The sequence below is a fragment of the Oncorhynchus mykiss genome, chromosome 32 (assembly GCF_013265735.2).
Source record: "Oncorhynchus mykiss isolate Arlee chromosome 32, USDA_OmykA_1.1, whole genome shotgun sequence".
NCBI classification, from domain to species: domain Eukaryota; kingdom Metazoa; phylum Chordata; class Actinopteri; order Salmoniformes; family Salmonidae; genus Oncorhynchus; species Oncorhynchus mykiss.
The window spans coordinates 19,539,331-20,632,533 of NC_050572.1; the positions used below are offsets into that span (position 1 = coordinate 19,539,331).

Sequence of the window (1,093,203 nt, forward strand, 5' to 3'; positions counted from 1 at the left end):
GACAGGATTGTGTGGAGGCACTTATCTGGGGAAGGGTGCCAAAATATGTCTGCAGCATTGAAGGTCCCCAAGAACACAGTGGCCTCCATCACTCTTAAAATGGAAGGAGTCTGTAACCACCAAGACTCTTCCCAAAGCTGGTCGCCCGGCCAAACTTAGCAATTGGGGGAGAAGGGCAGTGACCCTATGGTCATTCTGACAGAGTTCCTCTGTGGAGATGGGAGAACCTTCCAGAAGGACAACCATCTCTGCAGCACTCCACCAATCAGGCCTTTATGGTAGAGTGGCCAGATGGAAGCCACTCCTCACTAAAAGGCACATGACAGCCTGCTTGGAGTTTGCTAAAAGGCACTTAAAGAATTCTCAGGCCATGAGAAACAAGATTCTCTGGTCTGATGAAGCCAAGATTGACTTCTTTGGCCTGAATGCCAAATCTCACGCCTGGCACCATCCCTACAGTGAAGAATTATGGTTGCAGCATTATGCTGTGGGGATGTTTTTTAGAGGCAGGGACTGCGAGAATAGTCAGGATCGAGGGAAAGATGAGCGGAGCAAAGTACAGCGAGATCCCTGATGAAAATCTGCTCCAGAGCGCTCAGGACCTCAGACTGGGGCGAAGGTTCACCTTCCAACAGGACAACGACACTAAGCACACAGCCAAGACAATGCAGGAGTGGCTTTGGGACAAGTCTCTGAATGTCCTTAAGTAGCCAGAGCCCGGACTTGAACCCGATTGAACATCCCTGGAGAGACCTGAAAATAGCTGTGCAGCAACGCTTCCAATCCAACCTGACAGAGCTTGAGAGGATCTGCAGAGAAGAATGGGAGAAACTCCCAAAATACAGGTGTGCCAAACTTGTAGCATCATACCCAAGAAGACTTGAGGCTGTAATCGCTGCCAAAGGTGCTTCAACAAAGTACTGAGTAAAAGTTCTGAATACTTATGTAAACGTGATATTTCCAGGGGGGGTTTATACATTTGCAAAAATGCTTTGTCATTGTTGGGTATTGTGTATAGATTGATGAGTGTAACAACAAAATGTAGAAAAAGTCAAGGGGTCAGAATACTTTCCAAATGCACTGTATACCCTGAGCTGGAATGGGGGCTCAGTTTCATTCTTGTATAGAAGACATGGTGGGCCGAGGGTGGAAGCAAGTGGAGGAAGTAGAGCTCCACTGTAAAACTCATTGGGGTTAAATGTCCAGCTGGTGTGTCTGTTGCGTTGAGTGTATATGCTGGTTATGGCTTTACAGGTCCATGTGTCTCTGCTGTGACAGGTCCCAGGAGGTTTAACCAGAGCCTTCTTAGGGCTCTCTAGAGCTGGAACGACCCAAAAACTATCCAGGTTGGCTGTGTTTCTACAGGAATACTTACCGTATACGAGATATGGCTTCCTTCTACTACGTGTTTATTATATTAGACAGTTAGAGTACATCGCTCTGTCGTCTCTCGTTTAGGATACATGTTAATCCATAGAGGTAGATTTGTGCAAGTGTAATTTAACCTTTATTAATAAGTGTAAAACTGAAAAACAATAAGCTGACATATTTTCAGTGTCGAGGAGATTTATACCAAACTTGAAGTGAAAACAAACGGAGCATCAAGTTTTTTGACAAATCTGTCAATCGTTGCAATAATGTTTTCTGCCTCAGTAAGCAAGGGTGGAAGTGTTAAGACTGGGGTCAGGTGAACTTTTAGACTGCCTGGGTGGATGTAGTCTATGTGTATCATAGTTATATGAAAAAGAAAAACAACAAACATGTACTCGTAGCTAAAGAAGCATAGTATTGGTTTGGTTTTTAAGAGAATCACACATTGTTGAATACTTGAAGTGCAACTTGAGTGTTTCTAAGATACAAGGAAGTGTATGAAAGTTTTCCTGAACCTCTTGCCGTTGACTCTGGAATGTTAAGATAGTGGCCTATGTTGAAAGGCCTGCTGGGAGTTGGAGTTTCCTTGATTCCATCAGGTGACAATGAAAAAGTAATGAATGTAAAATCTTTGTTGTTTTGTGATGGGTAGAGGGTCTGACATTGCACAGAACTTGCACATACAAAGTTTGAAGAAAAAAAAAGAATAATCTTGCAAAAGAAAAAAAATCTAAACTGTGGATATTTATTTTTAGATATTTTCTCGTTAAATGGACACTCACTTTATTTAAAGATATACAAATAAAGAGAGAGATATTTACAGTTGTAACAAATGCAAGAGAGGCATGTTACAGTAATCAGAGGACTGGAATGTGTTTGAAACACATGAGTGTGTGCGAATGAGTGTGTGTGTGTGTGTGCGTGTTAGATTTCAATCTCACCTCAGTTTTTCCTGTTCCTACGTCTCCACAATCATCTGGTTTACAATTCACTTTACTTTCAAAGCTTGAGATCGCGCTGCATTACCAACATTTAATTGTACATATTTTTACACAGAAATATCTTTGAATACGTATAGGCCTAGTTATTAAGATCAATTTCCCTGTTGTTGCTTTTGATTGGAAAATGCTATTAATCATCTCTCATTATGTTAAAGATACCTTTTATAAGATCATCTGATTTTAGGACAATGGGAGTTGCATACACGTATTTTTTTCTGTTAATGAAATGAATCATGGATGTTACTTTAAAGATTTAGTCATGGGGAAAACAGAGTGTTTTCAGTGTACTATATACCTTGTCATGAAAGTTGTAAATATTATTTTAGTTTATTTTGCTGCTATAAAAAAGCTGATTATTTGTATTAGTTTTTTTTTTTTTAAGTACTATATACGTTGTGTAAATATGCTTGAGCCTTCATATGTAGAAGTATGGAAGAACACTGTATTGAATGCACCTTTAAAAAAACTCTTAATAACCAAAGAGCTTCTGTCTCTTTATTACTAAACTACACTTTCATACATGGCATTTTGAAGACTAACTATTAGATATGTATCTACACATATACTGATAAACTGCATCACCAGCATCTCTGAAAAACTGTACCAGCGTAATATAAAGTCATGTTAACGTTAGAGGGTGGTTTGTTTTTAGGGCAACGTGAGTAAGTCCGAAGGTCTTGTAGATGAAGAAGCGGACACAACAGCTATCAGTGCATTAGACGGACAAATGAAGCGACTCAACAACATCATTTATCAGGGGAAATCAAATTAATACAAACTGGGAGTGGGAATAGTGACACCACCACACCATATTCCAGTCCCACAATACTAAAGTCTTAGTCACTTAAGGGCCCATCACTGAGGTCAAACCACAGGTCAATCCCACTGATAGATAGGCAAAGTGAGCTAACCACAGCTTCCTCTTTCAATTAAAGCCACGCTCTGTAAGAGCATGTTTGCTTCTGATAAGGTGAAAGTTGTTGTCATAGGCTACATTAGTTGTATATAATGTCTGATATGCCACGGCTGTCAGTCAATCAGCATTCAGATCTTGAACCACCCAATTTATAATACTTCTTGAACCAATGGGAATATTTGCTAAAGAATTTTTACTGGAAATCTACCAGACTGGAATACTATGACTTGGACATAAAATCATATCTACCATACATAATGTACACGACACCTTGAGGACAAAAATGTCCACTTGTCTGTGAATGTTGCCAACAGTCCCTTATACAAGGCTGCCACCTTGTGGTGATGTACTGTTACATAACTCACCACTGGATACTATTCTGTATTTCATTTGTTTTTCTTGCCGCTGGATGGTAAAGTTTAACTGCATAGCAACCAGCAGTCCTATACATTCTTATTATAGTCATCTTAATTGTAACATAGGATTGTAGTTGTAGCCTACAATAGAACACTCAATGGAATCGCGATACATTTTTAACACGTTTGATTTCAATTAGTTGTCTGTCAGCATACATAGGCTATTACTCCTGAATCAAATTTAAATCTGCGTAGGCCTTTTTACCAGGAAGTTGTATGGTGCCAGCAACCGATAGTGGTCATACAGAAGCAGGCGTTTACATTCCTCAATTTGATATGGAGATATGTCAAAGACTAACAGATGAACTCTCAGTATACTCTGTTGAACTGTTGCCAATAGTAGCTGCCCGTGTAGTAGTGTGATTCTGTTTGGTTCTTTATTAATTTAGTCTGTGAACTGTGATTAACACACTCCAGTACAGTAGGTGGCGGCATGCAGCTGTAACGTTTGTTTGCGGACTGCCAAATTATCGAAGAAGAAGAACCAGAATCAGCAAGCGGTGGTACTTTTGCTTCACTTGAGCTAGTGATGGGAAGTTCAGGTCTTTTTACTGACTCTGATCTTTTCGACTTGTTCAGTAAAAATAACGAATCATTAGACTAATTTTGTTAATTTGAGTCAGTAATGCCCAGAGCACACATGGCCACCTACCGTCGAACAAGGAACTGAAAATTCGAAACAGTCATGAGAATATTGGAGCTGTTATTTGTGACCCTGGGTCTCGACCCCGCCCTATGCAACTGGGTCCTGGACTTCCTGACTGATGAGCTATCCCCCAGGTGGTGAGGGTAGGAAACAACATCTCCACCCCACTGATCCTCAACACTGGGGCCCCACAAGGGGGCGTTCTCAACCCTCTCCTGTACTCCCTATTCATCCATGACTGTGTGGCCATGCATGCCTCCAACTCAATCATCAAGTTTGCAGACAACACTACAGTGGTAGGCTTGATTACCAACAACGACGAGACGGCCTACAGGGAGGAGGTGAGGGCCCTCAGAGTGTGGTGCCAGGGAAATAACCTCACACTCAACGTCAACAAAACAAAGGAGATGATTGTGGACTTCAGGAAACAGCAGAGGGAGCACCCCCTTATCCACATCGACGGGACAGTAGTGGAGAAGGTGGAAAGTTTTAAGTTCCTCAGCGTACACATCACGGAAAACTGAAATGGTCCGCCCACACAGACAGCGTGGTGAAGAAGGTGCAACAGTGCTTCTTCAACCTCAATAAGCTGAAGAAATTTGGCTTGTCACCAAAATCACTCTCAGACTTTTACAGATGCACAATCGCGAGCATCCTGTCGGGCTGTATCACCGCCTGGTACGGCAACTGCTCCCCCCACAACCAACCGTAAGGCTCTCCAGAGGGTAGTGAGGTCTGCACAACGCATCACCGGGGACAAACTACAGTGCCTTGCGAAAGTATTCGGCCCCCTTGAACTTTGCGACCTTTTGCCACATTTCAGGCTTCAAACATAAAGATATAAAACTGTATTTTTTTGTGAAGAATCAACAAGTGGGACACAATCATGAAGTGGAACGACATTTATTGGATATTTCAAACTTTTTTAACAAATCAAAAACGGAAAAATTGGGCGTGCAAAATTATTCAGCCCCCTTAAGTTAATACTTTGTAGCGCCACCTTTTGCTGCGATTACAGCTGTAAGTCGCTTGGGGTATGTCTCTATCAGTTTTGCACATCGAGAGACTGACATTTTTTCCCATTCCTCCTTGCAAAACAGCTCGAGCTCAGTGAGGTTGGATGGAGAGCATTTGTGAACAGCAGTTTTCAGTTCTTTCCACAGATTCTCGATTGGATTCAGGTCTGGACTTTGACTTGGCCATTCTAACACCTGGATATGTTTATTTTTGAACCATTCCATTGTAGATTTTGCTTTATGTTTTGGATCATTGTCTTGTTGGAAGACAAATCTCCGTCCCAGTCTCAGGTCTTTTGCAGACTCCATCAGGTTTTCTTCAAGAATGGTCTTGTATTTGGGTCCATCCATCTTCCCATCAATTTTAACCATCTTCCCTGTCCCTGCTGAAGAAAAGCAGGCCCAAACCATGATGCTGCCACCACCATGTTTGACAGTGGGGATGGTGTGTTCAGGGTGATGAGCTGTGTTGCTTTCACGCCAAACATAACGTTTTGCATTGTTGCCAAAAAGTTAAATTTTGGTTTCATCTGACCAGAGCACCTTCTTCCACATGTTTGGTGTGTCTCCCAGGTGGCTTGTGGCAAACTTTAAATTACACTTTTTATGGATATCTTTAAGAAATGGCTTTCTTCTTGCCACTCTTCCATAAAGGCCAGATTTGTGCAATATACGACTGATTGTTGTCCTATGGACAGAGTCTCCCACCTCAGCTGTAGATCTCTGCAGTTCATCCAGAGTGATCATGGGCCTCTTGGCTGCATCTCTGATCAGTCTTCTCCTTGTATGAGCTGAAAGTTTAGAGGGACGGCCAGGTCTTGGTAGATTTGCAGTGGTCTGATACTCCTTCCATTTCAATATTATCGCTTGCACAGTGCTCCTTGGGATGTTTAAAGCTTGGGAAATCTTTTTGTATCCAAATCCGGCTTTAAACTTCTTCACAACAGTATCTCGGACCTGCCTGGTGTGTTCCTTGTTCTTCATGATGCTCTCTGCGCTTTTAACGGACCTCTGAGACTATCACAGTGCAGGTGCATTTATACGGAGACTTGATTACACACAGGTGGATTGTATTTATCATCATTAGTCATTTAGGTCAACATTGGATCATTCAGAGATCATCACTGAACTTCTGGAGAGAGTTTGCTGCACTGAAAGTAAAGGGGCTGAATAATTTTGCACGCCCAATTTTTCAGTTTTTGATTTGTTAAAAAAGTTTGAAATATCCAATAAATGTCGTTCCACTTCATGATTGTGTCCCACTTGTCCCACTTGATTCTTCACAAAAAAATACAGTTTTATATCTTTATGTTTGAAGCCTGAAATGTGGCAAAAGGTTGCAAAGTTCAAGGGGGCCGAATACTTTCGCAAGGCACTGTACCTGCTCTCCAGGACACCTACACCACCCGATGTCACAAGAAGGCCAAAAAGATAATCAAGGACAACAACCACCCGAGCCACTGCCTGTTCACCCCGTTATCATCCAGAAGGCGAGGTCAGTACAGGTGCATCAAAGCTGGGACCGAGAGACTGAAAAACAGCTTCTATCTCAAGGCCATCAGACTGTTAAACAGACATCACTAACATTGAGTGGCTGCTGCCAACATACTGACTCAAATCTCTAGCCACTTTAATAATAAAAAATTGGATGTAATAAATGTATCACTAGTCACTTTAAACTATGCCACTTTATAAAATGTTTACATACCCTACACTACTCATCTCATATTTATATAATGTACTCTATACCATCTACTGCATCTTGCCTATGCCGTTCGGCCATCGCTCATCCATATGTATTTTTATGTACATATTCTTATTCATTCCTTTACACTTGTGTGTTTAAGGTCGTTGTTGTGAAATTGTTAGATTACTTGTTAGATATTACTGCATGGCCGGAACTAGAAGCACAAGCATTTTGCTACTATGTACATATAAATATATGGATGAGCAATGACCGAGCTGCATGGGCAAGATGGAATAGATGGTATAAAATACAATATACATATGGGATGAGTAATGCAAGATATGTAAACATCATTATTAAAGTGGCATGAATAATAAAGTGTTAGTGGCCAATGATTTCAAGTCTGTATGTAGGCAGCAGCCTCTCTGTGTTAGTGATGGCTGTTTCAATCAAATCAAGTTTTATTGGTCACATACACATGGTTAGCAGATGTTAATGTGAGTTTAGCGAAATGCTTGTGCTTCTAGTTCTACTTCTAGTTGTTTCCTGAAGTCCACGATCATCTCCTTTGTTTTGTTGACATTGAGTGAGAGGTTGTTTTCCTGACACCACACTCCGAGTGCCCTCACCTCCTCCCTATAGGCTGTCTCGTCGTTGTTGGTGATCAAGCCTACTATTGTTGTGTCATCGGCAAACTTGATGATTGAGTTGGAGGTGTGCATGGTCACACAGGCAGGCTGAACAGGGAGTACAGGAGGGGATTGAGCACGCACCCTTGTGGGGCCCCAGTGTTGAGGGTCAGTGGGGTGGAGATGTTGTTTCCTTCCCTCACCACCTGGGGGCGGCCCGTCAGGAAGTCCAGGATCCAGTTGCACAGGGTGAGGTTGAGACCAATGGCCTCTAACTTAATGATGAGCTTGGAGGGTACTATGGTGTTGAATGGTGAGCTGTAGTCAATGAACTGTATTCTTACATGGGTATTCCTCTTGTCCAGATGGGATATGGCAGTGTGCAGTGTGATGGCTTTTGCATCGTGTGTGGACCTATTGAAACAGTTTGCAAATTTCAGTGGGTCTAGGGTGCCAGGTAAGGTGGAGGTGACATGATCTTAGACTAGTCTCTCAAAGCACTTCATAATGAAAGGGGCGATAGTCATTTAGTTCACTTACCTTTGCCTTCTTGGGTACAGGAACAATGGTGGCCATCTTGAAGAATGTGGGGACAGCAGATTGGGATAGGGATTGATTGAATATGTCCGTAAACACACCTTGTGATGTTTAACACGTTTAAATGTTTTACTTACATCGGCCAAGGAGAAGGAGAGCCCACAGTCTTTGGTAGCGGGCCGTGGCACTGTATTGTCCTCAAAGCGTGCAAAGAAGTTGTTTAATTTGTCTGGGAGCATGACGTCGATGTTCGCAACGGGGCTGGTTTTCTTGTTGTAATCCGTGATTGTATGTGTCAGGGTCTACAGACAGTCTCGTGTTTGAGCCGTTGAATTGTGACTCCACTTTGTCTCTATACTGAGTCTTTGCTTGTTTGATTGACTTATGGAGGGAATAACTACACTGTTTGTATTCGGTCATGTTTCCAGTCACCTTGCCATGATTAAATGCGGTGGTACGTGCTGTCAGTTTTGCGCAAATGCTGCCATAAATCCACGGGTTTCTGGTTAGGGAAGGCGTTAATAGTTACAGTGGGTACAACATCTCCTATACACCTCCTTATAAACTCACTCACCGAGACAGCGTATACGTCAATGTTATTGTCTGAGGCTACCCGGAACATATCCCAGTCCACGTGATCGAAGCAATCTTGAAGCGTGGAATCCGATTGGTCAGACCTGTTTAAGAAGGTGCTTCCTGTTTAAGTTTCTACCTATAGGAGGGAAGCAACAAGATGGAGTCATGGTCAGATTTGCCAAAAGGAGAGCGGTGGAGGGCCTTGTATGCATCGTGGAAGTTAGAGTAGCAGTGGACGAGTGTGTTACTCGCTCGTGTACTGCAATCAATATGCTGATAAAATTTAGGTTGCCTTTTACTCAGATTAGCTTTGTTAAAATCCCCAGCTACAATAAATGCAATCTCAGGATATATGGTTTCCAGTTTGCATAAAGTCCAGTGAAGTTCCTTGATGGCCATCTTGGTATCTGCTTGTGGGGGGATATACACGGCTGTGTCGATAACCGAGGAGATGGGCATTTGATTGTGAGGAATTCTTTGTCAGGTTATCAAAATAACTTGAGTTCTTGTATGTTGTTACAATTACACCATGAGTCGTTAATCATGAAACATGCACCCCTGCCGTTCTTCTTACCAGAGAGATGTTTGTTCCTGTCCGCGCGATGCACTGAAAATCCTGTTGGCTGTCTGGACTCTGAGTGCATGTCCCCAGCTAGCCATGTCTCTGTGAAACAGAGTATGTTACAATCCCGGATATCTCTTTGGAAAGCAACTCTTGTCCTAATTTTGTTGACTTTGTTAACTAGGGCCTGGACATTAGCGAGTAATATACTCGGTAAGGGTGGGTGGTGTGCGCGCATCCAAAGCCTCACTAGAAGACCGCTCTGGCATCCTCTCCTCCGACGGCATTGTTTTGGGTTGACCTCTGGAATCAGTTCAAATGCCCTGGGAGGTACAGACAAAGCATCCGCTTTGGAAAAGTTGTATTCTTGGTCGTAGTGCTGGTTGTGCTGGTGACGTCTCTCTGATATCCAATAGTTCTTCCCGGCTGTATGAATTAACACTTAAGATTTTCTGGCCTAACAATGTAAGAAATAATACATAAAAAAATACTGCACACCCAGCTAGCAATGAGGAATCGATCCAGAAGCGGCCCTCATTAGGGGGAACGAAACTGATTGAATCGGCCCAGAATCGGGTGTCGGACTCGGCCCTTAATCAAAATGAATGACAGCACAGAATCGGCCCAAGTATATTGGGCCATTTCCGTCTACCAAAATTCAGCCTACTTTGCCGGCATCTTACCAGAATCCCCCCAGAAGCGGCCCAATGCAAATTTAAATAAATGTATACAAAATTACCCGATTTAATAATTTGTAATATTACTATTACACATTTTATAAATACAAATTATATCCATCCACAAAAAAACATTTTATTTCGGAGGAAACACCTGGTGACCATGTCAGCGTGCATGCGCCTAGCCCGCCACAGGAGTCGCTACAGCGCTGAGGGAGAAGGATATCCCGTCGGCCAAACCCTACCCTAACTCTGACGACGCTGGGCCAATTGTGCGGGTCTCGAACCAGCATCTGTAGAAATTCTGCACCACTCGGGAAGTTCCATCCACAAAGTTTTTAATGCTTATCAATTGCCTTGCACAAAGTATCAACATTCTAAAATACTACACAGGACTCTTAAATAATTTCATTTAAATGTTAATAGTATTTTTTTATCACCTAAACAGGCGCAGGTTATCTGGGTCTCTATGTGTTCTATCTTTGATACTTCTCGCAGAAAAGAAACTAACGTCCGTGAGCGTGGTGTAGTGTTTGGGAAATAGGAGTTTGTGTTGCCAGGCAATACGATAAGCAGTTGTTCACGAACTGCAGCCCGCCAAACAATTCGCTCTAGAGCAGTGCTTCTTAACCTTGTTGGAGGTACTGAACCCCACCAGTTTCATATGCGCATTCACCGAACCCTTCTTAATTGGAAAAATAAAATATGATTTTTTCAAATTCAAAACATAGTTTACTGGTGCACAAAATGAACCGTGCATCAACATCACTGTGTTCAAAGAACAAAATCATCAAAACATGATTTTCACACAAAAACAAAAACATAATAATGAATATTTGCTGCAAATCAGTGTAACTTCTGCTGTTGCCTTTCAGAGACCAGTTCAGAAATGCGCAGCTTCACCTTGGCAAGTGACACTCTCGTGTCATTTTCGCAACAAAGTCTGTTCCTTTTCTTCGTTTTTATGTCCAGCATCCTCGAAAAGGATTGCTCGCAAAGATATGTTGTAACAAACGGTATGAAAATCTCCAGAGCTTTCTTAGCAATAACAGGGTACGTTACCATTTGTTGACACCAAAACGTTGAAAGCGTTGTTGTTCTGAAGAGCTGCTGTTGAACCTGGCTCTGCTGAATTTCAATGATTTCATCGAGGTATTCATCATTGACATCTGTTGTCTCAACACTAAATGTGAATGGCTGTCTCACCCATGCTGGATATGACTCTCTTGTAGGGAAGTATCCGCCGAGAGACTTTGCAAGCTCATCTAAGTGTGTGGCAATTGCTTGCTTCAGTTCCGCGGGTACAGAAATGTCTCCGATTCCAGATACATCTTCGATCTTACTTACACAGTCGTCCAACAGGGGAAAGTTTGCGAAGTTATCGTTCTCTGTTCGTCGTTTCCATAACGGTAGCTTTTTTTTAAAAGCCTTCAGGTTTTCCTCCGCTTCGATGATGTTGACTCCACCGCCCTGCATCTTTTGATTGAGATGATTGAGAGCTGCGAAGATATCAGCCATGTACGCTAAAATGAGAATGAACTCAGAATTTTTTAAGCAATCTGCATGACAATGTTGGTGCTCTTGCAAAAACAGGGCTAATTCCACACGCAAGGCAAAATCACGATTCAGCACCTGTCCCCGGGATAACCACCAAACGTTAGAATGGTACAGAAGTACCTCGAATTCAGAGCCCATTTCTTTACACAGCGCACTGAAGATGCGGTGCCTCAGAGCACTAGTTCACACATAGTTCACGCATTCCACTACAATTTTTAATACTTCTGCCAGTTTTGGAGGCAAGGTTTTTGTTGCCAACGCATGCCTGTGCAGAATACAATGCGTAACAATGATGTGTGGTGCATCGGCTTTCACCAGCACACCAAAACCAGACTTTCTTCCCAGCATGACTGTAGCTCTGTCCGAACAAACTGCAGAAACCATATCCCACGAAAGATTGTTGTCTTTGAAGAAGTCATCCACAAGTTTCTTCACATCGGCTGCCTTAGTTGTTGTTGTAAGAGGCTTACAAAATAAAAAATCTTCCTTTATCACGTCGTCTTTCACATAGCGCCTGAATACAGCAAGCTGGCTTAGATTGGAAACGTCTGTGGTCTCATCGAGTTGAAGGCTGAATTTTGCCGGGCTTGAAATCAGATCTGCAACTGTAACAGTATAACTTTAGACCGTCCCCTCGCCCATACCCGGGCGCGAACCAGGGACCCTCTGCACACATCAACAACAGTCACCCCTCGAAGCATCGTTACCCATCGCTCCACAAAAGCCGCGGGGAACTACTACTTCAAGGTCTTCAGAGCAAGTGACGTCACCGATTGAAACGCTATTTAGCGCGAACACCGCTAACTAGCTAGCCGTTTCACATCCGTTTCACAACTACTTGAGCCAAGATGTCTTTGCTCATGTCCTCTATTCTGTCGCTGATGGTGTCATTTGAAAGAGGAATTTGGGATAACTTAACTTCAGCCTCTTTTCCCAGCATGATATTCGCCATCTTCAACACAGCTGGTTTTAGGAGTGTTTCACCAATGGTGTGTGGTTTGCCCTGCTTTGCGATCAGGTAAGCAACTTCCTACGATGCTGTGAGGATCGGTTTGTTGATGGGTACAAAGCCGAGAACAGGCAGAGTAGCTTTTTCATCGAATCTGGCTCTCTTCACCTTGAATTCAGCGAGCGTTGTGTTCTTGTATTTTCCATCTCCATGCAGCTTAAGGAAGTGTTCTCTTAGTTTTGCCGAGGCTAGACTAGAATTGCTCAACTTGGCATTGCAAATCATGCAGTTAGGACGCTGACTCCCATCACGTTCCGTGATACATGTGAATCCATATTGTACATATTCGTCCGACCACTTTCTTTTTTTGCTCGACATAGTAAGTATGAAGGGATTAAAATATTAAGAAAGAAATCACAAGACGTACCATCACGACAGTCACGACTACTGAGCACACCAAATTCCCTGCAGCACAGATAGGCCAAGCGATGTAGCGTGATCACCTGCAACCAATGATGGCCAAGCGGGCCGTATCATCACGAATCATATGAGTCGGATGTGTGTCTTTGACCTCCGCCGAACCCCTGAGACTGACTGGGTTCGATCGAACCCAGGTTAAGAACCACTGCTCTAGAGTTTATTGAGCAGAGGCTGTGTATGTTTTGGTTCTACAAAGCTGTGTCCATCAGTACATTAAATAATCAATTAATTACAGTCATTCATGCATCATGCCATCAATGATCAGTTCTCAACATGTATTATTCTTCTCTATGCTCTTTATGTATTTTCCTGCGAGCATCCGCTGAGCAGGAGGAGCGTAAATTAATCCTGCTATAGGAGTCAATGCAGCTCATCCGGATCCGCTCACGTAAAAGAGCCGGCTCATTTGGCTCCCAAACCGCTGTTGGTTCAAAACGCTTAAAAATCGACCTAGATCAACACATCACCGGATGTTTAAATGTGAAGCATCCGGTTGGCATTTCCACTCACTACCAAATATGGTGATGAGAGGAAGCACAGTTGCCGGCAGTGAGAGAAGATTTCGGCTGACATTCTGCACATTTTCTCATCGATTAAACATTTAATCATTTAAACATTTAATACAGCTGTCTGTTTACAAATATAGACTCTGTAACAAATAGGGGACTGCGTTTTTTAGACTGTATCCTTTGACAAAGTAAAAATAAAATTGCGTTGTTTAGAAGGAGTGCAAGGGAATTGAGTTATTGCACATGTGCACTTCACAGAGTAGGCGTTCCATAACTGAAATATGCAAATAAATGCTAGAACACGCCAAAAGGATCTTACTAGCTCGTGGTTGGGTCTGCCCTATGATTACTTTTCTCCCATTGGAAACTACAGGCTCTGGTCTATCTTGGCTTAGTTATACAAATCTTTGCTGGAACGAAGAAAAATGAGCAAATCTCCAATGTAAAGCAAAGCCCAAAAGGTAGGATACCTTTATGTCAGATAGTGAAATGCGCGCTCAAATAAAATGGTAACTCACCTGGCCAAATTATTATATGGCCTGCAAAAAAAAACAAGTACATATTTTTTACGCACTGAAACAAATCAGCGTGGACCTGATTGAGCGCTGCTCAACTATTTATTGTTTCTGCAGTGAGGATTCACTATTTTTAGATCATTATGTTCTAACTTATCTGCAGAAAAACGTTTCGATCTCAAAAAAGCAGTAGTAGCAGTATGCACATCAGGGAGTCAAATACACGGCTCTTTCGCCAATGCGATTCGCTTCGAGACATTCACCACAAAAGAGCCACTCAAGAATAGCCGTTCGTTCGCGAACGACTAGTCACTGGTGGAATTGTCGGCGAGCTGTGTAGAGAGCTACGTGTGCAGGTTATCCCCAATTAAGCAGGATTTGACGCCTTCGTTATTTCTCCAACAAAGACACCGATGAAAAATAACCGATTGAATAGAGGTTGGTGATGTCTTGTGTTTTCTACACGTGTCATAAAAGCGTTAGCTTGTTAGCTATATGTTCGCTGATTAAACTCAACTCCTGCTTCCTTCACTATGGAGTTGATTTTATTCAGCTAGCTAACTATATGTTATGTTATATTTGATATATAAACCCTATTGCAGGGATGGGCAACTGGTGGTTGCCCCTTTCTCTCTCTTGTTTTTTAGGAACTCAATTGGGCTCTCAACTTACTGTTGCGAGTTAGAATAACGTCATTATAATACAGAATGTGGCATTTCGAAATTTGGTTGTGCATTAATTAGCAGCTTTTCTGTCAGTCACTGATAGTCCAGCCTAGTCTCAGAATAGACGTAACATAGTAAAAGTAAATCTGGAATAACCAAATTAGTATGATGTGTTATTTTTGGGATGGTTACATAAGAGGGGTTACTTAAAGCAAAAACGAGAGGGTGGTAAGTCGGAGTGGACGAGTGGGCGTATAACTCGAATCTCTAACAACCCAAAGGTTATGTTTGAATCTCATCACGGACATTTTTTTTTTTTTTTTTAGCTCATTACTAACTTTTCAACTACTTGCTACTTTGCAACTACTAAATTACATGTTAGCTAATCTTTCCCCTAACCCTGCTGAGCTATTAGTGCTTTTTGCTGTAACACAGGATAAAACTACCTAAAAGTTCCATGATGGTAGTGACTAGAGGTCGACCGATTATGATTTTTCAACACCGATTTATTGGAGGACCAACAAGAGCCGATACCGATTAATCGGCCGATTTGTATTTATTTATTTGTAATAATGACAATTACAACAATACTGAATGAACACTTATTTTAACTTAATATAATACATCAATAAAATCAATTTAGCCTCAAATAAATTATGAAAAATGTTCAATTTGGTTTAAATAATAAAAAAACAAAGTGTTGTAGAAGAAAGTAAAAGTGCAATATGCGCTATGTAAGAAAGCTGACGTTTAAGTTCCTTGCTCAGAACATGAGAACATATGAAAGCTGGTGCTTCCTTTTTAACAGGAGTCTTCAATATTCCCAGGTAAGAAGTTTTAGGTTGTAGTTATTATAGGAATTATAGGACTATTTCTCTCTCTACCATTTGTATTTCATTAACCTTTGACTATTGGATGTTCTTATACGCACTTTAGTATTGCCCGTGTAACAGTATAGCTTCCGTCCCTCTCCTCGCTCCTATCTGGGTTCGAACCAGGAACACAACGACAACAGCCACCCTCGAAGCAGCGTTACCCATGCAGAGCAAGGGGAATAACTGCTCCAAGTCTCAGAGCGAGTGACGTTTGAAACGCTATTAGCGCGCACCCCGCTAACTAGCTAGCCATTTCACATCGCTTACACAAGCCTAATCTCGGGAGTGAAGTCATAAACAGCTGTTGGCAAACGCACGAAAGTGCTGTTTGAATGAATGCTTACGAGCCTGCTGCTGCCTACCATAGCTCAGACTGCTCTATCAAATCATAGACTTAGTTATAACATGATAACACACAGAAATACGAGCCTTAGGTCATTAATATGGTCGAATCCAGAAACCATCATCTCGAAAACAAGACGTTTTCTTTCAGTGAAATACAGAACCGTTCTGTATTTTATCTAACGGGTGGCATCCATAAGTCTAAATATTCCTGTTACATTGCACAACCTTCAATGTTATGTCATAATTACGTAAAATTCTGGCAAATTAGGCGGCCCAAACTGTTGCATATACACTGACTCTGCGTGCAATGAACGCAAGAGAAGTGACACAATTTCACCTGGTTAATATTGCCTGCTAACCTGGATTTCTTTTAGCTAAATATGCAGGTTTAAAAATATATACTTCTGTGTATTGATTTTAAGAAAGGCGTTGATGTTTATGGTTAGGTACACATTGGAGCAACGATACGCACCGCGTCGATTATATTATGCGTTGCGCAGGACACGCTAGATAACTACACATGGTTGATGATATTACTAGTTTAACTAGTGATTATGATTGATTGTTTTTCATACGATAAGTTTAATGCTAGCTAGCAAGTTACCTTGGCTTACTACATTCGCGTAACAGGCAGTCTCCTCGTGGAGTGCAATGTAATCAGATGGGTAGAGCGTTGGACTAGTTAACTATAAGGTCGCAAGATTGAATCCCCCGAGCTGACACGGTGAAAATCTGTCGTTCTGCCCCTGCCTAGTTAAATAAAGATGAAATAAAGGTGTAAAAAAAAAAAAAAATCTGCCAAATCGGTGTCCAAAAATAACGATTTCCGATTGTTATGAAAACTTGAAATCAGCCCTAATTAATCGGCCATTCCGATTTAATTGGTCAACCTCTAGTAGTGACTGCCCATTGCTGCTTAAAACCTCTTGGAACTACCCATCCCGGGTCCGGGAGAATTGTCATCAACTACAATAATTAGCATCGCGCAACGGTCAAAAAAATATTACTAGAAAATATTAATATTCATGAAATCACAAGTGAAATATAGTGAAACACAGTTTAGCCTTTTGTTAATCACCCTGTCATCTCAGATTTTGAAATTAGGCTTTACTGCCAAAGCAAGACAAGCGTTTGTGTAAGTTTATCGATAGCCTAGCATAGCATTATGTCCAGCTAGCAGCAGGAAGCTTGGTCATGAAAATCAGAAAAGCAATCAAATTAATCAAATACCTTTGATCTTCGGATGTTTTCACTCACGAGACTCCCAGTTAGACAGCAAATGTTATGTTATTATTTTTATACCCAAAATACCTCAGTTTGTTGGGCACGTTATGTTGAGAAATCCACCGGAAATAGCGGTCACGACATCGGCAAAAAAAATAAAAAATTATATCCATAATATCGACAGAAACATGGCAAACGGTTTTTATAATCAATCCTCAAGGTGTTTTTCAAATATCTATTCGATAATATATCAACCGGGACAATTGGCTTTTCAGTAGGAGCTAGAGGAAAAATGACTACCTCTGTCTTTTACGCAAGAATCACTCTTGAGAGCCCTCAGCTGTCCACTTACGGAATGTAGTCGTTTACGCTCATTCTTCAACATAAAGGTGTGAAACTACGTCTAAAGGCTCTAGACACCTTAGGGAATATGTAGAAAAAGGAATCTGGTTGATATACCTTTCAATGGCCAATAGGGATGCATAGGAACACAACGGTTTCAAAATAAGAGGCACTTCCTGATTTGATTTTCCTCAGGGTTTCGCCTGCAATAGCAGTTCTGTTATACTCACAGACAATATTTTGACAGTTTTGGAAACTTTAGAGTTTTTTCTATCCTAAGCTGTCAATTATATGCATATTCTAGCATCTGGTCCTGAGAAATAGGCCGTTTTGTAGTTCTTCAAAGTACATAAGGCATACTTTTATGACTACTGATTTGCAACTATCAATCACTTAGATCATGTATTGTCAGGTAGAAATACCTTCTGAAGCAACAGCTGCTCTCTATATGCCCTCACGATCGCGCTTTCTTCTCTCCATGTCTGCCCCACACTAACCTAACGTAGCAGGGGTAAAAGAAACACAGACCGGAGAAGTACACCATATATACAAAGGTATGTGGACACCCCCTCAAATTAGTGGATTCGGCTATTTCAGCCACACCCATTGCTGACAGGTGTATAAAATCAAGCACACAGCCATGCAAACATTGGCAGTAGAATGGCCTTACTAAAGAGCACAGTTGCAGAGCATCGGCTGGAGTGATGTAAAGCTCGCCACCATTAGACTCTGGAGCAGTGGAAACGTGATGAATCACATCTGGCAGTTCGATGGGTAAATCTGGGTTTGTTGGATGGCAGGAGAACACTACCTGCCCCAATGCATAGTGCAACTGTAAAGTTTGATGGAGGAGGAATACTGGTCTGGGGCTGTATTTCATCGTTCCGGCTAGGCCCCTTAGTTCCAGTGAAGGAAAGTCTTAACGCTACTGCATACAATGATATTCTGTGCTTCCAACTTTGGCAACAATTTGGGAAAGGCCATTTCCTGTTTCAGCAAATTCCCCCATGCACAAAGCAATGTCCATACAGAACTGGTTTGTTGAAATTGGTGTGGAAGAACTTGACTGGCCTGCACAGAGCCCGGACCTCAAACCTTAAGAACACCTTTGGGATGAATTGGACTGCTAATCACCCAACGTCAGTGCCCGACCTCACTAGTGATCTTGTGGCTGAATGGAAGCAAGTCCCTGCAGCAATGTTACAACATCTAGTGGAAAGGGTGGAAGCTGTTTTAGCAGCAAAGGGGGGACCAACTCCATGTTAATGCCCATGATTTTGGAATGAGATTTTTGACGAGTAGGTGTCTGCATACTTTTGGTCATGTAGTGTAGATGCACAATGGATTATGTTCATTGTAGGCAATTACCATGTGTTATGCTCTGAACGGTCAAATATTGGCCTGTTGGAAACTATAACTCCCTACTACATCTCACAGTTCAGACATCATTTACAAACAAACCATGTGTGTTTAGTGAGTCTGCCAGATCAGTAGGGATGACCAGGGATATTCTCTTGATAAGTGTGTGAATTGGACCATGTTCCTGTCCTGCTAAGCATTCAAAATGTAATGAGTACTTTTGGGTGTCGTGGAAAATGTATGGAGTAAGAAGTACTTTATTTTCTTTAGGAGTGTAGTGGAGTAAATGTTGTCAAATATAAATAGTAAAGAAAAGTATAGATACCCCCAAAAAACTATTTAAGTAGTTCTTTAAAGTATTTTTTTACTTAAGTACTTTACAACATTTGAGTATTGTCAAAGCTGAATGCAGCGTATGCTGTCGTATATAATGTAATCGCTTTTTCCCTTGTGTTCTTAAGTTTAAAATGACACGTCTTCAATGAGATGTCTACATGCGCTTATAGATTAGGACAATGATCTGTCTATCTGTCAGGAGACTATAAATATCCCCTTATCAGCAAGCTCTGAGGCACACCCCTACGACATACCTGAAAACTAGAATGACCAGTGTCACACTGACTGTCACACTACCAAGGAGGAGGACTCAGAAAGAGCCGAGTTAATTAAAATACGCTTTACTCAAGCCACCGAGGGGCCTGATTGTACCGGGCTCTATGTTTGGCACCCCTGGACTATACTGTATGTACTGTATATTAGGGCTCCATAGCCAAGTTTATATTTGGAAAATCACATTTTAAGACCCATCTTTTGATGTCATGCATGTAGTACAGTGCTAGGGTTTCCATAAGGCAGTAATAGTCGGATTTTGGCCAATACAAAAATAGGAAAGCCGGTAAATAAAATTAGCATTTGGTATTACTGCTTTTTAGCCTATTCAATTGTGGAAATACCAGTCGATGTAAATACATTTGACGGGTCATGCTTATAGGTCAATTTGCATAATTTAGTGGAATTAAATTGGTGTGTGTTTAGGCTACAGTATATTCATTATGTATCTTATTTCTCACAACCATACAGTCTGAGTGGAATATCTGTCAGACAGGCGAGAGCTGCTGCAGCTTCTCAAATGGCAACGGAAGGCAGGCTTCATGAGCGTGTCGCACACCACTTTGTAATGATCTGGAGGCAGTAGGCTATGCCTTTTGAAAACATATACTTTATTTAAAACCTGAATGTATTAATACATATCATGAGGCATGTTGTACCTTGCTTTAAAGTAGCCAATTAGATCTCCTCTCTTTCTACATTTCGAAGGGATATTTTCATCTGTCACATGAAACTGCTCACATCGGCAGTGCTCTTTTGACAATTGTGTTTTCCTGCTAATTGCATTATGGAACAAACATTTGCACATATACTACTGCCTTGCTGCGCTTATAATGTGAAGAAATGATAGTTTATCAACATTTTAAGCTAACGGTTCTGATCTGTTGCATCAGACCAATTGCTTTATAAAATAATTTTATGTTTGTAGCCTAGGCCAACTGTTAGTATGAATTTGGACTCTATCTTCCCACCACAGTCTGTTTTGGAATAGGCTATTTCTCAACAAGCTGACCAATACTATATGTAAACTTTTCTACTATGGGTGATAGTAGATTGACATAGACTAGTGATTTTGCTGTTTGTCACTCGTCTTGCTGGCTGAGGAAAAGTTCATGAGGACAGTTATTCTAACATCTTCAAAGTGCACATCAGATTTCAGTAAGAAGGACAGCACATCATTGCATTCTCAACTTGCATGTTCTGTTAATATTAATTACCGTAATTGAAATGTGATTCCTGATCAGGTTACGCATCCAATGCATATGGGTACGGGAGATTTCTCAAATGTCCGGTCAATTTAAATATTGCAAATGTCCGGTGCCACTCACATTTTCCTAACGGAAACCCTGTAGCCTATGTCTTACTTGTCAACATTTGGACAGATCACTATTCTGAAACTGCACCTTCAACCCTTTCTAACAGGCAGAACTGCCAAGTTTTGTCAAGTTACATTTTTTCCTAAAGTGTGAATTCTGAGAGAGGTTAACATTACTGCTAGTGTTTTCCATTACACAAGGTTAGGCTACACATTGTACACCAGATGATGTAATATAACCAAAGCATTTCTGTTTTTAAGATGACAACTTTTTTTTTAATGAACACAGCCTTATTTCTATTAGAGCATATTGGATGACTGTCATTCAAATTCCATTCACCCAGTTCAATGTAACATCGATAGGTTAAGCTACTACATGATACTCTAATTTTCCCTATACCCATCATGAGGTTGTTACAACCTAGTCTACGAATTAAAGTTTACAACGTAGGTCGAGAGAGAAATTAGAGTAATCAAGGTGACAGACAGTGACATTCAATACCGCCTTGCACACTCTTGCCTGCATCTATCTAATCTAGGGTGAAATCATTAGCCCAGCAGTTGCAAACTAAAGTTTCTATTGGACAAATTCAGGTATGTTTACCCCCGTTCCGGTTGTGTCCGTTTTAAGGAACGTTTTTCAACCGACTCGGCGGAATGAAGACACCCTTGATCACCCACACACACATACAGTTCACTTTTATGGCAGCCACATACAAACAGCATGATCATTTGCTCATTGTATTATTCCTTCTCGCATCTACGCAATCTCCTCTCACCTTATCCCTTCACTTGTGCACCTAAGTGCATAGCACCTCAGCTGTCTGTGACCAGGAAAAAAAAACTTTCAAGCCAAACCTTCATATCATAGCTGGTAACTACTACACACAGCCTTACACTGTTGTCACCATATTAGCTAACGTTATAGTCAACATAGCTACTAGATCTAATGCGTTCGTAAACCCGCTACAATCATGTATTACAATCAAAAAGCAGTTTAGCAGTTAATGTGGCGGGCCCCGGTGGCAATAATTTAATAAAAACCAAAAGCTTACCTTGACTTGGAATAGTTCCAGTGTTGGATAGCCAGAGCCAGCTAGCTAATATAGCATCCCTCTCTGTTTGAATAGGCTAAACTAGCTAGCTGCAACAAATACAACTATATATCTCCCTTCTTAATTTTTGAAGGAATTAGTTTGTCAGTTTTGAACAAATTATCTTTCTCTCTCGTTGAGTCAACTACTCACCACATTTTATGCAGCGCTAGCTAGCTGTAGTTTATGCTTTCGGTACTAGATTCATTCTCAGATCCTTTGATTGGGTGGACAATGAGGGAGATGTTAGAGGTCGACCAGGACCAGAAAAAGCCGATACCGATTAATCGGCCGTTTTGTAATTTTTTATTTAATTTATTTAAAGTAATGACAATTACAACAATACTGAATGAACACTTTTTATTTTAACTTCACTAGGGTAGGGGGCAGCATTCAGAATTTTGGATGTGAAGCGTGCCCAAATTAAACTGCCTGCTACTCAGGCCCAGAAGATAGGATATGCATATAATTTGTAGACTTGGATAGAAAACACTCTAAAGTTGTCAAAACTTAACATAATGTCTGTGAGTATAACAGAACTCATATGGCAGGTGAAAACCCGAGACAAATCCAACCGGGAAGTACTATTATTTTGAGAGGCTGTTTTTTCATTGAAAGACTTAAGACCCAGTTACGGTCTCTATGGCTTCCTCTACATGTGGCCAGTCTTTAGGTATTGTTTCAGGCTTTTACTCCTAAAAAATGAGGGAGATACAGCACTTTCAATCAGTGGCCAGTGAAAATGTACATTCATCAGCCATGCCCCTGATCGGGAACGCGCCTTTCTTGTTTCTCCTTTCCTATTGACAAAGCTTTTGTCCGGTTGAAATATTATTGATTATTTATGACAAAAACAACTGGATGATTGATTTTAAACATCGTTTGGCATGTTTTACTTTTTAAAACTTTTCGTCTGGACTTAGTGCACGCGCCTTAAAACCTCTCTGGGATATGTGGGACGGTAGCGTCCCACCTCGCCAACAGCCAGTGAAATGGAGATGAAGATCATTAAAGGTTAGTGATTAATTTGATCTCTATTTCTGCTTTTTGTGACTCCTCTCTTTGGCTGGAAAAATGGCTGTATGGTTTTCTGTGACTAGGTGTGACTAACTAACATAATCGCATGATGTGCTTTCGCAGTAAAGCCTTACAATACGTTTATCTTTAAAATGGTGGATAATACTTGCATGTTTGAGGAATTTTAATTATGGGATTTCTGTTGTTTTGAATTTGGCGCCGTGCAATTTCACTGGCTCTTGTCGAGGTGGGACGCTACCGTCCCACTTGTACCAGAGAGGTTAATATAATACATAAATAAAATCAATTTAGCCTCAAGTAAATAATGAAACATGTTCAATTTGGTTTAAATAATGCAAAAACAAAGTGTTGGAGAAGAAAGTAAAATTGCAATATGTGCCATGTAAAAAAGGCTAACGTTTAAGTTCCTTGCTCAGAACATGAGAACATATGAAAGCTGGTGGTTCCTTTTAACATGAGTCTTCAATATTCCCAGGTAAGAAGTTTGTAGTTATTATAGGACAATTTCTCTCTATACCATTTGTATTTCATATACCTTTTGACTATTGGATGTTCTTATAGGCACTTTAGTATTGCCAGTGTAACAGTATAGCTTCCGTCCCTCTCCTCGCCCCTGCCTGGGCTCGAACCAGGAACACATCGACAACAGCCACCCTCGAAGCAGCGTTACCCATCGCTCCACAAAAGCCGTGGCCCTTGCAGGGCAAGGGGAACAACTACTTCAAGGTCTCAGAGCGAGTTACGTCACCGATTGAAACGCTATTAGCGCGCTCCTCGCTAACTAGCTATTCATTTCACATCGGTTGCACCAGCCTAATCTCGGGAGTTGATAGGCTTGAAGTCATAAACAGCTCAATGCTTGAAGCACAGCGAAGAGTTGCTGGCAAATGCACGAAAGTGCTGTTTGAATGAATGCTTACGAGCCTGCTGCTGCCTACCACTGCTCTATCAAATCATAGACTTAATTATAACATAATAGCACACAGAAATACGAGCCTTAGGTCATTAATATGGTAAAATCCGGAAACTATAATTTTGAAAACTAAACGTTTATTCTTTCAGTGAAATACAGAACTGTTCTGTATTTGATCTAACAGGTGGCATCCATAAATCTAAATATTCCTGTTACATTGCACAACCTTCAATGTTATGTCATAATTACGTAAAATTCTGGCAAATTAGTTCGCAACGAGCCCAAACGGTTGCATATACCCTGACTCTGCGTGCAATGAACGCAAGAGAAGTGACACAATTTCCCTAGTTCAATATTGCCTGCTAACCTAGATCGCTTTTAACTAAATATGCGGGTTTACATTTTTTTACTTCTGTTTGGTGATTTTAAGAAAGGCATTGATGTTTATGGTTACGTACATTCGTGTAACGATTGTGCTTTTTTCGCAAATGCGCTTTTGTTAAATAACCTGTTTGGCGAAGTTGGTTGTCTTTGTTAGGAAGAAATGCTCTTCACACAGTTCGCAACAAGCCAGGTGGCCCAAACTGCTGCATATAGCCTGACTCTGCACAGAACGCAAGAGAAGTGACACAATTTCCCTAGTTAAAAGAAATTCATGTTAGCAGGCACTCTTAACTAAATATGCAGGTTTAAGAATATCTACTTGTTTATTGATTTTAAGAAAGGCGTTGATGTTTATGGTTAGGTACACATTGGTGCAACAACAGTGCTTTCTTTTCGCAAATACCTTGTTAAATAACCGTTTGGCGAAGGCACCGCATCGACTATATGCAACGCAGGACAGCTAGATAAACTAGTAATATCATCAACCATGTGTAGTTAACTAGTGATTATGTTAAGATTGATTGTTTTTTATAAGATACGTTTAATGCTAGCTAGCACCTTACCTTGGCTCCTTGCTGCACTCGAAGAACAGGTAGTCAGCCTGCCACGCAGTTTCCTCGTGGAGTGCAATGTAATCGGCCATGATCGGTGTCCAAAACTAGAAAACGGCCCTAATTAATCGTCCATTCCGATTAATCGGTCGACCTCATATATATATATATATATATATATATATATATTGGCAAGTCGGTTAGGACATCTACTTTGTGCATGACAAGTCATTTTTCCAACAATTGTTTAGACAGATTATTTAACTTACAGTGAATTATATCACAATTCCAATGGGTCAGAAGTTTACACACACTAAGTTGGATGTGCCTTTTAAACCGCTTGGAAAATTCCAGAAAATAATGTCATGGCTTCTGATAGGCTAATTGACATCATTTGAGCCAATTGGAGGTGTACTTGTGGATATATTTCAAGGCCTACTTTCAAACTCAGTGCCTATTTGCTTGACATCATGAGAAAATCAAAAGAAATCAGCCAAGACCTCAAACAAAATTGTAGACCTCCACAAGTCTGGTTAATCCTTGGGAGTAATTTCCAAACGCCTGAAGGTACCACATTCATCTGTACAAACAATAGTACGCAAGTATAAACACCATGGGACCACGCAGGTGTCACACGGCTCAGCAAGGAGACGCGTTCTGTCTCCTAGTGATGAACGTACTTTGGTGCGTAAAGTGCAAATCAATCCCAGAACAACAGCAAAAGACCTTGTGAAGATGCTGGAAGAAACGGGTACAAACGTATCTGTATCCACAGTTAAATGAGTCCTATATCGACATAACCTGAAAGGCCGCTCAGCAAGGAAGAAGCCACTGATCCAAAACCATTAAAAAAAGCCAGACTACGGTTTGCAACTGCACATGGGGACAAAGATAATACTTTTTGGAGAAAAGTCCTCTGGTCTGATGAAACAAAAATAGAACTGTGTGGCCATAATTACCATTATTATGTTTGGAGGAAAAAGGGGGAGGCTTGCAAGCTGAAGAACACCATCCCAACCGTGAAGCACGGGGGTGGCAGCATCATGTTGTGGGGGTGCTTTGCTGCAGGAGGGACTGGTGCACTTCACAAAATAGATGGCATCATGAGGTAGAAAAATTATGTGGATATATTAAATCAACATCTCAAGACATCAGTCAGGAAGTTAAAGCTTGGTTGCAAATGGGTCTTCCAAATGGACAGTGACCCCAAGCATACTTCCAAAGTTGTGGCAAAATGGCTGAAGGACAACAAAGGCATGGTATTGGAGTGACCATCACAAAGCCCTGACCTTAATCCTATAGAAAATGTGTGGGCAGAACTGAAAAAGCGTGTGCGAGCAAGGAGGCCTACAAACCTGACTCTGTCTGGAGGAATGGGCCAAAATTCACCCAACTTATTGTGTGAAGCTTGTGGAAGGTTTCCCAAAATGTTTGACACAATTTAAAGGCAATGCTACCAAATACTAATTGAGTGCATGTAAACTTCTGACCCACTGGGAATGTTTTGAAAGAAATAAAAGCTGAAATAAATCATTCTCTTCTATTATTCTGACATTTCACGTTCTTAAAATAGTGGTGATCCTAACTGACCTAAGACAGATCATTTTTACTAGGACTAAATATCAGGAATTGTGAAAAACTCAGTTTAAATGTGTTTGACTAAGGTGTATGTAAACTTCCCGACTTCAACTGTGTGTGTGTGTGTGTGAGGGAGAGAATATAAACGCAACATGTAAAGTGTAGGTCCTATGTTTCATGAGCTGAAATCTTTTTTTCTGTCAAATTTTGTGCACAAATTTAGTTACATCCCGTTTAGTAAGCATTTCTCCTTTGCCAATATAATCCATCCACCTGGCAGGTGTGGCATATCAAGAAGCTGATTAAATAGCATTTAAAGTTAAATTCGTAAAAAAATTTGAAGGATTTAATAATTTGCAATTGTTAAGGTAAAAGGTTTATGTCTGTCTCCATATGATATGTTAAATATATCCAATGCAAAAAACATCTGCATTTTAAGTGGTATTAATATTAATTTGCATATTTCCGTTAATTCCCATGGAAAGTTTCCACCTCTGAATATTCCTCAATATGTACAACCCTAGGTCCGACTCAGTTGGGTTTAGATTGGGTTATTTGTAGTCAAATAGCTGTTATACAGCCTGGAGGTTTGTTGGGTCATTGTCCTGTTAAAAAACAAATGATAGTCCCACTAAGTGCAAACCAGATGGGATGGTGTATCGCTGCAGAATGCTGTGGTAGCCATGCTGGTTAAGTGTGCCGTGAATTCTAAATAAATCAGTGTCACTAGCAAAGCACCATCCCACCTCGTCCATGCTTCACAGTGGGAACCACACATGCAGAGATCATCCGTTCACCTGGTCTGCGTCTCATAAAGACATGGCGGGTTGGAACCAAAATGTACAAATTTGGACTCATCAGACCAAAGGACGGATTTCCACCAGTCTAATGTCCATTGCTCGTGTTTCTTGGCCCAAGCAAGTCTCTTCATATTGGTGTTCTATAGCAGTGGTTTATTTGCAGCAATTCACATAGTCTCCTCTGAACAGTTGATGTTGAGATGTGTCTGTTACTTGAACTCTGAAGCATTTATTTGGGCTGCGTTCTGATGCTGGTAACTTTAATGAAATTATCCTCTGCAGCAGAGGTAGCTCTGGGTCTTCCTTTCCTGTGATGGACCTCATGAGAGCCACATTTCATCATAGCGCTTGCTGGATTTTGGGATTGAAATGCTTTACAGGTGACTACTTCATGAAGCTGGTTGAGAGAATGCCAAGTGTGCAACATCAAAGCAAAGGGTGGCTAATTTGAATAATCTAAAATGTATTTGATTTAACACTTTTTTTGGTTACTACATGATTCCATGTGTTATTTCATAGTTTTGATGTCTTCACTATTATTCTACAATGTAGAAAATAGTCAAAATAAAGAAACGCTTGAATGAGTAGGTGTCCAAACTTTTGACTTGTTGTGTGTGTGGAGAGAGGTGCGTGAGCGCTCTTGGTGGTTCCAAATTGATTCCATTTAAGAATGATGGTGGCCACTCCTATCTACCCACACACTGTGCATTTGGAAACTATTCAGACCCATTGTATTTTTCCAAATTTTATAGATTGAATAGATTCAAGGCGTAATGTACAGACAATGGTATGGAAGGATGTGAATACATTGGAGGTAAACCTAGGCATTGAGTGGTGATGAGAGAGATTGTCTCTAAAAACATTTAAACCAGCTGATGTCACTGCGTGTGTGGGAGGTGGAACTCAAGGGTTGGCTAAGGCATATTGAGCAGGGCTAGAGGCTCTACAGTGAATTAAGACAATCACTAAGAGCGTAGCCTCGTGATCATGGGGCATCAAGGCCTGATTGGTGAAGTGCTGCAGAGATGGTTGCCCTTCTGAAAGGTTCTCCCATCTCCACAGAGGAACTCCGACGCTCTGTCAGTGACCATCGGGATCTTGGTCTCCTCCATAACCAAGGTTCTTCTCCCCCGGTTGCTCAGTTTGACCAGACGAGCCAGCTCTAGGAAGATCTTGGTGGTTCCAAATTTCTTTCATTTCAGAATAATGGAGGCCACTGTTCTTGGGGACCATCAATTCTGCAGACATTTTTGGTACCCTTCCCCAGAATATCTAAACCTGTGTTTGTCACTATAGGGTATTTTGTTTAGATTATTACGTTACAGGCTTAAAATGTCCTCTGTGGAAAAGGGGATGGGTCTGAATACTTTCTGAATGCCCTGTATGTGCTGCAATTTAGCAATTATTACTTTGTTGTGGAAAATTTGATCCAAAAGATTAGGCAAAGACTAAAGTTGTAATATTTAATCAAGCAGCTGCAAGGGAGCTCTGTCTCTGGGTGAAGCTAGGGAAGAAACTAAGTGATTACATGTCCCTTTTTTTATATAGTGGGAGGTGATAATACAATATGATTGTATTTTTTATACAAGCAACAGTTCCAGAACGCAATGGCCTTGCAGACAAATCAGGAGTCTATTAAATGCATTTCATCACAGTTCAACACAGTTGAGAGCATAAACCTTGAAGTTAAAACAGCTTACCCCAAATTCTCCCACCACAACTTGTTTATCAGTAATGGTTATGATAAATTAGGCTTTGTGCGCCGTTGGCCTACAGATAAATGCACACATTTCTTAGAATGCTGGCCTTGTTATTTTTCTTATTCAAACAGTCAAAACATGTCAAATGCTCATATTCCAAGTCCCACTGAGACACCCGCAGGGAGTGGGGTCACGGCCAGGATCGCCATTGTACAGTGCCCTTCGAGCGATTAGCGTGAAGTGCTATTTTTATTTGGTTTTCGTGTAATGAAAAAAATTACTTAATTTGTATTTTATTTTTATGGATAATGTGTATGGGGCATGTGTGTGTATATATATGTATGTATGTATGTATGTATGTATGTATGTATGTATATATATATATATACACACACACACACACACACACACACACACACACACACACACACACACACACACACACACACACATACAGTGCCTTGCGAAAGTATTCGGCCCCCTTGAACTTTGCGACCGTTTGCCACATTTCAGGCTTCAAACATAAAGATATAAAACTGTATTTTTTTGTGAAGAATCAACAACAAGTGGGACACAATCATGATGTGGAACGACATTTATTGGATATTTAAAACTTTTTTAACAAATCAAAAACTGAAAAATTGGGCGTGCAAAATGATTCAGCCCCTTTACTTTCAGTGCAGCAAACTCTCTCCAGAAGTTCAGTGAGGATCTCTGAATGATCCAATGTTGACCTAAATGACTAATGATGATAAATACAATCCACCTGTGTGTAATCAAGTCTCCGTATAAATGCACCTGCACTGTGATAGTCTCAGAGGTCCGTTAAAAGCGCAGAGAGCATCATGAAGAACAAGGAACACACCAGGCAGGTCCGAGATACTGTTGTGAAGAAGTTTAAAGCCGGATTTGGATACAAAAATATTTCCCAAGCTTTAAACATCCCAAGGAGCACTGTGCAAGCGATAATATTGAAATGGAAGGAGTATCAGACCACTGCAAATCTACCAAGACCTGGCCGTCCCTCTAAACTTTCAGCTCATACAAGGAGAAGACTGATCAGAGATGCAGCCAAGAGGCCCATGATCACTCTGGATGAACTGCAGAGATCTACAGCTGAGGTGGGAGACTCTGTCCATAGGACAACAATCAGTCGTATATTGCACAAATCTGGCCTTTATGGAAGAGTGGCAAGAAGAAAGCCATTTCTTAAAGATATCCATAAAAAGTGTCGTTTAAAGTTTGCCACAAGCCACCTGGGAGACACACCAAACATGTGGAAGAAGGTGCTCTGGTCAGATGAAACCAAAATTGAACTTTTTGGCAACAATGCAAAACGTTATGTTTGGCGTAAAAGCTGAATCATTTTGCACGCCCAATTTGTCAGTTTTTAATTTGTTAAAGTTTGAAATATCCAATAAATGTCGTTCCACTTCATGATTGTGTCCCACTTGTTGTTGATTCTTCACAAAAAAATACAGTTTTATATCTTTATGTTTGAAGCCTGAAATGTGGCAAAAGGTCGCAAAGTTCAAGGGGGCCGAATACTTTCGCAAGGCACTGTATGTATATATATATATATATACATACACACATACACACACCTGTTCTGAAAGGCCCCAGAGTCTGCAACACCACCAAGCAAGTGGCACTATGAAGACCAAGGAGCTCTCCAAACAGGTCAGGGACAAAGTTGTGGGGAAGTACAAATCAGTTTTAGGTTATAAAACATATCAGAAACTTTAAACATCCCACGGAGCGTCATTCATTATTTTTTTTAAATGGAAAGAATAGGGCACCACAACAAACCTGCCAAGAGGGCCGCCCACCAAAACTCACAGACCAGGCAAGGAGGGCATTAATCAGAGGCAACAAAGAGATCAAGGAGCTGCAAAGCCCACATTGGAGATTGGAGTATCTGTCCATAGGACCACTTTAAGCCGTACACTCCACAGAGCTGAGCTTTACGGAAGAGTGGTCAGAAAAAAATAAGAAAACAACATGGTTGGTGTTCGCCAAAAGGCATGCGGGAGACACCCCAAACCTAAGGAAGAATTACTACTCTGGATGGCTCTGACTTAGAATATGTGGACAACTACAAATACCTAGGTGTCTGGTTAGACTGTAAACTCTCCTTCCAGAGTAACATTAAGCATCTCCAATCCAAAATTAAATCTAGAATTGACTTCCTATTTCGCAACAAAGCATTCTTCACTCATGCTGCCAAACATACCCTAATAAAACTGACTATCCTACCGATCCTTGACTTCGGCGATGTCATTTACAAAATAGCCTCCAACACTCAGACTGCATTCAATTTGCTGAGTAATCAGTGCCATCCGTTTTGTCATCAAAGCCCCATTCCCACCCACCACTGCGACCTGTACGCTCTCGTTGGCTGGCCCTCGCTTCATATCCATCGCCAAACCCACTGGCTCCAGGTCATCTAGAAGTCGTTGCTAGGTAAAGCCCCGCCTTATCTCAGCTCACTGGTCACCATAGCAGCAACCACCCACAGCATGCGCTCCAGCAGGTATATTTCACTGCTCACCTCCAAAGCCAATTCCTCCTTTGGTCGCCTTTCCTTACAGTTCTCTGCTGCCAATGACTGGAATGAATTGCAAAAATCACTGAAGCTGGAGACTCATATCTCCCTCACTAGTTTTAAGCACCAGCTGTCAGAGCAGCTCACAGATCACTGCACCTGTACATAGCCAATCTATAAATAGCCCATCCATCTTCCTCATCACCATATTGGTTACTTATTTTGCTCCTTTGCACCCCAGTGTTTAATTTGCCATACTATAATAATTTCGCCACTATAGCCTATTTATTACCTCACCCCCCTTATCCTACCTCATTTGCACACACTGTATATAGACTTTCTCTTGTATTATTGACTGTTTGTTTATTCCATGTGTAACTCTGTTTGTGTCACACTGCTTTGCTTTATCTTGGCCAGGTCGCAGTTGTAAATGAGAACTTGTTCTCAACTGGCCTACCTGGTTAAATAAATGTGAAATAAGTTGCTGTACACAAGCGGAACCCTGTGAATATCAATAGTCATGAATATGTCATTCTGAACAGTTGTTGTTCTTCCTAATTGAGCCAATTTAAACTAATGTTAGTCATCAGTCTGTGTTGGTAATCCGGATTTAAAAAAAAAAATATTGTGTAGTGGAGCTGCATACGTTTTGCTCTCCACTTTCTGTAGGATCAAGTTTTTAAGTCAGTGGAATTAGAGTATGATAGCTAAAGAGATGGAGAAAACACCTGTCTCCAGATTACATCTTCAAACTAAGTGCAACCGTAGTATGGCATTCCTGACAGGGAGACGGGTCCATCATGCATGACGACGTATACAGGTAATATTGTCTAGCGTTAGCTAGCTACATTTTCATATATTACACGCTCCAACTTGAAGGAGCTGGACCAGTTTTGTCTTGAAGAATGGGCATAATCCCAGAGGCTAGATGTGACAAGTTTATAGAGACATACCCCAAGAGACTTGCAGCTGTAATTGCTGCAAAAGGTGGATCTACAAAGTATTGACTTTGAGGGGGTGAATAGTTTTGCACGCTCAAGTTCTTTTGTTTGTTTTTTTGTCTTAATTCTTGTTTGTTTCACAATAAAACATATTTTGCATCTTCAAAGTGGTAGGCATGTTGTGTAAATCAAATGATACAAACCCCCAAAATATCTATTTTAATTCCAGGTTGTAAGGCAACAAAATTGGAAAAATGCAAAGGGGGTTGAATACTTTCGCAAGCCACTGTATATACATAGAGCTCGTTTTTTTTTCCTTTACCTTGTCAGCTCCGGTATTTCGAAACAGCAAACTTTCGGTTACTGGCCCAACACTCTAAACTCCAGGCTACATGCTGCTTGTAATGTGAAAAGCTCAACAGGTGAAATGGCTCATAATCGATGCTTTATGATTGACTGTGAGCTTTTTCACCGTTATAACACATGCCGTAAATATCGTCACAACGTGAAAATTAGCACGTGCCAATGTTATTGGTCTGTTTCGCTAGCATTCCCGGAAGTCTCGTGATGTTGCACCTCTGTGTTTAGAAACTCTGTGGCAGAAGCATGAGAATTCTCAAGCTGAGCTTTTTCAGTCTTTGACATCACAATCACAGCCAGTCATAAGCGTGAAAATGCTCACAGTTATAATCGATTGTGAGCTTTTTACATGACACCGCCCCTATTTGTAGTAGTAGTAGTAGCAGCAGCAGTGTGTAAGTAAGATTTACTGAGAACTGATCTAGCTATGCTTATGCATCAATACTGATACAAGCCTATGACATACACTGAGTGTAACACAAAGTAAGCATACTATATACAGGAAATATTTGTCAGTTCCAATACAATGATTACATGTGCAGAGATACTGGAGTGATGGTGGTAGATATGTGTAGGGGTAAGGGGACTAGGCAACAGGATAGTATCAAAAATGGTCCACCACCCAAAGGACATCCAGCCAACTCCAGCCAAGCATTGGAGTCAACATGGGCCAGTATTCCTGTGGAACGCTATTTTGTACACTGTGTGAATAACTGATGTAGGCTATATAAGTCTGACATCTTCAAGTGGACAGAAGAATGCAGACAGATTGTAATTCACCATCTGAGGCTTCAGAACGCCGTCCGCAGAGGAATGTGTAACGTCGGTTATTTGCACCCAAGGGGTGCACGTTTTAGTTTTTTGCCCTAACATTACACAGCTGATTTAAATCATCAAGCTTGAATCTGGTCTGTAGTGCTTAGGGAAAAAAACAAAATGTGGTCCTGAGGACAGAGTTTGGGAAACACTTTCTTGGGTTGTTTGAGGTTAAACTCTAAACAGTTCTGGTTTGCATCTACGGGAACTATCAGGTTTAGGCATTCAGATGAATCTTTTGTCAAGTTACGGTAACAACTGTTTCTTGATTTTCTCCCCTGGGCTTCAGATGCATTTTAAACATTTTTAGGATGTTTGTGGTTATCTGCCTGAGTGATCAGGCCCCAACATCTGGTGGGACGACAATGTGTTTGGGGGAGTGTAGCGACTACCAGGCCGGCAGGCAAGCATCTCAGTGGCTTATAGAATGACTAACCTAACTGACTCATGTCTGTCTGTCATTTCCTAGACCTGAAGTCATGGTCTGGATGATTCTACTGAGATGGGCCTTTCCTCTAGGTGGTTCTGGTCCAGATGTGTCCTGTGAAGGTGAAGAAAGAGGTGGAAGAAGCAGGACGCCTAGCATTCTGACTCTAGTCTGGATGTATGGACTGTAGACAGACACCATTGCTTCACGTCAGATGGTGTGACTCTGTCCACACTCGGTTGATCTTACGTTGTGTAGGAGGAGTGTTACGAAGGAGTGACGCCACCTGTTGGACTCCAAACAGAAGACAATGCTGTAACCAGACAGCTTGGTAGACACACACTCTGTGGTATCTGGCCGGCTCTGCTGTTGTCTAGACTCTGCTGTTGTCTAGGCTCTGATGGCAGATATTCCCTCTGGACTGCTGGAGGCTTGTGTAGTGGTTGGAGCAGCCAACGATAAACTCAGGGAAGTCCATCAGGTAGGTACTGCTGACTAAATCAATGGACTGATACATGGTGGGGGCATACACTGTTGTTTTTGCAACACATTGGTTATTGTGGGCTTAGGCTACCACCATATCATATCAATAAGAACACTGTGGAATAGTGGTTAAGAGCATTGGGCCAGTAACCGCAAGGTTGCTGGTTTGAATCCCTGAGCCGACTAGGTGAAAAATCTGCCGGTGTCCTTGAGCATGTCCCTTAACGAGAAATTCCTACTGTAAGTGGCTCTGGATAAGAGCTTCTGCTAAATGACTAAAGTAAATGTAAGAAACATACTTATACACATCATATGTATGTACAGCATGTTACATATTGAAAATGTTTCCACTTCCTGCCAGTCCCATCAACAGGGCAAAATCAAAGAGCTTCCCCTGTTGGGGGCAGAGGTACTACAGGTTCACGCCCCACCTTTTGTGACCAAGGAGAGTGTGAGTAGCGAGACCCATGGTCACACCCCAGCCTTCAGCAGGGTCCAGAGGAGGCGCTCCTTCATCAAGAAGAAGAAGGAGAGGGCTGGAATAGCTAACGGAGAGACAGCCAAGGGTAGCGATGGAGGAGGCGGCACCACCACAGAGGACATCAGTGTCCCCAAGGACCTGGACCTCATCGCCCTGCCTCAACTCTGCTTCCCAGGTGACACAGCGTGATGTCGAGAAGTCGCCGTTTTGATTCAAACTAGAATCATGATAGTGAAATAGCTAGACAAGGATGGATGAAAACTAGCTGTCTAGCTAAATCCCATATACCTTTAGTATTGAGATGTTGATTACTGTACGATATCCCTGTCTAGTAAATTAAATCCATCAAATTAGGACAATACACACACTGAGTTGATTATCTATGTTCTGATTATCACACACAACTGTATATGAAGCAGTGATGTGATTCTTCTTGTCATGCTTATATGAGACCTTGTCGGTATTCTTCCATTGACCAGGTGGTCTTCAGATAGCCAGCGAGCAGAGAGAAGACTCGTACCATTACCTGGTGTTTACTGATGTCTTTGGGAACAGGACACATGCTGTAGTGGTGCAGTACTACAGGCCTATACAGGTGAGACGGCTCACCAGCTGAGCTTTATTCATGCCAACTGGAATGCTTTGGATTCTTGGAAAGAAAATTGTTTAAACAAAGGGGCTTACTGTTACATTCCCTGGGTATGTAGCCTATATTATCTAGGTTTAGATAATCAAAAGATGGATTGATTACAAACATAGACATCTGAAGCCTTTTATGGACAGGTTTTCCTGTTCACTTCTGAGTTAGAAGTCTAATTAAAATGCAGGTTGACATTTATTGGGATGCAGAGCTGAGAGATTTCCACTTTGCTAGCTGCAAAGTAAAAATTGGCAATATATCATGAACATTCATAACAACAGAAATGTGTTTAAGGTTAGGGCTCAACATAAGGTTAGTAGTGTGGTTAGGGTTAACCTGTCTAGGACTGGTTCCGCTGGCGGAACCCCTCGCCAACAGCCAATGAAATTGCAGGGTGCCAAATACAAATCAACAGAAATCTCATAAATCAAATTTCTCAAACATACAAGTATTAGGCACCATTTTAAAGATACAAATCTTGTTAATCCAGCCACAGTGTCTGATTTAAAAAATGCTTTATAGCGAAAGCTCCACAAACGATTATGTTAGGTCACCACCAAGTCACAGAAAAACCCAGCCATTTTTCCAGCCAAAGTGAGGAGTCACAAAAAGCACAAATGGAGATTAAATTAATCACTAACCTTTTGATGATCTTCACCAGATGACACTCATAGGACTTCATGTTACACAATACATGTATGTTTTGTTCGATAAAGTGCATATTTATATCCAAAAATCTCATTTTACATTGGCGTGTTGTGTTTAGTAGTTCTAAAACATGCAGTGATTTTGCAGAGAACCACATCAATTCACAGAAATACTCATTATAATGTTGATGAAAATTCAAGTGTTATGCATGGAACTTTAGATACACTTCTCCTTAATGCAACCGCTGTGTCAGATTTAAAAAAAAACTTTACGAAAAAGCATACCATGCAATAATCTGAGTACGGAGCTCAGAGCCCAAACCAGCCAAAAGAAAAATCTGCCATGTTGCGCAGTCAACAGAAGTCAGAAATAGCATTATAAATATTCACTTACCTTCTATGATCTTCATCAGAATGCACTCCCAGGAATCCCAGTTCCACAACAAATGTTTGATTTGTTCGATAAAGTTAATAATTTATGAACAAATAGCTTCTTTTGTTAGGGCGTTTGGTAAACAAATCCAAACGCACGTTCAGGTCCAGCCGAACGTCGGACGAAAAGTTCAAAACGTTATATTACTGGTCGTAGAAACTGATCAAACTTTGTATAGAATCAATCTTTGGGATGTTTTTATCATAAATGCTCAATGTGACAACCGGAGAATTCCATTGTCTGTAGAAAAGCAATGAAACGAGAGCTACCTCATGTGAATGCGCGTGACTGAGATCGAGGCTGCTGCCAGACCTCTGACTCATTCCCCTCTCTTTCGGCCCCCCTTCACAGTAGAAGCCTGAAACAACATTCTAAAGAGTGTTGACATCTAATGGAAGCATTAGGAAGTGCAAAATGACCCATTTCCCACTGTGTATTCGATAGGGGCTGAGTTCAAAAATGACAAACCTACTTCCTGTTTGGATTTTTTTTCTCAGGTTTTTGCCTGCCATATGAGTTCTGTTATACTCACATACATCATTCAAACAGTTTTAGAAACTTCAGAGTGTTTTCTATCCAATACTAATAATAATATGCATATATTAGCATCTGGGACTGAGTAGGAGGCAGTTTACTCTGGGCACGCTATTCATCCAAAAGTGAAAATGCTGCCCCCTATCCCAAAGAAGTTTTAAATTCCGATTTAATGACTTTGTGGCTGTGCCAGCTAGTGACTACCCTGCAGAGCTGCCTCCAGTACATGAGTCATCCCAATAAATGCCATCCTGCACTAAAAATGCAGGTATGTGTATTACCTGTCTGTCTATTGTTTAGAACACATGTTAAACTCATTCCACGGAGGGCCGAGTGTCTGCGGGTTTTCACTCTTCCCTTGTACCTGATTGATGAAATAAGGTCACTAATTAGTAAGGAACTCTCCTCACCTGGTTGTCTTGGTCTTAATTGAAATGAAAAGCCAAAGACCTGCAGACACTAGGCCTTCCATGGAATGAGTTTGACACCCCTGGTTTAGAAGGACACATGACATAGTAGACCTACAGTAATTTCACCATTCCAGAGATCCTCATCTGGTCATTGGTCACTGATTGGTTGTTTGCTTCCCATTTTTTTCAGGATGTTGGGCACCAAAATGGCCACCTGTCGTCCTCCAAGTCGTCCCGTCTCTACACGGCATACGGCATCTGTGTCATCTCTAAATATCCTTACTACAACGCTCTCCGGGACTGCCTGTCATGGTGAGAACAATTCACTGTTCTCCTACTCCTCTAGGTCTTTGTGTTCGTTCAAGTAAATACCGGAAGAGAATACCAAACAGTACATATCAAACTAAATCCAGCCAGACTTGGGCCATCATTATGTGTCAATGATCAGTTTACTCATCTTAGGCACCTATTGACCTTTTTATGTTAATGTTTTTACTGAACGGCGTCCCTCCCAGTCTCTTGACCCAGCTCAAGCCCAGCTGGATGGGGGACTTTGAGGAGAGGGTGAAGGAGTTTTCAGCCAAGCTGGCGCTGGTGCCCATTCCCCCACCTGGGCAACTTCATGTGGTGAGCCAACTGTTTTTCTCTCCATCTCGCTTTGATATACGTGCATTATTAAACTGTACTATATGCCATTTAGCGCCATGCTCTACCAACTGAGCCATACAGGACCACATCATGTTTCTCTCTTCTATTGTCATGTGTTATGTTGGTAATGTTCCAGCAGGATAATATCTGTTGTTGGTGGTCTATGTTGTTCCTCTGTCCTGTCCCAGGTCTTTAACCTCAGGCCTCTCCAGATTGGGCTTCCCTCCCGGGAGGATAAGGACCGTCCGGCTGTTGACCTGGACCTCCATCTGCCTTTCCTGTGCTTTAGACCCCGACAGCTCCTCCAAGTGAGGACAGACAGTACATAGCTGTCCCACACAGCCTGATTGTACTTCTACTAAACTGCCTAACCCACTACACAATCTGTTCTTTCAATGCAGTTAAAGAAAGTCTACTGTGGAAGACTGGAAATGGGATTATGTGCAAATATACAGAATGTTTCTGTAAACCTGTTTTGATTGGTAAAAGACGTGTATATCTCTATATCAATGTAGCCGTGTGCCTGCGGGCATGTGCTGGTGCCTCTGCTCTTCAGATCATTACCAGCCTGTTGATAGAGCAGAGGGTAGTACTGTTGTCCTGTGACTGGGCCCGGCTCACCCTGCTGGCAGAGAGCCTGATGCTCTTCATCCACCCCCTGGTGTGGCAGCACCCTTTCGTGCCCATCCTCTCACGCCAGATGCTGGACTTCCTCATGGCGCCCACCGCCTACCTCATGGGCTGTCATCTGCACCACTATGAAGAGGTGGCTGCGGTAAGGATGGATTTTCACTACATGGCCATGCTAGAATGGTGTAATCCGATAGTGATAGTTATAGAGATGGTTACTGTGAGTTATCACTATAATGATGGTTAAAGTGGTGGTGGTTAACTTCTTATGGGCAGGTGGGACAGTAGCGTCCCACCTGGCCAACATCCGGTGGAATTGCAGAACGCGAAATTCAAACTACAGTATTATAAATATTTAACTTTCATAAAATTACATCAAAATAAAGCTTTCATAAAATCACAAGTTTAATACATCAAAATAAAGCTTCACTTCTTGTTCGTCCAGCCGCTGTGTCAGATTTCAGAAATGCTTTAAGGCAAAAGCGATTATATGCGGACAGCGCCACACATACAAACGCATGAAAACCATATTTCAACCAGGCAGGTGCAACACGAAAAAAAGAAATGGCAATATAAAAAATGCCTTACCTTTGATCTTCTTATTCTGTTGGCACTCCAAAGGGTCCCAGTTACATCACAAATGGTCCTTTTGTTCGAAAATGTCCTTCTTTATATCCATAATAACTCAGTTTAGCTGGCGTGTTTCAGTCAATAATCCACCCAGTTTCCCTCCATCAAAATGCATACAAAATTAATCCCAAATGTTACTAATAAACTTTTCCAAACAAGTCAAACAACGTTTATAATCAAACCTTAGGTACCCTAATACGTAAATAAACTATACAATTTAAGACGGAGAATCGTTATTGTCTTTACCTGAGAAAAATACCAAAGAACGCGTTCTCTTCCACGCGCTTGGAAACACTACAGCCAAAATGGGAGCCACCTAGAAAACTACAGTTTCTGGCTCATTTTTCCAAAATTCAGCCTGAAACTCTTTCTAAAGACTGTTGACATCTAGTGGAAGCCCTAGGAACTGCAATCTGGGAGGACTTATAATAAAAGTGATAACCATTGAAAATAGTGGTAGGCTGAATGTATTTATTTATTTTGGGGGGGGGGGGGGTTTGTCCTCGGGGTTTCGCCTGCCATATCAGTTCTGTTATACTCACAGACATAATTTTTTAACAGTTTTAGAAAACACTCTTAAGTTTCTATCTAAATCTACCAATTATATGCATATCCTAGCTTCTGGGCCTGAATAGCAGGTAGTTTACTTTGGGCACGCTTTTCATCCGGATGTCAAAATACTGCCCCCTACCCCAGAGGTTAAAGTGGTGGTGGTTAAAGTGGTGGTGGTTAAAGTGGTGGTGGTTAAAGTGGTGGTGGTTAAAGTGGTGGTGGTTAAGGTGGTGGTGGTTAAAGTGGTGGTGGTGGTGACCTCTGCCTGGGGCGGCAGGTAGCCTAGTGATTAGAGAAGTGGGTCTTGAGCAAGGCACTTAACCACCTAGAACTGCTCCAGGGGCACTGCACTGTGGCTGACTCATTTTCCCAGCCCCTCATAGGTGTGTGTCTCTGGGGGTTGGGTTGAGCATAAAGACTCATTTCTGTTTTCTGTAAGTTGATGGACAATAAAGTACATTTTCTTTTACCTTCCCTTACCTCATGGTCTGCCACCTGCACCACTACAAGGAGGTAGCCGCGGTAAGGAGCACTCGTACCATAGTGGAGAATGTTTACACTTCTCATCTGAATTTTTCTGGCATCAGTGATTTATTTCTTATTTAATACCCATATTTATCATGCTTTATTAAGATGTATAATTTATTTTCAGTTTCCACTTGCTTACACGGTATAGAGGATCATGTGGTTCAATGTCCTAACTAACATAAAGTACAGGCGTTAAGAGTCAAGTTAATTTTAGCTTATCCACTTGATTTGTCCCTAATCATTTGTTCTCCTCTGCCACACAGTATTCTCTAAGAGGGGCAGTGTTGTGTTGTGTTGATTTCTGTGTTTTCCCTACATGACAGGAAACGGATGATCTGATCCTGGTTAATATTGATGATGGGACCGTGTCGTCTTCCTGGTCTGATGGGATTGACCTGCCCGATGTCCCGCTGGCGGCCGCAGAATGTTTTATAACACGGTAGGATAGGAGACCATCTGGGGAGTGTTCATTAGGGCTCGCCGTTGCAAAACTTTTTTTCTTATTGTCCCTCTCCGTTTCAGTCTGTTTTCTTTCGTTTGGTGTCTAATGAATTTTACCTAGAGGACAAGACTCACAGTTAGTCTGCTGTCCTAAGATAAACTCGGCAAAAAAAGAAACGTCCTCTCACTGTCAACTGCATTTATTTTCAGCAAATTTAACATGTGTAAATATTTCTATGAGCATAAGATTCAACAAGTTCCACAGACATGTGACTAACAGAAATTGAATAATGTGTCCCTGACCAAAGGGGGTTTCAAAATCAAAAGTAACAGTCAGTATCTGGTGTGGCCACCAGCTGCATTAAGTAATGCAGTGCATCTCCTCCTCATGGACTGCACCAGATTTGCCAGTTCTTGTTGTGAGATGTTACCTCACTCTTCCACCAAGGCACCTGCAAGTTCCCAGACATTTCTCGGGAATGGCCCTAGCCCTCACCCTCCGATCCAACAGGTCCCAGACGTGCTCAATGGGATTGAGATCCGGGCTCATCGCTGGCCATGGCAGAACACTGACATTCCTGTCTTGCAGGAAATCACCCACCGAACAAGCAGTATGGCTGGTGGCATTGTCATGCTGGAGGGTCATGTTAGGATGAGCCTGCAGGAAGGGTACCACCTGAGGGAGGAGGATGTCTTCCCTGTAACGCACAGCGTTGAGATTGTCGGCAATGACAACAAGCTCAATCCGATGATGCTGTGACCATGATGGATCCTGCACCTCCAAATTGATCCCGCTCCAGAGTACAGGCCACGGTGTAACGCTCATTCCTTCGACGATAAACGTGAATCCGACCATCACCCCTGGTGAGACGAAACCACGACTCCTCAGAGAAGACCACTTTTTGCCTGTCTGGCCCATCGACGGTGGGTTTGTGCCCATTGGCGACGGTGTTGCCGGTGATGTCTGGTGAGGACCTGCCTTACAACAGGCCTACAAGCCCTCAGTCCAGCCTCTCTGTCGATTGCGGACTGTCTGAGCGCTGATGGAGGGATTGTGCGATCCTAGTGTAATTCAGGCAGTTGTTGCTATCCTGTACCTGTCCCACAGATGTGATGTTCGGCTTTACCGATCCTGTGTAGGTGTTGTTACACATGGTCTGCCACTGCGAGGCGATCAGCTGTCTGTCCTGTCTCCCTGTAGCGCTGTCTTAGTCGTCTCAGAGTATGGACATGGCATTTTAATGAATTGTTTATGGTTTATTGAACAAGCATCAGAAACAGTGTTTAAACCCTTTACAATGAAGATCTGTGTAGTTATTTGGATTTTCATGAATTATCTTTAAAAGACAGGGTCCTGGAAAAGGGATGTTTATTTTTTTGCTGAGTTTATTACAATGTGTATTGTAATGAATAGGGGAAGGGATGTTATGCAGATAAGTGTGCCACATGTTTTCAGAATATTTCACCAAGTCGAGTATTGGAATAGAACATGTTTTGTTACCCCTCCCCATTAAGTGTGTCTGTGTGTCTGGGTGGGTGGGTGTGGGTGCAGGGTGGAGGGTCTCCAGGTGCACTATGACCTGGAGGTGTGTCACCTGGGGGACAGTACAGAGGTGAATGCGAGGAGGGCCCAGAGGAAGCAGTGGCAGAGCAAACTCAACACACACATCCAGAACATCACTCTGGAACTCATCGTCAACATTTTCAGGTCAGCATCATTTATAAAATTGTATTTGACCTTTATTTTACCGGGCAGGTCAATTTAGAACAAATTCTTTACTTTATTTACAATGACTGCCTAGCAAGAGACAAAAGGCATCAAATATATATTGTTATTCACCGTCGTTCACTATGACTTATAATAATCATGTACAGTATATTTTATTATTACATAGTTACAATATTATAACCTAATTGACATGCTTTAATTATGTAACTTTGATAATTGAGACTCACATTGAGCATATCTAGTCATACATTTTGGGTTGGACCAAAGATGCCTATTTCTCTCACAAGCAAAGCCTTTTGATTATCAAATTGTTTATTTAGGATATAGTGACATTCTAACACTCTTAGTTATCCTATTAAATCTTGCTTTATTACAACCAATACAATTGCAATTCCCTGTGCAAAATCACAGCAATATCCTGTAAAATATCAGGACAGGAAAGCTAATCTAGTGATTATTACCCCCCCATACTCCACACCCCAACCACCACGACAGAGAAGTCCACGATCACCTCAACTATGAGCACAGAGTCTTCAACAGTGAAGAGTTCCTTAGGTCTAGAGAGCCAGCAGACCAGCCATTTTACAAGAAGGTATGATACAAATCCTGGTCTGTCTGTCCAGTGAGATGTCAATCTCTGTTGACTTTTAACCTACAATATTTGGGGCAATATTTTCTGTTCAGAATGTGATCCAATTGAAAGTGAATGCAGTATATTTTGTCGTCTTTGCAGGTGTTGGACACACACATCTTCCACTCATTCCTACGGGATCGTCTGACCAGGAAGATGGACGCATTCACACGTATGGAGCTGAGTACTCGGACAGAAGCTTACAGGTGAGAGGGAAGATGAGAGTTTAGCATAAATATTTACCTTTAAACTAGTAAGAGTTTTTTTTAACCTTGCAAATGGAATTGGATTCAATAGGATTTCAATTTGGTTAAAAAAATAACAAATATTCTAGCACTAACAAACTTGATTCAACTCCTCATCACCCTTTAGAGGTGTGTTAGTGCTACGGCAAAAACAAAAACCCCATTGGGTCCCCAGGACCAGGATTGGGATACACTGCAGTACTGTATCTTCAAACGCACATCCCGAGTCCTTCCCTTCCTGGTATAAGCACAGCCTTTCACCTGATGTCTGTCCTCGCTCCGGGGTGACATTTCCCCTAGGTGCAGATCTAGGATCAGCTTCCCCTTACCATTAGTTGGGAAATGCTAAACTGACCCAAGATCAGCATCTAGAGGCAACTTCACCCTCCAACTCTGGCCTCTTCCCCAGGCTGAGGTCCATGACAGAGTCTCCGCGGCGGCCCACCATGCAGGAGTTGGCCCGTAAATACACCAGCCCAGAGAGCCGGCTCAGCAAGAGGCTGGGGGCCAGCCTGCCCAACCTGGGGGAGAGTGGGGGGTCTCTGGTGGGGCCCCTCAGGCAGACCTCCTTCAAGAACATACAGGTGGACAGCGGTAGGTTCAGGTGGACAGCGGTAGGTTCAGGTGGACAGCGGTAGGTTCAGGTGGACAGCTACGCGTGTGAACAACAAGCCATAGAGAGAGAGAGGACTCATCTTTGTATCTGTGCCATTATAGCGTCTGTGATGGCATGGGCTATTTAACGTTGTCAATTTTATTAATTGGCTGATTTCTCCCAACTTCTAGGAATCCCCACCCAGTGTACTACTTGGTGGAATGGTGGAGGCCCTTAATGGCAATGACCATGCTAAAGCAGTTATATCCATTATGAGTCCTCTATCTATCTCTATGACAACAGGCACAACCTCTATGTTGTTTTCCAAAGTTGGCGAAATGTCGTGCGTCAACTTTTATATTAGTGTATTTGTAACAACCTAACCAATGCGAAACTTCTATTCGATCAGATAAGGCTCATGTAGCAAATGAGCAATTACATTTATTTTTTGTTGACCAAATTCTACAATCATTGACCTCCATACCAGAATTCTGGAGTAAAGCCTCCCGTTTTGCCTCTTCCTCTATGCTACTACCATTGACCGGCGAAGAATTTAACTCAGGGGGGTCACCGCAATCGTTCTTCAACGAGGTCCGGAGGGCCGCACTGAAAATGTATTATAAAAATAGTTTGCAATGCTCCCTGACTGTCTAGTGATTCATTAGCAAGCTGGAGTGTCAAGAAACCATTATCATTCTACACAGTTTGGATGTGGTAAAATGGTTTACTCAAAACACTTGAGGGCTGGATTCAACACCCCTGATATAACTTAGAAATGCCTCATGAGCTTGGTTTAACTGGTGTACCCCATCAGAACCCAAAATATCAGCTTGTTTTACTCCAATGTTTGTAAATAAGATACATGTAAACAAGCACTCTATAGCCTCCACATGGTTAAAACTTTAATTTGGATACCGTGGATTTAAAAAAAAAAAATATTTGGATGGTCGGTCCTTGCATTCATAGCTCTATCTATGAATTTGAGAGTGATCAAACATTTCTCCAGCCCCATCCCTCAGCTTTTTACCGAAACTGTGGTCTGGACAATCCTTTGTTATTGTTCCAATTGCTGATTGGCCCTTTTAAGGGTTCTTCTGTATGAATAGATTTAATCTAAGAAACACTGACCTCAGTTCTTGAAACCTTTGTGATGGAACCCCATAGGTATGAAGTCTCCCCAGAGGCCCGTGAGATTCTTCAAGCTTCCTGAGTTCCCCCCTCCGCTGGCCTACCACTACGTCCAGAATTACTACCAGGAGATGATCACCCTCCTGGGCAAGGCCATCAGCGGGGCGGCCTCCGGGGACTCCTCTCTCCTGGCTCGCTATCACTACCTCAGGGGCTTCGTCAACACCGTGGCCGGTAAACGCCTGGATGCTCTAGAAGACTTCCAGAACCTCTACAAGACAGACACAGACATCTTCCCTGGCGAGCTGGTCAACGCGTTGGTGGACTCTCTACAGGAGGGCGAACAGGCACTGGCTGACCGCCGACCCGAAATCAAACACCTGATTAGTCGAGTAAAGAGGGACCATGAGAGGGAGCGGGCGCGCCATGTCGATGAAGGTGTCAAGCGGTTCCAACTCCCGAAAAAGCACATGCAGTTGGAGGACTTTGTGAGGCACGTGCAGGAGTCTGGGATTGTCAAAGACCAGGGGACCATTCACCGGCTGTTTGAGGCTCTCACTGTGGGTAAGGAAGTCATACAGACTAGAGGTCGACTGATTATGATTTTTCAACGCTGATACCGATTATTGGTAAGACCAAAAAAGCCAATACCGAGTAATCGGCCGATTTTATTATTTTTGTTGTTGTAATAATGACAATTACAACAATACTGAATGAACACTTATTTTAACTTAATATAATACATCAATAAAATCAATTTAGCCTCAAGTAAATAATGAAACATGTTCAATTTGGTTTAAATAACGCAAAAACAAAGTGTTGGAGAAGAAAGTAAAAGTGCAATATGTGCTATGTAAGAAAGCTAACGTTTCAGTTCCTTGCTCAGAACATGAGAACCTATGAAAGTTGGTGGTTACTTTTAACATGAGTCTTCAATATTCCCAGGTAAGAAGTTTTAGGTTGTAGTTATTATAGGAATTATAGGACTATTTCCCTCTATACCATTTGTATTTCATTAACCTTTGACTATTGGATGTTCTTATAGGCACTTTAGTATTGCCAGTTTTATTTATTGCCTCTCCTCGCTCCTCCCTGGGCTCGAACCAGCAACACAACGACAACAGCCACCATTGAAGCAGCGTTACCCATGCAGAGCAAGGGGAACAACTACTCCAAGTCTCAGAGCGAGTGAAGTTTGAAACGCTATTAGCGCGCGCTAACTAGCTAACCATTTCACTTCGGTTACACGAGCCTCATCTCGGGAGTTGATAGGCTTGAAGTATTAAACAGTGCAATGCTTGACGCACAACGAAGAGCTGCTGTCAAAACGCACAAAGTGCTGTTTGAATGAATGTTTACGGGCCTGCTTCTGCCTACCACCGCTCAGTCAGATACTTGTATGCTCAGTCAGATTCTATGCAACGCAGGACACGCTAGATAATATCTAGTAATATCATCAACCATGTGTAGTTAACTAGTGATTATGATTGATCGTTTTTTATAAGATAAGTTTAATGCTAGCTAGAAATTTACCTTGGCTTACTGCATTCGCGTAACAGGCAGTCTCCTTGTGGAGTGCAACGAGAGAGAGGCAGGTTGTTATTGTGTTGGACTAGTTAACTGTAAGGTTGCAAGATTGGATCCCCTGAGCTAACAAGGTGAAAATCTGTCATTCTGCCCCTGAAAGAGGCAGTTAACCCACCGTTCCTAGACCGTCATTGAAAATAAGAATGTGTTAACTGTCTTGCCTAGTTATATAAAAGTATAAAAACAAAAAAACAATAAAAAAAAATCGGCAAACCGGCACCCAAAAATACAGATTTCCAATTGTTATAACTTGGAATTGGCCCTAATTAATCGTCCATTCCGATTAATCGGTCAACCTCTAATACAGACACCAAGCTTAGAAAGAGGGAAATAATGAGTGAGAGTAAAGGAGAGAGGGTTGTCTCTTTTGGTGGAGGTTTTCTTCTATGTTAGTTTTGCAGTAGCCCCTTGTTGTATGGGACTCATGAACATAATCCAATTGATAAAACTTGGCCTATAATCCGTAAACACTCCAGTCCCTGTGATTGATGTGTTAATACCTTACTACATGTAGTGTGAATGGCCATGCTAATTCATCTGACTATTGAATCTGCTTAATTTCTTATCCTTTACCTGATCAGAATGTTGTAAGAGCAGCTTGGGTTGGCATGGTGGTGGTGGTGGCTCTGCGGTGAAGGCTTCTTCCCAGTCTATCTTTTACCTTGATTCCAATCTGGAGGGTAAGCATAGCATTATACCCTGACTGCCTGCAGATTGTGCTGTGCCCAACTCCTATCTTGGTGTGTGTGTGTTGCTTTGGCCTGTGTGTGTTCTGCTTAATCAACTATCCCCTCGGGTCTTAAATCTGAGAAGTGTTTGCTTTTAACATTAGTGTTGCTTCAAACACCTCACATAGCATTCATGGCTGACGTCTAGGTAATATTTTCTTTCTTTGTTTTGAAGGACAAATACTATTTGTCCTATGTGTTCAATTGACTGTTACAGGACTCTTATTTTACAATGGTCTATTGGACTGTGAGTAGCCTCATGGAAGTGTGTTAAAGTGCCTCACGTTTCACTTTACATAGGAGTCATACTGTGCACGTCCAGTAGGGCCAGGGACAATATCAGTATCGAAACAAAACATGAAGCGGATTTAACATCTTTAGAAAAACAGCTCTAATGTTGGAAACAAACATCATTATGTTGTCGTCCAGAGTCACATTTATTTATTTTCCAAGCTATAGAACACAATATTTTACATACAGCAGGTTTTTAAAGAGTTTAGTCTGCTTCGTGTTTTCAATTTTGCCATGGAAAAAATATTGTTATACTGTTATGGTCCCGGCCCTAACTTCCAGTGAGCTTTGTGTGAATCTTTTTCTCCAGTAAACCCACACACCATGAACTTGCTCCACCAGCCAATCAAAAAAAGGCTGTTTAATGTGGTTCCTAATACTATAACTCCTTCCCCAACCCTGCTAGTCACCTTTCCATTCTAGCTCATTGATTATTGTTTTGAATGAGAAACCTAGTTGAATCACACCCAGTTTACAGTGAATGTAAACTGCCCCTATGGTTGCAAAACCCTGACTGTAGACTGCTCCCTGCAGGCCAGCAGAAACAGGTGGACCCGGAGACATTCCGCGTGTTCTACACCTTCTGGAAGGAGACTGAGGCCGAGGCTCAGGAAGTGGCCCTGCCGGCCTCGGCCCTGGAGCACTTGGAGGCTAATGAGTGTGTCTTCAAGCTGTCCTCTTCGGTCAAGACCAGCCACGGCGTGGGCAAGATCGCCATGACACAGAGACGGCTGTTCCTGCTGACCGAAGGACGACCCGGGTACATGGAGGTTACCAAGTTCAGAGACATTGAGGTGAGTTAGGACCTAATTGATCTACGATACTACTACACTTTGTGATATACTGTATATTACTCATGATACTATATATTTGTATAGATATTACTACAATATGTGAATACATTGAAGGCTCTCGAATCAATAATGAAAAAATGTTTTATTCACTCCGTCGGGGTCTCAACTTAGTGTTGGAAGTTAGAATAGTAGAATACACAAGGTGCAATTTCGAAATTTGGTTGTACATCAACAGTTTTTGATGTCAATCACTGATAGTCATTCAATTAGCCCATGTCAGCTGGCCGCTACCAATCTAAAAAATGTTAGCTATCTAAACTTAGTAATCATGGTTGAATTACTGGCTGGGGGGTGGGGGCATTTGATTTTGTTAGTCAGTCTCACTCAGATATCATATTAAAAACGGCAAACATTTCTCTCCATCGTAAGGCAAAATGTGTAGAATTGTAGGAAATTGGCTGTAAAACATGGTGTATGCATGGGTACGCAGTTCAGATGTTTTGTGGCCCCCACCCCCATCAAAGTTGCCCATCCATGCATTAATCTATACAATAAAAGGAATGTGTTTGATGTGCTTATAGATGTGTAATCTATGCTCTGCTATGCAGCTAATGTAGACAACTACATCTGTTTTTTAAAAACACTCTATTTCATATACTGTCATATTGAGAAACAGGACATTTTCCTGGGTCTATCCATGTTATGATTGCTTATAGCAAGTGTTACAGTGCACTGTAAGTATGTCATAAGGCACTATAAATACACTCATAAGGCCTTATACATGTGTACTATCATACAAAGTCTTACCAAATATGACATTACAAATATGAATGTCAAAGATGGTGTTAGGTGAATAATTGCTCCCAGATCTGTGGTCTTTACAACCATAGGAGTTTGCTATACAGAACAAACAGATCTGGCACCAGGCTAGTGAATAACCAGTTGACTCTTGTACCTCAGGACGTGAAGATCTCCTCTGCTCCCTTCCTACTGCTGAGGATCCCGTCTTTGAAGATCAAGACCACCCTGAGGAAGGAGACGTTCGAGGTCAACCTGAAGTCAGAGGTTGACCTCTGGCACCTCATGGTCAAGGAGATGTGGGCTGGAAGGAAGATGGCCGACAACCACAAGGTAGTATGTCAAAATGTGATTGGAAAATGTATTAATCTGTCTCTGGGTGCGTGTCAATTTATATAATTTTTTTGACTGAATTGTGCACCCGTTCACTACTTCCCACAAAAGCTTCTCTCTCTATCCCGCTCTGCATACGACTATGTATGGCCAGTATGTAGCTACACTATGAAGGGAGTTTTTCTTTAGCAGCACAGATGGCCAACGTTAGCACTAAAACCATTCTGTCCTGATCCCACCCTGGGCCTCTCTGGCAGATTGGACTGTAGCTCAGTGGGTGTGGTTGACATTCCATGTAAGAGGGGGAGCTATGGAGTTTCATATGGGCTTGGCTCTATTGTTCAGCCAGTCCAAAGTCTGCACCACTCTCCAGCCTTCAGTTTCCCCTATTAAACTGCATGAAACAACATGGACGCTGCTGGCCCCCGGCCCATCTCACTTCATGTATTGTCGTCTTCTCTGTTATCACTGGAAAGACCGCATTTCCCAGGGTTAAGTTCTGGCTTTCTCTTTAATTAAGGCCTCATCCCCTGCTGCCTCCAGCTAGCCTAGCTCCGGATCTTTTTGTGCTGTCGTGGCATGACAATAACTACACTAGACAAGGAGTTGGTAAGACCGCACCAACAGATCTGGCACCAGGCTAGCCTCCTTCAACACATGGTTCAGATGCCATGGAGTTACCGTAAGAGCCAGTTGGTCTGGTTACAAACTACTGGCCCTAGAGATATTTTGCTTTCTATTCCTCTTCTCTTTTTCATGTTGACGTCAGCATGATGTCATGGGAAACAGACTCTTGCACATCTGGAGCATAGAATGTGTGACGTTCATCATAATTCATATACATATGAATAGAATCTCAAATCTGCATTGTTTCTCGCTCTTCCTCTCCTACTCTCTCTCCCTCTTCCTCGCTCTCTCAGGACCCCCAGTATATGCAGCAGGCTCTGACCAACGCCCTGTTGATGGATGCAGTGGTTGGCTGTCTGCAGTCACAAAAGGCCATTTTTGCTGCAACCAAGCTGGCACACTTTGACAGAATGAAACTGGAAGGTATGGCAACTGAGATATTTGTGGAGCTATGAATTAGGTTTAAGCAGCTTGTGTCTCCCAAAGTTGATATTTTTACATGACAAAAAGACACTGGAAAAACATGAGATCATACCAAAAAACCCACAACATTTTAGATCATTGAAATGAATAACTTTACAGAAAGCGCATGTTTATAAGTCTTGTTTCTCAGGAGATTTTTTTTTATTCATTTCAAACTTTGACCTCTGAGCTTTCTCTCCATCCTGAACAGTCCCGCTGATGGTACCTAAATCCACGTCAGAGACCCTGAAACACAAGATCAACCCTTCTCTGGGCCTGACTAGCCCCCAGGCAGTGGATGTTCTGCTTTACACCCCAGGTAAACTCTCAGGCACACTGTCAGTCTCAAAGGAACGTGTCAGTCATGACATCAGACACCGTTCCTGTTCAACAAACTGGTAACTACATATCTATAGAATGATTTCCCAGTACTATAAACACCCTACAGGATGCTCAGTAAGTCACGTAGGTACTGCTGGTATTTCCCATTCAACCTAAACTCTCCTCCAGTCTAGGACATACCACGTACCCTCACACAGTACTCCTCAGATCATAACTGTCATGGTAGTACACCTCAAATCTGTGTTCTGTAGTCGAGGTATTGCATGACAACAACACCCGAGAGTCATGTTGTCTATGTCCTAGTAACATATGTCACACTCCAGACCTGGTTTCAAATACTATTTAATAATCCTTCAAATACTTGTGTTTGTTTTAATCTGCCTTGAGTGTCAGGTGCGTGGGGTTTGCACTTTTGTGACTATTCAATTGGTTCCATTACAACAGGCAAGCTCAATCAAGCATAGCTTAAGTATTTTAAATGGTGTTTGAACCCAGGTCTGTCACACCCGCTACTGCTGCTTGGACAGTGACGGTGTCAGGTTACAGGAGGAGGCTTGGCAGAAAGGGCCAGAGGCGTTTTTATTTTATTTCACTGCCTCTTAAACAAATAATAAGGCACAGCTTTTCCCAACTCATCACCACCAACCACTTCCTGTTGTGTTCCTTAGTTTCATCCTTAGGTTCATGCAGTGCTTACTGATAGTAGACTCATATAATAGTCTAAATAGAATCACTGTGATTGTTCCTCCTACTCAAACCACAAATGTTTATATTACAGTTGAAGTCTGAAGTTTACATACACCTTAACCAAATACATTTAAACTCAGTTTTTCACCATTCCTGACATTTAATCCTAGTAAATATTCCCTGTCTTAGGTCAGTTAGGGTCACCACTTTATTTTAAGAATGTGAAATGTCAGAATAATAGTAGAGATTTATTTCAGCTTTTATTTCTTTCATCACATTCCCAGTGGGTCAGAAGTATACATACACTCAATTAGTATTTGGTAGCATTCCCTTTAAATTGTTTAACTTGGGTCAAATGTTTTCGCGTAGCCTTCCACAAGCTTCCCACAATAAGTTTGGTGAATTTTGGCCCGTTCCTCCTGACAGAGCTGGTGTAACTGAGTCAGGTTTGTAGGCCTCCTAAATCGCACAAGCTTTTTCAGTTCTGCCCACAAATGTTCTATAGGAAAGAGGTCAGGGCTTTGTGATGGCCACTCCAATACCTTGACTTCGTTGTCCTTAAGCCATTTTGCCACAACATTGGAAGTATGTTTGGGGTCATTGTCCATTTGGAAGACCCATTTGCAACCAAGCAAAACATCCACATAATTTTCCTGCCATCTATTTTGTGAAGTGCACCAGTCCCTCCTAAAGCAAAACACCCCCACAACATGATGCTGCCACCCCCGTGCTTCACAGTTGGGATGGTGTTCTTCGGCTTGCAAGCCTCCCCCTTTTTCTTCCAAACATAACGATGGTCATTATGGCCAAACAGTTCTATTTTTGTTTCATCAGACCAGAGGACATTTCTCCAAAAAGTACGATCTTTGTCTCCATGTGCAGTTGCAAACCATAGTCTGGCTTTTTTTATGGAGGTTTTGGAGCAGTGGCTTCTTCCTTGCTGAGCGGCCTTTCAGGTTGTATCGATATAGGACTCGTTTTACTGATACTTTTTTATAGATACTTTTGTAACCGTTTCCTCCAGCATCTTCACAAGGTCCATTTCTGTTCTTGATTTGCACTTTTCGCACTAAATACGTTCATTTCTAGGAGACAGAACGCGTCTCCTTCCGGAGCGGTATGACGGCTGCGTGGTCCCCTGGTGTTTATACTTGCGTACTATTCTTTGTACAGATGAACGTGTTCCCTTCAGGCGTTTTAAAATTGCTCCCAAGGATGAACCAGACTTGTGGAGGTCTACAATTATTTTTTCTGTGCTCTTGGCTGATTTCTTTTGATTTTCCCATGATGTCAAGCAAAGAGGCACTGAGTTTGAAGGTAGTCCTTGAAATACATTCACAGGTACACCTCTAATTGACTCAAATGATGTCAATTAGCCTAACAGAAGCTTCTAAAGCCATTACAATTTTCCAAGCTGTTTAAAGGTACAGTCAACTTAGTGTATGTAAACTTCTGACCCACTGGAAATGTGATACAGTGAAATAATCTGTCTGTAAACAATTGTTGGAAAAAGTAACTTGTCATGCACAAAGTAGATGTCCTAACCAACTTGCCAAAACTATAGTTTGTTAATAAGACATTTGTGGAGTGATTGAAAAAGAAGTTTTAATGACTCCAACCTAAGTGTATGTGAATTTCCACAGACCTGTATTACACTATCTGACACAGTGAGATGTTTTTCTCTGACTCATTTGTACGGTTCGTGTTTTCACTGGGCACGTTGTAAGAAACATGCTCTAGTCTCCAAGGCTCCTCAGTCCCAGCACTCTGTGTAAAGGAGCCTGTGTCTTTTTTATTTGATTTATTTGACCTTTATTTAACTAGGCAAGTCAGTTAAGAACAAATTCTTATTTTCAATGACGGCCTAGGAACAGTGGGTTAACTGCCTGTTCAGGGGCAGAACGACAGATTGGTACCTTGTCAGCTCTAACCACTAGGCTACCCTAGTGACATCAAGGAACCAACAGCAGCTTCTTTGTTTAACACTGTGTCCCTTCTCCCTACTCCTTCCCCTGGTCCTCTCACAGACAGTGGTGTGTTTGTCTGAGCCTTCCCCCTGATTGGTCCATCTGTAACCAATTAGAAGGGGGCATGGTAGTGGCCATGGTACGGGGCCTGGACTTGACACTCTAGGCCTGTGGTTCACAAACCTCTTCTTGGAGACCCCCAAGACATTCCATATCTTTGAACAATTCCAGAGCTAGCACACCTGATTCCACTTGTCAACTAATCATCAAACGCTTGAATAGGTAAATCAGGGGATCGAGTTCAGGGCTACAACAAACTTGTGAAATGTCTAGGTGGAGAGGTTTGAGAAGCACCGCTCTAGGCATTAGTAATAGTGCTACATCAGCTCAGAGCACCGTTGAAGTCCCAGCTCTCTGGGACTAAATGTAGGTCACTTATGTACCCTTGGACAGAGTCTAGATTCCCTCCTCCCCTCCTTTCTGTTCTGTTCATCACTCCTCCCCAAGAAAGGGAGGATGTGACACATCAAGTTCTTTTCTTTTTCCTATTATGATTTGAAAAATAAATGTTAGGCCGTAAGAGGAAATGGAACAGCTAGGCTGAAGGAGGACAGATTTAGGTTGTATTCCATAATATGGATTGATGTCTGAAAAGTTCCATATGTCTGCCATTGTGTAACTAAATGTTTACACTTCTTCAGTGTGTGTGTGTGTGTGTGTGTGTGTTAGAGAGATTCACCTTTGCACATAAGACACTATATGTATTTATTATACATGAAGAATATTCAATGCATTTCAGCCTCAGCCTTCATCAGGGATTTTTTATATTTTTAACTTAATACAGTGCATTCGGAAAGTATTCAGACCCCTTGACTTTTCCCACATTTTGTTAGGTTACAGCCTTATTCTAAAATTGATTTAATAAAAAAAATCTCTCGATCTACACACAATAGCCCATAATGACAAAGCGAAAACAAGTTTTTAGACATTTCTGCAAAAAATTAAAAACATACCTTATTTAAGTATTCAGACCCTTTGCTATGAGACTATAAATTGAGCTCAGGTGCATCTTGTTTCCATTGATCATCCTTGACATATTTCTACAACTTGATTGGAGTCCACCTGTGGTAAATTCAATTGATTGGACAAGATTTGGAAAGGCACACCCTGTCTATATAAAGTCCCACAGTTGACAGTGCATGTCAGAGCAAAAACCAAGTCATGAGGTCGACGGAATTGTCCTTAGAGCTTTGTTTTTGCTTTGTAATTATGGGCTATTGCATGCATGTTGAGGGGGGGAAAAACAATTTAATCCATTTTAGAATAAGGCTGTAACAACATTGTGGGAGAAGTCAAGAGGCCTGAATACTTTCCAAATGCACTGTAGTTACCATCTCTACTAGTCAAGCCATGAGCTACTTACTGTATTTGAATCAGACCTACAGTATATAGACTTTTTCAGGATATGAGAAATATTCTGCCATGCTTGTAGGACAATAGAAATAGATGCATAGAAAAGGCAGTTCCTGCATTCAGCAATATTTTTGTTCACATTCTCAGGCCAGCTGGGTGTGTCGTCTGACTCTGAGGGTGATGGGAACCCCAAACTGTGGTGTGCCCTGAGTGACGGGAAGGTGGTGGTGTTTGATGCAGCCAGCTGGTCCATGCAGCAGAACCAAGTCCAAGTGGGAACTTCACGAGTGGTATGGCTGTGGAATGGGGATGGGACCACTATTTTAAAGGAGTAGGCAAATTGAAGGGGGGAGGACAATTTATAGAATTATCAAAAAGCAGTAGTAATTCACTTACCACATTTAGTCGTCTTCTGCTTGGTCCCATTTGGCTATATTTAGTGTTTGTGTAGATGAAAATAACTCAAGGGATTCTGCTGACCCCTGGTGGGTACAGTATGTTATGACTGAAATTACCTGCTTGGACCTGCTTCTATGTTTTTGAAATGGTACGGTTTTAAAATGGTGTTTTATGTCTGAAATGTCTTGGTGCCATGGTTTGAAATAGGCAGGCAACCTGGTTTGAAATAGGCAGGCCACCTGGTTTGAAATAGGCAGGCCACCTGGTTTGAAATAGGCAGGCCACCTGGTTTGAAATAGGCAGGCCAGCCTGTCTGGTAACATGGTCCTGAGATTCCATGTTTTGTTGTTTTGTCCAGAACTGCATGCTGGGAGTGGACCGGCAGCAAGTGTGGATTGGCTCCCAGGATTCAGTAATTTACATAATCAGCACCCGCAGCATGTCCTGTAACAAGCAACTGACAGACCACCGCAGTGAGGTCACAGGGCTGTCCCTAGGGGAACGCAGCGAGAAATACAGGTGAAGGGTGACGATGACATGCAGTTGAAAACTATCCGGCTGGCTTAAACTTAAACATTTACAGTAATGTTGATTAATGAGCACTGTCCTTGTAAAATGAAATGTAATATAGTGAAGTTAAACATACAGCTACTACTGGCATCATATCCACAGAGAGAGCTGTCTTTTTAGGACCGCATGATAACAGCATCAATGAGCAGTCCCAGCTCGAAGTAAAATTGTTTTAAGTATAACATCCTTTCTTTATGCCTGGGTCGTGTTCATTAGGCACCAAAAGGAGGACAATGGACTTAAGCAGGGAGCGACTATCTGAACGTGTCCAATATGAAATGCTCTTTCCCGTTTTTAAAAACATTTCGCTACTGTGTGCCACAATAAACACGACCCTGCTGATTTTTTTTCCCCCTGTGGTTATGAATAACATGAATCTTTACCTGAACATGTATTCCCTGTTGCAGCCCCAAGGTGGCATACTCCTGCAGTGCGGAGGGTGCAGTGATAGTGTGGGACGTGTCCACGTTACAGGTCAGGAAACAGTTCCAGGTCTCCTGCGACCGTCTCCAGTCCGTTCAGCTCTGCAATGGAACCCTATGGTGCTGTAAGTACACGTACAAGCATAAAAATAGGGTACTTAAAATAACTTCTGGTTGTACTATACTACTGTGTATATTTATTTATTTTTATTTCACATTTATTTAACCAGGTAGGCCAGTTGAGAACAATTTCTCATTTACAACTGCGACCTGGCCAAGATAAAGCAAAGCAGTACGACACAAACAACAACACGGAGTTACACATGGAATAAACAAACATACAGTCAATAACACAATAGAAAAAGTATATGTACAGTGTGTTCAAATGAGGTGAGGTAAGGCAATAAATAGGCCATAGTGGCGAAATAATTACAATTTAGCAATTAAACACTGGAGTGATAGATGTACAGAAGATGAATGTGCAAGTAGAGCTACTGGGGTGCAAAGGAGCAAAAAAAACAATATGGGGATGAGGTAGTTGGATGGGCTATTAAGAGATGGGCTATATACAGGTGCAGTGATCTGTGAGCTGCTCAGACAGCTGGTGCTTAAAGTTAGTGAGGGAGAAATGGGTCTCCAGCTTCAGTGATTTTTGCAATTCGTTCCAGTCATTGGCAGCAGAGACCTGGAAGGAAAGGCAGCCAAAAGAGGAATTGGCGTTGGGGGAGACCAGTGAAATATACCTGCTGGAGTGGGTGCTACGGGTGGGTGCAGCTATGGTGACCAGTGAGCTGAGATAAGGCGGGGCTTTACCTAGCAAAGACTTATAGATGACCTGGAGCCAGTGGGTTTGGTGACGAATATGAAGCGAGTGCCAGCCAACGAGAACATACAGGTCGGTGTGGTGGGTAGTATATGGGGCTTTGGTGACAAAACGGATGGCACTGTGATAGACTGCATCCACTTTGCTGAGTAGAGTGTTGGAGGCTATTTTGTAAATGACATTGCCGAAGTCAAGTATCGGTAGGATGGTCAGTTTTACGAGGGTATGTTTGGCAGCATGAGTGAAGGATGCTTTGTTGCGAAATAGGAAGCCGATTCTAGATTTAATTTTGGATTGGAGATGCTTAATGTGAGTCTGGAAGGAGAGTTTACAGTCTAACCAGACACCCAGGTATTTGTAGTCGTCCACGTATTCTAAGTCAGAACCGTCCAGAGTAGTGATGCTGGACCGGCAGGCAGGTGTGGGCAGAGATCGGTTGAAGAACATGCATTTAGTTTTACTTGCATTTTAGAGCAGTTGGAGGCAACGGAAGGAGAGTTGTATGGCATTGAAGCTCGTCTGGAGGTTTGTTAATGCAGTGTCTAAAGAAGGTCCAGAAGTATACAACATGGTGTCGTCTGCTTGGAGGTGGATCACAGATGACAGATGGATTCTTATTGATTGTTTTATTTGTGATTTGGGCATGTTATTCCTCCTACATCATTCAGGTGCCAGAGACTGCATTATGGAGGTGTGGAAAAACGGAATGTTACATCGCAAGATCTCCCTTCCTGAGCAGCTCTGTGGCTCCCCAACTGCCTTCAGCAGCCTCCTGCTCTACCATGAGGTGGGTAGTGTCTGTGGTCATATAGAGATATACAGTGCATTCGGAAAGTATTCAGACCCCTTTTTCCACCTTTTCCCCCCCATCAATCTTCACACAATACCCCATAATGACACATTTTTTGAAATTTGAAAAGCTGAGATCACATTTACAGAAGTATTCAGACCCTTTACTCAGTACTTTGTTGAAGCGCCTTTGACAGCGATTACAGCCTCGAGTCTAATTGGGTATAACGCTACAAACTTGGCACACCTGTATTTGGGAGTTTCTCCCATTCTTCTCTGCAGATCCTCGGGATCGGGTTCAAGTCCGGGCTCTTGCTGGACCACTCAAGGACATTCAGACACTTGTCCCGAAGCCACTCCTGCGTTGTCTTGACTGTGTGCTTAGGGTTTTGTCCTGTTGGAAGGTGAACCTTCACCCCAGTCTGAGGTCCTGAGCAGATTATCGTCAAGGATCTCTCTGTACTTTGCTCCGTTCATCTTTCCCTCGAACCTGACTAATATCCCAGTCCCTGCCGCTGAAGAACATCCCCATGATACTGCCACCACCATGCTTCACCGTAGAGATAGTGTCAGGTTTCCTCCAGACGTGACATTTAGCATTCAGGCCAAGGAGTTCAATTTTGGTTTCATCAGACCAGGGAATCTTGTTTCTCATGGTCTGAGACTCCTTAGGTGCCTTTTGGCAAACTCCAAGCGGGCTGTCATGTGCCTTTTTACTCAGGAGTGGCTTCTGTCTGGACACTACAATAAAGGCCTGATTGGTGGAGTGCTGCAGAGATGGTTGTCCTTCTGGAACGTTCTCCCATCTCCACAGAGGAACTGTCAGTGACCATCAGGTACTTGGTCACCTCCCGGGCACAATTCCCTTCTCCCCCGATTGCTCAGTTTGGCTGGGCGGCCAGCTCTAGGACGAGTCTTGGTTCCAAACTTCTTCCATTTAAGAATGATGGAGGCCACTGTGTTCTCGGGGACCTTCAATGCTGCAGAAATGTTTTGGTACCTTTCCCCAGATCTGTGCCTCCACACAATCCTGTCTCGGAGCTGTACGGACAATTCCTTTGACCTCATGGCTTGGTTTTTGCTCTGACATACACTGTCAACTGTGGGATCTTATATAGACAGGTGAGCTTTTCCAAATAATGTCTAATCAATTTAATTGACCACAGGTGGATTCCAAGTTGTAGAAACATCTCAAGGATGATCAATGATGCACCTGAGCTCAAACATGTCTAAAAGCCTGTTTTCACTTTTTCATTGTGGAGTATTATTGTTTGTAGATTGAGGGAAAAAAATATGTAATCAATTTTAAGCTGTAACAAAATGTGGAAAAAGTCAAGGTGTCTGAATACTCTCCAGCTGTACTGTGTGTATATATCTCTATCCATCTATCTATACACATATACTGAGTATATAAAATGTTAACACCTGCTCTTTCCATGACATAGACTGACCAGGTGAAGCTCTGATCCCTTATTGATGTCACTTGTTAAATCTACTTCAGTCAGTGTAGATGAATGGGAGGAGACGGGTTAAAGAAGGATTTGAGACATGGATTGTGTGCCATTGAGAGTGAATGGTAAATACAAAATATGTAATTTCCTATGAACAGGGTATGGTAGTAGTAGGTGCCAGGCGCACCGGTTTGTGTCAAGAACTACAACGCTGCTGGGTTTTTCATGCTAAACAGTTTGCCTTGTGTATCAAGAATGGTCCACCACCCAAAGGACATCCAGCCAACTTGACACAACTTTAGGAAGCATTGGCGCCAACATGGGCCAGCATCCCTGTGGAATGCTTTCGACACCTTGTAGAGTCTATGCCCTGACGAATTGAGACTGTTCTTAGGGCAAAAGGGGGTGCAACTCAATATTAGGAAGGTGTACCTAATATTTGCTATACTCCGTGTATAGTCACAAAGGCAATTCAGTCGATATAAAACACTAACATTTTCCTCCTTTTTGAACAACCCCGTGTGTGTGTGTGTGTGTGTGTGTGTGTGTGTGTGATGAGCTGAAATAAAATATCCTCGAAATTTTCCATACACACGTAAAGCTTATTTCTCTCAAATTTAGTGCACACATTTGTTTACGTTCTTGTTAGTGAGCATTTCTCCAAGATAATCCATCCACCTGCCAGGTGTGGCGTATCAAGAAGCTGATTAAAAAGCATGATCATTACACAGGTGCACCTTGTGCTGGAGAAAATAAAATGCCACTCTAAAATGTGCATTTTTGTCACGACACAATGCCACAGATGTCTCAAGTTGAGGGAGTGTGCAATTGGCATGCTGACTGCAGGATTGTCCACCAGAGCTGTTGCCAGATAATTTAATGTCCGTTTCTCTACCATAAGCCGCCTCAAACGTTGTTTTAGAGAATTTGGCAGTACGTCCACCCGGCCTCACAACCGCAGACCACGTGTTACCACGCCAACCCAGGAACTCCACATCTGGTTTCTTCACTTGCGGGATTGTCTGAGATCAGCCACCCTGACAGGTGATGAAACTGAGTAGTTTTTCAGTCTGAAATAAAGCCCTTTTTTGGGGGGGAAACCCTCATCCTGATTGTCTGGGCCTGGCTCCTAAGTGGGTGGGTATGGTAAAAGGCAGAGGTGGGACCAAGTCATTGTTTTACAAGTCATAAGTAAGTATCGAGCCTTAGCACTCAAGTCCCAAGTCAATTCCCAAGTGAAGACAGGCAAGTCCGAGTCAAGTCTCAAGTTCTAAACTTTGAGTTGAGTCCTAAACAAGTCATAATGTGCTCTTCACCAAATGTAATACCATTTCATATTTTTAACAAGAGTAATAGTTAGTATATTAAATGTATGCAATTCATGAATGCTTTTAAAAATATATTTATTGTTTTCCAAATAAACGTAATATTTCCATGGAAATAAATTAAATTACCTGCTTGTCAATATGACAAGAGTCCAAGTCAATGTGACTCGAGTCCACACCTCTGGTAAAAGGTGCCAGGCGCACCACTTTGAGCGTGTCAAACTGTGAAATGTGTGTGTGTGTGTGTATATATATATATATGTATATATAATTTTTTATTTTTATTTTTTCCTTATTTTATTATCTCAAATGGAATAATGATGAGGATCAAAGATCATACCCCCAAGACATGGTAACCTCTCACCATATCTGTAATCCTGGTAGCTTCTACATTAAGGTAGAAGTCTTTAGATACATAGACTATTCTTATTTACAATAGAAGTGACTCCAAAATGACACTATGCATTATTTACCATTCATTTCTATTGGGCACATAATAATCAAACAAACCAAATGAACTGCAAATGGATCCAACACGTTTGTAGAGTCACAAGCTTGATTAAGTCATTGCATGCTAGAAATCTGGGACCAAATACTACACTATTGACTGCATTATTTATAAGAATCTTTAGGGGGTGTCAATTTTTAATCCTACCTTTTTTGAGAGAAAAAATATATTACAATATCTTTCTCTGAGCAATTGTATTAGTATAAAATAATTTCCTTTTTTTGTTGCATACAATAACTCAGTATTTTATTTATTTTATACTCTATTTATTGCTCATCTTTTTTCAAGGGTGTCAATCATTTCGGACCCCACTGTATGTACATAGTATGTCATAGTTTACATACAGCCTACTGCGATCAGTGAGGTCTGGGCTACTTTGACATGGTATGGGAGTGATGATTGAAGCCGTGTGGTGTACCGTACGTGTTTCAGAGGGAGCAGCTGTGGACGGCCTGTATAGACGTAGGGGAGCTGTGTGTGTGGCACCTCAGGGAGCCCACCAAGCCTTTCCAGAGGATCCAGTTGCCTGACTGTGCAGGCGTCACCTGCCTTATCAAGGTCAAAAACCAGGTGAGATTGTCTGTAGACTGCACTGTAGGAGGAAAATGAGTGTGCTTCTATTCTACTGTACTTTCTATAAGATGGCATTGCTTGGATACTCCACTGGATTAGCTGCATTACTTAGTTCTGTATTAAGGTATTATATGAAAGTTTAACCTAGGTTTAAAGTATTAACAGGCCCAAATCACCATGGGTTCCCTTTCCCGCTCCTTTCCCGCCCTTTTCATATTTTTTTCCCGCTTTTAAAAAATACTGACTAGATCATTCCTATCACAATGCACTCTGGCATGTCAATTCAGCATGTCTTAAAACCAGAAATGAGATGTGTCCTTTATGGTGATGAAATAATCTGTTAACCGGTCCTGTCAGATCTGGGTTGGGGGCCGAGGGTGGAGTTCGGGGAAGTCCAGGGGGAAGATCTACGTAGTGGATGCCCAGCGACACACGGTGGAGAAGGAGCTGGTAGCTCACACAGACTGTGTCCAGGCACTGTGCTCCGCAGAGGACCGCTATGTGCTGAGTGGGGCAGCCCGCGAGGACGGGAAGATAGCCATCTGGAAAGTGGAGTAACTTGAGTGGAAATTCAACACTGCCACCTGGTAGCTGGGGGTCAGAACAGGATTGTGTTCAGTAGGCACCAAACGGTAGAAAACTGACTGAAACAGGAACTTGTTCATTAAGAAACGCTCATTTTTGTTAACCATTGAAAATTGTTTTGCTAAGGTGTGCCCTAATAACCCAGGTGATTATGAACAGTTGGGATATCAACTCTTGTCATGATTTGTGATTGCCTGTGGATGGATGACCAACCCAAAGTTTACCTGATTGCATAGGATGTCTTTTAATTGATGGAATAAACTTTCCAACCTATAGTTTTAAACACATGGATATTATTGTTTATGTTAAATGGAAACTATTTAGGTATTTGTTTCATTAGTCCATTGTTGATATAATCACAACATGTTTTGAATATCAGAAATACATTTTTCAAGATATTTAATTTAAAAAATACAGAAATACTGCCGTTGTGATGCATTTTTGGACTATATCAACAATGAACTAATGAAACAAATACCAAAACAGTTTTGGGTGTCATTTTCCTTTTAAGCAGTACACTGCTTATTGTATTATTTACATCAAAGGAGGAACCTTAGATGTTTTTATATTGGGATGCTTCACAGGTTACTCACATCCAAATAAGTATTTCATATTTAATGTATGTGCTTTTTCTTCTAAATATGTTTTTGTATGTTTAATTCACTCAACCCAAGCTATGCATTTTAGTATTATTAAAATGTTTAATAATGTATTTGTCTCAGTCTTCATATAACATGACACAAGCTACTTCTTCTAACATTTTAAATGAACAAGTGAAATATTTTCCATTAATATTAGTGTTTCTTGTATATTCTGTATAGGAGAATATATTGTTTTGTAATATGCCTTTTGCCACCAGGGGACAGTACAGCCTCTATTACATTTTAATTCACATCCCAGAACTGTCCTCTGTAAACTGTTTGTGTAGGCTACATGTCAGTCTCATGACATGTAGCCATTGTAATGACAAACTAAATACTTTAATTTCTCTATATAGCGATTTGGTGGAACAAGCTTCCCCCTAACATCAGGACAGCCGAGTCCCTGCCCATCTTCTGAAAACTCCTGAAAACCTACAGTACCTTTCAAAAAGTATTTTGATTCATCCCACAGCACAACAACAATATTCAGCTATACTACCATTTTTTATTCTTGAGGATTATAACATGTTAACCCTCTTGGCCCATATATAATCAGATGTAATAATTTGGCTGCCTTCATGCAGTAATCTTTATTTAGATTTGTATTAAATCCCGTTACGGTGGCTACAGGCAAGCCCGTATCTACATCATCTGAGAATCCTCTCATTAATCACACCAGCAGATGGCAAAATCATCAAAGTCATCATCCAAATGCCAGAGTATTCCAATTTTTATTATCTAACTGTTGCCAGCTCTACAAATATAAATCCCTCTCCTCTCTGTGTTCATACAATGCAACACATAAACAATCACAGACCACATTTTAAATCCAGCTGTAGATTAGAGACGGGGGATTTATAAAAACAATGTTTTTTGGTCATAACTACAACTTTGCTATGAATTGTAGTAATTGAATCCAGGGACGTCTAAGACCTTTTGAGGTTGAATCTATAATACTAGGATTACATTACACAGGGGCCCCGTTGAATCAAGCATCTATACATAAAGTCATTTAGCAGACACTCATATCCAGAGCGACTTAGTCACAATTAGGGTTAAGTGCCTTGCTCAAGGGCACAATTCAACAGATTTTTTTTTTACCTAGTCAGCTCGGGGATTTGAACCAGAAACCTTTCGGTTACTGGCCCAGTGCAGGTAGCTACTATGGGTATGCTACCTGCTACCAACCCACAGACTGGGTGACAGCAACAAGATTAGTCCAACACCCATCATGACATCATTTATACACACGTACAGTATATAACAGGAAGACTCCTCCCCTCACAGACATATCAATTCCCAGAAGAAGTATTGTGTGTGTGGGCTGGTAATGGCTGGAGCAGAATAAGTGGTAAGTTATCAACAACATCAAACACATGGTTTCCATGCGTTTGATGCCATTCCATTCGCTCCGTTCCAGACGTTATGAGCCGTCCTCCCCTCATCAGCCTACACTGTTCCCTACACAGTGCACTACTTTAGATCTGAGCCCTTGTCAAAAGTAATGCACTATATAGGGAATAGGATGCCATTTGGGACCTAGCTACTATGCAGAGTAAGGTCTGGTTGCTGGTCATATAGTGTTGCTTCATAATGGCTGATAGTGGGGGTGTTTTTTCAGACTATTTGTATTTACAATAAAAGGCCTTGAAATATTGAAGATGAAAATTACCTAGCAAAACTGCATTACCAATTTACCAAACCATTATGTAAGATGGTCTTGGAGCACCATTGTCCTGACCTGGGTCTCTGTCATTTTTCTGTAAACCTGTTTTCTGTAAATCACGAGGATTGGATGATTCCGTATGCCACGGGTTACTCCGTTTGGAAGCTTTTAATACTCATCGTGTGTGGGTGTTTTCAAGTGTGTGTGGGTGATTGTGCATAAGGAATAAGAATCTGCCTCTTTTTATGAGTCCACACAGAACGCTGCTGAGTGAACAACCACTTGCTATCGGCAGAGAGGGATGGATGTATGCACAGTATGTGGCAGTTGAACCGAGAGGGGTCTTTTATTCTGTGTTTGCCAAATGGATAGAACTCTACCATATCTACTGTATACCGGTATCCGTTCCTTCTATTTGATAGGCAAAATGGTTGGCTACGGTAAATGTCATCTGTACATAGTGGCAAGAAAAAGTATGTGAACCCTTTGGAATTACCTGGATTTCTGCATAGATTTGTCATGAAATTGGATCTGATCTTCATTTAAGTCACAACAATCGACAGTCTGCTTAAACTAATAAAACAAACAACTATACGTTTTCATGTCTTTATTGAACAGATTGTAAACATTCACAGTGCAGTGTGGGAAAGGTATGTGAACCCTTGGATGTCTAACTGGTTGACCCTCCTTTTTGCAGCAAGAACCTCAACCAAACATTTTCTGTAGTTTGGGATCAGACCTGCACAACGATCAGGAGGAATTTTGGACTAATCCTCTTTACAAAATGGTATCAGTTCAGCAATATTCTTGGGATATCTGATGTGAACCACTCTTTTGAGGTCATGCCACCGCATCTCAATCGGGTTGAGGTCAGAACTCTGACTGGGCCACTCCAGAAGGAGTATTTTCTTCTGTTAACCATTCTGTTGATTTACTTCTGTGTTTTCGGTCGTTGTCCTGTCGCATCACCCAACTTCTGTTGAGCTTCAATGGTGGACAGATAGCCTTACATTCTCCTGCAAAATGTCTTGATAAACTTGGGAATTAATTTATCCGTTGATAGCAAGCCATCCAGGCCCTGAGGCAGCAAAGCAGCCGCAAACCATGATGCTCCCTCCACCATACTTTACAGTGGGGATGAGGTTTTGATGTTGGTGTTCTGTGCCTTTTTTTTTCTCCACACATAGTGTTGTGTTCCTTCCAAACAACTCAACTTTAGTTTCATCTGTCCACAGAATATTTTGCCAGTAGCACTGTGGAACATCCAGGTGCTATTTTGCGAACCTCAGACATGCAGCAATGTTTTTTTGGACAGCAATGGCTTCTTCCGGGGTGTCCTCCCATGAACACCATTCTTGTTTACTGTTTTACGTATCGTAGACTCACCAGAGATGTTAGCATGTCCCAGAGATTTATGTAAGTCTTTAGCTGACATTCTAGGATTCTTCTTAACCTCATTGAGCATTCTGCGCTGTGCTCTTGCAGTCATCTTTGCAGGACAGCCACTCCTAGGGAGAGTAGCAACAGTGCTGAACTTTCTCCATTTATAGACAATTTGTCTTACTGATGAACATTGAGACTTTTGGAGATACTTTTGTAACCATTTCCTGCGTTATGCAAGTCAACGATTCTTGATCTTAGGTCTTTTGAGATCTATTTTCTTCAAGGCATGGTTCACATCTGTCACGTTCTGACCTCTATTTCTGTTGTTTTGTATTTATTTAGTATGGTCAGGGCGTGAGTTGGGTGGGCAGTCTATGTTTGTATATTTCTATGTTGTGGTTGGTCAGGGTGTGATCTGAGTGGGCATTCTATGTTTCATGTCTAGTTTGTCTAGTTCTATGTTCGGCCTGATATGGTTCTCAATCAGAGGCAGGTGTTCGTCATTGTCTCTGATTGGGAACCATATTTAGGTAGCCTGGGTTTCACTGTGTGTTTGTGGGTGATTGTTCCTGTTTTTGTGTTCTCACCAGACAGGGCTGTTTTGAGTTCTCACGTTTCTTGTTTTTTCGTTAGTTTGTTCATGTATAGTGTCGTCAATAAATTACAATGAACAACCACCACGCTGCGCTTTGGTCCGCCTCTACTTCACAAGAAGAGAATCGTTACAACATCAGGCAATGCTGCTTGTGAATAGCAAACTCAAATTGTGTGTTTTTTTTTTTATAGGTCAGGGCAGCTCTAGCCAACATCTCCAATCTTGTCTCATTGATTGGATTCAAGGTTAGCTGACTCCTGACTCCAATTAGCTTTTGGAGAAGTCATTAGCCTAGGGGTTCACATTCTTTTTCCAACCTACACTGTGAATGTTTAAACGATGTATACAATATAGACAAGAAAAATACAATTTGTGTGTTATTAGTTTAAGCAGAACGTGTTTGTCTATTGTTGTGACTTATGACCAATTTATGCATAAATCCAGATATCTCCAAAGGGTTCACATACTTTTTCTTGCCACCGTAGTTCAGGCCACGGTGGGTACTGTTAGTTGTATTGAAGTTCCATTGAGTCTCTCTTTATCAAGAGTCCTCGCACTCAACTATTGTATCACACACCTAATCATATGTAGTGGGAATTATGTTTCCCTTATATGATGGATACCACAGTAGTGCACATCCATCACAACACCCATATAGGACTGCAGGTAAGCATTGAATCATTACTGTAATGACAAGATATCAGTCATACACTTACTCTTTGTGGTGGAAATCCAGCAACAACAAAAAACATAGTTGTGATTTCCTCAAAAGAGAATGAGAAGGAGAGTCCGGTTACCAGTGAACAGGTGTTGCTGGCCTTGCACCCCTCTGATGTGGGGGAAGGGTGACGCAATTAGTAAATCGTGTCCCTTTTTGTTGATAAATAAATCAGTCTCCAGGTAACTTGACTCCACTGCATGCAGACAGTGTTTGCGCCAATGCACACATCATGTCATCAACTTTACTTTGTCCTCTAATGGTAGGGTTGGAGTGGAGAGATATGACTCTAGATATGTAGGCTAGCTAGGCTACTTTAGAGGCAACCCCTTCTACTTGAAATTAAACATTACTTGTGGTGTGTGAACAAATTGTGTGCAGAGAAGTAGGATAGCAAGTGGTCATTCAGTCAAATACATACACACACAACCACATAAATAGAAACTAAATAAAACCTTTTGAAAATGATAAGATCGATTCAAATATATGCAATAACAGCTATGTTCAAAATTATACAGTAGCGTATAACATACAGAACTGCGTAAAATGATTATTACATTAGCAGCTCACAGATAATTTGTAACATTGTAAAAAATAAAAAAAAAACATACACATCGACTTCTGGGGCAGCCTTAAATTTTAGAACGTTACATTGTAGCCTTTGATGTCACGTATTACAGTCATTGCTGGGGCATCGCAAAATGAATCACCATGACTTGAAACATTTCAAGTAGAATGCTGTTTTAAAGTAACACTCAAGGTGTGCTGGCATGAATGTTTGGTGAGTGTGTGGCACTGCCTGTTACAGTTTTTCTAACGCCTGCCTGCTTCACAATTTTCCTGTGAGGGGTGTAGTTGCTTCAACTGTAGACCGGTTGTTCCTGTCAGCCATATTGGAATGCTCGGCTCAGGATGGGGAATATACAGAACTCAACGAGCCTGGAGTGGTGGGCAGAGAAAGGAAAGCGCAGGAACCGCTAAGCAACTTCAGTTTTTAACGGATTTAATACACATGTAAACGAGGAATTAAAACGGTTAACTAAAGTGAATTGATCCGACACGCGAATCGGAAAGGACAAAGTGAGTACAGTCATGTTTATTATATTATATTTTTATGTAAAATGTAGGCGGCTTCCCGTTGAAGCCTGTGTGTGTGATGGAGGATTTGCTGTGCCGACACTGACGTTTTCTTCACATAAAATTATAAGTTATTTTCCATATCAGTTAATATTCTGAGGTGATGCTCAATCATTGGTGTTGTCGCTCAATTGATACTTCATCGCTATAATGTGCCAAACGTAACAGTAACGTTAACCAATTCAAGCTAACAAAAAATGTTGGTTGCCATTGATTAAATCTTCAGGAAAGTAACGTTACTGTACATTTAATAGTTAACAATGACTCGGGAATCTCCAGAAATGGTTGTATATTACATTTCTTTCCACAATATGATCTTAAAGTCTTAGAGCATAGTCTATTCAATTATTGTTTCGTTTGTGTAGTCTATCTAGACTACCTTTCTGAGAGATGTATGTGGTAACTAACTATAGGTAGCCTAGCCTATGGGTGTTTCCTGAAGATTTGTGATTCGCTACAGTTACACCCATGTGAAGCCTACGGCTGCCATTATATTTGACTATTGCCGTGGAATTCTTGTTACTGTTTACAACTGTAAGCTTCGCGTAGCCCGAGGCCCTTTAAATTACAGTGCAGTGAAGGCCTGTATTTTTAGGAGCAGTGAGTGACTCCTGAGTGTAAACCACCAGCCATATATTGTCATTGTTAGGCTAATTTTAGTTCATTTAGCCGAAATCCAGGAGACTCGTGAATGTGATAGGATAGTCTGACGTTCATGTTATACATTATGAAATAAGTCTATATATCACATACTCTCTCTCTCTCTCTTTCATATACACACACACACACACACACACAAAGGTGAAATCGGTTTTTGATATGCCATATGACCTTGGTCTGCCATAATATTGTGTTCGTGTTGACTATCCCAATGTTTTTCAGGGACGTTCCAAACATCTACTTGTCTGCTTGAGACTCACAATAAACCTCTGTAAAGAGTGAAGGGTGGGACAGACAGTATTGCACTCTGGGCCACTTGATTAAGTGTCTCTGAGTAGGAGTGCTGATCTAGGATCAGGTTAACCTTGTCTATAATAGTCTGAATTATTACGATTTAAATGGCAATACTGATCCTAGATCAAAACTCCTACTCTGAGACACTTGACAAATACAGGACCAGATCCCCCACTTTTGAAAGTACACTTTCAGAGCCAGGAGAGCAGATGTGTAGACAGATACAGACTTCATGATGACACATAAACAAACACTTGTACAGTTTGTAATCTAATGGCTTGGCAGTAAAACGGGGGATGAAAGGAAACACAGACTTTGATTTGACTCATTCATAGCTTAATGAATTCATTCCAAGACTTCCAGGGGCCACTCGGTGGGTGTCTGTGAGTACGTGCGTGGATGCATGCTTGTGTCTGTGTCTGTCAGTGTGCGTGCACACATGACATTGTCCACTGAGTACGCCTAGACCTAACCATGCTCATCATATCCACCTCAGGCAAGTTGGGATCCCACACGGACATAGGCTATATTCCACATCATCCTCCTTATTCTGCCTATTGTTGTTTTAGCTGCAGAGGAAGAGGAGCTGTGCCTGAAGCAGCGGCTGTGACAGGAAGGACAAATTAACAATGTTCTCCAGTTGTGCTGCTGCATTCTGCATTAGATTGGCCTTCCAGGATGCAGCCTAGCCTGGCTGCCTCACACACACAAGACACACTGTCCCTCAGGATTCTGGGGGGGAAACGCCTTTTTCCTCTCTACTCAGCAGCAGCAGTTTCATATTGTGTGTGTGAGAGATTGAGAAGAGAGAGGATTTGTTGTGCTGTGATGCAGCTGTGGCTATTATGTGAATTGTTGTGTTGCATTTTGACCTGATGAGCTGCAGTGGTAAATAACATGTTTCACAAACACAGGTTTTAGAGTAGGTCTGTTCTGCTGCTGGCATTTATAATGGACACGTTGGAGTTCCAGCCTCAGATCCCTAAACCATAATTACAAAACAAAGATGGAGTGTCTTTGTGTGTGTGTGTGTGAGTCTGTGTCCATTTTGAACACTTTGTTTCATTATTCTCTCCATTTCTTTGGTCGAAGGCGTAAATAACAGATTAACATCAAGTTTATTGCTTCCACTCGGTCCGCAGCATGGTTTCACAGCCAGCATCATGTTGCAGTTCACTCCAAGTTTAATTGACTCCAGTTTCCCTCTGATCATAGCTTGTATGTTTCATAGATGTGTTCATTCATAACTCTTTGAACTCTCTCTGTGAGAATGGATGAGTTGATTGAAAACAGTTGTTGTTTTCAGTCTGTATGTAAATGCCTGCGTGTGTGATTGTCCTCTATTATAACTATATTATAAACGATATTATATATTAAGCAATAAGGCCTGGGGAGAGGTGTGGTATATGGCCAATATACCACGGCTAAGGGCTGTTCTTAAACACGACCAATGTAATTAGAGCATTAAAAATAAATGTTTTGTCATACCCGTGGTATATGGTCTGTTATACCATGGCTGTCAGCCAATCGGCATTCTGGGCTCGAACCACCCAGTTTATAATATATTATAAAGTGTACTGTGATAGCCTTAGCAGCATAATCTTAAATGAATAGTGTGGAGGATACTGGCTACTGATTACTGTATTGGCTGACTGACCTGTCAATTGAAGTCAATGACTATGTGAGGCTGCTTGACAGCCTTTATTCTCTTCCTCTATTAAGTCTCAATTAGGAAAATTGTGTTGTCTTACACTGTGGAAAAAAACACAAAAACAACCATATATTGTGAAAAAAACCAGTGTGGATAAACTGAGGTATTGTCGAATTAAATAGAAGTTTATTGGTTACATACACAGATTTGCAGGTGCAGCGAAGTGCTAGTGTTTCCTACTCCAACAGTGCAGTAATACCTACCAATTAAAAACAATACACACAAAAATCTGAAATATCAGAACGAGAGATGTCAGAGACCGGAATATAACATCTTATTCCAAAATCATGGGCATAAATATGGAGTTGGTCCCCCCTTTAACTGCTATAACAGCCTCCAATCTTCTGTGAAGGCGTTCCACGTCCCCTATATACAGTGTCTTCAGAAATGATTTTTACCCCTCAACTTATTCCACATTTTGTGTTACAGCCTGAATTCAAAATATTTTGAATAAATACATATTCTCACCCATCTACACACAATACCCCATAATTACAAAGTGAAAACATGTTTTTAGAAAATCTTGCAAATATACTGAAATGTAAATTTAAAGTATTCACACCCCTAAGTCAATACATGATAAAATCACCTTTGGCAGTGATTACAGCTGTGAGTCTTCCTGGGTAAGTCTCTAAGAGATTTGCACACCTGGATTGTTCAATATTTGCACATTATCTTTTTAAATTGAACCTTTATTTAACCAGGCAAGTCAGTTAAGAACAAATTCTTATTTACAATGACGGCCTACACTGGCCAAACCCGGATGACGCTGGGCCAATTGTGTGACACCCTATGGCACTCCCAATCACAGCCGGTTGTGATACAGCCTGGATTCGAACCAGGGGGTCTGTAGTGACCTTCTAGCACTGAGATGCAGTGCCTTAGACCACTGCCCCTCTCAGGAGCCCATTATTCTTTATACAATTCTTCAAGCTCTGTCAAGTGTATAGTTGATCATTACAAGACAGCCATTTTCAAGTCTTACCATAGATTTTCAAGTAGATTTAAGTCAACTTTGCCACTCAGGAACATTCCCTCTGTTCTTGGCAAGCAACTCCAGTGTAGATCTGGCCTTGTGTTTTAGGTTATTGTCCTGCTGAAAGGTGAATTAGTCTCCCAGTGTCTGTTGGAAAACAGATTAAACCAGGTTTTCCTCTAGGATTTTGCCTGTGCTTTTTTCCTCCTCAATAACTTCCCTGTCCTTAATTATAAGCACACCCATAACATAATGCAGCTCCCAATATGCTTGAAAATATAGAGAGTGGTACTCAGTAATGTGTTGTATTTGATTTGTCCCAAATATAACACTTTGTATTCAGGACAAAAAGTTAATTGCTTTGGCAATTATTTTTGCAATAAAACTTTAGTGCCTTGATGCAAACAGGATGCATGTTTTGTAATATTTTTATTCTGTACAGGCTTCCTTCTTTTTACCGTGTCATTTAGATTAGTATTGTGGAAGGTAGTGACTGTGTTTATACAGGACGTACCGCCCCCACCTACCATCAACCAATCATGTCAATGCGGAGCTATGCGGAGCTATGCCCTCCGCATTGTTACAAAATTTGAGAGGCGCACGGCAATGTGGTCGGAGGTCAATTTGGCCTGCACAAGCCTCCAGAGGCTCAGCAATTGCATCACACCCTCCATACGGAGCCTCCGACCACATTTTTGGATCAACCATAAATTGACTTTTAGACATTCAGACCTGGTCTGTGTCCTAAATGGCACCCATAGGCATCCTATAGGGCTCTGGTCAAAAGTATGGCACTTTGTAGGGAATATGGTGCCATTGTAGCCCTGGTCTTCTGCAGTGTCTGGGAGATGAGGTGTTTTTGACCTTTAGTTTGAATCCATTCATAATGCGTTTAACATACAGTCATGCTACTAATATTATACGGCTGTAAGTCAAAGCATCACCTTTCACTGGTGGCGAGGACAACGTTACAGTGGTTAGACATTTTGGATTTATGTTTGTAATCCTGTGGTGTGCTTTGAGCATCATGGGGAAGTTGCTACTCCTCTTTCCATTCAAATCATTCTCAATGTTTCTGAAAGAAAAATGGTTCCACATGTCCATGGTCTGAATGCCCCTGGGCATAGTGTTGTGCTTGGTTTAGATTAATACAGTACAGTTAATCCTGGTACACATTTAATCAACCTCAATGAACATAAACAAATCTAACAACTTCCAGGTCTTTTTCCATGAGTGGTTTCTTTGTAAAGGGGCTAAAATGGCAGAGGAAGGAGATGGGGGAGCTAAAGTGAACCCAAACTACTACCCTCCACTACACTCTACTAGCCTCCACTACCCTGCCTATGTTTCCCCTCAAGCTAAAGGTTCCAGTGTTCTTTCTGGCTGCATCCCAAATGGAATCCTATTCCCTAAATAGTGCACTACTTCTAACACTATATATGTTCGTTTCCCATTGCAAATCATTTAGCTACGGTGTGTCCTGGCCTAGTGAACACTCCCCAGGCCCGGGCCTACTGTGGCCTTAGCAGGCAGGATCAAGGACAGGAAGAGGAAAACAAACAAAGCCAGGTCTGTCTGCCAGCCATTCTCTTCCATCCAGGAGATGAAGATCTATGCAGAGCATGTCAGGGACCACAGTGTAGCCTCGGTAACTGGTGAGAGATATACGCACTACCCCCACTACCATTTCTCTTTGCATGTTTAGCTATCACATATGCAGCACATATCCTGTATGTCAACTCCCTCTAAAGGTAAATAGAAGACAATATACAGTAGGCAGTCACATATGTTTTCTTACATAGAAGAGGACAGAGCAGGTTACAGTAGGCACAATGAAGGAAAGCTTCTGTAGTGTGTAGGCACATCTGTTTTTTACATGGAAGACCATTGCTTTGACTTCCGGCTGTAATGGAAAGACAATAGCCATTTCTTAGCCTAGATCGGGACGGGGTCGTGTACTGTCTCACCTGCAGTCAGGATATAGGCTATTTGGGACAGTGAGAAGCCATAGAGGAAGGCTAAGGTGGTCAGTCAGACACTTGAGACCTGTACTGAATGTGTCTAGACTATCTTTAGCGAGCTGCCTGGCTTCTCAGAACTTTTCATACCGTGCGTTCTACTGGAAGGTAAGGACTACCCAGCCTCACTGTCATGCTGTCTGTCTGGATCAGGGGTGAGTCTCACTGTCATGCTGTCTGTCTGGACCAGGGGTGAGTCTCACTGTCATGCTGTCTGTCTGGATCAGGGGTGAGTCTCACTGTCATGCTGTCTGTCTGGATCAGGGGTGAGTCTCACTGTCATGCTGTCTGTCTGGATCAGGAGTGAGTCTCACTGTCATGCTGTCTGTCTGGATCAGGGGTGAGTCTCACTGTCATGCTGTCTGTCTGGATCAGGGGTGAGTCTCACTGTCATGCTGTCTGTCTGGAGCAGGGGTGAGTCTCACTGTCATGCTGTCTGTCTGGATCAGGGGTGAGTCTCACTGTCATGCTGTCTGTCTGGATCAGGGGTGAGTCTCACTGTCATGCTGTCTGTCTGGATCAGGGGTGAGTCTCACTGTCATGCTGTCTGTCTGGATCAGGGGTGAGTCTCACTGTCATGCTGTCTGTCTGATTCAGGGGTGAGTCTCACTGTCATGCTGCCTGTCTAGATCAGGGTTGAGTGTATCCCTGGGCATCTAGGTTTAGATACCTTGACCAGGAAGTATTGAACAGCAATACAAGATGGGATAAACACACTGACTCTCTCAGCCCAACTATTCCTCACTGACATTTATCCAGGCTGGTTGGAGAACTAGGAGCAGAATGTTGTGGTTGGTGAACACTGGAATGCGTTACATATTCATAAAAAAAAATAATAATAATAATATTGGCAGTGGCAAGGCATTCTACACAAGCATTCTTGTTTTTTGAATTAGACTTCTAATAGTTTTCATACAGTTGTACTGTAGTACAGTACATTCAGAAAGTATTCAGAGCACTTGACTTGTCCCTCGTTTTGTTACATTACAGCCTTATTCTAAAATGGATTAAATACATGTTTTACCTCATAAATCTACACACAATACACCATAATGACAAAGCGAAAACAGGTTTTTCAAATTTTTTGCAAATGTATAAAATATAAAACATAAATAAGTATTCAGACCCTTTGCTATGAGACTCTAAAAATGAGCTCAGGTGCATCCTGTTTCCATTGATCATTCTTAAGATATTTGTACAACTAGATTGGAGTCCACCTGTGGTAAATTCAATTGATTGGACAATATTTGGAAAGGCACACACCTGTCTCTATAAGGTCCCATAGTTGACAGTGCATGTCAGAGCAAAAGCAAGCCATGAGGTCGACAGAATTGTCCGTAGAGCTCCGAGACAGGATTGAGTTTAGGCACAGATCTGGGGAAGGGCACCAAAACTTTTCTGCAGCATTGAAGGTCCCCAAGAACACAGTCGCCTCCATCACTCTTAAAATGAAAGAAGTTTGGAACCACCAAGACTCTTCCTAGAGCTGGCCGCCCGGCCAAATTGAGCAATCGGTGGAGAAGGGCCTTGGTCAGGGAGGTGACCAAGAATCCTATGGTCACTCTGACAGCCCCATAGTTCATCTATGGAAATGGGAGAAGCTTTCATAAGGACAACCATCTCTGCAGCTCTACACTGATCAGGCCTTTATGGTAGAGTGGTCAGACGGAAGCCACTCCTCAATAAATTGCACATGACTGCCGCTTGGAGTTTGCCAAAAGGCACCTAAATTAGTCTGACCAGGAGAAACAAGATTCCCTGGTCTGATGAAACCAAGATTAAACTATTTGGCCTGAATGCCAAGTGTCATGTCTGGAGGAAACCTGGCACCCTTTCCGTCTCTCTCCCTTTCCGTCTTTCTCCCTTTCCATCTCTCTCCCTTTCCATCTCTGTCCCTTTCCCTCTCTTCCTGTCCATATCTCCCAGTCTCCCTTTCCATCTCATTCCGTTTCTCTCTCTTTCCCTTTCCGTCTCTTTCCCTTTCCATCTCTCTCCCTTTCCATCTCGCTCCCTTTCCATCTCGCTCCCTTTCCATCTCGCTCCCTTTCCGTCTCGCTCCCTTTCCGTCTCTCTCCCTTTCCGTCTCTCTGCCTCGCTCCCTTTCCATCTCGCTCCCTTTCCATCTCGCTCCCTTTCCATCTCGCTCCCTTTCCGTCTCTCTCCCTCGCTCCCTTTCCATCTCACTCCCTTTCCATCGCTCTCTCTTTCCACCACCTTCTTTCCATGTCTCTTCCTCTCAATCTCTCCCTTTCTCCCTTTCCATCTCTCTCCCTTTCTCTCTCTAATAGTGAAGAGATCAAAACTATGAAATAACAATTATGTAGTAACCAAAAAAGTGTTAAACAAATCCAAAAATATTTTTGTTTCTTCAAAGTAGCCAGCCTTTGCCTTGATGACAGCTTTGCACACGCTTGACATTTTCTCAACCAGATTCACTTGGAATGCTTTGCCAACAGTCTTGAACGAGTTCCCACATATGCTGAGAATTTGTTGGCTGCTTTTCCTTTACTCTGCGGTCCAACTAATCCCAAACCATCTCAATTGGTTTTAGGTCGGGTGATTGTGGAAGCCAGGTCATCTGATGCAGTACTCCATCACTCTCCTTCTTGGTCAAAACGCCCTTACACAGCCTGGAGTAGTGTAGGGTCATTGTCATGCTGAAAAACAAATGAGTCCCACTAAGCGCAAACCTGATGGGATGGCGTATTGCTGCAGAATGCTGTGGGAGCCATGCTTGTTAAGTGTGCCTTGAATTCTAAATAAATCACTGACAGTGTCACCAGCACAGCACCCCCCACATCATCACACCGCCTCCATGCTTCACGGTGGGAACCACACAAGCGGAGATAATCTGTTCACCTACTCTGCGTCTAACAAAGACACAGCAGTTGGAACCAAAAATCTCAAATTTGGACTCATCAGACCAAAGGACATATTTCAACCAGTCTAATGTCCATTGCTCGTGTTTCTTGGCCCAAGCAAGTCTCTTCTTCTTATTGGTGTTCTTTAGTAGTGGTTTCTTTGCAGCAATTTGACCATGGAGGCCTGATTCAAGCAGTTTCCTCTGAACAGTTGATGTTGAGATGTCTGTTACTTGACTTCTGTGAAGCATTTATTTGGTCTGCAATTTCTGAGGCTGGTAACTCTTATGAAATTATCCTCTGCAGCAGAGGTAGCTCTGGGTCTTCCTTTCCTGTGGCGGTCCTCATGAGAGCCGGTTTTATCACAGCATTTGATGTTTTTTGCAACTGCACTTGAAGAAACTTTCAAAGTTCTTGATTTTTTTCGTATTGACTGACCTTCATTTATTAAAGTAATGATGGACTGTCATTTCTCTTTGCTTATTTGAGCTGTTCTTGCTATAATATGGACTTGGTCTTTTACCAGGTAGGGCTATCTTCTATATACCACCCCTACCTTGTCACAACACAACTGATTTGCTCAAATGCATTAAGAAGGAAAGAAATTCCACAAATGAACTTTTAACAAGGCACACCTGTTAATTGAAATGCATTCCAGGTGACTACCTCACGAAGCTGGTTGAGAGAATGCCAAGTGTGTGCAAAGCTGTCATCAAGCAAAGGGTAGCTACTTTGAAGAATCTAAAATAGAAAATACAGTACATTTTTGTTGCTTAATACATGATTCCCTATGTGTTATTTCATAGTTTTGATGTCTTCACTATTATTCTACAATGTAGAAAATAGTACAAATTAAGAAAAAACCCTTGAATGATAAGGTGCGTCCAAAGATCTGACTGATACTGTCTGTGTTTCCCAAATGGCTTCCTATTCCCTATACAGTGCACTACTTTTGACCAGAGCCCAAATGTCTCTGGTCCAAAGTAGTACACTTTAAAAGGAATAGTGTGCCATTTGCAGACCTGCCAACTTGCACAAATTATGCGTACTATACACACAATTTGAGGTCAAATTGTGCAGGTACGAATAACTACCCTAAAATAGGCTTCTAGTTGGCACATTGTGGTTTTTGACTCGACTGTCTAAAGTTGGAGCTGAGCCCATCAGATGACTTTGGCAAGGAGTAAAAATCTCTAGCTCTCCGCTCTGGGCTGCCCCCCTGCAGTTCTGTTTCCCTCCCTCGAGCTGGATAGCACCCTCCACTTTGTCCATTGACACCATTGATGTGTGAAGGAAAAGGCTCAGGAAAGTTAGAGAACAAACTGCTTTCAAATACATTTTCCAAAATTGTATGTGTTAAGCACAACCACTATTTCGTAGTTGGCTCCTTAGCTAAGGCGTCATCACGATGAAGGTAGTTAGCTACCTACAGTGTTCAGTCAACGAAGTGAGAACGGTTTCTTGCCTGCACATGCTTTGATTTCTGCAACGGTAGTAGGCACGAACGCACTTTGGAGCAAGGAAACATGTGCAGTGTTACGCTGATAATACCGTCCTTCACAGGAAGTCATGTCGATTGTTATGGATTAGTACACTTATGTTAATTAATCCGTTCTTTATTGGTCCTCTTGATATAGCTGTATGTCAACATTAGGCTGCTAATGGTGTGATAGTTGTCAATTCCCCAATGACAACATGGCATGTTGAATAAATGGTCGCATAGTAGTCAGACCTAGCTTGATGGATGAGGTCAGGGATGGAGATCTGCAACAAGCTCATACAGGCCAAGTTCAGTTGTTTCATATTCCAAATAGCCTGTAGTAAGATACACTACTACATTGCATCCAGTAATTTACTTATTCAGAATGTTCTCCTGAATCAAAATGAAGAAGAAGCCAGTTTACATTTTCACTAAACTATCCCCATAAAGACACCTATTAATTAGAATAGTCATTACCCCTAAATTTAATCTAGAAAAATGGGAAAGTGTGTCATTGAGACCACCTCAATTTTATTTAGGATCAAACACAAGATTTCTTAATCTAAAGCAAACTGAACAAAACAGGGAGGAACTTACCTGAATTCGCCCAAGAGAAACTCTCATTTTAGTGGCAAAATGTTCCATTATGCAACTGTTTGGACTAATGATTACACCCCCGATTGTACATTTACGTATTTCTAGTTAGTTACTGAAGAGCAGCCAATTACCAAGTACCAAGTAGTCTATAGCCTTCCGATCCTACTGAGACAGTCTTCTGCCAACATCATTATTAGACTAAAAATATAAATTTGCCTATGACTTGAGCAGTGTGGGTTGTCACACGCGTGCCGCCGCCGGGCTGAAGTGGTACTCTTCGAGGTTGGCAGGTCTGCATTTATGACGCAACCGTGATATTTAAAGGTCAATAGATATTCATGCACAAGAGGCTGCCTGGCCTGCTTTACGTTTATCACAACTCCTGCATATCTGTCACGCACCAGCACTGTAGCTGATTTGTACTTTGTAACAAGCCCTTATAGCCCAGCGGCACTAAACGGTTTGTTATTCGGCAACAAATCCTTTCCTGGTTAAAGGCATATGTGCAGTAGTTAGACGTGTTCACAATCACTCTTGAGTCCGTTTCATGGCGAGCCTGTTTATATTTCCTCTGTATCTTCTCCCCCCATTTCTCAGTTGAATTTTGTTGGCTAAGTAGTGAGCAGGTAGGGGCGGTGAAACTCGTAGGCTGTCATAGCGTACGGTACACGATGCAAGGTTGCTGCCAGCCTGTGGAATTCCAGCAGGTGTGAGGGAAGATAAGGAAGCTCAGTGAGGCTCTGTCATATCTGCCACCCCCCCTGTACTGTCACCACTGGCCCCATTTAGCTTTCTCTCTCTTCTCTCCTCTTTCTCTCTCTCTCTCAATCTCTCTCTCTTTCTCTCTGTTTCTCTCTCAATTAATTTCAAAGTGCTTTATTGGCATGGGAAGCATGTTTACATTGCCAAAGCAAGTGAAATAGATAATAAACAAAAGTGAAATAAACAATAACATTTACAGTAAACATTACACTCACAAGTTTCAAACGAATAGAGACATTTAAAATGTCATATTATGGCTATGTACAGTGTTGTAACAATGTTAAAATAGTTAAAGTACAGAAGGGAAAATAAAAAATGAATATGGGTTGTATTTACAATGGTGTTTTTTTTATGGTTGCCCGTTCACAAAGGTCACAAATCTTGCTGTTGTGATTGCACACTTGTATTTCACCTAATAGATATGGTAGTTTATCAAATCAAATCAAATTTATTTATATAGCCCTTCGTACATCAGCTGATATCTCAAAGTGCTGTACAGAAACCCAGCCTAAAACCCCAAACAGCAAGCAATGCAGGTGTAGAAGCACGGTGGCTAGGAAAAACTCCCTAGAAAGGCCAAAACCTAGGAAGAAACCTAGAGAGGAACCAGGCTATGTGGGGTGGCCAGTCCTCTTCTGGCTGTGCCGGGTGGAGATTATAACAAAACATGGTCAAGATGTTCAAATGTTCATAAATGACCAGCATGGTCGAATAATAATAAGGCAGAACAGTTGAAACTGGAGCAGCAGCAGAGTCAGGTGGACTGGGGACAGCAAGGAGTCATCTTGTCAGGTATTCCTGGGGCATGGTCCTAGGGCTCAGGTCCTCCGAGAGAGAGAAAGAAAGAGAGAATTAGAGAGAGCATATGTGGGATGGCCAGTCCTCTTCTGGCTGTGCCGGGTGGAGATTATAACAGAACATGGCCAATTATCAAAATTGGATTTGTTTTCAAATTCTTTGTGGGTCTGTGTAATCTGAGTAAAATACATAATGTTTCTCTAATATGGTTAGGAAGTGCAGCTCAGTTTCCACCTCATTTTGTGGGCAGTGTGCACATAGCCTGTCTTCTCTTGAGCCAAGTCTGCCTGCGGCGGCCTCTCTCAATAGCAAAGCTATGCTCACTAAGTCTGTACATAGAAAAGCTTTGACTAATTGGGATGTTTTTGATGGCGTAGAAGGCCCTTCTTGCCTTGTCTCTCAGATCGTTCACAGCTTTGTGGAAGTTAGCTTTTGTGCTGATTTTTAGGCTGAAGGATGTATTGTTTTTTGTGTGCTCAAGGGCAACGGTGTCAAGATGGAATTTGTTTTCGTGGTCCTGGCAACTGGACCATTTTTGGAACACCATTATTTTTGTCTTACTGCGATTTACTGTCAAGGTCCAGGTCTGACAGAATCTGTGCAGAAGATCTAGGTGCTGCTGTAAGCCCTCCTTGGTTGGGGACTGAAGCACCAGATCATCAGCAAACAGTGGACATTTGATTTCAGATTCAAGTAGGGTGAGGACGGGTGCTGCAGACTGTTCTAGTGCCCTTGCCAATTTGTTGATATATATATACACTATCGTTCAAAAGTTTGTGGTCACATAGAAATGTCCTTGTTTTTGAAAGAAAAGCAAGTTTTTTTTGTCCCTTAAAATAACAACAAATTGATCAGAAATACAGTGTAGACATTGTTAATGTTGTAAATGACTATTGTAGCTGGAAACGGCAGTATTTTTTATGGAATATCTATATAGGCGTGCAAAGGCCCATTATCAGCAACCATCACTCCTGTGTTCCAATGGCACGTTGTGTTAGCTAGTAATCCAAGTTTATCATTTTAAAAGGCTAATTGATCGTTAGAAAACCCTTTTGCAATTATGTTAGCACAGCTGAAAACTGTTTTTCTGATTAAAGAAGCAATAAAACTGGCCTTCTTTAGACTAGTTGAGTATCTGAAGCATCAGCGTTTGTGGGTTCAATTACAGGCTCAAAATGGCCAGACACAAAGACCTTTCTTCTGAAACTCATCAGTCTATTCTTGTTCTGAGAAATGAAGGCTATTCCATGCGAGAAATTGCCAAGAAAATGAAGATCTCGTACAACGCTGTGTACTACTCCCTTCACAGAACAGCGCAAACTGGCTAGAATAGAAAGAGTGGGAGGCCCCGGTACACAACTGAGCAAGAGGACAAGTACACATTAGAATGTCTAGTTTGAGAAACAGACGCCTCACTAGTCCTCAACTGGCAGCTTCATTAAATTGTACCCGCAAAACACCAGTCTCAACGTCAACAGTGAAGAGGCGACTCCGGGATGCTGGCCTTCTAGGCAGAGTTCCTCTGTCGAGTGTCTGTGTGCTTTTGCCTATCTTAATCTTTTCTTTTTATTGGCCAGTCTGAGATATGGCTTTTTCATTGCAGCTCTGCCTAGAAGGCCAGCATCCCGGGGTCGCCTCTTCACTGTTGACGTTGAGACTGGTGTTTTGCGGGTACTATTTAATGAAGCTGCCATTTGAGGAATTGTGTGGCGTCTGTTTCGTTTTACCACAACTTTGGAAGTATGCTTGGGGTCATTGTCCATTTGGAAGACGCATTTGCAACCCTGCTTTAACTTCCTTACTGATGTCTTGAGATGTTGCCTCAATATATCCACAGAATTTTCCTGCCTCATGATGCCATCTATTTTGTGAAGTTCACCAGTCCCTCCTGCAGCAAAGCACCCTCACAACATGATGCTGCCACCCCGTGCTTCACAGTTGGGATGGTGTTCTTCAGCTTGCAAGCCTCCCACTTTTTCCTCCCAACATAACAATGGTCATTATGGCCAAACAGTTCTATTTTTGTTTCATCAGACCAAAAACTACGATCTTTGTCCCCATGTGCAGTTGTAAACCGTAGTCTGGCTTTTTTTTAATGGCGGCTTTGGAGCAGTGGCTTCTTCCTTGCTGAGTTGCCTTTCAGGTTATGTCAATATAGTGTATGGAAACTTCTGACTTCAGCTATATATATGTGTGTGTGTATATATATATATATATACACAGTGCCTTGCGAAAGTATTCGGCCCCCTTGAACTTTGCGACCTTTTGCTACATTTCAGGCTTCAAACATAAAGATATAAAACTGTATTTTTTTGTGAAGAATCAAAAACAAGTGGGACACAATCATGAAGTGGAACGACATTTATTGGATATTTCAAACTTTTTTAACAACTAACTTAAGGGGGCTGAATAATTTTGCACGCCCAATTTTTCAGTTTTTGATTTGTTAAAAAAGTTTGAAATATCCAATAAATGTTGTTCCACTTCATGATTGTGTCCCACTTGTTGTTGATTCTTCACAAAAAAATACAGTTTCATATCTTTATGTTTGAAGCCTGAAATGTGGCAAAATGTGGCAAAGTTCAAGGGGGCCGAATACTTTCGCAAGGCACTGTGTATATTTATATATATAATATGTATATATACACACACACACAGTGTTTAATTGGTATATTGTAATTCCTTCGCCACCATGGCCTATTAATTGCCTTATCTTCCCTTATCTTACCTCATTTGCACACACTGTATATATACTTTTTATGTGTTGTTGTATGTGTCCAACTGCTTTGCTTTATATTGGCCAGGTCGCAGTTGTAAATGAGAACTTGTTCTCAACTGGCCTACCTGGTTAAATAAAGGGGAAATATATATATATCTTTTTTTGTCAGAATCCCCCGTCTAATATCTATAACCCTCTTATCGGGAAATAATTCCTTGAAGAGAGCACATATTAGCTAGGCAATAACATTGACTTAGTTGTGTAGGATGGAAAAATTGCTCTGAAATGGTCTGTCGATGGGTGATTGGTGATGGTCTGTCTTTGTCATGGTGTGTTAGATGGGCTGCTTGCTGATGGAATGCTGATGTGTAGCTTTCAGGGTTTGGCTCAGCATATGTTCGACACTGTGTCTATCTGGAAGTAGCACCTCAAGACCCCAAATATTTTGAGTGACAAGTGTGTCTGGGTCTACCTGTGGAGGGGGTGTTTTGAGAAACCTGGCTGGAAACAGTGAGACACATGATACAAACAAATAGTCATGGAGACCTGGACGTCTATTTGTGGGTGTCTGGAGTTTCTGACGTGTTCTCTCATAGGTGTGTTTTCTGTCTGTGCAAGACAGCTGTCTGGGGAAAATACTGCAACAAAAGCAGGTATCCAATACCACCCCTACCACAAACACTTTTATCATTTGTGATGTGTGAGTGTGGCCCATGGCTTATATTGCCATGAAATTAGGCTAGACCTATTACCAATTTGGTCTTGTGTTTGGTAAGACAGTGTGTGTCTGTTCCTCTGACAGGACATGTTCAGGTACATTAGAGCCTTATTCAGGTACAGTAGAGCTCAGAATGTTTATTATGTTGTAATAATGACATGTTCCGTTATGTCGCTTTAATTTTGTTTGTCATTGTGCATTAGCCTGTGAACTCCTCACTAAAACTCTGAAATGTAACTGTTTATAATCACCGCCTTCTCCCACAGACTGCTGATTCAACCAAAACATGTGTTGTGACTGTAAAACCTGCCAGTAATCATTGTTCTGTTTCTTTGTAGTCTCAGTGTGACATGTCTGGAATTTGAACCCAGTATGTGTGGGTTGGCCTTGGTTTAGTTGTTCTGTATTCTTTATCCTCACTACTGCATTTCACTCCACTAGCAGTGTTTCCCCTAGGATTTTTTCAGCAGTGGTGGCAAGGGTGCACTGCTATTAGCGTTAGCGCAATGACATGTTAGCTGTTCCCATAGACTTCCCGTCATTGAGCCATCAACTATCCATTTAAAAGCACGTCTAGGCGGAAATAAATAAATATGCATATACAGTACCAGTCAAAAGTTTGGACACACCTACTCATTCCAGGGTTTTCTTTATTTTGACTATATTCTACATTTTTTAATAATAGTGAAGACCTAGAAATAGACCTATGAAATAACACATATGGAATCATGTAGTTACCAAAAAGGTGTTACACAAATCAAAATGTTTTTGATATTTGAGATTCTTCAAAGAAGGCACCCTTTGCCTTGATGACAGCTTTGCACACTCTTGGCATTCTCTCAACCAGCTTCATGGGGTAATCACCTGGAATGCATTTCAATTAACAGGTGTGCCTTGTTAAAAGTTCATTTGTGTAATTTCTTTCCTTAATGCATTTGAGCCAATCAGTTGTGTTGTGACAAGGTAGGGGTGGTATACAGAAGATAGCCCTACTTGGTAAAAGACCCAAGTCCATATTATGACAAGAACAGCTCAAATAAGCAAAGAGAAACAACAGTCTATCATTACTTTAAGACATGAAGGCCAGTCAATTCGGAAAATTGAACGTTTCTTCAAGTGCAGTCGCAAAAACCATCAAGCGCTATGATGAAAGTGGCCCTCATGAGGACCGCCACAGAAAAGGAATACCCAGAGTTACTTCTGCTGCAGAGAATAAGTTCATTAGAGTTAACTGCACCTCAGAAATTGCAGACCAAATAAATGCTTCACAGAGTTCAAGTAACAGACACGTCTCAACATCAACTGTTCAGAGGAGACTGCATGAATCAGTCCTTCATGGTCAAATTGCTGCAAAGAAACCACTACTAAAGGACTCCAATAAGACAAAGAGACTTGCTTGAGCCAAGAAACATGCACAATGGACATAAGACTGGTGGAAATCTGCCCTTTGGTCTGATGAGTCCAAATCTTTGGCTGCTTTTCCTTCTCTCCACGGTCCAACTCATTCCAAACCATGTCAATTGGGTTGAGATCGGGTGATTGTGGAAGCCAGGTCATCTGATTCAGCACTTCATCACTCTCCTTCTTGGTCAAATAGCCCTTAGACAGCCTGGAGGTGTATTTGGGATCATTGTCCTGTTGAAAAACAAATGATAGTGCCACTAGAATGCTGTGGTCGCCATGCTGGTTAAGAGTGCCTTGAATTCTAAATAAATCACTGACAGTGTCACCAGGAAAGCACCATCACACCACCTCCTCCATGCTTCTCGGTGGGAACCACACATGCAGAGATCATCCGTTCACCTATTCTGCATCTCACAAATACACAGCGGTTGGACTCATCAGACCAAAGGACAGGTTTCCACCGGTCTAATGTCCATTGCTTGTGTTTCTTGGCCCAAGCAAGTCTCTTCAACTTATCTGTGTCCATTAGTAGTAGTTTCTTTGCAGCAATTTGACCATGAAGGCCTGATTCATGCAGTCTCTGAACAGTTGATGTTGAGATGTGTCTGTTATTTGAACTCTGTGAAGCATTTATTTGGGCTGCAATCTGAGGTGCAGTTAATTGTCGATTTCTGAGGCTGATAATTAATGAACTTCTCCTCTGCAGCAGAGGTAACTCTCGGTCCTCATGAGAGCCAGTTTCATCATAGTGCTTGATGGTTTTTGCGACTGCACTTAAAGAAACTTTCAAAGTTAAAATTTTCCTGATTGACTGACCTTCATGCCTTAAAGTAATGATGGACCGTCATTTCTCTTTGCTTATTTGAGCTGTTCTTGCCATAATATGGACTTGGTGTTTTACCAAATAGGGCTATATTCTGTATACCACCCCTACCTTGTCATAACACAACTGATTGGCGCAAACGCATTAAGAAGGAAAGAAATTCAACAAATTAACTTTTAACAAGGCACACCTACACCTGTTAATTGAAATGCATTCCAGGTGACTATCTCATGAAGCTGGTTGAGAGAATGCCAAGTGTGTGCTAAGCTGTCATCAAGGCAAAGGGTGGCTTCTTTGACGAATCTCAAATACAAAATATATTTTGATTTGTTTAACACTGTTTTGGTTACTACATGATTCCATCCATACGTGTTATTTCATAGTTTTGATGTCTTCACTATTATTCAACAATGTAGAAAATAGTAAAAATAAAGAAAACCCTGGAATGAGGAGGTACTGTATATGTATACTGAACAAAAATAAAAATGCAACAATTTCAAAGATTTTACTGAGTTACAGTTCATATAACGAAACCAGTCAATTGAAATAAATAAATTAGGCACTAATCTATGGATTTAACATGAATGGGCAGGGGTGCAGCTACAGTAAATTAATCTAGGGGAAACACTGAGTAGAGTCTGCAGAAAGTTTACTATGGGAGGAAATGAACTCATAGTTAATCATGGTCCTGTGTGTACTCCGGGCTTTTTTGGCTTCCTTCCAAATGGCACTTTATTCCCCACCTAGTGCCCTAAAAAGCAGTGCATTTACACGTTGTAGGGAACAGGGTGCTATTTGGGATGCTCGCTATGACTGGGCTGTGTTTTCAGAGCCGGGTCAGCAGAGAGCACCCCCCCAGGCTGTTAGAGAGGGGTGATCTCATCCTTAGCCACCCTCATACATACACACACGCACGGGCAGACTTACACACACACATGTGTAGACTCTGCCCTCACAAGGTCAGGACCTTGGTGTATGCCGGCTAGGGCCTTCTACAAAGATGGATCTTGAGACTTTGATAGGGAGAGGTTGGGGGATCCCCTGTGGAATCTGTTGTCACTTAAGCAGCCCTGTATGATGATTTATATTTTCATGCCGTGGGGTTAGAAGGGTACTTAACTGGACTAGGTTGAGAGCAAATATAGTGGTGGTCTGAATAGGCCTGCATAGATATAGGCCTAAACAATCGGATCAGGGTATAGTTGCCCTTAGACACTGATCTTGGGTCAGTTTAGAATTTCTCCCACTAATGGTCAAGATTGGATTAGGGAGGAGAAACTGATACTAGATGTGTACCAAGGTCATATTTGCTGGAGCTATGAACAACACTGAGTTACTGAGTTACTACCTGCAAGTTAGGGTTGGTGGGTATGCTGTGGCTCTCTTTAACCGAACACCGCAGAATCCCCCTTCAGGAGCCTGATGGACACTGGTGCCATCTGGCATCCTATTCTCCATGGGGTCCTGGCCTAGATTTAGTGCCCTGGCAGGCTGTGTGTGTGTGGCCTTCTTGCTTACATCCTTAGATTTCATTATTATTGCTTATGACAGGCATCACCTGCTCACCAGAGAGGCCATAAGCATCATGGCCATGGCCCTTCTAAGTTCCACACATTGCATTAGTAGGCCAATTGATTCTAGGGAAGGCCGGCCCACTGTTGTGGACCCATATTGGCTGTAGACTGGGCTTACCGTGGGACCTCTGGTTTATATTTCTGGCTCATCCCTAGACTATAAACACATTCAATATTATGTGACTCAGCTGAACAAAGGTTACTATGTGTGTGTGTGTGGGCGTGTGTGTGCGTGTGTGTGTGCGTGTGTGTGTGTGTGTGTGTGTGTGTGTGTGTGTGTGTGTGTGTGTGTGTGTATTTGTTGTGTAAGGTTGTGCTGTGCTTGTGTAATGTGACCAAGCTTGCAGAGAGCCAGTGTCAGCCAGTGTCAGTGACGCTGCATTGAGTCACAAAGATGAACTGAACAGAAACTATAGCTTAGCTTGGACTTTGTGACCCCGTGTCTGTGCACTTGCTCCCTGAGTCCGAGAGAGAAAGAGAAATGTGTCTGTCTTGTCGTTGCTTACCTCTCAACTGTGGGCTGAATGTCTGTTTACTCTAAGACACACCTGGGTTTTTTACTCTATTTACAATTCTAAAATGCTAAAATGATAGCTAAAATGACTTACATTTGAAAGATGTTAGGACTTTAAAAAGCTTGGTTAAGCTCAGTTAAATGCTCAGCAGTTGGTAAATAAATGGAAGAAGTGGGGCCCTAGGCTCACAATCCATTCATTATAGTGTTACAACACATGTTCATATGGTTATGTGGGCAAGAATACTGTACAACACCCACTTTTCAGTTAGCAGGCTTAGCTTAACCCTCCTGGCTCTATCAATGTTATGTGAGTAGAGAGTGAGACTGGGTCCACCACGGCACTACCACAAACAGGACTCATTCATTTACGGGTGTATTACTGCGAATTCCATCCTAGTCAAGCAAGGATGGGTTTATTTAATGCGTTCCTCTCTCTCCCAATAACTTAAACAAAGGCGCTCATTGGCATCTGCTAGGCAAATCAGATGATGTAAACTTTCGCTCTCTTGGATCTGGATATCAGTTAACGTTTTTCTGGAACGGACCTCAGAGAAAGAGGAAGGAGGGCGTGAGGAGATTATTTAAAAGAAAACACCTGGAAAATGACCATTGCCATTTCATCACAACTACAATAGTTTGTGTGACATTTCCCCTAGGTACAGGATCAGCTTCTCCTCCCCGAATCCTAACCATTAGTGGTGAAAATGTAAAACTGACACCAGATCAGCATATAAATGCAACTTTAATCTACACCCAGCGGGAGCAGTGATAGAGGTGTTCAACCCTGCTACCCTGCTACCCCAGACAGGCAAATGATTTAGTAGCCTAGTAGATCCTGGGACAGATAAAGGTTTGTGCTGCAGAACTCCCTTTGCTAGGTCACAGTCGCATGTGAGTGGTATTAATCAAAGTAAACAGCCACAGACCCTTAAGGTTAGTCATATAGAATTGTTTTAAGATGTTCATACCGTGGATCATTTAGCTATTTGATTTAGAATTTTAGGACCCATGTAGGTATCAGGCCTGTCTGCCTCATTGTTGACCCACTGAAGTAACAGCAGCAGCAGGGGGATACCTTTGGGTTCAGAGTAGGGATGGGCATGGTTATTGGAATATCCAAACAGACATTAGTATTCGATTGGGAGAGTATTCATTTAAAAAAAAAAATAGGCCTGTTTTTTTGGGGAGAGGCTTTGTCTAAAATCAAATAAAAATGATCTATGTGACGTTGCTCCATAGCCTACAAAGATACCATTGCATTCAACGTTTTAATAAATAAATAAAAAATTCAGATTTTATGAGTGTGCCCTGTAAAAAAGACGCACTGGTAGACAACATACGTTTGACAGGTGTTGCTTGTTGTTGTTGGTCAATCAAAGCCGCGCTACAGTCAGAGGCTCCATGTGTAGCAAGTGACGTGGGAGATTTCTAGCTAATCAATGCAAAATACAATTAAAATGATGAAATTAAATTTGCTAAATTAGGCATAGGCTACAATGAGCAACCAACAGGTAGGCTTGTGTTGTATCCAGATTGTCAGACCTTCATACTGACCTTGTGTGTTTACAGATTGTCAGACCTTCATACTGACCTTGTGTGTTTCCAGATTGTCAGACCTTCATGCTGACCTTGTGTGTTTCCAGATTGTCAGACCTTCATGCTGACCTTGTGTGTTTCCAGATTGTCAGACCTTCATGCTGACCTTGTGTGTTTCCAGATTGTCAGACCTTCATGCTGACCTTGTGTGTTTCCAGATTGTCAGACCTTCATGCTGACCTTGTGTGTTTCCAGATTGTCAGACCTTCATACTGACCTTGTGTGTTTCCAGATTGTCAGACCTTCATACTGACCTTGTGTGTTTCCAGATTGTCAGACCTTCATGCTGACCTTGTGTGTTTCCAGATTGTCAGACCTTCATACTGACCTTGTGTGTTTCCAGATTGTCAGACCTTCATGCTGACCTTGTGTGTTTCCAGATTGTCAGACCTTCATACGGACCGTGTGCCATTCTGGGTCTTCATAATACTGGCAATGAACACAAGGGTTGCTATTTTCAAACCCCACTGAGCTTTTGTAATGCAAAGGTTAGCAATTAGAGGTCGACCGATTATGATTTTTCAACGCTGATACCGATTATTGGAGGACCAAAAATGCCGATACCGAGTAATCGGCCAATTTTTTATTTATTTATTTGTAATAATGACAATTACAACAATACTGAATGAACACTTATTTTAACTTAATATAATACATCAATAAAATAAATTTAGCTTCAAGTAAATAATGAAACATGTTCAATTTGGTTTAAATAATGCAAAAACAAAGTGTTGGAGAAGAAAGTAAAAGTGCAATCAATATGTGCTATGTAAGAAAGCTAACGTTTCAGTTCCTTGCTCAGAACATGAGAACATATGAAAGCTGGTGGTTCATTTTAACATGAGTCTTCAATATTCCCAGGTAAGAAGTTTTAGGTTGTAGTTATTATAGGAATTATAGGACTATTTCCCTCTATACCATTTGTATTTCATTAACCTTTGACTATTAGATGTTCTTATAGGCACTTTAGTATTGCCAGTGTAACAGTATAGCTTCCGTCCCTCTCCTCGCTCCTCCCTGGGCTCGAACCAGCAACACAACGACAACAGCCACCATCGAAGCAGCGTTACCCATGCAGAGGAAGGGGAACAACTACTAGAAGGCTCAGAGCGAGTGACGTTTGAAACGCTATTAGCGCGCGCTAACTAGCTAGCCATTTCACTTCGGTTACACCAGCCTCGTCTCGGGAGTTGATAGGCTTGAAGTCATAAACAGCACAATGATTGATGCACAACGAAGAGCTGCTGGCAAAACGCACAAAAGTTCTGTTTGAATAAATGTTTTTTGCCTGCTTCTGCCTACCACCGCTCAGTCAGATACTTACAGTGGGGCAAAAAAAGTATTTAGTCAGCCACCAATTGTGCAAGTTCTCCCACTTCAAAAGATGAGAGAGGCCTGTAATTTTCATCATAGGTACACTTCAACTATGACAGACAAAATGAGAAAAATAAGTAAATAAGTATTTGGTCACCTACAAACAAGCAAGATTTCTGGCTCTCACAGACCTGTAACTTCTTCTTTAAGAGGCTCCTCTGTCCTCCACTCGTTACCTGTATTAATGGCACCTGTTTGAACTTGTTATCAGTATAAAAGACACCTGTCCACAACCTCAAACAGTCACACTACAAACTCCACTATGGCCAAGACCAAAGAGCTGTCAAAGGACACCAGAAACAAAATTGTAGACCTGCACCAGGCTGGGAGGACTGAATCTGCAATAGGTAAGCAGCTTGGTTTGAAGAAATCAACTGTGGGAGCAATTATTAGGAAATGGAACGGATAAGACCACGGATAATCTCCCTCGATCTGGGGCTCCATGCAAGATCTCACCCCGTGGGGTCAAAATGATCACAAGAACGGTGAGCAAAAATCCCAGAACCACACGGGGGGACCTAGTGAATGACCTGCAGAGAGCTGAGACCAAAGTAACAAAGCCTACCATCAGTAACACACTACGCCGCCAAGGACTCAAATCCTGCAGTGCCAGATGTGTCCCCCTGCTTAAGCCAGTACATGTCCAGGCCCGTCTGAAGTTTGCTAGAGAGCATTTGGATGATCCAGAAGAAGATTGGGAGAATGTCATATGGTCAGATGAAACCAAAATATAACTTTTTGGTAAAAACTCAACTCGTCGTGTTTGAAGGACAAAGAATGCTGAGTTGCAACCAAAGGACACCATACCTACTGTGAAGCATGGGGGTGGAAACATCATGCTTTGGGGCTGTTTTTCTGCAAAGGGACCAGGACAACTGATCCGTGTAAAGGAAAGAATGAATGGGACCATGTATCGAGAGATTTTGAGTGAAAACCTCCTTCCATCAGCAAGGGCATTGAAGATGAAACGTGGCTGGGTCTTTCAGCATGACAATGATCCCAAACACACCGCCCGGACAACGAAGGAGTGGCTTCGTAAGAAGCATTTCAAGGTCCTGGAGTGGCCTAGCCAGTCTCCAGATCTCAACCCCATAGAAAATCTTTGGAGGGAGTTGAAAGTCTGTGTTGCCCAGCAACAGCCCCAAAACATCACTGCTCTAGAGGAGATCTGCATGGAGGAATGGGCCAAAATACCAGCAACAGTGTGTGAAAACCTTGTGAAGACTTACAGAAAATGTTTGACCTCTGTCATTGCCAAAAGAGGGTATATAACAAAGTATTGAGATAAACTTTTGTTATTGACCAAATGCTTATTTTCCACCATAATTTGCAAATAAATTCATAAAAAATGAAAATTCCTACAATGTGATTTTCTGGATTTTTTTTTCTTGTTTTGTCTGTCATAGTTGAAGTGTACCTATGATTTTTTAAGTGTACCTATGACTTTTTAAGTGGGAGAACTTGCACAATTGGTGGCTGACTAAATACTTTTTTGCCCCACTGTAGATACTTATATGCTTGTATGCTCAGTCAGATTATATGCAACGCAGGACACGCTAGATAATATGTAGTAATATCATCAACCATGTGTAGTTATCTAGTGATTATGATTGATTGTTTTTTATAAGATAAGTTTAATGCTAGCTAGCAACTTACCTGTGCTTACTGCTTTCGTGTAACAGGCAGTCTCCTCGTGGAGTGCAACGAGAGAGAGGCAGGTTGTTATTGTGTTGGACTAGTTAACTGTAAGGTTGCAAGATTGGATCCCCCGAGCCGACACGGTGAAAATCTGTCGTTCTGCCCCTGATTGAGGCAGTTAACCCACCGTTCCTAGGCCGTCATTGAAAATAAGAATGTGTTCTTAACTGACTTGCCTAGTTAACTAAAGCTATAACAAAATAATAATAATAAAAAATTATAATAGTAATCGGCAAATCGGCGCCCAAAAATACCGATTTCCAATTGTTATGAAAACTTGAAATCGGCCCTAATTAATCGGCCATTCCGATTAATCGGTCGACCTCTATTAGCAATGCTAACAAGTATATGTCAAGTCCCATAGGGAATGCTAGCTAAATGATAACGAGTGCATTACAAAAATGTTATAGTCTCTGACCTAAAGTATTTGCATCACAGATATCCCAGCTCATAAAGTTACACAAGTAACTCCAAAATGCTACTCACAATTTGCTGCATTCACGAACAAATATTAGACAGCAACGCTCTAGGAGGGGATTCGCTACTGTTACCAAGCGAAGCTTGATTTTGAAAATAGCTAACCACTGAGCTAGCTACACAGCTAACTAGCTACTAAATTAGCAAACCAAATGCACAACTGCAGAGCATTTAGACAGTTAACATAATAGTTATAAGATATCTAGCTGGCAAACATTTAGTTGTGAATTCCATACTGTAACTAGATCAGCTGGTGGGTGCTGCACCACTGAGTGACTCACAAGGCTCTGGTCTCTCTTCCTTGTGTGCTTGTAAACAAACACTGGGGACTACCGGTAAGCTTCGTAAAGAAAAATGAATGCCTGTTTAACGTAGGTGGCTGGCTGTGGCCAAGGGCTTTGCTGTTGTCGTGTGCTTTTTTTCATCATGCAATCGTCGTAAAGTAGGGGATGGTTCTTCTTCAAATGACTGAATACATTTGTTGTCGGCACAACTCTGAGGCACTTTTTGCACAACACTTGCATTTGGTTGAAATCGGTTTGCCTGTAACCGAAATACTGCCATACCACTGAAGATGCGCTCTACTTTGGCACCAAATCGATCTCGTTAGCACTCGCTGCACTTGTGTTTCCCAGGTTTACTGAGGTAGAGCCCTTTCTCTCCTCACCAGCCTCTAACCACATGCTCTCTACGTGGGGACGCTTGTGATTGGTCAGCATCCTCTGTGCAATTTGTTTATATTTTTTATTTAACCTTTATTTTTCATGTAGAGGGTGAATGAACGTCTAGTGCATCTCATTGGAGAAGGTGCTGTAGTCTAGATTTTGTTGTATTAACAGAGTGTCAAAGAAAGGAGAACATTTCAGCCTCTTGTGATATGGATCTGGTCAAGATCTGAATTTGATTAATCGTGCAGCCATAGAAGACGTTAGGCTGACCTACCTGTCCATATGTCTCCTCCTCCAGTCAGTCAGGCTGACAAGACGTTAGGCTGGTTTACCTCCATGGATAAGCCTTTCATTCTCCTGCTGTCTCTAACTCTTTCTCTCCTCCTAGCTAAACAGGGACAGACAGGCAGGCAAACACACACACACACACACACACACACACACACACACACACACACACACCCACACTACTTCTCTCCTCTCTCCCATGTACACACATTAACATACACTATCAGGAGGCAGAGACCGACACAGAGGAGTACTAGTTACTCCCCTGAAAGTCAAGTGACGTCCCGTGCATAAATGTAAGTGTAACCTAGCTTGCAGAACAGAGGCTCATGGCGGCTGGCTCTTACTGTAATCTCCAGAGAGAGCCATTAAGCTGCTTTGTTCCTCAATACTGCTCCAGTAACAACGTTTCAACTTCTTCTTAATCAATGGGAATGTTTTGAAAGGCTTTTTACTCTCTGCTATAATTGTAACCTTGACAGGTGTGTGTGTGTGTGTGTGTGTGTGTGTGTGTGTGTGTGTGTGTGTGTGTGTGTGTGTGTGTGTGTGTGTGTGTGTGTGTGTGTGTGTGTGTGTGTGACTGTGTGACTGTGTGACTGTGTGCGTGACTGTGGGTGTTAAAATGTCTATGTGTGTGCGTATTTCTCTTCCTCTGGGGGAACCAAGGCCAGGCCTAATAGCAGAGGACAGTGACTGGAGCGTAGATTAACTTTTGCCTGCAGATCCCTTCCTGCCTTGGCTAAGAAGTTAGTTAAGAAACGGTGATGGCGTGGTGGGGAGCCATCAAAGTAAACAGCCTTAATCCTGATTTTGATCAAATTAAATAGCCTTAATCCTGACTTGATCAAGAGGGTAATCTTCTAGAGAAACTCAACAGAGACAGCTTACTCTTCTGTAGTGCAGGGTACTGTACCCAAATGGAAACAGATTAGGGATGTGTACCAATTGGCACCCTGTTCCCTATATCAGCGTTTCCCAACTCCTGTGTGGGTAGCCCCGGACAGGCACATCTGATTCTACTTGTCAACTAATCAAACACTGCCCTATATAGTGCACTATATAGGAAATAGGCTGCTCCCAATTGGCACCCTAACTGAAAGGGAAGGAGGAGGATGAATAGATGGAATAGTCCTCCTTGGAAATGAATTGCCTTTATAGTTTGAGGAACTATCTGGAATATTACAATGTCTATGAAAGAGTTATTTCTGATTTTTGGTGTGTTGACTGAATGCTTGAATGCTACTATAAGTATGGTTGCATATTTTGGGGAATATTCAGAGGTGGAAACCTTGATAAAAGATACAAGTGTTATTCATGGAAATATAGATAAACTTCTCCTTAATGCAACCGCTGTGCAAAAACGCTTTACGGCGAAAGCACACCTTGCAATTATGTTTGGTAAGCGCCAAGTCACAGAAAAACAATCAGCAATTTTCCAAAGAAGGAGAGGTGTCACAAAAGTAAGAAATAGCATTATAAATATTAACTTACCTTTGATGATCTTCATCAGAATGTACTCCCAGGAATCCCAGTTCCACAATAAATGTTTGTTTTGTTCGATAAAGTCCATAATTTATGTCCAAATACCTCCTTTTTGTTTGCACGTTTAGTACACAAATCCAAACTCAGGAGGCGTGGGCAAGTCCAGGTGAAAGTTCAGACGAAAAGTCGTATTAAAGTTCATAGAAACATGTCAAACGATGTGTAGAATCAATCTTTAGGATGTTTTTATCATAAATCTTCAATAATGTTTCAACCGGAGAATTCCTTTGTCTTTAGAAATGCAATGGAATGCAGGTCGCTCTCACGGGTGCGCACGTGATTAGCTCATGGCCTTCTGCCAGACCTCTGGTTGAAACAGCTCTCATTCGCCCCCACTTCACAGTAGAAGCCTAAGGTTCTAAAGACTGTTGACATCTAGTGGAAGCCTTAAGAAGTGCAGTATGACCCCATAGACACTGTATATTCGATAGGCAATGACTTGAAAAACTACAAACCTCAGATTTCCCACTTCCTGGTTGGATTTTTTTCTCAGGTTTTTTCCTGCCGTATGAGTTCTGTTATACTCACAGACATCATTCAAACAGTTTTAGAAACTTCAGAGTGTTTTCTATTCAAATGTACTAATTATATGCATATTCTAGCTTTTGGGCCTGAGTAGTAGGTAGTTTACACTGTGCACCTTATTATCCAAGCAACTCAATACTGCCCCCCAGTCCAAAAGAAGTTAAACGCACTTCACTGTAGGCTACTATTTACTAGTTAAACTTCTTATGGATAAGTGGGGCGGTAGTGTCCCACCTGGCCAACAACCGGTGAAATTGCAGTGCGCGAAATTCAAGTATAGTAAATTCAAATATCTAACATTCTTGAAAATATATGTGTTATACATCAAAATAAAGCTTAACTTCTTGTTAATCCAGCCAAGGTGTCAGATTTCAAAAAGGCTTTACGGCGAAAACAAACCATGCGATTATCTGAGGACTGCGCCCCGCATACAAATGCATGACAAATCATATTTGAACCAGGCAATTGCGACACGAAAGTCAGAAATAGCGATATAATATATGCCTTACCTTTGAAGATCTTCTTGTGTTGGCACTCCAAAAGATCTCAGTTACATTACAAATTGTCCTTTTGTTCGATAATGTCCTTCTTTATATCCATAAAAACTCAGTTTAGCTGGCGCGCTTCAGTCAATAATCCACCGATTTCCCTCCTTCAAAATGCATACAAAATTAATCCCAAACGTTACCAATAAATTTATCCAAACAAGTCAATCAATGTTTATAATCAAACCTTAGGTACCCTAATACGCAAATAAATGATCAAATTTAAGACAGAGAATCGTTATTGTCTTTACCGGAGATAATAACAAAGAACACGCTTTCCTCCACGCGCTTGGAAACACTACAGCCAAAATGGGAGCTACTTAGAAAAACTACAACTTCTCCTTCATTTTTCCAAAAACCAGCCTGAAACTCTTTCTAAAGACTGTTGCCATCTAGTGGAAGCCCTAGCAACTGCAATCAGGGAGGATTTAGCCCTATAATAAAAGTGCCAGCCATTGAAATCAGTGTTATGCTGAATTATTTTTTGGGGGGGGTTTGTCCTCTGGGTTTTGTCTGCCATTTCAGTTCTATTATACCCACAGACATTATTTTAACAGTTTTAGAAACTTTAGTGTGTTTTCTATCCAAATCTACCAGTAATATGCATATGCTAGCTGCTGGGCCTGAGTAACAGGCAGTTTACTCTGGGCACGCTTTTCATTTTTGAACCCTCTTCCCTACATAGTGCACTAATGCATTTGGGACACAGCTTAATGTATATAGGAAGGCATTTTCCCATTCTCTCCTAAAGGCTTTCCAATAGAGCTCCACACATTTGAACACACATCTCTTTGAATCCAGACGGCATCTCTCCCTTTATGATGCGTTTGAAGCTTACTGTGCCGGTGGAGGGAGAAAGTTGCATTCTGAGACTCGCAGCAAGCCTTGAGGATGTTTCTGTCTTTCCGTTTGACTTCGAAGTTAGCACCGTCCACACTACTGAGCGGGCACACACACACAATCACACACAGCTAAGCAGCCAGTGCTCTGTGTTTGTGGACTCGTTACGTTTGAAGCGGATGCATTGGCAGGATTTCTTCCTGTCAGAAAGCAGCGGGAGTCTCTTTAACATCAAAGCTGGAGCCGCTTTCTCTTCTTAACACCAAACCGCTCTGCTGCCACTGCAATAGTGGAAAGAAAGAGGGTACCGATGGGGAGGCGGGTTGGAGAGATGGAGAGTGGGGGGAGAGATGGAGAGTGGGGGGAAAGGGAGGGAGGTTGAGTGAGAGTGGGGGGAGAGCTGGAGAGCGGGGGAAGGAGTGAGAGGGGGAGGGAGGAAGAGAGGGAGAGAGGATGCAGCAGCAGAATATCTGTATTCTCACAGGAACATCCTGAGGAAAACTAACAATGTTTTAGTTACATTGTGTAAAGTTGTTTTTCGTTAACATCTTTCCGATCACTACTGTACCTGTTCACTAGAGAACAGGGTTTTGTTCTGTTTTTGTTATTATTAGCTGCAAGTCTTAGGATTGTAGAAGTTATTTATGGTGGTGTACGATGTCTCACTTTTTTGTATGAAATACTTCCAAAGCAGCTGTAGGCCTATGGTATATTGATTTTACTGTGACAGGGTGAATGTGATGTGCTGGTGTGGAGTATGCAGTACATGGGTTTTGGAACAATATGCTATTGTTTTCTGTTTGCTGACTTTAGAAACATCCTAGAACCACAGTATGGAAGGGAAATAGATATTTCAATTCAAGCATCCAAGTTTAATTTTGAGAGTACAAAAGGTTGTTGTCATGTATTGGCACATCTTGTGGTTAATGGAATAAAGATGTTGTTTCCATTATGAGTTCTGTCATGTTATCTGTTTGCTTGACCCAAGACATTTTGTGTTTGTTAAGTCTTGGGCTTTTGTTTCATTGAACACATCTGATCTGCATCCCAAATGGCACCCTATTCCCGACATAGTGCACTACTTCTGACATTTACATTTTAGTCATGTAGGGAATATGGTTCTGTTTGGGATGCAGACCTGAAATTTGATGACATTGATTGGGTTATTGTGTTCGGGTTGCTATTTTCAAACCCCACTGAGCTTTTGTAATGCAAAGGTTAGCAATTAGAGGTCGACCGATTATGATTTTTCAACGCCGATACCGATTATTGGAGGACCAAAAAAAAGCAAATGCCGATTAATCGGCCGATTTTCTTTTTTATTTATTTGTAATAATGACAATTACAACAATACTGAATGAACACTTATTTTAACTTAATATAATACATCAATAAAAATCCATTTAGCCTCAAGTAAATGAAACATGTTCAATTTGGTTTAAATAATGCAAAAACAAAGTGTTGGAGTAGTAAAAGTGCAATATGTGCTATGTAAAAAAGCTAACGTTTAGGTTCCTTGCTCAGAACATGAGAACATATGAAAGTTGGTGGTTACTTTTAACATGACTTCAATATTCCAAGGTAAGAGGTTTTAGGTTGTAGTTAATATAGTATTTATAGGACTATTTCTCTCTATACCATTTGTATTTCATATACCTTTGACTATTGGATGTTCTTATAGGCACTATAGGATTGCCAGTGTAACAGTATAGCTTCCGTCCCTCTCCTCGCCCCTACCTGGGCTCGAACCAAGAACACATCAACAACAGCCACACTCGAAGCAGCGTTACCCATCTTACACAAAAGCCACGGCCCTTGCAGAGTAAGGGGAACAACCACTCCAAGTCTCAGAGCGAGTGACGTTTGAAACACTATTAGTGCACACCCCGCTAACTAGCTAGCCATTTTACATCGGTTACAGCAGCCATTAGGCTGATAGGCTTGAAGTCATAAACAGCGCTGTGCTTGCGAAGAGCTGCTGGCAAAACGCACGAAAGTGCTGTTTGAATGAATGCTCAGTCATCGCTCAGTCAGACTGCTCTATCAAATCATAGACTTAATTATAACATAACACACAGAAATACGAGCCTTTGGTCATTAATATGGTCGAATCCGGAAACTATCATTTTGAAAACAAAACGTTTATTATTTCAGTGAAATACGGAACCGTTCGGTATTTTATCTAACGGGTGGCATCCCTAAGTCTAAATATTCTTGTTACATTGCACAACCTTCAATGTTATGTCATAATTACGTAAAATTCTGGCAAATTAGTTCGCAATGAGCTAGGCTGCCCAAACTGTTGCATATACCCTGACTCTGCGTGCAATGAACGCAAGAAAAGTGACACAATTTCATCTGGTTAATATTGCCTGCTAACCTGGATTTATTTTAGCGAAATATGCCTGTTGAAAAATATATACTTTCTGTGTATTGATTTTAAGAAAGGCATATGTGTTTATGGTTAGGTACAGTCGTCCAACGATTGTGCTTTTTTCGCAAATGTGCTTTTGTTAAATCATCCCCCAGCGTTGCATCGATTATATGCAACGCAGGACACGCTAGATAAACTAGTAATATCATCAACCATGTGTAGTTATAACTAGTGATTTATGATTGATTGATTGTTTTTTATAAGATAAGTTTAATGCTAGCTAGCAACTTACTTTGGCTTCTACTGCATACGCGTAACAGGCAGGCTCCTCGTGGAGTGCAATGAGAGGCAGGTGGTTAGAGCATTGGACTAGTTAACTGTAAGGTTGCAAGATTGGATCCCCCGAGCTGACAATGTGAAAATCTGTCGTTCTGTCCCTGAACAAGGCAGTTAACCCACCGTTCCTAGGCCGTCATTGAAAATAAGAATGTGTTCTTAACTGACTTGCCTCGTTAAATAAAGGTATAAAATAAATTTGGCAAAATCGGCGCCCAAAAATACAAATTTCCGATTATTATGAAAACTTGAAATCGGCCCTAATTGATCTGCCATTCCGATTAATCGGTCGACTCTATCGACTAGTTCGGATAGGCTTTCCTAGGAACCATATCAAAATGAGTATACTTGAGAGATAATGAAACCATTGGCTTTTATGGACTGAATTGAGGTTTTTCACAATCAAAGCTGAGGACTCTTGTAGAAATTCAGTTGAACCATCTAGAAAAATGAATGTAATTTATTCAGAATGCTGACTACATTACCACATGTTTAATGTATTTAATGTGCCAGTGGAGTACTGTCTGGAATCTGCTGGAGGCCATTTTGGAAGGGTGGGGCGGTTTCCCGCGGTTTTCCTTTGATGCGCAAAAACCGACACACACACACATCGACATACACACACTTACACACATACATTGACACACACACACACACACACACACACACACACACACACACACACACACACACACACACACACACACACACACACACACACACACACACACAGAGTAAAGAGTTTCCTCTAAGGCCTGGAAGGCATTTTCCCCCAGCCAGCTCAGAGGAAGAAGTCACAATCCAGCATATGTCAGGTTTGCACACATGAACACATCAGAGAGACTTCCTTTAGATTGCCTGACGATCTGACTGGGACTGACCGGACTCACTCACATCCTGTTGCCAAATTCCATAGATTGATAGGACTACTACACTCACCTAAATGTCTGTCAAAGTCATTATCATTATTATTGGTCACATTCATCTCCATGTAGTGTCACAGATTAGTATGAGTTATGGGTTTGGTCTGTCAATAACTTTACATTCTAATCCAGCTGTTGTCTATGTAAGAATAAATAACAATACATTTAATTAATAACCTGCTTTTCATTGAAAGGTGATTGCAACGTGCAAAGCATGTTGGTCAAAATCCATGTAGTGATCAGTGTGTAGTTGATATTGTTGGAAAGCAGGCTGTAGTTTGGTTAGTGCTCGCTTAGCCCTGGTCCATTCCCCAGGGGATTTGTGACACGTTGAAGAGCTTCACCTTCTGTTAAGACTCTTGAGCTAGCTGGCTGTTCACCATGTGCTGTTGCTCTAACTCCAAATCTCCTGTCACACTCAGTGCCGTGCTCTCCCTGCTTTGTCTCCAGTGTCCATTTGTATAGAGCTTGACACACACACACACACACACACACACACACACACACACACACACACACACACACACACACACACACACACACACACACACAAGCGTAGACTAGTAAGACTATATGTAATAAGTTGGGATGTAATATTCACTGATACCCATCTGTCCCCATCAGTCAATTGTTTAAGATATGACTGCATCAGTCTGCAGACCCCAAACGGATTCCAAATGTAGCATGTATTGGTCAGAAAATAGATTCAAATGGTCCCGAATCGCCGATTCACTTTATTTCTAAATTCTGAAAATACCTAATATTTTGTGACAACTATGTCCTCTCCTTCAGTGTGGATCTAAGCATGTAACTGTCAAATTCATTGATCTACAAGTTATTTTTCATGCTGAAAAACCCTAGGGAATATCAGTTCCGTGGACAGACTGCTCACTGTGCCCAGCTTCGCAAGCTGACCAACACAAGGTAGGCGGCTTGTTCCTTTTTTTAAACGTAACCTTTATTTAACTAGGCAAGTCAGTTAAGAACAAATTCTTATTTACAGTGACGGCCTAGGAACAGTGGGTTAACTGCCTTGTTCAGAACGCAGATTTTTACCTTGTCAGCTCTGGGATTCAATCTAGCAACCTTTTGGCTAACAATTTTTTCAGAATGGCACAAATTCCCCGATATCAGGGTACTCATGTCAACATGTTTGCTTTCAGTCCAACACTCTAACCACTAGGCTACCTGCCACCCTCCCGATCTTGCACATCTGCACTTTCAGCATTCAAATGATAAAATGGCTTGAGTGATATTAGGTTGTCACTCAACTAATAAAGCCTATGTAATTTACTAGGTTATTGTTATCTATGCGATGTTGAAATTGGTGTAAAAGTAAGCTACTGTAAAAGTAAGCTACTGGAGACACAACTCTGGCTATACCTGCTGAACAATAGATTTAATTTAGATTGTTCAGGTTCACTGTCAGCAATAGTTTTGGTAGTTTTGCTTTGAACAATCAGTGTATATGGTCATTTTTAGACATGTAGTGTAAAGTTGATAATTTCATAACAAGGATGAACTTTTGCGAGGTGCACTGCAAGGCCAAAGAGGAGTAGAAAAGAAGCTCACCAAAACATCCAAATGGTCAAAACCATTAGATTTTGAGATAGGGCTGAAATCCAAAGATGTGCTATATATTCATTGGCTATGTCAGGGTGGAGTGCAAATTTACAGTTTATCCTACCATTTCTAATGATCTGCATACCAGTTCTGATTTTCATATGTTTATTATAAGTAGTTGTGTCTATTCAATATCTAATTGCCCACAAACGGAAGAATCACTAAACAGAGGCACTGTCCATTAGCACTACAGGCTTGATCTTGGAACACAGATTCCTTTGGTGAATGATACAGCGACATTTAACCACGGGGTGGCCAATCTTATCTTCAAACAGCTTTGCAAATTATTTACGTTTCCCCACCATAGTGGGGGCACCGTCAGTTGTAATAGCGAATATGTTTTTAATAGATACCTCTCTCCAAAAAATTATCTGTGAAGGCTTTTGCTATAACTTCCCCTTTAGTAATACCATGCATGGGTTTGAGACAAAGCAGCTCCTCACGTACCTGTTCCGAGTCACAGTATCTAATAGACAAAGCAGCTCCTCACGTACCTGCTCTGAGTCACAGTATCTTATAGACAAAGCAGCTCCTCACGTACCTGCTCCGAGACACAGTATCTAATAGACAAAGCAGCTCCTCACGTACCTGCTCTGAGTCACAGTATCTAATAGACAAAGCAGCTCCTCACGTACCTGCTCTGAGTCACAGTATCTTATAGACAAAGCAGCTCCTCACGTACCTGCTCCGAGACACAGTATCTAATAGACAAAGCAGCTCCTCACGTACCTGCTCTGAGTCACAGTATCCTATAGACAAAGCAGCTCCTCACGTACCTGCTCTGAGTCACAGTATCCTATAGACAAAGCAGCTCCTCACGTACCTGCTCTGAGTCACAGTATCCTATAGACAAAGCAGCTCCTCACGTACCTGCTCTGAGTTACAGTATCCTATAGACAAAGCAGCTCCTCACGTACCTGCTCTGAGTCACAGTATCCTATAGACAAAGCAGCTCCTCACGTACCTGCTCTGAGTCACAGTATCTTATAGACAAAGCAGCTCCTCACGTACCTGCTCTGAGTCACAGTATCTTATAGACAAAGCAGCTCCTCACGTACCTGCTCTGAGTCACAGTATCTTATAGACAAAGAAGCTCCTCACGTACCTGCTCTGAGTCACAGTATCTTATAGACAAAGCAGCTCCTCACGTACCTGCTCTGAGTCACAGTATCCTATAGACAAAGCAGCTCCTCACGTACCTGCTCTGAGTTACAGTATCCTATAGACAAAGCAGCTCCTCACGTACCTGCTCTGAGTTACAGTATCCTATAGACAAAGCAGCTCCTCACGTACCTGCCACACAGGTGCATCTTTTAATGCTACAGTTTGCTGCTCCTTGACATTTTCAACCATCTCGGTAACGCGCTTTTCAACAGTTCTGGCAGACACAAGCATGTCTTTTATCTTTGAGGGGATTGTGTCTTTGTTAGGCAATCCATCTAATAAAGCCTGCGAACTACTGAGGAAAGCCTCCTTGATATATTCCCCATTAGTAAATGATTTTCTATGTTTAGCAATGCACTGCGCAACTTTGTAGCTTTGTAGCTTGATATTTGACTACATGTAGATTTGTAAACATACTGCTTATCTTTTCATCCCTGGACACGGCCCCCTTGATTCCTTAAGCCTTGTCCGCCTCATCCATGAAGTCTTTCCCTCATGTCTCGTTTCAGAATGACACCGTACACTTGATGTCAGGCAATTATTTTAGATCAACTTTCTTCTGAACACCATGGGTGGACGTCCTAATCAGGTCCCCACTCAATACATATGGTTCTGGTAAATTAAAATGCTGCCGGTCTAATGTCCAGCTCCACGTCACACACATACATCAGTCAGCACAGACAGATACAGCTCATAGAGGCCCAGCCCATGAGCTCCATCAGCAGCACATTTTAATTTAGAATGAAAAATGAATGTGTTTATGCAACAAATGTTAGTGCATCATATCGCATTGATTCATTCTCTAATCAAACCGAATCGCACCGAATCCTTTAAAACTATAACTTATTGTTCCTGTATCGGAGCCCATGTATCTAGAGATGAATCGAATCGTCTTGGAAGTCTATGCGCAGTTGGGACAAAGCCAACACAGGACCCTTGTCTTGCCCTAAACTGCCCTCCTATTTTGATAAGCTCTTGGTGTGTAGGCAATGCTACACCTACTACCTTGGCTTCACTCTCTCTAGTAGTCTAAGAGGGGATCACTGACACTTGTTCAAACGAGCTATCCATTAAACACACACACACGCACACACAGCAGGCTTAATTGCTCCCTGTGTCCTCCTCAGACTAGTCCTCACTAACACTAACAGCTCTACTTGTACTCTGGCTGTGAAGATACCACTATCGCACTTGTTTTTCCATGTCAAAAATGAAAACACAAAGCAGACCACATTTTTTGTCAGTCCTTTAAAAATCTGCTGTATGTAAAATATTGTGTTCTATAGCTTGGAAAATAAATAAATGTGACTCTGGATGACAACATAATGATGTTTGTTTCCAACATTAGAGCTGTTTTCCTAAAGAAGTTAAATCTACTTTGTGTTTTGTTTCCTTGCCACAATACTAATGCGTACCGTGATACTGGTATCGTCCCAGCCCTAACTTGTACCGTGGCCAGGTTGTTTGTTCCGTTGTGAAAACAAGACTCTTGATTGAAAAGTTGCCCGGAAGAGTCATTTGAGAAGATTAGTGGAAGAAATTCTGCCAATTGTGGTGACCTTAACACCCCCTTTTGAGTCCCCTCCATCCCTCTTCTATCTATCCCTGTAAGGGTAGAGAGAGCGAGAGACCAGGCTATGTGTGACGGTCTACTGTGTGTAGACAGTGAGCGGTGTGATGGTAGATACAGGAAGCTGGTTGTCTGCTCTGAGCTGTCTCCATTGAGGGCTAACGGCCATGCACTGTGATGGACGGCTTTTGTTGGTGACGTGTGATTTACCCTCCTTTCTGTCTGTTTCCCTCTGTCTCTCCCTCTCCTCTTTTCCTCTTTTCCTCCCTTTCCCGCTCTCAATTCCCTCTATCTCTGTTTCTCACCCTGCTTTCTCCCCATTCCTCTCTCTATTCCCTCCTCCTCCTGCACTTCCCCTCCCACCTCCTCCTGCACTTCCCCCTCTCGCTGCCCTCCCCTCTTCTTCAGAGAGACAAAGACTCCCGCCTCCTCCTGTTTCCATCCCCCCTCTCTCATCCCCCTCTCTCTGTCATTTGGAGGCAGTCCGTCCGCCGGCTGTGTGCGCACACTCATCTCTCACACACACACACACACACACACACACTCTCTCTCTCTCTCTCTGGCTCTCCATAGTCTGAGAAGGAAGGCTGCTCTGTTCTACATGGCAGGATATTGTTATTCATTCCATCTTGGTTAAGGCGTGTGAAGAAGGCACCACGTTGCTAGGGTCTCACAGCTTTGTGTACTAATACGTAGATCATATATTCTTCTCTCTGGGCTTTTCTTCTTTTAATGGAAGGACTCTATCACGGTAAGGTTTTCTCTCTCTCTCGCTGCTGCTCTGTTCTCCTACGGTGTAGACTACACTGCTACCCTGCTGTGGTGTACACTAGGCTAGCTTGCTGATTGGAACGGTATTTACAATATAATGTTCTCCTCTGTGTGTGTGTGTGTGTGTGTGTGTGTGTGCGTGTGTGTGTGTGTGTGTGTGTGTGTGTGTGTGTGTGTGATTTTAAGGTGATTTCTAATCTCCTATCTGTATTATCGACCATGGTAGTGATATGGACACTTCATGTGGTCAGAAATTAAATTAATTGGACAATTATAACAGGTCTTAGCAGAGTATTTTAATGAGCATCATTTTGAGACACATTTAGGATGGTGATGGTAATGATAGCACATTATTTTATTGGTTGATTATATTATATTTTCACGCAATCGTACAGGGGACCATCAGTGACATACAAAACATCAGCCTCTATTGAGGATTCATACTGTAGCTTGTTGTACAGGGTACACCGTTAACAGAGGATTCATACTGTAGCTTGTTGTACAGGGTCCACTGTTAACAGAGGATTCATACTGTAGCTTGTTGTACAGGGTCCACTGTTAACAGAGGATTCATACTGTAGCTTGTTGTACAGGGTCCACCGTTAACAGAGGATTCATACTGTAGCTTGTTGTACAGGGTCCACCGTTAACAGAGGATTCATACTGTAGCTTGTTGTACAGGGTCCACCGTTAACAGAGGATTCATACTGTAGCTTGTTGTACAGGGTTCAGCGTTAACAGAGGATTCATACTGTAGCTTGTTGTACAGGGTACACCGTTAACAGAGGATTCATACTGTAGCTTGTTGTACAGGGTCCACTGTTAACAGAGGATTCATACTGTAGCTTGTTGTACAGGGTCCACCGTTAACAGAGGATTCATACTGTAGCTTGTTGTACAGGGTCCACCGTTAACAGAGGATTCATACTGTAGCTTGTTGTACAGGGTTCAGCGTTAACAGAGGATTCATACTGTAGCTTGTTGTACAGGGTTCAGCGTTAACAGAGGATTCATACTGAAGCTTGTTGTACAGGGTCCACCGTTAACAGAGGATTCATACTGTAGCTTGTTGTACAGGGTCCACCGTTAACAGAGGATTCATACTGTAGCTTGTTGTACAGGGTTCAGCGTTAACAGAGGATTCATACTGTAGCTTGTTGTACAGGGTCCACTGTTAACAGAGGATTCATACTGTAGCTTGTTGTACAGGGTCCACCGTTAACAGAGGATTCATACTGTAGCTTGTTGTACAGGGTCCACCGTTAACAGAGGATTCATACTGTAGCTTGTTGTACAGGGTTCAGCGTTAACAGAGGATTCATACTGTAGCTTGTTGTACAAGGTCCACCGTTAACAGAGGATTCATACTGTAGCTTGTTGTACAGGGTTCAGCGTTAACAGAGGATTCATACTGTAGCTTTTTGTACAGGGTCCACCGTTAACAGAGGATTCATACTGTAGCTTGTTGTACAGGGTCCACCGTTAACAGAGGATTCATACTGTAGCTTGTTGTACAGGGTTCAGCGTTAACAGAGGATTCATACTGTAGCTTGTTGTACAGGGTCCACCGTTAACAGAGGATTCATACTGTAGCTTGTTGTACAGGGTTCAGCGTTAACAGACAATTCATACTGTAGCTTGTTGTACAGGGATCAGCGTTAACAGAGGATTCATACTGTAGCTTGTACAGGGTTCAGCGTTAACAGACAATTCATACTGTAGCTTGTTGTACAGGGTTCAGCGTTAACAGAGGATTCATACTGTAGCTTGTTGTACAGGGTCCACCGTTAACAGAGGATTCATACTGTAGCTTGTACAGGGTTCAGCGTTAACAGAGGATTCATACTGTAGCTTGTTGTACAGGGTCCACCGTTAACAGAGGATTCATACTGTAGCTTGTTGTACAGGGTCCACCGTTAACAGAGGATTCATACTGTAGCTTGTTGTACAGGGTTCAGCGTTAACAGAGGATTCATACTGTAGCTTGTTGTACAGGGTTCAGCGTTAACAGAGGATTCATACTGAAGCTTGTTGTACAGGGTCCACCGTTAACAGAGGATTCATACTGTAGCTTGTTGTACAGGGTTCAGCGTTAACAGAGGATTCATACTGTAGCTTGTTGTACAGGGTTCAGCGTTAACAGAGGATTCATACTGAAGCTTGTTGTACAGGGTTCAGCGTTAACAGAGGATTCATACTGTAGCTTGTTGTACAGGGTTCAGCGTTAACAGAGGATTCATACTGTAGCTTGTTGTACAGGGTTCAGCGTTAACAGAGGATTCATACTGTAGCTTGTTGTACAGGGTTCAGCGTTAACAGAGGATTCATACTGTAGCTTGTTGTACAGGGTTCAGCGTTAACAGAGGATTCATACTGTAACTTGCATGTGACTGAGATACAATACAACTTCTATTCATCCATTGAAACAGAAATGTATTTTTTGCTGTCTGTGCAGTACTACTTCACAATCCAATGTTAATCTCTTGCTTGATGTCTACGGTCTTCTATTTCTGTAAAACTTCTCCTGACCTAATGGTTGTTCCAAATGGCCCCTATCCCTAATACATTGCACTACTTTTGACCAGGGTCTATAAGGAATAGTGTGCCATTTGGGATGCAGACTGGGACACAAACTGCCTTTCTGGAGTGTCTGTTCAGTTCCTAATCCAAGCTGTAGATAATCATGTGTCAGTCCCAGTGATAAATGGCCCTGGTCACTGGAGTGAAGTGTGATCATGTGTGGGAGGGAGGCAGAGGGGGATGTAGGCGTGCAACAATCCTCTTCTTCCTCTGGTGGTGTCATATATTTTCTATGTTATATCAACTTCCTCATCCATAATTAATGGTGCTTTATTATTCCTTACCCCTCTTGACAAAATGTGTGGGACATATGCAAAACAAGCACCGTTTGCAAAGGCCTCCTTGTGCCCTCTTCACACAACTTGTAGTCTTAAGAACCTTTCTAATTTGATGAAGAAAATACATGTCCACATTGTATTAACTTTATGGCATAGAGTAGCTTTTGGGTAGTGATATTCCATCATGGTATGTCTACTGGATGCGTTCGTCTGCGGTGCACTCATGCATGACAGTGACCTTTGCTTCATGCCTTGCTTTTATATGGCGTGTGTGTCAGTGTCTGGCTACACAAGTTGTTTATCTTTTCATGTATGCCTGCTTTGGTACGTGTGACAGCTTCTGCAGAAGAGCTGAGGCTGCTTATTGGAGTGTAACCACATGAGTGTGCCTGCCTGTGAGCGCTTCTCTGAGTGTGTATGTACATGTGTTTGCGTTTGTTTGTGTGCGTGCGTGTGATTGTGTGTAACTAGTAACTGCTAGTTACACTCTAGCAGGTGTTGGAGGTGCTGGAGGCAGACCCCTGACCTTTATTGCATCCACAGACCCCTGTGCTGACCCCTTTACACGCCCCAGTAACACCCCCTGTCCTGAGGGGTCACACACACACACTTTCTCTCCGGTCAGCCAGGCGATTAACCATTAACTAGTGCTCTGCAGTATCTCCTGGAGACTCATAGCCAGCAGTTGGATGGGAAGGTTGAGTTAGTAACATGTAAAGAAGTGTCGGTCGTTTGTAATGGTCACCTTGGAATGCGACCACTCACAGCTCTTTGTGCAACAGTAGCATCTAATTCACATTCCTTGTTGGATTTTTGACCCATTTCTTTTCATGCCATATATCGCCCACATATTTTGTCTTTTCACATTTCTCTTTATCCTTTCCTTCTCCTCTTGTATTCTAATGCATGTGTATATAATCTATCAATCTATATCTATATATGTATATAATTTCCAAATGCGCCCTGTATAATACAATTTAAAATACACTATATAAATGTGTAACTGCTTTTCAAAAGTTTGGGGTCACTTAGAAATGTCCTTGTTTTTGAAAGAAAAGCACATTTTTTGTCCATTTAAAATAACATAAAATTGATCAGAAATACAGGGTAGACATTGTTAATGTTGTAAATTACTATTGTAGCTGGAAACGGCTGATTTTTAATGGAATATCTACATAGGCATTCAGAGGCCCATTATCAGCAAGCATCAGTCCTGTGTTCCAATTGCACGTTGTGTTAGCTAATCCAAGTTTATCATTTTAAAAGGCTAATTGATCGTTAGAAAACCTTTTTGCAATTATGTTAGCACAGCTGAAAACTGTTGTCCTGATTAAAGAAGCAATAAAACTGGCCTTCTTTAGACTAGTTGAGTATCTGAAGCATCAGCATTTGTGGGTTCGATTACAGGCTCAAAATGTCCAGAAACAAAGAACTTTCTTCTGAAACTCATCAGTCTATTCTTGTTCTGAGAAATGAATGCTATTCCATGCGAGCAATTGCCAAGAAACTGGCGATATTATACAACGCTGTGTACTACTCCCTTCACAGAACAGCACAAACTGGCGCAAACCAGAATAGAAAGAGTGGGAGGCCCCGGTACACACACACACACACACACACACACACACACACACACACACACACACACACACACACACACACACATATATATATATATATATATATATATATATATATATATATATATATATATATATATATATATATATATATATATATATATATATATATATATATACATACATACATACATACATACATACACACATACACACATACACACATATGTGTGTGTGTGTATATATATATGTGTGTGTGTGTGTTTTATATTGTATTATACAGGGTGCATTTGGAAAAGAGATCTAGGTCTCAATATATCTTCCCTGTCAAAATAAAGGTTAAATAAATAAAAAAATCTACACACACTTAGCTTCGGCCTATGCTGCCATTCAAATAACAATCCTTTATTTTGGGGATTTCTTGTGCATTGTTCATTATAAGGAGTGAAGCTGATGTGTACAGTTGGGTTATCTTTCCTGTTAGCCTATAGCCTAGCCTAGTGTAGTGCAGGAATCTACTCTGTAGGTCCTTCTCTCATAGTAGCCTGTGCTAACTCAAGGTGAGCGTTTCCCTAGCGTAATGTAGTTATATGCTATTGGAGGTCCAGCTGACCTTGTTTTGGCTACGTCGTCTTGCTTTGTCAGCACTTGGCAGTCTTCTGATGCCCTGCTGCATATATGGAAACAGAACTTCCTCCCGCCTTGCACTGCAGGTGAAACACACAGGCATCGTTCTTTTTACTTTGTTTTTTTTTTCACTTTTATTTAACCAGGTAGGCCAGTTGAGAACAAGTTCTCATTTATAACTGCGACCTGACCAAGATAAAGCAAAGCAGTGCGACACAAACAACAACACAGAGTTACACATGGCATAAACAAACACACAGTCAATAACACAATAGAAAAAAATATATATACAGTGGGGCAAAAAAGTATTTAGCCACCAATTGTGCAAGTTCTCCCATTTAAAAAGATGAGAGGCCTGTAATTTTAATCATATGTACACTTCAACTATGACAGACAAAATTAGGAAAAAAAATCCAGAAAATAGGATTTTTAATGAATTTATTTGCAAATTATGGTGGAAAATAAGTATTTGGTCACCTACAATCAAGCAAGATTTCTGTCTCTCACAGACCTGTAACTTCTTCTTTAAGAGGCTCCTCTGTCCTCCACTCGTTACCTGTATTAATGGCACCTGTTTGAACTTGTTATCAGTATAAAATACACCTGTCCACAACCTCAAACAGTCACACTACAAACTCCACTATGGCCAAGACCAAAGAGCTGTCAAAGGACACCAGAAACAAAATTGTAGACCTGCACCAGGCTGGGAAGACTGAATCTGCAATAGGTAAGCAGCTTGGTTTGAAGAAATCAACTGTGGGAGCAATTATTAGGAAATGGAAGACGTACAAGACCACTGATAATCTCCCTCGATCTGGGGGTCCACGCAAGATCTCACCCCGAGGGGTCAAAATGATCACAAGAACGGTGAGCAAAAATCCCAGAACCACACGGGGGGACCTAGTGAATGACCTGCAGAGAGCTGGGACCAAAGTAACAAAGCCTACCATCAGTAACACACTCCGCCAGGGACTCAAATCCTGCAGTGCCAGACGTGTCCCTCTGCTTAAGCCAGTACATGTCCAGGCCCGTCTGAAGTTTGCTAGAGAGCATTTGGATGATCCAGAAGAAGATTGGGAGAATGTCATATGGTCAGATGAAACCAAAATATAACTTTTTGGTAAAAACTCAACTCATCGTGTTTGGACGACAAAGAATGCTGAGTTGCATCCAAAGAACACCATACCGACTGTGAAGCATGGGGGTGGAAACATCATGCTTTGGGGCTGTTTTTCTGCAAAGGGACCAGGACGACGGATCCGTGTAAAGGAAAGAATGAATGGGGCCATGTATCGTGAGATTTTGAGTGAAAACCTCCTTCCATCAGCAAGGGCATTGGCTGGGTCTTTCAGCATGACAATGATCCCAAACACACCGCCCGGGCAACGAAGGAGTGGCTTCGTAAGAAGCATTTCAAGGTCCTGGAGTGGCCTAGCCAGTCTCCAGATCTCAACCCCATAGAAAATCTTTGGAGGGAGTTGAAAGTCCGTGTTGCCCAGCAACAGCCACAAAACATCACTGCTCTAGAGGAGATCTGCATGGAGGAATCGGCCAAAATACCAGCAACAGTGTGTGAAAACCTTGTGAAGACTTACAGAAAACGTTTGACCTCTATCATTGCTAACAAAGGGTATATAACAAAGTATTGAGATAAACTTTTGTTATTGACCAAATACTTATTTTCCACCATAATTTGCAAATAAATTCATAAAAAATCCTACAATGTGATTTTCTGGATTTTTTTCTCTCATTTTGTCTGTCATAGTTGAAGTGTACCTATGATGAAAGTTACAGGCCCCTCTCATCTTTTTAAGTGGGAGAACATGCACAATTGGTGGCTGACTAAATGTATACAGTGTGTGCAAATAAGGTAAGATAAGGGAGGTAGGGCAATAAATAGGCCGTAGTGGCAAAATAATGACAATTTAGCAATTAAACACTGGAGTGAATGATGTGCAGAAGATGAAGGTGCAAGTAGAGATACTGGGGTGCAAAGGAGAGAAAAAATAAATACAGTTTGGGGATGAGGTAGTTGGATGGGCCATTTACTGATGGGCTATGTTCAGGTGCAGTTATCTGTAAGCTGCTCTGACAGCTGGTGCTTAAAGTTAGTGAGGGAGATATGGGTCTCCAGCTTCAGTGATTTTTGCAATTCGTTCCAGTCATTGGCAGCAGAGAACTGGAAGGAAAGGAGGCCAAAGGAGGAATTGGCTTTGGGGGAGACCAGTGAAATATACCTGCTGTAGTGCGTGCTACGGGTGGGTGTTGCTATGGTGACCAGTGAGCTGAGATAAGGCGGGGCTTTACCTAGCAAAGACTTATAGATGACCTGGAGCCAGTGGGTTTGGTGACGAATATAAAGCGAGGACCAGCCAACGAGAGCATACAGGTCACAGTGGTGGGTAGTATATGGGGCTTTGGTGACAAAACGGTATGGCACTGTGATAGATTTCATCCAATGTGCTGAGTAGAGTGTTGGAGGCTGTAGGGTTCAAAAGTGTTCCTGATTCCTCTCAGTAGAATCTGTCTTCCCACGGGTAACTCTAGAAAGATGTTCCTCGTCTCTACATTTCAGATTAATACTATCAGTAAAATGTCCTCTCTCTCTCGGCTTAATTTGGGTTTCTACTGAACAAACCCCTAGATGTTAAGAGGTCTTCTCATCACTTACAGTAGAATCAGGAACGTTTCCCATTCCTCTTTCCCCTCTCTCTCGATTTATCTCCTGAAAGCATTAATTGTAATCCTAATCCTGATTTGGCAGGTAAAAGTAGATTAGTTAATCAAGTCAATAATCAGGTGGAAGGAGAGACATGAGGAAGGAAGGAGAGTGCAGACAGCTTGGAGCCAGGAAAATTATAACCTCCTCACTAGGTAATTATGCGTTTCACTCTCACAGATGTATTCTTTGTGGTAGACCGGGATTTTGCGTTTGCTTCATACTCAGCGATTTGGATTTGCCAGTTTAGCATCGTTCCCATTGGATTAGATTAGGTTCCAATAATATGTGGTTCCATTTCTTGTTATGTCTCTTGGTCAATCACATATGTTGTTGTAAGAGGGTGTTTTGAGGGTCACAGCTTTCCTTTAACATGCTGCAAGAGACGGACTCTTTTCAGAAACAATGGTCTCAGTAGGGCCAGGACGATACTAGTATCGCAATATTTTTTCCATGGTCAATCAAAAAAACCTTTTTAAAAAACCTGCTATATGTAAAATAATGTTCAATAGCTTGGAAAATAAATACGTGAACCTGGATGACAACATAATGATGTTTATTTCCAACATTAGAGCTGTTTTCCTAAAGATGTTAAATCCGCTTTGTGTTTTGTCTCCTTGCCACGATACTAACGAGTATCGCAAAACTGGTATTGTCCCAGCCCTACTCCTCAGTTCAGCTTGAAGCCCAAAACAATTCAAAATGCTTAAAACAGCCATTGAAAAGCTTGATAACAGACGTGTGGATGGCTGGATGGCTATTCTGAGAGGAGTCAGCAGTCTAGTCTCGCTGCGTTCCAAAAGGCACCCTATTCCCTATGTAGAGCCTGGGTTCTGGTCAAAAGTAGTACACTATATAAGGCATAGGGTGGCATTTTGGACACACCCCAGTCTGTCATTATTACACAGAACAGAAGCAGGCCTAGCCTGTGTAACTGGCTGAATGATTGATCTTATGGGTTATGAATGCTTGTTGGTAATGGCTCTTTATATGGGTTGGACATGAAAGCAGATATTGACCTTCACATGTGCTTCAGCTTGTGTGAGTGACATTCCTGGTTCACATGATGTCAGGCAATGCTTGCTGGTTTATTGATGCCCCAATCTGTGGTGTGTACATCTCTGGGCTGGAGTGTGTGTGTGTGTGTGTGTGTGTGTGTGTGTGTGTGTGTGTGTGTGTGTGTGTGTGTGTGTGTGTGTGTGTGTGTGTGTGTGTGTGTGTGTGTGTGTGTGTGTGTGTGTGTGTGTGTGATTGTGTGTGTGTGTGATTGTGTGTGATTGTGTGTGTGTGTGTGTGTGTGCATGCGTCGCTAGGCACTCTCAGAGGACTGAATTTATTCACTTGCTCGCAGAATGCTCTTTATCTGTGTGTGTCTGTAGGTGATATATGGCAGGCTCTGTCCCCAAGCCAGACCCCAGCACTCTTCTTTTAGAACAAAGTGTCTCAGCAGTTTCACATGGTCTCCACCCCTCCACCAGACCATCACAGGTGGCCAGCACTGTAGCCCTCTACGTCTGCTCTGGTAGCTACATAACTGAGGCAGTTTTGCCCCAAATATTACCCTATTCCCTATAGTGCACTACATTGGGTAATAGGACCGTAGGACTCTAGTTAATAGGGTGGCATTGGGACTCTCAGTCTTGGAACAAAGCAGGAAAAACACAGCCTGTGACACTCATCTCTTTCTAGCGTTCTGCCCATGCTAAGTTCAGAGGTTGATATGTAAAGAAAGCCCCATTTAGGCCTTTTCAATCAGGGATTATGAGTAATTAAAAATAGATTTGAAAGCCAGACAGTAAGATAACTTGAGGACAAGCATATTTGACAGTAGTGATTGTTGTGTTTGTCCTACCTGACACCCCCACGCTCATTCAGTCTGTCTGTCTGTTTTAGACACTGCTCTTTGCCTCTCTGTCAACACTGAGCAGCTTTCAAATTCACCAGTGAGAAGAGTGCCTTGCTTTCTAAAATGCTTCAAAGAGAAAGCCTTGTTTTGAGAAAGCCTTGTTATCTCACCTCCCTTTTCCCCTGCGCTAAAATAAATGTAAGCATTAGGCACTCCCAGGCCATATATCTCCCTCCCTGAATGTGTGTGTCCTGGGGACAGATTGAGGAGCAGGTGTTTGGGCCCTCTGCCAGACAGAGGGGCTTTGTGGGGTCAGGCACCAGGCAGGGGACAGAGCAGACTGGGGACGTCCACCACAGCCCCATACGGCCCTCCATACGTTACACTGACCACAGTGAAGAGACCTCGACCTTGACACTGACATGGGCCACGCGGGTCAGGCTGGTTCTTAGCGAGTGTTAGCATTAGTGCAGTGAGGTGTGATCAGTCCTATTAAAGCTAGCCTGGCTACTAGCATCACTAGCCTCTACTGCTGACCTATCTAGTTGGTGATCCAGTGACAAAGAGAGAGCACCATATGCACCGAGGTGATACTAGTTTATTAAAGAGACACTGGGCTAATGGACTAATCTTTTAAGCCCTGGATGAACAGTCAATCCAGAGGTCTCAAGCTGCCTTTCACATGGTGATTTGATCAACTGGCGCTTGGATATATTGATTATTAAAGAACTTAGGTTTTCTTTACCAACCCTATACTCATTACTCAGGAAGGACAGACTCTTTAGAGACATCATGGTCTGTCCAGGAGCATATGGTTCATTCTGGGCCTCAAGCTCTTTCTCAGAAATCAAATTATTACAACTATAAACACCCCTATAAGTAATATATGCTCGCTTGATCTGGTTATAGGCTGAGAGACCTACACCACCTACACATCTCAAGTCAATGTAATAATGTTCAAGTGATGGATCATGGGACCGATGTTGATATGAAACCAATTGCAAAATGGTATTATTTGGGATGCGTGTCAATGTTGATCATTGTTCTGTAGCCTCTTGATTGTTGAGTTGGATGGCTGGTGTCCATCTGTGGTCTACGGGTTTATTTGGTCTCTACTCTCATCCAAATGGCACCCTATTCCCTCCATAGTACATTACTTTTGGCCTATAGGGCACTACATAGAGAATAGGGTGCCAAGACAGAGTGCTCAAACACAAAGCCAGGGTAGAATGAGAGGCATTGAGAAGGCAACAGTCTCTCTCTTTTAAAAAAAAGCATTCTGTTGCCACTTGACATTTCACCACTTCAGTTGACCTTAGCCTACATACCCACCTGCAGTTTGTCTGGTTCCATTCCACACACATCCACACACACAAAGTGCATGCCAATTTTATGACTCATCCTTCTCATTGTACTCTTGCTGTACTCTCCTGACAATTGATTAACCTTGTTCTGAAACCTGAGAGACTAAAACCACGTCTTTCCGTCCTGTCTGTCTGTCTATGGCCACTCTGAAACCCAACCCCGGAGGACTTCCTTCAGATTGTTACCCTGCATTCCGGTTCACTTTGAACTGTGACACTGACAGAATATGGTGTCATCATAGGAGTCCCCTTCTGTGCCAGCCCTGGCCCCTATGGGCCCCTATGTGTCAAAGGTAGTGCCCTATTTGGGAATATGGTGCCATTTGGGAGCCACAGAGCTTTATCTCCCAAGCAGCTAGGGGGCGCTCTATGACCAGGCACCGGGTTGGGTTGGAGCCGCCAGGCTGCCCTCTAGGATTATCATTGACCCACTAAACCACATGCTGCCTCGACTCCACTGAACCTAATGTGCTGAACTGACAGATCAACAACCGATCAAAGCAACTGACCTCCCTGTTGTCTCTCTTTCTCTTGCAGATATTTCAAGAATTTCCTACTACACAGGTGAGTGGCCTTCAGAACTACAAGTGATCTCATACTGTATGCTGTGAACTACAATAGATCTTATATGCTGTGAAAGTTTCTCATTATCTTCTGGTCAGATAAACCTTGGTAGGCAGGTTTGATTTATAGTGGTGCTCTTCTGATGAATAGACGGCTCTGTCATCTACATTTAATGCACCAACATCGACTCATATGAAGGGCACATCCACTTATTCCCAAGAGGATCTAGGCTACTATTCTTAGAGTGACCAATCAGAAACGCATCTTTTGACCAATGGGTAAAATAATGTTAACAAATGGTCCAAACCTGTGTCTATCATAATCCGTTCACAAGTTCTTGTAGTTTTTAGCCTTTTAGGAAAAAATCTGGGGGAAAGCATTGCATCAGCAAAGCTGGATGCTGTGTGAGAATTAAGGCTGATTTACAGGGTTAGTGTTGAACTCGTCATCTTTCTTCTTGAATCCGGAGGATATAAAACAATATAGAGGTAAGATGGATATAGTTTAAGGCATTTCATTTTAGTATTTTAATAATTTAGTGTACGCTTTTCATATTAATGCGAAATTCGTAAGATTTCTTACAAGTATATCTCTGTGAAATGTCAGCGGTGCACAGAGCATACCGCAAGCTTTTTATTTTCAAATGATAAATGAGCTTTTTGGGATCCACCGAAACAGCTTTGCAGACTACCACCACAACATGTGAACTCTGCCAACACAGCTTGGTGTTTATTATCGGATGTATTAGGTTACAAAATCCAACTTTTTGGATATAATGTTAATGATACGTTAGAAGGACCCCACTGAACGATTTAGAACATGAAGAATCATATGTGTCTTGGTCAAATGTATTTTTATAACAAAAGGAAGTTACATTTCATCAGCCAAGCATGTTTTCACTCACTCTTCCATCCTCGAAGTGAAGTCATATTAGTCCCCTCCACCGAGAGTGTCTGTGTTCAGAGTGTAAAGATATATTTCCTCGAGATTATTTAGGAAGGGGATATTAGCTGAGCTGAAGGGGAGAGAGAGCGAGCGAAGGTGTGTGTGTGTCCTGTGGATGATGAAGGTCACTGGGAAGCCTGTTTGTCCGTCTCACTCCTTAATGAGACTACACACACACTAAAATGTCATTTGGGTTTCATCATTCTACTGCTGTAAAGTCTCTGGCACTTGAATTCCATGTACCTAAACTAGAGGTCGACCGATTATGATTTTTCAACACTGATACCGATTATTGGAAGACCAAAAAAGCCGATACCGATTAATTGGCCAATTTTTGTATTTATTTATTTGTAATAATGACAATTACAACAATACTGAATTAACACTTATTTTAACTTAATATAATACATCAATAAAATAAATTTAGCCTCAAGTAAATAATGAAACATGTTCAATTTGGTTTAAATAATGCAAAAATAAAGTGTTGGAGAAGAAAGTAAAAGTGCAATATGTGCTATGTAAGAAAGCTGACATTTCAGTTCCTTGCTCAGAACATGAGAGCATATGAAAGCTGGTGGTTCCTTTTAACATGAGTCTTCAATATTCCCAGATAAGAAGTTTTAGGTTGTAGTTATTATAGGAATTATAGGACTATTTCCCTCTATACCATTTGTATTTCATCAACCTTTGATTATTGGATGTTTTTATAGGCACTTTAGTATTGCCAGTGTAACAGTATAGCTTCCGTCCCTCTCCTCGCTCCTCCCTGGGCTCGAACCAGCAACACAACGACAACAGCCACCATCGAAGCAGCATTACCCATGCAGAGCAAGAGGAACAACCACTAGAAGGCGTGCAACGAGAGAGAGGCAGGTTGTTATTGTTTTGGACTAGTTAACTGTAAGGTTGCAAGATTGGATCCCCGAGCTGACAAGGTGAAAATCTGTCGTTCTGCCCCTGAACGAGGCAGTTAACCCACCGTTCCTAGACCGTCATTGAAAATAAGAATGTGTTATTAACTGACTTTCCTCGTTAAATAAAGATTAAACATAGGTGTAATAAAAAAAAAATCATCGGCACATTGGCGCCGAAAAATACAGATTTCTGATGGTTATGAAAACTTGAACTCGGCCCTAATTAATCGGCCATTCCGATTAATTGGCCGACCTCTAACCTAAACGCCATACCAGAACTCCATAGCCGTACCTAAACTCCATACCAGAACTCCATAGCCGTACCTAAACTCCATACCAGAACTCAATAGCCATACCAGAACTCCATACCAGAACTCCATAGCCGTACCAGAACTCCATACCAGAACTCCATAGCCGTACCTAAACTCCATACCAGAACTCCATAGTCGTACCAGAACTCCATACCAGAACTCAATAGCCGTACCAGAACTCCATACCAGAACTCCATAGCCGTACCAGAACTCCATACCAGAACTCCATAGCCGTACCAGAACTCCATACCAGAACTCCATTGCCGTACCAGAACTCCATACCAGAACTCCATAGCCGTACCAGAACGCCATACATTTTTTTTATAGAATGTGTAATGAACAACGTGTTTAGTCTCACTCACCCAAAGGCCATTCAGACAACTTGACACAACTGTGGGAAGCATTGGAGTCAACATGGGCCAGCATCCCTGTGAAACACTTTCGATACCTTGTAGAGTACATGCCCTTACGAATTGAGGCTGTTCTGAGAGCAAAACAGAAGGGTTCTTAATGTTTTATACACTCAGTGTGTATATACAGTGCATTCGGAAAGTATTCAGACCCCTTCACATTTTCCACTTTATGTTACAGCCTTATTTTAAAATGGCTTATTAAACTGTTTTTCCCCCTCACCAATCTACACACAATACCCCATAATGATAAAGTAAAAACAGGTTTTTAGAAATTTGTGCAAATGTATAATAAAAACAAAAAAAATCACACTTATATAAGTATTCAGACTCTTTACTCAGTACTTTCTTGAAGCACTTTTGGCAGCGATTACATCCTCGAGTTTGGCCGGTTGGCCAGCTCTAGGAAGAGTCTTGGTGGTTACAGACTCCTTCCATTTTAAGAATGATGGAGGCCACTGTGTTCTTGGGGACCTTCAATGCTGCAGACATATTTTGGCACCCTTCACCAGATCTGTGCCGCGACACAATCCTGTCTCGGAGCTCTACAGACAATTCATTCGACCTCATGACTTTTTTTTAATCTTTTATTTATTTTATTGTTTTATTTCACCTTTATTTAACCAGGTAGGCCAGTTGAGAACAAGTTTTCATTTACCACTGCGATCTGGCCAAGATAAAGCAAAGCAGTGTGACAAAAACAACACAGAGTTATTCATGGGATAAACAAACATACAGTCAATAACACAATTGAAAAGTCTATATACACTGTGTGCAAATTTAGTAAGATTAGGGAGGTAAGGCAATAAATATGCCATAGTGGCAAAATAATTACAATTTAGCAATTAAACACTGGAATGATAGATGTGCAGAAGATGAATGTGCAAGTAGAGATACTGGGGTGCAAAGGAGCAAAAAAATAAATAACAATATGGGGATGAGGTCGTTGGGTGGGCTATTTACAGATGGGCTATGTACAGGTGCATTAATCGGTAAGCTGCTCTGACAGTTGATGCTTAAAGTTAGTGAGGGAGATATAAGACTGCAGCTTCAGTGATTTTTTGCAATTCATTCCAGTCATTGGCAGTAGAGAACTGGAAGGAAAGGCGGCCAAAGGAGGAGTTGTCTTTGGCGATGACCAGTGAAATATACCTGCTGGAGCTCGTGCTACGGGTGGGTGCTGCTATGTTGACCAGTGAGCTGAGATAAGTTGGGGCTTTACCTAGCAAAGACTTATAGATGACCTGGGGCCAGGTCACGCATGCACAGATGTCAGACACACACACACACACACACACAGTTGTTGTCCATTTTGTGTCCCCTGCCCTCCTAAACCCCCTATAGTAATATTGGAGAATGATGAAGTGACCCAGCTCCATAAAATACATGATAACGGAGAGAAACCTCACAGAATAGAGGAAATAAATACTCCTCTTTAGTTTGGCTATACAAACACCTGGGCTACATTCAGTAGGGTACATCATATCAAAACATTTTGCAACAGTAGACCAAAATGAGCATTTCTTATCAGACATGTTAAGGTAGCACCTGTCAATTAAAAAATAATAATAATCCCCAACTGATAGCTATAGAGCTGAGTTTGCATTGGACTGATATTCCTCTCAATGAGCTGCAGCATCTGGAAGCCATTTTGGCATATTGATATTTAAAATGGCAGATTTTAGGTGATTGATCAAAGTAAAGTTAGTTTGTTCATTCACAACCCCCCAGACTGTGTCTTCTGTCTGTCTAGCTAGCACCTCATCTTCTTTGACGACCACAGAAACTCTGAGGATAAAACAGGTTCCAAACGCTGCACTCTCTTTCTGTGTGTGTCCCAAATTACACAATTTTCCCTATAGAGTGCGCTACTTTTGACCAGAGCTCTATGGGAGTAGTGAAAAGTGTACCATTTGGTACGTACCCTTTGTCTCTCCACATCCCAGGCCTTCCGGTGGTTGGGCTAAATAAGGTGGTCACTGCACGTTGTATATGTTAATTGCTCCAGCCCTCGTTAGCAAGGCAGATACATAGCAATCATCAGCAGGGAATACTGATTAGGAGTTCAAATGATGTAGTGGCATTGTTATGTAAATGACTCATTAAATTAAAGGCAAGTAATCATTGATAATCCCGGTTTCTCTGTTTCATCTGGGTTGGGTTACATGGGTCGAGTTCTGCAGGGTTAGGAGGTGTGGGAGTTAGCTTAAACCTATCACTGTTCAAATGTTAAAACCGCTATGTAGGCTTATGATACCTATCATTCACCCACATAGGTTAATAAAAACCTATAATACACGTTTGTAGGTTTATAATGGTCCTAGGATCTAGGTCATGTTTAATTCCAGTTGTGCAAAGCCATACAGAATGCTCTGAGTCCCCCTGGATAAAACAGAGATGACAAGGTCATGGTTTAAAATGGCATCCATTCTTAGATCAATATTCACACATTCTATTGACATTCCATCTGGATCGATTGCACTTAGCTAGCTACAGTAGATTGTATAATCTAGTGGTGTGTGACACACACAAACCTCCATGACTATGTACTGTATGGTTAGTGGAACCATGTGACACTGTTACCCAGGTAAAGTATGTTGGATAAGGTGTGATGATGTTGAAAGCCCCACGGGAGAGGGAGTGATGAGTAGTACAACATCCAACCCCATGACCTTCAACAGTGGCTGGCTCCACAACACCCCCACAAACACACACAGTCCATTAGGTGACAGCTGACTATGTGGCTGCAGATATGAAAGCGATAATGGTGAGAAGGGTAAGATGTACAGGCTGTTCTAGAGCCTACCTGAGCAGCTGTGGGATGGCTGATCTGGGATCTGTCCTGGGTTCAGACTGTGTGTGTTTGTGTGCACTAAACTCCTATCCCTGTCAGTGGGGATATTCAATGTTTGTCTTCAATCATCTTTTCAATGAAGAACGTTGCATACCAGATACACCTGCTTATTTGTGTGTGTTTATTCCATATTTGCAGGATGTTATGATTGACAGTCCCCCCCTCCCCCAGTTATACAAGTAATTTGTGATTCTAATCCACATCATTTAAGTTGACTAGGTAACCATTTAACTATGACCTTAGAGACTCCTACAGGATGTATTTAACCATGGTCTTAGAGACTCCTACAGTATGTATTTAACCATGGTCTTAGAGACTCCTACAGTATGTATTTAACCATGGTCTTAGAGACTCCTACAGTATGTATTTAACCATGGTCTTAGAGACTCCTGCAGTATGTATTTAACCATGGTCTTAGAGACTCCTACAGTATGTATTTAACCATGGTCTTAGAGACTCCTACAGTATGTATTTAACCATGGTCTTAGAGACTCCTACAGTATGTATTTAACCATGGTCTTAGAGACAGTATGTCTTCCTTTGTCTTCTCTATTAGAACCCAGGCCTGCAAACAGACCAGTTACATATTCAGCTGATGATTGCATGCACCACTGAACCATATGGCTGTGTGTGTTTCTGTGTGTGTTTTTGTGTTTCTGTGTGGGCCTACTCTCAGCCACTGCTCCCAGCTGTGTAAGGTAACACGTGCCCCAGCCTAGTGTCTGTATGGTTTGGTAATACGTGCCCCAGCCTGGTTTCTGTATGGTTTGGTAACACGTGCCCCGGCTTGGGCTCCTGCTATTGAAATATGGACAAGGGAGCGGGGAGGAGGGGTGGGTGAGAGGCTTTTGTTTGGGAACAGTGGGCCGGATGTGATGTGAGCTGAATAGCTGGGAAGAGCACCTCTCCCTCTCCATGGGGTTCAGTCATAGCCCCTTTGTCTGTCTGCCCCGGCTGTTTCTGGGGCTCTCTGTCCCTCTGATCCACTATGTTCCAAATAGCACATTGTTCCCTATATAGTGCTCTACTTTCCACCAGGAACCATAGGGAATTGGGTGCCATTTGGGATGCAGACCCAGTCCACATGAATACCCATAGATGGAGCAGCCAGGCAGGGCTACTCTCTTCTGCTCCTCTTCTCCTCCTCTCTCCTTCTCTGTTCTCCACCCCCTCTTGTTTCATTGGCAGTCTGCTCAGTAAGCAGACAATGATTAAATTAACTGGCAGCATAAATCTCTGCCTTCAACTTAAACTCACCCACAGGGGCCAGTCTGGGATGCCACATACAGTGTCTTCAGAAAGTATTCATACCCCTTAAAGCCTGAATTCAGAATGGATTCAATATGTTTTTCTCACCCAACCACACATACAATACCCCATAATGACAAAGTGAAAACATGTTTTTGGAAATGTATTGAAAATTAATTGTGGAAATATCTCATTTACAGACATACACTAACATTCAAAAGTTTGGGGTCACTTAGAAATGTCCTTGTTTTTGAAAGAAAAGCATGTTTTTTTTTGTCCATTTAAAATAATATCAAATTGATCAGAAATACAGTGTAGACATTGTTAATGTTGTAAATGACTATTGTAGCTGGAAACGGCAGATACATTTTTTAATGGAATATTTACATAGGCGTGCAGAGGCCCATTATCAGCAACCATCACTCCTGTGTTCCAATGGCACGTTATGTTAGCTAATCCAAGTTTATAATTTTAAAAGGCTAGTTTATCATTAGAAAATCATTTTGCAATTATGTTAGCACAGCTGAAAACTGTTTTCCTGATTAAAGAAGCAATACAACTGGCCTTCTTTAGACTAGTTGAGTATCTGGAGTATCAGCATTTGTGGGTTCAATTACAGGCTCAAAATGGCCAGACACAAAGAACTTTCTTCTGAAACTCGTCAGTCTATTCTTGTTCTGAGAATTGAAGGCTATTCCATGCGAGAAATTGCCAAGAAACTGAAGATCTCGTACAACGCAGTGTACTAGCGCAAACTGGCTATAACCAGAATAGAAAGAGCAGTGGGAGGCCCCGGTACAGAACTGAGCAAGAGGACAAGTACATTAAAATGTCTAGTTTGAGAAACAGATGCCTCACAAGTCAAGTTACTGGCTTTTTCTGTGGCTAAACCAACTAGTTCGTAATTTAACAATTGTATTAATATTTACAGATGGCATACAAGTTTGTAAAGTTCACATGTTCCAGAAGGAATTTCTGCCAATACGGCATTTTGATTAAAAAAATAATTATGTTCAAAAGGCTCTCCTGTGAAGTAGTGACGTGTGACATACTCCTAGTTTCCTGAAACGAGTCACATATAAGGTCCCACAGGGTGCTTTGCTGGTGACACTGGGAGGGATATATTTAGAATTCAAGGCACACTTAACCAGCATGGGTACCACAGCATTCTGCAGCAATACGCCATCCCATCTGGTTTGCACTTATTGGGACTATAATTTGTTTTTCAATAGGACAATGACCCAACACACCTCCAGACTGTGTAAGGGCTATTCAACCAAGAAGAGAGTGATTGAGTGCTGCATCAGATGACCTGGCCTCCACAATCACCGACCTCAACCCAATTGAGATTGTTTGGGATGAGTTGGACTGCAGAGTGAAGGAAAAGCAGCTCAGCATATGTGGGAACTCCTTCAAGACTGTTAGAAAAGCATTCCAGGTAAAGCTGGTTGAGAGAATGCCAAGAGTGCAAAGCTGTCATCAAGGCAAAGAACTGTGTTCTTCTCCAAAGAATAATAAGAAGATTCTTAACTTGTCATGTCAGTAAAAACATAGCAATGATTCAAAGGAAGGTGGTTTACCCCAAGTTTTGTCTATGGATAATATTATAGCCTTATAGGCAGCAAATGTGTCCAAAATAGCACCCTATTCCCTATGTAGTGCACTATTTTCAACCAGGGCCCATAGGGTGCCACTTGAGACTGAAGCTGTGTTCTCATGTAAAGCATTTGAGACGAAGACTCCGTGTCCTAGACCTCCCCTCTGGGCCATCTCACTGTAATTAACTACATTGAGGTTTGAGAAAATGAAATCATCATGGTATTTCCTCTGTGCAGATTGCCAGGGGTCTCAGATCGTCACAAAGGTTAGCCCTTAATGCTATCATTGACTGCCAGGGATTCTTTCTTCCAATGGGTGCTTATTGCTGCTTCTCTCGCTGCCTCTCTGCCATTTTCTCTCTCTGTGTCTCGCTCTACCTCTTTTTTTTCTCTCTATTTCTGTATAGACAGGAGTAATTATATAATTTTGGTGAATGTATTTCCATTTACTTCCCTATTGGACCTACCGCTCAGTCATTTCTCTCCTGTTCTATTGGTTATCATATTAATTTATTTCATTGTCCAGAAGCCAAAGACACAATCCTAGTTATATTAGCAGGCCATCCTAGTTTAGATTCCCCTAGTTTAGAGATTTTCACCTCTGTCACGTATGTAACCACTATCAGGTGCTCTGTTTAGAATGGTGTTTTCCTAAGTGCTCTGTTTAGAATGGTGTTTTCCTAAGTGCTCTGTTTAGAATGGTGTTTTCCTAAGTGTGCTGTTTAGAATGGTGTTTTCCAAAGTGCACTGTTTAGAATGGTGTTTTCCTAAGTGCGCTGTTTAGAATGGTGTTTTCCTAAGTGCACTGTTTAGAATGGTGTTTTCCTAAGTGCGCTGTTTAGAATGGTGTTTTCCTAAGTGCTCTGTTTAGAATGGTGTTTTCCTAAGTGCACTGTTTAGAGTGGTGTTTTCCTAAGTGCGCTGTTTAGAATGGTGTTTTCCTAAGTGCTCTGTTTAGAATGGTGTTTTCCTAAGTGCTCTGTTTAGAATGGTGTTTTCCTAAGTGCGCTGTTTAGAATGGTGTTTTCCTAAGTGCTCTGTTTAGAATGGTGTTTTCCTAAGTGCTCTGTTTAGAATGGTGTTTTCCTAAGTGCGCTGTTTAGAATGGTGTTTTCCTAAGTGCTCTGTTTAGAATGGTGTTTTCCTAAGTGCGCTGTTTAGAATGGTGTTTTCCTAAGTGCTCTGTTTAGAATGGTGTTTTCCTAAGTGCGCTGTTTAGAATGGTGTTTTCCTAAGTGCTCTGTTTAGAATGGTGTTTTCCTGCAAATTGCATTTTGGCAAATGTTTGAAAATAAAATTTTGTTGGCTGCTTCATTACATTAGTTGCATGTTCTGGATGCATTACCATAATCTACATGTGGTTTCTGTGGGTGGACACCCTAATTAATGGGTTATGGTTAATGCATATGGGTCCTGTAAATTTCTCAAATGGCTGGTAATTAAAAATCTGCTTAGTCATGTTGTCCTGCGTCACATTTTCCTAACGGAAACCCCGACACACACAACCTTCTCTAGTAGTGAGTGCTGTGGGGGTAGAGTGGAGTGGACCCAGGGTCAGTGTTGATTTGCAGCCTGCCTGGCCGGAGGGGGTTGGGGCTCGGTAAACAGCAGTGGGCTGGAGGACTGAATCGAACCTAGGCTCAGATTAGCATATTAATGAGGCCTATACTAACCCCCTGGCCCCCCCTCTATTCACTTCAATTTAAAGGCTTTATTGGCATGGGAAACATATGTTTACATTGCCAAAGCAAGTGAAGGATTCTCTCTCTCTCTCTTTGCACTCGCTCCTCTCCCCACACCCACTTTTCTGACTGAGGGAGCGGAGTACACAGGCTGCTTCTGTCTTTTCTGGTTCTTCCTCTCATTCAACCTGAAACAATTGCTTTCTCCGTCTCTCCATATCCTTCTCTCCATTCTTGCTGTCACTCTGCCTCTCACTCTCCTCCCATTCTTACATACTCTCTCTCTCTCTCCCCATTATTACACTCTCTCTGTCACTCTCACTGTCACTCTGTCACTCTCTGCACATACCCTGTCATACACTCTTCCTCAAGTGAGTTTAGCACACTGGTCTCCTGCCTCAGAATGAGTACAAAGTGAAGCGAGCGGTGTGGAGTTACTTGTGTTGTTTTGGACTACTGTTCTCTGCTCTCCTGTTCTCCTCTCCTGCGAGGCGGCGGGAGTTGGTTGCGGGGCACCTGGGCTAGGATTAGTATTCTGGGGGAAGGCTCTCAGCCGGAGGCTTAGCAACGCTAACCAGCCAGCCAGACGGACGGACAGCCAGCCAGACAGAACTACTGTGGATTTCTCCACCGGGACAGAAGTAGCAGAACAAATGAGCTGTATATTCACAGTGGAGGGGCTAAAAACCTCAACACAGTGTTGATCCACCTTATTCTTCCTGCCCCTGTTTCAGGGCTGAAAACTGGGCCAGCACTCGGCTGGGACTCCCTCTCTTACTCTGGATGTCTTGGATGTGTTTCTCTCTCGGAGCCCCTTCCCCCTCCTGTCCCAGACCCTAGTGCTGTCTCTGGACCAGAGGTTGACTGGTGGAGTAGACTGGGGGAGTGGGTAGAGTGAACTGGGGCTGTGTGGATCTGACTTGGCCCTAGGTGTCGGGGATTAGGAGCATTGTGGGCCGGCGTAGACGTGGAGGTTGGTGTTACTTGGTAAGGAGGTAAAGGGTTAGTGTTGTGTAGGGGGAGGTTGGTGTTACTTGGTAAGGAGGTAAAGGGTTAGTGTGGTGTAGGGGGAGGTGGGTGTTACTTGGTAAGGAGGTAAAGGGTTAGTGGGGTGTAGGGGGAGGTGGGTGTTACTTGGTAAGGAGGTAAAGGGTTAGTGTTGTGTAGGGGGAGGTTGGTGTTACTTGGTAAGGAGGTAAAGGGTTAGTGTGGTGTAGGGGGTGTAGGGGGAGGTTGGTGTTACTTGGTAAGGAGGTAAAGGGTTAGTGTGGTGTAGGGGGAGGTGGGTGTTACTTGGTGAGGAGGTAAAGGGTTAGTGTGGTGTAGGGGGTGTAGGGGGAGGTTGGTGTTACTTGGTAAGGAGGTAAAGGGTTAGTGTGGTTTAGGGGGAGGTGGGTGTTACTTGGTGAGGAGGTAAAGGGTTAGTGGGGTGTAGGGGGTGTAGGGGGAGGTTGGTGTTACTTGGTAAGGGGGTAAAGGGTTAATGTGGTTTAGGGGGAGGTTGGTGTTACTTGGTGAGGAGGTAAAGGGTTAGTGTGGTGTAGGGGGAGGTTGGTGTTACTTGGTAAGGAGGTAAAGGGTTAGTGTGGTGTAGGGGGAGGTTGGTGTTACTTGGTAAGGAGGTAAAGGGTTAGTGTGGTGTAGGGGGAGGTTGGTGTTACTTGGTGAGGAGGTAAAGGGTTAGTGGGGTGTAGGGGGAGGTTGGTGTTACTTGGTAAGGAGGTAAAGGGTTAGTGGGGTGTAGGGGGAGGTGGGTGTTACTTGGTAAGGAGGTAAAGGGTTAGTGTTGTGTAGGGGGAGGTGGGTGTTACCTGGTAAGGAGGTAAAGGGTTAGTGGGGTGTAGGGGGAGGTTGGTGTTACTTGGTAAGGAGGTAAAGGGTTAGTGGGGTGTAGGGGGAGGTTGGTGTTACTTGGTAAGGAGGTAAAGGGTTAGTGTTGTGTAGGGGGAGGTGGGTGTTACTTGGTAAGGAGGTAAAGGGTTAGTGGGGTGTAGGGGGAGGTTGGTGTTACTTGGTAAGGAGGTAAAGGGTTAGTGTGGTGTAGGGGGAAGGTGGAAGCCCTGGCCTCCATGCGGTTCTGTGAGAACTCTGGGTGTTGGCCGGCCGTGGGACCCGAGACAGAGAGAGCAGGGGGACCAACCAACATGGAAACCAGTCCCGGCTGCAGCCTCTTCCCCATATGCTGGGCTGCAGGTACTACTACCAACTACTAACTCTGAACTTCCACTACTTCTTTTTCTTCTCCTCCTCCCAACTTATTATTCTCCTCCTCCTCCCACCTTGTTATTCTTCTCCTCCTCCCACCTTATTATTCTTCTTCTCCTACTCCCACCTTATTATTATTCTTCTCCTACTCCCACCTTGTTCTTCTTCTCCTCCTCCCACCTTATTATTCTTCTTCTCCTACTCCCACCTTATTATTATTCTCCTCCTCCTCCCACCTTGTTATTCTTCTCCTCCTCCCACCTTATTATTCTTCTTCTCCTACTCCCACCTTATTATTATTCTTCTCCTACTCCCACCTTGTTCTTCTTCTCCTCCTCCCACCTTATTATTCTTCTTCTCCTACTCCCACCTTATTATTATTCTCCTCCTCCTCCCACCTTGTTATTCTTCTCCTACTCCCACCTTATTATTATTCTCCTCCTCCTCCCACCTTGTTATTCTTCTTCTCCTACTCCCACCTTATTGTTATTCTCCTCTTCCTCCCACCTTGTTATTCTTCTCCTACTCCCACCTTATTATTATTCTCCTCCTCCTCCCACCTTGTTATTCTTCTCCTCCTCCCACCTTATTATTCTTCTTCTCCTACTCCCACCTTATTATTATTCTCCTCCTCCTCCCACCTTGTTATTCTTCTCCTACTCCCACCTTATTATTCTTCTTCTCCTACTCCCACCTTATTATTATTCTCCTCCTCCTCCCACCTTGTTCTTCTTCTCCTCCTCCCATCTTGTTCTTCTTCTCCTCTTCCTCCCACCTTGTTCTTCTTCTCCTCCTCCCACCTTATTATTCTTCTTCTCCTCCTCCCAACTTCTTCTTCTTCTCCTCCTCCCACCTTATTCTTCTTCTCCTCCCACCTTGTTCTTCTCCTCCTCTTTCCACCTTGTTCTTCTTCTCCTCCTCCCACCTTGTTCTTCTCCTCCTCCTTCCACCTTGTTCTTCTTCTCCTCCTCCCACCTTATTTTTTTCCCTCCTCCTCCCACCTTGTTCTTCTCCTCCTCCTTCCACCTTGTTCTTCTCCTCCTCCTTCCACCTTGTTCTTCTTCCTCTCCTCCCACCTTATTTTTCTCCTCCTCTTCACACCTTATTCTTCTCCTCCTCCTTCCACCTTGTTCTTCTTTTCCTCCTCCCACCTTATTCTTCTTTTCCTCCTCCCACCTTATTCTTCTTCTTCTCCCACCTTATTCTTCTTCTCCTCCTCCCACCTTATTCTTCTTCTTCTCCTCCCACCTTATTCTTCTTCTCCTCCTCCCACCTTATTCTTCTTCTCCTCCCACCTTATTCTTATTCTCCTCCTCCCACCGTATTCTTCTTCTTCTCCTCCCACCTTGTTCTTCTTCTCCTCCCACCTTATTCTTCTTCTCCTCCTCCCACCGTATTCTTCTTCTCCTCCTCCCACCTTATTCTTCTTCTCCTCCCACCTTGTTCTTCTCCTCCTCCCACCCTGTTCTTCTTCTCCTCCTCCCACTGTATTCTTCTTCTCCTCCCACCTTATTCTTCTCCTCCTCCCACCTTGTTCTTCTCCTCCTCCTTCCACCTTGTTCTTCTTCTCCTACTCCCACCTTATTTTTTTCCCTCCTCCTCCCACCTTGTTCTTCTCCTCCTCCTTCCACCTTGTTATTCTCCTCCTCCTTCCACCTTGTTCTTCTTCCTCTCCTCCCACCTTATTTTTCTCCTCCTCTTCACACCGTATTCTTCTCCTCCTCCTTCCACCTTGTTCTTCTTTTCCTCCTCCCACCTTATTCTTCTTTTCCTCCTCCCACCTTATTCTTCTTCTTCTCCCACCTTATTCTTCTTCTCCTCCTCCCACCGTATTCTTCTTCTTCTCCTCCCACCTTGTTCTTCTTCTCCTCCCACCTTATTCTTCTTCTCCTCCTCCCACCTTGTTCTTCTTCTCCTCCTCCCACCGTATTCTTCTTCTCCTCCCACCTTGTTCTTCTCCTCCTCCCACCTTGTTCTTCTTCTTCTCCTCCCACCTTATTCTTCTTCTCATCCCACCTTATTCTTCTTCTCCTCCCACCTTGTTCTTCTTCTCCTCCTCCCACCTTATTCTTCTTCTCCTCCCACCTTGTTCTTCTTCTCCTCCCACCTTATTCTTCTTCTCCTCCTCCCACCTTATTCTTCTTCTCCTCCCACCTTGTTCTTCTCCTCCTCCCACCTTGTTCTTCTTCTCCTCCTCCCACCTTATTCTTCTTCTCCTCCCACCTTATTCTTCTCCTCCTCCCACCTTGTTCTTCTTCTTCCCCTCCCACCTTATTCTTCTTCTCCTCCCACATTATTCTTCTCCTCCTCCCACCCTATTCTTCTTATTCTCCTCCCACCTTATTCTTCTTCTCCTTCTTCCATATCCTCACCATCTACCTGTGTTAGGTCGATCAGAAGAGTGTTTAGCTAGTCGCGGCTATTGTTTTTCTGTTATAGTTTAAACCTGACTGACTGACTGTGTTGTGTAGCCTGCCTGTTGTGATGCCATAGAGGATTGTGTTGAACTCATTAACATTCCAAACTACAGAGTGACAGATTTCATACCGATTACATCTTTATAGTTTTGATGCCCCCCCTTGTTTTGCTTGAACGGTTGTCGTTTATCTTTCTGTGCAATGCAGCAAGCTCTGCTATTTTAAAGGGCACAACGCCTCCCAGAGAAGTGGCATTTCTCCACATAACGAGTAGTAACCTTTAGAAACCTGTCTGTGACAGATGATAGGGACGTTACCATGATACTGCAGTAGGGGAGCTGCAAGCTTTGTTTTCCCTGTGGAATGGATGGTGTGTGTGTGTGCACATATTTGTCTTAGTTTGTGTTCGACACACACACACAAACTAAGATAAACTAACACAAACTAAGACAAATATGTGCACACACACAAACTAAGATAAACTATGTATTTGAACATATGCGTAACTGTGTGTGTGTGTGTGTGTAACTGTGTCTGTGTGAATTTTTTTGTTTGCGTGTAGATGTTGCGTGTTTCAGAACCACAGGGTTCAGCTCCCTTTCACATGTTGCCCATAGAACCCACAGCTGACCTGATTGCTTGAGCAGCTGCTGATAATGGAGGCTGGGACCTGTAGCAGTCAATTCCATTTCTAGCCAGACTCCCACTTCGAGTGGCTTTCTTTGTCTGCATGGAAAACACAACATGTGAATTTAAAGCACCCTATTGTCACTGAGCATATGCTTCAGCATGCCATGTGTCAGTCAGTCGTCAACTAACGGGGAGGGGAGAAGGGAGAGGGGAGAGAGAAGAGGAGAGGGGAGAGAAGGAGGGAAAGAGGAAGAATAGGAGAGGGGGGAGGATAGGTAGAGAGAGATAGAGGGAAAATAGGAGGAATGAGAGTGAAAAGAGGAGAGAGGGAGAAGAGGAGGGAGGGAGAGGGAGAAGAGGAGAGGAGGGAGAAGAGTAGAGGGAGAGGAAAAAGAGTAGAGGGAGAACGGAGGAGGAGAGGGAGGAGGAGAGGAAAAAGAGTAGAGGGAGAAGAAGAGAGGAGAGGGAGGAGGAGAGGAAAAAGAGTAGAGGGAGAAGAGGAGAGGGAGGACGAGAGAAAAAAGAGGAGAGGGAGGAGGAGAGGAAAAAGAGGAGAGGGAGGAGGAGAGGAAAAAGAGGAGAGGGAGGGGAAAAAGAAGAGAGGGAGGAGAAGAGGAGAGGGAAAAGAGGAGAGGGGGGAAAGAAGAGAGGGATGAGAAGAGAAGAGGAAAAAGGAGAGGGAGAGGAAAAATAATAAGAATAGAGGGAGAAGAGGAGGGAGAGGGAGGAGAGGGAGAAGAAGAGGGGTAGAAGAGGAGAGAGAGGGAAAAGAGGTGAGAGGGGAAAACAAGGAGAGGGAGAAGAGAGGGAGGGGAAGAGGAAAAAGAGGAGAGGGGGGAGAATGGGGAGGAGAGGGAGAGGAAAAAGAGGAGCGGGAGGAGAAGAGAAGAGGGAGAGGAAAAAGAGGAGAGGGAGGAGAAGAGGAGAGAGATGGAAAAGAGGAAAGAGAGGGAGAGGGAGAAGAGGAGAGGGAGAAGAGGAGAGAGAGAGCGAGACGTGGAGAGGAGAGGGAGAGAGAGTCGTGGAGAGGAGAGGGAGAGAGAGACGGGGAGAGAGCGAGTGACGTGGAGATAGTGAGAGAGACGTGGAGAGGAGAGCGAGAGACTAGGAGAAAGAGGGACGTAGAAAGAGAGCAAGAAACATAGAGAGAAGAGAGAGACGTGGAGAGGAGAGAGAGACGTGGAGAGGAGAGCTAGAGAGATGTGGAGAGAGAGCGAGAGAGACGTGGAGAGAGAGCGAGAGACTAAGAGAAAGAGGGATGTAGAGAGAGAGCAAGAAACATAGAGAGAAGAGAGAGACGTGGAGAGGAGAGAGAGACGTGGAGAGGAGAGTTAGAGAGACGTGGAGAGGAGAGCTAGAGAGACGTGGAGAGAGAGCGAGAGAGACGTGGAGAGAGAGCGAGAGAGACGTGGAGAGGAGAGAGCGAGCGAGACGTGGAGATGAAAGAGCGATCGAGACGTGGAGAGGAGAGAGTGAGAGAGACGTGGAGAGGAGAGAGCGAGCGAGACGTGGAGAGGAGAGAGCGAGAGAGACGTGGAGAGGAGAGAGTGTGACGTGGAGAGGAGAGAGAGACGTAGAGAGAGAGAGACGTGGAGAGTAGAGAGAGAGAGACGTTGAGAGAGAGCGAGAGACGTGGAGAAGAGAGAGCGAGAGAGACGTGGAGAGGAGAGAGCGAGAGAGACGTGGAGAGGAGAGAGCAAGAGAGACGAGGAGAGCAAGAGACTAGGAGAGAGATGTGGAGAGGAGAGAGGGACGAGAAGAGAGAGACGTAGCGAGAGAGCAAGAAACGTAGAGCGACAGCAAGAGATGTAGAGAGAGAGCAAGAGACGTGGAGAGGAGCGCTAGAGAGACGTGGAGAGTGAGAGACTAGGAGAGAGATGTGGAGAGGAGAGAGAGGCGTGGAGAGGAGAGAGCGACGAGAAGAGAGAGACGTAGCGAGAGAGCAAGAAACGTAGAGCGAGAGCAAGAGACGTGGAGAGGAGAGCTAGAGAGACGTGGAGAGGAGAGCTAGAGAGATGTGGAGAGGAGAGAGCGAGAGAGACGTGGAGAGGAGAGAGCGAGAGAGACGTGGAGAGGAGAGAGCGAGAGAGACGTGGAGAGAGCGAGAGACTTGGAGAGAGCGAGAGAGACGTGGAGAGGAGAGAGCAAGAGAGACGTGGAGAGGAGAGCGAGAGACTAGGAGAAAGAGGGACGTAGAGAGAGAGCAAGAAACATAGAGAGGAGAGAGAGACGTGGAGAGGAGAGAGAGACGTGGAGAGGAGAGAGAGACGTGGAGAGGAGAGCGAGAGAGACGTGGAGAGAGAGCGAGAGATGTGGAGAGAGAGCGAGAGAGACGTGGAGAGAGAGCGAGAGAGACGTGGAGAGAGAACGAAAGTGACGTGGAGAGGAGAGAGCGAGCGAGACGTGGAGAGGAGAGAGCGAGCGAGACGTGGAGAGGAGAGAGCGAGCGAGACGTGGAGAGGAGAGAGAGACGTAGAGAGAGAGAGAGACGTGGAGAGTAGAGAGAGAGACGTAGAGAGAGAGCTAGAGACGTGGAGAAGAGAGCGAGAGAGACGTGGAGAGCAAGAGACTAGGAGAGAGATGTGGAGAGGAGAGAGAGGCGTGGAGAGGAGAGAGCGACGAGAAGAGAGAGACGTAGCGGGAGAGCAAGAAATGTAGAGTGAGAGCAAGAGACGTAGAGAGAGCAAGAGACGAGGAGAGCGAGAGAGGCGTGGAGAGGAGAGCGAGAGAGACGTGGAGAGGAGAGCGAGAGAGACGTGGAGAGGAGAGAGGAGAGAGCAAGAGAGACGTGGAGAGCAAGAGACTAGGAGAGAGATGTGGAGAGAGCGAGCGAGACGTGGAGAGGAGAGAGCGAGCGAGACGTGGAGAGGAGAGAGCGAGAGAGACGTGGAGAGGAGAGAGAGAGTGTGACGTGGAGAGGAGAGAGAGACGTAGAGAGAGAGAGAGAGACGTGGAGAGTAGAGAGAGAGACGTAGAGAGAGAGCGAGAGACGTGGAGAAGAGAGAGATGTGTATAGAAGAGACGTGGAGAGGAGAGTGCGAGAGAGACGTGGAGAGGAGAGAGCAAGCAAGACGAGGAGAGCAAGAGACTAGGAGAGAGATGTGGAGAGGAGAGAGAGGCGAGAGCAAGAGACGTGGAGAGGAGAGCTAGAGAGACGTGGAGAGGAGAGCTAGAGAGATGTGGAGAGGAGAGAGCGAGAGAGACGTGGAGAGGAGAGAGCGAGAGAGACGTGGAGAGGAGAGAGCGAGAGAGACGTGGAGAGAGCGAGAGACTTGGAGAGAGCGAGAGAGACGTGGAGAGGAGAGAGCAAGAGAGACGTGGAGAGGAGAGCGAGAGACTAGGAGAAAGAGGGACGTAGAGAGAGAGCAAGAAACATAGAGAGGAGAGAGAGACGTGGAGAGGAGAGAGAGACGTGGAGAGGAGAGCGAGAGAGACGTGGAGAGAGAGCGAGAGATGTGGAGAGAGAGCGAGCGAGACGTGGAGAGGAGAGAGCGAGAGAGACGTGGAGAGGAGAGAGTGTGACGTGGAGAGGAGAGAGAGACGTAGAGAGAGAGAGACGTGGAGAGTAGAGAGAGAGAGACGTTGAGAGAGAGCGAGAGACGTGGAGAAGAGAGAGCGAGAGAGACGTGGAGAGGAGAGAGCGAGAGAGACGTGGAGAGGAGAGAGCAAGAGAGACGAGGAGAGCAAGAGACTAGGAGAGAGATGTGGAGAGGAGAGAGGGACGAGAAGAGAGAGACGTAGCGAGAGAGCAAGAAACGTAGAGCGACAGCAAGAGATGTAGAGAGAGAGCAAGAGACGTGGAGAGGAGCGCTAGAGAGACGTGGAGAGTGAGAGACTAGGAGAGAGATGTGGAGAGGAGAGAGAGGCGTGGAGAGGAGAGAGCGACGAGAAGAGAGAGACGTAGCGAGAGAGCAAGAAACGTAGAGCGAGAGCAAGAGACGTGGAGAGGAGAGCTAGAGAGACGTGGAGAGGAGAGCTAGAGAGATGTGGAGAGGAGAGAGCGAGAGAGACGTGGAGAGGAGAGAGCGAGAGAGACGTGGAGAGGAGAGAGCGAGAGAGACGTGGAGAGAGCGAGAGACTTGGAGAGAGCGAGAGAGACGTGGAGAGGAGAGAGCAAGAGAGACGTGGAGAGGAGAGCGAGAGACTAGGAGAAAGAGGGACGTAGAGAGAGAGCAAGAAACATAGAGAGGAGAGAGAGACGTGGAGAGGAGAGAGAGACGTGGAGAGGAGAGAGAGACGTGGAGAGGAGAGCGAGAGAGACGTGGAGAGAGAGCGAGAGATGTGGAGAGAGAGCGAGAGAGACGTGGAGAGAGAGCGAGAGAGACGTGGAGAGAGAACGAAAGTGACGTGGAGAGGAGAGAGCGAGCGAGACGTGGAGAGGAGAGAGCGAGCGAGACGTGGAGAGGAGAGAGCGAGCGAGACGTGGAGAGGAGAGAGAGACGTAGAGAGAGAGAGAGACGTGGAGAGTAGAGAGAGAGACGTAGAGAGAGAGCTAGAGACGTGGAGAAGAGAGCGAGAGAGACGTGGAGAGCAAGAGACTAGGAGAGAGATGTGGAGAGGAGAGAGAGGCGTGGAGAGGAGAGAGCGACGAGAAGAGAGAGACGTAGCGGGAGAGCAAGAAATGTAGAGTGAGAGCAAGAGACGTAGAGAGAGCAAGAGACGAGGAGAGCGAGAGAGGCGTGGAGAGGAGAGCGAGAGAGACGTGGAGAGGAGAGCGAGAGAGACGTGGAGAGGAGAGAGGAGAGAGCAAGAGAGACGTGGAGAGCAAGAGACTAGGAGAGAGATGTGGAGAGAGCGAGCGAGACGTGGAGAGGAGAGAGCGAGCGAGACGTGGAGAGGAGAGAGCGAGAGAGACGTGGAGAGGAGAGAGAGAGTGTGACGTGGAGAGGAGAGAGAGACGTAGAGAGAGAGAGAGAGACGTGGAGAGTAGAGAGAGAGACGTAGAGAGAGAGCGAGAGACGTGGAGAAGAGAGAGATGTGTATAGAAGAGACGTGGAGAGGAGAGTGCGAGAGAGACGTGGAGAGGAGAGAGCAAGCAAGACGAGGAGAGCAAGAGACTAGGAGAGAGATGTGGAGAGGAGAGAGAGGCGAGAGCAAGAGACGTGGAGAGGAGAGCTAGAGAGACGTGGAGAGGAGAGCTAGAGAGATGTGGAGAGGAGAGAGCGAGAGAGACGTGGAGAGGAGAGAGCGAGAGAGACGTGGAGAGGAGAGAGCGAGAGAGACGTGGAGAGAGCGAGAGACTTGGAGAGAGCGAGAGAGACGTGGAGAGGAGAGAGCAAGAGAGACGTGGAGAGGAGAGCGAGAGACTAGGAGAAAGAGGGACGTAGAGAGAGAGCAAGAAACATAGAGAGGAGAGAGAGACGTGGAGAGGAGAGAGAGACGTGGAGAGGAGAGCGAGAGAGACGTGGAGAGAGAGCGAGAGATGTGGAGAGAGAGCGAGCGAGACGTGGAGAGGAGAGAGCGAGAGAGACGTGGAGAGGAGAGAGTGTGACGTGGAGAGGAGAGAGAGACGTAGAGAGAGAGAGACGTGGAGAGTAGAGAGAGAGAGACGTTGAGAGAGAGCGAGAGACGTGGAGAAGAGAGAGCGAGAGAGACGTGGAGAGGAGAGAGCGAGAGAGACGTGGAGAGGAGAGAGCAAGAGAGACGAGGAGAGCAAGAGACTAGGAGAGAGATGTGGAGAGGAGAGAGGGACGAGAAGAGAGAGACGTAGCGAGAGAGCAAGAAACGTAGAGCGACAGCAAGAGATGTAGAGAGAGAGCAAGAGACGTGGAGAGGAGCGCTAGAGAGACGTGGAGAGTGAGAGACTAGGAGAGAGATGTGGAGAGGAGAGAGAGGCGTGGAGAGGAGAGAGCGACGAGAAGAGAGAGACGTAGCGAGAGAGCAAGAAACGTAGAGCGAGAGCAAGAGACGTGGAGAGGAGAGCTAGAGAGACGTGGAGAGGAGAGCTAGAGAGATGTGGAGAGGAGAGAGCGAGAGAGACGTGGAGAGGAGAGAGCGAGAGAGACGTGGAGAGGAGAGAGCGAGAGAGACGTGGAGAGAGCGAGAGACTTGGAGAGAGCGAGAGAGACGTGGAGAGGAGAGAGCAAGAGAGACGTGGAGAGGAGAGCGAGAGACTAGGAGAAAGAGGGACGTAGAGAGAGAGCAAGAAACATAGAGAGGAGAGAGAGACGTGGAGAGGAGAGAGAGACGTGGAGAGGAGAGCGAGAGAGACGTGGAGAGAGAGCGAGAGATGTGGAGAGAGAGCGAGAGAGACGTGGAGAGAGAGCGAGAGAGACGTGGAGAGAGAACGAAAGTGACGTGGAGAGGAGAGAGCGAGCGAGACGTGGAGAGGAGAGAGCGAGCGAGACGTGGAGAGGAGAGAGCGAGCGAGACGTGGAGAGGAGAGAGAGACGTAGAGAGAGAGAGAGACGTGGAGAGTAGAGAGAGAGACGTAGAGAGAGAGCTAGAGACGTGGAGAAGAGAGCGAGAGAGACGTGGAGAGCAAGAGACTAGGAGAGAGATGTGGAGAGGAGAGAGAGGCGTGGAGAGGAGAGAGCGACGAGAAGAGAGAGACGTAGCGGGAGAGCAAGAAATGTAGAGTGAGAGCAAGAGACGTAGAGAGAGCAAGAGACGAGGAGAGCGAGAGAGGCGTGGAGAGGAGAGCGAGAGAGACGTGGAGAGGAGAGCGAGAGAGACGTGGAGAGGAGAGAGGAGAGAGCAAGAGAGACGTGGAGAGCAAGAGACTAGGAGAGAGATGTGGAGAGAGCGAGCGAGACGTGGAGAGGAGAGAGCGAGCGAGACGTGGAGAGGAGAGAGCGAGAGAGACGTGGAGAGGAGAGAGAGAGTGTGACGTGGAGAGGAGAGAGAGACGTAGAGAGAGAGAGAGAGACGTGGAGAGTAGAGAGAGAGACGTAGAGAGAGAGCGAGAGACGTGGAGAAGAGAGAGATGTGTATAGAAGAGACGTGGAGAGGAGAGTGCGAGAGAGACGTGGAGAGGAGAGAGCAAGCAAGACGAGGAGAGCAAGAGACTAGGAGAGAGATGTGGAGAGGAGAGAGAGGCGAGAGCAAGAGACGTGGAGAGGAGAGCTAGAGAGACGTGGAGAGGAGAGCTAGAGAGATGTGGAGAGGAGAGAGCGAGAGAGACGTGGAGAGGAGAGAGCGAGAGAGACGTGGAGAGGAGAGAGCGAGAGAGACGTGGAGAGAGCGAGAGACTTGGAGAGAGCGAGAGAGACGTGGAGAGGAGAGAGCAAGAGAGACGTGGAGAGGAGAGCGAGAGACTAGGAGAAAGAGGGACGTAGAGAGAGAGCAAGAAACATAGAGAGGAGAGAGAGACGTGGAGAGGAGAGAGAGACGTGGAGAGGAGAGCGAGAGAGACGTGGAGAGAGAGCGAGAGATGTGGAGAGAGAGCGAGCGAGACGTGGAGAGGAGAGAGCGAGAGAGACGTGGAGAGGAGAGAGTGTGACGTGGAGAGGAGAGAGAGACGTAGAGAGAGAGAGACGTGGAGAGTAGAGAGAGAGAGACGTTGAGAGAGAGCGAGAGACGTGGAGAAGAGAGAGCGAGAGAGACGTGGAGAGGAGAGAGCGAGAGAGACGTGGAGAGGAGAGAGCAAGAGAGACGAGGAGAGCAAGAGACTAGGAGAGAGATGTGGAGAGGAGAGAGGGACGAGAAGAGAGAGACGTAGCGAGAGAGCAAGAAACGTAGAGCGACAGCAAGAGATGTAGAGAGAGAGCAAGAGACGTGGAGAGGAGCGCTAGAGAGACGTGGAGAGTGAGAGACTAGGAGAGAGATGTGGAGAGGAGAGAGAGGCGTGGAGAGGAGAGAGCGACGAGAAGAGAGAGACGTAGCGAGAGAGCAAGAAACGTAGAGCGAGAGCAAGAGACGTGGAGAGGAGAGCTAGAGAGACGTGGAGAGGAGAGCTAGAGAGATGTGGAGAGGAGAGAGCGAGAGAGACGTGGAGAGGAGAGAGCGAGAGAGACGTGGAGAGGAGAGAGCGAGAGAGACGTGGAGAGAGCGAGAGACTTGGAGAGAGCGAGAGAGACGTGGAGAGGAGAGAGCAAGAGAGACGTGGAGAGGAGAGCGAGAGACTAGGAGAAAGAGGGACGTAGAGAGAGAGCAAGAAACATAGAGAGGAGAGAGAGACGTGGAGAGGAGAGAGAGACGTGGAGAGGAGAGAGAGACGTGGAGAGGAGAGCGAGAGAGACGTGGAGAGAGAGCGAGAGATGTGGAGAGAGAGCGAGAGAGACGTGGAGAGAGAGCGAGAGAGACGTGGAGAGAGAACGAAAGTGACGTGGAGAGGAGAGAGCGAGCGAGACGTGGAGAGGAGAGAGCGAGCGAGACGTGGAGAGGAGAGAGCGAGCGAGACGTGGAGAGGAGAGAGAGACGTAGAGAGAGAGAGAGACGTGGAGAGTAGAGAGAGAGACGTAGAGAGAGAGCTAGAGACGTGGAGAAGAGAGCGAGAGAGACGTGGAGAGCAAGAGACTAGGAGAGAGATGTGGAGAGGAGAGAGAGGCGTGGAGAGGAGAGAGCGACGAGAAGAGAGAGACGTAGCGGGAGAGCAAGAAATGTAGAGTGAGAGCAAGAGACGTAGAGAGAGCAAGAGACGAGGAGAGCGAGAGAGGCGTGGAGAGGAGAGCGAGAGAGACGTGGAGAGGAGAGCGAGAGAGACGTGGAGAGGAGAGAGGAGAGAGCAAGAGAGACGTGGAGAGCAAGAGACTAGGAGAGAGATGTGGAGAGAGCGAGCGAGACGTGGAGAGGAGAGAGCGAGCGAGACGTGGAGAGGAGAGAGCGAGAGAGACGTGGAGAGGAGAGAGAGAGTGTGACGTGGAGAGGAGAGAGAGACGTAGAGAGAGAGAGAGAGACGTGGAGAGTAGAGAGAGAGACGTAGAGAGAGAGCGAGAGACGTGGAGAAGAGAGAGATGTGTATAGAAGAGACGTGGAGAGGAGAGTGCGAGAGAGACGTGGAGAGGAGAGAGCAAGCAAGACGAGGAGAGCAAGAGACTAGGAGAGAGATGTGGAGAGGAGAGAGAGGCGTGGAGAGGAGAGGAGAGAGCGACGAGAAGGCATCCTTAGGTTTCCCTCTTCTTTCTCAACAATGTCATTATTACCAGGTGGAAACGTATCAACTTCCCTGGTAATGGTCACCAGTCACATTGAGGTGTGTGTGTGTGTGTGTGTGTACACGTGTGTGTGTGTGTGTACACGTGTTTGTACACGTGTGTGTGTACACGTGTGTGTGTGTGTGTGTACACGTGTGTGTGTGCGTGCGTGCATTCATCCAGGATCTTAGCATTGCTTGATGATGTTTTCCCAGTGCAGGCTCTGTGTAGCTAATGATGTTGGCTGTGAAGTTGAGTCTGGCAGTAGATCCTGGGCTACAGAGCACATCTCTACACCTCTCAGATAGTCTAAAAAGTCTCCCCAGTAGACGTCAACTCCAGCTCTCCCCAGTAGACGTCGACCCCAGCTCTCCCCAGTAGACGTCGACCCCAACTCTCCCCAGTAGACGTCGACCCCAACTCTCCCCAGTAGACGTCGACCCCAACTCTCCCCAGTAGACGTCGACCCCAACTCTCCCCAGTAGACGTCGACCCCAACTCTCCCCAGTAGACGTCGACCCCAACTCTCCCCAGTAGACGTCGACCCCAGATCTCACCAGTAGACGTCGACCCCAACTCTCCCCAGTAGACGTCGACCCCAACTCTCCCCAGTAGACGTCGACCCCAACTCTCCCCAGTAGACGTCGACCCCAACTCTCCCCAGTAGACGTCGACCCCAACTCTCCCCAGTAGACGTCGACCCCAACTCTCCCCAGTAGACGTCGACCCCAGATCTCACCAGTAGACGTCGACCCCAGATCTCACCAGTAGACGTCGACCCCAACTCTCCCCAGTAGACGTCGACCCCAACTCTCCCCAGTAGACGTCGACCCCAACTCTCCCCAGTAGACGTCGACCCCAGATCTCACCAGTAGACGTCGACCCCAACTCTCCCCAGTAGACGTCGACCCCAACTCTCCCCAGTAGACGTCGACCCCAGATCTCACCAGTAGACGTCGACCCCAACTCTCCCCAGTAGACGTCGACCCCAACTCTCCCCAGTAGACATCGACCCCAACTCTCCCCAGTAGACGTCGACCCCAGCTCTCCCCAGTAGACGTCGACCCCAACTCTCCCCAGTAGACGTCGACCCCAACTCTCCCCAGTAGACGTCTACTGGTGAGATCTGGGGTCGACGTCTACTGGGGAGAGTTGGGGTCGACGTCTACTGGTGAGATCTGGGGTCGACGTCGACCCCAACTCTCCCCAGTAGACGTCGACCCCAACTCTCCCCAGTAGACGTCGACCCCAACTCTCCCCAGTAGACGTCGACCCCAACTCTCCCCAGTAGACGTCGACACCAACTCTCCCCAGTAGACGTCGACCCCAACTCTCCCCAGTAGACGTCGACCCCAACTCTCACCAGTAGACGTCGACCCCAGATCTCACCAGTAGACGTCGACCCCAACTCTCCCCAGTAGACGTCGACCCCAACTCTCCCCAGTAGACGTCGACCCCAACTCTCCCCAGTAGACGTCGACCCCAACTCTCCCCAGTAGACGTCGACCCCAACTCTCCCCAGTAGACGTCGACCCCAACTCTCCCCAGTAGACGTCGACCCCAGATCTCACCAGTAGACGTCGACCCCAGATCTCACCAGTAGACGTCGACCCCAACTCTCCCCAGTAGACGTCGACCCCAACTCTCCCCAGTAGACGTCGACCCCAACTCTCCCCAGTAGACGTCGACCCCAACTCTCCCCAGTAGACGTCGACCCCAGCTCTCCCCAGTAGACGTCGACCCCAACTCTCCCCAGTAGACGTCGACCCCAACTCTCCCCAGTAGACGTCGACCCCAACTCTCCCCAGTAGACGTCGACCCCAACTCTCCCCAGTAGACGTCGACCCCAGATCTCACCAGTAGCCGTCGACCCCAGCTCTCCCCAGTAGACGCCGACCCCAACTCTCCCCAGTAGACGTCGACCCCAACTCTCCCCAGTAGACGCCGACCCCAGCTCTCCCCAGTAGACGTCGACCCCAGCTCTCCCCAGTAGACGTCGACCCCAACTCTCCCCAGTAGACGTCGACCCCAGATCTCACCAGTAGACGTCGACCCCAGATCTCACCAGTAGCCGTCGACCCCAACTCTCCCCAGTAGACGCCGACCCCAACTCTCACCAGTAGACGTCGACCCCAACTCTCCCCAGTAGACGTCGACCCCAACTCTCCCCAGTAGACGTCGACCCCAACTCTCCCCAGTAGACGTCGACCCCAGATCTCACCAGTAGACGTCGACCCCAACTCTCCCCAGTAGACGTCGACCCCAGCTCTCCCCAGTAGACGTCGACCCCAACTCTCCCCAGTAGACGTCGACCCCAGATCTCACCAGTAGACGTCGACCCCAGCTCTCCCCAGTAGACGTCGACCCCAACTCTCCCCAGTAGACGTCGACCCCAGATCTCACCAGTAGACGTCGACCCCAACTCTCCCCAGTAGACGTCGACCCCAACTCTCCCCAGTAGACGTCGACCCCAACTCTCCCCAGTAGACGTCGACCCCAGCTCTCCCCAGTAGACGTCGACCCCAGATCTCCCCAGTAGACGTCGACCCCAACTCTCCCCAGTAGACGTCGACCCCAACTCTCCCCAGTAGACGTCTACTGATGAGATCTGGGGTCGACGTCTACTGGGGAGAGTTGGGGTCGACGTCTACTGGTGAGATCTGGGGTCGACATCGACCCCAACTCTCCCCAGTAGACGTCGACCCCAACTCTCCCCAGTAGACGTCGACCCCAACTCTCCCCAGTAGACGTCGACCCCAACTCTCCCCAGTAGACGTCGACCCCAACTCTCCCCAGTAGACGTCGACCCCAACTCTCCCCAGTAGACGTCGACCCCAACTCTCCCCAGTAGACGTCGACCCCAACTCTCACCAGTAGACGTCGACCCCAGATCTCACCAGTAGACGTCGACCCCAACTCTCCCCAGTAGACGTCGACCCCAACTCTCCCCAGTAGACGTCGACCCCAACTCTCCCCAGTAGACGTCGACCCCAACTCTCCCCAGTAGACGTCGACCCCAACTCTCCCCAGTAGACGTCGACCCCAGATCTCACCAGTAGACGTCGACCCCAGATCTCACCAGTTGACGTCGACCCCAACTCTCCCCAGTAGACGTCGACCCCAACTCTCCCCAGTAGACGTCGACCCCAACTCTCCCCAGTAGACGTCGACCCCAACTCTCCCCAGTAGACGTCGACCCCAGCTCTCCCCAGTAGACGTCGCCCCAGATCTCACCAGTAGACGTCGACCCCAACTCTCCCCAGTAGACGTCGACCCCAACTCTCCCCAGTAGACGTCGACCCCAACTCTCCCCAGTAGACGTCGACCCCAGCTCTCCCCAGTAGACGTCGACCCCAGATCTCACCAGTAGACGTCGACCCCAGCTCTCCCCAGTAGACGTCGACCCCAGATCTCACCAGTAGCCGTCGACCCCAGCTCTCCCCAGTAGACGCCGACCCCAACTCTCCCCAGTAGACGTCGACCCCAACTCTCCCCAGTAGACGCCGACCCCAGCTCTCCCCAGTAGACGTCGACCCCAGATCTCACCAGTAGACGTCGACCCCAACTCTCCCCAGTAGACGTCGACCCCAACTCTCCCCAGTAGACGTCGACCCCAACTCTCCCCAGTAGACGTCGACCCCAGATCTCACCAGTAGACGTCGACCCCAGATCTCACCAGTTGACGTCGACCCCAACTCTCCCCAGTAGACGTCGACCCCAACTCTCCCCAGTAGACGTCGACCCCAACTCTCCCCAGTAGACGTCGACCCCAACTCTCCCCAGTAGACGTCGACCCCAGCTCTCCCCAGTAGACGTCGCCCCAGATCTCACCAGTAGACGTCGACCCCAGCTCTCCCCAGTAGACGTCGCCCCAGATCTCACCAGTAGACGTCGACCCCAACTCTCCCCAGTAGACGTCGACCCCAACTCTCCCCAGTAGACGTCGACCCCAACTCTCCCCAGTAGACGTCGACCCCAGCTCTCCCCAGTAGACGTCGACCCCAGATCTCACCAGTAGACGTCGACCCCAGCTCTCCCCAGTAGACGTCGACCCCAGATCTCACCAGTAGCCGTCGACCCCAGCTCTCCCCAGTAGACGCCGACCCCAACTCTCCCCAGTAGACGTCGACCCCAACTCTCCCCAGTAGACGCCGACCCCAGCTCTCCCCAGTAGACGTCGACCCCAGCTCTCCCCAGTAGACGTCGACCCCAACTCTCCCCAGTAGACGTCGACCCCAGATCTCACCAGTAGACGTCGACCCCAGATCTCACCAGTAGCCGTCGACCCCAACTCTCCCCAGTAGACGCCGACCCCAACTCTCCCCAGTAGACGTCGACCCCAACTCTCCCCAGTAGACGTCGACCCCAGCTCTCCCCAGTAGACGTCGACCCCAACTCTCCCCAGTAGACGTCGACCCCAGATCTCACCAGTAGACGTCGACCCCAACTCTCCCCAGTAGACGTCGACCCCAGCTCTCCCCAGTAGACGTCGACCCCAACTCTCCCCAGTAGACGTCGACCCCAGATCTCACCAGTAGACGTCGACCCCAGCTCTCCCCAGTAGACGTCGACCCCAACTCTCCCCAGTAGACCCAGATCTCACCAGTAGACGTCGACCCCAACTCTCCCCAGTAGACGTCGACCCCAACTCTCCCCAGTAGACGTCGACCCCAACTCTCCCCAGTAGACGTCGACCCCAGCTCTCCCCAGTAGACGTCGACCCCAGATCTCACCAGTAGACGTCGACCCCAGCTCTCCCCAGTAGACGTCGACCCCAGATCTCACCAGTAGCCGTCGACCCCAGCTCTCCCCAGTAGACGCCGACCCCAACTCTCCCCAGTAGACGTCGACCCCAACTCTCCCCAGTAGACGCCGACCCCAGCTCTCCCCAGTAGACGTCGACCCCAGCTCTCCCCAGTAGACGTCGACCCCAACTCTCCCCAGTAGACGTCGACCCCAGATCTCACCAGTAGACGTCGACCCCAGCTCTCCCCAGTAGACGTCGACCCCAACTCTCCCCAGTAGACGTCGACCCCAGATCTCACCAGTAGACGTCGACCCCAGATCTCACCAGTAGACGTCGACCCCAGATCTCACCAGTAGCCGTCGACCCCAACTCTCCCCAGTAGACGCCGACCCCAACTCTCCCCAGTAGACGTCGACCCCAACTCTCCCCAGTAGACGTCGACCCCAGCTCTCCCCAGTAGACGTCGACCCCAACTCTCCCCAGTAGACGTCGACCCCAGCTCTCCCCAGTAGACGTCGACCCCAGATCTCACCAGTAGCCGTCGACCCCAACTCTCCCCAGTAGACGCCGACCCCAACTCTCACCAGTAGACGTCGACCCCAACTCTCCCCAGTAGACGTCGACCCCAACTCTCCCCAGTAGACGTCGACCCCAACTCTCCCCAGTAGACGTCGACCCCAGATCTCACCAGTAGACGTCGACCCCAACTCTCCCCAGTAGACGTCGACCCCAGCTCTCCCCAGTAGACGTCGACCCCAACTCTCCCCAGTAGACGTCGACCCCAGATCTCACCAGTAGACGTCGACCCCAGCTCTCCCCAGTAGACGTCGACCCCAACTCTCCCCAGTAGACGTCGACCCCAGATCTCACCAGTAGACTTCGACCCCAACTCTCCCCAGTAGACGTCGACCCCAACTCTCCCCAGTAGACGTCGACCCCAACTCTCCCCAGTAGACGTCGACCCCAGCTCTCCCCAGTAGACGTCGACCCCAGATCTCCCCAGTAGACGTCGACCCCAACTCTCCCCAGTAGACGTCGACCCCAACTCTCCCCAGTAGACGTCTACTGATGAGATCTGGGGTCGACGTCTACTGGGGAGAGTTGGGGTCGACGTCTACTGGTGAGATCTGGGGTCGACATCGACCCCAACTCTCCCCAGTAGACGTCGACCCCAACTCTCCCCAGTAGACGTCGACCCCAACTCTCCCCAGTAGACGTCGACCCCAACTCTCCCCAGTAGACGTCGACCCCAACTCTCCCCAGTAGACGTCGACCCCAACTCTCCCCAGTAGACGTCGACCCCAACTCTCCCCAGTAGACGTCGACCCCAACTCTCACCAGTAGACGTCGACCCCAGATCTCACCAGTAGACGTCGACCCCAACTCTCCCCAGTAGACGTCGACCCCAACTCTCCCCAGTAGACGTCGACCCCAACTCTCCCCAGTAGACGTCGACCCCAACTCTCCCCAGTAGACGTCGACCCCAACTCTCCCCAGTAGACGTCGACCCCAGATCTCACCAGTAGACGTCGACCCCAGATCTCACCAGTTGACGTCGACCCCAACTCTCCCCAGTAGACGTCGACCCCAACTCTCCCCTTTAGACGTCGACCCCAACTCTCCCCAGTAGACATCGACCCCAACTCTCCCCAGTAGACGTCGACCCCAGCTCTCCCCAGTAGACGTTGCCCCAGATCTCACCAGTAGACGTCGACCCCAACTCTCCCCAGTAGACGTCGACCCCAACTCTCCCCAGTAGACGTCGACCCCAACTCTCCCCAGTAGACGTCGACCCCAGCTCTCCCCAGTAGACGTCGACCCCAGATCTCACCAGTAGACGTCGACCCCAGCTCTCCCCAGTAGACGTCGACCCCAGATCTCACCAGTAGCCGTCGACCCCAGCTCTCCCCAGTAGACGCCGACCCCAACTCTCCCCAGTAGACGTCGACCCCAACTCTCCCCAGTAGACGCCGACCCCAGCTCTCCCCAGTAGACGTCGACCCCAGATCTCACCAGTAGACGTCGACCCCAACTCTCCCCAGTAGACGTCGACCCCAACTCTCCCCAGTAGACGTCGACCCCAACTCTCCCCAGTAGACGTCGACCCCAGATCTCACCAGTAGACGTCGACCCCAGATCTCACCAGTTGACGTCGACCCCAACTCTCCCCAGTAGACGTCGACCCCAACTCTCCCCAGTAGACGTCGACCCCAACTCTCCCCAGTAGACGTCGACCCCAACTCTCCCCAGTAGACGTCGACCCCAGCTCTCCCCAGTAGACGTCGCCCCAGATCTCACCAGTAGACGTCGACCCCAGCTCTCCCCAGTAGACGTCGCCCCAGATCTCACCAGTAGACGTCGACCCCAACTCTCCCCAGTAGACGTCGACCCCAACTCTCCCCAGTAGACGTCGACCCCAACTCTCCCCAGTAGACGTCGACCCCAGCTCTCCCCAGTAGACGTCGACCCCAGATCTCACCAGTAGACGTCGACCCCAGCTCTCCCCAGTAGACGTCGACCCCAGATCTCACCAGTAGCCGTCGACCCCAGCTCTCCCCAGTAGACGCCGACCCCAACTCTCCCCAGTAGACGTCGACCCCAACTCTCCCCAGTAGACGCCGACCCCAGCTCTCCCCAGTAGACGTCGACCCCAGCTCTCCCCAGTAGACGTCGACCCCAACTCTCCCCAGTAGACGTCGACCCCAGATCTCACCAGTAGACGTCGACCCCAGATCTCACCAGTAGCCGTCGACCCCAACTCTCCCCAGTAGACGCCGACCCCAACTCTCCCCAGTAGACGTCGACCCCAACTCTCCCCAGTAGACGTCGACCCCAGCTCTCCCCAGTAGACGTCGACCCCAACTCTCCCCAGTAGACGTCGACCCCAGATCTCACCAGTAGACGTCGACCCCAACTCTCCCCAGTAGACGTCGACCCCAGCTCTCCCCAGTAGACGTCGACCCCAACTCTCCCCAGTAGACGTCGACCCCAGATCTCACCAGTAGACGTCGACCCCAGCTCTCCCCAGTAGACGTCGACCCCAACTCTCCCCAGTAGACCCAGATCTCACCAGTAGACGTCGACCCCAACTCTCCCCAGTAGACGTCGACCCCAACTCTCCCCAGTAGACGTCGACCCCAACTCTCCCCAGTAGACGTCGACCCCAGCTCTCCCCAGTAGACGTCGACCCCAGATCTCACCAGTAGACGTCGACCCCAGCTCTCCCCAGTAGACGTCGACCCCAGATCTCACCAGTAGCCGTCGACCCCAGCTCTCCCCAGTAGACGCCGACCCCAACTCTCCCCAGTAGACGTCGACCCCAACTCTCCCCAGTAGACGCCGACCCCAGCTCTCCCCAGTAGACGTCGACCCCAGCTCTCCCCAGTAGACGTCGACCCCAACTCTCCCCAGTAGACGTCGACCCCAGATCTCACCAGTAGACGTCGACCCCAGCTCTCCCCAGTAGACGTCGACCCCAACTCTCCCCAGTAGACGTCGACCCCAGATCTCACCAGTAGACGTCGACCCCAGATCTCACCAGTAGACGTCGACCCCAGATCTCACCAGTAGCCGTCGACCCCAACTCTCCCCAGTAGACGCCGACCCCAACTCTCCCCAGTAGACGTCGACCCCAACTCTCCCCAGTAGACGTCGACCCCAGCTCTCCCCAGTAGACGTCGACCCCAACTCTCCCCAGTAGACGTCGACCCCAGATCTCACCAGTAGACGTCGACCCCAACTCTCCCCAGTAGACGTCGACCCCAGCTCTCCCCAGTAGACGTCGACCCCAACTCTCCCCAGTAGACGTCGACCCCAGATCTCACCAGTAGACGTCGACCCCAGCTCTCCCCAGTAGACGTCGACCCCAACTCTCCCCAGTAGACGTCGACCCCAGATCTCACCAGTAGACGTCGACCCCAACTCTCCCCAGTAGACGTCGACCCCAACTCTCCCCAGTAGACGTCGACCCCAACTCTCCCCAGTAGACGTCGACCCTAACCCAGCTCCCTGGAAAGATAAGTCCAGCCAGAGAGCCTGTTTCTAGCTGCTGATTAGATAAATCTGCTTTGAAGGTCTTCCATGGTGCTGGTGTTGTCGAGGACTGAGGAATCAGAAACACCCCTTCTAATCTAGGTTAACAGGGATTCCTCCTGCCTGACATACACTGGTGTGTGGGGTTGTGGGTGTTTGGCAGTTATTTATCCCTGTTCTGCTTTACTTCACACTCTGAAATACAGAACAAACATTACCATTTTAAAAAATGTTAAAAAATCTAATGAATTGTTGCTAGGTAACGTTCACCAGCGCTAGTCAGCTGTACTTGCGGCAAAACTCAGGTATTTTTCATCCTATAGCTTGTTCTCCATCTTCTTTTCAAATAGGGAGTCAAAATGTTTTCAGCACTTTTATATCCATGACTGATCAAAACTCATTTTCTCATGGCTCTCTCTTGTCCCACTGCAGCAGACATGGTGAGCAATATTGGAAATTACATTGCAATAAAGTCGCAGTATTGAATCACAGTACATATAGAATCTTGAGAATCACAATTCATATCTTATTGGCACCTAAGTATCCCAGTAATATTGTATGTTGAGATCCCTGCACTTGGGCCAAGATACACATAAGCAGACCAAGTACAGTAAGGCTGCGTTTAAACAGGCAGACAAATTCTGATATTTTTCCCAATTATGGGCAAAAGAGCTGATCTGATTGGTCAAAAGATCAGAGTTGGGCTGCCTGTGTAAACTCAGCCTATGTGTACACCCTCAGACACACCTTTACACGCAGAAGGTACACCGAACACAGACAGGCATATGGTTATGTAAACTGCTCTGACTAACATGGCCATTGTCTTTACAGTACTGAGCTGCCTGCTCTCAGGAGATCAGCTAGAGGGGCTCCATCCAGGGGCCTCTCTCTCTCTCTCTATCCCACTCTCTTGCTTTAACCCAACTCTCTTTTTCTCCCACTCTTTCACTCAATGCTCTCTCTCTCTCTTTCTGTGAGGATGTACAGGGTGAACCGTTCAACCCTCGACTCCTTGCCCACAGAACAAAGAAGCCCTCTTCATCAGAGAGCCTGTCCCCCTTTGCCTCAGTTGTCTGTTTATGAGAAGAGAGAAGGAGCCTCTAACTGGTCTCTACAGAACTGTGCACCAGCTAGCTCACTACCTTACCATGAATACTCAGATGGAAAGAGGTCTATACTAGCCTATGCAACAAGGACATAAGTAATGCAGGGGGTCAGATGCATATTCTAATCAACATCAAATAGAAAGAAGTACTATTAATAAATGAGGGATTATGCCTATTAAGTATTCACGCCCCTTTACTTTTTCTAAATGTTGTTGTTACAGCCTGAATTTAAAATGGATTAAATTGAGATTTTGTCTCACTGATCTACACACAATACCCCATAATGTCAAAGTGGAATTTTGTAGAAAGTTTTAGAAACATTTATAAAATTAAGCTGAAATGTCTTCAGTCAATAAATATTTAACCCTTTTGTTATGGCAAGCCTAAATAAGTTCAGGAGTAAAAATGTGCTTTAGAAATCACATAATTAGTTTCAGTAATAGTGGTTAACATGGTTTTGGAATAACTGCCCCATCTCTGTACCCCACACATACAATAATTATCTGTAAGGTACCTTAATCGAGTAGTGAATTTCAAGTACAAATTCAACCACAAAGAACAGGGAGGTTTTTCAATGCCTCGCAAAGAACGGCGCCGATTGGTAGATGTGTAAAAATAAAAAAAGCAGACACTCTTTGCGCATGGTATCTCTTTGCGCATGGTGAAGTTATTAATGACACTTTGGATGGTGTATCAATACACCCAGTCACTACAAAGATATAAGTGTCCTTCCTAACTCAGTTGCCAGAGAGGAAGGAAATTGCTCAGGGATTTTACCATGAGGCCAATGGTGATTTTTAAAACAGTTAGAGTTTAATGGCTGTGATGGGAGAAAACTGAGGATAGATCAAAAACCTTGTAGTTACTCCACAATAGTAAACTAATTGAGTGAAAAGAAGGAAGCCTGTACAGAATAAAAAATATTCCAAAACATGCATCCTGTTTGCAACAATGCACTTAAGTAATACTGCAAAAAAATATATAAGAAATGTACATTTTGTCCTGAATACCAAGCATTATGTTTGGGGCAAATCAAACTCAACACATCATGGAGTACTTCTCTTCATATTTTCAAGCATGGTGGTGGCTGCATCATGTTATGGGTATGCTTGTCATCGGCAAGGACTAGAGTGTGTTTGAGGATAAACAGAAAATGAATAAGCACACGCAAAATCCTAGAGGAAAACCTGGTTCAGTCTGCTTTCCAACAGACACTGGTAGACAAATTCACCATTCAGCAGGACAATAACCTAAAATACAAGGCCAAATCTACACTGGAAATGCTTACCAAGACGACACAGAATGTTCCTGAGTGGCCTAGTTACAGTTTGGACTTAAATCTGCTTTAAAATCTATGACAAGACTTGAAAATGGCTGTCTAGCAATGATCAACAATCAACTTAACAGAGCTTGAAGTAAATATTGTACAATCCAGGTGTGCAAAGCTCTTAGAGACTTACAAAGAAATACTCACACCTGTATTGACTCAGGGGTGTGAACACTTATGTGAATGAGATTCATTTTCAATAAATTAGCAAACATTTTTAAAAACATGTTTTCACTTTGTCATTATAGGGTATTGTATGTAGATTGGTGAGAACATTTTTTAATTCAGGCTGAAACAACAACATGTGGAATAAGTCAAGGGGTATTAATACTTTCTGAAAGCACTGTACATGTCAGATCATCTAGGTGGATCATAGCTGGGAACACAACTCTTCTAAGTAACAGGTCAGCTTGATACAACTCCCCTACTGTACAGGTATTTGGCCTGAGGACAGAGGGACAGGACACAGCAGGGATGTTTGAACAATTGCCAGGACATTGTCCTCACTCACGACACCAGCAGTTTATACAAACCCTAAACCCCTCCTTCCCCCGTGCTCACAGAGTGAACCCAGGGACAGACACATTCACAGAGTGAACCCAGGGACAGAAACATTCACAGAGTGAACCCAGGGACAGACACATTCACAGAGTGAACCCAGGGACAGAAACATTCACAGAGTGAACCCAGGGACAGACACATTCACAGAGTGAACCCAGGGACAGACACATTCACAGAGTGAACCCAGGGACAGACACATTCACAGAGTGAACCCAGGGACAGAAACATTCTCTCGCTCTCTTTCCCCCTGCTCTCTCTCCCTCCCCAGGCCCCATACAGTGAGCTATCTTCGTCTATGCCCTCACTGTGGCTGAGTGTACCCCCACACTGGCTGAGTGTACCCCCACACTGGCTGAGTGCAGAGGTAGTGGTCTGTGTCTCTGATTGCTATTTGTATTCCTGTTAAGACTCCAGCCGACTGCAGTGTGTGATAATGTTGCAATCTTTTTTGTTGTGTTTCTGATTTCCCACTTCGGACCATTTCACAGGTTTAGGAATGACTATTCTCCTCTGGGGAATGGCAGATCCTAGATCAGCAATCGTACTCTGAGACGCTTTATGAATTCGGGTTCTGGTTCCGAAGTATCAGTGGATCTTAACCTGCAGCCTAGACTAGAGCCTATACTTGAGTTTCTCCTTGGGTTTTTCTGTCTGTACTTTTCTATTGTCCAGCCTGTTTGATAACGTTCTAATTGGAGCCAGTGGCCTGCAGAAGATGACATCTGAAACCTGCACTGTTTCCAATAATAGCTGCCTAGTTGCCCAGGCCTGTAACTGGAAGCAGTGTGGGGCACAGGAAACTAGCAGCGGCTCCACCATTATGGATCTGTTCTGAAGAAACTTCCATAGACAAAACGAGCTGCAGGGTTAATCATGTCCTGTTTGGGGTGCGATCAAACACCCCAGTTTCCATCCTGTGTGTGAAAGATAAGATGAAAGCTCCTTATAAAAAGTCCCAAATGGCACTCTATTCTCTATATAGTGCTTTACAAAACCATAGGACTCTGGTCAAAAGTAGTGCACTATATAGGGAATAGGGTGCAATTTGGGACTCAAACTGGATCCTCACATACTTACATTTCCACAGAGACTTCCCCTTGGCTTTCATAATATTTCATAATATTTGGGTTTATTTCTGGCCTCTACCGTTGATATGATTAGAGATTTCATGCGGAGCTCATTGTCTCATTTCCTGCTTTTAATTGTTCGTACTGTGTGTCCGTAGATCAAATAGGAGCTTTTGTCTCACCGGATAATTGTTGGCACTTTGTGTCTTATGCGCCTATGTCTCCATCTCTCTCTCCCTCTCTGTCTGTCTCTCTCTGTCTCGCTCTCCCTCTCTCTGTCTCTCTCCATCTCTCTCTCTCTCCCTCTCTGTCTGTCAGTCTCTCTGTATGTCTCCATCTCTTTCTCCCTCTCTCTGTCTGTCTTTCTCTGTCTCTCTCTGTCTCTCTCTTTCTCTCCATCTCTCTCCCTCTCTATGTCTCTCTGTCTGTCTCCATCTCTTTCTCCCTCTCTGTCTGTCTCTCTCTCCATCTCTCGCTCTCTTTTTCTCTGTCTCTCTCAACTTAGTTAAATTCAAAGGGCTTTATTGGCATGGGAAACATTTGACTTTTTTTCCCATATTTTGTTACTTTTCAGGCTTGTTTTAAAATTGATTAAATCATTATTTATCCTCAGCAATCTACACACAATACCCCATAATGACAAAATGAAAGCAGTTTTTTTTAGATAATTTAGCAAATGTATATAAAAATTTAAAAAATAAATAAATATATATAAACAGTGGGGCAAAAAAGTATTTAGTCAGCCACCAATTGTGCAAGTTCTCCCACTTAAAAAGATGAGAGAGGCCTGTAATTTTCATCATAGGTACACTTCAACTATGACTGACAAAATGAGAAAAAAAATCCAGAAAATCACATTGTAGAATTTTTATGAATTTATTTGCAAATTATGGTGGAAAATAAGTATTTGGTCACCTACAAACAAGCAAGATTTCTGGCTCTCACAGACCTGTAACTTCTTCTTTAAGAGGCTCCTCTGTCCTCCACTCGTTACCTGTATTAATGGCACCTGTTTGAACTTGTTATCAGTATAAAAGACACCTGTCCACAACCTCACACAGTCACACTCCAAACTCCACAATGGCCAAGACCAAAGAGCTATCAAAGGACACCAGAAACAAAATTGTAGACCTGCACCAGGCTGGGAAGACTGAATCTGCAATAGGTAAGCAGCTTGGTTTGAAGAAATCAACTGTGGGAGCAATTATTAGGAAATGGAAGACATACAAGACCACTGATAATCTCCCTCGATCTGGGGCTCCACGCAAGATCTCACCCCGTGGGGTCAAAATGATCACAAGAATGGTGAGCAAAAATCCCAGAACCACACGGGGGGACCTAGTAAATGACCTGCAGAGAGCTGGGACCAAAGTAACAAAGCCTACCATCAGTAACACACTACTCCGCCAGGGACTCAAATCCTGCAGTGCCAGATGTGTCCCCCTGCTTAAGCCAGTACATGTCCAGGCCCGTCTGAAGTTTGCTAGAGAGCATTTGGATGATCCAGAAGAAGATTGGGAGAATGTCATATGGTCAGATGAAACCAAAATATAACTTTTTGGTAAAAACTCAACTCCTCATGTTTGGAGAACAAAGAATGCTGAGTTGCATCCAAAGAACACCATACCTACTGTGAAGCATGGGGGTGGAAACATCATGCTTTGGGGCTGTTTTTCTGCAAAGGGACCAGGACGACTGATCCGTGTAAAGGAAAGAATGAATGGGGCCATGTATCGTGAGATTTTGAGTGAAAACCTCCTTCCATCAGCAAGGGCATTGAAGATGAAACGTGGCTGGGTCTTTCAGCATGACAATGATCCCAAACACACCGCCCGGGCAACGAAGGAGTGGCTTCGTAAGAAGCATTTCAAGTTCCTGGAGTGGCCTAGCCAGTCTCCAGATCTCAACCCCATAGAAAATCTTTGGAGGAAGTTGAAAGTCTGTGTTGCCCAGCAACAGCCCCAAAACATCACTGCTCTAGAGGAGATCTGCATGGAGGAATGGGCCAAAATACCAGCAACAGTGTCTGAAAACCTTGTGAAGACTTACAGAAAACGTTTGACCTCTGTCATTGCCAACAAAGTATTGAGATAAACTTTTGTTATTGACCAAATACTTATTTTCCACCATAATTTGCAAATAAATTCATTAAAAATCCTACAATGTGATTTTCTGGATTTTTTTGTCTCATTTTGTCTGTCATAGTTGAAGTGATGAATAATGAAAATTACAGGCCTCTCTCATCTTTTTAAGTGGGAGAACTTGCACAGTTGGTGGCTGACTAAATACTTTTTTGCCCCACTGTATATATGCACACACCTTATTTACATAAGTATTCAGACCCTTTGCTATGAGACTCGAAATTGCGCTCAGGTGCATCCTGTTTTCATTGATCATCCTTGAGATGTTTCTACAACTTGATTGGAGTCCACATCTGGTCCATTCAATTGTTTGGACATGATTTGAAAAGGCACACACCTGTCTATATAAAGGTCCCACAGTTGACAGTGCATGTCAGAGCAAAAGCCAAGCCATGAGGTCAAAGGAATTGTCCGTAGAGCTCTGAGACAGGATTGTGTCAAGGTACAGGTCTGGGGAAGGGTACCAAAACATTTTTGCAGCATTAAATGTCCCCAAGAACACAGTGGCCTCCATCATTGTTAAATGGAAGAAGTTGGAACAAGCAAAACTTTTCCTAGGGCTGGTCGCCCGCTAAAACTCAGGGGAGAAGGGCCTTGTGATATTTCAGTTTTTTATTTTTATACATTTGCAAAACAGTTTTTGCTTTATTATGGTGTATTGTGTATAGATTGATGAGGGGATAAAAAACTATTTAATCAATTTTAGAATAAGGCTGTGACCTAACAAAATGTGGAAAAAGACAAAGGGTCTGAATACTTTCTGAAGGCACTGTATGTCTCCCTCTCTCTGTGTGTGTCTCTCTCTCTTCCTCTCTCTCCCTCTCTCTTGCTCTCTATTGCTCTCTCACTTTCTCTCTCCCTTTCTCTCTCGTTCTCACTTTCTCTCTGTATGTCTCTGTAGTTCTGTCTCTCTCTCTCTCTCTCTCTCTCTCTCTCTCTGGAAAGAGCCTTTTTAGATGATATTTCACAACATAGTGGGGAGTCGAGTGTGATTTTATTTAAAGTGAAATGCCAGTTAGTTTAGTGACTGAAGTGATTGCCATGAGAGTTACACTTAATGAAAAGAATAGCACATCAAAATCCCGTTATGGAAAATCCTTATTCAACGGAAAACATTTTAAATCATTTTGAAAAGCAATCAAAAACCTTTCTCATACCCAGTCACTAAAGAGTTAGTGGGTTTTCTCATTTAAGGATCTCTGGGTGTATCTATGAAAACTATCAAATTGACTGCAATTGGCATCATCACCTTCATTCATTTATAGTCTTGGCAGAACAAGAGCTTGAGTTTGGTCTGTATAGCAGCCAGACTGGAGTGTCTGCCCCAGAGAGAGATTACAGAGAAGATTTTAATCCTCTTGAAATTAGTCATTGATCGACTATGTGGCTAATTTATAAATGTTCATGTAATGTGGATTGTACAACATTGTGTCAAAAGAACTAGAGGCTTGCAAAGGATACCTTGTCTCTTTTCTTCTCATTATAACATTAGGATGTGGGTAAATAACTGTGATTCCCTTAAAAAGGGGAGAATCTGAGATTTCCAAAATGCCAGAAATATTACTGTACTCCTTATATTCAGTAAATGCCATTAATATTTCAATCAGAAAACAGATGAATAACAGCAAAATAGAAAAATAGAGCTTCTGATGTAATCAAAGCAAAAGCCTACATGAGAGTAAACATTATTGTTTCTAGTTGAGGTTATTTACAATTTAAATGCCTTGGCTTGCTGGCTGCGCATCTGTTTAAAAGACTGAAGAGTGACTGAAGTGACTGCCCAGGAGGTGTGTGGGAGAGCCAGGCAGATCAGCTCAATCAGACTGCACAACTGAAAGGCATTATTCTTCCAATTAGAGGATTGCATTACATATTCTGAAAGCCATGCATGCTTATGATTGGACTAAACAGATGAAAAGGAGCTTTGTGTCAAATTAAATGTCCATTAGTTTCACATGGAATTCTCGTCTTGTCAACTAAAATTAAAACTCATTTGTTTTTCCATGGCATCTCGTCACGTCGTCATTAGTTTTCCGTCAGGGAAAATAGGTCATTGACAAATATTTATCGTAAAGTTATTGTTGCCGAGATGAACACTTTCCCAGTGGTTTAATGAGGAGTCTCATATCATCATATTCACAACAGAATTGAAGAATTGAAGGTTTAATGAAGGTTTTAAGGGTTAACAATAGACAGGGAGTTCAGACTCAGCCTGCAGTCACAGTATGGAGGGAGGAAGGAAGGCCCCACCCTATAGTTGTTTACAACCCTCTCACTGTCTGGCATAGCTCCCACTCAGCCATGCTGAACTTGTTTACAACTACAGCCAACCAATCAGCAGGCTCACAGCCCCCCCCCCCCCCCCCCCCCCCCCCCCCCCCCCCCCCCCCCGTTCAACACCACAGAGCCAATCAGAATGCTCACCTCTTATTCAGTCATATGATGCCTCTGATAAGAGCAAGTCTCTTGATCCAGCCCCTACCCCTCGTACCTGGAGGTGGGAATGGGATTGGGATAACATGGAAATGATATGGGAATGAGGTGAGTCGCTCCCCATAATTTCAGGATGACTCATTCTGGGTACTTTGAGCGGCAGGGAGCATTGTTATAACCAGGACCCAACGTCAGCGAGAAGAGGCCGGGACATGTGTGTGTGTGTGGTTTTCATCTGTGGATGGAAAAGCCCATGAGCATTACAGGAGCTTCAGTGGCTCTTTTGCCTCTGGAGAGAGTTGCCGTAATCTGGGAGTGTGTGTGTGCATAGGGAATCTCTTCTACTTTGGACAGGGTATTCATTGCGGTAAGAAAGAAAGAAAGACAGGAGGACAGGAAGGAGGACAGGTAAGTGAAAGATTCTCAGGTGATACAGTTGCTTGTGTGCTGGTCTTAGGTTTCCAGTTTGTTTGCGTGAGCAAATTTGATTGAACTGTATCAATGTTAGATGGGATCAATGAAATAGGTTGTTGTTGTCATGGCCGTGTGTTGACTTCATGTAAGGACATTGTTGCTTTCTTTACTCTGTATCATGTGGGTGAGAGTCTCTCTTTACTCTGTATCAGATGGGTGAGAGTCTCTCTTTACTCTGTATCAGATGGGTGAGAGTCTCTCTTTACTCTGTATCAGATGGGTGACAGTCTCTCTTTACTCTGTATCAGATGGGTGAGAGTCTCTCTTTACTCTGTATCAGATGGGTGACAGTCTCTCTTTACTCTGTATCAGATGGGTGAGAGTCTCTCTTTACTCTGTATCAGATGGGTGAGAGTCTCTCTTTACTCTGTATCAGATGGGTGAGAGTCTATCTTTACTCTGTATCAGATGGGTGACAGTCTCTCTTTACTCTGTATCAGATGGGTGACAGTCTCTCTTTACTCTGTATCAGATGGGTGAGAGTCTCTCTTTACTCTGTATCAGATGGGTGAGAGTCTCTCTTTACTCTGTGTATCAGATGGGTGAGAGTCTCTCTTTACTCTGTATCAGATGGGTGACAGTCTCTCTTTACTCTGTATCAGATGGGTGAGAGTCTCTCTTTACTCTGTATCAGATGGGTGACAGTCTCTCTTTACTCTGTATCAGATGGGTGACAGTCTCTCTTTACTCTGTATCAGATGGGTGAGAGTCTCTATTTACTCTGTATCAGATGGGTGACAGTCTCTCTTTACTCTGTATCAGATGGGTGACAGTCTCTCTTTACTCTATATCAGATGGGTGACAGTCTCTCTTTACTCTGTATCAGATGGGTGAGAGTCTCTCTTTACTCTGTATCAGATGGGTGAGAGTCTCTCTTTACTCTGTATCAGATGGGTGAGAGTCTCTCTTTACTCTGTATCAGATGGGTGAGAGTCTCTCTTTACTCTGTATCAGATGGGTGACAGTCTCTCTTTACTCTGTATCAGATGGGTGAGAGTCTCTCTTTACTCTGTATCAGATGGGTGACAGTCTCTCTTTACTCTGTATCAGATGGGTGACAGTCTCTCTTTACTCTGTATCAGATGGGTGACAGTCTCTCTTTACTCTGTATCAGATGGGTGACAGTCTCTCTTTACTCTGTATCAGATGGGTGAGAGTCTCTCTTTACTCTGTATCAGATGGGTGACAGTCTCTCTTTACTCTGTATCAGATGGGTGACAGTCTCTCTTTACTCTGTATCAGATGGGTGACAGTCTCTCTTTACTCTATATCAGATGGGTGAGAGTCTCTCTTTACTCTGTATCAGATGGGTGAGAGTCTCTCTTTACTCTGTGTATCAGATGGGTGACAGTCTCTCTTTACTCTGTATCAGATGGGTTACAGTCTCTCTTTACTCTGTATCAGATGGGTGACAGTCTCTCTTTACTCTGTATCAGATGGGTGAGAGTCTCTCTTTACTCTGTATCAGATGGGTGACAGTCTCTCTTTACTCTGTATCAGATGGGTGAGAGTCTCTCTTTACTCTGTATCAGATGGGTGACAGTCTCTCTTTACTCTGTATCAGATGGGTGACAGTCTCTCTTTACTCTGTATCAGATGGGTGAGAGTCTCTCTTTACTCTGTATCAGATGGGTGACAGTCTCTCTTTACTCTGTATCAGATGGGTGACAGTCTCTCTTTACTCTGTATCAGATGGGTGACAGTCTCTCTTTACTCTGTAACAGATGGGTGAGAGTCTCTCTTTACTCTGTATCAGATGGGTGAGAGTCTCTCTTTACTCTGTATCAGATGGGTGAGAGTCTCTCTTTACTCTGTATCAGATGGGTGAGAGTCTCTCTTTACTCTGTATCAGATGGGTGACAGTCTCTCTTTACTCTGTATCAGATGGGTGAGAGTCTCTCTTTACTCTGTATCAGATGGGTGACAGTCTCTCTTTACTCTGTATCAGATGGGTGACAGTCTCTCTTTACTCTGTATCAGATGGGTGACAGTCTCTCTTTACTCTGTATCAGATGGGTGACAGTCTCTCTTTACTCTGTATCAGATGCGTGAGAGTCTCTCTTTACTCTGTATCAGATGGGTGACAGTCTCTCTTTACTCTGTATCAGATGGGTGACAGTCTCTCTTTACTCTGTATCAGATGGGTGACAGTCTCTCTTTACTCTATATCAGATGGGTGAGAGTCTCTCTTTACTCTGTATCAGATGGGTGAGAGTCTCTCTTTACTCTGTGTATCAGATGGGTGAGAGTCTCTCTTTACTCTGTATCAGATGGGTGACAGTCTCTCTTTACTCTGTATCAGATGGGTGACAGTCTCTCTTTACTCTGTATCAGATGGGTGACAGTCTCTCTTTACTCTGTATCAGATGGGTGAGAGTCTCTCTTTACTCTGTATCAGATGGGTGACAGTCTCTCTTTACTCTGTATCAGATGGGTGACAGTCTCTCTTTACTCTGTATCAGATGGGTGACAGTCTCCCTTTACTCTGTATCAGATGGGTGAGAGTCTCTCTTTACTCTGTATCAGATGGGTGAGAGTCTCTCTTTACTCTGTATCAGATGGGTGAGAGTCTCTCTTTACTCTGTATCAGATGGGTGAGAGTCTCTCTTTACTCTGTATCAGATGGGTGACAGTCTCTCTTTACTCTGTATCAGATGGGTGAGAGTCTCTCTTTACTCTGTATCAGATGGGTGACAGTCTCTCTTTACTCTGTATCAGATGGGTGACAGTCTCTCTTTACTCTGTATCAGATGGGTGACAGTCTCTCTTTACTCTGTATCAGATGGGTGAGAGTCTCTCTTTACTCTGTATCAGATGGGTGACAGTCTCTCTTTACTCTGTATCAGATGGGTGACAGTCTCTCTTTACTCTGTATCAGATGGGTGACAGTCTCTCTTTACTCTGTATCAGATGGGTGACAGTCTCTCTTTACTCTGTATCAGATGGGTGAGAGTCTCTCTTTACTCTGTATCAGATGGGTGACAGTCTGTTACTGCTACTGTATGCATTTCACTGTTTCCCTGGTGCACTGTTGTGTGTGTGTGTGTGTGTGTGTGTGTGTGTGTGTGTGTGTGTGTGTGTGTGTGTGTGTGTGTGTGTGTGTGTGTGTGTGTGTGTGTGTGTGTGACTGCAGGTGGACCCATCTGGAGAGAAACTGCTATTTTAGGCCAGCTAATGGTCAGACTAAGGTGGCAGTTGAAACATTTCATCTGCTGGCAAGAACCCCAGCGCTAACCGCTAACAACCCTCCTGTCTTTCCAGCTGAATGTGTGTGACCATACTGGTCTGTCCCCCTGCCTCACCACAGGGGTGTGTTCTGTCCTCCTGTTCACTGGTGGTAGACATACATCTAATCTGTCGGTTAATAACATGGAAACTGAACACACTGACCAGCAGGGCCCACGGCTCCCAGATGACCAGTGGACTGTAGTAGAGATGATGTCTAGTACACACACACACATCCTGGCCCCTGGGGAGAGAGAGCTGCTCAGTTTGGCCTGTGTGTTGATTTGATACTGGCCGGGCATCTGACAGCCCAGCCATGTGTGTGTGTTTTCCCCTGCCTGAAGCCACGGACCAGACCCCAGCTTAGACCGGGAGATTCTCTGATTACAAAGAGCAGTTTCAGTCAGCACTGCAGTGCACACTGTCTGTCTGTGACTTGCTGTTGACTAGAGCCATTGGCTCTGTGTACGCCTGGATGAAAAAATGAAAGCAGTGCACTTTAGGCGCCCCTGCTATAACCTTGAGTTCGTACTGTACCCGGCGCTGTGTTGCAATGCCCACCATCCATTCTCAAATTGACTGCACTGCTGCCAAGCCTTGTATCCATTACAGTTGTGTTGTTAAGTGTATTTGGAACACGTCTTTTTATTCTCCAGACCATGTCTTTAAAGCTCACACGCTAAACCACATATTTGTAGCATTTCATTGTAGGCCAAATACATTAACAAGTAGCCTGTTTTCCATCATTTTCAGTGCTTAGTCACTGTGTGTGTCCCAAATGGAACCCTATTCCCTATATAGTGCACTACTTTTGATCAGAGCCCTATGGGCCCTAGTCAGAAGTAGTGTGACATGCAAAAGGGTGCTGTTTGGGATATAGCCACTCTCTCACTTCTACAATGGGAGGTTATTTCGGGCTTTTCTAGCCACATTGAGGGAACAGTGCTGCTGACACAAGCTGGATGAATGCATGTTGTATATCCACCCAACAGATCCACACTAGTTATAGTATATCCACCCATCAGATCCACACTAGTTATAGTATATCCACCCATCAGATCCACACTAGTTATAGTATATCCACCCAACAGATCCACACTAGTTATAGTATATCCACCCAACAGATCCACACTAGTTATAGTATATCCACCCAACAGATCCACACTAGTTATAGTATATCCACCCAACAGACCCACACTAGTTATAGTATATCCACCCAACAGATCCACACTAGTTATAGTATATCCGCCCAACAGATCCACACGAGTTATAGTATATCCACCCAACAGATCCACACTAGTTATAGTATATCCGCCCAACAGATCCACATGAGTTATAGCATATCCACCCAACAGATCCACACTAGTTATAGTATATCCACCCAACAGATCCACATTAGTTATAGTATATCCACCCTACAGATCCACACTAGTTATAGTATATCCACCCAACAGATCCACACTAGTTATAGTATATCCACCCAACAGATCCACACTAGTTATAGTATATCCACCCAACAGACCCACACTAGTTATAGTATATCCACCCAACAGATCCACACTAGTTATAGTATATTCACCTTACAGATCCACACTAGTTATAGTATATCCACCCAACAGATCCACACTAGTTATAGTATATCCACCCATCAGATCCACACTAGTTATAGTATATCCACCCAACAGATCCACACTAGTTATAGTATATTCACCTTACAGATCCACACTAGTTATAGTATATCCACCCAACAGATCCACATTAGTTATAGTATATCCACCCAACAGATCCACACGAGTTATAGTATATCCACCCAACAGATCCACACTAGTTATAGTATATCCACCCAACAGATCCACACGAGTTATAGTATATTCACCCAACAGATCCACACTAGTTATAGTATATCCACCCAACAGATCCACACTAGTTATAGTATATCCACCCAACAGATCCACACGAGTTATAGTATATTCACCCAACAGATCCACACGAGTTATAGTATATTCACCCAACAGATCCACACTAGTTGTTAGATTGTATTCTATCTGGAGCCTGGATGTGTGACTGACTACTACAGATTGCTCTTTGTATAATATATTTCCAGATGCATTCACCAGTCCAGATACACCATTGAGATTATAGTGAGACGCGGTGGGCCAAGTAGCTGTTAATGTTTTCCTTGGAGTTCTTTGCCACTTTTCCATTTGTGAAAGAAGGAAAGACTGATGTGTTACATGTTGTCACACCTTGCTGCATTGTGCAATATGGATGAGAACCCTTTTCACACCTCCCAACTTGCTGATACAATTTTCACCACTACGCATCATTTATTCATGAAGAAATCATTATCATGGGCTCATTGAACGGTGAGGAAGTATGATATGTCCACTGCCTGTTGCTGCTCTCAGAATGTTCTTCAGATTCCAAAAAGTTGTTAAAATCAAGATTCTCAAGACACAATGTTGACTTCCCATGTTTTATACTACAGGGACAATTTGTGATGTTTCTACTCCATTGTCATCCAGTGTTGTTTCCATATAATTAGTATCAGTAGAACGGTTATCCCCAATAAATTCAACAATGCCATAATGGGAGGACTGTCGGCCGTTTTCAATCTCCTTATAGGAGTAAAGCAGGAATTCTAATTATATGGTTGTTTTCTCTCTCTCTCTCTCCACACTAACAGAATATGACAGACACCTAGCTCACAGCAAAGGTATGGCGACAGCTTACCTGGACCCCAACCTCAACCACGCCCTGGCTGGGGGGGCCAAGTCACGCCTCAGTGCGGGCACGGCCACGGAGCGGGCTCCCGGGGCCCCTGACAGGGTCCTGAAGGTCTTCCATCACTTCGAGAGCAATAGCGAGCATAGCACATGGGCCAGCAACATCCGCCATGGGGACGCCACCGATGTCAGGGTAAGACAGAGGGCTAATGTATGGCAACAGGGGTCTCACACACACACACATACTAGTGTTGCACGGTATACCAAAACTTTTGAACTTTTTCGATAAAACAAAAAACGGTTTGGTACTAGAATTTTTGTTACATTCAGTACTTCTGTCAAATGTGTCTCATGTGATTGAGAGAATTGATCAGGGCCCGGTTTCCCAAAAGCAGCTTAAGACTAAGTTCATCATTAGAACCTGTTTCCCAAAACCATCCTTATTAACATTGCACTTGAAAACACTCGCAATCTAACGCCTGCCTCAGAGCACTCGTAGAACAACTCCTGCCTCAGTGTTACGACTTGTAGTAGTAGTGGATGCGGAGTCAGGCGCAGAGAGCAGAGGGTTTAGGAGACCCATATTTATTCCGGTGACAGAAAAGGTCACGCCAAAACACCAGGTGCATAAAATGACCGGCCCAAAAACAGGACCCAAACAGTCCGGAGAAAATAAGCAAATAGCACATCCACAAAATGAACAGAGAAACAAGCCCGCACAAAAGCAGGCAGGCATAACCGGCTTAAATAGCCCTAACCAAAACCCTAACAAGAAACACGTGTAACCAATAAGACAAAACTAACAGAAAAGGAAAAGGGGATCGGTGGCAGCTAGTAGACCGGTGACGACGACCGCCGAGCGCCGCCCGAACAGGAAGAGGAGCCACCTTCGGTGGGAGTCGTGACACTCAGAGCACTCGTAGAACAGCTCAGTGTGTCAGAGCACTCGTAGAACAGCTCAGTGTGTCAGAGCACTCGTAGAACAGCTCCGTGTCTCAGAGCACTTGTAGAACAGCTCAGTGTCTCAGAGCACTCATAGAACAGCTCAGTGTGTCAGAGCACTCGTAGAACAGCTCAGTGTGTCAGAGCACTCGTAGAACAGCTCAGTGTGTCAGAGCACTCGTAGAACAGCTCAGTGTGTCAGAGCACTCATAGAACAGCTCAGTGTGTCAGAGCACTCGTAGAACAGCTCAGTGTGTCAGAGCACTCGTAGAACAGCTCAGTGTGTCAGAGCACTCGTAGAACAGCTCAGTGTGTCAGAGCACTTGTAGAACAGCTCCGTGTGTCAGAGCACTCGTAGAACAGCTCAGTGTGTCAGAGCACTTGTAGAACAGCTCAGTGTGTCAGAGCACTTGTAGAACAGCTCAGTGTGTTGTTGGATGCTTTTTCCCTCCTCCACTTTATACACAGAAGATCTCCGCTAAACATCTCTCTGTGGCCACTGATAACTTCAGAACAAAGTTGACTACAAGTCCTAAGTTGCCAATGTCAGTTGATACAAGCAAGCAGCGTGTAAAAATATTCTTCAAATAAAAACGGAGATGACTGCATTAAAATATAAACAGTAGGCTATAGGTCTATTTCAATCATTGAAATGCGTTTTATGTTCAATCAATTGAATTCTATTTCACTATGTGTAGCCTAACATGTGCACACTGATGTGCCAGATCAGTTATTTAATGCAGTTTATTGGGTAAGCGTTAGAATAAGCCAGCTCAATATTTGCAGGCGTAGGCGATAATATCTCTCTAGGAGCTGGTCGTCATTATTGTGAATTCTATTGTTAAGGAAAGATTTGAAGGGAGAAAGCTGATCTGAGAGCAGTGCTCACTATCTTTTTGATCCTACCTGTATCGACACATGATCCAACAATGCACTTCACGGCCTTTCTCTCTGCGTGGCGCAAGCGACCTTTCTCTTCTAGGTGCAAGCGACCTTTCTCTCTGCGTGGTGCAAGCGACCTTTCTCTTCTAGGTGCAAGCGACCTTTCTCTCTACGTGGTGCAAGCGACCTTTCTCTCTGCGTGGTGCAAGCGACCTTTCTCTTCTAGGTGCAAGCGACCTTTCTCTCTGCGTGGTGCAAGCGACCTTTCTCTTCTAGGTGCAAGCGACCTTTCTCTCTACGTGGCGCAAGCGACCTTTCTCTTCCAGGTGCAAGCGACCTTTGTCTCTGCGTGGCGCAAGCGACCTTTCTCTTCCAGGTGCAAGCGACCTTTCTCTCTGCGTGGTGCAAGCGACATTTCTCTTCTAGGTGCAAGTGACCTTTCTCTCTGCGTGGTGCAAGCAACCTTTGTCTCTGCCTTGTGCAAGCGACCTTTCTCTCTGTGGTGCAAGCGACCTTTCTCTCTGCGTGGTGCAAGCAACCTTTCTCTCTGTGGTTCAAGCGACCTTTCTCTCTGCATGGTGCAAGCGACCTTTCTCTCTGCGTGGTGCAAGTGACCTTTCTCTCTGCGTGGTGCAAGCAACCTTTCTCTCTGCGTGGTGCAAGCGACCTTTCTCTCTGCATTGTGTTTTAGGAAAAGCATGTTACATCTAAAGGCCGTTGTAGATAGATGCATCGTTAAATCACTCGTAAGCCTTGATAATATTACCCATAAGCACTCCGTTATGAAGCGCTGGATGTCATGCTTTTTAATGGGGATGTCCACAAAGTAGTGGAATCACAACACCCCCTTGCTGTTCAAGGCTCCGTTGCAAGATGAACGCCGCATATGTCTCCAGTCCAGACAGAGTCCGTCAAAGAACAGTTTTAGCAAATCACAGAAGAAGATAAAACTATGTGAGTTTCAGGTTGGCTTTATTGGATAGCTACCAAATTGTAAACAATGACCCCTTTCTATAATTGGTCATTATTAAAAGTACCCTTTAAATAGTAATGTTAAATAATACACATTGGCTGTTTAGCCAATTATATTATGACTGTTGCCTCCCATTTAAGTTTATTGTGCTGGTAGTGACTTTTGATTTTGGTGATAATTATTGGGTGGAGGTCGCTAGCTACAGTGGAATCTTCAACCTATATATTTCTCCTGTCTTGAATGAAAAGGTCATATTTATTTTAATTTTATTTAACCTTTATTTAGCTAGGCAAGTCAGTGTAGAAAGATATTTTGCAATCTCCAAAATAAATCCTATCTCTGATGAGAGTAGGCTCTCCTCCATCTTGTCTTGCGTTGTGAAACCCTATCCTATGTTCTCCGTCCAGTAGCGGAATGAGATTACATGAAGTGGAAGTACGGCGTAATGAAATAGGTCATGATGTAAACGGGGCATAAAGGCTTCTGCATGCTTCGGTTGTGTGCTCTAGAAAAACGAGGCAATAGTACTATTTGTCCATCTTGAGACTAGAGGTCGACCGATTAATCGGAATGGCCGATGAATTAGGGCCGATTTCAAGTTTTCATAACAATCGGAAATCGGTATTTTTGGACACCGATTTGGCCAAGTATTTTTTTTAAAATGTAAAAATGTAAAAAAATCAAATAAAAAAAATATACACCTTTATTTAATCTTTATTTAACTAGGCAAGTCAATTAAGAACACATTCTTATTTTCAATGACGGCCTAGGAACGATGTGTTAATTGCCTTGTTCAGGGGCAGAACGACAGATTTGTACCTTTTCAGCTCGTGGGATTCAATCTTGCAACCTTACAGTTAACTAGTCCAACGCTCTAACCACCTGATTAAATTGCACTCCACGAGGAGCCTGCCTGTTATGTGAATGCAGTAAGCCAAGGTAAGTTGCTAGCTAGCATTAAACTTATCTTAAAAAAACAATCAATCATAATCACTAGTTAACTACACATGGGTGACGATATTACTAGTTTATCTAGCGTGTCATGTGTTGCATATAATCGATGCGGTGCGTATCGTTGCTCCGGTGTGTAGCTAACCATAAACATCAATGCCTTTCTTAAAACCAATACACAGAAGTATATATTTTTAAACCTGCATATTTAGCTAAAAGAAAGGTTAACAGGCAATATTAACCAGGTGTAATTGTGTCACTTCTCTTGCGCTCATTGCACGCAGAGTCAGGGTATATGCAAGTTTGGGCCTCCTAATTTGCCAGAATTTTACGTAATTATGACATAACATTGAAGGTTGTGCAATGTAACAGGAATATTTAGACTTAGGGATGCCACCCGTTAGATAAAATACGTAACGGTTCCGTATTTCACTAAAAGAATAAACGTTTTGTTTTCGAGATTATAGTTTCCGGATTCGACCATATTAATGACCTAAGGCTCGTATTTCTGTGTTTATTATGTTATAATTAAGTCTATGATTTGATAGAGCAGTCTGACTGAGCGATGGTAGCAGCAGGCTCATAAGTATTCATTCAAACAGCACTTTAGTGTGTTTTGCCAGCAGCTCTTCGCTGTGCGTCAAGCATTGCGCTGTTTATGACTTCAAGCCTATCAACTCCCGAGATTAGGCTCGTGTAACCAATGTGAAATGGCTAGCTAGTTTGCGGGGTGCGCGCTAATAGCGTTTCAAACGTCACTGCCGTTACCGTCAATATTACTCGCCAACATGCAATCATTGGACAATAAACTAGACGAGGTAAGATCACGAATATCCTACCAACGGGACATCAAAAACGGTAATATCCTATGCTTCACGGAATCATGGCTGAATGACGACATGGATATTCAGCTAGCGGGTAAGACAAAGGGGGGGGTGGTCTGTGCATATTTGTAAACAACAGCTGGTCTACGAAATCTAAGGAAGTCTCTAGATTTTGCTCGCCTGAAGTTGAGTATATTGTGATAAACTGCAGGCCACACTACTTGCCTAGAGAGTTCTCAGCTATACTTTTCGTGGCTGTTTATTTACCACAACAGACAGATGCTGGCACTAAGACCGCACTCAGTCAGCTGTATAAGGAAATAAGCAAACAGGAAACCACTCACCCAGAGGCGGTGCTCCTAGTGGCCGGAGACTTTAATGCAGGGAAACTTAAATCAGATCTACCAAATCTCTATCAACATGTTAAATGTGCAACCAAAGGGAAAGAAATTCTAGATCACCTATACTCCACACACAGAGACACGTACAAAGCTCTCCCTCGCCCTCCATTTGGTAAATCCGACCACAACTCTATCCTCTGATTCCTGCTTACAAGCAAATATTAAAGCAAGAAGCACCAGTGACTCGGTCTATAAAAAAATTGTCAGATGAAGCAGATGCAAACTACAGGACTGCTTTGCTAACACAGACTGGAACATGTTCCGGGATTCTTCCGATGACATTGAGGAATACACCACATAAGTCACTGGCTTTATCAATAAGTGCATTGAGGATGTCGACCCCACAGTGACTGTACGTACATACCCCAACCAGAAGCCATGGATTACAGGCAACATTCGCACTGAGCTAAAGGGTAGAGCTACCGCTTTCAAGGTGCCGGGACTCTAACCCGGAAGCTTACAAGAAATCCCGCTATGCCCTGCGACGAACCATCAAACAGGCAAAGCGTCAATACAGGGCTAAGATTGAATCATACTGGCTCCGACACTCGTCTTATGTGGCAGGGCTTGCAAACTATTACAGACTACAAAGGGAAGCACAGCCGCGAGCTGCCCAGTGACACGAGCCTACCAGATGAGCTAAATCACTTCTATGCTCGCTTCGAGGCAAGCAACACTGAGGCATGCATGAGAGCATCAACTGTTCCGGACGACTATGTGATCACGCTCTCCGTAGCCGACGTGAGTAAGACGTTTAAACAGGTCAACATACACAAAGCTGAGGGCCAGACGGATTACCTGGACGTGTGCTCCGGGCATGTGCTGACCAACTGGCAGGTGTCTTCACTGATATTTTCAACATGTCCCTGATTGAGTCTGTAATACCAACATGCTTCAAGCAGACCACCATAGTCCCTGTGCCCAAGAACACAAAGGCAACCTGCCTAAATGACTACAGACCCGTAGCACTCACGTCCGTAGCCATGATGTGCTTTGAAAGGCTGGTAATGGCTCACATCAACACCATTATCCCAGAAACCCTAGACCCACTCCAATTTGCATACCGCCCAAACAGATCCACAGATGATGCAATCTCTATTTCACTCCACACTGCCCTTTCCCACCTGGACAAAAGGAACACCTATGTGAGAATGCTGTTCATTGACTACAGCTCAGCGTTCAACACCATAATATCCTCAAAGCTCATCACCAAGCTAAGGATCCTGGGACTAAACACCTCCCTCTGCAACTGGATCCTGGACTTCCTGCCGCCCCCAGGTAGTGCGGGTAGGTAGCAACACATCTGCCACGCTGATCCTCAACACTGGAGCTCTCCAGGGGTGCGTGCTCAGTCCCCTCCTCTGTACTCCCTGTTCACCCACGACTGCATGGCCAGGCACAACTCCAACACCATCATTAAGTTTGCTGACGACACAACAGTGGTAGGCCTGATCACCGACAACGACGAGACAGCCTATAGGGAGGAGGTCAGAGACCTGGCTGGGTGGTGCCAGAATAACAACCTATCCCTCAACGTAACCAAGACTAAGGAGATGGTTGTGGACTACAGGAAAAGGAGCACTGAGCAAGTCCCCATTCTCATCGATGGGCCTGTAGTGAAGCAGGTTGAGAGTTTCACATTCCTTGGTGTCCACATCAACAACAAACTAGATTGGTCCAAACACACCAAGACAGTCGTGAAGAGGGCACGACAAATCCTCAAAAGGTTCTTCAGCTGCAACATCGAGAGCATCCTGACCAGTTCCATCACTGCCTGGTACGGCAATTGCTCGGCCTCCGACCGCAAGGCACTTCAGAGGGTAGTGCGTACGGCCCAGTACATTACTGGACCTCTACACCAGGCGGTGTCAGAGGAAGGCCCTAAAAATTGTCAAAGACCCCAGCCACTCCAGTCATAGACTGTTCTCTCTACTACCGCATGGCAAGTAGTACCGGAGTGCCAAGTCTAGGACAAAAGGCTTCTCAACAGTTTTACCCCCAAGCCATAAGACTCCTGAACAAGTAACCAAATGGCTACCCGGACTATTTGCATTGTGTCCCCCCCCCCAACCCCTCTTTTACGCTGCTGCTACTCTCTGTTTATCTTATATGCATAGTCACTTTAACTATACATTCATATACATACTACCTAAATTGTCCCGAACAACCAGTGCTCCCGCACGTTAGCTAACCGGGCTATCTGCATTGTGTCGCACCACCCACCAACCCCTCTTTTTACGCTTCTGCTACTCTCTGTTCATCATATGTGCATAGTCACTTTAACGATACCTACATGTACATACTACCTCAATAAGCCTGACTAACAGCTATCTGAATATAGCCTTGCTACTCTTTTTTCAAATGACTTTTTACTGTTGTTTTATTTCTTTACTTACCTACACATACACACATACTTTTTTTCTCTCGCACCATTGGTTAGAGCCTGTAAGTAAGCATTTCACTGTAAGGTTTAAACCTGTTGTATTCGGCGCACGTGACAAATAAACTTTGATTTGATTTGGATCAAGTGACATTCTGTGACTTTGGCTAATAAGCCTTCTCTTTTTTTGTGGTATAATTTTGGTATTGAGTATTGGGATACTAAATCTGGTATCAGTATCATAGTCAAAATTATGGTATTGTGACACACACACACACACACACACACACACACACACACACACACACAGTTGAAGTAGACGTTGACACTAATCACAGGTCTGGGAACAGATTGTCTCACACCCAATCCTAACCTTAACCATTAGAGGGGTGGAACAGCATCTGACCCTGCATCAGAGCTAGAGCCAATCAGTGTACAGATTTTTTTTAAATACCTGTCATACAGTCATGAAGAGCTGATAGAGACTGGCTGTGTATTCCTGAATCTCCTACAAACACACAGACTGATCGACTGTCACTCTGTTTCTCTGCTGCGCTGAAGGAGCATGAGTAATTGACTGGATGCAGTCTTTTGGCTGTTAGAGCCCAGTGTATAGCTGCTGCTGTACAGACTGGTGTTGCACGTCAGAGCAGTGATTCAGCAGTGTAGTTGTTGCTTTATCAATTGCTATATGTTACTGAAAGTTCAGAGCACAATTCCTCATTGTTTTTGAAATTGGAATATCGTAGTGTGCTTGTTCTGTGGTTACCCTTCAACTGTCTAACTACACTCCAACTCCCTTCACTGAGAGAGAGGTCTGTGTGGCTCCGTCAGATTGCGGATTCTCTTTTAAAGCTGCAATATGTTACTTTTTGGGCCCTTGACGAAAATCATATAGAAATGTGAGTTATAGATCTGTCAATCTTATTGAAAACAAGTCTAAGAAGCGGTTTATATGTTCTATGTGCGCTATTCTATGCTTCTCGTTCTTAAGTTTTGTTTTAGCGTCTTACTCAAACAGCTGAAAATACTATATTTTTGGTTATTGAAAAGAGATTTCACAGTGGTTTAGATGGTACCATGATTCTCTACACTATACATTGCTTATTTTGTCACATAAACTAAAATTAGGCGAACTATCAGAATGTTTTAAACCAGGAAATGGCAGAATGATTTCCGCATATTGCACCTTTTACTGATGTTGCTGTGCCTTAGCTCTGTGATCTTCAGCGGCAGTTAGCCTAGGTCTCACATAGGCCGCACCTGAAGCCTCAAAGTTGGCTAATTACAGAAAACCCTTCACAAAGGACACATTTAAAGGCATGTGTGAATTATTGGAATAGCATCGTTTCTCCTCAGGTAGATGAACTGAGAGAGGCTATCAAGCAACTAGCTTGGTCTCAACCCATAAGGGTTGGCAAAACAGCACAAACTGATCTGAGACCAGGCTAAGCAAACACCGGTCTGCAGAAAGACATTTTGCTACATTATCCCTGCCCTCACTGACACTGACACTCAGTTATAGTGGTGTGAAGCTGTGAATTGATTCCTGGCACACAACATCCTGACTCCTAGATCTCCTATTTTCTGGAGAAAGGAAACCATTAAGACATGGTACATGGGTTGCATCCCAAATGGCACCCTATTCCCTATACAGTGCACTACTTTTGACCAGAGCCCTATGCGTGGTCTCAGTGCAGTCAGCAGATGCCTGTATTGATTTGTAGGGCTGGACAAAAAAGTTGTGTTTTGGATCCACATTCGCTTCCTGGTTCCATCCCAGAATAAACATCATGTTCCTATCCCCGGAGGTGCTCCCCAAGGACCCCTCATCCCATCACACACACATATCCTGTTCATACTGCATCAATAGCACTCTGCCTGCCCGGGTATAATGCACTGCTATGGTCAAAAGTAGTGTACTATATAGGGATTCCAGATATCCATATAGGACAAATATTATCAATAATAACACCATAAAATGACATGTAATTGAATCTACCTAGTGCCTGGTAGTCATTCTGTAAATCCGTTATATTTTCGTATGGGATATATTAATTTGTGAATGTCCATCACCCATTTCGTATGATATATTACGAATTACAATTTGTATTATATGTTACGAATTTGCTAAATGTACAATATGTTACAAATCTGCAAACCGTACGATGTTACGAATTCTAGCTAGGTGGCTAACGTTAGCTAGGGGTTAGGGTTAAGTTTAGGAGTTAGGTTAAGATTAGTTTAGGGGTTTAGGAGTTAGGTTAAGATTAGGGGTAGAGGAATGGTTAGCTAAAATGGTTAAGGTTAAGGTTAGCTAACATGCTAAGTAGACGCAAAGTAGCTAAAAGATAGAAAGTAGTTGAAAAGTTTCTAATTGGCTAAAATGCTAAAGTTGTCCTTGATGAGATTTGAACTCGCAACCTTTGGGTTGCTAGACGTTTGCATTATACGCCCACCCATCCACCGTGACCAACCACCCTCCTTTCATTTTTTGCTTTAAGTGGCCTGTCTTATGTAACCATACCAAATCTAACATACGACACTGAATGGAGTGTTTTGGATTTACGTACATAATAATATGAAATGATCTGAGACCAGGTGTACTGTATGCAATGTTTACCTTGATAAGAGGTTCATGGTTTGTTTGCATTTGAATGGACTAATTTGCATGTGAATTGTGCTTTTCTATTTCCATTGCAAACACATGGAAATTCTGCGGTTGTCAAGAATCCAAATGACTATATGCCAGTGAGATTTGACATGTTCTTTTTGGATCTTAAAAATTAAAAAAGGGTAGTAAAATTAGCTTGTTTGTTTGAGATAATCTGTCATATCATCATAGAGGCGGCTGTCATCATCTTTAGCCTAATGTGGTGTGATGGGAAATTTGTCATGCTCTGTTTGGATTGCTCTCCCTAGCTGTTCATGTAAGCATTCTGATTCTGTCTCTATAATCCGTTAGTGTCTTCTTCTTCTTTGTCTTCGTCTTTTCGTTGCCGTCGTCATCTGTTTCCTCCTAAGTGCCAAGGGGAACTCAGTTATTATACAGGACAGATGTTGGTCATATTTATTAGGGCATGCAATGGTTTTAAAACGTTTTGCAACTGAAAAAGTTGAGGTAGCCTCTCCCTGTGCCAGCTGGTTTTCTATTGTTTGGTTCCTAATGAATAGGACCATGCTTTTCAGGGTTGGCTCTCAAGCTCTAGGTCAAACCTGTCAGCACACTTAAAAGCATCACTTGGGATATTTAGCCTATGTTTCAGCGACTACCATTCCAAGTTACTTTTCCCCAAGGTCTGCTGGGAGTATACATATGCTGTGCTTTTAGATAGTATCTAAACAGCCATTCAGATGGCATGTGACATTTTAAAGGGTTCGGGTTAAGGCTATGTAATATTGTGCAGACATGGTGTCCTACCATTGCCTTGTCTGTCATATGGTGGAACCAGACCTAGTCACTGCATGCTTTTAATCACCCTGTATATCTCATGCTTCCCCAGCTCTATGTTACAAGTGGGAGATGAATATGACTTTTGACTGATGCTATCTTGAAGTTGTAGCCTTGCATTTTGGTATTTCAGTAGCCCAAGATGAATGGCTCGATTTCTCCTGTCTCCATTCTGGGTTCTGGTGGTATTTCTCCCATTTCTTCTGTCTCCATTCTGGGTTCTGGTGGTATTTCTCCCATTTCTTCTGTCTCCATTCTGGGTTCTGGTGGTATTTCTCCCATTTCTTCTGTCTCCATTCTGGGTTCTGGTGGTATTTCTCCCATTTCTTCTGTCTCCATTCTGGGTTCTGGTGGTATTTCTCCCATTTCTCCTGTCTCCATTCTGGGTTCTGGTGGTATTTCTCCCATTTCTCCTGTCTCCATTCTGGGTTCTGGTGGTATTTCTCCCATTTCTCCTGTCTCCATTCTGGGTTCTGGTGGTATTTCTCCCATTTCTTCTGTCTCCATTCTGGGTTCTGGTGGTATTTCTCCCATTTCTCCTGTCTCCATTCTGGGTTCTGGTGGTATTTCTCCCATTTCTCCTGTCTCCATTCTGGGTTCTGGTGGTATTTATCCCACCTCATTGAAGTTGAGTACACTTGTATTCCGTCAGTTCCGCCGCCTGGCCTACAAAACAATGTCAAATTAATCACCAGCAGAACTGCAGCTATATGGTTCTGTTTGTGTCACTTGGAGTAGACATTTTCCTGCTACTTGAAAATGGACTTGAAATGGCAATTATTAATTTGTATGCAAATTGTTTTTCTTTCAAATTGGGCAGACACATTTTTCCCATTACTCAGATGCTCTCTCTCTCTCTCTCTACGATCCTCCTGGGAACTCTGCATCCAGTATTGGATTATAAAACAGAGATTGTGTTGAGATATAATAATGGATGGACAGAGAGGGCCCTACCTTTTCTTGGGCCCACTCACTTCAGCCTCTCTTGCCAGACAAAACTTTTAGATTATGGCTCGTGAGATTACACACTTCTGTCTGTGTTGAGCCATTATATTCTTCTTCTGCTGATCCTATAGCTGTGCCTAGGGGAAACCTCACTCCGGAGCCCCAGCCACCATCTCAAGAAGCTATCCAACGCCCATATTTAATCATTTTAATGGAGGGTAGAGGATTTGCGTGCTCTTTAGCAAACCGAGATAAGAGACTGGCTTTAGCTTAGCCGCCCTTAGCTGGCTGAGTAATCTTCTGTTAGAGCAGGTTAACATGATCATATTGCATTTCTTTATCACTACTCACCATTGGAATATTGAGGAGGGTCTATCTCATCTGTGCAGGAAGATTTTCCTTCATTGTTAGAGAAAATAACTAGGTACCGACATCAATTCACATGAAGACATTGTTACTTCAGTAGCTACAGACCTACAAACCTAAAGTAAAGGTGCTGTACGGTTGCATAGAATATATTCTCTAAGTTCTCTCCTGGTTCCTAGTGCATTGTTACTGGAACTTCCATGCAGGGGGCGGCAGGGTAGCCTAGTGGTTAGAGCGTCGTCCTTGCCGTGGACAGTCTCAAATAAACGTTTGCCATTACACAAGCAGAAAGTCAGTCCCAAGGCTGCATAGAGACCTCCCTAAGTTGGAAACTACATTACCAAACAACGCTGGCCGACAGGCTTTGAATTCCCAGTCCCAATAGCCCAGTTCCTATGCTTCTCTGGCCTCTCCTCTCTTCCTCCTCTCCTCCTTCTCCTCTCCTTGGGCAGTGATCAGGCTCTGTTATCCTCCACAGTGTTGCCATTTGGCCATCAGGCCGTAACTGGGGCACATTATTGGACCTACTCTGGGGGATCCAGCCATCCAGCCTCTCTCTCTTCCCTCATAAATACAATCATCTTAAATATGCAATGGCTCTTAAGTGTTTGGGCTGGAATGTCACATCGGATCGGCAGTGTGATAGTATGCACACATACGGCCGCAGATGACACCAGCACAGCCATGCGAGGCCGGAATATCTCCATGCCAGCCAGCCATAGACTTAACATGGAGCCCTAGTGTTGTGGGCACTAACGACATAATATAACAGACGTGAGTGGTCCGTCTGGCCGGTCATAGACTACAGTCATAAGCTAGTCTATTGGCACTCTAGTTGCCGCTTCATGGCTGACAGACGTGAATGGTCCATCTGGTCTGGTGAGGTCTGGGGGTTTGATGTTAAACCGAACAGACAGTGAGAGGATGTCGCAGAGAGAGACATGGAATGCCTGGTATGGCAACTGCTCGGCATCTGACCGTAAGGCGCTACAGAGGGTAGTGCGAACAGCCCAGTACATCCAGGACCTATATACTAGGCGGTGTCAAAGGAAAGCCCATAAAATGTTCAGAGACTCCAGTCACCCAAGTTATAGACTGTTTTCTCTGCTACCGCACGGCAAGCGGTGCCGGAACGCCAAGTCTCGGACCAAAAGGCTCCTCAACAGTTTCTAACCCCAAGCCATAAGACTGCTGAACAATTTACATTGACCCCCCCTCCCTTTTGTACACTATGGATAGTCACTTCACTCCCACCTACATTTACAAATTACCTCAACTAACCTGTACCCCCGCACACTGACTCGGTTCCGGTGCCCCCTGTGTATAGCATCGTTATTCTTCTTATGTCACTTTTTATTATTACTTTTTATTTTAGCCTACTTGGTAAATATTTTCTTAACTCTTCTTGAACTGCACTCTTGGTTAAGGGCTTGTAAGTAAGCATTTCACAGTAAGGTCTACACTTGTTGTATTCGGCGCGTGTGACAAATAAAGTTTGATTTGAAGTCTTGAATGAGTGACTGAGTGGCCATTTGTGACTGAGTGGCCATTTGAGTGTTGGATTGTTCTGCAGGAGCTGGTCAGATTGGGGGATAAGGGTATGGGTTGGTGCCCTCCTTGGCCATTCAGCCAACGCTAATATGTTCTACTTATCGCCTCAGACAGGCTACCTGCTGTCACTAGGCGGAGCGGTGGCTGCCATGGCAATAAGATAGCATCGCTCCTACAGACAGAACAGTTGGATCATCCTGTCTTCTCTTCACCTCTCAGTAGGAGTCTATATCTGGGCTCCACTTTCTGTTTACCGTGTGTTGTTGTCTGTCTCCAGTAAAAACTCTAGTCAGTTTCTTTACCAATTTCTTGCATTGTGTGTACCTTCTACGTTCAATATCTTTGCCTTCACATAACTTCTGTATGACCTTGAACTTTCCTACCGTGGCTTGTCACTGGTCACTTAACTCTCCTGTGTTCCACCGCTACAGGGGATCATCCAGAAGATTTTGGACATCCACAAGGTGAAATGCGTGGCGTGCTTCAGCCTGCGGCTCAGCCACTCCCAATCCGGCCAGGTCCACTGGCTCCACCCTGATATGGGCGTGTCCCACGTGAGGGAGAAATACGAGCAGAACCGCTCCCAGGAGGAGTGGAGGTGAGCAGACTGTGTGTGTGTGTGTGCTCGTCCGTGTGCACTTAAGTGTATGAGTGTACCAATGCGTTTGCCCTGTGTGCGTGTATCTGTCTGTTTAGACTATGTCTCTCTCTTGATGTGTGTATTTGTCTGACTGTCTCTGTCTGCCCCTGTGTGTATTGAAGACAATGACAAAACGTCAGTCGGTGTCTCTCCGACAAGAGGGTGGAATCTACAGATTCACAGACCCACCTTTTTTGTGTGTGTGTGTGTGTGTGTGTGTGTGTGTGTGTGTGTGTGTGTGTGTTTTTCAATGCCTCAACTGTCAATGACTCGGTAGTAGGTCATTGCTATTAAAAGTTGTTATGCCAGATGAGTCACATCCTTAGCTTCTAGCGTTAGGTATCGCACAGATGGCATTAAATGCCTTTATTCTGCATCAGACAGTTCTGTGATAGTCTACAACCTTTCTTTAGGCACACTTAGACCCTGTGAATGTCCCTGAGAGCAGAGGCAAGACACATTGCCCCATAAGTTAACACTTCATCGCTGTGTCTTATTTTGTAAGGAAGAAGTCAGTCGAGGATCTGATACTATGAATGTTTGATGAACACACTATAGAGATTGGCCAATAGAGTTCCTTAGCCATTCATTCTCCTAGCCTAACATGTTCGTGTGACCTAGATGTTACCATCACATAAAATATGTTCTGAACACAGAATTGGACACTAAAGAGCCTCAAGGGCTTGTCTGTAGTACGCTGTTTTCCCTTTAGAAAACATTTCATTGAACATTATAAACATCTTAAGTTTCCATCCTCATTTGGATCATAATTTGAGGCATTTTACAGTCTAAGTTACTGTCAAATGTTGCTCTGTGAATCTCAGTAGTTCAATTCTAAGTGGAAGGCTAAGGTCTTTTCTGGCTATCTTTGAGCCTGGAGTCTGGGTGCTACCCAAATGGCACCCTATTCCCTACATAGTGCACTACTTTTGATCACAGCCTATATAGGGAATAGGGTGCCAGTTGGGACAGCCTGGCTTTGCACTGTTCTCGTCGTCTCTCTCTACATAGGACTTAAATCTGTTCACTAAGGACCGTCTGTCTGGCTTTCATCTCTCATTCTGACTGGAATACTGCTACTGCCTGGGATACACTGTTGTGTTCTATCGTGATGTGATTTCACATCTCATAGACCTGTGCAGCCGTGGTCAAAAGTTTTGAAAATGACACAAATATAAATTTTCACAAAGTCTGCTGCCTCAGTTTGTATGATGGCAATTTGCGTATACTCCAGAATGTTATGAAGAGTGATCAGATGAATTGCAATTAATTGCAAAGTCCCCTTTTGCCATGCAAATGAACTGAATCCCGAAAAAACTGCATTTCCTGCCACAAAAGGACCAGCTGACATCATGTCAGTGATTCTCTCGTTAACACAGGTGTGAGTGTTGACGACTATAAGGCTGGAGATCACTCTGTCATGCTGATTGAGTTCGAATAACAGACTGGAAGCTTCAAAAGAGGGTGGTGCTTGGAATCATTGTTCCTCCTCTGTCAATCATGGTTACCTGCAAGGAAACACGTGCCGTCATCATTGCTTTGCACAAAAAGGGCTTCACAGGCAAGGATATTGCTGCCAATAAGATTGCACCTAAGTCAACCGTTTATCAGATCATCAAGAACTTCAAGGAGAGCGGTTCAATTGTTGTGAAGAAGGCTTCAGGGCGCCCAAGAAAGTCCAGCAAGTGCCAGGACCGTCTCCTAAAGTTGATTCAGCTGCGGGATCGGGGCACCACCAGTACAGAGCTTGCTCAGGAATGGCAGCAGACAGATGTGAGTGCATCTGCACGCACAGTGAGGCAAAGACTTTTGGAGGATGGCCTGATGTCAAGAAGGGCAGCAAAGAAGCCACTTATCTCCAGGAAAAACATCAGGGACAGACTGATATTCTGCAAAAGGTACAGGGATTGGACTGCTGAGGACTGGGGTAAAGTCATTTTCTCTGATGAATCCCCTTTCCGATTGTTTGGGGCATCCGGAATAAAGCTTGTCCGGAGAAGACAAGGTGAGCGTTACCATCAGTCCTGTGTCATGCCAACAGTAAAGCATCCTGAGACCATTCATGTGTGGGGTTGCTTCTCAGCCAAGGGAAGGGAGTGGGCTCACTCACAATTTTTACCACAGCCATGAATAAAGAATGGTACCAACACATCCTCCAAGAGCAACTTCTCCCAACCATCCAGGAACAGTTTGGCCTTTTCCAGCATGATGGAGCACCTTGCCATAAGGCAAAAGTGGTAACTGAGTGGCTCGGGGAACAAAACATTGATATTTTGGGTCCATGGCCAGGAAACTCCCCAGAACTTAATCCCATTGAGAACTTGTGGTCAATCCTCAAGAGGCGGGTGGACAAACAAAACCCCACAAATTCTGACAAACTCCAAGCATTGATTATGCAAGAATCAGTCAGGATGTGGCCCAGAAGTTAATTGACAGCATGCCAGGGCAGATTGTAGAGGTCTTGAAAAAGAAGGGTCGACACTGCAAATATTGACTCTTTGCATCAACTTCATGTAATTATCAATATAAGCCTTTGACACTTATGAAATGCTTGTAATCATACTTCAGTTTTCCATAGTAACATCTGACAAAATATCTGAAGACAATGAAGCAGCAAACCTTGTGGATATTAATATTTGTGTCATTCTCAAAACTTTCGGCCACGACTATAAACTCTTTAAAGTGTCCTTCAGTCTCTCTCTCTCTCTCTCTCTCTCGTGATATAACTCAGGGTGGGAGAGATTGTTTCAGTATTCTGCAGTTAAGCATACTGACGAGTTCACAGTGTGTGTGTACGCTTCTTCAAATTATCTTGCAGCATAGAAATGGCTCAAGGGTTTGTTGAATGTACTTGGAGTGGAAATCTAAATATCACTCACTCTGCTGCTGGCACTGCAGTGTTCAGGTCCACACACAGCCCAGCACGGAACAGTGTCCAACTTGTAATGGTTTTGACTTAAGGTTATTGTTTGTAGGGGTGACAGGTAGGTTGTGCCTACCAGAGAAAATATTGATTTCTCCTTCTTGTTTGTGAAGGAATGAGTCCTGTCTGGTCCGTCAAGTCTTTTCATAAACCCTTAAAACATTGGAAATAACTTCAAAACAACTGTTCTTTTGCGTGGGTTGTATTACCAACATAAATTATCACACACATAATAATATAACAAACAATGAGCTCTGGTTCTTCAAGAAAAGTATCTTACCTCGGGCCTAAAAGAGTCCAGCCTGGTAAAGGAGTTCAGGGAACTCCAGTGACTTCAGTCACGCAATGTTTGTCCGTTCATAAAAGTGTAGCGTAAACCCAGTCTCAATCATACAATCAAAATATCAAACTGTTTTACCACACAATGTCACGCCCTGACCATAGAGAGCCCTCGGTTCTCTATGGTGTTTAGGTCAGAGCGTGACTACGGGGGGGTGTTCTAGTCATTGATCATCTATGTGGCTGGGTTGTATGGTTCCCAATTAGAGGCAGCTGGTAATCGTTGCCTCTGAGGATCATATTTAGGAAGCCCTTTCTCCCACCTGCTTTGTGGGATATTGTGTTTTGTGTGTGTGTATGTAGCACCACTGGTGTCACGTTTTTGTTGTTGTTTTTTTTTGCTGTTTGAAGTTTCACTGTAATAAAGATGTGGAACTCTACACACGCTGCGCCTTGGTCCGTCTCTCACCACGAACGTGACACACTACAACTGTTTTGCATACGGTATTTCATTTGTTTGAGTGTGATTTATACCGTGCTGATTTGTGGTCAGTTGTAGTCAGTCGGACAGTCAGACAATTCAATCTGCCAACAGATCTCCATGGGGGGAAGGGCACGATGAAACAGTGAAGACCACATCTGTAGTCCAAAGGAAGAAATGAGTGGATCCGATCCTGTTTATACTTGTAGCGAAATGTTTGTGCTTCTAGTTCCGATGCAGTAATAACCAACGAGTAATCTAGCTAACAATTCCACAACAACTACCTTATACACACAAATGTAAAGGGATGAAGAATATGTACATAAAAATATATGAATGAGTGATGGTACAGAACGGCATAGGCAAGATGCATTAGATGGTATAGAGTACAGTATATACATATTAGATGAGTAATGTAGGGTATGTAAACATAAAAGTGTCATTGTTTAGAGTGGCTAGTGATACATGTATTACGTAAAGATGGCAAGATGCGGTAGATGGTATAGAGTACTGTATATACATTTGAGATGAGTAATGTAAACATTATATTAAGTGGCATTGTTTAAAGTGGCTAGTGATACATTTTTACATACATTTTTCCATTATTAAAGTGGCTGGAGTTGAGTCAGTATGTTGGCAGCAGCTCTCAATGTTAGTGGTGGCTGTTTAACAGTCTGATGGCCTTGAGATAGAAGCTGTTTTTCAGTCTCTCGGTCCCTGCTTTGATGCACCTGTACTGACCTCGCCTTCTGGATGATAGCGGGGTGAACAGGCAGTGGCTCGGTGGTTGTTGTCCTTGATGATCTTTATGGCCTTCCTGTGACATCGGGTGGTGTTGGTGTCCTGGAGGGCAGGTAGTTTGCCCCCGGTGATGTGTTGTGCAGACCTCACTACCCTCTGGAGAGCCTTATGGTTGTGGGCGGAGCAGTTGCCATACCAGGCGGTGATACAGCCCGACAGGATGCTCTCGATTGTGCGTCTGTAAAAGTTTGGGAGTGCTTTTGGTGACAAGCCGAATTTCTTCAGCCTTCTTTGTATCTATACTGACGCTTAGCTTGTTTGATTGCCTTACGGAGGGAATAGCTACACTGTTTGTATTCGGTCACCTTGCCCTGGTTAAAAGCAGTGGTTCGCGCTTTCAGTTTCGCGCAAATGCTGCCATCAATCCACGGTTTCTGGTTTGGGAATGTTTTATATAATAGTTGCTGTGGGTACAACATCGCTGATGCACTTGCTAATAAACTCGCTAACCGAATCAGCGTATTCGTCAATGTTGTTGTTTGACGCAGTGCGGAACATATCCCAATCCACATGATTGAAGCAATCTTGAAGCGTGGAATCAGATTGGTCGGACCAGCGTTGAACAGACCTGAGCGCGGGAGCTTCCTGTTTTTATCTCTGTCTATAGGTTGGGAGCAACAAAATGGAGTCGTGGTCAGCTTTTCCAAAAGGAGGGCGGGGGAGGGCCTTATATGCATCGCGGAAGTTAGAATAACAATGATCCAGGGTTTTACCAGCCCTGGTAGCACAATCAATATGCTGATAGAATTTAGGGAGTCTTGTTTTCAGATTAGCCTTATTAAAATCCTCAGCTACAATGAATGCAGAGTCAAATAAAGTTTGTTCAGGGCCGTCGATGTGTCTGCTTGGGGGGGATATACACTACTGTGATTATGATCGAAGAGAATTCTCTTGGTAGATAATGCATTTGATTGTGAGGAATTCTAAGTCAGGTGAACAAAAGGACTTGAGTTCCTGTATGTTGTTATGATCACACCATGTCTCGTTAATCATAAGGCAAACACCCCCAACCCCTCTTCTTACCAGAAAGATGCATGTTTCTGTCGGCGCGATGCGTGAAGAAACCAGCTGGCTGTACCGACTCCGATAGCGTGTCTCGAGTGAGCCATGTTTCCGTGAAGCAAAAGAACGTTACAGTCTCTTATGTCTCTCTGGAATGCTACCCTTTCTCGGATTTCATCAACCTTGTAATCAAGAGACTGGACTTTGGCGAGTAGTATGCTCGGGAGTGGTGCGCGATGTACCCGTCTCCGGAGCCTGACCAGAAGACCGCTTCATCTGCCCCTTTTACGGCGACGTTGTTTTGGTTCGCCGGCTAGGATCCGATCCATTGTCCTGGGTGGTGGGCAAAACAGAGGATCCGCTTTGGGAAAGTCGTATTCCTGGTCATAATGATGGTGAGTTGACGTTGCTCTTATATCCAGTAGTTCCTCCCGACTGTATGTAATAAAACCTAAGATTACCTGGGGTACCAATGTAAGAAATAACAAAATACTGCATAGTTTCCTAGGAACGCGAAGCGAGGCGGCCACCTCTGTCGGCACAGTCCAGAACAGTGTTGAACTCCACACACAGTCCAGAACAGTGTTGAACTCCACACACAGTCCAGAACAGTGTTGAACTCCACACACAGTCCAGAACAGTGTTGAACTCCACACACAGTCCAGAACAGGGTTGAACTCCACACACAGTCCAGAACAGTGTTGAACTCCACACACAGCCCAGAACAGAACAGTGTTCCCCTACATACACTACAGTATACCACCAGGCCGGGTGTAATAATCTGAATGTTCCTGTCCTAGGAGTGAGGGATGTTAAAACACTGTCTGTCTGTGTCTGTCTGTAGTCCATCAGTGACACACACACATTCTTCAAATAGGGAAAAGCAAACCCAGAGGGCTCTGTTTGTGTGTGTCTGTGTGTGTGCCTGCGTGTGTGTGTGTGTGTGTGTGTGTGTGTGTGCCTGCGTATGTATTAGGGCGGAACTATACCAGTTTCATGATACTCGTTAGTATCCTGGCAAGGAAACAAAACACGAAGTGGATTTAACATCTTTAGAAAAACAGCCCTAATGTAGGAAACAAACATCATTATGTTGTCATCCAGAGTCACATTTATTTATTTTCCAATATTTTACATACAGCAGGTTTTTAAAGAGTTTAGTCTGCTTCATGTTTTCAATTTTGCCATGGAAAAAATATTGTTTGTTATTCTGCTGATTTAGTGATTTAGCAGATGCTCCAGAGCAACTTACAGGAGCAATTCAAATTTAGTGCCTTGCTCAAGGGCCCATTGTCAGATTTTTCACCTAGTCGGCTCAATGATTTGAACCAGTGACCTTTCGGTTACTGGTCTAACACTCTTAACCACTAGGCTACCTGCCGTCCACAGCCCTAGTGTGCATGCGTTTGAAGTTTGTGTGTGCGTGTGCGTGTTTGTGCGTTATCGTCCAGGAAGCTATCAAGGCATGTCAGGTCAATCATGTCATCAGACTTAGCATGTAGTTAACCCAATGCTGATGTCGTTCTTTCTCTTCCTCCAGCTGTGTGAATGACATGCCTGTTGTGGATGTGAATGACAGGCCTGTTGTGGAGTTGTCTGAAGGTGTTGTCATGCTGAAGTAATAGGGGTTTTCTGTTAACGTGTGTGTGTGTGTGTGTGTGTGTGTGTGTGTGTGTGTTGTCACATTGATAATTGCCTCTCAGGGGAAGGGGAGTAGAGCGGATCTCATAAATTGACCTACTGAAGTCCCTAATGTAATTTGTCAATGTCCCAGATGACCACTATAAGCAGCTGAGGAGAACATTCTGTCAATACAATAAGGTGCGCATGAAGCCTGTCAGTGCTGCTTTGATTCAATCAGTTTAGTTCCACTACCTCATCACCAGCCTCCATCTAATAAGGGTTGTGTCCCAAATGGCACCCTATTCCCTACACAGTGCACTACTTTTGACCAGGGCCTATAGGAATAGGTTGCAATTTGGGAGCAGACCCTGGCTTGAGCTGCAAGGACAAGACCCATGGATACAGACAGAATGAAGGCCTGGAACAATCTCAACCTATTAGGAAATGTAACCCGAAGAAGGGCCTGGGTCTTGTTCAGTTGGCACAAAACAATTTGGAACAGGAGAGGTACAACCTGAACTTAGCCAATAATGCTGATTTTCTGTTGCAAAATGTTTGTGACCTACTGAACTCAGATGAGATTTTTGACCTTTTTCCGGGTTCCATCCATAGTGACCTTTATATAACAAGATGACGTTGTGTTTATGCAACAGCTCAGATTGAATGGGCTGCTAACTGATTATTACAAGGCTTATATATTGATATTTTTCCTCTGTTTCAGCCATTTGATTGAACTTTTCATTTACCTCCCCCTCTGTCCTGAGTCTGGCTGTTAATACTCCTCATATAAGTGTGAGTGTGTGTATGGCAGGTGGCCTAGTGGTTAGAGAGGCGAGCCATCATTAGTTCTGTCAGGGATATGTCTGTTCTGATAGAACAAGGTGACGGTCGTCTAGCGGATGATTTAAAGACGCTAAGTGACTCTCCCGGCTCACTGGCGCTGGGGTGATTGGCAGGTGGTGGAGGCAGTGGGTGACGGGGGAACCATCCGAGAGAGAGAGAGAGAGAAAGAGCGAGAGAGGCAGAGGGAAGAGTTATGGTGTGGCACTGTGCCAGGCAGGTCTGGGATCAGTTGGAAGGGGGAAGAGTTATGGTGTGGCACAGTGCCAGGCAGGTCTGGGATCAGTTGGAAGGGAGAAGAGTTATGGTGTGGCACAGTGCCTGGCAGGTCTGGGATCATGCAGAGTTGTTATATCAAAGCCGGGCTGAACACAGCAGAGAGGAGCTCATAGCTTTGATCAGGCCGTCTCATAGGAAGGAGACTCAAGAAAACAGAGAGAGAGAGATGTCATTAGGATGCCTGCTCTTGCTTGTAATGCTCAGTTAAAGCAACTAGTGGAGTCTTCTTCTATTCTCTTTGCATTCTGTTGATTTTCCTTTCATCATGCCGTCTGTCTGCCCTTGAGTAGCTGCACTGTAGGTCTTTCATCTTCTAGGGGCGTTTCAGATCACACACACTAGGCTTGGGCAGTATACCGTATGTACTATATACCGGTGTATTCGGAAATAGCCACGGGATGGTTTTTCAGTACCGTTGAAACAATATATTTTTTGTACAATTTTCAATTGATTTTAATATTTCTTAAAAGCTATATTCAACTTGTGCAATACGTTAGGAAATAAAGCAGAACATGTTGTTCATTTCACCCGTCACATTTTCAATGATGAAGCTTACCGGAGTTCCCCAGAACAGTTGAGCAACTGTTTGTTTGTAAATAGCACAATAGGAGAAAGCGGTAGCAGGTGAGTCCAGCTGTTTATTGACAGGGGTCGCGTTTTATGTTGAAAGTAACAGTTTTTTTTCTTCATCAATAGAGTGATACATTAGTGCAACACATTCGGCAGAAAATAGCTTCATTTTCATCAGATGACAACAGAAGTGCAACGCTATTTGGCTGGCAGCCACACAGTGAGCTTACAATGAAAACTTAAGGTCTTTTTTTGTTGCAAAAAACAATGCATGGCCATCATATTTCTAATGTTTATCATAGAAAGAATGTAACGAGCTATGTTTCCTAATGTTTTGCTTCAAGTTAATCTGGCATTTTTCAGAGAAAAGGAAGCTGGCCACACCAGAACAATACCAGAGAAAAGGAATCTGGCTACACCAGAACAATACCAGAGAAAAGGAATCTGGCTACACCAGAACAGTACCAGAGAAAAGGAAGCTGGCTACACCAGAACAGTACCAGAGAAAAGGAATCTGGCTACACCAGAACAATACCAGAGAAAAGGAATCTGGCTACACCAGAACAGTACCAGAGAAAAGGAAGCTGGCCACACCAGAACAATACCAGAGAAAAGGAATCTGGCTACACCAGAACAATACCAGAGAAAAGGAATCTGGCTACACCAGAACAGTACCAGAGAAAAGGAAGCTGGCTACACCAGAACAGTACCAGAGAAAAGGAATCTGGCTACACCAGAACAGTACCAGAGAAAAGGAAGCTGACTACACCAGAACAATACCAGAGAAAATGAATCTGGCTACACCAGAACAGTACCAGAGAAAAGGAATCTGGCTACACCAGAACAATACCAGAGAAAAGGAATCTGGCTACACCAGAACAGTACCAGAGAAAAGGAATCTGGCTACACCAGAACAATACCAGAGAAAAGGAATCTGGCTACACCAGAACAGTACCAGAGAAAAGGAAGCTGGCTACACCAGAACAGTACCAGAGAAAAGGAAGCTGGCTACACCAGAACAGTACCAGAGAAAATGAAACTGGCTACACCAGAACAGTACCAGAGAAAATTAAACTGGCTACACCAGAACAGTACCAGAGAAAAGGAAACTGGCTACACCAGAAAGGTACCAGAGAAAATTAAACTGGCTACACCAAAACAGTACCAGAGAAAAGGAAACTGGCTACACCAGAACAGTACCAGAGAAAAGGACGCTGGCTACACCAGAACAGTACCAGAGAAAATGAAACTGGCTACACCAGAACAGTACCAGAGAAAAGGAAACTGGCTACACCAGAACAGTACCAGAGAAAAGGACGCTGGCTACACCAGAGCAGTACCAGAGAAAAGGACGCTGGCTACACCAGAACAGTACCAGAGAAAATGAAACTGGCTACACCAGAACAGTACCAGAGAAAAGGAAACTGGCTACATCAGAACTGTACCAGAGAAAAGGAAACTGGCTACACCAGAACAGTACCAGAGAAAAGGAAACTGGCTACACCAGAACAGTACCAGAGAAAAGGAGCGCCACATCAGTCAGAGTGATGTCTGCTGGTAGAATGCTTGTTTTGGGAATTCTCATCCCAGTGGACAACATTAGTTTGATGCTGACCAGAAATTACGATAAGAAGCATTTTATTGAATGATCGTTTTTTACGAAACGCATTTTATATTTTTTCCCTGTGTGAAAAAACTAAGAATTCTGCATTTAAGTCATCCCCTAAATTGAACTTGCAAGTCATCTAAGTCAGTAGCTGAGTTAATAAGGTCACAGGGCATCATATTGTGTTAGCTTTCTGTAGTGTTTGAGAAGTCACAGCCCTTTGGATGAGTAATCTGTACAGCTGCCACTGTAGCTTGGCTTCCTTGTGTTTTTCTCCCCTCTGTTGTATGCCTGTCTGCTCCTCAACCTATCTTCTCCAGGCAGAGCAGGCAGGCTCCCAGACGCCACACAGACACAGTGTACACAGTACTGTTCTTCCTTCAGAGACGCATGCGTCAAAACTTTCTTCATTTGCACAATGTCTCTTATTCACATTTGCTGGAAACTCACCAAAAATGACAGTCGGTATCTCCTACCTATGTATGTATAACTTTATGAACAGGATTGCCTGTCTTTATAATTTGTTTATTTTAATTTGCGCTCGTTAGCATATTTAGCAAGCAGCCTCCAATAGAAATGCTCTATTACTTGTGCTAATTTTGTTAGCATTCTGGTAATGGGTGTCCAATGTGCTTTTTCTTTTTTTTTTTTGCCTTATCTTTCCGCTCCCTTTTGTACTATGTCCCAGTGTGAGAGAAGGACAGTATGAGGTCATGAAAATCTGGGTAGAGCTTAACACACACACACACATACACACACACACACACACACACACACACACACACACACACACACACACACACACACACACACACACACACACACACACACACACACACACACACACTGTGCACCCCTCAGTATTCCTATTTCAGATCAAATAACTTCTTCCCACCATGTGTGTGTTACTGAGTCACTAGAAAGTGTTTACATGAGAGCTGAATGGGAGGAGACGGGTTAAAGAAGGATTTGAGACATGGATTGTGTGCCATTGAGAGTGAATGGGAAATACAAAATATTTAATTTCCTATGAACAGGGTATGGTAGTAGTAGGTGCCAGGCGCACTGGTTTGTGTCAAGAAATGCAACTCTGCAGGGTTTTTCATGCTAAACAGTTTGCCTTGTGTATCAAGAATGGTCCACCACCCAAAGGACATCCAGCCAACTTGACACAACTGTGGAAAGCATTGGAGCCAACATGGGCCAGCATCCCTGTGGAACGCTTTCGACACCTTGTAGAGTCTATGCCCTGACGAATTGAGACTGTTCTGAGGGCAAAAGGGGGTGCATGACAATATTAGGAAGGTGTTCTTAATGTTTTGTACACTCAGTGTATATACTGTATGCTAGTTCCTGAATTGTAAACCATTATTTGGGTACAATATACCTATTCCTTTTCTTTATGTGGACTGTGCTGTATGCTAGCTCTGTGACCTGCGTGTAAAAACACAACACCCCTATTCCCTAAGCATCTGTGTTCTAAGCAGGGGCATATTAACTCTTTTCCCCCTGTGTCACTAGGCAGTGTTTTGAGCTGTGTTGTAGCTGATCTGTAAACAGTATTCAATCTCTGTGACTATAAAAACACCTAAATCCCTATTCCCTCCTGTGTTTTATCTAAACAGTGACATGTTGCTCTGCTCTCCAGGTATGAACTGCGTATTCGCTACCTTCCAAAAGGATTCCTGCACCACTTCAGTGAAGATAAACCCACACTCAACTACTTCTACCAGCAGGTGACACACACACACACACACACACACACACACACACACACACACACACACACACACACACACACACACACACACACACACACACACATAGACGTGAATGCCTGCATGCACACACACACACCAACACATCATCCATGGGAGTTGAGTAACAGAGACAGCCTGGTTTGTTACAGGCCATTGACCAGGGGAGACTCATTTTCTAAACATACTTAGCTAGGCCTATTTATTCAACAACACTGTAACCGGAGGTGGAGGCATATGGCACTTCTGACAGGTGTGTGTGTGTGTGTGTGTGTGTGTGTGTGTGTGCGTGTGCAAGCATGCGTACCTGCACATACATATGTGTGTGGGTCTGAGGGACCCAAGGTGTTTGTGTGTGTGTATGAGGGACTCAAGGTGTTTGTGTGTGTGTCTGAGGGACCCAAGGTGTTACTGTGTGTGAGTGTATGGGGGAAATATGTGGAGGTATTAGGGCGTAACACACGGTGTGTAGCCGTCCGCAAGGCTGTAGATGTAGAGAGATGAACTGGGTCAGTGGGTCTCAGGAGGGCTCTGTCTGGTGGTCTGGGGAAGAGACGCTCCCTCTCTCCTATCCTGACGGGGGAGAAAGAGGCCGTCTTGACAGCAGGGGAACACATTTGGGCTCATCTGTGTCACTTTTACGCTCTTATTTTCGCTGAAATCCAGCTGAGGGGAAAATTGATGGAAGGTTCAAATGTCCCTGTTTGAAGGGGTAATCATGGAGCGTGAAGTGTGCTTGTGTTCCGAATTGTGTCTGGTATAGAACAACACTTTCATGAACCAGGTTTTGTTTTCAATGCCTATGATCTAAAATGGCAGACTCAATGTCTCTATGGTTGTTAGAATACAAAGAACCACCTTTCAACATGACAAAACAGGATATTCAGAGAGGACATAATAGCCCATGAAACAGGTCTAGCTCCCTTAGTTGTCACTCAGAAGCACACACTCATTTGTCTCATGAAATGTCTCTCTCTGTGTCCGTCTGCCAGTGTTGTGTTGCTGTCACTGCAGGTGTACCCACCCAGGGTTTATCAACTACACAGGCTTTATCAACCAAGCTCTCTCTCTCTCTCGCTCTCTCTCGCTCTCTCTCTCTCTCTCTCTCTCTCTGTCTCTCTTTCTCTCTCTCTGTCTCTTTGTCTTTCTCTCTGTCTCTCTCTGTCTCTCTCTGTCTCTCTCTCTCTCTCTCTCTCTCTGTGTCTCTGTCTCTCTGTGTCTTTCTCTCTGTCTCTGTCTCTCTCTCTTTCTCTCTATCTTTGTCTCTGTCTCTGTCTCTCTCTCTCTCTCTGTCTCTGTCTTTCTCGCTGTCTCTCTGTGTGTGTGTCTCTCTCTCTCCCTCTCTTTCTTTCTTTCTCTCTCGCTCTCTCTCTCTCTCTCTGTCTCTCTGTGTCTTTCTCTTTCTCTCTGTCTCTCTCTCTCTTTTGCGCGGGAGGGTGGGGGTCAATGTTTGTAAAAGGGCTGTATATCAGTAAGGTCCCCTGTGTCTGAAAGTCTGTTGCTCTGTGTAAGGCCTCCATGCCCCCATGCTAAAACATGTATTTTGGTTTGTCTTACAGGTGAAAAATGACTACATGGTAGAGATAGCCGACCAGGTCGAGCAAGACATTGCACTTAAGTTGGGATGCCTTGAAATCAGGTCAGTTCAGGTATCCAAGAGTGGTCAAATGTTCTATTCTCTTTCATGAATGGTAGCTAGCTGCCTTGTTGTATTTCACACTAACCAAGACATGTTTCCTTTACAGGAGATTCTTCCGGGAGATGCGGGGAAATGCCCTGGACAAGAAATCAAACTATGAACTATTAGAGTAAGTCCCCTTTGGCTTGATTCTCGTATGGTAATAGCTTGGGTTTCTACTGCTCACTGTAAGAATCAACTATTCAGTCAATATTGTACGTCTTTGTTGATCTTTTACCAAGAAACTCAATGTATAAGAGGAGTTCCTGTTAAGGTGATAAAATACATTTATTTATGATAGCATAACCTCAATACACAGAATCATCTTGAAATGGACTATGATCACACAGGTTAACCTAGTGTGTTAATGGGTTATATGTGAACCATCTTCATAAAGATCACATGGGTTAACCGGTGGCGTGACTGTACATGGTGAGAACCCCCTGCAGAGTCTCAGGTCTGCCGTCGAACACGCCCTCCGAGGTGCGCTATTTGATATATGTCAGGGGTTCACGTTAACGATGCGTCCAATTAGTCATTTTCTCATATGCTCAGGCCTCCACACTCTCTAAAGAGGCCCTCTAATTACTAACGATCACTCTCTCTTGTCTCTCCGTATTGATTGAAATGCAGAGTTTGCTTTTCATATATATTTCGCCTGATGGATGAAGAGGGGAGAGGAAGAGGGAGTCCTCACACTGTAACTAAATTACCAGTGATCCCTTTGGTATTTCTCTCCTGTTTACCATCAACATACCTTCTCTAACCCAGAGGGTTGGGTCCTGTACTTTGGTATTTCTCTCCTGTTTACCATCAACATACCTTCTCTAACCCAGAGGGTTGGGTCCTGTACTTTGGTATTTCTCTCCTGTTTACCATCAACATACCTTCTCTAACCCAGAGGGTTGGGTTCTGTACTTTGGTATTTCTCTCCTGTTTACCATCAACATTCTCTAACCCAGAGGGTTGGGTCCTGTACTTTAGTGTTCCAGCCCAGTATTTCCCCTATATTCATGCCCGCCGCTGCTAAATCGTTGCCGCCACGCCCATTTAAACATTTAAAAAATATATATATATTTCTACCGAGACGCGCTTTTAAGATTGAGAATTTTAGTCTTTTGCGGTTTTTCAATTAGGTAAATGCAGAAGGGCAACCCCATGCTTCAGCCTATAGGTTATAATGCTTTTGAAGAGAAAATGCTATTTCAGATGGTGATAGTACAATTTTCATTCAATTTGGAGTAGAATGTGCTTACATTTTTTGGGGGATAAACACTACCAGCACATTGATATTCTGAGCCCATTGGTATTCCAAGCGTCATTCCGTTCTTGTTAGTCCACAACATGATCCCTGCTGGCTGGTCTAATACCCCTGCTGTCCGGGAATGTCCGTGTTCTGCCTCCTTTCCCAGGGGAGAATCTCACACCTTTCTTCTACAGGGAAAATGTATGGCTTCATCCAAAATGGCACCCTGTTCATTACGTAGTGCACTATATAGCCCTATTGGGCCCTGGTCAAACCCTGTGCACTATATTGGGTGCCACTTGGGACGCAGACAATGTCCTCCTCTGCTGGCTCCAAGGATATGCTGAGTTAAGGGGTTGAGTAATTCGACCGGGTCTGCAGCAGGCTGTAAGGCAGGGCACTGCAGGCTGAGAAACGTGCCCAAGCCGTGGTGTAGGGTAAAGTTTCCCCTCCACGCTGGTCTTGGATAACTTCTGCATTTTCCCCACTAATGGTTAAGGTTAGGATTGGGGGAGAGGAAGCTGATCCTAGATCTGTACCTAGGGAAAACTTTACCACGCAGCCCAAGGCGTATTGGATGTGGATACATAATGATGCAATGGTCTGTTTATGCATACGGTTAAAACTGTTACTGTTGGGTTACTGTGCAAACTAATGATAAGGGAAAAAATCGATACAGTCACTTATCAGGATTTTTTGTTGTTGATGATATTGCAGTATATATATAAATATATATATATTTTTTTTTTTATAATTTTGAATATTATTTTTGTGCTAGTTGGCTGTACCTGCACCAAAACTGCAGTATTTTTCCTTCATAGCTTGTTCTCCATCTTCTTTTTTAATAGTGAGCCAATTTGTTTTCAACACTTTTATTTCCATGACTGATCTGGACATACAGTATATGGTGAGCAATATGTTTGAAACATTGAATTGATACTGCAATAAAATCGCAGTATCGAATGGCAATAGATATAGAATCGTGAGTATCGCAATACATATCATATTGGCACCTACTCTAAATATTGTGATATTGTATCATGAGGTCCCTGCCAATTCCCAGCACTAGTGCAAACTGTTACTGAGTAACTGTGGAAGAAATATTAGCTCTGCTGCTCTCCCTTCATGTTGATGACCGTACGTTCTCTCATAGTAGGCTACTAAATCACTAATATCATCCTTATGGGTAGGTTTTTTGGAACAAGGTTATTGTGATATGTAACCAGGGTTTATTAAGCATGATATGAAACAAGGGAGAGACCACACAAATGTGTTAATTTGACTGTTCTGTAGCCTACTGCTAGGGCTCTGGCTAGTGCTAACTGGACCTTGCCCAACCAATGATGTCCAGCATTAGCTGCTGCTGTGCTGAGCTCAGACCCATAGAGAAAGCAGGGGCTTGTTTGAGGCACAAAAGTAAAGTGTCCTAATGAATAGCCAGCACTCTCATTATCTCTGCCTCTCTCTCTGCCTCTGTCTCTCTCTCTCTCTCTCTCTCTCTCTCTCTCTCTCACACTCGCATTCTCTCTCTCTCTCTCCCGCTCTCTCTTTCTCTGCCTCTCTCTCTTTCTCTGCCTCTCTTTCTCTCTCTCTCCATTTCACATTCTCCCCTCTGCTCTGTGGATAATGGTGCTGGGGCTCAGTGCGCTGGCTAGAGTTTGTTCCAGGTCAGTCTGTCCACTTGCCCAAAGACACAGAGCCCAGCAGTGAGGGAGGGAGGGCGTTAGGGGCAATCCAATCTAAAAGCACTTCAGATCTGGGTGACTGACGGCTAGTGAGGTGACAGACATGGAGGGGGGGTGTAGCTTGGATAACCTTTTTTTGGGGGGTACAATTGTATTTTATCTTTTATAGACAATACAAAACATACACATACAAATGACAACATTGTACCAACTTCAACTACATCACACCTGCCGAGACCCATTAGAGCACACCCCCACTCCAGCACCAGCATCACTTTCCTCCACCTCACACCTGCCCAGACCCATTAGCACACACCTCCAGCGCCAGCATCACTTTCCTCCACCTCACACCTGCCCAGACCCATTAGCACACACCCCCATCTCCAGCATCACTTTCCTCCACCTCACGCCTGCCCAGACCCATTAGCACACACCCCCATCTCCAGCATCACTTTCCTCCACCTCACACCTGCCCAGACCCATTAGCACACACCCCCATCTCCAGCATCACTTTCCTCCACCTCACACCTGTCCAGACCCATTAGCACACACCCCCATCTCCAGCGCCAGCATCACTTTCCTCCACCTCACACCTGCCCAGACCCATTAGCACACACCCCCATCTCCAGCACCAGCATCACTTTCCTCCACATGGACTGAAACGGCACCATTTTGTTTCTCTCCGTAGCCCACACACTTTCAATATGTAAATAATACATCATTAGATTTTTTTTCCATTGTGTTAATGATTGCTGATTGATTTCCATGCTTTTAGTATAAGCAGCTTGGATTACTGTCGGGCCAGGGAGACAGACAGGAGAGAGGATTTTCTGAGCCTGGGGGAAGTCATCATGTTGTGTTTCAGCACTGCTAATACCACAGAGTGTGTTTCCTCTTGATTTAACATAGCTTAGTTAAGGCATTATAGGTCCATAGAATCTGTTTGTGCCATCGTGCCAACTCCCTGTCACTCATTGTCATGACATACAGATCCTTAAATGCTAGATCCTAGTCTGACATGCACAGACGGACAGTAGCATTGCTCTGTACCAGAAAAGCTTCATCACACTATTGCCAAGGCAGCATCAATTTTATGGCAGGTCTTGTGGCCCCGGCCTTATATATGACGTGGATTGATTCTGGTTAATGGCCAGCCGGATGTAAGTGGCTTTCGGAGCGCCTCTGGTTTTAACAAGCTATCTTTTAATAGAGACCAAATTATGAAATGATTGTGTGCAATGGATGAGGTTATAGGCTTTAAACAATATGCCGTCTTTTCTCCTCTACGATGTGAGGGCTCTCTTTCCCTCTTTCTCTGAAGTCTTCTTTTCTGCTACTGTCTCTCTCTCTCTCTCTCTCAATTACATTTTTAAATTTCAATTTAAGGGCTTTATTGGCATGGGAAACATATGTCAACATTGCCAAAGCAAGTGAAATAGATAATAAACAAAAGTGAAATAAACAATACATATTAACAGTAAACATTACACTCACAAGTTCCAAAAGAATAAAGACATTTCAAATGTCAGGTCTGCCTATGGCTGCCTTTCTCAATAGCAAGGCTATGCTCTGTGTTGCTGTTGATGCAACCTTGGGAAAATCCTCTCTCTCGCTCTCTGTTTTTCTCTCTCTGGCTCTCTCACTCTCTCTTTTTCTGTCTCTGTCTCTCTCTTTTTCTATCTCTGTCTCTCTCTCGCTCTCTCTTTTTCTCTCTCTGTCTCTCTCTTTTTCCTTCTCTGTCTCTCTCTCTCTCTCTTTGGTCCATACATTTTGTTTCCTCCTCACTGTACACTGACCAATCAGTTATGTTGTGTGGTGAACTTCAGAGAAGTCCTACTAATGGCCCTGAGTAAATGGATGTGTTTCTCTCTCCTTCCCCTGGTAGATTGGTATCAGAGAGGTGAAATTCCATCAGGGGACTGTTTTGAGGAGTTGAGGCTAGACATTTTGCATTCTCATTTTGGCAATGGTAAAAACTGTTTTTAGATAAATATATTTGACTGTATTTCACTTTATTCAGACAGAGATTGTAGGAAATGAGAGAGTAGACATAGTGAGGGATGAAGATGCAGAATAGCGGTGGGGCCAGGATTCGTACCCATGCTGGGGTGGTGTTTATGTGTTGTCTGCTAGACCAGCCTCAGGCACTAGTCTCACTAAACTGACGTTGTCCTTTGTCCTCTCCTCTTTTTATTTCTTCTTTACAGAAAAGATGTGGGCTTAAGAAGATTCTTCCCCAAGAGTTTACTGGATTCAGTCAAGGTGAGATGATGCTTCACAAAAAATCTGTTCATTCTTTCAGGGCCATCGATAAGAATATATCCTCAAGGACCAGTCAGTCTCCAATGCATTCTCAGAGAGAGCACCGACCACCGCTTCACATGAATGTAGCACGCACTTTGACGATTCCGTATTTCCTTTCTGCCCTCTGAAGTGTCTTCTAGCTGTGTGTGTGGATCTCTTGGTTCTGGGGCCTTTGTTCCAGCCTGGGACAGGCAGAGTTGGCCTAGTTCTAGGCTAGCATTCCTCGTACATACAGGCCTGTGGGGGAAAGAGCCCCAACTGAATCAAACCCACTCATTTGTCGACTTCTCGCATCACAACAGTGCCAGACACTGTTCTATATACTGTACTATATAAGACAGCTTTTTTTTGTTTTTGGCCTAAAGCCAGTCTCACTCTCACACACACACACACACACACACACACACACACACACACACACACACACACACACACACACACACACACACAGAGACAGTCTACCAGGAAAACCCACTGTTAAATATGCTAAACTCTGCCAGCCGTGCAAGGAGTTTAGCATATTTAACAGAGCCTTGATGGTGGGTTTTCCTGGTAGTCTGTGTCTCTGCGTGTGTGTGTGCGCGCGTGTGTGTGTGTCTCAGCCGCCAGCCATGTGTGTGATGTGTTGGATTTATGGCACGTGTGTGGGTGTACAGAGCTGCGGGGGTGCCACGATGGGGCGGCATGAACGTGGGGCCCAGTGCCCCGGGGAAGGGTACATTGGAGTCGGTGAAAGAGGGGTGGACAGATGCTCTGCCTGGAGGTGTGGGTGGCGCCTAACCCCACAGCCCCACATGTCACTGCTAAACCCACTTCACCCCCCTCCCCCTGATGGGGGGAGGCTACTTCTGGGGATGTGCCTCAGAGTTACCCTCCCATCCCCCATTCCAGTCACAGCTCCCCTTGGAAAACATGAAATCACATCTTCGTAGCCAGGCGCCTGTTTGAAAACACACCCTAACCATCCATCCATCCTTACCTCCCTCCATCCGCCCTCCATCCCCTCCAGCCATCCTTCCCTCCCTCCATCCATCCCCCCCCCCCCCCCCCCCCCCCCCCCACCCCTGTGTGTGTGTGAAAACATAATCCTTCTAGAAATGACTCTCCCCTACGTCACAATGACATGGTGAACAGATTAAGCTTTCAGCGATGAACTGAAGCCACGCACACGCACACACCCACTCTGACACACATACACACTCCCGACTCCCCCCCCCCCACACACACACACACACTGTTTTGATGAACAGAAGTATGTTAACACAGTTATTCTCGCTCCTATCCACTCCACTGGACAGTGAACATTACCTGGCAGATGGCTGAGGTCAGAATATAACTCACTGAAAGTGTAATCAAATTAGGCAATAAAATAAATGATTGATTACACAGAGGTTGACATTTACATAATTAGCATCGCCAGGTTTACAGCAGAAGGTTTCCATTTAGAGAGATGATGACAGGCTCTGCTGGAAAAAGTGGAGGGAAACGTGAGTTTAATTTGGTTTGGCACCAGAGTCAACAATTGTGTATCCCAAATAGCACCCTGTTATCTCTAAAGTGCACTACTTTTTACTATGGACACTGGTCAAAAGTAGTGCACTATATAGGGCACAGGTGTCAAACTCCATGGAATGAGTTTGACATCTATGATATAGGGAAGAGGGTGCCATTTGGGATGAATACAGTGTCAGAGGACGTCTCAGAGGACGTCTTTAGAATGATGTACTTGTGTGGACATTTCCAACCTGTTTTAACTCCACCTGATGGGTTGACTTTAGGACTCTATATGCTCATAAATCCACTTTTTAATAGTGAATATTCTGATCTTTGTCAGGTCAAAGCATGACATCTGTTACAACTACAGTACTATAACTTGTCTTTATGCTGTCAATGTCTTTCAAAGTACTACTTTGTATATACCGGGGGAAACCTGCCATCAGTTTGCCTGTGCCAACATTAAAGCACATCATCAAGGGTAGTCAAAGGGCATAGAATATATACAGATTCAGAAAGATTAATCTATACACATCAGTACACTACTGTACTGTAGCAACTGTAGGCCAGCTCATTGGCCCTACTCAGCTGGGAGGGCCCTCCCTCCCTGCCAGGGTTCTTAGGGGAGATGGAGAGATACTCTGAGCTCAGCTTCCTCTCAGGAAGGGTGGAGGGGACAAGCTCTGTGATTACTCTACATGTTACTATTATGTTCTACAGTAACTAAGACCTCCAGATAGGATCAGGGGATCCATTCCTAGAATTCCAGTGTTTTCCAACCCCCACCCCCTGACCATTAAGTGGAGTCTAAAATGCTGCATTTATAAGTCGTTGATTTTAAAAGCCAGTATGCAGACTAATAGGATAGACAGCTGTTAGCATAAGTCCTTGATGAATTAGCCTAACTCTGCAGGGAGTTGATTTACATTACATAAATGCAGTGGCATTTTTAATTAGAAGGTGTGTGTGTGTGTGTGTGTGTGTGTGTGTGTGTGTGTGTGTGTGTGTGTGTGTGTGTCCCAGTCAGTGTGTAGTAATAGTGTCAACATCAGCTGTCATTAAAGCACGATGTCTCATGCATTTTTAATGGAGTTTAAACTCACTGGCCGTGTAATGGACGACAGAGTCACTATTGACCCGGTCACATTGATCAGGCCACCAGCTCCAATAGTCTCTAAACTGGTTGAACTATGAACTGGTCTGTCTCACTCATTGTGTGTACTAAATGGCACCCTTTTCCCTTCACCCATTGGGCTCTGGTCAAAGTAAGGGGCACGATAAAGGGAATAGGGTGCAATTTGGGACACACAACCCCAGTCCCCTGCTATGACCCTAATTGGCATGACACTCAATATATATTCTCCAATCAATACGGTTATCAATATCATTCACTTCTTTCTCACAGAGGTAAAGTGTATTAGTGATGGACAGCTTTTTTTAAAGGGGCGTTCTGGGATTCTGAAGGGGTAAGACAGTTCAACTAAATTCAGTCATGTTATATACTTTAAGAATCAATGGCTATATATCATTACTTTAAAACCCCTTCAAATGGATGTACTAATCTCAGATTGCCCATTTAGAGCAGTCGGAGAAATGAACTAGAGCATTGCTTTCCTTTAGCGGTAGTCTGTGCTTTAAGCAAGCTCCTCTTGTTCAATGACAAGCCAAACATCATGTAGGCTATGGAATCAGAACAATAGAAAGGGAAAGGGGGAGACCTAGTCATTTGTCCAATTGAATGTATTCAACTGAAATGTGTCTTCCGCATTTAACCCAACCCCTCTGAATCAGAGAGGTGCGGGGGGCTGCCTTAATCCACATCCACGTCTTCGGTGCCCGGGGAACAGGGGGTTAACTGCCTTGTTCAGGGGCAGAACAACAGAAGAGCTGCCTACTGTCCTTCACCAGGGATAACTTTCCTTGTCTTTCATGTGTTTCACACTTGCTCTGTTTGATACTATTAACGTGACTTGGTGTATCAGTGCCCCGTTCTCTATGCCCTGGCAAGCTTAACCAGGGCCATGTGTGTGTCCCAAATGGCACCCTATTCCCAACATAGTGCACTACTTCTGACCACGTCCAAAAGTAATACACGATATAAGGAATAGGGTGCCATGAGGGACACGTGGGTCTGCCTGTCTAGTAACTACTCTCTCCCTCTCTGCCAGGCCAAAACCCTGCGGAAGCTGATTCAGCAGACGTTCAAACAGTTTGCCAACATGAATGATGACCAGAGCATCCTCAAGTTCCTGGAGATTCTGGCGCCCGTTTACAGATATGATAAGGAGTGTTTTAAATGTGCTCTCGGGGTAGGCTGAATTTCACTTGATTACATGTTTTCTTCTGGGTTTCAAATAAAACATATACCGTCAAGATGGACATTTTAAGAATCCCAGAGAATGACTCGTACTGAACACGACTTAACTTGTACTGAACACGACTGAATGCGTTGTACTTGTTTTCTCAGAAATTCTATGGTAGTTAGGTGTGGAGTGATGCCTGGGATATTATGGTTGTATTTGGGTGGGTCTAGTCTGCATCTCTGTAGCTTAAATAAAAAATGACCAGGTTCATAGTGTCCCCTACTGGCCATAAGGAAAACAACCGTTGTTGTTTTTTGTTTCCCAGCAATGACAAAAGATGGTAACAATTAATCTAGCATTCCCTCAGATCTACTTCAAACAGTTCAAATGATGTAGCAGATGTGTTTTCATGGTTATGAGTTGGCACTTTGAATCCGACAGATTGAACTCTCAACTTAAATGTCATTGTGTGTGTTTCGCTCTTTTCCTCTTGTTGATTTGTGACTGAACTGAAGACATTTCTCAAATCTTCTTTTTGTTTTTCTCTCCGTCTTTCTTTCCTCCTGACAGTTGAGCTGGGTCATCCAAGTAGAGCTAGCCATTGGACCCGAGGAGGGCATTAGCTACCTTACAGACAAGGGTTCGACTGTGAGTTGGAAATGTTCATTTCAATATGTATTGTGTTGTGTATCCTTGTCCTGCATCTCCACACAAACAAGCACAGCCATTACAGTTGCACAACTTATATAGTTTTGACTGAAACCAAAGACGTCAAACTAAAGATATTTAGGACATATGGTGTGGTTTTCCTCGAAGAACAGCTGTCCGTCACTTAGCTGGAACCAAACACTACTTGTAACCTAGGAGTTGGTCTCTCTTCTATCTCCTCCCTATACAATACATTTCTGCCCTAAAATATTGGCATGAATGAACTGGGATTTTCAAAGAGTGTTCCTGATCATTTTCATGTTGTCCTCAGGGGCTGAGGTAATGAAACACATGTGTCTGTCTGTCCGTGTGTGTGTGAAAATCTTCCCAAAATGGCCCAAGGATTTTTGTTGTTTTTACCCATCAAACTGAGGGTATCAGATGTGTTCCATGTTATATCACCATGAGCCATGGCGTTGAGAGGTTAGTTCTGGAAGCCATGAGACCCCTCTCATTCAAAGGATATGACAAAAACATCCCTCTCAACAACAAAAAATGTGCAGCTTGAAATGGAATGTTTTCACTGAACGAATAGCTAGATAACACAAAATACATCTTCCTGAGAAATACTGTGACCATTTTAAAGTTAAAATGGAATCATCATTACTTTAAGAGTCATCTGAAACATTGTACATTAACACATATTTTGCTCCCTTGCGTGCACTTTAATGAATTGATTGATTGATTGATTCCTCTTCTCCAGCCAACACACCTGGCCAACTTCACCCAGGTGCAGACCATTGGATACTCCGTCATGGAGGACAAGGAGAGGAAGGGCATGCTGCAGCTCAACGTAGCCGGTGCTGCTGAGGTACCAATCAACCATTTCATAATAACCCTTACATTACCATGAGGTTGACTTGAACATGATTCATTCAACATGAGTAAGTGCACACATTGAAATAACCTTTGTGAATAGTGCTAATTTGACCTAATATTAGATCACTTTTTTGTAGCCAAGTCCCCCCTCCCCCTCTCTGTATGTACTCGTATTGTGTTTTTATTGAGATTTTCCTTTGTGTCAATATCTGCTTTCAATTTACTACTAATGGAAGCGGAAGTAGCATGTGAAACATGGATTTCTTGGGATGGATTTTTCAGAACAGTGGACATAAGTGTTCCATTTACAAATGGTTCCACATAGAGGTCTTCCTGTTGGGGATTACTTTTACTGTAACACACATTCATTCACTCTGGGCTCCCCCCTGTATGAATGGACCCTTTCATTTGTGATGGGCTGGCCATAGAGGATTATTATAGTATTGGGTTACTACTCTGTCTGCCATAGAGGATTATTATAGTATTGGGTTACTACTCTGTCTGCCATAGAGGATTATTATAGTATTGGGTTACTACTCTGTCTGCCATAGAGGATTATTATAGTATTGGGTTACTACTCTGTCTGCCATAGAGGATTATTATAGTATTGTGTTACTACTCTGTCTGCCATAGAGGATTATTATAGTATTGGGTTACTACTCTGTCTGCCATAGAGGATTATTATAGTATTGGGTTACTACTCTGTCTGCCATAGAGGATTATTATAGTACTGTGTTACTACACTGTCTGCTATAGAGGATTATTATAGTATTGGGTTACTACTCTGTCTGCCATAGAGGATTATTATAGTATTGTGTTACTACTCTGTCTGCCATTGAGGATTATTATAGTATTGGGTTACTACTCTGTCTGCCCGTCCATAGAGGGTTATTATAGTATTGGGTTACTACACTGTCTGCCATAGAGGATTATTCTAGTATTGGGTTACTACTCTGTCTGCCATAGAGGATTATTCTAGTATTGGGTTACTACTCTGTCTGCCATAGAGGATTATTATAGTATTGGGTTACTACTCTGTCTGCCATAGAGGATTATTATAGTATTGGGTTACTACTCTGTCTGCCATAGAGGATTATTATAGTACTGTGTTACTACACTGTCTGCTATAGAGGATTATTATAGTATTGGGTTACTACTCTGTCTGCCATAGAGGATTATTATAGTATTGGGTTACTACTCTGTCTGCCATAGAGGGTTATTATAGTAGTGGGTTACTACTCTGTCTGCCCGTCCATAGAGGATTATTATAGTATTGGGTTACTACACTGTCTGCTATAGAGGATTATTATAGTATTGGGTTACTACTCTGTCTGCGATAGAGGATTATTATAGTATTGGGTTACTACTCTGTCTGCCCGTCCATAGAGGGTTATTATAGTATTGGGTTACTACACTGTCTGCCATAGAGGATTATTCTAGTATTGGGTTACTACTCTGTCTGCCATAGAGGATTATTCTAGTATTGGGTTACTACTCTGTCTGCCATAGAGGATTATTATAGTAGTGGGTTACTACTCTGTCTGCCCGTCCATAGAGGATTATTATAGTATTGGGTTACTACACTGTCTGCCATAGAGGGTTATTATAGTATTGGGTTACTACTCTGTCTGCCATAGAGGGTTATTAAAGTAGTGGGTTACTACTCTGTCTGCCCGTCCATAGAGGATTATTATAGTATTGGGTTACTACACTGTCTGCTATAGAGGATTATTATAGTATTGGGTTACTACTCTGTCTGCCATAGAGGATTATTATAGTATTGGGTTACTACTCTGTCTGCCATAGAGGATTATTATAGTATTGGGTTACTACTCTGTCTGTCTGTCTGTCCATAGAGGATTATTATAGTATTGTGTTGCTACTCTGTCTGCCCGGCCATAGAGGATTATTATAGTATTGTGTTACTACTCTGTCTGCCATAGAGGGTTATTATAGTATTGGGTTACTACTCTGTCTGCCATAGAGGATTATTATAGTATTGGGTTACTACTCTGTCTGCCATAGAGGATTATTATAGTATTGGGTTACTACTCTGTCTAACATAGAGGATTATTATAGTATTGTGTTACTACTCTGTCTGCCATAGAGGATTATTATAGTATTGTGTTACTACTCTGTCTGCCATAGAGAATTATTATAGTATTGGGTTACTACTCTGTCTGCCCGTCCATAGAGGATTATTATAGTATTGTGTTACTACTCTGTCTGCCATAGATGATTATTATAGTATTGGGTTACTACACTGTCTGCCCGTCCATAGAGGGTTATTATAGTACTGTGTTACTACTGTGTCTGCCCGTCCATAGAGGGTTATTATAGTACTGTGTTACTACTGTGTCTGCCATAGATTATTATTATAGTATTGGGTTACTACACTGTCTGCCCGTCCATAGAGGGTTATTATAGTATTGGGTTACTACACTGTCTGCCCGTCCATAGAGGATTATTATAGTATTGGGTTACTACACTGTCTGCTATAGAGGATTATTATAGTATTGGGTTACTACTCTGTCTGCGATAGAGGATTATTATAGTATTGGGTTACTACTCTGTCTGCCCGTCCATAGAGGGTTATTATAGTATTGGGTTACTACACTGTCTGCCATAGAGGATTATTCTAGTATTGGGTTACTACTCTGTCTGCCATAGAGGATTATTCTAGTATTGGGTTACTACTCTGTCTGCCATAGAGGATTATTATAGTAGTGGGTTACTACTCTGTCTGCCCGTCCATAGAGGATTATTATAGTATTGGGTTACTACACTGTCTGCCATAGAGGGTTATTATAGTATTGGGTTACTACTCTGTCTGCCATAGAGGGTTATTATAGTAGTGGGTTACTACTCTGTCTGCCCGTCCATAGAGGATTATTATAGTATTGGGTTACTACACTGTCTGCTATAGAGGATTATTATAGTATTGGGTTACTACTCTGTCTGCCATAGAGGATTATTATAGTATTGGGTTACTACTCTGTCTGCCATAGAGGATTATTATAGTATTGGGTTACTACTCTGTCTGTCTGTCTGTCCATAGAGGATTATTATAGTATTGTGTTGCTACTCTGTCTGCCCGGCCATAGAGGATTATTATAGTATTGTGTTACTACTCTGTCTGCCATAGAGGGTTATTATAGTATTGGGTTACTACTCTGTCTGCCATAGAGGATTATTATAGTATTGGGTTACTACTCTGTCTGCCATAGAGGATTATTATAGTATTGTGTTACTACTCTGTCTGCCATAGAGAATTATTATAGTATTGGGTTACTACTCTGTCTGCCCGTCCATAGAGGATTATTATAGTATTGTGTTACTACTCTGTCTGCCATAGATGATTATTATAGTATTGGGTTACTACACTGTCTGCCCGTCCATAGAGGGTTATTATAGTACTGTGTTACTACTGTGTCTGCCCGTCCATAGAGGGTTATTATAGTACTGTGTTACTACTGTGTCTGCCATAGATTATTATTATAGTATTGGGTTACTACACTGTCTGCCCGTCCATAGAGGGTTATTATAGTATTGGGTTACTACACTGTCTGCCCGTCCATAGAGGATTATTATAGTACTGTGTTACTACTGTGTCTGCCTGTCCATAGAGGGTTATTATAGTACTGTGTTACTACTGTGTCTGCCCGTCCATAGATGATTATTATAGTATTGGGTTACTACTCTGCCTGTCAGTCAGTGGTAGCGCAGAGCACATGTCCCAAATGGCACCCTATTCACTGTATAGTGCACTACTTTTGACCAGAGCCTAATGCGCTCTAGACCAAAGTAGTGCATTATAAAGGGAATAGGGTGCCATCTTGGACGCAAGCCAGGAGTAAGATGTGGCGGGTGGTAAAGTGATGAACACAGTCACAGTGCTATTCTGTAGTCATCTGTTCACTGTGGTATTACTGTTGTTATGAATCAGCACAGGAAGGAAGTTATGTCAGTGGAATACATGGATATTGTGTGTGTGTCTGTGTGTTAGTGAGCCTGTGTTCCTGAATGTGTGTATGCCCATGTGTGTGTCTGTAGTGTGTGTGTCTGTGTGTCTGTAGTGCGTGTATGTGTCTGTAGTGTGTGTGTGTGTGTGTCTGCAGTGTGTGTTTGTGTGCGTGCGTGTGTGTCTGCAGTGTGTGTGTGTGTCTGCAGTGTGTGTGTGTCTGCAGTGTCAGTGTCAGTGTGTGTGTGTGTGTCTGTAGTGTGTGTCTGCAGTGTGTGTTTGTGTGTGTGTCTGCAGTGTGTGTGTGTGTGTGTGTGTGTGTGTCTGCAGTGTGTGTGTGTCTGCAGTGTCAGTGTGTGTGTGTGTGTGTGTGTGTGTGTGTGTGTGTGTGTGTGTGTGTGTGTAGTGTGTGTCTACAGTGTGTGTTTGTGTGTGTGTCTGCAGTGTGTGTCTGCAGTGTGTGTGTCTGCAGTGTGTGTATGTCTGCAGTGTGTGTGTCTACAGTGTGTGTATGTCTGCAGTGTGTGTGGTGTGTGTGTGTGTGTGTGTGTGGTGTGTGTGTGTGCGTCTGCAGTGTATGTGTGTTTGTGTGTCTGCAGTGTGTGTGTCTGCAGTGTGTGTGTGTGTTTGTGTGTCTGCAGTGTGTGTGTCTGCATTGTGTGTGTGTGTGTGTGTGTGTGCGTGGTGTGTGTGGGTCTGCAGTGTGTGTGGGTCTGCAGTGTGTGTGGGTCTGCAGTTTGTGTGTGTGGGTCTGCAGTGTGTGTGTGTGGGTCTGCAGTGTGTGTGTGTGTCTGCAGTGTGTGTGTGTGTGTGTGTGTGTCTGCAGTGTGTGTGTGTGTGTGTGTGTGTCTGCAGTGTGTGTGTGTGTGTGTGTGTCTGCTGTGTGTGTGTGTCTGCAGTGTGTGTGTCTGCAGTGTGTGTGTGTGTCTGCAGTGTGTGTGTGGTTGTGCGCGTCTGCAGTGTGTGTGTGGGTGTTTGTGTGTGTGTGTGTGTGTGTCTGCAGTGTGTGTGGGAGTGTCTGCAGTGTGTGTGTCTGCAGTGTGTGTGTGGGTGTGTGTCTGCAGTGTATGTGTGTCTGCAGTGTGTGTGTGTGTGTGTGTGTCTGCAGTGTATGTGTGTCTGCAGTGTGCGTGTGTGTGTGAGGGTCTACTGTGTGTGTGTGTGTATGTGTGTGTGTGTGTGTGTGTGTGTGTTTGTGTGTGTGTGTGTGTCTGCAGTGTGTGTGGGAGTGTCTGCAGTGTGTGTGTCTGCAGTGTGTGTGTGGGTGTGTGTCTGCAGTGTATGTGTGTCTGCAGTGTGTGTGTGTGTGTCTGCAGTGTATGTGTGTCTGCAGTGTGCGTGTGTGTGTGAGGGTCTACTGTGTGTGTGTGTGTGTATGTGTGTGTGTGTGTGTGTGTGTGTGTGTGTGTGTGTGTGTGTGTGTGTGTGTGTGTGTGTGTGTGTGTTTGTGTGGGTCTGCAGTGTGTGTTTGTGTGTCTGTGTTTGAGACAAATGCGGAGTTCCCCCTACAGTGTTTGTGTGATGGGAGGGGGCAGCTGGCAGCCCCAGGCAGAGCAGAACAGTTGTAACAGCCCTGTCTGTCTGTCTGTCCGTCCCTCTGCCCGTGCTGGTAATAATGGCTCTTTGTGGGCTGCTGTTGTGTCCACAGCCTCTCACAGTGACCACGCCGTCACTCACCACAGCTGAAAACATGGCCGACCTCATAGACGGCTACTGTCGCCTGGTAAACGGAGTCACCCAGTCCTTCATCATACGGCCGCAGAAAGGTACATCTTCCTCACACACACACACACACACACACACACACACACACACAGTCTCAAAAACACACTAAGAAGTGAACTTGCGTATGTTTGATAGCTTGTGTTTGTGTTGATTTTACTAGATTGTTTTCAAGACACACACACACACTATCTCAGAAAGATAGTCTACATTTGAGTTTGAGTTGTTTTGCTGCTGACATGGTTAGGTAAGTCTCACACTGTCTGAAAAAGATACTTCTACTAAGAATTATTACTGTAGTTGAAGGGTTTGTGTTTATTGACAATACTTGGTTTTCAAGATTGCGTTGCGGCAGTGACGGTCACAGATTCACTCTGCCTTGGGTGATGTTGTCATTTGAGTCTAAATGGACAGCATTGTATTAGGCAATCACCATGACAGTAGGCAGTAGTGTGATTTCTTTCTGTTTACAAGGTTTCCAGTTGTAGCTTGATTTGGAATCATGTATTGTTTTGGTCATGACTGCCATGTTTAGTAGTCGTAGTTGAATTCACTTTCAATACCTTTATCAGTCTGAGAGAGATCTGGTATTTTCAACAAACACCTAGTCTTTTCTCAAGCAGTAAAGATCTGTTTTTTGGGAGGGGCCTTTTAAGCCTTTTTTGGAGTTGGACTGTGTGCTTTTTCCTGTGTGGGAGGAAGGGGAGCGGTTCAAACAGGCTACTCCTCTCCTGTGTTTGTGATTTTCCCCTCATTTTACATTTGACATTTTAGTCATTTAGCAGTGTGACTTACAGTAGTGAGTGCATACAGTTTTCATACTTTTTCACATTGGTCCCCCGTGGGAGTCGAACCAACAACCCTAGCATTGCAAGCGCCAATGCTTTACCAACTGAGCCACACGGGACCGACTCCACCTCTTCCTTTTTATTTCATCTTTTTTTAGTGGGTCGATTTGATTTAATATTGCCGATAGTTTAGCTTCCAGCAATGTAATTGTCTGCATCATTTCCAATCCCCCATATATTTTCGGGGTAAATATATGTATAAAATATACATATATTTATTTTTTATATATTTTCCGTTATTACTTTCCCCTAACCCTACCATCCCAATTGGAGTAAACTAATGGACAACAACACTTAGTCTTCTACTCCCAGTTTATACACACTAGTTACATTTGACAGACACTATTTTTTGTTTGTTTTTATTCCCATCCTTCAGCTCCACTCAACCCCTCCCATCTATCTCTGAACACCATCCAGTTTTTATTTATTTATTTGTCATATATTTTTCAACTGTGCTGTGATGTTTCACAAAAACTCTGAACCTTTCTATTCTCATAGATTCAACAGATTGTAAATGAAAGATAAATATTTTAGCTAAGCGTATTGGTATATTATTGATCGATTGACTATGACTTTTTAAATCACCCAGCAGTGCTATTTGCAGAGTTAGTTCCAGATAAATGTTGCATTTCTTCAGCCATTCCTGAACCTGTGACCAAGAATAAGCTACATATGGACAGTACCAAAACTTAATGATCTAATGATTCTGTCTCTTTGCAGCAAAAATCAGCAGAACTGGGATAGTTGTATCCCCCAAATATATACAATTTTATTAGTTGTGAGAATTTTGGATAATAATTTTAATTAAAAAACTCACATTTTGGAATCCGCATAGTTTTGTGTAAGTTCATAAACCATGTGCCATGGAATCAGTACATTAAAAATCTCTTCCCAACTATTTTGCAATCTATATGGTAGAGCTGTCAATTTGTTTGTCCTTAAATGAAACCGGTATACTTTTTTATTTATCACAATTTTCTTTAGCCAATTTTGGTCTTTTAATGCGAGGCCGACAGACAAGTTCCAGATAACACTGTCACTTGGATTTTAGTATTCTGGTATTCAAAATAATGATGCTTTACGGTATATGCTTTGCTTAACAATACCTCTCATCTGTATTTTCAGAGGGAGAGAGAGCACTGCCTTCAATCCCCAAGTAAGTATCTGCCATACACTAAATGATTTGTCAACGGGTATACTTTGAATGTTCATTCACGTAAAAATGATATATGATGGTGTTAACATAAAGAGCTGTGTAAGAAACAAACAAACAAACAAACAAACATGCGTGAAAAAAAACATCTGCTCAGTAAATCTATTTGTAGGACCCCTAGCGTCAGAGCTCTGTTATCCAATGACACCCATTGTATTTCCTCTCCATGCTATAATTACTGGACATTAGGTAATTCAGGGAAATCAGTTGACTAGTTAGAACTAGTGTTAGAGAGGTGTTTTCCACAATCTCACCTTCTCTCACTCTTTTAAAAACCCACTCAAGACAGTTCTGGGGCAGAATCTTGATAAATAGTTCCCTACAGTAGGATCTTCTCAGAACATCTCCTCCCTATTCCCCTCCTATTGGTCCAGCACCTCCACACTAGATCCTTCCAAGACTCTCCAAGAAGAAGAGTGGCTCAGTGGAGGAGAATGATACTCAGCATAGTGTGGATGTTTTCCACATAGCCCCAGATATTATTTTCAGGAATATGCTGGATCCTCCTGGAGTTGCTGTGGATGCTGTTGATTTACTTGCTGGTTTTAGGTTAGGGAATTTCTCATGTTGATTCTCTCTGTCTCCAACCTTTACCCTTCAGGGTGCCCAACAATGAGAAGAGGATAGTAGAGGGGGTGGTCCGGAGCGCCGGGGTGCGTGCCATCTCTGTCTCAGGTAAGAGATCTGTGCCTCCTCAACATCGCAGACTTTTACTGGATATAGCTGGGCTATTGATGGAAGAAAATATGACCATGCTTTTTTATAATATAATCCCAGTCAAGATAATTCCAGATGCTTCCTGTCCATTGATCTGTAAAGCCACTGGATATTATTACATATTAGATATCTAATACAGAACCCATCACATGAAATCCCTTACTTGGATGTGTGTGGGTATTGGGGTTTAATGATGCTCAATGATGGATAAACAGGCTATTATACTTTAGCCATTTATGAAAAGCGGGCAGAATTGATTTGATTTAGGCCTAGTCTCTGTCAGCTCTAGTCTTTGTTGTTGATCCTAAGATATAGATGGTTAGTGCAATCACAGGACATGTTAAGCTTTCTCCACCGATTATTCTTGTAAGAGCAAGAACAGATGCCGGGCGTGTGTGTGGTGGTAACAGGAAATCAATTCAGCATGATAAGTAATGGTGAAGCTGAGTAATTCGGGGCTGAAGGGCTGTAACACCATGGTGGATAATAAACGTCATCTGCTGAGACAAACAGTCCAGTCCAGGGCCAGGTCAGATTTAATCTGTGTCCCAAATGGCACCATATTCCCTACATAGTAGTACACTATGTAGTAGTAGTACACTATGTAGTAGTAGTAGTACACTATGTAGGGAATATGGTGCCTTTTGGGATGCATACAGCCTTAACATGCCTGTGGATTAGCAAGTGGCAGGGGGAGTCAGTGCTAAGGAGATGGGTAGGAGGTTAACAGGGGCAGCAGGTGCCTCTACCTCTCTCTTCCCCATTCTATTTCTCCCCCCCCCCTTCTCCCTCTTTCCCAGTCTATCTCTCCCCCCTCTCTTTCCCCCCATCCCTCTGCTTCTCTCTTTTCCCCAGTCTATTTCTATTTATCTTCCTCCTTATCTCTCTCTCCCCCCTCTCTTTCCCTCCATCCCTCTGCTTCTCTCTTTTCCCCAGTCTATTTCTATTTATCTTCCTCATCTCTCTCCCCCCCTCTCTTTCCCTCCATCCCTCTGCTTCTCTCTTTTCCCCAGTCTATTTCTATTTCTATTCCTCCTTATCTCTCTCTCCCCCTCTCTTTCCCTCCATCCCTCTGCTTCTCTCTTTTCCCCAGTCTATTTCTATTTATCTTCCTCCTTATCTCTCTCTCCCCTCTCTTTCCCTCCATCCCTCTGCTTCTCTCTTTTCCCCAGTCTATTTCTATTTATCTTCCTCCTTATCTCTCTCTCCCCCCTCTCTTTCCCTCCATCCCTCTGCTTCTCTCTTTTCCCCAGTCTATTTCTATTTATCTTCCTCCTTATCTCTCTCCCCCCTCTCTTTCCCTCCATCCCTCTGCTTCTCTCTATTTCTATTTATCTTCCTCATCTCTCTCTCCCCCCTCTCTTTCCCTCCATCCATCTGCTTCTCTCTTTTCCCCAGTCTATTTCTATTTATCTTCCTCATATCTCTCTCCCCCCTCTCTTTCCCTCCATCCCTCTGCTTCTCTCTTTTCCCCAGTCTATTTCTATTTATCTTCCTCCTTATTTCTCTCTCCCGCTCTCTCCCTCCCCGTCCATCCCTCTGCCTCTCTCTCGTCCCCAGTCTATCTCTATCTCTCGTTCTCTTCTTTATCTCCTAAATGTCAGAGGACTGTGATGGAACTGCTGAATGTTAATAGCCTGGGGGCTCCAGTGACAGACAGATTAAGGCCTGATTGAAGGGGTTGTCCAGAGCCCTGTTAACTGACCAGAGGTTAGGGGTGTAGAGAGTCAGACATTATGGTATCAAATAGATGCTTGTTTACTATGCTGCTGAGAGAGGAGAGCCTGGCACTGAGGTTGGGAGGTTCAGAGGGTGACATAGGGTGTCCTTAAATGTCATAGGGTTTCATTACATGTCATAGGGTGTCATTAAATGTCATAGGGTTTCATTAAATGTTATAGGGTGTCATTAAATGTCATAGGGTTTCATTAAATGTCATAGGGTGTCATTCAATGTCATAGAGTGTCATTAAATGTCATAGGGTTTCATTAAATGTCATAGGGTGTCATTAAATGTCATAGGGTGTCATTAAATGTCATAGGGTTTCATTAAATGTCATAGGGTGTCATTAAATGTCATAGGGTTTCATTAAATGTTATAGGGTGTCATTAAATGTCATAGGGTGTCATTAAATGTCATAGGGTGTCATTAAATGTCATAGTGTTTCATTAATGTCATAGGGTTTCATTAATGTCATAGGGTTTCATTAAATGTTATAGGGTGTCATTAAATGTCATAGAGTGTCATTAAATGTCATAGGGTTTCATTAAATGTCATAGGGTGTCATTAAATGTCATAGGGTTTCATTAATGTCATAGGGTTTCATTAAATGTCATTTAAGTGTCCTAGGGTGTCATTAAAGTGACATAGGATGTCATTAAAGTGTCATAGGGTGTCATTAAGTATCATAGGGTGTCATTAAAGTGTCATAGGGTGTCATTAAGTATCATATGGTGTCATAGGGTGTCATGAAAGTGTCATAGGGTGTCATTAAATGTAATTTAAGTGTCCTAGGGTGTCATTAAAGTGTCATAGGGTGTCATTAAGTATCATTGGGTGTCATTAAATTGTCGTTAAAGTGTCATAGGGTGTCATTGGTGCAATAGGGTGTCATTAAAGTGCCCTAGGGTGTCATTAAAGTGTCATAGGGCATCATTAAGTATCATAGGGTGTCATAGGGTGTCACTAAAGTGTCATAGGGTGTCATTAACTGCCATAGGGTGTCATAGGGTGTCATTAGTGTCATATATTGTCATTAACTGCCATAGGGTGTTATAGGGTGTCATTGAGTCTCATAAGGTTTCAATAAATGTCATAGGGTGTTAGTGTCACAGGGTATCTAAGGATTCCTCAGCTCTCAAGGAGAAGGTGAATCATATATGTATGGGAGTCAGTCATAGGGAACTATTATTTGATTGTAGCTACACAGTAATATGAAGGTTGAGGGGTGTTGTATTCACTGATAGTATATTTTCACATATTTGGTTTAGAGTTTACTGGTGTGTTTCAAACTGTATGGTTTGATGATTTTTGGGCATATTCTCATAGTAGGCCTATTTAAAACACTTGTTTAAATAAAGTTCTTGAAACAAACCACGGGAGAAGTCTACTCTCTACTACTATCAGTAAATAATAGTAATGCTGCTAGTTTCAGTCTATTTGAAACTGTTTTAGTTCTTTTTTGTGAATATGTTTTAGCAATTTATTCAGACAGTTAGGAAGATCAGAGGGGGAGACAGGCAAGTGGAAGAAACCGTGAGCAAGGTGGGGATCGAACCCCGGTGTGCGGTGGGGAGTTGTATATGAGACTTGTGCCGAGAAGTGTTACAATGACACCACAGCTCTGCACTTGATAGTTTTTTTATTTATTTTGACGGTCTGAATTCCGTTTTTACACCAGTTCTCCCTGATACCATCCGTCAATGCCATTTCTCAGAAAGATGTCAGATAGAAATTCCCGTAGGGACAGCAGCAGCTTGCTGCTCACATAAATCCAATATATTTAACTGAACACATTCCATATGTGTCAGCGTACAGTTGTACACAAGACCTTTTGTAGAAGTGCGAATCAATTCCTTAGCCCTGGACGCCATATCAGGCATAGAATAGTGAAGGACTTATTACTATGCTGTTGATTGAAATGCAGAATTGGCATAATTTGAGTAAGGCTATAGTTCCCCTGTCGGCTTTGACTTCCCTGTTGGTATAGGAAAGAAGAGATGTATTCATATTACTATTGACGTATTTCATGTCGTTTCATTACAGACGTGCCATGACAGAGTGGTAATGATTTCTGAGGTGTAAATGGATATGTAGCATTTTGTCTGTAATATGGGGAAAGCTTCGGACATCATCACACCAACATTTATCACTCCTTAACATATACACAAATGCTGTCTGCTGCTCAATGTGTGTTCTGTGGTGTTGGGTGAAGTTTCCCCTAGAGGCTAATCTTGGGTCAGTTTTGCATTTTCCCCACTAATGGTAAAAGTTAGGATTGAGGGAGGGGAAGCTGATTCTAGATCTGTACCTAGGAGAAACTTCACCCCAGAGCTGTTTCTGTCAGAAAAACTATTAGTCTCTTTTTCTCACCATCTCTCCTGCTCTGTCATCCTTCTCTCTGATTTGCTGAAGATTCTGTGAACTCTGTGACCCCGACGCCTCCTAAACCTGCTAAAGCCAGGCGCTTTCTCCTTCCTTTCGTCTTCTGTGCCCATGACTCTCCGCCAAAGGGTACCACTGCTCTGATTGGCTTACTCGACTGACACTGCTTTCTGTTTTTCTCTGACTAACCCTGTCTGCCCCACTGTCCCCGAATCCCCAACACTCACACAACACGTGTGTAGGGGATTTAGGGGAAATGAGGGGATGAAACTTTAGCTGAACAAAAGTTCTGGTGTGAAGTGCACTAAAATCTCTCTAAACTGACTGACAAAGCAACACCTACAATGGCCAAACAGAACTAGCCTGGCGGGGAAAAGTTTGAGAAACTGTGTTAAGAAGGAACATGTCTAGTAAATGACTTGACGTACATACCCTATCCTTGACGTGGCTGAAAATAAAAAACATTGAAACTGATCCAGTTTTCCAAGACAGTGAGTCCCCATTTTATTTTCCAGGAAGCGTGTCGTCTGCTGATTGTAGTCGAGCCATGGCCCGCAAATCAATAGAGGTTGCATCCCAAATGGCACCCCATTCCCTATATAGTGCACTACTTTTGACCTGAGCCCAATGGGTCTTGGTTAAAAGTAGTGCACTATAAAGGGAATAGGGTGCCATTTGGGATGTATATAGAGCCTGACGGGGCTGATGGCGCAGCGATCTGGTTGATCCGCAGCATCCCAAATGGCACCCCATTCCATATATAGTGCACTACTTTTGACCTGAGCCCTATGGGTCTTGGTTAAAAGTAGTGCACTATATAGGGAATAGGGTGCCATTTGGGATGTATATAGAGCCTGACGGGGCTGATGGCGCAGCGATCTGTTTGATCCGCCGCCAGGTTCAAGATGCTGTAAGCATCAGACCACCAGACTCTTAAAGAGACCCTTTAATAGCTGTACATCTAATTTAACAACCATCTGTTTATATTGCTAAAATGACACCAGTGATTTATATGTCCCTATCATTTTAGGTCGATTTTGCCAAACTGAGTTTATGCCCTTGAACAAGGATAATGTTGAACAAGGATAATGTTGAACAAGGATAATGTGTCAAAAAAAGTATCTAACTAACAAAGTTAACCAATACTAACTTCTGGACATGTGACTTCTGTCCTGCCCGCTGTCACCTGTTTAACAGCTTCGTATTGGTCCACGCTTCTGTCTCAGCTGTTTAACAGCTTCCTATTAGCTCACGTTCCTATCCGTCACAGTGGCCCATGCTAAGAATAGCCAATGAACTCTACTGACCCCCTTCCGAACAATGCTGGCTGAAGTTCACTACTCTGGCTGTCCCCTCAACCAAACTGAATCAGGTTCCACACATTCCAACGACAGACTAATTCAATTTAAAGTAGAAGCTTAGAAAATAAAATACTTTCCCAATGGATTGGATACACTTGTGAAATTCCCAGTCCCTGCTTGTTTTGAGGGAGTGTGGGTCACGGTAACAATTATTAAACCCATTTTGAATTAATTATACTGTGTCTTTTATACTTTTCATATCTTTCTATGGTGTGTAACCTCTCGCTCTCTTTCTCTCCCTCTCCCTTCCTCCCTCTCTCCCTTCCTCCCTCTCTCCCTCCCCCTCTCTCTCTGTTTGGCATGCTCTCCTTGGACCTGCAGAGGATTGTAGTGGGGATGGTAAAGTTTGCTTTTTAATATTTCCCTCCATTCCTTCCTGTCACCTGCTACTAACTCACTGGGGTCATGGGGGATTCAGGGGGTTGTGGGTTGTGTTGTGTGTGTATCACTCATGAACCATATCAATCAAATGAATCATGAATCAAATTAAATTAATCTGTTTTTTATCTATCTGCTTGTAGTTTGTCATTAGTAATGTACTTATCATGCAATAGACCTGATTGGAGGGAAACAATGTAACAGTTAACGTTTCCAGAAAATGTGCTGAAAACTGTCTTAGCTGCAGTGCTTCCCTGTGATTCAAATCAATTTAGTTTGATTGAGCCTGTCTGGAGTGCCAAATTGACAGAGTTTGTACTTTTAGGACTATTCTGTTGGTCCCAAGGTGCCAGGCAAGCTCAATCAAGCACAGTTTAAAGTATTTGAAATAAAACAAATACTATTTGACCCCAGGTCTGGTCTGTCCCACGCTCTGGAACTGTATCCACAGAGAGTCTCAGAGTAAGATCAGTTCTGCCTTTTTTTTTTATAATGAATAAGATTAGATTGGGGGGGGGGGGGGGGGGGGGGGCTCCTACTCTGAGTGGCTTTCTGAATACATTCCCTGCTGTCTGCCTGCATCTTTAAGGGCCCAGCTCCCAGCCCTCTCTCAGCTCGGCCTCATAAAGAGAGCTGAGTTTGGCGAGCTCCGTGGCACCGCGGCATTCCTGTCTAAAATGGGCCGTCTGATGGCTAGCTACATACTACACAGAGTCTGCTGGTCGTTTTTCCCTAAGAGGAACAGCAGCCAAGACGGCACAACTAGCGTATTACCATTTTAGATCAAGTCAAGACTGGACATCAAGCGGCCGTTCACATACTGTAAACACCTAAAGCTGTTTATCTAGGGGACTGGGAACAGCTTCTCTCTCTCTTTTTCTCACTCTCCCTCCTCTTTCTCCCTTACCAAGAAGCCCATCTGTACTGCTAAGCTCTGATCAGACAGACCGACAGAGCAGACAGATATGGCTGAAACTGTGCGAGTTGATAATGGACATGCTTGTGTTTCTGTGTGTACTGTATGAGAGAGAGAGCGAGAGAGCGAGAGAGAGAGAGAGAGAGAGAGAGAGAGACTGACTCGCCCATGTGTCCAGCAGTGTAGGAGTTTGCAGACAAGCACTTGCTGTCTGACTCGCATGTTTATTTTCAGCTGGCTCTAGTTACTTGTGTGGAAGGGTACGTATCTAGCTAGCTGCATCTGTGTGTATCCATCTCGGACAGTGTGTGACTGGACTTGACCAGTAGACTGACCACGAGGCTGTTGTGTTTCTGCAGAGACGGATGACTATGCTGAGATTATAGACGAAGACGATACCTACACCATGCCCTCAAGTAAGTGCAGCTCTATGCTCCCTAGTAGTAATACACTATGTTGATCTTAATGTGTGCCCTGCTGCTAATATGTCTCTTGATCTCCTCTTTCTAGCTTTTTCTCTCTCTCATTCTTTCTTTCTCTCTATCTCCCTCTCTCATTCTTTCTCTCCTTGTCTCTCTTTCTGTCTCTCTCTCTTGTTCTTTCTCTCCTTGTCTCTCTTTCTATCTGTCTCTCTCTCTTTCTTTTTCTCTTTTGTCTCTATCGCTCTCGTTCTTTCTCTTTGTTTCTCTCGTTCTCTGTCTCTCTTTCTAGCTCTCTTTCTTTATCTCTCTTGTTCTTTCTCTCTTGGTCTCTCTTTTGATTTCTCTCTCTCTTTGTCTCACTCTCATATTCTTTCTCTTCGTCCTTCTCTTATCTAAATTCCTTTGACTGTGGCCCGGGTGCTGTATGGTGATCTGTTTTCTCAGGCTCTGTGTGTTTGTTAATGTGGCTAGTGGAGATGTTAGTTTCTACTTCCCAAATACCCCACACACGCTGCCTGTGTGTGTCCTTTATCGAAACGGTACTAGATTGTCTGGTACACTGAATGTTTGGTTGTCATGGTGACGGTGTAAGTCTATACACGTACTGTAACTGGATAGTCACGTATTCTTATTGATGATCTTTCATTTCCCAGCACTTCCATTCATTTATATTCCTGCTGTCATGATGCTGTCCAAATCAGACACGCATTCTGTTCCATTATGATTCACTGATAGTCCATGAAAATATCTATGGAATGCTTAGTAGTACATCGTCAGTGAAATCCTTTTACTTGTCACAAATGTTCATTATATGGAATAGTCATGTCAGTGAGTAGTCATCAGGACTGAAAGAGACAAGTGCCCTTTGAGTGTACTGGAGTGAAAGAATGAGTTAGTCATAGAGTTATAATCACTAGAATGGACAAAGCACCTTTGACCATGGTACACCCATAGCCGCCATCCTTGACTTTAATTTTAATTTCTGTTCTAGTTATTGTAATTATATGTCTCCAGTAACCCCAGGTCTTTCTTTGGTGGCCATGATGCCAGGTCTCGTGGGATCATATGAGTCTGGAACACAATAGCCCCTGCAGTGGTGTAGGTTGTGTCACAAATGGCACCCTATTCCCTACATAGTGCACTACTTTTGACCAGAGCCCTATGGGCCCTGGTCAAATGTAGTGCACTATATTGGGAATAGGGTGTCATTTGGGACAGAGAAATAGAGTGCAGCTAATTCACCAGGTTGTGGAGTGGTCTGGGCCAGCTGACTAACAAGACAGTCTGGTTGTGAAACAAAAAGTTATTCTGTAACAAGGAGCTCTGTATATGGAGACGGAGGAGTCCCATCGCATGCTAACACTCGAGACCAGAGCTCTCTCCATTCAAACAAGTGGTCCATCCAGCATCTGTAGATTTCTTCATACCACATGGGGATTTGAGTCCCACTGAGTCCCACTGGGCTAATACCCAATAAATAGCTGTGAGTCCCAAATGGCACCCTATTCCCAGTTTAGTGCGCTACTTCTGACCAGGGCCCATAGGGATTAGAATAGGGTGCCATCTGAGAGGCAGCCTAAGATAACACGTTTATCCATTTCTAGATGATCAAGTTCTGATGTGACACGTGTGGCTTTCTAGCACATATTCTTGTTCTACAGGATAACCTGTTTTTCCCCATTGACACCCAGCTCTGTGCACTCACAAGTTGGTTCTTTTAAAACCACATAAACCTCTATTCCCCTCGGTCTTACTTTCTAACGTGTGTTTGTCGTGTTCTGTTGCAAATGGTTTCTAAAAGCCAATTCTCTTTATCCTAACCACCCAGCAGTGAGCTATGGAGTAGATGAAGGTAACGCTGCCTCTCTCTTTCTGTTTGTCTCTTTGTTTTCTGTCTGTAATTGTGCTTGTGTACTGTACTAGAACGGCCCATTCAACTCATCTACTGGAGATATTTCATAGGTTTAGTAACCTACTGGCCATCTTAAAATCAAATCATTTCCCTCTAAAATGAAAGTTTGACAGACTTATCAGATTCAGCCATAGGCCTCCATCCCAAATGGATCGGAACTATCACTTTAATACTGTTTGCTGAAACCAAGTAAAATATCTCGCTAGCTGTGAGATGAAGCAATCTCATCCATTCAGTACCAGAGTTCAATGCGTCTTCAATAGTGATTGTTCAATTGGCTTATTTATTTATTTTTCATGTTGATGTGTTTCTTCCTTGGTTTTTCTTTCATTTCACCATTGCTTGAACGTTTTGATGTGAAATTCCGTTTATAATTTAGTTTGTTTGTTAGGTGTCTGTCTGAAGAGATTGTGCGATCATCTTAATTGGATAAGAGCGCCTGGTAAAGGACTCAAATAGATACAGTCAATCAAACCAAAGTGGTAGCCTGTTGTAATTTGAAATCCACAGGGAGGAACCAAATATATCAAGTACTATGTCTGTTGACATCACCACAGCCTGATCATTTTCTGTTGTAGTGTGCATGTCCTTGCCTGGTGGTGGGTGTGAATTGCCTAATACAGATAAATACAGTATTTCATACAGTATTACCATCTACTGCAGTGAAAACACAGCCAAGGCATCTTGCTGTTATTATTAACAACCAAAAAAGGCCTCATCAACACACACACATAGATCAGCATAGTGGTGAGTCATTCACCCTGTAAAAGTCAGTGTAACTAACAGGAGTTATCTCTCCCTCCCCAGCCAGGGACTATGAGAGTCAGTGTAACTAACAGGAGTTATCTCTCCCTCCCCAGCCAGGGACTATGGGAGTCAGTGTAACTAACAGGAGTTATCTCTCCCTCCCCAGCCAGGGACTATGAGAGTCAGTGTAACTAACAGGAGTTATCTCTCCCTCCCCAGCCAGGGACTATGAGAGTCAGTGTAACTAACAGGAGTTATCTCTCCCTCCCCAGCCAGGGACTATGGGAGTCAGTGTAACTAACAGGAGTTATCTCTCCCTCCCCAGCCAGGGACTATGGGAGTCAGTGTAACTAACAGGAGTTATCTCTCCCTCCCCAGCCAGGGACTATGAGAGTCAGTGTAACTAACAGGAGTTATCTCTCCCTCCCCAGCCAGGGACTATGAGAGTCAGTGTAACTAACAGGAGTTATCTCTCGCTCCCCAGCCAGGGACTATGAGAGTCAATGTAACTAACAGGAGTTATCTCTCCCTCCCCAGCCAGGGACTATGAGAGTCAGTTTAACTAACAGGAGTTATCTCTCCCTCCCCAGCCAGGGACTATGAGAGTCAGTGTAACTAACAGGAGTTATCTCTCCCTCCCCAGCCAGGGACTATGAGAGTCAGTGTAACTAACAGGAGTTATCTCTCCCTCCCCAGCCAGGGACTATGAGAGTCAGTGTAACTAACAGGAGTTATCTCTCCCTCCCCAGCCAGGGACTATGGGAGTCAGTGTAACTAACAGGAGTTATCTCTCCCTCCCCAGCCAGGGACTATGAGAGTCAGTGTAACTAACAGGAGTTATCTCTCCCTCCCCAGCCAGGGACTATGAGATCCAGAGAGACAGGATAGAGCTGGGACGCTGCATCGGTGAGGGACAGTTTGGAGACGTCCACCAGGGAGTCTACAACAGCCCGGTAAATAGTACTGTAACAAAGAAATAGCACTGCAACTGTCTGGCTAAATGCAGCCTTAGCAGCTCCCCTCTCACCCTCAGTCCTCACGTGTTCCTTTCAATTCCACCCCTGTTACTGTCTAGCTAAACACATCTGGTCTATTATTTATGATCTGAATTGTCATGATATTATCCACTACCAGTAATGCACACAAACAAATCCAATATTTTCTCTAATTTCTCTTCCAGGAGAATCCCACTCTAAACGTGGCCATTAAAACATGCAAGAACTGCACATCGGACAGCGTGCGCGAGAAGTTCCTTCAGGAAGCACGTGAGTATGCTGAGATGTAGTGCTGTGTCGCTGTCATGGGCCTGATGAAGACTGCAGCTGCTGCTGATTGCCATGTACACACACACACATGCTGCCTGATTGTACTCTCAGGTTTCTTTGCTCGCTGGGTTCACAGACTGTTGAGGGAGTGTGTTAGACCTATCCCAGGGAGCGTTTTCTCTTTCCACTTGATCTAAACTGTTCTGTGAAATCCTCACACCCTTTTGTGATGTATGTGTTCCTCAGTGACCATGCGTCAGTTCGACCACCCCCACATAGTGAAGCTGATTGGTGTGATCACAGAAAACCCAGTGTGGATCATCATGGAGCTGTGCACGATGGGAGAGGTGAGGTGACCAAGAGTATATTTGGATCAGTACTTACAGTAGTTGTTGTTGGACTTCTTGTCATTCTTGTAATAAATTAACACAGAACACATTTGGGAACAGGGCCAAAGTTTCTCTATCATTCCTGCTGTCATCCCTCTATCTCTGTCAAAACAAAGAGGATATCTTGTATCTTATCGATGTTTTAATCTCTTCCAGTTGAGGTCATTTTTACAAGTAAGGAAGTACAACCTGGACCTATCAACGTTGATCCTGTTCTCCCATCAGCTCAGCACAGCTTTGGCCTACCTGGAGAGCAAACGCTTTGTCCATAGGTAAGACCACCACCCACTTTAACAGCTATTTAGCTTTACAGAGTCAATATAATATTATGTTTTTGACACTTTCTAATATATTTTTTGGTGCCACGCTGTCAAAATCCCCATGTTTTCCAGGATTCCTACTCATGGTGTATGTGTGTATCTCCTCAGGGACATTGCTGCCAGGAATGTGCTAGTGTCTTCCACAGACTGTGTGATGCTGGGAGACTTTGGGCTCTCACGCTACATGGAAGACTCCTCCTACTACAAAGGTACAAACCACAGAGAGAGGTAGAGGACGCTAGTGCCCAAAAGCCTGTTTTAGCATGGGCAGCGCCATAATGGGACAGATACAATGATGTCATGTCTATGGTACAAACATACGGGCTTCCAGGCTGATGTTTTACCACCATCTGCTGGTTGTGAAAGCTATTGCAGGCTATCAAAATGTTGAACTCCAGGGAAAAGTTTCCCCCCTTAGTATAAATCTAGGATTAGCTTCCCTTCCACCAATCCTAACTTTAACCATTAGTGTGGGAAATACAAAACTGATCAGCACCTCGGGGAAACTTCACCCTACTAAAATGTTGACAGTCGATTGCTAACTGGGTTTTCAGCTTCCAAAGGGAAACTGCCAATCAAATGGATGGCTCCAGAGTCCATCAACTTCAGACGCTTTACCTCAGCCAGCGACGTGTGGATGTTTGGTGAGTTTAGCAGCTACAAATAATGCTTATCTAGCGATCAATACGCGTGTGTACGCATGCGCACGTGTGTGTGTGTACGTGTGTGTGTGTACATGTGTGTGTGTACGCGCGTCTGTGTGTGTACGCGCGTCTGTGTGTGTGTACGCACGTCTGTGTGTGTGTACGCGCGTCTGTGTGTGTGTACGCTCGTCTGTGTGTGTGTACGCGCGTCTGCGTGTGTGTGCTTCCATGCGTGTTTTTGTCTGTCTCTGGTGTTATATCTAGAGCACCTCCCCTCCAGGTGTGTGTATGTGGGAGATCCTCATGTACGGTATCAAGCCCTTCCAGGGGGTAAAGAACAATGATGTCATCGGGCGGATAGAGAACGGAGAGCGTCTGGCCATGCCCCACAACTGTCCCCCCACCCTGTACAGCCTGATGACCAAGTGCTGGGCCTACGACCCCAGCAAGAGACCCCGCTTCACAGAGCTCAAAACCCAGCTCAGGTCAGTACCCCTGAGGGGAGAAGTTCAGGTCATGCCAGTGTTCTTTTACACACGTTTTCCCTCCTTTATAACTCTGGAACAATGATATTCAACATTGCTACTCAAGAGGTCACTGTTTCATGTATTAAAGTATAGGACACTTCAGTAAAGTTTGGAAACAGTGCGGTCTCCGCTACTTAAGTTGTAGCCACATAAGAGGCAACAGGTTGATGCCATATTCCCAATAGAGACTAGCAATTATCAGCACTCAATGCACTTCAATGGTCTATCATGTCAGTCAAATCCATGGCAGCTGGATAAAGTGGGATGTATGTAGTATTTATTTTAGTTTAACTGAAGCAAGGCCACAGACGAGGGTGTGTGTGGGTAAATGACTGTGGGTAGTCCTCGGCTGCGTCCCGGATGGCACCCTATTCCCTATATAGCACACTACTTTAAACCATTTGCCTTAGTATATAAAAATGTGTCTGTCTGTGTGTCCGTCAATAAAGCCCTATGGATGTGAGCCACTCTCCTGAACTGAACTGTGACTCGTGTCCCTACTAGATAATAGTTCCCATTGGACCCATAGTCCCCACAGTCCCCATAGCCCTATGTTGAGCAGTGGGTATGTTTTGGGAGAGTACTGTGTATAGTAGGTATGTGGTTGGTTGTCTGTAGAGATAGGAGATACCTAGTCAGTAGCACAACAGAATGCATTCAACTGAAATGTGTCTTCCACATTTAACCCAACCTCTCTGGATCAGAGAGGTGCAAGGGGCTGTCTTAATCCACAGCGCCCGGTGAGCAGTTGTTGGGGTTAAAGTGCCTTTGCTCAAAGGCAGAACGGCAGATTTTTCCACCTTGCTGGCTCGGGGATTCGATACCAGAAGCCTTTCAGTTACTGGCCCAACGCTCTTAAACCGCTAGGCTACCTGTATCCAAAGTCTTTGCTGTGTTTGGGTGATAGTTACCCTGTCACTGGATTCATTTAACTGTACGAAGATATGTCTGACACGTGTGGGTGTGCGTGCTGGTTTCCTGTGTACGTGCGTCTGTGTGTGCCATCAGGAGCGAGACTCTTCGTGTTCCATTTTGAGCTCTTGGGTACAGAGTGTGAACAGCCCATTATCTCTCGTCTAACCCATAGTAACACAACCTTAGATCCAGAATGCACCGGGAGAGAAAGGAAACACAGGGCAGCAGAGATTCCAGTGAGCACCCGTCAAGGCTCCTGGGATATCCACTTTGTCTGTTGCTGTCTTTGACCAATTAAGGTCCAAAGAGTAAGGTACACCAACTTTTACTACCACTGTGAAGGCATTCATAGTGTGTCTTAAGGACAGCGCTTCCTTACAATCTCCTCTCCTCTAGCCAAACCCTGGGTCGCATTCATTATTTACCAAACGGAAGACAACTGAGTGAAACAGGGACAGACTACCTGAACTGGTCCAATAAGAAACACTGTTTTAGTTACGTTGCGAAACGTTTTGCTACGTTGTTCCCTAATGAATTACGACCCTGATATTTAGTTCCGCAGCATCATTCTTCCCAGTCAATCCAATCCAGTGAAGGCTGGCTGGCTGGCTGATAAGCTGTCTGGCTGAGTGCCAACCACAACAGGCTGCCCAGGGCAGAGGGAGGAAGGAGGGGGAAGCTAAGGGAGGTGGATGGGGTGAGCTGGAGCTAGCTGTCTCTGATAAAGTGAGTTTAGTAAAACAGTGCAGGACTTACCAGGCTGCTGCTAGACTCTCACACACCTCCACTGCAGGCTGGGGATGTGACCAGGGAGCTGGTGGTTCATCTGTTCTGGTGTGATAAGATGGGCTCTCGGAAGCATAAACTCTGGGGAATGAGCGTTTTCCTGTAAGGTAAATTGGATGTAGGGTCGAATGATGGATGATCGGATGATGTCATTAATAGATTTATGGGTGGATTTGGGTTTGCCTAACAAACTAAATAAATCACATCTGCATTACAGCTCGTCTGTGATAGGAACATGATTGCGTTTCAGGCAACAGTAAATGAGATGATTTTGTTAAAATGTTCAGTCTTTTTTATGAATTTATGTTAGGTGTGCTAAGCTGTTGTGTGTGTGTGTGTGTGTGTGTGTGTTCCCTGCAGTACTATCCTAGAGGAGGAGAAGGCTCAGCAGGAGGAGAGACTAAGGATGGAGATGAGACGTCAGGTCACTGTGTCCTGGGACTCAGGGGGCTCCGACGAGGCCCCCCCTAAAGTAAGAACACTCCACAACCCTACTAACCTCCACTAAAGTAAGAACCCTCTCTAATCCTAACACCCCCCTAAAGTAAGAGACCTCCATAACCCTGACTCCCCCCAAAGTAAGAGACCTCTCTAACCCTAACCCCCCCTAAAGTAAGAACCTTCCCTAACCCTAATCCCCCTTAAGTAGGAGACCTCCCTAACACTAACCTCCCCTAAAGTAAGAACACTCCACAACCCTACCCCCCCTAAAGTAAGAACCTTCCCTAACCCTAACCTCCCCTAAAGTAAGAACCCTCCCCTCCCCAACCCTAATCCCCCCTAAAGTAAGAGATCTCCCTATCCCTAACCTCCCCTAAAGTAAGACACCCCCCCAACCCTAACCCCCCCTAAAGTAAGAGACCTCCCTAACACTAACCTCCACTAAAGTAAGAACCCTCCCCAACCCTAATCCCCCTAAAGTAAGAGATCTCCCTAACACTAACCTCCACTAAAGTAAGAACCCTCTCTAATCCTAACACCCCCCTAAAGTAAGAGACCTCCATAACCCTGACTCCCACTAAAGTAAGAACCGTCCCTAACCCAACCCCCCCCCCCCCCCCCAAAGTAAGAGACCTCTCTAACCCTAACCTCCCCTAAAGTAAGAACCCTCCCTAACCCACCTCCGCTAAAGTTAGAGACCTCTCTAACCATAACCTCCCCTAAAGTAAGAGACCTCTCTAACCCTAACCCCCCCCCCCCCTAAAGTAAGAACCCTCCCTAACCTGCCCCCCCCCTAAAGTAAGAGACCTCTCTAACCCTACCCCCCCCCCTAAAGTAAGAGACCTCCCTAACCCTAACCCCCCCTAAAGTAAGAGACCTCTCTAACCCTTATCTACCCTAAAGTAAGAACCCTCTCTAACCCTTACCTACCCTAAAGTAAGAGACCTCTCTAACCCTACCCCCCCTAAAGTAAGAGACCTCTCTAATCCTACCCCCACTAAAGTAAGAGACCTCTCTAACCCTAACCCCCCCCCCCCCACCCAAAGTAAGAGACCTCTCTAACCCTACCCCCACTAAAGTAAGAGACCTCTCTAACCCTAACCCCCCCTAAAGTAAGAGACCTCTCTAACCCTGCCTCCCCTAAAGTAAGAGACCTCTCTAGCCCTAACCCCCCCCCTAAAAGTAAGAGACCTCTCCAACCCTTACCTCCCCTAAAGTAAGAGACCTCTCTAACCCTACCTCCCCTAATGTAAGAGACCTCTCTAACCCTTACCTCCCCTAAAGTAAGAAACCTCTCTAACCCTGCCTCCCCTAAAGTAAGATACCTCTCTAACCCTTACCCCCCTTAAAGTAAGAGATCTCTCTAACCCTTACCTCCCCTAAAGTAAGAGACCTCTCTAACCCTACCTCCTCTAAAGTAAGAGACCTCTCTAACCCTAACCCCCCCTAAAGTAAGAGACCTCTCCAACCCTTACCTCCCCTAAAGTAAGAGACCTCACTAACCCTACCTCCCCTAAAGTAAGAGACCTCTCTAACTCTACCTCCCCTAAAGTAAGAGACCTATCTAACCCTTACCTCCCCTAAAGTAAGAGACCTCTCTAACCCTACCTCCCCTAAAGTAAGAGACCTCTCTAACCCTAACCCCCCCTAAAGTAAGAGACCTCTCTAACCCTACCTCCCGTAAAGCAAGAGACCTCTCTAACCCTACCTCCCCTAAAGTAAGAGACCACTCTAACCCTAACCCCCCCTAAAGTAAGAGACCACTCCAACCCTTACCTCCCCTAAAGTAAGAGACCTCTCTAACCCTACATCCCCTAAAGTAAGAGACCTCTCTAACCCTAACCCCCCCTAAAGTAAGAGACCTCTCTAACCCTACCTCCCCTAAAGTAAGAGACCTCTCTAACCCTACCTCCCCTAAAGTAAGAGACCTCTCTAACCCTAACCCCCCCTAAAGTAAGAGACCTCTCCAACCCTTACCTCCCCTAAAGTAAGAGACCTCTTTAACCCTACCCCCCCCCCCCCCCAAAGTAAGAGATCTCTCTAACCCTAACCTCCCCTAAAGTAAGAAACCTCTCTATCCCTGCCTCCCCTAAAGTAAGAGACCTCTCTAACCCTTACCTCCCCTAAAGTAAGAGACCTCTCTAACCCTGCCTCCCCTAAAGTAAGAGACCTCTCTAACCCTTACCTCCCCTAAAGTAAGAGACCTCTCTAACCCTTACCTCCCCTAAAGTAAGAGATCTCTCTAACCCTACCTCCCCTAAAGTAAGAGAATCCTCTCTAAACCTTACCCCCCTTAAAGTAAGAGATTTCTCTAACCCTTACCTCCCCTAAAGTAAGAGACCTCTCTAACCCTACCTCCTCTAAAGTAAGAGACCTCTCTAACCCTAACCCCCCCTAAAGTAAGAGACCTCTCTAACACTACCTCCCCTAAAGTAAGAGACCTCTCTAACCCTACCTCCCCTAAAGTAAGAGACCTTTCTAACCCTATCTCCCCTAAAGTAAGAGACCTCTCTAACCCTAACCCCCCCTAAAGTAAGAGACCTCTCCAACCCTTACCTCCCCTAAAGTAAGAGACCTCTCCAACCCTTACCTCCCCTAAAGTAAGAGACCTCTCTAACCCTACCTCCCCTAAAGTAAGAGACCTCTCTAACCCTACCCCCCCTAAAGTAAGAGACCTCTCCAACCCTTACCTCCCCTAAAGTAAGAGACCTCTCTAACACTACCTCCCCTAAAGTAAGAGACCTCTCTAACCCTACCTCCCCTAAAGTAAGAGACCTCTCTAACCCTACCTCCCCTAAAGTAAGAGACCTCTCTAACCCTATCTCCCCTAAAGTAAGAGACCTCTCTAACCCTAACCCCCCCTAAAGTAAGAGACCTCTCCAACCCTTACCTCCCCTAAAGTAAGAGACCTCTCCAACCCTTACCTCCCCTAAAGTAAGAGACCTCTCTAACCCTACCTCCCCTAAAGTAAGAGACCTCTCTAACCCTACCCCTGCCATTAGGGGTATAATTTGACATTTCTGAGATGTTTACCATTGATATCTTTAGGCACATATAGACTAAATTACTCTCATTTGAAGAACTAGTGCTCCATGTCTGATAGATGGGGATCACACACTGCAGGAGGTCTCAATGTCCAATGTGTTCTGTGTGATCTCTGTCCCCCTCCCTGTGCAGCCTAGCAGACCTGGTTACCCCAGCCCTCGGTCTAGTGAAGGATTCTACCCCAGCCCTCAGCACGCTGGGCAGCTCAACCATTACCAGGTACTGTATTGTACTACTGCTCTAGACTACTGTACTACTATACCATACTACTGTACTATACTAACACTTTTACCACAGTTACTGTGTATTGCCCATAGAATTAGAATGGGGACGCCTAGTTTCCAAGTCTGTTCTATTCATTGTATTTCTATGGTAATACCATTATCATTAGGTCTCTGAACCATCCCATTTGTATTGATAATCAGGTACTGGCAATACTGGTTTAGTAAATGTGGTTTGTTTCTTACTTGCCAGTGGATTGATGTGTAAAGACAGAGAAAGTGCTCAACTCTATGCTTTTAGGTGAAAGGGTGCTTGAAGCCAAAAGTGAATTGATGGAGATGTGCCCGGCTTCCCCCTTTCTGAATGCAATAATATCTTCCCAAACTAAGTTATTTTGCAGCACTTCAGCTGCCCATAAAACATAGCTGACAGCAGGCATTTCCTGTAGCGCTTTTTCAAACTGCTGGCATTGTTGACTTAAGGCAGATTCCATCTGCTGAAAAATCAACTCTCTCAAATTCTGTTGTTATGGCTTCAAGGTCAACTCATTCTCTCCACTCTGTATTGCCTTAAAAGGCGTTTTGAGTACCAGTTGATATATTTATCTTTATGATCAGGTCAGTTATTATTAAGATGTTTATCAGCCAGTGCTAATGGTGACATGTCACATTCAGGCTCATTCTTTTAGTCCCAGCGGTCTTTATGTCTGGGGGTCAATAATGATTTATTGCATTATACTGCCAGCGAAGTGTTTCCCTGTACCCTGAAAGGCTAACTGGGGCACAATGCTATATGAAGAACAGCCTTGCCTCACAGACAAGGCTTTGGTATCATCACACTCCTCTCTCCAAACAAAATGGGCTTTTCACCTGTTGTCTGTCCTACCATATCCAGGTTGGGTACCCTGGCCCCCACGGCATGCCCGCTATGCCCAGTGGCGGGTATCCTCCCCAGGCCGGTGTCCTGGACCCCCATGAGACCTGGAACCACCACCGGCCAGGGGATGTCCCCATGTGGTCCCCCAACATGGAGGTGAGAGAGAGAGCTCCACATAAATATACATGTAGACTCTTTTTACTATGTGCTTCTGCCAGTTGTATAATGTAATCTCTGAATTTCATTAGCAATTGTCTGAGGTTGGTACATCTGTAGCAATCACAGACGAGGCTAAATACTAATGCAATATCCTCTCTGTCCTTCTCTTTCTCTCTCTCTCTCTCTCTCTCTCTCTCTCTCCCTCCTCTCTCTCCCTCCTCTCTCTCTCTCCCTCCCTCCCTCCCTCTCTCCCCCTCCCTCTCTCCCTCCCTCCCTCCTCTCTCTCAGGATGGAGGTGTGTTGGACTTGCGTGGTTTGGGCCAGGTGCTGCCCCCCCACCTGATGGAGGAGAGGCTGATGATGCAGCAGCAGCAGATGGAGGAGGACCAGCGCTGGTTGGAGCAGGAGGAGTGCTTCCTGGTAACAGACCATTATTCACCCACTACTCTCACTGAGAGAGAGAAGGGAGAGAGAGAGAGCAAGAGCGAGAGAGAGGGAGGAGGAGGGAGAGAGCAAAGGAAGGAAGGAAGGAAGGAAGGAAGGAAGGAAGGAAGGAAGGAAGGAAGGAAGGAAGGAAGGAGAGAGAGAGAGACAGACACTGGTTGGAGCTGGAAGGTAGCTTCATGGTAACATACCCTTCTTCAACCAACCATCTTCTGTCTGTCACTATCATGTTAAGGAACCAGCGAATATACTGTCAACCACACCTTTGTTTGTTTGGTAGAGTTTTTACATTAGAAACAGCACCATTCATCCTCTAAACCTCACTAACTACTAAATAGCAAGCATATGCTCTCTACATCATTCTACCACCATTTTCCATCACTTGATCCTTGTGACCAGGATACATGCTCTCTCTACCTAAGATATAATGTCAAGACTAAATGACTGTAAGGTCATTGCTCTAGTTATCAATTCATTAAACTGTTATCCAGTCAGTCTGCCCCAAAAGCATCATATCTGTATTCAGTCTGCCACTGACTTCCTCTTCTTGAACTGCACTGTTGGTTAAGGGCTTGTAAGTAAGCATTTCACTGTAAAGTCTACACTTGTTGTATTCGGCGCATATGACAAATAAAGTTTGATTTGATTTGACTGTTTAGTAGAGTAAACATCTGGATTTGATTACAGTGTCACACTGGCTGGTGTTAACCATTTCAACCTTCAGCCCTTCATCCCCCTCATCAGTTAATTTACGTTTCCACGACCTGAGGAGATTCAGATCATTGTTGTTTTCATTCAGTGAAATAAGGCAGGAAGACATACCTGTGACCACAGACTCACCTCCTGAGGGAAATGCATGGATCAGCCAGCAGCATTCTAGAACACTCTCTCCCTCTCCCCTCTCTCTCCCTCTCTCTGTCTCTGTCTCTCTTCCTCTCCCTCTCTCTCTCTTTCTCTGTCCCTGTCTCTCTCTCCCTCTCTCTTTCTCTCTCTCTCCCCTCTCTCTATCCCTCTCCCTCTCTCTCTCTCTCTCTCCCTGTCTCTGTATCTCTTCCTCTCTCTCTCTCTCCCTCTCCCTCTCTCTCTCTCTCTCCCTCTCTCTGTCTCTGTCTCTCTCTCTCTCTCTGTGTGTGTGTAAAGCTAGACTGACTAGAGGAACTATGTGCTGGTTAACGATGACAGCATTGCTGACCTACCTGCTGCTTACTTCATATTTAATATATTTTTACTCTTCAATCATATGATCCATGTCTACATTGTTTGAGAAATACATTTTTAAAAAGCCAGTCGTAGAAAACATATGTTGATAAAGGATCAAATTTGTGGGCCTTGGAAATGTTTGTGTTGTTGTCACATCTAACAAGACAATTGCAGAGGACTTGAAATAGTTTTAAAGGGTAACGGTAATGGTATTTGAGCAGCCAGCCACAGTGATGAGAGACAGTCCCTCCACACCCTTTGATGATCCCTCTCAGAAGGCTTTCCTGTGGAAAATCTGGCGGTCTGCATCTGTTTCTCCACAGCCCTGGCCAGCCAGATATTGTGGAAGATGGGTGGAAAGCTCAGACAGTGGTGGGTTCATGCTGTTTCTCAGTCATAAAGATCCTTTTGGCAGATCTGGCAAACGAACGGTACTGAGAGTCTTCCTTAGTATTTCCTTTGTGAAAGTTTAAAGGCTACACTGTCTATCTGTATGTATGAAGAGGGGGAAGAGAGGGAGGAAGGAGAGAAGGAGGAGAGAGGGAGGGAGGGAGGGGAGAGAGAGAGAGGGAGGGAGGGAGGGAGGGAGGGAGGGAGGGAGGGAGGGAGGGAGGGAGGGAGAGAGACAGAGGGAGATGGGAGAGAGGGGGAGGGAGAGAGAGAGGAGTCAGTGTGAGCCACAGAGCAAGAAGAGTCTGCTGTGGGATCAGTCTCTGCATGAATCTGTCAGGCACGTTTAAGCCTTCCTCCCCCAGCAGCAACAACAGAAAACTCTGGTTGTTTCTTGTCTCACTCTGCCGATGGGACCACCGCTCTCCGCACAGCCACACTTCCACAGGCACCGCGCTCAGAGGATGCACCTTTTCAAGTACTGCTTTGGAAAACCGGTACAGATCATGGCTGGGAAGGGGTGGTGGTCATCTAGGTGGCTTTCTGTGTAGATACTTTTTACTACTGGTACTTGGCTACCTAGAAGGTTGTTTAGACAAGATGCTGCTGAAACGCTGAGGATTTCTTCTATGCAAATAGTTTTGTCACTGGACTACAGTGTTTGTGTTTCTGGGTATCTGTGTGGTCTGTCAGGGTGGCATAAATCTTGTTTAGCTTGTAACTGGATGGATGATTGGTTGATTTGGTTTTGTTCGTTGGTAGCAGGCACTGATCTTTGAGGTAGTCAAAGAATAATGAGTGTAAGCACAGCAAGATAACAGCAGATCAGTTTCTTACGGAATTGTGAGTTCTATTCTCTCATGGAACAAAACATGAAAGAGAATTCAGCAGTAATTGCATCTTGTTATTTTGTAAGAAACAGAAACTCTAGTATTCTATTTCAAGACTACTGTAACGATGGTTTCACTGATAAATCTAGTTGTTTAAATCTTTGAGGTTGTGGTTCTAAAAGGTGGTCTGCTGTAGCTAGCTAGTTCTCTGACCCTCTGTTCTGTGTTCTCGTCAGAAGCCAGAATCCAGGAACTCGCGGGGCAGCATTGACCGGGAGGACTGCAGTCTCCAGGGGCCGGTGAGTTTCCCTTGGCCCACCTCTTGCTTGAGTTCATACCCCTAGAGGGATGGACCAGGACGCACCCTGTCACACACACTGTCGCACACACAAACACACAGGAAATATTGTTTTTCAATAAACCAATGTATTTATTACATTTCTCCATTTGAATTATAATAGGAAATAGATTTTATCTGAGTTTTATAGCGTAGACCTTAGTAGTGCACTGTATGTCGTGGCTTGTGGGACACAGTGATTATCTGAACCATCCCAGTCCCCCTAGGCTGAAGTGTATTGGGACTAGGGAGGTTGGGAACTAAACTGTTGCTACAGCCAGGCGTTTCTCATGCCATCCACACTCTCGCTCTGCTGCTGGATAATCTTTAAAAACAGGCGTCAGCTGTAGAGCCCCCACAAACCAACCAGACCCATTTACACAGTAATTACAGAAGTCTACTGGGCTGACTGGGACTCTTCTCTAAGAAGAGGAAGCATTGGAATGCGAGGAGGAGAAGAAAACACCAGAGTTTTTTCAAATAGAGCGAGAGAAGAAGAGGGTTTCGGGGAGGAGCTGGAGAAATGTAGCTGGGTGAAACATGGCTGTACTTGGCTGTGTGCCTCGGAAGGTCTGAGATATGTAATGCTGCTACCCACAGAGTACCCACAATAACACACAGACTGGGCCATGGGAAGCCCTAATCCTGAGTGCTGTTGGAAAAGCACGTTCAGCCAGCCAGAAAAGTGCCAATGTGCCTTTCTAATCACTTGTTTGTGTTTCTATTTCCCCTCAGACGGGAAACCAACACATATACCAACCTGTGGGACTGGGGAAACCAGGTAGGACGATCATCAGCACAATCTGTCACTCCACAGGCTGGAATGTCAACATGTGTACTAAAAGTGACACTCCTCTGTCTCACACTCTTTCTCTCTCACACATATACTCTCCCTCTCCCTCTCACACATATACTCTCTCTCCCTCTCACACATATACTCTCTCACTCTCTCTCACATATACTCTCTCACACATATACTCTCTCACTCTCCCTCTCACACATATACTCTCCCTCTCACACATATACTCTCTCTCTCCCTCTCACACATATACTCTCTCACTCTCTCTCACATATACTCTCTCACACATATACTCTCTCACTCTCCCTCTCACACATATACTCTCCCTCTCACACATATACTCACTCACTCACATACATACAAAGATATTAACTATCTTCCCTCTCTCTTTCCTCTCAGAGCATGTGGCCCCTCCTAAGAAGCCTCCTCGTCCTGGAGCCCCCAGCCACCTGGGCAGTCTGGCCAGCCTCAACCCTGTAGACAGCTACAACGAGGGGGTCAAGGTACAGCAACACTCACACCACCAAGACAACACTGTCTTAATGTCTTACTCCAGGGTCACCATCATAGCAACACATCACCAACACAACACTGTCTTAATGTCTTATTCCAGGGTCACCATCATAGCAACACATCACCAACACAACACTGTCTTAATGTCTTATTCCAGGGTCACCATCATAGCAACACATCACCAACACAACACTGTCTTAATGTCTTACTCCAGGGTCACCATCATAGCAACACATCACCAACACAACACTGTCTTAATGTCTTATTCCAGGGTCACCATCATAGCAACACATCACCAACACAACACTGTCTTAATGTCTTACTCCAGGCTCACCATCATAGCAACACATCACCAACACAACACTGTCTTAATGTCTTATTCCAGGGTCACCGTTACAGCAACAAGACAACACTGTCTCAATGTCTTATTCCAGGGTCACCATCATAGCAACACATCACCAACACAACTCTGTCTTAATGTCTTATTCCAGGGTCACCATCATAGCAACACATCACCAACACAACACTGTCTTAATGTCTTATTCCAGGGTCACCATCATAGCAACACATCACCAACACAACACTGTCTTAATGTCTTATTCCAGGGTCACCATCATAGCAACACATCACCAACACAACACTGTCTTAATGTCTTATTCCAGGGTTACCATCATAGCAACGCATCACCAACACAACACTGTCTTAATGTCTTATTCCAGGGTCACCATCATAGCAACACATCACCAAGACAACACTGTCTCAATGTCTTATTCCAGGGTCACCGTTACAGCAACAAGACAACACTGTCTTAATGTCTTATTCCAGGGTCACCATCATAGCAACACATCACCAACACAACACTGTCTTAATGTCTTATTCCAGGGTCACCGTTACAGCAACAACACAACACTGTCTCAATGTCTTATTCCAGGGTCACCATCATAGCAACACATCACCAACACAACACTGTCTTAATGTCTTATTCCAGGGTTACCATCATAGCAACGCATCACCAACACAACACTGTCTCAATGTCTTATTCCAGGGTTACCATCATAGCAACGCATCACCAACACAACACTGTCTTAATGTCTTATTCCAGGGTCACCATCATAGCAACACATCACCAACACAACACTGTCTTAATGTCTTATTCCAGGGTTACCATCATAGCAACGCATCACCAACACAACACTGTCTTAATGTCTTATTCCAGGGTCACCATCATAGCAACGCATCACCAACACAACACTGTCTTAATGTCTTATTCCAGGGTCACCATCATAGCAACACATCACCAAGACAACACTGTCTTAATGTCTTATTCCAGGGTCACCGTTACAGCAACACATCACCAACACAACACTGTCTTAATGTCTTATTCCAGGGTCACCATCATAGCAACACATCACCAACACAACACTGTCTTAATGTCTTATTCCAGGGTCACCATCATAGCAACGCATCACCAACACAACACTGTCTTAATGTCTTATTCCAGGGTCACCATCATAGCAACACATCACCAAGACAACACTGTCTTAATGTCTTATTCCAGGGTCACCGTTACAGCAACAAGACAACACTGTCTTAATGTCTTACTCAAGGGTCACTGTTACACAAAACATAGCTTGGTTTAGCCTGGTGCTAGATTTGTTTGTGCCATCTTGCCAACTCCCATAGGAGGCTGTCTAGGAATTGGCAAGGTGGCACAATAGATCTGGGACCAGACTACATGACTCATACCTAGGAGTTGCAGGGCCTAGAGTTTCTCCTGGTTAGGTCACATGGTCAGGGAAGTGTCTGAACCACCACCATGACGTTGTATGAGAAAGAGACCATTACTTCAATATTGAGACAATGCATGTGCTTTTGCCTGCTATGAGTTGCTGCAGCTGTTTCAAGCATGCTTTCTCTTTCTCACCTGGCCATCACCACTTCCTTTTATAAGTTCTTACATAAAATACGTCCTCTCAGTTTATTCAAGAGCTGTGAGAACTTGAACCTATAGCCAGATTCAGAGTAGAATGGGATCTGAGTGGAAAAGCTCTGAAAACATGTCAGTATTTCCCCTGGTTCACCAGGAGCCCAGGCGGGTAAAGTTGCTCCTAGTCGGCAGAACAGAACGGGGCTCCTAGATCAGCGCAGCTCTGAAGCCCTCTCTCTCCGTCTCTCCCCCTCCCAAGTCTCAGACAGCACAGAGCAAGGCTAGCACAACCCAAAGCCCATCTCTCTGACAGAGATGGTACTTAGACACATGGACAGATATAGAAATACACACGAAAGACACCAGTGGATACACACACTTACACAAGACTCACACACATACACTTATCTGCACTTGGAACACACACATACACTTACATGTACAGTGCATTCGGAAAGTATTCAGACCCCTTGACTTTTCCCACATTTTGTTATGTTACAGCCTTATTAAGTCAAGGGGTCTGAATACTTTCCAAATGCACCGTACATACCCAGCACCATGCTTGTCCATGGGAATCTAAAATATACAGTGACTGTCCCAAAACATAAAAGGCAGTTTTTTTCCTGGCAAGCTATCATTCTCATGGGGGGGGTTGGTGGTTAGATAAAGATCCTCCCACCCTGACTCTACCATCCACCCCTACACCGCCAGGGTCGTGACCTTTCTGCCACACAGCCCCACCCAGACAGACGCTGCCAAGCCGGCCCAGAAAAGGCCCACGGTAAAACCACACTTTCTGGGCTTTTATTTTGGATCCTAGTTATGCAACAACCGTCCATTTCGAGAGAAGCCAGTGAAATGAATACTGTTGGAATGGAGAGAGTGCTTTTTCTCTCTCGTAACTTTCCAAGCAGGCAATTTGAAAGGAGACCCTTAGCGAAGCTGCTCTTCTTCTAGCTCTGAAAATAAACCCCAATTAAAACAGAGGCTTGTGGGGCCTCCCGGGTGGCGCAGTAGTTAAGGGTGCTGTACTGCAGAGTCAGCTGTGAGAGACTCTGGGTTCGCCCAGGCTCTGTAACCGGCGACCGGGAGGTCCGTGGGTCGTCCAGGTTAGGGAGGGTTTGGCCGGTAGGGATATCCTTGTCTCATCGCGCACCAGCGACTCCTGTGGCGGGCCGGGCGCAGTGAGCGCTAACCAAGGTTGCCAGGTGCACGGTGTTTCCACACATTGGTGTGGCTGGCTTCCGGGTTGGATGCGCTCTGTGTTAAGAAGCAGTGCGGCTTGGTTGGTTTGTGTATTGGAGGACGCATGACTTTCAACCTTCGTCTCTCCCGAGCCCGTACGGGAGTTGTAGCGATGAGACAAGATACAAAAAAAAACAACTGGATACCACGAAATGGGGGAGAAAAAAGGGGTCAAATTAAAAATAAAATAAAAAAACAGAGGCTTGTAGTACAGTGGAGTATAGAGAAGCCCAAGGAAAACACAGTGCTTCCTAACAAGACAGAACCCAGTGAAATCAAAGCTCCCTTCTCACCGTCTTTTGATCATGATCCTGGATCAAATGCTTGATCAAAGGTTTTAGACTCCCTGCTCAGTTGGCCCAGCGAAAGCTAACGAACAATACAATACAGCAACTCTGAATACGATAGAGTGCAGACCTTTTGATCTTTTTCTCACTGCAACATCCAACTAGCACTCAGACCTTTATCACTTGAAACAGACTGAAACAGGAGATACCCATTTTCATTTTCCATTGCAAAGTGTTTTAAAACGGTGTGCCCTAATGAACACGGCCCTATCTGCTTGTATTGTGTTGATGCATTGCATGCGTTGCCTCTTGCCTTCTGTTCTGCAGTGTTAATCCTTTCTCTCTTCTGTTTTCCCTGCATCCCCCTCTCCCCTCTCTCTCCCTTGTTTTGCCTCTGCACCAACCTACTGTTGTTGCCCTTTAGCCCTGGAGGGTAAGAGCTCTGTGTTTGTCAGTCACTGTCTGACCACTAGGGATAACACATTCTCTACCACTGTACAGGAGTCATCAAACCTTCTCAGCATAGTGGCATTAAGATCACTTTACTCTCCCTGAATCCTAACCGTAACCATTAGAGGGGGTAACACAAACTGGTCTTAGATCAGTGTCTAGAGGTGACTACTCCGGATGAGGCCACTTCATCCAGGCCCATGTTCTAAAACCAGTGAGGCTTGGCAAAGAAAGCCATAAACAAAGCAAATCATTCTAGTATTCAGTGGCAGTCATTTCAGTAATGACCAAATTACTATTGGCTTGTTTGTCAGTCACAGTACTAATGTCAAATGAATTAGCGGTAGAAATAATAAATATATTTAGGCCTCCATTGATGACTCTCTTCCCTGTGGTATGGTGTGATGCATGTTGGGCTGTGTAGTCATAGTTACCATTACTAACTGTAGTTTAGTAGATTATAGTACACCACCATCTGCCTCTTCTCTGAACCGTGGCGTGTGTGAGTGTGTGTTTGTCTAGATCTCTGTTTTGCGTTGTCATTCACAACCATGTTCAGAGATTGTATGCTCTCATATTGTGAATCGAGTGACAGTAATTCTGGCAAATACTGCCATCTAGTGTTCACTTTGTAAACTACTTGATTGATCTATAAATTGCTGGCTGCTAGTGGTTACAGAAACAAAACCATTTTAGCTTTACACCACCTTGTGGTTCCAGTGGGTAGGGCAGCTGGAACACTTCTGTTCATGCACTCATCAAAAACCAAGTCAGACAAAATCACCTAGCTTATTTTCTCTAGAACACTGACACTCAATTGGGTCCCATTAGATCAGCATAATCACACATTTTATCATAATAGATTCACTGTAGAATCACTCAAATTATTTGAAGGAGAAAGATTCACTTCCCTCACTATGTTGAATGTGAACCAACTCATCCCCATCTCTGTGGTGTGTAGATCCAGCCTCAGGAGATCAGCCCTCCCCCCACGGCCAACTTGGACCGCTCCAACGACAAGGTGTATGAGAACGTGACAGGCCTGGTCAAGGCTGTTATAGAGATGTCCAGTAAGATCCAGCCAGCCCCTCCAGAGGAGTACGTCCCAATGGTCAAGGTAAGGCTATAATAATATAAGCCATTTAGCAGACACGATCATCCAAAGTGACTTAGTACATTTGTTATATGTTGGTGGTCCTGGGAATCAAACCTACTATCCTGCTGTTGTAAGCACCATGCTCTTCAAACTGAGCTAGAGAGGACATGAATGATAAGTTGATTGTTGAATCATTGTCATATGTTGGTGATCATTCCTCAAGAGGGAATGGTATTATTTCTCTTGTTGAGGGACACTGATTTCTCAGCCGTTGCAGCTTTTGATTTATATTATTGATATCCTGGTTCTTTTTTTCCACAGGAGGTGGGACTAGCTTTGAGAACCCTATTGGCCACAGTGGACGAGACCATACCAGTGTTACCAGCAAGCACACACAGAGAGGTGATTAACAACTCTTCATTACAAATAAACACATTGCCTGTCTGTTAATACTCAAGACTGTTTGTCTGAGGACAAAATAAGTTTATGCAAAAGACAGTTGTCTATTCTTTAACTCCTGTCTGTCTCTTCCTCTGCAGATTGAGATGGCCCAGAAGCTCTTGAACTCTGACCTGGCCGAGCTGATCAACAAGATGAAGCTGGCCCAGCAGTATGTCCTCACCAGCCTGCAGCAGGACTACAAGAAACAAATGCTGACTGCTGCACATGCCCTGGCTGTGGATGCCAAGAACCTGCTGGACGTCATCGACCAGGCCCGGCTCAAGATGATCCATGCCCAGTCGCGGGGGTCACACTAGCCCCCTCCGGCTCCTAGCTCCCTGGGCATGGAAGAGATATAACAGAGGGAAGCGAGTCTGCTGTGGAAATAGAGATGGTTGGTTTCAGCTCCCATAGCAATCATAGACTGCACAATGTCACAAGTCAAGACTGCTCAGCTCACACCTCGATCAGAGCTCCTGATAATACAGGACAGAGACCGAAGTGGACACTCGACCTGATCGTACCCTTCCACCCCCTTCCTAAAAACTTTTTATAGACTTGTGTTTTGTCTGTCGCTGCACTCCAGGATCCCTGGATGGTTGGAGATCAGTTACATACAAACTCTTGTTTTATTAGATCTGGCTGCGTCTCGTTTGTGCAGATTGTTGTTTTATCCAGAGGTGAAGTTCAGCTCACGTCAGATGTCTTCTTCCAGGTGGCTAATAATTCTAATTATCACAGATGAGGAAATAGATTATATTCTAACTGGAACATCTGATCCATTGAAGAACTACAAGCTATAAATGGTAATGATTAACATTGTGTTTCTGAGAGATCAATGTTGAAACACTTACCTTCCCTATCCTACAGTATCACAGCATATAATGCTCATCCCAACACTCTCCACTAGAATGATATATTTTGGAAGCTCATTTTTTCATTCTCTTAGACTCAGGCACCTCTCGACACAGTGAATAATAAAATATACAAAAAATACATTTTGTTTTACCAAACATGTCACATGCCACTTTTTAAGTTAACTAATAGTAAATATACAAATAAATATATTTTTCAGCATTTCTGGGATTTAAATGTTATAATGGGAGGCGCATTTAAATTCCACAGTGAAGATGAACTATCACGTGCCAAATGATTTGAATCATCCAATAGTTTGGCAGTTATACAGTTAAAAGAAAAACCCTGTCCCATTGCTAGCCATTCCCTTATCAAACTGTTTTTGTATATTTAAACCAGGTGCTCTATTCAATCTGGATCAATAAAGCGTTAGATTGCACAATAGAAATGTATTTTCAGATTTAGCTGACGCTCTTATCCAGAGCGACTTGCTACCCGCCGCCCCAGTAATGCTGAACTTCCACGATACGGATTGAATAGAGCCCCAAGTTAAACCTTTCTGCTTCTTTGGTTTCAACCCCATTGCCTGGGTCATTTTCATTAGGCCACACTGTAGCAAAACATTTTGCAATGGAAAATAAGCGTCACTTAATGGACAACTTCAGGTAGTCCCTACTTGTTCAATTTTTTGTTTGGTGCCTAATGAATGACCCTGGTTTACAGATTCTGCCTCTCCAGACTGTTAGACCTTAATGTCCCTATCATGTGTACAATCTCAAACTGCTTGTTTTGGGTATAACTTATTCTCAGGAAGAATAACCTGTACAGTTCCTTAAACTAATAAAATGTATCGTTCTTTGTCTTCAGAAGTATGTTTTCCTTGTGTGCTGTGAAATATAATGGGTGTTGATTTCAAAGGGTAAACTATTCCTCCCATTAGATTATATTGTTTACAGGTGATCCCATAATGCACACTTCTTGTACCCAAGATGCTCAAAGGAAACCACATATTGCCAGTTCAGTTTCTTTGATTTTATTTGTTACAAAAACTGGTTTAGTCGAAAAGACCGAAGCCCATGTCGTCATCGGAACCCTCCTCTGACTCTTCCTTCTTCTCCTCTTTCTTCTCCTCCTCCTTGGCTGTAATGCAGGAAAACAAGGTAAGGCATCAGGACACGTACCATGAAAGATGTACAGGAATTAAACTGACAAATTACCACAATGTTTGATTTAGGTGAAATAAACCCATTGGTGACAAACTGGGTAAATAAAGGGAAAGCCACTGCTGTAGTGAAAATCAGGCTACTATCACCGGCCTGGCCGGTGCTTGCAAGCACCAGAGACGTTGGTCGTGGGCGTAACAGAATAAAGAACTGATAAGCGCTGGCTCAAGAGACCATGCTCAGGGTTCACACAGACAGTGGCTATTTGAGTAGTGATGAGCAGAGTTTTGGGACATGCCTACTGTTGAACACATTTCCTATACTGCTTAATGACTAATGTATTTTTATTGGGCATTTGAGAATATGCTACGACTGGCAGCTTTGGTGTCGGGAGAATGGCCGGGAGGGCTGTATGAGGAAAACGGATTATGTGCACAAGCACAATACACATCACATCTAATTTTAGTCCAGTCCAAGTCTGCCATGTACATTTTTACATGGTAGGAGTGTAAAATTAGTTTGACAGGTGCATGCAGTTTGAGCAAGAAAATAAATGCTGCGCATATATTTCATACGAATGGCCTATATGTATCAACAAAGCTATACATTGTTAATTAATTGAAGTTAATCACCAAATACATCAGTTTAATTAAATATTCAAAAAAGTACTGTGCCTAGGCCCATTTAATGAGACTTGGGCTCTAAAAGTGCATCCCCAATTCTCCACCGAGCTGAACTTTTTGGAAATGGCAAGTTCACTTTCTCATCCATAATGCATCTCTAGTGCAGCGCGCTGTTCAGCAGCTCACAGCGGGATTGGGGGAATTTTCATGAGGGACATTGAAAGTGGATCACTAAAATAAAGATTATGATCACACAATTTAAAAATGGGGACATCTACATATTTGGCAGCCAAGCACGAGTTATCATTGTAGCTTATAATTGTCTAGACTAGAGGTTGACTGATTATGGTCCTCCAATAATCAGCATCAGCGTTGAAAAATCATAATCGGTCAACCTCTAGTCTAGACAATATATAATAATGACAATTACAACACTGAATGAACACTTATAAATGAAACACGTTCAATTTGGTTTAAATAATACAGTGTTGGAGAAGTAAAAGTGCAATATGTGCCATGTAAAAAAGCTAACATTTAAGTTCCTTGCTGAGAACATAAGAAAGCGGGTGGTTCCTTTAAACATGAGTCTTCAATATTCCCAGTTAAGAAGTTTTAGGTTGTAGCTATTATAGGAATTATAGGACTATTTCTCTCTGAACCATTTGTATTTCATATACCTTCGACTATTGGATGTTCTTATAGGCACTATAGTATTGCCAGCCTCATCTCGGGAGTCGATAGGATTGAAGTCAAACAGCGCAATGCTTGAAGCACAGCGAAGAGCTGCTGGCAAATGCAGGAAAGTGCTGTTTGACTGAATGCTTACGAGCCTGCTGCTGCCTACCACCGCTCAGTCAGACTGCTCTATCAAATCATAGACTTAATTCTAATATAATATCAGAAATACGAGCCTTAGGTCATTAATACGGTCAAATCCGGAAACTATCATTTTGGAAACAAAACGTTTATTCTTTCAGTGAAATACGGAACCGTTCTGTATTTTAATCCAACAGGTGGCATCTTTAAGTCTAAATATTGCTGTTACATTGCACAACCTTCAATGTTATAATTATGTAAAATTCTGGAAAATTAATTACGGTCTTTGTTAGGAAGAAATGGTCTTCACAGTTCGCAATGAGCCAGGCGGCCCAAACTGTTGCATATACCCTGACTCCAATTACACTGAACGCAAGAGAAGTGACACAATTTCCCTAGTTAAAATAAATTAATGTTAGCAGGCAATATTAACTAAATATGCAGATTTTTAAAAAAAAATGATATATTTACTTGTGTATTGATTTTAAGAAATGCATTGATGTTTATGGTTAGGTACACATTAGCGCAACGACTGTGCTGTTTTTGCAAATGCGCTTGTTAAATCATCACCCGTTTGGCGACGTAGGCTGTGATTCGATGATAAACAGGCAACGCATTGATTATATGCAACGCAAGACAAGCTAGATAAACTCAACCATGTGTAGTTAACTAGTGATTATGTTAAGATTGATTGTCTTTTTTAAATAAGTTTAATGATTGCTAGCAACTTACCTTGTCAGCCTGCCACACATTCTCCCAGTGGAGTGCAACGTAATCGGCATCCAAAAACGCAGATTACCGATTGTTATGAAAACTAGAAAACGGCCCTAATTAATCGGTCGACCTCTAGTCTAGACATGAATATATTCATGCCTTGAATAAAAACCTCCAGGTTTCTATCACAAAATAATTACGCAACCAACTGCTCTAATACTATCCCTGTCCAAACAAGGCCTTCGTTACCTGGTGCGTCTGCAGCAGGTGCAGCGCCTCCAGCGGCAGGTGCAGCTCCACCACCTGCACCCACGTTGCAGATCAGGCTGCCAATGTCTACGCTGGCCAGGGCCTGTTACACATACAGGAAGCAGGATAGGGTCAGACAGTGTAGCCTTTACACATAAATGACTACCACATATCTGAGTATAATCATTTACAGAAAGCAACTAAGAGGCATCCCCACTGATTTCTTTAAAAGCAGCTCTCACACACACCACAGTAAACTAGTAGAGACGGAAGGTCTTACACCATAGATATGAAGGAATGTGTGGATGACACTGAAGGAATAAATTGGAAGCTCCACAGAGGATTCCCCAATAACAAATGCATAACCCTGTTGTATATGTGTAAGGTGATGGAGAAAAGGGCTTCACTCACCTTGGAGAACAGACTGGGCCAGAAAGGCTCAATCGTCACATTGGCAGCCTTGATGAGAGCCATCAGTTTGTCTTCCTGCAAACGCATGGAGAAATATTAGATTAGACATCACATACCCCTACAACCATGAAGCCAAAACTACCATCAGACTGGTGTTGTTTAGCCTTTGTCAGGTTAGTAAACAAGTAAGCTGGCGACTGGGAAGAATCACAGCCATTGGTGGCTGCCTTCATCGCATTCACGTGACCGTTTACCAGCGTTAACATGCTCAAGTTAGCGCCAAGAAGATATGGGCAAATAAATGTGCCGAATAGTCAACGTTGGTTAGCTAGCAATTTGCCATAAACATATCTTACTAAGGCACCGGGGTTAGCTAGTTTGCAGGCTAGAGTAGCAATGCCTCAAGCAACAGCACATTGTTGGCTAGAATGGAAGACTCATGGTGGCTGCGGCACTGGCTAACTAACGTTAACTGATAGCATGTTAGCCAACTACTGACATTGCCGGCTAGTAAGCTATCCGGCTAGTAAGCGATCATTTTGGACAGTTACCGGCAATTATATAACTAGCGTACTCTCACTTCGCATTCACGTAGACACTACCTCGGCACTAACGACAAGAACCAGTCTTCCAAATCTGCCTGGTTAGATACAGAGGCCATCGAAGGCGCCATTTTGGTAATGAAAGCAGGACTTACTGTGACCGTGACTTCATCATCGTGGAGGATGAGGGCAGAGTAAATACAAGCGAGTTCAGATACAGATGCCATCTTTCTATGTATATTTTATAGTTTGGGCGTCGGATGCCTAATTTTGGTTGTGCTAGTCGCCGGATTCAGGGCCTTAGCTTCAAAAGAAGAACCAAGCACCTTAGGCACGTTGACTTACTACTTAGACTTTAGCGGAAAGGGAATGAAAAAGGGCGGGACATATGTTTATATGTTGATAAACGTCACTTCTATGGGAGGAGTCAATGCAAATGTATACCAGTTGTAGAGCAAACATAAAACCAGTTAACTTTTTATTTATTTTTTTACCAAAGATTCATCTTTGTTTATTCTCTTCACAAAGGGCCAAACTATTTACCACAGTTCTTTAACACAATACAAAACATCACAGCCAAAGCCATAAAAATAAAATACATACCTTTTATTACCACACCACATTGTCACATGAATTCAATATAAATACAAACAATATATATGAACGCTGTATTAGTTTGGTAAATAAAATATACTGTAAATATTAAGTGAAATTGTTGCCTATTGTGCTGGAGGCAGGCTATGCCTGAATTCCCCCATGCTATGAGGTCAGCCATTAATTCTCAAAGCAGCCAGAGAATGCTGAGCACAGCATGGCTAAAACACACAGCCAGAGTCAGTAGTATGCTTAGCCCAACACCAGTCGCTCCGTTGATGTTACAAAGGTTACTGGAGCAGCAGGTGACTTGATTCCCATTGCCATTCGCATCCACTGAGGCCCCTGACGCTGCTCCTTGGCAGGTCCTTGCACTGGCGCAATACTTCCCTATGGCCTTTATTTTGCCTGTGGATGGAAAAGGGAAATAATGCATCTTTACTATTTTAAACTGGGTCATTCGAGCCCTGAATGCTGATTGGCTGACGTATACCACATTTATTTTTACTGCACTAATTACGTTGGTAACCAGTTCATAATAGCAATAAGGTACCTCGGGGGGTTTTAGTATATACACACACTTCTAAATTCTCAAATCTGTTCACCAGGTATGGTTATTTTGTCTGGAATAGACTACCATACAAATAAATAAGCTTCACTTTTTCATGTATTAATTCCCCTATCAATTCCCCTCTCCATGGGATCAATGCATTTCTACTCCTATTAGGCTACTGTGATTGGTGTCACTTTGGTTTCCAAGTACTCTCACCAAATGTGTCCACAGTGGTCATGCAGGTATCAAGGGGTGCCTGGCAGGTTTGGGATGACTGGTTGCATGCGTCATTGGTTGTGGTGGAGCTGCACACATAGCACTTCAGAGCATCTATTTTAAATGTGAACAACATAATCTTTCTCCAAATTTCTAAAAACTGGTGTGGCAAATGACAAAAACATGAATGGAAAGTATTCCAGGTAGTTTTTGTTTCAGCTATAACATAAACATTACAGTCCAATGGAATGCTGTGCAGTTGGTCTGTCAACTTAGTTTCAGTATGAGAACTTTCAGAATGAAACGTAAAACATTATTTGAAAAAGCTAGAAAATGGAATTGGCTCTCCATCTAAGCCCTAAATAAGTGTATTTGTTGTAGTAGTCACATTATAAGATATGAATTCATATGAAATGACCTACAACCTATAGAACTAAGTAACATGATATAAACCAATGCAAGAGCTCCAACATGAAAAGATCAGAATAGTAGACTACTCCATATGGCAGAAATCAGCATCACCATGGATTGAAAATAAAACGTTTCATAGATATGAATAGCAGTTTACCTGAGAAAGGGCTGCAGAAGCTCAGGAGGAGGAGAACAGTGATAATTTCCATGGCTCCGTGGTGGCAGCACTTCTGACACGTTGGAACACTGGGACACTCTATAAAGAAAGATCTACCCATATGAAGAGACACTCCTTCCCTTTGTCCTTAAAGTATCACCTGAAGATAGTTGCACTTAACACGTGACATTATGGTGTGGTTTAGAGATGTATCTTATTATAGGGGTCACTGAAACAATAGCAGGAGCATCATTATCATTATTATAGCCAGGTCGCAATTGTAAATGAGAACTTGTTCTCAACTTGCCTACCTGGTTAAATAAAGGTAAAATAAAATAAAAATAAAAAAAAATTATATCACACAAGGTCATGGTTCAAAAATGGGTTCTCAATTCGATTGTCTTAATACGCTGAACAAAAATATAAACGCAACATTTAAAGTGTTGGTCTCATGTTTCATGAGCTGAAAAAAAAGATCCCAGAAATGTTCCATACTCACAAAAAGCTTATTTCTCTCAAATGTTAGTGAGCATTTCCCCTTTGCCAAGATAATCCATCCGCCTGACAGGCATATCAAGAAGCTGATTAAACAGCATAATAATTACACAGGTGCACCTTGTGGTGATGACAATGAAAGGCGACTCTAAAATGTGCAGTTTTGTCAGACAACACAATGCCACAGACGTCTCAAGTTTTGAGGGAGTGTGCAATTGGCATGCTGACTGCGGGAATGTCCACCAGAGCTGTTGCCAGAGAATATAATGTTAATTTATATTCCATAAACCGCCTCCAACGTCATTTTATAGAATTTGGCAGTACGTCCAACCGACCTCACAACCGCAGACCACGTTTAACAACACTAGTCCAGGACCTCCACGTCTGGATTCTTCACCTGAGACTAACCACCTGGACAGCTGATGAAACTGAGGAGTATTTCTGTCTGCAATAAAGCCCTTTTTATGGGGAAAAACTTAGTCTGATTGGCTGGACTTGGCTCCCAAGTTGGTGGGCGTATGCTCTCCAAGGCCACCCATGGCTGCGCCCCTGCCCAGTCATGTGAAAGCCATAGTTAAGGGCCTAATGAATTTATTTAAATCCTGATATGAACTGTAACTCAGTAAAATCATTGAAATTGTTGCATGTTGCGTTTATATTTTCTGTTCAGTATAGTTTTTTTAAATGGCAGAAGTGTCTAGATTTACTATTTTGGGGGGGATTGATTGCTATTTCTACCCTCTGTTCATTACAATATTGTTTCATTCTTGTAACTGAATGTCTGAAGCCACTTAAAACTTGCAGTGTTCAATGTTGTCCTGCTGTCTTTCATCATGTCTATCATACCTTTCAGTTTGCAAAGGCATGTGATACCAACTGACACCAGTAAGTAGGGTGAAACTCTGTATGTGTTTGTGTTTGTCTCTTAGTTACAAGGCCATCATCATCACTACTTTACTTTCAAAACTGGTGGAACGAGATAATGTCAAACGTTTGCCAACATATAACTAGTTATGTGTTCCGGGTCCAGCTCTAGGGTGTGTTTATGATAAAATTATTGTATCTGGGTCCAGCTCTAGGGTGTGTTTATGATAAAATTATTGTATCTGGGTCCAGCTCTAGGGTGTGTTTATGATAAAATTATTGTATCTGGGTCCAGCTCTAGGGTGTGTTTATAATAAAATTATTGTATCTGGGTCCAGCTCTAGGGTGTGTTTATGATCAAATTATTGTATCTTATATCTATGCCAGAACATATTTGTATACATTCCATCTGTCAGTGTCTTACCTTTTGGCAAAGATACTACTGCATTTCTTCAGGATCCTAAATTAAAGACAGTGGTGGAACAACAATCAAAAATACCAGCAGAGATGAACATATTTATTTCAGTTGCTCATATTCATTCATTTCAAAAACTTAATTCAGAGAGAGAACCAGGCAAGATTGGCCTTTACTTCCTGTTGCTCAGCTTAACTGTTCGCCTGAGACTGATGAACCGTTGACAATACAGCGGTCAGTCTGACCTGGTTCCACCCTAAAGGTGCTACATGGTGAATCCGACATCTGCATTGGACATACAGCATTTACTGCTATGCAGCCTCCGCAGAAGTCAGAGCAAAACTGTGAAGGAAGATGTCAAGGAAATTAGTGTGTGTTTCTACAGGACCTCCCACCCTCACCTACCGTCAACCAATCATGTCAATGCAGAGCTATAAGGAGCCCTCTGCATTGTTAAAACATTTGAGAGGCGCATGGCGATGTAGTACGGAGCTCAATTTGGTCTCTGCATGCCTCTGGAGGCGCCGCAATTGCGTCACACCATCCATACAGCGTCTCCAACCACATTTTCAGATCAAGCGTAAATTGTATTTTAGCCTCCTAGGTTGATGCTGGTGGAGGTGTCTGCTGTTCATCTAGTGTGCAAAGCTGTCATCAAGGCAAAGGGTGGCTATTTGAAGAATATCAAATATAAAGTATATTATTTGTCCTACACTTTTTTGGTTACTACATGATTCCATGTCTGTTATTTCATAGTTGTGATGTCTTCACTATTATTCTACAATGTAGAAAATAGTACAAATTAAGAAAAACCCTTGAATGAGGTGTTCTAAAAGGTTTCACAAGTTGTGTATGTTATTTATATGTAATTAATACCATTCATGTGTATTGATACACAATCATTATACCAATCAATAGTGTAATTCACACAAATCATGTACATAATGAGAAATTAATGGCAATTTTAATAGGCTCCTGAGTGCCGCAGCATTCTAAGACACTGCATCTCAGTGCTAGAGGCGTTACTACAGCCCCTGGTTCAATCCCGGGCTGTATCACAACCGTCAGTGATCGGGAGTCGCACAATTGTCCCAGCGTCGTCCGGGTTAGGGGAGGGCTTGGCCAAGGTAGGCTGTCACTGTAAAATAAGAATTTGTTCTTACTGACTTGCCCAGTTAATTTTATTTATTTATCATGACTCCAACATTCATAATATTAAGTACCTATTTAAAAAAAAAAATGTGTTACTCCTATATGTGGAACTTTGTTATTTAGATTTTGGGTTAGGACAACATTGTGATATGAATAGAAAAGTATAGAAATGCATCTTTTTTTACTTAAAATGATTTAGACAATGAGAGAGAACAATGTGTCATGTTTACATGTGGTGTGTTTCGTTGTTTTGTTAGAGTGATGTGTTGTAAATTTAAAAAACTCCACCATACAATCAAACATTATCAAATGCTTTAATAACAGTTAACAAAATTTAACATCACACATTTTCGCATTCAAAAGCACATCAATGTTTCCCATATTTGGCACCATCATCTCATGGTCTTCCTGTTCTAATACTTTACAAGGTCAAATACAAACATAAAAGCAGAGATCTTCTGAATGATCAAACAGCTTAGAATTCTGGACGCTTTGACCAAGCGTACAAAACGGACTGTTGACATTTGTCAGTGTGTTGACATCAGTCAGTGTGTATCCCGATGACGACAACATGAAACGCCAGGTAGGGTTCAAGGTGTTTTTATGTTGGATGGGACAAACATGTGCAGGCAGGCAGGGGTGGAGGCTGGAGGGGGACTGAGTTGGTCCTATCCCATAGACAAACATACATTCACCAATCATGTTACAGTGCCTTGCGAAAGTATTCGGCCCCCTTGAACTTTGCGACCTTTTGCCACATTTCAGGCTTCAAACATAAAGATATAAAACTGTATTTTTTTGTGAAGAATCAACAACAAGTGGGACACAATCATGAAGTGGAACGACATTTATTGGATATTTCAAACTTTTTTAACAAATCAAAAACTGAAAAATTGGGCGTGCAAAATTATTCAGCCCCCTTAAGTTAATACTTTGTAGCGCCACCTTTTGCTGCGATTACAGCTGTAAGTCGCTTGGGGTATGTCTATCAGTTTTGCACATCGAGAGACTGACATTTTTTCCCATTCCTCCTTGCAAAACAGCTTGAGCTCAGTGAGGTTGGATGGAGAGCATTTGTGAACAGCAGTTTTCAGTTCTTTCCACAGATTCTCAATTGGATTCAGGTCTGGACTTTGACTTGGCCATTCTAACACCTGGATATGTTTATTTTTGAACCATTCCATTGTAGATTTTGCTTTATGTTTTGGATCATTGTCTTGTTGGAAGACAAATCTCCGTCCCAGTCTCAGGTCTTTTGCAGACTCCATCAGGTTTTCTTCCAGAATGGTCCTGTATTTGGCTCCATCCATCTTCCCATCAATTTTAACCATCTTCCCTGTCCCTGCTGAAGAAAAGCAGGCCCAAACCATGATGCTGCCACCACCATGTTTGACAGTGGGAATGGTGTGTTCAGAGTGATGAGCTGTGTTGCTTTTACGCCAAACATAACATTTTGCATTGTTGCCAAAAAGTTCAATTTTGGTTTCATCTGACCAGAGCACCTTCTTCCACATGTTTGGTGTGTCTCCCAGGTGGCTTGTGGCAAACTTTAAAAGACACTTTTTATGGATATCTTTAAGAAATGGCTTTCTTCTTGCCACTCTTCCATAAAGGCCAGATTTGTGCAATATACGACTGATTGTTGTCCTATGGACAGAGTCTCCCACCTCAGCTGTAGATCTCTGCAGTTCTTCCAGAGTGATCATGGGCCTCTTGGCTGCATCTCTGATCAGTCTTCTCCTTGTATGAGCTGAAAGTTTAGAGGGACGGCCAGGTCTTGGTAGATTTGCAGTAGTCTGATACTCCTTCCATTTCAATATTATCGCTTGCACAGTGCTCCTTGGGATGTTTAAAGCTTGGGAAATCTTTTTGTATCCAAATCCGGCTTTAAACTTCTTCACAACAGTATCTCGGACCTGCCTGGTGTGTTCCTTGTTCTTCATGATGCTCTCTGCGCTTTTGACGGACCTCTGAGAATATCACAGTGCAGGTGCATTGATACGGAGACTTGATTACACACAGGTGGATTGTATTTATCATAATTAGTCATTTAGGTCAACATTGGATCATTCAGAGATCCTCACTGAACTTCTGGAGAGAGTTTGCTGCACTGAAAGTAAAGGGGCTGAATAATTTTGCACGCCCAATTTTTCAGTTTTTGATTTGTTAAAAAAGTTTGAAATATCCAATAAATGTCGTTCCACTTCATGATTGTGTCCCACTTGTTGTTGATTCTTCACAAAAAAATACAGTTTTATATCTTTATGTTTGAAGCCTGAAATGTGGCAAAAGGTCGCAAAGTTCAAGGGGGCCGAATACTTTCGCAAGGCACTGTACACATCAATCATGGGTTGGTCCAACTGGTGGAAGCTGTGGCTAATTCAACCAGTGTGGTGCTATTCATCGCATTGCTTAAGAAAGCCCACTCAAGTATTCAATGGTCTGGGTAGGTCCTGTTTAAGGTTGGGTGGGTGGTGACCGGCAAGGATGTGACTACCTGGAAGTGAGGGGCTAGGAGGGCAGTAAGGATAGCCGAACCTTCCCTACTAGGAAAATCCCCCTTGTAACAAATAACACGTTTAACTTGCGTTTTATTGGCATTGTACCCCATCCCAGCACAACGATGTCTAGGTCCATATTCTACACATGGCTCTCAGGACCAGCGTGTGTGCAATCAACTATAGATTTAGTCTTCATGAGCTTTCCCTTTGGGTTTCTCTTCCTCGTCGTAAGACAGTCCATATTCATTCATTCTGGTCTTATCAACAGGATACAGCCTTAGGAGAGAAAAGGAGTGGGAAAAGATTGTTGTAAACAAATTGACAGTCAATCTGAGGATATTCTGTTCTTCATTGGAGGTAGTGTTACAAATGAATAATTTGACAAACTGAAACAGTCAATTTAGAGAAACTGCAGTGTGTGTGTGCCTTACCATCTCTGGTACAAGTAGACGAGGAAGACCACATCATCCCTGAAGCAGGCTAGCCGGTGGGAGGTGGGCATCGTGATGATGAAGGCAAATATGTCATCGATGAAGGTGTTGAACGCCTGGGAATGGTCAAGATGAGATGTAATAAATATAAACTTCCATCATCAACATCCTTCAGTTTCATTGTCATCCACTTATTATGATGTCTTTGTCTGATAGATTTATGAATGCTTCATTGCAACAATTACTACACATACCGGTAAACATACTATAATTGTCCTTTAATGATTAAACTATTTCCCGAGACATCTAACATTTAGTGTAAAACCAGAAAAATTCTCAAATAAATACACTATATTATCCACTCACTTTATACATGAATGCTTTCCAGGGTAGATGTGCCACAGACTTAAACTGTTGAAACAAGAGAATAATCGATATGGACACCAGCATCTGGCCATTAGCCTCATGAATAATATAACACAAGACATGTGCACTAGTACTTAGTATAATGGAACTGACCTTGTAGTTAACAAAGAGTTGAGGTAGCATGAAGAGGAATCCAAAAGCGTACACTCCTGTCAAAAAAAGGAACCATCAAAGTCGATAAAGTAAATCTAGCTTTCAAAAGTAATATAATAATATTGCGTGTATACATTTTTATGTATGGAAACCCCAGTGGAAAAAGTTAATTAAAGCAAATCATGCTGGCCTCAGGATAAGATCAATGACCTTACCATTCACTAAACTGTTGATGATCCAAGAGTACCAACTGTCAAACAGAAAGCAGAGGAGACATTATTACACATTCAAACACACACCGTGTAGTAGACCAACATTTAGAGGCTCACATTAGGATTTGGAAATGCAACACAGGCCCGCACAGATTATTTTTCTGGACCGATTTGTCAAAATCAATTGGAGGCCATAAAAAGGGCACTTTTTTCAAAATACAGTGCATTTGGAATGTATTCAGACACCTTCCCATTTTCCACATTTTGTTACGTTACAGCCTTATTCTAAAATACCCCACAAAGACAAAGCGAAAACAGGGTTTTAGAAATCTTTGCAAATGTATTCAAAGACAAAAACAGAAATACCTTATTTACATAAGTATTCAGACCATTTGCTATGAGACTCAACATTGAGCTCAGGTGCATCCTGTTTCCATTTATCATCCTTAAGATGCGTCTACAACTTGATTGGAGTCCACCTGTGGTAAATTCTATCGATTAGACATGATTTGGAAAGGCACACACCTGTCTATATAAGGTCCCACAGTTGATAGTGCATGTCAGAGCAAAAACCAAACCATGAGGTCGAAGGAATTGATCTGGGGAAGGGCACCAAAAAATGTCTGCAGCATTGAAGGTCCCCAAGAACACAATGGCCTCCATCATTCTTAAATGGAAAAAGTTTGAAACCACCAAGACTCTTCCTAGAGCTGGCCGCCCGGCCAAACTGACCAATCAGGGGAGAAGGGCCTTGGTCAGGGAGGTGACCAAGAACCCGATGGTCACTCCACTGTTCCTCTGTGGAGATGGGAGAACCTTCCAGAAGGACAACCATCTCTGCAACACTCCACCAACCAAGCCAGAATGAAGCCACTCCTCAGTAAAAGGCACATGACAGCCCGCTTGGAGTTCGCCAAAAGGCACCTAAAGACTCTCAGACAATGAGAAACAACATTCTCTGGTCTGATGAAACCAAGATTTAATTATTTGGCCTGAATGCCAAGTGTCACGTCTGCAGGAAACCTGGCACCATCCCTACGGTGAAGTATGGTGGTGGCAGCATCATTATGCTGTGGTGATGGTTTTCAGCGGCAGGACGTGCGAGACTAGTCAGGATCGAGGGAAAGATGAATGGAGCAAAGTATGGGGAGATCCTTGATGAAAATCTGCTCCAGGGCTCAGGACCTCAGACTGGGGTGAAGGTTCACCTTCCAACAGGACAAAGATCCAAAGCACACAGCCAAGACAATGCAGGAGTGGCTTCGGGACAAGTCTCTGAATGTCCTTGAGTGGCCAAGCCAGAGCCCAGACTTGAACATCTCTGGAGAGACCTGAAAATAGCTTTATAGTGACACTCCCCACTCAACCTGACACGAGTTTGAGAGGCTCTGCAGAGAAGAATGGGAGAAACTCACCAAATACAGGTGTGCCAAGCTTGTAGGGTCATACCCAAAAAGACTTAAGGCTGTAATCGCTGCCAAAGGTGTTTCAACAAAGTACTGAGTAAAGGGTCTGAATAGTTATGTAAAATGTGATAGTTTTATATTCTTAATACATTTCCAAAAATTTCTACAAACCTGTTTTTGCTTTGTCATTATGGAGTAGTGTGTGTAGATGGATTAAATGTTGGTTTTTTTTCATCAATTTTTAGAATAAGGCTGTAACATAACAAAATGTGGAAAAAGTCAAGGGGTCCATTAAAATGTCTACATACTTTCTATCAGGTATCAGATGTTGTATTATTGTAGCCTGGGGTTGTTTTTCCCCCCCAAATAATAATCCCCCCTCCCCCAGAAAAGTACTACAGTTGCCCATCATTCTAATACAGGGTTCCCCAACTGGCCTGCGGGTGGTTCAATTTGACCAGCCTCTCAAAAAATACTACATTTTAAAAAATCGGCCTGCGACTGAATCTAGTTGATGATCCCTGCTGTGGTAGATCCAACTGTTAATATCCACACAATAAAGTTATAGCCTACCTTTTGTATCTCAAAAAAACTAAGGCATAAACAGCTCCTCCAATACACATTGGGTAGAGTAAATACGAGAGGTACTTCATTGCCTGGGAAGAGAAGAACATTGTAAACAAAATCAAATTGATGCAATTCATGACAATACTACTGTATACAAATTAAGGAGAAAGGAACAAATATTCTGTTTGGTGTTTTTTTTTAAATGGACAAGTCTCACCAGAGTATCATACTCTTCAGTCCTTCTCTCTGATTCGTCAGATTTCCCAAACTGTGGGGAGACAAACACTTGATATGCATGTAGAACTAACATAGAACAAATGGAATCGTAAGCAAATCAACTCCGAAAAACCTATCTTTACAAACAAACCAGACTTACTATGAACGTTGGTCTTACAGCCTTCCAGATAATCTGTATCTTAAAAGCTTTCTTCACCTTCCACACCTGTAGAGGGACAGATAAACCAGTCATGGGAGGACACAGTGTAAAAATCTACAAGGATCTAAACATAGCGGATTAGAGAAACCAGGACATAGAATGAGGGGATTACCAAACCTACAAAGCAGGAAAACATAGATAATCACTGAATAGTGCACTATGTGCAGAAAACAGAAAAATCTAATCTACTCAATCTGAGAAAGGTCAATGCCTGGAAAAATCCAATAGGTCAGATATTATACTAACATGAACAGCAGTAACTATAAGGAAACACTGTCTGTGTCAAAAATGGCACCCTATTCCCTGTGTAGCAGATAACTTGACCAGAGCCCTGAGGTGCAATCCAATAATACAGTATCTCCTTAAGTGTGTACTCGTTCACTACTTCCCACAAATCTAAAAGCATTGGATTGATGGAGGCATCTGCTAGCGGAGTTTCCACCATATTTCTTATACTTGTCATTTCCTTCCAAATAAGTAAAATAGTGAACAAGTGCACACTTTGGGAGGAAGGAGAGTTAATTGGGACATAGCCCTGGTTAAATGCAGTGGGGAACTACATAGGGAATAGGGTGCCAATTGGGACACAGTCACTGACAGCATGTGTGGAGACGTACCTCGATCAGGGAGCCAATTCCAGCAGGAATGAGGACCAGCAGGCTTGTCTGCTCATCAAACAGGTACATGAAAATCACAATGGTGCTGAAACACCTCCACAGTACTGGAAAAGGACCACAACATAAACAGGTCTAAGAATAGTCCACAATTGGTTATATAGAATTACATATCATCCCACATACAAAGGCACATATGAAATATTCAATTCCACTGAATAGTCACAACGTTGTGAGAGAGAAATACAAGTTCATATTAGTGACCATTTGGATTATAGCTTTAAACAGAAATGTAGCTGTCAGTGTACTGATGTTCCATATGATGTGTTTGGTCCTATAACTGATTGTAACCAAAACATCTGAATTTAGACATCCACCAATAGAACTACAGGTATCTAACAGTGAAATTCTGGATGACAAACCAGAGCACACAGAGAGATAAGACTATCCATCCAAAACAGCCATGGTTGGGCTCAATTCGAGTTGAAGTCAGTCAATTCAAGAAGTAAACTGAAATTCCAAATAAATAATAGAAAAATAATAGCATTTATTTTCAATAATTTATCAATAAACTGAAAAAGAGACGCTATTTATTTCAAAAGTGTTTCAATGTTTTACTTCTAAATTCGAATCACTTCCTGAATTGATTAACTTCAAATTGGAATTGACTCCAACCCTGCCTAACAGCATGCTACTGAGAAATCGACCCACCTGCTTTGCTGGACATCCCCACCATGCTTTTCTTCTGCTTCCAGAAGCTGATGTCATTTTTGAAGGCCAGGAAATCAAAGAGGAGCTGCAAAGGACATATGCTTTTAAAATTCAACGTGACACAGGAATCCTTTAGGCCAGGGACGGGAAACTGCCCTTTTGTATAATAAAAAAACTTTACATTTTTTTAGGAAATCAGTTATGGTCTCAACTTCCTGTTGAGAATTAGAATACAGTAGACACGGTGCAATTTCGAAATGTAGTTGCACAAGTTTTTCTCTTGGGGCAACAATATTTTGCTTAGGGCCCCCAAAATGATAGGGCCGGCAAACCCGCATGATGATCTCAGATTTTTTGTGGCCCCCACCCCCATCAAAGTTGTCCTCCCCTGATTTAGGCCTGTGAGTCAGAATCATCCATGAAGTGACACTGGTAGACTTTGGTCTTACATGAAAGGCAGCTACGAAGAAGGTAAGGGCTAAGAGGTACAGGTTGGTGTCCACGAATATGCCCTTGATTTCATCCGCGTCTTTCTCAGTGAAGCCTGAAATCACAACAAACAAACCAATTCAATCTCACTGTGAGATTCAAATCAAATCAAAGTTTATTTGTCACGTGCACCGAATACAACAGGAGACCTTACAGTGAAATGCTTACTTACAGGCTCTAACCAATTGTGCAAAAAAGGTGTTATGAGGTTTATTGTAGTTCTTGAACTTTGCATGAAAATGTCCCCCATAGAATTATATTTCCATCGTACTACTCACCGAATTGTTGCAGGGAGTAGACGGCATCTTGCATGTGAATCCAGAAGCGGAGTTTCCCGAGGGAGATGGTGTCATAGGAGATAGTGAGAGGCAGTTCAATGCTGGTGCTGTTGATCTCCATCAAGTCCTTCACTCGGTTGCTCAGCTCATCCACAAACAGCAGTGGGAGGTACACCATCTTTTTTCCATTTTGAAATCTTGAATACAGTACAACAATCAAGGAAAATCCATCAATGAATTAAGCAATAAGGCACGGGGGTGTGGTATATGGCCAATATACCACGGCTAAGGGCGGTTCTTCTGCACAACGCACAGCTGTGATATATCGGCCATTTACCACAAACACCCGAGGTGCCTTATTGCTATTATAAACTTGTTACTAAAGTAAATAGAGCAGTAAAAATAAATGTTTTGTCATACCCGTGGTATACAGTCTCATATACCACGGCTGTCAGCCAATCAGCATTCAGGGCTGGAACCACCTAGTTTATAATAAAGGCTTTGGAACTTAAAGTTGACATTTTTGTATTGTCTATTAGTGCCAGGTGTCTATTTGTGAGTGTATGATGAATTTCCATTCTGGATTGTATTAAGTTCTCTCAAACTGTAGGCGGCATTCTGCCTTCTCCCTACAGTTCTCAGCCATTAGCTTCAACCACGACTGTCTCATGAACTACAATCCCCATGCTGTGTTTTAAATTTAGAAGTGTCAATAATAATCACTTGCGATACAGCTTTTCAAATCATCAGCGAGAAAGAATCCTTCAAATAAAAAAAGGCACACTAACTGTAGCAGTTTTGCACAGAACCATTCAGCTCCATCTGTCGAAACTACACTTCCAGAGTCACGCTGACACACAGGTGTTGGGAGCATGCTAGATAGCTAATTAGCACAGGTGTTCGGTCGCCGTCTATTTTCCATAAACAAGAGCAGTATCATGGAGATATGATATGGCCACGTGGAAACACTAACCCTATCAACGTGTGTAGCAATTTAACCTTTTTATTTTTATTATGATTTCTTGCCGATATGAAAGATAAGGTCCTTAAGCATCCTAAACTGTACCGCAAGTGATGCATGTTGATGTTCAGAACGAGCGTCAGGGATCTTAAACCCCCTCCCCTAGAGACACCTTTGTCCAATGACTTTTATGTCTAATGTAATGGAACGGAGAGTCATGATCAAGGGCTAGCTAGCTTGTATAGTTAGTGCTAAGTGTGTACTTACACTTTCAAGTAGCGGTGCACGTCACTGGGCAGGAAGTCCCTGTCGAAGACAAAGTCTTCTGACACCACATTGAGTGTGAGACGGGAGCGCCAGTGAGACACTGGCCGGTCCACTGCAGAGTCACCTCCAGTAGTAGTCTTCCGTTTCAGCTGCTCTGGCTGCACTGGGCACAATAACAACAGATCAGAGAAAAAGACAAAGGAAAAACAAAACAACACTAATGAGAAACGCAGAAAAGGGCAATGGTAAAAACAATAAACTCAGCACGACAGCTTGAAAGACGTACCCCACAGAAACGCATTCCAATGTGAAAGATATTAAAATGCACCAGACTGTTATGTAGACAAACATGAAAAAATAAAATGCTACAAAAGGGACCCTTCAGGATGGTTGATTACAAGGCAAGCCACTGTCTGTGTGCATGGACATACCCTAACAATAAAGACCTTTCAACAGACACCTACGGGTAACTTGCGTTGGAGCTTTTCCATGGCTCTTGTACATTCTGTCTGCATCCCAAATAGCAACCTATTTCCTTAGAGTGACCTACTTTTGACCAGAGCCTATAGTGCACTATTTAGGGAACGCAGCCGTTGTGTGGTGTAATAGTAGTCTGACCTTCGGTGCTTCCTCCCCTGAGATCAGGCTGACCTCCAGTGGTTTGGGTATCATGTAGGTGGTGAGCTGAGTCACCAGGTGCACCTGTCTAGGGTCCTGCCACGGAGACATGCCTGCCTGGTGCACAAACACCATGGCATACAACGTCCCATTCTTGCGGGTCTTCTTTGGGAGAGACACATTCACTATCCTTTAGGAAAAAGGATAAATATAGCAGGGAGAGGTACAACTCTGCAGGTTAAAATAGTCTCTATTTTCTGTTTGTTCAACGTTAATAATTTACTATGAATTTGGGCAGCCGTTTTGGATTACTTGCGTGCGTATATGAAGTCCAAGTCGTCCTGCAACTACCCAGAGATCACTGTGTCTACCAAAGTTTCCATAGGTGATCATCCTGCTTACTACAACTGCCATATATACAGCCATATCCTGTCACTGTAAGAAAAGTTGCACCTTTCAAACTTGGACTCCACATCAAAGTCCTCCTCCTTGTGAATGAGGGTGTGTCCACCCTCAGCATTGGGTCGTAAAGCAGTGTAGATACTCAGCTGAGAATGGGAGGGAAAAAAAACGACAACACAGCAAATGTTCACACACTTAGCAGTTGCAAAAACGGATGGCACTAAGTTTGCATTCCATCTAGCTAGCTTGCATTGATGCATACCAACCTGCAGTCGTGTTTTTCCTGACAAATAAGGTTTGAGGCAGTTTTCGAATTTGGGGTTCTCACAAGGCTTGGTGTAAACGATGCCATACATCACCCAGCAAGTGTGCAAAACATACACAACGAACACCCCGACTATGAGCGTCGTGAAAGAGGTCTTCTGAAACATGCTGCCGATTGAGTATAGTCCTTCAAATATGAAATGTGCAAGGCAGATACTGTAGCGACGCTATCCTCCTCTAAACCAAGGAGCGAGAACTAACGCGAAGCCGAAAGAGAATTTAGCTAAAGAAGATTAACGTCAGTTGATGCATTTCTCATACTGAAACGTTAACGTAGCTTGTGGACTGGGCATTGTGGTCACAGCTGTCGGCAGGTCCTAGGCTAACCATGGCTAGCTATCGTTTATCACAGTGTACGTCTCCTCATCTCTTTAACCTATCAAATGCAATGTATCTGAGTAAATATTTCGTGAAATTTAAAATCCCCGAATTCTGCTCATCAGTTTGTCTCTCGAAATCGCAATATCATGTCTATTTTAGCTAAAAGCGTAGTGTCAGCTAGCTACTTCCGTGATGTATTTCCTGGTTAGACGATGAAGGGAGTATCAAACTGCGGCTGCGCAAATCTGACAATTTGCATACCAACTGAAAATATCTTGGCCAGAAGATGTCACCCACGCTCCATGCGGTGCAGCCCGCTCTTCATTATAATTTCAGTATTTCAAAGTAAACTTTTTACTGTCAGTGCCAGGTCAAAATAAACAGAAGGAGCATAATTTGTGTATTTTTCATGTATTATACAAACAAATTAAAATATGCCGAAAACAATAAACACAAACCTCTACACTTGAATAAATAAAATATATGTATACTGAACAAAAATACAAATGCAACATGCAACAATTTTACTGAGTTACAGCTCATATAAGGAAATATGTCAATTGAAATTAATGGATCTATGTATTTCAAATGACTGGGCAGGGGCACAGCCATGGGTGGGCATAGCCCCACCCACAGTCATTTAGAATACGTTTTTCCAGGTGGCTCGCAGAGAAGAAGCTGTATGTCGAGGTCCTGGGCTGGCGTGATTACACGTGGTCTGCAGTTGTGAGGCTGGTTGGATGTCCTGCCAAATTCTCTAAAACAACATTGGCGGCGGCTTATGGTAGAGAAATGAACATTAAATTCTCTTCCAACTGCTCTGGTAGATTTCCTGCAGTCAGCATGCCAATTGCACGCTCCATCAAAACTTGAGACATCTGTGGTATTGTGTTGTGTGACAAAACTGCACATTTTAGAGTGGTCTTTAATTGTCACCAGCACAAGGTGCACCTGTGTAATGATCATGCTGTTTAATCAGCTTCTTGATATTCCACACCTGTGGATGGATTATCTTGGCAAAGGAGAAATGCTCAGTAACAGGGATGTAAACAAATTTGTGCCCCAAATTTCAAAGAAATAATCTTTATGTGCGTATGGAACATTTCTGGGATCTTTTATTTAAGCTCATGAAACATGGGACCAACACTTTATATGTTGCGTTTATATTTTTGTTCAGTATAGTTACTAGGTCTACTCAAAGGCATAAGCTATTTGCAACACATTTTGATGTGTTGCTCAGAATTTGTTTCACGCTTTGCAATGTGTCGGCCGATGTCATTAGACTTACAATGACCAAGAGGTGCCAGTTAGGGAGAAATGTCGTTTATATAGTTGGCTTAATCCCTTGATAAGACATTGAAGAACTACCCAAAAAGTTTTTGTAGACTTACCAAGGGAAGTTGAATATATGGTGCTTCGAAAGAAACTGTGATGAATAGAATGGTGTGGTGAATGGTCAGTTTTAGTCACCTGTCTGGCCTCGAGATCAAACTACACAGACTTACTCTTTCATCTCTTGTCAGCATCACTGACCTTCTAGAACTTCCATGGTCATTCTTTCAGTTCTATCATCAGTGAGCAATAGGGATGGGAGTGGAAACAAGTGCTTCACCCAACTTCACCCAAAGGTTTGATGTGTGTGTGTGTGTGAGTGAGTGTGCGTGCGTGTGTGAGCGCGTACGTGTGCATGCCTGTGCATTCATGTTTGTATTTGTGTCCGTATGCTTCTGAATGCCCCATAAATGTATGTTTTTGCTTGTTGGTGTGCAAGCAGCGGAGCAGTTCCAGAGTGAAATGGGCACAGTGAAAAGATGGAGGAGGAGAAAAGAGAGAGTTGTAGCGGATGAATGAGGACAGGAAAAGAATAGCAGGGAGGGAATTAAGACTACATTGTACCCGCTTTATAGATTTTCTGCTTAAAAACACTAATTTGGAGGCCAACAGCGGAAGAGGGAGAATTCTTTCCTCAATAAACGCACACATCTCGGTAGGGAATGTACTGCCTTCTTAAAGCCGTTCGCCCTGAAAGGAAAACTTTAACAAGGTGGAGTAAAGTAGGCAAGTAGCAGGCAAATGACATACCATCTTTATTTGCCTCCTATGAGAGATCTGTCTGTCCTTTTGCATTATTCAGTGTTTACCTGTCAACTAATTATTACCTTTGAACTGACAGTAGGACTACACATATGGATGAAAGTTTGGATTCAGACGTTCATTGTCAGGGTTGGAACTACTTCAGTGACACCTCTACATTAAGTACATCACGTTTTTATAGCACTCAGGAAATACATATTGGTGCGTCATGCGTACGTAATTGCATGTTATCTACTGCAAATACAGCTCTGGAAAAAATTAAGAGACCACTGCAAAATTATCACTTTTTCTGGTTTTACTATTTATAGGTACAGTTGAAGTCGGAAGTTTACATACACCTTAGCCAAATACATTTAAACTTAGTTTTTCACAATTCCTGACATTTAATCCTAGTACAAATTCCCTGTCTTAGGTCAGTTAGGATCACAACTTTATTTTAAGAATGTGAAATGTCAGAATAATAGCAGAGAGAATGATTTATTTCAGCTTTTATTTATTTCATCACATTCCCAGTGGGTCAGAAGTTTGCATACACTCAATTAGTATTTGGTAGCATTGCCTTTAAATAATTTAACTTGGGTCAAACGTTTCGGGTAGCCTTCACAAGCTTCACACAATAAGTTGGGTGAATTTTGGCCCATTCCTCCTGACAGAGCTGGTGTAACTGAGTCAGGTTTGTAGGCCTCCTAGCTCGCACATGCTTTTTCAGTTCTGCCCACAAATGTTCTATAGGAATGAGGTCAGGGCTTTGTGATGGCCACTCCAATACGTTTACTTTGTTGTCCTTAAGCCATTTTGCCACAACTTTGGAAGTATGCTTGGGGCTTTTGTCCATTTGGAAGACCCATTTGCGACCAAGCTTTAACTTCCTAACTGATGTCTTGAGATGTTGCTTCAATATATCTACGTAATTTTCCTGCCTCATGATGCCATCTATTTTGTGAAGTGCACCAGTCCCTCCTGCAGCAAAGCACCCCCACAACATGATGCTGCCACCCCCTTGCTTTGCGGTTGGGATGGTGTTCTTCTGCTTGCAAGCCTCCCCCTTTATCCTCCAAACATAACGATGGTCATTATGGCCAAACAGTCCTATTTTTGTTTTATCAGACAAGAGGACCTTTCTCCAAAAAGTACGATCTTTGTCTCCATGTGCAGTTGCAAACCATAGTCTGTCTTTTTTTATGGCGTTTTTGGAGCAGTGGCTTCTTCCTTCCTGAGCGGCCTTTCAGGTTATGTCGATATAGGACTCGTTTTACTGTGGATATAGATACTTTTGTACCTGTTTCCTCCAGCATCTTCACAAGCTCCTTTGCTGTTGTTCTGGGATTGATTTGCACTTTTCGCACCAAAGTACATTCATCTCTAGGAGACGCGTCTCCTTCCTGAGCGGTATGACCACTGCGTGGTCCCATGGTGTTTGTTCTTGCGTGCCATTGTTTGTACAGATGAACGTGGTACCTTCAGGCATTTGGAAATTGCTCCCAAGGATGAACCAGACTTGTGGAGGTCTACAATTGGCTGATTTATTTTTGATTTTCCCATGATGTCAAGCAAAGAGGCACTGAGTTTGAAGGTAGGCCTTGAAATCCATCCACAGGTACACCTCCAATTGACTCACATGATGTCAATTAGGCTATCAGAAGCTTCTAAAGCCATGACATAATTTTCTGGAATTTTCCAAGCTGTTTAAAGGCACAGTCAACTTAGTGTATGTAAACTTCTGACCCACTGGAATTGTGATACAGTGAATTATAAGTGAAATAATCTGTAAACAATTGTTGGAAAAATTACTTGTGTCATGCACAAAGTAGATGTCCTAACCGACTTGCCAAAACTATAGTTTGTAAACAAGAAATTTGTGGAGTGGTTGAAAAACGAGTTTTAATGACTTCCAACCTAAGTGTATGTAAACTTCCGACTTCAACTGTATGTGTTTGGGTAAAATTAACATTTTGTTTTATTCTATAAACTACTGACATTTCTCCAAAATTCCAAACAAAAATAGTCATTTAGAGCATTTATTTGCAGAAAATGACAACTGGTGAAAATCAAAAAAGATGCAGTGTTGTCAGACCTCAATTAATGCAAAGGAAATAAGCTCATATTTATTTCTAAACACAATACTAATATTTTAACTTAGGAAGAGTTCAGAAATCAATATTTGGTGGAATAATCCTGATTATCAATCACAGCTTTCATGCGTCTTGGCATGTTCTTCACCAGTCTTTCACGTTGATGTTGGGTGACTTTATGCCACTTCTGGCGCAAGAATTCAAGCAGCTCGGCTTTGTTTGATGGCTTGTGAACATCCATCTTCCTCTTGATCACATTCCAGAGGTTTTAAATGGGGTTCAGGTCTGGAGATTGGGCTAGCCATGACAGGGTCTTGATCTGGTGATCCTCCATCCACACCTTGATTGAGTTGGCTGCATGGCATTGAGCATTGTCCTGCTGGAAAAACCAATCCTCAGTGTTGGGGAATATTATTGCTGAAGCAACCCCAGATCATCACCGATCCTCCACCAAATTTCACAGTGGGTGCGAGACCTGGAGAGGCCTACAAGCCACAATGTCTCGCACTGTCGGTGATGATCTGGGGCGTGCTTCAGCAAGGCTGGAATCGGGCAGATTTGTCTTTGTGAAGGACGCATGAATCAAGCCATGTACAAGGTTGTCCTGGAAGAAAACTGCCCCGCAGCTCCCGGGTCTGCCGAGCAGAAATATCAGCCACAGAGAGAGTCACAAGATTGAACTTCACTCAACTTTCTAGGGCAGTGGTCACCAACCTGTCAATCGCCAAGTTATTCCTAGTCGTTCGCCAAACATTTATGTAAAACCCTTTTTTTTGTCTTTGGCTGTTGGTAGTAGGTGCACCTGATTCAGCTGCCCTGCACATAGGTGAACTGTTGCCATTTTGAACCATTTCATTCTGCCTTCCCCGCGGGCCCAGTGTAACAATGTGCGCTGAGAGTCGGAAGCAAGTTCAGGGAGTGAGTGTTTTAATAAAATAAACAGAACATAATACAAAACCAGACACACTAACACCAGCACACAGACATGAAACAGAAACAATAGCACCTTGGGAAGGAACTAAAGGGAGTGACATATATAAGGAAGGTAATCAGGGAAGGGATGGAGTCCAGGTGAGTCTGATGACGTGCAGGTGCGCGTAACGATGGTGACAGGGGTACGCCATAACTAGCAGCCTGGTGACCTAGAGGCCGGAGAGGGAGCACACAAGTGACACCCAGAGAGCAAATCAAGTACACTATAGCCTATCGCTGGCCAATCGGATGGCTCAGATGACCGGTGACTGCAGTAATGTAGCAGGCATAAAATAAAGCTACAGCAAAGTTGATACTGTGAGATTTCAAAACATTTAAAACCATGACTAGAGAGAGACTGTCAACAAATAAAGCGAAGAGCTGCAGTTTGTATGAGTGAGTATTCAGCATTTTCATATGCAACAAAATGCCGTTCTTCCTATTTCCACTCTTTTATTTTATCAAAGAATTTTTCACTTTCTCTGTTCATAGGAGTAACAACATGAATTTGTACATGAGGCAGAAATAATGCAGTGCGACTCGAGTTTCACCATCAGCTGTAAGACGGAGTCCCTTTTTGGTCAGTGTCAGTGGAGGAAAGGGAGAACGGAGGGATGTTGAGAGGCGGACCATCAGTCTGCTGCTCTCTCCCTCTGCTGAGACTCACCATCAGATGCATGGCACCATCAGCCCAGTAACTGAAATTAGCTCAGTGACGAAAAAAATTAGAGGGAACATTGCTGGCAAGCATTCATTCTCATATGGCGGCCACAATGTCTAACCAGAATGAGACATATATCAAATTCCCGAGACAGGAGACACTTGGGTTCCACAATGCTGAAAGGAAAGTGACCTTGACTGAGGAGGAACAATGGAGGGGAAACATCAAAGAACTAGACTACTCCTCTTCTCCTTTTTTCCCTCTCTGTTGATCTCGCTCTTCCCTAGAAAGCACTGTTGTTTAGATTGCCCTCTGACTTTACAGCTGCCCCCCCCCCCCCCCCCCATATCAGCCAAAGTGTGCTCTTACTTCCGCCAAGTCTGCCTCTCTCTCTCTATCCTCTTTCAAATCTATCCGTCGTCACGGCTGAAGTTCAAACGAGACAGTGTCTCGATCCGGCTGGTGAGAATCTCATCAAGGCGAGTGCACCAGGCAGATGCTGAAGCGGAGAGAAACAATGGAGACATCTGCAGCTGCTTCTCTTGTGTAGCCATGAGTGGATTTGCAATCTGTATTTTCAGCAAGGGGACAATTAACACAACAGTATGGGAGGCTGTACATACGTACTGTGAAAACTGTTGTCTGGTTTGGAAGTGGAACTGTCTTGCTTGAGGAAAAGAAGGACGGAGTTGTGAAAACAAGGGAGAAAACACAATCTCAGTTGTTCAAGACAAATGAGATCTCTAATGATGATACATGCAGTAACTCCTGTTTATTGTCTTGTCATTTGAATGTGTCTAACAACAATAGGATGTCTACCTACTTGATTTTCCTGGTGGTTTGAGAGCTGTGGATGGTGATGGGGATTGTGCACATGGATGGTCAGTTGATTATCCATGTCTGGTTCCAATACATCAGACTGGACACCAACCATCCACGGCAGCCATTACATTACACTGCAACATAACCCAGACTGAGTGAAGATGAATGGTTCCATCTATCTCTCTCTTTTTCTCTCTCTCCTTCACTCTCTCTCTCTCCCTCTCTCCCTTTCGCTCTATTTCCGTTTGGTCACTACTTCGACTCTCTCTTCGACTCTCTCTATTTCTTTCTCTTTCTCTCTATTTCTCTCTCCTTCCCACACACGGTCTTTCTCTCTCTCTCTCTCTCTCTCTCTCTCTCTCTCTCTCTCTCTCTCTCTCTCTCTCTCTCCCTTTCGCTCTATTTCCGTTTGGTCACTACTTCGACTCTCTCTCTCTCTCTCTCTCTCCTTCCTTCTCTCCAATGGCCGTGCCTTCGTAGACAGCATTTGATTTCATCTTCTAACCAGGCACTACTACAAAGTCTTTGGGTGTCAGCTTGAAGTGCATGGTGGCAAAACAAGACGATTACCTCTGTGTTTGATCTTTGGAGTCTGCATGGAAGGGTGTCCAAACAGAGAGAAATCCCTATGTGTCTAAAAGTGAAAAGCTCGGAGCTGTCCAGCGCTAAGGCATGCTATCATGGAGATGAAAGGAACTCATCTCACACTAAGACCTCTGGGAAATGCCTGTGCATGGGATCCCTTACTCCTCGAACTCGGCAATAGGAATGCCTGCAACTAGATTGGTACTTCAACATTTCCAATCTAGCCCATTGATTGATCCAACATTCAACCATTGTTTTAACATGACTGCTTCCTTTTGAACACAGACATTGGGCTTATGACTCAAAGTCTGCATCCCAAATTGCACTTTATTCCCTACATAGTGCACTGCTTTTGCACTAACATAGGGAATAGGGTGCAATTTGAGACTCTACCTGAAGCAGTACTTCACCAGGGAGTGAACAGACTTGAAAGCTATACCTCCGTTCTGAGTGTAGTGCTGTTGAAAAGGTTGCTTACGTGATCAGCATACCGTCCACTATAATGCTCCTGTTCTGAGGAAGGAGCATCAGTACAAAGAGTGTACTAATGGTGATCACTGTGCTTTCTACTGGAGTAAAATGACAGACTAATTAGGCAAAACAAATCTCTAATGTATCCCAAGTGTTGTCTCTAAATGAGAACAGTTCATTGAACATCTCAGAGGTGATCTACTGCTGTATGACTCAAAGCACTGTAGTCATGCCATAGCCTAAGCCAGTGTTTCCCATCTCCAGTCCTCGAAGCTCTAGCTCTGGACAAAAACACCTGATTCAACTTGTCAAGGGCTTGATGATTAGTTGACAAATAAAATCAGGTTTGCTCGTCCGCGGTCACAACAAAAATATGTACCATTGGAGGTGCTGGAGGACTGGATTTGGGAAACACTGCCCTTAACTACAACACTGCCTGCCTACTGCTCATTCATGTTCAGCTTGCAGTAACAGGTGCTATTTAGACAGATCAAGGTTGCCAACACAGATCAGGATGTGACGCCTTTCATTGTTTTACTTTTATTTGCCTGTCGGTGTGTTTATTTGTGTTTCCGACCGTGTACAACCGACCACATCAAGACGACTGTTAGTTGGTCATACATTTCCTCAGTTCTCAAGCTGTCTGACAGCCACCTAGCTCCCCTCTTCTCTTTCTCAGTTCTCAAGCTGACTGACAGCCACCTAGCTCCCCTCTTCTCTTTCTCAGTTCTCAAGCTGACTGACAGCCACCTAGCTCCCCTCTCCTCTTCCTCAAGCTGTCTATATGTGTGTGTGTGATCACCCCTGTGTGTGTTTATGATCACTCCATTCTGCTGGTGTGTCACTTCCTGTCCTCAGAACCCACCAGAGGGCTGTCTTCCCCCCCTTCTCTCCACCTCGCTCTCTTGCCCCCCCCCCTCTTTCTCTCCAACACTCATCCACCTCCTCTCTTGTTCCCCAAAACCGTGGTTTATTTTGTCTCAGCACTACAGTCTGCTGATGTTTGTTCTCAACCTCTCAGCACTCGCAGAGCACCTTGTGGTTAGTTTCATCTTCTCTCCCCCTCTCCTTTCATCTCTCTGCCCAAGCTGTGATGGAGAGTTGATATTTCCACAACTTCTTTAGCGTCAAATGTATTCTTGAAGTTCTATGTTCCAGTTCTATGTATCCTGCTGCTTTCATGTTTATTATCAATACAAGCTTCAGCGTCAGAATATCAGGTGACTACACGGATCAAGCCGGGTATTACATGCTTGCTTTGCTGCTTGACATAAACACTGTATATTTTAGTGTTATTTTTGGGGTTAAACATCATGACATATCCCAACAAGTTATCCCACCTTAACTCTCCTATTTCTCTATATAGGATCAGAGAATAGCAAAATAAAATTCAAGGTTCAGTATATTGACATGGAATTGCCATAGTAAACCATAATAATGACATGATTAACTGAAATAAATATCCACTTGAAAAGTCTTGAGAGTAAATAGATGAAGTCAATAAGGAGTGTATCGATCTATTGACCAGCTTCTCCACACCTGATTGACTTAATGTACACAGCCACAGTAACACTAGAACAGTTTACACGGATAGATACAGGCCCTTCATTCCACTGTCATTGGGTTCGACATGCCAATTCACCCTGTCTGTATACAGACCATCAACCCGCCCAGCTGTCGAGTGTTGGCTCACTAATAAGAATGAGAGTGAGCGAGAGACAGAGACAGAGACAGAGACAAAGGTGATAGAGAAACTTTGTTAAATGAATGATAGATCAACTCCAGTTGTCATGGGCAGAGCCCACTGCTACACTCTATTACTGACGGTAAAACTATGCAACCCAGCAGGGATTCCTGGGGCTTTTCATTCAGCCTCCTATGAATCAAACTATGACAGGGCTGTCACTCAAACAAGGTCATGATGACTCCATTGGAAGGGGAATTAGTGCAACAGTTGTGATATCTGTTCAGTGGTTTAAGGCTATTTCTGGGTCTCAGTCTGTGTTGAGGGCTGATATGATACATTGTATGGATCGGGCTGTATTCGTCATGGGAGCCAATCCATGCAAAGACTACTGTAACCAGAGGGAAATGCTAGATAGTGTGTACAAGCGTATACAGTAGAGAATATCATATACATCTAACACATCTGAATATGGAATGAAGAAAAGGGCGACACTTTACAAAAGCAATTAGCCTTTTTTAATCTTACATTGCATTGGAAATGTACATAATAGATTCATACATGTTACAAATAATTTGTTCATAAAAATATATTTCTTTAAAAAAAAACTTTTTTTTAAATCACATTTTTTCTTATTTTTTATTTTTTTAAATATATTTTCAATGCATTTAACATAGGAGTACCAACTGTACTGTACTGCAAATCATATTTCGGCTTCCTAGAATTGTATGGGTTCTTTATTGCAGTCATTTTTATAGGAAAAGCTAAATTTCAAAATAGATTGAAAGGTTAAAAAAACATGTCACCTGATGAGTGGAAAGGAGCTGCGCTGTGTCACAAGACTGTGTCAGTGTTTAGTGTTTGTTCAGAAACACATGAAGTCCTGTGAGGTGAAGGAGAAGGGGAATGAGACCATGAGATTATAATGAGAAAGACAGGAACAGGGGGATGAGGAGGAAGGAGCAGCAGACCTGGTTCACATGGTTTTTGGTAGGCACTGTAAAAACCACCCACTAGGATACATAGAGTAATACAATAACAACAACAACAACAACAACAACAATTCAAAACAAAAACGTGACAAAAAAGTGCAACATAATGAAAAGTCACAATGAAAATGTTGTGCGGACGAGTAAAAATGCCAAATAATATCGAAAGAAACACAAATTCTGGAAAGATCGATCCCATTGGTTTGCGGTTGGCATGGCGATTGATGTCACTGTCAGTATGGAGTATCATGAAGTCAGATAGACTGATCTGGTCTGTCATAGGTGAGAATGATGCCGGAGGTGTCACTGGTGGAGCCCATTGATCCCTTTCCGTATGTGTGATGAGGTCGTGGTACTGCTTTGTCATAAAGGCACTGTAATGAATCACAGCTTGGAGACCTGGGGGACTGCAGTCACGTATACCAATTAGGACTGACTCAGGTCCAATGGGTGGCACTGGGCATTGATACGACACAGGAGGCAATTCATCTCATCTAGTGTTGAAAAATGCATCTGTTCTGCAAATGACATCATCAGACATTTGTGATCAGAAACAAAATGGAAATAAAGATGGGTCCATTGCACATTATTTCAACAAAGTTCTATCGCTCTGTTGCTACAGACAGATGAAGGGATGAATACAGTATGAAATACGATCGTTAAACCTACTGGGATGATGTTTGATTCTGCTCTGCTCTTCTGTCGATGTTGGATGGATTTTGTTCCATGATGTTGTCCCCCAGAACTTTCAAATGGCCGCAAGCAGTACCGATATTGTCTTTAGATAAAGTGTCACAATTCCACATTTAGTACAAATTAAATGACACTCATTTAAAAGAAGTTTTAATTTGCAGACTTTAAGATCTCAATACTGACATTCCTTATTTAAGTCAGAATGAAGATGACTGTAAAGGCTAATAACGTTACCAAAGTATGATCCAAAATGGCAAATAAGAGTTAAATATTCCAGAAAACCTTTCTATTCACATCACACAGTTAACATCAATACTTCAAACACTTCTGATTGCCACAGTGGAAAAAAACACAGAATATGGGACTGAAGCTGGAGGAGAGGGAGTCACGGTCAAAACCGTTGTTGTAAAAAACGGTTTAACGTTTCAAAAATTAACCAAAAAATACCTTTGTGTGTTTGACGATGTGAACAGCATATTCTGAAATATCTTTTTTTCTTCTCTTTTCTATAAACTCTTCATATAATCTCTCTCCCTTTGGCCCCTCCCACGTGGTAATATATAATACAAAAATATAGGTGGTGAATGCTCCTCCTATATATGCAAGAAGAAGATTTACAGATCCTTTTCACTTTATATAAAAGACCCAATCGACTGTGAAGAAGCACTCGCAGAGTGCAATATAATAAGGTAGCGTAAGAACTCTCCAGGCAACTCGCCGACCACCGTGAAGATTTGAGTTTTCATGTTTCTCAGTTCTCAGTTCAGTCTTCTAAAACGTGATGTTGGTCTGGTCTCCCAGTGAGTGTCCTTCTCGACACACATGACCCAGTCAAGGTTCCTGAAGAGTGTGCTTTATGTACCAGAGGAACGGTTCCTTGTTCCTCTGTTCGTCTCCCCAAAAATGTCTGACACGCCTCTGTTGGAGTGTCTCCATCGCTATCTCCAGTCTCGATCTAAACAAAATCAGCTTGTTTCGCAAAAGCATTGTTCTTGTTCTTTTTTTTTTTTTTTACCTTGATATAAAATAAGAAAAACATGATGCAGTTTTTGCGGTAGCGGTCGCCAAGCGGACTTCATTATACCATTGTGCAGACTGTGTTCAGGTTGGGGTCAAACCGGACAGCTTTGCCTTCCACCGACTTGGCGCTGGTGTTGTACATGGGGTTCTCGAAGGCCGCCTGGCCGTTGTTGTTCTCGTGGACGGAGCAGCCTGTGTACTGGGTTTTAGGAGTAGTCCTAGAGAAGGACAAATACATGGTTCAGACTCAATGTAGAACAAGAGTCAGTATAATTCAACATGTAGCCTATCTAATATGTACTGGGTTTTAAGAGAAGTCCTGTGGAGGAACACAGCAATGGTTTATGGTTTTATATGTGAATAACAGCAACCCGTATGTCAAACAAATTCTATGGATCATGTGTCAAACTCATTCCACGGAGGGCCGAGTGTCTGCGGGTTTTTGCTCCACCCTTGTACTTGATTCATGAATTAAGGTCACTAATTAGTGTGGAACTCTCCTCACCTGGTTGTCTAGGTCTTAATTGAAAGGAAAAAACTAAAACCCGCAAACACTAGGTCCTCCATGGAGTGTGACACCTCTGCTATAGATCCTGACACAGTAGCACAGTATAGATGGAGGATCTTCGTTTGAGACAGTTTATTACAGTAGGAAGGTAATCCTGCGGCAACAAGAAATGCTAATTATTTTGTGGATTATAATTCATGGACATTTTTGTAGGGGTTGAGACATTTTTCGTAAGGAAAAATCAAGTCAAGTGGAAATTAAAATCTTCAGAGGCCTTTTTAAACCTCAAATACACTGTAAGTTTAAAATGTCCTGCATTGCAGGAAAGTTATACTGCAACAGGGTCCTCAATTTAAGACCCTACATCTGTATGTGGCCTTTACTGTGAATTTAGCCCACAGCATAAAAATTGCTGGTGGTGGGTAGCTACACTTACCTCTGTTTGTAAAGATAAAACCCGAAGCCTGCAAATATCAGGGCGAAAAAAGGCACAAGGATTGCTATGGCCACAGAGCTACTGTTTGTACCATGAGGTGGGTTGGATGAGTTATTACTCTCTGACATGTTCAAACCTGTGTGGGAGAGGAGACATAGGAAAAACATTAATATTCTCACACTCACCTTTTGGCCTAAATCAAATATCCATTACAAACATGTTTATTTCTATTAACTGAAATGCCACAATATTGTTGACATTGAGAAAGCTGATATAAAAAACAATGTGATAATGTTTACCTAGCCTCTGAAGTCCAAACTGGCCGTAGTCTCTACCCTGTATGAAGCCTTGAAAGACGTAGGTGGCACCGTCAGGTTCTGCAGACACCTAGGGAGACAGATATGGTCAGTCAGTAAGTTAGTCATTCAGTCAGTGAGAGTGTCGGGCAGTCAGTGAGTCACTTATTTCTTTGAATGGCACTTTCACTATGGGGTTACGTTTTAAAGGAAAAATCTACATGTTCAGGACAACATTCGAGGCCATTTTGTAATAAACATAAAAATGTCCAACAAATGTCCATTGATATGTCTAACAAATGTCAATATCAAACATTTTTAGACCACATCAGATGGTTATTAAGATATGTAAGTCTGCTAAATGACTAACATGCAAATGTTTCAACTCCACAAATCCTTCCTGTGAGTAAATAACGGTAAACTTACAAAACCGTCCATGGACCACGTCTCCTCCTTGACCTTGCCCAGCGTGGTGTGAGTGGACGTTTTCACATGGTACATCAGCAGCATCAACCGTGCTTCTTGGCTCTTATAGACACCTGCAGCACAACAGAACACAGGGGGACAAGAGGCTCAATGTGAGGCCAGGGTACAACACTGATATAACTGGTGGTACTCAGGGGAGACGATCACAGACAATGACCCCATGATGATGGTCTCCCTCGCTTATCTCACTTTCTGTCTATCTGTCTGGCTGGAAAATGAAAGCAGGTGATATGAACACTCATTGAGCCATATTCTTCAACCATGGAGCAATTTCCAGCAGTAGAACACTCATCAACTGTGCTTCCTATTTTTAACTGCCTCCTGCAATTGAAGGCAAAGAAAGGGAGCACCATATTAAGGCCTATCAGAGGTCCAGGCCCTTCGCTACCTCTGTAGCTCTGAACTGACTGATGTACACAGTGGTAGTAATAAGACACATTCAATTAACACACCTAAACCATTTCCTGGCCTCTCTAAATGTAAAATAAGCTGTTATTAAAAACACAAAATGGCTACCTCCATCACCTCAGTGTTATGATTACATTGTGATCCCTATATCTCCCAGACACGGTCATTTCTTCTCAATGAGTATGTGAATGAATAGTTCTTCATTCACCTGTCTAAGTCATAATTGGCGACGGCTGGGCAATTCCCAGTCCAATTTAAATGGAGAAGATTAATTAGATGATGTAAATGACATGTCAGCTGGGGCTAAAGGCATTCGTGGAGAAATGAGGGGGGTAAGAGCGAGGGGGAAGGAGCAAGGGGGGAAGGGGAAAAGGGGCCTCAACACTCCGGATAATTATGGTAAATCCGTCAAAGATTTGTCAGATCGGATTAAAATGTCATTTAAGCGAAATGTGGGAGGGGTGGGGGGGTATGTTTTACACGTCTGTTAGGCTATATAAATGAAGTACATTAAGGGACAGAATAATTTGCATTTTAGGGACGTCTATGTGAAAACGAATATATAAAATAAATGAGTCATCAGGATCATCAGCCAGGTTGTTCAAGATTGACATCAGAATTGGAAGTCTATCCATTTTCTGAGAACATCGGGAAATGCCTTCAAAACCAGCCACTAGGGGTAACAGTGAGCCCTATTACCACCAAGTAGCCTTGGGTTTTGCTAAGGCGTTGTGGACGGGGGTGGTGGATGGGGGTAATCAAATCAAACTTTATTTGTCACATGCACCGAATACAAGTGTAGATTTTACCGTGAAATGCTTAATTACAAGCCCTTAACCAACAGTGCAGTTCAAGAAGAGTTATAAACATATTTATCAAGTAGACTAAAATAAAAACTCATAAATAAAAGTAACACAATAAGAATAACGATGCTATACACAGGGGGCACCGGAACCGAGTCAGTGTGTGGGGGTACAGGTTACTTGAGGTAATTTGTACACGTATGTGGGGATGAAGTGATTATCCATAGATAATAAACAGCGAGTAGCAGCAGTGTACAAAAGGGGGGGGGTCAATGTAAATTGTCCGGTGGTGATTATATTAATTGTTCAGGAGTCTTATGACTTGGGGGTAGAAGCTGTTGAGGAGCCTTTTGGTCCTAGACTTGGCGCTCCGGTACCGCTTGCCGTGCGGTAGCAAAGAAAACAGTCTATAACTTGGGTTACTGAAGTCTTTGACAATTTTATGGACATTTAAATAGCCTGACACCACCTATTGTATAGGTCCTGTATGGCAGGAAGCTTGGCAGGAAGTGATGTACTGGGCTGTTCGCACCACCCTCTGTAGCGCCTTACAGTCAGATGCCGAGCAGTTGCCATACCAGGCGGTGATGCAACTGGTCAAGATGCTCTCGATGGTGCAGCTGTAGAACCTTTTGAGGATCTGGGGACCCATGCCAAATCTTTTCAGTCTCCTGAGGGGGAAAAGGTTTTGTCGTGCCCTCTTCCCGACTGTCTTGGTATGTTTGGACCATGATAGTTCGTTGGTGAAGTGGACGCCAAGGAACTTGAAACTCTCAACCCGCTCCACTACAGCCCCATCGATGTTAATGGGGGCCTGTTTGGCCCTTCTTTTCGATCAGCTCCTTTGTCTTGCTCACATTGAGGGAGAGGTTGTTGTCCTGGCACCACACTGCTGACGTCCTCCCTATAGGCTGTCTCATCGTTGTCGGTGATCAGGCCCACCACTGTTGTGTCGTCAGCAAACTTAATGATGGTGTTGGAGTCGTGTTTGGCCATGCAGTCGTGGGTGAACAGAGAATACAGGAGGGTACTAATCCCTCTTACCACCTGAGTGCGGCCCGTCAGGAAGTCCATGATCCAGTTGGAGAGGGAGGTGTTTAGTTCCAGAGTCCTTAGCTTAGTGATGAGCTTCGTGGGCACTATGGTGTTGAACGCTGAGCTGTAGTCAATGAACAGCATTCTCACATAGGTGTTCCTTTTGTCCAGGTGAGAAAGGGCGGTGTGGAGTGCGATTTAGATCGCGTCATCTATGGATCTATTGGGGCGGTATGCGAATTGGAGTAGGTCAAGGGTGTCCGGGAGGATGCTGTTGATGTGAGCCATGAGCAGCCTTTCAAAGCACTTCATGGCTAACGACGTGAGTGCCACGGGGCGGTAATCATTTAGGCAGGTTACCTTCGCTTCCTTGGGAACAGGGACTATGATGGTCTGCTTGAAACATGTAGGTATTACGGACTCGGTCAGGGAGAGGTTGAAAATGTCAGTGAAGACACTTGACAGTTGGTTTACGCATGCATTGAGTACATGTCCTCCTAATCCGTCTGGCCCAGCGGCTTTGTGAATGTTGACCTGTTTCAAGGTTTTGTTCACATCGGCTACTAAGAGCGTTATCACACAGTCATCCAGAACAGCTGGTCCTCTTCATGCCTCAGTGTTGCTTGCATCGAAGTGAGCATAAAAGGCATTTAGCTTCTGGTAGGCTCGCGTCACTGGGCAGCTCGCGTCTGGGTTTCACTTTGTAGTCCATAATACACTGCTCAAAAAATAGAGGGAACACTTAAACAACACAATGTAACTCAAAGTCAATCACACTTCTGTGAAATCAAACTGTCCACTTAGGAAGCAACACTGATTGACAATAAATTTCACATGCTGTTGTGCAAATGGAATAGACAACAGGTGGAAATTATAGGCAATTAGCAAGACACCCCCAATACAGTAGTGGTTCTGCAGGTGATAACCACAGACCACTTCTCAGTTCCTATGCTTCTTGGCTGATGTTTTGGTCACTTTTGAATGCTAGCGATGCTTTCACTCTAGTGGTAGCATGAGACGGAGTCTACAACCCACGCAAGTGGCTCAGGTAGTGCAGCTCATCCAGGATGGCACGTCAATGCGAGCTGTGGCAAGAAGGTTTGCTGTGTCTGTCAGTGTAGTGTCCAGAGCATGGAGGCCCTACCAGGAGACAGGCCAGTACATCAGGAGACGTGGAGGAGGCCGCAGGAGGGCAACAACCCAGTAGCAGGACTGCTACCTCCGCCTTTGTGCAAGGAGGAGCAGGAGGAGCACTGCCAGAGCCCTGCAAAATGACCTCCAGCAGGCCACAAATGTGCATGTGTCTGCTCAAACGGTCAGAAACAGACTCTATGAGGGTGGTATGAGGGCCCAACATCCACAGTTGGGGTTGTGCTTACAGCCCAAAACCATGCAGGACGTTTGGCATTTGCCAGAGAACACCAAGATTGGCAAATTAGCCACTGGCGCCCTTGTGCTCTTCACAGATGAAAGCAGGTTCACACTGAGCACATGTGACAGACGTGACAGAGTCTGGAGACGCCGTGGAGAACGTTCTGCTGCCTGCAACATCCTCCAGCATGACCGGTTTGGTGGTGGGTCAGTCATGGTGTGGGTGGCATTTCTTTGGGGGGCCGCACAGCCCTCCATTTGCTCGCCAGAGGTAGCCTGACTGCCATTAGGTACCGAGATGAGATCCTCAGACCCCTTGTGAGACCATATGCTGGTGCGGTTGGCCCTGGGTTCCTCCTAATGCAAGACAATGCTAGACCTCATGTGGCTGGAGTGTGTCAGCAGTTCCTGCAAGAGGAAGGCATTGATGCTATGGACTGGCCCACTCGTTCCCCAGACCTGAATCCAATTGAGCACATCTGGGACATGATGTCTCGCGCCATCCACCAACGCCACGTTGCACCACAGACTGTCCAGGAGTTGGCGGATGCTTTAGTCCAGGTCTGGGAGGAGATCCCTCAGGAGACCATCCGCCACCTCATCAGGAGCATGCCCAGGCGTTGTAGGGAGGTCATACAGGCACGTGGAGGCCACACACACTACTGAGCCTAATTTTTACTTGTTTTAAGGACATTACATTAAAGTTGGATCAGCCTGTAGTGTGGTTTTCCACTTTAATTTTGAGTGTGACTCCAAATCCAGACCTCCATGGGTGGATACATTTTATTTCCATGGATAATTTTTGTGTGATTTTTTTGTCAGCACATTCAACTATGTAAAGAAAAAAGTATTTAATAAGAATATTTCATTAATTCAGATCTAGGATGTGTTATTTTAGTGTTCCCTTTATTTTTTTGAGCAGTGTAGTTTATCAAGCCCTGCCACATCCGACGAGCGTCAGAGTCGGTGTAGTAGGATTCAATCTTAATCCTGTATTGACGCTTTGCTTGTTTGATGGTTCGTCTGAGGGCATAGCGGGATTTCTTCCAAGTGTCCGGATTAGTCTCCTGCTCCTTGAAAGCGCAGCTCTAGCCTTTAGCTCGATGCGGATGTTGCCTGTAATCCATGGCTTCTGGTTGGGATATGTACGTACAGTCACTGTGGGGACAACGTCGTCGATGCACTTATTTATGTAGCCGATGACTGAGGTGATGTACTCCTCAATGCCATTGGATGTATCCCAGAACATATTCCAGTCTGTGCTAGCAAAACAGTCCTGTAGTGTAGCATCCACGTCATCTGAACACCTCCCTATTGAGTGAGTCACTGGTCCTTCCTGCTTTAGTTTTTGCTTGTAAGCAGGAATCAGGAGGATAGAATTGTGGTTAGATTTGAAAAATGGGGGGCGGGGGAGAGCTTTGTATGCATCTCTGTGTGTGGAGTAAAGGTGGTCTAGGATTTTTTATATCTCTGGTTGCACATGTGACATGCTGGTAAAATTTGGTAAAACTGATTTAAGTTTGCCTGCATTAAAGTCCCCGGCCACTAGGAGCGTCGCTTCTGGTGGAGCATTTTCTTCTTTGCTTATGGCCTTATAGAGTTGGTTGAGAGCTGTCTTAGTGCCAGCTTCGTTCTGTGGTGGTAAATTGACGGCTCCGAATAATATAGATGAGAACTCTCTTGGTAGATAGTGTGGCTACAGCTTATCATAAGGTACTTTACCTCAGGTGAGCAATACCTCAATACTTCTTTAATATTAGACATTGCGCACCAGCTGTTATTGACAAATAGACACACACCCTCACCCCTCGTCTTGCCAAAGGTGGCGTCTCTGTTCTGCCGGTGCATCGACCATAAGATGGTACAGTTTTTGATATCCTGTTGGTAGGATAATCTTAATCGTAGGTCATAAATTTTATTTTCCAATGATTGTACATTAGCAAGAAGAACGGAAGGCAGTGGGAGTTTACTCGCTCGCCTACGGATTTTCAAAAGGCTGCCCGATCTGCGGCCCCTTTTCCTGCGTCTTTTCTTTACGTAAAAGGGTTGGATCTGGGCCTGTTCCAGTGACAGCAGGATATTCTTCTCGTCAGACTCGATAAAGGAAAAAGTTTATTTCGGTTCCGTGGTGAGTAATCGCTGTTCTGATGTCCAGAAGTTATTTTCGGTCATAAGAGCAAAATTATGTACACAATACACTGAGTTAATCCCATGACCCCGGATGATTGATCCCAGTTGTGGAGATTGGTTTTACATTTTTTGTTTTAACCCTATCCCAAACCTTAACCCTTACCGAAACCATTTGGAATGACTGCCTAAACTTCATGTTTTAACCTTATTCAAAACCTTAACCCTTAACTTCTAAATTTGACATTTGGATAAATTGAACCATACAGAGCAGCAGGAGCAACAGTAACACTTCAAAATGTGATGTTTGGAGAATGTGAATGAATGTCTAATGTCTAATTCATAACGCATCACCTCAAAACACCTTCTCAGATCAGACAGACTATGAATGCCCATTTGAATGTTTGCAAATGTCCTCCACACAGGCAAATAAACTACTTAATTGAATTTCCCACTAAGTAGATACAGTCTTAAATGGATACCATCTGACATTAAGACCCTACCACTCAAACAATGTCAGCTATGTTTAGTAACACTCAAGTCTAGTCATATGCATACTTGGGGAGAGAAACACCGCATCTGAAACGCCAGCTCCATTCTACTCCAGTGGTACATGATGACATTTTTTTACAACACTCTAGATGTTGCTGGGGTAATACATAACTGTGTGTGTGTGCATGTGTGTTCAAGGAGTGGCTAGAGACCTTCCCTAGCATCAACCTCTCTGTGTAATATGTAGTGAAATGGGGACAGTGTACCTGAAAGCAGCAGTTCCATGTTGCTATTGGTCAAGGTGACGTTAACCCTTCCCGTGGTGGAATTAAAGCTTGTGATACTCAGAGTCATTGGTTGTTTTCTTCCCTTGTAGTTGTATGAACCCTTCCAGATATAGTTAGGAGCAAAGACGTCATCAGGAACTGAAACAGGGCATAGAAAATATTGATTATTAGAGGACCTTGGTTGTGCCTGAGGTTGGTTGAGCGGTTAAACCCACTGACCTCTGCAAACCCTGCCTACATGGGATCGAATCCCGGCCCCAACGGTCTTCACACTGTCTTCCCTTTATCCATCTCCCTGTTCATTTGTATCCATCGTTTCAATAAAACTTTTAAAAGTTTGGGGAAAGAGAGAATAAGAGGACCTTGGTTGAGTAAAAAAAATATCTTGAAATATATTACGACTTTACATTCCACCAGAAAATAAACTACACTTTGGAGGTAAATTAAAATAAGTGAACTATCCCTTTAAATCCATACTGACCAGATATTGAGTGTCTGGCCGAATGGCCGCATCACACATCTCAAACCCCTAAACTAATGCAAAGTTGAGGCCAACACTTATTAATACAGATCGATATACAGTGTGTGTCCTTGCACAGGGGTTGTTAAGTCACCGCTACACATGTATCCTCTGTATAACCTTCTATAAGTCTGTTTGATTCATGATTGATCAAATCGACAGTACTACTAGTGTTCACAGACACAGGCAGGGCCCCTGAGCTTTCAGCCTCAGAGTATATCAAACTTGTAAATGACCTCCAAGCTTTTCAAAAACTTACTCCCTCTCCAAGTTTATCAATGTTAAACTTGTTATGAAGGCAGTGGAAGCTTTGGCATCGTTGAGCTGCTATCTCACGGCATCACGACAGATGACTCCATAGAAGAGAGATAGAGAGAGAGAGACATAGAGCGACAGAGCGGGAGAGACTGCCAGGCCGTGCTGCCCGGACATTTTATCGTCAAACTCACTCTCTCCATTCTTCATTAACTTCTCGTCCCTCAAGAGGGGCACTCAAGAATGCATTAAGGATACCAGTCCTTCTGAGGTGCTATTAGCGAAGCCGTCGAGCCAAATGAAGTTGTTCATATTCACTCTGTTGTGACTACGGATCTGACCCGCTGCTAACTGCCACATGTATACTTTAGACAAGTACAGTCAGAGTAGTCTTTTGTTATGGAATCAGAACACTGCTCTGATGACGCTACTGTAATGGGCTGTGTGTGTGTGTGTGTGTGTGTGTGTGTGTGTGTGTGTGTGTGTGTGTGTGTGTGTGTGTGTGTGTGTGTGTGTGTGGCTACTGTAATGATGTGCGTGTGTGTGTCGTGATAGCATTTCAGTCAGGCACTCACCATTCAGCTTGGGACTGGGTGTCCCTGCCACTGGCTTGATGGGCTTCTCTGAGAGTTTGGACCCAGCTGAGGTGATGGGAGACAAAAACAGCATTAGTAGTACTACTACATATTTCACCTCAACTTCCCCCACGTGGGACTTCTAATCATGAATTAATGTGCTTCAGCACCACACATCAAGAGGTAATGCAACTAACTCATTGATGGCGAATCCTCAATTCTATTGCGTGGTAATAGCATAGCCATATATTTAGAATTTGTAAATGTATGGCTCTGGATAATATTCCTAAATAAAACATGTACGGTGTGTTCTGTGATGTAAAAGTCAAGCATGGAATCTTCTGCTAGTTATAGTAAATCAAATCAAATCATAGTTTATTTGTCATATGCATGTGATACAGCGATGTGCACACAGTACAATGACATGCTTACTTGCAAGCTCTTCTCTTATGACAATTGCTAATAAAAGGTATAGAAAGGTGTACAAAGTAAGAAACACAGAAATAAGCACGCATGTGGTAATGCAGTAGAATGCGTTAACTGGCAGAGGCCCTCTACAGTTGACAGTGATGGTAAGTCACAGTGGTGGGGACAGGACTACTGCACTGGGCCAAATGACCAGTCCATCAAGGACAAGAAACCGATCCTGCGTCTCCAATGGTACCCTCGTCCTTATTTAGTGCACTACTTTTGGTCAAATTCAGTGTGCTAGATAGGGACTAGGGTGCCGTTGGAGACGCAGACAGAAGCCTGATCCTGTTTGTCCAGTGGCATGATAGAAGCTAGAATAACACAAGATGCCGCATGCTGCAGTGGTAGCAGAACAGCCTTGCACAGTGGGAACTTCTCCCACAGCATTCCATGTCTCTCCCATCTGTTTGTGTTTGTAATTACTCTGGGGCCTGAGGTGCACAGCTGCACAACGCAGCAGTGGCGAGGACTGTGTCTGCACGTGTGTGAAGTGTGCTCCGTACTATTGCAGCTGCAGTCATGACCTGCGGCACAAGAGAGCCTCTGTCCCATATCAGCATATGCCATGCTACACACACAAGCACGCAAACAAATGGCTAAGGTTAGCATTGGGAGAAAGTTAGGGGGAACTTCACCCTGGAGCCACACAGACACACACAAACAAACACACTGGCCATGTCGGCCTGTACCTCGACAAATGGGCATCTTCCCGGTCCAGGTACCGTCGGACTTGCAGATGCGGTGTTCCGAGCCCCCGGACAGGAAGAAGCCGGTCTGGCAGGAGTAGAGGAGGGTGTAGCCAAACCCTGGCAGATCCATCCCCATCACCTCCACATGGGCCGGGCTCTCTGGCTGCTTACACGAGTGGGCTGGGAGGGGGGAAAGACAGGGGGGAGAGAGGGAGAAGGAGAGGGGGGAGAAGAGAGAGATTGGGAAAGGTGGGAAAAGAGAGAGAGAGAGAGAGAGAGAGAGAGACAGAGAGAGAGAGAAAGGGGGGGCAGAAAGACGAGGGACAGAGAAAGAGAGAAAAAAAGGAGGAACAAAGAGAATAAGAGAGGGAGGTAGAGAAAGGGCAGAGAGAAAGAGCGAGAGAGAGAGAGAGAAAGGGCAGATAGAGAGAGTGAGAGATGGGGCAGAGAGACAAAGGAGACAGAGAAAGAGAGAAAACGGAGGAACAGGGAGAGAATGAGAGCGAGGTAGAGAAAGAGCAGAGAGGGAGAGAGAGGGGGAGGGTTAGAGAGAGAAAGGAAACAGAGAAAGAGAAAAAAGGAGGATCAAAGAGAATGAGAGAGAGAGAGAGGTAGAGAAATGGGACAGAGTGAGAGAGCGAGAGAGAGAGGGCAGAGAGAGTGAGGGCAGAAAGAGAGAGAGGAAGAAAAAATTAAAGCGACATACTGCTATGGCTCTTCTCACCATCTGCCCTTTATGGGGTCATCATCAAAGCTCTGTTGAATTCTTTTGTTTCCTTTTATATTGTTTTGCTGCACCTGCAAGTGACTGGATGCATGTACACTACTTCTGAACTGATTCACTGGCTTCTTAGAACACCCCCCCCCCAAACACAATGCATTATGCACTATAAAGACATCTGCTATGGCTGCACTGTGTGTGAATACGACTGGCTACTTTCTCAGGGATGGATGGTTGCATTCTACACAGTCTACAGAGATGGTCCGGAGTTGAGTTGAGCAACCCATAGAGGGTGAGACAGACACTGATGTGTTGTGGCAGACTGCACAGAGACAGAAAGAAGTGTGTGTGTACCTGTCAATGCCCCCCCAACCCATGAAAGATCAAACAGTAGGAGATGCTCAGTCATTCAGATAAGCCAGTGGACCACTATCATCCATCTTTGATCAAAAGGGACTGGGATTAGGTCTGTGGAGGGAGCAATGCTCCAACTAACCCACCAATGCTCTTTTATCTTTGGGTCTGTTTTGTTTGTGTGTGGAAGGTTTGTGTGTGTGTGTGTGTGTGGAAGATTTGTGTGTGTGTGTGTGTGTGTGTGTGTGTGTGTGTGTGTGTGTGTGTGTGTGTGTGTGTGTGTGTGTGTGTGTGTGTGTGTGTGTGTGTGTGTGTGTGTGTGTGTGTGTGTGTGTGTCCAACACTGGAGGGGGTGGGGGAGTGAATCTTGTGGCCGATGAAAGATTGTTAGAGGTAATGGTGACTTATTTTGTGTTTGTTTTCTGAAATTCCAATATCAAAAAGACTATGAACATTAACTTTATATTACATTACACAGTATGAGTAATACTACAAATAGTGTACTATATCAATGTCACTTGTGTGACACTGGGTGTTGCCATTTCTTCACACATGATATTGAATCAGAAAATCAAACACTTGGCAGAATATAGGCTAATTACAAAAATAGTTAAATGTAGTTATGAGTGGAGATGCTTGGAGTGAATGAACTGCAATCTGTCGGCTTAGATTGGGAGCCATCTGTCAGTGCTCTCTAAGTCAGCCTCGTAACAAACTGGTTTAATGGAGTTCGCTTTGACTCGATCTTCCCATGGCTGGACAGACAGACGTGCAGTGAAGAGAGAGAGAAATAGAGAGAGAGTGCAGCCACCTCCACCCACACATTTCTTATTCAATTTTATGCTGGAAATTATAGTCGTATTCATAACATTTCCTCATGCTATGCATTCATATCTACATTGCAGTATGCTATACTTCCTTAAAGTATATAAACCATATTTTCACACCATTTCCTCATACTACTAACACTGCTCTCCAGTGCTCTAAATTACTCCAACTACTACTACTCCAACTGCAACTGCTACTACTCCAACTGCAACTGCTACTACTCCAACTGCAACTGCTACTACGACTACAATTGAAGCTGCTACTACTACTACTACTATTGCCACTTCTACTACTCCAACTGCAACTTCTACTACCGCAGCTGCTACTACTGCTACTGCTAGAACTGCTACTACTTTTGCTGCTACTACTACTGCTACTACTACTGCTACTACTACTACTACTGCTACTTTCTACTGTTACTACTACTATAACTACTGCTACTACAACTACTACCGCTGCTACTACTACTACAACTACTACTGCTACTACTGCTGCTACTAATACTGCTACTACTACTGCTACTACTACTACTACTGCTATTACCACTGCTGCTACTATTGCTGCTACTGCTCCTGCTACTTCAACTCTTGATCCTGCTGCTTCTACTACTCTTGCTACTGCTACTACTACTGTTGCTACTACTACTGCTGCTACAACTACTATTGCCGCTGCTAGAACTACTACTACTACTCCAACTGCAACTGCTAGTACTACTACTGCTTTTACCACTGCTACTACTACTGCTGCTCCTGCTACTTCAACTACTGATACTACTCTTGCTACTGCTACTGCTACTACTACTTCTGCTACTACTGCTGCTGCTACTACTACTGCTACTACTACTACTTCTGCTACTACTACTACTACTACTACTACTACTACTGCTACTGCTACTACTACTACCGCTACTGCTACTACTACTGCTGTTACTACTACTGCTACTACTACTACTACTACTGCAACTACTACTACTACTACTACTGCTGCTACTACTACTACTCCAACTGCAACTGCTACTACTGCTATTACCACTGCTGCTACTACTGCTGCTACTGCTCCTGCTACTTCAACTACTGCTACTACTCTTGCTACTGCTACTGCTACTACTACTTCTGCTGCTACTACTACTGCTACTACAACTTCTGCTGCTACTGCTATGACTGCTATTATTACTACTACTACTATTGTCGCAGTTACTACTACTACTTCTGCTGCTACTACTACTGCAACTACTACTACAACTACTACTATTACTACTACTACTACTACTACTACTACTACTACTACTACCTACTGCTACTACCTACTGCTACTACTACTACTACTCCAACTGCAACTTCTACTACTACTACTGCTATTACCACTGCAACTACTACTGCTGCTACTGCTCCTGCTACTTCAACTACTGCTACTACTCTTGCTACGGCTACTGCTACCACTACTTCTGCTGCTACTACTACTTCTACTACAACTGCAACTGCTACTACTGCTACTACCACTGCTAATACTGCTACTGCTATGTATGCTATTAATACTACGACTATGATTATTGCCGCAGATGCTACTACTACCACTGCCGCTGCTACTACTACTACTATTTCCACTGCTACTACTATTACTACTATTGCCACTGCTACTGCTACTACAACTACTACTCCAACTGCAACTGCTACTGCTACTACTAATACTGCTATTACCACTGCAATTACTACTGCTGCTACTGCTCCTGCTACTTCAACTACTGCTACTACTCTTGCTACTGCTACTACTACTTCTGCTGCAACTACTACTACTACTGCAACAACTACTATTACTACTACTACTGCTACTACTACCACTACTCCAACTGCAACTTCTACTACTACTACTGCTATTACCACTGCAACTACTACTGCTGCTACTGCTCCTGCTACTTCAACTCCTGATCCTGCTGCTTCTACTACTCTTGCTACTGCTACTACTACTGTTGCTACTACTACTGCTGCTACAACTACTATTGCCGCTGCTAGAACTACTACTACTACTTCAACTGCAACTGCTAGTACTACTACTGCTTTTACCACTGCTACTACTACTGCTGCTCCTGCTACTTCAACTACTGATACTACTCTTGCTACTGCTACTGCTACTACTACTTCTGCTACTACTGCTGCTGCTACTACTACTGCTACTACTACTACTTCTGCTACTACTACTACTACTACTACTACTACTGCTACTACTACTACCGCTACTGCTACTACTACTGCTGTTACTACTACTGCTACTACTACTATTACTACTACTGCAACTACTACTACTATTACTGCTGCTACTACTACTACTACTCCAACTGCAACTGCTACTACTGCTATTACCACTGCTGCTACTACTGCTGCTACTGCTCCTTCTACTTCAACTACTGCTACTACTCTTGCTACTGCTACTGCTACTGCTACTACTACTTCTGCTGCTACTACTACTGCTACTACAACTTCTGCTGCTACTGCTATGACTGCTATTATTACTACTACTACTATTGCCGCAGTTACTACTACTACTTCTGCTGCTACTACTACTGCAACTACTACTACTACTGCAACTACTACTATTACTACTACTACTACTACTACTACTACTGCTACTGCTACTACTACTACTACTACTGCAACTACTACTACTACTACTGCTGCTACTACTACTACTCCAACTGCAACTGCTACTACTGCTATTACCACTGCTGCTACTACTGCTGCTACTGCTCCTGCTACTTCAACTACTGCTGCTACTCTTGCTACTGCTACTACTACTTCTGCTGCTACTACTACTGCTACTACAACTTCTGCTGCTAATGCTATGACTGCTATTATTACTACTACTACTATTGTCGCAGTTACTACTACTACTTCTGCTGCTACTACTACTGCAACTACTACTACAACTACTACTATTACTACTACTACTACTACTACTACTACTACTACTACTACCTACTGCTACTACCTACTGCTACTACTACTACTACTCCAACTGCAACTTCTACTACTACTACTGCTATTACCACTGCAACTACTACTGCTGCTACTGCTCCTGCTACTTCAACTACTGCTACTACTCTTGCTACGGCTACTGCTACCACTACTTCTGCTGCTACTACTACTTCTACTACAACTGCTACTACTGCTACTACCACTGCTAATACTGCTACTGCTATGACTGCTATTAATACTACGACTATGATTATTGCCGCAGATGCTACTACTACCACTGCCGCTGCTACTACTACTACTATTTCCACTGCTACTACTATTACTACTATTGCCACTGCTACTGCTACTACAACTACTACTCCAACTGCAACTGCTACTGCTACTACTAATACTGCTATTACCACTGCAATTACTACTGCTGCTACTGCTCCTGCTACTTCAACTACTGCTACTACTCTTGCTACTGCTACTACTACTTCTGCTGCAACTACTACTACTACTGCAACAACTACTATTACTACTACTACTGCTACTACTACCACTACTCCAACTGCAACTTCTACTACTACTACTGCTATTACCACTGCAACTACTACTGCTGCTACTGCTCCTGCTACTTCAACTCCTGATCCTGCTGCTTCTACTACTCTTGCTACTGCTACTACTACTGTTGCTACTACTACTGCTGCTACAACTACTATTGCCGCTGCTAGAACTACTACTACTACTTCAACTGCAACTGCTAGTACTACTACTGCTTTTACCACTGCTACTACTACTGCTGCTCCTGCTACTTCAACTACTGATACTACTCTTGCTACTGCTACTGCTACTACTACTTCTGCTACTACTGCTGCTGCTACTACTACTGCTACTACTACTACTTCTGCTACTACTACTACTACTACTACTACTACTGCTACTACTACTACCGCTACTGCTACTACTACTGCTGTTACTACTACTGCTACTACTACTACTACTACTACTGCAACTACTACTACTACTACTGCTGCTACTACTACTACTCCAACTGCAACTGCTACTACTGCTATTACCACTGCTGCTACTACTGCTGCTACTGCTCCTTCTACTTCAACTACTGCTACTACTCTTGCTACTGCTACTGCAACTGCTACTACTACTTCTGCTGCTACTACTACTGCTACTACAACTTCTGCTGCTACTGCTATGACTGCTATTATTATTACTACTACTATTGCCGCAGTTACTACTACTACTTCTGCTGCTACTACTACTGCAACTACTACTACTACTGCAACTACTACTATTACTACTACTACTACTACTACTACTACTGCTACTGCTACTACTACTACTACTACTGCAACTACTACTACTACTACTGCTGCTACTACTACTACTCCAACTGCAACTGCTACTACTGCTATTACCACTGCTGCTACTACTGCTGCTACTGCTCCTGCTACTTCAACTACTGCTGCTACTCTTGCTACTGCTACTGCTACTACTACTTCTGCTGCTACTACTACTGCTACTACAACTTCTGCTGCTACTGCTATGACTGCTATTATTACTACTACTACTATTGTCGCAGTTACTACTACTACTTCTGCTGCTACTACTACTGCAACTACTACTACTACTGCAACTACTACTATTACTACTACTACTACTACTACTACTACTACCTACTGCTACTACTACTACTACTCCAACTGCAACTTCTACTACTACTACTGCTATTACCACTGCAACTACTACTGCTGCTACTGCTCCTGCTACTTCAACTACTGCTACTACTCTTGCTACGGCTACTGCTACCACTACTTCTGCTGCTACTACTACTTCTACTACAACTGCAACTGCTACTACTGCTACTACCACTGCTAATACTGCTACTGCTATGACTGCTATTAATACTACGACTATGATTATTGCCGCAGATGCTACTACTACCACTGCCGCTGCTACTACTACTACTATTTCCACTGCTACTACTATTACTACTATTGCCACTGCTACTGCTACTACAACTACTACTCCAACTGCAACTGCTACTGCTACTACTAATACTGCTATTACCACTGCAATTACTACTGCTGCTACTGCTCCTGCTACTTCAACTACTGCTACTACTCTTGCTACTGCTACTACTACTTCTGCTGCAACTACTACTACTACTGCAACAACTACTATTACTACTACTACTGCTACTACTACCACTACTCCAACTGCAACTTCTACTACTACTACTGCTATTACCACTGCAACTACTACTGCTGCTACTGCTCCTGCTACTTCAACTCCTGATCCTGCTGCTTCTACTACTCTTGCTACTGCTACTACTACTGTTGCTACTACTACTGCTGCTACAACTACTATTGCCGCTGCTAGAACTACTACTACTACTGCAACTGCTAGTACTACTACTGCTTTTACCACTGCTACTACTACTGCTGCTCCTGCTACTTCAACTACTGATACTACTCTTGCTACTGCTACTGCTACTACTTCTGCTACTACTGCTGCTGCTACTACTACTGCTACTACTACTTCTGCTACTACTACTACTACTACTACTACTACTGCTACTGCTACTACTACTACCGCTACTGCTACTACTACTGCTGTTACTACTACTGCTACTACAACTGCTACTACTACTACTGCTATTTCCACTGCTACTACTGGTGCTGCTACTATTACCACTGCTACTACAGCTCCTGCTACTTCAACTACTGCTGCTACTGCTTCTACTACTCTTGCTACTGCTACTTCTGCTGCTACTACTGCAGCTACTACTACTACTGCTACTGCTACTACTACTACTATGAGTACAACTACTATTTCTGCTGCTACTACTACTGCTACTACCATTGCTACTACTACTGCTACTACCATTGCCACTGCTACTACTACTACCACCGCCGCTGCTACTACTACTGCTACTACTACTGCTACTACTACCATTGCCGCTGCTACTACTACTACTATTCCAACTGCAACTTCTACTATTGCAACTGCTACTACTGCTACTATAGCCACTGCTACTACTACTACTATTCCAACTGCAACTTCTACTATTGCAACTGCTACTATTGCTACTACTACTACTGCTGCTGCTACTACTGATTATATGACTACTACTACTGCAACTGCTTCTACTACTCTTGCTACTGCTACTACTACTTCTGCTGCTACTACTACTGCAACTTCTACAGCTACCACATCTACTGCTAATGCTACCACATATTCTACTACTTATACTACTGAAACTGCTACTACTGCTGCAACTGCCACTACTGCTACTACTACTACTACAACTGCTACTACTACTACTGCTATTTCCACTGCTACTACTAGTGCTGCTACTTATACTACTGCTATTACCACTGCTACTGCTACTGCTGCTACAGCTCCTGCTACTTCAACTACTGCTGCTACTGCTTCTACTACTCTTGCTACTGCTACTGCTACTTCTGCTGCTACTGCTGCTACTACTACTACTACTGCTACTACTATTGCTACTACTACTGCTACTACTACTACTGCCACTGCTACTACTACTACTACTACTCCAACTGCAACTTCTACTTCTACAACTTCTTCTGCTGCTATGAGTACGACTACTACTTCTGCTGCTACTACTACTGCTACTACCATTGCTACTACTACTGCTACTACCATTGCCACTGCTACTACTACTACCACCGCCGCTGCTACTACTACTGCTACTACTACTGCTACTACTACCATTGCCGCTGCTACTACTACTACTATTCCAACTGCAACTTCTACTATTGCAACTGCTACTACTGCTACTATAGCCACTGCTACTACTACTACTATTCCAACTGCAACTTCTACTATTGCAACTGCTACTATTGCTACTACTACTACTGCTGCTGCTACTACTGATTATATGACTACTACTACTGCAACTGCTTCTACTACTCTTGCTACTGCTACTACTACTTCTGCTGCTACTACTACTGCAACTTCTACAGCTACCACATCTACTGCTAATGCTACCACATATTCTACTACTTATACTACTGAAACTGCTACTACTGCTGCAACTGCCACTACTGCTACTACTACTACTACAACTGCTACTACTACTACTGCTATTTCCACTGCTACTACTAGTGCTGCTACTTATACTACTGCTATTACCACTGCTACTGCTACTGCTGCTACAGCTCCTGCTACTTCAACTACTGCTGCTACTGCTTCTACTACTCTTGCTACTGCTACTGCTACTTCTGCTGCTACTGCTGCTACTACTACTACTACTGCTATTACTATTGCTACTACTACTGCTACTACTACTACTGCCACTGCTACTACTACTACTACTACTCCAACTGCAACTTCTACTTCTACAACTTCTTCTGCTGCTATGAGTACGACTACTACTTCTGCTGCTACTACTACTGCTACTACCATTGCTACTACTACTGCTACTACCATTGCCACTGCTACTACTACTACCACCGCCGCTGCTACTACTACTGCTACTACTACTGCTACTACTACCATTGCCGCTGCTACTACTACTACTATTCCAACTGCAACTTCTACTATTGCAACTGCTACTACTGCTACTATAGCCACTGCTACTACTACTACTATTCCAACTGCAACTTCTACTATTGCAACTGCTACTATTGCTACTACTACTACTGCTGCTGCTACTACTGATTATATGACTACTACTACTGCAACTGCTTCTACTACTCTTGCTACTGCTACTACTACTTCTGCTGCTACTACTACTGCAACTTCTACAGCTACCACATCTACTGCTAATGCTACCACATATTCTACTACTTATACTACTGAAACTGCTACTACTGCTGCAACTGCCACTACTGCTACTACTACTACTACAACTGCTACTACTACTACTGCTATTTCCACTGCTACTACTAGTGCTGCTACTTCTACTACTGCTATTACCACTGCTACTGCTACTGCTGCTACAGCTCCTGCTACTTCAACTACTGCTGCTACTGCTTCTACTACTCTTGCTACTGCTACTGCTACTTCTGCTGCTACTGCTGCTACTACTACTACTACTGCTACTACTATTGCTACTACTACTGCTACTACTACTACTGCCACTGCTACTACTACTACTACTACTCCAACTGCAACTTCTACTTCTACAACTTCTTCTGCTGCTATGAGTACGACTACTACTTCTGCTGCTACTACTACTGCTACTACCACTGCTACTACTACTGCTACTACCATTGCCACTGCTACTACTACTACCATTGCCACTGCTACTACTACTACCACTGCTGCTTCTACTACTACTACCACTGCCACTACTATTGCTACTACTACTGCTACTACTACTACTGCCACTGCTACTACTACTACTACTACTCCAACTGCAACTTCTACTACTGGAACAGCTACTATTGCTACTACTACTACTGCTACTACTAATGCAACTTCTACTACTGCTACCACTGCTACTACTACTACTACTGTTACTACTACTCCAAATGCAACTGCTACTACTGCTATTACCACTGCTAATACTACTGCTGCTACTGCTCCTGCTACATCAACTACTGATACTACTGCTTCTACTACTCTTGCTACCGCTACTACTACTTCTGCTGCTACTACTACTGCTACTGCTACCACATCTACTACTAGTACTACTGCTGCTACTGCTACTACTACTACTACTACTACTGATGCTACTGCTGCTACTGCTACTACTATATCTACTACTACTACTACTACTGCTACGACTACTACCACTACTACTACGACTACTCCAACTGCAACTTCTACTACTGCAACTGCTACTACTGCTACTGCTACTACTACTATTACTACTACTCCAAATGCAACTGCTACAACTGCTATTACCACTGATAATACTACTGCTGCTACTGCTCCTTCTACTTCTACTGCTTCTACTACTCTTGCTACTGCTACTACAATGTCTGCTGCTACTGCTACTGCTACTACATCTACTACTGCTACTACTACTACTGCTACTACTACTACTACTACTACGACTGATGCTATGACTATGACTACTACTTCTGCTGCTACTACTACTGCTACTACTACTGCTGCTACTACTACAACTATTGCCATTGCTACTACTACTACTACTACCGCTACTACTACTTATGCTGCTACCATTACTGCTACTATTACTGCTGCTACTACTACTGCTACTACTACTACTACTACTACTGCTACTACTACTGCTACTACTACTGCTACTACTACTACTACTACTACTACTGCTACTGCTACTACTACTACTACTACTACTACTTCTACTACTACTACTACTACTACTACTACTATTACTAATACTACTGCTACTACTACTCCTACAACTACTACTACCTCTTCTGCTGCTACTGCTACTATTATGTGCTATATTCTTGACAGTCAGTGATGCTGTCATTCGAAGCTGTGACTGTGTGAGAAACACAACAACAACACACAGTGACTTGGTTGGTAAAGTCACCCCTGTTCTGCCAACTGGCTTGACATACTCCCAGCCTACCTTGCTCCGTGAATCTTTAACAGTGTCAGTCTACTGGTCAGAGACCGAGAACATGGAGGGAGGTGGAGAGGTGGGTGCTTGGCCATGGTGTGACGCAAGAGTAAAGTGTGTGTGTGTACTGTATGTGTGTGTGGTGATGGGTGGAGAGAGGGAGACCGGCTGTATGGGGAGATAAGACTAGGGCCTGCCTTCCTCTCCTCCCTGGGATAGGTGACACAAAGAGAGAGAGAGACCGATACAGAGAGAGAGACTAAGTGAGAGAAAGAGAGAGAGAGACCGATACAGAGAGAGACTAAGTGAGAGAAAGGACACCACCACCATCACCTCTTTACCCGCCATCTCACCCCACCTGACCCAGCCTCACCCTATCCCCATGGAGGTAGCAATAGTGGGTAAGACTACCCTGAGGGTGACTGGCGATCTGCATGAAATAGGATCAGTGTGTGGATGGCAGTGTCCCAAATGGCATCCTATCCCCTATATAGTGCACTACTTTTGGCTATAGGGTCACACACTGCCAAGTTTCATAGTCATATTTAATAGCTGCCGCTTTGAAAATGAATTAACATTATTTGAAACATAGAGGGTTATTTTCTTCTCTCAGTCACAGCAGGTGAGCTGGGATGCTGGGACCCTGGGACATGAGGATTTTTAAGCCTTGAGACAATTGAGACATGGATTGTGTATGTGTGCCATTCAGAGGGTGAATGGGCAAGACAAAAGATTGAAGTGTCTTTGAACAGGGTATGGTAGAACCAGTGCCAGGCGCACCGGTTTGTGTGAAGAACTGCAACGCTGCTGGGTTTTTCACACTCAACAGTTTCCAGCGTGTATCAAGAATGGTCCACCACTCAAAGGACATCCAGCCAACTTGACACAACTGTGGGAAGCATTGGAGTCAACATCCAGCATCCCTGTGGAACGCTTTCGACACCTTGAAGAGTCCATGCCCTGACAAATAGAGACTGCAACTGAATATTAGAAAGGTGTTCCACAGGGATGCTGTGACACAGAGAAAAGAAAATGACCCTCTATGTCTCAAATCCTGTGAATTAATTTTAAAGTGGCAGTTATTAAATATGACTATGAAGCTTAGCAGATTGTGCCACTATCATTTAAACAGTAATGAAGCCTTTGGATCGTTATAGCAGGCGCTAACGTTGCTAGTTGGAGATAGTTCTGCCATGATCCTTCTGAGAGCCTTGTTACCTAGGAAACAGCGAACTGCTCATATTCAAGCGAAACTCGTTCAAAAGACCTGCATTTAATCGCCTGTAAGACTCCTACGCCTGACATACGATATAAGCCACGCTCACTGGACCTCAATACAGCAGAACCATGACAAACTAGTCTGGTTAGGACCACATCACATGTATTTCTCACTCTCTGTCTACAAAGGGACAGTCGGGGGTGTGACCGGGCGTCATAGAGGGACAGTCGGGGTGTGACCGGGCGTCATAGAGAGACAGTAGGGGGTGTGACCAGGCGTCATAGAGGGACAGTAGGGGGTGTGACCGGGCGTCATAGAGGGACAGTAGGGGGTGTGACCGGGCGTCATAGAGAGACAGTAGGGGGTGTGACCGGGCGTCATAGAGAGACAGTAGGTGGTGTGACCGGGCGTCATAAAGGGACAGTCAGGGGTGTGACCGGGCGTCATAGAGAAACAGTAGATGGTGTGACCGTGCATCATAGAGAGACAGTAGGGGGTGTGACCGGGCTTCATAAAGGGAGAGTCGGGGGTGTGACCGTGCGTCATAGAGAGACAGTAGGGGGTGTGACCGGGCGTCATAGAGAGACAGTAGGTGGTGTGACCGAGCGTCATAGAGAAACAGTAGGGGGTGTGACCGGGCGTCATAGAGGGACAGTAGGGGGTGTGACCGGACGTCATAGAGAGACAGTAGGGGGTGTGACCGGGCGTCATAGAGGGACAGTAGGGGGTGTGACCGAGCTTCATAAAGGGACAGTAGGGGGTGTGATCGGGCGTCATAAAGGAACAGTAGGGGGTGTGACCGGGCGTCATAAAGAAACAGTAGATGGTGTGACCGTGCATCATAGAGAGACAGTAGGGGGTGTGACCGGGCTTCATAAAGGGAGAGTCGGGGGTGTGACCGTGCGTCATAGAGAGACAGTAGGGGGTGTGACCGTGCGTCATAGAGAAACAGTAGATGGTGTGACCGGGCGTCATAGAGAAACAGTAGGGGGTGTGACCGGGCGTCATAGAGAGACAGTAGGGGGTGTGACCGGGCTTCATAAAGGGAGAGTCGGGGGTGTGACCGTGCGTCATAGAGAAACAGTAGGGGGTGTGACCGGGCGTCATAAAGGGACAGTAGGGGGTGTGACCGGGCGTCATAAAGGGACAGTAGGGGGTGTGACCGGGCTTCATAAAGGGACAGTAGGTGGTGTGACCGGGCGTCATAAAGGGACAGTAGGGGGTGTGACCGTGCGTCATAGAGAAACAGTAGGGGGTGTGACCGTGCGTCATAGAGAGACAGTAGGGGGTGTGACCGGGCGTCATAGAGAGACAGTAGGGGGTGTGACCGGGCATCATAAAGGGACAGTAGGGGGTGTGACCGGGCGTCATAGAGGGACAGTAGGGGGTGTGACCGGGCGTCATAGAGAGACAGTAGGGGGTGTGACTGGGCGTCATAGAGAGACAGTAGGGTGTGTGACCGGGCGTCATAGAGGGACAGTAGGGGTGTGACCGGGCTTCATAAAGGGAGAGTCGGGGGTGTGACCGTGCGTCATAGAGAGACAGTAGGGGGTGTGACCGTGCGTCATAGAGAGACAGTAGGGGGTGTGACCGTGCGTCATAGAGAAACAGTAGATGGTGTGACCGGGCGTCATAGAGAAACAGTAGATGGTGTGACCGGGCGTCATAGAGAGACAGTAGGGGGTGTGACCGGGCTTCATAAAGGGAGAGTCGGGGGTGTGACCGTGCGTCATAGAGAAACAGTAGGGGGTGTGACCGGGCGTCATAAAGGGACAGTAGGGGGTGTGACCGGGCGTCATAAAGGGACAGTAGGGGGTGTGACCGGGCGTCATAGAGAGACAGTAGGGGGTGTGACCGGGCTTCATAAAGGGAGAGTCGGGGGTGTGACCGTGCGTCATAGAGAGACAGTAGGGGGTGTGACCGTGCGTCATAGAGAAACAGTAGATGGTGTGACCGGGCATCATAGAGAAACAGTAGATGGTGTGACCGGGAGTCATAGAGAGACAGTAGGGGGTGTGACCGGGCTTCATAAAGGGAGAGTCGGGAGTGTGACCGTGCGTCATAGAGAAACAGTAGGGGGTGTGACCGGGCGTCATAAAAGGACAGTAGGGGGTGTGACCGGGCTTCATAAAGGGACAGTAGGGGGTGTGACCGGGCGTCATAAAGGGACAGTAGGGGGTGTGACCGTGCGTCATAGAGAAACAGTAGGGGGTGTGACCGTGCGTCATAGAGAAACAGTAGGGGGTGTGACCGGGCTTCATAGAGAGACAGTAGGGGGTGTGACCGGGCGTCATAGAGAGACAGTAGGGGGTGTGACCGGGCGTCATAGAGAGACAGTAGGGGGTGTGACCGGGCTTCATAAAGGGAGAGTCGGGGGTGTGACCGTGCGTCATAGAGAGACAGTAGGGGGTGTGACCGTGCGTCATAGAGAAACAGTAGATGGTGTGACCGGGCGTCATAGAGAAACAGTAGATGGTGTGACCGGGAATCATAGAGAGACAGTAGGGGGTTTGTCGGGGGTGTGACCGTGCGTCATAGAGAAACAGTAGGGGGTGTGACCGGGCGTCATAAAGGGACAGTAGGGGGTGTGACCGGGCTTCATAAAGGGACAGTAGGGGGTGTGACCGGGCGTCATAAAGGGACAGTAGGGGGTGTGACCGTGCGTCATAGAGAAACAGTAGGGGGTGTGACCGTGCGTCATAGAGAAACAGTAGGGGGTGTGACCGGGCTTCATAGAGAGACACTAGGGGGTGTGACCGGGCGTCATAGAGAGACAGTAGGGGGTGTGACCGGGCTTCATAAAGGGACAGTAGGGGGTGTGACCGGGCATCATAAAGGGACAGTAGGGGGTGTGACCGTGCGTCATAGAGAAACAGTAGGGGGTGTGACCGGGCGTCATAGAGAGACAGTAGGGGGTGTGACCGGGCATCATAAAGGGACAGTAGGGGGTGTGACCGTGCGTCATAGAGAGACAGTAGAGGGTGTGACCGGGCGTCATAGAGGGACAGTAGGGGGTGTGACCGTGCGTCATAGAGAGACAGTAGGGGGTGTGACCGGGCGTCATAGAGAGACAGTAGGGGGTGTGACCGGGCATCATAAAGGGACAGTAGGGGGTGTGACCGGGCGTCATAGAGAGACAGTAGGGGGTGTGACCGGGCGTGATAAAGGGACAGTCGGGGGTGTGACCGGGCTTCATAAAGGGAGAGTCAGGGGTGTGACCGTGCGTCATAGAGAAACATTAGGGGGTGTGACCGGGCGTCATAAAGGGACAGTAGGGGGTGTGACCGGGCGTCATAGAGAGACAGTAGGGGGTGTGACCGGGCGTGATAGAGGGACAGTCGGGGGTGTGACTGGGCGTCATAGAGAGACAGTAGGGGGTGTGACTGGGCATCATAAAGGGACAGTAGGGGGTGTGACCGTGCGTCATAGAGGGACAGTAGGGGGTGTGACCGGGCGTCATAGAGGGACAGTAGGGGGTGTGACCGTGCGTCATAGAGGGACAGTAGGGGGTGTGACCGGGCGTCATAGAGAGACAGTAGGGGGTGTGACCGGGCGTGATAGAGGGACAGTCGGGGGTGTGACCGGGCTTCATAAAGGGAGAGTCGGGGGTGTGACCGTGCGTCATAGAGAAACATTAGGGGGTGTGACCGGGCGTCATAAAGGGACAGTAGGGGGTGTGACCGGGCGTCATAGAGAGACAGTAGGGGGTGTGACCGGGCGTGATAGAGGGACAGTCGGGGGTGTGACCGGGCTTCATAAAGGGAGAGTCGGGGGTGTGACCGTGCGTCATAGAGAGACAGTAGGGGGTGTGACCGTGCGTCATAGAGAAACAGTAGATGGTGTGACCGGGCGTCATAGAGAAACAGTAGATGGTGTGACCGGGAGTCATAGAGAGACAGTAGGGGGTGTGTCGGGGGTGTGACCGTGCGTCATAGAGAAACAGTAGGGGGTGTGACCGGGCGTCATAAAGGGACAGTAGGGGGTGTGACCGGGCTTCATAAAGTGACAGTAGGGGGTGTGACCGGGCGTCATAAAGGGACAGTAGGGGGTGAGACCGTGCGTCATAGAGAAACAGTAGGGGGTGTGACCGTGCGTCATAGAGAAACAGTAGGGGGTGTGACCGGGCTTCATAGAGAGACAGTAGGGGGTGTGACCGGGCGTCATAGAGAGACAGTAGGGGGTGTGACCGGGCATCATAAAGGGACAGTAGGGGGTGTGACCGGGCTTCATAAAGGGAGAGTCGGGGGTGTGACCGGGCGTCATAGAGAGACAGTAGGGGGTGTGACCGTGCGTCATAGAGAAACAGTAGGGGGTGTGACCGGGCGTCATAGAGAAACAGTAGGGGGTGTGACCGTGCGTCATAGAGAAACAGTAGGGGGTGTGACCGGGCTTCATAGAGAGACAGTAGGGGGTGTGACTGGGCGTCATAGAGAGACAGTAGGGGGTGTATCCGGGCATCATAAAGGGACAGTAGGGGGTGTGACCGAGCTTCATAAAGGAACAGTAGATGGTGTGACCGTGCGTCATAGAGAGACAGTAGGGCGTGTGACCGGGCGTCATAGAGAGACAGTAGGGGTTGTGACCGGGCATCATAAAGGGAGAGTCGGGGGTGTGACCGTGCGTCATAGAGGGACAGTAGGGGGTGTGACCGGGCGTCATAGAGAGACAGTAGGGGGTGTGACCGGGCGTGATAGAGGGACAGTCGGGGGTGTGACCGGGCGTCATAGAGGGACAGTCGGGGTGTGACCGGGCGTCATAGAGAGACAGTAGGGGGTGTGACCGGGCGTGATAGAGGGACAGTCGGGGGTGTGACCGTGCGTCATAGAGGGACAGTACGGGGTGTGACCGGACGTCATAAAGGAACAGTAGGTGCTGTAATGTGACTCACGGATGCACTCTGGTTGGGAGCCGCTCCAGGTAAGGTCAGCCTGACACAGCCGGGTGGTGGAGCCCTGGAGCAGGTGACCCGGCTGGCACTGGAACGCCACCATGCTGCCCACCTGTGTTAGAGTAGAAACACACAGGTGAGTGCACCCGCATTTACAATAGGGACAGAAGTATAGAAACACACACACCACTTGGTTAGGATCTACAGTATGTAGTTATAGTACCAATGACATAAAGAGTAGTTTACACTTTTACATTCACACTAATCTCAGATGTTTATAATGATTAAAAAGAGACTTGGAATAGCAGTGCTTTCATTCAAAGGCCAGTTTGATATCAAATGTTGATTTTGATATCAATCTTGATTTTGATATCAAACAAAGGCTTTGTGGACAGATGTACACGTCAAATATTGAATCCCTGTGAAAGGTTTTATTTAAACAGCATAAGGTTACATCAAACAACACGTTCCCTGGTTCTTTTCTGTCTGTCTGTCTGCTCACCTGTCTGTCTGCCACAGACTGATCATTGATCACTAATGTCTTTTCACAGAGCGACATATCAGGTAAGCTCTTGTCAGCTCTTTTCAGCTCTCTCAGCCTTCCCCCGCTTTGCTTGCATTTGTGCGTGTGTGTATGTCCATGCGCAAATCTGCGTGTGTGTGTGTCTGTGTGCTCATCTCAGTGTGTGTGTGTGTAGAAGAATGTGTGTGTATGTGAACGCGTAAATCTGTGTGTGTGTCTGTGTGCTCATCTGTGTGTGTGTGACATTAAACCAAGTGACAGTCAGGGGAGTGAAATATGAAAACGTGTCATGGAATGACACAGTGGCTTCACACATTAATTGATTAACACGTCGTCCCCGGCACTGGAACATGGTCTAACGAGTAATAGACACAGGGCCTTATCTCTGGAATACAATATCTCCTTCACTCTACTTCAATATCATTAGGCCGCAGCCAGCAAGGCCTCCTCTTCTTCTCCCTCCCTCCCTCCCTCCCTCCCTCCCTCCCCTCCCCCCCCTCCTCTCCCCCCCCCCCCCCCTCTCTCTCTGTGTGTCTCTCTGTCTCTCTGTCTCTCTCTCTATATATATATATATTCAAATGAGACAAATGATTAATGGGTGTGAAAAGCCTGATATTTCATTGTTCTCTCTGAAGCCTGGGCATGACTTGACCCCAAACTTTACATTAAGGCTTGAATTCTTAATGCCAGTGCATTTGGGCAAGAACCCTCACCTGTTCTCCTCCTCCTTCCTCGCACTCCTCCTCCTCCCTCTCCCTCCTTGTCCCCTGGATTTTTTTCCCGTAAAGTTATTTCATGGCAAGAGCCCTAACACACTTCTCCTCCCCCTTCCTCCCTCCTCCTCCTCCTCCCTTTCACTCCATGTCCCCTAGCGAAAATATTTGTAAACTTAATTCACGCTGCAAAAAGCAGCAGTTATTTACCATGTCTTAACTTAATGAGGAGGAGCTACTGAAATAGCAGGGAGGGATAACTGTCCCCCTCTCACCTTCCCTTCTGTCATCTGTGTGTTTTTGTGTGTTGATTTTTACAGTGGAATAGTAACTCTGCATGTATCATGTATTTATCCCACCAACGTAACTCTGAACACAGTATAATGCACTAGTGTTTATAGGTACATCTAGAATAGATTGGTCATTTCGTACATTCTGCCCTAGATAGATGCATTCTATCTAATACACTGTGTATGATGCAACAGCACCACAGGCGAGAAGGTGAACACTGTGGTGTCTTTGCCTACATTCTTCTCTTCACTTTATTGCCATTTGATATTTGCTAACTTTCTTTTTGATTCCAAATTAGAGGCTAGCCATGCAGCAGAAGGTGAACACTGTGGTGTCTTTGCCTACATTCTGCTGTTCACTTTTATGCCATTTGATTTTTGCTAACTTTCTTTTTGATTCCAAATTAGAGGCAAGCAAATGTGCAGCAAATGTGTCTCCCTTTTCCCAAACAAATCAATGAGATTTGCGGTACAGTTTTACCCTGTTTATCACTCCTAACAACGTAAACACAGCTCTGTTGGTGGGGGAAAGTCGTAGCGTTTTAAGGCTCATTAGGGACATGAAACGGAGGGAGGACTGCTCGTGTTCGCAGTTCATGCTGTGTAGACACCCTACGACTCCAGCATAGTAAGAAGCACACACACACACACGCACGCGCACACACACACACACACGCACGCACGCGCACACACGCACACACACACACACACACACACACACACACACACACACACACACACACGTGCTTGTGCGCACATAAACACACATATAAATAAAACACAAAGGAAAATGAAACCTTGTAAACACAAACATAGCTGCTGAGAATAGAAACTAGCCTGTTTTCTGGTTGGCTGGGGACATTTCTAAAACAGTAATGGACAACACGGTAAGGTGTTTCATAGCTTATTTTTGTTCTTTAACATTCCTGTGAAATATCCACAATCACCATCCTTATCACCATGATTGACATTCATATTGTCACGGTCATTATGGTCTCTGTTCAGACAAAACATGCAGAGATCTCATGTTTAAACAACTCAAATACCAGATGGAATTTGCATATAAGTAATGAACATATTCATAGTCTCATTTGCATTTCATTAGCCAAAGAAAACTTCCCCTATGTTATGTGACTTTGTCTAGCAAGAGCATTGTCTCTAAACCAATGTTTTGCCATTCGGACACTATTTATTATTCTTGGGATATTCTTTTTTTTTTTACCTATAGTGTTATGGCTTTGTCCAGAAGGTATGAGACTACATGAGCTTGGTGTGTGAATGAGAGACTTGTATTACAACCACTTTATTTCTCCACTTCATTTCTCCATTCCTCTACGGCTGGCCATGCTTTCCTCCTAGCTACCCCAACCCTGGCCAACAGCTCCGCACACCCCGCAGCAACTTGCCCAAGCCTCCGCAGCTTCTCCTTCACCCAAATCCAGATAGCAGATGTTCTGAAAGAGCTGCAAAACCTGGACCCGTATAAATCAGCTGGGCTAGACAATCTGGACCCTCTCTTTCTAAAATTATCTGCCGCCATTGTCGCAACCCCTCCAATCCCTAACGATTGGAAAGCTGACACCATTCTGTATACATCTGGCCCTTCTTTGAACACTGTGTTAATTAACCTCCAAACGAGCTTTAATGCCATACAACACTCCTTCCGTGGTCTCCAACTGCTCTTAAACGCTAGTAAAACTAAATGCATGCTTTTCAACCGTTCGCTGCCCACACCCGCCCGCCCGACTAGCATCACTACTCTGGACGGTTCTGACTGAATATGTGGACAACTACAAATACCTAGGTGTCTGGCTAGACTGTAAACTCACCTTCCAGACTCATATTAAACATCTCCAATCCAAAATTAAATCCAGAATCGACTTCCTATTTCACAACAAAGCCTCCACTCACACCGCCAAATATACCCTCGTAAAACTGACTATACTACCGATCCTCGACTTCGGTGATGTCATTTACAAAATAGCTTCCAATACTATACTCAGCAAACTGGATGCAGTCTATCACAGTGCCATCCGTTTTGTCACCAAAGCCCCTTATACCACCGACCACTGTGACCTGTATGCTCTAGTCGGCTGGCCCTCGATACATATTCGTCGCCAGACCCACTGGCTCCAGGACATCTATAAGTCTGTGCTAGGTAAAGCTACGCCTTATCTCAGCTCACTGGTCACGACAACACTCGCTCCAGCAGGTATATCTCACTGGTCATCCCCAAAGCCAACACCTAATTTGGCCGCCTTTCCTTCCAGTTCTCTGCTGCCAATGACTGGAACGAATTGCAAAAATCGCAGAAGCTGGAGACTTATATTTCCCTCACTAACTTTAAACATCAGATATCTGAGCAGCTAACCGATCGCTGCAGCTGTACATAGCCCATCTGTAAATAGCCCACCCAATCTACCTACCTCATCCCCATATTGTTTTTATTTACTTTTCTGCTCTTTTGTACACCAGTATTTCTACCTGCACATCATCATCTGCTCATCAATCACTCCAGTGTTAATTTGCTAAACTGTAATTACTTCGCAACTATGGCCTATTTATTGCCTTACCTCCATTTGCACAAACTGTATATAGACTTTCTTTTTTTTCTATTGTGTTATTGACTATAAGCTTGTTTAAAATTAAATAAATAAATATTTGAAGGGTACCTACTTAAGGACTTCACAACACATTCATAATCCATACAGTACACATTCATAGACAGCAGATTACCTAAATATCTTCAGCATGCAATCTGACTGTTATAAGGCCATGAGTTTGAATCAGGTTCATTCTCTCAGGTAAGACTGTAGACCCCCCCCCCACACATGTACAGTACGTGTTCATAAAATACCTTGAAGCCATAGGTTCTGTTCAAAGAACCGTAGCGAGGTGTCCCTGGGTTCTCACAGGTAGTACGGGTCGGTTCTGAGAGAAGAAGACAAAGGAGAAAGTTTGTATAATATTATCTTAGAGACCTTTAACTATGTACAGTATCTCTGGCTGGGGATGCAGCCTATGCAGGCACTTGAGACATACAGTCTGCCGTCCAAATGACACCCTATTTCCTTTATAATGCGCTAACTTTGACCAGGGCCCATTGGACTTTGGTCAAAAGTAGTGCACTATATAGGGAATAGGGTGTCATTTGGGACACAGATACAGTAACAGCTATAGTTCCCATAATGATTCAACATAGCTTACCGCAGTCATACCCAGCCTAAAACAGAGGTGTATGTCATTGTGTGATTGCGTGTGTGTGTGTGTGTGTGTGTGTGTGCGCGTCAGTGTGAGTGCTTGAGAAATTAATTTCTCTCCATCATGAGTGTGTTTCTGTAAGTACAGCAGCTGCAGCAGTACTGTAACAAAACAACCAAACAGTAAGTGTCTTTAATATACTAGGCAGAATACCCAGTAGGGGGCAGTGTTGCTGCAGAGTTGCAGCAGCATCGGGCCCAGCTGTGTGGCTGTGTGGAGGGAAGCAGCATCATTAGGATGTAGAGGACATCCTCGGCCTGACGCATAGACCTGGATTCAATGCAGCCTCAGAAAATGACAGCAGCACACACCTCCACCACTGCCTGCCTAGCTAACCCACACAGCAACGTAACATAGCTAACACTATCGTGTCTGCCTCCTCTCTTCTGTATGAAAACGGAATCTTACAGAAATGCAGTCTGGGAAATTATTGTGCGAACGAAACATAATTAAGTGAAAACAATAGTTTGCGCCTGTCAAACGAGGCCTGTCTGTACAGAACCCGGTTTGGTTCAATTACATAAATACCGCCTCTCCCCACCCTCCCTCCCCACACTCAGACACACACACTCAGACTCAGTCACACATACAAATAACCCCCTCCCCTCCCTCTCCACTCCACACACTCACAGCAGGAACATCTCATCCCAAGCAATTCTCATCATCCTGAGAGGTCCGTCTTGGAATATATGGCATTTCATGAATACTACATATTTATGAAGACAGTATTTGTCCTATAATGTCTCTGTACCTTTGTGGATATTTGTACTCAAACAATATGTGTTGCATGTTGTGATGTGATAACATTATATGAGACTACTTTGTCATTGCCTTATCAGTTGCAGTCAAGATGATCTTAAGGTAAACTAACTGTATGTCATAAGAATACCTTTTCAATATGACAACAGTTAAAGGGGCAATCTGCATTTTGAACCAATAAAAAACAACAACTGCAGATTGCCCCTTTAACCATATTTTGACAAAGGACTACATAGCACTGTCATACCAGATGACATAAACAGTCATGGCATCTGATGAACAGCATATGACAGCAGAATTGACACACACAGCCATGTCACAAACAATGTTTAGATCAGCTAGTTAGCTATGTTGAAAACTAGTCCAAATATTTCCTTCTACATTTCAGCATATAGTCACATCTGTAGGCATATCAGTCTGATAATTGAGCCTCATTGATTTCAAGAGTCAAATAAGGGGTGCTTATATTTGTCTTGTTTAACCTGTACTGAGTATAGTGAAATGGAAATTTTGCATGTTTTTTGCATATCCCACTCCCCCTTAGACACCCTCGAAGAGTGGGGTCACAGCCAGGGATCAGTGACCCTGGAGGAATTAGTGTTAAGTGCCTTGCTCAAGGGCAGATTGACAGATTTCTTACCTCGTCGGCTCAGGGACTGGAATTAGCAACTTTCGGTCACTGGCCCAACTGTCTAACCACCAGCGCAATCCGGCACCCATAAATCACAGCCACCATAATGAGCTATACTGTATTTAAACTCAGGCTACCCTCAATGTTCATTCCTGTAGTACAATACACGGTTGCCCAGTACTAAACAGATAACAATTGACTTGTTGCTAATGGTCTAATGATCCAGTGACAAAAGGGGCCTATGACTTGAATATTAAATTAGTGAAATAAAGCCAATTATCAGCTAGTCATATCGATGTGTGAAGGGTGTCTCCTGTAGGGACCTGGATGAGGTGCTTAATCAGATAAGGATTCAGGAGAAGTCTGACAGACACTAAATAGATAATTACAGCAGGTAAGTTAAAGATGCCAGGAAAGGGAGGACATCAAACATATACTATATGATATGAGTGACAACTAGGGTTGCAACATGCTAGTAACTTTCTCAAAATTCACTAGTTTTGGAAGATTTCTGGAATCAGGATGGAACAAGCAGGAAATCTGGGAATACTCCAATTAGTATTTCCAGAAAAACCTGGGAATTGTGGTAAAGCAAGCCTAGTGACAACAAAGCCCACGGGCTAGATTCCTGGACACAGATTAAGCCTACTCCTGGTCTAAAAAAGTCGAGGTTGTTGCCAATATATCCTCCAAACACCGGCTTCGAGAGCATTTTCACTTTATACAATGGGTAAATGGTAAATCATTTATGGGGTCATTTTGGAGTAACTTTCTCACTCATCATTATTCAAGATAATTATTCACAAGCTTGATGTAGTCATTGCATTCTATTACTACTTTAATACACATGTAAGTGAATTTGTCCCAATACTTTAGGTCCCCTAAAATGGGGGGACTATGTACAAAAAAGTGCTGTAATTAATAAACGGTTCACCCGATATGGATGGAAATACCCTCTTATTAAAGCTGACAGTCCACACTTTAGCCTCATAGTCATTGTATCATTTCAAATCCAAAGTGCTGGAGAACAGAGCCCCAAAAAACTAAAATGGGTCACTGTCCCAATACTTTTGGAGCTCACTGTACATGCAGAAATACAGATATTAAAATAAACAATTCTGAAAATCATCCTGCAATAGAGCATGCTGGGCAATATGATATGTGGCTCTATGTAGATCCCTCCTTTGCCTTCCAAAGAATCATCAAAGAAACATTTCTTCCAAAAAGGGTTCTTCAGATCAAAAAATGGTTATTGGTAGGATCCTATCCCCCCACATAGAACTCTTTTGGAAAAAAAAATCTATGAGTATACGCTACAGCTAGAACTGAAACTACACAATGGTATCAGCCAGCTGTGAAGGCTAGGGCCAGGAGAATGTCACTAGTGTGCCCCTGATGTAACTGAATCCCCCTACAGCCATTCCTACACATTTCATATCTTGACAGGCTCCATTCTTCTCCCCCGTCAATACACTCTCTCCTCTCGGAGGGCACTAAAAGGAATGACCCTGCCTTTTCTGGAATACTTTTATCAATAAGAGATGTGTGTGGAGGTTAGGTCTGCAGCCATTATAGTGCACTACTTTGACAACGGCCCATAGGCTTCTGCCATTTGGGACGTAGTCTTGGTATACCTCAGGTGGCCCAGTGTCAGAGGGAGGACATTGATTCCAGTTGTTTGACAGAGTTAAATAGTTTACAAGCTGTGCTTTAAGGCATGCAAAGAATGCTAGAAATAGGAAACAGAGATGATGTACTCTAGAGGAATAAAGAGAGGGGCAGAAAGGTTATGGGTGTGTATATACACTGAGCATACAAAACATATTGAGTATAGCATATAAAAAATGCAGTAATGACGCTTTGGGGCCAAGTATCACACATAGGACAGATGTACACCGAGTTGTATATGCTGTGCGACCCTCACGCTTTGTGGGACACGGGCACACACACACAGTAGATGCTTACCTATACAGCGAGGCTGGAATCCGCTCCAGGAGCCGTCGGCCTGGCACATGCGTGTAGTGGAGCCCACCGGGAGATAGGGGGCGGTACAGCTGAACAACACCTCTGACTGGTAGATGAAGCTGCGTCCCTCTCTGGAGCCATAGGCAGGCACACCAGGGTCCCCACAGAACTTGGCTACGACAACAGATCAAGAATAGGAGATCAAAATAAACATTTTTAAAAAACACACAGGAGCAGTGTTACCGGCTTCTCCCCCGGCGCGGTGTTGATTGAACTTCAGCAAGAAGAGAGTGGGAATTTGACCAGAAAAATCACACAAGTAAAGTCACTGGGTTTTGCCCCTGTGCGGGTTCGCTCCTCCTGTCACAGTATCTCTTTGTATCTGCGATCCTGGCAGGTACCATGGGAGAAGAAGATGGAGTCTTACAGACCAGACAGACATGAATGACATCGACCCTCAAAGGGCTCAAAGCGGTCGTTGAATGCTGACCATCTGTGGCTGTCCAGCAAACACTTGGTCCGTCCAGAAAGAATCCATAATTGATGTTGACGTCATGCTTGGCTGATACATTATAAATGTGCCAAGCAAGACTCCCTCTCTTACTGTCTGGGTACTAGGAGGACTACAAACTTGACTTTTTCTTGATGAATAATAGATACACTGTCAAGATATAAAAAAGAGAGGAAGAGGAAGAGAGAGCAGAGAGGGGTTTTGAGAGACCAGAGAGAGTAGACAGAGATGTAAAGAGAAGAAGAAGAAGTAGAAGAAGAGGAGGAAGAAGAGGAAGAATACAAATAAAAGTGTGCTCCCTGCAAGTTTACAAAGTCACAGGCAGCCATACTTTATTTCATTCCCATAGCTGCTGCTGCACGTTGCTTCAGCGTTCTGAAGGGTGGGGTATTAGAACTACCTTGATGATTTACTGACCCTTTAACATGCTCTCCTCTTCACCCCTCCAGCCCTCTACATCCTCCTCCCCTTCACCCCTCCAGCCCTCTACATCCTCCTCCCCTTCAACCCTCCAGCCCTCTATATCATCCTCCCCTTCACCCCTCCAGTCCTCTACATCCTCCTCCCCTTCACCCCTCCAGCCCTCTACATCCTCCTCCCCTCCAGCCTTCTACATCCTCCTCCCCTTCACCCTCCAGCCCTCTACATCCTCCTCCCCTTCACCCCTCCAGCCTTCTACATCCTCCTCCCCTTCACCCCTCCAGCCCTCTACATCCTCCTCCCCTTCACCCCTCCACCCCTCCAGCCCTCTACATCCTCCTCCTCTTCACCCCTCCAGCCCTCTACATCCTCCTCCCCTTCACCCCTCCAGCCCTCTACATCCTCCTCCCCTTCACCCATCCAGCCCTCTACATCCTCCTCCCCTCCAGCCTTCTACATCCTCCTCCCCTTCACCCTCCAGCCCTCTACATCCTCCTCCCCTTCACCCCTCCAGCCTTCTACATCCTCCTCCCCTTCACCCCTCCAGCCCTCTACATCCTCCTCCCCTTCACCCCTCCACCCCTCCAGCCCTCTACATCCTCCTCCTCTTCACCCCTCCAGCCCTCTACATCCTCCTCCCCTTCACCCCTCCAGCCCTCTACATCCTCCTCCCCTTCACCCCTCCAGCCCTCTACATCCTCCTCCCCTCCAGCCCTCTACATCCTCCTCCCCTTCACCCTCCAGCCCTCTACATCCTCCTCCCCTTCACCCCTCCAGCCTTCTACATCCTCCTCCCCTTCACCCCTCCAGCCCTCTACATCCTCCTCCCCTTCACCCCTCTACATCCTCCTCCCCTTCACCCCTCCAGCCCTCTACATCCTCCTCCCCTTCACCCCTCCAGCCCTCTACATCCTCCTCCCCTTCAACCCTCTACATCCTCCTCCCCTTCACCCCTCCAGCCCTCTACATCCTCCACCCCTCCAGCCCTCTACATCCTCCTCCCCTTCACCCCTCCAGCCCTCTACATCCTCCTCCCCTTCACCCCTCCAGCCCTCTACATCCTCCTCCCCTTCACCCCTCCAGCCCTCTACATCCTCCTCCCCTTCACCCCTCCAGCCCTCTACATCCTCCTCCCCTTCACCCTCCAGCCCTCTACATCCTCCTCCCCTTCACCCCTCCAGCCCTCTACATCCTCCTCCCCTTCACCCCTCCAGCCCTCTACATCCTCCTCCCCTTCACCCCTCCAGCCCTCTACATCCTCCTCCCCTTCAACCCTCCAGCCCTCTACATCCTCCTCCCCTTCACCCCTCCAGCCCTCTACATCCTCCTCCCCTTCACCCCTCCAGCCCTCTACATCCTCCTCCCCTTCACCCCTCCAGTCCTCTACATCCTCCCTTTCAACCCTCCAGCCCTCTATATCCTCCTCCCCTTCAACCCTCCAGCCCTCTACATCCTCCTCCCCTTCACCCCTCCAGCCCTCTATATCCTCCTCCCCTTCAACCCTCCAGTCCTCTACACCCTCCAGCCCTCTAGATCCTCCTCCCCTTCCCCCCCTCAAGCCCTCGTACCCTCTACTTCCTCCTCCCCTTCACCCCCTCCACCATTTACATCCTCCTCCCCTTCACCCCCTCCACATCCTCCTCCCCTTCACCCACTCCACCCCTCCTACCCTCTACATCCTCCACCCCTTCCCCCCCTCCAACCCTCTACATCCTCCTCCCCTTCACCCCTCCACCCCTCTACATCCTCCTCCTCCTCACCCCCTCGACCCCTCCTCCGATTCTCGTTTGAAGCCCTGTCTGATGACCCACTGGGGCAGGCAGATAAGAACTCATTAATTATGTACAGATTACTAATGATTACCCCCTCCGCTCTTCACTCTGTCATACGGAGACTGACAGATGGGTTGGCAGAGGCTGAGAGACATGTAGGTAAACTAAACATGAAGGCGAGTGGGTGAATTATGATTCCCTGGGTGTCTTTCTGTATAGAACATTCTCCAGGTGTAGAATTGATGGTTGGGTCTTCTGATGTTCAAATGTACTTTCCAAGGTCTCTGAGTTATGAACTTATAGGTGAATTATGATTCTCTGGCTTGTTGTATGCTAGAGACCGAATCCTCAATAGGTGTAGGAAAGATGGTTGAATCCTCTGATGTTCAAATATGTCTTCTAAGGTTTCTGAGTCTGAGAGAAAAAAACAGTGGCATCGAAGTTAATTCCCCTGCATTATTTATAATTCCCTCTAACAACGGGACTGAAGCCTTGTCTCAGCAAGACTGAAACTTTTTTAAACAAAGGCTTTTCACAAATCCGTGATTGTAAACGCAGCAGACATTGTAACTTTTGAGCAGAGTTCCAAGGAGATGGCACTGGTTTGAGAAAATCTGCCAAAAATATACAACCACCTAATGTAGAGTGACTTGTTCTCCCTTCAGTTCTGTGCACGTGTGTGTGTGCATGTGTGTGTGTGATTGTATGTGTGGGGTTGTGTGTGTGTATGAGCGCGCGTTAGTGTGTGTATGGACGTTTTGAATTGTGTATGAGGGGGATTGATATATGTGTGTGTGCACGTGCGTCTTGCTCATACGTTTTGGGATGATTCAGCAGCTGTCCACTTGTCTGTCATTGGGCATAGCTGCTCATCATGGTGGAATCCCTCCACTTCTTGCCTCCCATCACCTGCCCTTTAACAGGAGGCCTCTGCTTGTCTTTTCAATTCAATACCATGTTATCTGCAGTACATCACAGTTCCCCTTCATTTTGGGTCAAATCAAAGTGATGGAGAATCGAGGGGCATTAATGCCCAAACGATTGAGGGTGACTGATGTCCCTACAACAGGGGGAAGTTCGTCAGACCAGACCAAGGACCTTATGAATGGCCGCTTCCACCTCTAACTCAGCTGTCAGTCAACCAACCAATGACACCAAGAACATTGGGATATGTTTTTGTTCCTCTACAGTGGAGAGCAAGGTGACAGTGTAGCATTCATTCTGAAGCCATTTGTTTCAAATGCAGTGTCGGATACCAGATCACATGCTTGAACGGAAAAACACAGAACTATAATCCACCAGAGACACAACCTTATTCAGTTGCACTTTAGTGTGCATTGCTGACTTAACAGGGTAACAAATTAAATCAAACTTTATTTGTCACATGCGCCAAATACAACAGGTACAGTGAAATGCTTATTTACAAGCCCTTAACCAACAGTGCAGTTCAAGAAGAGTTAAGAAAATATTTACCAAGTAGGCTAAAATAAAAAGTCATAATAAAAAGTAACTTAAGAAGAATAACGAGGCTATACACAGGGGGCACCGGAACCGAGTCAGAGTGCGAGTCAGTGTGCGGGGGTACAGGTTAGTTGAGGTAATTTGTACATGAAGGTGGTGGTGAAGTGACTATGCATAGATAATAAACAACGAGTAGCAGCAGTGTTTGGTGGCGATTATATTAATTGTTCAGCAGTCTTATGGCTTGGAAGCTGTTGAGGAGCCTTTTGGTCCTAGACTTGGCGCTCCAGTACCGCTTGCCGTACGGTAGCAGTGAAAACAGTCTATAACTTGGGTGACTGGAGTCTCTGACAATTTTATGGGCTTTCCCCTGACACCACCTATTGTACAGGTCCTGGATGGCAGGAAACTTGGCCCCAGTGATGCACTGGGCCGTTCGCAAAACCCCCTGTAGCGCCTTACGGTCAGATGCCCAGCAGTTGCCATACAAGGTGGTGATGCAACTGCCAGGATGCTCTCGATGGTGCAGCTGTAGAACCTTTTGAGGATCTGGGGACCCATGCCAAATCTTTTCAGTCTCCTGAGGGGGAAAAGGTTTTGACGTGCCCTCTTCACGACTGTCTTGGTATTTTTGGACCATGATAGTTCGTTGGTGATGTGGACACCAAGGAACTTGAAACTCTCGACCTGCTCCACTACAGCCCCGTCGATGTTAATGGGGGCCTGTTCGGCCCGCCTTTTCCTGTATTCCACAATCAGCTCCTTCGTCTTGCTCATATTAAGGGGGAGGTTGTTGTCCTTGCACCACACTGCCAGTTCTCTGACGTCCTCCCTATAGGCCGTCTCATCGTTGTCGGTGATCAGCCCTTAAACTGTTGTGTCATCAGCAAACTTAATGATGGTGTTGGAGACGTGTTTGGCCACACAGTCGTAGGTGAACAGGGAATACAGGAGGGGACAAAGTACACACTCCTGAGGGGCCCCAGTGTTAAGGATCAGCATGGCAGTGTGGCAGTGCGGGGGCACCGGTGTCATGTAATTAAGGTAATTATGTACATGCAGGAAGGGTTATTAAAGTGACTACGCATAGATAATTATAGAGAGTAGCAGCAGCGTGGAGGGGGGTGCAAATAGTCCGGGTAGCCATTTGATTAGATGTTCAGGAGTCTTATGGCTTGGGGATAGAAGCTGTTCAGAAGCCTCTTGGACCTAGATTTGGCACTCCAGTACTGCTTGCCGTGCAGTAGCAGAGAGAACAGTCTATGACTAGGGTGCCTGAAGTCTTTGACAATTTTTAGGGCCTTCCCCTGACACCGCCTGGAATAGAGGTCCTGGATGGCAGGCAGCTTGGCCCCAGTGACATGCTGGGCCGTACGCACTACCCTCTGTAGGGCCTTGCGGTCGGAGGCCGAGCAGTTGCCATACCAGGCAGTGATGCAACCCGTCAGGATGCTCTTGATGGTGCAGCTGTAAAAACTTTTGAGGATCTGAGAACTCATGACACATCTTTTCAGTCTCCTGGGGGGGAAATGTTTTTCTCGTGCCCTCTTCACGACTGTCTTGGTGTACTTGGATCATGTTAGTTTTTTGGTGAGATGGATGCCAAGGAACTTGAAGCTGTCAACCTTCTCCACTACAGCCCTGTCGATGAGAATGGGGGCATGCTCGATCCTCCTTTTCCTGTAGTCCACAATCAAAAAAACTGTTGAGGGAGAGGTTGTTGTCCTTGCACCACACGGTCAGGTCTCTGACATCCTCCCTATAGGCTGTCTCATTGTTGTCGGTGATCAGGCCTACCACTGTTGTCTCATCAGCAAACGTAATGATGGTGTTGGAGTTATGCCTGGCTGTGCAGTCATGAGTGAACAGGGAGTACAGGAGGGCACTGAGCACGCACCCCTGAGGGGCCCCCGTGTTGAGGATCAGAATGCCGGATGTGTTGTTACCTACCCTTACCACCTGGGGGCGGCCCGTCAGGAAGTCCAGTATCCAGATGCAAAGTGAGGTGTATAGTCCCAGGGTCCTTAGCATAGTGATGAGCTTTGAGGGCACTATGGTGTTGAACGCTGAGCTGTAGCTAATGAATAACATTCTCACATAGGTGTTCCTTTTGTCCAAGTGGGAAAGGACCGTGTGGAGTGTAATAGAGATTGCATCATCTGTGGATCTGTTGGGGCGGTATGCAAATTGAGTGGGTCTAGGGTTTCTGGGATAATGGTGTTAATGTGAGCCATGACCAGCCTTTCAAAGCATTTCATGGCTACAGACATGAGTGGTAAGGGTCGGTAGTAATTTAGGCAGGTTACCTTAGTGGTCTTGGGTGTTCTTGGAGGTCTGATTGACCTCTGGCTTGACCTCTGGCGTGTGTTACTGGGCAGCTCTTGGCTGTGCTATTCTTTGTAGTCTGTAATAGTTTGCAAGCCCTGCCACATCCGACGAGTGTCGGAGCCATTGTAGTAAGATTCGATCTGTCCTGCATTGACGCTTTGCCTGTGTGATGGTTCATCGGAGGGCGTAGCGGGATTTCTTATACGTTTCTGGTTTAGAGTCCCGCTCCTTGAAAGCAACAGCTCTACCCTTTAGCTCAGTGCAAATGTTGCCTGTAATCCATGGCTTCTGGTTGGGGTATGTACGTACAGTCATTGTGGGGATGATGTCCTCAATGAACTTATTGATAAAGCCAGTGACTGATGTGGTGTACTCCTCAATGCCATCGGAAGAACTCCGGAACATATTCCAGTCTGTGATAGCAAAACAGTCCTGTAGTTTAGCATCTGCTTCATCTGACCACTTTTTTATAGACCGAGTTACTGGTGCTTCCTGCTTTAATTTTTGCTTGTAAGCAGGAATCAGAAGTTATGGTCAGATTTGCCAAATGGAGGGCGAGGGAGAGCTTTGTACACGTTTCTGTGTGTGGAGTAGAGGTGGTCTAGAATTTTTTTCCCTATGGTTGCAGATTTAACATGCTGATAGAAATTTGGTAAACTGATTTAAGTTCCCCTGCATTAAAATCCCTGGCCACTCGGAGCACCGTCTTTAGATGAGCTTTATCCTGTTTGCTTATGGCGGAATACAGCTAATTTAGTGTGGTTTTAGTGCCAGCCTCGCTCTGTGGTGATATGTAGACAGCTATGAAAAATACAGATGAAAAATTTCTAGGTAGATAGTGTGGTCTACAGCTTATCATGAGTTACTCTACTTCAGGCGAGTAAAACCTTGAGACTTCCTTAGATATCATGCACCAGCTGTTTTTTACATAAATGCATAGGCCCACCCCATGTCTTAACAGAGGCTGCTGTTCTGTCTTTCAGATAGAGTGTATAATCCACCAGCTCTATGTTCTTAATGTCGTCGTTCAGCCACGACTCGGTGAAACATGATATATTACAGTTTTTAATGTCCCGTTTGTAGGATATACGTGCTTTCAGTTCGTCCCATTTATTTCCCAGCGCTAGAACGTTAGCTATCACAACAGAAGGCAAAGGCAGGTTAGCCACTTGTCACCTGATCTTCGCAAGGCAACCTGATCTTTTGCCTCGAAATCTCAGTTTCCTTCTCCAGCGAATCACGGGGCAGCAACATTGTGTACATAAGAAGTTACGAACAACGCAAAAAAACTAAAACAAAATAGCATGATTGGCTGAGAGCCGATAAGATGGCAGCCCTACCCTCCGGCACCATCAAAAAACAACAGGCAAATAACACACTAACAACAGGGATATAACACTGTAACAAGAGGGAAATAACAGGGTAACGACAGGGAAATAACAGAAACAAGAGGGAAATAACACGGTAACAACAGGGAAATAACACGGTAACAACAGGGATATAACACACTAACAACAGGGATATAACACTGTAACAAGAGGGAAATAATAGGGTAACGACAGGGAAATAACAGAAACAAGAGGGAAATAACACGGTAACAACAGGGAAATAACACAGTAATAAGATAGAAATATCAGGAATCAATAGGGAAAGAAGACAGTAACAACAGGGAAATAACATGGTAACAACAGGGATATAACACTGTAACAAGAGGGAAATAACACGGTAACAAGAGGGAAATAGCACGGTAACAACAGGGATATAACACTGTAACAAAAGGGAAATAACAGGGTAATGACAGGGAAATAACAGAAACAAGAGGGAAATAACACAGTAACAACAGGGAAATAACACAGTAATAAGATAGAAATATCAGGAATCAATAGGGAAAGAAGACAGTAACAACAGGGAAATAACATGGTAACAACAGGGATATAACACACTAACAACAGGGATATAACACTGTAACAACAGGGAAATAACACGGTAACAACAGGGAAATAACACGGTAACAACAGGGATATAACACTGTAACAAGAGGGAAATAACACGGTAACAAGAGGGAAATAACACGGAAACAACAGGGAAATAACACGGTAACAACAGGGAAATAACACAGTAACAACAGGGATATAACACTGTAACAAGAGGGAAATAACATGGTAACAACAGGGAAATAACACGGTTATAAGATAGAAATATCAGGAATCAACAGGGAAAGAAGACAGTAACAACAGGGAAATAACATGGCAACTAATACAATTTTATTGTCACATACACATGGTTAGCAGATGTTAATGCGAGTGTAGCGAAATGCTTGTGCTTCTAGTTCCGACAGTGCAGTAATATCTAACAAGAAATCTAACAATTCCCCAACAACTACCTAATACACACAAATCTAAAGGGGTGAATAAGAATATGTACATATAAATATATGGATGAGCGATGGCTGAGCGGCAAGGTGCAGTAGATGGTATAAGGTACAGTATATACATATGAGGGAGTTGCAGTTGCGGTTGAGGGCGGTGCAGTTGCCGTACCATGCTGTGATACAGCCCGACAGGATGCTCTCGATTGTGCATCTATAAAAGCTTAGCAGGGTTTTAACTGACAACACAAATTTCTTCAGCTTCCTAAGGTTGAAGAGGCGCTGTTGTGCCTTCTTCACCACACTGTCTGTGTGGGTGGACTATTTCAGTTTGTCTGTGATATGTACACAGAGGAACTTAAAAAAAACTTCTCCACTGCTGTCCCTTTGATGTGGATAAAGGGGTGCTCCCTCTGCTGTTTCCTGAAGTCCATGATCATCTCCTTTGTTTTGTTGACGTTAAGTGAGAGGTTGTTTTCCTGACACCACACTCCGAGTGCCCTCACTTCCTCCCTGTAGGCTGTCTCGTTGTTGGTAATCAAGCCCACTACTGTTGTGTCGTCTGCAAACTTCATGATTGAGTTGGAGGCGTGCATGGCCACGCAGTCGTGGGTGAACAGGGAGTACAGGGGGCTGAGCACGCACACCCTTGTGGGGCCCCAGTGTTGAGGGTCAGCGAAGTGGAGATTGATTCCTACTTTCACCACCTGGGAGCAGCACGTCAGAAAGTCCAGGACCCAATTGCGCAGGGCGGGGTTGAGACCCAGGGCCTCCAGCTTGATGATGAGCTTGGAGGATACTATGGTGTTGAATGCTGAGCTGTAGTCAATGAACAGCATTCTTACATAGGTATTCCTCTTGTCCAGATGGGATAGGGCAGTGTGCAGTGTGATGGCGATTGCATCATCTGTGGACCTGTTGGTGCGGTATGCAAACTGAAGTGGGTCAAGGGTGGCCGGTAAGTTGGAAGTGATAAAATCCTTGACTATTCTCGCAAAGAACTTCATGATGACAGAAATGATAGTCATTTAGTTCAGTTACCTTTGCCTTCTTGGGTATAGGAACAATGTTGGCCATCTTGAAGCATGTGGGGACAGCAGACTGGGATAACGATTGATTGAATGTGTCCGTATACACACCAGCCAGCTGGTCTGCGCATGCTCTGAGGACGCGGCTAGGGATGCCGTCTGGGCCAGCAGCCCTGCGAGGGTTTAAATGTCTTACTCATGTCGGCCATGGAGAAGGAAAGGGGCGCAGTCCTTGTTAGCGGGAAATAATGCGTTAACAACAGGAAAATAACACAGTAACAACAGGGAAATAACACAGTAACAACAGGGAAATAACACAGTAACAGCAGGGAAATAACATGAAGCAACAGGGTAATAACATGGTAACAACAGGGAAATAACATGAAACAACATGGAAATAACAAGAAACAAGAGGGCAATAACACAGTAACACAGGGAAATAACACAGTAACAACAGGGAAATAACACAGTAACAACAGGGAAATAACACAGTAACAGGGAAATAACACAGTAACAACAGGGAAATAACAAGAAACAAGAGGGCAATAACACAGTAACACAGGGAAATAACACAGTAACAACAGGGAAATAACATGAAACAACATGGAAATAACAATAAACAAAAGGGCAATAACACAGTAACAACAGGGCAATAACACAGTAACAACAGGGAAATAACACAGTAACAACAGGGAAATAACACAGTAACAACAGGTAAATAACATGAAGCAACAGGGAAATAACATGGTAACATGGAAATAACATGAAACAACATGGAAATAACAAGAAACAAGAGGGCAATAACACAGTAACAACAGGGAAATAACATGAAGCAACAGGAAATTAACATGGTAACAACAGGGAAATAACACAGCAACAACAGGGAAATAACACAGTAACAACAGGGAAATAACAGGGAAATAACACAGTAACACCAGGGCAATAACACAGCAACAACAGGGAAATAACACAGTAACAACAGGGAAATAACAGGGAAATAACACAGTAACAACAGTGAAATAACACAGCAACAACAGGGAAATAACACGGTAACAACAGGGAAATAACACAGCAACAACAGGGAAATAACACAGCAACAACAGGGAAATAACACAGTAACAACAGGGAAATAACACAGTAACAACAGGGAAATAACACAGTAACAACAGGGAAATAACACAGTAACAACAGGGACATAACACTGTAACAACAGGGACATAACACTGTAACAACAGGGAAATAACACTATAACAACAGGGAAATAACACTGTAACACCAGGGAAATAACACAGTAATACCAGGGAAATAACACAGTAACAACAGGGAAATAACACAGTAACAACAGGGAAATAACACTGTAACAACAGGGAAATAACATGAAACAACATGGAAATAACAAGAAACAAAAGGGCAATAACACAGTAACAACAGGGCAATAACACAGTAACAACAGGGAAATAACACAGTAACAACAGGGAAATAACACAGCAACAACAGGGAAATAACATGGTAACGACAGCAAATGAACAGGAAACAAAAAGGTAACAACACGGTAATCAACTGTTCATAGTTTGTATGAATCTGCTGAGAAAAGGTGACATAGCATTGAATACTTTCTACATAACTTGTGCTTATTACCTGCTATTTATAGTTCTTAATAAAGTACAAAGTACCCTTTGTTCTAACCTTTTCTAATAAAGTTTAGGCTATTCGTTTTAAAATCAAATCACCACTAAAAGTCACTGACTATCTATGGAGTCATAGAACTATAGATACTGTGGACATATTTGCCAAACTGAAACAAGGAAACAAGTACATGAAGAATGCGACAAAATGTCAATTTCACAGGTACACTGAGTGTTAGTACTACTGCAGAGAGTGTGAAGTTGCATCGATGTGCGAGAGAGTGGAAAACACCACGAGAGGGAGAGGGAGGAGAGAGCGAGAGCAAGAGAGAGCAAGAGAGCAAGAGAGAGAGCGAGAGAGCAAGAGAGAGCAAGAGAGAGAAAGAGAGAGAGAAAGAGAGAAAGAGAGAGAAAAAGAGAGCGAGAGAGAGCGAGAGATAGCAAGAGAGAGCGAGAGAGACAGCAAAAGAGAGAGAGCGAGAGATAGCAAGAGAGAGAGCGAGAGAGCAAGAGAGAGCAAGAGAGAGAAAGAGAGAGAGAAAGAGAGAGAAAAAGAGAGCGAGAGAGAGCGAGAGATAGCAAGAGAGAGCGAGAGAGACAGCAAAAGAGAGAGAGCGAGAGAGAGAAAGAGAGAGCGAGAGAGGAGCACAAAATAACAGAAAACAAAAGAACAGGAGAGAAGAGGAGAGGAGAGGTGCGTGCTACTCACGTAGGCACTGAGGCACCATTCCGTTCCAGGTGCCGTTGCCCACGCAGGTGAGGATGGCAGGGAAGGACAGCTCGTACCCGGGGGAGCAGCTGTAGCTCACGCTAGTGCCCCACTCAAAGTCTGTGCCCTCCAGGACCCCATTGGAGATGGCAGAGGGTGCCGCGCAGGTCACCGCTATGGGGGGAGAGGAGAGGGAGAGAGGGGTGAGAAAGAGGAAAGAGGGTGGGTGTAGTTGGATAGAGGACAGGGATAGGGAGGATGAGAGAGAGGGGAGGGAGGACAGAAAGGCAAAGGGGAGAGGGAGTTTACTCTCTGTGTAATACTGTAGTTAATGCTGAATTACTCTCTTACTTAACCCTCATTATCCCTGTAAGGAATCTCATGAATCAATTAGGGATGAATTATACTTTACCATTCCATTCATGGCATTAAAGCAAACAGTGAACACACAGGAAACCTTTGGAAAAGGGCCACAGCCAGGCTAACAACTAAAACAACACATTCTCAACAACAAAATCTTAGGAAATTAGGTCTAAGGAGTATTTGTGGCTGTGCGAAGCATGACCATGTAGTATAGTTATATAATGTCACCCTTAGTGGACATTTACTGCCAGCTGTCTAACTGAAACAGAACTAATGCTTTTCTCTCAGACCACTAGCCTCCGGGTGTCATGACGACTGCATCCCCAATAGCTACGGAGTGCACTATATAGGGAATAGAGTTCCATTTGGGGTGCAGCCAATGACTGTCTAAACAAACATGAAAGTGTTGGGGGGGCGACGTCAGGGAGGTAGAGAAAGTCAAAGGGACTGTTTGTTTGTCTGAGAGCTGCCTGGGAGTCTCGCTGCGCCCCAGCCTACGCCACGCTTGAGTGGGTGAGAGGGATAGGCTGGATGACTCATGTTGCACTCTGTAGAGTGAGTCTCTCTCTCTCCCATGCCTGTTATTCACACTGACTTCTGCCAACCACTATGTGGAGACAGGTATACTCCTCTCACTGAATTAGAGTAACAGCAGATAAGGCTTTCCAGAACACTGTGGGCAGAAATATATTTTCCAGCAGACTGTACAATAAACACACTCCTCTCACCGAATAGCAGTAAGATAGGCTTTCCAAAATAGTGCACCATGGATACTGCTCTCACTGGATAACAGGAATAGCACTGTAGGTAAGCGTTTGAGCAGAAACAGCACGAGTGGGATATGCAGAGTTCAGAGAGGGGTAATCCAAGAGAATTAGGATTCTATTTTGATGGGGGAAATCTCAGTGTTTGTAGATTACTGGCTAGGCTTGGTGGGTGTTGGGCAGGGGTGCGGGAGGGGGGAGGGGGGGGGGGGGGGGGTGATATCTTGAAGGAACCTCATGTGGGAGCTGCCATATAGTTACAAGAAAAATGGGTCGTAGGTTTAAAGCAACGTTGTCAAATTGCAGGGGGAGACTTTGGTTGTGTCCAAAATGGTACGCTATTCCCTATATAGTGCACTACTTTTCACCAGAGCCCATTGGTACTCTATTCCTTATATAGTGCACTACTTTTCACCAGAGCCCTTTGGTACTCTATTCCTTATATAGTGCACTACTTTTCACCAGAGCCCTTTGGTACACTATTCCCTATATAGTGCACTACTTTTCACCAGAGCCCTTTGGTACGCTATTCCCTATATAGTGCACTACTTTTCACCAGAGCCCATTGGTACTCTATTCCCTATATAGTGCACTACTTTTCACCAGAACCCTTTGACTGAGAGGGTAGTGATTCCCTCCCAATTAATCAGCTGACTATAAAAACAAACACATTTGTCAAGCCCATTGCCTGTGCTTATTGTCATCTATGTGCTCCGGTAATAAAAGGCATAAACGTGTAATAAGTTCCCAAATGTTCTATTAATATTCTGAATTAGTATTGGACATGCTTGGTGGCTCGTCCATTGAGAGTAGACCAGCTTGCCTTGTACTAAGCTAATGAATAATATGTTTATGCAGTGGTTTCACAGCTGCTCTGACAGCTCCTGCATTTCACAGGCGCAGAACACAAATATTCTCACATACTTATACAGTACATGTATACACACACACAAGCACACACACACACACACAAACACACACACACACACACACACACACACACACACACACACACACACATCAGTTTGTTAAAAGCCAATGTCAGACTTTCACCCAGCCATTTCCATTTTCAGTTTGCTTCCCGACACTTTAACATCCATATTCATAGATCCAACTGTGCATCATAAGAATGCACTGCACCAAGATATCACTCTGCAGCTGTTACATATGTATGTACAACACACTCTCTCACAGAGCCAAGAGATTCAACTCTAACCTGTTCAAATGGATGGCCATATCTGTGTTAATTGTAATTTGTCCAAGATAATGGTAATACAAAGCAGCATTTTATGCAAGTTGAGAAAGCTTTTTTTTATGAAGAAGAGAAACCTTTTCTGCCTTGCATATAGTGTCAACAACAACAAGACAGGATATTACAATAACAAACCAAAGCACAATGCTGTCCTGTATTTAAACTCTTCCTCTGTGACTGCTAGCAGGACACCAAGACATCTAGGCTGCTGTTGCTCAGGCAACCAGTGTGGGAAGGGAACCAGCAGGTGTTTAGTGTTACTGTGAATAAGCTATACCAACCTGTATTGAAACTCTGGGACAATGCCAACCTTGATTATTTCCTCCCTGAGACTGGGAGTCATTGAACTATATTCTAAGGTGTAGATACACATATTCCAACACTCAAATTGAAGTATCAAAATAAACAAACCGAAAGCTCATAGGGTTCTAGCTAAAAGTAGTACCCTCTAAAGGGCCCTGTCTTTGAAGGATGTCATGATGCCAGAATGTCATTAAGATATGTTCCACAGAGCATTATGGGTAATGAAGTACATCATGCTACACATGTGTTGCTAGGCCTCACCTTTGCAGGATGCCATGATGCCACTCCAGGTACCGTTGGAGGTGCAGGTGCGCACGGGTGAGCTGTCAGCCTCCATGGTGTATCCTGGCGCACACAGGAAGGTGATGTTCTGACCAATAGCAAAGTCCTCTCCATACCTCATCGCATTGGCTGGAACCCCAGGGTCACCACAATTTATCACTGTGATGGAAAGAAAGAAAGAAAGAAAGAAAGAAAGAAAGAAAGAAAGAAAGAAAGAAAGAAAGAAAGAAAGAAAGAAAGAAAGAAAGAAAGAAAGAAAGAAAGAAAAAGGGGAAAAAAAGAGAAAGAAACTAACGAGTGACACAGAGTACCTGGTTGCAGCAAACAAGCACATAACAAAAACGATACATACCCAGTAAGACACTTTACTCTGTAACAAACCATTATGTTTTTTGGCTCTTTTGTGCTATAGATGGTGATATCTATGACGGCGGTCGAAGTGCGATTTAGGCCCCATTGTTGGTCCGGTGTGAGATATGAATCGGGCTGTGACAACAATCGGCGGGGAACCTAATCCACAAATCATCTGAAACTACCCATGTATGCAGCCAGCAACAGATATCTCCACTGAGGAGATACCACCTCGCCTCTTTAATTCACAATGATAGATCTCACTATCACAGGAGAAAATCAATAGCTGTAAGCAGGGGAAGCTGTGTTCTCATACAGGGGTCTCCTGGGTTTAACTTCCATAATCAATTCTGTCGATCTTTTACAACTATCACTCCCTTCTCTTCTATGGATGAACAAACAGGGGCGGGATAGGGAGGAAAGCGGAGAGCAGAAAATAGAACGCTGCATGTTTCCAGAGTCTACCTGGGAATTCAGATGAAAAGGTCAAATAAACACATTAGTACTTCTGTACTCCCATGTGACTCACAACAAACCCCAAAAGTACTTTCCATATTTATTTTTTCATTTTGGAAAAAAAGTTCCCCCCTATTGATTTATGTATCAATTCCGGAATCACAGTTTTACATACATTTTGTGTCTTTTGTGGAAAAACGTGTGAATGATGCTTCAGAATCAATCATCAGAGGCGTTAGCTTGTAAAACTGTCTTGGTGGCGTGAACAATGGCTCGACCAAAATGCTAATACGACTCCACCCCCGGATAGCAACCATGCATCACCCTTCTCAGCCTGCTCACTAAACACATGTAAAGACGCATCAATCATTCCTACTTTAACATGCCACAGGCAAGGGATGCTTCCCCAAATAGCACCCTGTTCCCTATATAGCGCAATACTTTTGATCAAAGCACTATGACTATAGGGAATAGGGTGCCATTTTGGGACGTAAACCAAGGTCTCTATGGAAAGAGAGCGCAGTAAAGATAAAAACAGGCCCGGTAAAAAAAATATGGGCACTAAATGGCATACGATGAAAGGCAATGAACCTGGCCTGGAGGAACCAGTATGGTCTGTATGTCTAGTGGGGATATGGAGACAGACAGGCAGTAGTTCATAGATCTAGTCATCCATTTCTGAATGAACTGAATCTGAACCTCTCTACCAGGAGAGGTAGAGAGGAATTATCTACCTGAAGTGGAGTAAGTCCCTCTCACTCTCCTCTTTTTCTCCCTCTTCCTCTCTCTCTCTTTCTCCCTCTCTCTCTGTTTTTCTCCATCTCTCTCTCCCTCTGTCTATCTCTCTCTGTCTCGCCCTGGGCCTGGATTTAAATCACATCGACTCCCTGGTGTTGTCTACTTGACTGAGGAGGATCTGAAGAAGTGGGAAGAGCTGAGGAGGGTATGGTAATGTACACCAGGTAACAGAGGCACAGAGGGATTGATTTCCTTATCTTGCTGGAGCAGGGGCACAGAGCTCTTCTGACCTTTCCTCTCTCTCAACCCGCAAGTCACTGTGTGTGTGACTCCTCCTCGTTCTGTCTCAATCCCTAACCCGCAGGCTACCTTAAAGAGCTTCCTCACTTCGACCAGCCCACCCTTCCTAGATGAGAGGAGCAGCATGTTGAAATGTCATGAGGAGAGGATGCAAGATTTTGGTTGCATTCCAAATTACACCCTTTTCCCCTATATAGTCCACTACATTTGACCAGAGGTGTAGTGCACTACTTTGGTGAAAAGTAGCGCACTATATAGGGAATAGGGTGCAATTTGGGATGCAACTCTGTCTTAAGCCTGAGTCAACTAATTTACCCTATGCCCTATTTATGATAGGACCTGATCAAAATAGGTAATCTACGAGAAAAATATATGAAAATGAAAGATCACAATCGAACATAGAAATACATCTGTGTACATTTAGCTGAGTCATATCTACTGTCTATATGTATTGAAATCTCCCCCAAATGATTGTGGCGTTATCAGTAGGATTTTTCACACAGCCCTGTTAATAAGCACACAAAAAAAGTCCAGTGCCCTTAGTCCCAAAACGTCTCAGGCATTTCAGACCATAATGAATAAGATGACATGGACTGGTGCAGGATCAAGTCCCAGATCTGTTGCCGTTGGGGGCAGTGAGGTGGGTTTATGAGGACTTATTGGTGCAGCTGGGGGCAGTGAGGTGGGTTTATGAGGACTTATTGGTGCAGCTGGGGGCAGTGAGGTGGGTTTATGAGGACTTATTGGTGCAGCTGGGGGCAGTGAGGTGGGTTTATGAGGACTTACTGGTGCAGCTGGGGGCAGTGAGGTGGGTTTATGAGGACTTATTGGTGCAGCTGGGGGCAGTGAGGTGGGTTTATGAGGACTTATTGGTGCAGCTGGGGGCAGTGAGGTGGGTTTATGAGGACTTATTGGTGCAGCTGGGGGCAGTGAGGTGGGTTTATGAGGACTTACTGGTGCAGTTGGGGGCAGTGAGGTGGGTTTATGAGGACTTACTGGTGCAGCTGGGGGCAGTGAGGTGGGTTTATGAGGACTTACTGGTGCAGCTGGGGGCAGTGAGGTGGGTTTATGAGGACTTATTGGTGCAGCTGGGGGCAGTGAGGTGGGTTTATGAGGACTTATTGGTGCAGCTGGGGGCAGTGAGGTGGGTTTATGAGGACTTATTGGTGCAGCTGGGGGCAGTGAGGTGTGTTTATGAGGACTTACTGGTGCAGCTGGGGGCAGTGTGGTGGGTTTATGAGGACTTATTGGTGCAGCTGGGGGCAGTGAGGTGGGTTTATGAGGACTTATTGGTGCAGCTGGGGGCAGTGATGTGGGTTTATGAGGACTTATTGGTGCAGCTGGGGGCAGTGAGGTGGGTTTATGAGGACTTATTGGTGCAGCTGGGGGCAGTGAGGTGTGTTTATGAGGACTTACTGGTGCAGCTGGGGGCAGTGAGGTGGGTTTATGAGGACTTATTGGTGAAGTTGGGGGCAGTGAGGTGGGTTTATGAGGACTTATTGGTGCAGCTGGGGGCAGTGAGGTGGGTTTATGAGGACTTACTGGTGCAGCTGGGGGCAGTGAGGTGGGTTTATGAGGACTTACTGGTGCAGCTGGGGGCAGTGAGGTGGGTTTATGAGGACTTATTGGTGAAGTTGGGGGCAGTGAGGTGGGTTTATGAGGACTTATTGGTGCAGCTGGGGGCAGTGATGTGGGTTTATGAGGACTTATTGGTGCAGCTGGGGGCAGTGAGGTGGGTTTATGAGGACTTACTGGTGCAGCTGGGGGCAGTGAGGTGGGTTTATGAGGACTTATTGGTGCAGCTGGGGGCAGTGATGTGGGTTTATGAGGACTTATTGGTGCAGCTGGGGGCAGTGAGGTGGGTTTATGAGGACTTACTGGTGCAGCTGGGGGCAGTGAGGTGGGTTTATGAGGACTTATTGGTGCAGCTGGGGGCAGTGAGGTGGGTTTATGAGGACTTACTGGTGCAGCTGGGGGCAGTGAGGTGGGTTTATGAGGACTTATTGGTGCAGCTGGGGGCAGTGAGGTGGGTTTATGAGGACTTACTGGTGCAGCTGGGGGCAGTGAGGTGGGTTTATGAGGACTTACTGGTGCAGTTGGGGGCAGTGCCAGACCAAGTGGCATTGGCCAGACACTGGCGGGTGGTGGAGCCGGTCAGCAGGTAGCCGTCCATACAGGAGTAGGTGACCGAGTGAGAGTAGGTAGTTCCGTCCAGCCTGTACACACGGCCGTTACTGGGGCTCCCTGGGTTCCCACACTGCCCCGCTGGAGAGAGAGATGCAGATAGAGTTCGATTGAATGATTGGGTTTATGTGATAATTCAAAATACATATGAAGTTGTTACATCACATTATGCACTGTACATATATTACAATATATACTGTATATTGGTTAGATTTGAGCATCTACAGTGTGGAATCATCTCTGATAAAGACTGCAAAATGCACTTTAAATAAAGTTTGAATTCATATGGACTGATACTGTGTGTCAATGCTAAGTACAGTATTTGTCCCTGCCATGAAATAATCACTGCCCCTTTCCCTACTCCGGCATTCAAACCCCATAGCATCCACTCGGTCTAACCAAATAACAGTAATTTTCCTGGAAATACGTACTTTAAAGCTGTTTACAAAAGAGTTGAGAGAAACGACTAGCATCTAGGCAAGAGTGGAATGGTAGGGCAGCCATTGTTGGAGGGATCCTCGTGGACATGACTTATGCAATGTCCAGAGTGGGATTTCAAGAGCTATGGAAGGAGGCTTAGGGAAATCAACAAGCAATTTACCATGATTGTGTCCCTGAAACATTTGACCATGTTTCCATATGTGAGGTACTTAGTGAGAGTATAAAATAAATCCACATTGCCACTGTCAAAGAAACGTCATTAAGTCATGAGTTAGGGGTTGTGTACTACTATTTAGGGAATAAGGGTGGCATTGAGGGTGGGTTGAGTGAAATGTGAAACATCACTCTTTCACAGAGAAAGGGACATAAAACAGACTCCATGATGGACTTCAAATGGAATAAGTATAGATACAAGCTGAGAAGGGCTGGGAGAAAAAAATTAGAGAGACAATGAGAGAGAGAGAGCAAGAGAGAGGCAGAGAAAGAGAGAAATAGAGAGAGAACGAGAGAAAGGGCGAGAGAGAGAGAGAGAGAGAGAGAGAGAGAGAGAGAGAGAGAGAGAGAGAGAGAGAGAGAGAGAGAGAAAGAAAGAAAGAAAGAGATAGAACAAGAAAGCTAGATTCAGATAGAGAAAGAGAAAAGGGAGCGAGAGGGAGAGAGCGTGCAATGGAGAGAGAGAGAGAGAGAGAGAGAGAGAGAGAGAGAGAGAGAGAGAGGTACCCAGTCAGCCTTGTGGAGGACCTGGCTGGCAGGGCCTTCAGGGGCTGAGAAGTTAACAATCTGTAAATCTATTTAACTGCAGAGCTGTAGTGGCTCAGAGGGAACATGGAGGACAAGCCGTCGTTTCGAGATGACACTAACGCTATCCTGTCACGTTGGAGAGGAGATGAATATGGTGGTTCAGAGGAGCCTGAGGAGGAAGGCGTGTTCTCCTCTGCAGACAGGGAGAGAGACACACACAAAGCATTTGGGGTTGTCTCTGGGTGTCTGGCTGTCACCTGGGCTATTGTCCCTGGGTGTCTGACACCTGGGCCATTTGTCTCTGGGTGCCTGACTGCCATATTTCTCAGTCGTTCGGTAAGTAGAGACACGTTTGAGTACACCTCTTCAATTAAATCTCAGTCCAAGCTCCCTGTTGCCAATTCCCACCTTTCAGAAATGATTCCTGCGCAACGGAGGGGATTGTTTCTAAAGCAGTGTTTTCACACAGTGGGAGGTCGGAGGGAGCAGAGGAAGAGAGGAAAAGGGGAAGAGAAAACCACACCATTAGTACTGGCTTGGTGCTGGGAAGCAGGGTGTTGTAAAGCGGTGTGGAGGGCTGTCCCAAATGGAACCCTTATTACCTAAATAGTGCACTTCTTTTGACTGGATTCCTGTGGGTTGTGCACCACATAGGGAGTAGGGTGCTATTTGGGATGCAGATGAGGTTTGGGGAGCAGAGCAGAGTGGACAGTTGACTAGCTACATGCTTCTCTCAGCAAACAAGGAGGGAGGTAATGTTCCTGTGTACTCCTGGTGTGATGGCTTGTCCCGTCTCATCTTATTCAGGGTGTAATGTGATGGTAGCTATAGGAGCTCCTGTAGCGAGAGGTGGCTCCAGCAGGCTATAGTGCTGTTGTGGTGTTGAGATGTCGTGGGACACAGACCACTACACTGCCACATTCAATTAGCTCTAGGCTGGAGGTGCACAGCCGGAGGTGGCTGGAGGTGGAAGAGGCTGGGTAGGGGGTGATAAAGCACAGCACAGCATAGTGTGTTGCTGGGTTTTCTAGCTCTCAGAGATATGTTGGCTGGAAATGGAATGGTACAGCCACATGTTGGACTCAAAGGACCATAGAGGTTGGGGGGATGGAAAGTGTGTGTGTGTGTTGTCTCACGTTTGCAGAAGGGCTGTGTTCCAGACCAGGTGCCGTTGGGAAAGCACATCCTCTCAGCAGAACCAATCAGCTCATAACCCTCAGAGCATCTGAATTGGACTTTAGTGCGGATCCTGAAGTCACTCTCCTCCCTGCTGCCCTGTGACGGGGTGCCTGGGTCCCCACATGTCCCCTGGGAGTCACCTGCAGAGGCACACACACACACACACACACACACACACACACACACACACACACACACACACACACACACACACACACACACACACACACACCAGCCCGCAGGCACACAGGGAAAAGCAAAAACATAGAAAGAGTTAAAAACTTCTGGTGTTTCGTTCACAATCACATGTTCCAAAGGCCATGGAAACAAACCACAACCCTTTTTTTATTCAAACCAGCGAAGGCACCCGACTCCACTCTGTCGCTCCTTAGCTGTATTTATTCTGGGTGTGCACTCACAGAAAACCTCCAATAGACACATTCACCTCTCACACCGATTCCCCTCTCACATGATTCCATTCACACCGATTCCCCTCTCACACCGATTCCCCTCTCACACCGATTCCCCTCACACCGATTCCCCTCTCACACCGATTCCCTTCTCAAGGGAAATTAATATTCCTGACTGATTCAGGAAGCTGCCATACATCCCCTCCCCCTCTGTCGACATACAGTGAATTCAGAAAGTATCCAGACCCCTTGACTTTTTCTACTTTTTCCTCAAGGATATTCCTGCGTTGTCTTGGCTGTGTGCTTAGGGTCGTTCGTGAACCTTAACCCCAGTCTGAGGTCCCGAGCGTTCTGGAGCAGGTTTTCATCAAGGATCTCGCTGTACTTTGCTCCGTGCATCTTTCCATTGATCCTGACTAGTCTCCCAGTCCATGATGCTGAAAAACATGCTGCTACCACCATGCTTCACCATAGGGATGGTACCAGGTTTCCTCCAGACGTGACACTTGGCATTCAGGCCAAAGAGTTCAATTTTGGTGTCATCAGAGAATCTTGTTTCTCATGGTCTGAGAGTCCTTTAGGTGCCTTTTGGCAAATTCCAAGCAAGCTGTCATGTGCCTTTTACTGAGGAGTGACTTCCGGCTGGCCACTCTACCAAGAAGGCCTGATTGATGGAGTGCTGCAGAGATGGTTATCCTTCTGGAAGGCTCTCCCATCTCCACAGAGGAACTCTGGAGCTTTGTCAGAGTGACCATTGGGTTCTTGGTCACCTCCCTGACCAAGGCCCTTCTCCCCCGATTGCTCAGTTTGGCTGGGAGGCCAGCTCTAGGAAAAGTCTTGGTGGTTCCAAACTTCTTGCTTTTAAGAATGATGGAGGCTATTGTGTTCTTGGGGACCTTCAATGCTGCAGAAATGTTTTGGTACCATTCCCCAGATCTGTGCCTCGACACAATGCTGTTTCGGAGTACTACGGACAATTCCTTCGACCTCATGGCTTGGTTTTTGCTCTGACATGCACTATCAACTGTGGGACCTTATATAGACAGGTGTGTGCCTTTCCAAATCATGTCCAGTCAATTGAATTTACCACAGGTGGACTCCAATCAAGTTGTAGAAACATCTCAAGGATGATCAATGGAAACATGATGCACCTGAGCTCCATTTCGAGTCTCATAGCAAAGGGTCTGAATACTTATGTAGTTAAGGTATTTTTGTTTTTAATAAATTAGCAAAAATGTCTATAAACCTGTTTTCCCTTTGTCATTATAGAGTATTGTGTGTAGATTGATGAGGATTTTTATTTATTTAATCCATTTTAGAATAAGGCCATAATGTAACAACATTTGGAAAAAGTGAAGGGGTCTGAATACTTAATAATGCACCGCAGCTCCTAGTCTGGTAGCCAGTGCACTACTTTTGACCGGGGCTCATAGGGTTCCGGTCAAATTTAGTGCACTACATAGGGAATTTGAGATAGACCATGGTAGCTTTGCTCCTCCATTGAACCAGTCACACATCCATCACAGATACAGACACAGACAAACACAGAAGTCAACACTGCTGATGTGGAAATGACCACCTGCAAGTAATGAAGGCCATACAACCAGGATCTAGGAGATAGGGGACTGTGTGTGTTTGTGTTTGTGTGTTCGTGTGTGTGAGTATTGCCAATACAGTAATCAGAGCTGTTAGAGGAGACTGGGAGACAATAGAGGACTGTCCACTTCAAACACTCACTCAGACGTAATGGTATCTCTGTCAAATGGCTCAAGTACATTGAGATACTTATGTCACATCAGTAACAGATAAATCTGTCTCTGATGCAACACAATATATTGGAAAGTCAAGGGTTGAGAGAATTTAGACAAAGTGTAATTGGTATCCATATGAGATTAACAACAAATTGTTATAAAAAAATTAAGCACAAGTGAGAAAAATATGTTTTTTAAGAATACATCCATCCATAAATATATTTATGATATCTATTTCTGTCTTGTCCAGACAAATACCCAGCATTTCCACCCTGTGTGCATAACCAAAGCATTCCAGTGTGGACCTCATTGTTCCTTCCATAAATAAGTCATAATTTATTAACAATGTTAGCTACTTTAGTACACTTGACTCATCCCCTTGGTCAAACCTAATGTAGCAGCAGACTGACTGTGATCCCAGGTTTCAGTGCAGCTCACACACACACACACACACACACACACACACACACACACACACACACACACACACACACACACACACACACACACACACACACACACAGCTAGGTACTGTAGGCAGTAGGCAGTATTCAGACAGGCAGGCGGTAGTGTCCCAGCCCAGGGGACAGACCAAAGTGTCGGCTATTAAAGAGCTGCAGGCCTGTTTGCTTTACATACTAATACGCCAGCAGGCCACTTTTACAGCTTAGCCAAAATCGTTCCCACCGATGCTCCCTTATCCCTCCACCGCCCAGTTCTCAGGAGGGAACTACTTTACCGCTCAGAGCCGTGGAGGGTTATATTATATAGACCTACCTAGCGTTATACAGTATACCCCCTTGCAGTGGACACGTATGACCGTGCAAGCTGAAGTCATATGAATAAGCTGCAGTTGAAAGGGCATTCTTCTGTTGTAGCGCCACACATACTTAGCATATATATCCCTGCACTAGTCCCTATAGACATGTACAGTATGACTGTGAAAGCTGAAGTCATGTGGGTATAAGCTGCTGCACTTGAAAGGGCCTTGTTCATCTTGGTTATAAATGTTAATCTGGGGGTACTATGGAGTAACAGAGAGCCTTTAAAACACGCACGCACGCACGCACGCACGCACGCACGCACGCACGCACGCACGCACGCACGCACACACGCACACACGCACACACACACACACACACACACACACACACACACACACAGTACTGTAGCAGGACATTAGGGGGAGGCACAAATAGTGTACACTTTATAAGGGGATATATGTAGCTTTACAGGCACTATATATGTCCTAAGGTACAGTCTGCTGGAGACACATGCTACTGATACATCCTTTTACTGCCCTTATTTCAGTGTGACTGAATACAGCCCTCGGGACAGATATGATAGGATATGACACTGTGTGGTGGCTTCAAGGTAAGGTGTGTGAGAGTCTTGATGGGTGTGTTTGTGTGGGCTTGTGTTTGCCAAGTTTTTGTGTGGAGAAATGTGTATGTGTATGTGTGGACATGTCTGCTTGAATGTCACTTTTACTTTCTGTTTGAGTGAGAACCCGTGTGTGTGTGTGTGTGTGGGGGGGGTGCGCCCCTACAGAACAGTATGTGTATGTAGCTGCTGGGCGTATGCATGTGTGCCATGCTCCATTTCCTCTGTTATCCCCCTGTCAGCGTGCGTCTCTGGCTGGCTGGCCGAGGTGGGGGTGGGGGACGGGTTCAGGTTCCCAGGAGTGTGCTCCGTCAGGGGGAATGTGCTGACCAAGCAAGGCTGGGCTGAGGCTCCAAGGACAAGGGGAGGGTATTGCTGTATTAGCTGTTCCAGCGGGGCTGTGGTACTCATCTACAAAGGCAGCGCTGAGACCCACCTAACCACCAGACACAGAGATGGAGATGGACGGGGTAGGGAGAGGGAGCGATGGACAGGAGAGGGAGAGGAGGGAGAGGGGGGAGAGAGAGAGAGGGTAGGAAGCAGAAGAGGGAGCGAGAGAGATGGAGAAAGGTAGAAACGGAGAGAGAGAGATAGAGATGGAGAGAGGGAGAAGGAGAGGGCTGGCTGTCACACACAGTGATACACAGCATCAGCTCTAGACAGCGAGCAGAGACAAACACAACACAGACCCTCAACCGACCACTCCACCTCCCCGTCCCCCCTACCCCGCGTGTCTCACACAGAGTATAGGCATGGACACACTGGGGAGAAAAAAGGGAATATACAGTAGATGCCATTTAGCAGACACTTTTATCCAAAATGCCTAATTTTGTTTCGTATGGGTGGTCCCAGGAATTGAACAGAGAACCCTGGTGTTGTATGTGCCTTGCTCTACCAACTGAGCCTTACACAAACAGGGTAGAGGGAGGTGAAACAGGGAATAGGCGAGGTAAAAGTAATCTCCCTGGTGTTATGTCACAAAAGAGTCTGTGACTCACAGAACTTCCTGAGTTATCTCTAATCTCAAACTTCTTCTGTAGTCTCTTCATAAGAAGCTAGCTCTATGCCACCAGGACAGACAAAGGGGGAATTAAATATTCTCTAGAATACATTGGTGTCTCAAAATAACTATGTTCTTTATTCTAAAAGAAAGCTTGGTCAGCCAACAGGGGAAAAGACAGAGTCTCCCTTTCACATGATAGCATACAGTGCCTTCGGAAAATATTCAGACCCCTTGACTTTTTCCACATTTTGTTCCGTTACAACCTTATTCTAAAATGGATCAAATTGTTTTCTACACACAATACCCCATAATCAGTGCTTAATTTGAGCCGGATCGTGCAGGAACAGGATCCGGAACCTCTCAAATTTGAAATAGTTTGTTCCGGCACCTATTTGCCTGGATCCGGTACCCCTCACGGCATAATTTATTCATTGTTTCACTGTTCGCACTGTAGACATTCTAATAAAAGTGATCAGCATTAAATCAAGTTGCCTCCTCGTTATTTCTCCCACCACCCAGGAAGACCATCATGTAAAAGCACAGTGATAATTCTGTATAATCATCCTATCCTGCCACATTGATTCCAGACCTGCTCTCTTATTTGTACATAGAGGTTATGGGGAGGGCCGGTGGGGCAAGTAACTGATCTTGACACAGGTCTTGGTAGTGGTGTTCAGCTAAAGACGAGGTCCCTACGTAATCACATTACGTAGCCTAGGCTAGTTGTTTCCCTACTGAATTTGAATTGTGGGAAAGACAAATAAAAAATGGATAAGAAAAGGCAATCGAGTTTGACGAAAATTTTCAAGTCCAAAAATCCAGAGAGAGATGGTGAATAGAACCCAGAACGAGCCAGAGAACTGTCAGTGCCGGAGGAGAGGAGTGAGGGGCAAACTGATCCTGATGACGATGCTAATCCTGCCAGTTCAGCATCACCACCGGCACCTCCACTAGCTAGTAGGCCTGCTAGTGAGTCAGACTCAGAGGGAGACAGGGAACTGGGTGGGGGGGTGGGGGGGTGGGGGGGTGGGGGGGGGCATCCACCAACGAAGATGCTCGGAGCAGGTGCAATTTGCAGTTTAAGAAGGAGCAAACGTATAACCCCTAGCTTGTCACACAGAATCAAAAGTTGTGCTGTGCAACATGCAAAAAGGAAGGGAGCTTGGGTCTAGAAACGACTGGAGGGATTCAACTAGCAAAAGAGTGGGTGGTATGTACAGTAAATTAACATCCTATGCCTCAGACATAAAACAACAACAAAGAGCACTCAAAAAAAGGTTTTTGAACAAACATGGCGCATTTGGTGGCAGCAAGCCTTGTAGACAAGGCTAAAGAATACACCCAGGTTATAGTTCACCCTCAAAATGAAAAAAATAGACACAACAGCCAGAGTCTCCAGAACAGCCTTAGAAGTGGACTAAATGTCACAGCTCATGACTCTCATGAGTTAAATGGACTTGACATAGAGAGAGTTGTTGTGGAAGGTTTTGAAAACTAAGGTAGGATTTTCTTTGAATTAATCAGCACCTTGGAGAGCGCTGTCCGTTTCAGCACCATAGACAGTAGCCGACTTGGCTGTTTACTCTGCCTGCTGCGCTGCCACGTTGTGTTTGACACTTTTTTTCTCAATGTGTTTCGGTACCTCAGAGCCCACCGGACCCCCCTCGCCCACTATGTGTTCCGAGACCTCCCGATTTACAAATTAAGCACTGCCCATAATGACAAAGTTTTTAGAAATGTTTGCAAATATATGCAACATTTAAAACTGAAATATAACATTTACATAAGTATTCAGACCCTTTTCTCAGTACTTTGTTGAAGCACCTTTTGGCAGCAATTACAGCCTCGAGTCTTCTTGGGTATGACGCTACAAACTTGGCACACCTGTATTTGGGGAGTTTCTCCCATTCTTCTATGCAGATCCTCTCAAGCTCTGTTAGGTTGGATGGGAGCGTCGCTGCACAGCTATTTTCAGGTCTCTCCAGAGATGTTTCGATCGGGTTCAAGTCCAGGCTATGGCTGGGCTCCTCAAGGATATTCAGAGACCTGTCCAGAAGCCCCTCCTGCATCTTGGCTGTGTGCTTAGGGTTGTTGATCCTTTGCTCCAGTGGGAGGTCCTGAACACTCTGGAACAGGTTTTCATCAAGGATCTCTCCCTCGATCCTGACTAGTCTCCCAGTCCCTGCCGCTGAAAAATATCCCCACAGCATGATGCTGCCACCACCATGCTTCACCGTAGGGATGGTGCCAGGTTTCCTCCAGACATGACACTTGGTATTCAGGCCAAAGAGTTCAATCTTGGTTTCATCAGACCAGAGAATCTTGTTACTCATGGTCTGAGAGTCCTTTTGGTGCATTTTGGAAAACTCCAAGCGGGCTGTCATGTGCCTTTTACTGAGGAGAGGCTTCCGTCTGGCTACTCTACCATAAAGGCCTGATTGGTAGAGTGCTGCATGCTTGTCCTTGTGGAAGGTTCTCTCATTTCTACAGAGGAACTGTCAGAGTGACCATTGGGTTCTTGGTCACCTCCCTGACCAAAGCCCTTCTCCCCCAATTGCTCAGTTTGGCCGGGAGGCCAGCTCTAGAAAGAGTCTTGGTAGTTCCAAACTTCTCCCATTTAAGAATAATGGAGGCTATTGTGTTCTTAGGGACCTTCAATGATGCAGAAATGTTTTGGTACCCATCCCCAGATCTGTGCCTCGACACACTCCTGTCTCGGGGCTCTACTGACAATTCCTTCAACCTCATGGCACTGGGGGGTAGTGGGGCGTAGTGCACTGTGACTTATTTCCTCCACTGGGGGGGTAGTGCACTGTGACTTATTTCCTCCACTGGGGGGGTAGTGCACTGTGACTTATTTCCTCCACTGGGGGGTAGTGCACTGTGACTTATTTCTTCCACTGGGGTAGTGCACTTTACCCGGGCCCATCTATGGAGGGGAGCAGTCACATCGGTTTCTCAGGCCACTTGGACACTATAGAAGCACACACACATCCTCATTTGATATAAAGCTTTTCCCTAAAGAAGGCTTCTGTTTTGATTTTTTATTTAAACTTTTTAACATTTTTGAAGTAAGGCTTCTTTTGCCGGAGCTTAAGATCCTGCTTCTCACTGGACGGCAAAGCAAACTATAGGTCTCTGATTCAGAGAAATCATAATGCTTCAGTAATGAGAACAATGGAAGGAGAGAGAGAGAGACAAAAATGGAGAAGAGACAGGGAGGTGATGGAGGAGAAAGAGAGGGAGATAAAGAGAGCGAGAGAACAATATTCCCATTCCCATTTACTCATTGCTTTCCATTTCTCTGTCCCTGGCTGTGTCTTTTTCTGGGTCAGGGCTCTCAGAAGTGAACAGGCACCATACACTGTCCAGGGGGATGGGGAGGAGCTGGTGTCTGCATTTTTATTTTATGGGTCATGGACACTTAATGAAGGTTTAATGGATGAACAGAGACCTAGAGCAGGTGAGGCTGTGTGTGTGTGTGAAGAGATTGTCTCTCTGTGTGTGTGTGTGTGTGTGTGTGTGTGTGTGTGTGTGTGTGTGTGTGTGTGTGTGTGTGTGTGTGTGTGTGTGTGGGTGTGTGTGTGTGTGTGTGTGTGTGTGTGTGTGTGTGTGTGTGTGTGCGTGTGTGCGCGTGTGTGCGTGTGTGTGCATGAAGGTGCTCTCTGTGCATCACTGGGTCTGCAGGACCTAGGAATCAGAGAGAGACTGGCAGTTGAGAGATAGAGACAGGACTGGAGAGGAGGAGAGGAGCCACATGGGAGTAGAGGGGGCGGAGGAGAGGAGAGCACTGGAAATAGGGCAGGACTGATTAGCCTAAAGAAGAGAGGAGCTTGGAGGGAAAACACAAAGTGTTTCAGACCACCCCTCAATGAGCACACCCCACACCCCAAGTGATTAGCAAGCACCATCTGTGTTGAAAACGACTTGTGCCCAAAACAGAGAAACCCCCTAACACAGACAGACACGTCATTCTAGCCTAATTTAGAAGACTGAACACATGCAAAACTCAAGTCATCATCATACTGCAAATAAAACAGCTAATTGTAGGCAAGTATACTCATAACATCATGACATATAAATGCTGATACTTCACAAAGGGCTTTATAGATTCATGGCGCCCGCACCAAAACATTCGGAATGGTGACATTTGCGCGATTGGCTTTCTATCGCTCATTTGCACGTCACGGCAATGATATCATGTCACCTTGTGGGACTGTGGGTCAATTAACCTTGTCGGAGTGGGAGCCCTGATTATAGTTTGTCAGTTAGCAGGCTACTGCCTGGGAAGGTCTCCCACTCAGAAGTACAAGATGTTGAGGGAGGCAGGGGTAGGTAGATCTCATGATAGTCCCACTAAGTGTAAACCAGATGGGAAGGTGTATTGCTGCAGAATGCAGCTGCAGGCTGGTAACTCTAATGAACGTATCCTCTGCAGCAGAGGTAACTCTGGGTCTTCCTTTCCTGTGGCGGTCCTCATGAGAGCCAGTTTCATCATTGCGCTTGATGGTTTTTGTGACTGTACATGAAGAAACGTTCAAAATTCTTGACATTTTCCTGATTGACTGACCTTCATGTCATAAAGTAATGATGGACTGTCATTTCTCTTTGCTTATTTAAGCTGTTCTTGCAATAATATGGACTTGGTCTTTCACCAAATAGGTCTATCTTCTGTATACCACCCCTACCTTGTCACAACACAACTTATTGGCTCAAATGCATTAAGAAGGAAAGAAATTCCACAAATTAATTTTTAACAAGGCACACCTGTTCATTGAAATGCATTCCAGGTGACTACCTCATGAAACTGGTTGAGAAAATTCCAAGAGTGTGCAAAGCTGTCATCAAGGTAAAGGGTGGCTACTTTGAAGAATTTCATATATAAAATATATTTTGATTTGTTTGGTTGTTTTTTTTGGTTACTACATGATTCCATATGTGTTATTTCATAGTTTTGATGTATTCACCATTATTCCACAATGTAGAAAATGTTTCAAGAGCTGAAATAAAAGATCCCAGAAATGTTCCATATGCACAAAAAGCTTATTTCTCTCAAATGTTGTGCACAAATTTGTTTACATCCTTATCATTTTGGTGGGCATATGTCTGAGGAGTATTTCTGTCTGTAATAAAGCCCTTTTCTGTGAAAAACTAATTCTAATTGGCTGGGTCTTGCGCCCCAGTAGGTGGGCCTATGTCCTCCCAGGCACAACCATGGCTGTGCTCCTGCCCAGTCATGTGTAATCCATAGATTAGGGCCTAATTAATTTATTTCAATTGACTGATTTCCTTATATGAGCTGTAACAGCAAAATCTTTGAAATTGTTGAATGTTGCGTTTATATTTTGTTCAGTAAACATCTTGCGCAATACACCGACGCATGTCTTGTATTCAAGATCCTAAATGGCCCGGCTCCCCCCTCCACTCAGTAGTTTTGTTAAACAGAAAACCCAAACATATGGCAGCAGATCCACAAGGTCTGCCATGAGAGGTGACTGTATAGTTCCCTTAAGGATAAGCACCTTAAGTAAATCCGCTTTCTCTGTGAGAGCTTCCCATGTCTGGAATACACTGCCATTTTTTTTACTTTAAATGTCACCTTTATTTAACCAGGTAGGCTAGTTGAGAACAAGTTCTCATCAGACACACATAACTGCACCACCTATCACACTTTCACAAAATTAATGAATAAATGGCTAAAGGTCCATCAGATTTGTGATCATAATCCCTAGCTGTGTATGGCCGCTTTCCATGTTGTCTGTTGTCTGTAGCTTGTGAGGTGTGGAAACACTTTGTTGCTTTTATGAATTTTGTCTTGCTGCTTTTTGTTCTATGTTGCTCTGTCTGTATGCTACGTCTTGATTGTCCTATGTTGCTCTGCATGTGCTCACTGCTCAATGATTGTCTATATTGTAATTGTTTTTAATAACCTGACCAGGGACTGCTGTTGAAAATTAGCCGGCTGGCTAAATAAAATCGGCACTTTAACTGAAATGTTGATTAATGTGCACTGTCCTTGTAAAAATAAAATAAACTCAAACTCAGTATATATATATATATAAATGTATAGACATTACGGACAGTATATGAGTAGAAAAGTTTTCTCTGTCTATCTCCTACCCATACATTCACATCATTCTCAGTTAGAAGAGGTGAGACTGTCTGCTTGCGTTCTTATATCTCACAGCAGCAGAGGCAGCTTTAGGTCCACTGCGCACACAGCTGAACTCTTCACACTACTCAATAACAGGGTTAGCTAGGGAGGTTTCCACACAGCTGAACTCTTCACACCACTCAATAACAGGGTTAGCTAGGGGAGGTTTACACACTGGTAAACCCTTCACTCTACTCAATAACAGGGTTAGCAAGGGGAGGTTTACACACTGGTAAACTCTTCACTCTACTCAATAACAGGGTTCGCTAGGGGAGGTTTACACACTTTTAAACCCTTCACACTACACAATAACAGGGTTTTCTAGGGGATGTTTACACACTGGTAAACCCTTTACTCTACTCAATAACAGGGTTCGCTATGGGAGGTTTACACACTGTTAAACCCTTCACACTACTCAATAACAGGGTTAGCTAGGGGAGGATTACACACTGGTAAACTCTTCACAATACTCAATAACAGGGTTAGTTAGGGAAGGTTTACACACAGCTAAACTCTTCACACTACTCAATCACAGGGTTAGCCAGGGGAGGTTTACACACTGTTAAACCCTTCACACTACTCAATAACAGGGTTCGCTAGGGGAGGTTTACACACAGCTGAACTCTTCACACTACTCAATAACAGGGTTAGCTAGGGAAGGTTTACACACAGGTAAACCCTTCACACTACTCAATAACAGGGTTAGCTAGGGGAGGATTACACACTGGTAAACTCTTCACACTACTCAATAACAGGGATAGCCAGGGGATGTTTACACACTGTTAAACTCTTCACACTACTCAATAACAGGGTTAGCTAGGGGATGTTTACACACTGTTAAACCCTTCACACTACTCAATAACAGGGTTCGCTAGGGGAGGCTTACACACTGGTAAACCCTTCACAGTACTCAATAACAGGGTTTTCTAGGGGAGGTTTACACACTGTTAAACCCTTCACACTACTAAATAACAGGGTTAGCAAGGGGAGGTTTACAAACTTTTAAACCCTTCACACTACTCAATAACAGGGTTAGCAAGGGGAGGTTTACACACTGTTAAACCCTTTACACTCCTCAATAACAGGGTTAGCAAGGGGAGGTTTACACACTGGTAAACTCTTTACACTACTCAATAACAGGGTTAGCTAGGGAAGGTTTACACACTGTTAAACCCTTCACACTACTCAATAACAGGGTTAGCTAGGGGAGGTTTACACACTGTTAAACCCTTCACACTACTCAATAACAGGGTTAGCTAGGGGATGTTTACACACTGTTAAACCCTTCACACTACTCAATAACAGGGTTAGCTAGGGGAGGTTTACACACTGGTAAACCCTTCACTCTACTCAATAACAGGGTTAGCTAGGGGAGGTTTACACGCTGGTAAACCCTTCACACTACTCAATAACAGTATTAGCTATGGGAGGTTTACACACTGTTCAACCCTTCACACTACTCAATAACAGGGTTCGCTAGGGGAGGTTTACACACAGCTGAACTCTTCACACTACTCAATAACAGGGTTAGCTAGGGGATGTTTACACACTGTTAAACCCTTCACACTACTCAATAACAGGGTTAGCTAGGGGAGGTTTACACACTGTTAAACCCTTCACACTACTCAATAACAGGGTTCGCTAGGGGATGTTTACACACTGTTAAACCCTTCACACTACTCAATAACAGGGTTCGCTAGGGGAGGTTTACACACTGTTAAACCCTTCACACTACTCAATAACAGGGTTATAAATTGATGGAAGAGACCTACTACACGGAAATAGATCTGTGATGTTGGATTCAAAACTCTTTTTGACTTCTTCACTCAATAACCATCTTCTGTATTGAAGGTAAATACCTGTGTCTCTCTTTTCTCTTTCAACTGTCTCAAACGATGTATCTTGGCCAATGACTCACTTTGGGGAATAATCAACCAGACAAGAAAGAGAGAAAGAAAGAAAGATAGAGAGAGACAGGACGAAAGAACTAGCGATGCTCCCAGGGGAGATGAGGGTGAGATGATTCCTTTGCAGTCTGCCATAGGGAAAAGCAGATGGCATATCATCTCAATAAAAGAGGGGCAGCAAACTAACCAGTAGTTCCCACAGATCAATTACCTGTCCAAAGACCTCCCTGCCTGCTTCCCAAATGGCATCTTATTCCCTATATAAGGCACTACTTTTGAACAATGGGTTTCTGATTAAAAGAAGTGCTCTACACAGTAAACAGGGTGCCATTTGAGATGCAGGCCCAACAAGAGAGGAAATAAAGAGGCCCTTATTATCCAGGGATTGACAACCTCTACGGCTGAAAAAAAAAAACAACTTTAGCTGCAAATGTATTTTCCCTCCATACCCCATCCTGATGGGGTCGGTGCAATCTTTAATTAAATGTAGCCATATAACGATTTCCCTGCACATTGCACCACATCATAATGTATATATTTAGCTACAGTACTTTACATATTGAGTGGAAGAATAGGAAGAAGAAGAGGAAGGAGAAAGAAGCTATTTCTTGGGCGGAAGGAATGCGTGGTAACTAAGTCTGTGTGTGAGAGAGAGAGAGAGAGAGAGAGAGGCAGGGAGGGAGGGAGGGAGGGAGGGAGGGAGGGAGAGGGAGAGGGGGAGAAAAAGAGGTACAAAGGTCATAGAGAAAGAGGAAAGGAGACAGAGCGAGAGAGCGAGAGAGAAAGAGAGAGCGGGAGTGAGAAAGCGAGAGATGGACATTGTGTTGTGAAGAAAGGACAGTTGCGGCTCTCTAGCTAGCTGTGGTTGTGTTGACGTCAGGGCTCCAGGCACAACACCCACGCTAGTGTGAAGAGGGTGAACTCTCTTGCCCACATGTTAGTCAATGCCTCTCGTTTCTTCTATTCTGCTGGAGCCAATGTGTTGCTCCACCACCGCATATAAATCCTCCTCCACTATTATGAGCTATCTTTATACTTCTTCAGTTATTATTTAGAAGTCCTCGATATGACCTTCTCTCTCTTTGTCTACGTCCGATTAAAGCTCTTGCCATGTACGTATGCGTGTATAAAAAAGGTATTATCAAAAGAAAGGACAAAAACTGATAAATGTAGATATAATCATTTGAGCTTCGTCAACGTGACAAAGCTGACCAGAAAATCCAAGCCTTGAAATTGTCATATGGTGCATAACATAAAGTTGACTAAGTCATTTTTACCTTGGACAAACAGTGTCCCAAACACACAGACACAGCCACTCACAACCCCCCCTGTATGTAAAGGACTTACCTGAGCAGAAGGGCATGGGTGCGCTCCAGTGGCCGTTGAGCTGGCAGGTGCGCGCCGACTCGCCCTTCAGCTGGCGCCCCCCTATGCATGTGTAGCGAACCGTAGAGCCGAAGGTGAATTTATCCCCGTTCAGCTGGCCGTTGGGAGGGGACCCGGGGTGACCACAGTCCACTACTGGAGGAGAGAGACACACACAAGATGGATGCTGTCAGCTCAGAGTGCTGACAGGGCTAATGTAGTGGAAGGTACTGTCGTCACTCTCTAGAGGATTGAGGCCACACACTGTATCTGCGTCCCAAATGGCACCCTGTTCACTATACAGTGTACTATTTTTGACCAGGCCCTATAGGGTAGTGCACTATATAGGGAATAGGGTTCCATTTCAGACACAGCCTGTATGTAAACAATACAGATAGCTAGAACAAGATGTGTGACTATGGTTCCAACACTGTTCTAGTCTACTTCTCCTCGTTGAGGGGAATACTGTATCATACAAACTACATAGAATACACACTATAGGCCAGTTTCCCAGACGCAGATTAAGCCTAGTCCTGGACTACAAAAAGTGTTTTTACGTCCAGGACTAGGTTTATTTTGGGTTCCGGGAAACCCATCCAAAATATCCAGTACCTCTGCTCATAGAATAAGACCACTGTACTTGCTTCACCACGATAAAAATACAGTACTAGCACTTAAGCTCATAATGGCAACGTTCCAAAGTAGACGGTACTATCCTCATCCTTTGTAATCATTCTTTCATCCCTTTTTCACTTAGTAAATTATCAAGGCCAGGGTGCTAAAATAATCAAATTATTTTTTCAAATATTCACCCCAGAATGTGCTACAATCAGCAAGTTTACTTTAAACTTTCTCCTCTTTTCTGCTACTGGCCTATAAAAAGTGAGCAGGTCCGGTATTAACATGCTAATTCAGCACAAAGGACAAGGCGTGTCTAAATGAAAGGAACGTTTTGGACATGGTGTCCATGTCACAGTGGGGTGGATCAAACAGGGAACAAGGCATGGAGGGAGAAAGAACGTTCATTCATCTTGGTTTTTTCATCCCTTTTAAAACACATCGCAACAGGAACACCAAACTGATTGGGCCTTAGTTGAGCTAACTTATGATACGGTTTAGGGGAAAACAGTGGGCTACACATCATAGTTCAATAAGGTTGGGATTGGGTTCAAATTTCAAAGAGAGTGCACTGATTGGAGCACACAGCTATGCCCCTCAGCCAGTAGGAGGCCCAGGTTGTGTTTGGAACACTGAGACAGCCAGTAGGAAACCTTGAAGCCCTGTGTTTAAAGTAGATGTTTAGACATGCCAGGTTGCCAGTACAGCTGGTGTCTAATGCAGCTTGTTTTGAGGAGGATGTTGAAGATACACACCATAAAACTCGGGGATCAGCTGCCAACCTGGCATCCCTAATTAGTGTAATATCCACAGAGCTGTTCCACCTGTCCCTCAATAGAACACTGATCTTAAGCAGAGGGGGTCAGGCAACTCATTCAGCCTAAATTAATGGAATAATATGCTAATTAGCCACGAGTGCCAAGTCGTCAGTCTCTCTCCGGGAAAGACAGACCGACCGTGAGACAGCGACAACAAATTATAGGAACAGGACACTTTAGATGCGCACCACCAATGTTTTGGTGCAAGGATATCAAAATAAGTTCAGTGAATGGTTAAAAGAGACTCCGCACACCACCATCTGTGGTTAACTCTGTGGTTTATTGGTGACAATGTTTCAACTGTCGAAACCTCTCTAATATACCAAATGCTAGCATATATTGCAGTGTGAGTCTCTTTACACCATGTACTGTAACGTGTACGCTAAGAATCGGGAAGCAAGTACCGGGAGGGAATTTAATAAATAACGGAACATGGAACAAAACAAGAAACACAAGTAGCGTACATACATAAGGGAGGGACAGATATAGGTGAGTCTCATGAGGTGCAGGTGCAATGATGTAATGATGGCGGCAGGTGGGCGTAATAATGAATAAACTGGCAACGTCGAGCACCAGAGAGGGGTAGCGGGGGTAGACATGACAGTACCCCCTCCATGACGTGCAGCGTCAGCCGCAGGATGACACCGACCAGAGGGACGGTCTCGAGGATCATGAGCAGGCCAGTCGCTTCTACTGAGGCGCGGGAACCTGTCGGGCCAGCCGAGGCTCGGGAACCCGTAGAGCCGGCCGAGGCACGGGAACCCATAGAGCCGGCCGAGGCACGGGAACCCATAGAGCAGGCCGAGGCACGGGAACCCATAGAGCCGGCCGATGCACGGGAACCCATAGAGCCGGCCGAGGCTCGTGAAGCCGTAGAGCCGGCCGAGGCTCGGGAACCCGTAGAGCCGGCCGAGGCACGGGAACCCGTAGAGCCGGCCGAGGCTCGGGAACTCGTAGAGCCGGCCGAGGCTCGGGAACCCGTACAGCCAGCCGAGGCTCGGGAACCCATAGAGCCGGCCGAGGCTCGGGAACCCATAGAGCCGGCCGAGGCTCAGGAACCCATAGAGCCGGCTGAGGCTCGGGAACCCATAGACCGGCCGAGGCTCAGAAACCCGTAGAGCCGGCCAAGGCACGGGAACCTGTAGAGCCGGCCGAGGGGCGGGAACCCATAGACCGGCCGAGGCACGGGAATCTGACAAACCCGGCTGAGGCATGGAAGCTTGATGAGCCGGCTGAGGCATGGAAGCCTGACGAGCCGGCAGAGGTATGGAAGCCTGACGAGCCAGCTGAGGCATGGATGCCTGACGAGCCGGCAGACGTATGGAAGCCTGATGAGACAGCTGAGGCTTCGGCAGTGGCAGTGGCTTCGGCAGTGGCACTTGGACCCGACGTCACCAGTAAAAAAAAGATCCCTGTTGCTTCCCCTTGGTGAGGCGTTATTCTGTAACGTGTACGCTAAGAATCGGGAAGCAAGTACAGGGAGTGAATTTAATAAATAATGGAACACGGGTAGCGTACAGACATAAAACACAGGAACAGAAACAATAACGCTAAGGGAAAGAACCAAAGCGAGTGACAGATATAGAAGGTCATCAGGAAGGTGATGAAGTCCAGGTGAGTCTCATGAGGTGCAGGTGCGTGTAACGATGGTGGCAGGTGTGCGCAATAATGAATAAACTGCCGACATCGAGCGCCAGCGAGGTGGAGTAGGGGTAGACGTGACAAAAACAGTGACACCAGACTCACCGATGCACTCCGGTAGAGGCTTGTCCCACTGTCCTGTGGGCTGACAGGTAAGAACGGGTGAACCGAATAGGTAGAATCCCGGGCTGCAGTCATAGAACACCACGGTTCCAAAGGTGAAGTTCCCGTGTTCTATCTTACTCTGTCTGATGGAGTTGGCTGGGATCCCAGGATCGGAGCAGTTGACCACTGAAGAGGAAGAGACGGAGGGGGAAAAAGACAGACATGTGTTATTTGGCAGAAACATGGAAGGGATCAACTCATTCCAACACTTAGGACACGCTTGGCCTTCTGCAGTCACTCATATAGGGCCAAATCCTAACATGAAACAGAATTTTTGCGCCAATCTTCCATTGATATTAATGCATAATCTTAATGCATGATAAAAAGGAGTATTAATAAAAAATATATAGAAAATAGATAAATGTTCACATCACAAGCAAGTACATGGCACAATGGCTTATTACGAATTTCGAGAACCTGCAAGATCGATTTACTGGTATCAACAAAGGCCAACACAATGTGGGCGTTATATTTCCTCTTGCCAAAATAGTCCAATCAGATACAATGTAATTGGTTCTAGTTTGTTCGATATGCAGGGCTTGTCCAATAGCATTCTGACCTTGGACATAGCTTCTGGCTTCCTCAGGGCTTGTCCAATAGCATTCTGACCCTGGACTTAGCCTCTGGTTACTTCAGGGCTTGTCCAATAGCATTCTGACCCTGGACTTAGCCTCTGGTTACTTCAGGGCTTGTCCAATAGCATTCTGACCCTGGACTTAGCCTCTAGTTACTTCAGCGCTTGTCAAATAGCAGTCTGACCCTGGACTTAGCCTCTGGTTACTTCAGGGCTTGTCAAATAGCAGTCTGACCCTGGACTTAGCCTCTAGTTACTTCAGCGCTTGTCAAATAGCAGTCTGACCCTGGACTTAGCCTCTGGTTACTTCAGGGCTTGTCAAATAGCAGTCTGACCCTGGACTTAGCCTCTAGTTACTTCAGGGCTTGTCAAATAGCAGTCTGACCCTGGACTTAGCCTCTGGTTACTTCAGGGCTTGTCAAATAGCAGTCTGACCCTGGACTTAGCCTCTGGTTACTTCAGGGCTTGTCAAATAGCAGTCTGACCCTGGACTTAGCCTCTGGTTTCCTCAGGGGAAGACTCCTATATAATGGAACTATGATAAGCTCCATCAGATGGTTTTCAGATAATCACCCCACACCCCTTCAACATATTCTGAATATTATATTATACATTAATAACACATCAAACACAAGGTCGTAAAATCACAGTGTCATGCATGGGGTCAACACAACCATTGATACACCCTATAGAGGTCAGTGATACCTATGACCCTAATTCACCACAACCACAATTCACACAGAGCAACCATTCACCCTACACAGAGGCCGTTGTCCTGCTGTGGTGCTGCTACCTGATTGGTTACAAGCCCACGACAAACCGAGACTCCTCCTTCTTCCCCATCTTACAGAGAGTGCACTGCAGTGGTCAGGCGGATCGAGCAAGCATACTCCGTGTGAATAGAAGACTTAACTTTTTTCCCCACCTTTACACGTTGGTGGTGGCTGGCTCCACTGGCGTGTGGCCTGGCACTGGGCCCTTGAGGGCCCCTCCATCAAGTAGCCCATGTTGCAGGAGAAGCTCACCACGTCGTTCAGATTGAAGCCGTTACCAATGGTCCGCCCGTAGATAGGGCTGCCCGGGTGTCCACAGCTGATAGCTGGGGGGAGAGAGAGAGAAATGACAAGATTATTTTCAAATTAGCCCTGGAAAGAGAGGGCGAGAGAGGGGGGATAGATAGAGAGACAGAGAGAGGAGGTTCTGTTGCCACGAGAAAAGGGCAACAAGGGAAGAACAAACATCATTGTAAATACCACCCATATTTATGTTTACAATTGAAGTCGGAAGTTTACATACACTTAGGTTGGAATCATTAAAACTCATTTTTCAACCACTCCACAAATTTCTTGTTAACAAACTATAGTTTTGGCACGTCGGTTAGGACATCTAGTTTGTGCATGACACAAGTAATTTTCCCAACAATTGTTTACAGACAGATTATTTCACTTATAATAAATTGTATCACAATTCTAGTAGGTCAGAAGTTTACATACACTAAGTTTAATGTGCCTTTAAACAGTGGAAAATTCCAGAAAATTATGTCATGGCTTTAGAAGCTTCTGATAGGCTAATTGACATCATTTTGTCAATTGGAGGTGTACCTGTGGCTTAAATTCCAAGGCCTACCTTCAAACTCAGTGCCTCTTTGCTTGACATCATGGGAAAACCAAAATAAATCAGCCAAGACCTCAGAAGAAAATTGTAGACCTCCACAAGTCTGATTCATCCTTGGGAGCAATTTTCAAATGCCTGAAGGTACCACGTTCATCTGTACAAACAATAGTACGCAAGTATAAACACCATTGGACCATGCAGCCGTCATAACGCTCAAGAAGGAGACGTGTTCTGTCTCCTAGAGAGGAACGTACTTTGGTGTAAAAAGTGCAAATCAATCCTAGAACAACAGCAAAGGACCTTGTGAAGATGCTGGAGGAAACAGGTACAAAAGTATCTATATCCACAGTAAAAACGAGTCCTATATCGACATAACCTGAAAGGCCGCTCAGCAAGGAAGAAGCTACTGCTCCAAAACCGCCATAAAAAAGCCAGACTACGGTTTACAACTGCACATGGGGACAAAGAGCGTACTTTTAGGAGAAATGTCCTCTGGTCTGACGAAACAAAAATAGAACTGTTTGGCCATAATGACCATCGTTATGTTTGGAGGAAAAAGGGGGAGGCTTGCCAGCCAAAGAACACCATCCCAACCGTGAAGCACGAGGGTGGCAGCATCATGATGTGCTTTGCTGCAGGAGGGACTGGTGCACTTCACAAAATAGATGGCAACATGAGGTAGGAAAATTATGTGGATATATTGAAGCAACATCTCAAGACATCAGTCAGAAAGTTAAAGCTTGGTCGCAAATGGGTCTTCCTAATGGACAATGACCCCAAGCACACTTCCAAAGTTGTGGCAAAATGGCTTAAGGACAACAAAGTCAAGGTACAGTGCCTTGCGAAAGTATTCGGCCCCCTTGAACTTTGCGACCTTTTGCCACATTTCAGGCTTCAAACATAAAGATATAAAACTGTATTTTTTTGTGAAGAATCAACAACAAGTGGGACACAATCATGAAGTGGAACGACATTTATTGGATATTTCAAACTTTTTTAACAAATCAAAAACTGAAAAATTGGGCGTGCAAAATTATTCAGCCCCTTTACTTTCAGTGTAGCAAACTCTCTCCAGAAGTTCAGTGAGGATCTCTGAATGATCCAATGTTGATCTAAATGACTAATGATGATAAATACAATCCACCTGTGTGTAATCAAGTCTCCGTATAAATGCACCTGCACTGTGATAGTCTCAGAGGTCCGTTAAAAGCGCAGAGAGCATCATGAAGAACAAGGAACACACCAGGCAGGTCCGAGATACTGTTGTGAAGCAGTTTAAAGCCGGATTTGGATACAAAAAGATTTCCCAAGCTTTAAACATCCCAAGGAGCACTGTGCAAGCGATAATATTGAAATGGAAGGAGTATCAGACCACTGCAAATCTACCAAGACCTGGCTGTCCCTCTAAACTTTCAGCTCATACAAGGAGAAGACTGATCAGAGATGCAGCCAAGAGGCCCATGATCACTCTGGATGAACTGCAGAGATCTACAGCTGAGGTGGGAGACTCTGTCCATAGGACAACAATCAGTCGTATATTGCAAAAATCTGGCCTTTATGGAAGAGTGGCAAGAAGAAAGCCATTTCTTAAAGATATCCATAAAAAGTGTTGTTTAAAGTTTGCCACAAGCCACCTGGGAGACACACCAAACATGTGGAAGAAGGTGCTCTGGTCAGAGGAAACCAAAATTGAACTTTTTGGCAACAATGCAAAATGTTATGTTTGGCGTAAAAGCAACACAGGTCATCACCCTGAACACACCATCCCCACTGTCAAACATGGTGGTGGCAGCATCATGGTTTGGGCCTGCTTTTCTTCAGCAGGGACAAGGAAGATGGTTAAAATTGATGGGAAGATGGATGGAGCCAAATACAGGACCATTCTGGAAGAAAACCTGATGAAGTCTGCAAAAGACCTGAGACTGGGACGGAGATTTGTCTTCCAACAAGACAATGATCCAAAACATAAAGAAAAATCTACAATGGAATGGTTCAAAAATAAACATATCCAGGTGTTAGAATGGGCAAATCAAAGTCCAGACCTGAATCCAATCGAGAATCTGTGGAAAGAACTGAAAACTGCTGTTCACAAATGCTCTCCATCCAACCTCACTGAGCTCGAGCTGTTTTGCAAGGAGGAATGGGAAAAAATGTCAGTCTCTCGATGTGCAAAACTGATAGAGACATACACCAAGCGACTTACAGCTGTAATCGCAGCAAAAGGTGGCGCTACAAAGTATTAACTTAAGGGGGCTGAATAATTTTGCACGCCCAATTTTTCAGTTTTTGATTTGTTAAAAAAGTTTGAAATATCCAATAAATGTCGTTCCACTTCATGATTGTGTCCCACTTGTTGTTGATTCTTCACAAAAAAATACAGTTTTATATCTTTATGTTTGAAGTCTGAAATGTGGCAAAAGGTCGCAAAGTTCAAGGGGGCCGAATACTTTCGCAAGGCACTGTATCGGAGTGGCCAACACAAAGCCCTGACCTCAATCCTATAGAAAATTTGTGGGCAGAACTGAAAAAGCATGTGCGAGCAAGGAGAACTACAAAAATGACTCAGTTACACCAGCTCTGTCAGGGGGAATGGGCCAAAATTCACCCAATTTATTGTGACAAGCTTGTGGAAGGCTACCCGAAACGTTTGTCACAAGTTAAACATTTAAAGGCAATGCTACCAAATACGAATGTATGTAAACTTCTGAGCCACTGGGAATGTGATGAAAGAAATAAAAGCTGAAATAAATAATTCTCTCTTCTATTATTCTGACATTTCACATTCTTAAAATAAAGTGGTTATCCTGACTGACCTAAAACAGGGAATTGTTACTTGGATTAAAGGTCAGTAATTGTGGAAAACTGAGTTTAAATGTATTTGGCCAAGGTGTATGTAAACTTCCAACTTCAATTGTATTTATTATCCCCTTTGTACTTTAACTACTTGCACATAATATGACATTTGAAATGTCTTTATTCTTTTGGAACTTTTGTGAGTGAGTTTACTGTCAAACATTTTTTATTGTTTATTTCACTTTTGTTTATTATCTATTTTCTTTGCTTGGCAATGTAAACATATGGTTCCCATGCCAATGAAGCCCTTACATTGAATTGAATTTAATTTAATTGAAAGAAGGAGAGATAGAAGGAGAGGGGTAGAGGGAGAGTAAGATAGAGAAAAACAGAGTGAGAGAGAGACAGAGAAAGAGAGAGAAGTTACATTGAAATTTAAATTCCATATTGATTCCTACTGTATCTAATGTATTGTATAAAAGGGTAACATTGACATTACATATTGATTCCTACTGTATCTAATGTACTGTATAAAAGGGAAACATTGACATTACATACTGATTCCTACTGTATCTAATGTACTGTATAAAAGGGTAACATTGACATTACATACTGATTCCTACTGTATCTAATGTACTGTATAAAAGGGAAACATTGACATTACATAGTGATTCCTACTGTATCTAATGTACTGTATAAAATGGTAACGTTGACATTACATAGTGATTCTTACTGTATATAATGTACTGTATAAAAGGGTAACATTGACATTACATATGGACTCATATGTAATGGATAACAGGTAAGGTCACTTTTGATTTGTAATCCACCAGGTAATAATCCACTGGGTGCTCATTTGTTCACTGCAAAAATACACATATTGAGTTTGAGACCATAGAAATAGCATAGTCAGACCTTGAACAGGGAATTGAACCCAAAAAGAAACCAGTGGAGCTTGAACACAGCCTCAGCTCACATTCACTTACTGTGCAATAGACTGGGCAAAACAGTAGGCTTCCAATAAGATCTGCAATAGAGCTGTGTGGCTCGGTTATCAATAGGCTAGGTGCTAGACTACCATGTGTTCTGCCAGGATGTCTCAATCACAGAACTAGAATGAATAGAACAGGCCTCCCCATTCAAGTCAATGACGCCATCATGGGTACACGGGTGAACATTTTGAGTGTCTCATTCTATTTCTATGGTCTCAGTCACCTCTGAAACTGATATTCAGGAGGACAAACGGCAAAGAGCTGTTTTATTGCCCCATCCTGGACCATTTCCCTAAATAGTGTCATTCCCCATCAGATCCCTCTGGTCTAAACTCATTGGCCGTCTGGCAGCTCATCTGAATGGCTAATCCAATGGATGGTGGCCATTTTCATGCCAATGGCCCAAACCACATTAGTTGTGCTCAATTGCAGGCATTTGTCGAGCGATGCAGAAGTGATGGCAGAGTGCTCATGGTGATCCTCACTATAGCTCTGGGAGGCATCGGGAGGCCTTTCTCTGCCTGTCTTGGAGACCTGCGTCCTGGAAGGGGAGAAACTAGTGGTTATGGGCCTTTGAATGGGGCTATGGGCCATTAGCCTAGGTGGGATACTGTAAGAGGGGCCTGACTGTGGGACTTTATCAGTGAGTTGGAGACTGGGACTTATGAAATTAGATAATAGACCAGAGACTGAGCCAGAGAGAGAGACAAGAGGAAGGGACAGAGATACACAGAGGGACAGAGAGAAAGAGAGAGAGAGAGGCAGAGGGATAGAGAGACATTATAAAATCCATGTACACAAACAACAAGTGTGTGGATAAAATTGGCAAAAAATACACATTTCTTTACACAGGGCCATGGGGTGAGACAGGGATGCAGAAGTCTGGTTCATCCTTGGGAGCAATTTCCAAATGCATGAAGGTGCCACGTTCATCTGTACAAACAATAGTACGCAAGTATAAACACCATGGGATGATGCAGCCGTCATACTGCTCAAGAAGGAGACGCGTTCGGTCTCCTAGAGATGAACGTACTTTGGTGCGAAAGGTGCAAATCAATCCCAGAACAACAGCAAAGGACCTTGGGAAGATGCTGGAGGAAACAGGTACAAACGTATCTATATCCACAGTAAAACGAGTCCTATATCTACATAAACTGAAAGGCCAATCAGCAAGGAAGAAGCCACTGCTCCAAAACCGCCATAAAAAAGCCAGACTACGGTTTACCCACTGCAAATGGGGACAAAGATCTTAATTTTGGGAGAAATGTCCTCTGGTCTGATGAAACAAAAATAGAACTGTTTGGTCATAATGACCACCGTTATGTTTGGAGGACAAAGGTGGAGGCTTGCAAGCAGAAGAACATCATCCCAACCGTGAAGCACGGGGATGGCAGCATCATGTTGTGGGGGTGCTTTGCTGCAGGAGGGACTGGTGCACTTCACAAAATAGATTACTTCATGAGGTAAGAAAATGATGTAGATATATTGAAGCAACATCTCAAGACATCAGTCAGGAAGTTAAAGCTTGGTCGCAAATGGGTCTTCCAAATGGACAATGACCCCAAGCATACTTCCAAAGTTGTCGCAAGGGAATTTTTTACTAGGATTAAATGTCAGGAATTGTGAAAACGGAGTTTAAATTTATTTGGCTAAGGTGTATGTAAACTTCCGATTTCAACTGTATGTATCAATGAATTGGCGAGGGCACTAGAACAATCTGCAGCAGATTCTGTCAGACCTGGGCCCTGACAGTAAATCTCAGTAATACAAAAATAATGGTGTTCCAAAAAAGATCCAGTCGCCAGGACCACAAATACAAATTTCATCTAGACACCGTTGCCCTAGAGCACTCAAAAACTATACATACCTCGGCCTAAACATCAGCGCCACAGGTAACTTCCACAAAGCTGTGAATGAGCTGAGACACAAGGCAAGAAGGGAATTCTATGCCATCAAAAGGAACATAAAATTCAACATACCAATTAGGATCTGGCTAAAAATAGTTGAATCTGCTATAGAACCCATTGCCATTTATGGTTGTGAGGTCTGGGGTCCGCTCACCAATCAAGAATTCACAAAATGGGACAAACACCAGATTGAGACTCTGCATGCAGAATTCTGCAAACATATCCCCCGTGTACATCGTAAAATACCAAATAATGCATGCAAAGCAGAATTAGGCCGATACCCGCTAATTATCAGAATCCAGAAAAAAGCAGTTAAATTCTACAACCACCTAAAAGGAAGCGATTCCCAAACCTTCTATAACAAAGTCGACACCTACAGAGAGATAAACCTGGAGAAGAGTCCCCTAAGCAAGCTGGTCCTGGAGCTCTGTTCACAAACACAAACAGGCCCCACAGAGCAGCAACACAATTAGACCCAACTAAATCATGAAAAAACAAAATATAATTACTTGACACATTGAAAAAAAAATACAAAAAAACTGAGCAAACTAGAATGTTATTTGGCCCTAAACAGAGAGTACACAGTGGCAGAATACCTGACCACTGTGACTGACTTAAGGAAAGCTTAGACTATGTACAGACTCAGTAAACATAGCCTTGCTATTGAGAAAGGCCGCCGTAGTCAGACCTGGCTCTCAAGAGAAGACAGGCTACAAAAAGTGGTTGGAAACGGAGCTGCACTTCCTTTTTCTCCCCAATTTCGTGGTATCCAATTGGTAGTTGCAGTCTTGTCCCAATGTAAACACCATTGTAAATACAACCCATATTTATGTTTATTTATTTTCCATTTTGAACTTGAACTGTTTTCACAACTTTACAACACTGTATATAGACATAATATGACATTTGAAATGTCTTTATTCTTTTGGAACTTCTGTGAGTGTAATGTTTACTTTTAATTGTTTATTTCACTTTTGTTTATTATCAACTTCACTTGCTTTGGCAATGTTAACATATGTTTCCCATGCCAATAAGGCCCTTAAATTGAAATTGAATTGGGAGAGAGAGAGAGAGAGAGAGAGAGAGAGAGAGAGAGAGAGAAATAGATAGAGAGAGAGGGAGAGGGAGAGAGAGAGAGAGAGTGGGGGGGAGTCTAAAGCCCAGAGAGTAAGCCTGGGAACTTGTTAGGGGGCTGAGTCTATGGGTGAGTGATAGCATGTTGGTCTGGAAGTCAGTGTGTTACCCGGCTGAGTCTATGGGTGAGTGATCGCGTGTTGGTCTGGAAGTCAGTGTGTGAGTGTTGGAGTGTGAAGGCCCTAACTCCAAGTGTGTCTGCCCTAGTAAGCTGCTGATATTTAAAGTGTGTGTGTAACAGCACTGTGTGGCGTCTGTGTGTCAATCTGTGTGCGACATCGTGAAAACCCCCAGTCCCACTGTGCTTACTCAAGGCACATTTTGACGTGTGTAGGAGCACACAGGCAGTTAGTAGACACTGCAGATTAATTCCACCTTCTCTCCACTATTTTGGGGACCAGAGAACAGTAATCTGTTCCGGTCTTTCCTCTGTCAGCCAGCCTGGCAGAGTACAGTCACCTCCGTCTGAACTCACAGCCCAGCCTTGTACAGTTAACTACTGAGCTTCATTCCACCCCAGACATGCCTTCTCTACGCTGCTGCAGACAATACATGTTTTTTTATGAACCCGGATTAACGATGTTGTACTGTATTGATGTGATTTGTCAGTGAAAATAAATGTTTATGCGTTAATATTTTCACTGTTTTAACATTGTAGGCATCACACGATAAGTAGGCTATAACGTCTCTGTCTCGTGTATGTCATAGACGTTCAAATGTAAGCAGCAGGAAATAAGGTGAGATCCACATCTGTCTCTGTCTGCACTGAGGTCTAGAAGATTCTCTCACGGACTGACAGGGACCAGATGTCAGCCCGGCATTTCTAACACATTAAATTATCAGCCAAATAATGATCATTCTTCGCAAAAAATAAAAAAACAATTCAGACCAGCCCAATGGGCTAAAGATGGGCTAGCCCATGGACCACAACGCCTATGAGGATAACCTGAGGAGGTCTCAGTGTCTGTAAAAAGTGATTGTACACTTCTGTCTCCTTCTCACCTCTCTCTCGCGGAAAACAACCGCAGTACATTTGCATAATTAGAAATGTAATTTGTTTCTCTTTGCACAGAAGCAATTTCCCCTTCATTTGAACACCGTCTATAACCGGAATTTAAAACCTCATCATTGCACGTTAAAATAACTGAGCTCAACCTCACATCTACAGATATTATGTGCATGCTGAAGCGCGCGCGCGCACACACACACACACACACACACACACACACACACACACACACACACACACACACACACACACACACACACACACACACACACACACACACACACACACACACACACACACACACACACACACACACACACACACACACACACACACACACACACACACACAACCCACCCAAGGGAATGAATATTATCATATTTTCCATGAAGACGTGTTGGCCTAGATGCATGGTTCATCAGTGAGCCAGAGGCCTAGTCTTTGTGATAGCCAGTTGAGGAGGTAAGGCCACTACCATTTCAGTAGGAAAATGGCCCTGACACTCTTATGTCTCCAGTAGCTATTTCTGTTTAAAGTGCTGCTAGCTTTACGCAGCATATTGTCTTCTTAAAAACACTGTTCATCATCACCACGGTTACTGCCGGAGAGAGAGCACGAGAGAGAGAGAGCCAATGTTATCGGACCATACACGGTTTGCTTACAGCCTATAGGAAACATATTGTTTTTGACAATATGGCTTGATAACAGAATATAGAAACATATTGTTTTTAAAGCTCCCAGGCTGTGTCACAGCCGGCCGTGACCGGGAGACCCATGAGGCGGCACACAATTAGCCCAGCGCCGTCTTGGTTAGGGGAAGGTTTGGCCGGCCGGGATTTCCTTTTCTCATCGCGCTCTAGCAACTCCTTGTGGTGGGCCGGGCGCCTGCAACCTGACCTAGGTCGCCAGTTGTACAGTGTTTCCTCCGACACATTGGTGCGGCTGGCTTCAGGGTTAAGCAAGCAGTGTGGCAGGGTCGTGTTTCAGAAGATGCATGGCTCTCGACCTTCGCCTCTCCCGAGTCCGTAGAGGAGTTGCAGCGATGGGACAAGACTCTAACTACCAATTCGATATCATGAAATTGGGGAGAAAAAGAGGTAAAAGTAAAAAAATAAATAATAATAATATTACTTTTAAAAACTATATGGTTTAATATATTGGTATATACTGTAACTATGACATGCGGTTCATCCACCAACCCTATATGACAAATATCTTTTATGAAATCTACATCATTCGGTGTTGATTAGCTATAAAACACAACAAAATAAATAACTGTCTTTGTTGATGAGAGTCATAGGTGAGAGGCATAATCAGGTTGACCATGGAACTCTAAATGAGTTTTTGGGTTTTATTTTCGTAATAAGGCTTGCTTCCCGCTTATGGCTAGAAAGAAGCTTGTACAGGCAACTTTTCTCCCTGTAATTGATTATGGTGACTTGTTGTATATGCATGCAGCCTCCTCCGTCTTACAGAGACCGGACTTTGTTTATCATGCATCCTTGAGCTTTATTACAAATGCCAAGTCACTCACCCACCATTGCACATTGTACCAAATGGTAGGTTGGACCTCACTTTATATGCGCAGAAAGATACATTTGTATGTGTTTATCTACAAAGCCCTTTTGGGTCAACTCCCTCTTTACCTCTGTAGTCTGGTCTCCATACCCGGTTTGCTAGGTGGCTGCTACTTAAAGTACCCAGGACATTCACAGTATTAGGCAAGACTACCTTCTCTTCTTGTGCACCAGACGCATGGAATAGTCTACAATCCATGCTTCGTTGTGTTAGTGCCACTGAATGAATGTAAAATATTGATGGGATACTCTGTTACGGAGGAGTGTAAAATGCTTTTTTTAGGCTGGATCATGTTGTTGTGTTGTATTGTTGTATGTTTTTTAATTATGTCATGTATTGATTGTTGCTGCCTTCTTGGCCAGGTCTACCTTGAAAAAGAGACTCTGGGTCTCAATGGGCTTTTCCTGGTTAAATAAAGGTTAAATAAAACATGTTTAAATCACCAGGTGGTAAATTAGTTAATAGACCAATAAGAAAGAGAGTATAAAATCTCTCTGACAATAACAGACAGCTTTCAGTTTCCCCTCCCCACATTCCCAGACAGTCCTAGTACAATTCTTGTTTGAGAAATTGTTCTTTGCTAATAAGCTATTTTTGTTTATTTTTGACCATTTTAATTGAAAACAATCACAGTAAGGTACTTAATTGTTACCCAGAAATGATGTGATGTTGAGATGAAAACAGCTACATTGGACCTTTAATTAAAAATGCCTGGGAAGACAGAGAAGTGTCCTTCTGTCTGAGTCCAGAGAACGATGAGAACGCTTTAAATGCCAGGGATCTTTGCGACCTGAGGGAGCTCTCAGAAGGGGCACTCGAATCGTCAGTGTAGTGACTCAGGTCCACACTCAACTTCAACTCTCTATTTCCCTTACCACTCTAAAACAGTATTATTCGTCAACTCATTAACCACACAAAAGTGATCCAGACTTCAGTAATCAACTACGTATAAGACTTAATTGGAAAACTGATTTTAAAAAAAAGTATTGAAAGGTGGGATGGGTACTGAGACTGGAGATATTCTGAGGCAGTTCTTCAAAGCACTTGAGAGGAGGTTGGTGTGTGACAAAAGTGAGAGAACTTGAGAGATGAAGAGAGATATAAAGTGTGAAATACATACAGGTAAACAAATAGACATAAAGAGATAAACAAAGAGAGAAAAACAGAGAGCGAGAGAAGGACACTCACACACGCAGGAAGGCAGCTGTCCAGACCAGTTGTGGTCCTGCAGGCAGATCCGCACCGAGGAGCCGATGAGGCGGAAGCCTGGGATGCACTGGTACACCACCGTCTCCCTGTAGCCAAAGTTCTCCCCAATTACCTGACCGTTCACTATGGTCTCTGGAATACCACAGTGGCCCGCTGGAGAGAAACACAAAGGGAAAAAGTTAAGAGAGAGGAAAAGGGAGAGGGGGAGACGTAGAAGGGGGTAGAGAGAGATGGTGTTTTCACTGAAACAGACACATAGCAGCTAGAGAGAGGAAAAAACTACTCTCGGAGAGAGGCAAAAAACAAACATTTCTTTCCACAGGGCTGCACTGAAGCCTCATCCTCTTCAACATATATATAAACAAAATGGCGAGGGCACTAGAACAATCTGCAGCACCCGGCCTCACCCTACTAGAATCTGAAGTCAAATGTCTATTGTTTGTTGATGATCTGGTGCTTCTATCCCCAACCACCAAGGAGAGCCAACAGCAGCACCTACAGTAGATCTTCTGCAGCAGATTCTGTCAGACCTGGGCCCTGACAGTAAATCTCAGTAATACAAAAATAATGGTGTTCCAAAAAAGGACCAGTTGCCAGGACCACAAATACAAATTCCACCTTGACACTGTTGCCCTAGAGCACTCAAAAACTATACATACCTCGGCCTAAACATCAGCGCCACAGGTAACTTCCACAAAGCTGTGAATAATCTGAGACATAAAATTCAACATACCAATTAGGATCTGGCTAAAAATACTTGAATCAGTTATAGAACCCATTGCCTTTTATGGTTGTGAGGTCTGGGGTCCGCTCACCAATCAAGAATTCACAAAATGGGACAAACACCAGATTGCGAGTCTGCATGCAGAATTCTGCAAACATATCCCCTGTGTACAACGTAAAACACCAAATAATGCATGCAGAGCAGAATTAGGCCGATACCCGCTAATGATCAAAATCCAGAAAAGAGCAGTTCAATTCTACAACCACCTAAAAGGAAGCGATTCCCAAACCTTCCATAACAAAGCCATCACCTACAGAGAGATGAACCTGGAGAAGAGTCCCGTAAGCAAGCTGGTCCTGGAGCTCTGTCACAAACACTAACAGACCCCACAGAGCCCCAGGACAGCAGCACAATTAGACCCAACCAAATCATGAGAAAACAAAAATAAACTTATTTCCAATGTGTCAAGTAATTAACAAAAAGCAGAGCAAACTACGGTAGAATGCTATCTGGCCCTAAACAGAGAGTACACAGTGGCAGAATACCTGACCACTGTGACTGACCCAAACTTAAGGAAAGCTTTGATTATGTACAGACTCAGTGAGCATAACCTTGCTATTGATAAAGGTCTCAGTAGGCAGACCTGGCTCTCAAGAGAAGACAGGCTATGTGCTCACTGCCCACAAAATTAGGTGGGAATTGAGATGCACTTCCTAACCTCCTGCCAAATGTTTGACCATATTAGAAGCACATATTTCCCTCAGATTGCACAGATCCACAAATAATTAAAAAACAAACCACATTTTGATAAACTCATATCTACTGGGTGAAATACCAGTGGGACATCACAGCAGCAAGATTTGTGACCTGTTGTCACAAGATAAGGGCAACAAGTGAAGAACATTGTAAATACAACCGATAATTTTAAAATATATTTTCCCTTTGTACTTGAACTATTAGCACATCGTTACAACACTGTATATAGACATAATATGACATTTGGAACCTCTGTGAGTGTAATATTTACTGTTTATTTTTATTGTTTATTTCAGTTTTGTTTTATCTACTTCACTTACATTGGCAATGTTAACATATGTTTCCCATGCCAATAACGCCCTTAAATTGAAATGTTTGTGTTGTTGAGAGAAGTATTGTACTGTACTGAATAGTCATGTTCTGGAGACAGACAGACAGACAGACAGACAGACAGACAGACAGACAGACAGACAGACAGACAGACAGACAGACAGACAGACAGACAGACAGACAGACAGACAGACAGACAGAGACAGACAGAGACAGACACAGACAGACACAGACAGACACAGACAGAGACAGACAGAGACAGACAGAGACAGACAGAGACAGACAGACAGACAGACAGACAGACAGACAGACAGAGACAGACAGACAGACAGACAGACAGACAGACAGACAGACAGACAGACAGACAGACAGACAGACAGACAGACAGGATAGAGATTTTCATTTAATCACACATATCGCAGAAATACAGTATTTGCAGTACACAGACGTGTTCTAGAGAAAATAAAGAAGCCCAAAATAGACACTTCTCCTTGCTTCCACAGACTTGGCATCAGCACACAGAAAAGTTAGACAGTCAAGCTATTTACCACAATAAACATATGTTCATTAGAGGGTGAAGACCAAAATAACTCCACACCAACAAAAACATTCTTAGGGCAAAAGATAGCCTACATTTCACAGGCAATACAGCGTCTGGAGAATGTTGTCTTGGTTGTTTCACACAAACACAGACAGACAACAGAAATGTTGGGAATTAATTGGTCGTTTTACCCAAGCAGCGGGTCTCCTGTCCACTCCACAGTCCAGAGGAGAGGCATTCTCTCACAGTCGAGCCCACCAGCATGAACCCTGCGTCGCACATGAAGATGGCAGTCGCCCCAAAGGTCATCTGGGTACCAATCTTCTTCCCATTGGGCGGGCCAGGGAGGTCCCCGCAGGAAATGACTGTGGCACAGACAATAACAAAGGCATCATCAGCTAGCTGACAGACCAATGGCATTAAACACCTGAGACATATCAGCCAGCTGACAGACCAATGGCATTCAACAGCTGAGACATATCAGCCAGCTGACAGACCAATGGCATTAAACAGCTGAGACATATCAGCCAGCTGACAGATCAATGGTATTAACAAACACCTGAACGATATCAGCCAGCTGACAGACCAATGGTATTAACAAACACCTGAACGATATCAGCCAGCTGACAGACCAATGTTATTAACAAACACCTGAGAAATATTGTAGGAGAATTTACAGTGCTTTGGTGATTTTCCAGTATCTATACTGTTTTCCCAGAAGTAGTGTAACAGAATCAATATGGGGCTAATTATTAGACATATGTAAGCAGAATGAAGGCTGAACCCATGTGAATGTACAAAGCTGGATCAACATCGAGTTAACCATTAGACATGTAAAAATAGAACGTAAACAGAATCCATGTGGATGTGGCAAGCTAGACCAACACATACTTGACTGGTCTGGGCCATATCTGAGCAGAATCCATGTGGATGTGGCAAGCTAGACCAACACAGACTTGACTGGTCTGGGCCATATCTGAGCAGAATCCATGTGGATGTGGCAAGCTAGACCAACACAGACTTGACTGGTCTGGGCCATATCTGAGCAGAATCCATGTGGATGTGGCAAGCTAGACCAACACAGACTTGACTGGTCTGGGCCATATCTGATCTTGTGAAAGCTACTGGACATACACATGGGTTAATCATACATAGACAACATCGGCCTGAACTTGTGAATACCTTTGAACAGGAACATTAGTTAATCAGTTATAGGCACCATCAGACATACACCTGCAGTAGGAGTGTGAGTGTCTGTTTATTTTTGTGTCATTGCAATGTCACGGCACCAATAGAGTCTATGCCCTAATGTCTGAGCCAATAAAAGAATGGAAACTAAGCAAGGCAACAAGATAAGGGTGGCCACGGCTAAAGGGTATTAATAATTAACATAAAGTGGAGTGACTATGTTATGTAAGGGTAAAACTGTATAAAAGCAGAGTACTGAGACTGGAAAGTTCAGTCGGTCCATGGGCCTGCTCGGCTTTGCTACTTTTGTGATAAAGTCTATTTGAATTCACAAGCTCCGAAGGGGAGTCATATTATTTTTGGGGGGATCCTCAAGATGGGAGGAAATGAGGGGAGAGAGGAGGAGTGGAGAGAAGAGGAGGAGGGGAAGGTAAAGGGAGGTTAGAGGTGTTTTTTTTTTTAAACCAGAAGAATCAATGTGGTCTATTCATTATTCCCACCAACATCCACACTCCAGTCATACCTGATACTCCTACATCCACATTCCAGGCATACAGTACCTGCTACTACTACATCCACTCTCCAGGCATACATGCTACTCCTACAACCACACTCCAGGCATACCTGCTACTCCTACATCCACACTCCAGGCATACCTGCTACTCCTACATCCACACTCCAGGCATACCTGCTACTCCTACATCCACACTCCAGGCATACCTGCTACTCCTACATCCACACTCCAGGCATACCTGCTACTCCTACATCCACACTCCAGGCATACCTGCTACTCCTACATCCACACTCCAGGCATACCTGCTACTCCTACATCCACACTCCAGGCATACCTGATACTCCTACATCCACACACCAGGCATACCTGCTACTCCTACATCTACACTCCAGGCATACCTGCTACTCCTACATCCACACTCCAGGCATACCTGCTACTCATGAAAAATGCCTGTCAAAATGATAATCATTACATAAACATACAATACGGCTAAGGCACATTGTAACAGCCTAAAACACAACCTAAACACAATATGCTTCTGACATGGAAATGGTGTAAAAAGTCCCAGATTGGAAAAAAGAAAATGGCCACCCTATACTCACTCTGGCAGTGAGGCCTTTCGTTCCTCCAACTCCATATGCCATTGGCCGTACACTGGATGTGGGCAGGGCCTAGACGGTAGTAGCCCGGGTCACAGCTGAAGATAATCTTGGTCCTGTACTCATAGTGGGAGCCATTCACGATCCTCCACCTCCCGTGCTCCAGAGAGAAGGAGCCGATGCTTGGACACACCACCACTGTTACACAGAAACACATACACACGCACACACACACACACACACAAGAATAGTTAACACATAAATAAAAGCAAAAAACAGTTGAGTATTTTAGCAGACTTAAAGTCAGAAGATATCAAGATAATTCAGCTGAAAATCTGTTCTCACACAGCACTATATTATTGAGGTGAAGAGGATGGAATATTAAAAGGTTTTCTTCTCTCTGTAATCTGTTGACCTCCATTTACGCTGCTTTGTGAGGCAGCCAGGCACGTTTAACAGGCATTTTAATGGGCAATAACAAAATACTGACTACTCCATTCATAAATAAGTGAGGGATTGCCTTTGAGGGGGGAACTGATTTTAAGAGGGATGTAATTGCCCTCCTGAGGAGCTGTGAGGTGAAAGCCCACGCACACCCACACGCACACGCACACACACACGCACACACACACACACGCACACTCTCTTCCCCTGCTTCCCCTGTCTCCGCTGTTGGACTTGCCACCTAGCCTAACGGTACCTGCCTGGGCATAGGGCACCCACACCCTCGTACATGCTCCCCCACTAGCCTCCCACCTGAGCAACGGGGGATCTTGTTGTGGTTGCTCCAGGTGCCATCCGGCTGGCAGACGGCGCTGGTCAGCTCTTTGGAGGACAGGCGGTAGCCGTCATTGCAGAAGTAGGTCACGCGCGTGCCCACCGAGTAGTCCACCGTCAGCACTCCTCCGTTCACCGGCGCCTTGGGCACCCCGCAGGACACCGCTGCCGGGAGGGGGTGGGGGGAGGACCAGGGGAGAAGGAGGGGAGAGGAGGAGAGGAAGAGAGGAGCGTCAGCGCTTATAAAACCCAGGGGGTGAGACGCAGGGTTATCATGTTACGCAATCAAATCAGTCTCACACACAGAGATACACTACATACTCACTACATAATCAGTGTAATACACACACTACACACTCAGATTAGTCTCACACACAGAGATACACTCCAACTCACACATACAGAGCACTCAAATAACACACTCAATCTCACATAAACACCTACCAACAGTACACAACAACAAAGAGGTAAACACACACCGTTTCAACACACACAAAGATCTGCTGATGACAAGACAAACATTAACACTATTCATACATATTGACCTTTCACACTACTCACTCAAAGACCCACTGACTGTACCACGACAGACAGACAGACAGACAGACAGACAGACAGACAGACAGACAGACAGACAGACAGACAGACAGACAGACAGACAGACAGACAGACAGACAGACAGACAGACAGACAGACAGACAGACAGACAGACAGACAGACAGACAGACAGACAGTACTGTGAGGAACATTGACTCTAACATACAGAAACCACATAATGACAAATAGTCCGATTCATTCTTCTAACACACAGAGGGCGATGAGCATTGACGCATTGAGACAACTTCCACACAATAACACACTGCTCACTCAATTCACACTGACGATGTACTGACAAGGTAGTGCCCACTCAATCTTTAAATAGCTACCTTATTTCATCTGATTTACAAAAAGATTCTCACAGAATGTAGTCTTTCGCACAGAGAGAGAGAGAGAGAGAAAAACACATACAGTGACCGAGATAAAGAAACCAAAACCAAGATACTGGCGTGAGCAAACATACAAACCAAGGTAGAACAACTCAAATAATAATTCCACCTCTTCACACAAGTCCCTGTCAAGCAGAGGTGGAATTGTGTGTGCAGGAGTTATTTTAGTTGTTCTACAGTGTTGAGTTTTGGGCGGTGACTGCCAGCACCAAATCAAGATTGGCTTTGTAGTGTGAGTGTTAACTTTTTTTCAGGAGTCATTCTGAAGTAGTGACTCCTGGAAAATGTAGGGAGTCATTCTGAAGGAGTGACTCCTGGAAAATGTAGGGAGTCATTCTGAAGGAGTGACTCCTGGAAAATGTAGGGAGTCATTCTGAAGGAGTGACTCCTGGAAAATGTAGGGAGTCATTCTGAAGGAGTGACTCCTGGAAAATGTAGGGAGTCATTCTGAAGGAGTGACTCCTGGAAAATGTAGGGAGTCATTCTGAAGGAGTGACTCCTGGAAAATGTAGGGAGTCATTCTGAATGTGGTGGGTGTTTCCTCCTGCTATGACAATCGGTCTATTGTAGTGGGAAAAGCTGGAGATGTTAAATATCACTATTAAGTTCAAGAGTAAACTGAGCACAAAGAGAGGATTATATATATGCTGTGTGTGTGTGTGTGTGTGTGTGTGTGTGTGTGTGTGTGTGTGTGTGTGTGTGTGTGTGTGTGTTCTCAGCTCAGGAAAGTGTGAAACTATTCTGTATTTTCTGGCAAGTCTTAATCCTACAGCCAAAAAACATGAAATCCTTTTTAAATCTAAGATTTTAGCATCCTTATATTTCCTCTCTGTTTCTTTCTATCCAATCAGTTTGGAATAAGACGTAGGCTGCCTCTCAAATAGTAGCCTATTCCTTAGCCTTTATAGTGCACTATTTTTAAACCAAGGCAATAGGGCGTTGGTCAAAAGTAGTGCAGTATACAGGGAACATGGTGCTATTTGGAATGCACCCGAAGGTTACCATCTGTCACGATGCATAATATGCACACAATGGATAATTGTCTTACATTGCAAAAATCTTACATACAATAGCAATTACTAAATACAATTGCTATATTTTGATATACAGTAGATCCATTATCAGACATTTTCACTTCTTGTCAGTGTAAAAACATTGTCATCAAGACCACATGGTGTCCATATGAGGACATATCAAGATGAAGAAAGTCCTGCTGAGATTTTCCGAATATGAACATCGTAAGACCCTCATTATCTAATTTCCTGGACCAGTGCTCTTAGATGATGGTGAACAATGACTCCCGGTTGTCTCATTTTAGGGTGAAGTACTCTGACACACTTCTGAAGTTTATGTAGTCATATTATGTGTCACTGCACGTTAGTGTCACTCCAGCCTGTGGCGCCTGACAGTAAGGTGGCATGCATCAAATCATATTAAATCACTGAGTGGCGCTTTAGAAAGCTGGGTTTTCCTGTTAAAACCCGGCTTGTAAAAGGTAAAAAGCTTCTGAAAATAGCTTTTCCAGAATGAGAGTTGAGACTGACGTGAGTAAACTTCAGTTGGTGACGATTTTAAAGACATTGATGGAGAAATGTCTACATTTCATGAAGAAAAAGCTAAGTTGGGGTAGATAAATGTTAGTAATTATTATAGAAATTTAAATCCATTTGATACACTCAGTACATACAACAGGATTCCTAGAAAATTGTAATATTGTAACATGTAGAATCTAGGATCAGGTCTCTCCTGTCCATCTAATCTTATTCATTATGATCTTAAAAGGCAAAACTAATCCTAGATCAGCACTCCTAGTCTGAGACGCTTTGTCAATATGGGCCAAGATCTCACCTTGGCAGGCAGGTACGGTGGAGTCCCAGTCAAAGTATCCGTAGGGGTTCCTCCTGCACACGGCCGTACTGTTCCCTATGAGGCGGTAGCCCCGGTCACAGGCCCAGCGGACTAGGCTGTTGAGGTGACCACCCGTCTGGCTACTGATGGACCCCTGCAGAGGCGAGTCTGGGGTGCTGCAGTACAGGGCTGGAGGGGGGGAAAGAGAGAGAGAGAGAGAGAGAGAGAGAGAGGGAGGGAGGGAGGGAGGGAGGGAGAGAAGGAGAGAGGGAGGGAGGGAGACAGAGAGAGAGAGAGAGAGAGAGAGAGAGAGAGAGAGAGAGAGAGAGAGAGAGAGCGAGAGAGAGAGTGAGAGAGCGAGAGAGAGAGTGAGAGAGGGAGAGAGAGAGAAAGAGAGGGGGAGAGAGAGAGAGAGAGAGAGATGGGGAGAGAGAGGGAGCAGGGGAGGGAGGCAGAAAGAGGGAGACAAACAATAACACACACAAACACACAAACACACACAGGTCAAGTCACTAGTACAGTACCCTGGTGGTTATAACCAGAGCTGTATTACTGTAATACCTACAGCTATAAGGCTCTGACTATAACTAGCTTCTAACTTCTACTGTTACTCATGAGTAACAACACATACAATCTTCATATTATTTCAACTAAATGTGGGTGAATGTTTTTACTTGATATATAGCCCACCAGTGAGGCTACATAGGCATTCATTTGTAAATGTTTTATATACTGTAATTTCCCCACACATATGCAGTATACGTACAGTATGTACAATATATATACATACCATTACATCAATATCACTCTCTCTGGCATTAACACGTTTAAACACTTCTCACAGTTCAGTTCAGTGTAGTTATGTAAAAGCATGCTGTGCAGCTTCTTCCTGCGTTGACACTTGGCCCTGAGCCCTGCACGAACAGGAAGATGGGGACGGGGACTGTGTCACACCAAATCAGTGGGCAGGCGTGAGACACACACCACACTCAGCATACACGTACATACAGTAATTACAAAGTCAGCACAACACAGGGTTAATTCTAGGTGTGTTGGTGTCCTATGTCCTGGAAGACTAAAAGGGGAGAGTTCTTCCCCGTGAGAAAAAGCCTCCTGACCCCCATTTTACGCTCAATGTTGTTTTTGTTAAAAAAACATGTTTTATCTTTCTGCTTTACATACTGTTTTGATCTATCCTGGGTACCAGTCCATTTGTGCCATCATGCCACTCCATTTGTGCCACCATGTACTAACCTAGCAACTAGGAAAGAATTGCTAACTTGAAAAACATTAAGAGTTCACCAGCTAACATGTGACATCTCGTCTCCATCACCATCTAAATGCACTATAAAGTGCTCTGAGTGCTCCTTCAACTGAGCAGTTTGTATAACAAGGCCAAGCATGTACCTCAACTTGTCACTTTCATAACTACAGTAGAAGGGCAAAGTCAACCCACATCCGGGAGTGTCAATTCTAGTTCACACAGCAAGTTCTGACTTACAGGTATATGCCTTATTCATTCAGATCCATATTTAAACTACAGTTAAAAAGCACTGGTCTGATTGTGTGTGAACAATGGTAAGGGGTAGCACATAAAAAGATAGGTGCAGTGAAATGAGTTGTTTTACAGGGCAGCCATAGTAGTACGGCACCCCTGGAGCAAATTAGGGCTACGTACCTTGCTAATGGGCACAGACAGATTTTTCACTTTGTCAGCTCAGGTATTTGGCCCCACACTCTAACCGCTAGGCTACGTGCCTAGTATGTAGTATGGAAATGTAAACATATTGAATGCAGAGCAGAAAGCAACTCTGTCATATTATCTCACTGAGGAAGATTATAGAAGAGGCAAAGAATGCTGACAGAGAGAGGGAGAGAGGAAGAGAGATAGAGAAAGAGGGAGAGAGAGAGAGAGGGAGAGAGAGAGAGAGAGAGAGAGAGAGAGAGAGAGAGAGGGAGGGGGGGAGGGAGGGAGGGAGGGAGGGAGGGAGAGGGAGAGGGAGGGAGAGAGAGAAAGAGAGAGAGAGAAAGAGGGAGAGAGAGAGAGGGAGAGAGAGAGAGAGGGGGGGGAGAGAGAGAGGAAAATAGTGAGAGAGAGAGAAAGAGGAAGAGAGGAAGAGAGACAGAGAGAAAGAGAAAGGGAAAGGAAAAGAGAGAGAGAGGAAAAGACAGAGAGCGAGCGAGGGAGATAAAGAAAGAATTGGGCTCTGAGACAGAGAGTTATGGAGAGGATGCAGAATAGAAAGACTGTCAGGAAGATGAAGAGGAAAAGGGAGAGGAAGAGTGAGAGAGGAAGAGTGAGAGAGAGGAGAGCGAGAGAGAGATGCTAAACTCTAGCTTGAGCGTCACAACACTTCAAAGCAGATTTACTACAAATATCTTGCATACTTAAACAAGCGAGGAAGTTATCCCCCAGCAAATCTCCTGACGCACATACTGAGTGCCAAATTACTAGTTCCCTCAGCTGCATGACTCCATGTTATGAGATACCAGCAATCTCTGAGGCAGGGAGTCATTTGCACAATGTCAGTTATTATTTGGAAAAGTATCAGAAATGTAACTGGGTTATACACAGCAGAACAAACACGACGAGGCAGCTCAAGAACAACATCTTATAATGTGAAAGCAAAAATAAAGACAGAGTGTTAGGCCAAACTATTTGTTGATGCATCGATAACACCAAAAATCAATAACGATTGAGATTTTTTGTCTGTTTCTCTGAAAAAAAATAGAGATTGTGTTTCTGTAGAAAATCAGCGACTAGGTATCTTCCTGAAGAGATGAATATACTTAGATAATGGAAGTGGAGATGAAAAGGGATGTTGCTATGGCTACTCAATCACAAAAACCTCCATTAGAATTATTGGCACGGCCTTGCAGCCAAGTCCTTACTCTGGGAATATTTGGACTTCCGTAGCCTTAGTCTTGTTGTTCCTCACAAGCTACATTCCCAATACTGCAATCTAATCCTTATACTGCAGACTAGCCCAAATACTGCAGTCTAGTCCTAATACTGCAGTGTAGTTCTAATACTGCAGTCTTAGCCTAATACTGCAGTCTTGTCCTAATACTGCAGTCTATTTCTAATACTGCAGTCTATTTCTAATACTGCAGTCTATTCCTAATACTGCAGTCTATTCCTAATACTGCAGTCTATTTCTAATACTGCAGTCTAGTCCTAATACTGCAGTGTAGTTCTAATACTGCAGTCTTAGCCTAATACTGCAGTCTTGTCCTAATACTGCAGTCTATTTCTAATACTGCAGTCTATTTCTAATACTGCAGTCTATTCCTAATACTGCAGTCTATTTCTAATACTGCAGTCTATTCCTAATACTGCAGTCTATTTCTAATACTGCAGTCTATTTCTAATACTGCAGTCTATTTCTAATACTGCAGTCTTGTCCTAATACTTCAGTCTTGCTGCAGTGTAGTTCTAATACTGCAGTCTTAGCCTAATACTGCAGTCTTGTCCTAATACTGCAGTTTATTTCTAATACTGCAGTCTATTTCTAATACTGCAGTCTATTCCTAATACTGCAGTCTATTTCTAATACTGCAGTCTATTTCTAATACTGCAGTCTTGTCCTAATACTGCAGTTTATTTCTAATACTGCAGTCTATTTCTAATACTGCAGTCTATTCCTAATACTGCAGTCTATTTCTAATACTGCAGTCTATTTCTAATACTGCAGTCTATTCCTAATACTGCAGTCTATTTCTAATACTGCAGTCTATTTCTAATACTGCAGTCTATTTCTAATACTGCAGTCTATTTCTAATACTGCAGTCTATTTCTAATACTGCAGTCTTGTCCTAATACTGCAGTCTTGTCCTAATACTGCAGTCTTGTCCTAATACTGCAGTCTTGTCCTAATACTGCAGTCTTGTCCTAATACTGCAGTCTTGTCCTAAAACTGCAGTCTATTTCTAATACTGCAGTCTATTTCTAATACTGCAGTCTTGTCCTAATACTTCAGTCTTGTCCTAATACTGCAGTCTATTCCTAATACTGCAGTCCTGTCCTAATACTGCAGTCTATTTCTAATACTGCAGTCTATTTCTAATACTGCAGTCTATTTCTAATACTGCAGTCTATTTCTAATACTGCAGTCTATTTCTAATACTGCAGTCTTGTCCTAATACTTCAGTCTTGTCCTAATACTGCCGTCTTGTCCTAATACTGCAGTCTTGTCCTAATACTACAGTCCTGTCCTAATACTGCAGTCTTGTCCTAATACTGCAGTCTTGTTCTAATACTGCAGTCTATTTCTAATACTGCAGTCTATTTCTAATACTGCAGTCTATTTCTAATACTGCAGTCTATTTCTAATACTGCAGTCTATTTCTAATACTGCAGTCTTGTCCTAATACTTCAGTATTGTCCTGATACTGCAGTCTTGTCCTAATACGGCAGTCTTGTCCTAATACTACAGTCCTGTCATAATACTGCAGTCTTGTCCTAATACTTCAGTCTTGTCCTAATACTGCAGTCTATTCCTAATACTGCAGTCCTGTCCTAATACTGCAGTCTATTTCTAATACTGCAGTCTATTTCTAATACTGCAGTCTATTTCTAATACTGCAGTCTATTTCTAATACTGCAGTCTATTTCTAATACTGCAGTCTATTTCTAATACTGCAGTCTTGTCCTAATACTTCAGTCTTGTCCTAATACTGCAGTCTTGTCCTAATACTGCAGTCTTGTCCTAATACTGCAGTCCTGTCCTAATACTGCAGTCCTGTCCTAATACTGCAGTCTATTTCTAATACTGCAGTCTATTTCTAATACTTCAGTCTTGTCCTAATACTTCAGTCTTGTCCTAATACTGCAGTCTTGTCCTAATACTGCAGTCTTGTCCTAATACTGCAGTCCTGTCCTAAAACTGCAGTCCTGTCCTAATACTGCAGTCTAGTCCTAATACTGCAGTCTATTCCTAATATTGCAGTCTATTCCTAATATTGCAGTCTATTCCTAATACTGCAGTCTAGTCCTAATACTACTTTGTGCTGTCTTACTACTACTCCTTTAGCTTTTCACATGGTGTTATCGCCGTCGGCATCACAGTCTGGGGAGACCATAGGTGTCTTTTGCCTTGGGGGTCTTAGCGCAGCGTTTGTTGTCACATTTGGAAAAAGCTGTGTAGCCTGAGACAAAGCTATGTCTTACTCAGGACTATTAGGGACAGACTGGCTGTCAGCTCTGACCAACATTTGACCTGTTCAGGCCCTGTCTGTCCCTGGCCCGCCTGCCTGCTCAGCAAAGTGTGACCCAGCTCTGTGGTTGTTTAGGGTCCCCAGGCCCTGACTGACATCTCCACTGACATCTGTAGTAGCACCAAGACATGAGGAAGCAACACTAGGCCCATGGTTTTAGCCAGTCAGAGAATGAGTGCATAGCTTAGAGCAAAATCTATTTACTGTGCTCTGAACCTCAACAATGCGCTAACCTCCATGACAGTGTATGTAAATGCATCAATACTGTAAATTGTTAATTCTTCAATACCTCAAGGAAAGACAGACAAATATTGAGTACAACCACAATATTCCACATGCAAGTTTTTAGTATCTACTATCTACTTTGTAATAATTCTCCCACTCTCACATGCAAGCAAGCACGCACACAAACTCCCTCCGCAATCCTCACTCTCAAAAGACATAAACGTGCAAGTGAATAAGAGTGATTTAAATGGATACATACTTTGATACTCACCAACATAGCGGATACGGAAGCCCTTCTTGTTGGTGCCGTGGTCGGAGGACCAGCGCAGTGTGAGTTGGTGGCCGGTGGTAGTGATGTTGAAGGGCGCGGGGACATCACCGCTGAAGGTGGCCAGAGTCTGACTGTTAGTACTGGGACCTAGAGAGAGAGAGAGAGAGAGAGAAGAGAGAGAAGAGAGAGAGAGAGAAGAGAGAGAGAGAGAGATAGAGAAAGAGAGAGAGAGAGAGAGAGAGAGAGAGAGAGAGAGAGAGAGAGAGAGAGAGAGAGAGAGAGAGGATGCTAACAATAAGGCAGATGTTTGTGTATTTGTGTTGAAAATCATACATTTACAAGGCTAAGAAAGAATAACAGCTTCAGTAACATTGTATTAAAGCTGCAATATGTAACTTTTTGGGCGACCAGACTAAATTCACATAAATGTGCGTTATTAATCTGTCATTCTCATTGAAAGCAAGTCTAAGAAGTGGTGCACGCTATTTCTATGCTTCCCATTCTTAAGATTAGTTTGGGCTTCTTTTACTTTCGGTTTTGTACACCAGCTTCAAACAGCTGAAAATACAATATGTTTGGTTATTAAAAATATATTTCACACCGCTTTAGATAGTATAATGATTCTCTACACTATACTTGCTTGTTATGTCACATAAACTGAAATTAGGCGAACTATTCAAATTTGAGCATCTTTAATCTTTAGTTATGAGAAGTGGGGCTGAACATTGTTCATCACAAAGGCCTTTTAGACATTACAGCATGACTCTAAATGTGTTCAGTGGTATTGTGATTGCTTCACATTCATGTTGTTGCATTCATTCAAAGGGAGGTCATACAAAGTTCTGTAGGACTTGCATTTAATACTGACACTTCTAGCCATTTCATTCCCAAATTCTCCAAACGCAATTCACTAAAGATTACATTTACAATGCCACTGCAGCCCAAGTAGACAGTTTGAACACAACACAACTCTGAGCAAAAGCAGAACAGGTTCAAAAAACATCACAGTGTGCAATGCTAGCCTGGTCCCATATCTGTTTGTGCTGTAATGAGTTGGCAAGACAGCAGAAACAGTTATGGGACCAGGCTAGTGTAATGCTACAGTAGCTACCATCAAAGACTTCTAGGATGTCGAACTCCCTCTCGGTCTGGAAGGACTCGAAGTACAATGTGATGTTGTAGCCCTTCTCTACATTGATAGTCCAGATACACATCTGCAGATTTGGGTAGCTTTCAGGGTAGCCTGGACTCAGGATTACCCCAGTAGAGTCAAACCTTACATCGTGGGCCGGGCATTGCACTGGGTGGGCACATAACAGCAGACAAAATGTATGTTAGAGGTAGATTCTGTATCTTTCGATACATGTCATTTATTCAGTGGTCACCCAGGAGACAGTACTCACTAAACTAAGTAAACACAGTCGGCCAAGAAGCAAAGCAATAAGAGGAGTGGTTACATTGTGCCGAGAAAAGAACCACCCCTTACTTTATGGGTTGTCCTTATTTATTACACAGACAATATACACTGCTCAAAAAATAAAGGGAACACTAAAATAACACATCCTAGATCTGAATGAATGAAATATTCTTATTAAGTACTTTTTTCTTTACATAGTTGAATGTGCTGACAACAAAATCACACAAAAATGATCCATGGAAATCAAATTTATCAACCCATGGAGGTCTGGATTTGGAGTCACACTCAAAATTAAAGTGGAAAACCACACTACAGGCTGATCCAACTTTGATGTAATGTCCTTAAAACAAGTCAAAATTAGGCTCAGTAATGTGTGTGGCCTCCACGTGCCTGTATGACCTCCCTACAACGCCTGGGCATGCTCCTGATGAGGTGGTGGATGGTCTCCTGGGGGATCTCCTCCCAGACCTGGACTAAAGCATCCGCCAACTCCTGGACAGTCTGTGGTGCAACGTGGCGTTGGTGGATGGAGCGAGACATGATGTCCCAGATGTGCTCAATTGGATTCAGGTCTGGGGAGGGCCAGTCCAGTGGGCCAGTCCATAGCATCAATGCCTTCCTCTTGCAGGAACTGCTGACACACTCCAGCAACATGAGGTCTAGCATTGTCTTGCATTAGGAGGAACCCAGGGCCAACCGCACCAGCATATGGTCTCACAAGGGGTCTGAGGAGCTCATCTCGGTACCTAATGGCAGTCAGGCTACCTCTGGCGAGCACATGGAGGGCTGTGCGGCCCCTCAAAGAAATGCCACCCCACACCATGACTGACCCACCGCCAAACCGGTCATGCTGGAGGATGTTGCAGGCAGCAGAACGTTCTCCATGGCGTCTCCAGACTGTCACGTCTGTCACATGTGCTCAGTGTGAGAGCACAGGGCGCCAGTGGGCACAGGGCGCCAGTGGCGAATTTGCCAATCTTGGTGTTCTCTGGCAAATGCCAAACGTCCTGCACGGTGTTGGGCTGTAAGCACAACCCCCACCTGTGGACGTCGGGCCCTCATACCACCCTGTGGTCTGTTTCTGACCGTTTGAGCAGACACATGCACATTTGTGGCCGGCTGGAGGTCATTTTGCAGGGCTCTGGCAGTGCTCCTCCTGCTCCTCCTTGCACAAAGGCGGAGGTAGCAGTCCTGCTGCTGGGTTGTTGGCCTCCTCCACGTCTCCTGATGTACTGGCCTGTCTCCTGGTAGCGCCTCCATGCTCTGGACACTACGCTGACAGACACAGCAAACCTTCTTGCCACAGCTCGCATTGATGTGCCATCCTGGATGAGCTGCACTACCTGAGCCACTTGTGTGGGTTGTAGACTCCGTCTCATGCTACCACTAGAGTGAAAGCACCGCCAGCATTCAAAAGTGACCACAACATCAGCCAGGAAGCATAGGAACTGAGAAGTGGCCTGTGGTCACCACCTGCAGAACCACTCCTTTATTCGGGGTGTCTTGCTAATTGCCTATAATTTCCACCTGTTGTCTATTCCATTTGCACAACAGCATGTAAAATGTATTGTCAATCAGTGTTGCTTCCTAAGTGGACAGTTTGATTTCACAGAAGTGTGATTGACTTGGAGTTACATTGTGTTGTTTAAGTATTCCCTTCATTTTTTTGAGCAGTGTATTTATATACAGTACCAGTCAAAAGTGTGAACACACCTACTCATTCAAGGTTTTTTATTTGTTTTTACTATTTCTACACTGTAGAATAATAGTGAAGACATCAAAACTATGAAATAACACAAATGGATTCATGTAGTAACCAAAAAAAGTGTTAAACAAATTAAAATATATGTTGTATTTGAGATTCTTTAATGTAGCCACTTGTCACGCCCTGACATTAGTTATCTATGTTTTATGTATTATTTTGGTCAGGTCAGGGTGTGACGAGGGTGGGTATGTGTGTTTTGTCCTGTGTAGGGTTTTTGTTAGATAATGTAGGTCTATGGTGGCCTGAATTGGTTCCCAATCAGAGGCAGCTGTTTATCGTTGTCTCTGATTGGGGATCCTATTTAGGTTGCCATTTTTCCATTTTGGTTTTGTGGGTTATTGTCTATGTGTAGTTGCATGTCAGCACTCGTTCTATATAGCTTCACGTTTGTTTTGTTGTTTTGTTAGTTTGTTTAGTGTATTCTTATCACGCTGCACCTTGGTCTTCTCGTTATGAAGAACGTGACAGAATAAACAAACCATAAAAGGACCAAGCAGCGTGTTAAGGAGGAATGGACCTGGGAGGAAATTTTGGACGGAGCAGGACCCTGGACGCAGGCTGAGGAGTCGCCTAGGAGCAAGAGAGGACAGCAACGACGTCGGGGAGGTAGCTCACAGATACCCGGCCCCCCAAAAATTGCGGGGGCACATGGAGCAGTCTGCGAAGTTGAGGGGTGAGTCAAAGATTGTTGAGGAGTTATGGGACAGATTGGAGGAGAGTGAACGGACGGGAGATTATGAGACCTTCGAGAAGTTGTTGAATAAATTGTAGGAGAGTGAAGAGAGAGAGCTGTAGGTTTGGCGTAGTATGCACGGCATTCGCCCTGAGGAGCGTGTTAGCTGTCCAATGCCACCTGTGTCAGTTCCTCGTACTCATCCTGAAACATGTGTTAATGTTTCGGAACAATTGATGCCGGCTATACACACCAGGTCTCCAGTGTACTTTCACAACCCGGTGTGTCCTGTTCCTACTCTTCACACTCTTCCTCAAGTGCGCCTTCAGAGTCCAGTACGTCATGTTCCTCCTTCCTCCACTTGCCCTGAGGTGCGTGTCATCGGCCCGGTACCACCAGTTCTGGCACCACGCACCAGGCCTCCAGTGCGCCTCTAGAGTCCAGTACGTCATGTTTCTCCTTCCCGCACTCGCCCTGAGGTGCGTGTCCTCGGCCCAGTACCACCAGTTCTGGCACCACGCACCAGGTCTCCAGTGCGCCTCCAGTGTCCAATATGTCCTGTTCTTCCTCCCTGCACTCGCCCGAGGTGCGTGTCACCAGCCCGGTACCACCAGTGCCGGCACCACACACCAGGCCTACAGTGCGCCTCGGCAGTCCAGCACGCCCTGTTCCTGCTCCTCGCACTCGCCCTGAGGTGCGTGTCACCAGCCCGGTACCACCAATGCTGGCACCACGCACCAGGCCTCCAGTGCGCCTCCAGGGTCCAGTATGCCCTGTTCCTCCTCCCCGCACTCGCCCTGAGGTGCGTGTCACCAGCCCGGTACCACCAGTGCCGGCACCACGCACCAGGCCTACAGTGCGCATCGGAAGTCCAGTACGCCTTGTACCACCAATGCCGGCACCTACAGTGCGCCTCGGAGGTCTAGAGTGTCCGACGAAAGTACCCAGTTCAAAGCGTCCGGCGACAGTACCCAGTCCGGAGCGTCCGGCGACAGTACCCAGTCCGGAGCGTCCGGCGACGGGCCACAGTCCGGAGCCTCCAACGATGGTCCCCAGTCCGGGGTCTCCAGCGACAGTCCCCAGCCCGGGGTCTCCAGCGACGGTCCCCAGCCCGGGGTCTCCAGCGACGGTCCCCAGCCCGGGGTCTCCATGCGACGGTCCCCAGTCCAGAACATCCGGCGATGGTCCACGCAGCGAGGGTCCCCAGCCCGGGGCCTACGGCGAGGATCCATGGGTCAGTGCTACAAGAGCGGAAGGGTGGCGGCGTCCAGAATCAGAGCTGCCACTGAGGGTAGATACCCACCCGGACCCTCCCCCAGAAGTTCAGGTTTGTGGTCGGGAGTCCGCACCTTTGGGGGGGGGGGGGGGGGGGGGGGGGGTTTGGTTTTGTGGGTTATTGTCTATATGTAGTTGCATGCCACCATTTGTTGTATTAGCTTCACGGTCGTTTGTTATTTTGTTTAATGTTCTTTCTTTATTAAAAGAGGAATGTATTCAAATCATGCTGCGCCTTGGTCTCCTCGTTATGACAAACGTGACACCAGCCTTTGCCTTGATGACAGCTTTGCACACTCTAGGCATTCTCTCAACCAGCTTCATGAGGTAGTCACCTGGAATGCATTTCAACTAACAGGTGCCTTGTTAAAAGTAATTTAAAAAATGTTTTATTTCCTTCTTAATGCTTTTGAGCCAATCAGTTGTGTTGTGACAAGGTAGGGGTGGTATACAGAAAATTGCCCTATTTGGTAAAATACCAAGTCCATATTATGGCAAGAACAGCTCAAATAAGCAAAGAGAAACGACAGTCCATCATTACTTTAAGACATGAAGGTCAATCAATGTGGAATATTTCAAGAACTTTGAAAGTTTCTTCAAGTGCAGTTGCAAAAACCATTAAGCGCTATGATGAAACTGGCTTTCATGAGGACTGCCACAGGAAAGAAAGACCCAGAGTTACCTCTGCTGCAGAGGATACATTCATTAGAGTTAACTGCACCTCAGATTGCAACCCAAATAAATGCTTAACAGAGTTCAAGCAAAAGACACATCTCAACATCAACTGTTCAGAGGAGACTGTGTGAATAAGGCTTGAATTGCTGCAAAGAAACCACTACTAAAGGACACCAACAAGAAGAAAATACTTATTTGGTCAAGAAACACGAGCAATGGAAATGATTTTTTATGTAACCTTTATTTTACTAGGCAAGTCAGTTAAGATGAAATTCTTATTTACAATGATGGCCTACGGGGAACAGTGGCTTAACTGCCTTGTTCAGGGGCAGAACGACAGATTTTTACCTTGTCAGCTCAGGATTTGATCCAGCAACCTTTTGGTTACTGGCCACCTCTCTAACCACTAGGATACCTGCCACCCTGGTACAAATCTGTCCTTTGGTTTGATGAGTCAAAATTTGAGATTTTGGTTCCAACCGCCGTGTCTTTGTGAGATGCAGAGTAGGTGAACGGATGATCTCCGCATGTGTGGTTCCCACCGTGAAGCATGGAGGAGGAGGTGTGATGGTGTGGGTTGCTTTTCTGGACAGCATTCTGCAGCGATATGCCAACCCATCTGGTTTGCGCTTAGTGGAACTATAATTTGTTTTTCAACAGGACAATGACCCAACACACCTCCAGGCTGTGTACGGGCTATTTGACCAAGAAGGGGAGTGATGGAATGCTGCATCAGATGACCTGGCCTCCACAATCACCCGAACTCAACCCAATTGAGATGGTTTGGGATGAGTTGGACCGCAGAGTGAAGGAAAAGCAGCCAACAAGTGCTCAGCATATGTGGGAATTGTTGGAGAAGCATTCCAGGTGAAGCTGGTTAAGAGAATAAAAAGAGTGTGCAAAGCTGTCATCAAGGCAAAGGGTGGCTACTTTGAAGAATCTAAAATATAAAATATATTTTGATTTGTTTAACACTTTTTTGGTTACTACATGATTCCATATGTGTTATTTCACAGTTGTGATGTCTTTCCTATTATTCTACAATGTAGAAAATAGTACTAATAAAGCGAAAACTCTTGCATGAGTAGGTGTGTCCAGACTTTTTACTGGTACTGTAAATTAACTTCAAAGTTATGTGAAAACTTTCAGCTCTACTTCATTCTATTTTTAACACACGCCTGGGAGTTGGTTTTGATCGAGTTCCAGTTCCGGTTGCAAAATACTGTGACTGCCTTCCAAATGGTACCCTGTTCCCTACATAGTGCACTATTTTTGACAAGAGCCCTAGTCTAAAGTAATGTACTATGTAGGCAATTGAGTGCCATTTGGGACGCAAGCTGTGAATGATGCCATGATGCGTCGAGTTTCCAGGTTTAACATATTTTTCAGGTAGATTATCAGGACAAATCCTGACAAAGTGAGTCCCACCAATGGGATTGAGGAGAGAAATATGGCACCATAAAAGATTAATGACAACAGCTGTTTAGGCCACTAAACACAGCGAAAGGGACGACACAGAAACAGAACTGGAAGAGAAGACAGAAAACACGAGGGACTGTGACAGAGCTGGGCAAAACGCATCACAGCAGCACAACATCAAATGACTAAACCCTTTTAATTACAGCTGCCACACACACACGCAAGAGTGCACACACACACGCACAAACACACTCGCAGGCTCAAACTTGTGCACACTTATGTGCACGAAGGAACGCACACACGCATGCACGCGCTCACACACACACACACCTTGACACGTGGGAGGAAGCCCGTCCATCTGAAGTCTCTCCCCCAGCCTGCATGTCAGGATCTCACTCCCCACCAGGGTGAAGCCAGGATGGCAGCGGTACCGGAGGATGTCGCCTGTGAGGAAGAGTTGAGGAGGAGGAGGAAGAGGAGAGATACCAAAAGAGAGGGAATGTTGAGAGGAGAGAGAGAGAGAGAGAAGGGTTGAATGGAGCAGAAAGTGAAAAAGACAAGTTAGCGTGTGTCTGAAAGAGAGAGAGAGACAAAGAAAGAGAGAGTGTGTAGCCTACTGTACAATCTTCAGAAAAATAATATATAGGAGAACCCTTAGAAGAACCCTTTTTGGTTTCAGGTAGAACCCATTTGGTTCCATGTAGAACTCTTTTGAGTTCCAAAGAACACAAAAGAGTTCTACCGGGAACGAAAAATGGTTCTACCTGGAATCAAAAAGGGTTCTCCTATGGGGACAACCAAAGAACCGTTTTGGAAACCTTTTTTCGAAGAATGTAGATGCACTCAGATGAAGCAGTTGTTTAATTAAGAAGGACAGCAGATGCCTGAGACGGATGGGGTGACATTCCCAAACATCCAAGGTTGAACACTGTTGATGAGTGAGTTCTAGCCTGGGTAGGACACTTCAAGACGTTATAATTAAGCAATAAGGCACGAGGGGGTGTGGTATATGGCCAATATACCACAGCTAAGGGCTGTTTTTAACACGACGCAATGCGGAGTGCCTGGATACAGCCAACAGCTGTGGTGTATATATACCACAAATTCCCGAGGTGTCTTATTACTATTATAAACTAGTTACACACGTAATTAGAACAGTAAAAAGTTATATTTTGTCATACCTGTGGTATACGGCTTTCAGACAATCAGCATTCAGGGGGCGAACCACCCAGTATATAATGCAAAATAAACCATGGTCCCTGAAGTATGAGTATTGCAGTAGTACTAGTGTTAGTGCAACCAAGAATAAATGGTGTTGAAAATCAAAACTTATGCTCTTCATCATCGTCATCACCATCATCTACTGTAACATTCTAGTCTTTTAGAAGCCATCTGATATCTTTAAAAAGCAGCAGAGGGCCATGTCACAGATGATGATGGATGATAGTGGTTTTAGTATTCTGTACAGGGCTGCTACAGTACACACAACCACTCGCACAGACACAAACACACATACGCACAGTCTTTGGGCCTTGTTACCGGGCAAGGTGAATCCATCTCAGCCACTGTGATCTCCCACTTTCATACCCACCAATCACAGATCTAGTTGCTAACTCACCATTAATACCACGGCAAAGCAGAAATAACCCTGTGTGTCTAGCAGGGTGTGTGTGTGCGCATGCGTGCATGCATGTGTGTGTCCTAGCTAGGTGTCTGTGAGTCTGAGTGTGTGTGTCTGTGTGTGTGCGTGTGTGTGCGTGTGTGAGTCCATCCATGGTATTAGTGGGGGTCACACATACAGGAGGAGGCCAGCCCTCTCTTCTCTAAGCATGGGGGATGTTGTGAAACACAGGGACATGGTACTGGTGTAAAGGGTTTCAGTTTCCTAGTTTCAGCGGCTGAAGTAAGGTCAGGACCTATACTCACAAAGCATCTCAGAAATAGGTGTGGCTGATCCCCGTCCATATAATCTTCATTCATTATGAGCTAAAAAAGCTCAGCTGATCCTCGATTAGGGGCTCCATTCAATCTGCATCGCTGAAGTTCAACGTAACAACGTGATTGAAATATAAAGACAATGTTTCTGCGTTAGCAGAGACTGCATCTACGTTAATTAAACGCTGCATACGTCAGCTAAATCTTTAAATAAAAATGTTGATCACACGCTTCAGCATTACAGATTGAATCGAACCCGAGCACCCTGAGACACTTTATGAATACATGCCCAGGAGTATTCTTGACCATGTGATCTGACCAGGAAAAACTACAGGTCATAGTTATAACCAACATCACCAGAGTTTTTCCTGATTAGGTCAGGTGGTTAGAAAAACCTCCTCGTCCTAAGTATGAAGAGTAGTGAGGAGGCCCAATCTCTCCCAAACGAGCCATTAGAAAAATTGAGAATATTCTGGGATTGAACTAAAGGCCTTACCTATTTCAAGCTCCCCGTCCTCCATGAGTATATCAGCGTTAGTGGCCTCAGGGGGCGCCTGGCAGATCCTCAGCTGGTACGCTAGAATAGGAAGAAGGAGGAAGAAGCAGGAAGAAGGAAGAAGGAGGAGGAAGAAGGAAGAAGGAGGAGGAAGAAGAAGAAGGAAGAAGGAGGAGGAAGGAAAAAGAAAGAGGAAGAAGGAAGACGGAAGAATGAGGAAGGAGGAAGAAAGAAGAGATGAAAAAAGTGTAAAGAACATTTCAACAGAAATGCAAAAGTAGTAATGCTCTTTTTTTTGTTAAGCACTTACTGCACTGGCACTGTTTTGTATTCTATCAAACATGGAATTAAATTAAGAATATTTTGATCTCTTGGTTATTCCTGTTGATGGTTTGAACGTGAGTTTCTGCTAAACTCAACAGTAATGCAAAGCCAATCACCCCACCTGTGCCACCACTACCGCCGACCTACTTGCAAAATCACAGATCTCCATTGATTTCCCATGTCTGGACAAAAGAGCATCAGCATTGGGGAGGAGGAAAAACGGACATTTGAAAGGTTAAGCTTAAATGGAAAAAAAATATCAGATTCCACACCTCCTCTACCTGGCTGCATAACAATTAATTCAGCAGCAATGTGATCACGACGGTGTGTTTAAGGGCATCAGATAAGCCCAGTGTACCTTTTGGGAATCAATAGAGCAGTCAAACTGGGAGGTGCTGGGACCGACGCACTGCTAACGATCTGAGGAAAGCGAACGCTGCTAGCTGGCGCTAATGACAGGATAAAATAAGGTGATACAGGTCGGAGCTGTGCCCAGGGAGAGATATTATTACACTGTACACACACAAGCACACGCAAATGCACGGACGGAGAGACATACAGACACAGATAGACACTCTCAAACACACACGAACACACACTCGAACACACACTCGAACACACACTCGAACACACACTCGAACACACACACACACACACACACACACACACACACACACACACACACACACACACACACACACACACACACACACACACACACACACACACACACACACACACACACACACACACACACTGCTAGTGACAGAATGAATGAATTAATAATATAAGGTAACAGGAAATATTACCAAGGCAAGGGGAAATATTACCATATTACCACTGAATCTTACAGCCAACATCTTTCAGGAGTGCATAGCCAGACTACACCCATTACTCAGCTACCTGGCAGTGTCATGGCAACACAAACTAGGAGGGAAAATCAAAAACAGTCATTGATCATTCATTCAACTATTGAGTAATATTTGAAGGCAATCTATCATGCACCAAATACATTGAAAGTGTAGCATGCTGCTAAAAATACAATAGGTATGCTAATACTATAAAGTACTGGAGCTAGTTAGAGCATTACTCAACTGGTCTGCGCTTCAAATAGCACCCTAGTCCCCATAGGGCTCTGGTCAAAAGTAGCACACTACCATATCTAGGGAATCACTGTATAGGAATCACTGTCTGACTCTCTCCCTCTCTCTTCCAGTATATATAGACAGGCTGAAGCACCATCAACATTTGTTAATTGTGGGAACCGTTTCACTGTCTTAATTGGTGCATTAATTATCAGGAATAACACAGTGGTCTATTTGTACCAATCCCCATCCCTGGCACAACCAGGCACCGACGTCTCAAAAACGCAAACCCCACCCATCTGGTTCTTAGGCAGGCTAAAGCAAAAACTCAAAATATGTCAAAGATTTCAAATAGTATTTGAACCCAGGTCTGATACACAGTGCTTATTTTTCTCCCAGGCATGAACAGGGATGTATTCACTGGGAAACAAACAGAAGCCAACAGAACGAAACGGGGAGGGACCTACCTTTATTTGTCCAATAAGAAACTCTTGATATGGTTTGCTGCTTTGTGCACTAATGAATACACCCCAGCTAACAGAGTAGACAGAGGAGAGGAGGGAGGAAGCTAGCTTTCTCTAACAGGAGCTTTGGCTCCAGACCATGCTGGTTGCTAGAATAAAACGAATTAAGTAGCGAGAGCCACTTACCATGTGGCTCCTGTTCAATGTGCTAGCTGATTAATAAGATTCCTTTGGAGGCTCTGCAGGGAGAGGAAGGAGAGCGAGCACAGAGGGAACAGGGGAGGGGGGTAGAGGGATGAGGGGGGAGCATGTGTATGTGTGTGTGGGTGGGCGTTAGGTGGTGAGAGGGTCGTGTGTGTGTGTGTGTGTGTGTGTGTGTGTGTGTGTGTGTGTGTGTGTGTGTGTGTGTGTGTGTGTGTGTGAGATTGTGAAGTTGGAGAATATGTGTGCGTGTGTTTGTGTGTATTGGCAATTGAAGCGAAAGCTATGAAGAGTCAATGACACTGACAGCTACTTTCTATGTCCCCATGAGAGACTGATGCACTCTTACAAAAAGGTTATTTGGCTGTTCCCATAGGATAACCCTTTTGGGTTCCAGTTAGAACCCTTTTGGGTTCCATGTAGATCTCGCTGTAGAAATGGTTCTACCTGCAACCAAAAAGGGTTCTACAAAGGGTTCTCCTTTGGGGACAGTCGAAGAACCCTTTAAGGTTCTAGATAGCACATTTTTTCTAAGAGTGTAGTTCTCACAAAAGAGCTCAATAAAAAGGAGGAAAACATGACAGCTTCTTCTATGTATTTCCCCAGTGGGATTTATCTACACTAACTAGGTTTCCATCCAATTGGCAACAGATTTTCATGCAAATATTCTAGAACCTGCATAAAGAAAACATGCACCTTTTCCCATCAGTGGTGTTTCCACTAAACGGACTTGTTGTGATACAAATCAGTACGTGATGACGTAGTGCACACAAAATTGTATTTTCCGCTTAAGTTTTCATGTACAGAATAAAAATCTAAAGTTCAATGTGTTTCTATCGTATTTTCAACTCTACCGATAGTTTTGTCACAAAAACCATTACGTTAAATAGCAAATGTGCCTACCTTGGTCCAGCCAAGAGCGCGCAGACACAGTGCGGCTAAGCTGTGCGGGTAGGCTAGTTTACAGGGTGAGATGATTATGGATAAGTGAAGGAACATTTGTATTTGATTTTTTTTTTATACAGTTTGACTTTTACTCGCCTAAAAACTGGATGGAAACGTGGTTACTGTGAACGATGAAGATAATCACCAGTCAAAACTAGTGGGCTCTGGGAATTGAGTCATCAAATCATGATGTCTGCATAATGTCCTGAATAACTATGCAATTTTTCAACTTAAACCCTCTCTTAACAGAATTGGAAAAAGTGACAGTTTTGCATTTTGCTTGTTGAAGATTATTCAGAGAGATAATCATATTCCATCTATTTACCCCCGGCCAATCTTTGATGTGACCGAAATGAAAACACTTTTTTTTTTGTAAGTCTGGACTGCAAACGACATGAATAAACCGGCTATAGACTATAATCTGATTACTTGACAGTTGAGGACAGTTGAGGACATTCTAATATAGTAAATTAATATATTTTACTAATACTAAACGTTATATAAATCTTGGTTAATTCACAGCAAAGCAGAGTGTTCACTAAGGGGAAATAAAATTGTCTCTCTAACTCGGTGGCTCTTTTAAAATAAATCAAAGCTAAACTCATTACAGAGGCAGAGTAATTCCCATGCCAAATCCATGTAAATATAGAGAAACATTGCTGCGCATTCTCTCCAGTCTAGTACATTCAGAGAGGAGCAACAGACCAGATATGTGGTTAGGGATTGCTTTATTAGACTATAGGGATCGAAGTACAGATGAATAATAATGATAATAATAGTATTTGTCAAATAGTTCTCCGTTACCTTTGAACATCTGACCGACAAATTAAACATTGTTTAATAACTGTAATCAACCAACAGCAACTGTTGATCCATACTGTATCAAACTGCAGTTTACCCATAATCCATTTGGACAGAGCTGAAACTAAAGTGACAGCTAAGCACCTCAACAGTTATAGTAAAGTGATTGGAGTACCTTTTAAGCCACCCCACCGTCCGCAATCGAGGCAGACTGGTTAACAGGAAGAGACGTTTGATACAGGCCACGATCGATAAGCACTTGTAGTTAAGTCATAAATGCTGGCTGTAGCAGAACAACAGGGGCTTTGCTATTGGGCTGATAAATCTGTTTATTCCAGTAGCACCGTGTCAACAATCAGTGTAAGAGCAGCCTTGTGTGTAATCGGTCATTCCACAGAGAGAGGCTACTGTAAACTAGTACCAGCTATATAGAGAACTGGAATGACTGATTTACACTATAAAGCTGACCTGAACCGGACTGAGCTGGCTGAGGTATTTTTATTCTTATAGAGAAGGGATTTACACTATAATGCCAATCAGACATACAGTGCTGGCTTGGATAGTTTCTTTTCACATTCTCCTTCCCAGCCCTGTTTCAGCAACTATAATGAATATGTAACCAAGCTTGCCCAGTACAGCTCAGCTCAGCTTATTATTATTATCACTATTATTGGCTTGGTTTGGCTCAGCAGTGTGTATACAATACAGTATGTGACTGGATGGCTGTTTAGAAAAACTAGATTTGGTCGAGTACTCATTGCTCAGAGTGCAGCCTGTAGTCAATAATCTATGTGTATAGAGCCACAAACCTTCACTGATTTATCACTGTCAGATGGGAGAGAGGAATTGAAGTGCAATAAGTCAGGATTTAATTGACTATGAAAATGAGCTGAGCCAATAATGAGTACTGGCTGCCATGCGTGTCAGAGGCCCAAGGCAGTCAGGGTGCATGAGGAGGAGGAGGAGGATAAGGAGGAGGAAGCGGAAGAAGAGGAAGATGAGGAGGAGGATGAGAAGGTAGCGGAAGAGGAAGGGGAGGAGGAGGAATAGGAGGATGAGGAAGATGAGGAGGGGGAGGAAGAGGAGGAAGAGGAGGACTAGGAGCTTCACTCTGCTGCCTTTCAGGCCATTGATCTTTCTCTACCTCTCACTCCCTCACTCTCTTCCTTCCATTTGATCGCCATCTTTGTCTCTGTATTGTCCTTTATGTATCTCTCCCATGCCCATCTCTCAGATGAAGTGCTCACCATGGTAACTGAGCACGAAGAATCCGCTGCCGCTGAAGTCGCTGTGGAACTTAATGAGGATCTGGTTGGAGGTGCTGTAGACCGACTCCAGCGCTGTGTTCCCACTGAACTGACCAATCTGGGGGGAGCTCTGGTCCGGACCATCCCTGGGACAGAGACAGAGAGACACACACACACACACACACACACACACACACACACATACACACACTGATCAAATCCCTCTCCTTGGGCAAGTGACAATGTCAATAGAAAATGAAAACAACAAATTGACAACAAATTGACCAACACAAACATAGCTTTGAAAGGAGCACATTGGAAATCTCTGCACATTTTCCCACGTCAATGTAGAGTGCAGTCCATTCAATCATTGACATCAGGCATCTGGCATCAACGTTCAACAGGTACAGCTGTAGCGACAAACTATATAGCTGTAATTACAAACTGTATAGCTGTACTGTATAGCTGTAATTACAAACTGTATAGCTGTACTGTATAGCTGTAATTACAAACTGTATAGCTGTACTGTATAGCTGTAATTACAAACTGTATAGCTGTAATTACAAACTGTATAGCTGTACTGTATAGCTGTAAATACAAACTGTATAGCTGTACTGTATAGCTGTAATTACAAACTGTATAGCTGTAATTACAAACTGTATAGCTGTACTGTATAGCTGTAATTACAAACTGTATAGCTGTACTGTATAGCTGTAATTACAAACTGTATAGCTGTACTGTATAGCTGTAATTACAAACTGTATAGCTGTACTGTATAGCTGTAATTAAAAACTGTATAGCTGTAATTACAAACTGTATAGCTGTACTGTATAGCTGTAATTACAAACTGTATAGCTGTAATTACAAACTGTATAGCTGTACTGTATAGCTGTAATTACAAACTGTATAGCTGTAATTACAAACTGTATAGCTGTACTGTATAGCTGTAATTACAAACTGTATAGCTGTACTGTATAGCTGTAATTACAAACTGTATAGCTGTACTGTATAGCTGTAATTACAAACTGTATAGCTGTACTGTATAGCTGTAATTACAAACTGTATAGCTGTAATTACAAACTGTATAGCTGTACTGTATAGCTGTAATTAAAAACGGTATAGCTGTAATTACAAACTGTATAGCTGTACTGTATAGCTGTAATTACAAACTGTATAGCTGTAATTACAAACTGTATAGCTGTAATTACAAACTGTATAGCTGTACTGTATAGCTGTAATTACAAACTGTATAGCTGTACTGTATAGCTGTAATTACAAACTGTATAGCTGTAATTACAAACTGTATAGCTGTACTGTATAGCTGTAAATACAAACTGTATAGCTGTACTGTATAGCTGTAATTACAAACTGTATAGCTGTAATTACAAACTGTATAGCTGTACTGTATAGCTGTAATTACAAACTGTATAGCTGTAATTACAAACTGTATAGCTGTAATTACAAACTGTATAGCTGTATTGACAAACTGTATAGCTGTACTGTATAGCTGTAATTACAAACTGTATAGCTGTACTGTATAGCTGTAATTACAAACTGTATAGCTGTATTTACAAACTGTATAGCTGTACTGTATAGCTGTAATTACAAACTGTATAGCTGTACTGTATAGCTGTAATTACAAACTGTATAGCTGTACTGTATAGCTGTAATTAAAAACTGTATAGCTGTAATTACAAACTGTATAGCTGTACTGTATAGCAGTAATTACAAACTGTATAGCTGTAATTACAAACTGTATAGCTGTAATTACAAACTGTATAGCTGTACTGTATAGCTATAATTACAAACTGTATAGCTGTAATTGCAAACTGTATAGCTATAATTACAAACTGTATAGCTGTAATTACAAACTGTACAGCTGTAATTACAAACTGTATAGCTGTAACTACAAACCGTATAGCTGTAATTACAAACTGTATAGCTGTATTGACAAACTGTATAGCTGTACTGTATAGCTGTAATTACAAACTGTATAGCTGTACTGTATAGCTGTAATTACAAACTGTATAGCTGTATTGACAAACTGTATAGCTGTACTGTATAGCTGTAATTACAAACTGTATAGCTGTACTGTATAGCTGTAATTACAAACTGTACAGCTGTAATTACAAACTGTATAGCTGTAACTACAAACCGTATAGCTGTAATTACAAACTGTATAGCTGTAGCTACAAACTGTATAGCTGTAATTACCAACTGTATAGCTGTAGCTACAAACTGTATAGCTGTAATTACCAACTGTATAGCTGTAATTATAAACTGTATAGCTGTAACTACAAACTGTATAGCTGTAATTACAAACTGTATAGCTGTAGCTACAAACTGTATAGCTGTAATTACAAACTGTATACTGTAGCTACAAACTGTATAGCTGTAATTACAAACTGTTTAGCTGTAACTACAAACTGTATAGCTGTAATTACAAACTGTACAGCTGTAATTACAAACTGTACAGCTGTAATTACAAACTGTACAGCTGTAATTACAAACGGTATAGCTGTAATTACAAACTGCACAGCTGTAATTAAACTGTACAGTTGTAATTACAAACTGTATAGCTGGAATTACAAACTGTATTGCTGTAATTACAAACTGTATAGCTGTAGCTACAAACTATATATATATATTGAGTGTACAAAAGGTGAATCCAGGTGAAGCTATGATCCCTTACTGATGTCACTTGTTAAATCCACTTCAATCAGTGTGGGAGGAGACAGCTTAAATGAGACAGTTTAAAGAAGGATTTTTAAGCCTTGAGACATTTGAGACATGGATTGTGTATGTGAATGGGCAAGACAAAAGGTTGAAGTGCCTTTGAACGGGGTAGGCGCACCAGGTGCACCTGTTTGTGTCAAGAACTATAAAGCTGCTGGGTTTTTCACGCTCAACAGTTTCCCGTCTGTATCAAGAATGGTCCACCACCCAAAGAACTTCCAGCCAACTTGACACAACTGTAGGAAACATTGGGCCAGCATCCCTGTGGAATGTCTTCGACATCTTGTAGAGTCCATGCCCTGACAAATTGAGGGTGTTTGAAAAAGGTATCAAACTACCCAGATATCAAACTACCTACCCAATTAAGAGACAGGGGCAGCAGGAGGGTTACATCTCTGTGATCCTGGCAGCCAGAAAGCAGTACAATCTGGAGCCAGTAAAAGGTAAAGAAGAGTGTGAAGAGGAGACAGGATCTGTGTATTGGTAATCAGTGGACCCACTCTCTGTGCACAATTAGGTGGTCCAAATGAACAAATGAGCTGTCTTATTAGTCTGACTAATTTTCGGACACCGGAGATGTTCCGGGAGCACGGTGTGAGTGAGTGAGTGAGTGAGTGAGTGAGTGAGTGAGTGAGTGAGTGAGTGAGTGAGAGTGAGAGAGAGAGAGAGAGCGAGAGAGAGAAAGAGAGTGAGAGAGAGAGAGTGAGTGTGTGAGAGAGAGAGAGAGAGAGAGAGAGAGAGAGAGAGAGATCGTTTGTGTTAGAATGTGTGTATGTGTGAGTGTCTGTGTGTGTGACAGAGAAAGTGTGTGTGAGAGTGTGTGTGTCCGTGTACAGTATGTGACAGAAAGTGAGGGAGAGTGTGTATGTGTGTGTTTGTGAGAGAGAGCGTGTCTGTGTGTGTGTTTGTGAGAAAGAGAGCGTGGGTGTCTGTGTGTGAGAGAGAGAGCATGTGTGTGAGAGAGTGTGAGAGAGCGTGTGTGTGTGTGAGAGAGCATGAGAGAGCGTGTGTGTGTGTGAGAGAGCATGAGAGAGCGTGTGTGTGTGTGAGAGAGTGTGTGTGTGTTTGTGAGAGAAAGAGAGAGCGTGTGTGTGTTTGTGAGAGAGAGCGTGTGTGTATGTGTTTGTGAGAGAGAGAGAGCTATGTAAGATTAGGGAGGTAAGGTAATAAATAGGCCATAGTGGTGAAATAATTACAATTTAGCAATTAAACACTTAGGTGATAGATGTGCAGAAGAGGAATGTGCAAGTAGAGATACTGGGGTGCAAAGGAGCAAAATTAAATAACAACAATATGGGGATGAGGTAGTTGGGTGGGCTATGTACAGATGGGCTATGTTCAGGTGCAATGATCCGTAAGCTTCTCTGACAACTGATGCTTAAAGTTAGTGAGGGAGATATGAGTCTCCAGCTTCAGTGATTTTTGCAATTTATTCCAGTCATTGGCAGCAGATATCTGGAAGGAAAGGAGTTGGCTTTGAGGGTGAAGAGTGAAATATACCTGCTGGAGCGCATGCTACGGGTGGGTGCTGCTACCAGTGAGCTGAGATAAGGCGGGGCTTTACCTAACAAAGACTTATAGATGACCTGGAGCCAGTGGGTTTGGCGACGAATATGAAGCGAGGGCCAGCCAACGAGAGCATACAGGTCGCAGTGGTGGGTAGTATATGGGGCTTGGGTGACAAAACGGATGGCACTGTGATAGACTGAATCCAATGTGCTGAGTAGAGTGTTGGAGGCTATTTAGTAAATGACATCAAGGTCAAGGATCGGTAGGATAGTCTGTTTTACGAGGGTATGTTTGGTTGCATGAGTAAAGGATGCTTTGTTGCGAAATAGGAAGCCGATTCTAGATTTAATTTTGGATTGGAGATGCTTAATGTGAGTCTGGAAGAAGAGTTTACAGTTTAACCAGACACCTAGGTATTTGTAGTTGTCCACATATTCTAAGTCAGAACCGTCCAGAGTAGTAATGCTAGATGGACGGGCAGGTGCGGGCAGTGATCGGTTGAAGAGCATGCATTTCGTTTTACTTGCATTTAAGAGCAGTTGGAGGCCACGGAAGGAGTGTTGTATGGCATTGAAGCTCGTCTGGAGGTTTGTTAACAGGGCCAGAAGTATACAACATTGTGTCGTCTGCGTAGAGGTGGATCAGAGAATCACCAGCTGCAAGAGCGACATCATTGATGTATACAGAGAAAAGAGTCGGCCCAAGAATTGAATCCTGTGGCACCCCCATAGAGACTGCCAGAGTTCCAGACAACAGGCCCTCAGATTTGACACATTGAACTCAGTCTGAATGTAGTTGGTGAACCAGGCGAGGCAGTCATTTGAGAAATCAAGGCTGTTGAGTCTGTCGATAAGAATGCGATGATTGACAGAGTCGAAAGCCTTGGCCAGGTCGATGAATACGGCTGCACAGTATTGTCTTTTATCGATGGCAGTTATGATATCGTTTAATACCTTGAGCATGGCTGAGTTGCACCCATGCCCAGCTCGGAAAGCATGGCCAGCCGTAGAAAAATGCTTATTGAAATTCTTGATTATCGTAGATTTATCGGTGGTGACAGTGTTTCCTAGCCTCAGTGCAGTGGGCAACTGGGAGGAGGTGTTCTTATTCTCCATGGACTTTACAGTGTCCCAGAACATTTTGGAGTTTGTGCTACAGGATGCACATTTCTGTTTGAAAAGCTAGCCTTAGCTTTCCTAACTGCTTGTGTATATTAGTTCCTAACTTCCCTGAAAAGTTGCATATCACGGGGGCTATTCGATGCTAACAGGATGTTTTTGTGCTGGTCAAGGGAAGTCAGGTCTGGAGTGAACCAAGGGCTATATCTGTTCATCGTTCTACATTTTTTGAATGGGGCATGCTTTTTAAGATGGTGAGGAAAGCACTTTTAAAGAATAACCAGGCATTCTCTACTGATGGAATAAGGTCAATATCCTTCCAGGATACCTGGGCCAGGTCGATTAGAAATGCCTGCTCGCTGAAGTGTTTTAGGGAGCGTTTGACAGTGATGAGGGGTTGTCGTTTAACCGCAGACCCATTACGGACGCAGGCAATGAGGCAGTGATCGCTGAGATCCTGGTTGAAGACAGAAGAGGTGTATTTAGAGGGCAGGTTGGTCAGGATGATATCTATGAGGGTGCCAGTGTTCACGGATTTGGGGTTGTACCTAGTAGGTTCCATGATAATTTGTGTGAGATTGAGGGCATCAAGCTTAGATTGTAGGACGGCCGGGGTGTTAAGCATATCCTAGTTTAGGTCGCCTAACAGTACAAACTCTGAAGATAAATGGGGGGTGATTAATTCACATATGGTGTCCAGGGCACAGCTGGGGGCTGAGGGGGTCTATAACAAGCGGCAACAGTGAAAGACTTATTTCTGGACAGGTAGATTTTTAAAAGTAGAAGCTCGAACTGTTTGGGCACAGACCTGGATAGCATGACAGAACTCTGCAGGCTGTCGCTGCAGTAGATTGCAACTCCACCCCCTTTGACAGTTCTATCTTGTCGGAAGATGTTGTTGGGGATGGAAATGTCAGATTTTTTGGTGGCCTTCGTAAGCCAGGATTCAGACATGGCTAGGACATCCGGGTTGACAGAGTGTGCTAAAGCAGTGAAAAAAACGAACTTAGGGAGGAGACTTCTGATGTTAACATGCATGAAACCAAGGCTTTTATGGTTATAGAAGTCCACAAATGATAGCGCCTGGGGAATAGGAGTGGAACTAGGGGCTACAGGGCCTGGGTTAACCTATACATCACCAGAGGAACAGAGGAGGAGTAGAATAAGGGTACGGCTAAAGGCTATTAAAACTGGTCGTCTAGTGCATTGGGGACAGAGAATAAAAGGAGCAGATTTCAGGGCGTGGTGGAATAGATTCAAGGCATAATGTACAGACAAGGGTATGGTAGAATGTGAGTACAGTGGAGGTAAACCTATGCGTTGGGTGGCGATGAGAGAGGTTTCGTCTTTGGAGGCATCAGTTAACCTAGGTGAGGTCTCCGCATGTGTGTTTGGTGGGGAAAAAAGAGCTATCTAAGGATTTTTGAGCGGGACTGAGGGCTCTACTGTGAAATAAAACAATAAAAACTAGCCAAGACAGCAGTAGACAAGGCATATTGACATTAGAGAGAGGCATAAATCAATCACAGGTGTTGATCAGGAGAGCTAAGACAATGGGTAAATGGTGATGAATGGGCAGAGCGGGCCAGTTAGGTACATACAGGACCTGAGTTCGAGGCTGGGGCCGGCAGGTAAACAAAATAAGGTACCGTGTTATTCAAACAGTCCAGGGGGCATCAGCTGTGCAGTCGAATGATTATAGGGTCAAAATAGCAGCAATAGGTGAGTCAGGGTGCTGTTCGGTATTCACTACTATGATGGGTGAGCAGGGTACACAGAGTACAGAAAAGCTGGCGTGCCGGGGCTAAAGATGGTTCTTCGGCAATATCGTAACAGTATAGCCTGTTGAGACCACATCGGGCGACACGTCGGCAGTCCAGTCCTGATGGATCGGCGGGGCTCCGTGTCGACAATAAAGGGTCCAGGCCAATTAGCAAAGGAGGTATTGTAGCCCTAGAATTAGCTGGTAAGTGGGCCTAGCTCGAGGCTTGCTCAAGGCTAGCTTGTGCTTGCTTCGGGACAGAGGCATTAGCTAATGCTGAATGTATGCTATGCTGAAAGGTCATTATTTAAAGGTGTGGGTGGAGTGGAGGGTATGCTATGCTGAAAGGTCATTATTTAAAGGTGTGGGTGGAGTGGAGGGTATGCTATGCTGAAAGTGAATTATTTAAAGTTGTGGGTGGAGTTGAGGGTATGCTATGCTGAAAGTGAATTATTTAAAGTTGTGGGTGGAGTTGAGGGTATGCTATGCTGAACGTGCATTATTTAAAGGTGTGGGTGGAGTGGAGGGTATGCTATGCGGAAAGTGAATTATTTAAAGTTGTGGGTGGAGTGGAGGGTATGCTATGCTGAACGTGCATTATTTAAAGGTGTGGGTGGAGTGGATGGTATGCTGAACGTGCATTATTTAAAGTTGTGGGTGGAGTGGATGGTATGCTATGCTGAATGTGCATTATTTAAAGGTGTGGGTGGAGTGGAGGGTATGCTATGCTGAAAGGTCATTATTTAAAGGTGTGGGTGGAGTGGATGGTATGCTATGCTGAAAGTGCATTATTTAAAGGTGTGGGTGGAGTGGAGGGTATGCTATGCTGAAAGGTCATTATTTAAAGTTGTGGGTGGAGTGGATGGTATGCTATGCTGTAAGGTCATTATTTAAAGGTGTGGGTGGAGTGGAGGGTATGCTATGCTGAACGTGCATTATTTAAAGTTGTGGGTGGAGTGGATGGTATGCTATGCTGAATGTGCATTATTTAAAGGTGTGGGTGGAGTGGAGGGTATGCTATGCTGAAAGCATTAATAAATTAAAGTACCCTCATGGATTTTTTTAAAACAAAGCGGGACTTAGAAGTTGTGTGCGCATGGATGGAGTGCATCAATTATTAGAATGAATCTCCGGACTTCCATCCAATATTCCATCCCCCTTCCTTCCTTTCTCTCTATCCAACTCCACAATAGTGGTGTCAGAGTGCTGGGGAAGACGATTACTCAGAAAGCAGCTCTCCTTAAAACATCAAGATGCCTTTGACTGAATCTATGGGGATACTTGAAGAACTTGTATTGCTTGGTGCACAGGTCACATGGAGAGATTCAAAGTCTGCGTTCAACAATGACGATGCATTTAAATAGATGGACTGTGAGTGTGACATCTATTGGTCAGTTTGTTTAATGGGGGGGGGGGGGGGGGGGGGGCGTGGAACTCCAAAAACAATGTTGGTTTTTGCGACAATTGTATAATCACTAAAACACTTTAAATTATATAAACAACAAAAATAGGAATAATAATAATCCCACTAATTCAGCATCTAACTTCTAAGGTCAAGGGTGAGCTTTAACATAATTGGCTAGGCTAATTGACTATCACATAGTTCAACAGCATTTCTTGTTACACCCTCATGTGTGTTGAAACAAAGGTCTTATTTTATTGAAACCAGGGTTGTAAAGGGAGAGTATATCACTGGAAGATTTTGTCACGCCCTGACCTTAGAGAGCCTTTCTATATCTCTATTTAGTTTGGTCAGGGTGTGATTTGGGGTGGGCATTCTATGTTTTTGTTTTCTATGATTTTGTATTTCTATGTTTTGGACGGGTATGGTTCTCAATCAGGGACAGCTGTCTATCGTTGTCTCTTATTGGGAACCATACTTAGGTAGCCCTTTTTTTCCCCTCGAGAGTTAAGTGAAAACACTTCTTGTTCATTAATAAGGCTATTTTCTCTTGAACCATATGTTCTATCCACTAGAAGCTAATGGACAAGTTACTCAAGTATAAATGACCAAAGTTACCATAGATTACCTGTTAATTACCAAAATGACAGGATTTCGGTAAGTTTGGTAAATTACCGGTAGCTTTGCAGCCATTTTTGAAACTAACTGAAAAGTAATTATTATGTAACATTTGACATCATTAACATCAATATACAATGATTATACCAAACATTAGGAACACCTACCTAATACTGAGTTGCACCCGCCTCCCCTTTTGCCCTCAGAACAGCCTCAATTCGTCGAGGCATGGACTCTACAAGGTGTCAAAAGTGTGGCGCATGTTGACTCCAATGCTTCCAACAGTAGTGTCAAGTTGGCTGGATGTCTTTTGGGTGGTTGACTATTCTTGATACACACGAGAAACTGTTATGCGTGAAAAACCGAGCAGCGTTACTAACAAACCCCGTTCGAAGGCACTGTCATTGTTGTCTTGCCCATTCATCCCCTGAATGGCACACATGCACAATCCATGTCTCAATTAGCTCAAGGCTTTAAAAATCCTTTCATATTTTACTGTAGTGGGCTAAATCAGGATCACGCAGTGTTTCTTGGTAGTCTTAAACAAATCTACTTTGAAACAAAAGTATACACCTCACACATGGTTATGGGCTTAAAAAAGTAAGACACCTCTACCATGTCAGATATAGAGTTGAAATGTATTACATTTTGAGTTTGCATCCCAATATTACACTTTATATACATCACAGAAAACTGAAGTATAAGAAAACCGTTTGACGTAAACACCGGCTTTCGGCATGTTATTAGATTAAAAAAAGTATATACTTATATGAAATTATAATATATAATTATAATTTACATTAACGTTCCACCCATGAGGCTACTAGAGGGGCGATTTGACTGCAGGAACCCTGTCTCCTCCCCTTTATCTACACTGATTGAAGTGGATTTAACAAGTGACATCAGTAAGGGATCATAACCTTCATCTGGATTCACCTGGTCAGTCTATGTCATGGAAAGAGCAGGTGTTCTTCATGTTTTGTACACTAAGTGTATGCAATTACAATTCAAAATTGGGAAGAAGTGGAATAACAAAATAAGTGTGGGGAATGACAGTAGTGTATTCCCCATGCTTGCTGACAAGCACACTAATTACTCTATTTTAGGCCATTGTTAAGAATGAAAATTGTTCAACTTATCAGACTAAATAAAGTCAATAGATAACAAAATCTCCTGAAGAGAATATTAATGCCCCCCCCTTTTAGAATCAAATTTACGCTTTTGAGTTCACAATCTGTGTAAAGGCAGATCTCCTCTTCATCTGAAGAGGAGTAAGGATCGGACCAAGATGCGGCGTGGTAAGTGTTCATGACAAATTTAATTAAAAAACACTGAACACTATGAGACACAAAACAATAAATGTGAACATTAACCAAACCGAAACAGTACCGTGTGGCGACAAACACACACCCACAAACCAACAGTAAATCCCAGGCTACCTAAGTATGATTCTCAATCAGAGACAACTAACGACACCTGCCTCTGATTGAGAACCATACTAGGCCGAACACAGAAATAGAAAAACATAGAAACACATAACATAGACTGCCCACCCCAACTCACACCCTGACCATACTAAATAAAGACAAAACAAAGGAAAATAAAGGTCAGAACGTGACAATCTGTTTGACAAAATTATTTTCATAGTTACAAATCAGGTAACCCCTACCCAACTTCTCTGCTAAAACATACTGTAGCTCTGTCTGCTTCCTTTTCATTGTCACAGCCTAAATGCCAATCATCAAACAAGGGGACTAATGCAATGTGGTTAAAATCAACTTTAGTACATGCTGTCAAAAGGCTGTATTCTGCAATAGGGACGGGAGTAACAGCAACCTCATTTTGTTGACAACATTGTACATAAAACAACGCTACCGTGCTGCTGTTTTTACAGTTTTATCTACTCAGCGGAGAACATTCTCTCTCCATTCTCTCCATTCTCTCCATTCCACTCGAATCTTGTTGGGGCGTTTCTTTAAAACGTGCATCCAGTCCCCTTGATCCCTCACATAACTAGACCAATCATATGCTTCAATGTGCCGTGGTTCACAGTGCTGTGGCAAGACAGGATAATGATAGATGTTCTGCTCGCGATGTGAAATTGCACGCGCAGATGCTCTGATTTCAAAACAACTTGGAGCACAGTTGAAAAGTTAATGCACTGACTATACAATGGACTAATTAGCAGTACTTTTCAATAAGTGAGATATAAGAGGCGTGGAGTGTGAGCGTGAGAAAAGTGTCAAACGTGTGTGTCTCACGATCAATGTGTGAGAGTTGGCAGCTGTGCAATGAAAAATAAAACACTACTTTGTTGCTTAGTGAGAGGTGATTGGAAAGGAAAAAGAACAGCTGTCTTTGTGAACTCCCTTTCCAGCCTTTTCCATAACAAGGTGCATGAAGAGCTAACTACAGACAGGAAGTGACGTGAGTGGGTTATCTTGCCATGCAGAGAGGCCAGTAGTTAAGACTTTACCAAGTACATATATTGTAATGTAACATAAAACACTACTTAGTTGCGGAGATAGAGGTGAGTGGGAATCTCTTCTTTCCACACACTGATGCAGTGATAGATGAATTCCAATCAAAGACGACTTAGTTGCTGAGTGAGTGGGAATCTCTTCTTTCCCCACATTGCTGTAGTCATAGATGGGTTCTGTACTGAGCACAGTGAAGTGGATGTATATTTAGTATGATATAACACATTAGTTGCTGAGAGAGGGATGAGTGTAGGTTCTTACCACACGGTGATGTAGTCATATATGGGTTCAGTGCTGAGCACAGTAAAGTTTATGTAGATCCCATTCCCAGGGGGAACCCTTACGCTCCACACACAGTCCTGGAAGTTGGGGTACTCCTCGGGGTGGCCGGGGGAGTAGATGGTCCCATTCATGGAGGTGATGTTACCCCCACACAGAGCTATAGATGAGAGGAGATACACAGCCAGGTCAGGTGATGTTACCCCAAAACAACACCCACAGTCGCTCTCTAGGTGCAGTATCAATCTGTTACCATAGAGATCGTATCTATTAGATTTATATGCTAGTAGTTACCATATTTATCCTTGTTCTATAGTTACCTTCACAGCGTGGTACCGGGTGGTTCCAGTTGCGGCTGATTCCATGCAGACATGTGAGAGAAGCGTCCCCGATGAGGGAGTAGCCAGGCAGACACTCAAAGGACACAGTGAAGCCTACACTGAAGTCACTGCCGATCACGATGCCGTTACGAAAAGGACGAGGGTCGGGACAGCTCTGCAGCTGATAGGCTGGAAGTCAGGAAGTGGTCGATAATTCAGAAAGATATTGGCAGAAAATACATATAAAAAAATTATACAATCATGAAAACTGATATATAGATAAAACTGTGTCATGCCAAAATTGAGGATACTAAGAGAGTATGAAAAATACAACGACATTGAATTGAGATGAGTGAAATCACAAGCCCTTTTTGAGTTTTCTCCTCTTCCACACATTCTACTGATCTACCTCTGTAGTCTACGGTGTCGGCATTGGTTCGAATCTGGCCTACTGCCTTTTGACACAACCTCTATCCATATTTCCCCACGGTCATTCTCTCTATCTATCTGTTCAATAAAATCATAAAATATCTTAATAATATATTTTTTGAAACAACAAACTCTATCCTCACCCTGGTAAGTGATCCGGAAACCCGGCTTGTTCTGGGAGTAGTCGCTGTGGAAGAAGAAGCTGGTCTGGTGGGTGGTGCTGAACAGAGACTTGGGGACCTGTGGTCCGCTGAACCTGTCAATCACCGTGCCAGTCTCCAGAGTTCCACTCCGAATCTCCAGGTAGTCATGGATGGCCTCCGTCGAGAAGTTGAGGAACTGCAGGTGGATTCCTAAAATAAACAGGCATATTAAAAACATACTGGTCAGACAGTGAGTTTATGAAATAAAGACCATGATCTTACTCATCTGCCTTTATTTCATCAGGTAGGTTAATCCTAGAATCCAGAACCCACTGAAACAGAACACTGACACTCTACAAGAAGAAACGTTACACAAGAGAACAGGTTAGTTGACTGAGAGATGCTCATTGGTACCTAAAAAGAGTTGCAAAGGAGAGGAGCAACTGAATGTCATAATATAGTCAAGCTACAGTAATGTTTATTTATTTATTTTCCTTTATTTAACTAGGGAAGTAAGTTAAGAACAAATTCTTATTTACAATGACAGCCTAGGACCAGTGGGTTAACTGCCTTGTTCAGGGGCAGAACGACAGATTTTTACCTTGTCAGCTCAGGGATTCAATCTTGCAACCTTTCGGTTACAAGTTCAACGGTTTAACCACTAGGCTACCTCCCACGTATATAATGCTGTTGTCTGAATTCCAGGGACACCAGACACATGTCATATTCCTTTTTTATATATACAGTATAAATATATATATATATATCGATAGGTTTAGGTTACTATTCCTTTTTTATATATACAGTATAAAAAATATATATATATATCGATAGGTTTAGGTTACTATTCCTTTTTTATATATACAGTATAAATATATATATATATATATATATATATATATATATATATATATATATATATATATATATATATATATATATATATATCGATAGGTTTAGGTTAATATTCCTTTTTTATATATACAGTATAAAAAAATATATATATCGATAGGTTTAGGTTACTACATCATATATATTTCTTACACCAAATACAAACATACACATATGAACAACAGCTTACATACGCACACAAACATCGACTACATTTAATCTGCCCAGACCCGCATGCTCACACCCCCATCCCTAGTGCCTGGCCACACCCCCATCCCTAGTGCCTGGCCACACCCCCATCCCTAGTGCCTGCATTATTGTTTGCCACATGGCCTTAAATTGTACCAATTTGTTTTTCTCGGTCGCCCATGCTATTTCAATATTTAAAGAATAAATAATTTGATATTTCCATAGTGTTAATGATGGCGGATTAATTGAATTCCAAGCTTTTAATATACATTTTTTTCAAGATGAGTGATGAGAAAATAATTGTCAAGCACATTAGGTATGTCAGTACAACCACTTATGCCATGTCTTGAAATATGCAGACAGATGGATTAAAAGTAAGTTTACATTGTAATACTTCTGACAACCAACTTTCTAGCTCTGCCCATAACTTTTGGACTTTATAGCTTTCCCAGAAAGCATGGATTATTGAATCACACAATTTATATTTCACCATGCGTTTGAATCCATTCAACCAGGCTAAAATGACTTGCTGTCGAAACATGCATATACTGTAACTCAAACATATGCATACAGCAGTGGAGGCTCTTCAGAGGAGGTAGGGGAGGACCATCCCCCTCTGTGAATTTCATAAAAATACAAATTGTGAAAACTATACTAAATATATTAATGTCACCAAATATTGATTAAAACACACCGTTTTCCAATGAAGGTCTACAGTAGCCTCAACAGCACCATGGTGAAGCCGGAGGACAGCTAGCTTCTGTCCTCCTCTGGGTACATTGACTTCAACACAAAACCTAGGAGGCTCTTGGGTCTCACTCCCTTCCAAAGACTTACACAGTAATCATGACAACTTCCGGAGGACTTCCTCCAACCTATCAGGGCTCTTGCACCATGTACTGACATGTTGTCCACCCAATCAAAAGATCAGAAAATGAATCTAGTACTGTAAGCATAAGCTACAGCTAGCTAGCACTGCAATGCATAACATGTGGTAAGTAGTTGACTCAAAGAGAGAAAGACAGACAATAGTTGAAGAGTTTTGAACAAATTAATTTCTTCTAAAATAAATGAGAAGCAAAAGAGAGAGAGCTAGCTATATTTGTTTGCATATTTTTTTACTTTCACTTTCAGCTACTCAAATACCCGGCTCAAACAGAGAGGGATGCTATGTTATCTAGCTGGCTATGGCTATCCAACACTTTAACTCTTCTAAGTCAAGGTATGCTTTTGTGTTTATTAATTTATTGCCACCGGGGCCTACCGGTATAACTGCTAAACTACTTTCTGATTGTACATTGTACTGCATGATTGTATCGAGTTTACTAACGCGATAGTTCTAGTAGCTACAGTATGTTGACTATGAGGTGAAAACGATGCAGGTTGTGTGTAGTGGTCAGCATTCATTATATGTTTTTTTCACCTGGTCTCAGACAGATGATGTGAAGTCCACAAGCGAAGGGAAAAGGTACGAGGAAGAGAGCGCATAGATAGATGCGAGAAGGAATGATATATACAAGGAGCAAAGTGATCATGCTGTTTGTATGTGGCTGCTAGAAAAGTGAACTGTGTTTGCGTGTGATTCTGTTGAAAAACATTTCTTAAACGGAAGCAAACGGAATGAAACAGGGTTAAACATACCTGAATTTGTCCAATAGAAACTCTAATATGCAACTGTTGGACTAATGATTCTACCCCAGATCAGCTAGATGTAGGCAAAAGTGTGCAAGGTGCTATTGAATGTGTCACTGTTTTTCACCTTGATTACTCAAAATTATTCGACCTGTGCACCTAGGTTGTAAACTTTCATTCATAGGCTAGGTTGTAGCAACGTCATGATGGGTACAGGGAAAATTTGAGTATCATGTAGTAACCTAAACCTATCGATGTTACATTGAGCTCGTTGAATGGAATATGAATGACAGTCATCTAATATGCTGTAATAGAAATAAGGTCATGCTCATTAAAAAGAAAGCATCCTCCCTCATCTTAAACGGCACCGACTGCCACTGCCATACAGTAAATCATACATTGGAAATCTGTGGAGAGATTAGCTGTGGAACAGCAGCTTGAGTTAACACGCGCATATCGCCTGCAAGGAGATAACGCATTTGGTCCAGAGTGCATTAGTGTCGACTACACTATTTATGTAGCCTACTATAGGTAAACAATGATGCTGCTTTCTGGTTGACTGGTGGATTGACTTTACATCACGGTTGGTGTTACACTTTCCATGTCTCTGCACATTAGGCCTATAAATCAAGCATCATTACCTCTACAGCTGACAAACATGGGTCTTACACTTCCCTACACTGCTACTACATCTAGGACCACTTCCCCACAAGCTGGGTTTTCAATGAAATAATATCAAGACATCCACTTCTTTGTAAGACAGTGTGTGACAGTGGCTTGGCCACAATGGCAGTGAGTTAATGTACCAAAGTGATAGGTAGTTTGACAGTGTGTGTGTGTGTGCTTTGTCACAATGACTGTCAGTGGGTTCCCATACCAAAGCCGGTGGGGAGAATGACAGTCCAGGTGCAGTCTAATCCACTGGGGTAGTTTCCAGGGAATCCAGGGCTCAGGATGACACCGCTGACATCAGTCATGGAGCCACCACACTGGGCTGTGGAGACAATCACACTCAGACAGGCTTAAGGATAGAAGAGTAAAATAGAGCAGCGTACAGTAGAGTACAGTATAGGAGAGTAAAGTAGCGTAAAGTACTGTATAGTAAAGTTTAGTACAGTATAGTAGAGTAAAATAGCGTACAGTATAGCAATGTTGAGTAGAGTACAGTACAGTACAGTACGGTATTGTAGAGTAAATTAGAGTAGAGTACAGTAAAGAACAGTACAGTACAATAGAGTAGAATAACTACTTTATTAATCATAGACAAAAATCTTAAACTTAAACATGCCATGTTCTTAACTGTATTTATAGCTACAGTTTCCTAAAAGTAGAAAGGTTCATCTCGGGTTAAACATCTCTAGACTGTATGAATGGGTATCGGGGCCACCGCTAGATTAGTACATTATTGACAGGCTGTTAAATGGGCCTGCCCTTCAAACATTCTGGAGTCTATTTTATCATCAGTGCTACAGATCAACTCACCTTGTAGTGCTATTAGCATAGTCTCTTTCCCTCTCAGTGGCTCAGCCAGTCTGAGGTAAATCTTATTCTGTGAAAAGAACAGCCTTCTGTGTGCTAAAAGGCACAAAGGAGCTGCATACCTTTCATAATGGTGTGAGAGCTTTTATAAAGCAACGAACAAAAGCACAACGCTTCATTGAGGTCTTTCAGAAAATGTGTCTGCACAGGCAGATTTTTTTTTGTTCACCACTTACAAGTGTTGTGTGTCTGAAAAAAGTAATTCTGTTAGATAAAAAAATATGAAACAACATCAAAAGCAGTTGAAACCTATCCGACCTGAAAAATTATGGATGAGCTGAGTCGACTGTGAATTAAGAGGCGTTCGGACTTGGGGCCGGAACTCTTTAGTGAGAGTTGCACCTTCAAAGCTGCTGGAACGTGGAGCGGGGACAGGAAGTCCAATGGGACAAACAGAACACGTGAAGGCATCAAAGCCCCAGGGATTTCTGAGAGATAAACAACGTGGCCTTGTTAAAAGTTGACGGTTGAACTTTAGAGGTCCTAACACTGAGGCCTAGGGTCCCAAGGGAAACCCTCTAGTACCGAATTGCCTTCCAAAATCAGTGGCAGTGGGGAGGCTCAGATGTAAACTTCTGGCACATCAAAAAAAAAACAGTCACAGAACGAATCCATCACGCCCCTCACAGTAGAGCAGCTCAGAGGAAGAGACTGTATCGAGTGTGAGGACAGAGATCCGAGATCCCAGAACATTTGAGTTTTTTCTGTTTGGTGAAATAGGCTCATTCAGCTCATTCAATGACTGGCAAGAGACTAAAGAGAATGTGTCTGTTTCATATGCATACCAAAGCCCAAGGCACAACCCTGGCGTGATCAGGCTCATTATTTTTGTTTACAATGCAATGAACACGTTGTTTCTGAACAAATCAATCAAATTCATCATGTCTAGGTGAATTACTGTACGTGGACCGATGTTTTTTATTTGAAAAACGTTATTGCAATACGCTTAAAAAGGTCATGTAAGCAGGTGAACTGTGAATAAATTATTTTGTTTTTTCAGGATATACAGCTGGTCTGAGATGACAGTTGTCTCCGAGACAACAGCCAACTCTGGAAATGTCAAAGTTGTACTTTCTCTACTGTGTACCGAGCCTCTAGACTAGTGGCTCCAAAACTTTTTGGCCCGAGACCTCATTTTTTAAAACTTTACTTGCATAAAAACTGTGGATGGAAACGTGGTTACTGAGGATCTTTTCCCCCCAGTCTGATTTAGTGCCTGGTCTAATGAGGCGTGTGAGCATTGTAGAGGGAAACAGACACATACAGTGCATTTGGAAAGTATTCAGACCCCTTCTCTTTTTCCACATTTTGTTACTCTACAGCCTAAAATGTACACACAATACCCCATAATGACAAAGCAAAAACAGGCTTTTAGAAATGTTTGCAAACGTATAATAAAAAAAACTGCAAAATTACATTTACACAAGTCTTCAGACCCTTTACTCAGTACTTTGTTGAAGCACTTTGGCAGCGCTTACAACCTCGAGTCTTCTTGGACATGATGCTACAAGCTTGGCACACCTGTATTTGGGGAGTTTCTCCCATTCTTCTCTGCAGATCCTCTCAAGCTCTGTCAGGTTGGATGGGAAGCATCGCTGCACAGCTATCTTCAGGTCTCTCCAGAGATGTTCGACCGGGTTCAAGTCCGGGCCCTGGCTGGTTCACTTAAGGACATTCAGAGACTTGTCCCAAAGCCACTCCTGCGTTGTCTTGGCTGTGTGCTTAGGGTTGTTGCCCTGTTGGAAAGTGAACCTTCGCCCCAGTCTGAGGTCCTGAGCGCACTGGAGCAGGTTTTCATCAAGGATCTCTCTGTACTTTGCTCTGTTCATCTTTGTCGCCAGACCCACTGGCTCCAGGTCATCTATAAGAGTATGCTAGGTAAAGCTCTGCCTTATCTCAGTTCACTGGTCATGATAACAACACCCACCCGTAGCACACGTTCCATGAGGTATATCTCACTTATTATCGCCAAAGCCAACACCTCATTTGGCCACCTTTCCTTCCAGTTCTCAACTGCCAGTGGCTGGAATGAATTGCAAAAATCGCTGAAGTTTGAGACTTTTATTTCCCTCACCAACTTTAAACATCAACTATCTGAGCCGCTAACCGATTGCTGCAGCTGTACTTAGTCCATCTGTAAATAGCCCACCCAATCAACCTACCTCATCCCCATACTGTTTTTATTTTATTTACTTTTCTGCTCTTTTGCACACCAGTATCTCTACTGCACATCATCATCTGCTCATTTATCACTCCAGTGTTAATCTGCTAAATTGTAATTATTCACTCCTATGGCCTATTTATTGCCTTACCTCCTCATGCCTTTTGCACACAATGTATATAGACTTTATTTTTTTCTACTGTGTCATTGACTTGTTTATTGTGTTATTGGCTTGTTTATTGTTTACTCCATGTGTAACTCTGTGTTGTTGTCTGTGTCACATTGCTTTGCTTTATCTTGGCCAGGTCGCAGTTGCAAATGAGAACTTGTTCTCAACTAGCCTACCTGGTTAAATAAAGGTGAAATAAAAAATACAAATCTTTCCCTCTATCCTGACTAGTCTCCCAGTCCCTGCCACTGAACAAAATCCCCACAGCATGATGCTGCCACCACCATTCTTCACCGTAGAGATGGTGCCAGGTTTCCTCCAGACATGACGCTTGGCATTCAGGCCAAATAGTTCAATCTGGTTTCATCAGACCAGAGAATCTTGTTTCTCATGGTCTGAGAGTCTTTAGGTACCTTTTGACAAACTCCAAGCGGGCTGTCATGTCCCTTTTACTGAGGAGTGGCTTCCGGCTAGCAACTCTACCATAATGGCCTGATTGGTGAAATGCTGTTGAGATGGTTGTCCTTCTGGAAAGTTCTCCCATCTCCACAGAGGAGTTCTGGAGCTCTGCCAGAATGACCATTGGGTTCTTAGTCACCTCCCTGATCAAGGCCCTTCTACCCCGATTGCTCAGTTTGGCGGTGCGGCCAGCTCCAGGTAGAGTCTTGGTGGTTCCAAACTTCTTCCATTTAAGAATTATGGAGGCCACTGTGTTCTTGGGGACCTTTAACGCTGCAGACATTTTGGGGTACCCTTCCTCAGATCTGTGCCTCGACACAATCCTGTCTCGGAGCTCTGTGGACAATTCCTTCGACCTCATGGTTTGTTTTTTGCTCTGACATGCACTATGGGGCCTTATATTGACAGGTGTGTTCCTTTCCAAATCATGTCCAATCAATTGAATTTTCCACAGGTGGACTCCAATCAAGTTGTAGAAACATCTCAAGGATGATCAATGGAAACAGGATGCACCTGAGTGCAATTTCAAGTCTCACAGCAAAGGGTCTGAATACTTATGTAAATACGTTATTTCACTTTTTTATTTATAATACATTTGCAAGAATACTCAAAACCTGTTTTTACGTAGTCATTATGGGGTATTGTGTGTAGATTGATGAGGAATTTTATTTATTTAATCAATTTTAGAATAAGGTTGTAACGTAACAAAATGTGGAAAAAGTCAAGGTGTCTGAATACTTTCCGAATGCACTGTGCGTGTTCCTGAAAGTCTTATCTTTCAGTGATGGGGTCATAATATTTTGTAGCTTAAACCGTTCAAACGACTGAGCCACATCTGTAGGAGGAAAACGGAAACCACTCTGCTTCTTACAACCACATCTACCGGCTACCGGAGGTTACTGACATAACCCCTGTTCTATGAACGACCCCATTTTCAGCTTCTCTCATGACCACTAGTTTGGAAAACGCTGTTCTATACAATCCTAATTGACAGTCACACCTTTCCATCACACAGTAAAGGAACTCTACTCTATTTTCTACTAGATGTTTAGACATACAGATAGATGTTGGATCTTAATTTGAGTCAGTTTTCTACAGGAGGAAATAATCCTGCAGCAACAGGACATGTTAATTATTATGTGGGCTATAAAAAATTGACATTTTTGTAGGGGTTGATACATTTTTCGTTTCGTGCAAATAAAGTCTGAAATTAATTTCAAATTGGAAATGACATACTTTATAAGCCTTTACAAGTTTGTTTGTATTTCCTGCTCAGCAACAAAAGAGTGATCAAATTAAGACCCTACATCTGTACTAATGTCACAGTATCGACATACCAAGACACAGTGGGACTGGGTAGTTCCATCTCCGGACTGGTCCTGGCATACAGGTTATATGGGCGTTCCCCTGGTGAAGAAAATACATGTGAGAGATAATCAATAAGGGGCTATGCCTTCTCCGGAAAATAATGAACGAAGTGAAAGGTGTGTCCCACAACGCGCTAGCGGAGTGGAAATAACCTTCAATGGATTTGTATTATTTTCCAGAGACGAGTTGATTATGCCTTTTATACCATGGCTGTAATTTAACACAATTCCACAAAACATTTATTAATTTGCAGGTAGAAATGTGTAGAAATGTCCAGCTAGCTAGTTTACTAGATAGCAACAGTAGTTGCCTTGGTAACCAAATAAACAGACTTGCTAGTTAACCAAACCATCAGTTCTAGTTTGCTATTATGAAAATCGAATTATGTCAATGCCAATAATGACTTTTCCTTTCAAAAGCAGCTCAAACATAGAACATGTAAGAACTATATCCATTGAATTCTACCATACAAATATACTGTGCATTATAGGGAAATAATGAATGCTGTAGTATTGAAGAATGCCATGGTGTAAGTATTTATGAACATACAGTATTATGTTGTAATGTTACATATGCCTTATTCATAGATGCTTTAGAACAGTAGAACACTGAGAAAAATGTTCAAAATACCTACTAAGATGAACAGACAGAGAGAATAGATGAAATCGATCCCGATAGAGAAAAATAGAGATGTAAAGAATTGCCTCTTACCTGCAGAGAGTAGCCTTGTTCACACTGGAACAGCACTACGTCTCCAACCATGTAGCGCTCTCCAACCTTGATACCATAGTTGGGGGTCTGTGGTTCTGGACAGGACTCCAGACCTATGGCTGAGGAGAGAGGGAAAGAGAAAATATGACTTGTTGTCACAGTTTTACACAAACGCACGCACACACGCACACAATAAAGCCATCTACTGACAGCCATACCTGTGTACTCCAGGTGGAAGCCTGCAGCAGACACACTGATGTCTGAACTGAAACTCAGGTACAGGTTGTTGGACGTGCTGTTGAGCAACTGGGGGATGGTGGTGCCTTGAAAGAGAGAGAGAACGAGAGTGAGACAAGATGTTATAAAATAAGCTCTTTAAAGGTTCACTTCACCCTTACTGCTTGTTGTCCTGCCATAAATACTAATCCCCCCCCCCACCCCCCCCCAAAAAAAGATGGGATAATCAATTAGTGATTAAAGGCTTATGTAAAACAGGAACATAGTAACACCGGGTAGTTGGTTTGTGAATCAACCTTTTGCTTGTGTTTCATACTATTCAGATGATACCCTCTCAGCTACTGGTAAGGTGCTATTTAGCGACACTAACAAGTGGTTAATAACAGACTTAAATAACAGTGAACAGCTATGAAGAGAACAAACATTGTAGCTACAGCACTTGGACAGCTGTAAACATGACGCATGTTGTGTCCATCTCCCTACTCCATTCTCCTACGTGTCCTCCTCACATCGATCTCGTTCCCTCTCTAACATCCCATTGTTCCAACCTCCAGCAGCTTCCTATAGATTGTATAGGTGATGAGGCAGGTCAGATCTGTATGGACCAGCTCACAGCTCCACATTGTGGAGTGGCCCTGTCCTCCAGGCCTCAGCATGGGACTCATACCCAGTTGAACTTCCACATTACTGTCCACCCCCACGTCCTCTTCCCGCTCTCCATCCCATAGGCCAACAAGGAGCGTGGCTGATGCTGGGTCCCTATTGATGTGCTCATCAGCCATGGTATTATTGTCAATGCGGCTACAGAAATCAGCGGGAGGGAGATCCCTTGACAGGCCTGGCAGGAATTTATCTGTAGTACACAGTCAGGGAGGGTCACATTGATCCACATGTGTTCCGACTGGTAGAATTATATGATCATGACCGTGGACGCAAGAAGGTGTATTTCTTGAGGGAAAACAACGTATTTTTTACAGTAATTCATTATAATGATCTCGGAAAAGGATTTTCGTGTTATGAGATACATTTTGTGTTATGAGAACGTGGTCATGGACACAGGAAGGTGTTTGTCTTGAGGGAGAAAAAAAATATTTTTCACAGTAAATTATTATAAGGATCTCAAAAAGGGACTTTCTTGTCCTAGAATATAGCTAGCTGGAACTCTAATTGATGGCCAAATCAGGATGACATTAACAGATATCACAACACATTTGTGATGCTAAATAAATGAAGGCACCAGAAGTGTTTTTTTTTTTTTAAATACAGGATCTGTAGATTACCTGAGTAGCTGCCCAGTCTAGGAGCGTGGTTGTCACCTCCGTCATAGAAATCCAGAGAGTCCCAGTTGTGTTCGGAAGCAAAGCTCACCACCTGGACCTGAGGAGTTCGAAGTCAGACCCTTTTCACACTACCTCACCAACCTGACCCGAACTAGGCTAACTCACTAATGCATGATTCATACTATATCCCACACAGTACTATACTGGCTTGCATATTATCTTTTCACATTATCCTATCCAGCACTGTTCCAGCCACTATGGCGGATGCGTAAGCAGGCCACCACAGTACAGCTCGATTCGGCTTGGCTCAGTAGTGTGGAAAGGGTATCAGCCAGAGGAAGAACACTCCCATACAGAAACACACATACACTTCGTTGTCACTTAATTTAAAAAACACATTGAAAATGTACTGTAGATAATATTCAATGGAAAGAGATAGGGGCCAGAATTGAGGTTCAAAACACAGAGCACTCTTACTGGCTACATTAAACATTTACCCTTTAAATAATTAATAAGCTATTAAGCATTCCCTTTGTTAAAAGTTTTAACTTCTCATACTGCATGGCGATATTGTTAAATCTCAAACATCTATATTGGTCCATGGGACTTCAAACAGAACAGAAGAGGGCCTCTTACTTGGATTCCAGCGCCCTCGGGCACCGAAACCTTCCAGACGCAGTTCTGATTGTTGTCATAGGGCTCAGGGTAACCCGGGGACAGGATGGTCCCCCTGCGTGCCGTCAGGGTCCCTCCACACGGCACTGAGGGGACAAAGTCAAAACACAGAGGGATGTATGTTAGTACACGGTACAAGTGCCTGTGCTAAAATACAGTACGTCCCATACATTAGCACAAGCACATCAGACATCCAAGGAAAACAACATGCTACATCAGACATCAAACTACATGCTAGCTAGCATGTATGTCCTAATATGTCCACCATATACATGGGTCTGTGCTTTGATGGACGCACCGAGGGCTTTTAAATAGACACCTCACTGAGATACAGATATCATTATGTAGCTAGTACAACCAGGTGGCTGTGCTGTGCCTAATGGAGCTAGGCGTGTCTTCTCCTCGACTCTGTTAAATACATGAAACTGAAGGACATCCTAAATGAGCACTGCTAGTCTGTTACACTTTCTGAATAGGGGCCCTGGTTACCTCACTACAGACAGAGATTTCACTATAAATGTCTGACTTATAGTGAAGATTCAGTGACGTCTCAGTCAATAGAAGATTGATTGACTAACATAGAGAGAACAGATGTTGGACAAGGAACGGTTAATCAAATCTTAGATAAAGGCATTCTTTGCAGTGACAGACAGTGATTGTAGAAAAAGTAAAGTGGTCTAAAATAATGTAATACCTCACATTGACCAATCAGCACAGTTCAGGTTGACGGCTATTGTCGTAGAGACATACCTTTTCATTATTATTGGCCCCATACCTATACACACATCCCATCCCACCATGTGTCTGTGATTAAATAAAACTTTAATTAAAAAGGGACAATGAAAAAAAAGGGAATGATTGTCGGATGTGGCAGGTCTTGCAAACTATTAAAGACTACAAAGGGAAGCACAGCCGGGAGTTTCCCAGCGACACGAGCATACCAGACGAGCGAAATAACTTATATGCTCGCTTTGAGGCAAGTAACACTGAAACGTGCATGAGAGCATCAGCTGTTCTGGGCGACTGTGTGATCACACTCTCCGCAGCCGATGAGCCGATGTGAGTAAGCCCTTTAAACAGGTCAACATTCACAAGGCCGCAGGGCCAGACGGATTACCAGGACGTGTACTCCGAGCATGAACTGACCAACTGACAAGTGTCTTCACTGACATTTTCAACCTCTCCTTGTCTGAGTCTGTAATACCAACATGTTTCAAGCAGACCACCATAGTCCCTGTGAACAAGAACACTAAGGTGACCTGCCTAAATGACTACCGACCCATAGCACTCACATCTGTAGACTTGAAATGCTTTGAAAGGCTGGTCATGGCTCACATCAACACCATTTTCCCAGAAACCCTAGACCCACTCCAATTTGCATACCGCCCCAACAGATCCACAGATGATGCAATCTCTATTGCACTCCACACTGCCCTTTCACACCTGGAAAAAAGGAACACCTATATGTCAGCTCAGCATTCAACACTATAGTGCCCTTAAAGCTCATCACTAAGTTAAGGACCCTGGGACTAAACACCTCCCTCTGCAACTGGATCCTGGACTTCCTGACGGGCCGGCCCCAGGCGGTAAGGGTAGGTAACAACACATCCTCAACGCTGATCCTCAACATGGGGGCCCCTCAGGGGTGCGTGCTCAGTGCCCTCCTGTACTCCCTGTTCACTCATGGCTGCACGGCCAGGCAAGACTATTTTTATACTCTTTATTTATACAGGTTTTTTCTCATTGAGATAACATCTCTCTTCCCAGAGAGACCTTGTCCAATAGCAGCAGAGGGAACAACGTTTCAGACAAAACAACTTACATACACTAACACAACATTAAACAAACCATAAACACACATACAGTACAACAAAAACATTGTACATTAAAAACACAAACGTCTTGACTAAAAACAGCTGGCTTAAAAACAATTACACTCTTCTATGATATATACATTGATCAAGTGTTTAAACTCCACCAACGAAACTAGATCATCACATTTTAAAATGTTCATGACAGAATTCCAGGACCACGGAGCTAAGTAACTAAAACTATTTCTAACATGACCTGTTCTAATTTTTGGTACTGTTAGAAGCAAATCAGAATGGGACCGTAATTGATATTTATTTACTGACCTGACTAAAAAAGAACAGAGATAAAATGGCATTTTACCCAATATGGCCTTATAAATCAGTGTATACCAGTGTTTAAGCCTACGCAAGGTCAATGACAACCAGCCAACAGCACTGTAGAGATCACAATGATGTGTTAGACGTTTCTGATTTGTAATGAACCTGAGGTCTGCATTATACACTGAATCAAGTGCTCTCAGGGTAGTGGCTGAGGCCTGCATTTATATAACATCACTAAAATCTAAAACCAACAGTAATGTACATTGTACCAGCTCCTTCCTGGCCTCAAAAGAAAATCAAGCATTATGCCGGTAATAAAATCCTATTTTCAGCTTGAGCTTCCTTATCAAGTTCTCTACATGCACAGTGAAGCTCAGCTTATCATCAACCCACACACCCAAATATTTGTACACTTTAACTTGCTCTATAGTATGTCCAGCCAATGTAGCAATGCATAATTTTAACATGCCTGGCATTTGAATACCATGCATTTTGTTTTACCCGAATTTAGAACCAGCTTTAAATCATACAGATTCTGTTGTATGATGTTAAATGCTCTTTGGGCATTTTCAAAAGCTAAAGATAAACTACTACCACTTGAATAAAGAACAGTATCATCTGCATAAAAATGAACATCCGCTGTTTCAATAAGATCCCCAATGTTGTTGACATACAAAATGAACAACAGTGGGCTCAAAATAGAACCTTGCGGAACACCTGAGCACACCTCTATGGACTCAGATTTACAACCATCCGCCATTACACATTGTGTATGATTTGATAGGTAATTTATAAACCAATCTAGAGCATGACCAGTAATTCCACAACATTTTAACCTTTGCACTAACACAGCATGGTCCACGGTGTCAAAAGCCTTCGACAAATCAATAAAAACAGACACACAATGTAACTTCTTATCAAGAGCACAGTGGATGTAAATTAAAACCTTCAATGTTGCTGAAACAGTGCTGTGGCCAGACCTAAAACCTGATTGCATTCCATTTAAGATGTTGTTTTCTTGGATGTAGACCTTTAGCTGCCTACTAACTAAGGACTCCAGTACCTTTGACAGTACAGACAATTTTGATATGGGTCGATAGTTGTCAAGTAGCGAAGGATTTCCACCTTTCAGGAGAGGCAGCACAAAAGCAGATTTCCATAACTTGTGGATGTACTTAACATCAAGTGTGAGGTTAAAAATACATGTTAAGGGGGAGCAATGATGTCTGCAGCTAGGTGTAGGAGGCAGGGGTCTAGTTCATCAGGGCCAGGGGATTTTTTAAAATCAATTTCTTTCAGGGCTTTACACACTTCTGAAACAGAGAAGGATGAAAAGGAGAACCTGGCGAAGGAGTGCACAGGGGTGTCAGGTAAATTCATAGGGGGCTCAATTATACCTTTGACCTTTTCAAATAAACTGCCTGCATCTAAAAAATGCGTATTCAAGGCTTTCAGGATGGAGGTTCTCTCAGTTACAATCTGTGTATCGACCAACAAATGTTTGGGAAGCTGTGTATCTTTTTTGCACTCCAAACCCTTCACTACTTGCCAAAATGTAGATGGAATATTTACATTTTGTGAAGTAGATTTCAGGTAGTGGTCTGCTTTCAATTTACGGATCATAGCCACACCCATATTTCAAAGATGTTTAAAAGCCTTCCAATCATCTGCCAAACCAGTCCTTCTTGCTTTAGCCCACATAGCATTTCGTTCCCTTATGATTTTTGTAAGTTCCCTAGTAAACCAAGGGTTCTCTCTGTCCTTAATCCTGCATTTTTTAAAGGGGCATGCCTATTGCATACATCCTGGAATGCGTTGTGGAAGTAAGAAAAGGCTAGTTCAACACCAGGGATTAATTCCATTCTATTCCATTCAATGCTAGATACATCATGTAAAAAACCTTGAATATCAAACCGCTTTCAGTTTCTTTTTGTAATAACACGTGGAGATATCTTAGGAATTTTACCATCTCTCAGTGATCACTTATGTAATTTGCAAAAATACCCGAATCATTAAAACGATGGGGAGTATTGGTTAAGATGAAATCAATCAAAGAGCATTTCAGAGGATACTTTATATTCAACCTCGTTACACTGTTGACAATCTGAGTGAGATTGTATGTATTGGACAGAATAGATGTTAGCCAGCCCTGATTCAGATCACCCATCAGGACAAACTCAGAATTTACATTCTGTGATAACAATTTGAAAATACAATCCAGAGAGCCAACAGTAGCAGATGGAGATCTATAACAACAAGATACAACAATATTTAAAGATAAGCCAAGGTTTAGGTTCCGAGACAGATATTCAAATTGCTTAGGTTTAGTAACAGAAGTCAGAACAACCACCGAGAACTTGTCTTTTACATATACAGCAACACCACCACCCTTAGATTTACGATCTGTACGAAACACATTGTAACCATTTATGCCAATATTTTTGTCAGTAATAGATTTTTTAAGCCAGGTTTCAGAAAGCATAAATACATCAGGGTCGGCAGTTTTTATCCATATATTCACAAAATCAAGCTTTGGCAGAAGACTTCTTACATTTATATGCAAAAACTTCAGGCCACTCTGACTACTTAATTCGGCAGGGGTAAGAATGTCAGGACCTGGATTAGACTGGACATTTCCAGACAATAGAAGCAGCAAGATAATGGCAAGGCTAGATCGAGGGTTACAACATTTGGATTTACAGACAGCAGTTGAACGAGAATCCAGAGTCACCAGAGTCTTTAAAGCCACATATTTCAGGAGATGTGTAAAGTCCAGAGATATGGTTAAGTACCAAGAGAACAGTCCTGACAAGTCTAGATATTCAAATTGCTTAGGTTTAGTAAGCGCAAGAGTCTGATTTCTCCCATATTGTTCGGGATAAATGTGCATAGTTCTCATGTGCAATTCCAGAGCAAGTGTGGGGTTTCTCACAATACTTGAGGGAGAAACAATCATATATTTCCTCATTCACAGTGCAACGGGCTCTAAAAGTATTGCCAACATTGTAAAAGCCAAGGGTAGAACCAGCAAAATGAACAAAAGCATCTTGTTTGTTAAATGCCCCTAATCAAATAGTTCAACCGCTGATCAATAAAAATTCAGCGATGTATGCGTATGATGTAGGCGAGCAAAAGTCCTGGGAGAGAGAGAGAGAAAGTGGTGAGGGCACCAAGAAGTTCTGATGAGCGGTGACGGAATCTTTCGTCGAAAGCGGTCCAGTTGTAAGATTTTCCTGGGAACTTTTACAAAGTACGCATCGTATTTTCCTACCATGTCGCTCGGGACCCATTCTCCATGCATGTTGTCTGCAAGAAATGTAAGTATGAGCGGATCGCGTTAACCTCCGTCCGTTCGCACCTTCACATTTTTTGTATAACACCATCAATAAGTTTGCCGTTGAAACAACACTGGTATGCCTGATCACCGACAACGATGAGACAGCCTATAGGGAGGGGGTCAAAGACCTGACCTTGTGGTGCAAGGACAACAACCTCTCACTCAACGTGATCAAGACAAAGGAGAGGATTGTGGACTACAGGAAAAGGAGGACTGAGCACGTCCCCATTCTCATCGACGGGCATATAGTGGAGCAGATTGAGAGCTTCAAGTTTCTTGGCGTCCACATAACCAACAAACTAACATGGTCCAAGCACACCAAGACAGTCGTGAAGAGGGCACAACAAAACCTATTCTCAGGAGACTGAAAATATTTGGCATGGGTCCTCAGATCCTCAAAAGGTTTTACAGCTGCACCATCATGAGCATCTTGATGGGTTGCATCCCTGCCTGGTATGGCAACTGCTCGGCCTCCAACCGCAAGGTACCACAGAGGGAAGTGCGTACGGCCCAGTACATCACCGGGGCCAAGCTTCCTGCCATCCAGGACCTCTATACCAGGTGGTGTCAGAGGATTCCAGCCACCCTAGTCATAGACTGTTCTCTCTGCTCCTGCATGGCAAGTTATACAGGAGCACCAAGTCTAGGTCCAAGAGGCTTCTAAAACAGCTTCTACCCCCAAGCCATAAGACTTCTGAACATCTAATCAAATGGCTACCCAGGTTGGGGTAAATTGACAATGCATAGATAATAAACAGCGAGTAGCAGCAGTGTAAAAACAAAGGGGGGCTGGGTGGGGGGCAATGTAAACAGTCCGGGTTGCCATTTCAGCAGTCTTATGGCTTGGGGGTACTATAGAAGCTGTTAAGAAGCCTTTTGGACCTAGAGTTGGCGCTCCAGTACTGCTTGCTGTGCAGTAGCAGAGAGAACAGTCTACGACTTGGGTGACTGGCGTCTCTGACAATTTTTCTGGCCTTCCTCTGACACCGACAATTAATTAGGTCCTGGATGGCAGGAAGCTTGGCCCCAGTGATGTACTCTGTAGCGCCTTACGGTCAGATGCCGAGCAGTTGCCATACCAGGCAGTGATGCAACCGGTCAGGATGCTCTTAAAACCTCTTTGGGATAGGGGGCAGCATTTTCACTTTTGGATAAATAACGTGCCCAATTTCAACTTCCTGCTACTCATGCCAAGAATATATGATATGCATATTATTAGTAGATTTGGATAGAAAACACTCTGAAGCTTCTAAATCTGGTTGAATCATGTCTGTGAGTATAACATAACTTATGTAGCAGGCAAAACCCAGAGGACTTACCATTCAGAAATATTTTTTTTTAGGTCACTGTCTATTCAATGAGTTTTCATTGGCAAAGGCACTTGTTTGCAGTTGACTGGAAAAGTAGCATGAGTTTGTTGTCTTCCTGTATTGAACACAGATTGTCCCGTCTACAATTTGATTGATTATTAAAGTTTAAAAATAACTTAAGTTGTATTACAAAAGTAGTTTGAAATGTTTTGGCAAAGTTTACAGGTAACCTTTGAGATATTTTGTAGTGACGTTGCACAAATTGGAAGCTGTTTTTTTCTGGATCAAACAAGCCAAATAAATGGACATTTTGCATGTATATCGACGGAATTAATCGAACAAAAGGACCATTTGTGATGTTTATGGGACATATTGGAGTGCCAACAAAAGAAGCTCGTCAAAGGTAAGGCATGATTTATTTTTTATTTCTGCGTTTTGTGTGATGCCTGCTGGGTTGAAATATGCTACTCTCTCTTTGTTTACTGCTGTGCTATCATCAGATAATAGCTTCTTAGGCTTTCGCCGAAAAGCCTTTTTGAAATCTGACATGTTGGCTGGATTCACGAGTCTAGCTTAAATTTGGTATCTTACATATGTGATTTAATGAAAGTTTGGATTTTATAGTATTTTGTTTGAATTTGGCGCTCTGCATTTTCCCTGGCAATTGGCCAGGTGGGACATTTGCGTCCCGCCTATCCCAGAGAGGTTAATTAATGGTGCAGCTGTAGATCTTTTTGAGGATCTGGGGACCCATGCCAAATCTTTTCAGTCTCCTGAGGGGGAAAAGGTGTTGTTGTGCCCTTTTCATGACTGTCTTGGTGTGTTTGTGTAACAGTATAACTTTAGACCATCCCCTCGCCCATACCCGGGCGCGAACCAGGGACCCTCTGCACACATCAACCATAGACACCCACGAAGCATCGTTACCCATCGCTCCACAAAAGCCGCGGCCCTTGCAGAGCAAGGGGAACCACTACTTCAAGGTCTCAGAGCAAGTGACGTCACCGATTGAAACGCTATTTAGCGCGCACCACCGCTAACTAGCTAGCCGTTTCACATCCGTTACATTTGGACCATGATAGTTTGTAGATGATGTGTACACCAAGGAACCGGAAACTCTCGACCTGCTACACTACAGCCCCGTCGATGTTAATGGGGGCTTGTTTGGCCATCCTTTTCCTGTAATCCACGATCATCTCCTTTGTCTTGCTCACAATGAGGGTGAGGTTGTTCCCCCTGTTTGTTGAAGGGCTGCCAAGTATTGTCCTCCGAACCGCGTGAGGAGGGAGAGAGGTGGGAGAGCAGAGCGTTGTCAATAGCACATGCTGGTATCTAATGCTGCCAGAACAGGTTTTTTCTTTCCTGCTCAGATGATCAGATACGATGGTGATGCTATCTGTGAAGGATAACGGTGTATACTAGAGGTCAGCGCTAAACACTTTGTTTCAACAACTAAGAGCAGGTAGGGCCACACTGATGGCTGTCTAATATTGCAGCAGAAATGTCTGATGGATGAGAGAGAGAGAGAGAGAGAGAGAGCAACAAGAGAGAGAGAGAGCAACGAGAGAGAGAGAGAGCAACGAGAGAGAGAGAGCAACGAGAGAGAGAGAGCAACGAGAGAGAGAGAGAGAGAGAGAGAGCAAGGAGAGAGAGAAAGAGAGCAAGGAGAGAGAGAGAGAGAAATGAGAGAGAGAGAGAGCAACGAGAGAGAGAGAGAGCAACAAGAGAGAGAGAGCAACGAGAAAGAGAGAGAGAGAGAGAGAGAGCAACGAGAGAGAGAGAGAGAGAGCAACGAGAGAGAGAGAGAGCAACGAGAGAGGGAGAGAGAGCAACTAGAGAGAGGGAGAGAGAGCAACGAGAGAGAGGGAGAGAGAGCAACGAGAGAGAGCGAGAGGGCAACGAGAGAGAGCAAAGTCCAATATATCTGTGTCAGGCGCTTAAATTATTCAACAAATTCACTTCAGAGCAATTTCAACTCATCCATATTTTACAGATGATATATAAAATGCAGCCATAGTGCTAAGATAATCACAGAGAAAATCCTATGGACCGTATCCTTCCCACTGGAAAACACAAGCGAAAAACATAAACACTAAAAAGACTAGTTCTACATCAGGCCAAAAAGGCAGCATGGAGAGAGCAATTCATTTGCAAATATGGCCCTGTCAATTTTGCGCTCCCTACTGCATTGATAGAGGCTCACCTCCAGATAGCTAGATAGAAGCCTTTCACCGCCACATAACTAGACAGATGCCATTCATTCAAAGACAGCTAGATAGAGGCCAGTCCTGAAAGAGCAGACTACAGCTGAGGTCAAATCCTGTTTATGAACTACTGTACTCTGTGTCACCCTCCTTTGCTTTGGAGCAGGGCTTTGGATGGGCTTGACAGGAAAGGACACCATGTCATTCTGTCTCTGCCAGTGAGGAACAGGGAGCTATGACAGATCAAAATGTAATCTACAACTCTCCCATCAGACAGGCACACACTCTGTCTACTGTACCCCACCAAGTACACAAAAAGAGCCTAGAAAAAATCCCTGTCTTAAAAGTAGTGTGATAAGAATGTCGATCTGGCTCAAAAACAGAACCTTGAATATTGGTGTGTGGTTTGCAAAAAGAGGATGCAGAAAATAGGCTAAACTTACTTGAAGAGAAAAAAGGGAGTCTTTAAAAGACCCTTCAAATGTAATCCAATTGACAATGTCTTAGAAAAAAATAGAAATGATTGGAACCAAGGTTTAAAAATAACCGATATTGGCACAAGATGGAGGGAGAGTTGGAACATTTAACTAACAAAATTACAGTTAACTAACATTTACGCTTAATCCAGTATAAACTAATGTGTAGAATTTATTATATATGAGACACAATTCACAAATTCTACAGCACAACGGCAGAGTCATGTCTTAAGTGTAAAACTAACAATGACTCAATAATTCATGCCTTCTGGGAGTGCTATAAAGTCAAAAAGTTATGGGCGGAGTTAGAAAGTTTGCTGTTTTTACAATAATAGATTGCAGTTCTATTGTTAGTCAAAATGTGTAAGAAACTGGCCAGAGCGCCCGTCGAGAAAGAGAGTGAGAGTGTCATCTCTCACTTTAACTCTATCCTCTCATCAGAGACAATCTCTCTCTCTCACACTCTCTCTCTCTTCTCTTCTCGCTCAACCCTCTGTCTCTATCCTCTCTCCTCTCCTCACCACACTCTTTAGACCTGGCTGAATGCACAGCCAAGAGGAAACATTCTGTTCAGAGTGGTATGGAAGGCCCTCTGAGGGACCCTCACAGCCAAAACCCCAGTCTGCTTTCGTGTGCACACTCACACTCCCACGATAATTACTTTGCCTCACTTAAGAGGCGGCCCGAGACGATTGGCATGTTGACAAAGCTCGTTAGCGGTAGAATAATCAGGGGTGTTTCTCACACACGGTAGCCAATCACCGTAGCCGGCAATTGGCTTGGGGGCCAATCATACTGACCAACACAAGTGGGTAGCGAGTCGTTCCATTGGGCCAGGGTGTCAGGGACGGTCTCACAGCGGATGGCGGTGGAACCGTGCAGGACGTATCCAGGGTTACACTCAAACAGGACCGAGGCACCCATGGCGAAGTCATTCCCGATCCGTTTGCCGAAGCGAGGCTCAGGGACTGAACTGCACTGGGTGGCACTGGTCCTTGGGACAGCTGTGGATAGGATAAGAGGTGTCAGTAAAGCAATGGAAGAAGAAGCAGCAGCAGGGGGAGAAAAACTTCAAATTAGATATACCCAATCTCTCACCATAGACTTTCAGCTAGCTGGCTAGCTAGCTAACATGACATTTGATAATGGGTTCTGAGGTAGGATATAACATCAATGCAAAACCACGTCTGAGACAGACCAGCACCATGGTGTTCTTAGGCTTTGTAAGAGCAGAGGAGAGCGTGTGTCTGTTACCTTCATCATCCGCCCCTGAGCGCTGAAGGCAGGGTTATCACATAAACAAGAACCGTCTGACTGAATCTGTCATTTGTGTAAAAGTCTGGTGGTGTTCTATTTAAACAGAAAATTGAAATTGAGATTACATTTTGAGAAGAGCAATAACTGAGCTATTGAGTGGGATTTAAGTTAGCAGGCCTAGCTCGCAATTGCAAGAACAAATGAATGAGTCCAAAAATGAGGGAGGAAGGACGGAAGGGAGGCAGGGAGGCAGAGAGGCAGGGACGCAGAGAGGGAGGCAGGGAGTTGTTGGGATCCGTCCAGGAGTTAGGCTTAGCATGTGTCAGGGGGGAATGAGACTTCTACACTAGAAGATGCTGCTGCTAGATGGGACCCTATTCCCTATATATTGCACTACTGTTGACCAAGGCCCATAGAGCTCTGTTCAAAAGTAGTGCTCTATGTAGGGAATAGAGTGCCATCTGGCACGCAAAATTACTCTGAGGGGAAATGTGGAATGTGGACAATTTGCAAAAGTTCTAAGAAGCTTGAAAATTCTAAGCTTTTTGGGGATATGTGATGCATCTTGCTGAGCAGGACACCTCTGCGCCTGTGATAGTGCTGAACAGACAGCTTTTTGGGGATATGTGAAGCATCTTACTGAGCAGGACACCTCTGCGCCTGTGATAGTGCTGAACAGACAGCTTTTTGGGGATATGTGAAGCATCTTGCTGAGCAGGACACCTCTGCGCCTGTGATAGTGCTGAACAGACAGCTTTTTGGGGATATGTGAAGCATCTTGCTGAGCAGGACACCTCTGCGCCTGTGATAGTGCTGAACAGACAGCTTTTTGGGGATATGTGAAGCATCTTGCTGAGCAGGACACCTCTGCGCCTGTGATAGTGCTGAACAGACAGCTTTTTGGGGATATGTGAAGCATCTTGCTGAGCAGGACACCTCTGCGCCTGTGATAGTGCTGAACAGACAGCTTTTTGGGGATATGTGATGCATCTTGCTGAGCAGGACACCTCTGCGCCTGTGATAGTGCTGAACAGACAGCTTTTTGGGGATATGTGAAGCATCTTGCTGAGCAGGACATCTCTGCGCCTGTGATAGTGCTGAACAGACAGCTTTTTGGGGATATGTGAAGCATCTTGCTGAGCAGGACATCTCTGCGCCTGTGATAGTGCTGAACAGACAGCTTTTTGGGGATATGTGAAGCATCTTGCTGAGCAGGACATCTCTGCGCCTGTGATAGTGCTGAACAGACAGCTTTTTGGGGATATGTGAAGCATCTTGCTGAGCAGGACACCTCTGCGCCTGTGATAGTGCTGAACAGACAGGTTTTTGGGGCCAGGCAACGTCATCAACAGATAGCTAGCTGACAGAAAAATGTAAATGTACCCCTCCTGCTTCTGCACACTAATGATGACTGTATATACTCTATGGAAGTGTGTGATGTTCTAAATGTCAGGCATCTAAAAATAATTGTAATTTACAGACCTGCATTACTCTGGAGAGCACTCTGTAACAACATATCAATAAAGGTCTATGTATTTCACTTCCTGTCAGAGTCACACATTCCAATATTTATTACAAGTGGAGGTACTGAATTCAAAGGATCCTAATGTTTATACAGTCATTTCGAACACATAGTGACAGTGGAGTGTAGGCAATCCTTACATGCACAGCTAAACTCAATCCATGCCTCTGGCTTGGCTGGGGTTGGATGAAAGAGACTTGCTGATTCATTTGAATAATGTCCTGACAGAGCTGAAATACCCAACATTGGAAGACAGAAAGGGCTTAGTTTTGTATGTATGTTGCCAAAATTAGTATAGCCTCCGAGTCATAAGGACGTCCTAATATGGACACTGTACTTATGAATATTTAAGTATAATCTATGAAATAAACTTTTTCAGGACCCTGTCTTTCAAAGATAATTTATAAAAATCTAAATAACTTCACAGATCATCATTGTAATCATTGTAATCATTGTTTAAACACTGTTTCCCATGTCAGGGCAATAAATTACAATGTCCATACTGTGAGATGCCTAAGACAGCGCTACAGGGAGACAGGACGGACAGCTGATTGTCCTCGTAGTGGCAGACCATGTCTAACAACACCTGCACAGGATCGGTACATCCGAACTTCACACCTGCGGGACAGGTACATGATGGCAACAACAACTGCCCGAGTTACACCAGGAACGCACAATCCCTCCATCAGTGGTCAGACTGTCTGCAATAGGCTGAGAGAGGCTGGACTGAGGGCTTGTAGGCCTGTTGTAAGGCAGGTCCTCACCAGACATCACTGGCAACAACGACGCCTATGGGCACAAACCCACCGTCACTGGATCAGACAGGACTGGCAAAAAGTGATCTTCACTTTTGTCTCACCAGTTTTGTCTCACTCGTTGTTTTGTCTCACCACGGGTGATGGTCAGATTAACGTTTATCGTCGAAGGAATGAGAGTTACACCAAGGCCTGTACTCTGGAGCGGGATCGATTTGGAGATGGAGAGTCTGCCATGGTCTGGGGCGGTGTGTTACAGCATCATCGGACTGAGCTTGTTGTCATTGCAGGCAATCTCAACGCTGTGCGTTACAGGGAAGACATCCTCCTCCCTCATGTGGTACCCTTCCTGCAGGCTCATCCTAACATGACCCTCCAGCATGACAATGCCACCAGCCATACTGCTCGTTCTGTGCGTGCCTTACTGCAAGACAGGAATGTCAGTGTTCTGCCATGGCCAGCGAAGAGCCCGGATCTCAATCCCATTGAGCATGTCTGGGACCTGTTGGATCGGAGGGTGAGGGCTAGAGCCATTCCCCCTAGAAATGTCTGGGAACTTGCAGGTGACTTGGTGGAAGAGTGGAAGAGTGGGGTAACATCTCACAGCAAAAACTGGCAAATCTGGTGCAGTCCATGAGGAGGAGATGCACTGCAGTACTTAATTCAGCTGGTGGCCACACCAGATACTGACTGTTACTTTTTGATTTTGACGCCCCCTTTGTTCAGGGACACATTATTCCATTTCTGTTAGTCACATGTCGGTGGAACTTGTTCTGTTTATGTCTCAGTTGTTGAATCTTGTTATGTTCATACAAATATTTACACATGTTAAGTTTGCTTAAAATAAATGCAGTTGAGGGTGTTTCTTTTTTTGCTGAGTTTATCTATGGAAGACAAACCTTGGTAGACAAAGTGAAAGCCCTTAGCAGTCTCCGGGCCGACCGTGGTGAACTTTATGGTTATCTGGTTGCCCGTGCTCAAGGGTAGAGACTCTCCTGAAGAAACAAAAATATGGATTTCAATGATCAATCAAACACAACTTACAACTCCACCATACACAAACATTTCACAGGATGAAAGGTTATTCTTCTGATTGATGTGCAGGTTGGCTGTCCAACAACTGATGATCCGACCCAGTTAAAGATAAATGTATCAGACTCCATAGGATTAATCAATCATGTTGATCTGATCTGGCGTTGTTTAACTCTGATGCCTGTTGTGCTGAACTAATCAGCTGTTAGCTCAATGTTATACTTGAACAGAACATTAAGAGTCAACAAGGGATTCATGCTTTGATAGAAGGCCTTATTGATTGCCAATGGACCCCTTTCATTCCACCTAGTCGTCTTCTTCTTCTTCTTCTTCTTCTTCTTCTTCTTCTTCTTCTTCTTCACAGTCTCCCTGGAACTTTGGTGGTCTTATCCCCGATAGAAACGGGGGAAATGTACAGCCTTTTATTAGCACTTACCTCTTCGTTAAGAGCCTCTCATAAGGTGCTGCTGTTTACATGGAAAAGACCACGTCATTTTCCCTCCGTCATATACACACACAAGCAAGCAAGCAACGTACACACATGCACACACATACCAACGCACACACGCACGGCTCAATAGTTCAGCGTGACTGAGGGTATGGACCCAAGGGGAACAGATGCTTTGCTGATAAATACTTTGTATGGAGACTAAAGTGATACTGAATAAACGGGTCCAATATGTGACTAATGTATGGCTCTTGGGATGTGGCTATAAAGCATTTTTGTACAATAACTCAGCCCAGAACCCCGAACAGCAAGCACAGTGACAAAAAGGAAAATCTCCAGAACAAAGTTAAGTGGCGCTTTCACTGACGTGTCTGTCGTTGTGTTGTGTTGCTCTTTGTATTACCTGAGTGGGAGCCAGAGAGAGAAGACAGGAGTGGAGACTGCTGCGTAGGCCCATCATAAATGTCCACAACGTCATTGAGTGATGTCTGGAACAAGACAAATTGCCCAAACAGCACTAAAAGAGAGAAAGAGAGAAAAGAGAAAGAAGTCTTTAACTAATTCAAATACTAACAAAAAAGCTAGCACCATTGTGTTAACACAATTCATAATTTCACACCAAGCTATCAAAATAGAAACGAGACCGTTACTAGTTGTCACAGGTGTACTGGCTGTTTAGAAAATGCATGAGAGCTAAATTGTGACATCTATTTTAAGAATAGTCTCAGTGGATGGTAGGTACTAAAGCATGGCAAAATAGATCACAATGTGTCATTATACAATTACTGTTTTGTCAACTGCTCCTCCTCTCTTTGGCAATGAGCATATTGAGCTGCTTTAGAAAAAATTACATTGTGCTAATAACATCACAAAAGTACATCATTATTCTTCATTACAACAGCAGTGGGCGTAAAACTGTGGCAGGGAATCCCCAAGGTAACTGCACTGTATGTTTATTTAAATCTTTTAATTGGAAACCTCTCTGAGAGTCTCTTAGTGTTCTGAGCAAAGCCGCATTACACTGGTGCACACTGTGGGCTTCCTCTCAACTGTACACAGTAACACAGAAATATCCTTATTTACCCTCCCTAACCACTTTGATGGCGTCATTGTGAAAGCAGAAAACTATTTACCCAGCCAAGTCATTAGCATAACAAAACTCTACTGTATTTGCCCTGAATTGTTACGAAATGACAATTTGCGATTTGATGCTGAGACTACTTCTTCTCGGGAGAAACGTTATGGTGTAAGTCACTTAGTTGCTGATTTCTCTAACTTCACGTTCCCCACTGACCCAAATTCTCTTTGGTTTCCAAGAAGTAAGCCCAATGATGGATGCTGGATACTGGACATTTCCAGTAAGTTTTGATTTTGAAATTAGGAGATCCAAATCACATGTGTAATCACTTAATATATGAGATTAGGGTGAGCATTTATGACACTCACTTGCACCATCTTGCCCTACTAACTGTCTATTAGGGAGTCAGTTAATCATTTTACTGCCGTGGGCTAAATCAGGGTCACACAGAGGGTTTCTTGGTATTCTTAAATAAAGTATACACATCACACAGATGGTTATGGTCTTAAATAATAGAAGAAGACACCTGTACCATGTCAGATATAGAGTTGAAATGTACTACATTTTGAGTTTGCATCCCAATATTACACTTTATATACATCACAGAAGACTGAAATATAACACAATGGTTTGACATAGAAACACTGGAGTTTAAGCAAAAATTAAATCAATAAAGTGATATTAATTCATTATTAATTATCGTCCCCTTGATGCCGATTTGGTCTTTTGACTGCAGGAAAGGGCTACGGATGCTAATGAATCTACAGTATCTATGCATCTACATAATAGTATGCTTATAGGACTGCTATGTTGTGATGAAGCCCAAAGCTTCTTTGGTTAGTGATGCACAAGAGATGGGTCATTACACCCCATGGCCATCCCAATAGCAAATATACTGTATGGAGGTCATACATACATCTTGCCTGATTCCCTTTGATTTGTTGCTTCAATGAAATGGTATCTTTACAATAACAGTCACCCTGGGAAACAGATTCGGGACCGTATGTATCATGCGTCCGAAAGTCGGAGGGTTGATTAAGGATCCGTTTTGCCTTTTAGATCGCAATGAATAACATTGCATGGAAGGGAGGGCTGATCCTAGATCAGCACTCTTACTCTGAGATGCTGGATACATACAACCCTTGTCTAATACTATATACAGTTGCTTTTGAATTGCAACAATCCATACTTTTTACCAGAAAAGTATTACAGATTTGAATCTGTATTTAAACAGAAACGTAAGAAATTATGAGATTTGCCAGGATGTTTTACCCAAGTTAAGAGTAGTGCCTTTGAGTTGTATGCCTAAGTAGACAAGATGAGTGTGTGCGCGACTCCTCATGCATATATTTAGTACAGGACAGGGAAAACACAAACACGCGCAATTGAGCATGTACCAACAAGGCCATTATTGATGGGCCTTTATTCATGATATGCTGATGAGCCCCTGCACAGAGGCTACGTTCCAAATAGCACCTTCAATAACACAAGATGAGAGAAATGCTAACTATCACTGCAACACGTCTGTATCGCCTAAACGCACAATAAGAAGCATAGGCCAATAGTTTTGGTTAGGGAAGAGCATATGTAATTTTAACGTAGGCATAATAGCCTACGATCCAGTTTTAATTCCATTGTGTTTGGGGAGTGTGGGTTTATAGTGTGGGGAGAAGTCCAACAGCTTTGTGTTAAAATGTCAATATTTGTAGCAGTCATGGTATTGTACTGCTGTACACACACAGACCTCCCTCCCCAAACGCCATACCACTGGCAACCTCAGCCTCCCCACTCCAATACTGGGCCCATGTCAGGGGAAAAAGCTCAAACCTTCCCCAGGGAATGTGCTTTGTTGAACGGAACAGAGAGAACAGAGAGACCATGGTCCATTTACAGAGTACTGTGTCTGGGAGGGAGGCCGGGAGACTAACTTTCCCTTCAGCAGACACGTACTGTAGAGCGGCACAGCTTTATGTGTTGGAGCGATGCATGTTTTTGGGAAGTATTGTCCCAGATGCGAATTCAATAAATACCCAATATTTAATTGAAAATTCCTCTCGTCTTACGGCCTTGATATCAAAGCTCACTCTAATGTCTTGCAATGTAACAAGAAAATTTGTGCCAATACCAAATAGACTAAAACAACTGTATGCCACGGAATCCGGAGAAGACCTGAGTACCAGTTTGACAACAGCTCACCCTATGGTTTGTGCCATCCTTCAGATTTCAGACCCAAACCTCCTAAAAGGAAAAGTAGGCCAACTTTCACATCTGTGTTAGCTCTTGCCATTATTACTTAGTTTAGTCAAGCTTATGTATCATCATATTGGCCTTCATCAGAGCCTTTGTGACCCATTCCTCATTTGAATAGGTTTCAGTGTGCACTCCAGGTAAGGACACCCGTTTTTCAGGGATATATTTGATCAGTTGAAACAATAACAAAGAAAACTCCCTGCCACTTGTATTGGTAAACAGCTGAGGGATTGGGCTTGAGAAATGTAACCATCTTCAAATTCATGGGCTATGGATAAAAAGACTGACCGTCCATGATATCAAAACCATGTTTTGAGGCTGTACAGTGCTTGTTTACGTTTACTTTGTTTACAAACATTGGAGTAAAACAAGCTTATATTTTGGGTTCTGAACTAAATTCATGAGGCATTCATAAGTTATTCTTCAAGAATCAAAGGGTACATATCATAAATGTGTAAGTCCGACAATGGATGTAGCAACTGCCTCAAAAAAGAGTTCACATGAAAAATCTTAGACAGAATACTCACACGCTGAGTTGTACCACTCAAAGTCATGTTCATACATAGCCCAGATATTTTGCTACAAAGCCAACTGCCTGACAAGCAGAGAGACAAGCTCCTCGTTGCACAAGCAACTAGGGTGAACCCTGTCTTCCAGCCATGCTCTCTCACACACACGCACGCGCACACACACACACACACACACACACACACACACACACACACACACACACACACACACACACACACACACACACACACACACACACACACACACACACACACACACACACACACACACACACACACACATATACAGTTAGCACTTCCAGAGCTAAGTGCTCCAGCGCAGTACCCACAAGCAGAGGTTGCGTCCCAAACGGCACCCTATTCCCTAAGTATTGCACTCATTTTGAAGAACCCATAGGGCTAGTAGTAGGAGTAGGGTGTCATTTGGAACATAGCCTTAAACACCTAGCTCTAAACACCTAGCTCAGCACTATTTCAGGAAGTAGTTTCAACAAACAGACCTCCGCCACACGAGATTGCCCTTTACCAAACGCGTCTCGCTCACTTAACATGTTCTGACAGATGCTTCCGAGGTTATATGGAAATGAAACCGATGATTAATTCAGATTCCCTTTTCCGTCCTTTTTCTTAGGCGTTAAGATACCTCTCTAAAATAAAAGACCTTGCAGTTGCCGTTTTGTTTCTGGTTTGTTGTCTCCCCTGATGGTGCCTTGGTTGGAACAGATTTCCATTTCATCCGTTCTTTAAGGTACAGAGGGAGAGAGGGAGAGAGAGAAAAAGATGGAGACTTCTCTGAGATGAATGAGGACCTATAGCTGATGTTATCATGCTCAACAGCAGTGTCTACCACCACCAACGTGTGCACGCACGCACACACGCGCACGCACGCACGCACGCACACGCACACACACACACACACACACACAGCCAAGGTACAGTCGTGGAAATACCGAACAGAAGTGTTAAGGGCAGGCACAATACCCCATTGTACAAAGCATACAATTACCATCTGTAAGATGCAAAGTGTAAACATATGACTCAAGGTCGAACAGAAGCGCGACTTCTTTGGCTGAATTAATTATATTCAAATGCTATAACTTTCCCAACTTTCCCAGGTACAATGTTGAATATCAAATGTTGACACTGAAATAATGTGTGCAATAGCCATCATGGCTTTCATTTAAAACCCTTTCAACCTCTAAAGTGCAAAATAAACACAATTAATGATGGGAGACATGAGAAAATCTCCTCTGTGCCAAAAGCTCCCAATCCAAGCATAAAACAGGGAATACATACAGTATTACTGCAATATAAACGCCTTGGCTTAATGCGATTCACTCTTCAATAACCTTGCAGCAGAAGGGAAGCTCTCTGAATGTCACACTGGACTAGAATCTCAGTCTGCAGTATTCATGAAATCAGTGGAATAGGGCCAATAATAATCAGGCGAGGGGCTGGGATCTTGAAAATGTCTAATATTGAAAGGAATTCATTATCTGGGACCTGCGTCCGTGGGATAAGGAGCTAGAGGACAAAAGGGTAATCACCCCAGCGTTGGTCCGTGCTGCCGTTGGGTGGCCTGCTGGTGTTCTGACTGTACAGCTAGATAGAACTTCTGTACACACACACAGGGCCGTGGTACATCTACCCCCCTCGCCAACCCATGCACACGCACACATGCACATGCGCAGACACACGTCTCACACACACACAAACGCACAGACACACAAACACACACCCAAACTACCGGCGCCCCAACGTGGTAGATATACATTACCAACAAGATCTCATAGTTTCCCTTTGAAATTCCACGTATTATGGATATTTTTGATGCATTCGTTCTGCATGGTTACTGGGTTAAAACAGAAACAAAGGTTAACAGTTTAGTACAAAATAATAAAAAATGTATCATCAAGTATTTTCACGGCTTGCTAGAGCACTGTGAACTGCAGTGGTACAGTGGTCTAAGCAGGGTGCTCTGGCTCCAGTTATAACGAGTTTGCGGCCAGTGGTGCATAATCGCAAAAACTACACATTTGTTAGTGCCGCGGAAGGCATGTATCAATATATATCAATATGGGGACCTTTTCAAACATCTGAAATCTAAGTCTAGTGATCTAGTGATCAGGCTGAACTATACCCCCTCGTCTAGCAGCATGTTTTCCCAGTCAGGACTCCTCAGTCAGTCAGGACTCAGTCATTCAGGACTCAGTCGGTCTGGACTCAGTCCTCTAACTAGATGTCTTTGGAGATAACACCTCAGTCAAGCCACAGGGATAAAAGGATGGTGAGACAAATAGCACCCATTTGGGATGCAACCTAGCTATTTGCCTCAAAGGGTTTCGTTTAGCAGGTGTATCCCTTTCCTGCAGTCAATGACCAAAATCTTTGGCCTCATGGGTTGAACGTTATTAATATGTTTCATAATTTCATATTTAAAAACGACAAAAACCCAGTGATTCTATGTCAAACAGTTGTGTTATATTTCAGTCTTCTGTAGTGTGTATAAAGTGTAATATTGGGATGCAAACTCAAAATGTAATACATTTAAAATCTATATCTGACATGGTACAGGTGTCTTCTTTTTCTGGATCCCATAACCGTGTGTGAGGTGTATACTTTTGTTTCAAAGTAGATGTGTTTAAGACTACCAAAAAACACTCTGTGTGACCCTGACTTAGCACACTGCAGTCTAACCCTTTACCCTAACCCTAATCCTAATTGTAACCCTAACCCTAAACCTAACCCCTGAACTTAAAATAGCCTTTTTCCTGATAGGGACGTGGAAAATGTCCCCACAAGGAAGAATTGTCCTTGTTTTACTATCCTTGTGGGGACTATTTTAGAATAGAAGAACCAACCCATTCACACACACACACACACACACACACACTCACACACACGCACACACAGTACATGATCTTTCCATTTCATAATCATCTCTCGCTTTCTCTGGCCGGCCTGCTCTGTTTTGAGTGCAGTGTGTGTGTGTAATGTGAGTGGCTGCTGCCTGAACAATCCCCATCTGAACTCTTTGTTCTCCCACTTTGACATAGATATCAAACACAGAGTCCCATATGAGCCCTGGCTGGAGCGGGGTAATGCTTCGATCCAGGGGCTTCAGATCCATGCCTCCCCCCCCGGGCACCCCTCTACCTGGGGTAGGCTGCCACAGGACCTCCCTGGGCTGGAGCAGCCCTATCCTGGAGCCAGTTTCAGACAAGGCCCAGGCCCCGGCCTACACAGCCCATTAATCCTCATTCCCCTTGGTGCCCTCCATGGCTCACAGATAAATCCGGCTCTCTTTGTTGTGGATCAGGACAGCTCAAGGCTCGATGAATTCACAGGGCGAGAAACTTTCTGTCTGTGACACGCGCACATGCACACACACATTGGGTTCTGTCATCTCTCACCACTGGTGAACTGGTGAACTTGACTTTTTCTCAGACACCCTTGTCTCTTTCTGTTCTGTTCGTCACTATCCCTCCAAAGGGAATAATTCACAACATGAAACATTGGACATGAAGTGCTCTGTGAGTTTACTGACACTGCACCAAATAATTGTGTACTCCAAATTATTCTTACACCTCTGAAGACTCTTCCTTGCCACTCAGAGGATTTAAAGTATTTTATCTGTGATGACTAAAATCAGCGTTATCTGGAGACTGTTTGATAATGGTAACACAGGGTGTTTACACCACTCAATGGGGAGCCTACTGTAGATCCAGAGCCACTGAGTCCAGGCTGAGACAAAGTGCCACCACTAACAGTTTGTAGATGTATGTAACATGCTGACCAGACCGGACACGTCGCGTGCGCGAGCGCCGCAAAATAAATGTAGAAATCCATATTATTGCACCCACACTGCTCGCGTGCGCCAACGAGCGTCTGCGTTGCTAAGGGCTAAAATAGAACTCCTTTCTATTTCTGACGCAGATCACGCTGAAAGTCCTGGCTCTCCCATCTCCTCATTGGTTTATAGAAGCAGGTACCCCCGTGACATCTCCTCATTGGTTATACCCACGTGGGTGATTGAAAGACGAACTGTTTTGCCGGTAGTCGTAGTAAAAGTGTAGATGCCAATCACCATATAAGTTCAAAGATGAAAAAGCCCAGATGGAGGAGAGAAGACTAGAAACGATTCGGTTGGCCGTTTTATGTGTGGAATAATTGTTGGAGTAGAAGACCTTGTGCATTTCAGGTAAAATAACAACTCAATGTTTATATCCCAGGACAAATTAGCTAGCAACAGCAAGCTAGCTAAATAGGACAAATTAGCTAGCAAGTGCAAGCTAACTAGCTAAATTGCCATACATGTTTAATGCTTTTCGACCTGTCCCCAAATTAATGTCATTGGTTCAGAGTTTTTAAAATATTTTAACCTGCGTGTCGTGATTGCGTTTGGTGTAGTGGGACAAAATAAATGTATGCACGATAGCGCACGCACGCAGCTGGTTTGGGTTCCCACCTCACCATTGACACAGCAATATATTGAGATGCATTGTGTTTGTGCAGTGCTATCTGATTCAGTGATCCAGACATCATCAATAGACCATGCCCAGGCATGCTATGTGTTCCATCCTCAATCATTCTTCACAAAATAACATTGTGTCCTTATGTGAGAGTCACTATTCTCATTGTTCCATCATGCTGTACCATCAGACATGTGCTTTAAGTGGTGGTGAGTGAGTTTGTGTGTTTGCCAGAGAGAGAGAGAGAGAGAGAGAGAGAGAGAGAGAGAGAGAGAGAGAGAGAGAGAGAGAGAGAGAGAGAGAGAGCACCCCCAATAGAATCCCCATCCTAAAGGGGGAGCTCAACCATTTCCAGGCCCAGTGACATGTAATAGGCTGTGGCGCCCTAAATACCAGAACTGGACAAGAACCTGACACTCTTAGTAGACAAACACTTACCTGGAGGTGATAGCATTCCCTCCCAAATATGCCCCCCTAGACACAACTATGACAAAACAACCCCAAAAACGGGTCATAACTCCTGCAGCCCTGTCACACATGGAGTCTGTACATAGTCAATGGTAGGCTTCGAGGGGACTCTTACAGTAGGTACACCTACAGCTCATATCTTGGCATTAGTACTGTAGATTACTTTATCACTGACCTCAACCCAGAGTCTCTCAGAGTGTTCACTGTCAGCCGACTGACACCTCTATCAGATCACAGCAAAATCACAGTCTACTTGTACAGAGCAATACTCAATCATGAGGCATAAATGCCAAAGGAACTGCATAATATAAAGAAATGCTATAGATGGAAGGAAATGAGTGTAGAAACCTAACAAAAAATAATTAGGCAACAACAATTTCAATCCCTTCTAGACAACTTCCTGGACAAAACATTAGTGAAGGTGTAAACTTCGCAGTAGAAAACTTAAACAGTATATTTGACCTCACAGCTTCCCTATCAAATATACAAATGTCAGGCAGACAACCTAAGAACAACAATGACAAATGGTTTGATGAAGAATGCAAAAACCTTATGAAAGAAATTGAGAAACATGTCCAACCAAAAACCTAGAGACCCAGAAAACCTGAGCCTACGCCTTCACTATGGTGAATCACTAAAACAATAGAGCAATACACTACTGAAAAAGAAGGAACAGCATGTCAGAAGCCAGCTCAATGTATTTGAAGAATACATAGAATCTAATCACTTCTGGGAAGATTGGAAAACACTAACCAAACAACAACACAAAGAGTTATCTATCTAAAACAGAGATGTATGGATAAACCACTTATCCAATCTGTTAGGCTCTATAACAAAGAACAAACAGAAAAAATACATATACATGATCAAATACAAATATTAGAACCAACTATTAAAGACTACCAGAACCCACTGGATTCTCCAATTACATTTAATTAACTATATGACAAAATACAAACCCTCCAACCCAAAAAGGTCTGTGGTGTTGATGGTATCCTAAATGAAATTATAAATTATACAGAACACAAATTCCAATTGGCTATACTATTACTCTTTAACATCATCCTCAGCTCTGGCATCTTCCCAAATGTTTGGAACCAAGGACTGATCACCCCAATTCACAAAAGTAGAGACGAATTTGACCCCAATAACTATTGTTGTCACACCCTGATCTGTTTCACCTGTTTTTGTGATTGTCTCCACCCCCCTCCATGTGTCACCCATCTTCCCCATTATCCCCAATATATTTATACCTGTGTTTTCTGTGTGTCTGTTGCCAGTTTGTCTTGTGTGTCAAGTCAACCAGCGTTTTTGTTCTCAGCTCCTGCTTTTCCCAGTCTCTCTTATTCTTGCCCTCCTGGATTTGACCCTTGCCTGTCCTGACTCTGAGTCCGCCTGCCTGACTACTCTGCCTGCCATCCTGTACCTTTGCCCAACCTCTGGATTGTTGACCTCTGCAAACCCTGACCCTGAGCCTGCCTGCCGTCCGATACCGTTGCCCCACCTCTGGTTACTGACCCCTGCCTGCCTTGACCTGTCTATTACCTGCCCCTGTAGGAATATTAAACCATTGTCAATTCAACGTGTCTGCATCTTGTTCTTACCTTGATTCCTGATAATCGTGGGATATATGTCAGCAGCAACCTTGGGAATATCCTCTGCATTATCATTAACAGCAGACTCGTACATTTCCTCAGTGAAAACAAAGTCCAAATGTCAAATTGGCTTTTTACCAAATTACCGTACAGCAGACCACGTATTCTCCCTGCACAACCTAATTTCCAAACAAACAAACAAAAATAAAGGCAAAGTCTTCTCATGTTTTGTTCATTTCAAAAAAGCGATCAACTCAATTTGGCATGAGAATCTGCTATACAAATGAATGGAAAGCGATGTTGGGGGAAAAACATACAACATTATAAAATCCATGTACACAACCAGCCGTTAACTAAAATTGGTAAAAAAACACACACATTTATTTCCACAGGGCCATGGGGTGAGACACAGATCCAGCTTGAGCCCCACCCTCTTCAAAATAGGTATAAACTAAATGGCAAGGGCACTAGAACAGTCTGCAGCACCCGACCTCACCCTACTAGAATCTGAAATCAAAAGTCTACTGTTTGCTGATGATCTGATGCTTCTGTCCACAGCCAAGGAGTGCCTACAGCAGCACATAGATCTTCTGTGCAGCTTCTGTCAGACCTGGGAACTGACAGTAAATCTTAGTAAGACAAAAATAATGGTGTTCCAAAAAAGGTACAGTTGCCAGGACCACAAACACAAATTCCATCTAGACACAGTTGCCATATGGCACACAAAAAAATATATGTCCCTCGGCCTAAACATCAGCGTCACAGGTAACTTCCTCAAAGCTGTGAACGATCTGAGAGACAAGGCAAGAAGGAACTTCTACCTCATTAAAAGGAACATAAAATTTGACATACCAATTAAGATCTGACTAAAAATACTTGAATCAGATATAGAACCCATTGTCCTTTACGGTTGTGAAGTCTGGGGTCCGCTCACCAACCAAGAATTAATCAAATGGGAGAAACACCAAATTGAGACTCTGCATGCAGAATTTTGCAAAAATACCCTCCACAATGTAAAACACCAAATAATACATGCAGAGCAGAATTAGGACGACACCCGCTAATGATCAAAATCCAGAAAAAAGCCATTAAATTCTGCAGCCACCTAAAATGAAGCAATTCCCAAGCCTTCCATAACAAAGCCATCACCTACAGAGAGACTAACCTGGAGAAGAGTCCCCTAAGCAAGCTGTTCCTGGGGCTCTGTTCACCAACACAAACAGACCTCACAGAGCCCCAGGACAGCAACACAATTAGACCAAACCAAATCATGAGAAAACAAAAAGATAATTACTTGACACATTGGAAATAATTAACAAAAAAACTGAGCAAACTAGAATGCTATCTGGCCCTAAACAGAGATTACACAGTGGCAGAATACCTGACCTCTGTGACCCAAAATTAAGGAAAGCTTTGACTATGTACAGACTCAGTGAGCATAGCCTTGCTATTGAGAAAGGCCTCAGTAGGCAGACCTGGCTCTCAAGAGAAGACAGGCTATGTGCTCACTGCCCACAAAATGAGGTGGAAACTGAGCTGCACTTTTTAACCTCCTGCTAAATGTATGACAATATTAGAGACACATATTTCCCTCAGATTACACAGACCCACAAAGAATTCAAAACCAAATCCAATTTTGATATTCTACCATATCCACTGGGTGAAATACCAGTGTGCCATCACAGCAGCAAGATTTGTGACCTGTTGCCACAAGAAAATGGCAACCAGAACAAACACCATTGTAAATACAACCCATATTTATGTTCATTTATTTTCCTTTTTGTACTTTAACTATTTGCACATCATTACAACACTGTATATAGACATAATATGACATTTGAAATGTCTTTATTCTTTTGGAACTTTTGTGAGTGTAATGTTAACTGTAAATGTTTTTATTGTTTATTATGTTTATTCTATACATATGTTTCCTATGACAATAAAGCCCCTTAAATTGACATTGAAATGTAATTGAGAGAGAGAGAGCGACAGAGCGAGACAGAGGAGGGAGGGAGGGAGGGAGGGAGGGAGGGAGGGAGGGAGGGAGGGAGGGAGGGAGGGAGGGAGGGAGGGAGGGAGGGAGAGTGAGAGCGAGAATATCATGTACTGTTTCTGGTGGTGACAGAGAAATCAGGATAGCCATGCAACACAACAAAGGCAGAAAGAGAGAGAGCGTGATAAGAACAGTGGTAGAATGAATGATAGAAGCAAACAGATAATGTCCAAGTTGCAAAAGAACACATTGGTCTAACTCAGTGTCGTTCTAGATGGACAGTCTATCCTTTATAAAAGCACCTCTTTCTGTCCCTCTCTCTCTCTCTCTCTCTCTCTCTCGCTCTCTCCCTCACCCTCTATCTGTCCCTCTCCCTCAGGATAAAAGCTTCTTATCTCTCTTTCTTCCTCTCCTGCTCTCTCTCTCTCTCTCTCTGAGTGCTGGGTGTGTTGTGTTGTGGAGGGGCCTGGATAGACTATAAGAGCATACTGATCCTCTTTCTTCCTTTTACTCTCTCTCTCTCTCTCTCTCTCTCTCTGAGTGTTGGGTGTGTTTTGTAGGGGCTGGGCTTGAGTGGTAGCATATAAGAGCCTCCAGGCTGTGCCTCGTCTTATCCTCACATTAACATTCCATCCATCTGCAGGATTTGGAGCCTGTCTGTTCTCTCTCTCTCTCTCTCTCGCTCTCTCTCTCTGTACAAAGCAGTCATCAGTCTCTCTGTGTGTTCTACCCACCATCCTCTCCACCGGAGAAGAGCCCTGGACCTCAGGGGCCACACAATGTCAACAGCCCTCCACAGCCCCTCCACAGGGGTCCAGGACAGGCCTCTGAGCCACAGAATCAGACCCAGAACTGACCTGTTTGCCAATGTTTGTAACAATGATGAAAAAAAGTACATTAAATCGCTATTGACTGCCTGTCTGTGGCTTGCTTGTTTGATATGCTATGTAGGCCACAAATAGCTAACTCCCTCCTGAAAAAAGAACATGAAATTGCTAGACAACCTGTTTGTGTCCTGCTTATGTTTGCTTTAGCCTGATGTTACAACAGAGGAGTGACAGCACTAACAATGGAGGAGTGACTGAGCACTGAGCAGCAGCTGAAAAGTGGTAGGCTAGTAGATCCTGCATGCGCAGAAATCTATTTTTTTTGCAACAGCAAGTCGTGTTCCAGAAAATCCGGAACCGCAGCCACTCCGTTAAGGACATAGGGGGCCATTTGGAATGAAGCTGTAGAGATGGCTTACTAATCAGACAAGGACAAACAACTCATCTTAGCCTGTTTGAATGGCTGCTTTAGATAAATGCAGTACATGGACATGTAGAGAAACAGATGACACACAGTATATCATACACAACAGGTCATGCTTCATGGTGATTTGCATTTGGGTGAACTGATGTGTCCTTGGATTGAGATGTCCAAAAAGTCTGGACCAGTACTTAAAATCCACCGATGCCTTTGAAATACTGATCATCTGATATCAATTATTAATCCTGTTAATAATTTATGATCCATGAATAAGACCAATACGTATTTCATCTGCCCACTTTCAGTCTCTCTCTATAATGACATCACTTGGGAACCACCACTGGTGGCAAGAGTTAAAATATCTTTCCCATGACAAAGAAAATAAGTGACATATTCTTTGATTACAGTCAACAGTGAGAAGCACTGAGATATCCATGGTGTGACTGGCTTTCAAGCCAAACACTTTAACATGCTCTTAGTGCCTTCCCTTCTCTCCTGTCTGTTTCTCGTGTGCCTTGAGTTATGTTACACTGGGTTTGATGTTTTCACTCTAGGCTTTCACAGCCTTATCCAGTCTGGTGGGACTCACAGTTAGGGAGAGAGGGAGGGGGAGAGAGTGAAAGAGACAGAGAGACAGAGAGAGAGATCTGATGTAAGAAAATAAACAGATATGGTGTTTGTCCACTGAGAGCTTAGGTCAGCTCACTGAATGCCTTCAGGAGCTACTGGGAAAATAAAAAACTGAGCAATGGAAAGATTTCACTCAAAATCTGCTGAATCACAATTTAAATCCCAAATTCTGCGCAGAATCATCCAAGCCCAAGCCAAACAAGGTATTATAACAACAATGTGAATTCTCCATAAAACAGCTTGGAGCTGCAAGAGCGCTCATCACTCATGCCTCTTTGAATGGACTGACAGTCAGATGGCAATCAGATTAGTTGGTTTGCCATCAGTCTCCAGTTTTGCTGATATTTTACATCCTGGTTTAGTGACTGCAATTGGTCCTCTCCACCACTCTTGAGCTCGAGCTAATACAGTAATAGCACTGTGTTGGTAAGGTTTGAAGGTTCTCTTAACTTTATGAATACATTGTTATTTATTATTACATTATAATGAGTCTTTATATAACCAGTTTTCACATTATTTACAGGAATTCATGAGTGGGCCATGAGAGGTCCAAAATACAGATAGTTTACTCACATTATATATTACATCTTTCCTTACTTAATGTAGTTAATAATATAAAAACACCCCACACACCATTGCACTACAAACTCCTGTTCTTAGTTGTGCGGTGAGGCGGAGATGTCGTATTGGAAAGGCCAATTAATAAACCTTGTTCAAAGTGGAAAGAGAGAGAGTGGGTCAACAAGATTAAGTTCCCCCTTTCAGTTTCAAGTGGAGAACTCTTCTGGTGAGCGAACAGCTCGCCTCACGGGGGAGTTACATCTAGAAATAACCCAGTAGAGATGGATGGATGGAGGAAGGGAGGGAGGAAGCAGCCTTTTACCCTGTACCACACAGATGCCTGGCCTAACACTAAGCAATAAACTAAGCGAGAACCCCACAGAGAGAGGGGAGAGAGAGAGAGAGACGGAGAGAAAGAGAGAGAGAGAGAGAACAAAAGAGAGACAGAGAGATACTGTTTATCACTGCACAATAAAGCACTGCTCTGTTATGGGTGGAAAACCTGATGAACATTAGAATTGGTTTCTGAACATATGAGAGAGGATTGAAAGCGGGGAAAAAAAAGCTCTCAGCCTCCTCGCCATCTCACATCAAAGCACAGGTCAACTATAGGCACCGAACCAAGTGCCAGAAAGCAACAGAAGTAGAAGAAACACAGTCAAGGCCAGCACAGGTATTGAACCAGCATTTGTAGCAACACAGCTATGCAGAGTCTTAGACCGTTACGCCACTCAGGCGCTGTACAACATGACCGGTCGGGAGCTCTTACTACAGTAAGAGCAAAATAATCCTAACAAAATAAAATAATAAAAACCTTAGTGTAACAACTGTTTTAGTAAGTAATACTGAAGTCGTGCACAATTATCAGTTTCTATTTAGGTTTATGTCGCCCATTCATTGTCAGTTAGAGACACAGTAGGGCCCAAAAGCATAATCAGTGCTCTAACTCCCCTTGCGCTGGTCTGGAGCAATGAAGTAGTGATGCAGGGTACTGTACTACACCATAAATTACCTCTAAATCTCGCAGCATAATTTCAAAACTTTTAGTGGAGCAACCACTGTGTAGATGAGGCTGGGTCTAGTCAGGAGATAGATGCTGGTGTAAATGAGGCTGGGTCTAGTCATGTTATGGATGGTGGTGTACCTGAGACTGGGTCTAGTCATGTCATGGATGGGCCTAGTCAGGTTAATCTGGAAGGGCAAGCGACTAGGGGCCGGTGGAAGAGAGTGTCAAGCAGAAGAGGAAAAAGGGGGAGAAGAAAGAAGTTGATTGGGGCCTCTGGTGGAAAGGTGCAAGACATCCCAACAAACTAGATCTGTTTTACATGTCCAGGAATCAGAGCAATAGGCTGTTGGGCACTACCATTTTCCAGGTGGGTTTTTCAGATCACCACATAACCATGGTTTAATGTAAAGCTCTTACAAGATAACAGTTTTTGCTCAGGTTTCCAGACTTTTTGGGAAAGGTGAGAACTGTGAATAGAGGAGTATGAGTCTCTGAGTCAATGGTGGGATGTGGGAAAAGTCCAAATTCGGCAATTTCAGTCAACAGTAAACAGCTCACTCATTCTTAGAGGCTAGGAAAGTATTGGGGAAACTCGAGCATAGTATCAGTGAAGTGGAGGTAAATTCCTATTTACAATTATGGCCTACCGGGGAACAGTGGGTTAACTGCCTTGTTCAGGGGCAAAACAACATATTTTTACCTTGTCAGCTCAGGGTTTCGATCCAGCACTTGTAAGAGCTAGGTTCTTCATGCTTAAGGAGATGGACACTCCAAGCTCCTTCTTTGGTTTGGAAAGACAGACCAGTGAAGCCAAGGGTATGCATTGTCTGCGCTGTCGGATGAGCGGGTGACCTCTGTGGTGGGGGAGATGCAGGAGCGACTGTGGAGTTTTATACTGAGTTGTATAATAGGGGAGGACTGTCTGATCCTATGTGTGCCCAGGTTTTGTTTGCATAACTCTCTAAGCTCTCTCTGGCACAGAAGGATGAAATGGACATTCCCCTATTGTCCCATGAACTGGCAGAGGCCGTAACCCAAATGTCCCCCGACCGTGAACTGGGGGTCGATGGACTCCCAGTAGAGTTTTATAAAAAATTCTGGGAAATAATTGGACTGGACTTCTTTTGCGTGTTGCGTGAGTGTCGACGAGGTAGGAGAGTTGCCTATGAGCTGCCTCTGACTCTCCTGCCCAAAAAAGAGGACTTTTGTGAACTTAAGAACTGGAGGCCTGTGGCATTGCTCTGTGCGGGCTAAAATATACAGTGCCTTGCGAAAGTATTCGGCCCCCTTGAACTTTGCGACCTTTTGCCACATTTCAGGCTTCAAACATAAAGATATAAAACTGTATTTTTTTGTGAAGAATCAACAACAAGTGGGACACAATCATGAAGTGGAACGACATTTATTGAATATTTCAAACTTTTTTAACAAATCAAAAACTGAAAAATTGGGCGTGCAAAATTATTCAGCCCCCTTAAGTTAATACTTTGTAGCGCCACCTTTTGCTGCGATTACAGCTGTAAGTCGCTTGGGGTATGTCTCTATCAGTTTTGCACATCGAGAGACTGACATTTTTCCCATTCCTTCTTGCAAAACAGCTCGAGCTCAGTGAGGTTGGATGGAGAGCATTTGTGAACAGCAGTTTTCAGTTCTTTCCACAGATTCTCGATTGGATTCAGTTCTGGACTTTGACTTGGCCATTCTAACACATGGATATGTTTATTTTTGAACCATTCCATTGTAGATTTTGCTTTATGTTTTGGATCATTGTCTTGTTGGAAGACAAATCTCCGTCCCAGTCTCAGGTCTTTTACAGACTCCATCAGGTTTTCTTCCAGAATGGTCTTGTATTTGGCTCCATCCATCTTCCCATCAATTTTAACCATCTTCCCTGTCCCTGCTGAAGAAAAGCAGGCCCAAACCATGATGCTGCCACCACCATGTTTGACAGTGGGGATGGTGTGTTCAGCTGTGTTGCTTTTACGCCAAACATAACGTTTTGCATTGTTGCCAAAAAGTTCAATTTTGGTTTCATCTGACCAGAGCACCTTCTTCCACATGTTTGGTGTGTCTCCCAGGTGGCTTGTGGCAAACTTTAAACAACACTTTTTATGTATATCTTTAAGAAATTGCTTTCTTCTTGCCACTCTTCCATAAAGGCCAGATTTGTGCAATATACGACTGATTGTTGTCCTATGGACAGAGTCTCCCACCTCAGCTGTAGATCTCTGCAGTTCATCCAGAGTGATCATGGGCCTCTTGGCTGCATCTCTGATCAGTCTTCTCCTTGTATGAGCTGAAAGTTTAGAGGGACGGCCAGGTCTTGGTAGATTTGCAGTGGTCTGATACTCCTTCCATTTCAATATTATTGCTTGCACAGTGCTCCTTGGGATGTTTAAAGCTTGGGAAATCTTTTTGTATCCAAATCCGGCTTTAAACTTCTTCACAACAGTATCTCGGACCTGCCTGGTGTGTTCCTTGTTCTTCATGATGCTATCTGCGCTTTTAACGGACCTCTGAGACTATCACAGTGCAGGTGCATTTATACGGAGACTTGATTACACACAGGTGGATTGTATTTATCATCATTAGTCATTTAGGTCAACATTGGATCATTCAGAGATCCTCACTGAACTTCTGGAGAGAGTTTGCTGCACTGAAAGTAAAGGGGCTGAATAATTTTGCACGCCCAATTTTTCATTTTTTGATTTGTTAAAAAAGTTTGAAATATCCAATAAATGTCGTTCCACTTCATGATTGTGTCCCACTTGTTGTTGATTCTTCACAAAAAAATACAGTTTTATATCTTTATGTTTGAAGCCTGAAATGTGGCAAAAGGTCGCAAAGTTCAAGGGGGCCGAATACTTTCGCAAGGCACTGTATTTGCAAATGTCCTCGATAACAGACTGAAGTCCCATCTGGACTCTATAGTACACAAGGACCAGACATATTGTGTACTGGGATGCTCAATCATGGACAGCTTGTTCTTAATCAGGGATATGTTGGACTTGTCGAGAGTTTCTAATGTGAACTTTGGACTGGTCTCTTTAGACCAAAATAAGACTTTTGATAGAATGGACCATAAGTATCTGTTTAATGTGATGTCTGTGTTTGAGGAAAGGATTTTGGCTTGTGTGAAGATGTATGCTGGACGTCATGTATGGTCAAGTTGGGAGGGGGGCGCCAGTCTGAGTGAGGAGGGGATTAGACAAGGATGCCCTATATCGGGGCAGTTATATACACTAGCCATTAAGCCTTTTTTGGGCCTCCTACGCAAGAGACTGCAGGGAGTGTGCTGGACAGGCATGGGTGTGTTGACAGGCATAGCAGTGGCGGTATATGCAGATGACGTTTCTGTGATGGACAGGGATGGGCAGGACATGCAGGCACTAGAGACTAGTCTGAAGGTGTAGGAGGGAGCTTTGTCAGTGAAGGTGAACTGGGGCAAGAGCAAAACTCTGTTATGTGGGGCATTGAGGGATTTGCAGTGGGGTTGTGAAGGGCTTAACATTTTGGGGGTGTACCTGGACTTGGAGAGGTGGGTCACAAAGAACTGGGTGGGGCTTTCACAAGCAGTGGTGTCAAGATGTAGGTGTAGGCCAGGTGTAGGTGGCTCCTGTCCCAAGTGTCATATAGAGGTAGGGTGCTGATAATCAACAAGCTGGCGGCATCCTCCCTGTGGAATAAACTGGTTGTCCTCAACCTGGTGGATTGTTTCTGTTCACCGGCTGAGGGTGTCAGTGTTGTACATGTCCGTCCACGAAGAAGGACAAGGCCTGGTGGAACTGGAAAGCAGGGTGGCTGCATTCCGACTAAAGGCGGCGCAGAGACTGCTGTACCATACTGATGTCGACTGGAAGGAACCTGCATGCATGCTGCTGCCAAAGGGGGAGGGGCCACCAATGTTTCCGCCACTGCAGGTGACGGCAGAAACTGGGGACTGGCAAGGGGGTATGGGGACTTGTTGGACTTTAACACTCTGAGCCTGGGTAGTTTGAGTGTGTGGGAGCAGTGGTGTAAAGTACTTAAGTAAAAATACTTGAAAGGGTTAGGGTTAGTTTAAAAAAAAAAACTTTTACTTCACTACACTACAATCCTAAAGAAAATTATATACTTTTTAGTCTACATTTTCCCTGGCAACCAAAATACTCGTTACATTTTGAATGCTTAGCAGGACAGGACAATTATCAAATTCACACACTTATCAAGAGAACCTGGTCATCCCTACTGCCTCTGATCTGTTGGACTCACTAAACACATGCTTCGTTTGTAAATTATGTCTGAGTGTTGGAGCGTGCCCCTGGCTATCAGCAAATTAAGTAAACAAGAAAATTATGCTCTCTGGTTTGCTTAATATAAGGAATTTGAAATGATTCACACTTTTACTTTTACTTTTGATGTTTAAATATATTTCAAACCAAATATTTTTTTACTTTAAATCAAGTAGTATTTTCTGGGTGACTTTCACACTTTTACTTGAGTCATTTTCTATTAAGGTATCTTCACTTTTACTCAAGTATGAGAATTGGGAACGTTTTCCACCACTGGGTGGGAAGTAAAATCCTTTACAAGCTCTGCATTAAGGTGAGGAACATTAGGAACCTAACAGGAGTGAAGGCACATCAGTGGCAGGGGGTATGTGGGGCAGAGAGTATAGTGGGTTTTAGATAGAGGGGGCTCTACAAACCCCCAGTACCAAAGAGGTCAGGGGACCTCCAGTAGAGGGTTCTACATGGAACCCTGGCCATTAATAGCTTGTTGGCAAGGGGCGACGCGGGAGTCGGACAGGGGTGTCCTTTCTTTGTCATGAGTGAAACTGTGCATCATGTGTTTTCTGTGTGCGCCAGGTTAATGCCATTAATGTTTTTGTTGGAATGTCTGTTTGAGCCAAATGCGTGTTGTTAAATTTTCTGTTTGCTCAGACAAAGTTGGCTATTTGGCTAACAAGGAGAAACAGGGTCAAAGGTGGGACCCTTTACTATTATTTAATGGGACGGTCTCTGTGCGCCTTAGGGTGGAATTTGAATTCTATAAAATGATAAAAAGTGCAGAGATGTTTCAGGAGATATGATGTGTCGGGGAGGCCGTCTGTATAGCTGGAGAAGATGGGTTAGATATACTGTTTTAGAAGTGATGAGGGATATTCTCTCTCTCTCTCTCTCTCTCTCTCTCTCTCTCTCTCAAGCCTGTGTTGCACAAAGAGTCAACAATGGCATACCACAATAGTGGTAAATGTTCAATAGTTTAATGGCATGGGTTAATGTTTCTCTCTTTTAACTAACATGCACATCAACTCAATTATGCAACAACTAGACAGCTCAGTCAATATAATGCAATTTCTGTATTATTTCAGACTTTTTTCTTCTCCAAACTCAGGTGCTCTGACAGCAGATGTTTGAAAGTATTGAAATGTGCAAATATGTCCGTTTGCCACTTTGGGTTGGTATTAAGGGGCGACAGGTAAGAGCATTGGGCCAGTAAACGAAAGGTCACTATTTCTACTCTCCGAGCTGGCAAGTTAATCGCCAACAACAACTGCTCCACGGGTTCCGATAATGTGGATGTCGATTGAGGCAGCCCACATCACCTCTCTGATTCAGAGGGTTTGGGTTAAAAGAGGGAAACACATTTTGGTTGAATGCCTTCAGTTGTGCTACTGACTAGGTTTTCCATTTCCCTTATTAGCCTTAAATGGGCTGGAGATGATGGCAGACAGCCCATCAGTAAAAAAACAACATAATGATGAAATGATTCCCTTGGTAACAGCAGTAGTAATCATGTGGTGGAAGTGTGTGCTTTCGTGCGTCTATGTTTTGTGTGTGTGTTCTGCTGCCTGGCATTGCAGTCATCTACTGTTTTTGGGACTGTAAATGTCAATGTAATATATTATATATTATTTTATTTGATGCTAATTGCGAATAATGCATCCCCCAGGTTGTTTAGTAACAGGTTTAATCCAAATCAATTACCTTTTAACACCAGAATAACCTGAATGAGTGAGAGAAAAAGGTGATAGACCAAAAAAGGACAGGATTTATACGACTATACAAACGTAATCTCCAATTAAAGGGATAGTTCACCCAAATGTGAGTGGAATGACGTGGTAGGAGAAGTGGAAGATCTCTCCATTGATTTTACATGGTGTGTCCGAGGCCAGAGAGAGAGTGAGAGAAAGAGATAGGGGGGCAGAAAGGGGTGAGAGAGAAAGAGAGTGATGGGAGAGAGAGAGAGAGAGAGAGAGAGAGAGAGAGAGAGAGAGAGGAGGGGAGAGAAGCACTTCCACTCTCTGCTCTCTCTCCTTCTACATTAATCATCTGCTAGACCAAACTTGTCATTGTCTGAAATATTGCTGCTGTCATTCTTTGTGACAGAATAATGAAACATAAAAAAATTGCTGCAGAACAGTGCATTCTTTAACATTGGTGGCTCTGGGTTCGGGGGAAACTAATGAATGGGTGAGTGGTAGGGATGGGCATTTGACCTTTTTGGACTGTTTGAGTACTTGCATGATTTCTTTTTGAGTACTCCCCCCCCACCGCCAAAAAGAAGAAGCTATTTTTAGAACAGAAGACCAGCACAAAAAAAAAGTGGATTTATCTACATGCCAACAGTGCGCAACAATGCCTAATTTATCATAACCATTACAGATAACAAATCCTAATTGCTAAATTGCCTCATATATATTCAGTCAATAAAAAACAAGTGCCATTTTCATACATTGGAACTGTAATATCAACGTTTTGTATTGTTACGTTCCCCAGTTTCTGTGTTGTTGTGGGTTTGTATGTGTGTGTATTTCAGGAAATGGCTTCCTGGAATCCTAAAGCAGCTGACTGGTCAGCTCCATTGCTGATTGGAGCTCTGACCCCTCCCTCTTGTCAGGGGAAACAGCTGTCTCTTCAATTACCAACTCCTTCTCCAGCTAGATAAAAGCCAGTGTTCCTCCCTCAGGAAGGAGAGCTTATTTTTGTGTCCTGTGTTGGTTTTGTTGATATTATTTTGTAGCTGCTCCTTCAGAGGTATGTGTATGCCAATAGGACATAGTGTTTTTAGTTAACTGAAATTGTTCACTTAAATTATTCTGTTTCATTTGTTCCCAGGGGGGGAAGGCGTGCCAGGTGGTGCTTAAGGTTAGGTAAGAAGTGGGAAGGCAGGTAAGGTAGGAGAGGGGACTCTAACTTTTACTATCTTTGCTTTGGTTCCATCCAGACCCTTTTCCCCACATTACTGTGTTAAGGAATAATACATTTTCTGTAAATTGTATTTTTCTCTGCTTCTGTCGTACTTCCCCGCACCTACGATCACATACTGTTTTCACTCCACGGGGAGTTGAGATGTAGCGGGGTGTTGTGTTCCCAAGAGGAGTACGTAACAATATTATATCGTTGAACAAAGTATGTCAAAAATACACATTTTTCGGACTTACAAACCAAAACAGGTCTTCCTTTTGATTTACAGACGTTTGAGTTTATTCTGTTCTTTGGAATTTCCTAAAATAGATTAAAATAACCATATTGGATACTGCATGGCGATGCATTATGGCCACGACATCTGCTTGAGTGGGTCTGTTAAACTCTGACGCCCTCTGGTGACATTTTCTAAACTACGCATAATATTGTATACTACCCTAATAAAATGTTGGTTTCAAGTCCTACAAACACGGTTTAGTACTGTTAGTAAGGTAAGAAGTATGGGATTCAGATAAAGGTGTTTGTGACTACCACGGAGCCGATTTAATTAAATATATATATATACATAAAAAATCCCCATGTTGTGGAATAAAACATTTGAAAGTCTAGGTTTGAGATAAAATATGTCACCAGCTACTGTTCCAAAATGAATTCTCAGATCTTTACCTAATTGTGGTGCTCTAGACATGCACAAATTCCCATTGGCACACAGCCATTTTAAAGGTGCAGGGCTTGCGCAAAGTGCCATACCTTCATGTTGTGTGTTAAAGGAATGAGGAGAAAGCTGAAGTCTCTACCTAGACTAGTCTCTATATGTATATATATACTGTATGCTATGTCTGATTTCCAGTTCGTCCACTAGATTGCAGTGGGAGATCACATGACGTCTCTTTGCCACTTGAAACCAGTTGTATCTGATTTGGGTAGTGAGTGAGTCACTATGCCTTAATGGTTGAACGGATTTAAGCCTGACATCTTAAAAATGACCTTAGCAATCAGCGCTTTCAAGTTCTGGATTTGTTTTCATTTTTAAATAAGACACAGACAGTTGAAGAAACTTAACTTATTTTACCACTCACTTTTCCTATTGTAAGCTAGATAAACAGTGCATGTGGAGGATGCATACAATGTAATGTGGATGGAGAAGGAAATGCAATGACCATCAGGGTGTACCCTTTCCATGCATACTAAATGTTTACACTTTTGGTGACTTGATCTACATTACAAACTTTACGGCCTTTATGGGGGGTTATTATGCTAGCAGTAAGATTTGAGTTTGATTTACAAAAATACAAGGCCTGTAGCTTTCAAATGACGTGTCACTTTCTATTTTCTGATTATAAAAAAAATATTTAACACTAAAAACATGTTTTTTTAATATAAACTTTATTTAACCAGGTAGGCCAGTTGAGAACAAGTTCTCATTTACAACTGTGACCTGCCCAAGATAAAGCAGAGCAGTGCGACAAAAACAACACAGAGTTACACATAAACAAACGTACAGTCAATAACACGATTGATAAATCTATGTAGAGTGTGTGCAAATGTAGAAGATTAGGGAGGTAAGGCAATAAATAGGCCATAGAGGCAAACAAATGTAGAGCAGTGAACCCATAGGATTAACACTTTACCTCAGAAAGGCTAGCTCTGAGTCTGAGCCACCTTCAGAGTAGGAGTGCTGATCTAGGATCTCGTATTATTAAGAGATGTCACAAATGTACTGTGCCGATTCCAGCAAAAACTTCAGCTATTGTCCCAGACGACTAAGCTGGTTGCAATGACTTCATTACTGCAACCAGTTATCCCGCTGGGCTAGTGAAATGAGAATTCAGCCTTCCCACCGTTAGCATTGTTTGTCAGAGGGAACAAACTGCGATGCCTGCATCTTGTAACAATCTGTTTGTGTGTGTGTATGTGTGTGTATGCATCTGTGTATGTGTCCGTCTGTGTGTGTGGGTGAGTGCATTTATATGCATCTGTGTATGAGTATGTATGTGTGTGTGTGTGTTTGTGCATGCGTCCATGGAAGTGTGTATGTCTTTCTGTGTGTGTGTGTGTGTGTGTTGTGGTCCCTTGCTACTGAAGTTCTACCAGTGATTTATGTCCAGAATGTGCTGCTTACAGTGATCAAAGATCAGGTCAATCAAAACCAATGGCAGATAAAGCAGAGGTGTACAAAAGACGCTGTCTAAGACTACTGTCTATGTTAATGTCCATGATACCTATTACCTTCAGATGAAAATCCAATGAAATCACTGAACCTTGGCTCCCCGTTAGCTCCCTGTTAGCTCCCCGTTTGCTCCCCGTTTGCTCCAGGGTTGCTCCCCGTTAGCTCCCCGTTAGCTCCCCGTTTGCTTCCCGTTTGCTCCCCGTTTGCTCCCCGTTAGCTCCAGGGTTGCTCCCCGTTTGCGCCCCGTTAGCTCCAGGGTTGCTCCCCGTTAGCTACCCGTTTGCTCCCCGTTTGCTCCCCGTTTGCTCCCCGTTTGCTCCCCGTTAGCTCCAGGGTTGCTCCCCGTTAGCTCCAGGGTTGCTCCCCGTTTGCTCCCCGTTTGCTCCCCGTTTGCTAACGTTAGCTCCAGGGTTGCTCCCCATTTGCTCCCCGTTTGCTCCCCGTTTGCTAACGTTAGCTCCAGGGTTGCTCCCCGTTTGCTCCCTGTTTGCTCCCCGTTAGCTCCAGGGTTGCTCCCCATTTGCTCCCCGTTTGCTCCCCGTTTGCTAACGTTAGCTCCAGGGTTGCTCCCCGTTTGCTCCCCGTTTGCTCCCCGTTAGCTCCAGGGTTGCTCCCCATTTGCTCCCCGTTTGCTCCCGTTAGCTCCAGGGTTGCTCCCTGTTTGCTCCCCGTTTGCTCCCCGTTAGCTCCAGGGTTGCTCCCCGTTAGCTCCAGGGTTGCTCCCCGTTTGCTCCCCGTTGGCTCCCCGTTGGCTCCCAGTTGGTCGTGCATTACAAACCTACATCTCGGGAACAAACTTCCCTATCTCCAATATATTTATGTCTTTATTGATCTTGTTCAGGTGAATTGTATTAGTGTTTTTCAATGGGAGAAGTGAACCTGAAGCTTTACAGTCTTCACTTGGACCAAACACCGGAGCTAGAACAGGCTTACTAACGCTCTCCTGAATCCTGGCACATTTCAGATAACCTTGTCTTCAGATGTGTCTACCCCAAAAGTCTATGTGACAGAGATATGCTATGTAGCTTGTGACAGAACAATGCTTGCATATTTTAATATAGTGATTAGAGCACATTCTGCCAATTGTAGCCAGCAATCAATTATCCTCCACATTGTTTACTAAGCCTGAGAGTTTCAAATCCAATGTAATAATCATATCATATTAAATGACTGATACTCATTACATTATACTGTGGAGGTATCGGGGTAATAGGACACACACACACACACACACAAACAAAGTCTATAAATAAACGCAATGCGTTCTATGGACATGGATATAGACATTTATAATAGTTACAGCCAGAGACAACAGCTAACAGTACAGAGTGAGTGTTAAGAAGGGCTGTTGAAGAGTCAATCCCCTTTGAGCAAATCCACACCACAAAACAGCCAGGCTTTTTGTATCCGGCTTTAGAGAACAAATGCACTCCTTTTAAATGGATATCTCTGGGTTTCAGAGAGCAGTATTGTGAACTCCGAGTTAGAGGACTGACAGGACTGGGTCACAGAGGGATAGAAATGAGAAATAATCCTCACAACAATCCTTCCCATTGCCCCCCACTGTCTGAGCAAAACTCTACTGAGTAACCTGAGTTATATCTGTATTGTGTTTGGCACACATAATCAACTCTTTTCTTTCAAACAATCAGCTTTAAAGCACATTAATAGACTAATGGTGGTGAAGCTTAAAACATTAAGTGTAACAGTGAGATAAATATTTGTTAAATAACATTTGTTGTTGTTACCTGTAGGTCTAAGCCCTTAGATCACAATATCTGGCTAACATATGGAATTGTTATAATATGATTATACAATGCATCATTTAGCCACCTGATTTAGGATTTTAGGACCCCAGTAGGTATCAGAAGTTTTTTTTTGATGGAAGATTGAATTTGGCCTTTATTGCTATAGCTCATAGAAACACATGAAATAACACGGGTACATGGCAAAACAGACAGTCCAAAAATAAATCACAAGGATCAAGATTTTGAAGTGTCTGTCCTATATCTGAGAGATATAAGAAAAACAACAACAAAAAATTTGACCCATGTTTTGTCACGTTATTCGTGGCACATTTGACCCCCAATGCACTTTCTGCTATTTTTACAGCCTGATACTGGGTTACCTTCAGACTTTTGTGTTTGTGAGAGTCGCCTTTTTCGATATTGGTGACACATTAGTTTGTAGCTCCAATGGTTTGGTCTATCTAGACTGTCGGTTTTGTGAGAAGACCTCTTCAAAATGAGGACGTCCATGACAGAGTTCAGACGACTGTCGTAAAGCTTGTGGATGCTGTAGAGTCAACACTGTCGTGTTTGTGAGAGTCTCATCTTTCATTGGTGTTGACTTGTTAGTTTGTAGCTCACACGGATTGGGTTTTACAGACGATTGTGACAATTGTACAGATCCTATTGTGTAGAAAAAGGCCACTTTCACAAGCCCCATGTTATGGAATAGGCACAAAGAGAGGATTGAGTTGCAGCAACGACAACAGAGACAGGCCATGGTTGCTGTCCAAATGTAACACAATTGACTTTTCTACTACATTGTTTTCGCTGATTGATTAAGATACGCAGTGTAAATCAAGTGCAACGGTATTGTAACACTTTGCAATATAACAAGCTAGCATGCTGAAACATGTCTATCTTTTCATTAAATTTACAGGGTTAACTCCCATAACACGATGCATTGAAGACTATTGGAAGAGAGACCAATCAGTGAAAAACAGTCATCCTAACCACATGAAAGGAAATATGAGCATTAGAATAAAGTTTTGGAGTCGATATAATTATCAAATACAGTGTGCTACATCCCAATTAATGGGTAATGGGTGTTGGATAGAGAAACAGTTGAAGACAGACAGATCACATCCACCTGATGTAAAATCACTATTATGCCCCACCCTCTGGTGAGTCCTAATGCCAATAAAAAGCTTTTTAAAACTGCACGTCACAGCAAATCGACGGCTTGTTGCCTAGTTACAAGTGCGCACCACTTTGCTGTTTCTGACCCTGCACATTTTACAGCGAATCCTAATAAAGTAGGACACATCTAATTCATCCACTGAAGGTTTTCTTACAGCCACCTCTGAGGGACTATACTGATGAAAGAAGGAAATGGGATGAAGAACACAAAAATATTTATACAGCAGAAGCCAATGTCATCAAATCGTGGCCTAATGTCAAGATGAAATGGTAACATTTTCCCAAAGCGATGATGGATGTGTTGAACTTTTTCAACTTCGATGTTTTGCTTTAAAAATGCATGAAATTGAAATCTGCTATGAAGCAAAGAAGACTGCTACAGTATTTTCATTGAAGTCCATCTTTTGTTAAAAAATAAGTTCACAGACTGTCATGAATTCCCACCACATTGATCTTATTTCACACCAAGGGTCTCAACGTTTAAGTTTATGCTGTATGTGTCCTTACCAAACTTAGGTGGCACGGAGTTGGCAGCAAAATCTGTCTTTTACGAAAGACTGTTATGAGTTCATGCCACCTCCAGCATATGTCACACCAAACATATCCCAAGCACAAGTGTCAGGATGTGTGTCCTTACCAAAGTCCCGAGCTTATCAAGGTCATTTCACTCAAATTTGAATGAATTGTATAACCTTGTGTACTTACCGAACTCTCGTGGCACGGAGATGGAGTACACACAGCTGTGTCCTGAGGTGTAGTTGCGGGGGAAGTTAGGAGACAGCACCGTGCCCTCTGACCCTGTGGAACGACTCCCACACGGTGCTGGGGAACAAAAACAGACACACAAAGCACCGCTCAACTTCTAATGTACCTCTCCGAAGGAGCATCTAGCTCACATTTATTCAATGCATTGGCCATGCAAAGTCTTCCAGAAACGAGCAGCATGGAACACACACAAGGATTACACAGACAGCTTAGCAGTCTGGTCTTATGATTCTTTCGTGTGCTTACATGTGTGCTGTAAGTCACATTGATTGTTTTACAGTGGCTACTACAACTTTTGGGCAATCCCCACAAATTGTTTTATTGGATTTTTCTCCCAGCTCAGTAAACATCCTAACAGATTTATTTCCGTTAGTACACTGCTATGACCATATCTAACGGCCTTTCTCTAGCTTCAACCGGTAGGCCTATGTCAGTATGCATGTTTTGTACCTTGACAGCTGGGCAGCACCCTGTTCCAGCCGGGCCTGCCGTCGTCCCCCATGATGCAGGTGAGCGTGGAGTAGCCCTGGAGAACGTAGCCCGACTCGCAGTAGAACGTCACGGTGGAACCCAGCTTGTAGTCGCTGCCCAGCCTGGTCCCGTTCATCACACTGCCTGGATCAAAGCACGACTCACGCAGTTTGGCTGAAGAGGGGAAAGATATATATATATACACATACAGTATATGCTGTATATAACAAATAATCTTCAACAGTAGTGTGAACATGAGATGCAAACAGGTAACACAGGCAGTGAGGGAGTTTCTTTGTTGAAAGATGTTGAGGAGAGTTTAACAAAACTCCTAATTCAAATGCTAAAACATTGTATCCACCTCTACTACCAGAATACTGTGGATAGAAAGCATTTGGATTCTCATTACACATTCTGCGCATACAAAACAATGAAAGGAAACTATGCACATTTCTGATGTTGGTATAGGAACCAATCTAAACAGCTAAGCAGAAACGTTCCTCTGTCCTACTACCTTTGTATTCCAGGTGGAAACCGGTGTAGCTGACAGAGCCATCGCTGCGGAAAGCCAGGTGCATGGTGTTGGAGCTGCTCTCGATCCTCTCCGGAAGCTTGCTGTCCTGAAAGCTACCAATCAGAGGGCTGTTGCTGTCTGGTCCGTCGTAGATATACAGGAAGTCATAGTTGGGCTCAATGCTGAAACTAGAGGGAGGGATAGAGAGAGAGTAAGAGAGAAAGAGACAAATCAGATCAAAGACTCCATCCAATTCCCCCGCCATACCATATCTGGAGGAGTGTGTTCTTTTTTTAGAAAACCCTTTCAGAGAAACTCTCTCTCTCTTTCTGCTGAGCTTGTTTGGGTTTCAATACATCTGTCTGTGTGCCGTATACAGTAATACATCAAATCAAATCGGCAGAGATGACTAGAAACTATTGTCTGCTTTCATGTCCTTGTATGCACGGTTGAGGTGGGAGGTTAGCGACAACACTCGAAAGGCCCCGCGATTCACACATTGACACACAGTGACAGATGCCTCAGATGCCTGTGTCCACCCAATGCCACAGATAGATGATCTGAGGAATCTATTCATTGCTGTAACCTCTCCTCTCTATGGGTCTCAGCTGTGGAGCCGGACAACATGATGATATCCCCCTTTTCCCAGTTAGCGGTTGCTAGCGCTCCATTAATTTCCCTTATCTGTTCTGTGGGAAAAAGCTAACACTAAGGACGCTAGCATCTATAAATACCCGGGGAGTGTAATTGCTTTGGTATAGTCAAAGATGAGGCACTTATCCTATTGAGCTGCAACCTCATCACAAAAGTTTTTCTACTAACAGCTCCTCTCCCATGCTCCGCATTTCCGATAATGTGTGTGTGTGTGTGTGTGTGTGTGTGTGTGTGTGTGCATTTTCTCTATCAGGGAAGTTCATTTACATAAGAGAGATTTGGAGGTGTATTTTCTTTAATACTATTTCTGAAAGAGTACGCTAAGTGGTATTGCCACACTTCAATGAGCCTGTGTCTAAGGCTAAGGGCTCATTGTAAGATAATAGAAATCCAAACATGCTCTACACCATATTAATAAAGTCATTAAATGTTGATAACCAGATGTGTTCAGATGGTTTTATTAGCTTAGCCTCTGGAGCTGTCACTCAACCAATTTTACTTGATAGCTAGCAAATATGTGGCGAAGATAATACCCAATTTGGTGACAATGACAATGAAATCCAAATTTGCCACCTTGCCAATGCAATGGGTCCCTTTTTACTATATAATATTACACTGGTGCAGTTACAAAGGGTGTCCCCCAGGGCTAGGTGCTGGGCCTCCTTATTCCTCACCATGTCAACCCTGACTTTTTTACAATATATTATTATTAATTTTCTCTATTTTTATTGGTAACATATTTAATGTGGTGGTCTTTTTGGGGGAGAATAGTGTCAGTAATGGAGTGTGTAATAGTCGTCTGTGAGACGAAAAGGAACAAAAGGCTTTTCATTAGAGAACCCGGGTTAACCCTGTACCACGTCCCACTGCCAATAGCCACTTTTCCACTGCACTGTGTTATTTACTTCATTGTGTTGTGGGATAGGACCATTCAAATGAGAAGAGAGCTCACTTTACACACCAGATGAAACTGTCTAACTGGTGGGACCAAAATCGCTGCCTGATACTGGTCGCTTGAAAACAGCTGTGTCCTCATCACTGCAGTGGCTTGCTTTTAGCTCAAACATAAAACATTACTTTTTCAATACAACTAAGGAGATATTACCTTTAACTCACCCCCCCCCCCCCCTCTCTCTCTCTCTCTCTCTCTCTCTCTCTCTCTCTCTAAATCTCTCTCTCTCTCTCTCTCTCTCTAAATCTCTCACCCTTAGTCCTCAATCTCTCTCTCTAAATCTCTCATCCTTAGTCCTCAATGTCTCAATCTCTCACCTTTAGTCCTCAATCTCTCTCTCTCAATCTCTCACCCGTAGTCCTCAATCTCTCTCTCTCAATCTCTCACCCGTAGTCCTCAATCTCTCTCTCTCAATTTCTCACCTTTAGTCCTCAATTTCTCTATCTCTCAATCTCTCACCCTTAATCCTCAATCTCTCTCTCTGTCTCTCTCACACACCCTTAGTCCTCACACTCTCTCTCACGCTTAGTCCTCAATTTCTCACACACACACACACACACACACACACACACACACACACTCCTGATTAGGATTTCACAGCCTCATGTCTGGCACAGAGCGGGCTGCCAAGGGACAGGTACGTGGCTGCATCACACTTTGATGCAGACAGGAGCAGGAGGAGCTGGCTGCTGGTAGGGGAAAGGCAGGGGGAGGCCTCATCTCACAGCTTTAAGTTAGAGGTTTAACTTGTGGCAGCAGCGGTAACATCTGTCAGCTATACACCACACTGTGTAGCCTATCGGCAGTCAAACCTAACCCCGTTTTGACCTTTGCCCCTGTCTGCCATGGAAGGCCCCTGCGCCTGCTCAAGCCTTGCCGCCGCCAAAGGTTAAATGAAGAAATGTACGCAATTTAGGTGTGAAACACATTAAGTTCTTGCTTTGTTCTTCTATTAATTGGCTGCATCAGTCAACGCAGGCCGAGATGTCTTGATACAGCACCTTAAAAGTGGGGAGTTGAGAAAGGTCAAAGCAAGGAAGTCCAGCTGGGGAAGCTAATTACCCGCCGAACACATGAATTGCATCTTAATATAACAGTGATAGCAGTTAGCAGAGATCGTTGTATAATCACCTCACACCCCTCAATGTGATTGTGACAAAATTCCCATTAATGTCCACCTTGCGTGCATGTGTACATTCAGTGGAACTAATAGGGAGAGTAGGCCTTAATCACTTCGGAGAAAACTAGCACCTACAGTTGAAGTCGGAAGTTTACATACACTAAGGTTGGAGTCATTAAAACTCGTTTTTCAACCACTCCACAAATCTATTGTTAACAAACTATAGTTTTGGCAAGTCAATTAGGCCATCAACTTTGAGCATAACAATAGTAATTCTTCCAACAATTGTTTACAGACAGATTATTTCACTTATAATTCACTGTATCACAATTCCAGTAGGTCAAAAGTTTACATACACTAAGTTGACTGCCTTTGAACAGCTTGGAAAATTCCAGAAAATGTTGTCATGGCTTTAGAAGCTTCTGATAGGCTAATTGACATCATTTGAGTCAATTGGAGGTGTACCTGTGGATGTATTTCAAGGCCTGCCTTCAAACTCAGTGCCTCTTTGCTTGACATCATGGGAAAATCAAAAGATATCAGCTAAGACCTCAGAAAAATTATTGTAGACCTCCTCAAGTCTGATTCATCCTTGGGAGCAATTTCCAAATGCCTGAAGGTACCACGTTCATCTGTACAAACAATAGTACACAAGTATAAACACCATGGGACCATGCAGCCGTCGTACTGCTCAGGAAGGAGACGCTTTCTGTCTCCTAGAGATGAAAGTATTTTGGAGCGAAAAGTGCAAATCAATCCCAGAACAACAGCAAAGGACCTTGTGAAGATGCTGGAGGAAACAGGTACAAAAGTATCTATATCCACAGTAAAACGAGTCCTATATCAACATAACCTGAAAGGCTGCTCAGCAAGGAAGAAGCCACGGCTTCAAAACCACCATAAAAAAGACAGACTACGGTTTGCAACTGCACATGGGGACAAAAATCGTACTTTTTGGAGAAATGTCCCCTGGTCTGATGAAACAAAAATATAACTGTTTGGCCATAATGCCCATCATTATGTTTGGAGGAAAAAGGAGGAGGCTTGCAAGCCGAAGAACACCATCCCAACCGCAATGCACAGGGGTGGCAGCATCATGTTGTGGGGGTGTTTTGCTGCAGGAGGGACTGGTGCACTTCACAAAATAGATGGCATCATGAGTTTGGAAAATTATGTGGATATATTGAAGCGACGTCTCAAGACATCAGTCAGGAAGTTAAAGCTTGGTCGCAAATGGGTCTTCCAAATGGACAATGAGCCCAAGCATACTTCCAAAGTTGTGGCAAAATGGCTTAAGGACAATAAAGCCCTGACTTCATTCCTATAGAACATTTTTTAGGGCAGAACTGAAAAAGTGTGTGAGAGCAAGGAGGGCAACAAACCTGACTCCGTTACACCAGCTCTGTCAGGAGGAATGGGCCAAGATTCACCCAACTTATTGTGGGAAGCTTGTGGAAGGCTACTTGAAACGTTTGACCCAAGTTAATCAATTTAAAGGCAATGCTAACAAATACTCATTGAGTGTATGTAAACTTCTGACCCACTGGGAATGTGATGAAAGAAATAAAAGCTGAAATAAATCATTCTCTCTACTATTATTCTGACATTTCACATTCTTAAAATAAAGTGGTGATCCTAACTGACCTAAGACAGGGCATTTTTACGAGGATTAAATGTCAGGAATTGTGAAAAATGGAGTTTAAATGTATTTGGCTAAGGTGTATGTAAACTTCCAACTTCAACTGTATTAGGGCCTAATATGCTGCCACTTTACCTGATGAAGGCCAGCGATAGGACATAGTCAGAGTTGACAGCTATTAGCCAATCACAGTCCTTGCTGTGGGGGTAGGGATGGGGGAAGTTGGGAGACAGGATGAAGCCGTTGGATCCAGTCAAGTTTCCTCCACAGGGGGCTGAAAGAGAAGAAGTGAGCAAATAAAAAATATACTAACTGACACTCTTTACATGAACTGTCTCTGTTATTCTGTAGTCAGAAAATTGCATGATATTCAGTGGAGATTTAATGGTGGATAGGGTTGCAAAATTCTCATAACTTTCCCAAAATCCCCAGGTTTTTCAGAAATCCTGGTTGGAAAATTCCTGGACTCAGAAGGAAATATGCAGGAAATCTGGAATAATCCAACCAGGATTTCTGGAAAACCTGGGGATTTTGTAACCATAATGGTAATTGATGCATTGAGTTTTGAGAGATCCATTTCTACACACAGGCCCTGTACAAAAACACATTAAAACACAAGATTCCTTGAGGTTTTGTCAAGGTACTTCTTATAAGTGTGTCGTCTCTGAAAAGAGAGAGGGATCTTCGGCTCTGCGTCCAATAATTTGATATTCATCAATGGCTTGCCTTGTTCAAAATTGTTGGAAAGCAATGACAGTCAGTCATCTCATTGGCTTTAGAGCTCAAGTACTGCTTGGTGCTAGGTTCTGCAACATTCAGGGATACCATATGTTTATTAGCAGGCTAGGAGCCTGGGCTGGGTTGCCAGATCTAAGTCTCTTTGCAACACCAATGGGCTGCTACGTGATAGTTGTCCCAGAGCTCTTTTCTTGTTACAGCTCCTTTAGATGGGAGTCAACAGACAACTATTGAGAGGAAGTAAGGTTAGAGAGAGGAAAACTTCTGGATCTACCTGTAAGCACTCACCTCAACAGAAGGCCATAAGGACAGCCAAGAGTTTTTCCCAGCTCAGCTCACACATAGTGGTCAATAGAAAATCTTCAATACAAACCCCAGGCTCCACCTGTTATTACTCAACTCAATACAAACCCCAGGCTTCATCTGTTATTACTCAACTCAATACAAACCCCAGGCTCCATCTGTTAGTACTCAACTCAATACAAACCCCAGGCTCCATCTGTTAGTACTCAACTCAATACAAACCCCAGGCTCCACCTGTTAGTACTCAACTCAATACAAACCCCAGGCTCCACCTGTTAGTACTCAACTCAATACAAACCCCAGGCTCTAACTGTTTGTATTGATATGTTTGGATTTCTGAGCTTTAACTATTATTAACCATTAGTTATATTATTAATCAGTAGTTATAATAGAGACATGAGGGGTGCCATAAGTAAGCTTAGGAGGGGCCGAGTGCAGGGACAACGATCACATGTGGCAGTACTGACAAGGAGGAGACTCCACCCAAAGTGGGGTATGTACACTACCACGGGTAAAAACATGTCTTTGTCTAATGCAGCTGTATTGGCCCTCTGAGAAGGATACACTAGTTTAAGCTTTCATAGTGTCCGTCGAGATCTTACTATAATAACATAACAGTACTAACCCCAATACAAAGCTATAACTAGAGCCAAGGGTCCTTTCCTGGTCAGGTCATGTGCTGAAAAAAATCTCCTAGCCCTATCTGTAATTAAAGCACTCACCTATGCAGACAGGAGGGCTGGGTTGCCAGTAGTAACGGTTCTCCACCTGGATACAGGTGATCTTCATCTCTCCCTGGAGCTCATACCCAGGGTCACAGAGAACGGTGACGGTGTCACCTGGCTCTCGCCCGTCCCCGTTACGACTTCCGTTCATGGGTACACCTGGGTCTCTGCAGGCTGTGGCCACCGAACCTGCCGGTCACAACGTAGGGAGGGAATCACGTGAGTCTATGCAAATAGGTTTTATGTTAACAGTTAACAGATAAACAGTTTGTATGTCTGGTTTTAAGTAGCGAGTCAATTAAAGTCCCCAGATAATACAGTGAGTGAAGTTTTCCATCACAGAGTCAAACACATACAATACAACATTCTTAGCAGGTAACCCAAACACGTACATTCTAACTGATGTACTGAAACTGACACAGTAAAACTGACTCAGAGAAGGGCATCAATTTTGAAGATATAAACGTCAGAGTTTTGCAAACAGTAGCCAAAAAAAACTCTCACACATTATCCCAAACCTGCACTGTACACTCTTTCTTAGTGTTAGACTTTATGAATCATCCCAACTTATGAGACTTTATTGCTTTTGAAGATAAAAACTTCCAAGACTTTTCACAAACAGACTACTCACTTGAGAATTCGATAGCGAAGCCGGACTTGCTGATGTAGAAGTCAGTCTCAAACTGGATGGTGACCAGGTTGAGGGTGCTGTGGATCCCCTCGGGGAGCAGAGAGCCAGACACCTCCCTCAGGGACATCTCATTCTCAGGAGGGCCGTCCCACACCTTGAGAATGTCATGGGATGCCTCTGTGTCGAAGGCCAGGAACTGCAGGCTGAGAGATGAGGAGGAGGAAAATTATCATGTACACTACAGCAGGGTTGCAAACTTCCTGTAATGTTCCCTAAAACCCCAGGTTTTCCAGAAATCCCAATCGGAAAATTCCTGGAATCAGGACGGAATTAGCAGTAAACCTGGAATCCTTCCACCAGGATTTCTGTAAAACCTAGGAATTTTGAGAAAGTACTGCCACCCTAGGCTGCAGTAAATTACTTGCAATAAATCATGGAATAACAGAGTAATAACAGATACAGTGCCTTGCGAAAGTATTCGGCCCCCTTGAACTTTGCGAACTTTTGCCACATTTCAGGCTTCAAACGTAAAGATATAAAACTGTATTTTTTTGTGAAGAATCAACAACAAGTGGGACACAATCATGAAGTGGAACAACATTTATTGGATATTTCAAACTTTTTTAACAAATCAAAAACTGAAAAATTGGGCGTGCAAAATTATTCAGCCCCTTTACTTTCAGTGCACAAAACTCTCTCCAGAAGTTCATTGAGGATCTCTGAATGATCCAATGTTGACCTAAATGACTAATGATGATAAATACAATCCACCTGTGTGTAATCAAGTCTCCGTATAAATGCACCTGCACTGTGATAGTCTCAGAGGTCCGTTAAAAGCGCAGAGAGCATCATGAAGACCAAGGAACACACCAGGCAGGTCCGAGATACTGTTGTGAAGAAGTTTAAAGCTGGATTTGGATACAAAACGATTTCCCAAGCTTTAAACATCCCAAGGAGCACTGTGCAAGCGATAATATTGAAATGGAAGGAGTATCAGACCACTGCAAATCTACCAAGACCTGGCCGTCCCTCTAAACTTTCAGCTCATACAAGGAGAAGACTGATCAGAGATGCAGCCAAGAGGCCCATGATCACTCTGGATGAACTGCAGAGATCTACAGCTGAGGTGGGAGACTCTGTCCATAGGACAACAATCAGTCGTATATTGCACAAATCTGGCCTTTATGGAAGAGTGGCAAGAAGAAAGCCATTTCTTAAAGATATCCATAAAAAGTGTCGTTTAAAGTTAGCCACAAGCCACCTGGGAGACACACCAAACATGTGGAAGAAGGTGCTCTGGTCAGATGAAACCAAAATGGAACTTTTTGGCAACAATGCAAAATGTTATGTTTGGCGTAAAAGCAACACAGCTGAACACACCATCCCCACTGTCAAACATGGTGGTGGCAGCATCATGGTTTGGGCCTGCTTTTCTTCAGCAGGGACAGGGAAGATGGTTAAAATTGATGGGAAGATGGATGGAGCCAAATACAGGACCATTCTGGAAGAAAACCTGATGGAGTCTGCAAAAGACCTGAGACTGGGACGGATATTTGTCTTCCAACAAGACAATGATCCAAAACATAAAGCAAAATCTACAATGGACTGGTTCAAAAATAAACATATCCAGGTGTTAGAATGGCCAAGTCAAAGTCCAGACCTGAATCCAATCGAGAATCTGTGGAAAGAACTGAAAACTGCTGTTCACAAATGCTCTCCATCCAACCTCACTGAGCTCGAGCTGTTTTGCAAGGAGGAATGGGAAAACATTTCAGTCTCTCGATGTGCAAAACTGATAGAGACATACCCCAAGCGACTTACAGCTGTAATCGCAGCAAAAAGTGGCGCTACAAAGTTTTAACTTAAGGGGGCTGAATAATTTTGCATGCCCAATTTTTCAGTTTTTGATTTGTTAAAAAAGTTTGAAATATCCAATAAATGTTGTTCCACTTCATGATTGTGTCCCACTTGTTGTTGATTCTTCAAAATACAGTTTTATATCTTTATGTTTGAAGCCTGAAATGTGGCAAAAGGTCGCAAAGTTCAAGGGGGCCGAATACTTTCGCAAGGCACTGTATGTTACAATTGCAATACTCATAGCAATAACTTGATACATTTGCCAAAACAGTGCGGTGGAGATAATTTGTGGATGACCTTTGCTCCTCATGGACAAAAATGGTATAAATCAAGTCAAATCACTGAATGTGTTACACCAACACAACTGTTTCCTCATACAAACACAGTTTGTTCTGCATTGCTAGCAATACAGTTGGTTCTAAATCTGAGGGTTTGTGCATATTTCTTCCATGGTTTTTGATATTCCTTTTTGAGAAAATGCAAGCACTCAGCTGAAAGCCCCAGTGCCTTTTTTATTTTGCATGGAAAAGTGCTGTTGTGATGCAAAACTGAGGTGCCTATCTAGGCATAATGATGTTGTAGAGACATCAAGCTACGAGCAACGAGCTATAAGTCAGAAAACCTGGCATGTAATTGGTGCACGTGGTCATAACACTCCTTTCACATCACCATTCAGCAGACTGTGCTGATCAAGACACCAGTGGAAGAAAATAAAGAAAGTCATGAATAAAAATATGATTTCAAACGAGGTGCGCCACTGGGAGTTGGAACAGAACAAATTGTTTGCCTCCAAGGTTACACCATTCCGGCTCCATGCAATACTAATAATTGAGTCTATGATTGAGCATTTGAGTCTCATTAGGCTGTCCAACCCTGGGGTCGAAGATGTGCAGGACAGGCAAAAAACAAAGAAGTATCTGGCATCTGTAGACTAGACTGGAGAGAGGACAGAGGGACAACCTGTACTCCTGTACCCCTGCTGGAATGGACGTGCAGATCTTCACTATTATAGTCACGCCGATCACTATAGTAGGGATTGATTAAATTCACTATCACATCTAAGCCAATATGACACCAATGTCGATTAAACTTGGCAAATCAATTTGATTCGAGGTACAAACACACTCCCCTCCTCTCGTCATGAGCCGTCCGTTAGTTTTAGGGGGAAAAAAGTTTGTCGGGAAACAGTTTTGATTACATTTATAATGTATTGCTCTCACATGCTCATTTCTGCCCATTAAGAACCAACAATGTGCTATCTTTATGTAGCATTTTTGACGATGGTAGCATATCTTTTTAGACAAAGATCAGAGTTCTAACACCGGGTCAGTTGCTCGGCAACAACACAGCTGCTTGCATCATGCTGCCAGTCATAAGAAATCTATGTGAACAAACCTAGGCTACTGTAGACAATCAAGAAATGAAAAACATATATTTTGATTAGCTGGGTAGGTGCCCCGCTCTGTCTGACAGCAAAGTAGGCGCAAAACAAAAGTGAGGTAATTAAGCATGTGTGGTAATGAGTAGGATTCTGTGTTTTCACATGGAAATGTGATTGCTTTTGATAAAAACACTACCCGCCTTTCCTTCCTACTTCCGCCTGATGACTTGACGGGCCATATTCTGGTGTACCACGGGGTAGATTAATCAAACTTACTCTCAGCTTGCTTAAGTTTAGCGCAGTCAAAAGAAAATGACATGCTTGCTAACTTGGTGAGCTACATGATTAAAAGAGTCTGTTGTCATCAAACCATCTGTGTTAGACTATTGTATTTTAACCAAGCAAGATAAATAAATGTTCACCCAGTACTGAGTGAATGAACAAAATCATTTTGGAACAAAATCTTCCAGACTGTCCATTTAACTGGTCTGTCATAGTCAATGTTTTAAGAACAGGATTCGTAGTGTAGTGGTTAAAGTTACTGCCTGTGGATCTGAAGATTGTGGGTGGGCCTCCCAGAGGATACATTTCTTTCATTTATAGTTTTGACAGCCTCCCCCCCCCCCCCCCCCCCCTCCCTCCCTCCCTCCCTCCCTCCCTCCCTCCCTCCCGACACACGCACACACACACACACACACATATAAACACAAACACACACACTAATTTTCATGTATTAAGTGGCTCTTAAAAGAGCCTTTGGGTTTGTGGAGAGGCAGGCAAGTGGCAGTGAGAGTGGTGGTGTGTACTACTTTGTGCATCTTGCTAGAACGGAGGAGAGACCAGCACTCAGATCTCATGGAAGAGGACATTGCCCTCATCCGTGAGATACACGCCATCCTTACAGTACTGCCCAGGGACACAGTGCTTTATGGCAGAGGGGCGGATTGTGAGTATGCGCCTGCCATGGAGAAATGCTAAAATCAGCTGGGTGACAGAGCACCGGGCCATCTTTATGCGCTTGTCCTCCTCCTATTGAAACATCAAACTCCTCTGCTGCGCTATGTCAGAGTAGACCATCGTTGTTCGGATGACTACCTCTGAATCGGTTTGCATCTGACACACCAGGGCTGTCCCCTTTGTGTGTCCCAATTAGTTTCTACCAAGGTGGATGACTATGATGTCAGGGGGAGCAGCAGCACAGGCCATCTGCTGGCGCAGAACATGAAGGAGTTTGCCTCACTTCATTCCTCGCTCTTGAGCCACGTAATGTGACAGTAGTCAAGGGAGAGGTTGTGATGCTTTCCGACTGACCTGGCACACTTCTCCAACAAGTGGATCCACAAATGCCCATCTAGCCACACAGTCCTCATTCCAAATCCATGTTAATGAATGAGTAAATGCCTGGAAGCCCGTGAAAAAAAGGGAGCGAACTATAGTAGTAGAAAACACTGAGTGTTCAAAACATTAGGAACATTTCCTAATATTGAGTTGCACTCACTTTTGCCCTCAGAAAAGCCTCAATTTGTTGGTGCTTGGACACTACAAGGTATCGAAAGTGTTCCACAGGGATGCTGGCCCATGTTGATTCCAATTCTTATCACAGCTGTGTCAAGTTGGCTGGATGTCCTTTGGGTCATGGACCATTCTTGATACACACTGGAAACTGTTTAGTGTGAAAACCCCAGCAGCGTTGCAGTTCTTGACCCATTCAAACCTGGCACCTACGACCATACTTTCTTCAAAGGTACTTCAATCTTCTCTCTTGCCCATTCATCCTCTGAATAGCACACATACACAATCCATGTTTCAATTGTCTCAAGGCTTAAAAATCATTCTTGTCTCCTCCCCTTCATCTGATTGAAGTGGATTTAACAAGTGACATCAATAAGCGATCATAGCTTTCACCTGGATTCACCTGGTCAGTCTGTCATGGAAAGAGTGTTCCTAATGTTTTGTAAACTCAATGTAGCTGTGGAATGAATAGAACTGTATTCCAATTGAAAAAGATCATATGCAGATGATTTTCTTGCTCCTGTTTCAGGGAAGCTTAAAATGTACATTTAGACTTTTGCAAGGACAATAAAACATTTTCTGTATGTTTCTCTTTTTTTCTAGCCGACATTCCCATTGAAGCACCAAATCCAATCAGTTCTACTTGTTGTATTTCTGAGAGGATCTCCTGTCAGACTTTCACTCTCTCTCTTTTTATCTCTGAGATAGGCTAATTGACTTTTACTTGTATTGCTGTGTTACAGTATGTTGAATTATGCTTTTGCATAATCACCTTTCGGTGAAAAAACAATAGAAATTTGAAAAAAATATATTTTAAGTGAGAAGGAGGCATTGTTCTGAAGCAGAAAATAAAGAAAATTCACATGAATACGACAATGACGACCTCACCCATGTTTTTCCAGCACACATCTATGACCTACTACAGTAGCTCTGTTGGTCTATTGTACTTCAAACAATGTGTAGGCAGGTTGCTTAGGATTCAAACCTTCTAATTCATATTCTTCAGAGGGATAATGTACTTTACACTGTCCTGCTATTATAATAATGTACAGAGCCTTGGGAAAGTATTCAAACCCCTTGACTTTTTCCACATTTTGTTACGTTACCGTCTTAGTCTTAAATGGATGGAATAAAACGAAATCCTCAGCACTCTACACGCAATACCCCATAATGATAAAGTGAAAAAAGGTTTTTCTAAATTTTACAAATGTATTAAAAATAAAAAACACAACAACCTTATTTACATAAGTATTCAGACCCTTTGCTATGAGACACTAAATTGAGCTCAGGTGCATCCTGTTTCCATTGATCATCTTTGAGACATTTCTACAACTTGTTTGGAGTCCACCTGTGGTAAATTCATTTGATTGGACATGGTTTGGAAAGGCACACACCTGTCTATACTGTATAAGGTCTCATTGTTGACAGTGCATGTCAGAGCAAAAACCAAGCCATGAGGTTGAAGGAAATGTTCGTAGAGCTCCGAGACAGGACTGTGTCGAGGCATAGATCTGTGGAAGGGAACCAAAACATTTTTGCAAAATTGAAGGTCCCCAAGAACACAGTGTTCTCCATCATTCCTAAATGGAAGAAGTTTGGAACCACCAAGACTCATCCGAGAACTGGCCTCCCGGCCAAACTGAGCAATCGGCGGAGAAGGGCCTTGGTCAGGGAGGTGACCAAGTACCCGATGGTCACTCTGACAGAGTTCCAGAGCTCCTCTGTGGAGCTGGGAGAACCTTCCAGAAGGACAACCATCTCTGCAACACTCCATCAATCAGGCCTTTATGGTAGAATGGTGGTGGCAGCATCTGTCTGAACGGAGCAAAGTACAGAGAGATCCTTGATGAAAACCTGCTCCAGAGCGCTCATGACCTCAGTCTGGGGCGAAGGTTCACCTTCCAACAGGACAACGACCCTAAGCACACAGCCAAGACAATGCAGGAGTGGCTTTGGGACAAGACTCTGAATGTCCTTGAGTGTCCCAGCCAGAGCCCGGACTGATCTAAGATCTCTGGAGAGACCTGAAAATTGTTGCGCAGCAACACTTCCCATCCAACCTGACAGAGCTTGATAGGATCTGCAGAGAATATTGGGATAAACTCCCCAAATACAGGTGTGCCAAGATTGTAGCGTCATACCCAAGACGACTCAAGGCTGTAATCGCTGCCAAAGGGTCTAAAATACTTATGTAAATGTCATATTTCAGTTTTTTATTTGTAATACATTTGCAAAATCTAAAAAACAGTTTTTGCTTTGTCATTATGGGGTATTGTGTGTAGTTTGATGAGGGATAAAAAATAATTTAATACATTTTAGAATAGGGATGTAACATAACAAAATGTGAAAAAAGTCAAGGGGTTTGAATACTTCCGAAAGCACTGTATATCTATCATTATACTGTATGTATTTTTAGATCACAGGAGGCTGCTGAGGGGAGAGCGGCTGATAATAATGGCTGGAACAAAGCAAATGGAATGGCATCAAACACCTGGAAACCATGGGAACCATGCGTTTGATACCATTCCACTTACTCCTCTCCAGTCATTACCAAGAGCCCATTCGCCCCAATTAAGTTGCCATCAATCTCCTGTGTTATAGATATAGGCCTAAATGTGTCTCACCATCTTGACTGCAAAAATAAATACAAATGGAAACATAACTTTCAGCTACATATTAATTTGACAAAGGTAATGAACAAGAATTGGTCAGCACAGCAATTGATAAAACAGGACCATGTTTGCAAATCAAGTGGTTTTGACATTGTGTCAATATTACACAGTTGATCCAATAGAGTGACTGTGTCCAACACACCATCCATCACCTGTTGGTATGTTGCCCACCTACTGACCAAAAAAGGATGTGATTATGAAATATATATTTTTCTCAGTGACATATATTGCTAAAATAAAGGTTGAAATCAATTAGAATTTAAACGGCAAAGAACAACCGGCAGGTAGCACATAAATTACTGCAAGACAAAAGAGATCACTCAATCAAGCCTGATAGTCTAATAAGTATAAAAGCTAAGATGCCTTTCATAAAATAAAAAAAGCTTGGAAAAGTAGTGGAATGGGATAATGGCTTAGCGTGGTGTGTGAATAATCCAAAACTTTACCTTGTATGCAGTACAAATCATATTATTGTGGGAGCCCCTCCTCTAAGAGTATGAATTGGGCTGTTTGAGAAGGTTTGAATCCCAAGCAACCTGCCTACACATAGTTTGAAGTACAATAGACCAACATAGCTACTGTGGTAGGTCAAAGCTGTGTGCTGGAGAACCTTGGTAGAGCATGAGGGAAGTAGGCATTGTGGTGATCATGTGAATTTTGGCTTTAGATCAATGCTTACTTCTCACTTAAAACATTGTTTTTTGTTTCTAATAGTGTAAAAACAGGGTACTGGTGCACTGGAGAATGTCTACCTTCTTGCCTGGACGCTTGTGTGTGTGTGTGTGTGTGTGTGTGTGTGTGTGTGTGTGCGTGAGCGCTGTAGCCTTGTACTTTTGTTAGGCATATATTACAAGAGTTGGTCTTGGCTTGGCTGTTGAAATGCACAGGGATGAGACATGATAGGAGAATACTTGAAAAGGAGGATTCTTGATGAATACTAATTGATCAGTACCTAACGATGTTGCCAGAGTCCACCTCGATAATCCAGGTGCAACGGAGGTTGTTGTCGTAGGGGAATGGGTATCCAGGGGACAGGATACGTCCAGACGACTCGCCTGTGAACTTTCCTCCACATTCAGCTGTAAGGAGAAACAACACAAATAGAATGAAAACAGGATATACATGTATCTGTTGCTATGGAGATGCATTAAAGGAGATACTGTGAAAGGGTATCACAGCTGAGTTTTGCAGTGACACAATCAAAACGCATAAGATGCATGCAGGGACAGGGACACAGGCGCACGCATGTATGCACACTTGCTCGCACACAAGAACATGCCCACACGCGCACACAAACACACATGTACGCACACAGCTAGGGGGGGATAATTAGTGGGTGGCTGGCAAAGAAATGTAACAAGTCTACCGCTCCTGTTGAAAATGTGAAGCCGAGCCATGTGAATCATCTCAATGAATCAATAACCAATGGTGGAATGTGCAAAAATACAGACAGAAGTCGTTTTTTGGGGTATCTGTACTTCAGCTTTATTATTTATATTTTTGACAACTTTTACTTCACTAAATTCCTACAGAAAATAATGTACTTTTTACCCTATACATTTTCTCTGACACCCAAAAGTGTCAGAGTAATTCACTCACTTATCAAGAGAACATCCCTGGTCACCTACTGCCTGTGATCTGACTCACTAAACACACATACTTCCCTTTAAATGATGTATGCATTTTAGAGTGTGCACCTGGCTACCCATAACTTAAAAACAAGAAAATGGTGGCGTCTGGTTTGCTTAATATAAGGAATTTGAAATGATTTACACTTTTACTTTTTATACTTAAGTATATTTAAAACCAAATACTTTCAGACTTTTACTGAAGTAGTATTTTTCTGAGTGACTTTCACTTTTACTTGAGTAAGGTATCTTTACTTTTACATTAGGTATGACAATAAGGTACTTTTTACACCACTATCAATAACGCCAGAGAGTGTTTGGAGTCTTGGACTGCGTCCCAAATGGCACCCTATTCCCTATATAGTACACTACTTTTGACAAGGGCCTATAGTGCACACCCATACACACACTTACTCCCACACACACGTACACAACACAAAGGTACACACACACGTACACAACACAAAGGTACACACACACGTACACAACACAAAGGTACACACACACGTACACAGCTGAGAGGAAATAATTAGTGGGTGGCTGCAAACAAATGTAACACTGCTCCTCTTGAGAATGTGAAGCCAAGCCATGCGAATCATCTCAATAAAACAATAACGCGCCCGAGAGTGTTTGCAGATTCCTGGGCTACGTCCAAATTGGCACCCTATAGTGCACTACATAGGAAATAGGGTGCCATCTGGGATACAATACTGTCAGAGCAATAAGCAGCCAGCCCAAAACCTTCCCTGACAGGACGACAGTGTCGTGGTGGTAGTGTGGCAGTGTCAGTCTCGGTGCCACCAAAACCCGGTGTGCTGCAGTGCGCCTGCCGCCTGGCATGTTTTGTTCTGCTCCGGGACATCAATCACACGGAAAACGAGCCCAACGCTGAACATGAGGCCTGCTAACTGCTTCTCTTGCTGATGCTTTTCTTGCTGAATGCTTCCTGCTGACTGCTTCCAGGGCAGCTGAGGCTTACATAACCCGCCCATTATCAGTCTACCTCCACTATCACTTGATTAACCAACTTTAAATGCCCATCTCTCTCTCTCTCTCTCAATCTCTCACCCTTAGTCCTCTCTCTCTCAATCTCTCTATCTCTCAACCTTAGTCCCCTCTCTCTCAATATCTCATTCCCTCTCAATCTCTCACCCTTAGTCATCTCTCTCTCAATCGCTATTTCTCTCTCAATCTCCCACTCTTAGTCCTCTCTCTCTCTTTCCCTCTCAATCTCTCACCCTTAGTCCTCTCTCTCTCAATCACTCTTTCTCTCTCTTTCCCTCTCAATCTCTCACCCTTAGTCATCTCTCTCTCAATTGCTTTCTCTCCCTCTCTCTCTTTCCCTCTCAATCTCTCACCTTTAGTCCACTCTCTCTCAATCTCTCTTTCCCTCTCAATCTCTCACCCTTATTCCTCTCTCTCAATCTCCTTTTCCCTCACAATCTCTCACCCTTAGTCCTCTCTCTCAATCTCAACCTTAGTCCTCTCTCTCTCAATCTCTCTTTCCCTCTCAATCTCTCACCCTTAGTCCTCTCTCTCTCTCCCTCTCAACCTCTCATCCTTAGTTCACAAAATGCAGATCGCTAGTTCATTAATACTCAACATTAATACAAAAAATGTTTAGATGAGGGAGGGAGGGAGGGTGGGAGGGAGGGAGTGGAAAGCCTCCTCCCTCTAAATCAAATAACATTTTATTGGTTTCATTCACATGTTTAGCAGATATTATTGCGGGTGTAGTGAAATGCTTGTATGCTCTAAACCAATGCTCTAAACCAACGTCCTGTGGAGCTCATTCCTCACAAGGCAAACATTCAATCAAATGAAATGTTATTCGTCATATGATTCGTAAACAACAAGTATAGATTAACAATGAAAGGCTCACTTTCCCAACAATGCAGAAAGAAAAGGGTACTAGTACTAGTATCGATGTGCAGGGTTACAAGGTAATCGAGGTAGATATGTAACCAGGAGATAAGTGACAGATAATCAACAGTAGCAGCAGTGTCTGTGATGAGACAAAAACCTTAGAGCAAAAAGAGTCAATGCAGATAGGCCAGGTAGCTATTTGGTAACTATTTAACTAACTATTTAGCAGTCTTATGGCTTGGATGTAGAAGCTGTTCAGGGTCCTGAGGGTTCCAGACTTGGTGAGATGTTTTGTGGATGCTTTGTGGACATGGGCCCAGGACTTTTGATCAAATAGAACCCTTGCCTCTTGTATGCTTTTACTTCTTTAATTGTACTGTAATGTATTACTGTAATGTGTGCTGCAATTGTAAATGCACTTTAAATAAAGTTTGATAGAACCCTACAGTTTTTCGAAGTTTGATCTCTCGCTATATAAAAAACACTTCACTATCACTTAGACTTGAGGAAGTGCAGAGCAAAGTGCTGATTTATCATTTGCTCTCAAAAGCATTACGTTCCCTCTCAAAGGATATTACTTATCTTGGCTGAGAAACCACATGCTCTACTCTGTCTGCCAAAGCTGCATCCCAAATGACACCCTATCCCTATATCGTGCACTGCTTTTGACATGGGCCCTGGTCAAAAGTAGTGCTCTACATAGAGAGTTGAGTGCCATTGGGATGCATCCTCAGTCTTCACACCTCCTCCTACACCTGCGGACCAGAATCAAACATAGCTAAATATTTCATCTGTTATAATAAAAGGTGGAAATATGAAAAGTTAGGTAGCTTCAAGGTAGGTAATCCAATTTCTAAAGCACACTTCCTGCAAAGGTCATTCAAAATGACTGACTCCACTTTTTAAATTGAAGGAGATATGAAGATAAGAGTATTTTCAAATCTGCAGTAGTGGAAAAGGTACTCAATTGTCATACTTGAGTAAAGTAAAGATACCTTAATAGAAATTGTCTCAAGTTAAAGTGAAAGTCACTTACTACTTGAATAAACGCCGAACAGTATCTGATTTTAAATGCAATTAAATACAGTGGTGGGGAAATATACTCAATTGTCATACATGAGTAAAAGTAAAAAGTAAAAGTAGATGCTCAAATTTTTATTTACAATCAGCCAGGGGCTCACTCCAACACTGAGACATAATTTACAAACGCAGTATTTGTGTTTGGTAAGTCCGCCATATCAGAGGCATTAGGTGTGATAATGCATTGATATTGATAGGTATGTGAATTGGACCATTTTGCTGTCCTACCTGAGCATTCAAAATGTAACGAGTGCTTTTGGACGTCAGGGAAAGTACAGATTTTCTTTCGGAATGTAGTGGAGTAAAAGTAAAAGTTGTCAAAAATATAAATAGTTAAGTACAGATACCCCCAAAAAGTATTTTTACTTAGTTACTTTACACCACTGTATATCTGTCAGATGATTACGTATTTATTATTGATGTTGGCTGGAATAATCTGCATAATATTGAACTACTTACAGTCTTTATATTACATCCAGGAAGCTATATACTGTATATAAAACTACTATGTGCTCATATGCTTGCCTATAATATGTATCCATATGGGAAGTTCTTTGGGAGGGCTAGCATTGTGTTTAAAAAATGTAATTGCTATGGTCATATGTGCAATAAAGCATCATTAGTATTAAATCCAGAGACCAAGTCTAACTTTCACGTGTAGATTTCTTACATGTGAAACTGCAAATTAGTTTTTCACATATGATTGTTTTTCACTTGGGAACTTGCAATTCCACATATGAAAGTAACATTTTTGTCTCCCCTTTTTTCACCCCAATTTCGTGATATCCAATTGGTAGTTACAGTCTTGTCCCATCGCTGCAACTCCCAGGAGAGGCGAAGGTTGAGAGCTATGCGTCCCCCGAAACATGACCCTGCCAAGCTTCTTGACACACTGCTTCTTGACACACTGTTCGCTTAACCCGGAAGCACACCGCACCAATGACTGCTCGCTTAACCCGGTAGCCAGCCGCACCAATGTGTCAGAAGAAACACTGTACAACTGGTCTCTTCACAGTCCCCAAGTCCAGAACAGACTATGGGAGCTATTTCATGTGGGGCCATTCATGTTTTCACATGTGAAACTCCAAATTGTACATTTTGTTGTTGTTTTAAAGGCTGGTCCTAGTGCACATTGTATCTCTTCCTCATAAAAGAGACTGACAGGATGGGGTTAATCAGATCTAGTTCAAACTGAATCATAGTGAGATCCAATCTGATTTGAAGTCACTAAGGGCACCCTTCTTTGAATCTAATTAGGATCAATCAGTATAATCAAGGAACTAACGATAGCTATCACAATACCTATCATGTGCCTTCTCCAATGAGGACAAATTCCCACTTTCAACCAAGAACTTCAATGTCATCTGTACAATCTACCTCGGAGATTGAAGATATCTCCAATCTGTATTGGCTAGTTTAATCCAGCTTTCACATAAACCAATCTCTCCAAGACATTACTCATTCAAAAGAAAAGGAAAAAACAAATACATTTGTATTCACTTTAAGAAATGCAAAGCACTGCACATTTTTAGACAAAGTTCAATTAAGAGGACATAGTGCAACATAAGGCTGAATTAAACCCTCTTGATTAATGGATATTACATAGCTGCAGCCTGCAGTGCAGGTTGTTCTCCTGCAGCATATCAATGACCTGCAGGAGCTCTGCCTGGTCTGGTCTGCACTCCCCTAGCCTGGTTAATACATTATGCAGCTGGTGAGGCACATTGGCTGCAGCTTAGATCATTGTGACAAATGGGAGGGACCCGTGGTTACTTTTTCTTCTGTGGTTAACTTGACATAAAGAGAGAAGAGGAGGGGCTTGGGTTGTGCTGGAGTACTGGACTGCTGCTAGGTTAACTGGGAGAAGCACTGTGGGCTAATATTAGTTGAAAATAGATGAAGGGAGCCGTCTACCAATCCGCTATGCTAAGAGATGTCAGTTGTTCCTGACCATAGGAGTTTACCAGTGCGGGTTGGTAGTGTGTGCATGTGTGCATACAGTACGTCTGTGTGTGCTTGTATATGTACATGTGCACAGTCCTTTTTACTTAGTTCCCTTACCGATGCAAGAGGGCAGGACGTTGTCCCAGGCACGTCTTTCTCCGGTCATACACTTGAGAATTCCGCTGCCGTGCAGAGTGTAGCCAGGGTTGCACCTATAGGTGATGGTGCTTCCAGAGAAGTGTCCCTGGTCGTTGACCTTGAAGCCAAACTGGGGCACCCCAGGGTCCTCACAGTGGGAAAGCTCAAAGCCTGGAAGAAAGGGGGGGGGGGGGGGGGGAGTCATTCAAATGTATTTATAAAGCCCCTTTCTCATGGGCAGTTGTCAAAAAGGGCTCTATAGTAACCTGACTTACAGGAGAAAGGTTAGAAATAGAACCCAGTAGTAGTTCTTTGGTTTGTCCCCCAAACATTTGTTTGGGCTTCTTGCAGTCAATTTGCAGTCTACAAATTATTTGTAATTGAAATGGTTCTTTGTAGAATCCTATCCCTCTACAAAGAACCCTTTTCAAATCCTTTTTTCCAAGAGTGTAGACTCCAACGTACAAGTAGAAGCACAGTGGCCAGGAAAGACTCCCTTTTGGAGAGATTGGAAACCCAAAATGGTCTACACGGACAAGTTCTGGCCTGGTTTGGATCATATCTGTTGGAAAGATATCAGTTTGTCTCTTTGATTGGTTTGTCCTCTGACAAATCAACTGTAAATTTCGGTGTTCCTCAAGGCTCCGTTTTAGGACCACTATTGTTTTCACTATATATTTGACCTCTTGGGGATGTCATTCGAAAACATAATGTTAACTTTCACTGCTATGCGGATGACACACAGCTGTGCATTTCAATGAAACATGGTGAAGCCCCAAAATTGCCCTCGCTAGAAGCCTGTGTTTCAGACATAAGGAAGTGGATGGCTGCAAACTTTCTACTTTTAGAGATGCTTGTTCTAGTTCCAAAGAAACAAAGGGATCTTCTGTTGAATCTGACAATTAATCTTGATGGTTGTACAGTCGTCTCAAATAAAACTGTGAAGGACCTCGGCGTTACTCCGGACCCTGATCTCTCTTTTGATGAACATAATCAAGACTGTTTCAAGGACAGCTTTTTTCCATCTACGTAACATTGCAAAAACATCAGAAACTTTCTGTCCAAAAATGATGCATAAAAATTAATCCATGCTTTTGTTACTTCTAGGTTAGACTACTGCAATGCTCTACTTTCCGGCTACCCGGATAAAGCACTAAATAAACTTCAGTTAGTGCTAAATACGGCTGCTAGAATCGTGACTAGAACAAAAAAATGTGATCATATTACTCCAGTGCTAGCCTCCCTACACTGGCTTCATGTTAAGGCAAGGACTGATTTCAAGGTTTTACTGCTAACCCACAAAGCATTACATGGGCTTGCCCCTACCCATCTTTCCGATTTGGTCCTGCCATACATACCTACACGTACGCTACAGTCACAAGACGCAGGCCTCCAAATTGTCCCTAGAATTTCTAAGCAAACAGCTGGAGGCAGGGCTTTCTCCTATAGAGCTCCATTTTTATGGAATGGTCTGCCTACCCATGTGAGAGACGCAGACTCGGTCTCAACCTTTATGTCTTTACTGAAGACTCATCTCTTCAGTGGGTCATATGATTGAGTGTAGTCTGGCCTGGGAGTGTGAAGGTGAACGGAAAGGCTCTGGAGCAACGAACCGCCCTTGCTGTCTCTGCCTGGCCGGTTCCCCTCTCTCCACTGGTATTCTCTGCCTCTAACCCTATTACAGGGGCTGAGTTACTGGCTTACTGGTGCTCTTTCATGCCGTCCCTAGGAGGGGTGCGTCACATGAGTGGGTTGAGTCACTGACGTGATCTTCCTGTCTGGGTTGGCACCCCCCTCTTAGGTTGTGCCGTGGCGGAGATCTTTGTGGGCTATACTCGGCCTTGTCTCAGGATGGTAAGTTGGTGGTTGAAGATATCCCTCGAGTGGTGTGGGGGCTGTGCTTTGGCAAAGTGGGTGGGGTTATATTCTTCCTGTTTGGCCCTGTCCGGGGGTATCATCGGATGGGGCCACAGTGTCTCCTGACCCCTTTCTGTCTCAGCCTCCAGTATTATGCTGCAGTAGTTTATGTGGCAGGGGGCTAGGGTCAGTTTGTTATATCTGGAGTACTTCTCCTGTCTTATCCGGTGTCCTGTGTGAATTTAAGTATGCTCTCTCTAATTGTCTCTTTCTTTCTCTCTCTCGGAGGATCTGAGCCCTAGGACCATGCCTCAGGACTACCTGGCATGATGACTCCTTGCTGTTCCCAGTCCACCTAGCCGTGCTGCTGCTCCAGTTTCAACTGTTCTGCCTGCGGCTATGGAACCCTGACCTGTTCACCGGACGTGCTACCTGTCCCAGACCTGCTGTTTTCAACTCTCTAGAGACAGCAGGATCGGTAGAGATACTCTTAATGATTGGCTATGAAAAGCCAACTGGCCACCCCTCATAGCCTGGTTCCTCTCTAGGTTTCTTCCTAGGTTTTGGCCTTTCTAGGGAGTTTTTCCTAGCCACTGTGCGTCTACACCTGCATTGCTTGCTGTTTGGGGTTTTAGGCTGGGTTTCTGTACAGCACTTTGAGATATCAGCTGATGTAAGAAGGGCTATATAAATACATTTGATTTGATTTGATTTAGAAAGAAGACACGTGAAGAGGAAACCGGTTCAGAGGCTCATCTTCCTTTTGGCAGTGTAGGACAAGGTCCCAATTTATTTATTTGATTTTATTTCACCTTTATTTAAATAGGTAGGCTAGTTGAGAACAAGTTCTCTTTTGCAACTGCGACCTGGCCAAGATAAAGCATAGCAATTCGACACATATAACAACACAGAGTTACACATGGAATAAACAAAACATACAGTCAATAATGCTTATTTCAGATGGTGAGGAAGGCACTTTTAAAGAATAACCAGGCATCATCTACTGACGGGATGAGGTCAATGTCATTCCAGGATACCCCGGCCAGGTTGATTAGAAAGGCCTGCTCGCAGAAGTGTTTCAGGGAGTGTTTGACAGTGATGAGGGGTGGTCGTTTGGTCGCAGTCCCATTACGGATGCAGGCAATGAGTCAGTGATCGCTGAGATCTTGATTGAAAAGGACGAGTTAGTTAGGATGATATCTATGAAGGTGTCCCTGTTTACGGATTTGGGGTTGTACCTGGTAGGTTCATTGATCATTTGTGTGAGATTGAGGGCATCAAGCTTAGATTGTAGGATGGCCAGGGATTTAAGCATGTCCCAGTCTAGGTCACCTAGTAGCACGAGTTCAGAAGATAGATGGGTGGCAATCACATATGGCGTCGAGGGCACAGCTGGGGGCAGAGGGTGGTCTATAGCAAGCGGCAACAGAGAGATTTGTTTCTGGAAAAGTGCATTTTCAGAAGTAGAAGCTCAAATTGTTTGGGTAGACTCGGATAGTAATACAGAACTCTGCAGGCTATCTCTGCAGTAGATTGCAACACCACCCACTTAGGCACACACCTGGGTTCAAATAGGATTGGAGCATTCGGTTGAGCCTGCCTAAAGTTCCACATGGCCGGGCTTACACTTTTTGGGGCTACTCAAATGGTTCCATCCATTACCTCTGGCGAGGTCAATCAAGCTCAGCCTTGAAAAACGTTTTGAAACCAGGTCTGTGATGTTAACACAAACTTTACCTTCGCTAGGGTGGACACAAGCACACAGGCATGAAGGCATATGATTTGACTCTCTTCTTTTTTGGGTCATTAGTGCAATGACCATCCCGATCTGCCGTTTCCTGTTATTTCTGTGCTGCTTGAGTTGCATGTATGTTTTTAGAGGCTCAGAGAGAAAGTTAGGGCGGTCGTTATAATCAGTCAATACGGCTGAAAATTTGACTCGAGGATCCCACTGGGCCCGCAGGCAGGGATGGGGCCTGTACTAAGCAGGCAGAACAATTAGGATTAAGCACTTGGTTAATTTGGAGATGTGTCTGGAACTTTTGGCCGGTACATGAGGAGCGTGGGCCGGCTCTCTGTGAGAGACACTTCCTGTTATTATCTTCTCATAATTGTTTTCCTTCGCACTCATCATCACACACCATCATAATTACACAGCGAACTGAGAGGAATAGGAAATAAATAATTATATTACCCTTTCTTCTTGTCTTTCAAAACGCCACCACACATCTGACAATTTCATATTTGCAGGTTTGAACTCTGCTCTCTCATATGAGAATGCAACCAAGCTAAAATAAGACGTGTACCTCAGTCCTCTCCTCAGAACATTGACAGCTACCTTTCAAAATACAAATCCCTGTTCCATTTGCTCCACCCGCCCCTCCTCCAATTAACTGTACACCCTGAACTTGGGAATAAACGCTCATGTCTATCACAGCACTCATAGACTACTTAGTAGTTACCATGACAGCAATGTACTGCACTATACTGAGAGAAAAACAAGGTTGACTGAACTTAACATAGTGTGTGGTGGAGGTACGAGGATACTGGGACTGACTAACGGTGGCAATTTTCACCTAGCACACTGATTGCACGTTAATTACAGGTCATTGTCTCATAGCATTCAACCGGAAACAAAAGTCTGGGTCCGGAAAATACTTAGACTGAGTTCTTTTTATTTTTTAATCACACTCCAACCATTGTGGTGGCTGAACTGTGATGGCCTCACCGCCTGCTACTTGACTGTCCCAAATTATAACCTATTCCCTATAGTGCACTACCATTGGATAACCAATAGAGCTCAGGTCAAAAGTAGTGCACTATGCAGGAAATAGGGTGTCATTTGGGACTTAGCCCTGGGCTTCCACTGACCTTTATTATGCAATCAAACAGCTAATCTTGCAGGTGGAATGAAATCTCCCACTAGACACGGATTTAGTAGATTGCCCACCAATGTGTTAATAGTGTTTTTTCTCTCTCAGAACTAACACCCTGTCCAATGTTACACAGGCTAGCTACCAGCTAGCGCAACAAATGGTATTAAAGATGATTGCGTGTGGTTTTTATGTGTCTGCGGTGGTACATAGTCTGGTTTGGTGTGAGGGGCAAGGACAAGGTCAACAAAGACAAGTGTAGAGGTTATTTTTCAGGTAATTGATATTACCTTGGACCAAGCTGTGGAATGTTCCCTTGAAATCCACTCCTGGCTGTCAACAAAATTCTAATGCCCTTTAAAGGGGCAAGCTGCTGTTAATTTTTTTTCAAAAAGTTATGAAGCCCCTTTAAGTCCTACTTATTTTACAAGTCAGATGGAAAGACTGACTGTAGTGGGAAAATAACTGGTGTGTGATTATATATCTAGAGTGAACACCTGACACTCTATTTCTCATAAATATCAATATGATTGGGAATCCTGACAAAGATGACGTAACACATCACATGACCAGCTACTTTCACATACAGCCCATGTCCCACTCCCACAGGAAGACTTATATTATGGTCCTAGCTAAAGCACCAATCATAGGATGACCCCCATCCCCCGCTGAAACCATAGGAACCAAGGAAACATTTTAGAATAAGACAATAATAGATCCAGTAAAACGCATTGACTAACAATTTGTAAACAATTGTTCAGCAAATCCTTAACACATGCCTAATAACCACCTGTTAATGAAAGTTACTAGAGTTAGTGCAGTAAAAAGGCATTGAGCTGATGCATACCCCAAAATGTTTGTAGAGGTGCTGACTAACAGAGGGTAAAATGTTTAGAAATTAGAGGTCGACCGATTTCAAGTTTTCATAACAATCGGTAATCGGCATCAGATTGCATTGCAATCCCACAAGGAGACTGCGTGGCAGGCTGACCACCTGTTATGCGAGTGCAGCAAGGAGCCAAGGTAAGTTGCTAGCTAGCATTAAACTTATTTTATAAAAAACAATCAATCTTAACATAATCACTAGTTAACTACACATGGTTGATGATATTACTAGTTTAACTAGCTTGTCCTGCGTTGCATATAATCAATGTGGTGCCTGTTAATTTATCATTGAATCACAGCCTACTTCAACTTCGCCAAACAGGTGATGATTTAACAAAAGTGCATTCACGAAAAAGCACAATTGTTGCACCAATGTGCTTAACCATAAACATCAACGCCTTTATTCAAATCAATACACAAGTATATATTTTTAAACCTGCATATTTAGTTAAAATAAATTAATGTTAGCAGTCAATATTAACTAGGGAAATGTGTCACTTCTCTTGCATTCAGTGCAAGCAGAGTCAGGGTACATGCAACAGTTTGGGTTGCCTGGCTCATTGTGAACTATGTGAAAACCATTTCTTCCTAACAAAGACCGCAATTAATTTGCCAGAATTTTACATAATTATGACATAACATTGAAGGTTGTGCAATGTAACAGTAATATTTAGACTTATGGATGCCACCTGTTAGATAAAGTACGTAACGGTTCCGTATTTCACTGAAAGAATAAACGTTTTGTTTTCGAAATGATAGTTTCTGGATTTGACCATATTAATGACCTAAGGCTCGTATTTCTGTGTTTATTATATTATATTTAAATCTATGATTATATATTTGATATAGCAGTCTGACTGAGCGGTGGTATGCAGCAGCAGGCTCGTAAGCGTTCATTCAAACAGCACAACTCTTGAGATTAGGTTGGCAATACTATAGTGCCTATAAGAACATCCAATAGTCAAAGGTATATGAAATACAAATGGTTCAGAGAGAAATAGTCGTATAATTCCTATAATTACTACAACCTAAAACTTCTTAACTGGGAATATTGAAGAATTAAAAGAAACCACCAGCTTTCATATGTTCTCATGTTCTGAGCAAGGAATTTAAACGTTAGCTTTCTTACATAGCACATATTGCACTTTTACTTTCTTCTCCAATACTGTGTTTCTGCATTATTTAAACCAAGTCGAACATGTTTCATTATTTATTTGAGACTAAATTGATTTTATTTCTGTATTATATTAAGTTAAAATAAAAGTGTTCATTCAGTATTGTTGTAATTGTCATCATTACAAATATGTATATAAAAATCGACTGATTAATTGGTATCGTCTTTTTTTGGTCTTCCAATAATCAGTATCGTTATCGGGATTGAAAAATCATAATCAGTCGACCTCTAATAGAAATGTATATTATGTTCATAATAATTTAATGGGTAAAACTAACCAATGTTTAGGCAACGCAGTGCCTTCTTCAGGGTATTAAACGTTGATTAGGTTTACCCATTAAAGTGTGCAACTTTCTTTCCTTATTTGTATACATTATAACACATGTTATCAGAACCACTGCACACTGACTGGTTGGTAACTTACTAGAGTAAACCAGCTTGAAGCCCTCTCCGGTGGACTCCGGGTCAGAGTAGAACTCCAGCCACAGCTGGTTTGAGGTACTAATGAGGGTTAGACCCAGCATGGATGAGCCTGTGAATGCCCCTAGGACATGGGCCATGCTGTCTTTACCATCATAGATCTGCAGAGAGAAGAGTACCCTTTAGTTCAGTTCTGTTCATTGCAAAGTATGACTTTGTTTTCATGAACGTGTATATGTCATTGTAATGTCAAGTGTGTAAAGTATTGCCTTTTCAGTCTGATTATTATCACTGTCTAATAGAGAATGTACCTGATTACAGGTGCTAATGGTTAATGACAGGAGAGGGTAGGTCCTTGTTAAAGATGACCGTTCTTAACTCAATGAGAGCTGCTCTTGAGGCAACATGTTGTTAAAATTCAGTTGGATTCCAGACTACTGTATCCAGCATAATGCCATTGATGAGATTAAGAATCCATTTCACTATTTATGTACCTACATGTACCTACAAGGCTTATTACCATGGACAGAATCCACATGCTTAAGTGTCATTGACCATCACAGGAGTACTATACACACAGAGACAGAGACAGAGACAGAGAGAGAGAGACCAGCCAGTACCTTGAGAATGTCCCCCTGTGCCAGATGGAAGGTCCTGGCAGAGATGTTGATTCCCTTCCCAGCCTGCACCTGGATGCTGTAGATGCACTCATGGTTGTTCTCGTAGTTCATTGGGTAGTTCGGCGACAACATAATCCCCTCATTGTTTATGACAGATGAGCCACACTCGGCTACAGGATGGAGGACAGAAGTAGAGAGAACAAAACAACACCATTGGAAAGTGCATGTGACAACGACGGTCTATCGTCAGGGGAATATAAATGTAAAACTTTTTCATTTTACATGACATTTTACATACACATAATGTTCAGTTCATATATAACAGCACGTTTGATCACATGTATTTACATACAGTACTAGTTCACCACTATGGACATATCCTGGATGTAAATCACATAAAACATGAATCGTCGCTTTCTTGTTCTGATTCCTGCCTCGCATTTTGTGCCTGGATACCAAAGATGTAAACCATCTAGAGGGCTCAGAAGCAAATCTGGAATTGGAACTGACAGAATAGACTTCCTGGGTTATTATTATTATTCATGTCGCTGCTCAGAGCTCAACTACAAGGCCTGGGATCGGGGCCATGGACCCTGACACTGAACAATAACCATCAAATTCAGAGTTAATGGAACAAAACCCCGTAAAAGCAGATGTATTGCTACCCATCATGCATTTTGCAGAGGGGAGCTTTGTCGGGTGGTGCATACAGCAGCAGCCAGGGTGATTTATTTAATGCCCCATGCACCGTTTCACTCACAGCCCCTAGATGTTATGACGATATTACTAGTATCATATTTTGAATAAATCACAACAGTTATCGCATCCATTAAAACAATTACCTTTACACTCTATCTCTCTCGCCATATCTCCAAGAAACCCGTGTCAGGAACCATGTGAATTTTTGTGTTCGAGACAAGAACTCCCTCCCCTTAAATTACCCTTCTTCATCACTCTTACCCCACTGTGTGTGTGTGTGTGTGTGTGTGTGTGTGTGTGTGTGTGTGTGTGTGTGTGTGTGTGTGTGTGTGTGTGTGTGTGTGTGTGTGTGTGTGTGTGTGTGTGTGTGTGTGTGTGTGTGTGTCAGGGTGGTGGGGGGCACATCAGGGGAGAGAAAAAACTTTTTGGAGTAAGGAGCTTTTGACCCCCCGAGGTTCAACTTCAGTCCAAATCTCTCAGTGTAAATTAAATACATCACATTAAAACTGACTGACTGCTCTTAAGAGCAGGACCATGGCACGACTTTGAGTGTGTCCTAAAAGTACTAGTCACACACATTGTTGGCAGTGAACCCCAGACACTCAGGACTCAGGAAGTGCCTTGTGATATTGTCAGAGCTGCACATCTACAGTCTCAGCCAGGGGAAGGATGCTGCTCAGACAGCACTGAGGAGGGAGCAGCATCTTGGATGTGACTCTGACTCTCCCTGCACTTGGTGTCTGAAGTCATTTCCGTCTGCTGCCGACAGTCTCCTCTCCCCTGAGCCAGGTCCCTGGTCGGGTGTGATACAGTGTGATAGGCAACTTGAAGACAGCCCTCTTTTTTAACAGCCCTGTGCCGTGAGGCAGAGGACTCAGAGACAGGGGAGGCAGGGGGAAGAGGACGAGAAGAGGAAGAGGGGCCAGGGGTTAAATTATCTTAAAAACCGATCCTTGCATTACTGCTCAGACAAAAGAGGGGTCAGGGACGAGGTGGCTTTAAGAAGCAGGGAGCTGACAGTACATGAGTAGGAGGGGTGCTGGATTAGGGTTATGTGCTTGTGTGTGTGTTGACATACGCTTGTGAGTGAGTGTGTGTGCACATCTGCGCATCTGTGTTTGCAGTGTTATGCGATAGCTGCAAAGCCCCATTGCTATTTGAGGAGTCGCGAAGGGTGGTAGAAATCAGTGCATCAGAGAAGAAGGAGCAGCTTTTATCAGGGCCTCCCAGGAAGAGAAGCAGCAGCTTTGGCAGCGGCTAATGGGGATCGACAATAAATACAAATACAGCCAACCAGGTAACATTATACTGTAGGTTTCAATCAGCCCCCACAGCCAGTCAGGTAACATTATACTGTAGGTTTCAATCAGCCCCCACAGCCAGCCAGGTAACATTATACTGTAGGTTTTAATCAGGGCCCCACAGCCAGCCAGGTAACATTATACTGTAGGTTTTAATCAGGGAACCACAGCCAGCCAGGTAACATTATACTGTAGGTGTCAATCAGCCCCCAGACCCAGCCAGGTAACATTATACTGTAGGTGTCAATCAGCCCCCAGACCCAGCCAGGTAACATTATACTGTAGGTTTTAATCAGGGCACCACAGCCAGCCAGGTAACATTATACTGTAGGTGTCAATCAGCCCCCAGACCCAGCCAGGTAACATTATACTGTAGGTGTCAATCAGCCCCCAGACCCAGCCAGGTAACATTATACTGTAGGTTTTAATCAGGGCACCACAGCCAGCCAGGTAACATTATACTGTAGGTTTTAATCAGGGTACCACAGCCAGCCAGGTAACATTATACTGTAGGTGTCAATCAGCCCCCAGACCCAGCCAGGTAACATTATACTGTAGGTTTTAATCAGTGCACCACAGCCAGCCAGGTAATATTATACTGTAGGTTTTAATCAGGGCACCACAGCCAGCCAGGTAACATTATACTGTAGGTGTCAATACATACGACTAATACAACTTGAAAATCTAGGTGAGAATGAGGTGTGTTTACTTATTAACAGCCATCATTACTATAAATCAAATCTAATCAAATGTAAATACAATATAAATACAAATACAGCCAACCAGGTAACATTATACTGTAGGTTTCAATCAGCCCCCACAGCCAGTCAGGTAACATTATACTGTAGGTTTCAATCAGCCCCCACAGCCAGCCAGGTAACATTATACTGTAGGTTTTAATCAGGGCCCCACAGCCAGCCAGGTAACATTATACTGTAGGTTTTAATCAGGGCACCACAGCCAGCCAGGTAACATTATACTGTAGGTGTCAATCAGCCCCCAGACCCAGCCAGGTAACATTATACTGTAGGTGTCAATCAGCCCCCAGACCCAGCCAGGTAACATTATACTGTAGGTGTCAATCAGCCCCCAGACCCAGCCAGGTAACATTATACTGTAGGTTTTAATCAGTGCACCACAGCCAGCCAGGTAACATTATACTGTAGGTTTTAATCAGGGTACCACAGCCAGCCAGGTAACATTATACTGTAGGTGTCAATCAGCCCCCAGACCCAGCCAGGTAACATTATACTGTAGGTTTTAATCAGTGCACCACAGCCAGCCAGGTAATATTATACTGTAGGTTTTAATCAGGGCACCACAGCCAGCCAGGTAACATTATACTGTAGGTGTCAATCAGCCCCCAGACCCAGCCAGGTAACATTATACTGTAGGTTTTAATCCGTGCACCACAGCCAGCAAGGTTACATTATACTGTAGGTTTTAATCAGTGCACCACAGCCAGCAAGGTAACATTACACTGTAGGCTTTTATCAATTTGTTATTGTTGTTGCATTGTCGAGACGTAAGCATTTCGCTGGACGGTATATACCATGTGTTTCCCATACATACGACTAATACAACTTGAAAATCTAGGTGAGAATGAGGTGTGTTTACTTATTAACAGCCATCATTACTATAAATCAAATCTAATCAAATGTTATTTGTCACATACACATGTTAATACAAATGTAGCGGAATGCTTGTCCTTCTAGTTCCGACTGTGCAGTAATATCTAACAAGTAATCTAACAATTTCCCAACAACGACCTTATACACACAAGTGTAAAGGAATGAATAAGAATATGTATGTATGGCTGTGGATGTGCGAGGGCCGAACGGCATTGGCAAGATGCAGTAGATGGTATAGAGTACAGTATATACATATGAGATGAGTAGTGTAGGGTATGTAAACATTTTATAAAGTGGTATAGTTTAAAGTGACTAGTGATACATTTATTACATCAAATGTTTTATTATTAAAGTGGCTAGAGATTTGAGTCAGTATGTTGGCGCAGCCACTCAATGTTAGTGATGTCTGTTTAACAGTCTGATGGCCTTGAGATAGAAGCTGTTTTTCAGTCTCTCGGTCCCAGTTTTGATGCACCTGTACTGACCTCGCTTTCTGGATGATAGCAGGGTGAACAGGCAGTGGCTCGGGTGGTTGTTGTCCTTGATTATATTTTTGACATCGGGTGCTGTAGGTGTCCTGGAGGGCAGGTAGTTTGCCCCCGGTGATACGTTGTGCAGACCTCACTACCCTCTGGAGAGCCTTACGTTTGTGGGCGGAGCAGTTGCCGTACCAGGCGGTGATACAGCCTGACAGGATGCTCTCAATTGTGCATCTATTAATTAAAGTTTGTGAGTGTTTTTGGGGACAAGCCAAATTCCTTCAGCCTCCTGAGGTTAAAGAGGCGCTGTTGTGCCTTCTTCACCACGCTGTCTGTGTGGGTGGACCATTTCAGTTTGTCTGTGATGTGTACGCCAAGGAACTTAAAACTTTCCACCTTCCCCACTACTGTCCCGTCGATGTGGATAGGGGGGTGCTCCCTCTGCTATTTCCTGAAGTCCATGATCATCTCCTTTGTTTTGTTGATGTTGAGTGAGAGGTTATTTTCCTGACACCACACTCCGAGGGCCCTCACTTCCTCCCTGTAGGCAGTCTCATCGTTGTTGGTAATAAAGCCTACCACTGTAGTGTGGTAGCTATATGGAACATGTTTGTGACAGAGCGCACATGCACACACACAGACACACACACCACATTGCATGACACATAAGACAGGATGATGAAATAGAGCACTTCCGTTAAAACGAGTGCCTACTGCACAACCACCAATAACCGGTTAGAATGGTAATCCTGCGTGTTCAGCTTTCCATTAGAGTGGATCAATGATCTGGTGCAAGCAGGCAAGATCATTTCATATTTGTCCTATTGTTACTGTGCTAGTGGGGTGTGTTTGTGCTTGTGTGTGTGGCCTGTGTATGTGCGTATGTGTGGGGGATCCTTCTTGTTCATTTTCAGGTGATAACCTGCCTGAAATGGTTCTGAGGAAGTAGCTAATAATAGGTCCTGTCTGAGCGGAGGTGGTTTCCTTTGGCCAGCTACTCTGTGCCTTGTAAGGCAATGAGATAGAACCCAACCGTACAGCTGGTCTGCAATAAAGACTGGAGTTTTTTCTTTACGTCATTTATTGACATACAAAAGATGCTATTTCTCTTGTCCCTTCAAGCATTAGTGTGTTGCAATGAGAGAAAGGAACCAGCCACAGTACACACAAAAAGACACAGGTCAGTCATCATCAGGTGTGACTGCAGTTACATTCGTCCTATATCCCATGGACTTACAGGTAAAATGGACATTTTGGCCAAAACAAAACAATCAACATCAATCATCCAGAATGTTTTTTGGGACATTTGATCTAAATCCTATAATTTCAGATTGTCATGTTCTGACCTTAGTTCCTTTTTGATGTCTTTATTTTAGTTGGTCAGGGCGTGAGTTGTGGTGGGCATTCTATGTTGTTTTTCTATGTTTTGTTCTGTTGTTATATTTCTATGTGTTTGGCCTAGTATGGTTCTCAATCAGAGGCAGGTGTCAGTCGTTGTCTCTGATTGGCAGCCATATTTAGGTAGCCTGTTTTCTATTGTGTTTTGTGGGTGGTTATTTTCTGTGTGTTCCACATGGAAATGTTTTGTTATTTCACGTCGTTATTTTGTATTTTTCAGTGTTCTATTAAAAGAATCATGAACACATACCATGCTGTGCATTGGTCCTCCTCGTCAGAGGAAGAAGAAGACCATTACACAGATGACATTACAAGCCATGGGCATACACAAAATAATTGCATCCACGTCTACCAAAATGGAAACAGTTCATTCTGGAAACAACCTGTTCATTGTTTAACACGGTTTATACTAAACTAATTGCTTGGCTCTCAGCATTAAGGAGATGGATTGGGGGTAAGGCCCTGCGATAGACTAGCTTCCTGTCCAGGTGGTTGTAACGATGTGCGCTGAGAGTCGGGAAGTTCAGGGAGAGAGTGTTTTAATAAATAAATGAAACATAATACAAGACACATGAACAACGCACAGACAGGAAACAGAAACAATGAGGACCCAAAGGGAGTGACACATATAGGGCAGGTAAATCAAGGAAGTGATGGTGTCCAGGTGAGTGATGACGCGCAGGTGCGTGTAACGATGATGACAGGTGCGCGCCATAACGAGCAGCCTGGTGACCTAGAGCCCGGAGAGGGAGCACACGTGACAGTGGTGTACTTGAACATCAAGCTGCTTAGCAATGCAGAAACAGGACATAGGCTCCTGCCTTACGGACCGTTTTGGCTTAGACAAGACTGCTTACATCCTAGTGTGTAAAACCCAACCCCTGTAGCTTGCACAGAGAGCCTGGTCCCTTAGTAATACAAATCTGAGGCAACACCATGGGTTATGATGGATTTCAGCCCTGACAATGAAGGGAACTACTGCTCCTGTAAACAAGGAAACAAGCACATTAGAAAATGTGAGTAAGGTGGGGAAACAAATCCATTGTAAATGCAGCAGCGAGTGACACAGGCGAAACGTTCCCGAAATTGCTTTATGATGGAATATGAACTTGTGAGCCGAGGGAAACAAAAGAGAGGTGGAAAGGAATCTGCAATGCAGTGCAGTTTAGGTCAAAAGCAAAAATTACTCAGACAGATAATCAGACAAACGGAATTCTCAAGCGCAATTCCAATTATTTACACACAGCCACCTGTTCTCACTTCAGAGAGCGAGAGAGGGTGTTTGTGTGTGTATGAATGCATGAGTGTTTGCCTACGTGTCTGTCGGTTGGTGTGAATAGGCTTTATATTATCACAAACACACAGAAAACAAAAACCCAACCTGCTCACACATCCTCCCACCTGATACAGTATGTTTGTTCAAAGACTACAAAAAGCTTTAGAGGATCCCAAAAGAACAATGGATTCAAGTTGTTTTAGACTTTTTCTACATTGGCTTGACACTGTAAATGGATAGACAACACCAACAAAGCTTTAGGCTACTTTACCGACACTCCTGTGTACAGAAATCACAATCTGAGATCTACATAGTACATATATCACTATTCCTCGCCTCTCCTAAAGGCAGCCCCCTGCACCTCTCTGATTCAGGGGTTGAGTTAAATGCGGAAGACACATTTCAGTTGAAGGCATTCAACTGGGGTGGCAAGTAGCCTAGTGGTTAGAGAGTTGGACTAATAACTGAAAGGTTGCAAGATCAAATCCCTGAACTGACAAGGTAAAAATCTGTTGTTCTGCCCCTGAACAAGGCAGGTAACACTGTTCTAAGGCCATTATTGAAAATAAAAATATGTTCTTAACTGACTTGCTTAGTTCTATAGAGGTAAAGTAAATAAATTCAGTTGTACATCTTCTCTCCCTCCTTTCCAAAATTCCCACAGTTTGACTCCTTGATGTTGCATTAAAGCAGGATTAAACCGGAGCAACACTTTTTGTGCCTAATGTTAATCAATGAAAACCCTCTGTTATCCATTTACTCCCAAATTAAAATCCAACTGCTTAATACTAAGAGAGAGGGAGAAAGAGAGAGAGGCACAGCCTAGCTGACGTCATCAGAGCAAAATACTTAAGCTCTATCTCCCCCCGGACTGGGCTTGATGGAATATCAAACAGTAAAACATATTGACATTTACAATAATAAAGAAGGGAGGAACTCCTTGCCTTCATGCAATCTGACCTGATTACACTGTTGAGTGCCATGCTTTTACTGCATCATTGTTCAAAGATAAAATGGGCAGGGACTGGGAGGGGAGGAGCATGGACTGGGAAGGAGGGAGGAGCATGGACTGGGAAGGAGGGAGGAGCATGGACTGGGAGGAGGGAGGAGCATGGACTGGGAGGAGGGAGGAGCATGGACTGGGAAGGAGGGAGGAGCATGGACTGGGAGGAGGGAGGAGCATGGACTGGGAAGGAGGGAGGAGCATGGACTGGGAAGGAGGGAGGAGCATGGACTGGGAGGAAGCAGGAGCATGGACTGGGAGGAAGCAGGAGCATGGACTGGGAAGGAGTGAGGAGCATGTACTGGGAAGGAGTGAGGAGCATGGACTGGGAGGAAGCAGGAGCATGGACTGGGAGGAGGGAGGAGGAAGCAGGAGCATGGACTGGGAGGAGGGAGGAGCATGGACTGGGAGGAGGGAGGAGCATGGACTGGGAGGAGGGAGGAGCATGGACTGGGAGGAGGGAGGAGCATGGACTGGGAGGAGGGAGGAGCATGGACTGGGAGGAGGGAGGAGCATGGACTGGGAAGGAGGGAGGAGCATGGACTGGGAGGAGGGAGGAGCATGGACTGGGGAGGAGGGAGGAGCATGGACTGGGAAGGAGGGAGGAGCATGGACTGGGAAGGAGGGAGGAGCATGGACTGGGAGGAAGCAGGAGCATGGACTGGGAGGAAGCAGGAGCATGGACTGGGAAGGAGTGAGGAGCATGTACTGGGAAGGAGTGAGGAGCATGGACTAGGAAGGAGGGAGGAGCATGGACTGGGAGGAAGCAGGAGCATGGACTGGGAGGAGGGAGGAGCATGGACTTGGAGGAGGGAGGAGCATGGACTGGGAGAAGGGAGGAGCATGGACTGGGAGAAGGGAGGAGCATGGACTGGGAGGAGCATGGACTGGGAGGAGCATGGACTGGAAGGAGCATGTGCATACTGCAAACCCAGAGCATGTTGGTGGACTGAGTTAAAATGCTCTGCCCCCTAAAAACATCCTGTAAAAATGTCACGCTTACGTGCTCGGCTAGGTACATATATGGTTGGCCAAGCCAGCAAAGCTGCATGTGTGTGTATGTGTGTGTTCTAATTAAAAAGGGTACTGTATGTGTCGCTGAACTTGAACCTCACCATTCATGGCGTCATCTATAGATCTGCCCCTGGGTCTCTATGCCCATTCAGTTCACTCAACCCTATCAGTCATATCCTGTATCTCCCTGTACATCACCAACCCCCTAGAGTCTCTCCACAGCGACCACCCTGGAAGACTCTCTACTCTATTCCACACATGCTGCTTCCCAAATACCACCCTATTCTTTCTTTAGTGCACCAGGGCCCATAAGTAGTGCACGGTGTGATTTGGGACACCGTCTGTGTATTAACTTCCCCTTCCTCTTTTATCATCTGGGCGTGTCAAGAGAAGATAAGGGGACAGTCCCATTGTGGCAAACACACCATGTGTCCAAAAGAATAACAGGAGGGAGCAAATTGAAGGGGAGGATCATGGGAGATATGAGTAGAGTGTCACTGCTGGCACCATCGCCGCTAAAGATAAGGTGCGTCATGTTCATGTTATTTTTCATTTTTTGCTCTTCACCGTTCACTTGCACACACACACACGCACACACATGTACAGTGTAGTGCATGTACCTAAGGTCTGTAATGCAGATAGTCATCTTTTGCCATTTGGTGGAAGTGAAATTAATTGGGCACTGGGATGCATGAGAGAGAGAGAGAGAGAGAGGGAACGAAAGATGGAAGGAGGGAGGGATATGCTCTGTTGGAGCCTACAGACGATGATATAGCGATGCCATTAAGAGATGGAGTGTGGAGGATCCTCTTTAAGCCATCACCACACTGCAGGCAACTCAGCAGTTAAGGTACTGTCTCTCTCTCTGCTCTTTGGCTTTAGACAGGGAAACAAACCACTAGGTCTGTTCTGGCTCTTCATCCCAGCAGCTGGATACCATGCACCTGTCGCTGCACTGATCCCAAAAATGTTGATTGATATACATTGTCCCTAACAAATATGCAATAAATACAATTATATTTTATAGCCACACCAATGTGTCGGAGGAAACACCGTGTACCTGGCAACCTGGTTAGCGTGCACTGTACCCAGCCTGCCACAGGAGTCGCTATTTTGTGATGAGACAAGGATATCCCTACTGGCCAAGCCCTCCCTAACCCAGATGACGCTAGGCCAATTGTGCATTGCCCCACAGGGTCTCTGGTGGCACAGCTAGCACTGCGATGCAGTGCACTAGACCACTGTGCCACCCGGGAGGCCCTGTACTTAACATGGTAGGAAACATAGTATTGTGACTACTGGTGTCTGTGTATTCCAGGAACAGAAAGAGGGAACACCTTTAGACTTCATCTAATGGAAGGGAAAATGTATTCAGCACCCTCAGAGATGTGCTAACGCATATTAACCAGTTGATGGAACAGACACGATCCATATCACAGTGAATCATTGGCTGCGTCTCAAAAGCCACTCTTTTCCCTATGTAGTGCAATACTTTTCACCATGGCTCATAGGGCTCTGGTCAAAAGTAGTGCAACTATGTAGGGAATATGGTGGCTTTTGGAATAGAGCCACAGTCATAAAATAAACTGCAGGGAGGGATGTCCCCTGCCGGTGAAAAAGAACCCCAGCAATGTATCAAAATTCAGACCCAATTCAGACCCAATTCACAGTCAAAATATTGTTTTAATATCTATGCTAATGATTATGTTCATCTCTGTGTGTGTTATTATATGGGGCATTTGGTACAACAATAGAACAATGAGCTGAGCATTCTGAAACCAACCGTTGGCCATTTGAGGCTGCTGCTGTTCTCTCCAATATATTCCTCCTGCTTTTATAGTAAGCAATCAATCCTTTGACTTCTTTAGGACGAGAAAAGGAGTGTGGGATGGATGCCTTTATATTAATAATTGATAATACTCACTGTACAATCATTGGATCATGAGATGTATGTGTGTGTGTGTGTGTGTGTGTGTGTGTGTGTGTGTGTGTGTGTGTGTGTGTGTGTGTGTGTGTCATAATAAACTGTGTTTATTGAGTCAGAACTAAGATAATGAGATACCAATCTGCCTCAGAGCAATGTTTATCAAAATTGTGTCTCTTCACCCACGACGAAAATGTGAATATCCAATAGCTAGTAAAGATGAAATGTTTCATATTGCATTTCAATAGGAGAGGCTTCACAGTAGGAACCACAGTAGGAATCAATAGCACCCATGCTGTCACAGCACTGAGATTTCAAAGCACACCGAGGATAAAGAGAAACTACAAATATAACCAGTTGAAATATCTGGTTTGTGACAAATATGTGGCGGCCATTTTGATTTGAGAATATTGGTGTCTACACTACTATACCCCATGTGGAATGCTGATGGGACAAACTGTCACAGTTTGTCAAAATGTGTAGATCTATTATTAAAATCTATATCTCCTCAGGCCTTTCTCTCTTTGCTTATCACGTACAGGTAACTGCAAAAATAATGGTGTCACATCCCTCCAATAGAGTTCCAGACAGTTGAAGAATCTATGCCAAGGAGCATTGAAGCTGTTCTGGTGGATTGTGATGGCCCATCGCCCTACTTTATATTGTAGTTTCCTTTATTTTGGAAGTTACCTGTACACAACACCCTTAGGGCCAATGCAAAATGATCTCAATCTAATAAAACAACATTATTCTTTCCTCTCTATCCCCAAAACACACAAGTTCCTTCTTTCTCTTATCTGTGGTGTTGTCAAGACAAAGGTTTCTCTAATGAGTCCCAAAATGGCTCTCTCGTTAGTTTGTTTGTTTTGGAGCCGTACGCTAGCAGTAAAAAAAAAATGATATCCTCATTATAAACACAGAGAATGCCTCCAAAGTGGCTCCCTATTCCCTATATAGAGCCCCATAGGGCTCTGGTCTAAAGTAGAGCACTATAAAGGGAATAGGGTGCATTTGGGACTCAGCCTTTAGGGCTCTATTGCTTTATTCCAGAGGACCTGCATCCTTCCATTCACCAGTAGTCTATTGTTGTTGTCTGTGTTCTAAGACTTATACTCAATGCCATTATCGGAACCGATGGGTGCGTCAAATGACACCAACCATTTGGGACGCAGTCCATTTCTTAAATGTTTACTTCATGTCTGTCAGAGGGCTCATCAATTCCTCTAAAAATAAATTCCTGGAAATATGATCACATTAATAAATCTTCTTCAGGCTAGGGTCTATTTTTCTCCACTTCCTGTCTGACTGATGTGCCCTAAGTAAACTGCCTGTTTACTGCCTGTTAAACTGCCTGTTACTCAGGCCCAGATATGGGCCAGGATATGCATATAATTGGTACCATTGGATAGAAAACACTTTGAAGTTTGTAGAAATGTTAAAATAATGTATGAGAGTAAAACACAATTGATATGGTAGGAGAAAATCCAAAGAAAAACCAACCGGAAAAAAAAATCTTTGATCACCCATGCTCTTCCAATAGGGTCATATCCAAATCCAGCTCACAGATAGCAATTCCTATGGCTTCTACTAGATGTCAACAGTCTTTGTTCAAAGGTTTCAGGCTTGTGTCTTCCCAAAAGAGGAAGAATTTTGAGTTTTAGTACTGGGAATCAGTTGGAAATCAGTCTATGCGCGCGACGAAGAGGACACGCATCTGCTTATTTTGCTTTTCTATTCAACATACTTCTTTCCTTATGAAATATTATAGTTTAATTACATTTTAGGGTATCTGAGGATTGAATAGAAATGTATTTTGACTTGTTTTATAAAAGTTTAGCGTTAGCTTCTTGGATTCCTTTCTCTGCATGTTGAACGTGTGGATTACTCAAATCGATGGCGCCAACTAAACAGAATTTTTGGGATATAAAGAAAGATTTTATCTAACAAAACGATCATGCATGGTGTAGCTGGGACCCTTTGGATTGCAAATCAGACGACAATTTTCAAAAAGTAAGTGAATATTTAATCTCTATTTGTGATTTTATGAAGCCTGTGCTGGTTGAAAAATATTTTGATGTGGGGCGCCATCCTCAAACATGGCATGCTCAAACATCGCATGGAATGCTTTCGCTGTAAAGCCTATTGTAAATCGGACAATGCAGTTAGATGAACAAGACTTTAAGCTTTTAACCAATATAAGACACTTGTATGTACCTAAATGATTAATATCCATAATTTTAATGATTATTTATTTGAATTGTGTGTCCTCCAATTTTACCGGAAGTTGTCTGAGCGGCCTTTCAGGTTATGTCAATATAGGACTCGTTTTACTGTGGATATAAATACTTTTGTACCTGTTTCTTCCAGCATCTTCACAAGGTTCTTTGCTGTTGTTCTGGGATGGATTTGCACTTTTCGCACCGAAGTACGTTCATCCATAGGAGACAGAACGCATCTCCTTCCTGAGCGGTATGACGGCTGCGTCGTCCCATGGTGTTTATACTTGTGTACTATTGCTTGTACAGGTGAACGTGGTACCTTCAGGCGTTCGGAAATTGCTCCCAAGGATGAACCAGACTTGTGGAGGTCTACAATTTATTTTCTGAGGTCTTGGCTGATTTCTTTAGATTTTCCCATGATGTCAAGCAAAGAGGCACTGAGTTTGAAGGTAGGCCTTGAAATACATTCACAAGTGCACCTCCAATTGACAAAATGATGCCAATTAGCCTATCAGAAGCTTCTAAAGCCATGACATAATTTTCTGGAATTGTCCAAGCTGTTTAAAGGCACAGTCAACTTAGTGTATGTAAACTTCTGACCCACTGGAATTGTGATATAGTGAATTATAAGTGAAATAATCTGTCTGTTAACAATTGTTGGAAAGATTATTTGTGTCATGCACAAAGTAGATGTCATAACCGAATTGCCAAAACTATAGTTTGTTAACAAGACATTTGTGTAGTGGTTGAAAAACAAATTTTAATGACTCCAATCTAACTGTATGTAAACTTCCGACTTCAACTGTAAACGTATTACACATCCACCAACCTAGCCTATAACAGTGATGCACCGATTTTTGTTGCCACCCATTCTAACAGGTGTCAGATGTTAGTGACAACAATGAACAAATGGAGCCACATTTTACGCTCTCGCCTTAAAACGAAAAGGGTGTGTAATATGCGATCACGTGACAGTTATGGCACCCTGTGGAAGGGGCATGGCATCCCTCATAAATGCCACCTGCTGTGATGAATGTGCTTATAATAGACAGATTGGAAGCAGAAACACATTTTTACAGTCAGGAGAGATTCATCTCAAAGAATATCATTAAACTGAAGAGAGAAGGAAAGTACAGATGTCTGTCGATTCGGTAAAAGCATCCCAGTTGGATACAGATATGGGCTCTTAATCTGAGTCAGTTTGCCACAGCAGGAAAATAATCCTGCAGCAACAGGAAATGTAAATGATTATGTGGATTATGTGCCGGAAAAGAGGAATCAAATTAAGATCCTACATATGTACATGTCTTAGAAAGGTGGTTTGATTTGTACTTTTAGATTATTCTTTTTTACACACAGTATGGATTGTAAAATACGGTGCTGCCAAGAGGAATTGGATGTTTATGAATGCATAGGGCATGGTGTACATATTTTTCTTTACAATTTAGTCATTTTGTTTTGGGGTGGATACAGAAATTGTTGTTTGTGATGGATGGCTGAGTAACTTGTGTTACTGCTTGACTGCCACACATGATTCATACACTGTAGGTTTTTAATCCACATCCCACACTCCTTTAGCCTCCCAAAAAGCTTACATTGCCCACTGTATTGATGATAAAAGGCTAAACTTCCAGGATATAGACCATCCCAAAAAGTATTCTGTGCACAGATTCTCGTTTTTGTCACTGCCCACTGTGTACTCTACCCTTGAAGCGTATAGAATACCTGATGGCATTTTGAAAAATCATGCCAAAACACAAATTAGCGGCCTTGTTTTTCTAGTCACTCTCAAGATTACAGATCTGGCACCAATGAACACCATGAAAAATGAAACGACAGAAACAAGGCAAGTAAACAAACGACACGCACACACAGCGTTGACAAATGCGTATCATTATTTTTTCAATTAATATGAAAAATTACTGGTGACCTTCCCAGCCCTGAATTATTTTATTTTTGGGCTCCGTTGGAAAAATCTGAAAAGTTCTCCATTATTATAATTATGAATCTGTTTATGCCCGGCAGTTAGGGCCCGGACATTATACATGTGTGGGATAAATTCCAGGGGATAGTGTTTTAATTCAGGCACGCCTGGGATTTGATGGATGTTTAGTGGTTGCTGGATTCCTTTAACTTGGCTCCGTGTGGCAGAATGCACGGAGAGATACAATCCAGGAACATCTCCACATGACAGCCTGAATTGTAAATCACTATTCTCCTGAAGCAGCTGGTGTCATACAAGGGAGGACGCCGCGGTAAGTACTGTAGAAACAGGAAGAGGCAGGTTTGGTGGGGGAACAAGAGCACTAGTAACCTCGTCTGAGCAGGAGGAGACTGGGGAAATACCTGGCTTCAAATATATATATATATTTTTAATCAAATACTTTTGAATGATTGATTGAGCCTGCTTGGAGTGCCAGATGGGTGGAATGTGCACTTCTGGGATGATTCCATGGCTCAATTAAGTGGAGCTAAACTTCTTTAAAGAAAAATACCAACGAACCAAGGTCTGGGTACCCCACTGCATAGGTGGTGTAGCAGACTGGGGTTTGCTTGGTACATTGTGACAGTGAGATTCATAGCTCACTCCACAGTATCTCTATTAAACAGCATGCAGTCATGCTAGTCTCTTTGCATTAGCCTTGTTGACAACCCATCTGACCTCTCCCAGCTTGTTAGTGATACACAGAGACACTCCCCTACAGGGACAGAGGACAAGGGGCAGATTGGGTTTGATGTAGACGGATCAAGAAAGCCAGACACAGACACAGGGCTCTATGTATCTATCTGTGTGCCTGCCTGTCTGTCCGCCTGACTGTCTGTCTCCGCGTGTTTCTTCAGGTTTACTGTGGCATATCTTAAACAGAGTACCCAACACCAAAGGTTCTTAAATGGTTCTTCCTCAGCTGTTAATGTCATTTGGAAAACTCTTGCCTGACAAGGAACCTTTGAGTTAAGTGGGGGGTCCTTGACGTGGCATCGACGGTTCTTCAGAATTCTAAAAAGTTATTGAAATGAATGGAAGCCTTTCATAGCATACAACACATTGGTGTTAACTAGTGTTGATTTTTCAGTGTAACATTTCTAGTGTTGATTCGAGAGTTCGAGTGACACTGTAAAGAGTTAAATTAACACTCATGGAAATAACCATCCCATTTAAGGTTCTTCGGAGAACCTAAAATGGTTCCCCTATGTGATCGCTTTGTCTGGGTACCTTACTATCTGTCAAATCCTTGCTACCTCCGTCTTTGTTTCCTCAATTATTCCTCTCAAAAGGATCTTGGATCCATTCCTCCAATGCAATTTGAGAGGAATTGAGGAAATAGATTGGAGTATTTGTATTTGACAGTAAGGTTTTCAGAAAGCCCATCACTGAGAATCACTGTAATTAGATATAAAATAAAATCTTATCAACCACAAGCATTGTAACAATAGTTGTAAGGGAATGAAAACAGGTGACCACGTACCCACACACCTTGGCAGAGGTGCGCTCCACATGCGCCTCCCCCCTCCCAGGCAGATGACCTCTGGCACCCCCTCTAGCCGGTAGCCCATGTTGCAAGAAAACGTCAGGGTGTCCCCGATGTCAAAGCCGTAGCCGTTCCTCTGGCCGAACTGTGGCATCCCCGGGTCCTCACACGGCTCCAAGTTGTACTCTGAAGAAGGAGGAGAGAAATTGTGTCATGTCAAACTTTTGGATCATGTACATTCAATGAGGGTTTGTTTGAATGCAGAGAATATGTATGTTTGTACTCCAAAGAACAAGGAGATGAAACATGTCAAATAAACAAGATCAATAATGTAATTGACATTCCAGTGCATAATAAAGTGTTAATAAAATGTCAATGAAAACCTTTGAAACAGCGTAGTCACCTTTAATGTACATTCACATCAACAGGGCTTGACTGAATGCAGTACATAGGCTACTCCAAGTTGTAAAGAACAGGAAGAGAAGTTGTGTCAAGTTAATAAGTACGGAAGTGAAAAATAAAACACGAGGAGCGGTGGTACTTGGAGATTTTTTAAATGCACGATAGTACTTCGTAAAAAATGGGCAATATTTTGATAATAAAGTCCAAATTAAATTTGGTGAATAAAGTGCCAATCTTTCAAGAATAAAGTGGCAATATTGCGAGAATGAAGTCGCAGTTATATTTCAAAATTAACATAGGGGTTTTGGTTAATTGCATGTCTCCCTAGCTCCCTGTTTCTGTGCCCGCCACTGTTGAAATACCTGAGTTAGATGACCCGGTGAAACTATACTTTAGAATTGGCTTAAGTAACAAGGAAATCCTTGCTCTTTTAGCACACAATAACCAATAATTATTCTAAGTATTAGGCACAGTAGGAAGAGGTAGTGCCACAGATTATTTTCAGAAGGAGGAACCTTGGTTACATACATAGGTTGAGATGGGCAGGTTTTGTGTGTGTGTGTGTGTGTGTGTGTGTGTGTGTGGGCGGTAAAAAGTAGGAGCAAAACGAACAAATGGCCATCGCTCTAACAGCGGAGGCTCCTCAGAGGAAGAAGTGGAGGGCCATCCTCCTCAGTGAATTTCATTCAAATAAAAACAGTAAAACATTTCAAAAGTTATCCTTTTTAGATAAAACTATACTAAATATGTCAACGTCGCCAAATAATTTATTGAAACACACTGTTTTACAATAAAGGTCTACAGTAGCCTCAGCATCACCGTAGGGTAGTGCCATGGTGTAGCCGCAGGACAGCTAGTTTCTATCCTCCTCTGGGTACATTGACTTTAATACAAAACCTAGGAGGCTCGTGGAGCTCACCCCCTTCCACAGACTTACACAGTAATCATGACATTTGCTGTAGGATGTCTTCCAACCTATCAGAGCTCCTGCAGCATGAACTGACATGTGATCCACCCAATCAAAGGATCAGAGAATGAATCTATTACTGAAAGCATAAGCTACAGCTAGCTATAATTGCAGTGTATACAATGTATTGAGTAGTTGACTCAAAGAGAAAGACAATAGTTTAACTGTTTGTACAAATTAATTTCCTCAAAAATGGAGAAGCGAATGAGTGAGAGAGAGAGCTATATTTAGTATAATTTTTTTTGCTTTCACTTACTTAGCTAGCGAATGTAGCTAGCTAGTTTAGCCTACTCAAACACCCGGCTCAAACAGAGAGGGATGCTATGTTAGCTAGCTGGCTATGGCTATCCAACACTGGAACTCTTCCAAGTCAAGGAAGCTTTTGGTTTGATTAATTTATTGCCACCGGGGCCCACCGGTGTAACTGCTAAACTGCTTGCTGACTGTATACTGTACTGCATGATTGTAGCGGGTTTACTAACAAGTTAGTTCAAGTAGCTATGTTGAATATGACATTAGCTATGATAATGATGTAGGCTGTGTGTAGCGGTTATGATATGAAGGTTTGGCTAGGAAAGTTTTTTTCACCTGGTCACAGACCTGATATGTTGTGCACTGATGTCCACAAGGAAAGGGAAAATGTGAGAGGAGGGGAGAGCGTAGATGTGAGTAGGAATTATACAGAGATCAAAGATCATGTTGTTTGTAAACTCAGCAAAAAAATAAATGTCCCTTTTTCAAAGATTACTTCCCATGCATGTTCAATGAACGATAAACAATGAATGAACGTGCACCTGTCGAACGGTCGTTAAGACACTCACAGCTTACAGACGGTAGGCATTTAAGGTCACAGTTATGAAAACTTAGGACACTAAAGAGGCCTTTCTACTGACTCTGAAAAACACCAAAAGAAAGATGCCCAGGGTCCCTGCTCATTTGTGTGAACGTGCCTTAGGTATGCTGCAAGGAGGCATGAGGACTGCAGGTGGGGCCAGGGCAAAATATTGCAATGTCCATACTGTGAGACACCTAAGACAGCGCTACAAGGAGACAGGACGGACAGCTGATCGTCCTCGCAGTGCCAGACCACGTGTAACAACACCTGCACAGGATCGGTACATCCGAACATCACACCTGCGGGACAGGCACAGGATGGCAACAACAACTGCCGAGTTACACCAGGAACGCACAATCCCTCCATCAGTGGTCAGACTGTCCGCAATAGGCTGAGAGAGGCTGGACCGAGGGCTTGTAGGCCTGTTGAAAAGGCAGGTCCTCACCAGACATCATACTATGGGCACAAACCCACCATCGCTGGACCAGACAGGACTGGCAAAAAGTGCTCTTCACTGACAAGTCGCAGTTTTGTCTCACCAGGGGTGATGGTCGGATTTGCGTTTATCGTTGAAGGAATGAGCGTTACACCGAGGCCTGTACTCTGGAGCGGGATCAATTTGGAGGTGGAGGGTCAGTCATGGGGTGGTGTGTCACAGCATCATCAGACTGAGCTTGTTGTCATTTCAGGCAATCTCAACGCTGTGCGTTACAGGGAAGACATCTTCCTCCCTCATGTGGTACCCTTCTTGCAGGCTCATCCTGACATGACCCTCCAGAATGCACTTGACAGTGAGAGGATGTTTCTTTTTTTGCTGAGTTTATGTGGCTGCTGTGAAAGTGAACTGTGTTTGCGTGTGATCAGGGTTGTATTAATTCGCTCAATTCTGTTGAAAAATGTTTCTTAAACTGAATTAAATGGGGTTAAACATACCTGAATTTGTCCAATAGAAACCCTCGTTTGCAACTGTTGGATTAATGCTTACACCCTAGATCGGATAGATGCAGGCAAGAGTGTGCAAGGCGATATAAGGGTCAATGTCTTTCACCTTGATTACTCAAATTTCTCTCGACCTACGATGGTGTAAACTTTCATTCATAGGCTAGGTTGTAGCAACCTCATGATGGGTATAGTGAAAATTTGAGTATCATGTAGTAACCTAAACCTATCGATGTTACATTGAGCTCGTTGAATGGAATATGAATGACAGTCATCCAATATGCTGTAATAGAAATAAGGCCAAGCTACAAAAAATTATTGTCCTCCCTCATCCTACTGACCGCCACTGCAATGATGATCTAATACAGTTGTTCAAACAGGCATCACTGCTCACTCACGCTTATCAATCTAATGACCTAAAACATCTCACTCACACACACACACACACGTGCACGCACACACACACACACACACACACACACACACACAAACTAAGTTCCCACTGGCATTTTCAGACTGTTGGCATACACTCTTCTAACGGCAATGGTGCATTGTTTGCACAAATAAAAAACTGTCTTGTCCCTGTATTCGCTATACAACGTTCTGCTGCGTAGCCTAGGCAAACATCTTGCAAAAAATCAGCGCATTATGGCAACTATTCACAACCTTATCCATGGTGCTTTATTAACAGTAGTATTTCCCCCCTCATTGTAACTATCCTTCTAACGACTATAGGCCAGTAGGCTATGTCTGTACACCCAATAAAACAAAGTATCTTGGCATCCTGGTGGAGCCTGAGGGCTATGCGTGTGTACGTGTCCCACGTCAAGCTGCTCTCCAAATCTGCTACAACACCGCTATTTTGAAGCCCATTATAAACCTATAGTGGCCCACTAGATTGAGTACCCTAACCTGAAGGTTAATCATACGTTACAGAGGGCAAGTGAAAGTAAATTATCCAAATGGCTGCTGGAGGAATAAACAATGAAACAGGGGTTTTACGCAAACGTGTCTGTGGGAGGAGAAGCAACTCAAGGACCACTTTTGCATGCACAAAGCAGCTAATCTGAGGCGCTGTTTGAATATATTCATGGATGGATTCTCCCTTTCTTGAAATAATTATTAATCTAAATATAGGCCTATTATATAAATTATGATAGGCTATACAGGCTATAAAGAAATAATCACTGATCTGATTATTTGGTTAGTAGGCTAGCGTTATATATCCTGTCACTATCCATCTATTTGCAATGTCTTCAAGGATGGGAGGAATGAAGAATGCATAGGTTATCCCAAAACAGGGGCATCGTCTCCGTTATAGGTTATTTGTCTCAGCTATACCATTAATTTAGGCTCCACGTGTTTACCATATAGAGGCTAGTGGCTAGACCTGTTGCCTGTTATAATACTAGAACGTAAAATTACTTGTCTCAGATGGGGCTTTACCCAAACACCTGCCCCCTGCCCCGTGGCTATGCAAGGTCCATGACAGGGGTTTGGGGGCAGCCCTTGAGCCCGACAGGGACACGCAATCCTTCTCCATGCAGTCAGTGACTTACATTCACAAGATAGTAATCATTAGTGTAGCCTACATAAAACACCATGCCATTATGAGCACATTTGTAAGTTAACCTTCTGTTTCAACATATACAGTGGGGAGAACAAGTATTTGATACACTGACGATTTTGCAGGTTTTCCTACTTACAAAGCATGTAGAGGTCTGTAATTTTTTATCAAAGGTACACTTCAACTGTGAGAGACAGAATCTAAAACAAAAATCCAGAAAATCACATTGTATGATTTTTAAGTAATTAATTTGCATTGTATTGCATGACATAAATATTTGATACATCAGAAAATCAGAACTTAATATTTGGTACAGAAACCTTTGTTTGCAATTACAGAGATCATACGTTTCCCCTAGTTCTTGACCAGGTTTGCACACACTGCAGCAAGGATTTTGGCCCACTCCTCCATACAGACCTTCTCCAGATCCTTCAGGTTTTGGGGCTGTCTCTGGGAAATATGGACTTTCAGCTCCCTCCAAAGATTTTCTATTGGGTTCAGGTCTGGAGACTGGCTAGGCCACTCCAGGACCTTGAGATGCTTCTTACGGAGCCACTCCTTAGTTGCCCTGGCTGTGTGTTTCGGGTCGTTGTCATGCTGGAAGACCCAGCCACGACCCATCTTCAATGCTCTTACTGAGGGAAGGAGGTTGTTGGCCAAGATCTCGCGATACATGGCCCCATCCATCCTCCCCTTAATACGGTGCAGTCGTCCTGTCCCCTTTAAAGAAAAGCATCCCCAAAGAATGATGTTTCCACCACCATGTTTCACAGTTGGGATGGCGTTATTGGGGTTGTACTCATCCTTCTTCCTCCTCCAAACACGGCGAGTGGAGTTTAGACCAAAAAGTTATATTTTTTTGTCTCAACAGACCACATGACCTTCTCCCATTCCTCTTCTGGATCATCCAGATGGTCATTGGCAAACTTGAGATGGGCCTGGACATGCGCTGGCTTGAGCAGGGGGACCTTGCGTGCGCTGCAGGATTTTAATCCATGACGGCGTAGTGTGTTACTAATGGTTTTCTTTGAGATGCTGATCCCTCACCTTCCTCATGATCATTGATGCCCCACGAGGTGAGATCTTGCAAGGAGCCCCAGAACGAGCGTGACTGACCGTCATCTTGAACTTCTTCCATTTTCTAATAATTGCGCCAACAGTTGTTGCCTTCTCACCAAGCTGCTTGCCTATTGTCCTGTAGCCCATCCCAGCCTTGTGTAGGTCTACAATTTTATGCCTGATGTCCTTACACAGCTCTCTGGTCTTGGCCATTGTGGAGAGGTTGGAGTCTGTTTGATTGAGTGTGTGGACAGGTGTCTTTTATACAGGTAACAAGTTCAAACAGGTGCAGTTAATACAGGTAATGAGTGGAGAACAGGAGGGCTTCTTAAAGAAAAACTAACAGGTCTGTGAGAGTCGGAATTCTTACTGGTTGGTAGGTGATCAAATACTTATGTCATGCAATAAAATGCAAATGAATTACTTAAAAATCATACAATGTCATTTTCTGGATTTTCCGTCTCTCACAGTTGAAGTGTACCTATGATAACAATTACAGACCTCTACATGCTTTGTAAGTAGGAAAACCTGCAAAATCGTCAGTGTATCAAATACTTATTCTCCACACTGTAGGTTTCTAGCCTAGCTGTTTCTCTCTAAAATATACTATGCAAGGTCTTGCCATATGCAGGGGATTGAGGATAACATTGTGGCGAATTCGAAGAGCACCATGACAGGGACTTATGCACGCAACTCCATGTCTCTTTGCAGTCTGACAACACACCATGGCCATTACAATGATATTGCTTTGGGGATACCGTGTGTGTGTGCATGTGTGTTTGTGATATCTGTTTGAACGAGTGTATTAGCATTACTTTTGATCAGGGCCCATAGGATCTGGTTATATTTTGCACTATTAAAGAGGAAATCAGCAGTTGCTACATCCATTTTTGGACTTGATTCTTGAACAATATAACTAATAAATGTCTCGTGAGCTTAGTTCAACTGTTGTACCCCATCAAAATCCCAAATACACAGCGTTACTACAGATCCTGGATTACGACCCATTAGAGACCCATGAGGCAACGCACAATTGGCCCAGTGTCGTCCGGGTTAGGGGAGGGTTTGGCCGACCGGGAAGTCCTTGTCCCATCGCGCTCTAGCGACTCCTGTGTCGGGCCAGGTGCATGCACACTGACACGGTAGCCAGGTGAACGGTGTTTCCACCAACACATTGGTGCGGCTGGCTTCCGGGTTAAACATGCATTGTGTCAAGAAGCAGTGTGGCTTGGCGGGGTTGTGTTTCGGAGGACGCACGGCTTTCGACCTTCACCTCTCCCAAGTCCGTACGGGAGTTGCAGCGATGGAACAAGACTGTAACTACCAATTGGATATCACGGAATTGGGGAGGAAAAGGGATTTCAAAAACTAAAAACTAAAAAATAACAAATTTTGACCTTCTTTTACACCAATGTTTTTGTAATCAAAGTAAATGTAAACAAACATAATATAGCTTCAAAACATGGTTAAAACCATGACTATCCCTCAGCTTTTTACCAAAACAGGAGCGGGGAGGATGCTCTGTTATTGTCTCTAATGCTGATTTCCACTTTAAGGGAATAGGGTGCCATTTAGGATGCAGCCTACCTGTCACAAGCCATGTATATCCATATCAACACGTCAACACATCCCATCCACATTTCATGTTTATTCATGAGGATTGTTTGACAGCAGTGCATACTCCAAGTCATATGAAGAAGGTCATGATAATATAATGTCAAGTGAAACTTTTCCATGAGTAGTGTTCCTGTCATCTTCACTTACACTCACATTGATGGAGTTTTTTTGACAACAGTGCATACTCAAAAAAGAAAACGATAAAGCGAGGAACAATATAAATGTCTGCTATTAATTGATTGATGACTTTATGCTTTTTAATTTAAATGGTTAATTCAAATGTTTAATTTAACTTTTATTTAATATGCAAGTCAGTTAAGAACAAATTCTTATTTACAATGACGGCCTAAGTCAGACTAACTGAGAATGTGTCAGTAGCTGTCAATGGATTATTCATCCACGTTATGGCTTTGGATCAAAAAAATATTTCTCCCCACTCCCCAAATGACGTTGACCCAACGTGGAATAGACGTTGAATTGACGTCTCTGCCCAGTGGGTCATCCCTATTTGTTTGTTAAAATACTGTCAACAAACCTTGTCAACATCTTTCTCCTTTAAATCTCAGAAGGGATGACATCCTGAAGGACATTTATGATTTAAGCTACAATATCTACAGTTGAAGTTGGAAGGTTACATACACCTTAGCCAACTACATTTAAACTCAGTTTTCACAATTCCTGACATTTAATCCTAGTAAAAATTCCCTGTCTTAGGTCAGTTAGAATCACTACTTTATTTTAAGAATGTGAAATGTCAGAATAATAGTAGAGAGAATGATTTATTTCAGCTTTTATTTATTTTATCACATTCCCAGTGGGTCAGAAATTTACATACACTCAATTAGTACGTGGTAGCAGTGCCTTTAAATTGTTTAACTTGGGTCAAACGTTTCAGGAGGCCTTCCACATGCTTCCCACAATAAGGTGGGTGAATTTTGGCCCATTCCTCCTGACAGAGCTGGTGTAACTGAGTCAGGTTTGGAGGCCTCCTTGCTCGCACAGACATTTTCAGTTCTGCCCGTAAATTTTCTATAGGACTTAGGTCAGGGCTTTGTGATGGGCACTCCAATGTTTCTTGTCCTTAAGCCATTTTGCCACAACTTTGGAAGCTTGGAAGCTTGAGGTCAATGTCCATTTGGAAGACCCATTTGCAACCAAGCTTTAACTTCCTGACTGATGTCTTGAGGTGTTGCTTCAATATATCCACATCATTTTCCTGCCTCATGATGCCATCTATTTTCTGAAGTGCACCAGTCCCTCCTGCAGCAAAGCACCCGCATAACATGATGCTGTCACCCCCGTGCTTCATGGTTGGGATGGTGTTCTTCGGCTTGCAAGCCTCCCCTTTTTCCTCTAAACATAATGATGGTCATTATGGCCAAACAGTTATATTTTTGTTTCATCAGACCAGAGGACATTTATCCAAAAAGTACGATCTTTGTCCCCATGTGCAGTTGCAAACCGTAGTTTGGCTTTTTTTATGGTGGTTTTGGAGCAGTGGCTTCTTCATTGCTGAGCGGCTTTTTAGGTTATGTCAATATAGAAATATTTTTACTGTGGATATAGATACTTTTGTACCTGTTTCCTCCAGCATCTTCACAAGGTCCTTTGCTGTTGTTCTGGGATTGATTTGCACTTTTCGCACCAAAGTACGTTCATCTCTAGGAGACAGAACACGTCTCCTTCCTGAGCGGTATTACGGCTGCATGGTCCCATGGTGTTTATACTTGCACACTATTGTTTGTACAGATGAACGTGGTTTGGAAATTGCTCCCAAGGATGAACCAGACTTGTGGAGGTTTACAATTTTTTTCTGAGGTCTTGGCTGATTTCTTTTGATTTTCCCATGATGCCAAGCAAAGAGGCACTGAGTTTGAAGGTAGGCTTTGAAATACATCCATAGGTACACCTCCAAATGACTCAAATGATGCCAATTAGCCTATCAGAGGCTTCTAAAGCCATGACATAATTTTCTGGAATTGTCCAAGCTGTTTAAATGCACAGTCAACTTAGTGTATGTAAACTTCTGACCCACTGGAATTGTGATACAGTGAATTATAAGTGAAATAATCTGTCTGTAATCAATTGTTGAAAAATTACTTGTGTTATGCACAAAGTAGATGTCCTAACCAATTTGCCAAAACTATAGTTTGTTAACATGAAATCTGTGTAGTGGTTGAAAAACGAGTTTTAATGACTCCAACCTAAGTGTATGAAAACTTCCAACTTCAACTACATGTATATGACCCTCAAAAATCTTCAGGGATGGCTAAATGAAAGGATTATTTTTTTCTCCCCATCAATTATTGAAGGTGTTGGTATGGGGTGAGGTAGGCCTAAGAGGGGATGTCAGAGCACCAGACAGAGCACCAGACAGAACACCGGACAGAACACTGGGCAGAGAACTGGACAGAACACTGGAAAGAACGCTGGACAGAGCACCGGACAGAGAACTGGACAGAACACTGGACCGAACACTGGACAGAACACTGGACCGAACACTGTACAGAACACTGGACAGAACACTGGACCGAACACTGTACAGAACACTGGACCGAACACTGTACAGAACACTGGACCGAACACTGTACAGAACACTGGACAGAACACTGGACCGAACACTGTACAGAACACTGGACAGAACACTGGACAGAACACTGGACAGAGAACTGGACAGAACACTGGACCGAACACTGTACAGAACACTGGACCGAACACTGTACAGAACACTGGACAGAACACTGGACCGAACACTGTACAGAACACTGGACAGAACACTGGACAGAACACTGGACAGAGAACTGGACAGAACACTGGACCGAAGACCGGACCGAACACTGGCCACAACACTGGACAGAACACTGGACAGAACACTGGACAGAACACTGGACCGAACACTGTACAGAACACTGGACAGAACACTGGACAGAGAACTGGACAGAACACTGGACCGAAGACCGGACCGAACACTGGCCACAACACTGGACCGAACACTGTACAGAACACTGGACAGAGAACTGGACAGAACACTGGACCGAACACTGGCCACAACACTGGACCGAACACTGTACAGAACACTGGACAGAGAACTGGACAGAACACCGGACAGAGAACTGGACAGAACACTGGACCGAACACTGGCCACAACACTGGACCGAACACTGTACAGAACACTGGACAGAACACTGGACAGAGAACTGGACAGAACACCGGACAGAGAACTGGACAGAACACTGGACAGAACACTGGACAGAACACTGGACAGAACACTGGACCGAAGACCGGACCGAACACTGTACAGAACACTGGACAGAACACTGGACAGAACACTGGACAGAACACTGGACCGAAGACCGGACCGAACACTGGCCACAACACTGGACCGAACACTGTACAGAACACTGGACAGAACACTGGACAGAGAACTGGACAGAACACTGGACCGAAGACCGGACCGAACACTGGCCACAACACTGGACCGAACACTGTACAGAACACTGGACAGAGAACTGGACAGAACACTGGACCGAACACTGGCCACAACACTGGACCGAACACTGTACAGAACACTGGACAGAGAACTGGACAGAACACCGGACAGAGAACTGGACAGAACACTGGACCGAACACTGTCCACAACACTGGACCGAACACTGTACAGAACACTGGACAGAACACTGGACAGAGAACTGGACAGAACACCGGACAGAGAACTGGACAGAACACTGGACCGAACACTGGCCACAACACTGGACCGAACACTGTACAGAACACTGGACAGAACACTGGACAGAACACTGGACAGAAGACCGGACAGAGAATTGGACAGAGAACTGGACAGAACACCGGACAGAGAACTGGACAGAACACTGGACAGAACACTGGACAGAACACTGGACAGAGAACTGGACAGAACACCGGACAGAGAACTGGACAGAACACCGGACAGAGAACTGGACAGAGAACTGGACAGAATACTGGACAGAACACTGGACAGAACACTGGAGGCATGTGAAGCTAGAGGGAAAGGAGCTCTCAGTCCAGTCCACTGGTAGATGGTACACGTACACGTACAACCAAGCGTTGAGGAGGCTGCTCTTGAATGGACACACAAAAACATACACACCAATAGCAACCCACCCTCACACTCCTCCTACTCACCAGAGAAGGTAATATTGAATCCCTCGTAGGATATAGAAAAGTCTGATATGAAGCGCAGTTGGGCCTTGAAGTTCCCGTAGAGCCCTGCGTTGGTGGGCGAGGGCAGCTCGTTACCCGTTAGCCGTGCCAGGGGCTGGACAAAGCTGCCATTCTCTGTGATGAGCAGGTAGTCATGGTGATCCTCCAGGTGGAAGGTGTTGAAGGTAAATTGGACTCCTATTGGGACAAACCAAGTCAAGAGGAGAACAGCCAATAATATGGTTCAAGCTACATGTCAACCTCCCCTGATGAAATGATCAAGTTCAATTGAAACGACGGTTTAATCTGAGAGGAGAACAGCCAAGTGGAGGGAGAGAGAACTTCATCTCATTACATTCAAAGGTGAGGTCAGTTAATATAAAAATGAAGGCTCTGGGTTTTCTTATTTTTGGGGGGAAGGGGGGGACGGGACTGCATTTCAATAGAGAAACATAATGATAGTCCATATTGAACATCTTAGCAGCCATGGGAAATTAAAATTCCAAAGAACTTTCATTACTCTCAACCCAGAGTCCTGTATTATAATAATATTTCAGCAAGATGGGCTGGGCTGGGGAAGAGGACCTACAGTGAATCTGTATTCATGTCCATTCCATTCCCACACTGACTTTTACCAGCTTGCTGATAAAAGGAATAGGAGTCCATTCTTCAGCTGTTTATTAATTCACATATAATTAAACAGTATTTACAACATTTTTACGGATTGTTTGCTTGTTTTCACTTAAATAAATGATTTATATGTTATATATCTTCAGGCAGAATAGCTATATCAAAAAGAGTTATGAAGTGTCACATTCCATTATAAATATGATTGTAGTAGTTAATAACCCAGGCTTACCTTTGCCGTGGCTGACCTCCACCGTCCAAGTACAGTTTAGTGAGTTGGGATACATCTCAGGATATCCAGGGGACAGGATGGTGCCGCCGGGCCCTCGCACGTCTCCTCCACACAATGCTTGGGGACAAAGAGGGGGAAGCACTTTACTTTATTGTCCATGTTTTTGCAGAGAACAGAAACAGTGCTCTTCACTGTAATCAGTAATATCAATACTTTGCATGCCAGTCTTTCTTGGCTAAAAGTAGAGGAGAGACTGACTGTATCAATTCTTCTTTTTATAAGAAACGTTAATGTGTTGAACATTCCAAGTTGTTTGCATAGTCAACGTATACACAGCTCTGACACACACTTACCCTACCAGACATGCCACATCAGGGGTCTTTTCACAGTCCCCAAATCCAGAACAAATTCAAGAAAATTCAGTATTATATAGAGCCATGATTGCATGGAACTTCCTTCCATCTCCAATTGCTCAAGTTAACAGCAAACCTGGTTTAAAAAAAACAGATAAAACAACACTTCACGGCACAACGCCTCTCCCCTATTTGACCTAGATATTTTATGTGCATGTATTGATATGTAGGCTATGTCTGCCGTTTTTAAATGGATGTAGTTCTGTCCTTGAGCTGTTCTTGTCTGTTATTGTTCTGTTTTATGTCGTGTTGATGTTTTGTGTGGACAGCAGGAAGAGTAGCTGCTGCTTTCATGTATCTGTCCTAGACAGATGTAGCGCCGTATCAATAATTCATGGAGCAACTTCTTTACTAGTAAGCACTTCATTCAAAGTCTTATCAAACAGGGAAATCTGGACAACTACGTAGACCTCACTGTGTTCCTCACTTTGCTCTCTTTCTTTCCATCTCTCTCTATACATCATTTCACTCCTTTTCTCTCACTCTCTCCTTCTGAACAAGAAAGGAACTGAACAAGATGTTTAATTTTGACATGACCTGCCTTCAATTTCAATATCATAGAACCTTGCATATCAATATTTCAGCATAGACCTTTTCCAAGGGAGGCTGGTAACAGTAATATCAGGACCTTCTATTGAATGCTCTGCAACAGGGACTACATCCTCCCTCCTTATTCCACTTAGATCTACTAGATAGCACAGCCACAAAGTCAATATTGACTATATCGTATATATTCATGAAAACAAAAATGTGCTTTTTGGTATTCATTTAAGGGTTAGGCATAATATTAGCAGTGTGGTTAAGGTTAGGGTTAAGGTTAGGTTTAGGTTTAAAATCACATTTTAAGAAGATAAATTGTTGAAATAGGCTGGGTTTATGACTTTGTGGCTGGGGTAACTAGTGATGACTAGGAGGCAGGGGAGGTAAAATGACAAGCTAGCGGGCAGGTAAAGGATGCCCCCGGATCACTAATCTGGTGAGAATATCAGTTCCTATCAGGCAGAGGAGCCGTCACAGCAAATTGATAGCCTAATGGCCTGGCATTGAATTGCATTGTCTCAGATTTGTTTACTCCCTGGAAAATGAAATAGATCTCTGAAGTCAAAACACGGAGAGATGAACAAGCTACAAGACTTTGTCAGCCCCAGAGTCGATGGGGTGGTTCCTCTTTTACCAATGACGAACTGTCATTGGCTTTAATATTTAAGGACCACTCATGTAAATATCTTGTCACTCATGCATAACACAATTCAATCTTACGGTGGTTTTGTCAATAGGCAGTTTGGCACCATATCATATGAGAGAATATTTAAACTAATTGATGCCTGTTTAAAGTGATAGATCAAGATACTGCACATACTGTAGATCTAAACAGGGCTCTCCAACCCTGTTCTGGATAGCTACCATTCTGTAGGTTTTATCTCCAACCCTGTTCCTGGATAGCTACCATTCTGTAGGTTTTATCTCCAACCCTGTTCTGGATAGCTACCATTCTCTAGGTTTTAACTCCAACCCTGTTCCTGGATAGCTACCATTCTGTAGGTTTTTATCTCCAACCCTGTTCTGGATAGCTACCATTCTGTAGGTTTTAACTCCAACCCTGTTCCTGGATAGCTACCATTCTGTAGGTTTTAACTCCAACCCTGTTCTGGATAGCTACCATTCTGTAGGTTTTAACTCCAACCCTGTTCCTGGATAGCTACCATTCTGTAGGTTTTAACTCCAACCCTGTTCCTGGATAGCTACCATTCTGTAGGTTTTAACTCCAACCCTGTTCCTGGATAGCTACCATTCTGTAGGTTTTAACTCCAACCCTGTTCCTGGATAGCTACCATTCTGTAGGTTTTAACTCCAACCCTGTTCCTGGATAGCTACCATTCTGTAGGTTTTATCTCCAACCCTGTTCCTGGATAGCTACCATTCTGTAGGTTTTAACTCCAACCCTGTTCTGGATAGCTACCATTCTGTAGGTTTTAACTCCAACCCTGTTCCTGGATAGCTACCATTCTGTAGGTTTTAACTCCAACCCTGTTCCTGGATAGCTACCATTCTGTAGGTTTTATCTCCAACCCTGTTCTGGATAGCTACCATTCTGTAGGTTTTAACTCCAACCCTGTTCCTGGATAGCTACCATTCTGTAGGTTTTAACTCCAACCCTGTTCTGGATAGCTACCATTCTGTAGGTTTTAACTCCAACCCTGTTCTGGATAGCTACCATTCTGTAGGTTTTAACTCCAACCCTGTTCCTGGATAGCTACCATTCTGTAGGTTTTAACTCCAACCCTGTTCCTGGATAGCTAACATTCTGTAGGTTTTATCTCCAACCCTGTTCCTGGATAGCTACCATTCTGTAGGTTTTAACTCCAACCCTGTTCCTGGATAGCTACCATTCTGTAGGTTTTAACTCCAACCCTGTTCCTGGATAGCTACCATTCTGTAGGTTTCAACTCCAACCCTGTTCCTGGATAGCTACCATTCTGTAGGTTTTTATCTCCAACCCTGTTCCTGGATAGCTACCATTCTGTAGGTTTGAACTCCAACCCTGTTCCTGGATAGCTACCATTCTGTAGGTTTTAACTCCAACCCTGTTCCTGGAGATGCCCTCCTGTAGGTTTGAACTCCAACCCAGGAACAGGGATGGAGAGCCCTGGTGTAGACTCTAGAGTAGTAGCCTAATGATCAGATACTGTAAGTACTATGCAAACGCCTGGTTTAGCCCACTTCTTCTGTGTTCAGCATGACAATAATCATGACAGATGATTATCTCAATAGGTAAATCCGCCTTCAGTTTTAATGCCCACCATTTTTGTAATAACCTGCAGAACTCCCTGTGTCTTGATTCCCTGGTGCCACTAGGGCAGTTTAATGATTAATCAGGGGAGTCTAATGTTGAGTTTGTTAAATGAGAATTGCATTAAAAAATATATATAAAAGTAAACATTTATTGTGGTGTTGAAATTGTAGTTTTCTAAAAATTGTAACCTGTAGTTTGTGTTTTTGTTTTTTGTTTGTGTTGAATTTGTTGTCCTCAGGGCACCATTGAAAATTAAACCCTGGTCTCAATGGTTTTCCCTGATTAAATAAAGGTAAAACCATTTATATCAATAATAACTCACACACAAACACACCTGGTAACCAGGCAAGTGCAAATCTGCCACAGTCTTGGTCACCATGGCAACAGTCCATACCGTGAAAAACAAATAGATACATGCAAACTGTTGAATGCTTCCGCAGTTCGTGACTTTGGCTTTTGTACAGTACCCTGCACCTGAAAATCACTGGATGTGCACACATTAGTTTTGAACCAATTTGAAGTGGTTTAAACTGGTTTGAACTGATTTGAATTGGTTTAAACTAGTTTTAACTAGTCCATACCATCACAGGTGGGCAGTGGATGGCTCCACCAGTGGTTCTTCTCACAGACAAGCGGTTCTTCGTGGCTCAGTCTGTATCCAGGGTCACAGCCGAATGACACGGTTGAACCAATGGTGAAGTCTTGACCATAACGCAATCCGTTGACCGGGAATCCCGGGTCCTGGCAGGAGTAGGTGTCCACCGTCACGCCTAAGGAGAAAATGTTAGATATATGATGAGGTAACAACAAAGCAATTGACTTTCATCAAATATCTCATACAGAGAACACATACAAAGCTGTAACAGTTCAGGAGTGTTATAAATTAAAACTATGGGTAGGGCTACAGGTGTAGAATCTTAATTTGATCACCCTGTTGCAGGAGAACTTTCCTTCAGTACAGGACATTTTAAACCTGTATTGTATTTGGGATTTAACTAGGCTTCTACTTTGACATTTCAGACTTCCCTTACAGAATATGTATTAACCACTACAAAAGTGTCCATTAATTATAATCCACATAATAATTCAAGTTTCCTGTTGCTGCAGGATTATTTTCCTGCTGTAGAAAACTGGCTCATATTAAGATCTTACATCTGTAAGATCTGACCACATGACCTGACCAGGAACGACTCGACTACTAAACTTACTTTCGTAAATGATCTTAAATCCACTGTTGGAGCGGCTGTTGTCGGTGGTGAAGAGCATATACAGGTGGTTAGTACTACTGAACAGGAACTGGGGCACCTGGGTACCGTTGAACGAGCCAACCAGAGGAGAGAGCAGGTTGGGCCCATCATGGATCTCGAGGAAGTCATAGCCCAGCTCTGTCTGAAACCTGGACCATTGAGAGAGGGGGAATTATGAAAGGCACAAATTTGATTTGCTTGTGATAAAACATATTCAGTAGTGCAGTTGCATAAACATTGATTAAGCCTACTACTGCACTAAAAATAACTTTGAAAGGAGACTCTTTAAAAATACGCAATAAATAAGCAACACCATTCCATTATAAGTGCCTTGATTGATGTAGAAATCCATTCTGCGTATTCAACAGTTAGAAAGTGCTCATAAAATAGAGTAACTTTATTGATATAATGGACACGCACTTGTCAAAGGTGATCTTGATGGAGCGTCCAGGCTCGGTCTCGATGACCCACTCACAGCTGAGGGAGTCCTTATAGTATCCAGGCCACCCTGGGGACAGGATCACCCCACTGGGAGCAGAGAAGTGGCCACCGCAGGGGGCTATAGAGAAGAATACAGGGGGGGAGAGCGAGCGAAAAAGAGAGAGAGAGAGAAAATACATTTTCTTAAGTTTATTGGTGTTGTTGCCTTTTTATATTGACCTGGCACCACTTCCTGTTTAAAAAAAACAACGTATTTGCTAATCTAGAAAACAGTGGCCTACAGCATACTGTACATGTTACAAGGGCAGCTAAGCAGACATGAGGCTCTTTATTACCCTGCCCATATGAGTGATGTCACCACAGCTTTAGGAGCCATGGGGAGCAGGGTGAATGACTGACAGGAAGTCAGATAGAAGGAGACTGACTGCCCTACAGCACACTTGTTCCCTGTCCATCCCTGAGCCTCCCTAGCATCCTTCAACACACAGGTCCACTCCGCTTACACTCACTTAGGCTATTGTCTGTGTTAGGAACAGGGTAATTGACCCCCAAAATTGTGCATGTAAGGACGTGCGCATGTACAGATGTGAGCATGCACGCACACACACACACACATACACATGATATTTACCTTCACATTTGGGGATGGGGCCACTCCACATCACTTTGCCGTTGTCCAGCTCGCAGGTGATGGTCTTGGCCCCCTGGGTCTTGATGAAGCCGTCCTCACAGATCACTGAGATGGAGCTACCCAGCTGGAAGTTGTCCCCGAAGCGCCTCGCATTTATTGGGATGCCCGGGTCGGGACACTCGTTGTGGCCGAATGCTGAAAACAGATGGGCAAATGTTGGCTATTTGTCAGATGTAACCGACGTCACTACGGCTTCGCTTCCTCCACTGTCCCCTTACTGGGCTTGAAACATTGGTCCTCTGATCACAAACACGTGGCGGATTGCTTGAAAATGTACAAACCAGTTGCTCCATTGAAAAATATAAAATTCAATGGCGCCGAGGCATAAGCAACTATGGGGCAAAACAGACAGGGTTTGCTTAGATTGTTGACAACATGTAAACTATATTTAGTCTCCAAATGTTTATTGAAATAACTACATAAATACAGTTCTACAATGAGCATTTTTTGTCTCTCAAATACATAGTTACATGTGTTGGCTAGCTAGCTATTAAATTTTGTCATATTAGCATAGATATGACATCAGTCAAAACCCCTCAAAACAAGACATGGTATTAAGAACAAGATAAAACTAGCTGAAACAAGCGTCTAAGACAAAACAAGATATGGTATCAAGAACAAGATAAAACTAGCTGAAACGAGCCACCTACAACAAAACAAGACATGATATCAAGAAAAATGTAAAACTAGCTGAAATGAGCACCTACGATTCCCTACATGGCAGCCTCATGTCATTGTTGTTAGCTATCTGGCCATCCAGAATCACAACAACGAACAGCATTCTGGCCCCATCAATGCGCACTCATCATTTTCGTGGCGTTGTCAGCAAACCAGTCTATAGTCGTGTACATCTATTGTATTTTCATGTGCATGTCTAATATACTGCATTGCACAACTCTGTAAATGGGTGGTTTTCAGACAGTTTTTTAGACAGTTTACTATTTTCTACATTATAGAATGAGTGAAAACATCAAAACTATGAAATAACAGATAAGGAATAATGTAGTGACCAAAAAAGTGTTAAACAAATCTAAATGTATTGTATATTTGAGATTCTTCAAAGTAGCCATCCGTTGCCTTGATGACAAATTTGCACACTTGCACACTTTGCACTCTTGTATTCTCTCAACCAGCTTCATGAGGTAGTCACCTGGAATGCATTTCAATTAACAGGTATTTAAATATATATATTTAACCAGGTAGGCCAAGTTCTCATTTACAACTGCGACCTGGCCAAGATAAAGCAAAGCAGTGCGACAAAACAACAACACAGAGTTACACATGGGATAAACAAACGTACAGTCAATAACACAATAGAAAAATCTGTATACAGTGTGTGAAAATGAAGTAAGGAGGAAAGGCAATAAATAGGCCAATAGTGGCGAAGTAATGACAATTTATCAATATACACTGGAGTGATATATGTGCAGATGAGGATATGCAAGTAGAAAAACTGGTGTGCAAAAGAGCAGAAAAACAAAAACAAATATGGTGATGAGGTAGGTAGTTGGTTGGATGGGCTATTTACAGATGGGCTGTGGACAGCTGCAGCAATCGGTAAGCTGCTCTGACAGCTAACGCTTAAAGTTAGTGAGGGAGATATAACTCTCCAGCTTCAGGGATTTTTGCAATTCGTTCCAGTAATTGGCAGCAGAGATCTGCAAGGAAAGGCGGCGAGAGAGGTGTTGGCTTTGGGAATGACCAGTGAAATATACCTGCTGGAGCGCGTGCTATGGGTGAGCTTTACCTAGCAAAGACTTGTAGATGACCTGGAGCCAGTGGGTTTGGCAACGAATATGAAGCGAGGACCAGCCAACGAGAGCTTACAGGTCGCAGTGGTGGGTAGTATACGGGGCTTTGGTGACCAAACAGATGGCACTGTGATAGACTGCATCCAATTTGCTGAGTAGAGTGTTGGAGGCTATTTTGTAAATGACATCGCCGAAGTCAAGGATCGGTAGGATAGTGAGTGAAGGAGGCTTTGTTGCGAAATAGGAAGTCAATTCTAGATTTAACTTTGGATTGGAGATGCTTAATGTGAGTCTGGAAGGAGAGTTTACAGTCTAGCCAGACACCTAGGTATTTGTAGTTGTCCACATATTCTAAGTCAGAACCGTTCAGAGTAGTGATGCTAGTCGGGCGTGCGGGTGCGGGCAACGATCGATTGAATAGCATGCATTTCATTTTACTTGCATTTAAGAGCAGTTGGAGGCCACGGAAGGTGAGTTGTATGGTATTGAAGCTCATCTGGAGGTTTGTTAACACAGTGTCCAAAGAAGGGCCAGAAATATACAAAATGGTGTTGTCTACGTAGAGGTGGATCAGAGAATCACCAGCTGCAAGAGCGACATCATTGATGTATACAGAGAAAAGTGTCGGCCCGAGAATTGAACCCTGTGGCACCCCTATAAAGACTGCCAGAGGTCCGGGATTTGACACATTGAACTATCTGAGAAGTAGTTAGTAAACCAGGCGAGGCAGTCATTTGAGAAACCAAGGCTGGTGAGTCTGCCGATAAGAATACGGTGATTGACAGAGTAGAAAGCCTTGGCCAGGTCGATGAAGACGGCTGCACAGTACTGTCTTTTATCGATGGCGGTTATGATATCATTTAGGACCTTGAGCGTGGCTGAGGTGCACCTGTGACCAGCTCGGAAACCAGATTGCATAGCGGAGAAGGTACAGTGGGATTCGAAATGGTCGGTGATCTGTTTGTTCACTTGGCTTTCGAAAGACCTTAGAAAGGCAGGGTAGGATAGATATAGGTCTGTAGCAGTTTGGGTCTAGAGTGTCTGTTAAAAAATCATTTGTGGAATTGCTTTCCTTCTTAATGTGTTTGAGACAGTCAGTTGTGTTGTGACAAGGTATGGTTGGTATACAGAAGATAGCCCTATTCGGTAAAAGACCAAGTCCATATTATAGCAAGAACAGCTCAAATAAGCAAAGAGAAACGACAGTCCATCATTACTTTAAGACATGAAGGTCAGTCAATCCGGAAAAAGTCAAAAACTTTGAAAGTTTATTTAAGTGCAGTCGCAAAAATCACCAAGCGCTTTGATGAAACTGTCTCTCATGAGGACCGCCACAGGAAATGAAAACCCAGAGTTACCTCTGCTGCAGAGGATAAATTCATTAGAGTTAACTGCACCTCAGATTGCAGCTCAAGTGGCTCAAACACGCTAGTAACGGTCCTCTGACTAGATCAAATTATTTTTACATACCTCAACTGGTATGCCTTCCTTTGCATGAAGGTCTAATGTGAGGTATACTTCAATAGTGAGAATAGAACAGAGTAGACCTAGTCTCAAATTGTCTTAAACATTGATTATAGAGAAAGAGGATGATAAAACATATAGGCAACAAAAAAAACTACTACAAAGTTCTTGTTTTTTTGAGGATGTAACATATCATACAAAATGGATGACGTAGTACACAATTGTGCACATTTTTCGTGGGACCCGTTGGGCTCGTGAGCACTACTTTCAAAACTACTGGCTGAAGTTATACAAAAGCTCTGGAACTTCACTTGATGGCAATATTCGAAGCACTTCACTACATGAAAACACCCACTTTTTTCTAAAGGGTGTTTATTCTTTTCGTTATAGTGCTAGTGACCTCCCAGCTATTTTGTCAGACCTTTATGAAGTGTAGAGTGGACTTAAATCCTGGCGCAAGATGTCTTCCAACTAAAACATCCCTTAAACTCTTCTTATCACAGCCTCACAGCCCAAGTCAGACTGACTGACTGATGGATGCCTTGTGACAGAACGAGCACGCCAGTCGAACATAACGTTTGTCACAACGAATCCACATTTAACATTGCTCAATCATGTCACTGATAGTGTCCTACCAGAATAACGTGGAATCCGGTGTCAGGCTGTTAGAAAAGCCAGCTCTAACAGTTGTTGCTAAGGATTCATGGCCTCTTTTTTTCCTGTCTTTTTTTGACAGAAGTGATGAATTGGCGTGACATTTCACTTCTCCTTCAGAAAGAAGCTGTTACCAGGCGGCCATTTGAAAAGGATAACTATGATGGGTGTGAGGGGCAAAGCCGGTTTGGTGGAAATTGATTAAGACCTTATGTGATGACTAAAAAGAACTGACAATGACATGAGCGATAGGCCAGGGTTGGACAAACATCACAAGAATCCAATCAGGACAAGATATACAGGACTATGGTCATTACAGTAAAGTCACCACATGGTGCCACAAAATGATAAGCTATACCTGGTAAGAACCAAGGGCCCAACTGTATTTCACCTGGATTGTGGCAGAGCAACCATGCAATACCTGCTTTATGGGTTCAACTGAACTGAGTCTTAATCAACTGACAAAGACAAACAAAGAACAGCACAGAATTCAATGTCAGGGTTAAACCTACTGCTGTATGTGATGTTGAACCCTCGTCCGGCCATGGAGTGGTCGGCCTGGAACTCCAGCCTCAGTATGTTAGTATTACTATCAAGGTGGGAGGGTGACTCTGCCCCCGAGAAGCGTCCCAGGACGGTGGCGTCCAGCAGCTCTCCGTCTTTCACGGTGAGGAAGTCGTAAGGTGCCTCCAGGTCAAAGTCATTGAAGGCCAGGTGGATGCGACTGCCGGGCTCTGATATGATCAGCCACACGCAGTTCATGTTGTTGCTGTAGCCTTCTGGGTAGTCTGGTGATAGAACCGTGCCTATTGGCGCCGTGAAATTGGACAGGCATGGGACTGTAGAGGAGAGGGAGGGGACAAAGAGAGGAGACTTGGATTATATGATTGGGGGTTGATTGGGTACTAAAAGGAACTGTACTGTATTTGGCAGAAGTGGTTGAAATATATTTTTGTACATTTCTTTCTTTCTAATTATTTACTGTAGATGGGTATGGGAGAACTGTACAGTACAGTATGTTCCAAGTTATCTTCTATGCAATATGAATGTGCCATGCAGGATGATATTTCTAAGAGATTATTTCACCCTTTGGCAGTTTGATCTCCCACTCTCAATGAAATATGAATGCATTCAAATGCAAATGACACTAACTCCTCTGGTCGGGGGTGTGAAACACCTCTCTCTAGTCCCATAAGCATTCTATATAAGACAGTTCATCAGATAACTGTTAGCATGACCGATTTTGGAGAACAGAGCAGTGAATTAATGATTTGACACATTAGTGAGAGCCTAAAGCAGCGCCGGAAGACTGATTAACTAAGTTAAGTGTGTATTTTTCAAAGGCTGATGAACTGATGAGGCGAGATGATGAAGCACAATGAAGCGTGTCCACTTATTAGACTTCCATATCATCAGCATACAACTGAATTTATATCAATACGAACAGAGTGTGAACTCTGAAAATGTATCAGTCACTATATGGAACTGAAATATGGTTCTTACTTCAGAGGATCATGTTCAGGTTGTCATTGTAAATAAGAATTTGTTCTTAATTGACTTACCTAAATAAATAAAGGTGAAACAAAATAAAATGTAAATAATATATCATAGCAGAATGTTTGCCTCTCAAAGCTAGAACTCAATCAACACACTTTTTGTAGCATTTTTTGTAAGTAAGAAGTAGATATGTCTCCATGTTTAGGTTCCCCCTATCACACATGGGAAAGGCAGAATGGTTCTTACTAACAGATGAGCATGATCGTATCCCAAATTGCACCATTTTCCGTATATGATATAGAGCCCATAGGGTTCTGGTCAAAATTAGTGCACTATGTAAGGAACAAGGTGCCATTTAGGATGTAGCCCATTCATTACTGTCCACCCATGAAAATGGTTCATAGGTATTTTCTTCTTCGCAACAACATGAAAATATAATATTGATGTTTTTATACACAATTTCAAGAAACTGAGTTAGTTTTAGACACATAACAAAATGACAAAATGATTACTGTTTTTTTACCCCTTTTTTGTGATATCCAATTAGTAGTTACAGTCTTGTTCCAGCACTGGAACTCCCCTACGGACACGGGAGAGGCGAAGGTCGAGAGCCATGCGTCCTCCGAAACATGACCCTGCCCAGCCACACTGCTCACTTAACCCGCCCGGCCCGCCACAAGGAGTTGCTAGAACATGATGGGACAAGGAAATTGCCGGCTGGCCAACTCCTCCCCTAACCCAGACAATGCTGGTCCAATTGTGCACCGCCTCATGGGTCTCCCAGTCACGGCCAGCTGTCTGTAGTGACACCTATAAGCACTGCGATGCAGTGCCTTAGACTGCTGCGCCACTCGGGAGGCCCCAATTAGATGTGTTTTAGACCCCAAAAATTAGATGTGTTTTAGACCCAAGAAATTAGATGTGATTTAGACCCCAGAAATTAGATGTGATTTAGACCCCAGAATTTAGATGTGTTTTAGATCCCAGTAATTAGATGCGTTTTAGATGTTCATACTCACAGATGCACATGGGGATGTTGGCTGACCACTGGTTGTTGTTCTGACAAGATATGGTCCTTTCCCCGATGAGCTCGAACCCAAACTGGCACTCAAAGCGCAGGATGCCCCCATTCAAGAAGCTGTCTCCTTCCCTTATCCCATAGAGGGGCGTACCAGGGTCTCCGCAACTCTCTTTGTCAATCTCTGTGGAAAACAGTGACAAAAACATAGTGCTAGTGAGCATTATGACAGTTGACAATTTATTTTATTTTAGTGAATACCCAAGGGGAAGTGTGTCTTGTGTCTTTCTGTCATAAAACAAGCATACCATCCATCCTGCTTTCCAATTCACGTAATGGATCCAATTCATACCATGAGTAGTAACAAAGAGGTTGGAATAATACTCAGGCTACATTCAGAACAAACACTGTATCATACAGGCAGCAATCACAAGGCGTTGGTGCTCGTCATCACACCCATATAGACAGAAAATACTGTTGTCCTTAGAGCTGAATTATACACTTATACAGTCTTATTTTCTATTATTTGTGTCCATGTCTGAGAATGTGAAAAAAGGAAATGATAGGACAGTTATTTTGTCTGTTTTTTTAAACCCTACCACACTAAGGAAATAGGCATCCATGTGAATCCTCGCTAACACTGTGCCCGTGTCCATCCAGATAAGCATGAGTAAGCACGCAGTGCCTCTATCTCTCCCTGAATGCAGCAGCCTGGGAGGCCACAAAAACACCTAGGACTCTATTGAATCTGTATCGCTGAAGCGTTAGACATTCAAAGGTAATTTCCTATTGAGCCGTGTTTACCGTGAATGTCAATCACACAGTAACGCTGAATTTCTGCGATATGGATTGAAACAATCCCCTAATCACTCCACCCACACCCCACCCATCCTGGGTCACCCCATCCATCCTGGGTCACCACACCTAGGTAACACCCGAGATTGGCCTGGCTGGTTCCCTCAGAGGGTGCGGGTGTTGGGAGGAGCTGTAATGCATCTGCTAAGACATCTTCCACCACTGCTCAGAGTTGAACCCTGAACCCTGGTGCTCGATCCGAGAGCATTTTCAAATGGTAAGGGAAAGAAAAACTCCTCGAAATTATTATGATCACGTTAGTGGTTCGTGGAGTGGTCGTCGTTTATTTCAGCCTAGGTGTAATGGAAGTCTTTGCAAAGTGTGATATATTGCATTAATTTCAGTCATGACACCGTCTTTATGGGAACCACAATACCTACCGCCCTGACTGCCTGGGCTGGGCTGTTCAATCTGTAGGGAGGGAGGGAGGGCCGGGCCGGTCCTGGGAAGGTTAGAGCATATTTACTGCTCTGTGTTTCACGACATCAGAATAGATAGAGAACAAATTGCTTTAGAGCAGTGCACGTCGCATCTGAATAATGCCTGGCGACAGAATATTAAACACTAAGGCCATCTTTGTCTGTGGGGAAATGGTCAATTGTTATATCCTACCTGGCATGAGTATGATGTGCTCATAAGCACAATGCATACTGTTTGCCCCTAGCCTGGCCTTCTGTGGGGGGGTTTCTACTCCTGCATGCTTCCAGGAACAGCTGGACAAATTGTAACGATATTGCCAAGCCTCTGTAAGTAATGTAACACACAGCAATAAGGCCAGAATGGGGCATTCATTGTCCATTTCTAGCAATACAAGTACATGTATTTCCAGTCAACAATACAGGCTATCACAGAAGCCCAATTTATAGGAAGTAGCAACCACATTGTACATGCAAAAGGGTGAAGAATATGTCATCGTATGCCTACTCCTCACGTATGCTAATTTTAAATACTACCAGTGAGATTTACCTTTCATAAATCTTGGCTAAGAATTGATCATTAAGCTAGATTCAGCCTTCCCTGAGAATTACAGTCCAATTTGAATCGACATTTAAGAAGTTTATTCAAAGGCCCGATGTGGAACTAGAGAAAAGAACATCTCAAAGATGAAAGTCACTAACAGAGATTCAAAGGACGGGAAGGGAGCCACGCTAGTATAAGCCCACATCTATTCTAATGAGGATGTGAATCTGTATCTGAGATTTTGAAAGCCTTACAGTAATACGCTTGTACTGTATGAGTACTGTTGAGTAAAACTTGACCAACTCATCAAGAGATATACACTACCGTTCAAAAGTTTGGGGTCACTTAGAAATGTCCTTGTTTTTGAAAGAAAAGCACATTTTTTGGGCCATTAAAATAACATCAAATTGATCAGAAATACAGTGTAGACATTGTTAATGTTGTAAATGACTATAGTAGCTGGAAACGGCTGATTTTTTAAAGTTCTGCTGAAGAACCCTCGATTAATTAATCCCAAGGTGACGTGGCTGAGTAACAAATTCAATTGTCTCCCTGAAGTGAATTCAGCTTAGTTGTATTCCTTCGTGTTTGCCCTTGCTATAGATGAGAAATAGAATGAGAAACTCTCAAGTGGATAAATCAAATGATAGTCAGACATACACTACCATTCAAAAGTTTGGGGTCACTTAGAAATGTACTTCTTTTTTTTAAATAACATCAAACTGATCAGAAATACACTTTAGACATTGTTAATGTTGTAAATGACTATTGTAGCTGGAAACTGCATATTATTTATGGAATATCTACATAGGCGTACAGAGGCCCATTATCAGCAACCATCACTCCTGTGTTCCAATGGCACATAGGGTTAGCTCATCCAAGTTTATAATTTTAAAAGGCTAATTGATCATAGCAAACCCTTTTTAAGCTATGTTAGCACCGCTGAAAACTGTTGTTCTGATTAAAGAAGCAATAAAACTGGCCTTCTTTAGACTAGTTGAGTATCTGGAGCATTTGTGGGTTTCAAAATTACCTGAAACAAAGACTTTTCTTTTCTTCTGAAGCTCATCAGTTTATTCTTGTTCTGAGAAATGAAGGCTATTCCATGCGAGAAATTGCCAAGAAACTGTAGATCTCGTACAACGCTGTGTACTTCTCCCTTCACAGAACAGCGCAAACTGGCTCTAACCAGAATAGAAAGAGTAGTGGGTGGCCCGGTGCACAACTGAGCAAGAGGACAAGTACATTAGAGTGTCTAGTTTGAGAAACAGACGCCTCACAAGTCCTCAACTGGCAGCTTCATTAAATAGTACCCGCAAAACACCAATCTCAACATCAACAGTGAATAGGCGATTCCGGGATGCTGGCCTTCTAGGCAGAGCTCCTCTGTGCAGTGTCTGTGTTCTTTTGTCCATCTTAATCTTTTCTTTTATTGGCCAGTCTGAGAAATGGCTTTTTCTTTGCAACTCAGCATTCCTTATTTCTCTGTATTCACTCTGTATTTCTATCAATTGTAAATTCATGTGTAGCCTTCAAATGATACTACAGAGCAATGTATTGCTCATAGCTACAGAAACCATACAGAAACCCTACCAACATTTCCTCGGGGTACGCTCATATTCCATAATAATCTTCTCATACTTGTTCAGTCTCATGTAGGAAAAAGCCTTTGCGAGAACTGATAGTTAATTACCAGTAGTTCATCTGGTCATTACATTAACCCCTAATAGGGTATTTCCTCAATAAATATTGTAAGAGTTGGAAATTGGAGTTGATGATCATTGATTAGTAATGCCTGACATGTGTTCATAATTTCCTGTCTGTAATGTGACCGATATGATGGTTGCTTCTAGAGAATAAAGTCAGGTTTTATGACCTCTTGTATGCTGCCTACATCTGGTCTTCATTTTCCTTCTAGTAGTATTTTCTTTCTCTGAACCCTTGTTACAATGGTATTTCTACACGTATTTAATAAGCATGTCTGCACACACTGAATTCATGTACAGATTCAGCTTCCACAGTGTACAGTATGTAAAAAACAATGGAATTGGCCGACATCAACGTGACCATTATAATTTGAAACTATATCTGTCACATCAGGAACTTTGTCAAAGATGAAACTGTGATTTGTCCTCCAAGGCTCCATAAAAGTACATTAACATCTCATCAATAGAACACGATACGTAATTTGAGCTCATGAGATATATACTCAGTTTATGACCTAATCAGGGTCCCACATCTTCATTCCAGTCATTGCACATGGAGGTTTTAAATCTGTCACAGGGGTCCCAAACCTTCAGCTCTTTTCAGTTTGGTGGACACAAATGAATCAGTGTGTGTGTGTGTGTGTGTGTGTGTGTGTGTGTGTGTGTGTGTGTGTGTGTGTGTGTGTGTGTGTGTGTGTGTGTGTGTTTGTGTTCAAGTTGAAAGTGTTAATGTCATGTGCACAAAAACTGTGAAATGCCTTTCTTGCACGATCTATACTCAACTATGCATTAATCAATATCAATGTAGTACAAAAAATAACAACGTAGAACAAAAACACACAATAAATAAAAATAAAAGGGTCAGTTCAGGGTCAGTTCCAATAGAATATTTACAATGTGCAGGGATACTGGATTGACAGAGGTAGATACTGTATGTATAGGAGTAAGGTGACTAGGCATCAAGATATATGACAAACACAATAGCAGCAGTGTATATGACGATTGTATGTGAGTGTGTGTGCATGTTTGTAGAGTTAGTATGAATGTGTATGCATGTTATGTGTGTGTGAGCAAATAATTAAGTGAGTGTGTGTATGTGTTTGTGTTGCTGTGTCAGTGTGCGTGAGTGTGTAGAGTCCTGTAAGTGTGCATAAAAACAGTTCAAAAATGAATAAATGCATGGGTCAATTCAGTCTGTGTAGCCATTTTGTTAGCTATTTAGCAGTCTTTTGGCTTGTGGATAGAAGCTGTTCAGGAGTCTGTTGGTGTCAGACTTGATATGCCGGTACCGTTTGCCAGTGCGGAAGAAGAAAAAACAGTCTATGTCTTGGGTTGCTGGAGTCTTTAACATTTGTCTGGGCTTTCCTTTCCCACCGCCTGATATAGAGGTCCTAGATGGCAGGAAGCTCAATGTAATAGTCCGGTGGCCATTTGATTAATTGTTCAGCAGTCTTATGGCTTTGGGGTAGAAGCTGTTATGGAGACTTTTGGTCCTAGACTTGGCACTCTGGTACCGCTTGCCGTGCGGTAGCAGAGAAAACAGTCTATTACTTGGGTGACTGGAGTCTCTGACAATGTTATGGGCTTTCCTCTGACACCGCCTATTGTATAGGTCCTGGATTGCAGGAAGCTTGGCCCCAGTGATGTGCTGGGCCGTACGCACTACCCTCTGTAGCGCCTTACGGTCAGATGCCGAGACCTTGCCGTACCAGGCGGTGATGCAACTGGTCAGGGTGCTCTCGATGGTGTAGCTGTAGAACCTTTTGAGGATCTGGGGACCCATGCCAAATATTTTCAGTTTCCTGAGGGGTGTTGTTGTGCCCTCTTCACAACTGTCTTGGTGGGTTTGGACCATGATAAATCATTGGTGATGTGGACACCAAGGAACTTGAAACTCTCGACCCGCTCCACTACAGCCCCGTTGATGTTAATGGGGGCCTTTCGGCCCGCCTTTTCCTGTAGTCCACAATTTGATATGTTGTCATCTAAGAAGAAAATACTAGTAACAATGAAAGTACTAATGAAGACAGTAGCTAAATGCTAGCAACACACCCAAGTGACACTACTAGTTAAAAATTCTAAGGGATATTATTCACTACAAATGGAATTACATTCTGGTTAAAAGACAGACCTTATTAATAGCCATACAGCGATAAAGTGGGCTTGAGGTGACAGTTTATGTTTTGGTGTTCACAAGTTTTGTGCTGTGATAAGTCTGTACGGTCTAACAACAGTAGGGTTGTTTTTGTGATTAATAATTCATTCGTTTTTATGTGGATTAAGGTCTTTAAGAGGGGATTTTTACTTTCATACAAAGTTATATTTTATGTGTTTAGTCTGTAAAGGAAATACAGACAGTGAAGCCAGCTTTTTTACATTTTATAATTATTTTGGTGTTTTTTCAAGGTTGACGGAACCGGTTTCATGAGTTTAGTCATACACGATTTTGCTTAAATATTAAGTAATGTTGTCTATTTTCTGTGTTACTTAAAGTAGGCAACAGAGTCAAGGTTCATTCCTATTTGGATGTGAGCTATTTATTATATGCATTTGGTTGTAATTTTGAACTTTGAAATGGGGTTTATTTTGTGTAAAAGTGACCCACAGTATTGTGATTACATTGTTCTTACCAACTCTAAACTTTTACTTCAATCAAAAAACAAAAGAGGATAATTAAAAGCAGTCAACAAACCAAGATAATGTGAGAACCCCGAAATCCTGGTTGCCTTGAATTAATGTACTGAGATAATCACACCTTTACATATGCAAATTGGAGTGGGTCTAGGGTGTCTGTAATGATGGAATTGATGTGTGCCATAACCAGCTTCTCAAAGCACTTCATGATTACAGATGTGAGTGCTACAAGGCGGTAGGCATTGTGGCATGAAGCCTTAGAGTTTTTGGGAACATGAATGATGGTGGTCATCTTAAAACATGTGGGGATTACAGACTGGGACAATGAGAGGTTGAAAATTACAGTGAATATACCTGCCAGCTGCTCTGCGAATGCTCTGAGACCGCCCCCTGGAATACCATCCGGCCCTGTGGCCTTACAAGGATTGACCTGATTAAAGACCTTACTCACGTCGGCCTTGGAGAACGAGATCACTCAGTCCTCTGGGTCAGTGTGGGCACTCACGCAAGGCACGGTGTTGTTATTGTCGAAGAGTCTATAAAATACATTGAGTTCATCTGGTTGAAAGGTATCATTGGGCAGATCATGGCTGGTCTTGAAAAGTGAAATCCATGAAAAGTGTCGTTTAAAGTTTGCCACAAGCCACCTGGGAGACACACCAAACATGTGGAAGAAGGTGATCTGGTCAGATGAAACCAAAATTGAACTTTTTGGAAACAATGCAAAACGTTATGTTTGGCGTAAAAGCAACACAGCTCATCACCCTGAACACATCATCCCCACTGTCAAACATGGTGGTGGCAGCATCATGGTTTGGGCCTGCTTTTCTTCAGCAGGGACAAGGAAGATGGTTAAAGTTGATGGGAAGATGGATGGAGCCAAATACAGGACCATTCTGGAAGAAAACCTGATGGAGTCTGCAAAAGACCTGAGACTGGGACAGAGATTTGTCTTCCAACAAGACAATGATCCAAAACATAAAGCAAAATCTACAATGGAATGGTTCAAAAATAAACATATCCAGGTGTTAGAATGGCCAAGTCAAAGTCCAGACCTGAATCCAATCGAGAATCTGTGGAAAGAACTGAAAACTGCTGTTCACAAATGCTCTCCATCCAACCTCACTGAGCTCGAGCTGTTTTGCAAGGAGGAATGGGAAAAAAATTCAGTCTCTCGATGTGCAAAACTGATAGAGACATACCCCAAGCGACTTACAGCTGTAATCGCAGCAAAAGGTGGCGCTACAAAGTATTAACTTAAGGGGGCTGAATAATTTTGCACGCCCAATTTTTCAGTTTTTGATTTGTTAAAAAAGTTTGAAATATCCAATAAATGTCGTTCCACTTCATGATTGTGTCCCACTTGTTGTTGATTCTTCACAAAAAAATACAGTTTTATATCTTTATGTTTGAAGCCTGAAATGTGGCAAAAGGTCGCAAAGTTCAAGGGGGCCGAATACTTTCGCAAGGCACTGTATATCAGCATGTTAAAAATGTCCAACCAGAGGGAAAAACATTCTAAAGCACCTTTACTCCACACACAGAGATGCGTACAAAGCTCTCCCTCGCCATCCATTTGGCAAATCTGACCATAATTCTAACCTCCTGATTCCTGCATACAAGCTAAAATTAAAGCAGGAAGCACCAGTGACTCTGTCTATAAAAAAGTGGTCAGATGAAGCAGATGCTAAACTACAGGACTGTTTTGATATCACAGACTGGAATATGTTCCGGGATTCTTCTGATGACATTGAGGAGTACACCAAATCAGCCACTGCCTTTATCAATAAGTGCATCAAGGAAGTTGTTCTCACAGTGACTGCACCCAGACTATTTGCATTGCCCCCTCCCCCTCCTACGCTGCTGCTACTCTCTGTTATTATCTATGCATAGTCACATTATCAACTCTACCTACATGTACATATTACCTCAATTACCTCGACACCGTTTCCCCTGAACATTGACTCTGTACCGGTACCCCCTCTATATAGCCCTGCTATTGTTATTTACTGCTGATCTTTAATTATGTAATTCTTATATCTTACTTTTTTGTAGGTATTTCCTTAAAACGGCATTGTTGGTTAAGGGCTTGTAAGTAAGTTATTTTGCTCGTTTGATGACTGCAGAGGTCGTAAGGGGGACTTCTTGTACTTAATGTCCTGACCCGTAGAGTCAGTGTTTTCTGTGATAGCCCTGTGTGCGGGAGCCCTGTCCTTTAGCTTGGTGCCAACCTCTGTATTAATCCAGGGCTTTTGATTGGGGATGCAGTGAACCTTAACTGTGGGGACAACGCCACTGATGCATTTCCTAATGAAGCCGGTGACGGATGTGGTTAGCTGGTTGATGTTATCGACGGTGTCTCGGAAAATACTCCAATCAGCTTTCTGATTTTGATGACCATTTCTCAATGGAGAGAGTCAGGAGTACTTCCTGTTTGATATTCTGCTTGTTAACAGGAAGCAGGAGTATGGAGTCATCTGATGTGTGTGTGTCCCAGTATTGTGTGTGTGTGTCCCAGTATATGTCTGTGTTTGTGACATTTTACAGTACTCTAAGAACTCCCCAAGTCTTCCAATAATATTGAATCTATCAATGCAGCTATTCTTATCTCATTGTCACTTTATTCAAGCTCATCTAGCACTCATTTAGATGAACAAATAAGCACACACTTCATATTCAAATGGTAAATACAGGATCAAGTATTAATCACTCCAACAGGGTTTGTGTATCTCAAATGGCACCCTATTTTCTATCTATTGCACACTATATAGGAAATAGGGTACGATTTGGGAAGCATCCACTGTCTTTATAGAAATATTCAAATTAAACCTGTGTTATTGTTCATAGTCTTTATTTTTGCTCTGACGTCATGGAATGATTCAATGTGGATTAATCATGATTTATATATTTCTTTCCTCACAGCGTCCTCCGGAAATTACTCATTGCCATCATTACTGAGCTCTACAGGATGACAATGTTTGCCTTAATGGCAATAAAATGAAATTCACTCAGAAATGAGAGGCAGCTTTGCCTTGTTTGCTTCAGTACACCATCATATTCAGGGAAATTAACCTCACACCATGTTTTCACCCACAGAATGTAATTCTCCTCGACTATTCCGCTTGTTACTACCTACAACTCAATTCCTTCTTTCTTTGTCCTACTTCCAGCTCAGAATCTTATTGGCCATATGCATGGAATCTTTAAGAACGTGTGCATGACAAAAACAAAGATAATAACAAGGGAAATATGCTGAACAATTCGTTTCCATTTCTGTGTTGAACCTTCTAACCTCTACTGGGTGAAATCAGGATGATTCATTGAACAGTATATATTTTGGGGGTAAAGGGGATACTTAAACACTTACCCCTGTTAATTGGATAGGCTTAATTGACAGCAGGACCATGCATCCAAATTAGATCAAATTGGAATTTTACTGTATATGACAGGATTTGAAAAAATATATAAATGACTAGCTATAGGTGTCTTTTATACTGATAACAAGTTCAAACAGGTGCCATTAATACAGGTAACGAGTGGAGGACAGAGGAGCCTCTTAAAGAAGAAGTTACAGGTCTGTGAGAACCAGAAATCTTGCTTGTTTGTAGGTGACCAAATACTTATTTTCCACCATAATTTGCAAATAAATTCATTAAAAATCCTACAATGTGATTTTCTGGATTTTTTTTTTCAAATTTTGTCTGTCACAGTTGAAGTGTACCTGTGATGAAAATTACAGGCCTCTCTCATCTTTTTACGTGGGAGAACTTGCACAATTGGTGGCTGACTAAATACTTTTTTTGCCCCACTGTATCTAAGGACACAATAGATGAAAAAAAGTAAATGGTGTGTGGGAAGAGTCTGACTTTCGGGAAATGGTAGTTATAGACAAGTACTGTACACGGGATATAGGCTACAAAACTCCAAATGCCTTTTTAGACCCAGTCACCATCTCTTCAAAGTAGGTTACTAAATATTGTCCAGTTTGTAACATTCTCTATTAAATGGGCCTTAAAATGATCTGTAATTCAATGCAGTGAGCTTTGAAATGACTGATTTCCAATTTAAAGTGTTGAAAATGCATTAACATTTTGATGACGGTAGTATGACGAACTTAAGAAAATATACATTTCATGAAGTTTTTTACATTGTTATGTATACTTTATGAAAATACTCATATTAATGGACCAAAATACCGACAAATTGCAAATGTATAGGTAGATGCAAAAATGTTATTTCAGCCTGTGGTGCCTGGCCTTAAAAATGAAAAGATGAAATGTCTTGAGTCAAAAAGTATTCAACCCCTTTGTTAAGGCAAGCCTAAATAAGTTCAGCAGTAAAAATTTGATTAACAAGTCACATATTAAGTTGCGTGGACTCACTCAGTGTTTGCAATAATAGTGTTTAACATGATTTTTGAATGACTACGTCATCTCTGTACCCCACACATACAATTATCTGTGAGGTCCCTCAGTCGAGAAGTGAATTTCAAACACAGATTCAACCACAAAGAACAGGGAGGTTTTCCAATGCCTCGCAAAGAAAGGCACCTATTGATAGTTGGGTAAAAATAAAAAGAACAGAGATTGAATATCCCTTTGGCCATTGTGAAGTTAATAATTGCACTTTGGATGGTGTATCAATACACCCAGTCACTGCAAATATACAGGCGTCCTTCCTAACTCATTTGCCGGAGAGAAAGGAAACTGCTCAGGGATGTCACCATGAGGCCAAAACAGTTACAGACAATGTTCCCTCAATAACTAACTAACTAGCAAACAACATGAAAAAATGTGCCCAAGTGGCTACATGAAGCTCTCGCTTTGATCTCAAAATAAGTACATCTACTCATTACGCTCATGCGGTAAACACAGTCCAGTTCAAAGGGAATGGCACAGATCCATATATGGCAATGGTCTATTTGCATATAGGTCTACTGCAGCTTTAATTGCTTATGACGCACCAGTCTGCGTAGAGTACAGGCTGAGTCGTGTGTGTCAATGCAACATAATCCTCCTCCGAAGCGTTCTGCCCACAAAAAATATCTTGCATAGTTTTGAATGATAAGTCTTACATAGTTCAATTTGTTTTGGTGTGTTACATTGAAAGTGGCCAATATTGGATTGATTTTATCACAATTTCCACAGTAAAGGGAAGCGTTGATAGTGTTAACGAAAGGGGAAAACTCTGGGAAAACTCTTGAATGTTGAGTGAAGTTCAATCTCGTGCTTCTCTGTGTGGGCGGATATTTCGCACACAAGCAGCTTAGAGGGAACGTTGGTTACAGAGTTTAATGGCTGTGATTGGAGAAAACTATGGATGGATCAATAACATTGTAGTTACTCCACAATACTAACCTAAATGACAGAGTGAAAAGAAGGAAGCCTGTACAGAATAAAAAATATTACAAAACATGCATCCTGTTTGCAATAAGGCACTAAAGTAAAACTGCTAAAAATGTGGCAAAGAAGTTAACTTCATGTCCTCAACACAAAGCGTACTACTCTTCACATTTTCAAGCATGGTGGCTGCATCATGTTATGGGTATACTTGTCATTGGCAAGGACTAGGGAGTTTTTTAAGAAAAAAAGAAACAGAACAGAGCTAAGCACAGGCAAAATCCTAGAGGAAAACTTGTTTTAGTCTGCTTTCCAACAGACATTGGGAGACCAATTCAAATTTCAGCAGGACAAAAACCTAAAACTCAAGGCCAAATATACACTGGAGTTGCTTACCAAGATGACATTGAATGTTCCTGAGTGGCCTAGTTTCAGGTTTGACTTAAATTGTCTTGTACTGCACTACATTTAACCAGAACCCTATAGATATTGGTCAAAAGCAAGGCTTTCACCCCTTTATATATTCCATTTGGGACACCGCTCTTATCTCTAAAGGTCTAACTTGACCCTTTTCTCACCCCTTAACCCACATCCCATTACACGCTATAGTACTCTCTGATGTCCTCTCTCTGTTCCGGTCACCAATGGTGTGAAGAATGACCTTCACTGGAGCTTCGCTGGAAATTGTCATATAAAATATGTAATTATGCTTTTCTGATATTAAATCTGCTCCCATTGTGTAAAATCTTTGACAGGAGATAAATTGCCTAGGCAAAGAAAGAGAGGAAAAGAGCACAGGAGACACAGAGATGTAGCCACGGGGAACTGAAATCAAAATGCTGAAACTGGTACCCAAGCTAAGTGCACATTAGAACGCAGGCAGGTAAATCGACGGGAGTCACAACAGCTCTTTCACAAAGTCATTAACTTTGTTATGCAAAGGGAAGAATCAGTCTAAATTACAGACACACTCTCTGGAATGAGATATGCATAGCTATAGGAGCATATTCTAATCTTAGAAATGTTGCAGAAGTTTTATAACAGAAAATTGTTGGTAAAACACACTGAGTATACAAAACATTAGGAACAACTTCTTAATATTGAGTTGCACCCCCTTTTCCCCTCAGAATAGCCTTAAGTCGTCTGTGCATGGACTCTACAAGGTGTCAAAAGCGTTCCACAGAGATGCTGGCCGATGTTGACTCCAATGCTTCCTACAGTTGTGACAAGTTCACTGGATGTCCTTTGGGTGGTGGACCGTTCTTGATACACACGGGAAACCGTTGGGACTGAAAAACCCAGCAGCATTGCATCTTGACACACTCAAACCAGTGCACTTGGCACCTACTACCATATCCTGTTCAAAAGCACTTAAATATTTTGTCTTGTCCATTCACCCTCTGAATGGCACACAAACAATCCATGTATCAATTGTCTCAAGGCTTAAAAATCATTATTTAATCTGTCTCCTCCACTTCATCTACACTGATTGAAGTGAGTTTAACAAATGACACCAATAAGGGATCATAGCTTTCACCTGGATTCACCTGGTCAGTCTATGTCATGGAAAGAGCAGGTGTTCCTAATGTTTTATACACTCACTATATGCTTCATACACTCAGTGTATGTGTTTGATGGAGACAAAATTATCTTAAAAGCCCCATACAGGGTACCCATCACATTACATTATATTTCATTCATATAATAAAGAACATATTTAATTGAAAGGCGAACATCAATGTTTTATAGTGACCATTAAATCTACCTGCTAAACATTGAAATATGATTGGCTTCCTTTACATTCTCTAGGTCTCACACTATGATGACTCCCATTTGGTTCACAATATCCACTAGCCTCTCCCAGGGGGATCTGCCTATTCCCACTATGAGACTGTAATATCATCCATAGCCTGCAGCAATACAAATGACTAATTTCTCCAGAAGTCTTCAGCTGAGATAGCGTGCTGCTAGCACAGACTGACTGCTGACTGTTCAAGAGCTGGAAAAACATATTAGATCATCGTGGAGAGAACCCAGTGCTGAGAGTTTTCTCTGTTTGTATGTGTGCACATGATTTAACTGCATAAACAGTTGGTGGTTTTGTGTAGCACAATGATTTGAAACTAGTGACCACTCAAACCATATGAGAGAGAGAGAGAGAGAAAGAGAGAGAGAGAGAGAGAGAGAGAGAGAGAGAGAGAGAGAGAGAGAGAGAGAGAGAGAGAGAGAGAGAGAGAGAGAGAGAGAGAGAGAGAGAGAGAGAGAGAGAGAGAAATGACATGTACAGCCAACACACAAATTCAAATGGCTATTATGTTCTGGAATCTGTAATTAAAGGGCATAAGAAATAATGATGACATAAACTCCTGCAACACTCATGTGTATCTAATGGGATACAAAATAATAGTTTAAGCAACTCAAGGACACGCCTGAAAATGCTGACAGCTTGTCGTGGTTAGAATACAGGGAATGCAGGAATCTGAAACACAGCTGATGAAAATGTGCCCTTAATTTCACCTGAGATCTGAATATTATAGACAGACTGATTTGCTTGTAAATCACTGGATAACTGTGATTGTGTTGAAATATTCAGCTCATATGATTGGTTGTGGGCAAATGGATTTGTCAAGTGATTTGCCAGAATTCGGTAATCTTTTTTCTTAACAGTCTACTAATACACCATTGTTAAAACAATAAGCATCAGAGCAACTTAATGTAAAATGTTACCAAACCTCCTTTTCAACCTTTACATTTCTCTGTCCTGCTTCCTCTGTCAGTGTTTCTGCTGCAATAGGTACAGTATGAACGGATGTGAGCGGTTAAAGTCACCACAAAATGACAGGGTCAAAAAGCATGAAATAGCCTACTAAATTAGGACCATCTAGAATGATGTGAAGTACTGGCACCAAGCGAGAACATTCAACGGATTTCAAATGAATATTTTAGAGATATAGGACTTCATTAGACTACACACAGCAGCATCAGCAAGAAAGCTAGCTACAGTAGCAGATAAACCAGAATATTTCCCTCTTCATGTATTAGGGAGGGTAAATTGATATTTAGTCTCTCAATGTCTCTCAAATGAACACTGATGAGCAGTCAGGAATGGTTTACAGTTATAATGGTAAAGTCTTTTCGCAAGGACATTTAAAAAAAAATCAAACTGCAATCTCTTCCCCACCAGGTCTCTCCTTTGTTTCCTCCAGAGATATTACACTAAGCCACTTATTCTGTTTTTCCATGTTAGTTTGCACTCAGAGGTACAGTACACTACATGACCAAAAGCTTGTCAAACGTCTCATTCCAAAATCATTGGCATTAATGTGGAGTTGGTCCCCCCCTTTGCTGCAAAAGCCTCAACACTTCTGGGAAGGCTTTCCACTAGCTTTTGGAACATTGCTGAGGGACTTTCTTCCATTCAGCCACGAGAGCGGGCACTGATGTTGGGTGATTAGGCCTGGCTCGCAGTAGGCGTTCCAATTCATTCCAAAGGTGTTTGATGGGGTTGAGGTCAGGGCTCTGTGCAGGCCAGTCGAGTTCTTCCAGACTGATCTCGACACACCATTTCTGTATGGACCTTGCTTTGTGCACTGGGGCATTGTCATGCTGAAACAGGAATGGGCCTTCCCCAAACTGTTGCCACAAAGTTGGAAGCACAGAATCATCTAGAATGTCATAGTATGCTGTAGCGATAAGATTTGCTTTCACTAGAACTAAGGGACCAAGCCCAAACCAGGAAAAACAGCCCCAGACCATTATTCCTCCTCCACCAAACTTAAAGCTGACACTATGCATTGAGACAGGTAGCATTCTCCTGGCATCCGACAAAACCAGATTTGTATGTAGGACTGCCAGATGCTGAAGCATGATTCATCACTCCAGAGAAGGCATTTCTACTGCTCCAGAGTCCAATGGCGGCGAGTTTTACACCATTCCAGCCGACACTTTGCATTACGCATAGTGATTTTAGGCTTGTGTGCAACTTTTCCGGCATGGAAACCCATTTCATGAATCTCCCGACGAACAGTTATTGTGCTGACGTTGCTTCCAGAGGCAGTTTGGAACTCAGTAGTGAGTGTTGTAGATAGACAATTTTTACACACTATGCACTTCAGCACTAGGCTGTCCCGTTCGGTGAGCTTGTGTGGCCTACCACTTCCCGGCTGAGCTGTTGTTGCTCCTAGATGTTTCCACTTCACAATAATAGCACTTACAGTTGATTGGGACAGCTCTGGTAGGGCAGAAATTTGAAGAACTGACTTGAGCTCTTCAGTAAGGCCATTCTATTGCCAATGTTTGTCAATGGAGATTGCATGGCCGTGTGCTCGATTTTGTACACCTGTCAGTAAGGGGTGTGGCTGAAATAACCAAATCCACTAAGCTGAAGGAGTGTCCACATGCTTTTGTATATATAGTGTATTTCCCTTATTTTCCCTATTTTTTCTCTCTCTCTGCCCCCTCATTCCTCTTTCATGCCTCTCTCTCTCCACCTAACTCACTTTCATTCATTAGGGTGGATGGCATGCTGTTCATCACTGTGACACTAATTTATTACAAAGCCCTGAGCTTGGGGGGAGATAATCAAAGATATGGATATTGTGAGGAAATGCTAGCTCATATCCAGCGGATGTGGCTGCTGTTTGAGAGATGAAACCTCCTTCTGTTTCAGGTTAGAGCCCCCCCCTCTAAATAGTAAGGTATGATTTCTGTGACAACCCCTTATAAGGATTGCAAGTGTTCACAAGGTGATGAACTATTAGTTTAGGAGAACGTTACAGGTCACCAGGCTCAGTGACCTTTGACAAAAAGACGTCATTCATAGTGACAGTCTAGTGATTGAGAATCACTACACCTGCCTTCCTTCATTTATTCAGAGAACGAGGGATTGAAATGGAGGGAGGGCCATTCAGCCATTCGACAAGTTGGTACATCTGTCCATCTGTACATCTGTCCATCTCTCATCTGACTGGCTTAGTGACAGTCTGTCTGTCCATCTCTCATCTGACTGGCTTAGTGACAGTCTGTCTGTCCATCTCTCATCTCACTGGCTTAGTGACAGTCTGTCTGTCCATCTATCATCTCACTGGCTGTACTGACAGTCTGTCTGTCCATCTATCATCTCACTGGCTATACTGACAGTATGTCTGTCTATCTCTCATCTCACTGGCTTAGTGACAGTCTGTCCATCTCTAATCTCACTGGCTTAGTGACAGTCCCTCTGGCTCTATCGGCCTCAGCTGTCTAATTGATACTTTTGAGGCGGCAGGTAGCCTAGTGGTTAGAGCGTTGGGCCAGTAACCGAAATGTTGCTGGATCAAATCCCGAGCTGACAAGGTACAAATATGTTGTTCTGCCCCTCAACAAGGCAGTTAACCCACTGTTCCCAGGTAGGCAGTCATTGTAAATAAGAATTAGTTCTTAATTGACTTACCTAAATAAAAAAATAAAAAGACTCAAGGCCAATGCAAGGCAAAACACAGCTTTAGTAGCTAGCTGCTAGAGTTTGGAACACACACACACACACACGCTCACACACACCTTCACAGAGACACGCATGCATGTATGCATGGACATACAGGAACACTTGATCATGCACCTACCTATGGACTTGGACACACACATAGAAGAATATAGACCTAGAATATAGACCTAGAATATAGAATATAGACCGCATGACCTCATTCACACACGCACACACACACACGCACACACTACGTACCTTTAAAGTTGATCTTGAAGCCAATGGAGCCCACGCTCTCGTCTGACTGGAGGTGAAGCCACATCTGATGGGTCATGCTGACAATGAGGTCAGGGACGAAGCTACCTGAGAGACTGGGGGGAGGATGACAATACACGTTTAACCTGACTGTAACATGGATACTGGAACATGGACAATAAACTATTAACCTGACTGTAACATGGATACTGGAACATGGACAATAAACTATTAACCTGACTGTAACATGGATACTGGAACATGGACAATAAACTATTAACCTGACTGTAATATAGCATTTATAACAACACATACCAGAAACGGACTGGCTATTAGGCAGTTCTGGTAAATGTCACAATGGCTGGTCCATCTTTAGCCGAATGGGCCTGTCCAAATTGTGTTTTTTTACGCCAAAGTATCAGTATTTGTATAATAGAGAAAAAATAATGGGCCGGTGTGTTAGAAATGTCTGGGCCGACTTCTGGTCCCAGTCCGTCCCTGACACGTACTATACTATCACACTGCAACATGGGACTGTTACATTGATAACAACACACACTATCCCCCTGATTGTAACACGGTACTGGCACATTGATGGACAATCTTTAAAATCGAGTCAATGTTATGGGGGACTACACTAGCTTTGCAGATGAATGTTAACATGCACACTACCACTAAGTGTCTCTGTCACACCCTGATCTGTTTCACCTGTTCTTGTGATTGTCTACACCCCCTCCAGGTGTTGCTTGTTTTCCCCAGTGTATTTATCCCTGTGTTTCCTGTCTCTCTGTGCCAGTTCGTCTTGTATGTTTCCAAGTCAACCAGTGTTTTTTCCGTTCTTCTGCTTTTTGCATTCTCCTTTTTCTAGTCCTCCCGGTTTTGACCGTTGCCTGTTTCTGGACTCTGTACCTGCCTGCCTGACCATTCTGCCTGCCTTGACCATGAGCCTGTCTGCCACTCTGTACCTCCTGGACTCTGTACCCGCCTGCCTGACCATTCTGCCTGCCTTGACCATGAGCCTGTCTGCCACTCTGTACCTCCTGGACTCTGTACCCGCCTGCCTGACCATTCTGCCTGCCTTGACCATGAGCCTGTCTACCACTCTGTACCTCCTGGACTCTGAACCCGCCTGCCTGACCATTCTGCCTGCCTTGACCATGAGCCTGTCTACCACTCTGTACCTCCTGGACTCTGTACCCGCCTGCCTGACCATTCTGCCTGCCTTGACCATGAGCCTGTCTACCACTCTGTACCTCCTGGACTCTGTACCCGCCTGCCTGACCATTCTGCCTGCCTTGACCATGAGCCTGTCTACCACTCTGTACCTCCTGGACTCTGTACCCGCCTACCTGACCATTCTGCCTGCCTTGACCATGAGCCTGTCTACCACTCTGTACCTCCTGGACTCTGTACCCGCCTGCCTGACCATTCTGCCTGCCTTGACCATGAGCCTGTCTACCACTCTGTACCTCCTGGACTCTGTACCCGCCTGCCTGACCATTCTGCCTGCCTTGACCATGAGCCTGTCTACCACTCTGTACCTCCTGGACTCTGTACCTGCCTGCCTGACCATTCTGCCTGCCTTGACCATGAGCCTGTCTACCACTCTGTACCTCCTGGACTCTGTACCCGCCTGCCTGACCATTCTGCCTGCCTTGACCATGAGCCTGTCTGCCACTCTGTACCTCCTGGACTCTGATCTGGTTTCGACCTTTTTGCCTGTCCACAACCATTCTCTTGTCTACCCCTTTGGATTAATAAACATTGTAAGAGTCCAAACATCTGCCTCCTGTGTCTGCATTTGGGTCTCGCCTTGTGCCTTGATAGTCTCATATGCGGTGCAGGGAATACAGTACATTCAACAATAGTATAGTCTATGTTACGGATATAGAATCACAAAGACCATTGATAGCTTCTCCACCTGAACTTTTGATGACCTCTATGACCTCTTGATGAACTCCATACAGTAGTTAACTGGCTTAACCGTCAATACCATTTGCATACAGAATACATAAAACCCACCACAGGAGGCTGATGAGGGGAGGACGGCTCATAATAATGGTTGTAATGAAGTGAATGGAATCCTATGAAACACATGGAAACCATGTGTTGGATGTGTTCAATACCATTCCATTTATTTTGTTCCAGCCTGTGAAACACACAGTAATATAGATACAGTAAAGTGCTGAGCCACTCACACTTGGAGTATTGTCTTGGGGTCACCCACTTCCCCTCCGTCACCGATGGTTAGCGTGTCGTAGGCAATCTCCAGGTCAAACTCCTCAAAGTTAATCTGAATTACCTGTCGGTGGCAAGAAGAAACGAGGCATAATGGTTATCCGCATGTCAAATGGCCTGAATTAAAGTTTATGGGTTTCTCACAATTTAATTCCACTGGCCTAGCTAATACAGGAAAACAAGCATGCTCCCCAAAAATGATATTTACCCAAAGAACTTAAAAAGCCACTGAAAAGGGTGGATTCTGTCCATGAATATGGTATCCATATAAATGACTCCTGCTAAGAATGTCCTATTTTGGACACCATACATATAGAACAGAAATATGTTTGCCTTCCCTTCTGATTATGTCTAATTTTGGATATTGAAACTTCTGTAAATACATTGAATTCATGTGGGTCTCACAACTGTAATAGTGTGAACTAAAATTATCACTTATCAGCATTTGTAGCTGAAAAGGACTCCTGTTTCAGAGGAGTTTGGCATCACAAAAGAAAGACTGTTGCCGTGTGTTTTGAGAATTCATTGAAATACAGTGGTGAAAGTCAAATACTGCCTGTGATTGCAGGACCTTTTGATGGTAGGCCTATACTATATTAATAAAGGGATAGTTCACTCCATTTTTTTGTGTGTATTTTGTACATTAGTCCATGTAGCAAAACTCATCATCATCATCATCATCATCATCATCATCATCATCATCATCACAGTTTTCAGGAAAACTTCACATGCACAGTTTCTTGGGATTTAATTTCCAACTGAAAATGTAACATCTAAGCAAGTAGTAGCAGGAAACCACAGGTCTGCATAAACTTTGAAGTATACTGTACAGGAGCTGTCCATTGGAAAAAAACTGGTTGTATCAATGATGTTTCCACATTGTTTAAACTATCATTTTAAGACTTTCCCTGAAAGTTTGCAGTAAAAAACGTACGGCCATTTCTTTTGTTGACTGACCACCTCAGATGACAGCAATTTCTGTTATACATTAGAATGTTGGTTCATTCCATGGCTCATTATTCTTTTGTCTAGTTATCAAAATCATGCCACTAATCTAAGATGAAAATATGGAAATTTAACATCCTGTTAAATAAAAAAATAAAGCTTTAGTGCATAATTAGGGTTGCAGCCAAAAAAACTGCTGACAGCTCTCTCCCTCTCCCTCTCTCTCGCTCTCTCTCTCTCTCTCTCTCTCTCTCTCTCTCTCCCTCTCCCTCTCCCTCAGGACTAAGACAGGCTCCTCTGTTTTCTCCTAAAGTCTCTTGGGGTATAGGTCCATATGGTGAAACAGAAGAAGAGAAATAACTTCACATTCGCTAATTACACTAATTACATTGTGAACTGTCTACACATTAATACACATCTAGTTGTTTCTTAGAAGAACACTGGCAAGATATTTTACTCAATGGTGAACTGTCTTATGGAGAGTCCCCAGACATACATCACATGCATATTACCAGTATTTATATCAACATTCACAGGTAGATCAGGAAAAATAAATATTTAACTAATCAAACGTGATTTACACGGAGGAAACCAATACCATCAGGACTCTGAATAAATATCACACGATTTAAAGCGGCCCTAACCCAACACCAAATCAATACAAAAATCAGACAAAAGGTCTACTTGATTAAAATACAATTTCCTTTGCTCTCCATGTGATGTAGACCTACAGAACTCTTCTGTGTGTGTCTTGTGTCATCTAGAGATAATTACATTTCAAAGGTGCTATATGACATACTTACAGAAGGATCGGAAGTGTTTTTGTCTGGATTAATAATAAAGGGCAGAAAGTCAGAGACGTGTGTGTGTGTGTGTGTGTGTGTGTGTGTGTGTGTGTGTGTGTGTGTGTGTGTGTGTGTGTGTGTGTGTGTGTGTGTGTGTGCGTGCGTGCGTGCGTGCGTGCGTGTATGTGTGTGCGCGTGCGTGTGAGTGTGGAGAGGATGCAAAAGGGATTGAAGATTCTTTTCATTTTTATTAACTCATCAAGGATCAGATGGAGACAGCTAGGCCCAGTTGATATGGCAACTGTGCCAGAGAGGGGTTTTAGCAGGTGGCTTCTAGTCCTCTCCTCGGGATAGAGTCCCTTCACCTGGTTGATTGATGCTCAAAGAGTTCACCATCCCAGCTCCGAGTAATAAAGCTATGTTTTCAAATGCCGATTACAAAGCATTACTGCCATCACAAAGGTCATCGTTGTGTGTGTTTGTGTGTGTGTGTGTGTGAGCATGCATGCCTGTGTACTATACACATGCATGTGCACGTGAATGAGTGTGTGAGTGATCATAAAGATTTGTACCAGTGCAAAACCTCTGTTGTATTACAAACAAGGCGGTTGAGGCCACACTATTACACATTAAACGACAAAGCATTGAGCCCAATAAACCCATATCCTAGTCTTATGACTTGACAATGAACATTTAAAGTCCCAGTGAGGAACACCACAATGTGGAGAAGGAGGTGTTGACTCACTCACAGAAAGACAGATCTGTCTCTGAGGAGTCAACTGGAGCGGTTTGAATAGGCCTTTATGTAAAAACACAGGGTTTTTTAAAGCCTCACAAACCTCTGAGGGGCCCTTCAAACCCGCTAGTAAGCGCAGCGCTCCTCTCATCAGGAAGGACTCGAAGTTAATGTCCTCTCTCAACTGAGACAAATCCCTTATTTTATGTTGTTCAGTCTGCTCCCCGTGTTCGTACCACAAAATGGCTGTTTTCTATGCCAGTAAAAGCCATCGTCTCATAGCCATTGTCTTCACTGCTTATGATGTGGATTTAAAACAAGTTACTAAGTAATTATTAAGACTAATAGGCATACCATTTGTCATGCAGGCTTGCTAATAACTATTGCCTGACGTGTAGCACACAAAGAAAGAAAGAGATATGAGAAAGATTATCATCAGGTGCTGAAAAATAACCGAGCCGTGCCCAGAGAGGGGTTGTGGAAATTGGCAGGTGAGTTGTAGTGTTGTAGTGTTTGTGATGATGAGGGGGGGGGGGGGGGGGGGGGGGGGGGGGGGGTGAAGGGTGATTAGACGAAGGGGGACTCTGTCAGTTATGATTCCCACATGCTCATGCTGGGCCGAGAGGGGGCTTAAAGAGAGTGCTTCATACACATACACAACCCTGCCCCAAGCCCATGCCACACACATGGGCCCAATCAGACTCTCATCCATTCCCTGTGACAAAGCACCCAGATCGTTCACACACACTCACACTCATTCATTTCCTCTAGATTAGCCCTCCACACGGATGGGCTGTCTGATTCCCTCTGCCTCTCCATCTCCTCCAGTAGAGTGCTTGTTGTTGTCACGTTAGAGCAGGCAGGAGAGTGTGTGTGTGTGTGTGGGGGGGGGGGGGGGGGGGCTTTTTTTCCAGGCAGAAGTGTTTGTTGTGTGTGTGGTGTTGAGTGCTTTTGTGCAGGCAGGAGTGTTTGTGTGTGTGGTGTTGAGTGTTTTTGTTCCGTCTCACTGTATCATTGCATTGGCAGCACCATTCTCAGTGGAAGCTACTGTAGTGTTTGCTTTGTGTTTGTGAGCAATCTGTTGGGCACTATCTATGGTTTGGATAGAAGTCTATGAAATTAAGGAAATACAAACACGCCTTTGTTGGTAATAAAGTCCAGATTGATGCTTGGATTGGTTGCAGAGTATTTACAAAAATCTTTTGAGGATATTTAAGCACTGACTCCTATTATAGCTAAGGGAAACCCCCGGAAACACCACAACCGTATGTGCACAGACCATCTGTGCCTGCACAATCATTGTGGGATTCAAGTTGGAAATTATTGAATGACTCCTCTGGTTTCATCTCAATCACCACAGAGTCCGTTTCATTTGGCAGAAAAATAGAAAAAGTAGCTTTTTTTAAGGACTAAGGAAGAGTGATCAGAGGAACTGATAAGAATATTTACATGATCACAATCGGCCTTGCCACAGGGAGGCCTTTGAGTCTCAAGATTCAATATTCAATTTTAACTTCAAAAACATCAAAAATGTGTCGGCATGCGTTTCAACTCCCAGGGGAAGTATTTTTTTTTTTTTACTTCCCACAAGCCACTAGCACTTCAGGGCTCTGATCTGCCAATCACAAGCCAGGCATGAGAATGAGAGTTACACATCCTCTTTCCCTTGGAACATTTTCAGAAGAGAGTAAAGGTTGGCAGAGTTTGGCAGAGGTGTGTGTTTAAAGATGTTTGGTGCCCTATGGATCATGTAAAGCTGGTTTCAGAGGTAGTGTGCTGATCGGATTACCAGGACTTACTGAGCTGTACATTAACATCTTCCAGTTGGTTCCCAACAAAGTTTGTCATCAGTCTTCCAATGCAGGAATCATCTATCCTCTAGCCCTATTTTCTTTCATCATCATTGTTAACTCTTTATTTCATCTGACAATGGCTAGCAGTTTCTTAATTGTGATAAAAACAGAACTTTGTCATCAGTTCTTCGAGGCATTACTGAAATATTTAATGTAACAGCTGTTTATTTGCTGAAATGTGTGCAGTTGCCCAGCTATTAAAAGGGACTTTTTGTTTAATTTAAGTTTTACGGTAGTTCCTCAACGCTTTCTCCTCTAATTGGAGAAAGTGACAATAGTGAATGTGGCAATTAGGAAAGAGCCAAAGTCAAATCCTCCGTCTCTAAAGAGTGTTACTTAATATAATAGAAAAATCTTACATGTTTCACTTTCACCTTAAAAGACGACTTTGGGATTTTGACAAATGAGGGCCCTTAATCTACTTCCCCCAGAGTCAAATGAACGTGTGGATACCATTTCTATGTCTGTGTACAGTATTAAGGAAGTTAGAAGTAGTTTTGCCAGCCAATGACTGGAAGTCTATGAGTATCTACTAGCATGCTAGTAGATCCCCATAGACTTCCAGTCAGATACCTGTAGACTTCCATTCATTAGCGCTAATGCTAGTTAGCAATTGTGCAAGTAATAGCAACTTCCTTTAAATTGCACACAGATACATACAAATGGTATCCACGAGCTCATCTGACTCTCGGGAAGTAGATAAAGATCCCCACAGCCAAAATCCTGAAGTACAGTATGCCTTTAACTGCTTTCTCTAATGATGATATTCAACAAACCATCAATCTCTGGAGCCAGACCAATGAGGTGATGTAACAGGATTGGATTTGTGCTGGATGGAGCGCTTCCTACAAGTAGAGGCTAGATTACTGATATACATTTGCATATGTCATAGCTACTCTGATGAAGGGGGAAGAAACAGGATGAGTAAGTCTATGGCTATCTCCCAATTATCTCTCCTTCCTCCCAAAGTGTGCACTTGTTCACTTCACCAAACCAATGCTTTTATGTTTGTGGAGAGTAAGTAGTGAACTAGTGTACACTTCAGAAGGAAGGAGAGAACCTACAGTATGAGTACTCTGACTCTTGTCCTTCAAGCATTACACAGTAATACACAGTAATAAACAAGGCCCCCCCCCCCCCCCCCCCCTTGGGTTGTGCTGTGGCGAAGATCTTTGTGGGCTATACTCAGCCTTGTCTCAGGATGGTAAGTTGGTGGTTGAAGATATCCCTCTAGTGGTGTGGGGGCTGTGCTTTGGCAAAGTGGGTGGGGTTATATCCTTCCTGTTTGGCCCTGTCCGGGGGTGTCCTCGGATGGGGCCACAGTGTCTCCTGACCCCTCCTGTCTCAGCCTCCAGTATTTATGCTGCAGTAGTTTATGTGTCGGGGGGCTAGGGTCAGTTTGTTATATCTGGAGTACTTCTCCTGTCCTATTCGGTGTCCTGTGTGAATTTAAGTGTGCTCTCTCTAATTCTCTCTTTCTCTCTTTCTTTCTCTCTCTCGGAGGACCTGAGCCCTAGGACCATGCCTCAGGACTACCTGACATGATGACTCCTTGCTGTCCCCAGTCCACCTGGCTGTGCTGCTGCTCCAGTTTCAACTGTTCTGCCTTATTATTATTGGACCATCCTGGTCATTTATGAACATTAGTTCTGTTATAATCTCCACCCGGCACAGCCAGAAGAGGACTGGCCACCCCACATAGCCTGGTTCCTCTCTAGGTTTCTTCCTAGGTTTTGGCCTTTCTAGGGAGTTTTTCCTAGCCACCGTGCTTCTACACCTGCATTGCTTGCTGTTTGGGGTTTTAGGCTGGGTTTCTGTACAGCACTTTGAGATATCAGCTGATGTACGAAGGGCTATATAAATACATTTGATTTGATTTGATTTGATTAGCAACAATGTGATGGATATAATAGAATGTGATACATTTGGACTGTTAGCACACACTTAACAGGCAATACGATAACTGTTGTAACATAGCCGTGGCAAGACGCCATCTGCAAAGGAAAGGCCTTGCTGCAGCAATGACGTTGTATGCGGCTCTAAACTGGCAGAAGCAGGGCGGCTGTTTAAAACATCGCAAGAGAGCCGCAGCAGAGAGAGAAAGCGAGAGAGAGAGCGAGAGTTAGAGAGCGAGAGAGCGAGAGAGCGAGAGAGAGAGGGGTGGACTAAGGTCTCCAAATTGAATTAAGGCAGGACAACCTGCAATACTCTCCCAGCAAGGTTAAAACAGGGAACGCAATGTAAAAAATTGATGCTCTGAAATTGTGTCTGCCAAAAATAAATGAAGCAATAACGTTTGGTGCTGTAAGCAGCTATTACCCATCTCTTACCTCAAGGAAGAAGGCATCGGGCTCTAACTGCCACTGAGAGGGTGTGACAACGTTTCTATAGGAAACCCTTCAACCTTTTCCCTCAAGTGCCTCTCTTGTTTTTTTTGTTTTTTTGTTTTTTTTTACAGTGTAGTGATCTGAAGCTCATTACATGTTTTAGAGAAGGAATTTCTTTAATTAAGAATACAAGATGTGTCACGCCCTGACCTTAGAGTTCCTTTTTATGTCTCTATTTTGGTTTGGTCAGGGTGTGAGTTGGGGTGGGCATTCTATGTTTTTGTGTTCTATGTTTTCTATTTCTGTGTGTTTGGCCGGGTGTGGTTCTGAATCAGAGGCAGCTGTCTATCGTTGTCTCTGATTGAGAACCATACTTCGGTAGCCTTTTCCCACCTGTGTTTTGTGGGTAGTTGTTTTCTGTTTTGTGTCTTTCTGCACCTGACAGGACTGTTTCGGTTTTCGTTCATTCTCTTTGTTATTTTTGTTATTTCATAAAGTATGAACGCCTACCACTCTGCGCTTTGGTCCTCTCCTTCCAACAGCCGTTACAAGATGGTTTATCAGAAATTCATTCTATAATATAGAATAAGGAGCAATAAGGCCTCAAGGTTTGAAAAAAGACTCTGTATTTGTTAACTAATATTACCAAGTACTTGAGGTAGAATTAGGTTTCCCGGATCCAGTTTAAGCCTATTCCTGGGCTAAAAAGCATGCTTCATGGAGAATTTCCATTGGAAGTCAAGTACTAGGCTTATTCTGGGTCCGGGAAACAAGCCCTTACAGTTTTCTGAGATCTTAAAGGATATGTGTTGTGTTTTAATGTTGTCGAAAGACTAAGCAAATGACCAGAGTAATTGCTATTGTAAGTGGTGACCATAAACTATCATTGACACCATTGACCTTATCAAATCAAATGTTGTTATAGTCAGTGCAGCTAGTTTGGGTACCCTTCATTGACTATTTAGCAGTCTGGCTATTTATATTGCGCTTGCTTGTGTTTATCTTTGACACTCATTGAAATGACCTGGCCCACTTAGTCTTAAAACATTTCAACTCTTTCAGAAAACTCAATAAAAAAGCTCTAGATTTATTGAAAACAACATGACAAAAACTGGCAGCGGGAAAACAAAAATAACTTTCCACAGTTGTTCTGGCTCAGTCCCAGACCATTCAAAATGGAGGGAAGGAAGAAAACATCTCTATGGCCCACAAGGCTTTCATGCTACCTTCCATCCATCATCGCCATGGGAATATGTCCAAACAATTTCATAACAGGCTTTTGAACATTTTTTGAGTTTCTTAAAATATAACATTGGAGTAAGAAATGAACTGCCAGGACTGAACCTCAAGGCCCTTTTAGGTTGTATGTTCCTGGCCCTTGCTAGGGACCCTGTCATTGTGCATTGGTACTATCATCTAATAAACTGGAGTGCTTGTGGGTGGCTTCTTTCTTTCTTCCTTCCTTGAGGTAATCACAGATCTGACATGACTGTTGAAATCAATGTAAAGATCAGTGATTATCTCAGGGAAAGGAATAAGAACAGAGATTATTCAATTGGGGTCTGATTCTTAGTGTTTGTCAGAGGTGCTGCTAGCTTCTGTACCTGTAGACTGGACTACAGTCTCAATGAGTTCGGCTGCACTCCAGATGGTTCTAGAACGTATTTATGGACGAGCGAGGTGTCAGGTGCAGAGAATGTCAGTAGGTGATAAGGAGAAATTGGTTTGTTCTCCTAATTTATGACAGGACAGTAACACTTTCAAAAAATGTAGCTGTGCTTGCTTGAGCTTGCCTGGCACAACGGAGTCAATGGAATAGTCCCAAGTGTAAACCCCTCTCTCTTTCTTTCCTCAGAATTAAGCAAACGCTCGATGTGTTTGTGCCCAGGTCTTTCCATATTCTGTTGTGTTACAGCCTGCATTTATAATGAATTAATATACATTTTGTGTCACTGCCCTACACACAACACCGCATAATGTCAAAGTGGAATTATGTTTTTAGAATTTTCGACAAATCAATTAAAAATGAAAAGCTGAAATGTCTTGAGTCAGTAAGTATTCAACCCCTTTGTTAAGGCAAGCCTAAGTAAGTTCAGGAGTAAAAATGTGTTTAACAAGTCACATAATAAGTTGCATGGACTCACTCTGTATGCAACAATGGTGTTTAACACATTTCTAAATGACTACCGCATCTCTGTACCCAACACATGCAATTGTCTGTAAGGTCACTCAGTCAAGCAGAGAATTTCAAACTTCGATTCAACCACAAAGACCAGGAATGTTTTCCAATGCCTCTGACATTGAACATCCCTTTTGAATATCCTTTTTAGCATGGTGAAGTTATTAATTACACTTTGGATGGTGTATCAATACACCCAGTCACTACAAAGATACAGGCGTCCTTCCTAACTCAGTTGCCGGAGGGGAAGGAAACCACTCAGGGATTTCAACATGAGGCCAATGGTGACTTTAAAACAGTTACATAATTCAATAGCTGTGATAGGAGAAAACTGAGGATGGAGCAACAACATTGTAGCTACTGTTTGCAATAAGGCACTAAAGTAAAACTGAAAAAAATGTGGCAAAGAAATTAACTTTATGTCCTGAATACAAAGCATTATGTTTGGGGCAAATCCAACACATGACATCACTGAGTACCACTCCTCATATTTTCAAGCATGGTCGTGGCTGCATCATGTTATGGGTATGCTTGTCATCGGCAGAAAGCCATTTTCATTTGAAGTTATACTGTTAGCTAGCTAGTGAATGTTAGCTTGCTGGTTTGCTAGCTAATGTTACATGTACGATCTGTGTGGTAATATTTGTATTTCAGAAACAATTTGCATTGCTAGTTATAGGCTGATGTCAGCTAGCTATCCAACATGGATTTATTTTCCCTGGTTGACACAGACATGCTCAGGAAAGTGACATCACAACTTAACCCTTCTACCTGCCTTGTCAATCCTATCCCTACCTTCTTCAAAACTGTTTTTAATTGCATATAAAAAGTGCAAGCCATTGTTAATCACTCAGTGTTCACAGGCACTTTCCGCACTGCACTAAAAACTGCTTTGGTGAAACCACTTCTGAAGAAAAATAATCTAGATTCTTCAGCTTTTAGCAATTTTCAGCCAATCTCCAACCTTCTGGAGAAATTGGTGTTCAAATAGCTGGGCTGTAGTGGAGCGGGTCGAGAGTTTCAAGTTCCTTGGTGTCCACATCACCAACAAACTATTATGGTCCAAAAATACCAAGACAGTCAAAAGGATCTGGGAGAGCATCCTGACCGGTTGCATCACTGCCTGGTATGGCAACTGCTCGGCATCTGACCGTAAGGCGCTACAGATGCGAAAGGCCCAGTACCTCACTGGGGCCAAGCTTCCTAGCCTGTGCCCCTGCACACTGACTCGGTACCGGTGTCCCTCTGTATATAGCCTCATTATTGTTATTTTTATTGTGTTACTTTTTATTATTACTTTTTATTTTAGCCTACTTGGTAAATATCTTCTTGAACTGCACTGTTTGTTAAGGGCTTGTAAGTAAGCATTTCAAGGTAAAGTCTACACTTGTTGTATTCAGGGCATGTTGCAAATAAAGTTTGATTTGATGATATACCATTTTGTAGCTCTGAGTCTCTACTTTTATCCAATGTAAAAAACACAATTTCAAAATGCTTCATATAGTACATTCGGAAAGTATTCAGACCCCTTGACTTTTTCCTCAATTTGTTAAATTACAACCTTATTCTAAAATTGATTCAATATTTTTTTTCCCTCATCAATCTACACACAATACTCCATAATGACAAAGCGAGAACAGGTTTTTAGACATAATTGCCAAACAGAAATACCTTACTTAAATAAGTAGTCATGAATATTGCTATGAGACTCGAAATTGAGCCCAGGTGCATCCTGTTTCCATTGATCATCCATGAGATGTTTCTACAACTGGATTTGTCCACCTGTGGCAAATTCAATTGATTGGACATGATTTGGATAGGCACTCATCTGTCTATGTAAGATCCCACAGTTGACAGTGCATGTCAGAGCAAAAGCCACAAGGTTGAAGGAATTGTCCAGCTCCGAGACAGGATTGTGTCAAGGCACAGGTCTGGGGAAGGGTTCCAAAAAATGTCTGCAGCATTGAAGGTCCTAAAGAAGAGAGTTACTTCCGGCGCCGACAGAGATGGCCGCCTCGCTTCGCGTTCCTAGGAAACTATGCAGTTTTTTGTTTTTTTACGTGTTATTTCTTACATTAGTACCCCAGCTCATCTTAGGTTTCATTACATACAGTCGAGAAGAACTACTGAATATAAGATCAGCATCAACTCACCATCAGTACTACCAAGAATATGTTTTTCGCGACGCGGATCCTGTGTTCTGCCTTACAAACAGGACAACTGAGTGGATTCCATGCAGCGACCCAAAAAAAAAACAACTCCGAAAAAGAGGGAAACGAGGCGGTCTTCTGGTCAGACTCCGGAGACGGGCACATCGTGCACCACTCCCTAGCATTCTTCTTGCCAATGTCCAGTCTCTTGACAACAAGGTTGATGAAATCCGAGCAAGGGTAGCATTCCAGAGGGACATCAGAGACTGTAACGTTCTTTGCTTCACGGAAACGTGGCTCACTGGAGTGACTCTATCCGAAGCGGTGCAGCCAACGGGTTTCTCCACACATCGCGCAGACAGAAACAAACAACTTTCTGGTAAGAAGAGGGGCGGCGGCGTATGCCTTATGACTAACGTGACATGGTGTGATGAAAGAAACATACAGGAACTCAAATCCTTCTGTTCACCTGATTTAGAATTCCTCACAATCAAATGTAGACCGCATTATCTACCAAGAGAATTCTCTTCGATTATAATCACAGCCGTATACATCCCCCCCCAAGCAGACACATCGATGGCTCTGAACGAACTTTATTTAACTCTTTGCAAACTGGAAACCATTCATCCGGAGGCTGCATTCATTGTAGCTGGGGATTTTAACAAGGCTAATCTGAAAACAAGACTCCCTAAATTTTATCAGCATATCGATTGCGCAACCAGGGGTGGAAAGACCTTGGATCATTGTTACTCTAACTTCCGCGACGCATATAAGGCCCTGCCCCGCCCCCCTTTCGGAAAAGCTGACCACGACTCCATTTTGTTGATCCCTGCCTACAGACAGAAACTAAAACAAGAGGCTCCCACGCTGAGGTCTGTCCAACGCTGGTCCGACCAAGCTGACTCCACACTCCAAGACTGCTTCCACCACGTGGACTGGGACATGTTTCGTATTGCGTCAGACAACAACATTGACGAATACGCTGATTCGGTGTGTGAGTTCATTAGAACGTGCGTTGAAGATGTCGTTCCCATAGCAACGATTAAAACATTCCCTAACCAGAAACCGTGGATTGATGGCAGCATTCGCGTGAAACTGAAAGCGCGAACCACTGCTTTTAATCAGGGGAAGGTGTCTGGTAACATGACCGAATACAAACAGTGCAGCTATTCCCTCCGCAAGGCTATCAAACAAGCTAAGCGTCAGTACAGAGACAAAGTAGAATCTCAATTCAACGGCTCAGACACAAGAGGCATGTGGCAGGGTCTACAGTCAATCACGGACTACAGGAAGAAATCCAGCCCAGTCACGGACCAGGATGTCCTGCTCCCAGGCAGACTAAACAACTTTTTTGCCCGCTTTGAGGACAATACAGTGCCACTGACACGGCCGGCAACGAAAACATGCGGTCTCTCCTTCACTGCAGCCGAGGTGAGTAAGACATTTAAACGTGTTAACCCTCGCAAGGCTGCAGGCCCAGACGGCATCCCCAGCCGCGCCCTCAGAGCATGCGCAGACCAGCTGGCCGGTGTGTTTACGGACATATTCAATCAATCCCTATACCAGTCTGCTGTTCCCACATGCTTCAAGAGGGCCACCATTGTTCCTGTTCCCAAGAAAGCTAAGGTAACTGAGCTAAACGACTACCGCCCCGTAGCACTCACTTCCGTCATCATGAAGTGCTTTGAGAGACTAGTCAAGGACCATATCACCTCCACCCTACCTGACACCCTAGACCCACTCCAATTTGCTTACCGCCCAAATAGGTCCACAGACGATGCAATCTCAACCACACTGCACACCGCCCTAACCCATCTGGACAAGAGGAATACCTATGTGAGAATGCTGTTCATTGACTACAGCTCGGCATTCAACACCATAGTACCCTCCAAGCTCGTCATCAAGCTCGAGACCCTGGGTCTCGACCCCGCCCTGTGCAACTGGGTACTGGACTTCCTGACGGGCCGCCCCCAGGTGGTGAGGGTAGGCAACAACATCTCCTCCCCGCTGATCCTCAACACTGGGGCCCCACAAGGGTGCGTTCTGAGCCCTCTCCTGTACTCCCTGTTCACCCACGACTGCGTGGCCACGCACGCCTCCAACTCAATCATCAAGTTTGCGGACGACACAACAGTGGTAGGCTTGATTACCAACAACGACGAGACGGCCTACAGGGAGGAGGTGAGGGCCCTCGGAGTGTGGTGTCAGGAAAATAACCTCACACTCAACGTCAACAAAACTAAGGAGATGATTGTGGACTTCAGGAAACAGCAGAGGGAACACCCCCCTATCCACATCGATGGAACAGTAGTGGAGAGGGTAGCAAGTTTTAAGTTCCTCGGCATACACATCACAGACAAACTGAATTGGTCCACTCACACAGACAGCATTGTGAAGAAGGCGCAGCAGCGCCTCTTCAACCTCAGGAGGCTGAAGAAATTTGGCTTGTCACCAAAAGCACTCACAAACTTCTACAGATGCACAATCGAGAGCATCCTGGCGGGCTGTATCACCGCCTGGTACGGCAACTGCTCCGCCCTCAACCGTAAGGCTCTCCAGAGGGTGGTGAGGTCTGCACAACGCATCACCGGGGGCAAACTACCTGCCCTCCAGGACACCTACACCACCCGATGTCACAGGAAGGCCATAAAGATCATCAAGGACATCAACCACCCGAGCCACTGCCTGTTCACCCCGCTATCATCCAGAAGGCGAGGTCAGTACAGGTGCATCAAAGCTGGGACCGAGAGACTGAAAAACAGCTTCTATCTCAAGGCCATCAGACTGTTAAACAGCCACCACTAACATTGAGTGGCTGCTGCCAACACACTGACACTGACTCAACTCCAGCCACTTTAATAATGGGAATTGATGGGAAATGATGTAAATATATCACTAGCCACTTTAAACAATGCTACCTTATATAATGTTACTTACCCTACATTATTCATCTCATATGCATACGTATATACTGTACTCTATATCATCGACTGTATCCTTATGTAATACATGTATCACTAGCCACTTTAAACTATGCCACTTTGTTTACATACTCATCTCATTTGTACATACTGTACTCGATACCATCTACTGTATCTTGCCTATGCTGCTCTGTACCATCACTCATTCATATATCCTTATGTACATATTCTTTATCCCCTTACACTGTGTACAAGACAGTAGTTTTGGAATTGTTAGTTAGATTACTTGTTGGTTATTACTGCATTGTCGGAACTAGAAGCACAAGCATTTCGCTACACTCGCATTAACATCTGCTAACCATGTGTATGTGACAAATAAAATTTGATTTGATTTGATTTGATTTGATCATTCTGAAATGGAAGAAGTTTGGAACCCCAAAGACTTTTCCCAGAGCTGGCTGCACGGCCAAACTGAGCAATAGGGGGAGAAGAGCCTTGGTCAAGGAGGTGACCAAGAACCTGATGGTCACTCTAACAGAGCTCCAGAGTTCCTTTGTGCAGATGGGAGAACCTTCCAGAAGGACAACCATATCTGCAGCACTCCACCAATCAGGACGCTATGGTAGAGTGGCCAGACGGAAGCTAATCCTCAGTAAAAGGCACATGACAGCCCGCTTGAAGTTTTCCAAAAGGCACCTAAAGGACTCAGACCATGAGAAACAAGACTCTCTGGTCTGATGAAACCAAGATTGAACTCTTTGGCCTGAATGTCAAATGTCACGTCTGGAGGAAACCTGGCACCATCTCTGAGATGAAGCATGGTGGTGGCAGCATCATTCTGTGGGGATGTTTTTCAGCGGCAGGGACCGGGAGATTTGTCAGGATCAAGGGACAGATGAATGGAGGAAAGTATAGAGAGATCCTTAATGAAAACCTGCTCCAGAGTGCTCAGGACCTCAAACTGGGGCGAAGGTTCACCTTCCAACAGGACAAAGACCCTAAGCACACAGCCAGTACAATGCAGGAGTGGCTTCAGGACAAGTCTCTGAATGTCCTTGAGTGGGCCAGCCAGAGCCGGGACTTGAACCCGCTGCAGATACACTTCTCACTCAAAATGACAGAGTTTGAGAGAATCTGCAGAGAAGAATAGGAGAAACTCCCCAAATACAGGTGTGCCAAGCTTGTAGTGTCATACCCAAGAAGACTCGAGGCTGTAATACCTGCCAAAGGTGCTTCAACAAAGTACTGAGTAAAGGTTCTGAATACTTATGTAAATTGTTGAAGTCAGAAGTTTACATACACTGAGGTTGGAGTCATTAAAACTCGTTTTCAACCACTCCACAAATTTCTTGTTAACAAACTATAGTTTTGGCAAGTCGGTTAGGACATCTACTTTGTGCATGACACAAGTAATTTTTCCATCAATTGTTTACAGACAGATTATTTCACTTGTAATTCACTGTATCACAATTCCAGTGGGTCAGAAATTTACATACACTAAATTAACTGTGCCTTTAATCAGATTGGAATATTCCAGAAAATTATGTCATGGCTTTAGAAGCATCTGATAGTCTAATTGACATAATTTGAGTCAATTGGAGGTGTACCTGTGGATTAATTTTAAGGCCTACCTTCAAACGCATTGCCTCTTTGCTTGACATTATGGGGAAAGAAAAATCTGCCAAGACCTCAGAAAAATAATTGTAGATTCCACAAGTCTGGTTCATCCTTGGGAGCAATTTCCAAACGGCTGAAGGTACCACGTTCATCTGTACAAACAATAGTATGCAAGTATAAACACCATGGGACCACGCCGCCGTCATACCTCTCAGGAAGCAGACGCGTTCTGTCTCCTAGAGATGAACGCACTTTGGTGCGAAAAGTGCAATCCCAGAACAACAGCAAAGGACCGTGATAAGATGCTGGAGAAAACAGGTACAAAAGTATATATATCCACAGTAAGACATGTCCTATATCAACATAACATGAAAGGCCGCTCAGCAATGAAGAAGCCACTGCTCCAAAACCTCCATAAAAAAGCCAAACTACGGTTTGCAACTGCACATGGGGACAAAGATCGTACTTTTTGGAGAAATATCCTCTGGTCTGATGAAACAAAAATAGAACTGTTTGGCCATAATGACCATCGTTATGTTTGGAGGAAAAAGGGGGGCGCTTGCAAGCGAAAGAACACCATCCCAACCGTGAAGCACGGGGATGTCAGCATCATGTTGTGGGGGTGCTTTGCTGCAGGAGGGACTGGTGCACTTCACAAAATAGATGGCATCATGAGGGTGGAAAATTATGTGGATATATTGAAGCAACATCTCAATACATCAGTCAGGAAGTCAAAACTTGGTCGCAAATGGGTCTTCTAAATGGACAATGACACCAAGCATACTTCCAAAGTTGTGGTAAAATGGCTTAAGGACAACAAAGTCAAGGTATTGGAGTGGCCATCACAAATCCCTGACCTAAATCCTATAGAAAATGTACAGTGCCTTGCGAAAGTATTCGGCCCCCTTGAACTTTGCGACCTTTTGCCACATTTCAGGCTTCAAACATAAAGATATAAAACTGTATTTTTTTTTGAAGAATCAACAACAAGTGGGACACAATCATGAAGTGGAACGACATTTATTGGATATTTCAAACTTTTTTAACAAATCAAAAACTGAAAAATTGGGCTTGCAAAATTATTCAGCCCCTTTACTTTCAGTGCAGCAAACTCTCTCCAGAAGTTCAGTGAGGATCTCTGAATGATCCAATGTTGACCTAAATGACTAATGATGATAAATACAATCCACCTGTGTGTAATCAAGTCTCCGTATAAATGCACCTGCACTGTGATAGTCTCAGAGGTCCGTTAAAAGCGCAGAGAGCATCATGAAGAACAAGGAACACACCAGGCAGGTCCGAGATACTGTTGTGAAGAAGTTTAAAGCCGGATTTGGATACAAAAAGATTTCCCAAGCTTTAAACATCCCAAGGACCACTGTGCAAGCGATAATATTGAAATGGAAGGAGTATCAGACCACTGCAAATCTACCAAGACCTGGCCATCCCTCTAAACTTTCAGCTCATACAAGGAGAAGACTGATCAGAGATGCAGCCAAGAGGCCCATGATCACTCTGGATGAACTGCAGAGATCTACAGCTGAGGTGGGAGACTCTGTCCATAGGACAACAATCAGTCGTATATTGCACAAATCTGGCCTTTATGGAAGAGTGGCAAGAAGAAAGCCATTTCTTAAAGGTATCCATAAAAAGTGTCGTTTAAAGTTTGCCACAAGCCACCTGGGAGACACACCAAACATGTGGAAGAAGGTGCTCTGGTCAGATGAAACCAAAATTGAACTTTTTGGCAACAATGCAAAACGTTATGTTTGGCGTAAAAGCAACACAGCTGAACACACCATCCCCACTGTCAAACATGGTGGTGGCAGCATCATGGTTTGGGCCTGCTTTTCTTCAGCAGGGACAGGGAAGATGGTTAAAATTGATGGGAAGATGGATGGAGCCAAATACAGGACCATTCTGGAAGAAAACCTGATGGAGTCTGCAAAAGACCTGAGACTGGGACGGAGATTTGTCTTCCAACAAGACAATGATCCAAAACATAAAGCAAAATCTACAATGGAATGGTTCAAAATTAAACATATCCAGGTGTTAGAATGGCCAAGTCAAAGTCCAGACCTGAATCCAATCGAGAATCTGTGGAAAGAACTGAAAACTGCTGTTCACAAATGCTCTCCATCCAACCTCACTGAGCTCGAGCTGTTTTGCAAGGAGGAATGGGAAAAAATGTCAGTCTCTCGATGTGCAAAACTGATAGAGACATACCCCAAGCGACTTACAGCTGTAATCGCAGCAAAAGGTGGCGCTACAAAGTATTAACTTAAGGGGGCTGAATAATTTTGCACGCCCAATTTTTCAGTTTTTGATTTGTTAAAAAAGTTTGAAATATCCAATAAATGTCGTTCCACTTCATGATTGTGTCCCACTTGTTGTTGATTCTTCACAAAAAAATACAGTTTTATATCTTTATGTTTGAAGCCTGAAATGTGGCAAAGGTCGCAAAGTTCAAGGGGGCCGAATACTTTCGCAAGGCACTGTATGTGCGAGCAAGGAGGCCTCCAAACCTGACTCCGTTACACCAGCTCTGTCAGGAGGAATGGGCCAAAATTCCCCCAACTTATTGTGGGAAGCTTGTGAAAGGCTATCCGAAATGTTTGACCCAAGTTAAACAGTTTAAAGGCACTGCTACCAAATACTAATTGAGTGTATGTAAACTTCTGACCCACTGGGAATGTGATGAAAGAAATAAATCATTCTCTCTACTATTATTCTGACAATTCACATTCTTAAAATAAAGTGGTGATCCTAACTGACATAAGACAGGACATTTTTACTAGGATTAAATGTCAGGGATTGTGAAAAACTGAGTTTAAATGTATTTGGCTAAGCTGTATGTAAACTTCCAACTTCAACTGTATTTCAGTTATTTTTTAAATGTATTTGCGACAATTTCTAAAAACCTGTATTTGCTTTGCCATTATGGGGTATTGTGTGTACTGATGATTGATGAGGAAAAACAACAATTATAATACATTTTAGAATAAGGCTGTAACGTAACAAAATGTGGAAAAGTCAAGGGGTCTGAATACTTTCCGGATGCACTGTAAGACTGAATCGATGTTGTCGGTTTCAAATATACACTGGAGTTTCTTACCAAGATGACATTGAATGTTCCCGAGTGGCATAGTTACAGTTTTGAATTATATCGGCTTGAAAATATATGACAAGACTTGAAAATGGCTGTCTAGCAATGATCAACAACCAACTTCACAGAGCTTGAAGAATAATGTACAAATATTTTACAATCCAGGTGTGCAAAACTCTTAGAGACTTACCCAGGAAGACTCACACCTGTAGTTGCTGCCGAAGGTGATTCTGACATGTACTGACTCAGGGTTGTGATTACTTATGTAAATTAATACTTTCTGAAGGTACTGTATATGGCATATTCAGTAATTCAGCTAATATGTACATATTTGTCCAACAGACTACTGTTTGTTTTTCCCTTTTAGGTGCTAGGTGCTATCTAGAACCTAAAAGGGTTATTTGGCTGTCCCCATAGGATAACCCTTTGAAGAACTATTTTTGGTTCCAGGTAGAACAGTTTTGTGTTCCAAGTAGAACCCTTTCCACAAAAGGTTCTACTTGGAACCATCAGGGTTCTCCTATGGGGACAGTCGAATAACCCTTTCGGAACCCTTTTTTCTAAGAGAGTTCAAAGATAACATCAATGAATACATATCGCTAGAACTAAGACTACATACGAACTTTAGTCTGCCTGGTGATTCATTCTGGTTGGATGTTCCATATGAATATTTTATCGCCCTCATTCTGCTCTGTTAAGGGCGCTGCTGTTTGATATTTGCTCTGGGTAGTGACATATTTAATTGTACCTGAATCCTCCAGTCATCGCCTGTGGATAAATAGATGTCACTACTCATATCAATTACGAGGCATGCTGCAGCCCCTGGGTCTTGGGAGACAGCGATCGCAGGGTTCTGCCATCCTCTTTTATTACAAATGTGGATATGAGCTAAATCAATCCAGATGCCATGTGGGGCTGCTGTGTGTGTTCATCACTAACAGCTCCCTGTAGATGGCCCCTCCATCCCCTCTATGACAGCCCTCCTTCCTTCCGTCCACCCTCACTCGCTCACTCTTTCATTCAGTCTCTCTCTCTCTCTCTCTCTCTCTTTCTGCCTCTCTCTTTCTTTCTCTCTCTCACTCTCTCTGCCACTCTCTCTCTCCTTCCTGAGCACACCTCAGAGGTGAACAGACTGCAGAGCCACAGTGTGGGAACAGCAGCACAGTGTATGACCCCATAAAACCATAAAACCCTCGACCCCCTCAATCACCAACCTTCTGGAGGACAAACATATGCACACGCACATATACATATGCACGCAAAAACACACACAAACACCCATTCAGACACTCACGTTAAGGAACACACACACACACACACACACACACACACACACACACACACACACACACACACACACACACACACACACACACACACACACACACACACACACACACACACACACACACACACACACACACACACTGCAGCGCTCTAGTGAGCACATATCAAAGCAGTGGATTAATCTCAAGCACAGCCATAAAAGGAGGAACACCACAAATAAAAAGAGACACCTGCCACCAATATAACTACAGTAACTAGCAAATACCATCATCCAGCCCCACATAAAAAAAGCTTGTCGGGCCTGGAGGCACCGCTGCATGTACTGTTCAGCTGGGATGATGTTGTGAAAGGACAGAGGAGAGAGAGAGAGAGAGAGAGAGAGAGAGAGGGCAGAGGTGAGAGAGAGAGAGAGGGCAGAGGAGAGAGAGAGAGAGAGAGAGAGGGCAGAGGTGAGAGAGAGAGAGGGCAGAGGAGAGAGAGAGAGAGGGCAGAGGCGAGAGAGAGAGAGAGGGCAGAGGAGAGAGAGAGAGAGAGGGCAGAGGAGAGAGAGAGAGAGGGCAGAGGCGAGAGAGAGAGAGAGAGAGAGAGGGCAGAGGCGAGAGAGAGAGAGGGCAGAGGAGAGAGAGAGGGCAGAGGCGAGAGAGGGCAGAGGAGAGAGAGAGAGAGGGCAGAGGAGAGAGAGAGAGAGAAAGAAAGAAAGAAAGAAAGAAAGAAAGAAAGAAAGAAAGAAAGAAAGAAAGAAAGAAAGAAAGAAAGAAAGAAAGAAAGAAAAAAGAAAGAAGGCAGAGGCGGATCATATGGGAGGCCAGGAGGCGCGGGTTATGGCTGCATGAGACAGAGAACATGTTTGCTTAGGCTCAACAACATCTCGGCAGGCAGGCGACCCTGAGAGATGTAGGCAGTGAGGCTGGAATAAAAATCATAGAGCAGGAGGGGGAGGAAGAGGATGTGAGGAGGTATGCAGCGGTAGTGGCAGCTCACCCCTTCACGTTCCCTTTACTGGACCTTTACTGTGTCCCAAATGGCACCCTATTCCCAATTGGCCCTGGTAAAAAGGAGTGCACTATATAGGGAATAAGGTGCATTTGGGATGTGATCACTGACTGATAATCCTCTCAGAAGCTAGGGCTGGGACTGTAGAGCATTAAATAATAAATAATAAAAACAGTTTTTTGTAGGATTAATATTATATTACAGTACAGTGTCTTTCATTTAATCCTCATTCAAAAGAAAAGAACAAACACCGGGTGGTCTTTTTCGAAACTATAAAATATGCCTGTCAAAAAAGTATGTTGTTTCAGAAATATTTTTTCTTGTTTACCTTCTAGCAAAAAGATCAATGAGAAAAGCCCTCTGTCAGATACAACCTATTGTACTGTAATCCATTATCTTCACAGGCTGTCCAACCTGACACTCATTGGCATTGTCATCTTATCACCACTGCTATCATCCATGCATCCCATTCAATGAAACCACCCTTCCTCTCCGTCTCCCTTTACCTCTCCCTCTCTCCCTGCAGATTGCTCGTTGAGAGCAATTGAAATGACCAGAGTATTTGGTTTTGTAAGGGGTGACTATAAACAATCATTGACACCATCGACCTTATATTGCACTTGCTGGTGTTCATCATTGACATTCATTGACATTCATTGGCCCAACGGGTTTTATGGGGAGTCGGTTAGCTGCATTTGTATTTGTATTTATTATGGATCCCCATTAGATCCTGCCAAGGCAGCAGCTACTCTTCCTGGGGTTTATTATGGATCCCCATTAGATCCTGCCAAGGCAGCAGCTACTCTTCCTGGGGTTTATTATGGATCCCCATTAGATCCTGCCAAGGCAGCAGCTACTCTTCCTGGGGTTTATTATGGATCCCCATTAGTTCCTGCCAAGGCAGCAGCTACTCTTCCTGGGGTTTATTATGGATCCCCATTAGATCCTGCCAAGGCAGCAGCTACTCTTCCTGGGGTTTATTATGGATCCCCATTAGATCCTGCCAAGGCAGCAGCTACTCTTCCTGGGGTTTATTATGGATCCCCATTAGATCCTGCCAAGGCAGCAGCTACTCTTCCTGGGGTTTATTATGGATCCCCATTAGATCCTGCCAAGGCAGCAGCTACTCTTCCTGGGGTTTATTATGGATCCCCATTAGATCCTGCCAAGGCAGCAGCTACTCTTCCTGGGGTTTATTATGGATCCCCATTAGATCCTGCCAAGGCAGCAGCTACTCTTCCTGGGGTTTATTATGGATCCCCATTAGATCCTGCCAAGGCAGCAGCTACTCTTCCTGGGGTTTATTATGGATCCCCATTAGATCCTGCCAAGGCAGCAGCTACTCTTCCTGGGGTTTATTATGGATCCCCATTAGATCCTGCCAAGGCAGCAGCTACTCTTCCTGGGGTCAAGTAAAATTGAGGCAGTTATACAATTTTAAAAACATTATTTTGTATTTCACAACAGATTTCACAACACATTAAGTGTGTGACCTTAGGCCATTACTACCACATACACTACATGACCAAAAGTTATGTGGACACCTGTTCATCCCCCCCTTTGCCGCTAAAACAGCCACCACTCTTCTGGGGAGGCTTTCCACTAGATGTTGGAACATTGCTGCGGGGACTTGCTTCCATTCAGCCACAAGAGCATTAGTGAGGTCGGACACTGATGTTGGGCGAATACGCATGGCTCGCAGTCAGCGTTCCAATTCAACCCAAAGGTGTTCGATGGGGTTGAGGTCAGGGCTCTGTTTAGGCCAGTCAAGTTCTTCCACACCAATCTCGACAAACCATTTCCATATGGACCTCGCTTTGTGCACGGGGGGCATTGTCATGCTGAAACAGGAAAGGGCCTTCCCCAAACTGTTGCCACAAAGTTGGAAGCACAGAATGGTCTAGAATGTTATTGTATGCTGTAGCATTAACGTTTCCCTTCACTGGAACTAAGGGGCCAAGCCCAAACCATGAAAAGCAGCCCCAGACCAATATTATTCCTCCACCAAACTTTACAATTGCACAGTTGAAAGTCACTGAGCTCTTCAGTAAGGCTATTTTACTGCCAATGTTTGTCTATGGAGATTGCATGGTGGTGTGCTCAATTTTATACACCTGTCAGCATCGGGTGTGGCTGAATTAACCTTAACCACAAATATTTTTGTATATATAGTGTATCTACAATACAAAATCCATGTCTACGTGTGTGTGTGTGTGTGCATGCATGTGTCTGTGCCAGTGTGTGTGTCTCTTCACAGTCACTGCTGTTCCATAAGGTGTATTTTTATCTGTTTTTTAAAATCTGATTTTACTGCTTGTATGAGTTACTTGATATCGAATTGAGTTCTATGTAGTCTTGGCTCTATGTAGTACTATGCACCTCCCATAGTCTGTTCTGGACTTGAGGACTGTGACAGTACGGTAGTATCGGCAGCCTAGCTTCTCTCTCTCTCTCTCTCTCTCTCTCTCTCTCTTTCTCTCTCTCTCAGCTAGCAGTGTGACAGTGGAAGGACTGAACAGTAGTAAAGTCTGGCCTACCTTGTTGGGGTTGGTGGCCGTGAGTATCCAGACACACTGAGCGTTGGACTCATACTGGATGGGGAAGTTGGGCGAAGTGAATGTACCAGAAGGACCTTGAAGGTTAGAGCCGCATGTTTTCACTGTGAAAGAGAAAGAGAAAAATAAAGAAATTAAGGAAGGTTATTCATTTGGAGCCTGACATTTGTCAACCTGACAAACACAAAAGTTGTGGTTAATTGGAGACAGATTTTGCCAAATGCTGTGTGTGTGTGATTACGTGCATGTGTAGGTAGTCACTTTAGCTGTATTGATTTGGCTCACATTGAATGCTCGTATTAATGAAATATCGTCAAGACACCAGGGCCCCTTTGCTTGGGCTATATTCAACTCATAATTATACTTCAACATACTGTATTCTCAATAGAGCCTGCTGCTATCTGAACTAGAACAAGTCATTTAAGGCCAGGGTTTCTGTTGTCATGAATTAGCAATATCATTTAATACTCAGATGACTCATTTCATGACAGCTGAACAAGTTAAACTCTGTGCAAATGAAAAAAAAAACACCAAGGCCTTATTTATTATCTTAATGGAGAAACACCAGTCATTATTTGTTAAATACAGACACGGCTTGTCTGTGTCCCGTCTGTCCTGCCTGTCTTCCAAATGCACTGACAGCTATGAAAGATTACCGGGCTTGCGGCTAACACAGCTAGAAAAGAGTTTCTGGAATATTCATCTGGAACAGGACAGTACTATGACTATAAAGTCTTTGTTATTGGTGCCGTTCATCAGCGACGATGCCAAAGTGACAATGTTGTGCTGGAGTCTCAAATGGCACCCTATTCCCTCTTTAGTGCACTACTTTTAAACAGGGCCCATACCTTTCCTATTACATACTATAGACATCAGGTTTTATCAGTCTCTGACATCTTGATTGCTTTTGAAAATAAATAAGTCATTATTTCTGTATGTAGCAAGGTGACAACACCGATGACTCTGTAGACCCCTCAGGTATAATCCACACTCTGCTGGTCTGCTCAGAAAGTCACTGGCACAAACAGCATCCCAAGTAGCCTTGAATACAGTGCACTGTACGGTCACACATAACGCAGAAACTTTAAAGCACTTGGGTTAATTCAAGAAACCTTACATTGGGGTCCATTTACACAAGAGGTCAGATAAAGTCCAAAAATGGTTTTGGGTAATATCAAATACCACTACTGCTACTTCATCTACCAGGTAGACTCCCTTGACTGGTAGATGTTTCCCCTTTATGTGTGGGCAGTAGTTTGTAGGTACCTTGTTACCATTGCTATGGCAGATTCCATTGAATTTCAAACATAGATTTGACATCCAGGGCTAGACATGGAGTACTTCCGGTATCAACCACATAACTGCAATGAGTAAAACGGGCCTCCCCATTCAAGTCAATGATGCCATAATGTGTGGACTAGCAGCCACTTTGAGTGTACTCATAGGATTAAAGCAGGAAGTAAAAGTAGAAAGTGTCCCATTCAGTCTCTGCTTTATTAACATGATTCATTCTATTTCAATAGGATTAACCCAGGAGAGATGAGGAAGTGTTTCAGTAATACTACAAGCCAATGAGCAAGCAGAGAATGTCATTCCTGGGTATTTATAATGTCTGAGTCGTCCTCATAATAAGAGATGTGAACGACTGTCACTTTGGAGGTTATGTAATATCCTTGAGCTGGTGGGCTACAATAAAACAAATGTCACCGGGCTCTTTATTCATCCAATCCCCACACTAATGTTTAAAATACAGGAAATAATAGACATGTAGTCGATCAACTATCTCATCAGCCTTAGCTATGAGAGCAATGACATTCCCATTGTGTGTCTGTAAGGGGAATAAGATTTCTTCTTCTCAATACGACTTTGCTAATTAGTCTTCATTTGTTTAATAAACGCAGCACACTTCCTATTACAATCTCATCTTGGGAGAGAAATAACAGATCCGCACCAAAAAAGAGAGAGAGAAAGAGATACAGACAGAGCCCTCGATAGAGAGAGAGAGAGAGAGAGAGAGAGAGAGAGAGAGAGAGTAGGGGAGAGAGAGAGAGAGAGAGAGAGAGAGAGAAAACAGAGCACCAATGAATAGTTAAATTGAAATTCATGATTAACTCTGCATACCCTTGGGCTGTCCTGAAAATATAGATCTAGGCAATTTTCTGCATGATTTCAAGTGGCATCTTCCTTAATTAGTTTGTACAGCCTTTAGCCGCAGGAACAAACAGACATGTGGGTGACAGCCAGCCAGTGATTTAGTGGCCAGCTAAAGGTCAGGGTACCACGGCGAGAAAGAAAGTGCCGTAGAGGAAGGGAGGGGAGGAGAGGTGGGTGGGTGGGTGGGTGGAGGTGTGACGGGATCGGGGGATTGTGACACAAACACAGGGAACAAACATACACAATGGGCTCAGGGAGGGAGGTGAGAATCAGGGGATTTATTCTGTGACAGTATGGTGCTGTGGAACGTGGTATATGTGTGTGTGTGTGTGTGTGTCTCTCTCTCTCTCTCTCTCTCTCTCTGTATATACATATGCCAGCTTGTGTGTATGTACACTGAACAACAATATAAATGCAAAATGTAAAGTGTTGGTCCCATGTTTCATGAGCTGAAATAAAAGATCCCTGTAATTTTCCATATGCATAATTTCAAGAAGCTGATTAAACAGGATGATCATTACCCATGTGCACCTTGTGTTGGGGACAAGAAAAGGCCACTCTTAAATGTGCAGTTTTGTCACATAACACAATGCCACAGATAACTCAAGTGTTGAAGGAGCGTGCAATTGGCATGTCCACCAGAGCTGTTGCCATAGAATTAAATGTTCATTTCTCTACCATAAGACACCTCCAACATCGTTTTAAAGAATTTGGCCGTATGTCCAACCGGCCTCACAACCTCAGACCACGTGTATGGCGTCGTGTGGGTGAGCGGTTTGCTGAAGTCAACTTTGTGAATAGAGTACCCCTTGGTGACAGTGGGGTTATGGTATGGGCAGGCATAAGCTACGGACCATGAACACAATTTCATACTATCGATGGAAATTAGAATCCACAGAAATACCGTGATGAGATTCTGTGGCCAATTGTGAGGCCCATTTCTTTTAAGGTATCTGTGACCAACAGATGCATATCTGTATTCCGAGTCAGGGTTGGGTAGGTTACTTTCTAAATGTAATCCGTTACAGTTACTAGTTACCTGTCCAAAACTGTAATCAGTAAAGTAACTTTTGGATTACCCAAACTCAGTAACGTAATCTGATTACATGTAGATGACTTTCCCCTTAACAGGCATTAGAAGAAGACAATTGTTATCAATTGAACAACATCTATTGCAGGATAAATCCATGTTAAAGTTGACATAGCTGGCCATATATCGTTGTTAAATTTTACTTAATGGGTTGGTTATGTAGACTTCTTCGAACCCATCGCTTTCAATTATATCTTTACATTAAAAACCAAAGTCTATCATAATTCCAGTCATTCCAATATATTTCATACCCCTTGATCTTCAAGAATAGGACTTTGAAATATGAAAGTATAGATTAGCCAATTTTTTTTTACTTGAGCATGACCCCAAAACTAAGGACTTATTAGCCATCCCTACTCTGTTGTTTATGATTTTGATGTCATGGAGGACTGATTGAGCTCGTTGATTCAAGTTGAAAAATAAATGCTGCGCTCATGGAATGGCATGCTTTGAGCACTACTGAAAAGTGCTATTTACATGTGAAAAATGAATGTCATATGTGCAAGCGCAATAGGACTATTGTTTACCTTTTTGTTGGTGACACTTGGATATCTTGATAATGTGCAGATATTTAAAGGGCACATCCACAGATGAAACAATATCAAAATCCCCACCCTGCCTGTTTTGGTAAAACAAAACTGAGGGATTGGCCTGGAGAAATGTGCTCACTCTCAGATTAATAGACATAGCTATGGATGTTAATATTGATATCAAAAATATTGTTTCAACCATGTTATGAGTCTATTCAGTGTTTGTTTACATTTACAATTTTAACAAACATTGGAGAAGAACAAGATTATATTTTGGGTTCTCATGGAGTGTGACAGTTGAACTAAACTCATGAGGCATTTCTAAGTTACATTCTTCAATAATCACTGGATATATATACACATACACTACCGTTCAAGAGTTTGGGGTCACTTACAAATGTTCTTGTTTTTGAAAGATAAGTACATTTTTGGTCCATTAAAGTAACATCAAATTGATCAGAAATACAGCGTAGACATTGCTAATGTTGTAAATGACTATTATAGCTGGAAACGGCTGATTTTTAATGGAATATCTACATAGGCGTACAGAGGCCCATTATCAGCAAGCATCAGTCCTGTGTTCCAATGGTACGTTGTGTTAGTTAATCCAAGTTTATCATTTTAGAAGGCAAATTTATCATTAGAAAACCCTTTTTCAATTATGTTAGCGCAGCTGAAAACTGTTGTGCTGATTAAAGAAGCCTCATACGGCCTGGAATCAAACCAGGGCCTGTAGTGACACCTCTAGCATTGAGATGCAGTGCCTTAGATTGCTGTGCCACTCGGGAGCCCTAGATCAGCACTCCTACTCTGAGACTCTTTATAAATACGGGCCCTGATGATTTTAACTGTGATGATGGCAGTGGAGAAGGTATTATATTTGAATAGAGCTAAGAGATGCCAACAAGAAAACAATGACTTTATACCTTTTATGTTGTGACTTATTTCTCTGTAACGTGTAGTGGGAAACATGCCCATTTCAGAATATCATACATATCATTGCAATTTTTCATTTTGGATCGTGTTTTGTTCATCTGAACAGGGTGAATAGTTTCTGGAACCATTTCCTCTGAATGATATCAGATTATCTCAACCGAGCCCCGAGTTTAGAGCTTCAAACAAATCGAAGGCCTTTCAAACCAGGCTTTTTATTTTACTGTGTAGGAAAATAAAAGATGAGATTACTTGCAGATGTATTTTGAGGTATAAGATGTTTGTAGTTCAATAACACACATTAGCGGTACATCAATACTTTCAGTTAATTTACATTATTTGGCTTCGTTGTCTTAAAAAAGCCCTATATTCCAATATCACATGGTCCTAGTGGGAATCTGTTTTTAATTACTGTTTAATGTGCACAGATAGGCCTATACTTCATGTGTTTCTACAGTATACCTTGTAGTAACACTCCTGTGTGTGTGTGTGTGTGTGTGTGTGTGTGTGTGTGTGTGTGTGTGTGTGTGTGTGTGTGTGTGTGTGTGTGTGTGTGTGTGTGTGTGTGTGTGTGTGTGTGTGTGTGTGTGTGTGTGTGCGTGCATGCGTGCATGTGCCTGCATATGTGTGTTTGCCTGTCTGTGTTCCCTCTCTCCCAACAACAGTATCGGAGCTGATTAAAGAAGTGATTAAATACATTTTATTTTTCCCATCTTAATCCTTTCTTTTTATTGGCCAGTCTGAGATATGCCTTTTAATTTGCAACTCTGCCTAGAAGGCCAGCATCCCAGGGTCGCCTCTTCACTGTTGATGTTGAGACTAGTGTTTTGCGGGTATTATTTAATGAAGCTGCCAGTTGAGGACTTGTGAGGCGTCTGTTTCTCAAACTAGAGACTCTAATGTACTTGTCCTCTTGCTCAGTTGTGCACCGGGGCCTCCCACTACTCTTTCTATTCTGGTTAGAGCCAGTTTATGCTGTTCTGTGAAGGGAGTAGTACACAGCGTTGAGCAAGATCTTCAGTTTCTTGGCAGTTTCTCACATGGAATAGCCTTCATTTTTCAGAACAAGAATAGACTGACGAGTTTCAGAAGAAAGTTCTTTGTTTCTGGGCATTTGAGCCTGTAATCGAACCCACAAATGCTGACGCTCCAGATACTCAACTAGTCTAAAGGCCCGTTTTATTGCTTCTTTAATTAGCACAAAAGTTTCCAGCTGCGCTAACATAATTGCAAAAGGGTTTTCTAATGACCAATTAGTCTTTTAAAATTATAAACTTAGATTAGCTAATACATCGTCCCATTGGAACACAGGAGTGATGGTTGCTGATAATGGGACTCTGTTCGCCTATGTAGATATTCCATTAAAAATCAGACGTTTTCAGCTACAATAGTTATTTCAACATTAACAATGTCTACACTGTATTTCTGATCAAAAAATGTGCTTTTCTTTCAAAAACAAGGACATTTCTAAGTGTCCCCAAACTTTTGAACGGTAGTGTATATATTTAGTATATATAATTTACAAATCCAAAAATGGATCTAGGAAAAGGGTGCGATTTTGAGCATGTGTCCATTTGGATTTGAGAACAGCCATCCATAACAACCAAAATCCGTAAGGCGCAAATAGCTAAATGAGAGAGCGGCAGTGTGATTCACATCAATTCATATCCATATCGCTGTAGACTACACCACTGCTGTCATCCTTACCTCCAAGCGTTTATTCATGTTGGATAATCTTCGGATGCCGAAAGGAGTCGCACCATTGGAAGACATGGCTTGGACTGTAGCCTACAAAATCCTATTCTTGCTCTTGATCAAACACATTTGGTGTGTCATCATAGTGGCCTCTGATTTGTGGTCAGACTCGCTTAGGTGAAACAAACTTAAACTTGCTATTTTTTTCAATGCTGATTTAAATGTCATTGAGAAAACAGAGAAGTGTCAAAAATAATTTTTGCTGGTAACGGAACAGATTCCAGTTACTGTTTTTTTGTAATCCCTTACATGTAACAGATTGCATGTAATCCGTTACTCCCCAACCCTGTTCCCAGTCATGTGAAATCCATAAATGTGGGCCTAATTCATTTATTTAAATTCACTGTGTAAGTATGTCTGCATGTTTGTTTGTGTCTGCATGTTTGTTTATTGTTTTTGTATATATGTGTGTGTGTGTGTGTGTGTGTGTGTGTGTGTGTGTGTGTGTGTGTGTGTGTGTGTGTGTGAGGGAGGGAGAGAGAGAGAGAGAGACAGAGAGAGACAGAGAGACAGAGAGAGGTGAATCTGTGTATGTATGATTTTGTGTGTGTCTCTGTTTAAGCATGTGTCTGTTGATGCATCCGTGTATGTCTCCACCATGGGGAGTCTTGTCCTCAGTGCTCCTGGAACCCAGTGGTGAAGGCAGCTGGCCTGAAAGTAGACAGAGATCTCACCCAGTGGTGAAGGCAGCTGGCCTGAAAGTAGACAGAGATCTCACTCAGTGGTGAAGGCAGTTGGCCTGATAGTAGACAGAGATCTCACTCAGTGGTGAAGGCAGCTGGCCTGATAGTAGACAGAGATCTCACCCAGTGGTGAAGGCAGCTGGCCTGATAGTAGACAGAGATCTCACCCAGTGGTGAAGGCAGCTGGCCTGATAGTAGACAGAGATCTCACCCAGTGGTGAAGGCAGCTGGCCTGATAGTAGACAGAGATCTCACCCAGTGGTGAAGGCAGCTGGCCTGATAGTAGACAGAGATCTCACCCAGTGGTGAAGGCAGCTGGCCAGATTGTAGACAGAGATCTCACCCAGTGGTGAAGGCAGCTGGCCTGATAGTAGACAGAGATCTCACCCAGTGGTGAAGGCAGCTGGCCTGAAAGTAGACAGAGATCTCACCCAGTGGTGAAGGCAGCTGGCCTGATAGTAGACAGGGATCTCACCCAGTGGTGAAGGCAGCTGGCCTGATAGTAGACAGAGATCTCACCCAGTGGTGAAGGCAGCTGGCCTGATAGTAGACAGAGATCTCACCCATTGGTGAAGGCAGCTGGCCTAAAGTAGACAGAGATCTCACCCAGTGGTGAAGGCAGCTGGCCTGATAGTAGACAGAGATCTCACCCAGGGGTGAAGGCAGCTGGCCTAAAGTAGACAGAGATCTCACACAGTGGTGAAGGCAGCTGGCCTGATAGTAGACAAAGATCTCACCCAGTGGTGAAGGCAGCTGGCCTGATAGTAGACAGAGATCTCACCCAGTGGTGAAGGCAGCTGGCCTGATAGTAGACAGAGATCTCACCCAGTGGTGAAGGCAGCTGGCCTGATAGTAGACAGAGATCTCACCCAGTGGTGAAGGCAGCTGGCCTGATAGCCTGCAGGGCGCCGGAGAAAGAGACACAGACCTCACACAGTGTCTGGTAACATGGTGCTTACACACCCGATTACACACTAACACCTCACACCCACTCCTGTCTCACTGTACCACAGTAGTGATCAAGTAATAAAGGCATGAGCCCTTAACCTCCCTCACTCCCTGTGTCTTTTGTCTCCATCTTTGATTCTCTATTTGTCTCCCTTTCCATCTCTCTTTCTCTCTCTCGTTCACTATCTCAGTCTGTTTGTCACTTTCTCTCTTTCTCTCTCTCTCACTCTCAATTTATTTCTCTTTTTGACCTCTCTATCTCTGTCACTGTCACTGTAGTCAACACAACATAAGCAGTATCACTAAAGTGATGGCCTAAGAGTGGTATTAAAAAGTCCTCAAAGTCAGTCTCACTAGCTAGTCCCTCCATCCTTCAGTGTGCTTCTCCACATGTACATCGTGACAACAACGTATGGGATTTGTAACCATTCAGTTTTGGGGGCGGACAGTGTCAGCTAGGCCTCAGTGAAACAGAATCTGCATTCTATGTAGGGGACGTAGATCTAGGCATGCCTGTGTTCCATGGACTGACAGCTCAATTACTGCTTACTAAATGAAGAGCCTTGGCTCTCCCTGCTGGGTGCATGGCGTAACTTATAGCAAGCACGCCGAGCAGCCAGATAGAAATTATCTATACAATTACGGGACACGATGGTGAGCAAACAATTCATTACCTTTCTAACCCCCACCTTCACAAACAAGAAACATGATTTCACAAGAGGGACAAGACAGGGCTATACTCTCTGGTTCATCTAACACTGAGGGATAATGGCATCATGCGTGCTGGGAGAGGCAAAATAAAGTCTCTGAAATCTGACTTTGGTTGTCCTTAAGTCCCTTGTTTTTTCCAGGTTTTTTTTTGTTAGGCAAATGAACAGTTCAGAGATCCAGATTGCGGATCCTCCTCTTTTTGTTATTGTCTACAGTGTTTTAATGGTGAACTTTCACAAACCCAGCTCTCCCAGTCAGGGATGCCAAGCCAAGCCAGGGAGATAAGCCTACACTTGAAGACATCAAGATAATTAGTCGTTTGCCGTTGATAAAACACCCTGCACATGTTTTACTTGTTTTCTATCCTATTGTTGGTGTTTTATGTCCGCCAGCATTCAGGCTGACCTTCCGCTGGGGGAAAACGAGCCAATTCAGCAGAGAGAATAAAGATTAGCTGGTCTGATTGGCGACTCGGAGGAACGGGAGGTACAAAGTAACCTAAAAAACAATGGCCACTGAGAATGATCAATGACATCATTAACCCTGACCCAAGGTACTTTGCCTTTTTCCCTTCCAAACAGGAGTACACTGGTCTCACACACCGACAAACACGAACAGGGAGAGACACACACGCACACACACAAGGAGGCAAGCCGGAACAAGCACGCATGTTCGCCCAACACACACACATACACACACGGAAAGTGGCTGGGGAACATTGCCTGGCCATTTCAAGGTGTAATTTGTAATACTGTCCGCAGTAAAACTTATCATACATAATTTACAGCTAGTGGTGGTCTCCCTAACTATACACAGGACAGTTATGGCAGCAGTGTTATTACCATTATGTATATATGTACAGTACCAGTCAAACGTTTGGACACACCTACTCATTCAAGGTTTTTCTTTATTTTTACTATTTTCTACATTGTAGAATAATAGTGAAGACATCAAAACAATTAAATAACACATATGGAATCATGTAGTAACCAAAAAGGTGTTAAACAACTCAAAATATACTTTATATTTGAGATTCTTCAAAGTAGCCACACTTTACCTTCATGACAACTTTGCACACTCTTGGCATTCTCTCAACCAGCTTCATGAGGTGCACTTCAATTAGCAGGTGTGCCTTGATAAAAGTTAATTTGTGGAATTTCTTTCCTTCTTAATGCGTTCGAGCCAATCAGTGTTGTGACGAGGTAGGGGTGGTATACAGAAGATAGCCCTACTTGGTAAAATACCAAGTCCATATTATGGCAAGAACAGCTCAAATAGCAGCATACCACCCTGCACGCCAGCAGCATACCACCCTGCATCCATCCCACTGCTGGCTTGCTTCTGAAGCTAAGCAAGGTTGGTCCTGGTCAATCCCTGGATGGGAGACCAGATGCTGCTGGAAGTGGTGTTGGAGGGCCAGTATGAGGCACCCTTTCCTCTGGTCTAAAAAAATATCCCAATGCCTCAGGGCAGTGATTGGGGACATTGTGGTGTTGTCTTTCTGCTGGGATGTTAAATGGGTGTCCTGACTCTTTGTGGTCACAAAAAATCCCATGACACTTATTGTAAGAGTAAGGGTGTGAACTCTGGTGTCCTGGCTAAATTCCCAATCTGGCACTCATACGGTCACCTAATCATCCCCAGCTTACAATTGGTTTATCCATCTTGCCCCTGTAACTATTCACCAGGTTGTTGCTGTAAGTGAGAATGTGTTCTCAGTCAACTTACCTGGTTAAATAAAAATAGGCAAAGAGAAACGACAGTCCATCATTACTTTACGACATGAAGGTCAGTCAATCTGGAAAATGTCAAGGAATTTTAAAGTTTCTTCAAGTACAGTTTAAAAAATCATCAAGTGCTATGATGAATCTGGCTCTCATGAGGACCGCCACAGGAAAGGAAGGCCCATAGTTATCTCTGCTGCAGAGGATAAGTTCATTAGAGTTAACTGCACCTCAGAAATTAATCCCCAAATAAATGCTTCACAGAGTTCAAGTAACAGACATCTCAACATCAACTGTTCCGAGGAGACTGCGTGAATCAGGCCTTCATGGTTGAATTGCTGCAAAGAAACCACTACTAAAGGACAACAATAATAAGAAGAGACTTACTCGGGCCAAGAAACATGAGCAATGGACATTAGACCAGTGGAAAATGTCCTTTGGTCTGATGCATCCACATTTTTTTTTTTTTTTTTTTTGGTTCCAATAGCTGTGTCTTTGTGAGACGCAGAATAGGTGAACGGATGATCTCCGTATGTGTGGTTCCCACCGTGAAGCATGGAGGAAGAGGTGTGATGGTGTGGGGGTGCTTTGCTGGTGACACTGTTTGTGATTTATTTAGACTTCAAGTCACACTTAACCAGCATGGCTACCAAAGCATTCTGCAGCGATATTCCATCCCATCTGGTTTGCACTTAGTGGGACTATCATTTGTTTTTCAACAGGACAATGACCCAAAACACACCTCCAGGCTGTGTAAGGGCTATTTGACCAAGAAGGAGAGTGATGAAGTGCTGCATCAGATGACCTGGCATCCACAATCACCTGACCTCAACCCAATTGAGATGGTTTGGGATGAGTTGGACCACAGAGTGAAGAAAAAGCAGCCAACAAGTGCTCAGCATATGTGGGAACTCCTTTAAGACTGTTGGGGAAGCATTCCAGGTGAAGCTGGTTGAGAGAATGCCAAGGCAAGGGGTGGCTACTTTGAAGAATCTCAAATATAAAATATATTTGTTTAACACTGTTTTGGTTACTACATGATTCTATATGTGTTATTTCACAGATTTGATGTCTTCACTATTATTCTACAATGTAGAAAATAGTAAAATAAAGAAAAACCCTTGAATGAGTAGGTGTGTCCAAACTTTTGAATGGTACTGTATACACCAGTGGAGACTGCTGAGGGGAGAATGGCTCATAATAATGGCCGGAACGTGAAAATGGATTGGTATCAAACATCTCGAAACCATGTGTTTGATGTATTTGATTCCATTCTACAGATTCCGCTCCAGTCATTACCACGAGCCCGTTCTCCACATTATGGTGCCACCAACCTCCTGTGGTATATATTGTACATGTACACATTCAAATGTTGCTTTGCTAGTTTTAAAGAAACAAAAACAGGAAGTCCTGATGCTTTTTTGTTTACTTATTTAACCATTATTTAACTAGGCAAGTCAGTTAAGAACAAATTATTATCTACCCCGGCCAAAACCTAACCCAGACAACTCTGGGCCAATTGTGCACCACACTATCGGTCTGTAGAAACACCTCTAGCACTGAGATGCAGTGCATTAGACCACTGTGCACTTCATCATTTTCATACACAATACAATAAAAGTATGTTTTGTCTTTTGGCATTTGACGTCTATTTATTGGATTGTCCCTGATAATACGACTGAAAAACGACCCTATTCTCTACCCTATTCTCTATATAGTGAATGTCTTTTAATAAGACCACTAAGGGCCCTGGTCATAAGTTGTGCACTAAACAGGGAATATTTTTTGTCCTCCTAATAAAGTTCAACTGGCAGTGGATACAGCCGGGTTCTACGTCATGATATCATACACTTCCTGGATGTATTTAGTCATATCAACCCTCTTCCATGCTTCAAAGACACTGCCAATCAGACTAAAGTACTGAAAGAAGTGAGAAGAATGTGTGGGCATATCGGCCTAACCAGCTGTCTGGTTGTCATGTGGCCATATGGCACTAGTGTTCACTGACATACTGTAATGCATTGAGATATGGTGGCGGATAAGTCATGTGGGACACAAGGACATTGCAGAGTTGACAATTGACAAGAAACAAGATCAAGAGTGCCTGTGACTTGTTTTTATATACAGTAGTGAACTGTTAAGTGTTGGTTTGATGGGAGGTTTGCAATATCCATCAGACAACTCATGTAAATAAGAAAGACAAGCATATTGAATGTTCAAACTGAAAATGGTTTTGAGATTACAAGGTTTTAGCACATCCTCTCTATCGAACAACCTTCTCTGAATAATAATTATCTGAAATTGAATCAAGAAAGAGCACTACTGTACCCCTGATACTGTGACCACGAAGTATCATCATATCTACGAATCTTAATATTATGTTGAGAGACTTTCAGAGTTAATTTGGATAATTTAATTTAGATCTATTTTGACTCTTGACATACAGCAGAATCCAGTATAAAACCGTTTAGACTGCTAAATAAGAAAAACAAGATACATACAATCCAACAAAAAAAGTGTTAAATGCTTTAAAGAATCCAAGGTCCAGGCACTCAGGTGGATTTTAAAGTGTAAACGTGTAGGTGTTTTTACATGCTCTATGTCCATTAAAAATGCTTTACATATAAAAGGCATGTAGTGTACTGAAAAACACCTACAGTGTTTTAGCATAGAGTCTTAATTTAGTTTGGTGTAAAACTACCACGTAAACAGTGCCGTAATCAACCCTCTACGCCATCAGCTGTTATTAACCATAAAGTAAACGCTGCTTTTATACAGATCTGCCATCATTGTAAATAAGAATTTGGTCTTAACTCGCTTGCCTAGTTAAACATGAAATAAAATCACATAACTTATATCAAATAAAAATGTGTAAACAACTCGAACTACAGCCAAAAACGTTTGCATGACAGCACGAACAGATCTGCCTCCAGTTATTACTCCTGCAGACAGCAAGCTTAGCTTATTTTTTATTTTAAAGAAACAGATCAATAAACATCTTGTGTCACATCTTAAATCAGAGATGAGCAACGCCAGTCCTCGGGGGCGTGATTGGTGTTGCTCGTTTGCCCCAGCCCCAACTAACCTGACTCCAGGAAGCCTAGTGGTTAAGAGCGTTGGGTCAGTAACCGAAAGGTCGCTGTTTCGAATCCCTGAGCCAACTAGGGGAAACATCTGTTGATGTGACCTTCTATGAGGCACTTAACCCTAGTTGCTCTGGATAAGAGTGTCTGCTAGAATGTAATCAACAAATAATGATCTTTAGTTTAAAATACAATTTGTTTAATCACCTGTGTTTGCTAGGTATGGGGAAAAAGTGTGACACTACTTCGATCCCCTGAAGACTGGAGTTGCCCGTCCCTCATCTAAATATCTAACTGATCGGTATATACGAATAGTGTATAGGAATTATTTTGGTTGTCTCTTGGTGTCTTGACTAATTATATGTAGTATAATATTGTCTTTGTGTTGTCTTTTCTCTGAGTAGCTACTGCATGATCAACAGCTAATGGGAATCCTAATAAATTAACTAAACATTAGTCTGAAGGGAGTCTCCTGCTAAGAGACAAGCCGATGCAAGGGTGTTATTAGATACACCCCAGAGACATGGGTATCCTGGGGGCATTGTTCAGGCCGGTCAGTTCCCAGGGTGGCATCAAAGTCACACAAGTGACAGGATTCGGCTTAATTGATATCAGCTGTGTTTAATTGATTAGATAATAATGTCTACACATTTTAGGAAAAACAAACAACAGGTGAATGCTTCATTAATGACGGGAGAGACAGGACGGGAGTGAGAGCTGGGAAAGGGAGTGAAAGAGAGAGAGAGCGAGAGAGAGAGGGGAGAGGGAGATAGAAGACTTATCCAGCAAGACAATAATTATGCCTTGAAGTTGTTGTCCATTGCCGCATCAACTCATTTCAGTACCTAATTACCTATAATTAAACTCTGCCTGAAATACTAGAAAATGTTCTTTATTTTATTGTTTGCCCGGCTGGAGAGCACAACCTGAGGATGGCTCTGATGGATGAATGTAGGGCGTGATAGGCAAGATGCTTTAAATGTTACACACAGTATAATTTTACTTTGTTTACTGATCTGCAAAGTGGGTCGTCCTAACCACTCCGGAGGCCTCACAGTGGCCTGGGATAGGATTGGTTAGTCAATGTGTGTGTCACCATCAAAATGGACCATGATTGGTTGATGAATGTGTGTGTGTGTGTGTCACAAAAAAGGATCGGGCACACAGGTGTCCCAGCTACCTCTAACAACCTGTCTGCTTGTCACACCGACCCTCCCCTGCGGTAACACTGACTAATCAAACCTCAGCAGGTCTCTGATCCGCTGTTGAACATCATGAACATTACACAGAATCCCAAATTATATTTCAAATCAATCTCCCAGCAAAACCAAGCCACCAAAATGTTGCTCAGTTGAAAATGACAAAGTACTCTGACATTTCCATGAGGGCTCCATATCTATATTCTCAATGAATTTTGGGACCCAAGAGCCATGTACTGCGTCCTAAATAGTGGCCTTTTCCCCATATAGTTTGCTACTTTTGACCAGCCTCCTATGGGCCCTTGGCAAAAGTAGTGCACTAAATAAGGAATAGGGTGCCATTTGGGGTCCAGGAGCATGCAGGCAGTTGCCAGGGGTGCTAACTGACCTTTGCAGACGGGGCGGTGGTCACTCCAGGCAGCGAACACCTCGGCCACCCTCTGACAGGTGATGGTCTTGGAGCCTTGGAGCACGTGGTCCTCATTACAGAGGAACTGGACGGTGGCTCCGATACTGTTGTTGGGAGAGATGGAACACAGACAGGCAGACACACATATACAGGCACATTCGCACATGTACACATGCACACACGCACGCGCACGCACACACACACACACACACACACACACACACACACACACACACACACACACACACACACACACACACACACACACACACACACACACACACACACACACACACACACACACACACACACACACACACACAGAAGTGTTACTACAAGGTATACTGTAGAAACACATGAAGTATAGGCCTATCTGTGCACATTAAACAGTAATTAAAAACAGATTCCCACTAGGACCATGTGATATTGGAATATAGGGCTTTTTTAAGACAACGAAGCCAAATACTATAAAGGAACTGAAAGTATTGATGTACCGCTAATGTGTGTTATTGAACTACAAACATCTTATACCTCAAAATACATCTGCAAGTAATCTCATCTTTGATTTTCCTACACAGTAAAAAAAAAAGCCTGGTTTGAAAGGCCTTCGATTTGTTTGAAGCTCAAACTCGGGGCTCGGTTGAGATAATCTGATATCATTCAGAGGAAATGGTTCCAGAAACTATTCACCCTGTTCAGATGAACACAAACACGATCCAAACGGAAAAATTGCAATGATATGTATGATATTCTGAAATGGGCATGTTTCCCACTACACGTTACAGAGAAATAAGTCACAACATAAAAGGTATAAAGTCATTGTTTTCTTGTTGGCATCTCTTAACTCTATTCAAATAGAATACCTTCTCCACTGCCATCATCACAGTTAAAATCATCAGGGCCCGTATTTATAAAGAGTCTCCAAGTAGGAGTAGGACAGCAGTCTCTAGCACGGCATCTCAGTGCTAGAGGTGTCACTACAGACACTGGTTTGATTCCAGGCTGTATCACAACTGGAGTCCCATTGGGTGGCGCATTTGCCCAGCATCGTCCAGGTTAGGGTTTGGCGGGGTAGGCTGTCATTGTAAATAAGAATTTGTTCTTTACTGGTTTGCCTAGTTAAATAAAGGTAACCCTTTATACCCTAAGACACCTTATGATTACAGGCCCTGAGCTCAATATTTACCTAGGTTTTGCACACATTGAGCTGCTGCTGTCAACATTCCACAGTGAAGTGGTGTGTGTGTCATTGAATGAACACTTAAAGATGAGAGGAGAAGTGATTCCCATTCAGGTGGAGCGATACTAGAGGCTAGTGTCATATTCAGGTTGAACTGTATTACTGGTGTGTGTCACGCTCATGACACTGCACTCATAATGACACCAGAGTACCTTCCTTCTACAATCAATGTCCAGTGTCCTTCCACTGTCATTGACAGGCGATATGGCCCTCGGAGAATATTCATGTTAACAGCTGTAGGCTGTTTGTTTTAACTTCATCTGCTTTGTCTATACTGGGCATATAAATAACTCATAAATAATCAAATCAAATGTATTTATATAGCCCTTCGTACATCAGCTGATATCTCAAAGTGCTGTAAAGAAACCCAGCCTAAAACCCCAAACAGCAAGCAATGCAGGTGTAGAAGCACGGTGGCTAGGAAAAACTCCCTAGAAAGGCCAAAACCTAGGAAGAAACCTAGAGAGGAACCAGGCTATGAGGGGTGGACAGTCCTCTTCTGGCTGTGCCGCGTGGAGATTATAACAGAACATGGCCAAGATGTTCAAATGTTCATAAATGACCAACATGGTCAAATAATAATAGTCACAGTAGTTGTCGAAGGGTGCAGCAAGTCAGCACCTCAGTAAATGTAGTAAATAATATAGTATTTGTTTCTTTTTGTATTGTTCTTTATAGTTGTGGTGGGAAAAAAAACTTTGTCAGTATCAGTATGTTCTCCAACACATTGCAACGTGCAAGCCACATAGGAGGTGCCCAGGGTTGCAAAATTCCTGTAACCTTCCTAAAATTCCCTGGTTTTGCAGCAATCCCGAGAGGAGGAGATTTCCTGCTTATTCCCTTCTGATTCCAGGAATTTTCCACCCAGGAGTTCTGGGAAACCTGGGAATTTTGGGAAAGTTCCAGGAATTTTGCAACCCTAGAGGTGCCTTGCCACAGGCTTTGCAAATCCAGTGTCCTGTCTCTCCGGGACCAGTGGGTGCTATGTTAGTAAGGGTCCATTCTTCACCCCAAAATGACCTACCTAAAGTCGGAGCCCACCCTCTTGCCGTTCTCTGGTTCCCCCGGGTCAGGACAGGAGTTGGACGCCTGCTTGATGCCCCCCTCATTCACTGGACAGGGGAGATAAGAGCAGAGCATTATGATATATACAGGAGAGCAGTCGGAGCGGGCCAGAGAAAGAGGACAAGGCTCTCATGCTGGCCCTGTGCCTCTGTTCTTACACAATAGCCACCACACCAACACTCAGCATGTACAGGGTGTTAGGTGCACAGCAAGATGGGGGAGGAGATGGGACAGCTACCACACCAACACTCAGCATATACAGGGTGTTAGGTGCACAGCAAGATGGGGGAGGAGATGGAACAGCTACCACACCAACACTCAGCATGTACAGGGTGTTAGGTGCACAGCAAGATGGTGGAGGAGCAACAAGATCTCATAGTTTCCCTTTGAAATTCGACATATTATGGATGAATGTCTATTTTTGATGCATTCATTCTGCATGGCTACAGGGTTAAAACTGAAACAACACAAATGTTAACAGTTTAGGCATTCATTCTGAGAGGTTCAGTTTGGGGAAGGATGAAAAGGAAATAATAAAAAACTACGCACCATTAACATAATTTATCATCAATTATTCTCACGGCTTGCTAGAGCGTTGTGACCTGCGGTGGTGCAGTGGTATAAGCAGTAACCTCTTACCCTGAGCATCATCAGTTTGCGCCTAGTGTTGGGCAATCTATCGACCTTCTCACAACCTGATTGTGATTCATTTGGATCACTTTCCATCTGAGGCAGAGAGTGGCATGTCAGTTTTCATTTTCCCTGTGACTGAGCCTCACTCACACCATGGCCATTAATATTGTCCACAACACCATGGTCTGACTGGACGGAGGAGGGGAAGGAAGGGGAGGGGATAGGGGGGCTAGTGTCTACACCAAGCTAATTACAGACCAATGCTTTGGACCACATCTGACCATGCATCTCAATGTTTTAGAGGTGGTTATGGTGGTCAAAAGCCAGCTGCAGCAGCCCATTGTTCACTGTCTCAAAGACCTGTCTTTTCAGGAGAAAACAACAGATTTAAATGATTTAAATGCTTGTCAGGGACCAGACTTTAGTCCGGAGGGGTAGGAAGTATTTTGTAATATTTTTGAAATTCAGGTAAATATATAAACCACAGTCAAAATGAATTAGTATTTTGTGTGGCTAGCTAGGCACCTCTTTCGAAGAGACATGTGTACTTCCAACACAGTGCTAAAACTATGTTCATTTACATCTATTCCTTGCTCCCAAAATAGCTCTGTCGCGTAAAGACAAGCACACTCAGGTCTTGCCACATTTAGACTTCCTAACAGGAACCCAGTCTTCTATGCTGTTCTTCCAGCCGTTCTGTCTTCTCTATCTTCAACTGCACAGATGGTGTCCATTACTATTGATGTGTCATGTGGCACGACATCAACACTCAGCTGAGTGCTGTTTATCAAATCCACCAGTCCTAGCTCCATCTCTTGGTCTTGTTTACCGGCTGCCTAATGGAGGATGCCAGTACACAGGGTCAGATAGCAAATAGCTAGCTTGCATAATGCATAATTCTAGGCTGGCTGGATGGGGAATTAGATGACTGATGATCAGTGGCTGGGTGTACCACACAATGGCTAGCATCGCAAATGGTATTCTATTCCTACTTTTGATCGGAACCCTATGGGTCCTGGTCAAAAAGAGTGCATTACAATATGGTATAATTAGGGACGTACCCAATATCCAGATTCTTAATTCCTATTTAATTTCCGTTGGGTTTAGTTTGAGGAGCTGAAGTTGAAGACAGGAACCAATAGAACAGCATGCAGAGCGGAGGGAGCACACAAGTATTTAATAGAAGGAAGATCCATGAAACTTTAACATTTAGGTACTGCAATGAAATTGGCTGGAGCTCAGTGTCTTACACAATAATACTTTCTCAAAATCTCAGCGTGGGAGGAGTTAAAACATGTGTCTTTGGAAATACAGTAAGGTTTATCTTGAGAAATTGTGAAAAGGGTCTTATACACCATATATATATATATATATATATATATATATATATATATATATATATATAGTAGGCCAGATTGATAGTGGGGAAAGATAGAGAGAGATTGTGTTAAAGGGAAGTAGGCCAGATTGATACTGGAGAAAGATAGAGAGAGATTGTTAAAGAGCAGTAGGCCAGACTGATAGTGGGGAAAGATAGAGAGAGATTGTTTTAAAGAGCAGTAGGCCAGATTGATACTGGGGAAAGATAGAGAGAGATTATGTTAAAGAGCAGTAGGCCAGACTGATAGTGGGGAAAGATAGAGAGAGATTATGTTAAAGAGCAGTAGGCCAGACTGATAGTGGGGAAAGATAGAGAGAGATTGTTTTAAAGAGCAATAGGCCAGATTGATACTGGGGAAAGATAGAGAGAGATTGTTTTAAAGAGCAGTAGGCCAGATTGATACTGGGGAAAGATAGAGAGAGATTATGTTAAAGAGCAGTAGGCCAGACTGATACTGGGGAAAGATAGAGAGAGATTGTTTTAAAGAGCAATAGGCCAGATTGATACTGGGGAAAGATAGAGAGAGATTATGTTAAAGAGCAGTAGGCCAGACTGATAGTGGGGAAAGATAGAGAGAGATTGTTTTAAAGAGCAATAGGCCAGATTGATACTGGGGAAAGATAGAGAGAGATTGTTTTAAAGAGCAATAGGCCAGATTGATACTGGGGAAAGATAGAGAGAGATTATGTTAAAGAGCAGTAGGCCAGACTGATACTGGGGAAAGATAGAGAGAGATTATGTTAAAGAGCAGTAGGCCAGACTGATAGTGGGGAAAGATAGAGAGAGATTATGTTAAAGGGGTAGTAGCCATATTCAAACTTATGTACCGACACTGTAGACATGTGTTCCGGAGGCTAACACATTACTGCTAGACCAACCAGGCTACAAAATAAGTTTATATTTTACATAGTATATCTCCTTGTGACCAGCAAAACAACAGACAGCAGATAAGAAAAAATGAATGGTGAAATGTAGGAATATGCAATGAGCCACACAGAACAAGAACGAAAACAATTCAAAGTATTTGATAGAATATGCATCACAGGAAAACAATGTTTCTCCCTGCTGAATGAGCTTTACTGGCTTTACTGGCTTTCTGAAGTAGAATATGCTAAGAAGGGACATTATGCATTTTTTCCTTCGTGTGTAGGCGTATTGGATACTTGTATGTGAGTTCAAAAGGTGTATGTATGTTTGTGGATAGGGCTGCTAATTAGATCTGTTGTATGTACTGTAGGCCTATATTCTTTGTTGCTTTGTTGAGAGTAGTTTGACCGTTGGATATATCTCTCAGGAGCCACCTGGCGTAGTGTAGGCTACATAGTGTGATGCACAGAGAATGGCAAAGGCCTGAACGACTAATTGACTAAGAAACACTGCGGGAATTCTTGAGCATATATGTCTTCATGAACCAGGACATTAAATCATGAGACAAGGGCCTAATGTATATGCATTAGCTATAAATGTTCAGAAGGAACACATTTACTTCTTAATGATTAGTGTAAATACTGTTTGACCTTTGATGACTATGTAACCTCTGTAAATGACAGCTGCAAACTTTGTACTGGTGTCTTATCTAATATACAATCTATAATCCTTTATAGAGTATAGTTAGAGCAGACTGGGTCGTTCACTGTTTCTTACTTTGACAGTGCTTTAAGAGAGGCCCCAGTGCCTACTTCAGGTATGTACCATGGCCATTCGTGTCGCTTCCGACTGCTGAGTAAATGTCAGATATCTAAAATGGATGAACATAAAAACAAATCAGCATGAAGCAGACCTGCTGATGGGATAATGGGGAAAACAAACAGAACCGCTAGAACGACTATCATTATACGAGAACATTTTAGGAACTATAGACACTAAAATAAAAGCGTTTTTTGAATACAGTACCAGTCAAGTATGGACACACCAACTCATTCCAGTGTGCAAAGCTGTCATCAAGGCAAAGGGTGGCTACTTTGAAGAATCTCAAATATAAAATACATTTGGATTTGTTTAACACTTTCTTGGTTACTACATGATTCCATAAGTGTTATTTCATAGTTTTGATGTCTTCACTATTATTCTACAATGTTGAAAATAGTAAAAGCAAAGAAAAACCCTTGAAAGAGTAGGTGTGTCCACTGTTGACCGCTACTGTAGAAATGTAGATGGATTCCACAAATACACATAAACAGTGAACACACGCACACCCACCCACCCACCCACCCACCCACACACACACACACACACACACACACACACACACACACACACACACACACACACACACAAACAAAGCCAGCAAAATGCCGCCTTATTTTGGCTTTTCCGCAGCTACTTTACTTTGCCCTAAAATGTTCTCCTTTCAAACCGGCAGCAGCAGCAGCAGCATGTCAGTGCGCTTGACAGCTGAGAGGAGGATATGTTTACACTGCTGCCTCCCTCTAGGTCAGTAAGCTGCTGGAGAAATCCCAAAATACTCCCTGAAAGTAGCAGTCAGTGTCAAACTAACATAGCAGGCGTAAAATAATATGCCTGAGCGGAGTCCCCACATCCGTTTTTCAGCGGAAAAGGAAGCTAAGTTGAATTAGTCGTATCCCTGAAATCCGGATACATCTGGTTGTTGGCAACTCAGCTAAGGGTGGTGTCAGCCAAGAAACAACCCCCAAAAACACTCACTACACATAGAATAAGTCTAAATACATCTGCCTTTAAAAATAATGATGGTGAGAAATGGTTCCCCTTTGGGGATGACTGTGGATTGCTGTGATTGTTGATTGTTGCATTCTGGTGCTTTATTGTCCAACTGAGCAATACATTATCAATGTTCTGTATGTATATTTCATACCGCCATCAGTCATACATAAAATGAGTACTCTGGGATTTGAAAAAAACAACGAAGCAGTCAGCCCACCCCCTTTTTTGGAAAATCATTAATTTCAAAGTTCAAAAGATGTAACAATCCCAGATTGCCCTTTAGTTTTGTATTTTATTTTGTAGAGTAAAGGAGAGCAGGATCCTCTATCTATGGCTGTCAGTGTTTCTTAATGTTATGTCTATCAATGTTATGTTTCTTGTCGTATGAGCGCATCACAACATGGCCTAAAGAAAACAGCAATGATTTAAAAATGCCAGGAGAATAGTTCTAGGGTCTCATGTATGATGGATGAGGCATGGCACAAGGCAAAGAGAGGAAAGACAGATTTTCTGTTCAGTTGATTACAGAGGGTCATTCAAGACTCTTCTACCCTCAGTGCGTCTCAAATTGCACCCTATTCCCCATATGGTGCACTACCTTTGACCAGAGCTGGCCCTAGGTCAATAGCAGTGTCCTATATAGGGAATAGGGTGCCATTTTGGACACAACCACTCTCTGTATAAGCTTCAGTGCTGGGACGCCAGCTCCCTGTTTTCACCATCCGTCACTTTGGAAAGCAGTTCTAAAACGACAGGCTTCGCCACATGAAATTTCGGCACACTCCATCGAGTCCCTCCCTTCACCACCAGGACAATTTGTCAGCTATGTTTAGAGAAGTTGCCTCTTATTCCCGCAGAGATGTCCAGCGAAGTGTGAAACCCAAGAGGGTTTGAACCTCAGTACCATACTTAGACAGGCTGGCAGTGAGTAGTCAGTCAAACACACACACCCACACACACACACACACACACACATACACACACACACACACACAACCAACTCACCTGTTACACCAGTTGCAGTCCTGTCACAGGTTTCAATGTACAGTCACTCATTTATCATTCACACAAAGACAGACCTCAGAAAGCTGTGTACAACATGGACAAACCATGCAGAAAGACTCCCCAGGGTCCAGTTCTCATCACATTGCCTGGTTTATTGATGATTGGATTTGGAGTGAGTAGGAGTCTTTCTCCCGTCAAGTGGAAGGAAGCCATGTGTCTTGTCATGCCCTTGATTAACAATGTAGTTGCTTTTCAAGTTATTCCAGAGTACTTCTAGGAAGCCGTATATACTGTAGTATGCAGTGGAGGGCCTACAACTTTGCTGGGGGGGCATTCGGCCAAATGGGCCATTGTAGTCTTGCTAACTGGGTATAAGAACACTTATTCAGTTCACACATTAGTATGTTTATGCACTACAGTCTTTATTGTTTCTGTTGACTTTCTCTGTGTATAATATTGATGTAAATGAAAGATAAGTAGCTTTCGAAGAACAGTGTTTTGTTCTTTGGGGCTTTTTCAGTTTCGTCATATTTGTATAAATGCATTAATACAGCAAAGCATGTCTCTGTGAATACATTTAACTGATTGCTCTAATGTGGATTTAATAACATGCAATATGGCACGGCCCAAACACAGCAAACAAACACGCAGCGATGACATGCACACATGCCGAAGAGGACACCGAGGACTATGGGAATCCTGGTTATTTTCTTCTTCTTCTATTTCATACAAAATTGTCCCTGAATATGAGTGAAAATCCAAATGGGTGTCGAAAAGGCTGCATTGCTCAAAAGCACTGTTTTGACAGGAGCTTTTTCGCAATAGACCTAACATTAAATATGACCGATCACTTTCGTTGCAGACCCTTTATAAAATCATGAAAATGAAAATATGATGTTGTGCAGGAATACATTGCTTTTACTTTGAGCGAGGCACTTAACCCTAACTGCTCCTATAAGGCGCTCTGCATTACACATAGAGTTAGTTGAACATGTTGTCTTTTGAGACTTTGCACAGTATTAGTGGTGCAAGCTCTTCAAGTAGACAAAAACAAATCTTTCCATTCGTGAAGTGCCTTTGTTCAGTGTAGATGGACAAATCAGTATGCTAAAAAATGTGGACAACATTAATTGCATGGACAGTGTCAAGTACACAGACTGAACAAAACGGTTTCAGGTAAACAAAATGCTTCATAAGAATAGAATGAAACATTCATTAATGCACTCATAAAACATCAAATCAAGAGCATTCCATATTTTTGCTAACATCGGAATGCCCTTGAACATACCTAGCTCATCATGACAGATAACCATTCCCCAAGACACATCGGTCAAAAACACGAGTGTCACTGTGTCACACCTACTCCTGCTCCACCGCTCCAGCGTTCGACGTCGCTGGCCTACCAACCACCGGTCCTGGCAACCATCATTACGTACACCTGCTCCCAATCGTTACACACACTTGGACCTCATCATCACCTTGATTACTCTCCCTTTATTTAGCCCTCAGTAGCCTCAGCAATCAGGCAGTATTGGTTTTGTTCACGTTCAGTATGCTTCTCCTGTTTTGTTCATCTGCCTTATTCTTATCATTAAACTTACCTTCTGCACCTGCTTCCTGACTCCCAGCATAATGCGTTGTACACCGACTAGATTTTTGTTGTTATCTAGGTCTTTAATTAAAAACCCTGTGGCCGTCAATAATTTGTACTTTGTTCATCAGGATTCCATCAATTTAAGATGCTTCCCAAGTCAGAGGTTTTTCTTTTTTTCCCTCCCAGAGTTGGCCCGCGGATTCGATAATAAGGGAAATTGCATCGACTACCCACTTTGAGGAGTGGAATGCATCCCTAATATCAGATCATTCAAATCAATATTGCATATGCTACACCTTGGAACAGGCTTTAAGCGATATCGACTCACACACGTGCACTGTAGCACAGGACGGCCAGAGCTCAAGAGTGCATTATTCACCAGAACACTATTAACATTCATTAATTTATAATTTATCTTCCTATCCACACAAACACATATAGCTAACTTGACACAAGCGTTTCTGTTTATTAACTCTGTCGTCTTTGACACATGTATGACTTGGTAGTACCACAGCTGAGCTTTGGGTTCATTGTGAGGTCATGGCACGTTAATATAGTGATATACCATGCTACAGTTGGATTATACTGTAACACAGATGGTCACGACAAAACTACTCAATTATTTGAAACCTAGGATACTGCTGAGGGTACTTATCGTTTAATACAGAGAACGTCCTTGTAATACAGCCAATGCCCTCGTAATACAATTGATACACCAACAATATGTGTGATTCACACAGAGTTATAAATAATCTGAGCTTGCTTGATTAATTTTGCACATCTTTCTTAATTAATTCAGCCTAAGGGTCTGCAAATGAAAATTAGGAACAGTGGCTTCACCTGGCTAGTTAGCCATTGTGACCTAATCAGCAAACAGAATGTGTGTTATTGTTTTTGGAATATCTTCTTGACGGCATGAAGCAAATCATTTGGGTTTTGGATGGTGGTGTAACTCCAGGATTGCACATCAACTCAGTGGCCTTGTGGTTAATGTACATCCTGAGATTAGGAGGTTGTGGGTTTGATCCATATTTGAGTCATACCAAAAATGGGGCCAGATGCCTCTTTTCTTGAGTCATATAAAAAATGAGGCCAGATGCCTCTCTTCTTGGCACTCAGCATTAAGGAGATGGATTTGGGATAAGGCCCTGCGATAGACTAGTATCCTGTCCAGGGGGTGTACTCTCTCCTGCCGGATTAGCTGTTCTGGCTCGGGCAAGGCAACCTTCATCCTTCAGGATTGCACAGTGCACATATGCCTTATCATTATTGATGCTGCACAAGACCAATGGTTATTGATTCAAGGCATGATGGGTGGGCTGGGGGACTGATCGTGCATTCAACAGGTTATGATGTCCAAACAAAGCAATGACCAAATTATTGAAAACATGAAACACATCGACAAACAAACATGCACAAGCACACACGGGAAAACAGAAATCACAGATTTACCATAACAGAGTAACAAAGGGTAGACTCACAGATAGAAAACTTGTTGCTGTTGTCTTTTCCTGGGAATAATTTTACTCCTCTAGATTTAAAGTCTACAGACCTTTTCACTAGTTAAAGGGAAAACAAAAACATGAAATCAGGTAAAACAGGTTCCAAATAAACTGATCAGTATTGAAAACCAAGAAACCCATCCTCCAAGCTTATGAAGAAGAGCATAAATCATAGCAGCAGCAGGTAACAACAAAGAATAATGTACAGAAATAAAATAGGCAAGCTAAAATGAAAAGATAAAAAGAAGAGGAGGAGAAAGATATTCATATATAAGTAGCCTACAGGGCTTCTGTTCATTTTTCAACCTTGAAATGATTGGGGGGGGGGGGGGGGGGGGGGGGGGGGGGGGGGTTTGTAGGATGGCAGACCAGACCAGGGTAGAGTAGAGCAGCCAATATGGATCAGCCTTTAGCCACAATCCTCAGAGGAGTCTTCAGGGCAGAGGAGGCTGTCAAGGTTTTGTTTTGCAACCGAATGGCCGATTTGTTATGCCGCAGAATGGCACGTTGGGACATAACAGTGCAGACGTCCGCTCACATACACACACACTCGCTCGCACATACACATACACACACGTACATACACACACACTCGCTCTCACATACACATACACACACGTACATTCACACACACTCGCTCGCACATACACATACACACACGTACATACACACACACTCGCTCGCACATACACATACACACACCTACATACACACACACACTCGCTCGCACATACATATACACACACGTACATACACACACACTCGCTCGCACATACACATACACACACGTACATACACACACACACTCGCTCACACATACACATACACACACCTACATACACACACACTCACGCGCACATACACATACACACACACTCGCGCGCACATACACATACACACACGTACATACACACACACTCACGCGCACATACACATACACACACGTACATACACACATACTCACACGTACATACACATACACACACGTACATACACACATACTCGCACGTACATACACATACACACACGTACATACACACATACTCACACATACATACACACACACTGCCCCTGAGCAAAATAGGGATTTTCAGGTGTTGTGCTGGAGGCTTTCATCACTATTTCAGCTCATTTGAACAGAAGCCCTGTGAGGAATGACAAGTGTAATAATAATAATAATAATAACAACAGGATCACATTCAACATGTGTAAAAACATCATGATAAATGTTTTCTTTTCTGTTTTCCAAAACAGTATGCGTTCAAAAAACCCAAACGTCTATCATTACGTAATTAACACTTTTGTTAAAAAATACCCATGGATTCACTGTCAGATATAACATGGGATGATGAAGGATTATATTAGGATATGGAAAATAGGTGGGATAAGAAGCATGTAGCATTGTGTGAGGCTGTGGAGGTGCTCTCTCTCTCTCTCTCTCTCTCTCTCTCTCTCTCTCTCATGGTTCCGTAGTTCAGGGCAACCCTCACAGCCTCACACATTTAACACAGAAAGGTACACTAGCACATTGACATTGGCTTCACTGATTCAGCTTGTCTGTAAAAAAATATGAGAATCTTTTTTTTAAATATAGAGCTAAGTCATTCTTAACATCTTGATCCAAAGATGAAGTCTGGGGTGAAACTCATTATGATATGTCGATACATGTTTCACTGAATGACAGAATGAGAGGTGCAACGGTTTTTGACAACTGCCAGTTGTCCTTCAGAATATTGACATAGAGATGGCTGAGATCAAAAAGGTTTGCCCACCCTTACACGCAGGCTAGAATTTTTCTTCATGAATCTTGTTCTGGAGGCAGCTCTGAGTAGTCACTAGCTGGAACAGCCACAAAGTCATAAAAGTAATTCAACTTAACCCTAACCTTAACCACACTGCTAACCCTAATGCCTAACACTAACATTCAATTAAGACCAAAAAGCTCATTTTTACAATATACCCATTTGACTTTGCAGCTGGTCCACCATGTGGAATCGCTCAGTTCTGCCTCAAGGACAAGACTCATCCCAATACACGTTAACCTGTCCCTTATAAGGGGAAAGATTGCATTAAAAACATAATCTTAGAGTTTCAGACATCAAAGGTTGTGTAATTCCGATTATGAACAGACCAACTTGTAAGGAAAAAGTGTTCAACGTCTAGATTTGATTTGCATTTCAACGTGAATTAAACTGTGACCATGTCATTGGATATAGGTAAAAAGTTGGGTGAAAAAAATAAGAAATTCCCTTACGTTTTTAAAAATATTCCAATCAGTTTTCCACACAGATTTATACTTTTCAACCAGTTTTTGACCAATGGGCGGCTACTGTACAGTATGCTTCAAAGCTTCTGCAGACCTGTGGTTTCCTGTTACTACTTGCTTAGATGTTATATTTTCACTTGAAATTCTTCAAAAAGTCAAAAGTCCCCAATAGTACCTCATGTCAGCAACAGTGTGTACAGCTGAGAATAACAGAAAATCATTCAAGCTGTTATTATATTCCGTTAGAGTGGACAGTACCTCTTCCGTACAGGCAGTGCCCAACATGAATAATGGCACAGATGACGAACTCTTTTAATAATGACATGTAATCGACTTACTTAATTATAGTTCATCTGTGAGGGATCTGCCTCTTAATTTACGGGTGACACTTCGATGGTCACCGATGAGCACCACTTGAGCAGCATCATTTGCCATGCCTTAATGTCCTTTCTTGGGATCTGGTTAATTTGCTTTGCGATAAATCAGCCCACGAGTTTCTTTGTGCTGATACAGTATGTAAACTATTTAAGGCTGTGTTTACACAGGCAGCCCAAATTCTGATAATTTTTTCCACTAATTGGTCTTTTGACCAATCACATCAGATCTTTTCACATCAGATATTTTTCAGAACTGATCTGATTAGGTAAAAGACCAATTCAAACGCAGCCTTAAAGACCCAAGGCATTCCTCATGCACTATGTAGGATTGACAAATGGCACCTTCAGTCTGAGCTCTTATTAAACCAAACCTGAATGGTTTATTATTCCCATTTTATAGCCCTCTGGTCAGCATTCTTTCATTAATAAATAAAGCCAAAATTATACATTGATTCCCATGCTGTGCCAAAAGAAGCTAAAATTAGTCAATTTAAAATGGATTTGCGTTTCTTGCCCTATGCCGACTCGCACAGGTTGCCTATTGGTTGATATCTGCTGTTCAGTCGTGACATTTCGTCATTCGTAGAATGACTAAGAAAGGATATGTACGAAGAGGAAGGCAACCATCTCTTATCAAAACATGTCTTTCTAATTTAGTAAATCAAAATGCAGTTTGACTCCAAGACAATGGTTACCTACCAAATCACAGAGCAGTGGTTCCCAACCTTTTTCATTTACCGTAACACCAACTGAATTTTTCTCTGCCAGGAGTACCCCTGAAGTACCCCCTCATGTGCATTCTAGCAGTAAGCCTATGAGTCTTCTCAAGTACTCCCTGTGGATAGGCCAAGTACCTCTAGGGGTCCTAGTACCCCTGGTTGGGAACCACTGTCATAGAGCATACATTTAACCATGTGTTTGAGGAATCTATTTTCCACTTGTTTTGTGCTGTTTTGACTTTATTGGGGATTTAAAAGAATGGAAATGAAAAGCAGTCTGTACTATACTGCACTATAATCTTGCGGCCGGTACTACACTATAACTGGGTGAGACAGAAATATATACAGAGAATTCTGCTATAGCCTGGCAACCGAGGATTCAATATCTCATTCTACCTTGCCTAAAGGCCACAGGTTAAAGGGCCAATAAAACCACGTTAGTGTTGTAGGAACATAACTGAACTAGAGTAGTGAGAGGAGGTGGGTTAAAATAACATAATTGAACTAGGGTAGTGAGGGGAGGTGGTTTAAAGGTGTAAGGGCCAGGTAAGGCCTTGAGACAAACCAAATGGTATGTCCAATCTGTCCAGTCAAAACGTACAATGTCATTACATTGGTGTGGTCGTCTATAAAATACATCCTCTGGACACTAGACACACATTCCACCATGTCTAATTGGCTAGCCGTTAGAAAACCCTGCACTGTAAAAAGGTTAAAGAAATAGGACTTGTCGTAAACTACAACTAGTATTGAGGAGAAAATGGTAGCACTTGGAGCATGGAGTTAAGTGGACAAATCAAGTTCAAGTTGAAATTGGTGCCCGATAACAACTTAAAGAAGCTCTGATCATTCTCTCATAGCCTCTAGCTTATGGGGGCAGTGATATACTTTATTGGGATAAAGGAGCTATAGAACCTTATATAGAAAATGTATTGTTCTGATTTATTACTTCCAAGATTGGTGCAAAATTATGTTTATTTATGCAGTTTCAGTTCTGCTAACTTCAGCAATCTAGCAATTTCCCCATGCACATTGTAACTCAAATGTCAAAATGAAATCCCCAGAGACACTACAAAACCCCCTGACAAACTGTTGACATCTTTGACAACACAATAAAAATGTGACCTGACAACATATCCCAATTAAAGAGCCAGTGCAGTCAAAAACGTGATTTCCTTGTGTTTTATAGATATTTCCACACTATGAGGTTGGAATAATACTTTGAAATTGTGTAAATGAGGATAATGCCCTTTTAGTGTAAGAGCTGTTTGAAAAAAACAACTGTAATTTCAGCCTGTTTTTGTGGGAAGAAGTTTTGGCCTTCCTTGGTGACGCCACCATGCAGTGAATTAATTAATAAGAATTAGCCAATAAGAAAGAGAGTTCCAAACCTCTCTGCCAAAAACAGCTAATTTTCCCTTCCCCACTCAAACCACTCCCAGACAGTCCTAGCAAAATTATTTTTGGAGAAATTGCTCTTTGCTAAGAAGCTATTTTTGTTTCTTTTGGACAATTTTAATTGAAAACAATAAATTATGGTACATAATCTTTACACATCAATTATTTGATATTGAGATAAAAATGGCTGCATTGGATCTTTAGTTTTTCATTCTATATGACATACTATGTTTGGCTCAAGTGCTGGTCAGGGGATTTAATCGGCAAAGTGCATGGGGCTGAAATTAATAGCTAAGTTTTATCTTTCATTTATGTCATAGTAACTAAATCTTGCTAAGCATCTGAGATGGGCACTCACACTACATGGCCAAGAGTATGTGGACACACCTTCAAATGAGTGGATTTGGCTATTTCAGCCACACCCGTTGCTGACAGGTGTATAAAATCGAGCACACAGCCATGCAATCTTCATAGACAAACATTGGCAGTAGAATGGCCCGTACTGAAGAGCTCAGTGACTTTCAATGTGGCACCGTCATAGGAAGCCACCTTTCCAACAAGTCTGTTCGTCAAATCTCTGCCCTGCTAGACCTGCCTCGGTCAACTGTAAATTATGTTATTGGGAAGTGGAAACGTCTAGGAGTAACAACAGCTCAGCCGCAAAGTGGTAGGGCACACAGGCGCACAGAACGGGACGTAGCTCGTAAAAAATGTCTCTACTCAGTTGCAACACTAACTTCCGAGTTCCAAACTGCCTCCGGAAGCAATGTCAGCCCAAAAACTGTTGGTCGGGAGCTTCATGAAATGGGTTTCCATGGCCGAGCAATGCCGAGCGTCGGTTGAAGTGGTGTAAAGCTTGTCGCCATTGGACTCTGGAGCAATGGAAACGTATTCTCTGGAGTGATGAATCACACTTCACCATCTGGCAGTCTGTCAGACAAATCTGGATTTGGCGGAGGCTGGGAGAACGCTACCTGCCCGAATGCATATTGCAAACTGTAAAGTTTGGTGGAGGAGGATTAATGGTCTGGGGCTGTTTTTGATGGTTCGGGCTAGGCCCCTTAGTTCCAGTGAAGGGAAATCTTAACGCTACAACATAGAATAACATTATTTCGCCATGATTCTGTGCTTCCAACTTTGTGGCAACAGTGCCAATGCTCCCATGCAAAGAATGAGGGCCATACAAAAATTGTTTCGAAATCGGTGTGGAAGAACTAGACTGGACTGGCCTGCACAGAACCCTGACCTCAACCCCATCGGGCACCTTTGGGATGAATTAAACGCCGGCTACGAGCCAGGCCTAATCGCCCAACATCAGTGCCTGACCTCACTAATGATCTTGTGGCTGAATGTAAGCAAGTCCCCGCAGTAATGTTCCAACATCTAGAGGAAAGCTTTCCCCCGAAGAGAGGAGGCTGTTAAAGCAGCAAAGGGGGACCAACTCTATAGTAATGACCATGATTTTGGAATGAGAGGTTTGATGAGCAGGTGTCCACATTCTTTTGGCCATGCAGTGTATCTTGAAAGCGATAGCCATTAGATATTTTGGGGCACTATTAGAGTGCCACTTTTCCTAAATGTCTTGTCCGGGAGGGCAGGGAAGCAGATATGCAACATTTGGGTGAAATTAAGACCTGATTGTATACTGAATCATGCAAAGAGTCTAAGGAGTTTAATTCTAGGGTGAATTATTGGATTGAATACTATCATTGAGCCCCATCTGGACGTTAGTGGGCAGCAAGGCTTGAAACCATTTCAGTTTCTAATTTCTACACTTGCTTCTTATTTTTGCAGACATTGTCAGGATCGTTCAAACTGAAGGATCTCGGCCATGAAAGGCCAAATGTAACACATATGCATCACAGTGTAAGATTCCATGATACTTCTGTCATACATTTTTTTGTCACAAAGTCACACCTGTAGTGTTATCAACAACTGAAAAACAAATGTGAGGATGATCTTTGAGACGACAACGTTCAACACTAAATTGTATTCTTATCTCCTCAGCGCCAGTCCTGGGGCATCTTATCCCCTCGTCCATCATGTCAAGGATAGATTACTGTAATTGTCCTCTGTCTGGCGTGTCAGATTATTCACTGGGCTAGAATCAGGCTAAGAGGTATTTGCAGGGTCGTTTGTTATCAGGGGGATGAAGGAAAAGACAATGTGATGATCATATTTCACCTCCCTGCTTAATTAACCTTTGCTGCTTCACTCAGTCAGTGAGTGGATCGGAGTGGGAGCGGCCTCGCTGCCTGGCACCCATAACCCTTGTGTGAACCATCACTGATGACAGATTGGATACACATGGTGCAGACCACCCTAACTGATGGTCCCCTGTGTCCAACACGAGTAGGACAGAGATTGCATCGACACTAAATCGTTTCAGTAGTTGTACAATTGGTACAATAACCGCATATGTGTTAAATTGTAAACGTATCTTACAAGTTCATGTGGATTAATAGAACACAAACATTTTGGTAATAATACATTAAGATGTGAAAAAACAAAATAAATATTGGTTAATTGCACAAAGGTAAAGCCAAGCTAGAAATATAATATAGTAAATAAAACAACAAAATAATTTGAGATGTAAGACACCTCACGGCTGTATCACAACCGGCAGTGATTGGAAGTCCCATAGCGTGGCGCACAATTGGCCCTGCTGTCATGACTCCTACCGAAGGTGCCTCCCCTTCCTGTTCGGGTGGCGCTCGGCGGTCGTCGTCACCGGCCTACTAGCTGCCACTGATCTCTTTTCCCCTTTCTGTTTATTGGTTTCACCTGTTTTGTGTGTAGGCTGATTAGTCGGGCTATGTTAGCCAGTAGGCCCGTCTGCTCTTTGTACAGGATTGTTTTGTGTGTAGGCTGATTAGTCGGGCTATGTTAGCCAGCAGGCCCTCCTGCTCTTTGTACAGGATTGTTTTGTGTGTAGGCTGATTAGTCGGGCTATGTTAGCCAGTAGGCCCGCCTGCTCTTTGTACAGGATTGTTTTGTGTGTAGGCTGATTAGTCGGGCTATGTTAGCCAGTAGGCCCACCTGCTCTTTGTACAGGATTGTTTTGTGTGTAGGCTGATTAGTCAGGCTATGTTAGCCAGCAGGCCCGTCTGCTCTTTGTACAGGATTTTTTTGTGTGTAGGCTGATTAGTCAGGCTATGTTAGCCAGTAGGCCCGCCTGCTCTTTGTACAGGATTGTTTTGTGTGTAGGCTGATTAGTCAGGCTATGTTAGCCAGTAGGCCCGCCTGCTCTTTGTACAGGATTGTTTTGTGTGTAGGCTGATTAGTCGGGCTATGTTAGCCAGTAGGCCCGCCTGCTCTTTGTACAGGATTGTTTTGTGTGTAGGCTGATTAGTCGGGCTATGTTAGCCAGCAGGCCCGCCTGCTCTTTGTACAGGATTGTTTTGTGTGTAGGCTGATTAGTCGGGCTATGTTAGCCAGCAGGCCCGCCTGCTCTTTGTACAGGATTGTTTTGTGTGTAGGCTGATTAGTCAGGCTATGTTAGCCAGTAGGCCAGCCTGCTCTTTGTACAGGATTGTTTTGTGTGTAGGCTGATTAGTCGGGCTATGTTAGCCAGCAGGCCCGTCTGCTCTTTGTACAGGATTGTTTTGTGTGTAGGCTGATTAGTCAGGCTATGTTAGCCAGTAGGCCCGCCTGCTCTTTGTACAGGATTGTTTTGTGTGTAGGCTGATTAGTCAGGCTATGTTAGCCAGCAGGCCCGTCTGCTCTTTGTACAGGATTGTTTTGTGTGTAGGCTGATTAGTCAGGCTATGTTAGCCAGCAGGCCCGCCTGCTCTTTGTACAGGATTGTTTTGTGTGTAGGCTGATTAGTCGGGCTATGTTAGCCAGCAGGCCCGCCTGCTCTTTGTACAGGATTGTTTTGTGTGTAGGCTGATTAGTCGGGCTATGTTAGCCAGCAGGCCCTCCTGCTCTTTGTACAGGATTGTTTTGTGTGTAGGCTGATTAGTCAGGCTATGTTAGCCAGTAGGCCCGCCTGCTCTTTGTACAGGATTGTTTTGTGTGTAGGCTGATTAGTCAGGCTATGTTAGCCAGCAGGCCCTCCTGCTCTTTGTACAGGATTGTTTTGTGTGTAGGCTGATTAGTCGGGCTATGTTAGCCAGTAGGCCCGCCTGCTCTTTGTACAGGATTGTTTTGTGTGTAGGCTGATTAGTCGGGCTATGTTAGCCAGCAGGCCCGCCTGCTCTTTGTACAGGATTGTTTTGTGTGTAGGCTGATTAGTCGGGCTATGTTAGCCAGCAGGCCCGCCTGCTCTTTGTACAGGATTGTTTTGTGTGTAGGCTGATTAGTCGGGCTATGTTAGCCAGCAGGCCCGCCTGCTCTTTGTACAGGATTGTTTTGTGTGTAGGCTGATTAGTCGGGCTATGTTAGCCAGTAGGCCCGCCTGCTCTTTGTACAGGATTGTGTTGTGTGCAGGCTGATTAGTCGGGCTATGTTAGCCAGCAGGCCCGCCTGCTCTTTGTACAGGATTGTTTTGTGTGTAGGCTGATTAGTCGGGCTATGTTAGCCAGTAGGCCCGCCTGCTCTTTGTACAGGATTGTGTTGTGTGTAGGCTGATTAGTCGGGCTATGTTAGCCAGCAGGCCCGCCTGCTCTTTGTACAGGATTGTTTTGTGTGTAGGCTGATTAGTCGGGCTATGTTAGCCAGCAGGCCCGCCTGCTCTTTGTACAGGATTGTTTTGTGTGTAGGCTGATTAGTCGGGCTATGTTAGCCAGCAGGCCCGCCTGCTCTTTGTACAGGATTGTTTTGTGTGTAGGCTGATTAGTCGGGCTATGTTAGCCAGTAGGCCCGTCTGCTCTTTGTACAGGATTGTTTTGTGTGTAGGCTGATTAGTCGGGCTATGTTAGCCAGCAGGCCCGCCTGCTCTTTGTACAGGATTGTTTTGTGTGTAGGCTGATTAGTCGGGCTATGTTAGCCAGCAGGCCCGCCTGCTCTTTGTACAGGATTGTTTTGTGTGTAGGCTGATTAGTCGGGCTATGTTAGCCAGCAGGCCCGCCTGCTCTTTGTACAGGATTGTTTTGTGTGTAGGCTGATTAGTCGGGCTATGTTAGCCAGTAGGCCCGTCTGCTCTTTGTACAGGATTGTTTTGTGTGTAGGCTGATTAGTCGGGCTATGTTAGCCAGTAGGCCCGTCTGCTCTTTGTACAGGATTGTTTTGTGTGTAGGCTGATTAGTCGGGCTATGTTAGCCAGTAGGCCCGCCTGCTCTTTGTACAGGATTGTTTTGTGTGTAGGCTGATTAGTCGGGCTATGTTAGCCAGCAGGCCCGCCTGCTCTTTGTACAGGATTGTTTTGTGTGTAGGCTGATTAGTCGGGCTATGTTAGCCAGCAGGCCCGCCTGCTCTTTGTACAGGATTGTTTTGTGTGTAGGCTGATTAGTCGGGCTATGTTAGCCAGTAGGCCCGCCTGCTCTTTGTACAGGGTTGTTTTGTGTGTAGGCTGATTAGTCGGGCTATGTTAGCCAGCAGGCCCGCCTGCTCTTTGTACAGGATTGTTTTGTGTGTAGGCAGATTAGTCGGGCTATGTTAGCCAGTAGGCCCGCCTGCTCTTTGTACAGGGTTGTTTTGTGTGTAGGCTGATTAGTCGGGCTATGTTAGCCAGTAGGCCCGCCTGCTCTTTGTACAGGATTGTTTTGTGTGTAGGCTGATTAGTCGGGCTATGTTAGCCAGCAGGCCCGCCTGCTCTTTGTACAGGATTGTTTTGTGTGTAGGCTGATTAGTCGGGCTATGTTAGCCAGCAGGCCCGCCTGCTCTTTGTACAGGATTGTTTTGTGTGTAGGCTGATTAGTCGGGCTATGTTAGCCAGTAGGCCCGCCTGCTCTTTGTACAGGATTGTTTTGTGTGTAGGCTGATTAGTCGGGCTATGTTAGCCAGCAGGCCCGCCTGCTCTTTGTACAGGATTGTGTTGTGTGTAGGCTGATTAGTCGGGCTATGTTAGCCAGTAGGCCCGCCTGCTCTTTGTACAGGATTGTGTTGTGTGTAGGCTGATTAGTCGGGCTATGTTAGCCAGCAGGCCCGCCTGCTCTTTGTACAGGATTGTTTTGTGTGTAGGCTGATTAGTCGGGCTATGTTAGCCAGTAGGCCCGTCTGCTCTTTGTACAGGATTGTTTTGTGTGTAGGCTGATTAGTCGGGCTATGTTAGCCAGCAGGCCCGCCTGCTCTTTGTACAGGATTGTTTTGTGTGTAGGCTGATTAGTCGGGCTATGTTAGCCAGCAGGCCCGCCTGCTCTTTGTACAGGATTGTTTTGTGTGTAGGCTGATTAGTCGGGCTATGTTAGCCAGCAGGCCCGCCTGCTCTTTGTACAGGATTGTTTTGTGTGTAGGCTGATTAGTCGGGCTATGTTAGCCAGCAGGCCCGCCTGCTCTTTGTACAGGATTGTTTTGTGTGTAGGCTGATTAGTCAGGCTATGTTAGCCAGCAGGCCCGCCTGCTCTTTGTACAGGATTGTTTTGTGTGTAGGCTGATTAGTCAGGCTATGTTAACCAGTAGGCCCGCCTGCTCTTTGTACAGGATTGTTTTGTGTGTAGGCTGATTAGTCGGGCTATGTTAACCAGTAGGCCCGCCTGCTCTTTGTACAGGATTGTTTTGTGTGTAGGCTGATTAGTCAGGCTATGTTAGCCAGCAGGCCCGCCTGCTCTTTGTACAGGATTGTTTTGTGTGTAGGCTGATTAGTCAGGCTATGTTAGCCAGTAGGCCCGCCTGCTCTTTGTACAGGATTGTTTTGTGTGTAGGCTGATTAGTCAGGCTATGTTAGCCAGCATGCCCGTCTGCTCTTTGTACAGGATTGTTTTGTGTGTAGGCTGATTAGTCAGGCTATGTTAGCCAGTAGGCCCGCCTGCTCTTTGTACAGGATTGTTTTGTGTGTAGGCTGATTAGTCGGGCTATGTTAGCCAGCAGGCCCGCCTGCTCTTTGTACAGGATTGTTTTGTGTGTAGGCTGATTAGTCAGGCTATGTTAGCCAGCAGGCCCGTCTGCTCTTTGTACAGGATTGTTTTGTGTGTAGGCTGATTAGTCAGGCTATGTTAGCCAGTAGGCCCGCCTGCTCTTTGTACAGGATTGTTTTGTGTGTAGGCTGATTAGTCAGGCTATGTTAGCCAGCAGGCCCGCCTGCTCTTTGTACAGGATTGTTTTGTGTGTAGGCTGATTAGTCGGGCTATGTTAGCCAGCAGGCCCGCCTGCTCTTTGTACAGGATTGTGTTGTGTGTAGGCTGATTAGTCGGGCTATGTTAGCCAGCAGGCCCGCCTGCTCTTTGTACAGGATTGTTTTGTGTGTAGGCTGATTAGTCGGGCTATGTTAGCCAGCAGGCCCGCCTGCTCTTTGTACAGGATTGTTTTGTGTGTAGGCTGATTAGTCGGGCAATGTTAGCCAGCAGGCCCGCCTGCTCTTTGTACAGGATTGTTTTGTGTGTAGGCTGATTAGTCAGGCTATGTTAGCCAGCAGGCCCGCCTGCTCTTTGTACAGGATTGTTTTGTGTGTAGGCTGATTAGTCAGGCTATGTAAGCCAGCAGGCCCGCCTGCTCTTTGTACAGGATTGTGTTGTGTGTAGGCTGATTAGTCGGGCTATGTTAGCCAGCAGGCCCGCCTGCTCTTTGTACAGGATTGTTTTGTGTGTAGGCTGATTAGTCAGGCTATGTTAGCCAGTAGGCCCGCCTGCTCTTTGTACAGGATTGTTTTGTGTGTAGGCTGATTAGTCAGGCTATGTTAGCCAGTAGGCCCGCCTGCTCTTTGTACAGGATTGTTTTGTGTGTAGGCTGATTAGTCGGGCTATGTTAGCCAGCAGGCCCGCCTGCTCTTTGTACAGGATTGTTTTGTGTGTAGGCTGATTAGTCGGGCTATGTTAGCCAGCAGGCCCGCCTGCTCTTTGTACAGGATTGTTTTGTGTGTAGGCTGATTAGTCGGGCTATGTTAGCCAGCAGGCCCGCCTGCTCTTTGTACAGGATTGTTTTGTGTGTAGGCTGATTAGTCGGGCTATGTTAGCCAGCAGGCCCGCCTGCTCTTTGTACAGGATTGTTTTGTGTGTAGGCTGATTAGTCGGGCTATGTTAGCCAGCAGGCCCGCCTGCTCTTTGTACAGGATTGTTTTGTGTGTAGGCTGATTAGTCGGGCTATGTTAGCCAGCAGGCCCGTCTGCTCTTTGTACAGGATTGTTTTGTGTGTAGGCTGATTAGTCAGGCTATGTTAGCCAGCAGGCCCGCCTGCTCTTTGTACAGGATTGTTTTGTGTGTAGGCTGATTAGTCGGGCTATGTTAGCCAGCAGGCCCGCCTGCTCTTTGTACAGGATTGTTTTGTGTGTAGGCTGATTAGTCGGGCTATGTTAGCCAGCAGGCCCGTCTGCTCTTTGTACAGGATTGTTTTGTGTGTAGGCTGATTAGTCGGGCTATGTTAGCCAGTAGGCCCGCCTGCTCTTTGTACAGGATTGTTTTGTGTGTAGGCTGATTAGTCGGGCTATGTTAGCCAGCAGGCCCGTCTGCTCTTTGTACAGGATTGTTTTGTGTGTAGGCTGATTAGTCGGGCTATGTTAGCCAGCAGGCCCGCCTGCTCTTTGTACAGGATTGTTTTGTGTGTAGGCTGATTAGTCAGGCTATGTTAGCCAGCAGGCCCGCCTGCTCTTTGTACAGGATTGTTTTGTGTGTAGGCTGATTAGTCAGGCTATGTTAGCCAGTAGGCCCGCCTGCTCTTTGTGCGGGATTGTTTTGTGTGTAGGCTGATTAGTCAGGCTATGTTAGCCAGTAGGCCCGCCTGCTCTTTGTACGGGATTGTTTTGTGTGTAGGCTGATTAGTCAGGCTATGTTAGCCAGTAGGCCCGCCTGCTCTTTGTACGGGATTGTTTTGTGTGTAGGCTGATTAGTCAGGCTATGTTAGCCAGTAGGCACGCCTGCTCTTTGTACAGGATTGTTTTGTGTGTAGGCTGATTAGTCAGGCTATGTTAGCCAGTAGGCCCGCCTGCTCTTTGTACAGGATTGTTTTGTGTGTAGGCTAATTAGTCGGGCTATGTTAGCCAGTAGGCCCGCCTGCTCTTTGTACAGGATTGTTTTGTGTGTAGGCTGATTAGTCGGGCTATGTTAGCCAGCAGGCCCGCCTGCTCTTTGTACAGGATTGTTTTGTGTGTAGGCTGATTAGTCAGGCTATGTTAGCCAGTAGGCCCGCCTGCTCTTTGTGCGGGATTGTTTTGTGTTGCTCTGAGCATGTTCGATGTTGACGTGTTTCGTTCGTGGGTTTTTCTCTGGACTGTTTGACTCCCCGTGTTTGGGGCATTTGTTTAGTGTGCGCCCTGTGTTTCGTGGGGTGGCTTATTTTCGCCGTGGGTGCAATAAATAGCACTACCCTGAAATCTCTGCTTCCTGCGCCTGACTTCGCACCCACTATGCCCAGAGTGTTACACCAGTGTTGTCCGGGTTTGGCCGGTGTAGGCCATCATTGTACAATAAGAATTGTTTCTTAACTGAATTGCCTAGTTAAATAAAGGGGCGGCAGGGTAGCCTAGTGGTTAGAGCGTTGGACTAGTAACCGGAAGGTTGCGAGTTCAAACCCCCAAGCTGACAAGGTACAAATCTGTCGTTCTGCCCCTGAACAGGCAGTTAACCCACTGTTCCCAGGCCGTCATTGAAAATAAGAATTTGTTCTTAACTGACTTGCCTGGTTAAATAAAGGTAAAAAATAATAAAAAAAAAAGGTTAAATGCGGTTTGAGACAACAGCTCTATTGCAGTTCAGTACATCAGCCAATGTCCATTCCAAGATGTGACGATTGTCCTGTGTCCTCAGTCACTTGATCTAAAAATACAGTATATCTTATATGGTTAACCAAACCCTGCAAACGGTTAATGATTTGAGAAACCCATCTATTAATTGTATCTATGTGGGGTAAGCACCTTTATTGAATTGTGTGTGTATGATAATACATATATTTCCATTAACCGAACATGTGTATATTGTAATGTGTGCCTTTGAAAGTTAATTGATGTCATGATATGGCTGTCTCTCATTGGTCAGATGCATCATGGGAAGTGCTATTTAAACTCATGTCTTTTTATTTTATATGAGACAGAGACGGGTAATGGGTTGGCATGCTGCTGGATTTTCAGGCATAGTTGAAGCCTGGGGTTTTCTTTTGAGTACTCTAAACTATGAGTTAATCCAGATAAGTTTATTAGGACTATCTTTTTGTTCATCAGCCTGTTTGTTATTTTGGTTGTAAATATTTGTTCAGTCGCCAGGATTATTCCTCACTTCCAAATAAAAGCTTCACCATGGGCATAAAAATCTGCTCTCATTGTCTTGCCTCCTCACTGTTAAAATCTTACCGCATGGGCCAACCTCACACACCTTAGGATGACCTTGTTCTCAAAGACACATTTTATGAGTGATATGAGTTCAGATGAGAGCCATACTAAACCTAATGGCACCATTGAAATACATTTCTCTCCTGGGTGTATTTATGATTAAAGTTAATGCAAAGAGCAGCATTATAAATGGTGAGCACACAGTGTGACATCAGCTTCTGTGACAATGACAATTTTGAAAGAGGTGCTGGCAACTGCCCTCGTTTATAAAAACGTTGATGTTTGGAATGTTTTCCAAAGTAATTGGAATCATTGTAAACATGATGCCCAGTACAGTCAAAAAAATTATATTTTCTGAGTTTTATATATACAGTACAAGTCACAAGTTTGGACACCTACTCATTCCAGGGTTTTACTTTATTTTTGCTATTTTCTACATTGTAGAATAATAGTGAAGACATCAAAACTATGAAATAACACATATGGTATACAGAAAATAGCCCTGTTTGGTAAAAGTCAATTTTATGGCAAGAACAGCTCAAATAAGCAAAGAGAAACAAGAGTCCATCATTACTTTGAGACATGAAGGTCAATCAACACGGAACATTTCAAGAACTTTGAAAGTTTCTTCAGGTGCAGTCGCAAAAACCATCAAGCACTATGATGAAACTGGCTCTCATGAGGACCGCCACAAAGTTATCTCTGCTGCAAAGGATCAGTTATTTAGAGTTAAACGCACCTCAGATTGCAGCCCAAATAAATACTTCACAGAGTTCAAGTAACAGACACATCTCAACATCAACTGTTCAGAGGAGAACGCGTAAGTCAGGCCTAAATGGTAGAATTTTAGATTTTTGGTTCCAGCCGCCATGTCTTTGTGAGACGCATAGGTGAACGGATGAGCTCCACATGTGTGGTTCCCACCATGAAGCATGGAGGAGGTAGTGTTATGGTGTGGGGTGCTTTGCTGGTGACACTGTCTGGGATTTATGCTGAATTCAAGGCACACTTAACCAGCATGTCTACCACAGCATTCTGCAGCAATATGCTATCCCATCTGGTTTGCGCTTAGTGGGACTATCATTTTTTTTCAACAGGACAATGACCCAACACACCTCCAGGCTGTGTAAGGGCTATTTAACCAAGAAGGATAGTGATGGAGTGCTGCATCAGATGACCTGGCCTCCACAATCAGCTGACCTCAACCCAATTGAGATGGTTTGGGATGAGTTGGACAGCAGATTGTAGGAAAATCAGCCAACAAGTGCTCAGCATATGTGGGAAGTCCTTTAAGCCTGTTGGAAAAACATTCCAGGGGAAGCTGGTTGAGAAAATGCCACGAGTATACAAAAGCTGTCATCAAGGCAAAGGATGGCTACTTTGAAGAATCTCAAATATAAAATGTATTTTGATTGGTTTAACACTTTGTAACGACCAACGCTGGACAGGAGAAGCAGGTATGGGGAGTCAGACATTTAGTAGGGAACAGATATAGAACAAGACAGGAACAGCGTCAACACCGGGTAACATGGACATATGACAAACAATGCAGCAGTGGGGTACAGAGCAGGGAACTGACAAATATAGGGGAGGTAATAAACAGGTGATTGAGTGAGTCCAAGTGAGTCCAATATCTATGAAGAGCGTGACGAGGGAAGACAGATGTGCGTAATGATGGTGGCAGGAGTGTGTAATGCAGGGCAGCTTGGCGCCCTCAAGCGCCAGGGGGGAAGAGCAGGAGGAGACGTGACAGTAACCCCCCCTCTAGGGGCGCCACCCGGCATCTCACCTGGGAGAGCTGGCTGAGACATGGGCACTGGGCAAGCCGGTTGGGGGTAAACTCCCCACGAACCGGCAGGGGCGCGGGAGCCTGGCGAGCCGGCTATGCAATGAACGCCTGTCGATCCCGCTATGGCGTGAAAGCCCGATGATCCGGTGGAGCGTGACGTGGGTTGGGAACATGCCGAGCCAACCGAGGCAAGGAAACCTCTCGAGCCAGCTAGGACGTGGAAGCTCGACGAGCTGGCTTAGGCACCCCCAGTTCCATCGGTGGTGGAATCCAAGCCCAACGTCACCAACAAAACAAGAAAGCTCATGGGCCGGCTGGGCGAACAAGACCTGACGGTCCGGCTGAGGCCTGAGGTGGGATGGGCACCTTCCGAGCCAACCGGGGCAAGGAAATCTCTCGAGGCAGCTAGGGCGTGGAAGCCCGACAAGCTGGCTAGGCACACCCGGGTCCATCGGCGGCGACCCAGGACCGACGTCACCACCAACAGGATCGCCAGTACTGCCCAATGCTTCGTGTGATGGCTGCAGCATTCTGTAATGACCGACACCGGACAGGAGAAGCAGGTATGGGGAGTCAGACATTTAGTAGGGAACAGATATAGAACAAGACAGGAACAGCGTCAACACCGGGTAACATGGACATATGACAAACAATGCAGCAGTGGGGAACAGAGCAGGGAACTGACAAATATAGGGGAGGTAATAAACAGGTGATTGAGTGAGTCCAAGTGAGTCCAATATCGCTGAAGAGCGTGACGAGGGAAGGCAGGTGTACGTAAATGATGGTGGCAGGAGTGCGTAATGCAGGGCAGCCTGGCACCCTCAAACGCCAGAGGGGAAGAGCGGGAGTAGGCGTGACACACTTTTTTGGTTACTACATGATTCCATATGTGTTATTTTATACTGTTGATGTCTTCACTATTATTCTATATTCTAATAGTAAAAATAAAGAAAAACCCTTGAATGAGTCGGTGTCTCCAAACTTTTGACTGGTACGGTATTTCCACACTCTGAGGTTGGAATAATACTGTAAAATTGTGAAAATTATGATAATGCCCTTTTAGTGTAAGAGCTATTTGGAAAGACTACCTGAAATGCCTGCCTGTTTTGGTGGGATGGAGTTTTGGCCTGCCTGGTGACATCATAAGAAGGTACATTTTTTAATAGACCAATGAGAGTTCCAAACCTTTCTGCCAATAACAAATCGTTTTTGGTTTTCCCCACTAACAGACAGTCCTAGACAAATTCTTGCTTGAGAAATTGCTCTTTGCTAAAACAATCACTGTAAGGTACCTAATTGTTACCCAGAAATGATTTGACATCGGGATAAAAACAGCTGCATTGGACCTTTCAGAACTTGAAATTGTGTCTTTAAAGTCTTGGCAAGTCTTTATAAAAGTGTCTCAAGTCTGTTTCAAATTCCATCGTATCCTATCAATCAGGTATTAAGTGGCCCAAAACTCAGTGTTGCGTCATGTTTAAGAACAGCCCTTAGCCCTGGTATATTGGCAATACACCACACCCCCTCTGGCCTTATTGCTTCATTAAACTGCCTTTGGCTGCTTAATTGGGAACCATACCAATGTAGAGCTAAAGTGATTGCATACTAAATGACTGATTTTATGGTGTAATTTGTTTTTATAATTAAATCGAGGCACCTGACACGCCGGTCTTGCTCACTGCTTAGTCGTCACAGAAAGGAAAGATAACTACAATAAATTATATAGCTGGAGTTACATATACATGTCTGTCCCAAGCGGTTTATGTATAAAGTACAGCTTGAAATATTAATGTGGAGTTTTTGGGAAGGGCTTTCCACTCCAAATTACTGAACATTTGACACTGTAATGGTTAAGGGATGCTGATACACTTTTTTGCTGCTTTGTGGCAGTGCAGTTCAATATGAATTTAGCTTTTAACAGTATATATACTTGGGACCCTGCATATCATTTCCCCTACAAAGTGTTTGGAAACAACTTTTTTCAAAAATTGATTCAATGATTTGCTTGTTCATGTGACTGTCTCTTCTCTCAAGACAACATCTACAGCATGTTTGCAACTGACTTTAAGGTCAAATGCAGAAAGAAGAAGAAGATTATTTAAAATCTCACTTGGCAGAATTTACAAAGACAATGTACAAGGTTCAAAGAAAACAAAATCGATGTCTGGAATACTGGGTACTTATTAAGAAGCCTGATGCTGTAGAAGCAAACATGCTAATAGTAATGCCATTATGATATAGGCCCATGGTTGAAGGATCACATCTGACAGGAAAAAAGTGAATACTTGCCAAATTAATTATGACAGAGGGCTGTGCGATTCAGTATGATATAAGAGGGGCATTTGGAAGATTTTAATTCTAGGGAAGATAAGATAGAAAGAACCCTGGAGGATAATTTTTGGGACTAATTGTTGACTGTTAGTTCCTCAAAATCCTCAAGTTGTCTGAAAAGGACCATTGGCTTCTAACCCTGCTGTGCCAGATCATGGGTAAAATTGCATTATAAGGGGCCCCCTATGTGTATAACATACATAGCAACTACAGTAGATATCTGCATCCACATCAGGTAGTTAATTCTGTATGTTAATTCCTTTTCAATAATAGTGCTGAACAGCAGCTAGGCTGCCCGCATACAAATACAATAGTTAAGTACATTGCCTGGGTTCAAATTCCCTGTCAAACTTTGATTACGTTGAGACGTGGCAGCTTCAATTTCATTACTTATCAGTGGCTGTCTTGAGAAGAGCCGCAGCAGCATAGCCAATAACAGCTTCAATTCGACAGCCACTGACTGACTTCCTATGAGAGATGAGTTGAGTTGAGAGCGAGAGCAACAGCTGGCTAATGTCAATAACTGTGGTTCAATCAGAGATGGGAACGTGCTTTTTCTGATGGCATTTCTGTCAGACAGAGCAGGTGGGTAAATTGGATTTTGGGGTGGTTTTGGTGTCCTAAGGCACTTTGCAGCTGCTGCTTTGAAGCTGGGCTGCTTGTGGCTCACCAGGTGGTGTATACCTGTAAAGCCTCAATAAGAAGTCGCACACAGGGCCGTTCTCAAGGGGCAATTCATCCCTCGGCAGCATCAACAGCAGACATTAAGATAAAATCTCTATCTTCTTGTGAAGGGCACAAACCAATCTTGCCTGGCTTTTCACCTCCATCAAGTGCCATAAATGTGCTGAACTTCTCAAATATTGTGTATTTTAGTTGAAGGGAGTCGGTTTGATGGGAAGTTTGTCCATTTTAAAGACCATTTAAATCCACTGCTGTTCTTGGCACTAAGCCACAAAATAAATGACATTCTACAGTCCTTTTTTTTTGAGAATATCGATAATAAATACAAGTTGTGTTTAATAAAAGTCATTGGGGTGTGACACTTTATATAGCAATGTCCAATTAAAAGCTCATTAGTAGGGTATTAGCAAAATGGTTCCCTAACTATTTACAAAGATTAGTAAATTATGAGCAAATCATTTATTCATCCCCTCTTCTTTCTTTGGGCTCTGTACATACAGACACTGCCCTTTCAGAGGATGTGAAAAGCGCTTGACCTATAACATTGTCCTCTGGAGAGGTGTCAAGGACAGAAATAAACCTATTCAGATGCTCTGAGCTCTTCTCTGACTGCAGATGTCCATCTCTTTCTATTGGTCTTAAACCGTGCTTCTCTACTGTCTATTAAAGGATATGACTTACAGTAGAAGTGTTTCATGTCTTAAGCACACTCATACTCATACTCTATCATAACCCAAAATGTAAGGTTTAATTCAATTTTAGAATCGCAGAATGTAGCTTTAAAGCAGCTGATGAGCTAAAAAGGAGTGACCAGTAAGCATTAGTTGTGGTGAGACAAGGAGGTGATCTGTCATTGTCCTCACTAACACTGACCTCAGATCAGAGGAGAAGAGTACATTCGTTAACCTTTCACCCCCAATGTCCCTGGAGAGCAGGGTATGGCTCAATCCAAATGGAAGGCAGTCAATTCAGGAAGTAAACTGAAATTCCAATTAAATTATTGAAAAAAGGGCATATATTTCCAATGATTTCTCAATAAACAGAAAAGTAGAAGCTATTGATGTCAAAAGTTTTTACATTTCTGGATTTTAAATTTAAATCACTTCCTGAATTGATTGATTTCAATTTGAATTGAGCCTAACCCTGCTGGAGATATAACCTGCGGCTGTATCTAACACCTCTCTGGGAAATGCAGCACATCATCGTACCCTATAAGGTGGTTCGGAAGGGGTGATACTTTTTTATCCAAAGTAATATCCCAAACTGTAAGAGCAGGCAAACATATTTCATATTTCAACCATGTCCCCCAATATTACAACATTTAATTTGCGTGGAGGACATTTTGAAAGATTTGGTTTATGGTAAACGCATGTCAGAATAACTCCACAAACATAACACACAGCAATGCAGAAGTGGGTATATGATTCTGGGTGATCTGTTAAACAGTAGCTTAGGTTTGTTTTAATTAGAAGCTTTGGAATATGATAAAATAAAAGAGACAGCTATTTAAAAAAGAGGAGAAAAAGTGATTTTGTTGTTGATCTATTGATTAGTTTGAAATACAACAAAATCATGTTTTAATTGACTGCTGTGCTGTGCATGATTGGCATTGCTACAGAGAAGCATCTCTAATTAAAAGTGAAAAAACGAAAGCGCTGATTGCCCGAAAAATTTCTTGGTGAATTTACGGTTGACATTAGAAAATAAATGTCTGTCTCTTCTAGTTGTAATTATAAACAGTTAGAAGCCAGGATGATAGAAAGACTTAGACTGAAACAAAAAAAAAATAACATTAAAAGAAAAGCAAACAGCAAATCTAAGATCACAACACTATGACAAAAAGAAGAAAAGTCATTGAGGACGACAGAGTGAAGAGGTGTAGGATTCTTCTCACTTTCAGAGCGCTATTTCTTGAGTCTCTCAGGGCTTTACAGGGATTACACTCTTATTTAAATGGACCTCCTCTCCTCTTACAAGTTTGTTCTGTTTTTAGGTCGTCGGGAAACTCCTTCCTAAGCGTCTTTGCGGTGATTGAAACAGAGGCTTACCTTGATAATGGGCGCTAAAGCCCCGATATCGATGGTTACTGTCGGTTACAAAATGTAGCCTCAGCCAGTTCTTGTTGCTGACAATAGGAGAAGGGACATTCATCCCAGATAACCTGAGGAAAAAAGAGGAGATAATCATTAGGCTTTTTACTGCACACTCAAAGTCAGCAAGTTACAACACTAGTGTCTTTAAATGTGTCGGTCAATCAAAAAAGAGAACGCTTTTTTTTTCTTTTTAACAGTGTTCAGACATTGTAGCTACATAAGTAAAAACATTTACGAAAACTTGCAACTTGCAGACTGTAAGTCAGCAGACCTACATAAACATTGACAAATTTCAAAATCCAAAGTCAAGTAAATGTACATTAATGCTGCTTACTATTCATAACTCAATGACATGAGGACATACAACTCAAAATAATGTTCATAGGGTAATGTTGAAAGGAAAAGGGCTGAGTGTTCTGCGTCAGAGTCGGATGGTAGCAGCAGTAGCAGGGTGACACTGCTAGTCCTGTCCCCCTGGTGAGAACACTACAAAGAGAACCCTCAACTACACTCTATTAGTCACACACTGATAGGTACTGTACCCTGGTCAGATGTATAAACTTATGGAGAGTATACAAATCATAAACTAAGTGTATAAAGACAATATGCATAAAGTCCCAGAGGGATAGCTACAGTGCCTTCAGAAAGCATTCACGCCCCTCGACTTTTACCACATGTTGTTGTGTTACAAAGTGTGATTGAAATGGATTTGGTCCTTAATAAAAGACTAAGCCGTTGAGGGGGGGGGGGCTCTAGCTCTGCTACCTTTCACCGTAGATATGGAAGTGTGATTGAAATGGATTTGGTCCTCAATAAAAGTCTAAGCCGTTGAGGGGGGAGGCTCTAGCTCCGCCACCTTTCACCGTAGATATGGAAGTGCGACATCGGAGGATGCGGTGGATTGAGACAAAAAAAACAGATATCTCTAGTTTAAACTTACATATTTGTGTCAATCGACTCTAGATTGCGATCTACACAAAATACTTTGTAATATGAAAGTTGAAGAAAAATATCAATTTAATATAATCCTTTTTAAATTCAGGCTGTACAACATTTTTTTGGGGGGAAAAGTCAAGGGGTGTGAATAGTTTCTGAAGGCAGTGTATATCCACCCATTAAAAATGTCACACTCGTATACCTTAATATACATAAAGAGTACAAAGTGTATCTGGTCCTCGCCCACAACACGTCCGGAAGACAAGTAGCCTGCCTCTGAAGTGTGCAGGTGATTTGTCCACGTGACTGTGCAGCACGGAGGAGGAGGAACAGAGCACAGAGGTCATACACAGACCTCTCTCGCCCCCCTATACCTCACACCCCCCACATCCTCCGGCCTTTATTGATGACTGACGGGATGTGTCATTAAAGGACACGGTCACATGAATCAAGGCTGACTGGCCGCCACAAGCTGGAGCTGTGCCATATCATTACCATTATCAATCTAAATTCTTCTGCATTACCCACACTGGAACAGAGGCAGAGACATCAGACCCCTCTGGCTCAGAGCGCTGTCGGGTTTAACCTCAAACCCCCCTCCAATGCTAATTCTCTTCAACGCTTTTTTATTTATTTATTTATTTTTATTTTACCTTTATTTAACCAGGTAGGCAAGTTGAGAACAAGTTCTCATTTACAATTGCGACCTGGCCAAGATAAAGCAAAGCAGTTCGACAGATACAACAACACAGAGTTACACATGGAGTAAAACAAACATACAGTCAATAATAAAGTATAAACAAGTCTATATACAATGTGAGCAAATGAGGTGAGAAGGGAGGTAAAGGCAAAAAAAGGCCTTGGTGGCAAGGTAAATACAATATAGCAAGTAAAACACTGGAATGGTAGTTTTGCAATGGAAGAATGTGCAAAGTAGAAATAAAAATAATGGGGTGCAAAGGAGCAAAATAAATAAATAAATTAAATACAGTTGGGAAAGAGGTAGTTGATAGGGCTAAATTATATGTGGGCTATGTACAGGTGCAGTAATCTGTGAGCTGCTCTGACAGTTGGTGCTTAAAGCTAGTGAGGGAGATAAGTGTTTCCAGTTTCAGAGATTTTTGTAGTTCGTTCCAGTCATTGGCAGCAGAGAACTGGAAAGAGAGGCGGCCAAAGAAAGAATTGGTTTTGGGGGTGACTAGAGAGATATACCTGCTGGAGCGTGTGCTACAGGTGGGAGATGCTATGGTGACCAGCGAGCTGAGATAAGGGGGGACTTTACCTAGCAGGGTCTTGTAGATGACATGGAGCCAGTGGGTTTGGCGACGAGTATGAAGCGAGGGCCAGCCAACGAGAGCGTACAGGTCGCAATGGTGGGTAGTGTATGGGGCTTTGGTGACAAAACGGATTGCACTGTGATAGACTGCATCCAGTTTGTTGAGTAGGGTATTGGAGGCTATTTTGTAAATTACATCGCCAAAGTCGAGGATTGGTAGGATGGTCAGTTTTACAAGGGTATGTTTGGCAGCATGAGTGAAGGATGCTTTGTTGCGAAATAGGAAGCCAATTCTAGATTTAACTTTGGATTGGAGATGTTTGATATGGGTCTGGAAGGAGAGTTTACAGTCTAACCAGACACCTAAGTATTTGTAGTTGTCCACGTATTCTAAGTCAGAGCCGTCCAGAGTAGTGATGTTGGACAGGCGGGTAGGTGCAGGTAGTGATCGGTTGAAGAGCATGCATTTAGTTTTACTTGTATTTAAGAGCAGTTGGAGGCCACGGAAGGAGAGTTGTATGGCATTGAAGCTTTTCAATGAGGAACATTTGAAATTGGAATTGCAATTTGGTTTACTTTATGAATAGACTGGAATTTAAACAGAATTGATCCCAACCCTGGTATAGACCACATCCTAATTTGGGTTATACAGAACATGTACAGTATGCAGGTGGGAAAATGTTAGGAACAGGTCCAATGTATAGAACGACACAGAAGTCCCAAAACGATAGCAGTGTGCAGCAGGTGTGGTGCTCTGCCTGAGTAAAACCATTTCATAATAAAACATTTATGGATGGCAAGCCTTAAAAATGTAGAAGCGTTTGTGATAGAAGTCATCTGTGGAGGAACTGTCGTCTACTTGATCTAGCACCTACAGTACATTAGCAGTAAATTAGTACATTAGTACATTAGCAGAGCAAGAGGCAACCCCAGTTTATGTGAGAGAAGATCACTGGCCGCGTGGAGGGTTAGTGTCATGGATCCCCCTGGAACTTTCTTTGCGCACACCTGGCCCCTATTCCCACTGATTAGATTTTGTATATATGTGCCCTTTGTTCACCATGGTGCTGTCAATTAATTGTTACTATGTCAAATTGTGCGTGTGACACAGCACAGGCTGTGTGTTTTGGGCTTTCGTATGCCTGGTGGATTGCGCATATGATCACGGGCCTCGTCCCGTGTGTTAATCATTGTGCTCGAGTGCATTTATTCAAGGTACTCCTCGCTCTTTTGTTTGGGTTTCAACCCTATGTTTTATGTACTTGTTTGTTTGGTCTTCGTCCCCATGCCCTTGCACGGCACACTGTAATTTGGGGCGTAATAAAAAACCCTATTATGCATTCTGACGTCTGTCTCCCGAATCATTGTTACCAACATGACAGAATAATCGACCATTGAAGGAAACAGGGGGAATGGTCTGACCGATGACACTGTGACTGGTCTGTCCGGCGCCCCGCTGTAATTTCGTCAGCTGCAACTGAGTTGTCCGACGCCGCCACCTCGGGTCCATCCGACAACGCAACTTCAGCAGTCACAAATGGCCCGTCCCACGTCGCCACCTCGGGTCCATCCGACAACGCAACTTCAGCAGTCACAAATGGCCCGTCCCACGTCGCCACCTCGGGTCCATCCGACAACGCAACTTCAGCAGTCACAAATGGCCCGTCCCACTCCGCCACCTCGGGTCCATCCGACAACGCAACTTCAGCAGTCACAAATGGCCCGTCCGACGTCGCCACCTCGGGTCCATCCGACAACGCAACTTCAGCAGTCACAAATGGCCCGTCCGACGCCGCCACCTCGGGTCCATCCGACAACGCAACTTCAGCAGTCACAAATGGCCCGTCCCACGCCGCCACCTCGGGTCCATCCGACAACGCAACTTCAGCAGTCACAAATGGCCCGTCCCACGTCGCCACCTCGGGTCCATCCGACAACGCAACTTCAGCAGTCACAAATGGCCCGTCCCACGTCGCCACCTCGGGTCCATCCGACAACGCAACTTCAGCAGTCACAAATGGCCCGTCCGACGCCGCCACCTCGGGTCCATCCGACAACGCAACTTCAGCAGTCACAAATGGCCCGTCCGACGCCGCCACCTCGGGTCCATCCGACAACGCAACTTCAGCAGTCACAAATGGCCCGTCCGACGTCGCCACCTCGGGTCCATCCGACAACGCAACTTCAGCAGTCACAAATGGCCCGTCCGACGCCGCCACCTCGGGTCCATCCGACAACGCAACTTCAGCAGTCACAAATGGCCCGTCCGACGCCGCCACCTCGGGTCCATCCGACAACGCAACTTCAGCAGTCACAAATGGCCCGTCCGACGTCGCCACCTCGGGTCCATCCGACAACGCAACTTCAGCAGTCACAAATGGCCCGTCCGACGCCGCCACCTCGGGTCCATCCGACAACGCAACTTCAGCAGTCACAAATGGCCCGTCCCACGCCGCCACCTCGGGTCCATCCGACAACGCAACTTCAGCAGTCACAAATGGCCCGTCCCACGTCGCCACCTCGGGTCCATCCGACAACGCAACTTCAGCAGTCACAAATGGCCCGTCCCACGTCGCCACCTCGGGTCCATCCGACAACGCAACTTCAGCAGTCACAAATGGCCCGTCCGACGCCGCCACCTCGGGTCCATCCGACAACGCAACTTCAGCAGTCACAAATGGCCCGTCCGACGCCGCCACCTCGGGTCCATCCGACAACGCAACTTCAGCAGTCACAAATGGCCCGTCCGACGTCGCCACCTCGGGTCCATCCGACAACGCAACTTCAGCAGTCACAAATGGCCCGTCCCACGCCGCCACCTCGGGTCCATCCGACAACCCAACTTCAGCAGTCACAAATGGCCCGTCCGACGTCGCCACCTCGGGTCCATCCGACAACGCAACTTCAGCAGTCACAAATGGCCCGTCCGACGTCGCCACCTCGGGTCCATCCGACAACGCAACTTCAGCAGTCACAAATGGCCCGTCCCACGCTGCTACCTCGGGTTCATCCGACAACGCAACTTCAGCAGTCACAAATGGCCCGGCCGACGCCGCCACCCCCGGGCCGGTTGGGTTTCAACCCTGTATTTTATGTACTTGTTTGTTTGGTCTTCATCCCCGTGCCCTTACACAGCACACCGTAATTTGGGGTATAATAAAAAAAAACGTATTACGCCTTCCTGCGCCTGTCTCCCGAATCATTCATGCCAGTGTGACAGTTAGGGTACCAGCGCCGTGTTTCCCATCCAATAATATACATTTTAATTAAATTAGTCAAAAACACTATGAAATAACACATTTGGAATCATGTAGTAACCAAAAAAGTTACAAATATTTGAGATTCTTCAAAATTGGCTATCCTATGCCTCGATGACAGGTTTCATACTCTTGGCATTCTCTCAACCAGCTTCATGAGGTAGTCCCCTCGAATGCATTTCAATATTAATTTGTGGAATTTCTTTCCTTCGCATTTGAGCCAATCAGTTGATTTGTAACAAAGCAGGGTTTGTATACAGAAGATAACCCTATGGGAAAAGACCAAGTCCATATTATGGCAAGAACAGTTCAAGTAAGCAAAGAGAAACAACAGTCCATCATTACTTTAAGACATGAAGGTCAGTCAATGTGGAACATTTTAAGAACATTGAAAGTTTCTTTAAGTGCAGTTGCAAAAACCATCAAGCACTATGATGAAACTGGCTCTCATGAGGACTGCCATGGGAAAGGAAGACCCAGAGTTACCTCTGTTGCAGAGGATACATCGGCATTTAACTGTACCCTCAGTATGCAGCCCAAGTAAATGCTTCACAGAGTTCAAGTAACAGACACATCTAAACATCAACTGTCATGGTTGAACTGCTGCAAAGAAAACACTACTAAAAGACACCAATAAGAAGAGACTTGCTTGGGCCAAGAAACACGACCAGTGGAATTCTGTCATTTGGTCTGATGAGTCCAAATTTGAGATTTTTGTTTCCAACTGCCGTGCCTTTGTGAGAATCAGAGTAGGTGAACGGATGATCTCTGCATGTGTGGTTCCCAACGTGAAGCATCAAGGAGGAGGAGGTGTGACGGTGTGGGAGTGCTTTGCTGGTGACACTGTCAGTGATTTATTTAGAATTCAAGGCACATTTAACCAGCATGTCTACCAAAGCGTTCTGCAGCTTACACCATCCCATCTGGTTTGCTCTTAGTGGGATTATCATTTGTTTTTCAACAGGACAATGACACAACACACACCTCCAGGCTGTATAAGGGCTATTTGACCAAGAAGGAGAGTGATGGAATGCTGCATCAGATGACCTGGCCTCCACAATCAGCTGACCTCAACCCAGTTGAGATGGTTTGGGATGAGTTGGACACAAGAGTGAAGGAAAAGCAGCCAGTAAGTGCTCAGTACATGTAGGAACTCCTTCAAGACTGTTGGAAAAGCATTCCTGTTGACTGCCTCATTTTGTTGAACTCTTTTTTGGTTACTACATGATTGCATATGTGTTATTTCATAGTTCCGATGTCTTCACTATTATTCTACAATGTAGAAAATAGTAAATATAAAGAAAAACCCTTGAATCCCTTGAATGAGTAGGTGTGCCCAAACTTTTGACTGGTACTGTAATTCTAGCAGATCGACAGTGCTGTCACACACACACACACACACACACACACACACACACACACACACACACACACACACACACACACACACACACACACACACACACACACACACCCTCATCACCGCCCCTCCACCCTCCCCCTTCCCCCTATCCCTACCTTCTCCTAAATCACTGTAAAAGGCAAAGGAAAGTTTTATATGGATAAGTGTAATTTAATCAACATATCTCACGCCAAGGTGTCTGTAAACACAGGGAGTGGTAAACAACCATGTTGTCAGTGAATGGAGAAGGGATAAGTATGGTTTACTGCATATAGGTTTAAAGGGATAGTTCACCTAAACTTCAAAATTACATATTACTTTATGGACAAAGACAGAATGCATTCTATGCTTTGGTTTTGTTAACATTGCCATGTTGTAATTTGGGTGAACTATCCCTTTAACACCAGTAGTATGTCTACTTGGTACATAAAGATCATGCTGGAAGTGGTACCCTATGAGTGAATCATGGTTGGGCACTTAATAATGTGTTCATTTTGATTGATACCAGTGGTTGGTGAACTAGCCCAAAACGGCCACTTCATGTCATTCAATTAAGTGCTACAGCTGTGAACACATAAATCCCAGTACACTACACTACTCTACTCTGTGGTATTCAGGGGTCTTTTCATTCTTGTCCCTGTCAGAATAATTGTCATGATTATTCAAAAGCCTAGAGTGTGTCATGGAGATGAGGAGATGTGAACAGACCACACCATGTCTGAGGCTTACCCTTACAGAAAAACCTAATTATTTCACATGTGGAACATTACATGATTTTACTTGAAATTTCACATGTGAAATCATGTGAATGTGTGTTTTTGGAACACTTAACACGTTGCTTTACATGTTGTCACGTTATCACATTAACTTTGTATAATATCATGAAAACATGTTTTTGGAACAATTCACGTGATAACATCTGAAATTCATGTGGTTTTTCCGTAATTCCTCTCCACCACCAACTACACCGTCAGTCAGTCCTCTTTTCTTTAACTTTCTGTGATAAAGAAGGTAGTGTGTTGATTGTACTGTAGTATGGGCTGGGGCCCATGGTGCAGAGACTGTGACGTCCCGAATGGGACTCAGGAGGTAATTGATTACACATGCCAGTCTCAAAGCTGTGGCATTTTCTCAGTCTCCCCTTCATTTGCGGAAATATAAATGACATAAACATTGGCTGCATGAGAGAAGATAGAGAGAGTGAGAGAGGTGAAGAGAAGATAGAGAGAGTGAGAGAGGTGAAGAGAAGAGAGAGAGAGAGAGAGAGAGGTGAAGAGAAGAGAGAGAGAGAGAGAGAGAGAGAGCGAGATAGGTGAAGATAATAGAGAGAGAGAGAGAGAGAGAGAAGTGAAGAGAAGAGAGAGAGAGAGAGAGGGAGAGAGAGTGAGAGAGAAAGAGAGAGAGAGGTGAAGAGAAGAGAGAGAGGGAGAGAGAGAGAGAGAGAGAGAGAGATGTGAAGAGAAGAGAGAGACCAAGAGAGAGAGAGAGAAAAAGAGAGAGAGAGAGAGAGAGAGACAGAGAGAGACAGAGAGAGAGAGAGAGAGAGAGAGAGAGAGAGAGAGGTGAAGAGAAGAGAGAGAGAGAGGTGAATAGGAGAGAGAGAGAGAGAGAGAGAGAGAGAGAGAGAGAGAGAGAGAGAGAGAGAGAGAGAGAGAGAAAGAAAGAAAGAAAGAAAGAAAGAAAGGAAAGGGGGAGAACAGAGAGTGTGAGAGAGAGGAAGGGAGAGCAGAAAGAGAGAGGAAAGGAGAGGAGAGAAGAGAGAAAGAGAGGGCCACTGCCCCCACAGCAACAGTGTGGGACTATTCACTGAGGCATTTACAATGAATTTCCTGTCTTTCTGGGTTCTGAAAGCCGTTCAAGGTCTCAGAAATAACACAGTTTGAATTGATAGTGACAAGAAGAGGCAACAGTGGTGAGACTTTTAAGGGGGCTACGTAGCAACAATGTTGCCAATTTGTCATCAAAGTACTCAAGCATTCTGAATGCAATTCTAATATTAACTTTAACATCCCTGCAGTGCTGGCTGAAAGGGCATCACTCAGGCACGCACACACGCACACACACACACTATGTTAGTATTCTGATATTTCATTACTTCTTATTGTTGTTGCATTGTCGAGAAGAAACCTGGAAGTAAGCATTTCGTTGGACAGTGTATACCATGTGTGTCCCGTACCTACGACTAATTACATTTGAATCTTGAAACACATACACATACAAAAGTCAAGACACTGGATTAAATTAATGTGCTAAAGACTTATGTCTCTCTTAGCCTCTCACAGGGGATGATGTCATCCCCTCTGAACACATAAACACACACACACACACACACAGAAAAAGACACACACACACGGGGAGGGGAGAAACAGAGAAGCAGGGCTGGCCTCTGCATCAGCTCTGGGCTCCAGGCAGGCAGTGTACGACTCTGGCAGATGCCTCATCAATCACCACCCAGGCCTCAGAGACGAATGGGAGGCCGCTGGGAAGCGGCGCGCGTCTCTCCATCAAACTGATGTTTTGAAAGTAAGTAATCAGTGTTCTCCATGGGCACTCCTTCTGTGGCAGAGCCCTCCACCTTCCTCCTCTGCACCACTCCCTTCCTCCCTCGTTCCCCTCCCTCTCTCCGACTCCTCTCCTGATGCACTGACTGCCTCCTCGCACTTTGATACAGCGAGTCAAGGCCTCTCCACCCCATTGGATTCTGGGAACTATATTTCATCTGTTTCATCGCTGCATGCAGGGTCGACATGGAGCTGTCCAAAATGCAGTCTGGGCTCCGTGTGTAGTGGGTCATACCTTTTGCGCAAGAACCGCAACCAAACACAACAGTCATTTGCTGTAATGCTCTAAAATCTAAAACACTGTGGTCAAAACAAATAGGGGGATGCGTTTTTCTGAGGCTGAGATTTTATTTATCCAAATGATATCCTCCCCTGCAGTAAATGGCTGCCAGAGGCCTCATTTGCAAGCCATAATACAATTCTTCCAGTCTCAGAACAACATTAATGGATCTGAGAGAAAAAGGGGAAAACATTACTCAACCAGGGCCTAGCTTTTCTTTACAAATAGACAGGAATAACAGAGTACCATTTCAGTGTTTCCAATATAGTACATATCTAAACCCTTCAGCAACAATACAAAATTGTTGCAGTTAAGCAAGACTTGAATTTGAATGATTACATTACTGTACATATAGGGTCGTCATAGTTAATCAGTCAACTCAAGTGAACTTTTTGACATTTTTGTGCACACATTTTTTTTATTGTTATTAATCGTATTGTCTGAAAGTGTTCAAAATACACAGAAAAGATCCCAAATACATAATATATACTGCTAAAAAACAACAATGTAAAAACAAGTTGACATCGAGGTTAAAGAAATTGTGCATTCTCAATTTACCAACTTTTTATAACCGTTACTTTAGACGAAATCCAGACGTCAATATACCTGTAAAATATATTTTTTTAATTAAAAATCTTAAATCACAGCTTAATTTGAGCAAATTCAGAATTTGCGATTAATCACTGCAGATCCTGCGATTAACTTGATTACATTTAAAAAAATTGTTTTACATCCCTAGTCTGTGAGGTGTGGCTGTTTGGTACCTGAGGCAAAGTGTATAATGCTGTATCAATGTATTGAAACACATGACTCATTCATAAGTGAAGAATTTCTTATTATAATACATCCTTACAAATAGGACAATCCCTACGTAAATGGTACCCTGTGTGAGGACTATCCTCTCCAATGCTAATAAAAGTTGTGCTCTCCCCTTGCTCTATCCAGACATTCCTGTTGCTGCTGGTCCCTCTTGAAATGAACACTGAGTTTGGGTTCGACCCAGCACCTCCATTCCATTGGCTATCAGACTTGAGAAACAGGAAGGCAACTTGGCACAGAGGATAATAAATTGACTTTCTAAAGGCAGCTAATGACCTCACAATGCTTTCACCCAGAAGCATAATTCATCACTATTCTCAGACCCCACAATATACATTTCAATGATGTATCCTTGCACTGTAAACAAATACTTAAAGGCGTTTGGCTGACCACCCTGGCAATCTTATAACATAATCAGATTTAGGGAAGCTACCAAGATTTAGGGGATTGATTAAAGCTATTTGGGCAACGATAAAGTTGTTCAGAGATTTTGACAGTGTTGAAAAATTCAAACCCCTGCCAGATGATGGTCTCATGCCAATCTTTCCTACTAACCATTGGAATGTTAGGCCGGTTTGACCAAAGCTACCAGTTTTTTTTCTTCTTCTTCTATATAGATATCTAACACAATAAAACCAACTATACAAGGAGGTCAACTATACAGTGAAATTATTGTATTGATTCAATATAAAGACTGCCACAGGGGGGCTTGGTCTTCCTAAAGGTGATGCTGACTTCAGATCAGGTTCAATTGCATACACCCTCCTTTCGCAATGACTCTTGGTTTGACCGTCATTCAAATGTGCAAAATCAGAAATCTGGTCCCCTACTGTGTTCTGGAGCCAACAATAGAATGACAGAATGTATTAATAGGCGAAATAAACCTTTGAGTATGAGTAATAAACACATACCGGACATTCCAAAACACAATACCTAATTAATTTACTGTTACACGAATCTGGAGCATCTGCTTTAAAAAGAGGCTTGTTTTAAATCAAGAAAATATACAAAATCAGAAATACAGCCAAACTACCCTATTACACACAAAACCAGGGAGGTGTGAGAAATCTGACAATTCATTTTAGAGAAAATAAGTGGAGACTGAAGAGATTTCCAATACAACTGAAATCCCTCCACTATTTACTGTATTATAAACACATAAAGTTGCTGGAATAAAAGGTTGCCTGCAGGTGCTCTGCTGATGCTTGACAGACTTTTCCATTTATTATGACACATTTTTTAAAGTTCTGCTGAAGAACCCTCGATCAATTAATCCCAAGGTGACGTGGCTGAGTAACAAATTCAATTGTCTCCCAGAAGTGTAGTTCAGCTTAGTTGTATTCCTTCGTGTTTGACCCATGCTGTAGATGAGAAATAGAATGAGAACCTCTCAAGTGGATAAATCAAAAGATTGTCAGACATACAGCAAGTACGTTTATTCCTGACAAATGTGTCATTCACAGCCATTATGTAAGGATGTTTCCTGAATCAGTTGCATCTGTAGAAACGCTAATAAAAGAGGAAAACAATGTCCATAGTAGGCTCTGACATAGAATACACAAATGTTACCATGGTAGCCACCATTAAAAAGGGATATAATTAGGGTAATTGTGACTAATCTTGACACCTCTGGCTCCAGATAGTGCACAGAAATTAAAGTGACCTTTGTCATCAGCATCTTGTGATGTCATTAACATCCTCAGAATAGACAGCTCACCGGCAGGATGAGCTTCTATTATTGTTAGTAACAGCACAAAAGCAGAATATTGTATTTGTTTCAATGCACTTTTACTCTGCTTCATGGGGCAATGGAAGTAATCAATCAACGTCTGAGAACATCGACCAAGAAATGTTTGTTTTCCTATACAAAAAAGAAACCTAACAGTTTGGGCAACAAGCGATTCCACCAATTTCTGAAACACTCTCAGCATGCTACCGTATGGCCTGTCAGGAGTCTGTAGACCATTGAAGTACTTTATAGAGTACCTAGCAAACTGGATTCCTATGAAAAAGATGATTGACTTGAAATGAAAAACCAATACAGCTACCCATGGCATGCAATATGACCTTACAATAACAAACTAAAACAGTGGATATCCTCACATGGACACATTTTATCTTATGTTACAGCATGGTATGTTCCCCTTATGCAGCACTCATTATGCCTGTGTTAGTGAGGGAAAACAGCTCTATTATGGTGTTCCAGAAACAAAGACAGACATCACATCTATCTCAGAGAATATTACGCAGTAGCCATGTTCTGTATGATCACCTTGCCTGTCTGTCTTCTTCTTATATATATATATATACTTTTTTTCACCTTTATTTAACCAGGTAAGCTAGTTGAGAACAAGTTATCATTTGCAACTGCGACCTGGCCAAGATAAAGCATAGCAGTTCGATACATACAACAACACAGAGTTACACATGGAATGAACAAAACATACAGTCAATAATACAGTAGAAAAAAGAAAACAAAGTCTATATACAGTGAGTGCAAATAAGGTCAAATAAGGGAGTTAAGGCAATAAATAGGCCATGGTGGCGAAGTAATTACAATACGGCAATTAAACACTGGAATGGTAGATGTGCAAAAGATGAATGTGTAAGTAGAGATACTGTGGTGCAAAAGGAGCAAAATAAATAAACACAGTATGGGAATGAGGTAGATAGATTGGCTGTATACAGATGGGCTATGAACAGGTGCAGTGATCTGTGAGCTGCTCTGACAGCTGGTTCTAAAAGCCAGTGAGGGAGATGGGAATCTCCAGCTTCAGTGATTTTTGCAAATTCGGTCCAGTCAGTGGCAGCAGAGAACTGGAAGGAAAGGCGACCAAAGGAGGATTTGGCTTTGGGGTGACCAGTGAGATATACCTGCTGGAGCGTGTGCTACGAGTGGGTGCTGCTATGGTGACCAGCGAGCTGAGATAGGGCGGGGCTTTAACGAGCAGAGACTTGTAGATAACCTGTAGCCAGTGGGTTTGGCGACGAGTATGAAGCGAGGGCCAGCCAACGAGAGCATACAGGTCGCAGTGGTGGGTAATATATGGGGCTTTGGTGACAAAACGGATGGCACTGTGATAGACTACATCCAGTTTGCTGAGTAGAGTGTTGGAGGATATTTTATAGACGACATCGCCAAAGTCAAGGATCGGTAGGATGGTCAATTTTACAAGGGTATGTTTGGCAGCATGAGTGAAGGAAGCTTTGTTGCGAAATAGGAAGCCGATTCTAGATTTAATGTTGCATTGGAGATGCTTAATGTGAGTCTGGAAGGAGAGTTTACAGTCTAGCCAGACACCTAGGTATTTGTGGTTATCCACATATTCTAAGTCAGAGTCGTCCAGAGTAGTGATGCTGGATGGGCGGGCAGGTGCGGGCAATGATCAGTTGAATAGCATGCATTTAGTTTTATTTGCGTTTTAGAGCAGTTGGAGGCCACGGAAGGAGAGTTGTATGGCATTGAAGCTCGTCTGGAGGTTTGTTAACAGGGCCAGAAGTATACAAAATGGTGTTGTCTGCGGTGGACTAGAGGTGGATTAGAGAATCACCAGCAGCAAGAGCGACCTCAATGATGTATACAGAGAAGAGAGTCGGCCCGAGAATTGAACCCTGTGGCACCCCCATAGAGACTGCCAGAGGTCCGGACAACAGGCCCTCCGATTTGACACACTGAACTCTATCAAATAAGTAGTTGGTGAACCAGGCGAGGCAATCATTTGAGAAACCAAGGCTGTTGAGTCTGCCAATAAGAATGTGGTGATTGACAGAGTCAAAAGCCTTGGCCAGGTCGATGAATACAGCTGCACAGTAATGTCTCTTATCGATGGTGGTTATGATATCGTTAAGGACCTTGAGCGTGGCTGAGGTGCACCCATGACCAGCTCGGAAACTAGATTGCATAGCGGAGAAGGTACGATGTGATTCAATATGGTCAGTAATCTCTTTGTTAACTTGGCTTTCGAAGACCTTAGAGATGCAGGGTAGGATAGATATAGGTCTGTAGCAGTTTGGGTCTAGAGTGTCTCCCCCTTTGAAGAGGAGGATGACCGCAGCAGAATTTTTGGTGGTCTTCCTAAACCAGGATTCAGACACGGCTAGAATATCCGGGTTGGCAGAGTGTGCTAAAGCAGTGAATAAAACAAACTTAGGGGGGAGGATTCTAATTTTAACATGCATGAAACCAAGGCTATTACAGTTACAGAAGTCATCAAAAGAGAGCGCTTGGGGAATAGGAGTGGAGCTAGGCACTGCAGGGCCTGGATTCACCTCTACATCCCCAGAGGAACAGAGGGGGAGTAGGATAAGGGTACGGCTAAACGCTATGAGAATTGGTCGTCTAGAATGTCCGGAACAGAGAGTAAAAGGAGGTTTCTGGGGGTGATAAAATAGCTTCAAGGTATAATGTACAGACAAAGGTATGGTAGGGTGTCAATACAGTGGAGGTAAACCTAGGTATTGAGTGATGATGAGAGAGATATTGTCTCTAGCAAAATAATTGAATCCAAGTGATGTCATCGCATGTGTGGGTGGTGGAACTGAAAGGTTGGATAAGATATAATGAGCAGGGCTAGAGGCTCTACAGTGAAATAAGCCAATAAACACTAACCAGAACAGCAATTGACAAGGCATATTGACATTAAGGAGAGGCATGCTTAGTTGAGTGATCATAAGGGTCCAGTGAGTAGTGAAGTTTGTTGGGGTAACGGTAGCAAGCTAGCATAGAATGGAGGTCTGTTTTTAGCCACCTCATGCGTTTCCGCCTGTAGATTCATGGGGTTCCGTGTGGTAGAGGGGATCAATCCAATTGGCAAAATAGATATGGTTATAGTGACCCAAGAAAAAATTGTCCGATAGACCTATTCAGATAGCAGCCTATTCAGATAGACAGCTAGCGTAATCGCATTGAAGCTCGTCTGGAGGATTCTAAGTCTGCGGGCCGCAGATGGGCGTTCAAGGTAACGTCGCGACGGAGGGGCCAGTTGGATAATTCCCTCGGGCAGATAACATCGGTAGTCCAGTCGTGAAGGCCCGGTGGGGCTCCGCATCGGCAGTAAAACGGGTTCGGATAGGTGATTGTAACCCAAGAGTGGCTGATGGAACTCTTCAGCTGGCTAGCTCTGGGATAATTGATGTTTGCGCCAGGGGATCGACGTAAGCCAATAGTCACACGGATAGCAGCTAGCTAGCTGCGAGATCCAGGTGTAAATGTCCAGAGCTTGCGGTTGAAATCCGGGGATATGGAGAGAAAAATAGTTCCGGTATGTTCTGGTCTGAGTAGCGTTGTACAAAACTGCCGATAGCTTTTTGAGCTAAAGGATAGCTGATGACCACAAACTGTGGCTAGCTGAATACTAACGTTAGCCAGTAAACTGGCTAGCTTCTGGCTAGCTTCTGGCTAGCTTCTGGCTAGCTTCTGGTTAGCTTCAGAATGCCGAGAGTGTGCAAAGCTGTCATCAAGGCAAAACGGGGCTACTTTAAAGAATCTCAAATATATAATATATTTTGATTTGTTTAACACTTTTTTTGGTTACTACATGATTCCATATATTTCATAGCTTTGATGTCTTCACTATTATTAGACAATGTAGAAAATAGTCAAAATAAAGAAAAACCCTTGAATGAGGTGTTTCCAAACGTTTGACTGGTACTATATACAGTGGGGAGAACAACTATTTGATGCACTGCTGATTTTGCAGGTTTTCCTACTTACAAAGCATGTAGAGGTCTGTAATATTTATCATAGGTACACTTCAACTGTGACAGAAGGAATCTAAAACAAAAATCCAGAAAATCACATTGTAAAGATTTTTAAGTAATTAATTTGCATTTTATTGCATGACATAAGTATTTGATCACCTACCAACCAGTAAGAATTCCATCTCTCACAGACCTGTTAGTTTTTCTTTAAGAAGCCCTCCTGTTCTCCACTCATTATCTGTATTAACTGCACCTGTTTGAACTCATTACCTATATAAAAGACAGCTGTCCACACACTCAATCAAACAGACTCCAACCTCTCCACAATGGCCAAGACCAGAGAGCTAAAATTCTAGACCTGTACAAGGCTGGGATGGGCTACAGGACAATAGGCAAGCAGCTTGGTGAGAAGGCAACAACTGTTGGCGCAATTAGAAAATGGAAGACGTTCAAGAGGACGGTCAATCACCCTCGGTCTGGGGCTCCATGCAAGATCACACCTCGTGGGGCATCAATGATCATGAGGAAGGTGAGGGATCAGCCCAGAACTACACGGCAGGACCTGGACAATGACCTGAAGAGAGCTGGGACCACAGTCTCAAAGAAAACCATTAGTAACACACTACGCCGTCATGGATTAAAATCCTGCAGCGCACGCAAGGTCCCCCTGCTCAAGCCAGCGTATCTCCAGGCCCGTCTGAAGTTTGCCAATGACCATCTGGATGATCCAGAGGAGGAATGGGAGAAGGTCATGTGGTCTGATGAGACAAAAATAGAGCTTGTTTGGAGGAGGAAGAAGGATGAGTACAACCCCAAGAACACCATTCCAACCATGAAGCATGTAGGTGGAAACATCATTCTTTGGGGAAGCTTTACTGCAAAGGGGACAGGACGACTGCACCGTATTAAGGGAAGGATGGATGGGGCCATGTATCGCGAGATCTTGGCCAACAACCTCCTTCCCTCAGTAAGAGCATTGAAGATGGGTCGTGGCTGGGTCTTCCAGCATGACAACGACCCGAAACACACAGCCAGGGCAACTAAGGAGTGGCTCCGTAAGAATCATCTCAAGGTCCTGGAGTGGCCTAGCCAGTCTCCAGACCTGAACCCAATAGAAAATCTTTGGAGGGAGCTGAAAGTCTGTATTGCCCAGAGACAGCCCCGAAACCTGAAGGATCTGGAGAAGGTCTGTATGGAGGAGTGGGCCAAAATCCCTGCTGTAGTGTGTGCAAACCTGGTCAAGAACTACAGGAAACGTATGATCTCGGTAATTGCAAACAAAGGTTTCTGTACCAAATATTACGTTCTGATTTTCTGATTTTTCAAATACTTATGTCATGCAATAAAATGCAAATTAATTACTTTAAAATCATACAATGTGATTTTCTGGATTTGTGTCCGTTTCTCACAGTTGAAGTGTATATATGCCCCATTAAAAAAATGTAGAACCAGGAATAGATATAGCCCTTGGTTCACTCCAGACCTGTCTGCCCTTGACCAGCACAAAAACATCCTGTGGCGTTCTGCATTAGCATCGAATAGCCCCCGTGATATGCAACTTTTCAGGGAATTTAGGAACCAATATTCACAGGCAGTTAGGAAAGCTAAGGCTAGCTTTTTTAAACAGAAATTTGCATCCTGCAGTACAAACTCAAAAGTTCTGGGACACTGTAAAGTCCTTGGAGAATAAGAGCACCTCATCCCAGCTACCCACTGCTCTGAGGCTAGGAAACACTGTTATTGAGAATTTCAATAAGCATTTCTCTACGGCTGGCCTTGCTTTCCACCTGGCTACCCCTACCCTGGTCAACTGCCCGGCACCCTCCACAGCAACCCGCCCAAGCCCCCACCATTTCTCCTTCACCCATATCCAGATAGCTGATGTTCTGAAAGAGCTGCAAAATCTGGACCCCTACAAATCACCCAGGCTAGACAATCTGGACCCTCTCTGTCTTAATTTATCTGCCGAAATTGTTGCAACCTCTATTACTAGCCTGTTCAACCTCTCTTTTGTATTGTCTGAGATTCCCAAAGATTGGAAAGCAGCTGCGGTCATTCCCCTCTTCAAAGGGGGGGTACACTCTTGACCCAAACTGCTACAGACCTATATCTATCCTACTCTGCCTTTCTAAGGTCTTCAAAAGCCAAGTCAACAAACAGATTACCGGCCATTTCGAGTCCCACCATATCTTCTCCGCTATGCAATCTGGTTTCAGAGCTGGTCATGGGTGCACCTCAGCCACGCTCAAGGTCCTAAATTATATCTTAACCACCATCGATAAGAAACAATACTCTGCAGCCTTATTCATTGACCTGGCCAAGGCTTTCGACTCTGTCAATCACCACGTCCTCATCGGCACACTCGATAGCCTTGGTTTCTCAAACGATTGCCTCTCCTGGTTCACCAACTACTTCTCTGATAGAGTTCAGTGTGTCAAATTGGAGGTGGATCAGAGACTCACCAGCAGCAAGAGCGACATCAATGATGTATCCAGAGAAGAGAGTCGGTCCAAGAATTGAACCCTGTGGCACCCCCTCTGGTTTCAGAGCTGGTCATGGGTGCACCTCAGCCACGCTCAAGGTCCTAAACGATATCTTAACCACCATCGATAAGAAACAATACTCTGCAGCCTTATTCATTGACCTGGCCAAGGCTTTCGACTCTGTCAATCACCACGTCCTCATCGGCACACTCGATAGCCTTGGTTTCTCAAATGATTGCTTCTCCTGGTTCACCAACTACTTCTCTGATAGAGTTCAGTGTGTCAAATTGGAGGGCCACCTGGTGAGTCTCTGATCCACCTCTACGCAGACGACATCCTTTTGTATACTTCTGGCCCTTCTTTGGACACTGTGTTAACAACGCTCCAAACGAGCTTCAATGACATACAATTCTCCTTCCATGGCCTCCAATTGCTCTTAAATACAAGTAAAACTAAATGCATGCTCTTCAACCGATCGCTGCCTGCACCTGCCCGCCTGTCCAACATCACTACTCTGGATGGTTCTGACTTAGAATATGTGGACAACTACAAATACCTAGGTGTCTGGCTAGACTGTAAACTTTCCTTCTAGACTCACATTAAGCATCTCCAATCCAAAGTTTAATCTAGAATCGACTTCCTATTTCGCAACAAAGCATCCTTCACTCATGCTGCCAAACATACCCTTGTAAAATCCTCGACTTCGGCGATGTCATTTACAAAATAGCCTCCAATACCCTAGTCAATAAATTGGTTGCAGTCTATCACAGTGCCATCCGTAATGTCACCAAAGCCCCATATACTACCCACCACTGCAACCTGTACGCTCTCGTTGGCTGGCCCTCACTTCATACTCATCGCCAAACCCACTGGCTCCAGGTCATCTACAAGACCCTGCTAGGTAAAGTCCCCCCTTATCTCAGCTCGCTGGTCACCATAGCAGCACCCACCTGTAGCACGCACTCCAGCAGGTATATCTCTCTGGTCACCCCCAAAACCAATTCTTACTTTGGCCGCCTCTCCTTCCAGTTCTCTGATGCCAGTTCTCTGAAACTGGAAACACTTATCTCCCTCAGTAGCTTTGAGCTGTCAGAGCAGCTCACAGATTCTGCACCTGTACATAGCCCATCTATAATTTAGCCCAAACAACTACCTCTCCCCCTACTGTATTTATTTATTTTGCTTCTTTGCACCCCATTATTTCTATCTCTACTTTGCACATTCTTCCACTGCAAATCTACCATTCCAGTGTTTTACTCGCTATATTGTATTAATTTCAGCCACCATGGCCTTTTTTTTTAACCTTTACCTCCCTTATCTCACCTCATTTGCTCACATTGTATATAGACTTATTTTTCTGCTGTATTATTGACTGAATGTTTGTTTTACTCAATGTGTAACTCTGTGTTATTGTATGTGTCGAACTGCTTTGCTTTATCTTGGCCAGGTCGCAATTGAAAATCAGAACTTGTTCTCAACTTGCCTACCTCGTTAAATAAAGGTGAAATAAAAAATACAAAAATTCTCTCAACTAGCTTCATGAGGTAGTCACTGGAATGCATTTCAATTAACAGGTTTACCTTGTTGAAAGTTAATTTGTGGAATTACTTTCCTTCTTAACGCCTTTGAGGCAAGCAGCTGTGTTGTGACAAGGTAGGGGTCGAATACAGAAGATAGCTCTATTTGGGTAAAGACCAAGTCTATATTATGGCAAAAACAGCTGAAAAAGCAAAGACAAACAACAGTCAATCATTACTTTAAGACATGAAGGTCAGTCAATGCGGAAACTTTGAAAGTTACTTCAAGTGTAGTGGCAAAAACCACCAAGTGCTATGATGAAACTGGCTCTCATGAGGACCAAGAGTTACCTCTGCTGCAGAGGATAAGTTCATTAGAGTTATTTGTACCTCAGATTGTAGCCCAAATAAATGCTTCACAGAGTTCAAGTAACAGACACATCTCAACATCAACTGTTCAGAGGAGACTTCGTGAATCAGGCCGTCATGGTCGAATATCTGCAAAGAAACCACTACTAAAGGACACCAATAAGAAGAAGAGACTTGTTTGACTCAAGAAGCCCGAGCAATGGACATTAGACCAGTGGAAATCTGTCATTTTGTCTGATGAGTCCAAATTTGAGATTTCTGGTTCCAACTGCCATCAGTAAGATGCAGAGTAGGTGAACGGATAATCTCTGCATGTGTGGTTCCCGCCGTGAAGCATGTAGGCGGAGGTGTGATGGTGTGGTTGTGCTTTCCTGGTGACACCGTCTGTGATTTATTTAGAATTGAAAGCACACTTAACCAGCACGGCTACTAAAGAATTCTGCCACAATACGCCATCCCATCTGGTTTGCGCTTAGTGAGACTATTGTTTGTTTTTCTACAGGACAATGACCCAAAACACACATCCAGGCTGTGTAAGGGCTATTTGACCAAGCAGGAGAGTGATGGAGTGCTGCATCAGATGACCTGGTCTCCACAATCACCCGACCTCAACCAAATTGAGATGGTTTGGGATGAGTTGGACCGCAGAGTGAAGGAAAAGCATATGTGGGAAGTCCTTCAAGACTGTTGGGAAAGCCTTCCTCCTGAAGCTGATTGAGAGAATGCCAAGAGTGTGCAAAGCTGTCATCAAGGCAAAGGGTGGCTACTTTGAATCTGAAATATAAAATGTATTTTGATTTGTTTAACACTTTTTTGGTTACTACATGATGTCCTCACTATAATTCTAAAATGTAGAAAATAGTAAAAATAAAGAAAAACCCTTGAATGAGCAGGTGTGTCCAAAGTTTCGTCTGGTACTGTATATATTTGCTAAAAAATAAATGGGGGATTGGAAGTGATGCAGACACCTACACCTTAATCACTTGAAGTCACTGCTTCTTCAATCAAAGGAAGCTGTTTGAAAGCTGTTTCAGAGGTAAGGGCGATATATGTGAGGTTTGTGAACAGGTTTACATTTTCAACACTCCTTTGATCACAGGATCCCGACCCATCATTCACGACAAGTTCATTTCGGTGGTATTTATGAAGCTTGTAGTAATCCACCGGCCCAAAGAGAGGCGCTGTTGCTGTATCAAGTCCAGTCTACTGACAATTGGGCAGACAACTAGTTTAGCGGAAAGAGTGATAAATGCCTTTGTCTAAGCCTTCTCATGCATTGTCAGTTATCTTATGCCAAAATTAAACTAAACTTTTCTTCCTCATATTCTCATACATGTCCACATATTCACTGTTTGCAAATATTCTACTCTTGCCATCGTTGTCCTGTGAAGTTTCAGTGACGATAACAAATTACTTTTCCACTCTTTAAATGATCCACGTTGCGACCCAGGGCCAGTGGTGCACCATGGGAGGAAGTTAATTATTGTTCTATGGCTCCGGCTCGTGATTGAGAGTCCAATGCCTCATTCATAAACTGTTGCCTGTACCATCATGGTTCTGCATGAAAGATCTGGGAGACAACTACCTTCAATGGCAATCAATAGTCATAGTGTGCTGTCAGACATATCTTCAGCTAGTTCAGACAGGCTTGTTGTTAAACAACAGCTGCTTGCTTTTTGCTCGTCACCTCAACAGTCAGTCTATAATCTTCAGGAGAGGGAAAGGTAAGGTGGCTGGTGGCTGTACCCATATATTTGTAATGCTTTGCCCAGGGACACTGCCATCACTCCACCTTTACCTGCTGGAACATGGCAGCCATCCCAGAGATGAGGAACGGGGGGGGGGGGGGGGGGGGGGGTGTTGTAAGTCTTGCCAAGATTCTTTGTTGTCCATAAACCAAGTCATACATGATGAGGCAGAAATATACTAAGACTGTTCCACAGATATGAAAGATATCATGTCTGCTGCATACTTAAAGAACCCAGAATATATGGTGCAAGCATGTATGTTTGTATAAAGGGCAGATGTAAACTCTTTCAAAGATAATTTGTAAAAATCCAAACAACTTCACAGATCTTCATTACAAAGGGTTTAAACACTGTTTCCCATGCTTGTTCAATGAACCATAAACAATTAGTTAACATGCACCTGTGGAACGGTCATTAAGACACTAACAGCTAACAGACGGTAGGCAATTAAGGACACAGTTATGGACACTAAAGAGGCCTTTCTACTCACTCTGAAAAACACCCCCAAAAAAATGCCCAGGGTCCCTGCTCATCTGCGTGAACGTGCCTTAGGCATGCTGCAGGGAGGCATGAGGACATCCAGGGCAATAAATTGCAATGTCCTTACTGTGAGACGCCTAAGACAGCGCTACAGGGAGACAGGATGGACAGCTGATTGTCCTCGCAGTGGCAGACCACGTGTAGCAACACCTGCACAAGATCGGTACATCCGAACATCACACCTGCGGGACAGGTACAGGATGGCAACAACAACTGCCCGAGGTACACCAGGAACGCACAATCTCTTCATCAGTACTCAGACTGTCCGCAATAGGCTGAGAGAGGCTGGACTGAGGGCTTGTAGGCCTGTTGTACGGCAGGTCCTCACCAGACATCAACGGCAGCAGACAGGACTGGTAAAAAGTGCTCTTCACTGACGAGTCGTGGTTTTGTCTCACCAGGGTTGATGGTTGGATTTGCGTTTATAATTGAAAGAATGAGCGTTTCACCGAGGCCTGTACTCTGGAATGGAATCGATTTGGAGGTGGAGGGTCCGTCATGGTCTGAGGCGGTGTGTCACAGCATACCCGGACTGAGCTTGTTGTCATTGCAGGCAATCTCAACCCTGTGCGTTACAGGGGAGATATCCTACTCCCTCATGTGGTACCCTTCCTGCAGGCTCATCCTGACATGACCCTCCACAGCATGACAATGCCACCAGCCATACTGCTCATTCTGTGCGTAATTGTCCACAAGACAGGAATGTCAGTGTTCTGGCCAGCGAAAAGCCTGGATTTCGATCCCATTGAGCACGTCTGGGACCTGTTGGATCGGAGGGTGAGGGCTAGGGCCATTCCCCCAGAAATGTCTGGGAACTTGCAGGTGCCTTGGTGGATGAGTGGGGTAACATCTCACAGCAAGAACTGGCAAATCTGGTGATGTCCATGAGGTAGAGATGCACTGCAGTACTTAATGCAGCTGGTGGCCTCACCAGATACTGACTGTTACTTTTGATTTTGACCCCCCACCCCCCCTCTTTGTTCAGGGACACATATGTCTCAGTTGTTGAATCTTGTTATGTTCATACAAATATTTATACATGTTAAGTTTGTTGAAAATAAACACAGTTGACACTGAGAGGACGTTTCTATTTTTCTGAGTTTATTAACTCTAGGTATTTTGAGCACTTTTCTTCTGGGATGCTTACTTACTTTCATTGCTTTACTGGGAAGCTTAGCAACCCCCAAAACCTTCTCACTGCTCTAGCTCATCTGACCTGTGTTGATTGACCGTTTTCTGGGCCAATCAGAGGGCCGAGTGTGCATTTCACTAGCCAATCTGTTCTATGCAACTGAGAAACTGTCTCTGGCTGTGTGAAGAGTAATCCATGGAGACTGTGCCACAAAATCAGTGACAAAACGTTACAAAACCTGGCCAGATGATTTCAACTCATCAGTCTGAAATCAAAGTCGAGTCCCGAGTCTTGAGTCTCATGTTATTTTATTGTATATCAAGTCTATCGAGTCCACACCTCAGGCCTTTACTGATGAGTTTGTGCTAAAAGACATTGGTCAGTGGCCAGTGGTTTTGGGGGACTCTGTCAGTACTAGTATCAGTGCATTTAGCACATACAGTTGGGGTCGGAAGTTTACATGCGCCTTTGGCCAAAAACATTTAAACTCAGTTTCACAATTCCTGACATTTAATCAGAGTAAAAAATCCCTGTCTTAGGTCAGTTAGGATCACCACTGTATTTTAAGAATGTGAAATGTCAGAATAATAGTATTTCGGTCCATTCCTCCTGACAGAGCTGATGTAACTGAGTCAGGTTTGGAGGCCTCCTTCCTCGCACACGCTTTTTCAGTTCTGCCCACACATTTTCTATAGGATTGAGGCCAGGGCTTTGTGAAGGCCACTCCAATACCTTGACTTTGTTGTCCTTAAGCCATTTTGCCACAACTTTGGAAGTACGCTTGGGGTCATTGTCCATTTGGAAGACCCATTTGTGACCAAGCTTTGACTTCTTGACTGATGTCTTGAGATGTTGCTTCAATATATCCACGTAATTTTCCACCCTCATGGTGCTATCTATTTTCTGAAGTGCACCAGTCCCTCCTACAGCAAAGCATCCTCACAACATGATGCTGCCATCCCCCGTGCTTCACGGTTGGAATGGTCTTCTTCGGCTTTCAAAGCGTCCCCCTTTTTCCTCCAAACATAACGACGGTCATTATGGCCAAAAAGTTATATTTTGTTTCATCAGACCAGAGGACATTTCTCCAAAAAGTACGACCTTTGTCCCCATATGAAGTTGCAAAACGTAGTCTGGCTTTTTTATGGCGGTTTTAGAGCAGTGGCTACTTTCTTGCTGAGCGGCCTTTCAGGTTATGTCGATATAAGACTCGTTTTACTGTGGATATAGATACTTTTGTACCTGTTTCCTTCAGCATCTTCACAAGGTCCTTTGCTGTTGTTCTGGGATTGATTTGCTCTTTTTGCACGAAAGTACGGTTATCTCTACGAGACAGAGCGCATCTCCTTCCTGAGCGGTATGACGGCTGCGTGGTCCCATGCGTGCTATTGTTTGTACAGATGAAAGTGGTACCTTCAAGTGTTTGGAAATTGCTCCCAAGGATGAACCAGACTTGTGGAGGTCTACAATTTGTTTTCTGAGGTCTTGACTGATTTATTTTGATTTCCCCATGATGTCAAGCAAAGAGGCACTGTGTTTGAAGGTAGGCCTTGAAATTTCAGCCCCAAGTACACCTCCAATTGACTCAAATGATGTCAATTAGCCTATCAGAAGCTTCTAAAGCCAAGACATAATTTTCTGGAATTTTCCAAACTGTTTAAAGGCACAGTAAACTTAGTGTATGTAAACTTCTAACCCACTGGAATCGTGATACAGTGAATTATAAGTGAAATAATCTGTCTGTAAACAATTGTTGGAAAATGGTCGGTAGGGATGTCCTTGTCTCATCGCGCACCAGCGACTCCTGTGGCGGGCCGGGCGCAGTGCGAGCTAACCAAGGTTGCCAGGTGCAAGGTGTATCCTCCGACACATTGGTGCGGCTGGCTTCCGGGTTGGATGCGCGCTGTGTTAAGAAGCAGTGCGGCTGGTTGGGTTGTGTATCAGAGGACGCATGACTTTCAACCTTCGTCTCTCCCGAGCCCGTACGGGAGTTGTAGCGATGAGACAAGATAGTAGCTACTACAACAATTGGATACCATGAAATTGGGGAGACAAAAGGGGTAAAAAATTTTTTAAAAAGGGGTAAAATTCAAAAAAAAAAAAAAGATTGTTTTGGGGCATGTCTGTGTGTGTGTGTGTGTGTGTGTGTGTGTGTGCGCGTGTTTGCACGTGCTTGTATAGGTGTGTATACAGTGGGGCAAAAAAGTATTTAGTCAACCACCAATTGTGCAATGTCTACCACTTAAAAAGATGAGAGAGGCCTGTAATTTTCATCATAGGTACACTTCCACTATGATAGACAAAACGAGAGAAAAAATTCCAGAAAATCACATTGTAGGATTTTTTTGTTAATTTATTTGCAAATTATGTTGGAAAATAAGTATTTGGTCAATAACAAAAGTTTATCTCAATACTTTGTTATATATATTATATATATTATATATTGGCAATGACATCAAATGATTTCTGTAAGTCTTCACAAGGTTTTCACACACTGTTGCTGGTATTTTGTCCCATTCCTCAATGCAGTCTCCTCTAGAGCAGGATGTTTTGGGGCTGTTGCTGGGTAACACCGACTTTCAACTCCCTCCAAAGATTTTCTATGGGGTTGAGATCTGGAGACTGGCTAGGCCACTCCAGGACCTTGAAATGCTTCCTACGAAGCCACTCCTTCGTTGCCCGGGCGGTGTGTTTGGGATCATTGTCATACTGAAAGACCCAGCCACGTTTCATCTTCAATGCCCTTGCTGATGGAAGGAGGTTTCCACTCAAAATCTCACGATACATGGCCCCATTCATTCTTTCCTTTACATGGATCAGTTGTCCTGGTCCCTTTGCAGAAAAACAGCCCCAAAGCATGATGTTTCCACGCCCATGCTTCACAGTAGGTACGGTGTTCTTTGGATGCAACTAAGCATTCTTTGTCCTCCAAACACGACGAGTTGAGTTTTTACCAAAAAGTTATATTTTGGTTTCATCTGACCATATGACATTCTCCCAATCTTCTTCTGGATCATCCAAATGCTCTCGAGTAAACTTCAGACGGGCCTGGACATGTACTGGCTTAAGCAGGGGGACACGTCTGGGACTGCAGGATTTGAGTCCCTGGCGGGTAGGCTTTGTTACTTTGGTCCCAGTTCTCTGCAGGTCATTCACTAGGTCCCCCCGTGTGGTTCTGGGATTTTTGCTCACCATTCTTGTGATCATTTTGACCCCACGGGGTGAGATCTAGCGTGGAGCCCCAGATCGAGGGAGATTATCAGTGGTCTTGTATGTCTTCCATTTCCTAATAATTGCTCCCACAGTTGATTTCTTCAAACCAAGCTGCTTACCTATTGCAGATTCAGTCTTCCCAGCCTGGTGCAGGTCTACAATTTTGTTTCTGGTGTCTTTGGTCTTGGCCATAGTGGAGTTTGGAGTGTGACAGTTTGAGGTTGTGGACAAGTGACTTTTATACTGATAACAAGTTCAAACAGGTGCCATTAATACAGGTAACGAGTGGAGGACAGAGGAGCCTCTTAAAGAAGAAGTTACAGGTCTGTGAGAGCCAGAAATCTTTCTTGTTTGTAGGTGACCAAATACTTTTTTTCCATAATAACTTGCAAATAAATTCATTAAAAATCTTACAATGTGATTTTCTGGAATTTTTTCTCTCGTTTTGTCTGTCATAGTTGAAGTGTACCTATGATGACAATTACAGGCCTCTCTCATATTTTTAAGTGGGAGAACTTGCACAATTGGTGGCTGACTAAATACTTTTTTGCCACACTGTATGTGTGTTTGTCTATAATATGTGTGTGTGTGTGTACATGTATGTGTGTGTATGTGTGTGTGTGCGTGTGTGTGCGGCTGTGCGTGTGCAAGGGTGTTTGGTGGGTGTTTCGTTATGGCTGTGTGAGCTGGCGGCAGAGACAGATATTTGCATGATGAATGGCAGGTCTGGGTAAGTCCCAGTAGATGTAAATTAAACAAAGCTCCTTTACTTCCAATATTTGCCAAGCCCATTCACTTTGATCTTTGCACAGTGTGTAATAGCTTGTATTTTGGCAGGTTTCAATTTGGCTTGGTTTTTGTGCATCAGTAATAAACCCTGGTATTTGGGTAAAGACTTTTCATTGTTGACTGCGGCGGGTAGAGTGGGCACAGTGTCTGGGCAGAAAAGAGGCGTGTAAGGGGAATTCTAAACAGAATTCTAATCATGTTTCTTTATTCAGTCCCAAGTAAAGTCGCCTTGAGATTTGAATAATGGGTCAGTTTTACCATCATGTTTATTGCTTGTCATCATACATGTGTTTCTTTTTAACGTCTATTGTTGTTATAATTGTAATAGAATGCAGATTGCTGTACAGTTTTATGTTGATGATTTATGGAGATCACACTGCCTTTCAAAGGGAGAAAAGTGCCTTTGATCTTTACATAATGTATGGGCATACAAAGCATTTGCATTATACAGTACATTGCTCTGAGTGATCTATTGTCTTCAAACTCTTATTAATATGCTGTATAATCATGATATTGACCAATTTAAATTCCATTATGCATTTAATTATGCTCCAATGTTCCAGATACACACATGTTCTTGTAATAGTTATCAACAACACTGTGGTTTGTACCGTACTGTATATTTGCCATGATAATTAATGACAGTGAATTCCGGTGACAAAGTTCTATTGTTTGTTCACCAGCTACATGGATGTGATGTTGTGCAGTTGATTGCCTTTAGTGTAGGTCATAAGAGAGACATCTTGCATCCCGACTCAGTATATGACCCAGATGCAGACACAGGAGGTGGATAGTACGAAACCCTGAATATTTATTATAATAAAGGGGCAGGCAAAGGGCAAGTCGAGGGCAGGCAGAGGAGGACGATTAGCTGTCCGTCCTGTCTCCCTGTAGCGGTGTCTTAGGCGTCTCACAGTACGAACATTGCAATTTATTGCCCAGGCCACATCTGCAGTCCTCATGCCTCCCTGCAGCATGCCTAAGGCACATTCACGCAGATGAGCAGGGACCCTGGGCATCTTTCTTTTGGTGTTTTTCAGAGTCAGTAGAAAGGCCTCTTTCATGTCCTAAGTTTTCATAACTGTGACCTTAATTGCCTACAGTCTGTAAGCGGTTAGTGTCTTAACGACCATTCCACAGGTGCATGTTCAATAATTGTTTAAGGTTCATTGAACAAGCATGGGAAACAGTGTTTAAACCCTTTACAATGAAGATCTGTGAAGTTATTTGGATTCTTACGAATTACCTTTGAAAGACACGGTCCTGAAAAAGGGGTGTTTAGTTTTTTTGCTGAGTTTAGAAACATTGTCAATGAAATCAATAATTTGCCAGTAACAGATGACATTTATATTCTGACTACCTCTGAAACTCACTTAGATAATACATTTGATGATACAGTGGTAGAAATACAAGGTTATAACTTTTATAGAAAAGATAGAAATGCCAATGGTGGAGGTGTTGCTGTTTATATTCAGAACCACATTCCTGTAAAGATTAGAGAGGATCTCATATCAAATACTGTTGAAGTAATATGGCCACAGGTTCATCTGCCTCACCTAAAGCCCATTCTGATGGAAAGCTGCTATAGACCAAGTGCATAATAGTAGCCATATCTAGGAAAACCAAAGTTCCAAAGGCTAGGCCTAATATTGTGTATAAGAGGTCATACAATACGTTTTGTAGTGATTCCTATGTCAAAAAATAGACAAAGATTTGTAGTTGAGTCATTGCCTGTATAGATTTTTTTGTGTGTGTGTTACTCAACTCGACTTGACTTGCTGATAGAATGCACGACTTGGACTTTCTACTTGGCACTCGATATGAGACTTGGCCCTTGTTACTTGAGACTTGCTTGTGACTCAAATAATGGTGACTTGCTCCCACCTCTAGGCTAGGCAGCACTCAATCACATTCAATATTGATCTGAAAATACATGATCGAACCCCCCTCTCTTCCCCCTTTTTCTACACTCCTCCCACTATTTCTCCTCTCTCCCCCTCCTTCTCCTCTCCCACCGTCTCCTCTCCCTCCATCTCCTCTCCTCTCCCTCCGTCTCCTCTCCTCTCTCCCCCTCTCCTCCACCCATTGCAGACGACATCATGACATTTTGTGCCTGGTCCCATCAGGACACTGCCTGCTCTAATGTTCAGAGGGCTCGCCTGGGAGCCAGACAGACAGCCGAGCCCTCGTGCCTAGCAGCCATTTCAATTCACCACTGCGCTCTGAGCCTCAACCAATAACTCTCATGTGGTTCCAAATGAAATTCATTCCCCAAGCCGAGCAGCCGTGTCGCGTGCCGCCGGCCCGCCCGCCGCCTGCCCGCCCGCCGCTTGTAGGCACAGAAGTAAGAGAAGGAAGTTGATGTTATTATTATTTAAGGAGGAGCTGCACTTGCTTGTGGCTATTCAATACTCTCTCACAAACTGAGGGACAAATATGACCAAAAACGACTGGAAATCTGGTTCATTTTCTGTGCTGCTGGTTTGGAATGAGAGTGTGGGGCCAGTAATGATGCGATGATAGGGTGGTTGACACAATTCTCATTTGCCTTAATCATCCACTGCTAAAAGATGAGCTTCTGAGGAGCCATGTAAATCGTTGTGGCTGTGAATTTCCATGGAGCCTGTAGTTGTTTGATACAGTGCCTTCATAAAATATTCATACCCTTGACTTATTTCACATCTTGTTGTGTTACAGCCAGAATTTAAAATTGATTAAATATATGTTTTTTCTCACCCATCTACGCACAATACCCCATAATGACAAAGTGAAAACATGTTTTCAGAATTGTTTGCAAATTTAGTGAAAATTAAATGCAGAAGTGTCTCATTTACATAAGTGTTTACACCCCTGAGTCAATAATTTGTAGAAGCACCTTTGGCAGCAATTACAGCTGTACAGAGTCTTTCTGGGTAAGTCTTTAAGAGCTTTCAACACCTGGATTGTGCAACATTTGCCCATTATTATTTTCAAAACTATTGAAGCTCTGTCTAATTGGTTGTTTATCATTGCTTGACAACCATTGTCAAGTCTTGAGATAGATTTTCAACTAGATTTAAGTCGCTAAGGAACATTCACTGTCTTCTAAGTAACTCCAGTGTAGATTTGCCTTGTATTTTCGGTTATTGTCCTGCTGAAAGGTGATTTAATCTCACAGTGTGTGGTGAAAAGCAGACTGATCCAGGTTTTCCTGTGCTTAGCTCCATTCCGTTTCTTTTTTATTCTGAAACATTCCCCAGTCCATAACGATTCCAAGCATACCCATAACAGTCCCTCACTATGATGGATAATATGGAGAGTGGTACTCAGTTATATGTTGTATTGGATTTGCCCCGAACATATCACTTTGTATTCAGGACAATTTTTTTTTATTGCTATGCCTAATTTTTGGGCAGAGTTACTTTACATATCAAACAAGAAGCATGTTTAGGAATATTTTTTATTCTATATAGGCTTCCTTCTTTTCACTCTGTCAATTAGGTTAGTTTTCTCCTATCACAGGAGAAAATTAAATAGTACACGCAAAACACCAGTCTCAAAGTCAACAGTGAAGAGGCGACTCCGGGATGCTGGCCTTCTAGGCAGAGTTCCTCTGTCCAGTGTGTGTTCTTTTGTCCATCTTAATCTTTTATTTTTATTGGCCAGTCTGAGATATGGATTTTTCTTTGCAACTCTGCCTAGAAGGCCAGCATCCCGGAGTCGCCTCTTCACTGTTGATGTTGAGACTGGTGTTTTGCGGGTACTATTTAATGAAGCTGCCAGTTGAGGACTTGTGAGACATCTGTTTCTCAAACTAGACACTCTAATGTACTTGTCCTCTTGCTCAGTTGTGCACCGGGGCCTGCCACTACTCTTTGTATTCTGGTTAGGGCCAGTTTGCGCTGTTCTGTGAATTGAGTAGTACCCAGCGTTGTATGAGATCTTCAGTTTCTTGGCAATTTTTCGCATGGAATAGCCTTAATTTCTCAGAACAAGAATAGACTGACAAGTTTCAGACGAAGGTTTCTGGATATTTTGAGCCTGTAATCAAACCCACAAATGCTGATGCTCCAGATACTCAACTAGTCTAAAGAAGGTCAGTTTTATTGCTTCTTTAATCAGAACAACAGTTTTCAGCTGTGCGAACATAATTACAAAAGGGTTTTCTAATGATCAATTAGCCTTTTAAAATGATAAACTTGGATTAGATAACACAACATACCATTGGAAAACAGGAGTGATGGCTGCTGATAATGGGCCTCTGTACGCCTATGTAGATATTCCATAAATAATATGCAGTTTCCAGCTACAATAGTCATTTACAACATTAACAATGTCTAAAGTGTATTTCTGATCAGTTTGATGTTATTTAAAAAAATAAGTACATTTCTAAGCGACCCCAAACTTTTGAATGGTAGTGTATGTCTGACTATCATGTGATTTATCCACTTGAGAGTTTCTCATTCTATTTCTCATCTATAGCAAGGGCAAACACGAAGGAATACAACTAAGCTGAATTCACTTCAGGGAGACAATTGCATTTGTTACTCAGCCACGTCACCTTGGGATTAATTGATCGAGGGTTCTTCAGCAGAACTTTAAAACATGTGTCATAATAAATGGAAAAGTCTGTCAAGCATCAGCAGAGCACCTGCAGGCAACCTTTTATTCCAGCAACTTTATGTGTTTATAATACAGTAAATAGTGGAGGAATTGCAGTTGTATTGGAAATCTCTTCAGTCTCCACTTATTTTCTCTAAAATGAATTGTCAGATTTCTCACACCTCCCTGGTTTTGTGTGTAATAGTGTAGTTTGGCTGTATTTTTCGATTTTGTATATATTCTTGATTTAAATCGAGCCTCTTTTTAAAACAAGGCTGCCTCTCCAGATCCGTGTCCCAGTAAATTAATTAGCTATTGTGTTTTGGAATGTCCTGTGCAGTATGTGTTTATTACTCAAAGGTTGTTTCACCTATTAATACATTCTGTCATGCTGGTGTGGACTCCAGAACACAGTAGGGGACCAGAACAAGAACAGACTGACAAGTTTCAGAAGAAATAACTTTGTTTCTGGCCATTTTGAGCCTGTAATCGAACCCACAAATACTGATGCTCCAGATACTCAACTAGTCTAAAGAAGTCCAGTTTTATTGCTTCTTTAATACGAACAACAGTTTTCAGCTGTGCTAACACAATTGCAAAATGTTTTTCTAATAATCAATTAGTCTTTTAAAATGATAAACTTGGATTAGCTAACACATCGCGCCGTTGGAACACAGGAGTGATGGTTGCTGATAATGGGCCTCTGTACGCCTATGTAGATATTCCATTAAAAATCAGCCGTTTCCAGCTACAATAGTCATTCACAACATTAACAATGTCTACACTGTATTTCTGATCAATTTGATGTTATTTTAGTGGACAAGAAAATGTGCTTTTCTTTAAAAAACAAGGACATTTCTATGTGACCACAAACTTTTGAACGGTAGTGTATGTATTGTATATTATATATATGTTTACCCAACTACCAATAGGAGCTATTCTTTGTGAGACATTGGAAAACCTCCCTGGTCTTTGTGGTTGAATCTGTGTTTGAAATTCACTGCTCGGCTGAGGGACCTTACAGATGTGTGGGATGTGTGGGACCTTACGTATGTGTGGGGTACAAAGATGAGGTAGTTATTCAAAAATCATGTTACACTATTATCACACACAGAGTGAGTCCGTGCAACTTATTATGTGACTTGTTAATAAGCAAGTGTTTACTCCTGAACTTATTTAGTATTCAAAGAGATTGAGTACTTATTGATTCAAGACATTTCAGCTTTTCAGTAAACATTTAGAAAAACATAATTCCACTATGACATTATTGTGTGTAGGCCAAGGACAAAAGAAATCCAAATTGAATACATCTTAAATACAGGCTGTAACACAACAAAATGTGGAAAATGTCAAGGGGTGTGAATACTTTCTTAAGGCACTGTATCTCACTACTGCCACAGTCTAACCACAATAATCACAACTGCTAGCATGACCATGACAAGCCCTAGCGAAACTAGTGATGATGAACAAAAATAGGTTTTGTTAGTTAAGCTTATTTTCTCCCTTAATAGATGAACATGTGGTTTAGAAATGTCAAGGATCGAGCAGTATGTTGTAATGGCGGCCTGTTGAGCTACAGCCACAAACTGCCTGCCTGTTGGTGATAAATCTGGTGTCAAGTATGAAATGGATTTCCTAGCTCTTCCTGAGTCCACTTGGACTGAAATGAGTGGTGGAGTCAGGGTGGGACAAGACAACATCTAGTAGCCTGGGGGCTGATCACTGACAACATGTAGGCTAGGTAGGTGTACTCTGGACTGGGAAAAACTGTGCCCTTCTCCCACGACCAACCGGCCTGACTCACAGAATAACACCCACACTTTCCAAAACAGAACAATTTCACTTTGTCCCTAATAATACACATTGTTCAACAGGGCTAGAGAATGACAACCCACCCCTTTCTATTACTGCATAGTTGGTTGGTAGCTTGCAAGAAAGGCATTTCACTGTACTTGTGCATGTGACATTAAAACTCTAAACTTAAACCACCTCCCAACTAAAGAAAGACATAAAGAGTATTTGTAGCATTGTGACAATGGGGCCCATGGAGCTACTGATGGAGACTGGGACTACATCTACAATAGCACTATGTTCCCTATAAAGTACACTACTTTTGACCAGAGCCCATAGGTTAGTGCACTACGGGGGGAATAGGGTTACATTTGGGAAACAGCGTTGGTCCTGCTGAAGACCCCTTAAAAATCCCCAAATCCAATTTCAGGCTAAATGTGAGTTCCTCTTACAGCCTAAATGCCCCTCCTTCCATTAACCCACAGCTCTATCTTGATTATCTTGGCATTCAGTTTTAGAACAATGACATGGAATTCCGGAATCCACCCTATTGAATCAATGGACGCTGTTGGAAAATATATTTATGTCCCAAATGGCACTCTATTCCCTGTGCAGTGCACTACTTTTGACCAGGTCCTATAGTGCTCTGGTCAAACGTAGTGTGCTATATAGGGAATATGGTGCCATTTAGGATTCAGACATAGCCTACTGCAACAGAACGTTGGATTTGCATAGATGCCAGATGTGCTACATGCAATAATTTCCATTCACACACCAGTTTCATGCAGATTAGCATGCATATGTTTTGAATACAGTTGGCACTCTGTCTGCTTCAATGTACTGTAAGACAGTCTAGTTGTCGTGAAAAGGAGATGGTTTGGTTTGGCAGGCCGTAGGTAATGTGGGATATGGCTTGAGCCAGATGAACGTATAGGTGGCTAAAACAGGATCTGGATCCATATGAATGGATTAATCTGACTGCCAACGTGAATACGAGTTAGGTAACATGGGATATTGTTTGAGTCAGAATAGCCTAGATGTTTTTAATCTGTAATTCATGTTGCATGAGTCTGACTCCCAAATATATCAAGTGACATATAAATAGGATGAATAAGATTACATGGTCAGGGGAGACCTGTATCATAAAGCATATCAGAGTAGGAGTGCTGATCCCGGATCAGGTCTACCCCTGGCCATGTAATCATATTCATTCATCAAGGAAAATGTGATCCTCGATCATCACACCTACCCTGGCTTGGTCTGGGTCTAGGAAGGATAGGGAGATCCAGAGATCCAGTGTTTCTTGCCAGCTTGGCACCCCTGTCCCTCTGTCCTTCTGACCCCCCCCCCCCCTCCCCCCGGCCCACTTGACAGTTCTCTGGTTGTCTGCCACCTCCACTTTAGCCTCCCCTCCCCTCCTCTCCACCGTGATGCCTGAAGGCTGCACAGCCACTGATAAATGTCTCTGGCTTTAGCCATCCCCACCAATTGACTGTCACAACTTTGAGCATTGAGCAGTGTCTGTACTTTCTTCTTTCTTACTAGCTTTTTGGATAGAGGTAAACTTTAATGGATTTCCACTCTGCCACGGTTGGAATTTGTGTGTGTGTGTGTGTGTGTGTGTGTGTGTGTGTGTGTGCACGTACATGTGGTTGTGTGTGACAGGCAGAGAGGGAGTATTTGTGTGTACTTAGTATCTATTGCATGATAGTGTGTGTTCACATGCATGTGTGTATGACAGTGTGTGCATGTACTCTGTACTTATTGTCTGTGCATGTGTGTGTTACGTCCAGTGTGTGTGTGTACTGCGTGTGTCACATCCAGGGTGTGAGTGTGTGTATGTGTGGGGCTTTCTACATTACTCTTGGCTCGATCCCGGCCAAGGTCAGAGCCCAGTCACTTCCTGCTTCAGGATGCTGTCTACTGCCCTAGTAGGTTTCCCAGAAGTGCACGTTGAGGAGCGTGCCAGCCAGTAGAATTGGTTAGAAAGTGGAACGCATAACATTAGACCTGATAGATACTCAAGCCACAAGGCCTTTCTGCGTTGGCTTAAGGCCCACCACCATATGAAACAGAAAGTACACATACACTGAGTGTACAAAACGCAATATTAGGAAGGTGTTCTTAATGTTTTGTACACTCAGTGTACATGACATGAGTGCTCTGTTTGGTGTATACGAGGAGCTCTGTTTGGTGTTTAAGAGGAGCTCTGTTTGGTGTATAAGAGGAGCTCTGTTTGGTGTATACGAGGCACTCTGTTTGGTGTATAAGAGGAGTTCTGTTTGGTGTATACGAGGAGCTCTATTTGGTGTATGCTAGGAGCTCTGTTTGGTGTATACGAGGAGCTCTGTTTGGTGTATACGAGGAGCTCTGTTTGGTGTATATGAGGAGCTCTGTTTGGTGTATACGAGGAGCTCTGTTTGGTGTATACGAGGAGACCTGTTTGGTTTATAACAAGAGCTCTGTTTGGTGTATAAGAGGAGCTCTGTTTGGTGTATACGAGGCACTCTGTTTGGTGTATAAGAGGAGTTCTGTTTGGTGTATAAGAGGAGCTCTGTTTGGTGTATAAGAGGAGCTCTGTTTGGTGTTTAAGAGGAGCTCTGTTTGGTGTATAAGAGGAGCTCTGTTTGGTGTATAAGAGGAGCTCTGTTTGGTGTATAAGAGGGGCTCTGTTTGGTGTATAAGAGGAGTAACATGTCTGACGATAGGATATCTTGCACTTTTATTGAGCAGTTTAATTTATCACTTTTATTTATCACTTTTATCTAACACTTTTTTATCACTGTTATTTATCACTTTTATCTAACACTTTTATTTATCACTTTTATCTAGCACTTTTATTTATCACTTTTATTTATCACTTTTATTTAGCACTTTTATCTAACACTTTTATTTATCACTTTTATCTAACACTTATTTATCACTTTTATTTATCACTTTTATCTAACACTTTTATTTATCACTTTTATCTAACACTTTTATTTATCACTTTTATTTATCACTTTTATCTAACACTTTTATTTATCACTTTTATCTAACACTTTTATATATCACTTTTATTTATCACTTTTATCTAACACTTTTATTTATCACTTTTATCTAACACTTTTATTTATCACTTTTATTCACCACTTTTATCTAGCACTTTTGTTTAGCACTTTATCTAGCATTTTTATCTAGCACTTTTATCTCACTAGGTAACAATGGTTAAAACTATGGCAGTGCCACATATATGTGTTATGTGACATGTACGACATTTCTGTTTGTCTTCATATATTCATATAATAATACTCCTGTCATATGTCAATTAAAGTGACTTGTCACAGTGAAAGGGAGACTTATTTTCAGTAGATGCATTAATCAAACCTGCAGCCCTGGTGTTGCCAGCACCCTGTTCTAAAGCACTGGGGTGTTGGAACCCTGATTGCATAATTATAAGCAAAAGTGTGTACAGTGCATTCTACAAACAAACAAAACAAAGCAAAGAGGGGTCAGTTAGCCCCTAGACAACAATAACAACCCTAAGCCAAGTGTTGTGTCGTCTGCCATCTTCTAACCAAACAAAAGGTCTCATTCCTGGGTGGTCATATCTGTTTGTTGTTCCAGGCATCTTTGCCAGACGTGCTTATAGCACTTAGTGGGAAATCACCTAGTGTTTGTTGAAATGGTGGGCTAATTGTCTTTAGCCTGCTGGGTCTGTCTTTAGCCTGCTGGGGGTTGCTTTGACATGGTACTCTGACAGGCAGCCGAAAATAAATGTGTATGTGTATGTGTCTCTGTGTGTGTGTGTGTGTGTGTGTGTGTGTGTGTGTGTGTGTGTGTGTGTGTGTGTGTGTGTGTGTGTGTCTGTGTGTGTGTCTGTGTGTGTGTGTGTCCTACACTGTTATACTGACAGCAGAGGCACATGGAAGGCATTCAAATGTAACTTATTTAGTTATTTCACAGCCGGCTCCCTCTCTCTTTTCCTCTCTCTTTTCCTCTCTCTCATTTTCAGAGGCTTGGAGGAAAAGGCCACGGTTAATTATGCTCCCCTCTTAGTGGCAGCCAAGCATGGTTGATGCTGAGGGGGCTCTCTGCTGTGCCCGCAGACAGACAGACAGACAGACAGACAGACAGACAGACAGACAGACAGACAGACAGACAGACAGACAGACTCTCCTAAGGGGCCTGAACTAATGAAATCAGTCCCAATTTCAGAAGACCTGGTTTCCCCTTTTTTATTTCCACGTTTAGCCTAACTTCTGTCAAGGGTCAGCTTTAACCTAATACAGAAAAAGCTCTCACACTGTAGAGGTGAAAGATGTGCCAAATGTGTGTCAAGTGAGTGGAAAGTGTGTTTATGTGTGTGTGTGTGTACACATGTGTGTGCATGCTTGTGAGTTGGAATGTACACTGGCTGCATGTTTGATCTAGGTAGAGCAAGACAGGTGACATATCCACAGCCTCCACAATCTATCAAACCTGCCAACATCATTTACAAGCATTTTGTTACACCGGCAATAACGTTGGCTAAATATGTGTATAATTATGACCAATAAAATGTGATGTGAGATGATAGTTGGTGTGTGCATGACCATTTACAGTACTCTTCTTCTTCTTTTCTTAATCCAGAAGAGGGCTTATTTTGCCAAACTCCTGAGACTGTGGCCTTGTCCCAAATGGCACTCTATTCCCTGTATATTTTACTAATGGACCCTGGTCGAAATAGTGCACTATCTAGGGAATAGGGAGCCATTCGGGACAAGCCCACAGTCTCAGGAGTTTGACAAAAGAAGCCCTCTTCTGGTCATGTCTGTATGCTGCCTGTTATTCATACAGATCTTTCAGCATGACCCCTGCACCCCAGGGTGCATAATCTGTGAGGGGGGGCATCAAAAATGTCTTCTTAAGTTGGCATAATGCAATAGGTTGAAATGCACTAGTATCATCACCATGCTAAAACAACTAAAAAAACTAACTATTAGTCATCAGCGAGATAGATAATATTACTTGATTGGCTGAAATATAGTGATGAATCCTGCCATCCAATCTAAGCAGTGTGTGTGTGATAGTGACTATACAACCTCAGTAAACTGCCAACTATACTCTACGGTACACAGTGCCCAAAATGAGTGTCAGTAATAACACACTTGCTTCCCAACAATCACCCAGCGTGGTTGCTCACTAGAGAGGGAGATGGGTCCATTATATTGGAAATAAGAGATAGTTACGCTTTTCCCTCAATACAGACAGGACAGCAGCCATACAGTCTGAGTGTGACAATGGCTAATTCAGTACTGAGCCAGACTACAGTAGAGTGGGACAGTGTTGGGCCTGGCTGTCTGAGTGCAATCAGCCATCACTCAGTATGGAGCAGAAGCATTAGGCTTTCTCTCATCTCCAGATCTACTATCTAGGACAGCGCAAAGAGGCTGCCTTTAGACCCATGGCCCCTCCAGTACCAGACCAATGGCCCCTCCAGTACCAGACCCACGGCCCCTCCAGTACCAGACCAATGGCCCCTCCAGTACCAGACCCATGGACCCTCCAGTACCAGACCCATGGCCCCTCCAGTACCAGACCCATGGCCCCTCCAGTACCAGACCCACGGCCCCTCCAGTACCAGATCCATGGCCCCTCCAGTACCAGACCCATGGCCCCTCCAGTACCAGACCCACGGCCCCTCCAGTACCAGATTTATGGCCCCTCCAGTACCAGACCCACGGGCCCGTCCAGTACCAGACCCACGGCCCCTCCAGTACCAGACCCACGGCTCCACCAGTACCAGACCCACAGCCCCTCCAGTATCAGATCTATGGCCCCTCCAGTACCAGACCCACGGTCCCTCCAGTACCAGACCCATGGCCCCTCCAGTACCAGATCTATGACCCCTCCAGTACCATACCCATGTCCCCACCAGTACCAGACCCACGGCCCCTCCAGTACCAGACCCACGGCCCCTCCAGTACCAGACCTATGGCCCCTCCAGTACCAGACCCACGGTCCCTCCAGTACCAGATCTATGGCCCGTCCAGTACCAGACCCACGGTCCCTCCAGTACCAGACCCATGACCCCTCCAGTACCAGACTCATGGAGCCATACTAGAGTGGAGCAGAGCTGGGCCTGGCTGCCTGAGAGCCATCAGCCTTCCCTCAGTGGAGGGTAGAAGGAGCATGTTTCTCTTTGTCAGCCCAGATCCACTGAGTCAGAGCTCAGGAGAAGAGAAGACAGAACCCTTCAGGAGCCATCAGTGGAGCTCAACATTACACTCATCTATGTGTCAGTGTGGAAGACAGGGGTATAGATACAAAGCAATCCTAGCATTGATATTATGTCTATCTCTCTGTCTCTCTTGCAGTCTCTATCTCTCTCTGCCCTCTCTCTCTGTCTGCCTATCTCTCTCTGCCTCTCTCTCTGAATGCACAACTTGAAGCCCCTGAGACTAGAATGAGAGCACAAAATTGATATTTTGGATTATATTTGAAGTCTGCATAGGAAGTGTGCTAGCGGGCTACTGTGGAGAGGGTTGTACTGAAAATAGATAGCATTAATCAGCGGAATCTGATATCTGACAAACAAATCAAGGGAGGGAGTGTCTGAGTGGATGAAACAAGATCTTATCTAACAAAGGAAAGGAAAAATATATTTTGCCTGGAGTAGTGAGCTGACTTTGTCAGTGATGTGTAAACAAAGTGATAACATACAGGAGGCGTCCCAAATGTCACCCTATTCTCTATATAGTGCACTCCTTTTGACCTGGGCCCATAGGACTTTGATCAAAAGTAGTGCCCTATACGGGAATCAGATGTTATTTGGGGACGCAGTCACACATACTAGAACAAAAGTTTATCATTGCTCTACCTATCCGGTTCCAGTCACCATGAAAAGCTGTTATGGCTTCCACTGTTCTCTCTGCTTTGTGAAGGTTTAGGAATAAATATGGCTAAAACATAATCAAACTTTCATAGCCGCAATAACTCTACAGCCACACTCACTCAGGCTTTGCTTTATGTCTGTTCTGCATCACCGGAGGCCTGATAAAAATAGCAATTACAGGTGTTTGTTGAAATATCACATTCCATATCCAATTGCAATAGTACACTATTAGCATCTTCAAGGGTTACCCAATTAAACGATCAATAAACTGCATAATTCAACTGATTAAAAAAGGGGAATGCTTGAAATGAGAAAACCTACCATTTCACTTTTGTTTGTGCTCTTTTCTTCGTAAAAGGTCAAAGGTGATTTAAAGTGGACACAACTACTGTACTTTTCTCAAGGAGGTTTGTGAAGACATACTTATAGAGAAAACTATGTTGCTCCAGTTGATTTATCTGAATGAATCAACCAGCTGCTGTTTTCTAACTTCTCTACGAAACATCTCATTTCCCATTCAAACGATGCACATGTGCAACTGTGAAAACTGGCATAAACACATTAAAACAATGAAAACAAGGTATACTGGGATACCATGAGACTTCCAGTTAAGGGAGATACATTTGCCTGTATAAGCCTGGTTTCAAGGACAACATAATCTAACGAGATAATGGAACTATGGTTTCCTGCTTATTTGGGCCAAAATGCTCTACATTTCCTCCAAAGAGCTGTTTCTCTACAAATTAGCAAGGATGCCTGGTCACAAATAGAGATACTGACAATCATCTATGCGAGAAGTGTACTCCAGCCTTCACAAATCAGAGATACTACAGGGACAAAACAGCAAACGAGAAGAGGGACCACAGAATTATATGATATGCACGAGTAGGACATACAAAGTCATTCAAAACATAAGACACAAAAAGGCATTAACAGCCCAATATTATCCCCCTATTGTGTCTGCCTTTTTGGTTTCCTTCTATTACGTAATTCCCTTGATGGTGCCAGACCAGAGCACTAACAACCAGACAGCGACTGGCTTAGTTTGTGGAGTTGGTTGTGTGTTTTCTGGGTACAGACAGGGCCACATGTGAACAGAATAAGACGAAAAGTTGGCTCTGATTCTACTTCTACACAGTTGGAGGCCAGGGAAGGAGGGAAAAATAAGATGGGTGGTTGGAGGGTGAGATAGAGGGGGGAGAGAGAGAGGAAGAGAGGGATGGAGGGGGCAAACAGCTTCAGTTGACACAGAACTAGCCCCACTACAAGGTCAGGTAGCTAGCTACCAGTGTGCAAAACACTGGATGGTAAACCACATACTGAAACAACTATACACACATTTAGGCTAAGCAGGATGCAAATGCCAAAGGGATTTGAATATGAACTATGGCACTGATGTGGTCTGATATGTGTTTTGGAGTGGTGTGGAGAGTTCGAAGTCATGTCTCAGTCTGTCAAGTGGGCCCAGTCCCAAATCAAAGATAGAGAGGGCATTACCATAAATGCATATGAATATCAATTGGTTCAGTGTCATTTAAAAGACATCCTCTTGACAATGTCTCCCAATCAAAGATTATCAACACTATCAACACCAAAAAGTAAACAAGTCGACCCATTGTTGATCTTCTACATAAATAAACAATGGGTCATATCCTGTCCCCTATGTTCCTCAAGGAAGGAAGAGGATTTAGTAAGTAAATAAGAACAGTATGTATCAAGCATCTAAGAGTGCTGATCTAGGGTCAGATCCCCCAATGTATTCTTATTAATTCTGATCTAAATGGCAAAACTGATCCTAAATCAGTACTCCTACTCTATAATACATACATGAACGGCACCAGGTCACCAGTATCTATCTATCTACCCCATACACCAGAAAACATATGGTCAAACATATCCCAGACAAACTGTGAAGGCTGTCTATTAGCAAACTGTACCAATATTCAGATCCCTACTCAGATACATCATTGCTATTAAGATAATTAGTATCGATACATCCGACAACCAATAATCTCATATGATCATAAATCATTATTGACATATCGGTAAGAACTCCATTACTACTGGCATATAGCAACTCAATATAATCTTGTAGGATGCAAAACATTATGGTGAGAATTAGGAATATGTTGCTGTCCTCTTGTCATTTTCTTCCATTTCATGTAAGACGAAAAAGATGAAGACATAAGCGATGAAAAAGAGCTGTTTGTCTCTCCCCTAAATACAGCAAGTCTTATCCGTCTGGGTCCTATCGTCAGTGGCGGAATAGAGAAGGGAATCGATAGACTCATTTTCCAACAATCAATAGAACTCTGAGCTAAAATATTGTTATGACGAGCACATTAGAAAAATATTACACACTTCCAAAATGACTAATGATTATGTCAATATCTCATAAAACATACAATACGAAACACCCGGCACCAACACACACATACACAATTGTCAGTACGCTTAGCCAAACAAGTTCAACGTCCAGTGTAGACAATTGGTGGCAACGTGACTATTTCATTGCAGGTGTACAGTAATGGCTTTCCTCAGATGTTGTACATTGAAAGTAGGTCTCTACTTATGACCCCTAATCACTTACATTCATTAATTTGTATTTTATTTGTCCTTTATTTAACTAGGCAATACACTTAGGAACAAATTCTTATTTACAATGACAGCCTAGATCAGTGATTTACATTTGCAGTCACTGACTACCAAGCACAACAAAACAACAAATTACCATTTTGAAGTGAAGAATTGAAGCAATGACCAGAAAACACAGAGAGAGGCGTAGCAGTAAATAGCAGTAGACTCACCATATTGTAGGAGGCTCAGACCCTTCCACTTCCAAGTAGTCATATTTTTCCTCCGTCTGGAAGTCTGTAAAAATGATGGAGATGGTGTCTCCGGGATCAGCAAGTATGGTCCACGTACAGTCCGCACTATTGTAATATTCACTCGGGAAATTGGGACTTGAAATGATGCCACTTGAACCCCTCAGAGTATCACCACATGTGTCCTCAGCTGTCAATCAAACGGAAAGACTTCTGTTAGGAATCGGGCTTTGCTCCACATGTAAGTAGTATACAGCAGAAAATAACAGCTGAACCCTCTTTTTTGTTTGGTTTTGGTCGATTTTTGACTGAGGCAACGTCATATGTATGTGTCTTTGTATATATTTACATACATACAACCTTTTTACCACATACAGTACAAATTTTGTAAATCCAGACCATTTCTTGATTATGATTTTAATTCATAGTATTGCCACAGCTTTTGTATGCCACACATGATATCTTACAGTAGATGGTCTTTCTGTTTTTTCTCCCATTCCTTTCTTTTACAGTTTTGAAGCAGAAATGGGATATAACTGGAATTTGAGTTGCCGCCTTTCATTATTCCAGCATAAATAGGAATAAAATGAAGGCTCACTTCAAGGCCTCCTAGAGTCTATTCATCAGGTTTTAGTGCTGAGACACTCATAGCCTCTCTCTCATCTTTGTCATGACTATTAATTGACTCCATCTATACATGGGTTCTTGGAATCAAAAAGGTCCCAGCTGTATTTCCCAGCAGACTCGGAGCTCGGCTCTTGTCTTATTTATCCTTTTTTTTTTATATCAAGGACTTCCAATTTAATTTGAACGAAGTTTAGATCATAATTTTTTTAACAGGATTCAGATTTGTTTTTTTCTTGTTGTTTTGGAAATGTTTGGATACATAATGTACAGATAAAGACACATGGACTGGTCTGCACAGACGTTATAAATTATAGACATATAATTTATACAGTAAGGCAAACCTATAACATACATATAGATCCACATATACATGCATGCACATGGTACGTGACCGTGTGTATGGATGTATAGTGAAGGTACAAAGCGATGCTCATTGGAGAATCCCTTTTATCCAGGACTCAAACATCATTTTGGGGGATCAGGAATACATACATAGAAACATTGAGGAAAAAGACATTGGCATGTGAGATGCAAGGAGTTTACATGCCAATGTTTTATTCAAACAATCTACAGTAGGGTCAAATATATACACATTGAAAAACATACCTCATCCACACACACTCATGCTCGTACATGCACATACTCACAACCAATAACGCACAGACACCGTCACATGCACACATGAAACATACAATCAAGTGCACGTAAAGGAGGTCACGCTGCTCGCTCAGCGAGTACCATTTCCTCCCGATTTGGGCCAATATCTGGCGCAAACTCGGGATCTCTGCCTTGCAGGTACACATGACCGCCCTCCTGAAGCACCTTACCAATCGGCACCATGAGAAAAGCTAGCTATTGGCTGGCGAAAGTGAGAACACTTCAGGCTACACACGCATATGGACGAACGTACACACACACACACACACACACACACACACACACACACACACACACACACACACACACACACACACACACACACACACACACACACACACACACACACACACACACACACACACACACAGTCTCAGTGATCGGGCCATTCTCTATCTCTCCTTTGCAATTATACATGTGTTTATCCTGGAGATTCAGAGGTGATTAGATTACACACTCTGATAGCCAGGGGAAAGTCAAACCTTTAATAACAATCCCTTTATCAATACCATCAGTAATACAAACACCATTATAATGTCACTGAGCATGTGAGTGACAGGCTCATCAGGCCTCAATTAGAGGGAACGTAGCAAAAGCACAGAGAAGAGGTTATATAGAGCAGAGAATAATATAGGCCTAGTCAATGACATTCTCTATAATAGTACACTCAATGACATTCTCTATAATACTACAGTCACTTACTGATCTGCTGACTTTCTCAGTATCCATGAAGCCAAGTTATCTTGGAAAACATTCCTCAGTATAATATAACCCTGGTTGTCTTGGAAAACAATTGTCATATTTCCTTGGTCAGATTGCAGTGTGATTCTTGGAAACAACATTCACCATGCAAGCTGACAAATACGTTGTTGAACAGGATGCCATTTTGATCAAAGTTACCGGCCCTTATTGTATGCACAGTACCGGTAACATCTGACGCTATCCCCATCAAAGACTAAGAGCTAAGAGCTAAGAGATAAGATGGCGCCGAAGAACATGGCTGACGTTTTACATTCTCTCAACCAATTGTGCAATTTTGTTATTTTTTTTGTATTTTGTGTAAGTTATTTTTGAACTTATTGTGTACATAATGGTGCTGCAACCGTCTCTTATGACTGAAAATAACTTCTGGACATCAGGAAAGCGATTACTCACTGCAGACTGGTAGACACTTTTTCCTTTAACTAGTCCGACGAGAAGGATCTCCTGCTTTCACTGGAACAGGCCCAGATCCATGTCATTTGCGTGAAGAAAAGACGCCAGGGATCCTTCTGAGAATCCAGAGGCGAGTGAGTAAACTCCCACTGCCTTCCATTCTTCTTGCTAACGTGCAATTGATGACCTACTATTAAGATTATCCTACCAACGGGACATTAAAAACTGTAACATCTTACGTTTTATCAAGACGTGGCTGAATGAAGAAACTGACAATTTAGAGCTGGCGGGATATTCCATTCACTGGCAGAACCGAGACACTACCACTGGTAAGACGAGGGGTGGGGGTGTGTGTCTTTTTGTCAATAACAGCTGGTGCGCGATGTCTCGAGGTATTGCTCGCATGAGGTAGAGTACCTTATGATAAGCTGTTGACCACACTATCTACCAAGAGAGTTCTCATCTGTATTATTCGTAGCCGTCTATTTACCACCACAAACACGAAAATACTCACCCAGAAGTGGCGCTCCTAGTGGCCGGGGACTTTAATGCAAGCAAACTTAAAACAGTTTTACCACATTTTTACCTGCATCTCACATGTGCAACCAGGGAAAAAAAATCCTGGTCCACCTTTACTCCACACACATAGATGCATACAAAGCTCTCCCTCGCCATCCAGTTGAAAAATCTGACCAAAATTCTACCCTCCAGATTCCTGCTTACAAGCAAAAACTAAAACAGAAAGTACCAGTGACTCACTCAATACGGAAGTGGTCAGATGACGCAGATGCTTCACTACAGGACTGTTTTGCTAGCACAGACTGGAATATGTTCGGGATTTATCCAATGGCATTGAGAAATAGACCACCTCAGTCATCGGCTTCATCAATAAGTGTATTGATGACGTCGTCCCCACAGTGACTGTACGTACATATCCCAATCTGAAGCCATGGATTACAGGCAACATCCGCATCGAGCTGAAGCATAAATGAGAGCAACATCTGTTCTGGATGACTGTGTGATACCGGTCTCGGTAGCCAATGCGAAACCATTAAACAGGCCAACATTCACAAAGCCGCTGGGCCAGATGGATTACCAGGACGTGTACTCAAAGCATGCGCTGATCAACTGTAAAGTGTCTTCACTGACATTTTCATCCTCTTCCTGACCGAGTCGGTAATATCTACGTGTTTCAAGCAGACCACCATAGTCCCTGTGCCCAAGGAAGTGAAGGTAACGTGCCTAAATGATTACCGCACCGTGGCACGCACGTCGGTAGCCATGAGGTGCTTTGAAAGGCTGGTCATGGCTCACATCAACAGCATCCTCCCGGACACCCTAGACCCATTCCAATTCGCATACCGCCCCAACAGATCGATAAATGACGCAATCTCAATCACACTCCACACTTCCCTTTCCCATCTGGACAAAATGTGTGAAAATATGTGAGAATGTTCATCGACTACAGCTCAGCGTTCAACACCATAGTGCCCACGAAGCTCATCACTAAGCTAAGGACTCTGGGACTAAACACCTCCCTCTGCAACTGGATCCTGGAATTCCTGAAATCCCCCAGGTGGTAAGTGTTATGGCAACAACACGTCTGCCACGCTGATCCTTAACACTGGGGCCTCTCAGAGGGGTTTTCTACTTAGTCCCCTCCTGTGTTCCCTGTTCACCCACGACTACGTGGCCAAACACAACTCCAACACCATAATTTAGTTTCCCGATGACACAACAGTGGTAGGCTTGATCACCGACAACACTGAGACAGACTATAGGGAGGAGGTCAGAGAACTGCCATTGTGGTGCCAGGACAACAACCTCTCTCTCAATGTGAGCAAGAAAAAGGAGCTGATCGTGGGCTAAAGGCTAAGGGCTAAGAGCTAAGAGCTCAGGGCTAAGAGCTAGGGGCTAAGAGCTAAGAACTAAGGCTAAGAGCTAAGGGCCAAGAGCTAAGAGTACCCGATAGAAAGCTTGAAGATGTGGATAAGGAACTTCTAAGTGTTTCGTTAGAGCCATGACTCTCTAGGTCACGCTGTTCAGCACTTACGGTTTTATTTTGAACTGGTGAACGGAACATACTCTGTGACAAACATTCATTAGCTGCTCATTAAGAAAAATTTGGAGGACTCAACTCAACACTCATGTCAAAAGTTAAAATAGAGGGTGCTTATATTTGTCCTGTTTCACACATGTACAAGTGTGTAACCTGTACAAGTGTGAAAAATAATGTTTTTGCATCTCCCACTCCCCCTGAGACACCCTCGGAGAGTGGGGTCACAGCAACCCTGGAGCAATTAGGGTTAAGTGCCCTGCTCAAGTGCAGATAGGAAGATTTTTCACCTACAATGTAACCAGCTCGGAGATTTGTACTAGCAACCTTTTGGTTATTGATGCAATGCTCTAACCACTAGGCCAGTGGTCACCAACCTTTTGGTTATTGATGCAATTCTCTAACCACTAGGCCAGTGGTCACCAACCTTTTGGTTATTGATGCAATTCTCTAACCACTAGGCCAGTGGTCACCAACCTTTTGGTTATTGATGCAATTCTCTAACCACTAGGCCAGTGGTCACCAACCTTTTGGTTATTGATGCAATTCTCTAACCACTAGGCCAGTGGTCACCAACCTTTTGGTTATTGATGCAATTCTCTAACCACTAGGCCAGTGGTCACCAACCTTTTGGTTATTGATGCAATTCTCTAACCACTAGGCCAGTGGTCACCAACCTTTTGGTTATTGATGCAATTCTCTAACCACTAGGCCAGTGGTCACCAACCTTTTGGTTATTGATGCAATTCTCTAACCACTAGGCCAGTGGTCACCAACCTTTTGGTTATTGATGCAATTCTCTAACCACTAGGCCAGTGGTCACCAACCTTTTGGTTATTGATGCAATTCTCTAACCACTAGGCCAGTGGTCACCAACCTTTTGGTTATTGATGCAATTCTCTAACCACTAGGCCAGTGGTCACCAACCTTTTGGTTATTGATGCAATGCTCTAACCACTAGGCCAGTGGTCACCAACCTTTTGGTTATTGATGCAATGCTCTAACCACTAGGCCAGTGGTCACCAACCTTTTCTGAGTCAAGAGTTTTTTTAAACATCCCTTCAAAAACATAAGCCTATGCAACATTAACCAATTAAAAACAGTTCTGTAGCATTGAGGTTCGCTATAGGCTATAGATTATTATATTAGACAAAAAATTATCACTGCATATTGGCTATGCTTGAATTGCCCTGCCATTGTTGTTCTTCTCAGACCATTTTCAAATTATATTTAAAAAAATGTAGGTATATGATCACACTGGTAATACTGGACTGATGGCCTGCATCTGATGGTCAGTCTGAGGGGAGGGAGGGAACAGCGGTGTGGCTTCCTTTCACCTGACTCACCGTCTCTCCGCTCTCCCTCTCTCCGATGAGAAAAGGGGACACAGTCTTCCAGCTGATGGCAAAACTCAAGTCGCACTGCATTATTTCTGTCTCATGCACCAATTCATGTTGTTACTCCTATGACCAGAGAAAGTTAAATATTCCTCGATATTAAAAAAGACACAAGCAGCTAATAATTTAAAAAAGACACAAGCAGCTTTCCTACTCATTAATTGCAGCTGCAGTGCTGGTTGTAGCGTGAGTGGAAGTAGGGAGAAAGCGCATTTCATGGCTTAAAAAGTATTGTACAAAGTGTTGACAGTGAAGAATAACAACTGAAACATGAACTTACTCATAAAAACAGAAGCTATTTGCTGTATTCATTAAGTCTCTCTCTAGTCATGGTTTTGAAAGTTTTGAAATCTCACAGTTGCTGTGTGTTTGAGTCTTCCTTTTACAGTCTATGGCTCAAGGAAACTGTGCAGATACTGTGAGCTATCTGATTGACCAGCGGTTGGCCAATAGCTGCACTTGATTTGCTCTCTGGGCCTGCTGACTAGGCAGAGTTCTACCTTCGGGCACATTAAATGTTTCAAAATGAGAACAGTTTGCCTTCTCGGCCCTAGGGCAGCTGAATCAAGTGCAAGTACTGCCAACAACTCAAAACAAATAGAAAAATAGGAACACAAGGCTTTATCGTTGAGTCTTTTACAGAAATGTTTGATGATCGACTAGGAATGCCTTGGAGCGAACGGTTGCTGGCCACTGCACTAGGCTACCTGCCGCTCTAAAAAGTTATCGGCCTTTGAGCTGGATATGAACCGGCGACCGAAGAATTTTACTCTAATCACGACTAATCACGAAGTAGGATCGAATAGTTTATTTTGATTACATCAATGCTGAAGAAACTAATTAGCTGTTTTGATAAAATAAAATACAATTATTTTAAAACAATGTAACATGAAATAAAAAATGACTCAAAGAATGATGTGCACTAATCAATATAAAATACGTCAACAATGATATGACCTTGTTTTTTGGAGCGAAATGGCATAAAACTGTGTTTCTCTAGATTTGGAGATGGCTCAGCCTTGACATTAGCATTGTAATGCGGAGGAGCTGTCTGCCTGGCTATGATAAATTCCCTTTGGAAAACATTCTTGTCAGTCATTTGTAAATCAATTCTGCATTCCCCTGCTTCTTTTACTGCCCGCCCTCACCCAAGAGCAGAACCAGAACACCAGCCTCAGCATTTTATTTCAACCTGAATCATAATAATGAAAAACATATAGGACTCAGTCAGAAAATAAATCCACCATGAACCAGAATATATGTGCTGCACTGCAGGAGATACCACCCACCATAAATACCCTATAACACAGGTTAAGATGGACCAGGGCTTCCTTTTTCCGCCTATGAAGGTCCTATGCAATTTTTCACCTACCGAGGTCTGTCGAAAAAACATTCTCATTGGACTGTTGGGGCGACGCACAATTGGCCTAGCGTCGCCCGGGTTAGGGAGGGCTTGGTCGGTAGGGGTGTCCTTCCCAACATGCAAAGCTCTGATAGCTGTTGTTTGGCTGACGTGCTTTAAACAGAAAGTGTTTTGCTGGACATATGAGTGTCAGTGCCCTGGGACGACCTGTCTGCTGAGTCTGTCACAGACAGACTCAGCAGACAGTGTATCCCTCCACTACGGGCTATAGGCTCTTATGGCTCTTAGGCCATAAGCCATTCTCCTGATGTTAGGCTGTTGGTAAACTCCTAGTAACTAACTAATAGAACACTGCAACAATGACAAAGCAATTGCACAAAACATACGAAACGAGGGCAGAACGTATCGATTCTGCAAACAACGAGTTCTCTTTTTTTTTTTTTACCCTTTTTTCTCCCCAATTTCATGGTGTCCAATTGTTGTAGTAGCTACTATCTTGTCTCATCGCTACAACTCCCGTACGGGCTCGGGAGAGACGAAGGTTGAAAGTCATGCGTCCTCCGATACACAACCCAACCAAGCCGCACTACTTCTTAACACAGCACACATCCAACCCGGAAGCCAGCCGCACCAATGCGCCGGAGGAAACACCATGCACCTGGCCACCTTGGTTAGCGCACACTGCGCCCAGCCCGCCACAGGAGTCGCTGGTGCGCGATGAGACAAGGACACCCCTACCAACCAAGCCCTCCCTAACCCGGGCAACGCTAGGCCAATTGTGCATCGCCCCACGGACCTCCCGGTCGCGGCCGGTTACGACAGAGCCTGGGCGCGAACCCAGGAACTCTGATGGCACAGCTGACGCTGCAGTACAGCGCCCTTAACCACTGCGCCACCCTGGAGGCCTAAACAACGAGTTTTCAACTGACAATGCCTAAATCCTTACAGTTCATGTCACTTCTGTAAGCAGGGGTTCCCCTAAATGTAATGAGAGATTTACTGTACACTCTCATGTCATTTCATTTTCAAACAATTCACTATCCTAGTCGACAGAGAAAGAGAGAGAGAGAGAGAGAGAGAGGGCGAGAGAGAAACTGAGAGAGAGAGAGTGAGAGGTTAAATCCTCATCCTGCTGTTTTGCTGTGGTATTCTCAGGACCATGTTTGAGGTGTCAGGCCTCTGATGGGGTTCCGGGAGAAGAAAGTAATCCTGTTGGCTCCCCGGCCTGGCCCTGATCTCTCCCCTGCAGCAGGCATCCCAGAGACCCCCAGCCTGGCCCTGAACTCTCCCCTGCAGCAGGCAGTAGGCAGGCCAGAGAACCCCACCACCCTAGCCTAACCTGCTCAGTCTTTTCTTTTTTCACCAGATCGGTCTGTATGTCAGCTTTACGGAAAGACAGACAGACAGACTCAACTTGCTGAATACCTATTTTAGGCCACAAAGAAATAGAAGGAGATGGGTTTGTTATCAAGTTTCAAATGTTAGGGAGGCTTTTTTTATCTGCCAAATGTGGTTCTTAGACTCCACACTTTGGAGTTATTAAAATAATGTAATAAATATAGATCATTTCCCACAGAGCACCCACCATGTGTTTTACAAAGAAATGGGAATCGAAATCATATATCAAATCAAATTTTATTGGTCACATACACATACTTAGCAGATTATTGCAGGTGTAGAGAAATGATTTTGTTCCTAGCTCCAACTGTGCAGTATTAACGAAAAACTATTCACAACAATACACACAAATCTAAAAGCGAAATAATGGAATTAAGAAATATATAAATATTAGATCGAGACATTGAATAAAATACAGTAGAATAGAATACAGTATATACATGAGTAAAGCAGTATGTAAATATTACTTAAACATAATTAAAGTGACTACAGTTCCATTATTAAAGTGGCCAGTGATTCCAAGTCTTTGTCTATGGGGCAGTAGCCTCTGAGGTGCAGGGTTGCGTAACCTAGTGGAAGCCAGCTAGTGATGGCTATTAAACCGCCTTGTGATATAAGCTGTTTTTCAGTCTCTCTGTCCCAGCTTTGATGGACCTGTACTGACCTCGTCTTCTGTATGATAGTGGGGTGAACAGGCTGTGGCTCAGGTGGTTGATGTCCTTGATGATCTTTTTGACATCGGGTGCTGTAGGGAAGGTAGTTTCCCCCGGTGATGCGTTGGGCAGACCACACCACCCTCTGGAGAGCCCTGTGGTTGCAGGCAGTGCAGTTGCCGTACCAGTTGCTGTTGCGCCTTTTTCACCACACTGTATGGGTGGACCATTTCAAATCTTCAGTGATGTGTACGCCGAGGAACTTGAAGCTTTCCACCTTCTCCACTGCAGTCCCATCAATGAGGATAGGGGCTTACTCCCTCTGCTGTTTCCTGAAGTCCACGATCAGCTCATTTGTTTTGTTGATGTTGAGTGAGAGGTTATTTTCCTGGCACCACTGTCTCAGGACCCTCATCTCCTCCCTGTAGGCTGTCTCATCATTGTTGGTAATCAAGCCTACTACTGTTGTGTCGTCTGCAAACTTGATGATTGAGTGGCCACACAGTCATGGGTGAACATGGAGTACAGGAGAGGTTTGATAACACACCCTTGTGGGGCCCCTGTGTTGAGGATCATCGAAGTTGAGGTGTTGTTTCCCGCCTTCACCACCTTGGGACTGCCTGCCTGGAAGTCCAGGACCGAGTTGCAAAGGGCAGGGTTCAGACCCAGGGCCCCGAAGTTAATGTTGAGTTTGGAGGGAACTATGGTGTAGAATGTTGAGCCATAGTCAATGAACAGCATTCTTACATTGGTATTCCTCTTGTCCAGATGGGATAGGGCAGTGTGCAGTGTGAAGGCGATTGCATAGTCTGTGGATCTATAGGGGTGGTAAGCAAATTGAAGTGGGTCTAGGGTGTCAAGTACGGTAGAGGTGATATGATCCTTAACCTCTCTAGGGTAGGGGGCAGCATTCGGAATTTTGGATGAAAAGCATGCCCAAATTAAACGGCCTGCTACTCGGGCCCAGAAGATATGATATGCATATAACTGGTAGATTGGGATAGAAAACACTCTAAAGTGTTGATCCATTTAAGGTAATAAGCTTCTAGTGTTAACGTGCAGAAAACCCAGGCTTTTACGAGAGCAGAAATCCGTGAAGCAGATCTACAGTAGATGGGCCAGGGTGTACATGCACATTTCCAGATATCATCAACAGTAATACAATCAAGGCACGGCAGAGGACAGGGAGAGCTCTGAAGTACTGATTTATCTGAATGTGCATTAGATAGCAACAAGATCATATTGTACAGCAATTTCATCAGGTAATATGAATGCAAAGCCGGCGAGAGGTGGTTAAAAAAGGATGGGAGGCCATGAGTCTATGTAACCGATAGAGAGTCACAGTCCTGAGTGTGGGAACAAATATAGTCTGTCCCACGGTTGGGTAAACAAGAAAGTTCATCGCCAACAAAGCATGCAGGAGTCATGAGGCAAATAGGAAATAGCAACATGCACAAGAAAAAATATAGAACGACTTGGGGCTAGCCATTGTAAGTTCAGAGTCACTCGCCCCAACAGTGCCTGTGTGCTGGAGGCGACGGAAAGCCCTGGAGCGAGGGGGGAGTGCGGTGGGGGTACCTGTGCCAGACAGGGGGAGGCAGGGCAGATGATGAACAAATTGCTAGGTGGAATCCAAGCAGCAGTGCAGCAGGCAACGGGAGTAGGTGTCACACCCACTTGGGAGAAGCTTTTATTTCTGGAGGCAGATTTCTTGTAGAAAATGCCAGTGGATGGTCTCTGGCTGGATGCCCTTATGGTGGTGGATCATTCTTGATACACACGGGAAATGGTTGAGCATGAAAAACTAAGCAGTGTTGCAGTTCTTGTCATGCTCAAACTAGTGCACCTGGCACCTAGTACCATACCTTGTTCAAAGACACTTAAATGTTTTGTTTTTCCCATTCATCCTCTGAATACAAACACAATCCATGTCTCAATTGTCTCAAGGCTTAAAAGTCCTTTTCCAACCTGACTCCTCCCCTTCATCTACACTGATTGAAGTGGATTTAACATCAATAAGTGAGATCAATAAGGGATCATAGTTTTCACCTAGGTTCACCTGGTCAGTCTATGTCATAGAAAGATCAGATGTTCCTAATATTTTGTACACTCAATGTATACGTTGCCATGGGCTCTCTGTTTTACTTAAATTGTTCATGTTCCCTGCTCAAACAGTGTTCCATCCTAGTCATAACATGGGAAAAGTCTAGAAATGAAGAATTGAGCAGTCTTTCTCCCCACTGGCCATGAGTCTTAATAGCAGAATTCCTTTAGCAGCCCAGAAAATATGCAAACTCCCCCTGCTGTGAGAGTGTGAATGGTATACTGGCACATTTAGAAGAAGTACATCCACCATTAGGCTGTTCTCCCTGACCCCTTCAGACTTACGATCCCTCACGCAAAAGATAATAACCAGTGATATTCGCTCTAAACAATGTTTTGTTGTAGTGTTTATCATAAGTGCTTCTCTGTTTGTTATGCCTCAAAGGGGACAAAACATTATAGATGGTCCATACTTGGTGCTCTGTTACTCCCGACATGTTCCACATTGAAAACGGTAGCCAAGGGAACCGCACATCACTGTTCTCTATGCCAGCCAGGCTGCTTTTCTTCTTCTTGAAAAAGTCTGCCTGCCACTAAAAACAAACTCCATCTTTCCTTCCACTGCCGGGTCCTGCTGGTGGTGTTTACCGATGAAGTAGTTGTTTATCTTTTATTTTTGCATTCATTTGACCCATCGACTAGTTTTTGCACATTCATTCAAGGAGCAGACTGGCTTTCTGGATGTGCGACAAGTGGAAATGGCATGTAATCCTTACTGTGTGACAGGCAAGAGAGGCTTTCCATGGAATAAGGTTATTGAGCCGCATTGAGTGAGCAGCACTGGGAGTGGGGGGGGGGGGGGGGGGGGGGGGGGGGGGGTCTAGGGACAGGAACCCACAGGGACCCTAAGATCTAATAAATCAAAAACCTCTTATGTGGACCCATAGAAAATAGCCTTTGAAAGAGGGATGTTTTATTATGAGAGATGGAGACAAGCCTCAAATGGATGCTGTATTGATGGGAGGATGGGAGAGGAAGCAATAAAGAGAAATGATGAGGTTGAGGCAGAGAGATTAAAGCACCTCTACCTCTCTAAGGGGACAGTGTTACACAAACGCAAAGCATGGGCAGGTGGCTACAACTGGTGACCACGCAAAAAAAAAGAGCTACATGTACAGTTCGCCTCCACCTTTGGCTCGTCATACAACTGGATGCAGTGACAGACCATTACTTTATTCCTCTTTAAAGCCCTTTATGGTGGTTGGTATACTGTAGTAAATGTTTTGTCATACCCATGGTATACAGTCTGACATAACACAGCTGTCAGTCAATCAGCATTCAGGGCTCGAACCACCCAGTTTATAATTAAGCAATAAGGCATAAGGAGTTGTGGTATATGGCCAATATACCACGGCTAATGGCTGTTCTTCTGCACAACACAATGCGGAGTCCCTGGATACAGCCCTTAGCCGTGGTATAAACCTCCAACGTGCCTTATTGCTATTATAAACTGTAATTAGGGCATCAAAAATAAATGGTTTGTCATACCCGTGGTATACCACGGCTGTCAGCCAATCAGCATTCAGTGCTCCAGTTTATAATGTAGTATATATATAATGTAGTATAGCTCCTGACCTAGAATTAGGTTTACACCTACATGTACCTTCAATACACCTTCACATATTTGGTATGTCATGCACTGCAAATGGTTGCAGTGCCCAACTATTCATTTGTTTTCTTTAAATCCCTTTGTGGCGGTTGGTATACTCTCCTGTAGCGCCTGAGTTCACTCTTCACTGTACTGGCTGCAAGGTTGGAGCATTTTGGCCTTAACAAGCAAACGAGCACTTTGGCCTTAACAAGCATGACGTTAATTTAGGCCACATATTTTCCATCCATCCCAATAAACTTTTATCAGCTGTTTTTCCATCACTAATAAATTGTTGACATTTGGCCCAATTAGGAGTTAGTGGACCGGTAGGGGGTTTAAATAAGTGATAGCCAGGAATAAACAAGGAGACAGTGGAGAGCCAGAATACAACAGCATTCACACCTGACCAGACAAGACAAAGCCTTAAACAATAGAGGGAGCCATTATGACTGGGACCAACAGGAGGACATTTGTGACGTGCATAAAGCTGATTTAGTCACCATTCATTGTAATCAAATAATTGTTTTAAACAAAACAGTAATTTAGTTATCTATTGACCATCAATTAAACAGTTGAACAAAATGCTGTAATCTAGTGGGAATTTAATTATAAAAACCAACAAGATGTGAGGTAATATGAATATGCTGAATATGTTGAGGCAGGCTCCTGTGTCTCGGGTGGATGCTTTTGGATGCCAGGACAGTTTCAGAAGTTAGTGTTGCCAACTAGGCTGTTGTTGTTCTCTCTCAAGAGGTGGGAAAATGTCAGCCCTCCCTGACAATTTAAACAAATGCTTGCATGAAAACACATTTGTTATCCTCCTCAGGTCCCAGAGAAACAAGCCCATTTCAACTTTCTGATCTCTTCCACTCGGAGTACCTTGTGGTTCTGGCAGCTCAATAATTAGGATTTAAAAATACAACTCAAAAACTAATTCAGGTGTGTCATCACTCAAACAGTGACAGAACGAATGCAGCCCATGTCCCAGTCTAGTTCTGATGTGTGTGCATGTCTCCAAGATCTAAATTACAACTTGGCAAGAAAATACCTTAAATAATTGGTGCTCTGCTTGAGGAGGTGCATCTCAGAGCCCTATTGACAACACAATGTATTCTCCTTGGATGATGTGATGTCGTGTCATCTTGTGTAGGTGTGTGAAGATTCAACACTCCTCTACAGTTTTGACAGTCGTCTCTAGTGCTTCACTGCAGATCTCTTCTCCCAGTCAGTGTTGCACAAGGACATACAGAAAACACTAGCCTCCAGAAATCCAAAAGTCGAGAGCATACAACTATGGCCAGAGAGTTCTATCCAGTAAGGAGCTGCAGTATGAAATGAATTGCAATGTTCCACAAAGGGAATGTCGAATCTCATCAGTTTCCATGATGCAGGGAGCCACGTCCGACAGTGATATAAATACAGGGACAGGGACAGCTATTCCAGACCAAATCATCTGCTACCTAGCTGTGCAATTCATCACAGGTCTGCTTGGGGGTATCTGACACAAATGTTTCATGTCAAAACAAAGCCGAGTCAGGCAGCAATGACTGAAGCGAGCGTACCAAGCCATAGCTCAGAGGTCCCAAAGAGGACACCAGTAAAACCACAACTACTGTGGATGGAACCTTATAAAACAGCACTGGATTGATGCAGTGGCAAATAAAGCAGGGCGTAAATTCCTCGGATCCTTCAACACCAGGGTGGAGGATTTTACTGGAATACAAGGAATAGGAAACAAGAGGATCATTGATGGGCCTTGAATGGCCTATTCTGTTCAAAATTTGCTTGGTTGTATCTAACACAATCCACCCCTAGTGATATGAACACATCTAGCCAAGAATGAGTAATCGGTCTTCAGTCAGGTAAGAGGAGACAACTTGGCCAGCTGCTGAGGGTGGAGCAGCCCTGATGCCACCGCCAGCGCCAGCGCCCACTGTATACGATAATCTACTCCCCTTAATAAGATAATCAGTGCTTAAAACTTCGCAATCACAGGAACCATGACCCCTCCATTGATAATCAACACCACGATCCATATCAAATTATAATCAAGCAATCAATTAGAGAAATGTCCCTCTGTGGTGTGAAGGCTTTGAATAGCTCAACCCTATTACTGTAATTTATTATTTGGCACCTAGGGGACCCTAGGACAGTGCATCAGCCAGCGAGGCACAGCAGAGAGTGTCACATTCGTCAAAAAGCGCGGCAGGCGCCTCTTCCTTTAGGCTCCTATTTATTTTTATTTTAGCAGCACTGGGGGGGGGGGGGGGGGCACCGAGAAATATAGATGGGATGATCTCTCTCATTTGCATACTGATAAGTAATCGAGAGCATGTCGATGCTTTCTGAAGATGGCACTTTCCTCTGAAAAACCGTATGCTATTGTATAATATTCGGCACTTAATCTGTTACTGAGTTAACCATCCACTGCAATTAGCACATGGGGACGTCAATCCCCTCTCTACGCGTATGGGGGGGGGGGTTCACTTACCTACCTACTCATTCAAAGTAACTCTTATCATGGTCATCCTAATGAACCACATAGCAGCCCTCTATAATAACTCATATCATGGTCATCCTAATGAACCACATAGCAGCCCTCCATAACCTCATGCTCAGAGTTACACTACATTAGGATTGTTTTTGGCACATTTGCCCGGCTGGGTGTCTCCTGAAGCAGAGTGAGCTTAGTACCAGCTCACTCAATAACCACCACTATTTAGCCCTAGCCTGGTTCCAGATCTATTTGTGCTGTCCTGCCAACTCCTTTAGTCCTGGCATGACAATAACCATAGGTGTTGGCAAGAGAACACAAACAGACCTGCTATACTTTCTCCACAGCCCCACTTAATAATGGCAATGGAGTTGGTCAAGGATGTATCGCTCTTAACCTCCCCATCAATCTCCAAGCATGGAACAAGTGATCCCCTCCACATCATCTGTTAATTACCTAATTAGGGGCTTAGCTTTGACTCTGACTGATAGACAGGAGCCTGATCCATCCTAACCTAAAGTAATTACACTGTACAGCAAACAGTCCTGAGCACCCCTCATGAACTGTGCTGGATAACCCCATTCAGAGGCCTGATGAGGCGTCTGTCTATCTGCTAAAGCAGACTAGGTGATGAGAGACACTGTATGATGCGATTGGACTGCCGATTGTTAAGCTCTGAAAGTAAGTATAAGGTTTGAGGTAAAGGACCATTTGAAAAAACATTTTTGTGTTAATTTGCTGTAAATGAGGCACAATACGATTGGCTACCGCAAAGGTGTCCACTTTCATTGCCACTGAGCATACGGTTGTTCAGAGAGAAGGGACATATTCTGAAAGCATCTTCATGCTCTCAATTACACATCAGTATGCAAATGAGATAGATCACCCCTTCCATATCATGTGGTAAAATCGGGTTTCTCGGTTCAGCTGCTGTCAAAACATTCATCATAATGGATTAAGATGTTCATCAGTACAGTAACAGGAGCGTCTTTTGTTAAAATGGAAATCTATGGAAGATGACACATCATGCCTGGCAATGTAATTCAGCATCTTTACAATCAAGATAACTCACTGTCTTTTAGCTTTTATTGATGGTCAGCTACTGTATGTATAATTGTAAAACAGAGGCATTAAAACAAAACTAAACAATATAGATTATAATATTGGATTATATAGATAATTATTTTGGAAATGTATTCCCTTAAGTTAACATTGAACCAGACCCTGGCCAATGTGACAATTTTCTCCTGTCAGTATAATGAAAATGGTTTCACAACAAGGCAAACCATGCCTCTTCTTTACCATAGGACGTACTGGGCATAGCATCATGGAAGGATCTACTGAGGGATAGCATCATGGAAGGATCTACTGAGGGATAGCATCATGGAAGGATCTACTGAGGGATAGCATCATGGAAGGATCTACTGAGGGATAGCATCATGGAAGGATCTACTGAGGGATAGCATCATGGAAGGATCTACTGAGGGATAGCACATCAATCAAGTCAAGATGCCTGCATCTTCAGCATTTATACTACCAAGACCATAACTCACATTCACATTCATGATTCAAGCTGTTCCACTCACTCAGAAGATGCTCAGCACACTCCTTCTCATCTGAATGTATTTGTCCAATGTCAATACTCATGATCTGTCATATAGGGGTGGGTGGGATAAGTGTCCGGTGAGGTATCACCTTGGGGTCATCTCCACCCCGCCACACCCTAACCCCCATGGCTAATAAGGCAGTAGCACAATGAGGTCAGCTTTCATTTGCTGAGAGAGTAATGTGTGATGGATGGCTACACGGCAGGAACTGTGTGTTTGATACATTGCACTATGGAAACTACTAAATCACACTATGCAAAGAACCAGGGAGGCACACACAAGCAGGCAGGGAACAGAGTAGGCAGACCACACCTCAATAGAGCATATAGGTAGGTATAGGTACTGTATACCTTCATACAGTAGATGATGAGAAATACTCAAGCAGTGTAGGGACGTGGCATTTTAATACCATAAAAACACAGAAAACATTAAAAAAAGGTTTTCCTTAATGTTGTACTTAATGTTGTACTATTTCATACGGTACTATGTATTTCCTTTAGTCCAGCACCTATAATGAAACAACAACTAGAGAGAAACGTCCCGAGTCAAGCCAAGCTCTGAAACATCGCCACAAACGATGCCCGTCTCTATCTGCATTACAGGCCTGTGCCTCCCTCGTTTCAACATGGCGAGCACCGTAAAGTCACCTTCATCGTTGGAGAGATTCAACATAGATTATGGAAGCATGCTGTTGATATTTTATTGCTGCTGCTAATCCCATTATTTCAATGCCCTTGATGAGGGAGTATTGACAAAGTGTGGGCCTTGTTATTGGATTGCACATCCTCATGGTACTTCATGTTTGAACAGGGACCGATTCCTTAATGAATGTCACCTTATGGAATAAACACGATACAAACATAAATAAATAACCTCAGGTTTGAATCATTATCTTTCTCCCAGCATCATAATGTCATTAAAGGTTGTGCGTTTGTCTAAATATGCTTTTGATTAATAAGGAAGATAGGAGAAGGAGAAGGGGAACAATGAGGAAACGTGTTTTCTTTGAAAGTAAATCCATTACCTCTAGATCTGCTGTTGCTTGAGTACACTGCTGTCCTGCTCTTACTGGTAAGTAACTCCTCTCCTCTCCTCTCCTCTCCTCTCCTCTCCTCTCCTATCCTCTCCTCTCCTCTCCTACATCTCCCCTCCCATCTGCTCTCCCCCTCTCTTTTCTCTACATGAATTCTCATGTTTCTCATGAATTAAGATCCAACTTCTTTTTACAACTTTTATTTCATAGTAAGCCAATGGGAATGACAGTGGAAGTGGGAGGCAGTTACACAGTACCTGGCATTAGCATCATGTCAGAGGGGAAATTAAAAGCCTTAAACATCTATCTGGAGTATAAAATGACTCAATGGATCACGCAGTGGCAGTAAGATCTGTGATAAGACTGACAGGCCGAGATACCCAAAGCCCATTGGTAAGCGTTTGATCCAAGCACTACATGACCATGATAAAATACTATTCCTCCGGGGCCCAAGATATCCATCCTGCCCACAATGCTATCCAAGAGAGAGAGAGAGCAGCTGCTATTATGGTAGAGAGGTGCTCAGTTCTATGCAAGTCTGTTCTCAGGAGACTGTGTGTGTGTTTATACAGGCTGTGTGTAGGTGTGTGTGTGCATGTACACTACCCGTCAAAAGTTTGGGCACAGCTACTCATTCAAAGGTTTTTCTTTATTTATACTATTTTCTAAAATATAGAATATTAGTGAAGATGTCAAAACTGTGAAATAACACATGGAATCATGTAGTAACAAAAAAAGTGTTCAACAAATCTAAATATATTTTGTATTTGAGATTCTTCAAATTAGCCACCCCTTGCCTTGATGACAGCTTTGCACACTCTTGGGATTCTCTCAACTAGCTTCATGAGGTAGTCACCTGGAATGCATTTCAATTAACAGGTGTGCCTTATTAAAAGTTAATGTGTGGAATTTCTTTCTTTCTTAATGCATTTGAGCCAATCAGTTGTGTTGTGACAAGGTAGGCGTGGTATACAGAAGATAGCCCAATTTGGTAAAAGACCAAGTCCATATTATGGCAAGAACAGCTCAAATAAGCAAAGATAAATGACAGTCCATCATTGCTTTAAGACATGGTCAGTCAATCCGAAAAATGTAAAGAACTTTGAAAGTTTCTTCAAGTGCAGTTGCAAAACCATCAAGTGCTACGATGAAACTGGCTTTCATTAGGACTGCAACAGGAAAGGAAGACACAGATTTACCTCTGTTGCAGAGGATAAGTTCATTAGAGCTACCAGCCTTAGAAATTGTCAATCAACTGCACTTCAGATTGCACCTCACAGAGTTCAAGTAACAGACACATGTCAACATCAACTGTTCAGAGGAGACTGGGTGAATCAGGCCTTCATGGTCAAATTGCTGCAAAGAAACTACCGTGAAGCATCAAGGAGGAGGTGTGACGGTGTGGGAGTGCTTTGCTGGTGACACTGTCAGAGATTTATTTAGAATTCAAGCATTCTACAGCGATACGCCATCCCATCTGGTTTGCTCTTAGTGGGACTATCCTTTGTTTTTCAACAGGACAATGACACAACACACCTCCAGGCTGTGTAAGGGCTATTTGACCAAGAAAGAGGGTGATTGAGTGCTGCATCTGATGACCTGGCCTCCTTCGCAGAGTGAAGGAAAAACAGCCCACAAGTGCTCAGCATATGTGGGAACTCCTCCAAGACTGTTGGAAAAGCATTCCTGTCACACCCTGATATGTTTCACCTGTCTTTGTGATTGTCTCCACCCCCCCCCCCTTCAGGTGTTGCCCACCTTCTCCATTATCCCCTGTGCATTAATACCTGTGTTCTCTGTTTGTCTGTTGCCAGTTTGTTTGGTTTCGTCAAGCCTACCAGCGTTTTCCCCTCTGCTCCTGTCTCTCGATTGTTCCTGTTTCCTAGTTTTCTCAGTATTGACCATTATGCCTGCCCTGCCCCTGCCCCTGAGCCTGCCTGCCGTCCTGTACATTTCCCCCTCCTTTCTGGATTGCTGACCTTTGCCTGCCCTGACCCTGAGCCTGCCTGCCATCCTGTACCTTTGCCCCACGTATCTGGATTACGGACCGCTGCCTGCCCTTAACTTGCCTTTTGCCTGCCCCTGTTTGATTAATAAACTGTTGTTACTTTGACCTTGTCTGCATCTGGGTCTTCCCTGAAACGTGATCATTCCAGGTGAAGCTGGCTGAGAGAATGACAAGAGTGTGCAAAGCTATCCATCAAGGTGAAGTGTGACTACATTAAAGAATATAAAATATAAAATATATTTTGAATGTTTAACACTTTTTTGGTTAGTACATGATTCCATATGTGTTATTTCATAGTTTTGATGTCTTCACTATTATTCTACATGTAACAATGTACACTGTCTTGCAAAAGTATTCATCCATCTGTGCATTTTTCCTATTTTGCTGCCTTACAACCTGTCATTTAAGTGGATTTTTATTTGTATATCATGTAATGGACATAATGAAAAATATTACCTTTAAAAAAATGCAAAAATATTCCAAACGGAAAAGTGGTGCGTTCATATGTATTCACCCCTTTTGATATGAAGCCCCTAAATAAGATCTGGTGCATCCTATTACCTTCAGAAGCCACATAATTAGTTAAATAAAGTCCAGCTGTGTGCAATCTACGTGTCACATGATCTGACACATGATCTCAGTGTATATACATCGGTTCTGAGTCTGCAACACCACTAAGCAAGCAACGCCACCAAGCAAGCGGCACCATGAAGACCAAGGAGCTCTCCAAACAGGTCAGGGACAAAGTTGTGGAGAAGTACAGATCATGGTTGGGTTATAAATAAATATCCCAAACTTTGAACATCCCACAGAGCACCATTAAATCCATTATTAAAAAATGTAAAGAATATAGCACCACAACAAATCTGCCAAGAGAGGGCAACCCAGCAAAACTCACAGACCAGGCAAGGGAGGCATTAATCAGAGAGGCAACAAAGAGACCAAAGATAACCCTGAAGGAGCTGTTAAGCTCCACAGAGGAGATTGCAGTATCTGTCCATGGGACCACTTTAAGCCGTACACTCCACAGAGCTGGGCTTTACGGAAGAGTGGCCAGAATCCATTGCTTAAAGAAAGAATAAGCAAACACGTTTGGTGTTCGCCAAAAGGCATGTGGGAGACTCCCCAAACATATGGAAGAAGGTACTCTGGTCAGATGAGACTAAAATTGAGCTTTTTGGTCATCAAGGAAAACGCTATGTCTGCTGCAAAACCAACACCTCTCATCACCCAGAGAACACTATCCCCACAGTGAAGCATGGTGGTGGCAGCATCATGCTGTGGTGATGTTTTTTTTATCATCAGGGACTAGGAAACTGGTCAGAATTGAAAGAATGATGGATGATGCTAAATACAGGGAAATTCTTGAGGGAAACCTGTTTCAGTCCCCCAGAGATTTGAGACTGGGATGGAGGTTCACCTTCCTGCAGGACAACAACCCTAAGCATACTGCTAAAGCAACACTCAAGTGGTTTAAAGGGAAACATTTAAATGTCTTGGAATGGCCTAGTCAAAGCCCAGACCTCAATCCAATTGAGAATCTGTGGAATGACTTAAACGTTGTGGTACACCAGCAGAACCCATCCAACTTGAAGGAGCTGGAGGAGTTTTGCCTTGAATAATGGGTAAAAATCCCAGTGGCTAGATGTGCCAAGCTTAGAGAGACATACCCTAAGAGACTTGCAGCTGTAATTGCTGCAAAAGGATACTCTACAAAGTATTGACTTTGGGGGGTGAATAGTTATGCACGTTTAAGTTTTCTGTTTTTCTGTCTTATTTCTTGTTTGTTTCACAATAAATAAATAAAATAATCTTCAAAGTGGTAGGCATGTTGTGTAAATCCAATGATACAAACCCCCCCCAAAATTAATTTTAATTCCAGGTTGTAAGGCAGCAAAATAGGAAAAATGCAAAGGGGGGTGAATACTTTCACAAGCCACTGTAAACTGAGAGTCGGGAAACAATTTCATGGAGTGAATACATTTAATAAATAAATGAAACAAACAAGTGACCCAAAAAGTGCACCGACATGAAACAGATACAGGACCAATGGCGACTGGGAAAGAAACCAAAGGGAGTGACATATAAAGGGCAGGTAATCAAGGAGGTGGTGGAGTCCAGGTGAATGTCATTATGCGCAAATGCGCGTAATGCTGGTGACAGGATGGCGCCATAAACGTGCAGCCTGGTGACCTAGAGGCCGGAGAGGGCTCACAGGTGATACTACAATGTAGAGCATTGTAAAATAAAGAAAAACCCTTGAATGAGTAGGTGTGTCCAAACGTTTGACCGGTACTGTATATTTGATCATGTTTGTCTATGAACAACTGTGTTGTGGGTGTACTGTATGTGTGCAAGGTATGTTTTGTGTCAGTCAGTACATGGGGGACAGAGAGAGAGAGAGAGAGAGAGAGAGAGAGCGGGGGGGGGGGGGGGGGGGTGTTAAGTATATGTCATGGGGGGTCAAACACTGCCAGTAGAAAATATGAGCAGGTTTAAACGTTGTAGGAAAGGAGGAATTCACTGCAGTGGGGGTGGGAGGGGGGCAGCAACTGGCAGAAATTCAGGAATCCAGCTCCCGGAGTGAAGTATAGAAGAAGTATATCGGAACAGAGGAGCTCTAATTTGGGTAATTCTTCAAAGAGGTAAACTTTACATAGCACTCGATGCTGTCGTTTTGCTGTTTAAATATAAACATGACCAAACACACATGGACGCACAGGCACGCGCGCTTGCAGGCACGCAGGCACACACACACACACACACACACACACACACACACACACACACACACACACTACAGTTCCAACAGTACAGTGTAACTCAGTCCTATTAACTTCATTTCGTCAGGCATCCTCGGCACAGATGACCCCCCCAACACTCTGTCATAAATAAACATACTGTCTCTTTTCCTCTCTCTCCCCATCTCTCCCTCTCTACCTCTCTCTGTCCCTCTCTATCTCTCTCTGTCCTCCCTCCCTCACTCTCTCTCCCTCTCTATTTCTCTCCCTCCCTCTCTCTCTTCTCTCCACCGCTCTCTCTCTCTGTCCCTCTCATCCCTCTCTCTCCTCTCTTTCTCTCTCCGTCCCTCTTCTCTCACTCCCTATTTCGCCATCTAATTCCTCTCTATTTCCCTCTACTCCCTCCCTATCGCTCTCCTAGGAAAAGTAGTTCACTATGAAGGGAATAGGGTGCTATTTGGGACGCAGCCCAAGGAAGATCTCCACATATCAAAATATTTCCTCACATAAAAGCAGTATTTGTCATAAAGAGAGGGAGAGTGTGGATTCCTCTCATACTCTGAGAAGCCGTTCAGCTAAAGCTGTGACTTTTAATGACTTCCATGCATTTCAGATCTGCCATTTTCATATTTCATTTCAGCTGCATATTTTTCCTAATATATCGCAATTGAAAAACGAACTCACTTGTACCATGAAATGTATTAATTTAATTGTGATATGGTAACACTTGATAACAATACCTGGTTCATTAATTTGAGATTAATACATGCCTTAATTCAGAGGGAGAAGGTTAAGGCAAACATGCAGGGGACTACGCAGCTTCGTGAATATAGATTTTTTTGGCATGTGGGATGCTCAAAAGAGAGACAAATAGAGGGAGAGGGAAAGGTAGGAGAAACTGTAGGCAGACAGAGACAGCTAGCTAAACAAAATGTGCATCCATTATGCCCACAACACAAAAGGCCTATTTTTAGAAAGCAATCACAGTAACCTTTTCTCTCTGCGGTTTTACAAGAAGACTAATTCCATATCTGGTCCTCCCCATTCTCTCCAGTGCCTGGGCAGAAAGTCACACAGGAGCAGAGGCACACTCGCTCTGTGACGCCGACATGTTCTGCTGGGGTTTGTATTCTTCACGCAACAGCTCTTTGTTTTAACACACGTGTGTCTCCAGATATCCACTCTCTCTCTCTTAGACTCTGTCTATGTCCCAGAATTACAAGCCAACCAGTTTCCCTGTAGAAGCTAAAGCATTGCCTAGCCTAGCTTCTTTCCCAGAAGCACAATTGCCAAGCTGTTGCCTTGCTGTCACATCACGTGTCACTTTTAGGCTGATTCTCATTGTGTGTTACCGGTATCTGCCTGACAGGCCTCTGTGTAGGTATGTGGCCTGAAATTGCCCAAACAAGGTACCGCGACACGGTTGAGAAACTTTTAAATGGGGAAACTATTATGTGGGAAGGTTGGTGACATTGTTTCAGAATTTGCCCACAAAACCAAGTTAACAACGGCGTAATCCTCTCTCCTCGTGCACGACCAGAACATCCCCTCTTACACATTGTCATTCTTAATTTATTCATTTGTATGTTCTTAGCAGCAGGCGTGTTTGATCAATGGGGACAGAAATAAACATTTTTGGAGCTGAATTTGTAATATTTGTCAGGGCAATAGTCCATAGTAGTTCAACCTGATGAAGGGAGGGAGGGACCAATAGTCCATAGTAGTTCAACCTGATGAAGGGAGGGAGGGACCAATAGTCCATAGTAGTTCAACCTGATGAAGGGAGGGAGGGACCAATAGTCCATAGTAGTTCAACCTGATGAAGGGAGGGAGGGACCAATAGTCCATAGTAGTTCAACCTGATGAAGGGAGGGAGGGACCAATAGTCCATAGTAGTTCAACCTGATGAAGGGAGGGAGGGACCAATAGTCCATAGTAGTTCAACCTGTTGAAGGGAGGGAGGGACCAATAGTCCATAGTAGTTCAACCTGATGAAGGGAGGGAGGGACCAATAGTCCATAGTAGTTCAACCTGATGAAGGGAGGGAGGGACCAATAGTCCATAGTAGTTCAACCTGATGAAGGGAGGGAGGGACCAATAGTCCATAGTAGTTCAACCTGATGAAGGGAGGGAGGGACCAATAGTCCATAGTAGTTCAACCTGATGAAGGGAGGGAGGGACCAATAGTCCATAGTAGTTCAACCTGATGAAGGGGGGGAGGGACCAATAGTCCATAGTAGTTCAACCTGATGAAGGGGGGGAGGGACCAATAGTCCATAGTAGTTCAATCTGATGAAGGGAGGGAGGGACCAATAGTCCATAGTAGTTCAACCTGATGAAGGGAGGGAGGGACCAATAGTCCATAGTAGTTCAACCAGATGAAGGGAGGGAGGGACCAATAGTCCATAGTAGTTCAACCTTATGAAGGGAGGGAGGGACCAATAGTCCATAGTAGTTCAACCTGATGAAGGGAGGGAGGGACCAATAGTCCATCCCAAATAGCACACTATTCCCTATATAGTGCACTACTTTTGAGTAGTGCATTAGATAGAGAATAGGGTGCCATTTGGGATGCAGATATGTCTTTGATGCCAATTTCCAGGTGGATATCAATCTAATCAGTAGCTGAGATGCGTCCCATGCAGGTTTGGAGTATGGAGTTACTATTATCTCAAAGGATGCTCTTTCCGGGCAGTGCTTCTGGTAAATTGCCCTCAATCTGCTACGTACACCTTACTAATGAGGCTGGACATATCTTTACTAAGGCATTACCACTTCTCATGCAGCTGCTAGATCTACTGCTGGGCTCATATCAGACAACAAACCTCTCTCTTACACATGGTATTCCGTTATTTATTTTCTTTCTAGTATGTTTTGGTATTACCTTTGTTTCTTTGAGCATACTCACCCAAAAGTATACTTGCCAGTCTGACATGGTCGGTGTCTGATAGGTGCTGAAATAAACTGTAAAAACTACCAACTGAAACTTCTGATGAGACTATGCAATAAGTGTCTAAGTCTAAGACTGGGGCATGATCATTTTTATTCACCCACCATTCCATCCCTACATCCAGCAATGGGATTTTATTAAAGATGCATTCATTTCCAAGCCATGGGATTTTATTAAGGATGCATTTTTTTCCAAGCCATGGGATTTTATTAAGGATGCATTCATTTCCAAGCCATGGGATTTTATTAAGGATGCATTCATTTCCAAGCCATGGGATTTTATTAAGGATGCATTCATTTCCAAGCCATGGGATTTTATTAAGGATGCATTCATTTCCAAGCCATGGGATTTTATTAAGGATGCATTCATTTCCAAGCCATGGGATTTTATTAAGGATGCATTTTTTTCCAGCAAGGGTTTTTACCCTATGTACTAGCCTTTCCGTTCCCAGATCCGAGTGCCAATATGGGGATCACCAAGTCAAGATGATGAGCTTGAAGTGATTGGGTATATTGGCCTGTTTGTGAGGGTTTGGAGGGGGTGCTGACGATCATCAAAGGTTGGATCAAACTTCCTGAACTCAATAGGAGCTAGTGGATTATGTCTATGGAGAGAGTAGGCCTTGTAACGATGTACTTTACAATCGGGATCTTCCATTTGCACAAAAATCTCACTAGCACTTGATCAATTACAATGCTCTCAAGCATTTTGCTTTGTGGTGTGTACTTTTGATGTAGATCTTCATTGTCTCATGTCAGATAGTGTTACGGTAGTCTGCTCTGATCTGTCTGATAACTCACAAACACTAACGGGAGAGTTAAAAAGAAGTTTGGCTACAATATGCTGTCATAGCATTCAACATTTTTACCAATATGACATTGTCCACTAAACCTCCTTTCATCTTCGAAAGAGACAGAGTTAATCCGACACAAAACTATAAACCTGCAGCTAATATAAAAATATTAAAAATCATGAGCAAGTCTTCACTACCTAATTCTACATCTAGCTTAGGTGTTTTGTGGTTGTTGAATCAGTATTTATGAAATTTGAAATGTGCACGAAAATGTGCTAGCTAACGCGTTGGCCAAATGTTACAAAGTAACGAGGCACAGTGCCAGTTGTCAGGGTCAGATAAACTATGTTGGATTCTGGGTGAAACTTTGAACATTGCCATACTAGAGACATGATAGATCAGAAGTAATACTATAGTATCTGAGGGGTGATAGAGAATGGTTTTTACATCAGACGTTAATGGTTATCTGTAGGAGTCAGATGGCTTTGGAATGTGTAGGGAAGACGGGTGGAGATCTTAGAACCTAACAATGTCACCGAGGGTGATGTATTACGTTTACATTATGTCATTATGTTATTGTTAGCCATCAGGGATCCATCAGCCTGGTATCAATAACCATGACAACCTTGAGTTGGAGAGCATTTTGGTTAGATGGTTAGATGGTTAGAGGAAGTGGTTAGATGAAGTGAGGAAGAACAGATATCAATAAGGTTCTGTCTAGCAACAGAAATGCATTGGCTGTTCAGTTGCAGAGGAGGAGACTCAGCCTAGGAGAAAGAGTTAAATATCAGTGCTTGTGTGAAATGTTTATTATTTTGTCAGAATTACAGCTGTGACAACCCTTTGGGAAGAATTAAACTTGGTTAAGCTTCTCTAGTGTCCGTGAGTTATTTACTAAAAATTGGAACCTAACAACCACATAGCCAAATGTATGTGGACACCCCTTCAAATGAGTAGATTTGGCTATTTTAGCCACACTCGCTGCTGACAGGTGTATAAAATTGAGCACACAGCCGTGCAATCGCCATAGACAAACATTGGCAGTAGAATGGACCATACTGAAGAGCTCAGTGACTTTCAACACGGCACCGTCATAGGATACCACCTTTCCAACAAGTCAGTTTGGCAAATTTCTGCCCTGCTAGAGCTACCCCGGTCTACTATAAGTTCTGTTATTGTAAAGTGGAAACGTCTAGGAGCAACAACGGCTCAGCCGCGATGTGGTAGGCCACACAAGCTCACAGAATGGGACAGCCAAGTGCTGAAGAGTGTAGCGCATTAAAATCTTCTGTCCTCTGGAAGCAACATTAGCAATAACTGTTCGTCAGAAGCTTCATGAAATGAAATGGGTTTCCATGGCCGAGCAGCTGCACACAAGCCTAAGATCACAATGCGCAATGCTAAGCGTCGGCTGGAGTGGTGTAATGCTTGCCGCCATTTGACTCTGGAGCAATGGAAACACATTCACTGGAGTGATGAAACATGCTTCACCATCTGCCAGTCCAAAGGACAAATCTGTGTTTGGCGGATGCCAAGAGAACTCTACCAGCCAGAATGCATAGTGCTAAGTGTAAAGTTTGGTGAAGGAGGAATAATTGTCTGGGGCTGTTTTTCGTGATTCGGGCTATGTCCTGCTAGGTCCCTTAGTTATAGTGAAGGAAAATCTTAATGCTACAGCATACAATGACATTCTAGACGATTCTGTGCTTCGGACTTTATGGTAACAGTTTGGGGAAGGCCCTTTCCTGTTTCAGCATGACAATGTACCCATGCACAAAGCGAGGTCCATAAAGAAATGGTTTGTCGAGACCGGTGTGGAAGAACTTGACTGGCCTGCACATAGCCCTGACCTCAAACCCATCGAACACCTTTGGGATGAATTGGAACGCCGACTGCGAGCCAGACCTAATCGCCCAACTTCAGTGCCCAACCTCACTAATGCTCTTGTGACTGAATGGAAGCAAGTCCTCATAGCAATGATCCAACATCTAGTGGAAAGCCTTCCCAGAAGAGTGGAGGCTGTTATAGCAGCAAAGGGGAACCAACTCCATGTTAATGCCCATTATTTTAGATTTGAGATGTTTGACGAGCAGGTGTCCACATACTTTTGTCCGTAGTGGACATGCTGTTTCTGAAAACAGTTCCACAGCTTTGGTGCAGTAGAACTTCATCCACAAGCTGGCAAACTAGCTATCGTATGGCCATTCAAACAAGCTTGTACTAGTCTGCTAGCTGGAGCAAGTTTGATCAGCAGATCGAGCACGATTTTCCGTAGTAGCCAGTGCATCATAGTTACCGAGAGCAGAGTGATTTTTAGAATTAGGATCTAGCTTTAGGAAGATGAGCAAAATATACATTTTTAGAGATGAATTCCACGTCCTAGAAGACAGACCAGTTCAGGTACGAGCCCCAGGTAAGTGTGACGCCATCTGACATGAGACAATGTATAGATAATCATATAATTACATTTGCATACATTTTTTGTGCCTAGTTATAGTCGTAAATTCTGATTGAATGTAATTTAATTTAATGCTGAATATATATTTAAGTTCCCCAGTTGTTGTGGCTGAAGTGCAATTTGAAAATCCGAATGCAACTGACAAGACCTCTCAGCCAAGAACTCTCATGCGAGTCTAGATTTCTCAGTAGGGTCGTGTGTGACAGATTTCATTCTAATTCAACTGAAGTAGGCTGCTCTTTGGAAATGTCCCTCACGCATCGAGCTGTGATCTTCACACCTGAGTTCTCTGTGTACCCAGCCCCAGGGCAAAACACATTACCAAACATTACACGACGGATGGCAAAACAAACTCGTAGGTAAAGGACAAAATGGAGCAAACTAGGGCATATTCAAACATACAATTAAAATGCAGACATGTCTGTGTTTTCCACTGTCTGACTGTAATGCTTAAACATTAAATACATTAGCAGATCATTAGACCAAGTCCAAGAACAACAACAAAATGTTCATTTTTAATTATAAGGACTAATTTAAGCTTTTTAGTTTACACTGATAGATAATAAGGGTGATCTGGATTCACAAGCCCACATGCATTGTCTATTCACGTGTAAGATAGAGAATTGGCAAGATTGATAGAATGCCATGAATATAATGAAGTCTATGTAGAATGTTTAAAGGTATGATGGGTTGAGAGGAACAGATATGTCTTTTGAACCCACTTCCATTGTGCTGATAGTTGATAGGGTATAAGAAATTCGTAATCTGCAAAAGTGTGAATGGAATTGAATAAAAGAGACAAATGGTATATTAAACTTGTTCGACTGATGTATTGGATTCCAGGACATTTGCTTGTGCTATTTGACAAATGACAATTAAGACAGATAGATTTAAATTAAGACATTTACAGAAGACAGTTTTAGAATGCTCGCACAAAGGCTATGCATACGATTTCTCATATTGAAAGAAAAACATTGAAGGATTTATTTTTGCCCTTCGTCTCCAAATCTTTAACAGGGTATGTTCAGTGAATCAATACATAGAGAATGAACTTACACTATCACTCAACCTTGTTTCTTTGAGTAGGCAGAAGGAGTCAGATCACAAAAACAAAGAGAAAATAACCACCAGCTTAATAACAAGCACAAAAGTTAAAGATGGTCATTTTAATTGGCTGCCAGGCATTTTTCTTCTTCTTGCTCTTTTTGTTGTTGTATCGCTTATCTGCTCTTGTCCTGTCTATTTCTCTCTAGGGAATCTAGGTATTTACTTATGCACACATTTTTCATCTCGAGTTAGGAAATACAGAGCAAAAGAGGTAATTCCAATGTCGGACTCCACCACTATTCCTGGCTGTAGTCTACTTAATCTATCTAAGAATTAATCAGAACAAATGTATTACTTTTCTATTTGCCAACAAGGCACTCAAAATAGTCCAAATTCAATGTGACATTTAAATTCTAAACAACTTCAAACATACTCCTGTCTACATCTCTACATTCGGGCCCTGAACCACCACAAATGTTACTCTCGGTGGTCATGATCTGAGGAAAGCAGTCTTTGCTGTAATGTCATACCCGTATGGTAAGCAACGCTGTAAGCGTGAAAACCCTTCACAGTTGTTTTTTAGTAATATATCTGATCAACACGTCACAGCTTTGTCTGGTAGGGACTGGGCTTCGCATACACTGGTTTGCTTAGCATACACTCTAGTGTTTTATAGTTTCAGTTGAAGAGATGCTCTCATGTTTTTAACAGGCGTGGTAAACAATTCATTGGCATGCACATAGCCACTGCACGGCAAGATGAACAATACCATATTAGTTTACCTGGCGGGCGATAGCGGTTCCCTACAAATAACTTGTCCCTCTGCATGGATGTCCTATGATAGGCATAGGCATATACAGTATACTGTATGAGTCCAAGCATGGAATAAAAACTGAATTAAAATAATGATCGTGCCATTATACAATACATAGCCTACCCCATATTACACATGGCAGAAAAACAAGCAAAAATACTGATTTAAGATATATTTGGTACATAATTGGCCTAGCCTACATTTAACAAATTCAGAGTTAGCCTACAACTATTGTGAATCTGTACTTGATTTTGAATAGCCTAGTAATAGGGTATTTTTATACTTTCAAAATTAATAGGCAGACACATTACGGTTAGCTACAGAATATCTCACCACCATTTATTTCTTCAGAGAGCATAGAGAGAGGCTGTCAACAGTTTAATGAAATAAGTTTTGCTGTGAAAACATGTTACTATTGATGTTCCCCAACAGAAGAACTGTTAGTTTCCCAAATCAAGCACTGGGTAGCTGTAACAACAGGGCTGGAGAGCCCATAGCATACAGAGTTTGGGCAGAATATCCCCTGTTGAGCAGCGAATTAACCAGAGTTGACTACCTGACATGACTGAAAAACGTACCGTTGGGGAAAGTGGCCTCCATTCTCTATTCCAGTGCATAAGGATGACATGTCTTTTTTGTCTTGTCCCTGTTCCTGCCCATTTGATAATGGACCATTCTAAATCTAAACTAATTTTACATACAGTATTAGTAAAGACAAGATTAAAGTGATAATAGTCTGATGGGTGAAAATATAATCACTTAATTAATGAGAGAACAGCTTGTGCAGCCTGAGGCAAGGAACAGTGCGCAAGCTTCTTTTGTGACTTTCTCAAATCATGAATATATTTTTTATTTCTAAGCCATTTTAAGGTGTGTATCATTCACTTCTAAAGTTGCCAAATAACTCTAAATATAGCATGTAGGTGTTACGTCACTCATCGGATGGACCAAAACGCAGCGTGGTAAGTGATCATAATTCTTTATTTCTCATAAACACTCGAACAAAATAACAAAGTGAAAAGCGAACAGTTCTGTAAGACAAATGAACTATAAAGAAAACAACTACCCACAAAACACAGGTGGGAGAAAGGCTGCCTAAGTATGATTCCCAATCAGAGACAACGATAGACAGCTGCCTCTGATTAGGAACCACACTCGGCCAAAAACAAATAAATAGAAAACATAGAAATAAAGAAACTAGAATGCCCACCCTAGTCACACCCTAGCCTAACCAAAATAGAGAATAAAAGCCTCTCTATGGCTAGGGCGTGACAGTAGGACTTGTTTCAAATGATAATTTTTACACTCAACATAGCCCGTTCATTATGCGCTCCGGAATGGGAATGGGAATAATATCCTTTCAATTTTAAGTTCAATTATATTCTACTTACTGTAAAATTATGTCTTTTACATGCCAATAATCGGCTGACAAAATTCCATAAACGCCACAGCCCTAGTACCTGAACCAAACAACCAAACCACCCCATTGCTCTATGAACGCTGTCTGAGAATACAGCGGCTTCAGAAAAGTATTCATACCCCTTGACTTATTTCACATTTTGTTGTGTTACAGCCTGAATTCTCACCCATCTATGCACAATACACCATAATGACAAAGTGAAAACACGCATTTAAACATTTTTGCACATTCATTGAAAATTTAATACCGAGATATCCCATTACATGTTAGAATCACCTTTGGCAGCAATTAAAGCTGTGAGTCTTTCTGGGTAAGTCTCTAAGAGCTTTGAACACCTGGATTGTACAATAGTTGAAAACTATTTTTTTTGTTGACTTTTTAAAGCTCTGTCAAATTGGTTGTTGCTCATTTCTAGACAACCATTTTCAAGTCTTGCCATACATTTTCAAGCCATTTTTCAGTCAAAACTGTATCTCAGCCACTCAGGAACATTCAATGTTGTCTATACAACTTCAGTGTACATTTGGTCTTAGGTTATTGTTATTGTGTTTTAGGTTATTGTTATTGATTAGGTTATTGCTATTGATGCAGCCACCACCAAGCTTGAAAATATGAAGAGTGGTACTCAGTGATGTGTTGTGTTGTGTTGGATTTGCCCCAAACACAACACTATATATTCAGGACATAAAGTTAATTTCTTTGCCAAAGTTTTAGCAGTTCAACTTAGGTGACTTATTGCAAACAGGATACATGTTTTGGAATATTTATATTCTGTACATGCTTCCTTCTTTTCACTGTGTCATTTAGGTTAGTATTGTGGAGTAACTATATTGTTGTTGATCCATCCTCAGTTTTCTCCTTTCACAGCTATAAAACTCTGTGGCCTCATTGTGAAGTCCCTGAGCAGTTTCCTTCCTCTCTGGCAACTGAGTTAGGAAGGATGCCTGTATCATTGTAGTGACTGGGTACATATCGATACACCAATCAAAGTGTAATTAATAACTTTACCATGCTCAAAGGGATATTCAATGTCTGCTTTTTATTTTTATTTTTAATCTACCTATAGGTGTCCTTCTTTGCGAGGCCTTGGAAAAGCTCCCTGATCTTTGTGGTCGAATCTGTGTTTGAAATTCACAGCTCGACTGACAGACCATACATATACTTGTATGTGTGGGGTACAAAGACAAGGCAGTCATTTAAAAATCATGTTAAACACTATTATTGCACACAGAGTTAGTCCATGCAACTTATTATGTAACTTGTTAAGCAAATGTTTACTTCTGAACTTATTTAGGCATGCCATTACACATTTCTAAAAACATAGTTCCACTTTGACATTATGTGGTATTGCATGTAGGCCAGTGACACAAAATCTCAATGTCAATCCATTTTAAATTCAGGCTGTAACACAACAAAATGTGGAAAAGGTTAAGGGGAGTAAATACTTTCTGAAGGAACTGTGCATACAATATGGAAGTAGTAGCTACATATGCATTCGTGAAGTATTTAGACTCCTTGACTTTTTACACATTTTGAAATGCATATTGTTATATTTGGTAGCACTTATTTGTTTTTCCTTTGCCTCCAACCCCCTTCGATGTGTGGATGTGGGTGGGGCTAGGTATACATAAGGGTGCAAATTTTAAAAAATGAATAAAAGCTTTGACGAAGGCCGTGAGGCCGATATGTAAGCTTATTAAACATCAGTGATACTATCAAGAGTAATGTGCGGTTTCCTTTTTCCTTCATATTGTTCAACTGTTGCCATGCACCTGCAAATAAGATTGCTCAGATGTGCCTTTTGTGCCTTTTGATTTAAAAAAAGTTACAGCCTTATTCTAAAATTGATTAAATAGTTGTTTTTTCACTCATTAATCTACACACAAACCACTTAAGGACAATTTTTTTAGTAAATGTCAACAACAACAAAAAAACGATTGAAATATCACATTTACCTAAGTATTCAGACCCTTTACTCAGTACTTTGTTGAAGCACCTTTGGCAGCGATTACAGCCCCTAGTCTTCTTGGGTATGACACTGCAAGCTTGGCACACCTGTATTTGGGGAGTTTCTCCCATTCTTCTCCGCAGATCCTCTCAAGCTCTATCAGGTTGGATGGGGAGCGTCGCTGCACAGCTATTTTCAGGTCTCTCCAGAGATGTTCATTTGGGTTCAAGTCTGGGCTCTGGCTGGGCCACTCAGGGACATTCAGAGACTTGTCCCGAAGCCACTCCTTCATTGTTTTGGCAGTGTGCTTAGGGTCGTTGTCCTGTTGGAAGGTGAACCTTCGCCCTCAGTCTGAGGTCCTGAGCGCTCTGGAGCAGGTTTTCATCAAGGATCCCTCTGTACTTTGCTCCTTTCATCTTTCCCTCGATCCTGACTAGTCTCCCAGTCCCCGCCACTGAAAAACATCCCCACAGCATGATGCTGCCAACACCATACTTCACCGTAGGGATGATATTGGCCAGGTGATGAGCAATGCCAGGTTTCCTTCAGACGTGACGCTTGGCATTCAGGCCAAAGAGTCCAATCGTGTTTTGATCAGACCAGAGAATCTTGTTTCTCATGGTCTGAGAGTCATTTAGGTGCATTTTGGCAAACTCCAGGCGGGCTGTCATGTGCCTTTTACTGAGGAGTGGCTTCCGTCTGGCCTCTCTACAATAAAGGCCTGATTGGTGGAGTGCTGCAGAGATGGTTGTCCTTCTGGAAGGTTCTCCCATCTCCACAGAGGAACTCTGGAGCTCTGCCACATTGACCATCAGGTTCTTGGTCACCTCCCTGACCAAGGCCCTTCTCCCCCGATTGCTCAGTTTGGTCGGGCGGCCAGCTCAAGGAAGAGTCTTGGTGGTTCCAAACTTCTTCCATTTATGAATGATGGAGGCCACTGTGTTCTTGGGGACCTTCAATGCTGTAGACATTTTTGGTACCCTTCCCCAGATCTGTGCCTCAACATAATCCTGTCTCGGAGCTCTATGGAAAATTCCTTCAACCCTATAGCTTGGTTTTTGCTCTGAAATGCACTGTCAACTGTCAGACCTTATATAGACAGGTGTGTGCCTTTCCAAATCATGTCATATCAATTGAATTTATCACAGGTAGACTCCAATCAAGTTGTAGAAACGATCAATGGACACAGAATGCACCTGAGATCAATTTCAGGTCTCATAGCAAAGGGTCTGAATACTTATGTAAATAAGGTACTTCTATTTTTTATTTTTGATACATTTTATAAAAACCTGTTTTCTCTTTGTCATTATGGGGTATTGTGTGTACTGTATATTGATGATTAATACATTTTTTAAATACATTTTAGAATAAGGCTGTAACGTAACAAAACGTGTACAAATTGAAGTGGTCTGAATACTTTCCGAATGCACTGTATATATCCATCTTTATGATTCTGACTACAATAAATGGAACAGTAACTGTGGCTACAAAACAATGCCTTCCAATGGAGTCATAAGCTTGACCTAAATGTATAATGCTCATACTTATGTTCGACACTATCATATGTACAGTACAGTGGGGCAAAAAAGTATTTAGTCAGCCACCAATTGTGCAATGTCTCCCACTTAAAAAGATGAGAGAGGCCTGTAATTTTCATCATAGGTATACTTCAACTATGACAGACAAAATGAGAAAAAAAATCCAGAAATTCACATTGTAGGATTTCTTTATGAATTTATTTGCAAATTATGGTGGAAAATAAGTATTTGGTCAATGACAAAAGTTTATCTCAATACTTTGTTATATACCCTTTGTTGGCAATGACAGAGGTCAAATGTTTTCTGTAAGTCTTCACAAGGTTTTCACACACTGTTGCTGGTATTTTGGCCTATTCCTCCGTGCAGATCTCCTCTAGAGCAGTGATGTTTTGGGGCTGTTGCTGGGCAACACAGACTTTCAACTCCCTCCAAAGATTTTCTATGGGGTTGAGATCTGGAGACTGGCTAGGCCACTCCAGGACCTTGAAATGCTTCTTACGAAGCCACTCCTTCGTTGCCCGGGCGGTGTGTTTGGGATCATTGTCATGCTGAAAGACCCAGCCACGTTTCATCTTCAATGCCCTTGCTGATGGAAGGAGGTTTTCACTCAAAATCTCACGATACATGGCCCCATTCATTCTTTTTTTATTTTTTTTATTTTATTTTACCTTTATTTAACTAGGCAAGTCAGTTAAGAACAAATTCTTATTTTCAATGACGGCCTAGGAACAGCGGGTTAACTGCCTGTTCAGGGGCAGAACGACAGATTTGTACCTTGTCAGCTCGGGGGTCAGCTTGGGGGTTTGAACTTGCAACCTTCCGGTTACTAGTCCAACGCTCTAACCACTAGGCTACCCTGGATCAGTCGTCCTGGTCCCTTTGCAGAAAAACAGCCCCAAAGCATGATGTTTCCACCCCCATTCTTCACAGTAGGTATGGTGTTCTTTGGATGCAACTCAGCATTCTTTGTCCTCCAAACACGACGAGTTGAGTTTTTACCAAAAAGATTATCAGTGGTCTTGTATGTCTTCCATTTCCTAATAATTGCTCCCACAGTTGATTTCTTCAAATCAAGCTGCTTACCTATTGCAGATTCAGTCTTCCCAGCCTGGTGCAGGTCTACAATTTTGTTTCTGGTGTCCTTTGACAGCTCTTTGGTCTGGCGATAGTGGAGTCTGGAGAGTGACTGTTTGAGGTTGTGGACAGGTGTCTTTTATACTGATAACAAGTTCAAACAGGTGCCATTAATACAGGTAACGAGTGGAGGACAGAGGAGCCTCTTAAAGAAGAAGTTACAGGTCTGTGAGAGCCAGGAATCTTGCTTGTTTGTAGGTGACCAAATACTTTTTTTCCATCATAATTTGCAAATAAATTCATTAAAAATCCTACAATGTGATTTTCTGGAATTTTGTCTCTTGTTTTTTCTGTCATAGTTGAAGTGTACCTATGATGACAATTACAGGCCTCCCTCATATTTTTAAGTGGGAGAACTTGCACAATTGGTGGCTGACTAAATACTTTTTTGCCCCACTGTGTATGCTATTTAAAATGTAGGAAACATTAAGTACTGTGGTATGGGCTTCACAAGCACATATAAACTAACATTAGCTGTGTTTGTTTGTTCAGCCTTTATAAGCACATCCCCGACTCAGGTTCATTAATTAATTATACAACGCTTTTTAGCATTAAGTTGATGCAGAAGTATTTTTTATAAAAAAATTAAGATACACAGTGCCAAGCTTATCATACTAACATTTTCGTTTTCCAACATATTTTATTTAAGGGACTCATTTGTAAGTCAAATGAATTTTTTTTATATGATTTGTGTAATTATCTTTACAACGCAGCACATTTGAAAGTAGTCACGTGCCCTCAATGTTTAATATGTGGGTTTTAATATCCAAAATAGAACATCAATAATTAATGTGCACATTGGGAGTGATATTTTCTAGTGCGCTGTATTGTGCATGAACGCTTGAATGTGAAATAGCAGCTCTTAAAGTGATAGGAAGGCAAGCTACTAAGCTTCCATCCTCAAAGAGGCATGTGTTAGCAATGTTGCTATGGAAACTGCAACTCCTCCCAAGTATATCTAAGTACGCTGTAAGTAAAACGATCCACCGGTTTACTAGAATTTCTTCTGGACTTTTAAATGTAAAATATTTTTTCCCCCTCCATTTTATCCCTCTAGACTTCAAGTAAACCAGATGGAGAACACACACATTTGATGGTATGTTTGAGTGACCTGTTTAAAAGCTTAATAACCCGCTCTAAGCCAGGCTCATCACGGCGATCGTGCTCCACAGGTGAGGTACTGACAGGAGAGCCAAAGAGGGAGCCGGCGTGGGCAAGCCTAGCAATAAACTGTCAACATCCCCTTGTCACCGAGCATCAACTGTGGGCAGGAAGAACAAAGGAACCTCAGAGAAGTTTGGGGTGGGGTGGGGGGGTGGGGGGGGGGGGTAAAGCGGGGTAAAGGGGGTTAAAGGTGGGAGATGAAGTGGATTGAGAGATTATTTTGAGAAAAGTGAAATAAGGTTATGACCTGAACATACCTGGAACTGATGTGAAAGTATGTGAAATGAAACTTTGGTAGACATTGAAAGGTGGGTCTGATAATATATTTCTGTTAAATTCAGTATATACTGTATCTGTTAATATATTTAGGCCTACTCATACATGTACGCATTATCAAGTGGAGGATTGTGGGTAATAGGGAAAAACAACTTGCCTGGTTAGTCTTTAGAGTTGTTTTTAACAGTATGTGGACATGAACACAGAACGCATTTTAAGCCAATTTATTTGTCCCAGCTTAATGTGCCCTTCTAGCATAAAACCTCAAATGAGGGCACCATTTCTGGACATTGTCCTGAACATCCTCAACCAATTAGTGTCTTAATGAGTCCTCTAGTTTACATCAGCATTGCTCTGAACCCTCCATCCACAGACGCTGAAATTACGATTCTCAGATATTGTCCCTGAAAGCAGATTGGAACAATAAGGGAGGATTCTAGAATCCATCTAAGCAATTAACTTGAAACAAAAATAAGGCACCAGAAACAAAACTTCTGCTGACAGGTCATTTGGGAGCAGTGCTGATAAATGTGAATATAACCTACTACATTACTCTCTCTACAACTGTGCATTTCCAACCATGGGGGTATCAGCTAAAGGCCTGTTGTATGCATATGCTGTTTAGCTGCCTGAATCCTAACGCTGATGCTCTCTGATAAAACATGCATCCGTCATAATTACCCATGCTTTAAACAGGCCCTCACTTATAGTTATCACCATGGATACAGACAGTAGCACAGCTCTCATCGTATATAGTGTTTGAGGCCAGTGAGGCAGGAAGGATATACTACGGCACTGGGAGAGGAAGATAATGGACAATGGCAATTTGTTAAGCGTAAACCCAGAAGCATTTTTAGAGCACCCAAGGTAACACTAATCTGATGGTGAGACAGACAGACAGAGAGCGATAGAGAGAGAGTGATAGAGTGATAGAGAGAGAGAGATTGAGAGAGAGAGAGAGAGAGAGAGAGAGAGAGATAGAGAGAGAGAGAGAGAGAGAGAGCGAGAGAGAGGGAGGGAGAGTAGCGAGAGAGAGTGTGTCAGAGAGAGACAAAGAGAGAGAATAGTTCGGTGTATGGATTTGTTCCAGGGCCATGATCAAAGTTCTGTCAGGCCAGTCGCTTTGTGTCTAATATTAACTGCCCTAAATATAATGCCTCACTGTCATAAGGTCTTACTTATAAATAGATCAACTGGCTGAACAGGCTTCTTTCACAGGAGAGGGAAGAGGGTTTGTTCAGGTAGACGTTGAATTATTATTAAACCGGGTTTGAGGTTTTTAACAAACAAAGACATGCCAACACTTCCATTAAACGACCTGACAAATATCCGGCCCCAGTATTTTTTAAATGTATTCTCCCAACCCAGTCCTCCAGAGAAAACAATACTGCAAACTAAAACAAATTTCCTGTTTCTGTTCCTTGTGGCATTCATTACTATCTAATAAAGAAGATCTCGGAGCAGCACGCCATTCAGAACTGCCAATAGCACCATGCAGCAGCAGTGACATTAGCCAGTGACAATCAGAATCAGAACCCACAAAGCGCAGTGGAAACAGTAGATCCATTACACGGTGAGTATCAGGACGTAACACGATCACGCAGAACACATCACATCATGCATCTTCTTTCTGTGCTTCTGATTGTGCTGCCAGCCGTCAAGCTGCACCGTAACACTATGACGAAATGATTCGGCACACCAGATAATCTACAACACCATGGTATACTATAAAATCATGCTTGCCGTTGTATCTGGAGATAATGTATGCTTCGGATTGGAAGGGGCCCCTCTCTCATACAAGGATGTTAAACGGATGGATATCTTTCTTTGGACCAAGACCTTTAGAGTACACAAGATAATCTCCAGCACTAGGGTATACTTTAAAAGAATACTTGGTGTAACCGGAGAGAAAGTGACGGTGACCTCTCTCGTACTAGGAAGTTTAATGGGGTCTTACTTACTTTGGCCCAAGGATCTGTATAGTTTATATAAGCAAGGGAGATTGGGAGAATTCTGTCCAAAGTCCCACCCTGGCCCAGTCACACATTGCCCATTTCCTAATTCCTTCTCTGTATAATTGGCTTTATATATCCCTGTCTGGGCTCTCTACACTGGGGTGTGCTGAGTACTCTGTCCTCAATGTCTGACATTCATCACCCATGCCAATATTATAGTCATGTCACTGTTGAGTATTGACAGCGACATGACTATGTCCTCAAAACATGGTTAAATCGCTTGCAGATCTTTCAAAGGCGCCTGGTACATCAACGTCATTATCGAAATCATGATTTCATCTAAGTTTATTTGGACACATATAGATAGCAATCTGAAGATCAGGATCACCTCCTTACAAGAGCGTGAGTGATGGTGACTTATTCTTCTCTCTCTCAAGGGTGTGGTATTTGTTCTTTGGCTGTTCCAAGGCTCTGGTCAAAAGTAGTGCACATCATAGGGAATAGTGTGCTATATGGTACGCAAACTTTGTTAGCTCCTTGAGGCTGGTGGAGGTGAATGCCTGCCAACATTCCTATGTGCCAGTCTAGTCCAAGGCCTCTAAATTACCATTGGTGAATAGTACTGAGTAGCAGGGCCAAGAACACTTTAGGGGAACTAGGAAGAAAAAGAGAGTGGATGAGCCCATTGAAGCACCTTTTCTAAGTTAATATTTACTGTTCATTGTGGTAGAATAGTCCAGTATCCTTTGACCTGTGATTTTCAGCCTAACCACTAGATTAGTAATACAATAGAGAAATGAATTCAGTTCAGAAAACAAAATAACCAATAGGGAAAGTAATATGACTTAGGAGACCCTGTATCTTTGCTCTTAATACGGTATTGTATCCACAACACGTGGTCCTCTGTAGCTCAGTTCATAGAGCATGGTGCTTGCAACACCAGGATAGTGGATTTGATTTCCCGTGGCCATCCGTACATAAAATCTATGCATGCATGAAGTCGTTTTCAAATTAAATTAAAGTGTATTCATCACATACACAGGTTACAGCAGGTGTAAATAATGTAGTGAAATGCTTACTTTGTTTACACCTGCTTTGGATAAAAGCATCTGCTAAATGGCACACAGTATATTATATAGTATTATTATGATTAACAAACTGTAGAACTCAGTGAGTCAGTGAATATGAGCCATTTTTGTGCTTTTGTATTTTGGACACTTCATCACCCTTATTCTATACAGATACAACTCATTTACTCTCATTGTCATACCATGTGGCGAGTGCCATTCCCTGTTCCAATATAGTTAGGAAACAGCTGTTGGTTTCAATATAGGAGTATGTCTATAGTGAGCAATTACTTAATGATGTGTCCAGAGGGTAGGCCAGAGACAGTTAACACAGCTGTACTGGATTAGCCATGCGGAGGACAAGTGCAAACCCAGGCGGCATCAGCACATGAAAGTGTGTTTGTGTGTGCGTTTCCTGGTTACAGTACATACAAAGACTTGTATATTGCTCGACATGAACCCCTGGTCGACCTGGTAGCTACTGCGGTGAGACAGGTGATCTCACCAACAGCACACATACACAACCAATGTATGTGGCCTTCAGATTGCAGGCCTGCTTAAGGGTAGAGCAAAACAACTGGCTGCAGTAGGGACTTCTCTGTTTCAGCCGTGATGGGCAGCCTAGCGGTGAATTCATATACAGTAGGCCAAATAAGCTATATCGCAATCAATAGAAAAACATATATTCATTCTGGTGCTCCTAGATTAAATGTTGTGCTCCTAACTTTTTTAAAAGTTGGGAGCACCAGTGCTAACTCAGATTTTTTTTATTTAGAGCCCTACCGATAAATCATACTGTATGTCACAATAATTTAGTAGTACAGACCGCGTGAGACACATTCAGCCAACCCAGTCTAAATGCATGCTTCCTCAGCTATGTTGGGCTGCTGCATGTATGGTGCTCAGCATGTATAACTGGAGTAGTGTGGATGTCAGCTCCCACTTAAACAGGCTTGTTAAAAAGCTATGGGATTTACATCGTTAAGCAGGTGGTCGCTGGGCTGTCAGGGCCTCAGAGCTAAGAGACCGGGGGAAACGGGAGAAGTGGTGCACTTCTTTAAGTCCAAATGTCGGCGGATTTCAGCTTCTTGACAATGCACAAATCGGGCTATCAAAATTAAAGACGTGCTAGCTACATCAACAGCTTGTCGTTCGGGCTCAGAGTCGGAATGTCAAATTATCACTGTTGTAATACACATCAAGGAATTCCGTCTGACTGAAAGAGAGATCATTTTAGGCGGTAAATGTAATTGATCTAACCACAGCTTTTAAGTTGATGCTAGGGATTGGCATCATGTAAACTATGCAGAATTAGTGACAATCAAAATCTACACAAGACAAGTCAGGGTGAGTATCATGGTTGTGGAACCAATCAAAGTATGGTCCAGAAAGTATTAAATCTGGTTCATTCAAATCAGCCTGTAATTGGCTAAAAATAACTATTTCCAATGCTCGTCATTTCACTGCTTTCCCCCACATATCCACTCTCTCAATCTATTATATAATCTCTGAAAGCTACGATTATATTATGTAACTGCACCTACCATCATAACCTGGTCATTTACTCCAGATATACTGGACAATTGTTCTAATGCATGGAGCAGGATGAAGAACAGCTTTGATGCCAGTGTTATGTAATGCATATTTATAGCCAAAATGTTACTGTGGTATACTGAACCTGCCTCTACATCTGTAGGAAGGGCCAGGCTAGCAACATGCATTTCTGCTTCGCATCAGACCTGTTTACCATTCTGGTATCTGCGACTACACTGAACACAGAAACACACACACACACACACACACACACACACACACACACACACACACACACACACACACACACACACACACACACACACACACACACACACACACACACACACACATACACACATACACACACACACACACTCTTTATTTATGAGGGTTTCAAACATCCTGAAAGCCTAGCTGGGAGGTGTCCAGATACAAACTTTACTTTTGTCCCCCGTTACCAAAAAGTGGCATTGATTTGGCAGTTGTGTATGTAGTACTTCTGTTTTTGTCCAGGCCTGTGGATGTTAGGACTGGGTTGAGCTGATTTATGGGAAATGGGATTCCGGGTATAAGGTACGGTTAGCTGGATGACAAGTATTGACAGTAATGCCTGGTAATACCGTTGGAGGATGTCGTCACCCCAGCACAGCAGAACTAGAAAAGCAGAGTTGAGCAGATTAAAAAACCTCCCTAGGGCTCTCGCTATACCTGTACAGCAGCACTGTCATGACGATTTTACGGATTCACAACAGGCCTCACCAACTCTCTCTGCCACAGGCTCCAGCCCACTCGAACCTGCAAGCCCAAGCTTTATTACCTGAAAGCTGCAATAAAAAACTAGTCATAGAAAAATAGAAAATTGTAAATAGTTTCTCAGTAGGGGTTGAGGAGATTAGAGTTGGGGTTGATTTTTGTTGATTTTTGTCATTTATTTCAGTTTTGGTGATTCCATAAACTGTTATCAATTGTGTGTGATTTGGGAATAACCAGGGGAGTACGACTAACCCCTCTTATTGAAGCCATGAAGTTGGGAATAACATCCCCTATACACTCCCTGATGAATTTCACGGTGACTGAGTTAATTGGGAAGAGTATAGGGGATGTTGTTGCCACTGTGACTATTAAAACCTACCCAAACCAACATTTGTGGATAGATGGCAGCATTCGAGCAAAACTGAAAACACGAACCACCGCATTTAACCACGGCAAGGTGACTGGGAATATGGTTGATCACAAAAAGTGTAGTTATTCCATCCGTAAGGCAATCAAACATGTAAAATGTCAGTTAAGAGACAAAGTGGAGTCGCAATTCAACAGCTCAGCCATCAGACTTATGTGGCAGGGTCTACAGACAATCATGGATTACAAAGGGAAAACCAGCCACGTCGCGGACACCGACGTCTTGCTCCTGGTCAAGCTAAACACCTTCTTCGTCCGGTTTGAGGATAACACAGTGCCACCTACGCGGCCCCCCCAAGGACTGTGGGCTCTCGTTCTTGGTGACCGTCGTGAGTAAGACATTTAAGCGTGTTAATCATCGCAAGGCTGTCGGCCCAGACGGCATCCATAGCCGCGTCCTCAGAGCATGTGCAGACCAGTCTCGCTATTGCAGTCTGCTGTCCCCACTTGCTTCAAGATGGCCACAATTGTTCCTGTACCCAAGAAAGCAAAGGTAATTGAACTAAATGACGTAGCACTCACTTCTGTCATCATGAAGTGCTTTGCGAGGCTAGTCAAGGATCATATCAACTCCACCTTTCCTGACAGCATAGACCCAATTCAATTTGTATACCGGCCCAATAGATCTACTGACGATGAATCCCGCCCTATGCAACTGGGTCCTGGACTTCCTGACGGGCCACCCCCCCAGGTGGTGAAGGTAAGAAACAACACCTCCACTACGCTTATCCTCAACACAGGGACCCCACAAGGGTGCGTGCTCAGCCCCCTTCTGTACTCCCTGTTCACCCATGACTGCGTGGCCATGCACACCTTCATCTCAATCATCAAGTTTGCAGACAACACAACAGTAGTAGGCCTGATTACCAACAATGACGAGACAGCCTACAGGGAGGAGGTGAGGGCCCTGGCGAAGTGGTGCCAGGAAAAAAACCTCTCCATTAACGTCAACAAAACGAAGGAGACAGCAGAGGGAGCACAGCCCCTATGCACATCGACGGGACCACAGTGGATAAGGTGAAAAGCCTTCATTTCCTCGGCGTACACATCACTGACAATCTGAAATGGTCCACCCAGGAGGTTGAAGAAATTTGGCTTGGCCACTAAGAACCTCACAACATTTTACAGATCACAGATCACCGCCTGGTATGGCAACTGCAACGCCCGCAACTGCAGGGCTCTCCAGAAGGTGATGCGGTCTTAGGGGGCACACTGCCTGCACTCCAAGACACCTACAGCCCCCGATGTCACAGGAAGGCCAAACAGATCATCAAGGACATCAACCACCTGAGTCATAGCCTGTTCACACCGCTATCATCCAGAAGGTGAGGTCAGTACATGTGCATCAAAGCTGGGACTGAGAGTAGTTAAATAGCTCTTATAGCTGTTAGTAGACTGTTAAATAGCAATCACTAGCCGGCTACCACCGGGTTACTCAACCCTGCACCTTGAGGCTGCTGCCCTACTGTATCTACATAGTCATGGAATCACTGGTCACTTTAATAATGGAACACTAGTAACTTTAATAATGTTTACCCACTACTATACTAATTTCATATGCATATACTGTATTCTACTGTATGTCAGTCAATGTCACTCAACATTGCTCGTCCTAATATTTATATATTTCTTAATTCCATTCTTTTACTTTTAGATTTTTGTGTATTGTTGTGAATTGTTAGATATTACTGCAATGTTGGAGCTAGAAACACAAGCATTTCTCTACACCACAATAACAACTGCTAAATATGTGAATATGACCAATAACATTTGATTTGGATTTGAAGTTAATGCCGACAGCAGTACTACAGGCTGTTGTTTCCAGAAAGCAGGATCCCCCATTATAGTGAATGGAAAAATGGCAATCTTCGTGGTCAAATGTAAAATAAACTTTTTTTTTAAGACAATCATGGTGCCACTGATTGCTTTTATTGCACAAGATGTATGTACTTGAACCAATTATTTTTTAAACGCACACAGAAGAAGTTACAAGGATAATTGAGTAGCTGCCACTAGCCTGCAGTACCCTAGTCAGCCTTCAACTTGAGATACTCAATGAGAGAGTGCAGGTCCATGAAGCAAGATGGCAACACACTAAAATGGCACTTCCTGATCTTCAAATCAGCCACTGAGACTTCACATAGGAAACAATGGGGTGACATCATCAAAGGCTTTGCCCATTTTTTTTTTTACAGTCTATGGGAATAACACCACCCCCCCCACCCCCCCTCAACATTAGTAGTTAGTGTGTATTAATAATGGGGGAGAATTTATTAACAAGGGTTGTATGACCATAACTCTAATCCATGTAAACTGAGGATACCGATACCTTTCCTTCTAACGCAATGATAGGTAGCATATTTCACACAAGGAACACAATGAGACATAGAGTAGACAGAGTATTCATCCATGTAAACTGTTAGTGTGTCTAGCACGACCACAGGAGCTACTCCATCCCAGCAATCTATCATTGGATTATTTCATCTATCGTAACACAAGTCGGTAATCTGATTCCGTTGTCCATCACTAAGAACTGTCCAACGATGGAGATCAAATGCATTGTGTGACACCAACCATTCACTCTACATGTTTTAGTTTAGAGCCAAAGACATTTATCTAGATTTGAAGTGAAATAAATGTCACTTCCATGCCTGGATTAGATAAATGGCAGATGAACGACTTGAGATTTGCATAATGCACTTTCCTATGTTTTCCATATGGTGTCTGCATGTCCATAAAGAAGACATCAAGATTATTTTATCTCCATGAATTCAAGTTGATTTGGTAATGTCCCAATGATCCCTGGTTTAGAGAAACACATAGGCACTGCTTGGCAAGCTTATCTGATTTATTCTGTATTTATTTTGCTCTTCAGTAAAATGCTTACTCTGCTTTCCTTTTGTATACTTTTTAGCCAGTAGCTCTGAAAGTAACGTCACATACAGTATGTGCAAATATGTGCACCATGTCATTGCTATCTCTCTCTACTGTGTGTGCGACTTGCTAGCTCTCACTCAAATGGCAAGGGGCTGAAGCTCATTGGTGGAACTCGAATTTCTAGAAAAACAGTCGCTTTCGTGGCTAGTTGAGGTAAGACAGTAATTAGTAATTAGTAATTATGCTCATAGATTATGTATGTATGAACAATAAATTGAAACATCAAGCCCAAAGTGGGAGGTTTAAAAAAAAAAGTAGTAGCCACCAATGTTCTGGAGCATGTCTTTAAATAAATACTGGGATTTTTTATGTATTTTTTCAACCTACCTAGATTGAGTGAAGCGGGCATGACAAAATCTATTCCCCCTCAGGAGACTGAAAAGATATGGCACGGGTCCTCAGATCCTCAAAAGGCTTTACTGCTCGGACTCCGACCGCAAGGCACTACAGAGGGTAGTGTGAACGGCCCAGTACATCACTGGGGCCAAGCTTCCTGCCCTTCCAGGACCTCTATACCAGGTGGTGGCAGGGGAAGGCCTTAAAAATTGTCAAAGACTCCAGCCACCCTAGTCATAGACTGTTCTCTCTGCTACCACACAGCAAGCGGTACCGGAGCGCCAAGTCTAGGTCCAAGAGGCTTTTAAACAGCTTCTACCCCCAAGCCATAAGACTCCTGAACATCTAGTCAAATGGCTACCCATACTATTTGCATTGCCCCCCCCTCCACACCACTGCCACTCTCTGTTGGCACATTGACTCTGTACCGGCACCCCCCTGTATATATTGTTAATTTTCTACCGCTGCTCTTTAATTACTTGTTACTTTTATCTCTTATTCTTATCCGCATTTTTTGAAACTGCACTGTTAGTTAGGGGCTCGTAGGTAAGCATTTCACTGTAAGGCCTACACCTGTTGTATTTGGCATGTGACTAATAACATTTTGATTTGATTTGACGCCAAAGTTTAACAGAGAGAAATGCTATTTCAAGCTTGGCAGATTTTCAGCACACACTCATGAAGATTCCAGATAGGCATCCTAGGCTGCGTTTACACAGGCAGACCAATTCTGATATTTTTCCCAATTATTGTCAAATAGACCAATTTGTGACAAAATGTCAGAATTGGGCAGCCTGGATTTTAAAACTGTTCTCGAAACAAATGAAATGATCTTCTATAGTAAATAGAACAGCATTAAAGTGTTAACTAGAACTGTTAAACAGAAATATCTACTGACCGTTTTTGGAGCCATGACTTGAGTCACGTTGGCAATTAATAATAATTAACTGGAAGGTGTGGGGCACTGATTAGACTTGCATTCTGGTATTCATAAAAATATTTGTCATACTAAACTGCATGTAAATTATATCATGCTTTATAAAGGATCCCATTATACTAAAGTTGTTTTAAGCTTTCAAACATCAAGCTGTGTGTGCATTCATTAAACTGTACTTTAACATTTTAACATTGCACTGACATTTATATAGGACTAAATACGAAATGTTCCTTGACTACAGTTTGTTAGATGGAACGAAAACACTAAATCATTCTGTAAAGCACGAAGGGTGCTCCCACTGTTTTAATAGAGGAAATGTGCATTAAATGGTAAGTATGATGCTAATGTGCATTGTAAAAAAAACACCCACAAATTCAGTTGTTTCAACTAATTATTATTAAGTAACTGGTTCCACGGCCCTTTCTAGTTTACTAAACTTTTCGGTCCAAGTGTTACCTGAAAAAAGAGTCGGCCAAAACGTTGGCAAGCATTCAGTCATTTTAAAATTGTCTCATAAATATAAATTATAATTTAGGCATCTTCATTAAAACAGGCTGTGCAACTGGTTACACATACCGTACTTTTATCAAACAATGTTTTCTACGCATATATTTGACACATGTTGACATTGTGCATGTTAATTTATACAGTAATGGTGGCGTAACAACAGTGGTGACCTGTCATTCAGGGAAGTTTTGAACCCCACATTTTCTTTCTTTTTTGGGGGGGGGGGGGGGGGGGCTTGCCTGTTTTGCATGCTATTTTGGCATTGATACGTGTCACATATTAGTGTACATTTTACAATGTAAAAAAAATAAACATAATTGAGTTAATAAAGCTGCATACAAACATGGTCTCTTTTTTGTTTTCTTAAGTAAGGCCTCTCCAAAATGCAGGTGTGTCAGCCTAGCTTAGAGCTTTCTGTTGTGGTTGGGCAACCCAGCAGAAAATACAGAGCATTGCGCCGTGATTGGCACAGTGTTCTGTCACTGTCATCTTCCTGGAAGGAATAAGTGGACCAAAGCGCAGCGAGCGTACATTTTCTTTTTATTTAGGTAAATGTCGCCAACAAAACAAAGGCACGACCGTGAAGCTTAACAGGGCTATGATGCCTCTAACAAAGTCAACTACCCACACTGAAAGGGAAAATGGGCTACCTACGTATGATTCCCAATCAGAGACAACGATAGACAGCTGTCCCTGATTGAGAACCATACCCGGCCAAAACATAGAAATAAAGAAACATAGAAAACAAAACATAGAATGCCCACCACACATCACACCCTGACCTAACCAAATAGAGAAATAAAATGGCTCTCTAAGGTCAGGGCATGACAGTCACTCATGGGTACACTCCATCACCGCCAAGTCTAAGGGTAGAGCTCTATGGGTGCTGCCATAGAGTTACATAAGAAGTGCCCATCCAAGAAGGCTCAATGTCATTGGCCAAAGATAAAATGATCACGTTATATTTACAGTAGCTTTGATTGGACTTTGATTGGACAACATCAAGTCGACAATCTACTGGCAAATCCTTTTTAATCCTTGTCATATGAAGAGAAATTCTAGATCAAATGTATCTGTGCTCATCGGCCACTGGACATAAACATTACTCAACAAGTTGGAAATTGCAAATTCAACAATGAGTGGTTTGGAAGGAATCAGTGGCTAACTGCAAGCATTGCAAAGCAATCATTAGCCTGCTATTAGCCTGCTAAGATTAAGGGTCTCGTTTCCTAGTTTAAAATTATAAACATTCAACATTGGCCATACTGTCAATGAAGCATGATTTGTGCTGCTCTCAAATCAACTGTTAATTCTGAATTGCAAAATCTGACTTTAGTGAGTTCAAGACAACTGGGAACTCAGGAAAAACGAGTTATGACTGGGAAAATACATTTTGAACTTTCATCCAACGACCTGAAGATCGCTGATGTCATCATGATTCAACTTTTTTTTCTGAGTTTCCTGTTGTCTTGAAAGCACCATAAATCCAGAGGAAATCCAGACTTTGATGACAAAGTTTGATGAAAAAATTTGACCACAAAGACTGCCGCGCCAAATTCCTGTTTAAGTGAGCACAGCTCAACAAGGTGAGTCCAAAAATGTATTGCATCTTTCTGCATAAATTAGATATGTATACTGTAGCTAAGAAAGTAACACTAAACGTATGCTGTGTAGTAATCTGTTAGCAGCACATGTGCCTCACCCTTATAATTTAGTCTATTTTCACCTCTTAATTTTGCCTACTGTTCTGACTTGGTGGTGCTCATGTAGCCTATAACCTGTTTTTGAGAAATGTAATCATCGAATATTGTAAGAGCTTTCATTGTCTGCTTATATTCCCCCTTCACCTAATACCTTTTCTGCACTATTGGTTAGAGCCTGTAAGTAAGCATTTCATTGAAAGGTTGTTGTTTTCAGCGCACGTGACAAATAAACTTTGATTAGATTTTAATTTATCTTACGGTTCTGACTTGGTGTACAGGGAGAATACTGTAAGAACGGCCCATTTCTGAATTCTCTCCCTGTACATTTCAAAGGTGCTGAACAAATAGTTATATTGACTATGTCCATGCTAGCTCGCGCATTAATGTCTTAATCGACTCTTATCCGCTTGTCATCCACTTATGCCATAGTTTGTACATCTTCATTGTTAGTATAAACCACATTTCTTTCAGCAAGTCAGCCATATCAGCTATGATTTTTTAAAGGCAGTAAATGAGGCTGAATGAACTGTTTCGCTGCCAGACAAGGCTTGCTGATAGCCAGGTGTAGCAGTGGTGTAGTGCAATTCATGTATTATTTAGTGTTGTGTAGTGTAGTGGCTTTGCTGGAATGCATCCCACATTTGAATTTTTTGGCCCATCAAGATTTACCTGCTAAAATCGGCACTGCTGTGAATTAAGAGTTGTAAGATCAAATCCGAGGTGAGGACATGTTGAATATTAATTACTGTATATATGAACACGCACAATATAATCATATATGTCAACTTGTTGAAAATATTGTATGTTTTAAGCACTGTGTTTGTGTATCTAGTTCTATAGTCTTTTTTTTGGGGGGGGGGGGGGGGGGGGGGGGGTAAGATGCTCAAGTAATAATTTCTAGTTGAATGAACATTATGAGACAATTTGAGCAAACACTAAATTTTAAGTTGATGACATTTTTGTGTACGTTTTCTCATGTTGGAGCTAAGTTTGGGCCAACTAAACATATTAAGTTTAGGTAGGACTTTGACCGAAAAGTTGAGTAACCAAAAAAAAGACTGTGGAACCAGTTTCTTAATAATACAGTACTTGGTTGAAACTTTTTTTTTACACCGCACACACAGACACACACAGCAGTGTGTATTTCCCATTCAACTCCAAGCCGATCTAATTTGGAGTTTTGTCAGTGTACGTATTACTTTCCCCCCCTCAAACATTCATGCAAGGCAAATGCGCATCTTATAATTTCCAGGGAATGGCTAGTTGGCCTTCAACTCAGCAAAATAGTCTCTCATTTCTATTTGAGGGTTGAAGAATGCCTGCAAAAAATCAATTTGTACCGATGCCAGGGTCTTGGCAGGCAGCAGATCAGCCATTGAGATTCTCATCACATTAGCCCTCAGCGAGTGGCTCCCTGGCCCACTAATATACAAAGAGCACAAGCCCCAGTCAGAATGTACATTTCTAGATGATCTTCCGAATGCTTGCTTGTGGTTATGCATAAATTGCTTTACTCGAGATAATTCACCCGGCCGATTGTGATGGAACTAAAGATGTGAAGGCCATTTTGAGTTCGTCTTCTATTTAAACAGGAAATTATTGGTGATTGAATTCCAGATGTAAAGAGGTATCACATGATCTGATCTGGGACAACAAATTGCAGGCTGAGCATCTATTAAGAGCATGTAGGTTACGGTTCAGTTTTGCGTCACACAACTTCCTGAACACATACTGTATGTGATTTGTGATTGACTCTTTACTTCTGTCATGACATTCCACTGAGCTAAAGTCACTTAGTACTTATTCATTACCAGGTGTCACCCTGAAGGATTGTAGAGTGATTGAAATGCAGAAAGAATGGACTACAAAGTGAATAACTTATTCACAACCAATGTCATGAGGACAACATGAAAATGATTGTATTGTACAGTATACAGTATATTTAACATCCTGTTATGTTGCATCCTAAATGGCACCTTATTCCCTTTATAGTGCACTACTTTTGACCACAGCCTCACTTTACTCTGTGCTTATTCATAACCACATGCTGAATGACCATAGGCCGACACAGATAATAGGTTCGTAATGCCAATGGATCTGGGTTTATTTTCCCTTTGACCCTCTACCCTTCCAATGTCACTCAGTGAAACAGTCCAGGCTTGCTACTCCAACCAATTTCTGTTTCATTTCACATTTCTATGAACAACCTTGTTCAATTACGGATCACTTAATGGTTTATTTTAATATGCACTTATTTGTAGGATGGCGTTGTATTGCCAGAGGGAGGGGTAACAGTAATACTTATTGTGCAATTAGTCCATTGACTGGGGCTAACTGGTAATTCTATCCTGTGTGCATCAGACAGAAAGGCAAGATGATGCACGTTGCTTTCATCTCAGACTCATTATTAAGGACATATCAGGCGGAGGCACACGGCTGTCTATGAAGAGGCTCTTATTTGAAAACGGTCATGGATAATGCACATAATAATTGGCCCCAACACAGGAACAATACATCTGGATGTGTTTAAAGCAAGTGCAGCAGATCACAGGCTTCTTCCTCTGTATGCTGATGGTGTATGTGTGTGTGTTCCTATATGCTGATAATGTCGTGGTTTATGAATAACTTTCCACAGCTCTTATGGAAAATCTCCTGTCTGCTCACAACTGTGATTTGACTTTCAACGTGGCACAGTCATAAGATGCCACCTTTCCAACAAGTCAGTACGTCAAATGTATGCCCTGCTTGAGCTGCCCCTGTCTGTAAGTGCTGTTGTGAAGGGGAAACGTCTAGGAGAAACAACGGGTCAGCCGCAAATTGGTAGGTCACACAAGCTCACAGAACGGGACCGCGAGGGCTTGTAAAAACCGTCTGTTTCATTCGTAGCCGTCTATTTACCACCACAGAACAAAGCCAGCACTAAGACAGCTCTCAACCAACTCTATAAGGCCATAAGCAAAGAAGAAAATGCTCACCCAGAAGCGACGCTCCTAGTGGCCGTGGACTTTAATGCAGGCAAACTTAAATCAGTTTTACCACATTTTTACCAGCATGTCACATGTGCAACCAGAGATATAAAAAATCATAGACCACCTTTATTCCACACACAGAGATGCATACAAAGCTCTCCCCCGCCCCCCATTTGGCAAATCTGACCACAATTCTATCCTCCTCATTCCTGCTTCCAATAAAAAACTAAAGCAGGAAGTACCAGTGACTCGCTCAACACGGAAGTGGTCAGATGACGCGGATGCTACACTACAGGACTGTTTTGCTAGCACAGACTGGAATATGTTCCGGGATTCATCCAAAGGCATTGAGGACTACACTACCTCAGTCATCAGCTTCATCAATAAGTGCATCAACGCCTGGTATGGCAACTGCACGGCATCTGACCGTAAGGCGCTACAGAGGGTAGTGCGAACAGCCAAGGAAATCACTGGGGCCAAGCTTCCTGCCATCCAGGACCTATATAATAGGCGGTGTCAGAGGAAAGCCCATAAAATTGTCAGAGACTCCAGATTGTTTTCTCTGCTACCAAGTCTAGGACCAAAAGGCTCCTCAGCAACTTCTACCCCCAAGCCATAAGACTGCTGAACAATTAATATAATCACCACCGGACATTTTACATTGACAACCCCCTCCCTTTTGTACAGTGCTGCTACTCGCTGTTTATTATCTTTGCATAGTCACTTCACCCCTACCTACATGTACAAATGACCTCAACTAACCTGTACCCACACACACTGACTCGGTATCGGTGCCCCCTGTATATAGCCTTGTTATTGTTATTCTTAATCTTATTGTGTTACTTTTTATTATGACTTTTTATTTTAGTTTACTGGATAAATATGTTCTTCTTTAACTGCACTGTTGGTTAATGGCTTGTAAGTAAGCATTTCACAGTAAAGTCTACACTTATAGTATTCATGTGACAAATAAAGTTGGATTTGATTTGTAAAGCTCACCGCCATTGGACTCTGAAGCAGTGTAAACGTGTTCTCTGGAGTGATAAATCACACTTCACCATCTGACAGTCTGATGGGTGAATCTGGGTTTGGCGGATGTCAGAAGAATGCTGCATAGTGCCAACTGTAAAGTTTGGTGGAGGAGGAATAATGGTCTGCGGCTGTTTTTCATGCTTCGTGCGAGGCCCCTTAGTTCCAGTGAAGGGAAATCTTAACGCTACAGCATACAATGACACTGTAGATGATTCTGTGCTTCCAACGTTGTGGCAACAGATTTGGGAAGGCCCTTTCCTGCTTCAGCAGGATAATGCCCCTGTGCAAGCAAAGTTCATACAGAACTAGTTTGTCGAGTGGCCTCCCGAGTGTCATAGCGGTCTAAGGCACTGCATCGCAGTTCGATCCCAGACTCGGAGACCCATGAGGCGGCGCACTATTTTCCCAGTGTGGTCCGGGTTAGGGGAGGGTTTGGCCGGGATGCAAGCTGACTTTGGTCGCCAGCTGGACGGTGTTTCCTCCGACACATTGGTGCAGCTGGCTTCTGGGTTAAGTGAGCAGTGTGTCAAGAAGCAGTGCGGCTTGGCAGGATCGTGTTTTGGAGGATGCATGGCTCCTGACCTTTGCCTCTCCTGAGTCGGTAGGGGAGTTGCAGCGATGGGACAAGACAAACTACCAATTGGATATCACGAAAAAGGGGTAAAAAAAATATCTAATAATAACAATAGTTTGCCGAGATCGGTGTGGAAGAACTTGACTGGACTGCACATAGCTCTGAGCTCAACCCCATTGAACACCTTTGGGATGAACTGCAAGCCAGGCTTAATTGCCCAACATCATTGCCTGACCTCACTAACGCCCTTGTGGCTGAATGTAAGCAAGTCTCTGCAGCAATGTTCCAACATCTAGTGGAAAGCCTTCTCAGTTGAGCGGAGTCTGTAATTGCAGCAAAGAGGGGACCAACTCCATATTAATTCCCATGATTTTGGAATGAGATGTCTAAAAAGCAGGTGGAAAATGTTACCAATAAACTGTTTGAACATTTTTCAAAACTAATAAAACTATCCACTGTGACTATCCAGATGATAGGATGGTGTACATAGTTAGAACGCTCTCTTACGGTGTGCAAAAACATGACAGATACCTGGTCACGCACATGCATGTACTCCTTGTCTCTCTCTCTCACTCTCTCTCCCTCTCACACCCACACATTTTCTCCTCATCCAAAGGTTACACAAAAACACAAAAGGGACACAGACATGCACACAGAAACTTTCACAGATGAACACCCACAGATGCAAAGGAAACACAACCACATTTGGACAAATGTATTACACATCTGCAATACACACAGCCTACCATCTCTACAGACACACTCCCATATCGTTAGCATGCAGCTGTCACTGACGTTATCACACACACACACACACACACACACACACACACACACACACACACACACACACACACACACACACACACACACACACACACACACACACACACACACACACACACACACACACACACACACACTAACAGGCCAGGGCATGGACTCTCACCTCTGCAGATGGGCACAGGGAAGTCCCACACGGCACCCTTCTCCGCATTGGTGACACAGGTGAGCTGGGGGTGCCCATCCAGGACGTACCCAGTTACACAGCTGTAGTGGATCTTGTCCCCCACGTTAAAGCGTGTCCCGACAAGGATGCCTTTGGGAGGTACCCCGGGGTTTCCACAGGCACTGATCTGCAGTTCTGATGGGGACAAGAGGGGAGACAGTCGTTATGCATTAAGTACCCGGTTGTGTAAGAAATTAAACATGGTTGGTTTTCTCTGCTTCTCACCCCCTCCTTCCGTTCTCTCCCTTTATTTATCTTTCTCTCTCCCCTTCCTTCTCTCCCTCCCTCCCTCCTTACCTCATTCTCTCCCCCTCTTTCTCTCTCCATCCCTCCTACTTTCTCATGTTTCTCAACTCAACTGAGTATCAAGCCAGGCGGAAAATGGCAGCGGCTCCCTCACTGCCATTACATGCAGTTCAGTGCTGCATTCACATGGAACTTGACTGCACATCTGAAGGTAGGGACACAGTGGAAACAGCCAAGGGCATTCACATTGTGCTGGGTGGGTTGGGTTCAGGTTTAGCTTCATGCTGGGAGAGCAAGACAAGATAACCATATACTGGCTGAGAAAGAAGATACTGTAGAAAAATTTGAAATGTGTGCAGTATTTGAGTGAAAAAAAGACTAAAAAAGATAGAGAAGGTACTGAGAAAGGAAGAAGAGATATATATGATTCAGAGAGTTAGAGATAGAGAGAGACAGAGACAGAGACAGAGAAAGAAAAAGAGTGAGTGAGAGAGAGAGGGAAAGATCTAGAGAGAGTGAGAGAGAGAAAGAGAGTGAGATTTATGTATATAGAAGAGAGAGACAGGGAAAGAGTGAGTGAGATATATATATATATATTTAGAGAGAGAGAGAGAGAGAGAGAGAGATAGCGAGAGAGTGAAAGACAGAGAGCGAGAGAGAGAGAGGATTGTGAGAGTAGACCAATAGAGATACAGCTAGCCATCGCTGGTTGCTCCCATTATATTCCAGTGTGTCAGCCAGCCAACTAATGCTCAGGCGAACAGTTCTCAGTGGATTTGCTGGGGGATGATTCTTATTACCAATAAAACACATTGTGAACACTGGGAATAAGAAAGAAGGGAATAGTAAAAGTGTGCCTGATCATGGAGGATATTATCTTCAAATCAGTCAGAACATACAGGAATCCTCTTTTCTGTGACTTTAGAGCAAGGCTTTGGGGCAAAGAAGAAAGTGTCTGTTCCTTTTCTTCTCTTTAATACACACATACACACACACACACATACTGTGCACACACACACAGTTATCCGGGGGAAACACACAGTGACAGACATGGATGTCTGCAGGTATCGGAGTGCCAACTTTATTAATTTAATCGTGCTAATTACCTTGGTCCTGATGTTGTAAAATAGCTTGAATGAAAACAGACTCATTAGGCTAACAGCCAGCGTGTGTGTCTTCCTTTTTAACAACGGGAGATCATCATTAGTCTCATATACCTAAAGGGTGTGAGTGTGTATGTGCGTGCATCTGAGTGTGTCGGTTAGTGTATGTGTTGGTTTAGTGGTGGATGGGCTCAAGAGCTCATGGGCATGAGGTAATAACTGCAGCACAATTTGCAACACCTCCAATTGTGACCTCTTCTGTTTTATTAGAATGACTACCATTGTCTACTAGGGTTATTTATACCATGGTTCTGAATGACTACCATTGTTGACTAGGGATATGTATATAATGGTTCTGAATGACAACCATTGTCTACTAGGGTTATTTATACCATGGTTCTGAATGACAACGATTTTTACTAGGATTATTGATATAATGCTTCTGAATGACTACCATTTTAGCCAGGTTATTGATATCATGGTTCTGAATGACTACCATTTTAGCCAGGTTATTGATATCATGGTTCTGAATGACTACCATTGTCAACTGGTGTTATTGATATCATTCATTCCGAGTGACTACCATTGTGTACTAGGGTTATTGATATCATTCTTCTGAATGACTACAATTATCTACTAGGGATATTTATATCATGGTTGTAAAATACTACCATTGTCTATTAGGGTTATTGATATCATGGTTATGAATGACTATCATTGTCTACTAAGGATATTTAAAGAATTGTTATAAAAGGGTTATTGATATAATTCATCTGAATGACTCCCATTGTCTACTAGGGTTATTGATATAATTCATCTGAATGACTCCCATTGTCTACTAGGGTTATTGATATCATTCATCTGAATGACTACCATTGCCTGCTAGGGTTATTGATATCATTCATCTGAATGACTCCCATTGTCTACTAGGGTTATTGATATAATTCATCTGAATGACTCCCATTGTCTACTAGGGTTATTGATATCATTCATCTGAATGACTACCATTGTCTACTAGGGTTATTGATATCATTCATCTGAATGACTTCCATTGTCTACTAGGGTTTTTGATATCATTCATCTGAATGACTACCATTGTCTACTAGGGTTATTGATATCATTAATCTGAATGACTACCATTGTCTACTAGGGTTATTGATATCATTCATCTGAATGACTACCATTGTCTACTAGGGTTATTGATATCATTCATCTGAATGACTTCCATTGTCTACTAGGGTTTTTGATATCATTAATCTGAATGACTACCATTGTCTACTAGGGTTATTGATATCATTAATCTGAATGACTACCATTGTCTACTAGGGTTATTGATATCATTAATCTGAATGACTACCATTGTCTACTAGGGTTATTGATATCATTAATCTGAATGACTACCATTGTCTACTAGGGTTATTGATATCATTCATCTGAATGACTACCATTGTCTACTAGGGTTATTGATATCATTAATCTGAATGACTACCATTGTCTACTAGGGTTATTGATATCATTCATCTGAATGACTACCATTGTCTACTAGGGTTTTTTATATCATTCATCTGAATGACTCCCATTGCCTACTAAGGTTATTGATATCATTCATCTGAATGACTACCATTGTCTACTAGGGTTATTGAATTTATGGTTCTAAATAATTACAATTGTCTGCTAGGGTTATTGATATTATGGTTCTGAATACTACCCTTTTATCTAGGGTTATTAATATCATGGTTCACAATGACTACCATTGTCTACTAGGGTTATTGACATCATGGTTCTGAATGACTACCATTGTCTACTAGGGTTATTATACCATGGTTGTAAAATACTACCATTGTCTACTGGGGTTATTGATATCATGGTTCTGAATGACCACCATTGTCTACTTGGGTTATTGATATCATGGTTCTGAATGACTACCATTGTCTACTTGGGTTATTGATATCATGGTTCTGAATGACTACCATTGTCTACGAGGGTTATTGATATCATGGTTCTGAATGACTACCATTGTCTACTAGGGTTATTAGTATCATGGTTCGGAAATATTTATATTGTCTACTAGGGTATTGATATCATGGTCCTGAATTACTACCATTGTCTACTAGGGTTATTTATTCCATGGTTGTAAAATACTACCATTGTCTACTAGGGTATTTGATATCATGTTTCAAAATGACTAACATTATCTACTAGGGCGATTGATATAATGGTTCTGAATGACTATAATTGTCTACTAGGGTTATTAATATCATGATTCGGAAATATTTATATTGTCTACTAGGGTTATTGATATCATGGTTCTTATTGACTACCATTGTCTACGAGGGTTATTGACATCATGGTTCTGAATGACTACCATTGTCTACTAGGGTTATTAGTATCATGGTTCGGAAATATTTATATTGTCTACTAGGGTTATTGATATTATGGTTCTGAATGACTACCACTGTTTACTAGGGTTATTGATATCATGGTTCTGAATTACTACCATTGTCTACTAGAGATATTGGTAATGTTCTGAATAACTCCTATTTTCTAATAGGGTTATTGATAAATCATGGTTCTGAGTCAGTGGAACATGGACAGGAGCCCTGAGAACGCTATCAGTTAGTCATTCCAATTGATAGAGATCAATGGTCCATTAAAACCACAGGGATATCAATGGAGAGAAAATGAAAGAAATAAACTGACACAGAGAGAGAAGATAAGAGAGAGGGAAAGGGAGTGTGTGTGAGAGAGAGAGAGGGAAAGAGAGTGTGTGGGAAAGATAGAGAAATAGAGAGAAAGAGAGAGAGAGAGAGATAGAGAGAGAGAGAGAGTGAGAGAGAGAGGGGGGGGGAAAGACAGTGTGTGGGAAGGAGAGATAAATAGAGGGAAAGAGAAAGAAATAGAGAAAGAGAGAGAGAGAAGGGGGGAGGGAAACAAAAAAATACACCTTGGACCATGAGGAAGCACACGGTCCTCTAGCTCTGTGAAGAAGTTAGTGATGCATTTAGTTTATAATTCACAAATAGAAAACCATACACTTGAAGAAAAACTTCAGGTGGGATTTGATAAAGGTCACAAATCTTCTCGTCTGGGTAGATAAACTAGCGTGACAAACAAACGTGCCTGAGAGCTTTAACAGTGGCCCTGCCTCACCTCTGAAAACTCACTGTGTGTGTGTGTGTGTGTGTGTGTGTGTGTGTGTGTGTGTGTGTGTGTGTGTGTGTGTGTGTGTGTGTGTGTGTGACATAGAGATGGGCCTCAGAACAATATAAATGATGAGAAATACAGTGGCCTTTAGGTTTATTCTAAAAAATACTATTTTCCAGAGAGCATAATATTAATATTTTCATATTGGATGAGTTATGGGGGACTGTCTATCCTAGGATCAACAAGTAAGTAACTTTTCTGTCACATGGAAAGGGGACTTTACATCCTTTAACACAACTTTAGATCATCAACCAGACTATGTGCTATGCAGTGTTTGCAAAGTACTATGGGATACCTTTAAATGTACCTTCAGAGGTCATTCAATTCAATATTCATCAATAATAAAAAAGCAGTTTCTGGCTAAATAGACAAGACTAACAAGGGAAATCCATGAACTAATAATACAGGTAGATAGCAAGAAAAACGATACTACGGAGATACAAAATAAGTTAGAGGAAAAACAATCAGAACTGGAGGAACTGATTCAAGAACAATCTAATGCAATTGATTACAAAAATAAAGCAAACTGGATGGAATATGAAGAAAAATGCACCATATTCTTCCTGAATCTCAAACACAGGAACTCTAACAAAAAGATTTTGCAGAAACTCGTTACTGAACAGGAAGCTACATATTTTAAGCAGATGTTCTCTTTTCCATCTCATCCTCACCAACTGAATGACGATTACTGTAAGGAATTCTTTCCAAATAATAAAAAAAAATTGAAAAGTAACACATGTAAAGAAAGATCCCTGCGAAGGCCAAATTACAGACAAATAACTTTTTGAGGCTATTAAATCCTTTCAGTCTGGAAAAACCTCAGGGTTTGATGGCATACCGGTATTTTTTGATATACTCAAAGCTCCATTGTTAGCTTGTTTTAACTATTCCTATAGGAATGGTAGTCTGTCAGGTACTCATCAGGAAGGTCTGATTTCTCTATTATTAAAACAAGACACAGTTGGCAAAGATAAAGATCCAGTCTATCTAAAAAACTGGAGGCCCCTTACACTTCAGTGATGTGATCCAAAAATACTAGCAAAATGCATAGCACTCAGAATTAAAAGGGTTTTACCAGGTATTGTTCATCCTGATCAGACAGGTTTTTTACATGGACGATACATTGGAGATAATGTACGACATCTACTAGAAATAAAAGAACATCGTGAAATGTCTTAAGAAGCCAGGCCGAATATTTAAAGTGGATTTTGAAAAGGCCTTTGATAAAGTAAGACTGGATTTTATGCCTGGATTTTTTTTCAATTTTGGTGATTATATAATATATAACATCCTTAGGTGTTAAAGAGTAAAAAGCAGCTACTTCTCAGAGAGTTTTGAATTGTCAAGAGGAGTTGTCACCATATCTATTTGTTATGGCCATCGAAATGCTAGCTATTAAAATCAGATCCAACAACAACATTAGAGGATTAGAGGCTTAAAAACAAAGGTGTCCATGTGTGCCGATGACTCAAGTTTTAAGTTAAGTCCGCAAGCTAGATCCCTGCAATGTCTCATTAAAGACCTAGATAACTTTTCTGTACTCTCTGGACTAAAAACTCATTATAATACGTGTACAATAATACGTATTGGATCTTTAAAAAATACAACTTTTACTTTACCCTGCAGTTTACCTATAAAATGGGTTGACGGTGAAGTAGACACTTGGCATTCATAAAGCAAAATATATAAATGAGCTTTCCACAATGAATTTCAATATAAAACTTGTAAAAATAGACAAAATCCTACATCCATGGAGAGGTAAAGACCTGTCTATTTATGGAAAATTGCCCTGATGAACTCTTTAGTCATATCTCAGTTCACTCACTTACTTATAGCTCTGCCTCCTCCTGATAATTTGTTATTCAAATCATATGAGCAGAAAATATTTTGCTAAACACTAAACCAGACAAAATTAAGCATGCCTATCTATATAATGAATATGAATTGGGTGGGTTAAGATTATTAAATATAAAACACTAAACCTCTCTCTAAAAGCTTCACTTATTCAAAAGTTGTACTTGAACCCTAAATGGTTCTCAAGGAGATTACTAAGAAAAGTTCATCCATTGTTTACAAATGGCCTTTTTTGCCTTTGTTCAGAAAGCCATGTCTAATTTTCGATTAACTGAAAATGAAACTTTTTTCAAAGTATCTCTCTATTTCAAACAAGCATTGCAGAGCAGGCAACATTTTACATTTTGTACCCCTGAAAAGATAGAAGAAATATTACAACAAATATTATGGCTAAACTCAAATGTGCTGGTTGATAAAATACATCTATTTATGGGAAAGATGTTTGGAAAGGGTATTTTGTTTTTAAATTATATTGTAAATTGGAATGGTAGAGTTATGTCTTTCATGGAGTTATCAGAAATGTATGGGAAGGTCTGCTCAATCCAAGAGTATAACCAATTGATTACAGCATTACCCCCAAAATTGAGGAGGCTGTCACGACTTCCGCCGAAGTTGGCTCCCTTGCCTGTTCGGGCAGTGCTCGGCGGTCGTCGTCACCGTCCTACTAGCCGCCACCGATACCTTTTTCGTTTGTCTGTTTGTTTTGTCTTATTAGTTTCACCTGTGTTCTGTTGTATGGCTTAATAAGCTTCCCTATTTTAAGCACGTGTACCAGGCCTTGTTTTGTGCGGGATTGTCTTTATGTTACGTGTATGCGTTTTAGGTAGAGGTGGATATATTTTCGGATCTTGGCACCCTCTGTTTTTGGGTAGTCACTTTGTTGTCCACTCCCTGTGTTGTTGGGCTTATCATTTTTGTGTGCCGTATTAAAGAGCACTTTTCACAACTGGGACTCTCTGTGCCTGATTCCTTCACCCACCTAGTCCCACGTGACAGAGGCAGGTGGCAGTGGTAGGAGGTAGGGAACTGGTCTGTCTGCCCAATATAAAGGATCAAAACTGGCGGAAGAATAAAAATAGCATAAATAGGAAAGTATACCCGTTTCATTTGAGGACCAGGATGTTGACAGCTGTGTCATACAGATTGAAAAAATTGTTGGGAAGAGATTTTTGATGTACCGATTCCATGGTATGAGTTGATATATAAAATGACGAAAGATTCAGGACTTTTCAGCTAAAATTATTATAAAGAATTCTTGCCACCCGCAAAACACCAGTCTCAACATCAACATCGAAGAGGCGACTCGAGTCGCCTCTTGACTGTTGACGTTGAGATTGGTGTTTCGCGGGTAGTATTTACTAAAGCTGCCAGTTGAGGACTTGTGAGGCATCTGTTTCTCAAACTAGACACTCTAATGTACTTGTCCTCTTGCTCAGTAAGGCACTGGGGCCTCCCACTCCTCTTTCTATTCTGGTTAGGGCCAGTTTGCACTGTTATGTGAAGGGAGTAGTACACAGTGTTGTATGAGATCTTCAGTTTCTTGGAAATTTCTCGCATGGAATAGCCTTCATTTCTCAGAACCAGAATAGACTGACGAGTTTCAGAAGAAAGTTCTTTGTTTCTCACCATTTTGAGCCTGTAATCGAACCCACAAACACTGATGCTCCAGATACTCAACTAGTCTAAAGAAGTTGTATTGCTCCTTTAATTAGCACAACAGTTTTCAGCTGTGCCAACATTGCATAAGGGTTTTCTAATGATCAAGTAGCCTTTTAAAATTATAAACTTGGATTAGCTAACACAATGTGCCATTGGAACACAGGAGTGATGGTTGCTGATAATGGGCCTCTGTACGCCTATGTAGATATTCCATTAAAAATCAGCTACAATAGTTTCCAGCTACAATAATCATTTACAACATTCCCAACGTCTACACTGTATTTCTGATCAATTTGGTGTTATTTTAATGGACAAAAAATGTGCTTTTTTTTCAAAACAAGGACATTTCTAAGTGACATTTAAAACGTTTGAACAGTGGTGTATGGTGCGTAGAAATCCGAAGAGGGTGGCAAGAAGAGATAGGTGGGATGGGCTGAGGGAAGCTGAGGGTTGGGGACGTGGAATTGGAGACAAGTGGGAGTGGAGTTGTTGGGAGGGGATAGAATGACGGTCAAGAAGTATAAAAAATAAAGTCAGACTAAAACATAAGAAAAAGTATGTTTGAATGACACTGTGAGGGGCAGTGTTTTTACAGCTAACGCCGGTTTGCCTGAGGCTGATGCCGTGCAGGTGTTTGTACACATGTATATACACACACTCTTATTCAAATGCACACATGTGCATGTACACCAACACACACGCGCGTAAATTGTGCCATACATGAACTCAAACGTGTTCAGTTGGCCTTGCTGTTCTGATTTTTGTCCTTGATGTCTTTGGTGTTTTTTGCATTGTTGTTTTCTTTTTTCTCTTTTGTTCATTTGTTGGTCATTAGTGCATTGGGGGAGGGGGTGGAATTATTTTTATTTTATTTTTTTCTGTGTGGGGGGGGGGGGGGGTCTCGGATGGTTGAGGAGCAGTTCTTGGGGAACTGTGGGGGGCTTCTTGGAGGGCTGGCGGTTGGGAGCTTGGGACGGTGGCTGATGGATTGCTGGTTCGGGTCCCCATTTTTGACCTTGTGGGAGATCTGTCAACGTGCCCTTGAGCAGGGCGATGACCCTGGTAGCTTCTGTGTGTCACTCTGAATGTGAGTCTGTTAGATGACTAATGTGATGCAGTTGTTGAGCGGTTTCACTGCAAGTATAGTGTTTGTTTAAACATTCAATATAAATATATATATATATATATATATATATATATATATATACTTTTAGCCTTTTAATCAGGTAGAATTTTACTGGGGGACTTGCTCATTTTCTATGAAGGTATCTTTACTTTTACTCAAGTATGACAATTGGATACTTTTTCCACCACTGGTGCTATGTACTTATTATGCAACAAAAACATAATCTGTATGTTGCATTAATATGTAATAAATGCCCACGATTTAATCATTAAACAGTCACTGTTTCTAAAAAGGCATTCTGACCAGAACTATACTCGTTGGCTGCCTGGCAGTCACTGTTTCTAAAAAGGCATTCTGACCAGAACTATACTCGTTGGCTGCCTGGCAGTCACTGTTTCTAAAAAGGCATTCTGACCAGAACTATACTCGTTGGCTGCCTGGCAGTCACTGTTTCTAAAAAGGCATTCTGACCAGAACTATACTCGTTGGCTGCCTGGCAGTCACTGTTTCTAAAAAGGCATTCTGACCAGAACTATACTCGTTGGCTGCCTGGCAGTCACTGAAAGGCAGTGAAATGTATTTGAAGAAACTTGCCAAACCGCTTAACTACGCAAAGATGGAGAATTTAGGGAAGAAGTCCATTGTAGTTTAAGTTCTTTGACATCTCCTAGACCTGCAGTTTATATCTCCAAATGTAAAATTAAAGACGACACAAAGATGAATTGAGCTCCCTCGCATGGTAGAAAATTAGGTGTAGAGAGATTCATCATCTATGGCAGAAGTATTCATGCGAGTACTGCCTCCAGTGAATACGCAAAGTTTACTTTAGATTGGGAACGAGACCGTTTTAGAGCTCAACAAAGAGATGGAAGAGTCTGGGCCTGAACTACTCAACACCTTGAAAACGGTATACTACCATCAATATGTGACTTTAAACGACCATATTGTTGTCATCATTTACCCTGAATAGTAATAAGACAAAGCCAAAAAGTACATTCACAACTATTTTTGCAGTTTATGACCAGGTCTTGACATTTTGGCATTGCAGAAAGACTCAAAAGGGACCAGGCTTTAACCGCAGTAAAAATCATTGTAAAATAAATAACTTCATGGTGCCCTTGGTGTTCTAAAAGACGAATCAGCCAACTTTCTCCTGCTTTCTTGTCTGGCCTGCCTGCCTACAGCCATGCACTGGAGTAGGGATACAGTAGCTGAAGTGCTAGAGATTCAACCTTGGGGGTTGATTGTGTTTCAAAGGGAGATGGGGCTTTAGCAGCCAAATTATCTGTCCCTCTCTGGAGAATGCTTATCTGAAGAGTGCTAGTTCCAGCCTCCAGTAGTCATCCATCTTCATCTTACTGCCACAGCTCTGCTCTCTGATAGGCTGATAGGCGGCTCATAGACCCAGGACCTGGCCAGGACTCTCCATCCCACCACGGTGCCAGACAGGGTATTTTCCTCAATGTTCCGGCCTTCCTGTCCAGACTGCTGGCTAATGCGAGGTCTATCGATTGCATTTGTAAACTTGGATGTACTTTGGAGTGCGTTTTGTAAACCCCTAAACGTGTTCTAGAGGTTTTATCTGCTTCACAGCTCTGACTGCTCTGCTGCAGTCCAGCACAAAAGAAAAGGAATGGAAGATGGAAAAATGGAACCACGAAAAATCAATGTCCAATTGTAGATTAAACTGAAATCTGTATGTGTCCCAAATGACACCCTATTCTCTATATAGTACACTACTTTTGACCAGAGATCTGTGGGCCCTGGTCAAATGTAGGTAATAGGATGCCATTTAGAAGGCAACTACAGCCTACTGTATGTATGTGATATTTGCTTCGATTGAGAAACAAAAATCTCCAGAAATAATTAACCATAGCACTTGGTAGAGTATCACAATCTAAAACATGAGATAATCTTAAAGGGCGATCGCACTTGCTGATTTTGCCTCGATTTTGATTTGGTTCATTAAGAAATGCTAGTGGGCATGAATGAATTCAAACTTGAGTTTGTTTCAGTGTGGTGTGATTATGAGTGTTTCTTGTGTGTGTTCGCAGGTGGGAAGAGTTAGGAAAATGATTTTGCCATTTAGCTTCAGCCGGCTTTTTTGCGACCGTGGCAAAATTGGATTGGCTTTGGATAGCCTATCTCCGGGGCTAGTTAGGGACTGTCAATAAATTACACAATGTAAATGAGACAATATTTTCATGTTGCATATCTTTTTGTTTTGTCATTAAATGCTTTTAATATTTGTATATGAATTTCAGCTAGCAGCGACAGCTAGTCTTACTCGGGTCCGACATATAACAAAAAAGACTTTAAAAACATGAACATGTAGTGTGTGTGCACCTGTCAGTTCCACATACATGTCAGTACCTACACACAACAAGTAGGACAAAAGGGAGAGACGCATTGTGCCGTGAGGTGTTGCATTATTTGTTTTTTGAAACCAGGTTGCTGTTCACTTGCGCTGTATGAGATGGAAGGGAGTTAGATGCACTCATGGTTCTTTATAATACTGTACGTATCCTTGAAATGAGGTCCGTGAAAAGACCTCTGGTGGCATGTCTGGTTGGGTAAGTGTGTGTCAGTGGTGTGTGTAAGTTGACTATGCAAACAATTTGGAATTTCCAACACACTAATGTTTCTTATAAAAACATGAAGTGATGCAGTCAGTCATTCCTCAACTAGCCAAGAGAGACTGGCATGCATCGTATTAATATTAGCACTCAGGTTACAATGAAGAGCAAAACGTGACACTATGTTCTGGGCCAGCTGTAGCTTAACTAGGTCTTTCTTTGCTGCACTTAACCATATGACTGGACAATAATCAAAATAAGATAAAACTACAACCTGCAGAACTTGCTTTGTGGAGTGTGGTGTCAAAAAAGCAGAGCATTTATTTACTACGGACAGACCTCTCCCCATCTTTACAACCATTGAATCTACACTATATGGCCAAAAGTATGTGGACACCTGCTAATCGAACATCTCATTCCAAAATCATGGGCATTAATATGGAGTTGGTCCGCCCTTTACTGCTATCACAACCTCCACTCTTCTGGGAAGGCTTTCCACTAGATGTCGGAACATTGCTGAAGATTAGTGAGGTCAGGCATTGATGTTGGGAGATTAGGCCTGGCTGGCATGCAGCATTCCAAATCATCCCACAGGTTTTCGATGAGGTTGAGATCAGTGCTCTGTGCAGGCCAGTCAAGTTCTTCCACACTGATCTCGACAAACCAGTTCTGCATGGATTTCGCTTTACAGTTAGCACTATGCATTCGGGCAGGTAGAGTTCTCCTGGCATCCGCCAAACCCAGATTTGTCCGTCGGCCTGCTAGATGGTGAACCGTGATTCATCACTCCAGAGAACACGATTCCAATGCTCCAGAGTCCAATGGCAGCAAGCTTTACACCACTCTAGCCGACCCTTGGCATTGCACATGATGATCTTGGGCTTGTGAGCGGCTGCTTGTCCATGGAAACCCATTTCATGAAGTTCCTGACGAACAGTTATTGTGCTGCCGTTGCTTCCAGAGGCAGTTTGGAACTCAGTAGTGAGTGATGCAACCGAGGACAGACCATTTTTTACGCGTTGCCTGCTTCAGCACTTGGCGGGCCTGTTCTGTGAGCTTGTGTGACCTACCACTTCACGTCTGAGCCGTTGTTGCTTCTAGAGATTTTCAGTTCACAATAATAGCACTTACAGTTGATCGGGGTAGCTCTAGCAGGGCAGATATTTGACTAACTGACTTGTTGGAAAAGTGGAATCCTATGACAGTGCCACATTGAAAGTCACTGAGCTCTTCAGTAAGGCCATTCTACTGCTAAAGTTTGTTTATGGAGATTGCATGGCTGTGTGGCTGTGTGGCTCAAATGTATGTACCTGTCAGCAACAGCTGTGGCTGAAATCGCCGAATCCACTAGTCTGAATGGGTGTCCACATACTTTTGTATATATAGTGTTTTATATATATGTTTTGTCTTGCTATGTTTTGGCCAGGTATGGTTCTCAATCAGGAACAGCTATCTATCGTTGTCTCTGATTGGGAACCATACTTAGGCAGCATGTTTTGCCACCTTAGGTTGTGGGATGTTGTTTTTTGTTAGCTCTGCATAGCCTACGGAATGTGACGGTCGTTGTTCTTTTGTTTGGTGTTCGGATTTAATAAAGAATCATGAACACGTACCACGCTGCACCTTGGTCCACTTCTTCCGACGAGCGTTATAAATATTTTTAAATTTGTTTAACACTTTTTTGATTACTACATGATTCCATATGTGTTATTTCATTGTTTTGATGTCTACACTATTATTCTACAATGTAGAAAATAATAAAAAAATAAAGAAACCCTTGAATTAGTAGGTGTGTCCAAACTTTTGACTAGTACTGTATATATATATTTTTGTACAAAATATATATTATATAATTCAAGGATTATGTTTTAAATGTCCAGAAAAGTCTGTCTTATTTGTGTAGTGTACTGTTTAAAAAATACAGAGTACAGAACACCTGCTCTTTCCATGACATAAACTGACCAGGTGAATCAAGGTGAAAAGCTATGCTCCCTTATTGATGTCACCTGTTAAATCCACTTCAATCAATTTTGGACCTTCCTGTGGCATCAAAATGAACATCCGTCTTCTAGGTCTGCTCTATCAGGTACTGAATAGATGGAACTAAAAAGAAAATTGCAATGAACTTGTCAATAAATAATAATGAGAGTCAATGGGAGCCTGGGACCTGACCTTGATATCAACAGTCAAAAGATACACTATCTAGAACCTTCTTGTGTATCTGGTCGAACAATTTTTTTTCTCTGAGGCTGCCCAATGCACAACACTGTTTTTTGTTTCCCCTGAGTAAAATGCTAGCTAGTGGGAAACTATCTACCAGGAAGCTTCAGCTAGCTACCGGTAGCTAGCTTGCATGCCAATTTGAAGTGTAACTAAATTTACTGGTGAGCTCATCATACTTGTGACATTATGCCAGCTACCTATCTCCAGTTTAGATCATTTATTTTCACTTGTCGCATCTGTGCTTGTTGCGTTTTCCTAGTGCTTGTGTTGTGTTTGTGCCTGCCATTGGCAGCAGTGGTGATTCTGTTTACATGCAAAAGTGAAATAGGTTCATTTATGCTGTTGTTCAAATGCACAAATAAACAACGGGTCATTTTAAAACTTGGCATAATAATACTGTAATGTGCTTTGTTGATAACATGACAAAATAATTGGTAAAATAAATCAATTACACACAGATGCTCCTGAGGAGAGAATAGCAAACAGTATAACTAGAATACCTGTAGGATGGACTGACTGGCAGATGGATAGACTGAACTGAACAGAACTGAAATGACCTGAACAGACTGCATCAATGAGACTTCCACACAAAAATACTTCCGCTAGCTGCATAAGCCATTAGCATCACAATTTGTCCCTAGCACAAGGTGCACCTATGTACTGATCATGCTGTTTAATCAGCTTCTTGATATGCCACACCTGACAGTTAGATGGATTATCTTGGCAAAGGAGAAATCCTCACTATCTGGGATGTAAACAAATTTGTGCACAACATTTAAAAGAAATAAGCTTTTTGTGTGTATGGACAATTTCTAGGATCTTTTATTTCAGCTCATGAAACATGGGACCAACATTTTACATGTTGCGTTTATATTGTTGTTCAGTATATATTACAGTGTGCAGCGACCTGGCCTCTCCTTCAGCCTCCCCACTGCTTCCTGCCTGCACATGAATTATACTCCTGTTGGGGCATCAGACCAAAATTTGCAGCACCACTTACGCTCTCCGGAGAATAATAAGATCCGCAAAGCCATTTCCATCAGCAAGTGAGCGGCAACAATACGGCCACATAGACACTGCAGCGTCTTGTTTTAGATTAAGCATAATGGACACATTATCTTCTCATTATCACAATTACCCCCTCATCCCTGTATATATCTCTCCTTATCTTTTTTGGGGGGGGGGGGGGGGGGGGTGTGTGGTAGACATGCCCTCCACCCCCTGTCATTGAGAAAATCTAAAGTTATATTTTTTAAAGATTCCACTTGGCAATTGCCTCAGACTAAGCTTTCCTCCCTCAAATGTGTTGCCAAATAAGCAATTCCAAGCACAGCTCCTTACGGGGCAGGTATAGGAGGGGAAAAATTACAAGTAAGCAGAGAAACCCTGAAAAAGAGGGCCTTACAGGCACACCTTCAATCACACTTTATTGTTGAGACGGATGACACTGCAAACTGGGAGATTGGAAAGAAGAAGAAGAAGAATAAGAAGAGGGGGGGGGACACTTGGAGCTTTCTAGCCCCCCAAAAACAAATTCTGTCAGACCAGGGTCTGTGTTGTGAAATTGGTATTTTGGAGATGAGAAATAAAATATGATTTATATAGAGGGCTACAGTAAATATGCTCTGAAAAAGGCCAATCCACACTTTACCTCCAGGATGGTCTAGGACTACGTTCCAAATAGGACACTATACCCTATATTGTGCACTACATTTGACCAGAGCTTTATGGTGCTTTTATTTCTAGTTGACTCTTGATCATCCTCTGCTATCCCCCGGGTGGGTTGTAATGCTTTTTGAAATGACCTAATTTAGATCAAATGTTACCGACTGCAATATTAGACCACAATATACAATAGTTTCAGATAGGACTGGCACTGATGGAAAGAGCCAGAGACAATGGTTGATGTCATATCTCTCAGATGTCTGAGAAAGATGGAATGGTACACATACACACACACACACAACACAGTGTTTAGATGCCTGTGGTTCTGGTGTGCCTGTGTGCCTGTGTGCGTGTGTGCGTGTGTGTGTGTGCGCGCGTGGGTGCGTGTGTGCTAATGCTCTTGGTTGTCCCTACTGGCTCCCTGTGTGCATGACCTGAATGAACCTACAGAAATTACACTCACCTCCTATCATTACAGCTAAAACCTTCGTCTTGTCTTACACTCTGATCACAGGCCTTGCCAGATCACACAGGTATAATCTGGGACTGGCTTTGTAAATTAACCTTGACAAAAGTTGAAAAGGTGGGATAAGACATGGATATTGTTCTCCATTTTTCTTCACCCTATCCCTTCAACCAGGACTATAGCCTTGCCGCCAAGCCAGCTTTCATAAACGTTGATGAAAGTCTGACCCTGGTCCTTTATGTCATCAGTGAGACCTAAACATCACCATTCAACTCAAATGTGAATTGATTGAAGGGTCGCACTGGTATGGATTGTCTGTGCTGCTGGTGCTGAGCTGGAGTGGGGTGTGTGTTTGTGGTGTGTGTGTGTGTGTGTGGCCTAGATCGGTGAAGAGTGGTGGACTGCACACGATTGACTCTCCATGACCGGCACCGACCGAACTACAGCGTCAAGAAAAAGTATGTGAACACTTTGGAATTATCTTGATGTCTGTATAAATTTGTCATACCATTTTATATGATTTTCATCTAAGTGACAACAACAATAACACACAAATTATTGTATTTTTCTTGTCTATATTGAATACATAATTTAAACATTCACAGTGTAGGTTGGAAAAGTATGTGAAGGCTAATGACTTCTCCAAAAGCTAATTGAAGTCAGGAGTCAGCTAACTGGGAGTACAATCAATGAGATGACATTGGAGATGTTGGTTAGAGCTGCCCTGCCCTATAAAAAACACAAAAAATGTGAGTTTGCTATTCACAAGAGGCCTGATGTGAACCATGCCTCGAACAAAAGAGATCTCAGAAGACCCAAGATTAAGAATTGTTGACTTGCATAAAGCTGGAAAGGGTTACAAAAGTATCTCTAAAAGCCTTCATGTTCATCAGTCCACGGTAAGACAAATTGTCTATAAATGGAGAAAGTTCAGCACTGTTGCTACTCTCCCTAGGAGTGGCCATCCTGCAAAGATGACTGCAAGAGCACAGAGCAGAATCCTCAATGAGGTTAAGAAGAATCCTAGAGTGTCAGATAAAGACTTACAGAAATCTCTGGAACATGCTAACATCTCTGTTGACGAGGCTTCGATGTGTAAAACACTAAACAAGAATGGTGTTCATGGGAGGACACCACGGAAGAAGCCGCTGCTGTCCAAAAAAAAAACATTGCTGCATGTCTGAAGTTTGCAAAAGAGCACCTGGATGTTCCACAGCACTACTGTGAAAATATTCTGTGGACAGATTCAACTAAAGTTGAGTTGTTTGGAAGGAACACACAACACTATGTGTGGAGAAAAAAAGGCACAGCACGCCAACATCAAAACCTCATCCCAACTGTAAAGTATGGTGGAGGTAGCATCATGGTTTGCGGCTGCTTTGCTGCCTCAGGGCCTGGACAGCTTGCTACCATCGACGGAAAAATTAATTCCCGAGTTGTTTAAGACATTTTTCAGGAGAATGTAAGGCTACCTGTCTGCCAATTGAAGCTCAACAGAACAACCCAAAACACAGAACTAAATCAACAACAGAATGGCTTCAACAGAAGAAAATACACCTTCTGGAGTGTCCCAGTCAGTCCTGACCTCAACTCGATTGAGATGCTGTGGCATGACCTCAAGAGAGCGGTTAACACCAGATATCCCAAGAATATTGCTGAATGGAAACAGTTTTGTAAAGAGGAATGGTCCAAAATTCCTCCTGACCGTTGTGCAGGTCTGATCCGCAACTACAGAAAACGTTTGGTTGAGGTAATTGCTGCCAAAGGAGAGTCAACCAGTCATTAAATCCATGTTTACACGGTGTGTTCAATAAAGACATGAAAATGTAGCATTGTTTGTGAGTTATTAGTTTAAGCAGACTGTGTTTGTCTATTGCTGTGACTTAGATGAAGATCTGGCAGAATTCCAGGTCATTCCAAAGGGTTCACATACGTTTTCTTGCCACTGTACCTCCGTCACAGCTCTTCCACTCCCCTTTGATTGTGATAAAAAAACACCTTTAGTCTCCACCCTTCAGTTCTGAAGCCAGGGTTGTATTCATTAGTGCACACCATAGAAAACTATTACAAAATGTTTTGCCACGAAAAGGAATGTTTCTTATTAATGTTAGTCCCTCTACATTTTGTCCCGTTTGCCTCTGTTTGGTTCTTAGTGAATACACCCCAGGATGGCGTTTGGTTCTTAGTGAATACATCCAAGGATGGGGTTGGGTTCTTAGTCAATACACCCCAGGATGGCGTTTGGTTCTTAGTCAATACACCCCAGGATGGCGTTTGGTTCTTAGTCAATACACCCCAGGATGGCGTTTGGTTCTTAGTCAATACACCCCAGGATGGCGTTTGGTTCTTAGTCAATACACCCCAGGATGGCGTTTGGTTCTTAGTCAATACACCCCAGGATGGCGTTTGGTTCTTAGTCAATACACCCCAGAATGGCGTTTGGTTCCTAGTGAACACACCCCAGGATGGCTGAGGAAGCATGGAACCATCAGGCAAGGAACCTAATTTCTCAGTCTAATTCTATGTAGCTTTTCCTTCAATTAACGATGCAAAGCTCTCTCCAAAGGTTGGTGCTATTAATCAACACAAGGAATGGACTGTTTGCCTGGGTCTATTTGACTGGCTGTAATGGCATAGCAAAATAGCCTGGAATTATTACTGTACCCAATAGTAAGGGACCGAAAAGGAATTTTTATGGATAAAAAATTGTTTTCTAAACAGTGGAGGAAAGATGGTGGATATTTAATACTGTAGTGGGCTAAATCAGGGTTGCACAGAGTGATTATTGGTATTTTTAAAGAAATCTACTTTGAAATAAAGTATACACCTCACACACATGGTTATGTGCTTAAAGAAAAAAAGACACCTGTACCATGCCAGATATAGAGTTGAAATGTATTTCATTTTGAGTTTGCATCCCAATATTCTACTTTATATACATCACAGAAGACTAAAAGATAACAAAACTGTTTGACATATACTGTAGTAGAAACACAGGAATACACAGGAAATATGAATAATTTCTCACCCATGAGATCAGAGGGAGCGCTTTTGGGTATCAACTGCAGGAAAAGGCAACAAGCTGTTATAGGGGAGGTTGAGAGAGACCAGTTTGTCCAGGGGAGTTTGAGAGAGACCAGACCTTTCCAGTCTGTCCAGGGGAGGTTGAGAGAGACAAGACATATCCAGTCTGTCCTGCAGAGGTTGAGAGAGACAAGACATATCCAGTCTGTCCAGGGGAGGTTGAAAGAGACAAGACATATCCAGTCTGTCCAGGGGAGGTTGAGAGAGACATATCCAGTCTGTCCAGGGGAGGTTGAGAGAGACATATCCAGTCTGTCCAGGGGAGGTTGAAAGACACAAGACATATCCAGTCTGTCCAGGGGAGGTTGAGAGAGACATATTCAGTCTGTCCAGGGGAGGTTGAGAGAGACAAGACATATCCAGTCTGTCCAGGGGAGGTTGAGATAGACAAGACATATTCAGTCTGTCCAGGGGAGGTTGAGAGAGACAAGACATATCCAGTCTGTCCAGGGGAGGTTGAGAGAGACAAGACATATTCAGTCTGTCCAGGGGAGGTTGAGAGAGACAAGACATATCCAGTCTGTCCAGGGGAGGTTGAGAGAGACATATTCAGTCTGTCCAGGGGAGGTTGAGAGAGACCAGACATATCCAGTCTGTCCAGGGGAGGTTGAGAGAGACAAGACATATCCAGTCTGTCCAGGGAGGTTGAGAGAGACCAGACATATCCAGTCTGTCCAGGGGAGGTTGAGAGAGACAAGACATATCCAGTCTGTCCAGGGGAGGTTGAGAGAGACATATCCAGTCTGTCCAGGGGAGGTTGAGAGATACAAGACATATCCAGTCTGTCCAGGGGAGGTTGAGAGAGACATATCCAGTCTGTCCAGGGGAGGTTGAGAGAGACAAGACATATCCAGTCTGTCCAGGGGAGGTTGAGAGAGACAATACATATTCAGTCTGTCCAGTGGAGGTTGAAAGAGACAAGACATATCCAGTCTGTCCAGGGGAGGTTGAGAGAGACATATCCAGTCTGTCCAGGGGAGGTTGAGAGAGACATATTCAGTCTGTCCAGGGGAGGTTGAGAGAGACAAGACATATCCAGTCTGTCCAGGGGAGGTTGAGAGAGACATATTCAGTCTGTCCAAGGGAGGTTGAGAGAGACAAGACATATCCAGTCTGTCCAGGGGAGGTTGAGACAGACAAGACATATTCAGTCTGTCCAGGGGAGGTTGAGAGAGACAAGACATATCCAGTCTGTCCAGGGGAGGTTGAGAGAGACATATCCAGTCTGTCCAGGGGAGGTTGAAAGAGACAAGACATATCCAGTCTGTCCAGGGGAGGTTGAGAGAGACATATTCAGTCTGTCCAGGGGAGGTTGAGAGAGACAAGACATATCCAGTCTGTCCAGGGGAGGTTGAGAGAGACAAGACATATCCAGTCTGTCCAGGGGAGGTTGAGAGAGACATATTCAGTCTGTCCAAGGGAGGTTGAGAGAGACAAGACATATCCAGTCTGTCCAGGGGAGGTTGAGACAGACAAGACATATTCAGTCTGTCCAGGGGAGGTTGAGAGAGACAAGACATATCCAGTCTGTCCAGGGGAGGTTGAGAGAGACAAGACATATTCAGTCTGTCCAGGGGAGGTTGAGAGAGACAAGACATATCCAGTCTGTCCAGGGGAGGTTGAGAGAGACATATTCAGTCTGTCCAGGGGAGGTTGAGAGAGACCAGACATATCCAGTCTGTCCAGGGGAGGTTGAGAGAGACAAGACATATCCAGTCTGTCCAGGGGAGGTTGAGAGAGACAATACATATTCAGTCTGTCCAGGGGAGGTTGAAAGAGACAAGACATATCCAGTCTGTCCAGGGGAGGTTGAGAGAGACATATCCAGTCTGTCCAGGGGAGGTTGAGAGATACAAGACATATCCAGTCTGTCCAGGGGAGGTTGAGAGAGACATATTCAGTCTGTCCAGGGGAGGTTGAGAGAGACAAGACATATCCAGTCTGTCCAGGGGAGGTTGAGAGAGACAAGACATATCCAGTCTGTCCAGGGTAGGTTGAGAGATACAAGACATATCCAGTCTGTCCAGGGGTAAATTACTCAAATGTACTGTATGTGAGTGGTTGCTAAGATAGGCCTTCTACAGCCCCTCTGTCTTAGGAGGGTGGGTTGGTTGGAGTCATTATTAATGAGCTGGAGCGGTGTATGTGTGTTATTCATGACTCCACAGCTGCCTGTCAGAGAGTGAGATAGGCAGAACAGAGCTCTCTATCTATCCCATGGAGGGGGGGGGGGGGGGGGGTCCACGTGGACGTGGACAGAAGCTGTCCGAGCCACTTGCAATCTCACTGTGATACACACAAACAGGGAAATGTAAAGAAAATAACTTTTTCTAACATTGGTATGAATGGAAAAGTCCAAATAGAAAATGATTGTATGAAACACAACTGATGGGCTACAGAGGACCAGGATTCAATCATTTAATAGAAGTGGAACTTTATGAAGCGTTGTGGTTTCAACTGTTTCAAGGCCACACATACTGTACTGTTAAATATACCAGGTGATACTATGGAGTTGGGTATGGTTATTTTCTTGGCGGCGTCATCTAATTAAAACCATCCAAAATGATAGCAGAATATACAACTCTAGATAGATCATCAAATCTACAGTATACATAAAAGTAACTCATATTTATTCATGTCTTCTGAACTAATGGTAGTGCTGAACTAATGGTAGCTCTCTCCATAACAATAGACATAATTTGATTTGGATGACTTCATTAAAAGCACAACTGTCTTTTATCCATATACAGCCGGCATATTTTGTGAAAGACGAACAGCACATAAATCAACTCATACACTACCGGACCAACTAATAGGCTATACACTGAGTAATCGCTGGAGCCTGATGGACTAATTGACTAACTGTTAAGTTGATTTTGCTTGGCTAACTGGAGAAAACCTGCCTGGAGGTCAGTTCACTTTAATTACTGAACTTCTATTAAAAACCAAGATGGCTGCTGCTGCAACTGCCACCCACAGGGGGACGGACGGTGGTTAGTGTCAGGGTCACAGCATGTGCAAGTCTGGACCACGGCACAAATTACAGGGGAATCCCTGGTTCATGTGTCAGGTGACCATTATCTAACCATTTCCAACTGTTTTACACACAGGAGGAGGCCAGGCATTTGGACATGTTAAAGGATCAAGTAGTTTCACTCGTCAGATCTTCTGCAAGAAGGACTTTTGGGAATGGGGAATTATGACAGTTTCAGTGAACTTAAGTATGGCATATAAGATCAATTTGAAAGCTTATATTAAAGCATTTAGGTATGCATAGAGAAGTAGACTACCATTTAGTTGTACCGCAGGGCCCCCGTGGAGAAACAGTGGCGCCTTGTCAAAGACTGAAAAATTGCAACAGAACAATTTCACTAAAGGAAGCCTTTGAGGAAGTCCAAATGCCTATCTGTTGCCAATTGGACCGGCCTCTAAAATCACCCTTTCTTTGTGCTTTTGGCAATGCATTTTCCCCTTGACAGCCTTTGGCTAACTCCATTCTGTCTTAATCAGATTTGCCATCCTGTGTGCCTATCAAAGTTCTTTAGTTTTTTCCTGACTTGTTCATTACAGCTTGATCTCCTGGGGGTGTATTACGTAAAGGTGTATTCCTTCAGATATTCTACCCAAAAACATGTTGGGCAGACTTTTTTTGTGTACACGTGTACATGTGTGTAATATATTCTCAAAAACTCTCTTTATGTGCTCTATGTCACCCGTGACTGTCATTCATTTACAATGTTGTAAAATCACAAGATATTTGTCCCATTTTTGAATGGTGTGTGTTAGTTGCTCCTATGTCATATTCTTCCAATTGAATTGCTTGATTTTATTCAGTATTGATAGGTATGTTCTTGGAATGTTAGAGACCACACAGCTTCTTATCACATTACTTTATCATCTATTATCAGAGTCCGTTGAACACACTTAACCTCCTCTTTATATGGGGGTAGAGAGGACTGGGCGAGGCAGCAACAGTGGGGAGCAGGGGCACGCAGGTGGCTTTCTAATGGTAGCAGAGGTTTACGGCCACTTAGAGTTGCGCCATGTGCAATATCTAGGCACTCAGATCATTATCAGTGGACCTGTCTATCCAGGGCCAATGACAAAGGCACAAGGCACACATGCACGCAGGCGTCCGCTTTCATCCCCTGCATATATAATGGAGCTGCTGCTGTGTAATAAAACATGTAGATAAATTAAGTAAACAGACACGAAGGCAGCAATTACGTTAAAAAAAGGTTCATGTAGTCCTGTATAGGTGGAGGAGAAAGTGGAGAAAGTGGAGGGGGAGGAATAGCAGGTGTAGGAGGAGGAGCAGGGAGAGGAGGAGGAGAAAGTGAAGGTGGAGGAATAGCAGGTGTAGGAGGAGGAGGAGCAGAAGGAGGAGGATAAGAAAGTGGAGGGGGAGGAGAAAGTGGACGGGGGGAATAGCAGATGTAGGAGGAGGAGGAGGAGGAGCAGAAGGAGGAGGAGGAGGAGAAAGTGGAGGGGGAGGAGAAAGTAGAGGGGGAGGAATAGCAGATGTAGGAGGAGGAGGAGGAGAAAGTGGAGGGGGAGGAATAGCAGGTGTAGGAGGAGGAGGAGCAGAAGGAGGAGGAGGAGGAGCAGAAGGAGGAGGAGGTGAAAGTGGAGGGGGATGAGAAAGTGGAGGTGAAGGAAGAGCAGGTATAGGAGAAGGAGGAGGAGGAGTAGCAGAAGGAGGAGGAGGAGAAAGTGGAGGGGGAGGAAGAGCAGGTGTAGGAGGAGGAGGAGGAGCAGAAGGAGGAGGAGAAAGTGGAGGGGGAGGAGAAAGTGGAGGGGGAGGAAGAGCAGGTGTAGGAGGAGGAGGAGGAGAAAGTGGATCGAGAGGAGAAAGTGGAGGGGGAGGAAGAGCATGTGTAGCAGGAGGAGGAAGAGGGGGATGAGGAAGAGGGGGAAGGGGAGAAGGGAGAGGGGGAGGACGAAGCGGAGAAGGAGGACAAGGAGGAGGAGGAGAAAGTGGAGGGCTTAGGAGGAGAAGGTTTAGGAGGAGGCGGAAGAGGAAGAGGGGGAGGAATAAGAGGAGGAGGAGAAAGTGGAGCAGGTAAAGAAGGAGGAGGAAGAGGGGGATGAGGGCGAGGAGGAAGGAGAGGAGGAGGAAGAGGAAGAGGGGCTTCTCAGCCTTGAGTTGTTGATATATTGTGTAAATGCAATCGGTTTGAGATATGAGGCATTGTCAATTTTGCAACACAATAATTTATTGTCATGCCAATAAAGGGGCAATCAGCAGTTGCTACATTCATTTTTGGACGTGTAAATTGATTCTAGAAGAATATACTGTAACTTCGTATGTGCTTACTCACACATCAACTTAGACGGATACAGATACTGTATGTTGGCCGGCAGGGTCGTTGTCAGTTTGAATCTCCTGGACCTCTATCCTCATCAGTATGCTGTATCCACACCATCACAAATGGCTACATAATGCTGGGAGGCATGGACACTATTGAGAGAGGCCTTTGTTCTCCTCTGGTTTTTGATGCTGTTTCTCCTCCCACTCACCTACCTGTCTTGCTGGTTTAAGATGCAGCATGCATAACGAGATGTGAGAGGACTGGAGCACCAGTCTGGAACCACAGAATATGGGCAGCAGATGTCCTGCGAGACTCCCTTGGCACCCAAGCTTTGATAACCCCATCGAGGGTGGGGAGGTCTGTGGGTCTCTCCCCTTACGGAGCGGCAGGGTAGCCTAGTGGTTAGAGCGTTAGACTAATAACTGGAAGGTTGCAAGTTCAAACCCCTGAGCTGACAAGGTACAAATCTGTCATTCTGCCCCTGAACAGGCAGTTAATCCACTGTTCCTAGGCCATCATTGAAAATAAGAATTTGTTCTTAACTCACTTTCCTAGTTAAATAAAGGTAAAATATATAAATGTTTTAATTACGTGTGTGCAGTGGTGTAAAGTACTTAAGTAAAAATACTTTAAAGTGCAGTTTTTTTGGGTATCTCTACTTTACTTTACTATTTATATTTTTGACTACTTTTACTTTTACTTCACTACCTTCCTAAAGAAAATAATGTACTTTTTACAATACAGTCGTGGCCAAAAGTTTTGAGAATGACACAAATATTAATTTTCACAAAGTCTGCTGCCTCAAGTTTGTATGATGGCAATTTGCATATACTCCAGAATGTTAGTGATCAGATGAATTACAATTAATTGCAAAGTCCCTCTTTGCCATGGAAATGAACTGAATCCCCAAAAAACATTACCAATGCATTTCAGCCCTGCCACAAAAGGACCAGCTGACATCATGTCAGTGATTCTCTCGTTAACACAGGTGTGAGTGTTGACGAGGACAAGGCTGAAGATCACTCTGCCATGCTGATTGAGTTCGAATAACAGACTGGAAGCTTCAAAAGGAGGGTGGTGCTTGGAATCATTGGTCTTCCTCTGTCAACCATGGTTACCTGCAAGGAAACACGTGCTGACATCATTGCTTTGTACAAAAAGGGCTTCACAGGCAAGGATATTGCTGCCAGTAAGATTGCACCTAAATCAACAATTTATAGGATCATCAAGAACTTCAAGGAGAGCAGTTCAATTGTTGTGAAGAAGGCTTCAGGCCGCCCAAGAACGTCCAGCAAGTGCCAGGACCGTCTCCTAAAGTTGATTCAGCTGCGGGATCGGGGCACCACCAGTACAGAGCTTGATCAGGAATGGCAGCAGGCAGGTGTGAGTGCATCTGCATGCACAGTGAGGCAAAGACTTTTGGAGGATGGCCTGGTGTCAAGAAGGGCAGCAAAGAAGCCACTTCTCTCCAGGAAAAACATCAGGGACAGGCTGATATTCTGCAAAAGGTACAGGGATTGAACTGCTGAGGACTGGGGTAAAATCATTTTCTCTGATGAATCCCCTTTCCGATTGTTTGGGGCATCCGGAAAAAAGCTTGTCCGGAGAAGACAAGGTGAGCGCTACCATCAGTCCTGTGTCATGCCAACAGTAAAGCATCCTGAGACCATTCATGTGTGGGGTTGCTTCTCAGCCAAGGGAGTGGGCTCACTCACAATTTTGCCTAAGAACACAGCCATGAATAAAGAATGGTACCAACATATTCGCCGGGAGCAACTTCTCCCAACCATCTAGGAACAGTTTGGTGACGAACAATGCCTTTTCCAGCATGATGGAGCAACTTGCCATAAGGCAAAAATGATAACTAAGTAGCTCGGGGAACAAAACATAGATATTTTGGGTCCATGGCCAGGAAACTCCCCAGACCTTAATCCCATTGAGAACTTGTGGTCAATCCTAAAGAGGCTGGTGGACAAACAAAAACCCACAAATTCTGACAAACTCCAAGCATTGATTATAAAAGAATGGGCTGCCATCAGTCAGGATGTGGCCCAGAAGTTAATTGACAGCATGCAAGGGCGGATTGCATGCGGATTGCAAAAAGTCTTGAAAAAGAAGGGTCAACACTGCAAGTATTGACTCTTTGCATCAACTTCATGTAATTGTCAATAAAAGCCTTTGACACTTATGACATGCTTGTAATTATACTTCAGTATTCCATAGTAACATCTGACAAAAATATCTAAATACATTGAAGCAGCAAACTTTGAGAAAATTAATATTTGTGTCATTCTCAAAACGTTTGGCCACGACTGTATTCATTTTCCTTGACACCCAAAAGTACTCGTTACAATTTGAATGCTTAGCAGGAGAGGAAATGGTCCAATTCACACACATCAATAGAACATCCCTGGTCATCCCTAGTTCCTTTTATCTGGCAGACTCACTAAACACAAATGCTTCATTTTTAAATGATGTGTTGGAGTGTGCCCCTGGCTATCCGTAAATAAATAAAAGAAATACAGGAAAATAATGCCGTCTGGTTTGCTTAATATAATGAATGTGAAATGATTCATACTTTTACTTTTGATACTTAAATATCAAAAGTAAATGTCATTTCTAAAATATACTAAATATACTATATTAAAAACCAAATTCTTTACGACTTTTACTCAAGTAGTATTTTACTTGGTGACTCCCATTTTACTTGAGTCATTTTCTATTAAGGTATCTTTACTTTTACTCAAGTATGGCAACTTTTCCACCACTGCGTGTGTGTGAGTGTATAGAGAACAGCCAGTGTGTCTGGGGAAATCAAGGCGGAAGGGGTCCCCTCTCCTCTCCTCTCCACTGTGTGATGCAAGAGGCTGACTGATGGGCCTAACATAATCACCACATCCATGCAGGGAGCGTCACAGCTCTTCATTATCCAGGCCGTGAATGCATCTTTCCCCCCTGTTCCAGCGGCTGCAAGGTCAGGCTACAAGCAGTGCCATCAATCACAGCAACACTCTGGCTAGTGTCCCAAATGCCACCCTATTCCTTATATAGTACACAACTTTTGACCGGAGCCATTTGTGCCCTGGTCAAAAGTAGTACACTATATAGGGAATAGGGTGCCATTTGGGACACAACCGCTGGATGGCTGAGTCCATCCAGATCCAGGCCTTGCAATCCTCAATTCCCATCCCACGCCGGGGTGCACTGTACTGCATGCACAGTGAGAGCTATAGTAACAACAGCACAGTAGTGTGTGTGTGTGTGTGTGTGTTTGTGTCTCAAATAGGTAGCAGCACAGAAAGGCAGACACAGAGCAGGAGTGGGCTGGGGGATCTGTCACTCCGAAGCTTTAACACTTTAACAGTAAAACTGGGGATTAGGATTGAATAGTATAAACTCGGCAGAGTGGCAGCTTGGAGGTGCAGATACAGTGGTATATGTTTGAGGTTTTCTGTGTGTGTGTGCGTGTGTGTGTGTGTGTGTGTGTGTGTGTGTGTGTGTTTAGGGGGAGGGGTAGTGGGGAGGATAAACCTCACCATGCTTCACAAGATGCAAGTTAGCATTGAGCTGATTACCAGTCAAATAAGGTCACAAAGGAAGTACAACAACACTTACTATTATGCTAACCAGGGGTTGGAAATGGTTCAGGGAATAGAACAGAAAACCGTAAAATAACAAAAAAAATTCAAGGAAAAGAAATGGAACCTGGAACAAAAGTGATCCACATTGTTCCGGAACAGAACCATTACTTTTAAAAGCATGGGAACCGGCTAATAACGTTAAAATACATTCCAGTCATTTTTTTCTAGTCCCACAACAAAACACAACAAAGTGCCTATGCAAAGCCCTCACTCTGTCATTCAGAGACTTATTCCAATGTCTGCTTGCAAGCTGAAAATCTTGGCCTGTGTGTATTTAGGCTTCTCCCCCCTCAGAAGCATAGGCTACTGTACTGACATTACAAGCTTGATTCAGAAGATGGGGAGATACGTAGATGTTTTTATTTGCAAGAGAAGAAGGGATTCACTTTTTCAAAGCTAGTTAAGGATACTATAGGCCTACTTATCACGTTCACATTGGTAGTACTGATCATACAAATGTAAGACGTGTACTTCATTCTTGTGCCACTCTGCGCATACAAGCTTGTTAGTTAGCTAGCTCAAGCTTGTTAGCTAGCTAGCTCAAAGGACATTCAAAGTTCCTCCATAGAAGCCGCTCCTACTAGGTATACTTCTGTGGACCTAATTCAGATAATGCATGTCATAACAAGATGCCCAGTGCTTCAAGCCTCCTCCTCAACCCTCTCTTGCTCTCTCCCCACCCGCAAAATTTCTGTTGCATCTATCGCCATAGGCTACACTGCACTCCATCATGCATGTAAACAACTAGCTTGCCTGCTCTATCTGCACTGTTTGGTAAAGTAATTTAATGAGCTAAATGTAAAAAAAAACGGTTGATTTCACAGGTTCAAACGAAACAGAAAGGAACGATATAAACCGGTACTTTTTTTGCTTCGAACTGGTTCAGAACTTTATTATGCTGGTCGGAACAGTGGAACAAAACAAAAAAACAAATGGTTCTGTTGAGAATGAAAAAATGTGAAATAATGCTACCAATGATTTGCTAATAAGGATTATTATAACTATAGCCACATATTGGGGTGGAAACTCATTTGTTACCAGCATTTGCTAATGCCCATTTGCCATGATGTTTAATACAAAGGATCCTAGCCTTGCTGAGTCTACTATGGGTGGTTGCACAGTACTGAGCAGACAGACAAACAGACAGACCGAGAGAGAAAAGAGAGAGAGAGTGTGTGTGTGTGTCTGTGTGTGTGAGAGTGTGTGTGTGTGAGAGAGAGTTTCTACGAAACAGAGACACCTAGAGATGGGTGCCAGAACAAAACAGAGACACCTAGAGATGGTGCCAGAACAAAACAGAGACACCTAGAGATGGGTGCCAGAACAAAACAGAGACACCTAGAGATGGGTGCCAGAACAAAACAGAGACTCCTATAGATGGGTGCCAGAACAAAACAGAGACTCCTAGAGATGGGTGCCAGAACAAAACAGAGACTCCTAGAGATGGGTGCCGGAACAAAACAGAGACTCCTAGAGATGGGTGCCAGAACAAAACAGAGACTCCTAGAGATGGGTGCCAGAACAAAACAGAGAATCCTAGAGATGGGTGCCAGAACAAAACAGAGACTCCTAGAGATGGGTGCCAGAACAAAACAGAGACACCTAGAGATGGGTGCCAGAACAAAACAGAGACACCTAGAGATGGGTGCCAGAACAAAACAGAGACACCTAGAGATGGGTGCCAGAACAAAACAGAGACACCTAGAGATGGGTGCCAGAACAAAACAGAGACACCTAGAGATGGGTGCCAGAACAAAACAGAGACACCTAGAGATGGGTGCCAGAACAAAACAGAGACACCTAGAGATGGTGCCAGAACAAAACAGAGACACCTAGAGATGGGTGCCAGAACTTCACAACAATCATAAACTAGATTACATTTTATTTTAATAACCATTTATGGAAAACACAAAAATAATAATCTGCTGTGCATTATTTTGATTATGGGTAATCAAAATTATGTTTGAGAAAAACAAACAAAAAAATCTTTAGTAATTAACAGACTATGCTAAGACTTCTTTATAAATACTGCCTTGTACAATCTGTAAATAACAAAAGAAACAGCAAAAGCTAGATATTATTGACATGTGGGTTGTTCAATGTTGCAGTTCACTGTCTCCTTGCATGTTCCTAGGGCATTCTCAATGGCGGTGCAGATTTAGTAGGTGCTGCTGAGGGCCCCCGGGCATCGTGTTGGTGGAGGAGAGGGCTTACTGCTGCTGCAGAGAGACGCTACTGAAATTGTCAGTGAATGTTAATCGGTCTGGAGATTTATCTCAACACAACCTACTCACGGAAGTCCTTATAGGAAAAGAGGATGTTTATTCCAAACTGCTATGATTGAAAACATTATTCCTTATTTGGCTTGACCTGGACTAAGGTTTGTCCTGAGGAGAGGGCTACGCTCTTAGATAAAAAAAAGGTGCTATCTAGAACCTAAAAGGGTTCTTCGGCTGTCCCCATAAGATAACCCTTTGAAGAACGATTTTTGGCTCAGGGAAGAACCCTTTTCGGTTCCAAGTATAACCAAAACGGTTATCATATTGGGAAAGCCGGATACCCTTTTGGAACTTTTTTTCTAAAAGTGTATACATGCATAGTATTAATTCACACGGAGTTCCCCAGAGTATGGTAATACCAGTGGAGACTGGTGGGAGAAGCTATAGGAGGACGGGGTCATTATAATGGCTAGAATGGAAAAACTGGAACGGGGAGTCAAACATGTGGTTTCCGTATGCTTGATTTGTTTGATACCATTCTATTTATTCCATTCCAGCCATTACAATAAGCCAGTCCTATAGCTCCTCCCACCAGCCTCCACTGGGTAATATGCGGAGTCATGTATTTAGATAAATATATAGCTCTGTTTATATGGTCCCAGTGTGGCTATATATTACAGCAGAAAGGAGGCGCATGGCTCCCAATGGGTTAATATACAACCGATCCTGAAACGCAAAATCACAAAAAAATATATTTTATGGACTTGCCTAGTTAAATAAAGGTCAAATTAAATTAAAATAAATATATGTTGATCAATAGGCGTTGCTAGTCTCCCCAACTCAATATGTTATTGATGGCTAAACAATGACAAACAATTCTGCTGCCATGTTCCTTGCCAGCCAAAGGAACCCAGCCATTTGTACACCCGCTTACAGGGTCATCACCTTCATCCATCCAATTAACAACAGCTGCCAAGCAGGCCATGTCTGTGTGTGTGTGTGTGTGTGTGTGTGTGTGTGTGTGTGTGTGTGTGTGTGTGTGTGTGTGTGTGTGTGTGTGTGTGTGTGTGTGTGTGTGTGTGTGTGTGTATGTGGTGTGTGTGTGTGTTTGTGTACGTGTGTGTGCAATGTTACAACATTACCACTTCTAATGACAAACTACCAGAGCAACAACGCAGCACTTTCCTTCTTACTGCTGGAGTGAGGTTGGTTTTAGTGAAATCCTGTGCTGTAGTTCTTACGTCACAATTAAAAAGTCAATCTATAGGGGAAAGCCATGCTGTGCCAGAATGTTTAAAAAGTAAACTCTTTTAAGACTGAGCAGGAAGAATGATTAGGAATCAACATGTGTGCTTAGGACAAATTCTGGGGAGACTTTGATATAAAGAGGCTCAGCAACACCACTATAATCTCAGGCAGGCAAATGTGTGACACTATAGGAAGCCAGTCTTGGGCATCATCACTGGGGAGGGAGTAGTGGAGTCTAAGGAGCTACAGTTGGTATAATCCGGAAAACAGCAGTCTTAGATTTTCATAGGTTATGTGTTTTATAGTGGCAACATACTGTATACATTATAATAATAACAGAAACCTTTCCATACTAATCTTTCAAATCTCCCAACCTTGTCCTCATTAATTCATCACTAACAAAACTGAAATCATGCACTGAAATCATGCACCAAAACCTTACACTGAAATCATGCACTGAAATCATGCACCGAAACATTACACTGAAATCATGCACCGAAACCTTACACTGAAATCATGCACCGAAACCTTACACTGAAATCATGCACTGAAATCATGCACCGAAACATTACACTGAAATCATGCACCGAAACCTTACACTGAAATCATGCACTGAAATCATGCACCGAAACATTACACTGAAATCATGCACCGAAACCTTACACTGAAATTATGTAAAATCCCTAAAATAAAGTTAGTCTTAACAGCCTACAGTAAACCTGCCTCTCTAGAGGACAGCAGTTTTGCCTTAATCTCTTAACACCTGCTGTTAGTTGCAGATAGTTGGAGATTTGCTTCGTCAGGTACTGGCAGAGCACATCCACTCCCAGGAAGATGGGAGGGGAAACTACGGCTCTGTCCAAAAAAGGCTCCCTATTCCCTTTATACTGCTCTGCCCATAGGGCTCTGGTCAAAAGTAGTGCACTCTGTAGGGAATAGGGTGCCTTTTTGGGAGCAGGCTACATTATCTGGTGGTGCTGTCGTGTTATTACGTGGACATAAGTCAAACAGGGGGCATAGCGTTAAAGACAGGAGATGAGGAAATGTCAAAGTGTGTGGGAAGAACAGATTGAAGAAGAAGCTAGCAAACAAAGCGGGGTCTCAGTTTACAAGGTGGGTTGGATTACCGGGCTAGAGAGGGTCCAAACTGTTTATGCACAAGGCTGAGAAGTAGAGTGGCATCATTCCCAAGGCACAGATATGTAAAGTTTAACATGGCCACCACGCAATGTGATAGTTATCCCTTATCACAAATTAATCTACTATTAATCTACATTCTCAGCGCAATTTAGTTGCCACCCAACCATGCACCATCATTTGTTATTTCTCTTTTTCCAATCAAGGAGACCAGAAAATAGGACCCATCAAGTCTGTGAAAGCTGTGAGTGATTACTAAAAACTAGAATTGGTTTACTGCCACCCTCTCTCTCAGTAGCTAGCTAAATGTCTCATACTGTATCTCTTTCAATGTTAAATCGAATAAGTCTCACGTCGTTGAGCACAACCAGGAAGACTAACACTGGTCTATGGTGTAATTACTGCATGCTGAGAGTAAATCAGAGGGTCAAATTCTACGGTCAATACCTGGCGTGTTAGAATACATTTCCCATCCACAGCCCATGTTTGGGGCATTAATTTGAAAACAACATGGAACCCCAGGCAGAAACTGAATGTAGGAGAGGTTATCCATCCATACCTCTAAACAAAAGGAAAGGGGAAAATAGGAGGAAATACACTACATGACCAAAAGTATTATTGAATATCTCATTCCAATTTTCTGGGATGGGTTTCCACTAGATGTTGGACCATTGCTGTGGTGACTTGGTTCCATTATTCCTCCTCCACAACACTTTACAGTTGGCACTATGCATTCGGGCAGGTAGCGTTCTCCTGGCATCCGACAAAACCCAGATTTGTCTGTTGGACTGCCAAATGGTGAAGCGTGATTTATCACTCTAGAGAACGCGTATCCATTGCTCAAGAGTCGGGCGAGCTTTACACCACCCCAGTCAAAGCTTGGCATTGCACATGGCGATCTTAGGCTTGTGTGTGGCTGCTCGGCCATGGAGACCCATTTCATTTAGCTGCCTACAAACAATTATTGTGCTGACATTGCTTCTAGAGGCACCTGGTAGAGAGTGTTGCTACCAGGGACAGACAATTTTTTATGCGCTACGGTCTTGTTCTGCGAGCTTGTGTGGCCTACCAGTAAGCGGTTCGACTTCTCTCGCTCTCTCTCTCCCTCTTTAGATGCATCTCTCTCTCTCTCCCTCCCTTCCTCCCTCCTGACTTCCCTCTCCCTCCCTCTCTTTAAACTTCCTACTCTCTTCCCCTCTCTCGCCCTCTTTCTTTCTCTCGACTTCCCTCTTTCCATCTCTCTTTCTATCTCTCTCCACCTCTCTCCCTCCCTCTCTCTCTCGCTCCCTCTCAACTTCACTCTCTCTCTCTCGACGTCCCCCTCTCTCTCTCTCTCGACTTCACTCTCTCTCGACTTCCCCGTCTCTCTCTCTCTCTCTCTCTCTCTCTCTCTCTCTCTCTCTCTCTCACTGTCTCTTTCGCACCTTTCATTTTTCGAGTTCAAACGATCCCCCCTAACAGCCAGGTAGTCTGCAACACCCAGCCTTCTAAATTGGCAGTGCCAGACAAGTAAAGATTTTCAATTGAACTGCGCATCTCATTTTGGCCCCTCGGGGCAAACGATCTTTATTGAATGCTAGCAATTAGCATTCACCTCTTTAATTAATTCTGTAAGAAGTGTCTGTCTACTCTAACTGGCAGCTATCAGAGACATGGGGGCTGGGTGGCGGGGGGCTTCTTGGAGTCTTTCTCTGACACCTCAAAGTTAACAATGCTGCAAAGAAAGCAATCCACCTCAAAGACTACTTGCGTCGATGCGGGAAAGGGGGATTGTCTGGTATATGACAAAGACAAAACAGTGTGTGAACAAGCACCTTTTTCTAAGGTGTGATATGATTTCATCTGCCAGAAGTATGATAAATGACAAAACAATCGGCTGACAAGAGGTTTTCCATCGAAAGATAGTGAGTGAAGGATGATTAGCCATGAGAAAGAAGAAGAAGTGCCGAAGAGCATTACAGTCATTTGAATCGGAGGCAGAGCTGAAATGACATTGGGTTAAATGGAAATACTACTTTGATAAGGAGAAGTAATGATGGATGGTACTTCAACAATAGTAAAGTATCAGTTATTAGGGCAGCAGGTAGTGGCTAAGTGTGCTAGGCCAGTAACTGAAAGATTGCTGGTTCGAGTCTCTGGCTAGAGAGTGTCTGATACATGACTAAACATGAAAATGTAAAGTTATCATTGTTTCGAAAAACGGGTAAAGAAAGCACATTTTTGTGAAGATGATTCAACACAGACAACAGATTGTAATTCTTTGAAATTTGGTATTTTTCATGTTATTAGTTTAACACCAATCAAAGAAAATGCCAGATGACAATGTCACCCATTTTAAGTCCTCTAAATAATTAAAGTGATTTGCTCTTTCTTATTCTTTGTCTTTGCGGTGCAGTTGAGTTGCACGTCACTGGCTGTAAACAACGTGCAATTAGAGAGTTTGAAAATGACAGGGGGACTTCAATACGAGGCTTGGGTACCCAGACAGTTTAATGAACAAGCTTTGGCAGTGATCTTTGAAATGGGAAGCATACTAATGGATTATTGAACTGAAACTTGGAGAAATCATTGACTTGAAAATAAAGGAGCCTTGACACTTCAAGTTTTTTTTAAGGACTGTTTAACAATGAACCCGGCAGCAACAGCCAGCGCCATGCCAGGGAGACACAGAGAGAGACTAGAGTATTGACCCAAAAAGTATTTACGCTTCTCTGAGATCCCTTAGACACTCTTCATCACCTTCGTATTCAATTAAAGGGAAAGAAGCGGCGCTGCTTTTGATCGGAAACCCATTGAAGAAAAAGAGATGTTAACAGCTCTGGGGTCCTGGGAGGTGGACAGACAGCAGAGCCAATTGAGTCAATATTCTGGTAACCACTTTAGCCTGCTAGTTGAATGCTCTATAACCTGTCATAAGAATATATGATCAATCCAACATATATAGATATACATGCATATAGAATACTGCCCTACATAGGTAAAACGCAGTAACTACATACTTTTTTTTCTGCAAAATCTGACATCAAAGACTTTTTGTCTTGACAGACTGCAATTTCTGATACTTCATGATATATTCGGATCAACTGGCTTGTTCTTGTGTGAGGAAGCTAAATACCAGATAATATACCTGGCAATTACAACAGATCAAAGATTTTTGACCAAATTCGTAGTTACTGCGTTTTGCCTTTGAAGGGAAGCATAGCTCACACGTAAACGTCTAACCAGCTTTTTTAAAGCAACACATTTATTCCATCTCTCCTATATAGTGTGTGCTCAGAACATTACCTAGAGGAAAGAGGCTTTGAGAGGGTTGTTACTGGACATGACAGAGAGAGGAAATGGGCAATAAAGTCAATTACTGCTGAGCAGAATAACACCAGCCTGTATATGGTCAAATGGAAGGATGCCGACTGACATCACAGCAGAGTTGACCAAGTTGTCATGTATTCACCTGTGTGTCAGGGTCATAATTCATACCCGCTTGTTAGCTGTCTTTCACCATGCCCAACATGCTCCCTCTCCACCCAAGGCCTAGCCACTTTATACTTATAACTGACATGGCAGTGTGGTCAGAAATAGCCTCAGGGCTGGCTGGCTGCAGATGGTGCCTTACGCTTTCAGTTAGTGTCCATTTTCTTTATTAATCCATATTTTATTACGGGGTGAATTGGAGGTGACTATTAGCTGTCAATCAAACCAAACCCAGGGATGACAGGCAGTCGGGTTGGTCTGAGGGAGGGAGGAGAGATGGGTTCGACCATAGAGATCCTATTAAATGACAACCTGCGTTCAAATAGTATTTGTTTGCCTGTCAAATACTTTAGCTGTGCTTGATCGAGCTTGTCTGACAGAATGGAACCAATGGAATAGCCCCCCCCCCCCCATCTGACACGCCAGACAGGGCTAAATCAAATAAAGTTATTTCAAATAATATTTGAACCCATGTCTGCATGGTGTTCTTCAAGGAGGTGTGTCGTCCCAGGTGAACTAGGACACGTAAACCTTCATAGGAGGAAATGAATTGAATATCTTACTTAACGAATCTTCCCTCTCTTACAGACGTTAGTGAGAGACTGCATTGTCAAAATGTTGAGGATTATACACAAACAGGACATTAGAACTTTGAGAGGAGGCAATCTTAACATGAACAACACTGTGACATCCTGGAGGCTTTGGCAACGGCATGAAGGATCCTGATTACGTGGAACGTGTCCATAAGCAGGGCCAAGATAATTACGCCGCATGTCTAAAATATTGCCATTTTTCTGTCACTTTTAGAAGACAGATTGGCTGATGGGAGAGAAAGTGGAGAGAGGGAGAGAAGGAGAGAGGGATAGAGAAACCGAAAGGCTTGCTATATGCAGTGATTGACTTCATTGCCTATTTCCTCTCATTCATGCCCAAAGTTGTTTTTCTCTGTAATGTCTGAGTACACACTATAGAAGAGAGCTATGTTAAATATGTCATGCTTTAAATGGTTTGATGGTTAGAAAGAACATAGCCACTCAATTCTGGAACTGGGAGTCTTAGTAAACAACAAGCTTATCAACTGAGAATGTGCAATTGTCTATAGTCCAATCAAAGAGCTAGAAATTATGTTTGATTTTTAAAGTGGCATTCAGCAGTCGGAAAAATAACAAAGCATCCTCCCCACCATTGTTTCAATAAAAAGATGAGTGTGTCACGCCCAGACCTTACAGATCCTTTTTATGTCTCTATTTTGGTTTGGTGAGTTGGGGTGGGGAGGGGGTGGGCATTCTATGTTGGGGTGAGTTGGGGTGGGCATTCTATGTTTTTGTGTTCTATGTTTTCTATTTCTGTGTATTTGGCCGGGTGTGGTTCTCAATCAAAGGCAGCTGTCTATCGTTGTTTCTGATTGATACTAGCCTTTTCCCACCTGTGCCTTGTGGGTAGTTTTTTTTTGTGTATGTCTGCACCAGACAGAACTGTTGCTGTTTCGTTCGTTCTCGTTGTTATTTTTGTTATTTCAGTGTTCAGTTCAAATAAAGTACCTACCACGCTGCACATTGGTCCTCTCCTTCCAACAGCCGCTACAGAGGGACGTGGCTGGAGAAATGGAACCTCTCTAAGATTCATAGACAGAGCTATGGATGCAAGGATTGACCATCCACGATATCTAAATGATAGTTTATTTTATTTTACCCCTTTTTCGTGGTATCCAATTGTTTAGTAGCTACTATCTTGTCTCATCGCTACAACTCCTGTACAGGCTCGGGAGAGGTTGAAGGTTGAAAGTCATGCGTCCTCCGATACACAACCCAACCAAGTGGGGGTTGCTTCTTAACACAGCGCCCTCCAACCAGGAAGCCAGCCGCACCAATGTGCCCCGGTAGCGGCCGGTTACGACAGAGCCTGGGCGCGAACCCAGAGTCTCTGGTGGCGCAGTTGGCGCTGCAGTACAGCGCCCTTAACCACTGCGCTACCCGGGAGGCCTAAATGATAGTTTTAACCATTTTTTGTTTACATGTACTTTGTTTACAAATATTGGAGAAAACAAGCTTATATTTTGGTTTCTGATGAGGTATGAAAGTTTAGCTAAAGTTCATGAAGCATTTATAAGTTACATTCTTCAATAATCAATGTGCACATATAATTAATTCAGCCCAAAAATGGATGTAGCAACTGCAGCTTGACACTTGAAGCATTCTAACATCAATAATGTCTCCCCCACGTTTATTAAAACTAACACCAACACACAAGCTGTTCTCCCTGAAATTATTTCGCAACATTAGAGTAAATGGAATTTGTGTGTAAAGTCATAGGCTTTTAATATGAGCCAGTGTGCTACAGTTGGAAAATAATACTGTAGCAACAAGAAATGTGAATTATTATTTGGATTATAATTTATGGACATTTTTGTAGGTGTTGATACATTTTTCATTAGAGCATATCAAGTCTGAAATTTCTGAGTGAAAATTACAAACAAGTCTGTCAACCCCAGAGGTGTGTGCGTGTAACTTCTGTATATATATATATAATTTTTTTACCTTTATTTTACTAGACAAGTCAGTTAGGAACAAATTCTTATTTTCAATGATGGCCTAGGAACAGTGGGTTAACTGCCTTGTTCAGGGGCAGAACGACATATTTTTTACCTTGTCAGCTCAGGGATTTGAACTTGCAACCTTTCAGTTACTAATCCAATGCTCTAACCACTAGGCTACCCTGCCACCCCGTCTACACACAGTATGTGTATATGTCTACACACAGTATGTGTGTGAGGAAGAGAAAGCAATGTTTCCAGCAGCTGGAGGAGTTGAACTGTGTGCCGGCGCCCCCCTCCCCCAGCTGGGTGTAACTGCAGCCAGGGAGCCAGAGATGTGGTATGCCCAGGCGGAGAGGCCCGGGGGAGGGATGATACTCGCTGGAGGTGCAGGTGGAGGTGTTGTGAGCTCTAATAATGCAGAGCAGCATAGCCATGGTGAGGGGGCCAGATAGGTGTGTGTGCGTGTGTGTGTGTGTGTGTGTGTGTGTGTGTGTGTGTGTGTGTGTGTGTGTGTGTGTGTGTGTGTGTGTGTGCGCTGCCAGGGAGGAATGGTATGCGTGGGCAGCATGACGATTGCACAATACAGTACATCAATACAGTCCCGGCAGCAGAGGTGCTAGTCCTTTCTGTTGAGAGTGAGAGGATATACAGAAGATCATCTGAACCAATGCCAAGGAGGCTGGATAGCTATGCAGTTTTCCATGTCTACTTAGACGTGAATATCTTTGTCTCACCGTCTTGTCTCAGTAGGTGGTGGTTACCATCAAAAACAAAGAAAATAAAGTGCAGTTTTTTCCCCCCTCCAGTTTATCAGTGTCCATGATTGAATCCATGCTCCATGCCTTTAAATGAATCTAGGCGATCACAGTATTCAACAGGAAAAGACTCAAAGTCACAAATGGGATGAATAAAAGGGAATAAACAAAGCATTAAATAGAATGTTAAGAAGTCGTATTATCATTAGAAGTGTTATCAGACTGTGAAAGCATCAGGGTCTAATTGGCCATGGGAAACCCCACATCTTTGTGCGTGTGTGTGTGTGTGTGTGTGTGTGTGTGTGTGTGTGTGTGTGTGTGTGTGTGTGTGTGTGTGTGCTTTGAGCAGATCTAGGACTAGCACTAACAATCTATAATGAAACCATGAGAATTGTGGAAGCTGGAAACAGTAGAGAATTATTAGATCCTTCCCAATGCCTTTAGGTCAAGGTGTTGCTAAGCAAAAATGGGGAATGTTAAAATATTTCCAATTTAGAAGCCGTGGTGGCGTATGCAACTTTAAAACGGCAGTGAATCATTTACATTATGTCATTTTAAAAAGCAGTGGATCCTTTACATTATGTCATTTTAAAAAGCAGTGGATCCATTACATTATGTCATTTTAAAAAGCAGTGGATCCTTTACATTATGTAATTTTAAAAAGCAGTGGATCCATTACATTATGTCATTTTAAAAAGCAGTGGATCCTTTACATTATGTCATTTTAAAAAGCAGTGGATCCATTACATTATGTCATTTTAAAAAGCAGTGGATCCTTTACATTATGTAATTTTAAAAAGCAGTGGATCCATTACATTATGTCATTTTAAAAAGCAGTGGATCCATTACATTATGTCATTTTAAAAAGCAGTGAATCCTTTACATTATGTAATTTTAAAAAGCAGTGAATCCTTTACATTATGTAATTTTAAAAAGCAGTGGATCCATTACATTATGTCATTTTAAAAAGCAGTGGATCCATTACATTATGTAATTTTAAAAAGCAGTGGATCCATTACATTATGTAATTTTAAAAAGCAGTGGATCCATTACATTATGTAATTTTAAAAAGCAGTGGATCCATTACATTATGTCATTTTAAAAAGCAGTGGATCCATTACATTATGTCATTTTAAAAAGCAGTGGATCCATTACATTATGTCATTTTAAAAAGCAGTGAATCCTTTACATTATGTCATTTTAAAAAGCAGTGAATCCTTTACATTATGTAATTTTAAAAAGCAGTGGATCCATTACATTATGTCATTTTAAAAAGCAGTGGATCCATTACATTATGTCATTTTAAAAAGCAGTGGATCCATTACATTATGTCATTTTAAAAAGCAGTGGATCCATTACATTATGTCATTTTAAAAAGCAGTGGATCCATTACATTATGTCATTTTAAAAAGCAGTGAATCCTTTACATTATGTCATTTTAAAAAGCAGTGAATCCTTTACATTATGTCATTTTAAAAAGCAGTGGATCCATTACATTATGTCATTTTAAAAAGCAGTGGATCCATTACATTATGTCATTTTAAAAAGCAGTGGATCCATTACATTATGTCATTTTAAAAAGCAGTGGATCCATTACATTATGTCATTTTAAAAAGCAGTGGATCCATTACATTATGTCATTTTAAAAAGCAGTGAATCCTTTACATTATGTAATTTTAAAAAGCAGTGGATCCATTACATTATGTCATTTTAAAAAGCAGTGGATCCATTACATTCTGGAGATGTAACAGAACTGGAGGGAGTGTCTTGCTTCTTTCCTAAAATGTTTGATGTATATTTCAATAACCCAGGAAATTGCAGCGAGTATCAAGGCTGTGCATGGATTCATGGTGGACAGGCGGGTGGGTAGTGGCTGAGGGGGCCTGGGGGACCAGAATAAATATATGGGGAGGTAAATGACGTGGCTGCAGACTGGAGATGCTACATAGTGTACCAGTCAGCTGGCAGAGGAGGGACAGGGGAGGGGCAGAGGAGAGGAGGGTGGCAGAGGAGGGGCAGAGGAGAGGAGGGTGGCAGAGGAGGGGCAGAGGGTAGGAGGGTGGCAGAGGGGACTGGGGGGTAGAGAATGGGTCGAGGGGTAGGAGGTTCTGTCTGAAGACTGGAGGGCTACACAGTTAGTTAGTCAGCTGACAGAGGAGAGGTAGAATGGTCCATCATGGGGGTAAAGCAGGGAAGACATTTGACCGCAAATTTGATTGACATTGTGTTTGTGTGAGTTGTGTTTGTTCTTCCTCAGCCTTGGACGAGGGTTAGGGGTGGACTAATCTACTTGGCATAGTCGTTGATTCTTGGAAATGCTAGATGTTTGTGCTTCCTTTATGCCAAGTTTCATGACACAGACTGTAATACTGTTAAAGTTCTTAAAGGATGACTTAAAACATTCACCTACTGTGTGTAATAAACATGTAGATGATGTTTTAACCATGTGTGCCTTTCTGTAGATACATGCTTTGATGCTATACATGGACAACATGTCTGTCTGGCCTCAGGGGCAGTCCAGTAGGCCTATACAGTGTGTGGTTTTTGATTAGATCTGGTTTAATGTGGACAGATGAGGTCCTTAGAAAACAGCAGGTCTATAACAGTGTGTGTTTTTGATTATATCTGGTTTGATGTGGACTGATGAGGTCCTTAGAGAACTTCAGATCTATAACATTGTGTGTTTTTGATTATATCTGGTTTGATGTGGACTGATGAGGTCCCTAGAGAACTTCAGGTCTATAATAGTGTGTGTTTTTGATTATATCTGGTTTGATGTGGACTGATGAGGTCCTTAGAGACCAGCAGGTCTATAACAGTGTGTGTTTTTGATTATATCTGGTTTGATGTGGACTGATGAGGTCCTTAGTGAACAGCAGGTCTATAACAGTGTGTGTTTTTGATTATATCTGGTTTGATGTGGACTGATGAGGTCCTTAGAGACCAGCAGGTCTATAACAGTGTGTATTTTTGATTATATCTGGTTTATGTGGACTGGTGAGGTCCTTAGAGACCAGCAGGTCTATAACGGTGTGTGTTTTTGATTAGATCTGGTTTGATGTGGACTGATGAGGTCCTTAGGGAACTTCAGGTCTATAACGGTGTGTGGTTTTGATTAGATCTGGTTTGATGTGGACTGATGAGGTTCTTTCGAAAAAAAGCAGGTCTATAACGGTGTGTGTTTTTGATTGTATTTGGTTTGATGTGGACTGATGAGGTCCTTAGAAAACAGCAGATCTAACAGTGGGAACTAATACAGTCAATAAAGCTCTTTAATTAAATAAAATATAAATTCAAACTCCCAGAGAAATCAGAGCTGAGCATCTGAGTCACCAGCTGGATCAGAAGCCATCACATCCAACATGAGTCTCTCAGTCCTGTTCATTGGATGAGTGACTACAAGGGATAAACAACAGAAACAATGAGAGGGAATTGAAGAAGAATATAAGGAGAAGAGAAGAGCCTTACCTTCATAATATAATTTAAAGCCGTGAGCGCTCACAGCGAAGTCACTGGTAAGACGCAGGGAGAAGACGGACCCCGTGCTCGTGACTGGTGGTGGCATTGAGAATCCTGTTAACCTATGGCGAGAGAGGAGACGACAAACAAATCAGAATGATCTGAAAATCATACATTACACCAATCAGAATTATTTGGAGATGACATTAACCAATAGCACACAGACACCAGTCAGAATAACCAATAAGATACTATTAATCAATAACATACACCAATCAGATGATCTGGAGTTCAACATAAAATGCCAATACTACCCTGACATGTCTTAGTCAGCCTAATGTTGTGTCATTCAGCTAAAGCAGCTTAGTGGAGTTACAGTACATTAAACACTGGAGCCAGCAGCAGAGTACTGAGTGGTGGAGTTACATTAAACACTTGGAGTCAGCAGCACAGTACTAAGTGGTGGAGTTACATTAAACACTTGGAGTCAGCAGCACAGTACTGAGTGGTGGAGTTACTTTAAACACTTGGAGTCAGCAGCAGAGCACTGAGTGGTGGAGTTACATTAAACACTTGCAGTCAGCAGCAGAGCACTGAGTGGTGGAGTTACATTAAACACTTGGAGCCAGCAGCAGAGCACTGAGTGGCGGAGTTACATTAAACACGTGGAGTCAGCAGCAGAGCACTGAGTGGTGGAGTTACATTAAACACTTGGAGCCAGCAGCAGAGCACTGAGTGGTGGAGTTACATTAAACACTTGGAGCCAGCAGCAGAGCACTGAGTGATGGAGTTACATTAAACACTTGGAGCCAGCAGCAGAGCACTGAGTGGGGGAGTTACATTAAACACTTGGAGCCAGCAGCAGAGCACTGAGTGGTGGAGTTACATTAAATACTTGGAGCCAGCAGCAGAGTACCGAGTGGTGGAGTTACATTAAACACTTGGAGCCAGCAGCAGAGCACTGAGTGGGGGAGTTACATTAAACACTTGGAGCCAGCAGCAGAGCACTGAGTGGTGGAGTTACATTAAATACTTGGAGCCAGCAGCAGAGTACCGAGTGGTGGAGTTACATTAAACACTTGGAGCCAGCAGCAGAGCACTGAGTGGGGGAGTTACATTAAACACTGGAGCCAGCAGCACAGTACTGCAAGGTGAATGGATCACCTTTAAATGTGTAGGGAGAACAGATCGATTCTACGGCCCCATTTCAAAGTAAAGATCATTATAACATTTCAAATGTACATGGGCTCAGGCTTACTTATGGGCTACACTAGCTCTGCTTGGAAGGCTGTTAACATTTCACTAAAGGGATTTCTCCTCCAAAAAGCCATACTGTGAAGAGAGGTGAGAGAAATATACACATCAATAGAGGCCAGAATTTGACATAAAAAGTACTGAATATTTAAACACTCTGAAAATGACAGTGTATAGATGTGTGCTTCAAACCACGTCGGTCGGAGCCATGGTACATCATTCCTATTGGTTATGCTAATAGACTTGCAAGTGAAATATTTATAAAAACTTTTGCATAACCACCCTAGGAGATCACAGAGTATCCCTGCAGTATGATTAACCTTTCAACTTGTCATCGGCTTCAAAGAACTTGAGAGAGAATAGAATAAAGTGAATACCTTCCCTACCGCATGGCTTTAACAAATCATCTCTCTTAGGGTTTCTCTCCACCCTCCATTGGCCCACAATGGGATAACCAAGGACATACAGTATTTTCAGTCTAATGCATACAGATAGATGTAGGATCTTAATTTGAGCCAGTTTGCTACAGCAGGAAAATTATCCTGGAGCAAGAGGAAATGTAGATTATTATATGGATAATAATGCATGGACATTTTTTGTAGGTGTTGATACATTTTTAGGACAAATCTAGTCTGAGATTTTAAATTGGAAATGACAAACTTTAGCAACCTTTTAAAACCTTGACTACACTTCAAGTTCTTATTTCCTGCTGTGCAGGAAAATTCTCAGCAACAAAAGAGTGATCAAATTAAGATCCTACATCTGTATGAACATACATATTTCAGAGATGTTATTTGCCAATCTCTTTGATCGTCTGATGGCCACAGGGTCATTACAAATACATGTTCCACTTTTACGTGTACTGTATTTGATAGTAGAATCTCAATAAGACTATCAAGCAAGAAGCAGAAAGACAATGTATTGTGAGTGAAGTGACAAGCTTTCCTCTATAATTGGACAAAAACACCAATTACAAGTGATCTGTGAAGGTGGACAAAAAAACACCTGGATGTCTTCTTTCCCCCCCATCTTCCTCTCTTTTGTACTCCTCCAATCTTTTTTCCTCCCTCTTCCTCCCTTTTCTACTCCTCTGCTCCTTCTCATCTCCTCACAATTTTCCTTTTTTCCCTTCACTCCATTTTCATAGTCGTCCTTACACACACCTCTCCCCTAGCGATGGCCTCCCCTGCTGGTGCTTTCAGTGCATTTCACATCAGCTATCTGGCTTTGGTCACATTCCAGTTCCACTACATTGCAGAAGGGCATCAGATAGCTACAGTGCCTTCAGAAAGTATTCATACCCCTTGACTTATTCCACATGTTGTTGTGTTACAGCCTGAATTCAAAATGTGTTAAATATATGTTTTTCTCACCCATCTACACACAATACCCCATAATAACAAACTGAAAACATGTTTTTAGAAGAAAAGTATTGAAAATGATACACAGAAATATCTAATTTACATAAGTATTCACACCCCTGAGTCAATACATGTTAGATTCACATTTGGCAGTGATTACAGCTGTGAGTCTTTCTGGGTAAGTCTCTAAGAGCTTTGCACACCTGGATTGTACAATATTTGCACATTATTATTAAAAACATTCTTCATGATCGCCAAATATACAATATAGTTGCTTACCAAGACAACCTAAATCTGCTTGAAAATGGCTGTCGAGCAATGACCAACACCCAACTTGACAGATTCTGTCAAGTTGGGTGTTGGTCATTGCTCGACAGCCATTTTCAAGCAGATTTAGGTTGTCTTGGTAAGCAACTACATTGTATATTTGGCCTTGTGTTTAAGGTTATTGTCCTGCTGAAAGGTGAATTTCTCTCCCAGTGTCTGTTGGAAAGCAGACAAAAACAGGTTTTTCTCTATGATTTTGCCTGTGCTGAGCTCTATTGAATTAATTTTTATCATAAAAAACTCCCTAGCCTTTGCCAATGACAAGCATACCCATAACATGATGCAGCCACCACCATGCTTGAAAATATGAAGAGTGGTACTCAGTGATGTGATGTGTTGGATTTGCCCCAAACATAACACTTTGTATTCAGGACATAATGTTCACTTCTTTGCCACATTTTTTGCAGTTTTACTTTAGTGTCTTATTGCAAACAGGATGCATATTTTGGAATATTTGTATTTTCACTCTGTCATTTAGGTTAGTATTGTGGATGTTAATATTGTTGATCCATCCTCAGTTTTCTCCTATCACAGGCATTAAACTCTGTAACAATTGGCCTCATCGTGAAATCCCTGAGCGGTTTCCTTCCTCTCCAGAAACTGAGTTAGGAAGGGCACCTGTATCTTTGTAGTGACTGGGTGTATTGATATTCAATGTGTGTTTTTTTTATTTGATATTTTTATCTACCAATAGGTGCCATTCTTTGTGACGCATTGGAAAACTTCCCTGGTCTTGTGGTTGAATCTGCTAGACTGAGGGACCTTACATATAATTGTATGTGGGTGGTACAAAGAGGAGGTAATCATTCAACTTGTGACTTGTTAAGCAAGTTTTTATTACTGAATTGATTTACTATTCAAACAGTTTTCATTTCAGCTTTTTAAATTATTTTGTAAAAAAAAAATCTTAAAAAATCCACTTTGACGTTATGTATTGTGTGTAGGCTAGTGACACACCATCTAAATGTAATCCATCTTACATTCAGGCTGTAAGACAACAAAATGTGGACAATGTCAAGGGGTGTAAATACTTGAATACTGAAAGCACTGTATATCATATGATATAGTTAGCTGGTGTCTTATATACCTGTTCAGGAGCTGTGAGATCCGGCATGTGTCTGAAATGTAGTCAGCCTGAAACACAGCCTTTGACTAGGTTCACCTCTTCAATATGTGACTCATTTCAGGAAACAAGCCTTATGTCACACGTCACTACTTCACAGGAGCAGTATTTGAACGTAAACATTCATTTTCTGTGTTTTTGGCAGAAATGCCTTCTTGAACATGTAAAATTGAATGTGCTTTAATAACAAACTTTTATTCCATCCATCAATACGAATAAAATTGTTAAAATTATGAGCCTAGTTGGTTTTGCCATGGAAATAGACAGGAACCTTCCCACTAGCCATGATTGGTTGAAATAATGTATGGGAGATGAGTTTGGATGTAACACGCTTCTGTCTATAACGTGAGCTGTCCAGTATGTGTTGACAGTCCTTTCTACTGCACCGTTGTTGAAAGATATAATGTTAGCCATCGAGAACTACAGAAGTTTTGCTAATTTTCTCAACAACATTGATGCCCAGAATTTAGCCGGGGCTATCGGCAGATCAGTAGGAAAAACTGATGGGCTACTTTCTGCACACGTGACGGTCAGTGTTAACCGGAGTGACTTGACACAAAGCTGGCCACACAAGATGAAGCTACAAACAAAACGGAGTTAAATGGTTCCAGTCGGCCGTTAAGCGTTCATCCATGTATGCTGGTAAGCGTCTTGCTACATTTTCCATATAGAAGTTTCTAATTTTGTCAGAATGTCATTGTTATTGCAAGTTAAAGCTTACTGTTAGTTAGCACGGAAATTTTAGCTTGCTAGTTATAGCCTAATGTTAGCTAGTTAACATTGAACCAAGTTTGTTATATTCATACTACAGCTATGACTATGTTTGTATTGGTGGTAGTAGTATGAGTTGGGGTAATGCTGGTTCATTGTTTAGCTAGCTAACTACCATGTCTAAACAAAAGACTCCACAATATTTTTATCTGGACATTTTTGTTTTTGATATTGCTACTATGCAAGTAGTCACTGTACCGTTTACACCATCTGTATCCTGATCATGTCACAAATAAACTTTTTGGGATATAGCGTGTGTTTACCACATGGCCTCACACGTGTGACTCCTTAAAGAGATGGATGGGACTTAAGAAGTTGTGAATGATACTGAATGGGTGTAGACAAAGAAGAGCTCTCCAGTAGGTACCAAAACATTCAAGGGCCATTTTTTCAAAAGTGGGGTTACAAGCTTATCAACTTTCAAAGAATAATTACTTTCCCATTGTTGCTCAACTGCAGTGTACGATATACCATTTTCTAACTCTGAGTCTCTACTTTTATACAATGTAAAAAAATAAAAAATTCAAATTGTGCTACATTAGACCGAATCGAGGCGGTCGGTCACATATGGACATTTACAACGTACAGCATTTATTAACACCCATTACTACAATTCAAATTTACCTCAGCCAAGCTGAACAGGTCAGCGACCATTATGCCAATTACAATAACTACTAGAAACAAGCTTGCTGTATTATGTGGACCAAAGCAGAGTCCTTAGCAGGACTAATCATTGTTGTTTTGGGTTATACAGTATAGTTTATTGGTACACTGAGTTGGTACACTGAGTTCCAGGGACTGTTTGTGGATTACATCTGCTTGAGAGGACACACACACAGCTTCCTTCAATGAGAGTCTGCATGCATATCCCCTTGGGGTCATGGAGGCCTTTCTTAACTGCTCTCCAAGTTGGAACGAATACATCTCCCCTCTGTGCCTTCAGCACCCAACAGCCAGAACCATACTGTTCATATTGCTCTACAAGTCCATGCTGTCTCTTCCTAGTGGAACTAGGTTCAAATTGGTTAGACGGGGCCTTGGCAGGGTACATGAGGCCTCCTCTCCCCCCGTCTTAACCCCAGTTACTCATAAGCTCAAGCTGTATGCTTTTATATTTAAAAGCCACCTTGCTGACACATCATAGTATCAGCTTTCTCAAGATTTAAAACCAAAGGTTATGTTTAAAATGCTTAAGGATCCACCCCTTTTTTATATTTTTGCCTAAAATGGCAATCTAACTGTCTGTAGCTCAGGACCTGAAGCAAGGATGTGCATATTCTTTTTGAAAGGAAACCCTTTGAAGTTTGTGGAAATGTGAAATTAATGTAGGAGAATATAACACATTATATCTGGTAAAAGATAATACAAAGAAAAAAACATTTTGTACCATCATCTTTGAAATGCAAGAGAAAGGCCATAATGTATTATACCATCCCAGGCACAATTTAGATGTTGGCTACTGGATGGCAGCAGTGTATGTGCAAAGTGTTAGACTGATCCAATGAACCATTGCATTTAAGTTCAAAATGTTGTACCAAGACTCCCCAAATGTGCCTAATTTGTTTATCAATACATTTTCAAGATCATAACTGTGCACTCTCCTTACTTACAACCTCATGCTAATCACATTAGCTCAACCGTCCTGCAGGGGACCCACCGATCCTGTAGGGGTTTTAAAAGGAGCAGAAGCAAGGACACTGCAGTCCACTTTTGATTACTGAAACACCTTTGACCATACATCTGCAAGGGAGAAGCTGCAAAAGGAAAAAACTGTTTTGGTTCCTATTTTGGGTGGTTTCCAAAAGTAGGCCTCAGAATATTTCCGATTATAATTAACAAGATCTCCTTTTAACACAATGAGAATGCTTTGATCCCTCATTCTGTGAACATGAAACATTAAAACACAAAAGAACCATTACACTCATACTTCTAATGTTGTATTATTCACCATTTGCATACCCCTCCCTTTAATCTGGTAATTACATTCGACAAATGCGCTCACTCACTCACTGACTCATACCCCCGTTTAGGGCAGGCCTGGTTGCAGCTAGATATGATTGAGTCACGTCGGGGACAATTTTAGCATTTTAGCTAACCCTAAACCTTACCCTTTCCCTAACTTTAACCTAATTCTCCTGACCTGCCACGTTCATTTTCCTAACCTGCTGCGTAAGTTCTCCTAACCTGCTTTGAAAATTAACTTCTGCTAGTCCAGACCTGCCCTGGGAGCAGTGTAAGTAGCCACTAATGCGATACAGCTGTATTTTCATGATAACCATGTTTCCCTACCTCCTCTCAGCCCTTAAATAAAAGTAGCTTTCTGTGGAGGGACAAATAAAAACACTCCATGTCACAGCAACAGTGTTTGGCATCATAGCTGCTACTACTCGCCATTGAAGTTCTGCTCACCATACCATTTTATGAGGAATGCTCACATTCTCCTCAACACTCTGGATAGAGAAACAGAGAGTGGTAGGGCTGTCACTAGTGCTTAAGTTTTCCAGAGGGAAGCAAGACTGGGAGATCAGCAAGACTGTTCAGATCACCACTCTTCTCTGCAGGCATCTTATTCAGGCTGATTGTCAGAGACAGAACCCTAAGCCGGCTGCAGATGGGCTGATATTACATTACCCACTGAATGAGTAGAGATTCATCTTTTTAAAAGTGCTTTCCCCTTTACTAGCAATACATCAGAGTGCAACGTGTAGTCATACCACTTGATTTTCCCCAATAAAGGCCCCTACGCTTTCTGAGATAATGTGATTCAGGAAGGCAGGAGTATTCTCTCAGCTCCTCCATTCTTTGGTAGTAAACACACAGCGATGCATCTGGAGATAGTGTACAACTCAATGATGTGAGTTTCTGACAGATCGCTTTAATAAAATATCCAAAAGTGGGTTCCTGAGCTGAGTTGTTTGTAGACGATTATCAGGTGGAATGGAGAGAGCACGCAAAGACAGATACCATGGTCTTGTTCTGTATCGCAACATTTTTTCACAATGCTTTTCACCTAGACCTAATACTCTGGACCTGCCAATTTCCCCTACACATGTTTCACAGCTAGGCTGTGTCCATCACATTAACAACAGAGCAGAAGTCCACGCTAATGAGACAAAAAGCATCCCTTAATAGCCGCCTATTGATTCAACATTATTATGCGTAGGGGGAAACACACTTGCTTCCATTCCATTGGGGCAAAACAAAGTGTGTTGACTATCTACCAGCCCAAAACTGTTTCTTTGAGACCAATTTGTTTTGTGAGAGTGACAACTGGCCCCACAGCTCTGAAACATGCATCATTAGTAAATTGGCCCCTAAAGGTCGCTAAAAGAAAGAGGAGGCCAATAGCGCCACATGAAAGGAATTAACCTACATTGTTGCGAGTAAAGTAAACATCTCTATTAGGCGTAACACACTATGATATAATGACATGTTTAAAAATTAGATTTAATGACAAAACATGTTTAGGCATTGGTTTATCATTACATTAAACGAATGGCAACAAAAATTTAAATTCAAAACTATTACCTGTAATTCCATTCTATAAAGTTAGAGCTCTATTAAATCTGTAAGCGTTACAGATTCCGCAATGGAAATGCAAAAGGTCATTTCCGATTCAGCTGATATATACAGCATTTACCGTGAATTCAGTCTCTGCTATAACGGGAACATTGCCCATAAATTTCAATCACGCTGTAAAGCTAAACTTCTGTGATGTAGTTTGAATTGAGCCCCTAGTCTTTCTGTCCTCCTTTTTTGTTTATTTTTATTTAAAACAAATTGTTCTAAAGGCACCCGCAGAGGGGAACATCCCCCAGGGAGAATCTGCCATGATGTATTTTTGTCTATGGACAGACTATAACTTGTATATTCCCACTGTTGTTTATTATCTACACAATAATTGAACATAAGTGGAAAAGAGGGAAAATATCCCCCGGCACCTTTCTGTTTTAATTTTCCAAAAGTTACCAAGGTTTGTGTTTGTGTGTGTGAGTGCGTCTGCATGTTCTTCTCTCAGTTGGTTTTGATTTGGAGGCACTAGTCACCTCCAAAACAGTTCTAATAAGTTGAATCTACTACTACTCCAAGGCAGTTGCAGTGAGAAACTGTCTTCTTTGTCTTTGGGTTAGCGCTCAAGACGCAAAACCACGGTCCTTAATGCTTGATGATATCTTGGGGTTGTTTGTTTCTGTGGAATTATTGTCACTAGAAAGTGATTTTCTCTCAAGGAAGCACAACCTTATCTCCAACAGTAAAACCAGCAAACCTTTACTTGAGACTGCAAACTCAATATACACACTGCAAATTCACCAATAAGTTTGGCCTCTAGCAGTGGCTTTCACTTCAATTTCAAAATAAATACAAAAGTAATGGCTTATGTTTTGCCTCTGTCCTTGAAAGTAGAAAAAGGGGAAGAGAGAGAGCACAAGCAAGCGAAAGAGGCAAATATATTTTGTCAATGACAACCTAGTGGGGTGAACCATAACCATACATCTCTTCTTCTAATGTTGCAACATGTCGTCATGTGAAACATTGCCTTTAAATATGAATACCCACCACCTGTCTGTCTTGCTGAGTGTCTCTGTAAATGGAAACAGATGATATCTTCGGTACCCCCAAAAGATGCAATCCCTCTCATGTGCAAAAATGTGCCATAAATCTTATAGTCTGCGTAGGTGGCTCCTACTGTTGGCAGTCATTCAAGCAAAGCACTCACTTTGTTTCAAATACTGAGCTTCGAAACAGCTCAACCAGAGCTATTTTCACCACTTTAGATGTGGTTTGACGTCTTTTGAAATTATTGTGACAGAAAGAGAACGACTCAAGAGAATTAAGCACAAGTTATAATGCATGGTTGAGCAGTCCATAAATTGTAGCATGCGGATAGCAAACAGTAGGGCCTAATATGCACCATGCACTCACACAAATAACACATATTTATGCTAGTAGCTTGGGCATATCGAGTAATAAAAAACTGCAGGAATATTCAAGAGGCATAAACACACTTACTCTGAGGCCTCTAGGGACTGTTTCCCAAGCACTGGAACCTAGGGACCTTGTTCATGCAAGGAGCGTAGAAGTACTAACAGCATATATGGAGGTAGAATCTTCTCTAGAGCAAAACAGTACATCTGAGCAATTGACAAATCATCCCCAGGCAGCCAGCGGCCAAAGCAGGTAAAGATAGGGAAGGAGAGAGAGAGAGAGAGGCTAGAAAGGCTTATTGGCTGAAGAAAGCTCCGGTACATTTGTGAAATTCACTTACTGCTCTCATTCATCATTTCCATAGAAAAAGCCAGCTTTTGAGAAGAATTATCGAAATGAAGCAGATTTCTTGGAGGACTGCCAACATCCAAAGGTGGAGTAAAAAAACAACAATTTATTATCAATAAAGGGCAGAGGAGCAAAGCATAATTCCTTCCTTTTCAAGTGCCCACCCTCGCAACCAATCAACAATCTTAAAATTTTAAAAATGACTTCACAGAAATATGTTGTGTGGAGATATGTGCACAGGGTGCAGTTTCAGAACGTATCTCATGTCTATCCAGTTATGTGTGGAAGTAGAGGGACAGTCTTGATGATGATGAAGGTTTCTGTCCGTCTGTCTGTCTACAGACCTCATGCTTGGCCGGCGCCAGTGACCACCCGGATTCTCTGACAGAGTCAGGTGTGAGTTCCATGCCTTTGTCCATGACTGCCTATTTTGACCTAATATACTGTACACTGAGAATACTAAATATTAGGAAAACCCATCAGCATTGCGGTTCATGACACAAACCGGTGTGACTTGCACCTACCACCATACCCTGTTCAAAGGCACTTAAGTATTTTGTTCTTAATTTTTTTGTATACTCAGTGTATAGGGAATAGGGTGCCCTTTGGGATGCATCTATCACTCCAGTGTTAATTGCTAAACTGTAATTACTTCGCCACTATGGCCTATTTATTGCCTTACCTCCTTACTCTATTTGCACACACTGTATACAGATTTTTCTATTGTGTTATTGACTGTACGTTTATTTATCCCATGTGTAACTCTGAGTTGTTGTTTTGTCACACTGCTTTGCTTTATCTTGGCCAGGTCACACTTGTAAATTAGAACGTGTTCTCAAATGGCCTACCTGGTTAAATAAAGGTGAAATAAAAAATAAATACAAATAAAAAATAGAAAAATTCCACGTGTCACATAAATGAAATGTAATCATAAATAAAATGTAATCCAATCAACATTCATGGCAGACATACAGACACCTAGGGCAGATTAATAGTAAAAGGAGATGAGGAGAACCACACATATGTTTGGCGGATGAGTAAATAGGGGAGAGATGATCTAGGGGGACATATTGTCGACCAATGTACATACCTGTACACATCAGGGACTGGGGTTACATGCTACGATTTGTCTTGAGCTAAATCCATCTATACTGAACAAAAATATAAAAGGCAACATGCAAGAATTTCAACGATTTTACTGAGTTACAGGTCATATAAGAAATGAGTCAATTGAAACAAATTCGGAGGCATCGCAACGATGTGCAAATTATTTACACAGTATTCCACTACTTGATAAAAAAGGTATCTTATATCTTATGTTGCAAAGGTACTTAGCTTTGGAAAATCTTCCCAGTATTCCAATGGCAAAAAAATTACTATTCATGGCTTGCACATTTTGTCACGATATTGTTTTTAAAGTTCATTTTTAGGACTGATGTCGTTCTACTCAATGCATTTTCACTGGGCGCTGATGAAGATTTGGTATAAAGTGAATTCATGTGGCTTGAAAACACAATGCCATTTCTAAAGAAGACAAATAATTAGTAGGACAACCTTTCATCATAATTTTGATATCGCCAGATTGACTTTAGATGCCTTATAATATTAGCTAGCTAGCTAAGATTGTGTAGACAATTTTAGCTATCTGATGACAGCATTGCATCCGTCTTAACAAAATCTGAGAACATAATGATGATGGCAGCATTGTGTCCTACTAAATATGTGCCTACTTTAGCAATGTCATTGTATTTCCAGGACACTATAGTATAATTTAGACTCAACTGTTGTTAGCCTCCGTCCAGAATGACTGGGCTTATCAAGACTTTTGGTTCCCAAAAGGGCAGAGGAAGGTTTGACAACACGGAGATGGAACATGCAAATAAAAATCCACAACCCGGTGAGAGATATAGTGTACATACAGTATCATATAGTTTCTTGTAGAGGCACTTAGGGAAGTCAAACTCTCCCAACAAGCAACATGTTGGTATACAGTATCCTCATTGCCACTGCAGAGAGAGCAACAGCCCGGTGAGGACGGATGACTGGTGACTCAATTAATAATTTGAAGAGTTCCTGGGCTCTCGGATACACAGTCACAGTGCTGCAGCCTCAGTACTGAAGCCTCCCTCCCTCCCTCCACTATGCTGGCTCCAGCATGCCCCAGCTGCCAATAACGCAGCTCAATAACCCAGAGTAGAAACCCCTTCTGTTCTGTCCTATCTGCCCAGCCAGACGCACTATTATCCACAGCGACTTACAGCCTTACCAAAACCAACATTCTAGCAGCGCCATACTTTCTCTCAGCAGGGACAAGCAGTATCTCCGTTTCCCCCATTTACAATCTGCTGCGTCAAAGGACAGTTTCCAGTTTCCACTCAAGCAGTCTTATAGCTGTTTATAAGGAGCCTTCTGTTCACCAAAAACGACAAGGCTGCACTTCTGTTGCTAAAAGGAGTCTGGTTTCTTGAAGTTAGACACAGCGAGTGAATCTACGCACTGTGACTATTAAAACCTTCCCTACCAGAAACTATGGATTTCGCACAAAACTGAAAGTGCGAACCACCGCTTTAAATCAGGGCAAAGCGACAGGAAACATGACCGAATACAAACAGTGAAGCTATTCCCTCCACAAGGCAATCAAACAAGCACAGCATCCGTATAGAGACAAAGTGGAGTCACAATTCAAAGGCTCAAACATGAGACATAGGTGGCAGGGTCTACAGTCAATCACGGATTACAAAAAGAAAACCAGCCCCGTCGCCGACATCGACGTCTTGCTTCCAGAAAAATTAAACGACTTTGCTCGCTTTGAGGACAATACAGTGCCACTGACACGGCCCGCTACCAAAGCCTCTGGGCTTTCCTTCACCGTGGCCAACGTGAGTAAAACATTTAAACGTGTTAACCCTCGCAAGGCTGCCGGCCCAGACGGCAACCCTAGCCGCGTCCTCAGAGCATGCACAGACCAGCTGGTTGGTGTGTTTACGGACATACAGTATTCAATCAATCCCTATCCCAGTTTGATGTTCCCACATGCTTCAAGATGGCAACCATTGTTCCTGTTCCCAAGAAAGCTAAGGTAACTAAACTAAATGACTAATTGCCCCGTAGCACTCACCTCTGTCATCATGAAGTGCTTTGAGAGACTAGTCAAGGATCATATCACCTCCACCCTACCTGATACCCTAGACCCACTCCATTTTTCTTACCGCCCCAATAGGTCCACAGACAACGCAATCGCCATCACACTGCCCTATCCCATCTGGACAAGAGGAATGCTTACGTAAGAATGCTGTTCATTGACTACAGCTCAGCATTTAACACCATAGTACCCTCCAAACTCATCATTAAAGCCAGCAGCATACCACCCTGCATACCATTGCTGGCTTGCTTCTGAAGCTAAACATGGTTGGTCCTGGTCAGTTCCTGGATGGGAGTCCAGATGCTGCTGGAAGTGGTCTTGGAGGGCCAGTAGGAGGCACTCTTTCCTCTGGTCTAAAAAAATATCACAATACCCCAGGGCAGTGATTGGGGACACTGCCCTGTGTAGGGTGCCTTCTTTCGGATGGGACGTTAAACGGGTGTCCCATGGCACTTATCGTAAGAGTAGGGCTGTTAACCCCGGTGTCCTGGCTAAATTCCCAATCTGGCCCTCAAATCATCACAGTCACCTAATAATCCCCAGTTTACAATAGGCTCAGGGTGTGTTCTCAGTCCTCTCCTGTACTCCCTGTTCATCCATGACTATGTGGCCATGCATGCCTCCAACTCAATCATCAAGTTTGCAGACGACACTACAGTGGTAGGCTTGATTACTAACAATGACGAGACAGCCTACAGGGAGGAGGTGAGGGCACTCGGAGTGTGGTGTCAGGAAAACAACCTCTCACTCAACATCAACCAAACAAAGGAGATGATTGTGGAATTCAGCAAACAGCAGAGGGATCCCCCCATCCACATCGACAGGACACTAGTACAGAAGGTGGAACATTTTAAGTTCCTCGGCGTACACATCATGGACAAACTGAAATGGTCCACCCACACAGACAGCGGGTGAAGAAGGCCCACCAGCGCCTCTTGAACCTCAGGAGGCTGAAGAAATTTGGCGTGTCACCTAAAACACACAAACTTTTGAAGATGCACAATTGACAGTGTCCTGTCGGGCTTTATCTCTGCCTGGTACGGCAACTGCTCCGCCCACAATCGCAAGGCTCTCCAGAGGGTAGTGCGGTCTGCACAACACATCACTGGGGGCAAACTACCTGCCCTCCAGGACACCTACAGCACCCAATGCCACAGAAAGGCCAAGAAGATCATCATGGACAACAACCACCCGAGCCACTGCCTGTTCACCCCGCTATCATCCAGAAGGCGAGGTCAGTACAGGTGCATCAAAGCTGGGACCGAGAGACAGAAGCTGTTTTTCAATCTCAAGGCCATCAGACTGGCCTCTTAAAGCTAGGGGGCAGAATCTTCATTTTTGGATAAATAGCGTGCCCAATTTAAACTTCCTGCTACTCATCCCAAGAATATAAGATATGCATATTATTCATAGATTTGGATAGAACACACTCTGAAGTTTCTAAAACTGTTTGAATCATGTCTGTGAGTACAACATAACTTATGTAGCAGGCAAAACCCCGAGGACTAACTGTTCAGATTTTTTTTCTTTTCCCATCTCTCTTCCCTATATTGTCTTTGCCATTGGATATTTAATAGCAATCAATTTTCCTTTTCCTTTGTTTCCTTTGTTTTATCAGGAAGTAGGCCAACTCGGAACGGGCGACACTTTTGTGAGTTGCGCAAGACGTGAAGAGCAGAGCTTTTTTCTTTTCGTTCATGTATTGAATACAGATTGCCCCGTCTACAATTTGATCGATTATTAACGTTTAAAAATACCTAAAGTTGTATTACAAAAGTAGTTAGAATTTTTTTTATAGTTTATAGGTAACTTTTGAAATATTTTGTAGTGACATTGCGTTTTTCTAAGCTGTTTTTTTTATGGATCAAACGCGCTTTATAAATGGACATTTTCGATATATATGGACGGAATTAATCGTACAAAAGGACCAATTGTGATGTTTATGGGACATAATGGAGTGCCAACAAGTTGCTCGTCAAAGGTAATGCATATTTTATATTTTATTTCAGCGTTTTGTGTAGCGCCTGCTACGCTAGCTCTTTTGGTTACTACTGGTGCAGATGGGTGCATCAGATAATAGCTTCTTATGCTTTCGCCGAAAAACATTTTTAAAATGTGACATGTTGGCTGGATTCACAACGAGTGTAGCTTTAATTGAGTATCTTACATGTGTGATTTAATGAAAGTTTGAATTTTATAGCATTTTATTTGAATCTGGCGCTCTGCATTTCCCCTGGCAATTGGCCAGTTGAGACGGTAGCGTCTCCCTATCCTCAAGAGGTTCAGCTATCACTAACATAGATTGGCTGCTGCCAACATACAGACTCAAATCTCTTGCCACTTTAATAAATTGATTTAGTAAAGGTATCACTAGTCACTTAATTAATGCTACTTCAATAATGTCTACATATCCTACATTACTCATCTCATATGAATATACTGTATTCTATACCATCTACTGTATCTTGCCTATGCCGCATGGCCATCGCTCATCCATATGTACAGATTCTTATTCATCCCTTTACATTATGTATTTGGTAGTCGTTGTGAATTTGTTAGATTACTTGTTAGATATTACTGCACTGTCAGAACTAGAAGCACAAGTATTCCGCTACACTCACATTAACATCTGCTAACCATGTGTATGTGACCAGTAAAATTTGATTTCATTTGATTGTTGACAGCACAGTGGGTAGGAGAAACAGAATGGCAGTAAAACTGCTGACGTGGAGAGGTTCCTTCATTGTACAGATATACTGTAGAGGTTAATGTGAGGTGCATATTTTTTTGAGATGCCATAAATGCACCGTGTAAACAGTATAACAGTATGTATTATTATTTAAAATGACAGCCTACCAAAAGGCCTCCTGCGGTAACGGGGGTTGGGATTAAAAATATATAAATATAGGACAAAACACACATCACGACAAGGGAGACAACATAAAACTACATAAAGAGAGACCTAAGATATTAACATAGCAAGGCAGCCACACATGACAACAACATGGTAGCAACACTACATGGTAGCAGCATAAAACAATGTATAAACATTTTTGGGCACAGACAACAGCATAAAGGGCAAGAAGGTAGAGACAACAAAACATCACGCAAAGCAGCCACAACTGTCAGTAAGAGCGTCCATGATTGAGTCTTTGAATGAAGAGATTGAGATAAAACTGTCCTGTTTGAGTGTTTGTTGCAGCTCGTTCCAGTTGCTGACTGCAGCGAACTGAAAAGAGGAGCGACCCAGGGATGTGTTTGTTTTGGGGACTTTTAACAGAATGTGACTGGAAGAACGGGTGTTGTATGTGGAAGATGAGGGATGCAGTAGATATCTCCAAAAGGGGGGAGTGAGGCCTAAGATAGTTTTATAAATAGGTATCAACCAGTGCATCTTGCGACGGGTATACAGAGATGACCAGATTACAGAGGAGTATAGGGTGATGTGTCCTTTAAGAAGCATTGGTGGCAAAGGAGTATAAGTGGCAAATTTGATGGCCGAATGGTAAAAAACATCTAGCCACTCGACAGTACCCTTACCTGCCGATCTGTAAATTATGTCTTCGTAATCTAGCATGGGTAGGATAGTCATCTGAATCAGTGTTAGTTTGGCAGCTGGGGTGAAAGAGGAGTGATTACAATAGAGTCTAGATTTTACTTTAGCCTGCAGCCTTCATATGTGCTGAGAGAAGGGCAGTGTACTGTCTAGCCATACTCCCAGGTACTTGTATGAGGTGACTACCTCAAGCTCTAAACCCTCAGAGGTTGTAATCTCACCTGTAGGGAGAGGGGCATTCTTCTTACCAATCCACATTACCTTAACCATTAACGGTAGAGAAAGCTTGTTGGACACAAAGAAAGCTTTGTTGTAGAGCATATAACACAAAATCCGGGGAGGGGCCAGGTGAGTATAAAACTGTATCATCTGCATATAAATGGATGAGAGCGATTCTTACTGCTTGAGCTATATTGTTGATGTAAATTGAGAAGAGCCTGGGGCCTAGGATCAAGCCTTGGGGTACACCCTTGGTGACAGGCAGCGGCTGAGACAGCAGTTTTTCTAACTTTATACACTGCACTCTTTGAGAGAGGTAATTAGCAAACCCCTCAGAGACACCAATACTCCTTAGCAGGCCCACAAGATTGGAATGTTCTACCGTATCAAAAGCTTTGGCCAAATCAATAAAAATAGCAGCACAACATTGCTTAGAATCAAGGGCAATGGTGACATCACTGAGGACCTTTTAAGGTTGCAGTGACACATCCATAACCTGCACGGAAATCAGATTGCATGCCAGAGAGAATAGCATGGACATCAAGAAAGCCAGCCAGTTGACTATTGACAAGTTTTTCCAACACTTTTGATAAACAGGGCAAAATAGAAAAAGGCCTATAACTGTTAGGGTCAGCTTGATCTCCCCCTTTAAATAAAGGACGATCCGTGGCTGCCTTCCATGCAATGGGAACCTCCCAAGAAAGGAGAGACTGGTTAAAAAGGTCTGAGATAGGCTTGGCAATGATAGGGACAGCAATCTTAAAGAAGAAAGGGTCTAAACCATATGACCCAGATGTTTTTTTGTGGTCAAGTTTCAGGAGCTCCTTTAGCACCTCGGACTCAGTGACTGCCTGCAGGGAGAAAACTTTGTAGCAAGGCAGGGGAAAAATAGGGAGAAGCATCGGGGATAGTCGCATTAGAAGGTTTGGGGGATGAGGAAATATTGGACGGGCAAGGAGGCATGGCTGAGTCAAATAGGAATTCCGACTTAATGAAGTGGTGATTAAAGAGATCAGCCATGTGCTTCTTGTCAGTAACAACCATTAACAACCAGTAACAACAACAACATAAGGGACATCGGCAGCTGTGAGGAGGAGGGTTTATTCTCCAGGTCTTTAACCGTTTTGCAGAACTTTTGGGGGTTAGACCCAAAGAGAGAGATTTGCTCCTTAACGTAACTAACTTTCGCCTTTCGGAGAGCCTGAGTGCACTTATTTCTCAATTGCCTGAACGAGAGCCAGTCAGCCTGAGAGCCTTTCGCCAAATGCAATTCTTGAGGTGGAGTAACTCTCCAAGACCACGGTCGAACCAGGGGTTGAACCTGTTTCACTGAGCAGCCATTACAAACACAGGCTGTAAAACAGTGATCACTAAGGTCATTACAGAACACCAGACTGATACCTATCAGGATTATTTGTGAGGATAACATCGAGTAGAGTAGCCTTTTCTGGGTGTTTGGAGTCTAGGTGTTTGGAGTCTAGTTTAGTTTATTAAATCAACTTTTTTTTTTAAACAAGCACACATAAAACTTAAAAGCCATACATGCACATGAATAAAATCATTGAGGATAACACACAATAAAGTCTGGGACTTATTTCCATTGTGGTCCTCTTGAGACAAGATGCTAGCCACAAGATCAAACACAGTATGGCAGTGAAATAATAAAACAATAACATAGAAGTAGAACATCTATCTAATCATTCCAGTTACATCATTGGGGTTATTCATATGAGCACAGAAGACATCAAACATATTTTTACTTTATTTTTAAAGCTGTCCAGACAGGACGTTGTTTTTATAGGCAGAGGCAACTCATTCCATTCATACCATGTGGGATTGGTGATAATCTGAAAAAGATTTAGGGAGTCCCATTGCTTTAGGAGCTGGTCAAGTGGCTTAAGCATGTCCCCGTTTAGGCCACCTAGCAGAACAAATTCAGACTTAGGGCAGGTAGGGTACAGGCCGGTGCTGATGGAGGACGATAGCACCCAGCAACAGTCAGCAAAGAGCTATTTGAAAGTTTAATGCTTAAAACCAGCAATTCAAATTGCTTGGGGACAGACTTGGTGGAGACAACCGACCACTGGAAGTCATCCTTGGTAAAGATTGCCACTCCCCTACCTTTGGAAGATATGTCTTGCCGAAAAACGTTATAACCAGAAAGGTATGACACATATACGCTATTTAAATACACTACATTACCAAAGGTATGTGTACACCTGCTCGTCGAACATCTCATTCCAAAATCAAGGGGATAAATACGGAGTTGGTCCACCTGTTGATGCTATAAGAGCCTCCACTCTTCTTCAGGCTTTCCACTAGATCATGACTGCCCAACCCTCTTGCTGGAGATCTACTGTCCTGTATGTTTTCAGTCCAACAAGCGTGATTCATCACTCTAGAGAACGCGTTTCTACTGCTCCAGAGTCAATGGCGGCAAGCTTTACACCACTCCAGCCGATGTTTGGCATTGCGCATGGTGATCTCAGGCTTGTGTGCGGTTGCTTGGACATGGAAACCCATTTATGCAGGGCATAAATTTGACAAACTGACTTGCTGGAAAGGTGGAATCCTATGACGGTGCCACGTGGAAAGTCACTGAGCTCTTCAGTAAGGCCATTCTAATGCCAATGTTTGTCCATGGAGATTGCATGGCTGTGAGCTCGATTTTATACACTTGTATAACACTTGCCCATAAGAAGTTAACAAACTATAGTTTTGGCAAGTCGGTTAGGACATCTACTTTGTGCATTACACAAGTATTTTTTCCAACAATTGTTTACAGACAGATTATATCACTTTTAATTCACTGTATCACAATTCCAGAGGGTCAGAAGTTTACATACACTATTACATACCACGTTCATCTGTACAAAAAAATTGTATGCAAGTGTAAACACCATGTGACCACGCAGCCGTCATACTGCTCGGCATTCTGTCTCCTAGAGATGAACGTACTTTGGTGTGAAAAGTGCAAATCAATTCTAGCACAACAGCAGAGGACTTTGTGAAGATGCTGGAGGAAATAGGTACAAAGTATCTATATCCACAGTAAAACGAGTCCTATATCGACATAACCTGAAAGGTCGCTCAGGAAGGAAGAAGCCCCTGCTCCAAAACTGCCATAAAAAAAGCCAGACTACGGTTTTCAACTGCACATGGGGACAAATATCTTACTTTTTGGAGAAATGTCCTCTGGTCTTATGAAACAAAAATAACTGTTTGGCCATAATGACCATTGTTATGTTTGGAGGAAAAATGGGGATGCTTGCAAGCCAAAGAACACCATTCCAACCATGAAGCACGGGGGTAGAGGCATCATGTTGTGGGGATGCTTTGCTGCAGGAGGGACTGGTGCACTTCACAAAGTAGATGGCGTCATGAGGGAAAAATGTTGGATATATTGAAGCAACATCTCAAGACATCTGTCAGGAAGTTAAAGCTTGGTCGCAAATGGGTCTTCCAAAAGGACATTGACCCTAAGCAGACTTCCAAAGTTGTGGCAAAATGGCTTAAGGACAACAAAGTCAAGGTATTGGAGTGGCCATCACAAAGCCCTGAACTCAATCCTATGGAAAATGTGTGGGCAGAACTGAAAAGGCGTGTGTGAGCAAGGAGGCCTGCAAACCTGACTCAGTTACACTAGCTCTGTCAGGAGGAATGGGCCAAATTCACCCAACTTATTGTGGGAAGCTTGTGGAAGGCTACCCAAAACGTTTGAACCAAGTTAAACAATTTAAAGGCAATGCTACCAAATACTAATTGAGTGTATGTAAACTTCTAACCCACTAGGAATGTGATGAAATAAATAAAAGCTGAAATAAATCATTCTCTCTACTATTATTCTGACATGTCACATTCCAAAATAAAGTGGTGATCCTAACTGACCTAAGACAGAGAATTTGTACTAGGATTAAATGTCAGGAATTGTGAAAAACTGTGTTTAAATGTATTTGGCTAAGGTGTATGTAAACTTCTGACTTCAACTGTATATTATTATTTTTTAAACAGGACAATGACCCAAAACACACCTCCAGCCTATGTAACGGCTATTTAACCAAGAAGGAGAGTGATGGAGTGCTGCATCAGATGACCTGGCCTCCACAATCACCCGACCTCTACCCATTTGAGATGGTTTGGAATGAGTTGGACCGCAGAGTGAAGAAAAAGCAGCTAACAAGTGCCCAGCATATGTGGGAACTCCTTGGAAAAGCATTCCAGGTGAAGCTGGTTGAGAGAATGCCAAGAGTGTGCAAAGCTGTCATCAAGGCAACGGGTGGCGACTTTGAAGAATCTCAAATATAAAATATATTTATATTTTTTACATTTTTATTATTTTTAAATCTAATTTATTTTGGGCAACAGACATATACAACAAAATGCACAATGTGGACGCAGAGGATATCACTTGAAAGTGTTAATTAAAACGTTGTTGTGTTAATTAAAACGTTGTTTCCAAAGTGGTCCTCGATGGTTAAAACAATAACACATATAATGATTAAAAGACAAGACAAAATTACAAACAACCATAAATACATTAATTTGTATTGACATCCTAAAAAGTGGCACTATTCATTGCACTTCTACCTAACCTTAAAAATCAACCATATTCATTTCACATTAAAACAATCTGTTAATTGCACGTCATACCGATCCTTCAAATAAATACACCTGACAAGCAGTAGGGTGTTCAAGGGGCAGTGGAGTGGTTTCCCTTACTTAGACAACCTTGTCCAAATGAAACATGTTTCCTGATCATTTTTATTTGCTTGAATGACAAGGGAAGGCTATTCCATAGACACATGCCTGTATGGAAAAATGTGTTCCTCGCAGTACTGTTTACTCTTGGGATTTTACAAGACATAACACTACCTCTGGTATTGTGACTGTGTTGGTTATTTTCATGTAACCTGGGGCACGATCATTTAAGAAGTCAAACATATGATTACAGTACATTTAAGTTGGTCCACTCTGGACTCCAAAGGCAACAAGCCAACCTCCCGGAACTCCTATACCCCTATGTGGGTACTAGGAGGGACATTCAGCATATACCTGATCACATTATTTTGCATGGCCTGCATTCTTTTTTTCTTTTTTTTGATAGCCCACTATACCTAGCAGAGCAGGTATAAACAAAATGACACTGAATTAAGGTTGAGACAAGCAGTTTCTTAACTTTAATGTTCAAATATCTCGTGTTACGATATAAACATTTCATTTCGTTGCCATTTTTAGAAAGAATTTTAGCAGCAATCTGATCTTGTCTTCTCCAGAAAGGGATTGATCTAGGGACACACCAAGATAAGATACACTTGTTTTAAATTCAATATCATTGCCTGCACAGTTTAACATTATCTTGTCAGCCCTAAGAAATCTATGTTTGTTCCAAATAAAATCGATTCAGTTTTTCCCAATGTAGTGACAACCAATCTCTAACAAAATGCAATTTCTTACTCAGGGTCTCCTCCATGTAAACTGTATCCTTCCCTGATACCAGTATGGCTGAATCATCAGCATAAAGCAATAGTTTTCACTTTACTGTATCTGGCATATCATTAACATATATAAGAAATAAGAGAGTCCCTAAAATTGATCCTTGCGGTACTCCACAGGATATTTCTTTGGTCTCTGACAGAACATCACCAAAAGGAAATGCTTGTGTTCTGTTGGTCAGAAAAGACCTCAACCAATTCACTGCTACATCATTTAGACCGATGCATTTCAGTTTCATCAGAAGAATAACATGTTCCACATTGTCAAAAGCTTTCTGCAATTCTAACATGACCATACCTGTACAGTTACCCTTCTCACTTTCCTGCTTAACGTGGTCAAGAAGGTGGATAAGGCAAATATCAGTGGAATGAGCTGCTCTAAAGCCAGATTGTAGTTCATAAAGAAGTTTGTGCTCAAGAAGGTATCCCTCAAGTTGATTAAAAACGAATCTCTCAACAACTTTGGATAAGGTGCTGAGGATTGACACAGGCCTGTAGTTTCCTCCGTTTGTTTTATTGCTCCTCTTGTGGAGTGGAACCACCTGGGCTGTTTTGAGATCCTTTGGAAATGGACCACTACCAATAGAAAGGTTTACAATATGCGTTATCATTTTAGCAGTGACACAAGCAAATCAAATCGAATTGTATTTGTCACATACACATGGTTAGCAGAAGTTGATGCGAGTGTAGCAAAATGCTTGTGCTTCTAGTTCCAACAATGCAGTAATAACCAACGAGTAATCTAACCTAACAATTTCACAACAACTACCTTATACACACAAGTGTAAAGGAATGAAGAATATGTACATACAAATATATGAATGAGTGATGGTACAGAACGGCATAGGCAAGATGCAGTAGATGGTATTGGGTACAGTATATACATATCAGATGAGTAATGTAGGGTATGTAAACATATAAAAGTGGCATTATCCTTTATGAATCTTGCAGGAAGGTTATCCAGCCCAGTTGCTTTGTTTGTGCTCATTAAGCATAGTAGATTGGAAACTTTGTCCTCTGTTACCATACACAGCTCAAACAAAGAATTTGTGATACCTTTGCTATGGTAAAAGATGTTAATGAAAGAACATAGTGCCCAGAGCAGGTGGGTAACATCTTAACCAGAGATGAGGCTATAGTGGTAAAAAATGTGTTCAAATCATTTGCAACCTTTGCATGGTCATAACACAAAACATAATCTATAACCAGGCCAATACTACAGGATTTGACCTTATGGGAAGTTTTTGAGCCAATGTCCTTTAACAATTTTCACAGTTTTCGAGGCTGATGTAAATTGTCATTAACAGCGTCTATATAATGTTGGGATTTGGCCTTATCCATTTTTTATCTTGTCTGGTTTCTACAGTTAATATAACCATCATAATCTTGTTGTAGATTTGTCCTTCTGAATCTGGCCAGGTACAGTGCCTTGGGAAAGTATTCACCCCCTTGACATTTTTTCTATTTTAATGCTTTAAAACCTGGAATTAAAATAGATTTTTTGGGGGTTTGTATCATTGGATTTACACAACATGCCTACCACTTTGAAGATGAAAAATATTATTTTTTTGTGAAGCAAACTTGAGCACGCATAACCCCCCCCCCCCATAAAGTCAATACTTTGTAGAGCCACCTTTTGCCGCAATTACAGCTGCAAGTCTCTTGGGATATGTCTCTATAAGCTTGGCACATCTAGCCACTGGGATTTTTGCCCATTCTTCAAGGCAAAACTGCTCCAGCTCTTTCAAGTTGGATGGGTTCCTGCTGCAGTAAAGCAATCTTTAAGTCATACAAAAGATTCTCAATTGGATTGAGGTCTGTGCTTTGACTAGGCCATTCCAAGACATGCACATGTTTCCCATTAAACCTCTTGAGTGTTGCTTTAGCAGTATGATTAGGGTCATTGTCCTGCCGGAAGGTGATCCTCCGCCCCAGTCTCAAATCTCTTGAAGACTGAAACAGGTTTCCATCAAGAATGTATCTATATTTAGCACCATCCATCATTCCTTCAATTCTGACCAGTTTCCCAGTCCCTGACAATGAAAAACATCCACACATCATGATTCTGCCACCACCATGCTTCACTGTGGGGATGATTTTCTCGGGGTGATGAGAGGTGTTGGTTTTGTGTCAGAAATAGTGTATTCCTTGATGGCCAAAAAGCTCAAATTGTGTCTCATCTGACCAGAGTACCTTCTTCCATATGTTAGGGGTGTCTTCCACATGCCTTATGGCGAAAACCAAAATGTTTGCTTAAATTTTTCTTTAAGAAATTACTTTTTTCTGGCCACTCTTCCGTAAAGCCCAACACAGTGGAGTGTACAGCTTAAAGGGGTCCTATGAACAGATACTCCAATCTCCGCTGTCGAGCTTTGCAGCTCCTTCAGGGTTATCTTTGGTCTCTTTGTTGCCTCTCTGATTAAAGCCCTCCTTGACTGGTCCATGAGTTTTGGTGGGCGGCCCTCTCTCGGCAGGTTTGTTGTGGTGCCATATTTTTTAAATTTTTTAATAATGGATTTAATGGTGCTCCATGGGATGTTCAAAGTTTCTGATATTTTTGTATAACCCAACCCTGATCTGTACTTCTCCACAACTTTGTCCCTGACCTGTTGGAGAGCTCCTTGGTCTTCATAGTGTTGCTTGCTTGGTGCTGCCCTTTGCTCAGTGGTGTTGCAGACTCTGGGGCCTTTCAGAACAGGTGTATATATACTGAAATCATGTGACAGATCAGGTGAGACTTAGATTGCACACAGGTGGACTTTATGTAGTTAATTATGTGAAGGTAATTGGTTGCATCAGATCTTATTTAGGGGCTTCATAGCAAAGGGGTGAATACATATGCACACATTTGTTATTTTTTAGAATTTTTTTAAACAAGTAATTTTATTTTATTTCACTTCACCAATTTCGACTATTTTGTGTAAATCCATTACATGAAATCGAAATAAAAATACATTTAAATTACAGGTTGCAATGCAACAAAATAGAAACTACTCCAAGGGGATGAATACTTTTGCAAGGCACTGTAGCAATCCCTTTTTGTTATGAGGTCTAAGATCTCGGAAGTGATCCATTTCCCTGATCACTGTTTGATTCGAATTTGTTTCATCGAATCAAGAGAGTCGAGTACTGACAGAAACAGATCTTTAAAAAGATACCAAGCTTGATCAACATCATCACAGTGTAGTATTTGAGACCATTCCAAAATTCCAAGTACATTTACAAAACAATATTTTGAACACGCTTTTTGGTTGCTACATGATTCCATATGTGTTATTTCAAAGTTTTGATGTCTTGACTATTATTCAACAATGTAGGTGTGTCCCCACTTTTGATTGGAACTGTATATATACAGTGTGTTCGGAAAGTATTCAGACCCCTTTGTCTTTTTCCCCATTTTGTTACATTACAGCCTTATTCTAAAATGAATTAAATTGTTGTTGTTTTTTCATTCATCTACACACAATACCCCATAGTGGCAAAGCAAAAACATTTTTTTTAAATTTTGTGGTAAAAAATAGTGATATATCACATTTGCATAAGTGTTCAGACCCTTTACTCAGTACTTTGAGGCACCTTTGGCAGCGATTACAGCCATGAGTCATCTTGGGTATGACGTTACAAGCTTGCCACACCTGTATTTGTGGAGTTTCTCCCCTTCTTCTCTGCAAATCCTCTCAAGCTTTGTCAGGTTGGATGGGGAGCGTCGCTGCACAGCTATTTTCAGGTCTCTCCAGAGATGTTAGATCGGGTTCAAGTCCAGGCTCTAGCTGCGCCACTCAAGGACATTCAGAGACTTGTCCCGAAGCCACTTCTGCGTTGCCTTGGCTGTATGTTTAGGGTCGTTGTCCTGTTGGAAGGTGAACCTTCTGAGATCAGTCTGAGATCCTGAGAGCTCTGGAGCAGGTTTTCATCAGGGATCTCTCTGTACTTTGCTCTGTTCATCTTTCCCTCTATCCCGACTAGTCTCCCAGTCCCTGCCGCTGAAAAACATCTCCACAGTATGAGAAAGCCACCACCATGCTTCACTGTAGGGATGGTGCCAGGATTCCTCCAGACGTGACGCTTGACATTCAGGCCTAAGAGTTCAATCTTGGTTACATCATACCAGAGCATCTTGTTTCTCATGGTCTGAGAGTCCTTTAGGTGCCTGTTGGCAAACTCCAAGAGGGCTGTCATGTGCCTTTTTTTGAGGAGCTGCTTCCGCCTGGCCTCTACCATAAAGGCCTGATTGTTGGAGTGCTGCAGAGATGGTTGTTCTTCTAGAAGGTTCCACAGAGGAACTCTGGAGCTCAGTCAGGGTGACCATGGGTTTCTTGGTCACCTACCTGATCAAGGCCTTCTTCCCCGATTGCTCAGTTTGTCCAGGCAGCCAGCTCTAGGAAAAGTCTTGGTGGTTCCAAACTTCTTCCATTTATAAATGATGGAGGCCACTGTGTTCTTGGGGACCTTCAATGCTGCAGACATTTTTGGTACCCTTCTCCATTGTGCTTCGACACAATCCTGTCTCGGAGCTCTATGGACAATTCCTTTGACCTCACGGCTTGGTTTTTGCTCTGACATGCACTGTCAACTATGAGACCTTATATAGACAGGTGTGTGTGTGCCTTTCCAAATCCTGTCCAATCAATTGAATTTGCCACAGTTGGACTCCAATCAAGTTGTAGAAACATCTCAAGGATGATCAATGGAAACAGGATGCACCTGAGCTGAATTTCGAGTCTCATAGCAAAGAGTCTGAATACTTATGTAAATAATGTATTTCTGTTTTGTATTTGTCATACATTTGCAGGAAAAATGAGGACAACATGTAAATTAATCCATTTCAGAATAAGGCTGTAATTGAACAACATTTGAAAAAATTAAACGGGTCTGAATACTTTCCGAATATATATATTTACTTTATATTCATATGCTGATATTGCTAGATTTTCAAAATTTTGTATATATTTTTTCCATTTAGGATAATCTGTGTATTGTTATTGTATTGATAGATATTACTACACTGTTGGAGTCAGAAACATAAGCATTTCGCTGCACCTGCGATAACATCTGCAAATCTGTGTACATGACCAATAAACTTTGATTTGATTGGCCCTTTTTTCCCCCAACACTATTTTTAAAATTCAAGTCTGACAGTTACCTGCATGCAAAGTTAAGAGATACCTCCCCCTACCCACCAACACAGCATGAGTGACGTAATCTGGAATCGAATCGGAGGTAATCAAGCAAGACCGTTTCGATAACAAAGCGGACTGGGTAACTGGCAAGCGGCAGGGTGCGGTGTGGCTGGGAACTTTGTGAGCGATAGATCCAGTCTGGGTGACAGCAGGGTGTGGTGGTGTGGGGGACAGGGCAGAACGTGGTCAATACATGTGTGTTTGCTCACAGGGTATCACAAACATTGAAGCCATTTACAGGTGATCTGCCAGTCCCCTCATGACCCCCATTCACACAGCAACACATTCTCCAGGAAAACACAAAGCGTTGCTTTCGCTCTGCACTGATAGGATGTTATCGGTTTGGTGGGAAAATTGGTTTTTAGATTCCATTCATTGCAAAGGAGTTTCAGGTTATTTGCTCTATCTCTGCCTCAGTGAGCGGGTGGAATGCCAGTCACTCAATGAGATAGAGACGTTCAAGTTTTCCTCTCAAAAGCTGCTGGGAAAATATCAATTAGCATTCAGTGTGATATTCCTACAATGACAAAGAATTTTTAAAATTAAAAAATGATACGATGATTGATATGAACTTCAGTAACGCTAGTCTACATTCCTCCTGGCATGTTCATTTTATGGTTTTAGTAAAGACTTACCACGCAGACAAACACATAGACTCACACACAGACACATTGTACTGTGAGGCTTGTACATGATGTGAGTGATGGAGATGGATGTAGACAGACAGCAGTAGCTGGTCTTAGGGGGACCTGGGGTCATGGCCAGGGCAACGGGAGAATGCTGGGCCCTCAACCCCTCAGCCCTGGTGGTGACATGTCATTCATTAAATATGGCCTAACCACCACGACACAGTACACCCGTGGGGGCGCACGCAAGCACACACACACACACAAACACACCGACCCACCCTAAACAGCCCAGACCCAGCCAACCCTCACTGCTCCCCCCTCAGGCTACAATATAGCTAGAGAATGAAGCTTCCCTTCCTTTCCCTACCGAAATCACCCTCTACCAACACCATTTCAATAATGTATGTCAGGCCAGGCAGTCGAAGCCTGCTTGTATAAATCCATCACATTACAGCACCAAGCACAACTTTGATGAGCTCCCTACATAGGCTACATTTACACAGGCTGCCGAATTGCGATAATTTTTTCCACTGATTTGTCTTTTGAACAATCACATAAGATCTTTTCACATTAGATCTTTTTCAGAGCTGATCTGATTCGTCAAAAGAACAATTAGTGAAAACAAAGATCAGAATTGGTCTGCCTGTGTAAACGCAGCCATAGTGTACAACTCTACAAACCGATGAAGTAAAGTGAAAAGTATCCAGTTGCAGACTTCAACTCTATCTTAAATAATGCTTTGGAAACCTTTGAAGGTGCAATGAGTCGATCATCATCACCATTTCAAACACACATTTTGTGTCCCAAATTACACTCTATTCATTATATGCATAGGGCTCTGGTCAAAAGTAGGGCACAATATTTAGGAAAGGCTGTGTTTTTGGACGCAGCCTTAGGCTACCATCACAGGAGGCTGCGGAGGGAGGATAGCGCATAATAATAGTTGGAGTGAATGGAATGGTATCAAACACACGGAAACCATGTGTTTGATGGGTTTGATACCATTCCATAGATTCCATTCCAACCATTGGTATGAGCCCGTCCTACCCAATTAAGGTGCCACCAACTTCCTGTGGCTACCATAGGTCAATGCCAGATTGGGTTGATATCATTGTTTAGCTACATGTTGAACCAAAGACCATGGTAATTAACAACTCATCCAGATCAGTGGCTATTAGCTACAACTTCCTCTTCATTCCTGGAGGAAAACAGGGCAGCGTCCCAAAGGGCAACCTATTCCAAACACAGTGCACAACTTTGGACTAGAGCCCTATAAGCCCCGGTCAAACTTAGAGCAGTATATAGGGAATAGGGTGCAATTCCGGACACACTCTGGGTGTCATTGGTTATGACCTTAACCTCAAGGCACATGTACGCTAATGGATCCAAAACAATCCAAAACAATTAAAGATGGTTAAAACATATAGGCCTTAATGGTTTGAGGGCATCATTAAAACATTGCTTGATTAATTAGTAAATATATTAGCGTGATATATTAATGCAATGAAAAGGTCACTGGCGATGAAGTACTTCATCCAACATATTGGCCTTCAGAAGAGAGTCAACAAATATAATGCATATAACAATAGGAAAACATCACTGGGAAAGTAGCTGTACGATGCAAATAACTTAAAGCTGAGTTTACAAAGGCAGCCCAATTCTGATCTCTTGCCAAATTATTGGCAAAAGAGCTGATCTGATTAGTCAAAATACCAATTAGTGGAAAAATAATTAGAATTGTCTGTCTGTGTTAAATCAGCCTTAGTGGCAGGGATAAGCTAATAATTAATCAGATATTATTATGGTTAGTATTCAATCAGTAATATGCGTCACTTGAATTAGTATACCCAGACCTATGAAACATTTGGGTAAAACTCATGTCTTTAAGGAATCCATATATATATATATATATATATATATATATATATATATATATATATATATATATATATAGATATTATTTATATGCTTGATACAGCTAGTGACTTTTTCCAATGCTGCTTTTTAGTTTCTGATATATGATAATTTGATGATAATGGTTTATAATGATAGTATAATCATAATAGTGTTGATACCATCACCCAAAGGTGGTGAAGGTAGGAAACAACACTTACGCTTGCTGATCCTCAACACTGGGGGACCACAAGGATGCGTGCTCAGCCCCCTCCTGTACTCCCTGTTCACCCATGACTGCGTGGCCACACACGCCTCCAACTCAATCATCAAGTTTGCAGATGACACAACAGTAGTAGGCCTGATTACCAACAATGACGAGACAGCCTACAGGAAGGAGGTGAGGGCACTCGGAGTGTGGTGCCAGGAAAATAACCTCTCACCCAACATCAACAAAACAAAGGAGCTAATCGTGGACTTCAGGAAACAGCAAAGGGAGCACCCCCCTATCCACATCGACAGGACCACAGTGGAGAAGGTGGAAAGCTTCAAGTTCCTTGGCTCACACATCACTGACAAACTAAAATGGTCTACCCACACAGACAGTGTGGTGAAAAAGTCGCAACAACAGCTCTTCAACATCAGGAGGCTGAAGAAATTTTGCTTGGCACCTAAAACCCTCATAAACTTTTACAGATGCACAATTGAGAGCATCCTGTCGGGCTGTATCACCGCCTGGTACGGCAACTGCACTGCCCGCAACCGCAGGGAGCTGGTGGGAGTTGACAGCTCACACTCTGTCATAAATTAAAGTTGATCCAAAGAGATCTCCCTCTCCAAAATCCACAAAGGAAGGTGCTTTGTCTACACAGACAGTCTTCCCACCGAAACTCTAACACGTCCTTAAGCGAATCCTGGAATACTGTGTATACTTTCTAACATAAGAATGTAGGGAATCGTCAGTGGTGATCTACAGAAAACTAATGTCATATGGGTTGTTATTTTGTGATGTCATTAAAAAGGTTATAAAGGAAATACTGTAACTTGAAAAGTTTATACAATACATGTTCGAAGTATCCATCCTTAACATGCTATATGTTATATGAAAAATAATTAAAGTATTTTTGTAAAGATATTACCATGATTTTAGGAGCTATAAGATAATCTATAGTAAGTAGCCACGCCCCGAGTGAGGTCAGAGAGCATGTCAGCCTGACAGAACCAGCCCCTTTGGCCAGAGTGCATAAAATTATTGGTAAAGAAATTACCATTAGACCAGAAACGTGAGTCAGTAGCTACACGTTTGAAATGGTTGGAATGTTGAACTTCAACACGAGGTGAAGAAAATAAACTTACCTCCCAGACCAGGAAAGACAGGGAGGTGCAGCCCATGTCTAAAGAGGTTTGAACCTTGAATATCAACACGAGGAAGAGACAAGAAGCTCACCTTCCAGACAATCACTGGTACGGCTGATTAGCTGTCCTAAATCAAATAGAGGGAACAACAGTACAAGATGCGAAAGGGGGGACCCTTTGGACAATCAGAGCCTTACAAGCATGCCGCTGAAAGGCCATCCCATCACCCTTCCTAAGGAGGGCTGGTTCCGACAGAGATAAATGGCGAATGAAGGCATTCACACATTAATACATTCATGATTTCTTATTTCAACTGGGTGGCGGTTCGTGTGCAAAGTATATGATCACTGTGAGAACACTTTCTAAAAGGTATCAACGAGAAGTGTCTCTTTTTCTCCCTCTCCATGTCGTTGTGAAAAGCCACCATATTGTGTCAGTCCGCAAGGGACCTTATCCTAATGCATTAAGTGTGTATGTTTATTATGTGTTATCATTTAGTTAACTAGTACATAAATGATCAAAACAATTTGTGTAGTACTGAATCATAAGTAAGGCTGGGGTTTTTGCAGATCCAAAGAGGTTACGACTTTTCAGAATGATGATATGATATAAGGTTATGATTAATATGTTGACTGTTTTATGGATGTGAAAGGTAAAGACCTTTAGAGTTAATTCGGGAGATGGTAACTCTTTAAACAACCGCTCTCATGGTGCCCCAAATTCCCAATTGAGTTAATTGTTACATGATTAATTTAATCGGGTAACAATTAAACATAGAGTAGTTGATTCGATAAATAACAGTCATCAGATTAATGAGGGTAAAGTCACAACAATATATCACCCAAACATCATCACAGCTAGCTTTTTAATGGATTGCATTGTCACTCAGATGGGCAACAGTTCGAATGTAAATCATAAAATGTAGAATAGTCAATTTTGAGTACTGGATGCAAATTTGCTCGATTCTGATTGCAGGGGAAATACATTCACTGATTGACAAAATACATTCACTGACGGGCTAAATGTATTCACTGATTGAAAAAATATATTCACTAATGGGCAAAATACATTTACTGGTGGGCAAAATACATTTACTGGTGGGCAAAATATATTCACTAATGGGCAAACCCTGCATAATGTACATAATGACCCCTGGAAGGAGAGATTCCACATGTCAAGCTCTATAATCAGAAGAGGCAGGTAGAACTATACCACATTATCACAGAACATGCTGTCACTCACCAATATTCACAAACAGTCTTTTATCATCTCACCCTTTCTCTCCCTCTCTCCCCCCCATCTTCATCTCTCTCACCCCCTCTTCATCTCTGTCTCTCTCTCTCTCTCTGTCTACCCCCTCTTTATCTCTATTGCTCTCTCTCTCTCCCTTTCTGTCTTCCCCCCTCTTCATCTCGCTCTCTGTGTCTCCCCCCTCTTGTTTTGTGAGTGGTATTGAGCTGCAACCGAGCGGATAAAACTGAAGCACTACCAGAAATGGCACTTCAAATACCTCAGTCAAATATTGACTATCGAAATTAAAATTTTCTGATTTTCTTCAGAAGCAATTAGTCTCACAGTCCAACCACTAACGCTTTTTAGCCAGACATGCTCAAATAGATTTTCCTGAGGTATTCATCTACATCCTCCTCAATGGACGAATAAGGGAAATCTCTGGATATGTGTTACCACCCTACCGACCGATGTTAAATTAATGGGCAAGGCATGTTCTGTATGTCTCTGGCACACATCCACACACACACACACACACACACACACACCTGCGCAAGTGAGAAGGCAGTCCCTGTGACAAACACTAATGTTAATGGTGTGTGTGTTGTGGGAGACCGATAGTTGGATCAGGACAGACGGTGTCCTGTACACACACACACACCGTCGTAACATGAATACAAAGCAACCGGCTGATTCACAGGGCATTCCTGGAGGGAACAACACCAAACTAATCATGCCATCCGTCATGACATGGATCAGCATTCTAATGAGATTCACATCATTAATCACAAACTCTAATGAATTTGTCACGACTTCCTCCGCCCCTCTCCTTGTTCGGCGGTCGACGTCAACGTTCTTCTAGCCATCACCGATCCACCTTTCATTTTCCATTTGTTTTGTCTTGTCTTCCCACACACCTGGTTTCAATTACATCAATTACATATTGTGTATTTAACCCTCTGTTCCCCCCATGTCCTTGTCCGGTATTGTTTTTGTAAGCGCTTGTGCACGTTATGTCTGGTGTGCGTTGGGTTTTGTAACCATTTATTGAGTGTTCTGGTTCCCGGTGGGGTTTTATTATTAAACTGCGCAGTTGGAAACACAGTTTTTGCACTCCTGCGTCTGACTTCTCTGCCGCCAGTACGCACCCCTTACAGAATACTGGACCAAACTTATGGAGTCAGCAGGAACAGGTACCCCGGGTATAAGGGTGGAGGAGCGCGTCCGGGAGCACGCAGCAATGCTCTACCATCTTGGCACCGCCATGGACTTTGTTGTCCAGACAATGGACCGCTGGGAGAGACAGGGAGTTCTCCCAACGCCTCCATCAGCACCACCGGGGTCTCCACTACATGACCCTTCTTCTCCTGGTTCCATTAGGATTCGTCTCTCTCTTCCCCAGGAATACAATAGGATGGCTGCGAACTGCCAGGGGTCCTCTTGCAGCTGGACTTATACCTCGCAACCGTCCACCCGGCTCCTTTGGACCGTGAGAGGGTGTCCGCCCTCATCTCATGCCTCACCGGGAAAGCCCTGGAGTGGGCCAACGCCGTGTGGAAAGAGGAAGATGCGGTGTTGGACCAGTTTGAGGAGTTCACCCGCCAGGGGACCTGCACGGGCAGGGTGTAGTGGTGAACATTGATGACATTCTGATATACTCCGCTACACGCGCCGAGCATATGTCCCTGGTTCGCAGGGTGCTTGGTCAACTGTTAGAGCATGAGCTGTACGTCAAGGCTGAGAAGTGCCTGTTCAACCAGCAGTCTGTCTCCTTCCTAGGGTACCGCATTTCCACCAGAGGTGGAGATGGAGAGTGACCGCATTTCAGCCGTGAGTAATTGGCCGACTCCCACCATGGTAAAGGAGGTGCAGCAGTTCTTAGGGTTTGCCAACTACTACCGGAGGTTTATCCAGGGTTTTGGTCAGGTAGCGGCTCCAATTACCTCACTGCTGAAGGGGGGCCCGGTGCGTTTGCAGTGGTCGGCTGAGGCGAACAGGGCTTTTGGTCACCTGGGGGCTCTGTTTATCTCAGCTCCCGTGCTGGCTCATCCGGATCCCTCTTTGGCGTTTATAGTGGACGTGGACGCTTCCGAGGCTGTGATAGGAGCTGTGCTCTCTCAGCACTCGGGTACGCCACCGAAGCTCCGCCCCTGTGCCTTCTTCTCGAAGAAGCTCAGCCCGGCGGACTGAAACTATGATGTGGGGGACCGGGAGCTGTTGGCTGTCGTCAAGGCTTTGAAGGCGTGGAGACATTGGCTTGAGGGGGCTAAACACCCTTTCCTCATCTGGACTGACCACCGTAATCTGGAGTACATCTGGGCAGCGATGAGATTTAACGCTCGCCAGGCAAAGTGGGCCATGTTTTTCACCCGTTTTGTGTTTACCCTTTCCTACAGACCAGGGACCAGGCTCCCAGAACGTGAAGGACACGGACATTGAGCAGAGCCCGCTCCCATCCAGTGTCCTGCTGGGCATCTGTACATCCCGTCTGCTGTTCATGACCGGTTGATCTATTGGGCCCACACGTCACCCTCCTCTGGTCATCCTGGGATCGGTCGGACAGTGTGCTGTTTGAGCGGGAGGTACTGGTGGCCTACCTTGGCTAAGGACGTGAGAGTTTAAGTTTCCTCCTGCTCGGTGTGCGCCCAGTGTAAGGCTCATAGGCACGTGCCCAGAGGGAAGCTACACCCCTTACCCGTTCCACAATGGCCTTGGTCACACCTGTCGGTGGATTTTCTAACCGATCTCCCAGTACACAGGGTAACACCGTGATCCTGGTCTTTGTGGATTGGTTCTCGTCTCATTCCTCTGCCCGGTCTCCCTACGGCCCTACAGACTGGGGAGGCCTTGTTTATGCATGTCTTCTGGCACTACGGGGTGCCTGAGGACATTGTGTCTGATCGAGGTCCCCAATTCACGTCTAGTGTCTGGAAGACGTTCATGGAACGTCTGGGGGTCTCGATCATCCTTACTTCACGGTTTCACCCCGAGAGTAATGGGCATGTGGAGAGAGTAAACCAGGATGTGGCCAGGTTTCTGCTGTCCTATTGCCAGGACCGTCCGGGAGAGTGGACGGCATTCATACCCTGGGCCGAGATGGCACAGAACTCGCTTCACCACTCCTCCACTAACCTCTCTCCCTTCCAGTACATACTGGGGTACCAGCCGGTTCTGGCACCTTGGCATCAGAGTCAGACCGAGACTCCTGCGGTGGATGACTGGTTCAGGAGCGCAGAGGAAACATGGGAAGCTGTCGGTGTCCACCTTCAGAAGGCCGGGCCCACCTTTAGCAGGCCGTGCTGCGCCAAAAAGAGAACGCAGACCTCCACCGCAGTGAGGCCACGGTGTTCGCACCGGGGGACCGGGTCTGGCTCTCGACCCGAAACCTGCGCCTCCACCTGCCCTGCCGGAAGCTGGGTCCGCAGTTTGTGGGGCCACTTAAGTCCTGAGGAGAGTGAACAAAGTTTGTTATAGGTTACAGCTTCCCCCCGATTACCGTATTAACATCTGGTTCCATGTGTGTCTCCTCAGGCCGGTGGTGGCTGGCCCGCTCCAGGAGTCTGAGGTGCTGGAGGTTCCTCCGCCCCCTCTGGTCATCGAGGGGGCCCCGGCGTACTCCGTTCGCTCCATACTGGATTTGAGGCGTTGGGCGAGGGGCCTTCAGTATCTCATGGAGTGGGAGGAGTACGATCCAGAGGAAAGGTGCTGGGTTCCGGTCGAGGAACATGTTGGACCCTTTAATGCTGCAGGAGTTCCACCGTCTTTGTCCGGATCGCCCTGCTTCTTGTCCTCCGGGTCGTCCCCAGGCCGTTGTTGGCGCTCTGCTGTGGCAGCGCACCAAGGGGGGGGGGGGGGGGGGGGGGTACTGTCACGACTCCCTCCGAAGTCGGTCCTTCTCCTTGTTCGGGCGACGTTCGCAGCTCGACGTCACCGGTCTTCTAGCCATCGCCAATCCACCTTTCATTTTTCATTTGTTTTGTCTTGTCTTCCCACACACCTGGTTTCAATACCATCAATTACATATAGTGTATTTAACCCTCTGCTCCCCCCATGTCCTTGTCCGGTATTGTTTTTGTAAGTGCTTGTGCACGTTATGTCTGGTGTGCGTTGGGTTTTGTACCCATTTAGTGAGTGCTCTGGTTCCCGGTGGGTTTTTATTATTAAACTGCCCTGTTGGAAACACAGTTTTTGCTCTCCTGCGTCTGACTTCTCTGCCGCCAGTACGCGCCCCTTACAGAATATTTAATGCCAACTGCCAATATTGCCTTAATGTGCGCCAGACAAAAGTCATTTGATAGAAATGTTATGATATTCATCAAAGGCAACGGCTGAGGCCTCTTCAATCAATTGTTGCTTTACATGGGCCTGTGTAAGGAAGTCTGTGTGAAGCTGGTGTATAGGAGTCAGGCGCAGGACAGCAGATATGAGTAAATAAACATATTTACTCAACATATAATAAATCAAACCAAATCAAATTGTAATAAATACAATACAAAAACAGAGCCCAAAATAACGGACCTTCCTACATAGAAACGATCACTCACAAACAAACATGGGGGAACAGAGGATTAAATAATGAACAGGTAATTGGGGGATTGACACCAGGTGTGTAAGACAAAGACAAAACAAATGGAAAATTAAAAGTGGATCGGCGATGGCTAGAAAGGCTGTGACATCGATTGCCGAACGCCGCCCGAACAAGGAGAGGGACCGACTTCAGCGGAAGTCGAGAGAGAACCCCCCGCTTGACGTGCCTCCATCAGCGGGCCGACACCGACCTCGGGGATGACAAGGAGGATGAGGCGCAGGGCGATCCGGATGGAGACGGTGGAACTCCTGCAGCAACGAAGTGTCCAAGACGTCCTCCACCGGCACCCAGCATTTCTCTTCCGGACCGTACCCCTCCCACTCCACGAGGTACTGACCAGCCACCACCAGTCTAAGAATCGACACATGGAACAAGTGATTAATACGCAGCGTCCCAGGTCTTCTCGGAGCGCTTAAATCATTCGTCCACGCAGGAGCTTCGATCTGGCTCTGCCACGGTGTCAGAACTGGCTGATACCCCAGTACGCACTCGAGAGGGGAGAGGTTAGTGGAGGAGTGGCGGAGTAAGTTTTGGGCCATCTCTGCCCAGGGGATGAACGCCGCCCACTCCATAGCGTCTCCTCCTGTGACAGAGGGAAGTGACTCCTGGGAAGTGCTGCGTCTACCAGGAGATTTATCGCACAATTCCCCCCGTCATTGAGGTGGTAATTTAGTTGGAATTCAGCAGGTTGTCCATCCAGCTGGATGGACATGTCCACCAGCTGGTCCAATTTGAGGGTGGTGTCTCGGCAGGCCAACTCCCGACGGACGTCCTCGCGCAGACTGCACCTGTAGTGATCGATCAGGGCCCTGTCGTTCCATTCCACGCTGGTGGCCAGGGTCCAGAAGTCCAAGGCGAAATCCTGCGCGCTCCTCAGCCCCTGCCTCAGGTGGAACAGACGTTCACAGACGTTCACCCGTGAACTCTGCGTAATGGTCCAACGCCGCATCTCCCTCACTCCATACGACGTTGGCCCACTCCAGGGCTTTGCCTGAGAAGCAGGAGATGTGGGTGGACACACACTCACGCCCCGAAGGAGCCGGGTGGACGGTCGCCAGGTAGAGCTCCAGCTGTAGTAGAAACCCCCTGGCATCTGGCAGCCGTCCCATCATACTGCCTCGGGAGCGCGAGTCGAATCCCACTGGGACCAGGTGGAAGAGGGGTGGACAGTGGGACCTGTTGTAGTGGGGCTGGTGGAGGCGCTCTCAAGGTGTTTTTGCTGATGTGAAAATGGTACCTTTTCAAGGAATGTGCCTGCCTTCCTCTGTGCGTATTCGTGTTATTGCATGCACGTCAGTATTTGTGTGTATATCAATCTTTTATTTATAGGGCTGCTATTTCGCTGCATGCAAAAACGGTTTGGCTCGTCAAGTGTGTAAAGATAACAAGATGTCGGTGGAATTGCAGTATTGTTTGTCTCAACGTTGACTGATTGGTGGACTGACAGACAATACAAACCAAACTATCCTTTACCCGTGCCACACACTCGCACGCACACGCACACACAAACACACAAAACCATCCATCATGCTTCCTAATCGCATCATCCTCTATGATCCAAGTGACAACGTCTCTCCATTATCCAAACAAGGTAGTATAGGCTACCTGCATCTTCCACATTTCTGCAGCACATTTAAAAAAACGCACACACACACATACACAAACACACACCCATGATATTCAACCTGCTCTACCTGCCCTCCTGTTTATTCTGACAGTTTTGTACCTGCCTCAATGCATGAGAACACAGTTAGAAGGAACACACAAGGCAGGATGATACACTAAGCCAGTCTAATTAATCTGAGTAATCTTCACTGTTTACCTCACTCCACTCCTATACAACCATTCCTACAGCCCTGGGCCCCAGCCAAGACAAGATGCTCCCCAGAGAGAATAGTTCCTAATGGGGAATGCTATCTGTGTGACACAGAGAGGAGAGTTCCTATCTGTGTTTGAATACCCATAATAATATACTGTATATACTGTATACTACATACTTAAGTATATATACTACATACTATGTAGTATATACCAGAGGTGGGACCAAGTCATTGTAAGTCTCAAGTCCCAAGTCAAGACACGCCAGTCCAAGTCAAGTCTCAAGTCAAGACAGGCCAGTCCGAGTCAAGTCTCAAGTCAAGACCAACAAGTATCAAGTCAAGTCTCAAGTCCTAAACTTTGAGTTTCGAGTCCTAAACAAGTCATAATGTGCTCTTCACCAAATGTAATACCATTTCATATTTTTAACAAGAGTAATAGTTAGTATATTACATTTATTACTTTCCAAATAAACTTTATATTTCCATGGAAGTCACATGGGTAGCCATAAGACAGACCCCGCCCCCCCCCCCCCCAATAGCGATCGAGTATCGAGGATCGCTATGGGGCGCAAATGTATTTTTTATTTTACTAGGCAAGTCAGTTAAGAACAAATTCTTATTTTCAAAGACGGCCTAGGAACAGTGGGAACACTGCCTGTTTAGGGGCAGAACGACAGATTTGTACCTTGTCAGCTCGGGGATTTGAACCGTTCGGGTGGCGCTCGGCGGTCGTCGTCGCCGGCCTACTAGCTGCCACTAATTATTTCCTCCCCCTCCTTATGTGTTTATTGAGTGCACCTGTTTTGAGTTGGGTATAATTAGTGAGGCTTTATTAGTCAGCCGGCCCGCCTGGTTCCTTGTGCGGGATTAATTATTGTGACCTTCTGTTTTGTGTAAACTTGTGTGCACGTCTATGGGTTACGTGTTTTCCCATTTCGTGGGTTTTGCTGGACAGTTTAAGTCCTCCTGTTTGGGGCGTTTGTTGTATTATACGCCCTGTGTTTTCGTGGGGTTGGCTTATGTTCGCCGTTTTTTGTGCATTAAAGTAGCACTCCCCTGAACTCTCTGCTTCCTGCGCCTGACTTCTCACCCACTACACTCAGAACGTTACAGTCATCATATTTGTGACTCAAGTCTGACTCGAGTCCAAGTCATGTGACTCGAGTCCACACCTCTGCTACATACCTTCTACTATTCATTAATTTTAGTATACTGTAAAAGAACTGTATCCTTTCAGTTGAGTGTGCGAGTGCTTCACCTGTCTAACAGAAGTAGATGCTGTTGCTATGCAACTTCTTGCTTGCTTGTTGGCATAGCTAACAAATTACTAGCTAGACATCTTACAACTTCATTAACAATGTCCACTGAGAACGCACAACAATTATACCACTTAGCTAAGCTAAGAATAATGTGAATAATCAAGTCAATAAAAGTTGTGTAGTTAGTTGTATAGCATATAGTTAATATTCTGGCAAGTTCCATCTATTAGTAACCAACTAACGTTAGGTAGCAAGCTAACATACCGATACAACTGCTAAAATGATATGCTATGCGGTTCGTATGGCCAGTGTAGCTAACAAATTGTCAGCCAACATAATATGTAACGTGACTTATTTGAAAAGTCATTACTTTACTACATAGCTCAACATTTTCTTAACATTTGTTATAATTAGTTAAAGCAATGAATTTGTCGGACTTCGGTTGCATATTTTCCTCAATTTTCTTCTAATCTGAAAATGTTGTGAAACCACGCCAATTTTCGGAAAAATTGCATTATGGGCCCTAAAAGCACAACAAGTAGTGTCAACTGCTCGTATACTTTGTATTTTGGCGAATGTAGTACGACACCTGGGAACTTTTGGCATACTAACCAATAAGCATACTACATACTAAATGTACACCACAAATAGTACAGTTAGTGCGGTTAGTATGAGTATTTGAACACAGCTATTGTTTGTAGGAATGCTACTTTTCAGCCAGTAAAAAGCCTGGCTGAAACTGATCAAGGGTATCTCTATCAGCCTTGCAGTGGTGGGCTGGTAAGGCCTGGATGGTAACAACATATTGGTAAACGGCCTCTAAATTAATTCTACATATGTAAAACAAAGATTGTATCTAACCATCAAACAGGCAAAGAGTCAATAAAGGACTAAGATTGAATCCTACTACACTGGCTCTGACGCTCGTCGGATGTCACAGGTCTTGAAAACTATTACGGACTACAAAGGGAAAACCAGCCGTGAGCTGCCCAGCGACGCGAGCCTACCAGACGAGCTAAATGCTTTTATGCTTGCTTTGAGGCAACAATACTGAAGCATGCATGAGAGCACCAGCTGTTCCGGAAGACTGTTAGATCATGCTCCCCGTAGCTGATATGAGCAAGACCTTTAAACAGATCAACATTCACAAAGCCGTCGAGTGTTTGAAGTTCCTTGGTGTCCACATCACCAACAAACTATCATGGTCCAAACACACCAAGACAGTTAAGAGGGCACGACAACACCTTTTCCACCTCAGAAGACTGAAAAGATTTGGCATGGGTCCTGAGATCCTCAAAAGGTTCTACAGATGCAACATTGGTTGCATCACTTCCTGGTATGGCAATTGCTCGGCCTCTGACCGCAAGGCACTACAGAGGGTAGTGCGTATGGCCCAGTACATCACTGGGGCTAAGCTGCCTGCCATCCAGGACCTCTATACCAGGCAGTGTCAGAGGAAGGCCCTAAAAATTGTCAAAGACCCCAGCCACCCCAGTCATAGACGGTTCTCTCTACTACCGCATGGCAAGCGTTCCCGGAGTGCCAAGTCTAGTTTTTCACTGTAAGGTCTGTTGTATTCGCACGTGACAAATAAACTGTGAATTGACAACATAGAACTCTATTCCACATCAGGTATCTGATGCAAGCAGTAGAATTATATTTAAAAATACACCTTCTGGAACAACGGGGACTGTGAAGAGACACACGCAAAGGTACTGTCACGATCGTCGTAAGAAGCGGACTAAAATGCAGCGTGGTATGTGTTCATGATGATATTTTAATTAAAGAAAGCACTGAACACTGAATACAAAACAATAAACGAAAACGACCGTGAAGCTATATACCAAAATGTGCTGACACAAGCAACTAACATAAACATAGACAATCACCCACAACCCACAATGACAAAACAGGCTACCTAAATATGGTTCCCAATCAGAGACAACGACTAACACCTGCCTCTGATTGAGAACCATATCAGGCCAAACACAGAAACAGACAAACTAGACATCCAACATAGAATGCCCACTCAGATCACACCCTGACCAAACAAAACATAGAAACATACAAAGCAAACTATGGTCAGGACGTGACAGATACAGACACATGCATACGCATACATTGGGATACTGTTGTATGGTGGTATTAAACATTTTGTTTTGTAGTTATGCAGTGGTGTAATAAAATTAATGTTATATGATATTCTGTTTTATCTTTTGTTTTATATGTAATGTGTAATGTGCTTTAATATGTTTGGTCCCCAGGAAGTGTAACTGCTGCCTTGGCAGAGATAGAGGGGAAGGAGGGAGAGGAGAGGAGGGGAGGGAGACCCTGCCAGCCAAAGCCCTTTTGGCTTCCCTGTTGGTCCGATCTGTGATCAGCAATCACAAGCAAAGCTTTGTTCCCTCTCCCGGTGGCCTCTAATGCCCCCACACAGTTCCTCAACAGTACCAGAGGACAAACTGTTCAGCCACTGAATACATATCAGCAAGAAAATAGTTGCTGGAGAAAAAGAAGCTGGCACCAGTTCAGCCAGATAAGAGAAGGAGGAGAATTACAAGGACGTTGGGAGAGGGAGGAGAGGAGGAAAAGTCACGCAGAGATACCAAACTGCGAGGTTGCTTTAGCTATGGAAATGAAGACAGTCGAATGGTGTCACAGCCGACATGCACACACAAACATAAACTGTTAAATAGAAAATGTGACCGAAAACCCCCAGAATCCCCTAAACTGCTGTCAGATCTGTAGTGAAAAGTGTGTGAATGCCCCCGGTACACACCATCTCTCTTTGCTTGTTACCTTCAAACACCAGCAGGTGTGCCAAATCACCTGTATTCAAGCTGCCACCAGGAGTTCAGCACTTATTTCTAACAGTTCACTGTGAACATATATACATCAAACCAAGTCAGTCTTGTCATTTCCTTATTTGTCTAAGAGTAATATGCTCTGTGCATAGCAGATACACACTGCAAAATATTTGTCATTGTTTTGATCATACACTCTTTGAAAAAAGGTGCTGTCTAGAACCTTTTGGTTCCAGGTAGAACCCTTTTGGGTTCCATCTAGAACTCTTTTCACAGAGGTAGAACCCTTTCCAAAAAAGGATCCTATGGGGACAGATGAATAACCCTTTTGGAGCCCTTCTTTTCTAAGAGTGTACAGCAGAGGCTATAGGCTGAACACAATCTGAAGGGTCACAGATTGGTTGATAAGCTGCTGAGAGACCCATCACTAGTGGTGCCCACTCCTTTGGATTGGGCCACATTTCAATCCATCTACTTCGCTACTCCTGTGGATTGGGCCACATTTCAATCCATCTACTTCGCTACTCCTGTGGATTGGGCCACATTTCAATCCATCTACTTCGCTACTCCTGTGGATTGGGCCACATTTCAATCCATCTACTTCGCTACTCCTGTGGATTGAGCCACATTTCAATCCATCCATAACGCTAATGGCATCTTAACCTGTTTATAGGCCAAGCTGAGCCTGAAAGAGACTTACTCAATATATGATTAAGGGCAACTTACCTGTCAAGATATTCTAGATAAGGACTAAGCTATATACAGTAATATGACTCCTTTATTTGGTGGTAGTCTTGGACACAGTACTGGAAATCTAAGTATACATAACTCATGAATGTTATGCTGTGGGTTCCATAGAAGCTGGAGGGCCTCCAAACCATTCGTGGACAGCATAATGTATGCATAATTGCTATAATAACTTTTGATTTGATGGTGTGAAATCCCGGTGGAGGCGAAACAGTGTTTAATGCTACAGGGTTATCATCCTGCCTATTTACCCTGAATGACCCATCAAATCATATCATAGTACTGATAACAACAAAGCCTATAATATAGATGTTTAAATTAATTAAATTATAAATGTAAAGTTTAAACATGATCCAATCACACACACATACAGTAAGACCATATGCAGGCCATACAGAGTATGAAGTTTGGTTTTAGTTGAGCAGGCCCCAGCCCTATGGGACAATAGGAAAATGTAATGTATAAAGCCAAGCTGTCAAAAATAGTCTGATTAATTGATATGTCTTTACAGGAACAATGATATACTACTCCTGTCAGAGCGGGTGACTATGTGTGTTCCCTTTATTTTGTGGCTTTCTCTCAACAGAACCACTACAGGTCAAATTACAGCCGTACGTAATTGAACGTTTGTATTTCTGTCTGCTAAAGTAATGAAGTGGCCAGCGGACCATGGCACAAACCTATGTTCCCTGTGGAAAAACGTTATTTTTTTTGTCAGCGGTGTGATGCAGTGTTCTACCCAGACCTCTCTGAGGAAGGGAGAGCTGATGGACTCCCCCACTAGGGAGTTGGACCAGAAATCCAGAGTTGGACCAGAGTTGGCCACATGAAGCTCCCCGTCCATATAATCGTATTAAGTAGGACCCACACACACAATTGCTACTATACCTTTCATTAGGCTAGTAAATACACAATGTTTCAAATCACATGTGGATCTTCGTCTTGGATCATTACTAGTTTTCTAAAACTGGTCCTTGTGACTCTGGTGTGAGTGTATCACCATCATCACAAGCAAATGGCTAGGCAGGCTAATCAAATCCAGAACAATCCAATTAAAGCTAATGTGACTGTCAGCCCCTGGAACTGGTTAATTATTTGAAGTGTCCCTTGAGACAGAAACAGAATCACGTTTATTGAGACAGAGTGCAACTTGAGACAGGAGCACATGGGGGGAGTCTGAGAGGCAGAATGAATTAACTCTTGACCAATCAGATTGACGCAAATGCACACGGCAGAGGTAAACCACAGAAGGGTCCTCCGTAGTTTTTAGCTAGAAGGAACAGCGAAAGAGAAGTCTGATTTTCGCCAAGATAAAACTGATTCTGTCACAAAAAGTGAGTGTTTTACATTTATCTTAGGAAGGTTGCGTGGAAACTCCTGTAATTGCTATTTGAAGTGGGGAAAATAGCATACCGATGTCACGACAGACCGGAGGGCTCAAGCAAAGTTGATAAAAACTACATTCAAAAGTTCATTGTTTTATGAAATTAAGTATTTCAAATGTCATGTTATATCCTTGTGGTTAACAATGTCACAAGGATAATCTAATAAAATGTAAAACAAAGCTTTTAAATTCTCAAAATAGAACCCACATTTTTTTTTCCAAAGATGGTCACTCACTCAAGTAATCAAATACTAAGATCCATTCAGATATCCGGATATTCAATTAATCGTGGCCATCCCTAGTGTGTGTGTGTGTGTGTGTGTGTGTGTGTGTATAGGCCTACAGCATTATTATTCCATAGTGTCATCACACGTCTTTGAAAGGTACGATCCGTATACAGAGAGAAGACACTCCTGTTGTATTTGATATGCTGTAGTAATCAGTGATAAAGAGTGATTTAATGGTTGTGTGCATTAGAGAGAGAACAGTAAATGTCTTTGCTTTCCGCACCAATAGATCCACAGATGATGCAATTGCCATCGCACTGCACACTGCCCTATCCCATCTGGACAAGAGGAATACCTATGTAAGAATGCTGTTCATTGACTATAGTTCAGCATTCAAGACCATAGTACCCTCCTAGCTCATCATTATGCTCGAGGCCCTGGATCTGAACCCCACCCTGTGCAACTTGGTCCTGGACTACTTGACGGGGCGCCCCCCAGGTGGTGCAGGTAGGAAACAACCCCTCTACTTCGCTGATCCTCAACACAGGGGCCCCACAAGGGTGCTCAGGCCCCTCCAGTACTCCCTGTTCACTCATGACTGTGTGGCTAAGAACGCCTCCAACTCAATCATCAAGTTTGCAGATGACACAACAGTAGTAGGCCTGATTGCCAACGATGACTAGACAACCTACAGGGAGGAGGTGAGGGCCCTGGGAGTGTGGTGCCAGGAAAATAACCTCTCACTCAATGTCGACAAAACAAAGGAGCTGATCGTGGACTTCAGGAAACAGCAGAGGGAGCACCCCCCTATCCACATCGACAGGACCGCAGTGGAGTAGGTGGAAAGCCTCAAGTTTCCTCGGCGTACACATTACTGACGATCTGAAATGGTCCACCCACACAGACAGTGTAGTGAAGAAGGCGCAACAGCGCCTCTTCAACCTCAGGAGGCTGAAGAAATTTGGCTTGGCACCTAAAACCCTCACAAACTTTTACAGATGCACAATTGAGAGCATCCTGTTGGGCTGTATCACAGCCTGGTATGGCAACTGCACCACCCGCAACCGCAGAGTTCTCCAGAGGGTCTTCCCAACGCATCACCGGGGGCAAACTACCTGCCCTCCAGGACACCTACAGCAGCCGATGTCACATGAAGGCCAGAAATATGTTTGTTCACCCTAATATCATCCAGAAGGCGAGGTCAGTACAGGTGCATTAAAGCTGGGACTAAGAGACTGAAAAACAGCTTCTATCTCAAGGCCATCAGACTGTTAAATAGCCATCACTAGGCGGCTTCCACCCTGTTACGTAACCCTGCACCTTAGAGGCTGCTACCCTATATACATAGACTTCACTGGCCACTATAATAATGGAACACTAGTCACTTTAATAATGTTTACATATTTTTGCTTTACTCATCTCATATGTACGTATATACTGTATTCTATTCTACTGTATTTTCGTCTATGCTACATCCGACATTGCTCATCCTAATATTTATATATTCCTTAATTCCATTCTTTTACTTTTAGGTTTGTGTCTATTGTGTGTACAGTATTGTTGTGAATTGTTAGATATTACTTTACTGTTGGAGCTAGAAACCCAAGTATTTCACTACACCTTTAATAACATCTGCTAAACATGTGTATGTGACCAGTAAAATGTGATTTGATTTGACAAGCACAGTATGCTTGATTAGTGGGCACGATAAATAATCTCTCAGCGACCGTCCTCCTACGCTCCTTTGAGACCCCTCTTTCAAAGTAACTGAGATGTCTTCTTCGAATTGCTTAATTAACTCGGAAAACCACACCTGTGTGGAAGCACCTTCCTCATTTCCTCAAGTGTTTCCTTTATTTTGTCAGTTACCTGTACGCATTGTACCTTACAGAGTATTTTACAACTGCACATACAGCATAAGTAAGCTACAAAACAGGAAGGGCATGAAAACAGGTTAAAATAATATGCTCACAACAATGGATAGTTTTGGAGGGATGGACGAGTATAAGAAAGGTTTGGTGGGCAAAGCTACATATACTGTACCTGCTCACGATGTTGGTCCTAATACCATTCATCTTCAATGCTCTAATCTTTGTGCATATCCCAACCCAAAATTACAAAAGTTATTCCAAAATCGAACACAAAACTGTTTTTATCCTCACCCATTCCATAACTGCTCGGATTGGCCCCTAAAGCCTGTTGAAGGAAGGGCCCCTTAACCTGTTGAAGGATTGGTCCCTACAGAATGTTGAAGGATTGGCCCCTAAAGCATGTTGAAAGATTGGCCCCTAAAGCCTGTTGAAGGAAGGGCCCCTAAAGCTTGTTGAAGGATTGGCCCATAAAGCATGTTGAAAGATTGGCCCCTAAAGCCTTTTGAAGGATTGGACCCTAAAGCCTGTTGAAGGATTAGCCCCTAAACCTGCTGAAGGATTGGACCCTAAAGCATTTTGAAGGATTGGCCCCTAAAGCCTGCTGAAGGATTGGCCCCTAAAGCATGTTGAGGGGAAAAGGCCATGGCTCAACAGCTGGCATCTTGCAGAATGAGCCATTGATCATTATTGCTACACTAACCAAAAGGATACTGGCTACAGATTAAAAGGAAATTGAGAAAGTGGTTGATTTTTTATTACATTTTCAAAAGGCATAAGCCGCCTTTGTAGTAGCAAATATGGAAATACACAGACGGGTTGTTTGTGGGATAGCCATGAGTATTAGCATACCTGCTACGTTTGTCTTTTTCAACTTCCGTGATATTTAGGAAAAGCAGATTAGTTTGTTATGAGGCATAGAACAATGTGCCTAAGGACGTTTTTAGCGATATTAAACATATGGGAATAAATTAATGAATGTTTGTTTTCTCTATCTGCAAAAAAGCATCTGCTAGGCCCTGAGAGTGTTACAGCACCAGCCCTCTGTCTGCAGAAAGGTGGCTGCTAGGTCCTGAGAGTGTTACTGCACCAGCACTCTGTCTGCAGAAAGGCGGCTGCTAGGCCCTGAGAGTGTTACTGCACCAGCCCTCTGTCTGCAGAAAGGCGGCTGCTAGGCCCTGAGAGTGTTACTGCACCAGCCCTCTGTCTGCAGAAAGGCGGCTGCTAGGCCCTGAGAGTGTTATAGCATCAGCCAGACACCTTGGCTTTAATTATTGCTCGGCTTTAAAGAAAAATTGTGAAACTTCCAGTAGAAACCAAAAGACCAGCCTGTGTCATCTGCATCTCTTCAAACACACACACACACACACACACACACACATGCACACATGCGCACACACACACACACGCATGCGCACACGCGCACACACACGCGCGCGCGCGCGCGCGCGCACACACACACACACACACACACACACACACACACACACACACACACACACATACACTTTTGAATGTGAAAGCAGGTGAATCCAGGGCTCAGTTACATGTGGTCAAGAGGAGACCAAAAGTCCACGGCCTTCATGCTGCTGATGATAGTAAAAGTTACAACCTACTCTAAAAAACAATATTTTCGTATTGTTGTCTATTAGTTCACTGTTAGTCAAATCGAAAAATGTTTTGCAAACACTTCATCGAGGCAAGTTTTTGCTCTGTACTGAAAGTGCTCAATCTTGAAAACTGGACTGCTGACTAATGAACAAAATACTAAAATATCCTTTTTGAGTGTAGTATTCCTTTAAAACTGATCCTAAGAAAACAATCTTTCTAAATCAGATCATGTTTAACCATATAGGTACAATTGCCTGTCAAACAACATTAAAACAAATCTGACAGAATGCTGTATGGTACGTAAACATGGTTGCCTTGCCATAGATCCTCTGATCAGTGATCACACAGGGAGGAGCCAGGAGACCAGTCTCTCCATCTGTTACAGTATGGAGAAAAACCAAAGCATTCAGCTCAAACGACACCGCCACCGCAAGCAACTGAACATCACTAATTGACGATTTTACCCAGCTACAAGTATCCCCCGAGAGCAATTTACCATGTCTCATATCATATGATCACGTTCCATTGTGTTATTTTTCGACACATGCACGCACCCACATTCATGAACATGAACACATAGTGATGTGTAAAAATAGACAAGAGAAACTCAAATTAGCCATATTCAACCTAGCCCAGACCAGCCTGAGTTACAGACCAGCCTGAGTTACAGACCAGCCTGAGTTACTGACCAGCCTGAATTATAGACCAGCCTGAGTTACAGACCAGCCTGAGTTATAGACCAGCCTGAGTTATAGACTAGCCTGAGATATAGACCAACCTGAGTTACAGATGAGGCTGAGTTACAGACGAGCCTGAGTTACAGATCAGCCTGAGTTATAGACCAGCCTGAGTAATAGACCAGCCTGAGTTACAGATGAGCCTGAGTTACAGACCAGCCTGAGTTACAGACCAGCCTGAGTTACAGTCGGTGTGATCATTTGCATTCTGTGACTGTCGACATTTCCTCATGTCCACACGCTACTCTCTCTCATGAGCTTTCTGAAGGGGATCAAAATGGATGTCCCGTGATGATGATTCATTAAAAAAGTGAATCAAACATGTACAGTGGGTTTGTAGTTGAGGCAGGCAGACAGTAAAAACAGAGTCCCAGTGTCACAGGGAGTTAAAAGGTGAGCGTGTCGTGGCCCCTTCGCATGCATATTTCAAGAACACAGGATCAAAACAAAATATTTAATTTGGGGCGTGCTTTTGCATAATGCAGCGATATCACTGGAACCGTGTCTATGGGAGATGGAATGCCTTTGGATCAGTGGTGTTAAGGAGACTGGCTTCGCACACGAAAAAGATGACATTCCGCAGACACTAATGCTTTTAGGAGGATGTACAAATGGGACAACAGCTAGCCTCGCTGTGCCCCCCTAATAATGACCGTGCCCTTTAAACAAATCAATTTCTAAAATGCAACACCAACAGAGGAATGGTCGGAAATAAATGACAGAAGAGCAATCCTCAGATTAAGGGGACATGGGAGTAATGCATGCAGGCACAAATATTGCCCCAGTGCTGTTATTACTATAGTTGTCTTAGTTAGCACCCGTGGGTGCCGTATAAAGGGCTAGGTTTATGTATTATTGTACAGCTCAGTACCATTCTGCGCTGATTGGTTGGTTCATTAACACTAAATAAATGTTGGGGCTTGTTGAGTAATGTCAGTGAACCCCGTTCACTGTGGGGGCGAGAATGTTGCTGACACCATGGTTTTGACTCTACGGCAGCAGATTCCCTCAAGTGAGATTACATGTAGCACAGGTTCAGCTTTGTTTCAATCGAGACAGCCATTTATAATGTATGGGATAACATGTGGCTTCTTGTTACATCCCAGAAGACCAAAATCCTCTGTGTACTGTCGAATTTGACCGATGCCTGTACAGTGTAATCTAATATAAACAGCTGCAACATCATTTCTACATCACATGTACAGTACATCATCAGGTTGGCGTCATTAATTAAAACTAATTTATCAACCACTCCACACATTTCTTGTTTACAAACTATAGTTTTGGCAAGTCGGTTAGGACATCTATTTTGTGCATGACATTTCTTCCAACAATTGTTTACAGACAGGTTATTTAACTTATTATTCACTACATCACAATTCCAGTGGGTCAGAAGTTTACATACACTAAGTTGACTGTGCCTTTAAACAGCTTTGAAAATTCCAGAAAATGATGTCATGTCTCTAGAAGCTTCTGATAGGCTAATTGACATCATTTGAGTCATTTGAAGGTGTACCTGTGGATGTATTTCAAGGCCTACCTTCAAACTCAGTGCCTCTTTGCTTGACATCATGGGAAAATCAAAAGAAATCAGTACTCAGAATAAATTGTAGACGTCCACAAGTCTGGTTCATCCTTGGGAGCAATTTCCAAATGCCTGAAGGTACCACGTTCACCTGTACAAACAATAGTACATGGGACAACGCAGCCGTCATACCGCTCAGGAAGGAGACGCGTTCTGTCTCCTAGAGATGACCGTACTTTGGTATGAAAACTCGTAAAACGAGTTCTATGTCGACATAACCTGAAAGGACACTCAGTAAGGAAGAAGCCACGGCTCCAAAACTGCCATAAAAAAGCCAGACTACGGTTTGCAACTGCACATGGGGACAAATATCATACTTTTTGGAGAAATGTCCTCTCATCTGATGAAACAAAAATAGAACTGTTTGCCCATAATGACCATCGTTATGTTTGGAGGAAAAATGGGGAGGAACACCTCCCCGAGGAACACCATCCCAACCGTGAAGCACAGGGGTGGTAGCATCATGTTGTGGGGGTGCTTTGCTGCAGGAGGGACTGGTGCACTTCACAAAATAAATGGCATTATGAGGAAGGGCAATCATGTGGATATATTGAAGTAACATCTCAAGACATCATTCTGGAAGTTAAAGCTTGGTCGCAAATGGGTCTTCCAAATGGACAAAACCCCAAGCATACTTCCAAAGTTGTGACAAAATGGCTTAAGGACAGCAAAGTCAAGGTATTGGAGTGGCCTTCACCAAGCCCTGACCTCAATCTTACAGAACATTTTTGGGCAGAACTGAAAAGGCGTGTGTGAGAAAGGAGGCCTATAAACCTGACTCAGTTACACCAGCTCTGTCAGGAGGAATGGGCCAAATTCACCCAACTTATTGTGGGAAGCTTGTGGAAGGCTACCCGAAATGTTTGACCCAAGTTAAACAATTTAAAAGCAATGCTACCAAATACTAATTGAGTGTATGTGAACTTCTGACCCACTGGGAATGTGCTGGAAGAAATTAAAGCTGAAATAAATAATTCTCTCTAATAGTATTCTGACATTTCATATTCTTAAAATAAAGTGGTGATCTTAACTGACCTAAAACAGGGAATTCTTACTGGGATTGAATGTCAGGAATTGTGAAAAACTGAGTTTAAATGTAGTTGGCAAGGTGCATGTAAACTTCTGACTTCAACTATATTAATGGGAAACTGTAACATAATATGTGAACGATGCTGAATGGGTGTAGACAAAGAAGAGCTCTCCAGTAGGTGTACCAAAATATTCAAGGGCCATTTTCTCAAAAGTGGGGTTACAAATTTATCAACTTTCATAGCAGAATTACTTTCCCATTGCTCCTCAACTGCTGTGTATGATATTTTGTAGCTCTGAGTCTCTACTTTAATCCAATGTAAAAAGCACCATTTCAATTGCAGCTAGACAAGACGAAATCGAGGCGGTGAGTCACATATTGGATAACAGTTGTCTGATTTATTTTAGCCCAAATTACACGCAATAATAATGCATTTTGTGACCAAATTCACATTCTTTATTCCTCAGATCACATTATGCTATTTAGAACAGTTAGCCACTGTGAACCCTTATTAGTGCCCCTCACAAGGCATTTAGATCGCAACAGCTTTGCTGAATCATTAAAGTAGTTACAGTAACAACCCTTGGTAGGAATTGCCTCTCGAGGACCAAGAACAGGAAGTGAGACCACACAGGCACAGAAAATGGCATCTTCTCTTTTCACTTGGGATTTCTGTCCATCATCTATCCATTTAACCTCGACCACCTCACAACACACAGGCCCGCGGCACACACACACAGACACACATCCCCCCACACACACTCACACTGATGCCTATGGAGGGCCAGGACAACCACTCTCTCACCCTCTCCCTGGGGCAGGCTGTCCCTGTCCCTTAGCCCCTGGGGATAAGAGGCTGCTTTGTTGACATGGCCTGCCAGGTGTTATCAGTCACTTTCAGGGATGGAGGGAGGGCATAGCTGCTGGATCACCTCACCCTGACACCCTGGGGGTTCCCAGGCCTAAAGACACCCAGAGGGGATTATATATTGTTCAACAGGATGATCCATGGGCATTACAAACAGGGGTGACACCATATTATCACAGGGGCAGGAGGAGAAAGTCTAGCTACAGGCTATGCACACAGGACCTAGATGACCCTTCAACTTGTAGCCATCTCTATAAATGCCTGGTTAGAATCTGCCATTTTACATTGCAGTACATAGACACTATGGGCTACTTTCTAATCTATTAAATTCAATTTTATATTCTCTCTTGCAGTGTACAAAGCTGTTCCCAAAATAACCCGTGTTAAAGTGGTATTTGTGCCGATGTCGATGTATAATGTGGGCTTGAAAGGGCTTGACCCTCTAATCATGAGACATTCATTTGAGCACCACAGGTGGTTAACCTCTGGACTTCCCTAAGAGTCTATAGAGACATGAGCTTAAGAAGAGTGCATTATTCTTTGTGATAATGTCTTAAGGTTTTTATAATCCTTGAGCTAGTGAAAGGCTTTATTTCAATAGATGTTATCGTGGTGACATGGGGGAACCATAGCATAGGACACTAAGCACCCAGCCAAACACACAAAGGATATTTCATGTAATAAAAAGGGGAAAATCCCATTATCTAGGTAAGTGAATTAATGTCAATTTTATAAAAAATAAAATATCACAATAGCCGTACAGCTTATTTCTCTCAGTGAGGAAAGCCTCGTAATGTGCTACACTATAGCCTTAGATACAGTAGCTTACAAAATGCCATGAAGCTATACGCTGTGGCAGTAGATCATTAAAATGATACACCTTTGTACATATGAAGAGTTAGTCTCCCTACCATGACTATCATCAAAGATGGGATCTAATGCAGAGAGGGGGATGAGACGCTAGCTCCTCAAAGGTAAACAACTCCACAGCAGCTACTGTAGCAACGTGTCGGCAACCACCGAACGTCAAAGGGTTTCAGTGGAGAGTTTTATACCTATTAGTGGCTTTGAGGTGAAATTGGGGAGCTATTGGCTACTGGTGAGATAGGGATGTGGAATACGCCAAGGTGTAGAAATATTCATCTTCAAACCCCCTAGAGTCGATGCCTGCGCCCCAGCGGAAATGTAATTAACATAATATAAAAATCCCCATAAAAATCTGTCAGTTTAGAATACAAATTTGGCCTACAAACTATCATGACCCCTCTCTGAAAAAATTGGAATCAAGCACATACGTGTTGGACATTTTGCTCCTCTAGGATGCCCACAGGCCTCACAAGGTAATAATTACGTGGTGGAAAAAGCGCCCAATTGTCATACTTGAGTAAAGGTAAATATACCTTCATAGAAAATGACTCAAGTAAAAGTGAAAGTCACCCAGTAAAATACTACCTGAGTAAAAGTCTAAAAGTATTTGGTTTTAAATATACTTATGTATCAAAAGTAAAAGTAAAGGTATAAATAATAAAAAATTCCTTATAGTGCTTTCGGAAAGTATTCAGACCCCTTGACTTTTTCCACATTTTGTTACGTTAGAGCCTTATACAAAAATGTATTAAAGAAAGAAAAATATCTACACACAATACCCCATAATGACTAAGTGAAAACAGGTTTTTAGAAATGTTTGCAAATGCGTTAAAAATAAAAAACAGAAATATCGTATTTACATAAGGATTCAGTCCCTTTGCTATGAGACTCGATATTGAGCTCAGGTGCATCCTGTTCCATTAATCATCCTTGAGATCTTTCTACAACTTGATTGGAGTCCATGATTTGGAAAGGCACACACCTGTCGATGTAAGGTTCCACAGTTGACAGTGCATATCAGAGCAAAAACCAAGCCATGAGGTCGAAGCAATTGTCAGTAGAGCTTTGAGACAGGATTGTGTTGAGGCACAGATCTGGGGAAGTGTACTATTGAATATCCCAAGAACACAGTGGACTCCATCATTCTTAAATAGAATAAGTTTGGAACCACCAAAATCTCTGGTCTGACCAAGATTTAACTGTTTTGCATGAATGCCAAGCGTCACATCTGAAGGAAACTGGCACCATCCATACAGAGAAGCATGGTGGTGGCAGCACATTGCTGCCAGGATGTTTTTCAGCAGCAAGGACTGGGAGACTAGTCAAGATCAAGGCAAAGATAAATGGAGCAAAGTATGGAGAGATCCTTGATGAAAACCTGCTCCAGAGCACTCAGGACCTCAGACTAGGACGAAGGATCACCTTCCGACAGGACAATGACCTTAAGCACACAGCCAAACAATGCAGTGTGGCTTCGGGACAAGTCTCTGAATGTCCTTGAGTGGCCCAGCCAGAGCCCGGACTTGAAGCTGATCTAACATCTCTGGAGAGACCTGAAAATAGCTGTGCAGCAATGCTCCCTATCCAACCTGACAGAGCTTGAGAGGATCTCAGTTTTTTATTTTAAATAAATGAATATTTCTAAAAACCTGTTTTTTCTTTGTCATTATGGGGTATTTTCCGAAGGCAAACCAGATGGAAGTGGTGTAAAAATACTGTAAAGTACCGCTTAAGTAGTTTCGTGGGGTATCTATACTTGACTATTCATATTTTTACAACTTTTACTCCACTACATTCCTAAAGATGTATTTTTATTTTTACTCCATACAGTTTCCCGGACACAGAAAATAACTTCTTACATTTCGAATGCATACAGTACTGTAGGACAGAAATGGTCCAATTCACACACTTATCAAGATAACTTCTCTGGTCATCTGTACTTTCTCTGATCTGGCGGACTCACTAAACACAAATGCTTCCTTTGTAAATTGTGTTGGAGTGTGCCCCTGGCTATGCGTACATATATATTTTTTTACACTTCATCCTATTGGAACCTTCTGAATAAGGTTATTTGTCATAGGCCATATTACTGCAAGCCAAAATTCCCCCTTGAATCATTATTTTCAGGTTACACTTTAGAATAATTAGAATTACAGCTAAACTTGACTAGAGGTCAGTATACTAATGTGTAGCTCTATCATTGCATGTCCTAGAAGTAACCACTACTGTGTGACATCACATAATACCCTATTCTGTCCATCAGCTCTGCTCTTTGTATTGCTACCCTGGTTCCACCAAAGCCTCTTCTAGTGTAATCAGGTAGAGACAGGGTAAGGGCACATGGACAAGTGCAACAACGGTGAATGATCACAATGACACAATGGCTCAAGTGCAAGCTCCAACCGTTGACTGGGAGCCAAAATGCTCCGTCCTGATTTCCACCAGGTTGCTTTGTATGCAGCTAGACTGTAGCTGTTTCAGAGCCAACAGCTCCCTCCCTCACTGCTCCTTATCTCCCTGCTTTACTCAAATACATTATGTTTGGTTACGCACAAGCAGCAAGCAACCCCCTGAAACAAAGTCAAGCCTTTACAAAGTAGCTTAAATAGGCATTTCTGTAATTGCTGGATGTTTAAAGGCCCGCTGTCAGAGGGGAAACTGGCACGAGCACAAACAGCTGAGGCAAAGCGATCAAGCGACTAAATATCTGAACGAAGGGTGGCTAATAGCACTATGGTAGAGTGTTGCTATTTAAAGTCTCAGACTGGGAAGGACTAGGAGATACCAACCAAGGTGACTGTTTAGGGGTGTATCTTAGGTTATTTTCTACATATGTTAATACGACTTCAATCAAATGTATTTTATAAAGCATTTTTTACATCAGCAGTTGTCACAAAGTGCTTTATAGAAACCCAGACAAAACCCCCAAAGAGCAAGCAATGCAGATGCAGAAGCGCAGTGGCTAGGACATAATTATGAACACAGAGGGAATAAAAGCTAGTCTATTGATCAGAAAGACCCCTTGTCCCCTTCATCCTTGAGGATCATCACCCTTCCTCTGCTACAGTGTGCATTAACATCAGTTCTATGACTGGATCGATAAGTTGAACTTTTAACTCCAACTTGGAGCATTCAAAGTCAGACTTTAGAGATAGAAAGAGAGAGAGGCAGGCTGATAATGACTAGAAACAGCCTGACCACAGAGTCTTAGAGCCAGGACTCTGCGTCCCTGCCAAGCAAGGGTGTGCTGTGGTATAAAGTGTTACACTCTGTGAATCTGAAGCACTACACACATCCACCACAGGATGTCAGTAGCTGAAGCCAGAGAGAGAGAGAGAGAGAGAGAGAGAGAGAGAGAGAGAGAGATCCTCCCTTTCTCCTCCATGCAGTCAGTACTTACTGTATTGCATCACTGTATGGAATCACTGTCTAACTGTGTTCACAGAACATACAGCCAATAGCCGGCACGCATGAGTAGGGTTGCACATTTTTGGGAATATTCAGAGGTGGAAACTTTCTGTGGCAATTAACAGCAATATATGGAAATTAACAGGAATATATGGGAATTAACGGAAATATGTTGTTTTTTGCATTGGATATATTTATATAGACAGAAACATAAACATTTTACCTTATCAAAAGTTGACATAATTGCAAATTATTAAATCCTTCCAATAGAGGATTTAAGTATTTAAGGACGAGCCATCCTTATTGAGGATGGCTCGCTGTCAGGCTCAAAAATCCTAAAATTTGCCCAGATAGCCACCAATTTCTCAACCCTTGTATTGGTCAGCCTGTTGCGTGCATTGTTGTGTGTGTTTCCAAACAAGGACCTGTTGCGCTCTGTGTTGGCTGATGTTGGTGGGATTTGGAGGATGATGGAGGCAACAGGGGAAAGAGCCTCAGATGCACAAAGTCCCTTCAACCAGGTGGCTGATGAGATATGTTGGCACGACTGCCATATTGTGTCTCCATCCCAAAGCCCTTGCTTGGAAGTGTACTTCGCCAGACTGCCAAGAACCTTGCCCTCATCCAGGCCAAGGTGGCAAGACACGGTAGTGATGACACCATAGGCCTTGTTGATCTCTGCACCAGACAGGATGCTCTTGCCAGCATACTTGGGGTCCAGCATGTACGCTGAGGCATGTATGAGCTTCAGGCAGAAGTCTTCACGCTTTTTATGTATTTCAGAACTGCAGTTTCCTCTGCTTGGAGCAACAGTGAAGTGGGCAGGGCAGTACGGATTTCTTCTCTTACATCTGCAATCAGAGTCTGAACATCAGACAAGATGGCATTGTCTCCCTCAATCCGTGCGATGGCTACTGCTATAGGTTTCATGAGTTTCAGGCTGCTTAACGCTCTCCCAAAATAAATCATCCAGGAGGAATCCTCTTGATGGGGCTGTCCATATCGGCAGACTGTGATATGGCCATTTCTTGGAGAGACTCCTTCCCCTCCAGGAGACTGTCAAACATGATGATGGGTGTTGCTGGGCAGCTTCAATGTGGTGCTCTTATTCTCCTCACTTTGCTTGGTGAGGTAGATTGCTGCTCTACCTTGATGACCCTTTTCATACCTAACCATTTCCTTGGCTCTCTTGTAGAGTGCATCCATTGTTTTCAGTGCCATTATGTCCTTGATGAGCAGAAGTAATGCATGAGCAGCACAGCCAATGGGTGTGATGTGAGGGTAGGACTCCTCCACTTTAGACCAAGCAGCCTTCATGTTCACAGCATTGTTCATGTTCACAGCAAATATCTTCTGTGGTCCAAGGTCATTGATGACTGCCTTCAGCTCATCTTCAATGTAGAGACCGATGTGTCTGTTGTCCCTTGTGTCTGTGCTCTTGTAGAATACTGGTTGAGGGGTGGAGATGATGTAGTTAATTATTCCTTGCCCAGGAACATTCGACCACCCATCAGAGATGATTGCAATACAGTCTGCTTTCGCTATGATTTGCTTGACCTTCACCTGAACACTGTTGAACTCTGCATCCAGCAAATTAGTAGATAAAGCATGTCTGGCTGGAGGGGTGTATGCTGGGCAAAGAACATTCAGATATCTCTTCCAATACACATTGCCTGTGAGCATCAGAGGTGAACCAGTTGCATACACAGCTCGAGCAAGACATTCATCAGCATTTCTCTGACTACGTTCCTCCATTGAGTCAAAAACACTTCTGATTCCAGGAGGACCATGAGCTGTTGCTACCAATAAGGTGTCTGATTCATCATTTTCACAGAAGTGAAAATTATATTTCTATTTCTATTTCATAGAAGTAAAGGGACTTTTGTCAGAGGTTGCTTGTTGTTAAGGGAACTTTATGCACTTGGCCAGATTATTCTGCATCTTCGTTGCATTCTTCACACATGATTTGGCACAGTATTTGCAAATGTACACAGCTTTTCCTTCTACATTAGCTGCAGTGAAATGTCTCCACACATCAGATAGTGCCCGTGGCTTTTTCCTGTAAAGATTAGAAAAAAAAATGAGTAAAAAAATAATATTAATATAAATCCATGTACAGGTAAATAGTTAAGCAGTTAGATTAAACAACTCCTTTATAAGATACATTTTTTTTAATGAAACATGTATGGAAACAGGTGAATTAGATAAAACTTACTAGCAGAAATTGTTAGAAATAATTTAAACACACTTTGCTGTAGATTACTATTTACTAGTTAACAAAAAATCATGCATGTCATATTAAATATATTCACCCTACTCAGAATTGTAATCACAATTTACCAGAAAGCACATAGTCCTTGGCTCAGACAGTGCAGTAGTGTGGTTCAATAGCATCTCATTAGTTTTCAAGATCTTGAGAATCATCTGTAAATGTGATGGAAGAATCCACTGTGCATGTAAAGGGTTGCAAGTCCATTGAATTGGGGATAGTTTAACCAAAATATGCCACAAGACCTAGAATTGCCTTGTGTATCCCACAAAAAAATGTTCACTGTTATAAGCTAATTTTTTTGATGAATTTAAGCACAATTCCCCAAATTCCCAGGCATAACTTCCCACAGAAAATGTACGGAAATTTTCCAACCCTTTGCAACCATCCGCATTATGTAAAAATTAAAAAAAGGTTCCCCACAGACAGGCTTTAATAACAGAGGTCTGGAGAAGGAGAGGAGGAGCAGATAAGGCATGGTCCTGTGCACAGCCTTGCATGTCTTATAGCCTGGAAGCTGCAGCTGTAGTTATTATGGAGACCTGGGTGTGATGCAGGATGGTTCTGTTGAAGCTAAACTGCCATCTGTCTGTTGCATTGTCCCTCTCTCTCGCTCTCTCGCTCCCTCCCTCTCTGTCTCTCTCTCTCTCTCTCTCTCTCTCTCTCTCTCTCTCTCTCTCTCTCATTTTAGCGTACATGAAAACACAAGGTGTCCCATGTTACACATTCAGACCCAGAGATCTGTCACAGAGAATATTTGTAAATCCACAATGGCAGTAAAAGCCAAGCACTCTGGGTATATAGATATACACATTCCATCTGGATATATGAGATGTATCTGAATGCATAGAATACATGTAGAAATGTAAAAATAGTAGATCTAATCTTCTACCTATTGTTTACATCTCTGTTAGTGAGCATTTCTCCCTTGCCAAGATAATCCATCCACCTGACAGGTGTGGCATATCAAGAAGCTGATTAAATAGCATCATCATTACACAGATGCACCTTGTGCTGGAAACAATAAAAGGGCACTCTAAAATGTGCAGTTTTGTCACACAACACATTGCCACAGACGTCTTAAGTTTTGAGGGGGCATGCAATTGGCATGTCCTCCAGAGCTGTTGCCAGATAATATAATGTTCATTTCTCTAACACAAGCTGCCTCCAACATCGTTTTAGAGAATTTGGCAGTACGTCCAACCGGCCTCACACATAACCACGCCAGCCCAGGACCTCCACATTCGGCTTCTTCCCCTGCGGGATCATCTGAGACCAGCCACCCGGACACCTGATGAAACTGTGGGTTTGCACAACCGATGAATTTCTGCAAAAACAGTCAGAAACCGTCTCAGGGAAGCTCATCTGCGTTCTCGTCGTCCTCACCAGGGTCTTGACCTGACTGCAGTTCGGCATTGTAACCGACTTCAGTGGGCAAATGCTCACCTTCGATGTCCACTGGCGCACTTGAGAAGTGTACTCTTCACGAATGAATCCCTGTTTCAACTGTATGGGGCAGATGACAGACAGCGTGTATGGCGTTGTGTGGGCGAGCGGTTTGCTGATGTCAACGTTGTGAACAGAGAGCCCCATTGTAGCGGTGGGTTTAAGGTATGGGCAGGCATAAGCTACGGACAATGAGCACAATTGCATTTTATCAATGGCAATTTGAATGCACAAAGATATTATGTTTCAGCATGATAATGCACGGCCCCATGGTGCAAGAAGCTGTACACAATTCCTGGAAGCTGAAAATATCCCAGTTCTTCCATGGCCTGCATACCTGGGAGGCAGGTAGCCTGGCGTGTAGGAGCAGTGGGCCAGTAACCGAAAGGTTGCTGGATCTAATCCCTGAGCTGACAAGGTAAAAATCTGTTGTTCTAAGCAAGGCAGTTAACACACTGTTCCCCAAGTCCCGTGGATGTCGATCAAGGCAGCCCTCCGCACCTCTCTGATTAAGAGGGGATGGGTTGAATGCGGAAGACACATTTCAGTTGAATACATTCAGTTGTACAATTGACTAGGTATCCCCCTTTCTTTTCACTCACCGGACATGTTATCCATTGATCATGTTTGGAATGCTCTGATTTGACATGTATGACAGCGTGTTCCAGTTGCCACCAATATCCAGCAACTTCGCACAGCCATTGAAGAGGAGTGGGATGAAATTCCACAGGCTACAATCAACAGCCTGCATGAGGCATATGGTGGTCAAACCAGATACTGACTGGTTTTATGATCCACGCCCCTACTTTTCTTTATAGAAGGTATCTGTGACCAACAGATGCATATCTGTATTCCCAGTCATGTGAAATCCATAGATTAGGGCCTAATGAATTTATTTCAATTGGCTGATTTCCTTGTATAAACTGTAACTCAGTACAATCTTTGAAATTGTTGCATGTTGCTTTTATATTTTTGTTCAGTGTAGTTGAACAATCAACCATTTTACCCATTCCACTGCTCTACCGGAACTATTTGGGGAAGTCAATTACTGAGCTAAATGTAAAAACAATGTTGATTTTACAGGTTAAATAAATGAAATAAGTTTTTGGGTGGTTCGAACCGTTAAAAAAAAAAATTCTGGTCCGAACACTGGAACGGAACAAAGTAAATAGGAGTTCTGTTCTGCTAAATCCACATTTAAATGACACAATTCACTGACAGCTCAATGACTAAGAACAGAAGCATGTCAACATCCCTTTAAAAGGGTGTCTGGTAATTTCTCGGTTAGTACTATGTGTTATTATCTGTAATTACTCTATACATTCCACAGGGACCGCAGCAAAACCGATTGACGTCTGCTTCCATAGGAATTCTCTCAGACACAAAAGACTGGAGGATATTGATGTTCTCTGGAAAACTGGAAGTCACACCACTGCACTTTAAATAGACAATGGGCAGTCTGGGTATTCTAGGTACTTCGTGACCACATTTAGTAGTGGTTTCTAGTTATTCTATATGCACAAGACTGACTCACATAAGCAGTTTGTTGTATGTAAAATTAAGCTGCACCTACAGTATAGGAAGCAGCAGTCATTGATAATGCTGAGACACAGAGAGAGAGAGAGAGAGAGAGAGAGAGAGAGAGACTTTGAGTTTTTATAAAACCTTTATTTTTTACTCGTGTTAACATAAATAATGACACACTGCCTTTTCAGAAATGAAACAACAAATGTAATTCCTAAACAAAAATGAATACATAACATTCAACTTATTCAACTTATTTCATCAGCAAAAAATAATTTCCCCTCCTCTACAAAACAAAGCGCTCCTTCGTAGGCCCACTTCTCCTCAGATAATAGGAGATCTTTTACAGCTGAAAAGAACTAAAAATCTACTTTTATTCTTGCTTTCACTAATCCTTTAAAAACACATCTTACATCCTGCCCATATCCCGTTTCTATCTTCCTGTTTGGCCCTGTCCGGGGGTGTCCTCGGAGTGGGCCACAGTGTCTCCTGACCCCTCCTGTCTCAGCCTCCAGTATTTATGCTGCAGTAGTTTATGTGTCGGGGGGCTAGGGTCAGTTTGTTATATCTGGAGTACTTCTCCTGTCCTATTCGGTGTCCTGTGTGAATCTAAGTGTGCGTTCTCTAATTCTCTCCTTCTCTCTTTCTCTCTCTCGGAGGACCTGAGCCCTAGGACCATGCCCCAGGACTACCTGACATGATGACTCCTTGCTGTCCCCAGTCCACCTGGCTGTGCTGCTGCTCCAGTTTCAACTGTTCTGCCTTATTATTATTCGACCATGCTGGTCATTTATGAACATTTGAACATCTTGGCCATGTTCTGTTATAATCTCCACCCGGCACAGCCAGAAGAGGACTGGCCATCCCACATATGCTCTCTCTAATTCTCTCTTTCTTTCTCTCTCTCGGAGGACCTGAGCCCTAGGACCATGCCCCAGGAATACCTGACATGATGACTCTTTGCTGTCCCCAGTCCACCTGACTGTGCTGCTGCTCCAGTTTCAACTATTCTGCCTTATTATTATTCGACCATGCTGGTCATTTATGAACATTTGAACATCTTGACCATGTTTTGTTATAATCTCCACCCGGCACAGCCAGAAGAGGACTGGCCACCCCACATAGCCTGGTTCCTCTCTAGGTTTCTTCCTAGGTTTTGGCCTTTCTAGGGAGTTTTTCCTAGCCACCGTGCTTCTACACCTGCATTGCTTGCTGTTTGGGGTTTTAGGCTGGGTTTCTGTACAGCACTTTGAGATATCAGCTGATGTACGAAGGGCTATATAAATAAATTTGATTTGATTTGATTTGATGTTTCCTACTCAGAAAAATTGACATCTTAGCTTGTCCCAAAATAAAATGTAACATTTGACATTTTCTTTTCTGTTGTTTACTATATTGAAACCCCAAAATAAAAACAGTGTTATTGAAAAACTCCCCTACAGCTTTAAACAAAGATTCCAGCATTTCCAATAGAGGTTTTATCCTCTCACACTCCATAAAACAGTGAAAAATGGTTTCTCTTATATTACAAAAAGGACATCCATCTCTAACATTGAGTTAATAACAGATACAAAAGCATTAACTGCAATGATGCCATGTAAAACCCTCCATTGCATATCACCAGTACCCTTTTGTAATGGTGGCTTGTACAGTGCTCTCCATGCTGGCTTTACCTTGTCATCAATGCCCAATTTTACCCTCCATGGAGTGTCTTTTCTATTTTTCAATTTATCTTTATTCAACACCTTGACACACCCCCTATACAAGTCCTTCCCATTCACCTCATCCAAACCCACCTAATCCAACCCTCTCAAATCCAGCAATAACGCCTTTCTTTCTAACTCTGGGATATTTGGTGTAATCCCTAGTCTTGGAAATGAGACGTCTTCATCTTGTACCTTCTTCTTGTGGCTACTAAGCATACCCCATTCTTCCGCTGACAGAGCCTTCCTGCAGCTCCCCAGCATTTGTCCGACAATCCTTTCCGACCTCATCCCCAAATGTTCTGCCACCCGTCTTCCATCCATTAAGGCGGGCCCAGCCATGGCCATTAACTGTTTTAAGGTGATGATTTTCCCCTTCACCAGAATCTTGGAGAAATGTGGAAGAGCTGCAGTTGTACAATCCAGTCTTGCCCAATACACCAGAGGTTCCTCCAACAGCCAATGCACTGACTCTGCTGAAGTTCGTCTGGACACCTTCATTATGCTCCACACTCTGAGAAGGCCTCTGTAAAACGGAGGTACTCCCTCCCTAGAAATCTGGCTACTATCAACCAGAAATAAAGCCTTCTTTAAACCTAATCCTCCAACCCGCTCTAATACAAGACCTGCCACCCCTCTCCACACCAGCAGCAGCCCTACTAGCAAGATATACAAGACCTTGTCCCCCCTCCTCTTTTGACAAATACAAAACACTTTGTGGAAGCCAGTGATATTTATCCCAAAAGAAATCCACAATAATTGCCTGTATCTTAGCCAGAAGGCCAGATGGTGGTTCTAAAACTGACAACCTAATGCCACAGTGCAGAGGCAATCACATTGTTAACTATAATAGTGCGCCCCCTATATGACATACGAGATAGTAACCAACGCCATCTCCTCATCCTCCCTTCCACCATTTCAACCACCCCACTCCGATTTTTTTCCATAGTCCCCTCATCTCCTAGGTATACTCCAAGATACTTAAAACCTCCCTTACACCATTATAGCCCCCCTGGCAAAGCCATGATCCAGACCATTCTGGAATCCTCCAGACCATTCTCCAATCTGTAAAGCACAACTCTTTTCCCAATTTACCTTTGCAGAGGATATTCCCCTAAAACGATCAACCATTAGACTCAAGCTATCCACCTCCGCTTGATTTTTCACTAACACAACTACATCATCAGCATAGGCTGAGAGACGAATAGGAGGAATATCCTCTGAAAAGTACACCCCTGCAATGCGACTTCTAATGCTATTTAGTAGTGGCTCTATAGCAATGGCATATAACATTCCTGACAAAGAACATCCCTGCCTAATACCTCTACACACTTTAAAAGGAGCACTCAAACCACCGTTAACTTTCAATACACTTTCAATGTCACCATATATCACCTTTATCATGGCAATAAAACCAGAGCTGAACCCAAACGCCTCAAACGTGTGCCATAAATATTGATGTTCAACTCGGTCAAATGCCTTTTCCTGATCAATTGAAATTAGACCAGCATCCAACCCAATAGCCCTAGAGACGTCCAAAAAATCACGAATCAGAGAAATGTTATCCCCTATCTGCCTGCCAGGAACACAGTAGGACTGATCTGTATGTATGATTTGCCCCATCACCTCCCTCAGCCTGATAAAAAAGCCTTTGACAATATCTTATAATCAGTGCACAATAAAGCCACCGGCCTCCAGTTCTTCACCTCCCTCGGGTCACCCTTTTTGGGCAGTAGGGTGAGGACAGCCCTTCTGCAGCTTATTGGTAGTAACCCTTCGGTTAAACTATCATTAACTACTTCTAACCAATCCTCTCCCAACATAGCCCAAAAATAATTAAAAAAGTCAACGGGAAGCCCATCAATGCCTGGTGCCCTTCCATTTTCCATGCCTTTTAATGCAGTGTATAAATCCTGCAAAGACAATGGTTGCTCAAGCTCAACCTGAGCTTCTGCAGCCACCTTTGGGAGCCCATCAAAGAATTCCTGTGTCACTGTTTTATCCTCTTTGTACTCACACTTGTAGAGCTCAGCATAGAACTCTACTGCCCTCTTTCTAATTTCACTAGGGCTAATGAGCTCTTGTCCAACAGTTGATTTGAGACAATGAATACATTTTCTTTGTCCATTCTTTTTCTCTAAACCAAAGAAAAATTTGGATGAGGCATCCATTTCAGATATTCCCTGAAACTTACTTCTCACCAATGCCCCCTGTGCTCTGATACCCAGCAGGTCTGCCAATGCAGCTTTTCTCCTCTTTAGGGCCTGAGTATGGCCTCGATCTCCTGTGGTCTCAACCAACGTCATGAGTTCCACTATTTCAAACTCTAGGGCTTTCATTGATCTGGTGATATCCTTGGTGACATTCCTCGTGTATTGATTACAAAATTGTTGAATCTGGATTTTCCCTATATCCCACCACAGTTGAAGGGATACAAAACTGGCCTTTTGAGACCTTCACCTCTCCCAGAAAAAACTGAAACAGTTCCTGAAGTGAGCATCACTCAATAGTTATATTAAAATGCCAGTATGCGCTTTTGGGTTTTACATCGTTAATGAACACCACCTCTGTTATTAAACAATGATCAGAAAATCCCACTAGGGTTATCACACTTGATTTACAGACCTGAGATTGATGCTCAAAAACATAAAACCTATCTAACCTGGCCATAGAGATGATGTTCTCTCTCACATGCGCCCAGGTGTACTGCCTTGTTCCTCCATGTTGACTCCGCCAAATATCACACAGTTCATGTGTTACAATGAGGCGTTTTAAAAAAGTCCTTGAGGCTATATGAGGTTCTTGGTGATTTCTATCTAAATCGCTAACTGTGCAGTTAAAATCCCCAGCAATAAATGAACAATCTTCTTTGTTACATTTCTCAATGGTATTTGATAATGTCTCTAAAAAACATACCCTCTCAACTGTCACCACTGGGGCATATACATTTATCAGACACATAGTGATGTTTTCATACCTTGCTCTAACTTTTAATAACCTCCCCTCAACTACCTCTTCAACCTCATATGACAAAGGCAAAAACCCTTTTGAGAACAAGATAACCACACCCCCACTTTTTGAGTTTTTATGACTACACACCACTGTCCCGCCCCCACTCCTGTTGCCACATAACTTGCCACATAATTTTCCAAATTACTATGCGTTTCTTGTAGAAAATGTATGTAACTTCCCTTTCCCCTAATTAACTCATACACCATGGCTCTTTTTTTACCATCTCTTGCCCCATTTACGTTTAAAGAAGAAATCTTAAAACTGCTCATGGATGAAAAAAAAAATACAGAGGAAGATACAGCCACCACATCTCTTTACAGAGTTAAAACTGCAACTGAACTCTTTCATTTTCTTTAGAATTTACATCACTTATCACTCTCGTGACCACTTTCTTGAGTCTAGCAATTTCAGGGCTTTTCAAACTTCCCCCTGTAATTTTTGACATCAGAAACTTTGCTGATTCAATAAACAATTCACGTTCAGGGAAAAATCAGTTACATTGTAATCCTGCATATATTTCTTCCCTTTTGTCAACTTCAGAAATTGACGTATCTTCTCGATCCCATACCTCCCTTCCACCCCATTTATCTCACTATATTGTTGTGACGCGTCAGATGACTCACTCTCTTGTTCATCTTCAACTGATTTATCAATCTCTACCTTTCTCTTAGAATTAAACCCTTCACCACCCCTTAAATTCTTCCTTTTACTCCTCTGTATTTTGAAAACATCCGCTTCCTTTTCCGTTATTTCAATCTCCTCTTGAACTCCAATTTCATTTTCCAGCACCACCTCAGCGACGGCAGTCGCAATCTCACCTACTGTTTCCCCTCCCTCTTTGTTCTGATCTACCACAATTGCCCCCGTATCCACAATGCCTTCCTCTCCTACTTTTCCAACCACATCTGCCCACCTTCTCTCTTCCCCTGCACCCTTAGCATGTTCATCCCTTCGCGGTGGTGTGTTAGTTTCACCAGCACTAGAGCTACTACCAGGCTCAGCGCGCTCATTCTCGGGACAACTACGCACCAAATGCCCCTCTCTTCCACAGCCAATGCATTTCATTGATTCAGTAGATGCATAGAAGACATAATCAAATCCATCAATCTTAAAACTAAACGCTAAATTCAGTTCATCTCCATCCTTTTTTAAAATCATATGCACTTGTCTCCTATGAGACACGACATGTTTCAACAACGGAGATTTGCATCCAAAAAGAACCTTCTTTATTGTACCATGGCGAGATAACTCTCGCTCCAACACTTCATCTCTAACAAATGGTGGCACGTCAGAAAGTATAACTTTCTTCGCCGGATCCATAAGTGGAAATACCGGCGTCTGTGTCTCCCGCAACACAACACCCCTCTCAACTATCTTATTCACCTTTTCAATTGAATCTAAGAATATCACTACAGCGCTATTCATCCTTGAGGCTGATTTGACCCACAGCCAAGCTACATTCTTCCACTGAACACCCGGCCGCAGCAGGAATCTTTACTCCATGCCTCCGACTAAGTTTTTCAAACTCTACACTTCCGCGAGTGGCTGGTTGTGCCCTCGCAAAAAAACAACCTCAAAGATCCCACCACCCCTATACGTGCTTAGTGATAGTTAAACAATACAAACAACTAAACTAATCAATATATATATACATACCAAAACCCAATAGAGTCTCACAATCACTCCTGCTTGACGACTCACTCCCAGCATGCACTCCGACGAGAGAGAGAGAGAGAGAGAGAGAGAGAGAGAGAGAGAGAGAGAGAGAGAGAGAGAGAGAGAGAGAGAGAGAGAGAGAGAGAGAGAGAGAGAGAGAGAGAGAGAGAGAGAGAGAGAGAGAGAGAGAGAGAGAGAGAGAGAGAGAGAGAGAGAGAGAGAGAGAGAGAGAGAGAGAGAGAGAGAGAGAGAGAGAGAGAGAGAGAGAGAGAGAGAGAGAGAGAGAGAGAGAGAGAGAGAGAGAGAGAGAGAGAGAGAGAGAGAGGTGTGTTTATCGGCATGTGTACACGTGTGTGTGTCGGTGGACGATTTGATTCGCCGGAGCTGTTGTTTGCTGCAGGGCCTTTCATAAAGTCCATGTGAGTTGATTTATTCTGCAGCGTTCATTCGGAAGCTGATGATCAACCACATAAATAAGAAAAAATTATGCAAAAGCAGGTCACAGAGCATCGATCAAGAGCCCTGATCTGGAGCATACTGTTTGTGTGTGTGTGTGTGTGTCCCTCCTTGACAAGGCCAGAGGAAAAGAACCGAGACCCTCTTAATGCACTCACATACCCTCCCAACACACACACACACACACACACACACACACACACACACACACACACACACTAGTGGCACTTAGGCCGCCATGAACCCTTTGTGTTCATGGAGGAGAGAGCAGAGGTGACATAACATCCCTTACTGAAGTCAGAGATTCATTCAATTTACGTCAAAATACAATACATACAGTGAGTGTCCAAAACATTAAGAACACCTTCCTAATATTGAGTTGCACCCCCCCCCCCCTTTTTGCCCTCAGAACAGCCTCAATTCATCAGGGCACAGACTCTACAAGGTGTCGAAAGCATTCCACAGGGATGCTGGCCCATGTTGACTCCAATGCTTCCCAAACTTGTGTAAACTTGGCTGGATGTTCTTTGGGTGGTGGACTATTCTTGATACATACAGGACACTGTTAAATGTGAAAAACCCAGCAGCGTTGCAGTTCTTGACACAAAACGGTGTGCCTGGCAACTACTGCTATACCTCATTCAAAGGGACTTAAATCTTTTGTCTTGCCCATTCACCCACTGAATGGCACACAGACAATCCATGTCTCAAGGCTTAAAAATCCTTCTTTAACATGTCTCCTCCCCTTCATCTTCACTGATTGAAGTGACATCAATAAGGGATCATAGCTTTCCCCTGGATTCACCTGGTCAGTATATGTCATGGAAAGAGCAGGTGTCCTTAATGTTTTGTACACTCAGTGTATATTGTCTGTTTCCAAACTGTTATTAATAGTTAAGGTGTGTACACTCCCTCAATCCACGTCAGATCTGAAGACGACCGGTGCCGATGGCCATCAAATAATAACAATATGGGTAATACTTATTTATTTACCTAACAAAAGCAATCATGTATAGTCACTTCAGCAGAGGGAGGGAGGACAGTGCTGGTTACACTGCCTCTGATTGCAGAGCTAGGGTTTAAAGTAGAGGAGCTATCAACATGCTATTTGTCTCTTACAGAGAGGAACACAGCCGAGTCAGAACGTGACCCACATACAGAGGCTCAGCCTGCCTGACTGCAAAGCCAGGATATTGTGTGTGTTTCTGACTGCATTATTTACTAATTGAACTGTTTAATGAAGCTCTGTTAAGTCTCCTCCCCCATCTGAGGTGTATAGTCACATTCCCTAGGAAGGAGATGGAGAGAGATCTACCACAGTAGAGAAATTACTTCTACATCTCTTTCTCTTTCTCATCTCTTTTTTCCCTTTGTTTTGATTTGCTGGTTTCTGATTAAATTAAAAGCGGTGCAGAGGTGGCATGTTCCACATGGCAGGTAGTGCCAGCACAGGTGTGTGTTTGTGTGTGTGTGTGTGTGTGTGTGTGTGTGTGTGTGTCTTAGGGTGCTACCTTGGTGCCAGAGGATGGCAGACATCTGGAGGTAGACAGGCTTGGCGCTGAGGTGCAAGATGGTACCCTGAAAATGATCCCCCTGCCCCCATGCCAACCTGGGCACAACAGCAGTAGGGCACAACACCACCTAGACTATCCCAGAGGCAGTGAGCATCTGGTGACACAGCCCCATTTTCTGTACATACACATACACCTTTACGTCTTTCTTTGGTGACGTGCCCCAATGACGGTGCTTATTGAAGTGATGAATGTGCTGTTTAAAATGGAAAAGGTTCTATTAGCATAGGGTACGTCCCAAATGGCTACAGTACCTATTCACTACATAGTGCAATACTTTTGACTAGAGCCCTATGGGCCCAGGCCAAAAGTTTCAAAGTGAAAAGTGAACTACTAATATGGGGCCATTTGCCATAGATAAACAAGACCATTTACTCTGATAACATTTTGACCTGCTTAAATCAAGGACTGCTCCGTTAAGGGAAATGAAGCTACAGCAAAAGTATAATCGGTATAATTCACACAAAGTCATGATGAAACCTGGGCTTTAAGCGGCTTTGTCCGTCACCAAAGTCCCCTTAATGAATGAAAATAATGTTCAAAGCTAATGCACGGACATTCCAATCAAACAGTGAATGTTTTGAAAGGGAAAGTATCTGCTGTGTATTAGGACATGTTAATGGGACCCAGAGTAATTACAATAACCAGATAATTGGACAGAGCTGTTTAATTTCTCTGCCTTAATCACCTGGAGCGATTTCTCAGTGGCGGCTTTAATTCGGTCAAACTGCCAGAGCTATCTTGAGTCCATGTAGGCCACAAATTACAATGGACTGATTGCGATCTCTTTCCCAGTGATCAAACGTATTCGGAAATGAGTGAACGAGTTCTGCCTCCTCCGACTGAAGACGCTGCTGACTTTCCATTTTAGATTAGAATGGACTAATCAGTTTATCCAAGACCATATCTTTCTTAAAGTCCGCTCTGCTCTGACGATAGTATTGCGTAAATTAACTCTGTAAGTTGCAAACTCGTCTATCTTTTCAAATGTCAACCCTAAAACAGAAAATTCTAAATCTAACCAATGAAAGAAAAGGACAGCAACTTTTTTTTAATCACCGGCATAAGACAAGGATTCAAGGGGATGTAAAGGAACAAATATTTTTAAATAAAAATGGTACTCACCTCGTCCTGAAGTTGGCCGGATGAGGATGTCCATCATAAAGCGATATAAAGTCATACTCCTCCTCCACAGCGAAGGACTGAAAGACAATTTGAATTCGGTTTCCCTCCTCTGCTACAATAACCCATGTACAGTTTGCCCCATTGGGGTATCCATATGGAAAACCTGGGCTTTCAATGGTGCCATTCCGCCCTTTTAATGTCCCACCACACGTATATATGAAACCTGGAGAGGAGAGAAGAAAATAAGAGATTAGCTTCATTTGGAAGTGTCTTTATAAGTGATTCACAATGCAGATAACAAGCAACACACATACTGTATGGAGTCAAGGCAGTATACACTGAATGTACAAAACATAAAGACACCTGCTCTTTCCATGACATAGACTGACCAGGTGAATCCAGGTGAAATCTATGATCCCTTATTGATGTCACTTGTTAAATCCATTTAAATCAGTGTAGATGAAGGGGAGGAGACAGGTTAAAGAAGGATTTTTAAGTCTTGAGACAATTGAGACATGGATTGTGTATTTGTGCCACTAATAGAGGGTTGAATATTGAAGTGCCTTTGAACAGGGTATGGTAGTAGGTGCCAGGCGCACTGGTTTGTGTCAAGAACTGCAACACTGCTCGGTTTTTCACACTCAACAGTTTTGTGTGTGTGTCTAGAATGGTACACCATTGTCATGACGTTGCACTCTTTGGGTACAGCATGCCCCATCCCCCTCTCCCTGCCTCCCCCTTGCCTCCTTCAACTAGGCTGCTGTGGTCAGAGAGAGGTCGTAAATTCCTGAGGAGAGGATCTCCTCATGGCCACACAGTATAGAGAGAGAGTGAAGTTTCATAGAGAACAAAATAATTTATTCTACCTCACAGAACTTGAGGTCTGAACAACGTTTACGTTCCGGAGAAGGTACAGTATAAAGGATCGGTGAAGAATCCAGCTACGAACTGGTCCGTTTGTTACAGCTTGGGGAAGCTCATGGGAGACGGTGTAGCCACATTACCATAACGCTGTTTATATAATAGCCTCTATGAGGTTTACATCTAATTGTTGTAGAAGATGAATGAGTGAGTATGATACTGTTTGTAAAATTGTGTAATGTGATTTTGGACTGTTTAATGAAGGAAACTCCAATTCCCTTTTGAGTTGAACTAAATCAGAGGACCGCCCATGAGCCCAATTAGGGTCAGGCATCCTGGGACAGCCCCTTTTCTGCAATTCCGAATAAAACCCCAATCCTGAGAATTTCTCAAACAGACCATGTTCCTCTCAATCACGGGAGGACGAAGGTTGCAGACCCTTGTTGAATCGTTTAACCATACCACATGGTTAAACTCTTAGACTATCGATACGGACAGAATAAGAACAAGTTTTTGATATTAATTACTAGTCTGCAGCTAGGAATTCGGTATCATTGAACGCGAAGAACGACAACCGCCGAAACATCAATTCTACAACAACATGAATGAATGTCACTCTGAACTATCCACTATAACCAAGACAGAGAGAGAGAGAGATGGACAATTCTACAAAAGAAACAAACTTTTCAACAGCGATCAAGACGACACACTGAGCGTAAATATATATATTGATTGCAATTGTTCCTGAATGAGTGAGCGTTCATGTGTAAAGGATTAGAATTTCAATTGTTATAATTATTAACTCTGTAATGACTTCTTAGTCGACCCCCACTTCCCTTTTGTCTAACAAGCCGCCATGCCGGTTTAGCCCACTAGGGCACATTCTCCTATAATTTCTTGTAACCATATTTACTGTTTGTTTATGCATTTCTGTGAATTACTTAGTTAGTAATAAATAAATTATTTAAGTCAATTGATGTATGGATGACTCACAGTGAAGACTGGGTTCGTGCAGATAACCAACCATTTACGACGTTTGGAATGAGACTAACGTGAGGTAAAATAACTAATTCATTAATTCAAAGACTAATTGATCAGATAAAATATCTGAAAAGTTATTTTAGGAAACGGTAACTTCTGTATCTGAATATTTTCCTTGGTGCCCCAACTTCTTAGTTAAATACAGTTACATGATTAATCAGTTTGATCACGTAATACTAATTACAGAGAATCTTTGATAAAAAAACTAAAAGTCTTCATTTAATGATAGTAAAGACAAGACACTATCCAAAGGACACCCAGACAACATTGGCGTCAACATGGGCCAGCAGCTCAATATTAGGAAGGTGTTCCTAATGTTTGGTATACTCAGAGTAGTTATCATTATGCTAAAAGAGATTGAACAAAAAGCTGACTGAATACAACACTTTACCACCTAAACTACTAGACACAGATACAGTACATAGTACAACCTTTGAAGAAATTAGGTACATTATATGGCAGGGGCCTGATAAGGGGTAGTATTATTGGGTCTAGCAGCTGGCTCTTGCTGCATACATTCTCACAGACACACAGCCACCATGTACGGCATGGGGAGAGCCAGCAGGCCGCCACAATCACTCCCAGCATGCCGTCCCTAAACTATTAGTCACAGCTAGATGCACGTCCAACACCGTGCTGTGTGCTGTGCTTTACTTTGGAGGAAGACCTTGTCTATTATTTACACATGGAGAACTTACACAAACACCACTGTGGTATCGCTGCATTACCTAAACACTTTCTTACGGTTCTCTAGGCCTGGTTCCTCAAGGGTAGGGAAGTAAAGGACCCATGTGATTTGCTATTCCAGTTCTTTATGACACTGGCTAGTGTTACGCTAGTGCCATGTCAGTGTGGCCTGGGTCAGAATAACCCCGGGTCAGACCATTATGGAGGCATTCTAACTGAGATTACTGCTACCCGCCCAGCCTGCCTTAATGGCAGATGCACTTTGGCCAGCCCTGTGGCAGTCGTGGCATAATGGCTTCAGAATCGCTGGCCTCCAGATGGCCTACACAGACTCCATGCCACGATGTCCTGGCTGGGCCCTGGTTTTGTGTCGGCTCCATTGTCAACAAGAGCCTCCCATTCACACCGCCTTTCAATGGAGTTCAATAGAAAACACTCCATGAGAGGCTGGCATTGAGACATATAATTAGAGTAATTCTCAATCAAAACAGTGGCCGATGCTGTGGTATGGTATTATATTATATACTATATTGTACACACAGATATCCCTATTGGCTGGGTCATGCTATTCAATTCATAAGGATCGCTGCTGAAGATTATGCTCCCCCGAAATAAGAAGGGACAGACTCAATTTGAAACCTGTCCAAGTCATTTTCAGAGGAACATAAATTTGCTGGCAATACAATATGTGTGTGATATGAAAGTGTTCCAGGGAGTCTCGCGGATGGCTCTGCTAGAGGTTGCATGTAAAGTAGCAGCACACCGCAATAGCAGCAGCAGTAGTGGTAGCCTTGCAGTGCATCGGTTTCTCTTGGCATTGAAGAAGTAATACACTCAAGTGGTAATTTATTATCCACACTGTGAGAGGAATAGATCAGGGTGCCATCTGGAGAACTAGCTAGCTGCCATTTCACTGGCAACACTGGGGCCTGATAACTGCCCTGCCTTTCCTGCCTGTCTCCTCTTGCTAATTCTGCACCACTACCAATGAGATCACACACAAAGCACATCCAATCTCCATGTTACATCTGTGTTAATGGTTGTGAACATAGCCTACATGATGAGTGCATCCACTGGTTCCATGTGGCTAACACCGTGTATTGTAGAGAGTATTTTCCATGCTGTTGGCTATGATGCTAGCACCTCTTTAGGGAGCGCTTTTGTGCATGGGATCGTATACAGAGAGCTGCAGGACTTCCTGTTATGTTATCTGTTCTCTCCACATTGTTGAATATGCAAGCCCCAGTAGTCCCATCCTTTGTAGGTTAATAGGCTCTGTCATACCATATGTAAGACAAGACTTGTGCTGACTACATTAGGGGGGCTGTTGCTGCGGAGTAGGAACCACATGCGTATGATACAACAGTGTTTCCCAACTCGTCCTCCAGCACCCCCAACAGCACACATTTATGTTGTAGCCCTGGACAAAAACACAAAATATGTACTGCGACCTCCCGAGTGGCGCAGTGGTCTAAGGCACTGCTTCGCAGTGCTAGCTGTGCCACCAGAGATTCTGGGTTTGAGCCCAGGCTCTGTCGCAGCTGGCAGTGTGTGGCAGTGTTTGGGAGACCGGGAGGCCCATGGGGCGGCGCACAATTGGCCGAGCGTCGTCCGGGTTAGGGAGGGTTTGGCCGGCAGGGATATCCTTGTCTCGTTGTGCACTAGTGACTGCTGTGGCGGGCTGGGTGCAGTGCACGCTGACCAGGTTGCCAGGTGTATGGTGTTTCCTCCGACACATTGGTGTGGCTGGCTTCCGGGTTGGATGTGCATTGTGTCAAGAAGCAGTGCGGCTTGGTTGGGCTGTGTTTCGGAGGACGCATGGCTCTTGACCTTCGCCTCTTCCGAGTCCGTAAGGGAGTTGAGACAAGACTGTAACTACTACCAATTGGATACCATGAAATTGGGGAGAAAAAAAGGGGGTATAAAAAAATATGTACTGCTGAGGGTACTGGAGGACAGAAGTTGGGAAACACTGTGCTAACACACCGCGCAGACATTCTCAGACTGCAAACTTTACTCTTAGTACGGTACATGGCTAACTGTCTGCTGCCTGCCCTTCCTGGTTTCTCCTGGTCTTGTCCGTGATTTGCTGTGAAGGGCCAATATGCCTCACAGCTCTAATTGCACCACACACTGCCATGAGAGATTAGGGATGGGGCTGTGATAGATGAGAATATAAAGTCACAATCTGCCTCCCAAATGGTACCCTATTCCCTTATTGGTGCACTATTTTTGATCAGGGCACATAGGGCCCGGATCAAAAGAAGTGCACTATATAGGGAATAGGGTGCCATATGGCACACAGGCCGACAAACACAGACGTCCTGTAGCAACTGGTGAGTGGTAATAGGTCTGGACGCAATCAACACCCGAACGGACAGAGCAGTGTGTGGGGGGTAAAGTCATACGGTCATTGAGGATTGCATGGGACTCAAACATTGGGGAATCTTGTATTTGTTGACATGTTTTGTCATTGGAACTGTTAGCTAGCTTGAGAAGGTGAAAAGCTGCTGATGCTGGGAGGACGTCGCTATGGCAAACTGAATTACATATGACAACAGTTCAAGATGGCCACTTCGTTTGCACAGCCCTGCTTAACATTAGCAATAGTATTTAGTTGTACAGTAGTACAGGCATATCATTCATTGAAAAAAATATACTACGTATAGTCATGCTTTCTCATTTAATTGAGTCAAACCTGAATAGAATAACGAAATAGCCTTGCAAGAGCAGACGCTAAGAGAAAGAGGAAGTAGGATGGCCAGTTCAGTTATTGCAGTTTATTGCGTTAAGGCCCAATTGGTTAAACTTAAGCCTTCTAAGCTCATCCCTGTCTTCACTCCTTCATAGTTCCACGTTTACAAGTAGATAAATGCCATGCTTTTTTTCTAAGCTGCCCACACCGACTCCCAGAGAAACAGCCAGCCAGTGAGCCAGCCAGCATCCATCCCCCATCTGTTTGCAGATAATAAAATACATAGCCCAGGCCCAAGCCATAATGAAAAATCCACCCAATTAAGATGTACTATTTATCCTCTCCACCACTCCCCTGAAGGGAGTAATTCATGTAAGATTGAAGAGAGGAGGGCTTTTTAAACCACCACCGACTGTGTGAACGCTACAGAGATCACTAAGCCCTATGTGTGCCCGAGGTTTAAATTATGAATCATCATGGTCATGAACGCCCATACTTTTTTGGGGAGGAGGTAGATTTTGAGATGTATTCTGGACATAAGGCGATGCCGCGGTTTAGTCGAAGCATCCTGATCTTCCCACAGTCTCCTTCCCATCCCATTACCAATGTATAGTTTCCAATTAACGAGTGTAATGCGGGTTCCACCTACAGTACGTCTGCCGGGAGCCTGTTAAACCACCACAGACTCAGCGGAGTGAGTGGAGACTGAGGCCCGTCCCAAATGGCAACCTGTTCCGTTTACAGTGCACTACGTTTGACCACGGCCAGTTGGGCTCTGTCTGGTTGCTCTGGTCAAAAGCAATTCACTCTCTATGGAAGAGGGTTTTATTTGGGACGCAGCCTGAACGGAGGCATGGAAACTAATGGAAGCAGCTTAAAGTGAAGAGCACAGTGTATAGTCCACCAGAATGACTGAACACAAACAGTTCCATGGTGCGGAGGAGCTGCCTGACAAAGATGCAGGAAGAGGACGGAGAGGCACGACGAGCTTGTGCCTCTGTACACACTTGTCCAAGGACCCATCCTACAGAGCATGCCTAATAAAAATAACACTTTTAAAGCTAAATCTAAAGCTTCACAGGATTACACAAATCCACAACACATCTGTGACCTGACATGATTCTAGAACACATTGGACACGTTATACAGTCCTAACATCATATCTGGTGTTCCATAGGCCTAATTACCAAAGTCCAAGATTGTCAATATTTACAGTGTCATTAATTAGCCCCAACAAGGAGTGGCTTTAATGCTAGTAATTAGTGACAGTGATGCTGTACTGTATGTATGTATTATCCAAGCCGCAACACCTTCCACATGTGCCTTTTGTTAGTTTTGGCCATCTCATTCCCTTCTCAATCTCCATGGCTAACACTGAAGGTTACTTTAGTAGCTCTAAGGCACTGCTTCTATTGGAGATGATCTGTCTCTCTCTCTCTCTTTCTCTCTCTCCCCCATCTCTATCTCCAGCATCTCTCTCTCTCTCTCTCTCTCTCACTCTCTTTCGCTCTCTCTGTTGGTCTCTCTCCCCCATCTCTCTCTTTCTATTAGAGCTTCTCCCTGACTGAGCCCTGGCTAGAACCTGGCTAGGACCTGTTTGTTCATCATAACTAGGGTACGGGTAGCGCTTGGGTATCACTAAATTGATCATTAACATTTTGAAACAGAGTTATTTGCGCATGTTCTGCTGCGCAGTACAGTCATATCTGACTAAGTTCCTAACATGGTGTCAGAAGAGCTTCAACCTCGTCAAATATAAGACAGGAGACAATATTCCTTGAGTTTTGTCGTAGTTTAAAGTGACAAAAAGTAGCTAACAGCTCACTGCTCTCTCATGTCTCGTCATTGAGCAGAGCAGCCCAAGCGGAGCCGTTGCTATGGTTACTCATTGACTCAGAGCCCCCATAAGCAGAGCGAGCTGCCTGCTAGCAGAGACCAAGTGACAGACAGAGAAGAGCATCAAATGGATTTACTAATGTATTAAGTTATTTCTGATTTCAGGTTTCGTGCAGGGCCAGGCTTTAAATTTGGCAGAAACAATCGGGCCTGGGTAGGGCCTGAATATTGCGGTCATGGGTAGGGCTCGAGCTTAAAATGTGTCCCCAATGGGTCTCTACTTTCTATTTATCCCTCTCGATCACTCTCCCCCATCTCTCTCTCTCCCTCTCTCTCTCAGTACTGGCTATAAACTGGGAGATGCTGTTGAATCTATATTTCACTGCATCACTGCATCACTTGAACAATGTGCAGTGTGTCTAGCTCCCCATGGTTCTTGCCCTTCAGACCTGCACTGCCTAAATGGGTATAGCTGAGGTATAGCTTGGTGTGAACAGTGGGATTCATATTCAGAGAGAGAGAGAGAGAGAGAGAGAGAGAGAGAGAGAGAGAGAGAGAGAGAGAGAGAGAGAGAGAGAGAGAGAGAGAGAGAGAGAGAGAGAGAGAGAGAGAGAGAGAGAGAGAGAGAGAGAGAGAGAGAGAGAGAGAGAGAGAGAGAGAGAGAGAGAGAGAGAGAGAGAGAGAGAGAGAGAGAGAGAGAGAGAGAGAGAGAGAGAGAGAGAGAGAGAGAGAGAGAGAGAGAGAGAGAGAGAGAGAGAGAGAGAGAGAGAGAGAGAGAGAGAGAGAGAGAGAGAGAGAGAGAGAGAGAGAGAGAGAGAGAGAGAGAGAGAGAGAGAGAGAGAGAGAGAGAGAGAGAGAGAGAGAGAGAGAGAGAGAGAGAGAGACTATAATTTGTCATCACTGTTGAGAACAAGAGCGCTTTATATCCCATCAGTCAACTGACAGGCGCTCTGAGTGACCGTTTTAATTATGGCACAAGAGAGACAAGACAACACGGGGCGACCCCCGACCCTAATTAACCCCTAGGTAGCGACACAGGGGAAAAGCAGACGGAACCTTCCTTTGAACCCTTGACCTTGTCTCATCAGTGGAGTATCAATCAATGTGAATAAGTATGCTTTCTTAGACAAAAAAGTATAGATTAGTTCACATGCTCAATACTGCTGTTTCATGCTACTAAGTCACCAATGAGATGATTGATTAATCTATTTATGTGCTATGTACAAGAGTGGTGGGGGTGATGGGAAATACTGATGGGTATATGATTAACTCTTATCTAAACTGTTGATCCACAAACAGTATGGCAGCACCTCGGTGGGACATAGAGGGGAAGGAGAGGGGCAGGAGACAGTGATGGGGGGAGAGAGGAAAAGCGGCCCCCTCACTGTGTGTTGTTGTAGGGAAAAGTATAGAGCTTGTTTTCACCTTGGCACACCGCCTTCCCCTCTCAGTCTCTTTCTTCCCCCTCTGTCCCCTCCCCACATCGCATCCCTCAATTTTCCACCCCAATACTTGTGTCTGCCACCTTATCATCACCACTAAAGACTGGGCCCGTGGCCACACCTTGGGTCAGCCTTCAAGAAGGAGGACGGCATATTTCTCAATGATGCTAAGGTTTCTGAGCTGAGGATGCCTGGCACACAGACAGTGCCATCAAAACAGGATACAAATTCACTCCCTCTAAAGTCAAATAAATCAAACATTGTTGGGATGACAGCAAAATGACAGTCATTAGACAAGCTTCACTGAAAACACACCTTCACGTTTGGCTTTTTACCCATAACATTTTTTGGGGGGGAGACACACTCACACCCCAGATGCACTTAGAATGGAAGATGAGTGACATTGTTTCAAATTGATTTTCAGCTTTTCGCACTGGAGTGTCCCTCCACAACATAAATCTAACTCTAGGCATTTTCCTGATATAGTGGAGTAAAAACCGCTAGCTCTTCTGGGTATGGCCACTTACATCAATTTGACGGGAGGGAAAATCCTCATTGACAAGTGCGTATGACAGCAGACAAACACAGTCATGTAACATTTCAATTAAAGAGATAAGTACATTATTTTGATATCTATTGCAAAAAAAAACATATTGGTCTTTCATCCCGGTCTTAATCAAAAGATAGAATCACATTTTTCAATTGAACACATCCAGGCTCAGTCTCAAATTGCTCCCTATCGCATACACAGTGCACTACGTTTGACAGGATCCCCAAGGGCCCTGTCTAGACTGTTACTACTACTGAGCCTGTCTATCTAGACTGTTACTACTGGGCCTGTCTGTCTAGACTGTTACTACTGGGCCTGTCTATCTAGACTGTTACTACTACTGGGCCTGTCTGTCTAGACTGTTAGTACTACTGGGCCTGTCTATCTAGACTGTTACTACTGGGCCTCTCGTTTTAGACTGTTAGAACTACTGGGCCTGTCTGTCTAGACTGTTACTACTACTGGGACTGTCTATCTAGACTGTTACTACTGGGCCTGTCTGTCTAGACTGTTACTACTACTGGGCCTGTCTGTCTAGACTGTTACTACTGGGCCTGTCTATCTACTCTATTACTACTACTGGGCCTGTCTGTTTAGACTGTTAGAACTACTGGGCCTGTCTGTCTAGACTGTTACTACTACTGGACCTGTCTGTCTAGACTGTTCGTACTACTGGGCCTGTCTGTCTAGACTGTTACTACCGGGCCAGTCTATTTAGACTGTTACTACTACTGGGCCTGTCTGTCTAGACTGTTAGTACTACTGGGCCTGTCTATCTAGACTGTTACTACTGGGCCTGTCTATCTACTCTATTACTACTACTGGGCCTGTCTGTTTAGACTGTTAGAACTACTGGGCCTGTCTGTCTAGACTGTTACTACTACTGGGACTGTCTATCTAGACTGTTACTACTGGGCCTGTCTGTCTAGACTGTTACTACTACTGGGCCTGTCTGTCTAGACTGTTACTACTGGGCCTGTCTATCTACTCTATTACTACTACTGGGCCTGTCTGTTTAGACTGTTAGAACTACTGGGCCTGTCTGTCTAGACTGTTACTACTACTGGGACTGTCTATCTAGACTGTTACTACTGGGCCTGTCTATCTACTCTATTACTACTACCGGGCCTGTCTGTTTAGACTGTTAGAACTACAGGGCCTGTCTGTCTAGACTGTTACTACTACTGGGCCTGTCTATCTAGATTGTTAGTACTACTGGGCCTGTCTGTCTAGACTGTTACTACCGGGCCTGTCTATCTAGACTTTTACTACTACTGAGTCTGTCTGTCTAGACTGTTCGTACTACTGGGCCTGTCTGTCTAGACTGTTACTACCGGGCCAGTCTATTTAGACTGTTACTACTACTGGGCCTGTCTGTCTAGACTGTTAGTACTACTGGGCCTGTCTATCTAGACTGTTACTACTGGGCCTGTCTATCTACTCTATTACTACTACTGGGCCTGTCTGTTTAGACTGTTAGAACTACTGGGCCTGTCTGTCTAGACTGTTACTACTACTGGGACTGTCTATCTAGACTGTTACTACTGGGCCTGTCTGTCTAGACTGTTACTACTACTGGGCCTGTCTGTCTAGACTGTTACTACTGGGCCTGTCTATCTACTCTATTACTACTACTGGGCCTGTCTGTTTAGACTGTTAGAACTACTGGGCCTGTCTGTCTAGACTGTTACTACTACTGGGACTGTCTATCTAGACTGTTACTACTGGGCCTGTCTATCTACTCTATTACTACTACTGGGCCTGTCTGTCTAGACTGTTACTACTGGGCCTGTCTATCTACTCTATTACTACTACTGGGCCTGTCTGTTTAGACTGTTAGAACTACTGGGCCTGTCTGTCTAGACTGTTGCTACTACTGGGCCTGTCTATCTAGACCGTTACTACTACTGGACCTGTCTGTCTAGACTGTTCGTACTACTGGGCCTGTCTGTCTAGACTGTTACTACCGGGCCAGTCTATTTAGACTGTTACTACTACTGAGCCTGTCTATCTAGACTGTTACTACCACTGGGACTGTCTGTCTTGACTGTTAGTACTACTGGGCCTGTCTATCTAGACAGTTAGTACTACTGGGCCTGTCTATCTAGCCTGTTACTACTACTGAGCATGTCTGTATAGACTGTTAGTACTGGGGCTCGATCTCCTCCATGTCTCGATCTCTCCTCTGTATATTTACTGTAATAGGCTACCTGCTGCCCTCCAACGCAATGTGTGTTCACTGTTAAACCGTAAAGTGTCTATTATATCGACACTAAAACGTGTTCCTTAATCCTTCCCTCTCGCTCATCTTCTAAACACTAGGTTTGCGTCCCAAATGGCACGCTATTCCCTTTATGGTGCCCAAAGGGCTCTGGTCTAAAGTCGTGTGCTACATTGGGAATAGGGTGTCATTTGGTACAAACACCAGGACCAAGGAAACAAATAATCACCAGATAAAGGTAGCTAGTAGCTAGCTAGTGAACACGTGGAATATTCCTGGCATGAGGTAGGATTTAATTTGGGCCAAATTAAGCGAGGTAATGAGTGAACGAAGTCCATCCATAGCCAGAGAGATTGAGCCCAATGGAGAAACGGAATCCATCCGTAGCCTGAGAGATTGAACCCAAAGGAGAAATGGAATCCATCCATAGCCTGAGAGATTTAACATAAGGAGAAATGGAATCCATCCATAGCCTGAGAGATTGAACCCAAAGGAGAAATGGAATCCATCCATAGCCTGAGAGATTTAACATAAGGAGAAATGGAATCCATCCATAGCCTGAGAGATTTAACATAAGGAGAAATGGAATCCATCCATAGCCTGAGAGATTGAACCCAAAGGAGAAATGGAATCCATCCATAGCCTGAGAGATTTAACATAAGGAGAAATGGAATCCATCCATAGCCTGAGAGATTGAACCCAAAGGAGAAATGGAATCCATCCACAGCCTGAGAGATTTAACATAAGTAGAAATGGAATCCATCCATAGCCTGAGATGTTAAGAGAGACCTCACAATTGGCTCCAGTGTATTGTGCCAACAGCTGATAATACAGCAGGAGAGAATGGTTGTTCTATATTAAGTGGCATGGTGGTAATGCAATGTTAGAGGCTGTGTACAAATGTCACCCTTTTCCCATATATAGTACACTACTTTTCACCAGGGCCCGTAGGGTTCTGGTCAAAAGTAGTGTACTATGTAGGGAATAGGCTACCATTTGGAATGCAGAGAGAGAGCATTCATTACCAACTGAAATTGGGACTAGTGATTTGGGTGGATGAGAAATACCAGTTTTTATATCACCATATATTATTCAAACCAAACAGAACTTGTATTCTTGGGAGCTTTTCATAAAAAAAATCAATAGAGAGCATTTCTGATTTTGTTTGTGTAAACCTGGATGTTGGATGTGGGGAAAATGAGCTTTGGGGACTGTTTGTGTATACCTGGATTTTGGATGTGGGGAGGCCTTGCCTTGGGGACTGTTTGTGTATACCTGGATGTTGGATGTGGGGAAGCTGAGACTTGGGGACTGTTTGTGTATACCTGGATGTTGGATGTGGGAAAGCTGAGCCTTGGGGACTGTGTGTGTGTATACCTGGATGTTGGATGTGGGGAAGCCTTGCCTTGGGGACTGTTTGTGTATTCCTGGATGTTGGATGTGTGGAAGCTGAGCCTTGGGGACTATTTGTGTATACCTGGATGTTGGATGTGGGATGTGTGGAAGCTGAGCCTTGGGGACTATTTGTGTATACCTGGATGTTGGATGTGGGGAAGCTGAGCCTTGGGGACTGTTTGTGTATTCCTGGATGTTGGATATGGGGAAACTGAGCCTTGGGGACTATTTGTGTATACCTGGATGTTGGATGTGGGGAAGCTGAGCCTTGGGGACTATTTGTGTATACCTGGATGTTGGATGTGGGATGTGTGGAAGCTGAGCCTTGGGGACTATTTGTGTATACCTGGATGTTGGATGTGGGGAAGCTGAGCCTTGGGGACTGTTTGTGTATTCCTGGATGTTGGATATGGGGAAGCTGAGCCTTGGGGACTATTTGTGTATACCTGGATGTTGGATGTGGGATGTGTGGAAGCTGAGCCTTGGGGACTATTTGTGTATACCTGGATGTTGGATGTGGGGAAGCTGAGCCTTGGGGACTATTTGTGTATACCTGGATGTTGGATGTGGGATGTGTGGAAGCTGAGCCTTGGGGCTTGTTTCTGTATACCTGGATGTTGGATGTGGGGAAGCTAAGCCTTGGGGACTGCTGCCATATACCCTTGTACAGCTAATACAGTGCCGTGCAAAAGTATTCATCCTCCTTGGCGATTTTCCTATTTTGTTGCATTACAACCTGTAATTTAAATAGATTTTAATTTTAATTTGATTTAGATTTCATGTAATGGATATACACAAAATAGTGCAAATTTGTGAATTGAAATGAAAAAAATGACTTGTTTCAAAACATTCTAAAACATAAAAATGTAAAAGTGGTTTGTGCATATGTATTCACCCCATTTGCTATGAAGCCCCTAAAAAATATCTCTGGTGCAACCAATTACCTTCAGATGTCACATAATTAGTTAAATAAAGTCCACCTGTGTGCAATCTAAGTTTCACATGATATGTCACATGATCTCAGTATATATACACCTGTTCTGAAAGGCCCCAGAGCCTGCAACACCACTTAACAAGGGGCACCACCAAGTATGGTACTTCTCCACCACAGGTCAGGGACAAAGTTGTGGAGAAGAATAGATCAGGGTTGGGTTACAAAAAAATATCAGAAACTTTGAACATCCCACGGAGCACAATTAAATCCATTATTAAAAATTGCCAAGAGAGGGCCACCCACCATATCTCACAGACCAGGCAAGGAGGGCATTAATCAGAGAGTCAACAAAGATACCAAAGATAACCTTTAAGGAGCTCCACAGCGGAAATTGGAGTATCTGTCCATAGGACCACTTTATGCTGTACACTCCACAGAGCTGGGCTTTATGGAAGAGTGGCCAGAAAAAAGCCATTGCTTGAAGAAAAAAATAAGCAAACAAGTTTGGGGTTCGCCAAAAGGCATGTGGGAGACTCTCCACACATATGGAAGGTACTCTGGTCAGATGAGACAAAAATTAGGCTTTTTGGCCATCAAGGAAAACGCTATGTCTGGCGCAAGCCCAACCCCTCTCATTACCCCGAGAATACCATCCCCACAGTGAAGCATGGTGATGGCAGCATCATGCTGTGGGGATGTTCTTCATCGGCAGGGACTGGGAAACTGGTCAGAATTGAAGGTATGATGGATGGCGCTAAATATAGGAAAATTCTTGAGGGAAACCTGTTTCAGTCTTCCAGAGATTTGAGACTGGGACGGAGGATCACCTTCCAGCAGGACAATGATCCTAATCATACTGCTAAAGCAACTCTTGAGTGGTTTAAGGGGAAACATTTAAATGTCTTTGAATGGCCTAGTCAAAGCCCAGACCTCAATCCAATTGGGAATCTGTGGTATGACTTAAAGATTGTGGTACACCAGCTGAACCCATCCAACTTGAAGGAGCTGGAGCAGTTTTGCGTTGAAGAATTGGCTAGATGTGTAAAGCTTATAGAGACATACCCCTAGAGACTTGCAGCTGTAATTGCAGCAAAAGGTGGCTCTACAAAGTATTGACTTGGGGGTGTGAATAGTTATGCACGCTCAAGTTTTCAGTTTTTTTAATCTTATTTCTTGTTTGTTTCACAAAATATATATATATTTTGTATCTTCAAAGTGGTAGGCATGTTGTGTAAATGTTGTGGGGTGAATACTCCCGCAAAATGGTTTGGGAATGTGGAGAGTGCAGTGGCCCAGTGGCTTGTAGTGTATGTAGGGCTGGATCAGCTCTATAGTGGTAAACATTAAGTAGCCACTATTATTCCTCAGCAAGGAGGACTCGACATTAAGCCTGCATGTCAACTCCCACCATGTAGGAAATGCACTGGTATGACTACCTGTATTTTTGGACATGGCTGTGCTTTCAAATTCCCAAACTGAGACTGACCTAGATACAATTATAAAATGCCTTGACTGTAAAATTCATGTTATATTTCATAATTCATATAAACTCATTCCATTGGCTGACTCGGGTCGAGGGCAGCACTTCCTTTTATAGCATCATTGTGGGCCAGTGTTACTGTATCTGTTTGAGGTCTGTGTCAAAAATAGGTCCTCCCTCGCCACAAATGCAGAAATCTACAAAATGCTTTTCCATTTCCTTTTATCAACTTTTTATTTATTTTTATTTTATTTTATCAATGTGAAGGGATATAGCCCCTGTCAGAAATAAATACGCTTGATCTGCCCTTTGCAAAACACATCTCACTCAGTGCACACACACACACACACACACGGTCAGGAAAGGTTATGAAAGCAGGCCTGGAGTGAAACTAGAGAGAGAGATAGACAGAAAGATGGAAAGATTGAGACAGAGAGCAGGAAGGCAGGAGTGGAGGACCCATGAGAGCATTTTGTTTACATGAGCAGAGAATGGACGGCGAGGAGAGGAGAGGAGGTGGGCACAACTATCAAGATGTCACTCAAGGCTGGAGGATTCCACCAGGCCTACATACGCACACACACACACACACACACACACACACACACACACACATACGCCTATATGCAGTCGGAGGCGATGGATTATAGCAGCAGCATAAATGTGATTACTGTCACAGGGGACCACATCCTGTCTACCGGGACCAGATCAACAAACATAGGATGGAGAGGCTGCTGGTGAGTGTGCAACTTACCCACCACACCTGGGTATACATACCATTTAGCTAACCAACCAACCACACCTGGGTAAACATACCATTTACCTAACCAACCCACCACACAGGTATACATACCATTTAGCTAACCAACCCACCACACCTGGGTAAGCATACCATTTAGCTAACCAACCCACCACACGGGTAAACATACCATTTAGCTAACCAACCCACCACACGGGTATACATACCATTTACACAACCAACCCACCACACCTGGGTATACATACCATTTAGCTAACCAACCCACCACACGGGTATACATACCATTTACACAACCAACCCACCCACCACACCTGGGTGTACATACCATTTAGCTAACCAACCCACCACACGGGTATACATACCATTTACACAACCAACCAATCCACCACACCTGAGTATACATACCATTTAGCTAACCAACCCACCACACGGGTATACATACCATTTACACAACCAACCCACCCACCACACTTGGGTATACATACCGTTTAGCTAACCAACCCACCACACGTGTATACATACCATTTACACAACCAACCATTTACACCAGGAATGTAAGGCAAATAACAATTCTCAACAAGCTGTTGTTTGTTTTTCCTCAATGACATTGTCTCTCTCAGGATAAACCAGATGCTATTGTGTGTGTGTGTGTGTGTGTGTGTGTGTGTGTCTGTGTGTGTGTGTGTGTGTGTGTGTGTGTGTGTGTGTGTTTGTCCATCATATCCCCTCAGCGGAAATGCATTTTCTTCCCTCCCCATTAGTACTGCCTGTGTCATGCTCTGTTGGGGATTCATTAAAGAGGTACTGGTTGCACATCAGCTGGTGCTGGTGCTGGTGATCGATACCATGCCCTCTTCAGCCCCACTAATAACCCTGCTGAGCCCCTCCAGCTTCTGGCTGACTGGCTTCTCTTGCACTCTCATATCCTTCCTAACACTCTCTCAGTCTACCCTGATCAACTCTGTCACACCGGGGAAGGAAGTCTTCAACTCAGTCACAGCGTGGGAGGGAGGGTTACATGGAGCTGAGGGCGGATGAGGAGGATTACAGCTAATACCCTTGGTCATTAACGGTCGATGGTTGTGATCCTTGTGGTTACGGCTAAGGGAGAGCATCCTGATAATCACCCTCCTCCTCTTCCTCATCCTCGTCAGCGTTATTACAGTTATCTCCATCAAAATAGTCTTAATCATCCTCATCATTACAACACCATTTTTCTCCTCATCCACCTATGTGTCACTTGTCAATCCTTCCAACACCTTTACAACTAATTGTTACCATAGTGAAGATAAAAGGGAGTCTCCTCACACAATGCGGTAACCTTTATGTATTTTAAGTCCTGTTAAAAGTCATATTTTAAGCCACATCGAGAACAAGGGAAGGGAACCAGATTAAACCCTCTCCCACTCAGTGATAGCACTGTTCTCCATGACAACCCTCCTCTCTTTCTCTCTCTCTCTCTCCCTTTCTCTCTCTCTCTCTCTCTCTCTCTCCCCCTTTCTCTCACCCTCTGTCTTTCTCCCTCTCCATTTGTCTCCCCCTTTCTCTCTCTCACTCTTTCTCTCTCTACCTTTCTCTCTCTCCCTTTCATTCTTTCTTTCTCCCCCTTTCTCTCTCCCTATCTATGTCCCCTTTTCTCTCTCCCTATCTATGTCCCCTTTTCTCTCTCCCTCTCTCCATTTCTCTCTTCTCCTTTCTCTCTCCCCCTTTCTCTCTCCCTCTCTCTCTTTCTCTCTCTCTCTCTCCCGTTCTCTTTCTCTAACCCCCTTTCTCTCTCTCTCTCCCGTTCTCTTTCTCTAACCCCCTTTCTCTTTCTCTCTCTCTCTCTCTCCTGTTCTCTTTCTCTAACCCCCTTTCTCTCTCTCTCTCCCGTTCTCTTTCTCTAACCCCCTTTCTCTGTCTCTCTCTCCCGTTCTCTTTCTCTAACCCCCTTTCTCTCTCTCTCGCTCTCTCTCTCTCTCTCTCTCTCTCTCACTCTCTCTCTCTCTCTCTCATTCTCTTTCTCTAACCCCCTTTCTCTCTCTCTCTCTCTCTCTCTCTCTCGTCGGAGTGCATGCTGGGAGTGAGTCGTCAAGCAGAGTGTTTGTGAGAGCGAATGGAATTTCTTTTCACTCTATTGGGTTTTGGTATGTACATATATATATATATATATTGATTAGTTTAGTTGTTTTACGGATATATTGTTTAACTATCACTAAGCACGTATAGGGGTGGTGGGATCTTTGAGCACGTATAGGGGTGGTGGGATCTTTGAGGTTGTTTTTTCGCGAGGGCACAACCAGCGGGTGGGGCTGGTTGCAATGGCCACTCGCGGAAATGTAGAGTTTGAAAAACTTAGTCGGAGGCATGGAGTAAAAATTCCTGCTGCGGCTGGGTGTTCAGTGGAAGAATGTAGCTTGGCTGTGGGTGCTATCATTGGGTATGATAGCATCAAATCAGCCTCAAGGATGAATAGCGCTGTAGTGATATTCTTAGATTCAATTGAAAAGGTGAATAAGATAGTTGAGAGGGGTGTTGTGTTGCGGGAGACACAGACGCCGGTATTTCCGCTTATGAATCCTGCGAAGAAAGTTATGCTTTCTAACGTGCCACCATTTGTTAGAGATGAAGTGTTAGAGCGAGAGTTATCTCGCCATGGTCAAATCGTATCTACAATAAAGAAGGTTCTTTTTGGATGCAAATCTCCGTTGTTGAAACATGTCGTGTCTCATAGGAGACAAGTGCATATGATTTTAAAGAAGGAAGGAGATGAACTGAATTTAGCGTTTAGTTTTAAGATTGATGGATTTGATTATGTCTTCTATGCATCTACTGAATCAATTAAATGTTTTGGATGTGGAAGAGAGGGGCATTTGGTGCGTAATTGTCCCGAGAATGAACGCGCTGAGCCTGGTAGTAGCTTTAGTGCGGGTGCAACTAACGTACCACAGCGAAGGGATGAAAATACTACAGGTGTAGGGGAAGAGAGAAGGTGGGCAGATGTGGTTGGAAAAGTAGGAGAGGAAGGCATTGTGGATACGGGGGCAATTGTGGTAGATCAGAACAAAGAGGGAGGGGAAACAGTAGGTGAGATTGCGACTGCCGTCGCTGAGGTGGTGCTGGAAAATGAAATTGGAGGTCAAGAGGAGATTGAAATAACGGAAAAGGAAGCGGATGTTTTCAAAATACCGAGGAGTAAAAGGAAGAATTTAAGGGGTGGTGAAGGGTCTAATTCTAAGAGAAAGGTAGAGATGGATAAATCAGGTGAAGATGAACAGGTTGTAGAGATGGGGTTTTCTTCTGGGGAGGATAGCGAGAGTGAGTCATCTGACGCGTCACAACAATATAGTGAGATAGATGGGGTGGAAGGGAGGTATGGGATCGAGAAGATACGTCAATTTCTGAAGTTGACAAAAGGGAAGAAATATATGCAGGATTACAATGTAACTGATTTTTTCCCTGAACGTGAATTGTTTATTGAATCAGCAAAGTTTCTGATGTCAAAAATTACAGGGGGAGGTTTGAAAAGCCCTGAAATTGCTAGACTCAAGAAAGTGGTCACGAGAGTAATAAGTGATGCAAATTCTAAAGAAAATGAAAGAGTTCAGTTGCAGTTTTAACTCTGTAAAGAGATGTGGTGGCTGTATCTTCCTCTGTATTTTTTTCTTATCCATGAGCAGTTTTAAGATCTCTTCTTTAAACGTAAATGGGGCAAGAGATGTTAAAAAAAGAGCCATGGTGTATGAGTTAATGAGGGGAAAGGGAAGTGACATAATTTTTCTACAAGAAACGCATAGTAATTTGGAAAATGAAGTTATGTGGCAACAGGAGTGGGGGGGGGACAGTGGTGTGTAGTCATAAAAACTCCAAAAGTGGGGGTGTGGTTATCTTGTTCTCAAAAGGGTTTTTGCCTTTGTCATATGAGGTTGAAGAGGTAGTTGAGGGGAGGTTATTAAAAGTTAGAGCAAGGTATGAAAACATCAATATGTGTCTGATAAATGTATATGCCCCAGTGGTGACAGTTGAGAGGGTATGTTTTTTAGAGACATTATCAAATACCATTGAGAAATGTAACAAAGAAGATTATTTGTTTATTGCTGGGGATTTTAACTGCACAGTTAGTGATTTAGATAGAAATCACCAAGAACCTCATATAGCCTCAAGGACGTTTTTAAAACGCCTTATTGTAACAAATGAACTGTGTGATATTTGGCGGAGTCAACATGGAAGAACAAGGCAGTACACCTGGGCGCATGTGAGAGAGAACATCATCTCTATGGCCAGGTTAGATAGGTTTTATGTTTTTGAGCATCAATCTCAGGTCTGTAAATCAAGTGTGATAACTCCAGTGGGATTTTCTGATCATTGTTTAATAACAGAAGTGGTGTTCATTAACGATGTAAAACCTAAAAGCGCATACTGGCATTTTAATATAACTTTATTGAGTGATGCTCACTTCAGGAATTGTTTCAGTTTTTTTTGGGAGAGGTGGAGGTCTCAAAAGGCCAGTTTTGTATCCCTTCAACAATGGTGGGATATAGGGAAAATCCAGATTCAACAATTTTGTAATCAATACACGGAGAATGTCACCAAGGATATCACCAGATCAATGAAAGCCCTAGAGATTGAAATAGTGGAACTCATGACGTTGGTTGAGACCACAGGAGATCGAGGCCATACTCAGGCCCTCAAGAGGAGAAAAGCTGCATTGGCAGATCTGCTGGGTATCAGAGCACAGGGGGCATTGGTGAGAAGTAAATTTCAGGGCATATCTGAAATGGATGCCTCATCCAAATTTTTCTTTGGTTTAGAGAAAAAGAATGGACAAAGAAAAATTATTCATTGTCTCAAATCAGCTGTTGGACAAGAGCTCACTAGCCCTAGTGAAATTAGAAAGAGGGCAGTAGAGTTCTATGCTGAGCTCTACAAGTGTGAGTACAAAGAGGACAAAACAGTGACACAGCAGTTCTTTGATGGGCTCCCAAAGGTGCCTGCAGAAGCTCAGGTTGAGCTTGAGCAACCATTGTCTTTGCAGGATTTATACACTGCATTAAATGGCATGAAAATGGAAGGGCACCAGGCATTGATGGGCTTCCCGTTTACTTTTTTAAGTCTTTTTGGGCTATGTTGGGAGAGGATTGGTTAGAAGTAGCTAATGATAGTTTAACCGGAGGGTTACTACCAATGAGCTGCAGAAGGGCTGTCCTCACCCTACTGCCTAAAAAGGGTGACCTGAGGGAGGTGAAGAACTGGAGGCCGGTGGCTTTATTGTGTACTGATTATAAAATATTGTCAAAGGCTTTGTCCAACAGGCTGAAGGAGGTGATGGGGCAAATCATACATACGGATCAGTCCTACTGTGTTCCTGGCAGGCAGATAGGGGATAACATTTCTCTGATTCGTGATTTTTTGGACGTCTCTAAGGCTATTGGGTTGGATGCTGGTCTAATTTCAATTGATCAGGAAAAGGCATTTGACCGAGTTGAACATCAATATTTATGGCACACGTTTGAGGCGTTTGGGTTCAGCTCTGGTTTTATTGCCATGATAAAGGTGATATATGGTGACATTGAAAGTGTATTGAAAGTTAACGGTGGTTTGAGTGCTCCTTTTAAAGTGTGTAGAGGTATTAGGCAGGGATGTTCTATGTCTGGGATGTTATATGCTATTGCTATAGAGCCACTACTAAATAGCATTAGAAGTCGCATTGCAGGGGTGTGCCTTTCAGAGGATATTCCTCCTATTCGTCTTTCAGCCTATGCTGATGATGTAGTTGTGCTAGTGAAAAATCAAGCGGAGGTGGATAGTTTGAGTCTAATGGTTGATCGTTTTAGGGGAATATCCTCTGCAAAGGTAAATTGGGAAAAGAGTTGTGCTTTACAGATTGGAGAATGGTCTGGAGGGATCATGGTTTTGCCAGGGGGGCTAGAATGGTGTAAGGGAGGTTTTAAGTATCTTGGAGTGTACCTAGGAGATGAGGGGACTATGGAAAAAAATTGGAGTGGGGTGGTTGAAATGGTGGAAGGGAGGATGAGGAGATGGCGTTGGTTACTATCTCGTATGTCATATAGGGGGCGCACTATTATAGTTAACAATGTGATTGCCTCTGCACTGTGGCATCGGTTGTCAGTTTTAGAACCACCATCTGGCCTTCTGGCTAAGATACAGGCAATTATTGTGGATTTCTTTTGGGATAAGTATCACTGGGTTCCACAAAGTGTTTTGTATTTGTCAAAAGAGGAGGGGGGACAAGGTCTTGTACATCTTGCTAGTAGGGCTGCTGCTTTTCGGTTTCAGTTTATTCAAAGGTTGCTTTATGGACCGGAAAATGTGGTGTGGAGAGGGGTGGCAGGTCTTATATTACAGCGGGTTGGAGGATTAGGTTTAAAGAAGGCTTTATTTCTGGTTGATAGTAGCCAGATTTCTAGGGAAGGAGTACCTCCGTTTTACAGAGGCCTTCTCAGAGTGTGGAGCGTAATGAAGGTGTCCAGAAGAACTTCAGCGGAGTCAGTGCATTGGCTGTTGGAGGAACCTCTGGTGTATGGGGCAAGACTGGACTGTACAACTGCAGCTGTTCCACATTTCTCCAAGATTCTGGTGAAGGGGAAAATCATCACCTTAAGACAGTTAATGGCCATGGCTGGGCCCGCCTTAATGGATGGAAGACGGGTGGCAGAACATTTGGGGATGAGGTCGGAAAGGATTGTCGGACAAATGCTGGGGAGCTGTAGGAAGGCTCTGTCAGCGGAAGAATGGGGTATGCTTAGTAGCCACAAGAAGAAGGTGCAAGATGAAGACGTCTCATTTCCAAAACTAGGGATTACACCAAATATCCCAGAGTCAGAAAGAAAGGCGTTATTGCTGGATTTGAGAGGGTTGGAGGAGGTGGGTTTGGATGAGGTGAATGGGAAGGAATTGTATAGGGGGTGTGTCAAGGTGTTGAATAAAGATAAATTGAAAAATAGAAAAGATACTCCATGGAGGGTAAAATTGGGCATTGATGACAAGGTAAAGCCAGCATGGAGAGCACTGTACAAACCACCGTTACAAAAGGGTACTGGTGATATGCAATGGAGGGTTTTGCATGGCATCATTGCAGTTAATGCTTTTGTATCTGTTATTAACTCAGATGTTAGAGATGGATGTCCTTTTTGTAATATAAGAGAAACCATTTTTCACTGTTTTATGGAGTGTGAGAGGATAAAACCTCTATTGGAAATGCTGGAATCTTTGTTTAAAGCAGTAGGGGAGTTTTTCAATAACACTGTTTTTATTTTGGGGTTTCAATATAGTAAACAACAGAAAAGAAAATGTCAAATGTTAAATTTTATTTTGGGACAAGCTAAGATGTCAATTTTTCTGAGTAGGAAACATAAGATAGAAACGGGATATGGGCAGGATGTAAGATGTGTTTTTAAAGGTTTAGTGAAAGCAAGAATAAAAGTAGATTTTGAGTTCTTTTCAGCTGTAAAAGATCTCCTATTATTTGAGGAGAAGTGGGCCTACGAAAGAGCGCTTTGTTTTGTAGAGGAGGGGGAATTATTTTTTGCTGCTGAAATAAGTTGAATGTATATGTTATGTATTTATTTTTGTTTAGGAATAACATTTGTTGTTTCATTTCTGAAAAGGCAGTGTGTCATTATTTATGTTAACACTTGAGTAAAAAATAAAGGTTTTATAAAAACTCAAACTCTCTCTCTCTCTCTCTCTCCCGTTCTCTTTCTCTAACCCCCTTTCTCTCTCTCTCTCTCTCTCTCTCTCTCTCTCTCTCTCTCTCGTTCTCTTTCTCTAACCCCCTTTCTCTCTCTCTCTCTCTCTCTCTCTCTCTCTCTCTCTCCCTTTCTCTTTCTCTAACCCCCTTCTCTCTCTCTCTCTCTCTCTCTCTATCTCTCTCTCTCTCCCCTCCCCCTCTCTCGCTCATCATGTAACCTCTCCCTCTCACCCATCAGGCAGCCAGCCGAGCAGACCTTCGCTTTAACACAATATTACTTTCCTTTGGACGTGTCTGTCAACCTCTTGACCCTCCTCACCCTTATTTTGTTACTCTTTCCTCCCCCGCTTTCCTTGTCTGTTCTGTTATCTTCACCACAAAGCATCTCCCTCGCTCTCGCCCCTGTCACCCCATAAGTCATCCATCTGTACCCTGTCTTCCATGCCCGCTGAAGAGAGAGGAGAGGGTGTGGGGGAGGAGGAGGGGAGGAGATGTTGGGAGGAGGGATGGAGGAGCAAGGAGGTGGAGGACACGGATGAGGTGGGGGGGGGGGAGTTGGGGTTGTAGGAGAAGGGAAAGGAAAGGAGGAAAGCACCCCTGCTGACACAACACCGCACAGCCCAGCCTCTTGTCAACTCCTGACCCGCCCAGTGCCTCCTTCTTCCAAGTACGCCCACGCTAGAGAGAGACAGAGAGAGCAACCGAGAAAGAAACCATTGATATTTAGAAATACCCCGGAATACGGTATAAACGGTATATCGCCCAAGCATAGTCACCTCCTTCGCACCATCATGTGAATGGCGATATCTGTCTGTCTGTACATTCCACCCTGTAATTTGCTCCTTTTCAAGCTGTGAGCCAGCCGATTCAAGCACTAGTAAATAATCTATATATATAGTTTTGTATTCCTACCATTCGTACCATGTTCAAGGTCTGGTTATTTTCCAAATGAAAAACAATAACTCTGAGTGACCTGGGCTATGAATATACTGATTAGAATTCACTTCAGGGAAAAAAAGTCATTCTTAAAATGTCATTCTGGGTTGAAAAATCATTACAGTCTGAGGGCTGCTGAGTTACATAATCTATTGTTTAACCCATAAGAGTCTAAGCCCTGTTCTACTGCACCGGGGCCTCCCATTCCTCTTTATTCTGGTTAGGGCACTGTTCTGTGACGGGAGTAGTACACAGTGATGTACCAGATCTTCAGTTTCTTGGCAATTTCTCACATGGAATAGCCTTCATTCTCAGAACAAGAAGAAAGGTCTTTGTTTCTGGCCATTTTGAGCTTGTAATTGAACCCACAAATGCTGACGCTCCAGATACTCAAGTAGTCTAAAGAAGGACAGTTTTATTGCTTCTTTAAGCAGGACAACAGTTTTCAGCTGTACTAACATAATTGCAAAAGGGTTTTCTAATGATCAATTAGCCTTTTAAAATGATAAACTTGGATTAGCTAACACAACATGCCATTTGAACACAGAAGTTTCCAGCTACAATAGTCATTTACAACATTAACAATGTCTACACTGTATTTCTAATCAATTTTATGTTATTTTAATGGACAAAAAATTTGCTTTACTTTCAAAAACAAGGACATTTCTAAGTGACCCCAAACTTTGAACGGTAGTGTGTTTATATATATATATATATATATATATATATATATATATATATATATATATATATATATATATATATATATATTTAACCCCTTAATTTTGGCACTATGTCTCTATATATAATTCCATACATTTTTTAAACTGGTACAGGAGAACCTTCAGAAGAGTCTTGCTCTAGTCCTGTGGGCGTCCTAGAGCAAAAACGACATGTACTGTGTTTGTTCGTGAGAGCCTCACCTTTGCACAGAGGGGTCACATTAGTGTCATTATAGTGTGTATCCAAACCGTTCGGATGCTACATGCAATTCTGTGAGAAGCCTGATTTTCAGGATGTCTCATGGTGTCTCATAATCTGACAAACACGATCTAGCTCTGTGACTTTCACGGAAAATGTGGAAGTTCTACATAGGCAGATGTGTTGGATTGAGACGCATCCAATGCAAAAAAAACAGATATCTCTATCTTAAGCTGACGGATTCTGAAGGGGGTTGTTTTATTATGCTAATTTGATTTCCACGGGAGCGCGGACATCGACCTTTGGGGAGTTCTTCAGGCTAGGGTCTATTTTTCTCCACTTCTTGTCTGACTGACGTGCCCAAAGTAAACTGCCTGTTCCTCAGGCCCAGAAGCCAGGGTATGCATATAATTGGCACCATTGGATAGAAAACACTTTGAAGTATGTCTAAGAAAAACCAACCATAATTGTTTTTTTTTGAGAGCCCATGCATTTTCAATTGAAAGCTATGGTTCCTATGCAATTCCAGCTCCCATATTGCAATTCCTAAGGCTTCCACTAGATGTTAACAGTTTTTGTTCAAGGTTTCAGGCTTGTTTCTTCCCAAACGAGTAAGAATTTTGAGTTTTGGTACTGGGAGTCAGAGTTGGAAATCAGTCTGTGCATGTGCAAAGAAGAGGACTTTTCTTTTGAACATACTTTGAACATACTTGTTTCCGTATGAAATATTATAGTTTAATTACATTTTAGGGTACCTGAGGATTAATTAGAAATGTATTTGAACTTGTTTTTACCAAGTTTAGTGGTAGCTTTTTGCATTCCTTTCTCTGCATGTTGAACGAGTGGATTACTCAAATCGATTACGCCAACTAAACAGACTTTTTGAGATATAAAGAAAGATTTTATCTAACAAAACGACCATGCGTGTTGTAGCTGGGACCCTTGGGATTGCAAATTAGAGGAAGATTTTCAAAAAGTAAGTGAATATTAAATCGCTATTTGTGATTTTACGAAGCCTGTGATGGTTGAAAAATATTTTGAGTGGGGCGCCATCCTCAAACAATCGCATGGCATGCTTTAGCTGTAAAGCCTATTGTAAATCGGACAATACAGTTAGATTAATAAGAATTTAAGCTTTTAACCGGTATAAGACACTTGTATGTACCGAGATGTTTAATATCCATCATTTCTATGATTATTTATTTGAATTGCGCACCCTCCAATTTCACCGGAAGTTGTCAACAGGTGTCCCGTTGGCGAGACGCCTAGCCTAAGAATTTTAGATTTTCTGAATGGTCAGACGTCAAGGAACACCACTGTCACATCACTGTAACACTGCCATCTCCACAGATACTTTTTTTATCATATCCATCCCGATTGATTGATTGATTGATTATGGTAGATTAATAATGTAATACTTCTGAAGTGTTACAACAAAGCTTCCTGCTAAGGAAACGGACACCATTATGTTAGCTCAATCTTTACTAAGATAAAACCGGATATCTTTCCCAGAGCATTATGGATATGGTAGTAGCCGTCATGCTACAAACGGCAGACGTCCACTAGCCGTGAAAGAATTAGAGCTCACTGCTCTCAGAGCAGATGTTACAGCATGACTCACTAAAATGGCTTGTCTTTAAAATTATTATCGTGCCTCTGCCAGAGAAAATTAAATAAATCAGTGCGAAAACAAATTTTCCAGCATGTTTTATTCCTGATCCATATTTCTTCCCTGTCTTTCAACAGCCCAGACACAAGCTCTAGCGCTAGGCTAGGCTATAAGGCCCATCTCTCCCCATTTCAAACCAGATATGAACACTAGCGCTAGGCAAGCAGGCCCATCTGTCAACGCTGTTTCCCAACCAGATACGAGCACTAGCGCGAGACTAGCAGGCCCATCTCTTGCCACTGTCTTTAAACCAGATACGATTACTGGCACTAAGCTAGGCTATCAGGCCCATCTCTCCCCACTTCAAAGCAGATATGAACACTAGCGCTAGGCTAGCAGGCCCATCTGTCGACGCTGTTTCCCAACCAGATACGAGCACTAGCGCTAGGCTAGGCTAGCAGGCCCATCTCTTCCCACTGTCTCTAAACCAGGTATGAGCACTAGCACTAGGCTAGGTTAGCAGGCCCATCTCTTGCCACTATCTCTAAAGCAGATACGAGCACTAACCCTAGGCTAAAATGATCATCTCTTGCCACTGTTTCTAATCCAGATGTGAGCACTAGCGCTAGGCTAGCAGGCCAATCTCTTACCACTGTCTCCAGACCAGATACAAGTGCTAGCTGCTGCTAGGCTAGGTTAGCCACTAGCAAGCAGCTCTGGCCCTGACACATGTCAGAAGATCATCCTTCAGTGATCAATACTGCCATGGATTCATACTGGATGTGTCCTCTAAAAGGGCCTTCACAGGGAAAGAGAGCTTGTCAGAGAGAGAAAGAGAGAGCGAGAGTGAGATAGTCAGAGAGCGAGAGAGTGAGCAAGAGCTTGAGGGCGGAGAGAGGGAGGGCTGGATGCCGGCCCAGTTCTGAAGGAGAACATCTATATCTCTATCTATCTATCTATGGCAAGATGGGACACCCCCCTAACTCTCTCTCTCTCGCTCACTCTCTCACTCTTGCTCTCTCTCCTCCACATAAAGCTCTGAATGAGGGAGATGATTGAGTTAACTTCTATCTATGGCGGTCACAATTCTCTACTTCCAGGCTGAAAATCGCAGAGGATAAAGGATATGATTGAAAAAAAGCGCCATCTCTCTTCCTACAGCGTAGATGCAGTACAATGAGCCTAAACCACATATGCCTACATTTCCAGATGGCACTAGCTGATAGCTAATGCCTCATTCAGTCAGAGCTGGTGCTATTAGGGCCAGTGTTTATGTGAATGCAGACAGATATGCTCTTTTGAACCCTAACAGTTACTAGCCTATCGGAGGGGAAAAGAGGAGCGATTTAGTCCCAGGGAGAAAAAGCAGAGTGCAGAGAGAGACTCATCAAACATGACCTTAAGCATTGCACGCCTTACAGATCCCTCTGCTGCTCAGTACAGTCTCTCTGATGTCAGTGCCCCGCTGTGCCCTTACACAAAGACTTCCTGGGCAGGGAATTGAAAACCAACCTTCCTCCAATCAACTCCAGGAACATCAAATTCAAATCACATTTTCAAATCAAATGTATTGGTCACATAAACATGTTTAGCTTTTAATTGTAAGCTGTACATTTGTATTTATTTATGTTATTTTACCTTTATTTAACTAGGCAAATCAGTTAGGAACAAATTCTTATTTTTAGTGACGGCCTTGGAACAGTGGGTTAATTGCCTTGTTCAGGGGCAGAATGACAGATTTTTTACCTTGTTAGCTCAGGGATTTGATCTTGCAACCTTTTGGTTAATAGTCCAACGCTCTAACCACTTGGCTAAGTGCCACCCCTGTACATACTGTACAGTTAGGGAGTAGTCTGTTTTATGGTGCTATACAGTAGTCACCCAGTCAATGCCTAAGTTTAGGCTTTGCAGCCTAATGCCCTCTTCTGCTGCTCTTCCAAGGTTCCAACCCTGTCGTTAAAAGAGCAATGAAAGTCCCCACATTACCACATAGACGTGACAAGGTGAGGGTAGGAGGCAGAGGTGTTTTACAATTAAAAGCAGCAAGAGGCGAAAGGCTTTGAGGATAGCCTGGCAGCAGCAGGGTGGCTATGAGCACATGTGATCCCTCTAACTAATGAGCACTACCTCATGGTGTGATCAGACACTGGAAGACACGGAGAGACACGGAGCCAGCCAAATACTACTGCTCTCAATCAGCATGCTAGCAGATACCCATAGACTTCCAGTCATTGCGCTAACACTAGTTAGTATTAGCTCAAGTAACTGCCTCTAACTTCCTTCATACTGGAAACAGCGACATAAATGGTATCTACAAGTTAATCTGACCCTGGGATAAAGGGCTTCATTACCAAAATCCCAAAGTGTCCCTTCATTCTAATGTCCCAGCCACCCGCATTCCTCTCACGTCCAGTGCATGTAGAGAGGTGGAGAGCTGGAAGAAGCTGAAAGAGACTCAGGCCAGACCCTGACAACACAGAGATTCTGTTGGCTGCAGCCGGACACACACACACACACACAATGCCCTCCACTTGGTCCTTTCATCCTCTTAACCTCTGGAATTTGTGGAGTGTGGAGTGCGGAGTGTGTGTGTGTGTGTGTGTGTGTGTGTGTGTGTGTGTGTGTGTGTGTGTGTGTGTGTGTGTGTGTGTGTGTGTGTGTTGCGGCCAGCAGGAGCTCTGTGTGGCAGGGTCTGGCCAGAGCCTCTTCCATAGGGCCTCCTCCATCTGTCTCTATGTCTGAAACCATGAGTATCCATGGACAGGCCAGCCAGACCTGGCAACAATACTCTCCCATATCTGAGCTCTCTGATAAAATACACTGTATTTTCAGAAAAGAAACAAGGAATTTGTCTCCTCAATAACTATATACAGTGCTGTATTTTGTATGTTCAGTCTGCTACACATTCATCGAACTCTCTTCTGTGCATGCATAGTTCATTAAATGCATGTCTTGAAGCCTTACTTGAATCCATCTGGGATATTGGAGACTCGGAGCCTGTGATACCTCCCACCTCAGGTGTAGAACACTGGAGTATAATTGACTATTACAGCTTAATGCCACCCACCTTGGTTACCACCTACCGTATGAATATACTATTCACTTAGCATTATAAGTGTGAGAACACAGATCTACCATGATTTCCCAATGGGACCTAGCAGCTAGGTAGTAATCATCCATAATCACACATGGTACAATGCACAGGCTTTCTGAGGCAAAACTGGAAGCTTTCTTTTGGCCCTGAGCATGGAGACATTTCATACATAATGCCTAGTATGAGGGGAGAGTGACATGAATTTCTATAAAACCAGCTGGACTATACAGTACTGTAGCAGTGTATCCCATTTCAAAGCATCTCATCTCTTTTTATTGCATGAAGTGGCATTGTTGTTTTATTTTCCTAAGTTGGATCGGTCCCCACTGTGACAACACAGGGAGGAATGCCGCCGGGAAAGACAGACTCTGCCAGTAACCAAGGTAACAAGTGGAGGGCTGGGTTCTGAATGTGCCTGCCTGCCTGCTTCAAAGATTGTGTCTACACACCGCCTAATGACTCCGTGAGGGAAATGAAGGAGAGAAAGAAAGGAGGGTGAGAGATGGAATGGGAGAGAGATGGAGAGAGAGAGAGAGATGCAGTCAGAAGGAGAGAGAGAGAGAGTGACAGAGGGAGAGGTGAGGACAACATTATCCTTCTCAGTGTGGAAAATGTGCCCAATTACCATCCATTTGCACAGAAACTGTGAAGGAATAAGCAGCGACACCATTTCTCACAGTTTATATAACATGAGCAAGTTGCACAACACTTTCCGACTCCACCCTGGATGACTGGCACAGACACCCACACCCACACTCACATGCACATACTAAGACATGCGTTTTACACACACGCACACATGGATTTAGTATTGAAGATGTACGGTAGTAAAGCAGTGGCCTGAGGGCACACACTTAATGTGAAAAGTGTTATGAAATGTAATGTCATGTAATATTTGTTATTGTATATAACTGCCTTAATGTTGCTGGACACCAGGGAGAGTAGCTGCTGCCTTGGCAGGAACTAATGGGGATCCATAATAAATGCAAATACAAATACTGGTGTTACTGCAGTAGACAGTAGACTCTGTTGTCTGTCTGTCCGACTCTGACTCCAACTTCTCCACTCTCTCAGGTTGCATCCAAAATGGCCCCCTATCTCCTACATAGTGCACAAATCCAAAATGGCACTCTGGCTCCTACAGAGTACACAAATAGCACTGAGTGCATAAAATATTAAGGAAACTCTTCTAATATTGAGTTGAACTCCTGCCTTTCGCCCTCAGAACAGCCTCAATTCGTCGGGGCATGTACTCTGCAAGGTGTCGAAAGCGTTCCACAGGGATGCTGGCCCATGTTGACTCCAATGCTTCCCGCAGTTGTGTCAAGTTGGCTGGATGTCCTTCGGGTGGTGGACCATTCTTGATACACATGGAAAACTATTGAGTGTGAAAAACCCAGCAGCATTGCAGTTCTTGACATAAACCGGTGTGCCTGGCACCTACCTTGTTCAAAGGGACTTAAATATTTTGTCTTGCCCATTCACCCTCTGAATGGCACACATACACAATCCATGTCTCAATTGTCTCAAGGCTTAAAAATCCTTCTGTAACCTGACTCCCCCCTTCATCTACACTGATTGAAGTGGATTTAACAAGTGACATCAATAAGGGATCATAGTTTCACCTGGATTCACCCGGTCAGTCTTTTTCATTGAAAGAGCATAATGCTTTGTCCACTCAGTGTATATAGGGAATAGCAATGCGCGGGTTGACTCATAACCGGCAGCGCTTATATCCGTGGGGTGGACGGGATTAGGGTCATTAAATATTGTGTGGGCGGTTTGAATAAAGAGAAAACAGTACCTTAAAATATCCAAAAATGTATAATTCTCTGTGCAATTTATTTTAGGTTATCTAGTATTAGTGTCTGTGCATGAGCCAAACAGCCTACACAACCAAATAATAATTTTGGGAGCAGGCAGAAAAAGTTCACATCAATCCACGGAAGGAAAATGGAAATTGTTGAAGTTTAGTTCAATAAGACAAATGCTGCGATTGGAGACTTGAAAATGAGAAATGGGCTTATGGCACATCAAGGGACCAGTAGCCTAATGTTTAGATTGGTTAAATGGAAACTGAAATCTGGACACTGACTTGGTCTATAACCACTCACCTAGCCTTAATATTAACTCCTGCAGAATTTGGCATTTCTTGCATTTCTTGGACATGCGAACAGGAGTGGAGAAATATGATTTCTTTCTTTCTGTATCTTGAGATGCTGTCTGCATCACAAAAGCTGATGGTATTTCAACCACATAAAATTTGCTTTGAAGTCGAACTGAAACATGTTGAGTCATTTTCACAGCTTTCTATCTCCTTACAACTAGTGAAATTGATGTAATTTGGACATTTTGCACAGATTTCACATTTTATTTAGTTTGAATTATTGCATTTTTTTTAGGGTGCCATTTCAGATCTAACAGTGCAGTCTTACAGTGTGTTAACACTAGGACGTGGCATCGCGTGGTGAAACATCAGAAGCTATAAACCGTTAAGCGATGCGGGCATGGGCGAGGGAGCTGAACATGGTGGGACTAAAGTTGGGGAAAGCGGAACTTTATTGAAATCATCTGCTATATTGATAGGCAAGTGACCAATCGAAGCTCACCATAGCTTCCAACCCCTACTGGATTGGCTGACAATGGCTGGCTTGTTAGCACCCACATGAGGGCATGGCTAGTATAAATGGTCGCAACAGGACTGACCCCATCTCAAGGCCCTAATCATGAGGGACTGGGAACCACAGGGGGAATTGGGAAATGAAGTCTATGGTCCTGTCTAACTAACTGTAGGCACTTGTAGAGATTCCAAGCTATTCCAAGCTATTTAGCTATTCAATCTTTTGGTCCTTACTCCTGTTAGCCCATACAAACGCATTGAATAACAAATTCACTACATGGAACAACAGGTAGTCCCTCCAAAAAAATCAAAAGGAAGTTTGTTCTGAAGTGTCTGTCCTATATCTGAGAGACAATAGAAAGATTAGGAAGCATTTTCTTTTCTTTTTTACTTGTATATAAACCCTTATTTTTGGCACTAAACAATCTCCATATATACTTCCATACATATTTTTCAACTGGTACCGGGGGACCTTCAGACGAGTCTTGTGACGCCTGACATGTACGTGTTCCACAGTGGGGTCATATTAGTGTGTTGCCCAAACTGTTCGGACGCTACATACGAGTCCAAAGACGCTTGTGGGCGTCGAAGAGCAAAACAGAGAACACCATCGTGAGAGTCTCATCTTTATTTTTTTAGGACGCTACAGAGAAGACCGATTTTCAGGATGTCTCAATTACTTAACAAACCAAAAAAAGTCTATAGTTATTTACGGATGTTTATCTAAGTTAGCTGGCTAAGTCATACTGCTTTGTAGTATACCCCTCCAGTGTGGGCACACACACAAAACATCCATATGAACCTAAACAAAGAAACACTGTCTAGACGCATACTCCAAAGCTGAGGGCATACAAGAATAAAGATGCCCATCTGCTATTGGGCTGGGAATTGCCAGGGACCTCACAAAACATTCCGATTCTATATGTATTGCGATTTGATACTGTAATTCTATTGCGATTCGATGTTCCAAACATATTGCTCACCACATGTCTGCTGCAGAGGGACAAGAGAGAGCCATGAGAAAATGAGTTTTGATCAGTCATGGAAATAAAAGTGCTGAAAAAAAATTGGCTCTCTATTTAAAAAGAAGATGGAGAACAAGCTATGAAGGAAAAATACTGGAGTAATAGGCCCAGATCAATAGTAGTGCACTATATAGGGAACAGGGTTCTATGTGGAACACTGCCACAGTCCGCACACACATGAATGTTGGCTCTCTTTGTTTGCTCAGTCAAACCACTAGCAGCTAATTCCATGCAGAAATTACCTCCATCCAGGACCTCTACTTTGGCATCTGACACACCAGGGCCGATGTCTTCAAAAGGAGAGCTCAGAGCCTTAGACGTTCTTGGTTTTGTTCCTTTATAAACATCTTTTGTGGGATATGTTTTCATTATGCAAACACACGGCATGCGTCTGATGGATGAATTCTTCTATAATATAATTATTGTTGCTATCAGCTGTAGTGGTGGCATTTATGGTGCCTTGCCACAGAGACAGGATTTTATTTTGTAGTCTGGGCAGTGTGCCACACTGGATGGTAAACTAATTAGATTGGCTAGTTGCCCACCAACTGAATATCAGTTTTAACCTTCCCCTCTTCGCTGGAACTCTAAAACAGCTAGTTCATATGAGTCCTGTGTAATGCCGGTGCACAAAGTCAAAAAAAGGAAAAAAAGAATGAGATTATTTAAAAAATCTATATATTTATGTATATTTCTCTGATGGTTTGACTCTGACAAAGTGTGTGATCAAAGCTGGAGCAGAGGAGAGATTCTTGACAGTCCTTAAACAGCAGACCAGAGGATGATCTCAAAGAGGCCTCTCAGAACACACAGCCTGGGTCCCAAATGGCACCCTATTCCCTATGTAGTACACTACTTTTGACCATGGCCCATAGGGATTTGGGATGCAAAAACAGAACACTCAAAGCTGCAGACACAGCGGAGGGTGGGGAGGAGGGAATGAACAACAACATTCCACATAACAGCAAGTCTGTTGTTCAGTTCACTCTGTCCATTAAATACAACACAGTAGGGGTGAGGATTTCCTGTCAGGCACCCTCATCACGTGATAGGAATCTCAGATGATGTGAAGCAATAGTTCAGCAAAATCATTTTTTGTTGAATATATGTTTGAAATCTTTGGGACATTCTGTGGAGAAAGAGTTATATACTGTCTGGAGATGGCTACAGCACTGGACAAGGGTAAGCTAAAGGTATGTTCCCATGTATAATTTTAGCAGACAGATGATCCAATGTTTTCCAGTGAATGACGATTTTGTTGTCGTCCAGTCATTGTAAGCACAAGATCTCCATTGATGCTGATCTCTCCAGATGTCTCAGATAGACTAAAGCCATTAATGGCACAACACAGCAATGTCTAGTCTAAACGTGACAATTCACATTAGATTGTCTGGAAGTAAGTACTTTCGCAACATGGAAAAATACCATTTTATGTGTATGAAAAAATTAATATGCATTTCAATACGTGGAGGTGAGGAGCCCAACAGAAGAACATACTGGTAGGTTGAAAGAGGTTGATCTAGACAGATTTGTGTGTACTTGTAGCCCTCCTCAAGGCATGGAGAACAGTCAGGACAATACACTAAACCTACTGCCCACACACTGGGCTACTGTTGGTACCTGGTCCTGTTCAGCCATTCATATTGGCACAGAAAACTAGCGAGCTAGCAAGCCCCCAAGGACAAATAGCAGCACAACAACACAACACTCCTCCACATAGACAGAGAATCTATCACGCTATGGTCATGCCTTTCTACTAGTGCAGTCTAGATAAAAAGACACCTAAGGCCAGGGAAATCAGCGTGACCAGATAGCGACGTAGCATGACATTGTGCTTCATGTCTCACTGATGTTGATAGCATTCAGTCCACATGTTTGTTTCAGTGGTTTACAAAAGGACAAGGAAGAGAGAAAGAGAGAGGCTTGCTTCCAACTCTGGGAAGCAATAGTTAATAGGCAGTAGCCTACCATGGGAATGTTTTAATGAAAATACTCACAAAAAATAGCAATTTAAAGAAAAGTAGCCTCTCAATATCTAACATTGTTAAAACGACTAACCAACAGACTTTTCAATAACCACAATAGCAATGGACATCCCTCAAGTAAGGATATGTGTAATAAAAATCACACTCATAAGGGAAGGGTCACTTTGGCAGTAGATAGAGGTCAGGAGTCAGTAAATAACCCACTGCTCCATGTCCTCCCATCCACCCGAGTCTCCATCCCAAGTCCAATCCTGAAGTGGCTTAACAGCATAATTCATAATTTGTTACGGCGAATACCGAACCCATGATTATCCGCCAGAGAGCACCAATCAAGAGCTAACGCCACGGTAACGACTACAACGAAGCAGAGGGATTTTTCATTACCGGCAGAACATCGTGTGTGTCCCAAATGGAACACTATTCTATATATAGTGCACAACTTTTGATATGGTCTGGCCAAAAGTAGTTTATAGTTTGACATTTGAAGAATAGTTTGCAATTTGGGACGCATTCCATTTGCACATGGGCTTACCTTTAAGTTCACATATTGAGATGATACAGCAATAACAATAATAATGAACGTTCAGCAATAATAAAGAGGTTTATTAAAATGTAAAAGTGGAGTAGAGCATTTGGCCTGGTCTGAACACTGGAGAGGTTTAAAGGAGATGGAGGTAGTGTTGTTTTTAATGACCGATGCTCAAAGAGGTTGTTTTTAATTGAAAATGTACCCTGTTTCTAAAAAGGGACGCAGCGGGCACGGCCTTCTGTAGCACTCCAGTGATGAGAGGGTACTCTAAATGTACGTGTATGAGTCAGGACAGATGTAGGAGTCTGATGAAGAGAGGATGCCTCAAGTTGTTTGGGATCTAATGGGCTTGTTTTTGTGTTGGGGTATTTTCTTGGAGAGAGAGAAAGAATGACAGAACTGTGTTGGTAATTAACCGCCGACTGTTTGATCTCACAAATATGCTGTTGCTGATCTGCTTTGTATTCCTTTTGAGCTGATGAGCTCTCTTTTCTCTTATTCACACAGTTCCTCCTGCCTTGATCAGTGTGTGTGTGTGTGTGTATGTGTGTGTGTGTGTGTGTGTGTGTGTGTGTGTGTGTGTGTGTGTGTGTGTGTGTGTGTGTGTGTGTGTGTGTGTGTGTGTGTGTGTGTGTGTGTGTGTGGCTACACAGATCTGAAAGACGCTCTTATTTCGCCTGGAGGAGCTGCTATGTATGTCATCAGTGGGCGGGTAGACGTAGATACTGTCTATGTCATCTTCAGGATTTTGATCTCATTTCCCTTTGCTATCGGCCTTCTTTTTGATTGCTTTATTTGCCTTTAACAGAATGTTAGCATTTGCCTATCCCTATACAGAATATCAAAGATGATATGTATGTGACATAATGAGAGAGAGCGAGAGAGAGAGAGACACAGAGATAGAGAGAGACACAGAGAGAGAGACAGAGAGTGAAAGAGCAACAGAAACAGAGATAAAGAGAATAAATGATTAAAAGTTAGATTATAAGTTCAGGGACGTAACGGGCGTTTGTTGTCGCTGCAACCCCCATGTAGTGATGGCTAAACAGTGTTAGTCAAGTTGAGACTGAGAAATGTCACAGGTCATACTGAAGTCAGGGCTCCAATATGATCTGGAACGTTAGCCACTGTGAGGCCATTTTTCCTGGGGATGACAACCTCAGTTAGCCAGCTACCCTTGCAAATGCTATTACTTTTATCGAGAAAAATCACGTGTGTTAAAAAAATACAACCAGTGTATTCATTCAAAGCATAATGTACAAAACATCATGTAAAATAATATTACTCTTACTGTTTACGTACACAGACACATGCACAGCCATGGTTAAAAGAGGAGGATCGCAGAGCTGTGTTACTGCACTTATTTCTCAAATCCCCAAAAGTAGTGAAATGCACCATTTTAGAACAGGAGTTTTTAGCGGAGGCATGGTTTATACTCGTTAGCGCTTACCAATGGCGCTAATGTTGTTAAATGCATAGGGGGACTGGGGCTACATGTAACACAGGTCAGGTGAAACAAGGGACGGGGCTAAATGTAACACGGGTCAGGTGAAACAAGGGACTGGGCTAAATGTAACATGGGTCAGGTGAAACAGGGGACTGGGCTAAATGTAACACGGGTCAGGTGAAACAGGGGACTGGGCTAAATGTAACACAGGTCAGGTGAAACAAGGGACTGGGCTAAATGTAACACGGGTCAGGTGAAACAGGGGACTGGGCTAAATGTAACACGGGTCAGGTGAAACAAGGGACTGGGCTAAATGTAACACAGGTCAGGTGAAACAAGGGACTGGGCTAAATGTAACACAGGTCAGGTGAAACAGGGGACTGGGCTAAATGTAACACAGGTCAGGTGAAACAAGGGAGTGGGCTAAATGTAACACGAGTCAGGTGAAACAGGGGACTAGGCTAAATGTAACACAGTTCAGGTGAAACAGGGGACTGGGCTAAATGTAACACAGGTCAGGTGAAACAGGGGACTGGGCTAAATGTAACACAGGTCAGGTGAAACAGGGGACTAGGCTACATGTAACACAGGTCAGGTGAAACGGGACTGGGCTAAATGTAACACAGGTCAGGTGAAACGGGACTGGGCTAAATGTAACACAGGTCAGGTGAAACGGGACTGGGATAAATGTAACACAGGTCAGGTGAAACAAGGGACTGGGCTAAATGTAACACGGGTCAGGTGAAACAGGGGACTGGGCTAAATGTAACACAGGTCAGGTGAAACAAGAGACTGGGCTAAATGTAACACGGGTCAGGTGAAACAAGGGACCTGGGCTAAATGTAACACAGGTCAGGTGAAACAGGGGACTGGGCTAAATGTAACACGGGTCAGGTGAAACAAGGGACTGGGCTAAATGTAACATGGGTCAGGTGAAACAGGGGACTGGGCTAAATGTAACACAGTTCAGGTGAAACAGGGGACTGGGCTAAATGTAACACAGGTCAGGTGAAACAGGGGACTGGGCTAAATGTAACACAGTTCAGGTGAAACAGGGGACTGGGCTAAATGTAACACAGGTCAGGTGAAACAGGGGACTGGGCTAAATGTAACACAGGTCAGGTGAAACAGGGGACTGGGCTAAATGTAACACAGGTCAGGTGAAACAAGGGACTGGGCTAAATGTAACACGGGTCAGGTGAAACAAGGGACTGGGCTAAATGTAACACAGGTCAGGTGAAACAAGGGACTGGGCTAAATGTAACACAGGTCAGGTGAAACAAGGGACTGGGCTAAATGTAACACAGGTCAGGTGAAACAAGGGACTGGGCTAAATGTAACACGGGTCAGGTGAAACAAGGGACTGGGCTAAATGTAACACGGGTCAGGTGAAACAGGGGACTGGGCTAAATGTAACACAGTCAGGTGAAACGGGACTGGGCTAAATGTAACATAGGTCAGGTGAAACGGGACTGGGATAAATGTAACACAGGTCAGGTGAAACAAGGGACTGGGCTAAATGTAACACGGGTCAGGTGAAACGGGACTGGGCTACATGTAACACAGGTCAGGTGAAACAAGGGACTGGACTAAATGTAACACAGGTCAGGTGAAACAGGGGACTGGGCTAAATGTAACGCAGTTAGTTGAAACAGGGGACTGGGATAAATGTAACACGGGTCAGGTGAAACAAAGGACTGGGCTAAATTGAACACGGTCAGGTGAAACAGATACATTATATTATCACCTGACCTACATTATATTCACAGAACATGATTCTAGTCTGAGTACCCCTTGTTGCTAACTAGCAACAAGATTATGTTTAGAGTTTGTGATCTAGCTAATGATTAGCCCAACAGGGTAAATGCAGATGGGCAACCCCCAGCCTATTTATTTATAGCAACTATGCTGCATCAGTTGGGTTACATGAATGCGTATTGCTAAATAGCACACCTGCCTGATAATATGGACAAATACTTATTGGGCTAATTTCTGGAGGGGGAAATTATATTTTAGATTATATTTTAGCATGTCCTTTTAGTTACCAGAATTGACCTTCTCACAGTCATTCTTCCCCCCAGAAAATTGTTGGTCCCCCCACGACCTGTAGAATGCTGTGTTATGTGATTTTCTCAGTACACAGTATATATGGTTTAGGCTAGTATATTATATCACCACAGCTACCCCGGGCGCACCCCTGAACTAGGGACCACCACCTGCCAAATCCCAATTTAACCACTGCACACACCAGTCTTTGATGTGCTCAGGGAGTAAAACATGCTCGTGTCTTTCCAAGAATCCCTCAGACACAGAGAGAGACAGAGAGAGACCGAGAGAGACCGAGAGAGACCGACAGACAGACAGACAGACAGACAGACAGACAGACAGACAGACAGACAGACAGACAGAAAAAGAGACAGAGAGACACCAAGAGAGAGAGACACAGAGAGACAGAGTGGGAGAGTTCCTAGCTCCCTTTCTCAAATATGAGACTAGTGATCAAAGCCTCAAGGTGTTTTGGAAGTTAAGAGAACTGATACCTCTTTGTTCAAGAAGTCACAGTGACGACCTGAAACACATCAAAGACCTGAATCCCATTCCCCCAACCGTGCTTTTTAAAAGGAGAGAGCTGCAGTACTACAGTATACACAGAACTTCTGTGGGACACAACATATCACTTTAGCTACAATGAGATGGAGAGAGACACTGATGGATGGGGTGGGTGGGAGGGGAAAAGGCCTTTGTTTAAAAATATATATGTTTGCTTTGGATCCAGGGGCACTGTTCCATTCATGACTGACATCCACTAAGAATTCCCCAATCAACACTATCCAGTATCTGTCCTTCTCCCTAGCTCTCAAACGTCCCTCTAGCAAAAACCCTCTCACACCCTCCCACAAGAGTCCAGAGGTACCACTTTACTTTTCCAGGCCCTGTGGATAGGAGGGAAATCATTCTCAGAGTGTTTAGGTAAAAGGTTCTCCACATCTTGTCCGGCTCTCTCTCTGAGTCCTTCATGAATAACCATGCGCTGTCCCATAGTCTTAGCCAGGCATTAAGAGCTTTAGTCTCAAAGAGTGATACAACAACTACAGATCCCTGCGATAAGCCTTAAAAGGCCAAGCTGGACTCTTTGGAGACTTATCGATTTGTGACTTGAACACGCTATCAGATCCTCGGGGGAAGCAGAGGAGCACAGCTCACTAATGTCAACTGCAGCACAAGCTGCGGCCTGGTCTGGGCCGAAATTGAAAAAAAATACATTATTTCATAAAGGGAGATTGCTGTTAATCTAAAGCTTCATCTCTCTCTGAAATGCTAACGTTATCATATTAGACCTTTATAATGTACCAAAGGTTTTACAGAAATGTAAACTTCCTGTAAAGGCTAGAGGAGACAATACTGGTGATACTGTAAGAATTAGTCAACAAATCATGGGAACAATACGATCCGACCACAAAAATGTGTATTTTTCTGTCAGCTTCTCAAGGCCTAAGTGTCTCCGACACATGAAATATGCTCTAGACTTAATTAACTAGCAGAATTAATGGCATCAAAATTTCTTGCCTGAATCTTAATGGGAGCAGAAGTGGAATAACCGTTGCTGCTGCCATGTTAACCCATAAACAGCAGAGATTTACTAGCCAGCCCTGGTCCTGGGCGGCTCAATTGGTAAGAGCATTGTGCAAGCAACGCCAAGGTCGAGGGTTTGAATCCTGCTGGGATTACTTATACTAAAATGTATTCACTCACTGTACAGTAAGTATTTTTGGATAAAAGCATACTGTATGTGATTATATTAAAACTCTGTAGAGCGCAATGGAGGCCTATGGGTCCAAGAGTGCTGTATTATGAAACATTTGGAAATAGGCCTATAGCTCCAGACATAGCTCCAGACATAGCTCCTTACATAGCTCCAGACATAGCTCCAGACATAGCTCCAGACATAGCTCCAGACATAGCTCCTTACATAGCTCCTTACATAGCTCCAGACATAGCTCCAGACATAGCTCCAGACATAGCTCCTTACATAGCTCCTTACATAGCTCCTTACATAGCTCCAGACATAGCTCCAGACATATCTCCAGACATAGCTCCAGACATAGCTCCAGACATAGCTCCAGACATAGCTCCTTACATAGCTCCTTACATAGCTCCAGACATAGCTCCAGACATAGCTCCAGACATAGCTCCTTACATAGCTCCAGACATAGCTCCAGACATAGCTCCAGACATAGCTCCAGACATAGCTCCTTACATAGCTCCTTACATAGCTCCAGACATAGCTCCTTACATAGCTCTAGACATAGCTCCTTACATAGCTCCAGACATAGCTCCAGACATAGCTCCTTACATAGCTCCAGACATAGCTCCAGACATAGCTCCTTACATAGCTCCTTACATAGCTCCAGACATAGCTCCTTACATAGCTCCAGACATAGCTCCAGACATAGCTCCAGACATAGCTCCAGACATAGCTCCTTACATAGCTCCTTACATAGCTCCAGACATAGCTCCTTACATAGCTCCAGACATAGCTCCAGACATAGCTCCAGACATAGCTCCTTACATAGCTCCTTACATAGCTCCTTACATAGCTCCTTACATAGCTCCAGACATAGCTCCTTACATAGCTCCAGACATAGCTCCAGACATAGCTCCTTACATAGCTCCTTACATAGCTCCAGACATAGCTCCTTACATAGCTCCTTACATAGCTCCAGACATAGCTCCAGACATAGCTCCTTACATAGCTCCTTACATAGCTCCAGACATAGCTCCTTACATAGCTCCTTACATAGCTCCAGACATAGCTCCAGACATAGCTCCAGACATAGCTCCTTACATAGCTCCAGACATAGCTCCTTACATAGCTCCAGATATAGCTCCAGACATAGCTCCTTACATAGCTCCAGACATAGCTCCAGACATAGCTCCAGACATAGCTCCTTACATAGCTCCTTACATAGCTCCAGACATAGCTCCAGACATAGCTCCTTACATAGCTCCAGACATAGCTCCAGACATAGCTCCAGACATAGCTCCTTACATAGCTCCTTACATAGCTCCAGACATAGCTCCTTACATAGCTCCAGACATAGCTCCAGACATAGCTCCAGACATAGCTCCTTACATAGCTCCTTACATAGCTCCTTACATAGCTCCAGACATAGCTCCTTACATAGCTCCAGACATAGCTCCAGACATAGCTCCTTACATAGCTCCTTACATAGCTCCTTACATAGCTCCTTACATAGCTCCAGACATAGCTCCTTACATAGCTCCAGACATAGCTCCTTACATAGCTCCTTACATAGCTCCTTACATAGCTCCAGACATAGCTCCAGACATAGCTCCAGACATAGCTCCAGACATAGCTTCAGACAACACTTGCATATCTATTGTTGGGAAGCCATGAAAAGGAAGAGGTACGGTAGGAGGCCCGAGATCCCTGCCAGGGACCAGGAAGCATCTAATCGAGCACCAACGGTAGTCTGAATGGCACCCCATTATGGCACCCTATTCCCTATATAGTGCACTACTTTTGATCAGGGCCCACAGGGTTCTGGTCAAAAGTAGTGCACTTAAAATGGAATAGGGTGCCATTTGGAGTTGACACAAATTAACAAAGCTAGGACAACATGCATGTGCTGAAGACATGGTTTGGGGTCAAATCAGTTTTCAAAATCAATTGAAATGTAGTTAATGAATTGGAAATCTCCCATTGATTGAAATGGAAAGAGATGAACCACCTGTATTTCTTAACTAGGCCCCGGAGAAAACAGCAGTTGTGGTGACAGCTACTGTGAGCAAATGACAAAGATTAGGCATACTATTCCCTATGAAGGGCACTACTGTTAACCGCTCACACTGCAGATCAATTGGAACCAAACATTATAAATAGTACATTTGTTTCAATAGAGTAGCCATGTCTCTTTACATTATTAAAGTTATCTATCACACATCTCAGATTAAGTAGAGAGCAGAGAGGGTACATAGGGAGCAGGCTAGTGTGTGTGTGCGTGTGTGTGTGTGTGTGTGTGTGTGTGTGTGTGTGTGTGTGTGTGCGTGTGTGTGTGTGTGTGTGTGTGTGTGTGTGTGTGTGTGTGTGTGTGTGTGTGTGTGTGTGTGAGAGAGAGAGAGAGAGCACACGTGCGTGTATGTGTGTCCTCTAACAGTGGTCAGTGGTGACACTGACTGAGTGGTAATCAATTATATTTCTCTCTCTCTCCTACACCCACACACACATATAACAGTGAAGACAGTCAGTCCATCTGGTTGGTTGGACAAATTTTAATGGTTTCCTAATTGACTGGCAGAGCTACTATCATAGGTGTGACAGATGTGGGGTGTGGCAGCTGATGGGGTATACACATTGTTATTCCACCTGCTGCATCATTCTCATGCAGGAGGGGTGCTGCGGTGCCCTGACTCATTAGAGACTTGGTGGTTACGGTTGGTGCAGATCTATTCCATTGCAACATCGGCCCAGATGCAGTACCATTAACAAGCATACACACATGGAAGGAGGAACTCTTACACGCACGTACACGGATGGAGGAACGCGCACACACACACACACAAACAAGCATTCCCACATGCACACACACAGAAACATACATGCGGTGGAACGCACACACACATAGAGAGGAAGAGATAAAATGCCATCAAGGCAATCATAATACAAGTCATTCTCTCCAAGAAGCCCTCTGGCTCGAGAAAGGAGATGAAGAGAGAAAAAGGAATGTGTGCTTTCCTCTGTGTTTTGTATGTTTTATTTGCGTGTGTATGTACATGTTTATATGTGTGTGTGTATGTTTTTACTGTTATCGCAGGACTACTGACTCCGCCCCCACACAGACCCGTCTCACTGTATTCACAGCACCAAACACCTGGAGAAGCCCACATTAAACACATGGAGAAGCCCACAGTAAACACCTGGAGAAGCCGACAGTAAATACCTGGGGAAGCCTAGAGTAAACACCTGGGGAAGTCCACATTAAACACCTGGAGAAGCCCACAGTAAACACCTGGAGAATCCCACAGTAAACACCTGGTGATTCACACAGTAAACACCTGCTGATGGCCACATTAAACACCTGGTGAGGCCCACAGTAAACACCTGGAGAAGCCCAAAGTAAACACCTGGTGAGGCCCACAGTAAACACCTGGTGAGGCACGTGGTAAACATCTGGTGAGGCACGTAGTAAACACCTGATGATAACCACAGTAAACACCTGGTGAGACCTACAGTAAACACCTGGTGAGGCCCACAGTAAACACCTGGTGAGACCCACAGTAAACACCTGGTGAGGCTCTCAGTAAACACCTGGTGAGGCCCTCAGTAAACACCTGGTGAGGCCCACAATAAACACCTGGTGAGGCCCACAATAAACACCTGGTGAGGCACACAGTAAACACCTGGTGAGGCCCACAGTAAACACCTGGGGAATCCCACAGTAAACACCTGGTGAGGCCCACAGTAAACACATGGTGAGGCACACAGTAAACACCTGCTGAGGCACATAGTAAACACCTGGAGAAGCCCACAGTAAACACCTGGTGAGGCACATAGTAAACACCTGGAGAAGCCCACAGTAAACACCTGGTGAGGCCCACAGTAAACACCTGGAGAAGCCCACAGTAAACACCTGGTGAGGCCCATAGTAAACACCTGTTGAGACCCACAGTAAACACCTGGAGATGCCCACAGTAAACACCTGGAGAAGCCCACGGTAAACATCCGGTGATGCCCTCATTAAACACCTGGTGAGGCATGTAGTAAACACCTGGTGATGTCCTCATTAAACACCTGGGGAAGTCCACATTAAACACCTGGAGAAGCCCACAGTAAACACCTGGAGAATCCCACAGTAAACACCTGGTGAGTCACACAGTAAACACCTGCTGATGCCCACAGTAAACACCTGGTGAGGCCCACAGTAAACACCTGGTGAGAACCACAGTAAACACCTGGTGAGGCCCACAGTAAACACCTGGTGAGGCACATAGTATACACCTGGTGAGACCCACAGTAAACCCCTGGTGAGGCCCTCAGTAAACACCTGGTGAGAACCACAGTAAACACCTGGTGAGGCACGTAGTAAACACCTGGTGAGGCCCACAGTAAACACCTGGTGAGGCCCACAGTAAACCCCTGGTGAGACCAACAGTAAACACCTGGTGAGGCACGTAGTAAACACCTGGTGAGGCACATAGTAAACACCTGGTGAGGCACATAGTATACACCTGGTGAGGCACATAGTATACACCTTGTGAGACCCACAGTAAACACCTGGTAAGAGAGAGAGAGAGAGATTCCCACACGCACAGAAACACACACGTGGTGCAAGGCACACACATACATACACACACAAAAAATACACACTTATAGAGGAATGCACACACACACACACATCTTTTTCTCTCTTCATCTCCTTTCTCGAGCCAGAGGGCTTTCTTGGAGAGAATGACTTGTATTATGATTGCCTTGATGGCATTTTATCTCTTCCTTTCTATGTTTTTACTGTTATCGCAGGACTACTGACTCCGCCGCCACACAGACCCGTTTCACTGTATTCACAGCACCAAACACCTGGTGAGGCCCACAGTAAACACCTGGAGAAGCCCACAGTAAACACCTGGAGAAGCCCACAGTAAACACCTGGAGAAGCCCACAGTAAACACCTGGAGAAGCCCACAGTAAACACCTGGAGAAGCCCACAGTAAACACCTGGAGAAGCCCACAGTAAACACCTGGAGAAGCCCACAGTAAACACCTGGTGAGGCCCACAGTAAACACCTGGAGAAGCCCACAGTAAACACCTGGAGAAGCCCACAGTAAGAGAAAGAAAGAGAGAGAAAGAGAGAGAAGGAGAAGGAGAGCAGAGTGTTGAAGTGAGCACGAGCAAAACAGAAATGCTCAAGATTAGCCTCTCAGTTACACAACCTGGAAAAACAGCTGTGTGGTGAACAAACAGAGCTGGTATTGGTCAGCGTGATGTGACCACAGAGCTAGAATAGACAAGAATATAAAATAATAGAACAGGATAGGATAGGAAAGAATAGAATAGAAATAGAAAAGGGGAGAGGAGAGGAGAAGAGAAGAGAAGAGAGGACAGTAAGTACACCTGGAGAAGCCCACAGTAAACACCTGGAGAATCCCACAGTAAACACCTGGTGAGGCCCACAGTAAACACCTGGTGAGGCACATAGTAAACACCTGGTGATGCCCACAGTAAACACCTGGTGAGGCCCACAGTAAACACCTGGTGAGGCCCACAGTAAACACCTGGTGAGGCATGTAGTAAACACCTGGTGAGGCCCACAGTAAACACCTGGTGAGGGCCATAGTAAACACCTGGTGATGCCCACAGTAAACACCTGGTGAGGCACATAGTAAACACCTGGTGAGGCATGTAGTAAACACCTGGTGAGGCCCACAGTAAACACCTGGTGAGGCACATAGTAAACACCTGGTGAGGCCCACAGTAAACACCTGGTGAGGCCCACAGTAAACACCTGGTGAGGCATGTAGTAAACACCTGGTGAGGGCCATAGTAAACACCTACCTGGTGAGACCCACAGAAAACACCTGGAGAAGCACATAGTAAACACCTGGTGATGCCCACAATAAACACCTGGTGAGGCCCACAGTAAACACCTGGTGAGACCCACAGTAAACCCCTGGTGAGGCCCTCAGTAAACACCTGGTGAGACTCACAGTAAACACCTGGTGAGGCACGTAGTAAACACCTGGTGAGGCACATAGTAAACACCTGGTGAGGCACATAGTATACACCTGGTGAGGCCCACAGTAAACACCTGGTAAGAGAGAGAGAGAGAGAGAGAGAGAGAGATTCCCACACGCACAGAAACACACACGTGGTGCAAGGCACACACATACATACACACACAAAAAATACACACTTATAGAGGAATGCACACACACACACATCTTTTTCTCTCTTCATCTCCTTTCTCGAGCCAGAGGGCTTTCTTGGAGAGAATGACTTGTATTATGATTGCCTTGATGGCATTTTATCTCTTCCTTTCTATGTTTTTACTGTTATCGCAGGACTACTGACTCCGCCGCCACACAGACCCGTTTCACTGTATTCACAGCACCAAACACCTGGTGAGGCCCACAGTAAACACCTGGAGAAGCCCACAATAAACACCTGGAGAAGCCCACAGTAAACACCTGGAGAAGCCCACAGTAAACACCTGGAGAAGCCCACAGTAAACACCTGGAGAAGCCCACAGTAAACACCTGGAGAAGCCCACAGTAAACACCTGGTGAGGCCCACAGTAAACACCTGGAGAAGCCCACAGTAAACACCTGGAGAAGCCCACAGTAAGAGAAAGAAAGAGAGAGAAAGAGAGAGAAGGAGAAGGAGAGCAGAGTGTTGAAGTGAGCACGAGCAAAACAGAAATGCTCAAGATTAGCCTCTCAGTTACACAACCTGGAAAAACAGCTGTGTGGTGAACAAACAGAGCTGGTATAGGTCAGCGTGATGTGACCACAGAGCTAGAATAGACAAGAATATAAAATAATAGAACAGGATAGTATGGGAAAGAATAGAATAGAAATAGAAAAGGGGAGAGGAGAGGAGAAGAGAAGAGAAGAGAAGAGAATAGAAGAGAAGAGAAGAGAAGAGAGGAGAGGAGAGGAGAGGAGAGGAGAGGAGAGGAGAGGAGAGGAGAGGAGAGGAGAGGAGAGGGCAAGAGAGAGAGAGAGAGAGAGAGAGAGAGAAGGGGATTACCACACACACAGAAACACACACACGGTGGAACGCAGACACATGCATACACACATGTACAGTACATACACACACAAAAAAACACACACACAGAGGAACGCTCACACCCTCCTTTTCTCTCTTCATCTCCTTTCTCAGGCCAGAGGGCTTTCTTGGAGAGACTGACTTGTATTATGATTGCCTTGATGGCATTTTATCTCTTCCTTTCTATGTTTTTACTGTTATTGCAAGGCTACTTAATACCGACAGTAAACAACTGGCGAAGCTCACAGTAAACACCTGGAGAAGCCCACCGTAAACACCTGGTGAGGCCCACAGTAAACACCTGATTAAACCCACAGTAAACACCTGGTTAGACCCACAGTAAACACCTCATTAGGCCCACCGTAACCACCTGGTGAGGCCCACAGTAAACACCTGGTTAGACCTACAGTAAACACCTGGTGAGGCCCACAGTAAACACCTGGTGAGACCCACAGTAAACACCTTGTTAGGCCCACCGTAACCACCTGGTGAGGCCCACAGTAAACACCTGGTTAGACCTACAGTAAACACCTGGTGAGGCCCACAGTAAACACCTGGTTAGACCTACAGTAAACACCTCGTTAGGCCCACCATAACCACCTGGTGAGGCCCACAGTAAACACCTGGTTAGACCTACAGTAAACACCTGGTGAGGCCCACAGTAAACACCTGGTGAGGCCCACAGTAAACACCTGGTTAGACCTACAGTAAGCACCTGGTGAGGCCCACAGTAAGCACCTGGTGAGGCCTCGTAGTAAACCTCAAAATTCAATGGCGTTCCAGAATGAGTAACTTGATAAGCCCAACTATACCAAAATCAGTAATAAATTAATAAACACTAAGGCAGTGCTGAGGTAGATCACAAATGGCACCATATTTTCTATCTAGTACAGTGCTGTTGACCAGATACATATAGGCCCCAGTCAAAAGTAGTTCACTACATAGGAAAAAGGTTACCATTTGGAACATACGCTTTGGTTCCTGAGTCCTGAAATAAGGACCTGCCCAGAGATCTTGTATCTACATGGAACACTACTATAGATCCTTATGCAATCTGACAGAACCTGATGTAATAAAACTATAACGACAACAACATCCCAGCTGTGCGGCCTGAGGGAGAAGGGGAAGGGAGGTGGTACACAATACTGTAGCAACACAGGGATGATAAAACCCTATTCTCCCACCACGAGATGAGATACTGATTTCTGGTCCAGGTTATCCCCTAGAATGGGTATATGATGCATCGTTAATCTCACACAGCCATCCAGGAGCTCGGTGGCAGTGGCATAAGAGTAGCCATAAAAACACAGGCATGCACAGATTCACGTATGCAAATGCATGTACACACATACACAAACAGCCACACACACACACACACACACACACACACACACGCACACACACACTAGCCTGCTCCCAATGTACCCAAACTGACTGTCTGCTACAAATGGAGATCAATGATGGAGAACATAACACATTGTACATCATGTTGGCAGACAGGTCTGCTCTGTTGGCTGTGAAAATGGTTCTGTGTCTTAAAGCTTTTGTGAGGGGCTGATCATTTAATCCAATCATTTACCAACAATACCTGCAGGACACAGGTAAGATAGGGTCATAAAGGTCAACCAACAGATGATGCATTGCCGCTCAAAGCCCATTATAGATGCTGTTGCTTACAAACACTACAGTTACGGAACAGCCCCCTGACGACTTCTACTGTACGTCACTTTACCTGACCAAACAGCGAGTATGTGTTTTAACCTGCATCTACAGCCCTGTTGTAGTTTCTCTTTATATAAAAACATATGTAGTATCTTCATTTGATCACTTGCGGACAATTTTCCTGCACCTGGTGTTTTACATAAATTCACTGAAAATGTGCAGTTTTCTTTCTCTCTCTCAAATGCTAAAGCACCAGACAGGCTACACCTATAGCCTACTTACTGTAGGCTATCAAAACGAATTTCCCGTTACAAATTTGAAATATTTACTGTAGGATTATTTTACCCCTGTGATGAAACTGATCAAATTAAGATCCTAGACCTGAACACACTAGGGTCATCTGACTCATTGAATGGTGCAGGTTAAATCCCACCATATAAAAAAAATACGAATGAATGCCCATCTTAAAATGGCACACAGGGTTCTCTATTGACTATGTAGTTTGATTCACATTACTGGAGAAAACTGCTGAGGCTCAGGAACAAAGCATTAGACTGTATATTTACCAAGGAGGCAGACCAGAAACAATGAGAGGAGAAAGAGAGAGAGAGAGAGAGAGAGAGAGAGAGAGAGATGAAAAGTACTGTCCAATCTCTTCTTCCTCTCATCTCAAAGAAAGCCATATCCAAAGGAAAAAATCCATTTGAAACGCAATTGAGCCCAAACCAAACACAACCATTCCACTTTGAAGCAGAGCAAAGATTGCCTGCTTTTTACATCACTTTGTGTAAATTAAAGTCTATGGGATAGCGGCACCTCTTCATGCATTTTAATCAATTGTTCTTATCCTTTAACACTAACTCATTATGGCAGGATTACACATGCTGGAGTTTTGTGTGTGTGTGTGTGTGTGTGTGTGCGTGCGTGCGTGCGTGCGTGTGTGTGCGTGTGTGTGTGTGTGTGTGTGTGTGTGTGTGTGTGTGTGTGTGTGTGTGTGTGTGTGTGTGCGTGTGTGTGTGTGTGTGTGTGTGCGTGTGTGTGTGCATGTGTGGGAGGATTGACTGATGGGTCAAAAATTGGACCCAGCTGCTGTGCAGCAGTATGTCTGTCTATCTAAAAACTTTACTTTCTGGGTTTAAAACCATTATCCCCACATTAGCGGACAAGACAAAAGACACCAGGACAACGGGAGTGACGAGAGATGTGAGGAGGTGCCCTTGTAGTGTGTGGGAGAGCTGTTAAGCTGTGAATGTCAGACAGAGCCAGCCAGCCGCCAGGTTTTGGACACACTGACCTTAAAGCAGGGGCAGCTAGCCCCAGCTGGGCAAGTCACCCCCCTGGGAGAAGCATTACTCAGACATGAGTGGACATAACGGAGGTGTGCAGCTGAGCAACACAAACTGGTGAAGCGTTACGCGTCATGCCCCGATGAGAATGCATCTTGTGCTACTGTAGGGTCCTAGAAAATCTGTTTTATTTTTTGCCTGATTCCTTTTTTTTCTTTCTCTGTTTTGTTTATCCACACTTCATTTTTCGATTATCGCTCTCAACATCCCGCTTTTGTAATAGAAAAACAACAAAATTGGATGTTCTAAGTCCACAACGATACCTAAACCACAACTGGCAACCATTTTTTAGATCTGGGACATTTCGATTTTTGGGTGAAGTTACTGTGCACCAGGAAGAGACAATTGTTTGGTTAAGCCGTGTTGCTGTAGCACTCATGTGATTGAAGAGTTTGCAAAACAAATGGCCACTGGATCAAAATGCACATAATCATGGTATCTTTCTGCCAGGTAGGTTACTTTGTAGTTAACTGAGAAGGTTTTTGGGAAAGCCTTATCATTAGCATCATCGCTAACGGCTACACAAAGTGTAGACATACGCGCACATCGCACACATGCACACAGGCAGGGGCATTCCTGTGCCGTTTCAGAAAGTTGCATGAAAATATGAATCACTGATGCATTTTGTTCATTTTGTTCAAGATTTGATTAGGGCTCCGAGAATATTGTTGAAAGATTTTTCAGTCAATGCATGGCCGTAGACTCATGAAAGGCATGGGCTAACTGAGCACACAACATGACCATGAGTGTATGAAACACACTGCTGTTGTGCTGACTGAATGGTAATAATGTTTGTACTAATACTGCACTGTGATACACCTTGGCACAGAAAAACTGGCTTATAATGTACATCCAGAAGATAAAACACATTGTAAATAAGGGCAAATATGACTTAAAATCAAAGTTTATCGGTTGTGTACACAGATTTGCAGATATTATCGCAGGTGCAGTGAAATGCTTGTGTTTCTCACCCCAACACTGTAGTAATACCTACCAATTAAAAACAATACACACATAATATCAGAAATATCAGAATGAGCAATGTCAGAGTATGGAATACATTTAATATATAGAAAAGATTGGGGTCTCTTAGAAATGTCCTTGTTTTTGAAAGAAAAACACATTTTTTGTCCATTAAAATAACATCAAATTGATCTGGAATACAGTGTAGACATTGTTAATGTTGTAAATGACTATTGTAGCTGGCAAGGGCAGATTTTTTATGGAATATCTACATAGGCATAGCCCATTATCAGCAACCATTACGCCTGTGTTCCAATGGCACGTTGTGTTAGCTAATCCAAGTTTATAATTTCAATAGGCTAATTGATCAATAGAAAACCATTTTGCAATTATGTTTGCACAGCTGAAAACTGTTGTGCTGCTTAAAGAAGCAATAAAAACTGGCCTTCTGTAGACTAGTCGAGTATCTGGACAGCGCAAACTGGCGCTAACCAGAAAAGAAAGAGGAATGGGAGGCCCCAGTGCACAACTGAGCAAGAGGACAAGTACATTAGTGTCTAGTTTGAGAAACAGACGCCTCACAAGTCCCCAACTGGCAGCTTCATTAAATAGTACTCGCAGAACACCAATCCACACCATCAACAGTTAAGAGGCAACTCCGGGATGAATTGTCTCAAGACTTTAAAAAACTTGTTTAACCTGTCTCCTCCCCTTCATCTGCAGTGATTGAAGTGGATTTAACAAGTGACATCAATAAGGGATCATAGCTTTCACCTGGATTCACCTGGTCAGTCTGTGTCATGGAAAGAGCAGGTATTCCTCATGTTTGTATACTCAGTGTTTATAGGAGTCCATACATTTGTTTTGCTACTGATCACAGTAGCCTAAATTCCAGAGGAACTAGCAAGAATAGGATGCGCATGATTAAGCAACATTTTCTACTTTGAAATCCTTTCTAAAAACTTTAATAATGCATTAGGATAGTAATCCTGTCAATATCATACATGCTAAACATCCACATTTCTTGCAATACAGTACAACTGAAAATATAGGGAATGAATGCCTTGATCACATAGCAGAGCCTGTGACTTTATGCAGGCTGGCGCTTATACCGTTAATGAATTCATGTATTGTTTGTAACCTCACACTGTCGTGTGTAGGCTAATTTAAAGTTGGCTATTTATTAATGTTCAGATAAGTGCTTGCATATTTATGTGTTAGGAAAAATGCTATTTTGCCTAAAAAACACAGTTTAGTTTGTAACATTTCTACCGCAATTTACCATCTTAAGAGTCTGGTGATCATGTTGGGTGTATACTGAGATCGCATTGTTTGGGTTAATCCATTCTGAAATATCATTATACTATACATTTTATTTGTTGATGTAAAATAGATTTATCTCATTTTGAGGTGTCTTGTTCCATTTGTCAGTCCACCTGTCCTTGGTATAGTATATATATATATATATATATATATATAATAGTATATATTTCCGGTTCAGGCTATAAGTGCTTTGCTTCCTGTTTTTGAACAACATCTATTTTTGCCTTAGAATTGAGGACAGTACATATTTGCACTCTGGACCTATATCTTCAAATTAAACCATCATTTATGATCACACTGCTCCATCTGCTGTCCAACTGTGTTATCCAACCAACTAACTGTTATCCAACCAACTAACTAGGCTGCCTGGTCTGTTATCCAACCAACTAACTAGGCTGCTAGGTCTGTTATCCAACTATACCCTCGTTCCAACCGTACTCTGAGAATAGTCTGAATCTGTGCATTCCTCTCCTCCCTCATCTTAGCCAATGGCCATACAGTACCTGTCTGCTGACAGGGCAGAATCAGCGGGCTATGCCTGGCTGGTGCTCCAAACACAAAGACCAGCATCACTTCATTAACACTGTCTCAGAGAACACAGAAAGAGGCAGACAGGGAGACCAAGTTGGGCCTCTCACAATCCCAGGCTCCTAAACTAGGCCAGCTGTACTGAAGTCTGCTATAGCCCTGTTCAGCACCAAGGACAGCAACACAGGGAGAAGCTGTTTAGACGGTTACGAACGGATCACGTAATGGTTGATCAATACAAATTGGGCAGCACTTTTGATAAAGGAGTTGAGGTATTTAATGCCAAATTCAAAGTGGCCCTCAACACCATCATCATCATCGTCATCATCACTTATTATCATTACCATCAGCATCATCATTATCATCATCAGCACCACCATCAAGGTAATCCGTATAATAGTGTAATACAATTATGCGATCCTGTGCCACTGAAGAATAAAGCATTGAGAACTGTGTTTAGACAGTAGCTAGTTTGTCAACCAGCATCTTTAGCATCTCACTAAAGATACCTAATCAACATATGTGAGAGAAGCCTAGTGTTTCACAGTAGCAGGTTTCCTACTACAACTGTTGGAGGGTAAGTGACTGTGTCTCGTCCTGCAGTGCACTGCACCCACATTAAGGCTTAAACGCCCATCATCCCACACATTTTTGCCCTCCCTGTTGTCTGCAATAATGCTAAATGGGTATTTTATGCTGATGGCCGATATAACTGGGCCAAGCTGGAACAAGCTGATACAAGGCAAGTGAAGTGCCTTACTCTTTTGAGTGTTCACATTGAGTGGGAGCCAATGGCTGTCCTGTAGGGCATACAGGGCTCTGGTGGAGAAGCCATGATTTGCACTCCCGAAAAAACCCACAGAAGGAGAAACAATGTACTACAAAACAGGAAAAACATTGTCACGGCACAAGCTCTAATAGCCACCTTATCGTTAGGATCTCTACCGTGTAACCGACGGCTATGGATGATTAAATAAAATAACTGTCATAACCATCCTTTTTCTTCCTTTTTGTCAAATGAACAGCTGACTGAATGACCACAGTGCAACAGCAGCACACAATTTGACTGGTAACCTCATGGGTACACTCGCAATGGTATTGTGATTCAATCATTTCCATGGTAATGTAGAACGTTCATTTAAATGATGATAACTGATGTGGCTCATGCAATGGGATTTATTTTAATGTCAGTTGAGTTAAATCACAGCGCATACTCTACTTTCGGCTTTGCTCCTATGGGTACACTCGCAATGGCCGCAAGTTCACCCATTATGCCATCATTGACTTGAAAGGGCCATTCTACGGGCGCGTTCAGATATTCACTCTGGCTATCTACTCCGATTTCAGAGCACTCTCGTCTGAGTGTGCCAGGGAGCAGAATAATGGATGACTTTACGAACGCTCAACACCCATTGAATGTGGCCGGTATCAGTAAACATAGACAAAAATGCTTAATTAAATTGTTGCCAGCAGCACAGTTACAGTCACCAACGCTCTGGATAACATGAAAACAACCTAACCAGCTTTGCCAGGGTGAGTAAAATGGTCAGAGTGAGGTGTTCTCTCATTTATGTCTGGAAGTAGCTAGCAAACTAGTTAACTTTTAGCCAGTTACCTTGGGTGCTTGACTGCCATTGTGAGGTCAGAACGCTCAAATCAACCTTACTCCTCGGCCAGAGCTTCCAGTATGTTCTCTGAATGCTCCGAGAGCGAAACGCTCTGAATTTACGAACAGACAAACCCAGAGCGCACTCTGAGCGCTCTCTGGCCCTACGTCTACGGAAGCACATACAGTCAGGAGCAGAGGAGAGGAGAAATTTGCCAAAAACAACTAAATAGATACGATTATTTTGCTATTAGAACGGTTATTACGGTGAGCGCGGTCATTTTGTTGTCCAATTACTGTCATCCAAAATTCCATGATGTCACAGCCCTATTAATTTCGCAAGCGTGGATCTACAACAGCAGAGGTATTGCTTATTCATTCAGGTTAGTTTAAACTGTCTGAGAGAGAAATGTGTGTACTACTAACATAACATAGTGACCTTGACGCTTAACCGCAGATCTATTCTGTTGTGTTGACACGTCTTTGCGTTCACAACCTCATCTCAGGAAAACCCTGTGCATCCAGATGTGGCAACTAAATGAACTATGTAGACTTTACACAAGGCTTTTACTGCAGAGCCCCACATGGCTTGAAATGTGACCACATAGAGTCAGGTCTCCAGTTTATTGTCCCATCCGGAAGACGGCACCCTACACAGGGCAATGTCCCCTATAACTGCCCTGGAACATTGGGATATTATTTAAGACCAGAGGAAAGAATGCCACCTACTGGCCCTCCAACACCACATCCAGCAGCATCTGGTCTCCCATCCAGAGACAACTCTGGTTAGCTTCAGAGACAAGCCAGCAGTGGGATGCAGGGTGGTATGCTGCTGGCTAACAGGTTAACCTTACATTTAAGAATAGTAAATACATGTCTTGTCTCTTGAGGTAAATACTTCTATTTGTTATCTATTACAATTCCTTGTGCTTCTTTTCAAATGCTCTCTAAATCATAAGCATCACCTGGCCCACTACAGAAAGGTATATGCATCTGTAGCTGCTTAAACAAAGTTCCTTATAAATAATGGGTACTTGTAATGGGATGAAGGAATTGTAATAGATAACAAATGTGAATGCGTTGGTACTGTAAATGAGAATGGGCTGTCATTCAACTTACCTTGTTCATTAAATACTGGGGAAGTTATTACATATACAGTGACAATATCACAGGAATTACCATGTTATATGACAATTAAAGCTAGAATCCTTAGTCACTACATACATTTTTGGACTTATAAATTAATGACATACAGTGCCAAGGGAAGTATTCAGACCCCTTGACTTTTTCCAAATGTTGTTACTTTATAGCCTTATTCTACCCCATGAACTGAAATATGGCTGAAATATGACATTTACATAAGTATTCAGACCCTTTACTTAGTACTATGTTGAAGCACCTTTGGCAGTGATTACAGCATCGAGTCTTCTTGGGTATGATGCTACAATCTTGGCACACCTGTATTTGGGAAGTCTTCCATTCTTCTCTACAGATCCTTTCAAGCTCTGTCAGGTTGGATGGGGAGCGTTGTTGCACAGCTATTTTCAGGCCCGGGCTCTGGCTGTGCCACTCAAGGACTTTCAACGACTTGTCCCGAAGCGACTCCTGCGTTGTCTTGGTTGCATGCTTAGGGTCGTTGTCTTGTTGGAAGGTGAACCATCAACCAATTCTGAGGTCCTGAGCGCTCTGGAGCAGGTTTTCATCAAGGATCTTTCTGTACTTTGCTCCGTTCATCTTTTCCTCGATCCTGACTAGTCTCCCTGTCCCTGCCGCTGAAAAACATCCCCACAGCATGATGTTGACACCACCACGCATCACCGTAGGGATGGTGCCAAGTTTCCTCCAGATGTGACGTTTGGCATTCAGGCCAAAGAGTTCCAATTTGGTTTCATCAGACCAGAGAATCTTGTTTCTCATTGCCTGAGAGTCATTAGGTGTCTTTTGACAAACTCCAAGTTGGCTGTCATATGCCTTTTACTGAGGAGCGGCTTCCGTCTGGCCACTCTACCATAAAGGCCTGATTGGTGGAGTGCTGCAGAGATGGTTGTCCTTCTGGAAGGTTCTCCCATCTCCACAGAGGAACTCTAGAGCTCTGTCAGACTGACCATCGAGTTCTTGGTCAATTCCCTGACCAAGGCCCTCAGTTTGGCCGGACAACCAACTCTAAGAAGAGTCTTGGTGGTTCCAAACTTCCTCCATTTAAGAATGATGGAGGCCACTGTGTTCTTGGGGACCTTCAATGCTGCAGAAATGTTTTGGTACCCTTCAGATCTGTGCCTCGATACAATCCTGTCTCGCAGCTCTACGGACAATTCCTTTGACCTCATGGCTTGGTTTTTCCTCTGACATGCATTGTCAACTGTGGGACCTTATATAGACAAATGTGTGCCTTTCCAAACCATGTCCAATCAATTGAATTTACCACAGCTGGACTCCAATCAAGTCGTAGAAACATCTCAAGGATGATCAATGGAAACAGGATGCACCTGAGCTCAATTTCGAGTCTCACAGCAAAGGGTCTGAATGCTTATGTAAATAAGGTATTTCTGTTTTTAATTTTTAATACATATTCAAAAATGTATAGAAACCTGTTTTCACTTTGTGATTATAGGGTATTGTGTGTAGATTGTTGAGGACTGTTGTTGTAAAGCAACAAAATGTGGATAAAGTCATGGGATGGGGTCTGAATACTTTCCGAAGGCACTGTATACCCATTGATTATTGAAGAATATAACTGATAAATGCCTTTGAGCTTAGCTCAACTGTCGTACTCCATCAGAACCCAAAATGTGCAAACAAAGCAATTCTTAACAAACACTATACAACCTCAAAGCATGCTTAAACTATCATTTAGTCCCTCATTCATTTGAGAGTGGTTCCATTTTTCCATGCCCATCCCACAGCTTTTTACCAAAACAGAGGTGGGGTAACCCAGCTGTGTTATTATTTCAACTGCAGATTGTAGCTTTAAGGGAGGTACTGTGACTAAATAATGAGGATTCCCTTTGCACTGCCGCTAATCTGCATTTTCATGCAAGAATCTTTGAGAAACTACTACTATTTGGGATACTGGTAACTATCTCAAATGAAAACAATGTACTACTTCTGAAATAAATATTTCAAAGAAGATGGGCACAGCCACCAGGGAAAACAAGAATACAACATCCATAGTAATTAGATGGAACAAAGGAGGCCCTTGTACTCCTTAACAGTTATCAGTCTATTCAATTCTATATTGATATAGAATTTTATTATCAATTTTCATAAATTTCCATTATCCTAATCTGTCTGCAACCCAGAGTGTGTAAAGTTCTGGTTTAAATGAAACAGACAGAATTCCCAGCTCACAATTAATCAAATCCAAGTTTATTCACGAGAGCTCTACCGTTCATATAGAAAGATGTTCCTTTTATAACATTCTTCTGACCTACGCACACACATGCACACTAACATTAGGAGAGCTATCTTCTTCTCTACATTTCTCACCAAAGTTGATCACTACCCAGCTGACAGTTCCAGTCCCCCCCAGATAAAGGAAACCTGGAGGGGTACTCGCTCGCCTATCTTATCTTCCCAGAGTTATAGCCGGGTCGGTTCAACCATAGTTTAATTGTTTCTAGGTGTTTTCTTCAGCATAAACACACATTCCTCTCTCTCCCAGTCTAACCTAGTCGGACTTATGTTTAATATTTTTAATTACTTCTTATCCATGCTATATAACCTCTAATCCCTACTGGTTAATTTTACGGGTAGAATTATTTAATCATTTATCTTAAACCTTATAAATGATTTGATCATATATTCATATCAACAGTCAGCGGTAAAGATGCCTGAGGTCAAAATATAAGGAACTAAAGACAGTCCAAACAAGTATTACATTGAATTAAGGTAAAGGTCAGTGTGGTAAAACACAGTAAAGAAAAAAGCCTGCTTAAGTGTGAAGATGAAAGCAAATAACTAATAAAAAACTCTTCATTGAAACACCAAAGTCCAAAGTCTTACAAAATGTCCACAGCATTAATAGCATCAGATGAGAAGAAGGGAAAAGAAGTGAGAGAGAGGAAAAAAACAATAAAAGCTTATCACTAAACTGCAGGACTCTTCAGATAAGTCAGCAACTGGGGAGAGGGGACAGAAGGGGAGGAGTGTTATTGAGGCAAAGGGATTTAGTAACATTTAGCAGATGTAAATGAAGACTGAAACTGTGACATCACACCTCTCATTGCTACCTAGTCTCTCAGCCAGTAGCAATGGCTTCAAAGACAGAATGTAATGTATTTCATCATAAAAGGCCGAGTGATAGAGAGTTGTATGGTGGATTTTGTGCATTGTTAGTGCAAGTGTAGTTTTATATATATATTCAGAGGGCTATAATCTAAATTTAAAACAATGGGATGACCTTGACATGACAACTTGAAGTGTTTACTTTCTTTTACAGTAAATATCCAATGAGAAATCCTCCTGAAAATATTATCTCATGAAAATATAACCTCTGAAGTAGGCTTAGTATTTGCCGCAGTCATGCATTTATTCAACTTAAAATTCTCCAAATAGAATCTCACATGTTCCATCTTCACTTCCACTTGTGAGGCTACAACTCAGAAGTCGTTCCCTCTTTCAAAATCATGTTTTTTCTATGTTCGTCTGGAAACACACTGTCCGTTATAAAGAGAGGAGATAAAACAACATGTTCGCCAGACATCTTTTAAATGCCATGCTGTCTGCAGATACATAGGGTCTATTCCTTCATATTGTTGTCATAAATTGTGCAGAGTACTTGAGGGGGATGATGGAACAGCAAAGTTTTAAGCATCAGTTGTCAGAGAGTACAAATAGCAGAGTGGTAAACAAACACAGTATTTATTTGAGCGGTGAGCCAATGGATTCTCCAAAGATGACAAAGAAAACTAAGCCCAGAAGGATTGGAGATAGAATGCTGCTGTTTATCCTTCATCTGCTGCCCTGGGATGTACTTTGGCCTATAAAGGGATATATGGATACCTGGATATATGAAAAATAAAAGACCATACGATGACCATAAGACTATAGACTGCTGCCTACCCTAACTCATAGTTGGTTCTAGTAAATAGCTACTGATGATAACATTCAATCAATATTTTGATTATACTGTATAACATTAAGAGCAAACTAACTGTGTATGAGAAAAAATGGAAGATTCATTTATCATTCCATTAGTCTGTGCACCAAATAAGCCATATAAATGATGCATTCCCTCTTTCAACAGTCCCTCTATTAAAATAACCATAATCTACAGTACACAAATGTATCCAACCCAGGCCTGGTGGTACTACAGCCATCCATACTACAGCTTCATCGACAGACCACTAATTGGTTCGATAAAGGGCTTAAGTCGAGATTGTGTTCATGAGGAGAGGACCCTTTCCTGCAGTCAAATTACCTAGTGGCCTCATGGGGGGAATGTTATGAATAGTTTTCATAATTTCATAATTAATAAACATTATTTACAAAACCCTGCCGAAAAATACGTTTTTTCTATGTCAAACGGTTCTGTTATATTTCAGTCTGCTGTGATGTATATAAGTGTAATATTGGGTTGCAAACTCCAAATTAAATACATTACCACGTGTGTGAGGTGTATACTTTTGTTTCAAAGTAGATGTTTTCAATACTACCAAGAAACACTCTGTGACCTTGATTTAGCCCACTGCAGTAGAAGGTTTTAGAGGGAGGGAGTCGCCTAATAGCCAGACTGGAGGTTATAGTGTCTGTTGGGTCCAACCAATTGACGGTCTGGTCCTATCTATTCTGTAAATAATCCATCCAATATGGCTAAATATACTAATACGAAGACTATGCATTTAAATACTTAAAAAGCTGTTTCTGAGAGCCCAATGATGAAATTTGTCTACAAACTTATAGATGTACCAAGTGAAGCATCTGGACTTGAACTGATAATTGACTGTGGGTATCAGGGATACAGCTGGAAGCAGATCGATCACCAGGCACTGAATTGGAGAGCCATTAAATTGTGGCTAAACATAATTGAACAACCGAGAGAAGGACTACTCTGCGTGCATCTAGTTTGATTTACATTTGGTTTAGTTGTCAACTCATGTGAATTCAACATGAAACCAACAAAAAATGTCAACATGTAATCGGGTATAGGTTAAAAGTTGGATGAAAAAAAGACGAAATGCCTTTACATTGATTACTTTTTGCAAATCCAATTCTTTTCCCATGTTGTTTCAATGTCATCACATTGATGTTTTTGGTTAAATTAACATGGAAAAAAGGTTGATTAAACCACTTTTTGCCCTTTGGATCCCTCCTCTTAGGACCTCTTAGGCCAAATTATTTTCTGCACACCCACAGTCTCCACACACATGTGTACAAACACACGGACACACACACTAAACATCTTCAACCCCAGCAGACACGTTTTTGTAGTACTTTTTGGACTGAGCAGCGAGTTGGTCCTAAACTAGGGGGATTTGACAATCTTAGAAAACTGAAAACATTTGTTGCTTGTCATCGCCTCCCAATCTGCCCATTACACATTCATAGTTGCTCATGAATGAAACATGAGAGCTAACTCAACAGGAGGAACCTTCTTTTTGGCCTCTGAGCTCACACAAAGTGAATGCATTATGGAGCAATGCACAACTTAAGCTGTGAAAGGGCATTCAGGAAGAAAATAAGAATACCTGTTAGGGTGCTACCCAGTTAAGATCATCAGGGGCTGAATTATATGTCTGGATGTCCTGCTGTTATGCCGCATTGAGACTGTACTAGGGAAACTACACCATTCGTTAATTAATTCAGTCATTTGTGCTTTGGGAGAGGGGAAAAAAGGGACCAGAAATTTTGACGGGGCCCAATGAAAGGTAATGAAGTGCAAAAAGCATGGGTTGTCTGACATGAAAGCAATGCAGCATGACACAGTCATTACACCAGAAACACGGATCAATACCAGGCAGACCAGACTGGAGCTCCCCAGGCATGCAGAACAAGCTGCTTCAGTAGAGAGAGAGGTAAGGCAATGGAATTGACATACAATTTGGGGGGAGGAAAGGGGAGAAAGGCAGAGACAGAAAGGGGTAGTAGTGGGAATGGCTGGTTGTGCTCAAAAAGGGTAAAAGCACGGCTTCTCCAGCTGGAACACTTGACATTTTAAACAGAGTTTGAAAATCACCCCGTCAATGCTGAACGCAACATTACATTTGTATTAGGGCTCAGATGAAAACACACCATAGGAATGACATTTAGGATTCAAAGGGATTCCTCCCCCCTAACAATGTCTGACACTGTAACCAGCCTCGATAGATGTGAGTGGATTTACTGTATTCAATCTGTAATTATTAAATGAATGAATGGATGGATGGATAGATGGACAGATGAACAAACAAATAAATAGGACCGTATCTACACAAATGGCCATTCATCCCCTAGGAGTGGATAGCCATTCACATCCTGGGCTTTTTGAGAGATGCTAGCCTCATTGTTCACATCCAGGGCTTTTTGAGGGACGCCAGCCTCACTGCTGGACACTGGAAAAATGTTGGAGCCATAAAAATACGATTAGGGGAGACAGTATTTAGAAACTGAAATAATTGCACTTCTGATTCCTAATTACAGATTTATAAGCAGGGTAATTCATGTAAATACCAAATGTCCTCGAAGGTCAATTCGGCAAACTGTTTTTAATGTCGGCTTGTGAGCTCTTAAACGGAAATTAAGTTTGTCCCTTTCACGAAAAACCAATAGCAGCTCAGTCCCGAAGTCAACTCAGCCAACAAGATAATTACACTCAGGCAACCTGCGGGACTCCCCCAAAATGTCAGAGCCTCTCTCTGTAATTACAGGGGATTTGTAACCAACTACAGTTTCATCCAAACCAAAGCAATATCCAAAACAGTTTTCCTCTGTACCCTCTCTGGCACACATTCACAAAAGGCGTAATGTTGCCCAATGGTTTATTGAGACCACATAAGACAAAATTTCATTGTCGCACATTCCCCCAGCAGCGCATCACTGACATTCACGAAGGGGAATTAACATAGTCCATTAGAGTGTTTACCCTCTACGGCCCCCTGCTGAGAAGATTACATTACCTAACACAGCCATCTCCCTCTAATCCCCTGCTGATTCGACAGTAAGATGGCGCCGGAGACGAAGGCAGACATTTTACGTGCTCCCAACCAATTGTGTTTTTTTGTTAGTTTATTTGCGTTGTTTGTAACTTATTTTGTGCATGTTGCCGCTACCTTCTCTTATGACCGAAAATAACTGCTGGACATCAGGACTGCAATTACTCACCACGGACTGGCAGAATCCTTTTTTTCCTTTAATGAGATCAGATCCCTGTGATTTGCGGAGGAGGCGGAGAAAAAGTGCGCAGAGGGCAGGCTGCCTTCGGAGAATTTGTAGGTGATTGAATAAATCCCCACTTCCTTCCATTCTGCTAGCAAACATGCAATCTTTGGACAATAAAATAGATGACCTACGCGGAAGATTAAACTACCAACCGGACATTCAAAACTGTAATATCTTATGCTTCACGGAGACGTGGCTGAACGATGACACTATCAACACACAGCTGGCTGGTTATACACTGCACCGGCAGGATAGAACAGTGGCGTTTGCTAAGACAAGGGATGGCGGACTATGTATTTTTGTAAATAACAGCTGGTGCACGATATCTAAGGAAGTCTTGAGCTATTACTCGCCTGAGGTAGAGTATCTCATGATAAACTGTAGACCACACTACCTACCTAGAGAGTTTTAATCTGTATTTTTCGTAGCTGTTTACATACCACCACAGTCAGTGGCTGTCACAGCATTGAGTGAGGTGTATTCCGCAATAAGCAAACAAGAAAACGCTCACCCAGAGGCGGCGCTCCTAGTAGTTGCAAATGAGAACTTGTTCTCAACTAGCCTACATGGTTAAATAAAAGGTGAAATAAAAAATAAAAATAAAAAAGTAGCCTTTACTCCACACACAGAGACGCATACAAAGATCTCCATTGCCCTCCATTTGGCAAACCTGACCATAATTATATCCTTCTGATTCCTACTTACAAGCAAAAATTAAAGCAGGAAGCACCCGTGGCTAAATCAATAAAAAAGTAGTCAGATGAAGCAGATGCTTAGATACAGGACTGTTTTTCTAACACAGACTGGAATATGTTCCGGGATTCCTCCGATGGCATTGAGGAGTACACCACATCAGTCATTGGCTTCATCAAGTGCATCGATGACATCATCCCCACAGTGACCGTACATACATACCCCAACCAGAAGCCATGGATTACAGGCAACAGTCACACTGAGCTAAAGGCTAGAGCTGCCGCTTTCAAGGAGCAGGACTCTAACCTGGAAGGTTATAAGATATCCCGCTATTCCCTCCGACAAACCATCAAACAGGCAAAGCGTCAATACACGACTAAGATAGAATCATACTACACCGGCTCTGACACTCGTCGGATGTGGCAGGGCTTGCAAACCATTACAGACTACAAAGGGAAGCACAGCTGAGAGCTGCCCAGTGATACAAGTCTAGCAGATGAGCTAAACTACTTCTATGCTTGCTTCGAGGCAAATAACACTGAAACGTGCATGAGACCACCAGCTGTTCTGGAAGACTGTGTGATCATGCTCTCCGCAGCGGATGTGAGTAAGACCTTTAAACAAGTCAACATTCACAAAGCCGTGGGCCAGACGTATTACAAGGACATGTACTGCGAGCATGCGCTGACCAACTGGCAAGTGTCTTCACTGACATTTTCAAACTCTCCCTTTCCGAGTCTGTAATACCAACATGTTTTAAGCAGACCACCATAGTGCCTGTGCCCAAGAACACTAAGGTAACCTGCCTAAATGACTATCGACTCGAAGCACACACGTCTGTAGCTATGAAGTGCTTTGAAAGGCTGGTCATGGCTCACCCTAGACCCACTCCAATTTGCATACCGCCCCAACAGATCCACAGATGATGCAATCTATATTGCACTCCACACTGCCCTTTCCCACCTGAACAAAAATAACACCTATGTGAGAATGCTATTCACTGACTACAGCTCAGTGTTCAACACCATAGTGCCCTCAAAGCTCATCAATGAGCTAAGGATCCTGGGACTAAACACCTCCCTTTGCAACTGGATCCTGGACTTCCTGATGGGCCACCTCCAGGTGGTAAGAGTAGGTAACAACACATCCGCCACGCTGATCCTCAACACAGGGGCCCCTCGGGGGTGCGTGCTCTGTCCCCTCCTGTACTCCCTGTTCACTCATGACTGCACGGCCAGACACGACTCCAACACCATCATTACGTTTGCTGATGACACAACAGTGGTAGGCCTGATCACCGACAATGACAAGACAGCCTATAGGGAGGAGGTCAGAGACCCGGTGCCAGGACAACAACCTCTCCTTCTCCCTCAACGTGATCAAGACAAAGGAGATGATTGTGGACTACAGGAAAAAGAGGACTGAGCATTCTCATCAACGGGCTGCAGTAGAGTAGATTGAGAGCTTCAAGGTCCTTGGTGTCCAGATCACCAACAAATTAACATAGTCCAAGCACATCAAGACAGTCGTGAAGAGGGCATGACAAAACCTATTCCCACTCAGGAGAGTGAAAAGATTTGTCATGGTTCCTCAGATCCTCAAAAGGTTCTACAGCTGCACCATCGAGAGCATCCTGACTGGTTGCATCACTGCCTGGTAAGGCAACTGCTCGGCCTCTGACCGCAAGGCACTACAGAAGGTAGTGCGAACGGCCCACTACATCACTGGGGCTAAGCTTCCTGCCATCCAGGACCTCTGTAACAGGCGTGTCAGAGGAAAACCCAAAAAATTGTCAAAGACTCCAGCCACCCTAGTCATAGACTGTTCTCTCTGCTACTGCAAGCGGTACCGGAGTGCCAGGTCTAAGTCCAAGAGAATTCTAAACAGCTTCTACCCCAAAGCCATAAGGCTCCTGAACACCTAATCAAATGGCTACCCAGACTATTTGCACTGCCCCCCCTCTTTTACACCGCTGCTACTCTCTGTTGTTATCATCTGTGTACAGTCACTTTAATAACTCTACCTACATGTACATATTACCTCAACTAACTGGTGCCCCTGGACATTGACTCTGTACCGGTACTCCCCGTATATAGTCTCACTATTGTTATTTTACTGCTGCTCTTTAATTACTTGTTACTTTTATTTCTTATTCTTATCAGTATTTTTTTTAACTGCATTGTTGGTTAGGGGCTCATAAGTAAGCATTTCACTGTAAACCTGTTGTTTTCGGCACATGTGACGAATAACATTTGATTTGATTTGATCAATTGACACAGTCACAGTGAAATCTGCAAGTCTATTAAACTACTGTGAAGACCTGACATGCAGTGTAGGTTACTATGGATTTGCTTATATGTACATAGTTTGCAGATCTTAGTTTCAATCAATCGCTGTAGGAAGGTAAAAACTACAAATACCATTCGAAGCATATCACCTGAAAACATCCACCTGCTTGTGACCTCAATGAGGTAACCTCTTCTGTTTAGATGTACAGTATGTGTTATGTGTAAATGCTTCGTGTTTGCCAAGTGTATAGGGTTGCAAAATGCAGGTGCATTTCCTAAAGTTCACAGGATTACAAGAATTCCCAACCCTACCAGGCCCATCTGACCCCATCCCTCTCTCTCCTCCATACAGGTATAAAGCAACAACCACCCTGTAGAGAAATAAGTTTTAGCATTCAAAGAAATGACACAGAGGCTGACTATATCACAGCCAGGTTCATTGTGACCATGGGGCCGGCAGCTGTGCTCACTGTCAACGCAGGAGACACCGGCACACAAGGTCAAAGGTGAATCTTGTACAGAGTACAGTCCAGCTCATATAGAAACAGGCTTGTTATTTGTGACTCATTTAAGGAAATATGTCACATGTCATTATTTCACAGGAGGGGCATATGAATGTAAACATTTATAATGTATAAAAAAAAAAAAAATTGTCATTGCAGAAATGCCTTATGGAACACGTGAACTTTCACGTGCCTTAATAACAAACTTTTATGTCATCTGTAAATATGAATATAATTGTTAAATTATGAGCCTAGTTGATTTAATCACGTAGAAAGACAGGGACCTTCCTGCTAGCCATTGGCTGAGATAATGGATGGGCTGGACATGCCGAGAGATGAGTTCGGATTGGTCTGTAACATGAGCTGCTCAGTATATGTAGGTAATCCTTTCTAACACTGCTTTTTAAAAAAGATATCACAAAGAACTTCAAAAGTGTTGCTAATGCTCTCCACTTTCTGTAGGACGATCGTGACATTCTGACTCTCTCTGACTCTGAAAATGAATCAGACAATGAGGAAATCACTGATTTAGGTAAAAACATTTTCATTGAACCAGATATTGTAGAGTCTTCTGAAACTGCTATCAACAGTGTTGTCATCACCAAACAAGTTGAACAAGTTTTGAAATCAGTGGAATTCCCAGTGGAAGCAGAGTACGATGCCTTCGAAAATTCTGGTGTTTGATTGCATTCTGGCTATGCCAAATGGCTGTGTGCTACACTAGTTCATTTAGCAGACAAGATTTGCGTAGAATTCTATGGCATTATTTTACAGTATGAAGAACACAATTGAACAAAGCTGAATAAAAAATTATGTATTTTCTCAAAACGATTTGAAGGAGTGTGCACATGCTGTTATTCTGTGTTGAGCGGTTAATAAAGAATGTATATTCCTACTGTATATACTTCATTTTTAGTTATTAATTTAACTTTAGTTGTTCTACAAACGTTGGGCTAAAATGCATTGTAAGGCGGCATGATGTGACTCTAATGATGATTTTTTTTTAAGTTGCTTGAAAGGCATTTCACTGTTTTGTTTTTTGTGCAGGCTGTGCACACTACATTAGTCACTCATTCATAATTTGACAAGCACTTGATAATGGCTAGAATTTCACAGCGGTATCCCCTTTGTGTGGCCGTAATGCACACTAAAAAGATCCAGGCCTTTTGCGGCTGGTGGATGTTGTGCCCTCCTCCCTGAGTGCTGCGCGCTTCATCACGTGATCAGGTCTTTCTCTTTTTTTATTTTTATTTTTTTACCCCTTTTTCTCCCCAATTTCGTGGTATCCAATTGTTGTAGTAGCTACTATCTTGTCTCATCGCTACAACTCCCGTACGGGCTCGGGAGAGACGAAAGTTGAAAGTCATGCGTCCTCCGATACACAACCCAACCAGCCGCACTTCTTCTTAACACAGCGCGCATCCAACCCGGAAGCCAGCCGCACCAATGTGTCGGAGGCTACACCGTGCACCTGGCAACCTTGGTTAGCGCGCACTGCGCCCGGCCTGCCACAGGAGTTGCTGGTGCGCGATGAGACAAGGACATCCCTACCGACCAAGCCCTCCCTAACCCGGATGACGCTAGGCCAATTGTGCGGTCACTGGCCGGTTACGACAGAGCCTGGGCGCAAACCCAGGGACTCTGATGGCACAGCTGGCGCTGCAGTGCAGTGCCCTTAACCACTGCGCCACCCGGGAGGCCCGATCAGGTCTTTCTCACAGGCAACAAGTGAAGACAGACACATCGGGGGACGCAACTGCGCGCATCCTCATCCAATTCCGAGGTGCATATTGAAGATATTGGAAGAACTGTCCACATTTACTTTTTGTCAGCCAACAAGATGAGTAGGCCTTACGGACAGCAAAAGCACAATTTTTTTAACCTTTTTTTTTTAAATAGGCAAGTCAGTTACAGTGCCTTGCGAAAGTATTCGCCCCCCTTGAACTTTGCGACCTTTTGCCACATTTCAGGCTTCAAACATAAAGATATAAAACTGTATTTTTTTGTGAAGAATCAACAACAAGTGTGACACAATCATGAAGTGGAACGACATTTATTGGATATTTCAAACTTTTTTAACAAATCAAAAACTGAAAAATTGGGCGTGCAAAATTATTCAGCCCCTTTACTTTCAGTGCAGCAAACTTTCTCCAGAAGTTCAGTGAGGATCTCTGAATGATCCAATGTTGACCTAAATGGCTAATGATGATAAATACAATCCACCTGTGTGTAATCAAGTCTCCGTATAAATGCACCTGCACTGTGATAGTCTCAGAGGTCCGTTAAAAGCGCAGAGAGCATCATGAAGAACAAGGAACACACCAGGCAGGTCCGAGATACTGTTGTGAAGAAGTTTAAAGCCGGATTTGGATACAAAAATATTTCCCAAGCTTTAAACATCCCAAGGAGCACTGTGCAAGCGATAATATTGAAATGGAAGGAGTATCAGACCACTGCAAATCTACCAAGACCTGGCCGTCCCTCTAAACTTTCAGCTCATTCAAGGAGAAGACTGATCAGAGATGCAGCCAAGAGGCCCATGATCACTCTGGATGAACTGCAGAGATCTACAGCTGAGGTGGGAGACTCTGTCCATAGGACAACAATCAGTCGTATATTGCACAAATCTGGCCTTTATGGAAGAGTGGCAAGAAGAAAGCCATTTCTTAAAGATATCCATAAAAAGTGTAATTTAAAGTTTGCCACAAGCCACCTGGGAGACACACCAAACATGTGGAAGAATGTGCTCTGGTCAGATGAAACCAAAATTGAACTTTTTGGCAACAATGCAAAACGTTATGTTTGGCGTAAAAGCAACACAGCTGAACACATCATCCCCACTGTCAAACGTGGTGGTGGCAGCATCATGGTTTGGGCCTGCTTTTAATTCAGCAGGGACAGGGAAGATGGTTAAAATGTATGGGAAGATGGATGGAGCCAAATACAGGACCATTCTAGAAGAAAACCTGATGGAGTCTGCAAAAGACCTGAGACTGGGACGGAGATTTGTCTTCCAACAAGACAATGATCCAAAACATAAAGCAAAATCTACAATGGAATGGTTCAAAAATAAACATATCCAGGTGTTAGAATGGCCAAGTCAAAGTCCAGACCTGAATCCAATCGAGAATCTGTGGAAAGAACTGAAAACTGCTGTTCACAAATGCTCTCCATCCAACCTCACTGAGCTCGGCCATGATTGGGAGTCCCATAGGGCGGCGCACAATTGGCCCAGTGTCATCCGGGTTAGGCTGTCATTGTAAATAAGAATTTGTTCTTAACTGACTTGCCTAGTTAAATAATGGAAAAATAAAATAAAGGTGTACCAAAACATTCATGCACAATTTTCTCAAAAGTGGGGTTACACATGTATCAGCTTTCATAGCAAAATTACTTTCATCATGTTCCTCAATTGTAGTGTAATATACTGTATCCCATTTTCTAGCTCTGAGTCCCTACTTTTTTGAAACACCATTTCAAATTTTGCTATGTAAGACCGAATCGAGCCCGGCCGGTAACATTTCTCAATGCAAACAGAAACAATAGAAACCAGATGGGAAAGAGAGATTTGAGCTGTTATTCTACATATTGATTCAGTGCTAGTGTTACAGACAGGGTAACACTTTATTTGGATAGTCCATCTGTAGATGATCTACAGACTATCAGTAACATTTCAACAATCTACTAAGTCTAACCCTAACCATAACCTTTACCTTAACCCTCATCCTCATCCTAACCCTAAACTTAACCCTTACCCTAACCTTAGCCTTAAAACCTCTTAAGGTATAGGGGGCAGCATTTTCACTTTTGGATAAATAGCGTGCCCAATTTCAACTTCCTGCTACTCATGCCAGGAATATTAGATATGCATATTATTAGTAGATGTGGATAGAAAACACTCTGAAGTTTCTAAAACTGTTTGAATCATGTCTGTGAGTATAACACAACTTATGTAGCAGGCAAAACCCCGAGGACTAACTGCTCAGATTTTTTTTTTGCCTCTGACTGTTCCCTGAATTGTCTTTGCCAAGGGATATTTCATAGGAACCACTTCCACTGGATGTCACCAGTCTTTGGAATTTGGTTGAGGTTATTCCTTTGTGCAACGAAGAAGAAGAACATCCTGGAACAACGTTACACTATTGAGAGTTGTGCAAGACGTAGAAAGGAGCATGGTTTGTTTACTTGCTGTATTGAACACAGATAGCCCCGTCTACAATTTGATTGATTATTAACGTTTAAAAATAACTAAAGTTTAATTACAAAAGTAGTTTGAAATATTTTGGCAAAGTTTATAGGCAACTTTTGAAATGTTTTGTAGTGACGTTGTGTTTTTTGGAAGCTGTTTTTTTCTGGATCAAACACGTCAAATAAATGGACATTTGGATATATATGGACGAATTAATCGAACAAAAGGACCAATTGTGATGTTTATGGTCCATATTGGAGTGCCAACAAAAGAAGCTCATCAAAGGTAATGCATGTTTTATATTTTATTTCAGCGTTTTGTGTAGCGCCTGCAGGGTTGAAATATGCTACCCTCTTTGTTGACATTGTGCTATCATCAGATAATAGCTTCTTAAGCTTCTTAAGCTTCTTAAGCTTCTTCTTAAACTTTTAAAAATCTGACATGTTGGCTGGATTCACAATGAGTGTAGCTTTAATTGAATATCTTACATGTGTGTTTTAATGAATGTTTGATTTTATACCATTATTTGAATTTGCCGCATTGCATTTTCCCTGGGTTTTTTTCAAGTGGGACGCAAGCGTCCCCTATACTCATAAGAAGTTTAAGAGATGGCACCATACTGTATGGCCGCAGTTTGTGAGCTCCGACCCAACTTTGCTATTTTGTGATTCTTTTGGAGTTTACCTTTACTTTATTTTCACGAAATGTAACCGCTATCATTTCTTATAACTGACAAAAACCTTTGAACATCAGCTCGGCAGTTACTTACCTTATTTCTGGCTTCAACTTCGATCTCGACTCATCTGCCCTTGGCTATATCTGTGATTCCAACCCAATTTTGGGGGTATACAAGAGGAAACGCTGGCTTTACAGGCAAGAGAGGGGGAGTCCTGGCGAGATTAAGGCGTACTGAAAAAATCTAACCTCCATTCTATTGGCCAATGTACAGTCACTTAATAATAAGATGGATGACCTCCAAACGCTGATTTGATACCAACGGGACTCTCGTAAATGCAATATTCTCTGCTGTTCTGATCCATGGCTATCCAACATGATGGATTCTCCATTCACCGAGCGGACAGGACAGTGGAGTCAGTGGAGAGGTTAACCTCTTCGTCAACAACAGGTGGAATAACTGATGGTCAAATGCCTACCCTTCTACCTCCAGAGGGAGTTTTCAGCTGTTATCGTGACTGTTGTATACATTCCACCTCAGGACAAGAAAAATAACACTTACCGAACTGGCATTTAACGAACTGTACAAAGCTATAAACAAGCAGGAAAACGGGTTACACTGTTACTCTACCCAAATGCAAGCATAAAAGGCTCTCTCTCGTCCCCCATTTGGCAATTAAGATCATGACTCTGTATTCCTGCTTCCTGTTTACAAGCAGAAGCTCAAGCTAGAAGTACCCATGACACACTCTGTTGAGAAATGGTCATCAGAATCAAGAGATTATTCTACAGGACTGCTTTGGTAGCACTGATTGGAATATGTTTAGAGACTCTGCTGATAACATTGACTTCCGTTACCGGCTTCATTAGGAAATGTATCGGTGACATTGTCCCCACAGTGAAAGTTTGCTGCTTCCCCAATGAAAAGCCCCAGATTAACACTGAGATTTGTGCTAATCTAAAGGACAGGGCTACCGCACACAGGGCTATCACAGACAACCCTGACGCTACGGCTGAGGACAGGAACAAGTACAAGACGTCCCACTACGACCTCCACAGAGTCATCAAACGAGCAAAATGATAGTATATGAATAAGGTGGAATCATATTACAGGCTCTGACGCCTGCTGCATATGGCAGAGGCTACAGTCCATTATGGATTACAAAGAAAGACCCAGTCGTGATCAAAATTAACAGCACTGTGCCATGCGTGAGGGGCCCCACCGAACCAGAGGTTTGGGTGATCTCAGCGTCCGAGGCTGACCTGAGTAAGGTCTTTAATCAGGTCAACACTTGCAAGGCGCCAGCCGGACGGTAGTCTAGGGTGTGTTCTCAGAGCATTTGCAGAGCAGCTGGCAGGTATATTCGCTGTAATTTTCAACCTCTCATTGTTCCAGTCTGTAATCCCCACATGTTTTTAGCTGACCACCATCATTCCTGTTCCCAAAAACTCTAAGGCTTCATGCCACAATGACTACCGCCCTGTAGCACTCACATCTGTAATCATGAAGTGCTTTGAAAGTCTGGTTATGGCACGCATCAATTCCATCCCATCATCCCAGACACTAGACCCACTCCACTTTGCAAACCGCCCCAACAAATCCACAGATGAAGCAATCTCAATTGCACTCCACTCTGCCCTTACCCACCTAGATAAGAGGAATACCTATGTGAGAATGATGTTCATTGACTACAGCTCAGTGTTAAACACCATTGTCCCTTCCAAATCATCAAAAAGTTCTACAGCTGCTCCATTGAGAGCATCTTGACTGGCTGCATCACTGCTTGATATGGCAACAGCACTGCCCTCAATCGCATGGCACTACAGCCTACTACATAACTGGGGACGAGCTTCCTGCCATCCAGGACCTCTATATCAGGCGGTGTGAAAGGAAGGCCTGGAGTATCATTAAAGACTCCATCCACACAAGCCATAGAATGTTCTCTCTGCTTCCACATGGCAAGTGGTACCGGTGCATCAAGTCATACTATCAGGCCCCTAAACAGCTTCTATATGGTTTTGGAACTGACCCTGGGACTAACCCTATATACAGTTTACTTACTTTGTCGTGTTGTTCTTATTTTTATTTATTGTAAGTTTTTGTTCTACCTTATGTGATTTTTAGTACAATATTGATATTGATTACTGCATTGTTGGGTTTCGAGCTTGCAACAAAGGCATTTCACTTTACTAGTGTACGTGACATTAAAACTTGAAACTTAACCCTTACCCTAACCCTTATCCTAAAACAGTGGTCATCAACCTTTTCTGAGTCAAGATCACTTTCGCAGTCAAAACGCAAGCTGAGATCTACTGCCTTGATTTTTTTTAAACATGACTTACAATGATTTTTTACATTAAACTTGTTAGGGCTAGGGTCCTTTTTTCTGATTTTCCGCCTGACTGACGTGCCCAAAGTAAACTCCCTGTTACTCAGGCCAAGAAGCCAGGATATGCATATAATTGGTACCATTGGATAAAAAACACTTTGAAGTTTGTAGAATAAAAAAAAAAGTATGAGACGATAACACAATAGATATGGTAGTTTTTTTTTGAGAGCCCATGCTCTTACATATCCAAATCCAATTCCTATGGATTCCACTAGATGTCAACAGTCTTTGTTCAAGGTTTCAGGCTTGTAACTTGAATAATGGGTAAGAAATATGAGTTTTAGTTCAACAACACCAGCTAGGAAATCCGTGTTTGCGCGACCTATGAAGAGGACGCGCACCTGCTAATATTGCTTTCCTGTTGAACATACTTCTTTCTGAAATATTATAGTTTAATTACATTTTTGGGTACCTGAGGTGTAAATAGAAACGTATTTTGACTTGTTGAAACAAAGTTTAGGTGTAGATTTTCGGATTCCTTTCTCTGCATGTTGAACGAGTGGATTGCTCAAATCAATGGTGCCAATGAAATTGACTTTTTGGGATATAAAGAAGGATTTTATCTAACAAAATGACACTACATGTTATAGCTGGGACCCTATGGATGACAAATCAGAGGAAGATTTTCAAAAAGTAAGTGAATATTTATTAATTAATCGCTATTTGTGATTTTATGAAACCTGTGGAAAAATATGTTGATGTAGGTCGCCGTCCTCAAACAATCGCATGGCATGCTTTCACAGTAAAGCCTTCTGTAAATCAGACAGTGCAGTTAGAATAAACCTCTTAGCGTGCTAAATTCGACAACATCCGGTGAAATCTGAGCGCGCCAAATTGAAAATACAAAATCGTAATATTAAACATTCATGAAAATACAAGTGTCATACATGATTCTTTAGCTTAGAATGTTGGTAATCGAACCACTTTTTCCGATTTACAATAGGCTTTACGGCAAAAGCATGGCATTCGATTATCTGAGGACAGCGTCTCACAACAACATATGTTTTCAAACCAGCACAGGCTTCACAAAATCATAAATAGAGATAAAATAAATCACTTAACTTTGAAGATCTTCTTCGGTTTGCAATCACAAGGGTCCCAGCTACACAATAAAGTCCTTATTTTTTATATCCCAAAAAGTATATTTATTAGGCGTCATTGAGTTCAGTAATCCACCGTTTCAACATGCCGACAAAGTCCCAAAAGTTACCGGTAAAGTTTGTCCAAACAAGACAAACCATGTTTCTAATTAATCCTCAGGTAGTCTAATATCTAAATAAATGATCATATTTCATACGGAGAATAATATGTTCAATAGGGAAGGAAAATAACAACGAGCACGCCCTCATTCACGAGCGCAAAGAGTCTACTTTTGCCTTACCTCTCCCCATGGATAAACAACTATTACTCGTTGGTTTTTCAAAAAACAAGCCTGAATCCATGTATAAAGACTGTTGACATCTAGTGGAAGCCATAGGAACTGCAATCTCGGAGGCGGAAGTCATAGTTTTCAACAGCTTCACATTTGAAGTTGATGGGAGCTCAAAAAGAATAATTCCTGATGGGTTTTCCTCTGGTTTTTGCCTGCCATACAAGTTTTGTTAAACTCACAGACATTATTTTAACAGTTTTAGCAATTTCAGAGTGTTTTTCATCCAATTCTATCAATGATATGCATATCCTAGCCTCTGGGCCTGAGTAACAGGGTGTTTACTTTGGGCACGTCAGACAGGCGGAAATTCAGGATATTGCCCCCGACCCTATAAAGGTTAACAAGAATTTAAGCTTTCAACTGATTTAAGACACATGTATGTACGTAAATGTTTAATATCCATAATTTTTTGATAATTTATTTGAATTGCGCACCCTACAGTTTCACCGGAAGTTGTCCCGCTAGAGGGATGCCTAGCCATAAGAAGTTTTAACCTAATAAAAACAGTTCTGTATGAATGAGGTTTGTGAATTAGGCCTAATACATTATCAAAGCGTATTGGCTACACGCCTGGCCTGGCAATAGCGTTCTTCTCAGACCATACTATATTTCATAACTTGAGCTTTGATAATAAAATAGATCAGTTGGTTTAGTACTTGCGAGGCACAGCTGAGCATAATCTGAAATAGTTTGCAAAAGTAGCTTTTTTATTTTACTGGACTGATGGTTTCCTGCATCTGATGGTCATGGTGCATTCAAGACAACTGGGAAGTAGGAAAAATAGCGAGGTCAAAGCATGAACTCAGTCAAATCATGATATCCGCTGATCCTCTCCACAGGGGCCCCTCAGGGGTGCGTGCTCAGTCCCCTCCTGTACTCCCTGTTCACTCATGACTGCACGGCCAGGCACAACTCCTACACCATCATTAAGTTTGCTGATGACACGACAGTGACAGGCCTGATAACCGACAACAACGAGCCAGCCTATAGGGAGGAGGTCAGAGACCTGGCCGTGTGGTGAAACGACAACAACCTCTCCCTCTTTTACACTACTGTTACTCTCTGTTGTTATCATCTATGCATAGTCACTTTTATAACTCTACCTACATGTACATAAACTCAGCAAATAAAGAAACGTCCTCTCACTGTCAACTGCGTTTATTTTCAGCAAACTTAACATTTAATATTTGTATGAACATAACAAGATTCAACAACTGAGACATAAACTGAACAAGTTCCACAGACATGTGTCTAACAGAAATTAAATTATGTGTCCCTGAACAAAGGAGGGTTAAAAATCAAAAGTAACAGTCAGTTACTGGTGTACCAGCTGCATTAAGTACTGCAGTGCATCTCCTCCTCATGGACTGCAGCAGATTTCTCAGATCTTGCTGTGAGATGTTACCCCACTCTTCCACCAAGGCACCTGCAAGTTCCCAGACATTTCTGGGGGAATGTCCCTCGCCCTCACCCTCCGATCCAACACGTCCCAGACGTGCTCAATGGGATTGAGATCAGGGCTCTTGGCCATGGCCATGGCAGAACACTGACATTCCTGTCTTGCAGGAAATCACGCACAGAATGAGCAGTATGGCTGGTGGCATTGTCATGCTGGAGGGTCATGTCAGGATGAGCCTGCAGGAAGGGTACCACATGAGGGAGTAGGATGTCTTCCCTGTAATGCACAGCGTTGAGATTGACTGCAATGACAACAAGCTCAGTCCGATTATGCTATGACACACCGCCCCAGACCATGATGGACCATCCACCTCCAAATCAATCCCGCTCCAGAGTACAGGCCTCGGTGTAACGCTCATTCCTTCGACGATAAACGCAAATCCGACCATTACCCCTGGTGAGACAAAACCACGACTCGTCAGTGAAGAGCACTTTTTGCCAGTCCGGTCTGGTCCTGCGATGGTGGGTTTGTGCCCATAGGCTACGTTGTTACCGGTGATGTCTGGTGAGGACCTGCCATACAACAGGCCTACAATCTCTCAGTCCAGCCTCTCTCAGCCTATTGCGGACAGTCTGAGCACTGATGAAGGGATTGTGCGATCCTGGTTTAACTCGGGCAGTTGTTGTTGCCATCCTATACCTGTCCCACAGGTGTGATGTTCGGATGTACCGTTCCTGTGCAGGTGCTGATACATGTGGTCTGCCACTGCGAGGACGATCAGCTGTCCGTCCTGTCTCCCTGTAGCCCTCTCTTACGCGTCTCACAGTACGGACATTGCAATTTATTGCCCTGGCCACATCTGCAGTCCTCATGCCTCCTTGAGGCATGCCTAAGGCACGTTCACGCAGATGAGCAGGGACCCTGGGCATCTTTCTGTTTGTGTTTTTCAGTCAGTAGAAAGACCTGTTTAGTGTCCTAAGTTGTCATAACTGTGACCTTAATTGCCTACCGTCTGTAACCTGTTAGTGTCTTAATGACCATTCCACAGGTGCATGTTCATTAATTGTTTATGATTCAACGAACAAGCTTGGGAAACAGTGTTTCAACTCTTTACACTGAAGATCTGTGAAGTTATTTGGATTTTTAAGAATTATCTTCGTAAGACCTGAAAAAAGCGACGTTTCTTTTTTTGCTGAGTTTATTACCTCAACTAACTGGTGCCCCCGCACATTAACTCCATACCGGTACCCTCCGTATATTGTCTCGCTATTGTTATTTTACTGCTGCTCTGTCGCGGATCCTCCCGGAAGGTTCATTACGCATTACGTATGTCCAGCGCCGCCGCCGCGTCTTTGGCAGCTGCAACTGGGCCATCATACGTCGCCACAACGGGTCTGTCCGATGATGCCACTTCAGCAGCCACAACTGGTCCATCCAACGCCACCACAAGCAGTCCGTTCGACACTGGTCCGTCTGACGACGCTGCAACTTCGGCAGCTGCATCGGGTCCCGATCAACCCGCACTGCGTTCCTGTGATTGTCCTTGAGGCCGGATTCGTTACGCTGAGGGGGTGTACTGTCACTGATCCTTCTGGAACTTTCATTATGCACACCTGTCCCTTATTCCGACTGATTAGTATTTGCATGTATGTGCCCTTTGGTTTCCATTGGGCGGTCGATTATTGTTACTATGGCTGTTGGTTTGTGTGAGTACCTGTGCTGTGTGTGTTGGACATTCGTGCCCTTTGGGATTGTGCAGATGATTACGGGTCTTTTCCCGTGTGTTAATAATTGTGCGCGTGTTATTTAGTCAAGGTACTCCTCACTCTTTTGTTTGGGTTTCAACCCTGTGTTTTGTATGGTGTTTGTTTGGTCTTCGTCCCCGTGTCCTTACACGGCACGCCGTAATTTGGTCTTGATAAAAAATAAAATTAGGCATTCCTACGCCTGTCTACCAATCCTTCATGCCAACGTGACATGCTCCTTAATTACATGTTACTTTTATTTTTAACTGCATTGTTGGTTAGGGGCTCATAAGTAAGCATTTCACTGTAACCTGTTGTGTTCGGCGCATGCGACTAATAACATTTGATTTTATTTGATCTTCAGGTCTGAAAGTCAGAGCTCTCGAAAGATGCTAGAGGTTCCGACTTGGAATTCTGAGTTGGATTACCATTCATTTTTTCCGAGTTCTCAGTTGTCTTGAATGCACATAAGTTGGAGATTTCTGAGTTACGAGTTATTAGTTGTTTTGTACACAACATTCGTCTCAGCGGAAGGCGGGAGAAAGCAGCAAAGGGTCCGCCTCTCACGGTCCCTGCTCTCTCCTTCTTTTCCTCCAGTGAGACTGACCAGAGGGAGGGGACACCGTCTTCCACCTGCTCTCTCCTTCTTTTCCTCCAGTGAGACTGACCAGAGGGAGGGGACACCGTCTTCCAGCTGCTCTCTCCTTCCTTTCCTCCTGTGAGACTGACCAGAGGGAGGGGACACCATCTTCCACCTGCTCTCTCCTTCCTTTCCTCCTGTGAGACTGACCAGAGGGAGGGGACACCGTCTTTCACCTGCTCTCTCTTTCTTTTCCTCCGGTGAGACTGACCAGAGAGAGGGGACACCGTCTTCCACCTGCTCTCTCCTTCCGTTCCTCCTGTGAGACTGACCAGAGAGAGGCGACACCGTCTTCCACCTGGTGGTGAAACTCGAGTCGCACCGCATCTGCCACGTGCACAAATTCATGTTGTTCCTATGACCAGAGAAAGTGAAATATTCTTAGATATTAACATAGATACAACGAGCTGCTAATAATAATAAAAATACAGGGATATCAATCCAACTGCAGCGGGAGTGCAAGTAGGGAGAAGCGCATTTCATGTTTTGTAATAGTGTTGAATAAAAACAGTGTTGACAGTGCTGAATAAAAACTATTACATGAACTCATTCATAAAAACAGCAGCTCATTGCTGTTTCTTATACAGTCGCTCTCTAGTCATGGTTTTAAAAGTAAAAAGATCTCAAATAGGCTAGTATAAAACTTTGCTGTGCCCAGGGTCGTGATATGAGCTATCCGATTGGTCAGCGCAGTAGGTACACTTAATTTATACACAGATCTCCCAGTCCGCCAGATAGGCAGAGTTTGTCTTTTCAGACATGAAATGGTTCAAAATTGGAACACTTTGCCTAACAGGTGCGCAGGGCTTCTGAATCAAGTGCAAACAGCGGTAGGGGCACTATCGTTGGCTTTTCTACAGAAATGTGTGGTGATCAAGCATTTCTGTAGAATGCCCCGATCGCGACCGGTTGGTGACCCCTGTTCTAAACCTTACCCTAACTATCCAAAGAAAGTGTGGCCCATCAAATCTCAAGGAAAAGGGGAATATAGGGAACGTAAAGTAGACCTGCTCTGCAAACAGATAGGCACTCCAAACCCCAATGTGTGAGACAGGTGTGATTTAAAAGAGCACCTATTCCATTGACACAAGCATCTGCTCCCAGCGGTAGAGAACAAGGCTCCCAAGTGAAATGTAGAAATACATCACCCAACAACTGAGCTCAACGGTTTTTATGTCCCAATAATGACAGAGGCAAAGTCAAGACCAACACCCCATGTAAAAACGTGACCCACCATGATGGAAAGGCAGCAGGTCAACGCTGTACACTACACTCCCTTTCCAGTGGTGGTGTCTTTACGTTCTTTGGCAAACTCTGGATCTGATGATGGATGTGAGTGACGATGAAACATCTCTCTCACACAGACCATTGGTCTCTCGCTGAAATACCTGGTGTCAGATGTTACTAGACCTATAAAATAAAATGACCCCCTTATGCAAGAAAGTCACAGGGAGGCACCAAGGGCAGCAGTCTACTGTAAGCACTGGGAAGTTCAGCCAATCCAGGATCAGAGCCAAGGAAAGGACACTTGCCTGTAAATAGACTAGGACCAGCAATTTCGAAAGCACACAGACCCACAGCAACCCTCTATCCATTATACTAGAACTAATTTATCAACAACATACATTTTATTGATGATACCATAGTTAGTTAATGGGTCCCTTATTGGAAAACCGATTGACTGTAATCTGCATAGCAACAGAAAAAAAGACAAGCCATTTACTGTAGGAGTAAATACAACAGGAATGTTCCTGATTTATTTATGGTCCGATAATTAACATAATGACCGAACAAAGATCTGCTTCGTATCAAAACATTGTCAATAAAGCAGTGAATTGTGAGCTTTAACAGTGAGCGGGCCTTCTTGTTCTTTACTGATAATGAACATTAACAGTATAATGAACATGGTCACAGTGCCCACAGAGAAGGAGATTGTACCTTCAATGACCTACATGACCAACAGGGAGAATGGAAAGCGCAGATGTGATTTGAAGCTAAAACTACAGCAGACGTCATTGGACAAAACATTTTGAAATGTGACCTTATTTTGTGCACTGAACAGCAATAGGCTTGATGAAAAGGCTGGATAACGACCTCCAACAATCTGAGTATGGGTAAGCATCTCATGATGTCAGTCAGACGTGTAGACCAGAGAGACAGTGTTGTGGGTTTGTACCTGAGTTGTGTAGACAGATATGAAACGTTGATTTAACAGTCTCCAGCACCAATTGTCAAAATCCCCACACAACACCTCCCATTGTGTGAGGTTATCCCCAGACAAACACAGAGTTCACTGGGTCTCAGTATACAAAACTGACCACATGCATTCCCTTCGGATCAGTTTTGCTGGTATAACTCCACTCTGGATGTCCACTCACATTACATAACATCCTGGTTGTACTGTTTGGTTAGTCATCAGATGACTCATTATGAAAAAGCTCTGATTCTCTAGAATCTTAGAGAATTCTAGAAAATCTGAAAATTCTAGAGAATTTTAGAGAATTCTAGACTAGAGAATCCTTGAGAATTCAAGAGAATCCTAGGGAATTACAGGTCTTCTGACATATGCCAGCTACAGTACATAGACTGGACTTAATCAAAAATCAGCAATAACCTTGTGTTTTCAGATAATAACTTACTCAGGTGGTGGATTACATTTGAACTAATATGGATCCATCCCCTAGCCAACCTCATGTGCCTCTCCATCACTGCCACAAGGGGACAATGTCCAAAGGTCAAGAATGATTTCCCAGAAGAGACCTTGACTGAGAGTGACCAACGATGATTCATGTTGACTAAGTACAAAGTCATTTGCAGACAGATACCATTGAAGCAAACCTGCAGTAAAAAGTATTACTTCCAACAACAAAAAGAATAGATGAGTTCATATTGAAGTGGTGTTTTGTGTCTGCTACAAGAATTGAAATCAATATCTCTGGTCCCTTGCAATAAGATACAGCATTAGGGATTTCTTTATGTCCATAATATCAAGCGAAAGAAGATACAGCTAAAAAGAAAATGGTCCTTGTATCCACTGCTGTGAAGATTGTGCAATATCTCTTGAGGCTCACTTTAATGGAAGTGCAATGTACAATCCATTAGTCAGTTGATACCCTGTGTTTACACATACGCTATTCTGCAGACATGTTAAAATGTTTGTATACGCTCTTGGTGCAAACAACAACTGTCACCTACCCACTCTGGTGCCAAAACACACACACACAGACATGTAATAAATCTAGGTTACTGCAGACATCTGTGGACTGTAACTACTGCACTCTGCACCTGCCTGTGCCACGACGGCAAACTGGGCTCATGGTGATTCAAACAGCTCTTTCATTTGCAGGGAGAGAGCAGTCAGCCTCACACACACTGGGGTGTGTGTGTGTGTGTGTGTGTGTGTGTGTGTGTGTGTGTGTGTGTGTGTGTGTGTGTGTGTGTGTGTGTGTGTGTGTGTGTGTGTGTGTGTGTGTATGTGTACTCATCACAGGCATAATCCTGCTAGTTGTTAATAATCCACCCCTACCTGCTTACCTCATACTGTACAGTAGGATCTTAATTTGATCACCCTGTTGCAGCAATGCAGGAAATGTCAAATGCATAGTGTCTTTGAAGTTTTAAAAGGTTGCTGAAGTTTATCATTTCCACTTTGAAATTTCAGACTTGATTGTACCTTACAAAAAATGTATCAACCCCTACAAAAATGTACATTAATTATAATCCACATAATAATTCACATTTCCTGTTGCTGCAGGATTATTTTCCTGTTGTAGAAAACTGGCTCAAAATAAGATCCTACATCTATATCATTATATTGAACATGGCCAGGTCTTGTCTATTAGCCAGCCTGTGTGAATTCACCCACGCTATCGACAAATATAATGACACCGTGGGGGAATGGTCTCTGGCTGGGAGAATGTTCCTCAGTGTTCTAATTTCTAATTATATGGCTCAGACTTCATGGAGAGTAAGGTGATTTAATCCAATGTAGAATGGAATTTCTGTACTTGATGAATTGCTAGGGACAAGTGAACTAACTGTGGGTACACATACTAATCTGCGATGTGCTATTAGTACGCAGTAGTGATATACCTATATTCAAAGGTAAAACTTTTCCTCCGAGTTTAATCATGGCATCGAAATTGAGATGCAAGTATTTGGTTTGTATACATTTACAAATAACCTCCGTCTGTCTTCACTGGAACTGAACCAAAACAATACATTTTGCCATAACAATTATTCAATGTAGGCTAAGTATGAACATCATCCAAAATGTATAGAGAGAGGGAGGTATGTGTTGCTGGTCCTGGATAATAAGTATTTGTCATCTGGATCTCATCACACCGCCACCGCGCGTCGGTTTATCATCCGGCCATAGCACCAAGCACAAACGGAGTAGGCAGACTACTTACTTTTTCACCAAATATCGTCACTGTATAGGCCTAAGCTAAATAAATGATGTTGTCCTCTGGAGACGTGTTACGGACCGGCATTTTTGTGTCTTCTTAACTATCGTAATAAATGCAGTTTACTGAGGCCTTGGGCTTGACGACTCAGATGTGAATCGATGGGTGACCAGGATGCAGAGCGCGTGCAGTAGAATATTAATCAGACTTCTAGCAAAGAACGCTGAGTGGGTATCGACAGTGAAAAGGTCTGAATGATCTGAAAAGAGGCTAGCAGGAAAGAGATGACGACAAGACGACCCGCATACAGTTGCCTATATGATTGTTGTCGTTCTTGTGCCTACGAAAGATGCCCATCGGGCATCGGGCATCAGCATTAGCTAAAGAAAGTGGTATAGGCTATGCAAATTTAATTGCGGGCAGGTGATGTTGACGCGCGAAGGCTGACACCCGATATAGGCTACTCCCCTAAATACCATGTTCAGCGTCTACCCTAAATCAGTGCCACCACCACTGATTGTACCAATGTATGCAGCAAACACTATTGTCCAAATGTATCTATTCAATTACGTCAACTTCTTAGCACTTGAATCATCAACACATATTGTCTCAGAAGCATAAACCAAATAAAATGCCTTCTTCGCAGCATGATTCCAGCCATAATACATGCTTGGAATCAAACAGACCTAAACCCTCTCATCTTTAATATATTCTACTAGAATTATAAGAAACCCGGAATATATCAATAGGTGTTAAATAATCAATCCAATATGTTGCAAATGAATGATGCATCTGCATCGATGTGCTTGTGTTTGGTGCCATACGCGCAACAGTTAAATCACAGCCCACCAAAGCCTATAGTCTATTGGCTTTAGGGAAGGCTTGTCTTACAATTAAGGAAAAGGTGGCAGTATATACAAAAGGATGGTATGGGGTAAAGACATCGTTTTGCTTGGAGTTATTGGAAGAGGAAGAGTATTTTAGATGAATAGGTGCTATATTATTTATATATATCCTATATGTCCCCCATATGTTCTCTCCCTCAAACACAAGGTAATCAGAAATATGAGGAACATGTCTGTAGTTGTCTGTGTAGTCTCATTATATAGTCTAAAATTGTAACGTGCCTTACACTGATTTATAAACCGAGGAGCTTGCACCTCTCATTTGCCATATACATTTTCTGAAACAAATGTGGTTCATTTCTAAGAATTTACAGAAATCATATTTCAAATAAAACAGGTGGATAGTGACGAGTATGGAAATGGGTCTGGTAAGATAAAAAAAAATATGCAGATAGGGGTGCGTAATCTCCCCTAAACAACCCACCGGTTATTAGGAATAAGCAACTCACGTATCCGCTTGAGCATACTGCAAGAATATTTATTGAGCTCTCGCTCAATGCCTGCATTGAACCGGCAGCCTGGCAAGTAAATGTTTCACCTTAGCTCTAGCCTTTTTTAATGCCTTTTTACTGCACAGCCGGGTTTTCCAATACAAAAAGACACCATCCTCCTCCAAAAACATAAGTAGTAAGACATGCAATACTACATAGGACATCAACGGATTTTCCTTACCTCGCACACACGTGACCATCATAAAAAATACGAGATTCCAAAATATAACTCCAGTTTTAATCCTCATTTTTTTAGCTTGTAAAAAGTCCACTGGACCGCATCTAATACATCCTCTCTTGAAAAGCTTTAGGATGTCCGTCGACCTGATTTTATACCCCTCTATGTCATCTGTTTTCATGTTCACAATCATGAAGCTAGTTATTCTCTTCTCAATCTCCTCCGTTCCTCAGCCGGTAGCGGTGTGTCTTCGGTTGTGGCTGGCGCGCGGTCACAGCTCGAAGTGAACGGCGATGCTGGGATACCACAGCAACCTTGACGAGGACTCAACCATCTCACCAACAGGGGCAAAACTCTCAGCTCGATTCCTCGCGAGTTGGTACGTTGTTTAAAACGAAGTGTATTTAATTTTTTATTTTCTATAGTCAGTGTTTTCTGTGGAAATATCTCACCACATGAGTAGAGATGGTAGGTAACATAGCCATCAAATAAGAACAAAACTGAACCACACGAGTCAAGTGCATTCCCACGGAAATAAATAAATATAGAAAATATTCTCAGTGACGATAATATGATAGGCTAATCTGGAGCCAATAAAAAAGAAAACAAGTATTTTCTTAAAGAAAATCATAAATTGCATGTAGAGTTTTTTTTTGCTATCTAAACTTCCTGACTGACAACGCTATAATTCAGAAAATGTCACAATACAGAATATAGTAGGCTTTAGTGTGTTCCGTTTGTTAGAGATGACGATTCAAGAAACGACGCCATCCTTTCCATTGGAATAGAATAGTGGCATCAAAGTTAAATTGCAGTGGATAATTGGTGCAGACTACGTTTAATCTAACCAATTGCAGTTATTTAATCGTAATTTCGTGTAATTACATTGACATAAGTCATCCTCTGAAACACTGGTGACACCTTGCTTCCGAATTAAACCCTCTGCATATTCTATCGCATTCGAATCAGAAGATACATTGCATCTGCCCGTATTTAACTTCCTCTTTCAATTTTCAAGTTTAGTCATTTCCAGGATTAAGGAGCAGTGTAGAAGGACGCTCCTGCCATCTACAGGCTATGAGCCCCGTCAAATTCTCTCCGCATTGACCAGACTGAATCTCTCTCTCTCTTTCACTCTCCCTCCCACCCTGCCATCTACACGCTATGAGCCCCGTCAAATTATCTCCTCAATGACCAGACTGACTCTTTCTTGCTCCAACCCCACCCCTCTCTCCCACACCCCACACACACGGCCTACATATTTTACAAATTCGAACATTTTAATATTTGTCCTATTTAGCCTAGACCACTTTGTGATCTCACATTCACTTAACCATCTACTGTCGTCCCTGTTTTTTTTTCTTCTCAATTTTACACACGACTTAAAACAAAAACACATATTTAGTTGTTTATTCTGTAGGATATTTTGCCAGCACTGCGCACCATACGTGTGTGTTTAAAAAAAAATCATACTGCATAATTAGGAAGGGCTCATGAAGGCGAAAGCGTGTTGGAACTCTCCAAGGTGCTGAAGTATGTCCGATACGCGCAGGCTGCATATTGCATTATCCAAATCAATGTCGGTGTGCTTGTTCATGTTCTGCATGAGATGATAGGGAGAGATGCACCCAATGCAAAATATTTGACGATTCCCGACAAGGAAACTACAATAAATGGGCATTTCGAGCATTTTGTTTCAAGGGGAGAGAGGGAGATGGTCCTCTCCGAACACAAATCGTCTTCCCGTCTCGAAGATCGACTCAGACTTCGCACTTGCATTTTAATGAACCAAAAGCCACATAGCCCACATTCAGGAGCGCCCCAGCGTTTCTGCAGACACGGTTAGCCTCTTCGCACAGACGTGGGCTGCTTGCACTGAGCTGCATGTTCAGTCTAATATAATGCTTGCCAACAAAATGTCATAATGAACATTTCCAAGACGGCTGATACAAGCGGCTAGATGCATCTGCACGCGACGGATTCGATTCGGAATAGATTCTCATTGATCAAACTGCCGTCGTGTGCAAGTCGTCACACGCACTCTCTCACCGCACAGTCCCATCACTCTTCACTCTGTCCTACATTCTGTCCCGTTTTTGTTTTAATTTGCAACAAATCTGTTCGGGTCAAGATAATGAAATGTGGTTGGTGCTTCTTTATGTGCCTGTGCTTCTGTGCAGATTTGAAGACAATGATTTAAAAAGTTGGACATTTGACCTTTGATGATTGCATAGCCCAATTAAACACAATTACAGGTCATTAAAATAATTTGGTTTCATTCTCCAAACCATAAATTCTATATATTTCCAACCACCTGAATCCCCAAAACCATTTCTTTCATTTGGACTTTTCACTGTTGTGACAGAGATAATTAGTTTGTGTCGCCTCTGGGCAAGGGTTTAGTTCACACGCTACAATACATTCTCTTTGGAATAGGTCTATACTTGCTGCTGGAAAACTCTCCTTCCCCGTCTCTTCCCTTCCTCTCTCCCTCCCGCTCCCCCTCCCTCCATGTCCAAACCAACAGTTATTCAAATTCCTCCTCAGCCCCTATCCACAGATTAATGCTGTGGTCCCACGCCCCTTCGAACAATGTAAAGGGCAAAAAAAATCAAATCCAACCATGATCATATGATCTTTCAGCATGGCGACTCTGCACCGTCACCGAGCAGAACAGAGCCAGTGTTGAGCTGAGCGCAGCGGGGAAATCAGCCGAGGATGATTCACGACTACACCTCATCAAACTCACATTCATCTCCTCACTGAGGGTCGAGTACAGTAGATAGCTACGACCTCCCTACCCATCCACGTCCCTACTGAATCTCAAAGAACTATACTTTAAATCCAACCATAGGTGTATGGTTCCTACCTGCACTGTTTGTAGAAAAAATAAATAGCAATCTGAGACTATTACTGAATTGACCATTCAGAAGCTCTTCCCTGTTGTTTTCTGAGTAAGGGAGATAACAGAAGGGTGTACATTCATGATAAAGGCTCCCCTCAGTCAGAAAGTGTGCCCTTGTAGCTTATGTGTTTCAAGACAAGACGCCATATTGTTGGCCCATATGTCAATTTTATTTTTTTATTTTTTTATTTCACCCTTTATTTAACCAGGTAGGCAAGTTGAGAACAAGTTCTCATTTACAATTGCGACCTGGCCAAGATAAAGCAAAGCAGTTCGACAGATACAACGACACAGAGTTACACATGGAGTAAAACAAACATACAGTCAATAATACAGTATAAACAAGTCTATATACAATGTGAGCAAATGAGGTGAGAAGGGAGGTAAAGGCAAAAAAGGCCATGGTGGCAAGGTAAATACAATATAGCAAGTAAAACACTGGAATGGTGGTTTTGCAATGGAAGAATGTGCAAAGTAGAAATAAAAATAATGGGGTGCAAAGGAGCAAAATAAATAAATACATTAAATACAGTTGGGAAAGAGGTAGTTGTTTGGGCTAAATTATAGGTGGGCTATGTACAGGTGCAGTAATCTGTGAGCTGCTCTGACAGTTGGTGCTTAAAGCTAGTGAGGGAGATAAGTGTTTCCAGTTTCAGAGATTTTTGCAGTTCGTTCCAGTCATTGGCAGCAGAGAACTGGAAAGAGAGGCGGCCAAAGAAAGAATTGGTTTTGGGGGTGACTAGAAAGATATACCTGCTGGAGCGTGTGCTACAGGTGGGAGATGCTATGGTGACCAGCGAGCTGAGATAAGGGGGGACTTTACCTAGCAGGGTCTTGTAGATGACATGGAGCCAGTGGGTTTGGCGACGAGTATGAAGCGAGGGCCAGCCAACGAGAGCGTACAGGTCGCAATGGTGGGTAGTATATGGGGCTTTGGTGACAAAACACTGTGATAGACTGCATCCAATTTGTTGAGTAGGGTATTGGAGGCTATTTTGTAAATGACATCGCCAAAGTCGAGGATTGGTAGGAGGGTCAGTTTTACAAGGGTATGTTTGGCAGCATGAGTGAAGGATGCTTTGTTGCGAAATAGGAAGCCAATTCTAGATTTAACTTTGGATTGGAGATGTTTGACATGGGTCTGGAAGGAGAGTTTACAGTCTAACCAGACACCTAAGTATTTGTAGTTGTCCACGTATTCTAAGTCAGAGCCGTCCAGAGTAGTGATGTTGGGCAGGCGGGTAGGTGCAGGTAGCGATCGGTTGAAGAGCATGCATTTAGTTTTACTTGTATTTAAGAGCAATTGGAGGCCACGGAAGGAGAGTTGTATGGCATTGAAGCTTGCCTGGAGGGTTGTTAACACAGTGTCCAAAGAAGGGCCGGAAGTATACAGAATGGTGTCGTCTGCGTAGAGGTGGATCAGAGACTCACCAGCAGCAAGAGCGACCTCATTGATGTATACAGAGAAGAGAGTCGGTCCAAGAATTGAACCCTGTGGCACCCCCATAGAGACTGCCAGAGGTCCGGACAACAGACCCTCCGATTTGACACACTGAACTCTATCAGAGAAGTAGTTGGTGAACCAGGCGAGGCAATCATTTGAGAAACCAAGGCTGTCGAGTCTGCCGATGAGGATGTGGTGATTGACAGAGTCGAAAGCCTTGGCCAGATCAATGAATACGGCTGCACAGTAATGTTTCTTATCGATGGCGGTTAAGATATCGTTTAGGACCTTGAGCGTGGCTGAGGTGCACCCATGACCAGCTCTGAAACCAGATTGCATAGCAGAGAAGGTATGGTGAGATTCGAAATGGTCGGTAATCTGTTTGTTGACTTGACTTTCGAAGACCTTAGAAAGGCATGGTAGGATAGATATTTTTTATTTATTTTTATTTTACCTTTATTTAACCAGGTAGGCAAGTTGAGAACAAGTTCTCATTTACAATTGCGACCTGGCCAAGATAAAGCAAAGCAGTTCGACAGATACAACAACACAGAGTTACACATGGAGTAAAACAAACATACAGTCAATAATAAAGTATAAACAAGTCTATATACAATGTGAGCAAATGAGGTGAGAAGGGAGGTAAAGGCAAAAAAAGGCCTTGGTGGCAAGGTAAATACAATATAGCAAGTAAAACACTGGAATGGTAGTTTTGCAATGGAAGAATGTGCAAAGTAGAAATAAAAATAATGGGGTGCAAAGGAGCAAAATAAATAAATAAATTAAATACAGTTGGGAAAGAGGTAGTTGATAGGGCTAAATTATATGTGGGCTATGTACAGGTGCAGTAATCTGTGAGCTGCTCTGACAGTTGGTGCTTAAAGCTAGTGAGGGAGATAAGTGTTTCCAGTTTCAGAGATTTTTGTAGTTCGTTCCAGTCATTGGCAGCAGAGAACTGGAAAGAGAGGCGGCCAAAGAAAGAATTGGTTTTGGGGGTGACTAGAGAGATATACCTGCTGGAGCGTGTGCTACAGGTGGGAGATGCTATGGTGACCAGCGAGCTGAGATAAGGGGGGACTTTACCTAGCAGGGTCTTGTAGATGACATGGAGCCAGTGGGTTTGGCGACGAGTATGAAGCGAGGGCCAGCCAACGAGAGCGTACAGGTCGCAATGGTGGGTAGTGTATGGGGCTTTGGTGACAAAACGGATTGCACTGTGATAGACTGCATCCAGTTTGTTGAGTAGGGTATTGGAGGCTATTTTGTAAATTACATCGCCAAAGTCGAGGATTGGTAGGATGGTCAGTTTTACAAGGGTATGTTTGGCAGCATGAGTGAAGGATGCTTTGTTGCGAAATAGGAAGCCAATTCTAGATTTAACTTTGGATTGGAGATGTTTGATATGGGTCTGGAAGGAGAGTTTACAGTCTAACCAGACACCTAAGTATTTGTAGTTGTCCACGTATTCTAAGTCAGAGCCGTCCAGAGTAGTGATGTTGGACAGGCGGGTAGGTGCAGGTAGTGATCGGTTGAAGAGCATGCATTTAGTTTTACTTGTATTTAAGAGCAGTTGGAGGCCACGGAAGGAGAGTTGTATGGCATTGAAGCTTGCCTGGAGGGTTGTTAACACAGTGTCCAAAGAAGGGCCGGAAGTATACAGAATGGTGTCGTCTGCGTAGAGGTGGATCAGAGACTCACCAGCAGCAAGAGCGACCTCATTGATGTATACAGAGAAGAGAGTCGGTCCAAGAATTGAACCCTGTGGCACCCCCATAGAGACTGCCAGAGGTCCGGACAACAGACCCTCAGATTTGACACACTGAACTCTATCAGAGAAGTAGTTGGTGAACCAGGCGAGGCAATCATTTGAGAAACCAAGGCTGTTGAGTCTGCCGATGAGGATGTGGTGATTGACAGAGTCGAAAGCCTTGGCCAGATCAATGAATACGGCTGCACAGTAATGTTTCTTATCGATGGCGGTTAAGATATCGTTTAGGACCTTGAGCGTGGCTGAGGTGCACCCATGACCAGCTCTGAAACCAGATTGCATAGCAGAGAAGGTATGGTGAGATTCAAAATGGTCGGTAATCTGTTTGTTGACTTGGCTTTCGAAGACCTTAGAAAGGCATGGTAGGATAGATATAGGTCTGTAGCAGTTTGGGTCAAGAGTGTCCCCCCCTTTGAAGAGGGGGATGACCGCAGCTGCTTTCCAATCTTTGGGAATCTCAGACGACACGAAAGAGAGGTTGAACAGGCTAGTAATAGGGGTGGCAACAATTTCGGCAGATAATTTTAGAAAGAAAGGGTCCAGATTGTCTAGCCCGGCTGATTTGTAGGGGTCCAGATTTTGCAGCTCTTTCAGAACATCAGCTGAATGGATTTGGGAGAAGGAGAAATGGGGAAGGCTTGGGCGAGTTGCTGTTGGGGGTGCAGTGCTGTTGACAGGGGTAGGAGTAGCCAGGTGGAAAGCATGGCCAGCAGTAGAAAAATGCTTATTGAAATTTTCAATTATGGTGGATTTATCAGTGGTGACAGTGTTTCCTATCTTCAGTGCAGTGGGCAGCTGGGAGGAGGTGTTCTTATTCTCCATGGACTTTACAGTGTCCCAGAACTTTTTTGAGTTAGTGTTGCAAGAAGCAAATTTCTGCTTGAAAAAGCTAGCCTTGGCTTTTCTAACTGCCTGTGTATAATGGTTTCTAGCTTCCCTGAACAGCTGCATATCACGGGGGCTGTTCGATGCTAATGCAGAACGCCATAGGACGTTTTTGTGTTGATTAAGGGCAGTCAAGTCTGGGGAGAACCAAGGGCTATATCTGTTCCTGGTTCTAAATTTCTTGAATGGGGCATGTTTATTTAAGATGGTTAGGAAGGCATTTTTAAAAAATATCCAGGCATCCTCTACTGACGGGATGAGGTCAATATCCTTCCAGGATACCCCGGCCAGGTCGATTAGAAAGGCCTGCTCGCTGAAGTGTTTCAGGGAGCGTTTTACAGTGATGAGAGGAGGTCGTTTGACCGCTGACCCATTACGGATATCAGCCAATGAGGCAGTGATCGCTGAGATCTTGGTTGAAGACAGCAGAGGTGTATTTAGAGGGGAAGTTGATTAGGATGATATCTATGAGGGTGCCCGTGTTTAAGGCTTTGGGGAGGTACCTGGTAGGTTCATTGATAATTTGTGTGAGATTGAGGGCATCAAGTTTAGATTGTAGGATGGCTGGGGTGTTAAGCATGTTCCAGTTTAGGTCGCCTAGCAGCACGAGCTCTGAAGATAGATGGGGGGCAATCAGTTCACATATGGTGTCCAGAGCACAGCTGGGGGCAGAGGGTGGTCTATAGCAGGCGGCCACGGTGAGAGACTTGTTTTTAGAGAGGTGGATTTTTAAAAGTAAAGTTCAAATTGTTTGGGTACAGACCTGGATAGTAGGACAGAATTCTGCAGGCTATCTGTGCAGTAGATTGCAACACCGCCCCCTTTGGCAGTTCTATCTTGTCTGAAAATGTTGTAGTTTGGAATTAAAATGTCTGAATTTTTGGTGGTCTTCCTAAGCCAGGATTCAGACACAGCTAGAACATCCGGGTTGGCAGAGTGTGCTAAAGCAGTGAATAGAAAAAACTTAGGGAGGAGGCTTCTAATGTTAACATGCATGAAACCAAGGCTATTACGGTTACAGAAGTCGTCAAAAGAGAGCGCCTGGGGAATAGGAGTGGAGCTAGGCACTGCAGGGCCTGGATTCACCTCTACATCACCAGAGGAACATAGGAGGAGTAGAATAAAATTGATAAAAGCAACAAGAATTGGTCGTCTAGAACGTTTGGAACAGAGAGTAAAAGGAGGTTTCTGGGGGCGATAAAATAGCATCAAGGTATAATGTACAGACAAAGATATGGTAGGATGTGAATACAGTGGAGGTAAACCTAGGTATTGAGTGATGAAGAGAGAGATATTGTCTCTAGAATCATCATTGAAACCAGGAGATGTCATTGCATGTGTGGGTGGTGGAACTAATAGGTTGGATAAGGTATAGTGAGCAGGACTAGAGGCTCTACAGTGAAATAAGCCAATAAACACTAACCAGAACAGCAATGGACAAGACATATTGACATTAAGGAGAGGCATGCTTAGTCGAGTGATCAAAAGGGTCCAGTGAGTGGAGAGGTTGGTTGGGGGTCACGGCGATTTAGACAGCTAGCCAGGCCATCGGTAGCAAGCTAGCATAGAATGGAGGTCTGTTGTTAGCCACCTCTTGCGTTCGGTCAGTAGATTAGTGGGGTTCCGTGTGGTAGAGGGGATTAATCCAAATCACACAACAACAACAAAAATAGGAACAATAGATATAGTTATAGAGGCCCAAGAAGAAAACATAATAATAATAAAAATAAATAAATTGTCCGATTGTCTATTCAGATAGCAGCCGGTAAGACAGCTAACGGTTAGCGTGCCGCAGATGGGCGTTCAGGTAACGTCGCGACGCAGGAGCCAGCCGGATCTCCTTCGGGTAGATAACGTCGGCAGTCCAGTTGTGAAGGCCCGGTGGGGCTCCGCGTAGGCAGTAAAACGGGTAGGTGACTGCGGATAGGTGACTGCAGCCCAGGAGTGAATGATGGAACTCAGGAGTGATTGACGGAGCTGGCTGGCACCGGAATAATTGATGTTTGCTCCGGAATCGACGAAAGCCGATTGTCACACGGATAGCAGCTAGCTAGCTATGAGATCCGGGTATGAATGTCCAGAGAGCAGTTGAAATCCAGGGACATGGAGAGAAAAATTGGTCCGGTATGTTCCGTTCCGAGCCGCGCTGCGCCGTACAAAACTGGCGATAGATTTTCGAGCTAAAGGATAGCTGATGACCACAAACCATGGTTAGCTAAATACTAACGATTTGCCAGTAAAGAAGCTAACTAGCTTCTGGATTAGCTTCTGGGCTAGCTCCTGGCTAGCTTCTGGCTAGCTTCTTGGAGTTTCTGGCTAGCTTCTTGGAGGATTACAGATCTGAGGTAAATAATACTTTTTTATAAATATAAATTGGTGAGGCGGGTTGCAGGAGAGTGTTTTGAAGATGAGTTGATGGAAAATAAAAATAAAATGTATGTGAAAAAAAGTTGTAAATATATATATATACAGGACACCACAAGACGAGGACAAAAGACGTCTGAACTGCTATGCGATCTTGGATGTGATGGTCAATGGTGGGTAGGACAATTCGAAGCTGACATGGAACATCTGATTCAGCGACAACAATGATGACACGGGACTCCTCATTCAGCAAGTATTGTAACTTCAATTAAATCCCCAGCATCACCGTTAATAGATTCATAAGCACCGAGTTGTTAATAGCATGTTGCAGTTGAAACAACAACAAAGTGGACACCCTGCCAGTTGTCATGCTAAAAAGCTGAGAAATGGGGTTAAAGAAATGCACCACTCTTAAATTCATAGACAGAGCTATTGATGCAAGTACTGACCATGCGGGAGATCAAAAGTACAGATATAGAATCTTAATTTGAGCCAGTTTGCTTACAGCAGGAAAAGAATCCTGCAGCAACAGGAAGTGCGAATTATTAAGTGGATTCTAAGTAATGGAGAAAAAAAATTGTGGGGTTGATACAATTTTTGTTAGAGCAAATCAAGTCACGTTTTAAAGTGGAAAAGCCTTTTCAACCCTTCAATATGCTACAAGTTTACATTTCCTGCTGTGCAGGAAGATTCCCAGCAAATAAGAGTGATCAAATTGAGATCCTACATCTCTATAGCTCTAACCTAAAGTAGCAGGCATAAAATAAAACACCTGAGCAGTGTTTCAAAATCTGTTTTACAACAGAAAAAGAAGATAGTTTGAATTAGCTGTAGGCTTATCCCTGAAAACTGGATACTGTACATCCAGTGGTTGGCATATACAGTGCATTCGGTAAGTATTCAGACCCCTTGGTCTTTTCCACATTTTGTTACATTACAGCCTTATTCTAAAATTAATTAAATAGTTTTTCCCCCCTCATCAATCTACACACAATACCCCATAATAACAAATCAAAAACAGTTTTTTTAATCCATTTAATTTATTTGACAAAATATCACATTTACATAAGTATTCAGACCCTTATTCAGTACTTTGTTGAAGCACCTTTGACAGGAATTACAGCCTTGATTCTTCTTGGGTATGAAGCTACAAGCTTGGCACACCTGCCTTTTTTGGAGTTTCTCCCATTCTTCTTTGCATATTCTCTCAAGCTCTGTCACTGCACAGCTATTTTCAGGTCTCTCCAGAGATGTTAGACTGGGTTAAAGTCCGGATGCTGGCTGGGCCACTCAAGGAGCTTCAGAGACTTGTCCCAAAGCCACTCCTGCATTGTCTGGGCCCCAGTCTGGGGCCCTGAGCACTCTGGAGTGGATTTTCATCTAGAATCTCACTGTACTTTGCTCCGTTAATCTTTCCCTCAATCCTGACTAGTTTCCCAGTCCCTGCCGCTGAAAAACATCCCCACAGCATGATGCTGCCACCACCATGCTTCACTGTAGGGTTGGTATCAGGTTTCCTCCAGACGTGACGCTTGGCATTCAGGCCAAAGAGTTCAATCTCGTTTTCATCAGCCCAGATCATCTTGTTTTTCATGGTCTAACAGTCCATGAGCTCCAAGCTGGCTGTCATGTGCATTTTACTGAGGAGTGGCTTCCGTCTGGCCATTCTACCAAAAAGGCCTGATTGGTGGAGTGCTGCAGAGATAGTTGTCCTTCTGGAAGGTTCTCCCATCTCCACAGAGGAACTCTGGAGCGCTGGCAGAGTGATCATTGGATTCTTGGTCACCTCTCTGACCAAGGCCCTTCTCCCCCGATTGCTCAGTTTGGCCGGGAAGCCAGCTCTAGAAAGAGTCTTGGTGGTTCCAAACTTCTTCCATTTAAGAATGATGGAGGCCAATGTATTCTTGGGGACCTTCAGTGCTGCAGACATTGTCCGGTATCCTTCGTCAGATCTGTGCCTCGACACAATCCTGTCTCGCAGCTCTACGGACAATTCTTTCAACCTTATACCTTGGTTTTTGCTCTGACATGCACCGTCAACTGTGGGACCTTATATAGACAGGTGTGTGCCTTTCCAAATCATGTCCAATCAATTTAATTTACCACAAGTGGACTCCAATCAAGTTGTAGAAACATCTCAAAGATGATCAATGTAAACAGGATTTCGAGTCTCATAGCAAATGGTCTGAATACTTACAGTATGTAAATAAGGTATTTCTGTTTTGAGGTTTAATACATTAGCAAACATTTATAAAAAACTTTTTTCACTTTGTCATTATGGGGTATTGTTTGTAGATTGATTAAATTATATTTTTCCCTCATCAATTTTAGAATGAGGCTGTAATGTAACAAAATGTTGAAAAAGGGAAGGGGTTTGAATACTTTCCGAATGCAATGTATATAGCAGTGGTCACAAACCTTTGAGTCAAGATAATTTTTGCAGTCAAAAAGAAAGCAGAGATCTACCACTCAGAATGAAAAAAATAAACATGACTTCAAATAATGTACATTAATCTAATAAAAACAGTTCTGCAGGAATGAGGTTTGTGCAGTAGGCCTAATATATTTTCACTGCATATTAGCTATATTGTTCTTCTAAGAAAATATTATATTTCACAACTCAAGCTTTGATAATAGATCAGTTATGCTCAGCACTTGTGAGTCACAGCTGAGCATGACAAATCATTGACACATTCAGTCAGTCAACAGCGCATTCTTCAAAGAGGTACTCTAGAAAATTCCACGACATTGCCTTGTGCACACCGGTTGTGCCAAACTGAATGTGTTCTGGCAGAAGTCCATTTGTTCAGAAGTCCATTTGGCAATCCGCACCGCTGCGATTTATCAGATGGACTAGGTTGGGTGTGTGCACTACGTGACACAACGCGCAGTGTGACACATGTGTTGGATTTTTTCAATTTGTGCATTGCTTTGCCGTATGGTACCAGGTGGTTTCCAGTAAAGTTGCTAATGTGTAGCGTGATTCTTTTTTATTGGGGTGGTGCGCATGTATTCTGGAGACTACTGTTACGAATCCCATTGGCCCGGCAGTCTAGGGGGGATGGTATCGAGACCCGTAATATAACTCATGCAAAGTGTAATAGTGATTGATGATTGATTGGTGACTGATTGGGGAATGATGAGTGCCACCTGTGAGGGGAGAAGTAGAGAAAATAAATGCACACACACAGGATACACACACAGAAGACCTGTATCCGTAACACTACATAAGAAGTACTCTATGGCAATAACCTGTGTGTGTGCAACGTTAGTGCAGGGCACTTTTGACATTTTTTGAGGACTATCTGATGTTCCATGTATTTAATCTGTTATCCAATGTGTTTTTATGGGCTAATATGTCATCCAATATTTATTTTTATATATTCAAGGGGCCTTGAAATTCAAAATCAAATAGCTAAATAATCCTTTGTATGACCTTAAAAACAATTACATATAGTGTCACACCCTGTTTCACCTGTCTTTGTGATCGTCTCCACCCTCCTCCAGGGGTCGCCCATCTTCCCCATTATCCCCTGTATATTTATACCCGTGTTCTCTGTTTGTCTGTTGCCAGGTCGTTTTGTTTCGTCAAGCCTACCAGCGGTTTTCCCTTTGCTCCTGTCTCTCGATTGTTCCTGTTTCCTAGTTTTCCTGGTGTTGACCCTTCTGCCTGCCCTGACCCTGAGCCTGCCTGCCATCCTGTACCTTTGCCCAACCTTTTTGGACTACTGACATTTGCCTGCCCTGACCCTGTCTGCTGTCCTCTACCTTTGCCCTACCTATCTGGAATACAGACCTCTGCCTGCCCTTGACCTGCCTTTTGCCTGCCCCTGTTCGATTAATAAACTGTTGTTACTTCGATGTTGTCTGCATCTGGGCCTTACCTGAAACGTGATATATAGCTTTTCTAATATATCCTTGACCTATTGGAAATCACCCAGTCTCCTGCATACCTGTCACTGCCCTTGGCCGTGAGACCATGTAGGCCTACCCTCAGACAACCTCATTGTCTGTCTTTCTCTCTCCCCTCTCTTTCTCTCTCTCTTTTCTGTCACACAATTTTATATCCAATACATTATACTACTATGCATAAGAAATCTAAACAATCCAATTGATTCACATGTAGAACATGTGATATCTGCAATAGACTATGTCACATATCCTCAACATTATCTACCCATCTCCCTCTGCATGCTTCTTTACATTCACACCCAGTCTCAGTCAGATATTAGCAAAAGCCATAAAGGAAGTTGCTTACTTGCACGATCCGTCCAGGCAGGAGTAGGCTAGCTGCGTCTAGCCTGAGAAGCGTCAGTGCAGAAGGCACACTCTCAGTGTAGTAGGCCACAGATCGCAAAGCCTGCCTGGTAGGTGAAGTTTTTCTTTTCAGTCATGAAATGGTTCAAAATGGGAACACTTTGCCTACCTGGCAGTGGGCAGGGCTTCAGAATGAATTACACCAACCGCAAACAGCGCAACAAGATTTTTTTTAAAGGAGCGCAAGCCTTTATCGTTGGCTTTTCCACAGAAATGTTTGGTGATCGACTAGGAATGTCTTGAAGATCGTGATTGACAGGTTGGTGACCACTGATATACAATATATTGTTCGAGGTTAAACCATGTTTTGAGGGTTATACAGTCTTGGTTAAGAATTGCTTTGTTTACAAACAATGGAGTAAAAACATGCTTATAGTTTGGGTTCTTATGGGGTACAATGTTGATCTAAGCTCATAAGTCATTTCTAAGTTATATTCTTCAAGAATCAATGGGTATGCCATTAATTGAAATGTTCAATTGCTGAATCAATTGCAGATAGCCATTTAATAATAACCTGTTATGGATCGTCAAAGTTTGTCAAAGTGTTTGTCACCTGTCTGTTTTAGAGAAAGGCTGATTGAAGAGGAGATGCTTAAGGCTATTCTGACTGGCCATGGAGATCAGGGTGCTTAGGATTCGGACTAAAACTCTCTGACCTCATTTATACACTTCATTAACCCAAGAGCACAGTGAGCTGAGCTCTAGTGAGTTGTGCACATCCGCCGTGCTGATACGTATTTATCATGTGTCATCGGTGATGGCGGCTAGCCTCCTACTCCTGCCTGGAAGGACTATGCAAATAAACAACTTCCTTTATGACTTTTGCTAATATCTGACTGAGACTGGGTGTGAATGTAAAGAAACATGCAGAGGGAGATGGGTAGATAATGTTGAGGATATGCGACATAGTCTATTGCAGTTATCACATGTTCTACATATGAATCAAGTGGATTGTTTAGATTTCTTATGCATAGTAGTATAATGTATTGGATATAAAATTGTGTGACAGAAAAGAGAGAGAGAGAAAGAGAGGGGAGAGAGAAAGACAGACAATGAGGTTGTCTGAGGGTAGGCCTACAGGGTCTCACGACCAAGGGCAGTGACAGGTATGCAGGAGACCAGGTGATTTCCAATAGGTCAAGGATATATTAGATAAACTATATGGAATTGTTTTAAGAAGGTCATGTCAAGGATTATTTAGCTATTTGATTTAGAATTTTAAGACCCCTTGAATATATATATATAATGAAAAAACTGTTTGGCCTTGCTGCTGTTAGCCAATACAAACACATTGACAAACAGATTCACTACAAGGAACAACAGATAGTCCCCCAAAAATATAAAAAGTGTCCTGCACTAAAGCTGCACGCAAACAGGTCATAGCCATAAAGTACATTTTTACGTAGTCTTCACAATGCATGCGCTACATCGCAACAAAAAATAATCACGCTACACATTAGCAACTTTTCCGGTGGTTTACTACTGGTACCGTACGGCAAAGCAACACATAAACTGAAGAAAACACAAAACATGTGACACACTGTCCGTAGTTTCACACAGTGCACACACCAAACCTAGTCCATCTGATAAATCGCAGCGGTGCGGTTTGCCTACCAATGAAATGAATGGACTTCTGCCAGAACGCATTCAGTTTGGCACAACCGGTGTGTACAAGGCATTAATGAGCAGTGTCGTAGCAGGTTCTAGAGTATCTCTTTGACGAATGCGCTGTTGACTGACCGAATGTGTCAAGGATTTTGCAGCAGGCACAACAATATTTCATCACCTGTTGCAAGGGCTTTAGATATCCCACTGTTAAACAAAACCCTCATGCTTCAAGCTTTTTTTTGTATAATCCGTTTTTAGTGGAGGAGGAGGAGGAGGAGGAAGATGGAAAGGCTATTTGAGAGCCTCTCTCTTTTTAGTCTCTTTTTTTCCAAATCGAATGGGAAGACAGGTGAGTGGGTTCCCATCAGATTGCCCATGGCCACTTTTGTGAGAAAGGGGCTTAAATCATTATAGGTTTGTAATCTATAATTTATGTAAAAAAATATTTATTTTAAATGAAATCAGACCCTGCTTGCCCATGCACTAGAAAGCAACCCCATGGCTCAGTAGGAGGAGGGGAGCAACTTTATAAGGTCTAAAAATACCACGGTAATGGTGAGCCTGCCAGATTGATGGAATAATTATACCATGTGAAGAAATACAGAAGTCCTCTTACCTACAAGGACCAACACCAACTCTCCTCTCTGACTTAGGTCCATACATGTTAAAGTTAAACAAAGGTAAAAACAGTCTAATTTTCTTTAGAACGTTAGAGTTCGATTAGCCATGAATAGTTGTGTTCCTCCAATGGAATTCAGTTTTTTAAAACTACATAATTCAAATAGAGACATGTCTTTTTGATGGAAGATCATTTAATCTCAATCATAGACATTTGATAAACTGGCATGTGAGTATATATAGTTAATTAGGTACACCCATCTAGTACGGGGTCAGACCCCCTTTGCCTCTAGAGCATGCTACAACGTGTCAGAAACGTTCCACAGGGATATTGATCCATGCAGACGCAATGGCGTCACTGAGTTGCTGCAGATTGGACGGCGGTACATTCATGCAGCCCGTTCCATCTCATCCCAAAGATGCTCTATCGGGTGGAGGTCTGGGAACTGCGCAGGCCACTCAAGTAAACTAAACTCGCTGTCATGTTCCAGGCAATGATTTTTCCTCTCCTGAATTGTCCAGTGTTGGTGATCATGTGCCCACTGGAGCCGCTTCTTCTTGTTTTTATCTGATAGGAGTGGACCCAGTGTGGTCGTCTGCTGCAATAGTTAATCCGTGACAAGAATGGACAAGTTGTGCATTCCAAAATGCTGTTCTGTATACCTTTGTTCTACTGCGCCGCTATTTGTCTGTTTGTGGCCCGCCTGTTAGCTTGCGTGATTCTTGCCATCTCCTTTTACCTCTCTCATCAACAAGCTGTTTTCTCCCACAGGACTGCCACTGACTGATTTTTGTTTGTCGCACCATTCTCTGTAAACTCTAGACTCTTTCGTCTGTGAAAAGCCCAGGAGGACGGCCGTGCACCGACGATCATATCACGCACAGAGTGGTATGATTGCTTTCGTGGTATGATTGCTTAGGCCACTCATTCTGTCTGTAGGAGCAATCCATTTTCGTGAACAGGGTGGTGTACCTAATAAACTGTCCATTGAGTGTATGTTGCCCAGAGGGGGTAATGTTTTTGACTCTATGAATCCATTATTATATCACTCTATTTGAACTTGACAGAATATTCAACTGAAACATGAAAAACAACAGATAAGGAATGGTTTGGTTGAGCATATTTGTGTTGGTGGGGATCAAAAGCATTTACATTTTAGTTTTGTAGGATAGACAGGGTAGTATTCAGAATAATAGGATCATGAACAGTAGCATGAAAATATTAACCGTTTTGAAACCAAGAAGACAACTTAACATGAATTGATCAAGCTCAATTAGTACTTTCTACTTTTTGTAACTGTCTCAAAACGTTTTCCTCTTGTTTTTTTCCTACGAATGAACATAGCTCAGAGGGGGTAAACTACACAGTAGGATCAGCAAATTAGCCAGCTAACATTAGTGGGGGGTTTTTGGGGGGGAGTACTCGGTGTGGCACGGTTTCCAACTGGACATTTTTGACCTTCCTCTTGGCCCGAGAGACAAAATGTTACTGAGCTAATTATTTCCTGCAATTTTACACTTTTTGCCATGGATGGAAATAAATTTGTACAGTTTTAAAGCTAGTTTCCTGCAATTCTGCTTGTTTCGTGCAACGGCTTATGCCGTGTTCTTATGCTATCTGAGTGACTCAAACATTCTGGGAATTTTCGATTCTCCCTGACTGTGTAGTTTTTATTTTGGTACTTGTTAGTTCTCAAAGATCTTATTAAAAATATAGCTTCATCATTTTTTTGACATACTTTATAGCTAGTTTTAAGTTTACACTGAAAATGCTTTCCCTACAGAAAATTATAATATATTTTTTTGTCATATCTTGGAGTGGCAGCAACAATTTAGTAGAGGCGGCCCACCACTGCTAAATTAATATAGGGGAAACACTGAACTTGCCTAAATATTCTAATATAACTTAGTATTAAAAAAAAAAAAAGATAAGCCGCAAATGGGCACAGTCTAACTGAAAACAGATATCTAAGTTTAGCTTTTTAATGAACCAAAAAATCTACAGTTATTTTTGTTTTTTTATCCAAATTTGCTGGTTATTTTTTAAATCCTGCTTTTTTAGTATTCAGCTCTGAACACTCCATCTGTTTACACTGTTTGTCATCCGCTGGGGTATAATGTTGAGTGGACACATTAGGCAGTAGCCACAACACATGTCCCTAAGCCTGCAGTGGTTGGGAATTAGACAAGTTTAACAATAAATGCAGTTTGGTGATGGTGCAGTAATCCCCCATCATCCCCCTACTGTTGACTGACTGATGTGTCTAAACTCACTCTCGCCGACAGCTATGCAAATGACAAATCAGATTAGTGAAATATTACACGGTATAGTGTTGACCGTACATTTGTTCACGCTCTAACTCCGGATGGAGGATGGCAATGAGAAAAGAAGACAGAGGGAAATGTATCATGAATCTATTGGAATCCAACTGGGGGAATTCATATGCCCAGGAAAATGTTTAACACCTTGGTACAAATGTAATTCTGTGATTTAATATGGGGAGAACTCTGACAATATGTTGATAAGGATAGACTTTTATACGTTGCAATACATTACTGTATTTTGACAAAAGTAAAATACTGGCTTTGATAATTATATGTATTTAACAAATCTAGGTTTGTTGTACAATAGGTCATATTTGTAGAACATTTACAGTGCCTTCAGAAAGTATTCACACCCCTTGACTTTTTCCACATTTTGTTATGTTACAGCCTGAATTTAAAATATATTAAATTGAGATTTTGTGACAATGGCCTACACCTAATACCCCATAATGTCAAATTGGAATCATGTTTTTAGAATGTTTACAAATTCATAAAAAACATAATAGCTGAAATGTTTTGACTCAATATGTATTCAACCCTTTCGTTATTGCAAGACTAAATTCAGGAGTAAGAATGTGCTTAACGAGTCACTTAATAAGTTGCATGGACTCACTTTGTGTGCATTAATAGTGTTTAACATGATTTTTGAATGACCTCCTCATCTCTGTACCCCGCACATTCAGTTACCTGTTAGGTCCCTCAGTTTAGCACTGAATTTCAAACACATATTCAACCACAAAGACCAGGGAGGTTTTCCAATGCTTTGCAAAGAAGGGCACCTGTTGGTAGATGGGTAAACTGTTTTGAAAGTTGTCAATCTTGTTTTGTATTTAAACGCCACTTTAAATGTGTACATGACACTCCAACAAAATTTCCCCATGGGGACAATAAAGTCAGTAAGTAAGTAAGTATGTATAGAATAAAACATATTCCAAAACATGCCTGTTTGCAACAAGGCACTAAAAGTAATCCTGCAAAAAATGTTGCAATTCACTTTTTGTCCTGAATACAAAGTGTTATTTTGGGGGCAAATCCAATACAACACATTACTGAGTATCACTCTTCATATTTTCACGTATAGTGGTGGCTGCATCATGTTATGGGTATGCTTATAATCGTTAAGGACTGGGGAGTTTTTCAGGATAAAAAAATTAATGGAATAAAAATCCTCCCCCAGATACTGGGAGATCAATTCATCTTTCAGCAGGACAAAAACACAAGGACAAATGTGCACTGGAGATGCTTACAAGTCGACATTGAATGTTCCTGAGTGGTGTATTTACAGTTTAGACTTGAATCGTTATGAAAATCTATGGCAGACATGAAAATGGATAGTGTGCAAATATTGTACAATCCAGGTGTGCAAAACTCTGAGAGATTTACCCAGAAAAACTCACAGCTGTAATCACTGCCGAAGGTGATTTTATCATGTATTGACTTAGGGGTGTGAATACTTATGTAAATTAGATTATTCTGAATTTAATTTAAATAAATTTGCACAAATGTCTAAAAACATGTTTTCACTTTATCCTTATGGGGTATTGTGTGTAGATGGGTAAGGAAAAACATAACATAACATATAATCAATTTTGAATTCAGGCTGTAACACAACAAAATGTGGAATAAGTCAAGGGGTATGACTATTTTTTTGAAGGCACTATATACTGTCATAGTGTCTTTAAAGCAGACACAACAATATTTCCTCACCTCCTATTGCAAAGGCCACTGTTAAACAAAACCCCTTATGCATAATGTTTATTAAAATGTTATAATCATTATTATAATTATATATTTTTTATTATGTTGTCTTACTGGTAGGCTCGTAGCCTCATACCCTCGTAAATCATATTGTTTTTAATTTTTGACGCATGGAATGGACTTGGATATAGACAGGATAATAAACATGTGCACAACTTCCATACAAAGTAAAGTTAGAAAATCCTGCAAATGGATGATATGTTTGGAGAAACGCAAAGACTACAGTGATTATGATGAGTGATGATTATGAGGAGGAGGAAGATGGAAAGGCTATTTGAGAGCCTCTCTCTTTTTTTCCAAATCGAATGAGAAGGCAGGTGAGTGGGTTCCCATCAGATTGCCCATGGCCACTTTTGTGAGAAAGGGGTTTAAATCATTATAGGTTTGTAAATCTATAATTTATATATATATATAAAAAAAATACATAAAATCAGACCCTTTTGCCCATGCACTGGAAAGCCACTCCAGGGCTCAGTAGAAGGAGGGGAGCCACTTTATAAGGTCTAAAAATACCACGGTAATGGTGAGCCTGCCAGATTGATGGAATAACATACCATGTGGAGAAATACAGAAGTCCTCTTACCTACAAGGGCCAACACCAAATCCCCTCTCTGACTGAGGTCCATACATGTTAGAGTTCCATTAGGCATCTATACTTGAGTTCTTCCAATGGAATTCTGTTTTTTTAACTACATTATTCAATAGAGATGTATATTTGATGGAAGATCATTTCATCTGAGTCATAGACAATTGATTAACTATATATGTTGCCTAGAGAGGGAAATGCTCTCACATGTTAGAATGAGACATTCATCCATGTTTAAGTTTAGGCAATAACTCAGAATTTTTAAGGTTAGGGTTAAGTTCAGGCAATGGCTCAAAATTCTTCTTTGGCATTAACTCCAAATGGTCAAGGTAAGGGTTAAGATTTGGGATAGGCTTAAAACAAAAATATAAAAAATGACTTTCTATCACTGGATTCAAACTTCCAACCTTTAGAATCAAAGGCAGATGCTTATGCCATCTGGCATTCCCATCCCCAACAACCTAGCAAACCAAAATCTACTTGAAGGTAATATCACTGTTGCCCGTAGTGACCAATTTTCACATCATCTCCTGATGTGCTCAGACATGGATGGATGTCGATCAGTGACTTGTATCACTGGTGACCTGGCTGATTATATTACTCTATTTGAACTTGACAGCATATTCAACTGAAACATGAAAGAGAACAGATAAGGAATGATTTGGTTTGGCATATTCGTATTGGTGGGGATCAAACAAATGTGCATTTGTTATTAGTGCTACTGCTAACAGTTGCCAACAATTACAGGTTTTGTGAAGCATTTACATGAAACTTTTTGTAGGATAGATCAGGGTAGTATTCAGCATAGCACACTCTTAGATAAAAAGGTGCCATCTAGAACCTAAAAGGATTTTGATCTGTCCCCAAAGGATAACCCTTTAAAGAACCCTTGCTGGTTCCAGGTAGAACCCTCTTGGTTCCAAGTAGGTGACTGCGACTACGGCGGAATACAAAAAGTGTAGTTATTCCATCCGCAAGGCAATCAAACAAGCAAAACGTCAGAATAGATACAAAGTGAAGTGGAGTCGCAATTCAACGGCTCAGACACAAGACGTATGTGGCAGGGTCTGCAGACAATCATGGACTACAAAAGGAAAACCAGCCACGTTGCGGACACCGAAGTCTTGCTTCCAGACAAGCTAAACACCTTCTTTGCCCGCTTTGAGGTTAACACAATGCCACCGACGCGGCCCGCTTATATAATGTTACTTACCCTACATTATTCATCTCATATGCATACGTATGTACTGTACTCTATATCATCGACTGCATCCTTATGTAACACATGTATCACTAGCCACTTTAACTATGCCACTTTGTTTACATACTCATCTCATATGTATATACTGTACTCGATATCATCTACTGTATCTTGCCTATGCTGCTCTGTACCATCACCCATTCATATATCCTTATGTACATATTCTTTATCCCCTTACACTGTGTATAAGACAGTAGTTTTGGAATGGTTAGTTAGATTACTTGTTGGTTATTACTGAAGCACAAGCATTTCGCTACACTCGCATTAACATCTGCTAACCATGTGTATGTGACAAATAAAATTTGATTTGATTTGATTTACTAAGGACTGTGGGCTCTCCTTCTCTGTGGCCAAAGTGAGTAAGACGTTTGAGCGTGTTAACCCTCGCAAGGCTGCCGGCCCAGACGGCATCCCTAGCCTCGTACTCAGAACATGCGCAGACCAGCTGGCTGGTGTGTTTACGGACATAATACATCTCTCCCTATCCCAGTCTGCTGTCCCCGCATGCTTCAAGATGGCCACCGTTGAGCCTGTATCCAAGAAAGCAAAGTTAACTAAACTAAATTACTATCGCCCTATAGCACTCACTTTTGTAATCATGAAGTGCTTTGAGAGACTAGTCAAGGATCATATCACCTCCACCTTACCTGTCACCCAAGACCCACTTCAATTTCCTTACTGCCCCAATTGGCCCAAAGACAATGCAATCACCATCATATGGGGCGGCAGGGTAGCCTAGTGGTTAGAGCGTTGGACTAGTAACCGAAAGGTAAGGTGAGCGCTACCATCAGTACTGCGTCATGCCAACCGTAAAGCATCCTGAGACCATTCATCTGTGGGGTTGCTTCTCAGCCAAAGGAGTGGGCTCACTCACAATTTTGCCTAAGAACACAGCCATGAATAAAGAATGGTACCAACACATCCTCCGAGAGCAACTGCTCCCAACCATCCAGGAACAGTTTGGTGACGAGCAATGCCTTTTCCAGCATAATGGAGCACCTTGCCATAAGGCAAAAGTGATAACTAAGTGGCTCGGGGAACAAAACATCAATATTTTGGGTCCATGGCCAGGAAACTCCCCAGACCTTAATCCCATTGAGAACTTGTGGTCAATCCTCAAGAGGCGGGTGGACAAACAAAACCCCACAAATTCTGACAAACTCCAAGCATTGATAATGCAAGAATGGGCTTCCATCAGTCAGGATGTGGCCCAGAAGCCAATTGATAGCATGCCAGGGCGGATTGCAGAGGTCTTGAAAAAGAATGGTCAACACTGCAAATATTGACCCTTTGCATCAACTTCATGTAACTGTCAATAAAAGCCTTTGACACTTAAGAAATGCTTGTAATTATACTTCAGTATTCCATAGTAATCTGACAAAATATCTAAAGACACTGAAGCAGCAGACTTTGTGGAAATTAATATTTGTGTAATTCCCAAAACTTTTGGCCTCAACTGTATGCAAAATTATGGCTAATATGTAAATTGCAGTATTTTACATAGCTGGCTATAGTGATAGGCAACAGTGTTGTTTTGCTTACTGGCTAGCAACGCGTTTTACTGTATAATTTAGCTTGATCAATGTGTCTTTGTCAAACTTGAATAGGAGTTGAGTACATAGCTAGTCCACTCGAGTCTTCTTGCTTCTAAGTTTACACAGTAATTCTTGTCTTTAAAATCACTGGAGTTCAAGAAACAGGTTATAATTTACATGCAGTAAGAAAGTAAACAACTAGATTTCCTTGAATATGGTTTCCAACATAAGATTGCCAGAACTTTACTGAAAAGCAAGTGCATTACTGTATTTTTTACAGAATACACTATTCACTTTTAAAGCAGTGGTAAATATAGTGACAGATATGTAGGAAGAGTGTCAGAACTGAGCGTAAATAAAAAAGTGGACCTAAAGTGGCCAAGGTGGGAATGAAGAAGATCCAAAGTACCAACCAACCACTTGAGCCCAATGTTCAATGAAAATAACATTGCATTGTATTTACAGAGAGTTGGAACTATCTATATTCTAGGTTTGATAGTCTGGACTTTAGTGCTGAGAAGGATGAGCTGCTGTGTGAACTCATCATTAGCACAAGAGGAAAATTGATTTGGTAATAGAGGAAGTATTGTTGCATTAAATGGGCAATAAGCAGTTGCTACATCAATGTTTTGACTTACATTTTTTATTTAGCCTTTATTTTAACAGGAAAGACAATGAAACCTAGGTCTCTTTTACAAATGCGCCCTGTATATACAACATAAATATACACGTTATACCCAAACTATATATATACAAAAGTATGTGGACACCCCTTCAAATTAGTGGATTCGGCTATTACAGGCACACCCGTTGCTGACAGGTGTATAAAATCGAGCACACAGCCATGCAATCTCCATAGACAAACATTGGCAGTAGAATTGCCTTACTGAAGAACTCAGTGACTTTCAATGTGGAACTGTCATAGGATGCAACCTTTCCAAAAACTCAGTTAGTCAAATTTCTGCCCTGCTAGAGCTGGCCCGGTCACTGTAAATGCTGTTATTGTGAAATAAAAAGCAACAACCGCTGAGTGCATAAAAATCGTCTGTCCTCAGTTGCAACACACACTACCGAGTGAGAAGAAGAAGCGTCAGCGCAAGATCAGTTTTTCGGGTGTAAAGCTCGCCGCCATTGTAATCTGAAGCAGTGGAAATGTGTTCTCTGGAGGGATGAATCACGCTTCACCATCTGGCTGTCCGATGGACAAATCTGGGTTTGACAGATGCCAGTAGAATGCTACCTGCCCCAATGCGTAGTGCCAACTGTAAAGTTTTGTGGAAGAGGAATAATGGGTCTGTGGCTCCTTTGTTTCAGTGAAGGGAAATCTTAACACTACAGCAGACAATGATATTCTAGATTATTATTTGTTTCCAACTTTATGGCAACAGTTTGGGGAAGGCCCTTTCCTGTTTCAGCATGAGAATGCACCCGTGCAAAAATTAAATTGTTGCCATCAGCACAGTTGCAGTCACCAACACTATGGATAACATAAAAACAGCCTAACCAGCTCTGCTAGGGTGAGTAAAATGGTCAGAGTGAGCTATTCTCTCATTTGTGTCTGGAAGTAGCTAGCAAACTAGCCAACATTAGACAGTTATCTTGGGTGCTTGACTGCATTGTTAGGTCAGAATGCTCGGAACAACCCTACTCCTCGGCCAGAGCATCCAGTGTGCGCAGTATTTATGCTGCAGTAGTTTGTGTCGGGGGGCTAGGGTCAGTTTGTTATATCTCGAGTACTTCTTCTGTCTTATCCGGTGTCCTGTGTGAATTTAAGTATGCTCTCTCTAATTCTCTCTTTCTCTCTCTCGGAGGACCTGAGCCCTAGGACCATGCGTCAGGACTACCTGGCATGATGACTCCTTGCTGTCCCCAGTCCACCTGGCCTTGCTGCTGTTCCAGTTTCAACTGTTCTGCCTGTGGCTATGGAACCCTAAACTGTTCTGTTTCACTCTTGAGGTGCTGTCCTGTTGCACCCTCTACAACCACTGTGATCTCCACCCAGCACAGCCAGAAGAGGACTGGCCACCCCTCATAGCCTGGTTCCTCTCTAGGTTTCTTCCTAGGTTTTTGCCTTTCTAGGGAGTTTTTCCTAGCCACCGTGCTTCTACACCTGCATTGCTTGCTGTTTGGGGTTTTAGGCTGGGGCTATATAAAATGATTTGATTTGATAGAGGACTGAGGGTCTTCCAAACATTGAAACTGTGTAAATAGGTACCCATGTTATTTTGTAAATGTATATATATATTTTTTTCATATATTTTTTTATCAATAATGATTTTTTTTCCCATAATTTTTTTTCATTTATCTTTCTCATTTTTTGGGGGGTGGGGGGGTGTTAGAATACCATTTTGGTATTTTGTATAAAGTTATTTGTTTCAAAATGTATACCTTCACCAATTTGGCCACTTGGGTACATTTGGGCTACTTGTGTGGGACACCTGGGTGACTTCATAATAAATGTCATGTAGCACACTCATTTTGGAAGTTATCGTTCTGAAACTTTGCACAAGTACTGTTGCCCTCTTATATTTTTCACTGAAATTGTCCCCATCATCCTATCTGAATGTTTGTTTTATCTTGTTCATTTTAAAGATGATGATACAAAATAAAAATAAAAAACACATTGTTTTATCTAAACCAGATCTATTGTGTTATATTATCCTACATTCAATTCACATTTACACAAACTTCAGAGTGTTTTCTTTCAAATGGTACCAATAATATGCATATCCTTGGTTCTGTGCCTGAGCTACACTGTTAGATTTGGATATGTCTTCAGGCGGAAATTGCACAAAGTAGGGGGGTAGCTGTAAGAGGTTTTAAGCAAATATTTTTTCATACATTTGCAAAAAAAATCTAAAAACCTGTTTTTGCTTTGTCATTATAGGGTATTTAGTGTAGATGACAAAACACATATATATTTAATACATCTTAAAATAAGGCTGTAACGGAATAAAATGTGGAGAAAGTCAAGGTCTTTGAATTATTTTTGAATGTACTGTGTGTATATACATATACAGTATATACAGTATATATACAGTACCAGTCAACATTTTGGACACACCTACTCATTCCTGGGTTTTAATTTATCTTTACTATTTTCTATGTTGTATCAAAACTACGAAATAACACATGGATTTATGTAATAACCAAAAAAGTGTTAAACAAATCAAAATATATTTTATATTGGAGATTCTTCAAAGTATCCACCCTTTGAATTGAAGACAACTTTGCACAATGTTGGCATTCTCTCAACCAGCTCATTTCTTATTTTTTTTTAAATTATTATTGTTTTTGATCTCAGAGAGCACAAGGCCTTTGAAGAGAACCATAGGCATGACATGAAGTTGGATGAAAGTCTCATGACTCTACCAGGTTTCTACCCTTGCCATATCATCAAACCTGTCCCACTGTTGCTTATATCACCATACTCCATCAGTTTTAAAAATACAGTTTACATCTGAAAAATGCGCCAATGCGAGAAAAATTCATCTGTAATTTTTATTTGATTTTTATTTCACCTTTATTTAACCAGGTAGGCTAGTTGAGAACAAGTTCTCATTTACAACTGCGACCTGGCCAAGATAAAGCATAGCAGTGTGAACAGACAACAACACACAGTTACACCTGGAATAAACAATAAACAAGTCAATAACATAGTAGAAAGAAAAAAAGAGTCTATATACACTGTGTGAGGAGGTATGAGGCATGAGGAGGTAGGCGGATAATTACAATTTTGCAGATTAACACTGGAGTGATAAATGATCAGATGGTCGTGTGCAGGTAGAGATACTGGTGTGCAAAATAGCAGGAAAGTAGATAAATATGAACAGTATGGGGATGAGGTAGGTAAATTGGGTGGGCTGTTTACCGATGGACTAGCAATCAAGCTGCTCAGATAGCAGATGTTTGAAGTTGGTGAGGGAGATAAAAGTCTCCAACTTCAGCGATTTTTGCAATTCGTTCCAGTCACAGGCAGCAGAGAACTGGAAGGAAAGGCAGCCAAATTAGGTTTTGGCTTTAGGGATGATCAGTGAGATACACCTGCTGGAGTGCGTGAGACGGGTGGGTGTTGCCATCGTGACCAGTGAACAGATAAGGCGGAGCTTTACCTAGAATGGAGTTGTAGATGACCTGGAGCCAGTGGGTCTGGCGACGAATATGTAGCGAGGGCCAGCCGACTAGAGCATACAGGTCGCAGTGGTGGGTGGTACAAGGTGCTTTAGTAACAAAACGAATGGCACTATGATAAACTGCATCCAGTTTGCTGAGTAGAGTATTGGAAGCTATTTTGTAGATGACATCGCCGAAGTCGAGGATCGGTAGGATAGTCAGTTTTACTAGGGTAAATTAGGCGGCGTGAGTGAAGGAGGCTTTGTTGCGGAATAGAAAGCCGAGTCTAGATTTGATTTTAGATTGGAGATGTTTGATATGAGTCTGGAAGGAGAGTTTACAGTCTAGTCAGACACCTAGGTACTTATAGATGTCCACATATTCTAGGTCGGAACCATCCAGGGTGGGGATGTCAGTCGGGCGTGCGGGTGCAGTCAGCGAACGGTTGAAAAGCATGCATTTGGTTTGACTAGCGTTTAAGAGCAGTTGGAGGCCACGGAAGGAGTGTTGTATGGCATTGAAGCTTGTTTGGAGGTTAGCTAGCACAGTGTCCAAGGAAGGGCCAGAAGTATACAGAATAGTGTCGTCTGCATAGAGGTGGATCAGGGAATCGCCCGCAGCAAGAGCAACATCATTGATATATACAGAGAAAAGAGTCGGCCCGAGAATTGAACCCTGTGGCACCCCCATAGAGACTAATCCTGAAACTGTTTTCCAATAAAAGCTATTTACTGTTAGGTGCTGACCAAGGGGCTTTTTAAATGTTTTTTCTATAATGTACCTTATAATAATGTACCTTCTACTGTTATGTGCTGACCGAGGTGCTTTTTAAATGTTGTTTCTATAATGTACCTTATAATAATGTACCTTATAATCTAAGACAGAAGGTGGGGGGGGGGGGGGGGGGGGGGGAGTATTTTGGCAAGGCTATTTTCTTGCCTGCTGAAATTCTGCCCACCCCCCTTCTATTTTGGGATTGCAAGGCCTGGCACACTTCATAATACTTTTGGTAGCTCATGTTGACCAGTAGTGTGTGCCACAGAAAGTATTTGACTCTAGCCACAAAATTAAGGAAATTAGAAGGGCAGTTAGAAGGGCAAAGGCAAGAAAATAGCCTTGCCGAAATACCCCCCCCCCCCCCCCCCCCCCCCCCTAATTTCCTTATTTTTGTGTTTGGCTAGAGTCAAATATTTTCAATAGAACAAACTTCACATCAGGATAGGCAACTGAAATGAATAGTTAATGTATGTGTGTTATATTAAACATAGAGGAGGGAGTAAAATGTTGGCAAGCAATAAACATTTCAGAACAACTACTAGTTGAATAAGACATGGGAGAGGTGACACAATTTGGCAAAGAGATATATTTATAGACTAATACACTTGAAACATTTAAAGGCAATGCTACCAAATACTAATTGAGTGTATGTGAACTTCTGACCCACTGGGAATGTGCTGAAATAAATAAAAGCTGAAATAAATCATTATCTCTACTATTATTCTGACATTTCAGATTCTTAAAATAAAGTGGTGATCCTAACTGACCTAAGACAGGATAATTTTTACTAAGATTACGTGTCAGGAATTGTTAAAAACTGAGTATAAATGTAATTGGCTAAGGTGTATGTAATCTTCCGACTTCAAATGTATAATTCTAACAGCTTTTTTGTTTGTAGATTATTTAATTGTCTTAAAAGTTCCATTTATTTTTGTAAGGTAAGACAACGTGGTGTTTTGTTTGTAAATTTACATTTGTGAATATGACATTTGGCCAAAAGAATAATGAAATGAATTACATAAAACATTTTCAACTTATTTCAATCATAGGTAAAGAATCCAAGCAGTACTTTTCTCCACAATAGTGTAAAATCCTAAAAAATGTGTTCAGTTATAAGTCTATTGATGTCTTGCCACAGTTTCCTTACATGAATACAAAGCCAAAAAAGATGCAACACCGTTTCTGGGTGGTCATTACAAAAGGTTCAAACTTCTTCATAAAGTGTTTGACAGGATAATATTTATGAATAATTTTAAAGGAAACTTCCTTCATTTTGTTAACAAGTGTGTGTCGCAACATCCAAACTTTTTTCCCACAGATATTATCAATAAAACCGTTCCAATAAGGTTTAGATACAACATCCTGCTGAAACAAGGTTTGTATCGCTCTGTTGTTGAATGGACCAAAAGAGAAACAAATCTTTCCTACTGATGAGTCAACAGGTTAATGGAAGGTAGGTTCTGAGGGTCAGGTCTTGACACGTTCCTGAATGCAACGCCTGAGGGAATGGCATCTAAAACAATTGATGGTCAGTCATATTCTGTAGGGCAGATCTGGTATCGACCCGGCTCCTCTATAAAAGAAAGTAGTTTATAACCGGCCAAGATTCATACACCTTGTAAAAAAATTTTGATCAAAGCGGGATGAAGGTTGGATCTGCATTGCATAGCAATGGAGAGTGGGAATTAATTGATTTACTGATTCCGCTTTGTTTAAATTCATTTGCCGCTAGTCTGTGAATCTGTGAGTAGGCTGTTGGAGATTGCACTGACTGAATCAATCCGTCAACCTGAATGTGCATGTTGCGATGTTCCAAATTGTAAAATTAGGGTTTGTTAGGTAATGAAAAATGAAAAATCATGGAAATTAGTTTATACATTTTTGTTAATGTAATTCATGAAAGCACACTTTTAAATATGATTAATCACTTAAAAATCTACATATTAGCCTTCAGTGAATGACCCTTCAGTGCTTGTCAGTGTGCTGTGTGTGTGCCAGTGCGAGTGGGCGGTTGCCCGAGGGGAGAATGCGACATTTCAGGACAAGGTATAAAATAATGACAGACAAAAGACTAACTACATAGCCAATTCAAAACATAACTCGAAGCAGTTATCTCTCGAGTTAACTATAGCTAACTAAGCATCTCTCTGAATTTTGAATGGATAATATACACTGCATGTGGACACCTGCTCGTCAAACATCTCATTCCAAAATAATGGGCATTAATATGGAGTTGGTCCCCCCTTTGCTGCTATGACAGCCTCCACTCTTCTGGGAAGGCTTTCCACAAGATGCTGGAACATTGCTGCGGGGACTTGCTTCCATTTAGCCACAAGAGCATTAGTGAGGTCGGACACTGATGTTGGGCAATTAGGCCTGGCTCGAAGGCCTAATTCCAATTCATCCCAAAGGTGTTCGATGGGGTTAAGGTCAGGGCTCTGTGCAGGCCAGTCAAGTCCTTCCACATCGATCTCGACAAACCATTTCTGTCTGTACCTCGCTTTGTGCATTGTCATGCTGAAACAGGAAAGGGCCTTCCCCAAACAGTTGCCACAAAGTTGGAATGTCTAGAATGTCATTGCATGTTGTAAGTAAGGGGAATAGTCCGAACCATGAAAAACAGCCCCAGACCATTGTTCCTCCTCCATCAAGCTTTACAGTTGCTCTATGCATTGGGGCAGGTAGCATTATCCTGGCATCCGCCAAACCCAGATTAGTCAGTCGGACCGCCAGATTATGAGGCGTGATTCATCACTCCAGAGAACGCGTTTCCACTGCTCTAGAGTCCAATGGCAGCAAGCTTAATACCACTCCAGCCGACGCTTGGCATTATGCATAGTGATCTTAGGCTTGTGTGCAGCTATTTGGCCATGGAAACCCATTTCATGAAGCTCCCGCTGAACAGTTCTTGTGCTGATGTTGCTTCCAGAGGGAGTTTGGAACTTGGTAATGAAACAGTAGAATGCACTAATTTTAAGGGGTGTCCACATACGTTTGTATATATATTGTTTCAAGCTGTCATATGACGTGTGAGCTCATGCGTTTACATCTCCTTTGGGGAATCCCCAAATCCCCCAGTTGAATTAGACCTCAGTGCCAAGTTTATGACGGAAGAAAGAACCTGCTAAACTATAATAAAGTGCATTTGAATGATCGTCAGATGTCCATGGGGAATCTGTGGAGACATGAAACCTCAGCAGAAACAAGTCAGTTGGAGTGTTTGTGTGATTGAAAGGGACGGGTCCCTTTTTAAATAAATGATATCTTGTTTTATGTAAGACATATGTCAGCAGTGACTCTATGTATGATAGGAATGCCATATAGACTTGAAGTAAGGTGTTTTTTTTATTGTATTTCAAAAGTTTTGACTTGAATGCTGGCTGTATGGCATATATGAGGGGAGGTGTTCCCCTTTCTGTCCAACGAGGAAATTTCTGCAGGAATAGGGAGCAGATATTGAGGTACTATGCTCTTATTAGTCCCACATTGAGATTACTTACTAAAACTTAGTTGCTAATATGTGTAACTTAAAATAAAATGTTACCAAAAGTTGATCTGAAGGTGCATCATATCATGACTGGCGCTAAAGCTGTCATTACTATGTGGGAACTCTCACTACCCATCAAATATTAATGAGTCCATTAATATAAATCCCCCACAAATGGTTCATGTCAGCAGTCAAGTTTTCAAGATAGAGCACTGTCAGTACAGAGCAAAAACTGTGACGATGATGTGTTTTTTGAGTGAACTATCCCTGACAGACATACTTTTGAATCATTAAGTTGCACTCAGAGTGTCTGAAACTTTTTCCATCTTCTTCATGTAGAATCTCCAATTAAGCTCCATCTTTTCTCAATGTCCATGCATTACTGTCACATTGGATCACCATGTCAACTGTATACTGTATGACTGAATCATATATAATGATCATACTTTGATTGATACGCTGTGTGCTGAGCTTATGCAGCAGTCAAATATGATTTGTTTTCTTTCAAATACTGCTCTTGATTGAGCTTAATAGATCAGATTGGATCTTAGAAATAAAACAGAATAAACAATGGTGACAATATGGCAATTTTCCCCATAAGCAATTATCAGGCACTGTCAATTCAAGTGTGTGTGAAATGTGTGGAACCAATTATATTAATATTGAAGAGCTTTAACCGAGACCTGTGCAGACGTTATATGAAAAGCCATATTATTTCATAAGCCTGACTTAAAGTGTTGGTTGGATGATGGCAGAGGTGAAACAACGTGCTACTTGTAAACAACCTCCTCTCCTGCCGGTAATGATGGTAACCTGGCTGCACCGCCACCAGCACCATGTCCTCTGCTTGTGCATCTGGTTGACAGCATTGTTTCTCCCTGCTTAGTGGGAGACGGGCACTAGGCGAGACATATAGGTGAGATAGACTGAAAGAGTTTTCCTGGAAGTCAGATGTATTCCTTCCTCTAGCCTCAATACACCAAAGCAGGCAGTCAGGCAGGCACACACACAATTATGTACACACGCATTCACACACACATGTACAAACACTCACACACACACACTCACACACACACACACACACACACACACACACACACACACACACACACACACACACACACACACACACACACACACACACACACACACACACACACACACACACACACACACACACACACACACACACACACACACACACACACACACACACACACACACACACACACACACACACACACACACTGACACTGATACCACTCTGTGTGTGGGAACGTGAGCAAAATTACACATCTCAGTTGAAGGTGTCCGATCACTGTTAGTGTGGATTCCTCAACATGACATTCAGTGAACCGGCCAAGATTTGCAATCTGTTAAACAACTTGGCTTTGTCCTCCTGGCTCAGTGGAAGTGGGTATCATCGCCAGTGGGCAATGGCGAGCCAAGAAGGGGTGTTGTTATGAAACTGGCCTCTAACAAACCAATCACATCTACAAACTGTCGATCATTAAGAGACTTCACACTGTGGGTGAGTTAACTACTAGCTAAAGAGGTCAGGAGAGGAAGTGAGGGTCACGGTGAAAGAGCGAAAGAGCGGCAGAGAGGGGGAAAGAGAAAAAGAGGGTAGCTGAGGGAAAAGCGGAATAAATGAATCAATAAAGATGGTTTCCTTTTTGTTCTGTGGCTCTACAATAGTTTTAAGGTAGTCTTTAATCTAACATAAATGTATCGTTGTAGCCAAATGTACCAATGGGGATGAAAATGATTAAGTAACAAATGTATATTAAACATGGGCAATGCATAACAGTACACAGACATACCCGAGCTTGATGCATTAGGGAAGAGAAGAGTGATACAATCTATCAAAGAGTTTGAGCCCAAGAAAAGAACAGTCAGAGCAGCCCATCAGACACAATCAACCTGCCTTGAACATCTGAACAGCTGTCAGTGAACCTGTGGATCAAGGTTGATATGTCTACCTGTTTACCATATTACCAGCAAGTGTGATTGTCATACAGCCCTGAGCATTGCCCACTGAGCACAGATGCCAATTCAACGTCCATTGAAATGACTCGGAAACAACGTTGATTCAACCAGTGTGTGCCCAGTGGGAGACTTCATCCATACATAGACATATATCAATCTCTTTTGTGTAGAGAAGGACTTTGAACATCTCAGTAGATTCACTCTGTTCCTTGTAGTGCATGCTGTAGGTGAATGTACAGTATATAAGGAGGACCTATAGCTGTAACCTATGGACAGAATAGAGATGTCATGAGATGTATACTGTAGCTACGGGTTGATAGTCAGAAGAATATTAGAAGGATGCTTCTTTGTTTGAGGTTCAGCTTTCTTAATGGCTGAAGTTATCATGTTTACCCGCATTCTTATTAGTTGTTAAGGCTTTAAGGCTTTGTGAATTTCAGCAAATCTCACGCTAATTCCAACCATGACCTTTAATCTTGTCTTCATGCTTTCAGCCATTTATAATAATGTGGATGGGTGTACAGGTAACTGCCAAAATAAAGGAAACACTTGAGTAAATGAGGGATACAAAGAATATTGAAAGCAGGTTCTTCCACACAAGTGTGGTTCCTGAGTTAATTAACCAATTAAAACTTCCCATCATGCTTAGGGTCATGTATAAAAACGCTCAGTTGCCAGTTATTTTGGCTACCATGGCTAGAAGAAGAGATCTCAGTGACTTTGAAAGAGGGGTCTCAAAAAAGCATAGGAGGTTTAAAGGTGTGTGTGTGTGTGTGCGTGTGCGCGTGTGCGTGTGCGTGTGCGTGTGCGTGTGCGTGTGTGTGTGTGTGCGTGTGCGTGTGTGTGTGTGTGTGTGTGTGTGTGTGTGCGTGTCTCAGTCACCGGATCTCAACCCAATTGAACACTTATGGGAAATTCTGGAGCGGCACCTGGGAAAATGTTTTCCATCAGCATCAACAAAACACCAGACACTTGTAGAGTCTATGCCAAGGCGCATTGAAGCTGTTCTAGTGGCTCTGGCGGCTCGTGGTGGCCCAACGCCCTGTTAAGACTCTTTATGTTGTTGCTTCCTTTATTTTGTCAGTTGCTTGTATTTATTAAGTAAACCTGACATAATATATAATCCATAGAGAACATATGCCCACGTATCGAGGTAAGCGATAGCTACATTACGATAATCTTTTAATGAAAAATGATGTCTCATTCTCTGCATTTGAAATACATGAAAGACCACAATATTCTGAGCACAGACTGGTTTTCTTCAGAGGGGCAGATCCAGTGAGAGACTTTAGCTGTCTGTCATATATATTATTGATCCATGGGGACTCAAGTCAAAATTGGCTCTTTCAAAGCAACATGCATCTGTGCATTCCTGGAGGAATGTAAAACAGATGGAAATAGACCAAGGGTGTTAGTTCCAAAAGTGAGATCCATCTTCCACATTACTATCCACTGTTCTGTCTCATAGCTTCCATCCATCCACTGTTCTGTCTCATAGCTTCCATCCATCCACTGTTCTGTCACATAGCTTTCAGCCATCCACTGTTCTGTCTCATAGCTTCCATCCATCTACTGTTCTGTCCCATTGCTTCCATCTATCCACTGTTCTATCCTATAGCTTCAGTCTATCCCCTGTTCTGTTCCATAGCTTCCATCCATCCACTGTTCAGTTCCGGAGCTTCCATCCATCCACTGTTCAGTTCCGGAGCTTTCATCCATAAGATAAGATAGTACTTTATTTATACCCCAGAGGAGAAATTTGATCGCACTAGCCAATACATACATTACCAATACATACACCATAAAAACACAACTGGGACACAAATATATTAAAAGCAGTGTTTGTGTTAAAAAGCCTCATAGCATATGGTAAGAAGGATCTGCGGAAACATTCTGTTTTAGCCCTACGTTAAATACTCCAGGCAGGTACTGTGGAGGGTGTGGATAGTGTTGGCCTCTATACTTCTAAGCATGGGCTCTAGCTTGTCCTGGTTGGTGCCGATGGTAGATCCAGCCTTCATCCACTGTTCTGTCCCATAGCTTCCATCCATCCACTGTTCTGTCCCATATGTTCCATCCATCCACAATTCTGTCCCATAGCTTCCGTCCGTCCACTATTCTGTCCCATAGGTTTCATCCACCCACTGTTCTGTCCTATAGCATCCATATGAACTCAATTGAAGGGAAGGAAGGAAGGAAAGAGGGAGAGAGGGAAAGAGAGAGAGAGAGAGAGAGAGGAGGGAGGGAGGTTGGGAGGGGGAGGAAGGGTGTTGGGGTGGGGTTGTGTGTGTGTGTGAGAGAGAGAGAGTGAGAAAGAGAGAGAGAGAGAGAGAGAGAGAGAGAGAGAGAGAGTGAGAAAGAGAGTAAGAGAGTGAGAGAGAGAAATGGTGAATAAGAGATAGATTTACATGATGTCAGAATATCCCACATAGGTAGTGTGACTTGCTCTTTACTTTGAGAAATGAGAGAGGACAGAAAAAGCATTCACTCTCTACCCACCTCACGCTGCTGACATTATTTAACATGACTGAGCTAAATGTGAGCAGGTGTCAGAGAGAAGTCCTGTCCCGGCGAAGCAGACGGTGTGTTACATCAAATGTTTTGCCACCCATAAGTCTCATCAGACGACGCAAGTTTTCTGGAAACATTTGAGAGATGTGTCAACACAGAGGGTTGTCAACGTCAGTGGATGGACAATGCCTCTGGGTCCTCACAAGTCCAGATCAGGGGGGAAAGACAGAGAGAGATAATATGACCCACTATGAGCCATGACAGAGTGGACACATCCAGAATGAGTGGTCATGGCTTTCTATTCAATGCACTTTATAGAGACTGTGAAATTGAACAGTTTAAAGCATTTCTTCACAGACCCATCACATTAATCTGTAAGGAATGTGGAGATACTCGTCCTGGAAAGGCCAACACGAGTGATCATGGCATTCTAGTCAACACATACAGTATGTCATTTATAGAGATAATGAAATGACCTAAGTAAGAAGCATTTCTGTTCATATTCACCTGGAACGTACATATATTAGTCGTCCTGTGGTCCTTGAACATCTCACAAAAGGAAGAGGCTGCATTGCATCCATCCTCTCTGTCAGTAAGTCACACAAAACAAATACATTATGTTGTAAAGAAGACAAATCCTAAAAATAGCTTTGTCACTAGCCCCCGTCCCTGTTCCAGCTGTACTGTTCCCATCACCATCACCATCAGCCCTCCAGAGACAAGGTATACTCTATAGTGCACTACATTTGACCAGGGCCTAAAGTTTTCTCAATACTTTTGACCAGGGCCCAAAGGCTTCTAACTACTTTTGACCAGGGCCCAAAGAGCTCTCACTACACTTAACCAGGGCCCAAAGGCTTCTCACTACTCTTGACCAGGGCCCAAAGGCTTCTCACTACTCTTGACTAGGGCCCAAGGGCTCTCACTACACTTGACCAGGGCCCAAAGGCTTCTTACTACTCTTGACCAGGACCCAAAGGAGCTGAATGTGGACTTCAGGAAACAGCAGAAGGAGCACCCCCCTATCCACATACGGGACCACAGTGGAGAAGGTGGAAAGCCTCAAGTTCCTCAGCATACAAATCGCTGACAAACTGAAATGGTCCACCCAAACAGACAGTGTGGTGAAGAAGGTGCAACAGCGCCTCTTCAACCTCAGGGGTCTGAAGAAAGTTGGCTTGGCACCTAAAACCCTCACAAACGTTTACTGATGCACAATTGAGAGCATCCTGTCGGGCTGTTTCAACGCCTTTTAAGGCAATTGCACCGCCCGCAACTGCAGCGCTCTCCAAGATGGCGTAGCAGTAGGACGTATTGTCGTGTTGTGTCCCTTGTATATATCGTTTGTTTTCGTTTTTTTTTCTTCACATATCTTTAAAACTTTTTGCTGAACCTCAACTTCTTCTAAATACTCTCCTGCAACCCGCCTCACCCAACGTAGCTATTTTTCCTAAAGTATTTATATTTACTTCGGACCTTGGAACCCCTCAACTGAAGCTAGCCAACGAACTACCAGCTTCAGCAAAACATTGCTAGCGGTCTTCAGCTAACCGGTCATCAGCTAACCTTTAGCTCGGAAAGCTCTCGCCAGTTCGAACAACGCGACTCTAACCAGAGCATAACGGACCTATTTATTATTTTATTTTATTTTTCATCCCCGGATTCCCATCGCAAACGGAACATTTTGAGCTCCTGGGCTACAATATCCAGACCCACGACCGGTCCATCGATGTCACTGCATGAAGAGGAATAAACAGATACCCCCATCGCGACGTCCCCAAAGGCTAACTCTCTAGCCCTTGCTATCTCCTTGCTTGCAAATTCGGCCTGCTAACTGCTAGCTTGTTTAGCCCGGTCCGCTAACTGCTACCGTGTTTAGCACCGTCTACTAACTGTTAGCTTGTTAGCACAGGCCTGCTAACCGTCTGAATCGCCGCGTCCCAAACACTCACTGAACCCATATTTACTTTCTACCCCTTTTCGATTTTTAATTTGTTTATACCTTCCGGTAACCTGCCTCACCCAATGTGATACGGAACCGCTATTATCTTTACATTTTTAGAACACACTCAAGAACCTCCAGAAGCTAACCAGCTAACTGGCTACAAGCTATTTGGTCATTGTTAGTTTTCTAACCTGGATAACACTCGCCAGTCCAGCTTCCCTGCCCCATCCACCGCTGCCCCTTGGACACTGATCACTTGGCTACATAGCTGATGCATGCTGGACTGTCCATTAATCACGGTAATCCATTCTGCTTGTTTATGTTTTATCTGTCGGCCCCAGCCGCACTTAGGCTCTGTGTGTAGTTAATCCGACCCTCTCTGCCTAATCAATCGCCATTCTACCTGCTGTTGTTGTGCTAGCTGATTAGCTGTTGTCTCACCTACTGTTTTAGCTAGCTCTCCCAATTCAACACCTGTGATTACTGTATGCCTCGCTGTATGTCTTTCTCAAATGTCAATATGCCTTGTATACTGTTGTGCAGGTTAGTTATCATTGTTTTAGTTTACAATGGAGCCCCTAGTTCCACTCTTTATACCCCTGTTACCTCCTTTGTCCCACCCCCCACACATGCGGTGACCTCACCCATTACAACCAGCATGTCCAGAGATACAACCTCTCTCATCATCACCCAGTGCCTGGGCTTACCTCCGCTGTACCCGCACCCCACCATACCCCTGTTTGCGCATTATGCCCTGAATATATTCTACCATGCCCAGAAACCTGCTCCTCTTATTCTCTGTCCCCAACGCCCTAGGCGACCAGTTTTGATAGCCTTCAGCCGCACCCTCATACTACTCCTTCTCTGTTCCGCGGGTGATGTGGAGGTAAACCCAGGCCCTGCATGTCCCCAGGCACCCTCATTTGTTGACTTCTGTGATCGAAAAAGCCTTGGTTTCATGCATGTCAACATCAGAAGCCTCCTCCCTAAGTTTGTCTTACTCACTGCTCTAGCACACTCTGCTAACCCTGATGTCCTTGCCGTGTCTGAATCCTGGCTCAGGAAGGCCACCAAAAATTCTGAGATTTCCATACCCAACTATAACATCTTCCGTCAAGATAGAACTGCCAAAGGAGGAGGAGTTGCAGTCTACTGCAGAGATAGCCTGCAAAGTAATGTCATACTTTCCAGGTCCATACCCAAACAGTTCGAACTACTAATTTTGAAAATTACTCTCTCCAGAAATAAGTCTCTCACTGTTGCCGCCTGCTACCGACCCCCCTCAGCTCCCAGCTGTGCCCTGGACACCATTTGTGAATTGATCGCCCCCCATCTAGCTTCAGAGTTTGTTCTGTTAGGTGACCTAAACTGGGATATGCTTAACACCCCGGCAGTCCTACAATCTAAGCTAGATGCCCTCAATCTCACTCAAATCATCAAGGAACCCACCAGGTACAACCCTAACTCTGTAAACAAGGGCACCCTCATTGACGTCATCCTGACCAACTGGCCCTCCAAATACACCTCCGCTGTCTTCAACCAGGATCTCAGCGATCACTGCCTCATTGCCTGTATCCGCTATGGAGCCGCAGTCAAACGACCACCCCTCATCACTGTCAAACGCTCCCTAAAACACTTCTGTGAGCAGGCCTTTCTAATCGACCTGGCCCGGGTATCCTGGAAGGACATTGACCTCATCCCGTCAGTTGAGGATGCCTGGTCTTTCTTTAAAAGTAACTTCCTCACCATTTTAGATAAGCATGCTCCGTTCAAAAAATGCAGAACTAAGAACAGATATAGCCCCTGGTTCACTCCAGACCTGACTGCCCTCGACCAGCACAAAAACATCCTGTGGCGGACTGCACTAACATCGAACAGTCCCCGCGATATGCAACTGTTCAGGGAAGTCAGGAACCAATACACACAGTCAGTCAGGAAAGCTAAAGCCAACTTCTTCAGGCAGAAGTTTGCATCTTGTAGCTCCAACTCCAAAAAGTTCTGGGACACTGTGAAGTCCATGGAGAACAAGAGCACCTCCTCCCAGCTGCCCACTGCACTGAGGCTAGGTAACACGGTCACCACCGATAAATCCATGATTATCGAAAACTTCAACAAGCATTTCTCAACGGCTGGCCATGCCTTCCGCCTGGCTACTCCAACCTCGTCCAACAGCCCCCCCCCCCCCCCCCCCCCCCGCAGCTACTCGCCCAAGCCTCTCCAGGTTCTCCTTTACCCAAATCCAGATAGCAGATGTTCTGAAAGAGCTGCAAAACCTGGACCCGTACAAATCAGCTGGGCTTGACAATCTGGACCCTCTATTCCTGAAACTATCCGCCGCCATTGTCGCAACCCCTATTACCAGCCTGTTCAACCTCTCTTTCATATCGTCTGAGATCCCCAAGGATTGGAAAGCTGCCGCAGTCATCCCCCTCTTCAAAGGGGGCGACACCCTGGACCCAAACTGTTACAGACCAATATCCATCCTGCCCTGCCTATCTAAGGTCTTCGAAAGCCAAGTCAACAAACAGATCACCGACCATCTTGAATCCCACCGTACCTTCTCCGCTGTGCAATCTGGTTTCCGAGCCGGTCACGGGTGTACCTCAGCCACGCTCAAGGTACTAAACGATATCATAACCGCCATCGATAAAAGACAGTACTGTGCAGCCGTCTTCATAGACCTTGCCAAGGCTTTCGACTCTGTCAATCACCGTATTCTTATCGGCAGACTCAGTAGCCTCGGTTTTTCGGATGACTGCCTTGCCTGGTTCACCAATTACTTTGCAGACAGAGTTCAGTGTGTCAAATCGGAGGGCATGCTGTCCGGTCCTCTGGCAGTCTCTATGGGGGTGCCACAGGGTTCAATTCTCGGGCCGACTCTTTTCTCTGTATATATCAATGATGTTTCTCATGCTGCGGGCGATTCCCTGATCCACCTCTACGCAGACGACACCATTCTATATACTTCCGGCCCGTCCTTGGACACTGTGCTATCTAACCTCCAAACGAGCTTCAATGCCATACAGCACTCCTTCCGTGGCCTCCAACTGCTCTTAAACGCTAGTAAAACCAAATGCATGCTTTTCAACCGTTCGCTGCCTGCACCCGCACGCCTGACCAGCATCACCACCCTGGATGGTTCCGACCTTGAATATGTGGACATCTATAAGTACCTAGGTGTCTGGCTAGACTCTAAACTCTCCTTCCAGACCCATATCAAACATCTCCAATCGAAAATCAAATCAAGAGTCGGCTTTCTATTCCGCAACAAAGCCTCCTTCACTCACGCCGCCAAACTTACCCTAGTAAAACTGACTATCCTACCGATCCTCGACTTCGGCGATGTCATCTACAAAATTGCTTCCAACACTCTACTCAGCAAACTGGATGCAGTTTATCACAGTGCCATCCGTTTTGTCACTAAAGCACCTTATACCACCCACCACTGCGACTTGTATGCTCTAGTCGGCTGGCCCTCGCTACATATTCGTCGCCAGACCCACTGGCTCCAGGTCATCTACAAGTCCATGCTAGGTAAAGCTCCGCCTTATCTCAGTTCACTGGTTACGATGGCAACACCCATCCGTAGCACGCGCTCCAGCAGGTGTATCTCACTGATCATCCCTAAAGCCAACACCTCATTTGGCCGCCTTTCGTTCCAGTTCTCTGCTGCCTGTGATTGGAACGAATTGCAAAAATCGCTGAAGTTGGAGACTTTTATCTCCCTCACCAACTTCAAACATCTGCTATCTGAGCAGCTAACCGATCGCTGCAGCTGTACATAGTCTATTGGTAAATAGCCCACCCATTTTCACCTACCTCATCCCCATACTGTTTTTATTTATTTATTTTTCTGCTCTTTTGCACACCAATATCTCTACCTGTACATAACCTTCTGATCATTTATCACTCCAGTGTTAATCTGCATAATTGTAATTATTTGCCTACCTTCTCATGCCTTTTGCACACAATGTATATATAGACTTTCCTTTTTTCTACTGTGTTATTGACTTGTTAATTGTTTACTCCATGTGTAACTCTGTGTTGTCTGTTCACACTGCTATGCCTTATCTTGGCCAGGTCGCAGTTGCAAATGAGAACTTGTTCTCAACTAGCCTACCTGGTTAAATAAAGGTGAAATAAATAAATAAAAAAGAGGGTGGTGCTATCTGTCCAACGCATCAATAGGGGCAAACTAGATGCCCTTGTCACAACTTCCACAGAAGTCGGCTCCTCTCCTTGTTCGGGCGGCGTTCGGCGATCGACGTCACCGGCTTTCTAGCCATCACCGCTCCATTTTTCATATATCCGTTTGTCTTGTCTTGTTTCCACACATACCTGGTTTTCATTTTCCCAATCAATCTACGTGTATTTAACCCTCTTTTCCCCATCATGTTTGTGTGTAATTGTTTCATGTTATGTGGTGCTAGTTTACGTGCTTTACTTTTATGTTCCGTTTTTTGAGCGCATTTGATTTCTGTAGTGCTCTTGTTTTTGAACTTTAATAAAAGTGTGCCAGTTCATTATACTATGCTCTCCTCCACCTGACTTTGCCTCCAATACACCACTGACAGTCCTCCAGAACACCTACAGCACCGGATGTCACAGCACATTAGAGGCTGCTGCCCTTTATACATAGACTTGAAATCACTGGCCACTTTAATAATGGAACGCTAGTCACTTTAATGTTTACAAGTTTTGTGTTACTAATCTCACTACTAATTCTATCCAATTCTACTGTATCTTAGTCAATGCCGCTGTGACTGCTCACCCAAATATTTATATATTCTTAATTTAAATACTTTTCTTTAGATTTGTGTGTATTGATTGTATTGTTGTGAAATTGTTAGATTGTACTTGTTAGATATTACTGCACTGTTGGAGCTACACCCGCAATAACATCTGCTAAACATGTGTATGTTTTATTTTAATTTTAATTTATTTCACATTTATTTAACCAGGTAGGCTAGTTGAGAGCAAGTTCTCATTTACAACTGCGACCTGGCCACGATAAAGCAAAGCATTTCGACACATACAACAACACAGAGTTACACATGTAATAAACAAACATACAGCCAATAATATAGTAAAAAAAGTATATATACAGTGTGTGCAAATTATATAGTATAAGGGAGGTAAGGCAATAAATAGGCCATGGGGGTGAAGTAATTACAATATAGCAATTAAACACTGGAATGGTAGATGTGCAGAAGATGAATGTGCAAGTATAGATACTGGGGTGCAAAGGAGCAAGCAAGATAAATAAAATAAATAAATAAATACCGTATGGGGATGAAGTAGTTGGATGGGCTGTTTACAGATGGACTACGTATAGATGCAGTGATCTGTGAGCTGCTCTGACAGCTGGTGCTTAAAGCTAGTGAGGGAGATATACTGTAAGTCTCCAGCTTCAGTGATTTGTGCAGTTCATTCCAGTTATTGACAGCAGAGAACTGGAAGGAAAGGCGGCCAAATAACATTTGATTTGATTTATTTCTAGATAAGACACCACATACGGTTCACGAAGAGCCATGTGGAAATAGATATTTGGGAAAAATAATGTTCTCTTTAATGTAATGTCAAGACCAGAAGTGTTACACTGTACTATACACATGGATGGATTCTCAAATATCTTGTATAGGCCGAGCTACGCTGTGGCTGATATTGTGTGTCCATTTATCTGGAGGCCTCTCCATCCAAGGTTACTGCAAGCATTATTTATCAAATTCACTAATCCCTCATATCTGTATGCCTCAGGACTGGAGGCCTGGATGGATAAACAGGCTTTAGCTGGGGTGTATGGAATGGAAACCGCAATGTATATGCTACTCTACGTTTGCATCCAAATTGGCACCCTATTCCTTACATAGTGCACTAATTTTGACCAGAGCCCTATGGGCCCTTTTCAAATATAGTGCACTTTAAAGGGAATAGGGTGCCTTTGGGGACAGACACTACATTTAATTATCTACCACTCCTAATCCTGAACTTGAAACATCTTTGACAAGAGCATTCACTACAGTGTCAAATACATTTATTTATAAATTTCAACAGCAGCAGCCCAGAGTCAGACAGGCAGAATCAAACAATATGCAAAATAGTACATTTAAACATGAGGCAAGGAACTTTGTATATCATTTGTTCATACAATTTTACAGTAAATCAAATATCTACGGACACAAAACTTGTGATTATGAAACGGCTTTATACAGTTGAAGTCGGAAGTTTACATACACTGAGGTTGGAGTCATCAAAACTAGTTTTTCAGCCACTCCACACATTTATTGTTAACAAACTATAGTTTTGGCAAGTAGGTTAGGACATCAACTTTGTGCATGACACAAGTAATCTTTACCATAATTCTTTACAGACAGATTATTTCACTTATAATTCACTGTATCACAATTCCAGTGGGTCAAAAGTTTACATAGACTAAGTTCAGAAAATTCCAGGCTAATTGACATCATTTGAGTCAATTGGAGGTGTACCTGTGTATGTATTTCAAGGCATAACTTCAAACTCAGTGCCTCTTTGCTCGACATCATGGGAAAATCAAAAGAAATCAGCCAAAACCACCACAAGTCTGGTTCACACTTGGGAGCAATTTCCAAATGTCTGAAGGTACCACATTCATCTGTACAAACAATAGTACGCAAGTATGAACAGCATTGGACCACGCAGCCGTCATACCGCTCAGGAAGGAGACGTGTTCTGTCTCCTAGAGATGAACGTACTTTGGTGCGAAAAGTGCAAATCAATCCCAGAACAACAGCAAAGGACCTGGAGGAAACAGGTACAAAAGCTTCTATATCCACAGTAAAACGAGTCCTATATCGACATAACCTGAAAGGCCACTCAGCAAGGAAGAAGCCACTGCTCCAAAACCGCCATAAAAAAGCCAGACTACGGTTTGCAACATCTAGCTGCTCGAGAGCACCCTTGCCTGCCGATCTATAAATTCCGTCTGTGTAATCTAGAGCCTGTTAGGCCTAGGCAGAATACTGCCCCCTTTGGAGGAATTGCGTGCCCATAGTAAACTGAAAAAAAATCTGTCCAAAATTGCTAATATATGCATATAATAATTATTATTGGATAGAAAACACTCTAAAGCTTCTAAAACCGTTGGAATTATGTCTGTAAGTATATCAGAACTCACAGGGCAGGCATTCTTCCAAACTAGTTTTGTGGTCATGAAAGTTGGGGCAACTTTGACGTGATCGCCCCCACCCTTCCCAACCAGCTATGGAACTTTCTATGTCTTCCACTAGATGTCCTCATTCAGTAGAGCGTTTAATCGTTCAAATCCCGCAAGAATTGGCCCTCTGGGAGTGAATTGAGTGAGTGCTGCGAGAAAATACCTGTGCGTTAGGGCGCGAATTGGTCCCAGCCATTCCTTTGTTCCAGCACTCCGGAGGAGAACTAACAATGACCGGTTGAATTGAAAATTGTTTTGTATGTTTACAACATCCTAAAGCTTGATTCTGCACTTAGTTTGACCTGTTTAGTCGACATATAATATGTGATTTTGAAGTTTTGATGCGCAACTTTTCGGGACCAGAGGAAATTTTGGGTGCATTTCAGCTGTTATTGCTAGCAGATGCTAATCCAAAGACACAAGACTTGAAACCAAACAATGTTTTGGGTAAGTATGAACCCTTCCAGTACATTCTGAACGAAGACCATCAAAGGTAAGGGAATATTTCTGTTGTAAATTTGGCTTTCTGTTGACTCCAACATAGCGGAGAAATATTGCTTATGTCTGAGCGCCGTCTCAGATGATTGAATAGTGAGCAATTTCTGTAACGTTAAAAAGAAATGTGACAAAGCGATTGCATTAAGAAGCAGTGTATCTTTCTAACTATATGTGGAACATGTATATTTAGTCAAAGTTTATGATGTCTATTTATGTTATCTTGCGGCGCTATCTATAATTTCTACAGACTTTTTTGAGTATTTTCTGAACATGAATTCAATGTAAATGGATATTTATGGATATAAATGGCATATTATTGAAAAAAACATGTACTGTGTAACATGTTCTATTACTGTCATCTAATGAAGATTTTCAAAAGGTTAGTGAATGATTTATTTTTTAATCCTGCTTTTATAATCTTATATTTTCTGGGACAAAATGGCTGCCTCTTGTCTTCGTTTCGGTGGTGGTCTAATATAAATATGTGGTGTGTTTTCGCCGTAAAACATTTAAAAAATCTGACATGCTGGGTAGATGAACAAAGTGTTTATCTTTCATTTGAGGTATTGGACTTGTTAATGTGTGGAGGTTAAATATTTCTAAGAATATTTTTGCATTGCCTGCGCCACGGTTTGAGCTGAACGGGGGGGGGGGTGGCGTTCCCCGAGGGGAACCCCTCGCGTCAACAGGCTAGCATGGGTAGGATGGTCATCTGAATCAGGGTTAGTTTGGCAGCTTGGGTGAAAGAGGAGAGATTACGATAGAGAAGGTACCTCCAGGGGTACGCGCAATGCCGTCGGGGGTACGCCAAATAAAAATGTCTTCACATTTTCAAAGAGTACATTTACATTTTCCAATGGGGCTTTACAGTTTTGTTTTCCGCCTGAGTAGTCTCATTTCACTACCAAAAATAAAATTAAACCATCTAGTGTTCAGTGAAATTGTAATGCCCGGGGTGTAGTGGAGGAAGAAGTCAGACGCAGGAAACAGAGAGTTCAGAGTAGCGCTATGACTTTATTCACCACACAGGTGAAAATGACGCCACTCAAACAAATGCCCCAAAACACAGGGGAACTAAACAGTCCCGAATAACTCACATACACGAACAACGGTGACTTACAGGCGTGTACACGAGTACACATAAAACAATCCCGCACACCCAGCAGGCGGGCCGGCTGGATAATAAAGCCCAACTAATTAACCTAACTAAACACAGGTGTAACTAATAAACAGACAAGGAGGGGAGAAAAAGATCAGTGGCAGCTAGTAGGCCGGTGACGACGACCGCCGAGCGCCACCCGGACAGGAAGGGGAGCCACCTTCGGTAGGAGTCGTGACAGAAATAAAAACACAATGTCAAATACAGGTAGCCTAGTCAAATAATTAACATCCAATCACATTAACCTTAACTCTCTCGCGGGAAACCTTCACTCTTGCGCAGACATTAAGAAATGAAGCAGGACAATTTGAAAAATAAGCCACAGGAGTTTTTTGAGGGAGAATAAAGACGACTTTCGAGTAGTAAGGCATGTACAAAAGCAATAGACACCATTAATAAGATGGAGCTAGAAGTGTCTTATATGGTGAGCTACCGAGTGGCTAGGACAGGCAAGCCCCATACTATTGTGGAGGACTTAATTCTTCTTGCTGACACGGATATGGCTGGGACAATGCTGGGGGAAAAGGCCAACAAAACTACACAGACAATGACTTCATCAAACAACACTGATTCACGACGCATCAGTGACATGGCAGGAGATGTTTTGAAACAATTACTGATTCGCATACACGCCAGTGAATTATATGCGTTACAGCTGGATGAGTCAACAGACGTAGTGGGCCCGGCACAGCTCCAAGGATATGTCCGTTAAGTTTATGGGGGGTCAATTAAGGAAGATCCTCTTCTGCAAACCAAGTGGAAACGAGGATGACATGACAGGATATTTTTTAAGTACTGGACAGCATTGTGAGATCAAATGGACTTTGGTGGTCAAGATGTGTTGGTATCTGTATTGATGGCGCAAAAGCCATGACAGGGAGACATAGTGGAGTGGTAACTAACGTGCAAGCAGTGCTCCTGATGCCACTTGGGTACACTGCAGCATCCACTGAGAGGCTCTTGCTGTCAAGGGAATGCCTGACAGCTTGAAAGACATTTTGGACACTACAGTGAGAAGGGATAACTTTGTAAAAGCAAGGTCCCTGAACTCCAGTGTATTTTCTGCATTGCACAATGATATGAGCAATGACCATGTAACGCTTTTACAACATACAGAAGTGTAGAATAGAATACAGTATATACAGTTGAAGTCAGAAGTTTGCATACACCTTAGCCAAATACATTTAAACTCATGTTTTAACAATTCCTGACATTTAATCCTAGTAACAAGTCCCTGTCTTAAGTCAGTTAGGATAACCCCTTTATTTTAAGAATGTGAAATGTCAGAATAATAGTAGAGACAATGATTTATTTCAAATGTTACTTCTTTCATCACATTCCCAGTGGGTCAGAAGTTTACATACACACAATTAGTATTTGGTTGCATTGCCTTTAAATTGTTTAACTTGGGTCAAACGTTTGGAGTAGCCTTCCACATGCTTCCCACAATAAGCTGGGTGAATTTTGGCCCATTCCTCCTGACAGAACTGGTGTAACTGAGTCAGGTTTGCAGACCTCCTTGCTCACACACACTTTTTCAGTTCTGCTCACCAATTATCTATAGGATGGAGGTCAGGGCTTTGTGATGGCCACTTCAACACCTTGACTTTGCTGTCCTTAAGCCATTTTGCCACAACTTTAGAAGTATGTTTGGGGTCATTGTCCATAATGACTACCGCCCCGTAGCACTCACTTCCATCATCATGAAGTGCTTTGAGAGACTAGTCAAGGACCATATCACCTACACCCTACCTGACACCCTAGACCCATTCCAATTTGCTTACCGCCCCAATAGGTCCAAAGACGACGCAATCGTAATCACACTGCACATTGCCCTAACCCATCTGGTCAAGAGGAATACCTACGTAAAAATGCTGTTCATCGACTACAGCTCAGCATTTAACACCATAAGTACCCTTCAAACTCGTCATTAAGCTCGAGACCCTGGGTCTCGACCCCACCCTGTGAAACTGGGTACTGGACTTCCTGACGGGCCGCCCCCAGGTGGTGAGGGTAGGTAACAACATCTCCACCCCGCTGATCCTCAACACTGGGGTCCCACAAGAGTGCGTTCTGAGCCCTCTCCTGTACTCCCTGTTCACCCATGACTGTGTAGCCATGCACGCCTCCAACTCAATCATCAAGTTTGCAGACAACACTACAGTGGTAGGCTTGATTACCAACAACGATGAGATGGCCTACAGGGAGGAGGTGAGGGTACTCGGAGTGTGGTGTCAGAAAAATAACCTCACACTCAATGTCAACAAAACAAAGGATATGATCGTGGACTTCAGGAAAAAGCAGAGGGACCACCCCCCTATCCACATCGACGGGACTGTACTGGAGAAGGTGGAAAGTTTTAAGTTCCTTGGCGTACACATCACGGACAAACTGATATGGTCCACCCACACAGACAGCGTGGTGAAGAAGGTGCAGCAGCGCCTCTTCAACCTCAGGAGGCTGAAGAAATTCGGCTTGTCACCAAAAACACTCACAAACTTTTGCAGATGTGCAATCGAGAGCATCCTGTCGGGCTGTATCACCGCCTGGTACAGCAACTGCTCCGCTCACAACCGCAAAGCTCTCCGGAGGGTAGTGAGGTCTGCACAATGCATCACTGGGAGCAAACTACCTGCCTTCCAAGACACCTACACCACCCGATGTCACAGGAAGGCCAAAAATATCATCAAGGACAACAACCACCCGAGCCACTGCCTGTTCACCCCGCTATCATCCAGAAGGCGAGGTCAGTACAGGTGAATCAAAGCGGGGACAGAGAGACTGAAAAACAGCTTCAATCTCAAGGCCATCTGACTGTTTAACAGCCATCACTAACAATGAGTGGCTGCTTCCAACATACTGACTCAACTCTAGCCACTAATGATGGAAAAAGTAATGTAAGAAATGTATCACTAGCCACTTTAAACAATGCAACTTTATATAATGTTTACATACCCTACATTACTTATCTCATATGTATATACTGTACTCTATACCATCTACTGCATCTTGCCTATGCCGTGAAGGATACTTTGTTGCGAAATAGGAAGCCAATTCTAGGTTTAACTTTGGATTGGAGATGTTTGTTATGGGTCTGGAAGGAGAGTTTACAGTCTAACCAGACACCTAGGTATTTGTAGTTGTCCACATATTCTAAGTCAGAGCCGTCCAGAGTAGTGATTTTGGACAGGCGGGCAGGTACAGGCAGTGATCGGTTGAAGAGCATGCATTTAGTTTTACTTGTATTTAAGAGCAATTGGAGGCCACGGAAGGAGAGTTGTATGGCATTGAAGCTTGCCTGGAGGGTTGTTAACACAGTGTCCAAAGAAGGGCCAGAAGTATACAGAATGGTGTCGTCTGCATAGAGGTGGATCAGAGACTCACCAGCAGCAAGAGCGACATCATTGATGTATACAGAGAAGAGAGTCGGTCCAAAACTTTAACCCTGTGGCACCCCCATAGAGACTGCCAGAGGTCTGGACAGCAGACCCTCTGATTTGACACACTGAACTCTATCAGAGAAGTAGTTGGTGAACCAGGCGAGAAACCAAGGCTGTCGAGTCTGCCGAACAGGATGTGGTGATTGACAGAGTCGAAAGCCTTGGCCAGATCAATGAATACGGCTGCACAGTAATGTTTCTTAGCGATGGCGGTTATGATATTGTTTAGGACATGAGCGTGGCTGAGGTGCACCCATGACCAGCTCTGAAACCAGATTGCAAAGCAGAGAAGGTATGGTGAGATTCAAAATGGTCGGTAATCTGTTTGTTGACTTGGCTTTTGAAGACCTTAGAAAGGCACCGTAGGATAGATATAGGTCTTTCGCAGTTTGGGTCAAGAGTTGTCCCCCTTTGAAGAGGGGGATGACTGCAGCTGATTTCCGATCTTTGGGACTCTCAGACGACACGAAAGAGAGGTTGAACTGGCTAGTAATAGGGGTGGCAACAATTTCGGCAGATAATTTTAGAAAGAAAGGTTCCAGATTGTCTAGCCCTGCTGATTTGTAGGGGTCCAGATTTTCTAGCTCTCTCAGAACATCAGCTGACTGGATTTGGGAGAAGGAGAAATGGGGAAGGCTTGGGCGAGTTGCTGTGGGGGGTGCAGTGCTGTTGACCGGGGTAGGGGTAGCCAGGTGGAAAGCATGGCCAGCCGTAGAAAAATGCTTATTGAAATTCTCAATTATAGTGGATTTATCAGTGGTGACAGTGTTTCCTATCTTCAGTGCAGTGGGCAGCTGGGAGGAGGTGTTCTTATTCTCCATGGACTTTACAGTGTCCCAGAACTTTGAGTCAGTGTTGCAGGAAGAAAATTTTTGATTGAAAACGCTAGCCTTGGCTTTTCTAACTGCCTCTGTATAATGGTTTCTAGCTTCCCTGAAAAGCTGCATATCACGGGGGCTGTTCGATGCTAACGCAGAACGCCATAGGATGTTTTTGTGTTGGTTAAGGGCAGTCAGATCTGGGGAGAACCAAGGGCTATATCTGTTCCTGGTTCTAATTTTCTTGAATGGGGCATGCTTATTTAAGATGGTTAGGAAGGCATTTAAAAAAACTAACCAGGCATCATCTACTGACGGGATGAGATCAACATCCTTCCAGGATACCCCGGCCCGGTCGATTAGAAAGGCCTGCTCGCTAAAATGTTTCAGGGAGCGTTTGACAGTGATGAGGGGAGGTCGTTTGACCGCTGACCCATTACGGATGCAGGCAATGAGGCAGTGATCGCTGAGATCTTGGTTGAAGACAGCAGAGGTGTATTTAGAGGGCAAGTTTATTAGGATGATATCTATGAGGGTGCCCGTGTTTAAGGCTTTGGGGAGGTACCTGGTAGGTTCATTGATCATTTGTGTGAGATTGAGGGCATCAAGCTTAGATTGTAGGATGACTGGGGTGTTAAGCATGTTCCAGTTTAGGTCGCCTAGCAGCACGAGCTCTGAAGATAGATGGCGGGCAATCAGTTCACATATGGTGTCCAGAGCACAGCTGGGGGCAGAGAGTGGTCTATAGCAGCCGGCAATGGTGAAATACTTGTTTTTAGAGAGGTGGATTTTTAAAAGTAGAAGTTCAAATTGTTTGGGTACAGACCTGGATAGCAGGACAGAACTCTGCAGGCTATCTTCGCAGTAGATTGCAACACCGCCCCCTTTGGCAGTTCTATCTTGCCTGAAAATGTTGTAGTTTGGGATGAAAATTTCAGAATTTTTGGTGGTCTTCCTAAGCCAGGATTCAGACACAGCTAGAACATTGGGGTTGGCAGAGTGTGCTAAAGCAGTGAATAAAACAAACTTAGGGAGGAGGCTTCTAATGTTAACATGCATGAAACCAAGGCTATTACGGTTACAGAAATAATCAAAAGAGAGCGCCTGGGGAATAGGAGTGGAGCTAGGCACTGCAGGGCCTGGATTCATGATAAGGGTACGGCTAAAAGCAATGAGAATTGGTCGTCTCGAACGTCTGGAACAGAGAGTAAAAGGATGTTTCTGGGGGCGATAAAATAGCTTCAATGTATAATGTACAGACAAAGATATGGTAGGATGTGAATACAGTGGAGCTAAACCTAGGTATTGAATGATGATGAGAGAGATATTGTCTCTAGAAACATTATTGAAACCAGGAGATGTCATCGCATGTGTGGGTGGTGGAACTAATAGGTTGGATAAGGTATAGTGAACAGGACTAGAGGTTCTACAGTGAAATTAGCCAATAAACACTAACCAGAACAGCAATGGACAAGGCATATTGACATTAAGGAGAGGCATGCTTAGTCGAGTGATCAAAAGGGTCCAGTGAGTAGTGAGGTTGGTTGGGGTCACGGCGATTCAGACAGCTAGCCGGGCCATCGGTAGCAAGCTAGCATAGGATGGAGGTCAGTTTTTAGCCACCTCATGCGTTTTCGTCGGTAGGATTAGTGGGGTTACGTGTGGTAGAGGGGATCAATCCAATTCGCAAAAAAAAAAAAAAAAAAAAAAATAGATATGGTTATGGAGGCAAAAAATTGTCCGATAGGTCTATTCAGATAGCAGCCGATAAGACAGCTAACGATTAGCGGACTGCAGATGGGCGTTCATGTAACGTCGCGACGGAGGAGCCAGCTGGATAACTCCCTCGGGCAGATAATGTCGGTAGTCCAGTTGTGAAGGCCCAGTGGGGCTCCGCATTGGCAGTAAAACCGGTCCGGATAGGTGATTGTAGCCCAGGAGTGACTGATGGAACTCTTCAGCTGGCTAGCTCTGGAATAATTGATGTTTGCTCCGGAATTGACGTAAGCCGATAGTCACACGGATAGCAGCTAGCTAGCTGCGAGATCCAGCTATAAATGTCCAGAGCTTGTGGTTGAAATCCGGGGTCATGGAGAGAAAAATAGGTCTGGTATGTTCCGGTCCGAGCCGCGCCGTACAAAACTGGCGATGGATTTTCGAGCTAAAGGATAGCTGATGACCACAAACTGTGGTTAGCTGAATACTTACAATTAGCCAGTAAAGAAGCTAACTAGCTTCTGGCTAGCTTCTGATTAGCTTCTGGTTAGCTTCAGGCTAGCTTCTGGCTAGCTTCAGGATTAGCTTCTGGCTAGCTTCTGGCTAGCTTCTGTCTAGCTTCTGGCTAGCTTCTGGTTAGCTTCTGGCTAGCTTCTGGTTGGCTTCTATGGAGGATTACAGATATGAGGTAAATAATACTTTCTTTTTTCAAATATAAATTGGTGAGGCGGGTTGCAGGAGAGTGTTTTGAAGATGAGTTTATGGAAAAGAAAAAATATATATAAAAAGGTATGCGAAGAAAGTTGTAAATATATATATATATATATATATATATATATATATATATATATATATATATATATACGGGACACGACAAGACGAGCACAAAAGACTGCTATGCCATCTTGGTGACAACGAGAGGGTCCAGATTGTCTAGCCCAGCAGATTTGTTGGGATCCAGATTTTGCAGCTCTTTCAGAACATCAGCTGTCTGGATTTGGGTGAACGAGAGGCAGGGGGGGCTTGGGCAAGTTTCTGTGGGGGGTACAGAGCTGTTGGCCGGGGTAGGGGTAGCCAGGTGGAAAGCATTGAAATGATTGATTATCGTAGATTTATCGGTGGTGACAGTGTTTCCTAGCCTCAGTGCAGTGGGCAGTTGAGAGGAGGTGCTCTAATTCTCCATGGACTTTACAGTGTCCCAAAACCTTAGCAAAATTCTGTTTGAAAAAGCTAGCCTAAGCTTTCCTAACTAACTGCGTATACTGGTTCCTGACTTCCCTGAATAGTTGCATATCGCGGGGGCTATTCGATGCTAAATGATGCTAAATGTAGTCCAATACAGTACCTAGTTACTTGTCCTAAATTGTAATCAGTAACGTAACTTTTGGATTACCCAATCTCAGTAACGTAATCTGATTACATTCGGTTACTTTTAGATTACTTTCCCATTAAGAGGCATTAGAAGAAGACAAAAATGTATTTAACCAATTGAACAACAACTATGTTAAAATTTACATAGCTTTCCATATATGGATGTTCAATTTCACTTTATGGGTTGGTTATGTAGGCTTCTTCTAACCAATTACATTTTACTACATATAATAATATGATAAAATTATATATTTACCATTATATACAGTATATCATTCATAAGTCCAAAAATGGATTTAGCAACTACAGATTGTCTCTTTAAGTCTATCAAAAGTGTATGAGTTTGAGCATATATCCATTAGGCCTATGATTATAATTTTAGATTGATTGAGCAGTAAAAGCCCCACTAAAAGCCCCACTTTTATTCCATAGGCTGGGATCCGCACTATGCAGCTGTTGCAAGAGCGCATTTTTCACTGGCTGTCCACTGGTTTCAAAAACAATGATTGATAGGCAGCTTAAACTTCTTGAATTCAACCATTATTGGGTTCAAATACACATTTAGATTTGTGAACAGCCATCCACAACAACCACAATCGGTAAGGTGCAAATAGCTAAATAAGAGAGCAGCAGTGTGATTCACATCAATGCGCTATGTAGATATCAATAATAAGTGATATCCATATCGCAATAGACTACACCACTGCTGATATCCTTACCTCCAAGCCTTTATTCAAGTTGGATAATCTTTGGATACCGACAGCAGTCGCACCATTGGAAGACATGGCTTGGACTGTAGCCTACAAAAGCCTATTCCTGCTCTTTTCCTGTGATCCATCAAACACATTTGGTGTGTCATCGTAGTGGTCTATGACTTGTTGTCAGACTCGCTAAGGTGGAACAAACTTAAACATGCGCCTTTTTCAATGCGGATTTGAATGTCATTAAGAAAACAGTGAAGTGTCAAAGATTTTTTTTCGTAAACATCCTTTCTGAATCTAAAAGTAATCCTCGAAGTAATCATCTAGTTTTTCAAAAGTATCTGTGATCTGATTACAATATTTTTGCTGGTAACGTAACGGATTACAGTTACCATTCTTTTTGTAATCCCTCACATGTAACGGATTACATGTGTGATTCTATAGCAAATGCTCTCAAGTGTAGGAAGTGGAGTTAGTGGAGTGTATAGCTGTGTGGGCCCATATTATCAAGCCACAAGTCTAACACCGACTCAGTATCCTTACCAGGCGACATAGCATCCACGGACACTCTAGCTCTTGAGGGCTCTCTTGTTCTCATTAAATTATGCATGCTCTACTGGCTATAGGGGAATCACAATAAAATATATTTCCTACATAACAGATGGTGAAAATACTCAGATTTTCTATGGAGGCATGTGTATCATTTTGGTGCAATTATTTCAGCTTCTGTTCCGTCATTGAGGCATGTAACATATTCCGCCTTTTAAAGCCAGGCACGCTAGACAGCATCTGTGTTCAGAAAGTGGAGCCCAGGAAGACTGGCTTTTGGTTCTAAATATAGCATTTCTCAAAGTGTTTATTATTTGATATTGGTTTTACTTGTAAGTAAATCTTTGTCCTTTCTTGTATTACCATGATAGAATCATAATGAGTTGTTTATCAAGTGTGACTGGGAGTTTATGGCTGACTACTGTAGTTTCTCTTTGCAGAGCTCACTGACAAGCCTGCTGTGCTGGGTCATCTGTACAGAAGCGTGTTTTGGTAAGTACCATGGTCTCCGTCGTCACACAGCCAGTCTGCTATCTGCCATGTCAAACCATTGAACACAGTAAGGAGATGAAATTCCTTCAAACAAATGCTCTGTTTAAATTGCAATACTATCGAGCTGCCTCTCCCTCCTTCCCTATTTCCTATTATCTTACACTTTCTGAAGGAAAAAGGACAGCAGACATAATAACAACAGAACAAGACATGAAGATGCATGTATCAGAATGGGAGAGTGGTAGTATGAAGTCTGTGCTGATATCTGGATGGATGGATATGTTAATTCACTTTTAATCCATAAGTGATGCATAAAAATGGAAGCATCGTTCAATAGAACGTTCAGACTTGGTGATAACTTTAAAACGGAACATGTAACTGAACATGTATTATACTGAAGTTTTGATTTCCATTCACATTGAAATGGCTGTTACTGTAAGTGTTTCCTCATATTCAGGTCTTAACATGCACCTGCTAAATTTTACCTGTGTCATGTAGGTTATAACGTGAACAAACTGCTACCACTTTTCTAAAAAATACTTTTTAGATAACCATTTTATTATTTCATACTGCAGAGATAGAGTCGTATGGTAACTATTGGCAACCAACTATCATATCAGGAAACATTCTCGCATGAATCACCAGAGAACAGTAAACACACAAGAAATGCCTCGCTGCCTAACAATTGCACAATTATTCTATATGACTATGATTGGTCGAGCTTTAAATGACTGTCAGCTTAGAAAGGCTTCATAATGCCTTCATAAGCACTACATAAATCAAGGCCTTATGAGGACTTTATAAGCTGCACGTCATTTACAGCGGGGCCCAATTATTGTCTTCACAGTGCTGACAGAAGTAATGTTGTTCTAGTATCAAAGCATATATTTTTTAGGCCTATTTTAACAATGAAAAAGCTTTGTCTAAATTAAATTAAATTATCCTTGTGACATTTTTGTAACAGAATTAGTTATAGCATGGAAAAATCAGACTTCTCTTTTGCTGTTGCTGACAAATTACCGGAGAAAAGCAGCCTGTTTGCTGTTTACCTTTTCCATGTGCATTTGCATCATTCTGAGAAATGTATTCGATTTTTTTCGAATTTCGACAGTGACCTACCGGCAATTATCCAGACTTCCTCCACACAAACTAGGATTCACTGACCACTAACAAGGACACTGGTGTCAAGATGTCTTATGTGTCAAGACGTGTGGCAAAGTCTTGATACAGTCAGAATTGCCCGGGACACATTCAGACACTCAATGACATATATTGTGTCGGAATATGTGTCAAGACGTGCCCGATCTTGATACAGGGGTATTTTGAGCTGTGTAGGTGTCAGGATCTGCCTACTAGGTCTACTGTGAGCCATATGACCATGAAGAAGACTGGGGGACTAAGTGTGAATTCCCACAATGATGTCTATGTGTTGGAATGGTACCTAATGTACATAAGGACTCACTACTCTCTCAATGAGTACATATCCAATTTGCACTTCTTGGCATAAGCATTTGTTCACTTCTTATGTACTGCTTATGCATGTGTTATGTATGAGTTATTAATGTGTTATGAAGTCCTTATGGAGATACCCTTCAAATAAAGTGTTACATATCATCTCAGAACACCTTTCTTCTCAGTCTGAATTCAACAGAGTCCCGTGACATTCATCACTACACTCCATATTAGCAAATCAGAAATGGTAAATCTTCTTGACATTAAAACCATAAGTCCTTTGCTTTTGAAGTCAGCGTTGCTTGTGACACTTGGAAAAACGCACCGGTAAGCTGTTTTACTGTGTGATCTGAACCGTTAAATGGCACCACCGTGTTCAGTATCGCACCAGCTGTAATACGTCTAATTCACATGGAGTCATGACCATGCCATGTCGGTGTCCACACTTCCTTGGCGTGTTAGTGGCGGGGGCTAGGGAAGTGTAATGGCTACAGGGGCTTTGGGGGTAGAGGCCTCTCATGGCTCCCAATAGGGGAGTAATCTGTGTCACACTCATTGATCTCAGTGACCACACACACACACACACACACACACACACACGTACACACACACATACACACACACACACAGACATACAAACACACATCCCCCAGTGACCACACTCTGACCACATTCTGCTGTGCTCCAGTGATGAATGCCCCCAATTGGGTAATTGGTGGAAATAAAGTAACACTCTTTGACTTCAGAGCCTGTGAGTAATAGTTTGATCGTGGTGATTGTACTTTACATACCACTGAACTCTACTGGGCGAGTGGTTGTATGGAATTGTGTTGGTGCTCTCCGCATGCTATTTTGTATCCCTTGTGTCTATTGATCTGCACTATGATGATTAGATTACCATTAAGTAGTTTTAGTGATGTGGAATGTTACAGGGAGAGATGGAGATGTGGGTGGTGCTTTCCCCTCTGACTCTGATACAGAACCATCAGAACTCCCAGAGCAACATTTCTACTTTGTTGACTGTCTAATGAATAGCTGGGTTGACAAACTGGTACGCCTTTGAAATACACCTTGTGGCGGTGTCTTATTAGAAGATGAAATGGATGTGATGCTGCTGTGACCATGAGGCAGTGGTGGTGAAAGCCACAGACTGAAAAAAAACATCTCATGGGCTTAAACTGAACAAAGCTTCCTGCTTTTTGGGAATTTCAGCACCAGAGCACTGAGAAGTAGCAAAGCTTAAATGAATCCTACTGAGAGAGGAGGAGGAGGAGGAATCCATTCCATTGTGTTAAGGTGCTACATTTTTACTTTTGACAGGGAAGCATGGCTATAAAACAAAACAGTTGTATTTGCAATTGGTGGCTACCCCACCTCTACTTTCACACTGTTCTATCATTAAAAAGGATAGAGGAAACATTTTTTATGTTAATTTTTGTATTGTATGTGCACTGTAGTGGCCTTTAGGACTCGGTTGATAGTAAAATATGAACAATTTAACATTACAGTAAATGGGGACAGAGGTTTAAAAAACATAGTTAGCGCATCCTGATGTCCACTACAGAAGACATTTATTAACCATATCTTATTTAGCTCTTATTTAATGTGAAAAAATGATGGCACTACTCTGAAAACTATTCCTGAGATATTTACCTTTTAGAAACAATTTGAATATCAAACTCACAAAAATTTGCTAATTGTGATGTTAGCCATTTTGAAGAACCATAAAAAAATAAAAAAATATCAAGTTGACACCGCCGCACACGTGAAAAGCCCAGGATGTCCTCTCAAAGGTGAAACAGGACCTAACACAGTGGCATGTATGGTCTTAGAGATACGGGCCAAAAAAAACGTCCATTCGAGAGGACAATTCCTGGATCTTAGGAGGCTACAGTCCCTCCACCTGGACCACAAATGTCACTCTAGAAGAGACAGCTGAGGACAGGCTTCAGTTGACAACCCATCTCTGAGGGTAGTTACTGTACCAGCTCTGGTGGTGTTGGAGGCCCAGAGGGAGAGATGTCACCAAAACTTTTACAGATGTTTTTTGGCAAGCCTTTTTAAAACTGTCACAACGTTTTTGTTCTGTTTCAAGCAGGAATACTGGCAATAAGCCACTGTTGTAAAACACAATGTATTGTCCAATTTTCCACAAGTTCCTTACATTAGATCTACTGTAAGCATTCTTTACATCTACTGATGTAATCGCATTTCACCATGAGTTAGAGAAGCATCAAAGCATTTCCCCTTTCAAAGTTCAGTTCTAATCATGTGACTGTGCCCTGTTCCCAGCGGCTTAAAACACAGTCGCCCAAAACATGCATGTCCTCCAGTCCCAGTCTCTCTCTGTCATCACTTATTAAGACATTCATTTGACTAATTTATGTATTGGTGCCATCTGCCCTTCTTACACCGAGACAGAGAGACACTAAGAGAGACATTCCAGAAACAGTCACTCACTGTGATTTCATCCCCCTGCCCATGACAAGCTACCAATCACCTGACGTTAAGGTTATATCCCAGAAGATGGATCCAGACCCATAAAACATCCAAAATGTGCGAGCATCAGTATTTCTGAAAAAATTTGTAGTCACCCTGCTCCCATTACCTTTCCACCCCATGATCCCTGACCACAATTTCTTCCTTTATCCCTGAACCTATTACCATAACCCCTCCTCCTTTCCCCCTCCCTCCTCCTCATCCCAAACCTATGTGACAGTTTGTCATTTTACATCTACTAATGTGAAATGTGAATGTTTGCCAGCTAGTCAGTCACTTGTCCAACTATCCAGACTCACAAGCAGAACAGTTGTTAAAGGGCATCTATCCCTCCCAACCCCCAAAACCTCAACCTCTGTTATGCAAACATTATATAGACATACATTCAGTGTACAGATACTCTACAAAACATACATTTCTTCAAATGCTCCAAAATCCATCAGAATTCTGTCGTGCTTTGCATGTTGCTCTCTGTCATCACTTATTAAGACATTCATTTTACTAATTTATGTATTGGTACCATCTGCCCTTCTTACACCGAGACAGAGAGATGCTGAGGGAGATATTCCAGAGACTGTCACTCACTCTGATTTCATCCCTCTGCCCACGACAAGCCACCAATCAACTAACGGGAAGGATATCCCAGAAGATGGATCCGGATCCATAAAACATCATAAACATGCCAGCAACAGTTTTCCTGAAAAGGTCAGGAATGTCGCCCTGTTCCTGTTAACTTTCCACCCCCTAATCCCTGACCACCTTCACCTCCTTTATCCCTGAATTTAATAACATAACCTAACATTCTCCATAACATAACATTCTCCGCCTCCTCCTCAATTTTCTACTCCCGTTTCTCCCATCTCCTCCTCCTCCTCCTACTTATTCCCCTCCCCCTCCGTTTCAACCCACTCCTCCTTCTCATTCCCATCCTCCTCCTCCACGTCCCCATACTTCTCATCCTTTTCCTCCTCCTTCTCATCCTTCTCAATCTTCCGCTGCTCCTTCTCCCCTAACCCCTCCCCCCTCCTCCTCATCCCAAACCTATGTGGTAATTTGTTTGAATGTTTGCCAGATAGGGAGGTTATCAAAGACAAGCTCATATGAGCAGTATCCATCAAGAGTGAATGTATACGGGAAATCAAATGAAGTCCGTTCTGTGCTTTTTCTAAATATATGGACAGTGAATCACTAATTGGAAACCAACTGCACTACAGTATGCTGATCAAACAGCATTAGAGCAACATTACGTTAAGACATTCTAATATTGCATGAAGTTATGCCAGTTAGGTAATAATTTAGTTGGCAAAACAAGCATGGTAACTCACTGCAACTGTGGCATGAATATGAATAAACATTGCTTGTCATGACAAAACTCATTCAACAAAACACAAATATCACCCTCTAAAATCAAATAAAATAAAATGTTATTGGTCACATACACATGGTTAGCAGATGTTATTGCGAGTGTAGCAAAATGCTTGTGCTTCTAGTTCCGACAGTGCAGCAATATCAACAAGTAATCAACAACTATTTAATACACACACATCTAAGTAAAGGCATGTAATATGTACATATAAATATATAGATGAGCAATGACTGCTCAGCATAGGCAAGATGCAATAGATGGTATAAAATAAAGCATATACTGTACATATGGGATGCATAATGCAAGATATGTAAACATCATTATTAAAGTGATATTAATAAAGTTCCTAGTGTTCCATTTATTAAAGTGGTCAATGATTTCAAGTGTGTATGTCGGCAGCAGCCTCTCTGTGTTAGTGATTGCTGTTTAACAGTCTGATGGCCTTGAGATAGAAAACATTTTCAGTCTCTTGGTCCCAGCTTTGAGGCACCTGTATTGACTTCACCTTCTGGATGGTAGCGGGGTGAACAGGCAGTCGCTCGGGTGGTTGTTGTCTTTGATTATCTTTTTGGCCTTCCTGTGACATCGGGTACCGCAGGTGTCCTGGAGGGCAGGTAGTTTGCCCCTGGTGATGCATTTTGCAGACCGCACCACCCTCTGGAGAGCCCTGCAGTTGTGGAGGTGTTGTTGCCATACCAGGCAGTGATACAGCCCGAAAGGATGCTCTCAATTGTGCATCTGTAAATGTTTGTGAGGGTTTTAGATGACAAGCCAAATTCCTTCAGCCTCCGGAGGTAGAAGAGGCGCTGTTGCGTGGGTGGACAATTTCAGTTTGTCTGTGGTGTGTACGCTGAGGAACTTAGTACTTTATACCTTCTCCGCTGCTGTCCTGTCGATGTGCATAGGGGGGTGCTCCCTTTGCTTTTTCCTGAAGTCCACGATCATCTCCTATGTTTTGTTGACGTTGAGTGAGAGGTTGTTTTCTTGACACCTCACTCCGAGTGGCCTCATCTCTTCCCTATGGGCTGTCTCATCGTTGTTGGTGATCAAGCCTACTACTGTATAGTGTCGTCTGCAAACTTGATGATCGAGTTGGAGGCTGCATGGCCACGCAGTCATGGGTGTACAGGGAGTACGGGAGGGGGCTGAGCATGCACCTTTGTGGGGCCCCAGTGTTGAGGATCAGCGAAGTGGAGATGTTGTTTCCTACCTTCACCACCTGTGGGCGGCCCGTCAGGAAGTCCAGTACCCATTTGCACAGGGCAGGGTTGAAACCCAGGGCCTCAAGCTTATTGATGAGCTTGGAGGGTACTATGGTGTTGAATGCTAAGCTGTAGTCAATGAAAAGCATTCTTAGATAGTTATTCCTCTTGTTCAGATGGGATAGGGCAGTGTGCAGTGTGATGGCGATTGCATAGTCTGTGTGCCTATTGGGCGGTATGCAAATTGCAGTGGCTCTAGGGTGACAGGTAAGGTGTAGGTGACACTAGTCTCTCAAAGTTCTTCATGATGACAGAAGTGAGTGATACGGGGCGATAGTCATTCAGTTGTCTTGGGTACAGTAACAATGGTGGCCATCCTGAAGCATGTGGGGACAGCAGACTGGGATAGGGATAGATTGAATATGTCCGTAAACACACCATCCAGCTGGTCTGCGCATGCTCTGAGGACGCAGCTAGGGACACTGTCTAGACCGGCAGCTTGCGAGGGTTAACACGTTTAAATGTCTTACTCTCGTCGGCCACAGAGAAGGAGAGCCCACAGTCCATGGTAATGGGCCGTGTCGGTGGCACTGTGTTATCCTCAAAGCGGGCAAAGAAGATGTTTAGTTTGTCTGGAAGCAAGACGTCAGTGTCTGAGACGTGGCTGATTTTCTTTCTGTAGTCCGTGATTGTCTGTAAACCCTGACACATACGTCTCGTGTCTGAGCCGTTGAATTGCAACTCCACTTTGTCCCTATACTGACATTTCGCTCCTTTGATTACCTTTTGGAGGGGATAACTACACTGTTTGTATTCGGCCATATTCCCACTCATCTTTCCATGGTTAAATGGGTGGTTCATTCTTTCAGTTTTGCGTTAATGCCGACATCTTTCCACGGTTTCTGGTTAAAGTATTCCGGTGGCTGTACCGACTCTGACAGCATCTCCCCAGAGAGCCATGTTTCCATTAAACAGAGTATGTTACAATCCCGGATGTCCCTCTGGAAAGCAACTCTTGCCCTAATTTTGTCTACCTTGTTATCTAGAGACTGGATGTTAGCGAGTAATATACTCGGAAGCGGTGGGTGGTGTGCGCGCCTTTGAAGTCTGAGCAGAAGGCCACTCAGTCTACCTCTTCTGTGGCGACGTGATTTGGGTCAGCCTCTGGAATCAGTTCGAATGCCTTGGGTGGTTCGAACAAAGGATCCGCTTCGGGAAAGTCATATTCCTGGTCATTGTGCTGATAAGTTGACGTCGCTCTGATGCACAATAGTTCTTCCCAGCTGTATGTAATAACACTTAATATTTTCTGGGCTAGCAATGTAAGAAATAATACATAAAAAAAACAAAATACTGCATAGTTTCCTAAGGACTAGAAGTGAGGCGAGCCTTTCTGTCAGCGCCATCTTGCAATCGTATTATTGACAGTGATTTCGGTAGCACTGGTTTTCCCACAGTGAAGCTAGTGTTTTCGAAGCAATTGTATTTTGCACCTAACCATTAAATTGACCAATAATCATTCAAATAAGAATTTCTTTCTACTGCTGCAGTGAGCCCAACATGCTATTTTACACATAGCCCAGTATTGTAACCACATGCGGTTGAATGGAAGGGTTAGACACTCATGATAAATGAGTGTTATATGGTGTTATATGGTGTTGTTTTGTTATCACACAATAGTTTATGACCATTACGTTTCACCCTGTCACACACAACAGCCCTCCCCCCACACACACACACACACCACCAACACACACACCCCCCACCAACACACACACTTACCACACACACACACTCGGGTTGAATGAGAAATGTTGATACTATGATCCCACTCTCACCGTTTTCATCACCCTCCCCAGTCTTTGTTAAAGGGGCTGCCTGTGTTTCACAGAACTAGTGTTAAGTGGGTGACAGGGGAAGACCAGGGGCCTACATGCCTGTCCTTGGTCACTCCCAAGCTCTCATTCTGTATCCCAACTGGCACCCTGTTCCCTATATAGTGCACTACTTTTGACCGGGACCCACGTGGTTCTGGTCAAAAGTAGTGCACTATGTAGGGAATAGGGTGCCAATTGGGATGCAGATCACCAGTAGAGAGAGGACCCGTGAGGCTCTGAAATGTTGGGGGATGACTCACACCAGCAATGACTCAGAACTCAGTGTCAAACTCCAATCCCCACATTAGGCAAACTTTTTTCATTTAGAGGAAATTACTAAGTAATGTAATTTATTCAGGGACTATTTAAAGGGTAACATTAAATTCAGCTTTAGAGCAGATATATATCAACTTAATACTTAATTAAACACATACATTGTTATTACTAAGGTACACAATTTGCATTTGCAATAACACAAACAAACATTAGAAAGGATTACTTTAAAATAAGTAGACTATTATGCAAATAAAAGTGTATTAGCATTCTAATGTTTAAATAGATGTATTCACAAAGGGTAAAGGTAAAGATAATGATAAAACATATTAGTTATTATTGATTCCCAGACAGTCCTTGGCCCAGTTCAAATCAAATCAAATGTTATTTGTCACATGTGCCGAATACAACAGATGTAGACCTTACCGTGAAATGCTTACTTACAAGCCCTTAACCAACAATGCAGTTCAAGTTTATACCTGGTTCTAACATGTGTCTATTGTCCTGATCTTGTCCACATTCTGATTGTGCCCACATTTGTCGACGGGGTGGAGATGACTAAATGACGCATTGCGTTCTGATTGTGATTAGATCTTCCTGACCACGTCCGGAGATTGTCAAAGATGCATCTTGTATGGATAGCCTTGAAGTGTAAAACGAATCCTGACAACTTCACGGTCTTTCCGCCCTCTCATAAACATCACACCATCCAGTTGAAGTACTAATTATGGACAATGGTACCTCTACAATTCCTCCAGAATTAAGATCATGGTCCTCATTAGAAACCAGAGCCTACTGGCACTGTGGTCAGATGCCACAGTCCAATTGAAATTAGATCACACATATAGAAGAGATGTCATTCTGAATGAAAGAAAAATGGTTCTCCGTTCGCACGTCCAATGGCAGTGCAAAATTTGTCTGTCATTGTAAATAAGAATTTGTTCTTAACTGACTTACCTAGTTAAATAAAGGTTAAATAAAACACATTTTAAAATATTGTCATGCACTAGGTTCTTCTGCTGCAACTCCAAACTAGTCCGTCCCATGCATCTCCAATACATTTCTAGTTCAGTTTAAACGATTGACAATAAACAACCCTCGATGGGTGAAAGAGACTCCATTGCTGAATTATCACTAATCAAGGATTTGGAGGAAACAAAACAACGGTCGTTCTCCCAGCATGTCGCATTTTCTTCCCGTTTGGTACTATCTAGGCCTATACGAAGTAAGAATCGGATTCCTGGAATATAACGTAAACCTTTTTGTTATATTCTGTGAATCTTTGGGCATTTTCGAGACACAATGCTACCAATAAAGTGCAGAATATGTCCAAACTGATGTGTAAAGGCGCATCTGTAAGAATGAGCGAGGCCATTCCAACAGGCCATTCCAACATGAAGAACTCTTTATGCTACTTTCAGATTTACATTTTATTCCTTCCTAAAGCCGTAGCATTTATTCCTTTATAAAGCCATAGTATTTATTCCTTAATAAAGCCATAGTATTTATTCCTTAATAAAGCCATAGTATTTATTCCTTTATAAAGCCATAGTATTTATTCCTTAATAAAGCCATAGTATTTATTCCTTAATAAATCCATAGTATTTATTCCTTTATAAAGCCATAGTATTTATTCCTTTATAAAGCCATAGTATTTATTCCTTAATAAAGCCATAGTATTTATTCCTTCCTAAAGCCGTAGTATTTATTTCTTTATAAAGCCATAGAATTTATTATTTTATAATGTCATAGTATTTATTCCTTTATAAAGCCATATTATTTATTCCTTTATAAAGCCATAGTATGTATTCCTTAATAAAGACATAGTATTTATTCCTTAATAAAGCCATAGTATTTATTCCTTAATAAAGCCATAGTATTTATTCCTTTATAAAGCCATAGTATTTATTCCTTTATAAAGCCATAGTATTTATTCCTTTATAAAGCCATAGTATTTTTTCCTTTATAAAGCCATAGTATTTATTCCTTAATAAAGCCATAGTATTTATTCCTTAATAAAGCCATAGTATTTATTCCTTAATAAAGCCATAGCATTTATTCCTTTATAAAGCCATGGTATTTATTCCTTTATAAAGCCATAGTATTTATTCCTTTATAAAGCCATAGTATTTATTCCTTTATAAAGCCATAGTATTTATTCCTTTATAAAGCCATAGTATTTATTCCTTTATAAATCCATAGTATTTATTCCTTCATAAAGCCATAGTTTGTATTCCTTTATAAATCCATAGAATGTATTCCTCTATAAAGCAATAGTATGTATTCCTTTTTATACAAGTGGTGTGTCATAACGTTGTATTGATTAATGTGATGACTGCTGTTGATCGAATGATTAACTGTTTATAATTACGTGATTAAATGAATCAGGTAATTATTAACTCTTTAACCTGTGGCACCATGGGAAAGTTTGGGCTTTAATGAGTTTCTATTTCCCAAATAAACTCAAAGAATATCAGAATATCTATTTTACAACCGTCACTAATTAATTCATTTCCTCTACAGTATCATTCTGAACGTCGCATAATCCGTGAATCTGCAAAACCCGAGCCTCACTAAATAAGTCCGTACCAGACCAATTGATTTGATTGTTTATTTACTAACAAACTAAAATTACAATATAAGATACACATACACAGTTTAGGCTATTGATTAGAATTTAGTACAATGAAAACAGGTCCCTAGCGGTCCAACACAATATCACACGTGTAACACAAAATGGGGATTCCAAAAGAGAGAGAAAGAGAGAGAGCATGAGAGAAAAGCACACTTGGGTACATTTGTAAACTGTACTTATTTTAACCCTAACCTTGCCATGAATTGCCATTCTTATGGCTCAAAATATAATGATGTAATTACGTGTCGAAGGTCTCCGATGGGGTGTCTCTTCGTGGACCGGGTTTAACTTATCCCCTTATGGGGTCTCTCTTCGTGGACCGGGTTTGACTTATCCCCTGATGGGGTGTCTCATCGTGGACCGGGTTTGACTTATCGCCTGATGGGGTGTCTCTTCGTGGACCGGGTTTGAGTTATCCCCTGATGGGGTGTCTCATCGTGGACCGGGTTTGACTTATCCCCTGATGGGGTGTCTCATCGTGGACCGGGTTTGACTTATCCCCTGATGGGGTGTCTCATTGTGGACTGGGTTTGACTTATCCCCTGATGGGGTGTCTCATCGTGGACTGGGTTTGACTTATCCCCTGATGGGGTGTCTCATCGTGGACCGGGTTTGACTTATCCCCCGATGGGGTGTCTCTTCGTGGACCGGGTTTGACTTATCCCCCGATGGGGTGTCTCTTCATGGACCGGGTTTGACTTATCCCCCGATGGGGTGTCTCTTCGTGGACTGGGTTTGAGTTATCCCCTGATGGGGTGTCTCTTCGTGGACTGGGTTTGACTTATCCCCCGATGGGGTGTCTCTTCGTGGACCGGGTTTGACTTATCCCCTGATGGGGTGTCTCTTCATGGACCGGGTTTGACTTATCCCCCGACGGGGTGTCTCTTCGTGGACCGGGTTTGACTTATCCTCTGATGACGGCCCTTCTGTGGTTACCGGGTGTAACACTCTGATTGTCCTCACAATGTCAGTGTCCTTTGCCTTAGTGGTCTGTTTCCTCGCCCTTGTTCTGAAAAAGGGGTCTTCTGAGGATGGCTAATGAGCCGTGTAGATGGTTCTAGCGTGGGAATGAAAGCAGTGTAGACACACGATTCCTTGGAGAGAATAACCGGGTGGTCCTGCTTGAATTCACCCTCTTAGACACAGCTACTCATACATAGCATAGATTGTTAAACGTTTCCTTTGTCTTCTTCAACTTTGTGCTGCGTTTTGGGTCTACAACTAATCAGACCTTGGCTGCAGCTCGTGGTCACTTAGTCATGATGTTAATTCTTAACTTACATGTTTTATACCCTAGGGTCAGAAATGGGCGTTTCTGCCTTTAGGGCAATTTCTCTGAGCGTAACTAGTTACGAGGCAAGGTCTGGATTTTACTCAGATCCAATTTAGACAACTATCTTCACAATTCATCTTTACAAAAACATTCTCTTTGATCTGGACATTTTCCATACAACGTTCAGTATGCAAACATCAAGTCCATATTGTGCTAAATCTATGACATTAAAATGCCTATTTACTCCATCTGACTGCTCAATCCACTGTCTCAAGCCCAGCCAGGCAAGTTATACACTTGATCTCCACTATAAAAAGCATTTATTTTAGACTAACATTATGTTTTTAACAGAAATCATGAATCAGCTGGCATCATTTTTATGGTATATACAAAGAAATGTCAATTGAAAAAAGGTCAAACGAAACAAAGTACAGCTAGTTTTGTAGTCTTTCCAGCTTCAGTTTGAAGTGATTGTTTTAGCTGTGTTGTTGGCTAGCTCCTTTGAACAACAGGGTCCTGACGAGTGAGCATATTTTCTATGACTGCCGAAATCGCTCTTCATTAGCTCATTGCTATGGATGTATCTAAGTAAATGTCACTAGAAAACAGCTTAAACAAATGTAAAATGGAGCTTCTTCGCTGTTATTCTGGCTTTTTGGCATACTGTAAGTTAGCCATAGTTGGCTAGCTAGCAAGCAAGGGATAAGAACGTTGCCAGCCAGTACGGGAATGGAACATTTAGAACAAATGACTGGGTCGCATCCATTGATACAGAACGTAAAGACTGAACAACTAGGTCGTGTCTCTGTCAACCGAACCAATATAACTGTAACGCTTGTCTTTTGCCTCTGAGGAGGAGTAGGAGAGATCGGACCAATGGTAAGCGTGGTAAGTGTTCACAACTTTTAATGACGTACTAGAACACTGAACAAAACAATAAATAACAAACCAACAGTCCTGTAAGGTGAAAGACAAAAACACAAAACAGGAAATATAATCACCCACAACTCAAAAGTGAAACCAGGCTACCTAAGTATGGTTCTCATTCAGGGACAACGATTGACAGCTGCCTCTGATTGAGAACCATACCAGGCCAAACACAGAAATCCCAAATCATAGAAAAAGGAACATAGACAACCCACCCAACTCACGCCCTGACCATGCTAAACAAAGACATACCAAAAGAACTAAGGTCAGAATGTGACAATAACAAATGACCAGCTGGGTAGCAACCATAAATTTGTGTCGGGACTATATCTTGTGGAAGGATGTAATAGTATGAATAAATTAATCAAAATAACGTTTTTAATGAAAATACTGTATGTCAATCATTATTTGAAAATGTTGGTAACCCATTGTATAAAAGTGATAATGCCCTCGAAGCCGGTGTTTGAAGAATATATTGGCACGGTTTGCCGGCCCTCGACTTCGTCTTCTCATAATTTTACCATGCGTCTCACTATAGGTTATCATATACACATGGTTTTGTTAACACAGGGGAGAACGACTGCCCCATCTTATTGAAACCATGAAGTTAAGGTCGACTTTAGGCCGTGGCCAATATAGGTGTAAATAAAACATATTTTGAAGACAATCATGGTGCCACTAATTGCTTCTAGTACACCAGATGTATTTCCCTGAATCAATTATTTTTTAAATCGCACAGAGAAGATAATTGAGTTTCTACTGGCAGCCTGCAGTACCCCGTTTGGCCTTCAATTTGAGATACTCAATGAGAGGGGGCAGCACTGAGCTCAAATCAAATCAAATTTTATTTGTCACATACACATGGTTAGCAGATGTTAATGCGAGTGTAGCGAAATGCTTGTGCTTCTAGTTCCGACAATGCAGTAATAACCAACAAGTAATCTAGCTAACAATTCCAAAACTACTACCTTATAGACACAAGTGTAAGGGGATAGAGAATATGTACATAAAGATATATGAATGAGTGATGGTACAGAGCGGCATAGGCAAGATACAGTAGATGGTATTGAGTGCAGTATATACATATGAGATGAGTATGTAAACAAAGTGGCATAGTTAAAGTGGCTAGTGATACATGTATTACATAAAGATGCAGTAGATGATATAGAGTACAGTATATACATATACATATGAGATGAATAATGTAGGGTATGTAAACATTATATTAGGTAGCATTGTTTAAAGTGGCTAGCGCCTTCTGGATGATAGCGGGGTGAACAGGCAGTGGCTCGGGTGTTTGTTGTCCTTGATGATCTTTATGGCCTTCCTGTGACATCGGGTGATGTAGGTGTCCTGGAGGGCAGGTAGTTTGCCCCCGGTGATGCGTTGTGCAGACTTCACTACCCTCTGGAGAGCCTTACGGTTGTGGGCGGAGCAGTTGCCGTACCAGGCGGTGAAACAGCCCGACAGGATGCTCTCGATTGTGCATCTGTAGAAGTTTGTGAGTGCTTTTGGTGACAAGCCGAATTTCTTCAGCCTCCTGAGGTTGAAGAGGCGGTACTGCGCCTTCTTCACGATGCTGTCTGTGTGGGTGGACCAATTCAGTTTGTCTGTGATGTGTACGCCGAGGAACTTAAAACTTACTACCCTCTCCACTACTGTTCCATCGATGTGGATAGGGGGGTGTTCCCTCTGCTGTTTCCTGAAGTCCACAATCATCTCTTTAGTTTTGTTGACGTTGAGTGTGAGGTTATTTTCCTGACACACTCCGCACTCTGAGGGCCCTCACCTCCTCCCTGTAGGCCGTCTCGTCGTTGTTGGTAATCAAGCCTACCACTGTTGTGTCGTCCGCAAACTTGATGATTGAGTTGGAGGCGTGCGTGGCCACGCAGTCGTGGGTGAACAGGGAGTACAGGAGAGGGCTCAGAACGCACCCTTGTGGGGCCCAAGTGTTGAGGATCAGTGGGGTGGAAATGTTGTGGCCTACCCTCACCACCTGGGGGCGGCCCGTCAGGAAGTCCAGTACCCAGTTGCACAGGGCGGGGTCGAGACCCAGGGTCTCGAGCTTGATGATGAGCTTGGAGGGCACTATGGTGTTAAATGCCGAGCTGTAGTCGATGAACAGCATTCTCACATAGGTATTCCTCTTGTCCAGATGGGTTAGGGCATTGTGCAGTGTGGTTGAGATTGCATTGTCTGTGGACCTATTTGGGCGGTAAGCAAATTGGAGTGGGTCTAGGGTGTCAGGTAGGGTGGAGGTGATATGGTCCTTGACTAGTCTCTCAAAGCACTTCATGATGACGGAAGTGAGTGCTACGGGGCGGTAGTCGTTTAGCTCAGTTACCTTAGCTTTCTTGGGAACAGGAACAATGGTGGCCCTCTTGAAGCATGTGGGAACAACAGACTGGGATAGGGATTGATTGAATATGTCCGTAAACACACCAGCCAGCTGGTCTGCGCATGCTCTGAGGGCGCGGCTGGGGATGCCGTCTGGGCCTGCAGCCCTGCGAGGGTTGACACGTTTAAATGTTTTCCTCACGTCGGCTGCAGTGAAGGAGAGTCCACATGTTTTAGTTGCGGGCCGTGTCAGTGGCACTGTATTGTCCTCAAAGCGGGCAAAAAAGTTATTTAGTCTGCCTGAGAGTAAGACATCCTGGTCTGTGACGGGGCTGGTTTTCTTTTTGTAATCCGTGATTGACTGTAGACCCTGCCACATACCTCTTGTGTCTGAGCCGTTGAATTGAGATTCTACTTTGTCTCTATACTGACGCTTAGCTTGTTTGATTGCCTTGCGGAGGGTATAGTTACACTGTTTGTATTCAGTCATGTTTCCGGTCACCTTGCCCTGATTAAAAGCAGTGGTTCGGGCTTTCAGTTTCATGCGAATACTGCCATCAATCCACGGTTTCTGGTTTGGGAATGTTTTAATCGTTGCTATGGGAACGACATCTTCAACGCACGTTCTAATGAACTCGCTCACCGAATCAGCGTATTCGTCAATGTTGTTGTCTGTCGCAATACGAAACATATCCCAGTCCATGTGATTGAAGCAGTCTTGGAGTGTGGAATCAGATTGGTCGGACCAGCGTTGAACAGACCTCAGCGTGGGAGCTTCTTGTTTTAGTTTCTGTCTAGGCAGGGATCAACAAAATGGAGTCGTGGTCAGCTTTTCCGAAAGGAGGGCGGGGCAGGGCCTTATATGCGTTGTGGAAGTTAGAATAGCAGTGATCCAAGGTTTTTCCAGCCCTGGTTGCGCAATCGATATGCTGATAAAATTTAGGGAGTCTTGTTTTCAGATTAGCCTTGTTAAAATCCCCAGCTACAATGAATGCAGCCTCCGGATAAATGGATTCCAGTTTGCAAAGAGTCAAATAAAGTTCGTTCAGAGCCATCGATGTGTCTGCTTGGGGGGGAATATATTCGGCTGTGATTATAATCAAAGAGAATTCCCTTGGTAGATAATGCGGTCGACTTTTGATTGTGAGGAATTCTAAATCAGGTGAACAGAAGGACTTGAGTACCTGTATGTTGTTATGATCACACCACGTCACGTTAACCATGAAGCATACGCCCCCGCCCCTCTTCTTACCAGAAAGATGTTTGTTTCTGTCAGCGCGATGCGTGGAGAAACCAGCTGGCTGCACCGATAGCGTCTCTCCAGTGAGCCATGTTTCCGTGAAGCAAAGAACGTTACAGTCTCTGATGTCCCTCTGGAATGCTACCCTTGCTCGGATTTCATCAACCTTGTTGTCAAGAGACTGGACATTGGCAAGAAGAATGCTAGGGAGTGGTGCACGATGTGCCTGTCTCCGGAGTCTGACCAGAAGACCGCTCCGTTTCCCCCTTTTACGAAGTCGTTTTTTTGGGTCGCCGGCTGGGATCCATTCCGTTGTCCTGGGTGAAAGGCAGAACACAGGATTCGCTTCGCGAAAGTCATATTCTTGGTCGTACTGATGGTGAGTTGACGCTGCTCTTATGTTTAGTAGTTCTTCTCGACTGTATGTAATGAAACCTAAGATGACCTGGGGTACCAATGTAAGAAATAACACTTAAAAAAACAAAAAACTGCATAGTTTCCTAGGAATGCGAAGCGAGGCGGCCATCTCTGTCGGCGCCGGAAGTTATTGCTTACCTGCAATGTCACTTCATGGATTAGCTCAAATTGCGCACGTTATGTCTCCATGAGACGCCGTCTTAGCAAGTTAAAACCGACTTGTTGAGCTTCAAATGAGCCATTAAGTCTTCACATAGGAATTAATGGTGTGTAGTCATCGGTGGCTTTGTCCATTCATATACAGTCAATGTGTTAAGTCATTATCATGTTTTGTTCACACTCTCCCTCTACCTATTCATTTGAGGGGGAAAAATAGGTGCAGCTTATTTTGCTTTTCAACTACCCATTCATTGCTTTTCAACTACCCATTCATTGCTTTTCAACTACCCATTCATTGCTTTTCAACTGCCCATTCATTACTTTTCAACTACCCATTAATTGCTTTTCAACTACCCATTCATTGCTTTTCAACTACCCATTCATTGCTTTTCAACTACCCATTCATTGAAATGTCATATGCATGTTGTCACTCTGTTGGCCTTTTGCCAGTCATAGACAAACCCACCCAACTCACGCCCTGACCATACTAAAACAAAGACATAACAAAGGAACTAAGGTCAGAACGTGACATTAAGTGCCTTTGAACTTTTTTTGGTAGTAGGTGCCAGGCACACCTGTTTGTGTCGAGAGCTGCAGCGCTGCTGTTTTACACGCTCAACAGTTTCCTGTGTGTATCAAAAATGGTCCACCACCCAAAGGAAATCCAGCCAACTAGACACAACTGTGGGAAGCATTGGAGTCAACATGGGCCAGCATCCCTGTGGAGTCTTTTGACACCTTGTAGAGTCCATGCCCCAACGGACTGAGGCTGTTCTGAGGGCAAAATATGTGTGGGGGTCCAACTAAATATTCGGAAGGTGTTCTTAATGTTTTGTACACTCAGTGTATGTCTCACTGGACAGACACATCCATATATTTAATGTAGGAGAATACTGGTATAACATATTGTATAGTGCATGAATTAAATTCAGTTCTGTGCAGCAGCGTATTGAAGAAATACAGTAGGATAACGGGTATGGAGATTAACATAGTTAGGCACCGTAGTTGTTATGGACGGGATACATTGACATTAATCACTCAATAATTAATTAATCATTTTTTTCATTGTTGAAGAATTTTGCAAAGCAGCCTACAGGGAAGATAAAATTAGACAGCAAGCGATGAATGGACAGCAAGCAATTACGTTAGTGAATAGAGCAGAAGTATCTGCCTGAAGGCCAGACTCAGCCCACTATACCCAACTGTTTATCAAATTTGACAATCAATTACTTCTTGTTTGTCCATGCCAAATTACTGTATGTATCAACTCAGAAAATTAATTCACAAAGTAAACAAAGATTGTTGAGCTTTGGCTTCCCAAGCCGAATTGTAAATACTGTACATGATATTTCTATTTCAAACTTAGTAAATTGCGTTTTAACAGATTTACAAAGTATATTGGATGTGGCAATAGTCTCAGTGCTCAGAAAATAATCTGGCTGTTTATAAACAAGTGCTGCTCTCAGTCAGCAGTTTAGCATCTTGGCATGGTGGTGTCACCATATATTACATCAGCAGCAGTTGACATAGAAACAATGCACAGGAAAATGAGGTTACATGTTTTAAGAGGATGCTGCGTCCTCATTCTTCAAACAGCCATTAATGCTGTGCCTCCTCTTGAAACAGTAATTGCAGCGTTTTATTGTAAGTATTTCCCTCTCCAGTTCTTCACTGCAGTGAGCCAGATGTAATGTATCTCCCACGGCTCCGTTGGTTTGATGGTGGCATGATGTGCTCTGAAAACAGCACATCAACTGCCATCAACCAACCTCAATCCCTAACTCTCCCACCTAGTCTTTCTTGATTTACATAATTACGCAACTAGCCCAGAGAGACAAACAGACAGAAGGACAGACTATACTTTTATCTGCAGTGTGTGTATGAGGTTAACATGTCGACTATGTCACGTCTCACCGTAAGGTCAGCCTACCGTAAGGTCAGCCTACACAGAAAATATACACTACAGTTCAAAAGTTTGGGGTCACTTAGGGTCATTTCTTGTTTTTAAAAGAAAAGCAAATGTTTTCCCCATTAAAATAACATCAAATTGATCAGAAATACAGTGTAGACATTGTTAATGTTGTAAATGACGATTGTAGCTGGAAACAGGCGGGGGTCAGTAATCAAGATAGGTGGGGCAAAGGTACAAGACGGCAGGCAGGCTCAGGGTCAGGGCAGGCAGAAAAGGTCAAAACCTGGAAAACTAGAATACAGGAACAATCAAGAGACAGGAACAAAGGGAAGAACGCTGTTAGGTTTGATGAAACAAAATGAACTGGTAACAGACAAACAGAGAACACAGGTATAAATACACAGGGGATAATGGGGAAGATGAGCGACACCTGGAGGGGGGTGGAGACAATCACAAAGACAGGTGGAACTCTGGGATGCTGGCCTTCTAGGTAGAGTTGCAAAGAAAAAGCCAAAGAACACAGACACCGGACAGAGGAACTCTGCCTAGAAGGCCAGCATCCCGGAATCGCCTCTTCTCTGTTGACGTTGAGACTGATGTTTTGCGTGTACTATTGAATGAAGCTGCCAGTTGAAGACTTGTGAGGCGTCTGTTTCTCAAACTAGACACTCTAATGTACTCGTCCTCTTGCTCAGTTGTGCACCACTCCTTTTTCTATTCTGATTAGAGCCAGTTTGCGCTGTTCTGTGAAGGGAGTAGTACACAGCGCTGTATGAGATCTTCAGTTTCTTGACAATTTCTCACATGGAAAAGCCTCATTTCTCAGAACAAGAATAGCCTACGAGATTCAGAAGAAAGTCCTTTGTTTCTGAACATTTTGAGCCTGTAATCGAACCCACAAATGCTGATGCTCCAGATATTCAACTAGTCTGAAGAAGGCCAGTTTTCAGCTGTGCTAACATAATTGCAAATGGGTTTTCTAATGATCAATTAGCCTTATAAAATGATAAACTTTGATTATTTAACACAACGTGTCATTGGAACACAGGTGTGATGGTTTCTGATAATGGGCCTCTGTATGCCTATGTAGATATTCCATTAAATATCAGCCGTTTCCAGCTACAATTGTCATATATGCCGGGCTGGCAGGGTAGCCTAGTGGTTAGAGTGTTGGACTAGTAACCGGAAGGTTGCGAGTTCAAACCCCCGAGCTGACAAGGTACAAATCTGTCGTTTTACCCCTGAACAGGCAGTTAACCCACTGTTCCCATTGAAAATAAGAATTTGTTCTTAACTGACTTGCCTGGTAAAATAAATAAATATAGAACATTAACAATGTCTACACTGTATTTCTGATCCATTTGATGTTATTTTAATTGACAAAACATTTTATTTTCTTTCAAATACAGGGACATTTCTAAGTGACCCCAAACATTTGAACAGTAGTGTATGTGGATATTTAGCACCTACACAGTCATTAACAAGACATTAGAAAAACACTTTTTAATTTCAGTATCTGTGTCTTTTTTCCTCTCAGAGCCCCTTGCACCTTGTTATAGCAGTTCTCTCTCCGCTGAGAAAATACCCACATTTCCAAGGAACAAGACATCAAGTGCCTAAATGTATGTTTTTTAAATCCATCTCTCTGTAGCACCTTTCAAGACATAGCTCTTGAAATGACATTCTTGCATCTAGCTATAATCAACCATAACTTATTGTTTGACTTCATTACCATTCTTATAGAAACAATTATGTACATAGTTATTTCATGAATAACTCCTGTAATGACAATAATGAGACATGGATAAAGTAGCTAGGTATACCTTTGTTAGCTAATAGAAGGCCACACTGCTATTGAATTCACCCCTATTGAATACTGCATTGATTCCTCATTTCAATACTTTCTATAACTTGCGTGCTCTAGTCACAAGTTTCCTGGGAAGGTTACTGGGGAAACGATTATGGGTGGCACTTCCGGCTGAAGTATCGAAGTGCTGAGTTGACCGGCAATATTTTTTGTTTTAGAAGCTAGCCAACTGGGATAAGCAATAATAACATATTCACTTGCTAGATGTTGAAATGTTACGGAGCTTGGGGACAACATGTGCTATTCGTGATTGTACAGACAAAACGTAATGATTGCCTTTAATTGGAGTGCTTCGACCATAAATCTAAAACAGAATGTTCCTGTACAGTTTCCATCGCCTCCCAAATGACGACGAAGCGAAAAGAAATTGGTTAAAAAACTTCAACTTAAAAAAGCCACCCAAAAAGTTGTATGTTTGCTCATTTCACTTTCTTTGTTGATAAGACGCCAACGCAGGTTAACCCATACCTAACGCTCTTTCTGGGTTATGAGAGGCCAACAGAGAAGATACGCTGCCTCAGCAGGAGGGTTGACTGACATGTCACAAGAACAGGTATGTCGACTAGTTTTGATATCGCCTTTTGTCTTCAGTTTTTACGATAGCTTCTAGTCAGGTTCTGAAATTAATCTCTTTCATTTATACCAGCCATTTTTTATTTAGTTTTATCTGCCACTTATGAAATATATGTTATACTCTTTATAATTGTAACCACGGAGTCAGTGGTAGGCTACCTGACATTAGAAACATGGTACATATTGTGTAACCTTAATCCATGCGTATTTTTAGGTTATTCTTCTATTAATAGTATTATAAATGAACTGCCATGGTGGCAGGTGACCTGGAATGTTTACCTGCCACAGCCAACATTTACCCTGTATTTGGCAGGTGTTCATTTCATTCCCTGTTCTAGCTAATAGATACAGAATATTTATTTTTAAAATATTTAACTTAGTCTATGTATCCCACTGGGTTAACAAAGGGCTTATTTACAGTAGAGAATAGTGTTATTAATGCCATAAGTAAGTGCAGGGAGTTTAAAATGTTTTTAAAAGTATCCCTAGTTAGTGTATTTCCTTTTCCAGATCCTTACCAAATAATCTCATGAACTAATCATCTATATTCATGTTCAAATTAAACAAATCATCACCTGCAATGAGCCTGGTTTGGTGGAGGTTTCTGAGGAGCCAGGTCCTATTTCAAAGACCTTCCATGATGCCCAAACACAGTGGTCAGACCCAGCAATGGAGGACCACACCTACTCCAAAGGACCATGACAACTGCACCAGCCACTGAGAGGTCACTGTCTGTTGCAGATGTTACATTGAAAGATAATGCCGACTGTCTGCTGTACACAGGGATTTCACAACTAGAATTCAACACTCTTGTGTCTTGCTTCCAAGGTTTTGCCCCCACATCATCAACAATGCCAGTTGTAGACCTAATTCTGTTGACACTAATGAAACTTAGACAGAACTTTGTTATAGCTGATTTAGCAAGACTCTTCAAAAGGTCACCAGGTCAGGTCTGTAAAACATTGAAATTCTGGATAGATGTCATTGCTGAGCACACCAAGGATCTCATTCCACGGCTGTCTTGTGAGACGATGAAGGCTACTATGCCACAGGTTTTTCAGGACTTTTTTTCCGAACACAATGTGTTATTGACTGCACAGAAAGTGTTTTGCAGAAGGCTAAAAAATCTGGACTCAAGAACTGAATCTTACAGTCACTACTATGCCAGTATTACTGTAAAATATCTAGCTGCAACTGCTCCATCAGGAATGGTTATGTTCATTTCAGAGGCTTATGGTGATAAATGTAGAGATAGGTTTACAACACAGAACTCAGGGTTCTCAACCATTTTGGTGCTGGAGATGAGGTGATGAGGGGCCGTGGCTTCAAAATTTCAGTCTTGCTAGAGGAACGGAATGTACGCTTGGTCTTTACACGAAAACAATGCCAGTTGACAAATGAGCAGTTCACTCGCACACGACGCGTTGCTATTGTCCGTATGTATTTACTTTTTACCTTTATTTAACTAGGCAAGTAATTTAAGAACAAATTCTTATTTTCAATGGCCTAGGAACAGTGGGTTAATAACTGCCTTGTTTAGGGGCAGAACAACAGATTTTTACCTTGTCAGCTCGGGGATTCGATCTTGCAACCTTTCGGTTGCTAGTCCAACGCTCCAACCACTAGGCTCATGTGGCTCATGTATTCATGTGGAACGAGCAACATGACTAACAACGTGCACTGATCGTTTATGTATTCCAAAAATGAAAAAAATCTCTTTATTCCTATTAATTGAACTGCAAAACATTGTCAGCATTTGTAACATTATTTTATTCCAACTGTTAGCTGTATTTGTTTAAAATGATTGTTTTGTCAGCTCATACAACTGCCTGTACCAACTTGACTCTTTTAACTGGTTCTGTCCTATGAAAAATAAAACTGGTGAGAGATCACCACTGTGTGTGTACTGTAGGTATATCTCTTAATAAATTGATTATCTAATATATTAGTATCTCATGTATTATTTAATATACATATTGATTGAAACAGTACTTCATGAAGTAAGTGCACACTCAAACTTTTGAAATGTGTATGCCCAGCGTATTCAATCTACTGCTCACCCCAATTGACTTAGAGCTCCAGGTATGTAAATAAGATGTGTCTTCTTTTCAGTAAAATCATCAGCCAACCTAGGTAGCATGTGTAAAAAGTAGAACTTCTGCAGCTGTTGCACATGTGCATCTATGTAGTCTTAATCAAATGGAATGTCCACTTCTATGTGCTCGCTTGAGGTCCAGACAACCAGCTTGCAGCTCTGTAGGCCCAGGCACATCATGGTCACTTGTGTCTGAAAGAAGGAATAAGAAAGCACATTGCCACAAAATTCTGATTGGTGTGAGTTTACAATACAATGTTCAATACTTGTAATAATACAGCTAATCATTTATATTCTTGAAAACATTTTTACCCACCTGAAGGTAGTATCCATATTTTCCATTGGGGTGAATTAGGTACTGTCCATCATCCAAGCTTTTGATGTCACCATTTGGCCAACTCAGAAATTATGTCAAAACCGTGGAACTCTTGAAGGGGCACTTGATCTCAAGGAGCTGTGTTGGGCTGGCTCCCAATCAAGGATGGTCACCAGGCCTGTTTTCCACAACATGCCCTCTGCTCTCCGGGAGTGTGATGACATTGACCTCCTTTTCTTTGCCATGCTTTGTTGCTGTATTGCCAGTGAAGTTTGGGTACAAATGCTCATTTACAAATGTTGTGGGATCTGTGGTGTTTCGTTTGGGGACTCGTTTCGTTGTGCTGGCTGTTAGACGCAGCTTCCTAGCATCATGCCGTAGCTGTGAAGCACTTTGAATCTTGGTTTCTTCCATCGATGTAGCTGCTTGTATGGGGAATCATTTGATGTAGGCCTCATAAAACATTGTGCACTTCCTACAGATTAGTGTTGTGCTGTGTTCTGTGTGACACAGTGTGTTTGTGTGGGCTGAATCATGTTAGCTTGGGCCTGCCTTGCTGTTGCTGTCTACATCTGCTCTGTAACTAAGCTGAAGAAGACCATTTGTCTGGAGCCGAAATAGTGGGGCCATTACCGAGGAGTTGATGTGGCTTGTGAACTCTACATGGTTCCTAAAAAGTCGGGGGGAGGTTGTGGAATCGTCCTGTGGCGATGTTGATGGGCTTGGATATGTGTGGTGAGGTCTGTGGTGTTTAAAATGTATGTGTTTCACCTTCCTCAGTCCTAAATTCTTCCTCACACCTGAGTTCTACTTCCTTTGCACATCAGTGCATGCCATTCCAGGTTTTGCCTGGCCTGACTGCACTCTCAACCTACATTGAAGAAAATATGTTTTGGTATTATCTAACCCAGTGTTTCCCAAACCTCTCCTGGGTACCTGTTGTCCTGCACTTTCATGTCATTTTTGGTCGTTTTTTTACTGAGCTTCCACAGAATTGCTGCAGCATGACTACAAGAGCGTGCTGGCACTGCAATACATGAGCAACCTGCTGTTTGTATGACACCTGTCATTGATGCTGGTACCCACACCTTGTGATGAGATGCATGCAGGCTCTGACTCGGCTCTTTGTCTGCTTTTAGGTAGACAAGGTCATCTCCAACATCATCCAATAACACCCGGCCGACTTTGTTACTGTGTAGGTATTGGTTTGCCTACGAACTTTTTAAGTTGCTCATCGCCTTAGTAAGTATATATGCTATCGTAAGTGATACGAGGCCACTTCTTCATGTCATCTTCCCAACCATTAGTTACGGAGGGTAAAGGTAGGCTAATATTACCCTTTATGTTCTTCTTCAGGTTGTGTTCGCACGTCATTATTAGTTTGGCAAGCTCTTCATGAATGAATGAGTGAAGAAACCGTTTGTTTACTTTGAACCTGAAATAACGCCCATAATTGGCACAAGGCATCATGGGACACGGGAAACAGAAAATTTAAAATGAAATAAAAAATGTCTGATTCCCTTTGTTGCCATAGTTCCATAGAAGCCCATTGGCCTGCGATCAGAGTTCTGTGGCTGTCATCCAATGGCGTGCCAGCGAGGTCCAGCAGGGTAATGGGCCTGTTCTGAGCTCGGGGAACAAATGGTGCCAATTAAAATATCCCCTAACGTAATTAGAGCTTTGTGTTTAAATGAAAGAACCAACAGTTAACACACACATCTGCCAATCTCATCTATAAACCATGGAGAATCAAATAAAGGATTTTGTCTGAATTGTTGAAATTGCTTTTTGCAAGGTAATTGAACTACAGTAGTTTTAATGGTCTTTTGGTCATGAAACATCCCTGAGAGTATAGCACAACCATTGTTAAACCTTCACGCTATGAATATGTGTGGCATATTTATCTAAGCTGAAGCCTAACACAATCTTGTGGAGTTCAGAACCCTGGTCAGTCACACACTGTTAGAGTTCAGTTCACACAATCAATGAATAAACCTGTCTTTTGTCTTGCGCCTGAAATATGACACGACCCCTTCAAGATGAAGTCTCTCAGTCACTGTCTCTGTCTCAGGGTCCTTTCCTCTCTAGTCACAGCGCTCAACACTGATATGACTTGCTGTCTCAGAGGAAGCCTCAACCCCACTCAGGGACCAAAGTTGAACAAAGTCCAGTCAAATCTATCAGACCTTAACAACCAGTATCAATCACCAGTCCTCTACTCCGGCACTCACATTGTGTGTGGTTTATCCATCATGGCTAATCAGGTGTATCAATCGTAGTAAACTGGCTATAGCCTTCCCTATGGTATACAACGGGAGGCTCATGGGGTAGTGAAGGGAGTTTATCATCATTACATAAGGTCACTTGGTAGCACCAGTGTTGAAGTGGACGATCCAGAGGCATTGGAGAGACATTGGACACCTTGGGGTTAAACACACTGTGAACAGGACAACTGTGACCCACTGTAATGAGCTCGTAAACTGTTTGTCCCGGAATCAAACACCTTAGTCATGTTGATAAGGAATAAGGTCAATCTATGTTTTTTGGTGTCCAAACTAGAGTTGCTGAATCTCCTTGGTTGGAGAGCGAGTTAGCGGCAGAGACCCCTTCGCCGTGTCCAAATTAGGATAGCCAAAATGTATTTATTCTATCAGCATGATGATGACATATCTTGAGTAGCTCATAGCTGGTGTAGCCTCGTGATGTGATGTCACAGTCCCGAAATATCTTCCTGTGATGATATGTGTTTTCCTTTGATCTTCCAGGCAAGAGATTATTCTCTAACAATCTTTATGATAGACTTTGAAATATGGAATGCGTGTACAATTCAGTGCAGTGTTTCATCACATAAGCATATAAAAAATGTGGGCCATAAAAATGTGTTGATGCCTGGAGTGTTAGTTTACTTTATGACATCCATAAAGATAATTATTGTATGGGTGCTTGTGCACAATCATAACCATGTTACCATGGCAACTGAGCAATCATCAGTCAATGTTATACAAATCTTCTACGAGTCCATCTGATAAACACTGAGAAAGATTGTCTCTGCATGGCTATCTGTTAATTAACAATCAAAATGGCCCTAAAATATTACTGGCGAGTAATCAGTGTCATACAATGTTCATCTTCCAACGTTTCCACCTCCATGCTCATGCTCATCCAACAGTGATATCCCACGGGATCCACCTCCTCGTGGATCATATGAAATTGACTATTGAGAATAACCATACTTTATCAGAGCACTACAGGTAACAACTTTTCCTGGTCAGTGGTCCTGTTAACCAATGTCTGACCTTTAAGTGCATTAACTATTCAATTCCCATTCTCAATGGACTAATCCACTCCCAATACCTTATCACGGAGTGACATTTCACTGCGGTCATGTGGGTCGTACTGGGGAACAGATCTAAAAATCCCCCAAAATATGTTGTTGCCCATTCAAATGAGTCCCAAGGTTGCCTATTTACATCTTGTTCATTATCTTAAATGAAATACCATGACTGTTTTCTAATTAGCTGGAAATGTTGTTTGAAATGTCCGATACAACATACTTTGGTAATATCGTTATCAACCTGCTGCATACCCCTTACAAATATACACTCATCACTCACAGAGCGGTCTCTGCGCATCGCTTTGGTGCTCGACATTCTTTCCCCACAACAGAATAGGCCTATTTTAAAAAAAATAAAAACTGTGTAAAAAGAAATGAAAAATGCTTGGCAAAGCATGGCCAGAGATTGTGGCTGAGCAGTACAAAGCGAAGTTGGAGAGAAGGCCATTTTTTAAAATCCGCTCCTTTCTCAAGCCAAATTACACACGCTCTGCTCCTCACTCCACTTACATCCTCTGCTAAATATATATCATTCACAACATTTGGACGGGAGCTATAATCCAGTTATAATACCAGCATTTTTTACAACTACGTTTGTTGTTATTGCTTGAATTCAGGCTTGGCTGAACTGTTTTCAATGGGGAAAGATTGCTTCCGAACCCCACTTCCGTCACTTGCCCGTCTGGACCTATGGTCCACAATTCCCCTTCGATACCATTCTCAATGGACTTCTCCATAGATACCGTAGATACAATGATGAAGTACAGTACATTGGGCAAAGCACCCTATACCAGTTAGTGCCTAAATCAGCCTCCCAGTTACTACAATTTGTTTATGCAAGTGTCACTGTGGGTGACATTGATATGGAGATCAGCCTATCAGTATCAGGATCATGTCTAGTTGTTTGGCCCCTCTTTCTCTGACATGAAACAAACCCGTTTTGAGGAGAGCCAACGGTTTTGGGAGTAAATGGCCTGAAAAAGAGAAAGGGGTGGTTGGAGCTGCTACAGCGCCAGAAGGCAGTCTTCTGTCACCTCTTTCTCTGCCAGCATGGTGGTCGCTTTCTCTCTTTCTCTCTCTCTCTCTGCTGATGCAGCTGCCCTCTCTCTCTGTGTCCACTGCTCCTCTAGCTGTTCTTCTGTACTTAATACCTGCCTGGGTTAAGTTTAGCACCAGTGTGGTGCTGCTTTTAGGTTATTTTGTGTGAAAATAGCAGAGGAAGATTGCTCCATGCAGTACCTAAACCTAAATGGCTCTGTAAGTCGAATTGCCAATGTGGATTTATCCCAATGTTTTACCCAAAAGCCTCAGACTTTTGTATTTTACCTCCACGGGCCAGCTCCAGTAACACCCTTGACCATGGACTGAGCATACGTCTCTCTCTCTCTCTCTCGCTCTCGCTCTCGCTCTCGCTCTCGCTCTCGCTCTCTATCCCCAACCCCCCCCCCCCCCTCTCTCTAGGGTAAATAGAAGTTATACTAGTTATGAATAGAAGAACTGAACAATCCCTCTCGCAAGGGGTTGTAATCAGAAGAATACTGTCTTAAGTATACAGTATCTGCTCTTGCAGTGTTGTATAGCATCACTCACTCCACTGGGAGTGTATGTATTCAAATATATTCTGAACTCAGAGGAATCCAGTGGAATACTTTTGGGTTTTTCAGCATTTTTTGTTGGAACCACCAAGGATCCTATTAGGACTTCCTCTTAAAGGTCAGTGTTGGACATTAATGTATTAATCACTTTAACATTAAGCAGTGATTTGAATTGTAAACTTAACTGCCAATCTGGCTAATACTTGAAACAGTTATAGAACCCATTGACCTTTATGGTTGTGAGGTCTGGGGTCCGCTCACCAACCAAGAATTCACAAAATGGGACAAACACCAAATTGACTCTGCATGCAAAATTCTGCAAAAATATCCTCTGTGTACAACGTAAAACACCAAATAATGCATGCAGAGCAGAATTAGGCCAATACCCACTAATGATCAAAATCCAGAAAGGAGATGTTAAATTCTACAAGCACCTAAAAGGAAGCGATTCTCAAACCTTCCATAACAAAGCCATCACCTACAGAGAGATGAACTTGGAGAAGAGTCCCCTAAGCAAGCTGGACCTAGGACTCTGTTCACAAACACAAACAGACCCCACAGAGCCCCAGGACAGCAACACAATTAGACCCAACCAAAACAAAAAGATAATTATTTTACACATTGGAAAGAATGAACAAAAAAACACAGCAAACTGGAATGCTATTTGGCCCTAAACAGAGAGTACAGAATACCTGACCACTGTGACTGACCCAAACTTAAGGAAAGCTTTGACTATGTACAGACTCAGTGAGCATAGCCTTGCTATTGAGAAAGGCCGCCGTAGGTCAACCTGGCTCTCAAGAGAAGACAGGCTATGTGCACACTGCCCAACGAAAAACAAACACCATTGTAAATACAACCCATGTTTATGTTTATTTATTTTCCCTTTTGTTATTTAACTATTTGCACATATTATGAAATGCCTTTATTCTTCTGGAACTTCTGTGAGTGTAATGTTTACTGTTAATTTGTGTATTGTTTATTTCACTTTTGTTTATTATCTATTTCACTTGCTTTGGCAATGTAAACATATGTTTCAAATGCCAATTAAGACCTTATATTGAATTGAATTGAGAGAGCGAGAGAGAGAACGAGAGTGTCCACGTGCACGAGTTAGAAACAAATGCCATTCCCAGCCTCCCCAATTCAATCATTGTGGGTAGAGAGAGTTAATTATTGGAGTTAACTGGCTAATTAAGGAATGATGAATAGTGTCGGAAGTCTCCTAGGACACCCCTGCAGGAGCAGCTGTTGAGCCTCCCCGGGCTCCTTGGGCCCTTCCTGGAGACTGTGTGTGTGTGTGTGTGTGTGTGTGTGTGTGTGTGTGTGTGTGTGTGTGCGTGCATGTGAGAGAGAGAGTGATGGAGACATAGTGTGTGTGTGCGTGTGTGCGTGCGTGCATGAGCGCATGTGTGAGAGATTGAGAGAGGGACAGAGAGAGGGACAGAGAGAGGGACAGAGAGAGGGACAGAGAGAGGCAGAGAGCGGCAGAGAGCGGCAGAGAGGCATAGAGAGGGGAAGGAGTGTTTAACACATAAATAAATTCCCAGTGACAGGTCTGTCAATGAGGTTATCAGGATGGAACTGGCTGTATGGACACCTTGAGGCTAGAGCGTAACAACGGACTCAACGGAGTAACACATCCCGGCTGAAACCTCCCCTCTCTAAACTCATCTTATCACTCTCTCCCCTTTCACATTCTGTTCAAAGGAGTAGTTGACTATTCAACTCGTGCTGTGAAGGTGATGTTAACAACATATGGAAGGCCTCTGTTCTCATAGTTTCTACTATTACAACATGAATTCATCTAGGCATCATATTTCTGAACCTATTGTTTCAGTATTATACCATCCATCATAATGGGATGATACATTTGGTAAGCCACGCACACCATTTGAATGAGGTTGGCATCAAGGAAAGCAAAAACAAATATCTAGAGAGCAGTGTTTGTATTGTATTTGTATGTGTGCCCTCTCCCAGGCTTTGAATATTCAGTAGAAACCACAAAGGAATACGTGTTGTTGCTAGAGTAACCCTTTCTCTCTGTCTCCTGTTCTTCAATAGCATTGATGTATGCCATTTTCTATCTACTGATGTCAAAACATGACATCGGTAGATGTTTTTGACAGAAGTTAGCTTGATTTTAAAATGAGTTTGATGTTAGATGTTCATTTGACATTCGCATCAAGAAATATTCAACAAATGCTAACACGTAGAAATCACGTCTATTATGAGCACAATAAATATCATCCGTTCATATATAGTGTGACAATCATAAATGTATGTCATTTGAGAATGTTTTATTAGCATACAACCACACTATCTGCATTTCTCCCTCCCTCTATAGTTTATCTGGTATGCATGAGTTAAAATAGGGTGCTTTCGTAAATTCACTCTGGCTACCTACTCTGATTTCAAAGCACTCTCATAACTGACGAATTTACGAACGGGCAACACCCCAGTTGAATATCACCGGTGTCAGTAGACGTCGACAAAAAAAAACATGATAAAATTGATGCCAGCAGCGCAGTTGTAGTCCACACATGCTCTTGATAACATGAAAACAGCCTAACCAGCTCTGCTAGGCCGAGTAAAATGGTCAGTGAGGTGTTTTCTTATTTGTGTCTGGAAGTAGCTCGCAAGTTAGCCAACTTTAGCCAGTTAGCGTGGGTGTTTGACTGCAGTTGAATGGTCAGAATGCTTGGATCAATAGGGCTAATAAGGAAATAGGGAAAATACAATGTCAAATTATTTTTAAACATGTAAAAGAGTTAATCGCAGGATTTGCTGTGATTAATCACGATAAATCGAAAATGTAGAATTTGAGCTGTAATTTAAGATTTTTATGTTTTTACATCACATTGCTATTTTTAGCTGTGTAGATCATGTACACTACATGACCGAAAGTATGTGGACACCTACTCATCGAACATGTAATTCCAAAATCATGTGCATTGAAATGGAATTGGTCCCTCTTTGCTGCTATGAAAGCCTCCACTCTTCTGGGAAGGTTTCCATTCAGCCACAAGGTAATTAGTGAGGTCGGGCACTGATGTTGAGCAATTAGGCCTGGCTCGCAGTTGGCGTTCCAATTCATCCCAAAGGTGTTCGATGGGTTTGAGGTCAGAGCTCTGTGCAGGCCAGTCAAGTTCTTCCACACCGGTCTCGACAAACCATTTCTGTATGGACCTCACTTTGTGCACGGGGGCAGTGTCATGCTGAAACAGGAAAGGGCCTTCCCCAAACTGTTGCCACAAAGTTGGAAACATAATCGTCTAGAATGTCATTGTATGCTGTAGCGTTAAGATTTCCCTTCACTGGAACTAAAGGGCCTAGCCCCAACCATGAAAAACAGTCCCAGATTATTATTCCTCATCCACCAAAATGTACAATTGGCACTATGCATTGGGGCAGGTAGCGTTCTCCTGGCATCTGCCAAACCCAGATTCGTTCGACAGACTGCCATATGTTGAAGTGTGATTCATCACTTCAGAGAATGCGTTTCCACTGCTCCAAAGTCCAATGGTGATGAGCTTTACACCACTCCAGCCAACGTTTGGCATAGCGCATTGTGAACTTAGGCTTGTGTGCATTATCTCGGCCTTTGAAACCCATTTCATGAAGCTCCAGACGTACAGTTCTTGTGCTGACATTGCTTCCAGAAGCAGTTTGGAAGTGTTGCAATTGAGGACAGACAATTTTTACGAGCTACGCACTTCAGCACTCGGCTGTCATGTTCTGTGAGCTTCAGTGGCCTACCACTTCGTGGCTGAGTCGTTGTTGCTCCTAGACATTTCCACTTCACAATAACAACACTTACAGTTGACCGGGGCAGCTCGAGCAGAGGCGAAATTTGACAAACTGACATGTTGGAAAGGTGGCATCTTATGACGGTGCCACATTGTTCGGGCCATTCTACTGCCAATGTTTGTCTATGGAGATTGCATGGCTGTGTGCTCGATTTGATACACCTGTCAGCAACGATTGTGCAATAAATAGCGGAATCTACTCATTTGAAGGGGTGTCCACATACACGTGTATATATAGTGTATTTTGGATGTTTCAGAATATTTTGAACATTTTTAGAAAATGTGATTAGTCAACAACAACAACACTAAAATTACAAAACGTTAACTTGAGTTAACTGATTAAAAATGTTCATGTTAAGAATGTTAATCAGTTAACTCTAAAAGGTGAAAGAGATGGTAAAAGAGATTGTGAAAGAGATGGTGAAAGAGATGGTGAAAGAGACAGTGAAAGAGATGGTAAAAGAGATGGTGAAAGAGATGGTAAAAGAGATGGTGAAAGAGATGGTGAAAGAGATGGTGAAAGAGATGGTAAAAGAGATGGTGAAAGAGATGGTGAAAGAGATGGTGAAAGAGATGGTGAAAGATATGGTGAAAGAGATGGTGAAAGAGATGGTGAAAGAGATTGTGAAAGAGATGGTGAAACATATGGTATAAGAAGGGGTACATTTTTTTTGTAAGAAAGTTAAATAATTATTTGTAGGCACCCAGAAATTTCTGAAGAACCAAACGCTTGAGATCAGTCTGATGCAACCTTAGAGGCACATGAGCTACAGTACGAAGCACAGTTTGAGCTCAGGTGGATTATATCTGTTTAAGAATGTATGACTGCATACATAAAAAAACACATTATGAAAAATGCAGATCACCTAATGTTTTAATTATGAATGTGTTTCATGAGAGAAAGCAAGACTAGTATGCTCTCCTCTAGCGGTGTGTGCCAGCCCAGCCTCAATCTGATGCAGTTTGTTGGGTTGACCTTAATGGGAGTATTTGTTATCACAATGAGCTCACAACCACTCAGCAACCCTATAAATGTAATAGACAGACCATCTATGGTAGTTTGCTGTCTCTTTCTGAATCCACATACACATCCTCGTATAAGATATTTCAAATCACTCCTTGGCTTTCCATATGCTAAATATAGCGCTCGCGTGGAACTTCAGAAAATGTAGATGTATTCATCAATATTACAATGAACCAGAGTGGAAGGAGTGGAAAACGGCTTTTTTTTAAATGGACAAAGAGATGGCAAGCGGTCGCCATAGAAAGGCCTCTGTTGAGTTTTGACTGCATGTACCTGTTAAACCTCTTAGTGCACCATCATGTTCTTTCATCCAACTCTCCATTTCTTTCTCCTGTTATCTCTGTATCCATCTCTGGATACACAGGACAGTTTGGGGATCGGTTGGATTTATTTCTTTAATAATGAGTGGAAGTGACTATTGTTTAGCTCAAATGCAAATGGCGACCGTTTTTTTTATATAGAGTACGAGTCAAAAGTTTGAACATACCTACTCATTCAAGGGTTTTTATTTTTTTTGTGCTATTTTCTACGTTGTAGAATAATAGTGAGGACATCAACACCATGAAATAACACATATGGAATCATGTAGTAACCAAAAAAGTGCTCAACACATCAACATATATTTTATATTTGAGATTCTTCAAAGTAACCACCCTTTGCCTTGATGACAGCTTTGCACACTCTTGGCATTCTCTCAACCAGCTTCATGAGCTAGTCACCTGGAATGCATTTCAACTAACAGGTGTGCATTGTTAAAAGTTACTTTGTGGAATTTCTTTCCTTCTTAATGCGTTTGAGACAATCAGTAGTGTTGTGACAAGGTAGGGGTGGTATACAGAGGATAGCCCTATTTGGTTAAAGACCAAGTCCATATTATGGCAAGAACAGCTCAAATAAGCGAAGTGAAATGGCAGTCCATCATTACTTTAAGACATGAAGGTCAGTCAATGCAGAATATTTCAAGAACTTTGAAAGTTTCTTCAAGTGCAGTCACAGAAACCATTAAGCGTTATGAAGAAACTGGCTCTCGTGAGGACCTCCACAGGAAAGGAAGCCCGAGTTACTTCTGCTGCAGAGGATAAGTTCATTAGAGTTAACTGCACCTCAGACTGCAGCCAAAATAAATGCTTCACAGAGTTCAAGTAACAGACAGAACTCAACGTCAACTGTTAAAATCAAATCAGATCCAATTTTATTTTATTTGTGCCGAATACAACAGATAGACCTTACAGTGAAATGCTTACTTAACCAACAATGCAGTTTTAACAATGCAGTTTAAAAAAATACAGATAATAAGAAATAAAAGTAACTAGTAATTAAAGAGCAGCAGTAAAATAACAATAGCGAGACTATATACAGGTGGGTACCGGTACAGAGTTTATGTGCGGGGGCACCGGTTAGTTGAAGTAATATGTACATGTAATTAGAGTTATTAAAGCAACTATGCATAGACGATAACAACAGAGACTAGCAGCGGTGTAACAGGGTGGGGGGGTGGAAATAGTCTGGGTAGCCATTTGATTAGGTATTCAGGAGTCTTATGGCTTGAGGGTAGAAGCTGTTTAGCCTCTTGGTCCTAGACTTGGCGCTCCGGTACCGCTTGCCGTGCGGTAGCAGAGAGAACAGTTTATGATTAGGGTGGCTGGAGTCTTTTACAATTTTTAGGGCCTTCCTTTGACACTGCCTGGTATAGAGGTCCTGGAAGGGCAGGAAGCTTGGCCCCAGTGATGTACTAGGCCGTTCGCACTACCCTCTGTAGTGCCTTGCAGTCAGAGGCCGAACACAGTTGCCATGTTCAGAGAAGACTGCGTGAATCAGGCATTCATGGTCGAATTGCTGCAAAGAAACCACTTCTAAAAGACACCAATAAAAAGAAGAGACTTGCTTGGGCCAAGAAACACGAGCAATGGACATTAGACTGGTGGAAATCTGTCCTTTGGTCTGATGAGTGCAAATCGAGATTTGGACTCCAACCGCCATGTCTTTGGTTCCAACCGCCATGTCTTTGTGAGACGCAGAGTAGGTGAACGGATGATCTACGTGAGGTGTGGGGGTGCTTTGCTGGTGACACTGTCATTGATTTATTTTCAATTCAAGGCACACTTAACCAACATGGCTACCACAGCCTTCTGCAGCGATAAACCATCCCATCACTTTTTTGGTTACTTCATGATTACATATGTGTTATTTCATAGTTTTGATGTCTTCACTATTATTCTACAATGTGGAAAATAGTACACAAATAAAGAAAAACCCTTGAATGGGTAGGTGTGTCCAAACTTCTGACTGGTACTGTATGTCCACTTAGCACTCCTTTGTGACGGACACCTTGTACATCATGTCAATAAAATTTACTAGTAACCCTTTATAGTTGATTTAATCACTCTTCTCCTTCCTTCCCTTCGATATATTCAAATCTTTAAACTGCTGGTTTTGAGAGGGTAGCAGTACTCACTCCTCTGTAATTATACTGAACAAAAATATAACGCAACATGCAACAATTTTACATATTTTGCTCAGTTACAGTTCATATAAGGAAATTAGTCAATTGAAATATATAAATTAGGCGCTAATCTATGAATTTCACAAGACTGAGCAGGGGCGCAGCCATGGGTGGGCCCTGGAGGGCATAGGTCCACCCGCTTAGGGGCCAGGCTGACCCACTAGGGAACCAGTCCCAGCCAATCGGGCTAGAGTGGTTACACACGGTCTGCGGTTGTGAGGTCGGATGGACGTACTGCCAAATTCTCTAGAACGACGTTGGAGGCGGGTTATGGTAGAGAAATGAACATTAAATTCTGTCAGGTGGATGAATTATCTTGGCGATGGAGAAATTCACCCCCTTGGCATTTTTCCAATTTTGTTGCCTTACAAGCTGGAATTAAAATAGTTTTTTGGGGGTTTGTATCATATGATTTACACAGCATGCCTACCGCTTTGAAGAAACAAAATATTTTTTATGTGTGAAACAAACAAGAAATAAGACAAAAAAACTAAAACCTTAGATTTTTGCCCATTCTCAAGGCAAGACTGCTCCAGCTCCTTCAAGTTGGATGGGTTCCGCTGGTGTACAGCAATCTTTAAGTCATATCACAGATTCTCAATTGGATTGAGGTCTGGGCTTTGACTAGGCCATTCCAAGACATTGAAATGTTTCCCCTTAAACCACTTGAGTGTTGCTTTAGCAGTATGCTTAGGGTCATTGTCCTGCTGAAGGGGAACATCCGTCCCAGTCTCAAATCTCTTGAAGACTGAAACAGGTTTCCCTCAATAATTTCCCTGTATTTTGCACCATCCACCATTCCTTCAATTCTGACCAGTTTCCCAGTCCCTGCCCGATAGAAAACATCCCCACAGCATGATTCTGCCACCACCACGCTTCATGGTGGATGTTGTTCTCGGGGTGATGAGAGGTGTTGGGTTTGCACCAGACATAGCGTTTTCCTTGATGGCCAAAAAGCTATATTTTTGTCTCATCTAACCAGAGTACCTTCTTCCTTATGTTTGGGGAGTCTGTCGTGGAAATTTCCTGTATTACCAAATCATGAGAGAGAAAACCACACACAAGTCAGAGTTATCATAAAGTCCATCTTTAATTATATGAGCTTCACCATAGCCCTGTGACTCTCAGATCAATTCAGAGTCTATAAATACATTCTCTGAGAGTGCTTACAAAATAGTCCTTGGTATCATTTATAGCCAAGACACACCCATCAAAACTCACACGACAAATAACAGATCTTAGGAACATTATACAAAGAAATACTTTACTTCAGAGAGGACTATCCCATAGCCAGACAGCATTGGCTATAAATTATCGTTCGGTTTGGTCTCCTAAACGAAAGCTCCTATCTCGTTCTTGGTACCACTTAGAACCAAAAACATTACCTCATCCAATGGCATATAACAAATACACCCCCTCCTGGACTTACAGAGCTTACAGAGAGACGTGACTGGCACACAGACATTGTGTAGCCAACCTAACTGGTTCCCCATTAATCACACCATCCCTTCACATGGTTTAGGAATAGTTACAGACACATTCACAGATAAGACAAACCCGACCTCTCCCCTCTCTGGCCCCAAGAAACTTTTCCCACATAAGCATGCTTATGAAAATTAATAAACATCTTATTTATAAATGTTAACTAAAGAATTCTGATTCTGCCACGACAAGTCACCCACATGCCTTTTGGCGAAAACCAAACATGTTTGCTTATTTTTTTTCTCAAGCAATGGCTTTTTTTCTGGCCACTCTTCCGTAAAGCCCAACTCTGTGGAGTGTACAGCTTAAAGTGGTCCTATGCACATACAGTGCCTTGCGAAAGTATTCGGCCCCCTTGAACTTTGCGACCTTTTGCCACATTTCAGGCTTCAAACATAAAGATATAAAACTGTATATTTTTTGTGAAGAATCAACAGCAAGTGGGACACAATCATGAAGTGGAACGACATTTATTGGATATTTCAAACTTTTTTAACAAATCAAAAACTGAAAAATTGGGCGTGCAAAATTATTCAGCCCCCTTAAGTTAATACTTTGTAGCGCCACCTTTTGCTGCGATTACAGCTGTAAGTCGCTTGGGGTATGTCTCTATCAGTTTTGCACATCGAGAGACTGACAATTTTTCCCATTCCTCCTTGCAAAACAGCTCGAGCTCAGTGAGGTTGGATGGAGAGCATTTGTGAACAGCAGTTTTCAGTTCTTTCCACAGATTCTCGATTGGATTCAGGTCTGGACTTTGACTTGGCCATTCTAACACCTGGATATGTTTATTTTTTTAACCATTCCATTGTAGATTTTGCTTTATGTTTTGGATCATTGTCTTGTTGGAAGACAAATCTCCGTCCCAGTCTCAGGTCTTTTGCAGACTCCATCAGGTTTTCTTCCAGAATGGTCCTGTATTTGGCTCCATCCATCTTCCCATGAATTTTAACCATCTTCCCTGTCCCTGCTGAAGAAAAGCAGGCCCAAGCCATGATGCTGCCACCACCATGTTTGACAGTGGGGATGGTGTGTTCAGCTGTGTTGCTTTTACGCCAAACATAACGTTTTGCATTGTTGCCAAAAAGTTCAATTTTGGTTTCATCTGACCAGAGCACCTTCTTCCACATGTTTGGTGTGTCTCCCAGGTGGCTTGTGGCAAACTTTAAACAACACTTTTTATGGATATCTTTAAGAAATGGCTTTCTTCTTGCCACTCTTCCATAAAGGCCAGATTTGTGCAATATACGACTGATTGTTGTCCTATGGACAGAGTCTCCCACCTCAGCTGTAGATCTCTGCAGTTCATCCAGAGTGATCATGGGCCTCTTGGCTGCATCTCTGATCAGTCTTCTCCTTGTATGAGCTGAAAGTTTAGAGGGACGGCCAGGTCTTGGTAGATTTGCAGTGGTCTGATTCTCCTTCCATTTCAATATTATCGCTTGCACAGTGCTCCTTGGGATGTTTAAAGCTTGGGAAATCTTTTTGTATCCAAATCTGGCTTTAAACTTCTTCACAACAGTATCTCGGACCTGCCTGGCGTGTTCCTTGTTCTTCATGATGCTCTCTGCGATTTTAACGGACCCCTGAGACTATCACAGCGCAGGTGCATTTATACGGAGACTTGATTACACACAGGTGGATTGTATTTATCATCATTAGTCATTTAGGTCAACATTGGATCATTCAGAGATCCTCACTGAACTTCTGGAGAGAGTTTGCTGCACTGAAAGTAAAGGGCCTGAATAATTTTGCACGCCCAATTTTTCAGTTTTTGATTTGTTAAAAAAGTTTGAAATATCCAATAAATGTTGTTCCACTTCATGATTGTGTCCCACTTGTTGTTGATTCTTCATAAAAAAATACAGTTTTATATCTTTATGTTTGAAGCCTGAAATGTGGCAAAAGGTCGCAAAGTTCAAGGGGGCCGAATACTTTCGCAAGGCACTGTATACTCCAATCTCCACTGTGGAGCTTTGCAGCTACTTCAGGGTTATCTTTGGTCTCTTTGTTGCCTCTCTGATTAATGCCCTCCTTGCCTGGTCCGGGAGTTTTGGTGGGCGGCCCTCTCTTGGCAGGTTTGTTGTGGTACCATAATCTTTGCATTTTTAATAATGGATTTAATTGTGCTCCGTGGGATGTTTAAAGTTTCTGACATTTTTTTATAACCCAACCCTGATCTGTACTTCTCCACAACTTTGTCCCTGACCTGTTTGGCGAGCTCCTTGGTCTTCATGGTGTCGCTTGCTTGGTGGTGCCCCTTGCTTTGTGGTGTTGCAGACTCTGGGACTTTCAGAACAGGTGAAATCATGTGACCAATCATGTGACACTTGGATTGCACACAAGTGGACTTTACTTAACTAATTATGTGACTTCTGAAGGTAATTGGTTGCACCAGATCTTATTTAGGGGCTTCAAAGGAGGTAAATACATATGTACGCACCAGTTTTCCAATTTTTCTTTCTTTTTTTTTTTCTTTAAACAAGTCATTTTTGTTAATTTCACTTCACCAATTTGGACTATTTTCTGTATGTCCATTACATGAAATCCAAATTAATATCCATTTAAATTACATAGGAATAGGAAAAATGCAAAGGGGGGTGAATACTTTTCCAAGGCACTGTAAACAAATTTGTTCACAAAATTTCTGGGAGATTTTATTTCAGCTCCTATATTACATTCTAATCACCTCTGGATTCGTGGGAAACACACTTTCTAATTCCTCAGCTAGTCTCAAAGTGAAATAATCTCACCCCATTATTGAGAGGTGCCAATGAGACCCATTCTCCACCCTGCCTGAGACACTCATTCTAAACCTACGGATGTCTTAGCTGCCAACCAGTGGAGGCTGGTGGGAGGAGCTATAGCAGAAGGGGCTCTGTGTAATGTCTGGAATGGAATAAATGGAAAGGTCCCACAGGACCAGGCAAGGTGTTGCAATGATCCGTTCCACCAGATGCCTTTCATCATATCCTTCTACATGGTGTGTTGGACAGGGTTACATTGGGAGAATATGACCTGTGAATGTTAAAAAGGTTTTGATTGGGAGAATTTGACATGTGAATGTTGAAATAGTATTGTCATTTGTTGAATATGACCTGTGAATGTTAAAACAGTTTTGATTGGGAGGATTTTACATGTGAATGTTGTTATAGTGTTCACATTTGAAGTGTTAGAGATAATTCATGAAAAGATTCAGAATATGAGGGTGTGTTGTGTTGTTGTGCTGATGTCCTTCGGAAGATAATAGCCATAAGTGTCATTTAAGCCTTATATGAGAGAAGATCCCACACAAACTGTGTGAAACTTTTCTCAGAATGTCAGGCAGCGATTGTCATTATGTCCGCCAACACAGACGGCTTTATGTATGCATTTTTTATCGAAAAGTACTTACCTGTTGACACCATTGTGTGGAATAGAGGCGTCAGGATTTCAGAGATTGGGAGATATTGAACCTCGGTGCTTCTAGAGATTTCAGTCTGAAGCAGTGTACTATAGGCTTTGTTTAGAGTTTGGTCTGTCTGCAATGTATATTATTAAGATGATTCGTCAAGGTCATTTATGGAATGGAAGTCTCTCTAACGCAAATGTGCTGTAGAACTGTAAGTCTATTTTGTGACAAAATACATAAAGATGATTCAGACAGACTTAATATTTAATGATATTGGGTGTCTATTTTTTTTCTCTCTCCTGAAGACATTATTATCAAATCTTAACCTATACAGTCGTATCCAACCACATAATTGTGATGTCTTGGAGATTGATTAATTGTAACACTACATGAACTTAAATGATTAAATAAAAAACATGAGTTAGATGTCAATATTTATAAATAACAAAAGTGCTCTACAGGAGATGTATCAACAAGTTCTTTAAACTTTTGCAGTATCTTGAAATCGTATTCAAATAAAACGGTTTGTTGTTCTCCATTGGGCTCCCCTGTCAGCTAAATCAAATTAACTATCCTCTCCTGGTAATATCTAGTGACACAGCCAACTGTTTTCCACTGTTGTTTAAGGAAATATTTTCCATATGTCCATATGGATGAACTAGCGCAAATTAAATACACCTTCTCTCAAAAGTCTGAGGGCCAAAAGTAGCTCTACTGAACCAAGGCATATTAGGATTTAAATTGGGTTTCCAATTCAATAATGACAAGTTCAAGGTAGGGATGTATTTTGGAGTCTGATCTACAAACTAAAAAGAATGAATCCACTCACACTGGCTCCTCAACTTTGCATCAGTTGTTGGTTTAATAACTAATGAAGGAAGGAACCCCAATTGTGTCTGAAGCCCCATGATCAGAATCAGTTCACAATATGTCTTTTAATCGTCTACACCTGTCTAAAAATGTGGGCACAATCAGAATGTGGACAATATCAGGACAAAGGGAGCATGTTAGAACCAGGTATAAATGTAGCTTTAGTGAGAGAAGTAACATTTAAAAGATACGGGTGAACATGAACTCATCATGCAGGATGGACAGGAATAAGACTTTATTGGAATAATGTGTTGATGAGCCTTCGACACATAATTTATGCGGAGTCGTCTGGGTCACATCAATGATGTATGAGTAGGGTTGCAACATTCCGGAAACTTGAAATAAATGTCCTAGATTTCTTCTGTCTCTTCTTCCCATCGTTCTTTCTCTCTATCTCACTCTGTCACTTCTATCTCTCTCTATCTTTCTTTATCGCTATCTCTCTCTGTCTCTCTATCGCTCTCGCTCTTGAACTTAAAAATGTTACTCTCGGCAGCACTCGGCTCATTCTGTAAACAGTAGGCACCTGGATGGGTGTTTTAACACATGATTTTGATTCTTAATAACGTGTAAATATACCTAATGCTATACAAGGAAGAAATAAGTCCTCCAAGCTCAACACAACCCCCCCCCCCCCCCCCATCCTAGGTTTTACTGACAGTGATGTGTCAGCAAATGTCCCCTGTTCATTCTTCCTGGTGTCAATGAAATAACTGACACCAGGTGTATACTCATTTTAAAATGTTATCAACAATGAATGGGGCCTGGGGGGTGTGGAGATATTCACTGACAAGATATTAGCTGGTTGTGCACAATGTTTGCATTCTGATCCACAGCAGTCAAGCAGCAGCAGAAGAGGGTGACATTTCCCTGACCTTCATCCCCACGTCCACGGTTACGACTAGTTACCCCAGCCACAAAGTCAAAATGATCTATGACATAAAAATTCATGAAAACAAAAATGTGTTTTTAATTCATGGTTAGGGTTAGGCATAAAGTTAGCATTATTGTTAAGGTCAGGATGAAGGTTAGGGTTATATTTAAAATCACATTTTAAGAAGATAAATTGTGGAAATAGGCAGGGTTCATGACTTTGTGGCTATGGTAACTAGTTACGACCCTCAACCACCAGTATATTGAAATGGAGAGAAGAGACTGCCAGTGAGGATGAGATTGAGAGAAATGGCTCCCAAAGGCTGCAATCCTCAGGTTATTCTCTCATTGAGGAGCCATAGTACGCAGGAAGAGAATGGCAGTAAATCATCATTCCAGTCCAATGTGAGTGCTGTGTAGTTTCGAAGGAAGGGACATCATGTCCACTTATTTTACTGTCCTGTTTCATCTAGGCCCATATTCAAAAACTGTTTAGGATCAGGTCATCACTGTCCATATGTTATTCATATCGATCTAGCTGGGAAAAATGTATCCTAGACCTGCACTCCTTCTCTGAGACACTTTATGAATCATGGCCCAGGCATCTTAGTTTAGGAATGTTATGTAATAACAATGAACTGTGGTTGTATAAAAAAAATGCTTATATGTTTTGCAGAGCATTAGGGGAAACGGGGAAATGCAATGAAAATGTGTCAAGAAATTGCTCTTTCTAGATCATTTGGAACTGAAATAAGTATGCTAATGTTTCATGAAAGAAATCCCCTCCAGACACCTTTGACCTTCAAGTCAACTACTGTCCCTTTTCATTTACTTTGACATCCATAGTAGTCAATGGACACAAACGCTACACAAACACTACCAAAGATTTGAAATTTGAATTTGGTTTTAAAAAGGGAAGGTAGTGTGAAGGGGACGATGTTTTTACAGTTAGTTTTATTTCATGTTTGACTTGCAATCTATCAAATACCGTCTAACATTTGTCAACAACTAAAATCCCTGTAAGTCTCAGAAATGCCTGAATCTGATTTGATGCTATATTATAATATCAAGATCGCCTGGGGATCCTGTGCCAAAACATTACCATAATTACAACTTTCACAAATGCAGCACAAACAACCATCCAGTTTCCCAAAATAACTTCTCCTCTTCCCTTGAAACAGTCAAATGAGAAGGAGAGGGGGCAAAACAGGCTGTGGCTGTCGAACGCTGTTGCTATTTTTTTGTTCTCATATCCAATCCATCACCATTAAGAGGGCCGCTGGCTGGCTGGAAGGAGAGCAGCATCACAGTGTCACACTGAGGAAACCTTCCATTCCAATTGTGCTGTAAACCACACTGCGTTCTCTAACCTGTTTTTCCCATTTCCATCTGTTACTGCATGCATGCCCAACTACCAGGATCAACAAATAAACCCTGGCCGCCACAATCTTACCGGACTGCAGGAGAGCAGCCTCTCGAGAAGATACGATGGCAGCATTTCAATACTTAAACCCCCTTCACTTAGTCACGGATGCACATCACCAACAGGTGCCTCATTTCCTAAAGCTTCGCACGTAGTCAGACATGTACAATAGCATTCAGGCTCTAGGTATACAGTGCCTTCGGAAAGTATTCAGACCCCTTGACTTTTTCCACATTTTGTTACATTACAGCCTTATTCTAAAATTGATTCAATGCATTTTTTTCCTCATAAATCTACACACAATACACCAAGGACAAAGAAAAACAAGTGTTTTAGAAATGTTTGCTATTTTCATTCTCTCCAGAGATGTTTGATCAGGTTCAAGTTCGAGTGGGTTCAAGTCCAGGCTCTGGCTGTGCCACTCAAGGACATTGAGACTTGTCCCGAAAGTACTCCTGCATTGTCTTGGCTGTGTGCTTAGTGTCGTTGTCCTGTTGGATGGTGAACCTTAACCCCAGTCTGAGGTCCTGAGCGCTCTGGAGCAGGTTTTCATGAAGGATCTCTGTACTTTGCTCTGTTCATTTTTGCCTTGATCCTGACTAGTCTCCCAGTCCCTGCCACTGAAAAATATCCCCACAGCATGGTACCAGATTTCCTCCTGACGTGAAGCTTGGCATTCAGGCCAAATAGTTCAAACTTGGTTTCATCAGACCAGAGAATCTTTTTTGGTCTGAAATTCTTTAGGTGATTCTAAAGGTGTGCCCTTTACTGAGGAGTGGCATCCGTCTGGCCACTCTACCATAAAGGCCTGATTGGTGTAGTGCTGCAGCGATGGTTGTCCTTCTGGAAGGTTCTCCCATCTCCACAGAGGAACTCTAGAGCTCTGTCAGAGTGACAATTGGGTTCTTGGTCTCCTCCCTGATCAAGGCCCTTCTCCCCTGATTACCACTGTGTTCTTGGGGAACTTCAATGATGCAGACATTTTTTGGTGGCCGTCCCCAGATCTGTGCCTCGACTCAATCCTGTCTTGGAGCTCTACGGACAATTCATTCGACCTCATGGCTTGGTTTTTGCTTCAACATGCGCTGTCAACTGTGGGTCATTTTACAGACAGTTTTGTGCCCAATGTCCAATCAATTGAATTTACCACAGGTGGACTCCAATAAAGACGTGAAAACATGGATGATCAATGGAAACAGGATGCACCTGAGCTCAATTTCGAGTCTCATAGCAAATTGTCTGAATAAGTAAGATATATATCTTTTACATTTTTTATACATTTTCTAAAATGTCTAAAAACCAGTTTTCACTCTGTCTTCATGGGGTATTGTGTGTAGATTACTGAGGAAAAAGTTTTATTTTAATCCATTTTAGAATAAACGTAACGTAACAAGATATTGATGAAGTCAAGGGTGTCTGAACACTTTCCGAAGGCACCGTACAGCCAAGCTCATACAGAAATGGATCCTCGTCACTTTCCAGGTTTCCATTCTTTTTTTACTCTGTTGATTCTTGCATGATCAAGTGCGGTGGTTTTCAAACCTCTCCTCTGGGATCCCCAGATGTTTCCAAATTTGGTTAGAGCCCTGAACTAGCTTACCTGACAGAGTTGAATCAGGTGGGCTAGCTGTGGAGTAGTTAAAATACATGGAATGGCTGGGGGTATCGAAATAGAGGTTTAAAATACACTGATCTAGTGTATGCCAGTAGAAAAAGAAGTGGTGAGCCTTGTTTAACCACAGTCTTAATAGTGAACCCTCTCTTTGGCCACATGGTTTTAAAGCTTTTTCAAAATGTATGTATATGTTCAGCTCTTGAAAGTTTTTGTATAGGAATATCTAAAATATCAAGGAACTTTAAATTACCCTCACATGTTACAGTAGATTCAATGGGCTTCATTTATAGATACATGTATTCTGCATAACTGTCCATACAAATTACCTCTGTGTTTAGACTGTAAGAAATTCCATAATCTTTGTCCTTGTGCCCTCCACAAAGTAATTGTGTCTTGGTGAGTGGGTTTCACAAAATAAGGATGTCATTTGAACATTTTATGTTTGAACATTTTATGAATTTTAAAAGTTGTGTGAATAACTTGTCCTTGAGTTTCAATACTAAATTCATGTGCCTTGAAATAATTATATAAAGTTGCCTTCCCCTTCACTCAGGTCAGTTAGTGCATTGCATTATTCAGAGCAAAACAATTACAGTACTTGCGAACACTGTAAAGTAAAGTGTCACGGCTTCTCTATTTATTTTCATAACTTTCTAAAAACACCCTACCAACCCTAACATGCTACACTATTGATTGGAACACAGTGATGTCACATCGTGTTTTATTTCTGAGGGGCATTGAGGGGGAGGCGGCTGCGAGGAGCAGGAGGACCTTACATTACCATGGAAACCAGCTGTCTCATGCAGCTGTCTCATGTGCTGCGATTCATGTATCAGTACAACGGTCCCCAGAGCCCGGCCCGGTCAGCATCGAATTCCATCCTGCTCTCCATGGTTACAGACGTCAGGTCGCCTTCTAATGAGTGCCAGTGTCAGCAGAGATGTGGTGGACCAGGCCCCACATGTCATAGCTGACGCTAATTCCATCTGAAGAAGGGCTAGGAAGAACATACTGTACTCCAATTACACTCCCAAGCACATATTAAACTCGGAGAGGTGGAGGAAGGGTTTTCTAGGTAGGGGAACCATCTGTGACTCCCCTCTCTTCTCCCCCATACTCCCCCTCTCCCATTACTGCAGCCACAGCTAGAGACAGGTCTAGGTCACCCTCCACCTCTTCTATAGATACCGGAGGCTCAATTCAACAGAACACGATTGCAGCACTGCAGTACTGTCTGTGCGCAGTTGCTAGGTCTTTTTCTTATGTTCAGATGAAATCACATGGTTTTGGTATACTGTAAAAGTCGATTCCTCAGACTGTTAGATTTCTTCTGCTTTTCATAATAAGAAGTATGTGTGTGTGCGTGCGTGCATGCATGTGTGTGTGTGTGTGTGCCCTGCAGGAATACACTGTAAACATTGCAAAGGTGAGTTTGATTGAATTCATGACACAGTATTCCTTCTCCGGTCGTCCATAACAGGTCCCTGTGTAGGGAAGAGGAAAGGATTTCAGCAACAGTGCATGGGAGAAGAGACATGATGTGTTATCAGGCCTGAGACACAACGCACCTAAAAGTATGTATTGATTTCGTTTTTGTTACACCTGTCTGTGAGAATGATAAAAGAGAGCAAGGGGGCTATGTGCTTTTTGCAGGGCAGAGAGTATACGTGAATGTCTTGTTACAAGTACAGTGGGGCAAAAAAGTATTTAGTCAGCCACCAATTGGGCAAGTTCTCCCACTTAAAAAGATGAGAGAGGCCTGTAATTTTCATCATAGGTACACTTCAACTATGACAGACAAACTGAGAAAAAAAATCCAGAAAATCACATTGTAGGATTTTTAATGAATTTATTTGCAAATTATGGTGGAAAATAAATATTTGGTCAATAACAAAAGTTTATCTCTTATACTTTGTTATATACCCTTTGTTGGCAATGACAGAGGTCAAACGTTTTCTGTAAGTCTTCACAAGGTTTTCACACACTGTTGCTGGTATTTTGGCCCATTCCTCCATTCAGATCTCCTCTAGAGCAGTGATGTTTTGGGGCTGTTGCTGGGCAACACGGACTTTCAACTCCCTCCAAAGATTTTCTATGGGGTTGAGATCTGGAGACTGGCTAGGCCACTCCAGGACCTTGAAATGCTTCTTACGAAGCAACTTCTTCGTTGCCCGGGCAGTGTGTTTGGGATCATTGTCATGCTGAAAGACCCAGCCACATTTCATCTTCAATGCCCTTGCTGATGGAAGGAGGTTTTCACTCAAAATCTCACGATACATGGCCCCATTCATTCTTTCCTTTACACGGATCAGTAGTCCTGGTCCCTTTGCAGAAAAACAATGCATGATGTTTCCACCCCCATGCTTCACAGTAGGTATGGTGTTCTTTGGATGCAACTCAGAGTTGAGTTTTTACCAAAAAGTTATATTTTGGTTTCATCTGACCATATGACATTCTCCCAATCTTCTTCTGGATCATCCAAATGCTCTCTAGCAAACTTCAGACGGGACTGGACATGTACTGGCTTAAGCAGGGGGACACGTCTGGCACTGCAGGATTTGAGTCCTTGGCGGCGTAGTGTGTTACTGATGGTAGGCTTTGTTACTTTGGTCCCAGCTCTCTGCAGGTCATTCACTAGGTCCCCTCGTGTGGTTCTGGGATTTTTGCTCACTGTTCTTGTGATCATTTTTACCCCACGGGGTGAGATGCGTGGAGCCCCAGATCGAGGAAGATTATCAGTGGTCTTGTATGTCTTCCATTTCCTAATAATTGCTCCCACAGTTGATTTCTTCAAACCAAGCTGCTTACCTATTGCAGATTCAGTCTTCCCAGCATGGTGCAGGTCTACAATTTTGTTTCTGGTGTCCTTTGACAGCTCTTTGGTCTGGCCATAGTGGAGTTTGGAGAGTGACTGTTTGAGGTTGTGGACAGGTGTCTTTTATACAGATAACAAGTTCAAACAGGTGCCATTAATACAGGTAACGAGTGGAGGACAGAGGAGCCTCTTAAAGAAGAAGTTACAGGTCTGTGAGAGCCAGAAATCTTGCTTGTTTGTAGGTGACCAAATACTTATTTTCCACCATAATTTGCAAATAAATTCATTCAAAATCCTACAATGTGATTTTCTGGATTTTTTTTTTCTCATTTTGTCTGTCATAGTTGAAGTGTACCTATGATGAAAATTACAGGCCCCTCTCATCTTTTTAAGTGGAAGAACTTGCACAATTGGTGGCTGACTAAATACTTTTTTGCCCCACTGTATAGTCTTGCTTATTAGGATCCGCATCAGCTACTGCACATGCAGGAGCTACTCTTCCTGGGGTCCACATAAAATGTACAAATATACCTGTACATGACAGTACAGAACAGTTATAGACAAGAACAACATAAGATATTATATTAAATGTAACTTAATAATGTAAAAAAAATCAATATGAGTTATATATAGGAAAGACACCAAGAGACAACAAAAATACTATTTACACACTATTCATATTCATAGTCTTATATACAGTACAGTGAAATAGATCTTTAGAGAGAGGAGAGGCGCTGCGATACAATGTGTTTTTTGTCTGTTTTTTAAAGCTACATTGCTTTTTGCCTGAGTAACCTCTGCTGGCAGAGCATTCCATGATGACATGGCTCTATACATAACAGAGCGACGCATTAAATCTGGTTTTGGTTTGGGTATAGTGAAGAAACCCATAGTGGCGGGTCTGGTGGGGTATGTATGTGTGTTTGATGTGAATGCAAATAGATTATACAAGTGGTTAGGCATTTTCAACAGACAAATGTTTCTTAACACTAGAAGAGAAGTACTACATTTCTGCTCAACCAAAGACTATTATTATCCATGTAGTTAATGTTAGTTTTGTTCTTCGGGATTGTTGTCCCATCCACGGGACGGTTGAGCTAACATAGGCTAATGCAATTAGCATGAGGTTGTAAGTAACAAGAACATTTCCCAGGACATAGACATATCTAATATTGGCAGAAAGCTAAAATTCTTGTTAATCTAACTGCACTGTCCAATTTCCAGTAGCTATTACAGTGAAATAACACCATGCTATTGTTTGAGGAGAGTGCACAATTTTGAACATGAAAAGTTATTAATAAACAAATTAGGCACATTTGGGCAGTCTTGATACAACATTTTGAACAGAAATGCAATGGTTCATTGGATCACTCTAACACTTTGTACATACACTGCTGCCATCTAGTGGCCGAAATCTAAACCACACCTGGGCTGGAATCATACATTATGCATTTCAAAGATGATGGTACAAAAATAATACTAAAGAACTGTTGGTTTTTTCTTTGTATTATCTTTTACCAGATCTATTGTGTTATATTCTCCTACATTTCTTTCACATTTCCACAAACTTCAAAGTGTTTCCTTTCAAATGGTACCAAGAATATGCATATCCTTGCTTCAGTGCTTGAGCTACAGGCAGTTAGATTTGGGTATGTCATTTTATGCAAACATTGAAAAAAGGGGAGGATCCTTAAGATATTTTAATTAAGGGCAAGGGGTGCTGCTTTGTATTGAGCCAGCTGCAGCTTTGCTTGGTCTTTCTTTGCTGCACCTGACCATATTACCGGACAGTAATCAAGATGGGACAAGACCTGAGCCTGAACAACTAGCATAGTCGATCTTTGTGTCAAAAATGCAGAACATCTTTTTATAACAGACATACAGTACCTCTCCCCACCTTCACAAAAACTGTCAATATAACTTGACCGTGATAAGTGACCATACAATGGACTTTTGTTCAACAGTGGTGTGCTTACACTTGTTTTTGTCATGAACAAAGAGTAGTTTTTCTTAGTGTGGGGATATTCAAAATTCTCAAACCAGTCCCATATTTCTGTATATCCTCTTGTTCCTATCTATGTTAGCTCTTTAAAGTTGGGGGTGAGGGAGAGGGAAGGTGAGTAGGTTTGAGTTGAGAAGTGAGCCTCAGGCTGAGGTGTTGGCTGAGCTTCCAGGTACGATGTTGTGTGTATTATAGTGGGGTTATACAGTATAATTAAGTAAAGTAAATGGAATCGTCAACATGATGGCCTCCTATTATCTGCTCTACACATGGCTGCCTGACCTCTATTGGATTTCTGGAGAACAGCTCTAACAATGTGTGCTGGGTTACCAAGAAAAACTGACTGTATTGCAGTAGAGAGACCACCATTTTGTACGAAGGTAATAAAACATTGTAATTCATTTAATGTAAGCGTATCAGTTAGAGTTGTTTTGTCCATTCGTTGTGTTATTGTTACTGATGGTGTCTAATAGACAAACAGAAGTTAATTTTCTCTTTCAACGTATCTGCCACGGTGTCCCGAATTTGTTTCCCATCTTAGTTATGCCAGGTTTGATGCATCGGCATGACCAACCCAACGCAGAATTCATTACCATCCCCGGCTCAGCTAACTGCTGCAAGCTGCTTCCTCCATAATTACTTGAGTCCTTCATTAGCCTAGCATGTTATATCACCTGCCTGGTTAGCAAGAACATAAAATATGGTTCCAGTACTCGCTGTACCAGTACAAATCAGGACAGCAGGTTTAATGTATTGTTGTGTTATGACATGTCAGACCACTTTCACTTTTGCATGGGCATTGTTACTGCACTGCACTGTTCATAAAATAGTATGCAGTGCTTTATTGTTGTACTAGTATGCACTGTTTTATTGTTGTAATAGTATGCAGTGCTTTATTGTTGTAATAGTATGAAGTGCTTTGCTGTTGTAATAGTATGCACTGCTTTATTGTTGTAATAGTATGCAGTGCTTTATTGTTGTAATAGTATGCACTGCTTTATTGTTGTAATAGTATGCACTGCATTATTGTTGTAATAGTATGCAGTGCTTTATTGTTGTAATAGTATGCACTGCTTTATTGTTGTAATAGTATGCACTGCTTTATTGTTGTAATAGTATGCACTGCTTTATTGTTGTAATAGTATGCACTGCTTTATTGTTGTAATAGTATGCAGTGCTTTATTGTTGTAATAGTATGCAGTGCTTTATTGTTGTAATAGTATGCAGTGCTTTATTGTTGTAATAGTATGCAGTGCTTTATTGTTGTAATAGTATGAAGTGCTTTGCTGTTGTAATAGTATGAAGTGCTTTGCTGTTGTAATAGTATGCAGTGCTTTATTGTTGTAATAGTATGCAGTGCTTTATTGTTGTAATAGTATGCAGTGTTTTATTGTTGTAATAGTATGAAGTGTTTTGCTGTTGTAATAGTATGAAGTGCTTTGCTGTTGTAATAGTATGCACTGCTTTATTGTTGTAATAGTATGCAGTGCTTTATTGTTGTAATAGTATGAAGTGCTTTGCTGTTGTAATAGTATGCACTGCTTTATTGTTGTAATAGTATGCACTGCTTTATTGTTGTAATAGTATGCACTGCTTTATTGTTGTAATAGTATGCAGTGCTTTATTGTTGTAATAGTATGCAGTGCTTTATTGTTGTAATAGTATGAAGTGCTTTGCTGTTGTAATAGTATGCACTGCTTTATTGTTGTAATAGTATGCACTGCGTTATTGTTGTAATAGTATGCAGTGCTTTATTGTTGTAATAGTATGCACTGCTTTATTGTTGTAATAGTATGCACTGCTTTATTCTTGTAATAGTATGCACTGCTTTGTTGTTGTAATAGTATGCACTGCTTTATTGTTGTAATAGTATGCACTGCTTTATTGTTGTAATAGTATGCACTGCTTTGTTGTTGTAATAGTATGCACTGCTTTGTTGTTGTAATAGTATGCAGTGCTTTATTGTTGTAATAGTATGCAGTGCTTTATTGGGTTAATAGTATGCAGTATGCAGTTTATTTGACCCACTACAGTATACTGTATGCAAGCCTTTAGGCCCTATAGGCTCACATATAGTGCTGCAAATGAAAGCGCTACGTAATATTTTATGAACTGCCTATCACAAATAGCCCGAGGCATGTATTTGTTCAAACCAGAAGAAAAAAAAATGTCAAAAGCAGTTACATTTTTCACCAATAGCTCATGTCACTCTAATCATGTGTTCCTCATTAATGTCCAGGGGGATGCCAAGATGTTGTCACTAGTTGGTTTCTGTTGTTGTTGTGCTATTCGGAGCAATTTCACTGGGATTCACAATGTCAGAACGGCTTTCCCCTGTCACTGAGGCTACACACAATTGAACAAGCCCAGATTGAAAAATGGGACCCATGCATACTATGAATCATACTGGGGGAAGAATGTCAAATCCTCAGGCGTTGTTGATGCAATTTGAATACTTGGTATGGTATAGAGGAGTTAAAAACAAGGCCATGGTTTTTTACATTGTTTATACTGTATGTTCATTTTTTTTTACTGTAGTTGATATTGTTTCCTGTCCTGCCCCCTTTTTCTAATTGGTTTTTGTTACCTCTTTTTTTTATCTTGTAGTGTGATGTGCTCACTGTTAAATGGCCTTTAAACAAACTGTGAGTTGACTGTTCTGTACCATAACATCTACAAAAATAGAATGTCATCATGCGATGAATCATTGCGTAATGAGAGGCAGCAAATCTTGCCAATATTCCATGTTAGCTCCAACTCGAGAACCTCTGAGCATTCTTTCCCAGTGGTCCCCTCTCTCCTGTGATGCTTGTCAAAGCCACTGCTACAGTACGACACTGCAGAGGTCTCAGGATGTCACCTGCAGGTTCTGGAGTCAGGGTGAGGACGTCAGGATTTCAGCTTCCGCTTACAGACTCATTAAACAAGGGGTTCTGAAAGGTCATCCTCACCTTTTGGGTGAAGTATTCAACATGGCCACCCTAAATTTGGAAACATTTGGACAACTAAACAATGTTGTTGGCTAAAGTAAGTACAACAAAGTTATATGGAAAGTGCCCATGGAAACATACTGGAATACAAATATTCAGCATTACCTATAACTACATTTAGGAAACATTTTGGAGAACATATACCAGACAATGTTGTTGTCTTAGCTACTGTAGGTAAGCACCATTCAAAGAGCTGCAAAGTCCAAAAGAAATGTGCCCATAGGGCATATACTGTACAGCAGGGCTTTCCAACCCTGTTCCTGGAGCAATATTGTCTTGGAAATGTTCAATCCAACCGTAATCTAGCTCACCTGATTCTAATAATTAGTTGTTGATAAACTAAATCAGGTTAGTTACAACTGGGGTTGGAGTGAAAACCTACAGGAGGGTAGCTCTCCAGGAACAGGGTTGGAGTGAAAACCTACAGGAGGGTAGCTCTTCAGGAACAGGGTTGGAGGGAAAACCTACAGGGAGGGTAACTCTTCAGGAACAGGGTTGGAGTGAAAACCTACAGGAGGGTAGCTCTTCAGGAACAGGGTTGGAGGGAAAACCTACAGAAGGGTAGCTCTTCGGAACTTGGTTGGAGGGAAAACCTACAGGAGGCTAGCTCTCCAGGAACAGGGTTGGAGTGAAAACCTACAGGAGGGTAGCTCTTCAGGAACAGGGTTAGAGTGAAAACCTACAGATGGGTAGCTCTCCATGAACAGGGTTGAAGAGCCCTGCTCTACAGTATAGGCTATAGTATGTAAAGAACTGCAGAGAAATCAGCCATCTGAAGAGGTACTGTAATTGGGGCATTCTTGTGCTTCGCCTTGTTTCCAATGGCATTTCATCATCACATTACGGGTGCATTACGATAGATGTCCCACCAGCCATTAGGCAGAGTCATTTGAGCCATTTAATTTAGTACCGCAGTTTAGCGAGAGAATAACTTTTGTGATGGTGTTTTTATTGCAGCCAGCACTCTTTGCCAATCAGCTAAAGGTCAGGAGGCTAACAGTCTTGCAGCGCTGCGGAGAGACTCATGGGCCGCACACTGCAAATGAAACATGCATAGAAACTGGACTAGTCTCCACTTCAGGGTGAAATGAATGTCACTCGACAGTATCCATGCACTGGCTGAGCTTTTGACAAAAAGACAAGAAAGAAACTGCAACGTCTGTAGGGTTGCGATGGGAGGGTATATTACTGGAAACTTGTCGACCAATAAACTACCTGAATTTTGGTAACTTTCAAGTTTTGGGGTGGAATTTGATCAAATAACATCTTGCAGCCTTTTTGGATACTTACGAGCCTGAAGACTTTGAGTGTACTAACTTATAGCAGAGCAGGCCTTAATTGTCTTTCCTTGAATCATTCCTAGCATTTAAATTATTGAAATGGTTAGGCACGTTGTCATTATACACAACAGCCTTGTCAGACATGGCTTGTTTTCAGGTATTTCCATCCATCCATTTATCCAATCATCCATTCATCGATTCATCCAATCACCCATCCATTCATTCATTCATTCAATAATGAATGAATTCATGTACATGGTTGGTTCCTTATGGGGAGAGCGAGAGATTCATAAAAGCTGCTTTCACCTTTTGTGCTTCTGACTCAGTCCATCACCTCCTTGGCTGCTCAGTTATCCACTGGTGATTGTTCCCCTGCCCTCAGCTTTAATTGTCCGGTTGTGTCGGCTGTGGATTCAATTCAGATGACCGCTCCAGCCATGAGAAGGCTGCTGTAATCCGGCATAAAGAGCTTTGAGAGCACAGAACAACTTTACAAGGGATTTTCTGCTCCAACGTCCTCCGATATTGTCCCTGATTCTTTAATGTCAATTATGCATGGTACCTTGCATGCAAAACACAGGGAGGAGACAGAGAGGAAACAAAGAGGGAGAAAGAAGACATGATGGGATGGAAATTATGGACATCAACTGAATATTAAGTCAAAAGTTTTAGTTCTCTGGCGCATTATTACAAAAATTACAAATTATACTTATTTGCAACTACTGTATTTGTGCAGTTTTTCTTACCAAAGCAACAGGCTTTGGGAAAGTGCAAGTTATTTGGAGAACTGCCTAAAGCTTTGGTGTAGTTTGTGTGCCTGGTAGGGCTGTACTTGGCTTTGGATAAAATCATATAACTCGTTACGGTTCATGACCTCAGACTTTTGTGGACATTTTGAAACAAAGTCAGTCTTGGCTGTTTCAGGTCACTGAGTAATTACCTGTGGGTGAGAGGAGAGCATCAGCTGCCCACTCACTCTGCACTGTGCTGTTGCCTCAAAACAAGGGCGGAATGGGCCTGGGCAACACAACGGTCCATTTCTGTTTCTTTGAGGCCCCCTTACCGGCCAATCTTTTTCCTTGACACCATTTCTTGAGAAATAATGATAATTCTGCACACAAAAAAAGCCATTTACAAAGGGAAAGGGAAAGGGGGATACATAGCGCCTGCCCTCTGAGCTAAAATAGGACCAGCCCATCTGGCATTTGCAGTATGGCCAGTCCATTTCTGGCTCAGAATGACGAGTCGGTTTGTGTTCCTCTGATATTAACACACGTTACACAGGCTAAACATTTTGGAATGTGTCACACACTCACCAGGGATTGAAGAGACTGGTCCCCTTCGCCATGGCAGTGGTGGATTCGAGATCGTCCCACTGTCTGAGCAATACTTAGGTGTATCCTGGCACTAAGGGTACCAATGGAATATCTCATGATTGCAGGCCTCCATTTGAATGGATCCTCAAAAGCAGCTAGAGCCAGTGACTCAGCAAGTCATCTGATGTTTGAAGATGTGACTCAGTAAACCGTAACTGCCTGACCAGGAACAAAAGCTCAACTATAGTGCCTCTCAAATGAGCTGCTTATGCGGTCAAAGGAAACTGAGGTTAGCATAACTTCCATCACATAGACTGATAACTATTTGTTAATTACACTTACCAATAGTGAGTAAGATTGTTACCATTGTCGAGGTACAATACAATACAATGTACCAGCTGTTAGCCAGACATCTGTTCTAGCAAATCCATTTTGTCATAATCATTGTCCCAGAAAATGACAGTAAATACATCCCTAAGTTGTTGATGAGGTTGAAATTGATTTCTGTTGCAGATTAAATGCACATTTCCTCTGATGTAATCTAAATTCAGTTAGGTACTAATTCACAGTTCAACACGGGGAACATGTTCACTGTGTGTGCACATTTTAATGTAGCTCAATCAGCAGCAACAGCAATGATGATCTCTCTCTCTTTCTCTCAGGTCTCTCTGTTGCTGATCATTATATTTTCCTACTATTAAATACCTTGCTTGAGTGAGTCCAGCTAATGTCCCACATTTCAAACTGTCCAGATTCATAGTTTTTTGGTTTTATTTACCAGTGATCCCTTCACTGTTAATCTCCAATGTCCATATAGTGGGATCATTTCATTTTGGAGTTTGTTTCAGTGTAATCTCTGTATACAACCACCATGAAAGGGACTTTTAATACATTCCATCAAATCAATACACTTTATTTGATTATTTATTTTATTTTATTTCACCTTTATTTAACCAGGTAGGCCAGTCGAGAACAAGTTCTGATTTACAACTGCGACCTGGCCAAGATAAAGCAAAGCAGTGTGACAAAAACAACAACACAGAGTTACACATAAACAATCAAGATTTGCCGTGTCGGAGACAATGTGCTTGCTAATTAATGGTAAAAAGTTAATTGTTTCCCCCCCACAGTTAGATAGCGAGCTAAAATTGTTTCCGTTATTTTTTTTATTGTTTATGATGTAAGCAATATATTTTGCTAGCTACGGTAGCGGAGTACCATGTTAACATCTCAAAAAAGGACGAGTTTCTCCAGTTGTGTTTAGCAGTTGTGACTAACCTTCCATATTGTATCCACTTATCGTGTACATTCAGAAACTCATGGCAATAAATCTAACAACATCAGACTAATCAAATGGAAAGTATGTTTAGTTCACTTCTTACTGTTAATATGACATGTCATAGATGAGGCACACTGTGTGTGGAAAGAAAACAAATGTTGAAATGATACAGCAATGGACAAAATAACCTTAAGCTTTAAATGAACTCCCAGCATTCAACAGAGAAGGACAAAGTCACGTCCTGTGTCATGTGTCTACAGCCACATTGGCATGTAGCCTAGCTGTAGGTCACACAAACATATGAGAGCAAATCCGCATTAGAAAAGTTGTAATGGCTCCTGAACAAGCTAACGGTAACCTGAAAAAACGCTATGAGACATTTTAAAGGCTACCATAACAACAGTGCTCTAGGCTTCTTCCTACAGTCACTAGCAGAAATAACCTATTGTAGATGACATGACAGATACTCCTTACATTGGTGTCACGGCTTTCTTCTGTTGAAGGAGAGGCGGACCAAAACGCAGCGTGGTTATTTTGATACATCTTTAATAAAGATGAAAATAGAACAATATACAAAAACAAGAACCGTGAAAAACCGAAAACAGCCCTATCTGGTGTAACAAACACAAAGACAGGAACAATCACCCACAAACCCCAACACCAAACAGGCTACCTAAATATGGTTCCCAATCAGAGACAATGACTAACACCTGCCTCTGATTGAGAACCATATCAAGCCAAACACAGAAACAGACAAACTAGACACACAACATAGAATGCCCACTCAGATCACACCCTGACCAAACAAAACATAGAAACATACAAAGCAAACTATGGTCAGGGTGTGACAGTAAACCCCCCCCCCCCCCCCCCCCCCCCCCCCCAAGGGCAGTGGCGGCTCCTTGCAGACTGGCGGCACTGGCGGCTCCTTGCAGACTGGCGGCACTGGCGCCGCTGGGCAGACGGGTGGCTGGGCAGACTGGCGACTCTGATGGCGCTGGGCAGACGGGTAGCTCAGGCGGCGCTGGGCAGACTGGAGACTCCAGTAGCGCTGGAGAGGAGGAAAGCTCTAGCAGCGCTGGAGAGGCGGGAGACTCCGGCAGCGCTGGAGAGGAGGAAGGCTCCGGCAGCGCTGGACAGGCGGGAGCACCTGTAAGGATGAGACGGAGAGACAGCCTGGTGCGGGGGGCTGCCACCGGAGGGCTGGTGCGTGGAGGTGGTACCGGATAGACCGGACCGTGCAGGCGCACTGGAGCTCTTGAGCACCGAGCCTGCCCAACCTTACCTGGTTGAATGCTCCCGGTCGCCCTGCCAGTGCGGCGAGGTGGAATAGCCTGCACTGGGCTATGCAGGCGAACCGGGGACACCATGCGCAAGGCTGGTGCCATGTAAGCCGGACCAAGGAGACACACTGGAGACCAGATGCGTAGAGCCGGCTTCATGGCACTTGGCTCGATGCCCACTCTAGCCCGGCCGATACGCGGAGCTGGCATGTACCGCACCGGGCTATGCACCCGCACTGGGGACACCGTGCGCTTCACAGCATAACACGGTGCCTGCCTGGTCTCTCTAGCCCCCCGGTAAGCACAGGAAGTTGGCGCAGGTCTCCTACCTGGCTTCGCCAACCTTCCTGTGTGCACCCCCCAATACATTTTGGGGGCTGCCTCTCGGGCTTCCTTGTCAGCCATGTTCCCTCATATCGCCGGCTCCTCTCTCCGGCTGCCTCTGCTCTCCTAGCTGCCTCCACCTGTTCCCATGGAAGGCGATCCTTTCCCGCCAGGATCTCCTCCCATGTGTAGCAACCCTTGCCGTCCAACAAATCATCCCATGTCCATTCCTCTTTGCGCCGCTGTTGCTGTTGCCCGTCACCACGCCGCTTGGTCCTGTTTTGGTGGGTGATTCTGTCACGGCTTTCTTCTGTTGAACACCAAACAGGCTACCTTGATATGGTTCTCAATCAGAGGCAGGTGTTAGTCATTGTCTCTGATTGAGAACCATATTTAGGTAGCCTGTTTGGTGTTGGGGTTTGTGGGTGATTGTTCCTGTCTTTGTGTTTGTTACACCAGATAGGGCTGTTTTCGGTTTTTCACGTTTCTTGTTTTTGTATATTGTTCTATTTTCATCTTTATTAAAGATGTATCAAAATAACCACGCTGCATTTTGGTCCGCCTCTCCTTCAACAGAAGAAAGCTGTGACAATTGGAAAGGTTTTTAGGCAGAAATAACCTATTGCACATGACATGACATATAATCTTTACATTTGGAAGGTTTTTAGACAGAAAATTGCCCAATGTTCTATTCTCCCCAGTTTCCCCAGCACCCCTGTCTAAGTCCTCTCCCCTCTTACACTGTCATCTCTATAAACACACACACACACACACACACACACACACACACACACACACACACACACACACACACACACACACACACAGTCACACAGACAGACACACAGTCACACAGACAGACACACACACACACATAGTGAGTTTAATTAATGAGTACGGAGCTGGCGTGTGAGAGAGTGAGTCACTCTCCTTTTGACAGGACCGTTTCCCCTTCAGCAGCCAAGGTGCCCAATGCCATGTCTGTCTCCATTAACACAGAACTACATGCTAAATTATAATTAGCACACAGAGATAATTAGTGTATTAAATCATTTTTTCCGTTTTCATTTCCAAAATACATTTGCAGCAAACACACAAGGCCCTTAATTGTGATGGATGTGAATGGTTTCTGTGTGAAAGAGGAAGGACAGTGAAAGTCAGTTTTTTTTTAAACTGTGCTGTTATTAGTCAGCCCAAGTCTTTTGACCAATCAGATCAGCGCTGAAAAATATTGAAAGTTTGAGTGAAACCATTTCATTAGTTAACATGTGAAAAGGATGATGAAGAAAATAATACATTACCATACTGTGTAGTGCAGGGGTGGGCAACTCCAGTCCTCAAGGGCCTGATTGGTGTCACCTTGTCTCCATCCCTAGCAAACACAGTACAGTAGTCTATCAAGTCTATCTAGGATTCTGAGATGTGCAACAACACTGGAGGATATTTGGCAGACACTTCCCAGAGCAGAACACCCTGGCTGTTAATGCATTAGCCTGGGCAAGCCATGTTAAAACTCGGCAAGAAGCACTGCTCTCTCTCTCTCTCTCTCTCGCTCTTTCTCTCTCTGCAAATCTAATTAAACAGTTTAACACAGCCCAGTTTAATAATTTATCCTTCCTTTATCGTAAAAAACATTCAGATCTGCTGATCAAAGAAAATGGGATTCGGATGAAGTCCCGTGAGACTGGGTTTGAACACTGGGGAGGCAACATGAAAGACAAGCCATCAGCTATTTGGCTGTAAGGGAATGTGTCTCGATTTGTGGCGTGGGAGAATCCAGGTTAGCTAAATTGGATCAAATACAATTATACATTGAGACATTGTCAAGTTGTCTGTAAATCCATATTTCATCAGGCCACCATTAAACAGGTTGTTCAGTCTTATGTCTTAATCATTCAATAAAGAAAGTGCATGTGTAACCCAACAAGTGCTGGGCATTGTGATGCTGCATGTGTAACCCAACAAGTACTGGACATTGTGATGCTGCATGTGTAACCCAACAAGTACTGGACATTGTGATGCTGCATGTGTAACCCAACAAGTGCTGGACATTATGATGCTGCACGTGTAACCCAACAAGTAATGGACATTGTGATGCTGCATGTGTAACCCAACAAGTACTGGACATTGTAATGCTGCATGTGTAACCCAACAAGTACTGGACATTGTGATGCTGCATGTGTAACCCAACAAGTACTGGACATTGTGATGTTGCACGTGTAACCCAACAAGTACTGGACATTGTAATGCTGTATGTGTAACCCAACAAGTGCTGGACATTGTGATGCTGCATGTGTAACCCAACAAGTACTGGACATTGTAATGCTGCATGTGTAACCCAACAAGTACTGGACATTGTGATGCTGCATGTGTAACCCAACAAGTACTGGACATTGTGATGCTGCATGTGTAACCCAACAAGTACTGGACATTGTGATGCTGCATGTGTAACCCAACAAGTACTGGACATTGTGATGTTGCACGTGTAACCCAACAAGTGCTGGACATTGTGATGCTGCATGTATAACCCAACAAGTGCTGGACATTGTGATGCTGCATGTGTAACCCAACAAGTGCTGGACATTGTGATGCTGCATGTGTAACCCAACAAGTGCCTGACATTGTGATGCTGCATGTGTAACCCAACAAGTACTGGACATTGTGATGCTGCATGTGCAAACTAACAAGTACTGGACATTGTGATGCTGCATGTATAACCAAACCAGTACTGGACATTGTGATGCTGCATGTGCAAACCAACAAGTACTGGACATTGTGATGCTGCATGTATAACCCAACAAGTGCTGGACATTGTGATGCTGCAAGTGTAACCCAACAAGTACTGGACATTGTGATGCTGCATGTATAACCCAACAAGTACTGGACATTGTGATGCTGCATGTATAACCCAACAAGTGCTGGACATTGTGATGCTGCATGTGTAACCCAACAAGTGCTGGACATTATGATGCTGCATGTGTAACCCAACAAGTATTGGACATTGTGATGCTGCATGTGTAACCCAACAAGTACTGGACATTGTGATGCTGCATGTATAACCCAACAAGTGCTGGACATTGTGATGCTGCATGTGTAACCCAACAAGTACTGGACATTGTGATGCTGCATGTGTAACCCAACAAGTACTAGACATTGTGATAATGCATGTTAAGTACACAACTTTTCTGAAGCATGATTAATTGGAAATGTGATTTAATGGGCTCACTCAACAGAACTGAAATATGTGTTCAAATAGAGAGTATTACAGTGTCTACATAAAGCAGATAGCTAGCTAATGATCATTAGCAGCTACACTGTGAAAATACTGAGAATCCATCTTGTCTTTGAGTGAGTCTCTAAAATCCCCACCACACATCCACAGACGTTTTGTTCTAAAACCATTCCCCTAGCTTAGAGAAACCTACATCTTAAAATTCTGTTTCGATGAGGTAATTAAATGCTAGTAAATGTAAACAAGAGTTTGAGAAAGACAACAGAATGCTAACAAAGCAAAGTTGGAGAGAGAGAAGTAAAGCTGGGGGGATTTGATGCAAACGGCTCACTTTGCATATTGGATTAAGCACTTTTTCACTGGATGCACCAGAGGGAGAATTCACAGGAAACCAGGGACCTTAAAAATGTTAAACAATGCAGGGATCTTAACCATCATCTCCTTTATTTAGGATACGCTTTTATGCAAAGCCTCCCAGTCAACCTTACCATTCCCCATCACTGCAAATGAGGCAAATCGAAATGGCTGTAAGGTAAAGTTGTGATAATCAACACCTGGAACTTATAGATTTGGTTTAAAATACTATAGTAATTCAGTGCCCTTATTACTATGTAACTCTTTATGTAATTACTCTGCAGCAAGTACTGTAATTACACAGTATTGCACTACATACACTACACTTAGCCTTAACTCTAACCCTAACCCTAACCTTAGCCCTAACCTTGGGCCTAACCCTAACCTTAGCCTAACCCTAACCCTAACCTTAGCCCTAACCTTAGCCCTAACCCTAACCTTAGCCCTAACATTAGCCCTAACCCTAACCCTAGCCCTAACCCTAACCTTAACCCTAACCCTAACCTTAGCCCTAACCTTAGCCCTAACCCTAACCTTAGCCCTAACCTTAGCCCTAACCCTAACCTTAGCCATAACCTTAGGCCTAACCCTAACCTTAGCCCTACCCCTAACCCTAACCTTAGCCCTAACCTTAGCCCTAACCCTAACCTTAGCCCTAACCTTAGCCCTAACCCTAACCCTAACCCTAACCTTAGCCCTAACCTTAGGCCTAACCCTAACCCTAACCCTAACCTTAGCCCTAACCTTAGGCCTAACCCTAACCTTAGCCCTAACCCTAGCCCTAACCCTAACCCTAACCCTAACCCTAACCTTAGCCCTAACCTTAGGCCTAACCCTAACCTTAGCCCTAACCTTAGCCCTAACCCTAACCTTAGCCCTAACCTTAGCCCTAACCCTAACCCTAGCCCTAACCCTAACCTTAACCCTAACCCTAACCTTAGCCCTAACCTTAGCCCTAACCCTAACCTTAGCCCTAACCTTAGCCCTAACCCTAACCTTAGCCCTAACCTTAGCCCTAACCTTAGCCCTAACCCTAACCTTAACCCCAAACCTAACCCTAACCTTAGCCCTAACCCTGGCCCTAACCCTAACCTTAGCCCTAACCCTAACCCTAACCTTAGCCCTAAGCCCAAACTTAATCTTAGTGCTTACCTGTCTGTGTAAGTACAATGTAATGACTAATTACAATGCATGTTATACTGTGAACACAGGAATAATTACACAGTCATAAGGGCAATGTAATGTAAAGTGAAAGAAAGAATTCTACATCAGTAGACTTTGTATAGCAACAGAGTTAGCAAGCCTGTAGAGTAGACCATCTATCCTACTCTCCAAGCATGTAAAGTAGATCTCTATCCTACCCTCCAAGCCTGTATAGAGTAGACCATCTATCCTACCCTCCAAGCCTGTATAGAGTAGACCCTTTACCCTACCCTCCACGCAGCTAGAGTAGACCCTCTATCCTACCCTGCAAGACTGTACAGAGTAGACCCTCAAACGTACCCTACACGCCTCAAGAGTAGACCCTCTACCCTACCCTCCAAGCCTGTATAGAGCAGACCCTCTACCCTACCCTCCAAGCCTATATAGAGTAGACCCTCTACCCTACCCTACATGCCTGTACAGAGTAGACACTCTACCCTGCCCTACACACCTGTATAGAGTAGACCCTCTACCCTACCCTATACACCACTAGAGTAGACCCTCTATCCTACCCTCCAAGCCCATAGAGTAGACCCTCTATCCTACCCTCCAAGACTGTATAGAGTAGACCCTCAATCCTACCCTCCAAGCCTGTATAGAGTAGACCCTCTATCCTACGCTCCAAGCCTGTAAAGTAGATCCTCCATCCTACCCTCCAAGCCTGTATAGAGTAGACCCTCTACCCTACCCTACACGCCTCAAGAGTAGACCCTCTACCCTACCCTCCAAGCCTGTATAGAGCAGACCCTCTACCCTACCCTCCAAGCCAGTATAGAGTAGACTCTCTACCCTACCCTCCAAGCTTATATAGAGTAGACCCTCTACCCTACCCTACATGCCTCTAAAGTAGACCCTCTATCCTACCCTACACGTCTCTAGAGTAGACCCTCTACCCTACCCTACACGCATCTAGAGTAGACCCTCTGCCCTACCCTTCATGCCTGTACAGAGTAGGCCCTCTACCCTGCCCTACACGCCTGTATAGAGTAGACCCTCTACCCTACCCTATACACCACTAGAGTAGACCCTCTATCCTACCCTCCAAGCCCATTGAGTAAACCCTCTATCCTACCCTCCAAGACTGTATAGAGTAGACCCTCAATCCTACCCTCCAAGCCTGTATAGAGTAGATCCTCTATCCTACCCTCCAAGCCTGTAAAGTAGATCCTCCATCCTACCCTCCAAGCCTGTATAGAGTAGACCCTCTACCCTACCCTACACGCCTCAAGAGTAGACCCTCTACCCTACCCTCCAAGCCTGTATAGAGCAGACCCTCTACCCTACCCTCCAAGCCAGTATAGAGTAGACTCTCTACCCTACCCTCCAAGCCTATATAGAGTAGACCCTCTACCCTACCCTACATGCCTCTAAAGTAGACCCTCTATCCTACCCTACACGTCTCTAGAGTAGACACTCTACCCTACCTGTTATGGTGAGTGAATGAGGACCCAAAAGCGAACTAACTTAAACAGAGCTTCTTTAATAACCAAACATAGGTAGGCTCAGATAGACCGGCAGATTCCGACAGGACAGGACAAGGTTACAGCAAACATGACGATAGTCTGGCTCAGGCATGAAACACAAACAAGAATCCGACAAGGACAGGAACAGAAACAGAGAGAGATATAGGGACCTAATCAGAGGGAAAAAAGGGAACAGGTGGGGAACGGGGTGAATGGGTAGTTAGAGGAGACAAGGGACAGCTGGGGGAAAGCGGGGGAGAAAAGGTAACCTAACACGACCAGCAGAGGGAGACAGGGTGAAGGGAAAGGACAGAGACAAGACAACATGACAGTACATGACAGTACCCCCCCACTCACCGAGCGCCTCCTGGCGCACTCGAGGAGGAAACCTGGCGGCAACGGAGGAAATCATCAATCAGCGCACGGTCCAGCACGTCCCGAGAGGGAACCCAACTCCTCTCCTCAGGACCGTACCCCTCCCAGTCAACTAGGTACTGATGACCACGGCCCCGAGGACGCATGTCCAAGATTTTACGGACCCTGTAGATAGGTGCGCCCTCGACAAGGATGGGGGGGGGGGGGGGGGGGGAAGACGAGCGGGGGCGCGAAGAACGGGCTTAACACAGGAGACATGGAAGACCGGGTGGACGCGACGAAGATATCGCGGAAGAAGAAGTCGCACTGCGACAGGATTAATGACCTGAGAGATACGGAATGGACCAATGAACCGCGGGGTCAACTTGCGAGAAGCCGTCTTAAGGGGAAGGTTCTGAGTGGAGAGCCAAACTCTCTGACCGCGACAATATCTAGGGCTCTTAGTTCTACGCTTATTAGCAGCTCTCACAGTCTGCGCCCTATAACGGCAAAGTGCAGACCTGACCCTCTTCCAGGTGCGCTCGCAACGTTGGACAAAAGCCTGAGCGGAGGGGACGCTGGACTCGGCGAACTGAGATGAGAACAACGGAGGCTGGTACCCGAGGCTACTCTGAAAAGGAGATAGCCCGGTCGCAGACGAAGGAAGCGAGTTGTGGGCGTATTCTGCCCAGGGGAGCTGTTCTGACCAAGACGCAGGGTTGCGAAAAGAAAGACTGCGTAAGATGCGACCAATAGTCTGATTGGCCCGTTCTGCTTGACCGTTAGACTGGGGGTGAAAGCCGGAAGAGAGACTGACGGAAGCCCCAATCAAACGGCAAAACTCCCTCCAAAATTGAGACGTGAATTGCGGACCTCTGTCCGAAACGACGTCTGACGGAAGGCCATGAATTCTGAAAACATTCTCGATGATGATTTGTGCCGTCTCTTTAGCAGAAGGAAGCTTAGCAAGGGGAATGAAATGAGCCGCCTTAGAGAACCTATCGACAACCGTAAGAATAACAGTCTTCCCCGCTGACGAAGGCAGTCCGGTGACAAAATCTAAGGCGATGTGAGACCACGGTCGAGAGGGAATAGGAAGCGGCCTGAGACGGCCGGCAGGAGGAGAGTTACCGGACTTAGTCTGCGCGCAGACCGAACAAGCAGCCACGAAACGACGCGTGTCATGCTCCCGGGTGGGCCACCAGAAACGCTGGCGAATGGAAGCAAGCGTACCCCGAACGCCAGGGTGGCCGGCTAACTTGGCAGAGTGAGCCCACTGAAGAACGGCCAGACGAGTAGGAACGGGAACGAAAAGAAGGTTCCTAGGACAAGCGCGCGGCGACGGAGTTTGAGTGAGCGCTTGCTTTACCTGCCTCTCAATTCCCCAGACAGTCAACCCGACAACACGCCCCTCAGGGAGAATCCCCTCGGGGTCAGTGGAGGCTACTGAAGAACTGAAGAGACGAGACAAAGCATCAGGCTTGGTGTTCTTAGAGCCCGGACGATAAGAAATCACGAACTCGAAACGAGCGAAAAACAGCGCCCAACGCGCCTGACGCGCATTAAGTCGTTTGGCAGAACGGATGTACTCAAGGTTCCTATGGTCAGTCCAAACGACAAAAGGAACGGTCGCCCCCTCCAACCACTGTCGCCATTCGCCTAGGGCTAACCGGATGGCGAGCAGTTCGCGGTTACCCACATCATAGTTACGTTCCGACGGCGACAGGCGATGAGAAAAATACGCGCATGGGTGGACCTTGTCGTCAGAGAGGGAGCGCTGAGAAAGGATGGCTCCCACTCCCACCTCTGACGCGTCAACCTCGACAACGAACTGTCTAGAGACGTCAGGTGTAACAAGGATAGGAGCGGATGTAAAACGATTCTTGAGGAGATCAAAAGCTCCCTGGGCGGAAACGGACCACCTAAAGCACGTCTTGACAGAAGTAAGGGCTGTGAGAGGAGCTGCCACCTGACCGAAATTACGGATGAAACGACGATAGAAGTTCGCGAAGCCGAGAAAGCGCTGCAGCTCGACGCGTGACTTAGGGACGGGCCAATCAATGACAGCTTGGACCTTAGCGGGATCCATCTTAATGCCTTCAGCGGAAATAACAGAACCGAGAAATGTGACGGAGGAGGCATGAAAAGTGCACTTCTCAGCCTTCACAAAAAGACAATTCTCTAAAAGGCGCTGGAGGACACGTCGAACGTGCTGAACATGAATCTGGAGTGACGGTGAAAAAATCAGGATATCGTCAAGGTAAACGAAAACAAAGATGTTCAGCATGTCTCTCAGGACATCATTGACTAATGCCTGAAAGACAGCTGGAGCGTTAGCGAGGCCAAAAGGAAGAACCCGGTATTCAAAGTGCCCTAACGGAGTGTTAAACGCCGTCTTCCACTCGTCCCCCTCCCTGATGCGCACGAGATGGTAAGCGTTACGAAGGTCCAACTTAGTGAAAAACCTGGCTCCCTGCAGGATCTCGAAGGCTGAAGACATAAGAGGAAGCGGATAACGATTCTTCACTGTTATGTCATTCAGCCCTCGATAATCTATGCAGGGGCGCAGAGACCCGTCCTTCTTCTTGACAAAAAAAAACCCCGCTCCGGCGGGAGAGGAGGAGGGGACTATGGTACCGGCGTCAAGAGCTACAGACAAATAATCTTCGAGAGCCTTACGTTCGGGAGCCGACAGAGAGTATAGTCTACCCCGGGGGGGGGTGGTTCCCGGAAGGAGATCAATACTACAATCATACGACCGGTGTGGAGGAAGAGAGGTGGCCCTGGACCGACTGAACACCGTGCGCAGATCGTGATATTCCTCCGGCACCCCTGTCAAATCACCAGGCTCCTCCTGTGAAGAAGAGACAGAGGAAACAGGAGGGATAGCAGACATTAAACATTTCACATGACAAGAGACGTTCCAGGAGAGGATAGAATTACTAGACCAATTAATGGAAGGATTATGACAAACTAGCCAGGGATGGCCCAAAACAACAGGTGTAAAAGGTGAACGAAAAATTAAAAAAGAAATGGTTTCACTATGATTACCAGAAACAGTGAGGTAGCGTCTCACGCTGAATCCTGGGGAGAGGACTACCATCCAGGGCGAACAAGGCCGTGGGCTCCTTTAACTGTCTGAGAGGAATGTCATGTTCCCGAGCCCAGGTCTCGTCCATAAAACAGCCCTCCGCCCCAGAGTCTATTAAGGCACTGCAGGAAGCTGACGAACCGGTCCAGCGTAGATGGACCGACAAGGTAGTGCAGGATCTTGAAGGAGAGACAGGAGTAGTAGCGCTCACCAGTAGCCCTCCGCTTACTGACGAGCTCTGGCCTTTTACTGGACATGAAGTGACAAAATGACCAGCGGAACCGCAATAGAGACAGAGGCGGTTGGTGATTCTCCGTTCCCTCTCCTCAGTCGAGATGCGGATACCTCCCAGCTGCATGGACTCAGCACCCGAGCCGGCAGAGGAAGATGGTAGTGATGCGGAGAGGGAGGCGACGGAGAGCGCGAGCTCCTTTCCACGAGCTCGGTGACGAAGATCAACCCGTCGCTCAATGCGAATAGCGAGTTCAATCAAGGAATCCACGCTGGAAGGAACCTCCCGGGAGAGAATCTCATCCTTTACCTCTGCGCGGAAACCCTCCAGAAGACGAGCGAACAAGGCCGGCTCGTTCCAGCCACTGGAGACAGCAAGAGTGCGAAACTCAATAGAGTAGTCTGTTATGGATCGATTGCCTTGACATAGGGAAGACAGGGCCCTGGAAGCCTCCTCCCCAAAAACAGATCGATCAAAAACCCGTATCATCTCCTCCTTAAAGTCTTGATACTGGTTAGTACACTCAGCCCTTGCCTCCCAGATTGCCGTGCCCCACTCACGAGCCCGTCCAATAAGGAGAGATATGACGTAGGCGACACGAGCAGTGCTCCTGGAGTAAGTGTTGGGCTGGAGAGAAAACACAATATCACACTGGGTGAGGAACGAGCGGCATTCAGTGGGCTCCCCAGAGTAACACGGCGGGTTATTGATTCTGGGCTCCGGAGATTCGAAAGCCCTGGAAGTGGCCGGTGGATCGAGGCGGAGATGGTGAACCTGTTCTGTGAGGTTGGAGACTTGGGTGGCCAGGGTCTCAACGGCATGTCGAGCAGCAGACACTTCCTGCTCGTGTCTGCCTAGCATCGCTCCCTGGATCCCGACGGCTGAGTGGAGAGGATCCGAAGTCGCTGGGTCCATTCTTGGTCGGATTCTTCTGTTATGGTGAGTGAATGAGGACCCAAAAGCGAACTAACTTAAACAGAGCTTCTTTAATAACCAAACATAGGTAGGCTCAGATAGACCGGCAGATTCCGACAGGACAGGACAAGGTTACAGCAAACATGACGATAGTCTGGCTCAGGCATGAAACACAAACAAGAATCCGACAAGGACAGGAACAGAAACAGAGAGAGATATAGGGACCTAATCAGAGGGAAAAAAGGGAACAGGTGGGGAACGGGGTGAATGGGTAGTTAGAGGAGACAAGGGACAGCTGGGGGAAAGCGGGGGAGAAAAGGTAACCTAACACGACCAGCAGAGGGAGACAGGGTGAAGGGAAAGGACAGAGACAAGACAACATGACAGTACATGACACTACCCTACACGCATCTAGAGTAGACCCTCTGCCCTACCCTTCATGCCTGTACAGAGTAGGCCCTCTACCCTGCCCTACACGCCTGTATAGAGTAGACCCTCTACCCTACCCTATACACCACTAGAGTAGACCCTCTATCCTACCCTCCAAGCCCATAGAGTAAACCCTCTATCCTACCCTCCAAGACTGTATAGAGTAGACCCTCAATCCTACCCTCCAAGCCTGTTTAGAGTAGATCCTCTATCCTACCCTCCAAGCCTGTAAAGTAGATCCTCCATCCTACCCTCCAAGCCTGTATAGAGTAGACCCTCTACCCTACCCTCCAGGCCTCTATAGTAGACCCACTAACCTAACCTCCAAGCCTTTACAGAGTAGACCCTCCAACCTCCCCTACACGCCTGTACAGAGTAGACCCTCTACCCTGCCCTACACACCTGTATAGAGTAGACCCTCTACCCTACCCTATACACCACTAGAGTAGACCCTCTATCCTACCCTCCAAGCCCATAGAGTAGACCCTCTATCCTACCCTCCAAGACTGTATAGGGTAGACCCTCAATCCTACCCTCCAAGCCTGTATAGATTAGACCCTCTATCCTACGCTCCAAGCCTGTAAAGTAGATCCTCCATCCTACCCTCCAAGCCTGTATAGAGTAGACCCTCCACCCTACCCTACACGCCTCAAGAGTAGACCCTCAACCCTACCCTCCAAGCCTGTATAGAGCAGACCCTCTACCCTAACCTCCAAGCCAGTATAGAGTAGACTCTCTACCCTACCCTCCAAGCCTATATAGAGTAGACCCTCTACCCTACCCTACCTGCCTCTAAAGTAGACCCTCTACCCTACCCTACACGCATCTAGAGTAGACCCTCTGCCCTACCCTACATGCCTGTACAGAGTAGACCCTCTACCCTGCCCTACACACCTGTAAAGAGTAGACCCTCTACCCTACCCTATACACCACTAGAGTAGACCCTCTATCCTACCCTCCAAACCCATAGAGTAGACCCTCTATCCTACCCTCCAAGACTGTATAGAGTAGACCCTCAATCCTACCATCCAAGCCTGTATAGAGTAGACCCTCTGTCCTACCCTCCAAGCCTGTAAAGTAGATCCTCCATCATACACCCTCCAAGCATGTATAGAGTAGACCCTCCAATCTACCCTCCAAGCCCGTATAGAGTAGACCCTCTACCCTACCCTCCAAGCCTTTACAGAGTAGACCCTAAAACCTCCCCTACACGCCTGTAGAGTAGACCCTCTACCCTACCCTCCAAGCCTGTATAGAGTAGACACTCTACCCTACCCTCCAAGCCTGTATAGAGTAGACCCTCTACCCTACCCTACACGCCTGTATAGAGTAGGCTCTCTACCCTACCCTACACGCTTCTAGAGTAGACCCTCTACGCTACCCTCCAAGCCTGTATAGAGTAGAGCCTCTACCCTACCATACACGCCTCTAGAGTAGACCCTCTACCCTACCCTACACACCTCTAGAGTAGACCCTCGACCCTACCCTACACACCTGTATAGAGTAGACCCTCTACTCCACCCTACATGCCTGTATAGAGTAGACCCTCTACCCTACCCTACACGCCTCTAGAGTAGACCCTCTACCCTACCCTACACGCCTCTAGAGTAGACCCTCTACCCTACCCTACACACCTCTAGAGTAGACCCTCGACCCTACCCTACACGCCTGTATAGAGTAGACCCTCTACTCCACCCTACATGCCTGTATAGAGTAGACCCTCTACCCTACCCTATACGCCTCTAGAGTAGAACCTCTACCCTACCCTACACACATCTAGAGTAGATCCTCTACCCTACCCTACACACCTCTAGAGTAGACCCTCGACCCTACCCTACATGCCTGTATAGAGTAGACGCTCTACCCTACCCTACACGCCTGTATAGAGTAGACCCTCTACCCTACCCTATACGCCTGTATAGAGTAGACCCTCTACCCTACCCTACACCCCTGTATAGAGTAGACCCTCTACCCTACCCTAAACGCCTGTATAGAGTAGACCCTCTACCCCAACCTACACACATGTATAGAGTAGACCCTCTATCCTACCCTGCAAGCCTGTACAGAGTAGACCCTCTAATCTACCCTACACGCCTCAAAAGTAGACCCTCTACCCTGCCCTACACACCTGTATAGAGTAGACCCTCTACCCTACCCTATAAACCACTAGAGTAGACCCTCTATCCTACCCTCCAAGCCCATAGAGTAGACCCTCTATCCTACCCTCCAAGACTGTATAGGGTAGACCCTCAATCCTACCCTCCAAGCCTGTATAGATTAGACCCTCTATCCTACGCTCCAAGCCTGTAAAGTAGATCCTCCATCCTACCCTCCAAGCCTGTATAGAGTAGACCCTCTACCCTACCCTACACGCCTCAAGAGTAGACCCTCTACCCTACCCTCCAAGCCTGTATAGAGCAGACCCTCTACCCTACCCTCCAAGCCAGTATAGAGTAGACTCTCTACCCTACCCTCCAAGCCTATATAGAGAAGACCCTCTACCCTACCCTACATGCCTCTAAAGTAGACCCTCTATCCTACCCTACACGTCTCTAGAGTAGACACTCTACCCTACCCTACACGCATCTAGAGTAGACCCTCTGCCCTACCCTTCATGCCTGTACAGAGTAGGCCCTCTACCCTGCCCTACACGCCTGTATAGAGTAGACCCTCTACCCTACCCTATACACCACTAGAGTAGACCCTCTATCCTACCCTACAAGCCCATAGAGTAAACCCTCTATCTTACCCTCGAAGACAGTATAGAGTAGACCCTCAATCCTACCCTCCAAGCCTGTATAGAGTAGATCCTCTATCCTACCCTCCAAGCCTGTAAAGTAGATCCTCCATCCTACCCTCCAAGCCTGTATAGAGTAGACCCTCTACCCTACCCTCCAGGCCTCTAGAGAAGACCCTCTAACCTACCCTCCAAGCCTTTACAGAGTAGACCCTCCAACCTCCCCTACACACCTGTACAGAGTAGACCCTCTACCCTGCCCTACATGCCTGTACAGAGTAGACCCTCTACCCTGCCCTACACACCTGTATAGAGTAGACCCTCTACCCTACCCTATACACCACTAGAGTAGACCCTCTATCCTACCCTCCAAGCCCATAGAGTAGACCCTCTATCCTACCCTCCAAGACTGTATAGGGTAGACCCTCAATCCTACCCTCCAAGCCTGTATAGATTAGACCCTCTATCCTACGCTCCAAGCCTGTAAAGTAGATCCTCCATCCTACCCTCCAAGCCTGTATAGAGTAGACCCTCCACCCTACCCTACACGCCTCAAGAGTAGACCCTCTACCCTACCCTCCAAGCCTGTATAGAGCAGACCCTCTACCCTACCCTCCAAGCCAGTATAGAGTAGACTCTCTACCCTACCCTCCAAGCCCATATAGAGTAGACCCTCTACCCTACCCTACCTGCCTCTAAAGTAGACCCTCTATCCTACCCTACACGTCTCTAGAATAGACCCTCTACCCTACCCTACACACATCTAGAGTAGACCCTCTGCCCTACCCTACATGCCTGTACAGAGTAGACCCTCTACCCTGCCCTACACACCTGTAAAGAGTAGACCCTCTACCCTACCCTATACACCACTAGAGTAGACCCTCTATCCTACCCTCCAAACCCATAGAGTAGACCCTCTATCCTACCCTCCAAGACTGTATAGAGTAGACCCTCTGTCCTACCCTCCAAGCCTGTATAGAGTAGACCCTCTGTCCTACCCTCCAAGCCTGTAAAGTAGATCCTCCATCATACACCCTCCAAGCATGTATAGAGTAGACCCTCCAATCTACCCTCCAAGCCCGTATAGAGTAGACCCTCTACCCTACCCTCCATGCCTCTAGAGTAGACCCTCTAACCTACCCTCCAAGCCTTTACAGAGTAGACCCTAAACCCTCCCCTACACGCCTGTAGAGTAGACCCTCTACCCTACCCTCCAAGCCTGTATAGAGTAGACACTCTACCCTACCCTCCAAGCCTGTATAGAGTAGACCCTCTACCCTACCCTACACGCCTGTATAGAGTAGGCTCTCTACCCTACCCTACACGCCTCTAGAGTAGACCCTCTACGCTACCCTCCAAGCCTGTATAGAGTAGAGCCTCTACCCTACCATACACACCTCTAGAGTAGACCCTCTACCCTACCCTACACACCTCTAGAGTAGACCCTCGACCCTACCCTACACGCCTGTATAGAGTAGACCCTCTACTCAACCCTACATGCCTGTATAGAGTAGACCCTCTACCCTACCCTATACGCCTCTAGAGTAGAACCTCTACCCTACCCTACACACATCTAGAGTAGACCCTCTACCCTACCCTACACACCTGTACAGAGTAGACCCTCTACCCTACCCTACATGCCTGTATAGAGTAGACGCTCTACCCTACCCTACACGCCTGTATAGAGTAGACCCTTTTCCCTACCCTATACGCCTGTATAGAGTAGACCCTCTACCCTACCCTACACCCCTGTATAGAGTAGACCCTCTACCCTACCCTAAACGCCTGTATAGAGTAGACCCTCTACCCCAACCTACACACATGTATAGAGTAGACCCTCTATCCTACCCTGCAAGCCTGTACAGAGTAGACCCTCTAATCTACCCTACACGCCTCAAAAGTAGACCCTCTAACCTGCCCTATAAACCACTAGAGTAGACCCTCTACCCTACCCTATAAACCACTAGAGTAGACCCTCTATCCTACCCTCCAAGCCCATAGAGTAGACCCTCTATCCTACCCTCCAAGACTGTATAGGGTAGACCCTCAATCCTACCCTCCAAGCCTGTATAGATTAGACCCTCTATCCTACGCTCCAAGCCTGTAAAGTAGATCCTCCATCCTACCCTCCAAGCCTGTATAGAGTAGACCCTCTACCCTACCCTACACGCCTCAAGAGTAGACCCTCTACCCTACCCTCCAAGCCTGTATAGAGCAGACCCTCTACCCTACCCTCCAAGCCAGTATAGAGTAGACTCTCTACCCTACCCTCCAAGCCTATATAGAGTAGACCCTCTACCCTACCCTACCTGCCTCTAAAGTAGACCCTCTATCCTACCCTACATGTCTCTAGAGTAGACCCTCTGCCCTACCCTACATGCCTGTACAGAGTAGACCCTCTATCCTACCCTCCAAGACTGTATAGAGTAGACCCTCAATCCTACCTTCCAAGCCTGTATAGAGTAGACCCTCTATGCTACCCTCCAAGCCTGTAAAGTAGATCCTCCATCATACACCCTCCAAGCATGTATAGAGTAGACCCTCTACCCTACCCAACATGCCTGTATAGAGTAGGCTCTCTACCCTACCCTACACGCCTCTAGAGTAGACCCTCTACGCTACCCTCCAAGCCTGTAAAGTAGATCCTCCATCATACACCCTCCAAGCATGTATAGAGTAGACCCTCTACCCTACCCAACATGCCTGTATAGAGTAGAGCCTCTACCCTACCCTACACGCCTCTAGAGTAGACCCCTACCCTACCCTACACACCTCTAGAGTAGACCCTCGACCCTACCCTACACGTCTGTATAGAGTAGACCCTCTACTCCACCCTACATGCCTGTATAGAGTAGACCCTCTACCCTACACTTCTCTAGAGTAGACCCTCTAGCCTACCCTACATGCCTCTAGAGTAGACCCTCTACCCTACCCTACACACCTCTAGAGTAGACCCTCGACCCTACCCTACACGCCTGTATAGAGTAGACCCTCTACTCCACCCTACATGCCTGTATAGAGTAGACCCTCTACCCTACCCTATACGCCTCTAGAGTAGAACCTCTACCCTACCCTACACACATCTAGAGTAGACCCTCTACCCTACCCTACACACCTGTATAGAGTAGACCCTCCACCCTACCCTACACGCCTGTATAGAGTAGACCCTCTACCCTGCCCTACACACCTGTATAGAGTAGACCCTCTACCCCAACCTACACACATGTATAGAGTAGACCCTCTATCCTACCCTGCAAGCCTGTACAGAGTAGACCCTCTAATCTACCCTACAAGCCTCAAAAGTAGACCCTCTAACCTACCCTCCAAGCCTGTATAGAGCAGACCCTCCACCCTACCATACACGCCTCTAAAGTAGACCCTCTATCCTACCCTACACGCCTCTAGAGTAGACCCTCTACCCTACCCTACACCCATCTAGAGTAGAACATCTGGCCTACCCTACATGCCTGTACAGAGTAGACCCCCTACCCTACCCTACACGCCTCTAGAGTAGACCCTCTACCCTACCCTACACGCCTGTATAGAGTAGACCCTCTACCCTACCCTACATGCCTCTAGAGTAGACCCTCTACCCTACCCTACACGTCTCTAGAGTAGACCCTCTACCTTACCGTACACGCCTGTATGAAGTAGACCGTCTACCCCACCCTACACGCCTGTATAGGGTAGACTCTCTACCCTACCCTACACGCCTGTAGAGTAGACCCTCTACCCTACCCTCCAAGCCTGTATAGAGTAGACCCTCTACCCTACCCTCCAAGCCTGTATAGAGTAGACCCTCTACCCTACCCTACACGCCTCTAGAATAGACCCTCTACCCTACCCTACAAGCCTGTATAGAGTAGACCCTCTACCCTACCCTACACCCCTGCATAGAGTAGACCCTCTACCCTACCCTACACGCCTGTGTAGAGTAGACCCTCTACCCCACCCTACACGCATGTATAGAGTAGACCCTCTATCCTACCCTGCAAGCCTGAACAGAGTAGACCCTGTAATCTACCCTACACGCCTCAAAAGTAGACCATCTACCCTACCCTCCAAGCCTGTATAGAGCAGACCCTCTACCCTACCCTACACGCCTGTATAGAGTAGACCCTCTACCCTACCCTACACGCATCTAGAGTAGAACATCTGGCCTTCCCTACATGCCTGTACAGAGTAGACCCCCTACTCTACCCTACACACCTCTAGAGTATACCCTCTACCCTACACGCCTGTATAGAGTAGATCCTCTACCCTACCCTGTACGCCTCAAGAGTTGACCCTCTACTCTACACGTTTCTAGAGTAGACCCTCTATCGTACCCTCCAAGCCTGTATAGAGTAGACCCTCTATCGTACCCTCCAAGCCTGTATAGAGTAGACCCTCTACCCTAACCTACACTCCTCTAAAGTAGACCCCCTACCCTACACGCCTCTAGAGTAGACCCTCTACCCTACCCTACACGCCTGTATAGAGTAGACCCTCTACCCTACCCTACACAACTGTATAGGGTAGACCCTCTAACCTACCCTACACTCCTGTATAGAGTAGACCCTCTACCCTACCCTACACACCTCTAGAGTATACCCTCTAACCTACCCTACACGCCTGCACAGAGTAGACCCTCTACCCTACCCAACACGCCTGTATAGAGTAGACCTACTACCCTACCCAACACGCCTGTATAGAGTATACCCTCTACCCTACCCTACACACCTGTATAGAGTAGACCCTCTACCCTACCCTACACACCTGTATAGAGTAGACCCTCTACCCCACCCTTCACGTATGTATAGAGTAGACCCTCCACCCTACCCTACACGCAAGTATAGAGTAGACCCTCTACCCTACCCCACATGCCTGTAGAGAGTAGACCCTCTACCCTACCCTACACGCCTGTATAGAGTAGACCCTCTACCCTACCCAACATGCCTCAATAGAGTAAACACTCTACCCTACCGTACACGCCTGTATAGAGTAGACCCTCTACCCCACCCTACACGCCTGTATAGAGTAGACCTACTACCCTACCCTACACGCCTGTATAGAGTAGACCCTCTACCCTACCCTACACACCTGTATAGAGTAGACCCTCTACCCTACCCTACACGCCTGTATAGAGTAGACCCTCTCACCCCACCCTTCACGTATGTATAGAGTAGACCCTCCACCCTACCCTACACGCCAGTATAGAGAAGACCCTCTACCCTACCCCACATGCCTGTAGAGAGTAGACCCTCTACTCTACCCCTCACGCCTGTACAGAGTAGACCCTCTACCCTACCCTACACGCCTGTATAGAGTAGACCCTCTACCCTACCCAACACACCTAAATAGAGTAGACCCTCTACCCTACCCTACACGCCTGTATAGAGTAGACCCTCTACCCTACCCTACACACCTCTAGAGTAGACCCTCTACCCTACCGTACACGCCTGTATAGAGTAGACCCTCTACCCCACCCTACACGCCTGTATAGAATAGACTCTCTATCCTACCCTACACGCCTCTAGAGTAGACCCTCTACCCTACCCTACACACCTCTAGAGTAGACCCTCTACCCTACCCTACATGCCTCTAGAGTAGACCCTCTACCCTACCCTACACACCTCTAGAGTAGACCCTCTACCCTACCCTACACGCCTGTATAAAGTAGACCCTCTACCCTACCCTACACGCCTGCACAGAGTACACCCTCTACCCTACATGCCTGTATAGAGTAGACCCTCTACCCTACCCTACACGCCTGTATAAAGTAGACCCTCTACCCTACCCTACACGCCTGTATAGAGTAGACCCTCTACCCTACCCTACACGCCTGTATAGAGTAGACCCTCTACCCTACCCTACACGCCTGTATAGAGTAGACCCTCTACCCTACACTACACGCCTGTATAGAGTAGACCCTCTACCCCACCCTCCACGCATGTATAGATTAGACCCTCTACCCTACCCTACACGCCTGTATAGAGTAGACCCTCTACCCTACCCTACACGCCTCTAGAGTAGACCCTCTACCCTACCCTACACACCTCTAGAGTAGACCCTCTACCCTACCGTACACGCCTGCACAGCGTAGACCCTCTATCCTACCCTACACGCCTATATAGAGTAGACCCTCTACCCTACCGTACACGCCTGTATAAAGTAGACCGTCTACCCCACCCTACACGCCTGTGTAGAGTAGACCCTCTACCCTACCCCATACGCATCTAGAGTAGACCCTCTACCCTACCCTACACACCTCTAGAGTAGACCCACTACCCTACCCTACATGCCTGCACAGAGTAGACCCTCTACCCTACCCTACACACCTCTAGAGTAGACCCTCTACCCTACCCTACATGCCTGAACAGAGTAGACCCTCTACCCTACCCTACACGCCTGTATAGGGTAGACCCTCTAATCTACCCTACACATCTCTAGAGTAGAACCTCTACCCTACCCTACACGCCTCTAGAGTAGACCCTCTACCCTACCGTACACACCTGTATAAAGTAGACCGTCTACCCCAACCTACACGCCTGTATAGAGTAGACCCTCTACCCTACCCTACACGCATCTAGAGTAGACTCTCTACCCTACCCTACACACCTCTAGAGTAGACCCTCTACCCTACCCTATACGCCTCTAGAGTAGACCCTCTAACCTACCCTACACACCTGTATATAGAAGACCCTCTACCCTACCCTACATGCCTGTATAGAGTAGACCCTCTACCCTAGCCTACACGCCTGTATAGAGTAGACCCTCTACCCTACCCTACACGCCTCTAGAGTAGATCCTCTAACCTACCCTACACGCCTGTATACAGAAGACCCTCTACCCTACCCTACACGCCTGTATAGAGTAGACCCTCTACCCTACCCCACACGCCTGTATAGAGTAGACCCTCTACCCTACCCTACACACCTCTAGAGTAGACCCTCTACCCTACCCTACACATCTCTAGAGTAGACCCTCTACCCTACCCTACACACCTCTAGAGTAGACCCTCTACTCTACCCTACACGCCTGTATAGAGTAGACCCTCTACCCTACACGCCTGTAGAGTAGACCCTCTACCCTACCCTACACACCTCTAGAGTAGATCCTCTACCCTACCGTACACACCTGTATAAAGTAGACCGTCTACCCCACCCTACACGCCTTTATAGAGTAGACCCTCTACCCTACCCTACACGCCTCTAGAGTAGACCCTCTACCCTACCCTACACATCTCTAGAGTAGACCCTCTACCCTACCCTACACGCCTCTAGAGCAGACCCTCTACCCTACCCTACACGCCTCTAGAGTAGATCCTCTAACCTACCCTACACGCCTGTATACAGAAGACCCTCTACCCTACCCCACACGCCTGTATAGAGTAGACCCTCTACCCTACCCTACACACCTCTAGAGTAGACCCTCTACCCTACCCTACACATCTCTAGAGTAGACCCTCTACCCTACCCTACACGCCTCTAGAGTAGACCCTCTACTCTACCCTACACGCCTGTATAGAGTAGACCCTCTACCCTACACGCCTGTAGAGTAGACCCTCTATTCTACCCTACACACCTTTAGAGTAGACCCTCTACCCTACCGTACACACCTGTATAAAGTAGACCGTCTACCCCACCCTACACGCCTTTATAGAGTAGACCCTCTACCCTACCCTACACGCCTCTAGAGTAGACCCTCTACCCTACCCTACACATCTCTAGAGTAGACCCTCTACCCTACCCTACACGCCTCTAGAGCAGACCCTCTACTCTACCCTACACGCCTGTATAGAGTAGACCCTCTACCCTACACGCCTGTAGAGTAGACCCTCTACCCTACCCTACACACCTCTAGAGTAGACCCTCTACCCTACCGTACACACCTGTATAAAGTAGACCGTCTACCCCACCCTACACGCCTGTATAGAGTAGACCCTCTACCCTACCCTACACGCCTCTAGAGTAGACTCTCTACCCTACCCTACACACCTCTAGAGTAGACCCTCTACCCTACCCTATACGCCTCTAGAGTAGACCCTCTAACCTACCCTACACGCCTGTATACAGAAGACCCTCTACCCTACCCTACACGCCTGTATAGAGTAGACCCTCTACCCTAGCCTACACGCCTGTATAGAGTAGACCCTCTACCCTACCCTACACGCCTGTATAGAGTAGACCCTCTACCCTACCCTACACGCCTCTAGAGTAGACTCTCTACCCTACCCTACACACCTCTAGAGTAGACCCTCTACCCTACCCTACACGCCTCTAGAGTAGACCCTCTAACCTACCCTACACGCCTGTATACAGAAGACCCTCTACCCTACCCTACACGCCTGTATAGAGTAGACCCTCTACCCTAGCCTACACGCCTGTATAGAGTAGACCCTCTACCCTACCCTACACGCCTGTATAGAGTAGACCCTCTACCCTACCCTACACACCTCTAGAGTAGACTCTCTACCCTACCCTACACGCCTCTAGAGTAGACCCTCTACCCTACCCTACACACCTCTAGAGTAGACTCTCTACCCTACCCTACACGCCTCTAGAGTAGACCCTCTACCCTACCCTACACGCCTGTATAGAGTAGACCCTCTACCCTACCCTACACGCCTGTATAGAGTAGACCCTCTACCCTACCCTACACGCCTCTAGAGTAGACCCTCTAACCTACCCTACACGCCTGTATACAGAAGACCCTCTACCCTACCCTACACGCCTGTATAGAGTAGACCCTCTACCCTAGCCTACACGCCTGTATAGAGTAGACCCTCTACCCTACCCTACACACCTCTAGAGTAGACTCTCTACCCTACCCTACACACCTCTAGAGTAGACCCTCTACCCTACCCTACACGCCTGTATAGAGTAGACCCTCTACCCTACCCTACACGCCTGTATAGAGTAGACCCTCTACCCTACCCTACACGCCTTTATAGAGTTGACCCTCTATCTTACACTGCAGTTAAATTAATTTGATAGAGAAGAGGAGTAAGATACACAGCATGGGGATGGAGTGTTAGTTCTCACAGCAGTAGATGGGGAGCATTATCAGTTGTCAATCCTTTTCACAGGGGATTTAATTCTCTAATGCTGTAATCCATTCTGGTAGGTCACGTGTCTCCCTCCGTGTGTCAGCACAGCTCTTTTAAAGTTACGTCTTAATCACGCCATACACCTCAGGGGGTGACAGTTGGGAAGAATATGTACCTCCATGACAACAGGAAAGACTTCAATAACAGTAATCTTACCTTCTTCTCTCCATCCTTGATTTCTTTGCAGTTGCATTTGAAGAAAAAACTCTCAATGACAAAATGAGTATTTCCTGTTGTAACATAGCCTTTTCTGGATTCTTGGGTTAGGCATGTCTCGACATCAGATTGATATGAAATGCTTGTGAAGAAGATACAGTAGATATCAAGCCTCTTGTCCAGCCTGAAGGGAAGAGAACACTTCAATGTGTCCATGATTTTGGATTCTGTCTGAAAGTTGAAGAAGCCGACCGAGGAGGTGAATGGGGTGAAGGAGGGGAAAATTGGGTGAAGGAGGAGAGAACGAGGTGATGGAGGGGAGAATGAGGTGAAGGAGGGGAAAATGAGGTGAAGGAGGAGAGAATGAGGTGAAGGAGGAGAGAATGAGGTGAAGGAGGAGAGAATGAGGTGATGGAGGGGAGAATGAGGTGAAGGAGGGGAGAATGAGGTGAAGGAGGGGAGAATGAGGTGAAAGAGGAGAAAATTAGGTGAAGGAGGAGAGAATGAGGTGAAAGAGGGGAAAATGAGGTGAAGGAGGAGAGAATGAGGTGATGGAGGGGAGAATGAGGTGAAGGAGGGGAGAATGAGGTGAAGGAGGGGAGAAGGAGGTGAAGGAGGAGAGAATGGGGTGAAGGAGGAGAGAATGAGGTGATGGAGGGGAGAATGAGGTGAAGGAGGGGAGAATGAGGTTAAGGAGGGGAGAATGAGGCGAAGGAGGGGTGAAGGAAGTGAGAATGAATGAAGGGAGGAAGAAATATGCTCAAACTGTATCATCAATGACACTGTGCTGGTCTTCAAAGCCAAGTACAAGGAGAATAGACATGGAAGAAAGTAGCTCAGAGGACAGTTTTATGCATCAAAGGTGCAGTTTATCTATTTTCTAATTTTGCCTCCACTTTGAAGACATCAAATGTGTCCCCCAATCAGGTTCAACGTGATTACAGTGTTCCATCGTGACATCATGACTCGTAAGTCCACACATGTCCCTATTTAACCTCAGAGTACATGAAGTTATATGCAAACTAAGAAGTTATGGAGGTTTCAATACACACACAATCCCTGCATGGCTAAGCAATACCATAGATATTGTGTAAAGCTTGTAAAAAATACCAAGACCACACTGATGGACCTTTGGTTGAGGGACAGCCTCCTATTTCCTAACAGTCAACTGTACTTGCATGTTACTGAGGAGCTACAGTAGAAAAGACAGAGCCAGGTATACACACCAACTGTTTAATGCTGCCCTAGCACCTGGCAAGGCAGTAGCTTGGCCTCCAACCGTTCTCCATCCTTCCTTGTCCTTGTCCCCTGTGTAAATAGACGTTGTACGCATGGTAAACTCCACTCACTTGGCTCACTCTGCTCCACTGTACCACAGCAGGTAGCAGACACGCAGCAGATGGATGAAAGCTGTTGTGCCTGGCTCCGACACACCTGTTAGGCTGATAGGTAAAAGCTGGCAGGCATCATCATCAGGGCGACATATGCGGACATTAGCTTCCTGCATTAGCCATGCAGCATGTTGATTAGCATCGCTTCAGCAGTGCTTGGGGGTCACAGTGGTATTAAACTGTGCAACTAAGGCTAGCTAAGAACGGGCTTACTCACGAGTGACTGCGAGCGGATTGCCTGGGATTCTTGATTGACTCTGACAGGATGAAATTGCAACTCCACTTGGGGTAATACTAGAATGTGCATTGCTATTCTGTATCAATGGATATTTTTCAAGAGTAGCAATTTTGTCAAAGGAGAAGTTGAAAGTGAATGGCCAGTACTAAGAGCATGCAGAGAATGAAAATAATTAATGAGGCGGCACTCAAGCATTTCGCAGAAGTCATTTCAAATGATTGGGTTTTCATTGGAATGATTGGGGCTTCGCTCTTTCAACCTAACTGTCCAAATCTTAATGTAATAGAATTGTGTCTAATGTAACATATTTTGCTCTAACAATTCCCTTTGAAGGGATTCAAAGAGTCAAGTCAACCTTATTCAATCCATTTCAAGTGTTCTGTGTTTACCTAAGGACATGTAATCTCTGGGTATTTCAGCCACAATATAAATCCTTGGGACCTTGGAGAGAGACCCAAACCTCATTTCTATTGCTGCTCTATCGACGCAGAGCTAAATGACAGAGGGGCGTTTACGAGGGTCAGCGTATTTGTTCTTTAGATGGACAAGATGTCCCCAGAGCACTCTTTGGACATGCACCCTGCAATTGATAGGTCAATTATCTTTTGTCTCGCTTATCCACTCCAAACTGGAGAAAGGTCGGCCCCATTCAGCTACCATACTGACTTCATACATGTGAGTACCAAAAGCTACTGACATCACTCAACGTCCACAATTGGAAGATGTGAGAGCAGGTGTCAAATACTCTGTTGCACTGAAGTGATGTGTGGTTCAGATGATTGATTCTGATGTACCAAGGGAAATAAAGCCGTCCAATGCGACCAAATTGACCTTCATTGTAATGGAATAGCCAAGTAGATTGCGCATGTTGTTGCTTTGTTTTTGATGTTGCCTCTTTTATTTAGCTGGCGAATTAACACACCTCTGAAGTCTTTCCATCTGCTGTTTGGTTTGGCCAATCTTATATTGTGTGTGTGTGTGTGTGTGTGTGTGTGTGTGTGTGTGTGTGTGTGTGTGTGTGTGTGTGTGTGTGTGTGTGTGTGCGTGCGTGCGTGCGTGCGTGCGTGCGTGAGTGAAGGTTCTTATTCATTGTAATTGAATTGAGAGTAAGCAGGCGAGGAAACCCACTCATTAGAATTTAATCTTTCAAACAAGTTAAGCTCTGTGTCTATTGATCACTCATGGTGCAAAGTGCAGTACAGAACTTTCAAATGATATTTTCTCATGGAATTTTGTAATTATCCCGGGTGTGACAAATTGCTTTCTATACTGTATTGCATGTTTCTTTGAACTTTCCTGGTGGAGTACTTATAGTACTGTAGTAATTGAATGATCAATATCATTGGCGGCTCACTGTTTCTTTGTGTCCTGTTGAACATTGTGATGAGGATACACCAGGTAAGATAAAGGTGAGGTGCTTGATATTTCAGGTAAAGGTTTACTGTATAAGCATTTTACTCTAAAGACTCACAATGTTTCCTTCCAACATATTTATGTTGTGTTGTTACTTCCTCACATGGTTGGGGTCAATTCCAACTGAAGTCAGTCATTTCAGGAAATGATTTGAATGTGAAATGCCAAAATGTAAAAACCTTTGACATCAATAGCTCCTCCTTTTCAGTTAATTGAGAAGTGATTGAAAATAAATGCCCCTTTTTTTAATTATTAAATTGGAATTTCAGTTCACTTCCTAAATTGACTGCCTTACTCCATAACGTCCTTCGTAACAAGAAATGCAGATGAGCTTCGTGATTTACATACATTCACTGAAAACGCTCTCTAACACACAGTTATATTAACAGTATTGCACTTTTCATTTAGCTTACATTTGTAATAATAATTAATAGCCTAACCACCGATCAAGCAAAAGTTTGGAATCAACGTTCAAATCCTGTTGCTGCAAATCATTATTTAAAATCCTATATCTGCACCATACATCACATACTGTCATCATCCTCCCCTGTAGGTGTTTTATTGACACTGATCATAACCCCGAGACTGATTATGCTCATCTATCTTGGAGGTAAGGGGCACTTCATTATGGTGTCATAGGCCTACTACTTTCTGAGAATCTTGATTAGATCGTGAGAAATGCGCCATAAGTTGATGACTCTGTACCACTATAATCGTGTTCATCAGCAGTCAGTATGGATGGTGCATTAGTATTAGGGGTAAATTGCATGTCTGGCTCATAGGCCAAACAGTTTTGATTTGAGAGAGATGGGGGATGAATATTTTTGTGTTGTAATTGGCCGTAGCTCTATAGATAATATGATGTTAGACTGTGTCTCAGCATAAGCAAGTTAGTTTCTAAGTTAAGTTACTAGAACATCAATTGAAAACACTGGACAGGTGTACTCCCTTGTGGCTTGTTTCATTCTTCACTTTAGCAGAAATCTAATCTTTATGATGATATTCTCTGAAGCACGTTGCACAATATATCATGTTCAAGATATGGACACATGTCATATGATATCAATGTCTATCTATGCATGTCTTATGGTATCATGTCAATCAACTGTTCATTTACATACAGACAAGCTGAACCCATCATATGAAACATTCTCATTTCAAATCAGATATCATATTTCATCTCTATGTGTGCTTTGTTTCCCTGGGACACACATTGTCAGTGTGAAAAAAAACCATAATATAATTCCATGGTTACCTTTGATCTAATATTCAACAGCTAGAACAAGGTTCAGCCAAGTTCCTTCACAATCAAATCAAAGGCAGATGACAGACATACACTACATACCACATAACCGATTCCACTCAGCAGACACGCACACACACATGCACGCCCAGTCACACAAACAAACGCACGCACACAGTTAACAGACTCCTCTATCTGTGAAATGCAGAGTCAAACCCTCAACCCCCAGTGCCACTTCTATTCCCTCGTTCCCCTGGCCCTCCACCCTAGGAGCTTTTTCACCTCCGGAGCTGTCAGGCAAGTGTGCTTGCTGGGAGTGGTCTAACACAGGGAATCCAGGATCCATCAGTCCCTGAAGGGCTGTTGGTCGGGTGTTTGCTGGCTGTGGGTGTCTTGTAGGGGGCATAAATGTGTGACAGATGTCCTTGACCACTCATGGGGCACCAGGAGACGTTAGCGCTGTATTCCATTTGTAATTCAGACTCCGTCCCAAAGGGTTATACTAAGCCAGGTATTCCCAAACTGGGGTACGCAGTGCCGTCGGGGGTACGGCAAATAAAAATGTTATTCACAAAAATAGAAAAAATAAACAAAAAAAATAAAAATGTCTTCAGATTTTCATACTGTCCGTTTGTATTTTCCAACGGGGCTATACATTTGGGCGAGGGTTTTTTCTCGCCTGAGTAGCCTTGTTTCACTGGCAAAAATTAAATGAAACCAGGTAGCGTATTCAAATTATGAACATCCAATCACATTAACCGTTACTCTCTCACGGGAATTCCACTAATGGTCCGTATGTAGCCAAACATAGCTGCTACTCATTCACGTTGTCTCTAAAATGGATTAATGGTTAAAAAAAGTAAGGCCTTGATCCATAGAGACACATACCAGTTCTACTGGTAGTACTGCTACTACCAGCAGTACTACACCTGCACCTGTTGATGACACAAGTTGTTCTGCTTCCACGAGCACATCCAATGCTAGCATCAGTATCTACATTTGTTGTTAGCCCAGCTAGCATGGACAGTTGTGAATCTGATGCAGCCAAAGAGCTACTGCCCCCTTACCCGGGAAAGCACCGAACAACAGACAGGGACATTGGACCATTGGACCAGAACTACATTGATTTGGGGTTCACTTATATAGGGAGTAGTGCCTTTCCTCAGCCACATATGTGCAAAAGTACTATCTCACAACTCGATGAAACCTTCACTCTTGCACAGACATTTAGAAACAAAACATGCCAATTTGAAAACTAAGCCATAGGAGTTTTTTGAGCGAGAATTAAGATGACTTTCAAGTAGTAAGACATGTATAAAAGTGACAGATACCATTAATAAGAAGGGGCTAGAAGCGTATTATATGGTGAGCTACCGAGTGGCTAGGACAGGCAAGCCCCATACTATTGTGGAGGACTTCATTCTTCCCGCTGACGCGGATATGACTGAGACAATGCTGGGGGAAAAGGCCAAAAAGACTATACAGACAAATGCCTTCATCAAGCAACTCGACGCATCAATGACATGGCAGGAGATGTTCTGATCAATTATGTTCTGTTCAATTACAACTTTGCGTACAAGCCATTGAATTCTATGCATTACAGCTGGATGAGTCAACAGACATGGCGGGCCTGGCACAGCTCCTGGTATATGTCCGTTACGTTTAGGGGGGCTCAATGAAGGAAGACATCCTCTTCTGCAAACTACTGGAAACCAGGACAACAGGAGAGGGTATTTTTTAAGTACTGGGCAGCTTTTTGACATCCACCGAGAGGCTCTTGCTGCCAAGGGAATGCCTGACAGCTTGAAAGACGTTTTGGACACTACAGTGAAAATGGTTAACTTTGTTAAAGAAAGGCCCCTGAACTCTCGTGTATTTTCTGCACTATGCAATGATATGGGCAGCGACCATGTAATGATTTTACAGCATACAGAAGTGCGCTGGTTATCAAGGGGCAAAGTATTGACATGTTTTTTTAAATTGAGAGACGAGTTTAAAGTTTTCATTACTGACCATAATCTTCACTTGTCTGACCGCTTGCATGACGACGAGTTTCTCACATGACTGGCCTATCTGGGTGATGGTTTTCCTCACCTGAATGTCTGAATCTAGGATTACAGGGACTATCCACAACTACATTCAATGTGCGGAACAAAATTGAGGCTATGATTAAGAAGTTGGAGCTCTTCTCTGTCTGCATTAACAAGGACAACACACAGGTCTTTCCATCATTGTATGATTTTTTTTTGTGTGTAAATGAACTCAAGCTTACGGGACAATGTCAAATGTGATGTAGCGAAGCTTCTGCGTTAGTTGGGTGCGCAATTATGCAGGTACCATCCCGAAACGGATGACACAAACAACTGGATTCATTATCCCTTTCATGACCTGCTTCCAGTCCACTTACCGATATCTGAACAAGAGAGCCTCATCGAAACTGCAACAAGCGGTTCTGTGAAAATTGAATTTAATCAGAAGCCACTGCCAGATTTCTGGATTGGGCTGCACTCAGAGTATCCCACCTTGGCATATTGCGCTGTTAAGACACTGATGCCCTTTGCAACCACATACCTATGTGAGAATGGATTCAGGCACAGACTTGGTATGGAAAATGATTTAAGACCGAGACTCTCTCCAATACAACCCAACATTGCAGAATTATGTGCATCCTTTCAAGCACACCCTTCTCATTAACCTGAGGTGAGTTATTCACCATTTTCAATGAACAAATAAAGTTTTATATGTAAGATGGCTAAATAAAGAGCAAAATAATCGATTATTATTATATTATTATTTGTGCCCTGATCCTATAAGAGCTCTTTGTCACATCCCACAAGCTGGGTTGTGACAAAAAATTATCCTTCTTATGTTAAATAAATGTATCGTATAGTGTGTGTGTGTCAGGCTTACAATGATGTCAAACAACTACATCTGAGAGGGCGTTGACCCTGGTGCTAGAGGGGGTACGCAGCTGGAGGTTGAATGTTTGAAGTGGTATGGAACTATAAAAACATGTAGGATCCACTGTCTTAGGCTCTATATTTGAGTGTGTTTTGATACAATATTGTCAGTGGAAGTCCCATTGCCACCAGTATTTTGGGAGTAAGGATTACATGTCTACAGCAGAAGGGTAAACAGGTAGCCCATTCCGTAAAACATGAAGGCACTGACCTGTCATATTTCAAAATGTAACCTGTTATCTTGTCAAACTAATAATCTGCATGATATAATCTAAATCCAACATACAGCTCATCAGAAATATGTTGCATCCGACCCATAACTTTTAATTCAATCGTTTTGCTCACAGAGGCAGTTGGGCTATGGGTGTTAAATGGTTTGACATCCACGTCAAGGCACCCTTGGATGCAGTCGTCCATGAGAAAATCCCATTCTGTGTGAGGTCCCTACACTCCTGGAAAAAAGGGTTCCAAAAGGGTTCTTCAGCTGTCCCCATAGGAGAACCCTTTTTGGTTCCAGGTACAACCATTTTGGGTTCCAGGTACAACCATTTTGGGTTCCATGTAGAAAGAAGCCAGTATAGAAAAGGTTTTACGTGAAACCCAAAAGGGTTATACCTGGAACCAAAAGGATTCTGCCTGGAATCAAAAAGGGTTCTCCTATGGGGACAGCCGAATAACACTTTAAGGTTCTAGATAGCAACTTTTTTTCTAAGAGTGCATTTTTTATGATACCACTATCTTGATATGATAAATAAAAAGTCTGAATTATTTAGAACCACCTGTATTTACAACACTTGGGCGAGATTGTTGTTGCGCAAATGATTTGTGCAGTGTGCAAAAATTACCATTAACCTCACTCAATCTTGCAGCATGATTTGTTTCATGAACTTTTCTTCAACTGTGTGTTATAGAGGCAACTGTTTATGTATTGATCAGTTTACTAAACTCTAGTTAAATAATTGCCTCCTTATATGGTAATTTTTGCATTTTGCACAATTCTTTGGCATATAAAAATCTCACCATATAATTTTTTTGAATTGTATGTTGACTGCTTGTCAGACAGTCTCTAGAAGCAGGTTTTAGTTCAAAGCAATGACAGACAGGCGAGACAGACCTAACGCAAATCAAATCAAATCAAAGTTTATTTGTCACGTGCGTCGAAGTCAACAGGTGAAATGCTTTCTTACAGTGAAATGCTTTCTTACAGTGAAATGCTTTCTTACAGTGAAATGCTTACTTACAGGCTCTAACCGATAGTGCAAAAAAGGTATTAGGTGAACAATAGGTAAGTAAAGAAATAAAAACAACAGTAAAAAGACAGTGAAAAATAACAGTAACGAGGCTATATACAGTAGCGGGGCTATAAAATTACCGAGGCTATATACAGACACCGGTTAGTTGGGCTGATTGAGGTAGTATGTACATGTAGATATGGTTAAGGTAACTATGCATATATGATGAACAGAGAGTAGCAGTAGAGTAAAAGAGGGGTTTGGCGGGTGGTGGGTGGCGGGTGGCGGGACACAGTGCAGACAGCCCGGTTAGCTAATGTGTGGGAGCACTGGTTGGTGGGGCCAATTTAGGTAGTATGTACATGAATGTATAGTTAAAGTGACTATGCATATGTGATAAACAGAGAGTAGCAGAGGCGTAAAAGAAGGGTTGGGGGGGGGCACCCAATGCAGATTGTCCGGGTAGCCATTTGATGACCTGTTCAGAAGTCTTATGGCTTTGGGGTAAAAACTGTTGAGAAGCCTTTTGTCCTAGACTTGGCACTCCGGTACTGCTTGCCATGCGGTAGTAGAGAGAACAGTCTATGACTGGAGTGGCTGGGGTCTTTGACAATTTTTAGGGCCTTCCTCTGACACCGCCTGGTATAGAGGTCCTGGATGGCAGGCAGCTTAGCCCCAGTGATGTACTGGGCCGTACGCACTACCCTCTGTAGTGCCTTGCGGTTGGAGGCTGAGCAATTGCCATACCGTACCAACTCATGAAGTCCTTCTGTATGGTGACGTCATGATATCTCAACAGCCTTTATTTTCTACATTCTATTCTACTCCATATTCAGCTCCTCAAGCCATTTTCCACCTTATGTGTGAAGAAAATTCACACTCCTTTGAAATACCAGTCTGTGAATCATCACATCTAGAATGGAATTAGCCTTGAGGGTCTAAACACATCAAACTGCACTGAGGTACATTGTTCCCCATGTACATTAGAATAAGTACTCTGTCTTATACAGGACAAGTGGTTAGATATGGCTATGATTTATCTACTACTTGCACTGTTATCTACTGAATCATCTATATTCCTAGGGGTTTTCTGTAATACATTTCAAGTATATTTCTTCATAAAATGGAAAAGAAGACCCACTTTACAAGAAATTATCTTATAGTATAGTGCTATTTTCATGTTCTATTATTTATTATTTTATGTCATGCATATACAGTAAGGCAGAGCTAGAAACACAAGCATTTTGCTACACCTGCAATAACATCTGCTAAACACGTGTATGTGACCAATGACATTTGATTTGATTTGATTTTGATTTGATTCTTACAGTAAGTCAAGTACCTGAAGTACCTGTCTTTGTCACTTCCTGCGGTCCTATAAAGTACTCAACCGTACAACATGAATGTTATGTTATGTAAGAGGTTGAAATTGAATGAAGTTGAGACAATAAGAGGAGGAATTATGTGTTAAATTACATTATGAAAAGGTCATTTGAGAGCTATAAGGTTCTATCTGCAAAACGATGATTCTGAGATAATTGGCTTTAAAATTGCGAACCCTCGTTGGTTTGAATGGTGTCAGCAATTTTTATGTTGTATTCTTTTGAACTTAACAACATGAAGTTTGGTATTTAGAGGACTGTATAGGTAGAGAACATTGAACAGAACAAGGCTACGTCAATCTACATTTTGACAAAAATGCAGATAGAATCTCTTAGTCCCTAACCCTCAAATTATTAATAGTCTAACATGATGACAAGAAGAAAAAGTATTTATTTATGAACCAGTTGGCTGGGAATACCTGCTGGGTTTCTGATGGACTTAAAGGGAGCAAAAAAATAGAAAAATGATTACTTTACAAAATTGCTTTGAGAAATAGCACTTTGGGTGTGATTGTCAACACCTCAATGGTTACCTCTTATCTAAAAGAAAAAATTTAAAATTCAACAGTGTTTGCCTGTCTTCACTTAGACATGGGAGGATTGTGTCCACAATCCGTGAGACTGGACGTAACTGACCAAGGGCATTCTGGGGTAGGACAGAACACATCTGGGACACATTTCACCACCAAGTTTAAAAGGAACTCCTGTGGATTTGGCTTGTATGGAACATGTATGGAACACTGACACTCCATAGTCGTAGGGCCTACACCTCCCCCTTGTGTTGGTTAAGTATTGATCCACCAGTACATCCTTCCATCACTAGGCCTACTATCACTTTCAGCTCAATGGCTGGAGTTTCTGCACTTGAGAAGATGTATTTCTTAATGTGCAAATGAAAAGTGCTTGCATACCACCACTCTCTAAAGGTTGTTTGCTCCTGATTTACAGTCCCTGTGTCATTTTCATACAAATAATTACAGACCATGGCGACATTACAGACCATGGCGACATTCTCCCCTCATTTCCATGTTAATTTGATGTTTCGCGAACACTATCGAGTTAGCACAGTGTTCTTTAGCTTGCTCTGCTCGGCCATGCAGTGTTTTGTGCAGCTGCGTGGCCATTTAGAAGAAGCTTGTTGAGACCTCACAGACAAAAAAAGGGGCCGATGCAAAAATAATTACACTGCCTTTATGCTACGCTATGTCTGTCCTGATTGCATTGAAAATCAAGTCGATAAGGAATTAGTATGCAAATAGCTTCACTGGATGAGAGAGAGATGCTGTTTACATCGGTTTGATCAAAAGCCAGTTGAGCAGTGAAAGTAATTTATGTAGAAGTGTGTACATGTCGAGGTAATCAAGGAACAGTACAGAAGCAGAACCAGTATGAGAGAGCTTATCACAGTCAAAAAAGGCTTACGCAACGTACTGTAAACTATGTAATCATCTCCCTTAATTGAAATGAACACATATGGATTGTACCTCCTATGAAATGAATTTATAGTTCTACTAACTTTCTGATCAAGACGTGGACTGACGTTCTATTCAGTACTCCATGTGTGTTACTCCTGGTGTGCAGCACTGAGCAGCACAGTGTGTGAATGGGCAAAGCAAATTAACAAATAATACCAACGGTACTCTTGTTCTGTGTTAAATATTCATATAAAAGTACTAAAACAAAAGCAGATTCTCTAACCAAGAGAGAGATAAACCTTTTACTCAGGAGTTCCTAATTATTTTTTTCCAGTCGTTTCTCTGCTGCCTTGACCAGGGATAAATAAGGAAGTAAGGCAGTTTAAGACAGAGCATGAGGGGGCAACCTAATGACAATCTTACTAGGAGTAAATTGCATGTAAGACCCACTGCAGATGTGTGAAACAAATTGTTTCTGCTATGTGTTGTGTTGTGTTGGACTTCGTTATAGGATCAGGACGACTGGAATACTTAGAGGACATATGACCTCAGTGTTGCAATCATTATCCTTGTTCATTATGTGATCATTCATTTGTGCCGGTTATACAACAAGCCACGTCTCTCTTTTTTTCTTTTTTTTTTTACTCCCTTTTTCTCCCAAAATTCGTGGTGTCCAATTGTTAGTAGTTACTATCTTGTCTCATCGCTACAACTCCCGTACGGGCTCGGGAGAGACGAAGGTTGAAAGTCATGCGTCCTCCGATACACAACCCAACCATGCTTCTTAACACAGCGCGCATCCAACCCGGAAGCCAGCCACACCAATGTGTCGGAGGAAACACCGTGCACCTGGCAACCTTGGTTAGCGTGCACTGCGCCCGGCCTGCCACAGGAGTCGCTGGTGCGCGATGAGACAAGGACATCTCTACCGGCCAAGCCCTCCCTAACCCAGACAACGCTAGGCCAATTGTGCAGAAGCTTTGTTTACGGACCTCACGGTCGCGGCCGGTTACGACAGAGCCTGGGTGCGAACCCAGAGTCTCTGCGCCCTTAACCACTGCGCCACCCGGGAGGCTAGCCACATCTCTCTTGAAAAATAGTTTTTTTTATACCTTTATTGGACTACGCTGGTTAAATAATGGTTGATTAAAAACGTCAAATAAAAGAGTACCTAATGCTGGGAGACCTGAGTACCATGGAGTACCATGCAAACAGAGGCAGAGGAAGGGTAGCAGCTTGTTGCGTGAGATCACGTAGAGGTCATGGCTCTTAGTCTGCTTCTTCCTCTCCTACTCACACACACAGAGTTGTTTATGTGGGTGCTAGTGTAGCCGGCTCTATATACGTGCTCTTGGGTTGAGAGTTCTCACACAAGACCCCCACAACAGATGTAGACATTTAAAGTGGACATATTCTGTGACAGTTGTGTTCCCTAGTTGTGTGCTCATGTTTGCTGTAAAAGGGCTAAATATTTAATGGAGGAAAGAGGGGAAAGAGGAGCACCAAGGCGCCATCTGGGGACTGTGTCTGCGTGTATGCGCGCGCGTGTGTGTGTGTGTGTACAGGTTTTCCTACCTTATCAGTACCACAATTTCCTGACAGTGTAGGAAAACAAGAACGTGTTTTAAAAGTCAGGACTTTTTTCTGAATTTGGTCAAATACAATTTTTTTCTGATTTAATATATCTCAAAATGCATTAGATGAAAGATTCATTTTCCATTTGGATCACCACAAAGTGATACAAATCAAGGTTTTACGAATTGTAAGTACAGAAGCTTTGTTTACAAATTGCAGGTAAGATTCCTCCAGGCATTGGCACGTTCTAACTGTTCCTCTGATCCATCCACGACTACAGCAACACATCAACAATACATATCTAGCTAGATACCTCTCAATACAAACAAGACTCATAAATGGGAGTTGAGTGATACAGAATAAACGTGTAATTTAGCTGACAAATGCATGTCGTAATAGTTAATAATATTGATTCCTGGCTGACAGTCCGTCTGTGCGACAGCTGACGATAGGTAGGAGCACAGATTGAAAACACTGGTGGGTCTGAAGTTACAAAGTGGCTTTGATGTTGCTAGCTTGAGCTTCTGAATTAATTGTGGGCGATATTCATTCAGCAAGGGATTGAGAAAGTGTTCCTATTGCCACTCTTGCTAGTTGGACCATATTTCACACTTCTCAGCAAGATCAGTGCCAGCAACATGCTGAACACTATGCATAATAATCACGAAAGAAAGCTCTGTCTACTAGCTAATTTAGCTGGCTAGCATAGATAGATCCACACATGCATTGCTTGCCTACAGATGGGTAATTGTCTACAGCCAAATAAAGGATAATGCACATTTTGCTGGAGTTGCTAGCTGGCTGATTGTTTTCCTCTTAGATGTGAAGTTTACTATTGCAACCTTTCGATGGTGAATTTATTCAACCCTATAGTTACTGAGGGTTGACATTTCCAGGCAAGTGTTTGCACTGCAAGAGATCAAGCCGATAACGGCACAACTTTTGCATCAGTAGGTGGACTATATTCTTAACCTTGTCTATGTAAATTAGAATTACATCTTACCGCTGTAACGTTCATAGCTGACTCCACTTGTAAAATAAAAATGTTATACAGTAGTTGGAACCTACGTGCTTGTTGTAAGCTACAAGCAAACGAGAACACCCGCTGTCTGATACTGACTGATGGAAGGGTGACTGGCCTTCTCAGATAGAGCATGTTATGACGTCTTTCCTGGGTTTGTTTTGTCGCCCTGACAGTTTGATATTTAATAATCACAACATATGTAAATTAGACTTATTGAGTCTGGCTTTAAATGTTTAGGGTTTGGGTTTAAGGTTTGGGTTTCAGGTTAGGGTTAGGTTTAGGGTTAGGAGTTTGGGTTAGGTTTAGGGTTAGGGTTAGGGGTTTAGGGTTAATGTTAGGGTTAGGTTTGAGGTTAAGGTTAAGGTTAAGGTTAAGGTTAAGGGTTAGGGACCTCCCGAATCGTGCAGCGGTCTAAGGCACTGCGTCGCAGTGCTTGAGGCATCACTGCAGCCCCGGGTTTGATCCCAGGCCGTATCACAGCCAGCCATGACCGGGAGATCCATATGGCGGCGCACAATTATCCCAGCATCGTCCAGGTTAGGGGAGGGTTTGGCCGGCCAGGATTTCCTTGTCCCATCGAGCTCTAGCAACTCCTTGTGGCGGGCCGGGCTTCTGCAAGCTGACTTTGGTCGCCAGTTGTACAGTGTTTCCTCCGACACATTGGTGCGGCTGTCATCCAGGTTAAGCAAGCAGTGTGTCAAGAAGCAGTGCAGCTTGGCAGGGTCATGTTTCAAAGGACGCACAGCTCTCAAACTTATCCTATCCCGAGTCGGGAGTTGCAGCGATGGGACAACACTGTATCTACCAGTTGGATATCATGAAATTGGGAAGACAAAGTGGTAAAAGTACAAAAACATTTCTGGTTAGGGAAAATAGGATTTTGAATGGGAAGACATTTCTACTCTCCAAAAAGTCCTGAAATTCACAAAAACTAAGCTGTGTTTGTGTGCGTGCATGTATATGTGTGTGTCCTTAAGCAGTGTCGACCTATATACAAAGGCAACCATATGGAGTACAGTAATTCATTGAGCAGTTCCACGCACACACATGTTCTGTTACGCTATCATCCTGGAACATAAAAAAAAAAACAGTTTGACATAAATGACTGAACCTTGAAAGGGGGGCGCTGTTACTCCCTTGGTTTTGATTTGATGTATTATCGATGAATGAAGACTTTGGTAGTGGTATGATTGAGTAAGCAAAGATGTAGCAGACATATTATATTAAAGATACTTGGAACTGCAAAAAGTGTTTGAAAAACATTGTAATCAATGTGTTATACGTGACAGTAATGACAGCATTGTCCATATACAGAGAAACCTGTCTAACTTTGTCTAGGGTTCACCTTACCAGTACCTGTATATGTTCATTCGGCCTTGAGTGACTGCTCCTCTGTTCCTCATTATCATTTTGTGTGGATAACCGGGAAGTGGAATATATTTGTGTTTGTGGAGTGGGGCTGGTTATTAACTAAGATAGACAATCAGATGAAGTATGAATTGCTGGAAAATCTGCCATAGAAAAACAATAGCTTGATTCAGCGGCTCACAGCCCAAATCTGAAACAATGAATGTGATGACATTTAATACATATAATTAACGGCCATAGAGTGTAGTGCTTCTGCAGCAAGGATTTGTTGAGAAATCATATCGAAGAGACAGATTATGAACCCAAACATATAATGCGTATCTCAGTGTGTGAAAGTGTGTGCGTGCCAGCGTGCATGTTTGGTGGGAGGAACCCCTGCAAAAATAATTTCTGCACGCAAATATGGTCTTATTAATTTCCATGATAGAATCACTATCAAGTTTTGATCCTGAACATTTTCATTGACCTTTAATCTTTCCAGTCTTCTGTCATGTCTCTCTGATGTGATTTGTGTGATTCCTCAGGAGAAACGTGTCAGACACTAACCACACAGGACTATGGTGTCAATCAAAGGGAAAGTCATCTAAAAGAACAAAGAAAAATGATCACTTCTCCTTAGTCATACTTTATGGGTCAAAGGACATAACAGAATTCAGTAAGCTAATATACATGTCACCTACAAATCAACTAATAACTGTATGGGTGACTAAGCATGACAAAATGGTCCTCAATGTCCCATCAATGATGCATAATGATGACAAAGAAACAATTATCTGTTTTGATGTCCTTCATCAATGGTGTAAAGGTCAACGATGAAAGGTCATCGCTTCTGGCAAAGAAAGATATCCAGAACATTTAAATCTGAAGGTTTAATTTCTCTCTGTGGTAAATAAAACCAGCAGCGCTGTAGTGTCTCCGTGTAGCCTCAGCTGGAAGTGTCTATTATAATCAGCCCCTGATCCAGACCTAGCCTACGCACACACACACACACACACACACACACACACACACACACACACACACACACACACACACACACACACACACACACACACACACACACACAAACACACACACACACACACACACACAGAGAAGGAGAGAGAGCCACAGGGAAATGTGAATACTCAGTGCTTTCTCATCCTCTTATCAGCAGCACACCAAAGAGCCAAAAATGACTCTTTAATTGAGGTGAAATGAAGATCAAACCATGTTCATTCAGGATCAGATTCTCCCTAATTTGGACTCTTCTTCAGAGAGAACCTATGCTGGAAGACAGAATGTGTGGATGGCGTAGTGCAGGAAGGTTTTCCTCTAACAAGAAACAGAAGTTGTTTACAGATGAAGCCAACATCTAAGACCAGACATATGTTTCTGAAGCCTCCTGTTAATGTACCATACGTGATTCTAATTGCTACTAATCCACTTGAGAGATCTTAGTAAAGAGAGTTGAATTCCATCGTTGTGAAGGGTAGTGGTACGGTCAACTTCCTTTCAATGTGGATGGCCCGCACAGGCAGGATGGTAATTGAACATGTGTTTGTCCGTGGAAGTGGGATACATGTATTCATACAAGGCATGACAGAATTTCTCGGATCACTGAGAAAAAGTCACCCCCACATCATCTTCTGGATGTAAGTGGGTCTTTGGTTGCCAGATTTTAAAGTATTGGGTCGCCAAGCTTTTAATCAATCTGACGGTTAATCAAATCAAAGTGGGGTGAAATAGGGAGGTCTGCTTCCTTTTTGTCGTTGCTTTTTTCTCCTAGCACTCCTAGAACACAGGGACATGTGGTTGGATTTATGTGGCTTCCTGTGTTGTCTCTGGACTCCTCAGAGATGACACTAGAGTTGTGTCCCAATCCCCTTGCATCTTCCTTTCCTTTCTTATATTACTGTCACCTGTCAGGTCCTTTCAAAGCAATGCTGCCACTGGGCACAGAGGTCAATTAAACGTCTATTCCACGTTGGTTCAATGTTATTTCGTTGAAATGACATAGAACCAGCGTTGATTCAACCAGTTTGTGCCAATTGGGGTTTTTACAGAAGAGAGACAAGGGAAATAACCTAGTATATAGACACAGAAGGAACTATTTCAGTATAATATAGACACAGTGGAGAGAATCGACATACACATGTGGATCTTAATTTGAGCCAGTTTGCTACAGCAGGAAATGTGAATTATTAAAAGCCGTTTTAAACCTCAAATACACTAAAGGTTTTACATTTCCAGCATTGCAGGAAAGTTCTCCTGCAACAGAGTGATCAAACGAAGATCCTACATCTGTATGAACTATCAACTGTCAACAGCAGTAGTGGGTGGATCTTCAGCCAACAGTCATAATTGTAATGCAATGTGTTCAGAGAGAATGTAACCTTCAGAGAATAATATCAGAGAAATAAAATAATCACCATCAAACCTCAGGAATTACACTTCCTCTTTCAAAAGTGTTATATGGATTTAATATAGTTTTTCCCCTCTTCCTCCCATAGCAATTGGAATTTCTGTTAAAGATATGAGTCGAAAGCGAATGTGGGATATGGGTTAGGAGTTGGATATTGAATTTGAAAAGGAATTGGATATGGAAGAGTGGGAAAACTGGTATCGACCCCAGCTCTGGCAAAAAAAAGCTGAGTTGGTTAAACAGCATTTCCAAGAGAGATATGGCTGATCTGCTTCATCCCATCAGCAACCTCCTTCCCCCTAATGTGGCCTGCTGCATGTAAAATGCAAAATAAGCTTTCAAATGTAGGTCGATTGTAAAAAGATAAGTTCTGTTTTTAAACATCACTCCATGTGTCGAGCCAATGCATGAGATTTGAGGAATATTGACATGGGAGTCAACATGACGTTTAATTTAGTACTGAGCTAGATCATAGTGCTACACCTCTGTTCATAGTCTAACCCCGTATAAATGTATTGAAGATATGTTTCCCTCAACACATTTTAGCTTTCTCACATAGCTTTTCAGGAACCATTTACGGGCTTGAGTTTTTCTCCTCTCCTCACTGTAGCTTACCTTCTCATGGAGAAGTATTATCCACTTTTCTCTTCAAGGTATCAAAAGCTCTCTGCCTGAAGCGAGGGGAGTCAGGGAGGGAGGGAGGGAGGGAGGGAGGGAAGGGTAGAGAGAAAAAATGTCTCGCCAAAGCTGAAAGAGAGAAGCCTGTTAATCCCTTTTAGAATCTGTATGAGGAAGCAAAACGCAGATAGAGGCTTCAGGGGGGTCGGATGTATGTCCTATTACTCCTCTGTAATTCTGTCCAGCACTGTCTCTGACCCTAGCCAAAGGGAACCTGGGGTAGAATGATGCTGAGGCTGCTACTGAGCTGTAATTGGGTTGAGACCATATTCAACTTTTACCTTGGACCAAAGTACATCTCTAGATTTTAATGTTATGAGATCAGCAGTAATAGTGGATTTCTTCTTAGTGCATATGTTACAATAGTCCTTTTTGTTAAGTGTCGTGGCAGATTTAACAACGACGGTGCTTGAGAGTTGAGAGCATTTCAGGGCATTTCAACAGAGAAGACATGTAAAACCTTTGGAGAACCTTGAAATCAACCGATAAATAAAATTGTTTTTCTCCTCGTTTCAACAAGACTTTGTCCTCAGACACATTCTTTAGTGTGAACTGTAATGTCAAAGAAAGTCATCTCAGCCAGTAAGCGTGGCTTCTGTTCTCATTTAACCCCTCAACTAATGTATTCAACACAGGGAATAGGAAATGTAAAAGGCGTCACATTTCCCATAACCAAAGTAGGTCTTTAAGGTTAAGGCTTAACTGTAGGTGACGGCAGCCTTATTTGCTCCCGGTTCCTCAAGGAGACACATCAATTGAAAAGGCAAGCAGGCAAAGCACGCAGGCATGTGGTAAGGGGCTATGGGACATAATGCTTCTCCCAAGCCTCTCTATGTGCTATTTCTTTCCACGAATTTAAGCAAACAGAGAACATATTAACTCTCGCCCCAGGGGCTCTATAGAGGGCTCTTCAGTTTATATTACTGTAGAATCCAGTCTTTGTTGAGGACATCTAACCCTAGCCAAGTTTTCCTCAACTCCACGATGTACATCACATCAATGGAGTTGAGTGGAGACGACTGTAGGCGGACTGAACCTCTGACTGCATTGATTCACTATCAGTCGATACTTGTAAAAATTTAAATTCTTAAACCCTTACCGTGTACCTATGTTTGTCCTCTGTAGCTGCATGCCTTTCTTTGTTTGCTGAAATCAATATGTTTTGATAAAACTTTCATCAAATACAACCACCGTCTGTTTCCTCGTATCGACTGAAAGCGACTCGATGTAGTGGGAGGAACACTCCGCCCACAGTTGTCGCAACCCAACTCCAATGAGATCTACATATTGTGCATACCTAACCCGTAACCCTCTGTGACCTTCTCCCCCCTATGTCCCGTCCCTCCGTGTGTCCTCGTCACCCCCCCATCCCATCTCTACACCCACAGTGAATGATCTCTCTCTCTCTACTGCATCGTACTGTCAAGAGGGAATTACTATGTGTTATTTACAATGAACAGAACTATCATTTACCCTGTGCTTATTTCTTCCATTTTCAAATTTACTCCCACACCACACGTCTGTACTATACATTATAGACAGGCACAAACATATAGAATACACACACACACACACACATCCGTCCCCCACACACGTGTGCATTGCCAATTCGCACTGCAACTGCAAGTCATGTGTTTTTGTCTCTCTATAGTTCAGAGAACCGCTGAAAAGTCCATGCTCTGAGCATAGTGAAGTCAAAAAGACAACTTGTTGTCATCGTGTCATTATTGGTGTACAGGGGCTGGGAACTGGCATTAGAACAGTACTTAGCAGCAATGTGAAATATTATAATTATGATACTGATGATACTGCATTGATGAACAATAATTACAATCATAATTAGGGCTCTGAGACAAGACGTTGTTTTCAATCCCTTTACTACAAGCCTCTGGTTTGTCTTCAGTGTGTGTGTGTGTGTGTGTGTGTGTGTGTGTGTGTGTGTGTGTGTGTGTGTGTGTGTGTGTGTGTGTGTGTGTGTGTGTGTGTGTGTGTGTGTGTGTGTGTGTGTGTGTGTGTGTGTGCAGTTTAAGAACTGGGTGATGAATAAGATGTCATGAAACAACCTGAAACTAATTGGGGGAAAGGAAACTAATTATGATCACCAGTTGGTGGAAGCCACTTTATTAATTATTCAAATTATGGAATCAGAGGAGAAGCAGCAGGGAATCTTCAAATATAATACAACCAGTCAAAATGTGTGACGATGATAAATGGACAGGTTTAAAAAGAACCCTAGTGGAATGTAGACCTAATGTCTGCACTGCTGTTATGATTATAGGTAATACTGGTGCACTGGTGGTTCAGTGGTAGACTGATGTGGTCCTCCGTAGCTCAGTTGGTAGCGCATGATGCTTGCAACGTCAGGATAGTAGGTTTGATTCCCGGGACCACTCAAATGTAAAAAATGCATGCACGCATGACTGTAAGTCAAGATAATTGGCACATGTTGGTAAAAGTGTTTGTTGCAGGAATTGGCCATGATCTCTCGAATAGAACGTGGCTTGCGTGTTATGGATCACCATTGTTGAAAATGTAAGAGAACCTTCTCCTCAGCATCCATTGATATACCTCTATCATCAATGAGCTCACATTAGATTGAATGTCTCTCTTGGTCTGCTTAGTTGGCTGTGTCGCTCATTGACCAACTCTTAACGCATACACTGAGTGTGCTCTTTCCATGACATAGACTGACAAGATGAAAACAGATGAACACGCGTTGTAGTTGTATTTAGTTTCACCAAAGAAAACAATATGATATGGTTCTCAATCAGAGGCAGGTGTTCGTCATTGTCTCTGATTGGGAACCATATTTAGGTAGCCTGGGTTTCACTGTGTGTTTGTGGGTGATTGTTCCTGTCTATGTGTTTTCACCAGATAGGCTGTTTAGGTTTTTGTTACGTTCATTACGTCCTTTATTTTTGTAGTTTTTGTATTGATTCGTGTTTTACGTTTGTTCATTAAAACATGGATTGAAATCTACACGCTGCATTTTGGTCCGATCCTTGTTCTACCTCTTCATCAGAGGAGGAGATAGAAGAAAACCGTTACAGAATCACCCACCACCAACGGACCAAGCAGCGTATCAACAGGGAACAACAGCAGCGTAAAGAGGAATGGACATGGGAGGACGTTATGGACAGCAGGAGTATGGACTATACTACTTGGGAGGAGATCGACAGGTGGGCGGCCGACCCAGGGAGAGTGCCGGAGCCCGCCTGGGATTCGCTGGAGCAGTGCGAGGAAGGTTATCGTAGCATGGAGGCGGTGAAAGCAGAGAGGCGCTGGTATGAGAAGGCAGCACGGCGACGCGGATGGAAGCCCGAGAGGCAGCCCCAAAAATGTCTTGGGGGGGGGGGCTAAAAGGGAGTATGGCTACGCCAGGTAGGAGACCTGGGCAGACTCCCTGTGCTTACCGGGGGGTAGAGAGACCGGACAGGCACCGTGTTATGCAGTGGTGCGCACGGTGTCTCCAGTGCGGGTGCATAGCCCGGTGCGGTATATTCCAGCTCCGCGTGTCGGCCGGGCTAGATTGAGCGTCGAGCCTAATGCCATGAAGCCGGTTCTACGCAGCTGGTCCCCAGTGCGTCTCCTTGGGCCGGCTTACATGGCACCAGCCTTGCGCTCGGTGTCTCCGGTTCGCCTGCATAGCCCAGTGCGGGCTATTCCCCCTCGCCGCACTGGCAGGGCGACCGTGAGCATTCAACCAGGTTGGGCAGGCTCGGTGCTCAAGAGCTCCAGTGCGCCTGCACGGTCCGGTCTTTCCAGTACCACCTCCACACCCCAGCCCTCCGGTAGCAGCTCCCCGCACCAGGCTTCCTGTGCGTGTCCTCGGCCCAGTACCACCAGTGCCAGCACCACGCATCAGGCCTACAGTGCGCCTCGCCTGTCCAGCGCTGTCGGAGCCCTCCTCCTCTCCAGCGCTGTCAGAGTCTGCCGCCTGTTTAGCGCTGTTAGAGCCTTCCTTCTCTACAGCGCTGCCGGAGTCTCCCGCCTGTCCAGAACTGCCAGTCTGCATAGAGCTGCCAGTCTGCATAGAGCTGCCAGTCTGCAAGGAGCTGCCAGTCTGCAAGGAGCTGCCAGTCTGCAAGGAGCTGCCAGTCTGCAAGGAGCCGCCAGAGCTGCATGTCTGCAGGATGCCGCCAAAGCTGCCAGTCTGCAAGATGCCGCCAAAGCTGCCAGTCTGCAAGGAGCCGCCAGAGCTGCCAGTTAGCATGGAGCAGCCAGGGCCACCAGTCAGCATGGAGCAGCCAGGGCCGCCAGTCAGCATGGAGCAGCCAGGGCCGCCAGTCAGCATGGAGCAGCCAGGGCCGCCAGTCAGCATGGAGCAGCCAGGGCCGCCAGTCAGCATGGAGCAGCCAGGGCCGCCAGTCAGCATGGAGCAGCCAGAGCAGCCAGTCAGCATGGAGCAGCCAGAGCTGCCAGTCAGCATGGAGCAGCCAGTCAGCATGGAGCAGCCAGAGCTGCCAGTCAGCATGGAGCAGCCAGTCAGCATGAAGCAGCCAGAGCAGCCAGTCAGCATGGAGCTGCCAGTCAGCATGGAGCAGCCAGTCAGCATGGAGCAGTCAGTCAGCATGGAGCAGCCAGAGCTGCCAGTCAGCATGGGGCAGCCAGTCACCATGGAGCAGCCAGAGCTGCCAGTCGACCAGACTCTTCCAGATCTGCCAGTCGACCAGACTCTTCCAGATCTGCCAGTCGACCAGACTCTTCCAGATCTGCCAGTCGACCAGACTCTTCCAGATCTGCCAGTCGACCAGACTCTTCCAGATCTGCCAGTCGACCAGACTCTTCTAGATCTGCCAGTCGACCAGACTCTTCCAGATCTGCCAGTCGACCAGACTCTTCCAGATTCTCCAGTCAGCCAGGATCTGCTAGATCCAACTACCTGCCTGGGCTTCCTCTCAGTGCTGAGCTTCCTCTCAGTACTGAGCTTCCTCTCAGTGCTGAGCTACCCATCAGTCCCGAGCTACCTCTGTCCCGAGCTGTCCCTCTGTCCCGAGCGGTCATTAAGGAGGGTAACCTATCTAGGGACGCTAAGGAGGTGGACTAAAACGATTATGGAGTGGGGTCCACGTCCAGCGCCAGAGCCGCCACCGCGGACAGATGCCCACCCAGACCCTCCCCTATAGGTTCAGGTTTTGCGGCCGGAGTCCGCACCTTGGGGGGGGGGGGGGTACTGTCACACCCTGACCATAGTTTACTTTGTATATTTCTATGTTGTGGTTGGTCAGGGTGTGATCTGAGTGGGCATTCTATGTTACATGTCTAGTTTGTCTAGTTCTATGTTCGGCCTGATATGGTTCTCAATCAGAGGCAGGTGTTCGTCATTGTCTCTGATTGGGAACCATATTTAGGTAGCCTGGGTTTCACTGTGTGTTTGTGGGTGATTGTTCCTGTCTATGTGTTTTCACCAGATAGGCTGTTTAGGTTTTTGTTACGTTCATTACGTCCTTTATTTTTGTAGTGTTTGTATTGATTCGTGTTTTACGTTTGTTCATTAAAACATGGATCGAAATCTACACGCTGCATTTTGGTCCGATCCTTGTTCTACCTCTTCATCAGAGGAGGAGATAGAAGAAAACCGTTACAGAAACAGATATAACGTAGCTGAGAAATAGCAACAAACCAGTCAAGAATGTTTTATGTAGATTTAACAGTGGGATAATGTACAGGAGAAGAAGAAAAAACGACTGGATAATTGTGCATGCAAATCCAAACACATATTACTTTACTTCCTGCATTGATAATAGTTATGCTACTTGTTTTTCTAGGTTATGTCATTGAACATGTACGGTAGCCTACAAAACTCCCTGTTGGTTGTACAAGGAGACGATATGTATTCAAGACACTGAGGTAATCAGTTCTCAGGTGGGACGAAGAGAGAGAGAAGCTCATCACTGTGGCAGGAAGAAACAAAGAAGCACAACTAAAAAGGAGTCTGGCCTCAGGCTACCATATCTAAGGGTTGAAATAAAAATCCAAAAAGAACCTCTCTCCCTCCATGTGTTCATGTCTTGCCCTTACTCCACAAAAGAGAACCCTCCCAGAGGATTGTGGTTAAGCATTGTCTCCGCTCATGCAATGCCTCCTTTAGAGTAATCCACAAATTCTCCCCTACGTTTTGGGACGTTTTACTGCACTAGAAAGTCATGAAATGCAAAGCAGCTTGACATTGGCTTTTTGCGTGTTTCTACAAATGTCAAACAATCTATTTCTAAAGAAGAAATTATTAAGGAAAATTGAACAATGGTGTGTCTCTTGTGTGTGTGTGAGTGTGTGTTAGAGTGAGTGTGCATGTGTCTGGGTATGTATGCATGCACGTGTGTGTGGGGTGTGCGGGCGTATTTGCGTGCATGCATGTGTGTGTGTGTTTGCCTGTGTGCATGCCTGCATTACTGAAATTGTTTCCCACAAGAGCCATTTTGGTGTCATTACTGTTTAGTTGCTTTCCCAACTATGAACATTGAACTTACTACGTTTATGTTTCAGAGACATTAGGACTTGATTCAAACATATCCGCTTTAGCCAACATCCACATATTTGTTGCTTTGACAGTGTCAGAGGTGGATCTGTGTGTTAGAGCTGTCATACTGTATCTAAAAGTGGCTCTCAGCATTGTACTTCAGGTGGACATGACCTTTGGCTGCACGGAGTCACATGAAACAGAAATCCCATGCATCCTTGTGTACAAGTTGGAACATCGGAATGTGAGATATAACCTACACCCTACATTAGGGTGATAGAAACCCTCATTATTTAGTTTAATAATTTTAAATTTGAGCGTCATCATTTCCATATAGCCTACACTTTCTCGTGGAATTTACAAACTTCAGAAGTCTTTTTAAACCTCACTACAACCTCACTACAAAATGTTTAACATTACCTCAATTGCAGGAAAGTTCTCCTGTACCAAACAGGGTTATCAAGTTAAGATCCTACATCTGTACATCCCACTGGGCACAAACGTCAATTCAATATATATTCCACGTTGGTTCAACCTAATTTCTTTAAAATTACGTTGAAACAACATGGATTCAACCAGTGTGTGCCATGTGGGACTCAGTTCTGTATCGCTAAACGGTAAATGGTAAAAACCCTGCTAGAACATCCTTATAAAACAGCAGGCCAGATTTGAACTGGCCCTCAGTTATCATAAAATAAGTAAATAATCACTTTCTTCAGAAACTAGACCACGCAACTTGTAGACCACGCAACTTGTAGACCACGTAACTTGTAGACCACGTAACTTGTAGACCACGCAACTTGTAGACCACACAACTTGTAGACCATGCAACTTGTAGACCCGTGGAACACTGTATTCCTAATCTCGTTATAGCTTGTCAGAGGTCTTAGGTGCTAGAAGTGACATGTCTTGTTTGAATGGGGCCTATATCAGTGTTTCCCAACTCCAATCCTCCAAGTAACCCCAACAGCACACATTGTTGTTGTAGCCCTAGACAAGCACACCAGATTCAACTTGTCGACTAATCATCAGGCCCTCAATGAGTTGAATCAGGTGAGTCTGTCCGGGGCTACAACAAAAACATGTGCTGTTGGAGGTACTGGAGGACTGGAGTTGGACAACACTGGTCTAGAGCAATTGATCTGCTGTCTCTGAGTGCTTAGGCTTACCGACTACCCTGGGGGCAGCTAGATCCATGGACGTCACAAAACTTCCACCGCCTGAGGGAGAAAAGACTACATACAGCCTTTGGTCAATTATTTAGTGTTCACATTAGACAGCTAGGAGGGGTGGAGAGTGGTGTGGACAGAGCTGAGCCCACACCATGGGCAGGCAGAGTCTATGTCCCAAATGGCACCCCATTCTCTATACAGTGTCCTACCTTTGGCCAAAGCCCTATGGGCCCTAGTTCCTGGTCAAAAGTAGTGCATTATATACGGAATAGGCCTTGCCATTTGGGTCATCTGCTGTACATCCAAGGTGTCTGGATGACGTCTGTGTCTCTAAGGAGGATGCAAGTCTTCGCAATCATTCTTGATTGTGAAGACATTGTTTCTTGGAAAGGATGATGCATTCTGTTTCAAGATTTGTGACATTGGTCATTGAACAACAAAGAAATTACAAAAGTTGAAATCTGAGAGAAGTTCATAATAATTAACTTTATTTAGTAAATTCCTAATTCATATTAATTTGAGCCATGCAAATCTGATAGACTGAATCCAAATATAACATTTCCCAGACCAGTTTAAATGTTTTGGGGCTGGTGACATTGAATATTAGCTAACAATGTCATTTGTCATCTTTCCTTTCAGCTCACACATTGATTGACATGAGCTGTGCTCCCCAGAGCCCTGCCCTCTGGTTCCAAATCAGCTGCAGCATCACCCATCTGTCTCATTGACGTAATTATGATACATACCAGGAAAATCTTTATGCACTTTCCCATTTCCCTTCAATTAGTATCCTACATTCACTAGAACCAACAAGTGCTTCACATTTATTTTTAATTAAACCCTAACACAATTTGCCTCGACCCTCACATAGCAGTATTAATAATGTTGTTATTGCTGTTGTGGTTGTGTGTCTATATACACAGGTCATTCAGATCTTATCCGGTATCTCACTAATCAATTCAGAAGGGTTCACTTAGGACCATCTGTTTTGGCATAATGGAAATTAAAAGATACATCAATCTGGCAATTAGTGTGAATAAAAAATCATCTGCCAGTTTTTGACAATATGAGAGCTGGTGACCTACTGTATGAAATAGAGCATATGACGTTGTATAACTCTCAGAAAGACAGTACATCCCATATAGTGGCACATGGGACTTGGAGATGATGCCAGAATGTATATCACACACCTGATTAAAGTAAATACTGTTAACATTGAACATGAGCTCAGATCAGCTTCATTTATACTTTATGCTTCGGAGAGGCCGTTGGGTTTATGTTCACTACAGGACCTTGGTTAGCTTCTGAACAATGCCTTGACATGAAATGATCAATTCACATTCCTCATATCATTTAAGTATTCCTTTACTTACTGAGGCAGCCCAGAGTGATTGGTACATCAGGGGCTCTTTCAGAGGCTCTACAAACTATTTAAATGAAGAGTGTTGATGCTAAATGGACAGTGAATAATTACAACAAAACAGTGTTATGCACATCCCCAGTCCCTTTGGAACATATCTCTAAATGGTAAAACGCTATCACTGAAAAGTCTAAACAGGGAATGGCTAGGAGAGGAAAGAGAGCCCCACCCTCCCCTCTGAGGGTCAGACACAGTTATTTATTTTAGTGGGGTATTTCAAGTAGAGATGAAGTAATCTCAGTCCCCAATCTCCCATGTCCTCACACGCTCTGGTGCTCCAGTCTAACGACGGCTGACAATACACACACACACACACACACACACACACACACACACACACATACACACACACACACACCGCCCAGTAATATCTCTCTCTCTGCTTAAACACAGTTATTGCAGAAAGCAGCCAGGCCTCCATGAGTAAGTCAGGTGGTTGATTCTCTTGGGGTGTTGGAGTAGTCTGATTTTCAACTGACAGAGCTCGGAAAGATGAGGGAAAGAGGGAGAAAGAAGCTGATTCCCATTTCATTTGAGTCACTGAAGCTGCAGTGGTAGAGAAGGGAAGTGAGTAAGAGACAGTGACGGAGAGGGGTAGGGAGATGTCCCTTGAGCCTAATTCTACTGCTCTGAGGGTCTTCCAGCGTGGGGCTGGGACCTGTTCAACAAACCCCCTGGAGAGGGAGGTGGCGAGCCAGCAGAGTGGGGCTGGGACCTTTTCAACCAATCCCATGGAGAAGGAGGTGATGAGCCAGGCAGTTCTCATCCCTACACAGGATACCCTGAGTGAGTGACCGAGGACCTAACTGAGAGCAGGCTTTCCATCATGTTTATTTACCAATTGAGATTAGATTGGGATTTTCATCTTTACTGTACTCAATTTCAATTTACACACAATTTAAGGAATCTCAAATGGTTTCATTTGGATTCCTTAACACGTATCGTGAAATCTCTTTTGGGTGAAGTGTTATGTGTCATGCTTGTTTAATCAATCTAGGTCAAGGCATTTTGAAAGAATGCCCATGTTTTCATCGCATCCACATACTAGAAATATTATGTAAATGATAAAGTCCCAAGAATGTACGTATTTTTATTAGAAAAATACTTTGTATTGTCTTTATATCTCTGGGCACACTGTGGTGAGTGACGTAAATGAGAGAGAGAAGCCAAAAAGTTGAGATTTCTCTAAATGTGTACTGTACATCCTAAAAATTCCTTACACCAGGATGACTATCCGGGAGAGTAAAGAAAAATGAGCACTCTGTTGCTGCACAAATCTGGTACATTGATTGACGGGACAACAAAGGGTATATAACAAAGTATTGAGATAAACTTTTGTTATTGACCAAATACTTATTTTCCACCATCATTTGCAAATAAATTAATTAAAAATCCTACAATGTGATTTTCTGATTTTTATTCCTCATTTTGTCTGTCATAGTTGAAGTGTACCTATGATGAAAATTACAGGCCTCTCTCATCCTTTTAAGTGGGAGAACTTGCACAATTGGTGGCTGACTAAATACTTTTTTGCCCCACTGTACATTTCGGCATGAATTGTCTTCATCAGAGCCTTGAGTAGGAAAAATGTGGGAGGCACCTATATACCCTCGCAGGGGAATGTCCCACTCATTAATCAAACATGAAATAATATCAGTACTGTGTGCTGTACATCCTTGTGTTGAAATAGTATTGGAAATATATTTAAAAACTTTGTGTGCTTGCCTGGAGCAATGGAAGCATTAGAATAGTCGCTAAAGGTCAAACTTCACCCATCTGGCACTCCAGGCAGGCTGAAAGAAACGCTAAAATCCTTTGAAGGATTTCAAATAGTATTTGAACATAGATCGGGTACTGTAGGGGTTATCCCATCTCATCAGATGTGTAGCCACTAGAGCTTTCTGTGTAAGAGTAATTGTAGTTTATTCTGTGTAGGCATCCTTCAAACAGCCTTTAGGGGATATATACTTAGCAAGCACAATCCTTGTTCATCGAGCGCATCATGTCTCAGATCCCACCATCTGTCTCTCTCTCTCTCGCTCTCTCTCTCTCTCTCTCTCTCTCCCTCTGACTCACTCAATCACTCTTTTTTTCTTTCTAATGTCTTCCTCTCACTTCTGCTTTTTTCTTATTTTCTCCCTCACCTTCACTTTTCTCTCTCTCCGTTTCTCCCCAGAACTGGAATGGAGACGTGACAATGGATTCATTCATATCGCAGCACAGCCTCGGAGGGAAGGCTGTGTATCCATGGAAACTAAGAACACTTCAGATGATGTTCTGTCTGGCAATATCATTTCCAAGGGAATTCTATGCCTTCTGACTGGGTTTGCAACTGTCCAGAGTGTGTGTGTGTGTGTGTGTGTGTATATGGGCGCACACTTACGTGCGTATGCATAAGTGTGTG

General features: G+C 43.3%; 6 protein-coding genes and 1 long non-coding RNA gene across 35 annotated transcripts; 4 read left to right on the forward strand and 3 right to left on the reverse strand.

The window, feature by feature from the left end:
- The first annotated feature begins 13,859 nt into the window (after positions 1-13,859).
- On the forward strand, positions 13,860-63,494 carry dennd3a (DENN/MADD domain containing 3a). Of its 6 annotated transcripts, none has more exons than XM_021560032.2 (26): positions 13,860-13,990; positions 33,968-34,406; positions 34,770-35,064; positions 35,369-35,484; positions 37,744-37,865; positions 38,069-38,180; positions 38,390-38,509; positions 38,758-38,976; positions 40,524-40,535; positions 40,865-40,980; positions 42,535-42,690; positions 43,207-43,303; positions 43,445-43,548; positions 43,997-44,181; positions 45,347-45,874; positions 47,479-47,577; positions 48,451-48,710; positions 49,671-49,841; positions 50,762-50,891; positions 51,142-51,249; positions 55,487-55,629; positions 56,097-56,257; positions 56,716-56,855; positions 58,222-58,340; positions 62,059-62,196; positions 62,557-63,494. In XM_021560032.2, the coding sequence occupies exons 2-26, from the start codon at positions 34,326-34,328 to the stop codon at positions 62,755-62,757; spliced, it is 3,933 nt and encodes a 1,310-aa protein (XP_021415707.2). In that variant the 5' UTR covers positions 13,860-13,990; positions 33,968-34,325; the 3' UTR covers positions 62,758-63,494. The 6 variants fall into 6 exon arrangements, 5 of the variants coding, with proteins under 5 accessions (XP_021415707.2, XP_021415706.2, XP_021415708.2 ...); XM_021560031.2 differs by lacking the exon at positions 13,860-13,990 and adding an exon at positions 14,177-14,482; XR_002468339.2 differs by lacking the exons at positions 13,860-13,990; positions 56,097-56,257 and adding an exon at positions 14,139-14,482.
- Positions 63,495-68,647: 5,153 nt separating this feature from the next.
- ptk2aa (protein tyrosine kinase 2aa) lies at positions 68,648-245,109 on the forward strand. 22 transcript variants are annotated; one of them, XM_036971804.1, is made up of 36 exons: positions 68,648-68,867; positions 118,682-118,708; positions 166,796-167,028; positions 180,933-181,099; positions 193,194-193,281; positions 194,862-194,941; positions 195,048-195,110; positions 200,119-200,173; positions 203,878-204,018; positions 204,583-204,660; positions 205,424-205,531; positions 211,149-211,266; positions 213,196-213,226; positions 213,885-213,958; positions 218,135-218,233; positions 219,787-219,804; positions 221,119-221,175; positions 223,010-223,033; positions 224,696-224,793; positions 225,021-225,105; positions 225,352-225,452; positions 225,651-225,766; positions 225,923-226,023; positions 226,369-226,458; positions 226,739-226,943; positions 229,047-229,158; positions 232,305-232,391; positions 233,289-233,426; positions 233,718-233,849; positions 236,530-236,592; positions 237,366-237,411; positions 237,829-237,932; positions 241,826-241,834; positions 242,813-242,968; positions 243,269-243,349; positions 243,487-245,109. In XM_036971804.1, the coding sequence occupies exons 3-36, from the start codon at positions 166,828-166,830 to the stop codon at positions 243,703-243,705; spliced, it is 3,345 nt and encodes a 1,114-aa protein (XP_036827699.1). In that variant the 5' UTR covers positions 68,648-68,867; positions 118,682-118,708; positions 166,796-166,827; the 3' UTR covers positions 243,706-245,109. The 22 variants fall into 22 exon arrangements, with proteins under 22 accessions (XP_036827699.1, XP_036827690.1, XP_036827682.1 ...); XM_036971795.1 differs by lacking the exon at positions 68,648-68,867 and adding an exon at positions 106,924-107,130; XM_036971787.1 differs by lacking the exons at positions 68,648-68,867; positions 118,682-118,708 and adding an exon at positions 130,509-130,863 and having other exon boundaries at positions 223,013-223,033.
- On the forward strand, positions 237,939-240,983 carry LOC118946534 (histidine-rich glycoprotein-like). 2 transcript variants are annotated; one of them, XM_036971808.1, is made up of 3 exons: positions 237,939-238,825; positions 238,875-239,235; positions 239,293-240,983. In XM_036971808.1, exons 1-3 carry the CDS (start codon positions 238,363-238,365, stop codon positions 239,534-239,536), a joined length of 1,068 nt encoding a protein of 355 aa, XP_036827703.1. In that variant the 5' UTR covers positions 237,939-238,362; the 3' UTR covers positions 239,537-240,983. The 2 variants fall into 2 exon arrangements, with proteins under 2 accessions (XP_036827703.1, XP_036827702.1); XM_036971807.1 differs by having other exon boundaries at positions 238,875-240,983.
- Positions 245,110-245,253: 144 nt separating the features above from the next.
- rplp1 (ribosomal protein, large, P1) lies at positions 245,254-249,190 on the reverse strand. Its single transcript, XM_021560039.2, has 4 exons — positions 248,917-249,190; positions 248,220-248,294; positions 247,809-247,911; positions 245,254-245,383 (listed from the first exon to the last, which is right to left on the reverse strand). Exons 1-4 carry the CDS (start codon positions 248,986-248,988, stop codon positions 245,298-245,300), a joined length of 336 nt encoding a protein of 111 aa, XP_021415714.1. The 5' UTR covers positions 248,989-249,190; the 3' UTR covers positions 245,254-245,297.
- A 7,003-nt stretch (positions 249,191-256,193) lies between these two features.
- Positions 256,194-264,905, reverse strand: clptm1l (CLPTM1 like). The gene is made up of 16 exons (XM_021560040.2): positions 264,297-264,905; positions 264,082-264,176; positions 263,629-263,818; positions 263,011-263,168; positions 261,783-261,979; positions 261,465-261,559; positions 261,016-261,100; positions 260,308-260,411; positions 259,631-259,696; positions 259,472-259,522; positions 259,261-259,343; positions 257,285-257,319; positions 257,070-257,125; positions 256,917-256,961; positions 256,551-256,666; positions 256,194-256,395 (listed from the first exon to the last, which is right to left on the reverse strand). The coding sequence occupies exons 1-16, from the start codon at positions 264,459-264,461 to the stop codon at positions 256,305-256,307; spliced, it is 1,632 nt and encodes a 543-aa protein (XP_021415715.2). The 5' UTR covers positions 264,462-264,905; the 3' UTR covers positions 256,194-256,304.
- A 9,624-nt stretch (positions 264,906-274,529) lies between these two features.
- LOC110489401 (CUB and sushi domain-containing protein 3) lies at positions 274,530-924,698 on the reverse strand. Of its 2 annotated transcripts, none has more exons than XM_036971421.1 (70): positions 924,408-924,698; positions 838,143-838,365; positions 765,780-765,892; positions 722,727-722,921; positions 666,603-666,810; positions 622,501-622,613; positions 600,574-600,651; positions 591,757-591,844; positions 589,472-589,596; positions 574,256-574,377; positions 550,780-550,883; positions 548,585-548,697; positions 531,373-531,555; positions 529,369-529,695; positions 524,928-525,122; positions 524,276-524,414; positions 523,817-524,004; positions 523,190-523,378; positions 519,402-519,518; positions 518,525-518,740; positions 506,975-507,163; positions 490,564-490,733; positions 489,948-490,104; positions 482,714-482,905; positions 477,031-477,157; positions 468,657-468,859; positions 468,023-468,214; positions 466,395-466,533; positions 461,895-462,082; positions 461,360-461,554; positions 460,850-460,966; positions 432,430-432,543; positions 431,446-431,541; positions 427,813-428,016; positions 417,515-417,639; positions 416,879-416,975; positions 415,580-415,684; positions 415,362-415,480; positions 414,620-414,689; positions 409,832-409,948; positions 406,243-406,452; positions 405,671-405,859; positions 405,333-405,510; positions 393,447-393,592; positions 388,380-388,460; positions 386,279-386,392; positions 379,836-380,024; positions 378,713-378,871; positions 373,012-373,200; positions 370,157-370,342; positions 369,404-369,598; positions 367,291-367,464; positions 364,728-364,901; positions 353,438-353,611; positions 351,879-352,064; positions 348,679-348,852; positions 334,681-334,863; positions 332,267-332,443; positions 328,313-328,492; positions 325,370-325,543; positions 313,148-313,321; positions 309,389-309,462; positions 305,006-305,117; positions 287,498-287,677; positions 286,338-286,403; positions 284,967-285,125; positions 278,405-278,517; positions 277,982-278,069; positions 277,683-277,818; positions 274,530-276,956 (listed from the first exon to the last, which is right to left on the reverse strand). In XM_036971421.1, the coding sequence occupies exons 1-70, from the start codon at positions 924,595-924,597 to the stop codon at positions 276,797-276,799; spliced, it is 10,836 nt and encodes a 3,611-aa protein (XP_036827316.1). In that variant the 5' UTR covers positions 924,598-924,698; the 3' UTR covers positions 274,530-276,796. The 2 variants fall into 2 exon arrangements, with proteins under 2 accessions (XP_036827316.1, XP_036827317.1); XM_036971422.1 differs by having other exon boundaries at positions 276,797-276,956; positions 378,725-378,871.
- On the forward strand, positions 454,812-462,044 carry LOC118946489. The gene is made up of 3 exons (XR_005041341.1): positions 454,812-454,876; positions 454,958-454,992; positions 461,908-462,044. It is a non-coding gene; the product is annotated as an uncharacterized LOC118946489 (long non-coding RNA).
- Positions 924,699-1,093,203: the final 168,505 nt, after the last annotated feature.

Bases quoted from the DNA above. Each gene is read 5' to 3' on its own strand.
- dennd3a (XM_021560032.2), top strand. From the start codon at position 34,326: ATGGCAGATATTCCCTCTGGACTGCTGGAGGCTTGTGTAGTGGTTGGA. The intron at 35,065-35,368 runs GTGACACAGCGT...TCCATTGACCAG, and splicing joins GCCTCAACTCTGCTTCCCAG to GTGGTCTTCAGATAGCCAGC. The intron at 45,875-47,478 runs GTAAGGAAGTCA...TTACCTGATCAG, and splicing joins GTTTGAGGCTCTCACTGTGG to AATGTTGTAAGAGCAGCTTG.
- ptk2aa (XM_036971785.1), top strand. From the start codon at position 130,740: ATGCGGTTCTGTGAGAACTCTGGGTGTTGGCCGGCCGTGGGACCCGAG. The intron at 195,111-200,118 runs GTAAGTCCCCTT...TCTTCTTTACAG, and splicing joins TCAAACTATGAACTATTAGA to AAAAGATGTGGGCTTAAGAA. The intron at 213,959-218,134 runs GTAAGAGATCTG...GATTTGCTGAAG, and splicing joins GCGTGCCATCTCTGTCTCAG to ATTCTGTGAACTCTGTGACC.
- LOC118946534 (XM_036971807.1), top strand. From the start codon at position 238,363: ATGTCTTATTCCAGGGTCACCATCATAGCAACACATCACCAACACAAC. The intron at 238,826-238,874 runs GTCACCGTTACA...TCTTATTCCAGG, and splicing joins TCTTAATGTCTTATTCCAGG to GTCACCATCATAGCAACACA.
- rplp1 (XM_021560039.2), bottom strand. From the start codon at position 248,988: ATGGCATCTGTATCTGAACTCGCTTGTATTTACTCTGCCCTCATCCTC. The intron at 247,912-248,219 runs GTGAGTGAAGCC...TATGTGTAACAG, and splicing joins GGCCCAGTCTGTTCTCCAAG to GCCCTGGCCAGCGTAGACAT. The intron at 245,384-247,808 runs GTAACGAAGGCC...CCTGCATTACAG, and splicing joins ACCTGCTGCAGACGCACCAG to CCAAGGAGGAGGAGAAGAAA.
- clptm1l (XM_021560040.2), bottom strand. From the start codon at position 264,461: ATGTTTCAGAAGACCTCTTTCACGACGCTCATAGTCGGGGTGTTCGTT. The intron at 261,101-261,464 runs GTAAGACCAAAG...TGTCCTTTGCAG, and splicing joins TCTTCGTAGCTGCCTTTCAT to CTCCTCTTTGATTTCCTGGC. The intron at 256,962-257,069 runs GTCAGTTCCATT...TTGTTTCAACAG, and splicing joins AACTCTTTGTTAACTACAAG to TTTAAGTCTGTGGCACATCT.
- LOC110489401 (XM_036971421.1), bottom strand. From the start codon at position 924,597: ATGATTGTGAACATGAAAACAGATGACATAGAGGGGTATAAAATCAGG. The intron at 548,698-550,779 runs GTGAGTGGCTCA...TCCTCCCCCCAG, and splicing joins CCCAAGACAATACTCCAAGT to TCTCTCAGGTAGCTTCGTCC. The intron at 466,534-468,022 runs GTGAGTGCTTTA...CTTCTCTTTCAG, and splicing joins CAGCCCTCCTGTCTGCATAG to CCCCCTGTGGAGGAAACTTG.